Raw genomic sequence first — 1,153,433 nt, 5'->3', positions numbered from 1 at the left:
ACCTTTGCTGCGGCTCCGGTAGTGTGTCACGCAGGCATGCAGCTTAAGTCCGGCGTCGCGGCGGGAAATAGCCATGCTGAGCAGTGAGCTCAGCACATACACAGATGAAAGCCTTGCTTGCTGATTGGTCCGGCGGCCCCGCCCCGCCGGACCAATCAGCAAGCAAGGCTTTCATCTGTGTAGTGCTGAGCTCACTGCTCAGCATGGCTATTTCCCCCGCGACGCTGGACTTGTAAGGTGCCTGAAAAAGAAATCATCCTGGCCGGGGTCGGTTCATGCTCCGGAGATCTACAGCCTTCCTATCTCCCTCTCCCTTCTACCTGCTTCCGGCCACATCCCCTGCTCCGCGGCTCTCTTCGGCAACTAAGCAGCAGCTTCTGACGTCGGGGCCTACCCTCTGCGAGTCCCGCTTGTTTCAACTTCCTTTTTCCACAAAGGCGGGACTCGTAGAGGGAAGGCCTCGATGTCGGCAGCTTGTCTTGATCACTGCTGCTGACGAGTTGCTGAAGAGAGCCGCGGAGCAGGGGGGTGTTGCCAGATGCAGGACTCGTGGGTGAGGGAGGAGAAGAGAGAGAGAAAGAGAGAGGGGAGGGAAACAAAAGGAAATCTTTCATACTGGGCTGGGCCGGAGTGGAGGGAGGGTGGAAAGATTCTAGCTACAGGGTGCAGTAACAAAGGAAAAGGGGGGAAAGCTGAAAATGGAGATAGTGACACAAAGAAGAGAAAGGGTAAGCAGGACCTACTGAATAAGGATAGAGATACAGAGGGGACATGAAGAGGAGGTGAAATAGAGACATAGAAGTAATACTGAAAAAGTGTGTGTGTGGGGGGGAGATAAAGACATTGAAAGGGCAAATGGTGAACATGGGGTAAAGACAAGGACAGAGACAAATGAAGATTCTGAAAAAGTGGTGAGATAGGGATATAGGTGAGATGGACACAAAGAAGGGGGATGCTGGAAAATAGGTGGAATGGTAATTCTGACAGACACAGAAGGGAAATGCTGGATCAAGGAGAGATGGGGCTCAGGCTGGATGGAATGAGGAGAAATGCCTTGTTGGCCCGGAACTTCCTCTCCTACGTCAGAATTGACGTCAGGGAGCGGAATGCTGGTCAGCGCAACACTTCTGCAGGGAAAGCTTGGGACGGCGGTGGCTTGGGGGCTGTTCCCCGATTGCGGTGGCAGCAAACCGAGTGGCTTGGGGGACGGCACGGAGACAGAAAGAAGGGGGAACAGGGAGACAGAAAGAAAAAGTTGGGGGGAGAGAATGAGGTCTGGAGGAGAGGAAACATACAGGAGGCTGAAAGAAAGGAAGAAAGATTGGATGCACAGTCAGAAGAAGAAAGTGCAACCAGAGACTCATGAAATCACCAAATAGCAAAGGTAGGAAAAATGATTTTATTTTCAATTTAGTGATCCTGTATATAGCATTAAGATAAGAAACAATATATGCAGTGTTAGATTTGTTTTATAATGGTTTTGCGGCTCCAAGTTTTTTTTTCTTTTCGAAAACGGGTCCAAGTGGCTCTTTATGTCTTAAAGGTTGCAGACCCCTGATCTATACCCTTCTATCCCCTTTTCCAGCAGGAAATTGTCCAGTCCTTTCTTAAATCTCAGTACTGTACTCTGCCCTATTACATCCTCTGGAAGTGCAATCCACACGTTGGGTAAAGAAGAACTTCCTAGCATTTTTTTGAATCTGTCCCCTTTCAACTTTTCCGAATGCCCTCTTGTTCTTTTATTTTTTGAAAGTTTGAAGAATCTGTCCCTCTCTACTCTCTCTATGCCCTTCATGATCTTGTAAGTCTCTATCATATCCCCTCTTAGTCTCCTCTTCTCCAGTTTCTCCAATCTCTCAGCGTATGAAAGGTTTTCCATCCCTTTTATCAGATGTTTCGCTCTCCTCTGGACCCTCTCGAGTAATGCCATATCCTTCTTAAGGTACGGTGACCAATATTGGACGCAGTACTCCAGATGCGGACGCACCATCGCCCGATACAACGGCAGGATAACTTCTTTCGTTCTGGTTGTAATACCCTTCTTGATTATACCTAGCATTCTATTCGCACTCTTTGCGGCCGCTGCGCACTGTGCCGTTGGCTTCATTGTCATGTCCACCATTACCCCCAAGTCCCTTTCTTGGGTACTCTCATTCAATAACATCCCTCCCATCGTATAGTTGTACCTTGAGTTTCTGCTTCCCACATACAATACTTTACATTTCTCAATGTTGAACTTCATCTGCCATCTCGTCGCCCATTCCTCTAGTTTGTTCAAATCCCTTTGCAATTCTTCGCAGTCCTCTTTAGTCCGAGCTCCACTAAATAGTTTGGTGTCATCCGCAAATTTTATTATCTCACACTTCGTCCCTGTTTCTAGATCATTTATGAATATATTAAATAGCAGCGGCCCGAGCACCGAGCCCTGCTGAACACCACTCGTGACCCTCCTCCAGTCTGAGTAGTGACCCTTCACCCCTATCCTCTGTTTCCTACCTGCCAATCAGTTTCTGATCCATCTAGGTACGTCTCCGTCCACCCCATAGTTCTTCAGTTTCCGGAGTAGACGTTCATGATTTATGAGATTCTTGAACTAATAAAAATTGCTCAAGTTGTAAAGGATCCCAGAAGATATAATCTTTATGCTGATGTTTAATCAAACATTTGCAAGGAAACTTTAAGTAAAAGGATGCTTCAATTGCCAGGACTCGAAGTTTTAATACCAAAAAGGCCTTCCTTTTAAACTGAGTTGCCTTGGCAACATCCGGAAACACTAGAACATTGTCTCCACAGAACTTCTTATTTTTATTCTGAAAATAGGTTTTTAAGATCAGTGTTTTGTCAGACTCATTTGAACATTTTACCAATAATGTTGCTTTAGTCAAAATAGTATTTTGAGGGTCTTCCAAAAAACCGGTAAGATCAAATTCTGTGGGGACAAGTTCTTCTAATCCTGTTTCAGTAGTAATTTTCTTTTTTTGTGGAATGTAGTAACATGTTGATATAGGTAATAAATCTGCGTTAACTAAACCAAGGATTTCCCTAAAGAATTTCCTTAATAAAATTTCAGGTGTTAATAAGTGAATCCTTGGAAAATTAACTAGATGCAGATTTTTAACTCTTAAAAAGTTTTCAAACATTTCAAACTTTGAATGTATTACATGGGAATGAATCCTTTACAGCTGAGACAGTAAATGTTTGCAAAGATGTTATCTGAGATTCAGTTGTTGCAAGACGTTTGTCTAAAATCTTTACACTGGAATCATTGTTTTCTAACTTCTGAATAACTTCCTGAGAAAAATTTAAATTCTGAATAGCTACTGACTTCAACAATCCTTCAACTCGTACACTAATCAACCAAAGATCTTTTAGGGAAAATTCTTGAGGAGCCTCATGAGTCTTCTGCAGGGTAAGGGCCTCCTCTTGAAAAGAGATGGCCTTAGGCATCGCTCCATAATTCAGAGCCGATGCTATTCCCTGCTGGAGCTCTTCTAGAGACTCAATAGGTCTACCCAATGGGTAGACCTCAGAAGAAGTTACCGGAGGGAGTTGAGGAGTTCTGTCCAAGGGACTGAGAGATGCCCCTGATGTTGATGCAGTGCTAGACATTATAGGATTAACATTAGCCGGTAACAAGTGGCGGTGAATCGGACCCATTAAGACTGGAGTTGAACTTTTAAGTTTCACTTTCCTTTTTCCCATGTTAAACAAGAAGAAAGAAGTAATAGATTGCAACGTAATTATATAGGAAAGAATATTTACCAAGATATTCCAATCTCTTCAATTTTAACTCCACTTGACTCCGCGTGGCTCCAAAGGGGCTTCATAAGGGAAAAGACAAGGACCCCGATGACGCGGTCCTGACGTCCCCGCAGGTGCCTGCTCGAGGAGTGGCTCCACAGTTCACCAGCAGGAAATTCAATTTCTGGAAATGCTGGGTCCCCGAGGGGTAGGAAACAGTACCTCAATAGCTTACCAGCAGGTAACAAGTAGCCTTCCAAATTTGTTCAATCATATTGGATTGGAATACTATTTGTTCAATTTTTGACAGTTGAATTAACATACAGGCGTGGAGGGGCATAATCGAAAGTGGTGTCTAAGTCCGTTTATGTCCATCTCGCAAGTCGTCCAAAGTTAAAAAGAGCCTAAGACACATTTTCGAAAGATATGTCCAACTTTTTTTTACTTTCGAAAATCATCTAATTATATGTCCTGGCGATCTGATCGTCCAAGCCACTAAATCGTCCATCTTTATACCACATTTCCGTCCAACTTTCTGTCCAAGTCCAAAACGCCTAGAACAAGCCCTATTGGACGTGGGAGGGGTCTGCAAAGTGATGGACTGCACACCCAGACATGGCACCTAAATAGTGGGGTACTTTACAGGGCACTGCTGTGAATTTCACAAAAAGGGTGCCATGGCTTCTCCTCACTACAGCTCCCTTATAGGTGATGGTGAGCCCCCCCAAACCACCTCCAGAATCCCCTAGACCCACTTATCTACCACCCCAATAGCCCTTATAGCTGCAGGAGCCACTTATATGCCAGTAAAAAAGGGTTTTGGGGGTGTATAAGGGAGTGCACATGTTTAAGTATCAATGCAGTGATTACAGGGGCTTATGGGCATGGGTCCCTAAACCACCCCCCAAGACGACTTAAGCTGCCTCTGGGCTGGACGACTAGGCTTTCCTATGCCAGGCGATGATGGTCCAGAGGCCGAAATTTAAAGTTGTGAATAAAATTTTTATGGGGGGGGTTGGTGATCACTGGGGTAGTGTGTGGGGGTCTGTGTTATGTGTTTGCAGTGCTTATCTGGTGAATTTAGATGGGTTTTTGTGACTTAGACCATGTTTTACATGTCTAAGTCACAACATTCAAGTTCCGTCTAGGCTCTGTTGTTAAACTTTCAGTTATACATGCTGTATGACTAAGTCTAAGCCGGTCCACATCCCGCCCAACTCTCACCCTTGACACGCCTCTCGAAACACCCCATTTAGCTTTGGATGTTGAGCGGCACTATGAAGGCCTAGGTCGTTTAGAAATATGTCCCAAACCCGATTTTATTATCGGCGCTTGGACGTTTTTGAGAAATGTTCGTCCAAGTGCCGACTTAAGCCAGTTTTTGGACACTTTTCTCTTTTGATTATGAGCCCCATATTATTTTGCAATATTTATGTTTCAACATATCCTAAGCCAGCAATAGTGCCTACTGTCTTTGCTGTCCACCACTTTAAAAACATCTTAAACTCTTGGAAAGCCCTATCCAAAATTCATTACATGCAATGGAGGAATTTAGTTGGCTTAACGTATCGATATGAAACGTATTAAGCAAAGAAATCCTTATTACATTCCCAAACCACTGACACATGGGGCTCCTTTTATCAAGCTGCGCTTGTGGGGTCAATGCGTGCGACTTTTCATCACGCGCTAACCCCTGCGCTGGCCAAAAACTACCACCTACTCAAGAGGAGGTGGAACCGAGCCCATGGTCTCTTTTATCTACCTTGCTTGACATAGATGACACATCTACCACATTCTTAGGTTTAACTTTGTAGTAAGCGCCTTTGCTTTACATCGATTTCGATGTTTATATTGTGTTTGTAAGGAACTTATTTTCTCACTAAAAATACAAAGACTTAAAAATAACCCCCCCAAACCCAAGGGAGCAAGTGGTAGTCGCGTGCAGCGCAGGAGCCAATCGGCAGGCTTGCGACGCTCTCTACTAGGCATGCGCAAAACCCGCGTCAACCGGCGCCTCAGAACCCGCGCAGGAGCGGGTGCTGGTCTAAGGCTTTCCCTTCCTCCGGGACTCACGGCCGAACCACAGCGGCACCTAGCGAGGTCGAAGCCCAGCCCACCCGCCCCCAGCAACGTGTCAACCCACGGCATCTCATCCCCGACGCAACGTCTTTACCTCAACCCCGCCGGAAACCGGAAGTGGCGTCATGAGGGAGAGACGTTGCGTCGGAGGGGGCGGGGCGTCGGAGAAGGAACTCTGCTGTGCGGAGCTGCTGGCGAGCGAGCTGCGGGATAAGGTGTCAGGTAGGAGGCGGGAAAGCGCGCGAGACGGAGGCGGGGCGGGGCCGCAGGTGTTGGCATTCTCTGTGGCTAAGGGGGCGGGGCTGCAGAACTTACCACAGGGAGACGGCGCCAAAACTGCAGGCGAGAAGCGGCTCATCCTGCACATCCCCCTCACTCCACTCCTGGGCCCAATAATGCTCCAGGATTCGCTTCTGCTTTAAGCACCTTCTCTATTCCAGTGCTAGTATCCACGCACACCTCTGCCAGAGCCTCCCACACCTGCAATACCAGCACTGAAACCCACCCACACCTCTGCCAGAGCCCCCCACACCTGCAATACCAGCACTGAAATACACCCACACCTCTGCCAAAGCCCCCCACACCTGCAATACCAGCACTGAAACACACCCACACCTCTGCCAGAGCCCCCCACACCTGCAATACCAGCACTGAAACACACCCACACCTCTGCCAGAGCCCCCCACACCTGCAATACCAGCACTGAAATACACCCACACCTCTGCCAGAGCCCCCCACACCTGCAATACCAGCACTGAAACCCACCCACACCTCTGCCAAAGCCCCCCACACCTGCAATACCAGCACTGAAATACACCCACACCTCTGCCAAAGCCCCCCACACCTGCAATACCAGCACTGAAACACACCCACACCTCTGCCAGAGCCCCCCACACCTGCAATACCAGCACTGAAACACACCCACACCTCTGCCAGAGCCCCCCACACCTGCAATACCAGCACTGAAATACACCCACACCTCTGCCAAAGCCCCCCACACCTGCAATACCAGCACTGAAACACACCCACACCTCTGCCAAAGCCCCCCACACCTACAATACCAGCACTGAAATACACCCACACCTCTGCCAGAGCCCCCCACACCTGCAATACCAGCACTGAAATACACCCACACCTCTGCCAAAGCCCCCCACACCTGCAATACCAGCACTGAAACACACCCACACCTCTGCCAGAGCCCCCCACACCTGCAATACCAGCACTGAAACACACCCACACCTCTGCCAGAGCCCCCCACACCTGCAATACCAGCACTGAAATACACCCACACCTCTGCCAGAGCCCCCCACACCTGCAATACCAGCACTGAAATACACCCACACCTCTGCCAGAGCCCCCCACACCTGCAATACCAGCACTGAAACACACCCACACCTCTGCCAGAGCCCCCCACACCTGCAATACCAGCACTGAAACACACCCACACCTCTGCCAGAGCCCCCCACACCTGCAATACCAGCACTGAAATACACCCACACCTCTGCCAGAGCCCCCCACACCTGCAATACCAGCACTGAAATACACCCACACCTCTGCCAAAGCCCCCCACACCTGCAATACCAGCACTGAAACACACCCACACCTCTGCCAAAGCCCCCCACACCTACAATACCAGCACTGAAATACACCCACACCTCTGCCAGAGCCCCCCACACCTGCAATACCAGCACTGAAATACACCCACACCTCTGCCAAAGCCCCCCACACCTGCAATACCAGCACTGAAACACACCCACACCTCTGCCAAAGCCCCCCACACCTACAATACCAGCACTGAAATACACCCACACCTCTGCCAGAGCCCCCCACACCTGCAATACCAGCACTGAAATACACCCACACCTCTGCCAGAGCCCCCCACACCTGCAATACCAGCACTGAAATACACCCACACCTCTGCCAAAGCCCCCCACACCTGCAATACCAGCACTGAAATACACCCACACCTCTGCCAAAGCCCCCCACACCTGCAATACCAGCACTGAAACACACCCACACCTCTGCCAAAGCCCCCCACACCTACAATACCAGCACAGAAATACACCCACACCTCTGCCAGAGCCCCCCACACCTGCAATACCAGCACTGAAATACACCCACACCTCTGCCAAAGCCCCCCACACCTGCAATACCAGCACTGAAATACACCCACACCTCTGCCAAAGCCCCCCACACCTGCAATACCAGCACTGAAACACACCCACACCTCTGCCAAAGCCCCCCACACCTACAATACCAGCACAGAAATACACCCACACCTCTGCCAGAGCCCCCCACACCTGCAATACCAGCACTGAAATACACCCACACCTCTGCCAGAGCCCCACACACCTGCAATACCAGCACTGAAACACACCCACACCTCTGCCAAAGCCCCCCACACCTACAATACCAGCACAGAAATACACCCACACCTCTGCCAGAGCCCCCCACACCTGCAATACCAGCACTGAAATACACCCACACCTCTGCCAGAGCCCCACACACCTGCAATACCAGCACTGAAACACACCCACACCTCTGCCAAAGCCCCCCACACCTACAATACCAGCACAGAAATACACCCACACCTCTGCCAGAGCCCCACACACCTGCAATACCAGCACTGAAATACACCCACACCTCTGCCAAAGCCCCCCACACCTGCAATACCAGCACTGAAATACACCCACACCTCTGCCAAAGCCCCCCACACCTGCAATACCAGCACTGAAATACACCCACACCTCTGCCAAAGCCCCCCACACCTGCAATACCAGCACTGAAATACACCCACACCTCTGCCAAAGCCCCCACACCTCTGCCAAAGCCCCCCACACCTGCAATACCAGCACTGAAACACACCCACACCTCTGCCAAAGCCCCCCACACCTGCAATACCAGCACTGAAATACACCCACACCTCTGCCAAAGCCCCCCACACCTGCAATACCAGCACTGAAATACACCCACACCTCTGCCAAAGCCCCCCACACCTGCAATACCAGCACTGAAACACACCCACACCTCTGCCAGAGCCCCCCACACCTGCAATACCAGCACTGAAATACACCCACACCTCTGCCAGAGCCCCACACACCTGCAATACCAGCACTGAAACACACCCACACCTCTGCCAAAGCCCCCCACACCTACAATACCAGCACAGAAATACACCCACACCTCTGCCAGAGCCCCCCACACCTGCAATACCAGCACTGAAATACACCCACACCTCTGCCAGAGCCCCCCACACCTGCAATACCAGCACTGAAACACACCCACACCTCTGCCAAAGCCCCCCACACCTACAATACCAGCACAGAAATACACCCACACCTCTGCCAGAGCCCCACACACCTGCAATACCAGCACTGAAATACACCCACACCTCTGCCAGAGCCCACCACTCCTGCTATACCAGCACTTAAACCCACCCACAACTTCGCCAGAGCCCCTCACACCTGCAATACCAGCACTGAAATACACCCACACCTCTGCCAGAGCCCCCCACTCCTGCTATCCCAGCACTTAAACCCACCCACACCTCTGCCAGAGCCCCCCACTCCTGCTATCCCAGCACTTAAACACACCCACAATTTCGCCAGAGCCCCCCACACCTGCAATACCAGCACTGAAACCCACCCACACCTCTGCCAGAGCCCCCCACTCCTGCTATCCCAGCACTTAAACCCACCCACACCTCTGCCAGAGCCCCCCACTCCTGCTATCCCAGCACTTAAACACACCCACAATTTCGCCAGAGCCCCCCACACCTGCAATACCAGCACTGAAACCCACCCACACCTCTGCCAGAGCCCCCCACTCCTGCTATCCCAGCACTTAAACACACCCACAATTTCGCCAGAGCCCCCCACACCTGCAATACCAGCACTGAAACCCACCCACACCTCTGCCAGAGCCCCCCACTCCTGCTATCCCAGCACTTAAACCCACCCACACCTCTGCCAGAGCCCCCCCACTCCTGCTATCCCAGCACTTAAACACATCCACAATTTCGCCAGAGCCCCCCACACCTGCAATACCAGCACTGAAACCCACCCACACCTCTGCCAGAGCCCCCCACTCCTGCTATACCAGCACTGAAACCCACCCACAACTTCGCCAGAGCCCCCCACACCTGCAATACCAGCACTGAAACCCACCCACACCTCTGCCAGAGCCCCCCACTCCTGCTATACAAGCACTGAAACACACCCACAACTTCGCTAGAGCCCCCCACACCTGCAATACCAGCACTGTAATACACCCACACCTCTGCCAGAGACCCCCACACCTGCAATACCAGCATTGAAACCCACCCACACCTCTGCCAGAGCCCCCCACTCCTGCTATACCAGCATTGAAACCCACCCACTTCGCCAGAGCCCCCCACACCTGCAATACCAGCACTGAAACCCACCCATACCTCTGCCAGAGCCCCCCACACCTGCTATATCAGCACTGAAACCCACCCATAACTTTGCCAGAGCCCCCCACTCCTGCCATACCAGCACTGAAACCCACCCACAGCTTCGCCAGAGCCCCCCACTCCTGCTATACCAGCACTGAAACCCATGCACACCTCTGCCAGAGCCCCCCACTCCTGCTATCCCAGCACTTAAACCCACCCACACCTCTGCCAGAGCCCCCCACTCCTGCTATACCAGCACTGAAACCCCCCCACAGCTTCGCCAGAGCCCCCCACTCCTGCTATACCAGCACTGAAACCCCCCCCACAACTTCGCCAGAGCCCCCACTCCTGCCATACCAGCACTGAAACCCACCCACAGCTTCGCCAGAGCCCCCCATTATCCCAGGACAAGCAGGCAGGTATTCTCACTAGTGGGTGATGTCATCCGACAGAGCCCCGATACGGACATCTTGCAACCATATCTTGCTTGAAGAAACTCAGAAGTTTCGAGATGCCCGCACTGCGCATGCGCCAGTGCCTTCCCGCCCGATGCTCCGGGCGTGTCTCCTCAGTTCTTTTTCTTCCGCGGAGCTGAGAAGTCTATCTTCAATTTGCGCCCATTGAATCTCTTTTTTGCCTTCTTTTTTGCCGCGGGTTGAGTTCTTTTGGCTCTCCTGTGCATTTCTTTCTTTCTTTGATTTCTTTTTTTAAAAAAAAAAAAAAATTTTTCCTTCCGATACCGGGTCGGCCGCGTGGCTGAGGCCCTGCGCCTTCGACCTTGCGGCGGAGCTTTTCCGGCCTATGTCCCGGCCGATTACCGGTTTTAAAAAGTGTAGCAAGTGCCAATGCGCGATTTCACTCACGGACCCTCATTGACGCTGCTTACAGTGTCTGGGACCGGATCACTTACCGAAATCGTTCCGGCCTTGCTCCACTCTGACGGCGAGAGCGTTTAAGCGTCGCTCTCTGCTGTGGGAGTCCATGTTCAAGATGGAAGCTTCATCAGATCCTGCAGCTTCGACATCGACATCGACGGGTGCTTTGACTCCTTCGGCGAAGCCCTCTGCCTCCCCGGCTGCTTCGGGCCTCCTGAAGCCGGCATCGTTCACACCGGTTTCGGCCCCGACTTCGGCGCCGGTGCCTTCATCCGTCTCCTCGGAGCAGGTATCGACCCCGACTGTTCCACCAGTGGTGCTCAAGGTGCCGAAGACTGGCAAGCAGAAGCACGCAGCACCGAAGGAGCGCGGAGACCGTGCGGAAGGGCCCCCTTTTGGTGCGGATCCCTCCATATCGGCTTCGTTGCGATCCATCCTGGAGTCTCAGTTCGTGGAGCTCATGCAGACCATGGGGCCTCGGCTGATTGCCACCATCCAGGGTGACCTTCCAGCTTCAGCTTCGAGGGGCAGACCGCCCCCTCCTCCTCCTCCTCGCCGCACGACCTCGTTGCTCGGCGAGGAAGAGCGGCGAGCGGTGTCCGGGTCCTCGAGGAGGTCCTCCTTTAACGCTGTACTTCCTTTGGAACCGATTCCCTCGAGGAGGGTCTCCCTTAGTGATATGCCTTCCTTGGAGCCCATCCCCTCAAGGAAAGCCTCGTTTAGTGACCTGCCTCCCTTGGAACCGATTACTCCGCCCCATGACTCAGTATGGCGTCCACCTTCGGGGCCACCCAGTCCTGGGCATAGCAGGAAGCAGGACGAGTTCTTCCGAACCCCTTATCAAACCTGGGCGTCGTCGGGGGAGGCGCCGACTCTGCTGCTTCTACGATCGACGGCGTCGAGTCCAATCTGCTCCTTGGAGGCGTCTGACCCAGTTTCTCACAGACGGGCTCGATCCCCTTCCAGGCATCGGGAGGGACATCGATCCAGACATTCTTCGAAGCATTCCTCTCGACACTCGACCGTCTCGCCTCAGAAGAAATTGCCTCGGTTGGGGTATGCGGCTTCGACTGGGTCTCCTCCTCCAGGCCCGGAGTTCGAGGACACCGAGGTTTTCTACTCGTCCTGTTGCTCGCAGGCCTCTCTGGAGCCTGAAACCTCTTCTTCTTCTAGTCCGTCTCGCAGACCGGCGACGGCGGACCAACTGTCCTTTTCATCGTTCCTCAGGCAGATGGCGGTTGACATGGACATTACTCTCGATGCTGGGTCTCGATATTCCAAGGAGTACCTCGATACCATGCACTTGCCTCTTCCTCCAGCAGAGTCCTTGCGGCTTCCCCTGCACAAGCTCCTCGACCAGACCTTCATGCGATGCTTCGAGTCTCCTTACTCTATCCCTGCGGTCCCTGGCAAATTGGATGCGCGATACCGCACGGTGCATCATAAAGGCTTCGAGGGTCCTCAGCTTTCTCACCAGTCCCTCCTGGTCGAATCCTCGCTCAAGCGGTCTCATCCTGGCCAGGTCTATGCTTCAGTGCCTCTGGGCCGCGAGGGCAGAACCATGGATAAGTTTGGTCGACGCATCTATCAGAATTCGATGATGGCGTCTCGAGTCCTGAATTACAATTTCCACTTTGCAGCCTACTTGGAATTTTTTCTGCCTGTGCTTCGGAAGTTCACACCATACATCGAATCCCAGGCTAGGTTTGAGTTTGAAGAAGTGGTTGCTTCGCTGTCCCAACTTCGGCTTCAGTTAATGCAATCTGCCTATGATGCATTCGAGCTCTCGGCCCGAGCGGCGGCCTGCTCAGTGGCGATGTGCCGGTTGGCCTGGTTGCGGACCATTGATATGGACCCGAATCTTCAGGACCGCCTGGCGAACGTCCCGTGTGCTGGGGCGGATCTTTTTGACGAATCCATCGAGACTGTCACGAAGAAGTTGTCTGACCACGAAAAGTCCTTCCAATCTATCCTTCGGCTGAAGCCTAAGCCTCAGCAGTCTCGACTTTCTCGTCCGCCGTTGATTTATCAGAGGCGTTATCAGCCGAGGCAAACTCCTCCTGCGAGGCAACCGGCGAAGCGTCAGCCTCCCCAAAAGGGTCAGCCTAAGTCTCAATCGCCTGCTGTCCCTAAGACCACTCAGCCTTTTTGACTGTCTCGTCGAGGGCATAACCAACTTCGTTCTGCCTCCCCCTGTTTTTCCCATCGGAGGGCGCCTCCATCATTTTTATCATCGCTGGGAGGCCATAACAACCGACCTCTGGGTCCTTACTATCATCAAGGACGGATACTCTCTTCATTTCCATCGGGTCCCTCTGGACCACCCTCCAAGAGAGTATCCTTCCAACTTGACTCAGACCGCCCTTCTTCTCCAGGAAGCTCAGGCTTTGCTCCGGCTTCGTGCTGTGCAGCCGGTCCCGACGGACCAACTGAACCAGGGGTTTTACTCCCGGTACTTCCTTGTTCCGAAGAAGACGGGCGACCTGCGACCCATTTTGGACCTCAGGGCCCTCAACAAATTCATAGTCAAGGAGAGGTTTCGCATGCTGACACTTGCTTCTCTCTACCCTCTCCTCGAGCAGAACGACTGGTTATGCTCTTTGGATCTCAAGGAGGCCTACACTCACATTCCCATTCATCCGGCCTCCCGCAAGTTCCTCAGATTTCGGGTGGGACATCTACATCTGTAGTATCGAGTGCTTCCATTCGGCCTGTCCTCGTCTCCCAGAGTCTTCACGAAGTGTCTGGTGGTGGTGGCCGCTGCACTCCGGACCAGGGGTCTTCAGGTATTTCCATACCTCAACGACTGGCTCATCAAGGCACCGTCAGCTCCAAAGGTCATTTCGGCGACCTTGACCACGATCTGCTTCCTGCAGAGCCTAGGCTTCGAGATCAATTTTCCCAAATCTCATCTGCAGCCTACCCAGTCCCTTCCCTTCATCGGGGCGGTACTGGACACCATTCAGCTTCGAGCATTCCTTCCTCCTCAGCGCATGGATGCTCTTCTTCGTCTCTGCCAGTCTGTATCTTCTCGCCATTCCATCTCAGCGAGACACATGATGGTCCTCCTGGGCCACATGGCCTCTACAGTTCATGTGACACCCTTTGCCAGGCTCCATCTCAGAATTCCTCAGTGGACCCTAGCTTCTCAATGGACTCAAGTGTCACACCCGTTGACTCGACACATCATAGTCACTCCTGCTCTTCGGCAGTCTCTACTTTGGTGGATGACCTCTTCGAATCTATCCAGAGGTTTGCTGTTTCACACTCCTCCTCATCAGAAGGTTCTCACAACCGATTCCTCGGCCTATGCCTGGGGGGCTCATCTGGATGGGCTTCGCACTCAGGGGTTCTGGACCTGTGCGGACCGACTCCATCATATCAATCTTCTGGAGCTCAGAGCCATCTTCAATGCCCTTCAAGCTATTCAACATCTGCTTCACGACATGGTGGTCCTCATTCGCACCGACATTCAGGTCGCCATGTATTATGTCAACAAGCAAGGGGGCACGGGTTCGGCCTCCCTCTGCCAGGAAGCTCTCAGAGTCTGGGATTGGGCGGCTCCCCACAATTTCAAGCTGCCTCAGTTTTGCTCCAGGATCTACGCTCCTCATCGCCTCGAGGCAGATGCTTTTCTGCTGGATTGGGGGAATCGCTTTCTGTATGCGTTTCCGCCATTCCCTCTCATTCAAAAGACTCTAGTCAAAATGAAGTCCGAACATGCCACCATGATTCTGATAGCTCCTCGGTGGCCTAGGCAACCTTGGTTCTCCCTTCTACTTCAACTAAGCAGCAGGGAACCGTACCTACTTCCAGTGTTTCCTTCACTGCTTACTCAGCATCAGGGGTCTCTGCTTCATCCCAACCTGCAGTCTCTCCACCTGACAGCTTGGTTCCTCTCAACGTAACTCCGCACCAGTTTTCCCAGGCGGTGAGGGATGTCTTGGAGGCTTCCAGGAAGCCTGCTACTCTTCAATGCTACTCCCAAAAATGGACTAGATTTTCTTCATGGTGTATTTCCAATTCTAAGGAGCCTCAGCGAGCCTCCCTATCCTCTGTTTTGGACTATCTTTTACATCTCTCTCAGTCTGGTCTCAAGTCGACATCTATACGAGTCCACCTGAGAGCTATTGCGGCTTTCCATCAGCCTCTACAAGGGAAACCTCTCTCTTCTCATCCTGTAGTTTCAAGATTTATGAAAGGACTTTTTCATGTCAATCCTCCTCTCAAACCGCCTCCAGTGGTTTGGGATCTAAATGTTGTCCTTTCTCAGTTTATGAAACCTCCTTTTGAGCCTCTGAGCAAGGCTCCACTAAAGTTTCTCACTTGGAAAGTGGTTTTTCTGGTGGCCCTCACATCTGCTCGCAGGGTCAGTGAGCTTCAGGCCTTGGTGGCGGACCCACCTTTCACAGTATTCCATCATGACAAGGTGGTCCTCCGCACTCACCCGAAATTCCTGCCTAAAGTGGTCTCTGAATTTCACCTCAACCAATCCATTGTGCTTCCAGTGTTCTTTCAAAAGCCTCATTCTCATCCTGGAGAATCAGCTCTTCACACTCTGGACTGTAAACGTGCTTTGGCTTTCTACTTGGATCGCACCAAACCACACAGAACTGCTCCTCAACTTTTCGTCTCCTTTGATCCAAACAAGTTGGGACGACCTGTATCGAAGCACACCATCTCCAACTGGATGGCGGCTTGTATCTCTTTCTGCTATGCCCAGGCTGGATTACCCCTTCCCTGTAAGGTCACAGCACATAGGATCAGAGCAATGGCAGCCTCTGTAGCCTTCCTCAGATCGACACCGATTGAGGAGATTTGTAGGGCTGTCACTTGGTCCTCGGTTCATACGTTCACCTCTCATTATTGTCTGGATACTTTCTCCAGACAGGATGGGCAGTTTGGCCAAACTGTGTTACAAAATTTGTTCTCCTAAGTTGCCAACTCTCCCTCCATCCCATTGAGGTTAGCTTGGAGGTCACCCACTAGTGAGAATACCTGCCTGCTTGTCCTGGGATAAAGCAATATTACTTACCGTAACAGTTGTTATCCAGGGACAGCAGGCAGCTATTCTTACGTCCCACCCACCTCCCCTGGGTTGGCTTCTCGGCTAGCTACCTGAACTGAGGAGACACGCCCGGAGCATCGGGCGGGAAGGCACTGGCGCATGCGCGGTGCGGGCATCTCGAAACTTCTGAGTTTCTTCAAGCAAGACATGCTTGCAAGATGTCCATATCGGGGCTCTGTCGGATGACATCACCCACTAGTGAAGATAGCTGCCTGCTGTCCCTGGATAACAACTGTTACGGTAAGTAACATTGCTCTCCTGCTATACCAGCACTGAAACCCATGCACACCTCTGCCAGAGCCCCCCACTCCTGCTATACCAGCACTGAAACCCACCCACACCTCTGCCAGAGCCCCCTACTCCTGCTATACCAGCACTGAAACTCACCCACACCTCTGCCAGAGCCCCCACTCCTGCTATACCAGCACTGAAACCCACCCACAGCTTCACCAGAGCCCCCCTCTCCTGCTACTGCATTTCTGAGGTCCCTTCACCACCACCTACCATGTGCCTCTTTCCTTCTGTCTGCTGTAAGGTATTTGTGATCTCTCCTGGGCATGTACAGAGTGGGTACTGCTGTAATACCCTGGCACGCTGTCTTGGACTAATGCGACTGATGTTTTTTTGTTTGTAGTGATCTTCAAGTGTTCAGCCTTGGTGCTAATTAGATATTTCTTCTCTTACTCTGCAGTTCTGAGTTCTACCTCAGGATATGATGCCAGGGCAGATCCCTGACCTGTCTCTGACTGCTGGTACGTTGCCAGGGCTTGGGCCCCTGTCCACACTCCCCACTACTGTCCTAACAACCAAGGAACTGAAGCTGACAGGTCTTCATAAGCTAGGATCCATTATCTCCCCCCTGCACTTTCTGGATGTGAAGCTTGGCAAGAGATCACAGTTCGTGAAAAGTGAGGTAATGCCAGGGCTTGTAGGTACTTGATATGCCCAGAGAAAACCAAAAAAACTCTGTGGAGTGACGATGTTCCCAAATGGACTTTATTTGAAAATATCAAAGTTCCAAAGTACACTAAAATCATCCACATAAAATAATTCCATCCACATAAAAGTAAATCATCCACATAAGAGCCTTAAGGGACCTAGTCCGCTAGGGATACAGGACCCAACACACCTGGGGGTCCTATAATTGTTTCCCATGTACTCACCTTTATAGGACCCCCAGGGACCCCTGAAGAAGACTTTTTGTCGAAACGCGGACCTTGTTGGGTCCTGTATCCCTAGCAGACTAGGTCCTTTAAGGCTCTTATGTGGATAATTTACTTTTATGTGGATGGAATTATTTTATGTGGATGATTTTAGTGTACCTTCTAGAGCCTGGGCTAATCAGGCCTTAGACTTAGTGGGGATGGGCCGGGAAGGGGCGGGCCTGTCTCATTTCGACAAGGCGGACCTGTCGGCTGGACGGCTGCAAGACCCGTCCAGGCAACCAACATTTAAAGGTTAGTTGGGGGGGGGAGGTTAGTTGGGGAGGTCTTTACCATGGGGGGTCCGGAGGGGGTCTGGCTTTCCGGCAGGAGGGGTTGGGCACCCTCCTGCCGGCGATTGGGAGTTTGGGGGGGGCGGCATACCGGCAGGAGGGGTTCGGCACCTCCTGCCGGTGATCAGACAGGCAGCCGCGGCCGCTATACTTATTGCGGCAGGGAGATCCCTTGCCGTGATAAGTATAGCAGCCGCGTCTATTTACAATGTAGGCCAGCATTTTGCTGGCCTACAATTTAAGCATCTCTTCCTCTACTAGGGAGATGTGTAGGGCCGCCTAGGTTTGTCTAAGGCCATTAGGCGAGCTTAGGCGTCTTGCGGGCCTCCCTAGGCTCCCGGAGGCGCCTTCAATATAGGCGGCCTGGGAAGCATTTTTTTAAAAAACGTGCATCCCGATTGGTTGATTAGACAGCTGTAGGACGCCTACAGCTGCCTAAAATCGGGACAGCACTTTTCAGAATCAGGGCCCCAGTGCCTAATCTGAGAATATGCAAGCCTTTCACCTTTGGGCATCTCTGTAGCCTTATCTTGTGATCAATAGAAACCCTGTGTTCTGAAAGCCTCATAGTGCTGCCATTTGCACCCATTACCTCAGCACTTCGGCTATGAGCACTGCTTGAGCCACACATGTCTCTTCTGGGTGGTGAATATTATATCCAAGTTTCTTGTCCCGTTGCATTAACCTTGAGCTCTACTTGCACAGTGTTTCCTTGCAGGGCCTTTGAGAATCACAGAGTGCAACAATCCTGGAACTCTCAATCAAAAAAAAAAATATATTGAATATTTAAATATATGAAAATACAGATGAATTTTTGGGATATGTTAAAATAATATTGAGGGATGGAATATATTATATTGAATGAGATGATATGTTCATAATTTTTTAGGAAATTAATTTAATTAGGAATTTTATTACTACTATATATTTATGTAGATATTAATTGATATGAATGACAATAATTGAGGAATTGGGATTTAAATAAGGGATAATTAATAAAGAAGTAAAGAATTTTAGGGTACTAATTAGTTTATATGAATATACCTATTCTATTCAAGTATATATTTATATTGAATTCTATTTGGATGATTTTATGTGAGAATGTTAAAATGAATTTGTTAATACCAATATCAATATATATTAATTGAATGAACGAATATATATAAATTAAATAATTGAGTATTTAAATATATGAAAATATAGATGAATTTTTGGTATATGTTAAATAATATTGAGGGATGGAATATAGGAATTGGGTTTTAAAGGAAGGATAATTAATAAAGAAGGAAATAATTTTAGGGTACTAATTGGTTTATATGAATATAAATATTTTATTTTAAGTACCGTATTTGCCGGCGTATAAGACGACTGGGCGTATAAGACGACCCCCCAACTTTTACAGTTAAAATATAGAGTTTGTTATATACTCGCCGTATAAGACTACCCCTTCTTCCGCACACCTTCTCTACCGCCCCGGGCGCAGCACAGCCGGCCAGGTCCCCTTACTTTTGTGGCACTTCTCCGACCGACCGACAACAGCCCCGGTCCGACAAACCTCCCTGCCCTTAACCGCAAATCTAAATTACCTTCTTACAGCTGCTGTAAGAAGGTAATTTAGATTCGCGGCTACAGGGCAGGGAGGATTGTCGGACCCGGGCTGTTATCGGTCGGTCGGGGAAGTGCCACAAAAGTAAGGGAACCTGGCCGGCTGTGCTGCAACCGGGGCGGGGCGGGCCGCTCCTCTCCTTTGGTAGCCACTCGAACCGCGAGGCTACTCTCCTTCTCCTTATCTGCCCTGCCTGCAGCACAGAGCCGAACGGAAGTCTTCCCGACGTCAGCGCTGACGTCGGAGGGAGGGAGGGCTTTGTTTAAGCTTTGTTTAAGCCCTCCCTCCCCTCCGACGTCAGCGCTGACGTCGGGAAGACTTCCGTTCGGCTCTGTGCTGCAAGCAGAGAAGGTAGGGAGAAGAAGAGCCGCGTACATCCAGAAGACTGAGTACATCCAGCCCCGCGACCCTCGGAGGTGTCCCCATGGGATCCCCGCGACCCTAGGGGCGTCCCCGTGCAGCTCTCTAATGTAAAGTAAGGGCATTTAAACAGTACCCGGCGTATAAGACGACCCCCGACTTTGGGGAGGATTTTAAGGTACTGAAAAGTCGTCTTATACGCCAGCAAATACGGTATATATTTATATTGAATTTATTTGGATGATTTTATGTGAGGATGTTAAAAATGAATATGTTAATACCAATATCAATATATATTAATTGAATGAATGAATATATATAAATTAAGTAATTGATATTCAAATATATGATAATATAGATGAATTTTTGGGATATGTTAAAATAATATGGAGGGATATTAGTTGCCTGGGGGAGGGGGTTTAGGGTCTGCTATACCAATGTGTGTTCCAGGTCAGACAATGTTTGTGGGGGGTTGGGGAGGGAGAGTAGAGGGGGGAGGGGGGATGAGATGATTAATGTATATATAAGAAATGAAATTGGAAGAAGTGTTAAAGTTGAATTGTTTCAATATAATTTTATTTTCTGGGGGAAAAGGGATGGGGGGATTGGGAGAGGGGGTGGGAAAGGAAATATATCTTAAAAATGTGCTGAGGTCTGATCATAATATTATCATAGAACTATATGTCAAATTTTAATTATAAAAATAGATGGATATTAAAATTTTTTCTATAAATGTCAATGGTTTAAATCACCCAATTAAGAGGAAGAAAATGTTAGCTTTTCTACATAAACAGAATGCGGACATATATTTCATTCAAGAGACGCATCTTTCTGAGATTGAATCTAAGAAGCTATCTGGGGCTGGATATCTAAATGTTTATTTGCACCTGCTGTAGGGAAAAAAGCTGGGGTTGCTTTTCATGTAAATAGGAAGTGTAATGCTGATTTTAAATTAATAAATTATGATCCTTTAGGAAGATGGGTGCATATCAAAATGGTTCTGGGAAATACAACCCTGGATTTATTTAATTTGTATGCTCCTAATTCGAATCAAATGGAGTTTTTCAAACAAATTCAACAATTATTATTACCACTGGCTGCTTCTAATTTAGTGGTAGCAGGAGATTTCAATGCTGTAATGGATCCGATTTTGGATAAGAGACCAAGCAGAATTATGAAATTCTTAGGTTTAGATAATTTGGTACAATCTTATGATTTAGTTGATATATGGCGTATTCTTCATTTTAATGATCAGGAATTTTCTTTTTGTTCTCAGGTCCACAAATCTTTTTCACGAATTGATTATATATTTGTGTCTAATAATATAGCGCAGCGTGTGATGAAAGCAGTTATTGATCCCATTGTAATTTCGGATCATGCTGGTGTGTGGATTGACTTTCAGAATGATGATTTAGTATATTCTAATTCAATTTGGAGATTTGATAATGCTTTACTTGCGGATTCGAACTTTCTGGAAGATCTTAAATTAAAGATGAATGAATTTTTTCAAATTAATAATTCGGATAATATAAATGCTGAGATTTTGTGGGACGCTTTTAAAGCAACAATGAGAGGAAATATTATTTCATATTCAGCATTTATTAAAAAGCAACTTAAAAAACAATTTGTTGATTTGGAAAAACAAATTAAAGTATTAGAAAATAAATTAATTGAGAAATGGGAACATAATACATTACAAAAGTTATTAAAAGCAAAAGCTAAATATAATGAGATTTCTTCTCAATTTGTGAGGAAAGATATGTTCTCTCGGCAAGTTCAGTATTATGGTAATTCAAACAAAGCTGGAAGATTATTAGCAAATTTTCTTAAAGCAAAAAAAAGGAAATCTAAGATTATTGCAATTAAAGATACACAAGGCAACACACACACTAACACTAAGGATATTTTAATACAGTTTCTTGATTATTATAAAGATTTATATTCTTCTGAATCTTATGAAAATAAAGAACAAGATGGATTAAATTTTTTAAATTCATTTATTGGACCAAATGTTCCGGATCATATAAAAAGAAGTTTAGAAGATCCTATATCTTTAAAAGAAATAGAATCAGTATTGAAGTCTCTTAGAGTTGGATCCGCTCCAGGTGGCGATGGATATACTGTTGAATTTTATAAATCATTTCAAAATATTATTTTACCATATCTATTAAATTTATATCAATACCAAATGAACAATGGGAATATATCAGGTACTATGGCTGATTCTGTAATTATTGTCTTGCCAAAACCAAACAGGGATCCTACTTTGGTTTCAAATTACAGGCCTATCTCTTTATTAAATGTAGATGGTAAATTGGTTGCTAAAGTATTAGCATCAAGATTGGCAAAAGCTCTTCCTTTTATTATTGATGTCCACCAAACAGGATTTATTGCTAAAAGGCATTCTTCAAATAATACTAGATTAGCATTTCACTCTTTAAATTTAGCAAAAATATTAATGATCCAGCTTTTATAGTGTCTTTAGATGCAGAAAAAGCATTTGAGAGAGTGGAATGGAGTTTTATGTATCAAGCTTTAGAATGGTTTGGTATAGGCCCCGGTTTTATTAAAATGATTCAGACTTTGTATAGCTCTCCTGGTGCAAGATTATATATTAATAATAATTTATCAGATAGATTTAACTTGCGAAGGGGAGTTAGACAAGGATGTCCTTTGTCCCCCTTACTTTTTGATGTTGTTCTTGAACCCTTATTAATTGCAATTAATCAAACTAAGGAGATAAAGGGAATCCCATTCTCTTACTGGGAATTTAAACTTTCTGCATATGCAGATGATATTTTACTATATTTAAGAGAACCGGGGAATACTGTTCCATGTTTACTTAATCTTCTAGAGAAGTTTGGAAAATTATCTGGATATAAAATTAATTGGAGTAAATCGGAAGTTCTTCCAATTAATGTTCATTGTACCAAAGGATTATTTGATTCATATTCATTTATGTGGAAAGATGAAGGTTTAAAATACTTAGGTATTACTATCAAAAATACAATTGAAGACACAGTGAAAGAGAATGAAAAACTTTTATTAAGAAAGATAACAGAAATGTGTGAGCAATGGAATCCTTTACATCTCTCTTGGTGGGGAAGAGTTCAAACAATTAAAATGATGATATTGCCTGTGGTTTGTTATCAAATGAGTATGATACCAATATTTTTTCAGGGGTCATTTTATAAAAAGTTAAACAACGTTCTTACAAAATTTGTTTGGTTTGGGAAAAGATCCAGAATTGCTTTAACATCATTACAAAGACCAATTGTGGAGGGAGGGGTAAATTTTCCAAATTTTTATAGGTACCATCAAGCCTATATTCTAAGACAGGATATGTATTGGATCCTCCCAGATCTCATGGAGAATGTACCGGATTGGTTATATTTAGAATGGCGGCTCCTGTTCCCATTACATTTAGAACATGTAGTTAGTATAAAATTGCCTAGGAAATACAAGGATAATAGAATTTTACTGGATACTTGGAAGACCTTAAGATATATTAGTAATCTATCACCAGATCCAATTGCTAAATCACTAAGTCAATCTATTTGGGTAAACTCCAGGATCAAGATTGGCGGATTTAAAATCGTCTGGAAACAATGGATAATTGCAGGTATACGGACATTGAATGATGTCATTTCAGAAGGATCACTGCTTAGTTTTTCACAATTGCAACATAAATTTGGCTTAAATAAAACACAATATTTTAAATGGATGCAATTGAAGCAGGCTATTCAGGCAGGGTTCCCTGAATGGAAAGATCTTAATACTCAATATAGCTTGCAGGTTCTCTGTTTCCAGGCGGATTTTTTGGGACACCAAGCCGCAAAATGGTATAAATTGTTATATGGATTTTTAAATTAAAAAAAGAAAACTGGACTTAGGGATATTTGGAGTATTGAGATTGGACAGACAATTTCTGCGTCTCAGTGGCCAAGATTTTGGTCCTGGAGATTAAGGTCTACAAGGTCAGCATCTATGAGTCAAACGTGGATGTTTTTGTTACATCGAGTTTTATGGACCCCTACGCGTTTACAAAAGATAGATAGCACTAGATCCAATAGATGCTGGCACTGTAGAATAGAAGTTGGGATGTTAGATCATTTAATTTTTTTTTGTCCCTGCGTAAATGCTTTTTGGAAACTAATTTGGCCTCAAATTAATAAATTATTAGAAAACCATGTAGGACTCTCATATGACACTATATTATTTGGTACAGCAATGAGAACTCAGAGTCCGATTTCTGCAAATAATAACAAGTTATTATTAATATTGACAGGGGTCGCCATGCAACAAATTACTCAAAATTGGAAGGATTATACTAAATTAAATTATACATTTTGGTGGAACTCAGTTTGTCATATATATAAAATGGAAAAGGTGTTAGCGTTACAACAAGGGAATCTTCATAATTTCAAAAAAATTTGGGAACCATTGACTAATTATTCTAATGATCAGATATCTTAGCACATGGGTAGTAGATATATAGGGGTGGGATGGGGAATGTATATCATATGGAAATAGGAATTTTGACAAAAGGGGGGGATTTATTCTATATTATAAGAAGATTTATTTGTAAATACAAATGTCATATGATAATTGATTATAATATGTTTAATTCACTTGTTGTAAGAATTCAAAAATGAATAAATAAAATTTAAAAAAACAAACAAACCCCAAAATCAATGACCAGGGAAGAAAAGGATGTATCAAAGAAGACAAACAGATTGCAGATAGGCTAAATTCATTCTTTGCCTCTGTCTTTACCAATGAGGACACCACAACAATACCGGAAACAGGGAGGGTATTCGAGAGAGACATAGATGAAAGCCTTACCACAGTGAATGTGGATTTGGGCAAAATATACTATCAGATTGACAAACTAAAAAGTGACAAATCCCCTGGACCGGATGGAATTCACCCGAGAGTATTAAAGGAGCTTAAGATTGAAATTGGAGAACTATTACAAACCCTAGCTAACATGTCAATTAGAACCGGGCAAATACCGGACGACTGGAAGATAACAAATGTCATCCCAAATCTTCAAAAAAGGATCGAGAGGAGAACCAGGCAACTATAGACCTGTGAGTCTTACATCGGTTCCAGGGAAGATGGTTGAAGCACTAATCAAGGAAAAACATGACCTGATGAGAGCAAGTCAACACGGCTTCAGGAAGGGGAAATCATGTTTGACGAATTTACTTCAATTTTTTGAGAAGGTGAACAAACAAATTGATAGCGGAGACCCGGTGGATATAATTTACTTGGACTTCCAGAAAGCGTTCGACAAAGTCCCGCACGCAAGGCTTATGAGGAAACTATAAGCCACGGAATAGAAGGGGACGTACTCGGATGGATAGGCAAATGGCTAGAGAATAGATTGCAGAGGGTAAGCATAAATGGAAATTTCTCGGACTGGGAGAAGGTGACAAGCGGCGTACCCCAGGGCTCGGTTCTTGGGCCCATTTTATTCAATATCTTCATAAATGACCTGGAAGAGGGAACAACAAGTAATATAATCAAGTTTGCAGATGACACAAAACTATGTTGGGCAGTTGGGTCACAAAAGGGCAGCGAGGATCTCCAGAAGGAATTGAACCAGCTGGAGACATGGGCAGAAAAGTGGCAGATGAAGTTCAACATAGAAAAATGCAAAGTGATGCACCTGGGTAGGAAAAACAAGGAACAGGAATATAAAATGTTAGGTGTAACATTGGGCAAAAGCGAACAAGAAAGGGACCTGGGAGTAAAACAACTACAGACCGTCCAGAACACAGCCCTCAGACTCATATACTCACTTAGCAAATTTGACCATATCACCAACGCATACTTAGACTCTCACTGGCTACCGATAAAAGCAAGAACTCAATTCAAATTCTACTGTCTTCTATTCAAAGTAACCCATGGAGTCGCACCCAGCTACCTAAACAACCGCTTTTACTGCTACCTCTCACCCAGAAGAAGGAGAACACAGAACCTTTTCACCTACCCACCTCTCAATGGTACTCGACATAAGAAACTATACGACAACCTTCTAGCGACACAGGCAGCTAAAATCGACCCTTCCATCTCCAAAATACTGATCAAAACAACAGACATAAAAGTGTTCCGAAAAGAAATAAAAACACTTCTATTCAAAAAATACTTCCCATCACTCTAACCTCCATCTTATGAGCTCACGATCTTTCCATCAACGCTATGTAATCACCTTCTATAACATGAATATGTTGTTACTCTCCATCCTCTGTAACTTGAATCTAGCAGGATGGACCTATGGTCTGCCTCAGCGGAGGCAACTTCTTATGTTCTTATGTTGTTATGTAACATCTTCTGTAATCTTGATTGTAACATAGAAACATAGAAAGGTGACGGCAGAAAAGGGCTACAGCCCATCAAGTCTGCCCACTCTACTGACCCACCCCATTAAGTCTGAGTGCTGCTCGACCCACGTAGGGATCCCACGTGGATGTCCCATTTATTCTTAAAGTCGAGCACGCTTGTGGCCTTGATTACCTGCGTCGGAAGTTTGTTCCAGTGATCTACCACTCTTTCTGTGAAGAAATACTTAGCAAAGTTACTTACCTGTAACGGGAGTTCTCCGTGGACAGCAGGATAAGTCAGCCACACTTTTGGTGACGTCATCTACGTCCCCAATTCGGATTTGCTCTCCTAGAGCTCAGGTGAGGCTTTGGGAGCCTCATCTGAGCATGTGCGGGTAGCCCTATATATACCTGTGCTGTCCCTCATTTAATCCAGTGATTTCCATAGCTTGAGTCTTATTGCAGTGTCACCCCTTAGGGGAGGAGGGAGGGTCAGTGTGGCTGACTTATCCTGCTGTCCACGGAGAACTCCCGTTACAGGTAAGTAACTTTGCTTTCTCCATGGACAAGCAGTATAAGTCAGCCCCACTTTTGGTGACTCTCCAGCTGCGGGGGGCAGAGGGTGTAAGAGGACGGGGTCCCCATCAGGGGCTGGTCCCCCCTGCATCTCCGCTACCTTGCTGCGGTAGGGTGAGGCTGCATAAAAGTCAGGTGAGGGACAGAGATAAAACCCCAATTACTGAGACCAGTCAGAGGTTATGTGTTGTAAACAATAGGAACTTTATTTTGGTCCTCAGAACTGGACCAACACTTTCTTTCTTACCAACATGGTAGAGTGTGTATCTCAATAACAGATGCGATTATAACAAGTAACTGTGCAAATTTGTGCTAACATGTGCAAACAGTGCGACTTGTGCTAACATGTGCCAATAGTGCAATTTGTGCTAACATGTGCAAACAGTGCAAATTGTGCCAACATGGCAGAAAGTAATCTGCTGACAGTTTGTTCTATCTGATTTGGCTAATAGTCCTGATCGGCTAGTTCAGGTGTTGGTGCCCTTTGCTGTGTCTGTTTTGGTCACCAATCGTAATATGTTCAGGCCAAAGTCATTGGAGGTCTGCATTGGGCGATCCAGACAATAGTGTCTGGTGAAGGTGTGTGGGGTAGACCATGTGGCTGCTCTGCAAATGTCCTGGAGTGGCGTGTTGCTGAGGTTTGCCAATGTGGCGGCCATGGCTCTTAGTTGGTGTGCTGTGGCCTTTTCTTCAAGGGATGCTCCCTCCTGCTCGTAGCAGAAGGCGATGCAGTTTGAGATCCAGTTGGAAATAGTGCGTTTTCCCACTGGTGATCCCGGTTTGTTGGGATCAAAGGAGACGAATAGTTGTGCTGCTTTCCGCCAGGGTAGTGTTTGTTGAATGTATAGGCGGAGTGCACGGGTGCAGTCCAAAGTGTGTAGGAGTTGTTCTGTGCTGTTGTTATGTGGTCCCGGGTAGAAGGAGGGAAGTACTATTGCTTGGTTTATGTGGAAAGGTGAGACTACCTTTGGTAGGAACTTTGGGTGAGTTCTCAGTACTGCATGATCATGAAGGATCTGTGTGTATGGTGGGTATGTCACCAGTGCCTGTAGCTCGCTAATGCGTCTTGCTGATGTGATGGCGATGAGGAAAACTACTTTCCAGGTGAGGAATTTGATTGGCGCCTCCTCCAAAGGCTCGAAGGGGTGCACTGTTAGTCTGTGTAGGATGATGCCCAGGTCCCACGCGGGTGGCGGGCGGCGGACCGGGGGGTGCAGGTTTGTAAGCCCTTTCATGAACTTGGACACTAGCGGGTGTGTGGCTAGGGTCCTGTCCTCAATGCGGCTGTGGAACGCTGATATAGCGCTCAGGTGGACCCGTATGGAGGATGTTCTGAGGCCCTTCTTGGATAGGTTAAGTAGGTATTGGAGTACAGTTGGGACCTGGCAGTTCAGTGGGTCTTCTCCTTTCGAAATACACCATATGTGGAATCTTTTCCACTTGAGCCTGTATGATTTTCTAGTGGACGGGCGTCTGGCTGCTAGTAGTACCTCAGTCACCCCTGTTGACATGTGGAAAGGGTCCAGGATTAGCCTTTCAACATCCATGCTGTAAGTGCTAGAGTTTTCAGACTGGGATGCAGTGTTTGTCCCTGGTCCTGGGTGATCAGGTCCGGTCGCAGTGGTAGGCTGATCGGCGGCTGTGTCGACAGCCGATGTAGGAAGGGGAACCACACTTGTCTCGGCCAGTAGGGCGCGATGAAGATCACTGAGGCTTCCTCTTGTCTGATCTTCTGGAGCGCTCTGTGGATAAGTGGTATGGGGGGAAAAGCGTAGAGTAGGTGTTTTCCCCAATGTATGGCAAAAGCGTCCCTGGTTTGGCTGTATTGTGCTGGTCTTTTGGAGCAGAATTGTGGGCACTTTTTGTTGTCCTCCGTTGCAAAGAGGTCTCTTGTTGGGAGGCCCCACTTGTGGAAGAGTTCCTGGATTACTTCCGGGTGGAGGGACCATTCGTGGGGGTCCAGCTTTCTGCTGAGGCTGTCCGCCAGGGCGTTGTTCTGGCCCGGGAGGTAGGTGGCCTGGATGAGGGTGTTGATTGCTAAAGCGAATGTCCAGATTTTGTGGGCCTCTCTGCAGAGGGTGAGTGAGCCCGTGCCTCCCTGCTTGTTGATATAGAACATTGCCACCTGGTTGTCTGTCTGAATCAGTAAGGTCTTGTTGGAGATCCAGGGGGCAAAGGCTTGTAGGGCATTCCCAATTGCCCTGAGTTCTAGCAGGTTGATGTGTTGTTTTTTCTCGGATGGGGACCAGGGGCCCTTGGTTCTCAGGTGGAGGAGATGGGCTCCCCACCCCTGCTTTGAGGCATCTGTGGTGAGTGTCAATTGGTGTTGTGGCTGCTGGAAGAGTCTGCCCTTGAACAAATTCTGCTGCTGTGTCCACCACTCGAGGCCGTTGCAGATTTTCTGGTCCATTATGACTCTGTGTGACAGAGGTTGTGTGTGTTGGTTCCAATTTTTTCTGAGGAACCATTGCAGTGGTCGCATGTGGAGCTTGGCAAGAGGGACGACGTGTATGGTGGCAGCTTGATGGCCCAGGAGACGTAGTATCGTTCTGGCTGTGACTGTACGTGTCTCCGACATATTCTGAGTTAGTTTTCGTATTGCTGTTCCCCTTGAGTGGGGTAGGAAGGCTGCGTTCTGGGGTGTGCAAATTCTTGCCCCTATAAACTCTATTGATTGTGTTGGTTTTATTATGGATTTTTTGATGTTTACGAGGAAACCCAGGGATTGCAGGAGTGACATCGTTGTCTTTACCGCTGTTGCTGTTGCCTGGGCCGATGGACCCGCCAGTAGCCAGTCGTCCAGGTAGGGGAACACGCATATGGCGCTCTTGCGGAGGTGGGCCGCTGCTACGGCGACACATTTTGTAAAGACTCTCGGTGCAGATGAGAGTCCGAAGGGCAGGACCCGATATTGGAAGTGTTGGTTTAGGGTTCTGAATCGTAGAAATTTTCTTTGGGAGTGATGCATGGGGATGTGGGAATATGCATCTTGAAGGTCCAGGGAGGCCAGCCAGTCGTCTTTTTGAATTAGTGGTAGGATTGTCCCTAGGGAGTGCATCCGAAATTTTTCTCTGACTACGTGCTCGTTCAGGCCTCGTAGGTCTAGGATGGGTCTGAACCCTCCCGTCTTCTTGGGGATGAGAAAATAACGGGAATAGAATCCCTGGTTGTGCTGTGACCTGGGTACTGGCTCTATTGCTCTCGCTTGGAGGAGAGCTTTTATTTCTCTGGAGATGAGTTCTGGCTGCGGTTCTCTGTAGTTTCTTTTTGGTGGGTTGGGTGGTGGATGGGTGCGGAATCTGATGCGGTATCCCTTTTTTATGATTCGTAGCACCCATTTGTCTGTGGTTATTCTCTCCCAGGCCTTGTGGAAAAGGGAGAGGCGGCCCCCTACTGGGGTGGGGGGCGATGTTGATGAGTCAAAAACTGGGCCCCGCTTTCGTGCCGGTGGAAGTGGCTGGCTTGTGTTGTTTTCGTTCCCTCTGGCGCTGCCTTTGCTGGTAAGGGCGCTGGGTTGATGTGCTTTCTGTCTGTGTGGTGGCCATCTGGTCTGGCTGTCATACCGCCTTCCATTGGTGTTCTGTCGGCGATACTGGTTGATGTGCCGTCTTATTGTTGCGGCTTTTACCAGGCCATCTGAGGAGAGGGTTTGGAGAGTAGTGCAATGTTCCTTCATTTTGTCCACTGCTTCCGTCACTTTGTCTCCGAATAAGTTCTCCCCTGAGCATGGCGCGTCTGCAATACGCTCATGGGTGTCCTCTCGGAGTCCCGAGGCTCGTAGCCATGCCAGGCGTCTGGCTGCTATGGCTACCCCAGTTGTGCGGGTCGAGGTTTCGAATGCGTCGAAGGTCGCTCTTATCATATGTTTACCGCATTCTTCCATGTCCTGCAGTATGGGAGCTATGCAGGCTTTTTCCTCCGGGTGTAGAGTGTCCAGGGTTTCCTCTACTTTCCTCTGGAGGGCATCGTTATACAGGGTCAGGTGGAATAAGTGGGTATCAATTTTTGCATTGAGCATGGAGCCATGGTAGACCTTTTTCGCAGTGGAATCCAGGGTCCTGTGTTCCTTGCCCGGGGGATCGTTGGCATGAGGGCGGTTGCTTTTCGCTTTTTTGAGTGCAGATTCTACTATGATCGAATGATGAGGGAGCTGTGGTTTGTCAAAGCCTGGTGCCTCACTGATCTGGTATTTTTGGTCCAGTTTCTTGGACACAGCGGTGCCTGACATTGGGGTCTTCCAGATCTCGTCCCGGCGATCTAGTAGCAACTTGTGGGCTGGTAGTATCGCTGTGGTCTTTTGCACTTGCAGGTATTTTAGCAGTCCCGGCACTTCGTTTGTCGCCTATCGCTCCGGTGTTGGAGCAAGTGCTAGGCGCGTGGCCACCTTCTGGAGGAACTTGGGGTAGGTGAGGTCTTCTGCGGGAGTGTCTGATTGTGCTGTCCCATTTGCAGGCTCAGTGTCTGGAGTCTCCCCCAATGCTGATGCATGTGGGCTGCTTTTTGTTGAGGCGTAGCTTGGCTGGTAGCGCTCACTCTGGTCAGAGGCGTAGCCGCCTGTGGTCGGTGAGTGAGATGCCGCTGTCTGTGCTCCATGCCTCCCTGCCGGTGATGGTTGCCGCACCTGGTCTGCATTTTGTGAGATGAATCTGCTGAGTAGATTAAGTAGTTGTTGGTGGTCCATGGTGGCGGCTGGTTGGTCGGGGGCACTGGCGCTGTATTGGCGGGACCTGCCCCTGCTCCTGGCTCCGTGGTGGTGTCTGTGCCGCCTCGGCGGGACTGAAGAGGCAGAGGAGGGGGAGGTGGAGGAAGAAGATGAAGTTGTCCTGTATCGCTTCCTTCTTTTTCCCTGTTTGCAGCTTTGTGATTGTTGTTTTCTTGCATCTTGGCTGGTTTGCTGGGCAGAATCAGTGTTCATGCTAGAAAAAGCACTGTCTTTAGGCTGTGCAGCTTTTAGGTGTAGCTGTGCCTTTAAGGGGGCGGATCCCGACGTGCTGACGTCATCGGGATCTGGAATCGGAGCCGAGAGTGATTCTGAGCTGGAGGCAACATGGCGCCGTGCTGTATCGAAGCATGGCACTGTCGGCGCACTGGGGCAAGCAGGCGGAGGGGATAGGAGACCCTCGGCCGTTTTTGCCATTGTTTGTGCCTCTGCATTCGACCCGGGCCCTGGAGCAGCCGACGGGGAATGTCTCATGAGGCCAGAGAGTTTCAAAAGCAGCCTGCTCTGCTGTCCCTGTGTTTCTTTAGTTAGCAGGTAAGCAGGGTTTTCTGTAGCTGCCGATTGGGCTCCCCGGGGGGCTTTTTCAGCGTCGGGTGTGCCGATGGTGTCTTCCCTGCTGCTGGTGGGGATTTTTTTCCCTTTCTGCTTGTCTTCCCCCGGGTTCTGAAGCGTGTGCAGGCGATTTTTGCGGGCTCTCGGGGACATCTTGAGGCACTGAGGGCAGGCGGCCATGAGGTGAGCCTCTCCTAGGCATCGGACACACACCTCGTGGGGGTCTGTGGAGCTCATTTTCCTCTTGCAGGTCGGGCACTTCTTGAATCCCGGTTTTGCAGTGTTTTTTCCTGTTTCCATTCCGTTTCTTCTGGTTTCTTTGTTCTGTTTTTCGTGTTTTTTTTTTTTTTTTTTTTTGGAGAGCTGTGATCCGGCCGTTGGGAGGGCGGATGAACTAAACTGGATTAAATGAGGGACAGCACAGGTATATATAGGGCTACCCGCACATGCTCAGATGAGGCTCCCAAAGCCTCACCTGAGCTCTAGGAGAGCAAATCCGAATTGGGGACGTAGATGACGTCACCAAAAGTGGGGCTGACTTATACTGCTTGTCCATGGAGAACCTGATGTCACCTCTAAATTTCCCTCCCCTGAGTTTGAGCGGGTGCCCCCTTGTGACCGAGGGTCCCTTGGGAAGGAATATATCGTTTTCTACCTCGACACGACCTGTGACGTACTTAAAAGTCTCAATCATGTCATCCCTTTCCCTGCGCTCCTCTAGAGAGTACAGCTGCAATTTGCCCAGTCTTTCCTCGTATGAGAGACCCTTGAGTCCAGAGACCTTCCTAGTGGCCATTCGCTGGACCGACTCAGCTCGAAGCACATCTTTACGGTAATGTGGCCTCCAGAATTGCACACAGTACTCTAGATGAGGTCTCACCATGGTTCTATACAGTGGCATTATGACTTCAGGTTTGCGGCTGACGAAGCTTCTATTGATACATCCCATCATTTGCCTCGCCTTGGATGAGGCCTTCTCCACTTGTTTGGCAGCCTTCATGTCTGCACTGATGATCACTCCCAAGTCCCGTTCCTCTGAAGTCCTAGCTAGTGTTTCTCCATTCAAGGTGTATGTTCTGCATGGATTTCTGCTGCCGAGATGCATGACCTTACACTTCTTAGCATTGAAGCCCAGCTGCCATGTCGTGGACCATTTTTCCAACTTGATCAGATCCTGCGTCATACCATCCGTGGGATTGCTTCCACCCACTATATTACACAGTTTGGCGTCGTCGGCGAACAGCGCTACTTTACCCTGAAGCCCTCGGGTCAAGTCCCTTATGAATATGTTAAAAAGGGATGGTCCCAGGACTGAGCCCTGCGGCACACCGCTAGTCACCTCCGATGTCTCAGAGAGGGTGCCATTGACCACCACTTTCTGAAGTCTTCCACTCAGCCAATCGTTGACCCACGCCGTTAGTTTCTCACCTAACCCCATCGATTTCATCTTGTTTAATAGTCTACGGTGTGGGACACTGTCAAAAGCTTTACTGAAATCCAAGTATACTATGTCCAGAGACTCTCCCGAGTCCAGCTTTCCTGTCACCCAATCAAAGAAGCTGATGAGATTGGACTGGCATGACCTGCCCCTAGTGAATCCATGTTGACAGGGATCCCTCAGATTCCCCTCATCCAATATCATGTCTAATTTCTCTTTAAGTAGAGTTTCCATGAGTTTACACACTATTGATGTGAGACTTACTGGTCTGTAATTTGCGGCCTCCGCTCTGCAACCCTTTTTGTGCAGAGGAACCATGTTGGCAGTTTTCCAGTCCAGGGGGACTCTCCCCGTACTTAGGGAGAGATTGAAGAGTATTGCTAATGGTTCCGCCAAAACATCGCATAGCTCTCTGAGCACTCTTGGGTGCAGATTGTCCGGTCCCATGGCTTTGTTCACCTTGAGTCTTGACAGTTCTTTGTAAACATCAGCTGGTGTGAACTCAAACTTCTGAAATGGGTCTTCCATGCTTTGCTTTGCTGCTAGCCGAGGCCCGTGCCCTGGTGCTTCGCAGGTAAAGACTGAACAGAAGTAATCATTCAGTAGTTTGGCTTTATCGGAGTCTGTTTCTACATAATTCCCGTCTGGTGTTCTAAGGCGTACTATCCCGTTTGCGTTCTTTTTCCTGTTGCTAATGTATCTGAAGAAGGATTTGTCCCCTTTCTTGATGTTCTTTGCTAGAGTTTCTTCCATACGAATTTTGGCCTCCCTGACTGCTGTTTTGACCGCTGCAGACTTTTTCCTGTATTCAATGTTTGCTTCTTTTTCCCCCGTGCGTTTGTATGAGAGAAATGCTCTTTTCTTCTCCTTGACGAGGCACGATACCTCATCTGTGAACCATTGGGGTTTCTTTTTTCTTTGTTGTTTGGTTACCGATTTTATGTAGCAGATAGTTGCCTCATGAAGGATCGATTTCAAGGTTGACCACATAGCCTCCACATTAGTAGTTACTTCTTGAACCTGCAGCGTCTGATAGACGAAATCTCCCATGCGTGCGAAGTCAGTGCCCCGGAAATTGAGTACCCTTGTTTTTGTTTGTGATCTAGGGAAGCCTTTCTTAAGGTTAAACCATACCGTGTTATGGTCACTGGTGGCTAGCGTCTCTCCCACCGAGACCTCTGAGACACTTTCCCCGTTCGTAAGTACCAGGTCCAGGATGGCCTGGGCCCTAGTGGGCTCTAGTACCATTTGTTTGAGCCGTACTCCCTTCATGGACGTTAATATCCTCCTGCTATCACAAGTTGTCGCTGATAGTGTGTTCCAGTCTACATCAGGCATGTTGAAGTCTCCTAATAGTACAGCCTCCCCCCGTAAGGTGATATTCTCAATGTCTTCAATTAGTTCTGCGTCCTTGTCCTCCAATTGTCTTGGAGGTCTGTATATCACACCAAGGTACAGGCATTTTTCTCTGCCTCTGGCCAGGTTTACCCAGATAGATTCCCCAGTATACTTGACATCCGTGATCTTTTTTTTTTTTTTTTTTTTTTTTTAGAAAATGACGGCAGAAAAGGGCTATAGCCCACCAAGTCTGCCCATTGCAATTAGCCTCCCCCCAGAGTTCATTCCCTTAGAGATCCCACATGAGTATCCCATTTCTTCTTAAAATCAGTCACGCTGCTGGCCTCAATCACCTGCAGTGGGAGTCCATTCCAACGTTCCACCACTCTCTCGGTGAAAAAGTACTTCCTGGAGTCGCTATGAAATTTCCCTCCTCTGATTTTCAGCGGATGCCCTCTGGTTGTTGAGGGTCCCATGAGACAGAAGATTTTATCTTCTGACTCGATACGTCCCGTGATGTATTTGTACGTTTCAATCATGTCTCCCCGTTCTCTTCTTTCTTCAAGTGAGTACAGCCACAATTTTTTTAGTCTTTCTTCATACGTGAGATCCTTGAGCCCCAGGACCATCCTGGTCGCCATTCGCTGGACTGACTCGATCCTCAGTATGTCCTTACGGTAGTGTGGTCTCCAGAACTGAACACAGTACTCCAAGTGAGGCCTCACCATGGATCTGTACAACGGCATCATGACTTCAGGTCTCCTGCTGACAAATCCTCTACGGATACAACCTATCATCTGTCTTGCCCTGGAGGAAGCCTTCTCCACTTGATTGGCAGCCTTCATGTCCTCACTAATAATCACCCCTAGATCGCGTTCTGCCTTGGTCTCAACTAAGGTCTCACCATTCAGTACATAATTTTTGTGCGGATTTTTCTTTCCCAGGTGCATCACCTTGCATTTTTTAGCATTGAAGCTTAGCTGCCAAGTAGTTGACCATCTTTCCAGCAGTCGTAGATCGTGTGTCATATTATCAGGTAATAAGCTTTTGCCTATTATGTTGCAAAGTTTGGCGTCGTCAGCGAATAGTGCTACCTTTCCTTTAAGTCCTTGTGTCATATCTCTTATGAATAAATTGAATAGAATTGGGCCCAGAACCGAGCCCTGCGGCACCCCACTGGTCACTCTTGACGCCTTGGATGGGGTACCGTTCACCACCACCCTCTGAAGTCTATCGTTTAGCCAATCTCCAACCCATGCAGTTAGAGTGCTTCCTAATCCTATCGATTTCAATTTGTTCAATAGCCTTCTGTGTGGGACGCTATCAAATGCTTTACTGAAGTCCAAATATACCACGTCCAGTGACTCTCCTGCATCCAGTTGTCTAGTAACCCAGTCGAAAAAGCTAATCAGATTAGATTGGCAGGATCTACCCTGGGTGAACCCGTGCTGGTGGGGGTCTCGTAAGTTTTCTTCGTCCAGGATTATGTCAAGGTTCCGTTTGATGAGTGTTTCCATGAGTTTACACACTATAGACGTGAGACTCACCGGTCTGTAGTTTGCCGTCTCTGTCCTGCAGCCCTTTTTGTGAAGTGGGATTACGTTGGCAGTTTTCCAGTCCAAGGGGACTCTTCCTGAGCGTAGGGAGAGATTGAAAAGCTCAGATAATGGTTCGGCCAGGACTCCACATAGCTCCCTGAGCACCCTGGGGTGCAGGTTGTCCGGTCCCATGGCTTTGTTTACTTTGAGTTTCGATAGTTCGTTGTAGACGTTACTGGGCGTAAACTCGAAATCTTGAAACGAGTCTTTCTGGGTATCTCCCGTCTGAAGCTGCGGACCAGCTCCCGGTGATTCGCAGGTGAAGACTGAACAGAAGTATTCGTTCAGTAGTTCTGCTTTGGCAGAGTCTGATTCTGCAAAATTACCATCCGATTTCTTCAGCCGTTCTATACCATCTTTGTTTCTTTTCCTGTCACTAATATAGCTAAAGAAAGATTTATCCCCTTTCTTGATATTCCGTGCCAGTTTTTCCTCCATTCGGAGTTTGGCCTCTCTGACTTTCTTTTTAACGGCTTTAGCTCCGTCTAGATAGTCTTCTTTCGCCCCCTGGTTTCCTAAATGTTTGTAGGTGATGAATGCCTCTTTTTTCTTTTTAACTAGGTCTGAAATTTCTTTAGTGAACCATTGGGGTCTTTTGGTTCTCCTGCATTTACTTACTGTTCTTATGTATCGGTTTGTTGCTTCATGTAGGATGGACTTTAGAGACATCCACATATCCTCTAAATTTTCAGATTTTGTTTGTTTATATAGCTCCTGATGGACAAAATCTCTCATGCGGTTGAAGTCTGTGCCTTTAAAGTTGAGAACCCTTGTTGCTGTGCTTGACTTAGAGAAGCCTTTCTTAAGGTTGTCTTAATGTTTTCTTTGATGTATAGTGCTACCCCACCTCCTAACTTACCCTCTCTGTCTTGTTGAATCAGGTTGTACCCTGGTATAGTTATATCCCACCCATGAGAGTCTGTGAACCATGTTTCGGATATTGCTACTATGTCTAGATCTGCATTAACTATTTCTGTTTCTAGTTGTAGAAATTTATTCCCTAGGCTGTGTGCGTTAACATACATAGCTCTCCACTCTTTCTGTTTACTAACCTCCTGTAGTGAGCCCCCCATTTGAGTCAAGGTGTCTCCTAGCGATTCTTTTGCAATAAGGGTACTTACCTCAGACTTAGAAGCGTAGTGTTGGTTCTCCACATCAGGATAGTTACTTACTGCTCCGGTGTAAAAGTGGGTACCCACCCCCGACTTACCTAGTTTAAAGCCCTTCGAAGTAGGCGGGCTAGTCTGTGTCCGAAGACATTCTTACCTCTGTTGGTCAGGTGGAGTCCGTCTAGTCCCTGTAGTCCCTGCAGTGTCTCTCCGTGATTCAGGAATCCGAAGTTCATCACCTGGCACCATCGTTGTAGCCACTCATTCGTCTTCAGGATGCGTTCGTCCCTGTCCCTTCCTCTGCCCCTAACAGGAAGAATGGAAGAGAATACTACCTGTTCTGTCTGCTTCAGCCTCTTTCCCAGAGCTCCGAAGTCTCTAGCTATGTCCTCCAGGGTGTTCTTGGCAGTGTCATTCGTTCCGACGTGGATGAGCAGCATGGGGAAGTGGTCCTGGGGCCTGAGAAGTCTATCGAGACAGGTGGTCACATCTTTTATTCTGGCTCCGGGTAGACAGCAGACCTCCCTCGACTGCATATCCGGTCTGCATATTGGTCCCTCAGTGCCTCTCAACATGGAGTCCCCAATGGTTATTACTCTACGCTTCTTTTGGGGGTGTCGATCCATCGTCCCTGGAGATGGAGATATGCGTTGATCCTGGTCCATCTCCCCGTCGGTAGTCTCTTCCTGCAAGACCTGGAATCTGTTCTTTAGGCTCAGCTGTGGAGTTGATGTGGAGCTGCCCTGTTGAGAGAAAGAGAGAGAAGGTGAGTATATTGTAAATTGGGGTGGGGGTCTCCTACGTTTACCTGTGGAGGAGGTCACTAACTGCCAGGAGTCAGTGTCTCCATCCATCTCCTGAACTGCAACAGTTGGTTTCTTTGTCGGCGGCCCTGGAGTCATCATGGGAGATCCGTCACGGGTCCGTTCTGTGACTTGAGATAGTTCCTGCACTATCCCATCGATGTAGGCCTCATCCTCTCTAATGCCTCTCAGACGTTTCACCTCCTCCCTGAGGTTTCTTAGTTCCTGCATGATGTCTTCATCCCTCTGATCGACCTCCTCCGTCTGTGTAGAGGCCGTAATGTACTGCTGTGGGATGGCCTCGGTCTGCACGGAGACGTCCATTCCCGGGGCTGTGTTCTCCTCTGTCTGCGCATAGGCTGAGTTCAACTCCCGGATCACCTCAGGGCAGGGGTTGCCACTCTTGCTTGTAGGCTTTACACTCCTTGTCCGCCCTGCCATAACAAAATGAGAGAGAATAAATGTAAGAGAGAGTAAATGAGAGAGAGTAAATGTAAGAGTATGAGAGATAGTATGAGAGTGTAAGAGAATATAAGAGAAGAATGAGAAGAGGAGAAAGTACTTTTTTTTTTGTTTGTTTTTAGTTAGGTTTTTTTTAAAAGAAAGAAAAAAAAAAAAAATTTGAAAATTTAAAAAGAATTTGAAACTTAGGTTTGCTGCTGGGCTGCCTGGTCTCCTTCTCAAGGCTCCTTCGCAAAGGCGCTTTCGCTAAGGCGAGCGCCTTTGCCACTCGCCTTCGTCGCGCGCCGAACGGCTGAGCGCCGTTGGCTCCCTTCCTCTTAAGGGGGAGCCCGGGCGATGACGCTACGCTGACGCGGTGGGGTGGGCGGAGCCTCCTTGCAGCTACCCGCCGCTGGAATCGCCGGTTCTCCTCCCTCCTGCACCGGTTCTCCTGCCCTCCTGCTCCTCTCGCCGGCTCCCCTGCCTCTTCGCCGCTGCTACACGGCTCAGTGTAGCCCTCGCGCCGCGGCTCCCTTCCTCTTAAGGGGGAGCCCGGGCGATGACGCTACGCTGACGCGGTGGGGTGGGCGGAGCCTCCTCGCCGCTACCCGCCGCTGGAATCGCCGGTTCTCCTCCCTCCTGCACCGGTTCTCCTGCCCTCCTGCTCCTCTCGCCGGCTCCCCTGCCTCTTCACCGCTGCTACACGGCTCAGTGTAGCCCTCGCGCCGCGGCTCCCTTCCTCTTAAGGGGGAGCCCGGGTGATGATGCTACGCTGACGCGGTGGGGTGGGCGGAGCCTCCTCGCCGCTACCCGCCGCTGGAATCGCCAGTTCTCCTCCCTCCTGCACCGGTTCTCCTGCCCTCCTGCTCCTCTCGCCGGCTCCCCTGCCTCTTCGCCGCTGCTACACGGCTCAGTGTAGCCCTCGCGCCGCGGCTCCCTTCCTCTTAAGGGGGAGCCCGGGCGATGACGCTACGCTGACGCGGTGGGGTGGGCGGAGCCTCCTCGCCGCTACCCGCCGCTGGAATCGCCGGTTCTCCTCCCTCCTGCACCGGTTCTCCTGTCCTCCTGCTCCTCTCGCCGGCTCCCCTGCCTCTTCACCGCTGCTACACGGCTCAGTGTAGCCCTCGCGCCGCAGCTCCCTTCCTCTTAAGGGGGAGCCCGGGCGATGACGCTACGCTGACGCGGTGGGGTGGGCGGAGCCTCCTCGCCGCTACCCGCCGCTGGAATCGCCGGTTCTCCTCCCTCCTGCACCAGTTCTCCTGCCCTCCTGCTCCTCTCGCCGGCTCCCCTGCCTCTTCGCCGCTGCTACACGGCTCAGTGTGTATTGTTATTCTCTACTGTAACCTGTAATTTACTCTTCTCCTGTAATGCAATTCTACTGGAAATGCCCAGAAATCTTCTATATTGTAATCCGCCTAGAACCGCAAGGCACAGGCGGAATAGAAATCTGTAATGTAATGTAATAGACAGGACCCTTAAGCCATCGGCTCAATGTGCGGCGGCGGCAAAGAAGGCAAACAGGATGTTGGGCATGATAAAGAAGGGAATCATGAGTAGATCGGCAGATGTCATTTTGCCGCTTTACAGAGCAATGGTCAGACCACACTTGGAATACTGTATCCAACACTGGTCTCCATACCTGAAGAAGGATATAACCCTGCTGGAGAGGGTACAGAGGCGAGCCACGAAACTAGTAAAAGGAATGGATAATTTGAGCTATAAAGAGCGCCTCAAAAAACTGGGACTGTTCACCCTCGAAAGGAGGAGACTGCGAGGGGATATGATGGAGACTTTTAAAATACTAAAAGGATTTGACAAAAAGAGCAAGAGGCACCGTTACTCACATTGTCAAATGTGACACAAACAATAATAATAATAATAACTTTATTCTTCTATACCGCCACAATCTTGCGACTTCTAGGCGGTTTACAATCAAGAGTGCTGGACATTCAGTGAAATACAATAAGTAGATATTCAGTGGAAATACAGAGATCAGAGACCTCAGGAGGCAATAGTATAGAAATACAATTTGCTGAGCGAAAATGTAATATGTACATTTTAGTAGGTAATGTCCGACAGGACCTGTTGGGGTAAATAGCAACGTAAAGTTACGATAAGATGAAGATAACAGATTATATTTATAAGAGTGCTGTAAATTCAGGTGGAATAGGGAGGGTGGAGGGAGAGAGAGAGCGGGTCAATTGTTTAGGTATTTCTGGAACAGGTATGTTTTTAGGCGTTTCCTGAATTCCCCGTATATAGTGGGCGAAAGCAGTTGGTCTAGGTCTTTGCCCCATAGGATTGCTTGGTGAGAGAGAAGGTGTTCGTGGTGTTTTTTCATTTTGCAGCCTCTAACTGGAGGGGAAATGAGTTTTGGGTGTGTTATTAGAAAATGCGAAAAGGTCCGTTATGTTCTTGGGGGTAAGGCCGTATAGTACTTTGAAGCAGAAGCAGGCAAATTTAAACCTTACTCGGGCTTCCGTTGGTAGCCAGTGCAGCTGCCGATAGTAGGGTGTCACGTGGTCGAATTTCTTCAGCCCGAAGATAAGTCTGACCGCAGCATTTTGCATTATTTGGAGACGTCTCATGTTGTTTTGTGAGATTGCTAGATAGGCGATGTTGCAGTAGTCAAGCTGACTCAGTATGAGGGATTGCACTAGGATTCTGAATGTTGACGTATCGAAGTATGATTTAATGGTTCTGAGTTTCCAGAGAGTAAGGAAACCTTTTCTGAATAGGGAATCCACTTGTTCCTTCATTGTTAGGCATTGGTCTAGAATAACACCTAGTATTTTCATGGTGGGCTGAATAGGGTAGTTGAGTTTATTGATGCATAGTGGGGTTTTATTGTGAAGCGGGTGAGGGGAGGCAACGAAGAACAAGAGGTCATGGACTCAAACTGAGGGGCGGCAGGTCAAGGACGAATGTCAGGAAGTTCTGTTTCGCACAGCGAGTGGTGGACGCTTGGAATGCTCTCCCGGAGGAGGTTGTGACGGAGACTACCATTTTGGGATTCAAGCGCAAGTTGGATGCCTACCTTCTTGCAAATCACATTGAGGGATACGGGTAATCAAGGTCTCCATCAGGGAGCACCTAGCTTGGCCTCCGCGTGTGCAGATCGCCGGACTAGATGGACCTAAGGTCTGATCTGGTGAAGGCGTTTCTTATGTTCTTATGTTAAATATAGAAGCAGTTAAGGAAGAAATTTAGATCTGGAAGTAATATACAAAGATAAAATATTATTTGCTTACTTATCCCCCCCCCCCCATCCTTTTACAACTCGATTTCTGTGTATAATAAATCTAAGAGAAATTTGATTAAACAAATATCTTATGCTTCCGTATCTACAAAATTAGGACAAATAGACCACAAAATATATTTATTGAAGTGCAAACAAAGAACCTGAATAAATAAATATATATGTTAAATAATAAATGTCCTATATGATCTGCTGGTTTTATCTTGATTCTGTGTAGAGGGTCGATCAAATCTAATGTGTCTTTACTAAACTTCTCCCAGTGAGTATAAAAATCTTGATCTAAGAAATTACTAGAATTATAAAATTTCCAAAATTCAGAGGGGTCAATTCGACTTCTTACCGCAATAACTTTAGTTGTGTTTTTATAATTGGAACAAGAAGATTTTTGCCAATTCAATGTGAAATTGTACATAAAATGATCTGACTAGGTTGTTGGGGTCCAGATCCCGGGTGAGAAGATGAGAGGGAAATAAAGGGGTTTTTGATAGAAAATGAAACTGAATCTGATGACCTTTGTCATGAGTTTTTGTAGGATCTGGAAAAAAATAAGCTAATGATGATAAAAATAACTTCTTAAATCTGATACTGAATGATCTTTCTCATCTTCTAAGTGAAGGTTAATATCACCTAGAAGTAAACTTTGTGGTAAGGGACATCAATACCTCCTTTTTCCTACTGGCCATACTTCTCCCTATGCACCCCCAGCATCTTTCTAACTTTCATCATCGCGTTCTTAACTGTTTGGCCACCTTAAGATCATCACCTACTATCACATCCAAGTCCCATTCCATTTTCATGCACAAAAGTTCTTCACCCCCTAAACTGTACTGTTTCCTCAGGTTTTTGCAGCCTAAATGCGTGACCTTGCATTTCTTAGTATTAAATCTTAGCTGCCAAAATTCAGACCATTCTTTAAGCTTCGCTAAGTCCTTCCTCATATTCTCACAATCAGAGGTGTCTACTCTATTACAGATTTTGGTATAATCTGCAAAGATGCAAATCTTAGCCGACAGCCCTTCAGCAATATCACTTACAAAAATGTTAAAAAGAACAGTCCCAAGAACAGAACCTTGAGGCACACCACAGGTAACATCCCTCTCCTCAGAGAGATCTTCATTGACCACTACCCTCTGTCACCTTCCACTCAACCAGTTCCTGACCCAGCCCTTCACTTTGAGACCCATCCCGAGGGCTCTTAGTTTATTTATTAGACATCTATGTGGAACACTGTCAAAGGCTTTGCTAAAATCTAAATACACCACATTTAGCGCACTCCCTCTGTCCAATTCTCTGGTCACCCAGGAAAAGAAATTGGTAAGATTTGTCTGACAAGACCTACTTCTAGTGAATCCATGTTGCCTTGGGTTCTGTAATCCAGTGTTTCTCAACCTTTTCAAGCAAAGTACCCCCTAAGCCTAACAAATACCAACCGAGTACCCCTGCATTTTGATCACTAAATTGAAAATAAATTATTTTTCCTATCTTTGTTATCTGGTGATTTAATGAGTCTCTGGTTGCACGATCTTCTGACTGTGCAGCCAATATTCTTTCTTTCTTTCTGCCTCCTGCACGCTTCCTCTCCAGACCTCATTCCATTCCCCAACCAACACCTCTCTCTGTCCCTCCATGAGTCCAACTTTTTCTTCCTCTCTGTCTCCCTGCTTGCCCCCCACCCCACCCCCCAGAAGCCACCACCGCCAATTTCTCCCTGCCTCCCCGTCCCATCCCTGAAGCGGACTCTGCTACCTGACACGCTCCATTCCCACCCACCTCTGCCACCGCCGCAGTAACAGGGATGGGCCAGGCACATACAGCGACTGCACGAGGCCAGCCCACAAGCCTTCCCCCCGACATCAATTCTGACATCAGAGTGAAGGTTCTGGGCCAGCCAATCGCTGCCTGGCTGGCCCGGAATCTTCTCTCTGATGTTAAAATTGACGTCGGGGGTGGGAAAAGGCTTGTGAACTGGCCTCGTGCAGTCGCTGCATGCACCTGGCCTGTCCCTGTTGCTGCTGCGGTGGCTGGGATGTGGGAATGGAGTGTGTCAGGTGGAAGGGTTGGCTTCGGGGGTGGGGCAGAGAGGAATCGGCGGCAGTGGCTTCAGTGGGAGAGGGGCAGGCAGGGAGATATCCCAGGCGGCGGCCAGCCCGCATACTCCCAACAGGCGGCCCGCATACCCCCTGGGGTACGCATACTGCAGGTTGAGAAACACTGCTGTAATCCATTGGATTTCAGAAATTTCACTATTTTATGTTTTAAAAGTATTTCCATTAATTTACTTATCACAGAAATCAGACTTACCAGCCTGTAGTTCCCTACTTCTTCCTTACTTCCACTTTTGTGAAGAGGGACCACATCCGCCTTTCTACAGTCCTCCAGTACCACTTCTGCGTAAGAGATGGTTTGGATAGGCTGGAGTGAGCTTCAATGGCAAATCCAGTAGTTGGAGCCTAAGGACAGTACCGGGTGGACTTCTAAGGTCTATGGCCCAGAAATAACAAAGAAAGAAAGACAATAGGGCAGACTGGATGAACCATTTGGATCTTTATTTGCTGTCATTTACTATGTTATTATGTTACATCATTTGTTGCAGCTGCTCCAGGGTGGCTGTTCCTTTGCTGATGTCTACTCTAGATATCAAGGAGTCCACACCTGGATTCCCAGTAATTTATTTATTTTTAAAACTTATATCCTACCTGTGTGTTTAACAGACAAACATAGACAGGTATGTTTAATACTGAAATGTGTGTGCAGAGTCGTCAGTGCTGGCAAGATACCTGGGCTTTGTTGCACTCCCATGTTTTAATTGAATTTACAAAGAATGCAATCTGCCTAGTTTTCTTTTCAAAATTTGCTTACACAGATACAAAAATGCACAGTTATCTCTTTAGTCAGCCACTTACTGGGAATGTCTGATCTGCCTCAAGACATATAACAGGTTCTGAGCGTGAAGGCTGGAAGATAAATCCCCCTCAAAAAAGGATCCCAAACAAATTCCTTTAATCAAGGCTGAAGCAGAAGAGCCTCACTTCACATGCAGCTACTCACGCAACTCCCTTCTTCATACTTAGTATTTGTTTCTCTTAAGGGATGCATTGCATGTAACTATGAAATTCATCTCTCATCCAGGAGAGATCACACCCAGCTGTTCTCTTCGTAGGGAATTTCTAAGCTTGCTGCTGCAGCTTGAGATGTGAATGCTAAGGCCTAATGTGTGTCTCTCCGTATCTTGCAGTTGGATGAGGAAGAAGAGAGGAGAAAAAGGCGTCGGGAAAAGAACAAAGTGGCAGCCGCTCGATGTCGCAACAAAAAGAAGGAGAGGACAGAGTTCTTGCAGAGGGTAAGCACTGTCCCTGTTCCCTACACATTAAAACCGTACATTTACACCATGGCATATCCCTAAACCTAGTCCCTGCCACCTACACTCAATTAGGTATATACACATATCATTAATTACCTATATCCCTGCCCCCTACAAGAGAACTAGGTATGTGTAAACACACTACTATGCATCCCTATCCCTGCCCCCTGCACACATAGCTTCTCCATAACAACCAAGTATGTATACATAGACCACTACATATAGATTTCTAGTGCAATGTGTCTAGTAGTCCCAAATGCTAGAGTTATGCATCTGAACCCACAGGTTGCTTGCAGAATGCTGTCACTCATTTTTAAACTCCGCCTCCTTCCCAGGAAGCTGCTGCTGACGCCTAAGTTTTTTTTATGCAAGCAAGATGCTCAGAAGTGTTTCTGCTTTACTGTGCGGTTTTATTATTTTCAGATACTTTTTCTTAGTGTTCGGTTGTAGGCTCAGTGTCCAGAGGTTCCCACTTGTTGGGAGAAGGCGTGGACTCGTGCTGCATTAGTCTGCTACTAGCAGGATCAGTCCTCGGGGACATCTAGCTAGCCAGCCTCCTTTTGTATTTTTTTGGAGCATCCCTACTTTATCAGGAGCTTGAGTGCAGGCTGTTTGACTCCGTCCTGGCTTAATAGTGAACCAGATTTGTGGTCCTCTTCCCCTTTGCGGCATGAGGTTTTCCGGGGGTTGAGGCTCAATCTGACATTAGTCCGACTGGCAGCCTGAAAACCAAATTCATACCGCGAACCTGTGAGGCAGAGTTCTTCTCCATTTTTCCCAGCTGTACTCCTAAGCTGAAGCAGGCAGGCACATAACACAGTGAGTAAGACTATTATAACCTATGGGGAAAATCAGTGTGTCTCCAAAAGTGAAATTTGAAGGTTTCTGTAGCCAGAACCAAGTTTCCCCGCCTCTATAAACCATTTCCCTGTATTTTTTGTATTTCAGGAGAGCCCCGACAGGCCATTTTTGGCACGATTGTGCTGGCAGCGGTCATCTTGGATTTTAAATTATCTTTTTTTCTAAAGCCTCTATTTGCCTCAAAACCCCTCAATTTTACTTCAAATCAATAGGAATGGACCCCTCAGGCCTTCCTACCCCTATATCATGCCAGGTTTTCACTGGATGGCCAGCTGAGGAGCGTCCATGTCCTGCATGCGGCAGAGCATGTAGGGGATGGGCAGGGGCTTTGGGCTTAGCCTCCTCTGAGTTCTCTAAAACTGGGGATCCACAGGAGACACAATCCCAAGGGAAGAACCCTCCAAAGGTACATTAGCTAAGCGCAGATGTATGGTTGTCATGAAGCTCAAGAGTACCTTCAGGGAAAGCTACTGACGATTGTGCTTGAAGGCACACTCTACCAGAGGATTGGCTGCCTCTTGGGCAGAGGCTCCGGAAGTCTCCCCCATAGAGATTTGTAGAGCAGTGACATGGTCTACTCTTCATACCTTTACTAGGTTCTATAGAGTAGACGTGACAGTTAGTGAGGACATTGCCTTTGGGTCCTCAGTATTAAAGGCAGACTCAGTAGCTCTTCCCTAGACTCAGGGGACTGCTATGGTATTTCCCTAGTGTTCAGGACTACTAGACACATTGCACTAAAAAGAAAGATTAGGTTCATTCCTCAAAGTCGTCTTTCTTGTAGATGTGTCTAATAGTCCTGAAGCCCCGTCTGCCTTTTTGTCTTAGGATCAGTCTGGATTTTCAGATATGCTGGAAAAAAAACACACAAGAAGGTAAAGTCTGGTCTAAGTCTCTGCTTGATAGCAGAAAGTGAGAGGAGCTATGAGCTCTATATAGTAATAGTAGTGCTGGTTGCATTTCAAGTTTATTAAAATTTTGATTAATCGCCTATCATAATTTCTAGGCGATGTACAATAAAAACGGGGAGTACTGTATATAATCTTTTAAGACAAATGTAGAATCGACTAACAAGAACAATAAATAGACGTATGGGAGAAGGTAAAACTACAATAAATTAAGAAAAGTATACATAAAAAGGGTAAAAACAAGAGGAGAAGGGGGAGAAATTTAGAATTCATGGTGTTTGGAGCTTGAATTGTGAGCAAACCAAAATTAGGATGCATGAGTCTGATTTGGCTTATAGCTTAAAAGCAACTTTAAAAAGAAAACTTTTCAATGCCCCTTTGAATTAGTCTCAGTTTTACTCCTCCCTTAGGTGGACTGGTAAAGAATTCCAGATTAGCGGAGCTGTTACCGAAAATATGGATGCCTGACAAGTGTTAATAACTTTTAAAGAGGGCATGAACAATAGATTTTGAGTAGTAGATCTAAGTGATCTAGTTGGCGTGTGGAGTATTAAAATTTTATCAGTGAAGCTAGGGACTTTCGTGCTTTGAATTTTGAATGCTAATAATGCTATTTTGTAGGTTATTCTGTGCATTATTGGTAGCCAGTGGGCTTTTTTCAAGAGTGGGGTAACATGGTCATATTTCTTGGATTTGGTAATGATTTTAATTCCGGTGTTTTGGATAATTTGGGGACACCTGACTTCTTCTTTTAGCAAGATGCCTTTGTATAGAGAATTACAATAGTCGAGTTTCGATATTACAATGGAGTGAATCATTATATTCAAAGATGGCGAATCAAGGAAATTTGCCATTGAACATATCATTCGCAGTCTGTAGAAGCTATGTTTCATGGTTTTGGTATCTGTGTTACAGAGCAGAATAGAATTGTAGTGTTGGGGATTTTTCCCTCCTTCCAGTGCTGCTTGATTGCTTTTCTACAAACTGAGGGGGAAGGAGCAGCTGCCTGAGAAGGAAGTGGAGTTCAAAGATGATTGACCGCATTCTGCAAGCAACTTACGGGTTGAGATGCAAAACCCTAGCATTCAGGAATACTAGACACATGTACAAGAAAGAAGATTATCGGAGGTAAGGACCTAATCTTTCTATATGTACAAATATCTCCTGCCTTTGTGGAATTCATATATATTGCCACACAACCCCTCTATGCCTGTTCCTGCCCCATGTACAATAATCAGTCACATATACCACTGTCACCCTTACCTCTGTCCCCTATCTCGGGGCTGAACCACTGTCCGTCCTGTGCCAAAGTAACATAACACCAATTCTTATAGACTGCAAATATTTTGTTCCATGCAGTTAATAGTTAAGAACATTGGAAAAACCTAGGAATTAAAACAAAAGACCTATAGAAAAAAAATTAACGTAATAAGAATACAATGGAGATAAAAATTTGGATAACAAATACTCTTGAAATAGAGTGGTTTTCATTGCCTTTCTGAATTACTACTACTTATTCAACATTCTAACTGATAGAGAGAGTTCCAGGTTATCACAGCTTGGTAAAGAAAAGATGTCAAAGGCTACTGGAAAGTTCTACTTCATCTTGTTATGAATATGGTACAAGGGATGTGAAATAATTGATCTACTTGAGTAGGAAAGAAAACAGTTTTCAAAAAATGTTTGTTTTGGTTTTCAATGTAGTCAAACCTCGGTTTACAAGTACACCGGTTTGTGAGTGTTTTGCAAGACCAGCAAAACATTTGCAAAATCAGCACCTTGGAAACCGAGTTTGACTCGATTTATGAGCGCCATCCCCGCGATCCGGCATCCCCCTCCCCCGCGATCCTACATCCCCCCCGAGCACCGAAACGAAATCCCTTACCCCGATTGGGCACCGGAATCAGCACCAACGCATAGGACATGCCGATGCTGGTGGCCAAAGATCCTCCCTCTTCTGGGCTGGGCGGTGCATCAGAGATCCTCCCTGTTGCCTGTGCTGGACTGGGCTTTGAGCATTTGCGCATGCTCAATGCCTTCTGGTCTCGCTCTCTCCGAGATTCTCAGATTCAGAATTTCGGAGAGAGCGAGACCAGAAGGCCTTGAGCATGCGCAAATGCTCAAGGCCCAGTCCAGCCCAGCACAGGCAACAGGGAGGATCTCTGATGCACCGCCCAGCCCAGAAGAGGGACGATCTTCGGGCACTGGCATGTCCTATGTGTTGGTGCTGGTGCTGGTGCCGGTGCCCAATCGTGGTAAGGGATTTCGTTTCGATGCTCGGGGGGGATGTAGAATCGTGGGGGAGGGGGGGCCATGTGAGCAGGGGGAGGATGCCGGTTCGCAGAGGGGGATGCCGGATCGCAGGAGGGGGGATATGGAGAAGCATTGGTGGCCTCAAGGAGCAGCGCCTGTAGCCTCGGTGGGGGGGGGGGGGGAGGAAGTGGAACGGATCAAAGCGAGTTTCCCTTACTTCCTATGGGGAAACTCGCTTTGATATACGAGCAATTTGGTTTACGAGCATACTTCTGGAATGAATTAGGTTCCACTGTAGTTTTCTAATAGCTCCATACACTTCATCCACTTTTCCTGAAATGACCTTACCCTCTTTGTAAAGAATTCTTCTGCTTGAATTTGGTGGTCCTCAAGGCTCTGTCTTGGGCCCTCTCTTCTTCTCCATCCATACCCGCTCTCTCAGTACACTGATCTCCATGGTTTTCAATATCACCTCTATACTGATGACTCCCAGATCTACCTCTCCACGCCAGATATCGCTACAGGAATTCAGGCCCAAATCTCAACTGACATTGCCGCTTGGATGTCTCACTACCATCTAAAACTGAATATGACTAAAACCGAACTCTTTCCGCCTAAACTCACATCCCCCTCCCGCCGTTCTCTAGTTCTGTGGATAACATTCTCTTCCTCCCTGTCTCATCAGCTCACAACCTCGGGGTGATCTTCGACCCTTTTCACTCCTCCTCTGCTCAAATCTGCTAAAACCTGTCACTTCCTCCTGTATAATATTACCAAAATCCGACCTCTCCTCTCTGAGCACACTACCAAAACCCTTATCCACGCTCTCATCACCTCAAGCTTAGACTACTGCAATGTACTTCTCTCAGGTCTCCTTATCAGCCGTCCTGGTGGACAGAGATGGGCTATTTCTGGGCAAGTTGTGTCTCCTAGTCAGGTTTCTGAGAAGAAGGCAAGGCCTAAGTCATTTGTAGATATCAGATCATTCAGTAAAAACAGTTTGTTGGCCACAGATCTTTCATTTATGTAAATGCAGGGTGCAGGGGTGGCTGCTCTGTCTTTTGCATGTTGGTGATGAATGTGGATATATTGTAGATTAGAGTGAGTTCTGATAGGAGGCAGTCTGGGATTCTTTTTGTTTATGGGACGGTTTCTGATGATTGTATGAATGGAGTTGTGATCGGAAGTGGGATAGAACTTAAGAGTATAGGCCTGTTTGTGAGCAGGGACCCCATGTTTTGAAGTTATAATATATTGGGTGCTGTGTTGGAAAAGATTTCTTAATGGCTTGATAGTCTTCTGATGTGTTTAAGAGCCCTAGAAATATTATCAGTAATGCGAGGTAGCAATTTATGGTGAAAGATTTGGTAGCAGGTCTATTGCAGTTGTGGTCGAAAAGTTTGTATAATTTTCTTCTTATTGTGGTTTATTTTATTGCATATTTCTCAATGTTGCAATTATTGTAATTGTGATTAATTACCCTGGCCAACACCTATTTTGGTGCCTCATATGTTAGACCTGTTTCTGGGTATATTTGACCTGCTGATTCCAAAAATTGCCCCATTTTTTTCTTATCAGCTCTAGTTTTTGAGGTACAGAACATGTGCCATATACCACTCTTCACTCTACTCACCTATTAAATAATCAGGATATTTTAATGTAGTGTTTAAAGTAATATCTTTTAAGCAAACCCCACACTGCTTTGAGATGTAAATTTAAAACCAGGACTGGCAAAAATGTCTCCCTTCTGGAATTGTATAACTAGGCAACCCTTATGGCAGTATTTCAGAGCTGACAAGTTATCCATTGCAGGAGGGAGACCTTTTGGATAGTCCTGGTTTTAAACTTATATCTCAGATTATTGGGAGGGGGGGGATCCAAGATAATAGCAGCATGGTGTTGGTGTCTCTTAACGTCAATCTCCAGAGGCGCTGATCTTCTGAGTTGGGATGCCACATTCAAAGTGCAAGGGGAGTGTCTGACCTGACCCTTCTGCAGTGAGGACGCCTTCCCCTCCACAGTTGATACTGGAGTTCACCGCTGCCACAAGGAGTTCCCAGAAAAAGTGGCCGAAGACTTAGACTTTGAGGTTTCCCGCTCCCCTCTTGAGGCTGTTCCCCCACCGCATTCTGCTCCATTTGCAGTTCAGTTGGGGGAACCCCGTGCAACTTCTCTCGCGCCAAGGAGACCCTGATTCAAGGGGCTGAAACCGCGAGAAATCAACAGGAGCAGGAAGATCTGGGAACTAGCCTGGAGACTGGTTCTCAGTTAACGAGACCAGTGGTGGTGACATTCGAGAGCATTTGGGAAGCTCTCGTGAGACTAAACATATCGGTGACCAAGTCTTCCCAGGAAGTCATCGCTCTTGTGAGCACTGTGGATGGACTGGGGGAATCTTTAAACAGTACAAAAGAAGAATTTACCTCAGAGCTGAAAAAGGTTAAAGAAAATGTGGAAGGTCTTCAAGCTTTAACAACAACTGAAATGGTTAAGGATAAAAATGTCCTTGAACAATTAGAAAACTATAACCATAGATTGAATATCACACTTTGAATTTTCCAAAAGCTCTGGGAGTAGTAACGCCTATAGAAATGTTGCAAAGATATCTGGTTGAGATGTTAAGGTTTTCCCCTGAAAATATTCCGCCTGTGAATCGAATATATTATTTATCTTTGAAGAAAAATTTGGACGTATTTTTTGAAAGTGTGCTACCAAAAATTCATTGATTACATTTTGTCCTCCAACCACATATATACCCTTGGAGGACAGTCTTAGTTTTTTTGCCCAATATGGTTTTTATTGCTTTCCAGAAAGGTAGCAGGCTATCTATGGCTCAAATGTCCTGGGGGAGCTGGTTCCACAATTTTGTTAAACTGTGCGAGAAAAATAATTTCTGGGTAGTTTTGAGTTGGAGCTGGTGAGCTAATGGGATGCTTAATCTGCTTTCCTACTGCAATCTGAGAGGTCTGGTCGGGTGATAGATGGGGACTTTTCAGCTATATAGTGGGGAGCCTTGTTGTGGAAGTGTTTAAAGGCAATAATGGTCAGTTGTTTGAAGATGGCCTGTTTTCCTGTGGGTAGCCAGTGCACTTCATTCAGAGCAGGGGTAAGTGGATCGAAAGGACCGAGGCTTTTCAATAGTCTGACTGCGGCGTTCTGGACTTTTTGTAGTTGGTGGTGTTACAGTAGTCCAGGCAAGAGAGCACAAATGCTTAAATCAGTTGAGTGAAGGCTGTGTTGGAGAAGGATTGCTGAAGGTGCTTTAGTTGGCGTAAGTGGTAGTAGGATGAGGATGTCACCCTGGAGATCTGTGCCGAAACATGAGGTTGGCATCTAAGATTATGCCCAGTCTACATACTTGGTCCTTGTGTACAAGGATGGTGTTGTCCCAGGTGAGTTTGGGTCGAGCGGCTGCACAGGTCTCTCTATGGATCCATAACTAGAGCCGATGTGGTCTATCCCAATGAAATTTTCTGAATCAGCACCCCAAATAACACCAGGAACAGGTAAAAAACAAACAAACCAGGCACTAAGAAAAAAAATTTGTTGGTTTGTGTTATTGAAAATTGAAAAAATAAAATTTTTTAAAAAGTCTTAGGGGGTCTTTTATAAAACCATGGTGGCGATGCTGCCACAGTAAATGAGCAGCAGCATTACCACTGAAGCTCTGAAAAGGGGCCCTTAATCAGTATTTCTTAAATCAGGATTTTACTTATCTTGTGCCATTTCAGAAATCACTGATGTTGATCTTTTAGTTGAATATCAATTGTCCAGAAACCAAGTGCAAAAATATCAACACCACTAGTTGCGCAATGAATTATTATAAAACTGTTCAGTTAGTATCCATCTCCCCTCGATGTGGGTCCGTGTTTTGCCAAAACTTCCTCGGGAAAGAGCCAAATCATCAAATACTATCTTGTCCTTGAGATTGCCTACAGTGGCACCATCTCACACTTCTGTTCGCATTCCCTCTTCCCGCTAAGCTCTGCTGTCATAAGCAAAATATAAACTGATTTTCCAAAATCATATTCAGAAAGAGCTTAAATGTAATGCCCCTATGCCATCAAGTAATGCAGATCCTTTTATTCCGAATAACTACTGGCCAGTATCAAACCTTCCATTTCTTTCAAAGCTACCGTACTTGAGAGAGTGATATTCAACCAACTTCAAACTCATGTTGAATCAGTTAATGCTTTGCATCCCCGGCAATATGGTTTTTGTTTAAGACATAGCACAGAGACAGTAGTTCCTGCAAGCTGCGATAGCAATTCTGCCACAGCAAATGCACTGAAGCCCATAGGAATTGAATGGACTTTGGTGAATTTGCCATGGGAGAATTGCTACTGTGGCCTTGTAAAAGGGGCCCTTACTGCGTGAACTCCATTGTCACCTAGACCAGTGTTTCTCAACTTTTTCAAGTCAAGTACCCCCTAAGTCTAACAAATACCAACCAAGTACCCCAGCCCAAGCTCTACCCCTTACCCCACCCCCATTTATAATAGTACTAATTGTAATGCAATTTCTTCCATTCATACACAATATAATCTTAATAATTCACAATGGTAACCACAAATTAAAAAAAAAAACCACAAAAAAAAACATAAAGCACACTGTATGCAGAGAAAATGATAATTATCATTTATATTTGTTTTATTTTTCAAAGCGGTCAAGGCAGATGACTAAAATATGCAATGTCACCTCAATAACGACTATAGTGCAAAATATAGATAGCAGATTATAAATTCTCAAAACTGACACATTTCGATCACTAAATTGGAAATAAAATCATTTTTCCTATCTTTGTTGTCTGGTGATTTCATGAGTCTCTGGTTGCACTTCCTTTTGACTGTGCATCCAATATTTCTTTCTTTCTGCTTTCTGCATACTTCCCCTCCTCGGACCTCATTCCTTACCCAACCAACATCTCTCTCTGTCCCTCCATGAGTCTAACTTTCCTTCCTCTCTCCTCTATCCCTATTGTCAACATGTCTCCCTTTCTCTCCCTCCTCTGTTATGATCTTGCATCTCTCTGTTCTTCCTCAGGGTCTCTCCCCCCACCACGTCTCTTCTCTGTCTGCACCTCCCATAGTCCAGCATCTGCCTCATGTCATAGAAAGATGATGGCAGATAAAGACCAAATGGCCCATCCAGTCTGCCCCTTTGGTCCAGGCCTCTGTCTCTCTGTTGCTTACAAATACCCTCCATCCCCAGCATTTGTTCTCCTTTCTTCCAGGTCTTTCTCTGACTGACTCTCTCTACTTCCTTCCTTCCTCCTTGATCCAGAATCTTTCCACCTCTCTGCAATCTCTTTCTCTTTTCCCTCTATACACCCCCAAGTTCAACATCTGCCCCCCTCTCTTCTGCCTCCCCTTTGTTTCAGGTTTCTCCCTCTATCTTCCTTCTGCTAACTTTTCGAGTCCTCCCACCTTTGTTTCAGGTCTTTCTGTATCTCTCACTCTCACTGTCTTCCACCTCCCCAGGACCTGATATATGCATAACTCTCTCCTTGGTTCAGGGTGTTTCCCCTCTCTGCATTCTCTTTCTCTCCCTCTATACCCCTCTAGTCCAGCATCTGCCCTGTCTTCCCCCTCTTTTTTGGTTTGTCTACTTTCCCACCCCTCCTCAAGGTCCTTTTCTATCTCTCTGTCTCCTCCTCTTCCTCTCCCCACTCCCCTAATGTTCAGATCCAGCGTCTCTGAAAAGTTTTTTTAAAAGTTACTGACAAATTCATACGCCCTTTCCCCTGTAATATCAACCATAAATCCCCAAACCCCCTCACATTCTTCTTTCTGAAACTCCCCGAGCATGGAAACATAACCAATTGTACCACAAAATCACCCTATACTGAGCAACAGACGCTCCTCTGAGCTCTTAACTCCTGCGCTGTAGTGTCCAACTTCTTTTTGATTTGAGTCATGGTTGCCAAATACAAACTTTTTATACACTGCACATATCACAAAGAGGCTATTCTTTTGTTTTTATGCAATTCAAAAAGACATGGATTATACACACAGCATCCCTCATTTGGGAAAAGAATAAAGTATAATATACTTCCAATCCAAGCAAAACATAACTACCCCCCCACACACACACACACACACATACACACCAAAAAAAAGAGGAGCTCATGGGGTGGGGGAAGAGAGGTTATCTGCACAGTGAGAGGATAACTTACATGGATTGGCAGGTTCAACTCTAGAGAGCTTTACAAAACCCACTGAACCGCTGAGGCTGTCCCGCAGAATTAAATAAAGGGGGTGGCTGACAGTTTCACTGCCATAGCTCCTCCTCCTCCTCCTCCTCCTCCTCCTCCTCCTCCTCCTCAATTATCTTCCATTCGACCCCCTCTACATACAAAATAATAAAAAGGAGAGGGGGGGTTGAACAGAATTAAAATAAATGCAGGATCAGACTTAGAAGTCAGCTGCCCATCAGTCTGCCTTAGGAGGCCTGCATTCCGTCTTCAGCTCATCTCCCTCTCCCTTTCCCTTACAACTTTCTTTTTGGCTTCCCTATGGTACGAATTTTGACTTTTTTTTTTTTTTTAACCAAAACTGGTGGGAGATGGGAAAAAAAGACTGTACAAGAAAAATCTCTCCTGGCGAGGCAGTTAGTAACAACAGGATCTGAATCGCCAGCGCATTCTCTCATTACACGAAGGCTGTCACCGCTCAGGGGAGGAAACACAGACGGTACAGTCGGTGGCAGCACGTGCACACACACAGACACCTACACACGTCTCTCACAGTGATGAAAGCTACTGGTAAAAAATAAATAAATAACCCACCGGTTCATCTCCAAACCTCCTCCCTCATTCTTCAGGCTCCTACCCCAGCTGTTGGCCATCCGCCCCAGGACCTCTTTACTCCACGGGTTGTAAATTAAGTGCTGCCAGTCGACGCGGGTCTGTCCAAAGGTTTATTGCTCTCCTCTTTGGCCATGGCGGGCTTGCTAGTGTTGGCGCTCTTCCCGTACCGACAGCGGCACAGCTCTTTCTCAAAGTTGAAGCTCCTGCCGCGGCACTGGAATTTACATTGGCTCAGCTAGGGCACAACAGACCAATCACAAATGACCTCAGAGTTCTAAGGTCGTTTGTGATTGGTCTGTTGTGCTGCAGCTGAACCAATGAAAAAAACCCCTCAGCAATAGGCGGTCTGGACCCAGCCAAAAAGTAGCCCAATAAAGCGGAGAGATTTGTGAGCCCTTGTAATGAGAACCGCTGTAGCTAGTATTGTCCCGTCAACTAGATTTTGAAGGGTAGTTGTGGTTTCAGTATTTAACAAGTGCCGTTCCAGACTGTCTGTCTAAAATTCACAGCCGGGCGCTCACTTAAATTAGCTGGGCGGAGCGCCCGGCTGAAAGTTGCTAGGGAGAACACTGCAAGTAGATATGCATACCTAGCACTTCTGGTACTTTGATTCTATAACTTAACATGTGTCTTCATTCTAAAACGTATACACACCTCGTTCTGATACTTCCATTTATTTGACTGCACACTTTCATGAGATGAAACTGGGCCTTTTCTCCCTCGAACAGAGGAGATTGAAAGGGGACATGATCGAAACATTCAAGGTACTGAAGGGAATAGACTTAGTAGATAAAGACAGACTGTTCACCCTCTACAAAGTAGGGAGAACGAGAGGGCACTCTCTAAAGTTGAAAGGGGATAGATTCCGTACGAACGTAAGGAAGTTCTTCTTCACCCAGAGAGTGGTAGAAAACTGGAACGCTCTTCCGGAGTCTGTCATAAGGGAAAACACCCTCCAGGGATTCAAGATAAAGTTGGACAAGTTTCTGCTAAACTGTAATGTACGCAGGTGAGGCTTGACTCATTTAGAGCACTGGTCTTTGACCTGGGGGCCGACGCGTGAGCGGACTGCTGGGCACGATGAACCACGGGTCTGACCTAGCAGAAGCAATTCTTATGTTCTTATGTTGGTCCTTTGTTTTGCTATTTTATTATGTTATTATATTTTATACTTTTACTGATTGTGTTTTATTTATTGTCTTTCAATTGTTTTGTTCATTTAGATGCATATGTTTTTTTATCTTATGTTTTTAGTGTCCTCTCATGAAGGCATCATAGATGCCGAAACTTGGATGCTTGTTGGGACTTTTTCATAATAAAGTTTGAATATTGGTTAATTAGGTCATCTCTCTTGCCTTTTGCAAGTAGATGCTGTGGTGCAAAAGGGTTATTATACACTTTGGAAGCTGCGTTTTGAGTTTCCGCCTTTTAAACTTTTAGTTCAGTCGCTACTTTTAAGTCTTCTCGACTACCGTAACATTGTCTATTTGATATGTACCGAGAAAGAGATGCCTAGGCTCAGACAGATTCAGAATACAGGGGTCAAATTAATCTATGGTCTAAAGAAATATGATCATGTGACTCATTGGCTTCTAGTGGAGGAGCGTGTTTTGTTTAAACTGGGCTGTCTTGGTTACAGAGTTGCATATGGCATTGCTCTAATCTATATGTCTGATAGATTCCTCATAGCATTCCATAAACATAGGAGAGAATCACATGCATTGTTTAATTTTCCATCTGCTCAAGGATGTAAGAGCAAGAAATCCTTGGAACATACATTAGCATTTCAGGCTGCTTTTAATGACAGGGAATTCAGGCCACTATTGCATAGTGCTTGTTCTTACAAGCACTTTAAAACTTAGCTGAAAACTTATCTATTCTCAAAATAGTTGGTGAACTAATCCAAATCATCTTTTAAGTTATGTTATTTTAAGTTATGTTATGTTAAATCTAATAGATGTTGGCATTGTCATCTTGAAGCAGGGACTTTAGATCATTTATTATTCTATTGTTCATTTATATTGGCTTTTTTGAAATCAATATGGGGCCAAATAAAGTGTTTGTTAGAAAATCCGGTGGCATTATCGTATGATACTATATTTTATCCCAGGACAAGCAGGCAGCTATTCTCACTAGTGAGTGGGTGATGTCATCCGACAGAGCCCCGACACGGACATCTTGAAAGCATGTCTTGCTTGAAGAAACTTAGAAGTTTCGAGATGCCCGCACCGCGCATGCGCCAGTGCCTTCCCGCCCGATGTACCGGGCGTGTCTCCTCAGTTCTTTTCTTTCCGCGGAGCTGAGAAGTTTGTCTTCATTCTGCGCTGACTGAATTTCAGTTTTTTGCCTTCTTTAACCCGCGTTTCTGTTTATTTCTTTGACTTTATTTCAAATTTACTTTATTTTTCTTAAAAAAAAAAAAAAAAAACTTAAAATTATTTCTTCCGGCGGTTCGGCTGGGCCGGCCTCGTGGCTGCGGCCTAGCGGCTTCGACCTTGCAGCGTCGATTTTCCGGCCTATGTCCCGACCAATCACCGGTTTTAAAAAGTGCAGCAAGTGCCAGCGTGCGATTTCGCTGACGGACCCACACCGACGCTGCCTTCAGTGTCTTGGTCCGGAACACGTTCCGAAATCGTGCCGGCCTTGTTCCACGCTCACTGCGCGCTCGTTTAAGCGGCGCTGCTTGCTCTGGGAGTCGATGTTCAAGATGGAGACTGCCAAGGACATCTCTGCTACTGCGGCTGTTGAGGTTTCGCCGGTCCATTCGAAACCTACGTCTGCGACTCCTGCATCGAGCATCGTGAAGCCCGCATCGTTTGTCCCGGCTTCAGCTTCGAGTTCAGCATCGGCACCTGCCTCCGTCTCCTCGGTTCAGGTACCGCCTTCCACTGTCCCTCCCGTGGTCATCAAAGTGCCTAAAGCTAGCAAGCAGAAGCACTTGGCCACGAAGGAACGCGAAGACCGTGCAGGAGGACCCCCTTTCGGTGCGGATCCCTCCATATCGGCTTCGCTTCGATCCCTGCTAGAAGCTCAGTTTGTCGAGCTTATGCGCACTATGGGACCCCGGCTTATCGCCAACATTCAAGGTGAGATTCCGACCTCGGTTTCAGAGGGCGGTCCGCCCCCTCCCCCTCCTCCTCGTCGTTCGATCTCTCTGCTCGACGAGGGGGATCGGCGGAGGGCGGCGGAATCCTCCAGGAGGGCTTCCCTTCCTGAGATGTCACCTTTGGAGCCCATCACACCTCCACGCCAACAGGGTGCTAGGGCGGCTCCTGATAATCGTAGTCCTGGGCATACTGCATCGCAGGAGGAGTTCTTCCGCACTCCATACCAGACATGGGTGGCGATGCGTGAATCCGCATCTCTGCCACCTCTGCGATCCACTGCATCGAGCCCTATCCATTCCTTTGAGGCTTCGAAGGATCAATCGATGCATAGAAGATCTCGTTCTCCGTCCCGTCACCGGGAGGGGCATCGATCTCGGCACTCTTCTCGGCACTCCTCACGTCATTCGGAGGTGTCTCCGCAGAAGAAGATGCAGCGTTTGGGATATTCCTCGTCGGATGTGTCCCAGCCGGAGGGGCCGGAGTATGAGGAACCATCTGCCTCCTATTCTCCATGCCGATCTCAGCTCTCCCTGGACCCGGAGGCTTCCACGTCTTCTAGTCCGTCTCGTCGGCCGGCCTTGGCAGACCAACTGTCTTTCTCATCCTTTCTCCGACAGATGGCGGATGACTTGGATGTGACTTTGGACACTGGGTCCAAATATTCTAAAGAGTATTTGGACACCATGCATTTACCTCACCCTCCGGCGGAGACACTTCGGCTTCCTCTACACAAGCTACTGGACCAGACTTTCATGCGCTGTTTTGAGACACCGTATTCCTTGCCTGCAGTTCCCAGTAAACTGGATGCTCGATACCGCATCGTTCACCACAAGGGGTTTGAGGGAGCTCAACTTTCTCATCAGTCCCTTCTAGTCGAGTCCTCTCTCAAACGTTCTCATCCCTCCCAAGTCTATGCTTCCGTGCCTCCGGGCAGAGAGGGGAGAACGATGGATAAGTTTGGTAGACGTATCTATCAGAACTCGATGATGGCGACTCGAGTGCTCAACTACAACTTTTTCTTCTCTTCATACTTGGATTTTTTCTTGCCGGTGCTCCGCAAGTTCATTCCTTTCATCGATGCTCAGGCTCGTTTCCAGTTTGAAGAGGTGGTGGCGACCCTGTCCCAATTACGCCTTCAACTGATGCAATCCTCCTACGATGCCTTTGAGCTCTCGGCTCGAGCTGCGGCATGTTCGGTTGCCATGCGTCGCCTGGCGTGGCTTCGAACCATCGATATGGATCCGAACCTCCAAGACAGACTTGCAAATGTACCTTGTGCAGGAGCTGATCTATTTGATGAGTCTATAGAAACTGTTACTAAAAAGCTGTCGGACCATGAAAAGTCTTTTCAGTCTATTCTGCGTCCTAAACCGAAGCCTCAGCAGTCTCGTCCCTCTAGACCGCCTCAAATTTACCAGCGGCGTTATCAACCGAGGCAGACTCCTCCTGCGAGACAGCCTGCGAAGAGACAGCCTCCGCAAAAGACTCAGCAGAAGCCTCAGATGCCGGCTGCACCCAAGGCTACTCAGCCTTTTTGACTCTCTTCCAGGGAGCATAACCAACGTTCTGTCTTCCCCTGTTTTTCCCATAGGGGGTCGTCTCCATCATTTTTGTCATCGATGGGAGTCAATCACCACAGACCTTTGGGTCCTTACCATCGTAAGAGAGGGATACTCTCTTCATTTCCAACGGTTCCCCCCGGACCACCCTCCAAGAGAGTATCCTTCCAACTTAACGCAGACCGCCCTTCTTCTCCAGGAGGCTCAGGCCTTGCTTCGGCTTCGGGCCGTCGAGCCAGTCCCGTTAGATCTGCAGAACCAAGGGTTTTACTCCCGATATTTCCTGGTTCCGAAGAAGACGGGCGATCTGCGGCCCATTTTGGACCTTCGAGTCCTCAACAAGTTTTTGGTCAAGGAGCGGTTCCGTATGCTGACCCTTGCCTCTCTCTATCCCCTCCTCGAGCAGAACGATTGGTTATGCTCTCTGGACCTCAAGGAGGCCTACACTCACATCCCGATTCATCCGGCCTCCCGCAAGTTCCTCAGATTTCGGGTGGGACATCTACATCTGCAGTATCGAGTGCTTCCATTTGGCCTTTCCTCTTCGCCCAGAGTCTTCACGAAGTGTCTGGTGGTGGTGGCCGCTGCACTCCGGAACATGGGTCTCCAGGTGTTTCCATACCTCGACGACTGGCTCATCAAGGCCCCGTCGGCCCCAGAGGTCATTTCGGCGACCTTGACTACGATTTGTTTTCTGCAGAACTTGGGCTTCGAGATCAACTTTCCCAAGTCACATCTTCAGCCCACCCAGACTCTCCCCTTCATTGGGGCGGTCCTGGATACCATCCAACTTCGAGCGTTCCTTCCTCCTCAGCGCATGGATGCTCTTCTTCTACTCTGCCAGTCGGTGTCTTCTTGCCCGTCCGTCTCAGCGAGACACATGATGGTCCTCTTGGGTCACATGGCATCCACAGTTCATGTGACGCCTTTTGCCAGACTACATCTCAGAATTCCTCAATGGACCTTGGCATCTCAGTGGACTCAGGTGTCCGACCCATTGTCCCGCCACATTGTAGTCACTCCTGCTCTACGGCAGTCTCTTCTCTGGTGGATGACCTCTTCGAATCTATCCAGAGGTTTGCTGTTTCACTCTCCTCCCCACCAGAAAGTTCTCACGATCGATTCATCGAACTATGCATGGGGAGCTCATCTGGATGGTCTTCGCACTCAGGGGTTCTGGACCAGTGCGGAACGACTCCATCAAATCAATCTTCTGGAGCTCAGAGCCATCTTCAATGCTCTTCAGGCTTTTCAACATCTGCTTCACGACATGGTGGTCCTAATTCGCACCGACAATCAGGTCGCCATGTATTATGTAAACAAGCAAGGGGGCACGAGCTCGGCCTCCCTCTGCCAGGAAGCTCTTCGAGTCTGGGATTGGGCGGTCCGCCACAACACCTTCCTCAGGGCTGTCTACATTCAGGGGAAGGACAATGTCTTGGCAGACAAATTGAGTCGTCTTCTCCAGCCTCACGAATGGACGCTCCATTCCAAACCCCTTCATCGGATATTTGCACAGTGGGGGACCCCTCAGATAGACCTCTTTGCAGCCCCCCACAACTTCAAGCTGCCTCAGTTTTGCTCCAGGATCTACACTCCTCTCCGCCTCGAGGCAGACGCTTTTCTGCTGGGTTGGGGGAATCGCTTCCTATATGCGTTTCCTCCTTTTCCTCTCATTCAGAAGACTCTGGTCAAGTTGAGATCAGACCATGCCACCATGATTCTAATTGCTCCTCGGTGGCCCAGACAACCTTGGTTCTCCCTTCTACTTCAACTCAGCAGCAGGGAGCCCATACTTCTTCCAGTGTTTCCTTCACTACTCACTCAACATCAAGGTTCACTACTTCATCCCAATCTGCAGTCCCTCCACCTGACAGCTTGGTTCCTTTCAACATAACTCCTCACCAGTTTTCTCAAGCAGTGAGGGAGGTCTTGGAGGCTTCCAGGAAGCCTGCTACTCGACAATGCTACTCCCAAAAATGGACTAGATTCTCCTCCTGGTGTATTTCCAATGCCACGGAACCTCAGCGAGCTTCCCTTTCTTCTGTATTGGACTACCTTCTACACCTATCTCAGTCTGGTCTCAAGTCTACCTCCATACGAGTCCACCTGAGTGCTATTGCGGCTTTCCATCAGCCTCTACAGGGGAAACCTTTGTCTGCTCATCCTGTGGTTTCCAGATTTATGAAAGGTCTTTTTCATGTCAACCCTCCTATCAAACCTCCTCCTGTGGTTTGGGATCTCAATGTTGTCCTGTCTCATCTCATGAAGCCTCCGTTTGAACCTCTCAACAAGGCTCCACTTAAGTATCTCACCTGGAAGGTGGTTTTTCTGGTGGCCCTCACATCTGCTCGCCGGGTCAGTGAGCTTCAGGCCCTAGTGGCGGATCCACCGTTCACTGTATTCCATCATGACAAGGTGGTTCTTCGTACTCATCTGAAATTCCTGCCTAAAGTGGTCTCTGAATTTCACATCAACCAATCCATTGTGCTTCCAGTGTTCTTTCCAAAGCCTCATTCTCACCCTGGAGAATCTGCTCTACACACTCTGGACTGTAAACGTGCTTTAGCTTTCTACTTGGATCGCACAAAGCCTCACAGAACTGCTCCTCAACTTTTCGTCTCCTTTGATCCAAACAAGTTGGGACGACCTGTATCGAAGCGCACCATCTCTAACTGGATGGCGGCTTGTATCTCTTCCTGCTATGCCCAGGCTGGATTATCCCTTCCCTGTAAGGTCACAGCCCATAAGGTCAGAGCAATGGCAGCCTCTGTAGCCTTCCTCAGATCGACACCGATTGAGGAGATTTGTAAGGCTGCCACTTGGTCCTCGGTTCATACATTCACCTCTCATTATTGTCTGGACACTTTTTCCAGACGGGATGGACAGTTTGGCCAAACAGTGTTACAAAATTTGTTCTCTTGAAATTGCCAACTCTCCCACCATCCCATTGGGGTTAGCTTGGAGGTCACCCACTAGTGAGAATACCTGCCTGCTTGTCCTGGGATAAAGCAATGTTACTTACCGTAACAGTTGTTATCCAGGGACAGCAGGCAGCTATTCTCACGTCCCACCCACCTCCCCTGGGTTGGCTTCTCAGGCTAGCTACCTGAACTGAGGAGACACGCCCGGTACATCGGGCGGGAAGGCACTGGCGCATGCGCGGTGCGGGCATCTCGAAACTTCTAAGTTTCTTCAAGCAAGACATGCTTTCAAGATGTCCGTGTCGGGGCTCTGTCGGATGACATCACCCACTCACTAGTGAGAATAGCTGCCTGCTGTCCCTGGATAACAACTGTTACGGTAAGTAACATTGCTATTTGGCACGTCAATGAGGGCTAAAAACCAAATATCTTCAAAAAATAATAAGCTTTTACCGTATTTTCGCGGATATAACGCGCGCGTTATACGTGATTTTACGTACCGCGCATACCCCTCGCGCGTTATATGCCTGAGCGCGGTATACAAAAGTTTTTAAACATAGTTCCCACCCCGCCCGACGCCCGATTCACCCCCCCAGCAGGACCGCTCGCACCCCCACCCCGAACGACCGCTCGCACGCGCTCCCACCCGCACCCGCATCCACGATCGGAGCAAGAGGGAGCCCAAGCCCTCTTGCCCGGCCGACTCCCCGACGTCCGATACATCCCCCCCCCCGGCAGGACCACTCGCACCCTCACCCCGAAGGACCGCCGACTCCCCAACAATATCGGGCCAGGAGGGAGCCCAAACCCTCCTGGCCACGGCGACCCCCTAACCCCACCCCGCACTACATTACGGGCAGGAGGGATCCCAGGCCCTCCTGCCCTCGACGCAAACCCCCTCCCCCCAACGACCGCCCCCCCCCAAGAACCTCCGCCCGTCCCCCAGCCGACCCGCGACCCCCCTGGCCGACCCCCACGACACCCCCACCCGCCTTCCCCGTACTTTGTGTAGTTGGGCCAGAAGGGAGCCCAAACCCTCCTGGCCACGGCGACCCCCTAACCCCACCCCGCACTACATTACGGGCAGGAGGGATCCCAGGCCCTCCTGCCCTCGACGCAAACCCCCCTCCCTCCAACGACCGCCCCCCCCCCCAAGAACCTCCGACCGACCCGCGACCCCTCTGGCCGACCCCCCCACCCCCCTTCCCCGTACCTTTGGAAGTTGGCCGGACAGACGGGAGCCAAACCCGCCTGTCCGGCAGGCAGCCAACGAAGGAATGAGGCCGGATTGGCCCATCCGTCCTAAAGCTCCGCCTACTGGTGGGGCCTAAGGCGCGTGGGCCAATCAGAATAGGCCCTGGAGCCTTAGGTCCCACCTGGGGGCGCGGCCTGAGGCACATGGGCCAAACCCGACCATGTGTCTCAGGCCGCGCCCCCAGGTGGGACCTAAGGCTCCAGGGCCTATTCTGATTGGCCCACGCGCCTTAGGCCCCACCAGTAGGCGGAGCTTTAGGACGGATGGGCCAATCCGGCCTCATTCCTTCGTTGGCTGCCTGCCGGACAGGCGGGTTTGGCTCCTGTCTGTCCGGCCAACTTCCAAAGGTACGGGGAAGGGGGGTGGGGGGGTCGGCCAGGGGGGGCGCGGGTCGGTCGGAGGTTCTTGGGGGGGGGCGGTCGTTGGAGGGAGGGGGGTTTGCGTCGAGGGCAGGAGGGCCTGGGATCCCTCCTGCCCGTAATGTAGTGCGGGGTGGGGTTAGGGGGTCGCCGTGGCCAGGAGGGTTTGGGCTCCCTTCTGGCCCAACTACACAAAGTACGGGGAAGGCGGGTGGGGGTGTCGTGGGGGTCGGCCAGGGGGGTCGCGGGTCGGCTGGGGGACGGGCGGAGGTTCTTGGGGGGGGGGGCGGTCGTTGGGGGGAGGGGGGTTGCGTCGAGGGCAGGAGGGCCTGGGATCCCTCCTGCCCGTAATGTAGTGCGGGGTGGGGTTAGGGGGTCGCCGTGGCCAGGAGGATTTGGGCTACCTCCTGGCCCAATATTGTCGGGGAGTCGGCGGTCCTTCGGGGTGGGGGTGCGAGTGGTCCTGCCGAGGGGGGAGAAGAATCGGACGTCGAGGGGGGGCATCAGGCTTTCAGGATGGGGACAGGACTTCAAGGGGGGACAGGCAGATCTTCAAGGGGGACAGGCAGACCTTCAAGGGGGACAGGACTTCAAGGGGGGACAGGCAGACCTTCAAGGGGGGACAGGACTTCAAGGGGGACAGGCACGGAGAGGCGGGGCAGTGCACCGAAAGTCAGGGCGGGTGAACGGTGAGTCGGGGCAACCAGAGGAGAGTCGGGGCAGTGCACCGAAAGTCAGGGTGAGTCGGGGCAACCAGATGAGAGTCGGGGAGGGCGAAAGGAGAGTCGGGGTGGCCAGAGGAGAGTCGGGCAGCATGCGCGTTATATGCCTGAGCGCGGTATAGAAAAGTTTTTGTACATATCATCGTGATTTCTGCGCGCTATACCCCTGTGCGCGTTTTACAATGGTGCGCGTTATATCCGCGAAAATACGGTACTTATTGTGACAGGGGTTGCCATACAACAAATTACAAGTAATTGGAATAGATTGAACTATAGTTTCTGGTGGAATTCTTTATGTCATATATATAAAATGGAAAGGGTAATAGCTATACAGCAGGGGTATTTAAGAAAATTTCAAGATGATTGGGAGCCTTTAACAAATTATTGTAATGATTAGATACCATTTTTCCCTTAATAGTACATGTCCAAGATAGGGGGGAGGGGGGAAGGTAGAGTTTGGTCTTTCTATACGTGAAAGAAATGTTAAGAAATATTTTAGTATATGGTATTTTGGTTATATTTTTGATATGGAGGGGAGGGAGGGTGATAAACTTTTTCAAAAAGGATTATTGAAGAATATTAAGTGTTGTATCTAAGTTAAAATGTTTTTATTTGCTGAAACACTTATTGTAAGTTTTAAAATGAATAAAGATTTTTTTTTTTAAAGTTATTTTTAATCTTTTGTTTACCGCATTGAACTTATGGTTTTGTGATTTATAAGTACAGTATTATGTTTAAACTTGTGAAGGGCAATGTTATAGCTACCCCCATGCGACTAATGCGTACCATGAGCTTGTGCCAAGATAATTGTCACTTGTATATGCACTGTGCTCTATTTTGTGAAGTAATATATAAATGGCTATCCCCTTACTGGAATTTTATACATATAATTCAACTTCAAAACTTCCAGTTTATCAGGCTCTTAACATTCATTACAGATCTAACCAGATCATCATTTGAAATAATTATGATCCTCAGAGGGCTAACTTATTTTTCTTTCTTTTTTTCATAAGGTTTTTTGTTTAATTTTATCTACTTATGTTAAACTAATTAATACTTAGCGTTAGTAATGAAACCAGTATTAAGGGAGCGCCTTCACCAACATGCTCATGTTTCAAATCACTTTCCTCAGGGTTGAGGCTCCCAACGTATAATCTAAAAAATACAAATAAACAGTCTTATCCCAGGACAAGCAGGCATGATATTCTCACATGTGGGGGTGACGTCATCTACGGAGCCCCAGCACGGACAGCTTTTCAAGCAAACTTGATTGAAGTTTCAAGTTTGCTATGCTGCACCACGCATGTGCATGCCTTCTTGCCCACTAGAGGGCGCATCCCCACCTCGTGGTCCTCAGTTCAGTTTTTTCCGCGGAGCCAGAAGCCCTGTGGAAATTGTGCTCTCTCTTTTTTTGCCTTCTGACACCGCGTCTGAGTCGTTTTTCTCGGTCGCTGTGCTTGCTTTATTTTTTTATTCGTTCGTGTGTTTGTTAATCGTCGAAAAAAAAAAAAAAGATTTTTCGTTCGGCTCCGGGGGCTCCCGGTAGCCGCGGCCGCGGGACCTCGTTCCGTTCCCGGCCGTTTTCGATTTCATGTCCCGTCCTTTGACGGGCTTTAAAAAGTGCACCCAGTGCAATCGGCTACTTTTTCTCACCGATCCCCACCGGTGGTGCTTACTTTGCTTGGGTCCCGAGCACCCCACCGATTCCTGTCCCAGGTGCTCGACTTTTCAGCCAAGAGCTCTCCGCCGCCGTCGTGCCAGAATGGCGGAGCTCTTTGCTGTCAACCCCACGGAGCAGGCCTCGACGTCGGCCTCGGTTTCGGCCCTGGCCTTGACCTCGGCCTCGGCCTCGACTCCCTCGGCCTCGCCGAGACATCCTGCTTCCTCGAAGCCGACGGCCTCAACTTCGAAGTCGACGGGGGGTAAGTCCTCTCTTCCTTCCTCAGCTCCAACTTCGAAGAAGCCATCCTCGGGATCCTCGACGGGGGCGGGTGGGTCGTCCTCGGCCCTGCCCCGAGCGTCGAAGTCGGGTGCCCCGCGGGAATACTCGAGACCGAGGTCGCCCTCGAGGGAGCACCCGCCGGCCCCGGATCTACCAGCCATGATGGCAGTGCTGGCTTTTCAGGACTTGCTCCGTGCCCTCATTACCTCGGAGCCGTCCGGCGCCTTAGCGCACCTGCAGCCAGCTTCGGCCCCGAGTGCCCCGGCTTCAGCGGCCTCGGTCTCAGTGCCCTCAACTTCGGCCCCCGGGGTGGTTCCGGCCTCGACTCCGACCTTGCCCTCGACTTCGGTCGACCAGCCGGAACGGAGTGTGCGGCCTTGGGACAAGGTGCGGAGAGTTCGGAGGATCTCTTCCACTTCTTCCTCGTCGAGGTCCTCCCGGGGCTCCTCGCCCTCGGGTCGGCCTCGGGCGAAGCGCCAGCCGAGGAAGCCCAAGCATTCTCGCGGGTCTCCTCGGAGGCGCGGTCGCTCCTCGCCGACCGGGGCTGAGACGCTACGTGTCTCGGAGCTCCGCCTCGATAATCCGAGGTTGTTCCGTTCCTCCGAGGGAGGGTTGTCGAGAGACTCCTCGCCGAAACGGAAGGGGCAGACCTCGGTGCCTCGTATCCCGGGGACTTCACACAGGGGTTCCTCGGGGCATAGGCGGTCCCTGACCCCGTTGAGATCGCTCGGGGCGGCCTCTTGGGGCTCGGGGTCTGGTAGGGAACCTCGTTATTCCCGTGAGGCTTCCCCTTCCTTTTTGGAGACGCGGGCCTCTCGATCGCCCTCCCCTCCGTCCAAACCCTCCTCTTTTTCCAGATTTGTGCTTGATATGGGAAGGGCCTTGGACCTGGATCTGGTGTCTGGTTCACAATACACCAAGGAGTTTTTGGAGGAGCAGGATTTACCTTCTCCCCCGAGGGAGACCCCTCGTCTGCCTCTTAATAAAGTCCTCCATCAGACCTTCCTGAGGAACTTGGACTCCCCTCTTACAGTCACAGCGGTTCCATCTAAAATGAAGTCGAAGTACCGTACCATCCCATGTAAGGGCTTCGAGAAGGCGCAACTGTCTCACCAGTCGTTGCTGGTGGAGTCGGCGTTAAAGAAGTCCCAGCCTTCTAGGGTCTCCGCTGCGGTCCCTCTCGGGCGGGAAGGGCGGACTTTGGACAAGTTTGGTCGCTGCCTCTATTCCAATTCCATGATGGCGGCCAGGGTCCTTAATTATGCTTTCACTTTTTCATCTTATCTGAGGCAGATGGTGAAGGCATTACCCCGTTATCATGGGGTCATGCCGGATTCCCATAAGGGGGACTTTGGTAAATTTATGGCCAACTTGTCACAGCTGCGCCTATACCTTTTTCATGCGGTTTACGACGCATTTGAGTTGGCCTCCAGAGTCTCCGCCTTTGCAGTAGCGATGCGCCGTCTTGCATGGCTCCGAACGGTTGATATGGACCCGAACTTGCAGGAGCGCCTAGCCAATCTGCCATGTGTCGGATCAGAATTGTTCGATGAGTCCTTGGAGGCGGCGACCAAACGCCTGTCCGAACACGAGTGCTCCATCGCCTCCTTGGTCCGTCCTAAACCACGGGTAACGCCGCAGAAGCCATTTAGACCTCCGCCGCGGCGATACCCTCAAAAGTCTACACCAGCATTCTCGAGGCCTCCGCCCAGGCGCCCACCGCAGCAGGGCAGAGGGGCCCAGCCGAAACCTCAGATGCAAGGGGCGTCTAAGCCGGCGCCGTCTTTTTGATGTGATGAGCGGATGGGGGCAGGCCCCCTCCGCACTCTCTCCGGACCCCCTGCCCATCGGGGGCCGGCTGCGGGCCTTTCATTCGGCCTGGACTATGATCACGTCAGACGCTTGGGTGCTCCGTCTTGTCTCCGAGGGTTACTCGCTAAACTTCTCGGCCACGTCGCCGGAACAACCGCCGGGGGCATCTCTTTGCAACCGAACCCAGCTTCCTCTTCTACTCTCGGAAGCCAGGGCCTTGTTGAGCCTTCGGGCGGTGGAGCCGGTCCCCCCAAACCAACGGGGGCGGGGGTTCTACTTCCGTTACTTTTTGGTCCCAAAGAAGACTGGGGACTTACGCCCCATTTTGGACCTCCGGAAGCTCAACAAGTTCCTGGTCCTCAAGAAGTTCCGTATGTTGTCGCTTCCGGTTCTCTACCCTCTGTTGGAGGAGGGGGACTGGATGTGCTACCTAGACTTGAAGGAAGCGTATACTCATGTTCCGGTGCATCCCGCCTTCTGCAAGTTCTTACGGTTCCAGGTGGGGGAGTTGCACCTTCAGTATCGTGTCCTCCCCTTCGGGCTGGCCTCGTCTCCTCGAGTCTTCATGAAGTGTATGGTGGTAGTCGTGGCTGCCCTGAGATCTCAGGGGCTGCAGGTCTTCCCCTACCTGGACGATTGGCTGATCAAGGCATCATCCCGGGAGGGGGTTATCTCAGCGACCCGACAGACTATCATCTTCCTTCAACGTCTGGGGTTCGAGGTGAATTTTCTCAAATCGCAGCTGTGCCCTGCTCAATCCCTTCAGTTTATCGGGGCCGTGCTGGACACGGTTTGACTTCGTGCGTTCCTTCCCTCTTCGAGGCTGGAGGCTCTGCTTCGACTGTGCCGTCAGATTTCGCTGCAGCGCTCCGTCTCAGCACACCGGCTGATGATTCTACTCGGCCACATGGCATCGACGGTTCATGTCACACCGTTTGCCCGATTGCATCTGAGACTCCCTCAGTGGACCTTGGCCTCCCAGTGGTGTCAGGATCGAGACCCGCTCTCCCTTCCTGTAACAGTGACTCCTTCCTTGAGACGCTCGCTCCGTTGGTGGACCAACTCTTCCAATCTTTCCGGGGGTTTGCTCTTTCTCGTCCCTCCACATCGCAAAGTCCTGACCACGGACTCTTCGGAGTACGCATGGGGAGCTCACCTCGACAGTCTGTGGACTCAAGGTCTATGGTCTGCGGAGGACCGTCTTTGTCACATCAATGTGTTGGAGCTTCGCGCCATTTTTCTGGCAGCTCGAGCGTTCTGCCATCTGCTGCGCAATCAGATAGTCCTGGTACGGACGGACAACCAAGTGGCAATGTATTATGTAAACAAGCAAGGGGGGACGGGCTCTTGGTCCCTGTGTCGGGAAGCCTTGCGCCTTTGGGAATGGGCGGTCTCCCAGAACATCTTCCTGCGGGCGGTTTACATTCAGGGAGAGAAGAATTGTCTGGCCGACAAACTCAGTCATCTTCTCCAGCCGCACGAGTGGTCGCTCAACTCCTGAGTTCTGCGAGAGGTCTTCGACCGCTGGGGGACTCCTCAGGTGGATCTGTTTGCCTCCCCGGAGACTCACAAACTGCCCCTCTATTGTTCTCGGATTTACTCCCAGGACCGTCTCGAGGCCGATGCCTTCCTTCTCGACTGGGGAGGGAGGTTCTTTTATGCGTTTCCTCCTTTTCCTCTGATCTTTAGGACGTTGGTTCATCTCAAGTCATCCAGAGCCACTATGATTCTCATTGCGCCTCGTTGGCCTCGTCAGCACTGGTTCTCCCTGCTCCTTCAACTCAGTGCCAGGGAGCCTCTACTTTTGCCTGTTTTTCCCTCTCTGCTGTCTCAGAGTCGGGGTACACTGTTGCATCCCAATCTTCAGTCATTACATCTGACGGCTTGGTTCCTTTCCCCCTGACTTCGGTTTCTGTTTCTCAGTCGGTCAGGGAGGTGTTGGAAGCCTCGCACAAGGTCTCGACTCGGCTTTGTTATTCCCAGAAGTGGACCAGATTTTCATCCTGGTGTTCCTCGCACCATCTCGATCCGTGTTCGGTTCCGGTGTCCTCGGTTCTGGAATATTTGTTGCATTTGTCCAAGTCTGGGCTAAAGACGACTTCCATTCGGGTGCATCTCAGTGCTATTGCTGCTTTCCATCGGCATCTCGAGGGACGTTCTCTCTCTCTTCATCCTCTGGTGGTTCGTTTCATGAGGAGTTTAGTGAATGTTAATCCTCCTCTGAAACCTCCTCCTGTGGTTTGGGATCTTAATGTGGTCTTGGCTCAGCTGATGAAACCTCCTTTTGAGCCGATTGACAAGTCTCTTCTTAAGTTTCTCACTTGGAAGGTGATCTTTTTACTTGCGCTCACGTCTGCTCGTCGGATTAGTGAGCTGCAGGCTTTGGTTGTGGACCCGCCCTTTACTGTGTTCCATCATGACAAGGTGGTTCTTCGCACCCATCCTAAATTTTTACCTAAGGTTGTGTTTGATTTCCACCTCAATCAGTCAATTGTTCTTCCGGTGTTTTTTCCGAAGCCCCACGCTCATCCTGGGGAGGTGGCGCTTCACACTCTTGACTGTAAGAGGGCGTTGGCTTTTTATCTGCAACGCACCAAGTCTCATCGGAAGGTTCCTCAATTATTTTTGTCCTTTGATCCTAATCGGTTGGGACGTCCTGTTTCCAAGCGCACCTTGTCCAACTGGTTGGCTGCTTGTATTTCTTTTTGCTACGCTCAGGCTGGTCTCGAGCTGCATGGTCGGGTTACGGGACATAAGGTCCGAGCGATGGCAGCTTCTGTTGCTTTCCTCCGGTCTACTCCGATGGAGGACATCTGCAAGGCTGCCACTTGGTCTTCAGTTCATACTTTCACCTCCCACTACTGTCTGGATACGTTATCCAGGAGTGACGGCCGGTTTGGCCAGTCAGTTTTGCGAAATCTGTTTTCCTAAATTGCCATCCTCCCACCTGCCCTTTTTTGGTTGGCTTGGAGGTCACCCACATGTGAGAATATCATGCCTGCTTGTCCTGGGATAAAGCACAGTTACTTACCGTAACAGGTGTTATCCAGGGTCAGCAGGCATATATTCTCACAACCCGCCCTCCTCCCCTGGGATGGCTTCTTTGCTGGATATGGAACTGAGGACCATGAGGTGGGGATGCGCCCTCTAGTGGGCAAGAAGGCATGCACATGCGTGGTGCAGTGTAGCAAACTTGAAACTTCAATCAAGTTTGCTTGAAAAGCTGTCCGCGCTGGGGTTCCGTAGATGACGTCACCCCCACATGTGAGAATATATGCCTGCTGTCCCTGGATAACACCTGTTACGGTAAATAACTGTGCTTTAGCCTATGAGAATATCTTCCTATAATAACATATTATGACTAAATAACCCAATCAGGACGATATACTAACACTTTTACTTTATTGTGTTTTATATAATCAACTTACTATCATGTGCCGAGATACTGCTCCACTCTATAAGGATTTCCATTTAGATGGCGTCTATCATCAGTTCCGGTTTTATCCAAAAATGGCAAACCGGAACTAGAATTCTGATAGGAGAGGAATCCCGTATTTGTTCAAATGGAAGTGACCCATAACTATACTACCTTCATTCAATCTAATTTATCCTATCTATTTTATTTATAGTTACTTTATTTTTTTTTTTTTTTTAATTTTTATTTATAAAATTTTCATTCTTACAATAAATGAATAGCATAATATTTAATTTATAATAATTATAGTTGTATGTACAATATCATATCATATATATTGAATCCCTTTCCCCTTTTATTTGTTTTTTCATTTTTTCTCATATTAATTTCTATATTTCCTTCCCTAACCCTATATTATTATTATCAATGTGTTAAGATATCTGATCTTTAGAATATTTTGTCAATGGATCCCATATTTTCTTAAAATTTTTTATATTTCCTTGTTGTAATGCCAATATTTTCTCCATTTTGTAAATGTGACACACCGAGTTCCACCAGAATGTATAATTTAGCTTGGTATAATCCTTCCAATTTTGTGTGATTTGCTGCATGGCAACTCCTGTCAATATTAAAAGCAATTTGTTATTGTTTGCTGATATTGGACTTTGTGTTCTCATTGCAGTACCAAATAATATGGTATCATATTATAGTTACTTTATAATTGACCATTTTAACAGCATTAGCTAGAGTTTGTCAAGCCGGAATTAAGAAAGTAGTGCAAGAATAAATGAATTCTCTAGTCCTACCAACCTATATATAAATAGTTACTTATATAAATAGTTCATAAAAATTACATCTAGCAATATGAAATCATTTGATATTTAAACTTATTAACTTCTCTCATCTGTAGATCTACTCTAATTTATTCAACCTGTTAATAAACTTATATTTGAACTGGTGTCCATATTCATTTAGAAACTTATTAATAACCTATTTATGAAATAGATAGACCCTGTCATATTTATCATTCTGTCCAACTAATGAATCGGAGATCAGATAGAATAAATATATTATTAATACACCAATATTAAAAGGCCTGTTCGTAGAACCAATTTTGTTTAAAAATAATTTACTACTTTTATTTAAAAATTTATTTTATCAAAAGCCATTCAGATCATGTTATTTTAAACTAAGGACATCCAGTCAATTTCTTCATTCAATCCATTAGGTGACAGAGTATTTAAATAATAAATCCATTTTTGTTCCTTGATGTTAAGAGCTTTTTTATATTGTTTGTGAAGTAGCATGTAAAGTTCATTAGTGTATAACTACACAGGCATGATCATGAGTGAAACATGGTAACACTAAGTTTTGTGCATGACATGTAACACTTAGGCACTCCCAATTATCCCTGCCATTGACTGGGCCTAACTGTGTGTGCACAAATGTGGTTTAATGCTTGTGTTCTATATACACTGCACACAGCTGCCTGAATAGAATTTGTGCTCACCACCTAACATGTGGCCCCTAAGTTTTTGAATGTGGATAACTTTGGTACACTTATGCAGTCTGAGATGCATGTGTCTTTCAAGTGTTCAGGAAAACTCAGGGTGGATCTTGACGATTGGATTTCTCTGGAGAGTTTAAATGATGTCTTATCTCATTTCCCCAGGAGTCTGAACGACTGGAAGCCATGAACTCGGAGCTCAAGGCTCAGATCCAAGAACTAAAGCAAGAGCGACAGCAACTTATCCTACTGCTAAACCGACACCGACCAACCTGCATTGTGCGGATAGATAGCGTGAAAACTCCTGAGCATGAGTCCAATCCTTTGCTGGAACAGCTGGAGAAGAAGTGAGCAAAGATGTGCCAGGGAGGAGACAGTAGCACGCGCTGTCTTGCTTATGGATGTTGCCTATGAAAATGTCATTACAGACTGAAGGTACAAAACTTAGTATCTGACCCTAAACACCGGGTGCTGGAGTCCAAAGGAAAAGGGTACAGAAGTGGCTTCAAACTATCACATGCAACATTTTGTGGTGTTGGAGGAAGTGAGAAAAGTCTGACTTTGAACCACCTGTCCCCAACTACAGAACCTTCAAGGGCTCCTGCCTCTCCAAAACACCCTCTAGAAAAGCAGGGGAGGGGGTGAGGCACAAGGGTAAGGGAAGCACAGATTAAAGAGCTCTTCTTCTTTCCCCTTTCTCTCCTCCCTCCCTGCTGCTGCTTGCCTTGTACCTCCCTTGTGTTCCTGATGTTTCCTCCTTTCCCCTTTCTCTCCTCCCTCCCGCTTCTTGCCTTGGACCTCCCTTGTGTTCCCGATGTCTCCTCCTTTCCCCTTTCTCTTCTCCTTCCCGCTTCTTGCCTTGGACCTTCCTTGTGTTCCCGATGTCTCCTCCTTTCCCCTTTCTCTCCTCCCTTCACTCTCCCTCCCTTCTGCTGCTTGCCTTGTACCTCCCTTGTGTTCCTGATATCTCCTCCCTCCCTCCCGCTTCTTGCCTTGGACCTCCCTTGTGTTCCCGATGTCTCCTTCTTTCCCCTTCCCTCTTCCTGCTGCCAGAAGGAATCATTCGGATCAGAAATAGTGCTGGCACTGTTTCCACAGCACAGCGTCTGATTCTTCTTCACTGCCTAGTGTCCATGCAGCCAGCATGTTCATGCATACCTGTTACACTCTTTATATATATTATATATATATCTATATTTTTGTATGAATTTTTTTATACATCAGTATATGAAATGATTATATAATCACTAGATGTGATATGCTATGTTTGAGTATTGATTAGTTTATGCACATTCTGTTCTCCCAGGGCTCTGCATGCAGTCCCCAAAAGAGTCTCTGGTCCCTCCTGTGTTAAATTTGTAATACTCAGTAAATGTTACTCTTAGTTACACACATGCCTCCTGTCATTTTTCCAGAGGGGATGATGGGGGGGACATGCCTTACTGTCTCTCAAACAGTTTTCACTTTTCCCTATCTGCATCCTTCTTATAGCCAGACTCACTCAGTTCTTCTTCTCCTCTCACTGATCTCGCCGACACAGGTTAATTTCTTTATCTTATTTTGTCATCTATTGCTTTGTATACCACTATGTCGGGATGTGAGTTTATAAATCTAAGAACGTAAGAATTGCCATACTGGGACAGATCGAAGGTCTATCGAACCCACTATCCTGTTTCCAACAGTGGCTAACCCAGGTCCCAAGTAGTTTATACTTTATTGCTTATATTCCGCCTTTATTCAAAGCAGATTACAACTTCACATACATATTTAAAAACAAAATAACAATCGTATATCACATACACCAATAACTGGTTCCAAATCAAATAAACCATCAGTAACAGTTTATTCTTAACATGAAATTCCATTGTTAACTAATACATGTCAATGTCATGTGAAGTAACATGCTCAAATCTGTTAATCCCACAAAGTCACTATAATCACTAGAAACACTATAATGTGAATAGAACGGTCCCTCAGTGACTAGAGCTGCTACTATTCATCAGTCCATTCCTTTAAGGCTAGAGTAGCAGACTTGGAGGAGCTCAGGGAGACAGAGGATTGATTGATTTGTTTATTCAATTTTTTAGCCCGTCCTCCCAAAGGAGCTCAGAACGGGTTACAAATCAAGATGGGACAGAGATGACATAATTTACAATATAGACATGACAATAAAACATATGCACTAAGTAGCATCTGGTGAGATTAGGTGGCGTAGGTGCGTTGACTGAGTGGCATTCTGGTTGAATGACTTCAAGGCGCTGGGTTTGTAAAGAGGAAGGTTTTCATGGCCTTCCTGAAGTTCCAGAGTCCATCTAGTAATCTAACAGATGGGGGAATGGTGTGCCAAAGTCTGGATATGAAATGTGAGTAGGAGCATTTGCGGGCTGTTTCAGTTTTGAGGGAGCAGCCGGGAGGTATAGTCAGTCGTTTGTCTCCTTGGGACCTCAGTGCTCGCTTTGGGAAGTAGATTTGTAGTTTAGTTTTCATGTAGTACAGAATCATTTCATAGAAGGTTTTGAAAGTGAGGACCAGGGTCTTGAAGATCAGCGTTTTTGAATGGCACTGTACATAGAGCAGACCTACAGGGATATTGTAGAGAAGTCACACCTCCAGTCTGGTAGCCCTTGGGCTGCCTTGGAGGAGAGAGGTCTCCTAGAAGGAGAGCATCACCCTGGTAAAGTAGGAAATAATCCTCTAGCTAGGACCTGCCCACCAGGGGATGCAATATCCTCTCATACCGAGGGGCATATGCTCAGGAGAGAAGGGTTAGAACAGCTGTTGTAGTTGGTGATTCGATCATTAGACATGTAGATAGCTGGGTGGCTGGTGGGCGTGAAGATTGCCTGGTCACTTGCCTGCTTGGTGCTAAGGTGACAGACCTCATGCGTCACACAGATAGGACCATTGGATGATCAAGGAGCAAAAAGGGCACTCAGGGAGGATAAGGCCATAGCGGAGAGACTGAATGAATTTTTTGCTTCGGTCTTTATGGAAGAAGATGTAAGAGATCTACCTGAACCGGAATTGGTTTTCAAGAGTGATGATGTGGAGGAACTGAAATAAATCTCAGTGAATCTGGAAGATGTACTAAGCCAAATTGACAAGTTAAAAAGTGATAAATCACCTGGACCGGATGGTATACAAGGCAGGGTACTAAAAGAACTCAGACATGCAGTTGCCGACCTGCTGTAAGTGATCTGTAACCTGTCGCTAAAATCGTCTGTAGTACCTGAAGATTGGAGGGTGACAATAAGAATAACCTTACTAGGTCAGACCAATGGTCCATCAAGCCCAGTAGCCCATTCTCACAGTGGCCAAGTCAGGTCACTAGTACCTGGCCAAAACCCAAGGAGAAGCAATATTCCAAGGCAAGCAGTGGCTTACCCCATGTATTTCTCAATAACAGAGGACCATCTATAACATATATAGTGCTGCATAAGCCTTTCAGCACTTTAGAAATGATAAATAGTAGTAGAGTTCAATTCAAGCTCTGCGCAGTGATTCATAAAATTGTGTGGTTATTCATCATCTTACATGTTGGCACATTTACAGTTATCAAATGGTATGAGAATTTGTCCCCTATGAAAATTGTTTATGCTTCATTTTCTGAATATCTAGAAAGTGAAACCTTTTTTTATTATTGATAATTCAAATAGTGTAATACAATCACAAAACAAAAATTACAAGAAATAAGGAAATCAGTTTTTACGTTCACGTTCACTTTAAGGGAAATCTTAGTAGCTAACTGAGAAGCAATACTTACACCAACAATAACCAAAAGACATGAACAGGTCTAAGAGAATCATATTTTAACCCTAATTTTCTGCATTGAAAAGAGAAAAAAAAACTTCAAATAGAAAACGAATTATCATTAATATTATTCTTACCAACTTTCTCTATGTTAACCAAGTTCTGCTAATATAGAATGCTTTGCCCTCTGATATAAGGATGATTAGTAATTATATGGTATTGCAGAGATAATTGAAAACTTATTTAAGAAGTTTTAGATACATTTTAATTGATCGATTATTTGGAAATTCCTAGGGATGGCCCTGCAGTGAACTGAATAGATAATTGCAGAATTCAAGTATTTTAATGCAATGAAATGTAAACATTCAGAGAAATTCAAGATAGAAAGGGGAAATTCGGGCAAGAGAGGGGACCCATTTCCTTGGCCTTGGAGAACCTGAGTGCTGCCATTGCATGGACTGGGTTTTGTCTCAGGATCATAGTGGTGTAACCATGTTTCATCAGGAGTAATTAGTCATTCCAAAACATTTGCACTAGCTCACTGAAAATGCTGCAAAATCAACTTGGAAGTATCCACTCAATGTTGTTTCTCATCAGCATTGAAAAATTTGGGCATCCACTTGGCTGACAGCTTCTCATACCCAGCTGCTTGTGGATTATACACCCAACACGTTCCCTGGATTTCTGTAGTGTCTCAGCAATTGTTTTAGCCGATATTCACTGATCTGCCAAAATCGGGTCAACAATTTCAGGCGCTGACACTGTTTGAGGCCTCCCAGATCTTGCTGCATCTTCGAAATCTCCACGCTGAAAGTTTGCACACCACTTCTTCACTGTTGAGTATGATGGATATTTGTCCATCATGTATTCATGGATTTTCTTTGCAGTTTTTGCAGGAATAGGAACCTCAGGACAGCTCAGAGTTAGTTCCACACTTGAAAATTGCACACTTTTCATTGACATGGTTCAATGTCAAAACATAGCATTACGATTCTGCAAATTGGCACTTTGCAAAACAAAATAAGGCTCTTTTCAGCTACAGTGGCAAAATAACACTCAGAATTTAGAAAATTGGTTGGGCTGAGAACTTTTCAGCACCTATTTGTAAACTTCAGATGAGGTTGGTTGTGCAACAGGCAGTGACTGCTCTGAGGACATTAGTGCTTTAATGGATTCACAAGCCATCCGGAGCTTAGAAAGTGAGCTGGTGGTGGTTCTCCTGCAGTGACGTCTAGCTCTAAATTGATGCCTAATATTTTATTTTGATTTGATGATTGTATGTCTACCTTTGCTATTGTAATGTCAAGTTGCTTATTTATGTTGATTTGTCATCCAGTAATTGGCAGAATATATAACAAATGTTGGACAACTCTGATAGTGAATTACAGTAAAGCAACGGAGCTGCCACTTCCTCGCTACCCTCAGCACTCGTCCTGGGTTTCAGGATCCTTCATGCACCTGAGCTGGAGGACTCGGTTACCATTTTGTGGCTAAGCTTCCACTTAGGCCAGTGCCATAAAACACACTTTAAGAGAAAAATTGCTTAAGTGCTGTCAAAAATAGAAATAATGTCTTAGACACAATTGTAAAGGCAGGAAATCCCCTCCTGCCTCTAATGCTTCCTGCACCCTGGAAAGCCCCAAACCACCATGCTGACTCCCGGTGGTGAATCAGCCAGTGCTCCCAGTGACTAACTGGGACTGGTGTTGGTGCTGAGGGGGAAGTGGGAAGTGTAAATAACTGCAGCTGCTCTGCACTTCCTATTTTGCAGGTGGGTCACTGGGGCCATGGGCTGACCATGAATTTGCCCAACCCAGTCTCAGAAATTAGGGGCAGGTGCTGTTCATTTGCTTTCTCTGCTGCTCTTGCATGTTTGAGGGGGGGGGAGTTTACAATGTGTGTGTGTATAGCTTATATTGCTGTGATTGTGACTATGGGTGTGTATATACATCTGCCGTTGCCTGTGTGTTTGTACATGGGCATGGAGATATATATCTAGTGGACAAATGGAAAGTGATGCGCGTCAGGAAGAATAAGCCAAGTCCTAGTTCCCTGATGCTAGGGTCCACCTTGGGAATCAGCATCCAAGGAAAAGCTCAGGGTGTCATTGTAGACACTACGCTGAAATCTTCTGCCGAGTGTGCAGCAAGAAAAGCAAAGAGGATGCTAGGAATTATTAGGAAAGAGACAGTAAATAAGACCGAGAATATTATAATGCATCTTTGAGTATTGTGCAGCGTTCTGGTCACCATATCTCAAGAAGAGCAACCAAAATGATAAAGGGGATGGAACTGAAAAGTTGGGGCTCTTCAGCTTGGAAAAGAGGCGGCTGAGGGGAGATATGACTGAGTGACGTAGAACGGGTTAAAGTGAATTGATCTTTCACACTTTCAAAAAGTTCAAAGACCAGGGAACACTTGATGAAATTACATGGACATATTTATTTACTCAGAGAATAGTTAAGCTCTGGACCCTGTTCCCAGAAGATATGGTAACAGTGGTTAACGTAGCTGTAAAAAAGGTTTGTACAAGTTCCTGGAGGAAAGGTCCTTAGTCTGCAATTGAAACAGACATGGGGGAAGCCACTGTCATGGAATGTGGCTACTCTTTGGGTTTCTGCCAGGTACTTGTGACCTGGATTGGCCACCGTGAAGATAGGATACTGGGCTAAATGGACCATTGGTCTGATCCAGTATGGCTATTCTTATGTTCTTTGATTAGATGCTGCTATCGAATGCCCTGTAATGGAGCCCATTTGTTGAGAACTGAGAATACTGATTTACCCCCTCCTGTACAAAGCTACACTAGCGCCAGCCGCTGCAATAATAACTTGGAAACTCTTAGGAATTCTATGAACATCGGAGCTGTTACCGCGGTTGCCGGTGATAAAAATGCTAGCGCGGCTTTGTAAAGGAGGTGTTAGAGAGAAAGAGAAGATAAATTACGCGCTTCAAAACCTCTTATCCCAGGACAAGCAGGCAGCATATTCTCAACATGTGGGTGACATCGCCAACGGAGCCCCGCAGCGGACAGCCTCGCAAGCAGACTTGCTTGAAGATTTTTTAAGAGCTTACAAGTGCTGCACCGTGCATGCGTAAGTGCCTTCCCGCCCGAGTTAGGGCGCGCGTCTCCTGTGAGGTACCTCAGTTCAACGTTTTCCGTGGAGCCGAGAAGTCCCATTTGTCTTAGCTCTGCCGTTCTTCATTGCCTTCTTGCACCGTGGCTTTCTTATTTTTTTTAAGTTGCTATGCTGGCGCGTCTTGTAAAATTCTATCTTTAAAAAAAATAAATAAATAAAACTTTTTTCTTGTCTTTTTTTTGGCCGGCGGCCTTTGGGCTTAGGCCAGGCCACCGAACCTCGTTCCTTCATGGGTTACTCTTTTTTCTATGTCCCAGCCTCTTACCAGTTTAAAAAAGTGTAGCCAATGCGGCCGGGTTATTTCAATCACCGACCCTCATTGTTGGTGTATTGTTTGCCTGGATCCCAAACGTCCCGACACTTGTTCGCGCTGTGCTACCCTTCAACCTCGAGCCCTTCGCAGACACTGTGCTAAAATTCTTCAACTATTTGGCACTATGGAGCAGTCTGCTGAGAGGGCCTCGACCTCGGCTTCGGGGATGGCCTCAACCTCCAAGACCTCGACCTTGGCCTCGACCTCAGCCTCGACAACTTCGGCCTCGAAGGCCTCGGCTGCTTTCCCTTCTAAGCCTTCATCTGCGGGTAAGTCTCCTGTTTCTCCTTCAGTTACCCTTCCTAAGAAGCCTCCAGAGTCTCAGGCATCCCAGGCCATGCCCACGGTCCTGCCAGCCTCTAAGAGACCTCCAGCTAAGCGTGCCTCCAAACATAGGGAATACTCATCCTCGAGATCGCCCTCTTTGGAGCGCACGGCTGCACCTTCAAGACCTGATCCTTTCGTGTCGGTGCCTTTGTTCAAGGATATGTTGAAAGCCATTTTGACCACTCGGTCCTGGCTCAACTCGGTCCTGGCTCAACTTGTCCCGGCCTCAACCCTGCTTCCTGTGAGCCAGCCTGAGCCTCCCGTCGAAGCACCTTGAGGCAAGCCTCGAAAGTCTCATCACTTATGATCCAGTGACTCTTTGCCTCCTCCTCCTAGGGCACAGTCTCCTGAACCTCGATCGAGGCATCACTTGAAGCATTCGAGGCATCTTGCTTCCAAGCGGAGTCAGGAGTCTTCTCTCAAGCAAAAGGACTCTCCTCCTCTCAGTACTGAGTCTTCTATGCCTTGTTCATCAAGGGCCGTCGAGGCTCCTTCAAAACCTAAACACAAGCCTCAATCTCGCAAACCTACACCTGCTGCTTCACCTCGAAGCCCGTCCAGGTTGAAGACTCCTCCATCGAGACCACCTCTGAGGGACCTTCTCCTCTCGCCTCGACACACTCTGTCCTTTGGACCCCGAGGACTTCCCCATCGAGGCTTTTGAAGCGCAAACACTCTCTGACTCCTCCTATAACAGGTAGTGGAGCTTCTTCGGTAACCATGGTGCTGGACTCTGAACCTCCTTCTCAATATTCAAGAGAGGCTTCTTTGTCCTATTCTGCTGTTCCCAGGTCTCGCTTTCCTTCTCCTGAGGAGCCATCTACCTTGACGTCTGCCTCATTTGCGAGATTTGTCTTTGACATGGGAAAAGCTCTTCAGCTAGATCTCCACTCTGACTCTAAGTACACTCCTGAATACTTGGCCGACATGGAGTTACCTCTTCCACCCAAAGAGACCTTGAGGATTCCTATGACTACTGTCTTAAAACAAACTTTCCTCAGGAATATGGAAACTCCTTACTCTATTACAGCCATATCTTCTAAACTGGAATCCAGGTATCGCACTGTACCTTGTAAAGGGTTTGAGAAATCCCAATTATCTCACCAATCCTTAGTAGTGGAATCTTCATTAAAGAAAGCTCAACCATCTAAGATCTATGCTGCAGTGCCTCCGGGCAGGAAAGGCCGTACCATGGACAAGTTTGGCCACAGGCTCTATTAGAATTCCATGATGGCAAATAGAATTCTCAACTAAAATTACATTTTTACTGTTTATTTTAATCACTACCTCAAAATAATGCTTAAGTTTTACCCGGCTCTTGAGGAGCAGTGTCTTCCAGAATTCAAACAGATTATTTGTACTCTGTCACAACTTCGATTCTTCATGCTGCAAGCCACGTATGATGCCTTTGAACTCTCTTCCAGAGTTTCTGCTTTTGCAGTAGCCATGCGTCGTCTCGCTTGGCTCTGCATTGTAGACATGGACCCCAATTTGAAGGACCATCTAGCGAACTTGCCTTGCCAGGGAAATGAACTTTTTGATGATTCCATTGAGGCGGCTACTAAGCGTCACTCTGAACATGAGTGCTCCTTTGCCTAAAACTCCACCTGCCCGGCCTTATAAGCCTCCACCACATCGTTATCCTCAAAAAACAACTCCAGCATTCTCTAGGCCTCCACCTAGACAGCCGCCATAGCAGCAGAGACACCAGCTCAGTCTTTTTGACATTCTCAGTCTGAGCATACCAACCTCCGCCCATCAGACTTCTCTTCTGCCCATTGGAGGTTGGCTTCACCATTTTTATCACCAGTGGAAGCTGATCACCTCAGATCTCTGGGTTCTCAACATCCTTCGGGAGGGATACTCACTTCACTTTCTTCAAATACCTCCAGATTGCCCTCCAAGAGAGATTCCTTCCAGTTCGTTGCAACTTCCCCTTCTCCTTCAGGAAGCTCAGGCTCTTCTTCGCCTTCGAGCTGTTGAAGAGGTTCCCTTGAACCAATGGGACACTGGGTTTTATTCCCGTTATTTTCTAGTCCCAAAGAAAATGGGGGATTTGCGACCCATTCTAGATCTCAGAGCCCTCAACAAATTTCTAGTCAAAGATAAGTTTCGGATGCTTTCTTTACCAGCTTTGTATCCCCTGATGGATCATGGGGATTGGTTATGCTCTCTGGACCTCAAAGAGGCTTACACTCATATCCCAATTCATCCAGCCTCTCGCAGATACTTAAGATTTTGGGTGGGGAATCTTCATCTACAATACAGAGTTTTTCCTTTCAGCTCACCTCATCCCCCAGAGTCTTCACGAAGTGTCTGGTGGTGGTGGCTGCAGCCTTAGTATCCAAGGTCTTCAAGGTTTTCCATACCTGGACGACTGGCTCATCAAAGCCCCCTTTCAACAAGGGGTTATTGCAGCAACCCGACAGACTATTCTGTTCCTCCAATGTCTGGGGTTCAAAGTCAATTTTCCAAAAACCCAGTTGCACCCCTCTCAAACTCTCCAGTTCATCGGAGCCATTCTGGACACTGTCCGGCTCAGAGCGTTCCTGCCTCAACAACGCCAAGACGCTCTCATTCACCTTTGCCATCAAGTGTCTCCTCTCACATCAATTTCAGCGAGACAAATGATGATTCTACTCGGTCACATAACATAAGAACATAAGCATCGCGTCTGCCGGGTCAGACCATGGGTCCATCATGCCCAGCAGTCCGCTCCCGCGGCGGCCCCCCAGGTCCATGACCTGTAAGTGATCTTTTACTTAAAACATGTTATTCCCTAATCATTTAATATCCTGTATAGTAACCCACTAACTATACCCTTCAATCCCCTTTTCCTTCAGGAAATCATCTAATCCCATTTTGAAACCCAAAATCGTACTCTACAGTTCACGTGACTCCTTTTTCCAGACTTCACCTTCACATACCTCAGTGGACCCTGGCATCTCAGTGGCAGCAAGCTACTGACCCACTCTCTCAACACATTACTGTAACTCCTTTATTGAGACAGCCTCTCCACTGGTGGATGCTCTCTTCCAATCTTTCCAGAGGTTTGCTTTTCCACACTCTTCCTCATCAGAAGGTTCTCACAACAGACTCGTCAACCTACGCATGGGGAGCCCATCTCGATGGTCTCCATACACAAGGTCATTGGTCCCCCACAGACCGTCTCTGTCGCATCAATCTGTTGGAACTCAGAGCGATTTTCAATGCTCTCAAAGCTTTTCAACATCTTCACGACAAAGTAGTCCTTGTCCAGATGGACATCCAAGTCAACAAACAGGGAGGCACGGGATGTCACTCCCTTTGTCAAGAAGCTCTGAAGCTGTGGGATTGGGCAGTTCATCACAACATCTTTCTGAGAGCTGTATACATTCAAGGTCAGCATAACTGTCTGGCGGACAAATTGAATTGTCTTTTGCAACCTCACGAATGGACACTCAATTCCTCTTCTCTATGTCAGGTGTTTTCTCAATGGGGGACTCCTCAAATAGACCTCTTTGCGTCTCCCCTCAACCACAAGCTGCCTCAGTTCTGCTCCAGGATATATTCTCCTCATTGCCTTGAGGCAGATGCGTTCCTTCTGAAATGGACAGATCAGTTTCTCTATGCCTTCCCTCTATTCCTTCTGATTCTCAAGACTCTTGTCAAACTCAAGACAGAACATGCCACCATGATTCTGATAGCTCCTCAGTGGCCCAGACAACCGTGGTACTCCCTTCTACTTCAACTCAGCACCAGGGAGCCTCTGCTTCTACCAGTTTTTCCCTCTCTGCTTACACAGAGTCAGGGGTCTTTGCTTCATCCCAACCTGCAGTCTCTACACTTAACAGCTTGGTACGTTTCAACCTATCTGCCTCTCTACAGTTTTCTCAGTTTGTACAGGACATTTTAGAGGCTTCTAGAAAGCCGTCCACTCGGCAGTGTTATGACCAGAAATGGACTAGATTTTCTGCTTGGTGTACTACTCGACATATGGAGCCCATGTCTACCTCCTTGTCTTCAGTTTTGGATTATTTACTTCACTTATTGCACTCTGGCCTCAAGTCCACATCTATCCGAGTTCATCTCAGTGCGATTGCTGCTTTCCATCAGCCTCTTGATGGGAAACCCCTGTCTGCACATCCAGTGGTTTCCCGCTTCATGAAAGGACTTTTCAATGTTAACCCACCGCTCAAACCGCCTCCAGTGGTCTGGGATTTCAATGTCGTCCTGGCTCAATTGATGAAGCCTCCATTTGAACCAATTGATAAGGCTCATCTAAAGTATCTCTCTTGGAAAGTGGTGTTCCTCATTGCCCTCACGTCTGCTCGAAGAGTCAGTGAGTTACAGGCTTTAGTTGCGGATCCACCCTTCACAGTTTTCCACCATGACAAGGTGGTCCTCCGTACTCATCCTAAATTCTTACCTAAAGTTATTTCAGAATTTCATATTAATCAATCAGTTGTTCTTCCAGTATTTCTTCCAAAGCCTCATTCTCACCCCGGAGAAATAGCGCTTCATACTTTGGACTGTAAACGTGCTTTGGCTTTCTACTTGCAACGCACTCAACCTCACAGAATGTCTCCTCAACTTTTCATTTCCTTTGATCCAAATAAGTTGGGCCGTCCTGTCTCGAAGCGAACCATCTCCAACTGGATGGCTGCTTGCATCTCTTTCTGCTACGCTCAGGCTGGTCTCCCTCTGCAGGGTCGAGTCACAGGTCCACGGTTCGAGTTAGAGCAAAGGCAGCATCTGTAGCTTTCCTCAGATCAACTCCTATTGAGGAAATCTGCAAGGCTGCCACTTGGTCCTCGGTTCATACATTCACCTCTCATTATTGTCTGGATACTTTCTCCAGGAGGGATGACCATTTTGGCCAGTCCGTTTTACAACATTTGTTTTCCTAACCTGCCAACTCTCTCTCCATCCCATTCTGCTTAGCTTGGAGGTCACCCACATGTTGAGAATATGCTGCCTGCTTGTCCTGGGATAAAGCACAGTTACTTACCATAACAGTTGTTATCCAGGGACAGCAGGCAGATATTCTCACAACCCACCCACCTCCCCTGGTTGGCTTCTTAGCTAGCTATCTGAACTGAGATACCTCACAGGAGACGCGTGCCCTAACTTGGGTGGGAAGGCACTCGCGCATGCGCAGTGCAGCACTCATGAGCTCTTAAAAGATCTTCAAGCAAGTCTGCTTGCGAGGCTGTCTGCTGCAGGGCTCCGTTGGTGACGTCACCCACATGTTGAGAATATCTGCCTGCTGTCCCTGGATAACAACTGTTACGGTAAGTAACTATGGTTTCTTGTACCTTCCAAGAAAATCTGTTTTGAGTAAGTGCTGTGTTCTGAAATTTTTTGGGAGATGACAAAGTACTTAGTCTGTGACACTTATAATCAGCCATCCTTGTACCAGGTCAACAAAGGATTCAATCTAAATAAGAGAAGATGAAAGGATAACTGAAGCATACTTAAAATCCTCCCTACCTCCCCCCCAAAAACCACTGAAACACTGTGACTTTAAAAGGGTAAATAAAGCCAGCTTGGAAAAATTAGAGAATTGTTTTCATACCTTCAGAAATTGCTGAAAAATGTTTATTTGCAATAATTTTTCTAAGTACAGATTGTGCATATAGAGACCTGATAAAACATGGCAGCATCAGCCCACATGGAGTCAAAGGTAAAAGCAATGACTTGTTCAGTTATCTAATAGGTAATGCAGGAACATGAGAATTGGGTTCAATTCCCACCGCAGTTTTTTGTGACTGTGGGCCAGTCACTTATCCCTCCATTACTCCAACTACAAAAACTTGGCTTGTGAGGCCACCAGGAAAAGAGAAAGTAACCTGCATAAAGGAAAAATGGAAACTACTTTGTATTACAGACCTGAAGATTATTTGCATTAAAGTATTCCCTGGTTTGGTTTTGTTATACTAAACTAAACTAAACCTTAGGTTTGTATACCGCATCATCTCCGCAAGCGCAGAGCTCGGCACGGTTTACAGAGGTTGAGAGGAAAGGAACTACAAAGATGGATATAGGAGAGGGACTGAGAAGATAGGGAGGGAACAGGATACTAGAGAACGGGGGTGATTAGATTTTTGAAAAGAGCCAAGTTTTCAGGTGTTTACGGAAGGATTGGAAGGAGCTAACATTTCTGAGCGGGGATGAGAGGTTGTTCCAGAGTTCTGTGGCTCTAAAGGGGAGGGATGTTCCAAGTTTTCCTGCGTGGCATATACCTTTTGTAGATGGGAAAGATAGTTTCAGTTTTTGAGAGGATCTAGAGGAGAGTGGGTTAGAGGAATTCCAAAGGAGTGGGATAACGGGGGGAAGGATGCCATGTAGAATCTTGAAGGCTAAGCAGGCACATTTATAAAGGACTCTGGAGTATACTGGGAGCCAGTGAAGCTTGGAGAGGAGAGGGGAGACGTGATCAAACTTGCCTTTTGCGAAAATAAGCTTGGCCACGGCGTTCTGAATTAGTTGAAGTCTGTGGAGGTTTTTCTTAGTTAGGCATATATAGATGGAGTTGCAGTAGTCCAGTCTGGAGAGGAGGTGGATTGAACGAGGATGGCGAAATGAGAATGGTGAAAGCAGGATCTTACTTTCCTCAACATATGGAGGCTAAAGAAGCATTTTTTTACCAGGGAGTTGAGGGGATCACTGAAGGAGAGGGAGGAGTCTAAGATGAAGCCTAGGACTTTGCTTGAAAACTCAAGCTGGAGAGTGGGGCCGGAAGGTAGTGGGATGGAGGAGGGTAAATGGTCTGAAATAGGGCCAAGCCAAAGTAGTTTTGTTTTGGACTCATTTAGTTTCATTTGTACAGATTGGGCCCAGGATTGGAGGTTCGTAATACATGAGGATATGTTTTCAGTGAGGTTCGAGAGGTTCGAGTCGGTCTCGAGGAGGATGAGGATGTCGTCAGCGTAGGAGTAGAGAGTTTCTAGGGGGGATAGATGAAGGAGTTTCAGAGAGGACATGTAGATGTTGAAAAGGATAGGGGAGAGGGGTGAGCCTTGCGGGACTCCACATTTCGGCTTCCAGGGGGGGGATGAGGTACCGTTTGTGTTAACGGTGTAGGAGCGGAAGCGTAGGAATTTCGAGAACCAATCTAGGATAGTGGAGCTTATGCCTATTTCGGAGAGTTAGAAGATTAGGATGTCGTGGTGAACGACATCGAAGGCTGCGGAGAGGTCGAATTGAAGAAGAACAGCAGATTTGTTGCGTGAATGGAGTTGTTGCACCTTAGAGATTAGTGAGGCCAAGAGGGATTCGGTGCTGAAGTTGGGTCTGAAGCCGAATTGATGGGGTAGGAGGATAGAGAATCTTTCTAGGTAGGAAGAGAGTTGGGTGGATATGATGGATTCTAATAGCTTGGTTAGGAGAGGGATATTTGCTATAGGACGGTAATTTGATGGAATGGAGGGATCAAGGTCGGCCTTTTTCAGTAGAGGGGACAATGAAATGTGTCCCATGTCGGGGGAGAAAAGGCCCGATGTTAGGGCAGAGTTAATAAGTTCAGTGAGGGAAGCGATGGCCTGTGTAGGGATATTCTCGAATAAGTAGGAGGGGAAAGGGTCCAAAGAGCAGTTACAAGTTTTTAGTTTGAGGCAGAGTTTGGAGACTTGCGGTTCGGAGACAAGCTCGAAGGAGGTCTAGGATCTGTCGGCAGGAATGGGAGTGGATACAAGTGAGGTAGGGTTGAGATCAATAGAGGTCAAGGAATTATAGGAGACTGTGGGGGGGAAGGAGCATCTTAGGGTGGTAACCTTTTCATTAAAGAAATTTGCAAGGGCATCGGCTGATAGAGATGATGGGAGCAAAGATAGGTCATTTTTTTTTGTAGTTAGTGAGCACCAGATGTTGAACAGCGCACTGGTCTGGTTGTTGGATCTAGAAATCTTATCTCCGAAGAAGTTTTTCCTGGCTTTTTTTAATGTTGAATTGTAAAATTTAATATTAGCTCTCCAGGTCTGTCTATCAGAGGGGGATTTAGATTTTTTCCATTTGCGCTCCAGAGCGCGACATTTCTGTTTCAATTCTCTGTGGAGAGGTAGGTACCAGGGGGCCTTTCGGGGGTAGGAGATGGTTTTGGTGGTTAATGGGGCAAGGGAGTGGTAGGTGGACTCGGAGAGGGCGGTCCAGTTGTGCCAGTGTGATTCGGGGTCTGTAGGTCTAGGGTTTGAGGAGAGTTTGTTGAGGAATTTGGACCAGAATAGATTGCTCGAGGTTTTTTTGCGGAAGGTTATGGAATGAGAGGAGTGGGGTGGGGAGTGAAGATGTGACATGAAGATGAGGAGGCAGGTAGTCCCTAAGAAGTGGTCAGACCAAGGGACTTGTTCCCAGCGAGTGTCGTCGGTTGAGGTTTTGAAAGCGGTAAGATCAACGAAAGTGGTAAAGTCTAGAGTATGCCCTTTTTCGTGGGTTGGGGATGGGGTGGGTGAGGGAAAGCCTAGAGAGGTAAGGAAGTTGTTGAATTCGGATGTATCATTGTTATTGGTGTCGTCGAGGTGGAGATTGATATCACCAACGATTAGAAGTCTTTGGAATTTAAGGAAGGCAGTTGTTATAGTCTCATAGACGAGATTGGAAGATTTGGTCCAAGGGATGGGTGGTCGGTATAATAACAGGATGCCCAATGGGTGGGCGCGGAGTTCATCATTAACTGAGGCAAGCAGATATTCTAGGGAGGCATGGGTGCCCGTCTCAAGGAGCTGGACGTCGAAGAAAGATTTGGAGAGGAGTGCAAGACCACCACCTTTTCGATTGGGTCTGGGGGAGAAGAGGCCTTGGTAACCATGGGGGAGGAGTTCATTTTGTGTGAATTGATCGTCTTTGGCGATCCATGATTCTGTGATGCACAGGAAACCAGGGTTGAGCTCATCTAGAAGGTCTTTCAGGATTTGGGTCTTATTGCACGCGGATCTGGCATTGCAGTAAAGTGTTGGGACATTTCAATTTAACAAGGTCTTTTATCGAAACAAGTACAGCATGATTATGAGGGGCTGCTGAAAAGTTCTCAGACTAACCAGGAACCATTGAAACAAAGTGTGTCAAGGAAAGTGTGGAATAACTTGTAAGTTTCCTGGCTCCACATCATTATCCTCTTGGTTGGGCTGAGAACTTTTCAGCGGCCCCTCAAACAATACTAGGAACCAGCAAACAAATATCTCTTAGGGCCACTCAGATCCAAGAAATACAGCACAGTTTAGAATTACAAAAACAAAGCTCAGTTTTATGTAAAATCCCCTTCCCCCTACCATGCACTAGCTCAGACAGACTCCAGGTTGTACAAACTGCTCCCTCCATGCCCCAGAACAACAAGATAAGGTGAAAGTATTCTCTTACAAACATCACAGAGCTAGGAGACCCCATAACTTTTCCCATTTGCCAAAAGCCTTCAGACACCTAGTCCTAAGCTTACCCATGGTACACATATATTGCAAAACTATAAATGTAAAGGAGTATAGATTTCTAAATTGCCGGTAGTGCTTAAGAATTAATTCAAATTGGTTACCAGCTGCTTACAAAATTGTAAATTTGATTTACTTAGATATCCTGAAATTATATATATGTGAATAAATGTTTAAACATATAAAAAGTGCTCAGCCGCAATGAGATCATTTAGGGACCATCATCACACTTTTAGGTCCCTTATTGAACATTATTTCTGATCTTGTGCTCATACTGTCTCTTATGCACTATTAAATTATTGCACTTATCTTATGTATCTTGAATGGTCAACTTTTGTGGCTCTGCAGGCTGCTGTTCCAATGAGAGTTAGTGAATAAAAGTGTCCAAATTGTGCAAAATATTGGGTTTTCTCAATTCCCCTTATATTGCAACTCACATATATTGCAAACAGCACTTCCAAGCCTGAATGGAGGGAGGAGGGGGTTCATGGATTTTCCAAGTCTGAGCTAATACGTTGCAATCATACACTATTGGATTTATAAAATGTTTTGCTTTAGTGAGCCCAGAGTAGATTTATTAAGAAAAAGAGAGAAATTCCAGGGTTCCACAAAATTTTCACTCAATGTGTAATTAAACGCTGGAATTCATTGCCAGAGAATGTGGTAAAAGCAGTTAGCTTGGCAGGGTTTAAAATAGGTTTGGATACATACCAGGGTTGGGAATTCTCTGTTTTCAATAGTAGGGGTGAAATTTTAGAACTCATTGACAGGTCAGTTACGATTATGTAAAGCTAGGGATACTTTTAAGAAACTTTTGAACCTCAGAAGTGGTTTTTAGTGCAGGCCATTGCTGCTCCCGACATTCCTAGGAACTCTATGAGCCTCGGGAGCAGCGCATAGCATTCAGTATGTTGGCCTGCGCTAAAATCCGCTTCCGTGGTTTTGTAAAAGGGGAGAGGAGAGTTATTTTTCAGTGTATTTAATACAGTAAATATTTCTGCAATACTTTTAAGAACTCATGAAGATTTAGTTATAGGACAATGCATTTATGTGAATGAAATGAGTCTGTTTGTAGTGGGAGATATAGAGGAGAGGCTATGGCTAGATGTTGTTTTGTAAACTGCCTAGTCTTTAGACCAGGCCTGCACAACTAATCCGGGCCCGAAACGAAGTTGGAAAATGTAGCGAGGGCCCCATGTAGTGGCCACCGGAAGTGCGTGGATGTTGCTGTGATGACATATTGCATATGCATATCATCATGTTGACATCCGCGCATGCACAGAGGCCTTCCAGATGGGCCCTGAGACGCCAGCAGGGAAGAGGGCAGGAGAGGAGAGGCACTGGCGGCGGCTGATAGCTTGAAGTAGTTGAGAAACATTGCTGTAGGCAAAGTACCCCCAACCACAGACCTCCCAAGCTCCGCCCCAGATCCTGCCCCCTTTACTAATTGTAATGCAATTTTTTCAATTCATTTTTCATATAGACACAATACACACAGCAGATATAAATTTTCTAAACTGACACATTTTGATCACTAAATTGAAAATAAAATCATTTTAATTCTATCATATCTCAGTCAGTGTCCTGTTTAATGGAGTTAGACAAATTATTAGACGTTTCTATCCGCAACTCTACTGCTACCTCTTTATGGTTTAATCCACTCTTTTTGATTGGAAATATGCCAATATACTGGCCTATGTGGGCACAAGCAGGGATTTGGTCTTTAGCTGATATTTGTACGCCTTCTCTACAACTTTTGACCTTTGCAGAACTACAACATAAATTTGCTTTTCCGGCCTCATCATTCTTTCAATGGCTGCAATTGACCAGTGTAATCAAAAATTCTGCATTCCACTATCTTGGGAGTTCCCTCCCTGGTTTCCCTATGTCCTAAACTGCTTTCTACTGGACATCAGGCATCATATATTTATAAATTGTTTCTCACATCCCATGTTACTACTGATGTTTCACTGTGTAGATCTTGGGAACTTGATCTTGGGTCCCCCATAAGTGATAGACAATGGACAACCCTTTGGTCTAAAATTATTCGAACCATTCCATCTGCCAACTCGGTTCAGTCTTTATATTTCCTGCATCATAGGACTACTTGGACTCCTTAAAAACTACATGTGGCTGGTCTTACTTCTTCAAATAAATGTTGGAATTGTAGGTCGTCACCAGGCACATTATTGCATATGATATTTGAATGTTCCTCCTTAAAACAATTTTGGGCAGATGTTTGGTCCATTTTCCAATCAATATTCCAATTGCAGTCTAAGTTATCTCCAGATATTTTAGTACTAAAATTGGAGGCTCTCTCCATCGTCATTCCCAGGCCTCAACATTCTCTGTTTGATACACTTTTATCATTGTGTTAAGACTCATACTTTCTAATTGGAAATCTTTCGACTCGCTTAACGTTCATTTTTGGTTCCAATTGGTTTTACATCAGCATAAACGTGAGCTATTGATCTCCTCCACTATGCCTCTATCTACCAATGTTGATACTAAATGAGCCGCTTTTACAGACTATTTGGACTCTCATTGAAAGTCAACACCTCTGGGCATAATACTGCTCTTTTCAGCTCTTTTTCTCTTTTCTCTCCTTTCTTCTCTTCTCTCTAGCCTCTGGGGGATCTCTTCTTCTTCCCTCTTCCTTCTCCCCTTTGATTTAAGATCCTTCCTTCCTCCCTTCCTGGTCCAGAATCTTTCCACCTCTCTGAAATCTCTCTCTCTTCCCTCTGTACACCCCCAAGTCCAACATCTGCCTCCCTCTCTTATGCCTCCCCTTTGTTTCAGGTTTTTCCCTCTCTCTATCTTACTTCTGCTAACATTTTGAGTCCTCCCACCTTTGATCCAGGTCTTTCTGTCTCTCTCACTCTGTTTGTCTTCCCCCTCCCCAGGGCCTGGCATCTCACTCTCCTTGGTTCAGGGTGTTTCCACTCTCTACCTCCTCTAGTCCAGCATCTGCCCTGTCTTCAAGTCTTTTCATGCCCCTCCTCAAGGTCCTTTTCTGTCTCTCTCTCTCCTTACCCGCCCTTCCTCAAGGTCCTTTTCTGTCTCTCTCTCCAGATCCAGTGTCCCACCGGGGCCCTCGTGATGGGCAGGGACTTACCTCTGCTGCTTCCTGCACCCAGTGAGAGAGGTCGTCTTCCGTAGTCCGCCGCTAAGCTAATTACAGCAGCCTGCAGAGTGGACCTAGTAGGCTGCTGTTGGCCTCCGAAGCATGTTCCCTCTGCCTCGGTCTCCCTCCTCCTCTGACATCAGAGGCGGGACCGCAGCAGAGGGAATGTGTGTGGAGACTGACAGCAGCCTGCTAGGTTTGCTCTGCAGGCTGCCATAATTAGTTTGTTGGCCTCAAAAGCGGGGGCGGTGGCGCTTTTAAAGGTGAGACAAGGAGGGAAGAGCAGGAGAGCACAGTGAGTGCTGTTTTGGGCTGTATGTTGTGCAGAGCTGCTTTAGACAGTATATACATTTTTAAAATAAATAAATAATAAACTTCTTAAAAGAAAAGTCTCTAAGCTATTATTAAGATGAACTTGGGAAAATCCACAGTTTATTTCTAGGATAAATAGCAAAAAAAAAATGTGTTTTTCTCTTTTGGGATCTCTTCAGGTAATTGTGACCTGCATTGGTCGCTGTTGGAAACGGGATTCTGGGCTTGATAGACCTGCAGTCTGTGCCCCTAATCTAATCAAATCAACAACTTATTAATCGCAGTATAGCAATTTAGAATTTTGGTACAATCCCTTAAACCGAGTCAACTTGATTACTGTAACCCCCTCCTTCTCAGACTGAGGTAAAAGGTATCCCTCTTGAAATAAGATTTATTTTGTAGTCGTGAACACCGAGGGTTAAATTGATACCTTTCCCCAGGAGAAGGAGTGAATTACATAAAAAAATAACAACGAATGTAATAATAAAATGTAATGTAACCTGGAAATAAAAAATGTTAATTTATAAAGAAATACTAAGGATTCAGAATTTAAATTAGAAATAATATTTAACAAAGAAATTCTACTTCCCCTCTGTATAGTTCTTCTTGGAGTTTTTTTCAGGTTAGGGTATTTGAGGCTTTATGTCCTCACGTTGGCACGCCGTTGCTAGCAGACTCTCTCTTCCTGGAACCGACCTACTACTCTGACTAAAATAAATCAATAAGGGAAAACCCTATCCCAATCTAATAACCCCAAATTTGCCTAAAATACTTCCTAAGCTAAAAAAAACCCAACAGATATTTGATGTTCCCTATACTTTTTCCCTCCCCAGAATGTCCTATTTCTCAAATCACACCAAAAAAACCCAATTCTCAATAAACTTTACAACAGATATTCTTGGGAAAAAGTTCCCAAAACAGTTTACCAACTTTATTTCACCAATATTCTCTTACATTTCACAGGAATCTGTCACAAGATCTCTTATAAAATCTCCTCCAAAAATCAGCACCACAGAAGTCACTCAAAGTCTCACAGAATCGCAGACTGAAACTTTATTCAGAAATCAGCACCACAGATTTGTTACACAGAGACTGAGATTTTCTACAAAAATCAGGTTTCAATAGCAGTTTCACAACTTTGCTTCACCAATATTTCTCCTACAACATTTCACAGTAATCTCACAGACAAATTTCCAGCATCAAACAGTTTCACAGATAAAACAATTCTTCACATCAGCCAGAAAGAAATATTTTCACCCTTGGATAAATACCAGAATCTATATATCAACCAAAACCTCCAATTCCTATTCAAAATTCAATAAAACCAGCTATAATTATCTTCTCACAAGGCAGAGAAACCAAACTACCTCTATATACAGATCCAAGTCACCCTCCCAACTCTCAAATCTGACTGTTTGAATGTTCAAAGCAGCTGATGCTGATCTCTGCATGAAGACAGCAAACCTGTGCAGGAAATCAGCAACATAATACCAAAAGACACACAAACCAAACCTCTCAAAATAGGAAAAAACCCCATAATTCTTACATTCCAGATCCTCTGCCTCTTTAAACCCTGTTTTTCACACTCAAGTAACTTTTAAACTTTTAACCCTGGTTACATTTAGCAATTTCCCAGAAGAATATGCGGTGATTACAACTGGTGCAAAATGCGGCAGTCAGGCTAATTTTTGGGTTGAAGAAGTTCGATCATGTAACACCTTCCTACCAACTTCTGCACTGCTGGCCGATGGAGACGTGTGTGAAGTTTAAGTTTGGATGTTTTTGCTGTAAGGTACTATTCGGTTTAGCCCCTAAATATATAACTGACCTTTTCTCTTTCTCAACCAAAAAAGTTGCTCATCTGACTTCAGCTCTCAGCTCCCTTTTCTCTTTCTCAACCAACAGACATAAGAGAAGCTCACACTTGAATTTTGTTTCTCCATCGGTTAAAGGATGTAAATTTAAAAGACATCATCACCATCTTCTCTCACATCAGGCAGCATTATGGGGTAAAGATCTGGAACAATTGCTTATGTCTACTACTTATGGGGAATTTAGGAGACACCTAGAACCATATCTGTTCCTGGAGTATTTAGGTAACTGACCTGTACAATCTTATTCCACAATAACTGATCTCTAGAGCTGTTAATTCTACTCACTTTGTAGCATCTTTTAATCATTGTAAACCGCATAGAACTTCATGGTCCTGCAGTATATAAACTGTTATTATTATTATTTACATTCAAAGAGGCCGTAAAATCTATGGGAAAATACAAAAGCAATCAATAATTAAAATGAATATTACAAGTCATATAAAAAAGTTTCAAATTTTTACAAAACCTTAAGTAATTGATATCAGGTAGATTATTCCAAATTGTAGTTTGGAATAAGCAGCGTAAGCAAAAGAGGAGTCAAGCTGTCGTTTATACTGTACTCCTCTAATCTGTGGAAAATATAGTAATAAAGTACCACATAATCTGGTGGCAGAATAATGCAAATGAGAAAAAAGCAAAATCGGATTATCTGAAGAGTCCGTCTGTAATATATGAGTGATGGAACTATTCAAGCTGATTTAAACTTAATTTGCCTCTTAACCGATAACCAATGAAGATTCTTATACACTAATGTAACACTTTCATATCTTGACCAAAAATTAATCTAACTGCAGTATTCTGGAGCAACTGCAATATTTTTTTTATCAGTTTTGATGTTAAGGTTAGGGATAGGACTGATAACAATATTCCTCATTTCAATTGGTAACGACCCCTCTGATAGCCGGTTGTTAAAGAAAAGTAACAACCGTGAAATTATAGCATCTGGAATCTTAGAGAAAAGATACGAGGGACATTTATCTACAACACAAGAACGTGTAGAAAAGCTCTTTACCAGAGGATTTAAATCCTCAGCAGTTATGGCATAAAATTTATCCTATACCTGATCTGCGCAAATTCCTGAGTGGGAGTGTCTAAGATATCATTTTGTATCGTAGGTTGGGAAGGATTCTCTAGGTCTTGACAAATTGTAAGAAATCGGCAACGTCCTGCACTGATGGTTGAGATTGCTCTACAGCAGCTCCTAAAATTGGAGGTGCCGCCAGATTATGAATCAATTGAAATAACTTTTTAGGATTATTTGTACCTGATCCTATTATAGAAGCGTAATGAATTTGTCTGTCCTTGTGTTATCCACAATCACCACTGCAAACTGGTCCAAAGAGAGAACATAAAGCAAGGCTGAAAGGGGATAACCCTGAAGACTGCCTCTCCCAGGCTGACACACATTCACCCTTAGACAGGCGTTTGACTCAGAGTATAGTGCTATTACCCAGGCTCTAAAATTCATGGATATACCAAATTTATCCAGCACTCTATACAAAACTCCTCAATGAAGCCATTCAAATGCTTTTTTCGCATCGGTCTTTAAGCTTAAGACTCATCCTGCACTCTCTTACCAAAGATACAAATACACCTCTAAATTCACTGGTATCACTAAAAGCTTTGCCTTTATTTTAACATTGAAAAAGCTGTTATCCAAGCCTCCATCATTGTTTTAGGCAAAGAGGCGCCCTGCAGGACTCCATTAAGAAAGTCATGCAGCAGAGGAGTCATTCTGGAGCAACTAGGGGCTTTATTTATAGGCAGAGAAATAGGTGCTCCAAAGCAGAACTGGGCAAGTACTAGCTTGCTACACACACTGTAACTTAGATCAGTTCCTTAGATCTTGTTTAACTGTGTAAAGCAGTGTTCTTCAACCGCCAGTCCACGGACTGGTGTCGGTCTGCAGAAATTTTCTGCCAGTCTGTGCAGGGCCGGCAAGATCAGGGGGGCCCAATGAGCTCCAATGTTTTGCTTCTCAGCCTCCGACAGTGCCTTCCTTCCCTCTGCTCCCCTCCCAGCAGCTCTCAGTACTTGCCTACAGCAGTGCCAGTAGCGTCAGCACAGTGATTCACTTAGGCAGCCTTGGGGCTTTTGCTGAGTCACGGCCCGCCTCTGATGATGCAACTTCCTCTTTCCTCAGAGGTGGGCGTGACCCATCAAAGGACCCAAGGCTGCCTAAGTGCTGACGCTACTGGCATTGCAACTTCCTTAGAGGCGGGTGCAATCCATCAAAGGACCCAAGGCTGCCTAAGTGCTGACACTACTGGAACTGCTGCAGGCAAGTACTGAGAGCTGCTGGGAGGGGAGGAAGCCACTTTTGGAGGCTGGGAAACTGCTGGACAAAGGAAAATAAAGGGAGAGCTGCTACTGGACCTGGAGGAAGGGAGGGAGAAGGAGAGATGCTGCTGGGAGGGAAAGGGAAGGGAAGCGAGTTACTGTTGGATAGGGTGAGGAAGGAAGGGAGAAGGGGTACTGCTGGACAGGGGATGAGGAAAAAAGAAAGGAAACAGCTGGCAGGGAGATTAGAGGAGGGGAAGGGGGTCGGTGGAATGGAGAGATCAGATGAGGGAAAGAGGAGAGACAGAGGAATGAGAAAGTAGAGCAAGATTGATGCTGGGAAGGAGGTCAGCAGAGAAATAAGGAGAGAGGGACAAAGATGCTAGATCTGGTGTATTTTGATTCTGCAGAAGCAGCTCCTTGGATATTTTGCAAACAGCACTCCAATGTCACACATCTTATTTGTAAGGGGTGGCCCCAAGCCTGATGCGCTCTCTCCAAGTCTACCGAGTCCTGAATATCATTCCCTATAACATCTTCTGCACACCTCGAAACTAGAGGGTTTTTCCTTCTCCCTCTATTTTTCAAGTCATCAGTGTTGAATTTCAGTTCCTCCATTTGCAGAAGTGCAGCATCGAAGGCTTCCATGTGTTCACCTACCATAGAAACATAGAAATAGACGGCAGATAAGGGCCAAGGCCCATCTAGTCTGCCCACCTTAATGTCCCTCCCCTACCTTCGCCCTGTGAATAGATCCCTCCCCTACCTTCGCCCTGTGAATAGATCCCATGTGACGATCCCATTTGGCCTTAAAATCAGGCATGCTGCTGGCCTCGATCACATGCAGTGGAAGACTCTGTTCCCAGCCCACAACTGAACATTAACCTTCCTCTCGACTTCTATAAGTGTGCCTTGCTCTCTCATATCTCTATGAATCACATCAATTTTATCCAATATTTTGGTGTGTGGGCTTTTTAATAGCTGCCATCTGAACCCCCATCATTGTCTTCCTCTCCTATAGAGAATTCAGCTTCAGAATCATATGCCTGGACTCACACAGGAGAGTCAATGCAGTGTAAGACTCGCCCAGTCTCTCCTACTTGATTTTGCAGCTATCAAAACACTCACTGCGTTGGATTATAGAAGGAAGATATGTACCAGAAAAGCTCTGGATGTCTGTTGATTAAGAGGAGTTGGGAGACCTCCACCTAAGCTACCTTCTAGACCGACAATGTCAATTCCTTTCCTCCCCCCTCCATTTTTTTTTATACAGAGGGCCATCTTTTAAAATAATTTATAAAATTTGGTGCCATAGATTTTAATAAATGATAATTTAAATGGAAAAGAAAGTAGATCTATATATGTCCTTATGTACATAGAAGCATGGAAAATGATGGCTTATGGTATGATGTGTACCTTTATGTGACGTTCTTTGCAGTGCCTGTGTGGCCCCTCCTGCATTTTCCCTTTGGACTTTTTTTTAATGGCTCAAAAAGATAGATGCATTAAGAGCAAACACATCTAGAAATAGCCATCTAAAATAACAAAAAAAGAAAAGACGTTTTGCTGTTTCAAAATGGCCATTTTCTCTACCCGATTTTTGAGTGCTCTTCCTAAAACATCTAATCTTGGATTTAGATGTCATATTGAACATGGCCCTCCACATCGTTTTTGAAATACGGTGACCAGAATTGCACACAATACTAAAAGGGGTCAAACCATGGAGCAATACAGAGGCATTCGAATATTCTCTGCCCCTTTCCTAGCATTCAGAGGCAGAAGATTTCAAGGAATTGTCTGCAGTGACTCCTAAAGTGAAACCTAGCATTAAGTGACTATGATTTGGGTTACTCTTTGCAGTGTGATCAATTTGCATTTGTTTACATTTTCATCTGCCCTTTGGACACTCAGTCTTCCAATTTCCTAACTTCAGTCTGCATGTGTTTTAACCATTTTGTGTCATCTGCAAATGTTATCACCTCACTCATTATTTCCATTTCCAGATTATTTATAAATATGTTATATTTTTGAAAGCTACTAATTGAAATCAAGTGACTTGTTTTACCAACCCAGATGTATAATTGGTTGAGGTGGGAGTGAATTCTTTTATTGGCATTGGAGAATTTTCTGCTTTGAGTGATAATGTTGAATCTTTTTACACGAAACAGTTTATTTGCTTTGCATTTCCACATGGTTGTATCAATTTATTGCTATTCGGTTAAAACAATTCAACATAGTTATGTTAAATAGGTTTGGTGTCAGTCCAGATCCCTGAGGCAGTCCACTGGGAAAATTGGCCCTTGAACCCTACCCTCTGTGTTCCCAGCCCACAACTGAACATTAACCTCCTACCCGATGGCTTTTTAATTTTCTTGCAAGCCTCTCACGAGGGACTTTGTCAAAAATGTTCTGAAAATCTAGATACACTACATCAACCGACTCACCTTGATCCAAGTTTATTCAAACCCTCGAAGAAATGAACGCTTTTAAAAAATTGGTATGACACTGGCCACGCTCCAATCTTCAGGAACTATGGACAATTTTTAGATTGAAAACAATTTTTATTGAACAAATAGATGAAAGAACAGTGAAAACAACTTGAGATACAGAAACTGTTCAAGAATTATACACCAACATCCCAAATTAAGGTTGAAGGGTGGTAAATTCAAGAGCAATGTTAGGAAATTGTACTATACGGAGAGGGTGGTGGATGCCTGGAATGTGCTCCCGAGAGAGGTGGTGGAGACGAAAACGGTGACGGAGTTAAAAGAAGCCTGAGATGAACACAGAGGATCTAGAATCAGAAAATAAGAGTAATAATAACTTTGTTCTTCTATACTGCCATCACCAGTAGTTCTAGGCGGTTTACACCAAGAGAAGCTGTACAATCAGTGAGAATACAATCACATAGAATATACTAGTTACAGTCTTAAAAACTCCTAAGTTAGGTAATGAATTTGTCAAACAAAGTAGTCTTAATTGATTTTCGAAAAGAACAATAAGACATAGCATGATGAATACATTCACCTATCCAAGATTGCAATTTGCCTGCTGGAGGCCTCAGTTTCTATTTCCATGTCCCACTGAACTTCTGTCTCTCTCTCTTCCCAGTGCAGGTTCATGGCTGCAGGGCACACCCCTCTAGCCAGGCTGGCTGTACCACTAAAAGTGGACTAGGAATCTGCCTTGGGGAGGGGTTGGCTCAGTCATTAACGTTGTGTTATGTTCAGCATAACCAAAACCAAATACAGAACTGTGGGATTGAAGTACTTGATGTCAGAATTAATTGTAATGACTAGTGATTAAGCCCGTTACATTAACGGGTGCTAGAATAGATTAGTCTGATCCAGTATGGCTATTATTCTTATGTCTAACCCCCATTTCCCCTTTTACCTTCCCTATTTCCACCTTTTTTCACCAAATTAAAAATCTGTCCCTTTTCTCTGCCTTCACCTCCATAAAACTCCCTCTCCATTCCCCCTTTCCCCATCAACCTTTTTTCTGCATCTTCACTTATTCTTCCAGCTCCTATCTTCAGCCCCTTTCTCTCACATGCCCCCTTTTTAGCCCCCCGCTTCAGTCCCAGTCCTTTTCTCTCACATATCCCCTTTTGTAGTCCCCTTCTTAGTAAAGGCCAGTACTGGGCAGACTTGCACAGTCTGTGTTTGTATATGGCCTTTTGTTTGAGGATGGGCTGGGGAGAGCTTCAATGGCTAGGAGGATGTAGATGGGCTAGAGTGTGTTTTGACGGAGACTTCGGCAGTTGGAACCCAAGCACAATACCGGGTAGAGCTTTGGATTCTTGCCCAGAAATAACTAAGAAGAAAAAAATTTAAATTGAATCAGGTTCAACAAACTGGATGAACCATTCGGGTCTTTATCTGCCGTCATCTATGTTACTATGTAGGACAAAGACAATGTAAGACCCATGAAATACATATCAAGGAACATTAAAATGCTCTGGTTCCATGAGTGATCAAAGGAAACCTGCTAAAATACCAAAACAATACTCTGTCCCCAGTAACAGTAGAAAACAATGGTATAGATATGGGTGAAAAGCAGCCAATAAGAGATCAAGTGGAAGCAAGGTCAATATGCTACTAGAACGAAGAAAGAAGAGCCTCCCAAGCCTACCTGACGGGAGAGGTCCCAATAGGAGCAATAGGAAAAGCAAGGAAGTCAGGCCCTGAGAGATATGATAGAGGAGGACCTCCCCCCCAAAGAGCTACTACACATCAAACATAAACTCAAAGAGAATCAGAAGCAAGAAAAATGAAAAAAAAGAAGGAGATCCTGATCAGCAGATAAATACCAGATGGCCTAACCATCTTAGAGTTCTTTTACTTCCCTGGAGACATACCATCTGCTCCAGGTGTTTTACTACTCTTTCATTTGATTTGGCTCACTATCCCCCTCTTTTACAAAGCTGCGATAGCAACTGCTGTGTGGGAAACTCTCCAAAGCCCATTCATCCCTCTGAGCATCAAAGCAGCCACTACCCGGGCTTTGCAAAAGGAGCCCTAAGGTTCACTGAAATTTGTTTCAGTTTCTCCAAATGATCACAAGTAGATCTCTTACATCCTCCTCAGTAAAGATCAAAGCAAAGAATTCATTCAGTCTCTCTGCTATGGCCTTGTCTCTCCCTGAGTGCCCTTTTATTCCTTGGTGGTCCCCATGCATTCCCTCATGGACTTTCTGCTTCTGATACATGAAAATGTTATTACTGCAACATTTTGCCTCTGTAGCAAGTTTCTCTTCAGATTCTCTTTCAGCCCTGTTTATTAATGCCTCTAACTTTGCAATGTTAATGCTACTTCTTGTTTTCTTTATTCAGATCCTTCTTCCACTTTTTAAAAATTTGTTCTTTTGACTCTAATAACCTCTTTCACTTCCCCTTTTAACCATGTTGGCCGTCACTTGCTCTTCTTTATATCTTTTAAATAAATGGAATCAGTGGCATAGTAAGTGAAGTCAGCTCTTCCTTAGTGTCTCATTGCTGCACCCCCTGCGTTCATCCCCCCAGTACTTCTTGACATCTTCACCGGCAGTGAGCAGGCTGTCCTATCAGCTGCTGGTGCCAGCTGAGCCTTCCTTAAATGTCACTTCCTTGTCTCGTGAATAGGAAGTGATGTCAGAGTGAGGGGTAGCAGTGCATAAGATAGTCTACTTGCTGACGGTGAAGAATTGAAGTCATATAGCAGCAACAGCAGGGGAGACCCTTCAGAGATACATACCATCACTGGGGGGGGGGGGGAGGGCAAGAAGAGAGGTGCTCCCCCTTCCCCCTCTCAAATATTCTGTTTTACAGCATGAACATAAGAACATATGAATTGCCGCTGCCGGGTCAGACCAGAGGTCCATCGTGCCCAGTAGTCCACTCCCGTGGCGGCCCTTAGGTCAAAGACGAGTGCCCTGAGTCTAGCCTTACCTGCGTACGTTCTGGTTCAGCAGGAACTTGTCTAACTTTGTCTTCAATTCCTGGAGGTCATCAGTTAGACCTGGTGATTTTCTCCTCCAAATAACCAACCAACCCCAAATTCTACTGGAAATAAGATAACTGGTCAGACTCCCTATGGTCTGACCACAGACTATGTAACTTCAATATTGGCTGCCAACAAAAAACTAACAAAAACAATAAAACAAGAAATAATAAAACTCACACTTCCAGAGGTAAGATCGACCCAACAGAATTCTGGTCCCACTATGAGAATATCACAAAACAGAATGCAGAAACGGATCAATTCATGACCTCCTGGACTAAAGAAAGCACTAACTTTCTAAACATAATCGCCCCTTTAAAAAACCGCAGATTTAGAACTACAAATCTAGAAATATAGAAACATAGAAATAGACGGCAGATAAGGGCCAAGGCCCATCCAATCTGCCCACCCTAATGACCCTCCCCTACCTTTCTCTGTGAAGAGATCCCACTGACGATCCCATTTTGTCTTAAAATCAGGCACGCTGCTGGCCTCGATCACCAGAAGTGGAAGACTATTCTAGCGATCAACCACTCTCTCGGTGAAAAAGTACTTCCTGGGTCACCGTGCAGCTTCCCGCCCCTGATTTTCCACGGATGCCCTCTTGTAGCCGTGGGACCTTTGAAAAAGAAGATATCTTCTTCCACCTCAATACGGCCCGTTAGATATTTGAACGTCTCGATCATGTCTCCCCTCTCTCTGCGTTCCTCGAGTGAATATAGCCGTAATTTATCCAGCCGTTCCTTGAGTCCCGAGACCATCCGGGTGGCCATTCGTTGGACCAACTCCAGTCTCAGCACATCTTTGCGGTAATGAGGCCTCCAGGATTGGTTTGATTCTGAACTATTACTGTTAAAGAGGGAACTAAGAAAGGCAGAAAGACTATGGACTAAATCCAGTACTCAGGAGCACAGGTCTGCTTGGAGACCAAAAGTAAAAAACTACAAAAACCTCACCAAGGAAAAACGAAAAAACTTCTACGCCCAATAAATTGGAAATGTTACACTTAACAGCAGAAACCTTTTCAACCTGGTAAACGACCTCTACAACCTTGAGACTCTCACTGACATCCGGGAGGAATCCACATTAACAGCAGATTTCTTCAATTCCAAGATACAAAAACTAAGATCATCAATAACTGCCCCTGCCAATCCCCACGGATACTTCACAATCCTCCAAGACACAACATATCCAATTCTGACCTAGGGTCTAGAACTGACCTAAGTTGGAACCACTTCACAACCATTGACTGGCAATCCTTCAATAAATACTATAACAAATATAATAACTCCTACTGCAGACTGGACACCTGCCCCCCAAATGTCATGAAAACAGCTCCAATCCACTTCAAAGCCAATATGTTGGCATGGGTCAACTCTTTACTATCCGCAGGAAATTTTCCAGTAGAGCAAGGCCACATCTTGATAACTCCAATTATAAAAAACATAAAAGAACCACCCAACATCCCGTCTAATCACAGACCTATCGCCAGCATCCCGCTAGTCACCAAAATAACAGAAGGAGCAGTAAATGTTGAACTCACCACATATCTGGACAAATTTGACATCTTACACGACAACCAATCAGGCTTTCGTTCTGGCCATAGCACTGAAACCATCATAGCCTCTCTACTCGATCACCTGCACTCACTCTTCAGCCAGGGTTTTAGCGCCCTAATCTTGCAACTTGACCTAAGCAGTGCTTTCGACCTAGTCGACCACACTATTCTCCTAGACTGCCTTGCACACATCGGTATCTCCGGCCAGGTTCTCAACTGGTTCCACGGGTTCCTAAGAAATAGATCTTACAGGGTGATCAAGAATGACTCTTTCTCCCACAGCTGGGACAATTCCTGTGGGGTTCCCCAGGGCTCACCCCTATCCCCCACCCTGTTCAACGTCTATCTCGTCTCCCTGGGAAACCTCCTGCAAAACTTCAAGCTCAAATTCTTCATTTATGCAGATGACATCACAATAGTCATCCCGCTATCCAGTTTCACTCTAGAGCTGCTTAACTCTATATCACACATACTCAGGCAGATAGAACTCTGGATGCTATCCTATAAATTAAAACTAAACTCTGACAAAACTAAATTCTTCCTGGCCACCCCCAACGACAAAATCAAAGAAACATCAATTCAAGTGAATGGATCGGTCTTCCCCCTAGAACAAACCCTAAAAATACTGGGAGCCACCTTGGACAAACACCTATCCCTTGAGAAACACACTGATCTTACCGTCAGGAAAGCTTCCCGTACCATAAAAAAATACTTCGACGACAACTCATTCCGCCTGTTAGTACTATCCTCCATTCTCAGCATCCTGGATTACCGCAACATCATTTATCTAGGCTCCATGAAGAAAACCACCAGGAGACTAAAACTGATTCAGAACACCGCCATCCGCCTTATATTTGGCTTAAACAAAAGGGAACACATCACTCCTTTCTACCATAAACTGCACTGGCTGCCATTTGAATCCAGAGTCATATTCAAGTTGGCATGCCTCTGTTACAAAATTGTATTTGGCCTATGCCCAAGCTACCTCAACCCTCACTTCAAGCTAAATCACAACAATAAGAACTCTCGCAGAATTCATCTGTTCGCCTTCCCCTCCCTAAAATTATGCCGTCTCAAAAAGTTCCTTGACAAAACCTTCTCCTTCCAGGCAGCTAAACTAAACTCATGGCTAGCCCAAATTGTACTCGATGCCCCCACCTACCTTGACTTCAGAAAAAAACTCAAAACTCACTTATTTCAAGGACAGAACCCTTAACTCACCCTCACACCTCTTCAACTCCCATCAATACACGTGAACCCCCTCCTCCCCTCTTATCGTATCCTCCATACCTTTTAACTTCAATGACCGGTATATTCCTGAAAATAAAATATTACCTTCCTATTGTACATTCTTGTATATTCCTGTACATTCTTGTATATTCCTTGTACATTCTTGTATATTCCTATCAACTTCAATGACCACGACATTCCTAAAATGTTAATTCCAATGATCTCATCGTTGTAATCTTAATTAATTACTGTGAACCACCTAGAACTCTCTGGATATGGCGGTATACAAAATAAAGTTATTATTATTATTTTTCCCTATAACAGACTCCAGAAGAGCGTTCCAGTTTTCCACCACTCTCTGGGTGAAGAAAAACTTCCTTACGTTTGTCCGGAATCTATCCACTTTCTACTTCAGAGAGTGCCCTCTCGTTCTCTCTACCTTGGAGAGGGTGAACAACCTGTCCTTATCTACTAAGTCTATTCCCTTCATTATCTTGAATGTTTCGATCATGTCCCCTCTCAGTCTCATAAGAACACAAGACCCTAATGATACCGTTAGTTAATGTCTTCTTGTGTTTGTCTTGTTGAAACATGTTTAATATTTCTTAAATATGTATGCATGTAATTTTGTAAACCACATAATTATTATTTAGTATATAAATTTTTAAATAAATAATTTGACATGTAGAGATATATAAATGTGAAGTTAATTCTCTGCCATAGCACACTGTGCAGCTGGGGTTAATGGAACTATAACTTAGGTCTTTTTTTTCCATATTCTTCTGAGGGACAGCAAGACTGGTACAAGTTAATTTTTGAGCTGTGGGAGTGTGTGGTGCAGTGGTTAGAGCTACAGACTCGGCACCCTAAGGTTGTGGGTTCAAATCCCACACTGCTCCCTGTGACCCTGGGCAAATCACTTAATCCCCAACTGCCCCAGGTACATTAGATAGAGTCTGAGCCCACCAGGACAGACAGGGAAAAATGCTTGACTACCTGCTATAAAAATATAAATAAATAAAATGTTAGTTTTGTATAATTGCAATAATCTCGTATTATAGTGTTGTCAATCAAGATTGACAACACTATAATACGTCCCTCATTTCTGTCAGCATTCTTCATCTATCTAGTCATTCTGAGCCGGTGAATAGCAATATAGTCCTACCAGAATTCTCTTTATCTTCATACAAGGAATTGCTGAATTTTTATTTTATTTTCCCTCTTTAGCATATAGCACCACCCTTTCCTCTTCCAATTTCATCTATCCTCTCATTGCACAGTGTCCTATTGGGTATCTTCCTTGCAGCATCTCTGAGATGCCTATTATATCTACCTCTTCATTTAGTGCTATCAACTCTCCCATTTTTTTTTTTAGGCTTCCTGCATTTGTATTTGTGTTTTTCTTTGTATTTACAAGCTGTAGACATTGACAGGGATACTTTGCAGTCTTTATTCAGCGAGTCTCCCCTTAAGGGCTCCTGGCCTTCTTTCATCTTTGATGCAACTTCTCTATCGGGATTCCCTAACTTCCCTGTTTTGGTAGTATCCTCGCTATGAAGAACCATGCACTTCTTTTCCCCTCCCTTCATTTTAGTTTAAAAGCTGATCTGTCTTCTTTTTAAACGTTAGCACCAGCAGCCAGGTTCAGTCTCAGTTAAAGCGGAGCCTGTCTTTTTTGAATAGGCTCCCCCTTTCCCAGTTCCTAAATCCCTCTCCCTTGAGACTTAGGAGCTCTGCCTGCCTCTCGGATGCTGCACGTGGAATGGGGAACAGTTCTACAAATGCTACCCTGGAGGATATGGATTTCAACTCTCTACTTAAGAGCCTAAACTTGACTTCCAGAACCTCCCTCCCATATTTTACCCACATGTACCAAGACTGCCAGCTCCTACACAACACTATCTAAAATCTTATCTAGGTCATGCATGAGATCCACCAACTTCACACCAGGCAGGCAAGTGACCAAGAGATCACTATGTCCACCAATCACTCAACTCTCTGCCCGCCTAATGATAAAATAGATTTATTTCGTCGATTTTCTAGTCCGTCCTCCCAGAAGAGCTCAGAACGGGTTACGATTTTACATACATAGTGAAAGGATAGCAACAAAGTTACAAATTTACACATAACAGATATAAAGAACATCTTATTGAAAGGATGAACGGTAACAGTGAGATAATTCCTATGACTGAATCAGTGGCGTACCTAGCATATGTGACACCCGAGGCCCATCATTTTTTAACACCCCCCCATCTGTACAAAAAACATGATTTTTAGTAACAAGCCACACGTCACACATGAGTACCTAGGAAAAGGCAGCATCTTACATATTGCAGTGAGCAGTACAACATCAATACACCCATTGTAAAACTAAACAAGCCAGACTAGTACAGATCAATCCTACACCGTCAATCCTAACAGAAAAACATGTCTTTCGAACACACAGAACACAGAAAACAACTTTGCCTAGTATGGAATATGTCATCACAAACTAACCCCTCCCCCTTTTACAAAACTGTAGTGTGGATTTTAGCCACGGTGGTAACAGCTCTGACGCTCATAGAATTCTGGGCATCAGAGCTACTACCACCAAGGCTGGCGCTAAAAAACGCTTCACAGTTTTGTAAAAGGGGGGATAAAATAGAAATACATAGACAAAGGTTAAATTGAACCAGTAAGAAGCTGGACTCTGCACTCAATGCAACACCACAGAAACAGTGACACATGTCTCCTAAAGCAATAAATAAATAGAAAATTTTTTTCTACCTTTGTCTTCTGTGGTTTCTGCTTTCCTCATCTTCTTGTAACTCTCTTCCTTCCATCCACTGTCTGCCGTCTCTCTTCCCCTATATGGCATCTTCTCTCCTTCTATGCCCCTTCCAGAAACTGTATGCCTCCCCCTTCCATCTCTCCTTTCACCCCCATTGGTCTGGCATCTCTCCTCTCCTTCCCTCTCCCACACCTCTCCTCTGCAATCCCTTTCCCTTTTTTCCCTTATTTTCCTTTTCAATTTATTTTCTGCATCTGTCTAGATTACGTTCTTACTACCCTCTCATCAATATCCTTTTTTGCTGTCTACCTAAAGCTTGCCACCTCTTTCCCTCACCCCTCCAGTGTTTCCCTAACTCAATCCTTTTCTCCCCATCATGTGCCCTCCTTTTATCCCCTCCTTCCATCATTCTCCAACCCTTCCATCTAATATCTTCTCCTCTCTCTGTCCACTTCCATCCAGCGTCTGCTCCCCTCTTTCTCTCCTCCCATTTCCTTCCTGCATTTGCTCCCTTATCTCTCCCATCTGCACTTCTATCCAGCATAGGCTCCCCACTACCATCCAATGTCTGCCCTTTCTCTCACCATCCACCCCTCTTCAATCAGCATCTGTCCCCTTTCTTTCCCTCCAATATCCTTCCCCCTTATGCCTCTCCCCTTTCTCTGTACATTAATTCCATCAGCACCATCCTTCCATACCACCCTGCCCACTTTCTTTCCCTCCACCACTCTTCCACTCCAGCAATCCTGCTCCTTTCTCTCCCTTCATGCAGCAAGGTCCCACGATGATTGTAGCTGCCAGCTGCCAGTCCACCCCACTTCGACGTACTTGCTCTGGAGCGGACTCAGCAGCTGCATGCTGGAAGGTCCTGCGATGACTCGTCTGCTGGCTCTGCTCTGGAAGAAGTAAGTTACGTCGGAGGGGGTGGACCCGGCAGACGCAGGGAGTTGTGGCAAAGTCTCGCAATGACTGCGTCTGCTGGATCCACCCCCTCCGACATAACTTACTTCTTTCAGAGCAGAGCCGGCAGATGAGTCATTGCGGGACCTTCCTGCACCTCAGCGCGGCTGCCGACTCTGCTGCAGAGAAAGTAAGTCAGAGGTAACGTGACCATTTTTTTCATCAAAAGGGGACATCTATTAATTGACTGTGTATCTTTTCTTTCATTTCTTTCTTTCTGCACTCAGGCCCAATTGTCCCTTTCTATTCCCTCCCTCCTTCCCATGTCCTTAGTGCCCCAGTGCCTCCGTCCTGTGTCCATAGTGCCCCCAGTGCCTCCTTCCTGTGTCCATAGTGCCCCCAGTACCTCCTTCCCATGTCCATGGTGCTCCCAGTGTCTCTTCTTCCTGTGTCCATAATGCCCCCAGTGCCTCCTTCCCATGTCCTTAGTGCCCCCAGTGCCTCCTTCTTATGTGCTCCCACTACCTTCCAGATTTTGCCACCCCCAAAGCCAGTCTGCCTGCCTGCCTACCTATCTCCCTCTCTCCCTGCCGCGCTAAAGCCAGCCAGCTTGCCTGCCTACATCCTTCCCTCCCTGCCATGAAAAAAAAAAACCGCCTCTCTCCTTCCTTTCCCCCGGTCTGCACCGCTGCAATCTTATCTCCCCGCTGCTGCTGCTGCTAATCGCCGACAAGAAGTCTTCTTTCCGGCGTCAATTCTGACATCGGAGAGGACGTTCCAGGCCAGCCAATCACTGCCGCAACAGATGGGGACTCGGGAGGCTGTCCAGCAGGGGAGGCTGCCAATGCAGCGCTGGACCACCAGGATTACATCAAGGTACTGGGGGGGGGCATGGTATTCGCTGCATAAGATGCACCCTTATTTCTACCCATTTTGGGGGAAAAAAGTGCGTCTTATGGGAATTAGCATAGGATAAAAAGCCCGGATCTCTTTTGCCCACACTTTAAAGCTGTAGTTTTTGAAGAACAGACACTTCAAGCCAACAGGGTCCCCCTTCCTTCATGTTTTTTTCCTGAATTGTTCTCCTCCGTTCCCAAGTATGGTGTCTAAAGTTAGTCCATCGTACGTCTCAATAGATGTAATTGTACATCTTAATAAGTATAATTTATGTACATCACTTTGAATTCATTATAAAAGTGTTTTTATCAAATTTTAATAAAACCTGAAACCTGATGATGAAGAAGAAGCAGAGAAACGACAAACTAATGGAGGTTATAACATATAAATTCCAGCAGAGGGAATTTGCCTAACACTATGAGCATATAGAAGTAAGAAACATTGCTGAATCAGAAGAAGGGGGGGGGGGGAATTCCTGGGATAAGTATTTGTTACTGTATGAACAAAATGCCTATAGTCAAGGCATCAGCATAATTAACCATAAGGGCTTTTGTTCAAAAAGCTGATCTGAGCAAGTGTCCAAATATGGTCAGGGGTTTAAAGAATAATGGGAATGGGAGAAGTAATTAGGGGCGGAGAGACAGACGTAATGAATCTGATAGGTTGTGAACTGTCTTTGCTCTATCCAATGAGCGGACAGGCAGGAAAATCGAATAAAAAAATGGACTAACTATATATTGTGTGATCATGTAAACGTCTGTGTGCCTACCTTGTCAATTTTTGTGCAGATTGGACACCCAAAGTCTCTGCAGAGTCTTTCTCTACCATGGGCAGCACTTTTCCCACAATAAGAACCTAGGAAAAGCCAGGCTGAGTCAGAAGAAGGTCCACTGAGCCCAGGATCCTTTATCCAACAATCAGGGGTACTTGGCAAACCTCAAAACACAGATCTGTTTTCTATAGTTAATTTGTAATGGTGAACATTGCCTTTCCCAAGTCGACCTGGCTAATCATTTTGTTGTATAGACTTTTCCTCCAGGAGCTTATCTAATCTTCTTTTGAATCCAGTTATGTTGGTGGCTTTGTCCACATGCTCAGGCAACAGATTCCACAGCTTAATTCTGAATGGCGTGAACAAAAACTTTCTATGATTTGTTACCTGCCTGCTGTCATTAATTTCATGGTGTGTTCTACTGATTTTGTGTGTTGTGGCAGCTTAAACAACTGTTCCCTATTTAAGTGTTCCACCTCACAAATAATTTTGGCAGCAAAACCGTGTGTATTTGGGGAAGAAAGTCAGGGAAATGTCATCCCAGGCCTTCCATGAAATAACCTTGATTGAGAGGGTCTACAAGCATTTGGTGCTGAGATTGAAAGTAAAGGGTGAAGTCCGCAGGGCTGGTGTTACGGGGATGCAGTCATGGCAATTGGTCTAATCCCCTATGCTAAAGCAGGCTCCAACAAAATCTTCCCCAAACTAGAAAAGGTGCAATCTGCCATGGGCTTTGGAGCCTCCTCCTAGATTTCTACCCTGAAGCTCAGGATTTCTAACATTAGCCAAAATAAAAAAGAAGATACAGCTCAGTAGTTCCCTCTAAAAGGTGATGAATCATCAACAAAAAGGAAAGAAATATTAAGGAGCCACAGCAGTTAGGCAAGCCTGAGTGGTGTGAAGGTTGACTTTGAAGGGAGCTTCTTCAGGGAAATGTAGCTGAGCAGTCTCTGAAGTAAATGCATGTGTGGCCCTCTAGTGGCAAGTCATAGAATGGCTGGCAGTGCTTATACGCTCTATGCTCTCACTTCCCAGGGAGCAGATTGAAGAAATATTGGCCTCTCCCTATGATGGCCTACAAGAATTTGGGTGAGTCTTTGCAGCATAAACCCCCTGGGCTACCGTCTACTAATTTAGGACATTGGAGGTGTGGGCATTGTAATCGGTGGACATTTGCATTTCCTCATCTAATGTTTACAAAGTTGTGGCACATTTTTTTGACCACCTGTGAATTAATCTTTCTTGTACATATACAGCATATGTCTTCACACGCCCTTGTCCTTTGGTATACGTAGGGAGGGACTCAGTGGAAGTGAGGATCTATCTGCCTCTGACAGCTATTGTAACTCCTTACAGAAGCTCATGTAAACCGCTCTGAATTGACTCCCCAGTAATTAGTAGTGGTATAGAAGCTTTCAATAAACAATCAAATGGCATATCATTGATTTGGTTCCTCCTTTACTAATGGGTGGCAACCATGCTCAACTTCTTACTTACCAGGAGCAGCACTGGATACATAAATTAAAGATTATATTGAATGTGCTTCCGCATTGTAATTGGTTACTTTCTGTCATGTGACTGTTTGCTGATTGGTTCATTTGTGTGAATGTTACCTTAGTCTGAGCGCCATTTTCTAGCAACTTCATGGAGTCATTTGATCTATATTTTGGAGAATGCTGATACATTTATGTTCTGATTTTTCTGTTTTGGAAACATATTTCTTGTCAGTTTGGTGACATTCATTATCAATTTTGTATTTTTTCAGTAATGTTTTGAGAAGACACAGCCTGAAGCAGAGCCAGTGCTCTGAGTGTGATCACGTTGGTGTTTTCCTTGCTCCATTTCAAGAGGTTTGGTTTATATAGGAGGAGAGTGTGGCGTAGTGGCTACAGCCTCAGTGGGTTCAAATCCTGCGCTGCTCCTTGTGACCCTGGGCAAGTCACTTAATCCTCCACTGCCCCAGGTATATTAGATAGACTGTGAGCCCACCGGGATAGATAGGGAAAATGCTTGAGTACCTGATTTGTAACCTGGGCTAAAAAAATCAAATAAATATTTGAATTCAAGAAAGTGTGGAACAAACACGTGGGATCTCATGGGGAGAGGAGGAGATAGTGGATGCTGCGGATGGGCCATTTGGCCTTTATCTGCCATCATGTTTCTATTGGGGATCTACATTGATATTTAAGCAGAAGCACTGAAATATGGATCAGTGATGTTTGGATGGCAAAATCATTATATAACTCACACTCGTGGAAATGAGGCTGCTTATGTTCCTTGCTGATAGTCCACACATACATCTACAATCCGTTCTCATTATTCGTGGTAGTACGGTTCCGTAAAATGTTCACGAACTGCAAAATCATGAATAACAAAATGTTGAGTCTATAGGAAAACATAGGTTAGGTTCCAGTGGTACATGTTGTGTCTCAAAATCACAGAAAATAGGATAGCACTGTAGATGCTTGTAATTCACTCTCTGGACACTTGGGGGCCGTATCTGGAAATGAACACCAGACCTGAAGTGAAAATGAAAGCAAAGAAAGCTGGGGGGAGGGGGGTTAGGTTTTTTTAAGCAGGTCCACAAATATCTGAACACTTTGGCACAAATGGGGAATACTGGCCACAATAGATGCAACCGTGGATACATGAAATCACATATTGGGAACGCACGAATAGCGAGAATGGACTGTGTGCAGATATTTTTATTTATATATTTAAGGACCTCCTTTTTATCTTCAGAAATATGGTAACCCTAGGCATGGGTGGGAGGAAAGGGAAAGAGACAGAGATGCCAGACCATGGGATGGAGTGAGGTAGAGTAGAAGGAAGGAAAGGAGAAGAGAGAGAAGCCAGAACATAGGAGGAGAGGGTGGAGATAGAGGTGAGAAAAATGGAGAAGGGGTGAAGCTGAAATGAATCGTATAAAGGAGAGAAGGGGGAGAGGCTAGACAGTTTATGGAAGGGGTATAGAAAGAGGGAAAATGCCATATGGAAGAAGGAGAGGGCAGACACTGGATGGAAGGGTCACAGAAAAAGGGCAGATGCTGGATGGAAGGGAGAGAGTGAAGAGAAGATGATGAAAGCAGAAACCAAAAATGACAAAAGGTAGAAAAAGATTGTTTTGTTGCTTTCAGATAAAGTAGTATTGTAGCTGTATTGATAAATGTTTATAAATAGAAAATGGAAATAAGGTAATCTTTTTATTGGACTAATTTTAATACATTTTTTACTAACCTTTGGAGAATAAAACCCACTTCCTCAAGTCAGGACAGGATACCATAACAGCAGTATACTTTACTGACCTGAGTAAGGAGGTTTTAGTCTCTGAAAGCTATTTGAAAAATGTATTAGTCCAGTAAAATGGTATTTTCTTATTTTCCTTTTTTTTGTTTTATTTATTTCTGTTTGTTAATTTGTAAAGTGGTGATTGTTATTTGCAATTTTTTCAAATTTATATCTGCTTTCTTTATATTTTGCAAACACAAAAAAAAAATTGTGGAAACGATGATCTTGATTCCAAGTTTTTCATAAAATTGATTTGTACATTAGGTCATCTCAAATAATACACAGAAACACGGTCCATATTTCGGTTGGAAAGACCTTCCTCTGGCTTGTTTCATTTTACAATGGGTGTATTGATGTTTAAGATGCTGCCTTTTTCTAGATGCACTCTTGTTGTGTGACTCAGGGATTATTACTACAAATAATTTTTATACAGTCCTGGGTGTACAGGGGGCTCCTTTTACAAAGGGGCCTTAACATGTGGAATAGCATGCGCTAGATTGCCGCAAGCGCTAGCCGCTACCGCCTCCTTTTGAACAGGCAGTAGATTTATGGCTAGCGTGCTATAGCACACGCTAATCCGGTGCGTGGGATAAAACCGCTAGCGCGGCTTTGTAAAAGGACCCCTAGGTATGCCACTGGATCCTATCAGATTCAAATAAGCTTCCTCAAAAATCAGTCCAGTAAGTTTCAGGTTCTGTAGCCTAAAAATGTACATATAGTGAAAGAAAGCAGTTTGATAAGTGCTCCTTTGAAACTGGTTTTCCCTGTTATCTACTCTCCCAACTAGTGCTGCCCGATTCAGGAAAAAAAAATTTGATTCGATTCGATTCAGCCTATTGAATTGGTTTTTCGATTCGATGCGATTTTCCTGCCCAATTGGATGTTGTTGGTTTTTTTTCAAACATCCTGGTGGGTTTATTTTATAGCCTCTTCATCCCCTTTGCCTTCTCCTAACCACACTGGTGCTGTGGTGTAAACAAAAAAGACTTTTCCTCTCTCTGTTAAATCCTAGCTCATGTTCGCGGTCTAATACCAGCTCTGGCAGGATACATATTTCAAATCTGACATGTAATCACAAAACAGAAAATAAAATTATTTTTTCTACCTTTTGTTGTCTGGTCATTATTCAAATCATGTTGGTCCCAGGCTTTGGTTGTCTTCTGATCAGTGTCTACTTCTTTCTCCATGCTAACCATCCATCTAATTATGTTTTTTGTATAGAACTCTCCTAGAGAGATAAAGATTGTGGAGCTCAATTTTCCAAATCTTGGAGGAAGGAGCAGATGAGCTAGGCTAGGGATCTGACAACTAATTGAGAATCAGTGTGGGAAACCAGCATAAAGTTGAGGGATAGCCTAGCCCTAGAACACACAGTAGTAGGCCCTGGCTTTGCATTGAGCTTCTTCCTGCCGCACACATAAATGAACTTTCTACTAAACTGTGACAAAATTAACATGCCCTGTCTTCTGCAACCACTTATAGGAGATCAGATGTTAGAAAATGATAGACATATACCTTTTGGAGAAGTCAGATAACGGCCAAGCCCAAATCATCCCACAAGAGGGAAGTGGTGGGCACAAGACAGATTTCTCTACTTTTTTTGGGTTTTGTTTTAACATCTCCCCCTCTTCACCCTCGTGTAGAAACCGCGGGGGGGGGGAGGAGGGGGGCTACACGGGCCTCTGAGAAGTCTGACAGGTTGGAGCGCAGATGGGCAGGATGGCCGCTCGACTTTTGTTGACAGCAGGCGGGAGTTTCTCCATTCGAGGGGGGGGGAGACGGGACAGGAGACGCATTCTTTTAAAGGGTGAAGGGGCGGGACAGCATGAGCAAAGTTTGTGTCTCGCGCTCCTAGAAATCCTGTTTTTACCTTGTTCCTTCTACTGTACTGTTTGTGCATGAGATGTGCAATGGTAGCGAGAGAAAGAGAGAGACCGAAATTGGCGGTAGCTACAAAAACATGGGCACACTATCGCTTTCAGCTTATTAACCAACAATCACGCAGTCCATTTTGAGTCTGTCTGGGTCTTGGGAACTCTTCCCGTTTCTGAGCTCATCCCCACTTTCTCACCTTGAGGTCCCCCCTTCACCACCATCATGGAGTACCTGACGACGTTCACTGGCAAGAGCGGACGCGTGCTATGCAGTACGGGCAACAGACTATAGGGTGGGTTCCGCGAGGTCCACTTCCAGGATCTGTTACAGGAGAGCGCCCTGCATGGTGCAGATGCGGCCGAAAAAGCATTCGCACTTCTACAGCTCTTTCTGTCCCAGGGGGTTATAGATGGTGGTGGTCATATAGGTACTGCTGGCAGGGCCTACGCTTCCTCTAGGGCTGCTGCAATAGCCAGTTTCCATGCTGTCTGCGCTGTAGAGCGGGAGGCCAGGGGAGAAGACACTGCACCTCCCCCTCACCCCCTAAAGCAGGAGCGGCAGTGGCTGGCCAGTAAGAGGCAGCGCTGCCACTCCTGCTTTAGAGGGGGAGGGTCAGTCACCGAATCGGGAAGCCGATTTTTTTTTTTTAACGAATCGATTCACCCAAAGTGAATCGGTGAATCGATTCAAATCGGAAATCAGGCAGCACTACTCCCAACCCTCCAAACTGCCCAAATGGTAACTTTTAGCTGGGGGAAGGGGATGAAGCGAGAAGAGGTTTGGAGGAAGGATCCAAATGCTTGTGGGGGCTGAGAAATTGGCTTTATTTGTAACAGATGCAATTGTTATGCTTTTTGAAATGGAAGTCCTAGCAGTGGCTCTGGATACTTTTGGAGTGGCCTGAGAAGAGGAAGGGTGATAGCAGCAACAGGGAGAAGAGAGGGGAGGGGAAGGGTTAAAGGTTGCTGACTACAGAACTAAGATAGGGAAGGGGAAGTGAGAAAATGTTTTCATGGTGCACTGCTACTCTCTATTAAGTACATAAGAACATAAGAATAGCCTTCCTGGGTCAGACCAATGGTCCATCAAGCCCAGTAGCCCAATCTCACGGTGGCCAAAACCCAAGGAGTAGCAATATTCCATGCTACTGATCCAGGGCAAGTAATGGCTTCCCCCATGTCTTTCTCAATAATAGACTATGGACTTTTCCTCCAGGAAAATGTCCAAACCATTCTTAAAACCAGCTACGTTAGCTGCCAAATTTCAGACTGTTTACTGCTTATTATGCATTTCCCAACTATTTTCATTGTAAAGGGCTGGTTTTCATTGTAAGACGTATTTGGAACGCATAATACATACTAACATCATCATTATTGCAGAAGCTCATAGACGTTTTTGGAAAAAAGATTAATTTTTGTGTTTTTAAGTTCATAAGAACAAAAGAATTGCCTCCGCCGGGTCAGACCAGAGGTCCATCTCGCCCGGCAGTCCGCTCCCACGGCGGCCCATCAGGTCCATGACCTGTAAGTGATCCCTTATATCCCTCAATCCTTTTTATCCTTCCTTATCTATATCCTTCTAACTGTACCCTTCTTCATCCTATATCTTCCCTATCTATATCCTTCAATAACTTCTTTCAAGAATTTATCCAATTTCTCTTTGAAACCCTGTAAAGTACTCTGTCCTATCACACCCTCCGGAAGCGCATTCCAGGTATCCACCACCCTCTGAGTGAAGAAGTACTTCCTGGCATTGGCTCTAAACCTGTCCCCTTTTAGTTTCTCGGAGTGCCCTCTTGTTCTTGTAGTTCCCCGTAGGCTGAAGAATCTGTCCCTCTCCACATTCTCAATGCCCTTCATGATCTTATATGTCTCTATCATGTCTCTTCTGAGTCTCCACTTTTCCAGGGAGAAGAGCCCCAGTTTCTCTAGCCTGTCTGCGTATGACAGGTTTTCCATACCCTTTATCATACGTGTAGCTCTTTCTGGACCCTCTCAAGTATCGCCATATCCTTCTTCAGATACGGCAACCATTACTGAACACAGTACTCCAGATGCGGTTGCACCACCGCTCGATACAGCGGCAGGATAACTTCCTTTGTTCTGGTTGTAATACCCTTCTTGATGATACCCAACATTCTGTTGCTTTCCTTGAGGCCGCTGCGCATTGTGCTGATGGCTTCATTGTGGTGTCCACCAGCACTCCCAAGTCCTTTTCAAGGTTACTTTCCCCCAGTACCAACCCCCCCCATTTTGTAGCTGAACCTCGGGTTCTTTTTCCCTACATGCATGACCTTGCATTTCTCCACATTGAAGCTCATCTGCCATTTATTTGCCCACTCCTCCAGCTTGTTCAGATCCCTTTGTAATTTTTCGCATTCTTTCCCTGCTATAGAGTTTGGTGTCATCCGCAAATTTTATAACTTCACACTTCGTCCCTGTTTCTAGGTCATTAATAAATATATTGAACAGCAGCGGTCCGAGTACTGACCCCTGCAGAACACCGTTTGTGACCTCTCTCCAGTCTGAGTAGTGGCCCTTCACTCCCACCCTCTGCTTCCTGTCTGCCAACCAGTGCTTAACCCATCTGTGTATGTCGCCTTCCACCGCGTGGTTCCACAGCTTCCTAAGCTGCCGCTCATGGGGTACCTTGTCAAAGGCTTTTTGGAAGTCCAGATAAATGATGTCTATGGAATCTCCTCTGTCCATCTGTCTGTTTATCTCTTCAAAGAAGTGTAGTAAGTTTGTTTGACACGATCTTCCTTTGCAGAAGTTGTGTTGGGTCGTTTTCAGTAGCCTATTTCTGTCTATGTGCTCACTGATGCTGTTTTTCATCAGTGCTTCCACCATCTTGCCCAGGACCGAAATCAGACTTACCGGTCTGTAGTTTCCCGATTGATATTTTTTCCCCCTTTTTTTAGGACTATTGGTGTTTATCGCTAGTGGTTTTGAGTGAGCCCTTTCTGCCCCCCGTTGTATTAGTATACATTAGTTGTTTTAGGTTCAAACAATTTTTATTGATGCAAGCAATAGTGCAAACAATGGAACACAAAGGTTCAGAATACAAACAGTGATGCATCATATCCAACACAATTCAAGGAAATATTGGGGATGGGTACAGAAAGAAACCCCCCTCAAAACGACTCATGGTCATCGAGGCCAGAGTCGGCAGAAAGGCCCTCCAGGACTCTGGACTCTTATGAGCCTCGAAGGTGCCACTCCATCTCCCACTTCCCACTCATCCCCAATACAGACACCTGTGACCAGTGCCTGAACCATAGGAACCCCCCTCCCCCATCCCAACCCCCCTAATCCCCCCATCAGTAAGCATTAGTTGTTTTAAATAATTGTTTTGTTTGATGAATCCGTCTTTTTTTTTTTTGGGGGGGGGTGGAAGTCTTGTTGAGTGACCCTTGACACCAGAAGCCACTTGTATTGAATTAGAGCAAGTAGTAGTGCTGACAGAAGTCTTGCATGGAGTTGCTGTGCTATGCTGCCATCTTGTGGTGAGTGTTTGCTCTCCTTTAGAATTACATTTTTTATAAGGCACTTTTAATAATATTTATCTCTATTATCTTAAGCTTTGAGCCAAGCTTTTAGCTACTGTTTTGTTCATGCTGGTGGGTGCTGATTGTCTGTAAAAACAAAAAAAGAACTCCTGTGTACAAGTCGGCTAATAAATTATGGACACTTTTATTTACACTATGGGGCTCATAATCGAAACTTAAATATACCTAAAAACCCGCCCAAGTGATCTAGAAGATAGGTCATCCAAGTGCTGATAATCAAAATGGCTTTTTGGCTGTATCCAGGGACATTTTAGGCCTTTGAATGCCGCTGTGCACCCAGAGCTGAAAGGGGCATTTTTGGCGGAATGGTTAGGGCGGGATGTGAGTGGGATGTTTGATGAGACTGCCTAGGAGAAACTTATACATTGTGACTTAGATGATGTAAAGACAGTTATAAGTGCCCAAAAGGTATCGAAAGTGACCAGATAACCACTGCAGAGACAAAGTAAAGACCCCCACACACTCCCCCAGTGTTTACTGACCCCCTTACAATCCCACAAAGATCGGAATAAAAATGTACATACCTGTCTCTAGAACATCAGCACCTGGTATAGAAAAGCCTAGCAGAGCTGCACACAGGTGTCTTAAGTAGCCTGGGGGGGTGGGCTAGTGAACCATAGAGAGGAGGACCCAGGCTCATAAGGCACTCTGACCACTACATTCATGGTGGAACATGTGAGCCCCCCCCAAACCTTACTCTACTGCCTTATAGAGAGGAGAGTGTGGCGCAGTGGTTAAAGAACAAGACCATCTGGACATGGGAGGGGCCAGCATTGTGATGGACCGGACACCCAGACATGGCAACAGAGCAGTGGGGCACCTTACTGGGAACTTCACCAAAGGGTGCCACATAAACATCTCACCAGAACTCCCTTATAGTTTATAGTGAGACCCCCAGAACACCTCCAAAACCCACTATATCCACCTGTCTACAACCCCAATAGCCCTTATGGCTGCAGGTGACACCTATATTAATTTATGTATTAATTCATTCAATTTTCTATACTGTTCTCCCAGGGAAGCTTGGAACGGTTTACATGAGTTTATTCAGGTACTCAAGCATTTTTCCCTGTCTGTCCCGGTGGGCTCATAATCTATCTAATGTGGGGATTAAACAACTTGCCCAGGATCACAAGGAGCAGCGTGGGTGTTGAGGCTGTAGCTTTAACCACTGCGCCACACTCTCCTCTCTATAAGGCAGTAGAGTAAGGTTTGGGGGGGCTCACATGTTCCACCATGAATGTAGTGGTCAGAGTGCCTTATGAGCCTGGGTCCTCCTCTCTATGGTTCACTAGCCCACCCCCCCAGGCTACTTAAGACACCTGTGTGCAGCTCTGCTAGGCTTTCCTAAAGCAGGTGCTGATGTTCTAGAGACAGGTATTTCGATCTTTGTGGGGGTGTAAGGGGGTCAGTGAACACTGGGGGAGTGTGTGGGGGTCTTTACTTTGTCTCTGCAGTGGTTATCTGGTCACTTTCGATACCTGTTTTCACATTGTCTAACTCACAATGTTTAAGTTTCGTCCGGGATGTCTAGTAAAACATTCAATTATCCGCAGGTTGACCCCATCCCACTCCTCCAGATACGCCCCTTTGAGTTCTTGGTGTACAGCAGCATTCAGAGGCATAAAAAGTCCCTGGATATGTCCAGAAATGTGGTTTTGGGTCATCCAAATGCCACTTGGGCGGCTTTTTAGACATGTTTAAGTTTTGATTACGAGTCCCATAATAAACAGTTAACAGACTACAGTTTTCCACAATTACAGTACAGGTTTTTTCCAATACAAATGTTTATCTGAAGTTGACACATACAAGGGGTCTAATACCAATATCCAAGTTTTTATCCTAACGTGACACATACTGGGATCTGGTACCAATATACATTTCTGTCTAGTATGACTTTCTTTTTCTCTTTGTGCCCTGGAGTGAGGAAGAGGATTTAGCTCCTGAAAGTGAGTGAAAAATGTATGATGTTAACATAGTAACATAGTAGATGATGGCAAATAAAGACCCGAAGTGTCCATTCAGTCTGCCCAACCTGATTCAATTTAAAATTTTTATTTTTAGCTATTTCTGGGCAAGAATCCAAAGCTTTGCCCGGTACTGTGCTTAGGTTCCAACTACTGAAGTCTCCATCAAAGCTCACTCCAGTCCATCTACACCTTCCCAGCCATTGAAGCCCTCCCCAGCCCATCCTCCCCCAAAAGGCCATATACAGACATAGACCATGCAAGTCTGCCCAGTACTGGCCTTAGTTCAATATTTACTATTATTTTCTGATTCTAGATCCTCTGTGTTCATCCCAGGCTTCTTTGAACTCAGTCACAGTTTTACTCTCCACCACCTCTCTCGGGAGCATATTCCAGGCATCCACCACCCTCTCCGTAAAGTAGAATTTCCTAACATTGCCCCTGAATCTACCACCCCTCAACCTCAAATTATGTCCTCTGGTTTTACCATTTTCCTTTCTCTGGAAAATATTTTGTTCTACGTTAATACCCTTCAAGTATTTGAACGTCTGAATCATATCTCCCCTGTCCCTCCTTTCCTCTAGGGTATACATATTCAGGGCTTCCAGTCTCTCCTCATACATCTTCTGGCGCAAGCCTCCTATCATTTTTGTCGCCCTCCTCTGAACCGCTTCAAGTCTTCTTATGTCCTTCGCCAGATACGGTCTCCAAAACTGAACACAATACTCCAAGTGGGGGCCTTACCAATGACCTGTACAGGGGCACATAAGCATTGCCTCTGCCAGGTCAGACCAGTGGTCCATCGTGTCCAGCAGTCCGCACCCGCGGCGGCCCCCCAGGTCCGTGACCTGTAATTGGACCTTACCTAAGTCTTTCATCCCCTATTCATTTAATACCTGTACCTATACCCTTCAATCCCCTTATCCTTCAGGAAGTCATCCAATCCCTTTTTGAAGCCCAATATTGTACTCTGCCCTATCACCTCCTCTGGGAGCGTATTCCAGGTGTCCACTACCCTCTGAATGAAGAAGAATTTCCTAGCATTCATTTTGAATCTGTCTCCTTTCAATTTTTCTGAATGCCCTCTTGTTTTTGTGGACCCGGCTAGCCTGAAGAATCTGTTCTTCTCCACCTTCTCTATGCCTTTTATGATCTTATAAGTCTCCATCATATCCCCTCTAAGTCTCCGCTTCTCCAGGGTAAAGAGCCCCAGCTTCTCCAACCTTTCAGCATACGAAAGTTTCTCCATGCCCTTTATCATCTGTGTCGCTCTTCTCTGGACCCTCTCGAGTATCGCCATATCCTTCTTAAGGTACAGCGACCAGTACTGAACACAGTACTCCAGATGTGGGCGAACCATTGCTCGATACAATGGTAGAATAACCTCCTTCGTTCTGGTAGTGATACCCTTTTTGATTATGCCCAACCTTCTTCCTTCTACTAGCTACGCCTCTCTTTATACAGCCCAGCATCCTTCTGGCAGCAGCCACTGCCTTGTCACACTGTTTTTTCGCCTTTAGATCTTCGGACACTATCACCCCAAGGTCCCTCTCCCCGTCCGTGCATATCAGCTTCTCTCCTCCCAGCATATACGGTTCCTTCCTATTATTAATCCCCAAATGCATTACTCTGCATTTCTTTGCATTGAATTTTAGTTGCCAGGCATTAGACCATTCCTCTAACTTTTGCAGATCCTTTTTCATATTTTCCACTCCCTCTTCAGTGTCTACTCTGTTACAAATCTTGGTATCATCTGCAAAAAGGCACACTTTTCCTTCTAACCCTTCAGCAATGTCACTCACATACATATTGAACAGGAACAGGATTGGCCCCAGCACCGAACCCTGAGGGACTCCACTACTCACCTTTCCTTCCTCCGAGCGACTTCCATTAACCACCATCCTCTGGCGTCTGTCCGACAGCCAGTTTCTAACCCAGTTCACCATTTTGGGTCCTAACTTCAGCCCTTCAAGTTTGTTCAACAGCCTCCTATGAGGAACTGTATCAAAGGCTTTGCTGAAATCCAAGTAAATTACATCTAGCATATGTCCTTGATCCAGCTCTCTGGTCACCCAATCAAAAAATTCAATCAGGTTCGTTTGGCACGATTTACCTTTTGTAAAGCCATGTTGCCTCGGATCCTGTAACCCATTAGATTCAAGGAAATACACTATCCTTTCTTTCAGCAACACTTCCATTATTTTTCCAACAACTGAAGTGAGGCTCACCGGCCTGTAGTTTCCTGCTTCATCCCTGTGACCACTTTTATGAATAGGGACCACATCCGCTCTCCTCCAATCCCCAGGAATCACTCCCGTCTCCAGAGATTTGTTGAAGAAGTCTTTAATAGGACTCGCCAGAACCTCTCTGAGCTCCCTTAGTATCCTGGGATGGATCCCGTCTGGTCCCATCGCTTTGTCCACCTTCAGTTTTTCAAGTTGCTCATAAACACCCTCCTCCGTGAACGGCGCAGAATCTACTCCATTTTCTCGTGTAACTTTGCCAGACAATCTCGGTCCTTCTCCAGGATTTTCTTCTGTGAACACAGAACAGAAGTATTTGTTTAGCACATTCGCTTTCTCCTCATCACTTTCCACAGTTAGTTCAATAGAAAGGTAGCACTTTTTATTTGTAGGTTTTACTAATTTACATAGTTTAGCATTTAGTGACTTAGCTTGTTCTAGCTCTGTCTGCCTTCACTGTTTTTGATCTGTTTCCTTCCTCTAGATTTGTTCAGTTAAGGCTGTGCACTCTCAAACGTCCCTTGCTCCCCTTTTCACAGCCTGGACATAAGAAGAGCCTTACTGGGTCAGACCAATGGTCCATCTAGCCCAGTAGCCCATCTTCACAGAGGCCAACACCCGGCATTTATCCTGCTGTGTACATAACAGATGTGGATTATTTTTGATTTCTGGTTGTTAACTAGCATGATTCTTGCTTTTGCCAGAAGCAGGTGCACCTGAATTTGGGTCAGTTCTTTAAGGGCTCTTACAGGCTGAAGTCAGGTTTTTTTCCGGGCCCAAAACTCCTCCCCTCTTGTAGGTGTGTGAGAATGAAGCTCTCCTCCTCATTGTCTGTACATTTCTTCTCATCTCTGAAAATGTTGGGGTTTTTCTGGGTATTTCACACATCTCTCTTCCCAGATATGTTTTCTTAATATCTTTCTGTGAAGTTTCCGCCCACGTGACTTCCAGCTTCATGTCCTCCCCCCCCCAGTATCTCTCCAAAACCACAGAGAGTGGCACTGAAAGCCTGTGATGTCTTTGATGGGAGGTAAAGACACACTAACAGCATGCACAAGAGAGAGACAGACATGTCCCAGGACTCAGACAGCAACGATCAGAGCTACTGCAGTTCACCTCCACTCAGCAACAAGCAGGTAATGCTCGGCTCGAGTCCTGCCCTGTGCATATAGCATTGGGGGTGTACTGCCCCACATAGCAAAAGAGCACAATTGAGAGAAACGGGCCACTGGTGCAAGGTTTATACCTGCTGGAATATCTCAGAAGTAGAGATTGAGGGCTGAAAATGCTAACTGTGGCTCTTGATACTTAGAGGCAGGTAGAGTTTTTCCAATGCCCGAATAGCTGCACCCTTGATTTTTAACATTTCTATATGCGACGTGTGCAGCACTGCAGACACATATATGCATGTTCTTCCATGCTACCCAGTATGGTATCCTTCATATTCTGCTGATACTTATATTTCTGTTAAATGATTGTTCTGCAGTTCTATTAAATGTGTATATTTCTGATACTGTTATGTTAGTCTTATTATTAGGATTATGAACATAAGAATATGATTTTGGCTAAAGAGTATATGGTGGACATCTTATTGCTGGACCCTTCCTCCCTCCCTCAGATTTCTGAAGCTTTTTATATTTCCTAGCTAGGTGCTTGGGACCTGGATTGGCCACTGTTGGAAACAGGATAGTGGGCTTGATGGACCTTTGGTCTGTCCCAGTATGACAGCTCTTATGTTCTTATGTGAGCCAAGTATAGGATAATCAGGCCATTGTGATATCACTGATGAGGTTGGCTCTTATTGGTGGAGTGAAGCATTATGACATCACAATTCCAGCTCTGGAATGTTGCAACTCTTTGGGTTTCTGTCTGGTACTTGGGTCCTAGGTTGGCCACTGTTGCAAACAAGAGTCTGAGCTTGATGGACCTTCGATCTGTCCCAGTATGGCAATTCTGATGTTCCTCAACTGTTCAAATGTTAGTGGTGGAAGGAAGTGTTAGTGTTAGACCTTACTACTGGAAACATCCATACAAGAGACTACATTGAGAGGTGCCTTCGTGGCTACCTTTTTCTGTAGCAAGGACAGAGATAAAATACTGATACATTTCTTCAGCAAAAGATTGCCTCGTTTCCATGGTTCTCCAATCTACATTTATCCTGATGTTTTTCAAAGAACTCAATTCATTCAGCGAGTTTCTTACACTGAGACCCAGGGCTTTGTCCTGACATTTCCCAGACGGTGTCAGGTGAAATTCCAGAGAAAGGACTAAATTTTTCTGGATCCTTCTCAGCTAGAGAATTTGATATACACTCAAGGGTCAGCTAGGGCTACCTCCTCTGGCCACGAAGGAGAGAGGAAAGTGTGATCATGTAGCATGGGGTCTTCTTTTCTTAGGAATGTAAACCATGTAAACCGTGTCGAGCTCCATCTGCGGAGATGATGCGGTATATAAACCCAAGATTTAGATTAGATTAGAATGAGATTGTTATGCAGGGATTAGTTAGGATGTGTGAGAGTTTGGTTATTATTCTTATCCTTTATTTTTCTGTCTTGTGGTTTTGTTTATAATCACCTAATTATTAGATCCTTGCCTCCCAACTTCTTCATTTCTGTAATAATCTTTGGTGTTAGAGGTATCCTGGTTATAATTCTCTCTGTATAGAGTGGTTTTGTTTTCTTTGTAGAAGATTATGTTTATAATTGTGCTTTATAAATGTTTATACAATTCTGAATAAAAATGTAAAAAAGAACATAAGAGTTCCCATCCTGGGACACAGCGAAGGTCCATCAAGCCCAGTATTCCAAGTTTCCCTATATTTGGTCATTTTACCATCTTTAGGCTATTAACAAAATTGTCAATTTGATGTCAGCCTATAGCTGCTATACCACACCTTGAGTCCCTCCTTTTTGAATATTGCAACTTAAGGAAGACAGAGAGGACACCCAAGCTAAATAGGCAAAAGAATTCACATGGGCAGAGATCACTGAGGGAGAGGAAGGGATTGATGGAGTAGGTGGTTAGGTCATAAGGTCTTTGATCTGCCTCAGTCTCGATGTTTTGATGCACAAAGGATTTCTAAGGAATAGGATGGGATAGTAGAGATTGTTAGTTGGTGTGGATGGAAAGACTGGATGTGCAGAGGATCTCTGAGGACAAGAAAGGGCTAGTAGATATTAGTAGTGTGTATATTAATTAGACAGATTGTGAGCCCGCCGGGACAGACAGGGAAAAATGCTTGAGTACCTGAATCAATCCATGCAGACTGTTCTGAGCTCCCCTGGGAGAACGGTATAAAAAATGGAATAAGTAATTGGCCTAGAGGCAAATTGATAGAGCAGAATATAAATGGAATGAATAAATAAATAGTACTTGGTGTAGATATGGACCTTATTGCTTTCATTTTCTCTGTGTCTGTGGCTGGGAAATTGTAGTAGATTTTCGTTGACTATCATGATATCTGATATTGGATTTCAGATGATTTTTGGTTATGAATACTATTTTGATCTGCTTGATCTCTAGTAGAAAATGAAGAATGTAAATTAAAGAGCTAAGGTCGGTACTGGACAGTATGTTTCATATGTGATGATTTGGTGTAGGATTGGGCTGGGGAGGGCTTCGATGGGAACTCCACTAACTTGTTACTGGCCAGACTTTATGGATGGTTGGATAGGCTGGAGAGAGCTTGGACGGCAACTTCAGCATTTGGAACCTAGGGCAATACCAGGTGGACTTTACAGTCTATGACCCAGAAATATCAAAGAAAAGACAAGTTAATTTAATCATGTATTTTTTTGTTTTAGTTCATAAAACTTTGGTATAACTAATGGACAGACTAGATAGACTGTTCAGGTCTTTATCTGCCGTCATTTACCTTGTTACTATGGTGATCTTGTTGTTGTTGTTTGGTTTGAACAGGGCAGAGAATTTCTGCCTGAGGTAGCATTTAAGCCCACAGATCAATTTGCAGCCAAAGCATAAAGTTAATCAGACATCTCTCCTGTTCACCTATGTAGAGGTTTTCATCAGCAAAGTGATGCACATGGGGAAGAATGAACCAAATCATAGTTCCCTTATGCTAGGGTCCACCTTAGGAGTCAGCACCCAAGAAAAAGCTCTGGGTGTCATTGTAGACAATAGGTTGAAAATTTCTGCCTAGTTTGCAGCAGCAGCCAAAAAAGAAAGTGGATGGTAGAGATTATTAGGAAAGGAATGGTCAATAAGAGCAAGAATATTAGGATTCCTCTGTATTGCTCCGTGGTTCATCCTCGCCTTGAGTATTGCATTCAATTCTGATCATTATATCTCAAAAAAGATATGGTGGAATAAAAAAAAAAAAAAAGGTTCAAAGAGGAGTAACCACATTGATAAATGGTATGGGATGGGATGCCTCTCATATGAGGAAAAAGAAGTTGGGGCTCTTCAGCTTGGAAAAGAGATGGCTGAGGGGAGACAATTGAGACCTACAAAATCCTGAGTGGTGTAGAATGGGTGAAAATGAAGTGATCTTTTGACTCTTTCAAAAAGTACAAAAACTTACATGGAACTACCTTTAAAACAAATAAGAAACAACTCAGTGAGAGATCCTGGCTCATCGATGAGAGGGTGGGAAAAGACCCATAAAAGCGGGAGATTTGGCAGGCCTGGACAGACATGGAAGAAGCCAATTCTTGCCCTGGGATCGGTAGTATGGAATGCTGTTACTATTGGGTATTTGGGACATGGATTGGACACTGTGGAAACGGGATTCTGGGCTAGATGGACCATTGGTCTGACCCAGTATGGCTGTTCTTATCTCCAAGTGGCATCACTGAAAAGCCACACACAGAAAATAAATCTTTAGTCATTTCAGTGGACAAAGGTATTTGTATGTGTGGCCCAGACGTCTAAAAACCACCATGGGCTATCCGTTGATATTAATCATAGACCACTAAAGTGAACACAGCTATTTTATGGAATCAGCGCTTAACCGCCTAAGTCAAGCGGACAAATTGGACCACATAAAACCTAGTCCCAGCATTAGGCAATGTTGCTGAATACCACATTTAACTGCTTAAGTGATAGCCGTCTGCTGTAGCATAGTAAGGGGAGGGGAGGCAGACTGTCCCGGGTGCCGTTTTGGTAGGGGGCACCGGCACCTCTTTTCCCCCCCACGACATACTCGCGCCCTCCCTTCCTCTAGGACGAGCAACCTCTCTGGCCTGCTGCTTGCATCGGCCTGGTGCCCCTCAAATCACTTCCTGGTCTCGTTTCTTCTACCTGAGTGACTAACCAGACTTTCTTTTTTGGGTTTTATTCCTGTTCAGATATTCTTATTAAATTTTTCAAGATAAATAAACAAAATGTACAAATAATCACTAAAAATATACAAAAGTGAACTAGTTGTACATATCACAGATGATATACCATAAAAGAATATTGATTAATAGGCAATACAACTAGTGTCTCATATACAGCAAGGCCAGTACATATAATTTCAGTTGAAAATATGCATGAAGAGTTCCCAATGAGCATCACTAAACTCATGAGTGTCAAAGCAGCTCCTGATTGGTGAAGCCCAACTTTAGTACAGGAAGAGGCGGTCGGAGCATACAGCGAGTGATTTCCTTCACTTGCCGGTGCTCCGGCTGCCCTCTCCTGCCTCCCTTGCCTAAAAACCATATTCATGGTTTTTCAACATTTGCGGGGGTTCCTGGAACGGAATCCTCGCGAATATCCGGGGAGTACTGTACTACATGTCAACGATCCAAAACACAATAAGATTGGACAGGGCTCCATACTCTGTGGAATTAACTCATGGAATGATGTTTTTCTGCAATGACGCTTTTGAATTTAGTAGTTATGCATACAATAAATTCTACCTTAGATAAGTCCTTCCAACAATGCAAAATATTTTTTATAGCCAAAAACAGACTGTTTCTAATTATTTTATGTATGTGATTGGGCAGTCTGAGTTTCAATCCCAGATTTAATCCACCAGTTGTGCTGGTATCACACCTGGGTTATAAACTTTCTATAGATCTTGCCTGCCCCTTTCCGTAAATTCTGGAGCTTCATTCTATAGATCTCAGTTGTATTTTAACAACTGTTCAGTTAGGCTATAACAAACCTTCTCAAATCAGTCCTTAGAATGCCCAGTGAGCTTTCCTCCCCCTGTCTTTCTCAAAAATGTCAGGATATTTTCTCAGCAATATGTAAGCACTTGTTGATATCACTTCAGTTCATCAAGCTAATTAAATTGGATGAATCTGGGCTCTTTAGCACGCATGAAGAGCTGGAGCCTTGGATGTGAGCCATTTCCACCTCTATCTTTACTTCATCAGCTGAAATTGCTTAGAACATAAGAACATAAGAATAGCCTTCCTGGGTCAGACCAATGGTCCATTAAGCCCAGTAACCCGTTCTCACGGTGGCCAAGCCAGGTCACTAGTACCTGGACAAAACACACTCCTCTTTGTAAACAGCCAGATTTCAGTGTATGGGGATCATTTTTAAAAAAGATAGACATCCAACAGATGGCATAAACCAGCACTTGGATGTCTTACTAGTCAAAACATCCAAGTTGTCATTTTCAAAACTGACTTTCTAGACGTCTTTCTGGTCATTTTGTCGTAAGGGGGAGTTAGGGCCATGTTTTGGATGGGCTTAGGGCTTGGACATTCTACAGGGAAAATCAAACTTTTAACAAAACGTCTAGACATTTAAAACTAATAAGGGTCAAAATGGTGTCCAAATTGACCAGATGACCACTGGAGGGATTAAAACATGACCCCCTTACTCCCCCTAGAGGTCACCGACCCCCCTCCCATCACCCAAAGATGTCAACACCCTCTCTCAGTACATTCCAGCCTGTATTCTAGATCAGAGGGGCACTGAAGGGATTACTGCAGTAAACATCACATTAAAAAATCCCAGGTACACATGTCACTATAACCTGCTTATAGCGCATGGTGATCCCTCCAAAACCTACTGTACCTATATAAAGATGAAACCTGCAAGCTTAAGGGCTATTGCGGTGCTGAACAGGTGAGTACAGTAAGTTTTGGGTGAGTTTTGGAAGGTCCACCATACACTATAAGAAGGTTATAACACTTATCTGGGAGTTTTTAATCTGACGTTCACTACAGTACCCCTTATAATGCCCCTTTGATTTGCTCGGCTCTACTCAGCTGTCTGTGTGGCCAGTTTGCTAAGAATGCTGGCTGCTTGGACGTCCCAATGGCTTCTTGTTGTGTGTTTTTCATTTGGACGTTTTCGTATTCAAAAATGGCCCAAAAAGATAGATGCATTGAAGTCTAGATAGGCCATTTTAAAAAAAAACAAAAAACCATCTTGTAGTTTTGAAAATGGACATTTTCTCTACTGGATTTTTGCCCATTTTCTCAAAATGTCCAAACTCAGACTTAGATGTCCTATTGAAAATGTCCCTTCACGTGATTTCAAGTCCTACCAATTCTACCAGTCCTACCAAGTCCTACCAATAGAGAATCTGGTCTCTTCATTCCACTCCATCACCAGAAAAGAAGGTCTGTCATATAATGCTCCAGTACTATCTCTAAAACCCTCTCAGGAACACTTGTAGGGTCCTGCCAAGAGCAGCTCGGACTCACCTGAACTTGTGAATCTGTCCATTCACTGGAAATCAGCCACTCATCAGCTGGGTTCCCACTTACCTCTGAGCAAGCTATTCAATGGTGATTTCTAAGGACACTCAAACACCAGAAAACCAAAGGTCACACACTTGCTAGAAATACTTCTATCAAACAAACAAACAAAAAAAAAGAATGATGGGATCACCTGGAGAAGAGATGGCTTATGGGAGATATGATGGAGGTCTGTAAAATACTGAATGGAGTGAATCACTTGTTTACTCTTTCCAAAAATACTAGGACTAGGGAGCATGCCATGAAGCTACTAACCCCCTCCTTTACAAAGTTGCACTAGTGTTTTTATCGTCGGCCACAACGGTAACAGCACTGACGCTCATAGGCTTAGTCATCCTGCAGGGATAATTGAAGGTTTTACGAGACTTCCTGGACAGAACTTATACGTTGTGACTTAGATGAGGTAAAGACAGGTATAAGTGCCCAAAAGGTATCGAAAGTGACTAGATAACCAGAGACAAAGTAAAGACCCACACACACTCCCCCAGTGTTCACTGACCCCCTTACACCCCCCACAAAGATCGGAATAAAGACGTACATATCTGTCTCTAGAATATCATCACCTAGTATAGAAAAGCCTAGTAGAGCTACACACATGTGTCTTAAATAGCCTGGGGGGGTGGGCTAGTGAACCTTAGAGAGGAGGTCCTAGGCCCATAAGCCAATCTAACCACTACATTCATGGAGGAACATATGCACCCACCAAAACCCTCCCAAATCCTACTCTACTGCCATATAGGTGCCACCTGCAGCCATAAGGGCTATTAGGATTGTAGACAGGTGGGTATAGTAGGTTTTGGGGGTCTCACCATAACCTATAAGGGAGTCTGGAGAGATGTTTATGTGGCACCCTTTTGTGAAGTACACAACAGTGCCCTATAAGGTGCCCCAGTGCTCTGTTGCCATGTCTGGGTGGTCAGTCCATTACAAATGCCCAAATGATCTTGTTCTGGGCATTTGGGATTTGGATGAATTTTTGGTCGAGAATGTGGTATAAAGATAGACATGGTGGCAGTCTGTACGATCAAACGCTTGAATGTCCAGATAGACGATTTATGGGGAAAAAAAAAAAAAAAATTTAGACGTACGTTTTGAGAATGGACATTTTCCCACTGTCAACTTTGGGCGACTAGCTCCCTACATCCAAATCAGACTTAGATGTATGTTTTGATTATGCCCCTCCACATATGTTAACCTGTAATCCATTCTGAGCTCGGGGAAAATGGGATAGAAAACGAATTAAATAAAAATCTTAATGTAGCCTCCAAGCGCAAATTGCGTAGAGGGTGGTTCCAGAGTTTTGTTGCTATAAAGTAGAAAGCTTTATTTCTGGTTGATTCCCAGTTAGTGCATCTGAGGGCTGAACTAGCCTGGTGTTCTGAAAAGATCTTGGGATAAGCAGTGGCTTTCCTTCAAATCTACGTATTTGGTTGGGGCTGAGGGTTACATAACAACATAAGAATTGCTGCTGCTGGGTCAGACTGGTGGTCCATCGTGCCCAGCAGTCTGCTCATACGGCGGCCCTCTGGTCAAAGACCAGCGCCCCAACTGAGACTAGCCCTACCTGCATACATTCTGATTCAGCATAAACTTGCCTAACTTTGTCTTGAATCCCAGAGGTGGTTACATAATCATGACATGACCAAATTGTTACTGTCGCCTTCCTGTATTTCTGATTCACAGCATATAGACTGTAAAAGATCTCCTCCTAAATCGCGTTACTCTTAAGATATGCTAGGTGCAAACTGTTTCTCTTGCCAGTACTGCTGAGGGAGGGGGCAGGGGGGTTGGACCATGTGCTGGTGAGCTGCATTGTGGCAGGTTGCTTTGAAGCGGGGAAGTCCTGGAACCATGGCTCTCTGGCAAAGGCTGGATAATGTGCATTGTTTGATTAAGCTGGCAGATTTCCAGCTCTGGAGAAATTTGAGAGAGTCTGAGTGTCATACAAGAGACAAACCAAGAAAAATGGACCCAGCATTTGTATCCAAGGTTCTTACATAGTTACATAGTAACATAGTAGATGACGGCAGATAAAGACCCGAATGGTCCATCCAGTCTGCCCAACCTGATTCAATTTAAATTTTTTTTTTTTTAAATTTTTCTTCTTAGCTATTTCTGGGCAGGAATCCAAAGCTTTACCCGGTACTGTGCTTGGGTTCCAACTGCCAAAGTCTCTGTTAAGACTTACTCCAGCCCATCTACACCCTCCCAGCCATTGAAGCCCTCCCCTGCCCATCCTCCACCAAACGGCCATACACAGACACAGACCGTGCAAGTCTGCCCAGTAACTGGCCTAGTTCAATATTTAACATTATTTTCTGATTCTAAATCTTCTGTGTTCATCCCACGCTTCTTTGAACTCAGTCACAGTTTTACTCTCCACCACCTCTCTCGGGAGCGCATTCCAGACATCCACTACCCTCTCCGTAAAGTAGAATTTCCTAACATTGCCCCTGAATCTACCACCCCTCAACCTCAAATTATGTCCTCTGGTTTTACCATTTTCCTTTCTCTGGAAAAGATTTTGTTCTACGTTAATACCCTTCAAGTATTTGAACGTCTGAATCATATCTCCCCTTTCCTCTAGGGTATACATATTCAGGGCTTCCAGTCTCTCCTCATACGTCTTCTGGTGCAAACCTCCTATCATTTTCGTCGCCCTCCTCTGGACTGCCTCAAGTCTTCTTATGTCTTTCGCCAGATACGGTCTCCAAAACTGAACACAATACTCCAAGTGGGGCCTCACCAATGACCTGTACAGGGGCATCAACACCTTCTTCCTTCTTCTGACTAGGCCTCTCTTTATACAGCCCAGCATCCTTCTGGCAGCAGCCACTGCCTTGTCACACTGTTTTTTCGCCTTTAGATCTTCTATCACCCCAAGGTCCCTCTCCCCGTCCGTGCATATCAGCTTCTCTCCTCCCAGCATATTCGGTTCCTTCCTATTATTAATCCCCAAATGCATTAATCTGCATTTCTTTGCATTGAATTTTAGTTGCCAAGCATTAGACCATTCCTCTAACTTTTGCAGATCCTTTTTCATATTTTCCACTTCCTCTTCGGTGTCTACTCTGTTACAAATCTTGATATCATCTGCAAAAAGGCACACTTTTCCTTCTAACCCTTCAGCAATGTCACTCACATACATATTGAACAAGATTGGCCCCAGCACCGAACCCTGAGGGACTCCACTAGTCACCTTTCCTTCCTTCGAGCGACTTCCATTACCACCACCCTCTGGCGTCTGTCCGACAGCCAGTTTCTGACCCAGTTCACCACTTTGGGTCCTAACTTCAGCACTTCATGTTTGTTCAACAGCCTCCTATGAGGAACTGTATCAAAGGCTTTGCTGAAATCCAAGAAAATTACATCTAGCATATGTCCTTGATCCAGCTCTCTGGTCACCCAATCAAAAAATTCAATCAGGTTCGTTTGGCACGATTTACCTTTTGTAAAGCCATGTTGCCTCGGATCCTGTAACCCATTAGATTCAAGGAAGTACACTATCCATTCTTTTAGCAACACTTCCATTATTTTTCCAACAACTGAAGTGAAGCTCACCGGCCTGTAGTTTCCTGCTTCATCCCTGTGACCACTTTTATGAATAGGGACCACATCCGCTCTCCTCCAATCCCCAGGAATCACTCCCGTCTCCAGAGATTTGTTGAACAAGTCTTTAATAGGACTCACCAGAACCTCTCTGAGCTCCCTTAGTATCCTGGGATGGATCCCGTCTGGTCCCATCGCTTTGTCCACTTTCAGTTTTTCAAGTTGCTCATAAACACCCTCCTCCGTGAACGGCGCAGAATCTACTCCATTTTCTCGTGTAACTTTGCCAGACAATCTCGGTCCTTCTCCAGGATTTTCTTCTGTGAACACAGAACAGAAGTATTTGTTTAGCACATTTGCTTTCTCCTCATCACTCTCCACATATTTGTTCCCAGCATCTTTTAGCCTAGCAATTCCATTTTTTATCTTCCTCCTTTCACTAATATATCTGAAAAAATTTTTATCTCCCTTTTTTACATTTTTAGCCATTTGTTCTTCCGCCTGTGCCTTCGCCAAACGTATCTCTCTCTTGGCTTCTTTCAGTTTCACCCTGTAGTCCTTTCTGCTCTCCTCTTCTTGGGTTTTTTTATATTTCATGAACGCCAACTCTTTCGCCTTTATTTTCTCAGCCACTAGGTTGGAGAACCATATCGGCTTCCTTTTTCTCTTGTTTATATTGATTTTCTTCACATAAAGGTCCGTAGCCATTTTTATCGCTCCTTTCAGCTTAGACCACTGTCTTTCCACTTCTCTTATGTCCTCCCATCCTAACAGCTCTTTCTTCAGGTACTTTCCCATTGCATTAAAGTCCGTACGTTTGAAATCTAGGACTTTAAGTATCGTGCGGCCGCTCTCCACTTTAGCTGTTATATCAAACCAAACCGTTTGATGATCGTTACTACCCAGGTGAGCACCCACTCAAACATTAGAGATACTCTCTCCATTTGTGAGGACCATATCCAATATCGCTTTTTCCCTTGTGGGTTCCGTCACCATTTGTCTGAGCAGAGCCTCTTGAAAGGCATCCACAATCTCCCTACTTCTTTCCGATTCCGCAGATGGAACATTCCAGTCCGCATCCGACAGGTTGAAATCTCCCAACAGCAGAACCTCCTCTTTCCTTCCAAACTTTTGGATATCCACAATCAGATCCTTATCAATTTGCTGCGATTGAATCGGAGGTCTGTAGACTACACCCACGTAGATAGAAGTTCCATCTTCTATTTTCAGAGCAATCCATATCGCTTCTTCCTCTCCCCAGGTCCCTTGCATTTTGGTCGCTTGGATATTGATCTTTACATAGAGAGCTACTCCTCCACCTTTATGACCATCTCTGTCCTTCCTAAAAAAGATTATATCCCGGTATGTTTGCATCCCATCCATGTGATTCACTGAACCATGTCTCTGTGATAGCAACAATATCTAGATCTGCCTCTAATATTAGGGCTTGCAGATCATGAACTTTGTTGCTTAGACTGCGAGCATTAGTGGTCATCGCTTTCCAGCTATTTTTCAGCGATAATCTCCTTTTTCGTATGGATTTTTGTGTCGTTTCACTTTCCGTTGCAATACTAAGAAATGAGTTGCTGATATTGCTTATGTTGCAGCCTTTACTACTATCACATCTTTTCTTTTGCCGGGGGTGGTCTCTATAATTGTCCTTCGTACATACACCACCCCCACCTTCTAGTTTAAATGCCTAGAAAAATATTGTCTAAATTTCTCTGCAAGGTTTCTTTTTCCTGCTGTAGTAATATGTAGCCCATCAGTGCAATATAGCTTCTTGTCCTTCCATGTATTTCTCCATCCTTCTATGTACCTGAAGCCTTCTTGATGACACCAGGCTCTGAGCCATCTATTAAAGTCCTCTGTGTTTTTCACTCTTTGCTCTCCCTTTCCATATGCAGGCAGTATTTCAGAAAAAGCTAAAGTCTTTACAAAAGGTTTCACACCCTCACCAAGCTCCCAAAAAGCTTTCTGTGCTGCAAGTGTGGAGTTGTTGGCCAGGTCATTTGTTCCCAGATGGATAACAACATCAGTGTTAAAATCCTTAGTTTCTTCCTTAATTATAGTCAGTATTTGCCTGGAACTCCTGGTAGCTGAGGATCCTGGAAGACATTTCACTATTTTGGTCTCCTCGCCCTGTGTTCCAAGGTTAATGCCTCTGATGATGGAATCCCCCAACAGTAATAGTTTTCTGTTTTTGGCTTTTTTATATGTACTTAGGGTGCGCTTGTTCTCTTGAGTTACCTTCATTGGTTCCAGTCCCACCTCCCTTCTGTTTTCCTGAGTATCGCAGTGCACTAGTGGAGCGAAGGAATTCTGTAGTGGTAATATTAGTGAAGGTGGATGTTTCTGTGTTATATGTCGCAGTCTTCCTGAGCCTACTGTGACCCATTTATTCCTGGGCTGTTTTATTCTTTGAGGTAGAGGTGGTAAGTTGGTATGATTTTGTGGAGTGATGGAAGCTGCTTTAATTGTATTCAATTCCTGTTTAAGTTTGCCGAGCTCCTCCTTAATACTGGCAAGTTGAAGACAGATGGGGCAAGCCTTAAGCCTCCAAATAGTATGTCTTGGAATTAAAGCACCACAGTGATTGCATAGAATAAAGGTCATCTTGATTGGTTGTGAAGTCCTGATTATATGGGTCTCTATATATGAATAGTGGTCCCTGGGGTTGGTGGGACTATAAGTCTTACCCTTATTCCTATGAAGGGAAAGGGAAAGAGGAAATAAGATTTAACAGAGGAAAGAGAAGGGTTTATTTTTTGTGTTTTTTTATATTTTTTTAGTAAGAAACAGGGAGGAGAAGAGAAATTAAGCAGATATAATGCTGAAAACCAGTGAAACGAGCAGAATATGAAATGCTGAGTAACTTGGCTTTTAGAAGTTCACAGGGCAGCCTTGTTCACAGCAAACAAATGCAGGTGGAGTGGCCTAGTGGTTAAGGTTCTGAGCTTGATTCCCATTGAGCAAGTCACTATAATAATACTATTTTTTATGTACCGCCAAAGCCAAAATAGTTTGAGGCGGTTTACAATAAGAATTGCTGGACCGTCAGCGAAGACATAACAATGAAGTCCTTGAATACAATGAATTTTTAGAATAACAGTGATGTCTTTGAAGAGAAACAGAGTGAAAGTCACATTGTAGGGACGTCAAGTACAAGTAAGAGTTTTTGGTTACAAATTGGTTAAACAGGTTGGTTTTGACTAGTTTTCTGAAGTTAAGGTAGGATGAAGAGTGCTTGATAAGATTACCTAGCCAGCCGTTCTGTTGATTTGCTTGGAACGCAAGAGTTCTGTCAAGGAATCTTTTGTATTAGCAGTTTTTTATTATTGTGTGGCTGAATATTTGTATTCTGCGTTTTGGCATGGTAGAATAGTCCAATTTAAAGTGGGCAACCAGGTATAGGGGGGGGCCAAACCCAGAATGGATTTGAAACAAAGGCAGGCAAATTTGAACAGCACTCTTGCTTCTAGGGGTAGCCAGTGGAGTTTTTGGTAGTAGAGGGTTATGTGGTCCCATTTTTTTATATTGAAGATCAGTCGCACTGCTGAATTTTGTATGATTCGGAGTCTTTGAATGGTTTTCTTGAGAGACCCCAGATAAATGATATTACAATAGTCGAGCAGGCTTAAGATTGAGGCTTGCACCAGTAGTCGGAATGAAGCTGTAACATAGTAACATAGTAACATAGTAGATGACGGCAAATAAAGACCCGAATGGTCCATCCAGTCTGCCCAACCTGATTCAATTTAAATTTTTTTTTTTTTTTCTTCTTAGCTATTTCTGGACGAGAATCCAAAGCTTTACCCGGTACTGTGCTTGGGTTCCAACTGCCGAAATCTCTGTTAAGACTTACTCCAGCCCATCTACACCCTCCCAGCCATTGAAGCCCTCCCCAGCCCATCCTCCTCCAAACGGCCATACATAGACGCAGACCATACAAGTCTGCCCAGTAACTGGCCTAGTTCAATCTTTAATATTATTTTCTGATTCTAAATCTTCTGTGTTCATCCCACGATTCTTTGAACTCAGTCACAGTTTTACTCTCCACCACCTCTCTCGGGAGCGCATTCCAGGCATCCACCACCCTCTCCGTAAAGTAGAATTTCCTAACATTGCCCCTGAATCTACCACCCCTCAACCTCAAAGTATGTCCTCTGGTTTTACCATTTTCCTTTCTCTGGAAAAGATTTTGTTCTACGTTAATACCCTTTAAGTATTTGAACGTCTGAATCATATCTCCCCTGTCTCTCCTTTCCTCTAGTGTATACATATTCAGGGCTTCCAGTCTCTCCTCATACGTCTTCTGGCGCAAGCCTCCTATCATTTTCGTCGCCCTCCTCTGGACCGCCTCAAGTCTTCTTACGTCTTTCGCCGGATACGGTCTCCAAAACTGAACACAATACTCCAAGTGGGGCCTCACCAATGACCTGTACAGGGGCATCAACACCTTCTTCCTTCTACTGACTACGCCTCTCTTTATACAGCCCAGAATCCTTCTGGCAGCAGCCACTGCCTTGTCACACTGTTTTTTCGCCTTTAGATCTTCGGACACTATCACCCCAAGGTCCCTCTCCCCGTCCGTGCATATCAGCTTCTCTCCTCCCAGCATATACGGTTCCTTCCTATTATTAATCTCCAAATGCATTACTCTGCATTTTTTTACATTGAATTTTAGTTGCCAGGCATTAGACCATTCCTCTAACTTTTGCAGATCCTTTTTCATATTTTCTACTCCCTCTTCGGTGTCTACTCTGTTACAAATCTTGGTATCATCTGCAAAAAGGCATACTTTTCCTTCTAACCCTTCAGCAATGTCACTTACATACATATTGAACAGGAGTGGCCCCAGCACCGAACCCTGAGGGACTCCACTAGTCACCTTTCCTTCCTTCGAGCGACTTCCATTAACCACCACCCTCTGGCGTCTGTCCGACAGCCAGTTTCTGACCCAGTTCACCACTTTGGGTCCTAACTTCAGCCCTTCAAGTTTGTTCAACAGCCTCCTATGAGGAACTGTATCAAAGGCTTTGCTGAAATCCAAGTAAATTACATCTAGCATATGTCCTCGATCCAGCTCTCTGGTCACCCAATCAAAAAATTAAATCAGGTTCGTTTGGCACGATTTACCTTTTGTAAAGCCATGTTGCCTCGGATCCTGTAACCCATTAGATTCAAGGAAATACACTATCCTTTCTTTCAGCAACACTTCCATTATTTTTCCAACAACTGAAGTGAGGCTCACCGGCCTGTAGTTTCCTGCTTCATTCCTGTGACCACTTTTATGAATAGGGACCACATCTGCTCTCCTCCAATCCCCAGGAATCACTCCTGTCTCTAGAGATTTGTTGAACAAGTCTTTAATAGGACTTGCCAGAACCTCTCTGAGCTCCCTTAGTATCCTGGGATGGATCCCGTCTGGTCCCATCGCTTTGTCCACCTTCAGTTTTTCAAGTTGCTCATAAACACCCTCCTCCGTGAACGGCGCAGAATCTACTCCATTTTCTCGTGTAACTTTGCCAGACAATCTCGGTCCTTCTCCAGGATTTTCTTCTGTGAACACAGAACAGAAGTATTTGTTTAGCACATTTGCTTTCTCCTCATCACTCTCCACATATTTGTTCCCAGCATCTTTTAGCCTAGCAATTCCATTTTTTATCTTCCTCCTTTCACTAATATATCTGAAAAAATTTTTATCTCCCTTTTTTACATTTTTAGCCATTTGTTCTTCCGCCTGTTCCTTCGCCAAACGTATCTCTCTCTTGGCTTCTTTCAGTTTCACCCTGTAGTCCTTTCTGCTCTCCTCTTCTTGGGTTTTTTTATATTTCATGAACGCCAACTCTTTCGCCTTTATTTTCTCAGCCACTAGGTTGGAGAACCATATCGGTTGTGTCAAATAACTTTCTGGTGGTTCTTAATTTCCATAGTGTTGAGAAGCCTTTTTTGATCAGTAGCTCTGTGTGAGAATCAAGAGTGAGGTGACGGTCCAGCGTCACTCCCAGGATTTTTATGGTGTCGACAAAAGGGAAATTCTGTCCGTTCAGGGAAATTGAAGTGTCTTTGATTTTGTCGTTCGGGCTTGCCAGGAAGAATTTGTTTTTTTCGGAGTTGAGTTTCAGTTTGAACTCAGTCATCCATGATTCGATTTGCTTTAAAGTTAGTTCTAGATGTTTCTTCGTCTCAGGAGTCAGACTTGTTAGGGGAAGGATTATGGTGATATCATCGGCGTAGATGTAGAACTTGATTTTTAGTTTTTGTAGTAAATTCGCCAGTGGGGAAAGATAAATGTTGAATAGAGTGGGAGATAGGGGGGGGGAACCCTGTGGAACTCCGCATGGGTTTGCCCAGTTGGAGGATTGATTATCATCGCTATAGACTCAGTACGATCGTTTAGTCAAGAATCCTTGGAACCATTTTAATACATTTCCTGCGAGTCCAATTGTCTCTAAGCAGTCAAGTAGGATGGCATGATCGACTAAATCGAAAGCACTACTCAGGTCCAGCTGGAGGATTAGTGCACTGGAACCTTGGCTGAATAGATTCAGGAGGGAATCCAGTAAAGAAGCAATAACTATTTCCGTGCTGAACCCGGAGTGAAAACCTGATTGGTTGTCATGAAGTATGCTGAATTTATCTAGGTGCGTTACTAAGTCCTGGTTTACCAAGCCTTCCATCAGCTTTACAAAAAAGGGGATGTTTGCAATGGGGTTGTAATTCGATGTCAACTGGATAGATTCCTTGGGGGTTTTTAAAATCGGTATGATTAGAATCTGACCTAACTCCCCGGGGAATGTACCAGATGATAGTAGAGAGGAGAGCCAATCATGTAGCTTGGCTTTGAAGATGACTGGAGCAGCTTTCATGACGTTTGGTGGGCAACTGTCCAATCTGCAGAACAAATCGGCATATTTCGAGTACAGTTTGCAGAATTGATTCCAGGTGGGGGTGAAAAAATTGTTCCAATACATATCTACCCTGGGTTCGTCAATGTGTTGGGTGACTGGGTAGTTCAAATGGTTGGATGTGGAGATCGGTAGGTTGGATCTTAGGTTATTGATTTTGTGGTTAAAAAATTCAGCTAGCGCATCGGCTGATGGTGGGGGGTCTGTAGTGGGGCGGGAAAAGGCCTGTATATCGTAAAGATCGTTGACAAGTTTGAATAGGATGTTGGTGTTGGTGTTGGGAAAGCCTATTTTTTGCACGTAAAAATTTGTGCGTTTTGTAGTTATGAGTTTTTTGTATTCTTTTAGCTTTAGTCTCCAATTTGTTCTACTTGCATTATCTCCTGATTTCAGCCATTGTCTTTCCAGTTTTCTTAGTTCACGTTTTGCTGTTCCTAACTCGGCATTGAACCAGCCGTCCAGATTTTTGTTTCTAATTTTTCATAGTTTTGATGGGGGCCAACTTGTTTAGAATTTGTGTGCTCGTTTCGGTCCAAGAGTCTACAGAGAGGGAGTCTGAGTCTGAAGAGATGTCGTAGTGTGTCCAGAATTCCACTGGGTTTACTAAGCCTCTGGTGGCTGTCATTTTTCTAATCCTTTTAGCTACCTTGAGTTTGGATGGGGAGCGTTTGGATTGCCAGTTGAGTTGGAAATTGCATAGACGGTGGTCCAACCATAGAGTATCGGTCCAGGTGGTTTGGTGCCAGGATATTTTTGGGTGGATAAGGTTTTTGGATGAAAAGGTGACTATATCTAATTGATGTCCTTTTTTTTTTTTTTTTTTTTTTTTTTTTTTTTATAGTTTAAAATTTTATTAAACAAAATGAAAACAGTACACAGGCAGTATGCCAACAGCAAAAGTACATTGCCCATACGAAACAACAGAACCCCCCCACCCCCCCCACCGAGTGATACAATATAAGCCTAAAACAAAGGAAGATGCAAAAGAAAAATAAGAAAAGTTTCAAAGTAGACCTCGCCAGGAGCTATAACGAGACCACTGTCGATGAAACGTTCCACAGGAATCATTATTTAAAGCAGTCAATTTGGACATCAAGTAAATTTGATCAACCTTATGTAACAGTTCAGTCCGAGAAGGCAAAGAGTCCCGCTTCCAATATGTAGCCACTAAAAGTCTGGCTGCCGTAGCAACCAGGGCCACAAAATGATTCTGATCCACATCCAAACTTCCCAAAGGATAGTTAAGTAAAAATGTGTCCATACGCAATATGATGGGTAAGCGTAACACATCAATCAGCAGTCGTTGAACCATCTTCCAAAAAGGTACAATCTTAATACAATCCCACCACACATGCCCAAAGGAGCCCAGACACCCACAATTGCGCCAACAGTGCCCGTTCCCACAGTGATAGAAACGATGCACCTTTTCTGGCGTGAGGTACCACTGAAATAGCATCTTATACCCCTGCTCCACTAAGGGAGATGCCAAGGAGACTCTCAGCAGTGTACCATAAAGACAGTCCCATTGCCGATAATCCAAAACCCTTCCCAGCAAGAGTTCCCAACGATGTTCATATGTGTGGGCCTGTGGTCGAGTGTATAAAAGAGCCCTATAAAGACGGGAAATAAGGCCCACCCCAGATCCCATCCTAAAAACTTGTAAGAAAGCAGAGTCTGCCCCTTCCCACTCCGGGACCACCCTCTTCACCATAAAATCTCGAAGTTGGACATAGGCGAAAAAATCAGTCGAGGGGAGATCATATATAGATTGTAAGGCAGCAAAGGGTACCAGTTGTCCACCCACTACCAGCTGACCTAGGACCCTAAGACCCTCCATTTCCCAACGCCGAAAAATCCCAGTATCTTTAGCAGGCAGAAAATCAGGGGCAAATCTAATGGGAGTAGCATAAAAATAGCGCTGACGTGGAAACCAAGCTCGTCGAACCCGGCTCCACGCATGCAGAGTACATTCCATCCCATAAGATGTCTCAGTTTGCAGATCCCGAAGGATATCAAAAGACAGCCAGGGCACTGCTGCCAAAGGGTAAGTAGGTTGTAAGGCCTGTTCAAGTGAGACCCAGCGCTGGGAGGGATATGCCCAATGAAACAGTCCCTGCAGTTGGGATGCATAATAATATGTAGAAAAATCAGGAACACCCATTCCCCCATGTAATCTGTCCCAGTACATACGTTCCCTCCGCACCCTAGGGGGTTTACGTGTCCAGATATAAGCAAAGGCCCGCCTTTGTAGCCTAAGCAAGAACCGTTTAGGAATTGAGAGAGGTAGGCAGGAGAACAGATACAAAAAACGAGGCAATACATTCATACGCAACGCACTAATCCTACCCATCCAAGACAATCTCAATCCCTCCCATCGGTCCAGATCAGCAAATACAGTTCTTAGCAACGGGGGGTAATTCAATTCAAAAAGGTCAGAAAGTCTTCGAGATATACGCACACCAAGGTATTTAATGGATTTAGCCGCCCATCGAAACGAGAACCTAGCACGTAGGTCCGTCACCAACAAGTCCGGAAGGGAAACGTTAAGCAATTCAGATTTTTCGATGTTGATTTTAAAGCCAGCCACCGCCCCAAATGTAGCCATAACACGAAGCGCCTCTGTCAGAGAGCGAAGTGGGTGGGTCAAGGTAAACAAAATATCATCGGCATACAATAAAATCTTATGCTCTTCACCACCCACCACAATTCCCTGAATGGCAGCATTCGCACGTATAGAGGCTGCTAAAGGTTCCATGACCAGCGCGAAAATCAGTGGTGACAAAGGGCACCCTTGCCTAGTCCCTCTACGGATCATAAAATTAGCAGTATATCTTCCATTAACTCTTAAACAAGCCTCCGGGGCAGCATATAATAAAGTCACCCAGTGTAGAAAAGCACCCGAAATGCCCATTTTCTTCAAGGCCGCTAACATAAACGGCCAATAAACCCTATCAAAGGCTTTTTCAGCGTCAACTGATAACAGGACTGCCGGAACAGAATTTTGATGGGCCACTCCAATAAGATCTAACACTCTTCGGATGTTGTCACCAGGTTGCCTCCCTGAAATAAAGCCACATTGATCTCCATGCACTAGGTAAGGCAGAAAACGTTGCAACCGGACTGCCAAAATACGGGTAAACAGCTTATAATCCACTCCTAACAATGAAATAGGGCGGTAAGACCCACAAAGGAGGGGATCTTTCCCAGGTTTAGGAAGAAGGGAAACCGCTGCTTGACGAAACGAATACGGCAGACAATCCCCCTCCAAAAAAGAATTAAACAATCTAGTCAGAGGATTGACTATATGGGCCTCCATTTTCTTATAAAACAGGGGGGAAAAGCCATCAACACCCGGTGCCTTGGAAGCAGCCAGATGACGTATAGCCGCTACCACCTCAGCGGGTTGAATAGGGGAAGAAAGCCACTCCGCATCCACTTCCGCCAAACAAGGCAAGGTGACGTTAGATAGAAAAGCATCAATCTCCCCCTCCGTGGATTCAGTTTCCGGAGTGTACAGAGTCTGATAGAAGGATAAAAAAGCCTGATGGATGTCCCCATCATCTACACAAAGCTGACCCGAAGCATTACGAATCCGAGTTATGGAGTGTTGTGCTTGGATTTGCTTAATCTGTGCCGCTAACAAGCGGCCTGCCCTACCACCCCATTCAAAAAAACCGCTGTTTCCGCCTCTGCAGGGCCCAAGCCATGCCCTCTAAATCAAGTTCTTGTAAATCTCTCCGGCACTCCGTCAACGCAACCCTCCCAGCCACCGACGGGGCTCTCTTGTGAGCATTCTCTAGGCGTCGAAGGCGAGACACCAGTTCTAATCTGCGTGCCACTCGACATTGATTTCTGTACGACCCTCTCGAAATACAACAACCCCTAAGGGTAGCTTTAAAACTTTCCCAAAGAATTGCAACATTAATGTCAGCTATGTCGTTGAATACAAAAAACTCCTCGACATCAGTCTCTAAAAGAGTCAAGGTATTGGGATCTTTTAACAAAGAGTCATTCATACGCCACAAGCGACGGCCGCCTCTAACCTGTCCAACCTGTAGCTCCAGAGTCAAAGGAGCATGATCCGACCACACCCGGGGCTCAATACTGGAGGCTAGGGCTCGAGGCAAAGCAATACGAGGTAGCATCCACATATCAATTCTAGTATATGAATTATGTTTTGATGAATAAAATGTGTAATCTCGCGTGTCTGGATGTAAATAACGCCACACATCTATCAAATCATGCCTACGCAGGAAGCGCAGCAATGCTCTTCTGTCGCTTCTAGCGTAGCGGATGGAAGAATTTGAATTATCCTCCTGAGGATAGCAAGTAAGGTTAAAATCCCCACCCACAAGGAGTGTACCTTCTACATGATCTAACAGCATACGCTCTAACAACGTAAAGAAGGCCCCCTGACCAGCGTTTGGGGCATAGACATTCAGCAAGCTATACAAATTCCCATCCAGCTCAGCCTTGACCAATATGTAGCGGCCCTCAACATCCCGCACCACCTCTCTCAATACCACCTGGACACGTTTATGTATTAAGATGCCCACCCCCTGGGTCTTTTTCCGGACCTTATTAGAAGAAAGGAAAACGTGTGGATAGTTGTGGTGTGTAAGCAATTTCTCATAGTGAGATTGAAAATGGGTCTCCTGAATAAATCCAACCGCACTATTCAGGCGGCTCAGTTCCTTAAATAACAAGCGTCGTTTTTGTGGAGAATTCAGACCATGTACATTATAAGATAGCAAAGTGAGTTTATCCATTTGTACCAGAAAAGAAAAAGCACATCATTACCAAATCAACCAATAGTTCCAAAGCAGCCAAATCATCCAACCCCTGCAATCGCAACCTGAAAAAAAACATTATACAAACACACTTCCATACAATCATACAAGAAAGCACTCGGTTACTACTTTTCCCAGCACCAACACCCCCCCCTCCCCCCAACCCCCCAACAATACCCCACATGGTCCAGCCACCAAAGCACCTGGTAACCACGGTACAGGAAGTGTAGAGAGACAGTTCACAAAGGGACCCCCAGAACAAGCCCTATAAACAGTCTTCGCGACAGATGCCGCTCAGCAAAGAGAAGAGAAAACAGCCACAGCACAAAATTTCTTAATCACATTGCACAAATACAAATGTTCAAGTGGGTGAGGGTGCGGCCGCCTCCAAAGGGCGACGAGCTGTAGCCGATCTAGCCACTCTCTGCCATCCCAGCCCTCTTCCTGATTTGGGCACAGGTGACCTCTGCGGAAGCGGAGCCATTTCTGAAGCTGCCATCAAACCTGCTTCCACCAGTCGAGCCTGAACATCCACCACAGTTATTGCAGTGTAGGTCTTGCCCGCATGTGTAAAAGCCAGTCCAATGGGATAAATCCATCTATATCGAACACTGTGCTCCTGCAGTATACGGGTGCAATCTCTATACGTGCGACGGCGGGCCAGGGTTGCTGGAGCTATATCAGGATAGATATCAATGTCCGCTTCTTCCCATTTAACGGTTCCTCCCGAGCGCCTCACCGCCCTAAGCACATGCTCCTTATCCATATAGCGATGGAAACAGGCCACAACATCACGAGGGCGGTTCACATCTCGAGGGCCAGGGATGCGATGAGCCCTATCAAGCAATGGCTTTCCCACTTCCACAGGTAAGCCAGCAGTCTCTAGTGCCTGAATACAGATATGATCAATCACCTCCATACAGCGAGAATCGGAGACAGTGTCCGGCACACCCCGAAAGCGAAGGTTGCATCTCCTGGAGCGATTCTCCAAGTCCTCCATTTTTAGGGTGCTCACTTCAGCTCTCTCCTCCAGCGTTGCAATCTTGCCCTTCAGCTGGGCCAATTCAGAGCTGTGAGCCTCCACAGTAACCTCAGTTTCTCCCACTCTACTTCCGATCTCACCCACCTCACGTTTCAGTTCAGCCACAACTGTGTGTATATCAGCCCGAACCGCTGCAATTTCCGTTTTTAGGTCTTGAAACCAGCCGCGCATCTCCTGATGAAATGTCGGCAACTCTGCCTCCGACAGCGAGACCTCCACAGCTGCAGTCGGGTCGGGCGCCATTTTGGAGCTAGCTTTAGTCGGCCCATGCGGGAGCGGCGAGGAAAATGTCTTGATGTCCGTTTGTTTCTTTCGAGTTGCCATCAGAGTGCAGCAGACAGCTTTACAAGTGTGCTGAAGGAAAGAAGAGGTGCAGGCACGCAAAATCGCGCGAAGGCAGCGAAAAACAGCACCGGGGTCCGCGGAGCTATCGCTCTAGGCTGCCATGAGCCACGATGACGTCACTTCCTCTAATTGATGTCCTTTTTGATGGGTTCTTTCTGGGAGAGGCACAAGGAAGTCTAGCGAATCGATAAAGGATAATAATTCTTTGGCGTCGCCCTGCTCTACCTGCTCTAGGTGGATGTTCAGGTCACCAGTTAGTAAGTTGTAGGGACCAGTGGTAGAGTTTGTATGGAGGAATTCAAAGAAGGTATCCTTGGCAATGGACCATTTCTTGGGGGGAATGTAGAATAGTGTGATAATTAGGTTCTCTTCTAGTTGGTCTGACCAGAGTTTACAAGAGAGGATTTCGATGTCTACTGAGGATTTTGAGGCTAGGATGGTGGATTCAAATGAGTCTTTTACAATGATGGCTAGTCCTCCTCCTCTTCCCTTGTTTCTGGGCAATGAAATGATTTTGAACCCAGGTGGGAGGCACTCGTGTATGATGATGGCATTATCAGAGGTTAGCCATGTTTCGGTTAAGAGGACAAAGTCAGGGGTGGTCTCCTCAAGCCAGTCTTTGACCAGCTGTGCCTTGTTCCTAATGGATCTAATATTTAGGTAAAAACCTTGGACCTTTTGAAGGTAGGGGGAGTCAGTTGTTACTGAGAAGGAGATTTCCCCCAGTCTCCGCTGGTGTTTATGGAGAGGCCTGAATGGTTTGTGTGTGGGGGGTAAGACCGGGATTTGAAAAGGTCCCCATTCGGAACAGTCGTGGATGAATCGGTGGGTAGGTTTCTGGGGTTCCGAGTTGGTGTAACAGGGTCTTGTGAGAATCGGGATAGGAATGGAGTATAGGGCATCGGCTGACCAGTTTTTCTAGCAGGACCAGAAGAACATGAGAAACAATATTAAATGCTGATTTACAGAATTCATTTTGATGCGAGAGAATAGTTGGCTAAGCATGCAAAATTAGCTAATCATGCAAGTACTTATCAGATTTTCAGTCAACTGGATAGACATGCAGAATAGAGAAACATGCAAATACTTATCAGTTTTAGTCAATGGGTCCATGGGGAGATCATCTAAGATTAGGAGGCAAATCTTCCAAGTTAGGAGACAGTTCTGCAGAGAGGTGCAAACTACTGTGGTGGATGTCAGGTCTGCATCAGGTCCGGTCGGCTTCCCGGCAGTCGCTTCACAAAGGCGCTCACTAAGGCGCATGCGCCTTTGCCATGTGCCTTCGCCGGCATGCCGAACGGCCGCACGCCATTGGCACTTCCTCCTTTTATCGCAAAAGTTTTCCCCTGCTGGATCAGGAGAAGGGCGGAGCTGTGCTCTGGAGCCCCGCCGCTGGTTTCGGTGCGGCCTCGGCGCTTCTTCCTTTAAAAAGTTTTCCCACCCCCCTTTTAAAAGTCCCGCCCCCCTTTATGTTAGCTTAGAAAGGGGGAGGGGCAATTCATTGGCATTCAGATGGGATGGGGATATTTGAAGCTGGAGGCTTTACAATGGTAAAATGTTAGCCTCTGGGTTGCATGTATAGATTTGTTCGACGTTAAAGGAAGAGGGCCCATGGGCTGGGATACAAAGTGTGGTGATGATGACTCCCTAATTCTTTGCTTATTCCCACAAGGAATCCTCAGATGATATGAAGAAAGTTCAGAGGAGGGAGAAGAATCGTATTGCAGCTCAGAAGAGCCGGCAGCGCCAAACCCAGAAAGCTGACACTCTACACCTGGTAAGTGCTGATAACTGACATCATCAACATCTTTTCTCTTATCAAGTAGCATTATGGGGCAAAATCTGGAAAAATTACTTATGCATGCAAATAACTATGGGGAATTTAGGAAACACCGAAATAACATATCTGTTCTTTAAGTACTTAGGTAGCTGTTCTGCACAATCTCTCCCACAACAACTGATCCCTAAAACTGTTAGTCACTAATCTCTAACTGTGTTAATTCTCAATTTGTAGCATTTTTTTTTTTATTTTTTAAATCATTGTAAACCACATAGAACTTCACGGTCCTGTGGTATATAAACTGTTATTATTATTATAACTTGGTGGAAGGCAAAGAATCTAATCTAGGAGACTTCCCATAGACTGTGCCCATTACCACTGGAAATGAAATTGGTTCCAGCTGGGTAGAACAGTGTATCGCAAATTGTGTACCACGGCAAACTGGGGAGGAGTAGAGGCACTGACTGACTGCCTACAGGACATGCGACAAGAGGAACGTTTCAGGGTTCGTCTGGAGGGCCTTTGCGCATACGTGGATGTGATGATGTCACGCATAAACATGAAATCATCAGGGTAATGTCCCAGATGCCTCGAGCCACTACCTTTAGCTCCGTACCATGTGGTGGGGGTAGGAGACCAGGGCTACATAAGGTTTGCCAGAACAAAAAATGTATGCGTTTGATGTTTTTAAGCAATGCAAAGCATTTCCCTGTAACTTCATCGAGTGTCCCCTAGTCTTTGTAATTTTTGACAGAGTGAAGAATCGATCCACTTGCACCCATTCTATTCCACTCAGGATTTTGTAGACTTCAATCCTATCTCTTTACCAAGCTGAAGAGCCCTAACCATTTTAGTCTTTCCTCATAGGAGAGGAGTTCCATCCCCTTTACCATCTTGGTTGCTCTTCTTTGAACCTTTCCTTTTATATTATTTAAAAAAATTTATACACCTCCTAAACCTAGGCGGTTTACAAATGATCATACATAATAATGTCTCTCCAGTGCCATAAGCAATTAAACATAATTCCATCTCCAGATTACATAGGTTACAAAAAGCTGAGTCTTCAAAAGCTTTTTAAAATTCAGTCTGTCAGCACACAACCACAAGTAGTTAGGAAGACCATTCAACAAAACTGCAGTCAATGTAGAGCAACAAAGAACCCAAAAAAGGTCCTGCAGAGGCAATGCATATGATGCCAAGTCTTTCTCTCCAACATAACATTGTAATGGTGGAAAGAAAAGCATCATATACATTGTCTCTGCAGTAGCTTTTTTGGGTTCTAGGTAGACCATCCACAGCTTCACTCCCACAACAGCCACAGTAGAAGCCCTAGTGTCAGCCTAACGAGTTTTCACATCTTTTTTGAAATACAGTGACCAAAATTGAACGCAATACTGAAGGTGAGGTCGCACCAGGGAGCAATACAGACACATTATAATATTCTTGACCTTCTTTACCATCCTTTTTGCTTTTTTTGGCAGCTGTTGCACTTTGGATAAAAGATCTTTTTCTTGGGTGCTGACTCCTAAGGTGGATCCTAGCATAAAGTAATTATGATTTGGATTATTATTTTCAATGTACATCACTTTGCATTTGTCCATGTTCAATTTCATTTAAGAACATAAGAATAGTCATTCTGGGTCAGACCAATGGTCCATCAAGTGGCCAATCCAGGTCCCCAGTACCTGGCAAAACCCATGGAGTAGCAAAATTCCAGAATCCCAAAGAGTATCAAGATTCCATGCTATTCTTATGTTCCTATCCTCCCCCTTCCGTATATGCTTTCTCATCCCTCACAGTAGACGTAGTTATCCCCCCCCATCCCAGTGGAAGCAGTGATCCTCTCTCTAGCTGACAGTTTCCTAACACAGGTGCTTGTGGTTAACCACACACAGCACATCTCATCCTGGGCTGACAGGGGAAGTGGGTTATGAAGTGCGAGAAGGCCTGGGGGTGGGGAATATACCCTGGTTAGTTTTCATAGCAGACAAAACTGAACACCCCACAGTTCAGCTGCTACTTACAGTAAAGCAGCCACTGTGGAAATTCTCCCAGTGACGTCCCTTGCATCATAGCCTAGTTAGAGCAATCCCCCTCGCCCCAACTGCTGTATCTCGCTCTTCCTCTTGTGCAAGACTCTGGGGTTCATTCCAGTCTCAAACCTCTGCCTACCTATTGCCTGAAGACCACAATTCAAATTAGTTTCTTTAGTTCATAGGGTTCTAGCAAGCCAGTCTTTGATTCCATGTCCACCCTGCCATTTCTGCTTTCTGATTAGATAGGAGGGTGTTGATTCCCTCCCTTGCACGTGCACATTGGGAGGGTACATAGACCCTGACACTCAAAAGCTTTCTGTGCTGGTAAAACTTGTTAAAGCTATTTTACTGGCAAGGAAGCTCTCCTCCTGATGCTCAAAAGGGTTCTCGGGTTAGCAGGTCAACTTGTTCTGGAATCTGCTTGGAAACAACTAGATCTTCCGGTGACCAAAGTCCAATTTATACAAATGTCAAAGTTGACTGCTCTTCAGAGAAATCAGCTACATAGTTATAATACCATTTGGGGTGCATATGAAATTTGGATTAGCTCCCAAGGAAGTATTCCCATTGATCTTTGAATGATAGTTTTTTATATTTCTATACCTTATGAATCTCCTGGGTGGGAGGGGGAGGTGGGGAGGAAGGGAGGGTTGGATTATAGAAGACATATAGATGATATGTTATTTTTAGTGTAAATTAAGAAATAAGACATACAATAAATCAATGTATTGTTCTATGTTTGATTATACAAGACAGATGTTTTTAAATGTATTTAAATTATTAATAAAGAAATTGAAAATGTTACCAATCAATCCTTGATCCTTGTAGTAGCCACTGAGAATGGTATGGAAATGGGAAGAGTGCGGTGCAGTGGTTAAAGCTACAGCCTCAGCCCCCTGCGGTTGTGGGATCAAACCCATGCTGCTCCTTGTGACCCTGGGCAAGTCATTTAATCCCCCCTTTGCCCCAGGTACATTAGATAGATTGTCAGCCTGCTGGGACAGACAAGGAAGAATGCTTGAGTAACTGAATACATTCATGTAAACCGTTCGGAGCTCCCCTGGGAGAACGGTAGAGAAAACTGAATAAATAGATAGTGTGAAAAGGGTCAGCCTCTGATAACCAGATATGGTATTGTGATGTCATAATGCCTCCTTCCACCAATAGGAGCCAACCTCATCAGTGATGTCACAATGACTTCATTATCCTTTACTTGGCTCACTTTTATTACATTTAGATTTCTAGAGTGGTGCAGTGTAGAGAATGACACAGGAACTCAATTTCCCCATCCCATCCCTGTGAGTTATGTCTCTGTCCCTATCCCATTTCGCTAAGCTCTGCCTTAACCGCACAAGCCTCAAACACGTATGATTTTAAAGTGTTTGAGGCTTGTGCAGATGAGGACGCAGCTTGCAGGAATGGGGCAGGGGCAGGGACAGGAAAAGAACTTGCCGGGATGGAGAAAAAGTTGTCCCTGTGTCATTCCCTACTGTGTATTACATGCGATGCTACGGTTTAGTCTGTTCTCTTATATGAAGGTTTACTGCATCTCACTTAAGTCCAGATAAAGTGTTTGGTGATTGTGCTCTGTGTCTGTACTGGTGGGGGTGGGATCATTGCTGGAGCTGGGCACTGAAAGCGGAGAGTCCATTTCCCGGAAGTAGTTTCCAGACTGAAAATATATTGTTGCAAAGACCGAGGCTAAAAACTACAAATGCAATTTGTATCCACTTTACAGTAAGTTCAAAATTAAATTCCTTCCTGTACTTTCCTTTCACCCCCGGCCAAAATGACTGTACTATCATCCACTGAAGGGAGAGCACTTTTCACCCAGCTAAGGCCTTTCATACTGAACAAATCTGTTTAAATACTGCCTTCCTCACACAAAGAGGCAAAAAATAAAACCGATATTAAAGCAATATTAAATTCAAAAGTACACCAGTGTGCAATGACTCCAAACTTCTGATGCTGGTCGGTCTGATAAGGAATTTATAATATTATCCATCTTTAGGAAGAGATTCATTCAAAGCTTGTCATAAAAATTACAATTTAGTTAACAGTAAAACAATAGTCAAATGACCAGATAGAAGCGTAATTTGATCAATGAGGAATACTTGAAGACTACAAATTATTACATGGTTGAATTGGAGGAATCAAAGTAGGTGATGAGTCTAGCAGTAACATAGAAACATAGAAACAGATGGTAGATAAGGGCCACAGCCCATCAAGTCTGCCCACCCCAACAACCCTCCCCTACTTTTCTCTGTGAAGAGATTCCACTTGATGATCCCATTTTGTCTTAAAATCAGGCATGCTGCTGGCCTCAATTACCTGTAGTGGAAGATTATTCCAGCGATCAATCACCCTTTCGGTGAAGAAGTATTTCCTGGTGTCACCGTGTAGTTTCCCGCCCCTGATTTTCCATGGATGCCATCTTGTTGCCGTGGGGCCTTTGAAAAAGAAGATATCCTCTTCCACCTCGATACGGCCTGTGAGATATTTGAACATCTCGATCATGTCTCCCCTCTCTCTGCGTTCCTCGAGTGAGTATAGCTGAAATTTTTTCAGCCGTTCCTCATACAGGAGATTCTTGAGTCCAGAGACCATCCAGATGGCCATTCGCTGGACTGACTCAAGTCTCAGCACATCTTTGCGGTAATGCGGCCTCCAGAATTATACACAGTATTCCAGATGGGGTCTCACCATGGATCTATACAATGGCATAATGACTTCGGGCTTACGGCTGATGAAACTCCTACGTATAGCAAGATTCCCAAGTTGTGATTTTAGGAGATCATAATGTACTTCCCAAATGGAACCTGTCCAGTTGCGTTAGAAACCCATAAAATCTGTTTTACTTGGGGTTAAGGAGTGTTTTGTCCATTCTTGAGTTACTGTTAGACAGCTGTGGGTAGATCTGGTTCAATGGGAATGAGGAGCTACATGTCAGTGGCATATAGAATTTTGTGTCCATCAACTAAAGGCTTGAGGTTGATTATGTCTCTCCTTTTTCTCCCAGTATTTGCACACTTCAGCCAGCATTGACATCAAATGCTGACCTTAGCATCTTGTAAATTTATACCTGGATATCTTATTTCTAAAATTTCTAGACCACCTATAACCAAGTGGTTAACAATGAAAACATTCACAATAGCTCCTCCTGGTTACCCATCCTTTTCATTTTTCCCCTTAATTGTTCTTTACTATCCAAATATGCCCCTTTTCCCTCTCATTCAAATTAGTCGTGTTTTTCATCTGTTTATGTCTTTTATCTTTATGTTTGTTGAGTCTGTTTTTGTCTCTTTTTAAATTGTAAAACCGCTTTGAAATTGGATATGATGGGATATCAAATTTTTAGTTTTTGAATCTTTATTCATTTTCTTATGTTACAACAAGTGTTTTAAATAGATTCATTAGAAATTTGAATATACACACTTGATTAATTCACATATTAATTTTAAATTTAACATTTCTTTAAAAACTCAATATTATATAAATTTATAATATTATGTCAAAAATCTAAATTTATATAATTCTTATTGAATATAATAATCCCCCATCCCTCCCTCCCTTCCAATCAATAATACATACAATCATCTTTATTGTAAATTCATTCAAATATTGATATAGTATGTAGTAATCAGGAATAAAATCCCACCCCAACCCCTTCTATTCAATTATCTTATCTTGGGAAAAGTTAATCATTCATTACAGTATTCTGTTAACGGTCCCCAGATTTTTTGAAATTTACTCACATTGCCTTTTTGTGTTGCAATAGCTAGTTCCATTTTGTATATATGGCATACAGAATTCCACCAAAAAATGTAATTTAACATATCATGTTTTTTCCAGTTACATGTTATTTGTTGTATTGCTATTCCAGTTAAAATAAAAAGGAGTTTATTATTACTTGATGAAATTTGGCTTCTTGCTCTCATGGTTGTTCCAAATAATATAGTATCATATGACAAGGCTACCGGATTTTCTAACATCCTATTAATTTGAGGCCAAATTGATTTCCAGAATGATAAAATAAATGGACAAAAGAATAAAAGGTGGTCTAATGTCCCGACTTCAACGTGACAGTGCCAGCATCTATTAGACTTAGAGCTATCTATCTTTTGTAAACGAACAGGGGTCCATAAAGCTCTATGTAGAAGAAAAAACCAAGTTTGTCTCATAGATGCTGACATCGTACATTTTAACCTCCAAGACCAAAGTCGTGGCCATTGAGATGCATTAATTTGATGCTTTATCTCAATGCTCCAAATGTCTCTAAGACCATTTTTTTTTTTAAATTTACATATCCAGATATTAATTTATACCACTGTGCGGCTTCATGACCTATTGAATTTATCTGGAAACATAAGAATTCCAAACTATGATAATTAATAAGATTTTTCCATTCAGGGAACCCTACCTGAATGGATTGCTTCAATTGCAACCATCTAAAATATTGTGATTTATTAAGATCAAATTTACGTTGCAATTGTGAAAACTCCAGCAACTTATCATTTTGTATTACATCATCTAAAATACGAATACCTGCTGTTATCCAATGTTTCCAGATGATTTTAAAACCGCCAATCTTGATCTTGGGGTTTAACCAAATCGTTTGAGTTGTTGATTTATTTATTGGAATAGGAGTTAGATTACTTAAATATCTTAGAGTTTTCCAGGTATCCATAAATATTTTATGCTCTTTATATAACCTTGGCATTTTGATACTAATTACATGACTAAGACGTAAGGGAAACATCAATCTCCATTCTAACCAGAACCAGTCTGGAATATTATCAGTGGGCTCTGGGAGGATCCAATACATACCTTGACGTAGAATATAGGCTTGATGGTACCTATAAAAATTTGGAAAATTTACCCCGCCCTCCTCAATTGGCTTTTGCAATGACACTAAAGCAATTCTGGGATTTTTACCAAGCCAAATAAATTTTGTCAAAATCCTATTTAATTTTTTATAAAAAGATTCTTGAAAGAAAATTGGCATCATCCCCATTTGGTAGCACACTACAGGCAAAATCATCATTTTAACAGTTTGTACTCTTCCCCACCAAGATAAATGCAAAGGATTCCATTGCTCACACATTTCTGTCACCTTATGTAATATGCATTTTTCATTATTTTTCATCCACTGTTTTTGTAATCCAAATTCCCAGATATTTTATAGCATCCTCCTTCCAAACAAAAGATAATTTATCAAATAATCCTTTTGTACAATGTACATTTAATGGAAGAACTTCTGATTTATTCCAATTTATTTTATATCCTGAGAACTTTCCAAATTTCTCAATCAACTCGAGTAAATGTGGAATGGTAGATTCTGGATTCCTCAAATATAATAGTAAATCATCTGCATATGCAGATATTTTGTATTCTCTATCTGAATGTGGTATTCCCTGTATCTCCTTCATTTGTTGAATAGCTAGTATTAAGGGTTCTAAAACAATATCAAATAATAAAGGAGACAAGGGACAACCTTGCCTAACTGCCCTTTGTAAATTAAATTTTTCTGAAAAAGTATTATTAATATATAATCTAGCAGAAGGATATCAAATTTTAATAAACCTTGAAACCTTCATGGACAATACAATTACAAAATACATTCAATAAATCACATATAGTAATTTAGTCCACTTAAGTTACGTCAAAAGCTCAACGAATTTACCTTAGTATAAGGCAACAGCTGGAAGTTGTCCAAATACAGCTGATAACTATCTGGATAAGACATTACACAAAAATAGCTATTTTGCTGCCCGAACTTATCCCGATCGTTAACCGGATGGCATCAGAATTTTGGAGTCATCTTTGGCAATGAGCATCTCTCATGCTGCGCTTCTGTTTGTATTTTTCCAGTACTGTGTTGCATACTGGCTTCTTAGGGTTCTAGTTCGGTTTTGGTCTCCTTCTATTCTATAGTCACCTTTTCTATATTTGGTGAGAATCTATCTGTGCTCAGGGTCAGATTTGTAGCAGTCCATCTTATTGTGATTCTCCCATGAGAAGGGACACTGGAGTTTTAGGGCTCAGCTTCTTTTGAGAGATAGGGGTGTTGCTGTTATAGTATGTATGGTAGTTTGATGCATAGGGCCTGAGTGTGGGTTTTTTGGTTTTTTACAGGGCTTTATATCATGTATTGGAATGAATTTGTGTTCCTGCTACTGAATTTATTTATCTAATTTTCTATATTGTTCTCCCAGGGGAGCTCGGTTTACATGAATTTATTCACAACCTTTCTACACTTCCCCCTCCATATTTGCGGTTTCACCAATTGTGGTTTCGGTTATTTGCGGTTTTTTGTTTGCAGGCTCTGCCCCCAAAGTTACATCAGAGAAAATCACTGGGAGCAGCGTTGTACAGAGGAAATCTCTGCACTTTCTTCACAGGAACAGGTCAGATTATTTGCGGTTTTAGCATATTCTCTAGGGTTTTTGACAGAAAACCGCAAATAACATGTGAAAAGTTATTTGCAGTTTTTCTGTATTTGCTGAGTTGGTTTTCCCCTATCACTGCGAATATGGAGAGGGAAGTGTGGTGTACCTGGGGCAAAGGGGTATTAAGCAACTTGCCCAGGGTCACAAGGAGCAGCGTGGGGCTGAGGCTGTAGCTTTAACCACTGCGCCACTCTGAATATTCTCTTTTATATGGGAAGAATTGTGAATTATACCCATTGTTGGGGAGGGATTGAATCATTTCTGTCGACACAATGTCTGCAGGACTTTTTCTTGTTCTCAACCTCTCTTGACTAACCTCTTTGGGGCTTTCTCTTGTCTGGGCCTATGTGCTGGTTGCATTATATAGTTTCTCCTAATAGTTTTTATGCTTTTCTTCTTGCAGGAGAGTGAGAATCTGGAGCGAGAGAATGCCTCTTTGCGTAAGGAGATCAAGCAGCTGACAGAGCAGCTCAAATATTTTTCATCTTTGCTCAGCAGCCATGAACCTCTCTGCTCGGGATCAGTACTGCCCCAGCCAGCGGAAGGGGTCTACACCACATTCCCCATTCCACCTCACATCTGTTCCTCCCGTTTCCAGCACTGACATTCAACCCTTCTTGGGAAATAGGTCACCTTAAAGAAGTAGAAAGATGGCGAGATATCCTCTCCCCAATTGTGACAGACCTGTTATCCTGCACAGCTGGAGCCCCACCCTGCTGATACAGACCTGTTTTCCTATCTTTGACTAAGGATTATCATAGCCTGGTCACAGAGACATCAGGTCCGTATTCTACTGCGCCTTGAAACAAGGCAGGAAGCATGCCCTAGTGCTAGAGAGACACTGACCTGCCCAAGGATGGAGGTTTGTACATCCCAAGCACTTCCCACTGGCAGAGGCATGTGTCCTGCCCAGAAATGAGGAGATAGCTGCATCCTCAGCCATGCTGTGATGGTGGACACTAGCTTCCATAGCTTGAACTTGAGAAATACCACTTTCTGAATCACTTCCTAATGGTATGTCTATATGGCCAGTCTACTACAAATGTTGGCCCCTCCTACGTGCCAATGGCTTCAATTTTTGAAAATGGTAAAAAAAAAGATAGATACGCTAAGGTCATTTATAAAAAAAAAGATGTTTTGCAGTTTTAAAAATGACCATTTTCTCTACTCAGTTTTTGGACACACTTCACAAAGCGTCCAAATTGGAACTTAGTTGTCAACTTAGATGTCAAATGCCCCTCCACGTGTCTCCTGAATCCTGCTTGCTTAGGGTGTAAAGCAGTTGTTTTATCCAAAAAGTAGGTCTCTAGCAGGTTCTCTTGTAGATCACCTGGCCTGGGGGTCTGAATAGGCAGATCAAGCACTTGAGGTTGGAGTCATGTAGTTTTAGTGCTCGGACTGAGCATTGCTCCAGCATGTGGGCAGATTACTGACATCCACAGTGAAGTGGACATGGCTTACTTCTGCCTTAAGCTACGACGTCAGCACCAGAGAGTGGATTTGGAATCCAATACTGTACTCACTTTTCATACCTGAGATCAAAATGATTTACATTTAGTGAACTGTGCCAGAATTAACTTTTCTAAAATTTTTGAGAAGAATGACAAGTTTGAGATTGGGCAGTAGTTTAACGAAATGGGGTCTACTACAGAAGGTTTTTGTTAGAATAGGGGTTAGAATCGCTAATTTTCAGCTGTCAGGAAAGATACCAGTTGCTAGACTTTGGAAAATGAATGTCATTAGCAAAGGAATAAAATTTAAATGGAATCACTTAACTGAATGAGCCGGCCAGTTACTGGGATAGTACTGAAAATATTACACCAATTCACAGATGCCCCATATAAGAGACTAAACCTCCCCAGTCCCAAGCACGTAGTCCTCCACCCTGTACAAGTCTGCAGTGGCAAGATCAAATAGGAAGGACAATCTTCTCTTTCCTGACATTGTCTCTCCGACTCTGGATCATGCATGGGTCAGGAGCCTTGTTGATACTGCTGCTGGCGGAATCCCAGAACACAAGATTTGAAACACTATCAAGATCACCTTACAATGAATCCGAAAATGCACTAACAACCAGTGAGTTTGTATCACGAGGGGGAGAACGGTGGCTACAGGCAGGAGGAGGAGCTGCCTAGTGATTGCTTTTCTGAGCAGGCCGCAGGCACAGTTCCTCCCTACTTTTACACCACACAAATAGCATGCATTTGATTTGCATGCTCTTTGTGTGAGCATAGCCCGGATTGATGGAGTTCTGTGCATCTGGGTCTAATGACAATAAACTCTTCCAGAGATGCAGTTCCTCACGTCAGACAATATCCCCTCAGTTCTGGTACTTGGTAAAACCACTACAGGGCTCTAGACCTTCCTTAATGTCAAAGATACAGATTCAGGGATGGAGATAATGAGCTAATTGGGAATCTGCTGAAATAAACAGAGCCGACCCACTGTAGAAGCCGGGCAGTAAAAAGTGACAGTAAATATCAGCACGTAAGAATGTCTTTACTTGGGAATTGGTTGTTTCCAGTTATACTTGGGAAAGCGAGTAGATTCAACTCAGGTAAGAATGAGGGGCTTTCGGGACAGTCGGGAGGACTACTCTATCTCTCCATTTTATTCGACACAGCAACATCCTGGGAACATTAAACTAATCAGCACAGTTGTCAGGCTAGCTGCATTGCTTTTCTGATGCAGAGGTTCCCAGGTAGAGTGTGAGCATCTGCAATCGCTATATCTCATCTCTCTTCCTGCTCTCCGTATTAGGCCAGAGGAATGCGGTGTGGGGAAAGCTAGGGCTAAGCACAAGGTGGAACCGGGGGCTGTGCTGGGGCAATGGTAGGGTTACCATAAGGCTCCAGAAAGAGGACACACGTCAGAAAACATACATCAAATGTAGCAGCAGTGGGAGTAGGGTTGCGAACTGCCCCAGGCGTCATCTTAGCGGGGAGGGGAGTTTGGTGCATCGCCTCCTCTATGCCCCTACATACATGTTCACTTTTCTCTACCTGCTGCTCGCACCAGCCTCAGCTCCTTCCTGACATCATTTCCTGGTCATGGGCAGGGCACGATTAACCAATAGGCCGAGTAGGCACGTGCCTAGGGCCCAAAATGGTCAGGGGGGCCTGATGGAGGGCATCAACATTGTTTTTTCCAAATGGCGATGGGCCCCTCCAGCATCGATTGGCAACGCGGCACCCCCCCCCCCCATCGACGGAAAGTAAGACAAGCAAGCAACGCAGGTAAGAAAGGCAACAGGAACTGTAATTGTGCAAGCGGTGCTGCTTGCTTAAAGCTTCCCTCTGACGCAGCTTCCTGTTTCCGCCTGGGCGCATGGTGGGGTGGGGCAGGGGGCCCAGTGTACTTGTGTGCCTAGGGGCCCTCGACGAATTAATCCTGCCCTGGTCATGGGACCAGGATATGACGTCAGAAAGGAGTTGAGGCCGGCATAACCAGTGAACATTTCAAGAGGTACAGGGGAGGGAAGGGGGGGGGGCTAAGCCATTGTGTACCTGGAATGAACTAGGGGCATTTTTCATGCCAGAATTCATACAGACCAAATGAATAAATACAGATTGTTTGTGAGCAACAATCAATAGGGGAGAAAAATCATTAGTAGATGAGTAACTCTGCAGTTAAAGTAGTGAGCAGAGAACCCAGAAAGCCAGGGTTCAAATCCCACTTATGTTCCTTGTGATCTTGGGCAAACTTAGATTGTGAGCCCTCCAGGGTCAGGGAAGCTATCTGAGCAACTACTGAAAAAGCAGTGAGCTGAATCTAAATAAATACATAGGGTCTGATATGCATGCCAGGCCATGTTCGGGCTTCAGAATTGAATTTCTGGGTTTGCAGAGCCAGCTGAAGCATTTAACCAGTTATGGGTTATCACAGAAAGACAGGACTGGCTTTTATGTGGTGCTGACTCTGTCCCTGGAATGCCTCCAAAATAGCTGGTTCTGGCACAGGCGTTAACCAGACATTTTCAACAGCACTAACTGATCAATTAAATCACTTTGCATATCGACCTGACAGGGGGTTGGGTGCTGTTAAATGCCTTAGCAACTCAGCCATCCCAAGCATCAAAAGCCGTGCGTGTGTTGAGTTTTCCAAAATCGATGTGGGAACTAGGGATGTACGGGAGTAACCCCTGCATTCAGGCAGCAGTTCCTGTAAGAGCCCAGGACATCCCCTTCAACCACAAACGCTCTCGACCGATGTTCCAGCCAGCTAGGTCAGCTTTGAAATATGAAATGCTAAAGGAATATGAATTATTTTATGTGTCTGATGTAAGCCAAGCAGCTTATCTCTTTGTACTATGCTACTGGTTGAGAACTTTGATCAATGATAAGCTTACGCTCAGGTGTTGATCTTTATCAAGTGGAACTTAACCTTCGGCCTCACTTTGTGTAACTTGTTAGTCCTTTAGTCTCAGTGTTATAGATGACAGCATTGCTCACATTTAGAGTGTAAAAGCCTTTGAAGAGACTTTCAGGTGAATCCTTCTCAAAGTCGGATTAGCTTTGAAATTCAAAAAGTGACAAGAATGTTCCAGTGTTGCACACAGATGGGACGAAACGACATTCACGCTTGCACACAGAGATTGCAGATGTTATCTGCCCAGGCTGAACAGAATAGATCATTTAATTAAGTTTAGTCACTCATTAAACTTTATTCCTGAGCTCTTATCTTGTGAAACTGAACACGGCTGATGTTATGCTACTTTTATGCATCTTTGAGTTAGTAAAGGTTTACGTTTCATATATGTACCTTTGATTGGAGTCTTATTGTCTCTGAGTACCAAATGCATTGCATGTTTGAAATAAATTCCAGATTAAGAGACCCATATAATTAATGCACTTGTGTTATCTTCCAACATTTTCAGCCACATCAAAACCACACTCCAGATGCCTCTGACTTGAACCTCCTGCCTGCTTGGAAAACAAACAAACAAACGAAGCTGGGTTTAGCAGGATATTATACCATGAAAACATTTCCATTAATTTTCAAACCATTTTCCATTTTAAGCTTATTTTGGACATTTCTTTGGTTTATTAGGAAACTGATATGCAAAATTTTGATAACATTTAAGAACATCCATCCATCAGTGGCCAATTCAGGTCACGAGTTCCTGGTAGAAACCCAAACAGTAGCAACATTCATTGCTACCAATCCAGAGCAAGCAGTGGCTTCCCCCATGTCTGTCTTAATAGCTACCTATGGACTTTTCCTCCAGGAACTTATCCAAACCTTTTTTAAACCCATCTACATTAACCACTGTTAGCACATCCTCTGGCAACAAGTTATAGAGCTTAACTATTTGTTGAATGAAAAAATATTTCCTCCTTGTCAGACAAATCTGATCAATTTCTTTGACTGGGTAACCAGAGAACTGGGTAGAGGAAGAGCGCTAGATGTGGTATATTTAGATTTTAGCAAAGCCTTTGACAGTGTTCCACACAAAAGTCTAATATATAAACTGAGTGTACCTCAGGATGGGTCCCAAAGTGACAGGCTGGGTCAAGAATTGGTTAAGTGGAAGGTGACAGAGGGTAGTGGTCAATGGAGATCACTCTGAAAGGGCTAATAACAGTGGTGTGCCTCTGCCTCAAGGTTTGGTTCTTGGGCCTTTTTTTTTTTTTACATTTGTAAGCGATATTGATGAAGGACTATCAGGTAAGATTTGCCTCTTTGCGGATGATACTCAAATTTGCAATAGAGTAAACACCCTGGATGTTGAGAATAACATGAAGAAAAACCTGGCAAAGCTTGAAGAATGGTCTGAAATTTGGCAGCTAACATTTAATGCTAAGAAATGCAAGGTCATGCATTTGGGCTGCAGAATCTTGAGGGAACCGTCAGTGGCATAGTGAGGGTAGGTGGCACCCCCCCTGCTCCACACACACCCCCTTCCTTCCCACCTCTGTACCTCTTAAAATCTTCGCTGGGGTGAGCAAGCAGGATAACAACATCCACACACGTGGGTGACGTCACAGCTGACGTTGCCCAGTGGCCCTTGTCAAAGAGCTCAGAATGAACTTTAAAGTTCTGAGCTCATGCACTAGATCCCAACCTCACTATAACTTCAGTTATTTTCTAACCGCCACAGTGGTCAGATAGCCAAACGTGCCCTTGTCACATTTTTTTATTTAGCTAGTAACTTAATTTATCTCACCTTTTTAGCCGTGATTACTAGTTACAGTTAGCTAACCCCGCGTTTCAAACCACGATTCAACAATGGATAAACCAGGATTTAAATCCTGCACGACTGATGCGGTGAAAATGTCCATTACAGACCCGTACCAACTGCGCTTAAAGTGCCTTGGATCACAGCATGATTCAGACTCCTGTCTGCAATGTGCTGCGTTAACTAAAAGAGCACGCAGGGCAAGAGATAACAAATGGAAACTCCTCCTCCAAGACCCTGCTTCTACTCTACTGTGCTCATCAACGTCTCTACCTGCAGATTCGGCAAATCGTTCTGACCGTCCCTGCAGCACATAAACAAGACATCCAGCAACACTCATCTCCAGCGCTTTGCCCGCAATACAGGGAAGTAAGTAAAGACGCCAATCAGCACCGGCCACACTGTGCTTCATGGCTCATGCTGCTAGAATCAGACTCCTCTGAATACCGACGCTGGCACCACCCTGCAGAAGCAGGTTTTTGGCGTCATTCAAAGGAGAAGCCTTGCCAGCGTCAAGAAGTGGGTCATCAGCGTTATGGACACCATTACTGCCCTTATTCGGCAGAGGTCCATCATAGATGTCAATCATCTGAGGGGCGTCAACACCACCAACATCATGGTAATTCTCGTTCATCAGAGGAAGAACAGAGACATCAATCAACAGAAGATCACCGATGTCATCAGGAGGAGGATCCTTACAGGCACAGATGTCAGCAACACAAATCATGCAGACCTCAGCACAGATTTTCTAGCACAGACTGGCACAGTTTTGCAACTGGACACTCTGATTCTGCTTCAAGCAGAAAGAGTTCCCCTTTGCAAAACTCTTCTCCATCTAAAAGGAAGTGTACGCGCAAAAGGAAACACCTATCAGTGTCTCCTCAGCATTTAACAATGTCTCCACCATGTCTTTCACATTATGACCATTTGCAGCCAGACCCTTTAGTGTCAACTCCTTTACAATGTAATTCTAATGTTGTAACAAAAATATTAACACCACCTCAGCCTCACCCAGTTTTTACTGAGTTATGGAGGCAATTTTTAGAAACACATTATGGTATGCAATCTTCTGATGTAACTCCGCAACCTACTACTTCTAAAGTGATTCAAGAAAGTGGTGTGCTTCCACCTCCACCTGAAATAGTGACTCCACAACCGATCACAACTTCATCGTCTGATTCACCTCCTCAGTCTTCGTCAGATCAAATTGTAACTCCAAACACACTATCTGATCCTTCTCCACCTATCCCACAAAACCAAGATCCACCAGAGAATACTTCATATCCTACATTTCTGCAGAAGGTGGCTAAAAAATTAACCGTACCAGTTTCAGACAAACCTGATCCTAGGAATAAGTACCTTAAAGCCTTAAAATATCTAGAAGTACCCAAGGTACTTATTGATTACCGGTGCATGAACATCTTCTTGAACATCAGACATCTATTGACAGGAACCTCTCTCCTCTCAAGCCATGAGGAAAGATATAGACACTAAATATAAGGTACAATCAGCGTTGGAACAACAATAAACTACAGCTGTTTCACCAGCACTCTGTGATCGTAGAATCAGCACTTAAGTGTGCTAAAATTACTCGTAGCATTACCAATACTCCTCCTGGCAAAGACCACAAACTTCTAGACCTTGTTTCTAGAAAAGTTTACCAAAACGCCATGTTAGTATGTCGCATTGCCAATCATCAATTTCACATTACACAATACCTATTTGAGCTACCTAAACAATTAGAACAATCAACTCTGCTCCCAGATCTTCAAGAATGCATTCAATACCTGCTTCGTACCTCTTCTGACACGTATGACACTGCTTCAAGAGCAGCGGCCAGTGCCATTGCAGGGTGAAGTATGGTCTGGCTCCGGGAATCGGGAATAAGAGAAGATGCTCATAATAAACTTGCAAACGCACATGCGTTAGCGATGAGCTCTTTGGTGATCTAGTTGAAACCATTTTTTTTTTTTAAATTAAAGGAAAACAATACCACTTTGCAAGTTCTGGCACAGGGGAATATAGATCAGCATTTTTTTCAACAAAAAAGTCCTATAATCGTTAAAGTACAAAGATACCTTTTAGAAGATATAACCAGCAGCGTTATAGTTATAGCAAATATTACAAGCAACCATTTCAACAAAATAATAAGCAAAGACCTAGAGAAAGAAAAACATTGAAATAAACTGTGACAGCTCAACAGAAGCCTGCACCAAACTTTTAATGCTTGCCCAAATTCGTTCAAATTAGGTCCAGTGGGGAGGTCGCCTGACCTCTTTTCATCCACAGTGGTCTCAAATAACAACGGACCAATGGGTTTTGTCAATCATCCAAAGGGGTTACAGACTTCGCTTGACATCAGTTCCAAAATTCCGCAAGCTGAAGATTAAAAAAAAATAAAAAAAAATTTTATTTTGAAAGTCAAGATAAACAATACAACACTCTGAAAACATATAACCATAAACCAAAACTCAGGATAAAAGAGTCCACTGTGTGGTTTCTTCGTGGGGACTAAAGAAACCCTACAGGCAAAACAGAGCAATGTCCATCTCCCCCATCCTCCCACCCACGCACTTCAGCAACAAAAATTCAAAAGAGTCACAAGCTGAAGATTTATCAGATGCCTCAAGAACAACTTCTGGTACTAAATCAAGAAATTTCCACCCTTCTCCAACAAAACTGCAAAGAACCTGTACCCTTGCAGAATCAAAATCAAGGATTTTATTCCCAATATTTTTTAATTCCAAAGAAAAAGGAAGGTCTCAGACCAATTGTGGATCTTCAAGGACTCAAAAATGACATGGTGACAAAATTCATCACCGTCCCCGTCCCCGCAGATAACCATCTTCATGTCATTCTTTAAGGAGAGAGGGAAGAATCAGAGTATGAATGGCCACAACCACTGACCCACAAGCTTTGCTTTGAAGAATGCTGGTGTAGAAGGACTGAGGTTGAAATGGAATTGTTAGGCTAAAAGATGCTGGGAACAAATATGTGGAGAGTGATGAGGAGAAAGAAAATGTGCTACACAAATACTTCTGTTCTGTGTTCACAGAAGAAAATCCTGGAGAAGGACCGAGACTGTCTGGCAAAGTTACACGAGAAAATGGAGTAGATTCTGCGCCGTTCACGGAGGAGGGTTTTTATGAGCAACTTGAAAAACTGAAGGTGGACAAAGCGATGGGACCAGACGGGATCCATCCCAGGATACTAAGGGAGCTCAGAGAGGTTCTGGCGAATCCTATTAAAGACTTGTTCAACAAATCTCTGAAGACGGGAGTGATTCCTGGGGATTGGAGAAGAGCGGATGTGGTCCCTATTCATAAAAGTGGTCACAGGGATGAAGCAGGAAACTACAGGCCGGTGAGCCTCACTTCAGTTGTTGGAAAAATAATGGAAGTGTTGCTGAAAGAAAGGATAGTGTACTTCCTTGAATCATTCTAATGGGTTACAGGATCCGAGGCAACATAGCTTTACAAAAGGTAAATCGTGCCAAACGAACCTGATTGAATTTTTTGATTGGGTGACCAGAGAGCTGGATCGAGGACATATGCTAGATGTAATTTACTTGGATTTCAGCAAAGCCTTTGATACAGTTCCTCATAGGAGGCTGTTGAACAAACTTGAAGGGCTGAAGTTAGGACCCAAAGTGGTGAACTGGGTCAGAAACTGGCTGTCGGACAGACGCCAGAGGGTGGTGGTTAATGGAAGTCGCTCGAAGGAAGGAAAGGTGACTAGTGGAGTCCCTCAGGGTTCGGTGCTGGGGCCAATCATAGTAACATAGTAACATAGTAGATGACGGCAGATAAAGACCCGAATGGTCCATCCAGTCTGCCCAACCTGATTCAATTTAAATTTTTTTTTTTTTTTTCTTCTTAGCTATTTCTGGGCGAGAATCCAAAGCTTTACCCGGTACTGTGCTTGAGTTCCAACTGCCAAAATCTCTGTTAAGACTTACTACAGCCCATCTACACCCTCCCAGCCATTGAAGCCCTCCCCAGCCCATCCTCCACCAAACGGCCATATACAGACACAGACCGTGCAAGTCTGCCCAGTAACTGGCCTAGTTCAATATTTAATATTATTTTCTGATTCTAAATCTTCTGTGTTCATCCCACGCTTCTTTGAACTCAGTCACAGTTTTACTCTCCACCACCTCTCTCGGGAGCGCATTCCAGGCATCCACCACCCTCTCCGTAAAGTAGAATTTCCTAACATTGCCCCTGAATCTACCACCCCTCCTGTTCAATATGTTTGTGAGTGACATTGCTGAAGGGTTAGAAGGAAAAGTGTGCCTTTTTGCAGATGATACCAAGATTTGTAACAGAGTAGACACCGAAGAGGGAGTGGAAAATATGAAAAAGGATCTGCAAAAGTTAGAGGAATGGTCTAATGCCTGGCAACTAAAATTCAATGCAAAGAAATGCAGAATAATGCACTTGGGGATTAATAATAGGAAGGAACCGTATATGCTGGGAGAGAAGCTGATATGCACGTACGGGGAGAGGGACCTTGGGGTTATAGTGTCCGAAGATCTAAAGGCGAAAAAAAAGTGTGACAAGGCAGTGGCTGCTGCCAGAAGGATGCTGGGCTGTATAAAGAGAGGCATAGTCAGTAGAAGGAAGAAGGTGTTGATGCCCCTGTACAGGTTATTGGTGAGGCCCCACTTGGAGTAGTGTTCAGTTTTGGAGACCGTATCTGGTGAAAGACGTAAGAAGACTTGAGGCGGTCCAGAGGAGGGCAACGAAAATGATAGGAGGCTTGCGCCAGAAGATTTATGAGGAGAGACTCAATATGTATACCCTAGAGGAAAGGAGAGACAGGGGAGATATGATTCAGACGTTCAAATACTTGAAGGGTATTAATGTAGAACAAAATCTTTTCCAGAGAAAGGAAAATGGTAAAACCAGAGGACATAATTTGAGGTTGAGGGGTGGTAGATTCAGGGGCAATGTTAGGAAATTCTACTTTACGGAGAGGGTAGTGGATGCCTGGAATGCGCTCCCGAGAGAGGTGGTGGAGAGTAAAACTGTGACTGAGTTCAAAGAAGCGTGGGATGAACACAGAAGATTTAGAATCAGAAAATAATATTAAATATTGAACTAGGCCAGTTACTGGGCAGACTTGCACGGTCTGTGTCTGTGTATGGCCGTTTGGTGGAGGATGGGCAGGAGAGGGCTTCAATGGCTGGGAGGGTGTAGATGGGCTGGAGTAAGTCTTAACAGAGATTTTGGCAGTTGGAACCCAAGCACAGTACCGGGTAAAGCTTTGGATTCTTGCCCAGAAATAACAAGAAGAAAAAATTAAAATTGAATCAGGTTGGGCAGACTGGATGGACCATTCGGGTCTTTATCTGCCGTCATCTACTATGTTACTATATGTTACTATGAAATAGACACTATAAAATGACATGGGATTATTTCCCGCGGTTATCCGCGGGGACGGTGATGAATTTTGTCACCGTGTCATTCTCTAGGGACAGTCTTCACATCCTCAAATAAAAGTTCTGAATGAATACGCTCGCCACTATTCTTCCGCAGTTACGCAAAAATGATGGGATGGTCCCAATTTGTTCAACCTTTCGACAATTTTTTTGTTTCAAGTGCAACAATCAGCACTTCCAATACAAAGAGCTACCCTTTGGTCTCTCCTCGCGTATTCACAAAATGCATGGTGGTAGTCGCAGCACATCTAAGGCAAAAAGAGGTCAATATATTTCCCTATCTGGGGCGAAGGAGGGCCGCGAGGCCGGTTCAGGCCGTAAAGCGCACGCGCACCACATAGTGCCGGGCGCCTACAACGGTTGCCGTGTTAGTACGCATGCGCTTTCACTACCGCGCGGGAAAAGGGTGACTGAAGACACGAACGCGGCGCGCGGCTGAGGCACCTCCAGCGGGGAGGGACGAAGAGGCGACGAGAGAGCAGGACACATCTACAAGGAAGACCCGGGTAAGGGAACGCCATTGACTGAGCCGCCTCTCGAATAAGCCATTTCCCGCTCTCATAAAAAGAAAAACGGACAAAACGCCTCTTCAGTGGGCTGTGCTCGAATTGTCCAATCGGCTCTCTAGTTGTCTAGGTAGAGTGAGCAAAGTGATCCCGCCTCTGGGCTGAATGTCCAATCGGTTCTCTCAGTCTCGCTTCTAAGCTGTCATTGTGTCGGGATGGAATTAGGGAATGTGACTCCGCCTCTGGGCTCAGCTAGATTGTCTGATAGGCCACAGGATGCTCTCGTTCTCTAGCAGGGGTGTGCGTCGGGGGTGGAGTTAGGAAAGGTGGCTCCGCCTCCGGCAGAGCTGGAATGCCTATACAGTACTGTACAGTACAGTACAGTAGTCCAGTCGGGGTGGACTTAGGGAATGCGACTCCGCCTTTAGGCTCAGTTCAATGTCTGATAGGCCAATGGGGGGGGTGTCGGGGTGGAGTCAGGAAGTTGGCCCCGCCCCCGGCTGAGCTGTAGTCCAGTCGGGGTGGAGTTAGGGAATGCGACTTCGCCTTTGGGCTCAGCTCGAATGTCCAATGGGGGTGTGTCGGGGTGGAGTCAGGAAGGTGGCCCCTCCCCCGGCTGAGCTGTAGTCCAGTCGGGGTGGATTTAGGGAATGCGACTCCGCCTTTAGGCTCAGCTGGAATGTCCAATGGGGGTGTGTCGGGGTGGAGTCAGGAAGGTGGCCCCGCCCCCGGCTGAGCTGTAGTCCAGTCGGGGTGGATTTAGGGAATGCGACTCCGCCTTTAGGCTCAGCTGGAATGTCCAATGGGGGTGTGTCGGGGTGGAGTCAGGAAGGTGGCCCCGCCCCCGGCTGAGCTGTAGTCCAGTCGGGGTGGAGTTAGGGAATGCGACTCCGCCTTTGGTCTCAGCTCGAATGTCCAATGGGGGTGGGTCGGGGTGGAGTCAGGAAGGTGGCCCCGCCCCCGGTGTAGTCCAGTCGGGGTGGAGTTAGGGAATGCGACTCCGCATTTGGGCTGAGCTCGAATGTCCGATAATCCAATGGGCGCTCTCGTTCTCTAGCAGGGCGTGTGTGTCGAGGGGTGGAGTTAGGGGATGCGACTCCGCCTTTAGGCTCAGTTCAATGTCTGATAGGCCAATGGGGGGGGTGTCGGGGTGGAGTCAAGAAGGTGGCCCCGCCCCCGGCTGAGCTGTAGTCCAGTCGGGGTGGAGTTAGGGAATGCGACTCCGCCTTTAGGCTCAGTTCAATGTCTGATAGGCCAATGGGGGGGGGGGTCGGGGTGGAGTCAGGAAGGTGGCCCCGCCCCCGGCTGAGCTGTAGTCCAGTCGGGGTGGAGTTAGGGAATGCGACTCCGCCTTTGGGCTCAGCTGGAATGTCCAATGGGAGTGTGTCGTGGTGGAGTCAGGAAGGTGGCCCCGCCCCCGGCTGAGCTGTAGTCCAGTCGGGGTGGAGTTAGGGAATGCGACTCCGCCTTTGGGCTCAGCTCGAATGTCCAATGGAGGTGTGTCGGGGTGGAGTCAGGAAGGTGGCCCCGCCCCCGGCTGAGCTGTAGTCCAGTCGGGGTGGAGTTAGGGAATGCGACTCCGCCTTTGGGCTCAGCTCGAATGTCCAATGGAGGTGTGTCGGGGTGGAGTCAGGAAGGTGGCCCCGCCCCCGGCTGAGCTGTAGTCCAGTCGGGGTGGAGTTAGGGAATGCGACTCCGCCTTTGGGCTCAGCTGGAATGTCCAATGGGAGTGTGTCGTGGTGGAGTCAGGAAGGTGGCCCCGCCCCCGGCTGAGCTGTAGTCCAGTCGGGGTGGAGTTAGGGAATGCGACTCCGCCTTTGGGCTCAGCTCGAATGTCCAATGGAGGTGTGTCGGGGTGGAGTCAGGAAGGTGGCCCCGCCCCCGGCTGAGCTGTAGTCCAGTCGGGGTGGAGTTAGGGAATGCGACTCCGCCTTTGGGCTCAGCTGGAATGTCCAATGGGAGTGTGTCGTGGTGGAGTCAGGAAGGTGGCCCCGCCCCCGGCTGAGCTGTAGTCCAGTCGGGGTGGAGTTAGGGAATGCGACTCTGCCTTTGGGCTCAGCTCGGATGTCCAATGGGGGTGTGTCGGGGTGGAGTCAGGAAGGTGGCCCCGCCCCCCGGCTGAGCTGTAGTCCAGTCGGGGTGGAGTTAGGGAATGCGACTCCGCCTTTGGGCTCAGTTCAATGTCTGATAGGCCAATGGGGGTGTGTCGGGGTGGAGTCAGGAAGGTGGCCCCGCCCCCGGCTGAGCTGTAATCCAGTCGGGGTGGAGTTAGGGAATGCGACTCCGCCTTTGGGCTCAGTTCAATGTCTGATAGGCCAATGGGGGGGGTGTCGGGGTGGAGTCAGGAAGGTGGCCCCGCCCCCGGCTGAGCTGTAGTCCAGTCGGGGTGGAGTTAGGGAATGCGACTCCGCCTTTAGGCTCAGTTCAATGTCTGATAGGCCAATGGGGGTGTGTCGGGGTGGAGTGAGGAAGGTGGCCCCGCCTCCGGCTGAGCTGGACTGTGTGGCGCTGGGCTTTGAGCGTCGTTGCAGCCCGGCTCCCGGATCTCGAGGGGAGCCTCTTGGCAATGGCGGAAGAGGAGGCGGCCCCCGAGGCTGGTGCCCAGAAGAGCCAAGTGAACGGCGATGCAAGCTTGCTGGGCAGCGCGGATGCCTCCTCCACCTCCCCCCTGCGCCTGTCCCGGCGGCGCTGGGCCATCCTGCTGCTCTTCAGCTCCTACTCCCTGTGCAACGCCTTCCAGTGGATCGAGTACAGCATCATCAGCAACATCTTCATGAAGTTCTACGGCGTGGGCGCCTTCTCCATCGACTGGCTGTCCATGAGCTACATGTTCGCCTACGTGCCCCTGCTCTTCCCTGTGGCCTGGCTGCTGGACAAGAAGGGGCTGCGGGTGATCGCGCTGAGCGGCTCGGCGCTGAACTGCCTGGGGGCCTGGCTGAAGACGGCCAGCGTGGGGCCCGACCTTTTTGGGGTGACGGTGCTGGGCCAGGTGGTGTGCTCGGTGGCTCAGGTCTTTATTCTGGGCATGCCCTCTCAGATTGCATCGGTCTGGTTTGGCTCTCACGAGGTGTCCACAGCCTGCTCCCTCGGTGTGTTTGGAAACCAGGTATGGCGAGAGTGGCCAGCAGAAGTCATCTAAGCTGCCTAGGGGTGGGGGGGGGGGGGGGGAGGTAGAAAGTATAGAAAAAAATTCAGTCTCCCACACTGGCAGGAGAGGAGGTGTGCCAATGCTTTCAGTACAAGCTGCCATGCATCAGGGACTGGCATTTCTGAAGCTCTTTCATATGAAATGATGTGCATGGATCTTAAACTCAGAGGTCAGACAGGTGGAGAAGAAAACCCCACATGGTCCATCCAGTCTGCTCATTGGGGTGGCCAGAGCCATGCTTGCCATGCTGACAGGGTGGGTGAGCTGCAGTTTCAGCCCCTCTCTCCTTTTTCCAGTAGAAAAAGAAGTAGAGATTTTGTGTCAGCAGCGTCCAGAGCTTCCTCTTATTTTTCGCTGTTGTCAGCATCCTTCGCTGCAGGTTTCTTTGGTAAGATTGCTCAGGTTCAGTTGGGAGGTGAAGTTCGTGTTTCAGTTATGTTCTGATTTTGTCTTAGTTTGCTTATTCCTGAGCTGAGAGAAGCTAGTCAAAAGGCGGTAAAATGAGATCCATAAAATGGTATCATTTTGTTAACTTAAAAAAAAAAACCCAAAACTTTTGATGTCTATTATTTTTCAAGTGAAGCCCAAAGAAGATGGAAATGGCAAAAAGTTCCCAAGCTGTCTGGAGTCTCTTTACTCTTTCTGTTGCTTTTCAGGGCTTCCTTTGAGTTTTCCCTGCATTAGTCAGCTACAGTTTCACAGACCTTGAGATTATCCCATTTCTTGTTCTTTCTTTGAGGTACTGTGGCTGAGAACGTGGCATCTCGGGCTGAATGCAGGGATTTCTGGGATGCAGTCTTGTAATTACAGAGATTTTTTTTCCACAATTTTACATTACATTACATTACATAACATATAATAAAGCAAGCCAGATGTACAGAAAGCTGTAATGATATATCAAAAGCAATGAAAAAATGAGCAGAAACTCAAATATACAATTACAGCTGAAGTCCCTCAAAGCAGGCACATCAAGACGTCATTTCTGGTTTATTTTAGATTGATGCAAGTTAACCTCCATATCTGCAGCAATGCGCCCTCATTCTATAAACTCACGCACCCAGCCTGACACTTAGTGCGCAAAGTTGCATGCAAAAGGTCAGCTACACATATAACTTAAATGAATTTACAGGCTAACTGTTTTTAACAACCAATCCTTGGCAATAATTGGGGATGAATTGGTGCTTGCTTATTTATTTATTTATTTCAATTTATATCTCATCCTCCCAGAAAGCTCAGGATGGGTTACGAGTTAACATTCATAGTTGCAAACAGACTGAGGAGGGCAAAAGGGCATAAGAATAAGGAGGCCGGCAATGGAGCGATCAAGCTGGGGTCACAACCGGGTAAGTGGCTGCTCAGGCAGGCAGCTCTGTAGGCCACATATAGAAGCAGGTCTGGGGGAGGGGGGGGGCATTAAAAACTTCTCATTTCATAGATGCATTTGAGCAATGAATAACACCATGTTTTCTTTTTTGATCCAGTAAACATGGCCCTGCTTTGATCTGATTCTACAATCCTTTCCTACCTTTCCCTATGTTTACTTTTCTGAATTTATTGTAGTTCTACCCTATACCTTGTGTATTTATGAGTGTCATTGTCCATGTCTTCTGTTTTTAATGTTTTTAATTATATTCCCATTTTTTATGTACATTGCTTAGAATCTATGATAGGTGTTCAATCAGTTTTAATAAATTTGAAACAGGTTGGGGGCATCCCTGGCACTTACACTCCTAGCGTGTAGAACACTTGCAGTTACACACCTAACTGCCCTTATTTAGTCATGAGCATTTTCACCAGCCGTGTAAGTGCTCATGCCTAAAACATGTAAACTGCAGACATGCATGTAGCTGCCAGAATAGAAGACTAGCGTATTAAATATCAAATTTGTGCTATGCATGCAGCAACCCAGCACCAACTTTGGCTGAGCTACAGTCAGGGGCGGACTGACTGGCATCTGAACCCCTGGGCCCCCTATACCTGTTTCTGTAACAGATTGCAGCAACGGTTCCCTTCAGTTGTCTGCTGCTGAGCTTGCTGTCCGCTCTCTGTTGCATCAGAAGGGGGCAGGACAAGTTGAGAGCAGGCAGCGAGCTTGGAGGCAGACAGCTGGCAGGAAGCACTGGGCCCTCAGACACTGCTCAGTTGCCTGCATGGTCAGTCCACCCTTGGCTACAGAGAAGTATCTCTTAAGTGGCCAGAAGGGCTGTTAGATCAGCAGCAACAAACAAACCCTTAACAGATTGCAATAGTAGAACACCATCAGAGCAGAGGAGCAAAAAACACTTCCTCTTTTTATGGGTTTCTCATGATACATCCATGAACATCTAGATTTTGCAATTTAAGAACAATTTATCTCTGTTCCTAAAATGTTATAGAAAAAAGCATTCTGTATCTGATGGCTAAAGCAAAAATCACAACAGAATCCAAAGATTTAAGAAACGCAAACACATTTAAGGCATCCACTTTCCTGCACCCCTTCGTAACAGTGCTCCTTGTATAGAATTCTAGCCTTGTCTGCAATTCAGTGTCAGGGGTAAATGGGAATTCCTAAATGATAGTAGTCAGTAAAGCATATGCTTAAATAGTCAGAATAGCCATGTCTCTCCCGTATGAGCGCTACCTTTGCAATTACATGGTAGAACATTTAGATGCAAAGTTATAGAATATAAATACAAAGCAGGGCAAAATTTAAAACTCTGTATCTGATCTTCAAGGCCCTCAAAGGAAATGGTCCAGAGTACTTGAAGAACAGGATCACCTCTGAGTCACTAAGGTCCTCCCAAGGAGTATTCCTAACCATACAATGTGATACCACCAGCGAGCCTTCTCCGGAGTACCCCCCCCCCCATCGGGAATGCATTCCCTGAAAGATTTCAGCTCTACTTAGGAAGCAGGTGAAAGCTTGGCTCTTCAACCAGGTCTACAATGGAAGAAGAAACCAACTTGCTAATCATATTCATGAAGTGACACCGGCTGCGGGACCTGTTTATCCACTCCTACCATTCTGACCTCACGTGCAACTCCTTTAAATTCCTTCCTCCTGCTACTTTGCTGTCTATTAAAATGTTTTGCACAACAGAGGAGTCGTGAGGATAAGATGTCAATAATTCAGCCATGGGTGTAAAATTCAAGATACACTTTATTGATTGCAGCACTGCGAAGACTCGACTCTGACAGTGTTTCGGCATCTATGCCTTTGTCAAGAGTCCCAAAAACTCATTACTCTATATCAGGTGTGTCCACATGTTTTTTGGCTTGTGAGCTACTTTTAAAATGCCCAGGTCAAAATGATCTACTAACAATAAAAATTTAGTAAAGGGGGCCATAGTGCAAAATATAAACAGCAGATATAAATTCTCAAAAAGGACACATTTTGATCACTAAATTGAAAATAAAATCATTTTTTCCTACCTTTGTTGTCTGGTGATTTCATAAGTCTCTGGTTGCACTTCCTTTTGACTGTGCATCCAATATTTCTTTCTTTCTGCCTCCAGACCTCATTTCATTCCCCAACCAACATCTCTCTCTGTCCCTCCATGAGTCCAACTTTTTCTTCCTCCCTGCCAGGCCTCTGCCACCCGACACACTTCATTCCCTCCCCCAACTTTTTCTTTCTTTCTTTCTCTCTCCCTGCTTTCCCAACGCCGTCGCAGCAACAGGGAGCGGCCAGGCACGTGCAGCGAATGCACAACGGCCGGCCCAACATTAATTCTGATGTCAGAGAGGAAGTTCTGGGCCAGCCAATCGCTGCCTGGCTGGCCCAGAACTTCTTTGGGGAAAGGCTTGTGGGCCGGCAGAGTGCAATCGCTGCACGCACCTGGCCCTTCCTTGCAGCGGCTTCAGCGAGGAGCATGCAGAGATCCCAGGCTCTGTAATCAACTCGCGTAGCCTTTGCGATCTACGATGTTTTGGTCAACCCTGCTCTATCACATGAATAAAGCATTCAATGTTGGTCAACGTAAGGAGCGAACAGAGCAGTAACTGGTGTCCAAAGCAAAGCCGAGGGTCACGAATAAGAATGTTTAATCACATATTATGTCAACATTGCAATGTCACATACTATGCCCTACTTGTAATTTGAATATTTTACTGTTGTAATTCGCCATTGCTTTTGTTGACTTATTCTTGCTGTACATGCAGAGAATTCCTTCAAAAAGGTTGTAAAGAAATAGTGTCTTAACTGCTAATTGGTGGCTGACGTTTGACACACCATATTAAATTAGAGGGTTTTTGAAACAAGACAAAACAAGCTTCAAGTTTATTAAAAAAAAATTTCAACCGCTTAATCGGGTTGCTAAGTGGTGTACAATATAAAATTAACATAAAAACAGATTAAAATTAGGGATACTAAACAATACCAAAGTAATTTAGTAAAACACATTATAAGACATATGGATTAACTTCAAACAATAGGAAAGAATCGTGAAAGAAATGGCACAATAGGTTAGGATAAAAAGAGATGAAACTTGTTTGTTTTTGTCCAGTTAGTGTTCAAAGGCATCCTGGAACAAAAATGTTTTGAATTTTGATTTGAATTGTTTTGTTACGGATTCACTGCGCAAATGATTGGGCGGTGACCGCAAAATTATTGGAACGCAACGTGTTGATTAATTTTAATGATGGTTGACAAGAATGTTTTGTGACATTGAACGAAGCGATTTTGAAGGATTATAAGTCTGTCAATGAATTCTGGTTGATTATTTAAGCGTGTTGTAAAGGTTAAAAGTAAGATTTTATAACTAATTCTGTGTTCAACGGGTAACCAATGTGCGCTGAACAGGAGAGGTGAAATGTGATCGTATTTCTTAGCTCCACAAATAATCTTGACTCAAATTGCATTTGGGGTTTTTCTTCAATATAATTCCTGGGGCAGATACACTGGACACACTCTGAGACTACCACAAATTTACTCCCCAAATCCTCCCAAATCTGCTCTCACAGGCTCAGGGAAGAAAATTGTTCTTGGTTCAAACTCAGCAGTCTGATTTGACAACATACTGTAATTCTTTACATCTCATCAGGTTCACAGGGTCCTCAAACATTCTTTTGGTCTAAACCCAGGCTGCAACGGTCTATTCAGTAGGTACAATTTGCTCACCTTAACCACGCTGATATTTACCGTCTCTCTCTCTTTGAGGCTGCACTACTTCCCAGGGCTTCTTCTATGCCAAGAGCTAGGGAAACTTCTTTTGTGGAAGATTCTCCCTGGGGACCTCTTTCGTGATCCAGGCTGGGGCAGAAGTACTCCTTCCTGCCTGTATCCCTTCCCTAATGGATTTCAGCACTGAGCTGCAAAGCTCGGCATTCTGGGACAGGTAGTTTTCCCTGATTTGTCTGACGGCTCCTGCTGCAATCTTATTGAGGAAAAACCCCTTAATCTCTCACATTGCAGCATCCTTAGCTATAAAAAGCCAGTGTTTTAAATATTACAGCAGTTCCAAGAGCACCAATACACTTCTTCCTGCATAGAAACTACAGGCCCCTTTTACAAAGCTACATAGGAACTGAATGGGCTTTGGTACACTTATCGCAGAAGCATCACTACCACGGCTTTGTAAAAGACCCCCTCCCTATGTCTGCTCAGAGATTCTTACATTTTGGTCAGACATACAGAATAATACTAGAAGAAAGAACTGATGATGCATTTCCTCCTGTACAAAAGTAGAAGAGATGACACATTTCTCCCAAGCTGATACTGTTCAAGCTCCAGAAGTTTCTAATTGGTTTTTCTTTTCTACTTGCACATTTTATTTTTCCAGCCAGATTGATTCTAGTTCTTTAAACTCTTCCTCTGTCTGTCTTCTCCTTTCCGTTGCTTCTCTATCTGTCTGACATTGATGTCTCCTTTCATCTTTTTTTCTCACATTTTACAGTCAGGTTTTATCCCTCATACTATTTTGACCTTTTATCTACCTACCAACGTTTAATCTCATTCTCATCTCCTCAGTCCCCTTTCTCAATCTCCTTTTCTCCTGGCTTTCACTCATTCACTACGTATGAGTCGCCCATTTCTGTTTTCTATGCTCACCTCCTTCTACTTGCTCGCTATTGAGCTTCCCATTCCCCTTCTTTCAACTTTCCCCACATTTCCTTTTCCAGATTTTCTCTCTCCTTCTAGAGTCCTTTCTCTTAATCCCTTCCTAGGTCCTCTAGAACAATGTTTCCTATGTTGGTCCTAGAGTACCCCCTTGCCGGTCAGGTTTTTAGAATAGCCACTATAAATATACATGAGTTTGATTTGCATACACTGCCTCCAGAAGGATGCTGGGCTGTATAGAGAGAGGTATAACCAGTTGATGCCCCACTTTATTGTGTTCAGTTTTGGAGTCCATATATGGCCAAAGATATAAGAAGAATTAAAGCAGTCCAGAGAAAAGTGACGAAAATGGTAGGGAGTTTGCGCCAAAAGAAGTATGAGAAGACCTCAACATGTATACTCTGGAGGAGAGGAAGGTCAGGGGTGATAGGATACAGACATTTAAATATTTTAAAGGTATTAATATGGAAACTAGTAAAACTAGAGGACATAAATTGAGGTTGAGGGGTGGTAGACTTAGGAGTAATGTTAGAAAGAGGACGGTGGATGCCTGGAGAAGGTGGTGGAGAAGATGAACACAGACGATCACTAATTAGAATATGAATGGGCAAACTTTCATGGTCTGAATCCTGCAAATGAGATGGTTTGGATAGGCTGGAGCAAGCTTCAATGGCAGCTTTAGTAGATGGAACCTAAGGACGGTGCCAAGTAGATTTCTAAGGTAACAAAGAAAAAAGACATTTTAATCATGAAATTGTAATTACAAGGCAGACTGGATGGACCATTCAGGTCTTTATCTGTCGTCATTTACTATGTTAACAAACTGCACTAATAAATGGGCTTAGCGCGCACATATGCGGTTCTTTCCCAAACTCTGTCTAAGCCCATTTATAGAGCAGCTGTTATATCTTTTACTGAACCACTATGAACCCTGAAAAAATAATAGTCTGCACTTGGACGCATCTGATGATGTCATCACGTTAGCCTTGAGACACCGCCCCCACCGGGTTTCTCCAGCGTCTTAAAATCCCTGAGACGCCATTACAAATTCTTGTTCCTCTAGGCGATAGCTTTATTTTCACACGCCTTGGGTGGACGGTGCTGACAACCTGCAATAGTGGCCAGTCGCCTAACGGCTCCAATTGTGGTTCGCCGTTCCTTTACAGCTATCTGTACCAATCCCACTCCTGAGGAAGGTATCGAAACGGAGCTCTGTCGAGTGGAGACTTCTACAGATTATACAGACTACAAAGCTCCTAATGAAGCTAAGTATTTAAATCTAAGGATTTTGGATGTGCATATATCCTTCGGATTCATCCTGAGGATATTTACTTGAATTGCCAAAGAAGATACATATAACAAACTGCACATATTGATTTTGGATGTTTTATATATGACTGCTTTTTACAGGAATTTTATACCTACTGGTTTCATGAAGAAAAGATACAATGAATGAATTGGGCTTTATTGGATAAATTGTTAAGCGTTTGCATCTGCACTTTATATATCCATCACAAATTAGTTCTTTAGCTTTTTAAGTATTTTTAAGGACTCTATGCACTTTTCTAGCACTTCAGCACTTTTTCAAATATTTTTTGGAGTCTTGGGAGATTATTAAGGACTAGTTCTACTGGAAAAAATGTTGTAGCAGATACATAGATGGACTATGTGATGTATGAGGCAGTCCTTATTTAGACCCATGGTCTAGTGCTAGTCACTTTGGAGTTGCTGCCTGAGCCAATTCGTCTCTCGCAGGGCATACCAAGGCTCATACTGATGTCCATTATTTAAAGCTAATTATTTGGTTGCTCCAGTTTTTTGTACATGTTATTCAACATTCTTTCCATAAGAACTAGAGTTCTGTCCAGTTTGTTATTGGTAATATCTTTTACTGGCCATGCACTAATGAAAATGAGCATGCATTTCATTATCTAGTAAGTGAAGTGGAGAAAATGAGGCTTGAAAAGAGAATGGAAAAACAATGATTGATAGGACAGGAAAGCTGTGTGGCTGTGCAGAGGACCAGGCATGGTGAGGGAAGGAGACTCGCTCAAAGGCAGTGATTTGAAGCGCTTCCAGTCTTAAGTCGCTAGGGAGTGCGTTCCATGGGGTAGAGCCTCTTACCAAGCATTTGCCAATTCCTAAGGACTCCCCTGTTATGGATGTGCCAACCAGTTAACCCAGCAGTAAAGTAAGCATGCAAGCTGGTTAGCACACGCACACCCATTCTCCACCTCAATACGACCTTTCAAAAAAGTACAAATAAACTAATGCAGCATGCTTTAGTGTGTCTTGTGTTGGGCCATATTAGCGCTTAATGCACATTAGTAAAATGATCCCGAAATAAGAACATAAGAATTGCCGCTGTTAGGTCAGACCAGTGGTCCATTGTGCCCTGTAGTCTGCTCACGTGGCGGCCCTTAGGTCAAAGACCAGAGCCCTAACTGAGACTAGCCTTACCTGCAGTGTTCCCTCTAAGCGGGCGGGTGTTGTGAGCAAACTTTTTTCACCGTGAGCCAAAAATATCGGGCGCCAGCAAGTTATGAGCCAACTCGCCCGATTCTCCTCTCGCCGCCCTGCCATCTGCCGTACGCCTCTTCCGATTGTGCGCTGTGACGAGAAACGTGTGCGCTGCGATGTAATATTTTGTGCGCCAGCGCAGCTTAGCGGGAACACTGCTTACCTGCATACATTCTGGTTCAGCAGGAACTTGTCTAACTTTGTCTTGAATTCTTGGAGGGTGTTTTCCCCTATAACAGCCTCTGGAAGAGCGTTCCAGCTTTCTACCACTCTCTGGGTGAAGAAGAACTTGTTTGTACGGAATCTATCCCCTTTCAACTTTAGAGAGTGCCCTCTTGTTCTCCCTACCTTGGAGAAGGTGAACAACCTGTCCTTATCTACTAAGTCTATCCCCTTCAGTACCTTGAATGTTTCGATCATGTCCCCTCTCAATCTCCTCTGTTCGAGGGAGGAGAGGCCCAGTTTCTCTAATCTTTCGCTGTACAGCAGCTCCTACAACCCCTTAACCATCTTCTCTGGACCTTTTCGAGTAGTACTGTCTCCTTCATGTACAGCGACCAGTGCTGGACACAGTACTCCAGGTGAGGGCATCCCATGGCCCGGTACAGCGGCATGATAACCTCTGATCTGTTCATGATCCCCTTCTTTATCATTCCTAGCATTCTGTTTGCCCTTTTTGCCACCTTCGCACATTGTGTGGACGGCTTCATTGACTTGTCGATCAGAACTCCCAAGTCCCTTTCCTGGGAGGTCTCTCCAAGTACTGCCCCGGACATCCTGTATTCGTGCATGAGATTTTTGTTACCGACATGCATCACTTTACATTTATAATAATAATAATAATTTTATTTCTTGTATACCGCTATACCGTGAGGTTCAAAGTGGTTTACAGTAGATACAGAAGAGATGCAATTAAGTAAGATTAACTTATCCACGTTGAACCTCATCTGCCATGTCAATGCCCATTCCTCGAGCCTGATTATGTCACGTTGCAGATCTTCGCAATCCCCCTGCATCTTTACTATTCAAGTTTCAAGTTTATTAGGTTTTTTTATATACCGCCTATCAAGGTTATCTAAGCGGTTTAACAATCAGGTACTCAAGCATTTTCCCTATCTGTCCCGGTGGGCTCACAATCTATCTAATGTACCTGGGGCTATACTACTCTGAATAACTTCATATCGTCTGCAAATTTAATCACCTCGCTCGTCGTACCTATGTCCAGATCATTTATAAAGATGTTAAAGAGCACGGGTCCAAGCACCGAGCCCTGCAGAACCCCACTGGTGACGCTCTTCCAGTCCGAGTATTGTCCATTTACCCCACTTTCTGTTTCCTATGCTCCAGCCAGTTTTTAATCCACGTGAGTATTTCACCCTCGATTCCATGGCTTGCAATTTTCCAAAGTAGTCGTTCATGCGGAACCTTGTTGAACGCCTTCTGAAAATCCAGGTATACAATGTCGACCGGATCGCCCTTGTCTATCTGTCTGTTTACTCCCTCAAAGAAGTGCAGCAAGTTTGTCAAACGTGATCTGCCTTTGCTAAAACCGTGCTGACTGGTCCTCATCAGTCCGTGTCCGTCAAGGTGATCAATGATGCTGTCCTTTATCAATGACTCTACCATCTCTCCCGGTACCGAGGTCAGACTCACCGGTCTGTAGTTCCCCGGATCTCCCCTTGAGCCTTTCTTGAAGATCGGTGTAACATTCGCCACCTTCCAGTCTTCCGGATTCTTTCCCGATTTGATCGACAGATTGGCTATTATTTGAAGCAGTTCAGCTATGGTCCCTTTCAGTTCCTTGATGACCCTCGGATGGATGCCATCCGGTCCCGGGGATTTATCGCTCTTAAGCCTATCTATTTGCCTACACACCTCTAGACTGACCGTCAATCTTGTCAGCTTTCCGTCTTCGTTTCCAGCATATAGACTGATGGGTTCCGATATGCTGTGTACATCTTCGGTAAATACAGATGCAAAAAATGTGTTCAGTTTGTCAGCGATTGCTTTGTCCTCTTTTAGCGTTCCCTTTATTCCATGGTCATCCGGTCCCACCGCTTCCTTTGCGGGTCGTTTCCCCTTAATATATCGAAAGAACGGCTTGAAGTTCTTCGTCTCCTTGGCTATTTTTTCCTCGTAGTCTCTTTTGGCCCCTTTTACCGCCTTATGGCACCTGCATTGATGTTTGTACTTGTTCCAGTTTTCATCCGTTTTTGACCTTTTCCATTCCTTAAATGAAGTTTTCTTGTCTCTGATCGCTTCCTTCACCTCTACAGTGAGCCACGCCGGTTCTTTGTTCTTTTTCCTCTTGGATCCCCTGTTCTGGGAGACTGTTCCACACATCTACCACCCTTTCTGTAAAAAAGTAAAGTATTTTCTCAGATTACTCCGTAGCCTATCACCTCTTAACTTCATCCTATGCCCTCTCATTGCCGAGTTTCCTTTCAAATGAAAGAGACTCGATTCATGCACATTTATATTACGTAAGTATTTAAACGTCTCTGTCATATCTCCCCTCTCCCGCCTTTCTTCCAAAGTATACAGATTGAGATCTTTAAGTCTGTCATCATACGCCTTATCACAAAGACCACGCACCATTTTAGTAGCCTTCCTCTGGAGCCTTTCCCCGTTTGTAAGCACTGAGTCCAGTATGACACCATCCCACCTGGGTTCTATTGCCAACTGCTGGAACAGTTCTCCTTGTAGAGCATCCAGAATCTCCCTACTTCTATAAGACCCCACAATATACCCAAATCAACATCCGGCATGTTAAAATCACCTATTAGTAAAACTTCCCCTTTTTTAGATATACTGTATTCTGAATGTCTGCTATTAAATCTCTATCTACTTCTTCCATTGGTGAAGGCCTGTATATCACACCAATGTAAATATATTCATCATTCCCTCTTTCCAAATTGATCCACAGTGCCTCTTCCTTGCCCTGCAGATCCTGCAATTGTGTGGCTTTAATATGATCTATAACAGTGGTCTCAAACTCGCAGCACAGGGGCCACATGCGGCCCGCCAGGTACTATTTTGAGGCCTTTGGTATGTTTATCATAATCACAAAAGTAAAATAAAACAGTTTCTTGATCATATCTCTTTAGCTATAAATTACAATATTATTATTAAAACTTAGCCAAAAGGAAAGATTTATGAACTATAAAGAGTTTTACCACATGCAAAATTGTCATTTCTTTAATAAGATATTAACTATTTTTTTCTGCGGCCCTCCAAGTACCGCCAAATCCAAAATGTGGCCCTGCAAAGGGTTTGAGTTTGAGACCACTGATCTATAACATATAACGCTACTCCCCCTCCTTTCTTCCTGAACAGATTATAGCCCGGTATAACTACATCCCAGTCATGGTTCTCCGTGATCACCACTATAGCCAGCTCCTCTTCTTCCATCACAGCTTCTAGATCCAGAATCTTGTTTCCCATACTTTGAGCACAAGTAGATACTGCTTTTCAGACATTGCCCCCTTCTCCCTTCCATGATCACCTTGCCCCATCACTTTGATCATACATTGTCTGAAAATCCAGAATTACTGGCTAAAAGTTCAAGAACCAGCTGCCACTCCAGTATCGTATATTTGTTCTGGGAAAAGAAAATGATAGTTTAGGTAAACTTCACGACATTATCTTATTTCATTATCACTGAATAGCAGCAAAGTATATTCTGAATTTCAAATCACATGATTCTTAAAACTAAAATGTGCCTTTAAAGTTCTTGCTAAACCAGTTCCAGCCAGTTAAGCATGTATGTATTTTAGCATTGGATTATTAAAATGTCTTACTGTAGACATTTCCAAGTTTTTGAGCAGTCTTCATGCAAATGTAGTACAACAAGATCATTAATATTAAAATGAGCATTCCGAGCGATTATTTATAATTGCCGAATGATTCCGTAACCTCTTGGTGCCACACTTGCAGCCAAAATTTGCCGACAGGTCTCTGAATTGTCATAGCCTTACTTTCTGATCAGTGTCTGAGTGCTGATTGGCTCAGGCCTTGACAGGAAAGTAAGGTTTAACAGCTCAGACCCCCCCCCCCCAAATTAAAATAAATAAAAAAACAAGCCGCAAATTGAAGATCGGCAGGAGAGATGCCAACACTTTCCTGCCGCACTTGCACAACCTCTGAACATCCACCCCTTGCAGCGGGGGAGATAGGGGTTGGGCAATGGCGGGAGAAAGTGGGCATCTCTCCTTCCATGATCGCTACCACCAGCAACTCATCTCAAATTTAGCCAGCTTGAACATCTGCGGACCTCATTTTACTGTGAAGTTTTGAGAATCTTCCCCATGGACCCCGTTGATGATACTTGACCAACTGAGAACCCCCTCCTCCACGCCTTGTGTTTGAACCTGTGCCACTGGGGAAGAGTTTGCACTAGTAAAACTTCCTAACCTTGCTGCCAGGGTCTTCTTATCTGTGAATAATCATCTCGGAGAAGTGAGTGTGATAAAGCAACTGGGAAAGATTAACGGAATGCTTGTTTGCATAATTGGAGGTATTAGCAAGCAGAGAAATAATATTACCTTTGTATTAGTCCCCAGGTGGTTCTACATAGTGTAGGAGTAAGTATCTCACGTAGCCCCAGGTTAATTTGTGTAAAATCCCTCAGTCCCAAAACAATATCATTATTTCATATCTGCTCTCAAAAAAGTTTTATTCTTCCTTTAATTATCCACAAAAACAACTGTTAAAATTGATTTAATATAGTGCTGAGAAAATGGCTACCATGTAGCGCTATGGTGCTTGTTTTATAATAAAGTAAAATGGCACCATTTTCAATCATCGCACTTATCCAGGATTAGTCCGTTGTTAATACTTGGAATAATAAAGTGCACTTATCTGCATCAATTTTAATAGTCTTGCTTCTCTTCAAAACACTGCCTATCTTGCAGGCCTAAGTTTACCATGCTTATTCTCCGCACCTAAGCAGAGCTACTTTTCAGGTAGGTATCAGAGGAGGGTACCTTGACTTAGGCGCTGTGCGTAAGTTCAATCAATTAAAATAATTGTTTAAAGTGGCTTTTAATGGCATGGTCAATTACCACACCATTTAGCCAATGAAAAAAATTAACTTTCACGCAGATTTAAGTTCGACGTCACTAGGGGTCCATAGGCGCAGTGTATAGAACATGGCCCTAGATGTTAACTTAATCTTTGCTTGAATTTTGAAGTGTTGGAGGCTGCTGGAGAGGGACAGCATGGTAGGAAAAACACTGAGAAATATATGCGTGGTGTTACTGGACAGGAGGAGAGTCTCCTTCAGTTGAAATAAAACTCCAGGATGAGAGCGCAAAGGATGAAGTTAAAAGGTTTCGTGTTCAGGAGTAATGTAAGGAAATTCGTTTTTAAAAAAACGGTGATGGATATGTAGAATGGCCTTCCAGTGGAGGTGGTAGAGATGAAAAGTATATCTGAATGTGAAAGTGGGGGACCAGCATGTGGAATTCCTTAGGGAGAGGAGGAGATAGTCAATGGTGTGGGTAGATAGGCTGGATAGGCCACGTGGTGTTTTGTCTGCCATCAGGCAAAATGTAAGTGGGCATGAATTTCGCAGAGCAATTTTGGTCTCTGTCTGCACTCATTCAGTCCCTTCCACCTGGACTGTGAACATACTGTCCGAGTAAGCTGGGCCCCAGGGATTTAGTTACACTTACCATGACCAACATCTCAAAGCGGGTATGAACTGAATACCTGACATATGCAATTCTGAGTGCCGCATTACTCCTTTGATTTGCTGCCTCTTCCTTATTTTAATCTGGCATTCTTTTCTGGTGTTTCTTTAATATGCAATGCCTTCAGGAAAAGTGGTGTATCAAAATAATAAACCAGACATCATATATTCCCTACTGTAAATATTGAACATTTTGAAGACTTCTGCCTCATGTCAATCCATGTCTTCAGAAATGGCCGCCTCACTTCTTCCTATCTGTTGCTTCCCTTAGATATGTAAAGAGGGATGTACCTTTCTTCTGTAGATGGGGATGACAGCTTCCCTTGTAGTGGATTTGAGGATGGCTTCATGTGAATAGACATGGTAAAGTGCACGCACCCTGATATGTGCACACTTGAGTACATAAATATGATAGCTGTGTATTTGGAATAGGAAAAGAGCACTCAAAGGAGTCCTTTGCTTTTTTTCTTTTTGTAGTGTTTATTAGTTATTTTCATTCCGCCTATCAATGGAGGTTGTCTAAGTGGTTTACATTCAGATACTCAAGCATTTCCCCCTATCTTTCCCGTTGGTGTAACATACCTGGGGCAATGGAGGATTAAGTGACTTGGCCAGGGTCACAAGGAGCAACGCGGGGCTTGAACCCACTGTCTTAGGGTGCTGAGTTTGTACTCCTTCCTTGTGTCCCTTGGGCTCCTGATCTAGGAGGTTACAAGAGATGGTTTTCTTTTGGCTTCAGACAGAACATAAGAACATAAGAAATGCCATCTCCGGATCAGACCTTCGGTCCATCAAGTCCGGCGATCCGCACACGCGGAGGCCCTGCCAGGTGTACACCTGTCGTAATTTATAGTCCACCATATCCTTACATGCCTCTCTTAAGGAGATATGCATCTAGTTTGCTCTTGAAGCCTAGGACGGTCGATTCCGCAATAATCTCATCTGGGAGGGCATTCCAGGTGTCAACCACTCTCTGAGTGAAGCAGAACTTCCTGATATTAGTCCTGAACCTGTCCCCCCTTAGCTTCATTTCATGTCCTCTAGTCCGTGTCAAATTGGACAATGTAAATAATCTTCTCTGCTCTATTTTGTCAATTCCTTTCAGTATTTTGAAGGTCTCGATCATATCCCCACGCAGTCTCCTTTTCTCAAGGGAGAATAATCCTAGTGTTATAAGTCTGTCCTCGTATTCCAGTTTTTCCATACCCTTCACCAGTTTTGTTGCTCGTCTCTGCACCCTCTCCAGCAGTTTTATATCCTTCTTTAGGTAGGGAGACCAATGTTGGACACAGTATTCCAAGTGTGGTCTGACCATTGCCCTATAAAGCGGCATTATAACTTTCTCCGATCTACTCGAGATTCCTTTCTTTATCATGCCCAACATTCTATTTGCCTTCTTTGCCGCTGCCGCGCATTGTGCCGACGGCTTCAGGGTCTTATCTATCAGTACACCCAGGTCCTTTTCTTGTTCACTCTTCCCCAGAGTTGCACCTGACATTGTATACTCGTATTCCTTATTATTGCCTAAATGCATTACCTTGCATTTCTCCACATTGAACTTCATCTGCCATTTCTCCGCCCATGTTTCTAACCGACACAACAAGTCGCTCTGGAGTTTCTCTCTATCCTCATGCGATCTGATCGCCCGGCATAGTTTTGTATCGTCTGCAAACTTGATGATCTCACTGGATATTCCTTCCTCCAGATCATTGATATAAATATTAAAAAGGATCGGCCCAAGTACCGAGCCCTGGGGTACACCACTAGTCACTTTCTCCCAGTCGGAGAACTTCCCATTTATGCCCACTCTCTGCTTTCGGTTTTCCAGCCATTTGCCTATCCATCTTTGTATATCCCCCTCTATGCCATGGCTTTGTAGTTTCCTGAGAAGTCTTTCGTGTGGAACTTTGTCGAACGCTTTCTGGAAGTCCAAGTATATTATGTCCACCGGCTTCCCACTATCAATTTGCTCGTTCACAGTCTCAAAAAATTGGAGTAAATTCGTCAAACATGATTTCCCTTTCCTGAATCCGTGTTGACTGGGTTTCATCAAGTCGTGTGCGTCCAAGTGCCGGACCATGCTATCCTTGATCAGTGCTTCAACCATCTTGCCGGGGACAGACGTAAGACTCACAGGTCTATAGTTGCCCGGTTCCCCTCTCGATCCTTTTTTGAAAATTGGGGGTGACGTTCGCTATCCTCCAGTCGTCCGGTATCTGTCCAGTTCTGATTGTCAGGTTTGCAAGTTTTTGCAATAACTCTCCGATTTCAACCTTCAATTCCTTTAAGACTCTCGGGTGAATTCCATCCGGTCCAGGGGATTTGTCACTTTTAAGTTTGTCGATCTGATAGTATATCTGGTCTAAGTCCACTTCAACTGTGGTGAGGCTGTCTTCTATTTCTCCTGCAAACACTTTCTCCGCTTCAGGTATTGTTGAGGTGTCCTCCTTCGTAAAGACGGACGCAAAGAAGGAATTTAGTTTGTCTGCAATTTGTTTATCTTCCTTGATGTACCCTTTTCTTCCCTGGTCGTCCAAGGGTCCGACTGCCTCTTTTGCAGGTTTTTTCCCTTTCACGTATCTAAAGAAGGGCTTGAAGTTTTTGGCCTCCTGGGCTATTTTTTCCTCATATTCCTGTTTTGCATCCCTCACCGCCTTGTTAATAAGCAGAGTGAAGAGGTGACTGTCAATTTGTAGTCAGTGGCATGTGTTTGCCTTTCAGGAGTGGATAAGCGAATGATGGCAGAGAAGAAGCAGCTTCACTTTCAGTTTCTTCCACATTCCAAGGGATTTTGGAATAGCAGGATGCTGTGTTTCCCTTTTACCCAGCACTGACTGGGATATACTCTTGTAGTGGGGGAACAGGAAGTCGCCTTGAGCCCAACACAAACAGTGCTGCAATTTGAAATTATAGTTGATGCTGCGTTATGATTCTTGACATCCATATCGGGGAAGGGGGTGCAGGAAATGAAGCTGCTGGTATGTAGTCTCAGCAGATAGGCATACAAAGGATTAAGAATAGCCATACTGGATCAGACCAATGGTCCATCTAGCCCCAATCCAGGTCACAAGTACCTGGCAGAAACCTAAAGAGTAGCAACATTCCTTGCTACCAAACCCAGGTCAAGCAGTGGCTTCCCCCATGGCTGCCAGGTACTTGTGGCCAGGATTGGCCACTGTTAGAAATAGGATGCTGGACTCATCCATGGACCATTGGTCTGACCCAATCTGGCTATTCTTATGTTTTTATACTTGTGTATTCATGGAACAAGAGTTGTGACAAGAGAGGGGAAGTACCCAACCCTGGTCAAGAGGTCATGTTCTCTGGCAGAACTACTTGTAGAGCCTTGAAGAAAGTTGTACCTGAGGAAAGGAAGCTAATTTGACTTCACCAACCAATAATTTTTAAATGTCTGATCATGTTATAAATGTACTGTACCTATTTGTTTAATGCAAATTGTAGTTATGGAAACAGAGTGTCATTTATGCATTGCTTTTCTTTGAGTTGTGCTATATTTTGTAACTGTATTTCCATCTGTTGTAATCCACTCTGGGTTTTTCCTGACAGGGTGAGGCATAAATAAATATCTTTGAATAGCTTATGTATGATAATCTTAACATAAGAACATAAGAATTGCTGTTGCTGGGTCAGACCCATTTCTCGACCATGTTTATGTCCCGTTGCAGGTTTTCGCAATCCTCCTGTGTCGTTACTACTCTGAATAACTTCGTATCGTCTGCAAATTTAATCACCTCACTCGTCGTACCAATTTCCAGGTCGTTTATAAATATGTTGAAGAGCACGGGTCCAAGCACCCTGCGGCAGTCCACCCGTGACGCTTTTCCAGTCAGAGTATTGTCCATTTACCCCCACTCTCTGTTTCCTATCCGCCAACCAGTTTTTAATCCATGTGAGTATTTCACCCTCGATTCCATGGCTCGCAATTTTTCAAAGTAGTTGTTCATTCGGACCCTTGTCAAACGCCTTCTGAAAATCCAGATATACAATGTCGACCGGGTCACCCTTGACTATCTGCTGAGGTGGAGTCCATCCTCCTGTATAGCTTGCTTTTCCCCCAGAACGTTGTCCAGTTGCGCACAAAGTGGAATCCTTCTTCCTCACACCAGCGCCTCATCCATGCGTTGTCTGCTTGCAGCTCCGTCTGCCTTTTCTCGTCGGCCCTGGGTACCGGCAGGATCTCCGAGTACGCTAGCCTTGGCATTCTGGTCTTCAGCTTCCCTCCTAGCATCCGGAACTGGTCCTTCAGTCCTTTCCTGCTGTAGTTCCTGTTGCTCACGTTGTTTGTCCCCACGTGGATCACTACCGCCGTATCTTCCTCTTCCACGCTGTCGATGATCCTGTCGATGCGGTTCACTATATGTTCTATCTTGGTTCCCGGTAGGCAGGTCACCAGCCAATCCTGTCTTCCTCCCGCTATGTGACTGTCAACATGTGTGATGATGGAGTCCCCCACGACGATTGCTGTCCTATCTATCTTCTCTTGTCTCTCTAGCCACAGGTCTGTGTCCCTGGTGTATGACCATCTCTCTAGCCGTAAGTCCATGTCCTCTGTGCATTTCCATCTTCCCTCATCCTGGCATTGGCTTGTACCGGACATGTTTTCCTTGTAGTTGTCCTCCACGTGGTCATCACTCACTGTAGGTGTATCTTGGCAGTTCCACTGTTGCTGGTGATTTTCCATGGCCTCCCTATATGCCTGTTCAATGAACTTCTCTAACTCCCTGACTTCTTCCTCAACGGTTTCCTCTGTCATGAAGTTTTCTGCCTCTCTATCCTCCTCCTCCTCCACTGCTCGAAGTGCTTCTAGTTCCAGTATTCTGCCCTCCAGGAGTCTGACTTGCTTTTTCAGGCCCTTCAGTTCCTCGCATCGAGTGCATACGTAAGACCGCCTCCCAGAGGGGAGCTAGTCATACATATGGCAAACGGTGCAGAAAACTGGGTAGCTCAACATCCTGCTTCTGTCTGCTGCATCCGTTGCTGTCTGCTTGCCGGTCTGTCATCTGAAGTGGCTTCTCCTTGTGTGGGAATCTGTGTAGCGTCCTCGGTTTTACTGTGAAGTCTCTTTCTTGATTTTAAACCTGCTACCTCTGTTGCTTGTGTGTGTCCTCTGTGTCTGCTGTGATTGCTCTCTGCTACTACTGTGTTTGTTTATCTACTGCTTGTCTGTCCTTTTGCCCTTGTGGTAATTGCCTGTGTAGGTGTCTTTCCTTAGTGTTTCTTCTTTGCTTGTCCCTTCTTAAGGCGCTTTCGTTAAGGCGAGCGCTGAATGGCTGAGCTCCGTTGGCCCCTCCCCTTTTATGGAGGAGCTCTGGTGGATGACTTCGGAGGGTGGGGGTGGGTGGAACTATCTCTTGCCGATGCCCCTTGCTTTCTCCTGCCTTCTCTTGCTCCTTCTTCCCCTCTCCTGTTCTCTTCTCTGCTTTTAAGAACATAAGAAGTTGCCCCCGCTGAGTCAGACCAGAGGTCCATCCTACTCAGCGGTCCGCTCCCGCGGCGGCCCATCAGGCCTAGTGCCTGAACAGTGATCCCTGATTAATTTTATAACTTACCTCTAATCCCATCCCTATAATCTATCTCTACTCTTATCTGTACCCCTCAATCCCTTTGTCTTCCAAGTACCTATCCAAAGCTTCTTTGAACCCCTGTAGCGTGCTCCTGTTTATCACATCCTCCGGTAGCGCATTCCATGTATCTACCACCCTCTGTGTGAAAAAGAACTTCCTAGCGTTTGTTCTAAACTTCTCCCCTTTCAATTTCTCTGAGTGCCCCCTTGTACTTGTTGATCCCCTTAATTTGAAAAATCTGTCCCTGTCTATTTTTTTTATGCCCTTCATGATCTTGAAGGTTTCTATCACGTCTCCTCTAAGTCTCCGCTTTTCCAGGGAGAAAAGCCCTAGCCTTTTCAGTCTGTCAGTATATGAGAGGTCCTCCATACCATTTATTAGCTTAGTTGCTCTTCTTTGAACTCTTTCAAGTACCTCCATGTCCTTCTTGAGGTACGGCGACCAGAATTGAACACAGTACTCCAGTGGCACGATACAGTGGCAGGATGACTTCCTTCTTTCTGGTCGTGATACCCTTCTTAATGATGCCCAACATTTTGTTTGCTTTCCTTGAGGCTGTTGCACACTGCGCCGACGCCTTCAATGTTGTGTCTACCATCACTCCCAGGTCTCTTTCAAGGTCGCTCACCCCTAGCGCTGATCCCCCCATTTTGTAAGTGAACATCGGGTTTTTTTTCCCTATATGTACGACTTTGCACTTCCCTATGTTGAAACTCATTTGCCATTTTTTGGGCCATTCTTCCAGTGTTGTCAGATCTTTTTGGAGATCTTCGCAGTCCCCCATGTTATTTACCTTGCGATATAGTTTGGTGTCATCTGCAAATTTAATAACCTCACATTTTGTTCCTGCCTCCAGGTCGTTAATGAATATGTTGAAAAGTAGCGGTCCCAGCACCGACCCCTGTGGAACTCTGCTCGTGACCCATTGCCAGTCTGAGTAATGGCCCTTTACTCCAACCCTCTGTTTCCTGTCCGCCAACCAGTTTTTGATCCATCGGTGGACCTCCCCTTGCACCCCGTGGTTCCATAGCTTCCTTAGTAGTCTTTCATGTGGCACCTTGTCGAAGGCTTTTTGGAAGTCAAGGTAAATGATATCTATGGATTCCCCTTTATCCACCTGGCTGGTTACCCCCTCAAAGAAGTATAATAAGTTCGTGAGGCATGACCTGCCCTTGCAGAAGCCATGCTGGCTCGGTCTTTAGCTGCCCATAGTTGTCGATGTGTTCCCAGATGCTGTCTTTAATCAGTGCTTCCATCATCTTTCCCGGGACCGAGGTCAAGCTCACCGGCCTATAGTTTTCTCTCCTCCTTTCCTGCCTCCTGCTTGCCTGCCCAAGCCTGTTTAACTGAGCTCTGTTGGCCCCCTCCCCTTTTAAGGAGGAGCTCCAGTGGATGACGTTGGGGGTGGGTGGGCAGAACTACCTCTCGCCGATGCCCCTTACTCTCTCCTGCCTTCTTCCCCTCTGCTTTTCTCTCCTTCTCCTTTCCTGCCTCCTGCTTGCCTGCCCAAGCCTGTTTAACTGAGCTCTGTTGGCCACTCCCCTTTTAAGGAGGCGTTCCAGTGGATGACGTTGGGGGTGGGTGGGCGGAGCTACCTCTCGCCGATGCCCCTTACTCTCTCCTGCCTTGTTCCCCTCTCCTGTTCTCTTCTCTGCTTTTCTCTCTTTCTCCTTTCCTGCCTCCTGCTTGCCTGCCCAAGCCTGTTTAACTGAGCTCTGTTGGCCCCTCCCCTTTTAAGGAGGAGCTCCAGTGGATGACGGGGGTGGGTGGGCGGAGCTACCTCTCGCCGATGCCCCTTACTCTCTCCTGCCTTCTCTTGCTCCTTCTTCCCCTCTCTTGTTCTCTTCTCTGCTTTTCTCTCCTTCTCCTTTCCTGCCTCCTGATTGCCTACCCAAGCCTGTTTAACTGAGCTCCGTTGGCCCCTCCCCTTTTAAGGAGGCGCTCCAGTGGATGACGTTGGGGGTGGGTGGACGGAGCTACCTCTCACTGATTCCCCTTACTCTCTCCTGCCTTCTAAACTAAACTAAACTAAACCTTAGGTTTGTATACCGCACCATCTCCATGGTTGTGGAGCTCGGCACAGTTTACAGGGATTGTAATGAGAAAGGAACTCCAAGGAAAGGGCTAGATGAGGATCGGAGGAAAGAAGAGTGTTAGAGGGCTAGGATGTTCTCTTGCTCCTTCTTCCCTTCTCCTGTTCTCTTCTCTCTCCTTCTCCTTTCCTGCCTCCTTCTTGCCTGCCCAAGCCTGTAGCATTCACGCACGGATGGTGAGTGTAAAGATTCAGGGGCCTATTTCTTTTCAGTCACACTTAGGCAACTATTACAGAATCACTCCTAACTTAAAACTTAGGTGCCTGTAATGTCGCTCAGGGTTTTAAAGGCCTCCAATATAGGCACCTAAATCCTTTAGAAAATTGGGCCTAACGGTGCCTAAGTCCTTCTCCGCCCCTAAACATGTTTACTTTGGAATTGGGCACTGCTAGAGACCATACGATTGATCGTGCCTAAGAAGATAGGCACCTATCACCCAATTAATTATTTTTTTCAATTATGAACTTGTTAAAGCTCATAATTAAAGCCAGTTTATTAATAACCCCCCCTTGTACAAAACAGTGTAAGAGGTTTTTAGTGCCGGCCGACGTGCTGAATGCTCTGCGCTGAAAGAACTGTTAAAAGAGCTCAGAGTTGGGAGGTAATAATAATAAGGAGAACATATAAGAACCAAAGGCAGTCTTAAAACCAAACTGCTGCCACAATGATATGAAGATAAATTGTACAAATACAGTAGTGAAAGGAAAAAGGAAGCTTTGATGTTAGGACGGGTGGCTCATCTGGACAACCTCCACACTCAAGAAGTATGGTCTCACCATGAACAAACTCTCCATCTCAGTCTTCTAGAACTCCAAGTGATAGGCAGTGCTCGGAACATTCCAGAACTGTCTCCTCCACCAAATAGTCCTTGTCCATACAATCAAGTTGGTATGTTCTATCTAAGCAAACAAGGAGGCACGAGATCTTGCCCCCCCCCCTTTGCATGGAAGCAATCGAGATTTGGAAGGCATACTTCTCAAAGCAGTTTACTTAGCAGAGAAGCAGAACATTTTGGCAGACAAACAGCAGAATTCTTCAGCTTCATGAATGGTCTCTCAGCACAATCATCTTACATCAGATTTTCTCAAAATAGATATCTTCACTTCCCCCACAACAACAAAACTTCCACAATTTTGCTCCAGACTCTATACCCCCAATCACATTGCATCGGATGCCTTTCTTATTCATTGGGGGGGGACAGATTCCTCTACGCATTCCCTCTGATACCTCTCATCAGGAAAACTATTCAAGCTTTACCAGGACTTGAGGCACTGTGATACTCGTAGCACTGCATTGACCACACCAGGTTTGGTTTCCACTCCTAGATCTCTCGACCAAGAAACTGTGCAAGTTGCAACTATTCCTCCTCCTCCATCCCAACCCCCATTCGTTAACCAAATAAATACTTTCTCCCTCTCAGCTGCAGTAACTGCTGTCATCGAAGCATCTAGAAAACCTTCCATTCAGCATTGTTATTGCTTCAATGGATGAGATTTTCTTCCTGGTGTGTAGTTTATTTTCTGGAACCCATCATATGTCCACTTCCATTCATATTAGACTACATTCAATACCTCTCTAACTCTAAAAACCAATTTGGTTTGATTACATTTCGATGCTCTCAGTGTGTTTCACTCTCCCTTGGACAAGAAACCTGTATCTATGTCCCTTGGTAGCCCATTTCATATAAGGCCTATTCCATTCAAAATCACCTATCAAGCCTCCACCTGTTGTTTGGAATCTTAATGTGGTACTATCTGCTCTTATGAAATCTCCACTTACATCTTGCTCTCTCAGACTACTCACTTAGAAAGTCGTTTTCCTCATTCTCATCTCTGCACACTGTGTGAGTGAACTTCAAACTTATATTGTATCTTCCCTAAACAAGATTCTGCCATGACAGAGTAGAGCTTTGAACTCATCCAAATTCCTACCCACAGTCACTTCCTGAAGAAGAAGCTCTTCACACCTTGGACTGCAAACATGTTCTGGCATAGTCCCTGGATCAAACTAAACCTCATAGAGGATCCTCTCAACTCTTTGTAGCTTTTGACCCTAACAGACTTGGCATTCCTGTTACCAAGAGAACTAGCTCCATTTAGCTAGCAGACTGTATTTCCTTCACTATGCACTACAGGACCACTATAGCCCACAATGTCAGAGCTATGGCTGCCTCAGTAACTCATTGAGGAAATCTGCAGAGTAGCTACTTGGTCCTCAATCCATACCTTTACTTCTCACTATGTTGAACAAATCTCCAGCAGAGACAACTGATTTGGACAAGCAGTTCTGCAGAATCTTTTTACTTCCTGAGCATCTACTGTCCCTCAACCCTTTTGAGTTTCACCAGGCTCATGTTTATATATCCATTTTCTTCATCCAGAGACATGATCCTGGTAGCTTGGGAGTCCCACCTGTGGGAATATGCCTGCTTGTCCTCGGAGAAAACAAAGATATCTATCTATCTGTGGCAGGTGTTCTCCGAGGACAGCATATATTCTCACAACCCACCCACCTTCCCTTATTGGCCTCTTAACTTTGTTGCTGAACTGATGATCCCACGAGCTGATGTCTGGCGGGAAGGCTCCGGCACTGCCTAAAGATTTAGAGGGACAATATACTTGGTAGTGTCCGTGCCAGGTTCTGTGGAACCTGCTACAGGTAAGTATGTAAATGAACAAAATATTGTGCAGTGAGGCAAATGTGGTCCTTGTCAAGATTTATAAACAGAGAACTGCTGTTGAATCTACATCTAGGCATGCTGCCTCTTAAATTGTTGATAAGAGCTACCTTAGTAATTGATATTAATGTACACAAATTGTTAAAATGAAGGCATTTGTTGTCTTTCCTTACTGTCAGTTCCTTCATTATACTTCTAAACTTAAACCACACTGTATGCTTCTGTAGATAATTTGCAGAAGATAACAGATTTCTTCCAATAAAGCAATCAAACCTGAATCGCACTAGACATGTTCAACAAAGTGACATGAAATAACAACATATGCTGTAATTGAAATGGTGTTTTCAAAAATATGAAGCAATAATACATGTCCTAAAATGACACTGTATTATTCAAATTGAAAAAGTATGGACTGAGTACTATACGAGGGGTGTTCAATAATTTATCAACCTGAGTATGAAAGAAAGTAGCAAGTGTGTTGAAACATGTCTGTGCATGTTGTGACATGTCTCAAGGTTACTCACGCATAGTTGTGGCTCAGTGTGAGTCTAACATTCCAAGACACAGGATGTTAGGAGAGTCCTCATGTGAATAAAATAAGAAACTGCTAGATTTGGAGCACTGTTCAGTGATATAATTTTCTCTTAAAAGAAAGGAAAAATCCCCCAAAAGAGATCAATGATTGCAGTTTATGATGAGTCTGTCCCATAGGGTAGAGAGTCCATTGAAGATGACCCTCACACTGGATGGCCTGTGGAAGCAACTTCCTCAGAAATGTGCAAGAAAGTGAAGGAATTAATTTTGTCAGAGAGATGAATTAAGGTTTCCCGAATAGCTGAAGAAATGGGCATCTCAGCAGCTACAGTTTGGAAAATAATTCATGAAAAGTTGGGCATGTCTAAGGTTAGTGCAAGATGGGTTCCAAGAATGCTGATGCCATTTCAGAAGGCCATGAGGCTCCTGTGCTGTCAGGAAAACTTAGAGATGCTCTAGAGTGAATTTTTTTCATCATTTGGCGACTGGAGATGAGACTTGAGTCTATCACAGAGATCCTGAGTCTACAATGAAGTCAATGCAGTGAAAGCACAAGTCATCCCTCACCCCAAAAAAGTTCAAGACAGAAAAATCTGCAAGCAAAGTCATGGCAACTTTCTTCTGGGTTGATGAAGGACTTTTGCTTCTGGAGTTCATGTCATACAAGACAACCATAACTGGAGAGAGTTACGCCAACACAATGATCACTTTGTGGGAATCAATCAAGAAGAAAAGATGAGGCAAACTTACAGTTGGCGTGCTGCTTCCTTATGACAATGCGCTGGTGCACATGTCACGACAATCACAGGCTGTCATCCGAGAATTTGGGTTTCAGAAACTGAATCATCTACCCTACAGTCCTGACTTGGCTCCCTTAGATTATTTCCTGTTCTGAGTTTTGAAGACATCTCTCCGTGGACAGTGGTTTTCAGTTGATGAAGATGCCAAGGAAGCTGTGATGTTCTGGTTTGAAAATCAAACAGAAGAATTCTTTTCAAAAGGGGTTAAAGTCATTGCAGGAAAAGTGGATGAAGTGGATAGAGCTATCAGGGGACTATGTTGAAAGACAAACATTTTTTGAAAACTCTTCTTTCCTACCGAGCTAGATATATTATTGAACACCCCTAAGAAAATGAGACCTGTGGCTCACTGCAGGCAAGGTCAAAACAATGTTAACTCCATTAAGTTAAAAACTGCAAAGTTCAGCCTCATTCTAAATAGGTGTTACACCATCAGTAAATCAGTTTGCATGCTTTATTACCATCGCTGTTTTTATTATCCTGACAATCTTGAACTATAGGCATGTCTACTCTCTTCCCTCTAGCTTGGCATCGCAGTGGGTTTCCTCCTGCCACCTGTCCTGGTTCCAAATGTGGACGATTTGCAGTTGCTTGCTCAACACATCAGCATCATGTTCTATGGCACAGCTTGCGTTGCAACGGTGCTTTTTATCCTTGTCGCTATTGGTAAGGAAAATCTAAATCATCAGTGATGAGACTCTAGTCCTTGTAGTGTTTTTTTTGTTTTTTTTTTTTGGGGGGGAGAGAAGTTGGGGCATCCTTTCAGTGCTCTGCACCTCCACCTCCTGAAATTGGGTGCAGAACTTAATCACAGTGTGATGTTCCCCCCCTTCCCATCATTCCTCCTGCCAATAAGAAGCCTACAAGATCTCTTACCTGCTGTTGCCTCTTCTGCCACCTTTATGACATATGAAGAGCATCAGTGAGGGCATAATTGCTACAAGAACTTTAACTTGTGATTCCCAAATGGTGGCTTGACTGTTTTCCTTGTCTCGTAACCTTCTGTGTTGGCAATCAGCATGGAGCCTATGAATCTGGGAATATTTGCAGGCCCTGATCCTTGTCAGGCTGAAAACCCAGGCAAAGCACTGGGGTTAGTTTGGGGGCCCTGTGGGACTGCTGTTACTGCTGGACTTGGTGCTGCTGCTGTTGCTTTCAATAAGTGGGGAAAAAGTACGGTAGTTTTCATCATCTCGAAGTTACAGGGAAATACTTTTAAAACCAATCGGAGGAAATTTTTTTTCACTCAGAGAATAGTTAAGCTCTGGATGGGATAAGAGCGGATATTAAGGAAGGTTTGGACGAGTTCCTGGAGGAAAAGTCCATAGTCTGTTATTGAGGAAGACATGGGGGAAGCCACTGGAATGTTGGGCATGATAAAGAAAGGAATCTCGAGTAGATCGGAGAAAGTTATAATGCCGCTTTATAGGGCAATGGTCAGACCACACTTGGAATACTGCGTCCAACATTGGTCTCCCTACCTAAAGAAGGATATAAAACTGCTGGAGAGGGTGCAGAGACGAGCAACAAAACTGGTGAAGGGTATGGAGAAACTGGAATACGAGGACAGACTTATAACACTAGGATTGTTCTCCCTTGAGAAAAGGAGACTGCGTGGGGATATGATCGAGACCTTCAAAATACTGAAAGGAATCGACAAAATAGAGCAGAGAAGATTATTTACATTGTCCAATTTGACACGGACTAGAGGACATGTAATGAAGCTAAGGGGGGGATAAGTCCAGGACTAATGTCAGGAAGTTCTGCTTCACTCAGAGAGTGATTGACACCTGGAATGCCCTCCCAGAGGAGATTATGACAGAATTGACCGTCCTAGGCTTCAAGAGCAAACTAGATGCATATCTCCTTAAGAGAGGCATATAAGGATATGGTGGACTATAAATTAAGCCAGGTGTACACCTGGCAGGGCCTCCGCGTGTGCGGATCACTGGACTTGATGGACCGAAGGTCTGATCCGGAGAAGGCAGTTCTAAAGAAATAGATTGGTAGCATGGAATGTTGTTACTCCTTGGGTTTTGGTCAGGTACTAGTGTCCTGGTTTGACCACTGTGAGAATGGGCTACTGGACTTGATGGACCATTGGTCTGACCCAGTAAGGCTATTCTTATCTGTGGACCTATGAAATGTAAGTGTTAAAATGGGCTCATTGTGGATAAAACATTGGGAACAGTGGCATAACCTTACTACGTTCTAAGGTTTATTGAATTTGATTAACCTCCCTCCCTCTACTGGGGAGGAGTTGCAGATATACCATAACTGGGTGTTTGCAGTTAGATGCTTTGAGGCTGTGTGGTAAGAGCCTGTTCTATAAGGGCACATGGGATTTGGTACTGTTTAGCTCCTAAATATGGCAGGGATGCTTGTAAATGTCAGCAGATCCATCCAGGCTGCTTGACACTCTGCACAGGCTCCACTTCACGATTACACACTGGTCTCCTTAATCTCTGGGGCACAGACAGTAGAAATCTGCCTGGCACCGGTGCTGGAGTGCTTCCTTGTGTAAATGGGAGCCCCAGCCCTGTGCCACGTGGCCCCTGTGTACTTCGCCTTGTGTATTGTGTGGAATTGCACTGGTAGAATATTGACATTTGATGCATATGTCATTTTTGTAAACATTGCTTAAAAATGTGAGCACTTGGTTTATAAACTCACCCTTTAAATGCAGCACTGTATAGCCTGGGACCATCCAATTGTAATTCATAAACCACCAAGAGACACCAGGCGAGGATGTGAGCAGTCTGAGGACAGGACTTGCCCCTTCTGTGGGTATCTTAGAAACGAAGAGAATGTTTTCAGAGCAGCCTTACAATTAATGTAGCAGCTCTCGGAGAGAAAGAGGTAAAAGATGACATGAGTGATCTTGCCCCAAATGTCATTTGGGGAAGGAAGCAGGAGATGAAAGACTTGTCCCCACAGTGTCCATATGTAGAACCTCACTCTTTAGTTTTCCTTGGAGCTGAGAAGCTGTTTTTTCCGCCTCTCTGTCTCAGCATATCAAACTTTTGATATTTTGTACCTTCCCAGCTATTTTAAAAGGTTTTTTTTTCATAATTCTTCATTTTTTATTATTTAATTTATTTTTCTTGAGTTTGATCAACTTTGACTTTTTTGGCCTTTGGGTCATTTTGAGCCCTTTTCGTGTCCAAAGAGCATCAACGATTTCTGGGATACCTTTTACTCAATCTCTCCAGGCCATCGAGCCTTTTGGCTTCACATTGGCCATTTTTCTCTCCTTGCAAAGAAGATGAAGAATGGCTTTAAAAAATGTGTTTGATGCAATAGAATCATTTTAGGCTCTGACCTTTATAATTGGTGTGTTCAGTGCCTGGGTCCTGAGCATTGGGACATCTGTTCACATTTACAGAAGAGATAGTAAAAGCCTGCAGACAAAAATTTTTGATCTTCATTGGCATCAACATTGAGCATGGCAGGAGATTCCAGTCCCGATGCACTCCCTACATTGGTACTGATACTGAGTGCATTGATAACCATATTTGATTTTTGTGGCCTTTGTCGATTAAGGGAGCATGAACCATTTTTGGTATACCTTTCACTCGAGCTCCTCTAGCCATTGAGCCTTTTGATTTCATGTCGTTCGTTTTTCTCTCCATGTTAGCGGGTGCCAAGCAGCTTGAAGAAATGTACTCAATGTAATCAGATCATTTCAGGCTGACCCTCATAATTGGTATGCTCATTGTCTAGATCCTGACCATTGGGACATTCGCTGTGACTTCTGTCTGTGTATGCAAAAGAGCCCAACAACTTCAGTGCGCAAACCTTTTTAGTTTGGCACTGACATCAAGCGCGACGGGTTATTTGGGACCCAAAGTACAGCCTGCATCAACACCGGCATCGTTATAAATACTGTGTGCACCAGCACTGCATAAAGACTGTCGAGCATTGGGTTCTCTTCAAAGACAAAACTTGATGTTGTCATCCTCACTCATTGGAGGAGGCAGCATGTAAGAAAACTAAGAAGGATAAACATTCTTCCCCTTCTAGGCATGGGATGGTGTTGTCCCAGGTGTTCACTTCCTCAACACTTAATAAACGTACATTGGTCTCCATCATTAGAGATCATGTCTTCTCCCAGGTGTGCCTTGACTATGAGGTCTCCCACACCCAGACAAGATGCACCGCAGACTGCTTCCACACTGATGTCTCTTCTGGTGTAGATGCCGACTCTCCAGTAGGTGATCCGGGCTATGATCAAACAAAAGCTTTTGGGGCTACTGCAGATGCAGTCTGCTGAATGCTCCACATAACTGCACAGGCTTTAAAGGCATCCATGCCTGCCTCAGCCCAGCCTGATGATACACTGAGCTGTCAATTGAGGACAAAGTCACACACCTCTGCTTGACGTCGAGCATCAGGATTGGCATAAACCCTTTCAATGCATGTGTTGTCATCGGCAGAGAAGTTATCTCCTGAATCAGAGCATCAACCCCTGCCTTGATGCTCCTTGACACACAGTCAATGCAGATTCACCTAGGAAAGAGTATTCTGAGATGTCTGACTTGGATATCTCACACCACTCTGCTGAAGATCTGCAAAAGTTGTCAACAGAAAATCCTATGGCATACCTTCTGATCCTTCTCCTCCACCTTAAAAGCATAAGTCTTCACAAGAGAGCATATCCTTTACTGGCTTTATAAAACAAATGGGTCAAGTTTTTCCCATTAAAATGGAAGCAGAGGCTTTTGAGCTTCTTGACTATGGCTCACCACCAAATGCATCAAGATACCCTTACATAGGGTCATGAAAAATACTCTGTTTAAGAACTAGGAGACCACTCTATTATCTAGGTAGTTCCTACAAATATTAACACAATGTACAGAAAACAAAAGTGTCCAGGGTTTGAAAGAACTTCAGCATCACACTCTGGTTGTAGAATCTGCTCTAAAAATGTTCACACAGTTGAAGGCTTCTGCTCCCCCAGGAAGGGAAGCCAGAATTCTAGACTCTTTTGGTAAACACATTTTTCAATCATCCATCTCATCAACAGAATTATGGATTACCAGTTCTATTCTTCCATTTATTTAAAATACTTGCTTAAACAACTTTCATAGGTGATATCAACCTCCACCTAGATGATAACACCAACAAGGATGCAACCGATTTCAAAGACTTCCTCACCTCCCTCGGTTTCACTGCCCCTCCGCCCATGCCTACCCATGATAAGGGGCATACTCTAGACATCATCAGCTTCCTCGACCTGACTGAACACAAAACTTCTGCTGAAGATGCCCATTGGGAACATGTCCCCTGGTCTGATCACCTTCTTGGCTCCGCCTGCCTTCCCATTTTCATGTCCCACCTGGGCACTCATCCCCGAGCCACAAACTATATCATCTACCGCAAAAAAATCACGAGTGAACTGTTCTGGTTCCAATTTCTCAACCATCTCCCTCCTTCTCCTGACCATACCGACCCTGATTCCAATTGGCACAACTGGGTAACCCTTTCTGAATCCACTTACTGTGCTCTCGCTCCTCTCTCTACTAAACCTATCTCCCACTCCCGCAAAACTCCCTAATATCTTCCATATCATAGGGAATTGAAGCAGAAATGTTGAGCACTGGAGCGTAAATGAAAAAAATCGAAATCCCCTTCTGACAGACAATCCTGGAGAGACAACATCAAGTTCTACAACACGGTATTGACAAAAGCAAGGAAAAATTTCTAAGGTGACAAAATCACCAGATCAAAAAACCAAACCGGTACACTGTTCAACATCTGGCGTAATTTAACCTCAAAAAATGACTCCAACTTCCCCTTCTCTCCCCCATCCGCAAACGACCTAGCCAAATTTTTTAATGAAAAGATCATTACCATAAGAAGTTCTTTCCCCCCAACCATCTCTTACAATTCTCTACCTCCCAACGACTCCAACCCTATCCCTGCTGATAGATCCTGGACTGCCTTCGAAATAGCCTCCGAATCCCAGATCTCTAAACTTTGTCTCAAATTGAAATCCTGCAAATGTATCCTAGATCCTTTCCCATCCTACCTTTACGATAACATTCTTGCGCAGGCCATCTCCTCCCTTACCAATCTTGTAAACACTGCCCTACTATCTGGCCTGTTCTCCACAGAAATGGGACACATTATCTTATCCCCTCTTCTGAAAAAAGCTGATCTCGACCCTTCCTCACCATCGAACTACCGCCCCATAGCAAATATCTCCCTCCTAACCAAACTGCTTGAGTCCATAGTTGCTACCCAGCTATCTTCTTACCTAGAGAGATTCTCCATTCTCCCCCCTATCAACATGGCTTTAGACCCAGTTTCAGCACCGAGTCCCTCCTTGTCTCCCTAATATCAAAGGTGCAACAACTACATTCTCAAAACAAATTCGCTATTCTGTTACAATTCGACCTCTCTGCTGCTTTCGATGTCGTTCACCACGACATACTACTTTATCAACTTTCCGAGATAGGAATTGATTCCACCGTTCTTAATTGGTTCTCAAAGTTCCTTCGCTCTCGCTCCTACACTGTCAACTCTAATGGCATCATGTCCGCTCCTTGGTCTCCTTCTTGCGGTGTCCCTCAGGGATCACCCCTATCCCCTATCCTTTTTAATATCTATATGTCCTCACTGAAGCTCTTCCAGCTTCCCCCCTTGAAACAATTTACACATACGCCGATGATATCCTTGTCCTTCTTGAAACAGACCAGAACCTTACCAACCTCCACGATAACATAACATCCTGCATAATGAGACTCCACTCCTGGTCCCTCTCGGTACAGATGAAACTAAATGAATCAAAAACAAAATTACTCTGGCTCGGCCCAAAGTTAGAACACCTGCCCTCCTTCTTCGCACTACCCTCAGGCGCTGCCTTACACCTTGAGTTCTCAAACAAGGTCCTTGGCGTCATTATTGATTCCTCTCTCTCCCTCAACGACCACCTCAACTCCCTGACAAAATCATGCTTTTTTAGCCTCCACATGCTAAGGAAAGCAAGACCCTGTTTCTGCCAAAAACATTTCGCTGTCCTTGTCCAATCCATCATCCTCTCCAAACTTGACTACTGTAATGCCATTTACCTATGCTTAACAAAAAAAAGTCTCCAAAGACTCCAGCTTATTCAGATTACAGCAGCCAAGCTGATTTTTGCAAAATGTAAATCTGACCACGTCTCTCCACTCCTGGCCAATCTTCACTGGCTTCCAGTGATTTCCAGAATCCAATTCAAATGCTCGTGCCTGGCTTTTAAGATTATTCACGGCATCTTTCCTTCCCTAATCCCACTTTCCTTCAACTCCTCGTGCCCTGACTTCATCAGGACCACCCATAAATTAAAACTATCCTTCCCCTCCCTACATGGTATTCTCCACACAAGTAAACTGGGAAAATCACTTCTATTCAAAATCACAGGTCTCTGGAATGACCTTACCATCCCGCTGCGGAATCTGAGCTCCCTCTATTTATTCCGCAAGCAACTAAAAACCTGGCTCTTCTCTAACATGTAATTTCTTTTTTCCCTTACTTTTTCCACTCAACTTATAAACTTATGTAAACCTTTTCCTACCCTTTCTCATTTTTAAGTTCTTGTAAACCGTGCCGAGCTCTACTTCCGTGGAGATGATGCGGTATATAAACTTAAGGTTTAGTTTAGTTTAGTTTAGTTTATGAGGAATTCCTCCCTTAGGATTTCAAGAGTTATCCAAGAACTTGTTCACTAAGAGAAAGTTCCTAACTAGAGGCATATTTAATATGTTCGATGTTTCTTCTAGAACATCAGCCATGGCAATTGCTATGCATCATTTATCTTGACTCAGGGTCTCTGATCTGGAAACTTCAGTCCAGGAACACCTTTCAGATGTTCCTTGAAAGGGTGATGATCTGTTTAGGGACAAGATCAAAGAAGTGGTTGATGAAATTAAAAAACACACAGGCACCATGTCAACTTTGTCTAAGCCTTAAACCTTCTTCTACAAGATATTCTGCTCCATCTAGATCAGGGGTGTCCAACCTGCGGCCCCGTGAAGTATTTTGTGTGGCCCCGGTCAAGGGCGATGTAGTGTTTTCCTCTGCTACCCCTGGGTGTTTACTGTCTTGCTGGTTCCCTCCTCTGTCTTGCTGCAGCGTTTGCGCGGCCCCAGAAACATTTTTTTCAGCCAATGTGGCCCAGGGAAGCCAAAAGGTTGGACACCCCTGATCTAGATGTTCATACTACTACAATTTGAAACACTATAGTCAGCCACCTTCATCATCCTCTAGGCCTGCTGGACAACAATTTTGTGCAAAACAGCAAAAGACACAAAAGTCTCAACTTCACACTCAGTCCAAACAGCAGTCGTCCTTTTTACTCTTTTCCAGAGATCATTGCCAATGTTCCCCTCATTCTACCTCCACTCTCCCTATCAGAGGCAGATTGCTCTGTTTTCACCAATGTTTCACTCTTGAAGTGGTTTCAATCCTAATGTTTTTGCCACTCCCTATTTACCGTCCTTTTTTTTATTAATTTTACTTCGATGTATTTTAAACAACCTCTCCCTCCCCTACTTTCCTTTTGTTTCATGTATGTTAACCTAAATTTGTCTAGGATTTTTAATATTTGATCAAATATTGCTTTTATTTATTTATTTTAACTATTCTCTTTATAATCTATTTATATTGTACACCGTTTAGACACTTGTTTTGATAGACAGTATATCAAAAATAAAGAAACTTGAAACACAACACAACAGATCATTGGATGCTTCAAGTTGTCTGATCAAAAAACCTCCAACCACCCACCAAAAGAGTCTCTTTTTCAACTTCCTCCAGAAGACCCTCCTTCAGCAGGAACACTTGGCCCTTCTCCAGCTAAACATTAGAATCTGTTCCTCTGCAGCAGAGGGATCAAGGGTTCTATTCCAAGTGTTTCCTTGATACCAAAAAAGACCGGATGCTTTCGACCTATTCTAGACCTCCGAGGCCTAAACAAATTTTTGCTGAAGGAGAAATTTTACGTGGTCTTTCTTGAAACCCTTGTACCCCTGCTAGAAAAAGGAGATTGGTTTTGCTCTTTAGATCTCAAAGAAGCCTACATTCACATATCCATCCTACCTGCTCACAAGAAATATCTCCACTTCCGCATAGGTCTCCAACACTTCTAGTACAAGTTCTTGCCCTTCGGACTAGACACTGTTGTGCCAGCTCTTTGCTCATGGGGGTTTCACTTATTTCTCTACTTAGACGACTTGTTGATCAAAGCTTCATCTTTGCAAGCAGCTCAGCATGCCAAAACCTAAACAGTTTGTCTGCTTGAGCTTCTAGGGTTTGCCGTCAAGTACCAAAACTGACATGAATAGCCATTTCAAACCTTGCAGTTCATAGGATCATTTGTGAAACACTCAGTTAAAGAGTAGCCATGTATAGTGAGGGACTATGAAAGGGGAGGGATTAAGATAAGGGATGGTGAAGGTGGGGATTCTTTTCTAGAGGATTGGTTAAGGTGGTGGGATTGAGGTCAGGATTACAGCAGGAAGAAGAGGCAGGATTGATTTAGAAAGTTCTTTGTAAGATTTCATAAAACTTAATGGGCACGAGGCAGTTATCTACCCCCAACCCCTTTTTGGCAAACAACCTAGGACTTCAAAGGCTTGAAAACATTTTGCTGTAGACTTTTTTTTTTCTTTTTTTAAATTGCAATGAAAGTGCCTAATTTATGCTTTTCTGTCCCAGTGTTTAGGAAGGAGCCCCCAATGCCCCCCAGCCATGCGCAAGCTGTTATACGAGCCATCCCACCAGCACAATACTCCTACAAAGAGAGCATCATTCACCTTCTGCAGAACCGGAACTTCATGCTACTCGTCACTGCCTATGGTGAGAACACAATTCCAGGGCTGGGCAACACTGGCGCACACTAATGAACCATGTACTAAGAGTGCAGGGTCAATGGTGCAGACTAACGGCACACTCTCGAGTGAGTGAGTGATACAGACTAATGTCACATTGGCTGTTGAAAATGCAGTGCTGGTGCAGATTAATGATGTCCTGTGTGTTGAGACAGCGAGGGGGGTCTCTGATTCAGACTAATGAGGCGCTCTGTAGTGAGAGTGCTGCGTTGGAGTTGGGAGTGTCTCTGGTGCAGGCTAATGAGGCGCTCTGTGGCGAGAGTGCTGCGTTGGAGTTGGGAGTGTCTCTGATGCAGACTAATGAGGTGCTCTGGTGAGAGTGCTGCGTTGGAGGTGAGAGTGTCTCTGGTGCAGACTAATGAGGCGCTCTGGCGAGAGTGCTTCGTGGAGGTGGGAGTGTCTCTGGTGCAGACTAATGAGGCGCTCTGGTGAGAGTGCTGAGTTGGAGGTGGGAGTGTCTCTGGTGCAGACTAATGAGGTGCTCTGGTGAAAGTGCTGCGTTGGAGGTGAGAGTGTCTCTGGTGCAGACTAATGAGGCGCTCTGGCGAGAGTGCTTCGTGGAGGTGGGAGTGTCTCTGGTGCAGACTAATGAGGCGCTCTGGTGAGAGTGCTGAGTTGGAGGTGGGAGTGTCTCTGGTGCAGACTAATGAGGTGCTCTGTGGCGAGAGTGCTGCGTTGGGGGGGGGAGTGTCTCTGGTGCAGACTAATGAGGCGCTCTGTGGCGAGAGTGCAGGGCTTCTCCTGCTACCTATATACGACCCATCCCTGTATGTGTCCTCTGCTTTATACACACATCCTCTGTTATCTGGTATGTCCCCACCTCATCCTGACTATTTTCTTCATTCAGCACAGGAAGAGTCTATGCTGTGAATCGCAGGTAGGTAGTTTGGGAGGAGGGGGATGCTGTGAGACTAATCTTGGTGCAAGAAAGGGGGATCGGATAGATCCACATAGGACTGGCTGAACCATTAACCACTGGGGAGGGCCGTTATGAACATCTACAGTCAAGGCCAAACAAGAGGTCCTGACAGCCACCCAAGTGCAAAAAACTCTGCTATGCAAATGTTGTGTAATGAGATCATTAATACTAAAACGAGCACAAAATAAAGCGCCAGTTGTTGATGCTCTGACATCATTGACAGGTCTAGAGGTGCTGGTAGTGCTGCTCAGATGTTCAGGGCAGGAAGACTAGCTTTTTTATTTTTTAATGGGCAGACACAACATCTGTTCCTATTAAAAAAAAAAGTTGTACCGGGAACTTAAAAAATAATTGACAGGAGGGTTGTCCTTCTCTCCTGCCGAAGGTCCAGCCTCCCCAATGCCCCCCAGAAAATAGGCAGGCGGGATGGCCACTCTCTCCTTCCTCGATTACTGGGACCCCCCACACCCCTGATCCACCCCGAGTACCGTATTTAGACAACCAGCAGGAGGGATGCCCACTCCCTCCTGCCATCAGGCCTTCTGCTTCAAAATGGTGGGCCTTCCTCTTCCAGGTATATTCTGGGATGCACTGGGAGAGGCCTAAGGCTATGCCCATTAATCTCTTGCCAAGTTGCATTTCATCCTCAAGCCAAAATAAGCACTAGAAGCTTTGGGAAGCTGCTTGTGGTCAGTCACAGGGTCGCCAAGAGACAAAGCCTGGACAAACAGTCATAAGAGCCCCTTTTTCCCATTGCATCTGCAGCCCTAACCACTAAGCCCCTCACTCTTCTACTCCTAAAAGACTGCTTTTGGCAGCCTACAATCAGTATCTTTGTTCCCTGTGGATTTGAACCTATCACCCAGGGAAGATGTAGTAAGCAGTCACGTCAGCCACTCCAGAACATTTTATTTTAGATATAAGAGGGTCATATAGGGGACAGGCTAGAGGCAGTAATTTGTGAGGGGTAAAATATGCTTAATTGTGCAGAAGGGTATCGGCAGTGGAGAAATCACAGGAGGCCAAAGGGTCAATTAAGCATAAATGACTTTTTTGAAGACATGGGACAGTTTATTCAACAAATGTCTCCATGAGGACAAAGTCTTATTTTAAATTCCTTATAATTAACCTGTGAGCAAGATGTTCAGTGGTAAGCATGGGTGTGGATCTCGGTCATTAACAAGTCAATTCTTCAGGAATCTTGCAAATAAACTAGATGTTAAGAATTTTATCCAATGCATGATGATAATCTGCCAAACTCTGAGCTTTCTTTCAGTTAGCAGCAATGGCTATAAGAAACCAGGTGACTGGAGGCTGCTGACCTGTTATTCTATTGGGGTTGGGGGAGGGAAGGGAAATCTTGGACTTTGGAATAGAAATGTGCTGATTCTCTGGTTTTATCAGGGAAATTAATAAAAAGTTGCTTGAAATGATAAGGTTAAATAATTATTTACTTATTCTTTTTTTACTGTGTTGTCAGCCTGGCTGCCCTTGGAGGACAGGCCCAGGAAATGTCACCCCTTCCACCCCTACCCCCCCTTGTCAGGCCTGGTCAGTCCCTGTGCCCAGCTATGGCTGGGTATAACTTAGGGGACTGAGCAAAGCATAGTTCTCTGGATCAGTGTTCTTCAACCTTTTTACACCTATGGACTGGCGGAAATAAAAAAATTATTTTGTGGATCGGCAAACTACTAAGACTGAAATAAAAAAAACCTGTTTCCGCCCCGTCTCTGCGAGCTTGATCCCCCGCAAACCACCTGATCCCATCTGCACAAGCCTCAGTTATGATTTTATATTGAACGTATTTTATTAAAGTATAAAAAGAAACAATATTCTGTGTAACTGTCATTTTATAAATACAAATAATACAGAGCAAGGATCAACAAAACCCCTGTCTCCCCTCCCCTTCACATATATCCCCTCTACTATCAAGAAAACTGAATAAGCCAATTTTTTACAGAATGCTACACAGATATATCATGCTAACAGAATACCGCAGTAACACATGACAGGAATAGTGTTAGAGAAGTGTAACTAGGGCAACTGTCCCCTGGTCAGAGAGCCCTAAGCCAGCTGGAAGCTAAAGAAGCACTGCCTGGGCTTTGCAGTCCCCAGTTATGTCTAACACCAGCTCTAGCAGGATACATATTTCAAATCTGATATATTCTTTTATTAATAAATGTTTATTGAAAAAGTTTTGAAATATACAAACCAAAGTATGAATATCAGGGGCGGCTCAAGATAAAACAATCAAGCAGACTTACACAGAATCCCAACAATACATCCTCAGAGCACAAAGAAAACCCAGCATAACAACCAAGCCCCCAATACCCATCCATAACCAGAACTCCACAGACCACCCCCACAAATCTGATATATTCTAATCACAAGATAGAAATAAAATTATTTTTTTCTACTTTTTGTTGTCTCTGGTTTATGCTTTCATCTTCTTTTCACTCTCTTCCTTCCAGCATCTGCCCCTTTTATCCACTGTCTGCCCTCTCCCCCTTCCATATGGTATCTGCCTTCTTTCTATGCCCCTCTCCATCCAGCCTGCGCCTCCTCTCTCCTTTCCAGCTTCACTGCTCTCTTCATTTTTATCTCTCCTACACCAGATCTAGCATCTTTGTTCCTCTCTCCTTATCTCTCGGCTGACCCCCTTCCCAGCATCAATCTCTCTCTACTTTCTCATTTCTCTGTCTCTCCCTTTTCCCTCATCTGATCTCTCCATTCCACCCTGACCCCTTCCCCTCCTCTAATCTCCCTGCCAGCTGTTTCCTTCATTTTTTCCTCCTCTCCTGTCAGGCAGTACCCCTTCTCCCTTCCCTCCTCCCCCTATCCAACAGTAACTCTCTTCCCTTTCCCTTCTCCCCTGTCCAGCAGTACCCCTTCTCCCTTCCGTCTCCAGCAAATCTTTCCTCTCTCTAGCCTAGCGGCAGCTGTGTGCTATTACCTTTGCCACACAGCTGCCACTAGCATTAGGTATATAAGAATAAAATTATTATTATTAGTTTAGCTGCGGTTTCATCAGCAAGCCTTGTGGGCCTTTGCTAGGCCGACCCGCCTCGCATCATTGAAATGGGCCGGCCTAGCAAAGGCCCCAAGGCTGCCTTATGAAACCACATCTAAACTACTGCTAGCGGTAGCTGTGTGGCAAAGTTAAAAGCACACAGAGCTGCTGCTGCTGGTCCAGGGGTGCGGAGACAAGATGAAGGCAGGAGTCCTGGCATATGCAACGGCAGCATGAAGTTACAAGTCAGCTGATGCCGACACCGGAGCCTCTCTTCCTGCACAGTGTGCAGCTTGCGATACACTGAAGGTAACTGCCTGGAGGGGACCCGAATCCTTCACGGACTGGCAGGAAATTTTTGCAGACTGGCAGTTGAACACTGTTCTAAAAGACAGGGTAGTGTGGGAAATGAAGAAAGCTGTTTCCTGCGTCCAGCTGGTGTGTCTTCCTTTTCAGCTATCAAAAAGGAACAATAAAGAGCCTAAGATGGGCACCGGATAATTGAGGCTAGTTTAAGCCCTATTAGGTCTTTCTAACTTATTGTTTGAAAGGGAAAGAGGGACTCCGAGTGAGGAGGCAGCATATGTATAACCGCCTCCATCTAGGCACCTTGAGGCATTGCATAGCAAGCTATTGTATAAAGGAGCCAGTGCGCTATGGTGTTGGGGTAAAGGGCATCGGTGCTAGTTCCTGGCTGAAAAGCAACTGGCTTCTCTGTATGTCCCACATGCTGTTTATCTCTGCCACTGATTCACTGCTGCTTTATGTAACGAGGGCAGAGTTCAGGGACAGGGGTCCAGTGTTGCTCTCAGTCCCGCCTATCTTATCTCCCACTGGCAGCCTGATAACCACCCTACTCCCTTGGATCATCAGCTGATTCATATTCAAGGAACTTTCTTCACTGAAAATTTGCACACGTATTGACAAAGTAATTTATGAAGTGCTACAAGGATAGGATTATAATGTACTGAAGAGAAATCACAAAGACAATTTCTCGATTCTGGTTCTGGTCTGGATTGTCTCAGGAAACTACAAATTAGAGAATGACATGGGGACAAATTTTTCCCCGTCCCCGCGAGCTCTTTTTCTGTCCCTGCTCCACTCCCGCAAGCTGTGTCCTCATCTGCACAAGCCATAAACATTTTAAAATCATAAGTGTTCAAGGCTTGTTAGGTTAAGGCAGAGCTTACCGGAATGGGGCAAGGACAGGGACGAGGCAGGGAAATTGTCCCCATGTTCTCTACTACAGATTTTGCTGCTTTAGCTTCAGTTTTCTCTTTCTCCCAGGATTAGGTAGACTTTTCCCGGAACTTTTTTTTTACTTTGAGGAATGTGCATCTCTTACATGTATATTGAAATGCATTTCAGTTTAGAAAAGGTAACCAAAATGATCAAGGGGATGGAATGACTCCCGATGAAGGACTTCTACATTGATTAGGGCTTTTAAGCAGGAACCTATTCAACTGCTCCTTTTAGGTTTCCTTTGTCACTGATTTCCCTATTCCCCTGGCATATCTGAGAGATCACGAGCTACAAGCCCAGATTTCCTGTCACTGAAATGTTAGACCAGGTTTCATTCTGATTTCAGGGAAATCTGTTTGCAGCTGCCCTGGATTCCTAAGGCAATGAGTTGGAAGCACAGAAGAGCTAGGACCGTACCCACTTGCTGAAGAAAAGGCCATACTGAGTTAGGTATAGCTCTATTGACAGGGAGAATTCTTCTAGAGCAGGGTTACCATCCTATATGGCTTCCAAACTTCTGCCCTACACCCCAAATCAACTGTTTCGCTCGCAAGAAGAAAAGCAATTGCACATGCCCTCAGGACATACCCTCCGCCTTGAAAATGCCTGTAAAAGATCTTAACACTACCTACCATGCCTCTGGAGCAAACTACCTACCCACGTAAGATCATTAGAAGGTCTGAACTTGAGGAAGGCAATAAAAACTCTTCCCCGGACCTTCTGACAAAGGGCCTGACTCTCCATTGACTCGAGTCTCAAATGCTAACGTCTAATCATGTCATGTTTTGTCATACAATGTTTTATGTACAATCAAAAAACAGATTTCTGAGGCACAACTAGAGTCAAGGTTCGAGAGGAAAAGATCTGATTCCTGCACCAATCCAGACTAGAAATTCAAAATGGCTTAAGCAGGATCAGGTTATCTTTCATTGGTCTAAACACCTCTCATTGACTGATTTCGGGGGCTTTTACCAGCACCAAGATAAGTGCATTTTGTTTATCAATTGCTGATCATTTGAGCAGTATTATTTTTTGATCACTCCCCCAGCCGTTATCGCATCAGTTCTTACCATTCTATGAGCTCTGGAGATAGAAACATAGAAAGATGACGGCAGATAAGGGCTATAGCCCATCAAGTCTGCCCACACTATTTACCCATCCTCTTAAGTCTACTGACCCCCTAAAGTATAATTGTAATTATACTGTCACTCTACTGACCCGTTCATTCAAGTCCTAGTGATCCTATCCCTTGGCATGACCCTCGTAGGGATCCCACATAGGTATCCCATTTGTTCTTGAAGTCTGGGATGCTGCGTGCTTCGACCACCTGCACTGGAAGCTTGTTCCAATGCTCAATCACTCTCTCCGTGAAGAAGTACTTCCTGGCGTCTCCACGAAACTTCCCTCCCCTGAGTTTGAGCGGATGTCCTCTTGTGGTCGAGGGTCCCTTGAGAAGAAAGATATCATCTTCCACCTCGACCCGTCCTGTGATGTACTTAAATGTCTCAATCATGTCTCCCCTCTCCCTACGCTTTTCGAGAGTGTAGAGCTGCAATTTGCTCAGTCTTTCTTCGTACGGGAGACCCTTTAGCCCCGAGACCATCCTGGTGGCCATCTGCTGAACCGATTCAATTCTGAGCACATCCTTACGGTAATGTGGCCTCCAGAATTGCATACAGTATTCCAGATGAGGTCTCACCATGGCTCTGTACAATGGCATCATGACTTCAGGTTTCCCGTTGACGAAGCTTCTCTTGATACAACCTATCATCTGCCGTGCTTTAGATGAAGCCTTCTCCACTCGAGTGGCTGCTTTCATGTCAGCACTGATGATTACTCCTAAGTCTCGTTCTGCCGTAGTCCTGGTTAAAGTTTCTCCATTCAGGGTGTAAGTTCTGCAAGGATTTCCGTTACCGAGATGCATGACCTTACATTTCTTGGCGTTGAAGCCCAGCTGCCAGATCAAGGACCAACTTTCTAAAGTATGCAGGTCTTGCTCCATAGCATCCTGTAGATTATAGCCGTTTACTATATTGCATAGTTTGCGTCATCAGCGAATAAGGTTACCTTGCCTTGAAGCCTTTGAGTCAGATCCCCAATGAATATGTTGAAGAGGAGTGGGCCCAGGACTGAACCCTGTGGCACTCCGCTAGTCACCTCTGACATTTTAGAGAGGGTACCGTTAACCACCACCCTCTGAAGTCTGCCACTAAGCCAATCTTTAACCCATGCAGTTAGAGTCTCTCCTAATCCCATCGATTTCATCTTGTTCAGCAGCCTGCGGTGTGGGACGCTGTCAAACGCTTTGCTGAAGTCCAGGTACACGACGTCCAAGGACCTACCCTTGGTGAATCCATGTTGGCTGGGATCCCGAAGATTTCCCTCGTTCAGGATCGTATCTAATTTATACTTAATTAGTGTTTCCATGAGTTTACACACTATTGAGGTGAGGCTTACCAGTCTATAGTTCGCAGCCTCAGCCTTACAACCCTTTTTATGTAGAGGAACGACGTTGGCTGTTTTTCAGTCCAACGGAACTTTCCCCGTACTTAGTGAGAGATTGAAGAGCACTGCCAACGGTTCCGCCATAACATCTCTCAATTCTCTGAGCACTCTTGGGTGTAAATTGTCCGGTTCCATGGCCTTGTTTACCTTTAGCCTTGCCAGTTCGTTGTAGACGTCCCCAGGTGTGAACTCAAAATTCTGAAATGGGTCATCCACGTCTTGTTTTATCTTCAACTGTGGTCCGTGTCCCGGTGCTTCGCAGGTGAAGACTGAGCAGAAATATTAATTTAGTAGTTCTGCTTTTTCTGAATCTGCCACCGCGTAGTTTCCGTCCGGTTGTCTAAGGCGTACTATACCATCTGTGTTCCTTTTCCTATCACTGATATACCTAAAGAAGGATTTGTCCCCTTTTTTAATGTTTTTTGCCAGAGTTTCTTCCACTCGAAGTTTGGCCTCCCTAACTGCTGTTTTGACCGCTGTAGATCTGGTCTTATATTCTATTTTAGTTTCTCTTCTCTGCGTACGTTTGTAGGAAAGAAATGCTTTTTTCTTCTCCTTAATGAGGTGTGAGATCTCTTCAGTGAACCATTGGGGTTTGTTGTTTCTTTGCCGTTTATCTACTGATTTTATGTAGCGATTAGTTGCTTCGTGTATGGATGATTTCAGGTAAGACCACATAGTTTCCACATTGCCGGTCTCTGCTTGGGTCCTGCAGCGTCTGATGAACGAAATCTCCCATGCGTGCGAAGTCGGTGCCCCGGAATTTGAGCACCTTTGTTTTTGTAATTGATTTAGGGGATCCTTTCCCAAGGTTGAACCATACCATGTTATGGTCGCTGGAGGCTAGCGTATCTCCTACCGAGACCTCTGAGACGCTTTCCCCGTTGGTGAGTACCAGGTCTAGGATCGCCTGGACCCTAATGGGCTCCGTTACCATCTGTTTGAGATGTACTCCTTTTATGGAGGTCAAAAGCCTCCTGCTGCTGCTAGTTGTTGCTGAAAATGTGTTCCAGTCTGCATCAGGCATGTTGAAGTCCCCTAGCAGTACAGTGTCGCCCCGTAGAGTTATAGTCTCTATGTCTTCAATTAATTCTGTGTCCATGTCTTCCGGTTGTCTTGGAGGTCTGTATACCACACCAAGATACAGGCATTTTTTGCCACCTCTTGCCAGGTTTACCCAGAGGGACTCCCCGGTATACTTGACATCAGTGATCCTGGTGGTTTTGATGTCCTCTTTAATGTATAGTGCTACCCCTCCACCTAACCTGCCCTCTCTGTCCTGACGAAGTAGATTGTACCCCGGTATAGCCATATCCCACCCATGTGCGTCCGTGAACCAAGTCTCGGATATTGCCACCATGTCCAAGTTGGCATCCCTTATTTCAGTTTCCAGTTCTAGAATTTTATTGCCTAAACTGTGTGCATTACATACATGGCCCTCCACACTTTGTGTTTGCTGAGTCCTTGTAAGGCTATTCCTGACTGAGTCTGTGTGGCTCCTAGAGAACTGTTTGCAAATTGGGTCCTTACCTCGGAAACAGAGTGTCAACTCGTCCCATCAGGATAGTTCCTTTCCACACCAGTATATGAGTAGGTCCCCTCCCCCAACTTACCTAGTTTAAAGACCTGCGAAGCAGGCGGGCTAGTCGGTGTCCGAAGATGTTCTTACCTCTGCTGGTCAAATGGAGTCTGTCTGTAGTCCCTGCAGTGCCTCTCTATGATCCAGGAATCCGAAGTTCATATCTCGAATGGTGCTTTGTGATCACTGTTAATTTGTATAGATTTTGTTTAGTTCATCCAATCTGATACTCTAATGGTCAACATTTGGCTATTCTCCTACCCATATACATGTTTTCTCCTCCTTTTCTTTGACGTCCTTCCAATCATGACACCAGACTATAGCATGTCCTTTCTTGAATTCTTTCTTCATTTCTCTCCACTTCTCTCATATCTGTGTATAATTCATTTATTTTCACTCCTTCATTATTTATTATTTCATTCAATTTATATCTTTTTATTTTATATGACATCACTTTCCATATCTGACCATCAGATTTTCCGCATTTTATCCACAGGCTCCATTTTCTTTCTTCACTCCCCATTGACGGCACATTTTCCCTTTTCCATAGCATTATTCACATATTTTGGTATTGTATATTGTAATTTATATTTGTTTACAATACCATTCTCTGTAGAACCCCTGATGAAGAAGTGTTTCTTTGAAACATGGACCAGGTCTGGTTTGGTCCACAGGAATATTAGGACCAGCTCTTTGGATGCATTTTATGTTGCTTATGTATTTGTTTTAATTTTTTGTTAACTTAATAAATTCCTGCAGTTTTGTTTTCTTGTTTTCGCATAGTGTAGATGGTCATTTTCCGAAGGTTAGAGATTTGTGGTTCCATTGAGAGGGTGATGCCTGATGGAAGAGTGAGATTAGAGATGCCGTTCTATTGTGCGGTGCGGAAACCGATGGCTTTGGTCTTGGTGGTGTTTAGTTTCAATTTGTTGATAGTTGCCCAGGTTTGGATTTTATCTATATTGTTTGAGATTTTTTTGGCCATATTTGGTTGGTTATGGGAATGAGGAGGAGGATGTCGTCGGCATAGGACAGTATGGTTTCGTGTTCCATTTTGATGTGTCCCAGCGAGCTCATAAATAAATTGAATAGGATTGGGGATAATGGGGAGCCTTGTGGGACGCCACAGAATGCCTTCCACCAATGCCTAAGAGCCAACCTCCTCAGTGATGTCACAATGGCTGGATTGTTAACTACATTATGGTTTCTAGAGTGGTGCAATGGTTAAAGCTACAGCCTCGGTACCCTAAGGGTGTGGGTTCAAACTCATGCTGCTCCTTGTGACCCTGAGCAACTCACTTAATCTCCCCATCGTCCCAGATACATTAGATAGATCTTGAACCCCCCCAGGACAGACAGGGAAAAATGCTTGAGTACCTGAATAAACTCATGTAACCGTTCTGAGCTCTCCTGGGAGAACGGTATAGAAAACTGAATAAATAAATGTATTTTGCACTAATTCCAGTGTGGTAAACATAGAAGATGACGGCAGATAAGGGCCATAGCCCATCAGGTCTGCCCACCCCCAAGTCTACTGTCCTCCTTTTTTGATATATAACAATTATTTATTGAGTTTTTATTTTAAAGAAATTGTACTCTTTGTTTGATTGTTTATTAAACTATTTCTAAGTAGTGGCCCGATTCTGCTCCTCGCAGCCCTAGGCTTTGATTTCCAGCACAAATTCACCAGCAGTTCTCCAGTGACTCTGGCATCACAAAGGGCTTATTGTTTCCTTAACGCCACCTCTGCAAGTTTTACTTCACCCCTTTCTTGTTGTTAACACTGGCCTCTATTAGGATTACTGCTTCAGATCACTGCTCATTCTTTTTATAATACAAACATATATTCCCATCTCTATTATTTGTTCTATTACCTGCTGAAGTTATGGACTGTAGGCAGAACTTGTTGTTGCAACCTATTCAAGCGTCACATAAGCTAAGTCCAGTAATTCTTAAATCTCACTTTCAAAGCTTTAACTTTGATATTTAAAATAATTTACCATGGGATTCCTTGGTATCTATCACAAGCTATGGAAATTTACCAACCGCTCAGAACTTTGTGATCTGAGGGTGCAATGCAATTGGCTTTGACAGATTTCTCAAAAATACACTATGGGGCTCATAATTGAAAGAGAAATACATCCAAAAGCCGGCCTAAGTTGGCACTTGGACGAACATTTCTCAAATACGTCCAAGTGCCGATACTAAAAACGGGTTTTGGATGTATTTCTGAACAACCTAGGCCTTCATAGTGCCGCTGAACGACCAAAGCTAAACGGGGCGTTTTGGGAGGAGTATCGAGGGCGGGATGTTATACAGCCCACGATCGATGGAACTTGGACATTGTTTCTTAGATCATGTCAAACATGGTCTAAGTCACAAAAACCCACCTAAACTCACCAGATAAGCACTGAAAACACATAATACAGAACCCCACACACACTACCCCAGTGATCACTGACCCCCCCATAAAAATATTAATCATATCGTCAAAATTCAGCCTCCAGCCCATCATCACCTGGCCGCCTAGCATAGGAAAGCCTAGTCCAGTACAGAGGCAGCTTAAGTTGTCTTGGGGGTGGTTTAGGGACCCATGCCCATAAGCCCCTGTAATCACTGTATTGATACTTAAACATGTGCACTGCCCTATACACCCCCAAAACCCTTTTTTACTGACATATAAGTGGCTCCTGCAGCCATAAGGGCTATTGGGGTGGTAGATAAGTGGGTCTAGGGGATTCTGGAAGTGGTTTGGGGGGCTCACCGTAACCTATAAGGGAGCTGTAGGGAGGAGAGGCCATGGCACCCTTTTTGTGAAGTTCACAGCAGTGCCCTGTAAGGTACCCCCTATTTAGGTGGCATGTCTGGGTGTGCAGTCCATCACTTTGCAGACCCCTCCCACATCCAACAGGACTTGTTCTAGGCGTTTTGGACTTGGACAGAAAGTTGGACGAAAATGTGGTATAAAGATGGACGATTTAGCAGCTTGGACGATCAGATCGGCAGGACGTATAATTAGACGATTTTTGAACCGAAAAAAAAGTTGGATGTATTTTTCGAAAATGTGTCTTAAGCTGTTTTTTTTACTTTGGGCGAGTTGGACGTAAACTGACTTAGACGTCCCTTTCGATTATGCCCCTCCAGAACATCTGCCATTTCTATCATGGGCGTAACGCTGTGGAGCAAATTAACTGGACCGCTAAGAGCGTTATCGGATATCCTTAAAACCATACTATTTTTAGAAACATATCAATAAAGTTGAAATGTTGAATGCTGGTTTTAAGTTGAATTGTACTGTAAAGATTTATTTAAAATGCAATTATTCACCTGTAACCCAACATGTTTGTAAAAGTCCTGTTTGTCATATTTTGTGCCTAGATATATGCAGTTGATAAAATTTTTAAAATAAATATATTCCACGTATTACTAAAGGTTGAAAGAAGAGGAAACGAGAGCAGGCATGCCTAAAAGGTGAAGTATAAGAGGCTATTAGAGCCAAAAAAATCCTTTAAAGAATGGAAAAAGGATCCAAATAAAGAAAATAAGAAGAGACATAAGCACTGGCAAGTTAAAATATGAAGAGAAACTTGCCAAAGAGGGAAAAACTCAAAGTAACAATTTTTTTTAGGAACATCGGAAGCAGAAAACCTGTGAGGGAATCGGTGGGACTATTGGATGATCAAGGAGCAAAAGGGGCATTCGGAGGAGGATAAGGCCATAGCGGAGAGACTGAATGAATTCTTTGCTTTGGTCTTTATAGAAGAAGATGTAAGAAATCTATCTGAACTGGAAATGGTTTTCAAGGGTGATGAGTCAGAGGAATGTAAAGAAATCTCGGTGAACCTAGAAGATGTACTAAGCCAAATTGACAAGTTAGAGTGATAAATCACCTGGACTGGATGGTACTGAAAGAACTCAAACATGAAACTGCTAATCTGTTAGTTATCTGTAACCTGCCATTAAAATCGTCTGTAGTACCTGAAGTTTGGAGGGTGGCCAATGTTACGCTGATTTTTAAAAAAGATTCCAGGGGAAATCTGGGAAATTACAGACTGGTAAGCCTGACTTCAGTGCTGGACAAAATAGTGGAAATAATTATAAAAAATAAAATTGTGGAACATGTAGACAAATATGATTTAATGGGACAAAGTCGGCATGGGTTCAGCTTAGGGAGGTCTTGCATTACCAATTTGCTTGACTTCTTTGAAGATTTAAATTTAAATTGAATCAGGTTGGGCAGACTGGATGGACCATTCGGGTCTTTATTTGCCATCATCTACTATGTGACTATGTTACTATGATTAAACATGGATAAAGGTAAGCTGGTTAATGTAGTATATCTAGATTTTCAGAAAGCTTTTGACAAAATTCTTCATGAGAAACTCTTGAGAATAAGAGTCATGGAATAGGAGGCAATGTTCAGTTGTGGATTAGGAATTGGTTATCAGACAAAAATTAGAGGATAGGGTTAAATGGCCATTTTTCTCAATAGAAGAGGGTAAATAGTGGAGTGCCGCAGGGATCTTGTCTGGGACAGGTGCTGTTTAACTTATTTATAAATGGAAATTGGAACAAGTGAGGTGATTATATTCATAGATGACACTAAACTGTTCAAAGTTGAAAAAAAACATATGCGGACTTTGAAAAATTGAAGGCAGACATTAGGAAACTGGAAGACTGGACATCCAAATTGTAGATGAAATTTAATGTGGTCAAATGCAAAGTGGGGTTTGCAATGGTCCCTGAGGAAGGCGTTCACTACATGCTGAAACAGGGATACTTTTTGGGACTATTTGTTTTGAATAAAGACTCGATCATTGGTTGAAAAGACAGTTCCCTTTGCCCCTTTGTTTGTCTGCCTGTAACCCAAGGCGAGGTGTTTTTCTGTTTGCTTGTCTGAAGAATAACCCAAGTCATAGTTACCAGATGCTAGGGTCCACCTTGGGGAGTCAGCGCCCAAGAAAAGGATCTGGATGTCATTGTAAACGATATGCTGAAACCTTCCACCCAATATGAGGCAGTGGCCAAAAAAGCAAACAAGATGCTAGAAATTATTAGAAAAGGGATGGTAAACAAGACAAAGAATGCTATAATGCCTCTATTGCTCGATGGTACAACCTCAACTTGAGTATTGCGTTCAATTCTTGTCTCTGTAACTAAAAAAAGATATAGCGGAGCTAGAAAAGGTTCAAAGAAGAGCGACAAAGATGATAAAGGGGATGAAACTCCTCTCGTATGAGGAAAGGCTAGAGAGGTTAGGCTCTTCAGCTTGGAAAACAGATGGCTGAGGTGGAGATATGATTGCAGCCTTCAAAATCCTGAGTGGTATAGAATGGGTACAAGTGGATCGATATTTTACTCCGTCAAAAATTACAAAGACTAGGGAACACTTGATGAAGTTACAGGGAAATACTTTTAAAACCAATAGGTGGAAATATTTTTTTCAGTCAGAGATTTGAACACGTTGCTAGAGGTTGTGTTAGAGCAGTTAATGTAGCTGGTTTGGACATGGGGGACCCAGTCACTGCTTGCCCTGAATCAGTAGCATGGAATGTTGCTACTGTTTGGGTTTTTGCCAAGTACTTGGGGCCAGGATTGGAACATTGGTCTGTCTCAGTAAGGCTATTATTATGTTCAACTGGAAGCTAGTGCAGACATAATAAAAAGGGAGGAATATGACCAAGAGAAAATGCGAGTCTCTATTTTTTTAGGGTCTAAAGTTTCTTAAGATTGGATTTTGGAGGGTGTGTATAGATAGCATTGGAATAGTCATATCAAGAATTTATGAATGTAGGGGATCAGATTTCTGAGAGGGAGGTTTGAGTTGCATCCTTAGCTGCGCCCAATCATGCCCCCAATATCCTTGAAGTCTACCTCTTGGCTCCACTTCCTCCTCGAATTGCAAGAGATGGCTTAATAAAAACATAATTTCCTGCTGCCAAGGGGCCAGTCTTGCAATGCGAGCTGTGAGATTTTGCAGCTGTTATTGCAAGATTAGTCCTGCACAGCAGGAGATGATGTCGTAACATTTCTGTTGCTGATGTTGGAAGAACAGGCTGCTCAGCAGGAGATCTCTGCACCCTAGCAGACAACCCATGAAAGCAGGAGACTTGGCAGGTTTGTGAATGTGTGAAAGAGTATGCAGTGCCTTATTCTGTAATTAGTTATGTCCCCATATAAGATGATGATGGTCTAGGACAGGGGGTCCCTGGGCCACATTGGCCGAAAAAAATGTTTCTGGGGCTGCACAAATGCGCAAACGCAGCAAGACAGAGGAGGGAGCAAGATGGTAAACACCCAGGGGCAGCAGAGGAAAACACTGCATTGCCCTGGACCGGGGCCACACAAAATCCTTCACAGGGCCGCAGGTTGGACACCCCTGGTCTAGGATCTGATTTTAAGATTGAAGCTATCTGTTTGTACAACAAGGTAATTATAATAAGTTTAAAAAGATTTGGGGGCCATTGATTATTTATTCTAATGATCAGACATCTTAAACACCTCAGTATTGGAAAAGATAGAGGGAGGGTGGGAGTATGAATGATAAGAATTGATAATTGTTAATTCTTAGTATATGGGAGGGAGGGGTGTATTTATGTATTTGGAAGATTACAAATAAGATTGTCAAGTGATTAATATATTTCTGATGGATTATTGTACACTTGTTGTAATTTTTGAAAACGAATAAGGATTTATAAAAAAAAAAAGCTATCTGTTTGGAAAACTAATGCCGAGAGTCACAAAAGACACCCAGGTATCTGAATGAGTCAACAGTGGGGATGGCCGATCCAAATAGAACCGGTGTGAAAGATGGGGGTGGATAAAGTCCAGTAATACATGATGATGAAGTCAGATGACAACATCACAGAAACATTAAGAACAGCCTTACTGGGCCAGACCAATGGTCCATCAAGCCCAGTAGCCCGTTCTCACGGTGCCAATCCAGGTCACAAACATTAAGAGTTCCGAAGTTTCAGATGTCTTGTAATGAATAAGAAGGATATCTTTCAATTCCTTCAGTCTGCTCTGAAATAGAGAGAACTGTGCCGTGAGGGAAGCCATCTTGAACTCAGTGTCTCTAGTTGACCATCTGTCATTTGTACTGCAGCTGTTTTCTGGGTTGGGTGTTTGGATCTGTTGGCACTTTATAATGGTGAAAAGCCTCTTCTGTTTTAAACATAGAAACAGAAACAGACGGCAGATAAGGGCCACGGCCCATCAAGTCTGCCCACCGCAATAACGCTCCCCTACCTTTCCCAGTGAAGAGATCCCACGTGTCGATCCCATTTTGTCTTAAAATCAGGCACGCTGCTGGCCTCAATTACCTGTAGCGGTAGATTATTCCAGCGATAAACCACCCTTTCGGTGAAGAAGTATTTCCTGGTGTCACCGTGTAGTTTCCTGCCCCCAGTTTATCACTAGGGACTGCTGTCTAGGCCAGTGGGAAATTCTTAGAGACTGCAGTTTACTTGCAGGGTTTATTGGCACAGAGCACAAGTCACAAACATGTCTATCCAATAACATCTCCTATGCCAACCTTTCATGTTCCTGAAGTATTTTATGCTAAATTGTGAGAGAGATTTACATATCTTCCCTGCGGTCTTCTTCCTGTACCACGCTTTACACCCTCCTTGTCATTGGGCAGGTCGCTCTCTTTCAGTAAAACACGATAGCTGCTTTATGCCAATTTATCACTGGTTTCTCTTTTTTTTTTCAGGGTTGAATACTGGAGCCTTTTACTCACTCTCTACACTGTTGAATCGCATGGTCATTCTTCACTTTCCGGTACATCAGGCTGGTGCTGTCATTGTCTTTGCATTGTATGACTTTCAAGGGATCTAGCACTCCTACACCATCCTCCACAGTCACAACCCACTCCTTAAGGTCACAGCCCCACTGTACCTGGCATTTCCCATACTCGTAACCTCGCTGCAGCCGGCACTCCCGCACTCTCCCCACAGTCACAACTTCACTGCAGCCAACACTCACGCACTCTCCCTCACAGTCACAACTTCACTGCAGCCAACACTCACGCACTCTCCCTCACAGTCACAACCTCACTGCAGCCAACACTCCCGCACTCTCCCCACAGTCACAACCTCACTGCAGCCGACACTCCCGCACTCTCCCCACAGTCACAACTTCACTGCAGCCGACACTCACGCACTCTCCCCCACAGCCACAACCTCACTGCAGCCAACACTCCCGCACTCTCCCCACAGTCACAACCTCACTGCAGCCAACACTCACGCACTCTCCCTCACAGTCACAACCTCACTGCAGCCGACACTCCCGCACTCTCCCCACAGTCACAACCTCACTGCAGCCGACACTCACGCACTCTCCCCCACAGCCACAACCTCACTGCAGCCAACACTCCCGCACTCTCCCCACAGTCACAACTTCACTGCAGCCAACACTCACGCACTCTCCCTCACAGTCACAACCTCACTGCAGCCGACACTCCCGCACTCTCCCCACAGTCACAACTTCACTGCAGCCAACACTCCCGCACTCTCCCCACAGTCACAACTTCACTGCAGCCAACACTCACGCACTCTCCCTCACAGTCACAACCTCACTGCAGCCGACACTCCCGCACTCTCCCCACAGTCACAACTTCACTGCAGCCGACACTCCCGCACTCTCCCCACAGCCACAACCTCACTGCAGCCGACACTCCCGCACTCTCCCCACAGTCACAACTTCACTGCAGCCAACACTCACGCACTCTCCCTCACAGTCACAACCTCACTGCAGCCGACACTCCCGCACTCTCCCCACAGTCACAACTTCACTGCAGCCGACACTCCCGCACTCTCCCCACAGCCACAACCTCACTGCAGCCGACACTCCCGCACTCTCCTTCACTGTCACAACTCCCTCTACAGTCAACACTCCTACTCTATCCCCCAAAGTCACAGCCCCACTGCGGCCGACATTCTTGCACTCTCCCCCACAGTCACAACCTCCTCTACAGTCAACACTCCTACTCTATCCCCCACAGTCACAACCTCACTGCAGCCAAGACTTTTACACTGTCCCCCAAAGTCACAGCCTCACTGCAGCCGACATTCCCGCACACTCCCTCACTGTCACAAACCCTCTACAGTCAACACTCCTACTCTATCCCCCAAAGACACTCCTGCACTGTCCCCCAGTCACAACTTCACTGCAGGCGACACTCCCACACTCTCCCCTAGAGTCACAACCTCACTGCAGCCGACATTCCCGCACTCTCCCCCAGAGTCACAACCTCACTGCAGCCGACACTCCCGCACTCTCCCCCACAGTCACAACCTCACTGCAGCCGACACTCCCGCACTCTCCCCCAGAGTCACAACCTCACTGCAGCCGACATTCCCGCACTCTCCCCCACAGTCACAACCCCCTCTACAGTCAACACTCCTACTCTATCCCCCAAAGTCACTGCCTTACTGCAGGCGACACTCCTACACTGTCCCCCACAGTCACAACCTCCTTGCAGCCTAGACTCCTACACTGTTCCCCAAAGTCACTGCCTCAATGCAGCCGACATTCCTGCACTCTCCCTCACAGTCACATCCCCCTCTACAGTCAACACTCCCACGCCGTCCCCCACAGTCTCAACATCACTGCAGCCAAGACTCTTACACCGTCCCCCAAAGTCACAGCCTTACTGCAGCTGACATTCCCGCACTGTCCCCCACAGTCACAACTTCACTGCAGCCAACACTCCCGCACTCTCCCCCACAGTCACAACCTCACTACAGCCAACACTCCTGCACTGTCCCCCACAGTCACAGCCTTACTACAGCCGACACACCCGCACTCTCCCTTACAGTCACAACCTCACTGCAGCCGATACTCCCGCACTCTCCCCCACAGTCACAACCTCACTGCAGCCGACACTCCCGCACTCTCTCCCACAATTACAACCCCCTCTACAGTCAACACTCCCACACCGTGCCCCACAGTCACAACCTCACTGCAGCTGACACTCCTGTATTGCTTCCTGTAACGGCTCCCCTACAGCTAGTGCTTTTGCAGCGCCTGTACCCACACCGTTCCCCCCAGTCACAAGCCCACTGCAGCTGACATTCTTGCACTGCTCCCTGTGATGGCTTCCCCACAGTCAGTGCTACTGCAGTGCCTGTTCCATGCCTTTGTATGCTGGAGCAGAGCTCTGGGTCTGTTTCTCATGTGTCATATTATCATTAGGGTGAGGAAGTCAATGCTGGTAGGATCGGTCTGACAATCACCGTGTCTGGAATGGTTGGAGCCCTCATCTGTGGACTCTGGTTGGATAGAAGCAAGACGTATAAGTAAGTCCCAGCCTTGTACAAGTTCATCCTTTGTCTTGCCTGCGTGCACTCATAATCTCTCTATCTTGATCTGTGGAGTAGAGAGTTGCGCGGGGACAGAAATCCCACCCGTCCCCACCCGTCCCCGCCAAAATCCCACCCATCCCCACCCGTCCCCGTGAGGAATCCCTCCGTCCCCACCCGTCCCCGTGAGGAATCCCTCCGTCCCCACCCGTCCCCGCGAGGAATCCCCTCCGTCCCCACCCGTCCCCGCGAGGAATCCCCTCCGTCCCCACCCGTCCCCGCGAGGAATCCCCTCCGTCACCATCCTTCCCTATAAACTTCAGAAATAGTTATTTTATTTAATTATGCTACTGAATTAAAGGCTCTGGTAGAGACCCATTTACAAATAAGCAAAGAGACTATTAATTTGGAAATATTAATTGGGAAGAATACATACTTTGTAAATGGGTTTCTACCAGAACCTCTAATGTAAATATAAAATATAAATACTCAGCTGATGAGAACCCACAAACTGTCAGCTGAGGACTTCCTTTGCAGTTGGCCTGGGGTCCCTTTTGCCAAGCTTGGCAGGCAGCAGTAGCGTCCCTGAGTCACAGATGCTGGCACCTCAGTGGCTCATGGATGCTGCCAGCGACTGCTGCGCTTGGTGGAGGGGAGTTCTGACCATCTCTAGAGGAGGTCCTCTGCTGGCGGTGCTTGGGGATCCCCACCAGTCACAGCAAGGGCCAACAAGTACTTCAACACTGTAGAAATAAAACCAGAAATGCATTTCCTTTTCTTTTGAACACAAAACAAAGATATCTGCCATATACATTTCCCAAGGCAGATGACTCTATGCAATGTCACCTCGGTAACAAAATACAAAAATAGACAAATACACCCCCTCCCTTTTTACTAAACCACAATAGTAGGTTTTAGCACAGGGAGTTATGCTGAATGCCTCGCGCTGCTCTCAATGCTCATAGGCTCCCTGCGCTAAAAAACAATATTGCGGTTTAGTAAAAGGGAGCCATAGTGCAAAATATAGACAGCAGATATAAATTCTCAAAACAGACACATTTTGATCACTAAATTGAAAATAAAATCATTTTTCCTATCTTTGCTGTTTGGTGATTTCATGAGTCTCTGGTTGCACTTTCTTCTTCTGACTGTGCATCCAATCTTTCTTCCTTTCTTTCAGCCTCCTGTATGTTTCCTCTCCTCCAGACCTCATTCTCTCCCCCAACTTTTTCTTTCTGTCTCCCTGTTCCCCCTTCTTTCTGTCTCTCTGTCTGCCCCCTTTCTTTCTTTCTCCGTGCCCTCCCCCAAGCCACTCGGTTTGCTGCCACCACCATCGGGGAATAGTCCCCAAGCCACCGCTGTCCCAAGCTTTCCCTGCAGAAGTGTCGCGCTGACCAGCATTCCGCTCCCTGACGTCAATTCTGACGTAGGAGAGGAAGTTCCGGGCCAACAAGGCATTTCTCCTCATTCCATCCAGCCTGAGCCCCATCTCTCCTTGATCCAGCATTTCCCTTCTGTGTCTGTCAGAATTACCATTCCACCTATTTTCCAGCATCACCCTTCTTTGTGTCCATCTCACCTATATCCCTATCTCACCACTTTTTCAGAATCTTCATTTGTCTCTGTCCTTGTCTTTACCCCATATTCACCATTTGCCCTTTCAATGTCTTTATCTCCCCCCCCACACACACACACTTTTTCAGCATTACTTCTATGTCTCTATTTCACCTCCTCTTCATGTCCCCTCTGTATCTCTATCCTTATTCAGAAGGTCCTGCTTACCCTTTCTCTTCTTTGTGTCACAATCTCCATTTTCAGCTTTCCCCCCTTTTCCTTTGTTACTGCACCCTGTAGCCAGAATCTTTCCACCCTCTCTCCACTCCGGCCCAGCCCAGTATGAAATATTTCCTTTTGTTTCTCTCCCCTCTCTCTTCTCCTCCCTCACCCACGAGTCCTGCATCTGGCCCTCTCCCTTCTACCTGCACCTGGCAACACCCCCCTGCTCCGCGGCTCTCTTAAGCAACTCGTCAGCAGCGGTGATCAAGACAAGCTGCCGACATCGAGGCCTTCCCTCTACGAGTCCCACCTTTGTGGAAAAAGGAAGTTGAAACAAGCGGGACTCGCAGAGGGTAGGCCCCGACGTCAGAAGCTGCTGCTGAGTTGCCGAAGAGAGCCGCAGGTAGAAGGGAGAGGGAGATAGGAAGGCTGTAGAAGCTCCGGAGCATGACACCGAACCCGGCCAGGATGATTTCTTTTTCAGGCTGCTGCTGCCGCTGCCATCCCCGACCCGAAATGACAAAAAACAGCCTAATGCCCGCGTCGGGAAATAGCCATGCTGAGCAGTGAGCTCAGCACGTACACAGATGAAAGCCTTGCTTGCTGATTGGTCCGGCGGCACGGTGGGGCGGGGCCGCCGGACCAATCAGCAAGCAAGGCTTTCATCTGTGTACGTGCTGAGCTCACTGCTCAACATGGCTATTTCCCGACGCGACGCCAGACTTGTAAGCTGCATCGCCAGAATTTAGGTAGGTTGTTTTCATCCCCGTGGGAGTCCCGTGGGCAAGGGGGCGTCCCCGTGGGAGTCCCGTGGGTCAGGGGGGCATCCCCGTGGGAGTCCCGTGGGCCAGGGGGCGTCCCCGTGGGAGTCCCGTGGGCCAGGGGGGGAACCCGCGGGATCCCCGCGGGACCCGCGGGATCCCCGCGATCCCCGTTCCCGTGCAGACCTCTACTGTGGAGTCTGACAGGTCTTTTAACTTTCACTCCTTACTCTCTCTGGCATTTGGAAGCTTTTTGTATGGACAGAGTGAAGGAATTTAATATTTCTAACTTGCTTCTCTAGTGATGGCCTCCAGTCAAAGCAACTTATAAATAGCATCATACTCCCGGTAAAACCCCCTCAACAATTGGAGCAAAACATCCTCAACTCATCTTAATATGAGAGAACAAAGCAAAAATCTCTACCATTGTATTAAATTTTAAAATCTAAATGGTTTCCCATCTCCTCATCCTCATAGTGCTAGAAGTAAAGAATGTACTTCTGTTTCACTTTCCTATGCTTCCGTTTTAGTTTTTGTCCACATTTTTCATACTTCGAATCTATTGACACTTATTCTATTTGTTGAGATTCTGTTCTGTGTGTGGAATTTGGCTGGCTTCTTCTACAGTATTTGCCCATAGGGCTCAGTGTAATATTTGCACTGCTGCCTTTTCCTAGCTAGGGATTTTCTGTACTTTTGCTGGGGGATTTGTTGTATTGCAGATTTGCAGGAACAGGAAAAATGTCCAAATGCAGGATTGACTAAGAAAGGAAGCGCAGGGCGATTTCACCCGCGGAAAAACCTGGTGAAGAAAGAGGTTTTGTGGAAGGTTGTGAATTTCTGGAATGAGATTTCTGAGCTGATATCTGGAGGGAGGTTATTTCAAAGAGAAGGAGCAAGGACTCTGAAACAGAAATGTCTGCTGCAGTTCAAGAAGACTTAATCAATGGAGATTGTTAGGATGAGCAAAGATTCCTCTGAGAACAGTAAGCTAGACAGAAAAAGAGGCCTCATGGTTGGTTGGTGATATAAATCTTGAAGGAGATTTTGTAGGCCATAACCATAAGAACATAAGAGTGGTCAGAGAGAGCCCTAAGCCAGCTGGAAGCTAAAGAAGCACTGCCTGGGCTTTGCACTCCCCAGTTATGTCTAGCAAGATACATATTTCAAATCTGATATATTTGAATCACAAGATAGAAATAAAATTATTTTTTTCTACCTTTTGTCGTCTCTGGTTTCTGCTTTCATTGCCTTTTCACTCTCTTCCATCCAGCGTCTGCCCTAAGAACATAAGAATTGCCGCTGCTGGGTCAGACCAGTAGTCCATCGTGCCCAGCAATCCGCTCAAGCGGCGACCCTTTTGGTCAAAGACCAGCGCCCTAACTGAGACCAGCCCTACCACCATACGTCCTTGTTCAGTAGGAACTTGTCTAACTTAGTCTTGAATCCCTGGAGGGTGTTTTCCCCTACGACAGCCTCCGGGAGAGCGTTCCAGTTTTCCACCACTCTCTGGGTGAAGAAGAACTTCCTTACGTTTGTACGGAATCTATCCCCTTTCAACTTTAAAGAGTGCCCTCTCGTTCTCCCTACCTTGGAGAGGGTGAACAACCTGTCCTTATCTACTAAGTCCTTGAACGTTTCGATCATGTCCCCTTTCAATCTCCTCTGTTTGAGGGAGAAGAGGCCCAGTTTCTCTAATCTTTCGCTGTTTGGCACCTCCTCCAACCCCATAACCATCTTAGTTGCCCTTCTCCGGATCCTCTTGAGTAGTACCGTGTCTTTCTTTATGTACGGCGACCAGTGCTGGATGCAGTACTCCAGGTGAGGACACACCATGGCCCGGTACAGCTGGCAAGAAGGGAGAGGAACTACAGAAAAGATCCATTTGACTAAAACAGCATTTTGAGATGGTATCAGAAATCTGGGCCTTGAAAACAATGCCAAGTACTGTATCTTGAAAGAGTCTCTGAAGGAGAGTTGATTTCTCTTGATACTTAATGTAGGCAGGGTGTCTGGAAAGGATTATAACATCAGATTTGGATGTGGTTTTCAATTAATTCTTATCTACCCAGTCAGTGATTTTATTAGGTTTGGAGGATATGGTGGCCATCATGTGAGGCAGCAAGGATTGACAGAAAGAAAAAAAAAGTGTGAACCTGACACTGGATGAGCAGAACTCCCAGCCCCTGCTCATCCTTTCTTCAGGGCAAACCTCATCCCCATTCCTGTTCTCCCTTTCAGCTTCTGTCTTCTGCAGCAGCTCTTGCAAATAGCCTCTTCCTGGTATCCTACTTGTCTCTTCAGTCAGGTTGCTTGGGGTTTTGCAGTTGCTGCAGCTTTTCTACATAGGAGCTTAGGGTGTTTTTCTTTTGTAGGGTTTTATGTGCCTTGTCTTGGAGGAAGTACAGCAGAACTGTCTTGCTCACTCCCTGGGGCTGCAAGTTATCATCTTTTTGGACTTGTCTTTCCAGGAGCTAAGTGGGATTGGAAGACTTCCAAAAATTTCAGGCTGACAAAGTGGGGCTCATTTTGAAAAAAGATAGATGTCCCAAAAACAGCATAGACTGGCTCTTGGATGTCTTATTAGTTAAAACGTCCAAGCGTCATTTTCAAAGCCAACTTTCTAGATATCTTTCTGGTCGTTTTGTTTCCAGTGCATTTTTCATTTGGATATCTTTGTATTTGAAAATGGCCAAAAAATATAGATGTACTGAGGGCTAAAACGTCTAGATAGGTCATTTTCTTTTATAATTTCTTTATTCATTTTTAAACTTACATCAAGTGTACAGTAAATATCAACCAAATATAATACATCACTTGAAAAATTTTCAATATCATACACCAAGAAGATTTAACCCCACCCCCCTCCCAAATTCATATACAACTAATATATACCATATGAAAATAATATCTTACGACAATCATCTATATATTCTTAATGGAAAAACAAGAAATCCCCCCCAAATCCACATGTGTATTTTTTTTTTTTTATAATTCTTTATTCATTTTCATATTTTACATGAAGTGTACAAAATATTGAGTTACAACTAATGAATACACAATATCACTTTTATATCTATTACATAATATTCTGAACAAATTTTTTTTATCCCCTCTCCCACCCCCACCCTTCAAGTACTTTCCAATCACCTTATACATATTGTATACCATATTATAACATGTTATGTAAAATTATTTTCACTACCCCCCCTCCATGTGTGCCATAAAGAAGAAAAGAAGAAGATAAATCCTATTATTCATTCAGTACAATACTTTGTCAATGGCCCCCATATTTTTATAAATTTAGGATATGTCCCTCTTTGTATTGCTATTACTCTTTCCATTTTGAATATATGACAAATTGTATTCCACCAAAATGTATAATTAAGGTTACTATGATTCTTCCAGTTATTGGTTATATGTTGAATGGCAACCCCTGTCATGACTAGTAAAAGCTTGTTATTTTCTGGTGAAATTTGACTTTTTTTTCTCATCATCATTCCAAATAACACTGTATCATATGATATTGCTACATGATTTTCCATCAATTTATTAATTTGTGGCCAAATTGCATTCCAAAAACTTTTAATGTAGGGACAATGATACAGTAAATGATCCAACGTCCCAGGTTCCAGATTACAGTGCCAGCATTAATTGGACTTAGAACTATCTAATTTTTCAAAATCCGATACCAAGTAGCCAACTTATTTGAAGCAGGAGAGACCTGAAAAAATTGGACATCCAAGGGCCCACAGAGCCATGCCTCCCCCCAGCGCCTGTCTAGAGACAAGTAATAATGCCGAGCCTGGAGGTAAGCCCAAAAATGAGTCTGAGGGAGGTGCCAATGAGTCCGGAGCTGGGCAAAAGAAGGGAAAGAACCCCCCCCCCCACCGCTAAGATATCCTGGAGAGTTCTACCCCCCCTCCGCTCCCACTGCCGAAACCAAGCATGACCCACCCCCGGAGGAAAGTCAACATTGCCGTACAACTGCAACAGCAGGGAGGCCTCCGGAGATTTCCCCTGCCGCCGCCTCCACCACCGCCACGCACGCCTCAAGGGCAAAATGGATGTCCAATTTTTTCAGGTCTCTCCTGCTTCAAATAAGTTGGCTACTTGGTATCGGATTTTGAAAAATGCGTCGGCCATGGGATCTATTGACCGCTTGGCTTCCCAGTGGCGGACTGAGCTTGGTACCCCTCTGGATCGTAAGGCCTTCCTTGATCTCTTTGCCGCTGTGTATGCCTTGGGGGGGTCCACGGATTATAGGGAAATGCAGTTTAAAATCCTTCACCGGGCGTATATTTCCCGAGCCCAGGGTGCTCGGATGGGACTGTGGGAGGATGCAGTCTGTATCAAGTGCCACCGGTCTGAGGGCTCCCTTACTCATCATTTCTTGGAGTGCCCTTCCGCTGCTGTATGGCTGCGCGCTCTCCCTTTTCTAGAGAGCGTTCTCCATCGAGCTGTTCCCTGGTCCTATGGCTTTTTGCTTTTGGGAAACCAAAGTGCATTGATTGAGGGGGGGCTTTCCCTCCCTCAACACAGGGTTCTGTACATGGCTGTCTTGGTGGTGAAAAAGCTCCTGTTAACACACTGGGTGGGCGATTCTGTGGTCTCCTTCCCGATGTGGAGGGCTCGATTGGCTGATGTGGGGTGTTATGAACTTCAGCGAGTTCCTCCGTCTGGTACTCTGAATCAACGATGTTACCGCGATTTGTGGCAGCGGGTGTTGAGGGGCTGTTCCAGCATGGATGCAGAGGACGTGCCTGTCTCCCCCTGACTTCTTGATTTCTTGATTTCTTCTTCCTTCTTTCGTTCCCCCTCCCCTCCCTTTGTTGGGGGGGCTGCTGCTGCTGTTTGTGCTTCTGTCTTTTTATTTCTCTTTCGTTTCTCTTCTGTCTTTTCGCCCTGGTCCCTGGAGTTGCTGCATCTGCGGTGGTGTGGGTGTGTGTGCCTGGGTGGGTGCTGTTGGGATGCTGGATGGACTGTGAGGGGTGTGCTTGGTGAGGTTTGTGGTGTGGGCGTGGGATTGGCAGATGTGTGGTTGCTTGGGGAGGGGTCTTAACACAAAATGTCAATTGTGATGGGCGTGCACTAATGGGGTTTTTCTTTTTGTACCGTGTATTTCTCTGATTGGCCTTCTCTTTTCTGTTGTTCCCGACTGTTGTCGATGGCTATGTTCCGGCTGTTTTGCCCATGGATGTATGTTCCTTTGCAATTGTTAATAAAGATATTGCAAAAAAAAAAAAAAAGAACTATCTAATTTTTGCAAACGTGTAGGGGTCCAAAAAGCTCTATGTAATAAAAAGAACCAAGTTTGTCTCATAGATGCTGACACTGTACATCTCATTCTCCAAGACCAAATTAGTGGCCATTGAGATGCAGTAATTTGATGCTTAATCTCAATGCTCCAAATGTCTCTTAGACCATTTTTTGGTTTTTTATTCAAATATCCAGATATTAATTTATACCACAATGCGGCTTGATTTCCTAGGAAGTCTGCTTGAAAACATAAGAACTTTAAACTATATTGATTATTCAATGTTTTCCATTCAGGGAACCCAACCTGAATGGCCTGCTTCAATTGCAACCATTTAAAACTTTGTTTTTTACTAAGACCAAATCTATGTTGCAATTGTGAAAATTCCAGCAGTTTACCTTCCGAAATAACATCATTCAGAGATCTAATGCCTGCAATAATCCAGTCCTTCCAAAGGATTTGAGCTCCGCCAATTTTAATCTTGGAGTTTATCCATAAAGACTGATTAGATGACTTGTTTATTGGGACAGGTGTTAATTTACTAATAAACCTCAACGTTTTCCAAGTATCCATTAATATCTTATTTTCTCTGTATCTTCTAGGCATGTTGATACTTGGAAGATGAACTAAATTTAGGGGAAACATAAGGCGCCATTCCAAATATAACCAATCCGGTGCATTATCTATCAGTTCTGGGAGGATCCAATACATACCCTGACGTAAAATATAGGCTTGATGGTACCTATAAAAATTTGGAAAATTTACCCCTCCCTCCTTAATTGATTTTTGCAAAGATACCAAAGCTATTCTATGTGTTTTACCAAGCCAAAGAAATTTCGTTAAAATGCTGTTAAGCTTTTTATAAAAGGACCCCTGAAAATAAATAGGTATCATACTCATTTGGTAGCAAACTACAGGCAAGATCATCATTTTAATAGTTTGAACTCTCCCCCACCAAGAAAGATGTAACGGATTCCATTGCTCACATAACTCTGTAACTCTTTTCAATACAAATTTTTCATTTTCTTTTACTGTATCTTCAATTGTATTTTTAACTTGAATGCCAAGATATTTAAATCCTTCTTCTTTCCATATGAATGGAAAAGCGTCAAATAATCCTTTTACACAATGAACATTTAAAGGTATAAGTTCAGACTTACTCCAATTAATTTTATAACCTGAAAATTTGCCAAACATATCAATTAATTCCAATAGACAAGATAAGGTAGACTCTGGATTCTTCAAATAAAGTAAAATATCATCCGCATAAGCCGAAATTTTATATTCCATATCAGAATATGGAATACCCTGTATCCCCCTTGCTTGCTGTATTGCTAACAATAAGGGTTCTAATACAACATCAAATAACAAAGGAGATAAAGGACAACCTTGTCTAACTCCCCTCTGCAATTGAAAACCATCAGATATCATATTATTAATATTTAATCTTGCAATCGGGAAGCTATACAATGTTTTTACCATTTGTATAAATCCAGAACCTATACCAAACCATTCTAAAGCCTGATACATAAAATTCCATTCTACCCTATCAAACGCTTTTTCTGCATCCAAGGAAACTGTAAAAGCCGGTTCATCCATTTTTTTTTGATAAATTTAACATATGAAACAATAATCTAGAGTTATTAGAGGAATGTCTTTTAGCAACGAAACCCGTCTGATGCGTGTCTATAATATGTGGGAGAGCTTTGGCTAATCTCAAAGCCAAAATTTTCGCCAAAAGTTTATTATCCACATTTATTAAAGATATAGGCCTGTAGTTTGAAACCAAAGTAGGATCTTTATTTGGCTTAGGCAAAACAATTACTATTGATTCAGCCATAGTACCTTTAATATCACCTTTTATAAGTTGTGTCTGATATAAATTTAGTAAATATGGGGAAAGGACATTTTGAAATGTTTTATAAAATTCTACTGTATAACCATCACCACCTGGAGCGGATCCAACTCTAAGAGATCTCAACACTGTTTCTAATTCTTTTAATGATATAGGTTCATCTAAGCTCCGTTTTATATGATCAGGAACCTTAGGTCCAATAATTAAATCTAAAAAATTTTTACCATCTTTTTGCCTCTCCAAATAAGGCTCGGAAGAATACAGGTCCTTATAAAATTTTAGAAATTGCTTTAAAATTATATCCGTTTGATTGGTTATTATACCATTATCATCTTTTAACCCATTAATGTTAGTTCTTCTTTTTTTTGCTTTAAGATAATTTGCCAATAATCTTCCCGCCTTATTAGAATTTCCATAATACATTGTCTGTTTGGAAAACAAGTGTCTTCTTATCATTTTTGAAGCTAATTCGTTATATTTACCTTTTGCTTTCAAAAAAGCTTGTAATACATCATGTTCCCATTTGCTTACCAATTTAGTTTCTAGTATTTTAATTTCTTTTTCTAACTCTATATACTGTTTTTTAATCTGTTTCCTAACAAAAGCCGAATATGATATAATATGACCTCTCATAGTCGCTTTAAAAGCGTCCCATACATTTTCAATAGATGTATCTTCCACTAAATTAATTTGAAAGAAATCACTAATTTGTGTTTTAAAATTTTCCAAAAGTTTTTCATCCACAAGCAATGCATTATCAAATCTCCAAAGAGGTCTTCTATTTTCTAATTGATCTAATTGTAAATCTATCCATACTCCCGCATGATCTGAAATGATAATGGGATCAATGGAAGCCTTAATCACTTGCTGCACCTTATGTGATGAAATAAAAATATAATCTATTCTTGAAAATGATTTATGAACCTGTGAACAAAATGAAAATTCCTGATCATTAAAATGAAGAATACGCCATATATCCTTCAAATCACATGATTGAACCAAATTATCTAAACCTAAAGATTTTATACTTTTACCTGGTTTTTTATCCATTAATGGATCCATTACAGCATTAAAATCTCCAGCCACCACTAAAGTAGAAGCAGCCAGTGGTAACAACATACTCTGCAATTTTTTAAAGAATTCTGATTGATTCGAATTAGGGGCATATATATTGAACAACGTCAGGGCATTATTTCCCATACTTATATCAACATGTAGCCATCTTCCATGTGGGTCCGAATTTACTATCTTAAAATTGGCCATACACTTTTTATTTATAAGAACTGCTACTCCTGCTTTTTTACCCTCTGCTGGAGCAAAAAAACATTCTTTCACCCACCCACCCGTTAGTTTCTGTGATTCCTTTATATTAAGATGAGTCTCCTGCAGACAATAAACATCCGCGTTTTGCTTCTTTAAAAATGATAATACCTTTTTCCTTTTGATTACATGATTCAGGCCATTGACATTAATAGAAAATATCTTAAAAGACATAATATATTTTATACTCCTTATCATAATCTTCCTCTTCCCTTCTTCCATAACTAAGATCTAAAAAACTTCTCCCCATGGCACACATTCTTACCTCCAAATTACCCAATCCCTTATTAATCTTTTCCTTAATCATCCTAGTAATATCTTTAATACCCACCTTCTTCCCACCCCTCCCCCCCAATATAATTACTGCTTAAGGACACACATTGGACAGTAATCCCAACTTCCCCCCTCCCCCCCAGGCAACCAATATTTATTAATAATCTAATTATATCTCTCTTCTTTTTCCATTTTAAAGTAATTAATTTCTCTATCTATTATTTAACCTTTAGTCACATAACCATATTTATTTCCTAACATTCCATTAATGCATTTTTATCATTTCACCAATCTCTAATTCATTCCCCCAACATTTTATTTCATTCAAGAAAATTCTATCATAGTCATATATTTAATAAAAAGTATCATTTTCCTATATCTTATATTATCTAATCCATCTTCTCCTATCCTCCTTTAAATATCCAACAACAAATATCCATCTCTTCATATATTTCTGTTAAAAAAAAAAATTCAATTTTATAAGTTTTTATCCTCTATTTGTATTTAAACATTTGTATTTCATTTTCAAAATAATTTTTTTCCCCCTTTTTATATTTCCTCTTCTCCAAATTAAATCCAATCTTTTTAAAACTATATTATCACAACATCAATCTTTACATTCCTTCAGCTAACAATAAATTCTTATGTATCTTTCTTTTATATTATTCATTTTCCTTTCCTTTACTTGCATTTAAATATCATATAACTTGTCCTTTCTATCATTAGTCCATTCTGCAATCTTTTCCTTATTGTCCTTTCATTCTTTACTTTCTCCTTTTCTTACTTATTAAATAAACTGAACTTTCATATTTATTTCTTATCTCCATCCATCCACCCTTAAAGACTTTTGACTGCCAATTGTCATTCATTTTTTTTTTTTTTTTATAATATCCTTTTAGTCTATCAGTCCTGCTTTCTTCTTCTTCACATCTATTTATTTTCCTATTCAGTCTTCACTTTTCCTTTTGTGTTAATTTGTCCAGTCCTTTAATCCTTCTTGTTCATTCTTTACTCCAACCATCCATCTTTCAGTCTAATAACTTCACTTTAATGTCTTTCCACTCTATCCTTCTTTCTACTTTTTTTTACATTCTTTTATTTTCTTTTTCACTTGTTCATTTTTATTTCCTGTTCTTTGTTGCATATTCTTCTTTTTCCAACAAACAAAAGTCCCATAGTTCTTTATACTTAATTTTTTGTTCAATATCCACCAATCCAGTCTTAGTATTTATCCCTTCATTTCAACACCCATTGTGCTAAAATGACATAGGTTCTGATTTTGAAAGAAAGGTCTTTAGTTTTTCCGGATCCACAAAATACAAAGATTTATCCCCACAAGATACCCTCATTTTTGCTGGGTAATATAACCCATACTTATATCCTTTTTCCTTTAATTGAGATCTCAGATCAAGGAATTTCTTCCTAATATTTGCTGTATTTTTAGCAAAGTCTGGTAAAAACCATATTTTGGATCCTTTATAGTTTAAGTTTTTATCTTTTCTATTGCTTGCTGGTATCTTAACATCTTGAATATTAATGTTCTTGGTCTCCCTTGATTTTCCAGACTCTTTATTGGAATCCTGTGCGCCCGTTCTATTTCCAAAGGCTGTTTGAAATCCAAGTGCAATAATCTAGGAATTAAATTTTCTAAAAACTGTATTGCATTTTTCCCTTCCAAATTTTCCTGTATTCCAAAAAGTTTTATATTCTTTCTTCTTCCACGGTTTTCGTAATCTTCCAGCTGACTTTTCAATTGAATTATTTCCAAACTGTCATTTTTGCATCTTTTTCCTTCACATTCTAAGCTCTCCATTTTAACTTCTAACTCTGTTGTTCTTTTATTAGCTACTTCCATTTGTCTGTGTATATTCAGGATTTCTTCCTTCAGTTCTGCCATATTACTCATAGTCTCTGTCAGCATTTGTTTGATTTGCCTCAGTTCCCCCATAACTTCAGCTTTGCTTAACTCCTCTGATAAATCAGCAGGAAGCGGAACCTTATTCGGGGTAATTTGATCCTGCTTCTGCCTTTTCACAGCCCCTCCGGTTTCACTCTTACTCTGTCGGGTGCTCGCCATGCTCCCGCTGTCCTCTCCGATGTTTTCAGCCGAAAACAGTTTAAAAGGAAATCTTTATTTATTCAACGGTTGCCCAGGTAAGAGGAGCGCTGCAATCACACGACCATTTTGTGTGCGCGCTAAGCCACGCCCCCCACATGTGTATTAAGATTGGGAAAAGTGTAACTTATTTATTACTATAATTTAATAAAGGTCCCCACACATCCTTAAATTTATTATAATAACCTTTTTGAACAGCCAACACTCTTTCCATTTTATACACATGACAATAAAAAAGAAAAAGATAGACGTTTTGCTGTTTGAGAATGGCCATTTTCTCTACTGGATTTCTGAACATTTTTCACAAAATGTCCAAACTCAGATTTAAGAGGTCCAGTCGAAAAAGTCCCTCAGTGTTTCGTGTGTGTTCATGTGCTCTAGTTTTAAAGAGTGGGAAATTCTTTGACAGGTGTCATGAAGAGGATTAATTACAGAGAAGGACTGCATGTCCGATACCAGCTTTAGCTAGTTAATAAGAATTGCCATACTGGGACAGACTGAAGGTCCATCAAGTCCAGCATCCTGTTCCAATAGTGGCCAACTCAGGTCCCAAGTACCTAGCTAGATCCTAAGTGGTAAAACAGATTTTATACTGCTTATCCTAGGAATAAACAGTGGATTTCAAAATGAAAGGGTTTGGGCCTAGATTCTCAAAAAGTCGCGTTAAAAACTGATAGGCCGCTGTCGGAGCCATTATAGTAGCAATTTTAAAAAAGCGAGTCATTCTCCAAAAAACAACTCATGCAAATGAGATTGGCAGAGAGAGTGAAGATTTGCTAAATTTGCATGTTCCCATCACTGGTGATAGCAATGGGCACATTCACAGAACACACAGATGCAAAAAAAACCCCCAAAAAACCATCCAACAAGAAATCGAGTCGCCGAAGTCAAGCAACAACAGGAGATGCGCCCCCCTTTCTCCCCCTGCTAAGCAATACTCCCCCCCCCAGCAGCAGGAAAGATGCCCAGAAAGGTGGCCAGGGTTGTATCTGTTACACTGTGCGGGTTATCCCTACCCTTTTTGCCTTTGGGATTGGGACTGATCCCCATGCAGTCTATCTCCCTCTTTGCTGCTTTAATTCTGTGAAAGTTATTTAACTTTTCCTGTAAAAAGATGCGCTCTATTCTTTTATTCCATCTTAATATGGAACCTCTGTGTTTATCCCACCCCTTTTTGAATTCTGGCACTGTTTCAACCCTACCACTTCTTATAGAAGAGCATTCATGGCATCTACCACCCAGCAGTTAACGTAGCTGGGTTTAAAAAAGGTTTGGACAAGTTTCTGGAGGAAAAGTTCATAGTCTTTTATTGAGTCAGACATGGGGGAAGCCACTGCATGGAATCTTGCTACTATTTGGGGTTTTGCCAGGTGACCTGGATTGGCCTCTATGGAAACAGGATACTGAACCAGTCTGACCCAGTATGGCTATTCTTGTTTTCTTAATCTACACTCCTAATGGACAGAAACGATAAATATTACACTACCAAAACTAAATCATTGACCGACAGAAAGGGTTTCTCTTTTCTGCTTCCTGCTGCCTTGTGTGATTTGACTGTTTTCCTTCCACAGCCCCCATTGAGAAGCTTTTCTATACAGAAAAAGGGGTAGATTATGTTCATATCTAGATCCCCTGTGGGAACGAAAGCAACTGTATACAAATATTTTCATTAGGCCTGAGTCTATATCCTTTAACAATTGTTTAGCTGCACTCGACCTGTTACCAGCACTTCAAATCTGCCTCTTCCTCATTATTGAATTGGATTGGATCGATTACATTTGACAGACTGCTTTGTAGATAAACACAAATTCCACAACAATGCCAAAAAGGATCACACATTCACAAATCATCTACTGCATTAAGCCACCACAATCATGCCCACATAACCTGCCTAGAAAGTTAATTACAATACTGATAAAATAACACTGCGTAGAAAAAGCTCTTTTCCATGGGGACAGAGTTAAAGATCTAATACATATACCCTGGAGGAAAGACAAGAAAAGAGAGATATAAAAGAGACAGGCCTCTGTCAGTGGATGGGGAGCTCTGAGATGAGGCGAGAGGGGATAAACTCAGGCGTAATCTAAGGAAATCTTCCTTGCATTTTTGCTTAGTACACTGAGATCTTTTGCTGAGCTTGGGCAGCTCTCTTGTTCTGCACTGTACTGTACCCTGCATGAGGCAGTGCTTCTGCTACCCACTGTGCCAGTCACGTCTACCCGATAAATATGCAGAAAATGCTTTCTTTTCTTTCCTGGCAGGCAGACTACATTGCTTGTATACATCATGTCTCTGGCTGGTTTGTTGACGTACACCTTCACTCTAAGCCTTGGGCACCTGTGGATTGTTTTTGTCACTGCTGGCACCCTGGGGTGAGTAATGTTTCCATGTATGATCTGGAAGGTTCTGGAAAGCCATTCTGTGAGTGCTGCTCTGGAGAGATACTGGACTACAGGGAGGAAGGGGGTCTGGAATACTGCTGGACTATGGGTAGGGGCAGGAGTGATACCAGGCTAAAGGAAGGAATAATAGGAAAGATGCTGGACTAGGAGGAAGGGACAGGAGAGATGCTGGACCATGTTGGGAAGGGAAGTCAGGGCGGGCAGAAGGTAGACACTACATGGGATAGGGATGCAGAAGGGAAGTTGCTGAGCATGTGAGAGAGGATAGGGACAGGGACACAGGGAGGGGGGTGGGGCATAGAGGAGCAATGCTGGATATGGGGGAGGATATGAATAGCAGGGACAGTGTATCTGGGGGAGCTATGGACACAGAAAGGAAATGCTGGACAGATGGAAGATATGTACATGGAGAGAGAAGAATAGTAAACAGACAGGAGACTGGGGCGAGAGAAAACAGAAACCAGAGACTTAGAAAAAGACAAGTTAAACAACCAGTTTGGGTTTTTTTAAATTATTTATTTATTCAACATTTACTGTGTTGCCTCAACTAACTGACAGATCCCGGTGGTTCACAAAAGTTTAAAAGAGAGAACAGAAATACGTAAAAAAGAAAAGGATAGTTGTACAGTTGGTTTGCAAGGGGCTATATAGGAAGCTGAGTGAGAGAGAAATGAGGGGAAGGAATTGTGGAAAACCGGACCCCATCTCCGTGAACTCTGGCTGATTCCATCTGTACAAGCCTTGAATACTTATGATTTTCTATTGAAATCATTTTATTAAAGTATAAAAAGAAACAATATTCTGTACAACTGACATTTAGGATCAACAAACCCGTTTCCCCTCACAATATCCCCTCCACTATCAGGAAAACTGAATGCTACATAGAAAATTCATCCAAACAGAATACCTCAGCCAAATCCATAATAGCTGACCAAAAATGATAAACATAAATTAAACCAAAATCTCAAGAAGCCACACCTTCCATGAAGTACACCAAAGAAATAGAACAATCCATTTCCTCATATAATATGCCACGGATGGTGGTAGGCCAAGGAGTGCAGTTAGGGCAACTGCCCCCTGGCTACCGAAAGCCCGAAGCCTGCTGGAAGCTGAAGATGGCTTTCGGATCCCTTCCCAAATTTCTGCCCTGGGCCCTACCCATGTCTAACACCAGCACTGGCAGCATAAATATTTCAGTTCTCATATTTTCTAATCACAAACTAGAAAATAAAATTATTTTTCTACCTTTTGTCTGGACATTTTATTTTTCAAGTCATTTTGGTCCCAGGCTCTAGTTTCTGTTTTCCTCTGTCTTCTCTTAACTCACTCGCCAGGGTCTCCTGCTCATTTGACATTTCTTCTTCTCTGTGTTCACCATTCACATTCCATCTTTCCCTTCTCTGTGTCCCCTATACTTCCCTGTCCAGCATCTCCCCTGTGTCCATCTCCCTGTATTTATTGTCACTACTCTGCGTCCTGCATTACTTATCTCTCTTCTGTATTCCTATTCTCTCTCATATCTAGCACTTTCCCTCTGTGTCCATATACCCCCTCCCATGTCTGGCTGGCATTTATCCTCTCTGTTCATGTACTATCCTATGCAGCATCTCTTTGTGTCCCTGTCCCTATTCTCCTCTCCGTGCCCATTATTTTCCCCTCTATTTCTGATTCCTCCCTCTTCCTTCATCTGCTTAGTATGGTATCTCTTTTTCCCTTCTCTTCCCTTCAGCCCCTCCCCCAACAGGTCCAGCACCTCTTTACCTTCCCTCCAGCAACCCCCCTTCCACAGGTGCTGCAACTCTTTCCCTTTGCTTCAGCTCCCCCTCCAGCAGGTCTTATTATTCTCTCCTTTCAGTTCAAACCCCTTCCTATGCCCTTTCCTCCAGTCCCAGCCCCCACTCCTGTGCCCTTTCCTCCAACCCCAGCTTCCTCTCCTGTGCCCTTTCCTCCAGTCCCAGTTTCCACTCCTATGCCCTTTTCTCCAGCCCCAGCTCCCCCTCCTGTACCCTTTTCTTCTGCTTCAGCCCTTCACCTATGCTCTTTCCTCCTGCTCTAGCATCTGCTTTGCTAACAGGTCTGGCAGGTCCAGCCGGCTTCCCTCCCTGCCTGCTGCTGGTATATACCTTGAAGAAGAGCAAGCTGATCAATGGTGCTTGCAGTCGCGGCCTTCCCTTTGCCAGGTACCTTCTTATGACACATCTTCCTCTTTTCACAAAGACAGGAAGTTGCTCATAAGGAGGAGCCCGGCAGAGGGAAGACTGCAACCACGAGCTCCCATCGATTTGGCTCACTTTTTCAAGGTGTATGCCACAGCAGGGAGGAGAAGGAAGGAAGCCGGCTGGACCCGCCAGACCCATAAGCAATGGGTGGGCTAGAGCCACCGGATCCATGAGCGGGAGGGGTGGGCTGGAGCTTCCAGACCTGTGAGAGGGGAGGGATGGAGCCACAAGCTGGTGAGCTTTTGCGGGGGGGGGGGGGGGGGTGTTGTGTTACCTGTGGGATCAAAACTTTTTGCCGCTCCTGGTAAAAGGTTTTGTTCCTGCACCAGTGGTAAGTATATCAAATTTTTGCCTGTTCCTGTGGTTGCCACGAGTTAACCACGGGAAACAGGCACCATCATTCTCTAATCAGCATCAGCATCAGCAAAGCTATATAATTAAATTAAAAGCTCATTTATAAAGCCAAGTCTTCGCCTAAGTTTTAAATTATTTAAAAGATAGCTTCACACAGATGTGAAGAGGAAGGGAATTCCAGTAGAAAGGGGCCTGATGTCTGATAAACTCGAGCTGGGCATTTTGGGATTAGGAAGGACTAATTGGGATGGTGAGTGGCAGGCCAATTCTATAACATGCTTTTAACATTTGAAACTTTTATACTTTCTGGAGATGGGAAATAGGGAAATAATGAAGGACCAGCTCCGATCACTCGGGAGGCAATTGAAGGTCAGAGATGTGAAGGTGGCTTTCTCGGAAATCCTCCCAGTGCCGAGAGCGGACGCAACGCGACAGGAGGAACTGAGAGAAGTAAACGCCTGGATGAGGCGATGGTGTGATGAAGAGGGTTTTGACTTTGTGCGAAACTGGACAACATTCTGGGGAAAAAGCAGGTACTTTAGAAAAGACGGTCTATACCTCACCAAGCAGGGAGCGAGAGTCCTAGCTGAGAACATGAAGAAGTTCATTGAGAAGGCTTTAAACTAAAGGTCAGGGGAGAGCCGACAGTCGACAACCAGTCGATGGCCCGGACACCAGGATATCCGGAAGAAGAAACTTCAAAAAACCACACAACTATAGGGGAAGAACAAGATGAAACTACGGGAGGCGATGAAAACGAAAAAGATCAAATGGATACAAAAAGTGGTGGGAGAACCACTAAATCCAGGAAATTAGCACGAACAGATCTTAAAATGTATGTATACAAATACTAGAAGCTTAAGAAACAAAATGGGCGAACTGGAAGAACTAGCAAGAAATAAACAACTGGATATCATAGGAATAACAGAAACGTGGTGGAATGAAGAAAATGTATGGGACACGGCATTGCAAGGATATAAACTATACAGAAGAGATAGGATTGGGCAAAAAGGGGGAGGCATTGCCCTGTACGTCCAGGAGGAAATAGAGTCTGTTAGAAAGGGGGAGATGGAAGCAAATGGTAAACTAGATTCCCTCTGGATAAAGATTCCTGGACAAAAAGAAGCAGATATACAAATTGGCCTCTATTATCGACCACCAGGACAGACTGAAGAAACAGACAAAGAAATGATGGAGGAAATTCACAGTGGATGTAAATCAGGAAATGTAACGATCATGGGGGACTTCAACTTTCCGGGGATAGAGTGGAAACTGGGAACGTCAATCTGCGGCAGAGAGATAAAATTCCTGGAGATGATAGGAGATTGTTTCCTTGAACAAATGGTGGGAGAACCGACAAGAGGAAACGCAATCCTGGACTTGGTTATAAATGGCATTACTGGAAGGACAGCAGATGTAGAAGTTACAGCCCCGCTGGGGACAAGTGATCACAATATGATCAATTTTACCATTGGCATCGGAAAGGGGAAACCAATCAAGACTAAAACCACAACCTTTAACTTCAAAAAAGGAAATTACGACAGCATGAGAACCATGGTTAAAAAACGGCTCAAGAAGGGCAAAGCAGAAATCCATTCAGTTGAACAAGCATGGTCTCTACTGAAAAACATCATCATTGAAGCTCAGAATCTTTACATACCGAAGATATCCAAAGGAGGGCGAAAAAAGAACAAAGGAGAACTAGCTTGGTTATCCAAAGAGGTGAAGGTTGCAGTAAGGGAGAAGAGGAACTCATTTAAAAAATGGAAACGGGAAAAAACGATGGAGGCCTGGAACTGTCACAAAATCGACCAGAAAAAGTGTCATAAAGCGGTAATACAAGCCAAAAAGGACTATGAAGAAAATATAGCGCAAGAAAATAAAAACTTTTAAGCCCTTTTTTAGATATATAAAAGGGAAGAAACCAGCAAGAGAAACTGTGGGCCCTCTCAACGACCAAGGAATGATAGGGTCAATCAAAGAAGACAAACAGGTTGCTGATAGGTTAAATTCATTCTTTGCCTCTGTCTTCACAAATGAGGACACTACAACAGAAACTGGGAGGGTATTCACCGGAGGCATAGAGGGGAGCCTAACATCAATAAATGTGGAGTTGGACCAGATTTACTTTCAGATTGATAAACTAAAAAGTGATAAATCCCCTGGACCGGACGGGATTCACCCGAGAGTTTTAAAGGAACTTAAGATAGAAATTGGGGAACTACTACAATCCTTAGCTAACATGTCAATTAGAACCGGGCAAGTACCAGACGACTGGAGGATAGCAAATGTCATCCCAATTTTCAAAAAAGGATCAAGAGGTGAACCAGGAAACTACAGACCGGTGAGTCTCACATCGGTTCCTGGGAAGATAATCGAAACACTAATTAAAGACCGCATTGTACAACACTTGGATAAGCACAACCTAATGAGAGATAGTCAACACGGCTTCAGGAAAGGGAGGTCCTGTTTGACAAATTTACTTCAATTTTTTTGAGAAGGTTAACAAGCAAATAGATAGTGGAGATCCAGTGGACATAATTTACTTGGACTTCCAAAAAGCGTTTGACAAGGTTCCGCACGCAAGGCTTATGAGTAAACTATTAAGTCATGGAATAGGAGGAGAAGTGCACGGATGGATCGGAAATTGGTTAGAGAACAGAACGCAGAGGGTAACCATAAATGGGAAATTCTCAGAATGGGAAAAGGTGACCAGCGGTGTGCCCCAGGGCTCGGTTCTTGGTCCCATTTTGTTCAATATTTTTATAAATGACCTGGAAGAGGAAACAACTTGTAATATAATCAAGTTTGCGGATGATACAAAACTATGTCGGGCGGTTGGCTCTCAAAGGGACTGTGAGGATCTTCAGAAAGATCTAAATCAGCTGGAAACGTGGGCGATAAAGTGGCAGATGAGTTTTAACATAGAAAAATGCAAGGTGTTGCATCTGGGAAAGAAAAACAAAGAACATGAATACAAGATGTCGGGGGTGACATTAGCCAAATGCGAACAAGAAAGGGATTTGGGGGTGCTGATAGACAGAACCCTAAAGCCATAGGCTCAATGTGTGGCGGCGACGAAGAAAGCAAATAGGATGTTAGGCATGATTAAGAAGGGGATCACGAGTAGGTCGGAAGATGTTATAATGCCACTTTGCAGAACAATGGTCAGACCACACTTAGAATACTGTGTCCAACACTGGTCTCCGTACCTTAAGAAGGATAAAATTCTGTTGGAGAGGGTGCAGAGGTGAGCCACGAAACTAGTCAAAGGCATGGAGAATTTAAGCTACATGGAACGCCTTGGAAAACTGGGACTGTTCACCCTCGAAAAGAGAAGACTGCGTGGGGATCTAATAGAGACTTTTAAAATATTAAAGGGATTTGATCAAATTGACCAGGAAGCAGCATTACTGACATTTTCAGATGTGACGCGGACAAGAGGTCATAGCCTAAAACTGAATGGCAGCAGGTTCAGGACAAATGTCAGGAAGTTCTGTTTCACACAAAGAGTGGTGGGCGCTTGGAATGCTCTCCCGGAGGAGGTGGTGGCAGAAAATACTGTGCTGGGTTTCAAACGCATGTTGGATGCACACCTTCTTGCAGATCATATTGAGGGATACAGGAAAACTGGGTCTCCAAAAAGGAGCACCTAAATGGGCCTCCGCGTGTGCGGATCGCCGGACTAGATGGACCTTGGTCTGATCCGGTGAAGGCATTTCTTATGTTCTTATGTTATGGATTAATTACCCCTTACCTTCTGTTTTTCCTTTGTTTTTCTACCAAAAATTTAAGATTGTAACTTTTAACTTTCTCCCTCCCGACTCATGTTAGTATCATATGTAACCATATTGTTAAATGTTAGCCTCTTTTTATTATTCTATATTGGAATTTGTACATCGCTTAGTAATTTTAATAGGCGATTAATCAAACGTACTAATAAAACTTGAAACTTGAATAAAACTATAAGCCTTGAAAGTGAGAGACAGTAAGTTTCAAGTTTCAAGTTTATTGACTTTTAATATACCAACCATCAACAAGTATCTGGCCGGTTTACAATAAAAATTTTAAAAAAAGAAGATAAATATATATATAAAAAAATAATAAAAAGTGCACACCAAAGACATTAACTAGACAGACTTGAATGTGAGGGAGAGTAGGAAGGATGGGGGGAAAGTTACATGTTGAAAGAAGAAAGGAGAAAGAGGGAAGAGGGTAAAACGGATAGGGTGGGATCGCTTTATAAATATCGTCCGCTGCTCTATAGGAAGCCAGTGATGCATTTTGAGGGTAGACATGGTTAGATTTTTGGCATCAATTAGAAAGGAATTTTAGCCAGTTTTTTTACTTTTAAGGTATATAATAAATAGACAAAAAAGTCACTACTCTATACACAACAACTTAAACTTGTGTGCAGTGACTTTTTTGTCTATTTATTAGATTTTTGGCATAACATAGTAGCCCGATGGCTGTGTTCTGTTATGAGAGAGGAAGAGATGATGGTTACTGCAGATGAGCAGACTAGATGGGCCATTTGGCCTTTATCTGCCATCAGGTTTCTATTGTAGTTTCTTTAGATTAGAGCATGTTACAATAATCTAACCTACCACATGTTTACCTGTTGTTGAATGCTGGACAGAGTTTCTACTAAACAGCTTCAAACAATAGTTCAGGTTTTAAATAAGTCATCATGTTCACTTGACCCTTGTTCAATTCGTATACATTTATCATTGGGGGAGGTATTTTTACCATCATTGTTGATTATTATGACCGATTCTCTAAAGGAGGGTGCTGTGAGGATCTGCTAAGGGGAAGAAAAACTCCATTTTGGAATATCTTACTTTCTGGCATTCAGACTTGGGAAAAAGTAAACTTGGGTTTCAGGAGGTTATTTCATTGTCCTTCTGCTGTCATAAGAATTGCCATTTCCTCCGAAATTACTTTGTCAAATGCCTTTTGAAAATCCAAATATACAATGTCAACCGGCTTACTTTTATCCACGTGTTCATTCACCCCCTTCAAAGAAATGCAGTAAATGAGGCATTACACCTTAAACTCTATTTGTGCTTGTATTGGCAACCAAGGCAGATCCCGAAGGATAGGTGTAATATGTTCCAGTTTAGACACTCAGCAATATGGCTTGCAGCAACATTCTGAGTCAACTGGAATGCTCATATCATATATTTTGGCAAACCAAGAAACAGGGAATTGCAGTAATCAAAAATTGGTGGTAATATCATGGCCACAATAGAGCAAAACTAGAATTACAGATAAATAGTTTTTTAGCCTCTTCAGAATTCTTCCTCATTTTTCTCTGTATTCCCACTAGGCTAAACAGAGCTGCTGTTCGTCCCTTGTTAGTCAACAAAATGCCAATGTGATTTCAAATTATCACCTTATTCCTTCATTAGGCTTTCTTGTGAAAATCCTGGAAAAGTTGTTTTATTTCAGCTTCAGGATTTTTTGGATGAATATAGGGTCTTGGACAATTATCAGTATGGATTTTGCCCTAAGCATTTAACTGAGTTGTTGCTTTTGTCTACTCTTGAGTTAATATGGACAGGATTTGATCATGGGAAATCATTTTTTTTTTTTTAAATTATTTATTTATCAAGTTTTCACATTTTACAAATCAAGTATCCACTTGTACAGAAAGTTGAAGAAAAGCAGGAAAATAATACTCAAAATTTAAAATACATAATAATCAAATAAAATAAATGTTTAGCTTAAATTCAGCTCAAGTCCTCCAATTAGATCCAAGAAGGATTAGGCGAACATATTAACAAAATATTAATTCAAATATATAGGAAAACAAGATCCCTTTAGCTGAGAAAGGATATCATTTATTCAATTGCACTTCACTTTAGTTTCCCTTCATCCAGTCGAGTTCCTGCCAGAAAGGCTGACAACTGGAATGGCTCAAAGAATATATATTTTTTCATATGGTATTGTATTACACATTTACAAGGGTGCCGTAGAAAGAAAGTCCCTCCAAGATATGTAACCCCTGGCTTCATCAAAAGAAATTCTCGCCTTCTTCTTTGAGTGTCTCGTGCCAAATCTGGAAACATTAAAATTTTATATCCAAGAAATTCTTTCATTTTATTTCTAAACCAATTTTTATCTGGTGCAAGAGCCACAGTGAGTAGCAGTGTTGCCGGAGATGCAGTTTCTCTGTCCGAGAGTTCCAGCATTGCTGAAACATTAAGTGGTTGATTATCCTCCTGTGGTTTAGATGGTGATTTAATAACTTTCACTGGCAAATAATATACTTGAGTAAGTGGTGGTAATGTATCCTCTGGAATACCTAGAATCTCCAACATGTAGCGTTTCAACATATCCCTAGGTGTCACTGAGGCTATCCTAGGAAAATTAATCAGTTGGAGATTATTATTACGAGAAAAGTTCTCCAAAGTTTCCACTTTTCTGCGTAAATTTGTGTTATCTTTTACTAATGCATCACTAAGCTGTTTTGATGCTTTTAATTTCTGTTGTATATTCACATGTTATAGAAAAACCCAGAGAAGTAACACTGGATTCAATTTGGGACCTAGTTGCTGACCTAGCCAAGTCTGTTAAGCCCCAGCTTTTGCAGCTGGAAAATAAAATCATACTTCAAGAAACTGAGATAAAAAATATAAGGGTTGAAATTGACGAATCCAAGAATTCTATTGTGAATAATTCTAAATTTTTAATTTCTTTTTTCAAACTTACAAATTGCTTTCTTAGCTGTTTCTTATTATATGCAGAATATGATATAATTTGTCCTCTCATAGTTGCTTTGAAAGCATCCCATAAAATTTCAACCGATATTTCCTCTAAATCATTAAGTATAAAATATTCATTAATTTTGATCTGAAATTCTGTACAAAATTTAGAATCAGCAAGCAATGCATTATCAAACCTCCATACAGGTTTGGAATTATCTTGATCTAATAAGTTAACTTCTATCCACACACCACCATGATCTGATATTACTATTGGTTCTATGTCAGCTTTTACAACTTGCTGTACCATCTGATCTGAAACAAAAATATAATCAATTCTTGAAAATGATTGATGAACATGTGAACAAAATGTAAATTCCCGATCATTAAAATGAAGAATACGCCATATATCTTTTAAATTACATGATTGTATTAAATTATCTAATCCCATTGATTTCATAATTCTTCTAGGTTTTTTATCCATTATTGGATCTATAACAGCATTAAAATCCCCTGCCACCATTAAATTAGTAGCAGCCAGTGGTAAAACTAATTGTTGTAGAGATTTAAAGAATTCACTTTGATTCGAATTAGAGGCATATATATTTAATAACGCCATTGTAGTATTGCCCATGCTCATGTCAACAAGTAACCACCTTCCTAGAGGATCTGCCTTAACCATATTAAATGTTGCTGGACATTTTTTATTAATCAAGATTGCTACTCCTGCCTTTTTTTTTTTTTTTTTTAATCGTTGGTGCATATAGACATTGTTTTATCCAATTACCTGACAGCTTCATACATTCTGTCCCAGACAAATGTGTCTCCTGTAGAAAACAAATATCTATATTCTGTTGCTTAAGATATGACAATACCTTTTTCCTTTTTATTGGATGATTGAGGCCGTTTACGTTCAAGGAGAAAATTTTTAAACCCATTATATAAATGAAATTTATTATACAAATATATCCATCTCAAACATAAAATATAAACTTTTTCCTCATACCAAAAATTTAAACCCACCCTTAAACCCTCATTCCTAACCCTCCCCCATTTCTCCTCCCTCATTCCCACCCCTCCCCTCCCCAAAATAAATGCAAACTTCGAAATGCACATAGTAGGCCAAGCAAAAGAAAAACTCCCCACAGGCAAATTAAATCCATTCAATCATTAACTTAAAAAACCTTAATCATAAAAAGAGAATCATCTTAAGCAAAGGAATAAAATTTCATAATATTCCAAATCCCATTTTCCGCAATATTTATTCCCCTCTATATAATTGCTTTATTATTTATTTATTTATTGGAAAAAAATTTTTTTTTTCCCAAACCAAACTCAAGTCCATTCTTTATATTAATTAAATTCAACGCCCACCTTATTGATACCAAGATAATTTTTAGACTTATAATACATTCCATCCTGTAGTAAAATCATATCTTGTCAAAAATAAAAATGTTTATATTTACTTAATTTCTAAGTTTCTTTAAAACTTAAAATTCTTAAAACACATAAGAATTATTTCAATTTAACCATATATGTTAAACTTATATAAGTATCTAATTTTATTCTATATATGCCTTATGCAATATATAATATCTCTCTATTCATCCCTTACATCTTTGAACATTCTCTAATATGCCCTAAAAGAATATATTAAAACATTTAAATTTATTTGATTTACATCACAAAATCATACTATATTTTTCAGGCATTCACACCATTCACATTAACACTCACTCTTATTATTACACCCTTTATTCATCCATATACTTTTTGCAATAACCTAATAATTAATTTTTATTTTATAATGGCAATATGTCATCTAAACTTCTTTATAGACCAAAATATTCATGTGATAAATACTCAGAGAGAAAATCCTATTTTATAATCTCTTATTCACCATAACATCCCTGTATCTCCTATTCTCAATATCTATTCTTATATCCAGAAACTCCAACACTCTATGGCTCATAACAATCTATTATATATTGATGTCCGAGCAGAAACTATCTGTCAATTTTCTTCCAAAAGCCGTCTTCCATGTTCCTCCTCTTCTTTTCTTCTAACTTTTGTTCTTCATTGCTGATTCCCTTTAGACATATGACAACTTTCAAAGAGCCGGTCATATCATACAGACTCTCACTCTTTCTATACTTCAGTTTGCCATAATCACCATTCATATTCAATATCCTTTAGATTTCTTATTATCAGAAGACATAGAAATATATAGTATCTATCCAAATTGACAGAACATTCCCACTCTTTTCATTTCTTCCAACCTTTAATTTTCTTTTCCTTTCTTCATTAAGAGCTGCATATATCATTTTCTTTTTATAGCACAGCACCTCTCCTTATAATACACAGCACCCTCTTCTATTCAGGCAGAACCAGGTTATTGCAAGCCACAGAATGCTGAACCTTTTTTTTTTTTTTTAAAGTCATTTGAAACTGTTAACTGAATTACAGAATAATATAGCAATATTTTTTCTTCTTTTCTTCAGCATCATAAAAAAAAATATGATCCACAGATAACATATACCATCTTCCTTACATTTCCTTTTATGTGTTCATTGGCACTTCACATTTTTCTATAAATTCTTTTAATTTACTGGCCTCTTCAAAACTATAAGTTTTATTTTCATACGTGACCCGCATGACTGCTGGGTATATTAACCCATATCTCGCACCCAAAGCTCTTAACTGGGGACGCATTTCCAGCAACAACTTTCTTTTTTGAGCTGTCACTCTTGCAAAATCAGGCACTATTGAGATTTTTGAATCCTGACACTTTGTCTTTATTTTTCTTAGCCAACGACAATATCTCAGCTACTTGCTGATATCTGAGCAACTTTATAATCATTGGCCTCGGTCCTTTTTGTGCAGTTAGTCTTCTTGTTGGGATCCTATGTGCATGTTCTACCTCTAATGGAAATTTACTTTTGATCGGTAGAATCTTCGTTAAGAAATTAATCATGAATGTAACTGAATCATTTTTTTCTACCCCCTCAGGTAGTCCAAGAACCCTCAAATTGCACCTCCTCTTGCGGTTCGACAAATCCTCCAATTCCCTCTTTAATAGTTCAATTTCTTTATGATCTTTTTTAAACTGCCCCGTTTCCAACTCCGTTTTTTCCACCTTTTTCTCCAGAGTGTTCACTTTCAAATCTACTATGTCCAATCTATTTTTTAACCCTGCTATCTCATCCTTAACTTCTTTTATATATTTTGAGTTCTCCAATACAATTTCTTGTACTTTTTGAATTTCCCGCAAAAGATCTCTGTTATCTACCTCCTCCACTGGCAACGGAACTAATTGAGGGGAAGTCATTTCCAATTTTGACCTTTTTCCTCTACTTGATCCGTTTGCCATCGCACTTTTGTTTCCTTTACCTGAACCCGATGCCATTATAACAAATCCTAATACTCCCTTTTTTAAGATTCTCTTATATTTTTATCTCTTAAAAGATCGTTAAACTGCCTGCTTTCACGGAGCCGATCTTTTACGCGGCCATCTCTCAGCGCGTCGAAGCCACGCCCCCGGTAAAGAAAATTGAATAAACAAATAAAGGCCAAATGGCCCATCCACAGCATCCATTATCCCCTCCTCCCTAAGAGATCCCACAGGCCTGTCTTTGTCTTCATTGCCTCTACTGGGAAACTATTCTGTACATTTACCAGCAGTTTCTCTGCGTAGGGTTTGTCTTTTGAAGGGTTTGCTGATACTTTCTCTCAATACTGTTGCTTTCATGTGATTTCTAAATATAGCAGAAGTGGAAGTGGTCACCTCCCTTAATGCTATGGCTTGTTATGCTCCTAGGCTGACTACCACGTTAACAATGAAGTCCTCCATATGGTGAAGTACTGGTAGATTTTATTTTATTTAATATTAGATGCAGATTTCTCGACTTTCCTCTTCTTTTTTTCTCTTTCTCTCTGTCTTTTTCACCTCATTTTTGTTGTTAGTCATTGTTTTTATTAGTCCATTATTCGTTACTCTTTGGGGGGTGTAACATTACATTCATCCATGGACACTTCGTAAGATATGGTTTTTCTATGTTGGCTGTAATAAAACGTTAGATACACTATATATGGCTGGGTGGCTACTTCTAGTGCCCGTCTTTTCCAAATGGTTTATAGCAGTGGTTTCAAACTCGCAGCCCAGGAACCACATACGGCCTGTCGGGTACTATTTTGAGGCCCTCGGTATGTTTATCATAATCACAAAAGTAAAATAAAACAGTTTCTTCAGCTATAAACGACAATATTATTATTGACTTAGCCAAAAGGAAAGATTTATCAACTATAAAGTTTTACTTCATGCAAAATTGTAATTTCTTTAATAAGACATTAACTATTTTTTCCAAGTACTTCCAAATCCAAAATGTGGCCCTGCAAAGGGTTTGAGTTTGAGACCACTGGTTTATAGGCAGGGCCGGATTAATCAATAGGCCCAGTAGGCACGTGCCTAGGGCCCGAAACTGAAGGAGGATGACTCACCTTGCCATTTTTTTTAAACAGCAACGGCCCCCTCCCAGCATCAACGGTAACGGGCCCCCCCCCCATTGACGGCAATGCAGCTGGCTCTGTTACAGGAAGGTCCCGCGATGACTGCGTCTTCCGGTCCATCCCCCTCCGACATCACTTACTTGCTCTGGAAGAAGTGACGTCGGAGGGGGATGGACCGGCAGAAGCAGTCATCGCGGGACCTTCCTGTAACAGATCCGGCCGCCTTGCTGTTGTTGTGGGGGGGGGAGGCCCTTTGCCATTGAGGTGGGGGGGGCACGTTGCCTTTGATGCAGGTGGGGCCTGTTGCAATTGATGCGGTGGGGGTTAACCCGTTACGATCAGCTGTTCTAATTCTGCTTTCGGGCTGCCTTTTGCAAAGGAGCTCAGAGGGCAGAGCCGGCAGCTGCAATGTTTGGAGGGGGAGAGAGAAAGGAGCATGGAAGGGTTGTGGAGAGAGAGAAAGGGGGCAGGGTAGTATGAAAGGGTTGTGAGAAGGATGGTAAGGAAGGGTGGTGGAGGGAGAGAAAGGAGGCAGGATGGTATGGAAGGGTAGTGAAGGAAGAGAAAGGGGGCAGGGTGGTATGGAAGGGTTGTGAGAAGGATGGTATGGAAGGTGGTAGAGGGAGAGAATGGTGCAGATGCTGATGGAATTGGTGTGCAAGGAAAGGGAAGAGAAACATAAAGGGGAAGGATACTGGATGGAATTGGGTTGGAGGGAAAGAAAGGGGGCAGATGCTGATGGAAGTGGGGGGAAGGGAGAAGAGAGAGTGAAATTCCAGACCACGGGGGTGTGGGAGAGGGAAGGGAAGGAGAGGAGAGAGATGCCAGACCATTGGAGGAGGGAAGGAAAGAAGATGGATGCCACACCAATGGGGTGGGGAAGGAGAAAGAGATGGAAGGGAGAGGCAGACAATTTCTGGGAGAGGCATAGAAAGAAGGCAGATGCCATATGGAAGAGGCAGAGAGAGGGCAGACAGTGGATGGAAGGAAGAGGATGATGTGATGAGAAGATGAGGAAAGCAGAAACCAGACAACAAAGGTAGAAAAAAATTTCTATTTGTTTTATTATTTATTTTTGCTTTAGGATAAGGTATTATTGTAGCTGTATTGATAATCGTTTATTAATAGAAAAAGGAAATAAGATGATACTGTTTATTGAACTAATTTTAATACATTTTTTACTAATTCAGAGACCAAACTCCTTTCCTCAGGTCAGGACAGGGATACTGTAACAGCAATATAGTTTACTGACCTGAAGAAAGAGGTTTTAACCTCTGAAAACTAAGTGAGAAATGTATTAGTCCAATAAAATGATGGCCACTAAATTTTCTTCCCGCCATGCCCCATGCCTTCTACCCATATGCAAAATATAAATTGGTGGGATTCCCAAAGCCCTGCCGTCTGAAGATCTCTTCAACTAGGAAAGAAGGGGGGATTTGTTCAGAGATGTTTGGAGATTGCATAGAAGAAGAACTGTCCACTGGCACCGATATAGTCATCTTTGTTGTTTGTTTTGAATTTTAAAAGAAAAGAAATAAAGAAGTAAATATGAAAATGAGTAAATACATGAGGGTGGGGTGGGGGCAGGGGCCCTCGACAAATTAATCCTGCCCTGTTTATAGGGATGGGCGGGGGTTAGGAAGGTGCATCTAACCCAATTGTGTAGGCTGCTACCCAGTTTGCCAGGATCATGCTGTGGGTTTTTGGTTGTCCCACTTTGTTTGTAAGTTAAGGGAAAGTTTCTTCTGGGGGAGGGTGGAATGTAGGCCCATTTTTGTTTTGTTTTATAGGGGCAGGGGGGGACATTTTGTGTGCCATTGGGGGGGGGGGTCTTGGACAAAATGGATGACGAAAATTGTATTGTATTATTTATTGTTTTATATTGTTCTGTTTTCTATGGAGTCATGAGTAAAAAATTGTTAAAACAGTATTTAATTTAATATTTATAAATTACAATTTAGAGTCTCGTTCAGTTTCCAAGATGGCTAATAATGCGTACTGTTACATGTATTAAAACTCCAGGGCCTTGTTCTGATCTTGCTGCCCCTTTATTAGGGCTATATTTTTTTTGTTCCCCAAATTCTGATGATGTTGGTTCTTGATGCTCTTTGGCAGATTTTTCATGACAGGATATCTCCCTCTGGGCTTTGAGTTTGCAGTGGAATTAACGTACCCAGAGTCTGAAGGGACCTCGTCAGGACTCCTGAACGTATCTGCGCAGGTAAGATTTCGCCCTCATTTCTCTTTCTGAAATGAAGAGGGGAGAAAGTGACCTAATTTGCAGGTGCTTTCTTTCTTTGTGGGTGGCTGAAGCCTGTCATTCGCACAAATTTTACTTGGGTATGTTGCCTGGTTTCTACCCCTTAAGCAACTGTCTTTTCCCCCCAGGATTGGTTGAAGGAATAATAGTGTTCAGGACCAACTTGTTTTGGCGGTGCCGCCCCCCTCCCCCAACATTGCTTCTGGTCCCTTTTAACCTCCCCTGGGCTAGTCTCTCAATATCTTCACTCCTCACCAGTCCAGTCTCTCCTCCACCTCTGTCCCTCTCACCGCAGGCCCAGCATTACTCCCTCCTCCCCTGTGGTCCTGTAAGTTTAGCTCAGTCTCCAGTAGTAGCATGAGGGGCTGCCTTTGGCCAGGTTCTGGATCGTCCCTATGCCATCATCCGGCCACAGGAAATTGCAGCAGAGGGAAGACCAGGGCATAGCTGAAGATGGCCTGTCATGTGCTACTGGGACTGCGAGGTGAGAGAGGTAATGTAGCAATGCCAGACGAGGGAGGAAGAGAGAAGGTGGGGGGGGAGGGAGTGAGAAAAGGCTTTTCTGTAGACCAGGTAAGGTCAGAGGCTGGGTACTTTGGCACCTTTAATCACCAGCGCCCTGGTCCAGTGGTTAAGCTGGCCCTGTTTCTCCCTCTCCATGATATGTTCTGCTACTCTGTAGGACTCTGTCAAATACTTGTACCTTGGACTAAGGTGTCTGGGCTAGATGGACCCTTATCTTTTTTTGCTCTTCTCAATATTCCTCAGCCTTCACTTTCTTCAACCTTCTCCTTTCACCACCATCCTGAGCAATAGATGGACAAACGCCACACCACGGCTTCTTTTGATGAGGGGCAGCTAGAGAGAGGATATGACTTTCAGTGATCACCTTACTTTTATGGTTCAGTGTAAAACAGTGGATCAGGTTCAATGTATTTATCAATGACCTTGAAACGGGGACGAAGTGTGAAGTTATCAAATTTGCGGATGACACTAAACTCTGTAGAAGGGTTAGAAATGCGGAAGAGTGTGAGGACCTACAAAGGGACCTAAGCAAACTGGAGGAGTGGGCGAATAAATGGCAGATGGACTTCAATGTAGGGAAATGCAAGGTCATGCATTTAGAGAGAAAGAACCCGATGTTCAGCTACCAGATGGGGGGATTAGTGTTAGAGAGAAGTAGCCTTGAAAGAGATTTGGGTGTACTGGTGGACACAACAACGAAGTCAACAGCACAATGCGCAGCTGCCGCGAAGAAGGCAAACAGAATGTTGGGTATTATTAAGAAGGGTATTACGACCAGAACGAGAGAAGTCATCCTGCCGTTGTATCGGGCAATGATGCGCCCGCACCTGGAGTACTGTGTTCAGTATTGGTCACCGTACCTTAAGAAGGATGTGGCAGGTCATCTCACTGAATGGCAGTGTGAAGCAGAAGCTCCGTCGGGCTTTTGTTGCAGTTTGAGATTGGCGCTTCCAAGGTGTCTTTTTTCTGCCACTATTTTGGGCTGCCAGAGTCCCCCTACTAATGGTGACTCTTAAACGCCTGGACAAATTTAAATTTTTCGGCGATCCGCCGGAGAAATCGGGCCCGGAGGCGGTGAGTGGCATGGGGGAGAAAAAAAAAGATGGCGGCCAGACCGGCGAATCAGTCGGAGTCGGAAGACGAAGGCATATCAGATCAGCGGGGGGAGGCTGGAGAGGTACCGCGGAAGTCTATGGCTGACTGGTTTAAGGAGCTGAAAGTGAAATCACTGGTGTGCGGGGAGATGTGAGAGCAGCGATTGCAGAGCTTCAGACGGAGGTCAGTGAGCTGGGAGATCGTGTTTCAGCTTCAGAAGACCACATGGCTACTCTTACTACAGCGGTATCCACTACCACTGATGTTACAGGCCGCCTATCGACTGAGCTCCGGGACCTTCAGACACAAGTTGAAGACTTGGAGAACCGCTCTCGGAGATGCAATCTGCGGTTTAAAGGCATCCCTGAAACGGAAGCTTTTCGGGACAGTAAAGAGGTAGTAAGAGCCTTTTGTGAACATCTGCTGAGAGCTGATGGAGCTGATGTTCCTGATTCTATCATTCTGGTGCGGGCCCATCGCAGTCTGGGAGCTGTCAGGGCCCAGGGCATACGAGATATAATTGCCTGCTTTGGGGAGTTTACGTTGAAGGAACGGATTTTGTTGGCTGGCCGCCGACAAGCAGCTCTCCGATGGAAAGATCTGGCTGTGGGAGTTTTCCAGGATTTGGCGTGGTCTACTTTGCAGAAGCGCAGAGCGTTTAAAGATGTCACGCAAGTGTTGCGCTCTGGGGGCCATAGATATCGTTGGCTATTTCCCTTCGGCATGTGGATGACCATTAATGGCACATCTCGGCGAGTGAGCACAGTGTCGGAAGCTTGGGCGGAGATGAGAGCCCTGGGCTGCGGGACTCTGATGGAAGGGGAACGGCCTCCGGCTGTGGCATCAACCTCCGCGCAAGGCGAGACTTGGAGTATCGCGTTGCGCTCTGGCAAGAAATCTGCGAAGCCCCAGACCTGAAGGTGTTTGGACACTGGTAAAACTTTTTTGGTCTGCCTTGCTACCGGGCTTTGACTGGGCCTGTTATGAGCAGGCCCCATGGAACTGCCTGGTGGAGTTGGAGACATTGGTTCGATAATTGCTCCCTTGGACTGGTGCTTTTTTGTTTATTTCGTACTAATACCAATGTGTGAGTTTAGGGTTGTATGGTTACCTGGTTGTTTGGGTTTGGGCTCTGGTGGGATTCATTGTTTGTAAGTATGGGGTGTGGTGGATGGGGGGAGTGCTTGGAAGTTGAGTGCAGGGAGGAGGTGGGTGGTGTGGCACATTGTGACTGTTGGTGGATGCATTCTTTGGGAGTTTCATTGACTTTGTGGATGGGTGAAGATTGCATTTTCTACACGCTGGCGAATCCTGAGGCTAAGGGTTCGATGCAGCGCAGGGGAGGGGGGTGGGCTCTGGGGGGGTTAGGGTGGGGGGTGGGACGGGGAGGGTGGGTGATAAGCTCTTCACTATAGGTTCGTGGAATGTTAATGGACTTAATAATCCGGGTAAGCGCAGTATTGTATATAAAGAGTTGGTACGCTTGAAATGGGATGTTTGTTTACTTCAGGAAACACACTTGAGGCCTCGTGATGTGGCAGATTTTGATCAAATCTGTACCCACCAGGGGTCGGTACCGGGGAAGAAGGTGGGGGGAGTGGCCATATTGGTTAGAAAGGGACTGGGTCTAGTGGTACAACAAGTCTTTTGTGATGGGGCAGGGAGATGTTTGGCTCTAGTGGCTACCTTACAGGGCCGCCCTATCACTATTATAAACCTGTATGGTCCCAACACAGGTCAGGCAAACTATTTAGGGTCCCTTAGAGCTGAATTGGTAGGTTTTGTGAAAGGCTCTTTTTATCTTGGTGGGGATTTTAATGTTACACCGGATGTTCATCTGGATCACTCTGTGGGTGGGACTCGTTCTCCGTCTAGGGCCTCTAGAAAGGCTCTTCTGTCTCTGTTTTCTTCTCTGGGCTTGGTAGACAGTTGGAGGTTGTCTCATCCAACACAGCGCACCTACACTCATTACTCCCATGCACATAGATCATATGCGCGAATTGATGGGGTATGGGTTCATCGTAATTCGTGGGGCGGGATTTGACAGGCCGAAATTGGCACTATCCAAATTTCTGATCACGCGCCAGTGTGGGTAGCCTGTGCAGGTTACTGGGATGGGGAGGGACGTCGTTTTTGGAGACTTAATGAGTCTTTATTGAAAGATCTGGCTGTAATTCGAGAGGTGGGTGCGACCGTGGACCAGTACCTTCAAAATAATGATAACAATACAGTCACTGATGCGACTTTGTGGGATGTACTGAAGGTGGTAGCACCAAACAATAACTACGCATCTGCAGGTACGCAAACATAGACCCTGCGGTCCAATCCCAGCGGTCCCGATATGCCAGAAAAGAGGGAACCGATCCCGACCCCACTTCAGCAACCTGCCCCACAAAACGACACCCAGACGTCCGAACAGAGGCAAAAAATGCATGTAACGAACCAGCAGGAAACTTAGGGTTACCCACCAATTCCGTAAAAGGCGAAGGACCCACCGCGTCCCCCAGGGAAGACCGCCACCAGCACCAGGCCATTCGTAAGGGTCGAAGCATAGGAGGGCAGGGTCCCGCCCCATGCCACAGGAGGTTAAAAACTGACACCGGAGCTGACAAAATGTACCAGAATCCAACTGGGGCAAACCTGGCAACTCCCGTATATAATTCATGCACCCATCGCAACAAAGCAGCAACATTATAAAGACGCAAATCAGGCAAGTTCACGCCTCCGTGCTCGCGCCCCCTAATCAGTTTGTTGTAGCCAATTTTCACCCGGCGGGAGCGCCATATAAAGGACGAAACGATCCCCCTATAGGCCTGAACATCTTTCTGTTTGATCCAAATGGGCACCATTTGTAGTGGATACAGGAGCTTCGGCAAGAGGACCATTTTAATAAGGGCAACACGTCCCAGGAACGAAAGGGGAAACTCCATCCATTTCTTACACAGAGCTCGGACTGCATCAAATTTATCAAGTACGTTCTTCCGATAGACCACCCCCGGATCTGCATGCAGATATATTCCCAGATATTTGAGCGTACCCTTAGACCATTGCAATGGAAAGGAAGGATCATGCCATAGAGTACACGGTGGGCGGACCGCCAGAGCCTCTGACTTATCAAAGTTAATTCGCAACCCAGAAAAGGCTCCGAATCTCTGTATAAGGTCTATTAATCGAGGAACCCCCTCTGCAGCATCTCCCAGAAAGATGAGCATGTCATCCGCAAATAAATTAATTTTAAATTCCTGGGAACCCAACCAAATACCACACAAGTCGGTGCTCTGACGGAGCTTAGCCGCAAGAGGCTCTAGAGTCAGGACAAAAAGCATCGGGGAGAGGGGACAGCCCTGGCGCGTCCCCCTCTCGAGTTCAAAAGAAGAGGTAAGCTCCCCATTAATCAGGATTTGGGCCTTAGGATGAGCATATAATGATCGAATCCCATTCAGAAAGCTCCCCATAATGCCGAACTGAGGAAGAACCCAAAAAAGATAATCCCACAACACTTTATCGAACGCTTTTTCCGCGTCTAAACTAACTATAAGAGCGTTCTGCTGTCCCGGGTGTTGCCCAACAAGTCCAGGATTCTGAAGCACCGAAAGCGCCCTCAGCACATTAGCAGACGAATAGCGGCCCGGCACAAAACCTGCCTGGTCCGAATGAATTAAATTGGGCAAAACCCGATCCAGGCGAGCCGCCATAATAGCAGCAAACAACTTGATATCTTGATTGAGCAGAGAAATAGGTCTATAGGATCCCAGCTGATCTTCCGCTCGACCCGGTTTTGGTAGAACCACAATATTGGCGTGGGTTAGTCTATGCGGAGGCAATTCACCTCTGCTAAGAGCCCCACATAGGGCTTGAAATGGGCCCACCACTCGTACCCCCAACAACTTGTAATATTCAGAACCCAGTCCGTCAGGTCCAGGGGCTTTAGCCAATTTTAAGGCCCGAATAGCTTGCTGAATTTCCAACCCTCGCACTGGGGCATTTAACGCCTCTCGCTGCTCATGTCCCAGGGACAGGAGCTGTAGGTCTTGAAAGAAAGTCGTCCTCTGTCCTGTGTCACAGGTCCCCCTGTCATATAGTGCCCTATAGTAGTTAACAAAGCTCTGCTGTATTCCAGCTTGGGCAGTTACCTCACTACCATCAGGCGCCTGAATCCTTGAAATAATGCGCTTCGGAGCCCTTGAGGTAACCAAAGATGCAAGCAGTTTCCCCGCTTTGTTACCCCAGCGATGGAGGCGATATTTATACAATCTGATATCTCTAAGGGCTCTTTCTGCCAACAAATCATTAATTTGCCTACGTAGGTCAAAATATTGAGATCGAGCTGTCGTAGCACCCGGAGCATGTAAACTCCCACACAGCGCGGCCAGACGCTGTGTTAAGTCCAACAGAGTCTTATCTTGGGCTCTGCGCTTGCGGGTAGTATACTCAATAATTTTACCACGCAAGACCGCCTTGCTCGCCTCCCAAAACACCACCTCTGATACATCAGAAGCAGGGTTTTCGTTCACAAAGAAATCCCATTATTGTTCCAGGAAATCCTTAAACTCATCATCTTCATATAACGTGGGATTCATACGCCAACTAGTAGTCGACCCCTGGGACCCCGGCCTATCAATAAGCTCCAGCCAGACCAAGTGGTGATCTGACAAAACACCATCTTCAATCACCACCCGTGGAATACCCGCCAGCAGAGAAGGAGCCACCAGCAGGTAGTCCAAGCGACTATGAACATAAGAACATAAGAACTGCCATCTCCGGATCAGACCTTCGGTCCATCAAGTCCGGCGATCCGCACACGCGGAGGCCCTGCCAGGTGTACACCTGGCGTAATTTATAGTCCACCATATCTTTATATGCCTCTCTTAAGGAGATATGCATCTAGTTTACTCTTGAAGCCTAGGACGGTCGATTCCGCAATAATCTCCTCTGGGAGGGCATTCCAGGCGTCAACCACTCTCTGAGTGAAGCAGAACCTCCTGACATTAGTCCTGAACCTGTCCCCCCTTAGCTTCATTACATATCCTCTAGTCCGTGTCAACTTGGACAATGTAAATAATCTTCTCTGCTCTATTTTGTCGATTCCTTTCAGTATTTTGAAGGTCTCGATCATATCCCCACGCATTCTCCTTTTCTCAAGGGAGAACAATCCTAGTGTTATAAGTCTATCCTCATATTCCAGTTTCTCCATACCCTTCACCAGTTTTGTTGCTCGTCTCTGCACCCTCTCCAGCAGTTTTATATCCTTCTTTAGGTAGGGAGACCAATGTTGGACGCAGTATTCCAAGTGCGGTCTGACCATTGCCCTATAAAGCGGCATTATAACTTTCTCCGATCTACTCGAGATTCCTTTCTTTATCATGCCCAACATTCTATTTGCCTTCTTTGCCGCTGCTGCGCATTGTGCCGACGGCTTCAGGGTCCTATCTATCAGTACACCCAGGTCCTTTTCTTGTTCACTCTTCCCCAGAGTTGCACCTGACATTGTATACTCGTATTCCTTATTCTTATTGCCTAAATGCATTACCTTGCATTTCTCCACATTGAACTTCATCTGCCATTTCTCCGCCCATGTTTCTAACCGACACAAGTCGCTCTGGAGTTCCTCTCTATCCTCCTGCGATCTGATTGCCCGGCATAGTTTTGTATCGTCTGCAAACTTGATGATCTCACTGGATGTTCCTTCCTCCAGGTCATTGATATAAATATTAAAAAGGATCGGCCCAAGTACCGAGCCCTGGGGTACACCACTAGTCACTTTCTCCCAGTCGGAGAACTTCCCATTTATGCCCACTCTCTGCTTTCGGTTTTCCAGCCATTTGCCTATCCATCTTTGTATATCTCCCTCTATGCCATGGCTTTGTAGTTTCCTGAGAAGTCTTTCATGTGGAACTTTGTCGAACGCTTTCTGGAAGTCCAAGTATATTATGTCCACCGGCTTCCCACTATCAATTTGCTCGTTCATGGTCTCAAAAAATTGGAGTAAATTCGTCAAACATGATTTCCCTTTCCTGAATCCATGTTGACTGGGTTTCATCAAGTCGTGTGCGTCCAAGTGCCGGACTATGCTATCCTTGATCACTATCCATCATGCACTTGAGAGTGAAAAGTGAAGTCAGATTCAGTAGGATGCAGTGTGCGCCAGACATCAATCAGACCCAGTTGGTGTAGCACTAAGTTTACCCCCTTGTGATCACTCCTTTCAATCGAGGCTTAGGCGGCTTGCAATCAACAAGTGGGTCTGCAGTGATGTTAAAGTCCCCACCTAGTACCAATTGGTATTCAGAAAAAGGCGTCAAAGCCGCTACTAATACAGAAAAAAATCTATGAGAGTATACATTAGGTGCATAAAGAGAGCAAAACACATATTTCTTCCCCAAGAAAACTCCTGCCCAGATCACATATCGCCCCTCAGGGTCCTGTATTACCTTGTGCATACCGGTAGTACAAGGATGCTTTTTATGAAAGAGGAGAGCAACACCTCGCTGTCTGGAGTTATATGAAGCAAAAACTACTTCCCCTACCCAATCCCTCTTCAGTTTAACATGTTCTGTCACGCTGAGGTGAGTCTCCTGAAGCATTAAAACATCTACTTTTAATTTCTTACAGTATTGAAGTAATTTGCTGCGCTTCACTGGGGAGTGCAAGCCATCTATATTGAAGCTGGCAATCTTAACAGAACCCACAATAGCAGTTGGTAAGAAGTAATTCCCCCCAGAGACAACAAGTCTGTGGAGCAGCAGCGCCGGCCTCCCAGCCAAACCGTCACGCCACCCACTGAATTATCATTACAGTACCGATCAGAGACCCCAGGTGCATCCCTCCCCACCCCTGCCCCACCAAAACCCCCCTCCCACCCTAATCCCAACGTCTCTTATCCCCTCAACCCTACCCCAAGTCCCCCCATTCATCGCAACCATTCGTACACCAAACAATCCCCACACACACATCCAAAACCCCAGCACTACCTCCATTCCCCACTCCCTTCTCACACGAACACTCTCGTCCCCCCATCCACCACCCAGCTCCCCGACACAAAACTAAAGTGAGAACCCCCACACAAACTCTAGAGGGCTAAAACACCCAGGTATGTGAAAACATATCAAAACAGTGCAAAGAGAGCTGCATAAACAACAATAAACTGGCAATCTCTCAAACCGACACTCAACATAATCTCAAACCAAGTGTCCAGAGGCCAGAAGTCCCTGTAGCGCAGGTCCCCCTCCTCCGATGGATGACAAGGCGATGTGGCTTCCAATAGCTCAAGGAGACTGGGTAGACTGGAGTTGTGCCACGCAAGCAGGTCTCACAGGCGGCAGCAAAACATAGGCCCCCCATCAGCAGTGATCAAGGCAGAGTCAGCACCACACTGTCGGATGACCAAAACGGCTCGACAGAAGAAACACCACCAGAAATCACACGACAGACGCCCATCAGCACTCCTGAGGCGCTGGCAGCTTCTCGAGGAACTTTTTCAGCTCATCCGCCGTGCTCATGGTGAAAGTCCGATTTTCATGAGTTAGTCTCACCTTAGCGGGGTAAAGAAATGCAAATCTTATTCCCCTCGTGACCAACTGCGAACAATACGGCGTAAGAGCCCTATGCTGCTCCGCAACTTTGGTGGAGAAATCTTGAAATAGCATAATCTTAGCCCCTTCATAGGATAGAGATCTATTTTTCTTGAACAGGTCCAACAGGCGTGCTTTGATGACATAATTATGTAATCTGGCCAGCACAGGCCTCGGACGGCCCGGTCCGTCTCCATCGCGACGCTGACCAACACGATGGACCCGCTCTACCACCACCGGGCCAGCCTGCTCCGCCAGGCCCAGCTCCTTCGGCAGCCATCCTTCCACCACGTGGAGAAGCTCAGAATCTTTAACTGACTCTGGGAGCCCTATCAGACGGAGGTTCTTTCTGCGGGCCCTATTCTCCTGGTCCTCCACTCTCTCGAGCAGTTGGCACACTCGGGTCTCCAAGGAGTCAAGCCTGCCCTCGGCGACCACCGCTCTGTCCTCCTGGGCCGAGACCCGTTCCTCCACCTGATGGATCTGCGCCGCATGGCCAGCCAGCACATCTTTAATTTCATCCATGGCAGCGTGCAGCTTGGCCAGTTTGTCATCTAAAAGCTGAGAGAGGTTCCGCATGGATACTTGTAGCACCTCATCCGAGGTGCGGTCCACTGGAGCCTCCATTTGCGTCCCCGCCATTTTGAGAGCCGGTGCCACGCTGTTTCTTGGGGCCTTTGGGGCTCGTGTCGGCATCCCCCGCGCCGCCACCGTGATGCACGCACCAGACACTCCCCAGCCCAGCGGGAGCGAACCCGGAAGTGCGGGAGCCGAAACGATCAAAAAAAATATCGGCGGCGGCAGGCGTTAGGGGAGCCGAATGGTGCAGAGGACGGAGCTCCGCGTTCAGGCGTCCGATCAGGTGCCAGCCATCACGTGACCCCCCCCACATGTGGTTCACTCTAAAAGCCTCCCTAAGCCTATCTCTGTTCTTTACCAATATATTCGGGGCTCCTATTCCTTTCCGTCTCTTTATCAGCGAGCCTGGGAGGTGGATTTGAACTGTACATTTTCTTTTCAGGAGTGGGCTCTGATTACTACTGAAGTGGGCAAGGCCACATCTTGTGCACTCATTAAGGAAAATGCATATAAAGTGGTTCTCAGGTGGTATTATACGCCGGAACGTCTCCACCGTATGTTTCCTGGTGTTTCAGCTTTATGTTGGAGATGTGGGTTGGCCTTGGGGACATTTTTACATATTTGGTGGGACTGTCCTGTTCTCCAGCCTTTCTGGAGAAAGGTGGTGGGATGTTTATCACAATTGTTACAAATATTATTGCCTTTTTCTCCACAGGGTTGCTTGCTAGGCCTTTATAATGTATGTTTATATTCATGGCAATCTAAGCTTTGATGTTGGGGTCTGGCGGCAGCTAAATGCTTGATTGCTGCTCATTGGAAGCAGGGACTGGCACCCACTCAACTGGATTGGACTTTAAAACTTCAGTTTATTTGTAATATGGAACTGTCTATAGCAAAGCGTCATGGCTATTATTATACTTATACCCGGACTTGGACACGAATACTTGATAAAATTGAATCTTTATTTTGAGCTTATTTCTGTGGGGGGGGGGTTGAGGACAGGGGGGCTCTCCTGAAGAAACCACTGGGGGCCCCTCTTTGCTGGAGGTGGAGCTTGGGGGTGGGGGGGTGGTTTAAGGAGTTCTGGTTGTTGATGGATATCGGGGGCTTGTTTGTATAGCTGGGGGTGATTTATGTGATTTATAGATCTTTTGCTGTGCTCTTTGAATGCTGGCTGTTTGTTCTGCTGTCCCTGATATTCATATTATGGTTTGTATATTTTCAAAAATTTTCAATAAACATTTATTGATTGAAAAAAAAAAGAAGGATGTGGCAATACTTGAGAGGGTCCAGAGGAGAGCGACACGAATGATTAAGGGCATGGAAAACCTTTCATACACTGAAAGATTGGAGAGACTGGGGCTCTTCTCCCTGGAAAAGCGGAGACTCAGAGGAGACATGATAGAGACCTACAAGATCATGAAGGATAGAGAGGGACAAATTCTTCAAACTTTCAAAACATAAAAGAACAAGAGGGCATTTGGAAAAGTTGGAAGGAGACAGATTCAGAACGAATGCTAGGAAGTTTTTCTTTACCCAGCGTGTGGTGGACACCTGGAATGCGCTTCCAGAGGACGTAATAGGACAGAGTACGGTACTGGAGTTCAAGAAAGGATTGGACAATTTCCTACTGGAAAAAGGGATAGAGGGGTATAGATAGAGGGCTACTGCACAGGTCCTGGACCTGTTGGGCCGCCGCGTGAGCGGACTGCTGGGCACGATGGACCTCGGGTCTGACTCAGTGGAGGCATTGCTTATGTTCTTATGTTCTTAAACTAATAGAAACATGGGAACAATCACTAATCAAAAAAGGAATTAGTAGTAAAATCAAAAAATACAGGGTGCCCACAAAAACACTCCTTGATTTTAAATGGTTACAAAACCAAAATTTATTGGAATATTTTTTCACCTTTGAGGCTACACTTTCATCAACTCATAAAGTTTCATATGGTATCTACACTCGATGTGCGCCCCACCTGTTACTCAGCAAATATCAATGCGATAATCGAGCTTGGACAAGACTCTCCAAAGCATATTACATTACATTATATTAGTGATTTTTATTCCGCCATTTAATTCTTAGGAGACTAATTCTTAATCATCCATGTCTTATTGCCAAATTTTATCATTTCCATTCAATTAATAAAGCTGTTTATAAAAACACGCACCTCTGCATTTTCTGGAGGACAACCCTTAGTTAGGACTTCCAGCTTGTGTGGCCAGTTCGTCCTGTTGATTTAAAAAATAAAATTGCTTACATGTAATGGAGGTTTTCAGAATAATCAGCCACACTCTTCCCCCACATTGCTTTTTTGGAGCTGGTTTCTTAGATTGCTATATAGGGGGCAATAGGTTGGGGAGTCCCACGTAGATAATATAAGGCCTTCTGGGCTTTTTCATAATTGCTCTAGGAAGAGCATTAGTTTTATCTAAGCAGCTTGGCTTTCTAACTCTTTTTTTTTCTATTTCTTCTGCTTCCTTTCAGATTTTTGGGATAATTTTCACCATAAGTCATGGGCAGATTATAGAGAAATTTGGCACTTTATCTGGAAACCTCTTTCTCTGCACATTCCTCTTCTTGGGGACCATCATTACAGGTGAGGAACTGTGAACATTTTCCCAATCTGGGCTTTTTGCTTCTTTGTGGCTGTTGTAGAGCCAGTTCACAGAATAAAGTTTTCTTGCGCCCTGTGAGCTTCGCCTCAGTAGTGTCAATGTCGGCTGGTAAGTGGAAGTGAATCACTGAACTCTCCTGACTGCCCGTCTCTTCTCTCTGTCTGATTTTAGCTTTCATTAAAGCTGATCTTCGGAGGCAGAAGGCGAACCTGGAAGCGTTACAGAGTGTAAGTAGCATCTGTTTCAGAGACTCGTCTTCTTCTTATCCCCTTTTCAGTGATTTTGTATTGAGGAATGAGTGTGTCTCCTGCACTTGAAAGCCAAAGAGAGGGCCTCAGGAGGACGTACTGCTTTGAGACCTCTGTATGTGAACTTTTTGACTCTTGCTGAAAAAAATAGGCAGGGATAGAGAAGAAGGAGAATAACATATGGGACCTGGAAATTATGCTGCCACCTGGGGGCTGAGGATCAGGGGAGATGATTGCTTCTCTATATGTGCTTGCATGGCAGTTCTTTTAATCTTGATTTGCTGGTCTTGCATGGCACACAAAGAACCCTTTCATAGAAAGGGCAGTTTTAATGGAGAGGGGCCTGGGCTTTTACACTGGGTGTTCTGTGCTCCTTTTCATGCCTTTAGTCTCTTGCGTGAAATTCACCTATATTGTCAATCAGTTTACAGAATAATTTACAGAGCTTTCATGGAAGTAGATGTGATATCCAAGAAGAAGGGGAAGTGGTCAGACTAGACAAGCCTGGTGCATTTTGTTGTATCTGCAGTCCTCATGGTTGGATGATGTCATTCGATGGAGTCCAGGATTGGAGCATTGTTCACAGAGATTCCTAAACAGAGCACTAGACTTGTACTACACCTCAGCTTTGGATTTTTCACAGAGTCCAGGAGTTGTATTTTATATAATTGGTTCATGGGTCAGGTAAAAAATGCAGTTTTTTTTGTCTGGGTTCTCAGATGGCTCATCTTCTTCCCGGCCCCTACTCCTGATGGGTTCCGGTATACTGTGTAGATCTTCTTCGGTAAATACAGACGCAAAAAATGTGTTCAGTTTGTCGGCGATTGCTTTGTCGTCTTTTAGCGCTCCCTTTATTCAATGTCATCCAACGGTCCCACCGCTTCCTTCGCGGGTGGTTTCCCCTTGATATATCGAAAGTTCCCAGCATCATCATTTGAGGCCCTGTGCCTTAGTTACACAAATGAAATAAATAGCCTGCAATAAATCCTGGATTATACTGGGCAAAAATGAAGATCAATCGGTCAACTAATAATTTTTAAACATCAAGATTTACTGGCAATATCTAGCTTTTTTTTTCTGAATTCTATAGATTTGTAAATTAACTGTCTCAAAGCTAAAATCAGTGTAATGCCCCTTCAGTGTTGCTCTGGGGCAGCTTCCATCAGTCTCTCACTCTTAGTGCTCAGTGCCTCCACCTGGGGAAAAGAAGTGTTAGCGGGTGGGTTCACCCTCTTCTCTCCACAGGAAAAATAAAAAAAGCTTCTGTGAACAAGGTTGGCTAATAAATTAAACTGAAACAAACTGTCAAGAGTAGCTTCCACACTTAACCCAAATTAAATACTATTCAGATATTCAAAGCCAACATTTCCAAAACCTTTTAGCCCCTTTCAGTTCTAACTGCCAACATTTCAGTTGTAGGCTCCTCAACTTGGTTATTAGGTGGGCTTGGCTTTGCACTTAGATCCCTCTTTCCTTTTCCAATCCACCCTCACCCAGTCCCCAAGTTCTCACCCAATCCATGGAAGCTTTTAGGGTTAGGTGGGTGCTGTCCTTCCTGTGGCAGCCTCCTGCTGGTTATTCTTTTAGTTCTGAGGGCCCTTTCCTTCCCAAGAGCACTCCACCTCTGCCACTAGTCTCCAGGGAGCCTTCTCCCTTGTTGGGTCGCTGATGCCAATTGCACCCTTCCTTCAAGAGGAGCCTCTGGGGTAGCTTCCTGCTGAGGTCCCTGTTACCAGTCCTCAACAAGGTCTGGTGATCCTAATGCTCTTCTTGGCTCTCAGGCACTGGTAGTGCCTCCGCAGGCCCTTTTCTTCTGCCCTGAGCTACTCCCAAAGGCCGCTTGCCTTGAACCCCGCTCCCAAGGGCTTCTGATCTGCCCTGAGCTCTCTGCTCCCAGAGCTGCCAATCTTTTTTTTCAAGAGTGCCCCTAGTGGGGGCGTGGCTTGGAGCACGCAAAAATGGTGGCATAACCGCGGCGCTCCTCGAATCCGGGCAACTAACTGAAAGAAAACAGTTGTTTTGCTTCGCTCACCCGAGTTAAAAATAACAGAAAACAGCGTAGGAAATGGCTGCTACAAGGCAGGGGAAGTCGGAGAAGCCGTGCACATTGGGTGTATCGGCGAAGAGATCAAAGGTCACTCCGGTGTCGCCATCGAGTGTGCCAATCCCGCTGGAAACTGAAGAATTTTCTGACAAAGCGGATATAATGGCAGAACTGTTCAAAATGCTAATGCTAACTGACAACGCAAGCAAAATATCGGAGGTCAAAGAGGAAGTACTACGTCTAAAGCAGGAGATCCAGACTGACAGGCAAAGGATGTCAGTGATTGAAGAGAGAGTCGAGCAGCTGGAAGCTATCACACAAAAGTGTGAAGATGAAAGACAAGCTGTAGTGAGCTTAAAAAATCAACTGGTGGACTTGGAAAATCGGGGAAAGAGAAAGAACATAAGAGTGCTTGGCTTGGCTGAAAATCTTGAAGGGGGAGACGCTATACAGTTTCTGGAGAACTTATTACCTAAACTGTTACAGTTAAACTCGAAGTGGCCGTTGGAAATAGAACGGGCACATAGAATCCCTTCAAAAAGAACAGTAAACCAGGTTGGACCCAGACCCTTGATTTTTAAAGTTTTGAGATTTCAGCAAGCTTTGGAAATCTTAAAAGTGGCAAAAGCTAATAAAAATTTAAATTATAAGGGGTCTAAATTGATGTTGGTCCCAGATTTTGCAAAACACACTGCAAACATAAGGAAGCAGTTTCTCATGTTCAGGCAGCAGTTGAAAGAAAAAGGGTACATGTATGGCTTGTACTATCCATCAACAATGAGAGTGTCTAATGGGAATAAGTCCGTGTATTTTCAAGATCCTGCAAAACTTAAAGAGTTTCTATCACAAGAGGAACCAATGTCTACATGAAGGAATATTGGTTCAAGAAAAAAAGAGAAAATAGAGAAGACTCAGTTGAAGAAAGAAAAATAAAAAAGGGAGATAAAATGAAAAAGAAGAAGATGGATAAGAAGAAAAAAGAGGATAATGATTAATGTTTGAACAGAATATTTTTAATGCATTTGAAGGTTTTTTGATTTAAGTATTATATTATATTGAATGAAATGATATAATCTTAATTTACTAAGAAATTAAATTATTTATGAAAGTTATTACAGTCATATATATATATATGCTAATATTAATTAATATGAATGACAATAATTGGTTAAATAAGGAGATAAACATAGGGAATTGGGTATTTAAAAAAGGGATAATTAATAAAGAAGGAATTAATTTTAGAGTTTTTATTAATTGATATGAAGATACCTATTTTATTCAAATATCTATTATATTGAATTTATTATGGATGATTTTGTATGGGAATATTCAAAATGAATGTATTAATGCTATTATCAATATAGGTTAACTGTATGAATGAATATATCTAAATTAAATAATGAATATTTAATATACATGGAATTATAGCTAAATTTGAAATATGTTAAAATAATATTGAGGTGGGAAATATATTACTTTGAAGATAGATATGTTTATAATTTTTTATGACTTAATTTAATTATAAGTCTTGTTATACTCATATATTCACGTAGATACTAATTGATATGAATTACAAAAATTTATTAAATAAAGGGTTAAGTCTAGGGAATTGGGATTTTTAAAGAAGGGATAATAAATAAGGAGGTAAAGATTTTTAGGATACTAATTAATTTATATGAATATTTTTACTATATTTAAGTAGATATTTATATTGAATTCTATATAGATACTTTTATGTAAAAATGTTGAAATGAATTTATCAATATTAATGTCAATAATTATTAAATGATTGAATGAGTAAATATAGATAAAGTAATTCAATATTTAAATATATTGGGGGAAAAGAATAGTTGAACTTTTGGGATATATTAAATCAATATGGAGGGATATTAGTTGCCTGGGGGAGGGGATTTAGGGTCTGCTATACCAATGTGTGTTCCAGGTCAGACAATGATTATAGGGGGGAAGGGAGGAAAAATAGAGGGAGGGAGGGGGGATCAGAGGACTAATGTATTTATGAGAAATGAAATTGGAAGAAATGTAAAATTTGAATTGTCTTTATATAATTTTATTTTTTTGGGGGGGAAGGGATGGGGGGATTGGGAAAAGGAAATATATCTAATAAATGTGTTGAGGTCTGGTCATGTATATTATCAAAGAAGTATTTGCCAAAATTTAATTATAAAATAGATGGATATAAAAATTTATTCTATTAATGTCAATGGTTTAAATCATCCTATTAAGAGAAAGAAAGTATTAACGTTCCTTAAGAAGCAAAATGCGGACATATATTTCATTCAAAAGACGCATCTTTCTGAGATTGAATCTAAAAAGTTATCTGGGGGTTGGATTTCTAAATGTTTATTTGCACCTGCTATGGGGAAAAAAGCTGGGGTGGCTGTTCTGATAAATAGGAAGTGTAATGCTGATTTTAAATTAATAAATTATGATCCTTTAGGAAGATGGGTGCATATCAAAATGGTTCTGGGAAATACAACCCTGGATTTATTTAATTTGTATGCTCCTAATTCGAATCAAATGGAGTTTTTCAAACAAGTTCAACAATTACTGTTACCACTGGCTGCTTCTAATTTAGTCGTAGTAGGGGATTTCAATGCTGTAATGGATCCGATTTTGGATAAGAGACCAAGTAGAATTATGAAATCGTTAGGTTTAGATAATTTGGTACAATCTTGTGATTTAGTTGATATATGGCGTATTCTTCATTTTAATGATCAGGAATTTTCTTTTTGTTCTCAGGTCCACAAATCTTTTTCACGAATTGATTATATATTTGTGTCTAATAATATAGCGCAGCGTGTGATGAACGCAGTTATTGATCCCATTGTAATTTCGGACCATGCTGGTGTGTGGATTGACTTTCAGAATGATGATTTAGTACATTTTAATCCAATTTGGAGATTTGATAATGCTTTACTTGCGGATTCGAACTTCCTGGAAGATCTTAAATTAAAGATGAATGAATTTTTTCAAATTAATAATTCAGATAATATAAATGCTGAGATATTGTGGGACGCTTTTAAAGTAACAATGAGAGGAAATATTATTTCATATTCAGCATTTATTAAAAAACAACTAAAAAACAATATGTTGATTTGGAAAAACAAATTAAAGTATTAGAAAATAAATTAATTGAGAAATGGGAACATAATACATTACAAAATTTATTAAAAGTAAAAGCGAAATATAATGAGATTTCTTCTCAATTTGTGCGGAAAGATATGTTCTCTCGGCAAGTTCAGTATTATGGCAATTCAAACAAAGCTGGAAGATTATTAGCAAATTTTCTTAAAGCAAAAAAAAAGGAAATCTAAGATTATTGCAATTAAAGATACACAAGGCAATACACACACTAACACTAAGGATATTTTAATACAGTTTCTTGATTTTTTTAAAGATTTATATTCTTCTGAATCTTATGAAAATAAAGAACAAGATGGGTTAAATTTCTTAAATTCATTTATTGGACCAAATGTTCCGGATAATATAAAAAGAAGTTTAGAAGATCCTATATCTTTAAAAGAAATAGAATCAGCATTGAAGTCTCTTAGAGTTGGATCCGCTCCAGGTGGCGATGGATATACTGTTCAATTTTATAAATCATTTCAAAATATTATCTTACCATATTTATTAAATTTATATAAATACCAAATGAATAATGGGAATATATCAGGTACTATGGCTGATTCGGTAATTATTGTCTTGCCAAAACCAAACAGGGATCCTACCTTGGTATCAAATTACAGGCCTATCTCTTTATTAAATGTAGATGGTAAGTTGATTGCTAAAGTATTAGCAATAAGATTGGCAAAAGCTCTTCCTTTTATTATTGATGTACACCAAACAGGATTTATTGCTAAAAGACACTCATCAAATAATACTAGATTAGCATTTCACTCTTTAAATTTAGCGAAAAATATGAATGATCCAGCTTTTATGGTATCTTTAGATGCAGAAAAAGCATTTGATAGAGTGGAATGGAGTTTTATGTATCAAGCTCTGGAATGGTTTGGAATAGGCCCCGGTTTTATTAAAATGATTCAGACTTTGTATAGCTCTCCTGGTGCAAGATTATATATTAATAACAATTTATCAAATAGATTTAACTTGCGTAGGGGAGTTAGACAAGGATGTCCTTTGTCCCCCTTACTTTTTGATGTTGTTTTAGAACCCTTATTAATTGCAATTAATCAAACTAAGGAGATAAAGGGAATCCCATTCTCTTACTGGGAATTTAAACTTTCTGCATATGCAGATGATATATTATTATATTTAAGAGAATCGGGGAATACTGTTCCAAGTTTACTTAATCTTCTAGAGAAATTTGGAAAATTTTCTGGATATAAAATTAATTGGAGTAAATTGGAAATTTTTCCAATTAATGTTCATTGTACCAAAGGATTATTTGATTCATATTCATTTATTTGGAAAGAGGAAGGTTTAAAATATTTAGGAATTATTATCAAAAATACAATTGAAGACACAGTCAAAGAAAATGAAAAACTTTTATTAAAAAAAATAACAGAAATGTGTGAGCAATGGAATCCTTTACATCTTTCTTGGTGGGGAAGAGTTCAAACAATTAAAATGATGATATTGCCTGTGGTTTGTTATCAAATGAGTATGATATCAATATTTTTTCAGGGGTCATTCTATAAAAAGTTAAACAATGTTCTTACAAAATTTGTTTGGTTTGGGAAAAGACCCAGAATTGCTTTAGTATCTTTACAAAGACCAATTGTGGAGGGAGGGGTAAATTTTCCAAATTTTTATAGGTACCATCAAGCCTATATTCTAAGACAGGGTATGTATTGGATCCTCCCAGATCTCATGGAGAATGTACTGGATTGGCTATATCTAGAATGGCGGCTCCTGTTCCCATTACATTTAGAACATCTAATTAGTATAAAAATGCCTAGACGATATAAAGATAACAGAATTCTATTGGATACTTGGAAGACATTAAGATATATTAGTAATCTATCACCAGAGCCAATTGCTAAATCATTAAATCAATCTATTTGGATAAACTCCAGGATCAAGATTGGCGGATACAAAATCGTCTGGAAACAATGGATAATTGCAGGTATACGAACATTGAATGATGTTATTTCAGAAGGATCAATGCTTAGTTTTTCACAATTGCAACATAAGAACATAAGAAATGCCTCTGCTGGGTCAGACCCTAGGTCCATCGTGCCCAGCAGTCCGCTCACGCGGTGGCCCAGCAGGTCCAGGACCTGTGCAGTAATCTATCTATACCCCTCTATCCTCTTTTCCAGTAGGAATTTGTCTAATCCTTTCTTGAACCCCAGTACCGTACTCTGCCCAATCACGTCCTCTGGAAGCACATTCCAGGTGTCCACCACACGTTGGGTAAAAAAGAACTTCCTAGTATTTGTTTTGGATCTGTCTCCTATCAACTTTTCCGAGTGCCCTCTTGTTCTTTTATTATTCGAAAGTTTGAAGAATCTGTCCCTCTCTACTCTCTCTATGCCCTTCATGATCTTATAAGTCTCTATCATATCCCCTCTAAGTCTCCTCTTCTCCAGGGAAAAGAGACCCAGCTTCTCCAATCTCTCAGCATATGACAGGTTTTCCATCCCTTTTATCAGACGCGTCGCTCTCCTCTGAACCCTCTCGACTAACGCCATATCCTTCTTAAGGTACGGCGACCAATATTGGACGCAGTACTCCAAATGCGGGTGCACCATTGCCCGATACAACGGCAGGATAACCTCTTTCGTTCTGGCTGTAATACCCTTTTTGATTATACCAAGCATTCTATTCGCTCTCTTAGCGGCTGCTGCACACTGTGCCGTCGGCTTCATTGTCATGTCCACCAATACCCCCAAGTCCCTTTCCTGGGTACTCTTATTCAATAATATCCCTCCCATTGTATAGTTGTACCTCGAGTTTCTGCTTCCCACATGTAATACCTTACATTTCTCAACGTTGAACTTCATCTGCCATCTCGTCGCCCAATCTTCTAGTTTGTTCAAGTCCCTTTGCAATTCTTCACATTCCTCTGTAGTCCGAGCTCCATTAAATAGTTTAGTGTCGTCCGCAAATTTTATTATCTCGCACTTCGTCCCTGTTTCTAGATCATTTATGAAGATATTAAATAGTAGCAGCCCGAGCACCGAGCCCTGCGGGACACCACTCGTGACCCTCCTCCAGTCGGAGTAGTGGCCCTTCACTCCTACCCTTTGTTTTCTACCCTCCAACCAGTTTCTGATCCATCTATGTACGTCTCCTTCCACCCCATGGTTCTTTAGTTTCCGGAGTAGGCGTTCATGGGGCACCTTGTCAAAGGCTTTTTGGAAATCTAGAAATATGATGTCAATGGGGTCTCCTTTGTCCATCTGTTTGTTAATCCCTTCAAAGAAGTGCAATAAGTTTGTTTGGCACGATCGTCCCTTGCAGAAACCATGCTGGCTGGCTATCAGAAGTTCGTGCTTTTCAAAATGTTGATCAATGCTTTCTTTTATCAGTGCTTCTGCCATTTTCCCAGGAACTGAAGTCAGGCTCACTGGCCTGTAGTTTCCCGGATCACCTCTTGATCTCTTTTTAAAGATGGGCGTAACGTTGGCTATCTTCCAATCCTCTGGGATCTCGCCTGTTTTCAGGGATAAGTTGCAAATTTGCTGCAGTAGTTCCGCTATCTCCTCCTTTAATTCCTTCAGAACCCTTGGATGTATGCCATCCGGACCCGGGGATTTGTCAGTTTTTAGTTTTTCTATCTGCCTGCGAACGTCCTCAATGCTCACTTCTATGAATGTTAATTTTTCTGCTTGACTTCCGTTGAAGAATTGCTCAGGTTCCGGCATGTTGGACGTGTTTTCGTTAGTAAATACAGACGAGAAGAACATGTTAAGCCTTTCTGCCACTACCTTCTCCTCCTTCACCACTCCCTTCCTGTCTCCGTCGTCTAGCGGTCCCACTTCCTCTCTAGCTGGCTGCTTCCCTTTAACATATCTGAAGAACGGTTTGAAATTTTTTGCTTCCCTGGCTAGCCTTTCTTCATACTCTCTTTTAGCTTTCCGAACCTCACGGTGACATTCTTTTTGATACTTCTTGTGCTCTTTCCAGTTCCCCTCAGATTTGTCCTTTTTCCATTTCTTGAATGAATTTTTCTTATTGCCTATCGCTTCCTTCACTGTTTTGGTTATCCACGCCAGGTCTTTTGTTCGATTCTTTTTGCACCCCTTCCTGAATCTGGGGATATACAGATTTTGCACCTCGTTCACCATGTCCCTGAAGAAGGACCAGGCATGATTTACCGTTAGCCATGTTTTGGAAGTGTTCCTAAGTTTCTTCCTTACCAATTCCCTCATTGCTTCGTAGTTTCCTTTCTTGAAGTTAAAGGTTGTCGTTATGGATCTCTTGCCTTTTGATACTCCTACCTCAACCTTGAACTTGATCATATTATGATCGCTGTTTCCCAACGTCCCCACTACTTCAACATCCTTTGCAGGTCCTCTTAACCCATTTAGGATTAGATCCAGAGTGGCATTTCCTCTCGTCGGTTCTCTAACAAGCTGCTTCATGAAGCAATCTTGTGTGGCTTCTAGGAATTTTGTCTCCCTAGCGCATTTCGAGCTTCCAAGCCTCCAGTCTATCCCGGGGTAGTTTAAGTCTCCCATAATAACCGTGTTGCCACTTTTGCATTCTCGCTTCATCTCGGCTTCCATTTCCTCATCGATATCTCCGGTTTGCCCGGGTGGGCGATAATATAGGCCCATCTTTATTTCAGGCCCTTTCCTTCCCGGTATTTTAACCCATAGAGATTCCAGCTTGTTGGTCATCTCTGCTGTGTCCATTCTTGTGGATTGTATGCTTTCTTTTATGTACAGGGCTATTCCACCTCCTTTTTGTCCTGCCCTGTCCTGGCGATAGAGCTTGTATCCCGGCAGTGCTGTATCCCATTTGCTTTCCTCATTCCACCATGTTTCAGAGATTCCAATGATGTCGATGTCTTCTGCATCGACCACGGCTTCTAGTTACCCCATTTTGTTTCTTAGGCTCCTTGCATTAGCATATATGCAATTTAGATCTTGATATTTTGTTGTCCTCCTTTCCTTTCCCTGTGCTTCGGTCCTTAATTTCTTTTCTTTTGCTGTAAACATTGTAACCTCTTCTGGGTTAGTCGATTCCCAGCCATTTTTCCCCTCAGTATCTTCTTAGTTTAAAGCCAGGTCTATTCCTCTTTTGACGTTGTTTGCTAGGAGTTTAGTTCCCGCTGCGCTCAGGTGGAGTCCATCTTTCCTGTAGAGCTTGCTCTTGCCCCAAAACGCCGTCCAGTTCCTCACGAAGTGGAATCCTTCTTCCTCGCACCATCTTCTCATCCACGCATTTATTGATTGTAGTTCCTCCTGTCTTTTCACATCTGCCCTCGGTACTGGTAGGATCTCTGAGAACATTATCTTCTGGGCCCTCATCCTCAGCTTCCTTCCCAGAATCTTGAACTGTTCTAGTAGCGTGCTTCTTTTGTAGTCTCTCCTGCTGACATCATTCGTCCCGATGTGGATCACTACAGCGGTCTCTTCTGTCTCCGCCCCTTCCAGTATCATTTCAATTTTGTCTGCGATGTCCTTGGTTCTTGCTCCTGGAAGGCAGGTCACCAGTCGGTCCTCTCTCCCTCCTGCTATGTGGCTGTCCACATGCCTAAGGATTGAGTCTCCCACTAGGATCGCTGACTTTCCCTTCTTCAGGTTTCGCTTCGGTCTCAGGTCAATGTCTTCAATGTGCTTCGCTCTTTCCACTTCTGGGCCTCGACTAGCCAAAATCTCCCCCTCTTGCAGTAGTCCTCTGTGGGTGTCATCTTTGAGGTAATTTTCTTCTTGCTCTCCCTTGCATGTTGGTATCCGTGTAGCTTCTTCTTTCATCTGAAGTTCGTCCTCTTCCACCTTCGTCCTGTATGCCTCTTCAATGAATCTCTCGAGTTCCCTGACTTCCTCCTCAATGTGTCTCTCCATGATGTGAAAACCTTCTAGCTCCTGTATCCTGTCCTCTAGTCGCTTGACTTCCTTCTTCAAGCTTTTCAGCTCCTGATACCGACTGCATACATATGACTGTCTCCCCGAGGGGAGATAGTCATACATATGACAGTCTGTGCAGAACACTGGAAAACTCATCTTCTGGCTTCTCTCTGCTTCCATTGTTGTTCCTAATTTAAGATACCAGTTGAGATTACTTGTGACTTGTGATTACTAGTGACTTGTGTCTGCCCTGTGTCCTTTCTCTCTCCCTATCTGCTGCTGGTGTCTTCCCTGACTCTCTCTCTGTGCTGGTGTCCTCTCTCTCTGTGTTGGTGTTCTGTGCTGGTATCTCTCTTTACCTGCTGCTGGTGTCCTCTCGTTCTCTACCAGCCACTGGTGTCCTCTCTCCCTCTGCCTGCTTGCTGCCTCCTTGGTATACTTGTGTGAATGGCTTGGCCCTTTGTGTCTGTCTCTTTCTTGCTTTCCTTTTGTGCTTGTCGCTTCTTTACCCCTCTGACTTACTCAGTTTGTTCTTGATAGTAGTGCCTTGTCTCTCCGCAAATGCTCTTCGCAAAGGCACTCTCGCTAAGGCGAGCACCTTTGCCGTTCGCCTTCGCCGCGCGCCGAACGGCTGCGCGCCGTTGGCTCCGCCCCCTTTTCAAGGGGGAGTCCAACGCTGCCTCTGATGCTGTGGGGGTGGGCGGAGCTTACTCTCGCCGCTTCCCCGAGCCCTGTGCTTCTTCCTGCCTTCTTCTCCTGCTTCAAACTCTGTCTCTCAGGCTCTCCCCTGCTCGATCTGGCTACCAAGCACTGCTCATAAATTTGGATTAAATAAAACACAATATTTTAAATGGATGCAATTGAAGCAAGCTATTCAGGCAGGGTTCCCTGAATGGAAAGATCTTAATACCCAATACAGTTTACAGGTTCTTTGTTTCCAGGCGGACTTTTTGGGACACCAAACCGCAAAATGGTATAAATTGATATATGGATTTTTAAATTTTTTTAAAAAAATGGACTTAGGGATATTTGGAGTATTGAGATTGGACAGACAATTTCTGCGTCTCAATGGCCACGATTTTGGTCCTGGAGATTAAGATCTACAAAGTCAGCATCTATGAGTCAAACTTGGATGTTTTTGTTACATAGAGTTTTATGGACCCCTACGCGCTTACAAAAGATAGATAGTACTAGATCTAATAGATGCTGGCATTGTAGAGTAGAAGTTGGGACGTTAGACCACTTAATTTTTTTTGTCCCTGTGTAAATGCATTTTGGAAATTAATTTGGCCCCAAATTAATGAATTACTAGAAAATCATGTAGGACTCTCATATGATACTATATTATTTGGTACAGCAATGAGAACTCAGAGTCCGATTTCAGCAAATAATAACAAACTATTATTAATATTGACAGGGGTCGCCATGCAACAAATAACTCAAAATTGGAAGGATTATACCAAATTAAACTATACATTTTGGTGGAATTCAGTCTGTCATATATACAAAATGGAAAAAACAATAGCATTACAACAGGGAAATATTCATAATTTTAAGAAAATTTGGGACCATTGACTCGATATTCCAATGATCAGATTTCATAGCACATTAATAATGGTTATATTAGAATGGGGAGGGGAGGGATATGTATATTATATGGAAATAAGAAATGAAAAAAGGGGAGGGTTATATTTTATATGATAAGATGAATTATTTGTAATCACAATTTTCATGTATTAATTGAATATAATATGTACAATTCAAATATTGTAAGAATGCAAAAATCTATAAAAAAAAAGAGTGCCCCTAGTGGTACACCTCTGCTGGTATACCAGCTCTAAAAAGAGCTCCATCAGCCAGTGACAGAGTTTCCCATCTAAGGAGCTACCTCCCAAATGAGCATGATGCACAGATATGATCTTACAGTGCAAACTCATAGATTCTAGACTCTAATTCAGCATGCTGGTTCTCTATCCCCCTTCCCCCCCCCCCATTTATTTTCTCTTTTGAACTTGTGGGGAGTAGATATCTACTTCTGTTATTCTGACTCAGCTCTGCTCAGCTCACATCCCCACAAGCTTTATTCTCATTCATAAAATAATCTCTTAAAATGCATAACATTTCAGCCAAGTGTTTGAATGTTCAACCCTCAGTGCATATTTTGCATACGGAGTTACCCACCCTTCTGCACACTCAGTCGTGTAACATTCATAAATTTGCAGCCAGATAAATGGCAGTCAGAAACACTGTTCACAAACACTTCTTTTAAGAACATAAGATTTGCCGCTGCTGGGTCAGACCAGTGGTCCATCGTGCTCAGCAATCTGCTCACGCGGCGGCCCTTAGGTCAAAGACCAATGCCCTATTTGAGTCTAGCCTTACCTGCGTATGTTCTCATCCAACCTTTTCTTGAATCCCCTATAACAGCCTCTGGAAGAGCGTTCCAGATTTCTACCACTCTGGGTGAAGAAGAATTCCTTACGTTTGTACGGAATCTTTTCCCTTCTAACTTTAGCGAGTGCCCTCTCATTCTCTTCATCTTGGAGAGGGTGAACAATCTCTCTTTCTCTGCTAAGTCAATTCCCTTCAATATCTTGAATGTTTCGATCATGTCCCCTCAGTCTCTTCTTTTCAAAAGAAAAGAGGCCCAGTTTTTGTAGCCTCTCATTGTACGGCAACTCCCCCAGTCCCTTAACCATTTTTGTTGCTCTTCTCTGGACCCTTTCGAGTAGTACTATGTCCTTTTTCATGTACGGCGACCAGTATTGGACGCAGTATTCCAGGTGGGGGCTTACCATGGCTGGGTATAATGGCATGATAACCTTCTTAATCATTCCTAGCATTCTGTTTGCTCTTTTTGCTGCCGCCACACATTGTGCCGATGGTTTCATTGACTTGTCTACAAGTACTCCCAAGTCTCTTTCCTGGGGGCTCTCTCCGAGTATTGCACCGGACATCCTGGGCTATTGTGGTGTACAGTTGCCTTGGCTTCATTACAGATGTTATTCAAGCTGAAGTTTGAATCCTTTCAAGCTAAGTGACTTATTAATTTTTATTCCATGAACAGAGTGAATTCCTTTGACTGTCTCGATATCTGTTTTTAGCATATTGTTTGTCTAGTTTGTGTATGTGTATGTCCCTTTGATGAATTTTTGATGATACTAATAAAATGATAGTAATAAAACTCTTAATGTATTTATAAACTAGATTATTTATTTATAGTATTACACTAACATTATGTTAGATCAAATTGAGAATGTATTTTTCAGAGGGGATTCTTTGAGTGTACAGTAGAGAATGACATGGGGATAAATTTTAACCCATCCCCCACGGGAACTCATTTTCCTGTCCTGGCGAGTTCTTTTCCTGTTTCTGCCCCATTCTTGCAAATTCTGTCCTCATCCGCACAAGCCTCAAACCCTTTAAAATCCTAAGTGGCAACATTCTAGAGCTCAGATTGTGATGTCATAATGCCTCATTCCACCAATGCCTAAGCTCCGTCCTCATCCGCACAAGCCTCAAACCCTTTAAAATCCTAAGTGGCAACATTCTAGAGCTCAGATTGTGATGTCATAATGCCTCATTCCACCAATGCCTAAGCTCCGTCCTCATCCGCACAAGCCTCAAACCCTTTAAAATCCTAAGTGGCAACATTCTAGAGCTCAGATTGTGATGTCATAATGCCTCATTCCACCAATGCCTAAGCTCCGTCCTCATCCGCACAAGCCTCAAACCCTTTAAAATCCTAAGTGGCAACATTCTAGAGCTCAAATTGTGATGTCATAATGCCTCATTCCACCAATGCCTAAGCTCCGTCCTCATCCGCACAAGCCTCAAACCCTTTAAAATCCTAAGTGGCAACATTCTAGAGCTCAGATTGTGATGTCATAATGCCTCATTCCACCAATGCCTAAGCTCCGTCCTCATCCGCACAAGCCTCAAACCCTTTAAAATCCTAAGTGGCAACATTCTAGAGCTCAGATTGTGATGTCATAATGCCTCATTCCACCAATGCCTAAGCTCCGTCCTCATCCGCACAAGCCTCAAACCCTTTAAAATCCTAAGTGGCAACATTCTAGAGCTCAGATTGTGATGTCATAATGCCTCATTCCACCAATGCCTAAGCTCCGTCCTCATCCGCACAAGCCTCAAACCCTTTAAAATCCTAAGTGGCAACATTCTAGAGCTCAGATTGTGATGTCATAATGCCTCAATCCACCAATGCCTAAGCTCCATCCTCATCCGCACAAGCCTCAAACACTTTAAAATCATAAGCAGCAACATTCTAGAGCTCAGATTGTGATGTCATAATGCCTCATTCCACCAATGCCTAAGCTCCGTCCTCATCCGCACAAGCCTCAAACCCTTTAAAATCCTAAGTGGCAACATTCTAGAGCTCAGATTGTGATGTCATAATGCCTCAATCCACCAATGCCTAAGCTCCGTCCTCATCTGCACGAGCCTCAAATGCTTTAAAATCATAAGTGTTCAAGGCCTTTGTGATTAAGGCAGAGCTTACAGGAATGGGACAGGGAGAGTGACAAAACTTGCAGGGACAGGATGGGTAAATTGAGTTCCTGCGGGGATGGGGACACATTTGTCTCATTGTCATTCTCTAGTGTACAGGTGAGTACAGTGTGTTTGGAATTGGCGTCCCAGCAAGGAAGCTATTGTCGGCAATCTCTTTGGTATCCATGGGGCTTCCCATCGATTCCTCTGATTCACTTCCTGGTTGAGGTGGAATCTCGCAGTCCCCGGAGCTCATTCACACTGCAAGTGAATTCCCCTGTTTGATGCTCACCGCTGCTCTGAGGATTCTCCAGTCGGGGAGAGAGCCGAATTGTCTGGGAACATTCGAAGCTTCCCTTTCCTCTTAACCATTTTGATCTTCTTTGGCTAGCCTCAGCATCCTCTCACACAACCGCCACGGCCGCAATCTTGCCTAATCTGAGTGTGATGTGGACGTCTTTATATTTGAGAATGGCCAAAAAAGATAGACACACTAAGGGCCAAAACATCAACAAAAAAGATAGATGTCTTTCAGTTTTGAAAATGAACATTTTCTCTCCTGGATTTCTGGATATCTTTCCCAAAATGTCTAAACTCAGACTTAGATGTCCTATTGAAAAGTTGTGTCTGAGTTCAAGAAAGCATGGGACAGGCATGCGAGATCTCTTAGGGAGAGGAGGAGATAGTAGATAAAGGTGAAAAGGGATGGAAATAACCTTTATGGAAAGGATGTGTAGAATAGTTTCCAGTGGAGGTGAAGATGTGGGACAAGCACAGAGAATCTCTGAAGGAGAGAAAGCGATTGTGGAGCTTAGTAGTTACTAGTTGGGATAAGCTGTATGATCTTTCTCTGTTGTCATTTTTGATCTTTTCCCATCATGTCAAGTCAGCTTGTAACTAGGGATTCCCGTCTGTGAGCTCTGCTTTACCTCAATCAATTCACCCATTGCCCTCTAATTGTTAAACAGTGCTCCGACCTGGGCTCCCTGGGTTGATGTTACCAGCCTGTGATGACAGGTAAGAAACTTTGCTTAATTCCCGATTTATGTGATTCTATGACTATCATTTCAGAGCCCAGCTGACAACTCCCTGCAGACAGATTATGACACTGCATATCAGACTTTTAAGCCACCACCTCCCATCCATGTTCAGTAGCTCACATATAAAGGTAGGAGAGCACACTTTCAAATCAGTCATTTTGCAGGAGTACAAAGAATGGGAGGAGGGGAGGGGTTGAGAAGTGCTTAGCAGAGTCAGGAGCTGGGACAGGGAGAAATGGGGCTTCCTAGGAGTAATAAAGAGAAATAAAAGAGGATAAGCAAAAGATACACTGTGTAACACAATATGGGCAATAAGTGCTCATGCCTCAAAAGGATAGAACATTTCTGCTATTTCCATAAAACTTTACTTTTGTGACCAGGATAGTCAAATTTTGTGAAAATGCCAAATTGTATTTATTTATTTATTTTTAACTCATTGATAACCTAAGTGGTATACATTTAGGTACTCAAGCATTTTTCCCTGTCTGTCCTGGGGGGCTCACAATCTATCTAATGTACCTGGGGGCAATGGGGGATTAAGTGTCTTGCTCAGGGTCACAAGGAGCTGTGTGGGATTTGAACCCACAACCTCAGGGTGCTGAGACTGCACCACACTGACAAATTTTCATCTTTCAACTCTTATAAAGTCATAAAAAGCAACATGAATCACAGTTAACATGTATTTATATTGAAGTTATACAAAGATGACACAGAAGATTTAGAAGTGAGTAGTTTTTTTTAGATTTGCGATTATATTGTACATCACTTTCACAAATCGGCACCCAGATGTAGCCTGTTCTCATATGGTCCTTGGTAGTTGCATTCAAAGTTCAGTATGGTGGAAGCGCTCACCTTGCTCCTCTGAGCATGCTCCCATGTCCTTAAATGTCTCAAGATGAGCATCAAGAACATGAACTTTGGGAGACATCCTACAGCTCATTTTACTGTAATTCTTCACTATATTCTCAACCAACTCTTTTTGATTGCCCAGGAAGCCCCAAGCCACTGCGACAAAGCTGTTCCAAGCCGCTTTCTCCTTCCTAGTTAGCTTCATGGGAAATTCCCTGCACTCGAGGATCATCTTTATCACTGGTCCAACGAAGATACCAGCTTTGACCTTTGCCTCAGACAGATTAGGGAAGATATCTTAAAGGTACTTGAAGGCTGCCGACTCCTTATCTAGAGCTCTGACAAATTGTTTCATTAGGCCCAATTTGATGTCAGGTTGTGGCATTAGCACCTTCCAGGGGTCCACCAGTGGTTCCCATTTGCGTTGTTTCTCCCTACAGAAAACTTGATCCGCTGTGGCCAGTCCCGCATTTGGTAGTGTGCCTGTCTGTCCCAAAGGCAGAGATAGCAGAGAAACTTGGTAAAATTGCTTTAGAGATCCATTAGGAATGCCACCATTTTGGTCTCCGATGACCTCTCAGCTGTACTCATCATGCTTCAAGGCACCTAATAAGGTCTTGATGCTGTTGTAATTCTCTTTGAGGTGCACTGAGTGAGCCAGTGGAAGAGACGGGTACTTATTCCTGTTTTGGTCAGAACAGCTTTGAAGCTCCTGGATGAGCTGTCAATGAAAAGACTCTACTCTTTTGGGTTACAGGCACTTCAATTGCCTCAAACAGGTTGGTCACATTGTGGCAGAAGCAGAGCCTATCTAGATTGGTGAAGAAGGTGGAAAAAGCTTATTGATGCTTCCTGTGATCTGTGATTTGCACACTTTCATCCAACAAGCGAACAGAATGTTGGGTATCATTAAAAAGAGTATCACGACCAGGACGAAGGAAGTCATCATGCCGCTATATCGTGCAATGGTGCACCCACATCTGGAGTACTGTGTCCAGTACTGGTCGCCGTACCTCAAGAAGGACATGGCAGTACTTGAGGGGGTCCATTTTAAATAGTATGTTAATTTTATGACTTACTTTTATATTTTGGTTGTAACTCGCTTAGTAAATTATGGATAAGCGATTTATCAAATATAAATAAACTTGAACTTGAACTTAGCATTTTATTATTATAGATGGTTTCCACTATTTTGCCCGGCACTGAAGTCAGGCTTACCGGTCTATAATTTCCTGGATCTCCCCTGGAACCCTTTTAAAAATTGGTGTAACATTGGCTACCCTCCAGTCCTCAGATACTACAGATGATTTTATCGACATGTTACAGATCACTAACAGCAGATCAGCAATTTCATGTTTGAGTTCTTTCAGTACCCTGGGATGTATACCATCCAGTCTAGGTGATCTATCACTCTTTAACTTGTTAATTTGTCTTAGTACATCTTCCAGGCTCACTGAGATTTCTTTTAGTTCCTCCATATCATCACCGTTGAAAACCATTTCTGGTTCAGGTAGCTCTCTTACATTTTCTTCCGTAAAGACTGAAGCAAAGAATTTATTCAGTCTCTGCACTTTGGCCTTATCCTTCCAGAGTGCCCCTTTTGCTCCTTGATCATCCAGTGGTCCCATGGATTCTCTCACAGGTTTTCTGCTTCTGAGGTACCTAAAAAAAAGTTTTTACTATGTGTTTTTGCTTCTCTGGCAAGTTTCTTTTCTTATTCTTTTTTTAGTGTCATCCTTTCAATGCTTTGCATCCAACTTGCCGGTGCTTATGTCTCTTCTTATTTTTTTAAAATTTGGATTGGAAGATAGCTAATGTTACGCCCATCTTTAAAAAAGGATCGAGAGGTGACCCGGGGAACTACAGACCGGTGAGTCTGACTTCGGTTCCGGGGAAAGTGGTGGAAGCGCTGATAAAAGACAACATTGATGAGCATCTAGAAAGGAATAAACTGATGAAAACAAGCCAACATGGCTTCTGCAAGGGAAGATCGTGCCTAACGAACTTATTGCACTTATTCAAAGGAATTAACAAACAAATGGACAAAGGGGACCCCATAGATATCGTATACTTGGATTTCCAAAAAGCCCATGAACACCTACTACGGAAACTGAAGAACCATGGGGTGGAAGGAGACGTACATAGATGGATCAAAAATTGGTTGGCAGGTAGGAAGCAAAGGGTAGGAGTGAAGGACCACTACTCTGACTGGAGGAAGGTCACGAGTGGTGTCCCGCAGGGGTCGGTACTCGGACCGCTGCTGTTCAATGTATTTATAAATTATCTAGAAACAGGGACGAAGTGCGAAGTAATAAAATTTGCATATGACGCCAAACTATTTAGTGGAGTTGGGACTAAAGAGGACTGTGAGGATTTACAAAGGGACCTGAACAAACTAGAAGAGTGGGCGATGAGATGGCAGATGAAGTTTAATGTAGAGAAATGTAAAGTCTTGCATGTAGGAAACAGAAACCCGAAGTATAGCTATACGATGGGAGGGCTGGTAATGGGTGAAAGTACCCTAGAAAAGGACTTGGGGGTAATAGTGGACAAGACAATGAAGCCGTCAGCACAGTGCATAAAGGCCTCTAAGAAGGTGAATAGAATGCTAGGTATTATCAAGAAAGGTATTACAACCAGAACGAAAGAAGTTATCCTGCCGTTGTATCGGGCGATGGTGCGCCCGCATCTGGAGTACTGCGTCCAGTATTGGTCACCATACCTTAAGAAGGATATGGCGATAGAAACATAGAAAAATGACGGCAGATAAGGGCCATAGCCCATCAAGTCTGCCCACTCTACTGACCCACCCCCATAGTCTATTCTCCTAGAGATCCCGCTCCTAATGACCCATCCTTAACTCCACCCTCTTAGGGACCCCACATGGGCATCCCATTTACTCTTAAAATCTGGCACCTGGTGGCCTCGATTACCTGTACCGGAAGCTCGTTCCAGTGATCAACCATTCTTTCGGTGAAGAAATACTTCCTGGTGTCGCCATGAAATTTCCTGCCCCTGAGTTTGAGCGGATGCCCTCTTGTGGCTGATGGTCTCTTGAGAAGGAAAATATCTTCTTCCACCTCGATACGTCCGGTGATATATTTAAACGTCTCGATCATGTCTCCCCTCTCCCTACATTCTTTGAGAGAGTAGAGCCGCAAATTGTTCAGCCTCTCTTCGTATGAGAGATCCTTTAGCTCCGAGACCATCCTGGTGGCCAAACGTTGAACTGACTCTGCTCTCAGAACATCTTTATGGTAATGTGGACTCCAAAATTGCACACAGTATTCCAGATGTGGTCTCACCATGGTTCTGTATAATGGCATTATGACTTCAGGCTTCCGGCTAACGAAACTTCTGCGGATATAACCTAACATCTGTCTTGCCTTAGATGAAGCCTTCTCCACTTGATTGGAAGCTTTCATATCTGCACTGATGGTCGCTCCTAAATCTCATTCTGTTGTAGTCCTAGCTAAGGTCTCACCATTTAAGGTGTAAGTTCTGCACGGATTTCTGCTGCCGAGGTGCATGACCTTGCATTTCTTGGCGTTGAAGGCCAGCTGCCAGGTTGATGCCCAAAGTTCCAACAAAAGCAGGTCCTGTGTCATACTATCGTGTGAATTGGAGCCGCTCACTATGTTACATAGTTTGGCGTCATCGGCGAATAGTGTTATTTTACCTTGAAGCCCCTGAGTCAGGTCCCCTATGAATAAGTTGAAAAGGAGCGGGCCCAAGACTGAGCCCTGCGGTACTCTACTTGTCACTTGTGACGTTCTAGAGAGAGTACCGTTAACCACCACCCTCTGCAGTCTACCATTTAGCCAATCACTGACCCATGCAGTTAGTGTTTCTTCCAACCCCATCGATTTCATCTTGCTCAACAGCCTATGGTGAGGGACGCTGTCAAAAGCTTTACTGAAGCCTAGGTACACTATGTCTAGGGATTCTCCCAAGTCCAGCTTTCTTGTTACCCAGTCAAAGAAGCTGATGAGATTGGATTGACAGGACCTATCCTTGGTGAATCCATGTTGACTGGGATCCCGTAGATTCTCCTCATTCAGGATCGTGTCTAATTTACATTTGATTAGTGCTTCCATGAGTTTACACACTATTGATGTTAGATTCACCGGGCTGTAATTTGCAGCCTCTGCTCTGCAACCTTTTTTGTGCAGTGGAACAACATTAGCCGTTTTCCAGTCCAGGGGGACTCTCCCCGTACTGAGGGAGAGATTGAAGAGTACGAATAACGGTTCTGTCAGGACATAACACAACTCCCTGAGCACTCTGGGGTGTAGATTGTCCGGTCCCATGGCTTTATTCACATTGAGTTTTGTCAGTTTGCAGTAGACGTCTCTGGGTGTGAACTCGAAATTCCGAAATGGGTCTTCTGCTCCTTGCTTTGCCTGCAAGTGTGGACCGTGCCCCGGTGCCTCGCGGGTGAAGACCGAGCAGAATTATTCATTCAGAAGTTCAGCTTTACCGGAATCTGATTCTACATAAGTCCCATCTGTTTTTTTTTAGGTGTACTATCCCGTCTGTGTTTCTTTTTCTGTCGCTGATATACCTGAAGAAGGATTTGGCCCCTTCTTAATGTTCTTAGCTAAAGTTTCTTCTACTCAAAGTTTGGCCTCCCTAACTGCCGTTTTGACCGCTGCAGCCCTGGCCATATATTCTAGTTTGGCTTCCATTTCCTCCATTCGTTTGTAGGAAATAAATGCTTTTTTCTTTTCTTTAATGAGGCACAAGATCTCAGCAGTGAACCATTGGGGTTTATTGCTTCTCTGCCGTTTATTTACTATCTAATGTGGAGGCTTGTTGCTTCGTGTAAGGTAGATTTCAGAGCGTCCAGAAAAGAGCAACACGATTGATAAAAGGTATGGAAAACCTTTAATACGCTGAAAGATTAGAGAAACTGGGGCTCTTTTCCCTAGAAAAGCGGAGGCTTAGAGGGGACATGATAGAGACTTATAAGATCATGAAGGGCACAGAGAAAGTGGAGAGGGACAGATTTTTCAAACTTTCAAAAATTATAAGAATGAGAGGGCATTTGGAAAAATTAAGAGGGGACAGATTCAGAGCCAATGCTAGGAAGTTCTTCACCCAAAGGGTGGTGGACACCTGGAATGCGCTTCCAGGACAGAGTACGGTATTGGGGTTCAAGAAGGGATTAGATGATTTCCTGAAGAAAAAGGGGATAGAAGGGTATAGATAGAGGATTACTATACAGGTTCTGGACCTGATGGGCTGCCGCATGAGCGGACTGCTGGGTATGATGGACCTCTGTTCTGACCCAGCAGAAGCACTGCTTATGTTCTTATGTATTCTTTAAAGGATGTTTTTGGGCTATAGTAGCCTCTTTCACGTCACCTTTTAACCACATCAGCTCTCATTTTCTCTTTCCACCTTTGTTAATATGTGGAATACATCTGGTCTGGGCTTCCATGATGGAATTTTTAAATAAAGTCCATGCCTAATTTACAGTCCCTTCCTTTACCACCAATCCTTTTAGCTTATTTTAACCATTTTCCTCATTTTATTGTAGTCACCCTTTTGAAAATTACATGCCACAACTTTACATTTTTTTTAGTGAAGTTACTCTAGATATCATCTCAAATTTGATCACGCTATAATCACTGCTTCCCAGAGACCCAACACAACAGTTACCACTTGTACTATGCCCTCCATTCCACTAAGAACCAAATCTAAAATAGATCCTCCTCGTTGGTTCCTGTAGAAAACCAAAATGAAATTGTGGCAATGAAAACAATACATGTATTTCACCAATGCCTAATGTGTATGAGATTCTCGTAATATATTTCATATATGATATATTTTCAAATAACTTTGAAAATTTATTTGTAAAAGTTAAACACTCTGCCATCCTAGTGAGAAACAAAATTGTCGTACCTTCCAGAGATTTTTGTCAGTGCTTGCATGTGAAGTTAGGTGTTCAAGGTTTGTCTTGATCCCCAACAGGCATGCCAAAATATGACTTGTAAGCATTGCATATCTTAGCAGATGCTTCTATGGAGTACTTTATCCCTCTTGATAAATTGGGCGTGGGAGCGCACTCCGCCCCTCCTCCCCACCCGACGGGACTACGCTGAACCAATAAAAGATTCAGCGCCTAACAGCACGCTGTCTAAGACATTCATAGCACCTTTGTGAAGCGACCAAGAAGCGATCCACCCCTACAACACTACCAAACGTAAAACCAACCGAAAAACAGCAGCCAAACCACCAAAGACCCTTCTACCACCTTTCACCAACCACCAAACAAAAAAAAAAAAATAAATAAAAAAACAAAACCCAAAATGAAGCTAACCTCACGAGCCCAGCACTTCATACTGTTAATCTTTCTTTTAACCAGCGGGAAGACAGCAGCAAATAACCTCCTCCCTACACCCGCTACAGATATAAATAAATCTCTCTTCCAAAATAGGAGAACATCAAGTGACAGAAACTCAAACCTACAATCTAACACTCTACACTCCATTACCACAGCATGGGGAAGAAGACCAACACACACTAAGACTAAACCACACCGGCACACCAAATCACTTATATATCCAAACACAACCCACAACTATCACACAGAGATATCCACACTCAAATGCGCCTACTTAAATATCAGAGCACTAGGTCCAAAAACAGAGCTTATAAAAACCTGGATAACACAAGAAAACCTGGACTGTCTTTTCCTCACAGAAACCTGGCTAACCTCCGACTCAGACCCCAGAATAACTGAAGTCTGCCCACAAGGATTCAAAATTACAGTGGTCTGCAGAGAAAAAAAAGAGGCGGAGGCCTAGCAATCTTAATCAAACAAGATCTAACCCTTAATATAATTGAGAAAACATCTAACCCGTACATGGACCTTTTAGCTTGCCAACTCTCAAGCACCACACTAAAAGACACACTAAACTGCATGCTCTGCTACATAGCGTCGGGAAACTGGTCTTTAGCAAGAACCGAAGTGGAAGACTTCATATACCAAAACTCACTAATAGCAACCTACAACCTACTCCTAGGAGACCTAAATCTACACCTAGATGATCAATCATCCAAACAAGTAGACAACTTTCTCTCATTTCTCAAAGCCTTATCCTTCCAAATGCTAAATCCACAAACAACTCATGAAAAAGGCCACCAACTTGATATTGCAGCCTTCATGACCCACCAACCATCCTTAACAGAAATTCATACATCTAACGGAACATGGTCCAGATCCATCTGGTCAGACCACTACATCTACACTTTCAACATCAACTGGACCAAAAACAACAAAAAAACTATAACAAAACTCAATAAAGTGAGAACATGAAGACTGCCAATCAAGTGGAGCAAGCTTCATCCAAGGCAAGGCAAATCATAGGTTGCATACGCAGGAGTTTCGTCAGCCGTAAGCCTGAAGTCATTATGCCATTGTATAGATCCATGGTGAGGCCCCACCTGGAATACTGTGTGCAATTCTGGAGGCCGCATTACCGTAAGGATGTGCTGAGACTGGAGTCGGTCCAGAGAATGGCCACCCGGATGGTCTTGGGACTCAAGGATCTCCCGTATGAGGAACGGCTGGATAAGTTGCAGCTGTACTCACTCGAGGAACGCAGAGAGAGGGGTGACATGATCGAGACATTCAAGTATCTCACGGGCCGCATCGAGGTGGAAGAAGATATCTTCTTTTTCAAGGGTCCCGCGGCAACAAGGGGGCTTCCGTGGAAAATCAGGGGCAGGAAACTGCACGGGGACACCAGGAAATTCTTTTTCACTGAAAGGGTGGTTGATTGCTGGAATAGTCTTCCACTTCAGGTTATTGAGGCCAGCACTGTGCCTGATTTTAAGGCCAAATGGGATAGACACATGGGATCTATTCACAGAGAAAGGTAGGGGAGGCCCTTATCTGCCGACTATTTCTATGTTCTATGTTTCTACACCTCACGCAAACACATCGAACCCTCCATATTCTGGTCTAAAATAGATGAAACTATTCTAGAAAACAACCCCGAGGACTTCATCTTACATTGGGAAAGACTTTGCTCCAACACCCTTGATGATTTAGCCCCACTGCAAACCAAATCCAGACCCAGCAGGAGATCAGATAAATGGTTTGACTCCGAACTGCTACAACTCAAAAGACAATGTAAACGACTAGAGAGAAAATGGAGAAAATCAAACTCGGATCATACAAAATCCGCCTGGAAAAAAATCAACAAACAATACAAATCACAATTAAAGGACAAGAGAAAAGCACACTACACCAACCTAATAGGCACTGAAACCCAAGACACCAAAAAACTATTCCAAATTCTAAAAACCCTAACCGACACCAAACCCTACCTGACCACTAACAATACTACCCCCCCTCAACCACTCTATTAGCAGAACACTTCCAAAATAAAATTACCAATGCAAGAGCTACCCTCAATGACACCTCTATCCATTCTAACGAATTCACAATTCTCCCCATAGATAGAGATTCTACTGCAGCAGATAGAATATGGTCTCAATTCCCCAACATACAATGGCCTGAATTCAACAAATACTACAAAAAATACAACCATGCATCCTGTGACCTCAACAACTGTCTACCATATCTCCTAAAAACATCCAGCACAAAATTCCGCACTCTTTTTCTAAACTGGATACAAATCTCGCTAATAAACAGCCACTACCCTACCAATCTCAGCGAAATCATAATCACCCCGATCCTCAAAGACCCCAAAGGACCGATAGGCCAAATAGCCAACTACAGACCCATTGCCTCTATTCCACTCTACGTCAAAATAATAGAAGGACTAGTTGCCAAATTCCTCTCCAATTACCTAGAAAACCATAACATACTCCATCCCACACAATCCGGCTTCAGAAACAACTTCAGCATGGAAACACTACTAGGATCTCTCTTGGACACAGCCAGCCAACATCTCAGCACAGGAAAAAAAATGATCCTCATACAACTAGACTTTACCGTTGCATTCGACTTGGTGGACCATAACATTCTACTACAAATCCTGGATACAATAGGTATCACAGATAAAGTATACACATGGTTTGAAGGATTCCTTAAATCAAGAACCTATAGAGTAAAATCAGACAAATAAAAATCTGAACCTTGGTCAAACCCCTGCGGAGTTCCCCAAGGATCCCCTCTATCCCCGACTCTCTTCAATTTCTATACAGCCTCCCTCAGCTCTCACCTGGACAAACAAGGCATAACCTCCTACAGCTATGCCGATGACATTACCATTCTCATACCCTTCATAGAAACATAGAAATATATGGCAGATAAGGGCCACGGCCCATCCAGTCCGCCCACCCTAATGACCCTCCCCTACCTTTACCTTGTGAATAGATCCCACGTGTCGATCCCATTTGGCCTTGAAATCAGGCACGCTGCTGGCCTCAATCACCTGAAATGGAAGACTATTCCAGCGATCAACCACCCTTTCAGTAAAAAAGAACTTCCTGGTGTCACCTCGCAGTTTCCCGTCCCTGATTTTCCACGGATGCCCTCTTGTTGCCGTGGGACCCTTGAATAAGAAGACATCTTCCTCTGCCTCGATGCGGCCCATGAGATATTTGAACGTCTCGATCATGTCTCCCCTCTCTCTGCGCTCCTCGAGCGAGTATAGCTGTAATTTTTCTAACCGTTCATCATACGGGAGATCCTTGAGTCCCGAGACCATCCGGGTGGCCATTCTCTGAACCGACTCCATCCTCAGCACATCCTTGCGATAATGCGGCCTCCAGAATTGCACACAGTATTCTAGGTGGGGGCCTCACCATGGATCTATACAATGGCATAATGACCTCCGGCTTACGGCTGACGAAACTCCTGCGTATGCAACCCATGATTTGTCTTGCCTTGGATGAAGCTTTCTCCACTTGATTGGCAGCCTTCATGTCCTCATTGACGATCACCCCTAAGTCTCGCTCTGCTACCGTTCTTGTTAGGATCTCACCATTAAGGATATAAGTCCTGCATGGATTTTGGCTACCCAGGTGCATAACTTTGCATTTTTTGGCATTGAAACTGAGTTGCCAGGTCCTAGACCAGCGCTCCAGTAGGAGTAGATCGTGCATCATGTTGTCGGGCATCAAGTTTTTGTCCGTTGTGCTTTTGCCCACTACATTACTTAGCTTGGCGTCATCGGCGAATAATGTTATTTTACCTCGGAGCCCTTCTGCCAAGTCACTTATGAAGATATTGAATAGGATCGGGCCCAAGACCGAGCCTTGGGGCACTCCACTGATCACCTCTGTCATTTCAGAGGGGGTGCCGTTCACCATTACCCTTTGAAGCCTACCTCCAAGCCAGTTCCCAACCCATTTTGTCAATGTCTCGCCCAATCCTATAGAACTCATCTTGCTTAGCAACCTGCGGTGTGGTACGCTATCGAATGCTTTGCTAAAGTCCAGGTATATTATGTCCAGGGACTCCCCAACATCTAGCTTCCTCATCACCCAGTCAAAGAAGCTAATCAGGTTGGATTGGCAGGATCTCCTCTTAGTAAATCCATGTTGACGGGGATCCCTTAGATTCTCCTCATTAAGGATCGTGTCTAATTGATGTTTGATTAGGGTTTCCATCAGTTTGCTCACTATTGAAGTTAGACTCACTGGTCTGTAGTTTGCTGCCTCTATTTTTGAGCCTTTCTTGTGGAGTGGAATGACGTTAGCTGTCCTCCTGTCCAACGGGACGCTGCCTGTACTAAGGGAGAGGTTGAAGAGCGCGGCCAACGGTTCCGCCAAGACATCACTCAACTCCCTGAGCACCCTGGGGTGTAGGTTGTCAGGCCCCATAGCCTTGTTAACCTTGAGCCTTGACAGTTCACCGTAGACACTGCTGGGTGTAAACTTCGATCAACCTGAACTCTCCATGACGAACACAATATACCAAACACTAAAATCAATAGCAACCTGGATGAAAGATCACAAACTGAAATTGAACCCAGATAAAACGAAATTCATCCTCCTAGAAAACAACAAAATACCAACCATAACCAACATTGAAATCAACGCAATCAACTACCCCATACAAACCACCCTAAAACTGCTAGGAATAACTATCGACAGATGCTGCACCATGCAACCGCAAATCAATAAAACAATACAAAAGTCATTCTTAGTCATGAGAAACTTAAGACAAGTTCAGAAATTCTTTGAGAAAACTCAATTCCAGCTCATAGTTCAGTCCTTAATACTAGGCCTACTTGACTACTGTAATATACCTCCCATGCCCTACAACCATAACAAAACAACCACAAACTATCCAAAACACAGCACTAAGACTCATCTACTCATTAAAGAAACATGATCACATTTCAGAAGCATATCTCCAATCGTATTGGCTTCCGATCCCAGCAAGAATACAATTTAAATTCTACTGCCTACTATTTAAGACTTTATACGGAGACAGTCCAAACTACCTGAATAACCGCCTCATCCACAACACCGCAACCAGACATAGGAAAGCTCACACCCCATTCTCATACCCCCCAATTAAGGAGGTCAAATGGAAAAAACTATATGATGGCCTCCTGGCCACTCAAGCAGCCAAACTAGACAACCAAATCGCCAATCTACTGACAGCATCCCTCGACTATAAGACTTTTAGAAAAGAAATAAAGACCATACTCTTCAAGAAAACTCTGAAAAAAGAAATAATACCGCAAGTCTCAAACTCCACCTCTCACTAAAGCCAGCTACCCCAAACAAATAACCTTACCCATTTCTTACTCTTTTTGAAAATGATCAATTTTTTTTATAAGTTCTTGTTGTAATGCATCTTGGATAATTCTTTTGTAATCCGCCTTGAACTGCAAGGTAATGGCGGAATAGAAATCCCTAATGTAATGTAATACATAGCAAAATGTATCTTCTGGATGTTTGCACCTTAGCAAAAGGGCCCCTAAGTTTACTCAGTTTAGAATCAATCTGGAATGATCGGCAAAAAAGGTAAATTTCAAAATATCAATGTCCTGGTCACAAAAGCAAAGTTGGAGGGGAATGAGAGCCATTTTGTATACTTTTGTGGCAGAGGCAATTAAGAAAGAACAAATTGTTACATAGTAATATCAATATCAGAATATGAAACTGAAACTTAAAAACGTTCCAAGGACAGTCTCATGGGGAAAAGTTTTTTAGGGTGGCGGGGAGATTGGGAAACAGAGAACTGGATGGATAATCAGAAGGTGACTAAGCAGTATAATTTTATGTTTTATAATGTAATAGAAAACAAAAAAAAGGAAAGCCAACAGACCCCTACCTCCAAGAGGCTTAATCAAATTGTTGCTTGGACTTCATCAGACCTCTTCCTTCCCCCCCTTTTTTTGAAGACCATTTATCTAGCCCTTATAATGTAATAGGAAATCCAGACCTCTTTTAAGACCTGTTTTGGTGGCGTCAAAATATTTCATCATTTTAACTTCCTGGATGGTTTGAAATTTCTTCATAGTAATCTGCCCATAAAGTCACTGATGCAGTGCTTTGAACAGACGTCATCTCAGTTTGTCTTGGGAGCAATATCTCCAAATGGGTTAGTTTTCAATATGTCCATCGGGGGGGGGGGGTTGTTCATTAGAGAAAGTGTGTCATCCAACCACTAATAGGGATTAAAAAAGCCTCAACTATTCCAACAGCACCTTAGGCGAAAGTAAATTAAGTTGTCTTATCACATCTGGAACAGCATTGAGTTTAAAGTGGATGATTTGAATTAAGCTCTAACGGTGTACATGATTAAAGCAGGAGCAAAGATTTCTTGTGTGAAGTCCAGTGTTACCAGATAAATTGTGCTTGGGCACATGGTGAGGTTTATTTGCTTTTTTGAGAAGAGTATGTCAACATGACAGTGGAGTTTTTTTATGCCAATGATGTGATAAGACAGCTTCTTTCAATGAAGGTGTTGTCAGAACACCCCCCCACCCCCCATCGAGGGGATGGACATATTGAAAACAATTTTTGATAGTGATACAATTAGTTTTGCATCTACCATGACAAGAATAAACCTTGCTCGTAGGCCACGGCATGTGGCGTACGATCCCATTTTCTCATATTTACTACCAACACTTTCGTAGTACTTGCAGCATACTAGGGAAAGCTTCCTTCTGGAGTTCCTAAGGTGTAACATGCATAGGCAACTTCTACCAGTGTATTTTGAAATTCTTTTTCATCAAGTCTCTGATTTTGACAGTAGGTAAAAATGCTCAGGGACAACACAAGAGTTTTTCCTGACACACCCAGATGAGAATTATTATATGTGGGCACGAGTGCAGAGGGCAATTTTCAAATGAATTTAAAGGTTTTTTTTGTTGTTTTTGAAAGAAAGATGAGCCAACCTTGTGGAAGTGGAAGAGGTCATCTGCCAGGACCGGGGCAAAGTAGATTTCTTAGAGCTCAGAAGGTAGTAGAAACGCTTCTGAGCTTGTTGACGCCATCCTTCACCTTGCCTCTGTGGAGGTCGCTCAAACCAAACAAAAACAAACTTCTTTTCCCTTTTGGGTCCGTTTTTCTGTTGTAGTCATTGATTTTACCTTATCTACCGCACTCTTTGATATACCTACGGATCCCTTTCACAAAAACAATACTAGCTAAAGCCTGTGAACAATCTTCAGCTTCACTAACTTCTCATTATGCCTCAGACCAGCATGATTAATGTTTTAAAAGGGTTGATATTCAAAGCAATTTAACTGACTAGAAATAGTTTCTGTCCACTTAAATCACCTGTTGGGGGCTAATTTTCCGAGGTATTTAACCAGTTAGTGCCACTGAAAATAACCAGTTACTTTGAACTGAAAACCGGCTATTTTGTCAGAATTCCAGAGCTTAACTATATTGTATTGTTTAGAAATTGTACAAATAGTTGAAAACTTTAATAAGCTTTAATTTAAAAAATAGTCTCTGCAGAAAGAAGGGCTGCTGGGAGAGTCCACGCTGGTTTGTGGGCTGCCTCTGAGTGACCTCTCTGAAGTTTCCTCAGGATACGGTTCCTGCTGTGCTTTGCTCAGGCAATACAAGGAACCTGCACAGCAGGTCACTTGTCTGGTGCTAACTGTGCACGTATTGACAGAGTTCAGGAGTACAAAGGAAAAAACCCAGCACCCCTCCACCTGCCAAACGGTGGCTCATTAATGAATGTATTCAGTAGTGGTTTCTTCAGGCTCAATCTGAGTATCCCAAACTCTGTGTAACTGGCAGTGAGGGAGACAGCACGGCAGTCAGTGATGCTAGGAAAAAAACAAGTTGGCCTTTTCACTTACAATACTGTCTTTTTGGGTAGATGAGTAAATATTAAATGTATTACCCATACTCATATATTACACAATGACTAAATATCTCAGTAAATGACAGCACCCAACAAGGTGGCCAGAGCTGTGCCGACCGCTCTATGTGGGCCCCAGTCCCCCATGCATATATGTATCCTAACATAATGGGGATGGTTCAAGTATTGCTGGCAGTATATCGGAAGGAAGGGACTCAGTGGCAAGAAGGTTCCATTTGTAGCAGCTCTGCATGCAGGAAGCTTCTAACAGGCTAGTAGGCCCACCCTGGGAGGCACAAAGGGGCTGACCCAAGAACATAAGAATTGCTGCTGCTGGGTCAGACTCACGCGGTGGCCCTTAGGTCAAAGACCAGTGCCCTAACTGAGTCTAGCCTGCGTATGCTCTGGTTCAGCAGGAACTTGTCTAACTTTGTCTTGAATCCCTGAAGGGTGTTTTTCCCTATAACAGTCTCCGGAAGAGCATTCCAGATTTTTACCACTCTCTGGGTGAAGAACTTCCTTACGTTTGTATGGAATCTATTCCCTTTTTATTTTTTTAAATTTGAGTTTAATACATTTACAATATCATAAAGATATCAAGGAAAAAAGGTTTCCATACAAATATTTCAATAGCAAATCATACAACAAACAATCCTTTACAAGCCCACTAAAAAGGGGAAACTTGTTGCTCTTTATCAACTAAATTTAAGGAAAAAACAAAGAAATGAATTGAATTCCAAGGAACCCAAATCATTCCCTATTGCCAGAAATATTGTTAAGAAAGTATTTCAAGGAAATACTGGGATAACCCAATGCGGATAGCTTTCCAATAAATAACTGTTATTATATTCCCCAGAAGAAAAAGGAAACTGTACAGGAAGTGGACCTTCTGGTAACAGATGATGTTAACTTAACAGAGTTTCTAGAAGATTCTCAAGATGTTATTCAGACTCGATCCACAATGATTTTAACATGTATGAGTGAGACAGATAAAATGTTGTTAATGAAACTTTACTTTAAAAATAGACTGACCAAGTTCTGTGGGGATTTGGTTAGTATGTTTCCAGATGTCTCAAGAGCTACTCAGTTTAGAAGGAAATAATTTTTGAAATTGAAAAATAGAGTATTAGCACTTGAAGCATCATTTTACTTAAAGCTTCCTTGTAAATGTTTGGTTAAGATACAAGATACTGAATTTGTTTTTTGGGATCCCATTCAATTGCAACAATTTTTGTTAGCTCGTGAACAGAAGTGAGATTTCTTTTTCTTTTTCATTCTTTCTTTATTGAGAAAATAGGGTAGGCAAGTCCATGAATCTATCCCCTTTTAACTTTAGAGAGTGCCCTCTTATTCTCTCTACCTTGGAGAGGATGAACAACCTGTCTTTATCAATTTCCCAAAAGAATATGTGACGATTACAACTTATATAAAATGCAGCGGTCAAACTGATTTTCGGGCTGAAGAAGTTTGATCATGTGACACCTTACTACCGACAGCTGCATTGGCTTCCGATGGAGGCACGTGTAAAGTTTAAGTTCGCCTGTTTCTGCTTTAAAGCACTATATGGTCTAGCCCCCAAATACATAACTAACCTTTTTTCCTTCTCAGCCAACAGACATAAGAGAAGCACACACTTGAACTTCGTTTCCCCCCCAGTTAGAGGATGTAAACTCAAAAGACACCACTAATACCTTCTCTCACACCAACCAGCATTATGGGGTAAAGATCTAGAACAATTGCTTACGTCTTCCACTTAATGGGGAATTTAGGAAACGCCTAAAAACATATCTGTTCCTGAAGTATCTAGACAGCTGACCCGTTCAATTCTTTCTCTTCAATAACGGTTCCCTTGAACTGTTAACCACTATCTTTCTCCTCTGTTAAGTTCATTCAATTTGTACCATCTTTTAATCTTTGTAAATCTCATAGAACTTCACGGTCCTGCGGTATATAAAAAAACTGTTATTATTATTATTAAGTCTACTCCCTTCATATCTTGAATGTTTCGATCATGTCCCTTCTGTCTCCTCTTTTCAAGGTAGAAGAGGCCCATTTTCTCTAATCTCTCACTATATGGCACCTCCTCCAGCCCCTTAACCATTTTAGTCACTCTTCTCTGGACCCTTTCAAGTAGTACTGTGTCCGTGTACGGCGACCAGTGCATAGAACTTCACGGTCTTGCGGTATATAAACTGTTATTATTATTATTATTCTTGTTAGGCGCCAAGAACAGTAATGGATTAGGTGGGATAAAAGCAAATAGGAAAGAATCTCACCTGAAGGTAGTTATGAATTAGGCTTTTTACAAATTATTTTTATTACATTACTGTTAGGGGACTTCAACATGCCAGATGCAGATTGGAACACACTCTCCGCGACTACATGTGGTAGCAGAAGAATATTAACATCCATTAAGGGTGCACGACTCAAACAAATGGTATCAGAGCCCACTAGGGAACAGGCAATACTGGACCTGGTACTCACCAACGGAGACAGTGTCTCGGAGGAGACACACTGGCCTCCAGTGACCATAACATGGTATGGCTCAACCTCAGGAAAGGTTTCTCTAAATCAAACACAGCGACGAGGGTCCTTAACTTTAGAGGCGCAGACTTCGACCACATGAGAGATTTTGTCCATTGGGAGCTGCATAACCAAGCAAAAACTGACAATCTGGAAACTATGTGGTCAACTCTGAAATCCACCCTGAACGAAGCAACAAACCGCTACATGAAAACAGTAAGCAAGCGCCAGAGAAACAAAAAGCCACAATGGTTCAGTACCGAAATTTCGGACCTCATTAAAAAGAAAAAAGAAGCATTTATCACCTACAAACATCTTGGGAAGAGGGAGGCAAAAGAAGACTATCTGGTCAGATCTAAAGCTGTCAAAAAGGCAGTCAGAGAGGCCAAGCTCAGAACAGAAGAAGATCTAGCACGGAACATTAAAAAAGGGGATAAATCCTTCTTCAGGTATATTAGCGACAGGAAGAGAAACAAAGATGGAATAGAACGCCTTAGGCAATCAGACGGAAAATACGCAGAATCTGATTCTACCAAGGCAGAACAACTAAACAAATACTTCTGCTCAATATTCACCTGTGAGGTGCCTGGAGCTGGTCCACAACTACAGATAAGAGACAGCCAAAATGACCTGTTTCAAGATTTCGAGTTTACGCCTAGTAGCGTCTACTATGAACTTTCAAGACTCAAAGTAAACAAAGCCATGGGACCAGACAACCTACACCCCAGGGTGCTCAGAGAGCTGTGTGAAGTTCTGGCAGAACCACTATCCGTGCTCTTCAATCTTTCCCTATGCACGGGAAGAGTTCTCCTGGATTGGAAAACAGCTAACGTAATTCCACTCCACAAAAAGGGCTGCAGGACAGAGACAGCAAATTACAGACCAGTGAGTCTCACATCCATAGTGAGCAAACTCATGGAAACACTGATCAAACAGAAACTCAACAAAATCCTAGACGAGGAAAATCTGCGTAATCCCCACCAACACGGATTTACCAGGGGCAGGTCCTGCCAATCTAATCTAATTGGCTTCTTTGACTGGGTCATTAGACAACTGGATACTGGGGAGTCCCTGGACGTGATATATTTGGACTTCAGCAAAGCTTTTGATAGCGTCCCACACCGCAGGCTGTTGAACAAACTAAAATCGCTGGGATTGGGGGGATACACTTACTGCATGGGTTAGGGATTGGCTAAGCAGTAGACTTCAGAGGGTGATGGTAAACGGTACCCCATCCAAAACATCAGCCGTGACGAGTGGAGTACCACAAGGCTCCGTCTTGGGCCCGATTCTATTCAATTTATTCATAGGAGATATGACCCAAGGGTTTAGAGGAAAAGTATCACTGTTTGCCGACGATGCCAAACTATGCAACATAGTAGGTAAAAGCAGTGAACCTGACAGTATGATGCAGGACCTACTACTACTGGAACAGTGGTCATCGACTTGGCAGCTAAGCTTCAATGCTAAAAAATGTAAAGTGATGCACCTAGGTAAAAAAAATCCATGCAGAACTTACACACTAAATGGTGAGACCTTGGCCAGGATCACAGCGGAATGTGATTTAGGAGTGATAATTAGTGATGATATGAAGGCTGCCAATCATGTGGAGAAGGCTTCCTCCAAGGCAAGACAAATGATTGGCTGCATAATGCAGCTGTACAGATCCATGGTAAGATCTCATCTGGAATATTGTGTTCAATACTGGAGACCACACTACCGGAAGGATGTGTTGCGAATTGAGTCGGTTTAGTGAATGGTCACCAGGATGGTCTTGGGGCTCAGGGATCTCACGTATGAAGAAAGGCTAAATAAATTACAGCTGTACTCACTGGAGGAACGAAGAGAGAGGGGAGACATGATTGAGACGTTTAAGTATATCGCGGGACGTATAGAGGTGGAAGATGATATCTTCTGTCTTACAGGGCCCTCAACCACCAGAGGTCACTCGCTGAAAGTCAGGGGAGGGAAGTTTCATGGTGATGCCAGGAAGTACTTCTTCACCGAAAGGGTGGTCGATCATTGGAACGAGCTACCTCAGCAGGTGATTGAGGCCAACAGCATGCTAGATTTTAAGAGAAAATGGGATATTCACATGGGATCTCTAGGGGGGTAAAGTCAGGGGGTGGGTCATTGGTATGGGCAGACTTGATGGGCTATGGCCCTTTTCTGCCGTCATTTTCTATGTTTCTAATGGGATAATTATCATGAAGTCGTCAGCATAGCTAAATAGTTTTATCCCCAGCTGGGATAGTTGTGCATCCAATGAGGACATGTAAACATTGAAGAGCAGAGGGGATAGCGGTGATCCTTGTAGTACGCCAGATGGATTGCTCCATGTATCTGAGAGATCGTGATTAAAACGGACTTGGTATATGCGTGATATAAGGAAACCTCAAAACCAGTTCAGTACTTCTCTGATTCCGATTGTGTCTAGGCATTGTAACAGTTTTCCATGGTCCACCAAATCAAAGGCAGAACTCATGTCAAATTGCATGATTAGGGCGTTGAGGCCCTTACTGAACAAGTAGCGCAGATTGTCCAGAATGGCCGCAATTACTGTTTCAGTGTTAAATAGAGGCCTAAAACCAGATTGAGTTTCGTGCAGGAGAGAGAATTGGTCAAGGTATTCCATTAGTTGGGTGTGTACCAATCCTTCCATGATTTTTACCATAAATGGAATAGATGCTACAGGTCTATAGTTGGTTATTGATGTAGCTGATTCTTTACAATTTTTTGGGATTGGGGTTATTATGATATGACCATTGTTGGTGAGGAATTTTCCATTGTATAGGTTATTGGTTAGATAATTCAATAGGGATAATTTGAAGCTTAATGGAGCTGCTTTCATAATCTCTGGGGGACATGAGTCCAAGAAGAGACCAAATATGCTAAACAAGTACTTCTGTTCTGTATTTATGGAAGAGAACTTTGGAGAAGGACCGCAAGTGGCTGGCAAAGTTACACATGAGAAGGGAATGGATACCACACTGTTCACAGAGGAAAGTGTTTGAGCAACTAGAAAAATTAAAGATGGGCAAAGCAATGTGACTGGACGGGATCTATTAGCTCAGAGATTCTGGCGGGCCCTCTTAAAGATTTGTTCAATAAATCCTTGGAGATGGGAGAGGTTCCATGGAATTGGAGGACACAAAAGTGGTCGCAGAGATGAAGTAGAATACTACAGGCTGGTAAGCCTCACTTCTGTTACCGTAAAAATAATGGAAGCATTGCTGAAGGAAAGGATAGTGAATTTCCTAGAATCTTATGAGTTACAAGATCCGAGGTAACATGGATTTAACATGGTAAATTGTGTCAAACAAATCTGATTGAATTCTTTGACTTGACGACCAGAGAATTAGATAGAGGACATGCGCTAGACATGGTTCCTCATAGGAGGCTCCTGAATAAACTTGACAGGCTGAATTTAGGATCTGAAAGTGGTGAACTGGATTAGAAACTGGTTGACGGACAGATGTCAGAGGATAGTGGTTAATGAAATTTGCTTGGAGGAAGGCAGGATGAGTAGTGGAGTGCCTCAGGGATCGATGCTAGGGCCAATTCTGTTCAATATGTTAGAAGGTAAGGTTAACCTTTTTGTGGACACCCCGGAGGGAGTGTAAAACATGAAAAAGGATCTGCAAAGGTTAGAACTGTCTAAGGTCTGGCAACTAAAATTGATGCAAAGAAGTGCAGAGTGATGCATTTGGGGAGTAGAAATCCAAGGAAGCCATATGTGCTGGGAAGTAAGAGGCTAATATGCACTGAGGGGGAGAGGGACCTTGGAGTGAAAGTGTCTGAAGATCTGAAGGTGCAGAAACAATGTGACTGTACTTCCAAAAATTACAAAAACATTGAACATGGAATAAACCACAGCAAAAACTAGAGACTCAAAAGATGTTTCAATGATATCAAACAAGTGCTAAATTGAAGAAAAAGGATCTCAGAAATCTTGTGATCTCTCAAGGCTTAATTGTGGATGGGGGTTTCGTTCATCGATCCAGAAAAACCTTCAACAATAACTAGATTTTTGGGGGGAGAGAGATTAAGGGGTCGGGGCCTGGAGAGCGATTCCATCAGACTGCCTCGGGTCCTTTGCTAGGCCTGCCGCCTCTTGAAGAAAGAGGAAATGGTGTCATCAGAGGTGGGCCAGCTTAGAAAAGGCCCCAAGGCTGCCTGACGGAATCACTAAAGTAATGCTAGCGGCAGCTGTGTGTGGGAGAGAAAATGATGGTGGCAAAAGAGAACTGCTGAGAACCTCTGCTATAGAGAATGATGTGGTATGTGCTGGTGTCCCCTATTCCTCTTTCCCTGTTACATCTCTAGTTTAGCAGCGGGAGCTGTCCTCCCTTGATTCTGCTGACTCTACTGTGTTGAGAGATGAAAACGCACAGTTTGAGCCGTGGGAGTACCAGAGTTACTGAGAGGTGAGGCATAAGAACCCATTGTTTTTTTGTATGATTAACTATTAGTACATTCCTGAATATTACAGTCAGCAGGGTTCTGGCAAACGCTCAGAAATGTGTCCTTGTACCTGGAAAACAAAAATGTTATACAAAATATTTTTTAAATGTTGAGAGACTCTTCTGTGAAGGCAGAGAGTGCCTTATTTCTCATCCCAATTGTGCAAGAGCACCACACCACCTACCCTGCAGTGCCTGATATGCCCTCAGCACCTGCCCTAAAGCACCCCCTGCTGTTCTAGTACTGAGGTCCCTCCCTCAGCTCTACCAGTTCACCTCAGTGCCTGCCCTACACTGCCCCCTGCTATTCCAGCACTGAGTCTCCCCCACAGAGCTCTGCCACTGCACCTCAGCACCTAGGACTCTACAATTAGAGGTCTTTTTTAAAATAATTTCTTTATTCATTTTTAGACTTACATCAAGTGTAGAGTAAATATCAACCAAATATAATACAACATCACTTGAAAAATTTTCAATATCATACACCAAGAAGATTTAACCCCCACCCCCTCCCAAATTCATATACAACTAATATATACCATATAAAAATAATATCTTACGACAATCATCTATATATTCTTAATGGAAAAACAAGAAATCCCCCCCAAAAAATCCACATGTGTATTAAGATTGGGAAAAGTGTAACTTATTCATTACTATAATTTAATAAAGGTCCCCACACATCCTTAAATTTATTGTAATAACCTTTATGAACAGCCAACGCTCTTTCCATTTTATACACACATGACAAACTGAAGACCACCAAAAACAATAATTAGAGGTCTTAGCGTTGGCATACCTGGCTTGCAGGCTACCCGGGGTGCATGGAACAGTTGCAGGGCCATGGTCCGCATGTTCGTGGCCATTGGCTCTGCCAGTCCCCCAGAGCAGGAAGTTGATATCAGAGGGGAAGGGGGCCAGTGGGGCATGTAGATCAAGGCCCTGCAACTGTTCCACACACCTAACTTTCTGCACCCAGGGCTGACCACCCCACTTTTTGTAGGCTAGAGGGCAAAAGTGAGTAGGGATTACTCCTGCCCCTATTGTTCTTCTAGACTAGGGGTCAGCAACCTTTATAAAGCAAAGAACCATTTTATTCTAAAGGTTTGACCCAAGATTTACAAAGAGCCACAATAGGTAGAGAATGGGGTTTGAGATAACGATTTTTAATGCAATATGGGTTTATATGCATTTAACACAAAAACAAAACTTCAAGTACTTACAGAAAATAAAGAAAATCAATTTAATCAGACTTTTGACACTGTATTTCTGTCCATTTCTCCCCATGCACCATCTCTCCCTCCCCTCCCCCCTATGTCCATTTCTCCCTCTCTCAACACTCTCATCACTCCAACAACATATTGCCTTCCACCCTACCCCACTCACAAATATTATGCTGTTTCTCGTTTCAATAGGTCAGCAGCGATTCTTGAAGCTGCCTGCCACAAACCTGGAAGCCTCTCCTTTCTTGCATCCAACCCGGGTGGAAACAAGAAGTTCTGACAGAGGGCAGGATGCAGCCAAGGAGAATCTTTTGGGTTAGCGGCAGGCAACTGTAGGAATCTCTGCTGAAGCAAGAAAGAGCATAATATTTGTGAGTCTGAGTCTCTGCTTTCATCAAAACATCTACTTGATGCTCTGGATCAGTCGTTTTCAACCCAGTCCCTGGGAAACACCCAGCCATCCATAATGAATATACATGAGATAGATTTGCATGCACAGCTTCTTTTATATGCAAATCTATCTCACGCATATTCATTATGGGTAGCTTGAAAACCTGACTGGCTAGATGTGCACTGAGGATTAGATTGAAAACCACTGCTCTAGACAGGTAAAAGCTGAGCTATTGAAACAAAATTAGTTGGAACAAGGCCATATGACGCTTTGAAAGCTAAAACAAAACTTTAAATTTTACCTTACACTTAACGTGACCATTTATTTTTTTCCTCAAAATGGGACATCTATTAATTGTCAGTCCTAGCCCCGCCCCTCAATCCCACCCCCAATTTCTTCCATTCATTTTTCATGTACACATAATATCTTAATTCATAATGTTAGCCATAAAATTAACCCCCCCCTCCACAAAGCACACTATACGCAGAGAAAATGTTAATTATCATTTATATTTGGCGGGTTTTCAAAGATGTTAAGGCAGATGACTTTAAAATATGCAATGTCACCTCAGTAACTATAGAAAAATAGACAAATATAGTGCAAAATATAAATTCTCAAAACTGACACATTTTGATCACTAAATTTAAAATAAAATCATTTTTACTACCTTTGTTGTCTGGTGATTTCATGAGTCTCTGGTTGCACTTCCTTCTAACTACGTGCATCCTTTCTTTCATTTCTTTCTTTCTCTCTCCGCCTCCCCTTTCTTTCTTTCTCTCTCCTTTCTCCCCCCCTTTCTGTCTTTCTCTCTCCATGCCCCTCCTTTCTTTCTTTCACTCTCCCTGCCCCCCTTTCTTTCTCTCTCTCTCCCTGCCCCCCTTTCTTTCTCTCTCTCTCCCTACCCCTCCCTTTTCAGTCTTTCTTTCTCTCGGGGCCCCCCATGCCGCTGCCTATTTCTCCAAGCTACTGCCGCACTAACAGTCTAAAACAGCAAAGGCATTTAGAAGATGTCAGATTTATTGTAGCCTGTCTTCTTCTCACAAGCAACCGTCTGGATTCCAGGGCTGTGACCTTCAGTGCTCCCTATGGGATTTCTCAGAGGAAACTTTGGCTTTGTCCTTGTTTCATGGGGGATGTAGGGTGCCATTTGTGAAGGCTACAGGTCTACTGTTTCATGCCTTGACAAACACAACCACTTCTGGGCAGAAAGGGAGCTGGTGGTCGCTGGGCAAGAAACAGGTCCTGTCCTGGCTTTGAAAATATAAGTTCCTTCTGCTTCCTCCACAGGACAGTCCTCATCATGTCAGGACCTGTGGCAAGTATTTCATATCCATTCTCTTCCCTACATTATCTCTTTTAGCATTATCAGTCACTGGGCTAAACTGAGGCCCTCCTCCCCCCAAAGCCGCCACCACCGCAACACTCCCCTAACTTTTTCTTTCTTTCTTCCTGCCTCCCCCCCACACCAACGCCACCAACAATTTTTCCCTGCTTCCCCGCTGATGCCTCCGACACAGCAACAGGACCGGCTGAGGCGTGTGCAGCGACTGCACAACGGCCGGCCTAGAAGACTTCCCCCAATGTCAATTCTGACGTTGAAGAGGAAGTTCCAGGCCAGTCAGGCAGCGATTGGCTGGCCCAGAACTTCCTCTCCGATGTCAGAATTGACGTTGGGGGAAGGCTTCTAGGCCGGCTGTTGTGCAGTCGCTGCACTTGCCTCAGCTGGTCCTGTTGCTGCGGCGGCAGGGAAGCAGGGAGAGGCCAGGTTCCACGATCGCCTGCCCTGTTGTACCCACGTACAGCTTCAGGACGCTCTCTATGAAAATGGGACATTTTAGCGTCCCGAAGCTGTGCGTGGGGACAATGGGACGGTCCCGTTCAAAACGGGACGTATGGTCACATTACTTATACTCCTCAAGTAGCTAATGCAATATAATACCTTTAAATATTCTTTGGAAAGACCTAAATAGATGTTTTTATGTAGATAAAAATAATATCTTCAAAACTAAGGAGAGGTCTTTCTGTGATAAATGTGGCATTGAATATTGGGGCCAAAATCAGCTTGTGGCGGTCAGCATTGAACCCCCCCCCCCCCACCATTGGCTGAATAATAAATACTTTTAAGCACATCAACTTGTCACAGTTCACGTCTTCCATTCCTGTGAGTAGAGTTGCCTTCCTGTGCTCTGCCCCCACTGACTTCCCATTGGCTAGATCCTACCTAGGTCTCTGTGACTAGAGCTGCGTTCCCATTGTCTGGATCCTACCCACGGTCTCTATGACTAGACTAATTTGACTTCTTGGGTTCCCAGTTCAATTTTTTTCCTTTATATTTCTGTTTCTAATTTATGATTCTTTTTTTTCTATATGTGTTTTCTGTATGATCTGTTTGCATGTAGTTTCTGTTTACAACTCTGTAGCAGTTACACTTGTTCTGTTTTACTAGTGGTTGGTGTTTTACTAGTATTAATGTTTAAGGATCTCATGTAATGTTTAGTGGTGCCTATTCATAGGAAGGGTTCATGTTTGAAGTACAGGAATTAATTCTATTGTTAGATGGTAGGTTTGCTACTTGTTTGTTAGGATTTATTCAGGTTTTGAATTATTTCACAAAGTGCCTGGTAGTGGACAGATTTATGTTGCCATTACTCAGTGGCATGAGATTCAGAAGATTAGATAACGATATAGAGATGTTCTTGTACAATCCCACTTTATTGTGGGACCAGTGGGTTATTTACATCTACCCACTAGGACAGGGGTGCCCAAAAGGTTGCCTTTGCATTCTACTTGCTTCCCAACTCAGAAGTGCTGAGCCGACCAACTTCCCCCACCTGATATCAATTCTGATGTCAGAGAGGAAGTTTCGGGCCAGCCAATCGCTGCCTGGATGACCCGGAACTTCCTCTCTGACTTCAGAAATGACGTTGAGGAGAGGAAATCTGGTCGGCCCGACGCTTCTGTGTGGGGAAGCAGGGAGAGCTTGAGACGGTGGTGGTTTGGAGGCCTGTTCCTCGATGGCGGTGGTGATGGTTTGGAGGCCTGTTCCCTGATGGCAGCGGCAGTGGCTTGGGAGCAGTTAGGGAGACAGAAATAAGGGGGAGCAGGGAGACAGAAAGAAAGAAGGGGAAAAGAAAGAAAGGGGGGACAGGAAGTCAGAAAGGGGCATGGAGAGAGAAAAACAGAAAGAAAGGGGGGCTAGAAGATAGAAAGAAAGAAAGAGACAGAAAGAAAGAGGAGGGGGCAGGGAGAGAGGAAGAAAAAGTTGGTGGAGGGAATGAGATCTGGAAGCATACAGCAGGCTGAAAGAAGGGAAGAAATATTAGATGCACAGTCAGAAGAATAAAGTGCAACCAGAGACTCATGAAATCACCAGACAACAAAGGTAGGAAAAATGATTTTATTTTCATTTTAGTGATCAAAATGTGTCCGTTTTGATCATTTATATCTGCTGTCTATATTTTGCACTATGGCCCCCTTTTATTAAACCACAATAGTGGTTTTTAGCGCCGGGAGCCTATGAGCATTGAGAGCAGCATGGGGCATTCAGTGCAGCTCCCTGCGCTAAAAACTGTTATCAAGGTTTAGTAAAAAGGGAGGGGGTATATTTGTCTATTTTTGTATGGTTGTTACTGAGGTGACATTGCATAGAGTCATCTGCCTTCACCTCTTTGAAAAAACCCCGGAATATGAATGATGATTAACATTTTCTCTGCCTTTCAGTGTGCTTTGTGTTTTTAAAATTTTTTTTATTGTTGATAGATCATTTTGACTTGGTCATTTTAAAAGTAGCTCGCAAGCCCAAAAAGTGTGGGCACCCCTGCAGTAGGACTTTGTAGGAAGCCTCAAATTTCAGAGACTTAAACCCCACCCCCTCTTACCTCAACACTGGCCCTCTAGGAATCAGTTTTCCTGCAAGAGCTTTTCTTTTCTGCTCGTTTTATTTAATATAATTTCAGTCTTTGCATTCACAGTTTTCACCCTCGTGCTGCAGAGGTTCCCTGTAGGGACAGCTCTGACTGCGAGAGATCACAGACTTCCCTTTTAAAGATGCTTTTAATCTTTAATAGTTATACTTTTTACTGTAGTTAAGTCATCCCTACCTTATGTTTCTCCCTTGAATGTTCCCTTTTTTCTTCTCGAAATATCTATTATGTAACTTTTCCCTTTTTATCATTATGTGTCTTTGTGTTTTGTCTGTTCACGAGTCTGTTTTTCATTTAGCATTTGAGATTACTAATATGTCTTTTAAAATACTTATATTTGTCTTAAAATGTTTATGTGTCAGTCAGTTCACGAGTTTGTTTTTATCTTGTACTTGATATTATTAATATGTTTTTTAAAATGCTCATGCATCTTACTGTAAATCGCTTAGTAAATTTTGGATAAGCGATTCATCAAATGAATAAATAAACATAAACATAAACAGACGGTTGGAAAAGTCTGCTTCTGCCTGTCAGTAAACCCTCTGGACCACCTGCACAACAGATCAGATTCAGGGACTGTTCCCTTGAGAGCTTTCTCACCCCAGGTTCATCCGCTAGTGGGTCGAGTGCAGGCTATGTGGTTCCATGGAGGCATGCCCGGGATCAGAGCCAGACTGTGTCCTTCCGCTAGGCGTCTACGTGGCGTGTCCTAGCGTGGCAAAGGTTCCTGGCTGTGGATGTCAGGATGGTGGGGCAATCAGAAAATTCAAAGTCCAGTTTTTCGACTTTCTAAGGCAGAGGATCTCACCGTAAGCTGTTTCAGCTCTGTATGCAGTGTTTTCCTATTCAAGTAAACACCAAAAAGTCCAACAGGACAGAGAACCCACGGGTATAAAACAGTTAACGGACAATGAGCACGCCACTGAAGAACACTGATGTGAATCCAACTTATTTATTTCATAAAAGGACACAAACAGAAGCTGTAAACCCGACACAGCACTGTGTTTCGACGTCTGAGGAATGCCTGCATCAGGGGTTACTGTGGCGTATATGTTCACAGATGACAGGTCTGGGATAAAACAAAGCTCGGTCCAACTAACATGCCAGAGTAACCAAAAACACTGAAAAGCTATGTAACAGTGAGTACAGGTTTACAGTCTGAATAAGCAATTTTAGGGGGTCTCAAAAAGGTTTTTTGGAGTGGTTTACCTGCATGCCCTACCCCCACCCCTAAAATCCAGGTCAGGATATGAATTCATGCCTTATTTGTGGTTGATGACTGTCGGAGGTGCATCCATGTTCCACGTGTGCTGTGGCCCATGGGGGTGCAAGGCTTGTCCGGATCCACTGCCTTCAACCTCTGAAGAGGGTCTTCCTTTGCCTTCTGCCCCAACACCTGTGATAATGGCGTTGGGGGACTTTGAGGTGTGTGCAGGTGATACTAAGGCAAAATGCAAGCGCGTTTCAGGAGACAAACCTTGTAAATCCTCCAAACATTCCAAAACTGGACTGCAAGAGTTGGCTTCTGTTGCAGAGAATGGGTTTTCCCCAGATTTCCTTAACATGATGTATCAGGCATACTTGGCTAAGAAGTTTCTACCTGTTTCCTTTCTGCCAGCCTCCGTGCTGGCCGCAGGGACCAGGGTCTTTTCTATAGCCTCTCCTCGGGGGTGCCGGCAGGTAAGCCAAAAGTGCCCACGGAATCGCCAAATACGCTCTCCATGCTTCTGCTTACATTGGGGGGTAGGGGACACAATGGCTGTCGCAGATCTGACAGTTCTTCAGGATCCAGATCAGTGTGGCGCTCCGGATCTGGGGGAGGATCCCACTGTATGCAGAGTTTTTCAAGCATGTGCTTCTGGTGGATTTGATTTCGAATCTCTCCAGGAATTAAAGCTGCAGTCTGAGCAGCCTGTCACTGCAGAATGTTCCCTCATGAGTGACCAGATGCCGCAATCTGCCTCTTTTCCTGATCATCCTGACATAGTTTGGATTCTTACAGATATTTGGGAGGCACCTGAGGGACCCTCAAAATGTGCTTGCGGCATGTCTTGGCTTTATCCCATAGCAGATGCCTTTAACAAGCACTTTGCTTCCCTGCAGGTGGATTCCTCGGTGGTGCAGGTCACCAAGCACACTTCTCTCCCCAGAGACAGGGGAGTGGTCCTGAAGGATGTTCAGGACCGACATGTGAATTTCATCCTTAAGTGGCTGATTCGACAGCCATTGGCCTCTTCTTTCAGGGCACAGGCATGCCATTCCAAGCACTGACATGACCCTGACACTGTGGTGCATCATGACTTGGATTGCCTAATCTTGGGAGTGGACTATTTGGCTGATGCTCTGTATGACATTTTGAAAGTCTTTGCTAAGCTTTTTGCCTAATCCATTTCAGCTTGCAGGATGCTCTGGATTCAGCAGTGGTCTGGTGATTCGTCTTCTAAAGTGACCTTGAACTGGTTGCCCTTTAAGTGACAGCTGCTGTTTGGCCAGGGTCTGGATGACCTCATGGTAGTGTGCAGAATCACAGGCCTAAGTTGTTGCCTGTGAATAGATCCCACTCTTCCAGAGGTTCATAGCACTCTAATTTTCATTCCTTCAGATGCTTTCATCTCTTCTCGGGCCCTCCCACTGGCCAGCGGTCCTCCTCATCTGCCAGACAGCACTCCAGCAGCGAAGGCCTGAATGCTCTGGTTCAGCCCTGGCCACAGGAAGGACATCTGTTGCAATGGATAGCGGCCCACAGAGGTGATGCTTGTCAAGCCCGATTGGCCAAGGCGGCCATGGTATGCCATGATATGCTGACTTGGATCGGCTCCACCGAGATCAGGGGCTCTGGCTACCTTGTCACTATCACTTTCTCATGCAGAGTCCGATTGTGATGCAGGATCCGAACCACTTTGGTCTTACGGCATGGCTATTGAGCACATGGCCTTGACTAGCTGGGGCTATTCTTCAGCTGTGGTTTCCACGTTGCTTCGCAACCAAAAGAAATCCATAGTGGCTGCATATGCGAAGGCTTGGAGATGTTATCAGGCATGGTGTGTCCTGAGGCAGTTAGACCCGTCTGTTCCGTTGATTCCTTATGTTCTGGAGTTTCTTCTGCAAGATGGCCTGAAGAAGGGACAAGTGGTAGCTTCTCTCTGGATGCAGATTGTTGGGCTCTCGTATGGGGCTTCTTGGCAGCTCATCCAGATGTAACCCATTTTCTGTGAGGTGCTCTGAGGTTTTGGCCTCTGTTGCACCTTCCGTGTCTGACTTGGAATCTTAACCTGGCTTGTCTACCGTATGAATTCTGGAGCAAATGTCCCTTATTGATCTTATGATCAAGACGGTGTTTCTGGCTATTACCTCAGCTTCATGCTCTTTCCTACCATGATCCTCTTCTGCATATTATGCATTCCGGTGTGATGCTGAGCACTGTTCCTTCTCTTCTTCTGAAAATGGTTTCCACTTTCCATGTGAATCAGGAAGTCCAGCTTCCTGCTTTTTGCTTCCTCAAGCTCGAGGGAGCAGAACCAGGTGTTGTGGTCCTTGGACGTGCGCAAGCTGTTGTTGCGATACCTGGAGGTTATGAATGAGTTTTGGCTCTCTGACCATCTGTTTGTTCTTGCAGATCCTGCCCACAAGGGTAGGCCAGATTTTAAGGTTACCATTTCCAGATAGATCCGTATGGCTATTTCTGCGGCTTACATGATGGCTGGAAAGAAGCCCCCCCTCACGGTGCAGGCTCATTCTACAAGAGGTGTTTCATCCTCATGGGCAGAGTCATTGGTACTCTCATTGAATGAGATTTTCAGGGCTGCTACCTGGTCCTTCTTGCATATGCTCACCAAATTTGACAGGATCAATGTGGCAGTAGGCTCATCAGTCCCCCCTGGATTTTCGGGACTGATCTGTTACATCCCACTGGTCCTAGAATAAAGTGGGATTGTACAAGAACAAAAAATTAGGTGTTTACATCTGCTAATCTTCTTTCTTGTAAATCCACACTTTATTCCGGGAACCTTCCCTGTACCTTGCTGATTTGCCAGTTGTCTGTCTTTACGAGTACTGGTAAGCTGGATTTCAGTTTTCTGACCAGCCTTTGTAAGAGTGCCATCAGAATGGGTTTAGCACTTGGTTTGGGGGGGTCCCTAGTTCAGGCGCCCCTTCTGTCAGTGCAGGCTGTGTCTCCTAGCAATGTTCCTGGCTGCTTTTCGACTGATTTCTGGAGGGCCAGTGCTGAGGTAAGAAAGGGGTAGGGTTTAAGTCTCTGAAATTTGAGGCTTCCTACAAAGCCTAGCGGGTAGATGGAAATAATGCACTGGTCCCATTAGCAAAGGTAAAAACCTAATCTTTTAAACATAGAATATGACGGCAGAAAAGGGCTGTAGCCCATCAAGTCTGCCCACGCTAATGACCCACCCCCAGACTTCACCCGGCTAGAGATCCCACATACCTATCCCATTTCTTTTTGAAATCGAGCACGCTGCTGGCATTAATCACCTGCAATGGAAGTTCATTCCAATGATCGACTACCCTTTCAGTGAAGAAATACTTCCTGGTGTCGCCATGAAATTGCCCACCTTTGATTTTCAGCGGATGACCTCTTGTGGTTGAAGGTCCTTTAAGAAAGAAGATATCATCTTCCACCTCGATGCAGCCCGTGATATATTTAAAAGTCTCAATCATGTCCCCCCTCTCTCTACGTTCCTCGAGCGAGTATAGTTGCAGTTTATTCAGTCTTTCCTCATATGGGAGGTTCTTGAGTCCCGAGACCATCCTGGTGGTAATTCGCTGAACCGACTTGATTCTTCGCACATCTTTTTGATAATGTGGTCTCCAGAATTGAACACAATATTCAAGATGAGGTCTCACCATGGATCTGTACAGGGGCATTATGACTTCGGGCCTCCGGCTGACGAAACCTCTACGGATGCATCCCACCATTTGTCTAGCCTTGGATGCAGCTTTCTCCACCTGCTTGGCAGTTTTCATGTCTGCACTAATGATTACTCCCAAATCACGTTCTTCCCTAGTCCTAGCTAAGGTCTCACCGTTCAGAGTGTAAGTTCTGCATGGGTTTTTGCTGCCAAGGTGCATGACCTTACATTTTTTGGCATTAAAGCCCAGCTGCCAAGTCGAGGACCAATGTTCCAATAAGAGCAGGTCCTGCTCCATACTGTCGGGTAAGGTGCTGTTATCTACTATGTTGCATAGTTTGGCGTCGTCGGCGAATAGTGTTATTTTACCTTGAAGCCCTTGAGTCAGGTCTCTTATGTATATTTGAGACCTGACTCAAGGGCTTCAAGGTAAAATAACACTATTCACCGCCGCCGCCAAACTATGCAACATAGTAGATAACAGCACCTTACCCGACAGTATGGATAGATGTATACATGTAACTTTTTGCATGGAAACCTCCACGGAGAATATGTGCAAATTATGACCTGCACCTGTTGTTTGTGGGGGAGGGGGGAATAGAAGGTCTTGTATGGAGTGTGTCACTTATGTGAGCACTGCCCATCAAGTGTGTCCTGATTGAAGTAAGATGAGAACCACTGCGATAGAGGGAAAGCTAAAAATGTGGATCAGAGGAAGAGCAAGAATCATGACTGCAGTGGGGTTAATTTCTCCATCTAAACATTGCACAGTCTGTCCTAGTGCCCATACTTTTATGTAGATGAAAAAGAGGCATTTCTGAGCATGTGTCGGTATGCACAGAATTTCCCCCCTCCCAGCTGTACATGAAGACCTTTAACACTTTTTTCTTTGATAGCTAATTGACCTGGGTATGTTCGGTTTGAGAATGACCACCAGGGTTGGTGTGCTGAAAATCCCACATATTCAGAAACTATATAGACTACAGACAGTCCCCTGGTTAAGAACGAGTTCCGTTTGTAAAACCGTTCTTAAGTTGATTTTCTACGTAACTCGAATTCTGTAGAGTACATAGTCTATAAAAACATTAAAGAAACATTCCTCAAAACAAAGTACTGTAAAACCTTGGATTGCAAGTAACTTGGTGTGCGAGTGTTTTGCAAGATGAGCAAAATGTTTTATACAATTTTAACTTGATCAATGAGCGTTGTCTTGCAATATGAGCACGTCGACACGCGCTACGTACAAGTACATACATCGCTGAGCGCAGCTGAACGTAGAATAAGCATCGTAACTGAGAACAATATGAGCGTGACATAGGCACACACAAAATACACGCAGTGCAAACCACAAAATTTGTCCGTGATACAAGCATGCACGATGTGCACGCGGTTTCCCCGTGCAACTTACCCACAGTACAGGTGCGCACAATTTACGTGTAATACAAGTGAGCATAATATATGTTCGCCACATCAAAACTGAGCGCAATACAAGTGCGTACAGTGTAAGCACATCACATCATAACTGCAGGGGTGCCTATTCTGTACAGTAACTGTACTACAACAATGGCCCCTATGAAGAAGCATGAAAAGGAAGGCAGTATGAAGAAGGAGATGATTACGGTGGAAGTTAAGAAGGAAATCATCCAGAAGCACAATATTAAAAAAGAAAGAAAGAGAAAAAAAATTGAGGCTAGATGTGCAAAAGGAGTCACGGGAGTATCAAAGCAACGGCCACAAGTTCTGGAAGATGTAGAAAAGTTGTTTCTCATATGGATAAACGAGAAGCAACTCGCAGGTGATACTGTGACTGAGAACATTATCTGTGAGACGGCAAAGGCCTTGTATACCGACCTCGTAAGTAAACTGCCAGGTATGTCGACAGAAAATGAAGAAGGCTTCAATGCAAGCAGGGGATAATTAGATAACTTTAAGAGGAGAAGTGGTATCCATAGTGTTGTGAGGCATGGAGAGGCTATGAGATCGGATGCTGAGGCAGCTGAGATGTTCGCTGCTATGTTCCAGGAGCTCATAGTTTCCGAGTGTTACCTGCCGCAGCAAGTTTTTAACTGTGATGAGAAGGGGCTTTTTTGGAAAAAGATGCCTAAGAGGATCTACATTACAGCAGAAGAGAATGCAATGCCTAGTCACAAGCCCATGAAAGACCGTCTCACCCTCTTGTTTTGTGCTAATGCAAGTAGGGATTTTAAAGTCAAGCCCCTGCTTGTGTATCATTCCGAGAATCCATGAGCCTTCAAGAAATGCAAGGTGCAGAAAAGCCAGTTAAATGTTATGTGGAGGTCCAACAGCAAGGCTTGGGTCTCTCGTATCTTGTTTGTCGAGTGGATCAACGAAGTCTTCAATCCTGCAGTGAAGAAATACCTTTTCGAAAAGAATCTGCAACGCAAAGTTTTGCTGATTATGGATAATGCTCCTGCTCATCCTCTAGGCCTTGAGGATGACTTACTGGAGGAATTCGAGTTCATTAAGGTCAAGTTCCTTCCTCCCAACATGACTCCACTACTCCAGCCCATGGACCAGCAGGTCATTTTGAACTTTAAAAAGTTTACACCAAAGCACTATTTCAGCGATGCTTCGAGGTAACTGATGGAACAAACCTTACCCTCTGAGAGTTTTGTAAAAATAATTTCTACATCGTTAACTGCCTCAAGATCATCGATAAAGCTTGGGATGGGGTCACCAAGAAAACCCTCAATTTTACTTGGAGAAAACTCTAGTCTGATTGCGTACTGGACTATGACTTGGAGGGATTTGCACAAGAACAGGAGCCACCAGTTGTCAATGAACTTGTGTCCTTGGGGGATGACCATGTGACTGGAGATGAATGAGGATGACATCCAAGAGCTGGTGGAGGAACATGGCCAGTAGCTGACCACCGATGAACTGATGGATCTGTGTTGTGCACAAAAGCAAGAGGTTATGGAGGAGATCTCATCTGAGGAGGAGAAAAAGACGGAGGAATCTCTCACTTCAAACAAAATTAGGGAGATGTTTAAAATGTGTGAAAGAGTGCAAAATTTTGTAGAAAAGCACCACCCGAATAAGGCTGTAGCAGTGCGAGCAATTAATCTGTTTAATGACAATGCAATGTCACATTTCCATGAAATCCTCAAAAGGAGGCAGAAGCAACTGTTATTGGATAGGTTTCTTTTTAAAGTCACACAGAAAGAAACAGATTCCAGTGAGCCAAAAGATAGCAATGATTCTGTTAGTTATAGTGAAAGTCATCACCCTCATCCTCTCCTCTCTCTCGTCTCCCTCACACCAGCCATGAGATTCTAGTCAAAAGTAAAGTGCAGGTTATTTGTTTTACTCTATATAGTACAGTACAATATTTTGTATTAAAATTTTTGGGTTGTGGAACAAATTGTCTTGAGTTTCCATTATTTCCTATGGGGAAATTCGCTTTGATAAACGAGTGCTTTGGATTACAAGCATGCTTTCGAAATGAATTATGCTCGCAAAACAAGGTTCAATCCTGTTCAATATGTATGTAAGTGACATTGCTGAAGGGTTAGAAGGAAAAGTGTGCCTTTTTGCAGATGATACCAAGATTTGTAACAGAGTAGACACCGAAGAGGGAGTGGAAAATATGAAAAAGGATCTGCAAAAGTTAGAGGAATGGTCTAATGCCTGGCAACTAAAATTCAATGCAAAGAAATGCAGAGTAATGCATTTGGGGATTAATAATAGGAAGGAACCGTATATGCTGGGAGGAGAGAAGCTGATATGCACGGACGGGGAGAGGGAACTTGGGGTGATAGTGTCCGAAGATCTAAAGGCGAAAAAACAGTGTGACAAGGCAGTGGCTGCTGCCAGAAGGATTCTGGGCTGTATAAAGAGAGGCGTAGTCAGTAGAAGGAAGAAGGTGTTGATGCCCCTGTACAGGTCATTGGTGAGGCCCCACTTGGAGTATTGTGTTCAGTTTTGGAGACCGTATCTGGCGAAAGACGTAAGAAGACTTGAAGCGGTCCAGAGGAGGGCGACGAAAATGATAGGAGGCTTGCGCCAGAAGACATATGAGGAGAGACTGGAAGCCCTGAATATGTATACCCTAGAGGAAAGGAGAGACAGGGGAGATATGATTCAGACGTTCAAATACTTAAAGGGTATTAACGTAGAACAAAATCTTTTCCAGAGAAAGGAAAATGGTAAAACCAGAGGACATAATTTGAGGTTGAGGGGTGGTAGATTCAGGGGCAATGTTAGGAAATTCTACTTTATGGAGAGGGTGGTGGATGCCTGGAATGCGCTCCCGAGAGAGGTGGTGGAGAGTAAAACTGTGACTGAGTTCAAAGAAGCGTGGGATGAACACAGAAGATTTAGAATCAGAAAATAATATTAAAGATTGAACTAGGCCAGTTACTGGGCAGACTTGTACGGTCTGTGTCTGTGCATGGCTGTTTGGAGGAGGATGGGCAGGGGAGGGCTTCAATGGCTGGGAGGGTGTAGATGGGCTGGAGTAAGTCTTAACAGAGATTTCGGCAGTTGGAACCCAAGCACAGTACCGGGTAAAGCTTTGGATTCTCGCCCAGAAATAGCTAAGAAGAAAAAGAAAAAAAAAATAAAAAATAAAAATAATTTAAATTGAATCAGATTGGGCAGACTGGATAGACCATTCGGGTCTTTATCTGCCGTCATCTACTATGTTACTATGTTACTATGTAAGGTTTTACTGTACTGTAGTTTAAATAGAAAGAAAATATAGGTTTACACTTACTTTTGTTATTCATCTATTCCACTGTTCCTTCTCCACCACCACCACCACCACATCCAACATTTCTCCCTCTCATCTCTCTCTTCCCCATGCATCTGTACCTCACACCTCTCCCATCACCTCTGTATCTCACACCTCTCCCATCTGTACCTCACACCTCTCCCATCACCACTGAGCTCTGAAATAACCTTACCTCCCCTCTTCGGAACTTGAGCTCCCTCCAAGTTTTCCGCAAACATTTGAAAACCTGGCTTTTCATAAAAATGTAAATCTCCCTCCAATTTAGGAATCAAGGAAACTCTTATAACTTGGCATCCCAAGTCCTCTAAATTTTCTTCACACTTCTACCTCTAACCCTCTGTTGTAGTTCCTTCCTATTTCTTCCACTGTAAACCGCGCCGAGCTCTACGAATGTGGAGAGGATGTGGTATACAAACCTAAGGATTAGATTAGATTAGATGTCCAATATTTCTTTCTGATGTGAGGGAAGGCTTCTGGATCAGCTGCGAGCCTTGTGCTGGAACCAGCAGCTGCGGCTTCATGAAGGGAAATTCCGCTGGAGGTAATCACCCACAGGAGGCACGAAGGGACTGCCGTGGCTTTGTAAAGAGAACTGCGATGGGAGGGAGCCGACCAGAGGAGGTAAACATCTGTGGGAGGTGTGAATCTGGGATGCAGAATGGAGGGAAAAACGATGAGGGGTATGTTGGGACAGGGAAGAGAGGAGAAGGGTCACGTTTGGACAGGAAGGGAGGAAGAAGGGGCGTATTGACACAGGAAGGGAGAGGCAGGACCCCAGTTTGTAAGTACGAGTTTGGCGTAAGTTGGGTGTTCTTAAACCGGGGACTGCCTATTCTTAAAACTGTGCCTCAGCTTTAACCTTATGGAACACATTTAAGTTAGTGGTCAATAGTCCTTTTCATTTGCAGTGACCTCTGATCAGTGTAGTTTATTTTTCACATGCTCACAACCCTTTCTTTCTGATGTCTGAGCTACTGTAAAGTTAGGGCAGCAGAGAAAAAGGCTGAGAAGCAGCAAAGAGAGAATACAAGCAGTGAATTTGTGGTAAATTTATACGATGATTTCACATTATATTACATTGTACTGCATCATAATGTATTTCATTGTATTGTATTTCACTGAATTCTACTCTATTTTGTGTCTTCGCTGATATGTCTCAGTTCTCTTGCTGTAAACCACCCAGAACTTCCGGTTGGGCGGTAAATAAGAAAATAAATTATTATTATTAAATTATTACTAGATAAGATTGATATGCAGAGCTGTAGACATGCTGTGTCATCTGTGATGGGAGAGAAGCTCATCTCTCTTCCCTCCTCATGTAACTCTGACTTTTCTATGTGTTTATTCTTGTCTTTTAGAAATCCTGTAAAAGTTCTGTGATCCTTCATGAGTCAAAACTCTAATATTCTCAAAAAAAGAATGAAGGCTGCCAACAGTCAGTGCTACATGATCCCTAAAGACCACAGCCTGTCAGCACCATGTAGACTTGGAGACTGCTAGCTCTCAGCCACATGTACCCCAGGAGACTGCTTACTCTCAGCACTGTGTATTACTGGAGGCTGCTATCAGCTGTGTCTAACCCAGGTGACTGCTGACTGTCAGCACTCCATACCTCTGGAAACTGTCAACTGCACTGCATAATCTCTTGGAGGGCACTAGCTGTACTCACTGTATATGAACAGACACAAAGTGTGAGTGTTGCACAGTCACTAGAGACCATTGCCTCTACGGTTTACAAAAACAGAAGCTGTTCTGCCCAGCAAGTTCCTGCTACTCCTCTCTGCAGTCACAAGAGATGCTTGCTCTTAAGCTCTGTAAAAGCACTGACAATCAGCACCTGAGTAATAAGAAAGAACTGGGCCAGATAAAAGGTACCAGTATTACTCTGCACTCTCTGCCTCAGAGTCTCCACACACAGGCACCTACACACATTGCATCCCTGACAAAGTTGGATGTAGGATGTGGGAATGCAGCCCATTCTTTCTTCCTTGCTCTTCAGGAATACTAATCATTCCTCCCTCACCTTCCCTAGGGAAATCTGACTCCTCTCTTCTCTGGATAATGCTGTTTCCCCCCTCTCCTCTGGGGAGTACTGACTCTTCTCACTTCCCTCTCTCATCCTTTCCTGGGCAGTGCTGACTGATCCTCCCTCAGTAATGCTGGTTTCTTCTCTCCCCCTCTCTTGGATCTGATGACTGTTCATCTTAGAGTCTCTGATCATGATGCTCCTTACCACAGTGAACTTTGCTCATAGTTTTTGGGTTTCTATGGAAAACAGATTGCAAATCAAGTACTTTACGAACCATGAATGATGTGAAGTGATATGAAAGCCAGAGGGGGTGGAACGTGGCTTCTCACCATACAGTGCAGATAAGCTAAGCCTCTCTTGAAACTTGAAAAATCATGAACATAACTTTATTTTCATTGTTTGAAAGACTTGTAACTGGGAATATTTTTATGGAACTATTTTACTTGTACCTCTGGGTTTATCAGGCTGGCTTGCTTTCTGTTGCAGGAGCAATGATGGACCACACAGGTGAGAAGTCAACTGCCCTATGTTGGGCATCAGCAACATAGTGGAGCCACATGCTGCACAGCTGAAGGCAATGGCAAACCATTCCTGTACTCTGCCATGAAACATCACAGGGTGGTTTCCTCACTGTGTGTTGTCAGGGGTCAGTAGCTGACTCCATCTTAATGGAGTACATCCAAGTTCAGCTGGCCTCTTCTCAGGGAATCTAAGGCTTAAGCAATAAGAATTCTGTTATGACCCTTCAAGATTCCATACTCTAGGTCAGTGTATCTCAAACTGTGTGCCTTCTGAGATTCCAAGTGTGCCGCAGCACACTGAGGAGGAAGAGAGGCACCTGCCAGCTGACTTCCCTACGCGGTACAGGCCAAAGGCTGCATGTTTCCCCCTTCTCTCTAGCATCTTCTAGCTTCTCCCATGGCCTCCCGGTCTCACCTTTAAAGCTAATTACAGCAGCCTGAAGAGGATCGCCGGTAGGTAAAATGATTTTATTTTCGATATAGTGATTGAAATGTGTCAGTTTTGAGAATTTTTATCTGCTGTGTATATTGTGTGTATATGAAGAATGAATGGAAAAAGTTGCATTACAATTAGTAAAGGGGATGGGATCTGGGGCAGAGCTTGGGTAGGCCTAGGGAGGTCTGTGGTTGGGGTACTCAGTTGATATTTGTTAGACTTAGGGGGTACTCAGCTTGAAGTAGTTGAGAAAAACTACTGGTGCCAGTGCCTCTCCTCTCCGACCCTCTTCCATGTTGGCACCCCCTACTGGCATCTCAGGGCCTCTGCACATGTGCGGACGTCGATGTGATGATGTTATGCATATGCGTGATGTCATCACGACAACGTGTGCACACTTCTGGGTGCCTCAAGCTATGGCCACTACCTTTAGTGTGCCCTGGCTCGAGAAAGTTTGAGAGACATTGTGCTAGGTGATCAATTCCAACCCGAAATCCAAGAGTTGCAGAAATCCAACACTTTTGTGAGCACTTGCTCCACCCTCTTAGACTGAGAGCTAGTAAACATATCAAGTTTCAATTTCTGCAAGCAATCTGGGCAGAAATCTTTCAGTTGCTCTACTTTGTTTCTAATTTTTTTCGCTTAAAAGTTAATTTTCTTTGGTGGCTTCAGTACCTTGAGACTCCTTCAGGTGGTCCCCTGTCGGAAAAAAGGACACAGTCCCATGGAGCTAGACTGTTGCTTCACAGAGAAACTCTATTGGAGTCAGCCTGCTGTGTGCCACCCTTCTAGAACTTGGGGTCCCTCTGACCTCGACTTACCTCCAGACTCTCTGACTCCTCCAATCTTGTTAGCCACTAAATGGTTTAACAAAATGGATCACTCAATCCAACTAATTATCCCATCTTCGTTACTCCCAATACTAAATGCCTCTGCTCTGCCTTATCGAACACCGCAGTATGTATCACCGCCGTATGTAACACTGCTGTATGTAACTCCGCTGTATGTAACTTACAGCAAATGTAACTTCACTGCAAATGTAACCTAGCTGTAAAAATAACTTCACTGTAAATGTAGCATCGCTGAAAATGTAACTTCGCTGTAAATGTACAGTCTCTTCATCTGTTAACCGCATAGAACTTCCATGGTAATGCGGTATACAAGAATAAAGTTATTATTATTTGCTTGCCTGCTACCATGTCATTCGTTTTAAACACAGGCTGTATTTGTCTGGAGTGTACTCCTCCTCCTGCCCCGGGTTTCAAGGCGTGGCTGCTTTTTCTGCCCCCAATTGTGTGGCAAGGATCCATGGGGGCGGAGGTCACAGTCGGAGTCCATCCAACTGGCAATCTGAAGATCTTCATGCTGGTCCATTTGGAGCTGTTTCTGAGGCAGAAATTCCTTTTATCCATTCAGCTGCTGAATGAAAATGCTGATAGCAAGGCACTTCAGTGACTGAAAGTAACCCTCCATTATTTCCTATGGGACCTTTGTGGATGGCTTTTTAAATGGTTTTAAAATAATTTTTCACAGTTTCTTTGGGTAGGATTCATGTCCTCTTCAGACCCCAAATAGCTATTTTTTATTTTCAGTTTTTTGTTTATTTTTGCTGTTTTTGGTGCAGATTCGTGGTGGCGGCCATCTTGGATTTTAAAACCAATCTTTTTTTCTAACCTTTAATTTCTGCCTCAAAACACCTTGATTTGATACAAAATCATTTGGGATGGACTCCTCAGCCCCTAATCTGTCAAATTTGAACATTGTTTGTGCCGGATTGGTGCTGGCTCAGTGACTATGTACTGTGTGCCATAGCACGCTGGGGGAGGGGGTGGGAGCTTCAGTCTTTGCCTCCTCCAAGTACTCTAGGGCTGGGGAGCTGGCCTGGGCTGTGACTTCGGGAAAAAAAATCTCATCCAATGGCCATTCTGGAGTCTGGTGCAAAATGCCTGCGTTCCAAGTCTGGGGACTTTTTTGGCGTGGCACATGTGCCTAAACAGAGCCCCGCCATGGTTATGGGGTGTGATCTTTCACCAGATTTTGTTCAGCTTCTCTGGAAGGCGTATTGTTCAGACCCTGCTCGTTTGAAGTAGCTGGTGGGTGCGCCTGTGGCGCCGATGACGGAGCTTCCTGTTCTGGAGCCTGCTAGTCTGACTGTGGCAGACCTCGATTGCAGTAGTTGCCCTTCAGATCTTATGCCTCTTCTGTTTCCTGACTCTGATTCTATTTTGGATCTGGCTAATACCTTTGCCGGGTCTAGTGCCCTCGGCCACCCAGTCTGGATTTGGGTGACCCTGCTGTCCACAGGTTTTTAACCTGTTTACTGCTACTGTTTGGTAAGAGCTGCAATTGGATTTTCCACTTCTCAGGCTTTGGTCATGGACCGTTCTACTGTGATGTCTTCCTTTTTTCCATCCCATCCTCTTTGGTCTGGTTACAGTATAATGGGAAACCCCAGAATGCTCTTTATGACCTTCTAAGGCTATGTCTGCACTTTATTCACTGGCACCTGATTTTCAGCAGGTTTTTGAACAGCCAAAGGTAGATTCTGCCATAGCGCAGGTTATCTGGCACACTGCTCTCCCTAGTGATGGGGGAGCGTTGCCTAAGGATTCTCAGGATTGCAGGGTGGACTTTATGTTGATAAAGCCTTTTGAAGTAGCATCTTTCGGTATCACAGTGGTGGCGGCCATTTCCTTCACAACATGAGCCCGTCTACCAGTTTGTGCAGTGCCTCCTCTATGGAGGTAGATGCCTGTCCTCTGCTAGTGATAGATGATGTGGATCATTTGGCAGGATCTCTTTTGAGTTCTTAGTAAGGTCTCTGCTTCTGCAGTGTCTGCACTGGACTTTTTTGGATCTGTCATTGGGATGGGGACGCTGCCTCAAAGGCTATTTTAAGCTGCATTCCTTTCAAAGGCCAGCTTCCTTTTAATAAAAGTTTGGATGACCTTATGACCTGTGTTGCTGAGCATTGCACAAAGTCTGTCCCGTGGACAATTGTCGCTGGTAATTTTCGTTCCTCTTGCTGATTTCGTCAGGGGTCTGTGAGATCTTCCAGGATATTCCTTGGGCTTCTGCCCTTGTTACAACAGTTCTAATTCCAGGTGTCCTCAGGCCTTAGGTTCCCGAGCAGTGGCTGTGCCTAAAAAGCCCCAATGGCACCAGGGGTCAGGCGAGGCGTCCTCATATCAGAGGCCGGATTCTCAGTTTCTTCAAGAGTGGACTCGCGTTTCTTCGGATCTATGGATGATGGACATCATTCGAGAGGGGCACAAGATAGTCTTTTGCCTGCAGCTGGATTTGTTTCTGGACTCTCCAGCAGGTCGGTCAGACAGGGAGACCAGGGTCTGTGCTACTCTGCAACGTCTCTTACACATCAGTGTCATAGCGCCTGTTCCAGAATGCAAATTGGGCTTATATGATGCTCCTTATATTTCATTGTGCTACAATCAGGCCCAGAGGACTGGAGATCCATTCTGGCTCTAAAGTCGGTCATTTGCTTCTTAAGGATTCCTCATTTCTGCATTGAAACAGGACACAGTCCTAGCTGCGGTCTCTCCATAGAAATATGATGGCAGATAAAGGCCAAATGGCCCATCTGGTCTGCCCCTCCGCTGTAACCATTATCTCTTTCTCTCTTTGAGATATCCCATGTGTCTATCCTAGGCTCTCTTGAATTCAGACACAGTCTCTGTCTCCACAACCTCTTCCAGGAGACTGTTCCATGCATCTACCACCCTTTCTGTAAAAAAGTATTTCCTTAGATTACTCCTGAGCCTATCACCTCTTAACTTCATCCTATGGCCTCTCATTGCAAATTCAAATGAAAAAGACTCGACTCATGCGCATTTACATTACGTAGGTGTTTAAACGCCTCTATTATATCTCTCCTCTCCCGCCTTTCCTCCAAAGTATACAGATTGAGATCTTTAAGTCTGTCCAGGAGAGTTCCTGGCGTCCTTGGATTTCACAGAGACTTACCTCCATATTCCACTGTACCTGGAGCATCACAGGTTTCTGCGCTTCCATGTTTTACAACTGCATTTCCAGTTAGTAGCTCTGTCCTTTGGTCTCACGATGGCGCTCTGCACTTTCACCAAGGTGATGGTAGTTGTGGTGGCTTTTCTTCGCTGGCAGGGGGGTCCAGGTCAATCCTTGTACAACTGGTTGATCCAGGCCCATCTCATCAGAAGTGTGAAAGTGCAGGAAGACAGTGGTGTCTCGGCTGCAGGTGCTGGGTTGGAATGTCAACTTCAGGAAGAGCCACTTGATGCCCTCCCTGGAGTATTGGGGCCTTCTCTTCAACACCAGACAGGGTTGTGTGTTTCTTCCCGAGGCACACAGACCTAACCTTCAGCAACAGATCAGAGATCTCCTGGACCGTCAGGCTCCCACGACCTGGCATTATCTTCAGGTTCTTGGGTCGATGGTAGCCTCCTTGAAGGTGGTCCACTAAATTACAGCGCACCTGTGCCCTTTACAGGTGTCCCTCCTCTCTCTTTGGTCTCTGCAGTGTCATCCCCTTCAGATGCTACTCCCCTGGATGGAATCAGCAGGCAGCAACTTGAGCTGGTGGCTTCAGGGAGAGGCTGTCTGCCAGGACAAGCTTCTTCAGATTCCAGAGTGGGTAACTCTTATGATGGATTCCAGCCTGATGGGTTGGGGTGCGCACTGCAGGGACCACTTCATTCAAGGGCAGTGGTCTCATCAGAAACATTGGTCGATCAGTTGCCTGGAGCTCCGAGTAATTATGCTGGTGCTACTCACTCTCTAGCCCCTTCTGGAGGGAAAAGCAGTGCGAGTATTTTCTGACACCACCATGGTGGTGGCGTATATAAATTGTGAAGGGGGCACAAGAAGTGCTTTCTTGGGCCTGGAGGCCCACTTGCTGTTTTGTTGGGCAGAAACACTTCTGTCTTGGCAGCCCATGTGGCAGGAGTGGAGAATGTTCAGGCAGACTTCCTCAGTCATCAGATCCTGGACCTGGGAGAATGGTCCCTCTCGCAGAAGGCATTCAGTCTGATTGTACAGTGCTGGGGTCAGCCTCAGTTGGACTTTATGGCTTCAGTAGAAAACTTGAAGATCATGCGCTTTTACAGTTGATAGACCCAGTGCGGAAGCCTAGGGCTGAATGCCTTGGTTCAACCCTGGTCAGCTACCAAGCTCTCCTGTATCTGTGGAGTCCCGCAGGGTTCACCTTTATCCCCGATTCTTTTCAATGTCTATATGTCCTCCCTGAAACTCCTCCAACTTTCCACCTCGGAGACACTTTACACCTACGCCGACGACATCCTCGTCCTTATTGAAACCGACTCTAACCTCACCAACCTCTCGGCTAACATCTCATCCTGTATAACAAGTCTACAATCCTGGGCCCTCACTGTTCAAATGAAACTAAATGAGGCCAAAACAAAACTACTTTGGCTCGGCCCAAAACTGGATCAGCTACCCTCCCACATCCCACTTTCCTCTGGCACCAATCTGCAGCTTGAGCACTCTAGTAAAGTTCTGGGAATCATCATTGACTCTACACTGTCCTTTAACGACCACATCAACTCCCTAGTAAAAAAATGCTTTTTCAATCTCCATATGCTAAGAAAAGTTAGATCCTGCTTCCACCAACAACATTTCGCCGTCCTTGTCCAATCCATCATTCTATCCCGACTCGATTACTGCAACTCCATCTTTCTAAGCCTAACAAAGAAAAATCTTCTCAGACTTCAGCGGATTCAGAACACCGCAGCTAAATTAATCTTCGCAAAAGGCAAATTTGACCACGTCTCCCCGCTTCTGTCTAAGCTTCACTGGCTCCCAGTCTTCCTCAGGGTTCGCTACAAATGCGCTTGTCTTACCTTCAAATCTCTTCACGGCATCCTCCCTCCCCTCTTCCCACTATCTTGGCTCTCAAGCACTCACTCCTCCAGATCCACTCAGAAATTCAAACTATCCTTCCCTTCTCTAATTGGCATCTCCCATACAGGAAAACACGGTACTTCCCTCCTCTTCAGGATCACTGAGTTGTGGAACAGCTTTACGGCCCATCTTCGGAGTTCGACCTCCCTCCAACATTTCAGAAAACATCTGAAAACCTGGCTTTTCACCAAAATGTAACCACTTCCTCCCTCTCCACTATTCTATGTACCTCCTCCGTCCTCCTCCGTCCTTGTTCACTTCACCTCTCCCTCCTTCCATTGTAGTTCCTCTTCTTTATTTTTAATCCCTGTAAACCGTGTCGAGCTCCACTTCCGTGGAGATGACGCGGTATATAAACTTAAGGTTTAGTTTAGTTTAGTTTAGTTTAGTATGTGTTCCTTCAATGGCCTCTGGTTGGTCAGGTCATCCGCTGAATAGTAACACATCCTGGCCTTGTGATTCTAGTAGCTCTGGATTGGGCTCAATTGCCCGTGGTATGCAAATCTTGTTCATCTTCAGCAGGACGAGAAACTCCAGCTCCCTCTTCATCGATACCTTCTCAGTTAGGGGCCGGTGTCCATGGAGACCCAAGGTGCTTTGGTCTTACAGCATGGCTCTTGAGCACTGAGCTTTGATGCAGCACGGTTATTCCGAAGTTGCTATCTTTTTTGCTCTCAAAGAAACCTTTTCCTATGGCTTTTTCTGACAAAACCTGGACGGCTTTCCAACAGTGGTGTGCTATGGAATGTGTGAAGCCTGAGAGGGCTATTTCAGTGGCCCTGGCCTTTCTTCAAATGGGCCTAGACATGGGTTTAGCAGTGGCCTCCCTTAAGGTTCAGGTAGCAGGCTTTTCATGCTTTAGAGCCTGCAGAGGTGCTAAATTGCTTCCTATTCAACCAAGTTTATAAGAAGGGGCTCTTCATTGCAACCTCCCTTGCATCTTCCTTTCCCTTTGTGGAATCTTACCATCGTTCTACAGGGGCTTGGGGAAGCCCCATTCAAACCACTGAAGGATGCTTCTCTTCTGGATCTCACGATCAAGACTGTCTTTCTAGTCGCCATTGTCTCAAAATGGTGTATTTCGGAGCTTCAGGCTCTTTCGTGCAGAAAACCCTTTCTCCGTATTACAGACATAGGACATGTCCTCCATACTGTACATTCCTTTCTACTGAAAGTGGTTTCAGCCTTCCAGGTCAACAAGGAGTTTAGTTTGCATGTGTTTCAGTCAACAGGCTTGGAGCGCAAAGATCAGATCTTGCATAAGTTGGATGTCAGAGTCTTGCTCCACTATTTTTGGAGAGAACTCATGATTTCAGGCTTTCTGATCATCTTTTTGTTCTGTTGCGCCTACTGTGGTTGGCCGGCGTCCAAGTCCTTGATCACTCGATGGATTCGAATGGCCATTCCTGCAACTTGCATCACCCTTGGCAAGCAGCTGCTGATTTCAATTAAAGCCCACTTGACTAGAAGTAGGGCTGCATCATGAAGTCTTGTGCGATTCATTTACAGGGTGGCTATTTGGTCCTCTTTTCATACTTCTACCTTGTTTTACCACTTGGATGTGGTGGCTCGTTTGGATGCTGTTTTTGGGACCTCAGTGTTAAGGGCAGGCTCTTCTGACCCTCCCTAGCTGTTACCATTGCTTTAGTATGTCACCTAGTGTATGGAATCCAGAAGACGTAACAGAATGGAAGATTAGGATTTTACTTTCGATAATCTTCTTTCTGTTAGTGCCTGTAGGATTCCATATGACCTGCCCTCTCTGTGTACACTGCTTCTTTCTGCCTCGGTTATTCTCCTTACAGGCTTTCTAGCTTTCTCCTTACAGGGTTTCTAGCTTTACAGATTTTCTAGCCAGTTGCCAGATCCTGTGGGGAGTTTTCTGTGCATATACACATTTTAAAAGGTTCTTTCTTGGGGTGCTCTTTGCACATAGCAGGTTAGTTCTACATTGTTCTTAAGTTTTTTTCCTAGTTGCCTTTGTGCCTATTACTTGTTCATATTTTGCAGAGCAGACCAGTTGAAGAATTGTTTATGATGCTGGGGTTCTTCCCCTGTACCTCCTTGTCATGGATTTGTTCAGTTGTTACTTGGCTTTGGAACTCAACTGGATGTTCGCTACCTCTCAGTCTAAGGGGGTGGAGCATGTGCTCACAAAAATGTTGGATTTCTGCAACTCCCGGTTTGCGGGTTGGGACTCAAAAACCTAGCATATGGAATCCTACAGGGACTAACAGAAAGATTATCATGGAAGGTAAAAACCTAATCTTCTTGTCCAAGGCTGTCTTTATCCTGCTCTCAAAGTAATGCTGATTTTGCAACTAGACCAAAACAATACCATTTGCAACAAGGCAGGCTTTAGTGTGTAGCATATTTGGAAGGATTAACAGTAGTTGGGTGCTGTTCTTTTGAAGAAGCAAAAGCTTGATAACATAACAACAGTGGAAGAGGATTTCTTTTTCCTTAAAGGACCCACGGCAACAAAAGGGCATCCGTTGAAAATCAGGGGTGGGAAATTTCATGGCGACACCAGAAAATATTTCTTCACTGAAAGGGTGGTTGATTGCTGGAATAATCTTCCACAACAGGTAATTGAGGCCAGCAGCGTGCCAGATTTTAAGAAAAGATGGGATTGGCATGTGGGATCTCTTCATGGAGGTAGTTAGGGGGTGGGCCATTAGTGTGGGCAGACTAGATGGGCCATGGCCCTTTTCTGCCATCATGTTCTATGTTTCTATGATTTGCTGGAAGAAGCTCCAGCTTTGTCCCCACCACTGATATAGTCTACTCAGAAGCTGATTTATCAGGATAGTTCATTGTAAGATTAAGCTATGATCACTGGTGAGCTCACCATCTTCTGTTTAGCTTGACAGAAACATAGGCACTAACTGAGCTGAGTCTATCTAACAGGGCTATTAGATATTGCATAATATGATTAACAAAATAGGAATTTCAGAAGCCTAGTGGAAAAAGGATAATCAGTGGGGCTCTGTATTAAAATGGCAGAGTTGATGGGAGGAGCATGAAATGTTGCTACTATTTGGGTTTTTGCCAGGTACTGGTGACCTGGATTGCCACCGGGCTAGTTAGACCATTGGTCAGAGCAAGTAAGGCTATTTTTATGTTCTTATGAGTGGTGGTGGCTTGTCACTCTGGTAGGATTCTAGTAGGACACAAATTCAGCATGAAACAACTACACTCAGGAGTTTGGAAAGCCCCTGTGTGATGGGGAGGGATGTGGACAGGATTATAAAACAGACTGTGAAGTGCCAACAGAGATTAGACAGGCTACAAAATATGGAACACAATAATGAGAAATTTTAATGATCTCAGTATCGATAAGGCAAATGTCTCATCAGGGAGGTTAAGTAACTGCTTCGTGGAACAACTGGTTGTGGAATTGATGAGAGAAGGGGACTACTTCCACTTAGAATTGCTTTTAGCTGTTTTATGACATATAATGAATAAAAAATAATTATTTATGTAATGCCCCCTTTAGGGCAGTTCTGGGTCCAGGGCTCAACCTGGTTGGAGTCCCCCGAAGGCAGTCTCCATCATTTCTTCAATCATTTAGCACTCAGGCCCTGATTCTGTATAGGACGCCCAGGAGAGGTGTCCTAGACAGAATCGGTCCTACACTAAACCCCGATTCTGTAACCGGCGTCCATGGTACAGACGCCGGTTAGAGAATCGGGTTAAATTAGACACAGTCGCTACACTTATCGCTGCAAGGGAATCTCCCTGCTGCAATAAGTATAGCGGTGCCTAGCCTGGGCCAATCAGGCCTTAGGATTAGTGGGGATGGGCGGACCCGCTATGCCTAAGGCCTGATTGGTCCAGGCTTCTAGAGCCTGGGTCAATCAGGCCTTAGATTTAGCGGGGATGGGCCGGGAAGGGGCGGGCCCATCTCATTTCCAAGAGGCGGGCCTGTCTGCTGGACGGCAGCAAGACCCATCCAGCCAACCAACATTTAAAGGTTAGTTGGGGGAGGGAGATTAGTTGGGGGGGGGTCATCAGGCTTTCCGGCAGGAGGAGTTGGGCATCCTCCTGTCGGCGATTACAAGTTTGGGGGGGAGTGGGGGTTCGGGGTTCCGACAGGAGGAGTTGGGCATCCTCCTGCCGGTAATGGGACAGGCGGCCACGGCCGCTATACTTTATTGCTGCAGGGAGATCCCTTGCCGCGATCAGTATAGCGGCCGCGTCTACTTACAATGTAGACCAGCATTTTGCTGGCCTACATTTTAAGCGTCTCTTCCTCTACTAGGGAGACGCGTAGGGCCGCCTAGGTTCGCCTAAGGCCTTTAGGCGAGCTTAGGCGTCTTGCAGGCCTCCCTAGGCTCCCGGAGGCGCCTTCAATATAGGCGGCCTGCCTGGGGAGCATTTTTTAAAAAAACGTGCATCCCGATTGGCTGATTAGACAGCTGTAGGATGCCTACAGCTGCCTAAAATCGGGACGCACTTTATAGAATCAGGGCCTCAGTGCCTCCACCTGGGGAAAAAAAGTGTTAGTGGGCAGGATCACCATCTTCTCACTCAGGAAAAATCCTTATGTGAACAAGGTTGGTTAATAAATTGAACTGCTTTTATTAATCTATTTTTATAGGCTTACTTTAGTGCTATATAATCTTAACTTTTCCATCTGAATTCTGCTAACATTTGTGTATAGACATTTCAAATTGTGTGTTTTCCATGAATCTATAGGCTGCTTAGAAGTAGACAAGGATAATTTGCATCCTTTTACTCTGATTTCATCTTAAACACTCCTGGCTTTCTTTCACCATTATTAAAAACTCTCTCCTGAATGGACGGAGATGGAGATATTGAACTGGAGGTGGGAGAACCTGCAGTAGCTTTCAACCTGATTATTTTTCATATAATTCACCTTTGAATAATCACTTGTATGTTGTCAGATTATGGTAGTAATTTCAGATGTCTCATCGAGTGTTATTTCGTTTAATTATTTGTCTTGCTAGCCAAGAACCTGTCATACTCTGGACTTACCGAAAAGTTATGCACAGAAATGCTATTTTGAAGTATATTTATTCATTTTATTACTTAACTTTTTCAATGAAGTTTTTTAGATACAGTTTTTGGATCAGTGAATTTTTCTATATTCTCTTTCTTACAGATTTTTGTATAAAATCAGGATAGTTTGACTAAATTGTAAGCACTTAATTTGTCAGATGTATGGTCCATTTTTTCATCGATGAACTGTTCTGTTAATGAGAATCTTTAATTTTTAGCATTATTTATTCTGTTGCTTTAGTGTTTTCTTATGTACCAGAACTCCCAGGTGAGTTCTACTAGGACTGGCCATAGAGCTGAAGCTGTCATAAAGGCAAGTATGTACGTATAGGTTATTTCACAACTTAGGGGGTGGGAGGGGGGTCATGTTTACATCCCTCCAGTGAGACTGGGCAAATTTTGGGGGTTCACAGTCATAAGCATGCGGGACAAAAGTGTGCCGACATTACAGACCAGACAATTGAGTGCAAGACTCCAGCGTGCCGCTGTAAAAGTTTATTTTAAAGAGCTCCGAGGGGGTATGTGAGGGGGGAATCCCCCAGTTTACTTAATAGTGTTTGCGCTGCCATTGGGGGGGGGGGATTGGGAGGTTGGAACCACCCATTATATCGGAAACTTAACTTTTTCTCTCTTTTTTAGGGGAAAAGTTAAGTTTTCTATATAATGTGCACCCCCTCAGAGCTCTTTAAAATAAACTTTTAGGGCAGTGCGCTGGAGTCTTCGCTCAGTTGTCTGCTCTGTAATATCAGCGCACCTTTGTCCAGCGTGCTTTTTGTCCCATTACCCTTTTTGGCACTTATTCATTGTTAAATCAGGTCTAGCCCCAGAAGTCCAAATTGTGCCCTGGACTCTTGTGTTCTTAAATTATTATTGTTTTACACAATGGAAATCATGGTATGAGAGAAATTCAGCAGAAAACTAAAATTCTGGTTTAGAAATAAAGATTGAAGTTGATACAATGTCTAGGGGTTATTTTAGATTCTTCTCTAACTACAGAGCCACAAGTGGAAAAAATTGGGACTATATTTAAGAAATAAAATTTGAGGTATCTACACTTTATTAGATCTTATTTTTTTGATGATGTTTTAGATTGCAATTATTTATTTTTACCTTATTTCGACCACTGTAATGCTTTGTATTAGGGAATCTCTGTAAAGGTGGTAAATTGACTTCAGCTTTTACAAAATACAACTGCCAACTGATTTTCTGAGTGAGGAACTATGATAAAATTACTCCACTATTGAGATTACATTGGTTGTCAATTCAAAGCTTGGGGGCTTGTATAATTTTAATATGCTCTGTTTTCAATTCAAAGTACTTTTCATACTCCTTACTTGTATCTAAACCTTCATGAAACTGGCATTGTTACTTGAATTTCTGCCCCATCTTCAGTCCTTAAAGGGCCACAAAGAGAAGCCTTACCCGACTGCCAGAAGGGTAAGGAGGAAGACTGCTCGCTTGTGTCTCTTCTTATCTCACCGGAAACCACTGCTGAGCCCAGGAACGAACTCCTGCCCAGCACCCATCTTCAGCCGTTAAAGGGCCAGATGACACTCCTGCTGGCAGACCCCGCCAAAGGACCTTTTGGGCAGTCCTTGAGCGAGTCAAGACCAGGACACCAATAAGCCATGCAAAGAACCTGAATGAACTGTAAGATCTGGGATCTCTCATCTGATCACTTTCATTGGGGTGTATATATAAGAAGTCTTTATCAACTTCATTTAAGGTCTGTAAGGTCTGGGATCTCTCATTGATTTACTTTCAATCTTTCATTGGGGTAAAATATAAGAAGTCTTTATCAGCTTCATTTCCACATCAAAACTAAGAGAAAAAATGTGTTCCATTATTTCTCCAGAGACAAGCAGGGGAAATGCAGCCACAGTTGCTTTTGAAATCCTCTGACTGAGCCTGAGTGCCGGTGCTCTCTCCTAGGTATAGTAAGTGGGGTGTTTTTATTTTTTATTTTGGGGGGGGGGGGGGGTTATTTTTAACTTACTGAGCATATGCAGACACCTTGCCTTCTGAGCTCCTCCCCCTGCCCAGCCAGTTTTTTCTTTGATCAGGTTCCTGATAAGTCGCAGCTCTCCCCTCTAGCTTTTTCAAGATAAAAACAACCGGGAATGAACAATTTAAAAAAACAAAACAACCAAAAACCCAAACCTTTCTTTATTTCTCTATATATATATTAAAAAAAAAAATCCATCAAAGCCCGCCTCAACAAGTTTCTTCTTCACCTTGACTTAAAAAAACAAGAGAAAAGAAAGATACAGAAAGAGAACCATGTCCAATCTTTTTTACCGGCGACCTTCTGACAGTTTAACACGGAGGCACTAGGACCGGGAAGACGCTTTTGTCATGGACAGTGGCTCCATCACAGGGGCGCTTCATGCCAATAATTCAGGCAAGTCTCCAAAATCGCAATCATCGCTGCTTGCTCCTCTCCCTCAGGGTCCAGATCAGGTATCCCGGGAGAAGGAAACTCACCATTACCGCCGCCGTTAGAAAAAAATAAAAATGGCACCTGCATCTAGTGGAAAGAAGCAGCCAGTTGGAAAGGCATGTAAAATACCACCTCCACCAGATTCCACAAAAGCAGCACGAGGCCTCCTGCTGGCACTGAGTCTGCCTCGCACTCCTCTCCTGCTTCCAAACAGGATTCTTTGAAATTCTTCTAAGCAGCAAATTAGGGCTAAAAGGCCAGTTTCTCCAGTCCTAATTTCTGAGGACCTCATACCTCCTAAAAAGTTCTCTATGCCTCAATTACTACCAGCAGTTTCTCCGAAGGCACAAAGTTCATTGCATACGGTAGTAAATTTTTTCTCACTTTTACAAAATTTTATGAGAGATAGTGCTGCACTACTGCACCAACCTCCTCCTTCTCCTTCCACCTCAGTGGAAATTCAACAGTGTCTTGACTGCATTGGGCAGCGTCCTTCTCAGGAATATTTGAGCCCAGAACCTTTTTCAAATCCACCTGATATTGCTTGGTCTCCTTGAACATCTCTCTGCCCTTCTCCTCAACAGCAAACATCTCCTACTCAAGAATGGTGTGATTCACCTGAATCCACTCCTTTAGATACAGATCCTCCTTCCCAAGTGTAGCCATCATGGCAGCCAGACCAACCAGAGGAATATGCTTATCCTAAATTCCTGCAAAAGGTTTCTTCTCTTAAGTCTTAACCTGAGTGCTATGTTGGTGGATAAAAAGAATTTTCAGGCAATCCTTAAATTCTGCCAGACTCCTTCAAAAGGATTTATTTCACTCTCAGTGGTATATAAATACTAAATTAAATAAAATAGATACTGCAAGATCTTCAGCTCGCTAACTGCAGAAGCCCCAATTGGTTTCTACTGCTTCTCGGCACCTAGAGCTAAAAATACAGGGTTGAAAAAGCATCTGGACATGATTTACAACAACTAACGCATTACTCCATGGTATCAGAGTCAGCTATTCATAAGTCCAAGAAAGATGAATATCATTGCAGACTCCCTCAGTCGCAAACTCGATCCTCAAGAGTGGACTTTTCAACAATGGGGTATTCCTGCAATAGACCTTTTTGCTTCCAACGCTCAGTGCACCAAGTATTGCTCTCTACGTCCTGCCCCTTATGCAATCGCAAGAGATGTTTTTTTCCATCCCATGGAATTTCACTCTAATGTATGCCTTCCTGATTCTAATTTCCAAAGTTCTTTAGAAAATCATCAGAAACAGTGCTCAAATGATTCTCATTTCTCCTCATTGGCCCAGGCAAATCTGGAATTCGATGCTCCTGGATCTTCTTGACTCTTCTCCACTTCCTTAGTGGATCATCCATCTCTTCTCTCCCAACAGAACAGTCACCTGTTAATATCAGATATGCCTGATTCCCGATTCAAATTGATTCACTTTGGGTGAATCGAATTGATTCCTGAAAAAACTGGACTCACTGATTCATGAGCCCCCTTGCCACCAATCTATTTTGTAGAGACCCATTTGGGTATTCCCTCTGTCAGAGTCCTTCCATCTAATGTAACTTCCTGTTTCGTGACAGCCCTGTAGCAATATCGTTTATAAGTAAAGAAAGCGGTGTTCACCGGCTTTGGGAGCAGCCCAAAAACTTCTCTGCAGGAAAGCAGAAGTTAGTTGAACGATACAACAAATGCCTTGTCTTGCAAGGGGCTATGTGCAAAAGTGATATGTTCAATTGTTCAGAGTTAATTCTATTTTACCTTTACTTTTTGATTTACCCTCATATTACATCCTGGTCTCGTCAGAAGGAACTTTTTAATCAGAATAAACATTCTGGTTTCTATGGGCAGTTACTGAATGCGTTTTTAGCTGTGCAGGTTTAATAAGTTTTAAAATTTAGTGGATTGAAAATGTTGAGCAATAAAGTCGTTGGGTTAAAAATGTTAACAGTCACTGTAGCTGCAGTATTTTTATTCATCAAGCATTATATGAGGCAATAAATTATTTTTGCTTTCACTTATGTCGGGGATTCCTAAGCCTTGCCAGTTGGATTTTCAGGCATGAATTGATTGCATACCAAGCAGGTATTATATGCAAATCAATCTCATGAATAGTCATTGCCATTATTCTGAAAAGCTGACTGGCTGGGGCTTCCCCAGGGATAGGTTTGGGAAACCCTGATTTAAGTAAATATCTTTGTGTTCCTCACTGGTACTTTAAAAATTAAAACATGCATTTATTTTTACTTAAGTACTTTGACCATCACTAGAAAAGAGCCTATTGAAAAGCAAATGTCCTGACGCAGACACCAATTTAGAGTATTATAAAATAATGGTTTAGGGCAGTGTTCTTCAACCTTTTTACACCCGTGGACCGGCAGAAATAAAAGAATTATTTTGTGGACCGGCAAACTACTAGGACTAAAATTTAAAAACCCCGTTTACGCCCCATCTCTGCGAGCTCGGTGCCCGCAAACCATCTGATCCCATCTGCACAAGCCACAATTATGATTTTATATTGAACGTATTTTATTAAAGTATAAAAAGAAACAATATTCTGAACAATTGTGATTTTATAAATACAAATATACAGAGCACGGACCAGCAAAACCCCTGTCTCCCCTCCCTTTCACATATATCCCCTCTACTATCAAGAAAACTGAACAAGCCAAGTTATTATAGAATGCTACATAGAAATATCATGCTAACAGAATACTGCAGTCCCTAGTTATGTCTCTAGCAGGATATATATTTCAAATCTGATATATTCTAATGACAAAATAGAAATAAAATTATTTTTTTCTACCTTTTGTTGTCTCTGGTTTCTGCTTTCATCTTCTTTTCACTCTTTTCCTTCCAGCATCTGCCCGTTCCATCCAATGTCTGCCCTCTCCCCCTTCCATATGTATCTGACTTCTTTCTATGCCCCTCTTCCCTGTCCATCCAGCCTGTTCCTCCTCTCTCCTTTTTACATCATTCATTCCAGCTTCACTGCCTTCTTCATTTTTATCTCTCCTACACCAGATATAGAATCTTTATCCCTCTCTCATTTCTCTTCTGACCCCCTTTCCAGCATCAATGTCTCTCTACTTTCTCATTCCTCTCTCTCCCCTTTCCCTCATCTGATCTCTCCATTACACCCTGATTCCCTTCCCCTCCTGTAATCTCCCTGCCAGCTGTTTCCTTCCTTTTTTCTTTCTCCCTTCCCTCCTTCCTTTTTTTCCCTTCTCCCTTCCCTCCTTCCTCTATCCAACATTAACTCTCTTCCCATCCCTTTCCCTCTCCCCTCCCAGCATCTCTCCTTCTCCCTTCCCTCCTCCCTCTATCCAACATTAACTCTCTTCCCATCCCTTTCCCTCCTCCCCTCCAAGAATCTTTCCTTCTAATTCTCTCCAAGTCCAGTAACAGCTCTTCCTTTATCCAGCAGCTTCCCAGCCTCCTACAGTGGCTTCCTCCCCTTCCAGCAGCTCTCAGTACTTGCCTGCAGGAAGTTGCTGGTAAATCACTTCCCTGGCAAGTAGGAGAGCTGGTGGGAGGGGAGACAGCCACTGTGAAGGCTCCCCAGGATCTTGCTCGCACACGCTGACCATCTCCCTCCACCTGCATCTGCATCTCTCTCCATTCTACTTGCGACTTCCCCGTGGCCCTCTTCAGCAACTCGGCAGGGGCGGCGATCAAGACAGGCTGCCGACATCGGGACCTTCACTCTCTGAGTCCCGCCTATTTTGTTTCAACTTCCTGTTTCCTAACAGGCGAGACTCAGAGAGGGGAAAGCCCCGACGTTGGCAGCCTGTCTTGATCGCCTGAGGCTGGGAGGAACATTAGTCGGGAGGAACCGCAGTCCAGTGGCATACCGAGGGTATGTGGCACCCGGGGCCCCTCATTTTTTGACACCCCCCCATGTAAAAAAATATTTTTTGTAATGACCATGAAACGGAATAAATGGTCAGAATAGAAACAGGCAGTGAAAATTTTCTTATATTCCAAACATAACATAACATAAATTATGTCTGAATTGTCATAACATCAGAAGTTCATATGGAGTAGTTGCAGGTGATGCTTGGGACAGTTCTGATTGTGTTAGCTCGGTTTTATGTGTTTTTGAAAAGAAGGGTTTTTATTTCTTTTTGAAGGTTTTGTAGTCTGTGGTCGAGGTCAATAGGTTGTAGAGTTGGGGGGTCGAGTGTTGCAGCTCAAATGGCTAGGAGGTTGTCGAACAGTTTTTTTCATTTGACATTTTTGGTTGGAGGGTGTGTGAATGGTGCATGAGTTCTCCTATGTCTGTTTGAGGTGGATTGAATTATTTAGCTGAAGAAATTAGTTACCCCCTCATTCCACACACATTAATTCTCTTCCATTTTTGTTCCCATTATAAAAAACACTGATAAGTTCCCAGAAAAAAAATACATTAAAATAAGAAGTGAAAACAAAGGCCTCTACAGATGAGAACATAACATAAAAATAGCCTAACTGGGTCAGACCAGTGGTCCATCATGCCCAGTAGCCCATTCTCATGGTAGCCAATCCAGGACACTAATACCTGGTCAAAACCCAAAGAGTAGCAACATTCCATGCTACTGATCCAGGGCAAGCAGACACTTCCCCCATGTCTTAATAACAGATTATGGACTTTTCCTCCAGGAATTTGTCCAAATCTTTCTTAAAACCAGCTACACTATCTGCTTTTATCATAACTTCTGGCCACTTCATTTTTAAGTTTAGATCTTTCCTTTCAAACAGAGACCTTGCTAGATGTCAAATACAGCACAAGGTAACTTCACATGGACTTAGCTGTGCAGGAAATGTGAATCTCCTCATACACCCACCATATAGTGCAAAAATGTGCAAAGGTCTTTTTTTCTTTCGATCACTACATAGCCTAATGCCACACAAGCAGCGCTGTTACAAACATATTCTGTAGGTCAATGCTAAGGATAACAAAGTTTCCTTCCTTGGACCAGAAGGAGATACTGATAAACTACTGGAAGAGATCCCAAAACAACACCCAGTTGAGTGGAGTGGACTAACTGGGGGGTGGAAATGGGCCCGGAGTTTGCTCAGCAGAATTTCCCAGATCACCTCTTCCTCTCAACACATTGACATGCTGCCGCCACCACCACTAGGAACACCTCACCGGGTAGACCATCAATGCTATAAATTTTATAAAACACATTATTATATTTTCTTATAAAGCACATATTTTAACTGAACTCTCTGACATCCTCAGCCTTTCCATTCACAAAAATAGAAGGAAGAAAAGTTCCCATTTCCTGCTGTCTCATGTTCCCGACCTATACAATATTTTTTTTCTGCAGACCCTTCAAAAGTCTGACCAAATCCTCGTTTCACTTGCATTATAAAGTACTGAGGATGCCATCTCTCCCCAATCCCAGGTCCTAAAGTCTAAGACAGTAGCACAAACTAATGCTGCCAGATTCAGGAAAAAAAATTTTGATTCGATTCAGCCTATTGAATTGGGTTTTCAATTCGAGTTTCCTGCCCAGTTGGGTGATTTTTTTCAAAAATCCTGGTGGGTTTTATAGCTTTTTCACCCCCTTTGGCTTCTTCTAACCACACTGGCGCTGTGGTGTAAATAAAATAAAGAAACAAAAAGGACTTTTCCTCTCTCTGTTAAATCCTAGCTCACGTTTGCAGTCCAACACCAACTCTGTCAGGATACACATTTCAAATCTGACATATTGTAATCACAAAACAGAAAATAAAATTAATTTTTCTACCTTTTATTGTCTGGTTATATTTCAAATCTTGTTGGTCCAAGGCTCTGGTTTTCTTCTGATAACTTGCTTGCCAGGGTCTCCTTCTTTCTGCATGCTAACCATCCATCTGCCAACTCTGTCCTCTCTTTCCATTTCCCTTCCCTCCCCAGGAAGTCTGGTATCTTTCCTTTTTTTCATCTCCCTCCACAGATCCACCTTTTCTTAACTACCCTTTCATCCGGCATCTCTCCCTCCTTCCCCACCACCCCAGAGTCCACCATCTCACCCTTTCTTTTCCCAATTACCCTCCTATCCAGTATCTCTAACCCTCCTCCACACCATCCCTTGTGTCCAATTTCTCTCCCTTTCTGTTCCTTCCCTCCCTAAATCCCATGGTCCATCATTTCTCTCCCTCTCCTCTATTTTCAGACCCATTATTTCTTCCCCCCCCAAAGTTTGGCATATGCATGTCTCTTTGAACACCCCCTTCCCTCCGTGTACTTCTAAACCAGGGTCCCCCCCAAAGGCCTGTCCCCCCCTTAAAGGTCTGCCTGCCCCCTCTTGAAGGCCTGCACCCCCTTGAAGGCCTGTCCCCCCCCTTGAAGGTCTGCACCCCCCCTGAAGGCCTGTCCCCCCCTGAAGGCCTGCCTGTCCCCTCCCCCTTGTAAGCCTGTCCCTCCCCCTTGAAGGTCTGCACACCCCCGAAGGCCTGTCCCCCCCTTGAAGGCCTGCCTGTCACCCCCCTCCCCCTTGAAAGCCTGCCTGCCAGCCCCACCCTGAAGGCCTGATGCCCCGACCCACCCCGAAGGACCGCTCGCCCCCCTGGCCTCCCCGCACCACCTATGAAGCAGCCCGCAGCAGAATTACGATGTCAGCGATCCCTGCGCTGCGGTCCCGCCCCTCCTCTGACATCAGAGGGGCGGGACCGCAGCGCAGGAAGCAGTGCTCAAGCAGCTCAGGGATCGCTGACATCGCGATCCTGCTGCAGGCTGCTTCATAGGTGGTGCAGGAAGGTCAGTGGGGTGAGCGGTCCTTCGGGGGTGGGGGGGAGTGAACGGCAAGGCCGGGAGCACCCCCTCAGGTCTGGCACCCGGGGCGGACCGCCTCCCCCCCCCCCCCGTTAGTATGCTGGAAATTTATCTGCCGACTGGATCACACCGGTCCTGTGCGGACCGACAGAAATTTTCTGCGGACCGACACCGGTCCGCGGACCGGCAGTTGAAGAACTGTGGTTTAGGGCACAGCCACATCCTTTTTAGAACAGTACTGGCCCCAGTATCTGGAATCTGCTGGTGCTGCCATGTCCTTCAAAGTGGAATGGAAAAGCTTCCCTGTGTTATTATCCTTCAAAGGTTCAAAATGTTCATTGTGGTGAAAAAAACCTGGGATAAATTAATCCTAAACCAGAATTCCCATAGCAGGAGCACAAGGATGGGGAAAGCACAGCAAAATTGTCAGTAATCTTGAAGGGAGAGAAGCTGGCTAACGGGAAAGACGTGCACTAATGCTGCAGGTGACAGGACAAGTATTGCTAAAATTCTTACAGTTACTGCATGTGATACTTACAAAGGCTGTTCCTAAATCTAAACAGTGCAAAGGCCAAACATGAGACATTAGGATGGCAAAATGTGGGCTTGGGGGGAGGGGCACGTGTTCCCTACCTCCGTGTTCGAAAATGGAATTCAGCACAGAGGGACACCATACTGTCAGGGAACACGCTGTCCTAAGTGCGCATGTGCGCTTAGGGTTTTATTATAGAAGATAAATATAGAAGAATGTCTTAGTTTCCAAAATGTTTAGTAAACAAGAAAGTTTTCAGAGCTTTCTGAAATAAAACCAAGGGGCCTAGACTTCTAAGTGAAAGCAGCTGAATCTCTTGAGAGTTCTGTTTTTACCCCTAAGGAAAGGAAATGTAAGTTTTAATTTATTTGAACTCCTAGTGAGATGAGATCTGTGTATATTCCAATCTAAAGGAACCAAAGTAATAAAGATGACAAAGAGAATTTTAAATGCAATACAAACACACTTAAATTGAACTCTAAGATACGACCCATGTAGTCTGGTCTTAGCAGCATTCAATTTCATCTGAACCATCATCGCCCAGGACCGAAGCTTAGCAATTCAATGGATAATATTGGGTGTTGGATTAACATCTGGATCAACCTCAAGTAATATGAAAATGTCATCAGCGTACGTTAAGTTTCCCGAATAGTCAAGCCATAGTATTTCAAAGTACTCATGTAGATGTTAAATAAGATTGGAGACAATGGGGAGCCCTGGGGAACACCACAAAGGGCTCTCCAAGATTTTGAATTAGATCCTTTCATATTAACTGAGTAAGAACGGGAGGACAGAAATTTATCAAGACAGTCTGATCAAGGCCAATGTCTGAGAGCAGTAATGCTGAATATTCTGATTGACTATGTCAAAAGCTGCAGACATATTGAACTGAAGTAAGAGCATGTTTCTTACAAGATTGTAACTGCTGGATCTTAGAAAGGAGAGAAACCAAAAGGGTTTCTGTGCTGAAATTCAGGTGGAACCTATGCTGGAAAGGTAAAAGGATGGAAAATTTCTCCAGGTAACTTGAGAGCTGACTGGCAATAATTGATTCCATAAGTTTAGTTAGAAGAGGTATATTTGCAATTGGTCTATAGTGGGAAATGACAGTTGGGTTAAGGTCTAGTTTATTCAAGAGAGGGGTAAAGCTAATTATACCAATGTCATGCGAGAATGACCCTATTTCTAATGCAGTTTAGTAATGTAGTCAGCTAATTGATTGCTTGAGATGGAATATTAACTAAAAGATAAGAGGGAAAAGGATCAAGGGTACATTTACATCTCCTCAATTTTGCGCATAATTTTGCAACTTAGGACTCAGATACCAAGTCAAATGAGTGCCAGAAATGATCTGCTGGTATCAGTATTAAACTACCCTGTCAATTTTATTGTCAAGTTCTAACATGGTTTTAGCATTGTAAGCTTTATTTTTATTGTACACTACTCAGCCCGATTGAGCAGTATAAGAAATTTTAAATAAACTTGTAGTTTGACAAAAGACCAAAGTCCACTGTAGAGAGAATTCCTAATGATAATGATTTTATCTTCAAAAAAAGAAGCAAGAGAATCTGCAGGTGAAACCTGAAGAGATTTATGGGTATGACTTGTTAATGTACGCCAGAGTCTAAATAGAGTATCACTTTGGTGATTAGAATTGATGATTTTACTGCCATAATAGTTTGTTCTTGCCTTTCTCAGCTCAAAATTATATATTTTTATAGCGAGCCTCAAATTAAGTTTAAGTCTAAATTAGATTTACACTCAAGTTTCCTACTTGTTTGCTTGAGTTCTCTATGAGATGGTGTAAACCAGGGAAAATTTCTAACATGAGTAATGGATTTGGTAATAAGAGGAGCGAGTGCTAAATATGTTCTCTCAAAAATTGTTCTCCAGTTAACCCAGCTACCATCTACAGGGCCTTCTCTCAGAGAACAGAGTAATGATGGAGAGGAGTTTGAGCCCACCCTGGATGTGGAAGTCCAGAAATAATGTGTTTTGAGAAATAAGAACAGCCGCTGCTGGGTCAGACCAGTGGTCCATTGCGCCCAGGAGTCCGCTCACGCGGCGGCCCCCAGATCAAAGACCAGTGCCCTAACCGAGACCAGTCCTACCTGCATTCATTTTGATTCAGCAGGAACTTGTCCAACCTTGAGGGTTACATAGGTGTGTGGCACAGTGGTTAAAGTTACAGCTTCAGCACCCTGAGGTTGTAGGTTCAAACCCACACTGCTCCTTGTGACCCTGGGCAAGTCATTTAATCCCTCTATTGCCCCAGGAACATTAGATAGATTATGAGCCCGCCGGGACAGACAGGAAACATGCTTTGAGTACTTGAAAAAATTAATCTAAACTGTTCTGAGCTCCCTGGGAAGAACGGTATAGAAAACCTAATAAATAAATAAAATGTTAAAATCTTGCACAGTAATATAAAAGAGAAGCTTCAATCACTGAAAAGCAAATATACTAGCAATATCCTAACTGTGCATTCCAGTGCATCCACAGGACATGGGGACAAGTTTGTCCCTTTCTCCATGAGATCTGTCTCCATCCCTATCCCAAGTTCTGTCCTCGTCTGTACAAGCCTCACACACTTTAAAATCATAAGTGTTGGAGGCTTGGACAGAGAATGCAGCCATGGGACAGGTCTAGATGGGGATGACGTTAGATTCCGCAGGGACAGGGACAAATTTGTCCCTGTGTCATTCTCTATAACATCCTAACCTGTAAGAAGGAAAAAATAAATTTAATGCCAATGTGGACTGATGCCTGACACAACAGGAAAGTACATCATTGCAGTAAGTGGAAATAAGGAAATATGAATGATGACCCCCCCATGATATAAACAAACATATTTATAAGACTGAATTTCTATTCATTAACTTGTTAATTCTGAAATTTCCTATTATATAAGTCAAGAAATTGAAACCCAAAATCTGAGCATGAAACCAAGTTCAACTTAGACATGCATACTGTGAATTTCTACTCCATACTGAGGATCACCTCTTTTTTTTTTCACCCTGCCCTATATCTCCTTTTTCCTTCTGTACTCTCCTTCTGTGTGTCCAGTATTGCCCCTTCCCTAGGAAGGTCAGCGCAGCAGGTACTGTACTTGCTGGTACTTCCAACTGTGTCACCGTTAATCTCTTCCTCGTGCTGCTTGTCTTTTTTTCCTGCCAGGTGCAGTCAATTCTTGGGTTACCTCTGGCCTCAAGCAGAAGGGAGGACAGTAGATAGCAAGGCAACATTGCTCAAGTACCAGTAAGAGAGTTTGCTGCAATGACCTTGGGGCTGGAGTGAGGAGCATAAGGAGAGATGGTACCTGGGGAGGGGACATATTAGGGACACAAGATGGGGAACAGGCAGGGAAGGAAAGATGCTAGACAGTTGGGGGGCAGGTAGGTAAGTGGAGATAAATCTTTACATTTTAATCTTATGTACAAGTGAATGCATTTCTATGCTTTTTTGACTCAAAATCCACTCATTGACCCTATACAGGAGTATCTAGAACAGCTTGCTCAATCCAGCAGTAATATGCACAGTTGAGTCACATTATTATGACCTTCTAATATCCAGAATAACTGACTCTGGCAGCACGGACAGCAGCCAGACACCGAGAGAGTGACTCGATAAGATGCTGGATGGTTGTTAGAGGTATCTGAAGCCAAGCAGACTGCAGTGCATCCAACAGCTGCTCACAGGTGTATGGTGGATCCAGTCCTCACACTGGAGAAAATTTTGCCTGAGACTTCGATGACGAATGCAGCAGAACAAACACAGGACTCATGAGCTCAAGTGTGGGTCAAACAGGAAAAACTTTCATGATAGTTACAATATTTGACACTGACAGTGTTTCAGCAGGAATTGCCTTTATCAAGCATCTAACCAAATCATAAATAGAATCATACACAAGTTAAACTATGAATAAAGTTTCTCCTGTTTGACCCACTCTTCAGCTGGCGACATCTCTCCCTTACCGATCAAGTCCTCGAACATGTCTTTTAAGATGGTCCCAAATGTGCTCAATTGGGTTAAGAAGGCCTGGGGAATTCAGAACTCAGGTAAGTAGCTGAAGTCAAAGTCGTGGTTGTGCTCTGTGAACCACTCGCAAACAATTCTGGCAATATGATATATAGCATTGTTCTGTTGAAAGAACCCATTGGCCATAAGGAAGCCTGTCAACATGTATGGTGGGTTTACTTGATTAGCAAGGATAGAGATATACCCTCATCAGTTGAGAGTGCCGCCACCACCATGCGTATGTCCAGTGGTTGCTGGGTGTTTGTTCTGGGTGATTTTATGTCTAACACGCTAATGTCCATTTGTTAGATGGAGCTCAAAATGTGACTCATGGAAGGCAACCCTTTGCAAGTCAATGCAAGTCTAACATCGGTACTCCTGTGAAAATTGTGGCCACTTTTTGCGATAAACCCACATGAGCATGGTTATAGTCATCAGCCATCTGTTCCAAAGCCCCATTCGCAACTGGTGTCGTGGCAGTTGTTTTGGACACACATCTGGAAGTCCCCTGGCTCATTTGAACGGTGAGTTGCTCCATGGTAGCATGCCATCGGCCCACTCCAACCTGCACAGCTGACATTCATGTCTTGCACTGATGGCTTATGGTGCCCCAGTTACCACGATGGGGTATCAAAAAGGTTCCATTTATCCACTCAGGAAACACTTTGACTACAGTTGCCTGTGAACAGTTCACAAACTCTGCCGTTTCTGAAATGCTGTCACCCTTGGCCGGGTAGCCAATGATCAGGCCTTTTTCAATGTTTGATAAATCAGGCTTTCCCCCCATGGTTGCTAGCTTGTATTTTATGGTAAAGAGCACTCCTGGTGTCTAACAAAAATATAGCACTTTAAAATTTTCAGTAAAGAATATTATACTCTGGCTGTTATTCTCATTGTTTGATACTCACACAATGCTGGCTTAATCTTGTAATAACAAAGGCATGGGAAACAAGCATGTACAACTCTTGCAGGACAATGCAACTATATACTTATACAAGTGAGGATGTCACTAGAAAATAGACTTAGCCCAAGACCTGGCAATGCCCTATGTGGTCAAGGATACCCCACCTCCAGGTCTGAAAATCAGAGTGCAGGCACATGACCCTAAGCTTGTCCTTGAATGTTTGTTGTAATGAGAAGAGTGGAGGCTGGAGGAAGATCCGTCCTAATGGCTATAGCTATAAAACTTGTCCAAAGGATGGAGGGGCAGGAGAAGGGAGTCCGGTTTCAGTTCCTCTTCTTGCTCCGTGGCACCTCCTGTTCCTGCAGCACTTCCAGGTACTGGAAGCCAATCAGCATTCCCAGGATAGAGAAACCTAAAGAGGACAGAGAAGATGAGGATAGTCATGATCAATTAAATGCAGATCTCTCTCATAGTGGAGTTGCTGGTGTCCATAACAAGAGAGAGAAAGGACAACTGCAGCCTCTAAACTACTCAAAAAGCACAGCAAAGTCCATACAAAATCAAGAAAAATACTGGCCAGCCAAAATGTAATTACTAACAGCTGTGGTGCCTACACAAAGTTAAATATGTACAGTGTAGGGCAGGCCATGCCACCATGACCAACAGGTAGAAGATAAATATACTGCAGTTGGGGAGAAAACAGGCAGTATTCTCCCTAGGGCCTTTTAGCCGGGCGGTTCGCCCGGGTAATTTAGATGACCGCCCAGCTAAATTCTGCTGCTGCTGCTCAACATTAAAAAAAAAAACCAAAAACGGCTTGGAGATTTCACACCTTAGCCAGTAGCGAACTTATGCTCTGGGGCTCTAACATGTGCTTGCCGGCTTCCCTTCGAAACCGGAAGTTATGTCCGGGGGGGGGGGGGGGAGAGAGAAGGGAAGCCGGCACGCACATGTTAGAGCCCCAAAGCATGCGTTTGCTACGGGCTAAGGCGGGAGACAGGTCAGTGAAGCTTACAATTTGCTCTTCTTGCTGCTGGGTCCTGCCTACTTTCTGTTTCCGCGAAGGCAGGACCCGGCCGCATTTCTCCCAATAGGTCATTGCGATCTTGGGCCGATCAGCCTTCCTCTCCGATGGCAGAATTGACGTCGGGGAGAGGAATGCTGGTTGGCCCGAAGCAGGGAAGTAGAGAGAGCTTGGGGTGGCGGCGGCAGCTTTGGGGCCTGTTATCCAATGGCGGCGGCTTGGGGGCCTTTTCCCCGATGGCAGCGGCATTGGCAGTGGCTTGGGGGAGGGCAAGGAGAAAGAAAGAAAGAGGGCAGGCAGGGAGACAGAAGGAAAGAAGAGAAACAGAAAAAAAGAGGGGGCATGAAGAGAGAAAGAAAGAAAGGGCAGGGAGAGGAAGAAAAAGTCGGAGAAGGGAATAAGGTCTGGAGGAGAGGAAGCATACAGGCTGAAAGAAGCGAAGAAAGATTGGATGCACAGTCAGAAGAAGAAAGTGCAACCAGAGACTCATGAAATCACCAGACAAGGTAGGAAAAATAATTTTATTTTCAATTTAGTGATCAAAATGTGTCTGAATTTATATCTGCTGTCTATATTTTACACTATGGTCCCCTTTTACTAAATTGCAATAGTGGTTTTTAGCACAGGGAGCCTATGAGCTTTGAGAGCAGCGCTGGGCATTCAGCGCAGCTCCCTACGCTACAAACTGCTATCGTGGTTTAGTAAAAAGGGAGGGGGATATATTTGTTATTGAGGTGACAGTACATAGAGTCATCTGCCTTGACCTCTTTGAAAAAAACCCGGAATAGGAATGATAATTAACATTTTTTATGCGCACAGTGTGCTTTGTGTTTTTAAAAATTTTTATTGTTGGTAGATCATTTTGACTTGGTCATTTTAAAAGTAGCTCGCAAGCCCAAAAAGTGTGGGCACCCCTGCTCTAGAACATCGCTCCTTAGTTTTATCAAGTGGTGCAGTGAGGGGCCAGCACTTTACATCTTATCTCCTCATGTACAGCACGGTTCTTTATTCTAAGCAGCTCTGGCACTAATAGTACTACGGGTGCCTTATGCTACTTTCACTACCACTTGCAGTCAGGTTCGGCATTTTATCATGGTTTTGGGTTTTTATTCAGTTTTTCACCAGTATTTTCATTTATTTATTAAAGCAGCCTTTTTTAACAGCCCGATGCCCCTCCCCTATCAGTGTGCATCCAATCCACTGCCGACACTTTTTTGGCGCCTCTTTCAACGGATCAAATATCATAGCCCCAGTCGCGTGTTCACATTTATTCTGCGTACGAGTTTATCTAATCAGTGCAGAGACCTTTTCGGTAAGTCCATTTTACTCTCCCTTTTTTACTTTCCAGAGTGCTGTGGTTTTATTCTTTGGTTTTAATAGAAGCTCATTTGAACAATAATTTAGATCTTTCCCAGGTTTCACTTTTCATCTACTCGGTCGGCTTGTCTTTGAGCTACTATTGGCTTATGTTTTCAAGATACACTGTATTATCAGCTGTTCATTTCCCATACGTTTACTTTTGCCCTGTTTAAGTCTATATAGTCTAGGCATACTGTTTATAACCAGCCATCATTTTAAGTATGTATATGCCCTATTTTAGGGGGGGGGTTAAATTCTTTTAGCCATGTTATTTCATTAATTCTAAGTTCGATATTACAATATGTTATTCTTGGTTTTTAGTTTACACATTATTTATTCTTTTCTATGACATGTTCGCATCGCAATTTTACTGAAAAGTATAAATAGGTATCCATATTCAAGTTTCATCACGGTGCTCTGGTTTTGTCTCCAGTATTTGTCACTTCTGTCCACAAGGTCTGGCTATCCGTTACGTCTCATAATTTAAAGACTCACTCGTTATAATTAGCGGTGATCCACACTTCTCTTCATAATGGACATGTCTGATTTTAGCATTTGGATCTTAGTACTATGGGTTTGGTCTTTTCTTGTTTCCTTTCTATAGTCTGCTTTTCGTCTGGAGTCTTTTGAGTTTAGAATTACATTTTATGACATTTTTGTGGTTATAATTGTATGACATGTCTAAATCGGTCAAGTTATCCATTCTTTTTATTATTTTTTGTCCCCTTATACAGTGGCAGACCACCCCGGGTGCCAGCCCTAGGGGGGTACACAGCCGGCTGGATCCAGAACCTTCTGAGCTGCTCTAAATGGCACCTGCACCTCAGTGCAGCTGATGTACTTATTCTGAAGCAGAGTCAGCAGCCGCATTGAAGTGCAGAAGGTCCCGCAAAGCACAGTTACTTACCGTAATAGGTGTTATCCAGGGACAGCAGGCATATATTCTCACATGTGGGTGACGTCATCTACGGAGCCCCAGCGCGGACAGCTTTTCAAGCAAACTTGACTGAAGTTTCAAGTTTGCTACACTGCACCACGCATGTGCATGCCTTCTTGCCCACTAGAGGGCGCATCCCACCTCGTGGTCCTCAGTTCCATAACAAAGCAAAGAAGCCATCCCCGGGGAGGAGGGCGGGTTGTGAGAATATATGCCTGCTGTCCCTGGATAACACCTGTTACGGTAAGTAACTGTGCTTTATCCCAGGACAAGCAGGCATGATATTCTCACATGTGGGTGACCTCCAAGCCAACCAAAAAAGGGCAGGTGGGAGGATGGCAATTTAGGAAAACAGATTACGTAACACCGACTGGCCAAACCGGCTGTCGCTTCTGAACAAAGTGTCCAGACAGTAGTGTGAGGTGAACGTATGAACCGAAGACCAAGTGGCAGCTTTACATATGTCCTCCACAGGAGTAGACCGGAGGAAAGCAACAGAAGCTGCCATCGCCCGGACTTTATGCCCCGTGACTCGACCATGGAGCGTGAGATCAGCCTGAGCGTAGCAAAAAGAAATACAAGCCGCTAGCCAGTTGGACAAGGTGCGCTTGGAAATAGGATGTCCCAGACGATTAGGATCAAAGGACAAAAACAATTGAGGAACCTTCCGATGAGACTTGGTACGTTGGAGATAAAAAGCCAACGTCCTCTTACAGTCCAGCGTGTGAAGCGCCGCCTCCCCAGGATGAGAGTGGGGCTTCGGGAAGAACACCGGAAGAACAATAGACTGATTGAGGTGGAAATCAGACACAACCTTAGGTAGAAATTTAGGATGGGTGCGAAGAACCACCTTGTCATGATGGAACACAGTAAAGCGCTGGTCTGCAACCAAAACCTGGAGCTCACTAATCCGACGAGCAGACGTGAGCGCAAGTAAAAAGACCACCTTCCAAGTGAGAAACTTAAGAAGAGACTTGTCAATCGGCTCAAAAGGAGGCTTCATCAGCTGAGCCAAGACCACATTAAGATCCCAAACTACCGGAGGAGGTTTCAGAGGAGGATTAACATTAACCAAACCCCTCATGAAACGAACCACCAGAGGATGAAGAGAGAGAGAACGTCCCTCCAGATGCCGATGGAAAGCAGCAATAGCACTGAGATGCACCCGGATGGAAGTCGTCTTCAGCCCAGACTTGGACAAATGCAACAAATATTCCAGAACCGAGGCCACCGGAACCAAACTCGGATCCAGATGGTGAGAGGTACACCAGGATGAAAATCTGGTCCACTTCTGGGAATAACAAAGACGAGTCGAGGCCTTGCGCGAGGCTTCCAACACCTCCCTGACCGCCGAAGTCAGGGGGAAAGGAACCAAGCCGTCAGATGCAATGACTGAAGATTGGGATGCAACAGCGAACCCCGACTCTGAGACAGCAGAGAGGGAAAAAACGGCAGAAGAAGAGGCTCCCTGGCACTGAGTTGAAGGAGCAGGGAAAACCAGTGCTGACGAGGCCAACGAGGCGCAATGAGAATCATAGTGGCTCTGGATGACTTGAGGTGAACCAACGTCCTCAAGATCAGAGGAAAAGGAGGAAACGCATAAAGGAATCTCCCTCCCCAGTCGAGAAGGAAGGCATCTGCCTTGAGACGGTCTTGGGAGTATATCCGGGAACAATAGAGGGGCAGTTTGCGAGTCTCCGGGGAGGCAAACAGATCCACCTGAGGAGTCCCCCAGCGGTCGAAGACCTCGCGCAGAACTCGGGAGTTTAGCGACCACTCGTGCGGCTGAAGAAGGCGACTGAGTTTGTCGGCAAGACAATTCTTTTCTCCCTGAATGTAAACCGCTCGCAGGAAGATGTTCTGGGAGGTCGCCCATTCCCAAAGGCGCAAGGCTTCCCTGGCACAGGGACCAAGAGCCTGTCCCCCCTTGCTTGTTCACATAATACATTGCCACTTGGTTGTCCGTCCATACCAGGACCACCTGATCGCGCAGCAGATGACAGAATGCTCGAGCTGCCAGAAAAATGGCCCGAAGCTCAAACACATTGATGTGACAAAGACGGTCCTCCGCCGACCATAGCACTTGAGTCCGCAGACCGTCGAGGTGAGCCCCCCACGCGTACTCCGAAGAGTCCGTGGTCAGGACCTTGTGATGTGGAGGGACTAGAAAGAGCCAACCCCCGGAAAGATTGGAAGAGTTGGTCCACCAACGGAGCGATCGTCTCAAGGAAGGAGTGACCGTTACAGGAAGGGAGAGCGGGTCTCGATCCTGACGCCACTGGGAAGCCAAGGTCCACTGAGGGAGTCTCAGATGCAATCGGGCAAACGGCGTAACATGAACTGTCGAAGCCATGTGGCCGAGAAGAATCATCAGCCGGTGAGCAGAGACGGAGCGCTGCCGTAGAATCTGACGGGCCAGGCGAAGCAGAGCCTCCAGTCTCGACGAGGGCAGGAAAGCACGAAGGCGAACCGTGTCCAGCACGGCCCCGATAAACTGAAGGGATTGAGCCGGGCACAACTGCGATTTGGGAAAATTTACCTCGAACCCCAGACGTTGGAGAAAAATGATAGTCTGTCGGGTCGCTGAGATAACCCCCTCCCAGGATGAAGCCTTGATCAGCCAATCGTCCAGGTAGGGGAAGACCTGCAGCCCCTGGGATCTTAGGGCAGCCGCGACCACCACCATACACTTCGTAAAGACCCGAGGAGACGAGGCCAGCCCGAAGGGAAGGACTCGATATTGGAGGTGCAACTCCCCCACCTGGAACCGTAAGTACTGGCGGAAGGCGGGATGCACCGGAACATGAGTATATGCTTCCTTTAGGTCCAGGGAGCACATCCAGTCCCCCGATTCTAACAGAGGGTACAGGACTGGGAGGGATAACATACGGAACTTCTCCCGGACAAGAAACTTGTTGAGCTTCCGGAGGTCCAGAATCGGGCGTAAGTCCCCTGTCTTCTTCAGGACCAAAAAGTACCGGGAGTAGAACCCCCGTCCCCTTTGGTTCGGGGGAACAGGCTCCACCGCCCGAAGGCTCAACAAGGATTGGGCTTCCGATAAAAGAAGAGGAAGCAGGTCTTGACAGCCAAGAGAAGCCCCCGGCGGATGTTCTGGCGGCCTGGCTAAAAAGTTTAGTGAGTAACCCTCGGAGATGATCCGGAGCACCCATGTGTCCTATGTGATCTCGGCCCAGGCTGGAAGGAAGGCCTGCAATCGGCCCCCGATAGGAAGTGGGGTCCTTCGACAGTGCGGAGGGGGCCCGCCCCCAACCGCGCATCACGTCAAAAAGACGGAGCGGGTTTAGACGCTCCTTGCGCCTGAGGCTTTGGTTGGGACGCTCTGCCCTGCTGCTGGGAACGCCGGGGCGGAGGCCTCGAGAAGGCCGGCGTCGACTTCTGCGGGTACCGCCGCGGAGGAGGTCTAAATGGCTTCTGCGGCGGAGCCCGGGGTTTAGGACGGACCAATGAGGCAATAGAGCGCTCATGTTCGGCAAGCGTTTGGTCGCCGCCTCCAAGGACTCGTCGAACAACTCGGAGCCAACACAGGGGAGGTTGGCCAGACGTTCCTGCAAGTTCGGGTCCATATCCAAAGTACGGAGCCATGCGAGACGGCGCATTGCCACCGCAAAGGCGGATACGCGAGAGGCCAACTCAAAGGCATCGTAGACTGTGTGATCCATAATACCTGGGCAATGCCTTCACCATCTGCCTTAAATAGGAGGAGAAGGTGAATGCGTAATTAAGGACCCTGGCGGCCATCAAGGAATTGGAATAGAGGCGACGACTAAACTTGTCCAGGGTCCGCCCCTCCCGCCCGGGGGGGGACTGGCGCAGAGACCCGAGAAGGCTGGGACTTCTTCAACGCCGACTCCACCAGCAACGACTGGTGAGACAACTGGGCTTTATCGAATCCCTTGCAGGGGACTGTGCGATATTTAGACTCCATCTTAGACAGAACAGCTGTGACTGTAAGAGGGGAGTCCAAGTTCCTCAGAAAGGTCTGGTGTAGAACCTTGTTAAGAGGCAGCCGGGGGGTCTCTCTGGGAGGAGAGTGCAAATCCTGCTCCTCCAATAATTCCTTCGTGTATTGAGACCCAGCCGCCAGATCAAGGTCTAAAGCCCTCCCCATATCAAGCACAAATCTTGAAAAGGAGGAGGGCTTCGAAGGAGGCGAGGGAGAACGAGAAGCCCTCGTCGCCAAGAAGGAAGGGGAAGCTTCACGGGAATAACGAGGTTCCTTCCCCGTGCCCGAGCCCGAACCCCAAGAGGCCGCACCAAGCAACCTCGACGGGGTCGGGGACCGGCCATGCCCCGAGGAACCCCTGCGGGAAGTCCCCGGGGTATGAGGGACCGAGGCACGCCCCCTCCGTCTCGGCGAAGAGTCCCTCGAGTACTCAACCTCGGAGGAGCGGAGAAGCCTCGGATTATCGAGGCGAAGCTCGGAGACCCGAAGGGTCTCGGCCCCGGTCGCCGAGGAGCGACCGCGTCGTCGAGGAGAGACCCGTTGACGTTTGGGCTTCCTCGACCGACGCTTCGCCCGAGGCCGACCCGAGGGCGAGGAGCCCCTGGAGGACCTCGATGAGGACGAAGAGGAAGAGATCCTCCGAACCCTCCGCCCCTTGTCCCGAGGCCGCACGCTCCGGTCAGGCTGGTCAGCCGAGGTCAAGGGCAAGGCCGGGGCCGAGGCCGAAGCCGTCCCGGGGGCCGAAGTCAAGGGTACCGAGACCGAGGCCGCCGACGCGGGGGCCTCCGAAGGCGGCTGGAGGTGCGCGAGGGCGCCGGAAAGCTCCGAGGTAATGAGCGCACGGAGTAAGTCCTGAAAGGCCGGTACCGCCATCATGGCAGGTAGATCCGGGGCCGGCGGGTGCTCCCTCGAGGGCGACCTCGGTCTCGAGTATTCCCGCGGGGCACCCGACTTAGACGCTCGGGGTGGGGCCGAGGACGACCCACCCGCCCCCGTCGATGATCCTGAGGATGGCTTCTTCGCTGGAAGAGAAGACGGAAGTGAGGACTTACCCTTCGTCAGCTTCGGGGTCGAGGAGACCGGCTTCGACGAAGCGGGCTGTCGGGGCGAGGTCGAGGGCGACGAGGCCGAGGTCAAGGCTGGGGCCGAAGCCAAGGCCGAAGTCGAGGCCTTCCCCGCCCCGGTGTCCACCGCAAAGAGCTCCGCCATCCGAGCACGACGGCGGCGGAGGGCCCTGGTTTGAAAAGTAGAGCACCGAGTACAGGAATCGGTCGGGTGCTCAGGGCCCAGACAAAGTAAGCACCACCGGTGGGGATCGGTGATCGAAAGGAGCCGATCGCACCGGGTGCACTTTTTAAAGCCCGTCAAGGGACGGGACATGGACACAAAAAACGGCCGGGAACGAACGAGGTCCAGCGGCCGCGGCTACCGGGAGCCCCCGGAGCCGAACAGAAAATCTTTTTTTTTTTTCCGACGAAAACTGATACACAAACAAATAAAAAAACAAATTAAGCACAGCGACCGAGAAAGAAACACTCAGCCGCGGTGTCAGAAGGCAAAATCGAAGAGAGCACAATTTCCACAGGGTTTCTGGCTCCGCGGAAAAGACTGAACTGAGGACCACGAGGTGGGATGCGCCCTCTAGTGGGCAAGAAGGCATGCACATGCGTGGTGCAGTGTAGCAAACTTGAAACTTCAATCAAGTTTGCTTGAAAAGCTGTCCGCGCTGGGGCTCCGTAGATGATGTCACCCACATGTGAGAATATCATGCCTGCTTGTCCTGGGATAATGACTGCATTTGCTGCCTCTGCCTCCGGAAGACGTAAGTGACATTGGAAGGGGTGGACCGGCAGCTGCAGTCATTGCGGAACCTTGCCGCAACTCCCTGCGTCTGCCGGCCCACCCCTCCAACGTCACTTACATCTTCTAGAAGCAGAGGCAACAGAAGCATCATGGGACCTTGCTGGTTTGGAGGGAGAAAAGAGCATAGAAGGGTGGTGGAGGGAGAGAAAGGGGGTCATGGTAGTATGGAAGGGTGGTGGAGGGAGAGAAAGGGGGCAGATGCTGATGGAATTGGTGTGCAGGGAAAGGAGAGAGAGACACAAGGGGGAAGGATACTGGATGGAGTTGGGTTGGAGGAAAAAAAAGGGGGCAGATGCTGATGGAAGTGGGGGGAAGGGATAGGAGAGAGTGAAATGCTAAATCATGGGGGTATGGGAGAGGGAAGGGAAGAAGAGGAGAGAGATGCCAGACCATTGGAGGAGGGAAGGGAAGAAAATGGATGCCAGAATAATAGGGGTGAAAGGAGAGATGGAAGGGGAATACAAGGAGAGAAGATGCCATATAGAAGGGGCAGAGAGAGGGTAGACAGTGGATGAAAGGAAGAGAGTGACAAGATTATGAGGAAAGCAGAAACCAGAGAAGACAATGTAAAAAAAAATTATATTTATTTATTTTTTTACTTTAGGGGAGATGCATCGCTGTTTCTGTGGTGTTGCACTGTATGCAGAGTCCAGCTTCTTGGTGATTCAATTTAACCTTTGTCTACATTTTTCTATTTTATCCCCCCTTTCACAAAACTGTAGAGCGTTTTTTTAGCACCAGCCATGGTGGTAACTGCTCAGAATTGTATGAGAGTCTGAACTGTTACTTCCATGGCTAAAAACCACATTACAGTTTTGTATATTCCAAACTAGGCGAAGGTGTTTTCTGTGTTCGAAAGACATGGTTTTCAGTTAGGATTGACTGTGTAGGATTATCTGTACTAGTCTGGCTTGTTTAGTTTTACAATGGATGTAGTGATGTTCTGCTCTTGTGTGATGTATGGATTGTCACTAAAAATCATGTTTTTCATACAGATGGGGTATATGTCACAAAACGATGGGCCTCGGGTGTCACATTTGCTAGGTACACCACTGCCTTCTTGGTTTATATTTAATCCACAAGCCTGCTTTTAGAACTTACTTATGTATCCCTCTGATTCATGACAATTTCACTTCTCATGTTATCTTATCCATTCTTTTTATTATACAACTGCCCAGATAAGCATTATTCTTTGACGTGATTGGACCTTGAAAACTAACGGCAACAGTGTTCTCCCCAGAAATTTTTTCCAGCCATGAAAACTATTTGCTGCATTTAGTGTGCCACAAAAAACATTTGCTCCATTTAGTGTACCGGAGTTAAAAAAGTTTGAGAGACACTGCTCTATACCATTTGAAAAAGGGCAAATATCTAATTATTCTTAAATTTAATAGAAAAATTATGGAATAAGAAAGGCAGTCATATTGAGCATTAGAAAATAACTAATAATAATTAACTAATACAAAGAGTACACATTTAGGGCTCCTTTTACTAAGCTGCGATAGCGGTTTTACCGTGCGCTTAGCTCGCGCAGAATTGCTGCACATGCTAGACGCTAATGCCAGCATTGAGCTGGCGTTAGTTCTAGCCATGTAGCGCGGCAATTCTACACGTGCTAAAAACGCTATTGCAGCTTAGTAAAAGGAGCCCTTAATTTTCCCTACCACCAAATTTCCCTGTCCCGCCCGGCTACTTTTTCATGCCACCCGGCTGGAAAAAATTTCTGGGGAGAACACTGACAGGGAAATGTTTAAAAACAGTTATGAGCCAAAAGTAATTTTATTTCCTGGCTGGGGCCCAAATTTTAGAAATATCTCTTTTGCCAAAATATATTTATTTTAAAAATGTATACTCCATTCAACCCTAGGTGGATTAAAACATATAAAGTTGCAAAAAAAATTATTAACCACACAGTTTACCAACCCCCCCTCTAAATTCATAAGCTGTTGTGCTAAAATTTAAAAATTGGAAAAATCCTAAGTGTGTTTTGAGCACCTTTTAAAATTGTTGTAATGATAAGGTGACCATACGTCCTGTTTTCGGTTCCCCTGTCTCGTTGTCCCCACACACAGCTTTGGGACGCCAAAATGTCCTGTTTTCAAGGATAGCGTCCCGAAGCTGTGCGTGGGAACAACGGGACAGGCGATCGCTTCCTGTCCCTTCCTGCCACACCCCAAAAAAAAAAGCATCCCTTCCAGCCCGATTTAAACTCCCCCCCTTCCCCGGTCTACCACCGCTGCTCCTCTGCTTACCTTCCTGCAGCTAATCGTGCCCAGAAGCCTTCTTCCCGACGTCAATTCTGACGTTGGAGAGGACGTTCCAGTCAGTCAATCGCTGGCTGACTTTGGGGGAGGTAGGCAGGGATGCAGGCTGGCTTTGATGGAGGCAGGCAGGCTGGCTTTGGGGGAGGTAGGTCGGCAGGCTTTTTGGGAGGGAGTGGGACAAAGGCTTGCAGGCAGTGAGGGGGGACATAGGAAGGAGGGATGAAGGAAGGAGAGAAAGAGGCAGAGAAGGTAGGGGGATTGTAAGTAGAAGAAAGACTAGAGAGATAAAGGCCTGGACCAAAGGGGAAAGACAGGAGGCAGAAGCAGGACTTTGGTAGGTGCAGAAAGAGGGGGAGAGCCCCTGAGGAAGAGCAGAGAAAGGCAAGATCATAACAGAGGAGGGAGAGAGAGGGAGACCTGGAACAAAGGAGAACTGGGGGCACTAAGGAAGGAGGCACTGGGGCACTAAGGACATAGGAAGGAGGCGCTGGGGACACTAAGGACATAGGAAGAAGGCGCTGGGGACACTAAGGACATAGAAAGGGGCACTAAGGACATAGGAAGGAGGCACTGGGGGTACTAAAGACATAGGAAGGAGGCACTGGGTGCACTAAGGACATAGGAAGAAAGGAGGGAGGGAATAGAAAGGGACAATTGTTGGGCCTGAGTGCAGAAAGAAATGAAAGAAAGGATGCACAGTCAGAAGGAAACGCAACCAAACTCATGAAATCACCAGACAGCAAAGGTAGGAAAAATGATTTTATTTTCAATTTAGTAATCAAAATGTGTCAGTTTTGAGAATTTATATCTGCTGTCTATATTTTGCACTATATTTGTCTATTTTTCTATAGTTACTGAGGTGACATCTTTGAAAACCCCCCAAAATATAAATGTTTTGTGTTTTTTTTTTTTAATTTTATGGTTACCATTATGAAATAATAAGATATTGTGTGTACATGAAAAATGAATGGAAGAAATCGGGGGCAGGGCTAGGGTGGGATTGGGGGTGGGGGTGGGGCTAGGGCGTGACTGAATATTAATAGATGTCCCGTTTTAATGAAAAAAATAAATGGTCACGTTAACATAGAAACATAGAAATAGACGGCAGATAAGGGCCACGGCCCATCTAGTCTGCCCACCTCAATGACCCTCCCCTACTTTTCTCTGTGAATAGATCCCACGTGTCTATCCCATTTGGCCTTAAAATCAGGCACGCTGCTGGCCTCAATAACCTGAAGTGGAAGACTATTCCAGCGATCACTTTCAGTGAAAAAGAATTTCCTGGTGTGCCCGTGCAGTTTCCCACCCCTGATTTTCCACGGATGCCCCCTTGAAAAAGAAGATATCTTCTTCCACCTCGATGCGGCCTGTGAGATACTTGAATGTCTCGATCAAAGCGGATTACAAAAAGAGTTATGGAAGAAGGGTTACAACGTTAGATCAGAGAAGGTTTCCAAGAGAGGGAAAAGTAGGATCCGGGGTTAGGGAGGGGATGGTAAGAGGGGGGTTAAGCTTTATCAAGGTATTAAGCTTTATTAAGGGATTTCTTGAAGATTATAGTTTTTATTTCCTTTCTGAACATCTTGTAGTCTGGGGTTGTTGTCAACCCCAGGTTGGAGACTTGGTTTTCCTACTGGCCACATCTCTCCCTATGCACTGTAGCATCCTTCTAGCTATCAATGTCGCCGTTTGGCCACCTTAAGATTATCACATAATCCCATCCAAGTCCCGCTTCTCCTTCATGAACAAAAGTTCTTCACCCTCTAGTCTAAACTGTTACTGTTCCTCACCTTTTCTCAGAGATGGCCATAGAGTATGGTACTGGGGTTCAAGAAAGGATTGGACAATTTCCTGCTGGAAAAAGGGATAAAGAGGTATAGATAGAGGATTACTGCACAGGTCCTGGACCTGTTGGGCCGCCACGTGAGCGGACTGCTGGGCACGATGGACCTCAGGTCTGACCCAGTGGAGGCATTGCTTATGTTCTTATGTCACCCCTCTCTATGCGTTCCTCGAGTAAGTACAGCTGCAACTTATCCAGCCGTTCCTCGTACGGGAGATCCTTGAGTCCCAAGACCATCTGGGTGGCCATTCTCTGGACCGACTCCAGTCTCAGCACATCCTTACGGTAATGCGGCCTCCAGAACTGCACACAGTATTCCAGGTGGGGCCTCACCATGGATCTATACAATGGCATAATGAGGAACAAAAATGGAGTGGCTGAGTGGTTACAGCAATTGAGTTTGATTTCCACTGCAGCTCCTTGTGCTTCTGGGCAAGTCACTTAACACTTCATTGCCCCAGGTACAGAAAAAGCAGTATATCCATTCCAATTTTTAAAAGGGCTCCAGGGGAGATCGGAAAGCCTCACTTCAGTGCAAGGCAAAATGGTAGCAAAATTACTTACTAAAGCAAGTGTTCTCCGAGGACAACAGGCCGAATATTCTCACAGATCCTTCCACCTCCCCTTGAAGTTGTATTCTAAAAGCGATAGTATAGGGCAGTGTTTCTCAACCTTTTCAAGCCATGCACCCCCTAAGCCAGGGGTGTCAAAGTCCCTCCTTGAGGGCCGCAATCCTGTCAGGTTTTCAGGATTTCCTCAATGAATATGCATGAGATCTATTAGCATACAATGAAAGCAGTGCATACAAATAGATCTCATATATTCATTGGGGAACTCCTGAAAACCCGACTGGATTGTGGCCCTCGAGGAGGGACTCTGACACCCCTGCCCTAAGCCTAACAAATACCAACCGAGTAACCCCGCCCAAGCTCTACCCTAAACTGCCCAAGCTCAGCCCGTGACTCCATTCCCATAATAATAATACTAATTGTAATGCAATTTCTTCCAACCATTTTACATAAACACACAATATAATCTTATTAATACATAATGGTAACCACAAAATTAAAAACACACAAAGCACACTGTTAGTGATCTGTAACCTGTCACTAAAATCGTCTGTAGCACCTGAAGTTTGGAGGGTGGCCAATGTTACGTTGATTTTTAAAAAGGGCTCCAGGGGAGATACGGGAAATTACAGACTGGTAAGCCTCACTTCAGTGCAGGGCAAAATGGTAGAAACTTTCTCTAGTTATATTAATGGGCATGGCACAGTTGTGGTGCAGTTCCAATTTGAGAGTTATAGGCACCATTTGGGATCTAAATTCTTGCAGTACTTCCAGGACTGAATTCTCAGGGTCTATCAAAAACACCACAGTATCATCTGCAATGTAAGCAAACATTTTATGATTCAAGTCCCAAATGTATTATTTTAACTGAGGGATCTCTCTGTAGGCTGTTGAGGAAAGGGGCACTTAATAAAAGAAACAATAATGGGGATATTGGGCAGCCTTCATGGATGCCCCACTGGATCTTAAAAGTTTGGGAGATTGCCTCCACTGATAAGTAAAGCAGCCTGAAAGAGCCAAGTGACTAAGATGAATTCTTTTCTAGCATTGTAACCGATTTCAAGAGTATTCTCAGGTCCCCAAGATTTCTCATACATTCTACACAATGTGTCTGCCTGTCACAAAGCCAACCTGATCATCATGTACCAAGTGTGCCAATATTTCACCTAATCAAAATGCCAAGACTTTGGCCTCTTTTGTTTATCCTTTGTTGTGTAAATCAGTGAAATAAAACGCCTGCTTTAATGCATTCTTAAGTGTGTTTTTTAGATAAGAGAATGTAAAGTCTTAATAGGCATTGAAGATCTGATTACCAACAACTCTGTGTGTGAAGTTCTAAAAGGCCACATAGAGCAGGTACTCAGAACAAGACCCTATAGCCCAAAGGTGTAGTTTGTGCACATAGTTACCTATTTTATAAAATATAGACAAGTACATTGCATCTCCAACCATATACAGCACACGGGGTGCCATGCATACTTGTAAAATTGCATAGTGGTATATGTGCATATAAAACATTATAAAATCACACTCCCAAAAATGCATAGCCCAAAACATAAGCTATATCCCTTGAACTTACTAGCCACCATCAGGGGCGCCATGACACCTATGGTGAAGGAGGCTGTCCTGTACACAAACACCTCGGAGAGAAAATGAGCCAAAGCTAAGAAGAAGCTGCAGAGGGTGATGTGATATAATCTGCAGGGACAGGAGGGAGGGAGAGGGAAGAGATATACAGAGTAAGAACAAGACAGATACTTTAATGTGTTATCAATGAGGGTGATCCCCTACTGTGGGAGATGAATTCTGCTGCTCCCAGCACCCTTCTCCCCCACACAAGATGTTAGGAATGGTCCAATGGTTAGTGCTAGACACTATTATCATTATCTATAGCTAACACAGCCTTCCAACATGAGTGGAGACGTCTGAAGGAAATGGCAGTCATGTGGGGAGGGACTCTTACGTCTTGTTTTGTATGTCAATGGCACAGGCGCAGCGTACTACGGAGGCCAAGAGGGTCCAGATCCCAAAGGTTCGAGCCTGCAGCCCATTCACTGTAAGGAAAAAAAGCCAGAAAGCCAACAGTTAATCTCTGCTCTAAGCAGCCTGACCTCCTATCTACTAACTGCCAGGACCTGTTCTTTTGGATCTTCACTGCTCGAACCTGGCACCATTTTAACCTCTCAACAAAACCAAAAAAAGGAACTGTAGTACCTATTTCAACTTTTGTAACCAAAGCGGTGCTCAGAACCGTACAACAGTAAGAAAATCACAAATCGGGGAATGCTCCCTGTAGGTGATTTCAATCATCTATCATTTGGTAGAAAGGTGATAAAATAAACTTCAAAAAACCCATTAAGTGTTCATTGTGGTGAAAAAAACCTTCCAAAGTTCAAACTCATAAATTATTCCTTGGAGTAAGGAAGTTGGCCAGTGGCTTCCTCAGAGCAAAACTTCTCCTCTGCTCCCCAAATTACATCACTTCCTGTTCTACCCTTTGGGAAGCCATTTTCACCTCTTGCAGAGGTTTTCCATTTCTCTCGTAGCGGGCCTTACCCAGCTCTGGCCTCCCGGTGTACAGCTTTTCCGACAGGAAGCCGTGGTCCCGGAAGCTTTGCACCGTGTTGCCTAGAGCAATGACGGAGACCATGAAGAGCCAACTGCGCAGAATATTCAGGAAGCGGCTCATCTTCACTGGAAAACAAAGCGAAGGCGAGACGGACGGAGGCTCGCGCTCAGCACGGCCCAATGGCAGGGAGGCGACGACGGCCGCGCCCCCTCGCGCTCACCACAAGGGAGAAGGCGGCCCCACCCTCTCTCCTCACACGCGCTCAGCAGGACCAATCGCAGGAAGGCAACGACGGCTCCGCCCCCTCACCACAAGGAAAGGGAGAAGGCAGCTGCACCCTCTCTCCTCACACGCGCGCTCAGCACGGCCCAATGGCAGGGAGGCGACTGCCCGCACACGCGCTTAGCACCTACAGTAGACCGGAGAAAGCGGCCCCACCTCCTCGCGCTCGCCACAAGGGAGAAGGCAGCCCCACCCTCTCTCCTCACACGCGCGCTCAGCAGCACCAATCGCAGGAAGGCAACGACGGCCCCGCCCCCTGCCCGCACTTAGCATCGACAGTAGACGGGAGAAAGCGGCCCCGCCCCCTCGCGCTCACCACAAGGAAAAAGGAGGCGGCGGCCCCACCTTCCTCATACGCGCACTAGCACGGCCCAATCAGTCTTTTCCTATACCGCCCTTTCTTCCCAACGTGCGCCCCCGCCTGCCGTTCCGGGATCCCCTTCTAGCGAACGACTCTCCCAGCTCAGCCTTTCCGGGCGGGAAAAGCCGGTGCAGGGAAGCGGAAGTGACGCAGAGGAAGTGCCGCTTGGCGGGCTGCGCCTGCGCCCTTCAACGGTTGGTTGTTGTAGTAACGGAGGAAGCCGGCAGTGAAGGGAAGGAGGGCGCGGTGAGCTGCAGGTAAATCCCAGGCTCGTTGCCACCTGACTGCTCCCCTTTCTCCTCGTGCTTTTTCTTCCGAGGAAGGGGCATGGCTGTTCCCTCTCCTAAACTCACTTCTTGGCTTCTCAATACTGTACAATTCAAGCTCCTCTTCCTGACCTCCCTCAGCTGCCCCTCACGGTTCCTCTTCACTTATCTCCCCCTATGATCCCCCCCACCCCTCCTATCTCTGCCCTTCTCTTCAACTGCCAACTTCAGACTCTGTCCTTTCTGCCTTGCTGCGTCCTATGCTTGGAACAAGCTGCCTGAATCCCTACAGTGGGCTCCGTCTCAGGCAGTGTTCAAGGCCCACCTCTTGGAGAGTGCTTTCGACTCCTAACTCTCTCACCTTGGGTTCTGCATCCCCAACCCTCTATGTCATGTCTGTCTAAGTTAGATTGTAAGCTCTTCCGAGCAGGGACTGTCTTGACTCCTAACTCTCTCATCTTAGGTTCTGCATCCCCAAACCTCTATGTCATGTCTGTCTCTCCAAGTTAGATGGTAAGCTCTTCAGAACAGGGACAGTCTATAAATGTCATCCCACCTCTTGGAGAGTGCTTTCGACTCCTAACTCCTCTCACCTTGGATTCTGCATCCCTAACCCTCTATGTCATGTCTGTCTAAGTTAGATTGTAAGCTCTTCGAGTAGGGACTGTCTTGACTCCTAACTCTTCTCACCTTAGGTTCTGCATCCCCAGCCCTCTATGTCATGTCTGTCTGTCCAAGTTAGATTGTAAGTTCTTTTGAACAGGGATAGTCTATAAATATATGCCCACCTCTTGGAGAGTGCTTTTGATTCCTAACTCCTTTCACCTTGGGTTCTGCATCCTCAATCCTCTATGTAGTCTGTCTCTCCAAGTTAGATGGTAAGCTCTTCTGAACAGGGACAGTCTATGTCAGCCCACCTCTTGGAGAGTGCTTTTGATTCCTAACTCCTTTCACCTTGGGTTCTGCATCCTCAATCCTCTATGTAGTCTGTCTCTCCAAGTTAGATGGTAAGCTCTTCTGAACAGGGACAGTCTATGTCAGCCCACCTCTTGGAGAGTGCTTTTGATTCCTAACTCCTTTCACCTTGGGTTCTGCATCCTCAATCCTCTATGTAGTCTGTCTCTCCAAGTTAGATGGTAAGCTCTTCTGAACAGGGACATTCTCTGTCAGCCCACCTCTTGGAGAGTGCTTTTGATTCCTAACTCCTCTCACCTTAGGTTCTGCATCCCCAACCCTCTATGTCATGTCTGTCTCTCCAAGTTAGATGGTAAGCTCTTCTGAACAGGGACAGTCTATAAATGTCATCCCACCTCTTGGAGAGTGCTTTCGACTCCTAACTCCTCTCACCTTGGGTTCTGCATCCCTAACCCTCTATGTCATGTCTGTCTAAGTTAGATTGTAAGCTCTTCGAGTAGGGACTGTCTTGACTCCTAACTCTTCTCACCTTAGGTTCTGCATCCCCAGCCCTCTATGTCATGTCTGTCTGTCCAAGTTAGATTGTAAGTTCTTTTGAACAGGGATAGTCTATAAATATATGCCCACCTCTTGGAGAGTGCTTTTGATTCCTAACTCCTTTCACCTTGGGTTCTGCATCCTCAATCCTCTATGTAGTCTGTCTCTCCAAGTTAGATGGTAAGCTCTTCTGAACAGGGACATTCTCTGTCAGCCCACCTCTTGGAGAGTGCTTTTGATTCCTAACTCCTCTCACCTTAGGTTCTGCATCCCCAACCCTCTATGTCATGTCTGTCTCTCCAAGTTAGATGGTAAGCTCTTCTGAACAGGGACAGTCTATAAATGTCATCCCACCTCTTGGAGAGTGCTTTCGACTCCTAACTCCTCTCACCTTGGGTTCTGCATCCCTAACCCTCTATGTCATGTCTGTCTAAGTTAGATTGTAAGCTCTTCGAGTAGGGACTGTCTTGACTCCTAACTCTTCTCACCTTAGGTTCTGCATCCCCAGCCCTCTATGTCATGTCTGTCTGTCCAAGTTAGATTGTAAGTTCTTTTGAACAGGGATAGTCTATAAATATATGCCCACCTCTTGGAGAGTGCTTTTGATTCCTAACTCCTTTCACCTTGGGTTCTGCATCCTCAATCCTCTATGTAGTCTGTCTCTCCAAGTTAGATGGTAAGCTCTTCTGAACAGGGACAGTCTATGTCAGCCCACTTCTTGGAGAGTGCTTTTGATTCCTAACTCCTCTCACCTTAGGTTCTGCATCCCCAACCCTCTATGTCATGTCTGTCTCTCCAAGTTAGATGGTAAGCTCTTCTGAACAGGGACAGTCTATAAATGTCATCCCACCTCTTGGAGAGTGCTTTCGACTCCTAACTCCTCTCACCTTGGGTTCTGCATCCCCAGCCCTCTATGTCATGTCTGTCTGTCCAAGTTAGATTGTAAGTTCTTTTGAACAGGGATAGTCTATAAATATATGCCCACCTCTTGGAGAGTGCTTTTGATTCCTAACTCCTTTCACCTTGGGTTCTGCATCCCCAACCCTATATGTCATGTCTATCTGTCCAAGTTAGATTGTAAGCTCTTCCAAGCTGGGATCATCTGTTTAATGTAAAAATGTACAGTGCTGCTTATGCCTTTCAGTGCTATAGAAGTGATAAATAGTAGTGGTAAGATGAAACTTGGTCTAAGAGAAAATGAGCTTGAAAACAGGTTAAATCGGATTTGTTCCAGGAAAAGACCCCCCTCCCAAATGATGGCAGTGGGAAAAAGAGTTCTAGTTCTTGTAGTATAGGAACTTAGACTAAAACATAGCAAGTCAAGAACAGGATAAAATAGTTTTTAAACTACTGTATGCTCCACTAGCCCTCAAATTAGTCCTACTGCTTCTCCCAATAGCTTTCTCACAGATACAACCTATGCCCCCATAGTGCCAAATTACATCTGGGTCACAATAAATCATTGACAACCACTGTGGGGAGGGAGTGGCTGTTTGAGATGGGCTCAGGACTGCGGAGGATGTTTGGGGGATCGATGCTCAAAGCTAACATCAGCATTAAAAGGGGGTTAGAGCCAGCTTTCTGTGCATGTTATTGTGCATTGAATGCCCAAATGGTTTTTCAGTGCAGGCTGCATTAAAATGCATTTAAATACACGTTAATGCTGTTATTATATATTTTGCAGCTATGCTTTAAAAGTACATGTGTCTCAAGGGCATCACCATGTTTTCGGTGAAAATCAGCCTCATTTAAAGAGAAAAGTGATCATATGACTGTCACCCCAACCTTCATCTTGGAATATTTTGGGTTTAAATTTTAGCCAAGGAGCGGTCACACCTAATGAACGTGCACAAGAAGGTCCTGCACATTGGGGTGAGCTGTAATTTGTGGAAAGATAAAACTGGAACTGTATGGAGGATAGAGGTAAGATGTTTTATGTTCTCTTGCCTTCTCTCTCATTTAATGGTTGTCTTTTCTTTTGATGGCTTTACCAGGGTGTGCTATTCCTATGATGATGTGAATGGACCTGGTCATTTGACTGTTAAAGACATAAATGTGAGACATTTAGTTCCAGTTGTGCTTTTGCTTGAGAAACATTTTTGGAACAAAACTATTTAGATATTCTTTTGTTGAATTGTAGATTGGTACCAATACAATCACAACATTGGCTCGTTATATTGGGTATAGCTATAGAAACATGAAACATGATGGTAGATAAAGGCCAAATGGCCCATCTAGTCTGCCCATCCGCAGTAACCATTATCTCTTTCTCAGAGATCCCACATGCTTATCCCAGGCCCTCTTGAATTCAGACACAGTCTCTGTTTCCACCATGTCTTCTGGGAGACTGTTCCATGCATCTACCACCCTTTCTTTAAAATAGTATTTCCTTAGATTACTCCGGAGTCTATCACCTCTTAACTTCATCCTATGCCCTCTCATTCCAGAATTTACTTTCAAATTAAAGAGATTTGACTTATGCGCATTTACATTTCATACGTATTTAAATATCTCTAACATATCTCCCCTCTCCTGCCTTTAAGTCTGTCCCCATACAATGATGAAGACCACACCATTTTAGTAGCCTTCCTCTGGACCGACTCCATCCTTTTTATATCTTTTTGAAGGTGGGTCCTCCAGAATTGTACACAATATTCTAAATGAAGTCTCACCAAAGTCTTATACATGGGCATAATTACCTCCTTTTTTTCTACTGGCCATACCTCTCCCTATGCACCCTAGCATCCTTCTAGCTTTCAAGCTTTCATGCTATAGTAGATATGAACATCCAAGTTACACTAATTAACTATACATGCTTTGGTGACAAACTTAGAGTTATGGCCTAGTTGATGAGTTTATCTGAGATCATTTAGGTTTGGACTTTTCATGGAGCTGAATTTGTGAAGAGGAAGGTTTTCATGGCCTAGCCCGTCAGAATAGGGCATTTCTGCAGCTTCAGTGCAGTATTTGCTGTATGAGGAGCTGAAAGGAGGGGGAGGTTGTGCAAAATGAGTCTGTTGACCCTATATTGCATAGGAGGGAGTTGACTGGCTTTATTACCAATACACTAGAGGACCTTATCATAGCAATTCTGGAGCCCCAGGGCATGGCTATGGCTGTTCCTAAGATGACCAGTACAAGGAAGTCTCCTAAGAATTTTTTAGTATAGGAGGCACTGCAAAAACTACTAACTGCGCAAAAGGCTACACTTGCCTGCAGTCTTAGAGTGGCATGTTCCATGGCATGCTAAGCCTGTGTCCTATGATGGGCTGGAGCAGTTTAAATTGCCAAGATGGATACCTTGTTGGTGGTAGTAACCAAGAAAGCTACTCAGTCTGTGGAAGAGAGAGAGCTCTCAAGGTCATTCAAGTTAGGAAACTGGAGTCCTCCCTGAGGTGGTCTTTTGAAGTTTTGGCTCTTTTACTTCAAGCGGGAATTTGTAGTTCTTATGCAACTCAAGCTGGGTATAGTAGGTAGTTGATGCTGTTTCTTCTCTTTTGGATACTCAGGCTGCAGGCAGTTTTCAGGCCATGGAGTCGGGATTGGTTTATCTGGCAGATTTTTTTGCGTTACCTCATCAGGGCCTCTGCAAAGCAGATGATATTAGAACATAAGAATAACTTTACTGGGTCAGACCAAAGGTCCATCAAGCCCAGTAGCCCATTCTTACAGTGGCCAATCCAGGTCCTTAGTACCTGGCCAAAATCCAAGGTGTAGCAATATTCCATGCTACCGATCTAGGCAAGCAGGGACTTCCCCCACGTCTTTCTCAATAACAGACTATAGACTTTTCCTCCAGGAACTTGTCCAAACCTTTCTTAAAACCAGCTGTGCTATCCACTCTTATCACAACCTCTGGCATAAGAACATAAGAATTGCCACTGTTGGGTAAGACCAATTGTCCATCGTGCCCAGCAGTCCACTTACTTGGCGGCCCTTGGTCAAAGACCAGCGCCTAACTGAGACTAGCCCTACCTACTGCGTACGTTTTGGTTCAGCAGGAACTTGTCTAACTTTGTCTTGAATCCCTGGAGGGTGTTTTCCCCTAAGACAGACTCCAGAAAAGCATTCCAGTTTTCTACCACTCTCTGAGTGAAGAAGAACTTCCTTATGTTCGTACGGAATCTATCCCTTTCAATTTTAGAGAATGCCCTCTTGTTCTTCCTACCTTGGAGAGGGTGAACAACCTGTCCTTATCTACTAAGTCTATTCCCTTCAGTACCTTGAATGTTTCGATCATGTCCCCTCTCAATCTCCTCTGTTCGAGGGAGAAAAGGCCCAGTTTCTCTAATCTTTCAGTGTATGGCAACTCCTCCAGCCCCTTAACTATCTTAGTCGCTCTTCTCTGGACCCTTTCGAGTAGTACTGTGTCCGTCTTCATGTACGGCGACTAATGCTGGATGCAGTACTCCTGGTGAGGGCGCACCATGGCCTGGTACAGCGGCATGATAACCTTCCCCTATCTGTTCGTGATTCCCTTCTTTATCATTCCTAGCATTCTGTTTGCCCTTTTCACCGCCACAGCACATTACATGGACGGCTTCATCGACTTGTCGATCATAACTCCCAAGTCTCTTTCCTGGGAGGTCTCTCCAAGTACTGCCCCGGACATCCTGTATTCATGCATAAGATTTTTGTTACCTACATGCATCACTTTACACTTATCCACGTTGAACCTCATCTGCCATGTTGATGCTCATTCCTCGAGCCTGATTATGTCACATTGCAGATCTTCGCAATCCCCCTGTGTCTTCAGTACTCTGAATACCTTTGTATCGTCCGCAAATTTAATCACCTCACTCGTCGTACCAATGTCTAGATCATTTATAAAGATGTTGAAGAGCACGGGTCCAAGCACCGAGCCCTGTGGCACCCCACTGGTGACGCTCTTCCAGTCCGAGTATTGTCCATTTACCCCCTCTCTCTGTTTCCTATGATCCAGCCAGTTTTTATTCCATGTGAGTATTTCACCCTCAATTCCATGGCTTGCAATTTTCCGAGTAGTTGTTCATGCGGAACCTTGTCAAACGCCTTCTGAAAATCCAGATATACAGTGTCGACTGGGTTGCCCTTGTCTATCTGTCTGTTTACTCCCTCAAAGAAGTGCAGCAAGTTCGTCAAACACGATCTGCCTTTGCTAAAACCGTGCTGACTGGTCCTCAGCCCGTGTCCTTTATCAGCGACTCTACCATCTTTCCCGGTACCAAGGTCAGACTCAACGGTCTGTAGTTTCCCGATCTCCCATCAAACCTTTCTTGAAGATCGGCGTAACATTCGCCACCTTCCAGTGTTCCGGAATCTTTCCCGATTTGATTGACAGATTGGCTTTTAGTTGAAGCAGTTCAGCTATGGTCCCTTTCAGTTCCTTGATGACCCTCAGATGGATACCATCCGGTCCCGGGGATTTATCGCTCTTAAACCTATCAATCTGCCTACACACCTCCTCTAGATTGACCATCAATCCTATCAGTTTTTCGTCTTCATTTCCAGCATATAGCCTGATGGGTTCCGGTATCCTGTGTACATCTTCTTCGGTAAATACAGACACAAAAAATGTGTTCAGTTTGTCGGCGATTGCTTTATCCTCATTTAACGCTCCCTTTATCCCAGGACAAGCAGGCATGATATTCTCACATGTGGTTGACGTCATCTACGGAGCCCCAGCGCGGACAGCTTTTCAAGCAAACTTGATTGAAGTTTCAAGTTTGCTACACTGCACCACGCATGTGCATGCCTTCTTGCCCACTAGAGGGCGCATCCCCACCTCGTGGTCCTCAGTTCATTCTCTTCCGCGGAGCCAGAAGCCCTGTGGAAATTGTGCTCTTAGTTTTTGCCTTCTGTCACCGCGGCTGTGTCTCTTTTTTGACTCGGTCGCTGTGTTTCTCTTTTTTGTTCTTTTTATTTCTTTCAGTTTTCGTCGAAAAAAAAAAAAAAAAATCTTTTTCGTTCGGCTCCGGGGGCTCCCGGTAGCCGCGGCCGCGGGACCTCGCTTGTTCCCGGCCGGTTTTTGGGCCCATGTCCCATCCTGTGACGGGCTTCAAAAAGTGCACCCGGTGCGATCGGCTTCTTTCTATTACCGATCCTCACCGGTGGTGCTTGCGTTGTCTGGGCCCTGAGCACCCCACCGACACTTGTTCCCGGTGCTCCACTTTTCAGAGGAGAGCTCTCCGCCGCCGTCAGGCTCGCATGGCGGAGCTCTTTGCAGTGGACCCCGTGGCGGGGAAGGCCTCGACGTCGGCCTTGGCTTCGGCACCGGCCTTGACCTCGGCCTCGACTCCTTCGTCCTCGCCCCGGGAGCCCTCGACGTCAAAGCCGGTGTCTTCGACTCCGAAGTCGGCGAAGGGTAAGTCCTCACTTCCTTCTTCACTTTCAGCCTCGAAGAAGCCATCCTCGAGTTCCTCGGCGGGGGCGGGTGGGTCGTCCTCGGCCCCGCCCCGAGAGCCGAAGTCGGGTGCCCCGCGGGAATACTCGTTACCGAGGTCCCCTCGAGGGAGCACCTGACGGCCCCGGATCTGCCCACTATGATGGGGGTTCCCGTCTTCCAGGACTTGCTCCGGGCTCTTATCGCCTCGGAGCTGTCCGGGGCCATCACGCACCTTCAGCAGGCTTCGGCCTCGGCTGCCCCGGCGTCGGTGACTTCGGTCTCGGTGCCCTCGACTTCGGGCCCGGGGGGGGGTTTCGGCCTTGGCCCCGACCTTGCCCTCGGCCTCGGTTGACCAGCCTGAGCGGAGTGTGCGGCCTCGGGACAAGGTGCGGCGAGTTCGGAGGATCTCTTCCTCTTCGTCCTCGTCGAGGTCCTCCCGGGGTTCCTCGCCCTCGGGTCGGCCTCGGGCGGGTCTCTCCTCGCCGACCGGGGCCGAGACCCTGCGGGTCTCCGAAGTACGCCTCGATAATCCGAGGCTGTTCCGTTCGTCTGAGGTTGAGTGCTCGAGGAACTCTTCGCCAATACGAAAGGGGCGTGCCTCGGTGCCCCATACCCCGGGGACTTCCCGAAGGGGTTCCTCGGGGCATGGGCGGTCCCCGACCCTGCCTCGATCGCTCGGGGCGGCTTCTTGGGGTTCGGGGTCTGGCACGGGAAGGGAACCTCGTTACTCACGCGAGGCTTCTCCTTCCTTCTTGGCGAGGCGCTCGTCTCGATCTCCCTCTCCACCTTCAAAGCCCTCCTCTTTCTCTAGATTCGTTCTGGATATGGGAAGGGCTTTGGACCTTGATCTGGGAGCAGGATCACAGTACACCAAGGAGTTTTTGGAGGAGCAGGATTTACCCTCTCCCCCCAGAGAGACACCTCGGCTCCCTCTTAATAAGGTTCTTAGCCAGACCTTCTTGAGGAACCTTGACTCCCCTCTTACAGTCACAGCGGTGCCTTCTAAGATGGAGTCCAAATATCGCACTGTTCCGTGCAAGGGCTTTGATAAGGCACAGCTGTCCCACCAGTCCCTACTGGTGGAGTCGGCTTTGAAGAAGTCGCAGCCTTCCAGGGTCTCTGCGGCAGTTCCCCCCGGACGGGAGGGACGGACCTTGGACAAGTTTGGTCGTCGCCTCTATTCCAACTCTTTGATGGCGACCAGGGTCCTAAATTACGCATTCACCTTCTCGTCTTATTTGAGACAGATGGTGAAGTCGTTGCCGAGGTTTTATGGAGTCATGCCGGATTCCCATAAAGAGGATTTTGGGGCTTTTATGTCCAATTTGTCCCAACTGCGTCTCTACCTCTTCCATGCTGTATATGACGCATTTGAGCTCGCCTCTCGAGTGTCCGCCTTCTCGGTGGCCATGCGCCGCCTGGCATGGCTCCGTACCCTGGATATGGACCCAAATTTGCAAGAACGTCTGGCCAATCTTCCATGCGTTGGCTCAGAGTTGTTTGATGAATCCTTGGAGGCGGTGACCAAGCGTTTGTCTGAACATGAGCGCTCTATTGCCTCGTTGGTCCGTCCCAAACCCCGGGCTCCGCCGCAGAAGCCGTTTAGACCCCCTCCGCGGCGGTACCCGCAGAAGTCGACGCCGGCCTTCTCCAGGCCACCGCCCTGACGCCCCCAGCAGCAGGGCAGGGCGTCCCAACCAAAGCCTCAGGCGCAAGGAGCGTCTAAACCCGCTCCGTCTTTTTGACGTGATGCGTGGTTGGGGCGGGCCCCCTCCGCACTGTCGAAGGACCCCCTTCCTATCGGGGGGCCGATTGCAGGCCTTTCTTCCAGCCTGGGCTGAGATCACGTCGGGCGCTTGGGTGCTCCGGATCATCTCCGAAGGTTACTCGCTAAACTTCTTAGCCAGTCCGCCGGAACATCCGCCGGGGGCTTCTCTTGGCTGTCGAGACCAGCTTCCTCTTCTCTTGTCGGAAGCCAAGTCCTTGTTGAGCCTTCGGGCGGTGGAGCCTGTTCCCCCGAACCAAAGGGGACGGGGTTTTTACTCCCGGTACTTTTTGGTCCCGAAGAAGACAGGGGACTTACGCCCAATTCTGAACCTCCGAGGGCTCAACAAGTTTCTTGTCCGGGAGAAGTTCCGTATGTTGTCCCTCCCAGTCCTGTACCCTCTGTTAGACTCGGGGGACTGGATGTGCTCCCTGGACCTAAAGGAAGCATATACTCATTTTCCGGTGCATCCTGCCTTCCGCAAGTTCTTACGGTTCCAGGTGGGGGGAGTTGCACCTCCAGTATCGCGTCCTTCCCTTCGGGCTGGCCTTGTCTCCTCGGGTCTTCACGAAGTGTATGGTGGTGGTCGCGGCTGCCCTGAGATCTCAGGGGCTGCAGGTCTTCCCCTACCTGGACGATTGGCTGATCAAGGCTTCATCCCGGGAGGGGGTTATCTCAGCGACCCGACAGACTATCATTTTTCTTCAATGTCTGGGGTTCGAGGTAAATTTTCCCAAATCGCAGCTGTGCCCGGCTCAATCCCTTCAGTTTATCGGGGCCGTGCTGGACACGGTTCGCCTTCGGGCGTTCCTTCCCTCATCGAGACTGGAGGCTCTGCTTCGCCTGGCCCGTCAGATTTTGCTGTAGCGCTCCGTATCTGCACACAGGCTGATGATTCTACTCGGCCACATGGCTTCGACAGTTCATGTCACGCCGTTTGCCCGATTGCATCTGAGACTCCCTCAGTGGACCTTGGCCTCCCAGTGGCGTCAGGATCGAGACCCGCTCTCCCTTCCTGTAATGGTCACTCCTTCCTTGAGACGATCGCTCCGTTGGTGGACCAACTCTTCCAATCTTTCCGGGGGTTTGCTCTTTATCCCAGGACAAGCAGGCAGCATATTCTCACATGTGGGTGACGTCATCTACGGAGCCCCAGTGCGGACAGCTTTTCAAGCAAACTTGATTGAAGTTTCAAGTTTGCACACTGCACCACGCATGTGCATGCCTTCTCGCCCACTAGAGGGCGCATCCCACCTCGTGGTCCTCAGTTCAATTTTTTCCGCGGAGCCAGAAAGCCCTGTGGATTTTGAGCTCCCTTTGCCTGCCTTTCTGTCACCGCGTCTGGATTCTATTCGGTCGCTGTGCGTTATATTTTTGTTTTCCGTGTCGTTATCGATCCGTTTTTCATAAAAAAAAAAAAATTTTACTTTTCGTTGGGCTCCGGGGGCTCCCGGCAGCCGTGGCCGCGGGACGTCAGTCGTTCCCGGCCTGTTTCTTTGTTCATATCCCGTCCTGTGACGGGCTTTAAGAAATGCAGCCAGTGTGAGCGGTTGCTGTCCATCACTGACCCTCACCTGTGGTGCATAATTTGCCTGGGCCCCGATCATCCTACGGCCTCCTGTGACCGCTGTTCAACGTTCCAGCCCAGAGCTCTCCGCCGCCGACGGGCGAGAATGGCGGAGTTGTTTGCTGTTGACCCCGCGCCTGTGAAGGCCTCAACGTCGACCTCGGCTTCGGCCCCGGCCTTGACCTCGGCCTCGGCGACCTCGGGTGCCTCGGCTTCGCCTCAGCCCTCGACCTCGAAGTCGACGTCGGGGACAAAACCTGCCTCGGGTAAGTCCTCCTTTCCATCCCCTACAGGGCATGCTAAGAAGCCATCCTCTGCTCCTGCCGCGGCGGGTGGGTCGTCCTCGGCCCCGCCTAAAACTCTGGCCACGCACGCCCCGAGGGAATACTCGAGACCGAGGTCGCCCTCCAGGGAGCGTGCCTCGACCTCGGACCTCCCGACCTTCGTCGGGATTCCGGCCTTTCAGGACCTCCTTCGAGCTCTAATTTCGTCGGAGCTGTCGGGGGCCCTTGAACAGCTGCAGCGGGCTTCGGCCCCGGCTGCTTCGACCTCGGAGGCCCCGACCTCGGCGACCTCGGCCTCTGGTATCGGGGCTCCACCGACCTCGGCCTCGGTATTACCCTCGACCTCGGCCTCGGGGGCACTGCCTGAGCGCAGCGTGCGGCCCCGGGACAAGATGCGGTGGGTGGGACGCATTTCCTCCTCCTCGAGGTCCTCCCGGGGCTCCTCGCCCTCGACTCGACCTCGGACGAGGCGCCGGCCGAGGAAGCCGAAGCGTTCGCGGGGCTCTCCTCGGCGGCGTGATCGTTCCTCGCCGATCGGGGGCGAGGCGTTGCAGGTGTCGGAGTTGCGCCTCGATAACCCGAGGCTTCTCCGGTCCCCTGCTAGAAGGGCTTCCCGTGACTCCTCGCCGAGGAAAAGGGAGAGTGCCCCCGTTCCCCGGACTCCGGGTACCTCGCCTAGAGGCTCTTCGAGGCGGAGACGTTCTCCTACCCCCTCGAGGCCTTTGGAGCTGTCTTCGTGGGGCTCGGGGTCCGGCAGAGAACCCCATTATTCTCACGAGGCTTCTCCCCTTTCTTCGGCGGTGAGGTCGAGAACCCCTTCACCGCCCGCCAGGCCGTCCTCTTTTTCCACCTTTGTGCAGGACATGGCTCGAGCCCTGGGGTTGGACCTCATGGCAGGTTCCCAGTATATGAAGGAATTCCTGGAGGAGCAGGACCTTCCCACTCCACCTAGGGAGGCCCCTCGGCTCCCCTTAAATAAGGTCCTCCTACAGACCTGGCTGAAAAATCTGGCTAACCCTCTTACAGTCCCGTCTGTCCCGTCCAAGATGGAGTCAAAATACAGGACGGTGCCTACCAAGGGGTTTGAGAAGGCGCAACTCTCCCACCAGTCCTTGCTGGTAGAGTCTGCCCTCAAAAAGACACAACCCTCCCGGGTTTCTGCGGCGGTTCCACCCGGCAGGGAGGGTCGGACCCTGGACAAGTTTGGCCGTCGCCTCTACTCTAATTCCCTGATGGCCACCAGGGTACTAAATTATGCCTTCACCTTCTCCTCATATCTGCGTGGCATGGTGAAGGACCTCCCTCAATATCGTGACTCCTTACCGGACTCCCAAAGGGCGGGATTTGACAAAATTGTGTCCAACCTGTCTCAATTGCGTTTGTACCTTTTCCATGCTGTGTACGATACATTTGAGCTGGTTTCGAGGGTGTCGGCCTTCGCAGTGGCCATGCGCCGTCTGGCCTGGCTTCGCACCCTTGATATGGACCCAAACCTGCAGGAATGTCTTGCAGACTTACCTTGTGTGGGGTCCGAGTTGTTTGATGAGTCGTTAGAGGCGGCGACCAAACGGTTGTCGGAACAGGAGCGCTCGTTGGCCTCCTTGGTCCGTCCCAAGCCTAGGCCCCCGCCGCAGAAACCCTTCCGTCCTCCTCCGAGGCGGTATCCCCAAAAGTCAACCCCGGCTTTTTCTAGGCCGCCGCCTAGACGCCCATCTCAGCGAGGCAGAGGGGGACAGACGCAAGCCCCGGCGCAGGGTCCTTCCAAACCCGCGCCCTCCTTTTGACGGGCTGAGCGGATGGGGCAGGTTCCCCTCCGCGATCTCACAGGAACCCCTTCCCATAGGGGGGCGTCTCCGGTCCTTCTATGCGGCTTGGACCGAGATAACATCCGACGCTTGGGTGCTCCGGACCATCTCCGAGGGCTACTCTCTCAATTTTTTGTCAGCGCCGCCGGATCAGCCTCCGGGGGCTTCCCCTTACAATCGGGCCCAACTTCCCATCCTTCTGGTCGAAGCCAAGGCCCTGTTGAAGCTTCGGGCGGTGGAACCGGTACCCAAAGACCAGCTGGGGATGGGCTTTTACTCCCGTTACTTTTTGGTCCCAAAAAAGACCGGGGACTTACGCCCCATACTGGACCTCAGGAAGCTCAACAAATTCCTGGTCCGGGAGAAGTTCCGAATGCTGTCTCTCCCGGTTTTATATCCTCTCTTAGAGGAAGGGGACTGGATGTGCTCCCTCGACCTGAAGGAAGCTTACACCCATGTTCCGGTGCATCCCGCCTTCCGAAAATTTTTACGGTTCCAGGTGGGAGATCTGCACGTTCAGTACAGGGTCCTTCCCTTCGGCCTGGCCTCGTCCCCTCGAGTCTTCATGAAGTGTATGGTAGTGGTCGCGGCAGCCCTGAGATCTCGTGGGCTTCATGTTTTCCCGTACCTGGACGATTGGCTGATCAAAGCCCCGACCAGGGAGGGGGTTATCTCAGCGACCCGACAGTCTATCATCTTCCTTCAACGACTGGGGTTCGAAGTAAATTTTCCCAAGTCGCAGTTATCCCCGGCCCAGTCACTTCAGTTTATAGGAGCAGTGCTGGACACTGTGCGCCTACGTTCGTACCTCCCGCCTCCTCGGTTGGAAGCCTTGGTTCGGCTGGGCCGTCTGGTCTCTCAACTGCCTGTGGTGTCGGCCCAGCGCATGATGATGCTTCTGGGCCACATGGCATCGACGGTCCACGTCACTCCGTTCGCCAGGCTACACCTGAGAATTCCTCAGTGGACCCTGGCCTCCCAGTGGCGCCAGGATTGCGATCCGGTGTCTCGTCTCATTACGGTGACTCCTTCTTTGCGACGATCGCTCCGTTGGTGGACCAACTCTTCCAATCTTTCCGGGGGTTTGCTATTTCTCGTCCCTCCATTTCGCAAGGTTCTGACCACGGACTCCTCGGAGTACGCGTGGGGGGCCCACCTCGACGGACTACGGACACAGGGTCTGTGGTCGACGGAAGACCGTCGCTGTCACATCAACGTGCTGGAACTTCGTGCCATCTTTCTGGCGGTTCGAGCGTTCGGCCACCTACTCCAAGATCAGGTAGTCCTCGTACGCACGGACAACCAAGTGGCGATGTACTATGTGAACAAGCAAGGTGGGACGGGTTCTTGGCCCCTCTGCAAGGAGGCACTTCGCCTTTGGGAGTGGGCGATCTCCCGGAACATCTTCCTACAGGCGATCTATATTCAGGGAGAACAGAACTGCTTAGCAGACAAGCTCAGTCGGCTTCTTCAGCCGCACGAGTGGTCGCTCAACGCCAGAGTCCTGCGCGAAGTCTTCGACTGCTGGGGGACCCCGCAGGTGGATCTGTTTGCCTCTCCGGAAACGCGCAAACTGCCCCTGTATTGTTCTCGGATGTACTCCCTGGACCGTCTCGAAGCAGATGCCTTCCTTCTCGACTGGGGAGGGAGGTTCCTGTATGCGTTCCCTCCTTTTCCTCTGATCATGAGAACGTTGGTGCGTCTCAAATCATCCGCAGCCACTATGATTCTCATTGCGCCTCGGTGGCCGCGTCAGCACTGGTTCTCCCTGCTGCTTCAGCTCAGTACCAGGGAGCCTCTACTTCTACCTGTGTTTCCTTCTCTGCTATCTCAGAGTCAGGGTTCGATGTTGCACCCCAATCTTCAGTTGTTACACCTGACCGCTTGGTTCCTTGCCCCTTGACTTCGCCCCGGGTTTCTCAACCCGTGAGGGAAGTGTTGGAAGCCTCCCGCAAGATTTCGACCAGGCTTTGTTATTCTCAGAAATGGACCAGGTTTTCCTCCTGGTGTTCCTCTTCTCACCTGGATCCTGCTTCGGTTCCGGTGTCCTCGGTTCTGGATTACTTGTTGCACCTGTCTAATTCTGGTCTGAAGACGACATCTGTGCGGGTTCATCTCAGTGCCATTTCGGCCTTCCATCGACACCTGGATGGACGCTCTCTTTCGCTCCATCCTTTGGTGACACGCTTCATGAAAGGACTACTCAGGGTTTGTCCCCCTCTGAAACCTCCTCCCGTCGTGTGGGATCTAAATGTGGTTTTGGCTCAACTGATGAAACCTCCTTTTGAGCCAATCGGCAAATCTTTTTTAAAATTTCTGACTTGGAAGGTAATTTTTTTGATTGCCCTCACATCTGCAAGACGGATTGGTGAGTTGCAAGCTTTGGTTGCGGACCCCCCTTTTACTGTGTTTCATCATGATAAGGTGGTTCTCCGCACCCATCCGAAATTCTTGCCAAAGGTTGTGTCTGATTTTCACCTCAATCAGTCCATTGTCCTTCCTGTGTTCTTCCTGAAGCCCCACTCCCATCCTGGCGAGACGGCGCTTCACACGCTTGACTGTAAGAGGGCATTTTATCTCCAACGCACCAGGTCTCATAGGAAGGTTCCTCAATTGTTTTTGTCCTTTGATCCTAATCGTTTAGGACATCCTGTTTCCAAGCGCACCTTGTCCAACTGGTTGGCTGCTTGTATCTCGTTTTGCTATGCTCAGGCTGGTCTTCCGCCCCCGGGTCGAGTCACGGGGCATAAAGTCAGAGCGATGGCAGCCTCTGTGGCTTTCCTCCGTTCTACACCTCTGGAGGACATATGCAAGGCTGCCACTTGGTCTTCGGTTCATACGTTCACCTCCCACTACTGTCTGGACTCTCTGTCCAGGAGTGACGGCCGGTTTGGCCAGTCGGTTTTACGTAACCTGTTTTCCTAAATTGCCATCCTCCCACCTGCCCTTTTTTGGTTGGCTTGGAGGTCACCCACATGTGAGAATATGCTGCCTGCTTGTCCTGGGATAAAGCACAGTTACTTACCGTAACAGGTGTTATCCAGGGACAGCAGGCAGATATTCTCACAACCCGCCCGCCTCCCCGGGGATGGCTTCTTTGCTAGTTATGGAACTGAGGACCACGAGGTGGGATGCGCCCTCTAGTGGGCGAGAAGGCATGCACATGCGTGGTGCAGTGTGCAAACTTGAAACTTCAATCAAGTTTGCTTGAAAAGCTGTCCACGCTGGGGCTCCGTAGATGACGTCACCCACATGTGAGAATATCTGCCTGCTGTCCCTGGATAACACCTGTTACGGTAAGTAACTGTGCTTTCTCGTACCTCCACATCGCAAGGTCCTGACCACGGACTCTTCGGAGTACGCGTGGGGGGCTCACCTCGACGGTCTGCGGACTCAAGCGCTATGGTCGGCGGAGGACCGTCTTTGTCACATCAATGTGTTGGAGCTTCGTGCCATTTTTCTGGCAGCTCGAGCGTTCGGTCATCTGCTGCGCAATCAGGTGGTCCTGGTACAGATGGACAACCAAGTGGCAATGTATTATGTAAACAAGCAAGGGGGGACGGGCTCTTGGTCCCTGTGCCGGGAAGCTTTGCGCCTTTGGGAATGGGCGACCTCCCAGAACATCTTCCTGCGGGCGGTTTACATTCAGGGAGAGAAGAATTGTCTGGCCGACAAACTCAGTCGTCTTCTCCAGCCGCACGAGTGGTCGCTAAACTCCCGAGTTCTGCGCGAGGTCTTCGACCGCTGGGGAACGCCTCAGGTGGATCTGTTTGCCTCCCCGGAGACTCGCAAACTGCCCCTCTACTGTTCACGGATTTACTCCCAGGACCGTCTCGAGGCAGACGCCTTCCTTCTCGACTGGGAAGGGAGATTCCTTTATGCGTTTCCTCCTTTTCCTCTGATCTTGAGGACGTTGGTTCACCTCAAGTCATCCGGCGCCACTATGATTCTCATTGCGCCTCGGTGGCCTCGTCAGCACTGGTTCTCCCTGCTTCTTCAACTCAGTACCAGGGAGCCTCTACTTCTGCCGGTGTTTCCCTCTCTGCTGTCTCAGAGTCGGGGTTCGCTGTTGCATCCCAATCTTCAGTCATTACATCTGACGGCTTGGTTCCTTTCCCCCTGACTTCGGCGGTCAGGGAGGTGTTGGAAGCCTCGCGCAAGTCCTCGACTTGGCTTTGTTATTCTCAAAAGTGGACCAGATTTTCATCCTGGTGTACCTCGCACCATCTGGATCCAAGTTTGGTTCCGGTGTCCTCGGTTCTGGAATATTTGTTGCATTTGTCCGAGTCTGGGCTGTAGATAACTTCCATCCGGGTACATCTTAGTGCTATTGCTGCTTTCCATCGGCATCTAGAGGGACGTTCTCTCTCTCTACATCCTCTAGTGGTTCATTTCATGAGGGGTTTAGTTAATATTAATCCTCCTATGAAACCTCCTCCTGTAGTTTGGGATCTTAATGTGGTCTTGGCTCAACTGATGAAACCTCCTTTTGAGCCTATTGACAAGTCTCTTCTTAAGTTTCTCACTTGGAAGGTGGTCTTTTTACTTGCGCTCACGTCTGCTCGTCGGATTAGTGAGCTACAGGCTTTGGTTGCGGACCCGCCCTTTACTGTATTCCATCATGACAAGGTGGTTCTTCGCACCCATCCTAAATTCTTACCTAAGGTTGTGTCTGATTTCCACCTCAATCAGTCTATTTTTCTTCCGGTGTTCTTCCCGAAGCCCCACTCTCATCCTGATGAGGCAGCGCTTCACATGCTGGACTGTAAGAGGGCATTGGCTTTTTATCTCCAACGTACCAAGTCTCATCGGAAGGTTCCTCAATTATTTTTGTCCTTTGATCCTAATCGGCTGGGACATCCTATTTCCAAGCGCACCTTGTCCAACTGGCTAGCTGCTTGTATTTCTTTTTGCTACGCTCAGGCTGGTCTCACGCTCCATGGTAGAGTCACGGGGCATAAGGTCAGGGCGATGGCAGCTTCTGTTGCTTTCCTCCGATCTACTCCTGTGGAGGACATATGTAAAGCTGCCACTTGGTCTTCGGTTCATATGTTCACCTCCCACTACTGTCTGGATACTTTGTCCAGAAGCGACGGCCGGTTTGGCCAGTCGGTGTTACGTATTCTGTTTTCCTAAATTGCCATCCTCCCATCTGCCCTTTTTTGGTTGGCTTGGAGGTCACCCACATGTGAGAATATCATGCCTGCTTGTCCTGGGATAAAGCACAGTTACTTACCGTAACAGGTGTTATCCAGGGACAGCAGGCATATATTCTCACAACCCGCCCTCCCCGGGGATGGCTTCTTTGCTGGTTATGGAACTGAGGACCACGAGGTGGGGATGCGCCCTCTAGTGGGCAAGAAGGCATGCACATGCGTGGTGCAGTGTAGCAAACTTGAAACTTCAATCAAGTTTGCTTGAAAAGCTGTCCGTGCTGGGGCTCCGTAGATGACGTCACCCACATGTGAGAATATATGCCTGCTGTCCCTGGATAACACCTGTTACGGTAAGTAACTGTGCTTTATTCCATGGCCATCCAACAGTCCCACCGCTTCCTTCACGGGTTGTTTCCCCTTAATATATCAAAAGATCGGCTTGAAGTTCTTCGCCTCCTTGGCTATTTTTTCCTCGTAGTCTCTTTTGGCCCCTTTTACCGCCTTATGGCACCTGTGTTGATGTTGTTTGTGCTTGTTCCAGTTTTTGTCCGTTTTTGACCTTTTCCATTCCTTAAATGAAGTTTTCTTTTCTCTTATTGCTTTCTTCACCTCTGTAGTTCTTTGTTCTTTTTCCTCTTTGATCCCTTGTTGATACGCAGTATATATAGATGTTGTGCCTCGGTGACTGTGCTTTAAAATGGGACCAAGTTTGCTCTAGCTTTTTTACAGTGCTTATCCTCTTCTTATTCTTTCCTACCATGCGTCTCATCCCTTCGTAATTCCCTTTTCGGAAGTTCAGTGCTGTGGCTGTCATTTTGGACTGATGTTTCTCCCCTACGTCCAGATCGAAGCAGATCATATTGTGATCGCTGTTTCCCAGCGTCCCTTCTACTTTTACATCTTGTGCCGGTCCTCATAGGCCATTTAGAATTAAGTCCAGAATTGCATTTCCTCTAGTATTTTCCTTGACAAGTTGTTCCAGGAAGCAATCGCCTACTGCATCCAAGAACTTGGTCTCTCTAACGCAGCCGGAGATGCCTAGGTTCCAGTCTATTCCCAGATAATTGAAGTCGCCCATGATAACTGCGTTGCCTCCCTTGCAGTTGTGTTTAATCTCATCCATCATTTCTCCGTCAATTTCTTCTGACTGCCCTGGGGGTCGGTAGTAGATGCCGATCTTCGTTTCCAGGCCATTTGTTCCCAGAATTTTGACCCATAGAGACTCTAACTTATCCGTCAGTTGTGGCAATGTGTTCCAGAGCTTAACTATTCTCTGAGTGAAAAAATATTTTCTCCTATTGGTTTTAAAAGTATTTCCCTGTAGTTTCATTGACACCTGGAATGCGCTTCCAGAGGAGGTGGTTGAGCAGAGTACGATTTTGGGTTTCAAAAAGGGATTGGACGAGTTCCTGAAGGGAAAGGGGATCCAGGGGTATAATTAGAGGGTTACTATACAATACAAAACCCAAATCCCTTGAGTAATAAATCACTACAGGTCTTTGATCTGGGGGGCTGCTGCGGGAGCGGACTGCTGGGCATGATGGACCTATGGTCTGACTCGGCAGAGGCAATGCTTATGTTCTTATGTCCTCTAGTCTTTGTAATTTTTGACGGAGTGAAAAATTGATCCATTGTACCCGTATTGGCGGTGCCTACTGTGACAGGGAAGCTCCTGTCACTGGTTTAAACCCGGTTTTAAACCCTGCCATGCAAAGGGCTGTCCCTATTCCTAAGCCCAGGAAGCTGCCCATTAACTCTGTTCCTATTGTAAAGAGCCAACAGGCAGGGCAAGGCAGAGAGAGAAGGACAGAAAGCACAATACCTGAGTTAGGGCACTATAATCCCTTTTACAATTCCTTGGGCAGTTTTCCAGTGAAGCCTTTGGTAAAGAAAACTGGCCCAGGAAGGGTTAAGGAAAGGGGTGGAGCTGACAGGCAAGATGAACCCAGAGGGGGAGTGAGAACAGCCTGTAGCATAAAATCAACACAGCTGGGAACACTCCGGGGAACTCAGGAACTGGGGGAGAGAGACAAGCCGTGCAGAGCAGGAAGGAAACGGCTAGGAGCTTTTTCTCACAGCCCAGGGCTAGAGAGCACGCTGACACACAGCTCTCCCGAATTAACAAATCCCTGGTTCCCAGGCAGAGGCTCAGGGGAAGAAAAAGGCTTCCAGAGCAGGGCTGGCCGGTAGCTGCCTTTGAGGGGAATTCCTATCCAGCCTCAGAGAGTGGGGAGTCCCTAATGGAAATAGAGGGAGAGGTCTCTGAGGGAAGTGAAATGGATTGCAGTTTGGCAGCCTGGGACCTCCTATCTAACTACAGTCAGTGAGGTAATGAATGGGGGGAGGGGAATGAAAGTTAACGTCTTTCAGTGCAGCGTTCTTCTTCCCTTAGGCAGGACTGTAAGGAAGTGTGAATGTGAAAGGGGGAGGTGGAGGTGCCCCGTGTGAATTAAAGGCCGAGAGATAAGCCGAGCTGAAGGATGTGAGAACACTAATTAACCTCCAGAGAAAAGCCTGAACTGGAATTCAGGAACCTGACTTTACATAGCCCTGAATAGGGGAACTCTTGGGTGGGGACTTTAAACCAGTAAGCCAAAGGGTGGACAGTTCCCCAGTCCCTACCCCATGAGCACAGGAGTAGTGGGGGCATTATACTTCAGGTGGGTCAGGTGGGAAAAGCTTCCTGAAGTATCCTCAGGCACAACTGCTGAAGCCTGAAAGAAAGCGTTTTTGTATATTTTTGGTTTATTTGCCTGAAGGGCAGTTTGGACTCTCTCTAAAGGAGAAGCATTGCTGAAGTATTATTTGTTTCAAGTATCCTCAGCCGAGGGGAGCTGTTTAAGGACCCAGTGCCTTGAACTGGGCAATAAAAGGACAAACTGTAAACTCTCCAAAGTTAGCAGTGTGTGTTTTCTACTGGGATTATCCAGCCGGGGCCCTCCGGGGAGCGCTCCATCCTGCGCCTGGGGCGGGAGCCGGGTTGCCAGCGCTAGGCTTATTCCTGGCCCCGCCACACTACTTACTGGTTACTTTGGCTATACTGTTGAGCAGCAGATGTCTTCGAAGCAGTGTCCTTTTGGGAGAAGTTTGCAGTTTGGAGAGGACCTGAGAGTCATGTCTATGAGCTCCTTTCGGCTGCATCAATTGTGCTTCTGTCTTCAGGATTCTAAATGGTATAGATCTGGACGCTTTATGGCTTTCAAATGGTGCAATTCCAGTCCAGATAATTTTTCAGTATATCACACAGTAGTTTCATAAACAAATTAAACAACATAGCTGATAAGGCCAAGCTTTAGGGAACCCCCTTATCTAGCTGATAAGCCACTGATGTTTCATTCCATCTAAGAAACAAACCAAAACCAAAGCTGATTCAGATTCTTGACAAAGTGCCACTCTTCCCCCATCCCCAACTATAATCACTGAAGCAGGTTATAGCCTGATATGGCCATATTCCACTCTCAGATACCTGCTTGGTAAATCATCAAAGATTTCTACAACCAAATTCGCAGGTATAGGTATCAATCATTGAGTACAGAATGAAACTCAAAAAGTGCTCTAAAGTGCTTCGAATAAATTATTACAAATAAATACTTTAAATAAATTGTGTGACATTCAAACAACACACTTATCTTAGTGATGTTGTAGCGATATCTGAAACCGATATCTAAACCCTACAGGGACCCGTTTCACCATACTTGGCTTCTTCAGGGGTCAGAATTTTAAGTCCTGACTCGATTTACCAAGCAGGTATCTGAGAGTACAGTTTGGTCATACCTTCTTAAAGTTTACAAGTCTACATTGTTTTGATCTTTGGATATTTTAGACTTGTTTCATTGTGATTCTAATGGCCATATTCCAGTCATGTGGCTTGTTGAACCAAGTGTCTGTAATAACAACTTTACATCTAAGTCTTTCTCCAGTATTAGAACTTGCAGCTTTGAATTGTATGTGACAAATTGATTTTTTTCCATCAACAAACAAGATGTAAAGGCTGTGCTCTAGTGTTTGTTTATTGTTTAATGTGTAAGATTAGGTAATATAGGTAGTCAACATAAGTGAATGAAAACTGTAACAGAAGTTGTCCATAGACAGTAGGATTAATCAGACAAAACTATTCCATCCATCTCTTGAGAGTTGACCTTTAAGCTTTAAACTGAGGAGACTTGTGGGCACTGCTGTGCATGGAATGTGCCAGGCATGCTTGGATTTTTACAATAGTTTGGAGTTCTGGGGGATTATTCATCCTTGTTCCATAACATTTTGTTGCCCCTTATTACGGCTGCATTTCAGTTAAAATTTTTTAACTGTGATTAATTTTGCAATTAAAGGACCAGGATCAGAAATCAGCATCTCTGTATTGCACATGATTCCACCATTGCCACCCTCTCTCCCTCCACCTTATAGCCTGCCCATGGTTCAGCATCTTTCCCTTTCTTTTACCTTGAGTCTAACATTGCTTCCTTTCCATCATTCCATTCCCCACTGTGTGGTTCAGCATATCTCCATTCACTCGCCTCTCTTTGCCCGCAGTTCAGCATCTCTCTTTCTCTGTCTCTCCTCCCCACTTTCCCTGGGTCTACCTTAAAACTTGTCTTCTAGAGCACTGTTCTTCAACCGCCGGTTTGTGGATTGGTGCTTGTCCGCAGGAAATTTCTGCCGGGCTGTGCAGGGCTGGCGAGATTGATTAACTTCAATTTCCTGCTGGTCCGCGCAGGGCCGGCAAGATCGACGAGATATTTTCAGCTGGTCCGCGCTGGGCAGGAGAGATCATGGGGAGCCTCCGACAGTGGCTTTCTCCACTCTCTGCAGCTCTCCTTACTTACCAGCACAGCGATTCACGAAGGCAGCTGGGAAGTAAGGAGAGCTGCTTGGAGGGGAGAAAGCCACTATTGGAGTCTGGGAAGCTGCTGGGCAAGGGAAATAAAGGGACAGCTGCTACTGGACCTGGAGAGGGAGAAGGAGAGATGCTGCTAGGAGGGGAGGAGGGAAAGGAGCCTGGGAAGCTTCTGGACAAGGGAAAAAAGGGACAGCTGCTACTGGACCTGGAGGGAAGGAGAAGGAGAGATGCTGCTGGGAGGGGAGGAGGGAAAGGAGTCTGGGAAGCTGCTGGGCAAGGGAAAAAAAGGGACAGCTGCTACTGGACCTGGAGGAAAGGAGAAGGAGAGATACTGAGCAGGGTAAACACAAGTGCACTTTTAAGCAGCAGTAAGCTGCTAGCTTCGCTCTAGGCGTGTAAAAAGTACATGGAAAATGACACATGATGCAAGTTGTATTAAAATAGTTATTTCTGTTTATTAATTACCTTAATGAGCCTCAAAAGATTGTTGCGTCATCTGGGAGGTCTTTACAGTTGCCAAACGCTGGCTTTCTGACAAAGATCTCAACTCGATAATTCGTTGCTCCCCAATATGTACCTTTTGTCCTGCATGACATATATCAAAGAGGACATCAAAACCACCAGGATTACAGATGTCAAATACACAGGGGAATCCCTCTGGGTAAACCTGGCAAGAGGCAGAGAAAAGTGCCTGTATCTTGGTGTGGTTTACAGACCCTCTAGACAACTGGATGACATGGACACAGACTTAATTGAAGACATTGAGAATATCACTCTAAGGGGAGACACTGTACTACTTGGGGACTTCAATATGCCTGATGCAGACTGGAGCACACTTTCAGCGACAACCAGCGCTAGTAGGAGGCTATTAAACTCCATAAAGGGAGCCCGTCTCAAACAAATGGTAATGGAGCCCACTAGGACCCAGGCGATCCTCGATCTGGTACTCACCAACGGGGAAAGTGTCTCAGAGGTCTCAGTAGGAGATACGCTAGCCTCCAGCGACCACAACATAGTGTGGTTCAACCTTAGGAAAGGCTTCCCTAGATCAAACACAAAAACAAAGGTACTCAATTTCCGGGGCACAGACTTCGCACGCATAGGAGATTTTGTTCATCGGACGCTGCAGGACCAAGTGGAGACCGATGATGTAGAAGCTAAGTGGTTAACACTGAAATCAACCATACATGAAGCAACTAGCCTCTTCATAAAATCAGTAAATAAACGACAAAGAAACAATAAACCCCAATGGTTCACCGCAGAGATCTCGCACCTTGTTAAGGAGAAGAAAAAAGCATTTCTTTCCTTTCCTACAAGCGTACGGAAACAAGAGAAGCCATCATGGAATATAGGACCAGATCTACAGCGGTCAAAACAGCAATTAGGGAGGCCAAACTTCGTGTGGAAGAAACTCTAGCAAAGAACATTAAGAAGGGGGACAAATCCTTCTTCAGGTATATTAGTGATAGGAAAAAGAACACAGACGGGATAGTTCGCCTTAGCAAACCGGATGGGAATTACGTGGAAGCAGATTCCGATAAAGCTGAACTACTGAACGAATACTTCTGCTTGGTCTTCACTTGCGAGGCACCAGGACACGGTCCTCAGTTAGAGGCTAAGTCAAGTGTGGACGACTCGTTTCAGAATTTTGAGTTCACACCAGGTGAAGTTTACAGCGAATTGTCAAGACTAAAGGTAAATAAAGCCATGGGACCAGACAATCTGCACCCAAGAGTGCTCAAAGAATTGTGCGATGTCCTGGCGATACCGCTAGCCGCACTCTTCAATCTCTCCCTAAGCACGGGGAGAGTACCCTTGGACTGGAAAACAGCCAACGTCATTCCTCTGCACAAAAAGGGTTGCAAGGCAGAGGCTGCGAATTACAGACCAGTGAGTCTCACATCAATAGTGTGTAAACTCATGGAAACTTTAATTAAACGCAAATTAGACACGATCCTATATGAGGGGAATCTACGGGATCCCAATCAACATGGATTCACCAAGGGTAGGTCCTGCCAGTCCAATCTCATCAGCTTCTTTGACTGGGTGACAAGGAAGCTAGACTTGGGAGAGTCTATGGACATCGTGTACCTGGATTTCAGTAAAGCATTTGATAGCGTCCCACACTGTAGGCTGTTGAGCAAAATGAAATCGATGGGGTTAGGAGAAACACTAACTACTTGGGTCAATGATTGGCTAAGTGGAAGACTTCAAAGGGTAATGGTTAACGGTACCCTCTCTAAAACATCGGAGGTGACCAGCGGAGTACCACAGGGTTCAGTCCTGGGCCCACTCCTTTTCAACATATTCATAGGGGATCTGACTCAGGGGCTTCAGGGTAAAATAACATTATTCGCCGATGACGCTAAACTATGCAATATCGTAAGTGAATGTAATTTACAGGATAGTATGGCACAGGACCTGCTTACATTGGAAAGATGGTCCTCGACCTGGCAGCTGGGCTTTAACCCTGGGAAATGAAAGGTTATGCACCTCGGTAGCGGTAATCCATGCAGAAATTACACCTTGAATGGAGAAACTTTAACTAGAACTTCGGCGGAACGAGACCTAGGAGTAATCATCAGTGCAGACATGAAAACTGCAATCAAGTGGAGAAGGCTTCATCTAAAGCAAGGCAGATGATGGGATGTATCAGTAGAAGCTTTGTCAGCAAGAAGCCTGAAGTCATAATGCCATTGTACAGAACCATGGTGAGACCTCATCTGGAATACTGTGTACAATTCTGGAGGCCACATTACCGTAAAGATGTACTTAGAATCGAGTCGGTTCAACGGATGGCCACCAGGAGGATCTCGGGGCTCAAAGGTCTCTCGTACGAGGAGAGACTAAACAAACTACAGCTCTACACTCTAGAAGAACGTAGGGAGAGGGGAGACATGATTGAGACATTTGAATACATCACAGGACGTATCAAGGTGGAAGATGATATCTTCTTTCTCAGGGGACCCTCTGCCACTAGAGGGCATCCGCTCAAACTCAGAGGCGGGAAATTTCATGGCGACATCAGGAAGTATTTCTTCACAGAAAGAGTGGTTGACCGTTGGAATGAGCTTCCAGCGCAGGTGATCAAGGCCAGCAGCGTGCTGGACTTTAAGAATAAATGGAATACCTATGTGGGATCCTTACGAGGGTCGAACTGGAATATCGGTCGCTAGGTATAGACTTAAGAGGATGGGTCAGTAGGGTGGGCAGACTTGATGGGCTACAGCCCTTTTCTGCCGTCATCTTCTATGTTTCTATGTTTCTATCGTTGCTTGTCAACCAATCCATTAACAGAGGCTGTCCTTAAATTTGGACAAAAATCTTCCTTTTAACATGAAATAAAAGTTTCAGAAATCATATTTTCGTTTACATTCATTTCTAAATATACATAACCATTTTATAACATAGCCAAAAACTTTAAATCTAAACCTGCTTATCTGTTTCAAAAGAGCCTGCATTCAAGTGTTGAAAAGTTCTTGTCTCTCCCTGTCAGAACAGAAAAGGAGGAGGAGGGGCTATCCCCCCTGCTCTAAAAAAAAAAAAAAAATATATATATATATATATATATATATACACACACACACACACACAAATCATTTTCTCACATCTCATTCAAAGCATCTATCATTCATTCGGGGCCCCTTTCATCCACAGATCCATACAATATATTTCATTCATATTTAATACATGTTATATCTCAGTTTGGAATATGGAGTCTAATATGCTCATCCTAACCGGACTAAGCACATCTGTTATCAATTTAGAACCACGAGGCTAAAGGCGGGAAGCTGAACAAAGACAGACAGAGAGAGAATAGGCCGAGCACAAAATGGAGTAAAGCCAAGCAGAAGATAGAGAAAGATAGAGAACAAAATGGAGTCATTAATATTTCTATGTATGTTATGCATTACCTGATTTCCTCTATGGTCTGGCTTAATAGCGAAGTACATAAAAATAATATTATTATGCTTTTCCTTAATATTAATCTGTAGTGAGTTTTTCTGGCCTTGGCTACATCCATATTCAGATTTTTATTCACCAACTTTTCGTACGCTTCTATTGGGCGTGGCCTTAACTAACACATGTGCTTGTATCTAACTAGAGTTATCCAGAACCATACGAAAAGCAGATGTTTTTGTAGAAAAACTCCACAAAATACTCTACAAACACATCTTATTCATTATCCATTCCATAGTGCCCCCTAGAGTGCCACTTCAATACTGCTGGGAGGGGAGGAAGGGAAGAGAGTTACTGCTGGACAGGAGGAGGAGGGAAGGGAGAAGGAAAAAAGGAAGGAAACAGCTGGTAAGGAGATTAGAGGAGGGGAAGGGGAGAGAGGCATGAGAAAGAGATTGATGATGGGAAGGGGTCAGCAGAAAAATAAGCAGAGAGGGACAACGATGGTAGATCTGATGTAGGAGAGATAAAAATGAAGAGAGCAGTGAAGCTGGAAAGGAGAGAGGGGCACAGGCTGGATGGAAAGGGGAGAGGGGCATAGAAAGAAGACAGATACCATATGGAAGGGGGAGAGGACAGACAGTGGATGGAAGGGGCAGATGCTGGATTGAAGAGACAGAGAGGGCAGACGCTGGAAGGAAGAGAGTGAAAAGAAGATGAAAGCAGAAACCAGAGACAACAAAAGGTAGAAAAAAATAATGTTATTTCTATTTTGTGATTAGAATATATCAGATTTGAAATATATATCCTGCTAGAGCTGGTGTTAGACATAACTGGGGACTGCAAAGCCCAGGCAGTACTTCTTTAGCTTCCAGCTGGCTTAGGGTGCTCTCTGACCAGGGGGCAGTTGCCCTAGTTGCACTCCCCTAACACTATTCCTGTCATGTGTGACTGCAGTATTCTGTTAGCATGATATTTCTGTGTAGCATTCTGTAATAATTTGGCTTGTTCAGTTTTCTTGATAGTAGAGGGGATATATGTGAAGGGGAGGGGAGACAGGGGTTTTGTTGGTCCTTGCTCTGTATATTTATATTTATAAAATGACAGTTGTACAGAATATTGTTTCTTTTTATACTTTAACTAGTCTTTAAGCCCGTTACATTAACGGGTGCTAGAAAAGATGTGTCAGTCTGTCTGTGTTTCTTTATCTCCCTCTCCTTGGCCACTGTCTGTGTCTTTCTGTCTCGCAGCCTTCTTTCCCTCTCCCTAACTGTCTCTCCATGGCCCTCTTCTGTCTTCCCCCCCAGAGCAAAGCTGTTTGCCCTAAGCACACCCCAAAGCAGCCCTCTTTCCCTCTCCCTGTCTCCATAGCCCCTTCTGTCTCCCCCAGCAAACCCCTCCCCCAAAGCATCCCCCTTTCCCTCTCTCTGTCTCTCCATGGCCCCTTCTGTCTTCCCCCCAGAGCAAAACTGTCTGTCCCATCACACCATCCCCCCAAAGCAGCCCCCTTTCCCTCTCCCTGTCTCTCCATGGCCCCTTCTGTCTTCCCCCCATAGCAAAACTGTCTGTCCCCAGCATACCTCCCCCCAAGCAGCCCCCTTTCCCTCTCCCTATCTCTCCATGGCCCCTTCTGTCTCCCCCAGCACACCCCTCCCCCAAAGCAGCCCCCTTTCCCTCTCACTATTTCTCCATGGCCCCTTCTGTCTCCCCCCAGCACACCCCTCCCCCAAAGCAGCCCCCTTTCCCTCTCCTTGTCTCTCCTTGGCCCCTTCTGTCTTCCCCCAGAGCAAAACTGTCTGTCCGCAACACACCTCCCCCCCCCCAAAGCAGCCCCCTTTCCCTCTCCCTATCTCTCCCTGGCCCCTTCTGTCTCCCTTAGCAAAACAATAACTTCACCTCACTGAGTATGAAGAGAAAATCTTGTAAATAATGTGGTTAAAATTCTAATTAGAGATATACCACAAAGTTCAGTGCATGATATGCCTTGAATACTTGCTGTGCATCGTCTTCTTCTTTATAATATGAAGTAAGACAGGCAAATGACCTTTAATGTTTTAATCGTTTATTCATTCTTTAACCATGCAGAGTTACTAGCATGCCCCGACGGGACTCGTTTCGCTCATAAAGAGCTTTCTCAAGGGTTCACAGTAGGCGCTCTGCAAAATATAGAAAACATTTTACATTTTAATTTTATAAAGACATACCATAATACAAATAATCATTCTAATTAGAGAATGACACGGTGGCGGTTTACCCGCGGCCACCGCATTTTAGCCGCGGGTCACCCGCCGAAAACGGGGAAGAAAACTAGCAGTCGCTGCGGCGACGGGGACAAGGCCATTCACTGCCCGCGGGGCGGTGAATGGTCTTGTCCCCCGCAGTGAGGCATGAAGGATCGCGCGGTCCCCGCAGCTCACACCCGCCCGCCCAATCGATTCCAGTGTCCAGCCAGCTCTCTCCCCTCTCCTCACCCCAGTCCGCAGATCCTCCTCCTCGGCGACCCGCACGCTACCAGAGAGCCGCGCACACCCGCCGCTGCTCAGCCTCGATCTTCTGCTCTGACGCAACCGGAAACAGGAAGTTGCAGCAGAGCAGAAGATCGAACACTGAGCAGCCGCGCGTGTGCGGCTCCCTGGGAAAGCGCGCAGGTTGCCGAAAAAGAAAACCCACAAACCAAGGTGAGGAGAAGGGAGAGAGCCGGCCAAACACCAGGATCGACCGGGCAGGCAGGTAGTGGCCGCGGGGACCGTGCGATCGCTAGTGTTCCCGGCTCAAATTGGAAGGAGGGAGTGAAAGGGAAAAGGATTCTGGGCCAAGGGGATGAAGACAGAAAGAAAAACCTACAGCAGGAAAGAAAGGGAAGGACTGGCAGGTGAGCCAGATGCTAGAAGCAGGGGGGGGGAAGAAAGAGGGAAAAAAGCTAGATGGGGTGAAAAGAAGAGACACACTGGTATGGAAGAGGAAGATAGGGGAAATCTGGACACAGGAAGGTAACAGAAAGAGGGGAAATTATGTGCATGGGGCATAGGGACAGAGACATAAAGGGGACATGCCATGGGGATGGTATATGGACACAGGGGGGGGGCAATGACAGATACATAGGGGAGATATTAGAAATGGGGAAAATAGGAGCACAGAAGCGAGATGGTTTGTGGGGATGAGACAGGGACCGAGCTCGCAGGCTCCAGTGGCTTGCACAAATTACATTCGTTTGAGGCTTTTATGTATGCTGCGGTGACGGTGACGGGGCGGTGAATGGGGTAGCAGTGGCGGTGACGGAGCGGTGAAAGGGATGGCAGTGGCGGTGACGGGGCGGTGAAGGGAATGGCGGTGACGGGGCGGTGCAGAGGATGGTGGGATGGGGACGGGGCGGTGACGGGGACAAATTTTTTCCCCGTGTCATTCTCTAATTCTAATCTCTATTCACATATAATAAGACTGTACTGGCTATAGTTAACCTATTTTAAATCATCTTCTTTAAATTATTAACTATGTTCTTAAATTATTATATCTAATATGTTTAATTTTAAATGGAGAATTCTAATCCTAAATAAAAAAATTAAATATTACACAATTTATTAATAATGTTCTCAGATCTGAATAATAAAAAACCTAATCAAACAACTATCTTTATCTAATAATAAATATAGTTCATTGTAAATTAATATGAATTAATATAACTTATTAATTTTATAAATGATGATTTTGTGAATTATCTTATTTAATACCACTTCTATATATAACTCAATAATTTATAAATAATTCTTGGTCTATTTAAATTATTTAACTAATCTCATGTGCAAAAATCATCTTTACTTATTGTTGATAATTATTCCATATACTACTCATTAGATCCACTAATCATTCAAGTATTCAAGGCATATCATGCATTGAACTTTGTGGTATATCTCTAATTAGAGTTTTAACTACATTATTTACAAGATTTTCTCTTCATACTCAGTTATTGTTTTGCTAAGGCTTGCACAACCTCACTTTCATCTTTATACTACATTGAGGTCCCTTCTGTCTCCCACCAGCACACCCCTTCCCCATAGCAGCCCCCTTTCCCTCTCCTTCTGGCCCCCTGTATTGATCCCCCTGCTTACCCTCCCTCCATCCCGGCGTCTTCTGGCCTGCTCCTCTTCAAAGCAGGCCGCAATCGTGGTGGCCAGCCCCAGCGAACCTCGCAGGCCGCACCCCAACCCGGAAGCACGCTCCCCCCCCCCCCGACGCGATCCCGTGCGTCAGAGGGAACGTGCCACCGAGGCCGGAAAGCGACCCGAGAGGCCTGCGGCAAGGATCAAGCACATGCGCCGCTAACGTTTTATTATATAGGATAAAATACATTCAATATAAAATCATAACTGATGCTTGCGCGGATAGGATCAAATGATTTGCGGGGACCGAGCTCGCGGAGATGGGGCAGAAACGGAGTTTTTAAATTTTAGTCCTAGTAGTTTGCTGGTCCACAAAATAATTCTTTTATTTCTGCCGGTCCACTGGGGTAAAAAGGTTGAAAAACACTGTTCTAGAGGTTTCTAGCTGTGGTAGCAATACAGATAGGCTGCTCTGGAACTTTCCCTTTGACCCATTCTGCCCCCTCCAATGCAATTTCCTGTTTCTGTGTGGGCAAGATGGGTCAGAGGGACAGCTCCATAGCATAGTGTTTCTGTCAGGTACTATGACCTAGATTGGCCTTTATTGGAAACTGGAATCTGAGCTGGATGGTCTATTGGTCTGATCCAGTGTAGTCTGTAGGCATTGCTGTCGGGACTTCTAGAAGAGTTTTAAGGTAGACTGGGGGGTGGTGGGGGATATGCTGTATTGTACCCTTAGATAGCAGGGGTAGGGGGGGAATGAGAAAGGGTCAGATGGTGAGAGAAGAAAGCCGGGAAGATCATAAGGGAGACACTGCAACGTGATTAATTTTTCCAGCCACAATTATGTTTTTAATCATGACTAATAAATTACATGCCAATCATAGTGTTTATTGCAATTAACGTGCAGCCATATCACTTATTAATCCTGCTGTCTATGGAGAACATCTGTCCTAGGTATGGAAGTTTTACTTTCTGTGGGTCTTTAAAGATCTGAAGAAAACTCTGATATCTTCAGGCTGGCAGAAGGAATGCTATGATGTCCCTAGACTAGAGTGGGGATTGTTCTATGTTCTTAAGCTGCAGTAGCAATATCTGAACATGGTCTGGCATTTCTTCTCTTTGGAGATGTTGCAGATTTGCTGTGGGAGTTGACTTGGATTGAGGCCTACAATAAGTGTATAAGGACCCACACAGGACATGCCTCTAATGATGACACGAGAGCTCCATGAAATTGTCTTGTCTTCAGATGAAGAGGAGGAGGAGGAGGAAGAAGAGGAAGATATCGAGGAAGAAAATTTAGAGTAAGGAAAACAGAATCTAATTTCCATGATTGGTTCTTTTGTGTCACATTGCATTAATCCCAAGGAGCGTGTTAGCAGATTAGTAAAGAAATGTTTAGAAGCTTTACGCATGCCCTCTCTTGAACTCTTCAGCAGAGAATGACACTGGGCCAAATTTTTCCTCGCCCCTGTGGGAACTCATTTTCCCTTCCTGGCGAGTTCTTTTCCTGTTTCTGTCCCATTCCTGCAAGCTTTGTCCTTGTTTGCATAAGCCTCAAACACTTTAAAATCCTAAGTGTTTGCGGCTTGCACAATTAAGGCAGAGCTTACAGGAATGAGGCAGGGACAGCAACAAAACTCGTGGGAAAGGGACAGGGAAATTGAGTTCCTGCGGGGATGAGAACAAACTTGTCCCCTGTGTTATTCTCTACTCTTCAGCTAAGGTAATGGTTTTATTGAATTGGTTAGTTCCATGTTTTCCAAAGCCTGAATCAGTTATTAAACATGCTGGTGGTGGGGATAGAAATAAAGACCATCCTCTTCATAGACTACTTTAGCCAATAAAACAACATGAGGAGACAGTTGGCTATCCCCCCCCCCCCCCCCGTCAGGAACTTAATAGGAAGGACATAATAGGATATAAATAGACCAAGGGCTGAAGCCCAGAAAACTAGACTGAGGAAGATAATACTTCAAAGACAGATTAAGGGCCTGTTTTATAAAGCCGTGTGGCAACAGCCCCAAAGCCCTTTAAATCTATGGGCTTCGGGGTCATTACCGTGGCTTTGTAAAACTGGCCCTAAATAGGCCAAACTCCTTAGGAGGTGTGTAAATATTGTGTACTTAGCTGCAATAGTAAATCTAGTATTCGATGTGAAGATAAGTAAGACGATTGAATTGGTATGAACATATAAGTGCCGGTAACATAAGTAGGATGATTGATTGATTATGCCATATTTATGCTGGTATTAATAACTCTGTATTATAACACCTCCACAGAAGCTCATGCCAACCGCTCTGAATTGGCATACCAGTCATTAGTAGCGATATAGAAACTCACAGTAAATAGTAGGTCTGAACAAATGGGTTGTTTCCCCTTCCTACCAGCAGATGGAGGTACAGAACCGAGCTGTCCAGTAATATCACCAGTAGATAGGCTGGTACCCCCTGGAACTCATCAATATTTTTATCCATTCAACAGGTGGTAACGTTATTCATACTGGTGTCGCATGTCCCATGCATAGCTCCACACTGTGCTTGAGCTTAAAGGCCTTGCTGTTGGACTTGGTCTAAGGAATTAGTTTCAGTAGAGTACAGAGTTTGTTTCTGCAGCAGAGAATGACACAGTAACAGAATTCATCACCGTTCCCATCCTCGCGGGAAACCATTCTTTAGTGTCTATCTCAACCTCGGTCCTTCTACACCATTTCCTTTCTAACTTCCTACATAATCATTTAAGACTTAATAGTTCAGCCACACCCGCTTGACACCAAAACACCACTATGCATCAATAACCTTAGTTATCCTATTCAGTCTACTATGAAGGTATTGAGTGTAACACTAGACCAATACTTAACCATGAAGGACCAGGTAGACTCCTTAATCAGAAAGGGTTTTTTCACTCTCTGGAAACTTCGATCCATTAGAACATATATGCCAACATTTAGACTCCTGGTACAATCCCTCATACTGAGCCAACTTGATTACTGTAACATCGCCTATTTAGCAATTTTCCAAAAGAATATGCGACGATTACAATTAGTGCAAAATGCAGCGGTCAAACTGATTTTCAGGCTGAAGAAGTTTGATCATGTGACACCTTACTACCGACAGCTGCATTGGCTACCGATGGAGGCACGCGTAAAGTTTAAGTTTGCCTGTTTCTGCTTTAAAGTACTATACGGTCTAGCCCCTAAATACATAACTGACCTTTTCTCCTCAGCCAAGAGACATAAGAGAAGCTCACATTTGAACTTCGTTTCCTCTTCAGTTAGAGGATGTAAACTCAAGACACCATCAACATCTTTTCTCACATCAGGCAGCATTATGGGGTAAAGATCTAGAAAAATTGCTTACGCCTTCCACTTATGGGGAATTTAGGAAACGCCTAAAAACATCTGTTCCTGAAATATCTAGGCAGCTGACCCGTACATCTCTTTCGCCTCAATAACTGATCCCTTGAGCTGTTAATCACTAGCTTCCACCCTGTTAAGTTCAATCTATTTGTACCTTCTTTTAATCTTTGTAAACCGCATAGAACTTCACGGTCCTGCAGTACATAAACTGTTGTTATTATTATTATTTCTTCCTACCCTTTTTTTCCTCCTCATTAATGGGGGCCTGCTTATCCAAGATAGATTTTACTGTCATATTCCAAGTTTCAAAAAAGACTATTACATTTTCTACATCATCAAGTCTAAACTGACTCCATTACAGAGGGGGATTTTTTTTTTGTTCCTGTATTCTTCATATTGCACCAAATTTAATTATGATCCATTACCACTTTTACACCAAGCTTCCCTTTCAGGGGCAGGTACTATTTGGAAAAGGTCTGGATGACCGGATAGCCAGTGTTAAGGATTGTTGCCCTAAGACCTTGCCGGACAGCAGACCTCGGACGGCTTGGAGTCAGAGATGCGGGGATTTTCTAGGCTCTCGAAGATTCCATCCTTATGCAGGAGGCAAGTGACGCAGAGAGGTCACGGCTTGGGTTCAGCGGGGGCAGGCGACAGCAAATCTCTGGCTCTCATCCCTCTCCAGCCTCCATGAAAGCACAGTGACTCCAGGACAAGGGTCCAAGCCCCCCCCCCCCAGATAGGGGGCAAACTGTTGACCTATTGGTCAGTCTGGACTCAGATTGGCGCAGACTGTTGGGTCCTAGAAGTTGTTTGAGAAGGTTACAAAATCAAGTTCTGTGCCACCCTTTTGTACCTTTTTGTAGAGAGTCTGGGCAATGGTGCAAAGGCTACTGGATGTGCATGTCATAGAGCCAGTCCCAGACAAAGAATCAGACTCCATATATTTCATCATGTAAAGAAAGACTTAGGTGACTGAAGGCCAATTCAGGACTTCAAGTCAGTCAATGCTGCACTTCCACATGGAGACCAGCTGGTCATAGCAGTGGTCCTGGGGGAATTTCTTGGCCTATCCAATCAATAACCCTTGCTGTATTCCACTATTCATTAAACAACATCATTATCCCAGGACAAGCAGGCATGATATTCTCACATGTGGGTGACGTCATCTACGAAGCCCCGATGCGGACAGCATTTCAAGCAAACTTGATTGAAGATTCAAGCTTGCTGTGCTGCACCACGCATGCGTGCCTCCTGCTCCACTAGAGGGCGCATCCCCTCCTCGTGGTCTCCAGTTCGTTTTTTTCCGCGGAGCTAAGAAGACTTGTTTTTTCTAGCTCTGCCCCAAGTGCCTTCTTTGCACTGCATTTCTTATTTTAATTCGTTTAAAAAGTCGCTGTGCGAATAGTTAATTGTTTTCTTTTTTTTTTTAGTTCTTTTTCCTGCTTCATCGCGTACCGCGATTTCGTTTCGCGACCCGGGTGCCCCCGGGTCGTCGCGGCCACATGGCCTGGTAGGCCGCGGCCGCCTGTTTTTTCTATGTCCCGGCATGTTACCGGCTTTAAAAAGTGCACCAGGTGCGAGCGTCTATTATCTATCACAGACCCGCATCGCTGGTGCATCCTTTGCCTGGGGGCCGATCATCCGACCGAAACTTGCCCCCGGTGCGCAACTTTCCGACATCGGGCGCTCCGCCGCCGACGGGCCCGCATGGCGGACCTCTTTGCTGCTGACCAACCCTCGACCTTGGCCTCGGCCCTGGCCTTGACCTCGGCATCGGGTCCCTCGGCCCCCGCCTCGGGACTCGACTTCGAAGACCCCGAGTTCTCAAAAATCTTTGGCTCCGGGTAAGTCCCCTCTTCCTTCCTCAGGTTCTGTACCCTCGAAGAAGCCAACCTCGGGGACGATGTCCGGGCAAGGGGGGAGTTCCTTACCCACGGCCCCGGCGAAGACCTCGAAATCCTCTGGACGTGCCTCGGTGGAGTGCACCGTGGCCTCGGACATGCCATCGATGCTGTCTGTGCCGGTGTTCCAGGATATGGTCCGGGCAATGATCACGACGGAGCTATCTGTTGCCTTGGCTCACCTCCACCCGGCCCCGACCTCGACCTCGCGTGCGCCGGACCAGCCTGAGCCCCGTGTCGAGGCACATCGGGGAAAAGTGCGCCGTTTTCGCCGCATCTCTTCTTCCTCCGATTCCTCGCCGAGACACTCGAGGCGTTCGTCCCCTGCGGGGCGAAACGTAGGTCGAAACCCCTCGAGTCCTCGGGCCGCCGACTGTCCAAAAAGGCCCGGAGTTCGCCTCCGACCCGAGGCTGCTCGCCCTCGACTCGCTCAGGAGGACCGCTACGGGTAACCGAGCTGTCCCTCGCTAACCCTAAGCTTTTGCTGACTCCCCCTCGGTCCGGGGCTCCGGTCCGAGGCTCCAGGCTTTCTCCGAGGGAGTTCGGGGAGAGGTCTCCGACCAGACATCGGTTGGTGCCCCTAACCCCGACGTCGTCCCCGAGGGGCTCCTCGAGGCGACGCAGGTCCTCGACCCCAGAGCGCTCCCCAAGCGTGTCCCCGGTGTCGGATCGAGGGTCCGAGCGAGAACCTCGTTACTCGAGGGAGGCTTCCCTTTCCTTTTCAGCGAAGCGGAGGTCTTGTTCACTGTCCCCGCAAGGGGCTACGGGAACACCCCGCCCTTCCTTTACGAGGTTCGTCCAGGACATGGGATGTGCCCTTGACTTGGACTTACAATCTGACTCGAGATATTCCAAGGAATACCTGGCGGAGCTGGATATGCCTTCTCCACCCTGAGAGTCCCTCAGGCTTTCGCTGAACCCGGTGCTCTGGCAGACTCTCATCAGGAACCTCGAGACTCCTTACATGGTGACGGCTGTCCCATCTAAAATGGAGTCTAAGTACCAGACGGTGCCCTGCCCGGGGTTCGAGCAACCACAGTTGTCCCATCAGTCTCTGCTGGTGGAGTCTTCCTTGAAGAAAGCTCACCCCTCTCGGGTATCCGCTGCGGTCCCTCCGGGTCGCGAGGGCAGGACCCTGGACAAGTTTGGCCGCCGTCTGTATCAGAACTCTATGATAGCCTCTAGAGTACTGAGCTATACATTCACCTTCTCTTCTTATCTGAAACACCTCATTGGGCTGCTGGGCGCCTTCTCGGCGGATTTACCTGCCTCTCGCCGAGCAGCGTTTGGCCTCGTCCTCGAAGATTTTTCAAACCTCCGCCTGCACTGGTTCCACGCCGCTTATGACGGCTTCGAACTTTCATCCAGAGTCGCTGCCTTTGCTGTGGCCATGGTTGCTGTGGCCATGTTGCTTTTGCTGTGGCCATGGTTGCTGTGGCCATGTTGCTGGCGTGGTTGCGACTGGTCGATATGGACCCTAACCTCCAGGATCGGTTAGCTAACCTTCCTTGTGTCGGTAAAGAACTGTTTGACGACACTATCGAGGCGGCTACAAAATGGTTATCGGAACACGAACGATCCTTTGCTTCCCTCGTCCGTCCAAAGCCTAAACCACCGGCCTCTCGACCTTTTCGGGGATTGCCTCGACGTTACCCCCAGAAGTCCACCCCGGCCTTTTCTAGGCCTCCGCCTCGGCGCCCTCAGGCTCACTCTAGGGCTTTACCGAAATCACAGCCTACTGCACCTGCGAAGCCGTCTCCGTCCTTTTGACGGGATGCGCGGACGGGGGCTGGCCCCCTCCGCGCCACCGTCTGGCCTTCTTCCTATCGGGGGCGGCCTGCGAGCCTATTACCCTCGCTGGGAAGCTATAACGTCGGACTCATGGGTCCTTGGCGTGATCTCATCAGGATACTCACTCAACTTTCGAGAGGTTCCTCCCGACAGCCCTCCAAGTGCGTGTCTTCCCAATCGAGCGCAGTTGTCCCTCCTTCTATCCGAGGCCCGGGTCCTCCTTCGCCTGCGGGCGGTGGAACTGGTCCCCCACAATCAACGGGGCCAAGGGTTTTACTCCCGTTACTTCCTGGTACCAAAGAAGACTGGAGACTTGTGCCCGATTCTGGACTTGAGACGTCTAAATAAGTTTCTAGGGCGGGAAAAGTTTCGGATGCTTTCCCTTCCGATTCTTTACCCCTTGATCAACGAGGGCGATTGGCTCTGCTCCCTTGATCTGAAGGAGGCCTACACCCATGTTCCGGTGCATCCTGCTTGTCGCAGGTACCTGCGTTTTCAGGTGGGAGACCTTCATCTGCAATATCGGGTCCTCCCCTGTGGCCTGACCTCGTCTCCCCGGGTCTTCACGAAGTGTCTCGTAGTGGTCGCAGCTGCCTTGCGCTCCCAGGGTCTGCAGGTATTCCCCTACCTGGACGACTGGTTGATCAAAGCCCCGACCAGGGAGGGGGTTATCTCAGCGACCCAACAGACTATTATCTCTCTTCAGAGTCTGGGGTTTGAGGTAAACTTTCCAAAATCCCAGCTGTGCCCCTCTCAGTCCTTACAATTCATCAGGGCCGTGCTGGACACGGTCCACCTCCGTTCCTTCCTTCCCCCTCCGCTTCTGGAGGCGTTGGTAAATCTGAGTCGCCGGATCTCGCGGCTGACCTCCGTCTCGGCGTAACAAATGATGATGCTTCTAGGCCATATGGCCTCCACCGTCCATGTCACTCCATTCGCCCGTCAACATCTGCGGTTACCGCAGTGGACATTGGCCTCTCAATGGCGTCAGGACCGGGACCCGATCACCCGCCCCTTGACAGTGACTCCTTCCTTGCAACGATCGCTCCGTTGATGGGCCGACTCTTCGAATCTTTCCAAGGGTTTGCGCTTTCTCGCCCCTCCACACCACAAGGTCCTAACCACGGACTCGTCGGAGTATGCTTGGGGGGCTCATCTGGATGGTCTCCGCACTCAGGGAATGTGGTCAGCAGAGGATCGTCGCTGTCGCATCAACGTGCTGGAGCTTCGGGCCATTTACCTCGCCGCGGTGGCCTTTCAACATCTGCTTCACGACCAGGTGGTTCTCGTCTGCACAGACAACCAGGTGGCGATGTATTACGTAAACAAGCAGGGAGGGACGGGGTCCTGGTCCCTCTGCCAGGAGGCTCTGCGTCTCTGGGAATGGGCGATCTCCCACAACATTTTCCTTCGAGCGGTTTACATACAAGGGGAGCGGAACTGTCTGGCGGACAGGCTCAGCCGCCTCCTCCAGCCGCACGAGTGGTCCCTGCACTCTCATGTCGTGCGACATGTGTTCGACAGGTGGGGGACTCCTCAGATAGATCTGTTCGCCTCCCCCCGACAATCAAAAACTGCCTCTCTTCTGTTCAAGGATATACTCCCCGGAACGTCTCGAGGCCGATGCCTTCCTCCTCGATTGGGAGGGGAAGTTCCTCGACGCGTTCCCGCCTTTCCCTCTGATTCTGCGGACGCTGGTTCATTTGAAATCGGTGAAGGCCACTCTGATCTTGATTGCTCCTCGGTGGCCTCGTCAGCCTTGGTTCTCCCTGCTTCTCCAACTCAGCGTCAGGGATCCTCTACTTCTGCCTGTGTTTCCCTCTCTGCTATCTCAGAGTCGAGGTTCACTGTTGCATCCCAATCTTCAGTCTCTTCATCTGACTGCTTGGTTTCTTTCCCCCTGACTTCTATCCCTGTGTCTCAGTCAGTCAGGGAGGTGTTGGAGGCCTCTCGGAAAGTCTCGACTAGACTCTGCTATTCACAGAAGTGGACTCGATTTTCGTCCTGGTGTTCCTCTCACAGTCAGGATCCGGTGTCAGTCCCTGTCTCTTCGGTTCTAGAGTATTTACTTCATTTATCTCACTCTGGCCTAAAGACCACTTCCATTCGAGTGTATCTTAGTGCGATTGCCGCCTTCCATCAACACCTGGATGGAAAGTCTCTTTCTCTTCATCCCTTGGTTTCTCGTTTCATGAGGGGTCTCCTGAATGTTCATCCTCCTATCAAACCTCCTCCTGTGGTTTGGGATCTTAACGTGGTTCTGGCTCAACTTACGAAACCTCCATTTGAGCCTCTGGATAGGTGTCATCTTAAGTTTCTCACTTGGAAAGTGATTTTCCTGCTCGCCCTCACTTCTGCTCGGAGGGTTAGTGAGCTGCAGGCTTTGGTGGCGGACCCACCTTTCACTGTATTCCATCATGACAAGGTGGTTCTCCGCACTCACCCTAAGTTTTTACCTAAGGTGGTGTCTGATTTTCATCTCAACCAGTCCATTGTTCTGCCTGTTTTCTTTCCCAAGCCCCACTCTCATCCTGGAGAGGTGGCGCTTCACACTCTTGACTGTAAGAGAGCGTTGGCTTTTTATCTCAAATGCACTCAGTCTCATAGGATGGTGCCTCAATTGTTTTTATTCTTTGACCCTTATCGGTTGGGACGCCCAGTTTCCAAGCGCACCTTGTCCAACTAGTTAGCGGCTTGTATTTCTTTTTGCTACGCTCAGGCTGGTCTCACGCTGCATGGTCGGGTAACGGGACATAAGGTCCGAGCGATGGCAGCTTGGGTAGCGTTCCTCAGATCCATGCCTATTGAGGACATATGCAAGGCTTTCTGCTTTTGATATATCTAAAAAATTGTTACTATAAGTTTTTGCCTCTTTGGCAAGTTGTTCCTCGTATTTTTACTTGGCTTTCTTTATCAATACTTTGCATCTAACTTGCCAGTGCTTATGTCTCTTCTCATTTTCTTCATTAGGATCCTTCTTCCATTTTTTAAAGGTTGTTTCTTGGCTGTAAGAACCTCTTTCACTTTACCTTTAAACCGTGCCGGCTCTCATTTTCTCTTCATTCCACCTTTTTTAATACGTGGAATACATCTGGTCTGCGCTTCCACAATGGTATTTCTGAACAACATCCATGCCTGGTTTACATTTCTGACCTTTGCCACAGATCCTTTTAGCTTCTTTTTAACCATTTTCCTAATTTTATCCTAGTCACCCTTGCGAAAATTAAATGCCGCTACAGTAGATTTCTTTAGCGACATCACTCCCATTATCAGCTCAAACATGATCATATTATGATCACTGTTTCCCATTGGGCCCAACACAGTTGGCTGACTATCCATTCGAGGTCCTGGAGGTGTTGGACCACTCTTGAAACTGTCCGTTCTCCTTCCTCTCTAGACAGGGCTCTGATTAGCCAATTGCCCAAATATGGACTTGGATACCTGCCTTGCGAAGGTGCACTGCTACCACCACCATGACCTTGGTAAAGGTGCAAGATACTGTTGTTAGTCGGAAGGGAAGCATAGAGAACTGGAAATGCTGCTCTCCTGTGTGCTAGAAAAATGGGAATGTGGATATAGGCTTCTGTCAAATCAAGAGAAGCTAAGAAATTCCACACTTGGTTTACACTTCTGACCTTTGCCACAGTCCCTTTTAGATTCTTTTTAAGCATTTTCCTAATTTTATCCTAGTTGCCCTTGCGAAAATTAAATGCCGCTACAGTAGATTTCTTTAGCAACGTCACTCCAATTATCAGCTCAAATTTGATCACGTTATGATCACTGTTTCCCAGCGGGCCCAACACAGTAATATTGTATACTTGTTGTAAGATGAAAAAATGAATAAAGAATTTAGAAATAAAAAGAAACCATTTCTTTAGTGACATTTCTCCAGTTATCAGCTCAAATTTGATCAATAATGGAATAATGGGTTCAATATTCATGGATAGATTCCTATGCTCTTTGGTCAAAGAAAATTTTTTTTATGTCAAAGATTCAACAGATTTCATCAGGAAACTTTCAGGAGTTACAACAGTGTCTGAGGTAACATACATGGTGACTCTTGATGTGAAATTGCTGTAATTCCCCAAGAGAAAGCCCTTGTTGCCTTGAGACAAGAATTAGAAATTGGGGCAGCGGATCGCAGAGTTCCCGCAGATGCAAGGCTGCCACGTGGTCTTCGGTTCATACTTTCACCTCCCACTACTGTCTGGATACGCTGTCCAGAAGCGATGGCCGTTTTGGCCAATCGGTTTTGCGTAATCTGTTTTCTTAAATTGCCAACTTCCCTCCTTCCCCTTTTGGCTTGCTTGGAGGTCACCCACATGTGAGAATATCATGCCTGCTTGTCCTGGGATAAAGCACAGTTACTTACCGTAACAGGTGTTATCCAGGGACAGCAGGCATATATTCTCACAACCCGCCCACCTCCCCGGGGTTGGCTTCTTTGGTGGATATGTGAACTGGAGACCACGAGGAGGGGATGCACCCTCTAGTGGAGAAGGAGGCACGCATGCGTGGTGCAGCACAGCAAACTTGAATCTTCAATCAAGTTTGCTTGAAATGCTGTCCGCATCGGGGCTCCGTAGATGACGTCACCCACATGTGAGAATATATGCCTGCTGTCCCTGGATAACACCTGTTACGGTAAGTAACTGTGCTTTTTGAGCTGTGTTTTAAAGTCTCGTTATAAAGTTCTATGATCGGCCTCCCGCCGTCGGGTATTGAACTGCGATTCCAATGTTATTTGCTTACAGGAACAGTCACTCTCATTTGGTCTCTATATGTTGAAATACTGCCATAGAGAAACATAGAAACATAGAGTATGATGGCAGAAAAGGGCCGGCGGCCCAACAAGTCTGCCCACTCAAGAACCCTCCCTCCCTTGAGAATCCATCTTTTAAGCATAACTCTGTAGCAACCCCATCTTTTGTCCCATCGTCTCTTGAAGTCGAGCACGCTACTGGCCTCGACCCCCCTGGCGTGGAAGACCATTCCATCGATCAATCACTCTTTCAGTGAAGAAGTATTTCCTGGTGTCTACCATGAAATCTTCCCCCCTTAAGATTTAGCGGATGCCCTCTTGTCGTCGTGGGACCCTTAAGAAAAAAGATTTCTTCCTTAAGGAGTAGTGGCTCGTGGCCAGAAGGGGGTGATGTTTATGGGACGGTAATGGAATGGACATGATAGTGCAGTATTTTTGTGGAGTTTTTCTACAAAAGTGCCCGTTTTTCGTATGATTCTGGGTAATTCTAGTTAGATACAAACATATATGTTAGTTAAGGACACGCCCAATGGAAGTGTACGAAAAAAGGTGAATAAAAATGTAAATATAAATGTAGTTAAAGCCAGAAAAACACACTACAGATTAATATAAGGGAAAAATGGTGTTCTTTTTATGTACTTTGCTGTTGGGCCAGATCATGAAGGAAACCAGAGGAATCCATTGTGGTTAAACAAGAATTAGATACGATCCTGACCGAGGAGAATCTACAGGATCCCCAGCAGCATGGATTCACAAAGGGAAGGTCCTGTCAATCCAATCTGATCAGCTTCTTTGACTGGGTTACAAGGAAACTGGATATGGGGAAGTCTCTAGACGTCGTGTACTTGGACTTCAGCAAAGCTTTTGATAGCGTCCCGCACCGCAGATTGTTGAGCAAGATGACTTCGATGGGATTGGGAGTGATATTGACGACATGGGTCAATGACTGGTTAAGCGGTAGAATCCAGAGGGTGGTGGTTAACGGTACCCCCTCCAATACATCGGAGGTGACCAGTGGAGTGCCACAGGGATCGGTCTTGGGACCGATCCATTTCAAAATATACATAAGAGGGTTGGTGTTAGAATTAATAATTAACACACTGGTATTGGACTAAAGCTTTAAAATATGTAATGTCACCTCAGTAACAACTATAGAAAAATTGACAAATATGGTGCAAAATACAGACAGATATAAATTCTCAAAATTGACACATTTTGATCAGTAAATTGGAAATAAAATCATTTTTCCTACCTTTGTTGTCTAGTGATTTCATGAGTCTCTGGTTGCACTTCCTTCTGACTGTGCATCCAATATTTCTTTCTTTCTGCCTCCTGCATGCTTCCTCTCCTCCAGACCTCATTCCATTTCCCAACCAACATTTCTCTCTCTCCCTCCATGAGTCCAACTTGTCTTCCTCTCTCATCCCCCAGATCATGTGCAGCATTTTTCACCACTGCCCACCATCCCCATGCCCTTTTCTCCTTCTATCACCCCTCTCCAACACCATGCACATCTCTCCCTCCTTCACTATGCCCAACATTTTTCCTCCTTGCATCCCCTTCAATCTGTCCTTCTGGTCCCTCTCCACCACTATATCCAACATTTCTCCCTCTCAAACTCATGCATTATCTACCTCACTCTTTTCTCTCTCCATGCCCAATTTTCCTTTCTTCCATTCCCCATGTGCACATCTCACTCACACACTCATGCTCAACAATTCTCCCTTTCTATTCACTCCCCACCTATGTCCCAAGTTAGTGCCCTCTTTCTCTCTCCATTCTGTGTGCAATGTTCATGCCCATGTGTGCAATGTTCATGTTATGCCATGTTTGTCTAGGTAGAAGCCTCCCTCAGCTTCTACCTAGACAAACATGGCATAACCTCATACAGCTATGCAGATGATATCACTATTCTCCTCCCCTTTGACCACCCAAAACCCACCATGACAAGCACAATACACAGAAAACTCAAAAACAGTAGCAACATGGATGACAGAGCACAAATTAAAACTTAACCCTGACAAAACAAACTTCATCCTCCTAGAAAACAATAAAACTCCTACCTTAACAAATCTAGTAATAAACTGGATCTCGTACCCTATTCAACCCACACTAAAACTTCTGGGAGTACTTATTGACAGAGGCTGTACCATGCAACCACAAATCAACAAAGTAATAAAAGCATCATTCGTGACCCTGAGAAATCTAAGACAAATCCGAAAATTCTTAGACAGGAAACAATTCCTACTTTTGGTACAATCCCTTATCCTTGGACTAATAGACTACTGCAACATACTTTACTTCCCATGTACAGCGACCATGATAAAACAATTACAAACTATACAAAATACAGCCCTAAGACTCATCTACTTATTGAAAAAATATGATCACATAACAGAAGCATACCATGACTCTCACTGGCTCCCAATACAAGCAAGAGTACACTTCAAATTCTACTGTCTACTTTTCAAAGCTATTAACGGAGAAAGCCCAACCTACTGGAATAACCGACTAACCCAATCCACCTCAACCAGGCACAGGAGAACCCACTCATTATTCACCCACCCACCCACCAACCAAAAATGTTAAACGAGGAAAATTATATGACAACTTAATAGCCACCAAAGCAGCTAAACTGGACAGACAAATCACCATTCTGTTGTCATCAACCACAGACTACAAAACCTTCAAGAAAGATACTAAAACTCTACTCTTCAAAAAATACATAAAACCTATCTAACACGACCAGTTCCTACCCAAACCCCACCTACCCACTCTATACCCTTTATATACTCTAATATGCCCCCAACTACCCAACTAATGCTAAATGCCTCTATTTACCCGACACTTACCACCTTAAGATCTCGACAACTCTCTGGTAATTCTTATTACCCAATCATTTATCACCTTAAGATCTCGACAACTCTTTGGTAATTTATATGTAACTCTTACGACATCTCTTATGCTATTCCTGTAAACTTTTATGTAATTTCCGAAAACTTTTATGTAATCTGCTTTGAACTGCAAGGTATTAGCGGAATAGAAATCACTAATGTAATGTAATGTCCCACTTTCTTTCTCTGTTGAGTTCGTACCCCCTCTCCCTCTCTGCCTGCTGCCCCCCACTGAAACCACCGCAGCTTCCTCCCTTCCCTGCCATGCCACCGTCCCCCCCGCCGCCGCAACCCAACACACTTCATCCAATCATTCCCCGCTGCTGCAACTCCGGGCAAGGAAGGGCCAGGCGCATGCAGCGATTGCACGCCGCCGGCCCACAAGCCTTCCCCCTGACGTCAATTCTGATGTCGGAGAGAAGATTCCGGGCCAGCCAGCCACTGCTTGACATCGGCAGAATTGATGGGGAAAAGGCTTGTGGGCCAGCGGTGTGCAATCGCTGCATGCGCCTGGCCCTTCCTTGTCTGGAGTTGCGGCGGTGGTGGGGGATGATTGGATGGAGCATGTCGGGGTGGGGTGGATGTAGCATGTCGGGTGGCAGGGAGGAATCAGCGAGGGGGGAGACAGAGATCTGGGCGGCAGTCAGCCCATGTACCCCCAACAGGCGACCTGCGTATCCCCTAGGGTACATGTACCGCTTGTTGAGAAATACTGGTATAGGGCATTGGGTGGCATGGCACTACTAGTTGAGAGACCTTAGTATAGAAGCTTGAGATAAGAGCAAGGAAGAATCAAAACCAAGCATTAGACTAAGTAAGTGCTACTGTTGTACCCACATTTGTAACCATGCTGTGAACTTAGGAGCATGTTTCCCTTGGATAGTGTCAGTGTGTTTAAGACTCCAATACTGATTGTTCCCTTTGATGTTTATGCAGTGACCATCCGTGTGTCCTGTGGACTGGAGGTGTCAAGAAAGTCCCTGTTCTGGTGTTCCATGCAGAAGCCATTCTGACTAGAGAGAGCAGCCTGCGTATAATTGGAGGTGGGAAGAGGCTCAATGCAGTGGGGCATGGTGGGTGGGCAGACACACCTCCATGGGATAAGAATTCAGAGAATGAAGAGGGGACTTTGTGATGTGAAGGGGAATGGCTATGTATGTGATAGTAATGGAGAGAGGCTGAGAAAAGGAAGACACTTGTGTGTGACGAAGGAACTGCCTCTATGTGACGTGAAAGGAGATGACCAGGAGGGAATGGAGAGAGGCTAGACAGAGGCTGGGAAGATGACTTTCTTTTACAAGTATCATGCCTGCTTTGTCTGTATTGTTCCAACTTGTGACTTCTGTTGCATTTTCTTTCCTACAGAGCGCTATCATTTTTCCTATAAAATTATTCGTACAGATAGCCGTCTTGTACGCAGTATCTTGTCAGCCCATGGATTTCATGAGGTATGTGTTCCAGCAGGTTATGATTGATCTTTGCAGGAGATAGTTTTAGTGCATGAAGCAGTTTAGGAATGGAGTGGAAAGTTAGTGGACAGTTACAAGAGGCAGGTTTTTGGGGATAATGGAGTTTGTAGGATGGTGGGACAGTTGCAGGTAGTAGTTTTGGGGCTATAGGGGCAATTTGAGAGAGGTGAAACAGTTAGGAATGGTTTTATTGGATAGGAGAAGTTTGGAAGAGCAGGAAATTTCTACCTTTTTAACCTTGTTCTCCAAGTGCTACATTTCATTTTCAAATTTCTGTTCTACAGAAGCTGAAACTCCTTTTCTAATAGAAATGTGTTGAACCTTATACTGGGGGGGCCTTAATTCTCTGGGACCTTAGGTCCACTTTGGCCAGTTTTCTAACTTGTCTTTTTACTGGGGTTTCCCTATGCCAGGGGTAGGCAATTCCGGTGCTCGAGAGCCGGAGCTAGGTCAGGTTTTCAGGATATCTACAATAAATATGCATGAGATAGATTTGCATCTCAAGAAGGCAGTGCATGCAAATCCCATACATATTCATTGTGGATATCCTGAAAACCTGACCTGGCTTCGGCTCTCGAGGACCGGAATTACCTACCCCTGCCCTATGCCAAGTTTCATCCCATTCCATTAAATTTTCAGAGTGTTTTTTTGCTCAGAGACATTCTACTTCTAACAAACTAGTTGGTATGTCACTGGGAGTCTACAGGAACTCAAAAACTACAGCAACTAAATTAGTCTATAAGGAGAGCCAGGGAGCTCATAAACTTTCCCATTAACTAATTCAAGTCTGCAATACTCTTGTTTATGTCACATTAACATTTTTATTCTTTCCAACTTCCAGTGACCCATCGACGAGTCTGTTAGAAGTAAGGGGGAGGGGAAGGGATAAATCTAGTGCTTTGGATAATTAGGGTATTGTATTGTTAGGAAGGAGATATGTGACTGAGTACATCTGATCTAATTTTATGCTGTGCAGTGAATATTTGTCATCTGTATTTATGTACATTGCTTTTGAGAAAGGGGTTAATATTTGGATTATCCTAAAAGAAATTGTGGAAATACTCTTCTTTTTTTTTTGAAAATCAGTTTTAACTATATATTAATCACTACCCACCTATGTGAAAAGAAGAAAATAACTTGTTCAACAATGCAACCACTAGCAACAATGCACCAATACCGTAATGATGAAAGTCTACATTGCTTATCACCTTATTCAAAAAGGGAAATATGGGCAATGAAGAGGTGACAAGCAATGCAGACGCATCAAAAAGATTTCCAGTGCAATAGGTGTGTCTTTCTGGACAAGCGGTTTATCTCCCCATGCTGCGAGCCTTATGCAGAAAGAATCCACTCTGGATTTTTTCTGTGATCCTCCTACTTCACCAGCAGCTCTTCTGCCACCTGCAGTTTTTCACTTATGCACGTGAGCCAGAAGAAGTGTTTCTGTTTTGCTCTCTCCTTTTTTTATTTAATTCGGTGTTTTTAAGTGTTCAGAGCTTATCACTTTTAGTGTCAGCTTTGAGTAGAGAAGAAGCAGATGGAGGTCTGCACTGACAGGCTGATCTCTAATGGCACCTGTTAGCCAGCCTGCACAAATATTTTGGAGCTTGGGGCTGTCCCCACTTACTTTCCCCTCACCTATTGCTTTAAGCGCAGGCTGTTAGGCATCTTTAGGAGGCTCAGTGATGTCCAGCTGCATTTTTTTGCATCTCCCTTCTGGTAGTACATTGGTCAGTTCGCAGGGGTGGGGGTGCGATCAGATGCTGTGTCTGGCTGGCAGCCCGAAGATCAGCAATGGATAGGAGTCTTCTGCATGAGGCAGTGATTCTTCTCATTTCCAGCTACTGTATAGAGCTGAGGCAGGCTGTGGCACATTCCCAGTATAGGTCACAGTGAGTAAGGTTGTTACAGCCATGAGGTGAATTTGGGGGGGGTCTGAAAACCTGGATTTTAAGGGTTTCTGCATGTTCCCCCTCTTCAAAAAATTCAAAATTCACTGATTTTTGACTTTAGTAAATCAATTATTTTAGTGATATTAGGCGCAAAATTCTTGACGGTGGCCATCTTGAACTTTTAGCAATCTCTCTTTCTAAGGTTTGCTTTAAAACTGGTTGGGATGGAGTCTTTGGGCTGTTATATCCCAGATACATGCCAGGATTGCACAAATTCTGCGCCTTAGGAGCTGCATGGACCGGAGAAGTGAGCATGGCCAGCTTAACCTCTCCTCAGCTGACAAAAAGAGCGGCTAGCCTGTTGAGGCAACATTTTCTGTTTTGGGGGCCTGGAAATTGTGACTGTTCTGCACTATTATTATTATTATTATTAAGTTCTTATATACCGCCATACCCAAAGAGTTCTAGGCAGTTCACATCAATTAAATTAGGATCCGGTCTGAGCACGGATTTACAAAATTTTGTCGGAATTACAAGCAACGAGGAAGGAAGTATTGGGGTTTTAGCAGAAGTTTATCATAGTTGGATTGGAAGAGATGAGGAGGGGAGGGGGAGAGAAAGGAGGGGGTGGGGCGGGAGTTGGATTGTTGCGGGGAATAAGGGTTAAGGGTCCTGTTCGCGGAAAAGGTATGTTTTGAGAAGTTTTCTGAAGTCGAGGTAGGTCGGGGCCTCAAGCATCATTTGGGCTAGCCAAGGGTTCAGCTTAGCCGCCTGGAAGGCGAAGGTTTTGTCGAGGAATCTTTTGAGCTGGCATAATTTTATGGAGGGGAAGGCAAACATCTGAATTCTGCGGGATTTCTTATTGGTGCAATACATAGTGAAATGGGGGGAGAGGTATTTTGGTGAAAGACCAAATACTGTTTTGTAGCAAATGCAGGCGAACTTGAAAAGGACTCGGGATTCGAAAGGTAGCCAATGCAGTTGGTGGTAGAAGGGAGTGATGTGTTCCCATTTGTTCAGGCCGTGGATGCCCCATAGCCCAAGAAATGCAAGGTAGTGTCATCACAGGTTGATTCCTCACTTCCTGATACGGCTTTTTTCTCAGAATTTGTGAATTTTATGCGGAAAGCCTTTCAGGAGAGCCATGCTCCTCTTGCGCAAGTTCCACTGCGCATCAGCCAAGCCTCAGCAAAGCAAAGCCTCTTAGGGCACATCTGCTTTTCAGTCTGCCGCTGTTCTGGACTCGAGAGACCTATTTGCAGGAGATACTGATGATGAGGATAATTTTACTTTGTGGATGCTCCTTCCATGGCAGGGGACCAAGGAACATAAGCTGGCACTTTGGACCCTATTTTGCCTCTTGAACCTGGTGACAATCCCATGGTTCTGCATTTATTTCAGTCCACTGCTTTGCTGGATCTATATGAGCAGAATTTAGACACAGCCAACCCCTTCTACCTTCTCCTCAAAAAAAACCCCATAATTAAATGTGATTAAAAATGAGAAAAGATGTTATGAAAAATAAAATATAAAACCAAAAATGAATGAAAAATAAAAATTAAAAAATAAAATAGAGGATAAAAGTGACAAGTAACCCAAAAAGATAAAGAGATAAAAGTTGACATACCGTGGTAAATAAGTTATTGTAACAAACAACAGTAAATGGAATAAACTGATATATAAAAAAACATAAAGCGGATGAATATGTGGAAATCAATGAATCAATCTTGTACTATTACTATTGCCACATGGCTATAGTACATAATCAATGCTTATAATAAGTGAATGCATCAGACATTATGGTATGTTGCAAAGCATACAAACATCATTTTACAAAACATATATATATAAAAAAATCCTATTAAAATGTATTTAAAACTAAAATATAAATAAATAATATATCAAAAAGCATAAAAGAACATGTTAAAAAACTTGTTAAAAACCATATTAAAACCACATACATTAGCACTTTTGATTACAAACTAAACATATTATGAAGATAATAAAACTTGGTATAATAAATAGGAGGTAAATGAACCCATGACTTTGAATTTATGAGCAATTGACTACCCAGGAGGCCGCCCGATGTTAATGGGTGCATAGACTATGGTCTGACCCTACGGCCTAGTCAAGTCAGAAGGAACACCACACTTGAGCTGAAACATCGGGAGAAACTAATAGATGTTATAAAAACACACCTTGCTCATAAAATATGAAGACGAAAGTTACCAAATGAACTTTAAGAATCTTGTCGGATCCCAGGTTAAACGGGCAGTGTGGCGTGAAAAATGATGTGTAATAGCCCCATGGGAAAATGATTCTTGTTACGAATAAAGATACAAAAATATATAAGATGATCGCATACACTGTATTTAAGTTAATGAGAACTATAACTTCCAGAGACAAATGACCATTACGCCTTGAACTTATAAAACTGATGGCCCAATGATGATAGAGCTATATAAAGTTAACATATAAATTAACTAAACGATTCAAATAGTTGCCCAAATAAATAAATATGCAGAAATAATAGGGCCAAAAATGCTGCAGTGAATAAAATTACTTAAAATGTACTGGTCTTAAGGTCTTACCAGGTCTCGCTCAACCTCCGATGTCGAGTGTAGAAGTGTGTCGCAATGACAAAAAAGACGCCGCAAAGAGAATAGGCCATAAGTAAAATACAGTTAAGGACGTGCAGTGCTCCTATTGGCTTGTAGTCATAAGCTGAAAGTCATGTGAGCGGGAGTGCGCAGAGGCCAAAAGGTTTTAGAAGTCAATCAAACTATTGTAAGCTAAAAATAATTAGCAGCCCTGCTTTAAAGCCGTGAAAACGAAGGCTAACAATGAACGATAGACTGTGGAGTGATGAATGCCTGAGTAAATGGTCATATACTAATGCTGCCTAATAGATCTTTTGATCAAAGCCATGCTGGATCTTATATAAAAAATTCTTACAGGCCCACAGGCAAAAATCTTGACAGATAATGAATTATAAGTTTATTCCATTTACTGTTGTTTGTTACAATAACTTATTTACCAAGGTATGTCAACTTTTATCTCTTTATCTTTTTGGGTTACTTGTCACTTTTATCCTCTATTTTATTTTTTAATTTTAATTTTTCTTTCATTTTTGGTTTTATATTTTATTTTTCATAACATCTTTTCTCATTTTTAATCACATTTAATTATGGTCTTCTAAATTTATTTCTTTACTTTTTTCCTTCTTCTGATTTTATAAGTTTACAGTAATTATGAGATTGGTTCTCTACATTAATCTCTTCACATTCTTTCACCTTTCCGTTCACACTTTTGGTTCTTTTGTATTTGGGATATTTATATTCTTATTTTAACACTTCACTGATTTTATCACACCTTCGCCACAATTATTATTCATCTATGATATTATATAACACTAGTATCATTATCTATGTTTATTAGGACCCCTGAGGAAGGCAAGTTGTCCAAAACACGGACTGTGTTGGATCCCTTGGTTGGTAATAAGTAGTAATACCACTAATATTGCAATAAACAGTGCCTGCATCTTGTACATGATCTGCAGTTTTTGTTTTGTTTTTGCTTGGTTCTTGGATTACTGCAGTTTCTGTTGGATTCCTTTTTTGTGTTCAAATGGAAAGTAATGCACACTGGGAAAAATAATCCAAAACATAGTTACTGGATGGTAGGGTCCACCTTGGGGGTTAGGGCTCAAGAAAAATATCTGGTTATCATCATGGACAATACGCTGAAACCTTCTGCCTAATGAGTGGCGGTGGCCAGAAAAGCAAACAAGATGCTAGGAATTATTAGAAAAGGGATGGTTAACAAGACTAAGAATGTTATAATGCTCCTATATCCCTCCATGGGTTCAACCTCACCTTGAGTATTGCATTCAGTTCTGGTCTCCTTATCTCAAAAAATATATAGGGGCAATAGAAAAGGTTCAAAGAAAAGTGACCAAGCTGATAAAGGGGATGGAACTCCTCTTATATGAGAAAAGACTGAAGAGGTAATGGCTGAGAGGAGATATGATTGAAGTCTACAAAATCCGGATTGGAGTACAACGGGTACAAGTGGATTGATTTTTCGCTGCGTTCAAAATTACAAAGACTAGGGGACACTCGATGAAGTTACAGGGAAATACTTTTAAAACCAGTAGGAGGAAATATTTTTTCATTCAGCGAATAGTTAATTTCTGGAACACATCAGAGGATGTGGTAAGAGCAGTTAATGTAACTGGTTTAATGTAACTGGTTTAAAAAAAGGTTTGGAGAAGTTCCTGGAGGAAAAGTCCATAGTCTGCTGTTGAGACAGACATGGGGAAGCCACTTCTTGCCCTGGATAAGTGGCATGGAATGCTGCTACTATTTGGGTTTTTGCCATGCACTTGTGACTTGGATTGGCCTCCGTGAAGACGCGATACTGCGCTAGATGAACCATTGATCTGACCCAGTAAGGCTATTCTTATGTTCTTATGATATGCAGGACCGCTGAGTGGTTGTTGTTCTCAGGAGACTTTTCAAGGCAGTGACTTTGGGAGTCACAGCTACCTTTGCAGTGTTCTTTGTTACACATGCTTGTCTGTCCAGACAGTGCACGTTGAAGAGTGAGAGAGATGAATTCCTCTTCCTCCTGCTTTTATCTGGTGTAGATTATGTGGATGATTCTCTATACGATATTACGCGTGTTTTGGGTGAACATAAGAAATGGCTTCGCCAGATCAGACCCTAGGTCCATCCAGTCCAGCGACCCGCACCCGCGGAAGCCAAGCCAGGTGTTCCCTGTTGAGAAACCTTGTTTACTCGTATCCCTCAATGTGATTTGTGAGAAGGTGTGCATCCAACTTGCCCTTGAATCCCGGAATGGTGGTTTCCATCACGATCTCCTCCGGGAGTGCGTTCCAAGCGTCCACCACTCGTTGTGCGAAGCAGAATTTCCTGATATTTGTCCTAGGCCTGGTGCCCCTCAGCTTCAATCCATGACCTCTTGTCCGAGTCACATTGGACAATGTGAATAACAATGTTTCTTGCTCTATTTTGTCGAATCCTTTTAATATTTTAAAAGTCTCTATCATGTCCCCTCGCAGTCTTCTCTTCTCGAGGGTGAACAATCCCAGTTTTCCGAGACGTTCTTTGTAGCTCAAGTTCTTGATACCTGTAACTAGCTTCGTGGCTCGTCTTTGCACCCTCTCCAGCAGGGTTATATCCTTCTTTAGGTAGGGAGACCAGTGTTGGACACAGTATTCCAAGTGTGGTCTGACCATTGCTCTGTAAAGCGGCATTATGATGTCCTCCGATCTACTCATGATCCCCTTCTTTATCATGCCCAACATCCTGTTTGCTTTCTTTGCTGCCGCTGCACATTGTGCTGATGGCTTCAGGGTCCTGTCTGTCAGTACCCCCAGTTCCCTTTCTTGTTCGCTCTTGCCCAATGTTACACCTAACATTTTATATTCATGTTCCTTGTTTTTCTTACCCAGGTGCATCACTTTGCATTTGTCTATGTTGAACTTCATCTGCCATTTTTCTGCCCATTTCTCTAGCTGGTTCAAATCCCTCTGGAGTTCTTCTCTGTCCAATTTCTGAATCAGACAATGGGCTGGTGATTCCATCTGTAAAGCTACCCTTGCCTGACTCCCTTTTAAGAGGCAGTTATTATTTTTCAAAGGCCTGGATGATCTCATGACTGGTGTGGTAGACCGCCGCCCCAAGACCTTGTCTGATAGTAGTCCCAGAGCCTCTAGAGGGTGTTCTATTTTTCATGGCTCCACCAATTTTCCATTTCCATGTTTCAGGGATTCTCCCAGGTTTTCTGGATCCAGGCGTAGCCAGGTTTCTGCATCTTGTTCTGCTCCATCTACCAAGAAATCGCAATGACACCAGGACTAGGGAGGTCCCTTTTCATATTGGGGGCAGGCTCTCAGCATTTCTGCAGGCCTGGTTTCAGATTTCAACTGATCATTGGGTTCTGGACATTATTTTGTCTGGCTGCAAACTGGAAATTGCCCGGCCTCTAATAGATAGGTTTGTGGACTCTCCTGCAGGTCACCAGGAAAAGGCGAATAAGATTCGAGCCACTATTGTATTGTATTGTTTGCCTTATACAAAGTGAATCATAGATTAACATACATAATGAATTTCAAAGTACATACAGCAAAATAGATCAGACTATAAAATACTGAGCATAAAATAATGTCCCATACAGCAAACCCAGAGAATCAGGCACTCTGCACTAATCCAGCATTGCACCTTCAACCATACTTCATCACACAGAAAAGATGATGCTTTAGCAATTTTAAAAATTTCATTAGATCCCCTTGTTGACGTATATACTGCGGAAGCTAGTTCCATGCCTCAGGACCAACACAGGAAAACATTCCCACCCTCATTGTTTGCATTTTGATCTCTTTTCTTGAGGGAACAGAGAAGTCCCAGTGTCTTGAGGAACGTAACTGAGGAAGCACAGCATAATGCAAAAGACAATCTGTTAGGTATTTGGGACATGCAGGCCTAAATATACCAACAGAGACATATTCCATATACTTTATTGTACCAAAGAAAGGCTCCAATGATTGGAGACATATTCTGGACCTTATGTAAATACAGCGCTCAGAGTTCCCCACTTTTGCATGGAGACGGTTCAATCTGTCATAGTGGCGGTATCTCCAGGAGGGTTCCTAACCTCGCTAGATCTGAAAGAAGCCTACTTACATATTACAATTTTCCCAGACTACAGAAAGTTTCTCAGGTTTCAAATCCTGGAAAGTCATTATCAATTTTTGGCTCTACCCTTTGGCCTGGCGACAGAGCTCACCTGCACAAGATAGAAACATGATGGCAGATAAAGGCCAAATGGCCCATCTAGTCTGCCCATCTTCAGTAACCATTATCTCTTCCTCTCTCTAAGAAATCCCACCTGCCTATCCCATGTCTTCTTGAATTCAGACACAGTCTCTAACTCCATCCGGGAGACTGTTCCACACATCTACCACCAACAATGGTGTTATCAATAACGTTAACAACTGTCCGAAAGTTGCAGCCTCCTCAGTAGCTGCAACTTGAAAAACACCCTGGAAATCACACTCTTGATGTGAGCTTTAGGTGAAACAATTTTTTATTGAACAAACCAGAAAGAGGAACAATGACTACAACTAGAGATACAGTGGTTCAAGAAATTATACAACAAGGGTCCCCCTAGCCCAAGATCCCACTCCCACCCAACCCCTCACCCCCTATCCTTTGCCCTCACAACAAGAAATCAAAATATTCAAATATAGAAGTAGCAGCCAAAAGAAGACATAAGAACATAAGAAGTGCCTCTGCTGGGTCAGACCAGAGGTCCATCGTGCCCAGCAGTCCGCTTGCGTGGCGGCCCAACAGGTCCAGGACCTGTGTGGTAGTCCTCTATCTAACCCCTCTATCCCCTTTTCCTTCAGAAAACTGTCCAATTCCTTCTTGAACCCTAATACCGTACTCTGTCCTATCACGCCCTCTGGAAGCGCATTCCAGGTGTCCACCACCCGTTGGGTGAAAAAAAACTTCCTAGCATTGGTTTTGAATCTGTTCCCTTCCAACTTTTCCGAATGCCCTCTCGTTCTTGTGATTTTTGAAAGTTTGAAGAATCTGTCCCTTTCTACTTTCTCTATGCCCTTTATGATTTTGTAAGTCTCGTATTTATCTAAAAAAAACAACAACCGGAAAGGGATAGAACGGCCTAACAAAAGTTCCAAATAGCGGACCACTCGTCTCCAGAAAGTCCGGACTACAGGACAACTCCAGAAAGCATGGAAAAAGGACTTAGGAGCACCCATACATTTCTCGCACTGTGCTTATTATGCGAGATCAAAATGAAATAGTTGAACCCTCATAAAATAGCTGCGATGAAGCACCCGAAACTGACATTCTCTGAGTTTAGCCGAAACAGAAAGGGTCAGGATGCATTTAATAAGACAGCTGATATCCAAATCCTTGGGACACAGGCCCAGCTCCAGAGCCCAGCGAGCGCATAAGGACTCCCACGCCCTAGGCAGAGCAAGAGAGCACAACGCCCGATGCAATGCAGAAACAGACAGGCTGTCCTCTTCAAATTGACTGAAAAAAGCACGAAGCTTATTCCCCAAACCCATCTGTAGACCCAACACTGCCAAAGAGCGCACATAATGACCCAATTGTAAATGAGCAAAAAAGTCAGCCACCTGAATCCCGTCTTAGCTCTGGCAGGGATGGTTATTCAAATGCTGGAATTCTTTCTTGCTGTCTTTGCTGGTCCGCTCCCGCCAACGTGAAGCTAGCTGGCGTTTTACTATGTAGCTGCATCAGGACGGTGGACTCTCGGCGATTCTAATCATGCTCAATATAGCTCCTGGGAAACTAAGAAACTCATATGTGAGAATATCTTCCTGCTGCCCCTGGATAACACCTGTTACGGTAAGTAACTGTGCTTTAGCATCTGTTGATGATGAGCAGACACTCAAGGCGTTGGAATATTATCTAGATAGAGCTCACTCGGCATCTCCAGGTCCCCTGATCATGTGTAGTGTTTGATAGAACCTTCATAATCGCTTCATCGGTACAAACTGGTCCCACTCCCTCGCCCATCACTCGGAGCACTCGCCAAGGGCCATCCGAAGCACGCACCAAGTTATCTAAAAGCTGCCCACCCTTATTACCATGTAGATAAAATTGATGCTTAAAATATTGAAGCCATCGGGCCGTCCAGGCCTGCACCAACTCATTCAAGAAGGCCTGAGACGCCAACAAACCCTTGATGTGAGCTTTAAAAGACAAGGGCGAATCTAACATAACTCCCAGATATCTACATTGCGGATGTACAACAACGGCCTCCCCTGCTAAACAGATTTGAGCAAGCCAAGTTCTTCCCAAGGGCTTAAAATAATCAGTTTTTGAAACATTCAATTTTAGATGGTTTTGTGCCATCCACTCCTGAATGACATCAAAATAATCATTCAGATATGAAACTGCTTCATCCTGAGATTTTTCAATGGGGATCAAAAATTGAATATCGTCCGCATACAGATAAAACATAACCCCTAAAGCACGCAATATCTTGCATAACGGAAGCAGGTAAAGATTTAAACCACAGCAAAACTTTCCCGGCGATCCTAAAGATTGCAATCTTGCCAATAAAATTTGATGATTAATTGTGTCATGCCGCAGAGACTTCTAGATCACTGAGTTGACGTGGTTCTCAAAAGACTGAGGCATTATCTTTGAGAGTCAAGGTGGCCTCTGCAGCATCCTTTGTGACCCATGCCTGTCTTATCAGACTGCGAACACTAGATCACAAGAGTGATGAACCCATATCCCAGCTCCTTTTATCAGGAGTTGATTTTGTGGCAGATGCTCTCTATGACATAATTAGTGTGATGAGTAAAGTGTTGGCTTACTCAATTTCTGCCCAAAGGATAATATGGATCCGGCAATGGGCTGGTGATTCCACCTCCAAAACAACGCTTAGTAGACTCCCTTTCAAAGGGCAGTTGTTGTTTAGGAAAGGACTCTATGATCTCATGATCTGTGTAGTGGATCATCGTCCCAAATCCTTGCCTGACAGCAGACCCAGAGCATCTAAAGGCGCTGGTTGTTTTAATTTTCATGACTCCATCTAGACCAGTGGTCTCAAACTCCAACCCTTTGCAGGGCCACATTTGGGATTTGTAGGGATTTGGAGGGCCTCAGAAAAAAATAGTTAATTTCTTTTTAAAGAAATGACAATTTTGCATGAGGTAAAACTCTTTATAGTTTATAAATCTTTCCTTTTGGCTAAGTAATATAGAAACATAGTAACATGATGGCAGATAAAGGCCAAATGACTCATCTGCAGCATCCACTATCTCCTCCTCTCCCTATTGGCTAAGACTCTTAACATTTGCATCTCCTCTTCCTGTGGGCTAAGGCTCTTTACACCTGCATTGTGAGGTCATAGAGCTTTATGGTTATAGAAACATATCATTGAAAATAAGAGGTTGACTCTGGAAAAGGAGACCGACTTCTTTAAGCGAGATAGTTCACTATCCCGCTATTTTTTTGCAAACTGCATTCTGCGGTGATTTCACAGTACCAGAAGAAATTATTAAGATAAGTGCTTCTTCTCTTCTACATAAGATAATATACGACAATATTTTGAAAATCAAAAGAGTGATAATAAGTATATAAGTAAAAGTGAAGAGTGATAAGGTAGTGGAAATAGTTGAGACCAGGGATGTATTTCTCTATGACAATATATATATTGCCATAGACAGTTTCACAGGATATTCCTGAGAAACACTGAGGTCTCTTCCGCTGTCCTGTATTGAAGAGTATTAGCTCTTACTTTCTGGTATTTGAAACTTTGAATATCAATTTGTGTGACTTATGATCTATAGAAAACATTGTAACATGATGGCAGATAAAGGCCAAATTGCCCATCCAGAGCATCCACTATCTCTTGCTCTCCCTATTGGCTAAGGCTCTTAATTGCATCTCTTCTTCCTATATGCAAGTGGTCCCCAACTCCAACCCTTTGCAGGACCACATTTGGGATTTGTAGGTACTGTACTTGGAGGGCGTCAGAAAAAATAGCTAATGTCTTATTAAAGAAATGACAATTTTGCAGGAGGGAAAACTCTTTATAGTTTATAAATTTTTCCTTTTGGCTAAGTATTAATCATAATATTGTCATTTATAGCTAAAGAGACAATGATCAAGAAACTGTTTTATTTTACTTTTCTGATTATGATAAACATACCGAGGGCCTCAAAATAGGACCTGGCGGGCCGCATTAGGCCCCCAGGCCACAAGTTTGAGACCACTGATCTAGACAGTATTATGGAGGCGTGTCACAGAGATTCTTCCAGAGTGACAGGCAGAGATTTTATGGGTTAATAAGCTCCCCAAGCTGCTTCTTCTTCCAAGAAGATGCAATGATGCCAGGTCAGGGGCATCCTCTCTCAAGATTGGGGGCCATCTCTCAGATTTTGTGCAGGCATGGGCTCAGAATTTGTCTGACTGCTAGTTTCTGGCTATTTATCCAGAGTGGCGACAAGCTGGAATTTGCTCAGCCTCTAACAGATTGGTTTGTGGACTCTCCCTTGGGGCGCCCAGAATAAGTGACCCAAGGTTGTTGGACATTCAGGCTATAGAGCCTTTGCCGCCTGAAGACTCATGCTTGAGCAAATACTCCATATACTTCATTGTACCAAAGAAAGGCTACGACGACTGGAGACCCATTCTGGACCTTATTCACATGAATGCAGCACTCAGGGTCCTGCGTTTTCACATGGAGACGGTTCAATCTGTCATAGTGGTGGACGTCATCCAGGTCCGTCTCCTCCAGTTTAAAGAGCACTGCTGCTGCTGCACATGGCCGCAGGGTGCGGCCAAGGGGTATGCTCTAAGGGGCACGTTTGGTCCCTTGGGAGCCCCCTGGAGTCACGTGGATTGCGGGAAAATCTTTGAGCTTGGGTAAGAATTACTTTATAACTATTTCATGGGTAAAAGGAAGATGAAACCTAAAAGTTCTACCCCAGCTATGGCTGGCCCCACGGACCGCCACCTGATTGTATTATTAGCAGCCTCTATAACTCAGGACTCATTATCTACATCAGGGGCATCGCTGAGTCTCGATAGAACTCTTCCCCCTCTACCAATGTCAGGAGCTATGGGACCTAACTCGGAACCTATAGCAGCCTCAGAGGGATCTCCAAAACCGCCAAGTACCTCAAAATTGCAAGTTACTTTATTGCCTAAAGCTATTTCCTTGTTAGAAGGTAATAGGAGTGAGCAGAACCCACCTGAGGAACCTAAGGACATTAGTTTGAAGGACTTATGGCAAGTTAATATGAGGGTGGAGGGATTATTAAGATCAGCAATGACTCATGTCATAGTGGAGAGTTCATGGCCTTTCTAATTCAGTATTCCCATTTTCCCAGACCAAAGAAAGTTCCAGTTCTCGGCCCAAGTGATGGTGGTGGTGGCAGCCCACCTTTGGAAAGTTGGGGCTGTAAGTGCATCCCTACCTGGATGACTAGCTGATCTGGGCACACTCATTGACCAAGGGTATGCACACGATGGATCAGCTGATATGAATCCTGGAAGACCGGAATTGGATTGTGAATTACAGAAAGCCATTTGTCTGACTCAATCCCTGGAGTACCTGGGGGTCTTGTTGAACACGGCTGCTGATTGTGTCTGTCTTTCATACTCACGCAGACAGAAGCTTTGCACACAGATAACATGCCTCCTGACCAAGGCAGCTCTGTCAGTATGGGACTATTTTCAAGTTCTAGGTTCTATGGTAGCCACGATAGATGAGGTTCCTTGGGCGAGGGCCCACATACGTCCTCTTCAGCATGCATTACTTATGTGTTGGTCTCTGCAGACTCTACAGAAGTTTCTGTCTTGGATGCTGGAGGCCTGGACTAGCATGGACTGGTGGCTCCGCTCTTAGACCTTAACAAAGGGCATGCCCCTCCACATAGCATCCTGGGTAGTCGTTATGATGGACTCCAGTCTCCTTGGTTGGGAGCTCATTACAACCATCGGCTGATTCAAGGGCGTTGATCACCTACCCAGAGGAAGTAGTCGATCAACCGGCTGGAACTTCGAGCCATTCGGCTGGCTCTGCTGAAACTCCAGAAGACTCTGAAAGGCTAGGTGTCCCAGGTCTTCTCGGACAATGCTACAGCAGTGGCCTATGTCAACTTCTAAGGGGGCACCAAGATTACCCATCTGTATCTGGAAACCTGCTTGCTTTTCACAGAGTGCCCATCTGTGTCTGGAAACCCACTTGCTTTTCAGTTCATCTGCAGGCACTCTTGGCAGCACACGTAGCGGGAGTGGACAGTCTCCAAGCCGACTTTCTCAGCAGACCTTGAATCCAGAAGAGCTATGCTGTCGGTGATATTATTCCAAGCTATTGTTCATCACTGGGTTTGGCCACAATTCAATCTTATGGCTATGGCAAAGAACAAAAAGGCAGATAGGTTCTTTATTCGAAGATACGAGCCTGGGAGCACAGGTCTGGATTCTCTGGTCCATCCGTGGCCACAGAGTGTCTTTCCTCCTTGGTCCATGATAGGCCAAATCCTTCAAAGGATCACAAGTCATAAGGGGGAGGTCATTCTGGTAGCTCCAGACTGGCCACACAGACCGTGGTATGCAGGTCTGGAGTGTCTTCGGATGGGTCTTGATTCCGGCTACAAGTGCATCCAGACCTTCTTTCCCAGGGTGCCATACTCATAGAGGATTCAGATAGTTTTGCTCTTATGGTTTGGCTCTTGAACGTGAAGCGTTAGCGCATAAGGGGTACTTGGAAGTGGTTATTACCACTCTCTTCAAGTCTAAGAAAACAACAACAGTCTCGGCCTATGCTAAGGCGTGACAGACTTTCTAGCAGCGGTGTGCCCATGAACAGGTGGAGCCATTTTCAGCTCCGGTTTCTGTGGTGTTGGCTTTCATCCAAGCCAGCCTTTTTTTAAAAAAAATTCTTTATTCATTTTATATTTTACTTCAAGTGCACAACCTTGACAAGGGACTTACAGTGACTTCTCTTTGGGTCCAAGTTGCCAGGCTCTCTTTTTTTTTTTTTTTTTCCCCAGAGCTTGAGACTGAAGAACTACACTGATGTCTCATCCAGACATAGCCAGATTTTTGAAGGTTGTACTATGCATCAGATCTCCTTCATGGGATCTTAATGTGGTTCTGCAGGGCCTGAGTCAAGCTCCATTCGATCCGCTGAAGGAAGTGTTGCTGATGGATTTGATGCTCAAGACAGTTTTTCTGGTGGCTGTGACCTCAGCAAGACAGGTCTCAGAACTCTCTTTTGTGTAGGGAGCCTTTCCTTAAGATCTCTGATACTGGAGTCTCTTTATGTACCATTCCTTCCTTCCTTCCTGCCGAAAGTGGTTTTGGCGTTTCATGTCAGTCAGGAGGTTTGATTGCCAGCGTTCCAGTCCAAAGGTTCCAAGAAACAGGACTGGATTTTAAAGAAGTTGGATATAAGAATACTACTTTAATATCTGGAGGTCACTAACAAATTTAGGCTCTCTGACTATCTTTTTGAGCTGTCTAATCCAGCTAAGTGAGGTGCGCCACTTCCAAGGCCACAATTTCCAGGTGGATCTGAAGGGCCGTTTCATCAGCATACATTGTTTGTGGGAAACAGTCTCTTGTTTCTGTGAAGGTACATGCAACCAGAAGTGTAGCTTCGTCAAGGGCAGAAGCTAGGGCAGTCTTTCCAGCGGAGATTTGTAGGGCAGTGACTTGGTCCACTCTACGTACTTTTGCTAAGTTTTACAGAGTGGATGTGGCGGCAAGGGAGGACTCTACCTTTGGTGGTACATGCTGGCGCAGTCATCCCACCCTAGATTTCTGGGACTGCTTTTGTATGTCCTGCTTGTCCAGAATGACACACCTATTGCACTGGAAGAAGAGATTAAGTTCTTACCTTGCTAATAATATCTTTTCCAGTAGATAGGTATATCATTCTGGTCCCCTGCCCTATCATTTATTTCCTGTGCCTGCTTACTGTCTCTTTAAGAATGCTCTTCTCCAAGTCTGTCCTTTGGAGGCCAGTCAGCCCTTTGGGCTTACTATTTGGGGTTACTTTGGGGTTACTATTTGAGCTCCTTTGATGCTTCTGCTGACATGTTTGTTGCTCTGTTTGAATGCTCATAGTTCTTATTTATTAGTTTGGGAAGTTTTCCTCTAGCCCTGCTTCACCTAATTTCAGTTGAGCTCTTGCTTGCTTAGAGACTAACTGTAGGTGGCAGTAGAGCTCTCAGTAAAGTAAGAACATAAGAATAGCCTTACTGGGTCAGATCAATGGTCCATCAAGCCCAGTAGCCCGTTCTCACGGTGGCCAATCCAGGTCACTAGTACCTGGCCAAAATCCAAGGTGTACCAATATTCCATGCTACCAATACAGGGCAAGCAGTGGCTTCCTCCATGTCTAACTCAATAAAGGACTATGGACTTTTCCTCCAGGAACTTGTCCAAACCTTTCTTAAAACCAGCTATACTATCTACTCTTATGATATCCTCTGGCAATGCGTTCCACAGCTTAACTATTGTCTGAGTGAAAACAAATTTCCTCCTATTGGTTTTAAAACTTTTTCCATGTAACTTCGAGTGTCTCCTAGTTTTTGTAATTTTTGATGGAATGAAAAATCGATCCACTTGTACTCATTCTATTCCACTCAGGATTTTGTAGAATTCAATCATATCTCCCCTCAGCCGTCTCTTTTCCAAGTAAGTGGAATACAGACAAAATCCGGAGTGAATTCGTTCTGCAAAGGCTTGTGGCCATAGGGCGACTACCCACTTGTTCACACACATATCTACTGGAAAAGATATTAGCAAGGTAAGAACCTAATCTCTTTTTCTCCTTTCACACTCTCACTCTCTTGACAGGTTCATCCCAACAGCACAGACTTCCACCTGATGTGGACAGGAACACACCTAAAACCTTATCTTATGCGTAATTTATTGGAATTTCAGAAGGTGAACCACTTCCCCAGGTAATTGCAAACAACATGACCCATATCATATTGTTCTTTACATCAGTGGTTCCCAAACCTTGTCCTGGAGGCAATAAAAACTTACCTCTTCACCTAATTCCCTTGCCTTTCACCGTATGGTTAAAAAGAAATGAATACTGAAACTAGCTACTCTGTATATGTCGAGTTAGGATGAACACATTGTATTATAAGTACAGTATGGCAAATTGTAACCCGTTTGACTGTATATTATGTTATCCCAGGACAAGCAGGCAGCATAAGAACATCAGAAATGCCGCTGCTGGGTCAGACCAGTGGTCCATCACGCCCAACAGTCCACTCACGTGGCTGCCCCCAGGTCAAAGACCAGTGCCCTAACTTAAACCAGCCCTACCTGCATACGCTCCGGTTTAGCAGGAGCTTGTTTAACTTTGTCTTGAATCCCTGGAGGGTGTTTTCCCATATAACAGCCTCCGGAAGAGTGTTCCAGTTTTCTACCCCTCTCTGGGTGAAGAAGAACTTCCTTACGTTTGTACGGAATCTATCCCCTTTCAACTTTAGAGAGTGCCCTCTCGTTCTCCCTACCTTGGACAGGGTAAACAACCTGTCTTTATCTGCTAAGTCTATTCATTTCAGTATCCTAAATGTTTCTATCATGTCCCCTCAGTCTCCTCTTTTCAAGGGAGAAGAGGCCCAGTTTCTCTAATCTCTCGCTGTACGGCAACTCCTCCAGCCCCTTTATCATTTTAGTCGCTCTTCTCTGGACCCTTTCGAGTAGTACCGTGTCCTCCTTCACATACGGCGACCAGTGTTGGATGCAGTATTCCAGGTGAGGGCATACCATGGCCCGGTACAGTGGCATGATAACCTTTTCCGATCTATTCGTGATCCCATTCTTAATCATTTCTAGCATTCTGTTCGCCCTTTTCACCGCCGCCGTGCATTACGCAGACAGCTTCATCGACTTGTCGACCAGTACTCCTATGTCTCTCTCCTGGGTATCTCTCCAAGTACAGCCCCGGACATCCTGTATTCATGTATAAGATTTTTGTTACTGGCATGCATCACCTTACACTTATCCACGTTGAATCTCATTTGCCATGTCGTGGCCCATTTCTCAAGTGTGTTTAAGTCACGTTGCAAATCTTTGCAGCCCTCCTGCATCTTCACTACTCTGGATAACTTTGTATCGTCTGCACATGGATGATGTCGCCGATGGAGCCCTGGTACGGACACTTGAAAAGTGAATCCGAACTTTAAGTTTTAGAAAGTTTGCGATCATCCCGCACCGTGCAAGTGTCTTCCCACCTAACGTAGGCGCGCGGTCCCTCAGTTTCTTAGTTTCCGCGGAGCTAAGAATACGCGTCTCAATAGCTGTTGAAAATTTTTTTGCCTTCCCGCTCTTGCGTCAGTGACTTTTCAGTCATTTTCGTGTTATTCTTTATTTTTCTTTAGTTAGTTTACCTTCAGTTAAAAAAAAAAAAGAAAAATCTTTTTGTTTCTCTCTTGTGGGTTCGGCCTGGTGGGGCCTCTTGTACCACCTTGGCCTCTGGCTTCGATTTCGCCGAGGCGGTATTCCCGTCGATGTCACGCCCGCAGACGGGATTTATAAAGTGCAGTCACTGTGCTCGGCCCATCTCTGACTGACCCACATCGCTGGTGTCTTCAGTGTCTAGGGCCTGAGCACCTTCTGGAAACCTGTTCCCGGTGTTCTCTTCAGAAGAGGACTTCAAAAAACCGCCTTCTTCAACAGCAATGACTGTTCGGTGTCGCTATGGAGGGGGAGCCGACATTGCTACTGACACCGTTAGTGCCGACCAAGATGACATTGCGTATATCGACACCGGCAGAGACATCTCCAGTGTCGCAACCTCCAGTGGGTAAGCTGGGTAAGAAGCCTTTCCATACCCCATCTGGGAGTCCCATAAGCGCCCATCTGGGAGTCAGGTCATGCTGACCTCGAAAAAGTCCTATAAGCACTTGGTCCCAATCTCAGTGAGTGCCTCGACATTAGCTTCCTCATCACTGTGCTGGAATGCTGCACCAGTGGTACTGGCGAAAAAGCCAGCAGTACTGGCTTCTCTTCCTTAAGCAGAAAATTGACATTTTGCTTAGGGAGGAATTAGGTGAGCATTTTCAAATGCTGGTGTTGACTCAATTTATGGCCGTGTTGGCACAGACTCTCCAGGCCAGGTCGACACCGGCTCTCCAGGTGATGGTACAGTCTGAGCAAATTTTGACACTGACTGCACCTCAATTTGATGCTCCACTGGTGCGGAGACCATCGACATAGGAGTCGATCGATCCCACTCCATGGCTCCAGTCGTCTTCGATGCAAACATCCAGGGAGGCGACTCCGGTACGTCCCCGGAAGGCCACTAGTAAGACTAAGCATCTTGAGGCTACGACACCAGGTCTTCGACACCGTCCCCTTTTTATCCATGATTCGGACTTATTGGGGGACTTGGAGCAGGAACCACTCTCTTTTGATGATGAGGATTCTTTGGATTCAGCTTCACCTCAACATTCTCTGCAAGGTCCTACTTTGGAGCAGTCCTCTTTTTCAGGTTTCTTCGCCATATGACTGAAACATAGAAACATAGAAGATGACGGCAGATAAGGGCCATAGCCCATCAGGTCTGCCCACTCTACTGACCCACCCCCAAGTCTACTATCCTAGGGATCCCACTCCTGGTGACAGGTTCCCTTGGCTTAACCCTCTAAGGGATCCCACATGGGCATCCCATTTGCTCTTAAATTCTTGCACGCTGGTTGCCTTGATCACCTGCACCGGGAGCTCGTTCCAAGGATCAACCACTCTCTCGGTGAAGAAATATTTCCTGGTGTCGCCATGAAATTTCCCGCCCCTGAGTTTGAGCAGATGCCCTCTTGTGGCTGAGGGTCCTTTGAGAAAGAGAATCTCTTCTTCCATCTCGATATGGCCGGTAATATACTTAAACGTCTCGATCATGTCTCCTCTCTCCCTACGTTCCTTGAATGAGTACAGCCGCAAATTTTTCAGCCTTTCCTCGTACGATAGATCCTTGAGCCCCGAGACCATCCTGGTGGCCATCCGTTGCACCGACTCTACTCTCAGCACATCTTTTCGGTAGTGTGGCCTCCAGAATTGCACACAGTATTCCAAATGAGGCCTCACCATGGTTCTGTATAATGGCATTATGACTTAAGGCTTCTGGCTGACGAAACTCCTGCGGATGCAACCTAACAACTGTCTTGCCTTAAATGAAGCCTTCTCCACATGATCAGCAGTTTTCATGTCTGCGCTGATGATCACTCCCAAATCTCGTTTTGTTCAAGTTCTAGCTAAGGTCTCACCATTCACGGTGTAAGTTCTGCATGGATTTCTGCTGCCGAGGTGCATGATCTTGCATTTCTTAGCATTGAAGCCCAGCTGCCAGGTCGAGGACCAAAGCTCCAACAAATGTAGGTCTTGTGTCATACTATCGGGTGAATTGCCATCTCTCACTATATTGCATAGTTTGGCGTCGTCAGCGAATAACGTTACCTTACCTTGAAGCCCCTGAGTTAGGTCACCTATGAATATGTTGAAAAGGAGCGGGCCCAAAACTGAGCCCTGCGGTACTCCACTGGTCACCTCCGATGTTTTAGAGAGGGTACTGTTAACTACCACCCTCTGAAGTCTGCCACTCAGCCAGTCATTGACCCATGTAGTTAATGTTTCTTCCAGCCCCATAGATTTCATCTTGCTCAACAGCCTGCGATGTGGGACACTATCGAAAGCTTTGCTGAAGTCTAGGTATACGACGTCCACGGATTCTCCCAAGTCTTAACTGTTTTGTTACCCAGTCAAAGAAGCTGATGAGATTGGATTGGCAGGACCTACCCTTGGTGAATCCGTGTTGACTGGGATCCCGTAGATTCTCCTTATCCATGATTGCGTCTAATTTACGTTTGATTAGTGTTTTCCATGAGTTTGCATACTATTGATGTGAGATTCACCGGTCTGTAGTTTGCAGCCTCTGCCCTGCAACCCTTTTTGTGCAGTGGAACGACGTTAGCTGTTTTCCAGTCTATGGGGACTCTCCCCGAACTTAGGAAGAGATTGAAGAGTCCTGATAGCGGTTCTGCCAGGACATCACGCAGCTCACTGAACACCCTGGGGTGTAGATTGTCCGGTCCCATGGCTTTGTTCACCTTGAGTCTTGCCAATTCGTAGTAGACGTTGCCAGGTGTGAACTCGAAATTCTGAAACGGGTCTTCCACGCTGGGCCTTGCCTGCAACTGTGGACCGTGCACCGGTGCTTCGCAGGTGAAGACCGACCAGAAGTATTCATTCAGTAGTTCTGCTTTATCGGAATCTGATTCTGCGCAGTTCCCATCTGGTTTTCTAAGGCGTACTATCCCGTCTGTGTTCTTTTTCCTATCACTAATATACCTGAAGAAGGATTTGTCCCCTTTCTTCAAGTTCTTTGCCAGAGTCTCTTCCACTCGAAGTTTGGCCTCACTGACTGCCGTTTTGACTGTTGCAGACCTCGCCCTATGTTCTAGTTTAGCTTCCCTAGTCTCCGTTCGTTTGTAGGAAATAAATGCTTTTTTCTTCTCCTTGACGAGGTGCGAGATTTCTGCGGAGTACCATTGGGGTTTGTTGTTTCTCCGCCGTTTGTGTACTGATTTAATGTAGAGGCTTGTCGCTTCATGTATGGTAGATTTCAGGGATGACCACATAGCTTCCACATCATTGGTCGTAGCTTGGTTCTGCAGTGTATGGTGGACGAAATTTCCCATACGTTCGAAGTCAGTGCCTCGGAAGTTGAGTACTTTTGTTTTCGTGTTTGATCTAGGGAAACCTTTCCTGAGGTAGAACCACACCATGTTGTGGTCGCTGGAGGCTAGCGTATCTCCTACCGAGACCTTCGAGACGCTATCCCCGTTCGTGAGTACCAGGTCCAGGATCGCCTGGGCCCTAGTGGGTTCCAATACCATTTGTTTGAGTCGTGCTCCCTTTATGGATGTTAACAGTCTCCTGCTGCCTCTGGTTGTTGCTGAGTATGAGTTCCTATCTGCATCAGGCATGTTGAAGTCCCCTAGCAGAACAGCGTATCCCCGTAGAGTGATATTTGTCTTCAATTAATTCGGAGTCTTTGTCTTCCAGTTGTCTTGGAGTTCTATATACTAAACCAAGATACAGGCTTTTTTCCCTGCCTCTGGCCAGGTTCACTCAGACGGATTCCCTGGTGTACTTGACATCTGTGATTCTGGTAGTTTTGATATCTTCTTTAATGTATAGTGCCACCCCTCCCCCTGACTTTCCCTCTCTGTCCTGACGAAATAAGTTGTATCCCGGTATAGCCATATCCCACCCATGAGAGTCTGTGAACCAAGTTTCGGATATTGCCACCACGTCAAGGTCGGCATTCATTATTTCGGTCTCTAATTCTAGAATTTTATTGCCTAAACTGTGTGCATTAACATACATAACCCTCCATTCTCCGTGATTGCTAAGTCATAGAAACATAGAAAAAGACGGCAGATTAGGGCCGCAGCCCATCTAGTCTGCCCACCCTAATGACCCTCCCCTATTTAGCTCTGTGCAGAGATCCCACATGACGATCCCATTTCTTCTTAAAATCAGGCACACTGCTTGCCTCCATCACCTGAAGTGGAAGTCTATTCCAGCGATCAACCACTCTTTCGGTGAAAAAGTATTTCCTGGTGTCGTCGTGCAATTTCCCGCCCCTGATTTTCCATGGATGTCCTCTTGTTGCCGTCGGACCTTTGAAAAAGAAGATATCTTCTTCTACCTTAATACGGCCCGTGAGGTATTTGAACGTCTCGATCATGTCTCCCCTCTCTCTGCGTTCCTCGAGTGAATATAGCCATAATTTATCCAGCCGTTCTTCGTTCGGGAGATCCTTGAGTGCCGAGACCATCCGGGTAACCATTCGCTGGACTGACTCAAGCCTCAGTACATCCTTGCGGTAATGAAGCCTCCAGAATTGTACGCAGAATTCCAGATGGGGCCTCACCATGGATCTATACAACGGCATAATGACTTCAGGCTTGCGGCTGACGAAACTTCTACGTATACATCCTATGATTTGCCTAGCCTTAGATGAAGCCCGCTCCATTGATTGGCAGTCTTCATGTCTTCACTGATGATTACCCCTAAGTCCCATTCTGCAACAGTCCTTGCTAGGATCTTGCCATTTAGGGTGTAAGTCTCGCATGGATTTTGACTGCCAAGGTGCATGACTTTGCATTTCTTGGCATTGAAACTCAGTTGCCAGGTCCTAGACCATTGCTCCAATAGGAGTAGGTCGTGTTTCATATTGTCCGTTGTGCTCTTGCTTGTTATATTACACAGTTTGGCGTCATCGGCGAATAATGTTATTTTACCGCGAAGCCCCTCAGCCAAGTCCCTTATAAAGATATTAAAAAGGATCGGGCCCAAGACCGAGCCCTGCGGCACTCCGCTGATCACTGCCGTCGTTACGGAGGGGGTGCCGTTCACCACCACCTTCTGAAGCCTACCACCAAGCCAGTCCCCAACCCATTTTGTCAAAGTGTCACCTAATCCTATAGAACTCATTTTGCACAACAACCTGCGGTGTAGGATACTATCAAATGCTTTGCTGAAGTCCAAGTATACAATGTCCAAGGACTCTCCAACATCAAGCTTCCCCGTCACCCAGTCAAAGAAGCTGATCAAGTTGGATTGGCAGGATTTCCCCTTGGTAAATCCATGTTGACGGGGATCCCGTAGATTCTCCACATCCAGGATCTTATCTAATTGGTGTTTGATTAGAGTTTCCATTAGTTTGCTCACTATTGATGTGGGGAGTTTCCCACCTGGGGTAGTGTGACTCCTAGAGTATTGTTTGCAATGGGGGCACTTACTTTGAACTTAGAATCGGAGTTTCGACTCACCTCATCAGGATCGTTCCTTACTGCACTTGTATCTGAGTGGGTACCCTCCCCCGAATTACCTAGTTTAAAGTCCTACGAAGCAGGCGGGCTAGTCGGTGTCCAAAGACGTGCTTACCCCTGCTGGTCAGATGGAGTCTGTCTGGTCCCTGAAGTCCTTGCAACGCCTCTCCATGGTTCAGGAATCCGAAGTTCATTTCCTGGCACCATCCTTGAAGCCACTCATTAGTCCTCAGTATACGCTCATCCCTGGCACTTCCTTTGCCTCTAACTGGGAGGATCGAGGAGAAGACCATCTGTGCTCCTGTCTGCTTCAGCCTCTCACCCAGGGCTCCAAAGTCTCTAGTTATGTTCTCCGGGGTGTTCTTAGCAGTGTCATTTGTGCCAATGTGGATGAGGACCATGGGGAAGTGATCTTGGGGCTTGAGAAGTCTATCAAGACAGGCGGTGACATCTCGGACCCTGGCTCCAGGCAGACAGCAAACCTTCCTAGACTGCATATCCGGTCTGCAGATTGGTCCTTCGGTGCCCCTCAGCATAGAGTCCCCAATGACTGTTACTCTGCGCTTCTTTGGGAGGAGACGATCAGTTGTCCCCGGAGTTGGAGCCGTGCGTTGGACTACCTCCTGCTCCTCCTCCATGTCGACATCTTCTACCTGTAGGATCTGGAATCTGTTCCTCAGGGTGAGTTGTGGTGTGGATGTAAAGCTGCCCTGTTGGTGAGAAAAAGAAGAAGAGGGTGAAGAGATTGAAAGAGGGGGGTGGGATCTCCGGTGTTTGCCCGTGGAGGAGGTCACCAGCTGCCAGGAATCAGCGTCTCCAGCCATCTCCTGTACCCCAATTGTTGGTTTCAAAGCTGGTGATTTGGGTGTCTCGAGGGAGGACATGTCTTGGGCCAGCTCGGTGATTTGGGACAGCTCCTGGATGACTCCGTCAATGTAGGCCTCATCCTCTTGGATGCTTCTCAGGCGTTTCACCTCCTCCCTGAGACTCCTAAGTTCCTGCATGATGTCTCCGTCTAGCTGGTCGACCTCCTCTGTCTGTGTAGAGACTGTGGAGAACAGGGAGGGGGGAGGGGGATGATCTCGGTCTGCACGGAGACCTCTGCCCACAGTCCTGGGTCCTCCTCCTTCTGCACGCATAACGTGGTCACCCCCTGGTTCCCCCCAGTTACCGAACAGTTGATCTTTATTGCAGACATGGTTATGGCAGGGAGAACAAGAAGCGCCAAGTTGTAGCTGAGGTCTGCCTGATAGTGAGTAAGTTAGAGAGTTAGAAGAAATATCTGTCTGTGAGTCAGAATGAGAGATTGAAAGATCAGAGAGAGAGTTTGAAAGATTAGGGTATTTGAGAGGGTGTCTGCCTGAGGGTTAGGGTGAAAGTTTAGCATAAAGTTTAAAGAATAGGGTAAAGATTAGTCTCTTCGCAAAGGCTCTTCGCAAAGGCGCTCTCGCTAAGGCGAGCACCTTTGCCGCTCGCCGAATGGCTGCGCGCCGTTGGCTCGTCCCCTTTTATGGGGGGAGTTTGGCTGGTGATGTCGGAGGTGGGCGGTGTTAGCTCTCGCCTCTTCCCCTGCTAGCACCGCCTTCTCTGCTCCTCTCTCCGCTCCTTCCTGCTAGCACACTCTCTGCTCCGCTCACTGTTCTACCATGTGCTCAGGACTAGGTACAGCTCCTACAGTCTCCCTTCGGCTAGTCTTGCACTGTGGACTCTCTGCCGTTGGCTCGTCCCCTTTTATGGGGGAAGTTTGGCTGGTGGGCGGAGTTAGCTCTTGCCTCTTCCCCTGCTAGCACTGCCTTCTCTGTTCCTCTCTCCGCTCTTTCCATTCCACTGAAGATCATTCCATTCTTCCTAAAGATCTGCTAAAGCTTCCACTACATGACATCTTGAGAGAGACTTTCTATAAGAATTTGGAAACTCCTCTCTCTATTCCAGTGGCTCCTAAAAAGTTGGACTCCTTGTACAGAGTGGTTCCTCTTCCAGGTTTTGCAAAACCTCAATTCCTTCATGAATCTTTGGTAGTAGAATCCACATTAAAGAAGTCTTCAGGAGCTATTGTTTATATTTCTGTCCCTCCTGGCAGAGAGGGTAGGGCGATGGACAAATTTGGCAAATGCCTTTATCAGAAGTCTTATGTTGGCCAACCGAGCTGGAAATTACAATTTTCATTTTTTGTTTTATTTGAAACTCCTAATAAAACAATTTTCAGCTTTTCAAAAGTACATTCCCTCACGCAAGTCACCAGCTTTCCAACAGCTCATTGCTTCTACTTTCCAACTGCGGAAGTATATGGTCCGCACTACCTATGACACCTTTGAGCTCACCTCATGTGCAGCAGCCATGTTGGTGGCTAAGTGACGCTTGACGTGGCTTCGTGTTGCTGAGCTTGATGTTAATCACTAAGATCGGTTGGCCAACGCTCCCTGCCTGGGAGAGGAGCTTTTTGACCCATCTATGGACACGGCCACTCAGAAGCTCTCTGCCCATGAGACCCGTTGGGACACATTGATCAAGCCGAAAAAGAAGCCTCCACCTCCTCGAGCTTTCCGACCTGTTTCATACTTATCAGCGCAGGTATACTGCTAAATTGTACTGCTATACTGCTGTAACTTCACTGTAAATGTACAGTCTCTTAACCTGTAAACCGCTCTGAACTGTTTTGTGGTATTGCGGTATACAAAAATAAAGTTATTATTATTATTAAATCTGCTCCTCCTCAGCCTAGGAAGCAGAAGCAACAATCATGTTAACAACCTAAACAGCAACAGGCTATGCAGCAAAAGCCTACACAGCCTTCTTGACGTGTTTCTCAGGAGCATAGCCACCGTTCCTATTCTTCAGCTTCTCCCACAGCCGATCGGAGGACGGCTTCAACATTACATCAATCATTGGGAGCTCATCACCACAGATCTTTGGGTTCTAGACATCATACGACAGGGGTATGCTCTCCATTTTCATACTTTGCCTCCGGATCATCCTCAAGAGAGTCTATTTTGGATCATGCACAGTCTTCTCTTCTTCTTCAGGAGATTCAATCCCTCTTCCTCCTAAATGCCATCGAGGAAGTTCCTCTCGACAACATCAGGATTTCTACTCTTGTTATTTCTTGATTCCCAAAAAGACGGGAGGACTGCGACCCATTCTGGATCTCGGAGATCTCAACATATTTCTCATCAAGGAGAAATTCCGGATGCTCTCCCTCACCCTGCTTTATCCTCTGCTGGATCAGAATGACTGGCTATGTTCTTTGGATCTCAAGGAAGCCTATACTCGTATTCCAATTCATCGAGCTTCCCGAAAATATCTCCGCTTCCAAGTGAATCAATGTCACTATCGGTACAAAGTCCTTCCGTTTGGCCTGGCTTCTTCTCTACGAGTCTTCATGAAGTGTCTGATTGTAGTGGCTGCATCTCTCTGATCCCACATTCTTCAAATCTTTCCTTACCTGGATGACTGGTTGATCAAAGCTTTTACGACTCAGGACGTAGTTCTGGAAACATCTCAGACCATCACCTTTCTTCAAGCTATGGGATTCGAAGTCAGTTTCCCCAAATCCAACCTCATTCCGTCTCAACGCCTTCAGTTCATTGGGGCTATTCTGGATACTGTTCTCATGAGAGCATTTCTCCCTCCAGATCAGCTGTCTGCTCTCTTCAGCCTCTGTCAGCAGATGTTCACTGTTCTGACCCTCTCTGCAAGACGTATGATGGTTCTTCTTGGCCATATGGCTTCCACAGTGCATGTCATACCACTGGCAAGGCTACATCTTCGCACTCCGCAGTGGACTCTTGCTTCCCAGTGGTCTCAAGCGACAGATCGTCTTTCACAGCATATCTCAGTCACATCATCTCTTCTGCAGTTACTTCAAAGGTGGATGACCTCCTCCAATCTATCCAGAAGTCTCCTTTTCCACTTGCCTCCTCATCTCAAAGTGATCACGACAGACGCATCTCCTTATGCTTGGAGAGCACATATGGACAGCCTTCAAACCCAGGATCATTGGTCCACCAGGGAATGGAAATTTCACATCAATTTCCTAAAATTCAGAGCGATGTATTATGCCTTCAAGTCCTCCTCCTTCACACAGACAACCAAGTAACAATGTACTGCATAAACAAGCAAAGAGGTACAGGCTCTCTCCTATTCCAGGAAGCACAGAAAATCTGGCTTTGGACAACAGCTCGCAATCTTTTCTTAAAGGCCATCTAAATTCAAGGGGAGAAGAATTCCCTAGCAGACAACCTCAGCAGAATTCTACAACCTCACAAATGGACTCTCAACTCTGCAGCTTTTCATCCAATCTTTGCTCAATGGGGCACTCCACAAGTGGACTTATTTGCAGCTCCCCACAATCACAAGGTGCCCCAGTTCTGCTCCAAACTATACTCTCCTTACCATCTGGAAGCAGGTGCCTTTCTTCTGAACTGGACGAACATGTTTCTCTACGCATTTCCGCCCACTCCTCTCATACTCAAAAACTCTGTTCAAACTCAAACGAGAGTCAGTCACAATGATTCTCGTTGCTCCTCGGTGGCAGAGGCAGCATTGCTCCTCGGTGGCACAGGCACCCCTTCTACTTCAACTCAGCTCCAGAGAGCCAGTACCTTTGCAAATTTTCCTGCTCTGCTTACGCAGCATCAGGGATCTTCAATGGAGATCAAGCAGAAAAATTAACATCCATGGAAGTGAGCCTTGAAGACGTATGCAGGCAGATAGGAAAATTAAAAACTGACAAATCCCCGGGTCCGAATGGAATCCATCCAAGGGTTCTGAAGGAACTAAAGGAGGAAATTGTGGAACTACTGCAGCAAATTTGCAATGAGTTTGACCTCGGTTCCAGGGAAAATGGCTGAAACACTGATAAAAGAAAACATCGATGAACATTTTGAAAGAAACGAACTTCTGATAACCAGCCAACGTGGTTTCTGCAAGGGGAGATCATGCCTAACGAACTTATTGCACTTCTTCGAAGGAATTAACAAACGGATGGACAGGGCTTAGAGCACGCAAGATGATAGCTTAATCGCGGAGCTCCTCAAGCCCCGGCAACAAATTGAAAGAAAAGAGTTTCACGGACCTTGCCCCTCTAATAAAAAGCGCTGTAAATTCGTTTGGAGATGGCAACAACGTGGCAGGGAAAAGCTAAGAAGCCGAGTACGTCGGGTGTGACTGCTAAAAGATCAAAAATTACTCAGCTGACTCCAACAAAGGTGCTGATCCCGAGTGATGAAGAGGATGTGCTAGGAAAGGCAGATATTATGGCGGAGTTGTTTAAAATACAGCTGATGATACAGGATAATACCAATAAAATCATGGAGGTAAAGGAGGAAGTTGTCAGCCTAAAACAACAGATGTAGATAGTGGATCAGAGAATGCTGCTGATTGAAGATAGAGTTGAGCAGGTGGAAACTATAACAAAAAAATGTGAAACTGAGAGACAGGCTGTGGAGTTACTGAAAAATCAACTTATTGATATGGAGAATAGAGAAAAGAGGAAAAATATAAGACTTCAGGGTTTAGCTGAGAATTTGGAAGGTGGAGATGCAGTACAATTTCTAGAGACATTACTGCCTAAGCTGCTTCAGTTAAATTCTAAATGGCAGTTAGAAATAGAATGGGCATACAGCCTTTTCAAAAGGCTTTCGACAAGGTGCCACATGAAAGGCTGCTTAGGAAGCTGTGGAACCACGAGGTGGGAGGGGATGTGCACAGATGGATCAAGCACTGGTTGTCGGGTAGACTGCAGAGGGCCAATATTCTGACTGGCGGGGAATCACGAGCGGTGTGCCACAGGGATCGGTGCTGGGGCCGTTACTCTTCAACATATTTATCAATGACCTGGAAAAGGAGGCAAAGTACGAGGTTATAAAATTTGCAGATGATACCAAACTGTGCGGCAGAGTTAGGTCCAGGGAGGAGTGTGAGGACCTGCAAAGGGACCTGGACAAGCTGGAAGACTGGGCAAACAAATGGCAAATGCGCTTTAACGTGGAAAAATGCAAGGTCATGCATATAGGGAAAAAGAACCCGTTGTTCAACTACAAATTGTGGGGGGGGGCATTGTTGGGAGACAGCAGACTTGAAAGAGACTTGGGTGTGCTGGTGGATGCATCACTGAAACCATCTGCACAGTGCGCAGCAGCCTCGAAAAAAGCCAACAGGATGCTGGGCATCATAAAGAGGGGCATAACAACCAGGACGCGGGAAGTCATCATGCCATTGTATCGAGCGATGGTGCGTCCACATCTGGAATACTGCGTTCAGTATTGGTCGCCGCACCTCAAGAAAGACATGGCGGTACTTGAGAGAGTCCAAAGGAGAGCAACAAAACTGGTAAGAGGGCTGGAACACTGCCCATACGCCGAGAGGTTGGATAGGCTGGGGCTCTTCTCTCTGGAAAAAAGGAGGCTCAGGGGAGATATGATAGAGACCTTCAAGATCATGAGGGGCATAGAGAGGGTGGATAGGGACAGATTCTTCAGACTGAGGGGGACAACAGGTACGAGGGGGCATTCGGAGAAACTGAAGGGAGATAGGTTCAAAACAAATGCAAGGAAGTTTTTCTTCACCCAAAGGGTCGTGGACACTTGGAATGCGCTACCGGAGGAAGTGATCAGGCAGAGTACGGTGCAGGGATTCAAACAGGGATTGGACGGATTCCTGAGGGATAAAGGGATCGTGGGATACTGAGAGAGGTGCTGGGATGTAACACAAGTATAGAAAGCTAACCAGGTAATAAGTATAGAAACCCAACCAGGTCGTGCATGTGCAAGACCGGAGGGTTAGGACTTTGATGGGAAGATAGGACTTTAATGAGAAACCAAGGTGGCAAGGGGCCCCTTCTGGTGATTCAGACAGGTCGTGACCTGTTTGGGCCGCCGCGGGAGCGGACTGCTGGGCAGGATGGACCTATTGTCTGACCCGGTGGAGGCACTGCTTATGTTGTTATGTTCTTATGTGGACAGGGAAAAGGATGGATTAGAATTTTTAAATTTAATTATTGGACCTAGGGTTCCGGTTTATATAAAAAGAAGTTTAGAAATGCCGATATCTCTAAAAGAATTAGAAACAGCTTTGAAATCTCTTAGAGTTGGATCCGCTTCAGGTGGTGATGGTTTTACAGTAGAATTTTATAAAACATTCCAAATTCTTCTTTTACCTCATTTGTTAAATTTATATCAGTCACAACTTACTAAGGATTGTATTACAGGTACTATGGCTGAATCATTAACTATTGTTTTGCCTAAGCCAAATAGAGATCCTACTTTGGTTTCAAACTACAGGCCTATCTCTTTAATAAATGTAGATGGTAAACTTTTGGCTAAGATATTGGCTTTGCGCTTAGCCAAGGCTCTCCCTTATATTATTGATATGCACCAAACAGGATTTGTTGCTAAAAGACATTCATCTAATAACTCTAGATTAGCACAGTTTGAGTTGGGTGCTTCTTATGTTTTTGATGCCAGGTATGTTCCCTTGTGGACTTCGGCCCATGTTTCTGATGCCAGGTATGCTCTCTTGTGGACTTCGGCCCAGTCTGTGGCTGCTTGCCATACCCTGTGGCTTCGGGCATGGTTGGCGGATAGGGCATCCAAGGCTGAGCTGATGAAATTCCCCTTTCGGGGGGTCGGTCTTGTTTGGAAAGGATTTGGACAAGTTGGTCCAGATCTTCACTGATTCTAAAGTGCCTCATTTGCCTGAAGATTGAGCTAGGCCACTGGTGTGGGGTGGTGCTACTTGAGGGCATTTGTGTGATTTCCACAGGCTCCACCCTGGTCGAGGTGCCACTTCCTTTCCGGCCTCCGTGGTCTGATCTGGACAATTTCTTTGATGTGAGTGTGGAATTGGTATGTTTGCATGTCTTCAGCCTAGGTAATTTCTGCTTGGCTATTCATCAGACTGATTGTAGATGGGACTGTCTACAAAGACAGACAAGAGCCCTGACCTCACTAATGGCATTCCGGAGAGCGGTGAAGACCTTCCTCTTCAGCTGAATAGACACTAGCATTCAGACTCCCTTTATATCGTTCCCTCTTATATACACCATGTTTTGTAACCAGTCCTGTCATTAAGATAGGCACGGGGGATCTCTTAGAGAGAGGAAGAGATAATGGCTACTGTGGATGGGCCATTTGACCTTTATCTGCCATCATGTTTCTATGTGTATGTTCTTTGTTGTAATCCGTTCTGAGCTCCCGGGAGAACGGGATAGAAATCAAAATAAATAAATAAACTGCACAGCCCATTTGTACTGCACCCAAAAGTCTCCACCTGCTGACAGAGAAGCGTAAACCCATCTGTTCTGTGCCGGTCTAGAGGGAATAAAAGAGAGAAAATTTCTCCTTTCACTTCCATCTTAGCTCTAATGGTAGTTTGTTTCACGGCTATGGACCCAGCTCCCACAATATCTAATTGCACTGCCTGAGAATTGCTATTTTCAACAACAAATCATTTTGTGAGTGCAATAAATAATAATAAATAATAATTTATTTTTATATACCACCTAACCAGCAGTTCATAGCGGTTTACACAATTAGGTACTCAGCATACAATATAATAAGAAGAGCATACATAATAAAATCAGAGTAACTAATACAAGCAGAGGCCCCCCTTAATGAAAATTTCATTTGGGCAAAAAACATCTATGCTGTCAACCATTGCATTTCAGTCATAAGAATAACCTTACTGGGTCAGACCAATGGTCCATCTAGCCCAGTATCCCGTCTTCACGGAGGCCAATCCAAGACATAAGTACCTGACAAAAACTCAGAGTAGCAGCATTCCATGCTACTGTCCCATGTCAGTCTCAACAGCAGACTATAGACTTTTATTGCATTCAAAATAATTTTAACTTCAATGTTTTATATCATTTGAAGCCCGGTCAGACTTTCTCTTGTACTTTTTTGTCCCTGGGATCCAGATCCTATGAACTGACCCGAAAGGACCGACTGTATAAGAACATCAATCGCATGCAGCAGGCACATGGCTTCAAAAACTTCCATCTCCTTCCCCAAACCTTCATCTTGCCAATAGAATACCAGGAACTCAATAGTAAGTGGTTTGGAGACTGTATACTATCACTACTAATTATTTCTAGAGCACTACCAGATGTATGTAGTTCTGTACAGAGTCACGAAGGAAACAGACCCTGCTCGAAAGAGCTTAGAATCTAAACAGACAAGACAGACAAACAAGATGCCAGGGAGGGGGGGATATAGTTAGTGGAGATGGTTAATCTGCCGGTTAGGGTGTCGTAGAGGCTGTTTATTAGTTTGACATAGAAAGTGTTGTCATATGTCCAAAATCTGTGTCCAGGAGGGAGGCTGGTGTGTGTCTGTGGTGGCCCACAGGGACTTTTAATGTTTCCTTCTTTTCTGGCCCATTATGGATTACATGTGTGGTGCTGCCCTTCAGTGTCATCAGTGGAGGTCCAAAATGTCCACTTTCAATGATACTTTGAGATGAGCTTGTCATCAAAGATGGGCACTTGGGTTTTCTTTTTTTTTTTTTTTTTAATATTTTATTTATAAATTTTTCATTCTTACAATAATTTTAATTGTACATAAAAACTTCAAATAATACATGAAAAATTGTGATTACAAATAATTCATTTATCACATAAAATATATCCCTCCCATTTTTTCCAATACTTAAATCCATATATAATATAATATACATTCCCCTCCCTTCCCCATTCTAATATAATCATTATTGTGTTAATTTATTTATTAATTTTCTATTCTTACATCAATTAATTCGCATATAATATAATTAATTATTTCATAACACTTGTAATTACAATCAATATATCATATCATATATAATAAATCCAAAAATTATATAAGTCCCTCCCCAATCCTATATATCTATTACAAATGTGCTAAGAAATCTGATCAGTAGAATAATTAGTCAATGGTTGCCATATTTTCTTAAAATTATGAAGATTCCCTTGTTGTAATGCTATTATTTTTTCCATTTTGTATATATGACAGACATAGTTCCACCAGAATGTATAATTTAATTTGGTATAGTCCTTCCAGTTTTGAGTTATTTGTTGCATGGCGACTCCTGTCAATATTAATAGCAGCTTATTATTATTTGCTGAGATCGGACTCTGAGTTCTCATTGCAGTGCCAAATAGTATGGTGTCATATGAGAGTCCTACATGATTTTCTAATAACTTATTAATTTGGGGCCAAATTAAATTCCAAAAGGCATTTACACAGGGACAGAAAAAAATTAAATGATCTAGCGTCCCTATTTCTATTCTACAATGCCAGCATCTATTGGATCTAGTACTATCTATCTTTTGCAGGCGCGTAGGGGTCCATAACACTCTATGTAACAAGAACATCCATGTTTGATTCATAGATGCTGACCTTGTAGACCTTAATCTCCAGGACCAAAATCGTGGCCATTGAGAAGCAGAAATTGTCTGTCCAATCTCAATACTCCAAATATCCCTAAGTCCAGTTTTCTTTTTTTTATTTAAAAATCCATATAACAATTTATACCATTTTGCGGATTGGTGACCCAAAAAATCCGCCTGGAAACATAAAACCTGCAGACTATATTGAGTATTAAGATCTTTCCAGTCAGGGAACCCTGCCTGAATGGCCTGCTTCAATTGCATCCATTTAAAATAATGTGTTTTATTTAATCCAAATTTATTTTGCAATTGTGAAAAACTAAGCATTGATCCTTCTGAAATGACATCATTCAATGTTCGTATACCTTGGCACTTGGGTTTTCAATGAAGCAGGCTATTCAGGAGGGATTCCCTGAATGGAAAAATCTTAGCAATCAGTAGAGTCTGGAATTCTTATGCTTTCATGCGGATTTCTTGGGACACCAGGCCGCACAGTGGTATAAATTGATATCTGGTTTTATGAATAAAAAAACAAAGATTGCTCTTAGAGACATTTGGAGCATCAAATTTCTTTATCTCAATGGCCACGAATTTGGTCTTGGAGAATGAGATGTACAGTGTCTGCATCTAATAGACAAACTTGTTTCTTTTTGTTACATAGAGCATTTTGGACCCCAGTTAGATTACAAAAGTTGGATAGCTCTAAGTCTAATAGATGCTGGCATTGTAATCTGGAAGCAGGGACTCTAGATCATTTGTTATACTTTTGTCCCTGTATCATGGCCTTTTGGAAATTAATTTGGTCTCAAATTAATTGTTTATTAGAAAATTATGTAGCTCTATCGTATGATACAATTCTATTTGGGACGTCTGTGAGAACAAAAAGTCAAATTTCATCAAGTAACAATAAACTTTTATTAATAATGACAGGAATCGCCATTCAACATATCACCAGAAACTGGAAAAATTACACCAGGCTTAATTACACCTTCTGGTGGAATTCGTTGTGCCATATATACAAAATGGAAAGAATAATTTCTATACAAAAAGGGAATTATAATAATTTTAAAAAGATTTGGGGGCCATTGATAACTTATTGTAACTTACACTGAAACTTACATTGATAACTTACACTGAAAGTATAATTATAATTATGGGAAAGGGGGTGGTATGTAGTTATAATATAGGTTTAATTAATTCTATGAATATAACACATGTATGATATTTTTTGATTGCAATATTTGTGAAAAGGGTGGGTGGGGAGGGAGATAATTTATATATTTAAGATGACAATTGAAAGAATTTCAAGTGATGTGTATGATTCAATTGATGTTATATTGAAGTAAGATGAAAAATGAATAAAGAATTGGGGAAAAAAAGATGATGTCACCAGGGCAGCCAGCATTAGAAGCCCCTTTTACATGGCTGAGTTGGGAGTCTCATGTTGGAGAAGCCAGGGAAACCTGCTGCTGCCTTGCAGGGAAAGCCAACTACTGTTTATGAGGCAGAAGAGGATGGAGGGATGCTTGGGCTGTCTAGATTGCAGGGTAAGATGCTGGGATCTGGAGACCAGCTAGGGCTAGACAAGTGGGAGGGGACTGATTTTTTCCCTCTCCCCCAGTCATCAGTTTTCTGCTAGCAAGGGTGTGATGATAATCTTTGGGCTCCCTTCCCAAGTCATGGTCGCCAATATATCCCTCAGACCAGAAGCTTTGAGTGTGGTATAGTCCATATCCATGGCGTGGTAGGAATAGTATGCTCATTTTGTGTCATGCAGAAGAGATGTCGCATGTCCATTTATTTAATTAAAATATTTGTTAATTGCCTGAAACCTAGGAGGTTTACATACATACATTCATGGTTATGATCTGTCTCAATACTACAGTGTGTCTGGGTCACCAGGCCGCACAGTGGTATAAAATTATTAGTGAATAGGTTAATAAAAAACCTAAAAATGGTCTTAGGGATATTTGGAGCATTGAGATTAATCATCAAATTTTGGCATCTCAATGGCCACAAATTTGGTCTTGGAGAATAAGATGTACACTGTCAGCATCTATGAGACAAACTTGGTTTTTTCTTTTGCATAGAGCATTTTGGACCCCTGTTAGATTACAAAAATTAAATAGTTCAATGTCTAATAGATGCTGGCATTGTAAGCTTGAAGTAGGGACTTTGGATCATCTTTTATTTTTCTGTCCCTATATATTAGCCTTTTGGAATTCGATCTGGGATCAAATAAATTCTTTATTAGATAATCCTGTAGCATTAACTTATGATACTGTGATATTTGGCATATCTATGAGGAAAAAGAGTCAGATATCGGCAAGTAATAACAAACTTTTATTGATTATGACAGGAGTTGCCATGCAACATATTACTACAAATTGGAAAGATCACACAAGACTTAATTTTAATTTCTGGTGGAATTCACTATGTCACATATATAGAATGGAACGTTCAATAGCAATACAAAATGGAAATTATAAAAGGTTTAATGAAATATGGGGGCCATTGACATTGTTTTGTAATGAATAAACACCATTTTCTTAACATTATTTATGATTGGAAGGGAAAGGGGAGGGTTTATATAAATGAAAAAAAATAAAAATAAAAATGTAAAAAAGAAATATGACAAAGATTGATTCAATTAAATAATTGTATGGAAAGAGAGGAGGGAAGAAGGGTTTAGATATATATACCTTTGTTATGATCTTGATAGATTTATCAAGTGATGTTAGTAAATCTATGTATTACTTATATTATGCACTTGCTGAAAGTTTAAAAATGAATAAAGAATTATATAAAAAAAAAAATACTACAGTGTGTTCCAATTTGCTTCTGTGTTTTGTTGTGTAGGACACAGAACATTTTCTATTCTAATCTAATCTAGTCTTCAGTTTATATACCGGGTCATCTCCCAACGGAGCTTGACTCGATTCACATATAATTAAGACTGGAGTAGATAAGAGAGCATAAAAGAAAAAAAGCTGTATTATCGTCAATTCTTTGATACTATAGTTAAGTCATTTAAATGTTGTGTAAACAACAGAGTTTTCAGGGCTTTACAAAATTGTTGTAGCTGGCCTATCAGTCTAATAGAGTCAGGAAGTCCATTCCACATCTCTACCAGCTTGAAGGCAAAAGATTGATTAAGCTATCCTACAGATTTAATACCCTTAAAAGAAGGGAAAGATAGTTTATATCTATATATATTGATTTTCTCATTATTGATAAGACTTGTTCTCATTTCTTTGTTTTTGAATAGATGCTCATTTGAAGGACCGGGGTCCCTGGATAGTGAAACCTGTAGCCTCTTCTAGAGGCCGTGGAGTTTATGTGGTTAACTCTGTAAGTATAATGTATACTCTGGTTCCAGAATCAAATTTTCCCTAAAATCTTTGTATTTTTTTGATGGAGTGAAAAATTGATCCACTTGTACCCATTCTACTCAGGATTTTGTAGACTTAAATCATATCTCCCCCTCAGCTGTCTCTTTTCCAAGTTGAAGAGCCCTAACCTCTGCAGTCTTTCCTAATACAAAAGGAGTTCCTTCCCCTTTATCATCTTGGTTGCTCTTCTTTGAACCTTTTCTATTACCGCTATATCATTCTTGAGATAAGGAGACCAGAATTGAATGCAATACTCCAGGTGAGATCGCACTATTGAGCGATACAGAGGCATTATAACATTCTTAGTCTTGTTAACCATCCCTTTTTAAAGAACTCCTAGCATCTTGTTTGCTTTTCTGGCCGCTGCCACACATTGGGCGGAAGGTTTCATCGTATTGTCTACAATGACAACCAGATCTTTTTCTTGGGCGCTCCTCCCCAGCATTATCTAAAATCCTTTATTCAAGTTAAATGCTTTTGCATTGGATTTCCTATGTGAACTTATTCCAGGGATTATATCTAATCTGATCATGTTATGATCACTGTTTTCAAGTGGCCCCAGCACCATTACCTCCCGCACCAATTCATATGCTCCACTAAGTCTAGAATTGCTTTGCCTCTGTCAATGCCTGAACCAACTGCTCCATAATACAGTCCTTGATTTCATAAAAGCATTTTATTTCCCTAGCATGCCCTGATGTTACATTTTTCCAGTCAGTATTGGTATAGTTGAAACCATATAATCAAACAATAAATTTCATACTCAGTACCTATATTGAAAAATGTTGAACTTTGAGCTTCTACCCCACCCATGTCAAACACAAGGCCTGGGGGCTGAATGTGGCCCGCCTGGCCATTTTATGTGGCCCACACCTCTAAGTGCCTGACTGTGCAGTCCCAGTCCCAATGGCACTCCAAGGGCTTGAATGCATTGCCCCATTCCCTACGGTGCTCCAAGCTCCTCACCACGCTGCCTCAGTATCTATTCGCAGGCAGAAGGGCCCAGTCCCAGTATAAAAGCTAGGTTAGGGCAGGACGCTCCACATAAGTGCCTGACCAAGCCACTGGTGTCGGAGGGTGAGGAAGGACCTAGACTTCTACTAAGACTAAGTATCTTAATAAAAAATTTGGCCCACGACAGCCTGTGTTTTAGATTTCGGCCCCTTATGTGAATGAGTTTGACACCCCTGCTCTACCCAATAGTTCAGCACCATTCAAAAAAATACTCCCACTGTTTCATACACTCCTGCAAATTCCAATGAAACAGAACAGGAAAAGAAAAAAAGTAAGAAAAAGAAGTGGAGAAAAAGACCTTAGTTAGACTTCATGATTCTAAAAATACTCTACTCATAATAAACACAAAAATGTATATGGCTGTCATTGGGGAGAAAGCTCAAAAAGTCCAATTAACATTCTATAGATTGAAAGCATTGACACTGAAAAAGGTACTCAACTTTCCATTCAAAGAAACCACATTCACTGCTTGAAGTCAATGCTGCCAGTACCCCAAAACCCAACAGGGAATCCCCGTTTCACCAGAGGCTGCTTTATTCAAATCCATCATGTTTTCTTACTATCCATTTTTATTATTCTTCACAGCACAACAAAGACTGTGGTTTAAAAGCTTCCCAAAGCTTGGCGTTCTTAAGCTCCACTTCTACAGTTGTTAAATCCACTAATTGGTGCCCATTTCAAGGCAACCCCTCATTCATTGTGTTATCAGAAAACAACCTACACTTTTCCAGGTTCTACATCAATAGCTATCTGATTAATAGTTTTGCAGCATTTTTCAAAAAAACTCATTCAGCATGTCTGAGGACTTGCTTACCAACTCTGCAAGTTTATTTCACCCTATAATTATATGCCTTCTGTTTTGGTGACTTTGCACCAGTCACAGGCCTCATACCTCCTTCAGCGATTTTCCACCAATCACAAGCCAAATAGCTCCTTCTTAGACGATTTTGCACCAATCACAGATCAACTAAGAACATAAGCAGTGCCTCTGCTGGGTCAGACCAGAGGTCCATCACGCCTAGCAGTCCACTCACGTGGTGGCCCATCAGGTCCAGGACTTGTATAGTAATCCTTTTCGTTCAGGAAATTATCTAATCCCTTCTTGAACCCCAAAACCATACTCTGTCCTATCAAACCCTCTGGAAGCGCATTCCAGGTGTCCACCCCTTTGGGTGAAGAAGAACTTCCTAGCATTGGTTCTGAATCTGTCCCCTCTTAATTTTTCTGAATGCCCTCTCGTTCTTGTAGTTTTTGAAAGTTTGAAGAATCTGTCCCTCTCCGCTTTCTCCATGCCCTTCATGATCTTGTAAGTCTCTATCATGTCCCTTCTAAGTCTCCGCTTCTCCAGGGAAAAGAGCCCCAGTTTCTCTAATCTTTCAGCATTTGAAAGGTTTTCCATACCTTTTATCAATTACATCGCTCTTTTCTGAACCCTCTCGAGTATCGCCATATCCTTCTTAAGGTATGGCGACCAATACTGGACGCAGTACTCCAGATGTGGGCGCACCATCGCCCTATACAATGGCAGGATAACTTCTTTCGTTCTGGTTGTAATACCTTTCTTGATAATACCTAGCATTCTATTCGCCTTCTTAGAGGCCACTGCGTACTGTGCCGGCGGCTTCATTGTCTTGTCCACTATTACCCCCAAGTCCTTTTCTTGGGTACTCTCACACATTAACAGCCCTCCCATCGTATAGCTGTACTTTGGGTTTCTGTTTCCTACATGCAAGACTTTACATTTCTCTACATTAAACTTCATCTGCCATCTCATCGCCCACTCTCCTAGTTTGTTCAGGTCCCTTTGTAAATCTTTGCAGCCCTCTTTAGTCCTAAGTCCACTAAATAGTTTGGTGTCGTCTGTGAATTTTATTACTTTGCACTTTGTACCTGTTTCTAGATCATTTATAAATACATTGAACAGCAGCGGTCCGAGTACCGACCCCTGCGGAACACCACTCGTGACCCTCCTCCAGTCCGAGTAGTGGCCCTTCACTCCTACCCTTTAGATTAACTAATTATGTGCGTTCTGTCTTAGATATAATTGCGATGTCCTACTTTTTTCCTTGGATATGTCAGCGGCGTTTGACATCAACATCACTGGTACTGCATTCTCATGGTTTAGTTCTTAATTGACAGATCGGACTTAATTCAGTTTCTTATTCTGGTACTGTTTCCAGTTCCCACCCACTCTCATCTGGTGTACCCCGCAGGGTTCTGTTCTTGGGCCTATTCTCTTTAACATCTTTCTTGCTCCACTAACACTACTACTACAGGCACTTGGCTTTACCTTTTTCATCTATGCTGACGATATACAGTTACTGCATCCTTTCAATTCTATTGATCTCAATGATTATTCTTCCATATCCACAAAACTAGACAAGGTTTTTAACTGGCTTACCTTGAATAGGCTGAAGATCAACTCTCAAAAAACTTCTACCATGATCTTTTCTCCAATTAAGCGCACACAGAACCTTTCAGGTCATACCTTTAATTTGAAGGGCAATCCTTTGCCTTACTCAACTTCAATTAAAATCCTTGGAGTCACATTGGACTTCTTTTTGTCGTTCCACTCTCATATTTCAAATGTAGTTTCATCTTCTTTTCTACGGCTTCGTCAGCTCCGCTTGGTTCGATCACTGTTAAATTGGAATTCTTTGCAAATCCTCCTACACTCACTGGTCATTTCTCGCTTGGATTATTGCAATTCATTACTAGTTGGACTTTCGCAGTACCAACTGTGTCGACTCCAGCTAGTACAAAACATTGCACTTCGGCTTCTCTACAGTCGCTCAAATTTTGACCATATTACTCCGCTTCTCAAAACTGAGCACGTGCTTTCCATCTCCTTCAGGATATAACCTCCTTACTTTTCAGATTCTGGATTCTTGTTCTCCTCTATTTTTATTTTCTCATCAGATTCCATACTCTCCTAGAAGGGAGCTGCGTTCCTCCAATCAATCCTTACTGACCATCCTATCAATTAGGCAGCTTTTTCTAGACACGTACAGAGATTCTAGTTTCTCTGTAATGGCCCAAAGCTCTGGAACTCCCTTCCGCTATATCTGCGCACAGAAAAATCTCTTAAATCATTTAAATCACATTTGAAAGCCTAATTTCAAACTGTCATTTGACCTTAGTTCTTAACACTTCAGTTTAGTTCTTCCTTTGCTTTCTTCTTCTCGCATTTTTTTTGCCCCATCCTCCTGTTTTTACCTTATTTGTTCTTACCTCTTAATATTGTAAACCTTTCCTGCCCTTGATTTGCATGTTGTGTCTAATATTGTTAATTGTACAGTATACATTTCCCTGTTGTATTTTTTTAAAATCTTTATTCATTTTTTTTTATACTTCTTTATTCATTTTTTGAATTATCCAAACAAGTGTACAATAAGTCAAAACATAAAATACAATTTCACTTGAATTTCTACAATCAACTCACAATAAGAATTACCCACCATCCCCCCCTCTTCAAATATATTTGTATTTATCTAACACAATTTTATATAATCATATCCCTCTTGTTATTTATCATAAAAATTATTAATCCCACCCTCCCACCCACCAAATATATATACTCATTGGGAATAAATACAATTATTTACTATAGTAATTTATTAATGGTCCCCACACTTCTTTAAATTTATTAAAATATCCTTTTCTAACCGCCAATGTTCTCTCCATTTCATACACATGACACACCGAATTCCACCAAAAACAATAGCTTAACCCCCTATAGTCTTTCCAATTGTATGTTATTTGTTGGATGGCAACTCCTGTTAAAATCATTAAAAGTTTATTATTATTTGAGGATATTTGACACTTGGCCCTCATGGACATACCAAACAAAATTGTATCGTATGACAGGGCCACATGATTCTCCAACAGACAATTTATTTGACCCCAGATCAATTTCCAAAAATTATTAATAAAAGGACAATAAAATAATAGATGATCTAGAGTTCTAGCCTCAAGATGACAATGCCAACATCTATCAGACTTAGAGCAATCCAATTTTTGTAAACGAACAGGGGTCCAGAGTGCTCTATGCAACAGGAAAAACCATGTTTGCCTCATAGACGCAGACAATGTACATCTTATCCTCCAAGACCAAATACGTGGCCATTGAGATGCATTAACTTGATGCTTAATCTCAATGCTCCAAATATCTCTAAGTACAGTCCTTGGTTTTTTATTTAAATAGCCAGATAATATTTTGTACCACTGTGCGGCCTGGTGACCCAGAAAGTCTGCCTGAAAGCATAAGAATTCTAAACTAAATTGAGTATTTAAAGACTTCCATTCAGGGAACCCTGCCTGAATAGCCTGCTTCAGTTGCAACCATTTATAACTTTGTTTTTTATCAAGCCCAATTTTTTATTCATTTTTATATCTTATAACAAATGTAGCAATAATTGACAATTGAAATTAAATACATCACTTGAATTTCTATCATATTTAACATTAATACATAAAATTTAATCCCTTCCTTCCCACCCCTACCATAACATATGCAAACAAATATAACCTATAAAATATTCTTTCTACGGATCCAAACATTTAATAAAATTCAGAATTCCCCCCCACCCACCTTCACTTGTATTGTACTTATAATGGAAGAATGGTATCTATTCATTACAATAATTTGTCAATGGCCCCCATATGTCTTTAAATTTTTTATAATTCCCTTTTCGTACAGCTATTGTTCTCTCCATCTTATAGATGTGACATGAGTTCCACCAAAAACTGTAATTAAGTCTGCTCCAATTTTTCCAGTTATTTGTGATATGTTGTAGGGCGACTCCTGTCATAATCACTAAAAGTTTATTATTGTTTGATGAAATTTGGCTCTTTGTTCTCATTGACATACCAAATAGGATCGTATCATACGATAAAGCCATGAGATTCTCCAATAAACAATTTATTTGGGTCCAGATTGATTTCCAAAAGGTCAAAATAAAGGGACAATAGTATAACAAATGATCTAGTGTCCCAATCTCAAGATTACAATGCCAGCATCTATTAGACTTAGAGCTATTTAAATTCTGTATTCTAACTGGGGTCCAAAATGCTCTTTGTAAAAGGAAAAACCAAGTTTGTCTCATAGATGCGGCCACTGTACATCTCATCCTCCAAGACCAAATTTGTGGCCATTGAGATGCAGAAATTTGCTGTTTAATCTCAATGCTCCAAATATCCTAAGTCCAGTTTTAGGTTTTTTATTTACAAATCCATTGTATTGTTTTTAAATTATTTCCCTTTGATTTTTATCTATTGTTAATCGCTTTGATTTGACTTTTTTTGTTAATATTGGCAGTATATCAAATAAAATAACTGTAACTGTATATCTCCTTCAGCGATTTTGCACCAATCACCTACTAGATCATTTTCTACCACTTATCCTGTCACTGCCTTCTAACATAACTATGTGCCCCAAACAAAACCACTTAACCTCTACATTCAAAACTATCACTTTCCATGTTTTTTTAATTTTTATTTATAAATTTATTCATTTGTTACAACAAATAAAAATAGGAAAACACACTAATGTAAACAAGATAATTATTACATCAAAGAAAATAAATTCAATTCCAAGTCCACATTATTGGGACTATGACATCATCCGATAAATCACATAATTACAAGGTAATTTAAATTATAATCTGACAATCAGACACAATTATATTCCTTTCTTTACTTTATCACTTCTTATCAACCTCTGTAATGATCTCAGGTAATCACTTTCCATGTTTTTTAACACACTGTTTTAAAAAAATGCTGACCTTTCTACCCTAAGGTTAAGATCTTTGGTTGAACAGAATCCAGTTCTTAAATCCACCTCAGTCCACGCTGTATCAGATACCGCTAACAATTCCCGCTTCACTCTCATTTATAACATTGCTCAAGCACTATACATTTAAGAGAAGCAAAATCATGTTTATACTGCAGACAATGAGCTACGAAAGGTTCATTCATCCTGTGAGTTGTCAAACAGGAGTGATGCTCTAACAAACGGACCTGTAAAGATCTCGAAGTTTGGCCCACATATATCAATGGGCAGATACACCAGATCAAATAAATCAGCCCAGTAGAGAAAGTACCTCTTCTTAGTGACAGGATGTACAATTTCTTTTGTTTCATCCATAATTAAACACATGGTACATCTCCCACAATCATGTGCTCTGCTGGCACATCTCTCTCCCTGATGCCTGTCACATGCACCTCAGATGGGCTCAACATAGCATTTAAATTAATATCCTCAAGAGGTGAGAGATCAAGATGGCGTCGAGAATGAACGCCTGAGCGGACAGCGTTGATCTTTGCTGAGTTTCAGGATGTGGTGTGACTCTTTCCTGTGTAATTTGGAAAAGAGGAAAGGGACTGCTCGTCCTAACCCTCCTGCGACTGGAACCCCCCAGCGGATGACACAGCAGACAGTTATGAGCGCTTTTGCCCATTTGGGTGAAGATCCTAGACCTACCTCGGGGGTTAACCCAGATTCGTCAGGAGACCTCAACGTGGGAGTGAGCTAGGCGTCGTTCAGCACGGAGCAGCGACTGGTTCCTCCCCAACCCAGAAGTGATTTAGTGCAGGGAGCCGCTGGTGTCCTGTTACCCCAAGAGGGAAGATTGGACTTCAGCTTGAGAAGGGACACCTTTCCTGGGCTCTTTGGAGGAAGGTGCAGGTAATTTTTGTCAGCGTTCTCCCAGCACAATGAAGGAAGAATTGAGACCTGCTTCAGGTGAGAATGTTATTAACTTTGGGGAGTTGAAAAAGCCAGAGAAAATTGATTTAGAAGCGCTCTGGCAAGCCTTATCTGTCGTGGATTCCAACCTAAAATTGACTCTTTCTACTAGCAAAACTGATTATCCCAGGACAAGCAGGCAGCATATTCTCACATGTGGGTGACGTCATCTACGGAGCCCCGACGCGGACAGCTTTTCAAGCAAACTTGATTGAAGTTTCAAGCTTGCTATGCTGCACCATGCATGCCTTCTCCCTCCACTAGAGGGCGCATCCCCACCTTGTGGTCCTCAGTTCTGTTTCTTCCGCGGAGCCAGAAGCCCTGTTGTGTTTTTTGCTCCATGCTAGTTGCCTTCTGCCACCGCGGCTGAGTTCTTTTACTTTGTCGCTGTGTGTTTTATTATTTTTCCCTTCGTCGTGTAGTTGATTTCCGTCGAAAAAAAAAAAAAAAAAAAAATTTCCTTCCAGGCGTCGGGGGCTCCCAGTTGCCGCGGCCGCGGGACCTCGCTCATTTGCGGCCTTGTTTGCTGTTCATGTCCCGACCTTTAAGAAGTGCACCCGGTGCGATTGGTTGCTTTCCATCACCAATCCCCACCGGTGGTGCCTTGTCTGCCTGGGTGCGGATCACACGACGGACTCTTGCACTAAGTGTTCCACCTTCCAGCCTAGAGCGCTCCGCCGCCGGCATGCCCGCATGGCGGAGCTCTTCATCGTGGAACCCGCGGCGGGGAAGGCCTCGACGTCGGCCTCGGCCCCGGCCTTGACCTTGGCCTCGGTACCCTCGACCTCGCCGCGGATGTCTTCCTCCTCGAAGCCTTCGTCCTCGGCACCAAAGTCGGCCCCGGGTAAGTCCCCGCTTCTTTCCTCTGCACCAGGGTCCTCGAAGAAGCCGTCCTCGTGTTCCTCGACGGGGGCGGGTGGGTCGTCCTCGGCCCCGCCCCGGACGTCGAAGTCGGGTGCTCCTCGGGAATACTCACTGCCGAGGTCGCCCTCTAAGGAGCACCCGCCGGCACCGGACATGCCGTCCATGATGGCCGTTCCTGTGTTCCAGGACATGCTCCGAGTGCTTATCTCCTCGGAGCTGTCCTGCGCCCTGGCCCACTTACAACCGGCCCCGGCCTCAGCCCCGGTGGTTACTCCTGCCTCGGCCCCGGCCTTAGCCTCGGTCTCGGCTACTGACCAACCTGAGCGGAGCGTTCGACCTCGGGACAAGGTGTGCCGGGTTCGTAGGATTTCTTCCTCCGATTCCTCGGGGACCTCCTGCGGGTCCTCGCTGCGCCCTCGTGGGTCGCCTCGGAGGCGGGGTCGCTCCTCGCCAGCCCGGGAGGTCGAGGCTCTGAGGGTGTCGGAGCTCAGCCTGACGAATCCGAGGCTGTTCCGTTCCCCTGCGGGGAAGGGGTCGAGGGATTCCTCCCCACGGTGGCGGAAGGTCTCGGTGCCCCATACCCCGGGGACTTCCCCGAGGGGCTCCTCGGGGCTTCGGAGGTCTCCGACCCCGGTGCGGTCCCTCGGGGCGGCTTCCTGGGGGTCGGAGCCTGGCACGGGTCGTGAGCCCAGATACGCGAGGCTTCCCCGTCATTCTCGGCGGTGCGGGGCTCTCGCTCTCCTTCCCCTCCCTCGCGGCCATCCTCGTTTTCGAGGTTTGTGGTGGATATGGGGAAGGCTTTGGACCTGGACCTTTTGGCGGGGTCCCAGTACTCCAAAGAATTTTTGGAGGAGCAGGATTTGCCCTCCCCTCCGCGGGAGTCTCCACGCCTGCCCTTGAACAAGGTTCTGCAGCAGACCTTCTTGCGGAATTTGGATTCCCCCTACGCGGTGACGGCTGTCCCTTCAAAGATGGAATCCAAATACCGCACGGTCCCTTGTAAGGGTTTTGAGAAGGCTCAGTTGTCCTACCAGTCTTTGCTTGTGGAGTCTTCTCTTAAGAAATCCCAGCCTTCTCGGGTGTCCGCGGCGGTTCCGCCGGGGCGTGAGGGGCGCACCCTGGATAAGTTCGGGCGCCGCCTCTACCAGAATTCCATGATGGCGAATAGGGTACTTAACTATGCGTTTACATTCACCTCGTACCTTCGGCATTTGGTCAAGTCCATGCCCCGTTATCATGGGGTCATGCCCGAATCCCATAAGGGGGACTTTGGCAAGCTTGTGGATTCTTTGTCCCAGCTGCGCCTTTTCCTTTTCCATGCCACCTACGACGCCTTTGAATTGACCTCTAGGGTCTCCGCGTTTGTGGTGGCGATGCGCCGCCTGGCATGGTTGCGTATTGTAGATATGGACCCCAATCTACAGGAGCGCCTGGCAAATTTGCCCTGTGTGGGCTCGGAGCTCTTCGATGAGTCCCTGGAGGCGGCTACTAAATGCCTCTCCGAGCATGAGCGCTCCTTCATCTCCCTTGTGCGCCCCAAGGCGAAGTCGTCTGCTCCGAAACCTTACCGTCCTCCACCTCGGCGCTATCCTCAGAAGACCACGCCGGCTTTCTCCAGGCCCCCGCCCAGGCGACCCCCTCAGCAGGCCAGGGCTCAGCAGCAGAAGCCTCAGGCGCAAGAGGCGTCTAAGCCTGCACCGTCTTTTTGACGCCCTGAGCGGATGGGGGTGGGCCCCCTCCGCGCTGTCGTCGACCCCGTTACCCATCGGGGGTCGGTTGAGGGCATTTCACCCCGCCTGGACTCTCATCACCTCCGATGCTTGGGTTCTCCGAGTCGTCTCATTGGGTTACTCCCTCAACTTCAGAGAAATCCCGCCGGACAGTCCGCCCGGCGCGTGTCCTTCCAACCGGGCACAACTCCCCCTTCTCCTTTCGGAGGCCAGGGCCTTGTTGGGTCTTCGGGCTGTGGAGCGGGTGCCCCCCGACCAGCGGGGGAGGGGTTTTTACTCCCGTTATTTTCTGGTCCCGAAAAAGACCGGGGACTTGCGCCCCATTTTGGACCTCAAGAGGCTCAACAAGTTCCTTGTCCGGGAGAAGTTCCGTATGCTATCTCTACCGGTCCTGTACCCGCTGCTAGACGAAGGGGACTGGATGTGCTTCCTGGACCTGAAGGAAGTTTATACCCATGTTCCGGTGCATCACGCCTTCCGCAAGTTTCTACGGTTCCAGGTGGGGGAGTTGCACCTTCAATACCGGGTCCTCCCCTTTGGCTTGGCTTCGTCCCCTTGAGTCTTCACGAAGTGTATGGTGGTAGTCGCGGCGGCCCTGCGATCCCAGGGTCTGCAGGTCTTTCCCTACCTGGACGATTGGCTGATCAAAGCTCCGTCCAGGGAGGAGGTTATCTTAGCGACCCGATAGACTATCATCTTCCTTCAGCGTCTGAGGTTCGAAGTGAACTTTCCCAAGTCTCAATTGTGCCCTGCGCAATCCCTTCAGTTCACCGGGGCCGTGCTGGACACGGTTTGCCTCCGTTCGTTCCTCCCTCCCTCGCGGTTGGAGGCCCTTCTTCGCCTCAGTCGCTAGGTCTCGCTGCTGCCCTCAGTATCGGCGCAGCGACTGATGATTCTGCTGGGCCACATGGCATCTACAGTTCATGTCACGCCGTTTGCCCGCTTGCACTTGAGGCTTCCTCAGTGGACGTTGGCCTCACAATGGCGTCAGGACCGGGACCCGGTCTCCTCCCCGGTGACAGTGACTCCCTCTTTGAGACGCTCGCTCCATTGGTGGACCAACTCTTCCAATCTTTCCAGGGGTTTGCTCTTTCTCGCCCCTCCGCATCACAAGGTCCTGACCACGGACTCTTCGGAGTACGCTTGGGGGGCTCATCTCGAAGGTCTGCGGACTCAAGGACTGTGGTCGGCGGAGGACCGTCTTTGTCACATCAATGTCTTGGAGCTTCGTGCCATTTTTCTGGCTGCTCGGGCTTTCTGCCACCAGCTGCACGATCAGGTAGTCCTAGTGCGGACGGACAACCAGGTGGCAATGTACTATGTGAACAAGCAAGGAGGGATGGGCTCTTGGTCTCTGTGCCAGGAGTCCCTTCGCCTCTGGGAGTGGGCGGTCTCTCAGAACATCTTCCTTCGGGTGGTTTATATTCAGGGAGAGCGGAACTGTCTGGTGGACAAACTCAGTCGCCTCCTACAGCCGCACGAATGGTCGCTCAACTCCTGAGTCCTGCACGAGATCTTCGATCGTTGGGGGACTCCTCAGGTGGATCTGTTTGCCTCTCCGGAGACTCACAAGCTCCCTCTCTATTGTTCTCGGATGTACTCCCCGGATCGTCTCGAGGCCGATGCCTTTCTTCTGGACTGGGGAGGGAGGTTCCTTTATGCGTTTCCTCCTTTCCCTCTGATCTTGAGAACGTTGGTGCATCTCAAATCCACCAGAGCCACTATGATTCTCATTGCGCCTCGTTGGCCTCGTCAACCCTGTTTCTCCCTGCTTCTTCAACTCAGTGTCAGGGAGCCTCTGCTACTGCCTGTTTTTCCCTCTCTGCTGTCTCAGAGTCGGGGTTCGCTGTTGCATCCCAATCTTCAGTCCTTACATCTGATGGCTTGGTTCCTTTCCCCCTGACTTCGGTTCCTATTTCTCAGCCTGTCAGGGAGGTTTTGGAAGCTTCGCGCAAGGTCTCGACTCGGCTTTGCTATTCCCAGAAGTGGACCAGATTTTCATCCTGGTGTTCCTCGCATCATCTGGATCCGAGCTTGGTTCCGGTGGCCTCGGTCCTGGAATATTTGCTTCATTTATCCCAGTCTGGTATGAAGACGACTTCCATTCGGGTGCATCTCAGTGCTATTGCTGCTTTCCATCGGCATCTCGAGGGTAGGTCTCTCTCCCTTCATCCTCTGGTTACTCGTTTCATGAGGGGTCTTTTGAACGTTCATCCTCCTCTAAAGCCTCCTCCTGTGGTTTGGGATCTTAACGTGGTTCTGGCTCAACTGATGAAGCCTCCGTTTGAGCCTATGGACAAATCTCATCTCAAGTTCCTCACTTGGAAGGTGATCTTTCTACTAGCGCTCACTTCCGCTCGGCGGATTAGTGAGCTGCAAGCTTTAGTTGCGGACCCACCTTTTACTGTGTTCCATCATGACAAGGTGGTTCTCCGCACCCATCCTAAATTTTTGCCTAAGGTTGTGTCTGATTTCCACCTCAATCAGTCCATTGTTCTTCCGGTGTTTTTTCCGAAGCACCACTCTCATCCTGGCGAGGTGGCGCTTCACACGCTTGACTGTAAGAGGGCGTTGGCTTTTTATCTTCAGCGCACTCAGTCTCATTGGAGGGTTCCTCAATTGTTTTTGTCCTTCGACCCTAATCGGTTGGGACGTCCTGTTTCCAAGTGCACCTTGTCCAACTGGTTGGCTGTTTGTATTTCTTTTTGCTACGCTCTGGCTGGTCTCACGCTCCATCGTCGAGTCACGGGGCATAAGGTCCGGGCTATGGCAGCTTCTGTTGCTTTCCTCCGGTCTACACCTGTTGAGGACATCTGTAAGGCTGCCACTTGGTCTTCGGTTCATACTTTCACCTCCCACTACTGTCTGGATACTTTGTCCAGGAGCGACGGCCGGTTTGGCCAGTCGGTTTTGCGTAACCTGTTTTCCTAAATTGCCATCCTCCCACCTGCCCTTTTTTGGTTGGCTTGGAGGTCACCCACATGTGAGAATATGCTGCCTGCTTGTCCTGGGATAAAGCACAGTTACTTACCGTAACAGGTGTTATCCAGGGACAGCAGGCAGATATTCTCACAACCCGCCCTCCTCCCCGGGGATGGCTTCTTTGCTGGCTATGGAACTGAGGACCACGAGGTGGGGATGCGCCCTCTAGTGGAGGGAGAAGGCATGCACATGCGTGGTGCAGCATAGCAAGCTTGAAACTTCAGTCAAGTTTGCTTGAAAAGCTGTCCGCGTCGGGGCTCCGTAGATGACGTCACCCACATGTGAGAATATCTGCCTGCTGTCCCTGGATAACACCTGTTACGGTAAGTAACTGTGCTTTATGGGACTGTCTTTTCTAACGTGGAGCAACAGGGGGTACTACTATCTGCATTAAATGAAAACGTGAAGAAGCAAGAAGTTAAATTAAAGGAAATGAAAGCTGTAGAAGTAGAAATGGTTAAAGAAAGATCATTTATTTCATGTAAAATGGAAAACTTTAAAAACCAGCTGAGAGAGAATAATTTAAGATTTTTGAATTTCCCCAAATGTGCTATCATCTCACCTGTGGAGATGGTTAGGAAATATTTCCATGAGACTTTAGTCATACCGTCGGAAAATTTACCTCCAATTGTGAGAGCTTACTGCCTCAATATTAGGAGTCCTCAGTGGGAATCTACTCCAGCGGAACTACCTCTAGATAAATAGACGGACATGAACTTATCTTCATTTTTGGAAAACTCTTTAGAAGTAGTTACTAATAGAACTACCACGCTTGTAACTCTAGCTTTGGAAAGTGACAGGGAGTTTGTTCTTCGTCTATAGTGATAGTCCATGTCGGGACAAATGATGTCGCCAGGAGAGACTACAGCAGGAAGGCACTCACCGAACAGTACATGATCTTGGGAAGGAAGCTGAGGATGAGGACACAGAGGATAGCGTTCTCGGAGATCCTACCAGTACCAAGGGCTGATGTGAAGAGGCAGACGGAACTACAATCAATCAATGCATGGCTGAGGAGATGGTGTAAAGAAGAGGGTTTTCTTTTCGTGAGGAACTGGACAACGTTCTGGGGCAAGAACAAGCTCTACAGGAGAGATGGACTGCATCTGAGCACGGCGGGAACTAGAATGCTAGCCAACAATGTCAAGAGAGGAATAGAGCAAGCTTTAAACTGAGAAGAAGGGGAAAGCCGACAGTCAACCAGGTGTTGATTCGGAAGACAGTATCTCGAAAGGATACTGAGTGGGGAAAGTGCAGGGAAGACACCAACAACGTCCAACAGGCAACAAAATACCGGCGGAGCCAGACAAATCAGGAAAGGGATAGGAGTAATCTACTACATGGGGAAGTCAATAAGGGGCAAGAGGAAGAAAATGAACGTAAAGAAGAAACATACCACACCACCCAGGAGGAAGATAAGGGAGACAATAAGCAAAAGCATGCAGAACAAGAAGGGGACGGAAAGAATAATGAATCGAAAGGGAAACCAGCAAGAAAACAAAACTATCGAGACTTAAATTGTATGTACGCTAATGCAAGAAGCCTGACAAACAAAATGGGGGAACTAGAAATCGGGGCCAAAGATGAGAATCTAGACATCATAGCAATCACAGAAACATGGTGGAATGAGGACAACAAATGGGACACAGCACTACAGAGTACAAGCTCTACCGAGGAGACAGGACACATCAGAAAGGAGGAGGAATAGCACTTTACGTAACTGATACAATTCGATCGATCGGAGTGGACGCACCAACAACTAATGGCCAACTGGAATCAATATGGGTTAAAATACCAGGAAGAAAGGGAACCGAGATAAAGATGGGGCTGTACTACCGCCCGCCCGGGCAAACAGAAACAATAGATGAAGAACTGAGAGCCGAGTTGAGGCGAGAATGTAAAAACGCAAACACCATAGTGATGGGAGATTTCAACTATCCAGGGATAGACTGGAGCCATGGAGTTGCCAATTGTTCAAAGGAACTAGAGTTCCTAGAGGCTGTAGGGGACTGCTACTTGGAACAGCTCGTCAAGGAACCAACGAGAGGGACAGCTATTCTGAATTTAATCCTCAACGGGCTGAGAGGACCTGCCCAAAAAGTGGAAGTAGCGGGACCTTTAGGGAACAGTGGCCACAACACTATCCAATTCAATGTGGAACTAAGTATGCCAAAGGGGAGGAGAACCACTGTAACAACGTTCATCTTCAAGAAAGGGAACTATAATGCCATGAGACACATGGTAAAGAGAAAACTCAAGAACAGCTCCAGAAGGGCACAGACGGTGGACCAAGCCTGGACCTTATTCAAGGACATGGTGAACGAGGCGCAAAACCGGTATATACCCAGATTTAGAAAAGGGGGCAGAAAGAATCAAGCAAAAGACCCAGCATGGTTAACAAAAGAAGTTAAGAAGGTGGTAGGAGATAAGAAAAAATCCTTCAAGACGTGGAAAAAGGATAAAACTGAGGAAAATTGGAAAAAGCACAGGAAGCACCAAAAAGAATGTCACCGAATGGTCAGAACAGCAAAGAAAGAGTATGAAGAGAGACTTGCAAAGGAGGCACGGAACTTTAAAACTTTCTTTCGATATGTGAAAGGGAAACAGCCGGCGAGGGAGGAGGTGGGACCCCTAGATGAGGGAGATAGGAAAGGAGTGGTAAAGGAGGAAAAGGAAGTGGCAGACAGACTAAACGCATTCTTCTCGTCAGTCTTCACGAAAGAGGACACATCCAAGGTTCCGGAACCAGAAATATTCTTCAAGGGGGATCAAGAGGAAAAATTATCGTGCATGGAGGTAAGCCTCGAAGACGTACTCAAACAGATAGGTAGGCTGAAAACTGACAAATCTCCGGGCCCGGACGGAATTCACCCAAGAATACTAAAAGAACTTAGAGACGAAATAGCGGAGTTATTGCAGCAGATTTGCAACCTATCCCTGAAAACAGGGGTAATACCAGAAGACTGGAGGATAGCGAATGTTACACCTATCTTCAAGAAGGGATCCAGAGGCGACCCGGGGAATTATAGACCAGTCAGCTTAACCTCAGTTCCGGGAAAGATGGCCGAATCATTAATCAAGGACAGTATCAGTGAGCACATAGAAAAAAATAAGCTGATGAGAACAAGCCAGCATGGTTTCTGTACTGGAAGATCTTGCCAAACAAACCTGCTGCACTTCTTCGAGGGGATAAGCGAACATTTGGACAAAGGTGACCCCATAGACATAGTACACCTGGACTTCCAGAAATCCTTCAACAAGGTACCTCATGAGCGCCTTCTAAAGAAACTGTGGAACCACGGGGTGGAAGGGGAAATACACAGATGGATCAGAAACTGGCTGGCAAACAGGAAACAGAGGGTAGGAATAAAGGGACACTATTCTGACTGGAAAGGGGTCACAAGTGGCGTCCCACAGGGGTCAGTGCTGGGACCACTGCTATTCAACATATTTATTAATGACTTGGAAACAGGGACAAAGTGTGAAGTTGTAAAGTTTGCGGATGACACAAAACTCTCCAGTGCGGTTAGATCTGTTGAGGAGTGTAAAGAACTCCAAAGGGACCTGAACAAACTGACGGAGTGGACAAATAAATGGCAGATGAACTTCAATGTGGAGAAATGTAAAGTTATGCACATAGGGAAAGGGAACCCGATGTATAATTACACAATGGGAGGGATGACATTGGGAAAAGGCAACCTAGAAAAGGACTTGGGGATTTTGGTGGATAAAACAATGAAACCGGCAGCGCAATGCGCAGCGGCCTCAAAAAAGGCGAACAGAATGTTGGGCATTATCAAAAAAGGTATCACTACCAAAACCAAGGAAGTTATCCTCCCGCTGTACAGGGCAATGGTGCGACCGCATCTGGAATACTGCGTCCAGTACTGGTCGCCGTACCTAAAGAAAGACATGGCGATACTCGAGAGGGTCCAGAGAAGAGCAACAAAAATGATAAAGGGCATGGAAAACCTCTCATATGCTGAGAGGCTGGGGCTCTTTTCCCTGGAAAAGCGGAGACTTAGAGGGGATATGATAGAAACTTATAAGATCATGAAGGGTATGGTGAAGGTAGAGAGAGACAGATTCTTCAGACTGGCGGGGGCAACAAAAACTAGAGGGCACTCAAAAAAATTGAGGGGAGATAGATTTAGAACAAATGCTAGGAAGTTCTTCTTCACCCAGAGGGTGGTGGACACTTGGAATGCGCTTCCAGAGGAGGAGGTTGAGCAGAGTACGATTTTGGGTTTCAAAAAGGGATTGGACGAGTTCTTGAAGGGAAAGGGGATCCAGGGGTATGAGTGATAGATCACTACAGGTCATTGACCTGGAGGGCCGCCGCGGGAGTGGACTGCTGGGCGTGATGGACCTATGGTCTGACTCGGCAGAGGCAATGCTTATGTTCTTATGTTCTTATATTTTCATCATATGAATGACCAGTTTTTAGGCTCAAATGTTAGAATTTTTCCAGATCTTTTTCATGTTTTAAATTTTTATTGATTTTTTCTTCATATAACAACAAGTGTGTCATAAAGATTCATACAATTATCTTAAGTATACACTTGATATATCTATAACATATTGTACCTACAATATATCTTATATAATCTTTACTATAATTAGACATCATATAAAAATTTTTAATAATGTTATTAACTATTATTCAATTATGAATCCCTTTCCTTCCCCTTATTTTGTTAATTGTACACAAAATAACTACTATTATAATAATTTATTTATGTATTTATGATAAAGAGAATAAACCAACCCCCCCCCCCTCCTTTATCCATTATCTTATTATGGGAAAAATTTTATCAATCATTACAAAAATCTATTAATGATCCCCAAATCTTTTTAAACTTATCGACATAACCTTTTTGTTTTGCAAATTGTGACCAGGCAGACACGATGGTCCCTGTTAGTTCAGGAAAAAAAGTAAAAATGAAATTCCGAGGTGGAATCAGAAAGGTGCATGTAAATCCTGAGACTGATAATTTATCCTGTGACCACTAGAGGGAGCCTGATTTATTTGGTGAAGAATTGGGTGATTCATCCCCGAGCCACCACCGGGGGAGTCCAAGAGGTCCCAGCAACTATGCTGACTCAAGGTATTTAAACCTGCAGTTGAGAACAGACAGGGAAGTCAGCTAGGAAGAAGGTTTAAACCTTTTCTCCCTAGGGAGTCCCCGGGGCCAAGCAGGAGCAACCAGCCTACTCCCATGGAACTACTAGAGGCTGGGCAAGCTGAGGAGCTGCTATTTCCAGAAGAACAGCCCATGGAGTGTGAGGAAAGTCTGGCAGAGTACGCTCCTGATTTTTCTGAAGCCATGCAGGTAGACTGGGTCTCTACCAGCAAATAATTAGTTGTGATTTTTGCTCTGGACTGTTTGGGACTAATTTTGTTTTGATAAGCTGGGAGTGTGTATTGTTTGGGAGAGGTTTTGCTATCATCCTGGGAGGGAATTTTTGAAAGCCTGTATTGAGGCCTTTCTTTTGCAAAACCTGACACTCTCCTATCCTGGCAGTGAGCTGAACTGGCCAGAGGCTTTAATGAACTTTGGACACTAGTGCTACTGAACAAATGCCATGAACTGTGTTTGTGTTTTCTTTGAAACTGCCTGCTTGGGAGCAGTCAGTATTAGCTCTAGGGAGAGCTAAATCCTCACCTGCAGCAAGGATTGAGTTAAGGCTGGGAACAAGCCAAGAACTTTATTTTGTAGTTTTCACTTATTCCTTTTGATATTTTGGTTTTGCTGCTGTGGGAGAATTCTGACAAGTTTACAAGTTGAATGATGAACTACTTACTTTCATGAAAGGAATGAGTAAAGTTGAATCATTTTTCCATGAACTTTAATGGTGGTGCTTTGTGATTTTTGTTCCTGTCTAAAGTTCAGTCCTGCAGGGTGACTCCGTTTCGGGTCACATGCTGGTGTGCTATTTTGTGGTAACCACTGGGAGTACTGTTGAGCCCTGGTCTGGGCTACAGTGGACCACAAAATGTACGCTCCATCTTATAGATATGGCAAACTGAATTCCACCAAAAGTTGTAATTTAATCTGTCATAATTCTTCCAATTGTATGTTATTTGTTGAACTGCTATTCCAGTTAATATAAATAAAAGTTTGTTATTATTTGATGAGATTTGACTCCGAGTTCTCATTGCAGTACCAAATAAAATCATATCATATGTCAAGGCTACCGGATATTCCAACATCCTATTTATTTGAGGCCAAATTGATTTCCAAAATAATAATATGAATGGACAATAAAATAAAAGATGATCTAATGTCCCCGCTTCTAGATGACAGTGCCAGCATCTATTAGACTTAGAGCTATCAATTCTATGTAAACGAACAGGGGTCCAAAAGACTCTATATAAAAGAAAAAACCATGTTTGTCTCATAGATGCTGATACTGTGCACCTTAACCTCCAAGACCAAAGTCGTGGCCATTGAGATGCACTAATCTGATGCTTAATCTCAATGCTCCAAATGTCTCTGAGACCATTTTTTTTTTTTTTATTTACAAATCCAGATATCAATTTATACCACATTGCGGCCTGGTGACCCATGGAATCTATCTGAAAACATAAAAATTCCATACTATGATAATTATTAAGATTTTTCCATTCAGGGAACCCCACCTGAATGGCCTGCTTCAATTGCAACCATCTGAAATATTGTGATTTATTTAAACCAAATTTATTTTGCAATTGTGAAAACTCAAGCAGTTTACCTTTGTTCATTACATCTTCTAAAGTACGAATTCCAGCCATCATCCAATGTTTCCAGATAATTTTAAAACCGCCAACCTTGATCTTGGGGTTTAGCCAAATTGTTTGAGTTGTTGATTTATTTATTGGAATAGGAGTTAGATTACTTATATACCTTAAAGTTTTCCAGGTATCAACAAATATTTTGTGTTCCTTATATAACCTTGGCATTTGAATATTGATAACATGACTCAGACATAAAGGAAACATGAGTCTCCATTCTAACCAGAACCAATCTGGTATATTTTCAATGGGCTCTGGGAGGATCCAATACATACCTTGACGCAGAATATAGGCCTGATGGTACCTATAAAAATTTGGAAAATTTACCCCTCCCTCTGCAATTGGTCTTTGTAAAGATACTAAAGCAATTCTGGGGATTTTACCAAGCCAAATAAATTTTGTTAAAATCTTATCCAATTTTTTATAAAAAGACCCCTGAAAAAAAATTGGTATCATGCCCAGATCTTTTTCAAAGAACTGAGAGACGTAGGAAAGAATTCTTGGCCTTGAAGCCAAGGGTTCTGGCTCAGAGGGCTACATTTCTTGTTAAGAAATATAACATTTTGCAGGAAACTTATCAGAACAAAAATTATTATTATTATTTTTTAAGTCTAAACAGATTTTAGAATTAATTGAGTCAAAAGAAGGGCTGGTAACTGTGCCTAATATATGACTTGCCATTCGGCTGTAGGAAGGTGTATCTATTGCCGTTACTCTAGTATTAGTTATTTGATAATTTCCACGGTGACAGGTCAAATGCGCGCAAGACAATAGCTCGCTGACAAAAACGCAAAGACAATTGCACGCAAAGACAATAGCACGAGAGACAATTGAGCGCAATTTGTCCGCGCACTATTATCTTGCGCGCAATTGACTGAACCAATTTCCACTGAAGTTAATTTCTTTTCCTGATCTCTCATGTAGTGGACTAAATAAGAGTTTATTTTTCTTATTTTTTGTTTGGTTAATTGTATTTACTCGATCTGTATCAAGTGTTATTTCATGCTTGTAAAATTGAAATCTTATAAATAAAAATTTTTTACTTTTTTCTTTTTCCTGTTCTGTTTTGTGGGATTGTGCAGGAGTGTATGAAACAGTGGGAGTATTTTCTGAATGGTGCTGACTATTGGGTAGAGGCTCGAAGTTGAACATTTTTCAATATAAGTACTGAATGTGAAATTTGTTGGGTCTCTTGAGGAATAGATAGTAGTATTATGTTACTCAGTTTTAGCCTCCCTAATTAACAGATTTTTGTTAACAGATGATTAACTTTTCCCAAGATAAGATATTTGATTAGAAGGGAAATGGGTGGGTTTTATTTTTGTTATTTCAAAATATATGATTATATCAATAGTTTCAATGTAATGATACTTGTATGTAATATTGTGATGGGAGGGATGGGAGGGGAGGATTTTCTATTTAATAAGAATAATTTAAATATTAGGTTTATTACATAATATTTAAAATATTATAGAATATTAATTTGTAATGAATTGTTATACTTAATGTATTATATGAGAGTAAATCAAGTGTATATTTTTAAGTTCATATGAGTTTATCTGCTACACTTGTAACATGCAAAAATGAATAAAGAATTTAAAACAAAAAATAGCCTCCCTAATTTCTGATAACATTTCAGCATCTGTTTGTTTACCCTGGTCAGGCGGAACGTAGTACACTCCTATCACTATCCTTATCCCCTTTATACATGGAATTTCCAACCATAGGGATTCCAAGGTGTTTCTGCTCCTGTTGAATTTTCAGTCCATTCGATTCAAAGCCCAACTTAACATATAATGTTACACCTCCACCAATTTTATCCACCCTATTGCTGCGATATAATTTGCTCCCCGGTATGACAGTGTCACATAGGTTATCTTCTTTCCACCTGGTCTCTCAGATGCTTATTATACTGAAGAACATCCCCATTGGTTTAAAGATGTGAACTGGTCAGTTCATCAGCGTCCTTGCCTAGCAGCCATAGTTCAGCACTGCTTGTAGTCTGACATTTTTACTTCTTTGTTTTTATCCTAAAATATGATATTTTCAAGGTTTTCAACTGCCTATTTATCACTAAACCAACTTTCTCCGGGGACAAGCAGGGGATATGTAGGCACACTTATTGGTTAAGTTGGTGAAGTCTTCTGACTGAGCCTGTGTGCTGGTGTTCTCCCCTAGATATGTAAGCTTTTGAGCTTACTGGAAATGTGCAGGAGTCCCTACACCTACAGCCCCTCCCATCAGTTTGTCAGTTTTTTCTTCGACCGTGCCTGACAGGTCACAGCTCTCCCATCTCTTCTTTAGAGAAAAATAATAACTCAGAATTCTACAATTTTAAAACGATTAACTTAAATTTCCCTTAGTATATAAAAAAAAAAAGAACAGAGGGCAAGAAACTTAAAACAAATAGCTTTTCAATTAAAAACAAAAGTTCTTTAAAAAAAAAACCCCATAACAGAACGAATAAGAGGAGACAGCCAAGTCCAAGGAAACAGAAGGGACTTCAAAGGCACAAATTCGTCGTTAGCGTCAAACGCCAGAAACACTTTTTTCTACGGCATACCACTTCTTGCAGGTAGGTGCTAGGACTGGGAGGGCACTTTTCGATGGCCGACAGAAATGCTGTGATGGACAGCGGTTCCCGCTCAGGAGCTCTTCAGGCTGGACCATTGAAGTTAGCTAAGCCACACTCTGCTGCTTGCTCCTTCCCCCCAGGGCCCTGGGAAGGGAAGCCAACTGCCGCCGATGCTGCGAGAAAAAAAAAGACAGCAGATTTGGCATGCCAACGTAAAAAAGCCCCAGCACTAGAACGATGCACCAATCCTTTGCCTCTGGCAGCGACTAACTTAACAGTAAGGGGCTCAATGGAAAAAGAAGTGGATTCTGAAACCACAGTGGCTACAGTGAAGGCTCCCGCAGACTCAGTCGCAGACTTCTGTGCCTGTTTGCAGATGATACCAAGATTTGTAACAGAGTAGACACCGAGGAGGGAGTGGAAAATATGAAAAAGGATCTACAAAAGTTAGAGGAATGGTCTAATATCTGGCAACTAAAATTAAATGCAAAGAAATGCAGAGTAATGCATTTGAGGATTAATAATCGGAAGGAGCTGTATATGCCGGTCTGCAGAAAATTTCTGTCGGTCCATTCAGGGTCGGCGAGATCGTTGTGCAAAATTCCTGCCGGTCTGTGCAGGGTCAGCGAGAGCCTCCGACAGTAGCTTCCTCCTTTCCGCTCCCCTCTCTGGAGCTCTCCGTACTTGCGTGCAGCAGCAATTCACTTAGGCAGCCTTGGGGCTTTTGCCTGAGTCTGATAATGCAACTTCCTCTTTCCTCAGAGGCAGTGTGACTCATCCAAGGACCCAAGGCTGCCTAAGTGAATTTCTGCTGCAGGCAAGTACTGAGAGCTGTTAGGAGGGGAGCAGAGGGAAGAGGAGGAAGCCACTGTTGGAGACTGGGAAGCTACTGGATAAAGAGAGAGCTGCTACTGGATCTGGAGGGAGGGAGAAGGAGAGAGGAGGGAAAGGGAAGGGAAAAGAGTTACTGTTGGATAGGGGGAGGAGGGAAAGGAGAAGGAAAAAAGGAAGGAAACAGCTGCCAGGGAGATTAGAGGAGGGGAAGGGGTCAGGGTGTAATGGAGAGATCAGATGAGGGAAAGGGGAGAGACAGAGGAATGAAAAAGTGGAGAGGAAATGATGCTGGGAAGGGGGTCAGCAGATAAATAAGAGAGAGACAAAGATGCTAGATCTGGTGTAGAAGAGATAAAAATGAAGAGAGCAGTGAAGCTGGAATGAATCATGTAAAAAGGAGAGAGGGGGCATAGGCTGGATGGAAAGGGGAGAAGGGCATAGAAAGAAGACGGATACCACATGGAAGGGGGAGAGGGCAGACGCTGGAAGGAAGAGAGTGAAAAGAAGATGAAAGCAGAAACCAGAGACAACAAAAGGTAGAAAAAAAATTTTTTATTTCTATCTTGTGATTAGAATATATCAGATTTGAAATTTGTATCCTGCTAGAGCTGGTGTTAGACATAACTGGGGACTGCAAAGCCCAGGCAGTGCTTCTTTAGCTTCCTGCTGGCTTAGGGGGCTCTCTGACCAGAGGGGCAGTTGCACTCTCCTAACACTATTCCTGTCATGTGTGACTGCAGTATTCTGTTAGCATGATATTTCTGTGTAGCATTCTGTAAAAATTTGGCTTATTAAGTTTTCTTGATAGTAGAGGGGATATATGTGAAGGGGTTTTGTTGATCCTTGCTCTGTATTATTTGTGTTTATAAAATGACAATTGTACAGAATATTGTTTCTTTTTATACTTTAATAAAATACATTCAATATAAAATCATAACTGAGGCTTGTGTGGATGGGATCAGATGGCTTGTGAGGACCGAGTTTGCGGAGACGGGGCGGAAATGTTTTTTTTTTAAATTTCAGTCTTAGTAGTTTGCTAGTCCACAAAATAATTATTTTATTTACGCCAGTCCATAGGTGTAAAAAGGTTGAAGAATACTGCCTTAAAGGAAAGGAGGGACAGGGGCGATATGATTCAGACATTCAAATAAGTTTATTTAGAAACTTGAAAGGTATTAACATAGAATAAAATATTTTCCAGAGAAAAGAAAATGGTAAAACCAGAGGACATAATTTGAGGTTGAGGAGTGGTAAACTCAAGAGCAATGTAAGGAAATTCTTCTTTATGGAGAGGGTGGTGGATGCCTGGAATGTGCTCCCGAGAAAGGTGGTGGAGAGGAAAACAGTGACAGAGTTCAAAAAAGCATAGGATGATCTAGAATCGGAAAATAATAGTAAATATTGAAGAACTAAGGTCAGTACTGGGCAGACTTGCACAGTCTGTGTTTGTATATGGCCGTTTGGTTGAGGATGGGCTGTGGTGGGTTTCAATGGCTGGGATGGTGTAGTAGATGGACTTTGACGGAGACTTCAGTAGTTGGAACCTAAGAACAGTCTCGGGCAGACCTTTGGATTCTTGCCCAGAAATAGGTAAGAAAAAAAAACCCAGCAACAACAAATTTTTAGATTGAATCAGATTGGGCAGACTGGATGGACCATTTGTGTCTTTATCTGCCGTCATCTACTATGTTACTATGTGCCTACAGGTAATCCTTCTAAAATGATAAAACTCATTCTAAGTCCAAACAGGAAGCTTCTCTACCTCCACTTCAGGACCATATTCCTGCTAAACCCCTTTCTCTGCGTAGTCTTCAGCTAGATCCTCCTTCTCAGGGATCAGTGTCTAATCAGGCAGTCCCCAATTTTTTGCTGCCTTTCTTTATTTATTTAAAGATGGTTGAAGCACTGATTAAAGATAGCATAGTCCGGCACACGACCTGATGGGAGCCAGTCAACACAGCTTCAGGGAAGGGAAATCATGTTTGACGAATTTACTTCATTTTTTGAAACCGTGACCAAACAAATTGATAATGGAGAACCGGTGGACATAGTTCGACAAAGTTCCACATGATAGACTTCTCAGGAAACTACAAAGCAATGGAATAGAGGGAGATATACTAAGATGGATAGGCAAACGGCTGGAGAACAGAAAGCAGAGAGTGGGCATAAATGGGAAGTTCTCAGACTGGGAGAAAGTGACTAGTGGTGTGCCCCAGGGCTTGGTACTTGGGCCCATCTTATTTAATATTTTCATCAATGACCTAGAAGAAGGAACATCCAGTGAGATCATCAAGTTTGCTGACGACACAAAGCTATGCAGGACAATCAGATCGCAGAAGGATAGCGAGGTACTCCAGAGTGACTTGTGTCAGTTAGAGAAATGGGCGTAGAAATGGCAGATGAAGTTTAATGTGGAAAAGTGCAAAGTAATGCATTTAGGCAGTAAGAACAAGGAATATGAGTATATAATGTCAGGTGCAACTCTGGGTAAGAGCGAACAAGAAAAGGACCTGGGTGTACTGATAGATAGGACCCTGAAACCGTCAGCACAATGTGTGGCGGCGGCGGCGGCAAAGAAAGCAAATAGAATGTTAGGCATGATAAAGAAAGGAATCACGAATAGATTGGAGAAAGTTATAATGCCGCTTTATAGGGCAATGGTCAGACCACACTTGGAATACTGTATCAAACATTGGTCTCCCAACCTAAAGAAGGATATAAAACTGCTGGAGAGGGTGCAGAGACGAGCAACGAAGCTAATAAATGGTATGGAGAACTTGGAATATGAGGAACGACTTAAGAAACTGGGACTGTTCTCCCTTGAAAAGAGGAGACGGCGAGGGGAAATGATTGAGACTTTCAAAATACTGAAAGGAATCGACAAAATAGAGCAGGAAAAAAAATTATTTACATTGTCCAACGTGACACGGACAAGAGGACATGGACTGAAGCTAAGGGGGGGACAAGTCCAGGACAAATGTCAGGAAGTTCTGCTTCACGCAGTGAGTGGTGGACACCTGGAATGCTCTCCCGGAGGAGGTTATTACGGAATCCACCGTTCTAAGATTCAAAAGCAAATTAGATGCACATCTCCTTACGAGAGGCATAGAGGAATATGGGTGACTAAAACTACATCAGGTGTACACCTGACTGGGCCTCCGCGAGTGCGGATGACCGGACTCGATGGACCTTAGGTCTGATCCGGAGATGGCAGTTCTTATGTTCTTATAATGTTTGACCGTCCTTTTCAGGGTGGCTTGTGACTAGCTATTTTAATAACTTTTAATAGAACTAAGGGGTTTTGTTGTTGTTGTTGCATAGATGTTTTAGGACCCCAGTTCGTTTGCAAAAATTAGATAGTTCTAAGTCAAATAGATGCTGGCACTGTCATCTCGATATAGGGTACACTAGATCAACTATTATTCTATTGTCCTTTGATACTCAGGTTTTGGAGATCTATATCGGGACATATTACTCTGATTCTGGAAACTGTGGTTCCGCTGTCATATGAAGCGGTATTATGTAGGACGCTTTTATCTCCTACATCTCCAGTAGACAGGCATAAAAACAGGTTATTGGGTATAATGACTGGGGTAGCCATCCAAATGATTACGAAAAACTGGAAGAATTGTGACCGCTTAAATTTCACTTATGCTTGCTTGTGTTATCTGACGTGGGGTCCATTGACCAAGTTTATTGATTCTAATTGAATGGTTTTTCCCTTTACTTTTGGTTATACATTTTACATCCAGGGAAGAGGGGTGAGTGAAAGATGATGTATAGGGACTGGTTTATTTATGAGTTGTATTGTATGGGTATCTTGAATATATTGAAATAAGGGGGCGTGAAAATTATTCTTATGTATTTCACTGTTGGATATAAGTGCTGTTTTTTCAGGCAACGTGTTATGCAATTTTTGTATGCACTGTTTTTAGAATGAAAAAAAAAAAAAGAACGAAGAATTTTAATGCTTCCCTTCCTTCTGGTTTTTTCTGTTTGTTACTTTCCTATTTTTACATTGCCCTTCTTCCCCTTTTTATCCTACTGTATCTGTAAGTCTTTAGTCCTAATTGTGAATCTTAGGGCTCCTTTTACAAAACTGTGCTAGGGCCTTAATGTGCGGAATAGCATGCGCTAAATTGCCTTTGGAGCAGGTAGTAGATTTCCGGCTAGCGTGCGCTAATCCAGTGAATGTGTTAAAACCACTAGCGCGGCTTTGTAAAAGGAGCCCTTAATGTGTAAGTCTTTGTAAAAAAACTTAAAAAAAAAAATAAATTGTACATCGCCTTGAAACTTTGTCTAGGCGGTTTATCAAATTTTTAATAAAATCTGAGAACTTGAAACTTCAACGGTTTATACAGGAAAGTTCAGCTTTCTCCTCGAAATCCTCCAGTTCTAGTGCTCCAGCAGTGCTCTATCTTTGTGGACCATTTTCCCTCAGAGGATCCTCTGCTGTTGGGATGGCAAGCCATCATAAACAGGAACCGGCACAGTGGGAAACAAAGCAGTGAGTGAATTTTGTGCTCCTCTTACTCCCTTCTCCCAAGGTCCTGTTTTGGCCTGCTAGGGGAGGTGAATTACCCTCACTGCCACCATCTCATCTGAGAAGAATAACAGATCATCTTTGACCTCCTGTGAAACCCTATGCACAGGCAGGGAATGCTCCCACGGGCCAAGTCTCGGCCTCACGGTCCTCTCCCATGTAAGAACATAAGAAGTTGCCTCCGCTGAGGCAGACCAGAGGTCCATCTTGCCCAGCGGTCCGCTCCCGCGGCGGCCCATCAGGCCCATTGCCTGAGCAGTGGTCCCTGACTATCCCTGTGACCTACCTCTACTCCTATCTGTACCCCTCAATTCCTTTATCCTCTAGGAACCTATCCAAACCACTAGAACTAACTACAGGCTGAGAGGACTCCTATGGGCCAGGGTTCAACCTTGCAGTTTTTCTCTTGCATTCAACACAGCAGCATTCTCCAGGGAAAGGTAAACACATCGAGCCATACAGCAGATATAAAACCAAAACCAAAATTAAGCAACTTGGAGAGACTGAGGCAATAGCTCCTTTTTCAGTCCTTGCTAGATTTTTGTTATCAGGCACAAGCATGTCTTACTTTTCTTCACTCATCTTTTATCTTCAGAATACTGTAGCCTTGTGGCAGTTGTCACAACCATTTGTTTTTCGCTTGCAAAATATACTGTATAGATCTATATATATGTATATCTTTTTTTTATCTGGTCTAGGTCCTCCAAATATATTCTCAGAGTCTCATTCAGTACAGGAATTACCAGTAGTGCTTCAAATTTCTGCACATAACCACGCTATTTTTCCTACTAATCTTTGTTTTTAGCAAACAGATCCTGCTTTCATTATTCTAATTTAGTGCAAATGCTAAATTCTGCAAATCACTCCAAGTCACTGTTGCATGCAAAGAATGAGAAAATCTTCTAGTTTTTCTGAAATCAGGTGCTATCTTTTTTCTATGAGCAATTCTGATAGAGCCTGATCAACAATTTGTAATACATTCTTGGATTCATCTGCCTTGAAAGTTTTAAAAGATAACATGCTCCAGGCTGTCACCAATATGATATATAAGATCAATAGGGTTCTTCCAGGTTCAGACCTAGTCTACTCGACCCCCTTAGCACAAGCATCTACTGCAGATCAAGATTGGCATTTTCAATACTAATAAATTGCTAGCAAGAGCTTCTCTAAAGCTATTCCATTCTCCTTTTCAATAAGTAGTAGCATAGTAGTTTAACCCATAGTATTCTCTGGTAGTATGTTAAAATCCCATGGTGCTCCTTGTGACCCTGAACAAGTCACTTGATCCACCACTTCCCAGTTACATTAGATAGGTTGTGTAAACTGCTTTGAGTGAGGTTGTATAATGGCAAGAAAAAAAAAAAAAAAAAGGAAATAGTGGTATTCAAGTCCTAATGTTTTTCCTTGACCATCACTCACCGAGTCAGATGACTTACCTTCTACCATTGGTGCTGGACTATTTTTTGTACCTTTTTTCGGTTTATTATAAATTCTTTATTCATTTTTGCATGTTACAACAAGTGTAGCAGTTAAACTCATATGAACTTAAAGATACACACTTGATTAACTCTCATATATGCTTTAAGTATAACATTTCATAACAAATTAATATTCTTTTTTCAAACTCTAGTTTTTCTTCTACTTCAGTCAAATTCCCCCAGTGCTATCAAAACTTTCCATACATCATTAGACAGATAACCATTGTCTGTCCACCTTCTTCTAGTTCCTATATGCATGGTAGCCCTTATTCATTCCAAGAAGCCTCTCAGTTTTTACCCAATGGTTGTGACCTTGTCTTAGTACTTTCCAATTGGAGGGCGTATCCTCTTGAATCACTTTCTTTCTCATTATCAAACTCTCACTTAGAAAGTATCATCCTCATATTTGTTACATCTGTATTAGGAGTCAATATCCACACACGTGCTTGTGACGTCACAAAAATATCCAAAAAATCAAGAAAAGGATGCCCAAAATAAATCACAAAAAATTGCACCCACCCTGCTTTCTTTACTCCAGGACCACACCTGAATATCAAAGTATTCAGATAAGTGACTTCTATTTTTGACAATTGCTGTTTGAAGAAAAGTAAAAAAATATATAAAACTTTAAGAAAATACATAAAACTATAAGAAAATTAGAATAGAAGTTCACGCACTAATTGGGAGTTTTTCTGACCAAGGATGTGTCTGCTAGGATTAAATTTTGTTTAAAACTAGCCTGCCTATATGGGAAGCTTAAAGAGCCCCTATTAGACACTGAGGTCTTTTCTCCCTTTTTGTAAGGAAAGGTGATTCTCTTGTCCTGTATTTTGGAGGGTGCAATTTTTTGTGACTTGTGACGTCACACACATATGTGAGAATATTTGCTTGCTGTCTCCAGATAACACCTGTTACGGTAAGTATCTGTGCTATATGGAAAAATTGGGGGAAAAAAAGTGAAACTAAGAGCTCAATATGTCTTTAGAGGGGAATACACATCGTACTGTGTGAGCAGGAATTCTGTGCCTGAAGTTATAAATTCTTGCTAGACTGTGGTGGGCATTTGCACTCAAGAGTTCAGTGTATATGTAACATGTGAGAGTTGGGGGAATTATACATATGATGTCTGGTTACCTTTATTTGCCCCTAGTACTCCACAGCTTCTCCTTCAATGTTCTCTCTCCCTTTCTTTCCTACAGCCAAGCCAGATCAGTCTTGAAGAGAACATTCTTGTGTCTCGTTACATCAATAACCCCTTACTCATAGATGGTAAGTTACTCTCACTTAAGTGTCACACCTTCCCTCCCCATTACTCTTACATACAGTAGTAAGTTATTGCCCTCTTGTTATAGATGGTAAATTACTCTGTGATGCATCATTCCCTCTTTCCAGTTTATTCCTAGATGAAACGTTGCTTCTCTTTTCCTTTCCTCAAAAACAAAGTCTCTAAGCTGAGATTCCCTGTGATTGTTAGCTATGCTTTGATAACATAATAGTCCCTTTAAATGATAGTCTTCTGCGGAACTGTAATAGAGACTTTGTCGAACACCTTTTGAAAATACATATACACAAAATATTAGCTCCCTTTTTTTTCCACATGTTTGTTTACTCCTTCAAAGAAATGTAATAGATTGGTGAGGCGAGACTTCCCTTGACTAAATCCATGCTGGCTTTATTTCATTAATCCATGCCTATGTGTGCTCAGTAATTTTGTTCTTCATAATAGTCCCTACCATTTTGCCAGATTCACCAGTCTAATTTCCTGGATCATCTCTGGAACCCTGTTTAAAATTTGGCGTTACATTGGCCACCCTCCAATCTTCCAGTACCATGCTTGATTTTAAAGATAAATTACATATTACTAACAATGGCTGTGCAAGTTCTGGCTATTTGCTACTCTTCAGTTTGTCAAATTGCACCATGACATCTTCCAGTTTTACAGAGATTTGTTTCAGTACCTTGGACTCATCATTGTTGAATAACAGTCCATTGTCTATTCCGTCATACAAGTGCCTCTGATCTACCCTGCTTCACTCTACCATACACAGGGTGATTACCTGTGTCCATATTGTCCAGGATGGGTTTGAACTTTTTAAGAAACTCATTACCAGTTAATGCATACTTGGTCACTATTAACTGGGTATTTTATTGACATCTTAACCAGCCTGAGAGTGAGCCATACTTGACCCAGAGTTTCAATGGTTTGATTACCATATGCCAAAAGAAACATCACAAGATGTCAGATGCAGAGCGCCTGCATCCCTCCAGCCTCATTACATTACATTAGTGATTTCTATTCAGCCAATACCTTGTGGTTCAAGGCGGATTACATAAAAGTTCTCAGAAATTACATAAAAGTTTACAGGAATAGCATAAGAGATGTCGTAAGAGTTATATATGAATTACCAAAGAGTTGTTGAGATCTTAAAGTGGTAAGTGTTGGGTAAATAGAGGCATTTAGCATTAGTGGGTAGCATATTAGAGTATATAAAGGGTATAGAGTGGGTAGGTGGGGTTTGGGTAGGAACTGGTCGTGTTAGATAGGTTTTATGTATTTTTTGAAGAGTAGGGTTTTAGTATCTTTCTTGAAGGTTTTGTAGTCTGTGGTCGATGACCTCATGAAAAGATCACAAGACTGTAATTTCTTTTTCTTTTTTTAAATATTTTTTTAAATTAAATTTATAATAACATAGAGAAAATCAAATATACAAATGTTGATTAGGACATGATGCATTCCAGCTGTACAAGCCAAGCAGAGTATATGAAGAAATTAACGTAAACAAGGCAATACAATACAACCAGATATCTCATGTCAAACAGATATAACAATTCAGTACACATGTTTTGTTGACGTTGCACATGCAAAGAATAGAAGAGATTCTCAGCGAACATCACCGCATGACATAAATTAAGCTATCCAAAAATACTGTGTGTCAACGGTCTAAAGTACAGTATGTTTGAACAGAGCTCCATATTTTGAGAAATGAATTAGTAGCTTTATGTTTTCCTGCTGTGGCACATTCAAATTTGATGGTTATGCAAACTGTGTTCCACAATACCATATATTCCACCTTTGATAGGTCCTTCCAACAGTGCAAGATGTTTTTAATGGCCAAGAATAGTAAGATGTTGAGTAAGCGTTTGTTATGTTCAGATAGGGAGTGTTTCAGTCCTTTTAGTCCTAGAATAATGATTTTGAGGTAAGGGTTCATGGATGATCAGTATAGAAGAGATGGTATTCCAGACTCTGTCCCAATACAATTTAAGGTGAGGACAATGGAATATCATATGGGGCAATGTGCCCACTGATTTCTTATAGGACCAGCATAGATTGGAGTCAGTACAAGAGAGTTTAGCGATTTTCTGTGGGGTCCATTGGGATCGATGCAACACAAAGTACATCGATTGAAAGATTGAAGCCAATCAAATGGACTTAAATTCTCTGATCCACACTTCCTGCCATAACTCATCCTCATCATAACTCATCAGTGTAATTTCTAATGCTGTGTCTGTTGATCCCTTACACCAGGGGTGTCCAATGTCAGTCCTCAAGGGCCGCAATCCAATCGGGTTTTCAGGATTTCCCCAATGAATATGCATACAATGAAAGCAGTGCATGCAAATAGACCTCATGTATATTCATTGGGGAAATCCTGAAAATCCGACTGGACTGCGGCCCTCGAGGACCGACATTGGACACCCCTGCCTTACACCAAATTGCTTTTCGAATTTGAATCTTGAATGAAATGGTGTGAATCGAAAGAGTGCATATTTTGCCTTTTAGAACTGTCTGCTAATGTAATGTCTAAGTATTATTATTTTTTTTTTTCCTTTTAAAAATGCACATCTGGGAGGGGGGGAGGTGGGGGGTTTGATATGATAATGAATTTTGGTATATAGATATAATAATAATAATAATAATTTTATTTTTGTATACCGCCATACCCAGGGAGTTCTAGGCGGTTCACAACAGTCAGATGAAAATACATACAGTGCGGTTGGAATTGGAGAACATAGCAACGCAATCAAAGAGGCAAATTAGACTTACGTTTACAATTAGGTGAGGGAAGGGCTATATACAGTGCATGCAGTAAGAGAATACATTGAATAAGAGAAGGGAATAAATGCATAAAAGTTGAATGGAGGGAGCAACCATCTTAGAGGAGTGGGAAGGGAAGAGGGGAAAACGTTACGGAAGAGGTGGGAACCGTTAAGGAAGGTGGGGTGTGTTAAGGATTTGGTCTGTTGAAAAGTAGGGTTCAAACTCTACAGGAGAGATAGGTCACACAAAAAAGGTGGAGGATTAGCGCTATATATAAAGGATTCCATACCTTCTGCCAGGATGGAAACAACAGCAAGAGCGGAGCACTTGGAATCACTATGGGTTAAGCTACCCGGAGGAAATGGAGCAGACATAAAATTGGGTCTGTACTATCGCCCACCGGGACAAACGGAAGAAATCGACCAGGATCTGGAGGCTGAACTGGGGCAGATATGCAAAAGCGGAAGTGTGGTGGTGATGGGGGACTTCAACTACCCGGGAATAGACTGGAGTATAGGGCACTCAAACTGCATGAGGGAGACCAAATTCATGGAAGTCACGAGGGACTGTTTCATGGAGCAGCTGGTCATGGAACCAACACAGGGAGATGCCACTCTTGACCTAATCTTCACCGGATTAGGGGGACCCGCTAAGGTACTAGCCCCATTAGGAAACAGCGATCACAACACGATCCTGTACAGGCTAGAAGTTGGATCATCCAAGGTGAAAAGAACTACAACGACAGCACTGAACTTCAAAAAAGGAAATTATGATGCCATGAGGAAAATGGTGGGAAAGAAACTCAAGGACAGCACAAGGAAGATGGAGTCCGTAGAAAAAGCCTGGACCTTACTCAAGGGCACGGTGCACGAAGCACAAAACCTGTGCGTCCCCAAGTTCAGGAAAGGGTGCAAAAAAAAAAAAAATAGAACAAAAATCCCAGTGTGGATAACGAATGCAGTGAAAAAGGCGATAAATGACAAGAAGGCATCATTCAAAAAATGGAAAAAGGACAAATCAGAGGACAACCGAAAGGAGCACAAAAAACATCAAAAGGAGTGTCACCGAGTGGTTAGGGAAGCAAAAAGGAAATATGAAGAGAGACTGGCGGGGGAAGCAACAAACTTCAAATCATTCTTCAGGTACGTCAAGGGGAAGCAACCAGCAAGGGAGGAAGTGGGACCCTTGGATGATGGAGACAGAAAAAGAGTCTTAAAAGAGGAAAAGGAGATAGCTGACAGGTTAAACGAATTCTTCACTTCAGTTTTCACGAGGGAGGACACAACCAACATTCCGGAACCCGAGGAGATCGCAAAAGGAGACCAGGATGAAAATCTGGTCCAACTAGAGGTGAGCAAGGTGGATGTCCTCAGGCAGATAGACAGGCTAAAGAGCGACAAATCACCAGGTCCGGACGGCATTCACCCAAGGGTGCTCAAGGAACTAAGGAACGAAATAGCTGAGCCACTTCGACAAATATGCAACCTATCTTTAAAAACCGGTGAAATACCGGAAGACTGGAAAATAGCAAATGTCACACCCATCTTCAAGAAAGGCTCAAGGGGAGACCCAGGAAACTACAGGCCGGTGAGCTTGACCTTGGTCCCGGGTAAGATGTTGGAAGCGCTGATTAAAGACAGCATCTGGGAACACATCGAAAACACTGGGCAGCTAAAGCCGAGCCAGCATGGCTTCTGCAAGGGCAGGTCATGCCTCACAAACTTATTATACTTCTTTGAGGGGGTAAACAGCCAGGTGGATAAAGGGGAATCTATAGATATCATTTACCTTGACTTCCAAAAAGCCTTCGACAAGGTACCACACGAAAGACTGCTGAGGAAGCTATGGAAGCACGGGGTGCAAGGGGAGGTACACCGATGGATCAAAAACTGGCTGGCGGACAGGAAACAGAGGGTTGGAATAAAGGGCCATTACTCAGACTGGCAATGGGACACGAGCGGAGTTCCGCAGGGGTCGGTGTTGGGACCGCTCCTATTCAATGTATTTATTAATGACCTGGAGGCAGGTACAAAATGTGAGGTTATTAAATTTGTGGATGACACCAAACTATACAGCAGGGTTGAAAACACGGAGGACTGCAAAGATCTCCAAAAAGATCTGACAGCGCTGGAAGAGTGGGCAAAAAAGTGGCAAATGAGCTTCAACATAGGGAAATGCAAGGTCATGCACGTAGGGGAAAAGAACCTGATGTACACTTACACAATGGGGGGATCACCGCTAGGGGTGAGTGACATTGAAAGAGACCTGGGAGTGATGGTAGACACATCATTGAAGGCATTGGCGCAGTGCGCCGCGGCCTCAAGGAAGGCAAACAAAATGTTGGGCATCATTAAGAAGGGTATCACGACCAGGACGAAGGAAGTCATCCTGCCACTGTATCGTGCAATGGTACGCCCGCACCTGGAGTACTGTGTCCAGTACTGGTCGCCGTACCTCAAGAAGGACATGGCGGTACTTGAGAGAGTCCAGAGAAGAGCAACTAAGCTAATAAAGGGTATGGAGGACCTCTCATATACTGACAGACTGAAAAAGCTGGGGCTTTTCTCCCTGGAAAAGCGGAGACTTAGAGGAGACATGATAGAAACCTTCAAGATCATGAAGGGCATAGAAAGAGTAGATAGGGACAGATTTTTCAAATTATGGGGAACCACAAGTACAAGGGGGCACTCAGAGAAATTGAAAGGGGGAAGGTTAGAACAAATGGCAGGAAGTTCTTTTTCACCCAGAGGGTGGTGGACACATGGAACGCGCTACCGGAGGATGTGATAAGCAGGAGAACGCTACAGGGCTTCAAAGAAGGTTTAGATAGGTACCTGGAAGACCAAGGGATCGAGGGGTATAGATAGGAGTAGAGGTAGGTTATAGGGATAGGATTAGAGACAGTACAGAATTAGTCAGGGACACTGTTCAGGCAACTAGGCCTGATGGGCCGCCGCGGGAGCGGACCGTTGAGCGAGATGGACCTCTGGTCTGACTCGGCGGAGGCAACCTCTTATGTTCTCTTATGTTCTTATGGCCTGCTGGACTATATTGCTGGGCCTCATACATTTTCTCAGCACAATCTAGCAAGGTGTGGAATGGCTCATTTTCCCTATCTGCTAAAGTGGCCTTTATATCCTGTGGAACAATTTTCCTTTGAATCTCTATCAGGAGGGCATTTTTGCTGTATTTTTGAAAGTTATTTTGATGGATATGTAGTGGAGTGTTTTTTCTGAGATCAATGACTGCAATAGGCTCACATATGTGACACTGTATGTGTTAATAGTTGAGCGATTTTTCTGAGGTCTCTTTTTGATCCATTTTATCCACTGATTTTTAAGATTTTAATGTGTATAGATAACTCTATACACTATATTCCACTATATTGACTTGCATGTGACTTTATTCCACAGAAAGCCCATTTTAATGTTTGGATCTTCTGCCTCATCAGGGTTGGTTTCTAAATAAAAATGTATTTAACTTGCAAGCATAACTTTTAGGTGACTGCCTTTCCCTTCATGTCATAATTGTAAGTGGCCTGTTGGGCACAAGGGCTGTTTTGTATAGCCTGTAATGTTTAATCAACCTGCTCAAATGCAGGTAGGTTAGTTTACTACTACACATTTTCTCCCATGAAGGTATAGATAGAGAGGAATTGTCAGCAAGAATCAGAGCAAGTCCAGGGTATCAGAGTAATGTCTCTTATCAGACTGGTCCAGACCAATGGGTTATGTACCTCTACTAGTGGATGGAGACAGAGGAAGAAAATAGTTCTTGTGACTCACCCCTTAAGGGTATAATATAGCACAGAATGTTCAATATTTCCTCGTCTCCCAAGCGGACAGATGACGAGCTAACAGCCTGCTCCTGACCTGGGTTGTAACTAGTTTCAGTTGAGCTCTAACTGCCCTCATGAGGTTTTGTGCTCTTGAGACTGATTCTCAGTAGATTTTTGGGGGTGCCTATTTAGCTTTACCCCTCTCCTCAGGATCTCACTTGGAAGTTGGTGTTCCTGATTGCCCTCACATCTACTCGCAGAGTCAGTGAGCTGCAGGCTCTGGTTGCGGACCCGCCTTTTACTGTTTTTCATCATGACAAAGTGGTCCTTCGTACTCATCCTAAATTCTTGCCTAAGGTGGTTTCGGATTTCCACCTCAACCAATCCATTGTTCTTCCTGTGTTTTTTCCTAAGTCTCATTCTCATCCTGGAGAAGTAGCGCTACACACTCTTGACTGTAAGAGGGCGTTGGCTTTCTACCTGCAATGCACTCAAGCTCATCGGACGGCGCCTCAACTCTTCATATCGTTTGATCTGAATCGGTTGGGGCGTCCTGTCTCCAAGAGCACCTTGTCCAACTGGTTAGCTGCTTGTATTTCCTTCTGCTATGTTCAGGCTGGTCTCCCGCTGCAGGGTCGAGTCATGGGACATAAAGTCAGAGCGATGGCGGCGCCTCTCGCTTTCCTCAGGTCCACGCCTATTGAGGAGATCTGCAAGGCCGCCACTTGGTCCTGGGTTCATACCTTCACCTCGCACTACTGTCTGGATATTTTCTCCCGACGCGACGGCCAGTTCGGCCAGTCAGTTTTGCGTAATCTGTATTCCTAATTTGCCAACACTCCCGCCGTCCCATTCTGGTTAGCTTGGAGGTCAAAAAAGAAATATAAATGTGGGAGAAATTATTAATTATAAAATAAATTCACTAAAGACAAAAAATATAAATATAAGAATTCAATAATTTATCAACCTAATTATGAATTGTAAATCAAAATATTAAAAAACTAAATTATAAGTGAGTGCTCAGTTTATAATATCATTCAAACACAGCAGTGTTACAAAATAATGATATTGTATCTCTCCATCATTGCACCCACCTGCCTACCTACCATAATAATGATTGATGAAATGACCTGATGTTAATATATTTGGTCAACAACTAAAAAATGTTGTAAAAAGAAAAGATGGTACTTAGCTTCATATAAAGTTAGACAGTGTCTGGGTTCGGGTGTAAGAGGTCAAAAAAATCTCCTTTATATTTACTATTCCTGGGTTGAAATAAAGTTCAAAAAAGTTCAGGTGTTGTTGTGACAATAAATCCCCAAGAAAAAAATCCCAACGTGCAATATCAAGTCCACAATGTGAAGTGTAGTATAATGATCCACAAGACTCGGTCTTCACTGCTACTTCCTCAACACCGATTGTGTTTCACAGAAAATTGTATTTTTAATCTCCATCACTTCGGCACATCGCGTGAGTGAGCTTTAAGCATTAATGGCGGACCCACCTTTTACAGTGTTCCACCAGGACAAAGTAGTTTTTCACACCCATCTGAAATTCTTGCCAAAAGTGGTTATGGAATTTCATTTGAATCAATCGATTGTACTTCCAGTTTTCTTTCTGAAGCCTCATTGTCACCCTAGAGAAACAGCTCATCATATCTTGGACTGCATACGAGCATTAGCTTATTACTTACAAAGGACTCGGTCTCAACTGTTCATCTCCTTTGATCCCAACAGATTGGGCCGCTCAGTAACCAAGAGAACTATTTCCACATGGCTTGCGGCCTGTATTTCCTTCTGCTATGCTCAGGCTGGGCTGCAGCTCAGGGGGGGGGGGGGGGGGTGTATAACAGCACATAAAGTCCGAGCTATGGCAGCTTCAGTTGCGTTCCACTCCCATTGATAAAATCTGCAAAGCAGCTATTTGGTCCTCAGTTCATGTCTCACTGCTATTTGGAATCATATTCCAGACGAGATGGGCACTTTGGCCAAGCAGTCTTACAAAATTTATTTTCTTAAAGGCCAACTCTCCCTCTATCCCTCTGTAGTAAGCTAGGGTGTCCCATATGTGAGAATATGCTGCCTGCTTGTCCTAGGATAAAGCACAGGTCTAGAGACAGCAGGCAGATATTCTCACATCCCTCTTACCTCCCCTGGTTGGCTTCTTAACTTGTGGGCCTCAGCAGACGGGAAGTCAGTCACAAAGTTTCTTAACTTAGTGACAGTTCACTTTTTATACTGTCCGTATTGGGCTCCGTGGATGATGTCATCCATATGTGAGAATATCTGCCAGCTGTCTCCAGATAACATCCGTTACGGTAAGTAACTGTGCTTTCCATTCTGAGTGCTGTTAGCTTTGATATAGACTGTGGAAGCTTTACAGATGGTTGTATGGTGCAGTATGTATTGCATGTGGGTAATACTGTTGAGATGTTCTAGCCCATTCTTCTTTTTTTTTTTTTTTTTTTATAATTCTTTATTCATTTTCAAATTAAACAACAAAAGAATATATTATACAAATTATTCCACAATAGCACATTAATATCTACCACATAAAAATCTAGTGATACAATAACTCCCCCCCTACCACCCATCCTTCATCACATTTTCAATAGAAATATACACATATTATACATCATATTATAACATATGTAAAATTATTCCCAACTCCCTCCCCCCTTTAGTGTGCTGAAAAAGAAAAGGAAAAGAGAAGAATTGATGACTATTTATCACAATATTTTGCCAATGGCCCACATATTTTTATAAAGTTAGTATATGTCCCTCTTTGTACTGCTATTGCTCGTTCCATTTTAAATATATGGCATAAAGAATTCCACCAAAATGTATAACTAAGGTTACTGTGATTTTTCCAATTATTGGTTATATGTTGGATGGCAACCCCTGTCATGATTAATAAAAGCTTGTTGTTCTATGATGATATTTGACTCTTTTTCTCATCATCATGCCAAATAACACTGTATCATAAGAAAGTACAACATGATTTTCCAATAATGTATTTACTTGAGACCAGATTGAATTCCAAAATATCTTAATATAGGGACAATAATAAAGTAGATGATCTAATGTCCCAGGTTCCAGATTACAGTGCCAGCATTTATTGGACTTAGAACTATCTAGTTTTTGTAAACGAACAGGGGTCCAAAACACTCTATGTAACAAAAATAACCAAGTTTGTCTCATAGATGCTGACACTGTACATCTCATTCTCCAAGACCAAATTTGTGGCCATTGAGATGCAGAAATTTGGTGCTTGATCTCAATGCTCCAAATGTCTCTCAGACCATTCTTTGGTTTTTTATTCAAGTATCCAGATAATAATTTATACCACAATGCAGCTTGATGACCTAGGAAGTCTGCTTGGAAGCATAGGAACTCCAAACTATACTGACTGTTCAAAGTCTTCCTTTCAGGGAACCCTACCTGAATGGCCTGCTTCAACTGCAACCATTTAAAACTTTGTGTTTTACCAAGACCAAATCTATGTTGCAGATGTGAAAATTCAAGCAGTTTACCATCCGAAATAACATCATTTAGAGATCGAATGCCTGCAATAATCCAGTTCTTCCAAAGGACTTGAGCGCCGCCTATTTTAATCTTGGAGTTTATCCATAAGGATTGATTAGTTGACTTATTAATTGGGATAGGTGTTAAATTACTGGTATATCTCAACGTTTTCCAAGTATCCATTAACATTTTATTTTCCCTATATCTCCTAGGCATGTTAATACTTGGAACATGAACTAAATTCAAAGGAAACAAGAGGCGCCATTCTAAATACAACCAATCTGGTGCATTATCTATGAGTTCTGGGAGGATCCAATACAAACCCTGACGTAAAATGTAGGCTTGATGGTACCTATAAAAATTTGGAAAATTTACCCCGCCCTCCTCAATTGATCTTTGCAAGGACACTAAAGCAATTCTAGGCATTTTGCCAAGCCAAAGAAATTTCGTAAGAATACCATTAAGCTTTTTATAAAAGGACCCCTGAAAATAAATCGGTATCATACTCATTTGGTAACAAACCACAGGCAAAATAATCATTTTAATCGTTTGAACTCTCCCCCACCAAGAAAGATGTAAGGGATTCCATTGCTCACATAACTCCGTAACTCTTTTTAATACAAATTTTTCATTTTCCTTTACTGTATCATCAATTGTACTTTTAATTTGAATACCAAGATACTTAAATCCATCCTCTTTCCATATAAATGGAAAAGAATCAAATAATCATTTTAGACAATAAACATTTAAAGGTAAAATTTCTGATTTACCCCAATTAATTTTATATCCTGAAAATTTACCAAATAAATCAATCAATTCCAACAAACAAGGTAAGGTAGACTGGATTTCTCAAATAAAGCAGAATATCATCTGCATATGCCGAAATCTTATATTCCATATCAGAATAAGGAATACCCTGTATCCCCTTTGCTTGTTGCATAGCTAACAATAAGGGTTCTAATACTATATCAAATAACAAAGGAGATAAAGGACAACCTTGTCTAACTCTCTTCTGCAATCGAAAACTCTCAGACAACGTATTATTAATATTTAATCTTGCAACAGGGAATCTATACAATGTTTTTATTATTTGTATAAATCCAGAGCCTATATCAAACCAATCTAAAGCTTGATACATGAAATCCCATTCTACCCTATCAAAAGCTTTCTCTGCATCTAATGAAACAGCAAAAGCCGGCTCTACCAAATTTTTTGATAAATTTAACATATGGAACGCTAATCTAGAGTTATTAGAGGAATGTCTTTTAGCAACAAACCCAGTCTGGTGCATATCTATAATATAAGGGAGAGCTTTAGATAATCTCAAAGCCACAATTTTCTCCAGAAGCTTATTATCCACATTTATTAAAGATATAGGCCTGTAGTTTGAAACCAAAGTGGGATCTTTGTTTGGCTTAGGCAAAACGATTACTAATGATTCAGCCATAGTACCCTTAATATGACCTTTTATAAGTTGTGTTTGATATAAATTTAATAAATAAAGTGAAAGGACATTTTGAAATGTTTTATAAAATTCTACTGTATATCCATCATCACCTGGAGCGGATCCAACTCTAAGAAACTTCAACGCTGATTCTAATTCTTTTATAGATATAGATTCATCTAAACTTCTTTTTATATGATCTGGAACTTTAGGTCCAATAATTAAATCTAAAAAATTTAAACCATCCTTTTGCCTCTCCATATAAGGCTCAGAAGAATACAGGTTTTTATAAAATTTCAGAAACTGCTTTAATATTTGATCAGTTTGATTATTAATAATACCTTTATCATCTTTTATTGCATTAATGTTGGTTCTTCTTTTCTTTGCCAATAATTTTCCCGCCTTATTAGAATTTCCGTAATACATTGTCTGGAAAACAAATCTCTTCTTTTCATTTTTGAAGCTAATTCATTATATTTACTTTTTGCTTTTAAAAGAGCTTGCAATACATTATGTTCCCATTTGCTTATCAATTTGGATTCTAATTCTTTAATTTCTTTTTCTAAATTCAAAAACTGCATTTTAATCTGTTTCCTAATATAAGCAGAATAGGAAATAATATAACCTCTCATAGTCACCTTAAAGGCATCCCATAGATTTTCAATAGATGTATCTTCTACTAAATTAAATTGAAAGAATTTCCTAATTTGTACTTTAAAATCTGCCAAAAATTTGTCATCCACAAGCAATGCATTATCAAATCTCCATAGAGGTCTTCTATTATCTAATTGATCTATTTGTAATTCCACCCATATTCCAGCATGATCCGAAATAATAATTGGATCAATGGAAGCTTTAAGCACATGTTGAACTTTATGAGATGAAACAAATATATAATCAATTCTCGAAAAAGACTTATGGACCTGTGAACAGAACGAAAATTCCATTTCATTAAAATGAAGAATACGCCATAAATCTTTTAAATCACATGATTGAACCAAATTATTCAAACCTAAAGATTTTATATTTTTACTTGGTTTTTTTATCCATTAATGGATCCATTACAGCGTTGAAATCTCCACCTACCACTAAATTAGAAGTAGCCAGTGGTAATAACAAGCTCTGCAAATTTTTAAAAAAGTCTTGTTGGTTCGAATTAGGGGCATATATATTAAACAACGTCAGGGTATTATTTCCCAAACTCATATCTACGTGTAACCACCTCCCATGTAGATCTGAGTTTACTAATTTAAAAGTGGCCGTACATTTTTTATTTATGAGAATTGCTCTCCCATGCAGGGCCGGCAAGATCGACGAGTTATTTTTAGCTGGGCCGGAGAGATTATGGGGAGCCTCTGACAGTGGCTTTCTCCCCTCTCTGCAGCTCTCCTTTACTTCCCAGTGCAGCGATTCACAAAGGCAGCCTTGGGGCTTTTGCTGAGTTGCGGCTGCCTCTGATGATGCAACTTCCTCTTTCCTCAGAGGTACGCACCCCAATAAAGGGCACGAGGCTGCCTTCCTGAATCGCTGCACTGGGAAGTAAGGAGAGCTGCTGGGAGGGAAGAAAGCCACTATTGTAGTCTGGGTAGCTGATGGGCAAGGGAAAAAAAGGGACAGCTGCTACTGGAGAGGGAGAAGGAGAGATGCTGCTGGGAGGGGAGGAGGGAAAGAAATCTGGGAAGCTGCTGGGCAAGGGAAAAAAAGGGACCTGGAGGGAAGGAGAAGGAGAGATACTGCTGGGAGGCGAGGAAGGGAAGAGAGTTACTGCTGGACAGGAGGAGGAGTGAAGGGAGAAGGAAAAAAGGAAGGAAACAGCTGGCAGGGAGATTAGAGGAGGGGAAGGGGAGAGACAGGCATGAGAAAGTAGAGAGATTGATGATGGGAAGGGGTCAACAGAAAAAAAAGCAGAGAGGGACAACGATGGTAGATCTGGTGTAGGAGAGATAAAAATGAAGAGAGCAGTGAAGCTGGAATGAATCACGTAAAAAGGAGAGAGGGGGGCACAGGCTGGATGGAAAGGGGAGAGGGGCATAGAAAGAAGACAGATATCATATGGAAGGGGGAGAGGACAGACAGTGGATGGAAGGGCCAGATGCTGAATTGAAGAGACAGAGAGGGCAGACACTGGAAGGGAGTGAAAAGAAGATGAAAGCAGAAACCAGAGACGACAAAAGGTAGAAAAAAATAATTATATTTCTATCTTGTGATTAGAATATATCAGATTTGAAATATATATCCTGCTAGAGCTGGTGTTGGACATAACTGGGGACTGCAGAGCCCAGGCAGTGCTTCTTTAGCTTCCAGCTGGCTTAGGGTTCTCTCTCTGACCAGGGGGCAGTCGCCCTAGTTGCTCTCCCCTAACACTATTCCTGTCATGTGTGACTGCTGTATTCTGTTAGCATGATATTTCTGTGTACCATTCTATAATAATTTGGCTTGTTCAGTTTTCTTGATAGTAGAGGGGATATATGTGAAGGGGGGAGGGGAGACAGGGGTTTTGTTGGTCCTTGCTCTGTATATTTATATTTATAAAATGACAGTTGTACAGAATATTGTTTCTTTTTATACTTTAATAAAATACATTCAATATAAAATCATAACTGAGGCTTGTGTGGATGGGATCGGATGATTTGCGGAGACCGAGCTCGCGGAGATGGGACGGAAATAGGGTTTTTAAATTATAGTCCTAGTAGTTTGCCGGTCCACAAAATAATTATTTTATTTCTGCCGGTCCATGGGTGTAAAAAGGTTGAAGAACACTTTTCTAGCCAATGAGCTGACACTTTCTATGTATGATGCTGTACAGTGGATATGTTAATCTTGCTATAAATGGTTCAGGTACAGATAAGCTTTGCTTTATTTGTCTTTGTGTTCCTGCTAGACAGCTTAACTATTCCCTTCTAGACCTTGAGATAGAATATTAAACCCAGCTGAGAGACAGAATTAGAATAATCAACTGTATACTATATTTGCAGCAGATATTGTTCATAGAAAGCAAAGAAAGAAGTACATAGCTCTTTTTGGTGGTCTCTGCTTCATAGAATAATTTTGCTGTAGCCTTCAATCCATAGCCCTATTCTCCACTGCCCTCCAACCCAACCAGCAGATTAACCGTTCCCCTTAACTGTGTCCATGACATCCTGTTTGTCTGTTTAGATTGTAAGCTCTTTGGAGCAGAGACTGTCTTCTTTGTGACTCTGTACAGTGCTGCGTGCGTCTGGTAGCGCTATAGAAATAATTTGTAGTAGTAGTAGAATGTCATGAAAGGTCTGTCTGTCTGTCTGTTTCGTAGCTTAGCCTAATTTCTGCCATAAGTTCAGTCTCCTGTTGTTGTATGTGACAGCAGATAGTGTCGCACATCTTGCCATCTTTTCTCCTTACACATGAGCGATGTGTACTTAGCAAAGTTTCTCAACCGTTCATTTTTAAAAATTTATTTTTCATGTTTTAACAGGTTTAATAATCAGGTTCAAGGAGTACAGTATTCACAAAGAAAAATACGTACCTTTGCTCTTCAGCATGTGGCTAAGTTTACAATGAAAATACCCTTGACCCCTTTCTTGCCCCTTCATAATTCAACTCCCTCCCACTCCCCATTAAAACATACAACACTATTGCCGGGAGTGGACAAAATTGCATAAGATTGCCTTCCAAGGTCTATACCATGAAATTCCTCAACTGTTCTTTTGATAACTATATCTATGATAACTGTCTTCTTCAACTGATCTCATCTTTTCTATAGGATTCAAGTTTGATGTCCGGCTCTATGTGTTGGTAACTTCCTATGATCCTCTTGTTATCTATCTTTATGAAGAAGGTTTGGCCAGGTATGCATCCCTTACTGTCTGCTACTGTTTGAAGGGTGCTGCTTGTCTGGGTGGGTCACAGAGGTTGTAAGGATAAGCTGCTGTACTGTTTCCAGTTAGAATTGTATTTCACTTTGAGCAAATACCAGCCAAGCAGTGTACTTTGCTCAAATTGTGTTGCTGCACTACCTCCCAATCTTGAATTACCCCATTGAGCCCAGCAGCAGACAATATATTTAAACCTATCATACCTTGTTGCTGTGGAGTCCAATTTTAAATTTAGAGCTCTTAATTCCATGGCAGCAGATGATAACAGATACTTCTGCTACTGAACTCGATAAGGTAATTGAAGAACATGGTTTGGTGGTGGTACGGCAACACATCTGGAGGTAAATTTTGTGATTTCTGTGTTCAATTTCTGCCGGTTTTATTAGAAGCTTTATGTAGCATGGGGAAAAAGGGAAAGTGAGATAATAGGTGGAAAGTAGAAGGGGAGGAGTGAGGGTGAGATCCCTGTCCCTGTTGCTTTAGGCGGGGGCTAACATTTTGAATATACTCTTTGATAGGAATGTCAGTCTTATAATTGTGATTAAGCTCAAATCTTTTTCATGGAATTTCAAGGCAAGTTGCATTCAGGTACAGTTGGCATTTCCTTGTCTCCAGGCTGCTTCCAGTCACTAATGCTTGTTAACACTGTTAATGTTTAACTTGACCTCAGTGCAATGAGACCTGGTTACAAGCACTAATGAACTAATGCACCTTACTCCCTCCAAGTTTTTACTTTTGCATGGCTATGGCTGCATATACAGGAATCACCAAATTTAGGGGGTGTTGATAATAGGAGCTGCATTTGAAAGAACCTTACTAAGATGTGGGGGCAGAATCTATCCATTTGATCAATTGGGACACAAAGATCTCTATTTCTGCATTCATATTACAATGATTTGATATATCTAAAGCTAAGTAAGATTCCTCACTTCCTTTTCTTTTCTCCACAAATGAAATAAATCTAATATAAAAAAGGCTTGGCTCAAGACATAGGAATAATAGAAGATGATGGACAAAACATCCACCCCCTACATGAACCTACTAGCCTGCCAATTATCGAGTGCCATGACCTGCCTCTGCTACATAACACCAGGGAAATGGAACACAGCAAAATTGGAATTTGAAGAATTTATATTCCAAAATTCCATCACAGAAGCATACACTTTGATCCTAGGAGATCTAAACCTTCACCTTGAAGACAAATCTTCCAAACAAGTAGAAAGCCTTCTGTCTTTACTTAAAGCTCTATCCTACAAGATTCTAGACCCCCAAGCCACACATGAGAAAGGCCATCAGCTTGACATAGCAGCCTTCATGTTCCAACAACCCACCCCACCAGAGATTCACACCATGAATGGAGCCTGGTCTCGTTCCCTCTGGTTAGACCACTACATATACACCTTCAAAATCAACAGGGCACGGGAAAACAAACAAACAAAATAACCAAAGTTTAATCTACGAAGCACATCAAAAGATCGATCTGCCCAAATTCTAGAACAAAGCAAATGCTATGATCCAAGATGGTAACCCCAAAGATTTCATTTCCCACTGGTGCAAATTAAGTATAAAAATAGTAACAGCAAGCAAGTAGAATATTCCTTATAATAGATTAAACAATAGTGTATTCAGGAACACACTAATACTTGAAGAAATAAATTGCAATTTTCAATCACTGGTGGAGAAAAGATCTCAGTGTTACGTTGGATCAAAATTCAAAATCCTCCAGACATAACATCTTCAAATAATAATCTGAAGGTGTGAACACATCCTTGGTCTGAAAAACTCCACATTCATTCATTCATTCATTCAATGTTTGAGTAAAAATATTACATTAATCAACAAAACTCAAAACAAAGAAATAAATTGAAAGACTTATATGCTGCAAAAATCTTCTTAGTATAGTAGGTAGGCAGAAGCTAAAGGTAATAGAAGGTCTGGAATTTATTCCATCTACAATTATGTTTATCCAACGGACCCCTTCCAATATTTCAAATATAGTCTTCCAGGCTCTAGTGTCAGCTCGCTGGCTGCCCGTAGCCAAATGTGTCTTCAAGAGTCTGATGCTAGTATTCATATCCTTGTACGACATGGTGCCAGGCTACGTGATGGCAAATCTTCCTTCGTATGTACTGAACAGGCTTTTCTGCTCCCAGGACGAAATACACCTCAAAACGCCCCTTGGTCTTGCCCTTCAACTGCAAACTGCCAAACTATGTTCCTACTCCCACTTCATACTGAGCCACTGGAATCAACTGTCCCTGCAGAACAGATCCCTTGAAGGTCTCCTCAACTTTAGGAAAGCAATAAAAGCATACCTCTTCTTTAGCAACTCTCTAGACCAGTATAGGTATCTTACAAGTGGGTATATATCTCATCATGACCAGCAGGTGGAGATTGAAACAAAACTGTGGAATAGTACATAAAAGGTACCTTTCACTATTCCTCTCAGTCTTCTTTCAGTCTCAGCAGGTGTGAGGAGCTGTATCTATCTCCCTTGGTAAGGCTTTTGGAATTTGTTTAAGGATCCTGGTCCCCTTTTTTGTGCCAGATAAAGCTTTGGTGGGCCCTGTTTTGGGGATCCGTCCCACCTCGGGGGTGTCGAACCCTGCGGGTATCATGCTGGGTCCCTCCCCCCTTTCCTCTACCTTCCTAACATTTTTTTGAAGGTGTCTCAGCAGTAAGCCTTGCCCCCTAATTCAAGCAAGGCATACTGCTTTGAGAGCCAGTGGAGTCTGTTCTGTGAAAAAAAAAAAAATCCTGAGGTAGTGCCGGTCTGAAGGGTTGCTTTCCTTTTAAATATGCTGTAAAATACTGTATTTTTTAACTAACCGGCACTTTTCTTTTAGCTAGGTCGCGTATGGAGCAATTGAGCACTTCTTAGGGGATGAGGTGCTCAATTTGGTCCAGACGCAAGGCACTCGCGGCTGGCCTGAAAACAGCTGTTTGGGCCGGTACGGTAGTGGAGCCTTGTTGGCCGTGGCAGCAGGCGTCCAGGGCTCCCCGTCGCTAGTCGGCAGGGAGCATTGGGGAAGCCCGGTCTTCCCCCACCGACCACGGAGGGATTCCCTCTCGGCTGTTTCTTTAACAGCCGGCTTGCTTGCTTTAGCGGCTGGGACAGTTCAGGCTTCCCAGCCGCTACAGGCCCTAGAGGGTTTTTTTTGGTAGGAACTTCGCCAATTTTACGGACAGGACCCTCCATTTTGCCTGCAACCTCGGGTGACCTTCCCCCTGTATTGGAAACACAGGGGCAGGTTTCTGCTGGGTCCCCTGCTGTGGCAGGGAGTTCCATGGAATCCCTGGGTTTTTTTCCCCTCTGATTTAATTTTTGCTTTGTGTAGAGTCTATTTTCATGCGGCTGGGGGTCCCGCATGCGCCCAGGGGGTTTCAAGGGGGGGTCCCTCCGCACCCCCTGTGGCTTTGCCTCGCTCTACACCTTTGGCGTCCCCTCTTCCTCCTCCCTCGTCCAAGTGCCTGAGGGTGTCTTGGGATGAGGATTTGTTGTCAGAGGAGCGTGTAAGCCTGGATGAGAACCCAGACCCTCGTTTGTATCCCATCCAGGATGGGGATGGGGCTACCTTGAAGTTGCCAGTTGTGGATGCGGTGGTCTCGGCAACTGCTAAGTGGCATACCATGCCTGGTGAGGGCGGTTCTGCCTTCCGGGACTCTGAGGAGCGTAAGTTGGAGACCATTCTTAAACAGAATTTTGATGTCACGACTATTTGTGGGGGGGCTGGTGGCTCACGCCGTTTTTCTGTGGGCCGAGCGTGTCCTGGATCGTGAGTCTGATGACTGGTCCTTGGTGGATCAAGAGGTGGCAAACATTGAGATGGCTACCTTGTTCCTCTCGGATGCCCTTTATGACTCTATGTTTCTATGATGTCTGCCAAGTCTATGGCTTTTGGAGTGGCCATGCGTTGTACCTTGTGGCTTCACGCTTGGTCGGCAGATGCCGCGTCCAAAACTAAGCTCACAAAATTTCGCTTTCGGGGGTCCTTTTTATCTGGAGAAGATTTGGATAAGTTGGTTCAGACTTTGATGGACTCTAAAGTGCCCCGCCTGCCTGAGGACCTTGCCTTCCCGGAGGCTCTGGGTAATACTGCCCTGGGGTGTTTGCGGGAGTTCCGCTGCTACTGCCCTGAGAGTGGGGCTGCTATTTCTCCGGCTTCGAGATTTTCCCAGGGTCGTTTTTATCAGTGCATGCAGTCCTTTCGGGGAGCCTGTCAGGGGGCTGGGAATCTCTCCACCGTTTCCCCTGCTGACCAATGACTCCTGGTTTGTTTGTTTTTTTTCAAATTCTTTATTCATTTTTTCATCTTATAACAAGTACACAATATTATATCATTTAAAACTTTTACACATCACTTGAACTTCTTTCTATTGTCCTCGTAAGTGCATAAAATTTATTCCCTCCCCACCCACCCTTCCCTCAAATATTTCAATCAAAAATATCATAAATATTGTATTCTTAATTATTGATGAAACCTATAAAATAGAACATTATACCATCCCCCTCCCCCCTATATATAAAATAACTGTCAGTGGAAAATGATGTCTAATTGACCAATGACTCCTTGCTGATGCCCCCTTTGGTTCTGTTGAGTGCCTGGCTGTGCAAGTTTTTTTCCCAAATGGGCTGAGATCATGTCCGATCAGTGGGTCCTGGAAGTGGTGCGAGATGGATATGCTCTGGAGTTTGCCCGCTCTCTGCCAGATCATTTCTAGCTTCTCCATGTCAGATGGCATGGTAGACGCAGGCCTTTCGCCAGACCCTTCAATGCTTGCTAGATCTCCAAGCAGTTGGTCCAGTATCCCCTCAGGAGTGTGACACTCAATTTACTTTGTGGAGCCCAAGAAGGAGGAGACCTTTTGGCCCATCTTAGATTTAAAGGGGGTCAACAGGGCTCTCAATATTCCCTATTTTTGCATGGAGACGCTGTAGTCTGTCATTCTGGTGGTTCAGCCAGTGGAGTATATGACTTTTCTCGATTTGATGGAGGCCTACTTGCATGTTCCAATTCAGGCCTCCCATCAGCGCTTCCTTCGCTTTGTGATCTTGGGTCAGCACTATCAGTTCTGTGTGCTTCCTTTTGGTCTAGGCATGGCTCCCCGGACGTTCACCAAGGTTATGGTGGTCATCGCAGCGGCCTTGCGGACACAGGGCATTCTGGTGCACCCCTACCTGAACGACTAGTTGATTTGTGCAAAGTTGTTTCAGGAGAGTACCGGGTCACGGCTTGGGTGGTGGAGTTCCTTCAGTCGCTGGGGTAGGTGGTCAACCTTTCCAAAAGTTGGTTGGCCCCATCTCAGCATCTGGAGTACCTTGGGGTTCTATTAGACACCTCCTTGGGGAAGGACTTCCTCCCAGAGGTCCGGGTAAGCAAATTGCAATCTAATTCGCCTGCTTATGGTGTCCTGGTGTCCTCGGGTACAGGATTTCCTCCAAGTCTTGGAGTCGATGGCGGCTTCCCTAGATGTGGTGAGGTGGGCGCAGGCCCACATGCGTCCCCTTCAGTATGCTCTGCTTCGGAGGTGGTCGCCCTAAAGGCAGTCTGGATCTCCCTGTTCCTCTGCAGGGCTTGGCACGCTGCAGTCTTCGTTGGTGGCTCCAGACCGCCTCTCTTGTTCAGAGGACGAGTATAGATGAACTACAGTGGACAGTGCTTCTAACAGATGTCAGTCTTCTCAGTTGGGGAGCTCAGTGTCTAGCTCGCTTAGCTCAGGGCACCTGGTCCACGGAGGAGGTGTCTTGGTCGATCAATGTTCTGGAGACCAAAGCCGTCCATTTGGCGCTGTTAGTCTTTTGCTCCTTTTTGACGGGCAAGTCAGTCAGGATTCTGTACGACAATGCCATGACAGTGGCCTATGTCAATAGTCAGGGGGGCACCAAGAGCACTCAGGTGGTGCAGGAGGTGGCTCTGCTCATGGTCTGGGCAGAGTCTCACCTTCAGGACATCTCCGCCTACCACATAGCCGGAGTGGAAAATGTTCAAGCGGACTTCCTCAGTTGTCACGTGCTAGATCCTGGAGAGTGGTGTCTAAGTCACATGGCCTTTCAGTTGATAGTGCAGTCTTGGGGTCAGCTCCTCATGGACCTGTTGGCCATGAGTGTCAACGCCAAACCACCCCGTTTCTTCAGTCGTCGCAGAGATGGTCAGGCCGAGGGCCTGGATGCTCTGGTTCAACCATGGCCAACGGAGGGGCTGTTGTATGTGTTTCCTCCGTGGCCATTAGTGGGCAGTGTTCTACTCTGCATTGTTCATCACCCAGGCCTGATGGTTCTAGTGGCTCCGGATGTGCCCCGACGTCTGTGTTAAGTGGATCTGGTGTGGCATCTGGTGTCAGATTCTCTTCCTTTGCCTCTTTCATCCGATCTTCTGACTCAGCCCCATTTCCATGTTCGATCTGGGTCCCTTTTGTCTTACAGCTTGGCTCTTGAAAGGGAACGCCTAGGTAAGAAGGGATATTCCGATAATGTGATCTCCACCCTCTTGGGGTCCCGGAGACTTTCTACATCTCAGATCTATGTGCGGGTTTGGCGTACCTTTGAGGGCTAGTGTGGGGCGTGTAGAGTGGTCTCTTTTCGCGCTTCCCTGCCTAACATCTTGGAGTTCTTGTAGGATAGCCTGGACAGGGGCCTGCCTTGGTCTTCTCTCCAGGTTCAGTTGGCGGCTTTGCCAGCCTTTCGTGGGTTGTTATGAGGTCAGCGGCTGACTACTGTTCCTGATCTCGTTTACTTCTTATGGGCAGCCAAAAGCCTCCCTTGCAGCCATCAGTTCCATATTGGGATTTGAATCGTCCTGTCCGGGGTGGTGCGCCCCCCCACCCCCCCATTTTGAGCCTGCTCGTTGAAGGACCTTACTCTTAAGGAACATAAGAAAATAAGGATTGTCACTGCTGGGTCAAACTAGTGGTCCATTGTGCCCAGCAGCCCGCTCACGCGGCAGCCCTTAGGTCAAAGACTAGTGCCCTAACTGAGATTAGCCTTGCCTGCGTACGTTCCTATTCAGCAGGAATTTGTCTAACTTTGTCTTGAATCCCTGAAGGGTGTTTTCCCCTATAACAGCCTCCGGAAGAGCATTCCAGTTTTCTACCACTCTCTACCTTGGAGAGGGTGAACAACCTGTCTTTATCTACTAAGTCTATTCCCTTCATTATCTTGAATGTTTCGATCATGTACCCTCTGTCTCCTGTTTCAATGGAAAAGAGGCCCAGTTTCTCTAATCTCTTGCTGTACGGCAAGTCTTCCAGCCCCTTAACCATTTTAGTCGCTCTTCTCTGGATCCTTTCGAGTAGTACTGTGTCCTTCATGTATGGTGACCAGTGCTGGATGCAGTATTCCAGGTGAGGGCGTACCATGGCTCAGTACAGCGGCATGATAACCTTTTCCGATCTGTTCATGATCCCCCTTCTTAATCATTCCTAGCATTCTGTTCACCCTTTTCGCCGCACATTGCGCGGACAGCTTTATCGACTTGTCGACCAGAACTCCCATGTCTCTTTCCTGGGGGGGTCTCCAAGTACTGCACTGGACATCCTGTATTCGTGTATAAGATTTTTGTGACCGACATGCATCACCTTACACTTATCCACGTTGAACCTCATTTGCCATGTCACAGCCCATTTTTTGAATGTGTTTGTCAAGTTGCTGGTCTTTACAATCCTCCTGGTGGCTATTACTTCTGCTAGATGTGTTTCGGAGCTGCAGGCTCTCTCTTGTAGGTCTCCCTTCCTGGAGTTTTTAGGGAGCGGGTAGTGTTGAGGCTTGTCCCTTCCTTTCTGCCAAAGGTAGTTTCTCCTTTTCATGTCAATCAAGCAGTGGTCTTCCCAGTGTTGGATAGTCGAGAGGGTTCTTCTGAGCAGAAACTGTTGTTGGGGTCTTCGCTTTTATGTGCAGAGGACCCAGGAGTTCAGGAAATCAGATCATTTCTTTATCCATTTTGTGGGTCCTCATAAGGGGGATGGCGCTTCTAAGGCTACCATTGCATGTTGGATCAAAGAGACTATTGCGTCCGCATATCTTCTTCAGAAAAAGCCTGTTCCGGAATTTCTCAAGGCTCATTCCACTCGGGGTCAGGTGGTGTGTTGGGCTGAGTCATTGCTAGTACCTCCGATGGACATTTATAAGGCTTCTGTTTGGTCTTCCTTGCATTCCTTTGTTAGACACTACTGTATGGACGTTCAGGCGCGTCAATGAGGGAGAATAAGGAGGACGACCTTCATGAGAGACATTGGGTTAACTGAATTAAACTTACCCAAGCCTTATGAACAATGCAAAAAGTGCTTAGTTTTCTGTCAGGCACAAATAATACTTTTGCAGGAGGACTTCATCTCTGCCCTAGAAACTAGCAAATGCCTGCTGACTGACCGCATTAGATGTTCTGGGACTTTTCCAAGAAAGTGCTTGGGTCACAGGAAAACCAAACCACATGAATCTAGGTCAAAATGACTTGCAAAAAGAAAACCAAACCACATGAATCTAGGTCAAAATTACTTACCAGAAGTCATACTAACAGCAAGTGAAAAGAGCTGACGGCAGGGAGCACAGAGAGGAGCAGGGAGAAGGAGGAGACTAGTAAGGAGAAAAGAAGTGTAGAAAAAAGCAAAAACCACCAACGGGGAGCAGAGAGAGCAGGCAGGAAGGAGCAGGAAGCTAGGGGCAGCGGCGAGAGTAAGCTCTACCCACTCCCATCGCATCAACAGTCACCGCCCAAACTCCCCCATAAAAGGGGAGGAGCCAATGGCGCGCAGCAAAGGCACTCGCCTTAGCGAGAGCGCCATTGCGAAGAGCCTTAAGAAGGGCAGACTCACCACACCAACGGACACCAAGGAAGGACAATCGAGGTAAGGAAGCCAACAAATAACACAGCTAAATAGCCGAACAAGTACATAAAAACAAAGCAGACACAGAGGACACATAGATAAGTAACAACAGCAGGGCACCAACAAACACAGAACACCACAACACTAGTCAACACTAGACAAACACGGCACATTAGGAGTGGATACAGGGAAAACCATATAACTAGGAAATAGAGAAGTAGCAAGCAGCAGGCACAGAAGAGAAGACACACTCACACAAGCAAAAAGGAACCAGTGAAATAAGAGAGTACTCCAGAAAGGCGGACAGCAATGGAAGCAGAGGGAATCCAGAAGACGAGCTTTCCAGTGTTATGCACAGACTGTCATATGTATGACTACCTCCCCTCCGGGAGGCAGTCATGAATCGGTTCAGCGGACGGCCACCAGGATGATCTCGGGGCTCAAGGGTCTCTCGTATGAAGAGAGACTGAACAAATTGCAGCTCTACACTCTTGAGGAACGTAGGGAGAGGGGAGACATGATCGAAACATTTAAGTACCTCACGGGACGTGTCGAAGTGGAAGATGATATTTTCTTTCTCAAGGGACCCTCGGCCACAAGAGGGCACCCGCTCAAACTCAGGGGCAGAAAATTTCATGGCAACACCAGAAAGTATTTCTTCACAGAGAGAGTGGTTGATCATTGGAACAAGCTTCCAGTGCAGGTGATCGAGGCAGACAGCGTGCCAGACTTTAAGAATAAATGGGATACCCATGTGGGATCCCTACGAGGGTCAAGATAAGGAAATTGGGTCATTAGGGCATAGACAGGGGGTGGGTAAGCAGAGTGGGCAGACTTGATGGGCTGTAGCCCTTTTCTGCCGTCATCTTCTATGTTTCTATGGTGTCAGGAGCTGAAAAACTTGAAGAGAGAAGTCAGGCAACTGAAGGACAGGATTCATGAGCTGGAAGGACTCTACCTCACAGAAGACCCACTCAGATCAGTGGAGGACTTCATGAGAGGGAGGCACATTGAGGAAGAAGTCAGAGAACTCGAGGAATTCATTGAGGAGGCCTACAGGAGGAGGGTGGAAGAACACGAACATCAGAGGAAAGATGAAGACACACCAACATGGAAGGGAGAATAAGTGGAAGATGACTCCAAGGAAGATACCCACAGAGGAATCCCGTAGGAAGGAGAGGAATGGTCTAGTCCAGGGGTGCCCACACTTTATGGGCTTGCGAGCTACTTTTATAATGACTAAGTCAAAATGATCTACCAACAATAAAATTAAAAAAAAACACAAAGCACACTGAAAGGCAGAGAAAATGTTAATTATTCATATTCCGGGTTTTTTCAAAGAGGTCACGGCAGATGACTATATGCAATGTCACCTCAGTAACAAAATACAAAAATAGACAAATACACCCCCTCCCTTTTTACTAAACCACAATAGTAGGTTTTAGCACGGAGTTACGCTGAATGCCTCGTGCTGCTCTCAATGCTTATAGGCTCCCTGCACTAAAAAACGCTATTGCGGTTTAGTAAAAGGGAGCCATAGTGCAAAATATAGCAGATATAAATTCTCAAAACCGACACATTTTGATCACTAAATTGAAAATAAAATCATTTTTCCTACCTTTGCTGTTTGGTGATTTCATGAGTCTCTGGTTGCACTTTCTTCTTCTGACTGTGCATTCAATCTTTCTTCCTTTCTTTCAGCCTCCTGTATGTTTCCTCTCCTCCAGACCTCATTCTCTCCCCCAACTTTTTCTTTCTGTCTCCCTGTTCCCCCTTCTTTCTGTCTCCCTGTCTGCCCCCTTTCTTTCTTTCTCCGTGCCCTTCCCCAAGCCACTCAGTTTGCTGCCACCGCTATCGGGGAACAGCCCCCAAGCCACCGCCATCCCAAGCTTTCCCTGCAGAAGCGTCGCGCTGACCAGCATTCCGCTCCCTGACGTCAATTCTGACGTAGGAGAGGAAGTTCCTGACTAACAAGACATTTCTCCTCATTCCATCCAGCCTGAGCCCCATCTCTCCTTGATCCAGCATTTCCCTTCTGTGTCTGTCAGAATTACCATTCCACCTATTTTCCAGCATCACCTTTCTTTGTGTCCATCTCACCTATATCCCTATCTCACCACTTTTTCAGAATCTTCATTTGTCTCTGTCCTTGTCTTTACCCCATGTTCACCATTTGCCCTTTCAATGTCTTTATCTCCCCCCCCCACACTTTTTCAGCATTACTTCTATGTCTCTATTTCACCTCCTCTTCATGTCCCCTCTGTATCTCTATCCTTATTCAGTAGGTCCTACTTACTCTTTCTCTTCTTTGTGTCACTATCTCCATTTTCAGCTTTCCCCCCTTTTCCTTTGTTAATGTACCCTGTAGCCAGAATCTTTCCACCCTCCCTCCACTCCGGCCCAGCCCAGTATGAAATATTTCCTTTTGTTTCCCTCCCCTCTCTCTTCTGCTCCCTCACCCCCGAGTCCTGCATCTGGCCCTCTCCCTTCTACCTGCACCTGGCAAAACCCCCCTGCTCCGCAGCTCTCTTAAGCAACTTGTCAGCAGCGGTGATCAAGACAAGCTGCCGACATCGAGGCCTTCCCTCTACGAGTCCCGCCTTTGTGGAAAAAGGAAGTTAAAACAAGCGGGACTCGCAGAGGGTAGGCCCCGACGTCAGAAGCTTGTGTCGATCGCTGCTGCTGAGTTGCCGAAGAGAGCCGCGGAGCAGGGGGTATGGCCGGAAGTAGGTAGAAGGGAGAGGGCTGCTGGAAGAGGTAGAAGTTCCGGAGTATGACACCGACCCGGGCCAGGATGATTTCTTTTTCAGGCTGTTGCTGCTGCCGCCGCCACGCCACCACGCCCCCCTCCCCCCCGAAATGACAAAAACAGCCTAATGCCCGACGTCGGGGAGAAGAAGGCTGATAGGCCCGGTAGATCGGGATGGCAACACGAGTCTATCACAGAGCCCGGGATGGGCTCTGCGATCGATTCGTGTTGCCTTCCTGAGCTACCGGTTGATCGCGATCGACGCGTTGGGCACCCCTGGTCTAGTCAATGCCCAGAAGCAGCAGCTAAGCACACCGAGGACATAGAAGAAGAAGCAGCGAAGCACTCCGAGGACATAGACCTATGACCGGAGCGAAAACTGAAGAAGGAAAAGTCTGCAATCCTAGTGGGAGACTCAATCATTAGGCAAGTAGACAGACACATAGCAGGCGGGAGAGAGGATCGACTGGTGACCTGCCTCCCAGGAGCGAGAACAAAGGACATCGTGGACAAAATTGGAAAGATCCTAGAAGGAGCAGAGATAGAAGAGACTACAGTGATGATCCACATCGGGACAAATGATGTCAGCAGGAGGGACTACAGTAGAAGTGCACTGATAGAACAGTTCAAGATTCTGGGAAGGAAGTTGAAGATGAGGACTCAGAAGATAGCGTTTTCAGAGATCCTACCAGTACCAAGGGCAGATGTGAAGAAGCAGACGGAACTACAATCAATAAATGCATGGATGAGGAGATGGTGTGAGGAAGAAGTGTTCCACTTCGTGAGGAACTGGACAACGTTTTGGGGCAAGAGTAAGCTCTTCAGGAGAGATGGACTGCACCTGAGCGCAGCAGGAACTAGACTTCTAGCAAACAATGTCAGGAGAGGAATAGAACAGGCTTTAAACTAAGAAGAAGGGGAAAGCAGACAGTTGACCAAGAGTCGACGTTTCGGAAGAAGGTATCCGTGAAGATACTAAGTGGGGAAAATGCTGGGAAGAAATAACGGGCAAAACACAGGAGATAAGTGATCCAGAAGAGGAGGATAAGAGGATAGTAGCACAGGAGAAGAAAATAAAGATCAAACCACAGGGAAAGGAAACGAAGACAAAAAAATACCAGGACTTAAATTGCATATATACTAATGCAAGGAGCCTAAGGAACAAAATGGGGGAATTAGAAGTCGTGGCCAAAATTGAGAACCTAGACATCATTAGGGTCTCCGAAACATGATGGAATGAAGAAAACAAATGGGATATAGCACTGCCAGGGTACAAACTCTATCGCAAGGACAGGACAGATCAGAAAGGAGGAGGAATAACTGTATACATAAAAGAAAGCATACACTCGACCAGAGTGGACACAGCTGCGACGACCAACAAATTGGAATCGCTATGGGTTAAAATACCGGGAAGGAAAGGGCCCGAGCTAAAGATGGGCCTGTACTATCATCCACCTGGGCAAACCGAAGCTACTGATGAGGAAATGGAAGCCGAGATGAAACGAGAATGCAAAAGCGGTAACACGATCATTATGGGAGACTTCAACTATCTTGGGATAGACTGGAGTCTTGGAAACTCAAAATGCGCTAGGGAGACTGGATTCCTGGAGGCTATACAGGACTGCTTCATGGATCAGCTTGTCAGAGAACCGACGAGAGGGAATGCCACTTTGGATCTAATCCTTAATGGGCTAAGACACAGTTCTTCAACCGCCGGTCCGCGGACCGGTACCGGTCTGCAGGAAATTTTTGCCGGTCCGCACAGGACCGGCAAGATTGACTCATTTGAACTTCCTGCCGGTCTGCGCAGGACCGGCAAGATCAGCATCGGAAGCGTGCGCTGGGCCGGAGAGATCTTGGGGAGCCTCCGACAGTGGCTTTCTCCCCTCTCTGCAGCTCTCCTTTACTTCCCAGCGCAGCGATTCACGAAGGCAGCCTCGGGGCTTTTGCTGAGTCGCGGCTGCCTCTGATGATGCAACTTCCTCTTTCCTCAGAGGCGGCGCGACACAACAAAGGACCCGAGGCTGCCTTCGTGAATCGCTGCGCTGGGAAGTAAGAAGAGCTGCTGGGAGGGGAGAAAACCACTATCAGTCTGGGAAGCTGCTGGGCAGGGGAAAAAAAGGGACAGCTGCTACTGGAAAGGGAGAAGGAGAGATGCTTCTGGGAGGGGAGGAGGGAAAGGAATCTGGGAAGCTGCTGGGCCAGGAAAAAAAAGGGACAGCTGCTACTGGAGAGGGAGAAGGAGAAGGAGAGATGCATCTGGGAGGGGAGGAGGGAAAGGAATCTGGGAAACTGCTGGGCCAGGAAAAAAAAGGACAGCTGCTACTGGAGAGGGAGAAGAAGGAGAGATGCTTCTGGGAGGGGAGGAGGGAAAGGAATCTGGAAGCTGCTGGGCTAGGAAAAAAAGGGACAGCTGCTACTGGAGAGGGAGAAGGAGACGGAGAGATGCTTCTGGGAGGGGAGGAGGGAAAGGAATCTGGGAAGCTGCTGGGCCAGGAAAAAAAAGGACAGCTGCTACTGGAGAGGGAGAAGAAGGAGAGATGCTTCTGGGAGGGGAGGAGGGAAAGGAATCTGGGAAGCTGCTGGGCTAGGAAAAAAAGGGACAGCTGCTACTGGAGAGGGAGAAGGAGACGGAGAGATGCTTCTGGGAGGGGAGGAGGGAAAGGAATCTGGGAAGCTGCTGGGCCAGGAAAAAAAAGGACAGCTGCTACTGGAGAGGGAGAAAAAGGAGAGATGCTTCTGGGAGGGGAGGAGGGAAAGGAATCTGGGAAGCTGCTGGGCTAGGAAAAAAAGGGACAGCTGCTACTGGAGAGGGAGAAGGAGACGGAGAGATGCTTCTGGGAGGGGAGGAGGGAAAGGAATCTGGGAAGCTGCTGGGCAAGGAAAAAAAGGTACAGCTGCTACTGGAGAGGGAGAAGGAGAGATGCTTCTGGGAGGGGAGGAGGGAAAGGAATCTGGGAAGCTGCTGGGCAAGGAAAAAAAAAGGGACAGCTGCTACTGGAGAGGGAGACGGAGAGATGCTGCTGGGAGGGGAGGAAGGGAAGAGAGTTACTGCTGGACAGGAGGAGGAGGGAAGGGAGAATGAAAAAAGGAAGGAAACAGCTGGCAGAGAGATTAGAGGAGGGGAAGGGGAGACACAGGCATGAGAAAGTAGAGAGATTGATGATAGGAAGGGGTCAGCAGAAAAATAAGCAGAGGGACAACGATGATAGATCTGGTGTAGGAGAGATAAAAATGAAGAGAGCAGTGAAGCTGGAATGAATCATGTAAATAGGAGAGAGGGGCACAAGCTGGATGGAAAGGGGAGAGGGACATAGAAAGAAGACAGATACCATATGGAAGGGGGAGAGGACAGATAGTGGATGGAAGGGGCAGATGCTGGATTGAAGAGACAGAGAGGGCATACGCTGGAAGGAAGAGAGTGAAAAAAAGATTGAAAGCAGAAACCAGAGACGACAAAAGGTAGAAAAAAATAATTTTATTTCTATTTTGTGATTAGAATATATCAGATTTGAAATATATATCCTGCTAGAGCTGGTGTTAGACATAACTGGGGACTGCAAAACCCAGGCAGTGCTTCTTTAGCTTACAGCTGGCTTAGGGCGCTCTCTGACGAGGGGGGCAGTTGCCCTAGTTGCACTCCCCTAAAACTATTCCTGTCATGTGTTACTTCAGTATTCTGTTAGCATGATATTTCTGTGTAGCATTCTGTAATAATTTGGCTTGTTCAGTTTTCTTGATAGTAGAGGGGATATATGTGAAGGGGAGGGGAGACAGGGGTTTTGTTGATCCTTGCACTGAATTATTTGTATTTATAAAATGACAATTCTACAGAATATTGTTTCTTTTTATACTTTAATAAAATACATTCAATATAAAATCATAACTGAGGCTTGTGTGGATGGGATCAGATGATTTGTGGGGACCGAGCTCGCGGAGATGGGGCGGAAACGGGATTTTTAAATTTTAGTCCTAGTAGTTTGCCGGTCCACAAAATAATTATTTTTTTTCTGCCGGTCCACGGGTGTAAAAAGGTTGAAGAACACTGGGCTAAGAGGACCTGCAAAGGAAGTGGAAGTAGTGGAACCGTTGGGAAACAGCGATCACAATATGATCAAGTTCAGAGTTGAAGTAGGAATACCGAAAGGAAAGAGAACCACAGCGACAACTTTTAACTTCAAGAAAGGAAACTATGAAGTGATGAGGGTAATGGTAAGGAAGAAACTTAGGAACAGCATAAAGAAATGACAGACTGTAGAGCAAGCCTGGTCTTTATTCAAGGACACGGTGAGCGAGGCGCAAAATCTGTATATCCCCAGATTTAGAAAAGGGTGCAAAAAGAGCTGAACAAAAGACCCGGCGTGGATAACTAAAGAAGTGAAGAAAGCGATAGGTGATAAGAATTCATTCAAGAAATGGAAAAAGGAGAGAACTGGAAAGAACACAGGAAGTATCAAAAAGAATGTCACCTTGTGGTTAGAAAAGCAAAAAGAGAATATGAAGAGAGGCTAGCTAGGGAATCACAAAATTTCAAACCATTCTTCAGATATGTTAAAGGGAAACAGCTGGCTAGGGAGGAGGTGGGACCGCTGGATGATGGAAATAGAAAGGGAGTGGTGAAGGAGGAGAAAGAAGTGGCGGAAAGACTAAACATGTTCTTTTCGTCAGTATTTACAAAAGAGGACACATCCAACATACCGGAATCTGAATAAATCTTCAAAGAAGACCAAGCAGAAAAATTAACATCCATGGAAGTAAGCATTGAAGACGTACACAGGCAGATAGAAAAATTAAAAACTGACAAATCACCGGGCCCGGACGGAATCCACCCTAGGGTACTGAAAGAATTAAAGGAGGAAATAGCAGAACTACTACAGCAGGTTTGTTATAGTCAAATATATTTTATTGAGCTCAACAAGAATACAACAGTAGTAAACAAATGCAAGAAAAACAAGCTCATTATATCCAATAATCCATGACAACAACCCAGATACCCAATCCCCCAAACCATCCCTCCCCTCATCCCCCACCCTGGTCCTCCTAAGTACAACCCCATAATAATCCAGAACAGGATACAAAGTACAAAAATAGACAAATAGAGCAAATAATGAAAAAACAATGAAAATACAAGATATCAGCAATTAAGTAAATGGCTACGAGCCACGGGAGTCATAGTAGTCCAAAAAGGTTCCCAGGTACGTTGAAAAACATGCCCTGAGAGGGAAGAAAAATCTCGGACATCCCGAAGTTTCCACATCAAGAGAGTAATCATCCGGCATCTCCAGAGTGAGTAATCCGGCGCATCTCCATCAAACCATTTGAGTAAGATACATTTTAAGGCAATAAGAAATGTCCACTTGAGGAAGGCAGCCACCCCCGGTTTCTGGGGGGGGAAATGGGTTTCTTTGCCAAATAATAACACAGGAGAACGTATAATGGTAATGGACCAAATGCACTCCACAAAAAGAAAAAACAGCATCCCAAAATGAGCAAATAGTGGGGCAGGTCCAGAACATATGTCCCAGGCCCGCCTCAAGGGCTTGACAGCAAAGACAATCAGCGGACTCACGAAATCCGGAGAGATAAGCCCTCCTAGGAGAAATATATAAACAAAGGACTAACTTGTAATGTTGCTTCCAAAAGATGGTATATTTACGATAAGCAGGTAATCTACGTACAGCATGTAAAATCACATCATCAGATAAGTCCACAGCAAGGTCACGAGCCCAAGCATCTCGTAATTTAATATGATCAAGCAAGAGGGACTCATCCTTCTGATGACAATGATGAAATTTAAGGGGAACAGAAAGCTGAGAACCAATTGTGAAGGCCATGGATAACAACTCCTGACAAGAAGTTATTAAGGAGTCAAAGGGTAGAGAATTAAGGTAATGGTGAATTTACATATAAGCAAAATAATGAGCGAAGGACCGGATCTACAGCAGCTTTGTAATCTATCCCTGAAAACAGGCTTGATCCCGGAGGATTGGAAGATAGCCAATGTAATGCCCATCTTTAAAAAGGGTTTGAGAGGTGACCCGGAGAACTACAGACCGATAAGTCTGACCTCGGTTCCGTGGAAAATGGCGGAAGCGTTGATATGTATGTAATCCATTGGCTCAATTTGCTGTCATTTTACTATATGTAAGCTGACTTTTGTTTATTATTAATCTAATCTAATCTAAACCTTAAGTTTATATATCGCATCATCTCCATGAGTATGGAGCTCGACACGGTTTACAAGAACTTAAATAATAGGTAGAGAAGAAGAAAAATGTTTACATGAACTTATGTGTAGAAGGGAGGAGAAAAAGGGGGGGAGGATAGAGTTACAATTTGATGAAAAGCCAAGTTTTCAGTTAATGAATCTATATTTTATACAGCAATTGGGTCGTCGGTGTGAGGTCATTCAAATTACATTGGAGGTTTAGCAGCGCCTTAATCGGGACGCGGTGTTCAGTGAGCGTGTTCTGGTGTCAGCCCTTAGGGGGGTCACACCCATGATGGGGCATGCTTTGGTACATCCCGCTTGTAAGAAATCTATACTGGTCTGGAGAGTTGCTAAAGAAAGAGAAATTAGGTTATTACCTGCTAATTTACTTTTTTAGCCTCTCCAGACCCCACCGTCTCTTGTTGTTTTCTAGTGGCTGTTGCGTGGGCAGATTTTGGTTTTTCTGAAGGTTCTAGTATTTTTCTAGGACTGGGGAGAATTGAAGAACAGTGGCTGTGGCTCGGCTGACATAACTGGCGAGCTGTGGGGGACATTTTCTTGCTGGGATCTCTCCTTTGTATTTTGCAACAGCATTTGGTTATATTAGTTGTTACTCCTGTTTGGAGTCTTGTTTCTTTCTGTTTCTAGTTCTTAGTTCTGCTTGGCTATTCGGCAGACTGATAGGAATAGGGAAGGTACCTTTTATGTACTATTCCACAGTTTTGTTTGTCTGCACCTGCTGGTAATGGTGCGATATATACCCGCTTGTAAGATACCTATACTGGTCTGGAGAGGCTAAAAGAAAGTAAATTAGCAGGTAAGAACCTACTCTCTCCTTCACCTAACTCCCCCACTCATGACCGATGGAGTTCAAAGAAAGTATATTAGTACTAGATCCCAGTATGTGTCACGTTAGGACAAAAATTTGAAAAATCTTCCTCTGTAACTTTGCCAAATTTAACCTGTAAACTGTACATTATGTATGGTATTAGATCTCTAGTGTATGTCAAGTTAGGATAAAAACTGGTGTCAAAAAAACAACCACCCCAACAACTTACACTGTAAGGATAACTATGGCAAATTGTAACCTGTAAACTCTATATTAGACCCTTTGTATCCCAACTATGCTAAGTTGTGATCTGTTAACTATATATTATGTCGGTTTACCTGTAACTCGTTCTGAGCTCTTTGGAGGAAAATAAATAAATAGATGCCCTTCAAAGCGCTCTGCTCTGCTCGAACAAATAGTGTTGGAACCAATGAGAGAAGGGCCAACATTAGATCCAGTGCTCACAAATTGAGAAAGTGTATCTAATGTGTGGGTGGGTGCCCACTTTGGTAACAGTGATCTTCATATGGTAAGGTTGCAGGCACCCTGGAATAGGACAGCCAACTCTGTTAGGTAGTCAGGACCTTAAAGGCAGTTATGCCTATTTAAACTTGATCCGATGTAATTTCATGTAGTAAGACTTTAGGTGTTCCGATTTCCATAGTCTGTATGAGTCTTATTGCTGCATTTTGAACTAGTTGTAGATGCGATAGCAATGTTTTAGAGCAAAGAACTAGTGCTACATTACAGTAGTCTAGTCTAGATAGGCTTAGGGAATGCACTAAAATTTGGAAAGCTGGATCTTAGCTTTCTTATCACCTGCTTGGCTCTTCGGATCTTGTCTTTTTCTGTCCACTTGTCTGGTCTGCTTTCTTCTACTCTGGCCCGTTAGGGAAGGTCCTGCTTTCGGCTGCCTCTAGTTACAGCCATCAACTCCTTTTTTTCTCAGGTAATTCTGGACTGGTTTAATGACAGGCCACTCCAGAGACCAGCTTACTGCTCTTCAGGACTGTTTTCTGTTGGGTTTGTTTTTGTTTTATCTTCATTTTTTCTATTTTAGCTTGATTGTAATTATATATTCTTTATTTTATTTTTTTAATGTAACCTTTATTATCCCAGGACAAGCAGGCAGGTATTCTCACTAGTGGGTGATGTCATCCGACAGAGCCCCGATACGGACATCTTGCAAGCATGTCTTGCTTGAAGAAACTCAGAAGTTTCGAGATGCCCGCACCGCGCATGCGCCAGTGCCTTCCCGCCCGATGCTCCGGGCGTGTCTCCTCAGTTCAGTTCTTTTTCTTCCGCGGAGCTGAGAAGTCTATCTTCAATTTGCGCCCATTGAATATCTTTTTTGCCTTCTTTTTGCCGCGGGTTGAGTTCTTTTGGGCTCTCCTGTGCGTTTATTTCTTTCATTTCTTTTTTCAAAAATTTTTTTTCTTCCGCGCCTTCGACCTTGCGGCGGAGCTTTTTCGGCCTATGTCCCGGCCGATTACCGGTTTCAAAAAGTGTAGCAAGTGCCAGCGCGCGATTTCGCTCACGGACCCTCATCGACGCTGCTTACAGTGTCTGGGACCGGATCACTTTCCGAAATCGTGCCGGCCTTGCTCCACTCTGACGGCGAGAGCGTTTAAGCGCCGCTGTCTGCTCTGGGAGTCCATGTTCAAGATGGATGCTTCGTCTGCGCCTGCAGCTTCGACATCGACGGGGGCTTCGACTTCTTCAGCGAAGCCCGCTACCTCCCCAGCTGCTTCGGGCCTTCTGAAACCGGCGTCATTCACCCCGGTTTCGGCCCCGACTTCGGCGCCGGTGCCTTCCTCCGTTCCCTCGGAGCAGGTCTCGACCCCTACAGTTCCACCAGTGGTGCTCAAGGTGCCGAAAGCTGGCAAGCAGAAGCACTCTGCACCTAAAGAGCGCGGAGACCGTGCGGAAGGGCCCCCTTTTGGTGCGGATCCCTCCATATCGGCTTCGCTGCGGTCCATTCTGGAGGCTCAGTTCGTTGAGCTCATGCAAACCATGGGGCCTCGTCTGATTGCCAACATCCAGGGTGACCTCCCAGCTTCGGCTTCGAGGGGCGGACCACCCCCTCCTCCTCCTCCACGCTGCACGACCTCGTTGCTCGGTGAAGAGGAGCGGCGAGTGGTGTCTGGGTCCTCGAGGAGGTCCTCCGAGAATGCTATGCATCCTTTAGAACCGATCCCATCAAGGAGGGCTTCTCTTAGCGAGATGCCTCCTCTGGAGCCCATTCCCTCGAGGAAACCCTCGTTTAGTGACCTGCCTCCCTTGGAACCGATTACTCCGCCCCATGATTCAGTGTGGCGTCCACCTTCGGGGCCATCCAGTCCGGGGCATAGCAGGAAGCAGGACGAGTTCTTTCGAACTCCCTATCAAACCTGGGCGACGTCCAGAGAAGCACCGACTCTTCCACCTTTGAGATCGACGGCGTCGAGTCCGATCTGCTCCTTGGAAGCGTCTGACCCAGTCTCGCACAGAAGGACTCGCCCCTCCCGATGCCTGGAAGGAGATCATCGGTCCAGGCATTCTTCGAAGCATTCCTCTCGACACTCGACCGTCTCGCCTCAGAAGAAATTGCCTCGGCTGGGGTATGCTGCTTCGACTGGGTCTCCTCCTCCGGGCCCGGAGTTCGAGGACCCCGAAGTTTTCTACTCGTCCTGTTGTTCACAGGCCTCTTTGGAGCATGAGGCTTCGTCTTCCTCTAGTCTGTCTCGCGGACCGGCGACGGCGGACCAATTGTCCTTTTCATCGTTCCTCAGGCAGATGGCGGATGACTTGGACATTACTCTAGATGCGGGGTCTCGATATTCCAAAGAGTATCTCGATACCATGCACTTGCCTCGGCCTCCGGCGGAGTCCTTGCGGCTTCCCTTGCACAAGCTCCTCGACCAGACCTTCATGCGCTGCTTCGAGTCTCCTTACTCTATCCCTGCGGTCCCTGGCAAGTTAGATTCGCGGTACCGCACGGTACATCATAAAGGCTTCGAGGGTCCTCAGCTTTCGCACCAGTCCCTCCTGGTCGAAACCTCGCTCAAGCGGTCTCATCCTGGCCAGGTCTACGCTTTCGTACCTCCGGGCCGCGAGGGCAGAACCATGGATAAGTTTGGGCGACGCATCTATCAGAATTCGATGATGGCGTCTAGAGTCTTGAATTACAACTTCCACTTTGCAACCTACTTGGAATTTTTTCTACCTGTGCTTCGAAAGTTCACTCCATACATCGAATCCCAGGCTAGGTTTGAGTTTGAGGAAGTGGTTGCTTCGTTGTCCCAACTCCGACTTCAGTTGATGCAATCTGCCTATGATGCGTTCGAGCTCTCTGCCCGAGCGGCGGCTTGCTCGGTGGCGATGCGCCGGTTGGCCTGGTTGCGGACCATTGATATGGACCCGAATCTTCAGGACCGCCTGGCGAACATCCCGTGTGCTGGGGCGGATCTGTTTGACGAATCCATCGAGACTGTCACGAAGAAGTTGTCTGATCACGAAAAGTCCTTCCAATCAATCCTTCGGCCGAAGCCCAAGCCTCAACAGTCTCGACCTTCTCCTCCACCGTTGATTTATCAGAGGCGTTATCAGCCGAGGCAAACTCCTCCTGCGAGACAACCGGCGAAGCGTCAGCCTCCCCAGAAGGGTCAGCCCAAGTCTCAGTCGCCGGCTGTTCCTAAGACCACACAGCCTTTTTGACTGTATTGTCGAGGGCATAACCAACCTCGTTCTGCCTCCCCCTGTTTTTCCCATCGGAGGGCGCCTCCATCATTTTTATCATCGATGGGAGGCCATAACAACCGACCTCTGGGTCCTTACTATCATCAAAGAAGGATACTCTCTTCATTTCCATCGGGTCCCTCCGGACCACCCTCCAAGAGAGTATCCTTCCAACTTGACTCAGACCGCCCTTCTTCTCCAGGAAGCTCAGGCTTTGCTCCGGCTTCGGGCCGTGGAGCCGGGTCCCGACGGACCAACTGAACCAGGGGTTTTACTCCCGCTACTTCCTGGTTCCGAAGAAGACGGGCGATCTGCGACCCATTTTGGACCTCAGGGCCCTCAACAAATTCCTAGTCAAAGAGAGGTTTCGCATGCTAACGCTTGCTTCTCTCTACCCTCTCCTCGAGCAGAACGACTGGTTATGCTCTCTGGATCTCAAGGAGGCCTACACTCACATTCCCATTCATCCGGCCTCCCGCAAGTTCCTCAGATTTCGGGTGGGACATCTACATCTGCAGTATCGAGTGCTTCCATTCGGCCTGTCCTCGTCCCCCAGAGTCTTCACGAAGTGTCTGGTGGTGGTGGCCGCTGCTCTCCGGAACAGGGGTCTTCAGGTATTTCCCTACCTCGACGACTGGCTCATCAAGGCCCCGTCAGTTCCAAAGGTCATTTCGGCGACCTTGACCACGATCTGCTTCCTACAAAGCCTAGGCTTCGAGATCAATTTTCCCAAATCTCATCTGCAGCCTACCCAGTCCCTTCCCTTCATCGGGGCGGTCCTGGACACCATTCAGCTTCGAGCATTCCTTCCTCCTCAGCGCCTGGATGCTCTTCTTCGTCTCTGCCAGTCTGTGTCTTCTCGCCAGACTATCTCAGCGAGACACATGATGGTCCTCCTGGGCTACATGGCCTCTACAGTTCATGTGACCCCCTTTGCCAGGCTCCACCTCAGAACTCCTCAGTGGACCCTAGCTTCTCAATGGACTCAAGTGTCAGACCCGTTGACTCGACACATCATAGTCACTCCTGCTCTTCGGCAGTCTCTACTTTGGTGGATGACCTCTTCGAATCTATCCAGAGGTTTGCTGTTTCACACTCCTCCTCATCAGAAGGTTCTCACAACCGATTCCTCGAACTATGCCTGGGGGGCTCATCTGGATGGGCTTCGCACTCAGGGATTCTGGACCAGTGCGGACCGCCTCCATCAGATCAATCTTCTGGAGCTCAGAGCCATCTTCTATGCTCTTCAGGCTTTTCAACATCTGCTTCACGACATGGTAGTCCTCATCCGTACAAACAACCAGGTCGCCATGTATTATGTGAACAAGCAGGGGGGCACGGGATCGGCCTCCCTCTGCCAGGAAGCTCTCAGAGTCTGGGATTGGGCAATTTGCCACAATGCCTTCCTCAAGGCTGTCTACATTCAGGGGAAGGACAATGTCTTGGCAGACAAATTGAGTCGTCTCCTCCAGCCTCACGAATGGACTCTCCATTCCAACCCCCTTCATCAGATATTTGCACATTGGGGGACGCCTCAAATAGACCTCTTTGCGGCTCCCCACAACTTCAAACTGCCTCAGTTTTGCTCCAGGATCTACACTCCTCATCGCCTCGAGGCAGATGCTTTTCTGCTGGATTGGGGGAATCGCTTTCTGTATGCGTTTCCTCCATTTCCTCTCATTCAGAAGACTCTGGTCAAGTTGAAATCAGACCAAGCCACCATGATTCTAATAGCTCCTCGGTGGCCCAGGCAACCCTGGTTCTCCCTTCTACTTCAGCTCAGCAGCAGGGAGCCATTCCTTCTTCCAGTGTTTCCTTCACTGCTTACTCAGCATCAAGGATCTCTGCTCCATCCCAACCTGCAGTCTCTCCACCTGACAGCTTGGTTCCTCTCAACGTAGCTCCTCACCAGTTTTCGCAGGCGGTGAGGGATGTCTTGGAGGCTTCCAGGAAGCCTGCTACTCGTCAATGCTACTCCCAAAAATGGACTAGATTTTCTTCATGGTGTATTTCCAATTCTAAGGAGCCTCAGCGAGCCTCCCTATCCTCTGTTTTGGACTATCTTTTACATCTGTCTCAGTCTGGTCTCAAGTCGACATCTATACGAGTCCACCTGAGTGCTATTGCGGCTTTCCATCAGCCTCTACAAGGGAAACCTCTCTCCTCTCATCCTGTGGTTTCCAGATTTATGAAAGGACTTTTTCATGTCAATCCTCCTCTCAAACCGCCTCCAGTGGTTTGGGATCTAAATGTTGTCCTTTCTCAACTTATGAAACCTCCTTTTGAGCCTCTGAGCAAGGCTCCACTAAAGTTTCTCACTTGGAAAGTGGTTTTTCTGGTGGCCCTCACATCTGCTCGCAGGGTCAGTGAGCTTCAGGCCTTGGTGGCGGACCCACCTTTCACAGTATTTCATCATGACAAGGTGGTCCTCTGCACTCACCCGAAATTCCTGCCTAAAGTGGTCTCTGAATTTCACCTCAACCAATCCATTGTGCTTCCAGTGTTCTTTCCAAAGCCTCATTCTCATCCTGGAGAATCGGCTCTGCACACTCTGGACTGTAAACGTGCTTTGGCTTTCTTCTTGGATCGCACCAAACCACACAGAACTGCTCCTCAACTTTTCGTCTCCTTTGATCCAAACAAGTTGGGACGACCTGTATCGAAGCGCACCATCTCCAATTGGATGGTGGCTTATATCTCTTTCTGCTATGCCCAGGCTGGATTACCCCTTCCCTGTAAGGTCACAGCCCATTGGGTCAGAGCAATGGCAGCCTCTGTAGCCTTCCTCAGGTCGACACCGATTGAGGAGATTTGTAAGGCTGCCACTTGGTCCTCGGTTCATACATTCACCTCTCATTATTGTCTGGATACTTTCTCCAGACGGGATGGGCAGTTTGGCCAAACTGTGTTACAAAATTTGTTCTCCTAAGTTGCCAACTCTCCCTCCATCCCATTGAGGTTAGCTTGGAGGTCACCCACTAGTGAGAATACCTGCCTGCTTGTCCTGGGATAAAGCAATGTTACTTACCGTAACAGTTGTTATCCAGGGACAGCAGGCAGCTATTCTCACATCCCACCCACCTCCCCTGGGTTGGCTTCTCTGCTAGCTACCTGAACTGAGGAGACACGCCTGGAGCATCGGGCGGGAAGGCACTGGCGCATGCGTGGTGCGGGCATCTCGAAACTTCTGAGTTTCTTCAAGCAAGACATGCTTGCAAGATGTCCGTATCGGGGCTCTGTCGGATGACATCACCCACTAGTGAGAATAGCTGCCTGCTGTCCCTGGATAACAACTGTTACGGTAAGTAACATTGCTTTTTTATCTTCCCTGGATACTTTGGAGTTCCTGTAGCTTTATTGTATATTTTCTCTGGGTATTCTTCTCTCTTTCCAATTTATCTTTTATACAAGCATTGGTTTTCTCTCAAGCACTTTAGTTTAGATTGTGAGCCCATCTGGGAAGAAGACTAGAAATAGAATTGAGACTAAAAGATGCTGAGAACTATGTGGAAAGTGATGAGGAAAAAGCAAATTTGCTAAATAAATACTACTACTATGTTCATGGAAGAAAATTCTCGTAGTAAAAGAACCTTGGAATGGAGTATCACTCTGTTCATGGAAGAAAGTGTTTATTAACAACTAGGAAAATTAAACTGTAATTTAATTTAATGCAGTGTTTATATACTGCTTTGAAGTGGTTTACAAGGAAACAAATAAAAACTAGACTTACACAATAGCCAAAAATCTAATCAGATACTTTGTAATTTTCCTCTCTGTCCCAATGGGCCCACAATCTAACTGTAGTACCTTTGAAAAGGAATGAACAAACAATGATCACCAGACATAACAGACAGGAAGGAAGAGGGATTTGGTGGACACCTGGACTGTTCTTTCCTGGAAATTGGCTGTTTAATGGGAAGGAGGAGGGACCTAGACTCTATGGCTTGTGTTTTGCTTCTTTGGTGGGAGGGGGGGGGTGATGTTATATTGTTGAATGGGGGAGATGTAGAGCTTTCAGGGTGGAGGGTGCTATTAATGTACATGGCGGATAGGAGGAGTCATCTGAGCAAGTAGGCTCCCGGTATTCGGGGGCACGGCTGGATGGGTCTTTCTACCTGCTGATCAAGGGGCTCACCGGTTTCTTGCATTCTTGCCCATGCCTGGGTATTATTCCTGGGTTGTGTTGTACCCCATTTTGAATTGTTCTTTGATGTGTTCCGAGCTGTTTATCTGTTTAAAAACTCAATAAAAAATTTTAAATATTAAAAAAAAAACCAAAACATAACAGGAGAGAAAAACTCCATGAAGCAAAGTTACTGAACAGATAGGTATTTACAAATAGGCAAGTTTTAAGTAGCTCTCTAAACAATGAAGGTAATTGTGTTCTGTTCTTAAGGGTTCATTTCAGGTTCTGGTTGTTACAAACATGAAGAGGGATAATCTGTAGGGTGGTGTTAATCCTTAATGAGGTGAAGTGGGAGGTAGACGAAACCATGGGACCTGATGAGATCCATACTAGGCTATTGAGTGAACTCAGGGAAGTTCTTGCAGGACCTCTTGTGAATTTGTTTAAAAAAACCTTGCATCCCTCCTGCCGTGTTTGTTCAGGGTGGGTGGGGACTGGCAGCCCTGCTATACTTATCGCAGCAGGGAGATCCCTTGTCGCGATAAGCTTAGCGGCCGCATCTACTTACAATGTAGGCCAACATTTTGCTGGCCTACATTGTAAGCGTCTCCCGCTGGATTGACGCGTACAGCTGCCTAGGTTCGCCTAAAGTGACTTCCGGGGCAAACCACGCTCATGGCTAGCCTTAGGTGGGTATGTGGGCCTCTCTAGCCTCCCGGAGGCACCTACAATGTAGGTGGCCTGCATCAGGAGCTTTTTTTCTAAAAACGTGTGTCCCAATTGGCTGGTTAGACAGCAGTAGGACGACTACTGCTGCCTACATTGGGACGCCATTTATAGAATCCGGGCCTTTAGAGCCTTGTTGGGTTATAACCATTTTTTAAAATAAATGGAATTACTGAAGTTCTTTTAGTTGTGTGTTCTTTTGTAAGGTCTTTGGAGTAGGGACAGAAATAAGTAGTAGTGGGACCATTACAAGATGTGCCGAAGTTCCTTACTGGGTACAGGGACAGAGAAATACTACTAATAACTTTTCAGTTTTTATGGCAAAAACTGGTAGAGATGCCAATAAAGGTATTAAACACAGGCAGCCAGTGTCTCAGTCCTTGTATGTCTGCTGCTGTTCCATGTTCTGAAACCTTTCTCTATTTTTAGGTTTGCAACAGTGAAATATGATAAAGCAGCAAGAAACATTAAAAACCAGTTTATGCATCTGACGAATTACAGTGTAAATAAGAAAAGCAGTGACTATGTCAGGTACAAGGTGTGCCCAGCTGGAAGGGATTCATTATAAATTCTTAATGTGACATAGTGAAATAAAGGGTTACCCAGGCAGAAAGGAATTGGAAAAAAGAATCAACCAAAGGAAGGTTGATGCAGAGAGAGAAGCAGGGGATCCAGAAAGGAGTCTTATAAAAAGGTTGATGTAGAGAGAAAAAAAGAGAAATTTAGAAAGGAATGTCCTGAAGAGGTGCTGAGTGAGACTATACTAAAGGGAAGAGAAACTCCATTGGAATATCTTACCTGCTAGCATTCAAACTTGGAAAAAGATAAAACTTGGGCTTCAGTAGGTTATTTCACTGTCCTTTTTTACTTTTAGTCAGTACTCTGCTTTTACAGCAAAGACAGTTTAGGCAATAGTGTGGCCCTTAGAGTCTGTTAAAATGTTTTAATCTAGATTAGTATTTTAGGTTGCGTTTCAGAGCATAAGATCAGATCAGATTAGAGCACAGATAACAGTTAAGGAAAGCCTTCTAACTCCCGCCTATCCTTTCCCAGAATCCACTCATCCACTCCTGGCCTGCCAATTAAAGGTTTAAATACAGATTAGGCCGATTTTAATGACTGCAAATTCTCCATATCAACTGCTGAGCAAATTGTAAATAGGTATGACAAACATCTGTATTCAAATTCCAGAAACCTAAGAAACAAGATGGGAAAGTTGGAATATATTGCACTAAATGAAAGGATAGTAACATAGTAAATGATGGCAGATAAAGACCCTTATCCCAGGACAAGCAGGCAGGTATTCTCACTAATGTTTGACGTGATCCAACGGAGACCCGATGCGGATGCCGCACAAGCAGTCTTGCTTGATGAAACTCAAAGTTTCGAGTCGGCCGCACCACGTATGCGCGAGTGCCTTCCCGCCCAGCACAGGGCGCGTCTCCTCAGTTCATACTTTTCTGCGGAGCCGAGAAGTCCGTCTTTGACTCTCTGCGCAAAGTTTTCTTCACTTGTGCCTTCTAAGTCCGCAGTTTTGGGTTTATTTTCTCATAATCGCTTATTTTCATCGTGTTTTATTGTTTTTCAAAAAAAAAATTTCTTCCATCCGTTCGGCCGGGCAGGCCACATGGCCGCAGTCCCGCGGCTTGGATCTCGCGGCGGAGTTTTTCCGGCCTATGTCCCGGCCTGCTACTGGTTTTAAATAGTGTTCCAAGTGCCAGCGCGCAATTTCACTGACAGACCCTCATCGACGCTGTTTTCGGTGTCTCGGGCCTCAACACCTCCCGAAAACGTGCCGGACTTGCTCAACACTTACAGCCCGTGCTTTCAAACGTTGTTGCATCTTGTGGGAGTTGCTGTTCAGCATGGAGTCTTCGAGAGAGATTTCGTCATCGAAGGGCCCTTCACCATCGGCCTCTCCCGAGGCTTCCACGTCTTCTGCTCTGAGCCTCATCAAACCTGCTTCGTTTGTCCCGGCTCAGTCTTCGACGCAGGCTGCGGTGCCTTCCTCTATCTCCTCAGGTCAGATTGCGCAGCAGCCCATTTCCCCGGTAGTGCTCAAAGTGCCCAAGGCTTCTAAGTCCAAGCACTCTCACACTGCCTCGAGGGAGCAGGAAGCCCGTGCAGGTGGTCCCGTTGGAGACGCGGATCCATCCTTGCCGGCTTCGTTCCAGACCTTACTTGAGAAGCAATTCATACAGCTCTTTACCACGATGGGACTGAAGCTTCTCTCTCAAATCCAGCCTGGGCACGCGGAGGTCTCCTGCGAGGTCGAGCCGCTTCTGGTGCCTCAGCAGTACGCACACTCTCTACAGGGAGCAGAGTCTCTGCGAGTGTCTGGTCTGGCATTGATGCATGCATCGCAAGGAGCAGAGTCTTTGCCCATGCCTCCATTGGAACCGATTCACTCGATGCAAGGAGTAGAGTCTTTGCGAGTGCCTCCATTGGAACCTATCCACTCGATGCAAGGGCTCGAGCCTTTGCGAGTGCCTCGAAGTGCTTCCAGCCCCATCCACTCTCTGGGGGCCTCAGCGAAGACACACTCGCCTCGTCTATCGAGGCCTGCTTCCAGGCATAGCTCGCACCATCGATCGAGGCATTCATCCAGGCACGCCTCGCCTCATCGGAAGTAGCCTTTTCTTCAGTATTCACCACCGGCTACTTCATCTCCTCCTATGCTGGAGCTTGAGGACACGATGGGATCTTTTTCACCACCTAGATCCCCGTCCTCATTGGATCAGGAGGCCTCGACGTCCTCGAGCCCATCTCGAGGCCCTGCTTTGGCTGACCAGCTGTCGTTCTCCTCTTTTCTCTGTCAGATGGCAGCTGATCTGGATATCCAACTGGACACAGGGTCCAAATTCTCGAAGGAGTATTTCGAGACGATGCATCTCCCTCAATCTCCTGCTGAATCCCTCAAGCTTCCACTTCATAAGCTGCTGGATCAGACATTTGTCCGCTGTCTGGAGACTCCCTATTCCATCCCCGCTGTTCTGGGCAAATTGGATGCCAGGTACCGTACGGTTCATCATAAGGGGTTTGACCGTGCCCAGCTCTCTCATCAATCCCTGTTGGTGAAGTCTTTATTGAAGCGGTCCCACCCCTCCCAGGTATATGCTACTGTTCCACCTGGCAGGGAGGGCAAGACAATGGACAGGTTTGGCAGACGAATTTACCAGAACTCTATGATGACATTCAGAGTTCTCAACTACAATTTCCATTTTATTACTTATTTTGAGTTTTTCCTGTCCGTCCTTCCTAAGCTCATGGCCTATTTGGATCCTCGGGCCCACTTTGAGTTCCAAGAAGTCCTGGCCTCGTTGTCCCAACTCCGTTTGCAGCTGATGCAGTCCTCATACGATGCCTTTGAGTTATCTGCTCGGTTTACTGCTTGCTCGGTAGCCATGCGATGGCTTGCCAGGCTCAGGACCATCGATATGGACCCCAATTTGCAGGTCAGGCTGGCTAAGGTACTGTGTGCTGGTACCGACTTCTTCGACGAGTCCATCGAAGCAGCGACCAAGAAGCTGTCGGACCACGAGAAGTCTTTTCAATCGATTCAGCTCCTTCTCGTCCCTCATGCCCGCCTTTGATCTACCAGCAGCGTTTCCCACCTAAACAGGCTCCTACCATCCATCATCCTGTTAAGAGACAGCATCTGCAGAAACAGCAGCAAAAGCCTCAGCCATCTGCTGTCCCCAAGACTGCTCAGCCTTTTTGATTGTCTCATGGAGTCGTTCTGCCTTTCCCCGTTTTTCCCCCTATCGGAGGTCGTCTCCATCACTTTTACCATCGATGGACGACCTATTACCACCTTCCTCTGGGTCCTTTCCATCGTAAGGGAGGGATACTCTCTTCAATTTCATCAAGTTCCTCCGGAACATCCTCCAAGAGAGTATCCTTCCTCCTCTGCCCAGACCGCCCTTCTTCAGGAAGCTCAGGCTTTGCTTCAGCTCCGGGCTGTCGAGCCAGTTCCTTTGGCTCAACAGAATAAGGGTTTTTACTCCCGGTACTTCCTTGTTCCGAAGAAGACGGGCAATCTGCGTCCTATTCTGGATCTCAGAGTGCTCAACAAATATCTGATCAAAGAAAAGTTTCGCATGCTGACCCTGGCATCTCTGTATCCCCTCCTCGAGCAGAACGACTGGTTATGCTCTCTGGATCTCATGGAGGGCTACACTCACATTCCCATCCATCCAGCCAGCCTCCCGTCAATATCTCAGATTTCGGGTGGGACATCTTCATCTTCAATATCGAGTGCTCCCTTTCGGCTTGGCATCATCACCCAGAGTCTTCACCAAGTGTCTGGTTGTGGTAGCCGCAGCGTTCAGGAACCATGGTCTTCAGGTGTTTCCCTACGTGGAATGACTGGCTCATAAAGGATTCCACGTCTCGGGGAGTCGTCCTGGTGACTCAGCGCACTATCTGGGTCCTGCAGAGTCTGGGGTTCGAGATCAACTTTCCAAAATCTCATCTGCAACCTTCCCAGACTCTTCCCTTTATCCGAGCTGTTCTGGATACTATCCAGCTCAGAGCGTTCCTCCCTCCACAACGTCTGGAAGCTCTTCTCAGTCTTTGTCATTCAGTCTTTGTCATCCATCTCGGCGAGACTCATGATGGTTCTTTTGGGCCACATGGCCTCTACAGTACACGTGACTCCTTTTGCCAGACTTCACCTCAGAATTCCTCAGTGGACCCTGGCATCTCAATGGTCGCAGGTTTCTGACCCTCTGACTCGACACATCCAGGTCTCTCCTGCTCTGACACAGTCTCTTCGCTGGTGGATGCTCTCTTCCAATCTATCCAGAGGCTTACTGTTTCACACGCACCCCCATCAGAAGGTTCTCACGACTGACTCTTCGACTTACACTTGGGGGGCTCATCTGGATGGTCTCCGCACTCAGGGCTATTGGACCAGTACAGACCGCCAGTGCCACATCAATCTCCTGGAACTCAGGGCGATTTTCAATGCTCTCAATGCTTTTCAACATCTGCTTCACGACAGTGTAGTCCTCATTCGCACGGACAACCAAGTCGCCATGTATTATGTCAACGGGATCGGCCTCCCTCTGTCAGGAAGCTCTGAAAGTCTGGGATTGGGCGATTCGCCACAACACCTTCCTCAAAGCTGTCTACATTCAGGGGGCGGACAATGCCTTAGCGGACAACTTGAGTCGTCTTCTGCAACCTCACGAAGGGACTCTCCATTCCACGCCCCTTCATCACATTTTTTCTCTGTGGGGAACGCCTCAGAGAGACCTCTTCGCAGCCCCCCACAACTTTAAGCTGCCTCAGTTCTGCTCCAGGATCTACACTCCTCATCGCCTCGAAGCAGATGCTTTTCTTCTGGACTGGACGAATCTCTTTCTATATGCGTTTCCTCCATTTCCTATAATTCAAAAGACTCTGGTCAAGCTGAAGTCCGACCATGCCACCATGATTCTGATTGCTCCACGGTGGCCCAGGCAACCTTCGTACTCCCTTCTACTTCAACTCAGCAGCAGGGAGTCCTTCCTTCTGCCGGTGTTTCCATCACTGCTTACACAGCATCAGGGTTCTCTGCTTCATTCCAACCTGCAGTCTCTCCACCTGACAGCTTGGTTCCTCTCAACGTAACTCCTCTCCAGTTTTCGCAAGCTGTGAGGAATGTTTTGGAAGCTTCACGGAAGCCTGCTACTAGACAATGCTATCACCAAAAATGGACTAGATTTTCTACTTGGTGTTTTTATCATCATCAAGAGCCTCAACATTCCTTCTTATCTTTTGTTTTGGACTATTTTTTTGCACCTTTCTCATTCTGGCCTCAAGTCTACATCGATACGAGTCCATCTGAGTGCAATTGCTGCTTTCCATCAGCCGCTTCAAGGAAAACCTCTCTCTGCTCATCCTGTGGTTTCCAGATTCATGAAAGGACTTTTCCATGTCAACCCTCCTCTCAAACTGCCTCCAGTGGTTTGGGACCTCAATATTGTTCTTTCTCAGCTTATGAAACCTCCATTTGAACCTATTGACAAGGCTCACCTGAAGTATCTCACTTGGAAAGTGGTGTTTCTCGTAGGTCTCACTTCTGCTCGTCGAGTTAGTGAGCTTCAAGCGTTGGTTGCGGATCCGCCTTTTACAGTGTTCCATCATGACAAGGTGGTTCTTCGCACTCATCCAAAATTCCTTCCTAAAATTGTCTCGGAATTTCATCTCAATCAATCCATTGTTCTCCCAGTGTTTTTTTCCAAAGCCTCATTCTCATCCTGGAGAATCAGCTCTTCATACTCTGGATTGTAAACATGCTTTGGCTTTCTATATGGAACGCATCAAACCGCACAGAACTGCTCCTCAACTTTTCATCTCCTTTGATCCGAACAAGTTGGGACGTCCTATCTCTAAGCGTACCATCTCCAACTGGATGGCGGCTTGTATCTCTTTCTACTATGCCCAGGCTGGATTGCCCCTTCACAGTAAAGTCACAGCCCATAAGGTCAGAGCAATGGCAGCTTCTATAGCTTTCCTCAGATCGATGCCGATTGAGGAGATTTGTAAAGCTGCCACTTGGTCCTCGGTTCATACCTTCACCTCTCATTATTGTCTGGATGCTTTCTCCAGACGGGATGGACAGTTTGGACAAACAGTATTGCAAAATTTATTCTCCTAAGTTGCCAACGTTTCCACCATCCCATTCTGGTTAGCTTGGAGGTCACCCATTAGTGAGAATACCTGCCTGCTTGTCCTGGGATAAAGCACAGTTACTTACCGTAAAAGTTGTTATCCAGGGACAGCAGGCAGCTATTCTCACGTCCCACCCACCTCCCCTGGGTTGGCTTCTCTGCTAGCTATCTGAACTGAGGAGACATGCCCTGTGCTGGGCGGGAAGGCACTCGCGCATGCGCGGTGCGGGCGACTCGAAACTTCGAGTTTCATCAAGCAAGACTGCTTGTGAGGCATCCACATCGGGGCTCCATTAGATCACGTCACCCATTAGTGAGAATAGCTGCCTGCCGTCCCTGGATAACAACTGTTACGGTAAGTAACTGTGCTGAATGGTCCATCCAGTCTTCCCAAACATACATTCTCTATAATTGAATGAATTAATTTAAATTGTTCCTTTTCTTCGATATTTCTGGGCCTTGTACTGTGCATAGGTTCCATCTACTAGAATCTCCATCAAAGCTCACTCCAGCCCATATAAACCATCCCAGCCAATCCTCAACTGAATGACCATATACAGGACACAGGCATCTCTGAGTCCTGGTGTAAGGAAGATAACTAATGGGACACTGTTATACTGGGGTACAAATTATATCGCAGTGATAGGGTGGATCGAATTTATAGAGGGCCTTGACTTGACTGGACTGACAATTCTACAGGAGCAGAAACACTCCTTGGAATCCCTATGTATAAGGCTGAAAAGGATAGTGATAGGAATTCTGTCTACTTGACCGGGATGAACAGACAGATGCTGAAATGTTATCAGAAATTAGGCCAACATACTGGGTAACAATAATTTTGGGCGATTTCAACTACAGGATAAACAAAAAAACGAATGTGCTCAGGCCTGCTTGGAAAGAACTAGTGCCCTTAATCCACAAACAAGAGACACACCAATAACAGAAGACAAAAAATAAGTGGAGAAAAAGACCTTGGTTTTGCTGCATGGGTCTGAAAAATCTCCACTTTTGCACAAAATGTTCATATTGCAATCTTCTCTTCCAAAATGCAAATCAATATCTTCCAAATATTAATCATATAATGCTCGCAATGATTTGCCTCCTTTGCTCAATAAATATTCTGTCATTCACATTAAGGACACAGTTCATCCACTCAGTATGAAATAACAAAATCGTCAGTGACTGTGAAAGCAAAAAATGAACAACTTAGCTGTGGTGCCGGTTCATCAGGGTTCCGTTGCCATCTTAATGGTGCGACCTCACCTGGAGTATTGCGTTCAATTCTGGTCTCCTTATCTCAAGAAAGATATAGTGGTGCTAGAAAAGGTTCAAGGAAGAGTGACCAAGATGATGGAACTCCTCTCGTATGAGGAAAGACTAAAACAGTTAGGGCTCTTAAGCTTGGAAAAGAGACGGCTGAGGGGAGATAGGATTGACGTCTACAAAATACTGAGTGGAGTAGAACGGGTACAAGTGGATTGATTTTTCACTCCATCAAAAAAGACTAGGGGGACACTCGATGAAGTTATAGGGAAATACTTTTAAAACCAATAGCAGGAAATTTTTTTTCACTCAGAGAATAGTTAAGCTCTGGAACGCGTTGCCAGAGGTTGTGGTAAGAGCAGATAGCGTAGCTGGTTTTAAGAAAGGTTTGGACGAGTTCCTGGAGGAAAAGTCCATAGTCCTTTATTGAGTTAGACATGGAGGAAGCCACTGATTGCCCTGAATCGGTCGCATGAAATGTTGCTATTATTTGGGTTTTGGCCAGGTACTAGTGACATGGATTGGCCACCTTGAAGATGGACTACTGGGCTTGATGGACCGATGGTCTGACCCAATAAGGTTATTCTTATGTTCTTTTGTTCTTATCATGGAGAATGAAAAGATTAAGATCATTTGGGGGCCACTCTCATTTTGATGGATTAAAGTGTTGAGTGCCAGTAAACCAGACTTAGTGATGAAAGAGGAGAGCACTAGAAGAGCATTGATTATAGAGGTGTCAGTCCCAAGTGACTACTTAGTGAATTGTGTAGAGAGAGAAAAGATCCTTAAGTATTAAGAAATGCATTCTGAGTCTAAGAAAATGTGGCAGAAGGTTATGGAAATATTCCCTCAGAATGAATTTCTCATGTGTACCTGGATAAATTACCTAACATCTTATGAATTGCTGCAGGAAGTTCACTTTGGTACAATTCAAGCATGGCGAGCATTAGCAGTAAATTTGAGAGTTTGAGATCATACTCCACAATCTCTGGCTTAGGAGTGAGGTTTGTTACTGTTATGGTATACACAATAATATCTCAAATATGATAGAATGTGATCACTTAAATTCTATAGTGTTATGTGAGAACCAAACAAGTGAAGAAAAAAGTCTGAAACTTAAGTGCTTTGTCAAGCTGTCATAGATCTCATCACAGGCCAAAAGACTTCACTCCAAAATTTCAGTCAGTCCACCAAATTGACCCACAAAATCCTTAAATGATGTACACTAGGAAAAATAAAGAAAATCACACTGGTTCACTGCACTCTTACACATTCATAAGAACATAAGAACATAAGCAATGCCTCCGCTGGGTCAGACCTGAGGTCCATCGTGCCCAGTAGCCCGCTCACGCGGTGGCCCAACAGGTCCAGGACCTGTGTAGTAATCCTCTATCTATACCCTTCTATCCCCTTTTTCAGCAGGAAATTGTCTAATCCTTTCTTAAACCCCGGTACCGTACTCTGTCCTATTACATCTTCTGGAAGCGCATTCCAGGTGTCCACCACACGTTGGGTAAAGAAGAACTTCCTAGCATTTGTTTTGAATCTGTCCCCTTTCAATTTTTCTGAATGCCCTCTTGTACTTTTATTATTTGAAAGTTTGAAGAATCTGTCCCTCTCTACTCTCTCTATGCCCTTGATGATCTTGTAAGTCTCTATCATATCCCCTCTAAGTCTCCTCTTCTCCAGGGAAAAGAGACCCAGTTTCTCCAATCTCTCAGGGTATGAAAGGTTTTCCATCCCTTTAATCAGACATGTCGCTCTCCTCTGAACTCTCTTGAGTAACGCCATGTCCTTCTTAAGGTACGGCGACCAATATTGGACGCAGTACTCCAAATGTGGACGCACCATCGCCCTATACAACGGCAGGATGACTTCTTTCGTCCTGGTTGTAATACCCTTCATGATTATACCTAGCATTCTATTTGCCCTCTTAGCACCCGCTGCGCACTGTGCCGTCGCCTTCATTGTCATGTCCACCATTACTCCCAAGTCACTTTCTTGGGTACTCTCATTCAATATTCAGAATTTGAAATGCAGTACAGGATGGGCCAAAAGTAGGTATACAGTATTTATTCATTATTTCTATTTATTTTATGTGTCACAAATACCATTTGTTGGAAGTTTTTGAATCAGTTACATCATTTTGCTTATATCATTCAGTACTGCATTATATCTATAAAAGAAAAAGAAATAATGAATAAATACGGTATACCTACTTTTCGCCCACCCTGTATAACGCTAGAGCGATATCATAACCGTTTTGGTCTCAGCAGTTCCCGGTTCTCACATACCACTAAAGGATTTATAGTGACCACATTCTGTCATATTTGAGTTCTTGCTATTACACTGATGAGGGGACATGATAGAGACTTATAAAATCATGAAAGGCATAGAGAAGGTGGAGAGGGACAGATTCTTCAGACTAGCGGGAACAACAAAAACAAGAGGGCGTTCAGAAAAACTGAAAGGAGACAGATTCAAAACGAATGCTAGGACGTTCTTCACTCAGAGGGTAGTGGACACCTGGAATGCGCTCTCAGAAGAGATGATAGGACAGAGGACAATATTGGGTTTCAAAAAGGGATTGGATGACTTCCTGAAGGTGAAGAGGATTGAAGGATACAGATAGAGGGTAACTATACAGGATACTAAATGAATAGGGAATACACGATTTAGGTAAAGGATCACTTACAGGTCATGGACCTGGGGGGGGGGGCCGCCACAGGAGCGGACTGCTTGTCACGATGGACCCCTTGTCTGAACCGGCAGAGGCAATGCTTATGTTCTTATGTTCCCTTTTATGTATTGTGTATACACAGAAATATCCCACTTAGAGATATTGCCCTGGAAGAAAGTTTGCTGGGATAATCCTTAAAATATATTGATCCCAGTCATCTTAAAATATATACTTCTTTATGTTCCAACTACATGAAAAGTTCTGTTCCAAGAAGATTCATTTTCTTGAAAACTTCTATTCAAAATGAGGCTATTCTCTTCATTTTCTGATCTGAAACTAGTTGATTATGGAGCTTGTGAATACTGTGTTGGCACTAACCTTTCTGCTGCATTTTCAAGATGGAGTAGAAATTCTGAAGTGTCTTGCTCTCTCTTCCTGTGAGGGCTGGACTGGACTCTGGTGAGCAATTGGTCCCTGATTGCTTTCCACAGAAATGCAGAAAGGATTGAAGGTCTTGCATTGTAATAGACCAGATTCAGGGAGATGGCAGCATACAATGAACGGGATAAAATCTTGGCTCAGGGAGGACTTGCACTGTAGCACACTGTAAAGTGCCCAGTTTTAGGAGGATGAAAGAACCGCATAATTTTATTATCAATGTTGCTGCTTCTCAGCCTGTCTGAAGGACTTAATAACTGAGAGGCTAGAATAGGATGGGTAGAGGATATGAGCGCCACTTGGGATGGGGCAGCACTACAACAGTAGACAAGGGCATAAAGGGACTGGAGGTGTGGAGGGAAGGGCAGCACTGGAATTAGGAGGGAGTGTGAAGAGAGAATGATATCTAAATGTGATACTTCTGTATGTTTGCATTTTTAGTTGTGAGGACCCAGAAGTGGAGGATTATGGGAACAAATGGAGTATGAGTGCCATGCTGAGATACCTGAAACAAGAAGGGAAAGACACAGTCAGTAAGTGAATGTGTTATAAGGTGATTTTGCCGAAGTGATAAGTCTAAGGAGGAATAGCTCACATGACTTTATTACTTATCTTAAAATTCATTCTTTGTCTTCCAGCTCTGATGGCTCATATTGAGGATCTGACCATAAAAGCTGTCATTTCAGGGGAGCTGGCTATTGCCACTGCCTGCAAAGCCTTCGTACCCCACCGGAGTAGTTGTTTTGGTAAGGATCTTGCTGCTGCTTTACCTCCATTTATCTACTTATTCCTTGGCATCACCAGCAGATTAGTTCAGAAATTGTAGCTTATGGTTGTCTAACAGCAGGTGGAGATAGAGAGGGGCATATGGAGCTTTGCCATTTAGGACAGGGTAGAGCAGATTTAATCAGTATTTTTCTATTTCCAGTAGGTGGAACTATGCTTTGTGCAGCTTCTGGTCTGTTATATGGACTCCTGCGCCTACACTAACTTTTGCAATCCAGTTAAGCTGGGAGCAAAAGCTTGAATTGTCTTTCTAAGAGAATACCTCTCCTCTGCCCAGCCCTGCCCTCATTAATCTATCCTTTCCCTTAATCAAAAAAGAACTGGTAAGCTCTCTCTTGCTCTGCTCTCTTTCATTGTCCATGCATCTACCACCCTTTCTGTAAAAACAAGTATTTCCTTAGATTATTCCTGGGCCTATCACCTCTTAACTTCATCCCATGTCCTCTCACTTGAAAGAGACTCACCTCATGTGTGTTTGCCACATATGTATTTAATCATCTTTTTCATATATCTCCTCTCCTGCCTTTCCTCCAAAGTATACATATTTAGATCTTTGAGTCTGTCCCCTTATGCCTTATGAAGTAAACCACCAACCATTTTTATAGCCTTCCTCTAAACCAACTCCATCCTGTTTATATATTTTTGAAGGTGTGGTTTCCAAAATTGTACACAATATTGTCAAGTTCTCACCAGAGTCTTATACAGAGCATCAATACCTCCTTTTTTCCTACTGGCCATACCTCCCCCTATGCACCCTAGCATCCTTTTAACTTTTACCATCACCTTTTCAACCTGTTTGGTCACATTAAAATCATCACATACTATCACACTCAAGTCCTGCTCCTCTTTCATGTACAAAAGTTCTTCAACCCTAAACTGCTGGTGATCCTCGAGGTGGGGGTGTTAGAGTGTAGAATAGCAGCACCAGTGGTCTTCAGAGGGGGACTCGATATAATTCACATATAACTTGAAAATCACTGAATACCTCTACATGGATGGGAAAAGGGAGCAATGTCTGAAAAGCAGTATGTACTAATGCTTGAAGTATGGGAAACAAGATTCTGGATCTAGAAGCTGTCATGGAAGAAGATGAGTTGGAAACAGTGGTGATCACGGAGATGCGGTTCATGAAGAACTATGACTGAGATATAGTTACCGGGCTATAATCTGTTCAGGAAAGACAGGGTATGAAGAAAAGGAGGGGGAGTAGTGTTATATGTTAAATATCATATTAAAACCACACAATTGCAGGATCTGCAGGGCAAGGAAGAGGCACTGTGGATCAATTTGGAAAGAGAGAATGGTAAAAATACATTTACGTTGGTGTGGTGTACAGGGCTCCTTCACAGACGGAAGAAGTGGACAGAGATTTAATAGTAGACATTCAGAATATATCTAAAAAAGGGGAAGTTTTACTAATTGGTGATTTTAACATGCCGGATGTTCATTGGGTTTAACCCTATTGCAGGGTCTTGTAGAATTTATTTTATTTATTTATTTAGTCAAATTTCTAGCCCGTCCTCCCAAAAGAGCCCAGAACGGGTTACAAGTTTCCATACACAGTAGATGTTTAGCAACAAGGTTACAACTTCACATACAGCATATATACAGAACAACAAATTTAAGGAGATCCTGGATTCTCTGCAAGGAGAACAGTTCCAGCAGTTAGTAATAGAAGCCACGCGGGATGGGGGTCATACTGGACTTAGTGCTTATAAATGGGGAAAGTGTTTCTGATGTTACAGTGGGTGATCATCTGGCATCCAATGATCACTGGCATGCTAACGGTTTAATATTAAGAGGGGTATAAAGAGGCTCATTCAAAAGGCAAAGGTTCTAGACCTTAAAAAAAAAAATTTATCTTTGGTTCAGATGGGGGATTAATGTCAAGGAATTGTTGTCTGGAGGGGTACATCTAGAAGGAGTGGAAATGCAGTGGGCAAAACTGAAAGGAATTTTGTTACAGCCCTTCTGGATTCCATGCGCTAGGTGTTCAATCCCAACTTGCAGTCCAGGAGTTGCAGAAATCCACAACTTTTCTGAGCACTTGCTCCTCCCCCTTAGCCTGAGTGCTAGGAACATCCTGTTACAATGTCTGCAAGAAGTCCAATGCAGAAGTATTTTGCAGTTGCTCCTTTCTTTTCTTATTTACGATTAAAGTTCATTTCTCGACAGTGCCTTGAGACCATTTCCCGGTGGTCCCCTGTTGGAAGAAAGAATGCAGTCTCGTGGTGCCAGATTGTCTGCTTCACAGAGAAACTCTGGTGGATCTGTGGAGCCAGCCTTCTGTGAGGCCACAAATTTCTACACTCTGGATCCCTTCCCTGGGAGTCTGCTTGCCGGTGACCTTGTCATGGGTTTCAAGTGCAGGCTGTATGTGTCTGGAGTGAAATCCACCCAGGTTTCAAGGAGCAGGCTGCCTTTCCCACCCCCGACCGCATGGACAAAAATCTGTGTGGGTGGAGGTTGTAGTCGGTCTCTTGCTAGCTGGCAGTTTGAAGATTTCATGTCTGAATCCATTTGGAGCTGTTTCTGAGGCAGAAAATCCTTTATCCCAGGACAAGCAGGCAACATATTCTCACATGTGGGTGACGTCATCCATGGAGTCCCGGTATGGACACTTTAAAAGTACATTGCCACTTTAAGATTTCAGAAAGTTTGCGATGGCCCACACCGTGCATGCGCGAGTGCCTTCCCACCCGATGTAGACACACAGCTCCTTAGTTCCGTTTTTTCCGCAAAGCATTGAAGTCGCGTTCTTCAATGGTCTTCGTTAAAAATCACTTACCTTCCCACTCACGCTCCTTTTTGTATTTTTCCTTGTATTTCTTTTCTAGTTTATCTAAAAGTTTAAAAAAAAAAAAAAAAATATATATATATATATATATTACATAGGACTATATTTAATGTGGGGATGGGGAGGTATGTTATATGATTTAATGGGTTTATTCCTGAGGAATGGGATGGGTGGGGGAGGGGTCTTTTTTATATGCATTTGACAATAATTGTTAGAATGTCAAGTGATTTGTACGAATTATCTGATTGAATTTTGTACACTTGTTGCAAAAAAAAAAAAATATATATATATATATATATTTATTTTTCTTTTTTTGCCGTACGCGGGATTTCTTATTCACGCCTCAGCTATCAAGTTTAATTTGGCTGAGGCGGTGTTTCCATTGATATCACGCCCGTTGACAAATTGAGTCGTCTTCTGCAACCTCACGAATGGACACTCAATTCTCCATCTCTCCATCACATTTTTTCTCAGTGGGGGACTCCTCAAATAGACCTGTTTGCATCAACCCCACAACAACAAGCTGCCCCACCAACTCTCCTCACCAACTGGAGATGGATGCTTTTCTCCTGGAGTGGATGAACAAGTTCCTCTATGCGTTCCCTCCATTTCCTCTCATTGTCAAGACACTGGTCAGGCTCAAACAAGAACACACCACCATTATTCTGATAGCTCCTCGGTGGCCCAGACAACCTTGGTTCTCCCTTCTACTTCAACTCAGCAGCAGGGAGCCACTACTTCTACCAGTATTTCCATCTCTGCTTACACAGAGTCACGGTTCTCTTCTTTATCCTAACCTGCAGTCTCTGCATCTGTCAACTTGGTTCCTATCGACATGACTTCAAAACTTCAGTTCTTTTAATCTGTCAGACATTTTAGATGTTTCCAGAAAACCTTCCACCAGGCAATGTTACAACCAGAAGTGGACTAGGTTTTCTGCTTGGTGTGATCTTCATCACAAGGAGCCTCAGTCTACCTCCTTGTCTTCAGTTCTGGATTACCTATTTCATTTATCTCAATCTGGCCTCAAATCAACCTCCATTAGAGTCCATCTCAGTGCAATTTCTGCTTTTCATCAGCCTCTAGAGGGGAAACCTCTCTTTGCTCATCCTGTGGTTTCCAGTTTTATGAAAGGACTTTTTAATGTCAAATCACCTCCCGTGGTATGGTATCTCAATATCGTTCTTGCTCACTTGATGAAGCCTCTATTTGAACCAATGTCCACGGCTCATCTGAAATATCTCACTTGGAAGGTGGTCTTCCTCATTGCTCTCACGTCTGCTTGCAGAGTCAGTGAGCTACAAACTTTAGTAACGGATCCACTTTTCAGAGTATTCCATCATGACAAGGTGGTACTCTGCACTCATCCAAAATTCTTACCCAAAGTTGTTACAGAATTCCATCTTAATCAATCAATTGTATTTCCAGTGGTTTTTCCCAGGCCTCATTCTCATCCTGGAGAAACAGCTCTTCATACTCTGGACTGCAAGTGTGCTTTGGCCTTCTTTCTGGAAAGGACTAAACCAAATAGATCTTCTCAACTTTTTGTCTCCTTTGATCCAAACAAGTTGGGACATCCAGTTTTCAAGAGATCAATCTCCAATTAGTTGGCTGCTTGCATCTCGTTCTGGTATGCTCAGGCTGGGCTGCATCTGGAGAATCGAGTAAAGCCCACAAAGTTAGAGCCATGGCAGCTTCTGTAGCTTTTCTTAGATCTACTCCTATGAGGAGATATGCAAAGCTGCCACTTGGTCCTTAGTTTTTACATTCCCCTCACATTACTGTCTGGATTCTTTCTCCAGATGGGATGGCCGCTTTGGCCAAGCAGTATTACAAAATTTATTCTCCTAAATCGCCAACACATCCAAATCCCATTCTGGTTAGCTTGGAGGTCACCCATGTGTGAGAATATGCTGTCTGCTTGTCCTGGGATAAAGCACAGTTACTTACCGTAACAGATGTTATCCAGGGACAGCAGGTTGATATTCTCACAATTCACCCACCTCCCCTGGTTGGCTTTTTGACTAGCTATCTGAACTGAGGAGATGTGCCCTACGTCAGGCGGGAAGGCACTTGCAAACTTTCTAGAGTTCTTCAAGCAAGATTGCTTGTCAGGCTGTCCGTATTGGGGCTCCATGGATGGCGTCACCCACATGTGCTGTCCCTGGATAACACCAGTTATGGTAAGTAACTGTGCTTTTCTGCAACTCCCAGAATGTGGGTTGGGATTGAACACCTAGTGTATGGAATCCTCCAGGGATTAACATAAAGAAGAATATTGAAGATATTATTTATTTATATATTCATTCATTCAATTTTCTATACCATTCTCCCAGGAGAGCTCAGAATGGTTTACATGAATTTATTCAGGTACTTAAGCATTTTTCCCTATCTGTCCCGGTGGTCTCACAATCTAGCTAATGTACCTGTGTAAAGGGGGGATTAAGTGACTTCCCAGGGTCACAAGGAGCAGCATGGGTTTGAACCCACAACCCCAGGGTGCTGAGGCTGTAGCTTTAACCCCTGCGCCATACTTCCCATATGAACCTAATTTTCCAAAACCCACCCCTGCCATGCCTCCTGGCAAAATAAACATGGTGAGCATCTTTACATATAAATAGTCTCTATTCTAAAATGACATTTACATATATATGCCAATCTATACACTGCTAATTTACATATATGTACATCTCTAAAATAAGGGCCTTAGTTGCATATTTTATCCCAGGACAAGCAGGCAGCATATTCTTTACGCATGGGTGACGTCACCGACGGAGCCCTCGGTACGGACCTTTTTAACTAGAAAGTTCTAGTTGGCCGCATCGCGCGTGCGCCTTCCCGCCCGACGGAGGAGTGCGTGGTCCCCAGTTTCTTCGTTTCCGCGGAGCGAAGAAGACGTGTGTGTTTTTTCAACGGCCGTTGAACTCACTTTTTGCCTTCCCGCTCGCGAATTTTTGTACTTTTTCTTTCTTTTTACCTTCTGGTTTCTTTTTTCTTTGATTTAAAAAAAAAAAAAAACTTCAATTTTTTTACCCTTTTTTTGACTTTGCCCCGGCGGGGCCTGTTGCCATTATACAGGCCTCGGGGTTTGATTTTGCGGAGGCTGTTTTCCCCTTCATGCCCCCGCAAGCCGGTTTTAAGAAGTGCCAGCGGTGTGCACGCCCGATCTCCCTCACTGACCCACACAATTGGTGTTTGCAGTGTTTGGGTCCGGAGCATCGGGCGGACTCCTGCACCCGCTGTGCCACTCTTAAAAAGCGGACGCTTAAAAATCGGCAAATCCAACAAAACCTTTTGTTCGGCACCGAGTCGACGATGGACTCCTCGGCATCGACAGCGGTACCATCAAAATCGGCACCGTCTACTTCGACGCCACCCGACCCCGCATCGGCGCCACTGGCGCCAGGTAAGCCGGCTAAGAAGCCTCCCTCTCACCCTCGAGTGTCCACCAGCCACAGTGGCGACACCGACCTTGCCGGCCTCGCGCCGACCCCGAAAGCGCTCCGCCCCGATTTCGGTGAGTGCCTCGTCATCGGCCTCCTCATCGCCGGGGCGTGGAGCGGCACCTAAGGAACCGAAGCAAAAGAAAGCGGTTCCGGTGCCACCCCTGGATGACCGTATTGCGGCCATCCTCCAAGTTCAACTACAGGAACAGCTGCAGCATCAACTCCAGCACCTGTTACCTACTATCCTGGCACCGCTCCTTTCGGTACCAGACCGGCCCGAGCCCCATACCGAGCCACCGGTATCCACCCCATCGGTACCAATTAACACCTCCATGCCGATTCTTTCAGCTGAGCAACTTCATGCCCATCCTGTGGTTCACTCCCATACCACTACGGATCCACCTCGGGACCGGGCAGGGCACCGTTCTTCCCGGGACCGAGATCGACGTCGGTCCTCTTCTCCCGGTACCGTTTCGGTGCGCTCTGGGAAGTCTTTATCCAAGACTCACCATACCGCACCTTTCACCCCGGTGTCTCGGCATGCACACCCAGAGGTCCGGGACCCAGACTTATGGGAAGAGTCCCCCCCCGGTACTGAGGAGGATCTCTCCTCATCTGATGAGGATCCCTCAGCACCCGATGCCACCTCCAAACCTGAGCAATCCTCCTTCTCAAAGTTCCTCAGGGAGATGTCTGCAGCTTTATCCCTCCCTCTGGAATCAGACTCCAAAAAATCTCAAGCCTTCCTGGAGGCTTTGGATTTTGAACAACCTCCTAAGGAGTTTCTTAAGCTACCCGTACACGACATCCTACGGGAGACCTTTTACAAGAATTGGGAGAACCCCTTACAGTACCTGGGGCCCCCCGCAAGCTGGATAACCTCTATCGAGTCATTCCAATTCCTGGGTTCGATAAGTCCCAATTGCCTCATGAGTCCCTTCTTGTTGAATCCACCTTAAAGAAGACTCAGGGCTCCAGTGTCTATGCCTCCACCCCTCCTGGCAGAGAGGGTAAAACCATGGACAAGTTTGGCAAGAGGCTCTATCAGAATGCCATGCTGGCCAACAGGGCGAACAATTATTCTTTCCATTTTTCATTTTACATGAAACACTTGGTTCAACAGCTGTCCGCCCTCCAAAAATATCTCCCGGAGAGAAAGGTTCCACTTTTTCAGCAACACACCTCTGGTCTCCTTCAGTTACGAAAATTTATGGTCCGCTCTATCTATGATTCATTCGAGCTCACCTCCCGTGCCTCTGCCATGGCCGTAGCCATGCGCCGCCTAGCCTGGCTGAGAGTCTCAGATTTGGACATTAACCACCAGGATCATCTGGCCAACGCCCCCTGTCTTGGGGACGAACTTTTCGGAGAGTCCCTGGATTCCACCACCCAGAAACTCTCTGCACATGAAACCAGATGGGACACCCTGATTAAACCCAAGAAAAAGGCTCCGCCTGCCCGTCCTTTCAGGCCTCAATCCTCCTACCAGCGTAGGTTCTCAGCCAGGCCACTCAATCCGCCTTCCCAACAATCTCGGCGGCCCCGGCAACACCAACACCAGGCACAGGCTCGTTCTCAGTCCAATCAACCCAACAAGCCTCCTGCTAAACCTTCTCAGCCCTTTTGACTCTTCTCTCCAGGGCATAGCCAGTCTTCCACCTTCGCTACCTCTTCCACAACCAATCGGGGGTCGTCTCCTCATATTCTTCAGCCGTTGGGAGGTCATCACATCGGACCAGTGGGTCCTCAACATCATCCACCACGGCTACTCTCTCAACTTCCAGACTCTTCCACCAGACAACCCTCCCGTAGAGTCTGCTTCTCACTCCTCCCAAACCCCCCTCCTCCTGAGGGAGGTTCAATCCCTCCTTCTTCTCAATGCCATCGAAGAAGTACCTCCGGAACAAAGGGGTCAGGGATTCTACTCCCGCTACTTCCTGGTACCCAAAAAGACGGGAGACCTCCGTCCCATTCTCGATCTCAGGGACCTCAACAAGTTTCTCGTCAAGGAGAAATTCAGAATGCTCTCCCTTGCCACGCTTTATCCTCTTCTTTCTCAACACGACTGGCTATGTTCCCTGGACCTCAAGGAGGCCTACACTCACATCCCAATCAATCCGAATTCACGCCGCTACCTGCGGTTCCAGGTACAACACCGCCACTATCAGTACAAAGTGCTACCCTTTGGCCTCGCTTCATCACCCAGGGTATTCACCAAGTGCCTTATTGTAGTAGCGGCCTTCCTCAGGTCTCACAATCTCCAGGTGTTCCCCTACTTGGACGATTGGTTGGTGAAAGCACCTACGTCTCAACTTGTGCTACAAGCTACTCATCACACCATCTCTCTCCTCCACCTCCTGGGGTTCGAGATCAACTACCCCAAGTCGCATCTGCTTCCCACCCAGCGACTTCAATTCATCGGAGCAGTTCTGGACACCACACTAATGAGGGCTTTTCTCCCCTCCGATCGTCAGCGGACCCTGCTCCATCTCTGTCGTCAGGTACTCATGCATCCCTCCATTCCTGCCCGACAGATGATGGTCCTCCTGGGTCACATGGCCTCGACAGTACATGTCCTTCCTCTAGCACGTCTCCACCTCAGAACACCTCAATGGACTCTCGCCAACCAATGGTCACAGACTACGGATCTTCTTTCTCATCCCATCTCAGTGACATCATCTCTTCAGCAATCTCTCCAATGGTGGTTGAACTCCTCAAATCTTTCCAGGGGTCTGCTCTTTCATCTACCCCCTCACTCCATGATCATCACCACGGATGCCTCCCCCTATGCATGGGGAGCTCACCTAGGAGATCTACGCACCCAGGGACTTTGGACCCCACAGGAGCGTCAACATCACATCAATTTCCTGGAACTCAGAGCCATGTTCTACGCCCTCAAGGCTTTCCAGCATCTTCTCTGCCCTCAGGTTCTTCTCCTGTGCACAGACAATCAAGTCGCCATGTACTACATAAACAAGCAAGGCGGCACCGGATCTCGCCTCCTTTGTTTGGAGGCTCTACGCATCTGGACCTGGGCCACGGCCCGCAATCTCTTCCTCAAGGCTGTCTATATCCAAGGCGAACAGAACTCCCTGGCCGACAATCTCAGCCGCATCCTTCAACCTCACGAGTGGATGCTGGACCCTCCAACACTCCACTCCATCTTTGCTCGCTGGGGCACTCCGAAGGTGGACCTCTTTGCAGCACCTCACAACCATCAGCTGCCCCAATTCTGTTCCAGACTCTTCTCTCCTCATCGTCTGGCCCCAGATGCATTCCTGCTCGACTGGAGAGATCGGTTCCTTTATGCCTTCCCTCCACTTCCTCTGATGTTGCGGACCTTGTCCAAACTCCGCAGGGAGAGGGCCACCATGATTCTCATCGCTCCTCGGTGGCCTCGACAACACTGGTTCTCCCTCCTGCTCCAACTCAGCTCCAGGGAGCCCATTCCTCTTCCTGTGTTTCCTACTCTGCTTACACAGCAGCATCAATCTCTACTACATCCCAATCTGTCTTCGCTCCACCTGTCAGCTTGGTTTCTCTCGGGCTGACCTCTCCTGAGAATCTATCTCAGCCTGTCCGTCTCATTTTGGACGCCTCCAGGAAACCGGCCACCCTCCAATGTTACCATCAGAAGTGGACCAGGTTCTCCTCTTGGTGTCTACGGCATCATCACGATCCCACCTCTTTAGCGGTGGAAACTGTACTGGAATATTTACTCTCGCTGTCCAATGCTGGCCTCAAATCTACCTCCATCAGAGTCCACCTCAGTGCCATCACTGCGTTTCACGAGCCTATCCTCGGAAAACCTCTCACGGCTCATCCACTGGTTTCCCGGTTCATGAGAGGTCTCTTCAATGTCAAACCACCTCTGAAACCTCCTCCTGTCGTCTGGGACCTGAATGTGGTTTTATCAGCACTCATGAAACCTCCGTTTGAGCCTCTTGCCACAACTTCGCTCAAATTTCTTACCTGGAAGGTGCTTTTCCTAATTGCCATCACCTCTGCCAGGAGGGTTAGTGAGCTGCATGCACTGGTCGCCGATCCACCATTCACTGTTTTTCACCATGACAAGGTGGTCCTGCGTACCCATCCCAAATTCCTTCCAAAGGTGGTCTCAGCTTTTCACCTCAACCAGTCCATTGTGTTGCCCGTCTTTTTCCCTAAACCCCATTCTCATCCTGGGGAACAGGCGCTGCACACGCTGGATTGTAAGCGTGCCCTTGCCTACTACCTTGACCGTACCAGGGCTCACCGCTCATCTCCTCAGCTCTTTTTGTCCTTCGACCCTAACCGTCTAGGTCGTCCTGTCTCCAAACGGACGCTTTCCAATTGGCTTGCTGCCTGTATTGCGTTCTGTTATGCTCGGGCCGGTCTCTCACTGGAAGGTGCTGTCACGGCCCACAGAGTCCGAGCTATGGCTGCTTCTGTGGCTTTCCTCCGTTCCACGCCCATCGAGGAAATCTGCAAGGCGGCCACTTGGTCCTCAGTTCACACGTTCACTACTCACTACTGTCTGGATGCCTTCTCCAGACGGGATGGGCACTTCGGCCAATCTGTGTTACAAAATTTATTTTCCTAATGGCCAACCATCCCTCCTCCCTCTCTGTTAGCTTGGAGGTCACCCATGCGTAAAGAATATGCTGCCTGCTTGTCCTGGGATAAAGCACAGTTACTTACCGTAACAGGTGTTATCCAGGGACAGCAGGCAGATATTCTTACGTCCCACCCTCCTCCCCGGGTTGGCTTCTTAGCTGGCTTATCCTAACTGGGGACCACGCACTCCTCCGTCGGGCGGGAAGGCACTCGCGCACGCGCGGTGCGGCCAACTAGAACTTTCTAGTTAAAAAGGTCCGTACCGAGGGCTACGTCGGTGACGTCACCCATGCGTAAAGAATATCTGCCTGCTGTCCCTGGATAACACCTGTTACGGTAAGTAACTGTGCTATACTGCTTCTTTATAACAACCAAATTAAATCTGGCTATTGATGAATAATTTTAAAACAGCAGCTGTTGTTTAAAACAAACGCCTAATGTGGAGTTTAAATATTGACCGGCAAGGGTTTACTTGTTTTGAAAAGATAGATAATATTTTAGTAATCAAGTTTTCTTCAAGTGAGCATTCGATACTAATCTGCAATTACTATAGAAGGGCTTCTACACCTATCTTGTGGTCCCACAGCCAATCAGAAAGATTTTGTGCAAAGATCTATTTAATGCATATTCAATATTTCCTTAAAACCCGACTGGCTGTGGGATCTCCAGGACAGATTTGAGATTCCCTGGGCTAGAGATGAGTTAGAATAATACAAAGCACAGATCTGTTTTATCTCTATCCTTCTGTAGGGGTTTGTTCCTAATTGTCTCCTCTCCTTATCTTTTGTTTCGCTTACACTGTTTTTATAGTGATGTGGTTGTTTTCCAGAGCTCTACGGTTTTGATGTGCTGATTGATGCTAACCTTAAGCCCTGGCTTTTGGAAGTCAATCTTTCTCCTTCTTTGGCATGGTAAGAAGTTCTTTTATAGACTTTGTCTCTATAATGGAGAAACAGAAAACTGTTATAATCCTCTGTACCATTTCTCCCTGTTATACGTGTGTACAAAAAAAATATGCAGTTAATAGGCCATATAAATTGCTAATTGGCCAGATATTATTTGTATAGTGGGCAATGTTAGCGAAGGAGCAAGGATAGGCCCAAAATTTATCTAGATAGCAATGTAAGTTACAACTCCACTTGGACTCTGCCCATATTGCACCCTAAAATGTGCCTAAATATGTACCCTCTTGTTACTGCACTTATTGTACTTGTACTCGCATAACTCCTGAGCTAAGTTTATAAAAACCCTTTTATCCCAGGACAAACAGCATATTTTCACATAAGGGTGATGTCATCCATGGAGTCCGGTACAGACAATGTTATACTGTCACTTTAAAATTTTTTGAAGTCTCGAGGCTGCCTGTACCATGCATGCGCCAGTCGGCGGTTCCTTCCTTCCCAACATCAACTTGAGAGACCATTAGTTCTCAGTTTTCTTTTTTCTTTTTTATAAAATCTTTATTCATTTTGCAACTTACAACAAGTGTATCATGAAATAACATTTGAACTTAAAAACATCACTTGATTTTCTATTAGTCATCTTAAATTAATAAAATTTATCCCTCTTCCTCCCTTCCCTATCATTTCATATACATTCACTTATATTATACAATATACTCTTTCCTATTAATCCACATTAATAAAGAATCAGAAATCCCCCCATCCCTACCCCTTCATTATCAATTATTTTATTATGGGAGAAATGTTATTTACTCATTACAATAATCTGCCAATGACCCCCAAACATCCTGAAATTTATTAAAATGTCCATTCTGTGTGGCTAATGTTCTTTCCATCTTATATGTATGGCACAAAGAATTCCACCAAAAACTGTAGTTTAATCTACTCCAATTCTTCCAATTAAATGTAATTTGATGAATGGCGACGCCAGTCATAATTAGCAAGAGCTTATTATTTTTTGATGATATTTGACTCTTTGCCCTCATTGACATGCCAAATAATATAGTATCATAGGTCAATGTCACCGGATTCTCTAATAAACAATTTATTTGGCCCCATATTGATTTCCAAAAAGCCAAAATTAATGGACAGTAGAATAATAAATGATCTAGAGTCCCTGCTTCAAGATGACAATACCAACATCTATTAGACTTAGAGCTATCTAATTTTTGTAAACGAACAGGGGTCCAAAATGCTCTATGTAACAGACCAAATTCGTGGCCATTGAGATGCAGAAATTTGATTCTTAATCTCAATGCTCCAAATATCCCTAAGTCCATTTTTAGGCTTTTTATTTACAAATCCATTTATCAGTTTATACCACTGTGCATCCTGGTGTCCCAGGAAGTCCACCTGAAAGCATAAGAATTCTAAACTATATTGTTTATTAAGAGTTTTCCATTCAGGGAACCCCGCCTGAATGGCCTGCTTCAGTTGCAACCATCTAAAACACTGTGATTTATTAAGACCAAATTTATGTTGTAACTGTGAAAAATCAAGCAGCTTACCATTAGATATAACATCTTCTAAAATACGTATACCCGCTATCATCCAATGCTTCCAGATAATCTTAAATCCGCCAATTTGAATCTTGGAGTTAAGCCATATAGTTTGATTTGTTGATTTATGTATTGGAATAGGTGTTAAATTATTCACGTATCTTAAAGTTTTCCATGTATCTATTAATATTTTGTTGTCTTTATATATTCTAGGCATCTTAATACTAAGAACATGGTTTAGTCGCAGAGGAAACATGAGTTGCCATTCCAATCATATCCAATCTGGAATATTTTCAATTGGCTCTAGGAGGACCCAATACATACCTAGGCGCAAAATATAGGATTGATGATACCTATAAAAATTAGGAAAATTTACCCCTCCCTCCACAATTGGCTTTTGTAAAGACACTAAAGCAATTCTAGCAATTTTACCCAGCCAAATAAATTTTGTTAAAATACTATTTAACTTTTTGTAAAAAGACCTCTGAAAGAAAACTGGTATCATACCCATTTGGTAACAAACCACAGGCAAGATCATCATTTTAACAGTTTGTATTCTTCCCCACCAAGATAAATGTAAAGAATTCCATTGCTCACACATTTCTGTTAACTTCTTTAATAAAAAATTTTCATTCACTTTCAATGTGTCTTCCAGCGTATTTTTTATCCAAATACCTAAATATTTTATTCCATATTTTAGAAAGGGGAATGAATCAAACAAACCTTTTGTACAATGCACATTAAGATCCCTCAAGTTCCCAGGATATATTCGAAATTAACCGTAAGTTGGCCAAAGTACACGAATGGTTGAATGTTAATCAACTTTCTTTAAGTATCAATAAATCCACATCTATGCTTTTCTCAGGGAAAGAAGGTGTACAACTCATTAACCCAATTATAATTGATAACAAACCCCTTAATCTCACTACCAATACTAAAATATTGGGTGTCATTATAGACAATAATCTTACTTTTCGATTACACATCAGTGCATTGGTTAAAAATTGTTTCTATAGAATAAGAATGATTCGTTCGTTAGTTCCAATTCTCAATTCATTTTCTCTCAATACTTTAATTCACTCACTAGTGATTTCAAAATTAGACTACTGCAATTCCTTATTAAAGGGGGCTTATCTTAAGGATATAAGGCGCCTCCAAATCATACAAAACACTGCTATAAAGGTAATTTCAGGTTCAAATAAATTCGATCATGTCACGCCTCTGCTTCAAAACGCTCATTGGTTGCCAATTTCATACAGGATGACATATAAAATAGCTCTTTTAGTCTTTAAGACAATTAAAAATAATACTCCTGCATTTATAGATAGGCTCCTGATTCCTTATAGTTCGTCAAGAGTTCTTAGATCTTCCTCACAAGCTACCCTATATGTTCCCTCATTAAAAATCATTGGTACTCGCCGTGACCTGATCTTTTCAGTTACTGCCCCATCTATTTGGAACTCACTCCCTCTATATTTACGGCTTGAACAAGACTTGAAAAAATTTAAGAATAGTTTAAAATGTCTTCTTTTTAAAGAAGCCTTCAACTAAAAGTTTAATTTTCCGATTAATTCCGAATTTCTTCTTCCTTCATTAAATTCAGATTATATTCCCCTTCTCTTTAGATTTTCTAGTTCTCAAATTTTTTTTTTTTTTTCTTCTCTTCATACCTTCCCTATGTACTAACCCAACCTGCTTATTTATTTATTTTTTTTATAAATTGTATTTTTTTTCTTTCTTCCCCCTTTCCTATTGTTTCATGTGGATTGTTTACCCCAGTTTGTTTTTATTTTTAATTTAAAGTAGTTAATTTCAATTACAATGTATTTGTGATTTTAGAAATTTAATTTTATTTCTTTGTAAAACGCTTTGTATTCTGAAAAGCGTTTAATCAAATAATATAATAAACTTGAAACTTGAATATATTTTTAAAACTCTAAACCATATTTTTCTTTATCCTAGGACAAGCAGGCAGCATATTCTTGACATGTGGGTGACGTCATCCACGGAGCCCCATCGCGGACAGCTTTTCAAGCAAACTTGATTGAAGATCTCAAAGTTTGCTAGTGCTGCCCACGCATGCGTGTGCCTTCCCGCTCCACTAGAGGGCGCATCCCCTCCTCGTGGTCTTCAGTTCTTAGTTTTCCGCGGAGCCAGAAAGCCCTGTCTCTCTTCTCTGCGTGTTTCTAAGTGCCTTTCTAGCACCACGGCTTCTTTGTTTTTATCGGGAGTCGCTGTGCACTTTGTTAACTTTTTTTTTTCTACTTGCTCGTGTATTTTTTATTTGTTATTCTTGTCTCGGTGACCAGGGGCTCCCGGTTTGCTGTGGCTGCGGTCATTGGACTAACTTATGTCCCGGCCCCTTACTGGGTTTAAAAAGTGCTCCCAGTGCGGTCGAGTTATTTCGAATAACCGCACTGCTGGTGTATTTTGTGTCTGGGTGCTGATCACCCGACGGACTCCTGTCCCCGTTGTGCCACGCTTCAACCTAGGGCTCTTCGGCGGCGCAGGGCCAGGATTGCAGAGCTTTTCACCATGGAGGCTGCTTTTGCTTCGACCCCAGACTCGACCTCGGTCTCGACGTCAGTCTCGAAGACCTCGGCCCCGGGAAGGTCTCCCTCGACCTTGAAGGCCTCGGGGGCCTCAACCTCGAAGACCTCTGCTCCGGGTAAGTCTCCTCTTCCTTCTTCAGGTTCAGGTCAGCTACCGAAGAAGCCTTCCTTGGAGTCTCTGGCCATCCAGGTGGTGAGTGTAGTCCCGCCGGCCTCGACGAGACCACCCTCCAAGCCTTCCAAGTGTGCTTCCACCATACGGGAATACTCTGACTCGAGGTCGCCCTCGGTGGAATGCACTGCTGAACCAGCCTGGCCTTCCATGGTCACGGTGCCGATGTTCGAGGAGGTGCTGAAGGCGATCATCTTCTTGGAGCTCTCCTCCGCTTTGGCTCAGCTCGCTCCGACCTCGACCTCGTGCGTTGTGGACCAGCCTGAGCGTCGCGTCGAGGCTTCCAGGGGAAAAGTACGTCGGTCTCGGCGTCTGTCCTCATCTGACTCCTTGCCTCTTCCATCGAGGCATACCTTGCCCTCGGGCTGGCCTCGGTCAAAGCATTGGTCAAGGCGTATGGCAAAGCGGCCCTGGGACTCTCCCCCGAGGCAGGGTAGGTCCCCGGGTCCTCACACTACCGGATCTATCAAAACCTCGGACCTCACCTTGTCTAATCAGAGTCTGCTGAGGTCGCCTGTCTGGATGGGTACCCCACTTCATGAGGGGCCGGCCTCGGGGGTTCCTACCTCTTTTTCTCGAAGTTTGTCCTCGGGCCGGGGTTCTCCGGGGCAACGTCATCGGGGCTCGGCTGCCCGGACCCCAGGATCCTCCCCTCTAGGAACGTCTAAGCACAGGCTCTCGTCGACTCCCCCCGTTCTTTTAGCGGGGCGTCCTCGGTGTCCATGCTTGTGGATACGGATGTGCAGGTGCAGTATTCCAGGGAGGCTTCCCCCTCCTTTTTGGCTGCCTTGCGGTCTCGTTCCACCACTCCCCTCGAGGGACATTCTGAGAGCAGACCCTCTTCCTTTACTAGGTTTGTTCAGAATATGGGCAAGGCCTTAAACTTAGACCTCCAGTCGGATTCCAAGTATACCAAAGAGTTTTGGGAGGAGATGGAGCTCCCCTACCCTCCTAGGGAGTCCTTGCGGCTACCCCTGAATCCGGTGTTGCAGCAGACTTTCTGTCGTAATCTGGAGACTCCCTACGCTATCCCAGCCATTCCGTCCAAAATGGAGTCTCGGTACCGGATGGTGCCCTGTAAAGGATTTGAGAAGGCGCAGTGGCCTTAGCGAAATTTGGCACTATATGAATTTTAGAATCTTGACATTTCAAATTTTATTTTCTTTTGCAAGCCGAATAATTTCCATGACTTGCTGATACCTTAAGAGTTTAAAAATAAGTGGACATGGCCCCAGTTGTTTACCTGTTCTCTTTGTAGGGATCCTGTGAGCCCTCTCAATCTGTAACGGAAACTTTGTCGTGAGAGGCAGGATCTTCGGGAGAAAGTTTTCTAAAAAGGAGATCGTATCATTTTTTTTCAACTCCCTCCGGGAGCCCAATTATTCTTAAATTGTTCCTTTTTCCCCTGTTAATACACTCTTCAAGCTCTCTTGAAAGACTGTCTACTTTCTCCTATATGATTTGCATAACCGTATTTCAGATTCATTTGCTGCCGTTCTCTTTTCCATCTGATCTAATTTAATGTCAATCTTTTCCATACGTATGGTGAGGCTTGAAACTTCATCCTTAACTCCAGCAATTTTTGAGCGAAAATGTCACCACTATCCTCTTTGGGCAATGGCACTTTCGAAGGAGTCGCCGGTTCTGTCTTTTTGCACTTCCCGATCCTGTACCGGCCACTTCATTCTTCGCCTGTTTACTCAATGCCAAACTCGCGGAGATGGTGCAGAAACGGGGTTTTTAAATTTTAGTCCTAGTAGTTTGCCGGTCCAGAAAATAATTATTTTGTTTCTGCTGGTCCACGGGTGTAAAAAGGTTGAAAAACACTGTTCTAGGCCATATGGCTTCAACTGTTTATGTAACTCCTTTTGCCCCTCTGCATCTTAGAAATCCTCAGTTGCTATTTTTGACCCAATGGTCTCAAGCCACCAAAGCCTTTTCTTGCCATCTTCAAGTGACATTGCAACATCGCTGCTCTCTCCAGAGGTGGCTTTCACCCACAAATTTGTCCAGAGGTCTCCTTTTTCACATTCCATTGCATCAAAAATGATTAACAATGGATGATTTTATGCTCGGATGGGGTGCTCACCTCAATGGCCTACATTCTCAGGTCAACTGGAAAACTCATGAAAAATCTCTTCATATCAATCTCCTTGAGTTCTGAGCAATTCGCAGAGCTGTCCACACATTCCTAGATTGCCTCCTCAATCAAGTTGTATTAATTCAAACAGACAATCATGTAACTATGTATTACATCAACAAACAAGAAGAGGATCTCTCCCTCTGTGCCAGGGAGCAATAAAAATCTGGTCCTGGGCAATTCCTCACCCACTCCCTCCTGCCTCAGCCACCCACACCCATACCTTATGTAAAGAAGACAGCAAGAGGGTTGCCCAGTTCCTCCTGCCCGCAGGTCCGCCTCTCCAAAATGGTGGGCCTTCCCCTTCCTGGAACATCCTAGAAATGTAGAAACATGATGGCAGATTTATTTTATTTATTTATTTAAAAATTTATATACCACATAAATACTATGGAGTTTACAAAATTCCGGCTTTTATTTATAAATCATTAATCCCTTACACAACGAACAGAACACTAAGATCTACCGAACAACATTTACTAACAATCCCATCCCTTAAAATCATAAACACAAGACGCCAATATATTTTTTCTGTTACTGCACCCCAAACCTGGAATTCTTTACCCTACCACTTGAGACAAGAAATCAATTTAGAGAAATTCAAAAGTAACCTGAAAACCTTTCTATTTAATGATGCCTTCATAAATCAACAATAATTTCGTTATAAAATAATTTCAAGACTCTGCTTCACCCCTTCCTCATGTACATTCCCTAAATGTAATCCCCATCTTTATTTTTATATTGTAACTTCTTGCCCATCTCTTTCCTATATGTTTCTAGTATTGTCAAATTTGTCATAAGTTCAGTCAACAATCTTCAATGTATTGCTTTTTAAATTGTAATTTTTATTATGTACATCGCTTTGAATTAAGATAAAGCGATTAATCAAAACTGAATAAACTTGAAACTTGAAATTTAAAAATACTAAAACATGTTTTGACAGAAAAAAAACAATAAAACATTAACAGTTGCATTATTAAGATGGAAAGACAAATCCCATAAAAACATTTACAGGACGGTGAGGCTTCAGCAGCAAATAGCATTAGCACATGAAGGCATTAACAAATAATTGTGTTTTTAAACATTTTCTTAAAATTCAGTCTCCCATCACAAAATCGCAGAATACCAGGTAGCGTATTCCAAAGCTTGGCACCAACTAGTCTGCCCATCCACAGTAACCATTATCTCTTTCTCGCTGAGAGATTCCACGTGCCTATCCCATGCCTTCTTGAATTCAGACACAGTCTCTGTCTCCACCACTTCTTCCGGGAGACTGTTCCATGCATCTACCACCCTTTCTGTAAAAATGTATTTCCTTGATTACTCCTGAGCCTATCACCTCTTAACTTCATCCTATTTGTTCTCATTCCAGTGCTTTCCTTCAATTGAAAGAGACTTGACTCATGCGCATTTATGCCACATAGGTATTTAAACGTCTATCATATATCCCCTCTCCCGCCTTTCCTCTAAAGTAGGGGCGCCCAATACGTCGATCTTGATCGACCGGTAGATCAGGAAGGCAACACGAGTTGATCGCGGAGCCCATCTTGGGCTCCATGATAGACTTGTGTTGCTGTCCTGATCTACCGGGCCGATCATCCTTCCTCTCCCCGACGTCCCCCACCGCCGCCCCAAGCTCTCCCTGCAGAAGTGTCGGACCGACCAGCAATCCTCTCCCCGACGTCAATTCTGACATCGGAGAGGAAGTTCTGGGCCAGCCAATCGCTGCCTGTCTGGCCTGAACTTCCTCTCCGATGTCAGAACTGACGTCGGGGAGCGGAATGCTGGTCAGCGCGATGCTTCTGCAGGGAGAGTTTGAGGCAGCGGTAGCTTTGAGGCCTGTTCCCCGATGGCGGTGGTGGCAAACCTAGTGGCTTGGGGGAGGGCAGGGAGAAAGAAAGAAAGAAAAAGTTGGAGGGAATGAGGTCTGGAGGAGAGGAAACATACAGGAGGCTGAAAGAAGGGAAGAAATAGTGCAACCAGAGACTCATGAAATCACCAGACACCAAAGGTAGGAAAAATGATTTTATTTTCAATTTAGTGATCAAAATGTGTCCGTTGTGAGAATTTATATCTGCTGTCTATATTTTGCACTAGGGCTCCCTTTTACTAAACCACAATAGCGGTTTTTAGTACAGGGAGCCTATGAGCGTCGAGAGCAGCGCAGGGCATTCAGCGCAGCTCCCTGCGCTAAAAACTGCTATCGCGGTTTAGTAAAATGGGAGGGGGTATATTTGTATGGTTGTTACTGAGGTGACATTGCATAGAATCAACTGCCTTGACCTCTCTGAAACCCCCCCCCCCGGCATATGAATGATAATTAACATTTTCTCTGCCTTTCAGTGTGCTTTATGTGTTTTGTTTTGTTTTTTAATTTTATTGTTGGTAGATCTTTTTGACTTGGTCATTTTAAAAGTAGCTCGCAAGCCCAAGAAGTGTGTGCACCCCTGCTCTAAAGTATACATATTGAGATCTTTAAGTCTATCCCCATACATCTTAAGACAAAGACCACACACCATTTTAGTAGGCTTCCTCTGAACAGACTCCATCCTTTTTATATCTTTTCAAAGATGCAATCTCCATAATTATACACAATATTCTAAATGAGGTCTCACCAGAATCTTGTACAGGGAATCAATACCTCCTTTTTCTACTGGCCATACCTCTTCCTATGCATCATAGCATTCTCTAGCTTTCATGCCATCACCTTTTCAACCTGTTTAGCCACCTTAAAATCATCACATACAATCACACCCAAGTCCCACTCTTCCATCGTGCACATAAGTTTTTCACCCCCTAAACTGTACCTTTCCTTTGGGTTTTTTTCAGCCCAAATGCATGCCCTTGCATTTCTTAGCATTAAATTTTAGCTGTAAAATTTCAGACCACTTTTCAAGCTTCACTAAGTCTTTCTTCATGTTATTAACACCATCCGGGGTGTTTACTCTATTGAAGATTTTGGTATCATCCGCAAAGAGTCAAATCTTACCTGACAGCCCTTCAGCAATATCCCTTATAAAAATGTTAAAAAGAACAGGCCCAAGACAGAACATAGAAACATAGAAATAGACGGCAGATAAGGGCCACGGCCCATCCAGTCTGCCCACCGCAATGACCCTTCCCCACCTAACTCAGTGAATAGATCCCACGTATCTATCCCATTTGGCCTTAAAATCAGGCACACTGCTGGCCTCAGTGACCTGAAGTGGAAGATTATTCCAGCGGTCAACCACTCTCTCAGTGAAAAAGAATTTCCTGGTGTCACTGTGCAGTTTCCCTCCCCTGATTTTCCATGGGTGCCCCCTGGTTGCCGTGGGACCCTTGAGAAGGAAGATATCTTCTTCCACTTCGATGCGACCTGTGAGATACTATCTTCTCTTGCCTCTCTAAATACAGGTCCGTGTCCCTGGTGTGTGGCCATCTCTCCAGCCGTGATAGGTCCGTGTCCTCTGTGCACTCCATCTTCCCTCATCCTGGCGTTGGCTTGCACCGCATTCATCTTCTTGTGGGATCGCTTCGCTGATTCCAGATCTCGCTGCTGTCACACATTTCTTCCTTGTGGCTGTTCTCCGGGTGATCCTCACTCCCTGTAGGTGTATCTCGGCAGTTCCACTGTTGATGGTGATTTTCCATGGCCTCCCTGTATGCCTCCTCGAAGAATTTCTCCAGCTTCCAGATTTCATCCTCAATGGTTTCCTCTGTTTTGACATTCTCTGCATCTCTGTCCTCCTCCTCCACTTCTCGAAGTGCTTCTAGTTCCAGTATTCTGCCCTCTAGGAGTCTAACTCGTTTCTTCAGGCTCTCCAGTTCTTCGCATCAAATGCATACATAAGACCACCTCCCAGAGGAGAGGTAGTCATACATATGGCAGACAGTGCAGAAAACTGGGTAGCTCATCTTCCTCCTTCTGTCTGCTGCTTCCTTAGCTGCTGGTGCCCTCTCTGCCTGCTGCTCGTGCAGCGACTCGCCCCTTCTGAAGGCCCTTCGCAAAGGCACTCTCGATTCACGCTGAATGGCTGAGCGCTGTTGGCTCCTCCCCTTTTAAGGGGGAGTTCCGGAGATATAGGGTTTGATCCTTCTCAGTTGACGAAAGTAGTAGAAGGAAGTGGAGACCACCTTCGAGATGTGGGTGGATAGGGATAGGTGGCTGTCCAATGTCACTCCAAGGCTGCGTACCTGGTCTGCTGCTGTTAGGGTGGTGGATTCCCATGATAGTGTTTGGTGGGTGTATTTGGTATTTTTCTTTCGGATCCATAAGAGTTCAGCTGCTGCTTGTTATTTGTCATTCAGTTTTTCATGTCTGAAAGGGAAAGTTGGAGGTTGGGAATTTGGATGATCGCCAGTATATCCAACTCATCTTCTTTCATCACTGCTTCTAGATCCAGAATCTTGCTTCTCATATTTCGAGCATTAGTATATATTGCTTTCCAGACATTGCCCCCTTTTCTAATCCGTTTAGAGGTATTCAGTGATTTACTTAACTGAGGACTTATACTCTCCTGGTGGCTTTGATCACCCTGTCCCATCACTTCTAGTTTAAAGCCCTCTTCAATAGATTAGGCAGCCTGCCACTGAAGATACTTCTTCCCTTCGTTGATAGATGCATACCATCCCTGCTCAGCAGGCCTTGGAAAATCATCCTGACATGCATGGGGAGGAGCCTAAGGCCCTGTTTGGTTGAAACTCCTAATGCTGTTCCCATGGGAGTGGCCTTAAGCATCTGAGACAATCAGGGTCCTAGGCTCTTCCCAGTGTACCCCAGGATATACCAGGCAGGGGTCTAAGGCATTGATTGGCTCAGAGCCTGGGAGGGGCTTTCAGCATCTGAGCCAATCAGAGTCTTAGACTCCCTGCTCAGTGCATCCTGGGATATACTGGGAGGAGCCTAAGGCCCTGATTGACTCAGTTCAAGGTTACTCCCATGGGAGAGGCCTCAGGTGTTTAAACCAATCAGGGCCTTAGAGCCCTGACCATTTATCTCAGGATGCACTAGGAAGGGGAAGGCCCACCATTTTGGAGAGGTGGACTTGCGGGCAGGAAGGACTGGGCATCCCTCCTGCTGTCGTCTTCAGATAAGGTATGGGAGCAAGTTGGGGTGTGTAGGGGAGCTGTGGGTGGGGGATGGGGAGGATGGCTGAAGCAGGAGTGAGTGGGCATCTCCTACCATTTTTTTTTTTTTTTTTTAAAGTATGGAGGGTTGTGGCATGGTGGGCTCAGTTCCTTCGGGGGCAGGAGAGGAGGAAGTGGGCTTCCCTTCTGCTGATATTTTTTTTTTTAAGTACAAGGGGTGGAAAATGGGAGGGGAGTCATGGCATGGAGGTTCACAGCATCGGGGGTCATTTCTTTGAGGGGCCACCCAGTGGCAGGAGGAGGGAGTGGGCATCCCTCATGCCAATTATTTTTCAAAGTTTGAGGAAGGGGAGGGGGGTTTATGGCATTGGGGTTCAGTTTCACAGGAGGGGTGGACATTCCTCTTGCCACTCTGTAATTTAAAGGTGGAGGATTTGAATGGCCGAGGTAGGAGGGCGTGGACATTCCTCTTGTCTTTTTTTGATGGTGGGGGGAAGTGGCATCATGGCAATATGGCAATATGGCTCTTCTCAAAAATCTAATCACCTCCCGTTCTCTAGTACTCTGTCCCTCTCTATCTTCTCAGTCCCTCTCCTATATCCCTTCTTTGTAGTTCCTTCCTCTCCACCTCTGTAAACCGTGCCGAGCTCTGCGCATGCGGAGATGGTGCGGTATACAAACCTAAGGTTTAGTTTAGTTTAGTTTAGTTTAGTAATTTCGGGTCATTTGTAGAGTTGCTAAATTTAGTGCCTACTTAAGCGATATTAGGTCATCGATCAGGGTGCTCATTTTAATATTAATGACCTCATAATACTAATGAGGTCGTTTGCTTGGCAGGATTGAAGGTTGCAGCGGATGCTCGGAAAAGCTTGCAGTGAGCTATTTAGTACATCAGTTAGATTGGCAAAATAACATTGTAGCTAAACCAGTTCAACTGGTTTAGCGGTGATCATGAGACACACGGTGACCTTAGTTCATCCCTATATGTGTTCCCTCCAATACCTCTCCTTGGGAAAACTCTATTCAAACTTCTACAAGAACAGGCCACTATGATACTCATAGCACCTCAGTAGCTCTAGCAACTGTGGTTTTCTCTCTTTTTTTCAACTCAATGTCCAAGAACCCATCACACTTCAAATCTTTCCAGCCTTGCTGACACAGAACGAAGGATCTCTTCTCCATCTCAATCTGTGTTTGCTAGCTCCCAATGAGTAGAGGCTTTTACTTTTTCTGCTACTGTGTCAGCCATTCTTGAAGCTTCCAGAAAACCTTCCACCCAGTGTTGTTATTGCTTTAAGTGGACTTGTTTGAATCTCTAGTGTACTCAACAATCACTATAACTGGACACATGTCCTATACCTTCAGTGCTGTATTATTTCCTCCATGTGTCAAATTCTGGCCTTAAAACAAGTTCAGTCAGAGTTCATCTCAGTGCTATTAGCACTTTTCACATACCTCTTGATAAACACCCATTATCGGCACACCCATTTTTTCCCGATTCATGAAAGGTCTTCTGCTTACTAAACTATCAATTAAGCCGTCTCCAGTTGCTTGGGATCTTAATGTCATACTTTCAACTTTGATGAAGCCTTCCTTTGAACCATTATTTTCATCTATGAAATACCTCACTTGGAAAGTAGCATTTTTATTCTTTTTTTTTTTTTTTCCAAACCTTTATTTATTTTAATACATACATCAAGTGTACATTAAATACAAACTATCATAATACATTATCACTTGAAAATTCCATCACAATGTGTATCTAAAAGCTTTATATCCCACCCCCTCCCATAACCATACACAAATAATAAAATTCATATGTATATTAAACATTTAAAAATATGCAATATATATATGCAATTCTCCCTAATTCCCCCACCCCTCCCTTCCTTCAATTATCACATAAGGAAAAAGAATAATAAATTAACATTAATCATTATAATATTTTATTATTGGCCCCCACACATCCTGAAATCTATTAAAATAACCATTTTGTACTGCAATTAACCTTTCCATTTTGTACACATGACACACTGAGTTCCACCAGAAGCTGTAATTTAGTCTAGAACAATTCTTCCAATTAAGTGTTATTTGTTGTATCCCCACACCTGTAAGGATCATCAGAAGCTTATTATTTGCTGCAGATATTTGGCTTTTAGATCTCATACACATTCCAAATAGAACTGTATCATATGACAATGCCACATGATTTTCCATTAAAAGATTAACTTGATCCCAGATTGGTAACCAAAATGCCTGAATACATGGACAATAAAATAAAAGATGATCTAACGTTCCAATTTCAATTTTACAATGCCAGCACCTATTAGACTTAGAGCAATCTAATTTTTGTAATCTAATAGGGATCCAGAATGCTCTATGCAACAAGAAAAACCATGTTTGCCTAATAGATGCCAACATCGTACCTTTAATTCTCCAAGACCAAATACGTGGCCATTGAGATGCATTAATCTGGTGCTTAATCTCAATGCTCCAAATATCTCTTAATCCATTTTTAGGTTTCTTATTCAAATAATTAGATAAAATTTTATACCACTTTGCGGCCTGGTGTCCCAGAAAATCTGCCTGGAAACAGGAATTCTAAGCTATAATGATTATTTAAAGATTTCCAATCAGGGAATCCTACCTGAATAGCTGCTTCAACTGCAACCATTTATATAACTTTGTTTTTTATTTAGACCATATTTATGTTGCAATTGTGAAAAATCAAACTTCATTTAAGGATCTTATATCTGCTTTAATCCAATCTTTCCAGACAACGTTAAACCCGCCTATTTGTATCTTGGAGTTTACCCAAATAGATTGATGTGTAGATTTTCCAATAGACTCAGGAGTTAATTTGTCTACAAATCTTAATGTTTTCCAAGTATCCATTAATACTCTATTGTCCTTACGTACTCTAGGCATCTTTATACTGAGCAGAAGATCAAGTCTAAGTGGGAATATAAGCGACCTCTCAACCCATAACCAGTCTGGCAGTTGTTCCAAAAGCTCTGGGAGGACCCAATACATACCTTGGCGCATGATATAGGATTGGTGATACCTATAAAAATTGGGGAAATTTACCCCACCCTCCTTAATTGGCCTTTGTAGAGACACTAGAGCAACTCTTGCAATTTTACCCAGCCAAATAAATTTAACCAGAATACTATTTAACTTTTTATAGAAAGACCCCTGAAAAAACACTGGTATCATGCCCAATTGGTAACAAACCACAGGCAGAATCATCATTTTAACAGTTTGAACTCTTCCCCACCATGACAAATGCAAAGGATTCCATTGCTCACACAACTCTGTTACTTTTTGTAATAAAAATTTTTCATTTACTCTCATTGTCTCTTCGAGTGTATTTTTCAACCAAATGCCTAAGTATTTTATTCCATCTTCTTTCCAAATAAAAGGAAAAGAATCAAATATACCTTTTGTACAATACACATTTAAAGGTAAAATTTCCGATTTAGTCCAATTTATTTTGTATCCTGAGAATTTTCCAAATGTATCAATTACTTCAAGTAGACATGGAATTGTTGTTTCCGGATTTCTCAAATGAAACAAAATATCATCCGCATAAGCGGATACTTTATAATCCACTCCCACAAATGGAATACCCTGTATGTCCCTTGCCTGTCGAATAGCTAATAACAAGGGTTCAAGTACTATATCAAAAAGCAAAGGAGATAACGGACAACCCTGTCTAACCCCCCTCTGCAATTTAAAAGCATCCGAAAAATTATTATTTATATATAAACGAGCAGTAGGGGAGCTATACAGTGCTTGAATCATTTGTACAAATCCGGAACCAATACCAAACCATTCCATAGTTTGATACATGAATTTCCATTCTACACGATCAAAAGCTTTCTCAGCATCTAATGATACTGAAAAAGCCGGATCATTAATTTGTTTTGTTAAATAATACATCTGAAATTCCAATCTAGTATTATTGGAAGAGTGTCTTTGAGCAACAAATCCAGTTTGATGCATACCTATTATATGCGGAAGAGCTTTAGCCAATCTTAATGCTAAAATCTTAGCTAATAATTTACCATCTACATTTATTAAAGAAATAGGCCTGTAATTTGAAACCAATGTTGGATCTTTATTTGGCTTTGGCAAAACAATAGTTAAAGATTCTGCCATAGTGCCTGATATACAACCTTTATTCAGTTGATCCTGATATAATTTTAACAAATATGGTAAAAGGGAAATTTGAAATTCTTTATAAAACTCTACCGTAAATCCATCCCCACCTGGAGCGATCCCAACTCTAAGGGACTTCTAATGCTGTTTGTAACTCTTTTAGTGATATAGGTTCATCTAAACTTCTTTTTATATGATCAGGAACCTTAGGACCTTCAACTAAACTCAAAAAATCCAACCCATCTTTCTCTTTATTTGCATAATACTCAGAAGAATAAAGGGACTTGTAATAATTCAAAAATTGTTTTAATATATTTTCCAATCTGAAGAATGAGAATTCCCTAAATCATCTTTAATTATGCCTATTTTCTCTTTTCCTTTTCTTTGCTTTTAAATAATTTGCCAATAATCTTCCAGCCTTATTGAACTACCATAATACTAATGCTTGCTGAGCAAAAATGTCCTTCCTTACTAACCTATAGGAAACCTCATTATATTCACTTTTTTTCTAAACAATATTTGAAAATGTAGCCTGTTCCACTTGTTAACCAATTGTTAATTCTAAATTTTTAATCTCATTTTCCAAGCTTACAAACTGCTTTCTTAGATGTTTCTTATTATATGCAGAATATGAAATAATTTGTCCTCTCATAGTTGCTTTGAAAGCATCCCACAAAATTTCAGTCGATATTTCCTCTAAATCATTAAGTATAAAATATTCATTAATTTTGACCTGAAATTCTGTACAGAATTTAGAATCAGCAAGCAATGCATTATCAAACCTCCGAACAGGTTTGGAATTATCTTGATCTACTAAATTTAATTCTATCCATATACCACCATGATCTGATATTACTATTGGTTCTATGGCAGCTTTTTCAACTTGCTGTAACATCTGATCTGAAACAAAAATATAATATAGTAACATAGTAGATGACGGGCAGATAAAGACCCGAATAGGTCCATCAGTCTGCCCAACCTGATTCAATTTAAATGTTTTATTTTATTTTATTTTTTTTTAATTTTTCTTCTTAGCTATTTCTGGCAAGAATCCAAAGCTTTACCCGGTACTGTGTTTGGGTTTCCAACTGCCAAAATCTCTGTTAAGACTTACTCCAGCCCATCTACACCCTCCCAGCCATTGAAGCCCTCCTCGGCCCATCCTCCACCAAACGGCCATACACAGACAAACTGGCCTAGTTCAATATTTAATATTATTTTCTGATTCTAAATTTTCTGTGTTCATCCCAAGCTTCTTTGAACTCAGTCACAGTTTTACTCTCCACCACCTCTCTCGGGAGCGCATTCCAGGCATCCACTACCCTCTCCGTAAAGTAGAATTTCCTAACATTGCCCCTGAATCTACCACCTCTCAACCTCAAATTATGTCCTCTGGTTTTACCATTTTCCTTTCTCTGGAAAAGATTTTGTTCTACGTTAATACCCTTCAAGTATTTGAACGTCTGAATCATATCTCCCCTGTCTCTCCTTTCCTCTAGGGCAGGGGTGCCCACACTTTTTGGGCTTGCGAGCTACTTTTAAAATGACCAAGTCAAAATGATCTACCAACAATAAAATTAAAAAAAAAACACAAAGCACACTGTACGCATAGAAAATGTTAATCATCATTCCTATTCCAGGGTTTTCCAAAGAGGTCAAAGCAGATGACTCTATGCACTGTCAACTCACTAACAACCATACAAAAACAGACAAATACCCCCCTCCCTTTTTACTAAACCACGATAGCAGTTTTTAGCGCAGGGAGCTGCGCTGAATGCCTAGCGCTGCTCTCGACGCTCATAGGCTCCCTGCGCTAAAAACCTCTATTGCGGTTTAGTAAAAGGGGACCATAGTGTAAAACATAGACAGCAGATATAAATTCAGATACATTTTGGTCACTAAATTTAAAATAAAATAATTTTTCCTACTTTGTCTGGTGATTTCATGAGTCTCTGGTTGCATTTTCTTCTTCTGACTGTGTATCCAATCTTTCTTCCCTTCTTTTAGTCTGTATGCCTCCTCTCCTCCTGACCTCATTCCCCCCCCCCCCCCAATGTTTTCTTCCTCTCTCCCTGCCCTCTCTTTCTTTCTCTCTTCATGCCCCCTTTCTTTTTTTCTGTTTCTCTTCTTTCTTTCTGTTTCCCTGCCTGCCCTCTTTCTCCCTCCCTGCTCTCCCCCAAGTCACTGCCACTGCCATCGGATAACAGGCCGCCGGCCAAGCTCTCCCTGCTTCGGGCCCACCAGCATTCCTCTCCCCGATGTCAATTCTGCCGTTGGAGAGGAAGTTCCACTGGCCAGAACTTCCTCTCCGACGGCAGAATTGACGTCGGGGAGAGGAAAGCTGATCGGCCCAAGATCGACCTATTGGGAGAAAAGCTGCCGAGTCCTGCATTTGAGGAAACAGAAAGTAGGCAGGACCTGGCAGCAAGAATGAGAAAATTGCAAGCTTTACTGACCTGTCCTCCCACTTTAGCCCGCGAACGGGGCTCTAACATGTGCATGCCGGCTTCCCTTCTCTCCCCCCCCCGACATAACTTCCGTTTTCAGAGGGAAGAGAAGGGAAGCCGGTACAAGCACACGTTAGCCCCGGAGCATAAGTTCTTCATAGCCGGTTTTTTTTTTTTTTTTTAAATGTTGAGCATTGGCGGCAGCAGCAGAATTCAGGAGCGGGCTGGTCAGGAGGGGAAAAAAAAGAGAAGGGAAGGGAACCCGCTCTGCGATCGACTGGGGTCGCCCTGAGCGATGCGACCTGTTCGATCGCGATCGGCGTATTGGGCACCCCTGCTCTAGGGTATACCATATTCAGGGCTTCCAGTCTCTCCTCATACGTCTTCTGGCGCAAGCCTCCTATCATTTTCGTTGCCATCCTCTGGACCGCCTCAAGTCTTCTTACGTCTTTCGCCAGATACGGTCTCCAAAACTGAACACAATACTCCAATGTGTGGCCTCACCAATGACCTGTACAGGGGCATTCAACACCTTCTTCCTTCTACTGACCCGCCTCTCTTTATACAGCCCAGCATCCTTCTGGCAGCAGCCACTGCCTTGTCACACTGTTTTTTCGCCTTTAGATCTCCCGGACACATATCATCCCAAGGTCCCTCTCCCCGTCCGTGCATTTCAGCTTCTCTCCTCCCAGCATATATGGTTCCTTCCTATTATTAATCCCCAAATGCATTACTCTGCATTTCTTTGCATTGAATTTTAGTTGCCAGGCATTAGACCATTCCTCTAACTTTTGCAGATCCATTTTCATATTTTCCATTCCCTCTTCGGTGTCTACTCTGTTACAAATCTTGGTATCATCTGCAAAAAGGCACACTTTTCCTTCTAACCCTTCAGCAATGTCACTCACATACATATTGAACAGGATTGGCCCCAGCACCGAACCCTGAGGGACTCTACTAGTCACCTTTCCTTCCTTCGAGCGACTGCCATTAACCACCACCCTCTGGCGTCTGTCCGACAGCCAGTTTCTGACCCAGTTCACCACTTTGGGTCCTAACTTCAGCCTATCATGTTTGTTCAACAGCCTCCTATGAGGAACTGTATCAAAGGCTTTGCTGAAATCCAAGTAATTATATCTAGCATATGTCCTCGATCCAGCTCTCTGGTCACCCAATTAAAAAATTCAATCAGGTTCATTTGGCACGATTTACCTTTTGTAAAGCCATGTTGCCTCGGTATCCTGTAACCCATTAGATTCAAGGAAGTACACTATCCTTTCTTTCAGCAACACTTCCATTATTTTTCCAATAACTGAAGTGAGGCTCACCGGCCTGTAGTTTCCTGCTTCATCCCTGTGACCACTTTTATGAATAGGGACCACATCTGCTCTCCTCCAATCCCAGGAATCACTCCCGTCTACCAGAGATTTGTTGAACAAGTCTTTAATAGGACTCGCCAGAACCTCTCTGAGCTCCCTTAGTATCCTGGGATGGATCCCGTCTGGTCCCATCGCTTTGTCCACCTTCAGTTTTTCAAGTTGCTCATAAACACCCTCCTCCGTGAACGGCGCAGAATCTACTCCATTTTCTCGTGTAACTTTGCCAGACAATCTCGGTCCTTCTCCAGGATTTTCTTCTGTGAACACAGAACAGAAGTATTTGTTTAGCACATTTGCTTTCTCCTCATCACTCTCCACATATTTGTTCCCAGCATCTTTTAGCCTAGCAATTCCATTTTTTATCTTCCTCCTTTCACTCCCTTTTTTACGTTTTTAGCCATTTGTTCTTCCGCCTGTGCCTTCGCCAAACGTATCTCTCTTGGCTTCTTTATTATTGAAAATGATTGATGAACATGTAAACAAAATGTAAATTCCCGATCATTAAAATGAAGAATACGCCATATATCTTTTAAATTACATGATTGTATTAAATTATCTAAACCCATTGATTTCATAATTCTACTAGGTTTTTTATCCATTATTGTATCTATAACGGCATTAAAATCCCCCGCCACCACTAAATTAGTAGCAGCCAGTGGTAATACTAATTATTGTAGAGATTTAAAGAATTCACTTTGATTCGAATTAGGGGCATATATATTTAATAACGCCATTGTAGTATTACCCGTGCTCATGTCAACAAGTACCCACCTTCCTAGAGGATTTGACTTAACCATATTAAATGTTGCCGAACATTTTTTGTTAATCAAGATTGCTACTCCTGCCTTTTTTTTTATCGCTGGTGCAAATAAACACTGTTTTATCCAATTATCTGACAGCTTCATGGATTCTGACCCAGACAAATGTGTCTCCTGTAGAAAACAAATATCTATATTCTGTTGCTTAATATATGACAATACCTTTTTCCTTTTTATTGGGTGATTGAGGCCATTTACGTTCAAGGAGAAAATTTTAAAACCCATTATATAAATGAAATTTTATTATACAAATATATCCATCTCAAAAATAAAAATATAAACTTTTTCCTCATACCAAAAACTTACACCCCCCCTTAAATCCTCATTCTTAACCCCCCCATATCCCCTCCCTCATTCCCACCCCTTCCCTCCCAAAAATAAATGCAAACTTCGAAACGCCCATGGTGGCCAAGCAAAAGATAAACTCCCCACAGGCAAATTAAACCCATTCAATCATTAACTTAAAAAACCTTTATAATAAAAAGAGAATCATCATAAGCAAAGGGATAAAATTTCATAACATTCCAAATCTCTTTTCCGTAATATTTATTTTCCCCTATATACTTTTTTTTTTTCCCCAATCCAAAATCAGACCCATTCTTTATATTAACTATATTCAATATCCATCTTATTGAAACCAAGACATTTTTAGTCTTATGACTCTTCCGTTCTATAATATAATTGTACCTTACCATAAAATAAAAATGTTAGTACTTACTTCTTTTCTAAGTTTCTTTAAAACTTCTTAAACTATATAAGAAATACTTCAATTTAATCATATATGTTAACCTTATACAAGCATTTTGTTATATTTTATATATATATACCTTATGCAATATATAATATTTCTCTATTTACCCCATGTATCTCTGAACATTCTCTAATACATCCTAAAAGAATATATTAAACATTAATTTTATTTATTATATATCTCAAAATCCTAGTACCTTGTTCAAGCATTCACACCATTCACATTATCTACTCACACTTATTACATTCTTTATTAATTCATATCCCTTATGTAATAACTTACTAATTAATTTTCATTTTATGTCAATATGTCATCTATACTCCCTTATATATTAAAATATTCATATGTTAAATGCTCAGAGAGTAAATCTTATTTTATAATCATTTAATAACCATAAAATCTCTGTCTCCTATATTATAAATATCTATTTTTGTATCCAAAAACTCCATTAGTGTATTGCTTTTAATATTCTATCACTTATCATTGTCCCATCAAAAGTAATCTATCCAATTTTCTTCCAAAAGCCGTCTTCCATGTTGATTCTCTTCTTTTCTTCTAAATTCTGCTCTTCGTTGTTGATTTCCTTCAAACGTATGGCAAATTTCAAAGAGCAGGTCGTATCATACAGACTCACACTCTTTCTATATTTCAGTTTGCCATATTCACCAATCTTACTCAACAACATTTAGATTTCTTTAATTTCCATTGCCTTTCTTCATTAATAATAATAATAACTTTATTTTTGTATACCGCATTACCATGGAAGTTCTATGCGGTTAACAGATGAAGAGACTGTACATTACAGTGAAGTTACACCTTTTTTTTTTTTTTTGGCATAGCTACATTTACATTTTCGGCGACGCTACATTTGCGGTGAAGTTATTTTTCAGGTCGGTTACTATTGCAGAGAAGTTACATTTGTTGTAAGTTGCATATATATAGCGGAGTTCATACAGTAGTGTTACATACAGCGGTGATATATACTGTGGAGTTCGATAAAGCCGAGCAGAGGCATTAAGTAAGGGGGGTAAAGAAGAAGGGGGGATTAGTTGGATAGGGTGATCCATTTTGTTAAGCCGTTTGGTGGCAGACAGAATTAGAAGAGTCGAGAGACTGGGGTAAGTCAAGGTCCGAGGAGGAGGCAAGGAAGGGGGGGGGGAGAAGTTAGAGGAATTTATCAAAAAGGTAGGTTTTGATTGTCTTCCTGAACATTTGGTAGGGGGGGAATTGGAGATGAGTGCAGTGAGGCATTTGTTCCATTTGCCCGCTTGGAATGCGAGGGATCTGTCGAGAAATTTCTTGTAGTGGCAGCCTTTCAGGGAAGGAAAGGAGAACAGGTAGGTGTTTCGTGTACGAGAGGGGCCAGCGATTTCAAGGTGCTCGGATAGGTAGATTGGGGAAGAGCCTGCTAGGGTTTTGAAGCAGAGGCAGGCGAATTTGAAGATGATCCTTGCCTCCACCGGTAGCCAGTGGAGTTTAGCGTAATAGGGGCTAACGCTCCAGGTCCTATTTTTTTGAGGCCGAAGATGAGGGTGGACAGCAGCATTTTGAACTATTCTTAAGCGTTTGATGGTGTTTTTATAGGATCCCAGGTATATGAGCTGCATGTACCATTTTCATTTTATATCTCAGTTTCACTCCTTGTAGCACACAGTGCCCCCCTTCTCTTTCAGGCAAAACCATGTTATTGCAATCCTTAAAATGCCAAGTTTTGGGTTTTTTTTTTTAAAAGTCATTTGAAACTGTTAACTGAAATTCTGAATATTCTATCAAATCTTTTCCTTCTCTCTTCAGCATCATTAAAAAAAAATAAAATACCAGTATTCTTCAAATAAAATATGTTCAACAGATAACATATATCATTTACTTTCATTTCCTTTTATGTGTTCATTGGCACTTCACATTTTTCTATAAATTCTTTTAATTTACTTTCCTCTTCAAAACTATAAGTTTTATTTTCATACGTAACTTTCATGACTGCTGGGTATATTAACCCATATCTCGCACCCAAAGCTTTTAACTGCGGGCGCATTTCCAGCAACATCTTCCTTTTTTGAGCTGTCACTCTTGCAAAATCAGGCACTATTGAGATTTTTGAGTCCTGACACTTTATATCTTTATTCTCCTTAGCCAACGCTAATATCTCAGCTACTTGCTGGTATCTAAGCAACTTTATAATCATTGGCCTGGTCCTTTTTGTGCAGCTAGTCTTTTTGTTGGATCCTATGTGCACGTTCCACTTCCAACTGAAATTTGCTTTTAATCGGTAGAATCTTCATTAAAAAGTTAGTCATGAACGTGACTGAATTATTTTTTTCTACCCCTTCAGGTAGACCAAGAACCCTCAAATTGCATCTCCTCTCGCGGTTGGACAAATCTTCCAAATCTCTCTTTAATATTTCAATTTCTTTCTGAGCCTTTTTAAACTGCCCTGATTCCAATTCAGTTATTTCCACCTTTTTCTCCAGAGTATTCATTTTTAAATCTACAATTTCCATTCTGCTTTTTAACCCTGCTATCTCATCTCTAACTTCTTTTATATATTTTGAGTTCTCTAACACAATTTCTTGTACTTTTTGAATTTCCCGCAAAAGATCTCTGTTATCTACCTCCTCCACAGGCAAAGGAACTGATTGAGGGGAAATCACTTCCAGTTTTGACCTTTTTCCTCCGCTTGATCCGCTTACCATCACACTTTTATTTCCTTTACCCGACCCCGATGCCATTTTAACAATCTTAATGCTTCCTTTTTTTAAAATTCTCTTTATTATTTTCCTCTTAAAAGTTCAGTAAACTGCCTGCTTTCACAGAGCTGATCTCCTACACAGCCATCTCTCAGCACGTCGAAGCCACGCCAGCATTTTTATTCTGCATCATGTCTGCATATCATGTTGGTGAACTTTAAACTCTAGTCTCAGATCCTCCATTCACAACGTTCTACCATGACAGAGTAGTTCTTCAAACTCATCCCAAGTTCCTTGCAAAGGTCCATCACAGCATTTCATCTAAACCAGACCATAGTTCTCCCTGTCTTCTTTCCAAAACCACATTTTCACCCTGGGGAAGCAGCACTTCCCACGTTAGACTGTAGGCATGCACTGTTACATAGAACAAAACCTCACAGAAGTTCCACTCAACTGTTCCTATCATTTGATCCTAACAGACTGGGAGCTCCTGTCACTAAAAGAACCATCTCTATACATAGCTAGCAGACCATATCTCTATGCTTTGCGTTTCCCTTCTATTGAAGACATCTGTAAAGCAGGCCACATGGTCCTCAGTTCATACTTTTACATGCCACTAGTGTCTGGAGAATCATTCCAGGCAGCATAGTAGATTTGGCCAAGCAGTTCTACAAAAATTATTCTCCACTTGACAGCCAGCTTCCCTCCATTCCACTTGATGTAGCTAGGGAGTCTCACATGGGAGCATATGCTTCCCTGCTTGTCCTGGGATAAAGCACATTGTCACCCACATGTGGGAATATTTGCCTACTGTCCTCGAATAACACCTGTTACAGGTAAGTAACTGTGCTTTATCCATGAAAAATCCTTTCTAGATCTTATATGGATAGTGGCAATGAATATATGCTAGTGCTGGCACTTCACCTTGCTGACTAAGTATTGACCCCACTGAGTCTGAAGAAGGTTAGGGGTTTTTTTCCCTAAGGTTTATTGTGCATAAATTTGAGCTAAATTACATTAAAGTGGAGACCACACTGAATCGTTCAATGAACTCCAGTCCCTACTCCACCTGTCTTACATCTATAACTATAATGATATTTAGCTATTGGAACTTTGTTTCATTACTACGAAAACTTTATTCTTTTTGCTGGCTGGTGCTGTAGCAGTGTCCCATTCTGGTCCTCTGGTGTTTCACAATAATAATAATATAATTTATTCTTCTATACCGCCAGACGAATGGTTCAAGGCAGTTCACAACAAATAATGCTCAACATTCAGCAGATAAACAATTCATAAGAAATACATCAATTTCATAGAAAATGTAAACAGTACATAGGAATAATAAAAGCATAAGCTTAAGTTACAAATTTATCGAATAGTTGTGTAATAGGATGAGACTCTTGGCATGATTTTACCAAACCAGGCATTCATTTTGGCTGCCCGTATTGTGTATCAGTCTCTTCAGAGCTATTCTTTGAAGCATCTTTGCAATGCTCAGCAACAGTTATATTCTGCCATTTATCAAATGAAGAAACCAACTGTTGCATCTGCTAATTTTGTGTTTATTATTTGTTTCAATATTTGTTGATAGTGATGCTCCTTTGGATTTGAAGGTTAAGGCCAGTATGATCTCGGATATGTTCACCATTATAGGTGAGTAATTTTGTGTTAGCAGCTGTGGGCCAGACTATTTTATCAGCCATTGTGCTCTTATCTACTACTGGCATGCAAATACCATTCTGAGACTCTGTATAGCGTGTATGCTCTTAGATTCCCTAAAGCAAGTGGGTTCTTGGTTTCCCTATCATGTGTGTTATCATATCCCATCTCAATTTTCTATAACACGTATGTTCTGATCCTGTAGCTTATTGTTCCTCTAACAAGCTACAGGATCAGAAAATTGAGACGGGATCATGAAAACTTCTGTGTACGCATCCCTTTACCGTTCTGAGTTTCCTGGGGAGGACGGGCTATAAAACTAACCAACTAAATAAATGTAAGACTGTCAGGATCAAACCTACTTTTTCTAGTTAACTGATGAGAGTGAAGGAAGGGAAACTGACCACTCACACTACAATGCAAACTGTTGTGGGCACCTGGATTGTATGAACAGGCGACCTTATTTTCTCACTACACTTGGAAGACTGAACCAGTAATGAAAACAGTTGAGGTGGTAAAGATTCATTTCCACTCTTGGCATTTTGCTAAGGATGTCTTCTGAATGCTCACCAGAACTGCTCCTGAATTTGAGTATTGTATATATTGGGCCAACACTTTGAAAAGGGGTTCCAGGGAGATCGGGAATTACAGACTGGTAAGCCTGACCGGCAAAATAGTGGAAATAATTCTAAAAAATAAAATTGTGGGGAGAAAGTGACATCATGCCAGGGAATTGCTGCTTATTAGGGCTTTGGACTTCCCACAGCTGCAAACGACTTCCTACAGCTGCGAACGCTAGTGTAAATTGAGCGATTGGGTATTCTAGACCAGTATTCATAAGAACATAAGAAGTTGCCCCCGCTGAGTCAGACCAGAGGTCCATCTTGCTCAGCGGTCCGCTCCCGCGATGGCCCATCAGGCCTAGTGCCTGAACAGTGGTCCCTGATTAATTTTGTAACTTACCTCTAATCCCATCCCTATAATCTACCTTTACTCTTATCTGTACCCCTCAATCCCTTTGTCTTCCAAGTACCTATCCAAAGCTTCATTGAACCCCTGTAGCGTGCTCCTGTTTATCACATCCTCTGGTAGCGCGTTCCATGTATCCACCACCCTCTGTGTGAAAAAGAACTTCCTGGCGTTTGTTCTAAACCTCTCCCCTTTCAATTTCTCTAAGTGCCCCCTTGTACTTATTGATCCCCTTAATTTGAAAAATCTGTCCCTGTCTATTTACACCTATGGACTGGCAGAAATAAAATAATTATTTTGTGGACTGGCATCGAGCCGCAGACCGGCGGTTGAAGAACACTGGGCTAAGTCATGGCCAGACCCTGCCCATCTCTACCCAATCTCCACCCCAAACCCTGCCCCCATAGTCCTAATTGTTACACTAGTTTTTTCCATTCATATATACACAAAATATAATCTTATTAACAATGCATCGATTGCACCGCGGACCGGCAGTTGAAGAACACAAGTTTTGGGCCTTATGCACATGCCGGCCCTATGGACCGGAAGGAAATTTCTGTGGACCGGCACAGGTGGTTGAAGAACACTGTTCTAGACCATGGTGAGCAGGAAGAAATTTCAAAAGTTTAAATTTACCGATGAAGTGAGCAATAAACAGTGACTGGAGAAGGCGGGCCGCCTCAGGATAAGAGTAAGATGGCGCAAACTTCCTTTGCCACTCTTCTTAATTATGACGGGTACAGCTATGCAGTTGATCATGCGTAACTGGAAAAATTGGGACCGTCTTAATTTCACATTCTGGTGGGCAAATCTATGTTTAGTGTATAAATATGAAAAAATGAATGCTGATTTGTCAGGGAACACAAAAATATTCAAATTATTGTGGGGTCCATTGATGTCTTTTGTAGAATTGTTGTAGTTTTATTTTGCTGATATAGTATTTGCACATCCAGGGAGGGGAGGAGGGGGTATAGCTTTATAGGATTCCTTGTTCTTTTCTTTGATGGTTGGGAGGGGAGGGGGGTATTTCTGGGTACTGATGTAAGGTATCTGAATTGTTTAGGGTCAGACATGTCTGTTATGTTGCACTTTTTGTAAGATCTGAAAATTTAATAAAGATTTATAAAAAACCACAAGCTGCTGAAGACAACGGTACTCAGCAAGTCATGCATACATGGTTTTGAGAATTGAAAGCTGAAATGGTGGGTGTTCGGGACGATGTAAAAGTGGCACTGGCTGAGCTTAAAACTGAAGTTGGGTACCTCAGAGGTAAAGTTGCTGCATCGGAGGAGCACATGGAGACATTGACCACGGCTGTGAGCAAGATCTGGAGCATAGCGGATTACATGGTTTCCAGCCTTCAAGAATTACAATCTCAGGTGGAAGATCTAGAGAATTGCTCTAGACCAGTGGTCTCAAACTCGCGGCCTGGGGGCCACATGTGGCCTGCCAGGTCCTATTTTGAGGCCCTCAGTATATTTATCATAATCACAAAAGTAAAATAAAACCGTTTTGATCATATGTCTCTTTACCTATAAATTACAATACTATTATTAAGACTTAGCCAAAAGGAAAGATTTATAAACTATAAAGAGTTTTACCTCATGCAAAATTGTCATTTCTTTAATAAGAAGAAATTAACTATTCTTTCTGCGGCCCTCCAAGTACCTACAAATCCAAAATGTGGCCCTGCAAAGTTTGAGACCACTGCTCTAGACGATTTAACCTCCGCTTTAATGGAGTGCCAGCCACTGAGAAGTTTAAGGGACTGTAAGCTGGTCATGTAAGATTTATGCCCACAACTACTAAAGACTGATGGGGGAGAGGTCCCCAAATCTATTGTGGTGTTACGAGCTTACCGCAGTCTCGGGCTGTCCAGAGGTTCTAGTCCCTGAGATAGTATTGCCTGTTTTGGAGATTATTTAGTGAAAGAGTGGATCCTACAGGCAGCTCAGAGCCATGCTAAGTTTACATGGAGCAATCTTACTATTGGGATTTTTCAAGATTTAGCTTGGGTGACCTTCCAGAAGTGTCAAGCATTTCGAGAGTTTCGTCAGCCGTAAGCCTGAAGTCATTATGCCATTGTATAGATCCATAGTGAGGCCCCACCTGGAATACAGTGTGCAATTCTGGAGGCCGCATTACCGTAAGGATGTGCTGAGACTGGAGTTGGTCCAGAGAATGGCCACCCGGATGGTCTCGGGACTCAAGGATCTCCCGTACGAGGAACGGCTGGATAAGTTGCAACTGTACTCACTAGAGGAACGCAGAGAGAGGGATGACATGATCGAGACATTCAAGTATGTCACGGGCCGCATTGAGGTAGAAGAAGATATCTTCTTTTTCAAGGGTCCCGCGGCAACAAGGGGGCATCCGTGGAAAATCAGGGGCGGGAAACTGCATGGGCACACCAGGAAATTCACTGGAATAGTGTTCCACTTCAGGTTATTGAGGCCAGCAGCGTGCCTGATTTTAAGGCCAAATGGGATAGACATGTGGGATCTATTCACAGAGAAAGGTAGGGGAGGGTCATTGGGGTGGGCAGACTAGATGGGCCGTGGCTCTTATCTGTCGTCTATTTCTATGTTTCTATGTTATTCTGGGCCAGCCAGGCAGCGATTGGCTGGCCAGACTTCCTGTCGGCTTTAGCAGCAGCAGCAGCAGGGCGGTAAGTGAAGGGGACCCGGGGAAAGGAAGGAGGGAGGGACAGGAAATGATCGCCTGTCCCGTTGTCCCCGAGCACAGCTTCGGGACGCTGTCCCGAAGCTGTGTGTGGGGACAACGGGACAGGAAGTCTGAAAAAGGACCTATGGTCACCTTAATCTTGCCGGCCCTGCGCAGACTGGCAGAAATTTCCTGTGGACCAGCACCGGTCCGCGGACCGGCAGTTGAAAAACAGTGTCTTAGGTAAAAGGTAGCCCCCAACGAGGTGACCCCCAGTTTCAAAAGAAGAAAATCACATCTACGTTTTTGAGTTTCCCTTGAAACATCAGGGAACGTTTGAATTTTACAACCAAGAAATTCCTTCTGCTTATTCTTAAAAAATAGTCTCAATAACCAAGATTTATCTATAGAAAGAGCTAGAGTAGCTACTAATGTTACAGGTGTTACCACTTCTTTGTCTGACTTCTCCAATATCTCAGTAATATTCAATATTTATCCTTCAGTAGGAACAGGCTGCTGTTGATGCGACTTTTTACTGGGAAGATCAAACATCTTTTTTTTTCGTTCTGTTCAGAGTGATCTATTGGACTTTGTGGGGGGAGATGTTAATGTGCCATCTGATGCAAGGCTTGATCATTCTAAGGGTGGGAGTAAACCTACTAAACTGCACCACAAAGCTTTGCTAACTTTGATGCACATGTTGGGGTTAGAGACTTTTACATGGGGTACAAAAAAATTACACACACTATTCATATGTTCAACAAACCTACACGAGAATCGATGGTATTTGGGCTCATAAGAATGTGTGAGGCTCCATACAGCAAGCAGAAATAGAAAACATCCAGATTTCAGATCACACCCCTGTGTGGATAGCATGTGAAGGGGGTCCGGGGTGCCCAATTTTGGAGGTTGAATGAATCCTTATTGAGGGGGACCCTGGGATTGAGGAGATAGTACTACTATAGTATCCTTTTTTATAAATAATGATAATGGTACAGTGTCAGATGTGGAAACCATCCGTCCGATGTGTGGTGGCAGCCAAGAAAGCATACAAGATACTAGGAATTATTAGAAAAGGGATTTTAAACAAGACTAAGAATGTTATAATGCCTCTTTATTGCTCAATAGCGAATCCTCACCTTTAGTATTGCATTCAGTTCTGTCTCCTTATCTCAAAAAGCGGCACTAGAAAAGTTAAAAGAGTGACCAAGATTTACAAAGACTAGGGGACACTGGTTGAAATTATAGAGAGATACTTTTAAAACCAATAGGAGGATATGTTTTTTCACTCCGCGAATAGTTAAGCTCTTGAACATGTTGCCAGAGGATGTGGTAAGAGCGGTTAATGTAGCAGATTTTAAAAAAGGTTTGGACAAGTTCCTGGAGGAAAAGTCCATAGTCTGCTGTTGAGACAGACATGGAAGAAACCGCTGCTTGCCCTGGATTGCTGCTACTATTTCGTTTTTTGCTAGGTATTTGTGACTTGTATTGCTTCCGTGAAGATGACATACTAGGCTGGGTGGACCATTGGTCTGACCCAGTAAGGCTATTCTTATGTTCTTACCATGTTATGGAAGACTTTTCCGGGCCTTTACCAGGACCTTCAATGGTCAGACCACACTTGGAATACTGTGCCCAACATTGGTCTCCCAACCTAAAGAAGAATATAAAACTGCTGGAGAGGGTACAGAGACGAGCAACAAAGCTGGTTAAAGGTATGGAGAACTTGGAATATGAGGAAAGACTTAGGAGACTAGGATTGTTCTCCTTTGGGAAGAGGAGACTACGAGGGGATATGATCGAGACTTTCAAAATACTGAAAGGAATCGACAAAATAGAGCAGGAAAATATGTTATTTACAATGTTCAATGTGACACAGACAAAAGGACATGGACTGAAGCTGGGGAGGGACAAGTTCAGGACAAATATCAGGAAGTTCTGCTTCACGCAGCGAGTGGTGGTCACCTGGAATGCTCTCCCAGAGGAGGTTATTGCAGAATCCACCGTTCTAGGATTTAAAAGCAAACTAGATGTACATCTCCTTATGAGAGTCATAGAGGGATATGGGTGACTAAAATTACACCAGGTGTACACTTGGCTGGGCCTCCGCGTGTACGGATCACTGGACTTGATGGACCGAAGGTCTGATCCAGAGATGGCGGTTCTTATTTGTTGATAGGTAGCCAGTGGGGGAGCTGTTTTGCCTTTCTCTGAGGACGCCGAGGATCGTGTCGCTGCCCCGACCAGCCCTCTGCAGCAGCGGCGCTTTGAGTTTGTTCGGACAGGCAACCTTGAAGACGGACCCCTGACGTCACCGGGTCCGTCTTCTGTGCCTCTGTTCTTCACTATAAATTACTGCCTGCTGCCGCGGAGAGACCGGGAGCTGTTTTGCCTTTCTCCGAGGACGCCGAGGATCGTGTCGCTGCCCCGACCAGCCCTCTGCAGCAGCGGCGCTTTGAGTTTGTTCGGACAGGTAACTTTGAAGACGGACCCCTGACGTCACCGGGTCTGTCTTCTGTGCCTCTGTTCTTCACTATAAATTACTGCCTGCTGCCGCGGAGGTGGCCGAAGGGGCGTGCCCTAAGGGGCAGGTCCCGCCCCTTGGGAGCCCCTTGGAGTACCATGGAGCTGTGGAGCAGGATACCAGGTTTTATAAGTTAAGTGATCATGGGGAAAAGGAAAGTTAAAGCTAAAAGTTCGACACCTGTTGTTTTAGGTCCTATGGATAGACATTTGACTTTTTCCCTAGAGACTTCAGTACAAAATTTACCTGATTTGAATTCTCCCATATCCGGAGCATCGATGAGTCCTTTACAAAGGACACCCCCCCCCCCTTCATCCAATATCTGGTGTAAGTGGGAATATAACTCCCACTATTTCCACGGGCCTTGTGGCATCATCCACTTCAACAAGTAAATTGATTTTCACTGATATACCCAAACCACTTGAGTTTACTAGTGTAGTGGATGAACAACCACTAGCAGTGGAAAAACAAGATATTACTTTAAAAGATTTATGGTTAGGTATTTCTAGAGTTGAGGGGTTTCTCAGAGAATCAATGAAACAAACATCTGATTACTCACAGTCTGTGGTTCAAAAGTTTGTGAATGTGGATGCCAATTTAAATTGTCTGGAAAATAGATTAGGTGTGAGTGCAACTCAAAGTAACACATTGCAAGCTGTTTCAATATCTGCAGTAAAAGATTCTACGTCATTGCATTTAAAAATGGAAATATTAGAAAATATGCAACGGGGAAAGAATCTCCGCTTGGTTAATTTCCCTGTAACTCATTTGTTACTACCAGAAATATTGTTAAGAAAATATTTTAAAGAAATACTGGGATTACCCAATGCGGATAGCTTTCCAATAAATAATTGTTATCATATTCCCCAGAAGAAAAAGGAAACTGTACAGGAAGTAGACCTTCTGGTAACAGATGATGTTAACTTAACAGAGTTCTTAGAAGATTCTCAAGATGTTATTCAGACTCGATCCACAATGATTTTAACATGTATGAGTGAGACAGATAAAATGTTGTTAATGAAACTTTACTTTAAAAATAGACTGACCAAGTTCTGTGGGGATTTGGTTAGTATGTTTCCAGATGTCTCAAGAGCTACTCAGTTTAGAAGGAAATAATTTATGAAATTGAGAACTAGAGTATTGGCACTTGAGGCATCATTTTATTTAAAGTTTCCTTGTAAATGTTTGGTTAAGATACAAGATACTGAATTTGTTTTTTGGGATCCCATTCAATTGCAACAATTTTTATTAGCTCGTGAACAGACGTGAGATTTATTTTTTATTTTTTTTCTCTTTTATTTTTCTTTCATTCTTTGATGAGAAATTAGGTTAGGAATGTCCATGTCCTAGTTTAGTAGGGAATGATTTGGGTTCAATGGAATTCAACCCATTTCTTTGTTTTCCTTTAAAACTAAGTTAGTAAATAAGCAATATGTTTCCCCATTTTGTGGGCTTGTAAAGGATTGTTTTTTTTTGTATTGTATTGAAAATTTGTATGGAAACCTTTTTTTCTTGATATCTTTATGATATTGTAAATGTATTAAATTTAATTAAAAAAAAAAGAAAAAAAAAGGTAGCAGTGAGCTATGCGCAGTGATGGAGTGATTGGGTCTCATATGTGAAGATTGCCCATGACATTATGAATGGATTAATGGAATTCATGTACCTAAAAATTTAAATATTGCATGGAAATACAGCATCATGCTACAATGAAAAATGGAAAACCTACCACTCCAAACTAGTTGGTACCAAATTCCCAGACACTAAAATGCTCTTCAAACTAGTAAAAAATCTCACTGACACCGAGCCTCTCTTAGCCACTCAAAGAAACCACCCACTAACAGCCTCCCAGCTAGCTGACCACTACAAAAGTAAGATCACCACAACCAGATCCACCTTCAATAACTCATCAGCCTACATCTAAGAGATTATAACAAAAGAACCCATAGCAGCCGACAGGACCTGGACCTCCTTCCCTCTAGTTCAATGGTCGGATATGGACCGTCTATACAAAAAATACAGCAAAGCATCATGTGACCTGGACCTGAACAACTGTCCCTCATACCTCCTAACAAACGCTACCCCTAAATTCAGAGCCAGCCTCATGCAATGGATTCAATTCACACTCACGGAAGGTCAATTCCCACTTGAACTAGGTGAGATTATAATCACCCCTCTACTGAAAGATCTCAAAGGCCCAATAGATACCCCCTCTAACTACAGACCCATCGCTTCAATCCCACTATACGCTAAATTAACAGAAGGACTAGTAGCACAATACCTCACCAATTACCTAGAAGACCATAACATACTTCACCCCTCTTAATCAGGATTCAGATCTAGCTATAGTACAGAGACATTATTAGCAACGCTACTAGACACAGCCAGACAGCAACTCGATTTCTCAGCGGCATTCGACCTGGTTTCTCAGCGGCACACCATACTACTCCAGATACTAGACGCCATAGGGATCTCAGGAGCAGTATACAACTGGTTCCAAGGATTCTTAAAATCAAGAACCTACAGAGTCAAGTCAAACGACCACAAATCGGAACCCTGGTCTAACCCCTGTGGAGTCCCATAATGATCACCACTATCGCCTATGCTCTTCAACCTCTTCATATCCTCCCTTGGCTTCGCTCTACCCTAAATTCAACATTTTTCAGCTACGCAGACAATATAACCATACTCCTCCCCTTCGACACCCAAGACCCCACTTCTTTAGGCAAGCTAAAAACAACACTGGAAGTAGTGGAAGAATGGATGCTAAAACACAAACTGAAACTGAACTCAGACAAAACAAAATTCCTACTACTCGAAAAAGACAAAACCCCATCCATAACAGAATTAGCAATAAACATCACCAAATACCCCATACAGCCCTCTCTCAAAATCCTTGGAGTGTCGATAGATAGATGCTGCACAATGCAGATAGAAATCAACAAAACCACTCAAAAAGCATTTTTCATCATGCGCAACCTTCGAAAAATAAGAAAATTCTTCGAAAAAACCCACTACAGGATCATAGTCCAATCCCTTGTCCTAGGACTAGTGGACTATTTCAATATCCTCTACCTTCCATGCCCCACAAACTTGATAAACCAACTGCAGACCATTCAAAACACAGCCCTAAGGCTGATCTATTCACTCGGAAAATTTGACCATATCACTAATGCCTATCTTGACTCACACTGGCTACTAATACAAGCTCGAATCCAATTCAAATTTTATTGTCTATTATACAAAGCAATAAACGGATCTGCACCCACTACCTCAACAACAGTCTAAATTTCAACTGCACATCCAGAATAAGAAGAACCCAGATCCTATTCTCCTACCCACCGCTCAAGGGAACTCAGCGAAAGAAGATGTACGAAGGCCTCCTAGCGACGCAGGCAGCGAAGCTGGACTCCTATATCTCCAACTTGCTGTCAACTACAAGTGACTTTAAATCATTCTGAAAAGAAATCAAAACCCTACTATTCAAAAAAAACTATACAACCTCCCCACCGACCCTAACAAGTAACCAACCCTAAACTCTTTTCCCTACTAGTATTCCTGATTTCCCCTCCCTTCCCCAACCTCTCCCCTTTGCCTCCTCTATTTAACCTCCTCAATTCTCCTCCCTTCCCCAACCTCTCCCCTCTGCCTCCTCTATTAAACCTCCCCTAAACTGTAATCCCCCTGCATCTACTATGTAAGCGTCCCCTAAATTGTAATTCCCTGCATCTACTGTGTAAGCGTCCCCCAAATTGTAACTTCCTGGAAAAGCCCAGCTATCTTATACTGTAATCCGCTTAGAACTGCAAGGTACAGGCGGAATATAAGTCACTAATGTAATGTAATGTAATAATTAAAAACTAATGCTTATTTCATTACTACTATTCCTATTTATCATTTCTATAGCACTGAAAGGCACATGCAGCGCTGTACATTTAGCATATAGACTGTCCCTGCTCAGAAGAGGTTACAATCTAATATGGATAGACAGGGCGTATACAGTAGGGTTGGGGAGTTTCTTGAAGAGAGAATGAAAGACTAATGGTTAGTTACAGTTTTAGAGGCCCATTTACCATGCTGTGATAAAATAGCACATCTGCACGTTATTTTGGAAAAATGACCTTGGCTTAGTGAGACCCATGATAATATTCTTTCCAATATTGGGGTGGGAAAAACCTTGCATTCTTGACCATAGTAATACAGAAAAGTAGAGTCAATTCTATATTGCAAAGCAAACCTTTTCCAAAACCAGGGACACTGTAGAATGAGAAGAGCTTTGGAGGGAGTTATCAACATGGGCTACCACAAGATCAGGCTATTCCACCCTAGCACAGGGTTCCATTTTATTCAATGAGACCCTGTGCTAAAATAACTTGATTTGTGACAAAAAAATCCATCTTGACTATAGCCCACATTGAAGACATCCCCCATAAATGAAATTGCATGGAGGGAAGCTTGAAAACAACATCAGGAAATACTGGAACTGGTGCTGGAATGCTTTTATGCAAGAGATAGTATTCAAAAAGGGGTAAACACAGAGGATCCCTATGGAGCATGCAAGATGTTTCTTATAGACTAAATATTGCACCTAGGGCAGTAACCTGTCCTTACCCCCTGCCAATCTACCCAACGCTGCCTCGGACTCTCTCACCCCAGTCCCGACACTCTATTGCAATGCCAGATCCGCATGCAACAAGATCCAAATCTTGAAGGACCTTCTAGACGAGCTCGACCCTGGATTCCTTTGCATCACGGAATCATGGATCGCCAAAGACGATCTATTTACACAAAACGAACTCCTCCCCCACGGTTATCAAAGCCTCTTCTCCCCCAGATCCAATTGAAAAGGAGGCGGACTGGCACTCCTCTATAAATCCTTCTTTGACGTCCAGCTCCTCGAGAAGGGCACTCACGCTTCTCTAGAATATATGCTTGCCTCAGTCAATGATGAACTCCGCACCCACCCATTGGGCATCCTGTTACTATACCGCCCATCTACCCCTTGGACCAACTCCTCCAATCTCATCTTTGAGGCCATAACAAATGCCCAACTTAAATTTCAAAGACTTCTGATCGTTGGTGATATCAATTTCTACCTTGACGACACCAACAGCAAGGACACGATTGAATTCAACAACTTCCTTACCTCTCTAGGTTTCCCCTCACCCACCCCATTTCCAACCCACGAAAAAGGGCACACACTAGACTTCACCACTTTCCTCGATCTTACCGCCTTCAAAACTTCAACCGACGACACCCGCTGGGAACAAGTCCCTTGGTCTGATTACTTCCTAGGGGCTACCTGCCTCCCCATTTTCATGTCACACCTTGAATCCCCACCCCACTCCTCTCATTCCATAACCTTCCGCAAAAAAAACCTTGAGCAATCTATTCTGGTCCAAATTCCTCAACCAACTCTCCTCCAACCCTAGGTCTACAGACTCCGAATCCTATTGGCGCAACTGGATCTCCCTCTCCGAATCCACCTACCACTCCCTTGCTCCAATATCCACTAAAACCATCTCCTACCCCCGAAAGGCCCCCTGGTATCTACCGGTTCACAGAGAACTGAAACAGAAATGTCGCGCTTTGGAGCGCAAATGGAAAAAATCTAAATCCCCCTCAGATAGACAGACCTGGAGGGTCAATATTAAACTTTACAATTCAACACTAAAAAAGCCAGGAAGAACTTCTTCTGAGATAAGATCTCCAGATCCAACAATCAGATCAGTGCGCTGTTTAACATCTGGCGCTCCTTAACTACAAAAAAGACCCATCCTTGCTCCCCTCGTCTCTATCAGCCAATGCCCTAGCAAACTTCTTCAATGAAAAGGTTACCACCCTAAGATGCTCCTTCCCACCCACAGTCTTCTACAACTCCCTGGCCTCTACTGACTTAACCCTACCCTACCTGTCTCCATCCCCATTCCAGCCGACAGATCCTGGACTGTCTTTGAGCTTGTTTTCAAATCGCAAGTCTCTAAACTCTGCCTCAAACTAAAAACTTATAAATGCACCTTGGATCCTTTCCCCTCCTATCTATTCGAGAATATCTCTACCCAGGCCATCGCTTCCCTCACCAAACTTATAAATTCTGCCCTAACATCGGGCCTTTTCTCCTCCAATATGGGACATATTGCATTGATCCCTCTACTGAAAAAGACCGACCTTGACCCCTCCATACCATCAAATTACTGTCCAATAGCAAATATTCCTCTCCTAACCAAGTTGTTAGAATCCATCATATCCACTCAACTCTCATCCTACCTAGAAAGATTCTCTATTCTCCTACCCCACCAATTCGACTTCAGACCCAACTTCAGCACCGAATCCCTTTTGGCCTCACTAATCTCTAAGGTGTAACAACTCCATTCTCGCAACAAATTCGCTGTTCTTCTACAATTCGACCTCTCCGCAGCTTTCGACATCGTCCATCACGATATCCTAATCTTCCAACTCTCTGAAATAGGCATAAGCTCCACAGTCCTAGATTGGTTCTCGAAATTACTATGCTTCCGCTCCTACACCGTTAACATAAACGGTACCTCATCCCCCCCCAGAAGCCGATATGTGGAGTCCCGCAAGGCTCACCCCTCTCTCCTATCCTGTTCAACATCTACATGTCCTCTCTGAAACTCCTTCATCTATCCCCCCTAGAAACTCTCTACACCTACGCTCACGACATCCTCATCCTCCTCGAGACCGACTCAAACCTCACTAACCTCGCTGAGAACATATCCGCATGTATAATGAACCTCCATTCCTGGGCCCAATCTGTACAAATGAAACTGAATGAGTCCAAAACAAAATTACTTTGGCTCGGCCCATCATTAGATCATTTACCCACCTCCATCCCACTATCTTCCGGCCCCACTCTTTAGCTTGAGTTTTCAAGCAAAGTCCTAGGCATCGTCATAGACTCCTCCCTCTCCTTCAATGATCACCTCAACTCCTTGGTAAAAAAATGCTTCTTTAGCCTTCATATGCTGAGGAAAGTGAGATCCTGCTTTCATCATTCTTACTTCGCCGTCCTTGTTCAATCCACCATCCTCTCTAGACTGGATTACTACAACTCCATCTATATAAGCCTAACTAAGAAAAACCTACATAGACTTCAGCTAATTCAGAATGCCGCGGCTAAGCTTATTTTCGCAAAAGGCAAGTTCGATCACGTCTCCCCACTCCTCTCCAAGCTTCACTGGCTTCCAATACACTCCAGAGTCCTCTTTAAATGTGCCTGCTTAGCCTTCAAGATTCTACATGGCATCCTTCCTCCGGTTATCCCACTCTTTTGGAATTCCTCAAACCCCCACTCCATCAGACCCTCCCAAAAACTGAAATTATCATTCCCCTCTATAAAAGGTATATCCCATGCAGGAAAACTTGGAACATCCCTCCCCTTTAGAACCACAGAACTCTGGAACAACCTCTCATTCCCGCTCAGAAATTCAAGCTCCTTCCAATCCTTCCGCAAACACTTGAAAACTTGGCTCTTTTTAAAAATCTAATCACCTCCCACTTTCTGGTACCCTTGTCCCTCTCTATCTTCTTAGTTCCTCTCCTATAACCCTTCATTGTAGTTCCTTTCCTCCTAACTCTGTAAACCGTGCCGAGCTCTACGCTTGCGGAGATGGCGCGGTATACAAACCTAAGGTTTAGTTTAGTTTACACCCCACCCTGGTTTTCTCCTTTTTGTCCCTTTTACCTCTATTTTTATCTTCAGCCATTTTAATCAATTTAAAATAGCTGATTCTGCTGGGATTTTAAAAATGAGATCTTTCATATTTTAATGTAATCTAGGGCACTTTCTGTTCCTCCTGTTTCTGTTTCCTTCTCATGTTTTGAATCAGTTTGGCCGATAATCAGTCAACTACGGTCAGCAGTAAGTAAACGCCTACCGCAGCCAGCTAATTTCATGTTTTGGTGTATAATGTATCTTTTTTTAAAAAAATCTTTATTCATTTTCAAATCTTACAACAAGTGTATAATAATCAATCAGAAAAATTTTTAACAAATCACTTGACAATCTTACTTATAATCCTTAAAATATATAAATATAAAAGAATCCCCTCCCACCCACCCATTTATTTTTTTTATTTTATTGTTTGTTTATTTTTTTAATATTTAAGTATTTTTATTTATTTCAATATTTTATCAAGTAAACTTGTACAGAAAGCAAATTTGACCACAACATATTATAATCATATACATCCATACTTAACAATGTTAAGCAGACTAAAAAAGAAACTATTATAGTAAAATTAGCTCAAGTCCTCATTTTTGGATCCAAGAATTAATTGTGAGAAAACATAAAGAAAACAATCAAAGAAGTAATGCTGTTTCTATAGATCGGGAAGGAAAATTAGGAACTTCCCTCTTCTTCAGGATCACCGAACTCTGGAACAGTTTTACCACCCCGCTTCGGAGCCTGACCTCCCTCCAACTCTTCCGAAAACATTTGAAAACTTGGCTTTTCTCCAAAATGCAATGACCTCCCCCTCATCGATATACTAAGTCCCTCTAAACTTCTCTTCTTAGTCCTTCTACTTTCATTGTAGTTCCTTTCTATACCAATTCCTGTAAACCGTGCCGAGCTCTACTTCTGTGGAGATGATGCAGTATACAAACTTAGTTTAGTTTTAGTTTAAGTTACTGTTTGCTTTAGAGCTCAACCTTGAATTTTTTCCTTGTCCAGGCAGGACATCGCCAGAAAATTGGTCAGATGTTGGGGTTCAAAGAATACATATTTAGTTGAATGGTAATGGACAATGCACTTACAGGGGTGTCTCAAATAAAATGTAGCCCCTAATGAGATGACTCCCGGTTTCAAAAGAAGGAAATCACGTCTATGTTTTTGCGTTTCCCTTGTAACATCAGCGAACATTTGGATTTTACAACCAAGAAATTCCTTTTATTTATTCTTTAGAAATAGTCTCAATAACCAAGATTTGTCAATAGATAAAGCCAAAGTAGCTACTAATGTTGCAGGTGTTACCACTTCCTTGTCTGACTTCTCCAAAATTTCAGTAATATTTAGTAGTTGTCATTCAGTAGGCTCAGGTTGCTGTTGATGCAGAGTTTTACTGGGGAGATAATAAACTTGAGCAAATGGTGGAAGATTACCTTCCGGTACTTCCAAAATTTCTAATAAATATCTCTTAAGCATGTCTCTAGGAGTTACCATAGTTATCCTTGGAAAATTTATCAATCTCAAATTATTATTTTTTTTTTCCAATTCTTTATTCATTTTTTCATCTTACATCAAGTACACAATATTACATCAATTGAATCATACACATCACTTGAAATTCTTTCTATTATCATCTTAAATACATAAATTATCTCCCTCCCCCACCCACCCTTCTCACAAATATTGTAATAAAAAAAAAATCATACATGTGTTATATTCATAAATATTGATTAAACATTTGATATAACTATATACCACCCCTTCCCATAATTATAATTATACTTTCAGTGTAAAAAGGCGTCTAATCATTACAATAATAACTTCTGGAATCCAAAAATTACAAATATCATCTCTTCCAGAAGTTATTATTTATTAGCACATGCACAAGCACTAAATGACACCAGCTGCTTATTAAATGACCATCGGAGAAGCAGTAACCACCACAAAGATAAGTTTATTTTATAGTAAATGGATGTTGGATTGTTATATGGTAGTACAGACATTAATAGTGCCATGATGGTCTGATGGCAACTGGTGTTGTGTGTCTTTACACTAGAACACTAAGGTTGTGGGTCTGAGCACTATTTAAATTATTAATTAATTCTTTTAAATTGTGATATGAATATTGTTATTTAAGTTATTATCACAATTGAAAAAAAGATATATCCCTATATTTATTTAGTTGTTTTATTGAAACCATATCCTGCTGAGTCTTTTGAAGTAAATTGTTAGAAGAAGTCATATCCAATTTGAATTTTCCTAGTTCTTCTGAATAGTGGATAAGTTTATTTTCAATCTGTTGGAAATTGGGACTAATTACCTTTGCAAAATTTGCTACCAGGTCCCATAGGGCTTCTAAGGTCACCTCAGCAGGTCTATCCCAAAAAGTATCTTGTATTGTAGTACAGAGTCTCTCACCTTCCTTTGGATGTTCTGGTTTCTGTTCCTTCTGGTTCAGTCCTCCTCTAGCTGTTATGGACCCCAAAGCGTCTTCCTTGGAGGTTACCCAAACCGGGTACCATTTCCAAGCTTCCCGAAGTTAGATTGTCTGCCTCTGGGGAAAGTAATACCCCTTCCTCTGGGGTTTCCTAATCTAATCTAATCTAAACCTTAAGTTTATATACTGCATCATCTCCATGAGTATGGAGCTCGACACGGTTTACAAGAGCTTAAAATAGTGGGTAGAGAAGAAGAAAAAGGATTACAAGAACTTATGTGTAGAAGGGGGGAGAGAAAGGGGGAAAGGATAGAGTTACAATGTTTCCTGACCCCTGGGTGAGCTGGTCAACTGTGGTGGAGGAAGCGGTGCTCTAACATCCTGGCTAAATGTGTGGTATCTGGCCCAAGAGGAGTCCCGTCGGTCTCACTAACACCCGGGATCCTCAGCAGGCTTATGGCAACCGGATCCACTGGAGCAGCTCCCTGCATCCTCCATAGAAGTTCTTCAATGTTGCCGAGGGACGGCACCTCGGAGCGCCGTGAGGCGCCAGCAGCGCTCCTGCCTCTCCTCTTTGGCATCGCGCCGCAAGTACAGGTACGTCCAGGCCGGAAACATCAGTCTCCAGCTGAAAATTGTTTAGCAAGAAGTGCTTCAATCGGGGGCTTGTACCCGATCTCCTAGGCAGCGGCCCTCTCGGATCCCCCTCCACCAAATCATTTTATTGTTGAATAATAAACAAATACATCAGAACAAATGGAAGCCAAACAGAGGTTCAACAAATTATAATTTTGTACATATATCCCCCTTCAAATCCCTTCCCCACCCCCCCCAGTATATCAGCTATAGACTCGGTACGAACGTTTAGACAAGAAACCTTGAAACCATTTTAACACATTACCGGAGAGTCCATTGTCTCCTAACAGTCAATTAGGATAATATGATCGACTAAATCGAAGGCACTACTCAAATCTAACTTCAGGATTAGTGCACTTGTACCCTGGCTAAATAAATTCAGGAGGGAATCTAGCAATGAAGCAATAACTGTTTCCGTGCTAAACCTGGAACAAAAACCTGATTGGTTATCATGTATTATGTTGTGTTTATCCAGGTACGTTACTAAGTCCTGGTTTACCAAACCTTCCATCAGCTTTACAAATAAGGGAATGCTCGCAATGGGTCTGTAATTCGATGTCAACTTAATAGATTCTTTGGGATTTTTTTTACAATCGGTGTGATCAAGATCTGACCTAATTCCTCAGGAAAAGTACCTGACAGTAATAGAGAAGAGAGCCAATTGTGTAACTTAGCTTTGAAGGTGACTGGGGCAGCTTTCATGATGTTTGGTGGGCAACAGTCTAATCTGCAGTAAGAATCAACATATTTTAAGTAGAATTTGCAGAATTGTTGCCAGGTGGGAATAGAAAAATTATTCCAGGACATGTCTACCCTAGGTTCGACTATGTGTTGAGCAACTGGGTAGTTCAAATGGTTGGATGTAGCGACCGATAGGTTGGATCTTAGGAAGTTGATTTTGTTGTTAAAAAATCAGCCAGAGCATCGACCGATGGTAGGGAGTCTGTGGTGGGGCGGGAAAGGCCTGTAAAGATTGTTGACTAATTTTAAAATTTTTCTAATGTTAGCGTTGGCAGAGTCAATTTTTTGTGCATAAAAATTAGTGCGTTTTATAGTTATTAGTTTTTTATATTCTTTTAATTTTAGTCTCCAGTTTGCTCTTCCTTTGCTATTTCCTGATTTCAGCCATTGTCTTTCAAATTTTCGTAACTCCCATTTCACTGTTCCTAGCTCAGCATCAAACCAGCTATCCAGGTTTTTGTTTCTTATTTTTCTTAATTTGATGGGGGCCATTTTATTTAATATCTATGTGCTCGTATTGGTCCAGGAGTCTACCGAGAGGGAATCTGAGTCTGAGATAGAAGTAATGTCATAATGTGACCAGAATTCCACTAAATTTACCAAACCTCTGATGGCTGTCATTTTTCTATTCCTTTTTGCCTCCTTGGGCTTGGTTGGGGAATGTCTGGCTTGCCAGCTAAATTGAAAGTTACATAATCGGTGGTCTGGCCATAACGAATCAGTCCAAGTGGTTTGGTGCCAGAGCATTTTAGGATAGACTAGTTCTTTGGAGGAAAAAGTTACTAGATCTAGTTGATGTCCTTTTTGATGGGTCCTTTCTGGGGGTGGCACAAGGAAGTCTAGAGAAGCGATAAAGGATAGTAATTCTTTGGCGTAACTCTGCTCTACCTGTTCTAGGTGAATGTTCAGATCGCCAGTCAGTAGGTTGTAGGGACCTGCTATTGAGTTAGTAAGGAGGAATTCAAAGAAGGTATCCTTAGCAGTGGACCATTTCTTGGGGGGAATGTAAAATAGCGTGATAATTAAGCCCTCTTCTAATTGATCTGACCAGAGTTTACAGGAGAGGATTTCAAGATCCATTGAGGATTTTGAACTAAGATAGTGGATTCAAATGAGTCTCTTAAAATGATGGCTAATCCTCCTCCTCTTCCCTGCTTCTGAGCTGAGAAATGATTTTGAACCCAGGTGGAAATCACTCATAAGAACATAAGAAATGCCTTCACTGAATCAGACCCTAGGTCCATCTAGTCCGGTGACCCGCACATGCGGAGGCCAAGCCAGGTGCTCTCTGATGAAGACCCTGTTTTACCTGTATCCCTCAACGTGGTTTGCAAGAAAGTGTGCATCCAACTTGCCCTTGAATCCCAGAATGGTGGTTTCCGTCACAACCTCCTCCGGGAGAGCATTCCAAGCGTCTACCACTCGTTGTGTGAAACAGAACCTCCTGATATTTGTCCTGGGCCTGTTACCCCTCAGTTTCAGTCCATGACCTCATGCCCGAGTCACATTTCACAACGTGAATAATGGTGTTTCTTGCTCTATTTTGTCGAATCCTTCTATTATTTTAAAAGTCTCTATCATATCCCCTCACAGTCTTCTCTTCCCCAGGTTGAACAAGCCCAGTTTTGAGGCGTTCTTCGTAGCTCAAATTCTCCACACCCTTTACTAGCTTCGTGGCGTATAATGATGTCATTATCGGGGATCAGCCATGTTTCAGTTAAAAGAACAAAGTCTGGGTTGGTCTCCTCAAGCCAGTCTTTAACCAACTGCGACTTATTCCTAACAGATCTAATATTTAGGTAGAAACCTTGAACCTTTTGATGGTGGGGAGAGTCAGTTGTTACTGCGTAGGTGACTTTCCTCAGCCTCCACTGGTTTTTACAGGAAGGTCTGTTAGGCTTACATGAGGGGGGTAGGACCAGGATTTGAAAAGGACCCCCTTTGGAACAGTCATGTATAAATCGGTGGGCAGACCTGTGGGGTTCTAAGTTGGTGAAATGGGGTCTTGTGAGGATTGGGATAGGTGTAGAATATAGAGCATCGGCTAACCAGTTTTTGTAACAGGACCAGTAAAACATGAGGAACAATATTAAATAATGATTTACAGAAGCCATCTTGTTAAGAGATTTTCAACAGAGAGTAAGGTAGTTTTAACCGGAATAAAGGTAATTGGCTAAACATGCAAATACTTATAAGCGAAGAACAAAAAGTTAAACAATTTGGTTGAACTTCTTTAAATTTTGCAATGCAAATGAGCCCTACTTAAACAATGTACAAGTTGGATCCATCAAAAATATTGGTGTTTGGATAAATTGTACTTTTCCATTAAATTATGAAAAGGAATCCATTCCTGTTGTGACCGCAAATGTTTAATCTGCCATATTCCATCTCTTCTTCAAATACTCCAATCTATAGTTAATCCCTGTATTTTATAAAATGGATTATTCCATAAAGGAGCCCAAATGGTATCCTGCCATTTTACATTACAACCCTTTTCCAACTCTCCAAATGCAGTCCGAGTAGCTGAAAATATTTCATTTCCAGATTGATCATTCTTAAATTTTGTAAAGGGTAATGTCCACAAAGGTATGCCAGCTGATTGATACAGATTCTTCAAACTTCTGATAACAGACAAGTATCCAAATATATGTACAAATTAGACTTGTCTCTTTTCCTGGGGGTGGGAGATATAATTGATTTTGAAAAAACTTGATGTTAAAAATAAGACTATTTATAGCAATTCAGTACAATTGTTATCCTCTTGTCCCCATCCCAATCGGCAGCTCCAGTAAACGCTGCACTTTGGTTCTTCTCCAGATGAGTATTCAAAAATAAAAAAGTAAAAATCTAAGTAGCACCCAGGGATTCTGCCAGGCCTCTTGCCTGCTGGATCCAATTCGGAGACCTGGACCTCTCTGTCCATCTTCCCAACTGGAGTGTGCGGTCTGTACGCCTACTTCTCTTCTCACTGCAGGCACCCTTGCCCTGTTCATCTCCTGTTTTGACTCGAGCTTACACTTGCTTAAGGATACCATATTTTTGACCCGCGGGCTTTGTTTTCGGTTGCTGGATGTTCAAAGCTCCTCTTGATCTTCCATCTCTTGCAGCATGGCCGACTACCTGATCAGCGGAGGCACTGGCTATGCACCAGAGGATGGTCTCACCGCCCAACATCTGTTTGCCATCACAAATGGACTCACCTACAAGTGATTGTGCCTGATTGTACTGCAACACTTTAAAAATAAAAGTTTGCGGTCCACTACCATTATTAATCAGTCTCCCAGGCATCCTATGTGCCCATTCCACTTCAAAGGGAGCTTGAAAATGAAGAGCTAGCAGTTTGGGAATAAAAGATGCTATAAATTTAACCGGATATGACCCCTCAGCTCCCTCTTTTAAGCCTAAAAAACAAACATTATTCCGTCTAGATCTGTTGCACAAATCTTCAAGGTCTCTGTTCAGTCTTTGTATCATCTTGTGATCAGCATTAAAAGTACTCAGCTTTTCTTCCACACCTGTTACACGTTCCTCTACATTATCCATGTGGCTCATACACACCGAGAGTTGCTGTGAAATACTAGCCACCTCATCTCGCAAATCTGTAACTTTAGCGTTGGTATCAGTAATTAAATTTTTCATACTATTTAATTCAGTCATAACTGCTTCCAGGATTTCCAATGATGATTCTGAAGGTAGAGGAACCTTTGAGGGTGTGGGCGGATCTGTCTTTGATCTTTTCCTCCCACTGAAAGCATCATCTATCTTTGTTTGACATGTAGAGGCCATTGGAGGATCAAACTTTTCAAAAGAATTACTGAATTTTACAGCAATAGGACCAAGGAGAGGAGCTCTGTGACTATGTGTCCGCTCGCATTCCCACGATCTCCCATTAAATGACTTTTAATAAACATTTTTGATTGGAAATATATAATTCATATTTGAGCAATTATTAAATTTTGAGCATCTGTTTAAATGGGATAATAGAAATCCTATTTAACTCCTATATATCCACAACAGAATATTTATTCTGTATGATTTAATTCCCTGTTTAACATATAGTGCAACCTCTCCTCCAATTTGGTCCGCTCTGTCACTGCGACTTTGAGCCTTGACATCATCCCCACCCAAGGGTCAGCCCTGCCTGGGTAGAAGTAAAAGAGATGCAATCTGCTGGCCAGTTGATAAATGTATATTTTCCAATGGCTACTTCCTACCAATTTGGGTCAAAAGATGCAAATAGCTGGGTCCACTCTAAATAAAAGGCTATGGCTTGCATACAGTCTACAGCAGTGTTCTTCAACCTTTTGACACCTATGGACCGGCAGAAATAAAATAATGATTCTGTGGACCAGTACCAGTCCGGCAGTTGAAGAACACTGGGCTAAGTCGTGGGCCAGACCCCGCCAATCTCCACCCAATCTCTGCCCCAGGCCCCGCCCCATTATAGTACTAATTGTAACACCATTTTTTCTAACATTTTTCATATATACATACACACAATATAATCATATTAACAACACATAATGGTTAACCACAAAATTAAACGACACAAAGCACACTGTATGCTTCTCAATATTCATTCCTACCAGAACACAGATAACCCCATGCAAATACGGGACCAAAAACTAAAAGTACTAATATATACAAACAAACCCTAAGATGGCAAGACTCTGCATGCAGTACAACCCCAGAGGAAAAGAAACAAATGCATTTCTTCCTGAACAGACAGCAGATGTAAATCAATCACTAAATTCAAAAATAAAATCATTCCCCCTACTGTTGTCTCCCTTCCTCCATGCTGTGCCTTGCCTTCTGGCCTGCTCCCGCCTGGCCATTTTATGCTGCCCCCCTGGCATTATCTTCAGGCCGGCTCCCTCTTCCTCAGTGCTGTAGTGCACAAAGCCGTGGGCAGCAGCTCCTCATGCGTCCCTTGCCTCATCTGGAAGCCTTCCCTCTAACTCTGCAACATCAGAGAGAAGGCTTCCAGTTCAGGCGCAGGATACACATAGGAGCCTCTACCCACGGCTTTATACACTGCAGCATTGAGGAAGAGGGAGCCTGCCTGAAGACAATGCTGCATCGACTGCACCGTGGACCAGTGGCTGAAGAACACTGTCTCAGGCCTGATGCATGTGCTGGCCCTGTGGACCATCAGGAAATTTCTGCTGACCGGCGGTTGAAGAACACTGGTCTACAGTATGCAGTACACTTTCGCCAAAATTAGTATGTGGTTTTGGGAAAAATGTTGACAGAAAAACTGACTGGTTAAGATGAAACTCCATCACGACTTTATGAAGGAATTTCAAGTGAATATGGAGAAATACTCTGTTGTGATGAAATTTAGTGTAAGGTGCGCTAGCGTTTTTATCACACGCAGGAAATTACTGCACGCTACACTGCACGCTACATTTCTAGAACTAACAGCAGCTCAATGCTGGTGTTAAGGTCTAGCGCACGCAGCAATGTAGCGCGCGCTATTCCGTGCGTTAAAGCCCTAGCGCACCTTAGTAAAAGGAGCCCTAGATCCTGAAGCTCACTGACTCTACGAGCTGAAGCGACAGCCAACAGAAATGTTATTTTGCAGGTCAAAAATTTTCAGATGACAGGAATCAATAGTCCTAAAGGAGCTTTTATCAACTGTGTGAGAACCAGGGTGGATACAAATCAATGGGTTTTTAAATCGGATTTGTTTTTAAATAAAATGCTTTTCAGGCGTAAACGATTTTTACTTATTTGTAGGACCTATCTAGCTTCTTTGTCACCAAAAGGTCATAGTCTGATTCTGAATACCATCTCTGTAGACAGTGGATTGTTGCTACCGACCAGACACTGCTATACTCATTTAGTTCGAGGGAGAAGAGTTTGTGGCTATGGTCCGGGGGCAACAAGAGTCAGGGCCCTTGGATGGATTATGCCTTTTCAGCTGTTGCATGTTCATTTTTCTCTCTCCCCTTGGTTTTATATTGCTAGAGAGGGATAGCTGGGGAGCGTTACCATTAGTTTCAGCATTGTGAAATGCAGTGAATTTGTATATATGCGCAGGGTTCCCTCCTATCCCCCACTCTGTTTAACATTTACCTAGCCCCATTGGGGAATCTACTGCAAAGTTTAAAAATCAAATTTTATATCTATGCTGACGACATCACCATAGTTCTTCCCCTAACAAGCCTGACTTTTGAGACGAAGAATCATCTGGCATCAACTTTAAAGCAAATTGAATCATGGATGGCCGAATTCAAATTCAACTCAGAAAAAAACAAATTCTTCCTAGCGAGTCCGAATAACAAAATCAAAGATATTTCAATTTCCTTGAACGGTCAGAACTTTCCTATTGTCAATTCCATAAAAATTCTGGGAGTGACGTTGGACTGCTATCTCACTCTAGATGTTCACACAGAGTTTCTGGTTAGAAAAGGCTTCTTGACATTATGAAAACTAAGAACCATCAGAAAGTACTTTGATGCAGCATAATTCCGCTTACTGGTGCAATCTTCCATTTTAAGCCTGCTAGACTACAGTAACATCATTTATCTGGGGTCTTTCAAGAAAACCATTCAAAGACTCCGAATCATACAACATTCGGCAGTTCGACTGATTTTTGATATAAAAAATGGGAACATATAACCCCCCTACTATCAAAAACTTAATTGTCTGCCCCTAGAAGCAAGAGTGTTGTTCAAATTTGCCTGTCTCTGTTTCAAATCTATTCAAGGTTTGGCCCCCATATACCTGGTTTCCCATTTTAACCTGGATTGTTCCACCAGGCCTACACGCAGAGTACATATGTTTAGCCACCAAACAATAAAGGCCTGCCGATTCAAGAGATACCTGGACAGAACTCTTGCTTTTCAGGCAGGTCAACAGAATGGTTGGCTGGGTAACATCATTAAGCACTCCTCATCCTAACTTAGCTTTAGAAAACTAGTTAAAACAAACCTGTTCAACCGATTTGTAACCAAGAACTCTTAATGCCTTATCCCTGTTTTCTACTTACATGTACTCAATGTCCCTACACTGTGTCTATTACTCTGACTTTCTCCCTCAGGATGGTCTTGGGGCTCAAGGATCTCACGTATGAAGAAAGATTTAAAAAATTGCGGCTGTACTCACTTGAGGAAAGAAGAGAACGGGGAGATATGATTGAAACGTATAAGTACATCACGGGACGCATCGAGTCAGAAGATGATATCTTCTGGCTCATGGGACCCTCGACCACCAGAGGGCATTCGCTGAAGATCAGGGGAGGGAAGTTTCATGGCAACTCCAGGAAGTACTTCTTCACCGAAAGAGTAGTGGATCATTGGAACAGACTCCCACTCCAGGTGATAAAGGCCAGCAGCGTGACGGATTTTAAGAGAAAATGGGATACTCTCGTGGGATCTTTAAGGGAGTAAATTCAGGAGAGGGGATACTTGGAATGGGCAGACTTGGTGGGCTACAGCCCTTTTCTGCTGCTTTTTTCTATGTTTCTATTCGACGACTTCATTGTAATTTATTTTTGCTGATTGTCCAGCTCTTCTTGTTGTAAACCACCTCGAACTACTATGGCTTTGGCGGTATATAAGAATAAAATTATTATTAAGAGCAGAAAAGGAAAGGAAGGATTTAAGGTGGCTGGAAAGGAAAGTGTCACTAGTTCCTGATTTTGCAAAGAATACAGCTAACTTACGGAAGAAAATGCTAACGCTTAGACCACAGTTAAAGCAGCTAAGTGTTAGATACGGGTTATTTTATCCCTCAATAATGAAGGTTACTTTAAACAACAAAACCTCTCATTTCGATACATATGAATCTCTAAAAAATTTCATTGATCAGCAGCAAAACGCCATGGACTAACGACCAATTTATTCAAGATTCTAAACGGTTTCTTTTAAGTCTGAAGATCCAGATTTATTTATTTACTATTGATACCTAAATTTATCAACTTTTAGTAGTTGCTTTGACTAAAATTCTATATAAAATGGAAAAAGTCTTCAATTATAAATTCTGCTAACCTTTAGGATTTGTTTAGTTTCCTGGCTCAAAGATCTGGGCTAAGGAGAGATTCCCTTCCCTGTGATATGAGAAGAATGAAACATTTTTCAAGAAGGTTTACTTGCCAGTGTGACTCCTTAAATGTGGATACCGCTATCTGCTGGATTCTTTGGAAATTTGGATCTGGTGAAGGGAAAAGAAAAGGGAACTACGAAAGATCAACGGTTGGTGCTGTAACTGAAACTGATTAGAGGGAAAAATGTATCTTTATTTTAGCTACGCAGTTTTAAATGTAGTCAAATACAGAAAAGGAATTGAAAGAATTGTGGGGATCTACAGTTGAAAAGGACTATATGAAAGGATGTCCCTGCTTCGATTTGAACAGGAAGTACAATCTTAGGGCTCCTTTTACTAAGCTGCGCTAGCGGTTTTAGCGTGTGTTAGATGCTAACGCCAGCATTGAGCTGGCATTAGTTCATGGTGCATAGCGCATGCTAAAAACGCTAGCGCACCTTAGTAAAAGTAGCCCTTAGTCTTTGATTCTGCAGATAAATAGATAAAGTTGACTCTTGTTTAAGGTGGATAAGCTTCTGCACTCCTTCCCCAAATTGCCATTGCAGAAGTTGTGCATATATCTGGTGGTACCAGCGGAGTTCAGTATATGGAAGACTGCATGAGAAATATAAGATTGCTGCATTAATTAATAGTATTTTTTTATTGATAGTCTATATTAAGTTCTGCGAGTGCATTATATATCCCTGATTAGAAGCTAAGTAACAGGAGACAAGAGTCAAGGTTTAGTACATATTTAAGTCTGTAATATCAATATCTTTATTTATTGGGGGACGGTATGGTACTTTTTAGTTAACATGTATTGTTATATTGGGATATACATGGGATATCTTTTTTTCTTTCGGGGAGATGTAATATATATTTTAGTCATCGTTTGGTTTATATAAGCTTAAAAAAACAAAAAACCTCTTTAAAGTAAATTAATATATTAAAATCTTACACACTGACGGCTTCTTTTACAAAGCCGTGCAACAACAACCCTTTAAATCTCTATGGGCTTCGGGACAACTAGCGCGGCTTTCTAAAAGAGGCCGTGAGTTTAGAGATTAATTAGCTAATTATTTTACCTGAATATGGATTAATTACATATATCTACTCTTTTAATCGATTTCTATTTAAATATTTATTTTTCAATATGTTCATTCATTCATTCATTATATAATATCTATTAATTGCATAGGGATTTTAAATAAGGAATGATCAGCCAATAAATATTTAATTCTGCAGCTAGTTTATTGGGATTAATTTTAGGGAGGAGTTTACTGGAACAATCTCTTAATACAGGCCTGGAAGGATAAGGGGAAGAGTCACTCGTGGACAACTGGTGAGACCAGTGAGGCTTGTCCTGAGGGGCCTCAATAGGATGCTCAGGCTGGCTCACAGGGAGCAGGGTTGAGGCAGGGGCAAGCTGGGCAAAGATGGACAAAATTTGCGTAGTCAGGATGGACTTCAACATGTCCTCGAACATGAGCACTGAGACCAATGGATCTAGTCAGACAGGTGCAGCAGTGCGCTACAATGAGGGCGACCTTGAGGAAGAGTATTCCCTATATTTGGAGGCACACTTGAAGGGAGGTCTCGTAGAGGCTGGCACGACTGCACTCATGGCCTGGACTGCCTGAGTCTCCGTGGAAGGCTTCTTTGGTAGCGTACCTGAAAGAGGGATAGGAGACTTGCCCAAAGACGGGGTCTTAACAGACACGGCTGATGGGGCCCTCGAGGCCAGAGGCGACTTAGTAACATAGTAGATGATGGCAGATAAAGACCCGAATGGTCCATCCAGTCTGCCCAACCTGATTCAATTTAAATTTTTAATTTTTTCTTCTTAGCTATTTCTGGGCAAGAATCCAAAGCTTTACCCGGTACTGTGCTTTGGTTCAAACTGCCAAAATCTCTGTTAAGACTTACTCAACCCATCTACACCCTCCCAGCCATTGAAGCCCTCCCCAACCCATCCTTCACCAAACGGCCATATACAGACACAGACCGAGCAAGTCTGCCCAGTACTGGCCTTAGTTCAATATTTAATCTTATTTTCTGATTCTACATCCTTTGTGTTCATCCCACGCTTCTTTGAACTCAGTCACAGTTTTACTCTCCACCACCTCTCTCGGGAGCGCATTCCAGGTATCCACCACCTCTCCGTAAAGTAGAATTTCCTAACATTGCCTTTGAATCTACCACCCCTCAACTTCAAATTATGTCCTCTGGTTTTACCATTTTCCTTTCTCTGAAAAAGATTTTGTTCTACGTTAATACCCTTCAAGTATTTGAACGTCTGAATCATATCTCCCCTGTCTCTCCTTTCCTCTAGGGTATACATATTCAGGACTTCCAGTCTCTCCTCATACGTCTTTTGGCGCAAGCCTCCTATCATTTTCGTCGCCCTCCTCTGGACCGCCTCAAGACTTCTTACGTCCTTCGCCAGATACGATCTCAAAAATTGAACACAATACTCCAAGTGGGGCCTTACCAATGACCTGTACAGGGGCATCAACACCTTCTTCCTTCTACTGACTACGCCTCTCTTTATACAGCCCAGCATCCTTCTGGCAGCAGCCACTGCCTTGTCACACTGTTTTTTCACCTTTAGATCTTCGGACACTATCACCCAAGGTCCCTCTCCCCGTCCGTGCATATCAGCTTCTCTCCTCCCAGCATATACGGTTCCTTCCTATTATTAATCCCCAATGCATTATTCTGCATTTATTTGCATTGAATTTTAGTTGCCAGGCATTAGACCATTCCTCTAACTTATGCAGATCCTTTTTCATATTTTCCACTCCCTCTTTGGTGTCTACTCTTTTACAAATCTTGGTATCATCTGCAAAAAGGCACACTTTTCCTTCTATCCCTTCAGCAATGTCACTCACAAACATATTGAACAGGATTGGCCCCAACTCTGATCCCTGAGGGACTCCATTACTCACCTTTCCTTCCTTCGAGCGACTTCCATTAACCACCACCCTCTGGCATCTGTCCGACAGCCAGTTTCTGACCCAGTTCACCACTTTGGGTCCTAACTTCAGCCCTTCAAATTTGTTCAACAGCCTCCTATGAGGAACTGTATCAAAGGCTTTGCTGAAATCCAAGTAAATTACATCTAGCACTGATGGGCTGCATATTACTACAGCAGGAAAAAGAAACCTTGCAGAGAAATTTAGACAATATTTTTCTAGGCATTTAAACTAGAAGGTGGGGGTGGTGTATGTACGAAGGACAATTATAGAGACCACCCCCGGCAAAAGAAAAGATGTGATAGTAGTAAAGGCTGCAACATAAGCAATATCAGCAACTCATTTCTTAGTATTGCAACGGAAAATGAAACGACACAAAAATCCATACGAAAAAGGAGATTATCGCTGAAAAATAGCTGGAAAGCGATGACCACAAATGCTCGCAGTCTAAGCAACAAAGTTCATGATCTGCAAGCCCTGATGTTAGAGGCAGATCTAGATATTGTTGCTATCACAGAGACATGGTTCAGTGAATCACATGGATGGGATGCTAACATACCGGGATATAATCTTTTTAGGAAGGACAGAGATGGTCATAAAGGTGGAGGAGTAGCTCTATATGTAAAGATCAATATCCAAGTGACCGAAATGCAAGGGACCTGGGGAGAGGAAGAAACGATATGGATTGCTCTGAAAAGAGAAGATGGAACTTCTATCAACGTGGGTGTAGTCTACAGACCTCCGACTCAATTGCAGCAAATTGATAAGGATCTGATTGTGGATATCCAAAAGTTTGGAAGGATAGAGGAGGTTCTGCTGTTGGGAGATTTCAACCTGCCAGATGCGGACTGGAATGTTCCATCTGCGGAATCGGAAAAAAGTAGGGAGATTGTGGATGCCTTTCAAGAGGCTCTGCTCAGACAAATGGTGACGGAACCCACAAGGGAAATAGCGATTTTGGATCTGGTCCTCACAAATGGAGAGAGTATCTCTAATGTTCGAGTGGGTGCTCACCTGGGAAGTAGCGATCATCAAACGGTTTGGTTTGATATAACGGCTAAAGTGGAGAGCGGCCGCACGATACTTAAAGTCCTAGATTTCAAACGTACGGACTTTAATGCAACGGGAAAGTACCTGAAGAAAGAGCTGTTAGGATGGGAGGACATAAGAGAAGTGGAAAGACAGTGGTCTAAGCTGAAAGGAGCAATAAAAATGGCTACGGACCTTTATGTGAAGAAAATCAATAAAAACAAGAGAAAAAGGAAGCCGATATGGTTCTCCAATCTAGTGGCTGAGAAAATAAAGGCGAAAGAGTTGGCGTTCATGAAATATAAAAAAAAACCAAGAAGAGGAGAGCAGAAAGGACTACAGGGTGAAAATGAAAGAAGCCAAGAGAGAGATACGTTTGGCGAAGGCACAGGCGGAAGAACAAATGGCTAAAAATGTTAAAAAGGGAGCTAAAAATTTTTTCAGATATATTAGTGAAAGGAGGAAGATAAAAAATGGAATTGCTAGGCTAAAAGATGCTGGGAACCAATATGTGGAGAGTGATGAGGAGAAAGCAAATGTGCTAAACAAATACTTCTGTTCTGTGTTCACAGAAGAAAATCCTGGAGAAGGACCGAGATTGTCTGGCAAAGTTACACGAGAAAATGGAGTAGATTCTGCGCCGTTCACGGAGGAGGGTGTTTATGAGCAACTTGAAAAACTGAAGGTGGACAAAGCGATGGGATCAGACGGGATCCATCCCAGGATACTAAGGGAGCTCAGAGAGGTTCTGGCGAGTCCTATTAAAGACTTGTTCAACAAATCTCTGGAAACGGGAGTGATTCCTGGGGATTGGAGGAGAGCGGATGTGGTCCCTATTCATAAAAGTGGTCAGAGGGATGAAGCAGGAAACTACAGGCCGGTGAGCCTCACTTCAGTTGTTGGAAAAATAATGGAAGTGTTACTGAAAGAAAGGATAGTGTACTTCCTTGAATCTAATGGGTTACAGAATCCGAGGCAACATGGCTTTACAAAAGGTAAATCGTGCCAAACGAACCTGATTGAATTTTTTGATTGGGTGACCAGAGAGCTGGATCGAGGACATAAGCTAGATGTAATTTACTTTGATACAGTTCCTCATAGGAGGCTGTTGAACAAACTTGAAGGGCTGAAGTTAGGACCCAAAGTGGTGAACTGGGTGAGAAACTGGCTGTCGGACAGACGCCAAAGGGTGGTGGTAAATGGCAGTCGCTTAAAGGAAGGAAAGGTGACTAGTAGAGTCCCTCAGGGTTCGGTGCTGGGGCCAATCCTGTTCAATATGTATGTGAGTGACATTGCTGAAGGGTTAGAAGGAAAAGTGTGCCTTTTTGCAGATGATACCAAGATTTGTAACAGAGTAGACACCGAAGAGGGAGTGGAAAACATGAAAAAGAATCTGCAAAAGTTAGAGGAATGGTCTAATGCCTGGCAACTAAAATTCAATGCAAAGAAATGCAGAGTAATGCATTTGGGGATTAATAATAGGAAGGAACCGTATATGCTGGGAGGAGAGAAGCTGATATGCACGGACAGGGAGAGGGACCTTGGGGTGATAGTGTCCGAAGATCTAAAGGCGAAAAAACATTGTGACAAGGCAGTGGCTGCTGCCAGAAGGATGCTGGGCTGTATAAAGAGAGGCGTAGTCAGTAGAAGGAAGAAGGTGTTGATGCCCCTGTACAGGTCATTGGTGAGGCCCCACTTGGAGTATTGTGTTCAGTTTTGGAGACCGTATCTGGCGAAAGACGTAAGAAGACTTGAGGCGGTCCAGAGGAGGGCGACGAAAATGATAGGAGGCTTGCGCCAGAAGACGTATGAGGAGAGACTGAAAGTCCTGAATATGTATACCCTAGAGGAAAGGAGAGACAGGGGAGATATGATTCAGACGTTCAAATACTTGAAGGGTATTAACGTAGAACAAAATCTTTTCCAGAGAAAGGAAAATGGTAAAACAAGAGGACATAATTTGAGGTTGAGGGGTGGTAGATTCAGGGGCAATGTTAGGAAATTCTACTTTACGGAGAGAGTAGTGGATGCCTGGAATGCGCTCCCGAAAGAGGTGGTGGAGAGTAAAACTGTGACTGAATTCAAAGAAGCGTGGGATGAACACAAAAGATTTAGAATCAGAAAATAATATTAAATATTGAATTAGGCCAGTTACTGGGCAGGCTTGCACGGTCTGTGTCTGTGTATGGCCGTTGGTGGAGGATGGGCAGGGGAGGGCTTCAATGGCTGGGAGGGTGTAGATGGGCTGGAGTAAGTCTTAACAGAGATTTCGGCAGTTGGAACCCAAGCACATTACCGGGTAAAGCTTTGGATTCTTGCCCAGAAATAGCTAAGAAGAAAAAATTAAAAAAAAAAAAAAAAAATTTAAATTAAATCAAGTTGGGCAGACTGGATGGACCAATCAGGTCTTTATCTGCCATCATCTACTATGTTACTATGTCCTCGATCCAGCTCTCTGGTCACCCAATCAAAAAATTCAATCAGGTTCGTTTGGCACGATTTACCTTTTGTAAAGCCATGTTGCCTCAGATCCTGTAACCCACTAGATTCAAGGAAGTACACTATCCTTTCTTTCAGCAACACTTCCATTATTTTTCCAACAATTGAAGTGAGGCTCACCGGTCTGTAGTTTCCTGCTTCATCCCTGTGACCACTTTTATGAATAGGGACCACATCTGCTCTCCTCCAATCCCCAGGAATCACTCCCGTCTCCAGAGATTTGTTGAACAAGTCTTTAATAGGACTCGCCAGAACCTCTCTGAGCTCCCTTAATATCCTGGGATGGATCCCTTCTGTTCCCATCGCTTTGTCCACCTTCAGTTTTTCAAGTTGCTCATAAACACCCTCCTCCGTGAACGGCGCAGAATCTACTCCATTTTCTCGTGTAACTTTGCTAGACAATCTCGGTCCTTCTCCAGGGTTTTCTTCTGTGAACACAGAACAGAAGTATTTGTTTAGCACATTCGCTTTCTCCTCATCACTTTCCACATATTGATTCCCAGCATCTTTTAGCCTAGCAATTCCATTTTTCATCTTCCTCCTTTCACTAATGTATCAGAAAAAATTTTTATCTCCCTTTTTTACATTTTTAGCCATTTGTTCTTCCGCCTGTGCTTTCGCCAAACGTATCTCTCTCTTGGCTTCTTTCAGTTTCACCCTGTAGTCCTTTCTGCTCTCCTCTTCTTGGGTTTTTTTATATTTCACGAACGCCAACTCTTTTGCCTTTATTTTCTCAGCCACTAGGTTGGAGAACCATATCGGCTTCCTATTTCTCTTGTTTTTATTGATTTTCTTCACATAAAAGTCCGTAGCCATTTTAATCGCTCCTTTCAGCTTAGACCACTGTCTTTCCACTTCTCTTATATCCTCCCATCCTAACAGCTCTTTCTTCAGGTACTCTCCCATAGCATTAAAGTCCGTACGTTTGAAATCTAGGACTTTAAGTATCGTGCGTCCGCTCTCCACTTTGGCCGTTATATCAAACCAAACCCTTTGATGATCGCTACTTCCCAGGTGAGCACCCATTCGAACATTAGAGATACTCTCTCCATTTGTGAGGACCAGATCCAATATCGCTTTTTCCCTTGTGGGTTCCGTCACCATTTGTCTGAGCAGAGCCTCTTGAAAGGCATCCACAATCTCCCTATTTCTTTCTGATTCTGCAGACGGAACATTCCAGTCCGCATCTGGCAGATTGAAATCTCCCAACAGCAGAACCTCCTCTTTCCTTCCAAACTTTTGGATATCCACAATCAGATCCTTATCAATTTGCTGCAATTGAGTCGGAGGTCTGTAGACTACACCCACATAGATAGAAGTTCCATCTTCTCTTTTCAGAGCAATCCATATCGCTTCTTCCTCTCCCCAGGTCCCTTGCATTTCGGTCGCTTGGATATTAATCTTTACATAGAGAGCTACTCCTCCACCTTTATGACCATCTCTGTCCTTCCTAAAAAGATTATATCCTGGTATGTTTGCATCCCATCCATGTGATTCACTGAACCATGTCTCTGTGATAGCGACAATATCTAGATCTGCCTCTAACATCAGGGCTTGCAGATCATGAACTTTGTTGCTTAGACTGCGAGCATTTGTGGTCATTGCTTTCCAGCTATTTTTCAGTGATAATCTCCTTTTCGTATGGATTTTTGTTTCGTTTAACTTTCCGTTGCAATACTAAGAAATGAGTTGCTGATATTGCTTATGTTGCAGTCTTTACTACTATCACATCTTTTCTTTTGCCGGGGGTGGTCTCTATAATTGTCCTTCGTACATACACCACCCCCACCTTCTAGTTTAAATGCCTAGAAAAATATTGTCTAAATTTCTCTGCAAGGTTTCTTTTTCCTGCTGTAGTAATATGTAGCCCATTAGGCCGCACAAGCCATCTCATCCCTCACCAAACTCATAAATTCCACCCTATTATCGGGCCTCTTCTCCCCAGAAATGGGACACATTGCATTGACCCCCCTCCTGAAAAAAGCCGACCTAGATCCCTGCATTCCATCCAATTATCGCCCAATAGCAAACATTCCTCTCCTAACCAAACTGCTTGAGTCCATCGTCTCCTCCCAACTCTCATCCTACCTAGAAAGATTCTCTATTCTCCTACCCTATCAATACGGCTTCAGATCCAACTTCAGTACTGAATCCCTCCTGGCCTCCCTAATCTCGAAGATTCAACAATTTCACTCTCACAAAAAATTCGCCGTTCTCCTTCAATTCGACCTCTCTGCAGCCTTTGACGTTGTCCATCATGACATTCTAATCTTCCAACTCTCCGAGATAGGCACTAGCTCCACAGTCCTTGACTGGTTCTCGAACTTCTTACGTTCTCGATCTTACACCGTTACCAAGAATGGCACCTCATCCTCCCCATGGAAACCGACATGTGGAGTCCCACAAGGTTCCCCCCTATCCCCTATCCTCTTCAACATTTATATGTCCTCCCTGAATTTCCTCCACCTATCCCCCCTAGAAATACTTTACACTTACGCCGACGATATCCTGGTCCTCCTCGAGACTGACGCGAACCTCACCAATCTCGCAGCAAACATCTCCTCATGCATAACCAACCTCCAATCCTGGGCTCTCATTGTACAAATGAAACTGAATGAGTCCAAAACCAAACTACTTTGGCTCGGCCCTAAACTTGACCAACTACCCACCTCCATCCCATTGTCCACAGGCTCCTCTCTACAGCTGGAGTTCTCTAGCAAAGTTCTGGGCATCACCATAGACTCCTCACTATCCTTCAACGACCACCTCAACTCCCTGATAAAAAAATGCTTTTGCAGCCTTCACATGCTGAGGAAAGTGAGGTCCTGCTTCCACCAAAAACACTTTGCCGTCCTCGTACAATCCATCATCCTCTCTAGATTAGATTATTGCAATTCCATTTACCTAAGCTTAACAAAGAAAAGCCTCCATAGACTCCAACTAATCCAGAACACCGCGGCTAAGCTTATCTTCTCAAAAAGTAAATTTGACCATGTCTCACCGCTCCTGCTCAAGCTCCACTGGCTTCCTGTTATTTCCAGGGTCCACTTTAAATGTGCCTGCCTAACCTTCAAGATCCTCCACGGCATCCTTCCTCCTCTTATTCCTCTATCCTGGAACTCTTCAAATCCAATTTCCACTAGATCCACGCAAAAACTAAAATTATCCTACCCCTCCCTAAAAGGCATCTCCCTCGTTGGTAAACTTGGGTCCTCCCTCCCCTTCAGAATCGCTCAGCTTTGGAACAGCCTCTCTTCCCCTCTCCGCAACCTGAGCTCCCTTCTACCATTCCATAAACATCTGAAGACCTGGCTCTTCTCCAAAATGTAACCCCGTCCTCTCCCCGGTACTCTTACACCTAACGTCTCTTCTGACTACTTATATAATTCCATTGGAGTTCCGTTCATACCCAAACCATGTAAACCGTGTCGAGCTCCTCTTGTGGAGATGATGCGGTATATAAACCCAAGATTTAGTTTAGTTTAGTTTAGCTTCTTGTGCTTCCATGTATTTCCCCATCCTCCTATGTACCTGAAGCCTTCTTGATGAGACCAGGCTTTGAGCCATCTATTAAATTCTTCTGTATTTTTCACTCTTTGCTCTCCCTTTCCATATGCAGGCAGTATTTCAGAAAAAGCTAAAGTGTTTACAAAAGGTTTGACGCCCTCACCAAGCTCCCGAAAAGCTCTCTGTGCTGCAAGTGTTGGCCAGGTCATTTGTTCCCAGATGGATGACAACATCGGTGTTAAAATCCTTAGTTTCTTCCTTAATTATAGTCTGTATTTGCCTGGAACTCCTGGTAGCTGAGGATCCTGGAAGACATTTCACTATTTTAGTCTCCTCGCCTTGTGTTCCAAGGTTAATGCCTCTGATGATGGAATCCCCCAACAGTAATAGTTTTCTGTTTTTGGCCTTTTTATTTGTGCTTAGGGTGTGCTTGCTCTCTTGAGTTACCTTCATTGGTTCCAGTCCCACCTCCCTTCTGTTTTCTTGAGTATCGCAGTGCACTAGTGGAGCGAAGGACTTCTGTAGAGGTAATATTTGTTAAGGTGGATGTTTCTGTGTTACATGTCGCAGTCTTCCTGAGCTTACTGTGACCCATTTATTCCTGGGCTGTTTTATTCTTTGAGGTAGAGGTGGTAAGTTGGTATGATTTTGTGGAGTGATGAAAGCTGCTTTAATTGTATTCAATTCCTGTTTAAGTTTGCAGAGCTCCTCCTTAATACTAGCAAGTTGAAGACAGATGGGGCAAGTCTTAAGCCTCCAAATAGTATGTCTTGGAATTAAAGCGCCACAGTGATTGCATAGAATAAAGGTCATCTTGATTGGTTGTGAAGTGACTTGATTTGAGTAGTCCTGATTATTTGGGTCTCTATATATGGTGGGACTATAAGTCTTACCCTTATTCCTATGAAGAGGAAGAGGAAATAAGATTTAACAGAGGAAAGAGAAGGGTTTATTTTTTTGTGCTTTTTTGTTGTTTTTTTTAAAGTAAGAAACAGGGAGGAGAAGAGAAATTAATCAGATATAATGCTGATAACCAGTGAAAAGAGCAGAATATGAAATGTTGAGCAACTTATCTTATTGAAGTTCACAGGGCAGCCTTGTTCACAGCAGTGTCCCAAAGATAATGCAGTTAACCTTAGAAGTAAATCAGAGCCCCTCCCTTCTCCACCTAATCAGACACAGTGACTAAAAACTAGTAAGTCAGAAATATAGGCTCTATACCACCTAAAACACAGTATTTTAAACAGAAATGCAGGTTCTATAACAAATCAGTGGCTACCCTAAAACACAGGATTTATAACAGGATTTTCCCTACTTTAGTCACCCTGAGCCACAGGCACCAGGATTTAATTAGAGTTAATAAAGTCTTACCCTTACTCCTATGAAGAGGAATAGAAAATAAGATTTAACAAAGGAAAGAGAACGGATAATTTTTTTGTGCTTTTTTGTTTTTTTAAGTAAGAAACAGGGAGGAGAAGAGAAATTAAGCAGATATAATGCTGAAAACCAGTGAAAAGAGCAGAATATGAAATGTTGAGCAACTTATCTTATTGAAGTTCACAGGGAAGCCTTGTTCACAGCAATGTCTCAAAGATCGAGGTTGAGGCCTTCGAGGTCGAGGCCTTCGGGGCTGAGGTCGCTACCAGGTGAATCTATTTCTGAGTGGCTTAAAATGGTGTGGTGAGCTTCTATTGTTCTTGCAGACTAGAGTAGTCCAGAGATGAATTTGGTGTGAAGAGATGCTGGCATACATCCTGTTCCACTGATACACCTTCTGTTATGGGGTAGTAGAGTTCTTTTTAGCTCTAGTATCCACCTTGGCCATGTTTTTGTCTTATTTGAATAGGTGTGCTTAAAACTTTCTGAAGGTAAATGGATCAGTCCTTTCTTTTGTACTCCATCCAATAGGTGCATTTAACACAACACCTGGATAAAATGGCTGGAGGCAGGGCTGGACTCAAAACTTTTCAGAATCCCAGTTAGAAATAATTTTCAAAATTATTCATTTAACTTAACTTCAAATAGAAATTCACTTTACTATAAATCCATATTTTAAAATCACATCTGTCTTGGGCCAAGCAATAATTCCAGCAAACTTAAATAATTTACCTCCAACAAAACTAAATACATCCTGCTACATATTTAGACTCCAAACATAATTATATTTTCATATCATACTACATATTTTAAGATCATATCAGAATTATAAAATCATTTCATTCTACACCTAGAGATCATATCGAGGATCTAGACAGAACTATAAAAGCACTAGGCTACCTGAATCCTCTGGTTTTCACGCCACAGCAGCTGCCAAGAAGTTCTAATAATGCCAGGTCACTAATTGTTCAGAAAAGTGAAAGCAATGTTATATTAAAAAAAAAAATACTATCAAAAAAATGAACAAAAATGTAATGGTAATAGATATTAACTATGGAGGGGAAAAGACCTCAAATGTCTCCGTGCCCAAAGCTTATGGCTTGGTTCAAGGGCACCTATGGGGGCAAGGGTATTATCATGATAGGCTGGAGGTGGTCAGCTTATTGGTAGATTTGGGAGCAGATTTGCTCAGACCGCTGGGTGCTCGAATTCTGTCACTCGCTCCTGGATCTGTTTGTGGACTCGACGGCCACCAGAAAAAGTGTCAAAATCTGAGCAATGGTGACAAGGCTGTTAGACATTCAATAAATATATGAAAAAATATGTTTTGTAAAATCTAGTTATTAGTAGAGAAACATCCAGGTCATGTATGCCAAAAACAAAGCTGACAACACACAAACAAAAAATTGAAGCGGAGAAAAAATAAACCTCAATTGAGGGAGGTTGGGACTACACAAGTACCCAACCATCCACACATCATCACGGGTTTATAAAAAAACTCCGTAAACATATATATGAGCAAGTGCCTCACAAAGAATTGGGCTTAAGCAGATACTTCATAGTGGCCAAGAATGACTGAGACGACTGGAGGCCAATCCTGGAACGGAAGTTTGTTAATGCAGCACTAAATGTGCCATTGTTCCACATGGAGACTGTTCATTTAGTTATTGCAGTGGTGGCCCCAAGGGAATTTTTGGCCTCCCTGGATTTAACAGAGGCCTACCTGCATATTACCATGTGAGGTTTCATGTTTCAGGGAGACCTTACCAGTTCTTCACGCTCCTCTTTGGTCTGGCAACAGTACTGTGCACATTCACCAAGATGATGGTTGTGGTAGTGGTGCATCTATGCAAGGCGAGAATGCAAGTGCACCCGTACTTAAATGATTGGTTGATCAGTGCCCTGTCCAAGTCGGAGGGAGAAAAAGCAGTGGCAGAAGCAGTCCAACTGGGTTAAATTGTGAACTTCTGGGAGGGCCACTTAGTACCGTCCCAGTCCCTAGAGCAGGGGTAGGGAACTCTGGTCCTCGAGAGCCATATTCCAGTCGAGTTTTCCGGATTTCCCCAATGAATATGCATTGAAAGCAGTGCATGCAAATAGATCTCATGCATATTCATTGGGGAAATCATGAAAACCCGATTGGAATACGGCTCTTGAGGACCGGAGTTCCTACCTCTGCCCTAGAGTATTTGGGAATTTGTTTTAATATGGCAGAAGTCCACGTTTTTCTTCTTAAGCTACTCAAACAGAAGATCTGGAGAGAAGTTTCAGACCTTTTGACAATGCCTACGATGTGGCACTATCTCCAGGTATTAGTGTTCATGGCAGCAAGCATAGAAGTGGTGAAAATGAAAACACTATCTGAATTCAAGGTAGCATGGGACAGTTGTGGGATTTCTTAGGGAGAGGAGAAGATAATTGATGGGCCATTTGGCCTTTTATCTACTGTCATGCTTCTATGTAACCCTCTTCCTAGAGGCATGACCCTGGCAGCTTGGCAGTCCCAGATGTGAGAATATGATGCCTGCTTGTCCTTGGAGAACGCAAAGTTACTCACCTGTAGCAGATGTTTTCCCTGGATATCAGGCACATATTTTCACAATCTTCTCACCTCCCCTATTTGGCTTCTTAGCTATCTTACTGAACTGCAGGTCCCACGAGCCAATGTCAGGTGGGAAGCTGCCAGCATATGTGTGGTATGGGTGATCCTAAAAGACACATTCATATAGTCTGAGTACAGGCCTTACCTATCTCAGGAGAGAAGGGAAAACATCTTATAGTGGAACATAGAAAGTAAAATGAATAATTACTGGATTGTTGGTTTAATATTGCCTCAAAAATGAATGTGACTGTTGGGCAGACTGGATGGTCCATCTGCCATCATCTACTATGTTACTTAAATTGACAGTATACTTTTTGACTGTCCTGGCTGGGTTCCGTGGATGATGTAACCCAGATGTGAGAATATATGTCTGCTGTCCTTGGAAAACATCTACTACAGGTGAGTAACTTTGTTTCACCAGATCCTCTGGCAATAAGTTCCAGAGCTTAATTATTCGTTGAGTGAAAAAATATGTCCTCCTATTTGTTTTAAAGGTATTTCCATGTAACTTCATTGAGTGTCCCCTATTCATTGTAATTTTTTGAAAGCATAAAAAAATCAATTCACTTTTACATCACTCAGGGTTTTGTAGACCTCGGTCATATCCCCCCTCAGCCATCTCTTTTCCATCCTGAGCAGCCCTAACTTCTTTAGCCTTTCTTCGTATGAGAGGAGATCATCCCCTTTATCGTTTTGGTTATTCTTCTTTGAACCTTTTCTAATTCTGTTATATTTTTTTTGAGATGCGGTGACCATAATTGAATACAATATTCAAGGTGTGGTCACACCATGGAGCAATAATGGAGGCATTATAATATTATTTACCATTCCTTTCCTAATAATTCCTAAGAACTTGCTTGCTTTTTTGGCTGCTATTGCATACTGGGCCAAAGACTTCAAGTTATTGTCTACAATGACATCTAGATCTTTTTCTCGGATGCTGATTCTAGCATTTAGTAACTATGATTGGATTATTCCTCCACATTAAATTTTATCTGCCATTTGGATGTCCAGTCTTCCAATTTCCTAAGGTCTTCTTGCAATTTTTCACAGTCGGCATATGTTTTAACCTCTTTGAAAGGTTTTGTATTAATCTGCAAATTTAATCAACTCACTCATCATTTCGATTTCTAGATTATTTATAAATGTTACGTTGCACTGGTCCCTGTACAGGTTCCTGTAGCACTCCACTATTCACCATCCTCCATAGAGAAAAATGGTCATTCAATCCACCTCTATATATTCTGTCCATTAACCTATTCCTAATCCACATCAGAACATTGCCTCCTATCCCATGACTTTTTAATTTTGTTAGGAGTCTTTCATGAGGAACTTTGTTGAAAGCTTTTTAGAGGGGTACAGGAACCAAAAAGGTTAAGAATCCTTGGGCAACTGGAACCTGGGAATTTAAGTATATAATTAGCAGCTGCACTAGTGTTGGTGGCTGTTTAGATGATTAAAATGGGATATTAAGGTTGAATTTATCAGCAGATGATAATGTTACCTTGTTTATCTTCTTGTGACTTCTCCACTGTATTAATTTAGTTTTGCTCTTAAAGGCTTTGTGTGCCAGGACAATATGCCACGCCACAATCGAAATGGCCAACCATCCTTGAAATCGACTCAGCGACAGCAGGCAAGTCAACCACATCTTGAGTTTGTGTAAAGAAGGCATACTGTTTCATTTTATGTCTCTAAGAATTAAGAAAAGACTGAAAAATTGTATGAGTATGGTGGAGGAGATTTAATCCATATGTCAAAATTTGTATATCTGAAATTGTAGGTCACCAGTGCCTGTGTGACGTGTACATTGGTGGAGGTTGGGAAAGGAGAGTTTATGTGAGTTCTTGTGATAATGGGTGGAAAAAGTACCTCTCATTCATTAGTCATTTTACTGCTCACTTTACAAATGCTCTTAGAAAGAATTACTAAGTAATACTGAAATTATTAAACTTTTTTGATACATAGGATGGGGGATAATATGGGAAAGAATGAAAGACTGCACTTTAATGAGGAGCTACATTTTCTGTGACAGGAAAAAGGCTTGTTAGTGAGAACACAGATAATATGATTCTAGGCATTTAAACAAAAAGCTAGAGGTGACAAAAGGAAGCAAAGAAATTCAGAAAAAATATGATGGTAGTGGGGAAGATGAAGTTAATATAGAAAACCATCTAAACCAGTGATTCCCAACCCTGTTCTGGAGGACCACCAGGCCAGTCGGGTTTTCAGGATAGCCCTAATGGATATGCATGGGAGAGATCTGCATATAATGGAGGTGCCAGGCATGCAAACCTGCTCCATGCATATTCATTAGGACTATCCTGAAAACCCGACTAGCCTGGTGGTCCTCCAGGACAGGGTTGGGAACCACCGATCTAAACAACTCTTAATAACAAATGAAAAGCAATGAGCATAAATGCTCACAGTTTAAGTAGCAAGCCCTGATGCTTGAGAGAGACTTGGATCTTCCAGTGAATAAGATGTAACCATACCAGGCTATAATCTTTTTTAGGAAAGATAAGAAAAGCCAAAGGGGTGATAGAATGGTGCTGTATGTGATAAAACATATTAATGTAACTGAAATACAGGGAACCTAGGGAAAAGAAGAAGCAATACGGATCCTCTTAGAATGAAAAGAGGAACCTGTATCTAAGAGATTCCTTGACAGAACATTATCATTCTAAACAGGCAAATGGAACAAATGTTTAACCAATTTTATCTGAAACACACTTTCTTATCAAACTTTCAGGAAGTCAGTCAAAACTTATCTCTTTGATAAATTTCTGACCACACTCCTGCCTTGATATACTTTTAGACCACTTCCAGATAAATTTGACCAATCTTAACATACTAATGTATCCTAACACACTAATGTATCCTCAAAAAGCTTTCTGTTATATCGCTGTTTGTATACAGTTTCTTCCTCTGTAAACCACTTTGAACTCTTTGTGGTATAGCGGTATATAAAAATAGTTATTATTATTATTAATGCTGATGAGTCAGATAAACTGAAACAAACCTTTGTAAAACTGGTAGTTTTAATGGTGTAATTTGACATATTTTAAAGTAGCAAATCACCTAGACCGGATAGTATACATCCTAGAGTACTAATAGAATTGAAAAATGAATGCAGATCTATTGTTAGGAATTTTTTATTTATCACTGAAAGACTGGAAGGTGGCCAACATAAGGTCAATTTTTAAAAAGGGTTCCAGAGGTGATCCAAGAAATTATAGACTGATGAGCCTGACGTCAATGCCAATCAAAATGGATTAATGAGACAAAGTCAACATGAATTTAGTCAAGGGAAATCTTTCCTCACCGATCTACTGCATTTCTTCAAAGTTGTGAATAAACATGTAAAGGTGAGCCAGTTGATATTGTATATATGGATTTTCAAAAAGGCATTTGACAAAGTATCTCATGAAAGACTCTTGAGGAAATTAGAAAGCCAAGAGATAATAGGTTATATCCTATTACAGATTATTTCCTGGAAAACTCATCCAAGCTGGACCAAGCCCAATCAGGATTCCGAAGACACCTGAGCACGGAGACAATATAGATATGGATCGATCTAAAAAGAGAAGATGGAACTTCTATCTACGTGGGTGTAGTCTACAGACCTCTGACTCAATCGCAGCAAATTGATAAAGATCTGATTGTGGATATCCAAAAGTTTGGAAGGAAAGAGGATGTGCTGCTGTTGGGAGATTTCAGCCTGCCGGATACGGACTAGAATGTTCCGACTGCAGAATCGGAAAGAAGTAGGGAGATTATGGATGCCTTTCAAGAGGCTCTGCTCAGACAAATGGAGACAGAACCCATGAGGGAAAAAGCAATATTGGATCTGGTCCTCACAAATGGAGAGAGTATCTCTAATGTTCGAATGGGTGCTCACCTGGGAAGTAGCGATCATCAAATGGTTTGGTTTGATAAAACGGCTAAAGTGGAGAGCGGCCGCACAATACTTAAAGTCCTAGATTTCAAACGTACAGACTTTAATGAAATGGGAGAGTACCTGAAGAAAGAGCTGTGAGGAGCTGTGAGGATGAGAGGAGATGAGAAGTGGAAAGACAGTGGTCTAAGCTGAAAGGAGCAAAAAAAATGGCTACGGACTTTTATGTGAAGAAAATAAATAAAAACAAGAGAAAAAGGAAGCCACCTTCTCGTTCTAACTGCTTCCCGACACTGTAAAAAGGATGCAGGAGGGAGCTGCTTGTTTTATTCACTCGCTGCCCTGTGTCTACTGTAGCAGTGGCAGGGCTCGGCGCTGGACGTCATTGGGTCCGTCTCCCTTTTGATCTAATTTGCTTTAAATTCAACACCACTGCCGTGGTTTAACTGGGAGCTGCTTGTTTTCTTCATGGAACGCTCGAGGTGATCTTCACTCGCTGCTCTTTGTCTCCCATAGCAGCGGCAGGGCTCGGCGCTGGAACCGGACAGGCATTGCAGGAGACGAACCCCTGACATCATTGGGTCCGTCTCCCTTTTGATCTAATTTGCTTTAAATTCAACACCGCTGCTGCGGTTGCGGCCGCAGGGGCGTGCCCTAAGGGGCAGGTCCCGCCTTTTGGGAGCCCCTTGGAGCAACGAGGAGCCGGGGAACGGGAAGTCAGGTCGTATAACTTTAATCTGTCATATCATGGGGAAAAGGAAAATTAAGCCTAAGAGCTCAACACCTGCTGTTTCTGGGCCCATGGACAGGCATTTGACTTTTTCCACAGATAATAAACCTTTACTTGATATGAACTCTCCCATGTCGGGTGCATCGATGAGTCCCCTCGAAAGGACCCCCCCTTCATCCAGTATCTAGTGATAGCGGGAAGATTAATCCCGCTATTTCCACTGAATATGTGGTACCCTCTACGCAAATAAGTAAATTATCTTTTACTGATATACCTAAACCACTTGAATTTTCAAGTATAATAGGGGGTCAACCACTAGCAGTGGAAATACAAGATATTACCCTTAAAGATTTGTGGTTAGGAATTTCTAGAGTTGAAGGGTTTCTCAGAGAATCAATGAAACAAACATTGGATTATTCACAGTCTGTGTCTCAAAAGCTTGAGAATGTGGATTCCAATTTAAGTTGTTGGACAAAAGATATCTGTGGTAGAAACTCAAAGTAATACATTGCAAGCTGTCTCAGTATCTGCTGTTAAGGATTCTACAGTGTTGCATTCTAAAATGGAAATGATGGAAAATATGAATAGAGGGAGGAATCTCCCCTTGGTTAATTTCCCAGTGACTCACTTATTATCTCCTGAAATTTTGTTAAGGAAATTTTTTAAAGAAATACTGGGATTACCCAACGCAGAAAATTTCCCAATTAATAATTATTATTATATTCCGCAAAATAAATTACAATCCGACCAGGAGGTGGACCATCTGGCCACAAATGAAATAAATTTGACAGAGTTTTTGGAAGATAGTCAAGATGTGATCCAGAGTAGGTCCACTATGGTGATAACATGCATGAGTGAGATAGATAAAATGCTAATAATGAAACTTTACTTTAAAAACAGGTTGACAAAATTTTGTGGAGATTTGGTTAGAATTGTTCCTGATGTTTCAAGAGCTACACAACTAAGAAGGAAATAATTTTTGAAGTTAAGAACAAGAGTTTTAGCTCTTGAGGCATCATTTTACCTAAAATTTCCATGCAAATGTCTTGTTAAATTACAGGACATTGAATATGTATTTTGGGATCCTATTCAATTACAACAATTTTTAATAGCTCGAGAACAGAAATGAGGTTTGTTGCCTTAATGTTTCACTACTGAGAAAGTTGGAGAATGTATGAGTTCCAATAATAGTGAATGGTCTAGGTTCATTTGAATCAAGAACCAATTCTTAGTTTTCTTTGTACCTTTGTTAGTTGAAATGTAGCATGTCTTCCCAGATTTGTGGACTTGAAAAGGAATTTTGTTTTATATGTATAATTATTGTAAAATTTTGTGTAAGAATCCTTTTTTTCTTGGTATCATCTGATATTAAAATTGTTAAATCTGTATATAAATTTAAAAAAAAAAAAGGACGCAGGAGCGCTGGGCCAAGCAGCCTTCTCCACCTGACGTAAATTCTGACGTCGGAGAGGAAGCTCCAGGCCAGCCAATCGCTGCCTGGCTGGCCCAGAACTTCCTCTCCGACGTTAGAATTGACGTCGGGTGGGGAAGGCTGCTCGGCCCGGTGCTCCTGCGTCCTCTTTACGGTTTCGGGAAGCAGGGAGAGCAGAACTCGGTGGCGGTCTGTTCCTCGATGGCGGCGGTGGCTTAAGTGAGGGCAGGGAGAAAGAAAGACAAAGAAAGGGAGCAGGCAGGGAGACACAAAGAAAAGGGGGAGCAGGGAAGAAGAAAGAAAGGTGGGACAGAAAGAAAGAAGGGGGTCATGGAGAGAGAAAAGAAGGGGGCAGGGAGAAAGGAAGAAAAAGTTGGGGGAGGGGATGAGGTCTGGAGGAGAGGAAGCATACAGGAGACTGAAAGAAGGGAAGAAATATTGGATGCACAGTCAGAAGAAGAAAGTGCAGCTAGAGACTCATGAAATCACCAGACAACAAAGGTAGGGAAAATTTTATTTTCAATTTAGTGATCAAAATGTATCCGTTTTGAGAATTTATATCTGCTGTCTATATTTTGCACTATGACCCCCTTTTACTAAACAGCAATAGCGGTTTTCAATGCAGGGAGCCTATGAGCATCGAGAGCAGCACAGGGCATTCAGCGCAGCTCCCTGGGCTAAAACTGCTATCGCGGTTTAATAAAAAGGGAGGGGGTATATTTGTCTATTTTTGTATAGTTGTTACTGAGGTGACATTGCCTAAAGTCATCTGCCTTGACCTCTTTGAAAAAAACCCAGAATATAAATAATTAACATTTTCTCTGCGTATAGTATGCTTTGTGTTTTTTTTTAATTTTATTGTTGGTAGATCATTTTGACTTGGTCATTTTAAAAGTAGCTCGGAAGCCCAAAAAGTGTGGGCACCCCTGCCATAGAACCATCCAAGAATGGGGTGAGAAACCTAGGTGTATGGCTGGACCCAAGCCTAATATATATGGGAATTCAATCGTATAAGTCAGACTAAATGTAAGAACGCATTGAGAATACTGTTATAATAGCATAGGACCATTCATACCACATTAACACAGAACACTCATTAACATCACACCATCAATATAAAAAATTATAAAACAACGGAGAAAAATAAACCTCAAGTGTGAGAGGCCGGGACTACACAAGTACCCGAGTCTACTCACATCATCACTGGTTTATGAAAAAACTCCGTGTACATTTAAATCAATACTTTTTCATTCACACTCAATAACTTCTTAAGAGTTTTCAAAGAATTTTTTCAAAAGTGTTTCAGGGTAATATATAAAGACATATTCATGGCATGAACCAGATCCCAAACTAATCATAAACAGCACGAGGGCTACAGCTCAACTAAACAGGTGTATGCAATTGTTGAGGCATGGAAATTTGGAGCACAAGAATGAGAACAAACAACAACTCATCTGAAAAAACGGAGTGTCCCAAACAATTCTCAGTCCTTTATCCCGACAGAAAAGTCCTTCTGTTTCGCCTAAAAGGCTACTTCAGGGGAAAAATCCAATGTCCAAAAAATCTCCTGCTTCTTTCAACGCCACAAACGTGCAGCTGGCTCCTCTCAAGATAGTGTTGGGCCCAACACTATCTTGAGAGGAGCCAGCTGCACGTTTGTGGCGTTGAAAGAAGCAGAAACTCTTTATACTTCATTGTGTCCTAGAAAGGCACAGAAGATTGGAGGCCCATTCTGGATTTGAAGTCTGTAAATGAGACCCTAAAAGAGGTGCTGAGTGAGGATCTGCTAAGGGAAAGAAGACTAAGAATGTTATAATGCCCCTGATGTGACCTCCATCTGGAGTATTATGTGGAACCAGGCTGCTGACATCAGCATTTAAAAAGGAGATAGAGCAACTTTTAAACTAAAAACTAGGGGAAGGCTGACAGTTGATTAAAGGGTCCACCTTGGGGGTTAGCGCTTAAGAAAAAGATCTGGGTGTCATCATAGAAAGCAAACAAGATGCTAGGAATTATTAAAAAAGGGATAGTAACATAGTAGATGACGGCAGATAAAGACCCGAATGGGCCATCCAGTCTGCCCAACCTGATTCAATTTAAAAATTTTTTTAATTTTATTTTATTTTTCTTCTTAGCTATTTCTGAGCAAGAATCCAAAGCTTTACCCGGTACTGTGCTTGGGTTCCAACTGCCAAAATCTCTGTTAAGACTTACTCCAGCCCATCTACACCCTCCCAGCCATTGAAGCCCTCCCCTGCCCATCCTTCACCAAACGGCCATACACCGACACAGACCGTGCAAGTCTGCCCAGTAACTGGCCTAGTTCAATATTTAATATTATTTTCTGATTCTAAATCTTCTGTGTTCATCCCACGCTTCTTTGAACTAAGTCACAGTTTTACTCTCCACCACCTCTCTCGGAAGCGCATTCCAGGCATCCACTACCCTCTCCGTAAAGTAGAATTTCCTAACATTGCCCCTGAATCTACCACCCCTCAACCTCAAATTATGTCCTCTGGTTTTACCGTTTTCCTTTCTCTGGAAAAGATTTTGTTCTACGTTAATACCCTTCAAGTATTTGAACGTCTGAATCATATCTCCCCTGTCTCTCCTTTCCTCTAGGGTATACATATTCAGGGCTTCCAGTCTCTCCTCATACATCTTCTGGCGCAAGCCTCCTATCATTTTCGTCGCCCTCCTCTGGACCGCCTCAAGTCTTCTTACGTCTTTCACCAGATACGGTCTCCAAAACTGAACACAATACTCCAAGTGGGGCCTCACCAATGACCTGTACAGGGGTATCAACACCTTCTTCCTTCTACTGACTACGCCTCTCTTTATACAGCCCAGCATCCTTCTGGCAGCAGCCACTGCCTTGTCACACTGTTTTTTCGCCTTTAGATCTTCGGACACTATCACCCCAAGGTCCCTCTCCCCGTCCGTGCATATCAGCTTCTCTCCTCCCAGCATATACGGTTCCTTCCTATTATTAATCCCCAAATGCATTACTCTGCATTTCTTTGCATTGAATTTTAGATGCCAGACATTAGACCATTCCTCTAACTTTTGCAGATCCTTTTTCATATTTTCCACTCCCTCTTCAGTGTCTACTCTGTTCCAAATCTTGGTATCATTTGCAAAAAGGCACACTTTTCCTTCTAACCCTTCAGCAATGTCACTCACAAACATATTGAACAGCACCAAACCCTGAGGGACTCCGCTAGTCACCTTTCCTTCCTTCGAGCGACTTCCATTAACCACCACCCTCTGGCGTCTGTCCGACAGCCAGCTTCTGACCCAGTTCACCACTTTGGGTTCTAACTTCAGCCCTTCAAGTTTGTTCAACAGCCTCTTATGAGGAACTGTATCAAAGGCTTTGCTGAAATCCAAGTAATTACATCTAGCATATGTCCTCAATCCAGCTTTCTGGTCACCCAATCTAAAAATTCAATCAGGTTCGTTTGGCACGATTTACCTTTTGTAAAGACATGTTGCCTCGGATCCTGTAACCCATTAGATTCAAGGAAGTACACTATCCTTTCTTTCAGTAACACTTCCATTATTTTTCCAACAACTGAAGTGAGGCTCACCGGCCTGTAGTTTTCTGTTTCATCCCTATGACCACTTTTATGAATAGGGACCACATCCGCTCTCCTCCAATTCCCAGGAATCACTCCCGTCTCCAGAGATTTGTTGAACAAGTCTTTAATAGGACTCGCCAGAACCTCTCTGAGCTCCCTTAGTATCCTGGGATGGATCCCGTCTGGTCCCATCGCTTTGTCCACCTTCAGTTTTTCAAGTTGCTTATAAACACTCTCCTCCGTGAACGGCGCAGAATCTACTCCATTTTCTTGTGTAACTTTGCCAGACAATCTCGGTCCTTCTCCAGGATTTTCTTCTGTGAACACAGAACAGAAGTATTTGTTTAGCACATTTGCTTTCTCCTCATCACTCTCCACATATTGGTTCCCAGCATCTTTTAGCCTAGCAATTCCATTTTTTATCTTCCTCCTTTCACTAATATATCAGAAAAAATGTTTATCTCCCTTTTTTACATTTTTAGCCATTTGTTCTTCCGCCTGTGCCAGAGATATTTCCTGAACTTAAACTGGGGAGGTCCTGGAGGCCTGCTGGATTTTTGACATCCATGGCTGAAGCTTGGAGCTCTGAGCTGGGAGAGGAGGTTACAGTTGAGGACTTGACTTTGTGTTTTGTTGAGGGTGCTGGGGCTACCCCCAACGTGGCTTTGCAAGAGATCCATCTTAAAGTATTACATAGAGCTTACATAACCCGATGTAAAGGGAGTGCCATGGGCCTGTGGCCGGATGTTTTTTGCCCCTGCTGACCGGCTCTCCGAGGTACGATGGTGCATCATTTCTTGGAATGCTCTTTTGTGGGACCAGTGGCGTACCAAGGGGGGGGGGGGGGGGGGGGGGGGGGGCGGGAGGGGCGGTCCACCCCGGGTGCCAGCCTGATGGGGTGCTCCCGGCCTTGCCGTTCAGTCCCCCCCACCCCCGAAGGACCACTCGCCCCACCGACCTTCTTGCACCACCTGTGAAGCAGCCCGCAGCAGGTTCGTGACATCAGCGATCCCTGAGCTGCTTGGGCGCTGCTTCCTGCGCCGCGGTCCCACCCCTCCTCTGACGTCAGAGGAGGGGCGGGACCGCGGCGCAGGAAGCAGCGCCTAAGCAGCGCAGGGATAGCTGACGTCGCGATCCTGCTGCGACTGCTTCATAGGTGGTGCAGGAAGGTCAGTGGGGCGAGCGGTCCTTCAGGGGTGGTGGTGGGGGGACTGAACGGCAAGGCCGGGAGCATAGGTAGTGCTGCTTCATAGGTGGTGCGGGGAGGCCAGGGGGGCGAGCGGTCCTTTGGGGTGGGGTGGGCGGGCGGGCAGGCAGGCTTTCAAGGGGGAGGGGAGTGACAGGCAGGCAGGCAGGCCTTCAAGGGGGGACAGGCCTTCAAGGGGGGGGACAGGCCTTCGGGGGTGTGTGCAGACCTTCAAGGGGGAGGGACAGGCCTTCAAGGGGGAGGGACAGGCCTTCAAGGGGGGGGCAGGCAGGCCTTCAAGGGGGGGCAGGCAGGCCTTCAAGGGGGGGACAGGTCTACAAGGGGGTGGGACAGGCCTTCAAGGGGGGGACAGGCCTTCGGGGGGCTACAGGCCTTCAGGGGGGTGCAGGCCTTCGGGGGGTGTGCAGGACTTCGGGGGGGTGCAGACCTTCAAGGGGGTGCAGGCCTTCAAGGGGGGGACAGGCCTTCAAGGGGGGGACAGGCCTTCGGGGGGGTGCAGGCCTTCAGGGGGGGTGCAGGCCTTCGGGAGGTGCAGACCTTCAAGGGGGTGCAGGCCTTCAAGGGGGAGGACAGGCCTTCAAGGGGGGACAAGCCTTCAAGGGGGGGTCAGGCAGGCAGACCTTCAAGGGGGGACAGGCCTTCAAGGGGGGGACAGGCAGGCAGGCCTTCAAGGGGGGGACAGGCCTACAAGGGGGGGGGGACAGGCCTACAAGGGGGTGGGACAGGCCTTCGGTGGGGTGCAGGCGTTTGGGGGGTGCAGGCCTTCGGGGGGGGGTGCAGACCTTCATGGGGGGACACAGGCCTTCAAGGGGGGACAGGCAGGCAGGCCTTCAAGGGTGGGACAGGCCTTCAAGGGGGGACAGGCAGACTTTTAAGGGGGGACAGGCCTTTGGGGGGGACCCTGGTTTAGAAATACACGGAGGGAAGGGGGTGTTCAAAGAGACATGCATATGCCAAACTTTGGGGGGGGAGGAAGAAATAATGCGTTTGTAAATAGAGGAGAGGGAGAGAGATGATGGACCATGGGATTTAGGGAGGGAAGGAACAGAAAGGGAGAGAAATTGGACACAAGGGATGGTGTGGAGGAGGGATAGAGATACTGGATAGGAGGGTAATTGGGAAAAGAAAGGGAGAGATGGTGGACTCTGGGGTGGTGGGGAAGGAGGGAGAGATGCCGGATGAAAGGGTAGTTAAGAAAAGGTGGATCTGTGGAGGGAGATGAAAAAAAGGAAAGATACCAGACTTCCTGGGAAGGGAAGGGAAATGGAAAGGGAGGACAGATTTGGCAGATGGATGGTTAGCACGCAGAAAGAAGAAAGAAGGAGACCCTGGCAAGCAAGTTATCAGAAGAAAACCAGAGCCTTGGACCAACAAGATTTGAAATATAACCAGACAACAAAAGTTAGAAAAATTAATTTTATTTTCTGTTTTGTGATTATAATATGTCAGATTTGAAATGTGTATCCTGCCAGAGCTAGTGTTGGACTGCAAACGTGAGCTAGGATTTAACAGAGAGAGGAAAAGTCCTTTTTGTTTCTTTATTTTATTTACACCACAGCGCCAGTGTAGTTAGGAGAAGCCAAAGGGGGTGAAAAAGCTATAAAACCCACCAGGAGTTTTGAAAAAAATTACCCAACTGGGCAGGAAAATCGAATTGAAAAACCAATTCAATAGGCTGAATTGAATCGAAATTTTTTTTCCTGAATCTGGCAGCATTAGTTTGCGCTACTGTCTTAGACTTTAGGACCTGGGATTGGGGAGAGATGGCATCCTCAGTACTTTATAATGCAAGTGAAACGAGGATTTGGTCAGACTTTTGAAGGGTCTGCAGAAAAAAAATATTGTATAGGCCGGGGACATGAGACAGCAGGAAATGGGAACTTTTCTTCCTTCTATTTTTGTGAATGGAAAGGCTGAGGATGTCAGAGAGTTCAGTTAAAATATGTGCTTTATAAGAAAATATAATAATGTGTTTTATAAAGTTTATAGCATAGCTGGCCTACCCAGTGAGGTGTTCCTAGTGGTGGTGGTGGCAGCAGCGTGTCAATGTGTTGAGAGGAAGAGGTGGTCTGGGAAATTCTGCTGAGCAAACTCCGGGCCCATTTCCACCCCCCAGTTAGTCCACTCCACTCAACTGGTTCACACACTGAGTGGGTCTTTGGGTGTTGTTTTGGGATCTCTTCCAGTGGTTTATCAGTATCTCCTTCTGGTCCAAGGAAGGAAACTTTGTTATCCTTAGCATTGACCTACAGAATATGTTTGTAACAGCGCTGCTTGTGTGGCATTAGGCTATGTAGTGATCGAAAGAAAAAAAAAACAGACCTTTGCACATTTTTGCACTATATGGTGGGTGTATGAGGAGATTCACATTTCCTGCACAGCTAAGTCCATGTGAAGTTACCTTGTGCTGTATTTGACATCTAGCAAGGTCTTTGTTTGAAAGGAAAGATCTAAACTTAAAAATGAAGTGGCCAGAAGTTATGGTAAAAGCAGATAGTGTAGCTGGTTTTAAGAAAGATTTGGACAAATTCCTGGAGGAAAAGTCCATAATCTGTTATTAAGACATGGGGGAAGTGTCTGCTTGCCCTGGATCGGTAGCATGGAATGTTGCTACTCTTTGGGTTTTGACCAGGTATTAGTGTCCTGGATTGGCTACCATGAGAATGGGCTACTGGGCATGATGGACCATTGGTCTGACCCAGTTAGGCTATTCTTATGTTATGTTCTCATCTGTAGGGGCCTTTGTTTTCACTTCTTATTTTAATGTATTTTTTTTCTGGGAACTTATCAGTGTTTTTTATAATGGGAACAAAAATGGAAGAGAATTAATGTGTGTGGGATGAGGGGGTAACTAATTTCTTCAGCTAAATAATTCAATCCACTTCAAACAGACATAGGAGAACTCACGCACCATTCACACACCCTCCAACCAAAAACGTAAAAAAAAAAAAACTGTTTGACAACCTCCTAGCCATTCGAGCTGCAACATTGGACCCCCAACTCTACAACCAATTGACATCGACCACAGACTGCAAAACCTTCAAAAAGAAATAAAAACCCTTCTATTCAAAAAACACATAAAACCGAACTAACACAATCAGAACTGTCCCAAGCATCACCTGCAACTACTCCATATGTACTTCTGATGTCATGACAATTCAGACATAATTTGTTATGTTATGTTTGGAATATAAGAAAATTTTCACTGCCTGTTTCTATTCTGACCATTTATTCCGTTTCATGGTCATTACAAAAAATATTTTTTTACATGGGGGGGGGGGTCAAAAAATGATTGTCCCCGGGTGCCACATACCCTAGGTACGCCCTTGTGTGGGACCTTTGTGGGTGCAGGTGCTTCGGGCGGTGGAGGTTGTTTTGGAGCGGTCTCTGGAGTGGTCTTATAAGACTGCTGCTTGGTGTCACGGGACCTCTATTTGAGGCTGGTATTACAGAGCCTTCGCAATGCTTTGTGATGATAGTTCTGGGGCTCACTAAAAAGCTTATTCTGCAACACTGGGTGGGAGAGGTGCGTCCTACAATCCAGCAGTGGCAGGCTAGTATGTCCCAGATGACGATTTGAGAGCGACAGCGCAAGAGGGGTGCCAATGGCTTATTTGGACTGTTGGAGTTCTTTCTAAATCAGGTCAGATTCCTAGGATGCAAGGGAGGGCTGAATTGAGGAGGAGGGGTGTGGATGGTGGATTTCTGTATTTATGTATAAAATTGGGACTTTGCACGGGAGTTCTCTTTATTTGTTTGCTTGTTTGATTGTTCGCCTGGTAGCAATGTTCACTTGTATTGATTTTTTTTTGATTTTTTTATTTTTATTGTGGTGCTTCCAGCTTGACCACTGTATATTTCTCCTGTGCTTTGTTCCTCTAATAAACATATATAAAAAAAAAAAAAAGAGATATTTCCAGTACTACCGATAATTAATGCTATACTGTTCTCCCTGGCGTGTTTTCACCGGGCTAATTTAGGTGAGCTCCCAGCTGTCATCTTGCAGCTGCAAATCTACAATAAGCAGCCCCGCTCATCCCACCACCAGCTTCAAGGCCACGCACCAGTCCTCTTTCCCACACCTACTCCTTCACCATGAGCAGGGAGAGGTAATTTGCATAGTTTTTGAGGCGGTGATTAGCTAATAACACAATAAATAACTATCGTTGCAAATAGATTTTTGAAAAAGTCTGCTAATAGAAGATGTATATAAATGGATGGGACGCGCGTCTAAGCGCGCATCATTCTCTAAAGGGGCAATAACCACCCTTATCACATATCCATGCAAGTTGCTAGAAAGTACAATAGGTCAGCAGAGTCTCTGATATACTGCATGACTTTGACTTCTGGAACCAAGAAACATATCAATGATAATTTCTGTTATCTCTGTGCTGTTAATCCATAAGATTAGAACACAGCAGAACGTAGTGTCTGAGGTCAAAAGCCTAGTAGTTATGCAGCAGCTTGAGTTCGATTCCCACTGCAGCTCCTTGTGACGCAACTCTGGATACGTCACTTAGGCTCAAATTCACTAAGCAAACTGAACGTGTACCGATTGGTTTGCGAGCCCTTTGCGATCAAATTTCCCTCCAACCCCATTCACTAAATCCTGTAGCGATCCGATCCCGACCCTCCCATGCAAAATAGCCAAGCGATTGATTCACTAACAATTGCTTAGCTATTTTGAGTCGGGTTCTACTACTGACAAACCCGACTGCTGAGACCTGTCGATAACTGAGTTACCGTCAGGTCTCCAGGTTTTTTGATGGACCTGCCTGTCTTTTTTATTCATTTTTTTCCATGGCCCAGATATTTTGCGTATGTTACACACGCAAAATATCTGCCCCCCCAAAAAAAAATGAATAAAAAAGGTAGGCAGGCCTGTCAAAACCACCCCCACACACAAAAGCCTCCCCCAAGCACAATTGCTCCCCACCCACAACTGACATGACCCTTTCCCTCCTACCCCACGACCCACACGGCATGGCCCTTGCCCCCTCCCGTCATGGCCCACCCACCCCAGCACCAAAAAGTTGGGAGCAGGAGGGGTGCTCAGTCCCTTATGCTCCTAGGCCTCCCACCCCCGGCCCACCTCTGGTTGGCCCAGGCGGTCAGGCCTGGCCCACCCACCCCGGTACCTTTAAAATAGTTGGGAGCAGGAGGGGTGCAAATGGAAATAGATCGTGCACGGGTTGGAGGTTTAGTGAATTTGGGCCTTAATCCTTTGTTGCCCCAGGTACAAACTGAGTACTTATATATCCTATATAATAAAAAGCTAGCCGTGCATGCACACTCCTATCAGCATGCTTCCGTGATCAGTAGGTCTGTGGCCGCAGGAGTGCGCATGCGCGAATCCCCAGCACTTACCTACACTCGCCGGAAGGACTGGACCTCAGCGCTGGACATCTTGCTCTCCTGTCGGCTCCTCTCACGAGCCGCACCAGTGTCAGAGAAGGCTTCCGACGCTGGCGGGGATCGAGAGGAGTTGCGGCGTCACCTCAAGGGGTGGGAAGGGAAGCGCAGAAAAAAAAATCCAGCTGCTACTTTCTTCGCGGGCTGTCGCTTCCCCCTCCTCTCTCCGGCGCACCCAAACCCCTGTTGACCCTCCCACCGCTGAGTCCGGCAATGAGAGGTTTCCTCAACAGGAAGCGGGTTCAATTAAAATGCTCCCGGCAGGTTGGGAGGGGGTGGAGCAGGCTCGCAAACCCGGCAGAGACAGGGCAGGAACGAGACTCCCTGCAGGAGCCGACCTGATGGCTGGAGTTCGCCGCTGAGTCCGGTGAGGGGTGCTTCCCTCAACAGGAACCGTTGGGTCGAATTCAAATACTCTCGGCAGGTCGGGAGGGGGCAGAGCAGGCTCGCACGCCCGGCAGGGACAGGGTAAGAACTAGACTCCCTGCAGGAGCCAGCCCGATGGCTGGAGATTGCTGGACTAGACAGGGGGAGCAGTTAAGGGGGTGCTGCAGTACAGGAGGAGCAGGAAAGAGGTGTTTCTGGACAGGGGGGGAGGTAACGGAAGGGAGGCCTACTGCTGGACAGGGGGAACATGGAAGAGGTGCTGTTAGACGGGGGAGGAGATAACAGGAAGGGAGGCCTACTGCTGGATAGGGGAAGCAGGGAAGAGTTGCTGCTAAATGAGGGGGGGGAGGGAGGTAAAAGGAAGGGAGAAGACTTACTGCTGGACAGGGGGAGAATGAATGGGTGCTGCTGGACAGAGGGAGACTTAAAAAGAAGGAAGAAGGGCTCCTGCTGGTCAGGGGGGAGGTAAAAGGAAGGGAGAAGGGCTACTGCTGGACAGGGGGAGCAGGCAAGGGGTGGTTGTGGACAGCCAAGGAAAGAGAGAGACAGAAAGTGGCCAAGGAGAGAAAAAGAAAGACAGACAGATACACATATATTCTAGTACCCGTTAATGTAACGGGCTTAAAGACTAGTAAATATATAAACTCCTTTGAATGTAACTGAGTCAGTATGGGTTCAGCTGAGGGACATCTTGCCTCACAAATTTGCTTGACTACTTTGAAGGTGTGAATAAACATGTGGATAAAGGTGAGCCAGTTGATATAATGTATCTAGATTTTCAGAAAGCTTTTGATAAAGTTCCTCACGAGAGGCTCCTGAGAAAATGAAAGTGTCATGGGATAGGTGGCAAAGTTCAGTTGTTGATTAGGAATTGGTTATCGGATACAAAATGGAGGGTAGGGTTAAATGGTCATTTTTCTCAATGGAGTAGAGTAAACAGTGGAGTGCCGCAGGGGTCTGTTCTGGGACCGGTGAAATTTAACTTTTTTATAAATGATCTGGAAAACGGAATGATGAGTGAGATGATTAAATTTGCAGATGACAGTAAACTGTTCAAAGTTGTTAAAACGCATGCTGATTATGAAAAATTGCAGGCAGATCTTAGGAAATTGGAAGATTGGGCATCCAAATGGTAGATTAAATTTAATGTGGACAAATGCAAAGTGATGCACATTGGGAAGAATAATCCGAATCACAGTTACCGAATACTAGAATCCACCTTGGGGATTAGCACCCAAGAAAAGGATCTGGGTATCATCGTGGACAATACGATGAAACCTTCCGCCCAATGTGCGGCGGTGGCCAAAAAAGGAAACTGGATGCTAGGAATTATTAAAAAAGGGATGGTTAACAAGACTAAGAATATTATAATGCCCCTGTATTGCTCCATGGTGAGACCTCATCTGGAGTATTGCTTTCAATTCTGGTCTCCTTATCTCAAGAAAGATATAGTGGTGCTAGAAAAGGTTCAAAGAAGAATGACCAGGATGGTAAAGGGGACGGAACTCCTCTCATATGAGGAAAGACTGAAATGGTTAGAGCTCTTCAGCTTGGAAAAGAGATGGCTGAGGGGAGATATGATTGAAGTCTATAAAATGCTGAGTGGAGTGGAACAGGTACAAGTGGATCGATTTTTCACAACGTTAAAAATTACAAAGACTAGGGGACACTCGATGAAGTTACAGGGAAAAAGTTTTTAAAACCAATAGGAAGACATTTTTTTCACCCAGAGAATAGTTAAGCTCTGGAACGCGTTGCTAGAGGATGTGGTAAGAGTGAATAGCGTAGCTGGTTTTAAGAAAGATTTGGACAAGTTCCTGGAGGAAAAGTCTATAGTCTGTTATTGAGAAAGACATGGGGGAAGCCACTTCTTGCCCTAGATCAGTTGCATGAAATATTGCTACTCCTTGGGTTTTGGCCAGGTACTAGTGACCCGGATTGGCCACCATGAGAACAGGCTACTGGGCTTGATGGACCATTGGTCTGACCTGTTATATCTACCTCATCATTCAGTGCTATATCCTTTAACTCTCCTATTTTATTTGTTAGGCTTGTAGCATTTGCATACAGACACTTCAAATTGTGTTTTTTCCTTGCAACTACAGGCTGCTGAGAAGACAGGGAAAATATTTGTCTTTTACTCTGCCTTCCTCCCCCTTGGCTTTCTTTCACCATTATTGGAACCTCTCTACTGGGACTCCCTAAATATCCTGTTTCAATAGTATCCTACAAGGATACCTCACACCAAACCATCTGCTCCTGGGCTACTGTCAGCTTTCCCCCACATCTCAGTTTAAAAGCTATTTTATCTCCTTTTTGCCTGCAGCCTGGTTCCATCACAGTTAAAGTGAAGTCCATCCTTTCGGAACAAACTCCTAGAAGGTTGCCCAGTTCCTAACAAATCTAAATCTCTCATCCCTGCACCATTGTCTCAACCACTGTATTCCTCAGTCATGTGGGAGGAGTATGTGGATTTCTGCAAGACCCGTTTCGTGGGTTGAGGTGAAACACCTACAGTATTGATTCCTCTGGGGAATAACAGAAAGAAGATTATCAAAGGTAAGAACCTAATCTTCACTTTGTTGCCAGAGAATATGGTGAAAGCAGTTAGCTTTGCAGGGTTTGAAAAAGGTTTGGATAATTTTCTAAAAGAGAAGTCTGTAAGCCATTGTTAAGATGGAGTTAGATAAGCAAGACCAAAATTCTCTACATGTGATTAGGAAAACCTGAGACTGGATAAATCTTTTTGGCAAATTTGAAGTTAATTGGCAACACTAATGAGGATGCAGAATAGACAGGACTATTTTCCAAGTACACGGAATAAAAAGTCCTGAATCATTCATGAAATTACAGTATCTTATGGACCATAGAAAGACATTATATAGGGATATAAAAAATGCCCAGTTTTCTGATTAAACCTCAGTACTAACAAGGGCTATAATTTCAAAAGGTGCCTCAAACACCCAGTAGTCAAATCTTCTAATAAAGCCACACATACCTTTGAACTGAAATCTCGTGGGAAACAGGTTAGTAGATTAGCCATGAACTTTTATTCTCCCAGGACAAGCAGGCCAAGATAATCTCACAAGTGAGATGATGTCATCCACGGACGCTTAAAAAGTGTGTGTACCACTTAAAATCTTGACTTCACCGCCATAATTGGGCAAAGTATACATTCTCAGTGTTTCCATCCGTTTAACATAAGGTACGAGTATGTAAAAAATGAATTAATCATGTATGGAAGAGCTCATAGGGGTGCCTAGTTTTAAACAGCAAGAATGCCTCTATTTTAGTCATTTACATGCATATAAATTCACAGTCATGTATTTGAGCAGTTTCTGGCTAAGGGGCATTCAAAAAGCACATACTTTGTGGGTATGCATTCACATGGATGGGTTTATTATAAACTCTGCGTAGTCTTCTGTGATCTAGCTGCAAGCCTTGCGTACAGGTGTGTTTTTGGCCTACTTTCTGTACAGAATAGGCTTCAAGTGCCTCAATCTAGGCCTAGCCCACCACTGCAATAATTTCTCACAACTTGAGTAGAAAAGAATGAAAATGGGCCGCCGTGAGAGTGGACCGCTGGGCGAGATGGACCTCTGGTCTGCCTCAGCGGAGGCAACTTCTTATGTTCTTATGGAACAGTAGCAAACGACAAGGCACTCATAAACTACAGCTGTTATTTTGGAAGTCAGGTCGGTCTGGGGAGTGTGACTGCAACTTTTTGCCCCTCTACCTTGAGCGTATTGTTGTTGCACATAGGGGAATTGTAGCCCGTCTTTATTTCTAGCGCTAGCCTTTTCTGTTAAATCTTTCACTGTTTCATTTCTTTTATATTTAAGTGAATGCATGTTTTTAATCCATCCTGTAAGGTCCACTGTGTGAAAGGGAAGAATTAAAGTAATTTAAATTGATTTTGCTTCTCTTACAGCGCCCTGGCTCTGCTCAGTCACGAACAAATAGCTGTAAATCGGTAAGATCTGTAGTATATTTATTTATTTTGTGATTTTTGTCTTCAGAAGAGTGGTTATTGGGGGGGGGGGGGTCTGTGGGATGGAAGGTGAGGTGGTATGTGTGGGTTCTAGAGCAGCTACTTAACCAATAAATATGTCACCTAAGTGCCAGACTTGTCTCTCACTGAATGTCGTCCCTCCGGAATTACTGCCCCGCCATCGTAAATGGGTCACCTAAGTAGTGACAGCTAGCTGCCTTGTAGTGGCAGCAGCCTGGAAAAAGCAAGAATTTCTCCTTCTGGATGGTGTCCTTAAGAGAATAAACCAGATAGCTTTGATGTGCAAATTAACAGCTCTTCGAAGAAATAGGCTCTCTCATTTCCCGAAAGTTTGGGCTCCCTTTCTTGCTTGGAGTGAGAAATTTCAACCCGTGATGCTTAGAGATGGCACTCACTACACACACACACTATTTTGAGCTTGTTCTATCATATAGGGTGATGGGGGGTCTCAGTAGTGTTAGAGGGATACTTTCAGAATTGACTTGTTAGGTTCATAGACTCTATTTAGGCAACATTGTTTAGCCATGTGCTGAAGAGCTACAGTACATCATAAGTGGAACCCAGGGTGTCATGTTGGTTGTACTTTCATGTCCCTTTGCTATTGTCTGGTGTAATATTGTCTTTTTTTGTATTTTGCTTTATAAGGTTCAATAAATTTTATAAATAAAATAAGGAAAAGTATTTCCTGACATTACCCCTAAGACTAGCAGCCTGAATTCTCAATTCACATCTTCTAGTCTACTGCATCCACATCTCTGGAGGAGACAAAACATAAACATTATTTATCTTTCTTTCCTCTGAGCCAATTCAATGTACCACCACCCTCTTTTGTTTCGCAGTCAACCAGTTTTCAATCATTTCACATCTTTCCAGTACTTAAATGTCTGTATCGTATCTCTTCTATTTTTCCTTTCCTCCAGCATAAACATATTCAGGTCTTCCAGTATCTTCTCATATGTCTTAAGACATGAACCCTGTATCATTTTTGTCATCTTCCTCTGGACTGCCTCAAGTCATAAGAACATAAGCAGTGCCTCTGCTCGGTCAGACCAGAGGTCCATCATGCCCAGCAGTCCATTCACATGGCGGCCCATCAGATAGATGGCCTTAGAATTGTTCTCCAAATGGGACCTCACCAACGACTTGTACGGGAGTATCAACAACTCCTTTTTTTTCTACTGTTATGCCTCTGACAGTGGCGCCTAGCATTTTTCTGACTACAGCCTCCTTATCACATTGCTTTGTCACCTTGAGATCATCTGACACTATCACCCCAAGATTTCTCTCTTGATCTATGCATTCAATCTCTTGCTTCCCCTCAGTACATACTGCTGTTTTGTATATTTACACCCCAAGTCCCTCCTGCAAGAACACCGGCAGGAGGGATGCCCAATTTCTCCTGCCCAGAACCCCCCCCCCCTCCACCTCCCCACAAACATCGCCGGCAGGAAGGATGCCTAGTGCCTCCTGCCAGACACCTCCCCACATCATAAATTAGCCCCCCTGGACTCTCCCAGCCCACCCACCCCTGGACCCCACAGCCCACCCGGAAACCCCACCTTATGCTGATGGCTGGCCAGAGGCATCCTTTCTGCCTCTAGCTAGCTGGCCCGCCTTCACTCGAATGGTGGGCCTGCCCCTTCCTGGTACATTGTGGGATGCATCGGGGAGGGGCCTTAGGCCCTGATTGGCTCAGGTGCTTAAGGCCCCTCCCATAGGAAGGGCCTTAGGCACCTGGGCCAACCGGAATCTGGGAGTGGCCTAAGATTCTGATTGGCCAGATCCCTTAGACCACGATACACTAGGAAGGGGCAGGCCTGCCATTCAAGTGAAGGTGGGCCAGCCATCTAGAGGCAGGAAGGATGCCTCCGGCTGGCCATCAGCATAAGGGTAGGGTGGGTCCGGGGGTGGATTGGCGAGGGGGAGTCTGGGGAGGGGGTGGGCCGGGATGGGGGTCCAGCAGGGGGTGGAAGAGGGGGCTACTTTATGGGGTAGGGAGGTGTCCGGCAGGAGGGACTTGGCATCCCTCCTGCCAGCGATGTTGGAGGGGGGGGTCCGGCAGGAGGGATTGGGCATCCCTCCTGCAGGTAGTCTTCACTGGAGGAGGGGGGTTTGCCACAGCTGCTAAACTTATCGCAGCAGAGAGATCCCTTGCCGCAATAAGCTCAGCAGCCATGTCTGCTGGCCTATATTTCAGGCGTCTACCACAGGCTTAGGGAGGTGTGTAGGGCCGCATAAGGTCACCTAAGGCCACTTCCGGGAAAAGCCACACCTAGCCTTAGGTGAGCTTAGGCAGTCCTGTGCTTCTCCCTAGGCTGCCGGAGGCACCTACAATGTAGGCGGCCTGCCTTGGAATGTTGGTTTTTTTTTTTTTTTTTTATAGTGCGTCCCGATTGGCTGCTTAGGCAGCAGTAGGCCGCCTACAATCGGGATGTCGTTTATAGAATTTGCCTCATGGTGTCAATAATGGTTTTAGCCTAAATAATGTATGTAATTGTGCATAACCCATCTGAATGACATTCATGATCTGTTTTCTCATAGTCAAAGCTGAATCTAAACATAGCCCCAAGATGGTCATCTCCTTTTTCACCTCAATCTGTGCCCCCAATACATCCATACATGTCACCTTATTAGCCTCAGTGTATTCTCCCACTATCATTAGTTCGGTCTTTTTAAAATTTAATTTTAAACCATGCCTTGACATCCATCCACTCACCTCCCTCAATCACTGACTGGTTCAGTCTTACCTCAAGACATTCCGCAAATTGATAAAGACCCTCCTCTTCAACTAAAGATCACCCTCTGTCTTCTCCCCCCCTTAAACCCCCTCTCTCCTCTCTCCCCTGCCTATCTTCTCCCTAAATTTCAATATAGTCCTCTCCTAGTCCTTACACTGACATACTTTATCTAAACTCATAGAACTGTTCTTAAACTAAACTACTTATATGTAAAGTCTACTCTTAATTTGCTTATTCTCCCTTTATTTAAATTACATCACATTCTTATAGTCCAAACATTTAAACCTGTTGTACTTCTTATATGTCAAATTACTCTCCATTGTGTATGTTCACTTGTAGACCGTTCTGAGCTACTGGGAGGACGGGATAGAAATCTAAATAAATAAATAAATAAATAAATAAATAAAATAAATAAGACCCCAAATAGTAGATATGTTGCAGTCTATCAATAATTGAAAATAATAATAAAATTTTCCAATGCAATAGGGGATGGTATGCTGAACAAAGGGTCTTGCATCCACTCCTGCGAGCCCATTACACTTCCACCTTCTCCTTGCTGTCCCCAGTCGGTCATTTCTTCTGCAAGCCTGTAGGAGTAACTGTGATCTGCTCAGTCTTTTTTTTGTTTTTCAAGTTGTTTTTTTGGGGGGGTTTGTGCTTCTCTTCAGCTCTCGGAGAGAATCCCCAGGAAAGAGACTTGGGAGTACTTGAAGACAAGTCAATGAAATCATCCATACAATGTGCTGTGGCGGCGAAAAGGGTGAAGAGAATGCTAGGAATGATTAAGAAGGGGATAACGAACAGATCTGAAAAGATTATCATGCCGTTATACCGGGCCATGGTATGCCCTCACCTGAAATACTGCGTCCAACACTGGTCGCCGTACATGAAAAAGAACATAGTACTACTCAAAAGGGTCCAGAGAAGAGCGACAAAAATGGTTTAAGGGACTGAGGGAGTTGCCGTACAACAAGAGGCTAGAGAAACTGGGCCTCTTCTCCCTTGAAAAGAAAAGACTGAGAGGGGACATGATTGAAACATTCAAGATATTGAAGGGAATTGACTTAGAAGAGACAGAGAGATTGTTTACCATCTCCAAGGTGAAGAGAATGAGAGGGCACTCACTAAAGTTAGAAGGGAAAAGATTCCGTACAAACGTAAGGAAGTTCTTTACCCAGAGAGTGGTAACGGTCTGAAACGCTCTCCCGGAGGCTGTTATAGGGGAAAGCACCCTTCAGGGATTCAAAACAAGGTTGGACAAGTTCCTACTTGAACAGAACATATGCAAGTAAGACTAGACTCAAATAGGACACTGGTGTTTGACCTACGGGCTGCTGCGTGAGTGGACTGCTGGGCACGATGGACCACTGGTCTGACCCAGCAGTGGCAAATCTTATGTTCTTTTGCTCCAGTGACTGCCTAGCCTGCATGAGAGGAGCAGACTTTGGACTGCAGCTTACAGGTGGATCCTACGAGGATCTGCTCAGTCAGCCTGCTTGAACCGTGGAGCTTGGGAATTTCCCCTTCTGTTTGCTCACTCCGTGACTTGATCAGGAATGCTAACGCCAATTGTATTTCTTCGGAGCACACACGGTGTTGGCTGCATTTTCCTCCTCCCTCCTTGCAGTGTTTGGATTCTGGTCCTGGGGTTTGAGGCTCAGTCCAGCTATGGCCCAGATGGGAGCTGAAGTCAGATAAGGCAACTTTCTTGGTTGCAGAGGTCCTCTCACAGAGGAGCTGTGGCAGGCTGCAGCACATCTTCCCAGCATCTGGACTGTGAGTACGACTGTCACAGCCCACAGGGCAGTTCTTGGGGGGGGGGGGGTCTGAATTTGCTGTTTTTCTGATTATAACTTGAAGTAGCCTTGTTCCTCCACCCCCACAATCCAAAAATCACTGGTTTTGGCTGTTCTATGGTAGAGTTACAGCTGTTTTTTCAGCGGGAAATCCTGGTAAGGGCCATCTTGGAATTTTCCTGATTTTTTTCTTTTTTAATTCTTTATTCATTTTTAAGCTTTCATCAAGTGTACAAAATTCATATTAACAATATTAAATAGACCACTTGAACATCTTATCAGTATACTTTATAAACATAAAAGCAACCCTCCCCCACCCTCCCTCTAAGCCCATTATTAATTGTAAGATCATAAACCCTTCAATAGAAACCCTCCCCCCCTCCCAACACTAAGTGGTGTATAATTAATAGAAAAATGGCATTTAATCATGGCAAAAAGATGTTAATGGCTCCCATATTTTTATAATTTCCATTCTGTACCGCCAGTGATCTTTCCATTCTATATAGGTGACACAACGAATTCCATCAGAAATTAAAATTAAGTCTACTGTGGTCTTTCCAGTTATTAGTAATATGTTGGATGGCAACTCCTCTCATGATCAATAAAAGTTTATTGTTACACGATGATATCTGACTCTTTTTTCTCATAGACATTCCAAATATCACAGTATCATAAGATAACGCTACATGATTTTCCAATAAACAATTTATTTGATCCCAAATTGAATTCCAAAAGGCTAAGATATGGGGACAGTAATACAAAAGATGATCCAAAGTCCCTACATCAAGATTACAATGCCAGCATCTATTAGACAAGGAACTACTTAATTTTTGTAATCTAACTGGGGTCCAAAAAGCTCTATGTAAAAGAAAAAACAAGTTTGCCTCATAGATACATCTTATTCTCCAAGACCAAATTTGTGGCCATTGAGATGCTGAAATCTGATGCTTAATCAATGCTCCAAATATCCCTAAGCCCATTTTTAGGCTTTTTTTTAGTCAGATCACTAATAGTTTTATACCACTGCGCGGCCTGGTGACCGAAAAAGTCCGCCTGAAAACATAAAAATTCCATACTGTATTGGGTAGTAAGAGTTTTCCATTCAGGGAACCCTGCCTGAATGGCCTGCTTCAATTGCAACCAACGAAAACATTGTGATTTATGAAGCCCAAATTTATGTTGCAATTGTGTAAAATCAAGCAATTTACCATTAGAAATAACATCATTCAAAGTTTGTATTCCTGCAATTATCTAATGCTTCCAGATGACCTTGAATTCGCCAATTTGAATCTTGGAGTTTAGCCATATGGTTTGATTTGTTGATTTGTTAATAGGAATAGCTGTTAAATTACTGACAAATCGTAAGGTTTTCCAAGTATCCATTAAAATTCTATTTTCTTTATATAATCTGGGCATCTTGATACTGAGAACATGAGAAAGATGTAAAGGAAACATGAGTCGCCATTCCAAATATAACCAATTAGGAGTGTACTCAATGAGCTCCGGGAGGACCCAATACATGCCTTGACATAAAATATAGGCCTGATGGTACCTATAAAAGTTTGGAAAATTTACCCTACCCTCCTTAATTGGCTTTTATAAAGATACTAAAGCAATTCTAGGAGTTTTACCAAGCCAAATAAATTTGATAATAATCAAATTCAATTTTTTATAGAAAGACCCCTGAAAAAACACTGGTATCATACCCATTTGATAGCAAACCACAGGCAATATCATCATTTTAACGGTTTGAACCCCCACCAAGATAAATGTAATGGATTCCAATGTTGACATAATTCTGTAACCTTTTTTAATAAAAGTTTTTCATTCTCTTTTACCGTATCATCCACTGTATTTTTAATCCATCTTCAAGTTTCAAGTTTATTATTACATTTGATTAATCGCTTAATCCGAATTCTAAGCGATGTACAGATTAATAAAAATTACAGAGTAAAGGAAGACAGACTTAAAATGGCAAGTAACAAAACAACTAAAACATAAGAATAAATTAAATTACACATACAAGTAGAAACATTAGGAACAGTGGCGTACCAAGGGGGGGGGGGGGGGGGGGGGCGGTGCGCCCCAGGTGCCAGCCCTAAGGGGGTGTTCCCGGCCTTGCCGTTCAGTCCCCCGCCACCCCCGAAGGACCGCTCGCCCCACTGACCTTCCTGCACCACCTGTGAAGCAGCCCGCAGCAGGATCGCGAAGTCAGCGTCAGCAATCCCTGCGCTGCTTCCTGCGCCGCGATCCCGCCCCTTCTCTGACGTCAGAGGAGGGGCGGGACCGTGGCGCAGGAAGCAGCGCAGGGATCGCTGACGCTGACTTCGCGATCCTGCTGCGGCTGCTTCATAGGTGGTGCGGGGAGGCCAGGGGGGCGAGCGGTCCTTCGGGGTGGGTCGGGGCATCAGGCCTTCAGGGTGGGGCGGGCGGGCAGGCAAGCAGGCTTTCAAGGGGGAGGGGGTGACAGGCAGGCAGGCTTTCAAGGGGGGACAGGCCTTCGGGGGGGTGCAGACCTTCAAGGGGTGCAGGCCTTCAATGGGGGCAGGCAAGCCTTCAGGGGGGGTGCAGGCCTTCGGGGGGGGTGTAGGCCTTTGGGGGGGTGCAGACCTTCAAGGGGGGGGAACAGGCCTTCAAGGGGGGAAAGGCAGGCAGGCCTTCAAGGGGGGGACAGGCCTACAAGGGGGGGACAGGCCTACAAGGGGGTGGGACAGGCCTTCAAGGGGGGGTGCAGGCCTTCAAGGGGGAGACAGGCCTTCAAGGGGGGTAAAGGGAGGCAGGCCTTAAAGGGGGGACAGGCCTACAAGGGGGGGACAGGCCTACAAGGGGGGGACAGGCCTACAAGGGGGTGGGACAGGCCTTCGGGGGGGGGTGCAGACCTTCAAGGGAGTGCAGGCCTTAGGGGGGGGTGCAGGCATTCAAGGGGGTGCAGGCCTTCAAGGGGGGCAGGCAGGCCTTCAGGGGGGGTGCAGGCCTTCGAGGGGGAGTGTAGGCCTTTGGGGGGGGTGCAGACCTTCAAGGGGGTGCAGGCCTTCAAGGGGGGGAACAGGCCTTCAAGGGGGGAAAGGCAGGCAGGCCTTCAAGGGGGGGGACAGGCCTACAAGGGGGGGACAGGCCTACAAGGGGGTGGGACAGGCCTTCAAGGGGGGGACAGGCCTTCGGGGGGGGTGCAGACCTTCAAGGGAGTGCAGGCCTTCGGGGGGGGTGCAGGCCTTCAAGGGAGGCAGGCAGGCCTTCAGGGGGGGTGCAGGCCTTCGGGGGGGGGGGGTGTAGGCCTTTGGGGGGGGTGCAGACCTTCAAGGGGGTGCAGGCCTTCAAGGGGGGGAACAGGCCTTCAAGGGGAGAAAGGCAGGCAGGCCTTCAAGGGGGGGACAGGCCTACAAGGGAGGGACAGGCCTACAAGGGGGTGGGACAGGCCTTCAAGGGGGAGACAGGCCTTCAAGGGGGGGAAAGGCAGGCAGGCAGGTCTTAAAGGGGGGACAGGCCTACAAGGGGGGGGACAGGCCTACAAGGGGGTGGGACAGGCCTTCAAGGGGGGGGACAGGCCTTCGGGGGGGGTGCAGGCCTTCAAGGGAGTGCAGGCCTTCGGGGGGGTGCAGGCCTTCAAGGGGGTGCAGGCCTTCAAGGGGGGAAAGGCAGGCAGGCAGGCCTTCAAGGGGGGGACAGGCCTACAAGGGGGGGAGAAGCTACAAGGGGGTGGGACAGGCCTTCAAGTGGGGGACAGGCCTTCGGGGGGGAGGGTGCAGACCTTCAAGGGAGTGCAGGCCTTCGAAGGGGGGGTGCAGGCCTTCAAGGGGGTGCAGACCTTCAAGGGGGGACAGGCCTGCAAGGGGGGGAAAGGCAGGCAGGCAGGCCTTCAAGGGGGGACAGGCCTACAAGGGGGGGAGAAGCTACAAGGGGGTGGGACAGGCCTTTAAGTGGGGGACAGGCCTTCGGGGGGGGTGCAGGCCTTCGGGGGGTGCAGGCCTTCGGGGGGTGCAGACCTTCAAGGGGGGGACAGGCAGGCAGGACTTCAAGGGGGGGACAGGCCTACAAGGGGATGGGACAGGCCTTCAAGGGGGGTGCAGGCCTTCAAGGGGGGACAGGCAGACCTTTAAGGGGGGACAGGCCTTTGGGGGGACCATGATTTAGAAGTACACGGAGGGAAGGGGGTGTTCAAAGAGACGTGCATATGCCAAACTTTGGGGGGGGGGGAAGAAATAATGGGTCTAAAAATAGAGGAGAGGGAGAGAGATGATGGACTATGGGATTTAGGGAGGGAAGGAACAGAAAGGGAGAGAAATTGGACACAAGGGATGGTGTGGAGGAGGGATAGAGATACTGGATAGGAGGGTAATTAGGAAAAGAAAGGGAGAGATGGTGGACTCTGGGATGGTGGGGAAGGAGGGAGAGATGCCGGATGAAAGGGTATTTAAGAAAAGGTGGATCTGTGGAGGGAGATGAAAAAAAGGAAAGATACCAGACTTCCTGGGAAGGGAAGGGAAATGGAAAGGGAGGACAGAGTTGGCAGATGGATGGTTAGCATGCAGAAAGAAGGAGACCCTGGCAAGCAAGTTATCAGAAGAAAACCAGAGCCTTGGACCAACAAGATTTGAAATATAACCAGACAACAAAAGGTAGAAAAATTAATTTTATTTTCTGTTTTGTGATTATAATATGTCAGATTTGAAATGTGTATCCTGCCAGAGCTGGTGTTGGACTGCAAACGTGAGCTAGGATTTAACAAAAGGAGAAAAAGTCCTTTTTGTTTCTTTATTTTATTTACACCACAGCGCCAGTGTGGTTAGGAGAAGGCAAAGGGGGTGAAAAAGCTATAAAACCCACCAGGAGTTTTGAAAAAAAATCACCCAACTGGGCAGGAAAATCGAATTGAAAAACCAATTCAATAGGGCTGAATCGAATCAAAATTTTTTTTCCTGTATCTGGCAGCATTAGTTTGCGCTACTGTCTTAGACTTTAGGACCTGGGATTGGGGAGAGATGGCATCCTCAGTACTTTATAATGCAAGTGAAACGAGGATTTGGTCAGACTTTTAAAGGGTCTGCAGAAAAAAAATATTGTATAAGCCGGGGACATGAGACAGCAGGAAATGGGAACTTTTCTTCCTTCTATTTTTGTGAATGGAAAGGCTGAGGATGTCAGAGAGTTCAGTTAAAATATGTGCTTTATAAGAAAATATAATAATGTGTTTTATAAAGTTTATAGCATAGCTGGCCTACCCAGTGAGGTGTTCCTAGTGGTGATGGTGGCAGCGTGTCAATGTGTTGAGAGGAAGAGGTGGTCTGGGAAATTCTGCTGAGCAAACTCCGGGCCCATTTCCACCCCCCAGTTAGTCCACTCCACTCAACTGGTTCACACACTGAGTGGGTGTTTGGGTGTTGTTTTGGGATCTCTTTCAGTAGTTTATCTCCTTCTGGTCCAAGGAAGGAAACTTTGTTATCCTTGGCATTGACCTACAGAATATGTTTGTAACAGCGCTGCTTGTGTGGCATTAGGCTATGTAGTGATCGAAAGAAAAAAACAGACCTTTGCACATTTTTGCACTATATGGTGGGTGTATGAGGAGATTCACATTTCCTGCACAGCTAAGTCCATGTAAAGTTACCTTGTGCTGTATTTGACATCTAGCAAGATCTCTGTTTGAAAGGAAAGATCTAAACTTAAAAATGAAGTGGCCAGAAGTTATGGTAAAAGCAGATAGTGTAGCTGGTTTTAAGAAAGATTTGGACAAATTCCTGGAGGAAAAGTCCATAATCTGTTATTAAGACATGGGGGAAGTGTCTGCTTGCCCTGGATCGGTAGCATGGAATGTTGCTACTCTTTGGGTTTTGACCAGGTATTAGTGTCCTGGATTGGCTACCATGAGAATGGGCTACTGGGCATGATGGACCATTGGTCTGACCCAGTTAGGCTATTCTTATGTTATGTTCTCATCTGTAGGGGCCTTTGTTTTCACTTCTTATTTTAATGTATTTTTTTTCTGGGAACTTATCAGTGTTTTTATAATGGGAACAAAAATGGAAGAGAATTAATGTGTGTGGGATGAGGGGGTAACTAATTTCTTCAGCTAAATAATTCAATCCACTTCAAACAGACATAGGAGAACTCACGCACCATTCACACACCCTCCAACCAAAAAGTCAAAAGAAAAAAACTGTTCGACCCCCTCCTAACACTCGACCCCCAACTCTACAACCAATTGACATCGACCACAGACTGCAAAACCTTCAAAAAGAAATAAAAACCCTTCTATTCAAAAACACATAAAACCGAACTAACACAATCAGAACTGTCCCAAGCATCACCTGCAACTACTCCATATGTACTTCTGATGTTATGACAATTCAGACATAATTTATGTTATGTTATGTTTGGAATATAAGAAAATTTTCACTGCCTGTTTCTATTCTGACCATTTATTCTGTTTCATGGTCATTACAAAAAATATTTTTTTACATAGGGGGGGGGGTGTCAAAAAATGATGGGCCCCGGGTGCCACATACCCTAGGTACGCCACTGATTAGGAAACTTGGGAATGAATTACAATTTAATTATAAAGTAGTACAATTAGGGTTAAAAACAAAAGTGAAGGGAATAACAAATATCAAAATGGTCTAGGTTAAAATCAGAGCCGTAAGCAATTCAATTAATCGTTGAATGCATCTTTAAAAAGAAGACTTTAAATTGCTCTTAAATTTTTAAAGATTCTTTTCCTCTTTAAATATAATGGGAGGGCATTCCAGGATTGGGGAGCCGTTACAGAAAAAATAGACTGCCATCTCGTATTGATAATTTTAAGAGAGTGTATGACCAACAAATGTTGGTCGTTTGAACGCAAAAGTCTAGGTGAGGTATATGGAATTAAAACTCTATAGATAAAAGCTGGGGTTTTAAATATCAAAGATTTAAAAGTGAGCAGGCACAGTTTGTACATAATACGGTGAGCGACTGGAAGCCAGTGAGCTTTTTTTAGTAAGGGAGAAACATGATCAAATTTTTTGGCTTTCGTAATAAGTTTGATTGAAGCGTTCTGAATGATTTGTAAACGTCTAATTTATTTTTGCGCTAGACTTTTGAATAGGGCATTACAAAAGAAAATGAATCAAACATACTTTTTAAACAATGTACCTTGAGTGGAAGAATTTCAGATTTATTCCAATTTATTTTGTATCCTGAAAATTTTCCAAACCTTTCAATCAACTCTAACAGGCAAGGAATGGAGGAACCTGGATTTCTCAAATAAAGTAAAATATCATTGGCATAAGCAGAGAGTTTATATTCACATTCATTACAAGGAATACCCTGTATCCCCTTTGCCTGTTTAATAGCTAACAACAAGGGTTCCAAAACAATATCAAAAAGCAAAGGAGATAGTGGACAACCCTGTCTAACTCCCCTATGCAAATGAAAACGATCCGATAAATTATTATTAATATATAATCTTGCCATAGGGGAGCTATACAAAGTTTGAATCATTTGAATAAATCCCGAACCTATACCAAACCATTCCAATGCCTGATACATGAATGTCCATTCCACTCTATCAAATGCTTTTTCCGCATCTAAAGATATGGCAAAAGCCGGTTCATTCATGCTTTTAGTTAAATTTAATGTGTGAAAAGCCAATCTAGTATTACTAGAAGAATGTCTGTTCGCAATGAATCCAGTTTGGTGTACATCAATTATGAAAGGGAGAGCCTTAGCCAACCTCAAGGCCAATGTTTAACTAATAATTTTCCATCCACATTAATTAAAGATATCGACCTGTAATTTGAGACCAAAGTGGGATCTTTATTTGGCTTTGCAAAACAATAGTCAAAGATTCTGCCATAGTACCTGTAATACAACCCTTATTTAGTTGAAACTGATATAAATTTAGTAAATGGGGTAATAAAGAATTTTGAAATGTTTTATAAAATTACACTGTAAAACCATCCCCACCTAGAGCGGATCCAACTCTAAGAGACTTCAACGCTGTTTCTAATTCTTTTAATGATATAGGCTCATCTAAACTTCTTTTTATATGATCAGGAAGTTTTCAACCCTCTAAAAAATTTAAAAATTCCAAACCATTTTTAACTTATCATCATAAGACTCGGAAGAATACAAATCTTTATAAAAATTAAGAAATTGACTTAAAATATTACTAATCTGAGTATATGTATTTCCTTTTTCATCTTTTATTGCTATTTTTTTACTCTTCTTTTTTTTTTTGCTTTAAGATAATTTGCAAGTAGTCTTCCCGCCTTATTAGAACTTCCATAATACAAGGTTTGCTGGGAAAACAAATTTTTCCTCGCCAATCTTGAAGAAATCTCATTATATTTCCCCTTTACCTTTAAAAGAGCTTGTAAGGTATCTTGCTGCCATTTATCAACTAATTTAGATTCCAAATATTTAATTTCTTTTTCCAAATCAGTAAATTGCTTAGCAAGTTGTTTTTTAATATGTGCAGAATAGGAAATAGTATGACCTCTCATAGTAGCTTTAAAAGCATCCCATAATATTTCGGTATTAATATCTTCTGAAGTATTTATTTGGAAAAACTCAGATACCTTTAACTTAAATTCTTCAAGAAAAGCTCAATCCGCAACCAATGTATTATCTAATCTCCATATTGATCTATTTTTATCCTGTTCATCCAACCTAAATTTGATCCAAACCCCTCCATGATCCGACAAAATAATTGGATCAATGGAAGCATGTGTCACTTGCTGCACCAATGAATTAGAAACCAAAATATAATCAATACTTGAAAAAGACTTATGAACTTGTGAGTAAAAAGAAAATTCCTGATCATTAAAATGAAGAATACCCCATATATCTTTTAAATCACAAGAATGTACCAAATTATCTAACCCTAATGATTTTATATTTTTACTTGGTTTTTTATCCATAAAAGGATTTTTCCTGATTTGAATACTCAGACTTCTTTAAAAAGCCTTGTTTTGGAGTTTAACCACTAGGGATGGAGTCCTCACGCTTCAATAACATGAATTCATGCAAGGTTTGTGCCGGTTGGGCATCTACCATGCATGCTGGGGAGGTGGGGACCATGGGTTCAGCCGCTGACCGACTTATTAATGCTGCCAAATGACTGTTGCAACAATTAGGGAATGATTTTGCCTTCTCAGAGTCCCATAATGCAGCACCAGTACCTAATAAAGGTTCTGATAGCCCCAAAGTGAAAAGAAAGTGCTCTAACCTTCCTCTTGAAAGGGGCTCTCAGTCCTCTATGCCCTTTACACCTGACTTTGTGAACTTGCTCTGACAAGCCTATGTTGGCGATGCTGGTGCGTCTTCCAGGTCAGCTAGAGAGCGACCATCTGTGCAGCCTCCTAGTGTTTCAGCATCATGGAGGCCCATGTCTCCCCTGACACCAACAGCTGGTCAAATGGGGGTCCCTGAAGATGAAGATCTGGATGCTTATCTTCTTTCACATAGTGAAGCGTTGATCAGAGACGATCCAAGTGGAACTTTGCCAAAAGCTTTCTGAAAATCTACATACACTACATCAACCAGCTCACCTTTATCCACATGTTTATTCACACCTTCAAAGAAGTCAAGCAAATTGGTGAGGCAAGATCTCCCTCAGCTTGAACTCATGCTGACTCTGTCCCATTAAATCATGTTCGTCTATGTGTTCCACTATTTTGCCTAGCACTTAAGTCAGGCTTACCGGTCTGTAATTTCCCAGATCTGCCTTGGAACCCTTTTTAAAAATTAGCATAACATTGGCCACCTTCCAATCTACAGGTACTACAGATGATTTTAGCAACAGGTTATAGATCACTAACAGCAAGTCAGCAATTTCATGTTTGAGTTTTTAGTATGTAGACAGATAGTGGAGATGACCAAGAAAACAAAGGTGCTGTTTATTCTGTTTATTTCGTAACTCTGCTTTTATTAGTATACTTGCCTGACACGTGTTTCGGCCTATGCAGCCTGCCTCAGGAGCCTACAACGTAAAGACACACATACATCATTAAAACCATGTCAGATATTAAGAACTAATATACAAATAAAGAACACTATTAATAAATAAAAATTACATGCATATTATAATAAAACATTAACAATATTAATGAAAAGAAACCCCAACAAAATTAAAAGAAAAAAAATGAAGAAAAAAAAGAGAACAATTGTGTGTATGTTAAATGTATATAGGCAGCTCAGTTGGTGACATTGTTAAATTTAAAGTTTATATATAAAAGCTAATAAACTGCTCATTACAAACATCACCTGAGCAGTCACTCTGCTCTATATAAGCATATAAATTATTCATTGCTAACATCATCTAAACAGATATAACACACAGGCAGCAAAACTAGACCCCCAACTCGCTAATCTACTAATCACGACCCCAGACTCCAAAGCTTTCAGAAAAGAAATAAAAACCCTGCTATTCAAGAAATCCATGAAGACTAACTAACACCGTATGAAACATTTCAATCTCCTCTGTAACACCTCTGGACGAGTCCAGAAATCCTCTTCTGTAATCCGCAAGGTAATGGCAGAATAAAAATCACTAATGTAATATATGATCATATAAGCTCCTCAATGTAAAAGTCATCTGAGCAGATCCATTTCTATATATAAGAAATTATAATATAGCAGGTGATTAAATATATATATATATATATATATATATATAGCAAGTTAAATTATATAGCAATTAAAAAAAAAATATGTATATAGCATTATATATATACTAGTGTTTAAGCCTGTTATATTAACGGGTGTTAGAGTAGATGTCTGTCTGTCTGTTTTTTTTTCCTTTGTCTCTCTCTCCTTGGATGCTGTCTGTCTGTCATTCTTTCTGTCTGTGTCTCTCCCTGACCCCCTGTGATCACGTCAGAGGGAACGTGCTACCGAGGTGGAGAGCGGCCTGCGAGGTTCGCTACAGCCAGCTGGCGAACCTCAGCAGGCTGCTTTGAAGAGGAGCAGCAGTGGCGGCAGCGGTTGGTGAGTGAGGGTGGGAGGGGGGAGTCGCCGGCATGTTCCCTGCCTCCGTGTTTGAAAATGGAATTCGGCACGGACCCAGACACCACGGTGGCAGGGCACCGTCCTAAGTGTGCATGCGCGCTTAGGGTTTTATTATAGAGGATACAGCAGGTGAGTTGATTAAATTTGCAGATGACACTGAACTTTTCAAAGTTGTTAAAACATATGCGAATTGTGATGAGACATGGGTGCATCACTGCGACCCAGAGAGCAAAAGACCAAGCATGATAAAGTAAAGGAAGCGGTGCTCACCTGTCTTTGGGAGCAACCAAAAAACTTCTTCTCGGCATGAATGCAGAAGCTAGTTGAACGATACAACAAATGCATCGTCTTGCTTAGGAACTATGTGGAAAAGTGATATTTTCAGTTGCTCACGGTTCCTTCTATTAAAGCTGTTAAAGGACTGGTCAACTTGGAATTAGTGAATTATCTAGACAAATTTAACATTCGTAGTGAACACCATTCAGGATTTAGAAAAGGTTTTAGCACTGAGAAGTTTTAGTCTCGATTCTCAATCACCTCTACGGTCTTTTTAGTAAAGGCACAAGCACACTGATTTTACAACTAGACTTCAGTAGTGCTTTTGATCTAGTTGATCATGAAATATTGTTACACTGCCTAGATGCAATGGGACTTAGGGGAAGAGTTTGGAACTGGTTTCAGGGTTTCCTAACAAAAAGAACATATCGAGTGGTTAGTGATGGGACTTACTCTAACCACTGGAAAAAACCCTCGGTAGTACCCCAGGGCTCCCCACTATCACCTACATTATTCAACATCTATATATCATCCATAGGACACCTATTGCAAAAGTTAAATTTAAACTACTATATATATGCTGATGATATTTCTATTCTAATCTCCTTGAATAGCATAACAAATGAAACTCTAGAATACATTTCACATATTATGACCAAAATCGAACATTGGACAACCAACTTTAAACTGAAACTAAACACAGAAAAGACAAAAGTTTTCTTAGCAAGCCCAAAAGATAAAATTACTAGAACATCACTACATCTAAAAGATCATGACACCCTATTTCAAAAACCATAAAAATATTCTGAGTCACACTAGACACACACCTGACCATGGCTGACCACACAAATATAGTGGTGAAGTACTTTTTTGCACTGTGGAAATTAAGGACCATTAAAAATTACTTTGATCCTTTATCATTTAGATTATTGGTGCAGTCTTTGGTATTATCTACCTTGGACTATTGCAATATCGTTTATCTGGGCATACCTAAAAAAAAACAGTGAGAAAATTAAGAATAGTTCAGAACACGTCTGTCCGCTTGATATTTGGATTGAAGAAAAGTGATCATGTTAGTCCCTACTACAAGCTGCTGCACTGGCTGACTATAGAGGCACAAATAATGTTCAAGTTTTCCTGTATTTGTTTCAAACTGGTATGGGGACTAGCTCCCACTTATCTTCTATCTCATTTTGTGCTATATAGTCCAACAAGGACAACCAGAAATTGTAACCTTTTTGCATACCCGAGCATCACTGGCTTTAAATACAAATCTTTCTTAGATAGAACTCTCATGTATCAAGCAAGTAAACAGCAGTCTTGTTTAGGCAACTACATTAATGGAACTAGGTTGACTTACGGTGCCTTCAGGAAAGAAATTAAAACTGCATTGTTAGATAGATTTATCTTCTAAACAGAAGCTACACAAAAAAAAAATACCAGCAATTGTATTACGGTATATCTATTCTTGGACCTTTATGTGAAGAAAATCAAGAAAAACAAGAAAAAAAGGAAGCCGATAAGGTTCTCCAAACTAGTGGCGGAGAAAATAAAGGCGAAAGAGTTGGCGTTCGTGAAATATAAAAAAACCCAAGAAGAGGAGAGCAGAAAGGACTACAGGGTGAAACTGAAAGAAGCCAAGAGAGAGATATGTCTGGCGAAAGCACAGGCGGAAGAACAAATGGCTAAAAATGTAAAAAAGGGAGACAAAATTTTTTTCAGATATATTAGTGAAAGGAGGAAGATGAAAAATGGAATTGCTAGGCTAAAAGATGCTGGGAACCAATATGTGGAGAGTGATGAGGAAAAAGCAAATATGCTAAACAAATACTTCTGTTCTGTGTTCACAGAAGAAAATCCTGGAGAAGAACCGAGATTGTCTGGCAAAGTTACACGAGAAAATGGAGTAGATTCTGCTCCGTTCATGGAGGAGAGTGTTTATGAGCAACTTGAAAAATAGAGGTGGACAAAGTGATGGGACCAGACGGGATCCGTCCCAGGATACTAAGGGAGCTCAGAGAGGTTCTGGCAAGTCCTATTAAAGACTTGTTCAACAAATCTCTGGAGATGGGAGTGATTCCTGGGGATTGGAGGAGAGTGGATGTGGTCCCTATTCATAAAAGTGGTCACAGCCTCACTTCAGTTGTTGGAAAAATAATGGAAGTGCTGCTGAAAGAAAGAATGGGTTACAGGATCCGAGGCAACATGGCTTTACAAAAGGTAAATCGTGCCAAACGAACCTGATTGAATTTTTTGATTGGGTGACCAGAGAGCTGGATCAAGGACATATGCTAGATGTAATTTACTTAGATTTTAGCAAAGCCTTTGATATGGTTCCTTATAGGAGGCTGTTGAACAAACTTGAAGGGCTGAAGTTAGGACTCAAAGTGGTGAACTGGGTTAGAAACTGGCTGTCGGACAGACGCCAGAGAGTGGTGGTTAATGGAAGTTGCACGGAGGAAGAAAAAGTGAGTGGTGGAGTCCCTCAGTGTTCGATGCTGGGGCCAATCCTGTTCAATATGTTTGTGAGTGACATTGCTGAAGGGTTAGAAGGAAAATTGTGCCTTTTTGCAGATGATACCAAGATTTGTAACAGAGTAGAAACATAGAAAATGATGGCAGAAAAGGACCATGGCCCATCTAGTCTGCCCACACTAGTGACCCACCCTCCTAACTTCCTCCACGAAGAGATCCCACATGCCAATCCCATCTTTTCTTAAAATCTGGCACACTGCTGGCCTCGATTACCTATAGTGGAAGATTATTCCAGCGGTCAACCACCCTCTCGGTGAAGAAAAATTTTCTGGTGTCGCCATTTAAGATGGGATTGGCACCGAAGAGGGAGTGGAAAATATGAAAAAGGATCTGCAAAAGTTAGAGGAATGGTCTAATGCCTGGCAACTAAAATTCAATGCAAAGAAATGCTGAGTAATGCATTTGGAGATTAATAATTGGAAGGAACTGTATATGCTGGGAGGAGAGAAGCTGATATGCACGGACGGGGAGAGGGGTGATAGTGTCCGAAGATCTAAAGGCGAAAAAACAGTGTGACAAGGCAGTGGCTGCTGCCAGAAGGATGCTGGGCTGTATAAAGAGAGGTGTAGCCAGTAGAAGGAAGAAGGTGTTGATGCCCCAATACAGGTCATTGGTAAGGCCCCACTTGGAGTATTGTGTTCAGTTTTGGAGACCGTATCTGGCAAAGGACGTAAGAAGACTTGAGGCGGTCCAGAGGAGGGTGACAAAAATGATAGGAGGCTTGCGCCAGAAGACATATGAGGAGGCTGGAAGCCCTGAATATGTGCACCCTAGAAGAAAGGAGAGACAGGGGAGATATGATTCAGACATTGAAATACTTGAAGGGTATTAACATAGAACAAAATCTTTTCCAGAGAAAGGAAAATGGTAAAACCAGAGGACATTACTTGAGGTTGAGGGGTGGTAAATTCAGGTGCAATGTTAGGAAATTCTACGTTACGGAGAGGGTGGTGGATGCCTGGAATGCGCTCCCGAGAGAGGTGGTGGAGAGGAAAATGGTGACTGAGTTCAAAGAAGCGTGGGATGAACATAGAGGATCTAGAATCAGAAAATAATATTAAATATTGAACTAAGGCCAGTACTGGGCAGACTTGCACGGTCTGTGTCTGTATATGGGCGTTTGGTGGAGGATGGGCTGGGGAGGGCTTCAATGGCTGGGAGGGTATAGATGGGCTGGAGTAGGTTTTAACGGAGATTTCGGCAGTTGGAACCCAACCACAGTACTAGGTAAAGCTTTGAATCAGGTTGGGCATACTGGATGGACCATTCGGGTCTTTATCTGCCGTCATCTACTATGTTTCTATGTATAACATGTCGTACTCTTATAATCTTACAATCTTATAATGTGTACATTGTAATTCGCTGACTGTCCAGCTCTCTTCGGTGTGAACCGCCTAGAAGTCATCTGACTATGGCAGTATAGAAGAATAAAGTTATTATTATTATTAATAAATGTACTTTGCCTTTAGTTTTACTTTTGATTTAGCCTCATAGCAGAAACTAACTAAACTAAACCTTAAGGGGCTCATAATCGAAAGAGAAAAATGTCTAAAAACTGGCCTAAGCCTGCACTTGGACAAACATTTCTCAAAAATGTCCAAGTGCCAATAATAAAACCGGGTTTTGGACGTATTTCTAAACGACCTAGGCCTTCATAGTGCCGCTGAACGACCAAAGCTAAACGGGGCGTTTCGGGAGGAGTGTCGAGGGCGGGAGTTGGGCGGGACGTGGGCCGGCTTAGACTTAGTCGTACAGCATGTATAACCGAAAGTTTTACAACAGAGCCTAGACGGAACTTGGACGTTCTGACTTAGACCATGTAAAACATGGTCTAAGTCATAAAAAACCACCTAAAGTCACCAGATAAGCACTGAAAACACATAAAACAGACCCCCATACACTACCCCAACTTTAAAATTCAGCCTCCAGACCATCATCGCCTGGCATAGGAAATCCTAGTCGTCCAGCACAGAGGCAGCTTAAGTCATCTTGGGGGTGGGTTAAGGACCCATAGGGAGGGGGACCCATGCCCATAAGCCCCTGTAATCACTGCATTGATACTTAAACATGTGCACTGCCCTATACACACCCAAAACCCTTTTGTACTGGCATATAAGTGGCTCCTGCAGCCATAAGGGCTATTGGGGTGGTAGATAAGTGGGTCTAGGGGATTCTGGAGGTAGTTTAGGGGCTCACCATAACGTATAAGGGAGCTGTAGGGAAGAGAAGAAATGGCACCCTTTTTGTGAAGTTCACAGCAGTGCCTTGTAAGGTACCCCACTATTTAGGTGGCATGTCTGGGTGTGTAATCCATCACTTTGCAGACCCCCCCCCCCCCCACGTCCAACAGGGCTTGTTCTAGGCGTTTTGGACTTGGTCGGAAAGTTGGACGAAAATGTGGTATAAAGATGGGCTTGGACGATCAAATCAGCAGGCAAAGAACATGAAGAAAGGGGACAAATCCTTCTTCAGGTATATTAGTGATAGGAAAAAGAACACAGACGGGATAGTACGCCTTAGAAAACCAGATGGGAACTGCGCAGAATCAGATTCCGATAAAGCAGAACTACTGAATGAATACTTCTGCTCGGTCTTCACCTGCGAGGCACCGGGGCACGGTCCGCAGTTGCAGGCAAGGCCCAGCGTGGAAGACCCGTTTCAGAATTTCAAGTTCACACCTGGCGACGTCTACTACGAACTGGCAAGACTCAAGGTGAACAAAGCCATGGGACCTGACAATCTACACCCCAGGGTGCTCAGTGAGCTACGTGATGTCCTGGCAGAACCGCTATCAGGACTCTTCAATCTCTCCCTAAGTTCGAGGAGAGTCCCCATAGACTGGAAAACAGTTAACGTCGTTCCACTGCACAAAAAGGGTTGCAGGGCAGAGGCTGCAAACTACAGACCAGTGAGTCTCGCATCAATAGTATGCAAACTCATGGAAACACTAATCAAACGTAAATTAGACGCAATCTTGGATGAGGAGAATCTACAGGATTCCAGTCAACACGGATTCACCAAGGGTAGGTTCTGCCAATCCAATCTCATCAGTTTCTTTGACTAGGTAACAAAACAGTTAGACTTGGGAGAATCCGTGGATGTCATATATCTAGACTTCAGCAAAGCTTTCGATAGTGTCCCGCATCGCAGGCTGTTGAGCAAGATGAAATCAATGGGGCTGGGAGAAACACTAACTACATGGGTCAATGACTGGCTGAGTGGCAGACTTCATAGGGTGGTAGTTAACGGTACCCTCTCTAAAACATCGGAGGTGACCAGTGGAGTACTGCAGGGATCAGTCTTGGGCCCGCTCCTTTTCAACATATTCATAGGTGACCTAACTCAGGGGCTTCAAGGTAAGGTAACGTTATTCGCTGACGACGCCAAACTATGCAATATAGTGAGAGATGGCAATTCACCCAATAGTATGACACAGGACCTACATTTGTTGGAGCTTTGGTCCTCGACCTGGCAGCTGGGCTTCAGCGCTAAGAAATGCAAGACCATGCACCTCGGCAGCAGAAATCCGTGCAGAACTTATACCTTGAATGGTGAGACCTTAGCTAGAACTTCAACAGAACGAGACTTGGGAGTGATCATCAGCGCAGACATGAAAACTGCTGATCATGTGGAGAAGGCTTCATCTAAGTAAAGACAGTTGTTAGGTTGCATCCGCAGGAGTTTCGTCAGCCGGAAGCCTGAAGTCATAATGCCATTATACAGAACCACGGTGAGGCCTCATTTGGAATACTGTGTGCAATTCTGAGGGCCACACTATGAAAAGATGTGCTGAGAGTAGAGTCAGTACAACGGATGGCCACCAGGATGCTCTCGGGGCTCAAGGATCTATCGTACGAGGAAAGGCTGAAAAATTTGCGGCTGTACTCACTCGAGGAACGTAGGGAGAGAGGAGACATGATCGAGACATTTAAGTATATTACCGGCCGTATCGAGATGGAAGAAGAGATTCTCTTTCTCAAAGGACCCTCAGCCACAAGAGGGCATCCGCTCAAACTCAGGGGCGGGAAATTTCATGGCAACACCAGGAAATATTTCTTCACCGAGAGAGTGGTTGATCCTTGGAACGAGCTCCCGGTGCAGGTGATCGAGGCAAACAGCGTGCAAGAATTTAAGAGCAAATGGGATGCCCATGTGGGATCCCTTAGAAGGTTAAGCCAAGGGAACCTGTCACCAGGAGTGGGATCCCTAGAATAGTAGACTTGGGGGTGGGTCAGTAGAGTGGGCAGACCTGATGGGCTATGGTCCTTATCTGCCGTCATCTTCTATGTTTTTATGATGTATAATCAGACTTTTCACACTGAGATCACTGATCCTAGATATTTAAATTCATTCTCCTGGTCTAGTGATATTCTTTGCATCGATCTATAACTCCAGTTTTCTTGCTCTTTCTACGATTCTATCTAGCAGATCGGGAACCTTAGATTCTGATTCTTCTACAAAAACAATATCATTGGTCTACCCTGTTGGGCCATCTGTACCACATTCTACACCTACACAGCCAGCCAAGTTGTGCTTCAAGAACCTATCAATGGCCACAATGAATATCAGTGGCGGTAGCACACATTCTTGAACCTGTTGGATTTTTTTTAACATGTCCCTTTAAAGGTTATAGAAAATACAAAAGAAAAATGGCAAAGTGGAGTTGATGAGCCAAAACCACCAACTTTATTACAACACATGAGTTGATAAAAACAATGGAAGCTGTCAGCCTGTCCAACAAAGTCAATAGCGGTATAATGAACAGCAGCAGTAGATAGTCCCAAAGTATTAGCAATAAGTATTTAGTTGACAATCTGTGCATCAATAGTATAAGCTTGTATATGGTAGCAGAGAGTAAAAACAGCAAATCCAAAAGACCAAACCAGCTGACAGGCGGTGCAGTAGTAGAGTGGTCTGTAATGATGAATCAAAAACAGTAGACCCTATACGGTCTTTGTTTTAGCACATGTAATAGCCTTCATCTGGAGTTCGATCAGCGTTTCTTTGGAGAGTATTTTATGCGCTTTTCCATTTTTTTTTTAAATCAACTGGATGGTTTCAGTGTCAGACCCCTGATGAAGGCTATTACAATGTGCCAAAACACGGACTATGTAGAGTCTTCTGTTTTTGATTCATCATTACAGTCCACTCTACTGCTTCACCACTCGTCAGCTGGTTCAGTCTTTTGGATTTGCTGTTTTTGCTCTCTGCTATCAATGATTGTACAAGAATATACTATTGATACACAGATTATCAACTAAATACTTATTGCTATTACTTTGGGACTATCTACTGTTGATGTCCATTATACCGCTATTGACTTTGTTGGACAGGCTGACAGCGGCCATTCTTTTTATCAGCTCATGATGTTGTAATAAACTTGGTTATTCCAGCTCATCATCCAGTTTGCCGATGGCAAAAATAGACTGGACTAATTTCTGTGGGATTCCAGTTACCTGAAGTGTTTTTTATATAGATCCCTTATGGACGCTGTAGAAGGTTCTTATTCTCTCTTCAAATAGTTTTTTAAAAGAAAAGATTTGATGTATACAATCCTGGTGTGGTCTGCAGCCACATTGCTACTGGAGTGATGACTTCCACATTGACTGTAGGTGGGCTCAAATTATTTCAACAAGCCCTATTCCAAGATCTTACATTTGATCTTACCTAAGGAAATGGGTAACGTCAGCATTAGTGTTATGACAGGTCCAGAGTTGCAAGCAAAGGATCTAGGATATTATATTAAAACAGTCTGACCCTTGTTGACCTTTGGAATGTTAGTGAAGATAGACGAATATTGAGCACCATTGTATAGTGCTGCATCTCATAGCACTCTAAAAAATATGTCACTGCTATTATTAGTTACTACTCATTTGCTGAGACAGACATGGGGGAAGCCACTGCTTGACCTGGATTGGTAGCATGGAATGTTGTTACTCTTTTGGGGTTTTTCCAGGTACTAGTGACTTGGATTAACCTCCGTGAAGACAGGATACTGGGCTAGATGGACCACTTGTCTGACCCAGTAAGGCTATGCTTATGTTTTTATGGTGGAAATGGAGGTTGAATCCTGGTACTAGTGCATTGAGGGATGTGGAGCATTGATGTGCTAGAACATGTAATAGAAGATTATATCGCAAATGTCTTTTGTTTGTAGCGTCAGCATCCTCAGTCAGCCAGTGATGCAGAAATCAATGTTATGGTACCATCAAGCAAAGAGAAAATGGGAAAGAGGAGTAGCACTGTCATGGGGCTGTCAGTGGAGGAGGTAAGAGTGAAGAGTAGTTTTATCAGGAGGTGCCTGCTTTTTCTTTAGAAAATACTAGTTGATGTAGATGAAGAACTGGTGAATTTCTAAATAATGCTTAAGATATATAACTGTGCTTGCCAGCCAAACTCCACCCATGTAAAGAATGTATATATTTATTAAATTGCACCCCAGGGAAAATGTGACAAAAATAGTACTAATTATGTGTGCTCTTAGTGCCTGTTTATAAAATGACCTCTAGTGGGATAATTTTCTGACGCCTGTTAGATGACTATTCTATAAAGCAGTCCTGGATTGCGCCCTCGCCAGAAGACAAAGAAAGGTACTGCAGACCAAGTTTATTTAGAACAAATAAACCACTTTATATATAACATATGGGACCCAACATGGTCCATGTTCCGAACTACACGTCTTCTTCAGGGGTCCCAAAAGGGACACGCAACAAATGCTCCTGTAGTCTCCTTTAGCTTCCTGGAGAATCTCCACCTCGATCTGGCCCTGTTTGCACAGAAAGAACACACAAAGAACCACAAATCCGTGGCTGCAGTGGGCAGCGACACTGTTTTCAGACTGGCTGCCCTGATTCTCCAGGAAGCTAAAGGAGACTGTTGCGTGTCCCTTGTTGCTACCACTTTTTTGGGACCACTAAAGAAGATGTGTTGTTCGAAACATGAACCGTGTTAGGTCCCATATGTTATATATAAAGTGGTTTGTTCATCGTATTTGGATTTTTGTCTTATGTTCATCGTATTGGATTTTTGTTTTGTCCTTACTCCCTCGTCAGTCATGTTTACACAATATCCACAATGAATATGCGTGTAAAAGATATGTGAAACCCTGACTGGCAAGGCGGAATCCCAGGACTAACTTGGAAAATACTGCTATAATTTAGGTGTCAGCATAGAGCTGGTGTAAACGTGTGAGTCTTAGGGGCTGGAGATACACCTTATATTTTTAAGCATGTGTGAGTCCCTGCCTAGACTCTCCACATATGTACATTTGCTCGTGAAACGCACGTGTATTAATACAATTTCAGGAAAATGCTAAAAACATCTCTCTTCTCCTTGTAATCCACACAAAGCACAACCTTTTACCATCCAAGTAATCTTACTGTATCTTCAACTGTCTTTGAAATTATATTATAAACCACAATGATTCCTAGAAGAATTTCTGCCATATAAGAAAATGTAAGGCATGGTATGGTATTATTCTAATAAAATATATGTATAATTGCATACTTTATAGGATTAATCTCAATATGTACAAGGTGAGAGGTAAAAGGCCGCCCTGTCTTGAGCCTCTGTTTAGAGTCCAGACAGGGTGATAGAGCCTTGGCATGCTTTTTGGCTTGAATAGCTTCTGTGTATGTAGCAGAGAGAGATTATTTTCTTATTAACTTCAGATAAAAATTTTACGTCGGGTAAGAGAAGAATCTGAGCGGACTGGTGGATTTATCCGAATTTTCCCACGGGAGGACACATGGGATCTGTATGGGTGAGTTTGCTTCAAATGAATATGTTTCATGCAAAGCCATTTGGGATGGTAGATTGAATTCCCCCCATCTCTGCCAAGCAGGAAATGTGAGCAAAAAGCCTGAGATGGCTTCTGGGAAACTCCAAAGTCTAGAAGAAACAAATTGAGTGGGTAGAGATTGAAATAGAGAATCATACTATAGTAAAAGTCCACTCTAGCATTCATATTAGGTACCTCTGATTCAAAGAACTGGGAAGTACATTACTGAATGTACATTAGACAGTGAGGCCCCGATTCTATAAATGGTGCTGAGCTCCTATGTGCTGTCAATCTTAGACATCAGTAGGCACTGAATTGGGCCAGGGTTTTCTTTGCCTAAATGAGTGTGCCTAAGTCCAACCAGGTTCAAAGTCCACCCCTAACCATGCCTACTTGCTGATAGACACCTACTAGTTAATTATACCCCCCTTTTATCAAGCTGTGTTGGGGCTTTTTAATCATCTGTGAGCATCAGCTCTCTTATTGCAATGGTCTGCAATAAAAAAAACCTTGCACAGCTTGATAAAAGAGGTCCTAATTCTTTTTAATGGTGCTTTAAATTATATGCATTGATTAAGCCAATTCAGAAAACTAAGATGCCTAGATCATCCAGGTGTACCTATCTAGGTGGCTAACTTTAGGCATCAGTTATAGAATCTAGGCCTGAGGCTGGACTTCCCCTGACTTTGAATGCATTCTTTAGTTTCATTCAGACTTCTCTAACATAGAAAATGACAAAAGATAAGGGCCATTAGGATTCTACTTGTAGATCTCCTCACTACTGATCTCTTGAATTTATCTCACGCTTTCCTGATCTCCATTAATACTTTTTCTTCACTTAGAAGTCTCTTGATACATTTACTACCCGTTTTGTGAAGAAATGTTTTGTGATTTTGCTCCGAGTCTACCTCCATTGAAGTCTTTTCTCTGAAAATGTTTTGTTCCTTATGTACCAGTTATATTTTTCAGATATTAGGATGGTTCTATTAGATCTCCATTTTTCCTTTCCACTCTGGTAGACAAATTTAGGGCCTTCCTTATTTCTCCAGTGGGTATAGATTGAGAGCTACTGAGTAACGTCACCCTATAAGGTCCTGTGCAACCCACAACCAGTTAGTATTTCTCAGTTTCCAGCAGATGGTAGGTGAGTACCTGTGCAGCCTGCTTTGGTTAGTCCTTGATTGAATGCACTGATTTGAGTTCCATATGTTTAAAAAAAAAAAAAAAAGGAGAGAGAAAATATATAGTATGTTGTTAGTCACCATCGACTCCTGCTCGAGTCCTAGTGACTTGAATTGCAGATCTAAAAAGAAATCGGTTTTGTGCTAGTCCAGAAAAGTCTTTCAGCATCATCCCCATGGTTGTTTTCAACCATCTCATTGCAGGCCGCCCTCTTTGCCTAGTTCCTTCGATCTTCCCAAACAGTGATCTCTTGTGGGCTTGACCCGGTTTGTTGTCGTGCCTCAGAGTGTACACTCTGAATTTCAGTCCCTGCCATCCATAAAGAGTTATGCCTGAGCCTCAGTCCTTTCCCTTCTGCATGCCGGGATGGGTTCCATGAGAGCTCCTGGGGGATAAACTATAAACTTCATTTATTTTTTGTTCTCTCAAGCTTCCATGGCCAGCATCATGATTGTTATAGTTGTCCAGGTCTTGCTGCATCTGAATAAGTAGAACCGAGCCATTGTGCTGTACCTGAGACATTAGTTCCACTTATTCATAGGTTGCAAGACCCAGACAACTGCAATACATTTTTTGTTGTTTGTAAACTGGATTTCTATGTGCAGTGAGGCAATGTGGTATCTCAAGTCTAATAAGCCACAAATAACAAAAGAAACCCTCTAGACTTTTCAAGGGACTGGATGGAGGACTTTGCTCAAGAAGCTACAGGAGACCATTCTCTGACTTAATGCTGCTCACTCAGAAAAAGCGCAATGAATTGTGTCCCCCATCAGTAGCTTTTGCCTCATTTGTGAAAAGCCTGTCTTAGGAAAGCAGCAGTTCAGGGGACTGCCACTGATAGCTCTAAGACAGAGGCTGGGTGGTTCCAGATGTGTAACATATTGCAGGAACTCAAAGCAGTCAGTGCTGGCAGGAAACTCTGCTGTACTGGAAATGCTCTTATTAGTGCAGCATCTGTTGAATGAACCCTCTGTACTCACTAGGCAAGATTTGGTGGACTGGGGCTCTCTTTTTCCCCTAAGCTTGTGGTGCAGTGGTTGGAGCTACAGCCTCAACACCCTGGGATTGTGGGTTCAAATTCAGCGCTGCTCCTTGTGACCCTGGCAAGTCACTCAGTCCTCCATAGCCCCAGGTACATTAGATAGATTGTGAGGCCATCGGGACAGATAGGAAAAATGCTTGAGTACCTGATTGTAAAACCGCTTAGATAACCGTGATAGGTGGTATATAAATACCTAAAAAAATACCTAATACCTACTTTGCTGGAGTCCTTGGAGGCCCTCAAGGTTTAAGAAGCTACTGGAGTCCTTGGAGGCCCTCAAGGTTTAAGAAGCTACATTGCTTTGCAGGCAGGAGCAGTAGAAATTTGATTATGTAGGATCTGTGACTCCCATAGATAAAGTTAGATGAAGTCACAGAGAAGGAGAATTCTTTGGAAGAAGACCTTTAGATGGTTGATTCAGAGGTTCCTCTAGGGGAGGGGCCTATCTGTGGTTCATATCTTCCAGTCTAGAGAAACATATCTGCCTTCATTTTCTATCTAGTCTGCCTAACCATGCCCTCTACTATCCCCTCTTCTTCCTTAGAGATCCAAAATACTTGTCCCAAGATTTCTTGAATACAAATTCACATTTTGTCTCTACCACATCCAGTGTGAGGCCATTTCAAGCATTTACCACCCTTTTCATGAAAAAGTATTTTCTGTGGTTACTTCTAAATCTAACCCCTTTCACCTTCATTCTATGCCCCCTCATTCTAGAGTCAGCATGAGTTCAGCCGAGGGAGATCTTGCCTCACCAATTTTTTTGACTTCTTTGAAGGTTTGAATAAACATGTGGATAAAGGTGAGCCGGTTGATGTAGTGTATCTAGATTTTCAGAAAGCTTTTGATAAAGTTCCTCATGAGAGGCTCCTGAGAAAATGAAAGAGTCATGGGATAGGTGGCAAAGTTTAGTTGTGGATTAGGAATTGGTTATCGGATAAAAAACAGAGGGTAGGGTTAAATTGTCGTTTTTCTCAATGGAGGAGAGTAAACAATGAACTGCCACAGGGATCTTTACTGGGACCGATGCTATTTAACTTATTTATATATGATCTGGAAATTGGAACTACGAGTGTGGTGATTAAATTTGCTGATGACATGAAACTGATCAAAATTGTTAAAACTCATGTGGATTGTGAAAAATTGCAGGCAGACCTTAGGAAATTGGAAGACTGGATATCCAAATGGCAGATGAAATTTAATGTGGACAAATGCAAAGTGATGCACATTGGGAAGAATAACACGAATCACAGTTACCGTATTTTCACGTAGATAAAGCGCACCCGTGTAAAACGCGCACACGGGTATAGAGCGCGGGAAACCGAAATATATGTAAAAAATTTTTTGTATACCGCGCACACCCGTATACCACGCATGCTGCCTGATTCCCGTCGCCGCCCGACTCTCCTTTCTCCCGCCCTGACTCTCCTCTGGCCACCCCAACTCTCCTTTCGCCCACCCCGACTCTCCTCTCCCCCTTGAAGTCCTGTCCCCACCCTGAAAGCCTGATGCCCCCCCCGATGTCCGATTCACCCCCCCCCCCCCCGCAGGACCGCTCGCACCCCCATCCCGAAGGACCGCTAGCACGCACCCACACCCCCACCCTGAAGGACCGCTCGCACCCCCACAGCCTCCCGACTCCCCCCCCATCATGTAGAAGCTCCTACCGGTGTCCTGCTGCTTCCTCTTGGCGGTCCCGCCCTTTCTCTGATGTCAAGCCCTCTTGCCCCGCTGACTCCCCGACACGATCGGGGCAAGAGGGAGCTCAAGCCCTCTTGCCCCAGCCAACCGCGGCACCCCCGACACGATCGGGGCAAAAGGGAGCCCAAGCCCTCTTGCCCCGCCGACTCCCCAACTCCCCAACAATATCGGGCCAGGAGGGAGCCCAAGCCCTCCTGGCTCTGGCGATCCCCCCCTCGCTAGTTGTTCGGGCCAGGAGGGAACCCAAGTCCTCCTGGCCCTGGCGACCCCCCCCCCCCCCCGCTAGTTGTTCGGGCCAGGAGGGAGCCCAAACCCTCCTGGCCACGGCGACCCCCTACCCCCACCCCGCACTACATTACGGGCAAGAGGGATCCAAGGCCCTCCTGCCCTCGACGCAAACCTCCCAACGACCGTCCCCCCCAAGAACCTCCGACCGCCTCCCCAGCCGACCTGCAACCCCCCTGGCCGACCCCCACGACACCCCCACCCCCCCTTCCCTGTACCTTTGTGTAGTTGGCCAGACAGACGGGAGCCAAACCCGCCTGTCCGGCAGGCAGCCAACAACGGAATGAGGCCGGATTGGCCCATCCGTCCCAAAGCTCCGCCTACTGGTGGGGCCTAAGGCGCCTGGGCCAATCAGAATAGGCCCGGGAGCCTTAGGTCCCTCCTGGGGGCGGGGCCTGAGGCACATGGGCCCAACCCGACCAGTTCCCTTCTCTTTAGCCTCAAGCATGTCAACTGCTTCCCTAACGGTATATATTCTGGATCTGCACTATTTCCTATTTGTACAGCATCTTGTAGCTCTTGAAATATACAGCTTCATTATTCTTGTAACTTCTCCTGGAAATGACCAGAATTCTCTCTGTAATTATCCTGGAAATGTCCAGTTGTCTCTTTTGTAATCTGCCCAGAACTGCAAGGTTGAGGCGGAATAGAAATCAGTAATGTAATGTAATGTAATGGATTGGTTGCATGTAATGTTGCTACTCCTTGGTTTTGGCCAGGTACTAGGGACCTGGATTGGCCACTGTGAGAAAGGGCTACTGGGCTTGATGGACCTTTGGTCTGACCCAGTAAGGCTGTTCTTATGATTTGTCTCATGCACATTTATTCCACGTGGGTATTTAAACGTTTCTATCATATCTCTCCTCTCCCGCTTTTTCTCCAAAGTATACATATTGAGATCTTTAAGTCTGGGCATGATGGACCTCAGGTCTGACCCAACAGAGGCACGGCTTATGTTCTTATGTTATGCTGAAGACAATTGACCATTTTAGTAGCCTTTCTCCGTACCAACTCCATCCTGCTCATATCTTTTTGAAGGTGCGGTCTTTAGAATAGTACACAATATTTGAAATAAGGTCACACCAGAGTCTTATACAGAGGCATGAATATCTCCTTTTTCCTACTGCCATTCCTGTCCCTATACACTCTAGCATCCTTCTAGCTTTGTCATCACCTTTTCAACCTGTTTGGCAACCTTAACATTATTGCATGCTATCACACTCAAGTTCCTTTGCTCTTTCATGCACAAAAGTTATTCACCCTCTAAACTGTAGCGTTCCCTCGGTTTTTGTAGCCCAAATGCTTGACCTTGCATTTCTTAGCATAAAATCTTACTTGCCAAATTTTGGACCATTCTTCAAACTTTGCCAGGGCCTTCCTCATGTTCTCCACACCATCAGGGGTGTCTATTCTATTGTAGATTTTGATATCATCCGCAAAGAAGCAAATCTTACCAGACAGTCCTTCAGCAATATTGCTTACAAAAATGTTAAAAGAATAGGCCCAAGAACTGAACCTTGCAGTGCATTATTGGTAGCATCCATTTCCTCAGAGCAATCTCCATTGACTACTACCGTCTGTTATTAAACTAAACTAAACTAAAGCTTAAGTTTATATACCACATCCTCTCCATAGAAATGGAGCTCGGTACGTTTTACAGGCACTTTAATATAAGGAAGGAAAAACATAATAAGAGTTAGTGATTATAAAGAGGGTAACGAGATTTATATTTTTGAGAATAGCCAAATTTTCAGATGCTTTCAGAATAATTGGAAGGAGCTCACTCAACCAGTTGTTGGGGCCCATACTAAGGGCACTTATAAGATGTCTGTGTGGAACACCATCAAAGGATTTACAAAAATTTAAATACACCACATCTAGCCTTTCCCAATTCTCTGATCATCCAGCCTGTAATTCCCTATTTCTTCCTTACTTCCACTTTTGTGGAGCAGGACCACATCTGCCCTTCTCCAGTCCTCCGGTACCACTCCTGACTCTAGAGACTCATTGAAAAGGTCAGTTAGCAGAGCCACCAGAACTTCCCTAAGTTCCTTCAGCACCCTTGGATGTACACCATATGGCCCCCATCGCTTTGTCGACCTTTATTTTAGCTAGCTCCTCACGAACATAACCCTCTGAAAATCATTCAGGGTCTACCATTCCTGCATCCCTATTCACATTTGTCTTCTGTAGTCCTGCTCCTGGCGCTTCAGCTGTGAACACACAACAGAAATATTTGTTAAGCAATTCAGCCTTTTCTTTATCAGCTTCTACATATTCCCCGCTTCACCTTTGAGTCTCACAATGCCACTTTTGCACTTCTTCCTATCACTATTATATCTTAAAAAAAAGTCTTGTCTCTCCATTTTACCGTGTCAGCTATTTTTTTCTTTCATTTGCATTTCTGCTTTCCTGACTATACGACCAGCCTCTCTTAACTTTTCCAGATATTTTTTGCCTGTCTTCCTCTTTCTGTGATCTTATGTAGTTTGTGAAAGCTAACCTCTTATTTCTTACCTTCTCAGCTACTACTTTTGAGAATCAAAGCGTCCTTGTTTTCCGCTTAGGGAAATCCACTACTTATTCCAGTGCAATATGTGAGATATTCTTTTTTTTTTTTTTTTCTCTTGAAAATATTCTAAACAAGTGAGTTGTGTCCCAATGGCTGCGTACCATATGTAGAAGGAATCCAATCTGGATTTTTTTTCTGTGACTCTGCTCTACTTCACTGTGCTCTCTTGCTACACCTCTAGTTTTTCCTTTCTGCACGTGTGGCAGTAGGAGTGTGTTTGTTCTGCTCTCTCCTTTTTATTATTTTATTCGGTGTTTTTTTTATCCCTTTTTTCAGCATTTCTTATGTTTGGAGCGATTTTTCCATTCTATCTGTGTGGAGAATACACAGATTTCGGTCTGCAGCTGTCAGGTCAATCCCTGGTGGTATCTGTCAGCCAACCTGCATCTGCTTCTAAGGAGTTTGGGCTGTCCCCACTTCTTCTACTGCTGGACGAAGTTTGGCGCAGGTTGAAGGGCATACCTAGGAGAATCAGCAGTGTCTTGCAGGGTGCCGGCTGTATTCCGCACCTCTGCCCATTCCTGAGTGTGTCCGTCGGTCCGCAAGGGTGGAGGTGCAGTCAGATACAGAGTCTGACTGGCAGCCTGAAGATTGGTATGAAGGAGGTTTTGCCAGCATGAGGCAGTGGTTCTCAGATTCCAGCTACTGTAAGAGAGCTCAGGCAGGCTGCAGCACATTTCCAGCACAGGTCACAGTGAGTGAAGGCTGTCACAGCCTGTGAGGTGAATTGGGTGAGTTTGAATTTCAATGTTTTGAAGATTTCTGCATTCCCCCCTGTGTTTCCCCTCCTTAAAAATCCTAAAATCACAGATTTTGGAGTTTGTTTGATGTGAAAAATATATCAAATTTTTTAGTGGTGGCCTTCACAGACTTTATGGCATATTTGTGGAATGAGTTTCGCAGCAGGCATTCTTCCCCTGTGCAGTCCTACTCTGCCTCTGATCTGTCTCTAAGTGGCATTGCTTCTATGGGAGTACTGGTCGACAAGTCAATGAAGCCGTCCGCGCAATGAGTAGTCGCTGCAAAAAGGGCGAATGCTAGGAATGATTAAGAAGGGGATCACGAACAGATCAGAGAAGGTTATCATGCTGCTATACTGGGCCATGGTGCGCCCCACCTGGAATACTGTGTCCAGCACTGGTCGCCGTACATGAAGAAGGACACGGTAGTACTCGAAAGGGTCCAGAGAAGAGCGACTAAAATAGTTACGGGGCTGGAGGAGTTGCAGTACTGTGAGAGATTAGAGAAACTTGACCTCTTCTCCCTCGAACAGAGGAGACTGAGAGGGGACATGATCGAAACATTCAAGATAATGAAGGGAATAGACTTAGTAGTTAAAGACACCCTCTTCAAGGTAGAGAGAACGAGAGGGCACTCTCTAAAGTTAAAAGGGGATAGATTCCATACAAACGTAAGGAAGTTCTTCTTTACCCAGAGAGTGGTGGAAAACTGGAATACTCTTCCAGAGGCTGTTATAGAGGAAAACACCCTCCAGGGATTCAAGACAAAGTTAGATAAGTTCCTGCTAAACCAAGAACGTATGCAGGTAAGGCTAGACTTAGTTAGGGCACTGGTCTTTGACCTAAGGGCCGTCACTACGTGAGCGGACTGCTTGGCACAATGGACCACTGGTCTGATCCAGCAGTGGCAATTCTTATGTTCTTATGGGCACATTTTCTTCTCAGTCTGCCACTGTTCAGTGCTGCTTGATCCTAATCTGGGTGATCTTTTGGATGATGACCAATTCGCTGGCCCTTTATTCTCCAGCGCAGCTCTTCCAGGTACAGGAGATCAGGGACTGTCCCTTTAAACCACTTTTTGGACGCTTTTCTTTTTTGAAAATGAGTCCCTTGGTCAACTGTATTGTGATGGTCAGTAGCCAGGGCAGTGGAGACAGTATAGTTGGAAGTCTGGTCTTCATTTTCTGTGAGCTGATTTTTTTCTTGGAATTTCCTTATAAATTCAAGGTCCATCCTTAACTTTGGAAAGCAGTCTGACACCCACGCAGTCTCTGGAATATCTGGGTGTGGGCCGCATCTATCTTTCAGAGGCAAGCAGCCAGGAGCTGTGCTCTCAAAGTTTTTTCCTTTCTGAAGTAGCCAGCTTCTATGGTGTGGGATTGTCTTCAGGTCCTAGGGTCCATGGGGGCCACATTGGATGTGGTCCCTTGGGTGAGAGTGCTCATGCGTCCTCTCCAGCATGTCCCTATCTCACTGGGCTCCGCTCAGGGATATGTTATAGACCTGTCTTCCTTGGACTCTGGAGGCTTGGGCCAGCGTGTACCACTGAGGATTGCCTTCTGAGTCGTTCTGATGATGGATGATTTTGGGACTAGGATGCCTACTACAATAGTCGTCCCATTCAGTGGTGTTGGAAATGGTCAATTGACCAGCTGGAGCTGAGAGCCATTCGGCTGGCTCTAGTGTGATTCCAGAAGCATCTGGAGGGCCAAGCGGTCAGAGTCTTCTCCGACAGCACAACGACAGTAGCCTATGTCCTTTGCTGCGGCAGACAAAGAGGAACCTCTCTAGCTCAGGAGGCCCGCCTTCTAGTTTTTGTGGGCACCACGTCATCTGCAAGCGCTTTTAGCAGTGCATGTGGCGGGATTCAACAAGATTCGAGTCGACTTCCTCAGCAGACACACTATGGATATGGGCGAGTGGCACTGCCCTCAGTGGCATTCTGAGCCATTGTGCAGCACTGTGGTCTTCCCCGCTTCATCTTCATGGCATAGGAAAAAACCTTGATTCTTTAGTCGAAGATCTGAACCCGGCAGCAGAGATCTCGTTGCTCTCGTGCAGCTGTGTCCTCAAGGGCCCATGATAAGCCGAATCATTTGGTGGCTAGCGAACCATCCGTGCCATGTCGTTCTGGTGGCTCCATACTGGCCTTACAGGCCGTGGTACGATGATCTGCTGCATCTTTGCAGGGGTCAGGGCTTTCAGTTCCATGCCCCTTCCAGACTTGCTTACTTGGGGTCCAGTCTCCATGCAGGACCCAGGTCATTTGGCTCTTGAGTGCACAGCTTTAATTCACAAATGCTATTTGGAGGTAATTATTTCCACCCTTCTTGAGTCTCTGAAGTCTGACTACTGTGTCTGACTACTTTTCCAGCACTGATATGACTAGGAATAGATGGAGGTATATTCCACTCTGATTTCCGTGGCTCTCACCTTTCTTCCAGCTGGTCTGGATACAGGCCTCACTGTAGCATCCCTTCGAGTCTAAGTGACTGGGCTCTCTTGTTTCAGAGCCCGGGACCGTCATTAGTCTTGGCGTCTCACTCAGCCATTTCCAGGTTTCTGGAAGGAGCTTTTTGCATCGAACCGACAATTTCAACACCAGTCCCTTTGCGTGATCTTATCCTGGTACTGTCTGGCCTTACCACAGCTCCCTTTGAGCCTATTCGGGATGCTTCCCTCTTAGCCTTGTCTCTCAAAACTGTCTTTCTGGTCGCTGTTACATAAGTGAAACATGTCTCAGAATGTCAAGCTCTTTCATGTAGAGAGCTGTTCTTCCGCTTCTCAGTGTCTAGTCTTTCTTTGCGCATTGTTCCTTATTTCCTGCTGAAGGTGATTTCGATTTTCCATGTACATCAGGAAGTGTTTGCCTGTTTTTCAGTCTACGTGTTCGCCTGTTTTTCAGTCTACGTGTTCTAAGAAACAGGATTGTATTTTGAGGAAGCTGGATGTATGCAAAGTGCTCCTTCGCTATCAGTTTCATCTCTTGAGACATCTACTTTTGCTGACTCGTTCTGTCAAGCAGGGTGCTCCCACTTCCAAGGCCATGATATCCAGATGGATCTGTAGGGCCATTTCGTCAGCCTTTATTCTGTCCGGGACCCATTTCCGTTTCCATTTCCGTTAAGGTGCATTCTACTAGGACTATGGCTTCTTTGTGGGCCAAAGCTAGTGTGATCTCCCCTGAGGAGATCTTCAGGGCAGCAATGCAGTCCTCCTTGCACACGTTTGCCAAGTTTTAATGCATGGATGTGACAGCGAGACAGGACTTACCTTTGAGTCCTCGGTTTTGCGGGCTGGCACAGTTAGCCCGCCCTAGCATTAGTGACTACTTTGGTATGTCCCACTTGTTTAGAATGTCTCACCTATTGCACTGGAAAAGGAGATTATGTACTTACCCTAGTAAGCTCTTTTCCAGTAGATAGGTGAGACTTTCTAGACTCCCACTCTGTCCTTCCTGCTTTCTGATTCTGCTTCTCCAAGTCAATTCTTGGATGTCAGTTAGTCTTTGGGCTAGGAAGAATCTCTATATATGTTACTGTTTTATTCAGGGGCCGTTTCTGAGCTCCTTTGATGCATTTGTTACCTGTTTACAGTTAATGTACTTCTATTAATTCTTAAATAGAACACTTGTTTATGGACTTCATTACCATGGGAGTCTCTACTTCACATTTGTAAGATGGCTCTTGGTGCTTGGGTACTAACTAGAAGAGCCATAGAACACACTGAAGTAGAGCAGAGTTGCAGATAAAATTCGGATTGGGTTCCTTCTGCGTATGGCAAACGACCACTGGGACACAACCCACTTGTCTAGAATGTCTCCTCTATGTAATGGAAAAGAGCTTACCAGGGTAAGTACATAATCTCCTTTTCCTAGGATAAGCAGCATAAAATCTGTTTACTACTTGGGATCTAGCTAGGTACTTGGGGCCTGGGTTGGCCACTGTTGGAAACAGGATACTGGACTTGATGGACCTTCTGTCTGTCCCAATCATTGACTTTAAAAGGTGCTAAAGAAAATTGATAAACTAAATCAGTGTTCTTCAATCTTTTTACACCTATGGACCGGCGGAAATAAAAGAACTACGAAGGCTGAAATTAAAAAAACCCCATTTCCACCCCGTCCCCATCAGCTCGGTCCCCGCAAACCATCTGATCCCATCCGCACAAGCCTCAGTTATGATTTTATATTGAATACATTTTATTAATAATACAAATAATACAGAGCAAGGATCAACATAACCCCTGTCTCCCCTCCCCTTCACATATATCCCCTCTTCTATCAAGAAAACTGAATAAGCCAAATTATTATAGAATGCTACACAGAAATATCATTCTAACAGAATACCGCAGTCACACATGACAGGAATAGTGTTACGAGAGTGCAACTAGGGCAATTGCCCCCTGGCCAGAGAGAGCCCTAAGCCAGCTGGAAACTAAAGAAGCACTGCCTGGGCTTTGCAGTCCCCAGTTATGTCTAACACCAGCTCTAGCAGGATACATATTTCAAATCTGATATATTCTAATCACAAAATAGAAATAAATTTTTTTTTCTACCTTTTGTTGTCTCTGGTTTCTGCTTTCATCTTCTTTTCACTCTCTTCCTTCCTGCGTCTGCCCGTTCCATCCACTGTCTGCCCTCTCCCCCTTCCATATATCTGCCTTTCTATGCCCCTCTCCCCTTTCCATCCAGCTTGCGCCCCACCTCTCTCCTTTTTACATGATTCATTCCAGCTTCACTGCTCTCTTCATTTTTATCTCTCCTACACCAGACCTAGCATCTTTGTTCCTCTCTCCTTATTTCTCTGCTGACCCCCCCTTCCCAGCATCAGTCTCTCTACTTTCTCATTCCTCTGTCTCTCCCCTTTCCCTCATCTGATCTCTCCATTCCTCCCTGACCCCTTTCCTTCCTCTAATCTCCCTGCCAGCTGTTTCCTTCCTTTTTTTCCTTCTCCTTTCCCTCCTCTCCAATCAAATAGTAACTCTCTTCCCTTTCCCTCCCTCCTCCAGCAGCATCTCTCCTTTTTCATCCCCCCAGGTCCAATAGCAGCTCTCCCTTTATCCAGCAGCTTTCCAGCCTCTAACAGTGGCTTCCTTCCCTTCCCTTCCCTCCACTCCCCTCCTAGCAGCGATTCACTTAGGCAGCCTTGGGTCATTTGATGGCTCGCACCACCTCTATGGAAAGAGGAAGTTGCATCATCGGAGGCGGGACACAACTCAGCAAAAGCCCCAAGGCTACCGAAGTGAATCGCTGCTGCAAGCAAGTACTGAGAGCTGCTGGGAGTGGAGGAAGCTACTGTTGGAGGCTGTTCTCAGCCTTGTGCAGACCGGCAGGAATTTTGCGCACCAATCTTGCTGGCCCTGCGTGGATTAGCAGGAATTTTCTGCAGACCAGTGGTTGAAGAACACTGAACTAAATAATAGCAAAATACTGGGACTTGGTAGTATTCACCCAGGATTCTAAAGGAACTCAAATAGAAAATTGTAGACTTAATATTAAAAATCTATAATTTCTGTCTTCTGCCTTGTCACTGTGTTCCTCATTCATACTCTCTCACCCCTGTGCTCCCTTTTCTTACCCTTTGCTGATCTTTTGTTCTAATTCTTATTTTATATTTTTTTTAGGCCCTTTCTGGAACATAGAACAACAATGAATTACATGCTGGCTACACGGCTCTTCACTGACAGGTGGGTTTCTACTTGGAGAACATTATCTTCAGGACACCTCTAGAATGAGTGGGATGCTTGGGGTGGAGAAATGTATAGGTTTGGAACAGAGAAAGTTGGCTGTATATAATATGTAATTAGAAAACTTATGGACTGTAACAGAACCCAGTTATTCACTGATTCCTTGTGATTAACATTTTCTGTCACTCAAGGTTACACTGAGTGTTTTAGGAGAATATATACAGACCATGCATTACACATACTTTCACAGACTACTTATACTCACTTGAAGTGTGATAGCCATTGATGTAGAACTGCCTCCATTGGGAATATCTTGTTCATCTCTTTCTGTTATACTCAGAGGTATGTTTGTTACCTTTAAGAACAGGTGTCCCTGGACCTCTCTTGCTACAGTCTTCTGAGGTGTTTCTGCTAAAAGATGGGCTGAGAGTAAAAAGGGATAGGATCAGGAGAAATATAAGGAAATATTTCTTTACAGAAGATAGTCTTCCAGTGGAGGTGCTAGAGACCAGTACAATATCAGGAAGGTGGTGTATAAGTATAAATTTTTTTAAAAAATTAGAAATTAGAATTTCTAGTGCAACAGGCACATCATTCTTGAACACTCAGGTAGTCATAAGAACATAAGAATTGTCGCTTCTGGGTCAAAACAGCAGCCCGCACCCGTGCCCAGCAGTCCACACTTGCGGCGGCCCTTAGATCAAAGACCAGTGCCCTAATTGAGACTAGCCTTACCTGCATAAGTTATGGCTGAGCAGGAACTTTTCTAACTTTGTCTTGAATCCCTGGAGGGTATTTTCCCCTATAACAGCCTCCGGAAGAGCGTTCCAGTTTTCTACCACTCTCTGGGTGAAGAAGAACTTCCTTACGTTTGTACGGAATCTATCCCCTTTTAACTTTAGAGAGTGCCCTCTCGTTCTCTCTACCTTGGAGAGGGTAAACAACCTGTCTTTATCTACTAAGTCTATTCCCTTCATTATCTTGAATGTTTCGATCATGTCCCCTCTGTCTCCTCTTTTCAAGGGAGAAGAGGCCCAATTTCTCTAATCTCTCACTGTACGGCAACTCCTCCAGCCCCTTAACCATTATAGTTGCTCTTCTCTGGACCCTTCTCTGGATCCTTTCGTCTGAAGCCAATATCTTTCTCCTGGACTGGACGGGACTGTTTCTATATGCATTCCCTCCAATCCCTCTCATGTTGAGGACTCTGTTCAAACTCAAATGAGAGACGGCCACCATGATTCTCATTGCTTCTCGGTGGCCCAGACAGCATTGGTTTTCCCTTCTATTTCAGCTCAGCTCCAGGGAACCAATACCTCCTCCAGTTTTTCCTACTCTGCTTACTCAACGACAGGAGTCACTTCTACATCCCAACCTGCAATCATTACACTTGACAGCTTGGTTTCTCTTGGGCTGAGTTCTTCTGAATTACATCTCTCTCAGCCTGTTTGATATATTATTGATACTTCCAGGAAACCAGCCACTTGGCAATGTTATCAACAAAAGTGGACTAGGTTCTTTTCCTAGTGTCTTCTTGATCATCATGATCCCGCTTCACTAGCAGTGGAATTGGTGTTGGATTATCTACTTCATTTATCTGATTCTGGTCTCAAGTCCACATCTAAGAGTTCATCTAAGTGCTATTACAGCTTTTCACATGCCAGTCGAGGGAAAACCTCTTACTGCTCATCCTTTGGTCTCCAGATTCATGAAAGGACTTTTCAATGTTAAACCACCTCGCAAGCCTCCACCTGTCATCTGGGACAGTGTTTTTCAACCTTTTTACACCTATGGACTGGCAGAAATAAAAGAATTATTCTGTGGACCGGCATCGGTCCGTGGACCGGTGGTTGAAGAACACTGGGCTAAATCGTAGGCCAGACCTCGCCCATCTCTACTCAATCTCTACCCCAGACCCCGCCCCCATAATAGTATTAATTGCGCTTTGCACGTCCCGTGCCTCATCTGGAAGCCTTCCCTCTGACGTTGCAACATCAGAGAGAAGGCTTCCGGTTCAGGTGCAGGATCCAAGTTTCCAAGTTTATTCAATATTTGATTAATCGCTTATTCAACATTCTAAGCGATGTACATAATATAATAATAACATACGTTAATAGAGGGAGACTGACAATTTCATATAAAAAAACCGAAAACAAAACACTTAAGACAAACATGGGATACAAAGGGGAAGGAGAAGGGAAAGAAATACAATTTTGAAAAGGCTAAAGAAAACATTTATGGTAAACAACATTAGGAAAGGAAGAACAAAGGGAGGTCAAAGTAGAACGTAAGAGATCTATAAAAAACTTTGGTCGGGTCGTGCGTACTGGTTATCTCAGCTGTCAAATGCATCTTTAAAAGAAAACATTTGAGCTTACTTTTAAATCTAACCAAATCTAATTCCTCACGAATATTGATTGGAAGTAAATTCCAGGTTTGAGGTGCTGTGACAGAAAAGATTGAATTTCACCTAGTATTTATAATTTTTAAAGAAGGGACTGTCAGAAGATGTTGACCAATCGATCTAAGAGATCTAAGTGGAGTATAGGGGATCAAAACTCTGTAAATAAAAGAGGGAAATTTACAAAGAAGACTTTTAAAAACTAATAAGTTTAATTTGTAGGTTATTCGATGGGCTACAGGGAGCCAATGTGCTTCCCTGAGTAACGGAGTAACATGATCAAATTTTTTTGCTTTTTTTATAAGTTTTATAGAAGCATTTTGTATGATCTGTAAACGACGGATTTCTTTTAAAGCAATACCTTTAAACAGTGCGTTACAGTAATCGATTTTCGAAATTACTAAAGAATGAACTAAAATATTTATGGATTTAGGGGATAGAAATTTTGAAACTGAACGAATTTGCCGTAGTCGAAAAAATGTAGATCTAACGATACTATTAATGTGTTCGTGGTAAGTGAGTTTATTATCAAAGATTACTCCTAGGATCTTGATGCTTCTTGTTAGTTGTAAGGTCGAACCTTTAATGGTAATTGGAGAAAGCAGCTTTTGGTCATCCTTCCATGGGAAGAACATAACATTCGTTTTTTCAATGTTTAAGGCTAGCCGGTTAGTCTCGAGCCATTGATGAACGAGCTCAAGTTTCCTATTGACAGATGCTATTTCGTCAGGGTTATTATATTCTAGCTGGTGTATAAGCTGAATGTCATCTGCATATGCAAAGACTTGGAAGCCAATGGATTGGCAAAGGGTCAGAAGCGGGGCTAAAAAAATATTAAATAATAAAGGAGAGAGAATGGAACCTTGAGGAATACCGTATGAAGCTGAAAATATGTTTGATGTACTATTATTAAAGGATATAATTGAAGAACGATTAGTAAAGTAAGATTTAAACCATGAGAAGACCTGATCAGTGATTCCAATGGACTGTAGTCTTTCCAAAAGAAGGCTATGGTCGATGGTATCGAAAGCTGATGACAAGTCAAGAGAGATAAGAAGAACCGACATATGCCTGTAGGAGCCACTGCCCGTGGCTTTGTGCACTGAATCAGTTAAGAAGAGCGAGCTGGCTTGAAGATAGCGCCACATCGATTGCACCGTGGACCGGCGGTTGAAGAACACTGTTTTGGGCCTGATGTACGTGCTGGCCCTATGGACCGGCAGAAATTTCCGTGGACCGGCACTGGTCCATGGACCGGTGGTTGAAGAACACTGATCTGGGACCTTTAATGTGGTACTTTCAAGTTTAATGAAGCCACCTTTTGAACCAATGGCCACAGCTCATCTCAAGTTTCTCACCTGGAATGTTGTCTTCCTTATTGCTCTCATCTCTGCCAGGAGGGTCAGTGAGTTACAAGCCTTGGTAGCAGATCCACCCTTCACAGTTTTTCATCAAGACAAAGTGGTTCTGCGCAAGTATCCAAAGTTTCATGTGGACTTATCGTATGATACAGTTTTATTTGGCATGTCTATGAGGGCGAAGAGTCAAATTTCTTCCAATAATAAGCTTTTACTTATCCTGACAGGAGTTGCCATACAACAAATTACATGTAACTGGAAAAATTGGAATAGATTGAATTACAGCTTTTGGTGGAATTCAGTGTGTCATATTTATAAAATGGAAAGAACAATATCGATTCAGAAAGGAAATTTTAATAAATTTCAAGATGTGTGGGGGCCATTGACAACTTATTGTAATGAATAGGAATCATTTTTCCCTAAATAGTATAAATGAAAATATGGGGAGGGGGGATAGTTTTTGTTTTTTCACTATTTGATTATGAAAAGAATGGATGATTTTGTTATTTGATATATGTGATTATGTGATATTTGAAAGAGGGAGAGTGTGGGGGTGGGGGGAATTCAGATTTTTTTTAGTAATGGTTAGATTAATTGAAAAGAATATTTTATGTGATATATTATGATTGGATATGATAAGGTGGGGGAGGGTGGGGGTTGAATTTAATTACTTTATGTGCATCATGATAGAAAATCAAGTGATGTTAAGTTCAAATGTTACTTTGTGTTACACTTGTTGTAAGTTGTAAAATGAATAAAGATTTTTACAAAGTTTCTTCTGAAAGTTGTCACTCAATTTCATCTCAATCAGTCAATTGTTTTACCAGTGTTTTTTCCTGCCTGCATCTTGTTCTGTTATGCTCAGACTGGACTGGCACTGGAGAGTCGTGTCACAGCCCACAAAATTAGAGCTATGGCAGCTTCTGTAGCTTACCTCAGATATACTCCCATTGAGGAAATCTGTAACGATGCCACCTAGTCCTCAGTTCATACATTCACTTCTCACTATTGTCTGGAGTCCTTCTCTAGAAGGGATGGGCACTTCAGCCAATCGGTATTACAAAATTTATTTTCCTAAGGCCAACACTCCCACCATCCCATTCTTATTAGCTTGGAGGTCACCCATACTGAGAATATGCTGCCTGCTTGTCCTAGGATAAAGCACAGTTACTTACCGTAAAAGGTGTTATCCAGGGACAGCAGGCAGATATTCTCACAACCCACCCACCTCCTCGGGTAGGCTTATTAGCTGGCTTATCTTAACTGAGGGGCCGCGCGCCTACATCGGGTGGGAAGGCACTCGCACATGTGCGGTGTGGGCTATCACAAACTTTCTAAAGACTTAAAAAGTGGCGATGCACTTTTAAAGTGGTCCATACCGGGGCTCCGTCGGTGACGTCACCTATTCCTTGTTTTGTTTCTTTTCTTAAGCTGTGATGATGTAACTTTACCCTTCTATCCTTCTCGTTTCGTGTATGTCTTAATAGTTAGTTTTAAGTTATTTTGATTACTTATATAAACCTGTTTTATGAAGTTGTAAATCGCTTAGTAACTGGAATAAGCGATTCATCAAATATAAATAAAAACTTGAAACTATCTGCCTGCTGTCCCTGGATAACACCTGTTATGGTAAGTAACTGTGCTTTCTACTTTGTTTTGACAGTATACTTTTGTTTGGGAATTGATGCCGACTGAATCTGTGGACTGAGCAATACATTGACTGTGTGATATACTTACAGAATAAGTTTTTGTGGAGGTTTGTTTTTTGTTTTGTTTTTTTTTGAGCCCATGAAGCACTAACTGAGGCTTTTTTTTCTCCACAACATTTATGCTCATTTGAGCTGAGTGGAATATACTGCAAATTTTTCCTATCTTGTATTGTACTATATGTTGGTCAGTGGAGCAATCAAAATTGTGTCTAGCATAATTTTTGTTTTTTTCTTTGGTAATTGAAATCACCCATTATTATAGTGTTGCCCAATTTTCCAGCTTTCTTAAACTCTGAAAACATTTCTTCATCTGTCTGCTCATTTTGTCCCGGGGGATGGTAGTATAACCCAACCTTTATATTCCTTCCCTTCACACATGGAATTTCTATCCATAAGGATTCCACACTGCTATCTGTGTCATACAGAATGTTATTTTGATTTGATTCAATTCTCTCTTTAACATATAGCGCAACCCCACCCCCCTCCAATTTGATCTACTCTATCCTTGCAATATAATTTGTACCCAGGTAACACAGTGTCCCATTGATTGTCCTCCTTCTACCAGATCTCTGAGATGTCTATTATATCTATCTCATCATTCAGTGCTATATACTCTAACTCTCCTATTTTATTTTTTTAAGCTTCTAGCATTTGTATACAGATACTTCACATTGTGTTTATTCCTTTCAACTACAGGCTGCTCATCTGTCCCTCCCTAGGTTCCAGGGACTGCTTTGAAACATTCCAAGTGTTAAAGAATGATGTGCATATTGCACTAGAAAGGAAGATCAGGCACTCACCTCACAGTGCTATGCTAGTTACTGTAAAAAAGTAACTAGTTACCATTACTGATTACTGATTTCAGTTACTTTCCACTAAATGTAAATAGTTACTTTATAGGCAGTCCCCGGATTAAGAACAGGTTCTGTTTTTTAAACCGTTCTTAAGTTGAATTTATATGTAACTCGGATCATAATATTCTTCCCACCTTCTTCATCTCCTTGAGGCCCCTCTTGCATCCCTTTCCATCCATGCCACTCTTCTCTCTCCATCACCACCACCACATCCAACATTACTCCCTCTCATCTCTGTCTTCCCCATGCATCTCTATCTCACTCCTCTCTCACCACCATGTCCAATAATTTGCTCTCCCAACAATTCTCCTATTGAAGAAAGAGGTAGAACATGACCCCCGTGCATAAGTATGAGTCCAATGTAAGTCGGATGTTCATAAAACGGATACTGCCTATACAGTACTAGTTACTAAAAAAATTAACTAGATAGTTAATAGTTACTTTGTTTATTAATTATAACTATATGAACATTATAAAAATGAGTACTTTATTTTAAAATTAATTTCTTATTGGCTTTGAGCATTAAAAGCATTTCAAATGCTTGTCAGTTAAACTGTTCTTGTGTGGTGTAAGAATCTGTCCACCGATGCTAAAGAGTCTCTTCACTGGTGCACTTGATGGAAGGCTCGTATTCTTCAGAATAAACACTTCTTTCACAATTAGATAGCACTGGAGACTGGATATATCAAGTTTCAAGTTTATTAATTTTTAATATACCGACCATCAACTGGTATCTGGCCAGTTTACAGTAAAATGATAAAATAAGAATAAGAGTAATGCTTATAAGAAAGAGGGGATGTGTACATAAAAGACATTTGACAATAACAAACATGATACTGGGGTTAGAAAAGAGGGGATGGGAGTAAGATTACATTATTAGTGGTGAAGAGAAAAAAAAAAAAAGAGTTGAAGGAAAAAGGAAAGAAAGGGGGGGGGGTAAAACATTAGGGATGGGATCGCTTCTTAAAAGCAGTTGACTAACTTGATGATGAGGGGTTCAAGAGCAGTGAAATGCATCTTGAAATAGGAATGTTTTAGTTTTGTCTTGAATTTATCGATTAGTTTTTCATGACGAAGTTGGGATGGCAGAGCATTCCATAAAGTTGGAGCGACTACAGAGAAGTTAGATTTCCTGGTATAAAAGAATTCCTTAATTGAAGGGACGTACAGTAGATTCTGATCAGCTGATCTGAAAGTCCGAGAAGGGCAGAAAGGGATAAGAAGTTTGTTGAGGAAAGGTGGTTGATGGGAAGATTTGATTTTAAAAACCAACATGAGTATTTTGTAAGTAATGCGGTGTGTAATAGGTAGCCAACGGGCTTCTTTCATGAGAGGGGTGACATGATCATATTTCCATAACTTATAAATAAGTTTTATTGCTGTGTTTTGAATAAGTTGTAGACATCGTAATTCTTTTTGGGGGATTCCGTTGTAAAGAGAATTGCAAGATTTAAGAAGAGGTCTAGTTCCGACTGCACAGTGTTGTCCCCTTTATTTGATTCATAGAAGCAGAATAAGCTGGTGTCTTCACTGGAAGTTGGTGCTGCATTAAGAGTTGCTTCAGCAAGTCTTTTGGCATGAGCTCTGGCAGCATCTGACTGGTTCCAGCACAGCTTGAACTGTTGATGTGAAACACTTGCTACTATCGAATCATCCATAGCTTCAAGTAGACCAAAGCGCTTAATGATTCCATTCATTAGAGCATCAGCAAGTAGGCTGGCAAATTTGAGCGAAGGCCTGATGGAGGTAAGATGTACACTCAAGGAAGAAATCATTGGCAGAAGAACTCTCACGAAATGCTGGTCTTCAGCCTGCAGTGTGTCCAGTGCCATAGCAATTGGTTTCATCACCTTAATATACTCTGCTATGAAAGCAATTTCATTTGAGCGGAAAGCTGTTAGGGAAAGCTTCTCAGAGATGTCATTTGTAAGGATTGTTAGTGGCCCCCACAATGTATGGTTGGTGGGGTTACGTGAGAGGCGCCCTTACACACGCCAGGTCCCAGGTTCAGTTCCCTCACTGAAGATTCACCAGGAAGAGAATCCAATAAGATTGTTAGAGGTGATTGCATAAAGAATATATTATAGAAATAGGCTTACAGAAAAACAATATTTATAAGCATTACAATTAAGCATTACAATTAAGTAGAGAGCAAAGCAGTTTCCCTGCCTTACAGAGTTCAGAGACAGAGAGTCTGAAGTTCTAAGGAGAGCCAGAGAGAGAGAGAGATAGCTCAAGAGAAACAAGAGAGGACCAGAGTGCCAAGAGCCAAAAAAGGGGGTTGATGCTGCGAGGGGGCTTTTATAGCTTGGAATCTTATTCTGAATATAGAAACTATTGTATGTCCCAGTATCTTTCTGTTTAGAATTTGTAAACTGTTTGAAACAATGGTTAATTTAATTGATAAGGAAGGTGTGATACTTGCAGGCATGGTAGATGGGATTAGTCTCTGGCTTCTTTGTCCCATTCAAGCAGCCTATCTTCTTGATAAACAATCCAGTCTGGCTGGATGATTAATGTATGTGAATTCTGTGCAGGAGCACAGAATTCTGCATCAACATTCCAGAGTCAGATAATTTCCCATAGGCCTTTGCTGACATTAGTTCTGCCAACTGAAAATGCTGAATGCTAGCAATAGCTATGCTGACATCATTGAGCACAGTTTCAGACTTCTTCAAAATAGAATACACTTTGCCAACAGCAAAATAGAATGAATTCCATCTAGTAACATTTGGTACAGCAAGTGTGGTTTCCAAAGTTGTGTATACTATTTCAGCTGGCTATGGACTTTTACTGTACTTGTTTCAGAGGATACTGCATTTTGCCAAAGTTCTACAGCTTAACGTCTTGTAATTTGCAACTTCATTGGCCCCTTTTGAATCAGGACACAGCAATCAAGTTCATTGTGTGGGTAATATAACAATGGTGATGGAAGTGCTCCTGTATCTGTTTGGTTGTCTAGGATGTCTGCAATGTTTGTGAAGGTCATCTCTCCATTGTCGATTTGTGAGGGCACAACTTGTGTTGGTTCTACAACCACTGTTTCTGTCTCTTGAGAATGCCTTAACAAAGTTTGAGGAAAGACTAAAATGGTTGAGGTTCTTCAACTTTGAAAAGAGATGGCTAAGGGGAGATATGATTGAAGTCTACAAAATCCTGAGTGAAGTAGAACAGGTACAAGTGGATCGATTTTTCACTGTCAAAAATTACAAAGACTAGGGGCACTCGATGAAGTTACAGGGAAATACTTTTTTTAAACCAATAGGAGGAAATTTTTTTCACTCAGAGAATAGTTAAGCTCTAGACCGCGTTGCCAGAGGATGTGGTAAGAGCAGATAGTGTAGCTGGTTTTAAGAAAGGTTTAGACAAGTTCCTGGAGGAAAAGTCCAAAGTCTATTAATGTCAAAGACAGGGGAAAGCCACTGCTTGCTCTGTATTGGTAGCATTGCTGTATTGGTAGCATTGCTACACCTTGGGTTTTGGCCAGGTACTAGTAACCTGGATTGGCCACTATGAGGATGGGCTACTGGGCTTGATGGACCATTGGTCTGACCCAGTAAGGCTATTCTTTTGTTCTTATGTTCTTGATCTGTTGTCAGTAACTTTGTCAGTGATACAAAATTCTGTGTGGATGCAATCAGGTCAAAAGTAGTTGTCTTTATAAACATGACTATACCAGTGCTGCAGACTTGTTCCAATGTGCTGATTTCGATCCAGTGTATGGTAACTCCAAAAAAGCTTCCATTGTGGGAGGTCCATAAATCAGCTGTTGTGCAGACTTCAGTCACAAGTGACAGCTTATTCTGAAGGTCATCTGTCATCTTACGATACTGGTCCTCAATGTGTCCAGTAAGAGCCTTGTGAGCCAATATGGTTTTGCCTGGTTGAAGACCAGTGACCAACTGAATGAATTCTGGTGATTCGACTACTGAGAAGGCTTGTATGTCCCCAACAAAATTTGTGATGAGATCATTGACCCTTTTCTGTGACCGAATGATGCCCCCCCCCCCCCATTACTGCTCCATGAAGCAGCCAAAGTTTGCTGTTTCTTTGCTGGCATTCTGATGCATCTGACAAAGAATAGCTTGCTGATCTCTTCAACGAAGGCAGTTTATCATGTGCAGCTGGGTTGACATTTTTCAGGTGCTTCTTAAGATATACTGTAGTATGATTTCACAGCCTTAGGTCTGCTTAGAAGCCAATGAACAGAGTTTGCAACATACATGGATATTTCTGCTGTCTGACCCTACTAGCGTAAAAAATTAATTGAAGACTGAACGCTCAAATGAGCTTGTATTGTGATTATAATTTTTCTCCATTGTGGGCTTACTGAGGATTAGGTCTCAGCTAGCATTCATCCTTTCAAGGGTTGCCCAGAGAATCCCAGTTTCCCAGAACTCTGACAAGGTGCTTTCCCAGTCCACAAGTCTATGTCACTGCCTCCTTTTTATCTCAGGGTGAGAAGAGAATATCTTATGCCTACAGTAGTCCTTCTTGGAGGCTTTCTTTTGGAAGGGGGGGACTCGGGGGACTCTCCCTCCCTTTCTGGGGTTGTCTCACCAGTATTTAGGGCCTCTTAGCCACTTCAGAAACTCTTTTCATTACTAATAACTTTGCTTGGAAATGAGTTTGGAAATGAGTTCCTTTAAGTATGCAAAAACAGTCCAACCCTTTATGAAGCAATTCTAAGGCCACCAGAAGTAATAGATTACCTGGGTGTCTGACACATCAAAGGGTTGTGTCCTTCTGCCAGAGATAAGGGCACAAAAATTGCAGAGTCAGATTTGGTGATACCTTGCTGTGCGAAATCCATAGGCCTAGGATTACTTGCAAGTTTTGGAGTTCATGATACCAAGATTTGTAACAGAGTGGACACCCTGGAGGGAATGTAAAATATGAAAAAGGATCTGCAAAAGTTAGAAGAATGGTCTGTCTGGCAACTAAAATTCAATGCAAAAAAAAATGCATTTGGGGAGAAGAAATCTGACGGAATTATATGTATTGGGGTGTGAGAGGCTTATATGCATGGATGGAGAGAGGGACCTTGGGGTGATAATGTCCGAGTATCTGAAGTCAAAGAAACAGTGCAACGAGGCAGTGGCTGTATATAAGAACATAAGAGCTGCCATCTCTGGATCAGACCTTCGATCCATCAAGTCCAGCGATCCACACACTCGGAGGCTCAGCCAGGTGTACACCTGGCGTAATTTTAGTCACCCATATCCCTCTATGCCTCTCTTAAGGAGATGTGCATCTAGTTTGCTTTTAAATCCTAGAATGGTGGATTCCACAATAACCTCCTCTGGAAGAGCATTCCAGGTGTCCACCACTCACTGCGTGAAGCAGAACTTCCTGATATTTGTCCTGGACTTGTCCTCCCTCAGCTTCAGTCCATGTCCTCTTGTCTGTGTCACATTGGACATCGTAAATAACTTTTTTTTCTGCTCTATTTTGTCGATTCCTTTCAGTATTTTGAAGGTCTCGATCATATCCCCTCGCAGTCTCCTTTTCTCAAGGGAGAACAGTCCCAGTTTCCTAAGTCGTTCTTCGTAATCCAAGTTCTCCATACCTTTTACTAGCTTCGTTGCTCGCCTCTGCACCCTCTCCAGCAGTTTTATATCCTTCTATAGGTAGGGAGACCAATGTTGGACACAGTATTCAAAGTGTGGTCTGACCATTGCTCTATAAAGCGGCATTATAACTTTCTCCGATCTACTCGTGATTCCTTTCTTTATCATGCCTAACATTCTATTTGCTTTCTTTGCTGCTGCCAAGCATTGTGCCGACGGTTTCAGGGTCCTATCTATTAGTACACCCAGGTCCTTTTCTTGTTTGCTCTTACCCAGAGTTGTACCTGACATTCTATACTCGTGCTCCTTGTTCTTTCTGCCCAGATGCATTCCTTTGCACTTTTCCACATTAAACTTCATCTGCCATTTCTCTGCCCATTTCTCTAACTGACACAAGTCGCTTTGGAGTTCCTCACTATCCTTCTGTGTCATCTGCAAACTTGATGATCTCAATGGACGTTCTTTTTCCAGGTCATTGATGAAAATATTAAATAAGATGGGCCCAAGTACCGAGCCCTGGGGCACACCTCTAGTCACTTTCTCCCAGTCTGAGAACTTCCCATTTATGCCCACCCTCTGCATTCTGTTCTACTTCTTTTGTCGGTCCCGTAATGCCATTTAAGACCAAGTCCAAGGTGGCGTTTCCTCTCATCGGCTCTCCCACCATTTGTTCCAGGAAGCAATCCCCTAGCGCTTCCAGGAACTTGGCCTCCTTGCCGCAGTTCGAGGTTCCTAGGTTCCAGCCTATCACCAGGAAATTGAAGTCTCCCATGATTACATTACCTGTCTTACATTCTTGTTTAATTTCCTCTATCATTTCTGAGTCTGTTTCCTCTGTCTTTCCTGGGGGTCGATAGTAAAGGCCAATTTTTGTGTCTGCACCATTGTGTCTAGGAATCTTGATCCAGAGGGACTCCAGCTTCTCTTTCCTTTCTGTCGTAGCCTCTTTAACATATTCTACTCCTTCCTGAACATATAGGGCAATACCTCCACCTTTCTTCCCTACTCTATCTCTTCTGTATAATTTGTATCCCTGTAGTACTGTGTCCCATTTGTTTTCATCATTCCACCATGTTTCTGTTATGCCAATGATTTCCAGTTCATCGTGTCTTGCTTGGACTTTCTAAGCTTAGCAGTCTCTACTGTTTCTTTCACAGTATCCTTTTCTGCTCCTGCGTTGTCTCCCTTATTTGCTTTGTGGTCGTCCCCTCCTGTGTCTGAGTTCCTTCTTCGGGGCATTCTGTCACCCGGGCCATCGACTGGTGGTCGACTGTCAGCTTTCCCCTGTCCTTTACTTTAAAGCCTTCTCGATGGCCCTCTTCATGTTGCCTGCCAATACTCTTGCTCCTTCCTTGTTGAGGTGTAGTCCATCCTTTCTGTAGTACTTGCTTTTTCCCCCAGAACACCGTCCAGTTGCGCACGAAGTCAAAGCCTTCCTTTTCGCACCATTGTCTCATCCAGGCGTTGATCGCTTGCAATTCCCCTTGTCTTTTTCTATTCGCTCTTGGTACTGGGAGGATCTCAGAGAAAGCCACCTTCACCTCCCTGATCTTCAGTTTTCTTCCGAGTGAGCAGAGCTGGCCCTTCATCTCTTCCCTGTCATACTTCCGTCCGCTCACATTGTTGGTTCCCATGTGGATAAGAACAGCAGTGTCCTCTCCCCCTGCGCTGTCTATGATCCTGGAGATCTTGTTGGCCAAAAGGATGTTGGGCTTTATACAGAGGCATAACCATTAGAAGAAAGGAGGTGTTTATGCTCCTGTACAAGTACAAGCATCACTTGGAGTATTGTGTTCTAAAGATATAAGAAGACTGGAAATGTTTTAGAGAAAGGCGTCAAAAATGTTAGGGGGTTTCAGCCAAAAGACATACAAGAAGAGACTGGAAAATCTGAATATGTATACTTTAGAGTACAGGAGGGATGAGGAGATGAAATACAGGCGTTTAAATACTTAAAGGTATTAATACATAATCAAATATTTTCTAGAGAAAGGAAAATGGTAAAACTAGAGGGCATAACTTGAAGCTGCCAGGTGGTAGACCTAAGAGTAATGATAATAAATTATTTTTCTCAGAGAGGGTAGTGGATGCTTGGAATACGTTCCTGAGAGAGTTGGTGGAGAGCAAAATGTGATGAACATAGAGGATCTCTAATCAGAAAATGAAGGGTATAAAGTGAAGAGCTAAAGCTGGAACTGGGCAGACTTGCATGGTCTGTGTCCTGTGTAGGGCTCTTTGGTTTGGGATGTGCTGAGGAGGGCTTTGACAGGAACTCCAGTAATTTGAGATGGTTTAGATAGGCTGGAGTGAAGTTCAACAGCAACTGTGGTAGTTGGAATCTAAGGACAGTACCAAGCAGACTTCTACGGTCTATAGCCCAGAAATATCAAAGAAGAAAGCCAATTTAATGTAATCATAAATTTATAATACATATACCCATTGGGCAGATGATGCACCATTCAGGTAACTTTATCTGCCATCATTTACTATGTTACACCTACCTTTCATCCAGTTTCTAATCACTTAGGGCTCATATAAGGCCATTTATTTTGTTAATTGCCTTTGCAACATTGTATTAAAAGTCTTATTGAAATTCTACACTACATCTGGTGTTCTCCCAACCTGGGCTCTGTCTGATGACATTGCTGATGTTCCACGAATGAGATCCTACTATCCTGAAAAATACCTATGTTTTATTTGCCATTATAATCACTGTCTCTGTCCTAATAAATGTCCATGTATAAATCTGTTATAATGTAAGCTGCATCTTTTTATTGGCTGGTCCACTAACAAATGTTTCTCTTGTTTTCTTGAAGGGCTGGTAGAGGGTACCGAAGTCGGTAAGTAGGATTTAAATGGAGGAAATCTTGTGCAACTTTCAGCTTCATTTTGTGGGCTAGGCTGCCTTTCACAAATGGCAACAAAAGTGGTTTACAATTCCATAAGAACTAATAATAAGGTAACTGGGGAAATACATGAACAATCACATGGCCTCAGTATTTAAAGGGCAGAGGCAGAGAGGGAAAGAAAATAATGCAGGCTAATCTTCGTCCAATACTTGCCACGCTTTGGTAAAGTCTTAAGACCTTTCTTAAACTTGGAGTAAGAGAACATAAGAACATATGAATAGTCTTACTTGGTTAGACCAATGGTCCATCATGCCCAGTAGACCATCCTCACAGTGACCAATCCAGGTCACCAGTACCTTACAAAATTCCAAAGAGTAGCAACATTCCATGCTAATGATCCAGATTATGGACTTTTCCTCCAGGAAATTGTCCAAACGTTTCTTAAAACCAGCTACACTATCCCCTTTTACCACAACCTCTGGCAATGCGTTCCAGAGCTTAACTATTCTCTTGAGTGAAAAAATATTTCCTCCTATTGGTTTTAAAAGTATTTCCCTGTAACTTCATCGAGTGTCCTTCTAGTCTTTGTAATTTTTGATGGAATAAAAAAAAATCAATCCACTTGTACCCGTTCTACACCACTCAGGATTTTGTTCAAATACTTATATAACATGGCGCCCAGCTACATATCAGCCAAACTCCTGCCCTAAGTCCCAAACAGACCCCTCCGCTCCCAGGAGGAAACGTGTCTTCAGATATTCCCTGGTTGGAGCTTCAACTAGAAAGTGCCAGACGAAGGTCATACCTCTCACTTCTTACCAAAGTATTGGAATCAGCTGCCTCCTTACATCAGATCCCTTGATGGTCTTTTGAGCTTTAGAAAAGCAATAAAAATCTACCTCTTCTTTAATGTTCCTCCAGACCGGCACAGAAGCTGATGGGTAATAGCTCACCATCCAATGTGGGAAACCAAGATGTCCAGAAGATTAATCTCTGCCCAAGCCATGAGCAGAGGAACCTCCTACGCCATCTGACGATTCTTGGTTCCCCCCTGACGATTGATGTAAGCCACCGCCGTGGCATTGTCCAAGAAAACCCAAACCGACTTGCCCATCAGCAACGTCTGGAATGCTAGTAACTACAACCAAATGACTTTGGTCTCCAGAACATTGATCGACCAGGATGCCTCCTCTGGAGACCAGTTGCCCTGAGTCGTCCCGTCCCATGAGTTTTGTCCCTGTCCCAACCCCTTTCCTGTAAGCTCTGTCTTAACTGCCTTAACTGCACAAACCTCGAACACTTATGATTTTAAAGTGTTTGAGGTTTGTGCTGATGAGGACAGAGTTTGCAGGAATGGGGATGAGATGGGAAAATGAGTTTCTGCGGGGATGGGGAAAAATTTGTTCCCATGTCATTCTCTAGTGGAGAAGTTGATAACTGAGCAGTCAGACAAAATGACAAGATAAAGGCAGTGGCCATTCTGGGGGGAGTGTATGGGGGGTTTACTGGAGCACAGTTGAAGATTGAACGAGGACATTAGAGTAAGAAACTTTGAGGTGTAGGAGTCTGAGGTGACTTCAGCATGAATGTTAAAATCATCAAGGATAAGAAATCATCTTACAATTAATTAAGGATAACACTACAAGCGCTAGGAGATAGCGCTGGGAAACTGAAGACACCACCAGAGAGAGCCACATCGCGGAACAAGTTAGGGAACTCGAGGAGTTCATTGAGGAGGCCTGCAGGATGGTGGAGGCACGAGAACACCAACACACCAGGAGAGAACCGACAGTTGGACGACAGGAACCACCAGACACCATGGGAATAGGAACTTGCGGAGGACCTGGGCAGACAGAGGAGGAGGAGACCCATCAGAGCCAGTAGAGTGGACTAGTGGACTGCGCAGATGACACAGACCTGAGACCAGGGGCGGAGACACAGCTGAACCCAGAGGACGGACAAATGGAATGCACATATGACACAGATCTGACACCAGAGAGACAATTGAAGAAGGGGAGATCAGCTATCGTGGTTGGAGACTCAATCCTGAGAGGCGTAGACAGTCACATAGCCGGAGGGAGAGAGGACAGACTGGTAACATGTCTCCCAGGGGCAAGAACAAAGGACATCATCAACAATATCGAGAGGATCCTGGAGGGAGCCGAGACGGAGGACACAGCAGTAGTGATCCACATCGGAACTAACGACAGGAGAAGCTTCAACAGGACTACACTAACTGACCAGTTCAGGATCCTGGGGAGGAAACTGAGACTCAGGGCAAGGAGGATAGCCTTCTCAGAGATCCTGCCAGTACCGAGAGCGGACACAAGGAGACAGAGCGAACTACAAGCAATTAACGCTTGGCTGAGGAGATGGTGCGATGAGGAGGGTTTCCACTTTGTTAGGAACTGGACTACTTTCTTGGGGAAGAACAAGCTCTACAGAAGAGATGGACTGCACCTTAGCACAGCTGGGACGAGGATGCTGGCACGCAACGTCCAGAACGTCATAGACTTGGCTTTAAACTGAAGAGAAGGGGAAAGCCGATAGTCGATCTGACCTCGACACATCGGACATCAGTACCTGACAAGGATACTGACCTGGGACATAGTAAAGGAGGACTTGGGACTGAGTGTGTATGTTTTGAAAAAGGACCTAAGGACGCATTGCAGGGACCGAGGGCACAAATGGAACTCGTAAGCGGCACCAACATAGAACAACAGGAGCCAGAGGGGCAAAGACTTTGTGAAATAGAGCCCAGAACTGAGTGGGAATTAAGAGAACAAGAGGTGCAGGGGATACAGGCTGAGGACGTCACAGACACACAGCAGCAGGAGGAGGATGAAGCTCGGGGGCTAGCAAACCATGAGGAGGACTGCAGGAGTACCAAAACACGAGGAAAACAAAAAGAGAGGGCAAAAAACTGGGTTTTAAACTGCCTGTACACAAATGCTAGGAGCCTGAGGGCCAAAATGGGAGAACTAGAAATCACTGCCAGCAAAAAGGACCTAGACATAATTGGAGTTACAGAAACGTGGTGGACTGAGGAAAATCAATGGGATGTGGCCATACCAGGGTACAAACTATACAGGAGAGACAGGGCACATAAAAAGGGTGGAGGAATAGCGCTGTACATAAAAGACTCCATACCCTCAACCAGGATGGAAACAACAGTACGGGCGGATGGCTTGGAATCACTATGGGTTAAGCTACAGGGAGGAACTGGGGCAGACATTAAATTGGGTCTGTACTACCGCCCACCTGGACAACCTGAAGAAATCGACCAGGACCTGGAGGCGGAACTAAGGCAGGTATGCAGAAGCGGAAATGTGGTGGTGATGGGGGACTTCAACTATCCTGGGATAGACTGGAGTATTGTGCACTCAAACTGCGCAAGAGAGACCAATTTCATAGAGGTCACGAGGGACTGTTTCATGGAGCAACTGGTTATGGAACCAACACGGGGTGACGCCACTCTTGACCTAATCTTCAACGGACTATGGGGGCCAGCAAAGGAGGTGACAGTATTAGCCCCGCTAGGTAACAGTGATCACAACACGATCCAGTGCAGGCTAGAAATTGGATCATCAAAAGGGAAAAGAACCACAACGACGGCACTCAACTTCAAAAAAGGAAATTATGAAGCCATGAGGGAAATGGTGGGAAAGAAACTCAAAGGCAACATAGAGAAGATGGAATCCGTAGAAAAAGCCTGGACCTTACTCAAGGGGACTGTGCACGAAGCGCAAAACCTGTGCATCCCCAAGATCAGGAAAGGGTGCAAAAAAAATAGAACAAAAAACCCAGTGTGGATAACAAATGCAGTGAAGAAGGCGATAAGCGACAAGAAAGCATCGTTCAGAAAATGGAAAAAAGACCAAACAGAGGAGAACCAAAAAGTGCACAAAGAACACCAGAAGGAGTGTCACCGAGTGGTTAGAAAAGCAAAAAGAGAATACGAAGAGAGACTGGCAGAGGAAGCAACAAACTTCAAGTCGTTATTCAGATACATCAAGGGGAAGCAACCGGCAAGAGAAGAAGTGGGACCATTGGATGATGGAGATAGAAAGGGAGTAGTAAAAGAAGAGAAAGAGATAGCTGACAGGTTAAATGAGTTCTTCACGTCAGTCTTCACGGTGGAGAATACAACCAACATTCCGGAACCCGAGGAGATCGCAATAGGAAACCAAGATGATAAACTGGTCAATTTAGAGGTAAGCCAAGAAGATGTACTCAGGCAGATAGACAGACTAAAGAGCGACAAATCGCCAGGTCCGGACGGCATTCACCCAAGGGTACTCAAGGAACTAAAAAACGAAATAGCGGAGCCACTTCGACAGATATACAGACTATCCTTAAAAACTGGAGAGATCCCGGAGGATTGGAAAATAGCAAATGTAACGCCCATCTTCAAGAAGGGCTCAAGGGGCGACCCAGGAAACTACAGGCCGGTGAGCCTGACCTCAGTCCCGGGAAAGATGATGGAGGCACTAATTAAAGACAGCATCTGTGAACACACCGAAAAAAATGGGCAACTAAAACCGAGTCAACATGGCTTCTGCAAGGGCAGGTCATGCCTCACCAACTTATTGTACTTCTTTGAGGGGGTGAACAACCAGGTGGATAAAGGGGAATCTATAGACATCATTTACCTTGACTTCCAAAAAGCCTTCGACAAGGTACCACACGAGAGACTGCTTAAGAAAATATGGAACCACGGGGTGCAAGGGGAGGTCCACCGATGGATCAGAAACTGGCTGGCAAACAGGAAGCAGAGGGTTGGAGTAAAGGGCCATTACTCAGGCTGGAAAGGGGTCACGAGCGGAGTTCCGCAGGGGTCGGTGCTAGGACCGCTCCTGTTCAATATTTACATAAACGACCTAGAGGCGGGAACCAAGTGTGAGGTCATTAAATTTGCAGATGACACCAAACTATACAGCAGGGCTCAAAACAGGGAAGACTGCGAAGATCTCCAAAAGGATCTAACGCAGCTGGAAAAGTGGGCCGAAAAGTGGCAAATGAGCTTTAACATAGGGAAATGCAAGGTCATGCACGTGGGGAAAAAGAACCCGATGTTCACGTACAGAATGGGGGGAACACCGCTAGGGGTCAGTAACCTGGAGAGAGACCTGGGAGTGATGGTAGACGCAACACTGAAGGCATCGGCGCAGTGCGCCACAGCCTCAAAGAAAGCAAACAGAATGTTGGGTATCATTAAGAAGGGTATTACGACCAGGACGAAGGAAGTTATCATGCCGCTGTATCGTGCAATGGTGCGGCCTCATCTGGAGTACTGTGTCCAGTACTGGTCGCCGTACCTCAAGAAGGACATGGCAATACTTGAGGGAGTACAGAGAAGAGCAACTAAACTGATAAAGGGAATGGAAAATCTCCCAAATACCGACAGATTGAAGCAGTTGGGACTTTTCTCACTAGAAAAGCGGAGACTTAGAGGAGACATGATAGAAACCTTCAAGATCCTGAAGGGCATAGAAAAAGTAGACAGGGACAGATTTTTCAAATTAAGGGGCACCACAAGTACAAGGGGGCACTCGGAGAAATTGAAAGGGGACAGGTTTAGAACAAACGCTAGGAAGTTCTTTTTCACTCAGAGGGTGGTGGATACATGGAACGCGCTTCCAGAGGCTGTTGTAGGCAACAAAACATTAAATGGTTTCAAAGAAGGTTTGGATAGATTCCTTGAAGAAAAAGGGATTGAAGGGTATAGATAGGTATAGACCACTTCTCAGGCGATGGGCCTGATGGGCCGCCGCGGGAGCGGACCGCTGGGCAGGATGGACCTATGGTCTGACTCAGCGGAGGCAACTTCTTATGTTCTTATGTTCTTATATACTTCCCAAATTTGTGAAAACTGTTGTTTTGGGGTTTTTTTCATTTAAGAGTTAGTTTAGCATATTTGTGTTCCAAAACCATGAGAGCATGAAAGTGGTTACGCCATGATAAAAAAGGGAGCATTGCTACCCATCCATATAGACAATATAATCTTCTTTCCAAATACTCCAGATTTACAAAGAAGAAACCGATGCTCCCTCCTCAGATAGCCCAAAAACTTCATATTTATCCAATAAGAAACCTGCCACAGATAGTGGAATGGGACACTGAAAAAACTTTTCCATAAATCTTAATGCAGCCCGCTAAAATTGTTTAATATTTGGGCATGCAAAAAAGAATTAGGTGCTTGGGAGCATTTAGTACAAATTGGATTTGCAAGTTAACCATCTTTGTAGACCTGATCTTGAGTGAAGTTGGCTCTATGAAGAACCCTAAATTGGCATTCTCTCAGCTCAACACTAACAGAAATCTCTGGAATTTGTTTAATCAATTGTACAAGATTAAAAGATGGAAGTAAGGAAGAAGTAGGGAATTACAGGCTGGTAAGTCTGACTTCTGTGGTAAGCAAATTAATGGAAACACTTTTAAAACAGAGAATGGTCAAGTTTCTGGAATCCTGTGGATTACAGGACCGGAGGCAACATGGATACACTAGAGGTAGGTCTTGTCAGACAAATCTGATCAATTTCTTTGACTGGGTGACCAGAGAATTGGATAGAGGATGTGCGCTAGATGTGGTGTGTTTAGATTTTAGCAAAGCCTTTGACAGTGTTCCACACAGACATCTAATAAATAAACTGAGTGCCCTTGGGATGGGTCCCAAAGTGACAGGCTGGGTCAATAACTGGTTGAGTGGAAGGCGACAAGGGTAGTGATCAATGGAAATTGCTCTGAGGAAAGGGATGTTATCAGTGGTGTGCCTCAAGGTTCTGTTCTTGGGCCTGTTCTTGTTAACATTTTTATAAACAATGTTGCTGAAGAGTTGCTGGGTAAGATTTGCCTCTTTGCAGATGACACCAAAATCTGCAATAGAATAGACACACCAGATGGTGTGAATAACATGAAGAAAGACCTGGCGAAGCTTGAAGAATGGTCTGAAATTTGACAGCTAAAATTTAATGCTAAGAAATGCAAGGTCATGCATTTGGGCTGCAAAAACCCGAGGGAACGGTACAGATTAGGGAGTGAAGAGCTTATGTGCATGACAGAATAGCAGGACTTGGGTGTGATTGCATGTGATGATCTTAACCTTTTCCTATCGTAATACATTTTATGTTACGCTGGTTCCAATCGTAATTATTTTAGCAAAGTTTTGTAGTATTCACCATTATCATTTACGGCTATTGTAAACATAATGTAAATAAGTCATAAGTCTGTAAATTCAAATATTTTGTGTTCCTGGTTCTTTATTAGTATGGAACATACGATAGCAATGACATTTTTGGAATGTCCCATCAGCCGGGACACACGATAGGAAAAGGTTAAGGTGGCTAAACAGGTTGAAAAGGTGATGGCGAAAGCTAGAAGGATGCTAGGTGGCATAGGGAGAGGAATGGCTAGTAGGAAAAAGGAGGTATTGATGCCCCTGTATAAGACTTTGGTGAGACCTCATTTAGAATATTGTGTACAATTCTGGAGGCCGTACCTTCAAAAAGATATAAAAAGGATGGAGTCGGTCCAGAGGAAGGCTACTAAAATGGTATGGGGAAAGACTTAAAGATCTCAATCTCTATACTTTGGAGGAAATGCGAGAGAGGGGGGAGATATGATAGAGACGTTTAAATACCTACGTAATGTAAATGCTCATGAGTCGAGTTTTTTTCATTTGAAAGGAAACTCTGCAATGAGAGGGCATAGGATGAAGTTAAGAGGTGATAGGCTCTAGAGTAATCTAAGGAAATACCTTTTTACAGAAAGGGTGGTAGATGGATGGAACAGTTTCCCAGAATAGGTGGTGGAGACAGAGACTGTGTCTGAATTCAAAAGAGCCTGGGATAGGCACGTAGGATCTCTCCTAGAGAGAAAGAGATAATGGTTACTGAGGATGGGCAGACTAGATGGGTCATTTGGCCTTTATCTGCCATCATGTTTCTATGTTTTCTATGACAGGAAGACCTAGATCCATGCATAAACAGTCATGCAATGCATCATAATCAACTGAAGGAAAGAGCAGTTGGAGATCCCTATGTAGAACAGACAGAAAATCCACTCTCAAGGGTAATGTTCTGTATCTAAGGATAGCATCTGTGAGATGTAAGGCCCTCCAGGTTATTCAAAATGCAGCAGCATGGTTAATTTGTGGAGGAACACTATTGCTGAAACAGCTTCACTGGTTACCAGTAAAATATCGTATTGTTTACAAAATTCTCTTGCTGATCTTCAAAATGATTCATCATGAGATTCCTTGGTATCTGACTCAGATTCTGAAAGTGTTTCAGCTGCCTAGATCTTTAAGGTCAGAGAGGATGTTACAGTTAGTCAGTGAAGGGTTGGTAAGTGTGCACTCTGTGAAAATAAGGGCTTCAGTAATCTCAGTGGCAGGAGTGCTGGTATGGAATAATGTGACTGGACCACTTAGGTTGCTTTCTGATATTCAGAAATTCAAGAAGCTGTTGAAGACAACTTTATTTGTAGAGGCTTTTTTTGTGAAAGATTGGTTATTTTTATTGAAGAAATGAATGTATATTATCAGATGTTGTATTGTCTGTTTGAATATTGTGTATGTATTCTGTGAATCGCTTAGGTTTAAGCAGGTTATAAGTTTTTTAAAAATAAAATGTTTTTGAATAATGCTGATTTTAAAAAGTGTTCCAGAGTGACTTGGATCTCAAGAAATGCGCAATTGTTTAACATTTAACTTTATTTGCTTTCTCCTATATGCTGTAGTCAAACATCCTAAGCAATTTACCACCTAAATGAATAAATAAGGAAAGAGGAAAGGTGAGAGTAGAGATTTCAGGTGGGCCTTTCATAGGATTGTAAAATGATAAGGTAGACAGGTTGGAAAGTAATCTATTGGAGACAGAAGAGGCATGTAGACTGTATAAAAGATCTTAAGGACATATGTGGTGAAGTCACATTGGAATAACTGTGAGTGTAGCTATTGTGTGTTACCATTAATTTGAGGTACTAGTAGACGGAAAGGTCTGACTAAAATAGGGAGTCTTAAGCAATGCTTTTAATTTTTTTCAATGAAAGTTCTAGGTGAAAATCCAGTGGCAAAGATTTCCAGAATGTAGTGCGATGATTTTCAACCTTTATTGATGTGCAAAAATTGTCAAGGTACATCATCAGTTTTTTTAAGAATACTTATTTTTAATATTTAACAAATGAGTCTTAATATTGTGGTTAAAGGCATTTCACTACACATTGAATTTTCTTCTAGAGTTCTGGGTTTCATCCTGGACTCACCACTTTCATTTTACGAACAGATAAACTCCTTGGTGAAAAAGTGCTTTTTTAGCCTGCGTATGTTGAAAAAGGTTAGATCATTGTTCCATCCGGAGCATTTTTCAGTGTTGGCACAGTCATAAGAACATAAGAAATGCCTGCACCGGATCAGACCCGGGGTCCATCTAGTCCGGCATTCCGCGCACGCGGAGGCCCAGCCAGGCACACCCTGGCGAATACAATGTCACTCATATCCCTCAATGTCTTCTGCAAGAAGATGTGCGTCCAATTTTCCCTTAAATCCTAGAACGGTGGTTTCCTCCACCAGCTCTTTCGGGAGAGAGTTCCAGGCGTTCACCACTCGCTGTGTGAAGCAGAACTTTCTGACGTTTGTCTTGGCCGTGTCCCCTCTCAGCTTCAGGCCATGACCTCTGGTCCGAGACTGGGTTACATTTGCCAATGTGAATAACGCTGTTTCTTGCTCACCATCCTTTCCCCCTGTTGGTGAGTGAGCTTGCTCCATTATGTCAATTCCTTTTAGCAATTTAAAAGTCTCTATCAGATACCCTCTCAGTCTTCTCTTCTTAAGGGTGAATAGTCCCAGTTTTCTGAGGCGATCTTTGTAGCTCAAGTTCTCCATACCTTTTATTAGCTTCGTCGCTCTCCTCTGCACCCTCTCCAGTAGTGTTATATCCTTCTTCAGGTATGGAGACCAGTGTTGGACACAGTATTCCAAGTGTGGTCTGACCATTGCTCTATAAAGCGGCATTATGACCTCCCTTGATCTACTCGTGATTCCTTTCTTTATCATGCCTAACATCCTGTTAGCTTTCTTTGCCGCCGCTGCACATTGAGCCGATGGCTTCAGGGTTCTATCTATCAGTACTCCCAGGTCTTTTTCTTGATCGCTCTTCCCCAATGTTATACCTAACAGTTTGTACCCATGCTCCTTGTTTTTACTGCCCAGGTGCATCACTTTGCATTTTTCTACATTAAAACTCATCTGCCAATTTTCTGCCCATCTCTCAAGTTGTTTCAAATCTCTCTGGAGTTCCTCGCTGTCTTTTTGTGACCCGATTGCCTGGCATAGCTTTGTGTCATCTGCAAACTTGATGATAACACTGGTCGTTTCTTCTTCCAGGTCATTTACGAAGATATTGAATAAGATAGGCCCAAGAATCGAGCCCTGAGGCACACCGCTAATTACTTTCTTCCAGTCTGAGTACTTCCCATTTATGCCCACTCTCTGTCTTCTGTTTTCCAGCCATTTTCCTATCCATCTTAGTATATCCCCTTCTATTCCATGACTTTGTAGTTTTTTGAGAAGTCTCTTATGAGGTACTTTGTCGAACGCTTTCTGGAAGTCCAAGTATATTATGTCCACCAGTTCTCCGCTATCGACTTGTTTGTTCACTCCCTCGAAAAACTGAAGTAAGTTTGTCAAGCACGACTTCCCTTTCCTGAAGCCATGCTGACTACCTCTCAGCAGGTCATGGTTATCCAGATGCTGTACTATGCTGTCTTTAATCAAAGCCTCAACCATTTTCCCAGGGACCGATGTGAGACTCACAGGTCTATAGTTTCCCGGTTCTCCCCTTGATCCTTTTTTGAAGATTGGGATGACGTTCGCTATCTTCCAGTCTTCTGGTATCCGTCCGGTTATAACTGACAAGTTAGCGAGGGTTTGCAGTAGTTCTCCGATTTCCACCTTTAGTTCTTTTAATACTCTCGGGTGAATTTCGTCTGGGCCAGGGGATTTGTCACTTTTTAGTTTGTCAATCTGATAGTATACCTGGTCCAGATCCACCTTCACTGTGGTGAGGCTCTCCTCTATTTCCCCCTTGAATACTTTCACTGTTTCGGGTATCGATGTGGTGTCTTCCTTGGTAAAGACAGAAGCAAAGAAGGAATTTAATCTGTCTGCAATCTGTTTGTCCTCTTTGATGTATCCTTTTCTTCCTTGGTCGTCGAGAGGGCCCACTGTCTCCTTTGCAGGTTTTTTCCCTTTAACATATCTAAAAAATGGTTTGAAGTTTTTGGCCTCTTGGGCTATCCACTGTGCTTGCTCAATTGGACTACTGTAACTGTTTATCTGGGTGTCAAACAGGGCAGTTAACAATACCTCCAATTGATACAAAATACGGCAGTGAATCTCGTTTTCGGAAAAGAAAGTACAATCATGTTTCTCCCTTTCTAAGAAAGCTACCCTGGCTCCCAATTCATTTCTGGATTCAGTTCAAATGCTCCTGTGTTGTTTTTAAACTTTTTTTTTTTTTTTTTAATAATTTTTATTGATAATGCAGTCAAAATCACACCAAAAACAAGTCGTAATACAAGGTTATACGAACACAGTGCAAACAGTCCAGGAATGGTAACAGTAAACAATCAGGATGAATCAGCAAGACCATGCCCTTCAACAGAATACCCACAGGAAGCAAGGGTATAAGAGCAAATCTTGCAGCGGATTCTATGTAACAGCTAACGATAGGGCATATACCCTCTGGAGAACTAAGGCTGCAATAACAATTTTATAGTAGAAAGAAAAAACCACACACACACACTCACATCCATTCCAACAGGCAGCAGTCAGCCAGGCGTACCATATTAGCCGCACCATATAATCCCCACATATACCCCCACGTACCCCATTCATACACACACCAAACACTCCAGCTTGAGAGTAGGTAGACAGTATGGCTTTCCCGAGATCCAGCCAATCAAGATTGTGGCTGATCCACAGGGACAGCCCCTTCAGCTGTCCTTTGGAACGCCTTCCACAAAGAAACATAAAGGTGTTTATCAAGAGAGAATGCGGACCGGTAGGTATCTATTTCCAAAATAGCAACCTCCATCATCAACTGCAGCCAGTGTGGAAAGGAGGCTGGTGTCAGCTCCACCCAATACCTGAGCAAGAGCTTTTTCACCAATTGGAGTGCCTTGTACAAAAACCTCCTGAGTAGGAAAGTAAATCCCCCATTTAGCAATTCCCTCTGATCTCCCAACAGCAACAGACCGTAATTACATGGTACCCGTTGCCCCACCAAGTCATCTAGAAAGGGAAGGACCTGAAGCCAAATAGCCACATGACGGCATTCAAAAAACATGTGGACCAGGGTACCCTCAGCCTTCTGGCAATGTGAGCAAGTGGCATCATCCCAGAGACCTAGAGCCTTACCCCGAGCTCTAGATATGTAAGCACGCTGCAGGATTTTAAATTGCATTTCTCTGAGGTCTGTGGAACCCACTAAGAGAGAGAGATTAGCAAAGAGCTCCAGAAATTGAGCTCTGGTGAAGTCAACTACCAGGTTCCCGACCACTGACCAACTACTCGTTCTAGATATAGGGCTTTTGGGGCAAGCTTAAGAATTCTGTACCACATGGCCAACTTATTTATCTGGGAGGGAAGCAGCACCAATTGTGCATCTAAGCTGCCAAGGGACCACTGTTCTCCCCCCCCCCCCCCATTGGCATACCAGGGATAAGTAGTAATGTCTAAGTTGTAAATATGCCCAAAAGTGCATAGCAGGGAGCTCCCATCTGGCCTGTAATTGAGAGAAGGTAGGGAAAACCTCCGTGCTCCCCTCAGCAAGGTGCCGCAGACTGACACAACCCCGGGAATCCCACAACTGGAAGTTCGAAAGACACATTACATTACATTAGAGCAGCAGTATCCAACCTGCAGTCCCGTGAAGTATTTTGTGCGGCCCCGGTCGAGGGCGATGCAGTGTTTTCCTCTGCTGCCCCGGGTGTTTGCCGTCTTGCCTGCTCCTTCCTCTGTCTTGCTGCAGCGTTTATGTGGCCCCAGAAACATTTTTTTTGGCCAATGCAGCACAGGGAAGCCAAAAGCTGGACACCCCTGCATTAGAGATTTCTATTCCTCCATTGCCTTGCGGTTCAAGGCGGATTACAAAAGAATTACTTAAACGTATTACAAGAAGATATCGGGTAATTTCTAGAGGAGATAAAGAGTAGATGAGGTTGCTTTGGGATATTGGGAAGGTATTGGGAAGTGGGAAGGAGCTAGCAGTATTAAATTGTTTGCAGGAATTTCTTGAAAAGTAGAGTCTATTTCTTTTCTGGGGGTCATAATTAGTAGATTGGAGATTTGGTTGTCGAATTTTGCTGCTTGTGTGGCTAGGAGGCCATAAGAACAGGCCATAAGGAGGCTGGTGGGTCAGACCAGTGGTCCATCCTGCCCAGTAGTCCGCTCACACGGTGGCCCTCGGGTCAAAGACCAGTGCTCTAAATGAGTCCAGCCTCACCTGCGTACATTCCAGTTTAGCAGGAATTTGTCCAACTTTGTTTTGAAACCCTGAAGTGTGTTTTCCCCTATAACAGATTCTGGAAGAGCCTTCCAGTTTTCCACCACTCTCTGGGTGAAGAAGAATTTCCTTATGTTTGTACGGAATCTATCCCCTTTCAGCTTTAGAGAGTGCCCTCTCATTCTCTCTACCTTGGAAAGGGTGAACAGTCTGTCTTTATCTGTTAAGTCTATTCCCTTCAGTATTTTGAACGTTTCGATCAAGTTCCCTCTCAGTCTCCTCTTTTCAAGGGAAAAGAGGCCCAGTTTCTTCAATCTCTTCACTGTACGGCAGCTCCTCCAGCCCCTTAACCATTTTAGTCGCTCTTCTCTGGAGCTTTTCGAGTAGTACCGTGTCCTTCCTCATGTACGGTGACCAGTGCTGGATGCAGTATTCCAGGTGAGGGCGTACCATGGCCCGGTACAGCGGCATGATAACCCTCTCCGATCTGTTCGTGATCCCCTTTTTAATCATTCCTAGCATTCTGTTCGTCCTTTTCACTGCCGCTGCACATTTCATAGACGGCTTCATCGACTTGTCAATCAGCACTCCCATGTCTCTTTCCTGGGAGGTCTCTCCAAGTACAGCATGAGATTTTTGTTACCGACATGCATCACCTTACACTTATCCATGTTGAACCTCATTTGCCATGTCGCAGCCCATTTCTCAAGCATGTTTATGTCATGTTGCAGATCTTTGCAATCCTCCTGCATCTTCACTACTCTGAATTGCTTAGTATTGACAACAAATTTAATCACCTCGCTCGTCGTACCAATTTCCAGATTGTTTGTAAAGATGTTGAAGAGCACGGGTCCAAGCACCGAGCCCTGCGACACCCCACTGTTGACGCTTTTCCAGTCCGAGTATTGTCCATTTATCCCCACTCTCTGTTTCCTATGCTCCAGCCAGTTTTTGATCCACGTGAGTATTTTACCCTCGATTCCATGACTCGCAATCTTCTGAAATAGTCGTTTATGTGGAACCTTGTCGAACGCCTTCTGAAAATCCAGCTGGCTGGTCCTCATCAGACCGTGTCCGTCAAGGTGATCAATGATGCGGTCCTTTATCAGCGCCTCTACCATCTTTCCCGGTACCGAGGTCAGACTCACCGGTCTGTAGTTTCCCGGATCTCACCTCAAACCCTTTTTGAAGATCGGCGTAACATTTGCCACCTTCCAGTCTTCTGGAATCTTCCCTGATTTGATTAACAGATTGGCTATTAGTTGAAACAATTCAGCTATAGTCCCTTTCAGTTCTTTGATGACCCTCGAATGGATGCCATCTGATCCCGGGGATTTATCGCTAGCCTATCAATCTGTCTGTATACCTCTTCTAGACTAACCGTCAGCCCTGTCAGTTTCCCGTCTTCGTTTCCAGCATAGAGCCTGATGGGTTCCGGTATGTTGCGTATATCCTCTTCGGTAAATACAGACGCAAAAAATGTGTTCAGTTTTTCAGCGATTTCTTTATCTTCTTTTAGTACTCCCTTTATTCTATGGTCATCCAACGCTCCCACCACTTCCTTTGCGGGTCGTTTCCCCTTAATGTATCGAAAGAACGGCTTGAAGTTTTTCGCCTCCATGGCTATTTTTTCCTCATAGTCTCTTTTGGCTCCTTTTACCGCCTTATGGCACCTGCATTGATGTTATTTATGCTTATTCCAGTTTTCATCCGTTTTTGACCTTTTCCATTCCTTAAACTAAGTTTTCTTGTCTCTGATCGCTTCCTTCACCTCTACAGTGATCCACACCAGTTCTTTGTTCTTTTCCTCTTGGATCCTTTGTTGATACGTGGTATATGAAGATCTTGCGCCTCGGTGACTGTGTCCTTAAAAAGGGACCAAGCTTGCTCTAGCGTTTTTACAGCACTTATCCTCTTCTTAATCTTCTTCCCTACAATGAGTCTCATTCCTTCGTAATTCCCATTTTGGAAGTTCAATGCCATGGCCGTTGTTCTGGTCCGATATTTTGCTCCTGTATCCAGGTCGAAGCGGATCATGTTGTGATCGCTGTTTCCCAGCGTTCCTTCTACTTCTACACCTTGTGCCGGTCCTCGTAATCCATTTAGAATTAAATTCAGTATTGCATTTCCTTTAGTATTTTTCTTGACAAGTTGTTCCGTCATATAGTTTTTTCCATTTGACTTCTTTGATTGGAGGGTGCGTGAAAGGAGTGTGGGTTTTCCTATGTCTAGATGATGTGGTTTGAATGAGGTGGTTCAGGAGGAAAGGCCACATTCCCCACCAAAGGGAGGAAAGGGGATGCCTGAGGTGAACGCTGTTGCCATTTCTGCCACCACCACCAGGGTAGATGGAAAGATTTCAAAAATTGGAACCGAGAGCCGGCCCTGGACATGGCCTGCGGTGACACATGCAAGAGGGATAAAAAAAGAATGTGGAGTGCACCACAGTCATCCACCCACTATGTGAAAATTTATAACTACCTGTAATCCCCTCATGTACAAACTGTAGCAGCGAGGCGACATTGTACAAGCGAATGTCCGGGAGATTCAATCCACCCAACTGCTTGTCCAACTTTAAAGTGGCATAACTGATACGGGCTGCTTTCTTATGCCATATCAAGGAAAGGAGAATAGTTAAATGCCCGCTCATGGTGAGCCAGAGGGAGAATAGTCTGCAGAGGATATAAGAGTTTAGGCAACAGGACCATCTTAAAAAGGGACCAAGCTTGCTCTAGCGTTTTTACAGCACTTATCCTCCTCTTAATCTTCTTCCCTACAATGAAAAAAAGAATGTGGAGTGCACCACAGTCATCCACCCACTATGTGAAAATTTATAACTACCTGTAATCCCCTCATGTACAAACTGTAGCAGCGAGGCGACATTGTACAAGCGAATGTCCGGGAGATTCAATCCACCCAACCGCTTGTCCAACTTTAAAGTGGCTGAACTTCTGAATGAGTACTTCTGCTCAGTCTTCACCAACGAGGCACCGGGTCATGGTCCACAGTTACAGACAAAGCAAAGAGCGGAACTAATTGATGACATTGAAAATATCACTTTACGTGGAGACTCTGTTCTGCTAGGGGACTTCAATATGCCTGATGCGGATTGGAACGCACTTTCAGCGACGACTAGCAGCAGCAGGAGGCTAATAACGTCCATGAAGGGAGCACGACTTAAACAAATGGTGTTGCAGCCCACTAGGGCCCAAGTTATCCTGGACCCACTAGGGCCCAGGTTATCCTGGACCTGGTACTCACCAACGGGGAAAGTGTCTCGGAGGTCTTGGTAGGAGGTACGCTAGCCTCCAGCGACCACAACATGGTACAGTTCAACCTCAGGAAAGGTCTCCCTAGATCAAACACAAAAACAAAGGTACTTCAATTCCGAAGCACTGACTTCGAACACATGGGAGATTTTGTCCATAGGGCACTGCAGAACCAAGCTGCGACGGATGATGTTGAAGTTATGTGGTCAACCCTGAAATCGACCATACATGAAGCGACAAGCCTCTACATTAGATCAGTAAATAAAAGGCAGAGAAACAATAAACCCCCAATGGTTTATCGCTGAGATCTCGTGTCTTGTTAAAGAAAAGAAAAAAGCATTTATTTCCTACAAACGGACGGAAGAAATGAAAGCCAAACTTGAATATACAGCCAGGGCTGCAGCGGTCAAAAAGGCAGTCAGGGAGGCCAAGCTTCGAGTGGAAGAAAATCTAGCGAAGAACCTCAAAAAGGGTTTCATTTCCTGTCGTTAATGTACCTGAAGAAGGCTTCAGGTACATTAACAACAGGAAAAGAAACACAAATGGAATAGTATGCCTAAAAAAACCAGATGGGAAGTACATGGAATCAAACTCCAAAAAGGCTGAACTTCTGAATGAGTACTTATGCTCAGTCTTCACCAACGAGGCACCGGGTCACGGTCCACACTTACAGACAAAGCAAAGAGCGGAAGACCCGTTTTGGAATTTCAAGTTTACACCCGAAGACGTCTACTGTGAACTGACAACACTCCAGGTGAATAAAGCCATGGGACCGGACAATCTACACCCCAGAGTACTCAGGGAGTTGTGTGATGTTCTGGCGGAACCGCTATCCGCACTCTTCAATCTCTCCCTCACTACTGGGAGAGTACCCATGGACTGGAAAATGGCTAACGTTGTTCCACTACACAAAAAAGGTTGCAGAGAGGAGGCTGCGAATTACAGACCGGTGAGTCTAACATCAATAGTGTGTAAACTCATGGAAACACTAATCAAACGAAAAATAGACATGATCCTGGATGAGGAGAATCTACGGGATCCCAGTCAACATGGATTCACCAAGGGTAGGTCCTGCCAATCCAATCTCATCAGCTTCTTTGACTGGGTAACAAGGAAGCTGGACTCGGGAGAATCCCTGGACGTAGTATACCTAGACTTCAGCAAAGCATTTGATAGAGTCCCTCACCGTAGGCTGTTGAGCAAGATGAAATTGTTGGGATTGGGAGAAACGCTAATTGCATTGGTCAAGGACTGGCTAAGTGGTAGACTTCAGAGAGTGGTGGTTAACGGTACCCTCTCTAAAACATCAGAAGTGACAAGCGGAGTACCGCAGGGCTCTGTCTTGGGCTCTCTACTATTCAACTTATTCATAGGGGACCTGATTCAGGGGCTTCAAGGTAAAATAACACTATTTGCCGATGACGCCAAATTATGTAACGTAGTGAGCAGCTCCAATTTACACGATAGTATGACACAGGACCTGTTTTTGTTGGAACATTGGTCTTCGACCTGGCAGCTAGGCTTCAACGCCAAGAAAGGTAAGGTCATGCACCTCGGCAGTAGAAACCCGTGCAGAACTTACACCTTAAATGGTGAGACCTTAGCTAGGACTGTGACAGAACGAGATTTGGGAGTGACTATCAGTGCAGACATGAAAGCTGCCAATCAAGTGGAGAAGGCTTCATCTAAGGCAAGACAAATGTTGGGTTGCATCCGCAGAAGTTTCGTCAGCCGAAAGCCTGAGGTCATCATGCCGTTGTACAGAACCATGGTGAGACCACATCTGGAATACTGTGTGCAATTCTGGAGGCCACATTACCGTAAAGATGTGCTAAGAGCAGAGTCGGTTCAGCGGTTGGCCACCAGGATGGTCTCGGGGCTCAAGGATCTCTCTTAAGAAGAGAGGCTGAACAAATTGCGGCTCTACTCTCTCGAGGAACGCAGAGAGAGGGGAGACATGATTGAGATGTTCAAATATATCACCGGGCGTATCGAAGTGGAAGAAGATATTTTCCTTCTCCAGGGACCCTCAGCCACAAGAGGGCATCCACTTAAACTCAGGGAATGGAAATTTCATGGTGACACAAGAAAGTATTTCTTCACTGAAAGAGTAGTTGAACATTGGAACAAGCTTCCGATACAAGTGATCAAGGCCAACAGCATGCCAGATTTTAAGGGTAAACGGGATGCCCATGTGGGATCCCTGAGAGGGTGAATGTAAGGATGGGTCATTTGGAGCGGGGGCTCTAGAGCAGACTTAGGGGGTGGATCTGTGGAGTGGGCAGACTTGATGGGCTATAGCCCTTATCTGCCGTCATTATTCTATGTTTCTATCTTAAAGCCACCTGGCCCCAAAGAGAAAGTGGTGGGTCCTTCCCATTGGATGCAGAGATGCTGGATAGCCTCAATATGGTGAAAGCCATTATATTGATACATAAGTTGAGGTTGAACACTCAAATAGACCTCCAGGTAACGCATCGGTTTTTGCACAGGGGGGATAAGTAAGTCATCATGCCAGCGCTCGTGCCGCTCAGAGGCCAAAAGGAGCAGTTCAGATTTGCACAGTTAACGCGGAGGCCTGACATTGTCCCAAAGGCCTGCACAATATCGAGAGCCCGTGGTAGATGTAAATGGGCGTTTTCTAAATATAAAAGGATGTCAACGGCGAATAGATTGAGGCAGCTCTCCCGAGTACCGATCTTGATGCACAGAATAATAGGATCCAATCTAATCTTGACCGCCAGCGATTCGATAGCAAGGAGAAAGAGAAGCGGTGACAATGGGCAGCCCTGACATGTGCCCCTTTCCAGTAGGAAAGAAGAGGTAAGGTGGCTATTAACAAGAAGCCTAGCCTGGGGAGAAAAATAAAGACCATGCATCCACTCCAAGAAAGTACCCTCCAGCCCGTATTGCCCCATGACCCAGAAAAGGTATGATCATGATATACTATCAAAAGCCTTTTCCATGTCCAGGCCCACGATAGCTGCCTTACTAGCACCCCCTCTCCTTGACTATATAGCCATCATCAAGGCTCTCGTTAGATTCATAGAGGCATATCTGCCAGAGACAAAGCCCACCTGGTCCTCAAGGATGAGGAAGTGCAGAAAGGCATTCAAGCGCTTTGCGAGCAGTGCCACCAACAATTTTGCGCCCTGATTAAGGAGTGATATGGGCTGTAGTACCCCACCTGAGAGGCGTCTTTGCTTGGTTTGGGAAGCAGTACGACATGGGCCATAATGTAGTGGTCCAGGTCCCTCTGAGAGTGTAGTGTATTGTAAGCCGCACTAAGGGAAGGCGAGATGAGGTCCAAAAGAATCTTGTAATATTCAGGCCCATAGCCATTGGGTCCCGGGGATCTGGTAAGCTTAAGCCCTTTAATACCAGTCTCCACCTCCTGGCGTATGATGGGGGCGTTCAAGCTCTGAATCTGATCTTGCGTAAGCTTAGGGAGTATGATGTCCCGGAAAAATGTATCCCTAAGGTCTGTAGATCCAACTAACTGGAAGAGATTAGCAAAAAGGTCCAAAAATTGGGTGCTAGTATAGTCAACGGCCAGATCTCGAGACCATTGAGCAACCACCCGAGCTAAGTAGGGGGAAGGGAGGACTGTCTTAAGGACCCTATGCCAAGTGACTAAAGTGTTCATCCGAGGAGGTAGCAGAGCCAGGTGGGCATCCAGCCGACCAAGGGACTACTGTTTCCCCCCATCTGCGTGATAAGGAAAAATAATAGTGCCCCACCTGTAAGTAGGTCCAGAACTGTGTAGTAGGGAGCTCCCATCAGGACTGTAGCTGTGCAAAAGTGGGGAAAACCCCAGTACCCCCCTCAGAAAGGTGCCTCAGGCTGACACAGCCTCAGGATTCCTATATGCGAAACCCCCGAAGTACCCATTCCTGGGAGAAAGTCCACATTCCCTCCAGGGACAAGAAAGGAGAGACCTGCGGAGATCGATGCTGTGTCCTCCGCCACCACTGCCACGCCTGGCGTATGGGTCTCAAAAATTGAAACCGTGAATCAGCTCCTGGCAGGGCCCGCGGTTGCATATGCAATAAGGATAAGAAGGAATGAGGAGCACGCCACTCGGTGATCCAGCCGGGAAGTATTTATAGTGTCCCGATATACCTTCATGCACGAACTGCAGCAGCGAAGCTACATTGTACAACTAAATATTCGGTAAGTTCAGGCCACCTAGCCGTTTGTCCAGGGTCAAGGTGGTGAAACTAATCCGAGCCGCTTTATTAAGCCAAATAAAAGAAACAAGGATGGATTTAAAGGCCCGCTCATCCTTAGTAGTGATTCACAGAGGAATGGTTTGTAGCGGGTAGAGAAGCTTTGGCAATAAAACCATCTTGAACAAAGCCACTCTGCCCCAAAGGGAGAGCGGCAAGTCCTTCCATTTCACACTGAGTTTGCATATAGCCTCGATGTGATGAAGAACATTATACTGATACATGAGGTTAGATTGGACACTCAAATAGACCCCCAGGTATCGCATCGGTTTCCGGACAAGGGGTACCGGGAGAGCATCTTGCCATCGTTCATGCTTAGTAGAAGCCAGGGGCAGTAATTCCGATTTGGTACAATTAACTCGAAGGCCTGAAATGGACCTAAAGTCCTGGATGATATTGAGAGCCATCGTTAAATGCAAGTGCGAATGTTCTAAATATAACAAAATGTCATCTGCGAACAGGTTAATCCGGCTCTCCCTTGCCCCAACTTTAATACCCAGAATAGTGGGATCTGACCGGATCTTAACCACCAGTGGTTCAATGACCAGTAAAAAAAGGAGAGGGGACAATGGGCAACCCTGGCAGGTGCCCCATTCTAGTGGGAAAGGCAGAGTGAGGTGGCCGTTAACTAGGAGCCTAGCCTGGGGTAAAAAATATAAACTGCGTACCCACTCCAAAAAAAGTGCCCTCCAACCCATTACGACCCATGACCCAAAAAAAAATAAGACTAGGAAATGCTATCAAACGCCTTTTCCATGTTTAGACCCACGATAGCTGCCCTATTGTCACCCCCCCCCTCCTAGAGTAAATAGCCATCAGTGCTCTGGTGAGATTCATGGAGGCATATCTCCCCAGTACGAAACCGACCTGGTCTTCATGGATAAGAAAATGCAAAAAGACATTTAGGCGTTTAGCGAGCAGTGCTGCGAGTAACTTGGCGTCTTCATTAAGAAGCGATATGGGCCTATAGGAACCCACCTGAGAAGGGTCTTTGCCCGGCTTGGGTAATAAAACAACATGGGCCATATTATATCTATTCACGCACTTGTGAGAGTGCAAAGAATTATAGGCTGCTCCCAAGGAAGGGGAGATAACATCGGCTAGAATCTTATACTATTTGGATCCATAGCCATCGGGTCCAGGGGATTTAGTTAGTTTGAGTCCTTTGATACCAATATCTACCTCTAGGTGAGTAATGGGGGCATTCAAAGTCTGAATCTGGTCTGGAGTGAGTTTAGGAAGTAAAACGGTCTGAAAGAAAGCATCCCGGTTTGTATCCGCGAAGGGTCTTTGGGTATAAAGATTTCGATAGTAATTCACAAATTGCTGATGGATCTGGGTTTCTTTGTGTAGGTGCACCCTTGTGTGTCGATGATAGACGTATTGACCTGACGCTTACGATAAGGACGGACTAATTGTGCTAGCAATTTACCGGCCTTCCCCCCTCTCCCCCAGCAATGGAGTTTATAGCGACGGAAATATAGTTCCCGCTCAGCTTGCTTTGTGAGAATCTCGTCGACCTGTTGTCTAAGAGTGCGCACTCAGTCAATCTGCGACCTACATGCTCCCCTGGTGGCACCATCACAGCTGTTGTAGCTCTCCAGACAGTGCCAACAGCTCCGCTTCCTGAGTTCTCTTCTTTCCAGAGACGTAGGCTATAATAAAGCCCCACAAGACCATCTTGGAGGCTTCCTAGAAGAGGCCCGGATCGAGATCAGGTGAGTAATTAGTACCATAATAGTCCAACCACTTATCTCACACATACTTATGGAAAGTAAGATCCTTATAGATATAACCTGGGAAGCACCAGGGGGATCTGCTGCAGTCTGAAGAGAAAACACCATGGGGGAGTGATCAGACAGGGGGACCTCCAAAATCTCCGTCTTAAGAACATAAGAATTGCCATCTCTGGATCAGACCTTAGGTCCATCAAGTCCGGCGATCCGCACACGCGGAGAACCTGCCAGGTGTACCCTGGCATAGTTTTATTCCCCATATCACTCTATGCTTCTCATAAGGAGATATGCATCTAGTTTACCCTTACCCATATCACTCTATGCCACTCATAAGGAGATGTACATCTAGCTTACCCTTAAATCCTAGAACGGTGGATTCCACAGTTACCTCTTCTGGGAGAGCATTCCAGGTGTCCATCACTTGCTGCGTGAAACAGAACCTCCTGATATTTGTCCTGGACCTGTCCCCTCTAGTCCGTGTCACATTGGACATTGTGAATAATTTTTTCCTACTCTATTTTGTCGATTCCTTTCAGTATTTTGAAAGTCTCGATCAGATCGCCTTGCAGTCTCCTCTTCTCAAGGGAGAACAACCCCAGTCTCTTAAGTCATTCCTCATAATCCAGGTTCTCCATACCTTTCACGAGCTTTCTTGCTCGTCTCTGCACCCTCTCCAGCAGTTTTATATCCTTCTTTAGGTATGGAGACTAATGTTGGATGCAGTATTCCAAGTGTGGTCTGACCATCGCTCTATAAAGCGGCATTATTACTTTCTCCGATCTACTCGTAATTCCCTTCTTCATCATGCCTAGCATTCTATTTGCTTTCTTCGCCGCCACCATACATTGCACCGATGGTTTCAGGGTCCTATCAATTAGTACACCCAGGTCCTTTTCCTGTTTGGTTTTTCCCAGAGTTGCACCTGACATACTATACTTGTGTTCCTTATTCTTTCTGCCTAAGTGCATCACTTTTCATTTTTCTACATTAAACTTCATCTGTTTCAAATTCAAGTTTCAAGTTTATTAAAATTTTGATATAAACACAATATCAAATATATTCAATGCATATGACAATAATAAATTGAGGGGACAAATAAAACCATTTAAAACAATGAACATATAATCATATCTAATCTAATCCTTAGGTTTGTATACCGCATCATCTCCACGTTCATAGAGCTCGACGCGGTTTACAGTAGGAGAAATAGGAAGGAACTACAACAGAGGGTTAGAGGTAGAAGTGTGAAGAAAATTTAGATTAATTAATTAATGATACATAAGGAAGGGAGGGATTAACTACAATTGTTAAGAAAAAAAAAAGGATTTAGAAAAACATTTAGGGAGGACAACATCTGATGGGTTATTAGAAATTTTAAGATAAGACTTGGTCTAAAAAGAAAATTATCTAATCTAAGACTCATATTCATCCTTGAATAGTTAACTTTTTAGTTTGCTTTTTAATTTATCTAAAGAGCTTTTGGCGCGTAAATAGATTGGTAGCTTGTTCCAAAGCTAGGGTTCCATTTTATCTGCCCATTTCTCCAATCGACTCAAGTCGCTCTGGAGTTCCTCATTGTCTTTCTGCTATTTGATCGCCCGGCATAGCTTTGTGTCATCTGCAAACTTGATGATCTCACTGGATATTCCATCCTCTAGGTCATTGATGAAAATATTAAATAAGATGGGCCCAAGTACCGAACCCTGGGGTACGCCGCTAGTCACCTTCTCCCAGTCTGAGAACTTCCCATTTATGCCCAATCTCTGCCTTCTGTTCTCCAGCCATTTGCCTATCCATCTTAGTATATCTCCTTCTATTCCATGGCTTTGCAGTTTCCTGAGAAGTCTTACATGTGGAACCTTGTTGAACGCTTTCTGAAAATCCAAGTATATAATATAATCCAAGTATATAATATCCACCAGTTCTCCATTATCAATTTGTCTGTTCACTGTCTCAAAAAATTGAAGTAGGTTCATCAAACACGACTTCCCTTTCCTGAATCCATGTTGGCTGACTCTCATCAGGTCGTGTGTGTCTAAGTGCCGGATTATGCTATCCTTGATCAGCGCCTCAACCATCTTCCCAGGGACTGACGTGAGACTCACAGGTCTATAGTTGCCTGGCACTCCTCTCGATCCTTTTCTAAATATCAGCGTGACATTTGCTATCTTCCAGTCGTCCGGTATCTGTCCTGTTTTGATTGACAGGTTGGCAAGTTTTTGCAATAGTTCTCTGATTTCCACTTTCAGCTCTTTCAAGACTCTCGGATGAATTCCGTCTGGTCCAGGAGATTTGTCACTTTTGAGTTTGTCGATCTGGCGGTAAATCTGGTCCAAGTCCACTTCTACTGTGGTGAGTCTGTCCTCTGTTAATCCTTTGAACACTTTCACTGCTTCTGGAATTGTTGCGGTGTCCTCCTTTGTAAAGACAGACGCAAAGAAGGAATTTAGTCTGTCTGCAATTTGTTTGTCTTCTTTGATGTACCCTTTCCTTCCCTGGCCGTCCAGTGGTCCCACCGCCTCTTTTACGGGTTTCCTCCCTTTTACGTACCTAAAGAAGGGCTTGAAGTTTTTGGCCTCATGCGCTATTTTCTCCTCATAGTCCTTTTTGGCATCCCTCTCCGCCCTGTGACATTTCTTCTGATCATCTTTGTGTTTGTTCCAAGCATTGGTTGTTTTCGTGCGTTTCCATGTTTTAAAGGAGTCCTTCTTTTCTTTTATGGCTTCCTTCACCTCTTCAGTGAGCCACACCTGCTCTCTTTTACCTTTAGTTTTCTTTGCTTTGGACATCCACAGAATGTAGAGGCTTTGTGCTTCTGTGATAGATTTTTCAGTAGGGACCATGCCTGTTCTACCGTTTTGACTTTGCTCATCTTTTTCTTGATCCGTTATTTCACCATGGCTCTCATGCTATTAAAGCTTAAAGTCGTGGTTGAGGTTTTGGTACCTTTCCCTTTCCCGACATCGAGTTTGAAGATGATCATGTTGTGATCGCTCGTCCCCAGCAGGATTTCGATTTCCTTTGCTGGTCCCGTAATGCCATTTAGGACCAAGTCCAAGGTGACGTTTCCTCTTGTCGACTCTCCCACCAATTGTTCCAGGAAGCAGTTCCCTAGCACTTCCAGGAACTTTTTGCCTCCTTGCCACAGTTAGAGGTTCCCAGGTCCCAGTCTATCCCCGGGAAATTGAAATCCCCCAAGATTACGACATTACCTGTCTTACATTCGTGTTTAATTTCCTCTATCATTTCCGAGTCTGTCTCCTCCCTCTGTCCTGGCGGTCGGTAGTAAAACCAATCTTTGTGTCAGCACCGTTGTGTCTGGGAATCTTTATCCAGAGGGATTCCAGCTTCTCTTTCTCTTCCATCATAGTCTCTCTTACAGATTCTATTCCTTCCCGAACATATAGGGCAATACCTCCACCTTTCTGCCCCGTTCTATCTCTTCTGTACAGTTTGTATCCCTGTAGTACTGTATCCCATTTGTTTTCGTCATTCCACTAGGTTTCTGTTATGCCAATGATTTCCAGTTCGTCGTTTTTTGCTATTGCTTCTAATTCTCCCATTTTGTTTCTTAAACTTTTAGAGTTCGTATACATTTGAGTTCCCTTTGTGTTACCTTCTTGGGCTCTTTAAGCTTGGCAGTCTTCCCTGGTTCTTTCATGGTATCCTTTTCTGCTACTGCGTTGTCTCCCTTAATTGCTTGGTGGTCATCCCCTCCTGTGTCTGAGTAGTTGTCCGTAATTCCCTCTTCGGGACATCCAGTCAAAACCTTCCTCTTCGCACCATCTTCAGGCATTGATCGCTTGCAGTTCCCCTTGTAGCCTTCCATCCATTCTTGGTATCGGGTTGATCTCGGAGAAGGCCACCTTCACCTCCCTTATCTTCAGTTTTCTTCCAAGTGAGCGGAGTTGGCTCTTCATCTCTTCCCTGTCATACTTCCGTCTGCTCACATCGTTGGTTCCCACATGGATAAGTACAGCAGTGTCTTCTCCCCCTGCGCTGTCTATGATCCTGGAGATTTTGTTGGCTACATCCTTCACTCGTGCTCCCGGCAGGCAGGTGACGATTCTATCCTCTCTTCCTCATGTGGTGTATCTGTCAACATGCCGTATGAAGCAGTCTTCCACGATGAACCCTATCTTCTTTATTCGGTGGTTCCTTGGGGGTCATAAGTCCACATCCCTGGTATAGAACCAATCTTCTTCCTCCTACGATACTCCTGAAGTTGTTTTCTGCTCTTCGGGTGGGGGGGGACGTCCCCATGCAGTCTTCCTTCTACTCCTGGTGTGTGATCGCCCCTTGTCTCAGCTTCCTTTTCTCCAGAATTTGCAGGGGTGTCTTCTCTTCTCTCGTCCAGGCCTTCTTCCTGGGTTGTTCGGGTACAGTTCTCCACCTGCTGCTGGTGGGCTTCCTCGATGTATCTTTCTAGTTCCTTGACCTCCTAGATTGGACTGAACTCCCACTAGAAGCTTCTCCTGTTCGTGGATTTCTTCTTCAAAGGTGAGGAGTTCTTTTAGTTCCAGCACTGTCTCCTCTAGTAGCCGGACCTGCCGTTTCAAGCTATCCAGCTCCATGCCCTAATCCCCGAAGGGAGGAAGTCATACATATTGCAGCCGGTGCAGAAGACTGGAAAGCTCATCTTCTGGCTTCCTTGGGCATCCATCTCTTGTCCACCTTCTGAGTTATTCGAGCAAATCTGTTGTGGACCTTCTGTCTCTGTCGTCTGGATGTTTTCTGGCTTCCTGATTTCTACCTTCCTGTTTGCTGTGAGTCTGCTAGTGTTACTGTTTGTTCTGAGTCCGCTAGTGTTACTGTGTTAGTGTCTGTGGGTGCTCGTTTCCCCTCTAGGTGTGTGGTATGAGAGGGAGTGTGTGCCCTGCTGTGTAGCTAGCTAAAAACTAGGACTTGTAGCTGCCTTCCTGCTTGTTCTGAGTCTGCTTGTGTTACAGTGTTGGAGTCAGTGAGTACTCATTTCCCCTCTGGGTGTGTGGTATGTGAGGGAGCGTGCCCTGTTGTATAGCTAGCTAAAGTCTAGGATTTGTATCTACCTTCCTGCTTGGTGTTATTCTGCTGGTGTCCGAGTTTCCCAGCTCCTTCTATGGCTCCTTCGCAAAGGTGAGCGCCTTAGTCGCTCGCCTTCGTTGCGCACCAAACAGCGGTGCGCCGTTGGCTCCTCCCCTACAGACAGCAGAGAGGTGGAACAGCAGGAAGTAATCAAGGCGGGTAGAAAGACTGTGTGGTGTAGAGAAGAAGGTGTAAGTGCGCTCCATGGGATGTAGTAAACGCCAAATGGCCAAATGTCCAAGCTGCATGCTCAGAAAATTCACCCCCTTGTCGGTATGATCTCTAGGGAAGTGTTTTGGGGGAGCCCAGTCCTGAGTGGGATCCGCCATGATGTTAATGTCCTCCCCCTCCAGAATTGTTAGGTAGCTCGGGTACTGCGCCAGCCTGGACATCACTCCCGAAAAGAAGCGATGACTGTAAACATTAGGGGCATACCCATTACACAGCAGTAGTTTTTGCCCCCAGAGCGTCCCCAGTACAACAACATATAATAATAATAATAATAATAATTTATTTTTGTATACTGCTATACCAAAAGTTTGAAGCAGTTCACAACAAAGGGAAAAATACATGCAGTCAGTGTAGATAAAATACATATTAAAACAATCAAATAAAATTGGAATACATCAGTTAAAAAGCAAGGATAAGTTAAACAATGCCACAACTAAGATGTAAACATGTCAAACAGGCGTATCTTTAATGATTTTCTAAAATCAGAATAAGTAGCCACCTCTAATATTGGTTTTCCAAGCCATGTATTCAATTTAGCGGCCTGGAATGAGAAAATTCTGTCAAAAAACTTCTATTGACATGATTTTAGAGAAGGATAATAAAATAGATTTATTTTATGTTTACTCTTATTAGAATAATTCAAAGAAAAATGAGAAGATAATCTGGTAGCATCTCAAAAACTGCTTTGTAACAAATACAGGAAAACTTGAACAGAACTCTGGACTCTACTGGCAACCAGTGAAGTTTTTGATAAAAGGTGGTAATATGCTCACATTTTTTAGTCCAAAAATGAGGCGATCCGCAGTGTTCTGGATCAGTATCAGTTTTTTGAGTATTTTTTGTAAGCCCCTAAATATATAATATTACAATAATCTAAAATACTCAAAATGGATGACTGCACCAGCAAACAAAAAGAATGTTCATCAAAAAAACTTCTTGATGGTGCGAAGCTTCCATAAAACCGAAATACATTTCTTAAAAAGTAGGTCTGTATGTTTTTCCAGAGTCAGATGTTTATTGAGAGTTACGCCCAGTATTTTTATAGATTGTTTAATATTATATTCCAGCCCGCTCATATGAATTGTGTTTTTTTTAATCTTTTCGTTGGGCATTGCTAAAAAGAGTTTAGTTTTTTAGTATTTCATTTCAGTTTAAAAGTGGTCATCGGCCCTTTTTATCCTGAAGGACTTTATGTAGCTGAAAGGGAAGTTGCTTGTGGACCAAAATGGCTACCCCTCTTTGACGACTGCTGTAAGAGGAATAATATACCTCCCCTACCCAGTCCCTTCTAAGTTTCTCATGTTCTACTGTCTCCTGTAGAAAGGCAATGTCGACATGTTCTTTGCGAAACCATGTTGGCACCTTCTTTCGTTTAATAGGGGAATGTATCTCATCCACATTAAGGGTGGAAAGTTTCAGTTTAACCATACTCTATCTGCCCATCAACAACATACATGTCAGATGTCAGCCATATAGCTTAGAGGGAAAGAGCCCCCCAGCCATCCCCCCCAGGGGTACAGAAAAGGATCCACCTACCAAGCCCTATAGGACACTCAGACATTTGCCGCCCATAGTACAACCCAACAGGCATTCCAGACGCCTGTGCTCTCAAGCTATCATACATACTGCCCCATGCACACCCCACCCGAGTCACTCCCCCCTTCCCAACCCCTGTCTCCAGCCCCCCAACCATCCCTCTACACAGCTTTCAATTCTCCCCAAAGACCAGAAACCATCAGGTACCCCAAACCCCACCCCCTCCCCCATTGAGAAACAATGTCCAGCAAGATATCAATGCCATCAGCACAAAAGTGTTCCCACCCCGGGAATCAGGATTTTGGAGATAGCATGAAACTAATGCACCCCGCCAAGGTCAGGTTCGCTCCCCCAGAGAGGTCTCACCCCAGCAGGCAAGTGGAGGATCAGACAGCAGCAACTTGTGCCAGGATTCTTGCAAAGTGAAAGTCAGTCCTCTGAACCACCCAACTGGAGCCAGTCCTGTGGGAAAAACAAAACCCAGTTCTGAAAGCCAATGAGCCACTCTAAACGCTGCTCAACCATGGGCTTCCAGTACATCAAAGCCACACAAATCAAATCCAAGGAGCAGCTAGGAAGTTGGTCAGGAAGAAAAATCCACATCGAGCCCCAGGATCAGAATGCAGCCTGGCGCTTGACTTGGTAATTGTTGTGGGAGCCTATCACTGATTTGGCAACCCCTTCAGAAAGGACCAAAGCTCCGCTGGTGTGTCCAAAGTAACAGTGCCATTGTTGTGGCTGATGCAAACTCTGGCTTAGTACTGGAGGGTGAACTTTATCCCCCTGGAGTGCAGCTGGGTACAATATGGAGCCATGGCCCTCCGCTGTTCCGAAAGCTTGACCGAGAAATCCTGGAAGAACAGCAGCTTACCTCCTTGATAGTCCAGAGTCCTGGTTTGCCTATAGGCCTCTAAGATACGGGCCATAGCCGCATAGTTTAAAAAGCGAGCTATGACCGGTCTCGGCTGAGCCCCCGCCACACGCGGGGTCCTGAAGCGATGGGCCCGCTCCACATGTACTGGACTCAGTGAAGATGTCAGGCCCAAAGTTTGGGGCAACCAAGTTGCCACAAGATCCCCCAACTCCGACTCACGCACAGTCTCTGTGAGGCCAATGATCTGGAGGCTATTTCGGCGGCCCCTATTTTCCGCATCGTCCTCTCACTCCTCCAGCTGTTTGATGTGGGTCTCCAGCATGGAGATGCATTGATCCACCACTACCGCCTGATCCTCGTGCTCCGAAATGCGTTCCTCTGCCTGTTGAATCCTCGCAGCCTGCCCAGCAATGCTGTCCTTCACCTCCTCCAGGACCGTGTGCAGCTTGGAGAGCTTTTCGTCGTGCAGCTTGGAGAGGTGGCAGATGGAGACCTGCATGTCATCGTCGTGCTGGGGACGATCAGGCTTGAAGCCGCCATGGTGGGAGTTTTTACGGGCTTATCTTTTGCAGGCTGCGTTGTCTTTATCAGCATGCCTACCGAAATGCACCGCACTGGACTCCGACAGAGCTCCCAATCGAAGGCAGGAGGAAACCCGGGAAGGTAAGAGTCATTCAGACACGTTAGATGAGCTGACAGGCACGATTTAGGGGTATTATTTAAGGAGTAGAGCAGAGCTCGAGCAAGAGATGTCCAGTCAGCACGCTGCCATCACGTGACCCCCTTCGCGTGCCCAGCAATGCTGTCTTTCACTTCTTCCAATACTGTGTGCAATTTAGACAGCTTTTCGTCAAGCAGTTGGGAGAGATGGTGGACGGAGACCTGCAAGCTCTCCTCATGTGGGCATGGTGCAGGACACTGGGCTTGGAGTCGCCATGCTGGTGAATTTGGTAGGCTTGTCTTTATTGGCATTACTGCTGCGATGTGCCATTGCCGACTTTGATAAACCCCGCGGTCGGGATCAGGAACAAACCTGGGGTAGAATGCAGCTATTAGGGCAGCTTTTAGTGCTGACAGGCGCGAGTTAGAGGTACTTTTAGGAGGAAATAGAGTGAAGCTCGAGCAGGAGACGTCTGGTTACAGTGCTGCCATCACGTGACTCCCCGTTTTTAAACTTCTTTATGGAATATTTGACCCTTTGGTCCCCTTACATTGGAATATGCTTAGATCTTGTTACACGAGGAATACACAGAGATATAAATTGTCGTTCCCTTTTTTCAAGGGAATTAAATCTTTTGGGAAACTTAGTCAGTCCTTTGCTTTTAAGTTGGTAGAGACTTGGAATGGACTGCCTGACTTTGTTAGATTGATAGGTCAGTTACAACAATTTTGCAAAGCCTTAAAAACTCTTCTGTTTTCACAATACTTAAATGGTTTAGCTACGGAATTAATCAACTGATTCTTTTAATGACAGATTACTTAATCTCTTCTTTCTTATTAATGTGTATTCTTTAACCCTTGTAAATCAAGTCGAGCTCCATCGAGAGATGATCCGGTATATAAATTGAAGACTAGATTAGATTAGACTAGAATAATTACATTTTTAGTCATGTTATTTTGTATAATTGAATATTTTTATTGAAGACACAAGTTGACAAAAGGGCAACAATACAATTGAAAGATAATGAAATTAGCCACAATAACTTGCATTCAAAAACAAATTTGAAGTGAATGTGCCCCTCCCCCTACACCATAGTGTTGATGGTGATCAGATCCATTCACTGCATTTGATCTGTAGGCCTAAATTCCTTTTATAATAGATTTCCAGCAGGAATACATTTATAGAACTAACCCTGTGATAACAATACCAAATGTCACAAAATTTGCACTCTAATAATCTGGTTTATGGTTTATTACTTTTTGTATACTGCCTTTAACAAGCAGTAGTAAAGCAATTTATGATAAACAATATTGCAGTGAAATGAAAGGAACTACAACTGAGACAGGAAAGCAAGAAGACCAGCAGCGTAGAGGCAGGAAAGAGCAAGGGGACAGGTGAGAATGAGAGGTGGGGCAGGACCAAAGATCAGACGCTGAACCAGGGAGAGACTTTGTGATGAGACGTATTAACCTGCCACATGAACACACACATCAAGCCCAAGAACTCACTGCAGGTCCAAGTTAAAGTAGATTTAGTATGAAGGTTCCTTCAATTTCCTCAAATAGGGGAATTTAGGCTGTCTGGTTTTCCCTCGCATTAGTTGATTCAGCATTCAGCTATGGTGGTTCGTGGCGGTGGCAGAAGCAGTGGGCAGGGATTCAGACATCTTGTTCGCACCAACCCAAGCACTCTCTCATTGTGGATAGCCTAAAACTTGACTAGCTAGGTGTGTCTCAAGGACTGGATTGAGAACCCCTGCTATAAAAGAAAGTTGGTCCCCCCTGTCCATTATAGAAACGGACAACAAGAAAAGGCAAGGGGGATGTCTTTATTTAAAACAAAAAGGTTCCAACAAGGATCCCAGTTTCGGCATTTAGAAGACGCCTTCTTCAGGGGACACTCTGCCAGCTAAGCACAAAATAATCTTATAATACCAGTTCTGTCAAGCAGTCCTTTCCAGTCTTCTCAACTTCCCAGGATTCTTCTTAACCCAAAGCTTCTGAGCCTTTTTTGCTGAGGGAAGTCTCTTCATGGAGGCTCTCACCCTCTTCTAAACGCCGAAACTGGGATCCTTGTGGGGACCTTTTTGTTTTACATAAAGACTTCATTATTGGTTGAAAAGACATCCCCCTTGCCTTTTCTTATTCTGTTTGTATCTTGAGGCGAGGGGCTCTTCTGCCTATCTGCCAATGATTGATATAATTTTTCCCATAATAAGATACTTGATAAAGGGGGGGGGAGGTTTATTCTCTTTATCACAAAATATAAATAAATTATCATAATATTTGTTATATTGTATGCAACTATCAAAATAAGAGGAGGGAAAGGGATTATAATTGAATAATAGTTGATATAATTATTAAATATTATATGATGTCTAAAATTATAGTAAGGACTATATAATGATATGTTGTATTTACAGTAAGTTATGGAAATATCAAGTGTATACTTAATGCAATTGTATGAATTTTTATGATACACTTGTTATATGAAAAATGAAAAAAAAAAAACCAGGCCCACATAGAATTATCCCAATAGAAAGCAATTACCGTCTAAATTTATGTGACTGTTCTGCAAAAGAAAGCAGATGCCGTCTTTCCTTTATAGATTAATAGCGTAACAAGTAAAATAAGGATGCAAATGCTTTGCCTAATTTGCTGAATTCATGCATAAATTATAAACTGTGCCCTATCCAAATTCATTTCCCTAGAGAATGCTATAAGTTAAAATAGCGCTTAAGCAGAAATTTGTTGCTTACATACAAGCGTATATGATGATATTCTTTTTGCAACTTGAGTGGGTATGTCAGGTCATCAAGTTTGCTATCATTAATTGCATTACATTAGTGACTTACAGTCTGCCTTTGCCTTGCAGTTCTAGGCGGATTACAAAAGAGGGCTGCTGGACATTAGCAGGGGAGATATTAGAGGCTTGACAAATGTTTTAAATAGCAATGTTTTTAGTAACTCAAATGGTTTAGGGTTGAGGCACGGTGATAAGACTTTTTCCAATTGCTACAGGAACTTTCCAAACTAAAGGTCATACTTTATATCAGTATTAATGTTTGCAATGTCAGGCTGTGGCATCCAGTATAATGGTCCTTGTGCTGTTTCCTTAGGTCATTGTTGAATGGCACAGAAATGCCCTTATCCACTCTGTCCAAATTTCATGCAATGCTTTATGAACGGAAACTCCTGTCTTTGGAGATGCGAAAGCGCAGACGACGACTAGGCAGACTGAAGTTAGCATTGGCAAGACGAACAGGTAAATGTACAAGTGTATGTGTGGAGGTGATACGAGAACAAAAAAAGAAAAGGTATTGAGATAGACTTAGTTTTGTGCAAGTTTATTCCTGTGGCACCATTCCTCCTGTCTTTTAGGTGTTTCCAGTGGTGCTATGAAATGGAATGAGGGGGGTTGGCCTTGTTTCCAATGGGGCAGGGGCTTGTAGGCATTGACACTTGTATGGATCACAGTAGTAGCAGATGGAGACATGTTATGGCTTTTTGGCAGTCGATTTGGGATCAAATAAATAGTTTGTTAGAAAATCATGTGGCATTGTCGTATGACACAGTTTTATTTGGCATGTCTATGAGAGCTAAATGCCAAATATCTTCCAATAATAACAAACTTTTAATGATTTTAACAGGAGTTGCCATTCAACAAATCACGTATATATGGAAGGATTGGAAAAGATTGAATTATAGTTTTTGGTGGAATTCGGTGTGTCACTTGTATAAAATGGAAAGAGCGTTAGCTATTCAAAAAGGATCTCTTAATAAATTTAAGGATGTGTGGGGGTCATTAATAAAGTATTGTAATGAATAATTATCATTTTTCCCTGTATAGCATAAATGATTTTTAGGGGTGGGGGGTGGGTTGTGATTTTCATCATTTGATATAAAGACATAGATAGATTATACTGTATAATAACATAATAATAACCCCTATCCTAAAAAATAGTTTCCAACTACAGACCAATTGCTTCCATACCACTCTTTGTAAAGATCATGGAGGGGCTGGTACACTCCCAATTAATGGAATATCTAGACCAGTTCTCACTCCTTCATGAGACTCAATCCGGCTTTAGACCGCTTTTCAGCACAGAAACGGTAATTGCGGCCATCCTAGATTACTTGCACCTACTTTTAAGCAAAGGCCTCAGTGCCCTGATCATGCAATTCGACATGAGCTCTGCCTTTGACCTTGTAGACCATGCAAATTTGCTACAGTGTCTAGACGCTATTGGCATTAGAGGCGAAGTGCTAAACTGGTTTCATGGTTTCCTTTCATCCCGAACCTATCAGGTTCGCTTCAACAATGATCTCTCCAACACCTGGAGCAACCCATCCGGCGTTCTGCAAGGGTCCCCACTATCCCCTCTGCTTTTCAATATCTACATGACCTCACTGAGCGTTCAATTAACCCAGCTGGGGATAAAATTATTCAGTTACGCTGATGACTTCACAATTATTATCTCATTTGCCAACTCCATCTCGGAAACAATTCCAAAAGCATCAGAAGCCATAAACTTGATGGAACATTGGATGACAGACTTCAAACTCAAGCTCAATACTGAGAAGACAAAATTCTTTATCGCTTCACCGCGCCCTCTTGACACCAAAACCCCACTAGACATCAACAAACATAACTACCCCATACAGCCCACCATTAAAATACTGGGTGTAACTCTGGATCAATGCCTCACCATGAAAGATCAGGTGGACTCCCTAATCAAAAAGAGTTTTTTTCACCCTCTGGAAACTTAAATCCATTAAAGCATACTTTGATAACTCTGTCTTCAGAATCTTGGTACAATCCCTCGTATTAAGTCAACTCGACTACTGTAACATCATCTACTTAGCAATCCCCCAAAATAATATGCGACGATTACAACTAATGCAAAACACTGCGGTCAGACTAATCTTCGGTCTAAAGAAATTCGATCACGTGACGCCATACTTCAAACAACTACACTGGTTGCCGATGGAAGCTCGTGTAAAGTTTAAATTCACTTGCCTCTGTTTTAAAGTTTTCTACGGTCTAACCCCTAAATACATCACTGACCTATTCTCTTTCTCAGCCAACAAACACAAGAGAAGTTTCCACTCGCACTTCGTTTCTCCCCCGGTTAGAGGATGCAAACTAAAAAAACACCATGAGCATCTTCTCTCACATCAGGCTGCTCTATGGGGTAAAGACCTAGAACAACTCCTATTGCCCACCACTTATGAGGTATTCAGGAAACGCCTCAAAACCCACCTATTCCTGAAATACCTAGACAGTTGACCCACTTCCCTCTTTCCCCTCCTTTGCCCTTTCTCCCCACTGTTCCCCACATCCCTTAAGTTAATTCAACTTGTACGTCAACTCAACTTGTACTCCACTAATCTTTTGTAAACCGCATAGAACTTAACGGTATTGCGGTATATAAACTGTTATTATTATTATTATTATTTTATTATATAGTTTATTTGGTATTAGCATGGGGGGTGGGAGGGGGATAACTCTTATTATTGAAAATGTGGAATTTCAAGTGATGTTTTGGTGTTTTATGATGTTATTTTCTTAACACTTGATGTAAAATATAAAATGAATAAAGAATTATAAAAAAAAAAAGAGATGCAGAAAATTGCTGCCTTATCTCAATACTCCAAATATCTCTAAGACCATTTTTTGGTTTTTTATTCACATATCCAGATAATAATTTATACCACAAAGCGGCTTGATGTCCCAGGAAATCCGCTTGAAAACAAAGGAACTCCAGACTATATTGATTATACAGATTTTTCCATTCAGGGAACCCTACCTGAATAGCCTGCTTCAGCTGCAACCATTTAAAATTTTATGATTTATTAAGACCAAATCTATGTTGCAGCTGTGAAAATTCAAGCAGTTTACCATCTGAAATAACGTCATTTAGAGTTCGAATTAGAGAGCTGCACGGGAACGGGGATGACGGGAATCCCGCGGGACCCACGGGGATCCCGCGGGTTCCCCCTTTGGGTCACGGGGATCCCGTGGGGACGCCCCCTAGGGTCGCGGGGATCCCGTGGGGACGCCTCCAAGGGTCGCGGGGTTCCTGCGGGGTTGGATCGCAGCGGGGTTGGTCGAGCCGCGAGGGTAGTCTCCTTCTCCTTACCTGCCCTGTCGCAGCACACATCCGAACGGAAATCTTCCCGATGTCAGCGCTGACGTCGGAGGGAGGGCTTAAGCAAAGCCCTCCCTTCCTCCGACGTCAGCGCTGACATCAGGAAGACTTCCGGTCGGCTGTGTGCGGCAGGGCAGGTAGGAAGAAGGCAATGGCGTACGAAAGAGGGGGGAGGGGGCGGTCCGCCCCGGAGAATGTGCACAGCCGGTCAGGTCCCCCGATCGACCGACAACAGGCCCGGCCGACAAATCTCCCTGCCCTGTAGCCGCGAATCTAAATTACCTCTTACAGCAGCTTCACTACTCCAGCTGCTGTAAGAAGGTAATTTAGATTCGCGGCTACAGGACAGGGAGATTTGTCCGACCGGGCCTGTTCTGTTGTCGGTCGGGTGCAAAAGCGCCACAAAGGTGGAGGCAGGGAGGGAGGAAAGGTGGAGTGGAGAAGAAAAGACGCTTAAGGGGGGAGAAGGCCGCTGAAAGTACTGGGGAAGACAAAGGGGTGGAAAAGAACGCTGAAAGGACATGGGGAAGACAGAGGGGGGAGAAGGCCGCTGAAAGGACATGGGGAAGACAGAGGGGGGAGAAGGCCGCTGAAAGGACATGGGGAAGGCAGAGAGGGGAGAAGGATGCTGCCTGACAGGACATGGGAAAGATGGTGGGGGAGAAGGACACTGAAAGGAAATGGGGTAGAGGGAATGGGAAGAAGACGCTGGCAGGGAAGAAGACAGAGGTGCCAGACTATGGGGGGAGCGGAGGGAAAAAGATGGGTGCCAGACCAATTTGGGAGGGGGGAGAAAGGGAGAGGCACAGTAACAGAGCAAATGAAAGACACAGAGAGAAGAGAGGCAGTGGATGGAAGGAATTGAATGAGAACATGAAGAAAGCAGAAACCAGGCAATAAAGGTAGGAAAAAAATTATTATTATTTTTTTTTTTTGCTTAAGGATAAAGTAGTATATTAGTTGTGTTGATAAAAATTTATAAACATTAGAGGCTCTGGTAGAAACCCGTTTACAAAGTATGTATTCTTCCCAATTAATATTTCCAAATTAATAAAGTCTTTTTGCTTATTTTTAAATGGGTTTCTACCAGAGCCTTTAATTCAGTAGCATAATTAAATGAAATAACTATTTCTGTAGTTTATAGGGACAGGCGGGGACGTAGGGGATTCCTCGCGGGGACGGGTGGGGACGGAGGGGATTCCTCGCGGGGACGGGTGGGGACGGAGGGATTCCTCGCGGGGACGGGTGGGAGTCCTCACGGGGACGGGTGGGGACGGGTGGGACTTTGGCGGGGACGGGTGGGATTTCTGTCCCCGCGCAACTCTCTAGTTCGAATGCCTGCAATGATCCAGGATTTCCATAAGATTTTAGATCCGCCAATTTGAATCTTGGAATTAATCCATAAAGATTGATTTGTAGATTTACTTATTGGAATAGGTGTTAAATTACTAATATATCTCAATGTTTTCCATGTATCTGATAAAATTCTATTCTCCTTATATTTTCTAGGTATTCTAATACTGGGCACATAAACCAAATTTAAGGGAAACAAGAGACGCTATTCTAAATAGAGCCAATCCGGTGCATTCTCAAAGAGTTCTGAGAGGATCCAATACATACCTTGACGTAAAATATAGGCTTGATGATACCTATAAAAATTTTGAAAATTTACCCCACTCTCCTCAATTGGTTTTTGAAGAGATACTAAAGCAATTCTATGCATTTTACCTTGCCAAAGAAATTTCATAAGGATACCGTTAAGTTTTTTTATAAAAGGACCCATGAAAAAAGATTGGTATCATACTCATTTGATAACAAACCACAAGTAATATCATCATTTTAATGGTTTGAACTCTCCCCCACCAAGAAATATATAATGGATTCCATTGCTCACACAACTCTGTAACTCTTTTTAATAAAAGTTTTTCATTCTCTTTAACTGTATCATCTAAATTATTTTTAATCATAATACCTAAGTACTTTAAGCCATCTTCTTTCCATACAAATTGAAAAGAATCAAATAATCCTTTAGAACAATACACATTTAAAGGAAGAATTTCAGACTTACTCCAATTTATTTTGTAACCTGAAAATTTTCCAAATGTATCAATCAATTCTAGCAAACATGGAATAGTAGATTCTGGATTTCTCAAATAGAGCAGAATTTCATCTCCATATGCTGAAACTTTATATTCCCGATCAGAATGAGGAATACCTGTATCCCCTTGGCTTGATGAATGGCTAATAACAAGGGTTCTAATACAACATCAAACAACAAAGGAGATAAAGGACAGCCTTGTCTAACTCCCATAAGAACATAAGAATTGCCAATGCTGAATCAGACCAGTGGTCCATCATGCCCAGCAGTCCGCTCACGCGGCGGCCCTCTAGTCTAAGACCAGCACCCTAACTGAGACTAGCCCTACCAGCGCACGTTCTTGTTCAACAGAAACTTGTCTAACTTTGTCTTGAATCCTTGGAGGGTGTTTTCCCCTATAACAGCCTCTGGAAGGGCGTTCCAGCTTTTTACCACTCTCTGGGTGAAGAAGAACTTCCTTACGTTTGTACGGAATCTATCCCCTTTCAACTTGGAGAGGATGAACAACCTGTCCTTATCTACTAAGTCTATCCCCTTCAATACCTTGAATGTTTCGATCATGTCCCCTCTCAATCTCCTCTGTTCGAGAGAGAAGAGCCCCAGTTTCTCTAATCTGTCGCTGTACGGCAGCTCCTCCAGCCCCTTAACCATCTTAGTCGCTCTTCTCTGGATCCTTTCGAGTAGTACCGTGTCCTTCTTCAGGTACGGCGACCAGTGCTGGACGCAGTACTCCAGGTGAGGGCATACCATGGCCCGGTACAGCGGCATGATAACCTTCTCAGATCTGTTCGTGATCCCCTTCTTTATCATTCCTAGCATTCTGTTTGCCCTTTTTGCTGCCGCCGCACATTGTGTGGATGGCTTCATCGACTTGTCGATCAGAACTCCCAAGTCCCTTTCCTGGGAGGTCTCTCCAAGTACCGCCCCGGACATCCTGTATTCATGCATGAGATTTTTGTTATCGACATGCATCACTTTACACTTATCTACGTTGAACCTCATCTGCCATGTCGATGCCCATTCCTCGAGCTTGATTACGTCACGTTGCAGATCTTCGCAGTCCCCCTGCATCTTTACTACTCTGAATAACTTCGTATCATCCGCAAATTTAATCACCTCGCTCGTCATACCTATGTCCAGATCATTTATAAAGATGTTAAAGAGCACGGGTCCAAGCACCGAGCCCTGCAGCACCCCACTGGTGACGCTCTTCCAGTCCGAGTATTGTCCATTTACCCCCACTCTCTGTTTTCTATGCTCCAGCCAGTTTTTAATCCATGTGAGTATTTCACCCTCAATTCCATGGCTTGCAATTTTCCGAAGTAGTCGTTCATGCGGAACCTTGTCGAACGCCTTCTGAAAATCCAGATATACAATGTCGACTAGATCGCCCTTGTCTATCTGTCTGTTTACTCCTTCAAAGAAGTGCAGCTAGTTCGTCAAACACGATCTGCCTTTGCTAAAACAGTGCTGACTGGTCCTCATCAGCCCGTTTCCATCAAGGTGATCAATGATGCTGTCCTTTATCAGTGACTCTACCATCTTTCCCGGTACAGAGGTCAGACTCACCGGTCTATAGTTCCCCGGATCTCCCCTCGAACTTTTCTTGAAGATCGGTGTAACATTCGCTACCTTCCAGTCTTCCGGAATCTTTCCCGATTTGATCGACAGATTGGCTATTAGTTGAAGCAGTTCAGCTATGGTCCCTTTCAGTTCCTTGATGACCCTCGGATGGATGCCATCCGGTCCCGGGGATTTATCGCTCTTAAGCCTATCAATCTGCCTACATACCTCCTCTAGACTGACCGTCAATCCTGTCAGCTTTCCGCCTTAGTTTCCAGCATATAGCCTGATGGGTTCCGGTATGCTGTGTACATCTTCTTCGGTAAATACAGATGCAAAAAATGTGTTCAGTTTGTCAGCGATTGCTTTGTCCTCCTTTAGTGCTCCCTTTATTCCATGGTCATCCAAAGGTCCCACCACTTCCTTTGCGGGTCGTTTCCCCATAATATATCGAAAGAACGGCTTGAAGTTCTTCGCCTCCTTGGTTATTTTTTCCTCGTAGTCTCTTTTGGCCCCTTTTACCGCCTTATGGCACCTGCGTTGATGTTATTTGTGCTTGTTCCAGTTTTCATCCGTTTTTGACCTTTTCCATTCCTTAAATGAAGTTTTCTTGTCTCTGATCGCTTCCTTCACCTCTACAGTGAGCCACGCAAGTTCTTTGTTCTTTTTCCTCTTGGATCCCTTGTTGATACGCGGTATATATATATTTTGCACCTCGGTGACTGTGTCCTTAAAAAGGGACCAAACTTGCTCTAGCGTTTTTACAGTGCTTATCCTCTTCTTAATCTTCTTCCCTACTATGAGTCTCATCCCTTCGTAATTTCCTTTTTGGAAGTTAAGTGCCGTGGCTGTCGTTTTGGACCGATGTTTCTCCCCTGCATCCAGATAAAAGCGGATCATATTGTGATCACTGCTTCCCAGCGTCCCTTCTACTTCTACATCTTGTGCTGATCCTCGCAGGCCATTTAGAATTAAGTCCAGAATTGCATTTCCTCTAGTATTTTCCTTGACAAGTTGTTCCAGGAAGCAATTGCCTACAGCATCCAAGAACTTGGTCTCTCTAATGCAGCTGGAGATACCTAGGTTCCAGTCTATTCCCGGATAGTTGAAGTCACTCATGATAACTGTGTTTTGCTCCCTTGCAGTTACGTTTAATCTCGTCTGTCATTTCTCCATCAATTTCTTTGGACTGCCCTCGGGGTCGGTAGTAGATGCCGATCTTCGTTTCCAGGCCATTTGTTCCTGGAATTTTGACCCATAGAGACTCTAACTTATCCGTCAGTTGTGGCGTGTTCTCTCCAGCAGATTCAATTTCCTCTTTGACATATATGGCAACGCCCCCACCTTTTTGAGCCACTCTGTCTCTGCGGTATAGTTTGTATCCCAGTAGCACAGTGTCCCAGACGTTTTCCTCAGTCCATCATGTTTCCGTGATGCCTATGATGTCAACGTTATCTTTTTGTGCTATGGCTTCTAATTTACCCATCTTATTTGTAAGGCTCCTTGCGTTTGTGTACATACACTTGAGTTTGCAGCATTTTCCTTTCTTGCATTTCCTTCCCTCTTGTGTCTTTTTCGATCTCTCGTGCCTGTAATCCGGTGAGTCTTTCCCTCTATCTTCTTGCACGGTATCCTCTGGGTATACCGGTTCCCGAACCATCGACTCTCTCTCTCTGTCGATTGTCGGCTTTCCCCTTCTTCCTAGTTTAAAAACTTGTCCACTTCTTTCTTGATGTTGCTTGCAAGTAGCCTCGTTCCGTCTCTGCTGAGGTGGAGTCCATCCTTCCTGTAGAGCTTGCTCTTCCCCCAGAACGTTGTCCAATTGCGCACGAAGTGGAATCCGTCTTCCTCACACCAGCGCCGCATCCACGCGTTGACTGCTTGCAGCTCCATCTGCCTCTTCTCATCTGCCCTGGGTACCGGCAGGATCTCTGAGAATGCTATCCTCTGCGTTCTGGTCTTCAGCTTCCTTCCTAGCATCCGGAACTGGTCCTTCAGTACTTCTCTGTTGTAGTTCCTATTGCTCACGTTGTTCATCCCCACATGGATCACCACCGCCGTATCTTCTTCTTCCACACTGTTGAGGATCCTGTCGATGCAGCTCACTATGTCTTCTACCTTGGCTTCCGGTAGGCAGGTCACCAGCCGATCAAGTCTTCCTCCCGCTATGTGGCTGTCAACTTGTCTGATGATGGAGTCGCCCACGACGATTGCTGTCCTCTCTATCTTCTCCTGATTCTCCAGCCTCAGGTCCGTGTCCCTAGTGTATGTCCATCTCTCCTGCCGCAGGTCCGTATCCTTCATTCTCGCTACTGTATCACCCATTTCTTCCTGGTGGTTGTCTGTCAGGTGGTCCACACTCTCTGTAGGTGTCTTTTGGCAGTTCCACTGTTGCTGGTGATTTTCCACGGCCTCCCTGTATGCCTCCTCTATGAACTTCTCCAGCTCTCGGACTTCTTCTTTGATGGTGTCTTCTGTCTTGTTCTCTGCATCTCTGTCTCTTTCCTCTCCTGCTTGAAGTGCATCCAATTCCAATATTCTGCCCTCCAGGAGTCTGACTTGTGTCTTCAGGCTCTCCAGTTCTCCGCATCGGGCGCATACGTAAGACAGCCTCCCAGAGGGGAGGTAGTCATACATATGGCACACGATGCAGAAAACTGGGTAGCTCAACATCCTGCTTCCGTCTGCTGCTTCCATTGCTGTCTGCTTGCCGGTCTGCTGCGGATGACTTCTGGGTCTGCTGTGGTTGCGCCTGTTCTTATCTGCTTTTTTTCCCCTTTTGTTCTCTCTGCCTCTGCCTCTCTCTGTAGCTGCTTTTCTCCTGCTCAGATCAACTCTGCTCTGTTGGCCCCTCCCCTTTTAAGGCGGAGCTTCGGTGGTGGACGTCGGGGGGAGTGGAGCTAACTCTCACCGATTCCCCTCTTGGTCTCCTGCCTCTGCTTCTCTCTCCTGCTGTTTTATCTGCTTTTTCCCCTTTGGCTTCTCTCTCCCTCTGCCTCTCTCTGTAGCTGCTTTTCTCCTGCTCTCTCCTGCTCAGATCAGCTCTGCTCCGTTGGCCCCTCCCCTTTTAAGGCGGAGCTTCGGTGGTGGACGTTGGGGGGGTGGAGCTAACTCTCACCGATTCCCCTCTTGGTCTCTTGCCTCTGCTTCTCTCTCCTGCTGTTTTATCTGCTTTTTCCCCTTTGGCTTCTCTCTCCCTCTGCCTCTCTCTGTAGCTGCTTTTCTCCTGCTCTCCTGCTCAGATCCCCTCTGCAAATTAAATTTCTCAGACAAATTATTATTAATATTCAATCTTGCAGAAGAGGAGCTATACAATGATTTAACCATTTGTATAAATCCAGGACCTATACCAAACCAATCTAATGCTTGATACATAAAATTCCATTAAATTCTATCAACAGCTTTCTCTGCATCCAAAGATACAGAAAAAGCCGGATCATTCATATTTTTGGTTAAATTTAGCATATGGAACGCTAATCTAGAGTTATTAGATTATTAGTTCATGACTGTTAAATGTCATATTAATATATATGACAAAATTTTCAATAAATCAAAATACTACAAAAAACAAATTTCTGAAATTCATTAAAGACTACTGACCCACTTTAAATTAACCCCATTAGACCATCTATTTTTAATATAAACTAAAGAAGCTTCATCTTAAACCTCTATGACTGAGTAATAAATTCCATATACTTAAACTGTTTCACAAAAAATAAAAACCATTTCCCACAATGTAAGGGATATGATAAAAATTCATACTTCCAATAACAATTATATAACATCTCTCAATAAAATATCATAAATATCACACAACACACTCCATTAAAGAAAATATCTTGTAAATCCATCCAGTTTTTCCCTTTTCCAGCTAAAACTTCTTTGATTCATATCAATATTAAAGATTCCACTTCACATTCTTCTTACTATTGTTAAAACCTCATCCATTAAGTAGACATTGGCTCTGTTTGTGTTAAAAAATCCTTTAGTTTTGCAGGATCTTGAAAGTAGAAAGATTTATTCCCATTAGACATTCTCATTGTCGATGAATAGTATAAGCCATATGTCAGTCCCTTATCCTTCAACTGCTGCCTCAACAGAAGGAACTGCTTCCTTGTATCTGCAGTTACTTTTGCAAAGTCAGGAACCAGCAACAATTTAGAGCCGTTATAGTATACGTTTTTATTGGCTTTTGCCACTTTTAGGATTTCCATAGCTTGCTGAAAGCGTAAAACCTTGAAAATCAAGGGCCTTGGACCAACCTGGTTTGCTGAACGTTTTGAGGGGATTCTGTGTGCCCGTTCTATTTCTAACGACCACTTTGAATTTAACTTAGCAGCTTGGGCAGTAAATTCTCCAGAAATTGTACAGCATCTCCCCCTTCCAAATTTTCAGCCATACCAAGAATTCTTATATTTTTTCCTTTTTCCTCGGTTCTCCATATCAATCAGTTGATTTTTAAGCATTTCCACAGACTGTCTTTCTGCTTCATATTTTTTCGTCGTAACTTCCACCTGCTCGACTCTATCTTCAATCCGCAACATTCTCTGATCCACAATCTGCATCTGTTGCTTTAGGCTTACTACTTCCTCCTTTACATCCATGATAATGGCTTATGTTCTTATGACATTTTGAAGACTTTCTCTTTTGAAAATGAGCACCATTGCTTCCAGTGGCACCAATGTGTGTGGGGAAAATGGCACTGTAGTTGCTTCCATTGAAACCATGGCATGGGCAGATGAATCCTGGCATTGTTTCTAGTGGTACTGGATTTTAGGAATTGATAGGCACTGATTCTGCTTGTCCTGCTAAAGAGCTGATTTAAAATCACTATGATAGCTAACAATTATATTTCATAAAAATGAAACATGTAATTCTGTGATTGGTATAGTCGTGGCTCAGTGACAGTTGTCTAGATTCAGTTCCTGATCATGATGTTTATTACTTTGTGGTTTACCAGAGTTGGAAATGTTCTAGAGGGAGGGAATCCAGCATCTAGCAACCAGATTCATGTATGAGTACCAGGTTATAGAAGCATTTACTTCAATATATGTCTAGAACAGGGGTGTCAAAGTCCCTCCTCGAGGGCCACAAGCCAGTCAGGGTTTCAGGATTTCCCCAATAAATATGCATGAGATATATTTGCATGCACTGCTTACATTGTATGCTAATAGATAACATGCACATTTATTGGGGAAATCCTGTAAACCTGACTGGATTTCGGCCCTCGAGGAGGGACTGTGAAATGCCTGGTCTAGAAGAAATAGGGGAAAAGGATTAGAAACTGGGGATCCCCTGAGCAGTTCATTGAAGCTTCATAGTATGGTAAGACCAGCTTAGACAGGTTCTATTACAGCTGAAAAATACTGCAGGGCTAAATACTTTGCAAGTGAAGAACACTCCACTTTGTTTTTTTGTAATGATATTTTCACTTCATCTTACAGACTCCTCCAAAGGGGCAGCTGGTCATCTGGGAAGTGGGTCTGAGCGGGAAGAGGAGGAAGCAGAAGACGTACTAGAGAATGAAGAGGAAGAAATCCATGAATCTCACTGCACTTCTGCCCTGGACCTCGTACAAGTGAAATCTGCAAAAGATATGTCTCTGGCTGCAAGGTGCCACCAGGATGACACATCAATAAACCAAAGAATGGGCTCAGAATTGAATGATAAATACAACACAAAGGCTTCCAAGCTGCAAAAATCTCAGATGAATATACTGAAAATTCTGCAGGAAGATGGAAATTTAAGGTTAGAATCAGCCTCTGACATTAGGCAAGTTACAAGTCTCAGTCCTAGCTGTCTTTGACATTAAGTAGGTTCTAAGTTTTGGTAGTTTAAAAGCATTTGATATACCACCCTTCATTAATTGTCAGAGTGGTTTACAATAATAATCACATAAAACAAACCTGGGTCTAACCTTGGATTATAAGACTTGCTATCAGCTATCTTCAGTTTAAATATGTTATAAAGATCAGTACCAGCTGTCTTGCCATTAAGCCATTTATAAGCTTTGTGTACCAATAATTTCGATATTAGGCAATAAGCTCAATATCAGCATTCTTGAAATTAGGTGAGTGATAAGCCTAAGTAGTAGCTTTCCTAACACAGAGTAATAAAACTTGGTAGAAATTGTCTTGTTAAGTGAGTTACAAAGCTTAATGCCAGCTATCTTGACATTAGGAGTTTAAGAAGGCTCTTAAGAATATAAAATTTGTCTTGTCAGACCACAGATTTTCTCTCATAATGGCATCCTCTTGAGTATTGCTGGTTCCCAACCTTATCACCCTTCATCTTTGTCGTCTGTGGTACCAGTTGCATCACTTACCTCTTTCAACCTTCAAACATGTACCTCATTGAAGAAATTAATTACACATTTGAAACATATTACACTACATTAGTTTCTTTTCTTCCGTCAATACCTTGCGGTTCTAGGCGGATTACAAAAGGATGAGATTCTGGTCATATCCAGAAGATTACAAAGAAGTTACTGGTTGGAACATTTATAATCTAGTGATGGAGTGAGATAATTGGTTGTGTTGGGAGTTTGTCTTGACATGCAAGTACATCGCCTCCAACTGATCCTGTTCCTGCTTCACCGATCAGGATAATTGCACACAAGCGTACTTATAGCTATTCTAGGGTTGTAAAATGAAATGACAAAAATAATGATGCAAAATATTTTAATAAAATCCAAAATCTTATTTTTTATTGGTTATCAATATTAGATCATAAGAATAATCAATTAATTATCAATTGATTATCATTTGCATCATGAGAATTATTACAGAAGCCAAAAGCTGGCCTTGCTCATAATAAATTCCAACGTTTTACTAGTTACACATCCATATATATCCTAAATGACGACATTCCTTCGTTACAATCCATCTGCAATCTAATTGGTCCACATTATTTGTTTCCATATAAGGCTAGCTTCATATAGGCGTGTCACAAATAACATTCTTATACCTAAAAAGTTACATTCTCACATTAAGCTTACATATTTTATAAAAAGAAGAAATACATAAGCAGATATTGTAATATACTTACAAAACTCCTCAGCTTTTAAATCCTTTCCTGTAAATATCAGTGTCCTTTCTATACTGAGATCTCTGTCTCACTAAGACTGAACAAAGAAAAAGAAGATGGACGGAGCAGTTACCCCTTCCATCAAGATTCTACGAGTAGAAAAATGTTGCTTAAGGTCAGAGGTCAAATACCAGCTGTAACCTTATCAGGATCTCTTCAGGATTTCAGATATATGAAAATCAAAATAAAATATATTCCTAATCTATACTTGTTAACTTATATTTGTTAACTTACTACCTATAGCTACCTAAGTAAATTTCTATTGTGTAATTTTACTGACTTACTAAACTTAATTTTGAATCAACACATACCATGATACACATATGGTTTCGATCTATCTTTCCCACAGCAAAACTCAAGTCATGGCAAACTTAGGGCCCCCTGGTATGTGGATATCAGGTCAAAAGCCAACTCCTGTCTGCCTACATTTCCCTGAGGATTGGCCTAGTTCAGGCTGGTCACTCTTTAGGACAAAGAAGCCCTATAAAACTTAAGCTTTTCCATCTGGGATAAATTTGGTATGGTAGTTATCAATCACCGAATGTCTTAGCCTGCCTTGTTGTACCCTCAAGCACATGAGACATGTATCAAATCAATATGTTAACTTAAAATTCCTGTCTTTTACTTTTGTATTTTTGATTATTACATTTCAGCTTATCCAATTTTCATTTATTCATTTATAGCTACTAATCCACATTCTCACTTGATCTTGGATTAGGCCCTATCTATCAACAGGTTTTTCTAACTAGTAAATCCTGGTGCAATGTGAGAAAGTGTAATAGCTGAATTTTTTTTATATCATGTTTGCTCACCCGTACCTGTCCAGGTAAACCAAGCTGGCCCTCCTCAGAACTACTTAAGGCATAGGACAAGGTCCTTAGCCCCCCCTTGGGTCGTGGAGTGGGGTATCACACCAGGACCCACACCTGGGGCTTTAGTGGCCTTACCTTGCTCTGCTCTGAGGTTGCTTTGGGCATGACTTGTTCTCTGGATCAGCGTAAGATTGGGAGTCACTTTTTGCAAACATGTTTTTCCAATGCCAATTATACAGGACAAACTACAACACACAACCAGAAACACAAAAGGCCTATTAAAACACCCAATAGGCCTTTTACCCATGATATATTAGACATCCATGCAGTTAGCCAATCAAACCAACCCTTATCCTCTACCTTAAATTGTTCCCAATTCTGCAATGCCTTGTCTAGAGATGTGATATGTGCTTGCTGGTCAGAGAAGGAATCAGGAATATAAGTGCAACATTCTTGCCCAATGATGGCACATGTACCCCCCTGGGCTGCTAGGAGATAGTCGAGTGCCATCCTATTTTGAAGAGCTACAATGCGTGTTTGTCTGAGCTCTAGTGACAGAGATTGAGTAACTGCTGTTGTTTCATTACCCATAGTTTCAATAAGGGTGAATAATTTTTTTATAATATGGATTAATTTACCTACTCCATAACTAGGTAAAAGGATCATACCAAATCTTTCCCCTTCAGAAATGAGAGGAGTATTTCTTTTTGGTCGGGTAGGAGGCAATTCAGAAAGGATTCTCACAGGGGGTAATAGGAACCTGATATAGCAGGTTCCATACCAACCCTCGTGAAGCCATCTGTATGCATATGGGCCACAAATCCACCAGCAGTCAGCATAAGAAGGTAACAAATAATTACTAACACCTGTAAGCCAGGCAAATTGTTGCCTGTCAGTAAAATAGGTAGAAACAGTAATATTTCCCAGTGAAAGAGAAATATTTGGACCATCAGAAGAAACATAATATTGACATGAACTCTTTCCAGCATACCAGGTGGTTTTATCTGTCCTTTTAGAATGGTAACAAAGACATCCTCGCATGGGTCTAACTAAAACTGGGGCTGGTGATTTATTTGGGTCAAAACTAAAAGCATAACGAGTAAATGTTTGAAGAAGAGAATATTGAACCATAGAGAAACAATTTCCTTCATGACTAAACTGTGGTGCAACTAAGCCATTACGTGGCATAAGGTAAAGAGAATAATAACAAAGATCAGAAACATTCCATGCAATAGGTCGAAAAGGTAACCCACTAGAGTGTTGTGGAAGCTGGGCACAAACCCAGCAATTGCTTACATTAGCATACCTAGCTACACGAAATTTCATTTGTTCATAGGAATTTCCCTGAATAGGTAAGAAAAGATTCCATTCTGCAAAAGTGTGGGGGGAAAAAGCAAAGAATAGTAATGGAGAACACCAAATAAGTAACATGGCTAAAATTAATACCTAATTAGTATAACAAAAAAATAAACAGTATTGAAAATATGCAAATATAATAATAGCGATGAGATGAACTACTAATAGTGTCTCTAGTCCTTGATTTCCTTGCAGGAACAATAAATACGCTCAGGTAATCAGGTATTAGCAATGGGTGCTGGTTTAATGTCTTTCACGTGTACTAACGGTGTATACCCTTTTAATTTCACTGCATAAGGGAACACCACTTCCACTTGAAAAGGTCCATAAAAGTATGGCTGAGTCCATATATTTCTTGTATGTAACCTCTTATACACCCACTGATCCTGGTGGAACCTGTAAACTGGAAGTGCTTGATCCACACTACTTGGAGTTCGTCGCGATTGAATCTCTGCTATAGCTGTCTGTAATGCTACAACATAATCAGAAAATAAAGTATCATCAGTACAATTTCCAGGTTTCACAAAAGCAAGGGGCATCCTTCTTCCAGTGGCAATTTGGAAAGGAGTCAAAGCAAATTTAGGCATATGCCTATTGCGCACTACATAGAGTGCTGCTGGCAAATATTTTAGCTAGTCTTTAGACTCCAATGGCATAATTTTACGCAACGCAGTTCTTATTAAATCATTCGATTTTTCAACAAAACTATTCGATTGAGGATGGTAAACTGTTATGAATTTGTGCTTAATCAATAGTGAATTTGCCAATTCTTGTAATAATGCATTTTTAAAGTGGCTGGCATTATCTGTGGCTATCTCATAAGGAATTCCATGTCTTGGAATAATTTCATTTAAGAATACCTTTGCCACTTCTCCTGCTGTTTCTTTTTTACAGGGGTAGGCTTCAATCCAGCCCGAAAAAGGACAAACACAAAGTAAAAGATACCTCTTACCGGTACATGGTGTAATCATGTCTGTAAAATCCACATGCCACTTCTGAAAAGGTCCCTGTGGGATAGGTAGAGTGCCTGGTGCGACACAAGTACCCCTAGGATTAGTTTTTACACATACAGCACAACGTAATACAGTCTGCCTTACTATTTTTTCTAAATTAGGATGCCAGATTTGCTGTGACAATTGACTAATCGAAGTAGCTGCACTTTCATGTAAGGCATTGTGCATTTGTTGGATCATTATCACCAGAGGTACCTGTGCCATACATGGCACACCTGACGAATTATACCAGATACCTTCTATACACTGACACTGTAAATTTGTCCATTGTTGAATCTCTTCTTCTGTTACGCCATCTAGGAGCAGTCGTCTATGCTCTTCTTGTTCTTTTGTAATCTTGCTCCTAGCTCTAGTCTGCACCAGCATTATACCCAGTTGCTCTACAGCCCATTTTGCTGCTAGATCTGTCTGATTATGCATATACCGTATTTTCACGTAGATAGCGTGCACCCGTGTAAAACGCGCACACGGGTATAGCGCGTGGGAAACCGAAACATATGTAAAAAAAATTTTGTATACCGTGCACACCCGTATACCGCGCATGCTGCCCGACTCTCCTTTCGCCCGCCCCGACTCTCCTCTGGCCACCCCGACTCTCCTCTCCCCCTTGAAGTCCTGTCCCCACCCTGAAAGCCTGATGCCCCCCCCAACGTCCGATTCACCCCCCCCCCCCGCAGGACCACTCGCACCCCCACCCCGAAGGACCGCTCGCACACACCCGCACCCCCACCCTGAAGGACCGCTCGCACCCCCACAGCCTCCCGACCCCCCCATCATGTAGAAGCTCTTACCGGTGTCCTGCTGCTTCCTCTTGGCGGTCCCGCCCTTTCTCTGACGTCAAGCCCTCTTGCCCCGCCGACTCCCCAACTCCCCGACAATATCGGGCCAGGAGGGAGCCCAAGCCCTCCTGGCTCTGGCGAACCCCCCCCCCCCCCGCTAGTTGTTCGGGCCAGGAGGGTGCCCAAGTCCTCCTGGCCCTGGCGACCCCCCCCCCCCGCTAGTTGTTCGGGCCAGGAGGGAGCCCAAACCCTCCTGGCCACGGCAACCCCCTACCCCCACCCCGTACTACATTACGGGCAGGAGGGATCCCAGGCCCTCCTGCCCTCAACGCAAACCCCCCTCCCCCAACGACCGCCCCCCCAAGAATCTCCGACCGCCCCCCCAGCCGACCCGCGACCCCCCTGGCCGACCCCACGACACCCCCACCCCCCCTCCCCGTACCTTTGTATAGTTTGCCGGACAGACGGGAGCCAAACCCACCTGTCCGGCAGGCAGCCAACGACGGAATGAGGCCGGATTGGCCCATCCGTCCCAAAGCTCCGCCTACTGGTGGGGCCTAAGGTGCCTGGGCTAATCAGAATAGGCCCGGGAGCCTTAGGTCCCTCCTGGGGGCGGGGCCTGAGGCACATGGGCCCAACGACCATGTGCCCAAGGGTTTGGCTCCCGTCTGTCCGGCCAACTACACAAAGGTACGGGGAAGAGGGGTGTGGGGGTCGGCCAAGAGGGTCGCGGGTCGGCTGGGGGGCGGTCGGAGGTTCTTGGGGGGGGCGGTCATTTGGGGGGAGGGGGGTTTGCGTCGAGGGCAGGAGGGCCTGGGATCCCTCCTGCCTGTAATGTAGTGCGGGGTGGGGGAAGGGGGTCGCTGTGGCCAGGAGGGTTTAGGCTCCCTCCTAGCCCGAACAACTAGTGGGGGGGGTCGCCAGGGCCAGGAGGACTTGGGCTCCCTCCTGGCCCGAACAACTAGCGGGGGGGCTTGAGCTCCCTCTTGCCCCAATCGTGTCGGGGAGTCGGCGGGGCAAGAGGGCTTGACGTCAGAGAAAGGGTGGGACCGCCGGAAGAGGAAGCAGCGCAGGCGCAGGGCTCACAGAAGGGCCGTGACCGCCAAGAGGAAGCAGCAGGACACCGGTAGGAGCTTCTACATGATGGGGGGGGTCGGGAGGCTGTGGGGGTGCGAGCGGTCCTTCAGGGTGTGGGTGTGGGTGCGGGTGGGAGTGCGTGCGAGCGGTCCTTCAGGGTGGGGGTGCGGGTGCGTACGAGCGGTCCTTCGGGGGGGGGTGAATCGGACGTCGGGGGGGGACTATGTAAAAAAAATTTTGTACAACACGCTCACGCGTATAATGCGCAAGGTTATGCACGGTTTGTAAAAATCGTATATAACGCGTGCGTTATATGCGTGAAAATACGGTATTGCTCCCATGATTCATCTTTCTTATCATGGGCCTTAATTTTACATAATGCCAATGTTTTGTCTGGGTATTGCTGCAATAATCTATCCAATCTCTCTATCAAATGTAAATGTTGAACTGGATGACCTCCAGAGTCTATGAATCCTCTCTTTTTCCATGTCATTAAATGCAATTTTGCTACTCCTAAAGCATATGCAGAATCTGAATAGACAGTAACTTTCCTTCCTATATTGTCCTGTAAAACCTGGACTAATGCTGCTAATTCTGCAGTCTGAGCTGAATATTGATCTGATGGTAAACAATAAGTTTTCCACTCAGTGCTGTCAGCATCCCTATCATACGTCGTGATAGCAAATGCTGCTCTGTTTGTAGCACTGGAACCATCTATAAAACAAATATATCCCTCACCTAGGGGTTTATCATACTGCAATAACACTTGTTGCTGTGGAATCAGAACTGAACACTCGTGCTCAGTACTGTCTTGTATTCCTAAAAAAGCATAAAACACTTGTGCTGGATCTTTATCCTTCATTTTTGGTTGCACATCCACTAAACCAGTGGTAAGCAGAGCCAAATACTTCCCTATACGCTGACTAGTAAACACTACTTCTGGCAATTTTAAAATATTCAAAATATCATGGGAAGTATGTACTGTGATATGACTGTATGGCAACAAATCCATAATTTTTCCTACCAATGTTGCAGCTGCCACTACTCCTTTTTCACACTGAGAAAAACCCATTTCCACAGGTGTAAAACTTCCAGATAAATATCCATAAACATTGTCATTTTGTTGTAAAACTGCACCCCATCCAGGGTTTCCAATATGTAAATGTACTTGCACTTCCGTCCCAATCAAGGGTAAAACAAACTGTGGAGCATCTCTAATTGCTTGTTTTAACTCCTGTATAAGCACCACCAGTGCTGAATCTAATTGAATTCTATCTCTGCTCTGAACATTTCCTTTCAATTTAGCCCTCAAAGGAAGTGTCCTAGTACTTAAACACGGTATCCATTGTCTACAATAATTAAGGAGTCCTAAGAATCCTTGTAATTCCTTCACTGTCTGTGGTAAGGGTGTTTTTTTCTATTTCCTGCACTAAATCTTTAGTTAAGGCTTGTACTGACTTGCCTACACGATACCCTAAAAAGGTAACCTCTTCTGCTATTTGTAACTTCTCCTTATTAACCACATAACCATATTCACACAGAAAATTCAACAGTTCAATAGTATATTTCACATTATCTTCCAAAGTAGGCGCAGACAATAACAAATCATCTACATAAGAAATCAAATGTATTTCTGGTGGAAGCCGTTCTTTAAAAATTTACAAATCATGCATTAATATCCTTGTAAACACAGAAGGGCTCTCTGAAAGCCCCTGAGGGAGACGTGACCAACAATAGCGCTTACCATCAAAGGTAAAGGCAGTATAAGGACGTGACTTTGGATGTAGTGGAATAGTATAGAATGCATTTTTCAAATCAATGACAGTCAAATAAGATCCTAAAGGGACCTCATTCAGTATTGTTACAGGATTTGCAACTACAGGATACTCAGACTGAATTAATTTATTCAAGCCCCTCAAATCATGCACTATTCTGCATGAGTCATCTGATTTCTGTATGGGAAACAAAGGGGTATTCCAGGAAGATGAACATTCTTCTAGAATCCCTTCTTTTACTAATTCTTCAATTATAGGAATACTTCCTGCTACAGCTGCTGGCTTCAATGGATATTGTGCTATTTTCGGTCCTATACCTTCTTTTAATATTTCAATTTGTACAGAATCTACGGTTTTCACTTTCCCATATTTCTTCCATAATTCTTCTGGCACATGTTCTAATACATACTTCACTATTTCCTCTTTCTTAGAGGGTAAATTCTCCTTAAGAGGTGGTAATCCTATCCAGAATGTAGTATCTAGTGTTTGACCCAGAACACCCATATCATCTTGTATACTCAATAATATTGAGTGCACAAATGATGGAGGCTTACTTGTCTGTTCTCCTGTTCGTAACGATGTCCATAGACACGTTTCCAGGACCCCCTGCCTTTCATCCCACTGGCATGGTAATTCTGGTTCAAACACAATTGTGGCTTCCAATTTATGCAGTGCATCTCTTCCTAATAAATTCACTGGACATTCCGGCAGCAGCAGGAGGCTATTAAACTCTATGAAAGGAGCAAGCCTCAGGCAACTGGTGTTGGAACCGACAAGGGATCAGGCAATACTGGACCTGATACTTACCAATGGAGAAAGTGTCACAGAGGTCTCGGTGGGCGACACATTGGCCTCCAGTGACCACAACATGGTATGGTTCTATATCAGGAAAGGTTTCACTAAATCTACTACACTAACCAAAGTCCTCAAATTCAAGGACACAAATTTCAAAGAAATGGGAGACTTCGTTCACCAGGCGCTACAAAGCCAAGAAGAAACCGATAACGTGGAAGACATGTGGTCGACTTTGAAAGCAGCCATACACGAAGCAACAAACCGCTATGTAAAATCAGTAAGTAAACGGCGAAGGAACAATAAGCCACAGTGGTTTACTGTGGAGATCTCAGACCTGATCAAGGAGAAGAAAAAAGCATTCATCTCTTACAAACAATCAGGGAAGCAGGACTCTAGAGCAGACTACCTGGCCAAATCAAAAGCCATCAAAACAGCAGTCAGGGAGGCTAAATTCCTCATGGAGGAGTCTCTAGCAAAGAACATCCAGAAGGGAGATAAATCCTTCTTCAGGTATATCAGTGATAGAAGAAAAAAACTCAGGCGGGATTGTACGTCTTAGGGAACCAGACGGAGACTATGTGGAAAAGGATTCGGAAAAAGCCCAACTATTAAATGAATACTTCTGCTCAGTCTTCACCCGAGAAGCGCCAGGGCTCGGCCCTCAGCTACAGACAAGGGTTGGCTCAGTTGACCCGTTTAGTAACTTTGAGTTTACGCCCAGCAGTGTCTACGGTGAGCTGTCAAAGCTCAAGGTTAACAAAGCAATGGGGCCGGACAACCTGCACCCCAGGGTGCTTAGGGAGCTGAGTGATGTCTTGGCGGAGCCACTGTCCGCGCTCTTCAACCTCTCCCTTAGTACAGGCAGCGTCCCGTTGGACTGGAGGACGGCTAACGTCATTCCACTCCACAAGAAAGGCTCAAAGATGGAGACAGCAAACTACAGACCAGTGAGTCTAACATTGATAGTGAGCAAACTAATGGAAACTCTAATCAAACACCAATTAGATAAGATCCTGGATGAGGAGAATCTACGGGATCCCCGACAACATGGATTTACTAAGGGGAGATCCTGCCAATCCAACCTGATCAGCTTCTTTGACTGGGTAACGGGGAAGCTGGATATAGGGGAGTCCCTGGATATCATGTACCTGGACTTTAGCAAAGCATTCGATAGCGTACCACACCGCAGGTTACTGAGCAAGATGAGTTCTATAGGATTAGGTAACACATTGACGAAATGGGTTGGGAGCTGGCTTGGAGGTAGGCTTCAGAGGGTGGTGGTGAACGGCACCCCCTCCGAAATGACGGAGGTGATTAGTGGAGTACCACAGGGCTCAGTCTTGGGCCCAATCCTATTCAACATCTTTATAAGAGACTTGGCAAAAGGGCTTCGAGGTAAAATAACATTATTCGCCGATGACGCCAAACTGAGTAATGTAGTGGGCAAATGCACAACAGACGAAGATTCAGTGCCCGACAACATGATGCACGACCTACTCCTACTGGAGCGATGGTCTAGGACATGGCAACTCAACTTCAATGCCAAAAAATGCAAAGTTATGCACCTGGGCAGCCAGAATCCATGCAAGTCTTATACCCTTAATGGCGAGATCCTAGCAAAAACGGTAGCAGAACGAGACTTGGGGGTAATCGTCAGTGAGAACATGAAGTCTGCCAATCAAGTGGAGCAGGCTTCGTCCAAGGCAAGACAAATCATGGGCTGCATACGAAGGGGTTTCGTCAGTCGTAAGGCGGAAGTCATTATGCCATTGTATAGATCCATGGTGAGGCCCCACCTGGAATACTGTGTGCAATTCTGGAGGCCGCATTATCGCAAGGATGTGCTGAGACTGGAGTCGGTGCAAAGAATGGCCACCCGGATGGTCTTGGGACTCAAGGATCTACCATACGAAAAACGGCTTGACAAATTACAGCTATACTCGCTCGAGGAGCGCAGAGAGAGGGGGGACATGATCGAGACGTTCAAGTATCTTACGGGCCTCATCGAGGCGGAGGAAGATATCTTCTTTTTCAAGGGTCCCACGACAACAAGAGGGCATCCGTTGAAAATCAGGGGCGGGAAACTACGAGGTGACACCAGGAAATTCTTTTTCACTGATCGCTGGAATAGTCTTCCACTACAGGTGATTGAGGCCAGCAGCGTGCCTGATTTTAAGGCCAAATGGGATCGGCACATGGGATCTATTCACAGGGCAAAGGTAGGGGAGGGACATTAAGGTGAGCAGACTAGATGGGCCGTGGGCCCTTATCTGCCGTCTATTTCTATGTTTCTATGTTTCTATGACATTCAGGCACATATACCACTGGCATATGCAACAATTTTCCCTCAATTTGCAGAGATACATTTTCAAGCAAACATTTTTCATTTTCCTGCCCTTCTATCCCCATGGTAGTAATACTCTCTTTTGAAAGTACTGCTCCTATAGGGATAAAATTTAAAGTAGTCATAGTAGCTCCAGCATCCACAATAAAACCATAATTATGTCCATTTATTTTAATTTGAAGGCATGGATCCCCCCGTTTACCTTTTGGAATTTTGAAAGAAATATACTGAGATAGTCAATCCTGTCTTCCAAATCCCTCTCCTGACACAGGTTCAGGTTCCCAGAATTGTGGCTGCTGTGCTGTCCAGGGTTGCCATCCTCCGGGTCTACCTTGTCCTCGTATACCTCTAAAACTTCCTCTTGTCCCCGCATTATACCACTTACTCTAAATCTTCCTCGACTTACTACTTCATTTCTACACTCATTCCTATAATGTCCCATCAGTCCACACTGCCAGCATCTCACTTGCAACCTTTCTGGATTCCTAGCCCTATTTATTTGAGCTAGTTCCACCACTATGTCTTTCTTTTCTCGATTTTTTCCTTTCGCTTGTTCCTCTTTAATTTGCATTGTCAAAATCTTTTTCTGCATTTGCACTAATTCCTTATCCTGTTTACTTTGCTCATCTTCAGCTAATCTGCAATAGTGAGTGATATGGGACACTATCTCTGCCCAAGCCTTGTTTTCCAAACCAACTACAGTATCTAATCTGGTTTGTATATTTTTAGGTAAAGTAGTTTTCAACATCTGAAAAGCTACAGCTATCATTCCTGGTGCGAACACAGGCTCTCCTGTTTCTTTCTCCCAATTATCCTCAAACCGTTTTATAAACTCATAAATATCCATTCCTACTTTAAATTTGTGTGCAATTACCCTGTTCATATCTTTATGATCAGGATATAACATACGCATCGCATGCCAAATCTGGGGTCTGACTGCATTAAATGATGAACCATCGTGTGCAGAGTTAGTCATGTTTAAGGTTGGAAATCCTGCCTGTGTAAAAATTTGGCTAGCTTGACCCCCTAGACAAAGGTATAGCATCTGCTTAATATCCCCTATCGCTAGTGTATATCCTGCCGTTATTTGTTCAAATTTTGCTATCCAATTGCTAGCTCCTCCTAACATGGAGGGTAGCTGTTTCTTAATATTTTCCTGGTCCGTAAAAGACCATGGTATATATGTAGTGGCTAAACCTCCTCCTGTTAGGGGTTTATAAATCAGGGGTGCTTGTAAAATGGGTGATCCCTCATTTCTAAGCTCCTGAGATTTATTATCTACATTGCTTTGTTCATATTTCTCCCAGATTCTTAAACCTGTTTGCATAAGTTTCAAATTTCAAGTTTATTTAACTCTTGATGGATCGCCTATTACAAATATTCTAAGCGATGTACATAATATAATAAAACAACTTTAAACTTATTAATCCAAAAATAACTAACATGAAAAGAAGGAAAGGGGGTGTAGTTACAATAAGGGAATGGGAAAAAGGAAAAAACAAAAGGTAGGGTAAAAATTACAGAGCACTTTTGTGAATATTAATTAAAACAAAGTAAATAATTTAGAATTATTAAAGGTCATAGGCATCCTTAAACAAATAAGATTTTAATAGTTTTTTAAAGGTTAAAATATCTTGTTCTATTCTAATGTATTGGGGAAGAGAGTTCCACCATTTTGGATCTGCGACGGTAAAGATGTCCGCTCTTCTCGTTCCGATAACTTTTAAAGAAGGGACTGATAGTAAGTTTAACTCAGATGAGCGTAAAGATCTTTGGGGATTGTATGGGATCAATGATTTAGATATGAATAGTGGTTCACTAGATTTGAGGGTCTTAAAAATTAAGAACATCAATTTATACAGGATTCTATGGGTAATCCCATTGTGGATCTCCTTTCCCATCCCATATGCAAAATCGGGCTATATCTAATTTACTTGGATCTAAAGAGCCATTTCTGGGCCATATCTCCATCTGTGAGCTGGACACTTCAGTCCAGCCAGCCAAATTATCACACCATGGGACCACGTAGAGCCAGGAATTTTCCTGCTGTGCTATATAATCCCTAGGTATCATAGCCTGGCTTACATAAGCAGCTGCACCTCTATCCTGGACTTCCGTTGTTGATAAGTCTTCTACCCACTTATGTAATACATCTGTCTGTTCTTCTAAATTCTGCAGGGCTTTCATAGTTAAATCTGATTGACGTGTCTGAAGTCCTTTTAGCTTCCCCGTTACAGGGTTTTTAGGCTTTCGAACAATCACCTCCTCTTCAGCATCTGTATTTGTGGAGGTCTCAGAATCTGTCCCTATAGGTTTCATTTGTAAAACTCCAGATATATAGACCCAGTCTTTATTCTGGCTATCTGATGTTGGTGCCGTGGGTATGGAGGTGTGACCAACAGTGGATAGGGGGGTCTCTTCTTTACCCACTTATAAAGGTGTATAACCAATTGCTACCTCGGGGGTACTAGTAAGAATCGGATATAAACTGCTTTTAACCTTCCCAGGCTCTAGATATGGTGGGGGCTCCAAATTCCCCCCTTGACCCATAGAGAGACCTGTATGCTTATCTTTAACAACTGGTGTTGGGGACCCTGGGGAATTCTCACATAATTCATCCCACAAGTGCCAGTATTCTAAATGTTTCTGCTGGGATTTTCCTTTCTTTGAATCTAAAATCCACATTCGCAAACAACATAAGTCTGACCATAATACAGACCCTTCTTTTGGCCATGTCCATGATTCAGTGTTAATTACTGCTTTTCTACACCATTTATCATGAAAATGCTGTATCTCATTAGATAACAATGGATTAGCTTTTTTTATTGCTTCTATCGGCAACATGACTATTCACAACTACTCTCAAACAAGTCCTAAATCACCTAAATACTGTCTCCTCTTAGCAAACAAACAACTTCAAAACAAACACTTTAAGAAACAAAACCCCAGGAGGTATTTACAAAGCACACTTCCCTGGGCACTCACAGCCAAACTTAACAGGACAGCTGTGAAACCAGAGAGGGAAAAAAAGAGAGAGAGAGAGAGAGGCCTGGCCAATTGATAGACAGCAGAAATAAAGTCATAAAGCAACACGAAGATACAATTTTACCTCTATACCCCCAAATCTTAACAAACTAAACATATAATACAATATCCCCAAACACTATGCCTATATACAAAGCATTAATTCCTCCTACGTCTGAATTTTAATTTTTTTCTTTTTTTCGATTAGTATTATTATACAAATAAAATATACATATAACTCACGGTATTCCATTGCTCCAATGGGGCCCCCCAGTCTGTTAATCGAAGAACAGACAAACCTTATACTGCACGTCCAAGCGAAACGCTGTCCGCCAACGGTTCAAAATATGAAACCTAGAAACGCAGAGTACGCTATGGGCCCACCCAGGGACGCCAATTGATCAGGATAATTGCACACAAGCGTACTTATAGCTATTCTAGGGTTGTAAAATGAAATGACAAAAATAATGATGCAAAATATTTTAATAAAATCCAAAATCTTATTTTTTATTGGTTATTAATATTAGATCATAAGAATTATCAATTGATTATCATTTGCATCATGAGAATTATTACAGAAGCCAAAAGCTGGCCTTGCTCATAATAAATTCCAACGTTTTACTAGTTACACATCCATATATATCCTAAATGACGACATTCCTTCGTTACAATCCATCTGCAATCTAATTGGTCCACATTATTTGTTTCCATATAAGGCTAGCTTCATATAGGCGTGTCACAAATAACATTCTTATACCTAAAAAGTTACATTCTCACATTAAGCTTACATATTTTATAAAAAGAAGAAATACATAAACAGATATTGTAATATACTTACAAAACTCCTCAGCTTTTAAATCCTTTCCTGTAAATATCAGTGTCCTTTCTATACTGAGATCTCTGTCTCACTAAGACTGAACAAAGAAAAAGAAGATGGACGGAGCAGTTACCCCTCCCATCAAGATTCTACGAGTAGAAAAATGTTGCTTAAGGTCAGAGGTCAAATACCAGCTGTAACCTTATCAGGATCTCTTCAGGATTTCAGATATATGAAAATCAAAATAAAATATATTCTTAATCTATACTTGTTAACTTATATTTGTTAACTTACTACCTATAGCTACCTAAGTAAATTTCTATTGTGTAATTTTACTGACTTACTGACTTACTAAACTTAATTTTGAATCAACACATACCATGATACACATATGGTTTCGATCTGTCTTTCCCACAGCAAAACTTAAGTCATGGCAAATTTAGGGCCCCCTGGTATGTGGATACCAGGTCAAAAGCCAACTCCTGTCTGCCTACATTTCCCTGAGGATTGGCCTAGTTCAGGCTGGTCACTCTTTAGGACAAAGAAGCCCTATAAAACTTAAGCTTTTCCATCTGGGATAAATTTGGTATGGTAGTTATCAATCACCGAATGTCTTAGCCTGCCTTGTTGTACCCTCAAGCACATGAGACATGTGTCAAATCAATATGTTAACTTAAAATTCCTGTCTTTTACTTTTGTATTTTTGATTATTACATTTCAGCTTATCCAATTTTAATTTATTCATTTATAGCTACTAATCCACATTCTCACTTGATCTTGGATTAGGCCCTATCTATCAACAGGTTTTTCTAACTAGTAAATCCTGGTGCAATGTGAGAAAGTATAATAGCTGAATTTTTTTTATTTCATGTTTGCTCACCCGTACCTGTCCAGGTAAACCAAGCTGGCCCTCCTCAGAACTACTTAAGGCATAGGACAAGGTCCTTAGCTCTTATTACAATTCATTGATCCACTTCTAGAACCATTATTATCAATGGTCAATAATAGCCTCTCCACTGGTGATTTTCCCTCAAATTGGAAAAAAAGCAGTTGTTACTCCTCTCTTAAAGACCCGTGGTTCTGGTCCGAATATCATGACCAATTATAGGCCTATCTCTAACCTGCCAAGATTGTTGAAAAAGCAGTTGCTTCTCAACTATCGAGCTTTTTTATAAAAACAAATGTATTACACCCTCGTTAGACTGACTTTTGTTCAAATCATTCTAGAGAACATACTCTTTTGGGATTATTAAACCATATTAGACAGATACTGGACAGCAATCACAACATCGTTCTGTTCTCTTTAGATATGTCAGTGGCCTTCGACATGGTGGATCATGACATACTGCTTCAACGCTTGGATGAAATACAGGTTAGCGGTAATGCTCTCCGATGGTTTAAATTATATCTGACTGACCGTCAATTAGTCTAATACTTTCTATAGTTCCTATCCAATGCAATCAGATATACTACAGGGTTCTATTTTAGGCCCAATACTTTTCAATATTCTTCTCGCACCTCTCGCCCTCATTCTACAATCTTTATTTATGCAGACGATATTTAGCTTATCTTTCCACTAGAGAGTCATTCACTCGCATCTTACTCATCTATCTCTGCAAAATTGGATATTATCGAAGATTGGCTCACATTAAATAAGTTCAAAGTTAATTCTCAAAAAACCGCAGTGTTGCTCTTTTCTTCAAGAAATTCCAAGAAAACACTATCTATTTCACTATGAAAGGAGTTCCCTTAAAATTTTCATCAAAGACCAAAATCTTAGGTATTGTAATAGGTAAAACCATAAGCTTCCATTCACACATCTCTAAGATCTCTAAGATGTATTTTTTTCTTTCTATGCTCTCTGTCAAATTCAATCCATTTGTTCATTTCTTCAACAAAGCTCACTCTGCACTCTTATAAGTTCTCTCATGCTGTCCAAACTCAATTACTGCAATTCCATCCTTACTGGTCTCCCAAAATATCAGCTACACTGATTACAATTAGTTCAGAAACTACTTCATCATCGTTCTAAGTTTGACCATGTCACAGCACTCTTAAAAACAGAACATAGCCTTCCGGTGTCTTATCACATTTCTTTTAAATACAATATTCTCTCTCATCAAATACTATCAAGTGGTCTTCCTTCTGTTTTATTTAGTTTCCTGGTTCCATATTCTCCACAAAGAACCCTACGTTTATCCCAACAACAGTTACTGGTTGTTCCCTCATTTCAACAATTATGTCTTAACTTTCATAGGAACTCTGAAAAATCATTTGTGGCATTCAAGATGCAATTAAAGGCATACTACCGTATTTTCACGCATATAACGCGCGCGTTATACGCGTTTTTACCTACCGCGCATACCCCTCGCGCGTTATATGCGTGAGCGCGGTATACCAAAGTTTTAAAACATAGTTCCCACCCCGCCCGACGCCCGATTCACCCCCCCAGCAGGACCGCTCGCACCCCCACCCCGAACGACCGCTCGCACGCGCTCCCATCCGCACCCGCATCCACGATCGGAGCAAGAGGGAGCCCAAGCCCTCTTGCCCGGCCGACTCCCCGACGTCCGATACATCCCCCCCCCCGGCAGGACCACTCGCACCCCCACCCCGAACGACCGCTCGCACGCGCTCCCACCCACACCCGCATCCACGATCGGAGCAAGAGGGAGCCCAAGCCCTCTTGCCCGGCCGACTCCCCGACGTCCGATACATCCCCCCCCCCCCGGCAGGACCACTCGCACCCCCACCCCGAACGACCGCTCGCACGCGCTCCCACCCACACCCGCATCCACGATCGGAGCAAGAGGGAGCCCAAGCCCTCTTGCCCGGCCGACTCCCCGACGTCCGATACATCCCCCCCCCCGGCAGGACCACTCGCACCCCCACCCCGAACGACCGCCGACTTCCCGACAATATCGGGCCAGAAGGGAGCCCAAACCCTCCTGGCCACGGCGACCCCCTAACCCCACCCCGCACTACATTACGGGCAGGAGGGATCCCAGGCCCTCCTGCCCTCGACGCAAACCCCCCTCCCCCCCAAGAACCTCCGACCGCCCCCCAGCCGACCCGCGATCCCCCTGGCGACCCCCACGACCCCCCCACCCCCCTTCCCCGTACCTTTGGTAGTTGGGCCAGAAGGGAGCCCAAACCCTCCTGGCCACGGCGACCCCCTAACCCCACCCCGCACTACATTACGGGCAGGAGGGATCCCAGGCCCTCCTGCCCTCGACGCAAACCCCCCTCCCCCCCAAGAACCTCCGACCGCCCCCCAGCCGACCCGCGATCCCCCTGGCGACCCCCACGACCCCCCCACCCCCCTTCCCCGTACCTTTAGTAGTTGGCCGGACAGACGGGAGCCAAACCCGCCTGTCCGGCAGGCAGCCAACGAAGGAATGAGGCCGGATTGGCCCATCCATCCTAAAGCTCCGCCTACTGGTGGGGCCTAAGGCGCGTGGGCCAATCAGAATAGGCCCTGGAGCCTTAGGTCCCACCTGGGGGCGCGGCCTGAGGCACATGGGCCCAACCCGACCATGTGCCTCAGGCCGCGCCCCCAGGTGGGACCTAAGGCTCCAGGGCCTATTCTGATTGGCCCACGCGCCTTAGGCCCCACCAGTAGGCGGAGCTTTAGGATGGATGGGCCAATCCGGCCTCATTCCTTCGTTGGCTGCCTGCCGGACAGGCGGGTTTGGCTCCCGTCTGTCCGGCCAACTACTAAAGGTACGGGGAAGGGGGGTGGGGGGGTCGTGGGGGTCGCCAGGGGGATCGCGGGTCGGCTGGGGGGCGGTCGGAGGTTCTTGGGGGGAGGGGGGTTTGCGTCGAGGGCAGGAGGGCCTGGGATCCCTCCTGCCCGTAATGTAGTGCGGGGTGGGGTTAGGGGGTCGCCGTGGCCAGGAGGGTTTGGGCTCCCTTCTGGCCCAACTACCAAAGGTACGGGGAAGGGGGGTGGGGGGGTCGTGGGGGTCGCCAGGGGGATCGCGGGTCGGCTGGGGGGCGGTCGGAGGTTCTTGGGGGGGAGGGGGGTTTGCGTCGAGGGCAGGAGGGCCTGGGATCCCTCCTGCCCGTAATGTAGTGCGGGGTGGGGTTAGGGGGTCGCCGTGGCCAGGAGGATTTGGGCTCCCTCCTGGCCCGATATTGTTGGGGAGTCGGCGGTCCTTCGGGAGGGGGGGGAGGGATGTATCGGACGTCGGGGGGGGGGCATCAGGCTTTCAGGATGGGGACAGACCTTCAAGGGGGGACAGTGCACGGAAGTCAGGGGGGGTGAACGGAGAGTCGGGACAGCGCACGGAAAGTCAGGGCGGGCGAAAGGAGCGTCGGGCAGCATGCGCGGTATACCCGTGAGCGCGGTATATCAAAGTTTTTGTGCAAATCATCGTGATTTCTGCGCGCTATATCCGTGTGCGCGTTTTATACGGGTGCGTGTTATTTGCGTGAAAATACGGTATTTTTCTTTGACTTTTTGCTGTTAACTCTCATCTTCTGTTTACTCAGTCATAATCACAGGCAATTTTTTTCTACTCTGGTCTTCTGATTACATCTCAATATGTGTGGGCAGAAATCAAATACCAATGGCCTCAAATTTGCACTTGGAGGTTGAGATGTACAGTGTCTGCATCTATGAGACAAAGTTGTTTTTTTCTGTTACATAGAGCATTATGGACTCCAGGTCGTTTACAAAAGTTAGATAGCTCTAAGTCTAATAGATGCTGGCATTGTCATCTTGAAGCAGGGACGTTAGATCATTTATTATTCTATTGTCCATTTATTTTGGCTTTTTGGAAATCAATATGGGGCCAAATAAATTATTTGTTAGAAAACCCGGTGGCATTATCGTATGATACTGTATTATTTGGCATGTCAATGAGGGCTAAAAACCAAATATCATCTAAAAATAACAGGCTTTTACTTATTATGACAGGAGTTGCCATACAACAAATTAGAGTTCTGTTTAAGTTCTCATGCATCTGCTACAAAACTACATTTGATATGTCACCGGATTTACCCTCACTTCAACCTGAACTACAGTAATAAGAGCTCCCGCAGAATAAACCTGTTCACTTTTCCCTCATTGAAATCGTGTCAACTCAAAAGATTCTTCGAAAAGACCTTCTCTTTCAAGCGGCCAAACTAAACTCATGGCTCGCCCAAATTATACTCAATGCCCCATCATATCTCAACTTTAGAAAACAGATCAAAACCCTACTTTTCAACAGACCAAACCCTTAACGCCCCCCACCTCTTTAACGGTTCCCAACTCTTCCGTAACGTATTCCCCTCTTCCCTTCCCACTCCTCTATGATGGTTGCTCCCCCCATTTAACTTTTTATGCATCTATCCCCTTCTCTTATTCAATGTATTCTCTTACTGCATACACTGTATATAACCCTTCCCTCACCTAAATTGTAAACGTAAGACTAATTTGCCTCTTTGATTACGTTGCTATGTTCTCCAATTCCAACTGCACTGTATATATTTTCATCTGACTGTTGTGAACCGCCTAGAACTCCCTGGGAATGGCGATATACAAAATAAAATTATTATTATTATTATTATTATTACAAGTAATTGGAAAAATTGGAAGAGACTTAACTACAGTTTTTGGTGGAATTCGTTATGCCACATATATAAAATGGAAAGAACATTAGCCACACAAAAAGGGAATTTTAATAAATTTCAAGATGTTTGGGGGCCATTAACAAATTATTGTAATGAATAGATACCATCCTTCCCTTAATAGTACAAGTGCAAGAAGGGGGGAGGGGGGTAGTTTTTGGTCTTTCATTAATTGTATGGAATGGTAGGAAAGAATTTATTATATGGTATAAGTGTTTTATATTTGTTATGAAAGGGATGGAAGGGAGGGGGATAAACTTTATAAATTGGATTATTGCAGAAAATCAAGGTAAAATGTTGTTACTTTTTGATGCAATTGTTGTAAGTTCTAAAAATTAATAAAGAATATTAAAAAAAAAAAAGAAATCAACTATTGTATGCTCTTTTACCCCTACCTTACTTGTTCTACTCCTTCCCTTTCGTTTTTATTGTAACCTACCTATTATTTCCTTTCCTCTCCTCATGTTTCCAAATTTGTTTGTATGTTTGCCAGCATTTTTGTGTTTTGTCTTTTTTTTGTTCCTTCCTCCTTCTTATTTTATTTTTGCTTATATTTTATTTATTTAAAAATTTATATACCACATACAACTATGCTGTTTACATATTACATAAGTATTATCCTGCGCTTTCTACGATCACTACAAATATCACTACAAATGTAACACAAACAAAACTGGACAAACACAATTTTTCCCATCCCCCCATGGTATATGGCAACATACCAAGACAGCATATACAGGCATTATCAGGTCAAGTTTCAACCTTGGTTTTATATTTGTGGTATATCAAATAAATTGAACTTGAACAGATATTGAACAGATTGAAAAGTTGTTGCTGAAACAACTTGAATAGTTTGTGCAGAATATAGAATGCCTGGACCCTTTTCAGTTTGGCTTTCGTAAGTCACATAGTGTTGAACTTTTATTGATATCGGTCCTAGATATTTTGAGGGAGGGTATGGATGGTCATTCATACTGTTTGGTTTCACTTGATGTGTCAGGGACTTTTGATACTGTCAGTCTTTCAGTGTTGCTTTCCAAGTTGAAGACTTTGGGAGTTAAGAGTACACTATTGAGTGGTTTACTTCGTATTTGATAGGAAGATCATTTTGTGTGAAACAAGGACAAACAGTTTCGGAAAAGATGATGATTCAAAGGGGAGTACTGCAAGGTTCTGCTCTGTCAGCACTCCTATTTAATATCTATATGTCATCGTTAGGTCAGGTTTTCCAGAAACTAGAAGTACAGTACAGAATTTATACTGATGATATTCTCTTTTTTTCCCAAATTGTTGGAGTGAAGAAAGAGCTGGAGGTCAGATTGAACCATTGCATGTAGGAAGTGATTGGATGGATGTCAATGCATGGTTTAAAATTGAATGTTAACAAGACCAAACTATTGATAGTGGGAGATTATGCAGAGGTGAATATGATTGAATGCATGGATGTGTTGGGGACACAAATTGAGGTGAAAAAGGAGATTACCATCTTGGAGATCTGGGTAGACTCTGCATTAACTATGAGAAAACATATCGCTAATGTGATTCAGGAAGATTATGCTCAATTATATATGTTATGCATGCTAAAACCCCTTTAGAAACTATGACTTTAGAACAGTGGTTCAAAGCTTGATTTTATCAAGATTAGATTACTGTAACTCTCTCTTTTCGGGTTTAACTAAGGTCAAATTGAAAGCCTTGCAGGTTCTTATGAAGTCTGCAGCTAGACTGATTAGTGGCATTTCTAGAACAGCACACATTACCTCAATTTTGAAAAGACTCCACTGGCTACCTTTTGAACAACAGGTCCATTATAAAGTGTTGTCTTTGGCCCCTTTCTGGTTTCAATCCCTCTGGAAGGTCTATAGACCAAACAAAGCACTGCGTTCAGAAGGTGCCATGAGACTATTGGCAACTACTGAAGAAAGTGTGAGATATATATCTACAAAATCTAAGATATTTTCAGTAGCTGGAATGTCATTTTGGAATAAGCTGTTAGGACATCTAAGATTAAGCGTTGACTGTTTTAGTTTCAAAAAGCTGTTGAAAACCAAGCTATTTGTGGACGCTTATATTTTGAACTGTTCAGCCTTCATAATAATATATTTCCTGGTAGATATAATTTCTGTCTTGACTTTGTTCGAGTCAATAAGTGGATTCTTGAGTGCCTTTGTTATTAATTGCCTGGGCATTGCATGCTGAGTGCAAATGGTATTTTTTTTTTTTTTAGAAAATATATTTTATGGTACTGTAATTTAGCTCTAATTTTAGAATTGTAATTTTGTCTTGTATTTGCAATTATGTATGTTCTGTTTTATAAGAATTGCTGCTGCTGGGTCAGACCAGTTTTCCATCATGCCCAGCAGTCCGCTCCTGCGGCGGCCCTTAGGTCAAAGACCGGTGCCTTAACTGAGACTAGCCTTATCTGTGTACGTTCTGGTTCAGCAGGAACTTGTCTAACTTTGTCTTGAATCCCTGGAGGGTGTTTCCCCCTATGACAGCCTCCGGAAGAGCGTTCCAGATTTCTACCACTCTCTGGGTGAAGAAGAGCTTCCTTACGTTTGTACAGAATCTATCCCCTTTTAACTTGAGAGAGTGCCCTCTCATTCTCTCTGTCTTGGAGAGAGTTGACAACCTGTCTTTATCTACTAAGTCTATTCCCTTCATTATCTTGAATGTTTCAATCATGTCCCCTTTCAGTCTCCTCTTTTCAAGGGAGAAGAGGCCCAATTTCTCTAATCTCTTATTGTACGGCAACTCTTCTGGACCTTTTTGAGTAGTACAATGTTCTTCTTCATGTACGGCGACCAGTGTTGGACACAGTATTCCAGGGGGGGTGTACCATGGCCCAGTACAGTGGCATGATAACCTTCTCTGATCTGTTCGTGATCCCCCCTTTTAATCATTCCTAGCATTCTGTTCCTCTTTTTTGCCGCTGTCACGCATTGCACGGACGGCTTCATTGACTTGTCGACCAGTACTCTCAAGTCTCTTTCCAGGGGGGTCTCTCCGAGTACTGCACCGGACATTCTGTATTAGTGTATAAGATTTTTGTTGCCGAAATTCATCACCTTACACTTATCCACATTAAACCTCATTTGCCATGTCGCAGCCAATTCCTCGAGCATGTTTATGTCACGTTGCAGGTCTTCGTAATCCTCCTGTGTCTTCACTACTCTGAATAACTTTGTATCATCTGCAAATTTAATCAACTCGCTTGTACCAATTTCCAGGTCGTTTATAAATATGTTGAAGAGCACGGGCCCAAGCACCAAACCCTGCAGGAACTCCACTCGTGACGCTTTTCTAGTCTGAGTATTGTCCATTTAACCCCACTCTCTGTTTCCTATCCGCCAACTAGTTTTTAATCCATGAGTATATCACCCTCGATTCTATGCTTCGCAATTTTTTGAAGTAGTCATTCATGTGTGACCTTGTCAAACGCCTTCTGAAAATCCAGATATACAATATTGACCGGGTCACCCTTGTCTATCAGCCTGTTTACTCATAAGAACATAAGAAATGCCTGCACCGGATCAGACCTGGGGTCCATCTAGTCCGGTGATCCGCACACGCGGAGGCTCAGCCAGGCATACCCTGGCGAATATCTTAGTCACTCGTATCTCTAAATGTGTCTTGCAAGAAGATGTGCGTCCAATTTTCCCTTAAATCCTAGAATGGTGGTTTCCTCCACCATCTCTTCCGGGAGAGAGTTCCAGGCGTTCACCACTCGCTGTGTGAAGCAGAACTTTCTGACATTTGTCCTGGCAGTGTCCCCTCTCAGCTTCAGGCCATGATCTCTGATCCGAGTCTGAGTCACATTTGCCAATGTGAATAACGCTGTTTCTTGCTCACCATCCTTTCCCTCTGCTGGTGAGTGAGCTTGCTCCATTTTGTTGATTCCTTTTAGTAATTTAAAAGTCTCTATCAGATCCCCTCTCAGTCTTCTCTTCTCAAGGGTGAATAATCCCAGTTTTCTGAGGCAATCTTTGTAGCTCAAGTTCTCCATACCTCTTACTAGCTTTGTCGCTCACCTCTGCACCCTCTCCAGCAGTGTTATATCCTTCTTCAGGTATGGAGACCAGTGTTGGACACAGTATTCCAAGTGTGGTCTGACCATTGCTCTATAAAGTGGCATTATGACCTCCCTTGATCTACTCGTGATTCCCTTCTTTATCATGCCTAACATCCTGTTAGCTTTGTTTGCCGCCGCTGTGCATTGAGCCGACGGCTTCAAGGTCCTGTCTATCAGTACCTCCAGGTCTTTTTCTTGTTCGCTCTTCCCCAATGTTATACCTAACAGTTTATACTCATGCTCCTTGTTGTTGCTGCCCAGGTGCATCACTTTGCATTTTTCTACATTAAAACTCATCTGCCAATTTTCTGCCCATCTCTCAAGTTGTTTCAAATCTCTCTGGAGTTCCTCGCTGTCTTTTTGTGACCCGATTGCCTGGCATAGCTTTGTGTCATCTGCAAACTTGATGATAGCACTGGTCGTTTCTTCTTCCAGGTCATTTACGAAGATATTGAATAAGATAGGCCCAAGAATCGAGCCCTGAGGCACACCGCTAATTACTTTCTTCCAGTCTGAGTACTTCCCATTTATGCCCACTCTCTGTCTTCTGTTTTCCAGCCATTTTCCTATCCATCTTAGTATATCCCCTTCTATTCCATGACTTTGTAGTTTTTTGAGAAGTCTCTTATGAGGTACTTTGTCGAACGCTTTCTGGAAGTCCAAGTATATTATGTCCACCAGTTCTCCGCTATCGACTTGTTTGTTCACTCCCTCGAAAAACTGAAGTAAGTTTGTCAAGCACGACTTCCCTTTCCTGAAGCCATGCTGACTACCTCTCAGCAGGTCATGGTTATCCAGATGCTGTACTATGCTGTCTTTAATCAAAGCCTCAACCATTTTCCCAGGGACCGATGTGAGACTCACAGGTCTATAGTTTCCCGGTTCTCCCCTTGATCCTTTTTTGAAGATTGGGATGACGTTCGCTATCTTCCAGTCTTCTGGTATCCGTCCGGTTCTAATTGACATGTTAGCGAGGGATTGCAGTAGTTCTCCGATTTCCACCTTTAGTTCCTTTAATACTCTTGGGTGAATTCCATTTGGGCCAGGGGATTACTGCACCTCCGTCGAAGAGGTGCAGTAAGTTCTTCAAACAAGATCTTCCTTTGCTGAAGCTATGCTGGCTGGTCCTCATCAGATTGTGTCCGTCAAGGTGATCAATGATGCGGTCCTTTATCAGTGTCTCTACCATCTTTTCTGGTACCAAGGTCAGACTCACCGGTTTGTAGTTTCCCGGATCTCCCCTCGAACCTTTCTTGAAGATCGGCGTAACATTCGCCACTTTCCAGTCTTCCGGAATCCTTCCTGATCTGATCGACAGATTGGCTATTAGCTATTAGTTGAAGCAGTTCAGCTATAACCCCTTTCAGTTCCTTGATTATCCTCGGATGGATGCCATCCGGTCCCAGGGATTTATCATTTTTAAGCCTATCAATCTGCCTGCATACCTCTTCTAGACTGACCGTCAACCCTACGAAGATGGGAAACATCATTACAGGAAGAGCCGACGGTGGCATGACAGTTGCTTGGGGGTTGCTGCTCGTGCCAGAAATGTTACACAAATCCATGGGAAATGATGTACATGGCAGAAGGAGGGGGAAAGAGCGTGTGGAGGTGGGGGTGTAGAAGAGGGAGGGGAAGGGGGGCACCACTTCTCCAGGTGCCGCTCACGCTCACTATGCCACTTGGTCCTTGTACTAAGCTGTGGTAAAAAATATCAAATTTTTCCATTTTCCCTATCAATGCTGTCTCCTGCTAATGTTGCTATATGGTACACAACCGTTAAAAATAAATAAATAAAATTGCATGTAAACAGTTACTTACAATTTTTTTTTCTAGGCGGTAAGGGATCCCGCTGTAAGCCTTTTTAAGCTAGTAAGGTTTCCCGTCTTCGTTTCCTGCGTATAGCCTGTCTGCTTCTTGTATATTGTATATATCCTCTTCGGTAAATACAGCTGCAAAAAAATGTGTTCAGTTTGTTGGCGATGGCTTTGTCCTTCTTTAGTACTCCCTTTATTCCACGGTCATCCAATGGCCCCACTGCTTCTTTCAAGTTTCAAGTTTTATTACCATTTGATGAATCGCTTATATAAAATTTCTAAGCGATGAACAACTTAAAAAGCCACTAGTTAGTGGTCAAACAAATAATAGGGTACAAAAGACAACGTACATAATAAATATAATAACTAACAATTTTTTTTGCAGTCAGATTAAAGACGGACATGATCAAAGAAGGAAAGGGGGGAAAAGTTACAATTCATTCTATATTGAAAAATACATCAATGGGAACAAAACAAGAGGGAGGGAGAAGAGTTGATTTCTGAAACAAAGTATGGAGTGTCCGAAATAAAAATATTAAATATTAAAAGCATCTTGTTTAACATTTTTTTATTAATTTTTTCATATAACAACAAGTGTATCATAAAGATTCATACAATTACCTTAAGTATACACTTGATATCTCCATAACATACTGTACATACAACATATCTTATATAATCCTTACTACAATTTTAGATATCATGTAAAATTTAATAATTTTATCAACTATTATTCAATTATGAATCCCTTTTCCTCCCCTTATTTTGTTAGTTGCACACAATATTAACAACTATTATGATTTATTTATATTTTATGATAAAGAGAATAAACCTACCCCCCCTCCTTTATCAAGTATCTCATTATGGGAAAAAATTATATCAATCATTACAAAAATCTGTTAATGGTCCCCAAATCTTCTTAAACTTATCGATATATATATTAAAAGCATCTTGAAACAAAAAAGTTTTCAAAAGTTTTTTTAAAAGAGGTATGATCTTTTTCATTTCTGATATAATGTGGCAATGAATTCCACAGTTTAGGAGCCATAACAGAAAACATGTCACTTCTTCTTGTGCTCACGATTTTCAGAGAGGGGACAGTTAATAAGTTTAAAGAAGACGACCGACGAGAGCGAGGGGCATTATAAGGAATAATCATTCTTGTCATAAATACTAGAAATAATATCTTAAAGTTAATACGGTGGTTAATAAGAAGCCAATGTGATTTAATCATTAATGGTGTAACATGATCATATTTTTTCGCTTTATGGATAAGTTTTATTGCCGTATTTTGGATTATCTGAAGCCGTCTTTTTTTCTTTTTGTGTTATGTTGATTAGAAGGGAGTTGCAGTAATCTATTTTAGCTATGATCATAGAATGGATTAATATATTAACAGATTTAGGGTCTAGAAATGTAGAGATTGAACGTATCAGACGTAGTTTATGGAAACAAGATTTAAACTATTTGGCTGATGTGATTATGAAATGATAGGTCAACATCAACCACTACTCCTAGAATTTTTAGCGTAGGTACTGACTCTAAGGCAGTGGTTCCCAACCCTGTCCTGGAGGAACACCAGGCCAATTGGGTTTTCAGGCTAGCCCTAATGAATATGCATGAAGCAAATTTGCATGCCTATCATTTCCATCATATGCAAATCTCTCTCATGCATATTCATTAGGGCTAGCCTGAAAACCCGATTGGCCTGGTGTTCCTCCAGGACAGGGTTGGAAATCACTGCTCTAAGGGAATATTATCGAGGATAAACGAAGACCTTGGCATTAAGTCTTTTTTCCAGGTGAAGAACATAGTTTTAGATTTTTGAATGTTTAATGCTAATTTATTAGAACTTAGCCAATTTTTTATCAAGTCACAGGTCATTTCCCCTTAATATATTGAAAGAACAGATTGAAGTTTTTTGCTTCCTTGGCTATATTTTCCTCATAGTCTCTTTTGGCCCCTCTTACCACCTTATGACACCTGCTTTGATGTTTGTGCTTTTTCCAGTTTTCGTCCGTTTTTGACCTTTCCCATTCCTTATTGTTACTTTTGTTAGGTAGATTGAAGGATGTTAGCTTGATACCATGGAAAATATTCATGGAAGAGAGTGCTTAATGCAAATCTATACATTCCAATCCACAGTTAATTCCAATATTGCTCAATTCTGAAGAATTACCATCATATTCTATTCAGAGTCATAACATAACTTTATTTTTCTATACCGCCACAAATCTTACAACTTCTAGGCGGTTTACACTGAAGAGAATTGGACAATCAGCAAATTACAGAGTACAAATAGTAAAAGTACAACATGTTTCTTAAAAATAATCAGTATAGAATTATTAATTTTAAAATGATTTCTGATTAGGAGATGAATCTGTCAAACAATGCAGTCTTAATTTCTTTCCAAAATGTGCCATATGTCAACCTGGCTCCATTGATGTAATTGCCTAACCAAGACTGCCGTTTGCTTGCTTGAAACGTTAAAGTTCTATCCAGAAAGGACCTGTAGAATGATCTACAGTCTTAAAAAATATGATCATGTGACTCCATTTTATTGTGAATTGCATTGGCTGCCAATGGAGGCTTGTGTTTTGTTTAAGTTGGGTTGCTTTTGCTATAAAGCTATGTATGGTACCGCTCCATTTTATATGGTTAATAGATTCTCTCTAGCATCATATAAAAATAGTAGAAAGTCTCATGCCCTATTCACCTTTCCATCAGTACAGGGCTGTAAAAGTAAGAAATTTCTAGACCATACTTTAGCATTCCAAGCAGCTTCACACGATAGAGAATTTTGATTGTTATTGCTTGGAGCATGCTCTTATAAATATTTCAGAACTCAACTGAAAACATATCTCTTTCCAAAATACTTGGTCAAATAATTTATTTCTGTCATTCTTAAATTGATTTTAGTTTATAATCTTTTGTAAACAGCGTAGAACTCATGGTTACGGGGTTAAGAAGTATTATGTTATGTTAAACGAAGTCTTCTTGTCTCTGATCGCTTTCTTCACCTCTACAGTGAGCCATGCCGGTTCCTTGTTCTTTTTCCTCTTGGATCCCTTATTGATACGCGGTATATATAGATTTTGCGCCTCGGTGACTGTGCCCTTAAAAAGGGACCATGCTTGCTCTAGCATTTTTACAGTGCTTATCCTCTTCTTAATCTTCTTCCCCACCATGATTCTCATCCCTTTGTAATTCTCTTTTTGAAAGTTCAGTGCCATGGCCGTTGTTCTGGATCAATGTTTTACCCCTGTGTCCAGGTTGAAGTGGATCATATTGTGATCACTGCTTCCCAGCGTCCCTTCTACTTCTACACCTTGCACCGGTCCTCGTAATCCATTCTGAATTAAGTCCAGAATTGCATTTCCTCTTGTAGTTTCCTTGACAAGTTGTTCCAGGAAGCAATCACCTACATCATCCAGGAACTTGGACTCCCTACTGCAGCCGGAGGTGCCTAGGTTCCAATCCCCAGATAACTGAAGTCGCCTATGATAACTGCGTTGCCTCCCTTGCAGTTGTGTTTAATCTCGTCCGTCATTTCTCCATAAGTTTCTTAAGACTGCCCTGGGGGTCGGCAGTAGATGCCGATCTTCGTTTCTGTTCCATTAGTTCCTGGTATTTTGGCCCATAGAGACTCTACCTTATTTTTCGTTTCTGGCATGTTCTTTCCGGTAGACTTGATTCCCTCTTTGATGTATAGGACAATACCCTCACCTTTTTGGCCTACTCTGTCACTGTGGTGTAGCTTGTATCCCGGTAGCACAGTGTCCCAGACATTTTCCTTGTTCCACCATGTTTCCGTGATGCTGATGATGTTAAGGTTATCTTTTTGTGCTCTAGCTTCCAATTCCCCCATCTTATTCCTTAGATTCCTTGCGTTCGTGTACATACTCTAGAGCACAGTTCTTCAACCGCCGGTCCGCGGACCGGTGTCGGTCCGCAGGAAATTTTTGCCAGTCCGCGCAGGGCCGGCAAGATTGACTCACTTCAACTTCCTGCCGGTCCGCACAGGGCCGGCAAGATCAACATCAACATCTGAAGCATGCGCTGGGCCGGAGAGATCTTGGGGAGCTTCCGACAGTGGCTTTCTCCCCTCTCTACAGCTCTCCTTTACTTCCCAGCGCAGCGATTCACGAAGGCAGCCTCGGGGCTTTTGCTGAGTTGCGGCTGCCTCTGATGATGCAACTTCCTCTTTCCTTAGAGACGGCGCGACCCAACAAAAGACCCGAGGCTGCCTTCGTGAATCGCTGCGCTGGGAAGTAAGAAGAGCTGCTGGCAGGGGAGAAAGCCACTATCAGAAGCTGCTGGGCAAGGGAAAAAAAGGGACAGCTGCTACTGGAGAGGGAGAAGGAGAGATGCTTCTGGGAGGGGAGGAGGGAAAGGAATCTGGGAAGCTGCTGGGCAAGGAAAAAGGGACAGCTGCTACTGGAGAGAGAGAAGGAGAGATGCTGCTGGGAGGGGAGGAAGGGAAGAGAGTTACTGCTGGACAGGAGGAGGAGGGAAGGGAGAATGAAAAAAGGAAGGAAACAGCTGGCAGAGAGATTAGAGGAGGGGAAGGGGAGACACAGGCATGAGAAAGTAGAGAGATTGATGATAGGAAGGGGTTAGCAGAAAAATAAGCAGAGAGGGACAATGATGATAGATCTGGTGTAGGAGAGATAAAAATGAAGAGAGCAGTGAAGCTGGAATGAATCATGTAAAAAGGAGAGAGGGGGCACAAGCTGGATGGAAAGGGGAGAGGGGCATAGAAAGAAGACAGATACAATATGGAAGGGGGAGAGGACAGACAGTGGATGGAAGGGGCAGATGCTGGATTGAAGAGACAGAGAGGGCAGACGCTGGAAGGAAGAGAGTGAAAAGAAGATTGAAAGCAGAAACCAGAGACGACAAAAGGTAGAAAAAAAATTTTTATTTCTATTTTGTGTTTAGAATATATCAGATTTGAAATATATATCCTGCTAGAGCTGGTGTTAGACATAACTGGGGACTGCAAAACCCAGGCAGTGCTTCTTTAGCTTCCAGCTGGCTTAGGGCGCTCTCTGACCAGGGGGCAGTTGCCCTAGTTGCACTCCCCTAAAACTATTCCTGTCATGTGTGACTTCAGTATTCTGTTAGCATGATATTTCTGTGTAGCATTCTGTAATAATTTGGCTTGTTCAGTTTTCTTGATAGTAGAGGGGATATATGTGAAGGGGAGGGGAGACAGGGGTTTTGTTGATCCTTGCTCTGAATTATTTGTATTTATAAAATGACAATTCTACAGAATATTGTTTCTTTTTATACTTTAATAAAATACATTCAATATAAAATCATAACTGAGGCTTGTGTGGATGGGATCAGATGATTTGTGGGGACCGAGCTCGCGGAGATGGGACGGAAACGGGGCTTTAAAATTTTAGTCCTAGTAGTTTGCCGGTCCACAAAATAATTCTTTTTTTTCTGCCAGTCCACAGGTGTAAAAAGGTTGAAGAACACTGCTCTAGAGTTTGCGGCCTATTACTTTCTTGCATTTCCTTCTCTCTTGTGTCCCTTTCGATCTGTCAGGATTTCTATCTTGTCTATGATCCGGTGAGTCTTCCCTGCAATCTTCATGCATGGTATCCTCTGGGTATACCATTTCCCAAACCATCGACTCTTGGTCAACTGTCAGCTTTCCCCTTCTTCCTAGTTTAAAATCTTCTCAATTTCTTGCTTGATGTTGCTTGCAAGTAGCCTCATTCCGTCTCCGCTGAGGTGCAGTCCCTCCTTCCTGTATAGATTGCTCTTCCCCCAGAACAAAGTAGAATCCTTCTTCCTCACACCAGCACCTCATCCAAGCGTTGATTGATTGCAGCTCCGTCTGCCTCTTCCCGTCGGCCCTGAGTACCGGCTAGATCTCTGAGAACGCTACCCTCGGCAACCTTCCTAGCATCCAGGTCCTTCAGTGCTTCCCTGCTATAATTCCTGTTGCTCGTGGTGCTTGTCCCCACGTGGATCTCCACTGCCGTATCTCCCCTTCCGCGCTGTTGATGATCCTGTCGATGCGGCTCACTATATCTTCTATCTTGTCTTCTGGTAGGCAGGTCATCATCCGATCTTTTCTTCCTCCCGCTATGTGGCTGTCAACTTGTCTGATGATGGAGTCCCCCACGACAATTGCTGTCCTCTCTATCTTCTCTTGTCTCTCTAGCCGCAGGTCCATGTCCCTGGTGTATGTCCATCTCTCCAGCCATAAGTCTGTGTCCTCTGTGCACTTCCATCTTCCCTCATCCTGGCGTTGGCTTGCACAGGACTCATCTTCCTATGGGTTCCCTCCGCTGTTTCCAGATCTCGCTGCTGTGTCACCTATTCCTTCCTTGTGGTTGTCCTCCAGGTGATCCTCACTCACTGCTTTGTTTAAAGGCGGTACATAAATTTTTTTACTAAATAAATAAACTTCTGTCTCCAAGAGTGGCCAGTACAGGTCACTAGGAAATACGTAGCAGATCCCAAATAAAAGATCCCCTAGCATCCCTCCAGACTGGTCTAAATGGATGGGCTATGCAGGAGACTGAGAACTACAGACTTCTGGTGGAGTCTATAAGTTAGCTGTGCAGTCTCTCCCAGAGTTGGTATTTCTCAGTCTCTCAGCAGGTGGTAGAGTTGTAAGCCTGTGTATTCTCTACTGGTCTGATATTCCTGGACGTTCCTTGTCCTAGGAAAAAATGGGAACTTTAGTTCATGTCATAAAATTACATTTATCTTGGGGTCATCAGGTCATGGTACTATAATTTGATTTCTAGTGCAGTAGGTGAGACATTGTAGACAGATGGGTAGTGTCCCCATGGCCGCGTGCCCTCTGCAGAAGGAATCTACTTCAAATTTTTCCTTTTACCTCTGCTATACTTCACTGGTCTCCTTAGCTCCACCTTCAGTTAGTACCCAAGCACTGAGAGCCACCAAATAAATGTGACGTAGAGGCACCTGTAGCAAACATGCTCAGAAACAAATGGTTCTTCTCAAGAAGTAAAATCAAACAATAATGTTAACCACCAACAAAGGCTTCGAAGGAGCTCAGAAACTACTCCCATGTAAAACGGAAACATATATACAGTATTCTTCCCAGTCCCCAAGGGCTGACAGGAATCCAAGAATTAGCTTGGAGAAGCATAAAAAGACTGAAACAATAGGCAGGCGCAGGAAAGACATGGCGGAGTCTTGAATGTCTTACTTAACTACTGGAAAAGAGCTTACCAGGGTAAGTACATAATCTCTTTTTCTAGTTCAATAGGCGAGACATTCTAGACAGATGGGATGTACAAAGCCTGTCTTCAAAAAGCTAGGGCGGGCTTTGCTGCTCTGGCCCATAATACCGAGGACCCAAAGGCAAAGTCCTGTCTCACTTCACATCCACTCTGTCAAATGTGTAGGGAAGACCATGTTGCCGCCTGCAAATCTCAGGGGAGACGGCTCTAGGTTTGACCCATGATGAGCCACACTCCTAGTAGAATGCACCTTGACGGAAACGGGGAGTGTTTCCCAGAAAGAATGTAGGCTGACAAAATAGCCCTATGAATTCATCTAGAAATCCTGGCCTTGGAAGTGGGAGCATTCCGCTTAACCGAATGAGTCAGCACAAACAGATGGTCAGAGAGACGAAACTCGTTAGTAACCTCCAGATAATCTAATCTAATCTAATCCTTAGGTTTGTATACCGCATCATCTCCACGTTCGTAGAGCTCGACGCGGTTTACAGTAGGATGAAGCAGCACTCTGCGCACATCCAGTTTCTTAATTAGACCTACGAGTAGGTCGTAAATTTATCTTCTTTTTTCTATGATCATTTCTGTCTTTATATTCCTTTTTTTTTCTCTTTTGTGTTACCACCATATGTGTTTTTCCCTAAATGTTTCTTCTCTTTCTTTAAAGATTGTAACATAGAAACATAGAATATGACGGCAGAAAAGGGCTATAGCCCATCAAGTCTGCCCACACTAATGACCCACCCTCAGATTTCACCCCGCTAGAGATCCCACATGCATATCCCATTTCTTTTTAAAATCTAGCACGCTGCTGGCGTTAATCACCTGCAGTGGAAGTTCATTCCAATGATCAACCACCCTTTCGGTGAAGAAATACTTCCTGGCGTCGCCATGAAATTGCCCGCCTCTGATTTTCAGCGGATGACCTCTTGTGGTCGAAGGTCCTTTAAGAAAGAAGATATCGTCTTCTACCTCGATGCGGCCCGTGATATATTTAAACGTCTCAATCATGTCCCCCCTCTCTCTAAGTTCCTCGAGCGAGTATAGCTGCAATTTATTCAGTCTTTCCTCATATGGGAGGTTCTTGAGTCCCGAGACCATCCTGGTAGAAACATAGAAACATAGAAAGATGACGGCAGAAAAGGGCTATAGCCCATCAAGTCTGCCCACTCTACTGTCCCACCCCATTAAGTCAGAGTGCTGCTCGACCCACGTAGAGATCCCACTGGATGTCCCATTTATTCTTAAAGTCGAGCACGCTAGTGGCCTTGATCACCTGCACCGGTAGTTTGTTCCAGTGATCCACCACCCTTTCTGTAAAGAAATACTTCCTGGTGTCACCACCAAATCTCCCTCCTCTTAGTTTGAGCGGGTGCCCTCTTGTGACTGAAGGTCCCTTAGGAAAGAATATGTCGTTTTCCACCTCGACACGACCTGTGACGTACTTAAATGTCTCAATCATGTCACCCCTCTCCCTGCGCTCCTCTAGAGAGTAGAGCTGCAACTTGCCCAGTCTTTCCTCGTATGAGAGACCCTTGAGTCCGGAGACCATCCTGGTGGCCATTCGCTGGACTGACTCTGCTCGAAGTACATTTTTACGGTAATGTGGCCTCCAGAATTGCACACAGTACTCCAGATGAGGTCTCACCATGGTTCTGTACAGTGGCATTATGACTTCAGGTTTACGGCTGACGAAGCTTCTATTGATACATCCCATCATCCGCCTTGCCTTGGATGAGGCCTTCTCTACTTGTTTGGCAGCCTTCATGTCTACACTGATGATTACTCCCAAGTCCCATTCTTCTGAGGTCGTAGCTAGTGTTTCTCCATTCAAGGTGTATGTTCTGCATGGATTTCTGCTGCCGAGATGCATCACCTTACACTTCTTTGCGTTGAAGCCCAGCTGCCATGTTGAGGACCAGTTTTCCAACTTGATCAGATCCTGCGCCATACCATCCGTGAAATCGCTTTCACCTACTATATTACACAGTTTGGCATCGTCGGCAAACAGCGCTACTTTTCCCTGAAGCCCTCGGGTCAAGTCCCTTATGAATATGTTAAAAAGGGATGGTCCCAGGACTGAGCCCTGCGGCACTCCGCTAGTCACCTCCGATGTCTTAGAGAGGGTGCCATTGACCACCACCCTCTGAAGTCTTCCACTCAGCCAATCATTGACCCATGCCGTTAGTTTCTCACCTAACCCCATCGATTTCATCTTGTTTAATAGTCTACGGTGTGGGACACTGTCAAACGCTTTACTGAAATCCAAGTACACTATGTCCAGAGACTCTCCCGAGTCTAGCTTTCCTGTCACCCATTCATTGAACCGACTCAATTCTCCGCACATCTTTTTGATAATGTGGTCTCCAGAATTGAACACAATATTCCAGAAGAGGTCTCACCATGGATCTGTAAAAGGGCATTATGACTTCAGGCCTCCGGCTGACGAAACCTCTACGGATGCATCCCACCATTTGTCTAGCCTTGGATGCAGCTTTCTCCACCTGATTGGTAGTTTTCATGTCTTCACTAATGATCACTCCCAAATCACATTCTGCCCTAGTCCTAGCTAAGGTCTCACCATTTAGAGTGTAAGTTCTGCACGAGTTTCTGCTGCCAAGGTGCATAACCTTACATTTTTTAGCATTGAAGCCTAGCTGCCAAGTCGAGGACCAATGTTCCAATAAGAGCAGGTCTTGCTCCATACTGTCGGGCAAAGCGCTGTTACCTACTATGTTGCATAGTTTGGCGGCGTCGGCGAATAATGTTATTTTACCTTGAAGCCCCTGAGTCAGGTCTCTTATGTATATGTTGAAAAGGATCGGTCCCAAGACTGAGCCCTGTGGCACTCCACTGGTCACCTCCGATGTATTGGAGGGGGTACCGTTAACCACTACCCTCTGGAGTCTACCACTTAACCAGTCATTGACCCATGTCGTCAATGTTGCTCCTAATCCTATCGACGTCATCTTGCTCTACAATCTGCGGTGCGGGACGCTATCAAAAGATTTGCTGAAGTCCACGACGTCCAGAGACTCCCCCATATCCTTGTAACCCAGTCAAAGAAGCTGATTAGATTGGATTGGCAGTACCTTCCCTTTGGGATCCTGTAGATTCTCCTCGATCAGGATCGTATCTAATTTGTGTTTAATAAGTCTTTCCATGAGTTTACTCACTATTGAGGTGAGACTCACCGGTCTGTAATTCGCAGCCTCCGTCCTGCTGTAGGGGTCAACAGGCACGAGGGGGCATTCGGAGAAACTGAAGGGAGATAGGTTCAGAACAAATGCAAGGAAGTTTTTCTTCACCCAAAGGGTCGTGGACACTTGGAATGCGCTACCGGAGGAAGTGATCAGGCAGAGTACGGTACAGGGATTCAAACAGGGATTGGACGGATTCCTGGGGGATAGGGGGATCGTGGGATACTGAGAGAGGTGCTGGGATGTAACACAGGTATAGAAAGCAAACCAAGTAATAAGTATAGAAAGCCAACCAGGTCGTGCATGTGCAAGACCGGAGGGTTAGGACTTCGATGGAAAGATAAAACTCAATGGGAAACCAAGGTGGCAAGGGGGCCCCTTCTGGTGTCTCAGACAGGCCGTGACCTGTTCGGGCCGCCGCGGGAGCGGACTGCTGGGCAAGATGGACCTGTGGTCTGACCCAGCGGAGGCACTGCTTATGTTCTTATGTTCTTATGTAACCCTTTTTGTGCAGTGGAATGACGTTAGCCGTTTTCCAGTCCAAGGGGACTTTTCCAGTCCAAGGGGACTAGCTCACCCCCCTCGCCCTCTGTATCAGTTATGTATTAGAACGTATATAATTTGTATTCAATTGTATAAAAAATGTTTTTGTTTTGTCCCCTATTTTTATAAATGTTATACGCATTGAAGTATATGATATTGCTTATACAACAAACCTTAATAGAACCTGAAATTTCAACAGGCGCTCTTGTGTCCTGGAACCAGTAGGCGGAAAGGCAGGCAAATGCACTTCCTGATTAACAAGGAAAGCTGAAACCACCTTCAGCAGGAAGGAAGGAACTGTCTGAAAGGAAACCCGAGTTTCTGAAAAATGGAGAAATGGTTCTTTGCAAGACAGAGCCTGTAGTTCCGACTCATGTCGCACTCAAGAAATGACAATCAGAAAAACAGTCTTCAGTGACAAGTCCAAGAACATCTCGAAGGGGCTCAAATGGAGCCTTGGGTAAGGCTAGACAGCACCAGGCTAAGATCCCAGGTAGGGAAAGGTTGCTTAACCAGCAGTCTGACACGATGATATCAGGATGAGATACCAATGTGGGATCTAAAACAAGAGAGCCCAACCACCTGAACTTGAAGAGATGCCACCTTGAGGCCTTTATCCAGGCCAACCTGAAGAAAGGTGAGAATTGGTAAGATCGGAGCTGAATAACAGTTCACCTGGTCCTGGGCGTACCGATTTTGGAAAGCCTTCCACACCTTAGCTTATGCAGAAACTGTGGACCACTTCTTAAGATTTGAGAATAATATCAATAACTATAGCAGAATATCCTTTCTGCTCTAAGGCTGCGTACTCAAGAGACATGTCACAAGATCAAAATGCTTTAGGAGGTCCAGATGGGTACTCAGCCAAAGACTGCAACCCCTGTGCAGATGCATCAGATCTGCGTACCATGGTCTGTGAGGCCAATCTGGAGCCAACAGAATGACGTGGCCTGAATGAACCACAATCTGCCGAATGACCTGGCCGATTATCGGCCAAGGAGGAAAGACTTACAGGAGAATCTCCTGAGGCCACAGCTGCACCAGAGCGTCAAGCCCCTTGCTTCCGGGCTCGGATCTTCGTGTGAAGAAGCGATCCGCTTTCTTTTTTTCTTTCTATGGCTATGAGGTTAAAGTGGGGCCAACCTCTATGGCTTGGAACACCACTGCAGACAGGGCCCAATCTCACTGATCCAGAGTCTGTCTGCTGAGGAAGTCTGCTTGAACGTTGTCGACCCCCACCACATATGCTGCTGTCAGTGCCATGAGGTTCCACCCAAAGGAAAAGAAGGCAGGCTTCTTGGTCCCTCCCTGGTGATTGATGTAGGCTACTACTGTCGCATTGTTAAAGACTCTTGACTGCTTGGCCTTCCAGAGTGTTCTGCAGTCTCATTAGAGCAAGCCGAATGGCTCTGAGCTACAACCGATTGATTGACAATGATTGCAGTGGGCACCCCAGCCCCGAAGGCTGGCATCTGTCATAACCATGATCCAGGAGGCAATTCACAGCAGTATGCCCTTGCAGAACGACTGAGGAAGAAGCCACCAGTCCATGCTGGCCCAAGATTCCAGAGTCCAAGGAAGATAGGCCTTTAAGGCATCTCTGTGTGGAGCCCAGCGAGAGAGTAATGCATGTGCGCCTTCGCCCAAGGAACCACATCCAACGTGGCAATCATGGACCTCAGGACTTGAAGATAGTCAATGCTGAAGGAGCCGACTGCTCTAGGGAAGGGAAGAAATCTAAGGCACACAGTTTCTGTCTGCGGGCTTCTGGTAGATAGATGCAGCCCGCAGCTGTGTCAAAGAGGATTCCCAAATATTCCAGTAACTGCATGTGCATCAGATTGCTCTTTCTGTAGCCCCCCAGCCCAGGTTTTCCAGCATCTAGAGCACCTGCTCCACCGTGCGCCATCCCTCAGACAATGAGGGAGCTCTGATCAGCCAGTCGTCTAAGTAAGGGTGAACCTGGAGACCCATTTCCCGCCACGACCACAATCACCTTGGTGAAGGTCTGGGGGACTTTGCCAGTCCAAAAAGCAGAGCTGAGAATGGTAATGTTGTTCCACAACATGAAACCACAAGAATTTGTGGTGGGCTGGTGAAATTGGAATGTGTAAGTATGCCTCCATGAGATCCAGAGAGGCCTCTGCTGCAATGACTGAGTGCACGGTCTCCATGCTGAAGATCCAGAATAGGCGTCCAATCTTTGGAGCCTTTGGCACGATAAAGTATATAGAGTATCTGCCTGAGCCTGAGTGTTCAGTTGGTACCTGCTCTATATAACTTGAATATTCAGCAAGCGCAGAATGGTGGTTTGAACCTTAAGCACTTTGTCCGGGCGAACTGTGGGAGAGTTTACAAACCAATCCGCCACAGGCTGGGCAAATTCCAGTTTATAGCCCAACCGAATAATGTCCAAGACCCACTGGTCGAAGGAAATGTGAATCCAGGCGGGAAGAAATGCTGAGAGCCTGCCTCCTATTGTGGGATCTCTTAAAGAGAGGAAGAGATAATTGTTACTGTGGATGGCCAGACTTGATGGGTCATTTGGCCTTTATCTGCCATCATGTTTCTATGCATGTGGGATCTCTTAGAGCAGGGGTAGGGAACTCCGGTCCTCGAAAGCCGTAATCCAGTCGGGTTTTCAGGATTTCCCCCATGAATATGCATTGAAAGCAGTGCATGCAAATAGATCTCATGCATATTCATGGGGGAAATCCTGAAAACCTGACTGGATTATGGCTTTCGAGGACCGGAGTTCCCTACCCCTGTCTTAGAGAGAGGACGAGATAAGGTTACAGTGGATGGGCAGACTGGATAGACCATTTGGCCTTTATCTGCCATCATGTTTCTATGTTTCTATCTGTACAGCCAGAGGAGGAATAATAAAAACTCCCCACCCAAGAGCACTTAAGTTTTTGGTGTTCCTCAACAGAGAATCTAGTTTCTTGCAAGCAGGCTATAGTTACCTGATGTCTCTGCAAGGCCTGTAAGATCTTACTATGTTTTATTTACTACGATCCCACCTACACTCCAGGACACTATGGGGTTAGTACTGGCAGACATAAAAGGGGACAAAGAAATGATGACCTGTAGGGAGTTCGTCCAGCTTCCACTCCCCTATTCTCAGTACGTAAAACCACGGTAAGAATAAATTGAAGCAATAAGGAAAAGCAGACAAATAAGATAGTAACAAGCTAGTCACACAAAAGCGACACACATATCTCATCAAGTCTAAACACACTTTCAACAATCTGTATATTTTTAAGATTGCAGGATATATAAGAAAACAAATAGAATCTGATGATCAGCAAGAGAAGCACAAATTGGGTGGTATTTCCGCCATTTTTCCAACAAAGCATATGAATAGTCCTGAAAGATCCGTATCTGATGGCCATCATATTTCAGCATATCCTGTTTCGAGCAATAACTGTGCAGTATTTCTATCTTATGCAAATAGTTGTGCACTTTAAATAGTTGTGCCCAATCTGTGCACCCATGGAAGACACACTGGACTCATCCCCGCTGGCAACGGAAGCTCTTTCTGTAGCCACTGCTCCAAGAGGAGATCCAAGTTGTTCCAAGAGGCTGTCGGGGAAGCCTACAAAATGGAGATTCCCTCTCCTGGAGTGATTCCCTAAGTCCTCCAGCTTGGCCATGTGCTCTGTCAACCAGGTCTCTAGGGTGGTGAATGCGGGGGGCCCCACAGTGGATGAATATACCAGTGCTGATACTCGGCCTTCCAATTCCCCCGTGCATCATGTAGTGTCTGCTAACAAGGTCTCCAAATGCCCAAGCTGACCCAAAAGCTTAGTCAATTGTGGTTCCAGGGTGCAGGACAGCGCCACAGTCAGTTGCGCCAGCTAGTTATCTGTAAACTCCGAGACTGGTGCTGGGGAAGGATCTACCATCTTGTCGGGGCCTGCCTCCTTCAATTTTTTAGCTATTTTTCCAGACATCCGCTCACCCGATTTAAATAAGAATTTGTCCATACGAAAAGTGCTGTGAGTGAGGGACAATCCAAGTCCAAAGAGAAAATTAGAGCCAGGTAAAAGAGGATTTTGTGACGGGCCCAGGAGCAACACGAGGACACGTCCGTACTCCTCACAGCTTTACGTGATCCTTCAAGAACGTATTAAAGTATCTCAAGGAATCTAAGCATCACTAAGTTATTTACAGGTTCATCAAATTTCAGCAGCAAAATTGATCTTTAATTCTCACCATGCTGAAAGAGTGACTCGTTATCTTACCAAATGTCATTGGGCATTCTTATTGTTTTTCATATCTACCATAGTTTTGAGAGCTTTCCATGGACCTGCATCCTACTTCTATATGTAGACTTCCTCAAGTGGTTCTTTTTTATTTCAATCAGTGAAGCACTGGAACTTGTTACTAATTCACATTTGGACAGAATCTTCCTGCTCTCAGTTTAGGAGATAGTGGAAGATGTTTTTTTATGTCAAAGGACCCGATTTGGATCTCAGCAGAAGTAAAGAGGGCAATAAATGACAAAAAAGTATCCTTCCGGAGATGGAAAAAGGACCCAACGGAGGAAAACCACCAGGCGCACAGGAAATGCCAAAAAGAATGCCACCGAGAGGTTAGAAAAGCAAAAGGGAAATACGAAGAGGGGCTGGCCAGGGAGGCAAAAAACTTCAAGGCATTCTTCAGTTACATAAAGGGGAAACGACCAGCGAGAGAGGAGGTGGGGCCGTTGGACGATGGGGATAGGAAGGGAGTGATTAAGGAGGATAAAGAGGTAGCTGAGAGGTTGAACACGTTCTTCTCGTCGGTTTTCACGAGAGAGGACACATCTAATATACCGGACTCAGAGGAACTCATGAGTGGGGAACAGGCTGAAAAATTGGAACACATAGAGGTAAGTAAGGAGGATGTCCTCAAACAGATAGACAGGTTAAAATGCGGCAAATCACCGGGTCCGGACGGGATCCACCCAAGGGTTCTGAAGGAACTAAGACAGGAAATAGCGGGCACAATCCAGCATGTTTGTAACCTATCCTTGAAAACTGGAGAGGTACCAAAGGACTGGAAATTGGCAAATGTCACACCTATCTTCAAGAAGGGATCGAGGGGTGACCCTGGGAACTACAGGCCGGTGAGCCTGACTTCAATTGTAGGGAAGATGGTGGAAGCTATGATCAAGGACGGCATTTGCGAGCACATTGAAAGAAATGGTCTACTGAGAACAAGCCAGCACGGATTCTGTAAGGGAAGGTCGTGCTTAACGAACCTTCTGTACTTCTTTGAGGGAATAAGCAGTCGGGTGGACAATGGGGAACCCATCGACATCATTTACCTCGATTTTCAAAAGGCTTTCGACAAGGTGCCACAAGAAAGACTGCTTAGGAAGCTGTGGAACCACGGGGTGGGAGGAGATGTGCACAGATGGATCGAGCACTGGTTGTCGGGTAGACTGCAGAGGGTTGGAGTAAAGGGCCAATATTCTGACTGGCGGGGAGTCACAAGCGGTGTGCCACAGGGATCGGTGCTGGGGCCGTTACTCTTCAACATATTTATCAATGACCTGGAAAAAGAGGCAAAGTGCGAGGTCATAAAATTTGCAGATGATACCAAACTGTGCGGCAGAGTTAGGTCCAGGGAGGAGTGTGAGGACCTGCAAAGGGACCTGGAGAAGCTGGAGGACTGGGCAGACAAATGGCAAATGCGCTTCAATGTGGAAAAATGCAAGGTCATGCATATAGGGAAAAAGAACCCGTTGTTCAACTACAAAATGGGGGGGGGGCATTGTTGGGAGACAGCAGACTTGAGAGAGACTTGGGTGTGCTGGTGGATGCATCACTGAAGCCATCTGCACAGTGCGCAGCAGCCTCGAAAAAAGCCAACAGGATGCTGGGCATCATAAAGAGGGGCATCACAACCAGGACGCGGGAAGTCATCATGCCATTGTATCGAGCGATGGTGCGTCCGCATCTGGAATACTGCGTGCAGTATTGGTCGCCATACCTCAAGAAGGACATGGCGGCAGTGTTCCCTCTAAGCGGGCGGGTGTTGTGAGCAAACTTTTTTCACCGTGAGCCAAAAATATCGGGCGCCAGCAAGTTATGAGCCAACTCGCCCGATTCTCCTCTCGCCGCCCTGCCATCTGCCGTACGCCTCTTCCGATTGTGCGCTGTGACGAGAAACGTGTGCGCTGCGATGTAATATTTTGTGCGCCAGCGCAGCTTAGCGGGAACACTGGTTCAAATGGTTTTATTTATTTCCCCAAATTTATTTTTGTTATACGCATTGAAAATATTTGATATTGCGTTTAAATCAAAATCTCAATAAACTTGAAACGAGTGCCCGTGAGATTGTGGGAGGGTTAAATACTCAAAACTTAGAAGTTTTTGCTACGCCAGCTTTCTGGTATCTTTACATACAGTGGCGTACCTAGCATATGTAACATCCGGGGCCCATCATTTTTTGGCACCCCCCCATCTGTAAGAAAAACATGATTTTTAGTAACAAACCACACGTCACACATGAGTACCTAGGAAAAGGCAGCATCTTACATATTGCAGTGAGCAGTACATCAATACACCCATTGTAAAACTAAACAAGCCAGACCAGCACAGATCAATCCTACACCGTCAATCCTAACAGAAAACACACAGAACACAGAAAACACCTTCGCCTAGTAAGGAATATGTAATCACAAACTAACCCCTCCCTCTTTTACAAAACTGTAGTGTGGATTTTAGCTACGGAGGTAACAGCTCTGATGCTCATAAAATTCTGAGCATCAGAGCTGCTACCACCAAGGCTGGTGCTAAAAACGCTTCACAGTTTTGTAAAAGGGGGGATAAAATAAAAATACATAGACAAAGGTTAAATTGAACCAGCAAGAAGCTGGACTCTGCATACAATGCTTCACAGAAACAGTGACACATGTCTCCTAAAGCAATAAATAAATAGAAATTTTTTTCTACCTTTGTCTTCTGTGGTTTCTCCTTTCCTCATCTTCTTGTAACTCTCTTCCTTCCATCCACTGTCTGCCGTCTCTCTTCCCCTATATGGCATCTTCTCTCCTTCTATGCCCCTTCCAGAAACTGTATGCCTCCCCCTTCCATCTCTCCTTTCACCCCATTGGTCTGGCATCTCTCTCCTCGCCTTCCCTCTCCCACACCTCTCCTCATAGTCTGGTATCTCCCCTTCCCTGATTCTCTGGCATCTCTCTCCTTTCCTTTTCTTCCATCTTTCGCTCCCCCTCCATGCTCTCACATCTCCCCCTTCCTTTTCCCTTAGACTGGCATACCTTCCTCCTACGCTCCAAGCCCTGGCATCTCCTTTAATTCCCTCCCTCATCTTCCTTCTCCCTCCAGCTGGGTACCGCAACACTCTTCCCTGCAGCTCTGCACTTCCCCACAATTGCCATGCTTCGGTTCCTCTTCTTCCTTCCTTCCTCCCCCCCCCCCCCCGCGGGACCCTGCGGCACCATCAACTCTTACTCCCTCTAATGTCGGCCCTGCAGCTCCAGACTTCCTCGCACCTTCTCCCCTCCCCCTTTGGATCGCTATTATTTTAAATGTTATAGCCGCAGAGCTGTATCCATCAGTGGAGATGTCTAACCTCGGCCTGCCCCGGAACTCTTACTGCAGCAGCCGCCCGTCTAGGCAGGAACAGGAAGTCACTGTTGCAGTAAGAGTTCCGGGGCAGGCCGAGGTTAGACATCTCCACTGATGGATACAGCTCTGCGGCTATAACATTTAAAATAATAGCGATCCAAAGGGGGAGGGGAGAAGGTGCGAGGAAGGCTGGAGCTGCAGGGCCGACATTAGAGGGAGTAAGAGTTGATGGTGCCGCAGGGTCCCGCGGGGGGGGGGGGGGGGGGAGGAAGGAAGGAAGAAGAGGAACCGAAGCATGGCAATTGTGGGGAAGTGCAGAGCTGCAGGAGCTGTTATAGCCTCCCCTTACCTTTGCGACGCGTGTGTGCGCTGTGAAGAGAAACTTGTGCGCTGCGATATAATATTTTGTGCGTGAGCGCAGGCCAACGCAGCTTAGCGGGAACACTGCATGGCGGTGCTTGAGAGAGTCCAGAGGAGAGCGACGAAACTGGTAAGAGGGCTGGAACACTGCCCATACGCCGAGAGGTTGGATAAGCTGGGGCTCTTCTCCCTGGAAAAAAGGAGGCTCAGGGGAGATATGATAGAGACCTTCAAGATCATGAGGGGCATAGAGAGGGTGGATAGGGACAGATTCTTCAGACTGAGGGGGACAACAGGTACGAGGGGGCATTCGGAGAAACTGAAGGGAGATAGGTTCAAAACAAATGCAAGGAAGTTTTTCTTCACCCAAAGGGTCGTGGACACTTGGAATGCGCTACCGGAGGAAGTGATCAGGCAGAGTACGGTACAGGGATTCAAACAGGGATTGGACGGATTCCTGAGGGATAAAGGGATCGTGGGATACTGAGAGAAGTATCCAGGAAATAAGTATAGAAACCCGACCAGGTCGTGCATGTGCAAAACCGGAGGGTTAGGACTTCGATGGGAAGATAGGACTTCAATGGGAAACCAGGGTGGCAAGGGGGCCCCTTCTGATGATTCAGACAGGTGACCTGTTTGGGCCGCCGCGGGAGCGGACTGCTGGGCATGATGGACCTATGGTCTGACCCGGCGGAGGCACTGCTTATGTTCTTATGTTATGTTCTTATGTATAAAATGTTTATCTTGATTTGGTTTTTTTTTAGGAGTTAATTATTATTGTAATTTTTCAGGAACTTTCTTTTTTAAGGTGTTAATTTTACTATTGTAATTTCCCTGATTTATTTTTTTGTTATCTGTACTGAACCTATTAGCAACTTCTTATGTTCTTATATTGTATAGAAATGTTTATACAGTAATTCATTCTGGTTCTGTTGCTCTGCTTTTCTCCCAGGGCTTTTTCTTGGCTGCTGGTTGGGGTTATGGCCTAAAGGGAGTCACATTATCCCCCAGGGGTGACAAACCTGGGTGGCCAGGTCCCTCTCCGTTCCTCCTTATACCTCTTGGTACATTTTCCCTGAGGGATTTCTTTTTGTTTCTGAAGGTCCTTTTTGTGTCCTGGTTTCTAGTGCTGTCTAGGAGTATTCAGTAACTAGAATGTGAGCCTTGTCTTTGCACAATGTAACAAAGACAAAAAAAGAGACCAAAATCTGTGGTTTCATTCTGCTCCATGGTACGTGAGGTGTTTTTTTTGTGTGTGTGCGTAGTTTGGTAACACCCAGGCTTTGCCTTGCTTGTGGGCAGTTTTTGGCAGTGTGTTGTCAAACCCCCTCACCTTCTTTCTCATGGATGCATAGGATTACCAGATGGCTGGGGAAACTCAGACATTTCTTTTTACAGGACTGTCTGGGAGCCCAGACAGAGTTTCCAAAACCCACTAGTTTGTCCGGGTTTTGGAAAGCCTCAACCACCCAGCTTCATCGGGAGGACCTCTGAGAAATCGTGGATTACGTCACATGTATTCGCTCATGCTTGGAGACACTCCAGACGCGGCCCAGAGGTTGGAAAACATAAGTTTGCAAGGACGGGGCTGGAGGTGGAACAGGGCAGGGCTGTGGGTGGAACGGGGCAGGGTTATGTGCCCAGGTTTCTCCGGACAAAATTCTGATAACCTTACCTTTTATTATCTATTTATTTCTTTTGAAATGTAAATGTTCCTAAAGCATTCCACACATCCTGATTGTCAGTGTTCAGAGAAAAGCCTAAAGGTCTGACTGAGTTACTCCACGTAACAGACAGTGTTCTGGAAGACTAGGGTTACCATATTTTTCTCCGGGGAACCCCGGACACATGACCCCGCTCTATTCCGCCTCAAGCCTTACCCCAATGCACCCCCAATCCCCACCCCCGCCCCACAAGGCCTTCTCTCTTCTTCCGGACTACTCCAGCCGCACTTGGAGGGCTCGGAGCATTCGCGTGTGTACGATGTCATCCACTCATGCTCAGAGGCCCTCCAGATGTGGCCAGAGCTCATTCGGGCTTTCCAAAACCCTGACAAATGCTGGCTTTTGGAAAGTCCGTCTGAGAGCCCGGACAGTTCTCTAAAAAGAGGACATATCTGGGTTTTCCTGGATGTCTGGTAACCCTAATAAAAGGTAAAGTAGCTCCTTTTAGAATGAGTACTTTATAATCTGACAGTCTCAGAATTAGCACTGGTTTGCTTGTGTATGATTGTGATTAACATCTAAGGGTTTAGTCTTAGAGCCACTGCATGCCTTCTCAAGTGAAATTCAGTGTGTCTTTACGCCTTTGATTTTCAGAGGTGCCTTTGTTTCCAGTTCGCAGACACTTTGTCACAGAACATTTGTTTTGTTTCTCTCATAGTGTGCAAGTAACTTATTTATCTATTTATTGGTGTATTGTTATTAGCTGAGGGGGCTTGATCTGAATTTATATTTTACACTTTACTTCTTATATTTATACATTTGTTTAGGTTGTGGTATTTTAAAATTGACTGCATTCATTCATTCATTCATTTATCTAGCACTGGCACTAGCACTTTATTTTATACACAAGGCAATATCTTGGGAGTTTTTATTAAGACTTACATTAAGTTCATTTCTTAGAAGGACTGCTATATGTGACTTGTTTAACACTTTCTTTTCAGGTGATTTACACAAATCTTGGACCTAATGATGTATGAGGTAGTACTTATTTAGAATTTGTCTGATGCTGGTTCATCCATAAGTTACTACCTGAGCTCAATACCCCTCGATTATTCCTTAAGAGCTCATACTGAGGTCCTCCAAGCTCAAGTTCTAACCACCCTTCCATTTATATTGTCTTCTATAAGTTCACACAGTCCTTCTAAGAATTTACTTAGGTCAGCCAATCTTTGATACTTCTTTATAGTTAGGACTTTTTGGCTACTGTATAGTCCTCCAGGTTAGTTTTGTGTAACAAGATATACATACATAATCTAATAATTCCTAGCATCTTGTCCTCAAAGGGTTAGTTCTATAAATGTATTCCTGCTGGAAATCTATTATAAAAGGAATTTAGGCCTACAGATCAAATGCAGTGAAGGGATCTGATCACCATCAACAATATGGTGTAGGGGGAGGGGCATATTCACTTTAAATTTGTTTTTGAATGCAAGTTATTGTGGCTAATTTCATTATCTTTCAATTGTATTGTTGCCCTTTTGTCAACTTGTGTCTTCACTTCTTCAAGGGAGTAAACAGGCAAATAGACAAGGGCGACCCGGTCGACATTCTATATCTGGATTTTCAGAAGGCGTTTGACAAGGTTCCACATGAACGACTACTTCGGAAAATTGTGAGCCATGGAATCGAGGGTGAAATATGTGGATTAAAAACTGGCTGGAGCATTGGAAACAGAGAGTGGGGGTAAATGGAAATTCTTGGACTGAAAGAGCGTCACCAGTGGGGTGCTGCAGGGCTCGGTGCTTGGACCCGTGCTCTTCAACATCTTTATAAACGATCTGGACATTGGTACGACGAGTGAGGTGATTAAATTTGCGGACGATACGAAGTTATTCAGAGTAGTGAAGACACAGGGGGATTGCGAAGATCTGCAACGTGATATAATCAAGCTTAAGAAATGGGCTTCGACATGGCAAATGAGGTTCAACGTGGATAAGTGTAAAGTGATGCATGTCGATAACAAAAATCTCATGCATGAATACAGGATGTCCGGGGCGGTACTTGGAGAGACCTCCCAGGAAAGGGACTTGGGAGTTCTGATCGACAAGTCGATGAAGCCGTCCACCCAATGTGCGGCGGCAGCAAAAAGGGCAAACAGAATGCTAGGAATGATAAAGAAGGGGATCACGAACAGATCTGAGAAGGTTATCATGCCATGGTGCGCCCTCACCTGGAGTACTGCATCCAGCACTGGTCGCCATACATGAAAAAGGACACAGTACTACTCGAAAGGGTCCAGAGAAGAGCGACTAAAATGGTTAAGAGCTGGAGGAGTTGCCGTATAGTGAGAGATTGGAGAAACTGGGCCTCCTCTCCCTTGAAAAGAGGAGACTGAGAAGGGACATGATCGAAACATTCAAAATACTGAATAGACTTAGCAGATAAAGACAGATTATTCACCCTCTCCAAGGTAGGGAGAACGAGAGGGCACTCCCTAAAGTTGAAAGGGGATAGATTCCGTACAAACGTAAGGAAGTTCTTCTTCACCCAGAGAGTGGTAGAAAACTGGAACGCTCTTCTGGAGTCTGTTATAGGGGAAAACACCCTCCAGGGATTCAAGACAAAGTTGGACAAGTTCCTGCTAAACTGGAACATACGCAGGTGAGGCTGGACTCATTTAGAGCACTGGTCTTTGACCTGGGGGCCGCCGCGTGAGCGGACTGCTGGGCACGATGGATCACTGGTCTGACCCAGCAGCGACAGTTCTTACGTTCTTTATGGCCACCCCAACAAAAAAATTAATTGACTCGTCAATCAACCTTAATGGGAAAAATTTCCCAATTCACCCCACCATAAAAACCCTAGGTTTCATCCTTGACAAACAACTAACACTCGAAGCCCACACCAACATCTTAATCAAAAAATGTTTCAACCTTCTATGGAAACTATGCATACTAAAACCCTACTTTGACTCCACATCATTCAGAATACTAGTACAATCATTAATCCTCAGCTCACTGAATTGCTGCAACATAATCTACCTTGGGTCCCACCAAAAAAAAACCTTAAAAAGACTGAGAATGATCCAAAACGGTGGTACGGTTGATCTTCGGACTTAAAAAATCAGACCACATCACCCCATATTTCATAAAACTCCATTGGTTACCAATTGAGGCTAGAATTATCTTCAAATTCAGGTGCATTTGTTACAAGACACTCTTCGGCACCTCACCCACCTACCTTCTGAGACACTTTGTCCTACAGGACAAACCCCGCTTCTTGTGCAGACCATTACTATTCGCTTTCCCAAATCCCAAGGGATTCCACTTCAAAAGATTCCTCGATAGGACACTATCCTTCCAAGCAGGCATCTGGAACACTACCCTAAATAACCTCCTCACGAATTCCTTGACATACTAATCTTTCAGAAAAGCAAATTCGTTTGAACTTCCTTCCTTCAAAAACCTGACTATCTCTCCTCCATTTTCTCCTCACTTACCTCCCCTCTCGTTTCCCACCCAAACCCATGCTATCAAATCCTGATACTCATGTAGTAGCTACAAACCTGTACTTATAGCTCTACCTGCACCTTGTAATCACTTTGTTCACTGCTATACTGTATACTGTCTTGAACTGAAAAAGTATGATGGGATATAAATAAAGGAAATCTACAAATGCAAAATTAGACCAAAGGAAAACACAAAAAGAAATATCTCAGAGAATAGTACATAGGAGATGGCAAGCATGAGATAGTTATACCACACTAAATCTCAGGGATAGGAGATATCACAACTCTGGGGGCTTTCCTAGCAAAGAACATATCTATGAGCTGTTTTGGGTCAAACAAAAGAAAATATCTACACGAAAACTTTCCCAACTATCACTTTTTAAAATGTTATCAACAAAGTTTCAACCCTGAGTAAGCTGAACCCTCTTTCCCAAAATGTTCCCCAGTTTCTAACAAATTACAGCTCTTATTTTTGTACAATTCTCATTGAGCTCAGCCTGTTTCTAAGATCCTACATATGAAATGGGGAGCATTTCAGTTTCCTACTCAAAAGCCTCTCTCCTGCACTTTCCTATGTTAGCACATTCTAAAACCTTTTCTAGGTGTCTTGTCAGGCTGATCCTGATGCCCACCAGCCACATAAATGTCTGAGTCTTATGCCCTGGAGATATATCCTGCATAAAGCATCACCTGGAGGGCAGCTCCTAGCTACAGAATCATTTTCTGCCATGCCCAATTGATGCTCCTTCAAAGAGCACAAGAGCTTCTAAAGTGGATGTGGGACTGCTCTGCGATGTCCCAGGTCTGCAACCCTACTATATAGATATGTATGATATTTGATGCTAAAGACTGGGTAGCTCCCATCTCTCTGCTTTCTTCATTTTATTTTTGCCTTTTCATTAATTAGAAACACATTTTTAAAGTACTGTATGTTTTTGACTGCATTTGTCAATGATCTACAATTGACCTTTCATTTCTTTAAATTTTGTCAGGCCATTAATAAACTCTTACTGTGCACAATTTTTTCCCCAAATTCTTGAGTGGACAATAGTCGTTAAATCAACATTTGAGTCTAGAGTTAGTATGAATTGGGGTAAAGGGATTGGAACCTCCCTACCCATTTCCTACTAACAAACAAGCTTGTCTTTTAAAACTGTCATATTAGAAATTTTGCTACCAACTTTCAGGTGTTAAATGATCATTAACCACAGTGCCAGATGTTTTGACATTTTTCTTGGGATGCTTAAGATTCTAGAGCTATCTGAGAAGGTCCTTTAAAACTGTGTATATGTAACTAATGCTTTATTTGGTTTTCAGCAAAATTCAGGCCCGTCTGGCTTTTTCTGCCTACCTCCAACGTGTTCAGGTGCGCTTGAAGGTCGAATGCAATGCTCAGAAGGACAGCAACTCTATGTGGGCTGCAAATGAGGATGAACAGATGGTGAGGACTTTGTTGGCGATCACAGGAGTAAAGGAGCTAATGTGGGGGGGGGGCGGGAGGATGTAGAGCACACAAAGCACTCACTAATGCCATGGAATTAATCACAAACAAAGTTTCAATTCTAGCCAAAACATAAAAAACCAAGATATGTGATCCCAAACACATCAGAAAAATCTGTTAGAAAACTATCTAACGCTGTTAAAAACTAGAGTGAACAACGCATTGAGGATTTAAATTTAAAACAAATTACAACTTGCTGAAAACCAATTGGAGTTATATCAAATAAAGAATTGGTATAATACAACGCTCAGTTCTGAAGAAGCTCTCAGCATTGAACGAGAGCGAAGCGAAGATCTTCCGTCAAGCCAGCCAGGCGACACACAACACCCGAGCTAAGTATTATAAAGTACTTTTGAACACAAGCAACAATAGCAACAAAATAGTGGTTTAAACAGCAATAAAATAAAAATGAAAAAAGTTTGAATAAAAGGGACAGACTCAGATCAATGATAGTCCACATGAAAGGTCAATAAACCAAGATTAGTTCTGGTAATTGACAGTGGACACTTGAGATCAGTAGTCTTTATTCTTGATGTGATTGAGTAAAGATCTTCTTGATCTAAAGTTAGCCTTTGAATAGGAGATATTAGTAGAAAAACAAACCAACATAAAAATACATGTGTGTGGCGTGGTGGTTAGAGCTACAGCTTCAGCACCCTGGGGTTGTGGGTTCAAACCCAACGCTACTCCTTGTGACCCTGGGCAAGTCAGTCCTCCATAGCCCCAAGTATGTTAGATAGATTGTGAGCCCACCAGGACAGATAGAGAAAATGCTTGAGTATCTGATTGTAAAACCGCTTAGATAACTTTGATAGGCAGTATATAAACACCTAATAAACTTGAAACTTGGGAGAGCACAGGCAGAGTTCACAATTAGTCATGTAAATTGTAAAACATGCCAATTTATATGTATTCCTAAATTTCTAGGCATGAACATTTACAACTGTGTATTTTATAAAAATGTATAGGCACTTCTGTGTCTTTATAAAATACTGCCTAAATAGACACTTATTTGTCCTCTGAAACTAGTCACCCTCTTATAAAATTACCCTCTAAATGGATTTCAAAGAAAAAAATGACTGAAAAAAAAGAGAAGAGTTTGAGGCCCAGATGCACAGCCAGTGATCATCGCTAAACATATTTTAACAGCTTTAGCGACGATTGCATTTGCGATCCAATGCAGAAAATGGCTCACCGCCTGGTTTTCTGCGTGATCGCTCATTCTCCAATCCAACCATGCAAATAAGCTAATTAATGTTAAAATGGCATATAAACTAGTAGAGCAATTGATGCTGTAATATGGCTTCCTGATGCACTAAAAAAAAAAGTGATCACTTTTAGCGATCCAAAAATGCAACTGGTCAAGACCAGTTGTTTACCTGTCTAACTTTTTTTTTTTTTTTAATAGGCACAGATACTGAAAAAAAAGCACCCCCCAGCCAATGATGGCCCTCTCTCCCTGACGAACGCACTGCAAACCCCCCTCTCTGCCTGACTGAGCCAATCAGTCCTTTGACTCCTCCCCCTTATATTCTGGAATACAGAGGGAGGAACCTAAGGCTGTGATTGGCTCAGATGTCTAAGGCCCCTCCCAAAGCGTGGGACCTTAGGCATCTGAGCCAATCAGGGCCATATGCCCCATCCCTGTGAATGGTGCCTTCAGTTCTCGCAAGTCTCTCTTCTCGCAAGAACTGAAGACACCATTTGGAGGGCGGCACTGGCCCAAGCAGGCGGGTGGAAAGCTTGCACCTTCCGGCCGACGCTGAAAACACCATTCAGAGGGCAGCACTGACACCACTGGACCACCAGGCAATGGGAGAGGCTTAAGGAGGTGCGGAACAGGACAGGAAGAGGCGGCGCGGGCCCAGGCAGGTGGGCGGAGGGCTCTCGCCTGCCGGCCAATGCACCGCTGGACCACCAGGAAATGGGGGAGAATTGAAGAGGGACGGGACAGGGCGGGTGGTGTTTTAAAAAGAGACAAGGATTAAAAAAGGTACTGGGGTGTTTTTTAAAGGCCCGACCGGGGGAGGGGATTTAAAATTTATATCTTCGCTGCATAAGACACATTGACATTTCCACCCACTTTTGGGTGGAAAAAAAGTGCCTCTTAAAGAGCAAAAAATACGGTAACTCAGGTTTTGATCCAAATTTCATGTTAGGATGGAAAAACTTCAGCGATCAGGTCTTAAACGATATTGCACCTCTGAGAGAATGTAGAATTTATCAGACAGCTGGTATGATACTGATTTAATGGTTTTAAAGCAAGAATTACGTAAATTGGAAAGAATATGGTGTAAATCAGGGAAAGATGAGGACAGACTTATTTGGCGACTAAAGGTTAAAGAATATTTAAAAAATGATCAAGAAAAGCATAGCAAACATTACATTAATTCTACTTTAAATAGTAAAAAAACTTTTCAGAATAGTCAACTCTGATATTGATTTACATAAACATTCTAACACAGATTTTCCACCTTCTGCTGCGAATTTAGCCGACTATTCTGCTACAAAATTCATAATTTGAGATCGTCTCGTGCAGGTTCAAACTCAGATTTTCCAATCGCTCTAATTCCTTTAGGAAAAGAAAGTTCAGCTGTTGATATGATATGGAATCATTTTGAAAATCCAGACTGGAACCAATTCCTCAAACTGTATTCAAAATATGTAAAATCCAATTGCCTATTGGATAACTGCCCACCGACTATTATGAAATCAGCCCCTATCTCCTTCAAGGCTGAACTCTTTAATTGGGTTTCTTTATGCATGTGTACTGGCAAATATCCGGTGGAACTTGGTCATATCCTTGTGACTCCTATTATTAAAAATTCTAAGGAGTCTGTTTCCTTGACTGCCAACTACAGATCCATTGCCAACATACCATTTTTTCTTAAACTAATGGAAGGACTGGTTAACATTGATCTCATGATATATTTAGAGAAGTTCAACATCCTACACGACTCAGTCTGGTTTTCATACAAATCGTAGTACCGAAACAATTTTAGCTTCCACGACTGATCGTCTTTTCCATTTGTTTTCCCTGGGAAAAAACGCATTGATACTGCAGTTCGACCTGAGCAGTGCCTTTGACCTTGTTGATCATGACATTTTGCTCATCTGTCCTTACTAAGGTAGAACAATGGACTAAGCAATTTAAAACTGAATTTGGATAAAACTAAGTTCTTTTTGGCAAGTCCTAATAACAAGATCACAAATACCTCTTTGAGATTAAATGGGTCAGACCACCCAATTAATTCTACCATCAGAATCCTGGGTGTCATCTTGGACTGAAGCTTGTCTTTCAAAGATCACACTAACTCTCAGGTTAAAAAATGTTTTTTTTCTCTATGGAAACATCGTAACATTAAAAACTATTTTGACTTCTCTTTTCGACTGCTGGTTCAATCTTTGATCTTAAGTATCTTAGAGACTATTGCAATAATATGTACTTGGGATCTTTTAAGAAAACCATCAAATGACAGAGAATTGTTCAGAAGTCATTATGCCATTGTATAGATCCATGGTGAGGCCCCACCTGGAATACTGTGTGCAATTCTGGAGGCCGCATTACCGTAAGGATGTGCTGAGACTGGAGTCGGTCCAGAGAATGGCCACCCGGATGGTCTCGGGACTCAAGGATCTCCCGTACAAGGAACGGCTGGATAAGTTGCAGCTGTACTCACTCGAGGAACGCAGAGAGAGGGGTGACATGATCGAGACATTCAAGTATCTCACGGGCCGCATCGAGATGGAAGAAGATATCTTCTTTTTCAAGGGTCCCGCAGCAACAAGAGGGCATCCGTGGAAAATCAGGGGCGGGAAACTGCACGGGGACACCAGGAAATTCTTTTTCACTGAAAGGATGGTTGATCGCTGGAATAGTCTTCCACTTCAGGTTATTGAGGGTAGCAGCGTGCCTGATTTTAAGGCCAAATGGGATAGACACGTGGGATCTATTCACAGAGAAAGGTAGGGGAGGGTCATTGGGGTGGGCAGACTAGATGGGCCGTGGCCCTTATCTGCCGTCTATTTCTATGTTTCTAGAATGCTGCAGTCCGTCTCATCTATGGTCTCAAGAAATCAGATCATGTAAGCCCGTATTACAAAAAACTACACTGGCTGCCCGTGGAAGCAAGGGTTATTTTTAAGTTTGCTTGCCTTTGCTTCAAAACCTTAATAGGGTCATCCTCAATCTATCTCATCATTTAGAATTTCCAGGCACAACTTGTACACGTAAGTCTGAATTTTGTATAGAACGCCCGGGATAGGCGTCCTGTACAGAATCAAGCCTACACTAACATCGATTCTGTAACTGACGTCCATGTTACAGACGCCGGTTACAGAATCGGGTTAGAGTAGACACGACCGCTACACTTATCGCAACAAGGGATCTCCCTGCTGCTATAGGTATAGCGGCCGCATGTCCCCCCCCCCCTCCCGACAATCGCCAGCAGGAGGGTGCCCAACCCCTCATGTCGGAGGATGGCCCATGATGGCCCCGATTGCCGGCAGGAGGGTGCCCAAACCCTCCTGCCGGAGGAGGCCACCCCCTATGGATCCCCCTGCACTAACACCCCTCTTACGGAATGCCCCAGTGGACCCCCCTAACCTCCCCCCCACCACTAACCTTTAATCATTGGCCGGCCAGCCAGGTCTTGCTACTGTCTGGCCAGTAGGCCTGCTTTGTTGAAATGAGGCGGGCCCGCCCCTTTCCGTCCCATCCCCAATAAGCCTAAGGCCTGGGATCTCAATCTGGTCTTGTCCATGCTTGTGCGCTCTCCCTTTGAGCCCCTGGGTTCATATTGTTTGAAGGATCTTACTCACAAGTTAGTGTTTCTGGTATCCATTACGTCTTTGTAATGAGTTTCTGAGCTGCAGGCTTTCTTTTGTAGGCCTCCCTGGAGTTTTCAAGGGAATGGGTTGTTCTGCGGCCTGTTCCTTCCTTTCTGCTGAAGGTGGCCTTTTCATGTCAAACAGTTTGTTGTCCTCCCAGTCTTGAGTAGCCAGGAGGGATCTTTGGAACAGAGGCAGTTGTGCAAGTTGGGTATTTGTCGGGTCCTTCAATCTTATGTTCAGCGGGCCCAGGAGTTCTGGAAGTCGGATCATCTTTTTGTCCTCTTAGTGGGTCCTCGTAAGAGGGATGGTGCTTCCAAGGCTACTATTGCGTGCTGGATCAAAGAGACTATCGTTTACGCATACCTTCTTCAGAAGAAGCCTTTTCTGGAATTTCTCAAGGCTCATTCCTCTTGGGGTCAAGCAGCTTCTTGGGCTGAGTCTTCTCTGGTGCTTTCAGTGGATATCTGTAAGGCCACGGTTTGGTCTTCTTAACATTCCTTTGTGTATCACTATCGTGTTGGCGTTCAAGTGCGTCGGGATGCAGTGTTCGGTGAGCATGTTCTGGTGGCGGCCCTGCGGGGGTCCCGCCCATGATGAGTACTGCTTTGGTACATCCCATCAGTGAAGCTGTACTGGTCTAGAGAGATGCTAAAGAATGAGAAATTAGGTTCTTACCTGCTAATTTTCTTTCTTATAGACTCTCTAGACCTGTACAGCACCCCACCCTATCTGTCTGTTGTTCTTACAGGATTCACATGAAGATATTTGCTTTTTCTGCGGGTTATAGTGTTTTTCTAGGGCCGGGGAGATCAAAGAACAGCAGCTTTGGCTCAGCTGACGAGCTGTGGAGACAATTTGCTGGGGGGCCTGGTTTTTTTTTGGGTTTTTTTTGTATCTGGAATCCCCTTTTAATGTGGAGCATGTCCTAATTTTGATAATTTGATTTCAAAAATTTGCATTATTTATATCAAATTGTTGGAATTATAGGAAAGTCTATTCCAACATCTCTTCAACTTCAGGTTAAATCTGTGTATTATTCTGATACAAGGACAATGATGAATCTGTGATTAAAGCAGCATCACTTAAAAATTAGGACTGGTCTTCTGGAGCTATCACACCTTTCTTAAGGATAAGATTTCCATATAATGCAGTCTCTCCTGTTGCCACCACAGCAAAAGCCTTTTTTGCCCGTTCATAAAAAGCAAATCTTTCCACTTTTTCTAGAGTGACCAGTGAGCCAGCACTGGAGAACAACAGCTCATATTCTGACCACACTGGAGTCTGAAGCCCTTTCTTCTTATCATCATCTACGAGATCCATGACAGCAGCCTTTGTTGTCTGGTTTCTGCTTTTCTCATCTTCTCCAAGTTTATCCAAGTTTTCCAAGTTTATTATACAATTTGATTAATCGCCTAATCTATATTCGGGCTCTCGACATATGAATCCAGTGGAAAGAGCTTTAAGATGGCTTTCAACAACTCAGGAATACCTAATCCATCTGCTCTCACATGCACTGGTCCACAACGGCACACAGAAAAAGCTGGAAAATTGGCATCTGCAAGGTCCGTATTTGCCGGCGTATAAGACGACTGGGCATATAAGACGACCCCCCAACTTTTACAGTTAAAATATAGAGTTTGTTATATACTCGCCGTATAAGACTACCCCTTCTTCCGCACACCTTCTCTACCGCACCGGGTGCAGCACAGCCGGCCAGGTCCCCTTACTTTTGTGGCACTTCCCCGACCGACCGACAACAGCCCCGGTCCGACAAACCTCCCTGCCCTTAACCGCGAATCTAAATTACCTTCTTACAGCTGCTGTAAGAAGGTAATTTAGATTCGCGGCCACTTTTAGTTCATCTTCTCAGGTTTGGGGAAAAAAATCAGTTCACTTGAATACCATACCTCTTCATAATAGCTTCCAATTTGCCTGTCAGTTAAAAGCAGCTGGGGGGCCTGTTCTATGCACTTTCCAACAGCATTCCTATATTTTGGTTGTTACTCCTGTTGGGAGTGTTATTACTGTTAATACTTGGCATTTATTAGTTCTCCTTGGCTATTCGGCAAACTGGTTAGATAGAGAGAGGTACAGCTATTTAGTACTATAGCCAAAAGTTTGGTCTCAGTCTCCACCTGCTGGTCATAGTGAGCTATTACCCATCAGTGAAGCTGTATCGGGCCGGTCAGTCTAAAAGAAAGAAAATTAGCAGGTAAGAACCTAATTTCTCCTTGTGAGCCTGCTAGGGACAGAAAAGATACCTCTATATAATGTGTACAGTGCTGCGTACATCTAGTAGCGATATAAAAATGATTAGTAATAGTAATGGTGGTGATTGTGGATGCAGAGCTATATTTTCAATTATAAAACAAACTAAAAGCAACACCTGACACAATTTATACTTCTTTTGAGTAATTTTCCTGCCAAAATAAGCTAAGATGAGCTTGCAAAGGGTCATGTTTGTAATTTCAGAATCTAAGTATTGTTAGAAATTGTGGGCAATTTTCAAACGTTGGCTTTCTATTCATCTTTTCTGCCTGTTTCATGCTTTTCTGTTCCCCTGCAGGAACTGGTGATGCGCTTCCTGAAGCGAGCAGCTGGGAATTTGCAGCAGTCTTTGAGGATGGTGTTACCATCCCGTCGTCTTCCACTGATGGATCGCAGACGAATCTTGGCCTACCAGCTTAGTGAATTTCTCCATTCCTATAACTGGGTAAGTAGCTTTTAATTGCTGACCACCTAGCTTTAATAAGGGAATGCCTGAGAAAAGAAAATTGATGTCTGAGATAGAGAATGACACGAGGACAAATTTTTCCCTGTCCCTGAGGAAACACATTTTCCCATCCTATCCTAGTGAGTTCTTTTCCTGTCCTTGTCCCATACCTTCAAACTCTGTCCTCATCTGCACAAGCCTCAAACACTTTAAAATCATAGGTGTTCGAGGCTTGTGTGATTAAGGTTAAGCTTACAGGAATGGGGCAGGGACAGCAACAAAACTCACAGGAACAGGACGGGGAAATTGAGTTCCTGTGGGGACAGGGACAAATTTGTCCTTGTGTCATTCTCTAGTCTGAGGTAGGTTGGAGACGGGCATCTCTTTAGAGAAGAGATACAAGTCTTTGAAAAACAGGGTTGAATTATTTGCTGTCTTGGGTAAGACTTGATATTTTATTTGATAATAGAGAAGTATAGTGGATTAATAACAAATACTATTTATAGCCCAAGCACCATGACAATCTGGCAAGCACCAGATAATATACATTATCCCAGGACAAGCAGGCAGCATATTCTCACATATGAGTGACATCATCCACGGAGCCCCAATGCGAACAAATGCAAAAGCATTTTGCTTGAAGAACTTTAGAAAGTTTGCAACTGACAACACCGCGCATGTGTGAGTGCCTTCCCGCCCAACATACGATCTCCAAAATTGAACACAATACTCCAAGTGGGGCCTTACCAATGACCTGTACAGGGGCATCAACACCTTCTTCCTTCTACTGACTACGCCTCTCTTTATACAGCCCAGCATCCTTCTGGCAGCAGCCACTGCCTTGTCACACTGTTTTTTCGCCTTTAGATCTTCGGACACTATCACCCCAAGGTCCCTCTCCCCGTCCGTGCATATCAGCTTCTCTCCTCCCAGCATATACGGTTCCTTCCTATTATTAATCCCCAAATGCATTACTCTGCATTTCTTTGCATTGAATTTTAGTTGCCAGGCATTAGACCATTCCTCTAACTTTTGCAGATCCTTTTTCATATTTTCCACTCCCTCTTCGGTGTCTACTCTGTTACAAATCTTGGTATCATCTGCAAAAAGGCACACTTTTCCTTCTAACCCTTCAGCAATGTCACTCACAAACATAATGAACAGGATTGGCCACAGCACCGAACCCTGAGGGACTCCACTAGTCACCTTTCCTTCCTTCGAGCGACTTCCATTAACCACCACCCTCTGGCGTCTGTCCGACAGCCAGTTTCTGACCTAGTTCACCACTTTGGGTCCTAACTTCAGCCCTTCAAGTTTGTTCAACAGCCTCCTATGAGGAACCGTATCAAAGGCTTTGCTGAAATCTAAATAAATTACATCTAGCATATGTCCTCGATCCAGCTCTCCGGTCACCCAATCAAAAAATTCAATCAGGTTCGTTTGGCACGATTTACCTTTTGTAAAGCCATGTTGCCTCGGATCCTGTAATCCATTAGATTCAAGGAAGTACACTATCCTTTCTTTCAGCAACACTTCCATTATTTTTCCAACAACCGAAGTGAGGCTCACCAACCTGTAGTTTCCCGCTTCATCCCTGTGACCACTTTTGTGAATAGGGACCACATCCGCTCTCCTCCAATCCCCAGGAACCACGCCCTTCTCCAAAGATTTGTTGAACAAGTCTTTAATAGGACTCGCCAGAACCTTTCTGAGCTCCCTTAGTATCCTGGGATGGATCCCGTCTGGTCCCATCGCTTTGTCCACCTTCAGTTTTTCAAGTTGCTTTCCTCTGCTTCTGGCAGCAGCAGGAGGCTATTAAACTCTATGAAGGGAGCAAGACTCAGGCAACTGGTGTTGGAACCAACAAGGGATCAGGCAATATTGGACCTGATACTTACCAATGGAGAAAGTGTCACAGAGGTCTCGGTGGGCGACACATTGGCCTCCAGTGACCACAACATGGTATGGTTCAATCTCAGGAAAGGTTTCACTAAATCTACCACACTGACCAAGGTCCTCAAATTCAAGGACACAAACTTCAAAGAAATGGGAGACTTCGTTCACCAGACGCTACAAAGCCAAGCAGAAACCGATAACGTGGAAGAAATGTAGTCGACTTTGAAAGCCACCATACAAGAAGCAACAAACCGCTATGTTAAATCAGTAAGTAAACGGCGAAGGAACAATAAGCCACAGTGGTTCTCTGCGGAGATTTCGGACCTAATCAAGGTGAAGAAAAAAGCATTCATCTCTTACAAACAATCAGGGAAACAGGACTCTAGGAAAGTCTATCTGGCCAAGTCAAAAGCCATCAAAACAGCAGTTAGGGAGGCCAAATTCCGCATGGAGGAGTCTCTAGCGAAGGACATCCAGAAAGGAGATAAATCCTTCTTCAGGTATATCAGTGACAGAAATAAGAACTCAGGCGGGATAGTACGTCTTAGGAAACCAGACGGAGACTATGTAGAAGCGGACTCGGAAAAAGCCCAACTGTTAAATTAATACTTTTGCTCAGTCTTCACCCGCGAGGCACCAGGACTCGGCCCTCAGCTACAGACAAGGGTTGACACAGATGACCCGTTTAGTAATTTCGAGTTTACACCCAGCGGTGTCTACTGCGAGCTGTCAAAGCTTAAGGTTAACAAGGCAATGGGGCCTGACAACCTACACCCCAGGGTGCTCAGGGAGTTGTGTGATGTCTTGGCGGAACCGCTATCTGCGCTCTTCAATCTTTCCCTTAGTACGGGTAATGTCCTGTTGGACTGGAAGACTGCTAACGTCATTCCACTCCACAAGAAAGGCTCCAAGATGGAGACAGCAAACTACAGACAGGTGAGTCTCACATCAATAGTGTGCAAACTAATGGAAACTCTAATCAAACGCCAATTGGATACTATCCTGAACGAGGAGAATCTACGGGATCCCTGTCAACATGGATTTACTAAGGGGAGATTCTGCCAATCCAACCTGATCAGCTTCTTTGACTGGGTGACGAAGAAGCTGGATGTTGGGGAGTCCCTGGACATCGTATACCTGGACTTCAGTAAAGCATTCGATAGCGTACCACACCACAGGTTGCTGAGCAAGATGAGTTCTATAGGATTGGGCGACACATTGACGAAATGGGTTGGGAACTGGCTTGGAGGTAGGCTTCAGAGGGTAGTGGTGAATGGCACCCCCTCCGAAATGACGGAGGTAATCAGTGGAGTGCCGCAGGGCTCGGTCCTGGGCCCGATCCTATTCAACATCTTTATAAGAGACTTGGCAGAAGGACTGCGAGGTAAAATAACATTATTCGCCGATGATGCCAAACTAAGCAATGTAGTGGGCAAAAGCACAACAGACATAAATTCAATGATGCACGACCTACTCCTACTGGAGCGCTGGTCTAGGTCCTGGCAACTCAGCTTCAATGCCAAAAAATGCAAAGTCATGCACCTGGGCAGCCAAAATCCATGCAAGACTTGCACCCTTAATGGCGAGATCCTAACAAGAACTGAAGCAGAACGAGACTTAGGGGTGAGAAAATGAAGACTGCCAATCAAGTGGAGCAAGTTTCATCCAAGGCAAGGCAAATCATTGGTTGCATACGCAGGAGTTTCGTCAGCCGTAAGCCTGAAGTCATTATGCCATTGTATAGATCCATGGTGAGGCCCCACCTGGAATACTGTGTGCAATTTTGGAGGCCGCATTACCATAAGGATGTGATAAGACTGGAGTCGGTCCAGAGAATGGCCACCCGGATGGTCTCGGGACTCAAGGATCTCCCGTACAAGGAACGGCTGAATAATTTGCAGCTGTACTCACTCGAGGAACGCAGAGAGAGGGGTGACATGATCGAGACATTCAAGTATCTGACAGGCCGCATCGAGGTGGAAGAAGATATCTTCTTTTTCAAGGGTCCCGCGGCAACAAGGGGGCATCCGTGTTAAATCAGGGGCGGGAAACTGCACGGGGACACCAGGAAATTCTTTTTCACTGAAAGGATGGTTGATCGCTGGAATAGTCTTCCACTTCAGGTTATTGAGGGCAGCAGCGTGCCTGATTTTAAGGCCAAATGGGATAGACACGTGGGATCTATTCACAGAGAAAGGTAGGGGAGGGTCATTGGGGTGGGCAGACTAGATGGGCCGTGACCCTTATCTGCCATCTATTTCTATGTTTCTATGTTTCCATGAATGATGCAGAATCTCCTCCATTTTCTTGTGTAACTTTGCCAGACAATCTCGGTCCTTCTTCAGGATTTTCTTCTGTGAACATAGAACAGAAGTATTTGGTTAGCACATTTGCTTTTCCTCATCACTCTCCACATATTGGCTCCCAGCTTCTTTTAGTTTAGCAATTCCATTTTTCATCTAACTCCTTTCACTAATATATCAGAAAAAAAATTTTGTCTCCCTTTTTTTACTTTTTTAGCCATTTGTTCTTCTGCCTGTGCTTTCATCAGACGTACCTCTCTCTTGGCTTCTTTCAGTTTCACCCTGTAGTCCTTTCTGCACTCCTCTTCATGTTTTTTATTTTATATTTCACGAATGCCAACTCTTTCGCCTTTATTTTCTCTGCCACTAGTTTGGAGAACCATATCAGCTTCCTTTTTCTCTTGTTTTTATTTATTTTCTTCACATAAAGGTCCGTAGCCATTTTTATCTCTCCTTTCAGCTTAGACCACTGTCTTTCCTCTTCTCTTATGTCCTCCCATCCTAACAGCTCTTTCTTCAGGTACTCTCCTATTGAATTAAAGTCCGTACGTTTGAAATCTAAGGCTTTAAGTATCGTGCGGCCGTTCTCCACTTTAGCCATTATATCAAACCAAACCGTTTGATGATCGCTACTTCCCAGGTGAGCATCCACTCAAACATTAGAGATACTCCCTCCATTTGTGAGGACCAGATCCAATATCGCTTTTTCTCTCGTGGGATCCGTCACCATTTGTCTGAGCAGAGCCTCTTGAAAGGCATCCACAATCTCCCTACTTCTTTCCTTTTCTACAGACGGAAAATTCCAGTCCACATCTGGCAGGTTGAAATCTCCCAACAGCAGCACCTCTTCTTTCTTTCCAAACTTTTGGATATCCACAATCAGATCCTTATCAATTTGCTGCGATTGAGTCGGAGGTCTGTAGACTACACCCACGTAGATAGAAGTTCCATCTTCTCTTTTCAGAGCGATCCATATCGCTTCTTCCTCTCCCCAGGTCCCTTGCATTTCGGTCGCTTCGAAATTGATCTTTACATAGTAACATAGTAAATGACGGCAGATAAAGACCCGAATGGTCCATCTAGTCTGCCCAACCTGATTCAATTTAAATTTTTAAATTTTTTTCTTTTTAGCTATTTCTGGGCAAGAATCCAAAGCTTTATCCTGTACTGTGCTTGGGTTCCAACTGCCGAAATCTCTGTTAAGACTTACTCCAGCCCATCTACACCCTTCCAGCCATTGAAGCCCTCCCCAGCCCATCCTCCTCCATAAGAACATAAGAATTGCCACTGCTGAGTCAGACCAGTGGTCCATCATGCCCAGCAGTCCGCTCACGCGACGGCCCTCTGGTCTAAGACCAGCACCCTAACTGAGACTAGCCCTACCAGCGCACGTTCTTGTTCAACAGAAACATGTCTAACTTTGTCTTGAATCCTTGGAGGGTGTTTTCCCCTATAACATCCTCTGGAAGGGCGTTCCAGCTTTCTACCACTCTCTGGGTGAAGAAAAACTTCCTTACGTTTGTACGGAATCTATCCACTTTCAACTTTAGAGAGTGCCCTCTTGTTCTCCCTACCTTGGAGAGGGTGAACAACCTGTCCTTATCTACTAAGTCTATCCCCTTCAGTACCTTGAATGTTTCGATCATGTCCCCACTCAATCTCCTCTGTTTGAGAGAGAAGAGGCTCAGTTTCTCTAATCTTTTGCTGTACGGCAGCTCCACCAGCCCCTTAACCATCTTAGTCGCTCTTCTCTGGACCCTTTCGAGTAGTACCGTGTCCTCCTTCAGGTACGGCGACCAGTGCTGGACGCAGAACTCCAAGTGAGGGCGTACCATGGCCCGGTACAGCGGCATGATAATCTTCTCAGATCTGTTCTTGATCCCCTTCTTTATCATTCCTGGCATTCTGTTTGCCCTTTTTGCTGCCGCCGCACATTGTGTGGGCGGCTTCATCGACTTGTCGATCAGAACTCCCAAGTCCCTTTCCTGGGAGGTCTCTCCAAGTACCGCCCCGGACATCCTGTATTCGTGCATGAGATTTTTGTTACCGACATGCATCACTTTACACTTATCCACGTTGAACCTCATTTGCCATGTCGAAGCCCATTTCTTAAGCTTGATTATATCACGTTGCAGATCTTCGCGATCCCCCTGTGTCTTCACTACTCTGAATAACTTCGTATCGTCCACAAATTTAATCACCTCACTCGTCGTACCAATGTCCAGATCGTTTATAAAGATGTTAAAGAGCACGGGTCCAAGCACCGAGCCCTGCGGCACCCCACTGGTGACGCTCTTCCAGTCCGAGTATTGTCCATTTACCCCCACTCTCTGTTTCCTGTGCTCCAGCCAGTTTTTAATCCACGTGAGTATTTCACCCTCAATTCCATGGCTTGCAATTTTCCGAAGTAGTCGTTCATGCGGAACCTTGTCGAACGCGTTCTGAAAATCCAGATATACAATGTCGACTGGATCGCCCTTGTCTATCTGCCTGTTTACTCCCTCAAAGAAGTGCAGTAAGTTCGTCAAACACAATCTGCCTTTGCTAAAACCGTGCTGCCCGTGTCTGTCAAGGTGATCAATGATGCTGTCCTTTATCAGTGACTCTACCATCTTTCCCGGTACAGAGGTCAGACTCACCGGTCTGTAGTTCCTTGGATCTCCCCTTGAACCTTTCTTGAAGATCGGTGTAACATTCGCTACCTTCCAGTCTTCCGGAATCTTTCCCGATTTGATCAACATATTGGCTATTAGTTGAAGCAGTTCAGCTATGGTCCCTTTCAGTTTCTTGATGACCCTCGGATGGATGCCATCCGGTCCCAGGGATTTATCGCTCTTAAGCCTATCAATCTGCCTACATACCTCCTCTAGACTGACCGTTAATCCTGTCAGCTTTCCGTCTTCGTTTCCAGCATATAGCCTGATGGGTTCCGGTATGCTGTGTACATCTTATTCGGTAAATACAGATGCAAAAAATGTGTTCAGTTTGTCAGTGATTGCTTTGTCCTCCTTTAGTGCTCCCTTTATTCCATGGTCATCCAAAGGTCCCACCACTTCCTTTGCGGGTCGTTTCCCCTTAATATATCGAAAGAACGGCTTGAAGTTCTTCGCCTCCTTGGCTATTTTTTCCTCGTAGTCTCTTTTGGCCCCTTTTACCGCCTTATGGCACCTGCGTTGATGTTGCTTGTGCTTGTTCCAGTATTCATCCTTTTTTGACCTTTTCCATTCTTTAAATGAAGTTTTCTTGTCTCTTATCGCTTCCTTCACCTCTATAGTTCTTTGTTCTTTTTCCTCTTGGATCCCTTGTTGATACGCGGTATATATATATTTTGCGTCTCGGTGACTGTGTCCTTAAAAAGGACCAAGCTTGCTCTAGCGTTTTTACAGTGCTTATCCTCTTCTTAATCTTCTTCCCTACCATGAGTCTCATCCCTTCGTAATTCCCTTTTCGGAAGTTCAGTGCCGTGGCTGTCGTTTTGGACCAATGTTTCTCCCCTGCGTCCAGATCAAAGCGGATCATATTGTGATCACTGCTTCCCAGCGTCCCTTCTACTTTTACATCTTGTGCTGGTCCTCGCAGGCCATTTAGAATTAAGTCCAGAATTGCATTTCCTCTAGTATTTTCCTTGACAAGTTGTTCCAGGAAGCAATCGCCTACAGCATCCAAGAACTTGGTCTCTCTAATGCAGCCGGAGATGCCTAGGTTCCAGTCTATTCCCGGATAGATTAAGTCACCCATGATAACTGTGTTGCCTCCCTTGCAGTTGCGTTTAATCTCGTCTGTCATTTCTCCATCAATTTCTTTGGTCTGCCCTGGGGGTCGATAGTAGATGCCGATCTTCGTTTCCAGGCCATTTGTTCCTGGAATTTTGACCCATAGAGACTCTAACTTATCCGTCAGTTGTGGCGTGTTCTCTCCAGCAGATTCAATTTCCTCTTTGACGTATATGGCAACGCCCCCACCTTTTTGAGCCACTCTGTCTCTGCAGTATAGTTTGTATCCCAGTAGCACCAAACGGCCATATATAGACACAGACCGTGCTATCCCAGTAGCACCAAACGGCCATATACAGACACAGACCGTGCAAGTCTGCCCAGTACTGGCCTTAGTTCAATATTTAATATTATTTTCTGGTTCTACATCCTCTGTGTTCATCCCACGCTTCTTTGAACTCAGTCACTGGAATCCACCTCCCAGGTATTGGTGCAGACTTTTAAAGAGAAGCTCGATGCTCTCTTTCAGGTAGAGTTTGGGAGCTCCATGCCAAGTGAAGGTACCAAGGTTGCCCCATCAGTACCGCTCAATGACATCAATCATCTTTATTGAGCCATGCGTTTCGACACCGGTCTTTGAGGCATGGATCTGCTTCACCAAAGCATCGCTCCTCAAAGTGTTGCTCCCCACTGAGGCGTTATTCCTCACCTTCACCAAAGCATCGGTCTTCATCTTCTTCAAAGCATCAACCATCGAAACATCTGTCATCTTCTTCAAAGCGTCAACCATCATGTTCTCTAAAGCGTCGACCTTCGAAGCATCGGTGATCTTCAAAGCATCAACCATTGGTCATGTTCTCTAAAGTGTCGACTTTCGAAGCATCGGTGATCTTCTTTAAAGCATCAACCATTGGTCATGTTCTCTAAAGTGTCGACTTTCGAAGCATTGGTGATCTTCTTTAAAGCATCAATCATTGGTCATGTTCTCCAAAGTATCGACCATCGAAGCATCGGTCTCCTCCAAAGCGTCGACCATCGAAGCATCGGTCATCTTCTCCAAAGCGTCGACCATTGAAGCATCGGTCTTCTTCTCCAAAGTGTCGACCATCGAAGCATCAGTCTCCTTCTCCAAAGCGTCGACCATCGAAGCATCAGTCTCCTTCTCCAAAGCGTCGCCCATCGAAGCATCGGTCATCTTCTCCAAAGCGTCGACAAAAGCACCGTTGTGCTTCAGAACACAGGTCTAGTCTTTCCAGGCATTCATCTCCTTGACCTCCATTCTCGAAATCTGGGAAACATGCTTCCAAATCCAGGCATTTCTCCTGCATGTTCAGTCAAGCATAATCGATCTGCATCACCTGCTCCTTCAACTCGGTACTGTTCCAGGAGGAAGTACTTTTCTTCCATGCCTGAAGATTCGGATCTTTATTTCCAATCTACACATAGAGCTTCACCTTCCTCCATGGAGGCTTATGGTTCCCAAGCAGAGCGTTCTCCTCGTTCCACTTCTCATTGGCAACCTTCACCATCGGAACCTGTCTCATTTACTTGTTTCATTAGACAGATGGTTAAGGACCTTAACATAAATATGGAAGCAGACTCCAAATATTCCAAAGAGTACATGGAGGAGTTAGAAATTAAGCATCCTCCCAAAGAATTGCTTAAGCTTCCTATGAATGGCATCCTGAAGTATACCTTTTGTAAAAATTTGGAAACCCCATACTCAGTACCAGCAATCCCTGGGAAACTGGACTCTCGCTATAAGGTTATTCCTTGTTCGGGTTTCGAGAAACCTCAGTTGTCTCACCAGTCTCTGGTAGTAGAGTCTACCCTGAAGAAGTCAGACCCTTCTAAAGTGTACACTACAGTACCTCCAGGGCGTGAAGGTAGGTCAATGGACAAGTTTGGGAGGAGGTTATACCAAAAACTCTATGTTGGCCAACAGAGTTTTAAATTATAACTTTTACTTCACCTCATATTTTAAATTTTGGATTAAGACCATGCCAACCTATTTCAAATACTTGCCTTCTCATCGACTACCGGATTTCAAACATATGTACCGTTCTCTCTCGCAGCTCTGGCAGCATCTGGTACAATCCTCATATGATGCATTTGAGCTGTCATCCAGAGTTTCAGCACTTTCAATAGCCATGAGATGACTGGCGTGGTTGCAAATTGCAGATATGGACTCTAACCTCCAAGACCGATTAGCAAATATCCCTTGCCTGGGAGATGAACTTTTTGGGGACTCAATTTAAAATGCTACTAAAAAGCTTTCTGAGCATGAAAACTCTTGCCTCGTTGCTCAGGCCTAAATCTAAATCTTTTGCCTCCAGAGTATACAAACCATCTTCCTCATACCAGAGGCGTTATCCCCCAAAGTCAGCACCTTACTCTAGACTGCCACAGAAAAAGCAATGCCAGCAACTTCCTCAGAAGGTTCAGACACCTGCTGCTTCCAAGCCAACTCAGCCTTTTTGACCATCTTATGCAGAGCATAACTTCAGTCAACTTATATCTGTCTCCCTCTCTTCCCATCAGTGGTTGTCTCATCCATTTTTATCATCCCTGGAAATTAATCATCTCTGACCTCTGGTTGCTCATCATCATTTCCTTCATGTTCCCCCCAGATCACCCACCAAGAGAGTTTCCTTCCAATCCTCTGCAGGCCTCCAGGAAGTCAAAGCTCTGTTAGTTCTCAATGCCATCAAGAAAGGTCCTCTGGAACAGCAGAACACAGGGTTTTACTCTCGGTATTTCCTTGTTTGAAGAAGACGGGAGGTCTCCGACTGATTATGGATCTCAGAGCTCTCAACAAAATTTTGGATGCTGTGTCTGGCATCTATGTATCCCCTTCTGGATCACAGCAATTGGTTATGCTCTCTGGATCTCAAGGAGGCTTACACTCACATTCCCATTCATCCAGCCTCTCTCAAGTTCCTCAGATTTCGGGTGGGAAATCAATATTGCCAATACAAGTTGCTACCTTTCAGCTTGGCATCATCTCCCAGAGTTTTCACCAAGTGCCTGGTAGTAGTAGCTGCAGCTTTACGAAGTCACGGACTCCAGGTTTTTCCATATCTGGATGATTGGCTCATCAAAGACCCTACATCTCAAGGGGTTACTGTAGTGACACAACAGACTGTTTTGTTCCTGCGAGATTTGGGAAAGTTGATTTCAAATCCCAAATTTTGCAGGAACAAAACAGTCTTTTCTGCAGTCAACTTTCCCAATCTCAACTGCAGCCCTCTCAGACTCTGCAATTTATTGGAGCTCATCTAGATACTGTGCAACTCAGAGCATTTCTTCCCCAGCAGCATCAGGATGCTCTCATACAACTTTGCCAAAAAGTGTCCACCCTCACTTCACTCTCAGCGAGACACATGATGGTTCTCCTAGGTCACATGGCTTCTACAGTTCACGTGACTCCTTTGCCAGACTTCACCTCAGGATTCCTCAGTAGACCCTGGCTTCTCAATGGTCACAGGCTTTTGACCTGCTCTCCCAGCACATTACAGTGACCTCTTCTCTTCAGCAATCTCTTCAATGGTGGATGCTCTCCTCCAATCTTTCCAGAGGTTTACGGTTTCAAATGCCCCCCTCATCAGAAGGTTCTCATGAGATTCATCAACCTACACTTGGGGGGTTCATCTAGATGGTCTCCATACTCAAGGGCATTGGTCCACCACAGATCGTCAAAATCACATCAATCTGTTAGAACTCAGAACGATCTCAAGGCTTTTCAGCATCTTCTTCAAGATCAAGTCATGCTCATTTGTACAGACAACTAAGTAGCCATGTACTATGTGAACAAGCAGAGAGGAACAGGCTCCCTTCTCCTTTGCAAGGAAGCTCAGAAGATTTGGAATTGGGCAATCCCTCACAACATTTTTCTGAGAACTGTCTATATTCAAGGAGAGAAAATTCACTGGCGGACAAATTGAGTCGCATCCTGCAACCTCACAAATGGACGCTCAATTCACCGACTCTCCATCAAATTTTTTCTCAATAGGGAACTCTTCAAATAGATCTTCTTGTGTCTCCCCACAACAACAAACTGCCCAAGATCTGTTCCAGACTTTACTCTCCTCATCGCCTGGAAAGAGATGCTTTTCTCCTGGAATGGATGAACAAATTCCTCTATGCGTTCCCTCCACTTCCACTTATTCTCAAGACACTTGTCAAACGCAAGAGAGACTGCAATCATGATTCTGATAGCTCATCGGTGGCCCAGACAACCTTGTTTCTCCCTTGTACTTCAACTCAGCAGCAGGGAATCACTTCTTCTCCCTTGTACTTCAACTCAGCAGCAGGGAATCACTTCTTCTACCAGTATTTCCATCTCTCTTACACAGAATCATGTTTCTCTTCTTCATCCCAACCTGCAGTCTCTACATCTGGCAACTTGGTTCCTCTCGGCATAACTTCACATCTTCAGTTTTCTCAGTCTGTCAGACATTTTAGATGCTTCCAGAAAACCTGCCACCAGACAATGTTACAACCAGAAGTGGACTCGGTTTTCTGCTTGGTACAATCTTCATCACCAGGAGCCTCAGTCTACCTCGTTGTCTTCAGTTCTGGATTACCTATTTCATTTATGAAAGGACTTTTCAATGTCAAATTACCTCCAGTGGTTTGGGTTCTCAATGTTGTTCTTGCTAAATTAATGAAGCCTCCATTTGAAACAATGTCTATGGCTCATCTTAAATATCTTACTTGGAAAGTTGTCTTCCTCATCTCTCTCACATCTGCTCGCAATCAGTGAGCTACAAGCTTTAGTAGCGGATCCACCTTTTACATCATGATATGGTGGTACTCTACACTCATCCAAAATTCTTACCCATCTCAATCAATCAATTGTACTTCTAGTGTTTTTTCCTAAGCCTCATTCTCATCCTGAAGAAACAGCTCTTCATACTCTGGACTTCAAGTGGGCTTTGGCCTACTATTTGCAAAGGACTAAATCACATAGCTCTCCTCAACTTTTGTCTCCTTTTCTTGCATGGGTTATGATTTTAACGGAGGTGTTTTAACTACAGCCATAGCAGGAACTGCAGCTCTGATTGGCTATCTCCGTAATAGCTTGATTGCACTCAGGGAAACCTTGCTGGCAGTTTTCTCACCCTACCCCCTCCCTGCCTCCTGCTAGGGACAGTGGGTGAGAAACCTGTCTCTGACCTCTGCCTAGCAAAATGCTTATTACCAGGCAAATAAGGCTTAGGCTCAGAAATGCCTTGCATCTTGCAGCCTCCTGCTTTATTTTGCAGGGGCTGCTACTGTGCTTCTCCTCAGTGACAGGGCTTAAAACTACTAGAATCCTGAATGTTATAGGGGTTTCTGCCTTCTCCCTGTCATAGCAATGCACACTTCCGGATATCTCGAGCCACAGCCACTTCATTTAGTGTGCCGTGACTCAACAAAGTTTGTAGGACACTTCTCTAGATTAACAATGTTTGGCAAAATTCACGGCTAGGATCCATACAGTTTGTGCTGTCACTTATCTGCCATCATTTTGCTGTTACTCTGAGAGAAATTTTTTTTTTTTTGGCTGCTGTGAAGGCTTGATTGTATATCTGCTCTCTGTGTGACTTTGGGCAAGCGTTTTCTCTAACTTAGCCTCCACAACTTTTCTATTTAGTTCCAATGTTGTAGAGTTAAAGAAGGAAGAATCATTTCAAAATTTTAAGAGACATCTAAAAGCACATTTTTTCCCAAATTGAATAATGGAATGGGGACCACAGTCTGCCTTAATTTGTACTGATTCGTGTTGATTTGGGTTCATTTATTTCATAGAGCAGTTTTAGTGGCTATGTTTTAGAAATGTTAATTTCTTTGATGCTCTCAAGCTCTGCCAGTGATGGATCCATGAAATGTGCTATGCTGGGAGTTGTGTGTCTCTTGCTATCAGGCCACTTCAGAGACTTTTCTATCTCTTCAATTTGTTTTAGTTTATTTTTTAATTTTTTATCTTCTTTCATTATTTCTGTTTCTTTGATTTTTGATCTTGGAAATGTATTATATGTTGTTATCCAAAAAACACAAAAAAGCCACTGATTAGAGCATCGTCACTACAGCGTTTTAAAATAGGAAAGAAAAAGCCTCAGCTAACATCATAGGCTTAAAAAACTTTCCTGTGTTTAATGCGAGGGAAAACGCTCTGGTAAGTATTGCAAAAAACTGCAGGTATATAAGGCCAATCACTTCATCAACCTGCAATCAACAATTGCTTATGTAAAAATTGTCCAAAAGAAGAAGAGCTTAAATAGGCAAAACTATTAAACAAGCGTTACTCACTCTTACAGAGGAATCCCTTCCCTCGCTGACGCTAGGTAAATTGCGTAACATAGTGACGTGCTTTATATGCTCCCTAGAAACCAGTCAGACCACCAGATTGACTGATTGGTCTAAGAACTGTAGGCAGGCCAATGTTAAGAAATATAGAAGGCAGTGTCATTCAATATTAATAATTCTTTCATACCATACGTTTCACATTCGTGTCACATTCGGTCCTTATTGAGTGATACTGCCATAGGATACCATCGTGGGCCGTGTTGATTTACAGCATAGTAAACCACATAACAATTCCACAAGGACAGAACAAGTACTATTATGGTTAGTATAATTAAAGGGTGAATTCAAATTCCTTATGGACTGATTTATCATACGGGATCCTAGTATTATAGCTTTTAACTTTCCCAACTTTAAATCCCAATTTGGAACGGAAAAGTTGTTCTCCCAGAATACATTTGTTCTAAATCCTATATCAGGTGTTCAAACATAAGTTTGATTCTGCCAAAGAAGTGTTGACATATTGTGTAAGCATCCTGCAAAGGGTACTATCATTTTTTGGTATTATTGGCTCATTAGTCACCACACATATTACGCGTGGTGCTATTTCAATAATATAGTCCATTCACACACATCATATATTATTGATTGTAATTTACAAATTCGCCCTTGCAATGTGGAGTCACAAAATGTTAAAATTAAATTTAGGTGCCCAGAAAAATTGCTTCTGAGGTTCCCCTAGTATGAGGGGTAACACTACATATTTACACATAAACATTCCTATGCAGTGAGTATCATTACATTGTACTTCTGGTGCTTGAAATTGTTTATTAAACACGGTCCTCCATATCTGCTCATTTCTAGTGTGTTCATTGCTTTTAATTTCTGTAATCCATGTATGGTCTCTTGTTGTCACATTTGCAATGATACATCTGGAGTTAGCGCTGCAAGTGAAGTTATCTTGCTTTCGATTCATTGAAGAATGCTTCCATCTCCATGACGTAACGACCCCTTCTTTAATTGTAATACGTCGCCCGGGGGCAGCGCCTCTTACCCCATACCATATTCCAAGGATTCCAAGGCACACGTATATCTGCAAGTTTCAGAAAACATTATTACTCTCTCAAATAACATTTCTCCTGAGGGACATATTCCCATTTTTCCACTCCCGGTTTCATTACAAGGAGGGCCTTATCTTTCCCGATTGCAATCACCTCCGCTGGTTCCGGAGGTCCTTTAGGATTGCTAATCTAGATTTTGGCTCCTACGTTTACGGTATTTGTAGCTCCAAACTCCCCTTCCCCTCTTACAGTCAACTGAGAAGGAGGGGTTATTTCCCTAATTGGCACGATATAGATTGGTATCAATAACAATTGAGCTACTCGTTCTCCCTTCGCAATTATTACATCATTTTCTCCTAAATTTATCAATATGACTTTAACCTCCCCTTGATAATCAGCATCAATTACTCCCCCTAAAGTGATAATTCCTTAAGGGCATACCATAATACTGAATACCGTATTTTCACGCAAATAACACGCACCCGTATAAAACGCGCACACGTGTATAGCGCGCAGAAATCACGATGATAAGCACAAAAACTTTGGTATAACGCGCTCACGATTATACCGCGCATGCTGCCCGACTCTCCGTTCACCCCCCTGACTTCCGTGCACTGCCCCGCCTCTCCGTGCGCTGTCCCGACTCTCCGTTCACCCCCCCTGACTTCCGTGCACTGCCCCGCCTCTCCGTGCGCTGTCCCGACTCTCCGTTCACCCCCCCTGACTTCCATGCACTGCCCTGACTTTCCGTGCGCTGTCCCGACTCTCCGTTCACCCCCCCTGACTTCCGTGCACTGCCCTGACTTTCCGTGCGCTGTCCCGACTCTCTGTTCACCCCCCTGACTTCCGTGCACTGCCCCGCCTCTCCGTGCGCTGTCCCGCCTCTCCGTTCACCCCCCCCCCGACGTCCGATTCATCCCCCCCCCCGGCAGGACCATTCGCACCCCCACCCCGAAGGACCGCCGACTCCCCGACAATATCGGGCCAGGAGGGAGCCCAAACCCTCCTGGCCACGGCGACCCCCTACCCCCACCCCGCACTACATTACGGGCAGGAGGGATCCCAGGCCCTCCTGCCCTCGACGCAAACCCCCCTCCCCCCCAACGACCGCCCCCCCCAAGAACCTCCGACCGCTCCCCCAGCCGACCCGCGACCCCCCCTGGCGACCCCCACGACCCCCCCACCCCCCTTCCCCGTACCTTTGGTAGTTGGGCCAGAAGGGAGCCCAAACCCTCCTGGCCACGGCGACCCCCTAACCCCACCCCGCACTACATTACGGGCAGGAGGGATCCCAGGCCCTCCTGCCCTCGACGCAAACCCCCCTCCCCCCCAACGACCGCCCCCCCCAAGAACCTCCGACCGCTCCCCCAGCTGACCCGCGACCCCCCTGGCGACCCCCACGACCCCCCCACCCCCCTTCCCCGTACCTTTGGTAGTTGGCCGGACAGACGGGAGCCAAACCCGCCTGTCCGGCAGGCAGCCAACGAAGGAATGAGGCCGGATTGGCCCATCCGTCCTAAAGCTCCGCCTACTGGTGGGGCCTAAGGCGCGTGGGCCAATCAGAATAGGCCCTGGAGCCTTAGGTCCCACCTGGGGGCGCGGCCTGAGGCACATGGGCCCAACCCGACCATGTGCCTCAGGCCGCGCCCCCAGGTGGGACCTAAGGCTCCAGGGCCTATTCTGATTGGCCCACGCGCCTTAGGCCCCACCAGTAGGCGGAGCTTTAGGACGGATGGGCCAATCCGGCCTCATTCCTTCGTTGGCTGCCTGCCGGACAGGCGGGTTTGGCTCCCGTCTGTCCGGCCAACTTCCAAAGGTACGGGGAAGGGGGGTGGGGGGGTCGTGGGGGTCGGCCAGGGGGGTCGCGGGTCGGCTGGGGGGGCGGTCGGAGGTTCTTGGGGGGGGACGGTCGTTGGGGGGGAGGGGGGTTTGCGTCGAGGGCAGGAGGGCCTGGGATCCCTCCTGCCCGTAATGTAGTGCGGGGTGGGGTTAGGGGGTCGCCGTGGCCAGGAGGGTTTGGGCTCCCTTCTGGCCCGATATTGTCGGGAAGTCGGCGGTCCTTCGGGGTGGGGGTGCGAGTGGTCCTGCCGGGGGGGGGGATGTATCGGACGTCGGGGAGTCGGCCGGGCAAGAGGGCTTGGGCTCCCTCTTGCTCCGATCGTGGATGCGGGTGCGGGTGGGAGCGCGTGCGAGTGGTCGTTCGGGGTGGGGGTGCGAGTGGTCCTGCTGGGGGGGTGAATCGGGCGTCGGGCGGGGTGGGAACTATGTTTGAAAACTTTCGTATACCGCGCTCACGCATATAACGCGCGAGGGGTATGCGCGGTAGGTAAAAACGCGTATAACGCGCGCGTTATATGCGTGAAAATACGGTAATCATGTCTAAAGTCCTTAGAGTGCTCCATTGTGACGCAGAGGCACAAGGGAATGCTAGTAATAATCTACAGCAGTACACATATATTTACATTTACGACTTTCGGGTAACGGTCCTATGAAACCCATTTGCCAAATCTGGGCTGGCAAATCGCCCCGTGCCCCATTACCTTATGTGGTACTTCCCGTTCTTGATATGTTGACACACCGGACATTTTCCGATCACATGTTAGATCAAAGGAATCCCTCGTTCCTGAGCCCACCTGTAAGTAGCTTTTTCTCCAAGATGTCCACTTTTCTGATGTGTCCAAATGGCTGTACCTTCCAACCATTCTTCCACCTTAGGAATTTCATTAGTAGTTGTTACAGAAATGGTAGCTGCAGCATCTGCTTGGGAATTAAACAATCGTTCCATTGAATCAACAGGCATATGTGCATCTACATGAAATACTGACACTATTGTCTCCTGTACAATTTTTTTTTCTATGTCTTGCCACAATTCTTTACCCCACATAAACTCATATTTTTTACGCGTTACCTTGTATATTCTTTGGAGTGGGAAAATCTAATATTTTTCGTTTTGCTTTCTCTGTGATTTTCCTAATATCCTCTATTCCACTGAATTCCTAAAAATTTTACCGACGTTGCCGGTCCTTGTATTTTTGTTGGATTTATTTCCCATCCCTTCTTTTTTCATATAGTCAATTAATAAATCCAACTGCCCTTGCACCTCTTCCTTCGTTGTTCCCTGTATCAATATGTCGTCAACATAATGAGAAATTTGTATAGAGGTGAATTTCTGAAATTCATCTAAATGTTCCGCTACTATTTGAGGACAAATGGTAGGACTATGTAACCATCCCTGTGGTAGCCTAGTAAAAGTAAATTGCCTCCCTTGCCATGGGAATGCAAATTGAGATTGGGCACGTTCAAACAAACCCGAAACCTACTTACAGGAATATACATTATAACATTTCCAATATTCTATTATCGTTCTTAAAAAACTTATTTCAGACAATTTATCTATGTATCAATGAGCTGCTGAAAAGTCCGCGGCTAGCCTACAAGCAGTGCTGACAATTAGTCCCTGCTTGTCACTACAACAAAAGGCACATCCTTCCTTAACACGTCTCACAAAGCTTTCCTCCACATTCTTGTACGTTCGTTCTACAGATTATCTCCCTGCTTTGAACCATAAATATCACTTTCCAATCCCTTCTGATAAAGAAACAAGGGAAGAAAAAAAATTCAGGCTACATCAGGCAAACAGCTCCTAAATTTTTATCCATAAACCCTTTGGTTCCTTGTTTACATTATTAATTTCATTACAAGTTCCTACATTTAAATCCATAATTTGTTAATATTTAAGCATATTTTAAATATCGATCACTGTTTTTGCAACATTCGTAGAATTGCAGACAGACCCCATGCTGTCTCTCTTCTTTTTTTTTCTCCCCCTTCCCCCTCCCCTCTGCCTGATAGTGAACAAAGGAGAAACTCAAAAAGCCCGCCGTCAAGCTCACATGATAGCATCGAAGGAGGAAAAAGGTGGGGGTGAAAATCCCTCCCTTTGCAGTTCGCTCTTTCAAACAAAGGAACTTTTACTCCAACATCCTATTTACTCGACTGCGCCTTTTCTTATATTTTGTGGCAGCAATATGAACTGCTAATACCCAGCTCCTTCGAGCCAAAGCAACTACATCACCCGATTTATCGGGGCATTTTTCTAAACTACATCACCCGATTTATCGGGGCATTTTTCTAAACTACATCACCCGATTTATCGGGGCATATTTTTTTTTTCTAAACTACATCACCCGATTTATCGGGGCATTTTTTCTAAACTTGTACAAGATCAAGTGGTTCTGCCCTTCCCAGAACCCAGAGCAACTACATCACCCGATTTATCGGGGCATTTTTCTAAACTACATCACCCGATTTATCGGGGCATTTTTATTTCTCTAAACTACATCACCTGATTTATCGGGGTATTTTTTCTAAACTTGTACAAGATCAATTGGTTCTGCACTTCCCAGAACCCAGAGCAACTACATCACCCGATTTATCGGGGCATTTTTCTAAACTACATCACCCGATTTATCGGGGCATATTTCTAAACTTGTACAAGATCAATTGTTTCTGCACTTCCCAGAACCTTTTCCCATGACTCTGCTAATCCATGATTATTGGCTAGTTCTTGTGCTATTAAATTATACGGTGCCTCGATCCAGCTGGGCACCTCTGTAGGTTCTTTTGAGGATTTCTCTCTCTTCCTGAACATTCCTGTATCACAAGAGCGCTCAGGTTTTCTTTAGAGAAATCCTGCCGACTACGCCAATTAATGTATTACTATTTAAAAAGGCTTCACTTTAGACCTTCAGTCACTTTCCGCACTGGACAGAATGCCAGGAAATCAAAATAGTATACAAATTAAGTTTTATTACATATATACAATATTTCTAGCCATAATCATTGATTAAATACAGAGTTTGAATCAATACGTTACCGGTTATTACATCATCACGGTTATTACGTCATCACTCTGTCGGGGGACCACGAACGAGAGGCTTAATCAAAATGTCATCACACAGCCTATCAGCAGTGGAAATGTCCCTCCCTTACAGGTAACTTTCCTCCCTTAAATTGTACTTTTTCCCCATCCCCTTTTTCCAGATTGGATATACAAACGCGTGCTTACCTCATGTTGAGAGGGTAATCCCCAATCAGCATGTCTTGAAAACAACTAGCTTAGCTCGTGGGTTGTATACCCAGCCCCTCTTTATGGATTGGATACTTTTCCCCCATCCCCTCTAGCCAGATTGGATATACAAACGCGTGCTTATCTCGTGCGGGGAGGGTGTGATTCTGTCAAGCACCTATCATCAGGTGCTGAAAAATTTCTGGCCTTGCTCGTTCTCATAATACTTGTGTTTCCCTGTAACAGCTATCATGGATCCTAGGCAGTGTCATTCAATATTAATAATTCTTTCATACCATACGTTTCACATTCGTGTCACACAAGGATTCTTTCCATCTTGTATATATGACATACAGAATTCCACCAGAAGGTATAATTGAGTCTTGTATAATCCTTCCAGTTTCTAGTAATATGCTGAATGGCAATTCCTGTCAATATTAATAATAATTTATTATTAGACGTTGACATTTGGCTTTTTAACCTCATTGAAGTTCCAAATAAAATTATATCATAGGATAAGGCAACAGAATTCTCTAATAAAGAATTAATTTGGGGCCAAATTGACTTTCAAAAGGAATTAATACAAAGACAGAAAAAACTAAATGATCTAAAGTCCCTGCATCCAGATTACAATGCCAACATCTATTAGACTTAGAGCTATCTAATTTTTGTAAACGAACTAGGTCCAAAAAGCTCTATGCAACAAAAAAAATCATGTTTGACTCATAGATGCCGACATTGTACATCTTATTCTCCAAGACCAAATTCGTGGCCATTGAGATGCAGAAATTTGATGCTTGATCTCAATGCTCCAAATGTCTCTAAGATCAGTTTTCTGTTTTTTATTCAAATAACCATATAACAATTTATACCACTGTGCGGCTTGGTGTTCCAAGAAATCCGCCTGAAAGCATAGGAATTCCAAACTAAACTGATTATTAAGATCTTTCCATTCAGGGAACCGCTCCTGAATAGCTTGCTTCAGCTGCAACCACTTAAAACTTTGTGTCTTATTTAAACCATATTTATGTTGCAATTGTGAAAAACTAAGCAGGGTACCATTTGAAATAACATCATTCAACGATCGAATACCTGCAGTAATCCAATGCTTCCAGACGATTTGAAATCCGCCAATTTTAATCTTGGAGTTTAGCCAAATGGATTGATGTACTGATTTAGAAATTGGAATAGGTGATAAATTACTAATATAACGTAAAGTTTTCCAAGTATCAGTCAAAATTCTATTATCTTTATATTTCATAGGTATTTTTTTACTAAGAAAATGAACCAGATGTAAAGGAAACAGGAATCGCCATTCTAAATATAACCAATCTGGGACATTCTTCATGAGCTCTGGGAGGACCCAATATATACCCTGACATAGAATATAGGCTTGATGATACCTATAAAAATTTGGAAAATTTACCTCTCCCTCCACAATTGTCTTTTGTAAAGATACTAAAGCAATTCTAGGCTTTTTACCCAACCAAACAAATTTTGTAAGAATACCATTTAACTTTTTATAAAAGGACCCCTGAAAAAAAACTGGTATCATACTCATTTGATAACAAACCACAGGCAGTATCATCATTTTAACAGTTTGAACTCTCCCCCACCAAGATAAATGTAACGGATTCCATTTCTCACACATTTTTGTTACTTTTTTTAATAAAAGTTTTTCATTCTCCTTCACTGTATCCTCAATATTGTTTTTAATAGTGATGCCTAAGTATTTTAGATCATCTTCTTTCCAGACAAATGTAAATAAATCGAATAAAACTTTGGCACAATGAACATTAAGCGGAAGAACTTCAGACTTACTCCAATTAATCTTGTATCCTGAAAACTTTCCAAATTAGAAACATAGAAACATAGAAAGATGACGGCAGAAAAGGGCCAAGGCCCATCAAGTCTGCCCACTATAGACCCTCCCCTTAAGATTAGCTAGTGTTTTGCCCTGACCCTCTTAGGGATCCCACATGGGCGTCCCATTTATTCTTAAAATCTGGCACGCTGCTTGCCTCGATCACCTGCACTGGAAGCCCGTTCCACCGATCAATCACTCGCTCCGTGAAGTAATACTTCCTGGTGTCGCCGTGAAATTTTCCGCCCCTGAGTTTGAGCGGGTGCCCTCTTGTGGTTGAGGGGCCTCTAAGAAGGAAGATGTCATCTTCCACTTCTATACGTCCGGTGATGTATTTAAACGTCTCAATCATGTCTCCCCTATCCCTGCGCTCCTCTAGAGTGTAGAGCTGCAAATTGTCTAGTCTTGCTTCGTACGGGAGACCTTTAAGCCCTGAGACCATTCTGGTGGCCATTCTTTGGACCGACTCGACCCTCTGCACGTCTTTGCGGTAGTGTGGCTTCCAGAATTGCACGCAGTATTCCAGATGAGGTCTCACCATGGCCCTGTACAATGGCATAATGACAGCAGGCTTTCTGCTGACAAAACTTCTACGGATGCAACCCAGCATCTGCCTTGCCTTTGAGGAAGCCTTCTCCACCTGTTTGGCAGATTTCATGTCTGCACTAATGATTACTCCCAAATCTCGTTCCGCTGAAGTCCTGGTCAAGGTCTCCCCGTTCAAGGTATAAGTTCTGCACGGGTTTCTGTTACCTAGGTGCATGACCTTACATTTTCCAGCATTGAAGCCCAGCTGCCAGGTTGAGGACCAGCATTCCAATGTGCGCAGGTCCTGCGCCATACTATCTTGTAAATTGTCCTCGCTTACCATATTACATAGTTTGGCGTCGTCGGCGAATAATGTTACTTTACCTTGAAGCCCTTGAGTCAGATCTCCTATGAATATGTTGAAGAGGAGCGGACCCAAGACCGAGCCCTGAGGCACCCCGCTGGTCACCTCCGATGTCCCAGAGAAAGTACCGTTAACCATCACCCTCTGACGTCTGCCACTCAGCCAGTCTCTGACCCATGCCGTCAGAGTCTCTCCCAACCCCATTGATTTCATCTTGTTTAACAGTCTGCGGTGTGGGACGCTGTCAAAAGCTTTACTGAAGTCCAGGTACACTATGTCCAGTGAATCTCCTTCATCCAGTCTTTTTGTTACCCAGTCAAAGAAGCTGATGAGGTTTGATTGGCAGGACCTACCCTTGGTGAATCCATGTTGATTGGGGTCCCGTAGATTCCCTTCGTTCAAGACCGTGTCCAACTGGCGTTTGATCAGTGTTTCCATGATTTTGCATACTATTGATGTCAGACTCACCGGTCTGTAATTTGCAGCCTCTGTCTTGCAACCCTTTTTGTGTAGAGGAACGACGTTAGCTGTTTTCCAGTCCAAGGGGACTGTCCCTGTACTCAGTGAGAGATTGAATAGTACGGCTAACGGTTCTGCCAGGACATCACCTAGCTCCCTAAGCACTCTGGGGTGCAGATTGTCCGGTCCCATGGCTTTGTCCACTTTGAGTTTTGTTAGCTCAAAGTAAACCTCGCTGGGTGTGAATTTAAAACTCCGAAACGGGTCTTTTGTGTTTGACTGTGGTTTCAATTGAGGGCCGGACCCTGGCGCCTCGCAGGTGAAGACCGAGCTGAAGTATTTATTCAGTATTTCTGCTTTTACGGGATCTGATTCTGCGTAATTCCCGTCTGTTTTTTTCAGGCGTACTATCCCGTCTGTGTTCTTTTTCCTGTCACTGATATACCGGAAGAAGGATTTGTCCCCTTTCTTAATGTTGTTTGCTAGAGTTTCTTCCACTCGAAGTTTGGCCTCCCTGACTGCCGTTTTGACCTCTGTGGACTTGATCCTGTGTAGCAGTTGATCTTCGCTTTTCCCGGTGCGTTTGAAGGAAGCAAATGCGTTTTTCTTCTCCTTAACGAGACGTGAGATCTCTGCGGTGAACCACTGGGGTTTGTCCTTTCTTCGCTGTTTATGTGATGATTTTATGTAACGGCAGGTTGCCTCGTGTATGACCGATTTCAGGGATGACCACATATCCTCCACATTCTCTGTCTCCGTTTGGTCCTGGAGTGCCTGATGGACGAAAACTCCCATACGTGCAAAGTCTGTTCCTCGGAAGTTGAGTACCTTTGTTTTAGTGTTTGATCTATGGAAACCTTTCCTCAGATTGAACCATATCATGTTGTGATCGCTGGAGGCTAGCTTATCTCCTACGAAGATTTCTGAGACGCTTTCTCCATTGGTGAGTACTAGGTCAAGGATCGTTTGGGCCCTAGTGGGTTCCATTACCATTTGATTGAGGCGTGCTCCTTTTATGGAGGCTAATAGCCTCTTGCTTCCGCTGGTTGTTGCTGAAGGTGTGCTCCAGTCTACATCTGGCATATTGAAGTCACCCATTAGTACAACGTCCCCCCTTAGCGCGATATTTTCTATGTCTTCGATTAGTTCCGTGTCCTTGTCTTCCGGTTGTCTTGGAGGTCTGTATACCACACCAAGATACAGGCATTTTTCTCTCCCTCTGGCCAGGTTCACCCAGAGGGATTCCCCGCTGTACTTGACTTCCGAGATTCTGGTGGTTTTGATTCCTTCTTTAATGTATAGCGCTACCCCTCCGCCTAATCTGCCTTCTCTGTCTCGACGAAGTAAACTGTAACCCGGTATAGCCATATCCCACCCATGAGAGTCCGTGAACCAGGTCTCGGATATTGCCACCACATCTAGGTTGGCATTCACTATCTCGGTTTCCAATTGCAGAATTTTGTTGCCTAAACTGTGTGCATTGACATACATGGCCCTCCATCCCTTGTGTTTGTTAGAGCTGTCATGCGTGCTATGGGTGCTTACCTTGGGCTCAAAAGGGCGGTTGTGTCTCGCCTCCACTGGATGGTTCCTTACTGCTGTGGAATGTGAGTGGATACCCTCCCCCAACTTACCTAGTTTAAAGCCCTGCGAAGTAGGCGGGCTAGACGGTGTCCCAGTACGTTTTTACCTCTTTTGGTCAAGTGAAGTCCGTCTGGTCCCTGCAGTCCCTGGAGTGCCTTTCCATGGTCCAGGAATCCAAAGTTCATCTCAATGCACCAGTTGCGAAGCCACTCGTTGGTACGTTGGATGCGTTCTTCCCTGGCTCTTCCTCTGTCTCTAACTAGGAGGATGGATGAGAAGACCACCTGTGCACCCGTCTGCTTCAGCTTCCTACCCAGGGCTCTGAAGTCATCGGGTATGTTCTCTACGGTGTTCCTTGCAGTGTCGTTTGTACCTATATGGATAAGAAGCATAGGGAAGTGGTCAGTAGGTTTTAGTATTTTATCGATAGAGGTGGTGACGTCACGAATCCTGGCTCCAGGGAGACAGCAGACCTCCCTCGACTGCAAATCTGGTCTACAAATTGGACCCTCGGTTCCTCGCAGCATGGAGTCCCCGATGACTACCACTCTGCGCTCCTTCCGGGGGGGATGATCAGCGTGGTTTGGAGTCAAAGTTGTGCGCTGGGTGTCTTCTCGAGCTTCTTCCGCTATCTCTTCGGTAGTAATATCCTGCAAGACGTGGTACCTGTTGTTCAGATTGAGTTGTGGTGAGGAAGTAGAGCTGCCCTGTTTGGGACAAAAAGAAGAAAAATGAAGTGAGAAAAGGGGGGGGGGTTTACGTTTTCCCGTGGAGGAGGTTACCAGCTGCCAGGGACCGGTATCTCCTATCATTTCTTGCACCCCGATCGTGGAATTTGTAACTGGAGACCTGGGTGTCTCGAGGATGGATCTGTCATGGGTCAGCTCTGCCAAATGGGAAACCTCTTTGATGGCTTCGTCGATGAAGACCTCATCCTCCCTGATGCTCCTCAAGCGCTGCACCTCCTCCCTGAGACTCCATAGTTCCAGTAGGATGTCCTTGTTCAGCTGCTCCATCTCCTCTGTCTGCGTAGAAACTGTGGCGTGGTTTAGGGGGGCGGTCTCGGTCTGCACAGCAACCTCTGCCCTCCGTCCAGTGCCATCCTCCTCCTTCTGCACCATCCCCTGGTTCTCGCCGGACATTGGCGTGATGAACTGGATGGTAGTCTTGGTACTTCTTGTCCTCCCTGCCATATCCAAAGGAAGAGAGATTAGGTGTGAAATAGAAAATCAATGAGAATAGGGAGTTGCAGAGAGAATAGAGGGTGTCAGGAGAAGGCTATCTGCCTGGATGAGAGTGTGTAAGAAAAGTGTATGTGGAGAGAGTGAGTGTGTATACGAGTCTAGAATGTGAATGCAAAAAATTTTTTATTTTTTTTTATTTATTTTTTTTTTTTAGGTTTTAGAGTGTGGATACGGCTTACTGGAGGCCCTTCTCAAGGCCCTTCGCAAAGGCGCTCTCGCTAAGGCGAGCGCCTTTGCCGCTCGCCTTCGCCGCGCGCCGAACGGCTGCGCGCCGTTGGCCCGCCTCCTTTTAAGGAGGGGAGCCCGGGCGCCTACTGCTGACGCGGTGGGGGTGGGCGGAGCTACTCTCGCCTACCCCGACTGAATGGATGATTTGCCGCTCGCCTTCGCTGGTTACCTGCGTCTCAGCACGCTGCTGCTGAGACTCCCAGCGCCTCCTCTCTCACCCGCTCTGCCCTCGAATCCGGAGCAGTGGCTGGACCGTCGGCCCGCCTCCTTTTAAGGAGGGGAGCCCGGGCGCCTACTGCTGACGCGGTGGGGGTGGGCGGAGCTACTCTCGCCTACCCCGACTGAATGGATGATTTGCCGCTCGCCTTCGCTGGTTACCTGCGTCTCAGCACGCTGCTGCTGAGACTCCCAGCGCCTCCTCTCTCACCCGCTCTGCCCTCTATCAATTCAAGTAAGCATGGAATGGTGGTTTCTGGATTCTTCAAATAAAGCAGTATATCATCTGCATAAGCAGAGATTTTATATTCCCAATTCAAATAAGGAATACCTTGTATCCCCTTTGCTTGATTAATAGCAATCAACAAGGGTTCTAAAACAACATCAAAAAGTCTAACCCCCCTCCGCAAGTTAAACCTATCTGATAAATTATTATTAATATATAATCTTGCACCAGGAGAGCTATACAGCGTCTGAATCATTTGAATAAAACCAGAACCCACACCAAACCACTCCAACGCCTGATACATAAAATTCCACTCAACTCTATCAAATGCTTTTTCTGCATCCAGAGAAACCAAGAAAGCCGGATCATTCATTTTTTTTGTTAAATTTAAAGTATGAAAAGCCAATCTAGTATTGTGAAAAGAATGTTTCCTTGCAACAAATCCTGTTTGGTGAGTATCAATAATAAAAGGGAGAGCTTTTGCCAATCGTAAAGCCAATAGTTTAGCAATAAGTTTTCTATCCACATTTATTAATGAAATATGCCTGTAGTTTGAAACCAAAGTGGGATCTCTGTTTGGCTTTGGTAAAACAATAATTAAGGAATCTGCCACAGTACCTGAAATGCAACCTTAAGTCAGTTGATATTGATATAAATTTAACAAATAAGGTAAAAGGGTAATTTGAAATGACTTAACTCTACAGTATAACCATCACCACCTGGAGCAGATCCAGCTCTAAGAGACTTCAATGCTATTTCTAATTCTTTTAGAGATATAGGTTCTTCTAAACTTCCTTTTATATGCTCAGGAATTTTTGGTCCATTAATTAAATTTAAAAATTCTAAACCATCTTGTTCTTTGTTCCTATAAGTCTCAGAAGAATATAGGTCCTTATAGAAAGTAAGAAACTGTTGTAAAATATGCTCAATTTTAGTATGAATTTCTCCTTTATTATCTTTTATTGCAATAATTTTTGTTTTCCTCTTTTATGCTTTAAGATAATTTGCTAATAATTTTCCTGCCTTGTTTGAATTTCCATAATACTGAGTTTGCTGATAAAACAAATCATTCCTTACAAATTTAGAAGATAATTCATTATATTTGGCTTTTGCTTTTAATAAAATTTGTAAGGTACTTGTTCCCATCTATTAACTAATTTATTTTCCAATATCTTAATTTCTTTTTCCAAATCATAAAATTGTTTTTTAAGTTGTTTTCTAATATATACCGAATATGAAATAATATGTCCTCTCATGGTTGCTTTAAATGCATCCCATAACACTTCAATATTAATATCATCAGAGGCATTAATTTGAAAAAATTCAATTATTTTTAATTTAAAATCTTCAAGGATTTTTGAATCTGCAATCAAAGTATTATCCCAGGACAAGCAGGCATGATATTCTCACATGTAGGTGACGTCATCTACGGAGCCCCAGCGCGGACAGCTTTTCAAGCAAACTTGATTGAAGTTTCAAGTTTGCTACACTGCACCACGCATGTGCATGCCTTCTTGCCCACTAGAGGGCGCATCCCCACCTCATGGTCCTCAGTTCAGTTTTTTCCGCGGAGCCAGAAGCCCTGTGGAAATTGTGCTCGTATTTTTTTGGCCTTCTGACACCGCGTCTGGGTCTTTTTGCTCGGTCGCTGTGCTTTTCTTTTGTTTTCTTATTTAGTCGATCGTTTGTCGGCCAAAAAAAAAAAAAAAACTTTGATTTTTCTTCCGTTCGGTTCCGGGGGCTCCCGGGTGCCGCGGCCGCAGGACTTCGTCCGTTCCCGGCCTTTTCGGCTTTCATGTCCCGTCCCTTGACGGGCTTTAAAAAGTGCACCCGGTGTGATCGGTTGCTTTCAATTACCGATCCTCACCAGTGGTGCTTGATTTGTTTGGGTCCGGAGCATCCTACTGAGTCCTGTGATAGGTGCTCAACTTTTTAAACTAGAGCGCTCCGCCGACGCCGTGCCCGGATGGCGGAGCTCTTCTCTGCGGACCCCGCGACGGGGAAGGCCTCGACGTCGGCCTCGGCTTCGGCCTCGACCTCGGCCTCCGGCCCCTCAACCTCGCCGCGACCCTCGACTTCCTCCAAGCCTGCTACCTCGACCAAGCCTGCTTCGGGTAAGTCCTCCCTTCCATCCTCGACTCCAGGGTCGGTGAAGAAGCCATCCTCGGGCTCCTCGACTGCGGGTGGGTCGTCCTCGGCCCCGCCCCGAGTAGCAAAGCCTAGTGCCCCGAGGGAATACTCGAGACCGAGGTCGCCCTCCAGGGAGCACCCCTCGGCCCCGGACCTGCCAGCCATGATGGGGGTTCCGGCCTTCCAGGACTTGCTCCGAGCGCTGATTGCCTCGGAGCTGTCCGGGGCCCTCACGCACCTGCAGCAGGCTTCGGCCTCGACTGCTCCGGCTTCGACTGCCCCGGCGTCAGCGGCCTCGGTCTCAGTGCCCTCGGCTTCGGCCCCAGGGGGTCTGACGACCTCGACCTCGGTTGACCAGCCTGAGAGAAGTGTCAGGCCTCGGGATAAGGTGCATCGGGTTAGGAGGATCTCTTCCACGTCCTCTTCCTCGAGGTCCTCCCGGGGCTCCTCGCCCTCGGGTCGGCCTCGGGCGAGGCGTCGGCCTCGGAAGCCCAAGCATTCTCGGGCTTCTCCTCGGAGACGCGGTCGCTCCTCGCCGATCGGTGGTGAGACCTTGCATGTCTCGGAGCTCCGCCTCGACAATCCGAGGCTTTTCTGGTCCCCCGTGGGGAGGGGTTCGAGAGACTCCTCGCCGAGACGGAGGGGACGGGCCTCCGTTCCTCATACCCCGGGGACTTCCCCCAAGGGCTCCTCGGGGCTCCTTCGAGGTCGCTCGGTACGGCCTCCTGGGGATCAGGGTCTGGTAGGGAGCCTCGATATTCCCGCGAGGCCTCCCCCTCTTTCTTGGCGGCTCGGACTTCGCGAACTCCTTCCCCGCCTGCCAGGCCCTCTTCCTTCTCAAAATTCGTGCAGGATATGGCACGTGCTTTGGACCTGGACTTACTTGCTGGGTCCCAGTACACTAAGGAGTTTTTGGAGGAACAAGATTTGCCCACTCCCCCGAGAGAAACTCCTCGTCTGCCTCTCAATAAGGTCCTCCACCAGACCTTCCTGAAAAATTTGGACTCCCCTCTTACAGTCACAGCGGTGCCTTCTAAAATGGAGACCAAGTACCGGACCATCCCATGTAAGGGCTTCGAGAAAGCTCAACTGTCTCACCAATCGTTGCTCATTGAGTCGGCACTGAAGAAGTCGCAGCCCGCTAAGGTTTCGGCAGCGGTCCCGCCCGGACAGGAGGGACGGACCCTGGACAAGTTTGGTCGTCGCCTCTATTCTAATTCATTGATGGCTACTAGGGTCCTTAATTATGCCTTTACGTTTTCCTCTTATAAGAAATAAATTACATTACATCTTCGAAGCATGGTCAAAGACTTGCCTCGTTATCAAGGAGCCGGATTCCCACAAGGAGGGTTTTGCCACGTTCATGTCCAACTTATCTCAGCTGCGTCTGTACCTCTTTCACGCTGTCTACGACGCATTTGAACTGGCCTCCAGGGTATCCGCCTTTGCAGTGGCAATGCGCCGGCTGGCATGGCTACGTACCCTGGACATGGACCCGAACTTGCAGGAACGTTTGGCCAATCTACCCTGTGTTGGCTCTGAATTATTTGATAAGTCCCTGGAGGTGGCGACCAAACGTCTGTCGGAACAGGAGCGCTCCCTTGCCTCCTTGGTCCGTCCTAAACCTCGGGCCCCGCCGCAAAAGCCATCCGGCCTCCCCCGAGGAGATACCCCCAGAAGTCCACGCCGGCCTTCTCTAGACCTCCGCCCCGGCGCCAAAACCTCAGGCGCAGGGGGCGTCCAAGCCGGCGCCGTCTTTTTGACATGATGTGCGGATGGGGGTGGGCCCCCACCGCACTCTCGCTGAACCCCCTTCCTATCGGGGGTCGGCTCCGAGCCTTTTATGCGGCCTGGACCGGGATCACATCAGATGCTTGGGTGCTCCGGATTATCTCCGAGGGCTACTCGCGCAATTTCTCAGCCTCGCCGCCGGAACATCCGCCGGGGGCTTACCCACTCAGTCAAGCCCAACTTCCTCTTCTTCTCGCGGAAGCGAGGGCCTTGTTGAGCCTTCGGGCGGTGGAACCTGTACCCCCCGACCAAAGGGGGCGGGGGTTTTACTCCCGTTACTTTCTGGTCCCAAAGAAGACCGGGGACTTACGCCCTATTTTGGACCTCCGGAAGCTCAACAAGTTCCTGGTCCGGGAGAAGTTCCGTATGTTGTCGCTTCCGGTGTTGTATCCTCTTTTGGAGGAAGGGGATTGGATGTGCTCCCTAGACTTAAAGGAAGCATATACTCATGTTCCGGTACATCCCGCCTTCCACAAATTCTTACGGTTTCAGGTGGGGGAGTTGCACCTTCAATATCGGGTCCTCCCCTTCGGACTGGCTTCGTCCCCTCGAGTCTTCACAAAGTGTATGGTGGTGGTCGCTGCAGCCCTGAGATCTCGGGGGCTACAGGTCTTTCCCTACCTGGACGATTGGCTGATCAAGGCGCCGACCAGGGAGGGGGTTATCTCAGCGACCCGACAGACTATCATCTTCCTTCAACGTCTGGGGTTCGAAGTGAACTTTCCCAAGTCTCAATTGTTCCCGACTCAATCCCTTCAGTTTATCGGAGCCGTGCTGGACACGGTTCGCCTTCGTTCGTTCCTCCCCCCCCCCCCCTCGGTTGGAGGCCCTGCTTCGATTGAGTCGCCAGGTTTCGCTGATGCCCGTAGTATCGGCTCAGCGCATGATGGTTCTTCTGGGCCACATGGCATCGACGGTCCACGTTACTCCCTTCGCCCGCTTGTATCTGAGGCTTCCTCAGTGGACCTTGGCCTCGCAGTGGCGTCAGGATCGCGACCCAGTCTCTTGTCCGATAACGGTGACTCCTTCTTTGAGATGCTCGCTCCATTGGTGGACCGACTCTTCCAATCTTTCCGGAGGTTTGCTCTTTCTCGTTCCTCCGCATCGCAAGGTTCTGACCACGGACTCCTCGGAGTACGCGTGGGGGGCTCATCTCGAAGGTCTGCGGACTCAGGGTCTATGGTCGGCAGAGGACCGTCTTTGTCACATCAATGTGTTGGAGCTTCGTGCCATTTTTCTGGCTGCTCGAGCGTTCTGCCACCTGCTGCACGATCAGGTAGACCTCGTGAGGACGGACAACCAGGTGGCGATGTATTATGTGAACAAGCAGGGGGGAACGGGCTCTTGGTCCCTGTGCCGGGAAGCCCTGCGCCTTTGGGAATGGGCGGTCTCCCAGAACATCTTCCTACGTGCGGTTTACATTCAGGGAGAGAGGAACTGTCTGGCAGACAAACTCAGTCGTCTTCTCCAGCCGCACGAGTGGTCGCTGAACTCCCGGGTTCTGCGCGAGGTCTTCGACCGCTGGGGAACTCCTCAGGTGAATCTGTTTGCCTCCCCGGAGACTCGCAAACTGCCCCTCTATTGTTCTCGGATGTACTCCCGGGACCGTCTCGAGGCCGACGCCTTTCTTCTTGACTTGGGGGGGAGGTTCCTTTATGCGTTCCCTCCTTTTCCTCTAATCTTGAGAACGTTGGTACATCTCAAATCGACCAGAGCCACTATGATTCTCATTGCGCCTCATTGGCCCAGACAGCACTGGTTCTCCCTGCTCCTTCAACTCAGTGTCGGGGAACCTCTGCTTCTACCTGTTTTTCCCTCTCTGCTGTCTCAGAGTCGGGGTTCGCTGTTACATCCCAATCTTCAGTCTTTACATCTGACCGCTTGGTTCCTTTCCCCTTGACTTCGATTCCTGTTTCTCAGTCGGTGAGGGAGATTTTGGAAGCCTCGCGCAAGGTCTCGACTAGGCTTTGTTATTCCCAGAAGTGGACCAGATTTTCATCCTGGTGTTCCTCGAACCATCTGGACCCGAGTTCAGTTCCAGTGTCTTCGGTGCTGGAATATTTGTTGCATCTGTCTAAGTCTGGACTGAAGACGACTTCCATTCGAGTGCATCTCAGTGCCATTGCGGCGTTCCATCGGCATCTCGAGGGTCGGTCTCTTTCTCTTCATCCTCTGGTAACTCGTTTCATGAGGGGTCTCGTGAATGTTCATCCTCCTCTGAAACCTCCTCCTATAGTTTGGGATCTTAATGTGGTCTTAGCTCAACTGATGAGGCCGCCTTTTGAGCCTATCGACAAATCTTTTCTTAAGTTTCTCACTTGGAAGGTGGTCTTCTTGCTTGCACTCACGTCCGCTCGTCGGATTAGTGAGCTGCAGGCTTTGGTTGCGGATCCACCTTTTACTGTGTTTCATCATGACAAGGTGGTTCTTCGCACCCATCCGAAATTTTTGCCTAAGGTTGTGTCTGATTTCCACCTCAATCAGTCCATTGTACTTCCGGTGTTCTTCCCGAAGCCCCACTCTCATCCTGGTGAGGCGGCGCTTCACACGCTTGACTGTAAGAGGGCGTTGGCCTTTTATCTCCAACGTACCAAGTCTCATCGGAAGGTTCCTCAATTGTTTTTGTCCTTTGATCCTAATCGGTTGGGACATCCTGTTTCCAAGCGCACCTTGTCCAACTGGTTGGCTGCTTGTATTTCTTTTTGCTACGCTCAGGCTGGTCTCACGCTCCATGGTCGAGTCACGGGGCATAAGGTCAGGGCTATGGCAACTTCTGTTGCTTTCCTCCGGTCTACCCCTGTGGAGGACAAATGTAAAGCTGCCACTTGGTCTTCGGTTCATACGTTCACCTCCCACTACTGTCTGGATACTTTGTCCAGAAGCGACGGCCGGTTTGGCCAGTCGGTGTTACGTATTCTGTTTTCCTAAATTGCCATCCTCCCACCTGCCCTTTTTTGGGTTAGCTTGGAGGTCACCCACATGTGAGAATATCATGCCTGCTTGTCCTGGGATAAAGCACAGTTACTTACCGTAACAGGTGTTATCCAGGGACAGCAGGCATATATTCTCACAACCCGCCCTCCTCCCCGGGGATGGCTTCTTTGCTGGTTATGGAACTGAGGACCACGAGGTGGGGATGCGCCCTCTAGTGGGCAAGAAGGCATGCACATGCATGGTGCAGTGTAGCAAACTTGAAACTTCAATCAAGTTTGCTTGAAAAGCTGTCCGCGCTGGGGTTCCGTAGATGACGTCACCCACATGTGAGAATATATGCCTGCTGTCCCTGGATAACACCTGTTACGGTAAGTAACTATGCTTTATCAAACCTCCATATCGGTTTAGAACCAACTTGTTCATCAGATTGTAATTCAATCCAAACACCACCATGATCAGACAAAATGATAGGATCTATGATGGCTTTTATCATTTTCTGAGCAATTTTATTGGAAACAAAAATATAATCAATCCTTGGAAAGGAATTATGAACCTGTGAACAAAAAGAAAATTCCCGGTCACCAAAATGAAGAATACGCCATATATCTATCAAATCACAAGATTGAACCAAATTATCTAAGCCTAATGATTTCATAATCTTACTTGGACTCTTATGAACAACTAGTGTTTAAGCCCGTTACATTAACGGGTGCTAGAATATATGGCTGTCTGTCTTTATTTATGTCTCTCTCCCTGCTCCTGTCTCTTTCTTCCTGTCTCTCTCCCTCCTGCAATTTTTCTCTCTCTCTCCCTGGCACCCTTTGTCTGTCTGTCTTCCACCCCCCATTCCCTTCTCTCCCCTCCCCCCCACTTTCCTTTGCAGAAGCAGCAGTGATATTTCCCTTCCCCTCCAGGTCCCTGCTGAAGCAATAGAAGCATTTTCCCCCACCCCCCATTCCCTTCTCTTACCGTGAGCTGCCCTGCTCCGTTCGGCCCCTCCCCTTCCCTTCTTGTGTGCTGAAGGTTCTCTGCTGCGGCTGAAGGTTTTTTTTCGGCGGCTCTTCTCACGATCCCCGTGGTGGCTGATCCTCCTGTTCAAAGCGGCCTGCTGAGGTTCGCGGCCGGCTGTAACGAACCTCGCAGGCCGCTCTCCAACTCGGTAGCATGTTCCCTCTGACGCGATCGCGTCAGAGGGAACGTGCTACCATGTGGAGAGCGGCCTGCGAGGTTCGTTACAGCCGGCCGCGAACCTCAGCAGGCCGCTTTGAACAGGAGCGGTAGCGGTTGTTGTGGGAAGGGGGGGAGTCGACGACGTGCAGGCCGCTGTGAACAGGAGCGGCAGCGGCGGCAGGACCATGAGCCCTCCTCCCGCCATCCGCCGCCAGCGCCGCTCCTGTCGCCCGATGCACCTAACTGGCACATACGCCTCAAGCCGCGGCCACGGACGGACACAGCACACATGAGGTCCCCACAGGAGATGAGGCGCCGCTGCTAACAGCCAAGGTAGGTGCTGGGAAGAAGGCTGGGGACTCACGCATGCGCACTCCTTCGGCCACAGACCTACAGCGCACGGAACACGCAAATAGGACTGCGCATGCGCGAGTTAGCCTTTTATTATATAGGATTGGATCCTTTACAGCATTGAAATCTCCAGCCACTACTAAATTAGAAGCAGCCAGTGGGAGTAACAATTGTTGTAAAGTCTTAAAAAACTCCATTTGATTTGTATTTGGAGCATATACATTGAACAAGTCAAGGGTAGTATTTCCCATGCTCATTTTAACATGTACCCATCTTCCTAAGGGGTCCGAAGTGATCATTTGAAAATCAGCTGTACATTTCCTACTAACTAAAATGGCAACCCCTGCTTTTTTCCCAATTGCTGGGGCAAAATATTTTTTAGAAATCCAACAAGCTTTTGATGATATTGACAGGAGTTGCCATTCAACAAATAACGTATAACTGGAAAGATTGTACAAGGTTGAATTATTGTTTCTGGTGGAATTCAGTATGTCATGTGTTTAAAATGGAAAGAGTGTTGGCAGTTCAAAAAGGTTACTATAATAAATTTTTTTTTTTGCTTAAATCTTTTATTGATTTTTCAATTTAAATTTCAAGTATTACACTTGTACAGAAAGCAATAATAGAATGGATATCAAATACAATGCACATATAACTCATAAGTTAACAAATTTACTATTTATGCTCAAGTCCTCAACTTAGGATCCAAGAATCAAAGAAAAATTGGCAAAATAATAAAGAAAAATAATGATAATACATAAGAAACTGAGAGCTATAGCAATGGAATGAGGTCATCAATAATCAAGTTATAGGGCTCAAAGATTATTTGCATTCAGACGAGACATTGCCACAAAGTTTGTCAATTGGGATGGGTCAAAAAACACATATTTAAGAGTACGGTAACACACAATGCATTTACACGGATGTCTCAAATAAAAAGTCGCACCCAAAGATAAAACCCCAGGTTTCAGAAGAAGAAATTCACGGCGGCGCCTTTGCGTCTCCCGTGCCAAGTCTGGAAACATTTGTATTTTGTGACCAAGAAAACTTTTTTGTCTATTTTTAAAGTAAAGTTTTAACAACCATGTTTTATCAATTGGCAAGGCTAAGGTAATAATCATAGTGGCTGATAATGCTAAGTCCTTCTCAGATGTCTCTAAAATTTGTGAGATATTTAAGGGTTCTCAGTCTGAAGATTTTACTTTTTGTTGTTGGTTTTGTTCTTTATCAGGCAAATAATAAACCCGTGAGAATGATGGTAATGATTCTTCAGGTATCTCCAGAATTTCCACTAGATATCTCTTAAGTATGTCTCTAGGTGTTACCAAATCAAGTCTTGGGAAAATTAATTAACCTCAAATTGTTACTACGTGAATTGTTCTCAAGCATTTCAATCTTCTTCCTTAGGTTAATATTGTCTTTAACTAAAGTCTCTTGCAATTGTTTTGATGTTATAATTTCCTTTTCTATTTTCTGAATGGATGAATTAGAAGTATTCATTTCTTTTCTTAAGTCCTTCAATTCTTTATTATGCTCCTTAATTTTTCCTTCAATTTGTTGAAAAGTAGGAGTAATATTTTTAACAAAACCAGCCATTAAGTCCCAAATAGAATCTAGAGTCACTTCTGCAAGTTTAATCAATACAATTGGGGTTTGTGAAAGTAAAGTGCTCACCGTTCTGAAGTTCTTTGGGACTTGTCTTCTGTCCTTCCTCCTCATACTGAGATGGTACTGCCCCAGATATCTCCATGGGGGCCCTTGTAGTGTGAGCCCCAGCCTCCAAGCTCTCCTGTAAATCCTTCCTTGCCTCTGAAGAGGAGAAAACCTCAGAATCCGGGGTTTCCCCACCCCTGGGAGATCTGGTAATCTGAGGCTGCGGGGGCGGTGCCCTAACATCGGGGCTTAGAGTAGTATTGGGCCCAGGAGTATCCACCGCGGGTTCGCCTCCCTGTGTCCTCAACAGGCCGCCATCTGATGTTGCAGTGACCTCCTGCATGTGCCGCAGAAGATCTTGAATATTTCCGAGACCCGGGGCTCCAGGGCGCCGCGAGAAGCAGCACTCTGGCCCCGTCTCTTAGGCATCGCGGTAAGTAAATACCGCTAGAAATTATTCCAAACAATCGCTATTCTGGGACAAGCAGCTCAGCGCGTCCTGCTCTCAGTCGCCATCTTGGATCCGCCTCTCTTCAATTTACTACTATAATAAATTTAAGGATGTGTGGGGGCCATTTTTAAATTATTCTAATGAATAATTTACACTTTTCCCAACTTTAATTCTTACATGTGGATCGGGGGGGTTTGGATTGTAGAAGGATTTATGGTTCACTTAGCAGTATTATAAACACGTTACGTCTCTGTTAAGTTGTCTAGGGAAAACCATAACCTCTTATTCAAGTCCAAATATGGTCTAATTATACGACACAAAACCCAGGCTAATGAGAAATATCTTTATTATGAAAATAGAAAAATATAATTCACAAGCCAGCTGCAGAATCTAAGTATTGTTCACAAAATATCTGATTACACAAATAAAACTCAGTACATAATTATCACAATCTAATGGTTAGACAATTGAGTGATTCTACTTGTTAAATTCACACTAAATAATTCCTTATAATAATAATCCCTGATTAGCCAATGATTATATTATCACCAATGGAGCTTTTCAATCCTTATCCTTTATCACCAGTGATCCTTATCTAACCCCGCTATTAAGAGTGTAAATTCCGTATTCTCACCTTAAGGTCAGTTGCTCAGACGAAATTAGGTGGAAGGGAAAACTTCTTGGTAGCTTTAGAAGACGTCAGGAATCTGGTTGTTAAAGGCACACGTGTTGACAATCCTTGATGAGGCTATAAATCATCCGCAAACAAGTCCTGTTCCGTGCTGAGTTCAGATCCGTTTTAAATGTCTGAATTTCTCTCTCTTAGGCAGAGAGTCACACGAGGTATCTTACAGGTCTAATTATTGAAAGAAAAAGTTTACATATAGAACATCTGTGAGCAGATCTGAGCTTCCCCGGACCTTATCACAGACTAACTAATTAATTAATTAGCCGTCTTTCTTGTATCTCATCAGATGACCTCCTCGGACCAATCCAGAAACAGACTTGGATGAATAGCCTTTCTGTAGAAAGTATCATATAGGCTGGTAGACCCAGGGCCGTTAGACAGATAAGAACAGGATAATTTCTTCAAGATTCACACTGTCCCATTATGAAAGCACAGATGAATGTCCTTGAATAATATAACATTCTGGTACATACCCATAATGCATCAGGCAGAAACAGCAAAGCTGTGTACTTCTTTCTTCTTGCAAAATTCATGCTGGAAAGTTGCTTGCAGAGATATTTCTTGAGACAATGGTTCAGGCTTGGTGACATCATAGAGGCCTAACCCACAGGTGTGAATACGGAACTATCCCTACAGGATTTCTATTAATAATATATATGAACGATAAGATATTATATTCATGTGGTATATTTTTTGTTGTATATGGAAGTGGGAGGGGGTGGGGGTTATATCTTTTTGTTGTATGATATGGTAGATTTTCAAGTGGTATTGTATTCTAATTGTTTGATATTTACTGTACACTTGTGAATTATAAAATGAATAAAGAATTAAAAAAAAAAAAAAAAAGAAATCCAACCCCTTTCCAGCTTTCTAGATTCTATAATTCACAGATGTGTCTCTTGGATAAAATAAACATCAGCATTTTGTTTTTTAAGGAAAGCTAACATTTTCTTCTTCTTTATCATATGATTAAGGCCATTGACATTTAAGGAAAAAAACTTAATCTCCATCTAAATATTCATATATACACCAATAATAATATGTAAACTTAATGAAATTGAAATGACTAGACACCAGCACCAGCATGAAATCCAATAATAAATAAATTAGATACAAAACCCCCCTATCCTCTAAACCCTTTTTTACCCAAATTATGGAAAAAAAAAACCATCCCCAACCCACCCAAACCCACCCTATAAATGGATAAACTTGTTACACGCATAGGATATATAACCCGCACACTCCCCCCAGGCAATCAAATCCATCTTCTAATAGAAATGTTAATATGAAAATAATTCATTAATGCCTTAAATATCCATAAAAACAATGTATATATTAAATATAAAATGACCATAAAATAAACCAAATTCATATTAAATATATAGAATTAATCAGTCCTGGGAAAGATGATGGAGGCACTGATTAAAGACAGCATCTGTGAACACATCGAAAAAAATGGGCAGCTAAAACCGAGTCAACATGGCTTCTGTAAGGGTAGGTCATGCCTCACAAACTTATTGTACTTCTTTGAGGGAGTGAACAGCCAGGTGGATAAAGGGGAATCTATAGACATCATTTACCTTGACTTCCAAAAAGCCTTCGACAAGGTGCCACACGAGAGACTGCTTAAAAAGATATGGAACCACGGGGTACAAGGGGAGGTCCACCGATGGATCAAAAACTGGCTGGCAAACAGGAAGCAGAGGGTTGGCGTAAAGGGACACTACTCAGACTGGAAAGGGGTCACGAGCAGAGTTCCGCAAGGGTCGGTGCTGGGACCGCTCTTGTTCAATATCTACATAAATGATCTAGAGGCGGGAACTAAGTCTGAAGTCATTAAATTTGCAGATGACACCAAACTATACAGCAGGGCTCAAACCAAGGAAGACTGCGAGGATCTCCAAAAGGATCTAACGCAGCTGGAAAAGTGGGCCGAAAAGTGGCAGATGAGCTTCAACGTGGGGAAATGCAAGGTCATGCACGTGGGGAAAAAGAACCCGATGTTCACATACAAAATGGGGGGAATACCACTAGGGTTAGTAACCTGGAGAGAGACCTGGGAGTGATGGTAGACGCAACACTGAAGGCATCGGCGCAATGCGCCACAGCCTCTAGGAAAGCAAACAGAATGCTGGGTATCATTAAGAAGGGTATTACGACCAGGACGAAGGAAGTCATCATGCCGCTGTATCGTGCAATGGTACGGCCGCATCTGGAGTACTGTGTCCAGTACTGGTCGCCGTACCTCAAGAAAGACATGGCGGTACTTGAGGGAGTACAAAGAAGAGCAACCAAACTGATAAAGGGAATGGAAAATCTCCCATATACCGACAGATTGAAGCAGTTGGGACTTTTCTCCCTGGAGAAGCGAAGACTTAGAGGAGACATGATAGAAACCTTCAAGATCCTGAAGGGCATAGAAAAAATAGACAGGGGCAGATTTTTCAAATTAAGGGGCGCCACAAGTACAAGGGGGCACTCGGAGAAATTGAAAGGGGACAGGTTTAGAACAAACGCTAGGAAGTTCTTTTTCACTCAGAGGGTGGTGGATACATGGAACGCGCTTCCAGAGGCTGTTGTAGACAAGAAAACATTAAATGGTTTCAAAGAAGGTTTGGATAGATTCCTAGAAGAAAAAGGGATTGGGGGGTATAGATAGGTATAGACCATTGCTCAGGCAATGGGCCTGATGGGCCGCCGCGAGTGCGGACCGCTGAGCAGGATGGACCTATGGTCTGCCTCAGCGGAGGCAACTTCTTATGTTCTTATAAATCCATAGAATTAATATAAAAACTCATTTGACCAAATTCAAATTATATTCATCTGCTAAAAGACAAAATTTAAATAACTTTATATTATAAATTCCATATATTTTATATAAAAGTTCCTTTAAATCTAATACATACCCATAATGCATCAGGCAGAAACAGCAAAGCTGTGTACGTCTTTCTTCTTGCAAAATTCATGCTGGAAAGTTGCTTGCAGAGATATTTCTTGAGACAATGGTTCAGGCTTGGTGACATCATAGAGGCCTAACCCACAGGTGTGAATACGGAACTATCCCTACAGTCCCCCCTTTTGGAGGAGAAATAACTTCAATGGTGTCTATTTCACCTTCAACCTAACTAAGTAGGAAAGGATCGCCAAGACCCAAGGTGATATAAAAATGCATAAACATAAGCAATACCATATAAATCAGCAATAAATCAAAGATATCAATAATCAATGTATAATAATCATAAAGGCAAGGGCAAAATATGTGAACCCAGCCAAATAAATGATAATAAAATCACTGAATAATGGCAATATATGATAAAATCAAAAATCATAACTACTTAGTAAGGCACAAAAGGTATGCCAAAGCAAAAGTTAAGACAGATAGATCATAATCAAAAATACGGCTGGCAAAATCACTCCTTCATAGCCGCAATGTAATCATGCATTCTTAAGTCCGTATGTGATGGTTTCTGATGAATAAGACGTCGAATCCGGATGGTCTCATAGAGTGCAAAAACATCAAGGGTAAAGTTGATGGGATGTCCACGGAAAACATCCAGGATTTCCAATTCCGTCTCAGTAGAAGTAGAGTCCAAATAGAAAGATAGAAACATCGAAAGAAGATGTTCTGGAGCAAGATCTGGAATGGGAAGAACAAGAAACCAGGAGAATCTTGAAGGACAACACGGGACTGCGGACCAGGATCGATCACTTTGGTAACAACTCCAATCGGCAGGACAACCAGGAACAGCATCGGCAGAACTCGTTTCGCCATCTGAAAAACAGAAAAGAGAGAGAACAGCCTAGGCTGTTGCTAGGTTAATGTCATTCATCACAACAATGGTTTCATCCTGGGCAAATTTACTGGGATGACATGGTCTCAGTTGATTAATGTGGACCCATTTAAGGACATCTGCACCTGGAGAATTTGATTTGATACGAATTTGATAGGCCACAGGTGAAGCTTTTTCCACTATAGGGAATGGACCATGCCAGCTTGGCAAAAATTTACTTTCTTTGGTCTTGGTTTTGCCATAATTGTAATAGAATACCTTGTCACCAATTTGGTATTCCTTTGTGGTAGTCCTATGATCATAATAGGCTTTTCTACCTTTAGCAGCAATTTCCAGATTTTTCTGGGCAAAGGAAAATGCACCCTGTAAATGTTTACGTAAATGGGTGACATATTCATGAGCACTAGAAAGATTTACATCATTAGTTCTATACAACAAATGAATTGGTAATGTCATTTCTCTACCTGTCATCATTTCAAAAGGCGTCACCCCCGTAGACCGGTGAGGCGTGGCACGAATAGCCATCAGTACCAAAGGTAACTTCATGTCCCAATCCTTACCAGAGGTATACACGTACTTCTTCAGGATCGTGATGATGGTACGATTCGCTCTCTCCACTTGTCCCGATGATTGAGGGTGGTAAGCTATGTGCAATTTACTTTTCACTCCGAGCATCTTCCACATGTGTCGCATCACATCCGCAGTGAAATGTGATCCTTGGTCTGAGTCCACTCTCATGGGCAAACTCCACCTACTGAGCACATGATTCAGTAACAAGGTAGCGGTAGTCTCTGCCGTACAATTGGGTGCAGGCAAGCACTCAATCCACTTGGTAAACAAACAAGTGACAGTCAACATATACTTATTACCTCGGGAGGAACGGATCACTTGGCCGATCCAATCAATCTGGATGTCGGACCAGGGCATGACCAAACCCTTCTTTCTCAAGGGTGCTCGGTGAAGTGGTGTAGAGGGTTGAAATTGGCAACAAGTCAAGCAACCTCTCGTATATAACTGCACATCTTGCCGCATATGAGGCCAGTAGGCCACTTGTTTCAGTGTCTCATATGTAACTTCTTCACCTCTATGTCCAGCACAAGGTTCATCATGGGCATGTTGCAACATGATTCCTCGATATGCACGGGGTACAACCCACTGCACAATACCATCCTTACTCGTCCGAGTGAGCAGGTCCTGATGAATAGAAAATTTTTCTCTGGAGGTGTAGAGTATCCTCAGTTCTTCATCCTTCTGATCGTCTTCAGACAATGGATGATCCTGTGGATTCTGTATGAAGTTATAGAACTTTCCTAGGATAAGATCTGTCTTCTGAGCGGTTACAAGTTCAAAGGAAGGGACATCATTTCCCCACTGCACTACAGGTGTTTCAGCTACCCGTTTCGCTTGGCGTCGAGTAATAGTATGTACCATCGAGAACAACTCTTCAGGGCATTGCCATAGTTCACCTGACAAAGCACCTTCTTTGGCCAGTTGATCCGCAAGGTCATTTCCAATCTTGTCATGACTATTAACATTGGCGTGACCTTTCACTTTCTTCCAGTAGATGGTCATGTCATTGTCTCGTACCAATTGATCTAAGGCTAGAATCAAGTTACCATGATGGACAGGCTTTCCTTTGGAATTTAACATGTCCTTCTTTTTCCACACGGGTAAGTGAGACACAAAGTTCTGATGCACATAGTCAGAATCTGTACAGATAATCAGTTCTGGGATCCCCTTCTGTACCGCAGACTGTACAGTGACCAGAGCTGCTACAATCTCTGCATATTGGTTGGTTTTAGCACCCAATCTATACTTCAAGGTTTCCATAGGTGTTTTGTTATTCCACACTACACCTACTCCTGCAACCAAATTATGGGTCGAGGTCTGGTGGAAGGCACAGCCATTTACGTAGACTTGAGGTATATTGGCACATAGCTGTTCATCATAAAAATGATGACGATGGGGTTCCTCCTCTTCTGGTGGAACATCAGGTTCCGGTATACCTGTAAGAGAATCTTGTTCTGTACAATCATGCAATTCTGCTATCCCTTGGGCTACGGTGTTACGATGTTTCAGGGCATACTTTACCTGTAAAGGCCATCCTTGGAGAGCCAAAGTCCATGAGACTATTCGGCTATTGGAGACACGACCAGTCTTGATCTTGTCACTGCCCAAGAAACTAATGGGTTGATGACAAGTCTCTACATTGAGTTTTTCTCCTTGTAACTCCAAAAATGTTGAAGAGCCCAAACAGTTGACAGTAGAGCTTTCTCACATTCAGAATACTTCTTCTCTACATCGGTGAAGCCTTTGCTTGCATAGGCCACCACACGCTTGTCAGAGTCGTATTTCTGGTACAGGACAGCACTCATAGAGTGTTTGGAGAATCCTAGGTCGATGAAGAATTCACAACCACTCTCGGGGTAGGCCAAGCAAGGAAAGCGACTAAGCTGCTCTTTCATCTCTTGCATAGCATCTTCCTGTTCAGGACCCCACGTCCAAGGTACATCCTTCTTCAGTAAGACAACCAAGGGTCTAGAGATCTCTGCATACTGATCTATGAACTATCGAGAATAGTTGCATATCCCCAAAAATGAACGAAGTTCCGTCAAATTGGTAGGTCTCCTCAACTGTTGTAGGGCCTGTATCCTTTTCTTCTGTGGTCGAAGACCTTCAGAGGAAATGTCATACCCTAAGTAATTCAGAGATGTTCGGCACCATTGACCTTTGGCAAGGGTCAATTTAGCTCCTGCATTTTGCAATTGTTGGAACACATGTTCTACCTCTTCCAGGTGTTTCTGAAAGGTGGGACTCTTGATCAGGATGTCATCCACATAGACTAGAGTTCCTCGAGCTTCCGCATCTGGAAGGGCTTTAAGGAGAAATATGTTGAACTCAGCTGGAGAGTTCAGAAAACCAAAAGGTGTTCTATTCCACGTATACTGTTTCTTCCCAAAGGTAAATGCTAGTTTGTATTGATCCGGTGGATGTACAGGAACTGTCCAAAATCCAGACGCTAAATCCAAGCTGGTAAAATACTTAGCTCCTTTGATGGTAGTCAAGCTCTGGTCAAGATGGGCCATAGGCCACCTAGACAAGGGTACCCGCTTGTTTAGCTGTCGGTAATCCAAGGCAATTCTCCAACTGTTATTCTTCTTCAGGATTGGCCACAAGGGTGAGTTATATGTACTGTTACAAGGCCTAATGATACCCCTAGTTTCCAGGGTATCAAGTATCTCTTGCACGGACTCATATGAGGCCAAAGGAATCTTATACTAACGTACAAAGACGGGCTTACTGTGGAGATCCGTAGGAATCTTGGTCACATGTAGATCAGTCAGTCCAGTGTCATAAGAATCCACTGCAAAAAGGTCTCGATACTTGTACAACAATTGTGCTAACTGAACCTTTTCTTCATCAGAAGAGCACGCATCAGCTAGGTCCACTTGTTCCTTTACCATGGCATCAAACTTAGAAAAAGGTTGGTTGGAAGAAATTTCCACTTGGTCTTCAATCTGTTCTTGCAAAGATGAAGATTCAATGGCATTCACCGCTCTAGATTGGTCAGACAGAGCTAACTTCCTGGATAAAAGCAAAAAATCATTCTCCACTGTTATATGGGAAGTCAATGCATCATATGGCCAGAGGAAGTCCAGTGAAATGAGTCCTTTAGGTGAGGTAAAAATACGGTCTGGTATGTCCCCCCCCTGGCAGGGGTCGACAATGGAAGACAAGGTGCCAATGATAGGCAATGTTACCTCAACATCAGGAAAAAATTCCCCCACCAGAAAACCCAAAGGTTCTCCAGCAGAGAGAAAGACTTCCGTAGGTTGAGCATTGACAATCAATACATGGAAAGAAGAGTAAGGTACTTCAAGATAGGGTAAAGCACCTAGAGAAAGACCATGCTCGAGAAAAGAGGAATTCGGGTTGAAAAAGCCAATATCATCGAGCATGCGTTGACCATGGGCCAAACGAAGAGGCAGAGCAAAATCCTGCACAAGGCCAGGAATCTTGACGTCTTCAGCACAGACCACTTCACAAACTTGAGGAAGAGGTTGTCCAGCCTTCAGACCATCCATCAGATCCATGTCTTCTACCGGGGTGCCTTGCAATCTGCTCCAAAGCACACCGTTCACCAAATCAACGTAGACTCCTAGACGAACAAGACATTCTGATCCCAAACACAAGGATGTGTGTAGGCCTTTCACCACAGAAAAGTGATGAGTGAAAGTCTTAGAACCCAGGGTCAGCGGAAGGCTACAAACCCCAACAAGAGGCTTGACCCCCTGACCTAGTATAGGTAGGTGAGTAGAGTGGCGCCGAACAAACGGAACTGATGTGGTTCGCTGAAGTTGACAGTAAAAAGATTCACTGATCATGGAGATGTCACTCTGGAGTAGCAGTTGAGCTTGAACTGGGACAGAACCGTGCAGGTGAACATCAACAGACAAGTCAGTATCAACCTGGTGAAGTACAGCCAGTAGACGAGGATGAGAAGTCAGAGAGCTGGAAACAGATGAGGTGGTGTCTTGAACAGTCTCTTGAGGTGGATCCGGCACGGGGAACGTAGACTTCAGAACAATTTCCAAATGGTCAGCCTGGAGAACAATGTCAGATATTTGTTCCTTTGGAACGCTGACAATCTCGCGGTCTGTGGGACCCCCCTCTGGAACATTGGCGTACCATAGCTCCAAAATGTGTGGATCCGCTGAACGCAGAAAATTGATTCGAATTGAAGTATCGTTTTGCTCCACAGTACTGGCAACCTGGGGCAGGCGTGTAGTTGGTACCTTTCCAAAAGGAAGGGGACGAGTCACCTGAGCCCAGACCACTTCTTGGACGTAATCCAAAATAGGCCGCTATCTCTTCAAAAGATCGTTCCCAATCAAAAACTCCTCTCCTGAACTAGTGGTAATAATCACTGGGTGTTTGACATTCATTTTGCCTAACTGCAAGGTAAGCCAAGTTTGACCAACTGTCTCAATGTTCTGATGTCCATATGCAACCAAAGACAAATCACAGGGAATAATCGACAGTGGTTTCTGGGTACCCAGAGTAGTCTGCAAACGTTGGAATAGTCCCATAGTGATCAAAGTCACTTCGGAAGCCGTATCAAGTAAACCGGGACAAGACAAAACCTGTTGGAGAAACAAAGGTATAGTGTACCGTTGACCCATAGGCGTTAACCTACCCAAGAAATACTTGTGTGACTTAATGGAATCCCACGAAGGAAGCCACTCTGTGTCCTCAGATAATTCAGTGGATTGTACAGGATCAGTGTCTTGTGTAGCATCAGGAGATGTTTGGACAGAAGATACAATAGTGGGTGGAGAAATTGTTTCTCGGACTAGTCATGCGTTATCGTCCTCCAACAATTCGGGTGTGTCATCCAGGTCGTCTACTGAGGAAGCCTGGGTGTCAGTTGCTACAGACTTGACCACTCGAGTTCCGGAAGGCCTGTAACCGACATTGTTATCCTTTCTCCTTGGGGTCTGTTCCCTTCTCGCGGGGACAGATACTGCCAATTGTTTGGAAGTCAATTCCAGGGCAGAAATACGATCTATCACCTGAGCCAATTTTTCCATTACCATGCTGAGGTCACTCTGCTTCTGTTGCTTATTGGGCCGTCTCTTCTTCTGTGTCTTGGGTCCATCCCTATTGGGTGGTGCATCAGAAGAGGAAGGCAGGTCCGCTGGACGGAATGAAACAGGTCCTGGAGTGGAAACTACAGGGCTACTAGATTCTAAAGCAAGTGAAGTCTGAACTGCACATACACTCAGCTTCTGTTCCTTAGATCGTGCTTTGGGCACCGGTTTCTCAGGGCCTGCAGGAACCCTGACTTTATGATCATAGAAATCCTCGGCTACGGCCAGGATTGATGAGTAAGAGGCCTTTTTCATACCAGCCACAACCACACTCATATATTCAGGCAAGGCTTTTGCAAAGAGAGATCGGAATTCTCCATAATCCAGTTCGTCCTCAGGAGTCCTGTCTGGAAAGAAATGTCGTTTCAGACGGAAAGCAAATTCACGGGGATTTTCCTGGAGTCCACAACGCAAATGGAATGCAGCTTTGCAAGATTCGATGGAATCAGCGTATGTACCATAACGTCTTTTGAGTTGTTGTTCCACCTCTAACACATCCGAAGTACCAGTGATGATAGATCGTAACATCTCAGAACACTCGGAAGCAAAGGACCAACGGAGTAAACGGAGCTTATCACTGTCCTCTGTCACTGCATAAGTTTCAAAGAACTCATGTATTGAGGCCAGATGTGCTTCAATAGTTAGCTTAGTTTCCTCTCTAAAAGGTTCTATCATTTGTTTAAACATCTTCATTAACTGGACATGATAGGGTGGTATGGTATAACCACCTCCACGCTTTTGAGTTTCTTTCACTGTTTCAGTATTATGCTGTGACCTTTGTGGAACATGTTGTGAAATGTCTGGTGCTTTGGCGCCATCTGGTGGTTGTTTAGACTCGCTGTAAACTGACCTTACCGGATAGGGTTTAGCATCAGCAGATTCAATGACGTCACAGGAATTTGAGATAGACCTTACAGGGCGTGATTGTTGCACTGGGCGGTCGGCTAGTGACACTAATTTCTCAGGGCAGGGTTTGTTACTAGGTAACAAGTCCTCTGCAGTAGAATCAGAACACTCCTGTGAATTCCTGTACCCACCCCCCCTAGGACTGTGAAAAGAATGAAAGACAGTTCTAGGAGCTGGCGTAGGAGAAAGTGGCGGCGACACAGGGGGAGAGGGAGCTTGAATATCCCTCTCACTACAAAAAGTAGCAACCTTGTCTTGCAAAACTTTCACATCAGTAGCTAATGCAGTTCTTTGGGAGGATATAGCTTGCACATTTTGGCGCAGAGCCAGATTATCGGCATCTGCTTGATATAGAGAATCAGTTAGCTGAGTAACATGTGACTTACTCTCGGAAAGCCTAGTCTGAGATTCAATAAAGTCCGCTTGTAAGGCACATAATTGCCTATCAGCACGGGCTGCCTTATCATTAGACAGACGTTCGGTAGCGTCTAACTTTTCACCCAGACAAACATAAGCAGTAGTTACGTCCGCTAGTTCCATCTGCAACCTAGATAAAACCTCAGCATGATTTTTCTCACTCTTATCATGATCTTTCTGACAAGTAGATAAAGAGATCTGTAACTCAGACTTCTGAGCCCGGACTGTATTGAGTTGATTCACTAAAGATGTACACTTCACACAAGAGATATCCACTGGTCTTTTTTTATAACTTTCAAGTTCAGCATTCAACTCAGAACATTGATGTCGTAACTCAGACATCACCTGATCAAAGTCGGAATGTTGATCTTCACAATTAGAAGCTAACAGTTCAAGGGAATCATTACAAGTCCGTTCTGCCTGCAAATAATTTTTACAATCCTCTAATTGCTCATATAAATCACTCTGAAGCTGACGCTGTTGAGATAAACTAGCAGAGGCAGAAGTTTTAAAAGCAAACAACGCACAAATGAGCTCTGAATAATTTTCTCCTGTAGGTTTAGTACGAGCATGTAATAGACGCTGCAATACTGAACAGTACGCTTGATTAGAGTCCTCTATATCTGCATGTAATAAACGAACAAGGTCAGAAAAATACACATCAGAATCTGGCTGTTTTAACACTTGCCACAGCTAATTTCTGAAAAACATCCTTTTCATGAGCATGCCACAAAATTTGAGTCTCGGTGTCAACAGACATGGCTACGGTCGTACATTAGAAACCTAGATATCCCGGCCAACGAGCCCCCAAAATCTGTAGAAGGATTTATGGTTCACTTAGCAGTATTATAAACACGTTACGTCTCTGTTAAGTTGTCTAGGGCAGTGATTCCCAACCCTGTCCTGGAGGAACACCAGGCCAATCGGGTTTTCAGGTTAGCCCTAATGAATATGCATGAGAGAGATTTGCATATGATGGAAGTGATAGGCATGCAAATTTGCTTCATGCATATTCATTAGGGCTAGCCTGAAAACCCAATTGGCCTGGTGTTCCTCCAGGACAGGGTTGGAAACCACTGGTCTAGGGAAAACCATAACCTCTTATTCAAGTCCAAATATCATGGTCTAATTATACGACACAAAACCCAGGCTAATGAGAAATATCTTTATTATGAAAATAGAAAAATATAATTCACAAGCCAGCTGCAGAATCTAAGTATTGTTCACAAAATATCTGATTACACAAATGAAACTCAGTACATAATTATCACAATCTAATGGTTAGACAATTGAGTGATTCTACTTGTTAAATTCACACTAAATAATTCCTTATAATAATAATCCCTAATTAGCCAATGATTATATTATCACCAATGGAGCTTTTCAACCCTTATCCTTTATCACCAGTGATCCTTATCTAACCCCGCTATTAAGAGTGTAAATTCCGTATTCTCACCTTAAGGTCAGTTGCTCAGACGAAATTAGGTGGAAGGGAAAACTTCTTGGTAGCTTTAGAAGACATCAGGAATCTGGTTGTTAAAGGCACATGTGTTGACAATCCTTGATGAGGCTATAAATCATCCGCAAACAAGTCCTGTTCCGTGCTGAGTTCAGATCCGTTTTAAATGTCTGAATTTCTCTCTCTTAGGCAGAGAGTCACACGAGGTATCTTACAGGTCTAATTATTGAAAGAAAAAGTTTACATATAGAACATCTGTGAGCAGATCTGAGCTTCCCCGGACCTTATCACAGACTAACTAATTAATTAATTAGCCATCTTTCTTGTATCTCATCAGATGACCTCCTCGGACCAATCCAGAAACAGACTTGGATGAATAGCCTTTCTGTAGAAAGTATCATATAGGCTGGTAGACCCAGGGCCGTTAGACAGATAAGAACAGGATAATTTCTTCAAGATTCACACTGTCCCATTATGAAAGCACAGATGAATGTCCTTGAATAGTATAACATTCTGGTACATACCCATACTGCATCAGGCAGAAACAGCAAAGCTGTGTACTTCTTTCTTCTTGCAAAATTCATGCTGGAAAGTTGCTTGCAGAGATATTTCTTGAGACAATGGTTCAGGCTTGGTGACATCATAGAGGCCTAACCCACAGGTGTGAATACGGAACTATCCCTACAGGATTTCTATTAATAATATATATGAACGATAAGATATTATATTCATGTGGTATATTTTTTGTTGTATATGGAAGTGGGAGAGGGTGGGGGTTATATCTTTTTGTTGTATGATATGGTAGATTTTCAAGTGGTATTGTATTCTAATTGTTTGATATTTACTGTACACTTGTGAATTATAAAATGAATAAAGAATTAAAAAAAAAAAAAAGAAATCCAACCCCTTTCCAGCTTTCTAGATTCTATAATTCACAGATGTGTCTCTTGGATAAAATAAACATCAGCATTTTGTTTTTTAAGGAAAGCTAACATTTTCTTCTTCTTTATCATATGATTAAGGCCATTGACATTTAAGGAAAAAACTTTAATCTCCATCTAATATTCATATATACACCAATAATAATATGTAAACTTAATGAAATTGAAATGACTAGACACCAGCACCAGCATGAAATCCAATAATAAATAAATTAGATACAAAACCGCCCTATCCTCTAAACCCTTTTTTACCCAAATTATGGAAAAAACCCCATCCCCAACCCACCCAAACCCACCCTATAAATGGATAAACTTGTTACACGCATAGGATATATAACCCGCACACTCCCCCCAGGCAATCAAATCCATCTTCTAATAGAAATGTTAATATGAAATAATTCATTAATGCCTTAAATATCCATAAAAACATATGTATATATTAAATATAAAATGACCATAAAATAAACCAAATTCATATTAAATATATAGAATTAATCAGATTATAAATCCATACAATTAATATAAAAACTCATTTGACCAAATTCAAATTATATTCATCTGCTAAAAGACAAAATTTAAATAACTTTATATTATAAATTCCATATATTTTACATAAAAGTTCCTTTAAATCTAATACATACCACCCCCTCCATAATTTAGTCTAAAATATATCATTAAAATCCCCTTAATAAATTTAATAAAATGAAGAGATTATACATATATTTTATATCTACATTCATAGCTAAAATAATCATCAAAATTCCAACCATTAAACATACAAAACATTAACAGCAGGACCAAATAATATTTCATAACTTTCCATACTCCAAAATCAACAATTAACTTCACCAATAAATGATTATAGAATTATAGTTATTAAGGAAATGACCAAATGATATATCCAAATTCCAAACACAAAATGAAATATCATACATATAATGTAACCAACATCAATAAAAATAAATATCACTTATCTAGATTATAATAAAGAAAAATAAACTAAAATTTAGAAATATATTTGTCCATATTTCATTCCATTATTGTTTCCTCCAAATCATAAAACCTAAACACAGCTAATAAACAAACACATAACATAAAACATTCATGACACTACCAGCACTGACATTACAAATCAAATGTTCAAAAGAAAGAAAAAAGAAAGAATAGTAATTAAACAGAAACAATTCTATTAATATCTTTGAAGTAACATTTAAAAATTCCATTGCATATAACAAAAACATAAGAATGATGAAGCATAACTCTTATTCATCCTCTTCTAATCTTCTTTTCTTGAAGACCTTTAAATAGTCATTGGCTCTGAAGTGACCAAGAATCCTTCAGTTTCTCAGGATCTTCAAAATAAAGTGATTTATTCCAACTGGATACTCTCATTTTTTGCAGGATAGTATAATCCATACTTAAAACCTTTTTCTTTCAACTGAGGACGAAGCTGAAGGAACTGCTGCCTTAAAGCTACAGTGCTCTTTGCAAAATCCGGCAAGAATAATAATTTGGAGCTTTATAATTTAAGTTTTTATCAGCCTTTGCCAAACTTAATATTTTCAAAGGCTTGCTGGAATCTCAAAGCTTAAAAATAAGAGGTCTGGGCTTTGAGTTGTTAGCAGACTGTTGAAATGGAATTCTATGTGCTCGTTCAATTTCTAGGGGGTACTTAGAATTCAGTTGTAATAACTTTGGCAGTAAATTCTCCAAGAACTGAATAGGATTTCCCCCCTCCAAATTTTCCGCTAGCCCAATGATTTTTCACATTCTTTCTCTGTCCACGATTTTCATAGTCCACCAGCTGCTTTTGCAAATCATTAATGATTTTAGAATCAACCTTAGACTGAGCTGCCGTTATCTCTAACTGCTCCACTCTGTGTTCTAAAACGGCCACTTGCTGATTAGCAATCTCCAGCTGTCTATTTATATTTAAGACTTCTTCCTTGACCTCTTGTATGCTATCCGCATTCTTCTGAATCATCTGTGATATTTTCCTGAGCTCAGCCATTATTTCTTTTTTATCAATTTCCTCATCATCCGGAAGTGAGGCTTTAGAGGCCATCACATGATCATGTTTGACGCGCTTCACCACAAAGGCTGCATCAATTTTTGATTGCTGCGTACTGGCCATCTCCTTACGGCACATCAACCCACCAAATCCGAAATTTAAGGCAAAAAGGTATTTCTAATCTTCAAACCGCTGCCTGGAAAAGCGGAGCAATGCGATCACACATCCATGTTTTGCGCGCACCAAGCCGAGGTTTTGTAAATTGAAAAGTGGGTGGGAGAAAATAAGTCTTGTCTTTATTCTATTGAGTATATTGTGCTGTAATGATATTAATTTATGTAAATGCATCATCTTTTGTGCGCAATTGAAGTTTTAAAAATGAATAAAGAATACTGTATTTAAAAAAAGAAAAGAAAAAGAGAGGAAAGACAACAAATCCCATGGGTTAAATGCCACTATAGACTGGTTTTACTTCTACTGATTTTTTGAGTCTTTCCTCACTTTTTCAAATACATTGAAGTATCTGTCAAAATCTTTTGATTATGCCCCTCCACATGTTCACATTTATTTTGCAAAACCTTGGGCTTACTTTTAAAATTCCAGGCTGGATGTCTTTCCATTGAGCCCATGTGATTTAGCTAGAAATGCCTTCGATCTCAAGGTGTTTGCTAAGGGATATGAGCTGTTTGTTGCAGCAGTAAGCCCCTTGGGTCTGGTAAGGAGCTGTTTTGTCATCTTGACTGGGTGATACTTCTGTCTGTCTTTTATCATAGGAAACAGAACAGATGATTCAAAAGAAACCAAAAGAGGATGAAGAGGAACAGCAAGTGAATGCTGAAGACTTTCAGGTGTTCATCCTCAATGCCAAGTGAGTTCACCAATTGCAAAAGGAAAAGAGGCTTTTCCATTATTTTCACTCATTTGACAACTGTCCTGAATCATCAGCTTCTAATGTGAGTTCAGGGGAATAGGGTCAGTGGGCCTGGGATGTGGGATCAGAGAAGAATGGGATTAGGGGTCAGGATGTTTCAGGGGAAGAGAGCCATATCAAGGTCTGTGATCAGGTTCTGCTCCTTGGGCAAGCTCCTTGTGGTGGTCTCGAGTCTTCAGTTTCTTTCTTGCTAGCTTGCTTTTTTTTTAGTTAGATCATCATTCTCTCCCATTTTTGCGGCTACATTTTTGCAGTCTTCTGTGTCTGTAATTCTAGTACACTGATCAACCTCTGTGTCTTATCCCACCTCATGGTCGATCGGTAAATAATCTTATTACCTGTACCTTATCCAATTCCTCCTCTGCTTGGATGCTTTGAATTATTAGGAAAGGGATGGTAAATAAAACCGAGAATATTATAATGCTTTTGTATTACTCCATGGTGCATTCTCACCTTGAATACTGCACAGTTTTGGTTGCCATATCTCAAAAAAGATATAGTGGAATTAGAAAAGTTCAAAGAAGAGCAACCAAACTGATAAGGGGGATGGATCTCCTATTGTATTAGGAAAGACTAAAGAGGTTGGGGCTCTTCAGCTTCAGCTGAATGGTGTAGACTGGGTATGAATGAATTGATTTTTTACTCTTTTCAAAAATACAGAAACTGGAGAACACTCAATGAAATTACATGGGAATATCTTTAAAACAAATAGGAGGAAATATTTTTTCACTTAAAGAAGAGTTAAACTGGAACTCTTTAGCAGAGGAAGTAGTTACAGATGAAGTAGTCCAGAATACCGCTGCTAAGCTTATCTTCTCAAAAAGTAAATTTGACCATGTCTCACCACTCCAGTCCAAGCTCCACTGGCTTTCTGTAATCTCCAGGGTCCACTTTAAATGTGCCTGCTTAACCTTCAAGATCCTACATGGCATCCTCCCTCCTTTTATTCCATTATCCTGGAATTCCTCAAATCCAAATTCCACTAGATCCGCCCAAAAACTAAAATTATCCTTCCCCTCTAAGGCATATCCCATGTTGATAAACTAGGGTCTTCCCTCCCCTTCAGAATCACGGAGCTCTGGAATAATCTTAGCTCCCCACTTTGTAACTTGAGCTCCCTTCAACTATTCCGTAAGCATCTGAAACTTGGCTGTTCTCTAAATGTAACTTTTCTTTCCCTCTCTGATATACTAAGCTCTCTAACCTCTCTTCATACTTTTTCTATTAATTTCCATTGGAGTTCCGTTCTTTCCCAATTCCTGTAAACCGTGCCGAGCTCCACGTTGTAGAGATTGATGCGGTATATAACCCAAGGTTTAGTTTAGTTTTAGTTTAGGTTTAAAAAGGTTGGGACAAGTCCAGACATGGGGGAACCCACTGCTTGCCCTGGATTGGTAGCATGGAATGTTGCTACCATTTCAGTTTCTACCCAGTACTGTGACCTGGATTGGCCACTGTGAAAAACAGGAGACTGGGCTAGATGGCTGTTCTTATGGTTCAACCCCCCCCAACCCACTAGGATATCCATTGTATTTGGGTGTAAGATAGCAATGAAGATACATCAGAAGTATTGAAGATTCATAATTGTGATAAGTAAAATCATTTTTTTGATTTTAAGTAGGTTTCTGTTGTTAAGAGTGGCTTTTCTCCATTCCTGGATTTTGCAGCTGTTTAAGTAGAGTTTCTTTTTTTTTTAGACTAATGATGGCCTTCTGGGTGTCTGCTTTGTACCTGTGTTCTGAGGTTGTTTTTCTCCAGACTCGGAGTGGTGGTATTTTTTGGAATTGTGGTGATCTTTGTTCTTATGGTTGTCAGGGTAAGAATATCTGCAATTTGAACAAATAAGATTTAAACATTTCTGGTTCTCCATTTCTCAGTACTAGGTTGGCTTTTTCTATGAAGACTGATCAGTACAGATTGATTGTGTGCACTTCTTGTTGTTCCCACTCTTAGGCTAGTTGTCCCTATATATATTGCCACAGGGAATAAAGCAACAAAGGAATAGATGGGTTACAGTAGGCTCAGGTAGATTACAACCTGTATCACAGAGGTGTTCACTTTCCCAACCTTTATCCTTATATAATTCCTTTGCTGCCCTGGAACTAGAGAATGACGGAGACAAATTTTTTCCCCGTCCCTGTGGGAAATCATTTCCCCATCCTGTCCTGGTGAGTTCTTTACCTGTGCCTGCCCCATTCCTGCAAGCTTAGTCCTCATCTGCACAAGCCTCAAACACTTTAAAATCATAAGTGTTTGAGGCTTGTGCAGTTAAGGCAGAGCTTACGAGAATGGGGAAGGGACGGGGAAATTGAATTCCTGCGGGGTGTCGCCTACCCAGCCTCCGCTGGGTAGCTCAAGTGCCGGGAAGGGTGACTAGGCCAATTTATGTGCACTCTAGAGGGAGAATGGCCCTTCAGGGTGAGAAGGTTAAAACTGTCTAAGTTAGTTTCAACCCAAAATTCAAACAGTAAAAGAAAACAATTCTCAAATAGAAGATCTTTGAAAGGTAAGTTCACATTTATTCACTCCTATTTTAGAAAGGGTGCCAATCTCAGGCCTTTAGGTAAGCTTATCAAGTAGCCTTATTATTCTGCCAAAAGAGCAAACACCAAAAGAAAAAAATAACTCAAAAACTCTGGCTTCAAGTATTTAGCAAGTCCCAAACAGTTCAGTTCATTCTGGGCTACTTTCACAGTCAAGGCAAGCCCAGGATCAGTTCTTCAGTAAAGCAAAATAATGTACAACAAAAAAACTAAAAGAAAGTCCAAACACTAGAACAGGGTTGTGGGCTGGCAAAAAGGCCACAGCCCAACAAGGTACCTGGACCTCAATCCTCTTCACCAGGCACAATTAAGCAGTCTCAAACACAAAAGGAAAAAAAACTTTCAACAATGCAAGTCAGTCAGTATTCTCAATGCCTGCCTTTCACCAGCCTTGGCAGAGTAAATTGTGGGGCCTAAAGTTGCCGTGCAGCTTTCAAAAAAACCAACTTTTCCCTTCAGGTAACATAAGGGAAAAGAAACCCTCATAAGAAATATCCCACTCGGATGACACAGCATACATGCCCCAACTTTATGCACTCCCCAGCATTACCAAAATACTGCAAGGCTTTGGATAACCAAAGAAACAGTTCATTGCTAACAGCAAGAGGAAATATTGCTAGCAGCACAAGTCTTTCAAACAGTTCAAAAGGATTTAGCAAGAACCAAAAAACAAAATCACACAGAACTCAGTCTTTCTCTCTAAGGCAACACAGAAATAAAAACTCCAAAATAGCCCACTGTGCATAGGTTTATCTCCATTGCTTTGGGAGAGCAGGAGCTGGCTCTGGTTCCCCAATGTCCATTCTTTCAACTCCTGCACATGGCTCTGGTGTCTGAGAATTTTCAGGACCCTGCCATTCCATGGGGTCTTCTTTCTGGATCCACTGCTTTGGCTGGAGAGGTTTTCTTAGCCATTGCTCCTGAACTGCCTTAGCTAGTTTCTGTAAGCTAGGTTTAAATCTGTTGGAACCACACCCAGGCCTAGCTGAGGTGGCAGCTGACCCTGGTGGTCATTGAGGAGATTTTCCTCCTCCCTGCTAAAAGGGTGCTGCCTCGGCTGAAATGGTGGATAGGCAGCTCTGCGTGGCTTATACTGATTCCTACTATAAGCTTGCTTCTTCTTATGGCCTGGATGCACTCTTGTGTGTCAGGACTGACTATCAGGTCTGAACTGTCACAGGGGACAGGGAAAAATTTGTCCCTATGTATTCTCTATCTGGAACATTATGATGCTCAGAAAAGAAGTGCTGAGGTAGAGCCAGAGACAAAGAATGTAACTTAGAGATGGGAGAAGTTCTGCAGGATTGAAGATGTGGACCTGCTTCACAAAAGTGGTGACAGGGAAGAAGTGAAAAACTACAGGCTGATAAACCTTATGTTAGTGAAAGGAAAAATAATGGAATAACTGCTGAAGGAAAAGATAGCTAATTTTCCAGAATCCAATGGTTTGCATGATCAAAGACAATATGGTTTTACCAGAGGAAAATCCTGCCAAATGAATCATTGATTTCTTTGACTGGATGACTAAAGAACTGGATAAAGGACATGCACTAGCTGTAATCTACAGTTCCTCATAGAAGACTCATTTTGCATTTTGACTTGATTAGAAGGGGTGGATTTTATACTGGTTGGTTAATAGTTAAATCATCTTAATTAAGGTGAAACAGAAGAGGAACATGCAGCATATTACAGATCCGAAATTAATAGAACCAAAAAAGAATACTATACCAAATAAATCAAGAAGGCTAAAAATTCCTCCACTTTATACGCAATAGTTAAAACTTTAACAACAAAGAAAAAAGAAATGAACAAATCCAATCTTACACCTTCAGCACAAGCCCTCGCCACTTTCTTTATTGACAAAGTCCAGAAAATTAGAGATACATTTCCACTTAACGCTACTTCCTATCACTCTGTAGATTACGTAGACTCTAATAATTCAACTAATCTGTCCTATTCAAAATGCTCTCATTTCACCCTTCCTAGCTTGGAGGAAATACAAAGATGTATTAACTCCCTTAATTTAAAAGGGACTAGTACAGAGGTCATTCCCCCCCTTCCTTTTAAAACGATTTTTCTCCATTTTCGGTCCGTACATCAAAGATCTGGTCAATTCAAGTTTATCATCTGGATCTCTGCCTAAGATTTGGAAACAATCAATTATTATCCAATTATTAAGGATCAAAACATTAGAAACATAGAAAGATGACGGCAGATAAGGGCTACAGCCCATCAAGTCTGCCCACACCATCGACCCTCCCTTTTAAGTCTAATGTCCCCTTTAAGTAGAATTGTAATACTGCCATTCTACTGACCCGCTCTTTCAAGTCTATACCCTAGTGATCCTATCCTTTGGCTGACCCTCGTAGGGATCCCACATAGGTATCCCATTTATTCTTGAAGTCTGGGACGCTGCGTGCCTCGATCACCTGCATTGGAAGCTTGTTCCAATGCTCAATCACTCTCTCCGTGAAGAAGTACTTCCTGGCGTCTCCACGAAACTTCCCTCCCCTGAGTTTGAGCGGATGACCTCTTGTGGTCGAGGGTCCCTTCAGGAGAAAGATATCATCTTCCACCTCGACCCGTCCCGTGATGTACTTAAATGTCTCAATCATGTCTCCCCTCTCCCTACGCTCCTCGAGAGAGTAGAGCTGCAATTTGCTCAGTCTTTCCTCGTACGGGAGACCCTTTAGCCCCGAGACCATCCAGGTGGCCATCCGCTGAACCAATTCATTTCTGAGCACATCTTTACGGTAATGTGGCCTCCAAAATTGCACACAGTATTCCAGATGAGGTCTCACCATGGCTCTGTACAATGGCATCATGACTTCAGGCTTCCTGTTGACGAAGCTTCTCTTGATACAACCTATCATCTGCCGTGCTTTAGATGAAGCCTTCTCCACTTGAGTGGAACCTTGGTTTACGAGCATAATTCGTTCCAGAAGCATGCTCGTAAACCAAATTGCTCGTATATCAAAGCGAGTTTCCCCATAGAAAGTAAGGGAAACTTGCTTGATTCGTTCCCACCCCCTCGGCCAGCAGCACTGCTCTATCCCCCCCGAGAACCGGCATTACTCCCCCCCGCTCAAGAAGGCCCCCCCCCCCGCGTGATCCGGAATCTCCCCCGCCACGATCCGGCATCACCCATGCGATTCGGCACCCCCGCCAAGATCCGGCATCCCCCCACCTCAATCCTGCATCCCCCACGCGATCCGGCACCCCCCCCCCATACTGCGATCCGGCACCCCCCACCCACCCGAACACTTCGCTTACCCTCCATCTGGCACCCGGCACCGGCGCCAACATACAGGACATGCTGGTGCCGGTGCCCGAAGATCTGCAGTCCTTTTTGCTGGGCCTTGAGCATCTGCGCATGCTCAAGGCCTTCAAGTTCCCAGGTCATGGACTGGTTTGTTTCCTACTTCACTGATAGATCATCAAAGGTCATTTTTAATGGCACATCGTCTGAATCTTTTTCCACTAAACATGGAATACCACAGGGATCCATTCTGTCACCATTGGTTTTCAATATCTTCCTGTCGCCCCTTCTGACGGTGGGCCAATCCATAGGCTTTACCACGTTTGCTTATGTGGATGATGTGCAACTAATCCATCCATTGATCTCAACAATACAGAAGAGGTAGCTTCCATTAACCATAAATTAGGAAAAATCAAATCATGGTTAGACTCAAATAAACTGTCTCTTAATATCAATAAATCAAAACTCATGATTTTTCCTTTTAAAGAAGGAACAACACTTCAGGCTCCCCTGAAGCTCGAATCGCTCCCCATCAAAATTGTTCCTACTTTAAAACTACTAGGAGTTACTTTTGACAATAAATTTTCTTATCATTTTCACATTAGCACAGTCGTTCAGAAATGCTTCTATCGACTCAGAATGATACGTTCCCTTGCTAAGTTACTTGAACCGGCCTCCTTGAACATATTGATCCACTCTCTAGTAATCTCTTGTATAGACTACTGCAATGCCCTGTATAAGGGCATTACAAAAAAGGAAATTAGACGGCTTCAAATTGTACAAAACACAGCTATTAAGATTATTTGTGGCGCAAAGAAATACGATCACGTTTCACCCCTTTTGATTAGTGCACATTGGTTACCAGTTGAACACAGAATCAGTTATAAAATCCTACTTTTAACATTCACAACAAAATCAAACAACCAACCAGATTTTATCAACAGACTTTTAATTCCCTATAATATATTAAAATCTCTTTGTTCAATGTCTCAGAATCTTCTCGTTATACCTTCTTTAAAATTGATTAATACGTTATTCTCCAATAATTTTGCCGTCACTGCCCCTAATCTCTGGAATTCGCTGCCTAACCACTTGCGTGGTTAATCCGATTTAAAACAATTTAAAGTAAAACTAAAAACATTCTTGTTCCAGGATGCCTTTGGATAACAACTGTCCTTTTAAGGACAAAATTAAAGTAAACTGTTACTTTTTACCCTAACCTATTGTACTTTCTTTTATGTTGCACTTTTCTATAACGATTGTAGTTCTTACCCACTTTCCTATTGTTTGAAGTAGGTCCAAACGTTTTATCTGTGCTTTATGACACTTGGATTTTATCCAGTATCCCTTGTTTTTAATATGTTTTTACGTTTTAATATGTTTTTATGTAATTTTATATTATACACTGCTTAGAAACCTGATTAAGCGGTTTAAAAAATATTTTAATAAACTTGAAACTTGAAGAGTGGAGGAACTAGTCCAAAGAAGACAATCCAGTGGTAGAGACAAAAGATCTTTAATTTTGGTAAAGGTTCATGACAATAAGCTGAGATGGCTGAACTTAGAACCCAAAATGGTGAACTGGTTTGGAAACTGGTTGACTGACAGATGATGGTGGTAAATGGAATTTGCTCAGAGGAAAGGAAGATGAGTAGTAGAGTGCCTCAGGGATCAGTACTGGGGCCTATTCTGTTCAATAGATTTGAGAGACTGCTGAAGGGTTAGAAGAAAAGGTTTTGCCATTTTTACAGATGACACAAAGATTGCCAAAAGAGTGGACACTCTCGTGTGAGTAGAAACCATAAGAACAGATCTCCAAAAATTAGAAGATTAGTCTAAGGTCCTGGCAGTTTAAAATTTAATGTGAAGATGTGTAGGTTAAAGAACTTGGGGTGCAGAAATTCAAAGGAGATGTACAAGATAAGAGGTGAGAGATTAATGAGGGACCTTGGAGTGATAGCATCTGAGGATCTCATAGTAGTGGTAGCCCTAGCCAGAAAGATGCTAGGCTGCATAGAGATGGGTATAACAGCAGAAGAAAGGACGTGTTGATGCCCCTGTACAAGTTGTTGGTAAGGTCACAATTGGAGTTTTGTGTTCAGTTTTGGAGGCTGTATCTTACAAAGATGTAAAAAGTGTTGAAGCAGTTCAGAAAAAACAACAAAAATAGTATGGGATTAGTACCACAAGATATATGAGAAGAGACTCGAAGACCTGAAGATATATTCCCTGAAGGAAAGGAGAGATGGGGTGATATGAAACAGACATTCAAATAAAACATTTCCAGACATGGGGAGGCAGTAAAACTAGAGGACATAAATTGAGGTTGCAAGGGGGCTAACTCAGGAATAATGACAGGAAGTACTTTTTCTCATAGCGGATGGTAGATAACTGGAATGTCCTCCCGCAACAGTGGTGGAGATGAAAACAGTAACTGAATTTAAAAAATAGTGAGATAAACAAAGTCTTGTATGGAAAGAGAATGAAACCAATAAAAATTAGCAACGTTTAGATAGCAATTTCAGTAATTTGGAAATAAAGCTAGTGCTGGGTAATGGCAAGGACTGTGCATATTTAGCATTGCGTCAAACCTTATGCTATGAGTTTATCTTATTGGGCAGATTGGACGGACCATATAGGTATGCATTTATTTATTGTAGATTGTAGGAATGATACTGCACACACAAGGCTCAGAGTGGGATGAGGCGACCTAAATGGATGGTCTCTCCCCCTTTTATTGAGAATCATAGTTTCATTAATTACTTAGCTAATGCTCTATAAGGTTATAATGTAATAATGCATTTACAGTGAGGATTAGACCAAGGCAATACATTGTTTACATATTTCATGTGATTCACAAAGTTATTATCTCACGTGACATATGAATACATAATAACAGTTACAATAAAGTGATTCTCAATGTGTACATTTCTGATATGTTTCAAATCTTACTATAGCATGTGACAGTCCAAAGGTTATAATGCATATTCTTTAAGCTCTTAAGTCAATGCCTGCTCAGGCAAAGTATGATTGTTGCCCATATAAGGGATGCTTAAACAAGATATGGAATAAGATAAGGGTATACCTGTGGCAGGTTAATAAATGGCAGGAAGGGAGGAGAAATGCCTCAGTATTCTGTCTCAAGGTGCAAACTTTGTCCTTGCTTAGAATGTATACATGACAGGAGGGAGAGGGAATGAGAAACAGGGCCTCAGATTCAAACACAGGCCTAGATCCGCACACAGGGCCTAGGTCAGTATGGGAGGGAGATGGGAGATGGACTTGAGGAGAGATGGGGAGAAGATGGATGGGAGAAATGAACTTGGTGGAGAGGGAAAGATGTATGGTGGAGAGGGAGATGGACTTGAGGGGAGATGGACAGGGAGAGGGAGAGATGGACTTGGGGGGAGTTGGTGGACTGGAGAGGGAAAGATGGGGAGAGGGAAAGATGGGGAGAAGATGGATGGGCGAAATGAACTTGGTGGAGGGGGAAAGATGGATGGTGAAGGAGGAAGAGGAGATGGACTTGGGGGAGATTATGGAGAGGGGAGAGGGGGGGAGGGATAGAAGAAATAATGGATCTAAAAACAGGAGAGGGAGAGAGATGGACAATGGGATTTAGGGAGGGAAGGAACAGAAAGGGAGAGAAGTTGGACACAAGGGATGGTGTGTGTGTGGGATAGAGATACTGGATAGGAGGATAGTTAGAAAGAGAAAGGGAGAGCTGGTGGGGAAGTAGGGAGAGATGCTGGATGAAAGGGTAGTTGAGAAAAGGAGAGATGGTGGATCTGGGTATGGTGGGGTCCATCGCTGTAGCTACGGGAATAGAGGTGGAAAAAGGAAAGATGCCAGACCTCCAGGGGAGGGAAGGGAAATGGAAGGGGAGGACAGAAATGGAAGATGGATAGTTACCATGGAGAAAGAAGAAATGACAAATGGGCAAGAGACCCTGGCAAGCAAGGTATCAGAAAACGTTTGTTGCAGAGCCTGGGACCAACATGATTTGAAAATGACTAGACAATAAAAGGTAAAAAATAATTTTATTTTCTGTTTGTGATTACAGTGTGTCAGATTTGAAATTTGTATCTTGCCAGAGCTGGTGAACGTGAGCTAGGATTTTAACAGAGAGGAAAAGTCTTTTTTTGTTTGTTTATTTTGTTTACACCACAGGACCAGTGTGAGTAGGAGAGGGCAAAGGGGGTGAAGAGGCTATAAATAAACCCACCAGGATGTTTGAAAAAAAGCACCCAATTGTGCAAGAAAATCGAATCGAAAAATCGATTCAATAGGCTGAATCGAATCGAAATATTTTTTTCCTGAATCGGGCAGCACTAGTCAGAGCTGATATTTAGTGACATTGCCCAGTTAAACTATTGAATATCAGTGGCCAGGGCCTGAGTGCCATTTAAGCAGACAGGAGCTGTCCTGCAGGGTTAAATGAATTTGAATATCAAGCACATAGTGTTTGCAAAGAAACTTTGAGGACATTGCACATGTGGGAGAAGTTTTTGTTCTCAACTCTAAGCAAACATGATCTCTAGAGTGCTCTATGGTGCTGTGAATATACTTTGCAGCAATAGAGAAAAGGAGACGTATGAAGATTGAGAGAAAGAGGGAGTTGCAAAATATGGGTAGATCCTAGAGGAAAACCTATTCCAGTCAGGATTGGAGAGAAGGTTCACCTTTCATCCGGACAATGATTGTAGGCAGAAAACAGGGCATTCCTAGGCACTCTGGGGTGACCATGGTTGGAGGTTATCTGTTCATGCTTACTTTTAAGTGTCACTGCTGTAGAAGTGTTTTTACTGCAGCATGATTGGAGAAAAGAGCAATTCATGTGGAGTTGCTGTAGATGATATTGACAGATGATGTGATATTTCACTGGTGAGGCTTGCAGATAAGAATTGTGAAAGATAAGCCAGTATTTTTTATTTAATGTCTCCTCTTCTCTGCTTTGATTCTTAGTGAGAGTGACCTGGAAGAGGTTCTGACAGCCTATACCCACAAAAATAAATCAGCCAGTGTGTTTCTTGGGACAAACCCCAAGAATGCCAAATGTAGCAGAAACAGTGAAACAAGTGGCACTGCCGTAGAAGGTGAGTATAAACAATTGGAAATGTTTTGAGCCAGAATTATGCCCTCTGTGACCCCCCCCCAGCACTCTCACCCTACCCACTGTGTAACAACAGCCATTTTTCACCCCCGTCTCCTTTGCACCCTCTATGGCCACTCTGCCCTCAGCATGACCCTGTAAACTGGACGCAGAGAGAATTAGAACCCATTGCATTGTATCACAGCTCTGTGTAATACTTTCTGCTGATAATCAACTGGATAATAAAACATATAGCTAGCAAGCACAGGAACACATAGAAACACAGACAAATGTATATTAATTTGCAGGGGGGGTCACGTGATGCGGTAAACTGGGAAAGACATGAGTTGTCTGAGCTCCTGAGCCCTGGGTCAATTTTGTTATTTTACTCTCGCCCAACAATGTTCTTGAGTGCATTCGGCACTGTACTTAAGACACTAACATAAGAACTGCCGCTGCTGGGTCAGACCAGTGGTCCATCATGCCCAGCAGTCCGCTCATGCAGCGGACCTTTGGTCAAAGACCAGTGCTCTAAATGAGTCCAGCCTCACCTGTATGTTCCAGTTTAGCAGGAACTTGTCCAACTTTGTCTTGAATCCCTGGAGGCTGTTTTCCCCTATGACAGACTCCGGAAGAGCGTTCCAGTTTTCTATCATTCTCTGGGTGAAGAAGAACTTCCTTATGTTCGTACGGAATCTATCCCCTTTCAATTTTAGAGAGTGCCTTCTCATTCTCCCTACCTCGGAGAGGGTGAACAACCTGCCCTTATCTACTAAGTCTATTCCCTTCAGTACCTTGAATGTTTCGATCACTATATGTAAAAATGACCACCAAGCCTTCAAAAAAAGATCGTGAATGTACCCGCATTGTGGAGGACAAGATGGCGCAGGGAGCGGCCTTGGAGATAAGTCAATTCTCAGCGGAGGCTCTACAGGAATTGACACGTGTGGTAATGTGGCGATGCAGCCAGGAATGGACCGGCTCTCTGAGCAACTATTACATTTAGAATCGTTGCTGATGGACGCAATGCACAACAGAACTGGAAGCGAGAGTTTCTACCCTTGATGATGGCTAGATAACACACACGGAGGAAATAAAAGCTTTGCAGGAGTTAACCCGAATCCAAATGGACCGCTTAAAAAAACCTAGAGAATCGCTCACGTTGCTCAAACCTTCGGATTTTGGGCATTCCGGAGACCGTGGCAGATTTGGTGTTGCTAGAAAGATTGGAATCCTGGCTGGCTGATCATTTCCCCTTGCGGGGAAGGCTTGGGGCCTATTAGGCTTGAGCGTGCTCACTGCCTAGGGCGCCTGCAATCTAGGGACAAACGACCGAGATTGGTAATCATCAAGCTCCTGAATTATAACCATAAAGTGGAAATCCTGTGCAAGTATAAAATGATTAAAGATACTTTGACATACCCATCAGGATTCCTCGGTTTGTATATTCCAAGATTATTCCCTTGCACTCACTGAGAAGCGCAAACCATTTTACACGCTCTGCGGGAAGTTAGCAGAGAGAAAGGTCTTTGGTATGTTCTCTCCGTTAGTCCCTTTATCTTGGAATCTTTATAGATTCTCTTTTGCAAGGGGCAATCAACAATTTAAGCTATCTTGTCCATCTAGTAAAGGTATCAAAAGAACCAAAGCTTTTGGTCAATCTCTGTCCTTCAACTTTGGAATGATCTTCCACTTTTTTTGCAAAGTTTTAGTTCTCTTTCATCCTTTCGCAAGTCTCTGAAAACCACCCTGTTCACCAAACACTTTGGTAATGAATTCCTCTCCCACTTCTGCTATGTTACTATGTGCTTAATTTAATTACTATTTTATATTTTCATTACCTTATCTAACTACTGTAAACTGAGTCGAGCATTCTTGGATTGAGGACTCGGTATACAAAACTAAGCATTAGATTAAATTAGATCTATCTTGCGGATCTTTTCTTATGGATCTTGGCAAACCTTCAATACTTTTTCTGTGGCGGAGACCTACATCAGTACTCATCTGGATCAAATGGAACATCCGACTTGACTTCCACTGACACCGTTCTGAGCAGCTTCATCCCACATTAGGGAGTGAACACATTTGTTAGCTGATAATACACGAGAGACTTTGGCCTTTGTGCTTGTGGGCCTCCTATTCTTTCGGTTTATGGATGGGTTGTGTAGAGTGTTTTATTGTATGTTTGTGGTGGGATCAGTGTTTTTTTGTTTTCCTATGTGATATTTGAGCTTGATCCTTTGACTTTTTATACTATTTTCTGTGATTGATGATTTCAGGTTTTTGAATTTGACCTTGGTTGGGGCGGGAGGCATAGTGGGGGGGGGGATTGGGGGGATGTACAGACGGGATGGTAGGGAGATATCACTAGGGTTTTCTGCAAGGTTTTATGGTCAATCCTGCTTTTCTTCTTTATCGGGTGTACTGTGTGACTATTTCTATGAGGTATGCTTGGTTAGGAAGGTTCTGGGGGAGGCGGGCTCCTGGGACCTCCAGATTTTTGAGACATTTTTTTCTATCCAACATTCTGTTCTATTATTGCACTGGGTAACCCTAGTACCAGTTGACTGAATGCCAAAAATTATGTAAAACCTGGGTGGGCTCGGTTTATGCAGCATCTTCATCCCATAAACAGGCAAGAGTGGCAAATCTTTGCCACATACGGTACAATTATTATTTGGATCCAGCTAATGCCTTTGCTGAGACTGGTTTCTTTGGCCTCCCTAAGCATCCGGATTTGGAGGTTCTGCTCCTTCACATTTTCAGGGGGCTTCTGTCCGCCTTTACACTTCCCCCTCCGTATTCGTGGTGGTTAGGGGCAGAGCTGACCCGCGAATATTAAAAAACCACGAATAATATTTGGGCCAGTTCTGCCCCTAACCCCTGCTTCCCCCCAGCTATTTTAAGCCCTGTAAGCCCACCTTAAGCCTTACCTGGTGGTCTAGCAGGTTGCTCCTGCCCCATGCAGATCGCTCACAGGAAATGGCTGCCTTGAGCTCCTGTCATAGTCTCGAGAGACGACAAGAGCTCAAGGTAGCTGTTTCCTGTGAGCAATCGTGGGAAGATCACTCCTGGTCCGATAATCCGTTAGACCACCAGGTAAGGCTTAAGGGGAGGCTTACAGAGCTTAAAATAGCCTGAAAAATGAAAATGCATTTTTTTGGTTTAAAACCTTGAATAAGCGAATCCGTAGATACAGAATTCACAAATACGGAGGGGGAAGTGTATATAGCTGATGTTCTGGAAGAGCTCCATTTGTATTTTTTACTTTCCAGGCTTCGGTCCTGGACCGTTCTCCTATACCTTTTCCATTCCGTCCACAGATCCTGGGACAGGTTTCAAAACAATATTATCCTCGGACAGCATTTTCCAATCTGCTAGAGCTATGTCTCTGCTTTATCACCTAAATCCTGCTCTTTGGCAGGTCTGAACAGCCTGAGGTAGATTTTGCCGTGGTACTGGTTTCCAACACAGAGCCCTCCCTAGTGCTGGGGAGTGAAGTTTGAGGTCTCTAAGGATCGCAGGAGGCTGTTATGTAACAAAATATTCTTTTCTAGCATCCTCAGGTAGCCAAATGGCAGTGGCCACTTCATTTCTGATGCGTGCCTGTCATTCCAGCCTGTGCAATACGTCTTCTGTGGTGGTGTATGCCTGTTCTCCGCAGGTGCGGGTTGGTTTGGGGGCGGTGCCTGGCATCCTTTATGATCTCATTTGAGTCTTAGTACATGTTCTGCTGGTGCAGAGTCTGACCACCAGTCTCTTTGGATCTGTCTTTGGATGTGGACGCTATCTCGAGGATCTCCTTTAGCAGCTGTCCTTTCAAGGGCTGGATTCTTGTCGGTATAGGTTGGGATGACCTCTTCTCAGGTGTGGTATACACCGCTCTACATTGCTCCCTGTAATCCAGTTTCGCTGTCTGTCAGAAGAAGATCATAGTACTCTTCGTTCCTCCTGTATGTGTTGTCAGGGAAATTCAGATTTTTCCTCCTAGAGACATTCTCAGGGCTACGCCTCTGTTACCACAGTTCCGATTTCAGGCGTCTTCAGGTTCCTGTGTGGTGGCTACGCCACACACACACAAACACACAACATAACATAACATTATACTTATAGACCGCGTTACCAAAAAGTTCTACGCGGTTTACAAACGATTATAAATATTAAACATAATCATATATTTGAATGAGTCAGCTAGTCAGGGATTTGGAGAAAAGATAAGTTTTTAGCTGTTTTCTAAAATAATAATTTTATCATTCCTACTTGGCAACAATTCTGCAAATTTTATAAGAAATACGCCGATTCTTACTGCAGATTAGACTGTTGCCCACCAAATATTATGAACGTTGCTTCTGTCACCTTCAAAGCCAACACTGTGGACTCCGCCCCACTTCTAACCCGGTACATGGCATATAAATTCTGCTGTCTTGCGGCGCACGCCAAAGGAGCGCACTTAAGGAGCAGGTCCTGCTCCTTATTGCGCTCCTTTGTGCGCGACCAAACCATTTTATACTAAACTTCTCATTTCCATCAGGTAAATCTTTTCTTAAACTCCATCTACTTTTATTATTTATACTTAATATTTCCTTAAGCCTCCTCATAATTTCACCAGGCTACTATTTCTCAGGAGCCTTATCTGTTCATCATAAAATGGAAATTCCAGTGACTATTGGCCACAGACCTTGTAAAACTCCTTCTTTAACGTTAACTAATAATTCTAATTACTCCCTTCATAATTCAAACTTAGTACACGTTGAAACCATTAATCATTCAATTTCACGTCAAATAAAAATAGGCCTAATAAATATTTGTTCAATAAAAAGTAAGTATCATCTGGTGAAAGATATGATCACACAATCTTCTTACAACATAATATGCTTGGTAGAAACCTGGCTCACAGAAGGGGAGGAAGCTTATCTTTCCTATGCATGTCCCCCAGGGTATTCTTTTATCTTTAATCATCGCCTTCAAAAACGAGGTGGAGGATTAGCAGTTATTTTTCAGAATTCATTTGTGATAAAGTTAGATTCTTCCCCTCCTAACAGCCCAATTGAATTTCTTCAATTTTCTTTGACTAAGAAACCTAGGTTAGATTTTCTTTTACTTTATCTTCCACCACCTGTTAATAGCAATACTCTTTTCTACTTACAATCATTACTTTTTGATTTTTGTTCATCTACCTCTAATCCACTAGTTCTAGGAGATTTTAATATCCATTTCGAAGACGCAAACAATAATTATACTAAAGAATTTCTTTCTCATCTCAAACTAATAGATCTATCCCCATCATTTTTAGCTCCAACACACATAGCAGGTCATACTATTAATATGATCTTAACCCCTATATCATTACCAAATAAATCCCATTTTCATTTTCTTTCAGTACAACCTTTACCCTGGTCAGATCATCATTTAATATCAATATCGATCTCAGCAGAAACATTAAAATTAAATAAAACTCCCCAAAGTAGACAATTTAAAGATCTTAGAAAACTTTCAATTGAATCTATTTCATTAAATCTCGACATAGACTTTGATGACTTAAAATCGACCACCATAGAAGATCTCTTATACATATGGCAGAATGCTACCCAATCTCTTATTAACACTCTGGCCCCAACGCAAACAAAATTTTTTACATTACGTCAGAAAAACAATCCTTGGTTTAACTCAGAACTAAACCTAATTAAAAAACAACTTCGTTCATTAGAACAAAAATGGAGAAAAGATAAAAACCAATCAAATCTCTCAAAATTTAAAGAACATGCTGCATTCTATAGGGAAAAAATATTACAAGCTAAATCAAAATATTATTCTAAACAAATCATTCAAGCTAAAAATACTACCATACTATATAACATTCTAAAATCTATTAATCAACATTCCAATAATTCAAATCTTGACATTAAACCTCTTCCAACCGCGCAAGAATTAGCAGATACTTTCATTGACAAAATAGAAAATATAAGAAATAATTTTACAATACAACAAGCATTATCATCTAAAACAGAGCAGGAACCTAAATCATCACTTATCGCAAAATGTTCACAATTTAAAATGCCCAGTCTTACCGAATTAGAAACAATTATTAAAACTATTAATCATAAAGGAGCATATAATGAATCAATACCTCCTTTTATTCTCAAGAAATATTTCTCTATATTTGGCCCATATATACATACATTAATTAAAACCAGTTTACAACAAAGCAAAGTACATTGGAAAAAATCTTATATACGCCCGGTAATTAAAGATCAAAAAATTGGCACTGATATTAAAAATAATTATAGGCCCATTGCCAATATTCCATTTTTAGCTAAATTAACAGAAAAAATTGTCTTCAACCAAATATCAGAATTCATAGAAAAAACTAATGTGCTACACCCGAACCAAACAGGATTTCGATTAAACCATTCTACTGAACATTCTTTAATCGGTTTAACAACATCAATACTATACTATTTAGATCACCATACTTCCGTCATATTGATTTCTCTTGATTTATCGTCTGCTTTTGACACTATTGACCATGACCTTTTAATAAATAGAATTCAATCAATTGGGATAGTAGACCAATCTTACTTTGGTTCCAGTCATATTTCGATCACCGCACATCGAGCGTCTCTTTCAATGATGCTACTTCCAATAGTTTTTCCCTTCCGTATGGAATCCCACAAGGTTCAATACTCTCACCGATTTTATTTAACATTTTCCTAGCTCCTCTGTTGACACTGTGCCAATCCATTGGATTTACAGTATATGCGTATGCAGACGATATCCAATTACTACATCCAATTAACACCAAAAATCCACAAGAAATAATAACAATAAATGAGAAACTGCATCAAATTTATCACTGGCTTGAAACCAATAGACTCGCTTTAAATATTCAAAAATCAAATCTTATGTTCTTTCCCTGGAAAGATTGTGAAATACTTTCTTCTCCTATAACTATCAAAGGCATTTCTTTAAAGATGGCTAATAATATCAAAATACTAGGAGTTACCTTCGACAATAAATTGTCTTTTCACGATCATATAAGTCAAGTCGTAAGATCTACTTTTTATAGACTTCGTCAGATTCGATCGATATCAAAATTTTTATGTTCAAAATCATTGAATATCTTAATTCATTCTCTTGTAGTCTCTAAACTAGATTACTGTAATGCACTACTTATAGGTTTGCCACAGAAAGAACTTAAGCGATTACAAATAATCCAGAACGCCGCTGTTAAATTAATTTATAAGGCCAAAAAATTTGATCATGTCTCACCCCTACTTAAGAAAGCCCACTGGCTTCCAGTAGCACATCGAATAATATTTAAACAATGTTTACTCATTTTTAAAGCTTTAGAACATAAAACTCCAGCCTTTATATTTAGACTTTTAATACCTTATACTACCTCTAGATCTCTTAGATCTCAAGACCAGCAACTATTAGTAATTCCTTCACTAAAAGTTATCAACACAAGGCGTAACACAATCTTTTCCATAACAGCCCCTCAATCTTGGAACAATCTTCCACTGTACCTAAGACAGGAAAAAAACCTAACAAAATTTAAGTCCGAACTTAAAAGTTTTCTATATATAGATGCCTTTAATGACTAATTTTTCTTTTCGCAGTCATAATTCAAAAGGTCAATTGTCTTTGTCCCCCTTCCTATTGTTTTTCCCCTGAATTAAATATTTTATAATTGAATTAATGATTTTAAATACTGAATGTAACCATTAAATAATTTTCCTTTTGTCTCATTATAATTTGATGAAATACCCTTTAAATGTAATGTTATATTTGTATTTTAGATAATCGTTTGTTTAATTTAATAATTGTAAGTGTGTTACCAAATATTTTATATGTACATCGCCTTGAATTTTGAATAGGCGATAAATCAAAAATACCTAATAAACTTGGATAAACTTGGATATTACTGACCGGTACATTTCCCAAGGATTTAGGTCAGATCCTGATCACACCAATTCTAAAAAATCCCAAGGAATCCAACAAACTACAGACCTATTGCGAGCATTCCCTTATTTATAAAGCTGATGGAGGGCCTGGTTAACCAGAACTTAGTAATGTATTTGGACAATTTCAGCATACTGCAAGAGAATCAGTCAGGTTTCCGTTCAGGTTTTAGTACTGAAACAATTATTGCTTCACTGCTAGATGTACTAGTGCACTAATCCTACAACTAGATCAAAGTAGTGCCTTTGACTTAGTCAATCATGACATTATAATTGTCTGTTTGGAGTCAATTGGACTTTCTGGTAAAGTGTTAAATTGGTCTACAGTGATCATAAACAATCCTACAGCTGGACAAACTCTTGCGGAGTCCCGAAGGATTCCCCTCTATCCCCTACTCTGTTTAACATCTGTCTTGCCCCATTGGGGAATCTATTGCAAAGCTTAAAAGTCGAATTCTATATCTATGCGGACGACATCACTATAGTTCTTCCCCTCACAAACCTGACTTCTGAGACATAAGAAGAACATAAGAACATAAGAAGTTGCCCCCGCTGAGTCAGACCAGAGGTCCATCTTGCTCAGCGGTACGCTTCCGCGGCGGCCCATCAGGCCTAGTGCCGGAACAGTGGTCCCTGATTAATTTTGTAACCTACCTCTAATCCCATCCCTATAATCTACCTTTACTCTTATCTGTACCCCTCAATCCCTTTGTCTTCCAAGTACCTATCCAAAGCTTCTTTGAACCCCTGTAGCGTGCTCCTGTTTATCACATCCTCTGGTAGCACGTTCCATGTATCCACCACCCTCTGTGTGAAAAAGAACTTCCTGGCGTTTGTTCTAAACCTCTCCCCTTTCAATTTCTCTGAGTGCCCCCTTGTACTTATTGATCCCCTTAATTTGAAAAATCTGTCCCTGTCTATTTTTTCTATGCCCTTCATGATCTTGAAGGTTTCTATCATGTCTCCTCTAAGTCTCCGCTTTTCCAGGGAGAAAAGCCCTAGCTTTTTCAGTCTGTCAGTATATGAGAGGTCCTCCATGCCCTTTATTAGCTTAGTTGCTCTCCTCTGGACCCTCTCAAGTACCTCCAAGTCCTTCTTGAGGTACAGCGACCAGAAATGAACATAGTACTCCAGGTGCGGGCGCACCATAGCACGATACAGTGGCAGGATGACTTCCTTTGTCCTGGTCGTGATACCCTTCTTAATGATACCCAACATTCTGTTTGCTTTCCTTGAGGCCGTGGCACACTGCGCCGACGCCTTCAATGTTGTGTCTACCATCACTCCCAGGTCTCTTTCAAGGTCGCTCACCCCTAGCGCTGATCCCCCCATTTTGTAAGTGAACATCGGGTTTTTTTCCCTATATGCATGACCTTGCATTACCCTATGTTGAAACTCATTTGCCACTTTTTGGCCCATTTTTCCAGTGTTGTCAGATCTTTTTGGAGATCTTCGCAGTCCTCCATGTTATTGACCTTGCGATATAGTTTGGTGTCATCCGCAAATTTAATAACCTCGCATTTTGTTCCTGCTTCCAGGTCGTTAATGAATATATTGAATAGGAGCGATCCCAGCACCAACCCCTGTGGAACTCCGCTCGTGACCCATTGCCAGTCTGAGTAATGTCCCTTTACTCCAACCCTCTGTTTCATGTCCGCCAGCCAGTTTTTGATCCATCGGTGGACCTCCCCTTGCACCCCATGGTTCCATAACTTCCTTAGTAGTCTTTCGTGTGGCACCTTGTCGAAGGCTTTTTGGAAGTCAAGGTAAATGATTCAACAATTTCCTTGAATGGACAGGACTTCCCTATTGACGAATCCATAAAAATTCTGGGAGTGACTCTCGTCCGATACCTTACTTTAAACACACACGTTGGCTAGAAAATGCTTCTCGACATTATGGAAACTAAGAACCATCAGAAAATACTTTGATGCAGCATCATTCCGTCTATTGGTGCAATCTTCTATTCTAAGCATGTTTGACTATTGCAACATCATTTATTTGGGAATGTTCAAGAAAACCCTTCAAAGACTACGAGTTATTCAAAATTTTGCAGTATGACTGATTTTCAGTTTTAAAAAGTGGGAAAATATAAGTCCCTATTATCAAAAACTTCATTGGCTGCCCCTGGAAGCAAGAGTTTTTTGTTTAAATTTTCTTGTCTCTGTCTCAAATCAATCTTTGGTTTGGCCCCTATGTACCCGGTTTCCCAGTTTAATTTGGGTTGTGCTATTAGGCCCACACATAGAATCCACATGTTTACCCATCTAACAATAAAGGCCTGCCGTTATAAAAGATTCCTGGACCAAGCAGAGAAATTAACATCCATGGAAGTAAGCCTTGAGGACGTACACAGGCAGATAGAAAAATTAAAATCTGACAAATTGCCGGGCCCGGACGGAATCCACCCTAGAGTATTGAAAGAACTAAAGGAGGAAATAGCGGAACTACTACAGCAGGTTTATAATCTATCCCTGAAAACAGGCGTGATCCTAGAGGATTGGAAGATAGCCAATGTTATGCCCATCTTTAAAGAGGGATCGAGAGGTGACCCGGGGAACTACAGACCAGTAAGTCTGACCTCGGTTCCGGGGAAAATGGCGGAAGCGCTGATAAAAGATAGCATCGAGGAGCATCTAGAGAGGCATAAACTTATGAAAACAAGCCCAACATGGCTTCTGCATGGGAAGATCGTGCCTGACGAACTTATTGCACTTCTTCGAAGGAATTAACAAACGGATGGACAAAGGGGACCCCATAGACATTGTATACTTAGACTTCCAAAAAGCCTTTGACAAGGTACCCCATGAATGCCTACTTCGGAAACTAAAGAACCATGGGATGGAAGGAGACGTACACCTTTGGATCAGGAATTGGTTGGCGGGCAGAAAGCAGAGGGTAGGAGTGAAGGGCCACTACTCGGACTGGAGGAAGGTCACGAGTGGTGTTCCGCAGGGGTTGGTGCTTGGACCGCTGCTATTCAATGTATTTATAAATGATCTAGAAATGGGGACGAAGAGCGAAGTAATAAAATTCGCAGATGACACCAAGCTATTCAATGGGGCTAGGACTAAAGAGGACTGCAAAGATTTACAAAGGACCTAAACAAACTAGGGGAGTGGGCGACGAGATGGCAGATGAAGTTCAATGTAGAGAAATGCAAAGTCTTACATGTAGGAAACAGAAACCCGAGGTACAGTTACACAATGGGAGGGCTGTTATTGAGTGAGAGTTCCCAAAAAAGGGACTTGGGGGTAATAGTGGACATGACAATGAAGTCATCGGCACAATGCGCAGTGGCTGCTAAGAAAGCAAATAGAATGCTAGGAATAATCAAGAAAGGTATTACAAGCAGAACGAAAGAAGTTATCCTGCTGTTGTATTGGGCGATGGTGCGCCCGCATCTGGAGTACTGCGTCCAATATTGGTCGCCTTACCTAAAGAAGGATATAGTGATACTCAAGAGGGTTCAGAAGAGAGCGACACATTTGATAAAAGGTATGGAAAACCTTTCATACGCTGAAAGACTAGAGAGACTGGGGCTTTTTTCCGCTGGAGAAGCGGAGACTTAGAGGGGATATGATAGAGACTTATAAGATCACGAAGGGCATAGAGAAAGTGGAGAGGGACAGATTCTTCAAACTTTCGACAACTACAAGAACGAGAGGACATTCCGAAAAATTAAAAGGAGACAGATTCAGAACCAATGCTAGGAAGTTCTTCTTCACCCAAATGGTGGTGGACACCTGGAACGTGCTTCCAGAGGGAGTGATAAGGCAGGGTATGGTATTGGAGTTCAAGAAGGGATTGGACAATTTTCTGAAGGAAAAGGGGATTGAATGGTATAGATAGAGGGCTAGTATACAGGTCCTGGACCTGATGGCCCTTCGCGTAAGCGGACAATATTGGATTTCAAGAAGGGATTGGACAATTTTCTGAAGGAAAAGGGGATAGAAGGGCTAGTATACATAAGGTGACCGTTTTGAACGGGACTGTCCCTTTTTCAGCTCCCCTGTCCCGTTGTCCCCATGCATAGCTTCGGGACGCTGATATGTCCCGTTTTCAGAGACGGCGTCCCGAAGCTGTGTGTGGGGCCAACAGGACAGGGGATCGCAGGAGAATGGGCTGTCTCCCTACCCCAGGACCAGCGTTAGGGGGGGAGCAAAAAGGGCAGGGCAGGGCTGGCCTGGCCTCCCCCCCTCCCCGACTGTCTGGTGAGGTCTTCTTCCCTCCCTTCTATTCCCTTACTACCCTCTTGCCTGCAAGTGAACTAAATTCAGGCCGCGGGGCTCTAACACGGCATGCACTGGCTTCCCTTCGCAGCCGAAACAGGAAATTACGTCATTCCTGTTTTGGAGGAGAAGGGAAGCCAGTGCGTGCCGTGTTAGAACCCCGCAGCCTGAGTTCAATTTACTTACGGGCTTTTACTGTGGAGACAACAGGACGCTTTCCCATCTCCCACCTACTACCTGCCTCAGTGCCTCTCCGTTGGGGTTACCGGGCAACGGAGATGGACCCAGACCAGAGAGAGAGCTCATGAAGGTGGCAGACTGCCCGCCACACTCCGAGGGCCACAGAAACTGACAGGTAACCACCCAGCGTACAAAACTCAAGCAGTCAACTTCTAATCAGTCACACCGGATGCTAATCGTTTTGGATTTTCTTTTTCTCCTTCCTGTAAAGATTATTTATGTACCTTAAGGAAGGAGAAGAAGAAAATTCAAAACAATTAGCATCCAGTGTGACTGACCATTCTACAAAGCCAGGATTTTATGGGCTCTCTTACAAGTGTAGCCAGTATTCAAACGACCACTTCTTAAGTCCTATTTTTCAATTTTTTTACCAGCACTCTAAGGCCAACTCTCTAACTGAACATCTGCATTTACCCATCACTTGCACATGGAGGGGGAAGAAGACAGATGCCAGACCAGGGGCAAGGAAGGAGGGAAAATGCCAGATAATGGAGGGGGAGGAAGAGATAGAAGAGGAGAGCAGAGAGGTGCTAGGGTATAAGGGAAGGGGAAAGTAAGGAGACAGATGCCAGACCAGAGGGAAAGGAAGGAGAGGAGATGCCAGAGCATGGAGGGAGAGTGAGAGGTAGAAGAGAAGGAAATGCATGTGATGCCACGCCATGGGGAAGGAAGGAAAGGAAAGGAGAAGAGACAGATGCCAGAGCACAGGGGAAGGTGGAGACAGAAAAATGAAGAGGGGTGTAGCTGAAATGAATCATGTACAAAGGAGAGAAGGGGCACTGGACAGACAGCTTATTGAAGGGACATAGAAAGAGGGAAATTGCCATATGGAAGAGAGATAGAGAGTGGACACTGAGAGAGAGGGTGGACACTGGATGGAAAGGGCAGAGAGGGCAGTGGATGGGAGGAGTGAGAGAGGGTGAACAGTAGATGGAAGGGGTAGAGAGAGGGGGACTGGTGCTGAATGGAAGTGTGGGGGAGAGGGTGGACAGATGCTGAATAGAAGTGTGGGGAGGGGGGCAGACATTGAATGGAAGGGGGTGAGAGAGGGGAGTAGACGCTGGAAGGAAGTGGAGAGAAGAAAAAAGGGCACATGCTGGATTGAGGGAAGAGGATAGAGTTAGATACTGGAAGGGGTGAGGGAAAAAGGTGGCAATCTATAGGTAGACACAATGAAAGAGGGAAATTGAGGACTGAATAGTAAGAAAGAATTTAAACAGAAGCAGAAAATAAATTGAGAAGGAAGAACAAGAGGAAGGGAGCAGAGAGATAGAGAGATGCCTGAGCAGGGGGGAAGGGGAGGAGACAGATACCAGACCTGGGAGGAGGAAAAGAGGAAGGAGACAGATACCAGATCTGAGGGGAGAAAAGGAGGAGAGAGATATGCTAAAATCTGCTTGGAAGGAAGGAGAAAGGGAGGCGAGAAAGGGGGGGGGGGGGTTGTAAGCAGATTAGAAAGACTAGAGAGAGAAAGGCCTGAACCAAAGGGGAAAGACAGGAGGCAGATGCAGGACTATGGGAGGTTCAGACAGAGGGGTAGAGACCCTGGGGAAGAACAGGGAGATATAAGATCATAACAGAGGAGGGAGAGAGAGGGAGACCTGGAACAAAGGTACAAATGAGAACTGACACTGGATCTGGGGAGGGAAACAGAGGGAAAAGAGAGAGAGACCTGGACCCAAAGGGGATGGGGCTGGATTGTGAAAGAAATGTTGGATGCGAAAGAAAGAAAGATTGGATGCACAGTCCGAAGGAAGTGCAACCAGAGTCTCATGAAATCACCAAACAACAAAGGTAGGAAAAATGATTTTATTTTAAATTTAGTGATCAAAATATGTGCGTTTTGAGAATTTATATCTGCTGTCTATATTTCGCACTATATTTGTCTATTTTTCTATAGTTACTGAGGTGACAAAGTAATCTGCCTTGACATCTTTGAAAAAACCTGAAACTCGTAAATGATAATTAACATTTTCTCTGTGTACAGCGTGCTTTGTGTTTTTTAAAAATTTTATGTTTACCATTTTGAATTAATAAGATATTGTGTGTACATGAAAAATGAATGGATGAAATTGAGGGCGAGGCTAGGGCGGGATGGGGGCAGGGCTGAATATTAATAGATGTCCCGTTTTGATGAAAAAAATAAATGGTCATGTTAAGTATACAGATCCTGGACCTGATGGGCTGCCGCGTGAGAGGACTGCTGGGCATGATGGACCTCAGGTCTGACCAAGCAGAGGCACGGCTTATGTTCTTATGGACAGAACTTTAACTTTCCAGGCAGGTAAACTGAACGACTGGCTCGGTAACATTATCATTCACTCCTCATCCTATTTTAGTTTTAGAAAATTAGTAAAAACGAAACTGTTTAACCAATTTGTTACCTAAGAACTTTTTGTTCATTATCTCTCCTATTCTGTATACATGTATTCATTGTAACATAGTAGATGACGGCAGATAAAGACCCGAATGGTCCATCCAGTCTGCCCAACCTGATTCAATTTAAATTTTTTCTTCTTAGCTATTTCTGGGCAAGAATCCAAAGCTTTACCCGGTACTGTGCTTGGGTTCCAACTACTGAAATCTCTGTTAAGACTTACTCCAGCCCATCTACACCCTCCCAGCCATTGAAGCCCTCCCCTGCCCATCCTCCACCAAACGGCCATACACAGACCGTGCAAGTCTGCCCAGTAACTGGCCTAGTTCAATATTTAATATTATTTTCTGATTCTAAATCTTCTGTGTTCATCCCACACTTCTTTGAACTCAGTCACAGTTTTACTCTCCACCACCTCTCTCGGGAGCGCATTCCAGGCATCCACTACCCTCTCCGTAAAGTAGAATTTCCTAACATTGCCCCTGAATCTACCACCCCTCAACCTCAAATTATGTCCTCTGATTTTACCATTTTCCTTTCTCTGGAAAAGATTTTGTTCTACATTAATACCCTTCAAGTATTTGAACGTCTGAATCATATCTCCCCTCTCTTTCCTTTCCTCTAGGGTATACATATTCAGGGCTTCCAGTCTCTCCTCATACGTCTTATGGCGCAAGCCTCCTATCATTTTCGTCGCCATCCTCTGGACCGCCTCAAGTCTTCTTACGTCCTTCGCCAGATACGGTCTCCAAAACTGAACACAATACTCCAAGTGGGGCCTTACCAATGACCTGTACAGGGGCATCAACACCTTCTTCCTTCTACTGACTACGCCTCTCTTTACACAGCCCAGCATCCTTCTGGCAGCAGCCACTGCCTTGTCACACTGTTTTTTCGCCTTTAGATCTTCGGACACTATTACCACAAGGTTCCTCTCCCCGTCCATGCATATCAGCTTCTCTCCTCCCAGCATATATGGTTCCTTCCTATTATTAATCCCCAAATGCATTACTCCGCATTTCTTTGCATTGAATTTTAGTTACTAGGCATTAGACCATTCCTCTAACTTTTGCAGATCCTTTTTCATATTTTCCACTCCCTCTTCGGTGTCTACTCTGTTACAAATCTTGGTATCATCTGCAAAAAGGCACACTTTTCCTTCTAACCCTTCAGCGATGTCACTCACAAACATATTGAACAGGATTGGCCCCAGCACCGATCCCTGAGGGACTCCACTACTCACCTTTCCTTCCTTCGAGTGACTTCCATTAACCACCACCCTCTGGCGTCTGTCCGACAGCCAGTTTCTGACCCAGCTCACCACTTTGGGTCCTAACTTCAGCCCTTCAAGTTTGTTCAACAGCCTCCTATGAGGAACTGTATCAAAGGCTTTGCTGAAATCCAAGTAAATTACATATAGCATATGTCCTCGATCCAGCTCTCTGGTCACCCAATCAAAAAATTCAATCAGGTTCGTTTGGCACGATTTACCTTTTGTAAAGCCATATTGCCTCGGATCCTGTAACCCATTAGATTCAAGGAAGTACACTATCCTTTCTTTCAGCAACACTTCCATTATTTTTCCAACAACTGAAGTGAGGCTCACCGGCCTGAAGTTTCCTGCTTCATCCCTGTGACCACTTTTATGAATAGGGACCACATCCACTCTCCTCCAGTCCCCGGGAACCTCTTCCGTCTCCAGAGATTTGTTGAACAAGTCTTTAATAGGACTCGCCAGAACCTCTCTGAGCTCCCTTAGTATCCTGGGATGGATCCCGTCTGGTCCCATCGCTTTGTCCACCTTCAGTTTTTCAAGTTGCTCATAAACACCCTCCTCCTTGAACGTCGCAGAATCTACTTCATTTTCTTGTGTAACTTTGCCAGGCAATCTCGGTCCTTCTCCAGGATTTTCTTCTGTGAACACAGAACAGAAGTATTTGTTTAGCACATTTGCTTTCTCCTCATCACTTTCCACATATTGGTTCCCAGCATCTTTTAGCCTAGCAATTCCATTTTTCATCTTCCTCTTTTCACTAATATATCTGAAAAAATTTTTGTCTCCAATTTTTACATTTTTAGCCATTTGTTCTTCTGCCTGTACTTTCGTCAGACGTACCTCTCTCTTAGCTTCTTTCAGTTTCACCCTGTAGTCCTTTCTGCTCTCCTCTTCTTAAGTTTTTTTTATATTTCACGAACATCAACTCTTTCACCTTTATTTTCTCAGCCACTAGGTTGGAGAACTAAATCGGCTTCCTTTTTCTATTGTTTTTCTTCACATAAAGGTCCGTAACCATTTTTATCGCTCCTTTCAGCTTAGACCACTGTCTTTCCACTTCTCTTATGTCCTCCCATCCTAACAGCTCTTTCTTCAGGTACTCTCCCATTGCATTACGTTTGAAATCTAGGACTTTAAGTATCGTGCGGCCGCTCTCCACTTTAGCCGTTATATCAAACCAAACCGTTTGATGATCACTACTTCCCAGGTGAGCACCCTCTCGAACATTAGAGATACTCTCTCCATTTGTGAGGACCAGATCCAAAATCGCTATTTCCCTTGTGGGTTCCGTCACCATTTGTCTGAGCAGAGCCTTTTGAAAGGCATCCACAATCTCCCTACTTCTTTCCGATTCCGCAGATGGAACATTCCAGTCCGCATCTGGCAGGTTGAAATCTCCCAACAGCAGAACCTCCTCTATCCTTCCAAACTTTTGGATATCCACAATCAGATCCTTATCAATTTGCTGCGATTGATTCGGAGGTCTGTAGACTAAACCCACGTAGATAGAAGTTCCATCTTCTCTTTTCAGAGCAATCCATATCGCTTCTTCCTCTCCCCAGGTCCCTTGCATTTCGGTCACTTGGATATTGATCTTTACATAGAGAGCTACTCCTCCACCTTTATGACCATCTCTGTCCTTCCTAAAAAGATTATATCCCGGTATGTTTGCATCCCATCCATGTGATTCACTGAACCATGTCTCTGTGATAGCAACAATATCTAGATCTGCCTCTAACATCAGGGCTTGCAGATCATGAACTTTGTTGCTTAGACTGCGAGCATTTGTGGTCATCACTTTCCAGCTATTTTTCAGCGATAATCTCCTTTTTCGTATGGATTTTTGTGTCGTTTCACTTTCCGTTGCAATACTAAGAAATGAGTTGCTGATATAACTTATGTTGCAGTCTTTACTACTATCACATCTTTTCTTTTGCCGGGGGTGGTCTCTATAATTGTCCTTCATACATACACCACCCCCACCTTCTAGTTTAAATGCCTAGAAAAATATTTTCTAAATTTCTCTGCAAAGTTTCTTTTTCCTGCTGTAGTAATATGTAGCCCATCAGTGCAATATAGCTTCTTGTCCTTCCATGTATTTCCCCATCCTCCTATGTACCTGAAGCCTTCTTGATGACACCAGGATCTGAGCCATCTATTAAAGTCCTCTGTGTTTTTCACTCTTTGCTCTCCTTTTCCATATGCAGGCAGTATTTCAGAAAAAGCTAAAGTCTTTACAAAAGGTTTCACTCCCTCACCAAGCTCCCGAAAAGCTTTCTGTGCTGCAAGTGTGAAGTTGTTGGCTAGTCATTTGTTCCCAGATGGATAACAACATCAGTGTTAAAATCCTTAGTTTCTTCCTTAATTATAGTCTGTATTTGCCTGGATCTCCTAGTAGCTGAGGATCCTGGAAGACATTTCACTATTTTGGTCTCCTCGCCTTGTGTTCCAAGGTTAATGCCTCTGATGATGGAATCCCCCAACAGTAATAGTTTTCTGTTTTTGGCCTTTTTATTTGTGCTTAGGGTGCGCTTGTTCTCTTGAGTTACCTTCATTGGTTCCAGTCCCACCTCCCTTCTGTTTTCTTGAGTATCGCAGTGCACTAGTGGAGCGAAGGAATTCTGTAGAGGTAATATTAGTGAAGGTGGATGTTTCTGTGTTACATGTCGCAGTCTTCCTGAGCCTACTGTGACCCATTTATTCCTGGGCTGTTTTATTCTTTGAGGTAAAGGTGGTAAGTTGGTATGATTTTGTGGAGTGATGAAAGCTGCTTTAATTGCATTCAATTCCTGTTTAAGTTTGCAGAGCTCCTCCTTAATACTAGCAAGTTGAAGACAGATGGGGGCAAGCCTTAAGCCTCTAAATAGTATGTCTTGGAATTAAAGCACCACAGTGATTGCATAGAATAAAGGTCATCTTTATTGGTTGTGAAGTGACTTGATTTGAGTAGTCCTGATTATTTGGCTCTCTATATATGAAAAGTGGTCCCTGGGGTTGGTGGGACTATAAGTCTTACCCTTATTCCTATGAAGAGGAAGAGGAAATAAGATTTAACAGAGGAAAGAGAAGGGTTTATGTTTTTGTGCTTTTTTGTTGTTTTTTTTAAGTAAGAAACAGGAAGGAGAAGAGAAATTAAGCAGATATAATGCTGAAAACCAGTGAAAAGAGCAGAATATGAAATGCAGAGCAACTTAGCTTATTGAAGTTCACAGGGCAGCCTTGTTCACAACACTGTCCCAAAGATAATGCAGTTAACCTTAGAAGTAAGAACATAAGCAATGCCTCCACTGGGTCAGACCCGAGGTCCATCGTGCTCAGAAGTCTGCTCACGCGGCGGCCCAACAGGTCCAGGACCTGTGCAGTAGCCCTCTATCTATACCCCTCTATCCCTTTTTCCAGTAGGAAATTGTCCAATCCTTTCTTGAACTCCAGTACCGTACTCTGTCCTATTATGTCCTCTGGAAGCGCATTCCAGGTGTCCACCACACGCTGGGTAAAGAAAAACTTCCTAGCATTCATTCTGAATCTGTCTCCTTCTAACTTTTCCGAATGCCCTCTTGTTCTTTTATGTTTTGAAAGTTTGAAGAATTTGTCCCTCTCTATCCTCTCTAAGCCCTTCATGATCTTGTAGGTCTCTATCATGTCTCCTCTGAGTCTCTGCTTTTCCAGGGAGAAGAGCCCCAGTCTCTCCAATCTTTCAGTGTATGAAAGGTTTTCCATGCCCTTAATCATTCGTGTCGCTCTCCTCTGGACCCTCTCAAGTATTGCCACATCCTTCTTAAGGTACGGTGACCAATACTGAACACAGTACTCCAGGTGCGGGCGCACCATTGCCCGATACAACGGCAGGATGACTTCTCTCGTTCTGGTCGTAATACCCTTCTTAATAATACCCAACATTCTGTTTGCCTTCTTCGTGGCTGCTGCGCATTGTGCTGTTGACTTCGTTGTTGTGTCCACCAGTACACCCAAATCTCTTTCAAGGCTACTTCTCTCTAACACTAATCCCCCCATCTGGTAGCTGAACATCGGGTTCTTTCTCTCTAAATGCATGACCTTGCATTTCCCTACATTGAAGTCCATCTGCCATGTAGGGAAATGCAAGGTCATGCATTTAGGGAGAAAGAACCCGATGTTCAGCTACCAGATTGGGGGATTAGTGTAAGTAAATCAGAGCCCCTCCCTTCTCCACCTAGTCAGCAGACACAATGGCTAAAAACTAGTAAGTCAGAAATACAGGCTCTATACCACCTAAAACACAGTATTTTAAACAAAAATGCAGGTTCTATAACAAATCAGTGGCTACCCTAAAACACAGGATTTATAACAGACACAATGGCTAAAAACTAGTAAGTCAGAAATACATGTTCTATACCACCTAAAACACAGGATTTTAAACAGAAATACAGGCTCTGTACCAAATCAGTGGCTACCCCAAAACACAGGATTTTAAACAGAAATGCAGGCTCTATACCAAATCACTAGCTACTCTAAAACACAGGATTTATAACAGACACAATGGCTAAAAACTAGTAAGTCAGAAATACATGTTCTATACCACCTAAAACACAGGATTTTAAACAGAAATACAGGCTCTGTACCAAATCAGTGGCTACTCTAAAACACAGGATTTATAACAGGATTTATAACAGGATTTTCCCTACTTTAGTCACATTGATTCTACATTGTAACTATGTCGCTGATTGTCCAGCTCTTCTTACTGTAAACCGCCTCGAACTACGGCTTTGGCGGTATATAAGAATAAAATTATTATTAGTAAAACATCTGTAAGAAACAGCTGTGAGCAACAATGATCGAAATTCTTTTTCATGAGAAGCTGCCTGAGATGCTAAAGAGTGATTTAGGAATTTCTTGCTTTTACAACCTTTTACAGAAGGGAAATTGAGCAGAGCATGAGTTTTTCTACTGCATTTGTGCGTAGCTATGGAAAAACTATTAGCAAGATAAGTAGGGGCTGCACCATATAAAACCTTGTAACAAAAACAGCCCAACTTGAACAATACTTGAGCTTCCACAGGCAACCAATTCAATTCGCAATGAAATAACATAACATGATCGTATTTCTTCAATCCGTAAATCAATCTAACTGTTGTGTTTTGTATCAATGATAATCTCAATAATTCCTTCTTAGTAATTGATAAATAAGCAATATTGCAACAGTCAAGGAGACTCAACAGTAATGACTGGACCAATAATTTAAAGGCTGAAAATTCAAAATAGGGTCTAATTGTTTGTAGTCTCCATAAAGTAAAATAACTTTTACGTACAACAGCATCTATCTGGGTTTTCATAATAACAGTGTTCTCCCCAGGGCCTTTCAGCTGGGCGCTCCGCCCAGCTAATTTAGATGAGCGCCCGGCTGTAATCTCGATCGCAATCCTGCTGCTGCTGCCGCCTTCTGCTCAACATTTTTAAAAAACCCTTCTCACCGGCTTGGAGATTTACCAGGCTGACTCAGCACAGCCTGAATCGCAGGAGTCTGACTATTTTTTTTTTTTTTTAGTTTTTAACGCCAGCAAGTGAGTTGAACCCATGCTCCGGGGCTCTAACATGTGCATGCCGCTTCTCTCCAAAACCGGAAGTCACATCCTGAGGGGGGAAGAGAAGGGAAGTCAGCATGCACACGCCCCGGAGCATGGGTTCGCTATAGGAGACAGGTCAGCTTACAACTTGCTCTTGCTTGCTTCGGGCTTTCTTCACTGCCGGATCCTGCCTACTTTCTGTTTCCGAACGTAGGCAGGACCCGGCAACGAGGAAGGCCCGAAGCAAGCAAGAGCAGCGAGTTGTAAGCTTCCTTCCGTTGCTGACTTATGGAAGATAGGTCAGCGATGGAAGGAAGCTTACAACTTGCCTTAGTCCAGCCCTGCACAACATGCGGCCCAAAACGGATCTCACTGCCGATATGGCTCTCACTCCGCTCTCCTTTGAAGATCAGCTCAGGAGGCAAGATTTAGCCCGAGATCAGACGAATATTAAAGGGCATTTGAAGGCATCTGAGCAGATTGAGGAGAACATGTCCTGTTTTTCCATGCCTAAAAATACCACCTTGTCTAATGTAATCTCTGATCAGATCCTTAAGAGTGATGCAACTATGTATGCTGGACAGTCTCCTCCAGTAAACAGAGATTTAAAGCCTGTAACCATACAGAACCAGATGGTCAAAGGGCTCCGAAGTGTAGTATTGCCAAGGGATCTGTCTCACAAGTTTCTGACACTGGCAGATGTAAGCACAGCACAAGAAATAGAGACTTGTGGCATTCTGTGTAGAAAGCTGATGCATAATGAATTTACTATTACCCATGTAATAGTGCCAAAGCAGTCTGCTGGACCAGACTACAGTACAGTGATATGGAGAATGTGGAAGAATTATTCAGTGTTCAAGATCAACATGATCTCCTCACAGAAGAAAGACGGAGAGAAAGAGAGAGGCCTAGACCAAAGGGGAAAGACAGGAGGCAGATACTGGAGAGGGGGGAGAGAAGGGAAGGAGATAGAGATGTCATGGGGTGGAGTGGGAAGGAAGGAAGGAAAGGAGAATAGAGAGATGCCAGAGCATAGGGGTGGAAACAAAAAATGGAGAGGGGTTGAAGCTGAAATAAATCATGTACAAAGGAGAGAAAGGGCACAGGATATAGAGTTTATTGAAGGGACATAGAAAGAGGGAAGATACCATATGGAACAGAGAGAGGGCAGACACTGGATGGAAAAGGCAGAAAGGGTGGACAGTGGATGCAAGGGGCAGTGATAGGGTGGACAATAGATGGAAGGGGTAGAGAGAGGGTGGAAGGGGCAAAGACAGAGGACAGATGTTGCATGGAAGGGAGCAAGGATAAATGCTGAATAGAAAGAAGAGAGTGAAGAGAAGATAACTAAAGCAGAAACGACAAAAGGTAGAAAAAAAATATTTTTGTTGCTTTACGTAGAATCAAGTAGTATTGTAACTGTATTGATTAAAATTTATCAATAGGAAATGGAAATAAGGCAATTTTGGGAGGGAATAAACCCCTTTCCTCAGGTCAAGACAGGATACCATAACAGCTGTATACTGTACTGTCTTGAAGAAAGATTTGGCCTCTGAAAGCTAATTGAAAAATGGATTAGTCCAATAAAATGGTATTTTCATATTTCTCATTATTTTGTTTCTATTTGTTAAGTGGTGACTGTTATGTAGAAGTTTTTTTCAAATTTACATCTACTGTCTTTATATTTTGCACAGTATTAGGGGACATGTGTCACTGTTTCTGTGGTGTTGCATTGTATGCAGAGTCTGGTTTCTTGGTTCAGTTTAACTTTTGTCTACATATTTCTATTTTTAGTTTGTGATTATTCCATATTGGGCGAGGGTGTATCTGTGTTCTGTGTGTATGAAAAGGACATGGATTTCTGTTAGCATCGACTACAGGATCAATTGACTGTAGGATCTGGTTTGTTTAGTTTTACAATGCGTGTGTTGGTGTTCTAGTGCTCACTGCAGTGTTTAAGATACTGCCTTTTCCTAGATGCACCCTTATTGTGTGACTCATGGATTATTACTAAAAATATCTTTTTTTATATAGAGGAGGGGGTTGTTAAAAAAATGATTAGCACTGGCTGTCATATATACTAGGTTCACCACTGGATTTAATGACTCTATTCTAACTTTACTGTTGACGTAGGTGTTGTCCCCCCCCCCAACACACAGACACACATTATAAAGAATTAAATTAAAGTTGTATTATCATCAAGTAGCTTTCAAATGACATTATAAGCAAATAAAAATAAAATATTTTTAATACATTGCTAATTATTACCTGCATCTTTACCTATACTGTTTTGCCCTAGCTCTTTCTTTGCACTATAGCAAAATAAAAAAGAAGCAATCACACAGGTGCCCTTCAAGGCTCAGTAACACCTCTCCATAAATTATGTGGAAGAGGTCTGGAAGTGGGGATAGCATCTATTTCATATCCTCAGTGAGACCTCAGGAAGGAACCTAGTGATCAAAACATTATTAGAGGTGTTGTACAGCCATTTCTTGTATGACTGGATGAGCTATATTTATCTTTTTTTTTTTTAGTTGTTTAAATTCATGCAGAAATAAATGGTTAGATTGAACCTAATGACTTCATTAACGCATTTCCCTTTTTTAAACCTCTATACTATTTGAAAGAGGGTGAATATCTAATTATTCACTTCTAGAATTGGATACTTCTTAAATTTAGTAAAAATATTCTGGCACAAGTGTCAAACCTTAAAAAGGAAGTCATATAGAGCATTGGAAAATAATAATAATTAACTAATAAAAATAGTATACATTTAATTTTCCCCACTACCAAATTTCCCCGCCCCACCCGGCTACTTTTTCATGCCACCCGGCTGGAAAATATTTCTGGGGAGAACACTATAATAAGATGTTTATCTAATATGATTCCTAAAATTTTAATTTTTGGATGGATTGTATAAGATGTTGAAAGTATATTGATGGAAAGTTCATGAAAAATTTTGATAGGAGATGCTACAAAGAACTTTGTTTTATCAGAATTAAGCTTAAGTTTGAATTGCTGCATCCAAAGATTCATCCTTTCCATTACAGTCTCAATTTGAGTAGTCATCTGAGATAGAGCCGAATTACAAGGTAAAACTATTGTGATGTCATCGGCATAATTGAACAGTCTTATATCCAGATTGCTTAAACACGAACCTAGTGATGAAAGGTAGACATTAAATAATGTAAGTGATAGTGGAGATCCTTGAGGCATGCCACATGGATTTCTCCAACTAGAGGAGAGTTGAGTCTGAAATCTGACTTGGTAGGATCTAGATTCCATAAATCCCTTAAACCAGGGGTGCCCAATACGTCGATCGCGATCGGCAGGTCGCTCGCTCAGGCGACCCCAGTCGATCGCAGAACGGGTTCCCTTCCCTTCCCTTCTCTTTTTTTCCCCTCCTGACCAGCCCGCTCCTGAATTCTGCTGCTGCCGCCGCTGCTCAACATTTTAAAAAAAACTGGCTTGAAGAACTTATGCTCCAGGGGCTAACATGTGCTTGTACCGGCTTCCCTTCTCTTCCCTCTGAAACCAGAAGTTATGTCGGGGGGGGGGAGGGAGAGAAGGGAAGCCGGCACACATATGTTAGAGCCCCGTTCGCGGGCTAAAGCGGGAAACAGGTCAGTGAAGCTTGCGATTTGCTCTTCTTGCTGCCAGGTCCTGCCTACTTTCTGTTTCCTCAAAGGCAGGACCCGGCAGCATTTCTCCCAATAGGTCGATCTTGGGCCGATCAGCCTTCCTCTCCCCGACATCAATTCTGTCATCGGAGAGGAAGTTCTGGCCAGTGGAACTTCCTCTCCAACGGCAGAATTGACATCAGGGAGAGGAATGCTGGTGGGCCCGAAGCAGGGAGAGCTTGGCCGGCGGCCTGTTATCCGATGGCAGTGGCAGTGGCTTGGGGGAGGGCAGGGAGGGAAAAAGAGGGCAGGCAGGGAGACAGAAGGAAAGAAGAGAAACAGAAAAAAAGAAAGGGGGCATGAAGAGAGAAAGAAAGAGAGGGCAGGGAGAGAGGAAGAAAACGTTGGGGGGGGGATGAGGTCAGGAGGAGAGGAAGCATACAGACTAAAAGAAGGGAAGAAAGATTGGATGCACAGTCAGAAAAAGAAAGTGCAACCGGAGACTCATGAAATCACCAGACAAGGTAGGAAAAATGATTTTATTTTAAATTTAGTGATCAAAATGTATCTGAATTTATATCTGCTGTCTATGTTTTACACTGTGGTCCTCTTTTACTAAAGCGCAAGAGGTTTTTAGCGCAGGGAGCCTATGAGCGTCGAGAGCAGCGCTAGGCATTCAGCGCAGCTCCCTGCGCTAAAAACTGCTATCGTGGTTTAGTAAAAAGGGAGGGGGGTATTTGTCTGTTTTTGTATGGTTGTTAGTGAGGTGACAGTGCATAGAGTCATCTGCTTTGACCTCTTTGAAAAAACCTGGAATAGGAATGATGATTAACATTTTCTATGCGTACAGTGTGCTTTGTGGTTTTTTAAAAATTTTATTGTTGGTAGATCATTTTGACTTGGTCATTTTAAAAGTAGCTCGCAAGCCCAAAAAGTGTGGGCACCCCTGCCTTAAACCATGAGTATATTTCCTGATATCACAGGGGTAATACTAGGAAAAACTAGGAAAAGTCAGAAATTACTTTAGTCAAAAATGTGAACTGACTTTGCTGTTACAATAGTAACCTATCTTTGGTGTGATCAAGATTGTTTCCAGGTTACTCAGAGGCATGAAACTCTACAAGGAAGGGATATACCCTCCCAATAATGGAACAGAGTTCACTTTCCAATCATTGTAACTGTTTCAATAAAGATCACACTTCAAGCTAGGATACAGATAAATAAAGAATGTATCACAATTTTTCAATGCTTCAATGCCTGGATTGTGATTCATTCTTTATTTATCTGTATCCTAGCTTGAAGTGTGATCTTTATTGAAACAGTTACAATGATTGGAAAGTGAACTCTGTTCCATTCTTGGGAGGGTATATCCCTTCCTTGTAGAGTTTCATGCCTCTGAATAACCTGGAAAAAATCTTGATCACACCATAGATAGGTTAAACCATGAGTAGACATTGCCATGTACACCTAAAGCATCCAAGCAAGTTAGTAGATTGGTATAGTCTACCAGGTCAAAGGCACTACTCAGATCAATTTGGAGCACCAGTGCACTACTGCCTTTACTTATGAAGTTATTTAAGTGATCCAGCAGTGTAGCTATCACTGTTTCAGTGCTGTATAGAGATCTAAATCCACACACACATAAAAAAAGCACTTATGTTGCCTGGGGCGGGCATGGTTTCCACATTCACAGGATGTCTTCGACTGTTTTGTCAGAGTGGATTCTACTTTCATCGGACACTTGTTAATTCTACGTTGCCTGCCTGTGGCTGGGTTTCTGGACTCCGTCAAGTCGCCAGCAACAGAGTCCAGGATCTGCAATAATCTGTGGCACCTCTTGGTCTTTGGGATGCCTGAACCAGTTCTAGTAACACAAATGAGGAGGTGGATGCTCCTTATACTTCCTCGTGCCAGAAAAGCTTATTGATTTGGGGACATATTCTGGTTCTATGGTCCCACTTCTTGCGAATTCCCCCTTTCCGAGTGGTCAACAGAGCACACTGTGCTAGCTGCTGTCTCCAGGAAGGTTTCTAGTGTCGTTGGATCTCCCAGAGGTTTACCTCCATATTTCAATCTCCCCAGAGCATCGCAGGTTTCTGCGTTTCCATGTTCCATATCAGCATTTCCAGTTCGCAGTTCTGTCCCTTGGCCTTGTATTGGCTCCCATACTTTCATCCCAGTGATTGCAGTTGAGGCAGCTTTCCGCCAACAGGGGGTCCACTTCCACCCTTCCTGGGACAGCAGGTGCTCCAGGCTCTGTCTTGTTGGGTATAGATGTGATGGGGAAGATGAAGATGTGGTGGGGAAGGTAGTGTCTCTGCTGCAGGCATGGGCAAGTTCAGGAAGAGATGCAGGGTATCTCAAAGTCTCTGGATTTTCTATGGCTTCTCTTCGTCTCCAGATGGAGTTGTGCATTTCTTTTCAGGATAAGTAGACAGAACCTTCGTCAACAGATTACAATCAGTTTATCTGCAGGTTCTGGGGCTCGAGCAGCCTCCTTGGGGGCAATCCTCTGGGCCAGAGTGACCATGCGCCCTTGATGGGAGTCCCTCTTCTCTTGATGATCTCCGCTGAGTTTTTACACCTTTAACAGCTGCTATCCTGGACAGAGCCAGATAGCAGCAATTTGAGCTGGTGGCTTCAGGGTGGCTCTCGGCTAAGGCTGGCTTCAGATTTCTGAGTGGTTAAAACTTAGCGTGACTGCCAGCCTATTGGGTTCCAGGCTTATTGTGGGACCCGCTCCATTAAGAGGTAGTGGACTACTGGTCTGCAATGTTGGTGGGCCTTTTGTCTGGAGCTTCGGAAGTTGGGCTGGTGCTACTCGTCCTCCAGCCCCTTCAGAAAGACCGGCAGTTCAAGTTTTTTTAACGCTGCGGTGGTGGCGTATGTACATCATGAAGAAGGCTCTAATGCTCTCCCCCTCTCACACTGTCTCCCTCTCGGGCAAGATGGATGCATTCTGCGCTTCTTCTGCCTTTCTTGGTGGTTCATGGGGCCAGAGTCACCAATGTTCAGCAGTCTTCCTCAGCTGACATTTCTTGGTCTAGGGAGCATGGTTCCTCTCACAGTAGCTGTTCCATCTGCTCTTACAAGTGCTGGGGTTTGCCCCGCAGGGTCTTGTTGGCTTCGGCAGAGATCTCGAAGGCCAGGCGCTTTTTCAGTCGATGAACAGTGTGGAATTTAGGGTCAGATGCATTGGTTTGGCCCTGGCTGGCTCACAAGTTCCTGTATGATTCTGGGGATAAACCACTCGATTGTCTGTTGGCTAGCAGGGAACGGAGGCATCACATAGGAAACAGCCTTAACACTACCCTTTTGTTCATGCGGCATATCGAACCAGGAAAGAAAACGCCAACAAATACACCTGCTACATATGTTTCTTATTTTTAAAATCATGAGTGGGGCGCAGCAATTAAATAAGGAAAAATTGTTTGTCCCATGGGACTTAACAAGTTGTACAATTTAAACTAATTGGTGAAAGTATTTTTTTCATTAAAATAGAGTTAAACTATGAAATTTGTTGCCAGAGGATGTTGTCAAAACAGTTAGCATAGCTGGGTTTAAAAAGGGGTTAGTTAAATTCCTGGAGGAAAAGTTTGTAAACCATTATTATCCATGTAAACTCAAGAAAGCCTCTATAATAAATGGATTTATTTACTGTCTGGTATCTGCTGAGTACTTGTGATCTGAACTAGTCCATGTTGGAGATTGGGTTCTTGGCTTGATGAACCTTTGATCTGACCCAGTATGGTACATCTTATGTTCTTTGATTTGTCAATTTCCTATAGGTCATTCAGATAAAATGACTCTAACCTTGGGAAGAAAAGAGAGAGACTCCCTGGCAGCAGAAAACCCAGTGTCAGAGAAGAAAGGAAATAGGCCTTCCTCCATGCCACAGCACAGTAAGTTCGTACTGTTGAAATACCTTGCAGACATGATGGTGGTGTCTGGGTCTTGTTGCATGTGGGTGTGCACATCAAACATCAAACTCCATGGATAGCCCATTTATATACAGTACATCATTTTCTGTGTCCTGGAGTTCTATGTACATAAACTGTCTAGCCACATAAGCACGAAGTAGATTGAATTTCTCTCACACTCAAGGTGAGTTACAGTATATTTATTTAATTTTCTATACCGAGGGCAGCTCAGAACGGTTGAATTTATTCAGGTGCACAAGCATTTTTCCCTGTCTGTCCCAGTGGACTCACATTCTATTTAATGTACCTGGGGCAATGGGGAATCTGGCGACCTGTCCAGGATCACAGGTTTATAATTCTCAGCTTCCGTCCTGCATCGGAGGCTGAGAATTATAGACCGGTGAGTCTCACATCAATAGTGAGTAAACTTATGGAAACACTAATCAAACGCCAATTGGATACGATCCTGAATGAGGAGAATCTACGAGATCCCCATCAACATGGTTTTACGAAGGGAAGGTCCTGCCAATCAAATCTGATCAGCTTCTTTGACTGGGTAACAAGAAAGCTGGATATAGGGGAGTCCCTGCCAATCAAATCTGATCATGATCCTCTCATCTTCCCTTCCTTCTGCTGATGAGCCAGTTGGCTTGAGGTGGAGAGAAGTGGTGTATTGGGCTGTTCTGTGTTTTCTACATGTACTCCAGCTGCTGCTAGGGTATAATGTGTGTTGGGGGAACACGTGTTCTAGTTATTACTGATGAAGGGGACAGGTAGTATATATGTGTCTGCTCCTAGCTTTTCTATTTGTGTTCTTTTTCATGAGTAGAAGAATATCCTAACGGGAAGCCAGGATTCAAACATTTTCTGTGACCTTGAGCAAGTCAGTAAAGCTTCTGTTGTCTCAGCTACAGACTGTAAACCCTCCAGGAATAAAAAAATACTTGGTGTACCTGATAACATACAACTGTACCTATTGCTAGGTTCACACCGAGATGCTCAATCTCCAAACTACACAACTGACCCCGGTTAGATTGAATAAGTTGGATAATTTTAGGTCTAATAGATGCTGGCACTGTCATCTAGACATAGGAACATTGGATCACTTACTGTCCTATGATACTGAGTTTTTGGAAGTCGATTTGGGGACATATTAATAATATTTTAGAGTCTGCGATCCCTTTGTCTTATGAGGTAGTGATTTGTGGAACTGTGTTGCATGTAAAGGATCTCTTACATAAATATAAAAGGTGACTCTTCTTAATTATGATGAGTACAGCTGTACAGCTGATTACGCGCAACTGGAAAAATTGGGACCGTCTTAACTTTACATTCTGGTGGGCAAATTTATGTTTAATGTATAAATATGAAAAAATAAATGCTGATTTGTCAGGGAACACAAACATTTTTAAATTAATTTGGGGCCCATTGATGTTTTTTGTAGAATTATTATAGTTTTAATTTTTGCTGATGTATGGGCCCGATCCTATTTAATATCTTCGTAAGAGACTTGGCTGAGGGGCTTCGAGGTAAAATTACATTATTCACCGATGACGCCAAACTATGCAACATGGTAGGCAACCGCACAACAGATGAAAGCACAGTGCCTGACAAAAGCTCAATGCCCGACAGTATGACGCAGGATCTAATCCTGCTGAAGCATTGGTCAAAGACTTGGCAACTAAGTTTCAATGCCAAAAAATGCAAGCTCATGCACCTTGGCGGCAAAAATCCATGCAGAACTTACACCCTAAATGGTGAGATCCTAGCAAGGACTGTAGCAGAACGTGACTTGGGGGTGATCATTAGCGAAGACATGAAGACTGCCAATCAAGTGGAGAAAGCTTCATCCAGGGCTAGACAAATCATGGGCTGTATCCGTAGAAGTTTCGTCAGCCGTAAGCCCGAGGTCATAATGCCGTTGTACAGATCCATGGTGAGACCCCATCTGGAATACTGTGTACAATTCTGGAGACCACATTATCAAAAAGATGTGCGGAGAGTTGAGTCGGTTCAGCGAATGGCCACCAGGATGGTCTCAGGTCTCAAGGATCTCCCGTATGAGGAACGACTGGGTAAGTTGCAGCTGTACTCACTCAAGGAACGCAGAGAGAGGGGAGACATGATCGAGACGTTCAAATATGTCACAGGCCGTATCGAGGATGTCTTTTTCCTTAAAGGACCCACGGCAACAAGAGGGCATCTGTTGAAAATCAGGGGTGGGAAATTTCATGGCGACACCAGAAAATATTTCTTCATCGAAAGGGTGGTTGATCGTTGGAATAATCTTCCACAACAGGTAATTGAGGCCAGCAGTGTGCCAGATTTTAAGAAAAGATGGGATTGGCATGTGGGATCTCTTCATGGAGGTGGTTAGGGGGTGGGCCATTACTGTGGGCAGACTAAATGGGCCGTGGCCCTTTTCTGCTGTCATGTTCTATGTTTCTACCGCCTTTCTGTGACATTTTTTCTGTTCCTAGGGGGTTCACAATCTAAATTTTTGTTCCTGGAGCAATGGAGAGCTAAGGGTCTTGCTCAGGATTTGAACCCAGTTCTCCAGCATTAGCAATTGGGCTACTAAGTCTGAAAGCTTGCTGCACTTTAGGATTCTTGTTTCTTACACTGTATTATCTACTCAAAATAAAAATATCAACAAACAATCCGCCTGAACTAGTGTTGTTAACAAAGTCTGGAAGTGTGGACTGCCTTGGGTGTTGTGAATATAAGAGTTGCCCTACTGGAACATACTGAAGGTCCACAAGCAAGAGTTTATGGGCTCAGGTTTGAAAGGTTTCATGAACCTAACCTAAGGCATGAGGTACCCAAAGCTGCATTTGGCTTGATCCCCTCAATTTAGAATTCCAAAAAGCAGACTGCTGTGGGGGTACATTTGGGGTGGTAGAAAAATGTTAGGCATCCAGTGCTGATTTGAACACTAACAGCCTCTTTTACAAAGCCGTTAGCGCAAAGCAGCCGCTAGCATGGCTTTATAAAAGAGGCCGTAAGTTCTTGGACAATGGACTATTGGCCTACATTTATAAAACGTTTTACCTGAAAAGCTAAGTTGTTTAAATTTCACAGAAATAGCCACTTATAATAAATTTCAAGAGGTATGGGGGCCATTGACAAATTATTGTAATGAACAGATTCCATTTTTCCATTAATGATCGGGGGTGGGGGGGGTTTATGTTTTTTTGTTAATAATACGAAAGATAGGAAAATTTGATAATATAGTATATGTCTTTATTGCTTGATATGAAACGATTGGGGGGGAAGGAAATAAGTTTTATAATTTAATTTATTGCTGATTATTAAGTGTTTTATTTAAATCCAAATGGTTGTATTTACTAATGCACATGTATGTTTTTAAAAACAAATAAAGATTTACAAAAAAAAAAAAAAGAACGCGGTTCTTTCTGAAACCCAATTTTTAAAGATATGTATGTGTTTTGATATGAACCAATCCTAGATTATACATCATTTCATGTACTTATTTCACCTGTCTTACATTCTAGGTCAGGGATCTCAAAGTCCCTCCATGAGGGCCGGAATCCAGTCGGGTTTTCAGGATTTCCCCAATGAATATGCATTGAAAGCAGTGCATGCACATAGATCTCATGCATATTCATTGGGGAAATCCTGAAAACCTGACTGGATTGTGGTCCACAAGGAGGAACTTTGAGACCCCTGTTCTAGGTGGATCACAACAAACATAAATTGTTTTGGTCAATATGCAAATAATTGTGAACTTTATATTAAAATAATTACTTTAAAAAAAAAAAAAATTTAACGGAAAATTCTCTTAAGTTTAGGAGTCCATTTTGTAAGCACATATGTGAAATAACATAACATAACATCAATTTTTATTTATCTATCACAAAAGCCTTTCGGTTCTAGGCGGTTTACAAAAGAGAGGGGCTAAAATGGATAGAATATTGGCATCAACGAGTTAACAATAGTTTCACATCAGTATTACAAGAATTTTGAGAACAGATGGGTTTTTAATAGCTTTCTAAAATGCATATATGATGGTGAGCATGTCTAACAAGTTGTCTCCCTGATTCTCTCTTATTGCAGAACCTTTGGCTGCATTTGAAGAAGAGCGGATTTCTCAGCCTTATTTCCTCGGCACTTCTGGTTCTACCTCTGTGATGCCCAAATCTTGTTTCTCTCAGCCATCTTTCCCTGATTCTGCACAAGTTTCTGGCCAATACTCCCCAAGGATAAGTGCTCCTTTGTCATCTTCCACTGTATCAGCATCCTCTTCTCAGATATCGGCTCCTAGTGGCAGCTGGGCCTACCCTACAATGACACGTAACCCTGAGGGACTGCCATGCTCTCGAGCTACTAGTCATACAACTAGTCCTAGTTCTTCTTTCCAAAGTGCCACTCAGATCTACAGCCAAAAACTGTCACGTCCTTCCTCAGCTAAAGCTGGTGAGTGAACAGATGTGTTTTAGGTTCTCATTGAGCTCACTGGTCCTATACAGAAACCTATGAGAAGAACGATGTGTATGATTGTAATATTGCACTCCCTAACAGTCAGAACAAATAAGTACTTTATCTCTGGGAGAACTGGGATGATTTCACTTCTGGTTTTCCAATTCTCCGCTTGCTGGTTCCTAAATTCCTTTCCACAGCCTTTTGTTGTTTTTTTAAATGACGTACCCAATGTTGTACAGTTCAACCTAAAAAAAAGTGTCTTCATTTTTTTCTGGGGAAGAGAAAATCAGAACACTTCATTTGCAGGAACCATGAACAGCACTGACCTGTGCTGAATGACCTCTAAACATGTGTACAAATTTGAGTGTGTTTCTAGTTTAAAGTGAACTGGTTTCCTGTGCTTTTTAGTGGTTTGCAACTGCGCTGTAGCCAAGCAGGATAGCTTGTGAATTCTTTCTCATGGTAATATCAAAGATGAGTTTAGAGCTTCCTAGAAACATGGACTTACAAGTTCTGATTCTATAGCAGGTTGCATATTTTAAGCCCCCTTTTTTTTATAAAGGCAAAATAGACACCTGTGTTCCTTAAGGAAACTGGCTTCCAGATTAACCCCAGGAGTGTGCAAATGTTAATGCTCTGAGGCAGGTGTAAATGTATTTTAAAAATTACATATGCACCCTGCAGCTTTGGTCTTGCTTCATCCTGGTAACACCTAAACATGATATAAACACTTATATATGCCTATACCACAATGCTGTTTTATAAAAGGCTTTTACTAGTTTTTTCCACCTCCTAGGGATATCTTTATTGTGGACTTGGAGTATAATTTTCTTTAATAACAAGAGTAGGACCTAATGTTGATTACCATATTTTTCATTTTTATTTAATTTATTGATTTCCTGTCATGATTTGCTTGAATATAAAATTTTTAAAATGAAAAATGATAAGTTTTCTATGAAAACCTATATTTATGGGAATACCTAACACAACTCAGCTGATAAAGAGCCTCTACGAAAATCAAGAAGCAACAGTGAGAACAGAATATGGCAACACTGATTGGTTTCCAACAAAATGTGGCGTCCGGCAAGGATGCACTTTTCATCTTATCTGTTCAACCTTTACATTGAAGCAATCTTCAGAAACGCAAATTTGGAAGAAACCTGCGCTATGCAGATAAAACGCTCATCACCAGCAGCAAAGACACTCTGTATCTACTGAGAAAAGTCAAAGCTGACAGTCATAACATGGGATTAAAACTGAACATACACAAGACGAAGATTATGAACATAGAAAATGATGACAAATTTGTGTTTGAAAGCGATAGAATAGAAGTTGTAAAGGATTTCAATCTCTGGGGCTCTTTCATAAACCAAGAAACAACTAGCAGGGAGAAAATACTCTGCAGAATAGCACTTGGTCGCTCTTCAATGAAGGCTCTCGACAAAATATTCAAAGGCAAGGAGGTAACGCTCCAAACAAAGATCAGATTTGTACACGGTTAGTTACAGATTTGAAAGCTGGACACTACGGAAACAAGACAGAAAGAAGATCAACTCGTTTGAGCTTTGGTGCTGGAGAAGGATTTTAGGTGTGCCGTGGACCGCCAGAAGAGCTAACAAATTGATTCTGGAAGAGATCAAACCATCTCTGCCACTTGAAGCCCAAATGATGAAGTTACAACTGTCTTATTTTGGTCACACCATCAGAAGAAAGAGATCACTGGAGAAGGACATCGTGTTTAGGAAGATCAAAGGAACCAGGTGAAGAGGGCGACCTGCAATCAAATGGCTGGACACGTTAAAAAGGACCATGGGGATGATGCTGGAGGACTTTTCTGGACTAGCACAAAACCGATATCTTTCTAGATCCGGAATTGACTCGAACATGAGTCAATAGCTCCTAACAACAACTTCCTGTACACAATTAGAGCATGTATAACATTACCTCCAAAAAGCAGCCTTTTTAGGAGCCTCGATTTATATATAGGCACATAGGCGCTTATATTGCTTTGATAAAATGTCCCCAGATTGTGGCACAAAAGTTATATCTAGAGATATTAAAGTGTTGGATTGCATTTTCAGATACAGCTACATATGTGCTTCTGGGGAGTGTTGGCTGACATAAGAACATAAGAATTGCCGCTGTTGGGTCAGACCAGTGGTCCATCGTGCCCAGCAGTCTGCTCACGCGGCGGCCCTTGGTCAAAGACCAGCGCCCTAACTGATACTAGCCCTACCTGTGTACGTTCTGGTTCAGCAGGATCCCTGGAGGGATCTGAAGGTTGAATTTTGTTTGCATATGTGGGCAGTTTGTATAAATCTTGTTAGATTCATATGTCCAACAACTGCGGAAAGCCCAGAGGATCACTCTGTAAGTGTCCTGTTGTTGAGTAAAGTGGGTTGGTGTCTGAAGAACTATTAAATAGTAATGTGTTTCTGCATTCTATGTGTTTTTGCTTTGAACTCCAGAGGTGACTCACTAGTGCAGTTTGCTAAAGGTTATGCTGATCATCTCCTATTTTCCAGGTTGCTGCCAGCAAAGCCCCAACCGGCAGCGTGTAGGGTCAAGTGGAGGACACAAGGATCACGAGGACATTGCTTTGCATAGTGCCACCCACAACCAGTCTGCCATCACCACAGCACTACAGAGGCTGACTGAGAAGCAGGCAAGCAGGCCATACTCCTCTTCAAGCCACATGGGTCTCCTCACACAGCAGGTAATCCTTTTGGTGTTCTGCAGGGTTTCCCCCTTACCCTGTTATTTTTTAACATTTATCTAGCACCCCTGGGATCAAGATTAACAAATTTGGGAATAAAATTCAGTGTTCTCCCTAGCGTCTTTTAGCCGGGTGGAGCGCCGGGCTGTCATCTCACAGGACATTGCGAGACTACAACGGGAACTCACAGCAGCCATTTTTGATGATGGCTCTGCAAGGGGCAGGAGCGTAGGAAGATCGCTCCTGCCCCGCGTCACCGCTAGACCACCAGGTAAGGTTTGGGGTGGTCCGGGATGCAGGAGGGAGGCGGGGGTGGATCAGAGTCGGCCCAAAAAGTTATTCACAAATTTTCCATATTCACGGGTTGGCTCTGCCCCTAACCCTTGTGGATTCAGAAGGAGGAATTGTTTCTGAGCTCCTTTGAAGCCAGTATCGGCAGTTACGGTACTGTTTAGTTACTTTTGAGCAGAACAATTTGTGTAAGCTTGTTGCTACAAATTCCTCTGCTTCATGTGTATTGGGTGGCTGTATAAACTGAAGATGGAGCTAGAGAGCCCAGTGAAGTACAACAGAGGCCGAGTGAATTCCTTCTGCAGCAGCATGTGGCAATAGAGAAATCACCCTACTGTCTAGAATGGCTCGCCTATCTAGTGGAAAAGAGCTTACCAAGGTAAGTGCATAATCCCTTTTTACACAGATTCCTAGTATATCTGCACCTTCTGTATTATATGCAGTTCTGGTTGTACCATCTGAAAAATAAAAGGTGAAAGGAATGGAATACTTCCTTATGAAGAAAAGCCAAGCAAGTCAGGACTTTTCAACTTCGAGAAGAGACAACTGAGAGGAGGGGATGTGATAGAAATTTATAGAATTTGAGTGGGGTGGAATGATTAAATAGAAAACGGTTGTTTAATATGTTAAATAGCATAAAACAAGAGGACATGCTATGAAACTGACCAGCAGATGGAAAACCAAGCATAGAAAGTTTCTTCTCATACTTCATGTAATAAAGCTGTGGAACCTGTTGCTGGAGGGATGTGGTCGAGGCGGCCAATACAGCAGGATTCAAAAGAGGATTGGACAAGTCCATGAAACATTACGAGGTTTGGGAGAGCTATTGTTAATCCCTGGAAATTATCTAAGGGAAATATATCCAGTTTTGGGGATCCAGCAGATACTTGCAACCTGGAGACAGGATGCTGGGTTCAGTTGACTTCAGTCTGAGTTTGCATGGCTTTGCTTATGCCAAATTGAGAGAAAGACCCCTCCAGAGGAAATGGAGAAAACATATCAGTGTGTTAGTCACTATGACTCCAAGACCCTTTAACCAACATGCCAAGCCAAGAAGCTCCATTTTCTTCTCTTTATTAACATGAGGCAGTTTGGTACTACAAGTGGGGCTAAAGGCTAATTTAATTGGAGTACTTAACTCTCATCTCATATAGTACTTCAAAGTGGATCACAAATAAGCCTTTAAAATCATAGAAATAGCGATTGCTATTACAAAGTAAACAAAATAATCAGAATTGAACTTAGTTGCATCAATCAAATGTGTTCAAATAACCATGTTTTTGAAACCATATATCATTTGTCAATCTAATCTCCTCCAATAACATTTAAGAACTTAAGTGTTGCTGTACTCGGACAGACCGAAGATCCATACGTATTCTAGGAAAAGAAGTAGAAAATTTAAAAGAAACCAGAGAAAATATTTCTTTGCTTAATATGTCATTAAACTGTGGAATTCATTGCCTGAGAATGTGGTGAAAGCAGTTAGCTTAGCAGGGTTAGTCTGCTTATTTCTAGGATAAGCAATATAAAATGTGTTTTACTCTTTTGGGATTGGGCTCAATTGTCCTTCAGTCTGTCCCAGTATGACAACTCTTAAGCCCACACTGCCTTAGATTCTTCTTCCGTGCTTGCTGATATGGGACTTGCCTAAGGCTCTCTTTCATTGTTAACAAAGGCCCTTCTCTGGCATTCTTTTTTTGGGGCATGGATTGGCTGTCATGCTTCCCTTCCATTTTTGCACAGATGCTGGCTCTCTATATTTCACTTTTTTCTCTCTCTTTCTCCTTTTAGCTGAAGAACATGAGCCTTATGAACAATGCTTTACACCGAGCTAGCAAGGGCTTTAATGCTGGCCACCGATCAGTAGCAAGCAGCATTGGGTCTGCGCGGACCAGGCAAGAGTGTATGCAGCCCTCAGCAGCAGTCAGGTAGGAAGCCAACCATGATGAGTCATCAGAAAATAAATTGCTACAGTTAAGGAACATTCCAGGTGGCTTGATCAGCAGAAAATGAGCAATGGAGCGGAGATGTCATGGAGAGTTGGAATCGCATTGGTCAGTTTCTTCACATCCAATCTTTTCATTCACAATTTTCCTGCTTTTTATTTTATTTTACCTTGGAGGACTTAATAGGGAATGGTTATTTATCCTTTCAAAAGAAGAAAGTAACTGGTAGCAGATTTAAAATAAATTTAAGAAATTATTTTTCTAGCCACATACAATTAAATTGTGGAATTTGTTGCTGAAGTTTTCAGTGAAAACTGGTTGTACAGCTGGGTTTAAATAAAACGTAAAAATTTCTGAAGGACACGTTCATTAACTATTATTAAACAGGTAGACGTGGGATTGATATCTCTAAATCTTGGCGTGACTAACAGGGAATGGCATCAGCCAGGTACTCCAAAAACAGGATGGTGAACTTGATTAATCGTTGGCCTTGGAAAGAGGAAGAAATTTGATACTGCCTTACTGTGTAGGTACTTTAATTGACCCTAGTGGGCTCACAATCTAAGCTGTACCTGGGGCAACCGAGGGTTAAGTGACTTGGCCAGGATCACAAGGAGCTGCAGTGGGAATCGGTTCTCAACCCACTGCACTAACTGTTAGGGGTCTGACTAGGACTCACAAAATGTCAGCAGTAATTATCACACATCTTCCCCCACCCCCACCCCCATTTATGTTGCTTACAGAGATTGACACCTGATATCTGGAAAAATATAGAAGTTTATCTATCTTGGCTAGCAAATGCTAAGAATAATACAGGTTCTTAAAAATGGTTCAGTTACTACTACTATTAATTATTTCTATAGTGCTACCAGACGCATGCAGTACTGCACAGAGTCACAAAGAATAAGAAGACAGTTCCTGCTCGAAAGAGCTTACAATCTAAACAGACAAGACAGACAAACAGGATGTCATGGATATAGTCAAGGGGAACGGTTAATCTGCTGGCTGGGTTGGAGGGCAGAGGAATAGAATTAAGGATTACTAATTTATTTATTTATTTTAGTATTTATACTCCGTTTATAACCTAAGCTGTCCCGGTGGGCTCACAATCTGACTAATGTACCTGGGGCAAGGGGGGGAATTAAGTGACTTACCCAGGGTCACAAGGTGCAGCACTGGGATTGAACCTGCAACCTCAGGGTTCTGCCACTAGCCCACTCCTCCACTCCATATTCTAGATAAATACAAATAGAAACCCAGAACAGTAACTATCCTCTACCAATTGGCTTGGCTCACACTAATAAGAAAAATAAAACACTTCTTATTTATGCCAGGTAGTTGAAGAATTATTAATCTCGTAAAGTAGGGGCTTGTTCCAGAGGAAATTTTGTCTCACATGCAGCTGTGATCTCTTATCTCCAGCTGACCAGAGGAAGTGAGCTAAAAGAGGGTCCAGAAGATAAGCAATCAAGAATGAAGGAAGGGACTGAGTTTCTCAAATGTTTCTCTAAAGAGAAAGAGGGAGCATATTTTTTTCTTCCATCTCTAAACAGACATGATTGTTTGTCCCATGGCTATTTGTATGGCCTCCACAAACAATCTGTGATTGATTGCATGTAATGCCATCATATTAATTCAGCAAACGCAAGTAAGTCTTTCTCACCTAGTTCACCAATGGACAATGTCTCTGATGTCCTCATGACAAACACCAACCTGGAATGTCATGTTTTGATTTAGTTGGTACTTCTTTTTTTTTTTTTTTTTAATAATTTTTATTCATTTTTACAACTTACATCAAGTGTATCAAGAAATAACATTTGAAATGAAAAACATCACTTGATTTGCTATTAATATCATCTGAAATTCATGATATTTAACTTCCCTTCCCATCCTTATCCCATCAAAAATATTCATTTATTATATTATACAATATACATTTTAGTAAAATATCAAAATATAAAAACACAAACATCCCACCCACCCATCCCCCTCCCCTTTGGTTTCTATTTTTTAATGCAAAAATGAAAATACATATAAATACAAATGAAAATGGGTTAAGAACTAAGGGAGAACAAAGAGCAACAATGAAATATTTCAATCTATCATACACAGGCCAAGTGTATAGTCAGTTGGTGCATTTGCTAGGAATATGCTAGGACAAACAATTTGCTAGGAATATCCCTTTTTAAACCAGACTGCTGCAGTTTCTTCATATCTGTCTCTCTTCCAATACAGTATGCAGAGTAGTTTTGTGATCTCAGTGAAGGGATGTAGTGCTCGTGCTGAATCTTTACTGCCTGCTTAGAAGTACATTTGCAATATACTATATGTCTAATTTGTGTTTTTATTTTCAAGAAATTAATTCTAATTGTACTGAATTTTTATTTGACAGGTTGTGTAGTTGCATATACTCATTTTTGAGAGGATAATAATAATAATAATAATAATAACAGTTTATATACCGCAATACCGTTAAGTTCTATGCGGTTTACAGAAAATTAGTGGAGTACAAGTTGAGTTGACGTACAAGTTGAGTTAACTTAAGGGATGTGGGAACAATGGGGAGAAAGGGCAAGAGAGGGGAAGGAGGGAAGTGGGTCAGCTGTCTTGGTATTTCAGGAATAGGTGAGTTTTGAGGCATTTCCTGAATACCTCATAAGTGGTGGGCAATAGGAGTTGTTCTAGGTCTTTACCCCATAGAGCAGCCTGATGTGAGAGAAGATGCTCATGGTGTTTTTTTAGTTTGCATCCTCTAACCGGGGGAGAAACGAAGTGCGAGTGGGAGCTTCTCTTGTGTTTGTTGGCTGAGAAGGAGAATAGGTCAGTGATGTATTTAGGGGTTAGACCGTAGAAAACTTTAAAACAGAGGCAGGCGAACTTAAACTTTACACGAGCTTCCATCGGCAGCCAGTGTAGCTGTTTGAAGTATGGCGTCAGGTGATCGAATTTCTTTAGATCGAAGATTAGTCTGACCGCAGTGTTTTGCATTAGTTGTAATCGTCGCATATTCTTTTAGGGGATTGCTAAGTAGGCGATGTTACAGTAGTCGAGTTGACTTAATACGAGGGATTGTACCAAGATTCTGAAGGCAGAGTTATCAAAGTATGCTTTAATGGATTTAAGTTTCCAGAGGGTGAAAAAAATTATTTTTGATTAGGGAGTCCACCTGATCTTTCATGGTGAGGCATTGGTCCAGAGTTACACCCAGTATTTTAATGGTGGGCTGTATGGGGTAGTTATGTTTGTTGATGTCTAGTGGGGTTTTGGTGTCAAGAGGGCGTGGTGAAGCGACAAAGAATTTGTCTTCTCAGTATTGAGCTTGAGTTTGAAGTCTGTCATCCAATGTTCCATCAAGTTTATGGCTTCTGATGCTTTTGGAATTGTTTCCGAGATGGAGTTGGCAAATGGGATAATAATTGTGAAGTCATCAGCGTAACTGAATATTTTTATCCCCAGCTGGGTTAATTGAACGCTCAGTGAGGTCATGTAGATATTGAAAAGCAGAGGGGATAGTGGGGACCCTTGCGGAACGCCGGATGGGTTGCTCCAGGTGTTGGAGAGATCATTGTTGAAGCGAACCTGATAGGTTCGGGATGAAAGGAAACCATGAAACCAGTTTAGCACTTCGCCTCTGATGCCAATAGCGTCTAGACACTGTAGCAAATTCGCATGGTCTACAAGGTCAAAGGCAGAGCTCATGTCGAATTGCATGATCAGGGCACTGAGGCCTTTGCTTAAAAATAGGTGCAAGTAATCTAAGATGGCCGCAATTACCGTTTCTGTGCTGAAAAGCGGTCTAAAGCCAGATTGAGTCTCATGAAGGAGTGAGAACTGGTCTAGATATTCCATTAATTGGGAGTGTACCAGCCCCTCCATGATCTTTACAAAGAGTGGTATGGAAGCAATTGGTCTGTAGTTGGAAACTATTTTTTAGGATAGGGGTTATTATTATGTGGCCTTTGTTGGTGAGGAATTTTCCGGTTTTCAGGTTATGGGCTAAGTAGTGCAGTAGAGATAGTTTAAATTCAAGTGGTGCCGCTTTCATGATTTCCGGGGGACATGAGTCCAGGAAGCAGTATGATTTGGAGTATTTGTTGTATAATTTGGTATAGTTATTCCAATCTATGTCTTGAAATGAATCCCAGAACATGTCTGCAGGGGTTTCATTTCCTTGTGTGTTAGCTATATGGTGTTCATTAGGTTCTTCTGTTGGGTAATTGTTTCTTAGTTTTTTAATTTTTGAGTCAAAGTGCAGGGCTAGGTCGTTCGCCGAGGGTAATTTAAAGTTGTGTGTGGGTAGAGTGTAGCGGGTGGTGTCAAATAGGTTAGTAACCAGATTGAACAGCTCTTTTGTATTAACTCCTCGTGAGCTGTTGCAGGATGAATTGATTTTGTTTGAGTAAAATGCTTTGCGTTTATCTTTTATTAGTTGTTTGTAGGTTTTTATATTGGCTCTCCAATTGTTACGGTCTGATAATTCTCCTGTTTTTTTCCATTTTCTTTCTAGACGTCTGGCTAACTGTTTCATTTTTAGGAGATCGATGTCAAACCATTTGTTATATTTATTTGCATTACTTTTACTAGTATGTTTAGGTGCAATGTTGTCTAAAATGCAGGTGCTGGTAGTGGTCCAGTGATCCCAAAAATCAGCTACTTCCTTTACCTCTGCTTGTAGTTTATATTGTGCCCAGTAGTTATCTGGGTTGATGTGGCCTCTCGTGAGATGTTCTTTTTTTATTTTTGGTTGGGTAATTTGTTTTCGTTGGAACCAGATTAGCTTGAAGTAGAAAGTGAAGTGATCGAACCAGATGTCGTGGCACCAGGTGCCTCCTGGTAATGAGATGGTGGGGTTTGGGAGTTCCTTTGTGGACATGGCTACTACGTCTAGATGGTGGCCTTTTTCGTGAGTTTGTGCGGAGGGAGGGATATAATATGGTTTTAAAATATGATTTAATTTAATAAAAAAATTTACTTTGTTAAATGAATTTTAGGGAGAAGACTAATAAAATTCTCATATATAGGGTGCTAGAGTGGGAAAGAAACAGAAAAAAGGAAAAGAGGGGGGAAATAAAAATAAAATAAAAAGAGTTCATCTTCAATATTTTGGAAACATGAATGATTTAAAGATAAGATGACTCTTCTCTTTAATATTTGAGGGTTCTATTTAAAATTAATGTAGATTATACTGAGAAGAATTTTAAGATGGGTAAAAGGTGAATTGATTAAATATGGATGTTATTAATTGAAAGTTATCTTAAAGCGAAATTCAATATTTGATTGAGAATATTATTTGATAAGAGATATAGGGTTTTAATCTTCTCTTGTAAAATATAGTAAAATGATTCTTGGGAATGGTCAGATATAATTTAAATAAATTGATTCAATGGGATAAGAAATAAAATGGGCTTTATGTAAACTTGTTTGATATAAATAAGTAGGATTTCATGATATATATGGTATTTATTGAGGAAATATTTGTTTTGAAATATATTAAAGTATAAGGATAATATGTTGATTTATATCAAGGGATAGGGTGGATGGAAGTTGCCTGGGGAGGGGGGGATTGTGATTACTATTCCTATGTGTGTTCCAAGGAAGTCAAATTATGTAGGGGGAGAGGGAGGGATAAGGGAGGGGGTTCTCATAAAAAAGGGTATGGGAGAATTTGAAAGGGAGATGTTTTATATTGAAAGTTTGAAAAATGGTAGAGTGGTATCTATTCATATTAAGTTAAAAAAATTCAGAATATATTGTCGGAATATGATTATAAAGAAAAAAATGGGAATTAAAATTTTTTCATTAAATGTTAATGGCCTGAACCACCAAATAAAAAAGTAAAAAATGTTGGCCTTCTTAAAGCAACAAAATGCGGACATATGCTATATACAAGAGACACACCTGTCATTAGCGGTTCATAGACAATTGCGCGCGGACAACTAAGCGCGAAGACAATTGAGCTCAAATTATTTTCTGTAATTTCCACTAGTGGGACAACTGAGCGCAAGACAACTGAGCGAGAGTCATGTGAGCGCCGGCAAGTGAATTGAATAGGGAGGGAGGGGTGGGGGATTATTATATTCAATTAGAATGATTTAAATTTTAGATTTCTTACATAATATTTAAAATATTATAGAATATTAATTTGTAATGAAATGTTAAACTTTATGCTTATATGAAAGTTAATCAAGTGTGTATCTTTAAGTTCATATGAGTTTAATTGCTACACTTGTTGTAACATAAAAAAATGAATAAAGAATTAAAAAAAAAAAAAAGTGAGCGCAAGACAACTGAGCGCCGGCAGGTGAGTGCAAGACAACTGGGCGCCGGCAGGTGAGCGCAAGACAATTGAGCGTGAGACAACTGAGCGAGAGTTATGTGAGCGCCGGCAAGTGAGCGCAAGACAACTGGGCGCCGGCAGGTGAGCGCAAGACAGTTGAGCGCAAGACAACTGAGCATTTACTAGAAACTTAACTTTTTCCCTCCACAATGCCTGCACGATCTCTGTTAAGTAAAGTGGGGGGGGGGGGAAACCCTGTTAAGTAAAGTGGGGGGGTTCCATCCCACACCTCCCGTTGGAGCCCTTTAAAATACTGTTTTTCTTTGGCGCGCTTCCGCCTTGCGCTTAGTTGTCTGTGCTGGGTTGTCGGTGTGCGCTTTTGACCTGTCATTGGTTCATAGTCAAAGCGCGCGCCGAGACAACTGAGCGCAAATCCCCCCACACACACACTTTACGGAATATATAGCTGCCGGCGTTTTGGGGGGTTTGGGGGACTGTGAGACCGGTTACCAGAACCAGATGTCATAGTGCCTCATTCCACCAATGCATAAGCTCCTCATCTGCACAAGCCTCAAACACTTTAAAGTCATAAGTGTTTGAGGCTTGTGTAGTTAAAGCAGAGCTGATAGGAATGGGACAGGGACAAGGACAGCAACATAACTCGCAGGGACAGGATGGGGAAATTTAGTTCCTGTATCATTCTCTATTTGGAAAGAGTTTAATAAATCAAAGTAACAGGGTGGCCAGGTTACCCAATTCCAGGCTGGAGATTTTGGGATAGTTCTCAATTTTTGACCCAGGTGTTTTTGTCCCGTTACCAGACATATTCATTGGGGACTGTGAGACCTGTTATAGTGGAAGGTAAATGGGCATAGTGGGTGTTTGCAATGGGGTCATAATAAAATGCCCATAGTCTGATGCCTGCAGTGTCTATTCATCTGATCCATCTGTCAAATGCTAAGTTTAATTATTTCTAAGTAATTATTTATTTGTGTTTGTCTTGCATGATATGTTTGTTGTATGAATTCTCAAAATTTTGTAAAGCTGAATTCGCTGAATGATCTTTACATGACAGAATATGTTTTAAGTGTTTATGAAGGTCATTATCTCTTTTTCTTTGTTTGTTTAAATTATTATTAATTTTCAAACTTACAAGTGTCTTCACGCTCAGTTGCCTTCAGGCCCAACAGATTCCAAAGATTAAAGACAAGCTTCACTGACCCCCCCTCCCAATAAAAACCAAACAAAACTGTCCACAATTTGTTTGCAGCCTTCTAGTTATTAATTTTATGAAGTGTCTTAATATGTTAAAAGAGAATAATAACCAATTTGTTAAATGGCAACCTCAATCATTATAAATCATTATAGGTTCATAATCTCATTGGAGTTTGTGAGGTTAAAATAAAATAAATTCTGAACTCAGTAGTTGCATTATAATGTTTTTATTTCTGGGTAACTGTGTTTTTGAAGAAAGCATAATACAGTGAACATATAGAATGGATAACATAGGTTCCCCAGGGCAAAGTTAACATACCCAATATAAACGGTTCATAGTCAATTGAATAGCGCTCAGTTTTATTATTATTATAATACCCTCGCTTTTCTTGCGATTGTGTAGCACGCATCTTGTATCGCTTGCAAAGGAAGCGACATTAAAATATACGGTCTACGTGCGCGTGAACCGAAAATATAAACATACCGAAAATATAAACATACCTGTAAATGAAGAAATGTGGAAGTACGTTCGCTCTCACCAGAGGCGAGAAAAATCCGCGCAAGACAAATATTCGTTATAGATGAAGTACTAGTAAAACCAGATCTTTACCTATAACGGACAAAGTCAGGCAGCGAAAGGAAGGCGGGCTGTTCGGAGCACATATATAAAGAAGAAACGTAACCATAGTAACGAAAATGCATTCACGTGACTTATATTGAAAACGCAAAAAGTCAAGGGAACCATACTGACAACGTGGTGACGTGATCACGTGTTAACGTGGTGAACGTGCGCGTGGCCTTCGTTCGGCAGGCGCCATCTGGAGGCGCGCTGAATTGTCATTGCGCTGAGTTATCGTTGCACTCAATTTGTCTTGTGCTGAGTTATCGTTACGCTCAATTGTCTTACGCTGAGTTATCCTTGCACTCAATTGTCTCACATGCTATTGTCTTTGCGCTGAGTTGTCTTCGCGTTTTTGTCGGTGCGCGATTGTCTTGCGCGCAATTGACCTGTCACCGTCATTAGCTGAATCAAAAAAATTGGAAGGGGGATGGATAAAACAAAGTTTTTTCACTCCAGCAATGGGGAAAAAAGCTGGAGTGGCAATATTAATAAATAAAAAATGCACAGCTAATTTTAAATTGATTGATTTTGACCCTTTGGGTAGGTGGGTTCATGTGAAAATGAGCATGGGAAATAATACCCTGGATTTGTTCAATGTATATGCTCCAAATATAAATCAGAATGAATTCTTTAAAAAGTTACAACAATTGATATTCCCACTGGCCGCTTCTAATTTAATGGTGGCTGGAGATTTCAATGCTGTTATGGATTCAGTAATGGATAAAAAACCAAGTAAAATAATGAAATCATTAGATAATTTGGTTCAGTCATGTGATTTGAAATATGGCGGATACTTCATTTTGGTGATCGGGAATTTTCTTTTTGTTCACAAGTTCATAAATCCTTTTCAAGAATAGATTATATATTTGTTTCAAACCAATTAGTACAACAAGTGACAAAAGCTTCCATTGATCCTATTATTTTGGCTGATCATGGAGGTGTATGGATTGAATTTAAGTTTGATGAGAAAGAGTATAGTAGGTCTGTATGGAGATTCGATAATACATTGATTGCAGATTCAAATTTCCTTGAAGAATTTAAATTAAAAATGATTTAATTTTTTCAAATTAATACGTCAGAAGAAATTACTATTGAAACATTATGGGATACATTTAAGGCTACCATGAGAGGAAACATTATTTCATATTCGGCATATATTAGGAAAAAAATTAAAAAACAATTTTCTGATTTGGAAAAAGAAATTAAATACTTGGAAGCTAAATTAGTAGATAAATGGGAGCAAAGTACCTTGCGATCTTTATTAAAAGCAAAGGGTAAATATAATGAGATATCATCAAAATTTGTAAGGAATGATTTGTTTTCCCAACAAACTTTGTATTATGGAAGTTCAAATAAGGCGGGAAGATTATTGGCAAATTATCTTAAAGCGAAGAAAAGAAGAACAAAAATTATCGCTATAAAAGATGAGAAAGGAGAGATACATACCAAAATTGAAAACATTTTAAGTCAATTTCTAAATTTTTATAAAGACATATATTCTTCTGAGCCTTATGAAAATAGAGAAAAAGATGGTTTAGACTTCTTGAATTTAATTGAGGGCCCGAAGGTTCCTGGTCATATAAAAAGAAGTTTAGAAGAGCTTATATCATTAAAAGAATTAAAAACAGCGTTGAAGTCTCTTAGAGTTGGATCCGCTCCAGATGGTGATGGTTTTACGGTAGAATTTTATAAATCATTTCAAAGTACTCTACTACCTCATTTATTAAATTCCTGAACGATAGGGGGATTGAGGGATACAGATAGAGGTAGAGATAGGTTTTAGATAGAGTATGGATAGAAGGATAAAAGGGATCAAAGGGCTTAGCGAAGGATCACATGTCATGGGCCTGATGGGCCGCCGCGGGTGTGGACTGCTGGGCACGATGGACCTCTGGTCTGACCCAGCGGAGGCAACTTCTTATGTTCTTATTAAAACTATATTAGTCTCAACTAAATAAAGGTTGTATTACAGGTACTATGGCAGAATCAATGACTATAGTTTTGCCAAAGCCAAATAAAGATCCCACAGTGGTTTCAAATTACAGACCTATATCATTAATCAATGTAGATGGAAAACTTTTGGCTAAGACATTGGCTATACACTTAGCCAAGGCTCTCCCTTTTATTATTGATATGCACCAAACTGGATTCGTTGCTAAGAGACATTCTTCCAATAACACAAGATTGGCTTTTCATATATTGAATTTAACAAAAACCATGAAAGATCCAGCTTTTTCTGTGTCCTTGGATACAGAGAAAGCCTTTGATAGAGTGGAATGGACTTTCATGTATCAAGCTATGGATTGGTTTGGAATAGGTTCAAGATTTATACAAATGATTCAATCATTGTATAGCTCCCCTGTTGTAAAATTGTACATTAATAATAATTTTTCAGAACGCTTGAATTTGCAGAGGGGGGTTAGACAAGGTTGTCCCCTATCTCCTTTGCTTTTTGATATTGTTTTAGAACCCTTCTTATTAGCTATTCAGCAAGTAAAGGATATACAGGGTATTCCTTATTCAGACCGGGAATAAAAAGTCTCTGCATATGCAGATGACATCTTGCTTCATTTGAGAAATCCAGAAACAACCATTCCATGCTTGCTTGATTTGATTGAAAATTTTGGAAAATTTTCAGGATATAAGATAAATTGGAGTAAATCTGAAATTCTTCCACTATTGTATTGTACAACGGGTTTATTTGATCCATTTTCTTTTGTTTGGAAGGAAAGTGGATTGAAATACTTAGGAATTTGGATTAAAAATACACTGGATGATACAATGAAAGAAAATGAAAAATATTTATTGCAGAAGGTAACAGAAATGTGCGAGCAATGGAATCCATTACATCTGTCTTGGTGGGGAAGAGTTCAAACTATCAAAATGATGATATTGCCTGTGGTTTGTTATCAGATGGTTTGTTATCAGATGGGAATGTTACCAGTGTTTTTTAAAAGGGGTCCTTTTATAAAAAAAATTAAACAGTATTCTTATAAAATTTCTTTGGCTAGGCAAAACTCCTAGAATTGCTTTAGTATCTTTACAAAAACCAATTGCGGAGGGTGGGGTAAATTTTCCAAACTTCTATAGGTATCATCAAGCCTATATTTTACGCCAGGGTATTTATTGAGTCCTCCCAGAGCTCATTGATAATACCCCAGATTGGTTATGGTTAGAATGGCGACTCATGTTTCCTCTGCGTTTATGTCATGTTCTTAGTATTAAAATGCCTAATTTATATAAAGATAATAGAATATTTATGGACACATGGAAAACCCTAAGATATGTCAGCAATTTAACACATATTTCAATCTATAAATCAACAAATCAAACTATATGGTTAAACTCCAAGATCCAAATTGGCGGATTTAAAGTCATCTGGAAGCATTGGATGTTAGCAGGTATATGAATTCTAGGTGATGTTATTTCAAATGGTAAACTGCTTGAATTTTCACAGTTGCAACATAAATTTGGTCTTAATAAATCACAAAGCTATAGATGGTTGCAACTGAAGCAACGAGCAACAGAACCAAAAGAAGGAAGGTCCAACCTCGTCTGCAGTAAAAAAAACCAGCCAGGAACAAACAAACCAAAACTGCAGATATGCAACTGAAGCAAGCCATTCAGGCAGGGTTCCCTGAATGGAAAATTCTTAATATGCAATATAGTTTAGAATTTTTATGCTTTCAGATGGACTTATTGGGTCACCAAGCCGCACAGTGGTACAAATTGATAAGCGTATATGTATATAAAAAACCTAAAAATGGACTTAGGGACATTTGGAGCGTTTAGATCAAACATCAAATTGATGTATCTCAATGGCCACGAATTTGGTCTTGGAGGATGAGATGTACAGTGTCCGCATCTATGAGACAAACTTGGTTCTTTTTATTACATAGAGCTTTTTGGACCCCAGTTAGATTACAGAAATTAGATAGCTCTAAGTCTATTAGATGCTGGCATTGTAATCTTGAAGCAGGGATGTTAGATCATTTATTATTTTATTGTCCCTGTATTATGATCTTTTGGAAATCAATTTGGCCCCAAATTAATTGTCTATTAGAAAACCATGTAGCATTATCATACGATACAATTTTATTTGGTACATTAATGAGATCAAAGAGCCAAATATCATCAAACAACAATAAGCTTTTATTGATAATGACAGGAGTCGCCATACAACAGATCACAACTAAGCATATAAGCAGTGCCTCTGCTGGGTCAGACCAGAGGTCCATCATGCCCAGCAGTCCGCACACGCGGAGGCCCATCAGGTCCAGGACCTGTGTAGTAGTCCTCTATCCGTACTCTTCTATCCCCTTTTCTTCAGAAAATTGCCCAATCCCTTCTTGAACCCCAATACTGTACTAGAAACGCCTTCACCGGATCAGACTTTAGGTCCATCTATTCCGGCGACCCGCACACGCGGAGGCCAAGCCAGGTGCTCCCAGATGGAGACCCTGATTACCCATATCCCTCAATGTGATTTGCAAGGAGGTATGCATTCAACTTACGCTTGAAACCCAGAATGGTAGTCTCCGTCACCATCTCCTCTGGGAGAGCATTCCAAGCGTCCACCACTCGCTGTGTGAAACAGAACTTCCTGACATTTGTCCTGAGCCGGCTGCCCCTCAGCCTCAGTCCATGACCTCTTGTCTGTGTCACTTTTGACAATGTGAACAACGATGTTTCTTGCTCAATTTAATCGAATCCATTCAGTATTTTAAAAGTCTCAATCATATCTCCTCGCAGTCTCCTCCTCTCGAGGGTGAACAGTCCCAGTCCTTCGAGGCGTTCTTTGTAGCTCAAATTTTCCATACCTTTTACTAGCTTTGTGGCTCGCCTCTGCACCCTTTCCAGCAGGGTTATATCCTTTTTTAGGTATGGAGACCAGTGTTGGACACAGTATTCCAAGTGTGATCTGACCATTGCTCTGTAAAGCGGCATTATAATGGCTGCCAATCTACTCGTGATCCCCTTCTTTATCATACCTAACATTCTGTTTGCTTTCTTTGCCGCCACCGCACATTGAGTTGTCGACTTCAGGTTCCTGTCTATCAGTACCCCCAGGTCCCTTTCTTGATCGGATTTGGCCAATGTTACACCTAACATTTTATATTCATGTTCCTTATTTTTCTTGCCCAAGTGCATCACCTTGCATTTGTCTATGTTAAACCTCATCTGCCACTTTTCCGCCCATTCCTCCAGCTGGTTTAGATCCTTCTGGAGATCTTCACTTTCTTTTTGTGACCCAACTGCCCGACATAGTTTTGTGTCATCTGCAAACTTGATTATAATACTTGTTGTTTCCTCTTCAAGGTCATTTATGAAGATATTGAATAAGATGGGCCCAAGAATTGAGCCCTGGGGCACGCCGCTAGTCACCTTCTCCCAGTCCGAGAATTTCCCATTTATGCTTACCCTCTGCAATCTATTCTCTAGCCATTTGCCTATCCATCTAAATACGTCCCCTTCAATTCCGTGACTTAGTAGTTTCCTTATAAGCCTTGTGTGCGGGACCTTGTCGAATGCTTTCTGGAAGTCCAAGTAAATTATATCCACCGGGTCTCCGCTGTCAATTAGTTTGTTCACCTTCTCGAAAAATTGAAGTAAATTCATCAAACATGACTTCCCCTTCCTGAAGCCATGCTGGAAAAACTGGAACAGACTAAATTATAATTTCTGGTGAAACTCATTATGTCATATTTATAAAATGGAGAGAACAATAGCTATACAAAAGGGGAGTTATAATAAATTTAAAGAGATATGGGGGCCATTAACTAAATATTGTAATGAATAGATGCCATTCTTACTCTATAAGTACAATTGTGAATGAAGGGATGGGAGGGTTTTTTTAAATTTTATTAAATGTTTAGTTTAAAAAAAAAAGGGAACGAATCTTTATATGATATTTTTGATTGAAATCTAGTTGGAAGGGAGGGAAGGGGAGGGATTAAATTTTATTCAACGCTATAATTGATCGTAATTCAAGTGATGTATTCATTTTCAATTGTTTAATAATTTTTACACTTGTTGAAAGATGAAAAAATGAATTGCACCCATTCCATTGCATCATCAAGCCCAGTGCCTTTGATTGCAGATGTTTTGAATATCTGCCATTTCCTGTCCAGTGAATTGGCTACTTCTGTGGGAGTCATGGCTTGTTCCATATCCTGTTTGTTAGCAAAGACCACTAGAATAGCCTTCTTCATTTCTTCCTCCTCCAACATAGCTACTAATTCTGACTTTGAAATTCCAATTCTGTCACGGTCACAGCTGTCCACAACATAAATGACAGCATCTGTGTTGGAATAATAGCAGCGCCAGTATGGTCTGATACTTGTCTGATCCCCAGGGTCCCACACCTGAAATTTCAAAGATTACTAATCATTGGGGATATTAATCTTCACATAAACGATACCACCAACAAGGATGCAATTGATCTCAACAACTTCCTCACCTCTTTAGGCTCCCCCCCCCCGGCTCTCTCCCCAACCCATGAAAAGGGGCATGCGCTAGACATCATTAGCTTCCTCGATCTCACCGAATACAAAACTTCGATCGACGACACTTGCTGGGATCCTGTCCCTTGGTCCGAACATTTCCTAGGGGCTTTCTGCCTCCCCATTTTCATGTCACACCTCGAACCCCCTCCTCGTTCCCCCAATCCTATTACCTTCCGAAAAAAAATTGCAGCGATTTGTTCTGGACCAAATTCCTCAACCTAATTTCCACCATTCCCAACCCTTCAAACCCTGAATCCAACTGGCACAATTGGATCACCCTCTCTGAGACCACCTACCACTCCCTTGCTCCACTATCCACTAAAACTGTCTCCTACTCCCGCAAGGCCCCCTGGTACCTTCCATATCACAGACAACTAAAGCAGAAATGTCGAATACTGGAACGAAAATGGAAAAAATCTAAATCCCCCACTAACAGACAGTCCTGGAGGGCTAATATTAAATTCTACAACACTGAATTAAAAAAATCAAGGAAGAACTACGGCAACAAAATCTCCAGATCCAACAACCAAAGTAATACATTGTTCAACATTTGGCGTTCCATATCCTCTAAACATGATTCCTCCACACTCCCCTCCTCTCCATCTGCCGATGATTTAGCAAAATTCTTCAATGAGAAAGTCACTACCTTACGATGCTCCTTCCCCCAACACCCACTTACAACTCTCTGGTGCTCACTACCTCCAACCCTAATCTAACCGAGGCCAACCATATCCCAGCCGATAGATCCTGGACCGCCTTCGAGCTCGTTTCCGACTCCCAGGTCTCTAAACTCTGCCTCAAGTTAAAATCCTGCTACTGTACCTTGGATCCTTTCCCCTCCTACCTATACGAGAATATTCCAGCACAAGCCATCTCATCTCTCACCAAACTTATAAATTCCGCCCTGCTCTCAGGCCTATTTTCTACATAAAAGGGACACATTGCCTTATCCCCTCTATTGAAAAAAGCTGATCTAAACCCCTCTACTCCTTCCAGCTATCGCCCAATAGCTAACATTCCTCTCCTGACCAAGATGCTGGAGTCCATCATAGCCACCCAACTCTCATCCTATCTTGAGAGATTCTCCATTCTCCTACCCTACCAACATGGCTTCAGACCCAACTTCAGCACCGAATCCCTTTTGGCCTCTTTAATTTCAAAGGTCCAACAACTTCACTCCTGCAACAAGTTCGCTGTCCTTCTTCAATTTGACCTTTCTGCAGCTTTCCACATTGTCCATCATGACATTCTAATCCTCCAACTTTCTGAAATTGGCATAAACTCCACAGTCTTAGATTTGTTCTCAAAATTCTTACGTTCCCGCTCCTACTTCGTTAACATGAATGGCACCTCATCCTCCCCTTGGAAACCGATCTGCGGAGTTCCTCAGGGTTCACCTCTATCCCCGATTCTTTTCAATGCTTATATGTCCTCCCTGAAACTTCTCCAACTATCCACCTCGGAGGACACTTACACCTACGCCGATGACATCCTTGTCCGTCCTCGAGAAGACCGACACTAACCTCACCAACCTCTCTGAATAACATCTCTTCTTGTATAGACAAATCTCCAATCTTGGGCTCTCACCGTTCAAATGAAACTAAATGAGACCAAAACAAAACTACTTTGGCTCGGCCCAAAATTAGATCAGCCTCATCCCACTATCCTCTGGCACCAATCTACAGCTTGAGCACTCAAGCAAAGTTCTGGGAATCATCATTGACTCTACACTGTCCTTCAACGACCACATCAACTCCCTAGTAAAAAAATGCTTTTTCAATCTTCACATGCTAAGAAAAGTCAGATCCTGCTTCCACCAACAACATTTCGCTGTCCTCGTTCAATCCATTATTCTATCCAGACTAGATTACTGCAACTCCATCTACTTAAGCCTAACAAAGAAAAGTCTTCTCAGACTTCAGCGGATTCAGAACACCGCAGCTAAACTAATCTTCGCAAAAAGCAAATTCGACCATGTCCTTCCCCGCTTCTGTCTAAGCTTCACATGGCTCCCAGTCATCCTCAGGGTCACTACAAATGCGCCTGTCTAGCCTTCAAATCTCTTCACGGCATCCTTCCTCCCCTCTTTCCACTATCTTGGCTCTCCTCGAAGCCTACTCCCACCAGATCCACTACAAAAATTCAAACTATCCTTCCCCTCTTTAAAAGGCATATCCCAAACAGAAAACTTGGAACATCCCTCCTCTTACAGGATCACCGAGCTGTGGAACAGCTTTACTGCCCATCTTCAGAGTTCGACCTCCCTCCAACGCTTAAGAAAACATTTGATAAACTTGGCTTTTCTCCAAAATGTAACTACTCCCTCCCTCTCCATTATACTAAGTCCCCTCTTTCCTTCCTTTTTACCAAGCCCTTCTTCTTTCCATTGGAGTTCCTTTCTTTATTAATTCCTGTAAACCGTGTCAAGCTCCACTTCTGTGGAGATGATGCGGTATATAAACTTAAGGTTTAGTTTAAAGGTTCTTGTATGTTACTGTCTCAACACTGAAACCAATAGAAACCAAATTGAACCAATAAAGAATATTAGTTGATACATGGAAAACCTTAAGATATGTAAATAATCTAATAACTATTCCAATACATAAATCAACAAATCAAACTATTTGGCTAAACTCCAAGATTCAAATTGGCGGTTTTAAGCTCATCAGGAAGCATTGGATGATGGCAGGTATACGTAAGCTGCTTGTGTTTTCACAGTTGCAACATAAATTTGGTCTTAGTAAATCACAAAGTTTTAGATGGTTGCAACTGAAGCAGGCCATTCAGGCGGGGTTTCCTGAATGAAAAAATCTCACTAATCAATATAGCTTGGAATTCTTATGCTTTCAGGTCGACTTCCTGGGAAACCAGGCCGCACAGTGGTATAAATTAATATCTGGATTTATGAATAAAAAAAGAAAAACTGGTCTTCGGGACATTTGGAGCATTGAGATCAAGCATCTAATTACTGCATCTCAATGGTCACGAATTTGGTCTTGGAGGAGGCATACAGGGAGGCCGTGGAAAATCACCAGCAACCGTGGAACTGCCGAAAGACACCTACAGAGAGTGTGGACCACCCGACAGACAACCACCAGGAAGAAATGGGTGATACAGTAGCGAGAACAAAGGATACGGACCTGCGGCAGGAGAGATGGACATACACCAGGGACACGGACCTGAGGCTGGAGAATCAGGAGAAGATAGAGAGGAAAGCAATCGTCGTGGGCGACTCCATCATCAGACAAGTTGACAGCCACATAGCGGGAGGAAAACTTGATGGGCTGGTGACCTGCCTACCGGGAGCCAAGGTAGAAGACATAGTGAGCTGCATCGACAGGATCCTCAACAGTGTGGAAGAAGAAGATACGGCGGTGGTGATCCATGTGGGGACGAACAACGTGAGCAATAGGAATTACAACAGGGAAGTATTGAAGGACCAGTTCCGGATGCTAGGAAGGAAGCTGAAGACCAGAACGCAGAGGATAGCATTCTCGGAGATCCTGCCGGTACCCAGGGCAGATGAGAAGAGGCAGATTGAGCTGCAAGCAGTCAACGCGTGGATGCGGCGCTGGTGTGAGGAAGAAGGATTCCACTTCATGCGCAATTGGACAAGGTTCTGGGGGAAGAGCAAGCTCTACAGGAAGGATGGACTCCACCTCAGCAGAGACGGAACGAGGCTACTTGCAAGCAACATCAAGAGAGAAGTGGACAAGTTTTTAAACTAGGAAGAAGGGGAAAGCCGACAGTCGACAGAGAGAGAGAGTCGATGGTTCGAGAACCGGTATACCCATAGGATACCGTGCAAGAAGATAGAGGGAAAGACTCACCGGATTACAGGCAAGAGAGATCGAAAAGGACACAAGAGGGAAGGAAATACAAGAAAGGAAAAAGCTGCAAACTCAAGTATATGTACACAAACGCAAGGAGCCTTACAAATAAGATGGGTAAATTAGAAGCCATAGCACAAAAAGATAACGTTGACATCATAGGCATCACGGAAACATGGTGGACTGAGGAAAACGTCTGGGACACTGTGCTACTGGGATACAAACTATACCGCAGAGACAGAGTAGCTCAAAAAGGTGGGGACGTTGCCATATACGTCAAAGAGGAAATTGAATCTGCTGGTGAGAACACGGATAAGTTAGAGTCTCTATGGGTCAAAATTCCAGGAACAAATGGCCTGGAAACGAAGATCGGCATCTACTACCGACCCCCAGGGCAGTCCAAAGAAATTGATGGAGAAATGACAGATGAGATTAAACGCAACTGCAAGGGAGGCAACACAGTTATCATGGGTGACTTCAACTATCCAGGAATAGACTGGAACCTAGGCACCTCCGGCTGCATTAGAGAGACCAAGTTCTTGGATGCTGTAGGCGATTGCTTGCTGGAACAACTTGTCAAGGAAAATACTAGAGGAAATGCAATTCTGGACTTAATTTTAAATGGCCTGCGAGGACCAGCACAAGATGTAGAAGTAGAAGGGACGCTGGGAAGCAGCGATCACAATATGATCCGCTTTGATCTGGACGCAGGGGAGAAACATCGGTCCAAAACGACAGCCACGGCACTGAACTTCCGAAAAGAGAATTACGAAGGGATGAGACTCATTATAGGGAAGAAGATTAAGAAGAGGATAAGCATTGTAAAAACGCTAGAGCAAGCTTGGTCCCTTTTTAAGGACACAGTCACCGAGACGCAAAATATATATATACCGCATATCAACAAGGGGTCCAAGAGGAAAAAGAACAAAGAACCGGTGTGGCTCACTGTAGAGGTGAAGGAAGCGATCAGAGACAAGAAAACTTCATTTAAGGAATGGAAAAGGTAAAAAACGGATGAAAACTGGAACAAGCACAAACAACATCAACGCAGGTGCCATAAGGCGGTAAAAGGGGCCAAAAGAGACTATGAGGAAAAAATAGCCAAGGAGGCAAAGAACTTCAAGCCGTTCTTTCGATATATTAAGGGGAAACGACCCGCAAAGGAAGTGCTGGAACCATTGGATGCCCATGGAATAAAGGGAGCACTAAAGGAGGACAAAGCAATCGCTGACAAACTGAACACATTTTTTACATCTGTATTTACCGAATAAGATGTACACAGCATACCGGAACCCATCAGGCTATATGCTGGAAACGAAGACGGAAAGCTGACAGGATTGACGGTCAGTCTAGAGGAGGTATGTAGGCAGATTGATAGGCTTAAGAGCGATAAATCCCCGGGACCGGATGGCATCCATCCGAGGGTCATCAAGGAACTGAAAGGGACCATAGATGAACTGCTTCAACTAATAGCAAATCTGTCGATCAAATCGGGAAAGATTCTGGAAGGTGGCGAATGTTACATCGATCTTCAAGAAAGGTTCGAGGGGAGATCCGAGGAAGTACAGACCGGTGAGTCTGACCTCAGTACCGGGAAAGATGGTAGTGTCACTGATAAAGGACAGCATCATTGACCACCTTGACGGACACGGGCTGATGAGGACCAGTCAGCACTGTTTTAGCAAAGGCAGATCATGTTTGACGAACTTGCTGCACTTCTTTGAGGGAGTAAACAGACAGATAGACAAGGGCGATCCAGTCGACATTGTATATCTGGATTTTCAGAAGGCGTTCGACATGGTTCCGCATGAACGACTACTTCGGAAAATTGCAAGCCATGGAATTGAGGGTGAAATACTCACATGGATTAAAAACTGGCTGGAGCATAGGAAACAGAGAGTGGGGGTAAATGGACAATATTCGGACTGGAAGAGCGTCATCAGTTGGGGTGCCACAGGGCTCGGTGCTTGGACCTGTGCTCTTTAACATCTTTATAAATGATCTGGACATAGGTATGACGAGTGAGGTGATTAAATTTGCGGATGATACGAAGTTATTCAGAGTAGTAAAGACGCCAGGGGGATTGCGAAGATCTGCAACGTAACATAATCAAGCTCGAGGAATGGGCATCGACATGGCAGATGAGGTTCAACGTGGATGAGTGTAAAGTGATGCATGTCGGTAACAAAAATCTCATAGAAACATAGAAATTGACGGCAGAAAAGGGCCATAGCCCATCGAGTCTGCCCATACCAATGACCCACTCCCTGATTCTTACTCCCCTATAGATCCCACATGAATATCCCATTTTCTCTTAAAATCTGACACGCTGTTGGCCTCAATCACCTGCTGAGGCAGTTCGTTCCAATGATCGACCACCCTTTCGGTGAAGCAGTACTTCCTAGCATCACCTTGAAATTTCCCTCCCCTGATTTTCAGCGAGTGTCCTCTGGTTACCGTAGGCCCTGTAAGACTGGAGATATCATCTTTCACCTCTATACGCCCCGTGATATATTTAAAGGTCTCAATCATGTCCCCCCTCTCTCTTCGCTCCTCTAGTGAGTACATCCGCAGTTTTTTTAACCTTTCTTCATACGTGAGATCCCTGAGCCCCAAGACCATCCTGGTAGCCATTTGCTGAACCAACTCAATTCTCAACACATCTTTCCGGTAGTGTGGTCTCCAGAATTGAACACAATATTCGAGATGAGGTCTCACCATGGATCCGTACAGCGGCATTATGACTTCAGGTTTTCTGCTGACAAAACCCCTACGGATGCAGCCCATCATTTGTCTTGCCTTGGACGAAGCCTTCTCCACATGATTGGCAGCCTTCATATCATTGCTAATGATCACTCCTAAATCACGTTCCACCGTGGTCCTGGACAAGGTTTCACCATTTAGTGTGTAAGTTCTCATTACTTTACATTTTTTAGCATTGAAGCCTAACTGCCAAGTTGATGACCACTGTTCCAGCTGCCGTAGGTCCTGTGTCATAAAGTCAGGCACACTCCTTTTGTCTACTATGTTGCATAGTTTGAGTCGTCGGCAAACAGTGATACTTTTCCTCTAAGCCCTTGGGTCAAATCTCCTATGAATAAATTGAATAGAATCGGCCCTAAGACGGAGCCCTGAGGTACTCCACTCGTCACTGCTGACGTTTTGGAGGGGGTACTGTTTACCATCACCTTTTGAAGCCTACCATCTAGCCAATCCCTTACCCATTTAGTGAATGTATCCCCTAATCCCATCGATTTTAGTTTGTTCAACAGCCTGCGGTGTGGGACGCTATCAAAAGCTTTGCTGAAGTCCAAATATATCACGTCCAGGGACTCCCCGACATCCAGATGACTGGTCACCCAGTCAAAGAAGTCAATCAGATTAGATTGGCAGGACCTTCCCCTGGTAAATCCGTGTTGGTGTGGATCACGCACGATCACGTGGATCTCATGCACGAATACAGGATGTCCGGGGAGGTACTTGGAGAGACCTCCCAGGAAAGGGACTCGGGAGTTCTGATCGACAAGTCGATGAAGCCATCCACACAATGTGCGGCGGCAGCAAAAAGGGCAAACAGAATGCTAGGAATGATAAAGAAGGGGATCATGAACAGATCAGAGAAGGTTATCATGCCGCTGTACCGGGCCATGGTACGCCCTCCCCTGGAGTACTGTGTCCAGCACTGGTCGCCGTACATGAAGAAGGACACGGTACTACTCAAAAGGGTCCAGAGAAGAGCGACTGAGATGGTTAAGGGGCTGGAGGAGCTGCCGTACAGCGAAAGATTAGAGAAACTGGGCCTCTTCTCTCTCGAACAGAGGAAATTGAGAGGGGACATGATCGAAACATTCAAGGTACTGAAGGGGATAGACTTAGTAGATAAGGACAGGTTGTTCACCCTCTCCAAGGTAGGGAGAACAAGAGGGCACTCTCTAAAGTTGAAAGGGGATAGATTCCGTACAAACGTAAGGAAGTTCTTCACCCAGAGACTGGTAGAGAGCTGGAACGCTCTTCCAGAGGCTGTTATAGGGGAAAACACCCTGCAAGGATTCAAGACAAAGTTAGACAAGTTCCTGCTGAACAAGAACGTGCGCTGGTAAGGCTAGTCTCAGTTAGGGTGCTGATCTTAGACCAGAGGGCCGCCGCATGAGCGGACTGCTGGGAATGATGGACCACTGGTCTGACTCAGCAGTGGCAATTCTTATGTTCAAATGTACAGTGTCTGCATCTGAGACAAACTTGGTTTGTTCTGTTACATAGAGCTTTCTGGACCCTGTTCGTTTACATTAGATAGCTCTAAGTCGAATAGATGTTGGCACTGTCATCTTGAGGCTAGGACTTTAGATCATCTTTTATTCTATTTAGAGAATGACACGGTGAAAAAATTGGTCCCCGTCACCGCCCCGTCACCGTCATTCCCTTCACCGCCCCGTCACCGCCACTGCCACCCCATTCACCGCCCCGTCACCGCCACTGCAACCCCATTCACCGCCCCGTCACCGTCACCGCTGCATACATAAAAGCCTCAAACGGGTACAATTTTATATACTTTTCTAATATCTCCCCTATGTATCTGCCATTGCCCCCCCCTGTGTCCATATACCATCCCCATGGCATGTCCCCTTTTTGTCTCTGTCCCTATGCCCCATGCACATAATTTCCCCTCTTTCTGTTACCTTCCTGTGTCCAGATTTCCCCTATCTTCCTCTTCCATACCAGTGTGTCTCTTCTTTTCAACCCCATCTAGCTTTTTTCCCTCTTTCTTCCCCCCCCCCCCTGCTTCTAGCATCTGGCTCACCTGCCTGTCCTTCCCTTTCTTTCCTGCTGTGGGTTTTTCTTTCCGTTTTCATCACCTTGGCCCAGAATCCTTTTCCCTTTCACTCCCTCCTTACAGTCTGAGCCGGGAACACGGGTGATCGCACGGTCCTCGCAGCCCCCACCCGCCTGCCCAATCGATCCTAGTGTTTAGCCAGTTCTCTCCCTTCTCCTCACCTTATTTAGCAGGCTTTCTTTTTCAGCGACCTGCACGCTTTCCCAAAGAGCCGCACACGCGCGGCTGCTCAGTGTTCAATCTTCTGCTCTGCTGCAACTTCCTGTTTCCGGTTGCGTCAGAGCAGAAGATCGAAACTGAGCAGCAGCGGCTCTTTGATAGCGTGCGGGTCGCCGAAAAAGAAAATCTACAAACTAAGGTGAGGAGAAGGGAGAGAGCTGGCTAAACACTAGAATCGATTGGGCAGGCGGGTGTGAGCTGCGGGGACCGTGCAATCCTTCATGCCTCACTGCGGGGACAAGACCCATTCACCGCCCCGCGGGCGGTGAATGGCCTTGTCCCCGTCGCCGCAGCGACTGCTAGTTTTCTTCCCCGTTTTCGGCGGTGACCTGCGGCTAAAATGCGGTGGCCGCGGGTAAACCACCACCGTGTCATTCTCTAATTCTATTGTCCATTTATATTGACATTGTGGAAATCGATTTGGGGCCAAATAAATAGGTTGTTAGAAAATCCGATGGCCTTGACATATGATGATATTGGCATGTCAATGAGAGCGAAAAGTCAGATTTCTTCAAAAAACAATAAGCTTTTACTTATTATGACTAGAGTTGCCATTCAACAGATAACATTCAATTGGAAAAATCAGAGCAGATTAAATTGCAGTTTCTGGTGGAGTTCTGTATGTCATCTATATAAAATGGAAAGAACATTAGCCACACAGAGAGGATATCTTGGTAAATTTCAAGAGGTTTTGGGGACCATTAACAGACTTTTGTAATGAATAGTAAACATTTTTCTTTAATAAGATAATTGATTTAGTTGGTAGTTCTGATCAGATAATGGCTGTCTGATAGCACTAAGTCTCGAGCTGGATTTTACTAGTCTATGGTGAGGAATAAATATAGAAACATAGAAGAATGAAGGCAGATAAAGACCGTTTGCCTATCCATGCTCTCTACTATCGCTTCCTCTCCTTTAAAGATCCAATGTAGTTGTCCCAAGCTCTCTTAATTCACTATTCAAAATTTTCCAAAATACAAAACAAAGAACTTAGCTTAGGCAGGGCTTCGATTGTGTGCTGCTGGTATAGTAAATCTCCTGCTGTCTTTGCCGGTCCACTTCTGCCAACGTGAACTAGCAGGCGTTTTGCTGTATAGCTGCATCAGGGCAATGGACGCCTATAAAAAACAACAAAATACAGCAGTCAGGGCAAAAAAAATGGAAAAAAAAAAAAAATACGCAATTGAAGCCCTGCCTATGCTAAGTTCTTTGCTTTGTATTTTGGAAAATTTTGAATAGTGAATTAAGAGAGCATTGAACGAATTTCACTTGGCAGGAGGGGGTGTGGGGCCAGTGAGGTTTCTTCCCTTTCCAGTGCAGTTGTTTAGTTAACATACTCACAACGCATGGGGATCAAGTTTCAAGTTTATTTAAGTCTTGATAAACCGTTTTTATAATCAAAGCGGTTTCCAATTAATACAAAGTGTTAAATTACATGTTTGAGACAAGTTTAAAGAAAAGATCATTCATCGCTGTTTCTGTTGACATAATCATACTAAGAGTTAAATGAGAGGTATTATTTGAGCAATTAGTTTGGTTCTCTCTTAGACTTGTATAAATTTATATTGAAAGCCTCTTAACAACTTTATAAAGATCTGGGGGCCATTAGAGAATTATTGTAATGAATGAACATTGTTTTCCTTTTTGATGGATTCATGTATTTTTGTTTTGGGGGGGGGAATTGGATGATTAATGTTTTAATTAAAATGATTGGATTTCTTCCCTTTCCAGTGCAGTTGCTTAGTTAACATAAAATGATTGGATTTCTGTTGTATTATGAAAATTTCATTGAAGAATTGTTGGGTGGGGAGGAAAGGGTTATAATTTTTACTTTAATGGATTATATGTATAAGATTGTCAAGTGTTGTATATTTTATTAGTAATGTAATGTTTTGATACTGAGCACTTGTTTGTTAGTTTTAAAATGAATAAAGAATTAAAAAAAAAAGAAAGAAAGAAAACGAATAAAGAATTTAAAAAAAAAAAAAAAAAGCCTCTGCTTTCCCAGGATCGGTAGTATGGAATGTTGCTACTCTTTGGGGTTTGGCCAGGTACTAGTGACCTGGATTAGCCACTGTGAGAACAGACCACTGGGCTTGATGGACCATTGATCTGATCCAATAAGGCTATTCTTATGTTCTTAAAACTACAACTGAGAACCTAACTCGCTTCAAAACTGTCTCACACGACGACATTGCCAAAATACTAGACCCTATTTGCCCTTCCGGCTCCAACCTGGACCCCTGTCCACCACGCCTTCTAGTGGTGGTAACAGATGCCTTTGTAGACTCCATCCTTCCTCTCATCAACACCTCTCTACAAACAGACGTAGTGTCCACAGATTGGAAGTCGGCACTCATCAGACCAATCTTGAAAAAACACACACTTGATCCTAACGTGCCTGGCAACTATAGACCCGTCTGCAACCTACCTTTCGTCTCCATGATCCTGGAAATAAAACAGCGTTAAACCAATTGCACTCGTTCATCGATGAACAAGGAGTCTATCCGCTTTCCAGTCGGGATTCAAGAAATTCCACAGTACTGAAATTGTTCTTCTCGACATCATCGACGACTGCTAGAAACTCATGGATAAGGTTAATGATGTTCTTCTAGTGCTGCTGGATCTCAGTGTGGCATTCAGTACTTTTGACCATCCTCTCCTCATTGAATGGCTCATGGAAATTGGAATCTGAGACATTGCGGTATGATGGTTCACCTCCTTTTTGAATAACATTTCGCAAAATACTCAATGATACGCTATTGAAACCGATTAAATACAGTGTCCTGCAGGGGGCTGTGCTTCCCCCCCCCCCTATTATTCAAGCTCTACATTAGACCTGTCATAGGACAGATTCACTCCTCTGTGGATGACATCTAATTGTACCTACCGTTAGGAGAAGCCCAGATTATGAAACCCCTAAACTGCCTCTTGGAAATCAAAAACTGGATGTCTGTCAACAAATTATACCTAAATTAACATAGAACTTGGGCAAGTGAGCAGGAGAGGAGAGAAAAGGAGAGAAGAAGGAGTAGGAGAAGGCAGGAGAGAGCAAGGGGCAGCGGTGAGAGGTAGCTCCGCCCACCCCCGACGTCATCCACTGAAGCTCCCCCCTTAAAAGGGGAGGGGCCAACGGCACTCAGCTAGAGACTTGGGCAGGCGAGCAGGAGGCAGGAGAAGGAGTGAAAAGGAGAAGGCAAACAGGAGAGGAGAGAAGAGGGGAAGGAGTAGGAGAAGGCAGGAGAGAGCAAGAGGCAGCGGTGAAAGGTAGCTCCGCCCACCCCCAACATCATCCACAGGAGCTCACCCTTAAAAGGGGAGGGGCCAACATTGCTCAGCTAGAGACTTGAACAGGCAAGCAGGAGAGGAGAGAAAAGGAGAAGAAAGTGGTGGAAAACTGGAATGCTCTTCTGGAGGTTGTTATAGGGGAAAACATCCTCCAGGGATTCAAGACAAAGTTAGACAAGTTCCTACTAAACCAGAACGTATGCAGGTAAGGCTAGACTCAGGGCACTGGTCGTTGACCTAAGGGCTGCTCCGAGAGCGGACTGCTGGGCACGATGGACCACTGGTCGGACCCAGCAGCGGCAATTCTTATGTTCTTAAGGAGAAGGCAAATAGGAGAGGAGAGAAGAGGGGAAGAAGGAGTAGGAGAAGGCAGGAGAGAGCAAGGGGCAATGGCAAGAGGTAGCTCCACCCACCCTGATGTCATCCACCGGAGCTCCCACTTAAAAGGGGAAGGGTCAATGGTGCTCAGCCATTTGATGCGTGTTAAAGGCGCTCACCTTAGCGATAGCGCCTTTGCGAAGGGTCTGAAGAAGGGACAAGTCACTACACTGAAGAAACACCAGGGAAGGACATCTACACAGACAAGTACCACAAAGGGCAACAGGACAGACATGAAAAGCAGATAAATAAACAAACCCAGCAGACGCAGAGGATATAAACAATAGAAGTAGGGGTAGTAGGTATATAATTAGGAGAGGGACTACACAGTAACAGCACCAAGGACACTACACGCAGTGAGAGAAAGCATATAGGGAAGAACAAGAAGCACACAAGATCCAGGAAACAAGGAGAAGTCACTTCAGACAACAGACCAGCAAGCAGACAGCAATGGAAGCAGCAGATAGAAGCAGGATGATGAGTCTCCTGCACCGTTTGTCAGATGTGCTTCGAGCCGAGTCGGTCCAGCGGAGGGCCACTAGAATGGTCTCCGGACTCAAGGGTCTCTCATACGAAGAAAGACTGGGCAAATTGCAGCTCTATACTCTAGAGGAGCGCAGGGAAAGGGGTGACATGATTGATACATTTAAATACGTCACAGGTCGTGTCGAGGTGGAAAACGACATATTCGTTCCCAAGGGACCCTCGGTCACAAGGGGGCACCCGCTTAAACTCAGAGGAAGGAAATTTAGTGGTGACACCAGGAAGTACTTCTTCACAGAAAGGGTAGTGGATCATTGGAACAAACTTCCGGTGCAGGTGATCAAGGCCACCAGCGTGCTCGACTTTAAGAATAGATGGGACATCCACGTGGGATCCCTACGAGGGTCGAGCTAAGGAACTAAGTCATCAGCACTCAGACTTAATGGGGTGGGTCAGTAGAGTGGGCAGACTTGATGGGCTGTAGCCCTTTTCTGCCGTCATCTTTCTATGTTTCTATGTTTCTACCTCCCCTCTGGGAGGCAGTCTTATGTATGCACTCGATGCAAGGAACTGGAGGGCCTAAGAAGCAAGTCAAGCTACTGGAGGGCAGAGTACTAGAACTAGAAGCACTTTAAGCAGTTGAGGAGGAGGTCAGAAAGGCTGAAAACTTCATGAAAGAGAGGAACACTGAAGAAGTCAGAGAAGCAGAAAACATCATGGAAGAGAAGAATATCGAAGAAGAAGTCAGGGAGCTAGAGAAGGAGGCATACAGAGAGGCCGTGGAACATCACCAACAACAGAGTAACTGCCAAATACACCCACAGAGAGTGAGGACCACCTGGAGAACAATCACAAGAAAGGACTAGATGATACAGCAGCAGGACCTGGAACCAGAAGGGGGAACCCACAGGAAGATGAATCCAGTGCAGGCCAACGCCGGGAGGAGGGAAGATGGAAGTGCACCGAGGACACGGACCTGCGGCTAGAGAGATAAGAGAAGATAGAGAAGACAGCAATCATCGTGGGAGACTCCATCATCCGACAATTCGACAGCCACATAACAGGAGGAAGACAGGATCAACTGGTAACCTGCCTACCAGGAGCCAAGGTGGAGGATATAGTGAGCTGCATCGACAGGATCATCGACAGTGCGGAAGGAGGAGATACGGCGATAGTGATCCACATTGGGCCAAACGACGTGAGCAACAGGAACTACAGGAAAGAAGATTATCAGGGTAAGAACCTAATCTTTCTTTACGTCTCTCCTTCATCCCAACATTTGTTCGTTAGCACTTACAACAAGGTATTTCTCTCTGATAAAGCCTGCGGTGCTTTGCAACTTCTTGCAACAAGGCCTCGCTAGCATCAATCTCAGTGGAGAGTGAGTCAGTCTGTGCAGTAGCCCTGTAGTCAACTTTAAAGTTTTTCCATATCCATACTGTTAGAAATAGTACTGTTACAGACACTGGGCGCAGAGAAAATGCCTCTGTATCTTTGCTGGTGAAAGTAGATTCAGCCTTAAATAGCTGATGTGTCTTATTGCCTTGAGTGTTGTGGTGGTGGGCAAGATTTGAATCATAGTCTTATAAGTGATATAATTAGACTACCTACATTTTCCAACTTAACCCAAAGGAAACACAAAAGCTTTTTTTTTTTTTTTTAAGTTATTCTAAATATCATTAGATTGGAGTCATAGTGGTAGGTGACCATTTATTTTTTTTCCTCAAAAGGGGACATAAGAACATAAGAAGTCGCCTCTGCTGGGTCAGACCGGTGGTCCATCGCGCCCACAGTCCGCATCCGCAGCGGCCCATCAGGTCCATGACCTGTATGTGATCCCTTAAATTTCGCCTTGATACCCTTTCTATATCCTATCTTTGCCCTTATCTGTATCCCTCGATTCCTTTATCTGTCAGGAATTTATCCAATCCTTCTTTAAAACCCCGTAGTGTGCTCTGTCCTATCACAACCTCCGGCAGCGCATTCCAGGTGTCCACCACCCTCTGAGTGAAAAAGAACTTCCTGGCATTGGTTCTAAACCGGTCCCCCTTCAGTTTCTCCGAGTGCCCCCTTGTTCTTGTGGTTCCCGATAGGTTGAAGAATCTGTCTCTCTCCACCTTCTCTATGCCCTTTATGATCTTGTAAGTCTCTATCATGTCTCCTCTGAGTCTCCGCCTCTCCAGGGAGAAGAGCCCCAGCCTCTCCAACCTGTCTGCGTATGAAATGTTTTCCATATCTTTTATCATTTTCGTCGCTCTTCTCTGGACCCTTTCAAGTATCGCAATGTCCTTTTTGAGATACAGTGACCAATACTGGACACAGTACTCCAGGTGCGGGCGCACCATTGCACGATACAGCGGCATGATGACTTCCTTCGTCCTGGTTGTAATGCCCTTGTTAATAATTCCCAGCATTCTATTGGCTTTCTTGGAGGCTGCTGCGCATTGTGCCGTTGGCTTCATTGTTGTGTCCACCAGCACACCCAAGTCCTTTTCAAGATTACTGTCCCCCGGCACTGAACCCTCCCATTTTGTAGCTGAACCTTGGGTTCTTTCTCCCAATATGCATGACCTTGCATTTCTCTATATTAAATAGCATTTGCCATTTATTTGCCCACTCTTCTAGTTTGCTTAGGTCCTTTTGTAGGACATCTACTAATTTCAGCCCCGCCCACAATCCCACCTTAGCCCCACCCCAACCCCGCCCACAATCCCGCTCACAATTTCTTCCATTCATTTTTCATGTACACACAATATCTTATTAATTCATAATGGTAACCATAAAATTTAAAAAAACACAATGCACACTATGTAGAGAAAATGTTAATTATCTTTTTTGCAATTATTTCTATTAAATTTCAATTATTTCTGTTAAATTTCCCTCCCTCCCATCCCTCGTGCAGCAGGACCCTTGAGCAAGCCACCCACACCTGCCCCAAGCACTGCACCTTGGGCCCCACTGGCTCTTCCTTTGCGCACTTGGGCTTCCATCTAACTCTGAGCCTGGTGAGAAGCAGGCACTGCAAGGCCAACTACCATCGCCTGCTCCGTCAGGGAAGCGGAGGTCCCGCCACGCGGCCTGGTCTCCCTCGCCTCAGCAAAGACTGGGACCGCATCTCCCTCTCTACTGGCCACCAAACAACACCCTTTGTCCCTTTCTATTCCCTCCTATGTCCTGAATTTGTGCTCCCTCCCACTCACTACCTTCCAGCATTTCTTGTCCCCTGCCTTGTTGAAGTTCTCATTTGTCCCCAGCAGTACTCCCCGCATCACTATGTCCAATATCCCCCCTCCCTGTGTTCCATCTCCACCACCCTATTGAAAAAAGAATCATCTCGTCCTGCCCCTCTCTGCCTTCCAGCATTTGTCTCCCGGCCTTATTTAATTTTTTTAACTGCTCCTGCTCCTCTTTTAAGTGTTCCTGCTTCAATTGCTCCTCAGTCCCCAGCACTGCAGCACTCCCCGCAATGCCCAAAGGTGGGTGGTTGGACGGCACAGGATGGCACAGCAGAAGACGACAAGAGCGAGACAGCTACCCTACATGTGGCTGACCCACAAGCCTCTCTCTGACATGAACTCTGAAGGAAGGGGAAGGGGGGATATATTGCTATATTATTGGTTTTTAATTATTATTTTGAACACATTACATGTATGATATATTTGATTTACAATATTTGTGGAAAGGGAGGGTGTGGGGGAGATTAAAATATGTTTTGAAATAATAATAGGAAAGAATTTTCAAGTGATGTATATGAATTAATTGATGTAATATAGTACACTTGGTGTAAGATGAAAAAATGAATAAAGAATTGGAAAAAAAAAGTTATAGTTATAATATCAAGAAATTTAAATAACTTGTATGAATTCTTGTATGCACTGTTTTTCAACTGAAAATGAATAAAGATTTTTTAAAAAGAAAGAAATTTGCTCCATTAAGCAGAAATAATAGCAATTTTTAAGAAAAATGGAACTTTAAGTAATCAGTAGCTATGAGGGACCCTATAATGGGCTTTTAACAATTTTTTAAAATTATTTTTTGATTAAGCACAATCAAATTCATGGGGAAAACTTCAATTTACACAGTTTTTCCAATTGGCCAGCCTTTAAAAAAACAAACCACTAAACAGAAAGGGGTCAATATTCCCTGAAAGCTTAACACAAGACTTTCTCTGCTTCAGGAAGGAGGTGAGATCATTTTCAAGCACTATCCGCGCTCTTCAATCTCTCCCTTAGTACGAGTAATGTCCCGTTGGACTGGAAGACGGCTAACGTCATTCCACTCCACAAGAAAGGCTCCAAGATGGAGACAGCAAACTACAGACTGGTGAGTCTCACATCAATAGTGTGCAAACTAATGGAAACTCTAATCAAACGCCAATTGGATACGATCCTGAACAAGGAGAATCTACGGGATCCCCGTCAACATGGATTTACTAAGGGGAGATCCTGCCAATCAAACCTGATCAGCTTCTTTGACTGGGTGACGAGGAAGCTGGATGTTGGGGAGTCCCTGGACACGATGTCCAGGACTTCATTAAAGCATTCGATAGCGTACCACACCGCAGGTTGCTGAGCAAGATGAGTTCTATAGGATTGGGTGACACATTGACGAAATGGGTTGGGAACTGGCTTGGAGGTAGGCTTCAGAGGGTAGTGGTGAACGGCACCCCCTCCGAAATGACGGAGGTAATCAGTGGAGTGCCGCAGGGCCCGATCCTATTCAACATCTTGGCAGAAGGGCTGCGAGGTAAAATAACATTATTCGCCGATGACACCAAACTAAGCAATGTAGTGGGCAAAAGCACAACAGACATAAATTCAATGTCCGACAATATGATGCACGACCTACTCCTACTGGAGCGCTGGTCTAGGTCCTGGCAACTCAGCTTCAATGCCAAAAAATGCAAAGTCATGCACCTGGGCAGCCAAAATCCATGCAAGACTTACACCCTAAATGGCGAGATCCTAACAAGAACTGAAGCAGAACGTGACCTAGGGGTGATCGTCAGTGAGGACATGAAGGCTGCCAATCAAGTGGAGCAAGCTTCCTCCAAAGCAAGGCAAATCATAGGTTGCATACGCAGGAGTTTCGTCAGCTGTAAGCCTGAAGTCATTATGCCATTGTATAGATCAATGGTGAGACCCCATCTGGAATACTGTGTGCAATTCTGGAGGCCGCATTACCGTAAGGATGTGCTGAGACTGGAGTCAGTCCAGAGAATGGCCACCCGGATAGTCTCGGGACTCAAGGATCTCCCGTACGAGGAATGGCTGGATAAGTTGCAGCTGTACTCACTCGAGGAACGCAGAGAGAAGGGTGACATGATCGAGACATTCAAGTATCTCACGGGCCGCATCGAGGTGGAAGAAGATATCTTCTTTTTCAAGGGTCCCGCGGCAAAAGGGGGCATCCGTGTTAAATCAGGGGCGGGAAACTGCACGGGCACACCAGGAAATTCTTTTTCACTGAAAGTGATCACTGGAATAGTCTTCCACTTTAGGTGATTGAGGCCAGCAGCGGGCCTGATTTTAAGGCCAAATGGGATAGACACATGGGATCTATTCACAGAGAAAGGTAGGGGAGGGTCATTGGGGTGGGCAGACTAGATGGGCCGTGGCCCTTATCTGCCATCTATTTCTATGTTTCTATTCTGACCACATATGCACCCACATCTTAGTATTGTGACCTGGTGTAGTGTTTGTATCATACCCCTCTGTTCAATTTTCTCTGCCTTGAGATAGTCACTAAGTGTGAGTGGATATGATTCAAGAAGACAGAACCAGCTGTCAGCACATGGAGATTTCTTTAGAGAAGTATGTTTTAAGTTGTGGATTTTGTCTCAGGTGAAGAGCCCTTGGCCAGCCCCTGTTTCCCAGGCCTAGACAGGGTTTCAAATTGTCTCTATAATGGATATTTTTCTTTCATGAGGGATTTTCTATACATCTATGAAGCATCTCATGCATTATCATATGTGTTATCCCCAGGACTTTGGAGAGTGACAGTCTGTGTTGGGATGCAGAAGTGGAGAATAGCATATATAACATGATGACCGGGGTTCCTCCTGAGCAGAAGCACCAGCCCACCATCAGCAGCTACCAGCTCCAGTATGCCCTGCAGCAGTTGCAACTGCAACGACTTCACAGCCAGCAGCTGCTGGATCAAAGCCGAGTTCGACATCAGGTACACCAGAGAACCTCAGTTGCTTTATACTGCCCACTCTGTGTAAATCAAAGAGCCTTAGCTTGTTCCATACATCCCAGAGAGCTTCAAACTCTTACAGTTTCTCCCCTATACCTCAGAGGGCTGCAAACATCTACACTGCCCCCTGCCCACACATTAGAAAACCTCTTTCTTGCTGGACTGCAATTCATGGGATTTGTAAGTATCCCCCAGCTGCCATTTTACACCTACATTATGTCTGATGAAACCCCCTCCATAGAGCCTCCTCCCACATTTTCAAACATCCCTTCCCTTTAGATCTGTGCCAGTGTGGGAAGAGAAAATGGGAGGTATATCACACCCATGTAAATACATTTCCCATTCCCTCTTTCCAGATTAACCCACTGTGCCTCTTCCTCACCTTGCAGATCCTGCAATTGTAATCTTTAACATATAATGCTACTCCCCCTCCTTCTCTTCCTACGCTGTCTTTCCTGAACAGATTGTAATCCAGTATAAATATATCCCAGTCATTTTTCCCTGTGAACCTTGTCTCTGTGATCACCACTAAATTCAATTCAGCCTCTTCCATCACAGCCTCTAAATCCAGAACATTGTTTTCTATACTTCGAGCAGTGGAGGCTGACGGCAGCCTGCTAGAATCACTACATCACCGGTAATCCTCTAAAGGCCATAATTAGTTTTGAAAGTGAGACCAGGAGGCCAGGGGGAAGCAAGACAACAGTGGAGAGAAGGGGTTAACATGCCAACCTTCGGGGGGCCCCCTGGTGTAGCTATTAGAAGTACACAGGGAAAGGGGGTCAAAAGAGAGGGGCATATGCTAGGTGGAGGGGGGAAGAAATAATGGGTCTTAAAACAGAGGCGAGGGAAAGAGATGGTGGACAATGGAATGGAGGGAGGGAGGAAAAAGAAAGGGAGAAAAGTTGAACCCAAGGGATGGTGTGGCGGGAGGGGGATAGAAATATTGGATGAGGGGAGTGGTCATAAGAGAAATGCTGGACTGCGGGGATGGAGACAAAAAAAAAAAAAAGGAGAGATGACAGACCTCCGGGGAGGAAATGGAAACGGAAGGGAAGGACAGAAATAGAAGATGGATGGTGAGCACGGAGAAAGAAGAAAACGTCAAAAGGGTAAGAGACCCTGGCAAGTGAGTTAACAGAAGACAAGCAGAAACCAGAGCCTGGGACCAACATGATTTGAAAATAAGAATAGCCTTACTGGGTCAGACCAATGGTCCATCAAGCCCAGTAGCCTCACGGTGGCCAATCTAGGTCACTAGTACCTGGCGAAAACCCAAAGTGTAGCAACATTTCATGCTACCGATCCAGGGCAAGAAGAGGCTTCCCCCATGTCTTAATAACAGACTGGACTTTTCCTCCAGGAATTTGTCCAAACCTTTCTTAAAACCAGCTATGCTATCTACTTTGAATAATGGCCAGACAACAAAAGGTAGAAAAAATAATTTTATTTTTTGTTTTGTGATTACAGTATGTCAGATTTGAAATGTGTATCCTGCCAGAGCTGGTGTTAGACAGCGAATGTGAGCTAGGACCTAACAGAGAGAGGAAAAGTCTTTTTTGTTTGTTTATTTTATTTACACCACAGTGCCAGTGTGGGTAGGTGAGGGCAAAGGGGGTGGAGAGGGTGAAGAGGCTACAAAATAAACCCGCCAGGACAGGAAAATCAAATTGAATCGAATCGAAAAAATTTTTCCTGAATTGGGCAGCAGCCCTCTAAGCAGGCTCCCCTTCGACTCCCCTTTGGACTACTTTATGTCCAGTGTGGCAGAGCGTCAACCTAAGACTCTTCTAGACAGTAGTCCTTTGTGCTCCTAGAGGGTCTAGTAGGGATAATTTTTGTGGCTCAAGACGCTTTTGCCTGTACTCAGGAGGAACTGATACTCAAAGAACATATCAGAGTTCTCGGCAGAGGTGTGGAAAGTCAGGGTACTTAGACCTCCAGACTGCGAGCTCATGTAGCCTCCAAAAAGTCTCAATGATACCAGGTCAGCAGTAGTGCCTCCGCAGATAGGAGGGTGGTTAACAGCCTACTGGGAGGTATGGGCATGGAACAGATTGGACTGCTGGGTGCTGGGGGTAATGAGTTGGATATAAACTCAAATTCAACTACCCCCTATTGGATTACTTTGTGGACTTTTCAGCTGAACGACAGGAGAAGGCGGTCAGAGTCTGAGCAACAGTACAAAGGCTCTTAGATATTATATTCCACAGAATCGGGATTGGGAAGATTCTCAATATACTTCATTGTGCCTAAGAAAGACTAGGACAATTGGAGACCGATCCTCAATCTGAAGTCAGTCAATGCAGCACTAAAAGCGACATTATAACATTCTTAGTCTTGTTAATTATCCCTTTTTTCATAATTCCTAGCATCCTGTTTGTTTTTTTGGCCCCCGCCACAGATTGGACTAAAGAGGTTAGGTCTCTTCAGTTTGGAAAAGAGACAGCTGAAGGGAGATATGATTGAAGTCTATAAAATTCTGAGTGGAGTAGAACGGGTACAAGTGGATCGATTTTTCACTCCGTCAAAAATTACAGACTAGGGGACACTCGAATTTAAAGGGAAATACTTTTAAGACAAATAGGACATATTTTTCTACTCAAATAGTTAAGCTCTAGAACACAAGTTCCTGAAGGAAAAAATTCATATTCTGCTCTTGAGCCAAACATGTAGGAAGCCACTGCTTGCCCTGGGATCGGTAGCATGGAACCTGGATACTGATCTAACCCAGTATGGTTATTATGTTAAATAATGTAGATGGATTTTCAGAATAAGAATTCAGTATACTAACAAAATTTGTTTGGTTTGGGAAAAGACCAAGAATCGCTTTAGCATCATTACAAAAAACAATTAAGGAAGGAGGGGTAAATTTTCCAAATTTCTATAGGTACCATCAAGCCTATATTTTAAGACAAGGAATGTATTGGATCCTCCCAGATCTCATGGAAAATGTACCCGACTGGTTATATTTAGAATGGCGCCTCATGTTCCCTTTACATCCAGAACATTTCATTAGTATAACAATACCTAGGAGATATAAAGATCATAGAATTCTAACAGATACATGGAAAACATTAAGATTTATAAGCAATTTATCAAAAGATCCATTGACTAAATCTTTAAATCAATCTATTTGGGTAAACTCCAGGATCAAAATTGGTGGATTTAAAATAGTATGGAAACAATGGATAAAAGCAGGTATACGTACTTTAAAAGCTATAATAATAAATGGATCACTGCTTAGTTTTTCACAATTGCCATAAAAATTTGGATTAGATAAAACACAATATTTTAAATGGATGCAATTGAAGCAGGCCATTCAGGAAGGGTTCCCTGAATGGAAGAATCTAAACACTCAATATAGTTTACCAATCCTTTGTTTTCAAGCGGATTTTCAAGGACACCAAGCCGCAAAATGGTATAAGAAAATAAACGAATTTTTAAACAAAAAAAAGAGATCAGGACTTAGGGATATTTGGAGTATTGAGATAGGACAGATAATTTCTCCATCTCAATGGCAAAAATTTTGGTCCTGGAGAATACATACTACAAGATCAGCATCTATGAGTCAAACATGGTTGTTTTTATTACATAGAGTTTTATGGACCCCTACGAGATTACAAAAATTAGATAGTAATAGATCTAATAGATGCTGGCATTGTAGGATAGAAGTGGGGACATTGGACCATTTACTATTCTTTTGTCCCTGCATTAATTCCTTTTGGAAATTAATTTGGCCCCAAATTAATAATTTATTAGAAAATCATGTTGGACTATCATATGATACAATATTATTTGGAACAGCAATGAGAACACAAAGTCCGATTTCAGCTAATAATAATAAACTTTTATTAATTTTAACAGGGGTCGCCATACAGCAAATTACTCAGAACTGGAAGGATTACACTAAACTGAATTACACTTTTTGGTGGAATTCAATTTGTCATATATATAAAATGGAAAAAGTATTGGCATTACAACAAGGTTATATTAAAAAATGTAATAAAATATGGGGACCATTGACAAATTATTCTACTGATCAGATATAATAACACATGTATAGAACATATAGAAGGGGTAGGGAGGGAAAACTATTGTAATATTAATATGATATAAAATTCTGATAAAGGGTTTATTTAATTCACATTGTAAGAACATTTAATAATAATTTCAAGTGTCTTTTCATAATTGAATGTATTACATGTATTTCACTTGATGTAAGAATTTAAAAAAAAGAATAAAAAATATTAAAAAAAAAAAAAAGAATAAGAATTCAGTTACATCTCCTCCAGAATCACCTCAGCCTGCAGAACGGGTCTTGCAGAAATCCACACACTTTTCCTCTTCTGCTCCTCCCACTTGGCAGAGGAATACAGAGCCCCCTGCAGTTATTTCTGCAAGTGAACCGTGTGCTGCTTTTTTTTCACTAAAGTTTGTTTTTTCTCAATGCCTTGAGACCCCTTTGGAGGGGTTCTGTGCCTGGGAAAGGAAGCAGCTTCCATGGACCTGTGGAGCCAGCTTGCTGTGTGCCACCTTTGGAGCTTGGGCACCTTCCCCTTGGGAATGTTCTTAATCGCAGGCTGGAATGCGCCCTGAGTAAGAGCCCTCGGAGTATCAGGGCACAAGCTGCATTTTTCCACCTCCGATCATGTGAGGGGGTTCCGAGGGGCTTTTGGTCAGGCTACGTTCAACTGGCAGCCCAAAGATCCTGAAGATTGGACTGTTCAGTGAAAAAACGGAGGCACAAATTCCTTTCTTTTCACTTCAGCTGCAGAGTAAAATGCTTGAGTACCTGAACAAATTAATGTAAACCATTCTGAGCTCCCCTGTATGTAGGCACTGCAGAGACTTTAAATACAGCCCCATTGATTCCTATGGGAGAATTGGGGGGGGGGGGGTCTAAATTTTTAGTACTTTCTGTTGGGAAGTTTTTGAAATGGGACTGTACTAGGAGGAACCTCTTTGGGAGGAGGTAGCTATTCTGGGGTGGAGGTTCTTGTGAGGGGGAAGGAGCGGGAGCCTTGGTGGAGTGGGGAAACCAGGATCATTTAAGGTGCCTCCTGGGATCATTGGACTGTGGCTTAGCAGCCTGATACTCCCAAGGTAGAAAAATACGACCAATTGTTTACTGTCAGTATTTTTCTTCTTTTTTTTTTTGTTCAAACATTCTTTATTGACGTTTTTTAAAGAAAATAACATCGTGCCAAACCACACAACAAGCAATAACAAAACAATACAGCAATTTCCAGAGATAATCGGGAGAACTAAACAGCTTCATTAATACTGTCAGTATTTTTCTAGGAATAAGGCAACTTGCAGTATTTATTACAAACTGTATTTTTTAATTTACATAATAATGAGCTGTTTTGCATGCTTTGCATCTCACTATTATATAACCTGAGGTAGCGTAAACTAATGTGCGTTACAGTGATATAATGCATGTTATTGCCGTTAATGCACCTTAATAACTTCCCCTCACTGTTTTCCATTTTTAACCCTCCTACCCGACACATTGTCTGTTTATGCATTTTGTCTACTTCAGTTGCATTTATTCTGGCCACTTTCCAGTATGTCCCATTAAGTGAAGAATTGTCCTCGTACACCTTTCTTGCTGCACTTATTTTAGGGTATGTAGAAATAAATGACTAGACTGTATTGTGTTTCCTGTCAGGCTATTCTTACCAACCATCTGGTTCCAAACTCCACCCAGTGGTCTGTACCCATTGCTGCTAATGCTCAGTTTTCACCAGGCATGTTCTGCATCAGCCAGAAGCCAAACAATCATCAGAAAGCAGCAGTGGCCCAGAGTTCCTCTCAGTATGTCCCCAAACCACCAAGCAGCCACAAGTTGGGCATTAGAAAGAAGTCATCACAGCTCAGCTCCAGGTAAGATGGTTTTAGGTTTTATTCAAACTTGTTATACTGCTTATTCATACGACTGGTCCAAACGGTTCACAAAAATACAATCAATAAAACCCAAAATAAAAGAACTCCATCGTTAAATAGGATAGACCTAATCCATACAACATTCATACCTAAATGAGTACAGGAAGCCGATGGTGCCTCAGAGACACGGGGGGAGATGAGTAGAGAGGAATTCTACACTGCCAGCTTCTCTCTGTTCAGTTTTGTCCACTAAGATCATTAAATATACTCTTTAGAGTCAGACTAAGGGTGCATCCTGTTTCCAGTATGGCCTATCCAAGTTATAAGTACCTGGCAAGGTTCCAAGGATAAGCAGAGACTTTCTCCAGGTCTACCTTTGTAATGGTTTATAGACTTTTCCTCATTTTCAAAACCCCAGCTACATTAACTACTTTTACCACATCCTCTGGCAATGAGTTCCAGATCAGTATACTGAGTGATCAAATAGTTTATCCTTTCTGTATAACTGTATAATTCAAAAGGGACAGTCTCACCATGGAGCAACACAAAGACATGATGTTCTTTGATTTATTCTCTGTTTCTTTCCTAATAATTTCTAACATTGCTTGCTTATTTATTTTGTACATTTATATTCTGCACTATCCAAAGTTCGAGGCAGATTACAGTTAAACTAAGCAAGTAGATCAAGATTAGTTGTTGTTAGCCAAGTGGAAGGCACTGGTCCAAGAGACAGGTTGTCTTTGTCACAGAACTTCTAACTCTTGTAAGAGAGGCAAGTGTTTTGAGTCTGACAAGGATTTCCACTGGAAATCAATCCAGGAGGATTGTTAATCAATGGACAATAAATATAAACCTATGAAGGATGCTCTTTTTATGGAAGCTTTTAGTGTGGGTGGGTAATGAAAGTTTCAGGTAAGATAGACGTAAAATAAATAATTAATAATTCTGTTTTTGTCTTGTGTGTTTGTGTATTTTGACATTTTGTAAATGTGCACGTGGAATCTCCCTAGGTGTAGGGGGTTTACAAATATTTAAATAAATACGTTTTTGTATGGAAATAATCCAAGAAACTTTCTGCTGATGGTAGAGAGGTGACAAATTTCTAAGGCAGGGGTTATTAGACAGAGACTGAAAGCTAGAGTATAACTTCTTACAAGGATTAATAGCCCTGATAATACGAGTTGAATAATATGATTTCTTTGCTTGTTTCAAATGATAGTTTAAATGTTGGTGGTGTTCCCTGCATAATTGCAAAGCACCAAGAACTTTTGTATTGATCCAGTGGCATTCAGTTTGCTGTAGATGGTTCTTTAAAAGATGATAGTACAAGGGTTATTTAGGTGAAAACTTTTAGAAATAATAGATCAGTGAAGTGTAAAAGATTTTAAAGCATTAGAAAGTCTCAAGTTCCATTGAACTTAATCTGAAAAGGTTAGGGGAGCACCTTGAATTTAGGGTGGGCTTATCATCCAGTTGGGGTCCAATCTGACAAAGACACTGGGGTATTAGAAAAAGATGACAAATTAAAGGAAGAAGAATTGTGGGAAAAAACTAAATCCAAACTATGTTCTTCTTGATTTGTTGGCTGAGAATACTTATTGATGAAAGCCTAAGTCAACAAGGAAATAAAGGAACATGGAGTGAGGTATCTACAAGAATATTAAAGTATAAAGTGTCTTAATGTGAGGAGATTGCTAAACTTGACTGCTGCATTTGCTAAAGCTTGGGAGCAAACTCTCCATTGATCTGTTGTTAGGAGATGGGAGGTAGTTCATGAGTACAAGATGCAGCAGATTGGACAAATGTATTTTGATCCTTAAAGCTTCTGAATATGGCAAGGTCTGCCTTACTTCTTGCACAGAGGGAAATCTGAAAAATTACCACTAAATCTTCACCATTTCTCGAAGATCGTGATTAAAATAAAACATTGTACCCCAATGGAAGGCATTGATATAAATAGCTGTCTTAACCCTCCTTCAACGAAATTTCAACTAAGTATAAAATGTAAATATTTGATGAAAGTATAAGATCTTTAGTTAGGGCTGTTTTCAATCTAACTGACCTAAAATTTAGAAGAGCTATGTTAATTGCAGTCAAGATTACTGATGGTGATAATTTGGAACAAGGACTATAATATGTCTGGGGTGGTCATTATTGATGGTGATGTGATGTTTCTGGACATCAGCCCCAGAAAGCTGCAATCGGAAATGTATATGTGCTTGCACTGGGAGCTATTGCATTGCACAATACAGAAAAGATCGTAGTAAGCTATGTGGAACCCTGAACCACTAATTTGAACTGATGAACTAAAATATATTTTATATGTCTAAACTGGCTAGGTTTAAAAAGTACCTTCTACACCAAAAGAATAACATGAAATGCCTAATGTCACCGTCTCCGTCCTCTCCTTGCCCATATACCCTATTTCTTGTACAATCCCACTCTATTCCTGGGCAAGTGGGTACTCAAGCCCATCTTGGGAGATTTCTTGTAGGAAGCTTCATTTACATATTTTGACCCTCCCCTCTTACCTTTGACTTCCAGTCTTTTCTGCTCATGTTTCTTTTTTCTCTAACTTCAGGATTTTCGCAGCTTTGCGTGTTCATCTGCAGAGGTTCCGCATGGGGACAGCTCTAGCAGCGGGAGATTGTAGACTTTACTGACAAATGGGCTAGATGCACTAAAGTCAGTGATCCCGCTAAACCTGTTTTCACAGATTTAGCGATTATCGCTATTACCGACCCGATTCACAAAACGGCATACAGCATGTTTTTCCCTCAATCGCCCATTTTCTGATCCGGCTATGCAAATTAGCCCCATGCAAAATAGCCAAGTGATTGATGCAGTAACATCGCTTGGCTATGCAAAAGAAATAAAATGGATTTTAGCTGTCAGAAAAAAACAACAGTTTAAACCTAGAAAATGATGGCAGATAAAGGCCAAATGGCCCATCCACAGTAACCATGATCTCTTTCTCTCTTCAAGAGATCCCACAGTCCAGTGTCAGGTTTATTCTGTGACTCATGCCATTTGCCTTCTTCTAAGTATGACAGGCCTTGTCTGAATGTTCTTAATTTCCAGCAGGATGGCCTCCACTGAAGGACAACGGAATAAAATGCAGAGCAAAATGAGCAATACTCCTACCAATCAGACACCAGCAGCAGCATCATCAGGTGAGTACCAAAAAGAGAGCCATAGGGCAAGAAGCACTGATTGGGCATTTTAGCTCTTATGGGTCTCTGTCTAGTGAAGAAGGCATTTCTCCCTATATCAAGGTTGCCAGCTGTCCAGATTTTCTCCAGTCACTACAGATTTTAAGTCAAGTGTCCAGAAAGTGGAAGAGGTAAAAATGTTTAAGGGTTGTGGCTCTGCAGCTGATTACACAAATACTGTACACTGCCCCATCCTCCATTTTCATCAGTCCCTCATTCCCTTCTCTGATCTTGGGCCTTCCCTTCTCTACTTTTGTCTACAAAATCCCAACAAGGTTCAAGCCAAGTGGTTCAGACTCAGTTTTCTTCTGTGGCTACACATGGTTACATACTTCTCTGAGGAGCAGGTGAAAAGAAGGAAAGACTCAGGATCAGGCAACTGAAGGGACAAGAAAATATTGCTGTGGCCAGGAAAGTCCCTCTCTCTTCCAGGTCACTTATAGTGTAGCTAGTGCCCAAGGGGTAAAACTCTGACAAGGAAAAAACCCAACTCTGACCCCCATCTCCTGACCTTGCTGCTAGATGTTTTGAAATCCCCAAACTAAAAAGCAGTGTGAGATTTTTTTTTAAAAAGAAAACTACCAAGTTTTAACTTATCTACCTGTAAAATTGAGGGAAGTACTGAGGGCAGGTTAGAAAGTAGTGAAAGGCTGCACAAGGAAGGGAAGTGAGAAGCTACATAAGGGTAAAGAAAAAGGCAATAAGAGAATGGGTAATGAGAAAGGGAGATAGCAACAGAAAAAAAATTATAGAACAAAGGTGCAGGATGAGAAATGGAGGCAAGGAACAGAAAAAAAAGAGAAATGATATTTCAGGGAGATAGAATGAAGGCAAGGGAAAAAGCTGACAGAAAGGAAGACACTGCAGGGAAATTTCAAGAGAAGGTTGTGAACTGCACAAGAAAATTGATTGAGAGAGTTCTGAAGAGAAATAAGATTGTGGAGTTATAGAATGGAAGGGGAAGAGTTTGGAGAAGAAAAAAGAAAACAGTAAGGGGTCAATATTCAAATGGGTTTAACCAGACAGGGAGGCTCTTGCCCAGTTAAACCTCAGGCTGAGTTGACTGGTTGCTGATATTCAGTTGCATCACTGCTAACTGACAATTTTGGCCAGCCTGGCGCCCTCTGGGAGGTCAGGAAGTGATGTCAGAGGGAAAGCCAACGCCAGCGTGAGCATCAAGCTACAGAAGCTGCTTGTGCTATTGAAGATTTAAAAAGGTACAGAGGTGGGAAGGGAGGACGTGAGTGTAGTGTGTGGGGTGCGGAAGGAGCGGGGAGGGTGTGGTGACCCTCACTACTCCACTGGCTACAGCAATAAATTTCAGTTAATAAATTCAAAATAAAATGCTTTTTTATTTTACCTTTGTTGTCTGGACATTTATTTTTCCATCAAGTTGTTTCCAGTTTTTCTTTTTTGCTTTCCTGTCTTCCACAAATTCTCTTTCAAGTGGCTACTGTCCATTTGTCTTTTCTTCTCTCTTTTGTCTTGTTCTGTTCCCTCACTACAACTACCTCTGACATAGTGATATTTCCATTTAGCTCATTCCTCCCTTTTTTTCTTTTTTACCTTAGTCACTCAAATTTTACTCTTTCTCCCTTCTCCTCTTTACTTTTCATCTACCTATCAAATTTCAATCTTCTTCTGCAAAAGACATACGAGTCTTGATAGGTTATGCACCCCTACTCAAGAGTGTATAGAAGGTGTCACTTAAAATTTTTTGGCTCCACCTCCTCTGCACTGCTTTGTGTTGCTCAGTTCATCCTTCTATAGTACATTTGAGTTGATGGTGTCACTCTGACCTGCTGTTTTTTCTCTTCAGGATTTGTGTCCATTTTCAGAGGTTTTTTTGGTGCTAAGAGAAAATGGGCTAATCATTGTGGACTACTTCAGGGTAGAGAATAACATGGGGACTGTTTCCCACGGTTAGCTGCGGCTAACCCGCAGGAACATGGAGAAAAAAAAAATTGGCCGTTCACCGCAGTTATGGGAACAAGGCTTTTCACCACCCCATGGAGCGGTAAATGGCCTTCTCCCCGCAGTGAAGGATTGTGATTGCGAGTCCAGCAGCCCCCCCTCCCTCTCTATCGCTGGTCTAACAGCCCTCCTCCCTCGGTCCCGATCGCGGTTCAAAACCTGTAAAAAAAAACTGCAACTCCCCTGGGCGCTTTGCGCCTCCCGGGGCAGGCCTACCAGCCTCTCAGAAGCTTCGTGGACGAAGAGGCAGGCAACATCACACACAGAGCTGCTTTGGGACCTTCTTCCAGCCAAGTCCCTCCTTCTGATGTAACCTCCAGTGAAACCAGAAATTAAATCGGAAGGAGGGCGGTACAAAGGGGTCAACCCAGGGGAGTCGCAGGTTAGTTTGGGGTTTTTTGATGGTTTTGACCCAGCGATTGGAAACGAGGGAGGGGGGCTGTTGGACCTGAGATATGGAGTGAGGGGGGCTACTGCTGAACCTGCGAAGGGGTAAGAGGGTTAGTTGGGCTACTGGATCGGCTAGCGCTGAAGGGAAGGGAGACAGTTGCTGGATCTTGTCTGGGGTAAGGGAAAGAGGTGCTGGGCCCATGTAGATGGAGTGGAGCTGGAGGGAAGGGAGATGTGCCAGACTCACATCTGGGCGCTGAAGGAAGGGTATAGAGGTGTTGGACCCATGGGAAGGGAGCTAAAGGAAAGGGAGAGAGGTACAAGACCTGCAGGGAGGAAAAGAGAGAAGGGAAGGGAAAGAAAAAAAACTGTTGTACAGCAAGGCCAGAAAGCTTGAAGAGCGTAGTAAACTGCTCGAAGTTCCAAGTGGTTGATATGAAAGGCTTTCTCATCTTGAGACCACTGACCTTGGTGCATAGATGGTCTAGGTGTGCACCCCAACCTTGCTTTGAAGCATCTGTTGTTATGGTAAGCCGAGGAGACGGAGGATGGAACAGACAGCCCTCCTGTAGTGTGCTAGAGTGAATCTACCAGAGGAGAGAAGCACAAACTTTTGGATGCAGAGGAATCATCTGTGTGAGTGAATGAGAGCGCTGATTCCAGTGTAGCTTAAGATGCCATTGAAGGGGTCACATGTGGAATCTCGCATTGGGGACGAGAGCAATCGAGGCTGCTATGTGACCTAACAGTCATAGAATAGTGTGAGCTGGCAGAGCAGAAGACTGCCTTATCTGATCCACTAAACTTCTGATGGTCTAATGTCTGTCTTGAGGAAGATAGGCTCTTACAGACATTGTGTCTAAGCATGCTTCTATGAATGTGAGGAAACGCATTGGCGTTAGCATGGACTTTTGGAAGTTGTTGATGAATCCCAGAGTCTGTAATATTTGAACAGTGACCTGGATGGTTAGAAATAAACGTTCCTTGAAATGTGCTTTCAGAAGCCAATCATCCAGGTAGGAGAACACCATATGATGCTGTCTGCATAGGTGGGCAGCGACCACCTCTAGGCACTTTGTGAAAACTCGTGGGGCCATTGACAGGCCAAAGGGAAGAACCTTGTATTGGAAATGCCTGTTGAGAAATGCCAGTGGGATGGATAGATCGGAATATGTGTATACGCATCTTTGAGGTCTAGTACGGCTAACCAATCGTTGTGAGACAATAATGAGAGAATTGCTGGAAGAGAAATAATTCAGAACATTTTCTTCTTGAGGCAGGTATTGAGAAGTCTGAGGTCGAGAATTGTGTCTTGTGACCTTGTGTCTTCTTCGGAAATAGAAAGAAGTTGGAGTAAAACCTACTGTTTACCTGGTGATGTGGAACTTCCTCGATGGTATTGTTTTGTAAAAGAAGAGATAATTCTAGTGCAAGCTGCAGAATATGTTGATGAGGGACCTTTGAAGGCAGGGGTGGCTAGGATGGAAGGACATGGGTCAAGAAGTTGAGGAAATATCCTTGTAAGCCTATACTGAGGACCCATTGGTCCGTCGTGATTTCCTGCCAAGCTGAAAAGAAATGGGTTAGCCACCCTCCCACTGACAAATGGTCAAAAACTAGGATTAGGTTTAAGCGGAAGTAATTGAGAAGCCAAGGATTGTTTACACTGTTTTTGAGTGTAAGGAGAAGACTACGGCCTTTAAAGATTGGGTCTGCTGTAAGGGAAACATCGACGAGGATAATGTTGTTGAAATAATTGCTGATGATATGCTCTACAATAAGAAAAGGTAGAGGAAGGCCTATGAAACTAATCAGAAGGGTGTGCTGAAAAGTTCTCTACTGATTGAAGCATCTTCTTTAAGCTGAGAAACTGTTGCTAGGCCATATAGTAGTAGGAATTTATGTCTGGTGGATAGGGTTTTCAAGACAGAAAGATGTGTCTCTAGTGAATGGGGGAGTTTAGCATGAAGGGAACTTTGGTTCACACTACTATGATAGCAGGGAATGAAGCTTGAACTTTCAGTATTTTGACCTATTGTAAGGACTGAATCTTTCTGTTTTTGCTTTTATCTGTTTTGATCTGTTTCAGTAGTTTATGTATGTAACTTTATTGTAAACCGTTTTGGAATAAAACAGTATAGAAATTTTAAAAATAACTAAATAATAATAAACTTTTATTAATAATGACAGGAGTCGCCATACAACATATTACCAACAATTGGAAAAATTACAATAGACTTAGTTATACATTTTGGTGGAATTCATTGTGTTATATTTATAAAATGGAAAGATCAATTGCCATACAAAAAGGGAATTATAATAATTTTGAAATGATTTGGGGGCCATTAACAAATTATTGCAGAGTAGACATCATTTTCCTAATGAAAGTTCATTTACATGTAGGGGGAGGGGGGAGGGTAAATAGTTTTTGTTTTTAAGGTTCGATTAATAGATTGAAATATAATATATAAATGATATTTTGAATTCAAATACTTGTGGGAAGGGTGGTTGGGGGGGATTAAATTCATGTATGTAAAATCAGAATTGTATGAATATCAAGTGATTTGTAATAGTTAATATGATGTAGTATTGTGCACTTGTAAGATGAAAAATGAATAAAGAATTTAAAAAAAACAAAAAACAAAACAACTAAACTAAATAAATTTAATGTAAGTGAATTTTCTGTCTTATTTCTAGATGCTTTGGCCACCTCTCAGGTTATATTTGCCAGATCTAAACCTGTTGCCCATGGTTCCAGGGCCACCAGCAAAGTCATAGGGCAAAGAAAAGGAAAAACAGTTCAACCAGGACCAGAATAAGGTAATATAGAAGCCCCATAGTAGACAGCAAAGCATATTCCACCCCTATAAAGTAAGAACAATCCTTTGCTTTCACATTTTAAAATTACCCTTAGTCCCTTGACCAGCTGGAAACAGCAGTGACTGTACAGAGGAAAGTGAAATTGCTAGAGACCAAGCATGCAGGAGGAGAAAAGTTCCTGTAAGGAAAGAGGAAGGGGATATATGTGGTATCAGTACCACATGAATCTAATGGAATCCATGCAGGACAGTGTAGGGGTCTCCTTTGTGACTCTGTATAAGAGCATCATGCTTTGGGTGGTATTTTTAAATTTGTGCCTTTATCAAAATAGTTTTTAGCTTGGAAAATCCTGATTGATTGAATACTTAGAGCATAGATATAGTTTGCCTACCTACCATGTGGGGGGAGAGGCAAAAGGTAAGGAAGCCATATAATCAGGGGAGGGAGAACACCACATTCAGCATTAACACCTGCAGCATTTGGGAATCTCAAACTATGCCTATAATTTTGCAGTACTTGTCAATTTCCTCCTGTTCCTTTTGAGCTTTTTGTTCAGTTGAAACCAAGACTGGGATATGCCACCATGAACTTTCATTTGCAAACAAAGCAAGATTTTTTAGGCATCAAATATCATTCACCCAAGCAATGCATAGCCACCTCCAGCTGCTATACTGTTCAAGCATTCCCCTGGACAAACCTCTCCGTCAAACAAACGTGATGCTGCACAGTCCTGTGAGAAGAGAGCTGAATATGCAGGATCTGCTATGCTCCCAGCAGCACCATACTGCCAGACTTCAAACTGATCTTTCACGTCCCGCTTTTCCTTAGCCCAGCAGCAGATGAATCCAGAGACTAGTAGGTTTTCCTCCGTGCCCCCTCTGGTTCTGCCCCCCTCAGCGCCTTTAGCGTCCCTCCTCCTCATCCCTCGTCCAAGCACCCGTGGGTGGCCTGGGACGATGACTTGGTTTCTGAGGAGCGGTTGCCATGGATGAGGACCTGGACCGTTGGGGAGATCTCCAGGATCCTCTTGGGGGGACGGATGCTGGTAGCAGGGCCTCTGCGGTTCCATCATCTGGCGAGGATGCGTCCATTGTGCTTCTTTTTCAGCGGGACAATTCAGCAGATCTACTCGATGTTGCGCTTTGAGGCGGCAAAGAATAAAACAGGGGAAACAAAACCACAAATGCACAAAAACAGAGTGGAAATGTCCTAATCAGAATGATGTGCACAAATAGTGTCTTTCAACTCATCTGATAGTTCAGATGCCTTTATTCTTCTGAAAACTCATTAATTCATCCAAACATGTACATGTTTTGGCCAAACAGGCCTGCCTCAGGAGTCTTAAAGAGTCTTCAGCAGGTGTGTCAAATAACTTAATGCATGCACACTAATAGCAGCTACTCAAATTCCAAAATGCTAAAAATATGTCACTTCCATAGCCCACTCAATCAATCCAGACTCAAAAAAACTTTGCGTATGGAACAGTATTCGCAATTGGAGTACACTTGGTATGGTTTCTAACTGCGAGTACTGAGGAGGGGCAGGACCGCGGCAGAGAGAAGACAACTCAGACGACGTATGGTAGCTTGCAAAGATCACTAGAGCCAGCGATCTTCTGCAGGGCAGGCTGATGAAATTAGGTAAATTGAATACGCAGGCCTTAAGGGGGGTGCAGATGTTCAGGGGAGGGGACCCTGGTGTAGAAGTACACAGAGGGAGGGAAGGGGGGTTGAAAGAGACGTGCATATGCCGGACTTTGGGGGGAAGAAATAAGGGGTCTAAAAACAGAGGAGAGGGAGAGAGATGGTGGACAATGGTATTTAGGGATGAAAGTTACAGAAAGGGAGAGATGCTGGATGAAAGGGTAGTTGAAAAAAGGTGGATCTGTAGATAGAGATGAAAAAAAGGAAAGATGCCAGACCCCCAGGGGAGGGAAGGGGAGGACAGAGATGGCAGATGGATGGTTAGCATGGAGAAAGAAGGAGACCCTGGCAAGCAAGTTATCAGAAGACAACCAGAGCCTGGGACCAACAAGATTTGAATAATGACCAGACAACAAAAGGTAGAAAAAACTAATTTTATTTTCTGTTTTGTGATTACAGTATGTCAGATTTGAAATTTGTATCCTGCCAGAGCTGGTGTTAGACCACAAACGTGAGCTAGGATTTAACAAAGAGAGGAAAAGTCTTTTTTGTTTGTTTATTTTGTTTACCCCACAGCGCCAGTGTGGTTAGGAGAAGGCAAAGGGGGTGAAGAGGCTATAAAATAAACCCACCAGGATGTTTGAAAAAAGCACCCAATCGGGCAGGAAAATTGAATCCATTTCTGGATGGTGAAAGATTAAGGGATCCCCACCAGCATGGCTTTACAAAGGGAAGGTTTTGTCAATCCAACCTGATAAGCTTCTTTGACTGGGTAACAAAAAGCTGGATGAGGGTGAGTCCCTGGATGTCATGTATTTAGACTTTAGCAAGGCTTTTGATAGTGTCCCACACCGTAGGTTATTAAACAAGATGAACTCATTAGGACTAGAAAAAACACTGACAGCATGGGTACAAGACTGGCTTAGCGGCAGACTTCAAAGAGTAATGGTGAATGGTATTCCCTCAAATACGTCAAAAGTGACTAGCGGAATGCCACAGGGTTCAGTCTTGGGCCCGATGCTATTTAATATCTTTGTTATGGATCTAACTCAGGGACTTCGAGGAAGAATTACATTATTTGCTGATGATGCTAAACTATGCAACATCGTGGGCAGAGCAACAGAACCTGATAGTGCAACCAGGCCCAACACTATGGAGCAGGACCAGCTTTTGTTGGAACAATGATCCAGTACTTGGCAGCTAAACTTTAATGCCAAAAAATGTAAAATGATGTATCTTGGGAGCGGAAACCCATGCAGAACATACACCTTGAATGGCGAAAACTTAGCAAGAACCACTGCAGAAAGGGACTTGGGAGTTCTCATCCAGGAAGATATGAAAGCTGCCAATTAGGTGGAGAAAGCTTCAGCAAAGGCAAGACAAATGCTGGGTTGCATCAGAAGGGGCTTTATCAGCCGAAAGCCTGAAGTCATACTACCGTTGTACAGATCCATGGTGAGACCTCACCTGGAGTACTGTGTCCAGTTTTGGAGGCCACATTATCAAAAAAATGTGAAGAGAATGGAGTCAATCCAGAGAATGGCCACTAGGATGGTCTCAGGACTTAAAGACATCCCATATGAAGAACATCTGGCCAAACTGCGCTTATATTTTCTCGAGAAGCGCAGAGAAAGGGGGGACATGATAGAAACATTCAAATACATCACGGGTCGAATTGAGGTGGAGGAAGAAATCTTTTTTCTTACAGGTCCCACGGCGACAAGAGGGCATCCGCTAAAACTTAAGGGGGGAAGATTTCATAGTGATACCAGGAAATACTTCTTCACCAAATGGGTGATTGATCGATGGAATAAACTTCCACGCCAGGTGGTCGAGGCCAGTAGTGTACCTGACTTCAAAAGTCGATGGGACAAACTGGTGGGAGGGCTACAAAGTTGTGCATGAAAGAGGGGCACCAGGGAGGAGAGAGGGTTCTTAAATGGGCAGACTTGTTGGGCCGCCGGCCCTCTTCTGCCGTCATACTCTATGTTTCTATGTAACGTGTTCCAGAGTTTAACTATTCTCTGAGTGGAAAAAAATTTCCTCCTATTGGTTTTAAAAGTATTTCCCTGTAACTTTATCGAGTGTCCCCAAGTCTTTGTAATTTTTGACAGAGTGAAAAATCAATCTACTTGTACCCATTCTACTCCACTCAGGATTCTGTAGACTTCAATCGTATCTCCCCTTTTTAATCTTTCCTCATACGATAGGAGTTCCATCCCTTTACCATCTTGGTCGCTCTTCTTTGAACCTTTTTTAGTGCCACTATATCTTTCTTGAGATAAGGAGACCAGAATTGAACGCAATACTCCAGATGAGGTCGCACCATGGAGCGATACAGGGGCATTATAACATTCTTAGTCTTTTTAACCATCCCTTTTTTAATAATTCCTAGCATCCTGTTTGCTTTATTGGCTGCCACCACAACTTACCTTCTCTAAAACATATTGAAGATCTTCTCCAAAGAATTAACATCAAGGGTTCACGATCAGAAATTATTCCTCCAATAATTTTGAAATTTTTTTTTTCTTACTTAGGCCCCTTTATTCACTCTTTTATTTTAAAAAGCCTTAGTACAGGTTCCGTGCCAGTATCTTGGAAAAATGCAATAATTTCACCTATATTGAAAGATCGGACAATTAGTTCTGAGGAAGTTTCAAATTACCGTCCTATCACTAACATCCCATTTCTGGCTAAATTAACCGAGAGAGTAGTCTTTGAACAACTGTCTGACTTCGCCGAATCTACCAATGTTTTACACCCGAATCAAACTGGCTTTAGAAAATACCATAGCACAGAATACTCATTGATCGGGCTTACAACAAATATAAACTATCACCTAGATCACCATAGTTCCGTTATACTTTTTTCCTTGGACCTATCGGCTGCATTCGATACGATAGACCATGCTGTACTTTTAGAAAGATTAAAATCTATTGGTGTTTGCAACCAGGTTTTACAATGGTTCGTTTCTTTTCTAGCAAACAGACAATATACAGTCAATTTCAACAAAACAAGTTCAAAACTAGTTATGGAATTCCTCAAGGATCTATTTTATCACCTTTACTGTTCAACATTTTTCTTTCGCCATTACTAAGTTTATGCCAATCTATTGGCTTTACTCCATACACCTATGCAGATGACATTCAATTGTCTCACCCTTTAAATCCCGAACGCTCAGAAGAAATCTCTCAGATTAACAAAAAACTCGACACAATTAAAAATTGGCTGGCGGCAAATAGATTAGCATTAAATATCCTTAAAACAAAAGCAATACTTTTCGCATGGAAACAAGGAATAAAGCTAGCTACTCCTTTTATCATTAATAATATTCATATAGATTTAGTTTCTTCATTAAAAATAATTGGGGTTATGATTGACGAAAATTTTTCCTACCATGAGCATATTAGCAACACTATCAAATCTTGTCTCTACAGATTGCGAATGATCCGTTCAATTACAAAATTTCTTGAACCTAAATCTTTAAATATTTTATTACACTCACTGATTATAACAAAACTTGACTATTGTAATGCGTTACTAATTAATATTACATAAAAAGAAAAAAAACGTTTACAAATAATTCAAAATAATGCAGTCAAACTTTTATATAATGGTAAAAAGTATGACCATGTGACTCCTTATTTGATCGAGTCGCATTGGCTCCCCATCACTCATCGCATGACATATAAAATTTTGTTGCTGGTATTTAAAACTCTGTCCACAAATGAACCATCATTTATAAATCGGATGCTTATCCCATATAATCTATCACGCTCTCTTCGATCTTTAGCACAAGGATTACTGGTAGTCCCTTCTTTAAAAGTAGTAGGTACTAGACATCATGACATGTTTTCAATTGTTGCCCCCCAGACTTGGAACTCCTTGCCACAATACATAAGAGATGAAAAGGAACTCAGTCTCTTTAAAAATAAATTAAAAACCTTCCTTTTTAAAGATGCTTTTAGTCTTTAATACAAATACTTTTAATTACTGTACTTAAGTCATCCCTCCTTATGTTTTTTCCTTGAATGTTCCCTTTCTTCTTTTTAAAACATTTATTATGTAACTTTTCCCCTTTATCATTATGTGTTCTTGTGTTTGTCCGTTCATGAGTCTGGTTTTTATCTTTTACTTAATATTATTAGTATGTTTTTTAAAATGCTTATGTATCATGTTTTTTAAAATGCTTATGTATCTTATTGTAAATCGCTTAGAAAATTATGAATAGGCGATTAATCAAATTAATAAAATAAACATAAACATATTGTCTACGATAATATCCAGATCCTTTTCTTGGGTGCTAATCTTCAAGGTGGACCCTAGCATCCGGTAACTGATTCAGGTTATTCTTCCCAATGTGCATCACTTTGCATTTGTCCACATTAAATTTCATCTGCCATTTCGATGCCCAGTCTTCCAATTTCCTAAGGTCCACCTGCAATTCAAAATCCGAAAGCGTTTTAACAACTTTGAAAAGTTTAGTGTCATCTGCAAATTTAATCACCTCCCTAGGCATTCCAATTTCCAGATCATTTATTAATAAGTTAAATAGCAACAGTCCTGGTACAGACCCCTATGGCACTCCTCTGTTTACTCTCTTCATTGAGAAAAATGACCATTTAACCCTATCCTCTGTTTTCTATCTGATAACCAATTCCTAATTCACAACTGAATTTTGCCACCTATCCCATGAGGAACTTTATCAAAAGCTTTCTGAAAATCTAGATAAACTATATCAACTGGCTCACCACTATCAACATGTTTATTAACACCTTCAAAGAAATCAAGCAAATTTGTGAGGCAAGATCTCCCTTGGCTGAACCTATGCTGACTCTGTCTCATTAAATCATGTTTGTCTACGTGTTCCACAATTTTATTTTTTATAATTGTTTCTACCATTTTGCCTGGCACTGAAGTGAGGCTTACCGGTCTGTAATATCCCAGATCTCCCCTAGAACCCTTTTTAAAAATTGGTGTAACATTGGCCACCCTCCAATCTTCGGGTACTACAGATGATTTTAGCAACAGGTTATAGATCACTTACAACATTTCAATGATTTCATGTTTGAGTTCTTATAGTATCCTGGGATGTATACCATCTGGTCCTGGCGATTTATCACTTTTTAACTTGTCGATTTGACTTAGTACATCTTCCAGATTCACTAAGATTTCTTTCAGTTCCTCTGCATCATCACTCTTGAAAACCATTTCCGTAGTGGCGGCGTTGCGCAAAGAGGGCATTCTAATTCATCCCTACCTGGATGACTGGTTAATTCAAGCAAAGTCATTCCAGGAGAGCACCTGGGTCACGACTCTTGTGGTGGAGTTCCTGCAGTCACTGGGCTGGGTTGTCAACCTTGCCAAGAGTCGGTTGGAACCATCTCAGTGCCTGGAGTACCTTGGGGTTCTCTTCGACACCTCCTTGGGGAAGGTCTTCCTTCCAGAGGCCCAGGTGAGCAAATTACAATCTCAGATTCGCCTGCTTATGGCGTCCTGGTGTCTTCGGAGTCGATGGCTTCCCTAGACGTGGTGAGGTGGGCTCGGGCCCACATGCGTCCACTTCAGTATGCTCTTTTTCAGAGGTGGTGCTCCAGACACACAGCATAGACGTTTCTGTGCCTTTTCGGGGCTTGGCTCGTTGCATTCTTCGCTTGTGGCTCCAGTCCTCCCATCTAGTTCAGGGGGTGAATCTGACTTAGCCACTGTGGACGGTACTTCTCATGGATGCTAGTCTCCTCGGTTGGGGAGCTCAGTGTCTAGGTCACTCGGCTCAGTGCCAATGTCTCCGGAGGAGATGTCTTGGTCAATCAATGTTCTGGAGACCAGAGCCATCCATCTGGCGTTGTTAGCCTTCCAGTCCTTCTTGACGGGCAAGTCGGTCAGGGTTCTCTCAGGCAATGCCACGGCAGTGACCTATGTCAATCGTCAGGGGGGCACCAAAAGTTCTCTGGTGGTGCAGGAAACAGATTTGCTCATGGTCTGGGAAGAGTCTCATCTTCTGGACATCTCGACTTCCCACATAGCAGGAGTGGAGAATGTTCAGGCGGACTTCCTCAATCATCACTGCTTGCCCTGGATCAGTAACATGGAATGTTGATACTCCTCAGGTTTTGGCCAGGTACTAGGGACCTGGATTGGTCATGAGAACGGGCTGCTGGGCTTGATGGACTGTTGGTCTGACCCAGTAAGGCTATTCTTATGTTCTTATGTCACGTGCTAGATCCCGGAGAGTGGTGTCTCAGTTCTGCAGCTTTCCAGTTAATAGTGCAGACTTGGGGTCAGCCCTTCATGGACCTGATGGCCACAAGTGTCAACACCAAAACTCCCTGCTTCTTCAGTCGTCGCAGAAACAGTCAGGCTAAGGGGCTGGATGCTCTGGTTCAACCGTAGCCAACAGAGGGTCTTCTGTATGTGTTCTCTCCAAGGCTGTTAGTGGGTAGAGTGCTTCTTCGCATTGTTCAGCATCCAGGCATCATGATTCTGATGGTCCTGGACTGGCCTAGGGGTCTGTGGTACTCTAACATAGTTCCATCATCTGGTGGCGGATCCTCTCTCGTCCAACCTGCTGTCTCAGGGCCCCATTCCAATGTTCGATCCGGGTCCCTTTTGTCTTACAGCTTGGCTCTTGAAAGAGAACGCCTAGGTAATAAGGGATATTCAGACAAAGTAATATCAAGCCTTCTGGGGTTCCGGAGACTATCCACTTCTTGGGCTTATGTGCGGGTTTGGCATATATTTGAGGAATGATGTGCTGCGCATGGGGTGATCTCGTTTCCTTGCCTTCCAGTTTAGAGTTCTTGCAGGATGGCCTGGACAGGGCTTGGCTTGATCTTCCCTCCGAATTCAGCTTGCGGCCATGTCTGCTTTTCGTGGGTTGTTACAAGGTCAGCGTTTGACTGCCATTCCTGATGTCATTCGTTTCTTTTGGGTGGCCAAGTTGCTAAAGCCTCCTGTTTGACTGTCTGTTCCTTCTTGGGATCTTAATCTGGTCTTGTCCCTGCTGGTGCGCACACCTTTTGAGCCTTTGGGTGCCTGCTCGTTGAAGGACTTTACTCTTAAAGCAGTCTTTTTGGTGGCTATTACGTCTTCTAGACGTGTTTCTGAGATGCAGGCTTTTTCTTGTAGGTCTTCTTTCCTGGTGTTCTCTAGGGAGCGGGTGGTGTTGCGCCTTGTTCCTTCCTTTCTACCGAAGGTAATTTCTCCTTTTCTTGTCAATCAGTCAGTGGTCCTCCCGGTGTTGGGTAGTCGGGAGGGATCTTTAGAGCAGAACAGTTGCACAAGTTGGATGTCTGTTGGGTCATTCGCTCTTATATGCAGAAGACCCAGGAGATCAGGAAATCAGATCATCTCTTTGTCCTTCTAGCAGATCCTTGTAAAGGGGATGGCGTTTCCAAGGCTACCATTGCGCGCTGGATCAAGGAAACTATTGCTTCCGCATACCTTCTTCTGAAGAAGCCTGTTCTGGAGTTTCTCAAGGCTCATTCCACTCGGGGTCTGTTGGCTTCTTGGGCTGAGTCTTCTCTAGTGCCTACAAGGGATATTTGTAAGGCTGCGGTTTGGTCTTCTCTGCATTCCTTTGTCAGACACTACCGTGTGGGCATTCAGGCACATCAGGACACAGTGTTTTATGAGCGTGTTCTGATGTTGGCTCTTCATGGGATCCCACCCATGATGGGTATTGCTTTGGTACATTCCATCAGTGAAGCTGTACCGGTCTGGCAAGGTTGATAAAGAAGGAGAAATTAGTTTCTTACCTGCTAAATTTCTTTCTTTTAAACCTTGCAGACCGGTACAGCACCCCACCCTGTCTGTTGTGTTGTTCTTGCGGGTGTTGCATGTGCAGATTTTGCTTTTTCGGCAGGTTCTAGTATTTTTCTAGGGCCAGGGGCTTCAAAGAACAGCGGCTGTGGCTCAGCTGGCATAGCTGGTGAGCTGTGGGAACATTTTGCTGCAGGGGCCTCTCCTATGCATCTTCCAACAGTATTCCTGTCTATTAGTTGTTACTCCTGTTTGGAGTATTGTTCATGTTTATAGTTCATTTTTCTTAGTTCTGCTTTGCTATTCAGCAGACTGAGGTATATACGAAGAGTCGGATACTATGTATGTACTATTCCAGTGGTCGGCAAACTGCGGCTTGTGGCTCATCTCAAGCTAAGGGGTGCCCAACCTGCTTCCCTTCCCTTCTCCCTGCCCTCCCCTAAGCCACCGCCATTGGGGAACATGCTGCCACCGCCGCCAAGGAATAGGCTGCCACCACCGCCATCGGGTAACAGGCCGGCGCCAAGTTCTCAGCTCTCCCTGCTTCCCTTCCCCGCGGGGCCAACCAACTCTCGCCACCCAACGTCAATTCTGACGTCTGAGAGGACGTTCTGGGCCAGCCAATTGTTGCCACCAGATGTCGGCTTGCAGTTCCTCAGTTCTTAATTTTCCATGGAGCGAAGAAGTTGTGTTTGGACTTCGTCCATACGAGCTGCCTTCCCGTCAACTTTATTTTTGAATCCTTTCCATCTTGTGCTCTATACCCCTTCTCTCTCCACCTCCATGAGTCCCATCTATCTTCTTCTCCGTTCTCCTTCTCTCCCCTCCCCCAGTCCATCCATCTTCTTTTCTTTCTCCCCCTTCCCAAATCCCATCTGTTTTCTGTTCTTTCTCTCCCTTCCCAAATCCCATCCATCTTCTGTTCTGTTCTCCTTTCCCCTCCTCACCAATCCATCTACTGCACTGCTTCCCTTCCTTCCCAATTTTCATCCATCCTCTGCTCTGCTTTACTTGTTTCCCCAACCCTTAAATCCCATCCATCTTCTGTTTTGTTCTCCTTTTCTCCCCCTCGCCAATCCATCTGTTGCACTGTTTCCCTTCTTTCCCTCCCAACTCTCATCCATCTGCTTCCCTTGTTTCCCCCATCTTTGAGTCCCATCCATCTTCTGCTCTGTTCCCCTCCCCTGATTCCTATTTATTTTTCATTCTGTTCCCCTTTTCGGTTCATAGACAACCCCGCGAAAGACAAAGGCGCGCGCCGACAACTGAGCGCAAGATGGAGGCGCGCGCCGAAGAAAATTACAGTTTTTAGGGGCTCCGACGGGGGGTTTTGTTGGGGAGCCCCCCCAGTTTACTTAATAGAGATCGCGCTGGCGTTGTGGAGGGTTTGGGGGGTTATAACCCTCCACATTTTACTGTAAACTTAACTTTTTCCCTAAAAACAGGGAAAAAGTGAAGTTTTCAGTAAAATGTGGGGGGTTACAAACCCCCAAACCCCCCACAACACCCCCATAACGCGGCGCGATCTCTATTAAGTAAAGTGGGGGGGTTCCCCTCCCATGCCCCCACCTTGTCGGAGCCCTAAAAACAGTAATTTTCAGCGGCTCGCACCTCCACGCTGCGCTCAATTGTCTGCGCGCGCCTTTGTCCCGGCGCGCTTTTGACCTGACACCCCCCTTTTCTCTCCACCTGTGTCTCCAAATTTCATCATTGGCCCAGAAACTATAAGCTACTTGGGCTGGGGCTTTCATGCTGGCAGTGGCAGCACTGAACTGCTTGTTGACTCGCTAGGCCATGTGATACCAACCAGCTCACTTTGAACCACTGTTGAGAGATGATGATTGAACCGCATAAGGTTCTGCAGTTCAAACTGAGGAAGTTAATATCACGTGGCCCAGGCCCTGTGAGGAGCAGAAAGGAGCTAACATACCAGAGCCGCAGCGCTAGTCGGACCAGCTTATTTGTCACCCTGTAGTGACAGCTATGACATATGAACCTTGGCATTAATATGCAGAGAGAAGTGGTAAAGTTATTGATTTGTTCACTTCCTTCTTTGCAGGAAGGTCGTCAAAGGTAATCTTTAACGGAACATCTTCTGAGTCTTTCACACACAAGTACAGCATTCCGCAGGGCTCAGGCCTATCTCTGTAGCTTTTCAACATCTTTATGGCTCCTCTCCTAACTTTAGGTCAGTCTGTTGGCTTTACTATGTTTGCTTATGCCGACGATGTTCAGTTAATCCATTCAATCGATCTTAATAACACAGAAAAAATAGCAATCAATCGGAAATTGGAAAAAATTAAATCATGGTCAGACACGAACATGCTGTCCCTTAATATCAATAAATCAAAATTAATGATCATCCCCATTAAAGATGGACTATCGATACAGGCTCCCCTCAAACTTGAGTCTCTACCAATTAAAATTGTATCCACTTTAAAGCTGTTGGGGGTCACCTTTGACAGTAAGTTTACTTATCAAGCCCATATCAGTACAGTTGTTCAGAAATGCTTTCATCAACTAAGAATGATTCGCGCTCTCTTGAAATTACTCAAACCTGCATCTTTGAATACTTTGATTCACTCACTTGTGATCTTTTGCATGGGCTATTGTAACACCCTTTACAAAGGCATAACAATAAAGGTAATAAGGCACCTTCAGATAGTGCAAAATAGTGATCAAAATCATTTTTAATGCAAAAAAATACAACCACGTTTCCTCTCTTCTATTCAAAGCACATTGTCTACCTGTAGAACACAGAATCACTTACAAAATTCTACTTTTAATTTTTAAAATCCTGTGTTTTAGGATAGCTACTGATTGGTATAGAGCCTATATTTCTGACCTACTAGTTTTCAGCCATTGTGTCTTCTGATTAGGTATAGAAGGGAGAGGCTCTGATTTACTACTAAGGTTAACTGTATTATCTTTGGGACAGTGCTATGAACAAGTCTGCCCTTTGAACTTCTAAAAGCTAACTTACTCAGCGTTTCATATTCTGCTCTTTTCACTGTTTTTCAGCATTATATCTACTTAATTCATCCCTTAAAAAAAAACCCACAAAAAATAAACCCTTCTCTTTCCTTTGTTAAATCTTATTTTCTCTTTTCCTTTATAGGAATAAGGGTAAGACTTGTAGTCCCACCCACCCCAGGGACCACTGTTCATATATAGTGACCCAAATAATCAGGATTACTCAAATCAAGTCACTTCACAACCAATCAAGATGGCCTTTATTCAATGTAATCACTATGGTGCTTTAATTCCAAGACACACTATTTGGAGGCTTAAGGCTTGCCCCATCTGTCTTCAACTTGCTAGTATTAAGGAGGAGTTCTGAAAACTTAAACAGGAATTGAATACAATTAAAGCAGCTTCCATCACTCCACAAAATCATACCAACTTACCACCTCTACCTCAAAGAATAAAACAGCCCAGGAATAAATGGGTCACAGTAGGCTCAGGAAGACTGCGACATGTAACACAGAAACATCCACCTTCACTAATATTACCTCTATAGAATTCCTTCGCTCCACTAGTGCACTGCGATACTCAAGAAAACAGAAGGGAGGTGGGACTGGAACCAATGAAGGTAACTCAAGAGAACAAGCGCACCCTAAGTACAAATAAAAAAGCCAAAAACAGAAAACTATTACTGTTGGGGGATTCCATCATCAGAGGCATTAACCTTGGAACACAAGACGAGGAGACCAAAATAGTGAAATGTCTTCCAGGATCCTCAGCTACCAGGAGTTCCAGGCAAATACAGACTATAATTAAGAAAGAAACTAAGGATTTTAACACTGATGTTGTTATCCATCTGGGAACAAATGACCTGGCCAACAACTCCACACTTGCAGCACAGAAAGCTTTTCGAGAGCTTGGTGAGGGCTTGAAACCTTTTGTAAAGACTAGCTTTTTCTGAAATACTGCCTGCATATGGAAAGGGAGAGCAAAGAGTGAAAAACACAGAGGACTTTAATAGATAGCTCAAAGCCTGGTGTCATCAAGAAGGCTTCAGGTACATATGAGGATGGGGAAATACATGGAAGGACAAGAAGATATATTGCACTGATGGGCTACATCTTACTACAGCAGGAAAAAGAAACCTGCAGAGAAATTTAGACAATATGTTTCTAGGCATTTAAACTAGAAGGTGGGGATGGTGTATGTATGAAGGACAATTATAGAGACCACCCCCAGCAAAAGAAAAGATGTGATAGTAGTAAAGATTGCAACATAAACAATATCAGCAACTCATTTCTTAGTATTGCAACGGAAAGTGAAACGAAACAAAAATCCATACGAAAAAGGAGATTATCACTGAATAATAGCTGTAAAGCGATGACCACAAATGCTTACAGTCTAATCAACAAAGTTCATGATCTGCAAGCCCTGATGTTAGAGGCAGATCTAGATATTGTCACTATCACAGAGCCATGGTTCAGTGAATCACATGGATGGGATGCAAACATACCAGGATATAATCTTTTTAGGAAGGATAGAGATGGTCAAAAAGGTGGAGGAGTAGCTCTCTATGTAAAGATCAATATTCAAGCGACCGAAATGCAAGGGACCTGGGGAGACGAAGAAGCGATATGGATCGCTCTGAAAAGTAAAGATGGAACTTCTATCTACGTGGGTGTAGTCTACAGACCTCCGACTCAATCGCAGCAAATTGATAAGGATCTGATTGTGGATATCCAAAAGTTTGGAAAGAAAGAGGAGGTTCTGCTGTTGGGAGATTTCAACCTGCTGGATGCGGACTGGAATGTTCCGTCTGCAGAATCGGAGAGAAGTAGGGAGATTGTGGATGCCTTTCAAGAGGCTCTGCTCAGACAAATGGTGACGGAATCCACAAGGGAAAAAGCAATATTGGACCTGGTCCTCACAAATAGAGAGAGTATCTCTAATGTTCGAGTGGGTGCTCACCTGGGAAGTAGCGATCATCAAACGGTTTGATTTGATATAACTGCTAAAGTGGAGAGTGGCCGCACGATACTTAAAGTCCTAGATTTCAAACATACAGACTTTAATGCAATGGGAGAGTACCTGAAGAAAGAGCTGTTAGGATGGGAGGACATAAGAGAAGTGGAAAGACAGTGGTCTAATCTGAAAGGAGTGATAAAAATGGCTACGGACCTTTATGTGAAGAAAATAAATAAAAACAAGAGAACAAGGAAGCCGATATGGTTCTCCAAACTAGTGGCTGAGAAAATAAAGGCAAAAAAGTAGGCGTTCGTGAAATATAAAAAAAAACCAAGAAGAGGAGTGCAGAAAGGACTATAGGGTGAAACTAAAAGAAGCCAAGAGAGAAATACGTCTGGCGAAAGCACAGGTGCAAGAACAAATGGCTAAAAATGTAAAAAAGGGAGTCAAAAATTTTTTCAGATATATTAGTGAAAGGAGGAACATGAAAAATGGAATTGCTAAATAAAAGATGCTGGGAACCGATATGTAAAGAGTAATGAGGAAAAAGCAAATGTGCTAAACAAATACTTCTGTTCTGTGTTTGCAGAAGAAAATCCTGGAGAAGGACCGAGATTGTCTGGCAAAGTTACACGAGAAAATGGAGTAGATTCTGCGCCGTTCATGGAGGAGAGTGTTTATGAGCAACTTGAAAAACTGAAGGTGGACAAAGCGATGGGACCAGACGGGATCCATCCCAGGATACTAAGGGAGCTCAGAGAGGTTCTGGCGAGTCCTATTAAAGACTTTTTCAACAAATCTCTGGAGACGGGAGTGATTCCTGGGGATTGGAGGAGAGCGGATGTGGTCCCTATTCATAAAAGTGGTCACAGGGATGAAGCAGGAAACTACAGGCCGGTGAGCCTCACTTCAGTTGTTGGAAAAATAATGGAAGTGTTGCTGAAAGAAAGGATAGTGTATTTCCTTGAATCTAATGGGTTACAGGATCCGAGGCAACATGGCTTTACAAAAGGTAAATCGTGCCAAACGAACCTGATTGAATTTTTTGATTGGGTGACCAGAGAGCTGGATCGAGGACATATGCTAGATGTAATTTACTTAGATTTCAGCAAAGCCTTTTATACAGTTCCTCATAAGAGGCTGATGAACAAACTTGAAGTTAGGACCCAAAATGGTGAACTGGGTTAGAAACTGGCTGTCGGACAGACGCCAGAGTGTGGTGGTTAATGGAAGTCGCTCGAAGGAAGGAAAGGTGAGTAGTGGAGTCCCTCAGGGTTCGGTGCTGGGGCCAATCCTGTTCAATATGTTTGAGAGTGACATTGCTGAAGGGTTAGAAGGAAAAGTGTGCCTTTTTGCAGATGATACCAAGATTTGTAACAGAGTAGACACCGAAGAGGGAGTGGAAAATATGAAAAAGGATCTGCAAAAGTTAGAGGAATGGTCTAATGCCTGGCAACTAAATTCAATGCAAAGAAATGCAGAGTAATGCATTTGGGGATTAATAATCAGAAGGAACCGTATATGCTGGGAGGAGAGAAGCTGATATGCACGGACGGGGAGAGGGATCTTGGGGTGATAGTGTCCGAAGATCTAAAGGCGAAAAAACAGTGTGACAAGGCAGTGGTTGCTGCCAGAAGGATGCTGGGCTGTATAAAGAGAGGTATAGCCAGTAGAAGGAAGAAGGTGTTGATGCCCCTGTACAGGTCATTGGTAAGGCCCCACTTGGAGTATTGTGTTCAGTTTTGGAGACCGTATCTGGCGAAGGACGTAAGAAGACTTGAGGCGGTCCAGAGGATGGCAACGAAAATGATAGGAGGCTTGCGCCAGAAGACGTATGAGGAGAGACTGGAAGCCCTGAATATGTTATACCCTAGAGCAGTGGTCTCAAACTCGCGGCCCGGAGGCCACATGCGGCCCGCCAGGTACCATTTTGAGGCCCTCTGTATGTTTCTCATAATCACAAAAGTAAAATAAAACAGTTTCTTGATCATATGTCTCTTTAGCTATAAATTACAATGTTATTATTAACCTTTTCCTATCGTGTGTCCCAGCTGACGGGACATTTCAAAAATGTTGTTGCCATCGTATGTCCCATGGCATGGGACATACAGTACAGAACAGGAACACAAAATATTTGAATTTATAGACTTATGACTTATTTACATTATGTTTACAATAGCCATAAATGATAACGGTGAATACTACAAAACTTTGCTAAAATAATTACGATTGGAACCAGCGTAACGTAAAATTTATTACGATAGGAAAAGGTTAAGACTTAGCCAAAAGGAAATATTTATAAACTATAAAGAGTTTTACCTCATGCAAAATTGTCATTTCTTTCATAAGACATGAACTATTTTTTCTGCGGCCCTCCAAGTACTACAAATTCAAAATGTGGAAAACCAGAGGACATAATTTGAGGTTGAGGGGTGGTAGATTCAGGGGCAATGTTAGGAAATTCTACTTTACGGAGAGGGTAGTGGATGCCTGGAATGCGCTCCCGAGAGAGGTGGTGGAGAGTAAAACTGTGACTGAGTTCAAAGAAGCGTGGGATGAACACAGAGGATTTAGAATCAGAAAATAATATTAAATATTGAACTAGGCCAGTTACTGGGCAGACTTGCACGGTCTGTGTCTGTGTATGGCCGTTTGGTGGAGGATGGGCAGGGGAGGGCTTCAATGGCTGGGAGGGTGTGGATGGGCTGGAGTGGGTCTTAACAGAGATTTTGGCAGTTGGAACCTAAGCACAGTACCGGGTAAAGCTTTGGATTCTTGCCCAGAAATAGCTAAGAAGAAAAAATTTAAAAAGAAACAGGTTGGGCAGACTGGATGGACCATTCGGGTCTTTATCTGCCGTCATCTACTATGTTACTATGTTATCCCTTATAGGTCATCCAAAACTCTTTGCTCCATATCTCAGAATCTCCTTACCATACCATCCTTGAAATTAATTAACACTATGAGATCAAAAATTTTTGCTGTTACTGCTCCCTCCCTCTGGAACTCTATACCTAATTACTTGCATGTAGAGTCCTCATTACATAGAAACATAGAAGATGGCAGCAGATAAGGGCCATAGCCCATCAAGTCTGCCCACTCTACTGACCCACCCCCAAGTCTACTATCCTAGGGATCCCACTCCTGGTGACAGGTTCCTTTGGCTTAACCCTCTAAGGGATCCCACATGGGCATCCCATTTGCTCTTAAATTCTTGCACACTGTTTGCCTCGATCACCTGCACCGGGAGCTTGTTCCAAGGATCAACCATTCTCTCGGTGAAGAAATATTTCCTGGTGTCGCCATGAAATTTCCCGCCCCTGAGTTTGAGCGGATGCCCTCTTGTGGCTGAGGGTCCTTTGAGAAAGAGAATCTCTTCTTCCATCTCGATACGGCCGGTAATATACTTAAACGTCTCGATCATGTCTCCTCTCTCCCTACGTTCCTCGAGCGAGTACAGCCGCAAATTTTTCAGCCTTTCCTCGTACGATAGGTCCTTGAGCCCCGAGACCATCCTGGTGGCCATCCGTTGCACCGACTATACTCTCAGCACATCTTTTCGGTAGTGTGGCCTCCAGAATTGCACACAGTATTCCAAATGAGGCCTCACCATGGTTCTGTATAATGGCATTATGACTTCAGGCTTCCGGCTGACGAAACTCCTGCGGATGCAACCTAACAACTGTCTTGCCTTAGATGAAGCCTTCTCCATATGATCAACAGTTTTCATGTCTGCGCTGATGATCAAGTTTCAAGTTTCAAGTTTATTGGTTTTTTATAACCCGATCATAAAACAAATATCTGACCGGTTAACAATAAAATCTAAATAGAAAAGAAAGAAGTATTTAGATGTGTTGGGAGAGATTAGTGAGAAAGAAAAAATAGAAACATTTAGAACATATGGACTAACCTGACAGTGAGGGTAATTGGGAAGGTTGGGAGAAAGTTACATAATCTTAGAAGAAATGAGATAGAGGGGAGGGATAAAACATGGGGGGCGGGGGTGCCTGGTGTGAGAGATATGCTGAGAGAATGATAATTAGATTGAAGAAGAAATCAACAAGTGGACAAAAAAAAAAAAGATTAAGATTTGGCATAGGCATCTTTAAATAGGTAAGTTTTAAGGAGAGTCTTAAATTTTGGTAATTGGATTTCGTCTCGAAGAAATTGGGGGAGAGAGTTCCACAATGTGGGTGCAGTTATGGCAAAGTTAGTAGTCCTGGTGTAGAAAGATTCTTTTAGAGAAGGAATGAAAAGGAGTTTTTGATCAGATGATCTTAAAGAACGAGAAGAACTTTGGGGGATTAGAAGTTTATCTAGAAACAGGGGCAGGTGAGATTGTTTGATTTTGAAAGTAAGTAGTATGATTTTATAAAGTATCCGATGAGTGACGGGGAGCCAATGAGCCTCTTTAAAAAGAGGAGTGACATGTTCATATTTGCCAACATTGTAAATGAGTTTAATAGCAGTATTTTGAATAAGTTGCAGCCGCCGAAGTTCTTTTTGGGGGAGTCCATTGAGAAGAGAATTACTATAATCTAAGTGAGAGATGACTAGTGAGTGAATTAGTATGGTAATCGAGTCGGAAGTTAAAATAGATCTGAGGGAGCGAATGATACGTAGTTTGAAGAAACAAGTTTTTATAACAGAACTAATGTGATCGTGAAATGTAAGTTCGCTATCTAGGAAAACGCCTAATAATTTTATTTTAGTTTCCATACGTAATGGTGTAGATTTGATGTAAATTGTTCCAGGTATTATTTCAGATTTTTTAAGGGGGAGAAGAAGACCGCAAGATTTGTCGACATTGAGTGAGAGTTTATTAGAGAGAAGCCAATCACTTAAGATAACCAGTTTGGCATTTAGATCGATAATATCTAAAAGATTTGAGGTGTTAATCGGGTATAGCAACTGAATATCGTCAGCGTAGGCGAAAATAGAGAAACCTAGTGATTGTGCGAGAGAAAGAAGAGGGGATAGAAAGATATTGAACAGTAGTGGAGACAAGATGGAGCCCTGAGGGACTCCGAAATTTTGAATTACTGAAGAAGAAATTTGGTTTTTTGCATAAACTTTGAAATTTCGCTGATGAAAATAGGATATGAACCAGTTAAGCGCGTGTCCTGTGATGTTACAATCTGACAGTCTAGATAGTAATAATGAATGGTCGATGGTATCGAATGCCGCGGATAAGTCGAGAGAGATTAGTATGACCGATTTTAGGTGGTCGTGAAAGTAATGTATTGTTGAGATGAGACCTAGTAATGATAGCTCGGTGGAATGTGAAGAGCGAAAGCCTGTCTGATATGGATGAAGGGCATGTGTTTGATCAAAATAATCGGATAGTTGAGTGTGAACAATTTTTTCAGTAACTTTAGAGAGTAGAGACAGATTTGCGATAGGACGATAGTTATTAGGTAAAGAGGGATCAGCGTTATATTGTTTGAGTTTAGGGAAAACTAGTGCAGTTTTCCATGATGTTGGAACTTGACATTCAGAAAAAGATTTGGAAATCATTTCCTTTATGTAAGGTCCGAAAAAAGAGAAAAAATTTTTAAGTAAGTGTGGAGGAAAGGTTTCGATTATATTGTTAGGAGAATTTATTGAGTGCAGAATAGTAGATAATTGGGAAGAAGTGGGTACTTTAAATTGAGAGAGAGAACTGAGGGGCAAGAAGGAGGAATCATTGTTAGTGGTCGGAGAAAAAGGGGGAACAGATGGTCCAAGATGAGTTCTAATATCAATCACTTTTTTGTGGAAAAATTGGGAGAGTTCATCTGCCGTTGGGGATGTAGCAGTTGGTGGAGGAAGTTTCTTTTTTGAATATTTAGAAAGAGATTGAGCTATGTTAAATAGGGTAGATGTCTCGTTCTGTTGAAGTTCTAGCTAAGGTCTCACCATTCAAGGTGTAAGTTCTGCACGGATTTCTGCTGCCGAGGTGCATGATCTTGCATTTCTTAGCATTGAAGCCCAGCTGCCAGGTCGAGGACCAAAGCTCCAACAAATGTAGGTCCTGTGTCATACTATCGGGTGAATTGCCGTCTCTCACTATATTGCATAGTTTGGCGTTATCTTACCTTGAAGCCCCTGAGTTAGGTCCCCTATGAATATGTTGAAAAGGAGTGGGCCCAAGACTGAGTCCTGCGGTACTCCACTGGTCACCTCCGATGTTTTAGAGAGGGTACTGTTAACTACCACCCTCTGAAGTCTGCCACTCAGCCAGTCATTGACCCATGTAGTTTTTGTTCCAGGATGCTTTTGGCTAGTAACTGTCCTTTTAAGGACTAAACAATTCTTTTCCATTTTTCCCCTACCTATTGTTTTTCCCTTTTTTTGTTTTCTTTTCTCCAAAAATTATAGTTCTTGCCCATCTCCCCTATGTTTGGTGTTCGTCTATATGTAAAGTTATTTGTTGTACTAACAATTCCTAGTAATGTCTCACATTGTTAATTTTAGAACCTAGTTTTACTGTATGTGCTGTGTATTGTCCTTTATTATTATTCACCGTGGTATAAGAAATTTTCAATAAACTTGACACTTGTAAAGAATTTCATGAGCTTTGCCCACTTGTTTTCTCACACTGATATCTCTTGTTCTTTTCAGCTTCTGTGTGAGCTGAATGTTCTCAAATCCTGATGAGCTCTGGAAGCTGAGCAACAAGGAGCAGCTGTGGGACAAAGTCCTGTTCGGGCAGTGCAGAAGGCAAATTGCAGTGACCATCTTCCAGCGAGAGGAGATGATCTCTCTCACTGGCTCCTCTTTTCCATTCATTGCTTTCTCCCCAGTGCCTCCACCTCTTCTGAGATGATGGATTATGTCCTCACAGGAGTTCTTTAGATGTATGGACTGAACAGGTGCTCATACTCGGAAATGTGCACTCTCAACATTCTTGTTGATTCTTTCATTTTGTTTGTTCTTTCAATTAAGTCATTAAATTTCAGATGAGTGAGGTACGGTGTACAGCAGGTGTTCACACCTTAAAATAGCACTACCAGAACATTTCCAGAGCTGTAAGAAATAGCACAGACACTGATGCTCATATGTCCTCACGCTGCATAGGGTTCATGGGCAGATCTAAAAAGGAAGATTTTCCAAACATTATGGGTACAGCTTTCCAAATTTGGGTGATGCCTGCACAGAGCTGGGCTTCTAGATACAAGAGAGGTCACATGACTGCTTCCTGCTTATGCCTTGTGATCCTGTTTCTGGAATCTAAGCTTGGGGGACATAGGATTTCTCATAATAGAAAAATGTAGCCTTTATGTGCGCTCTCAGATTCACAATTTAGGATGATATGACTAGCATGACAGCCTCTTCCAGGCATTGATTGGACTGTGCCCAGAATCTTTAGCTACAGTAGCAGTTTCCCCTTCCAACTACCAAAGATTGAATAAAAAGACCCAAACTCATCTCCATCGCTAAATGAGAGGAATGCTGTTTCATGGTGCTTTTCTGTCCCAGCTACATGTCAGGAGACAGCTGACTGGTCTGGCCCTGTATAATTCTTTACAGTGTGTGGATGCATTTAGTAAGTGATTTATGTCTGCTTTATAAATAAGGTGCTGATGTACAGATTTAATTAAAGTATTTTCCAGAAAATATTACCTCTGTGATGTTTTCTTTAATAACGGAATATAAAACTCTCATACAGTAGCCCAGACTTAGTATTTTGTGGAGCTAAACCTTAGCATTCTCAGCAGTGCATCTCAGTAAACCTCACAGTTCCTTCTGAGGGGTCGATGCAGTAAACTTATGACAGAGCCATGTGCTAATGCTTGACGCAAGCCTATCACAAAACTTTGAAATAACCAAATAGTATGCAAAGAGACGCTATATAAAAAGAATTCCACATAGGTCTGCGCAAGTCCCGAGACTCCTCATTGCACTGATTTCTCCCACCCCATTGCACCCTCCACCTTTGGGATAGCCAGAGAGAAGCACTAGAATGAACAAATCGAGAGAAAAACTAGTTTTGCAATGTGAACGATGAGGTACTGCCATTTTTCAAGATGGCACTGCAAAGCATGAGTGAGTGGGCTTCACTTCTGCCTCTCAAAAGAGGGATAGGGTGGGGGGTCATCACGTTTGCTACTAGGGTCATTTATGGAGTCAAGGGTAGAGATCCCTCTTCTCTGCACTGCAAAGCAAGTAAAAAGAAAAACTTTGCTCAAGTTTAACGCAATTTGTTTTGCATGACCGCTGCACCACCCTTTAGTGTGGTTTTATGCTGATTTTCTCACGCTGATCTTTTTTCCTGCTTTGGATGTAAAATTAATTAGATTACTGTAACATTGCATATCTTGGTTCTTCACATTCCAATCTGAAGAAACTCCAGTCCATCCAGAATACTCCCATTCCTGGAAAATTGATTACCATAGGGACTTTACCAGACATGTAGGACTTTACCAGACTAGCACAAAACCAATTTCTTATTAGACCTGTAACTCAAGTCTTTAGGATTCAAACACAAGTTGATGGCACCTAACTAACTCTCCATTACGCCAACGCTATCAATGGCTTCATGTTGAACAACGCACACTACCGTATTTAAGTTACCAGTTCTGACATTTAAGGCACGTAGTATGCACCTTCCTGACTATCAGTCCTTGCTATTCTGCTCTATTAATTATCATTGCTCGTCCTTCCATATCCTAAATCAGCACAGCTTGAATGTACTAAAAACTGTGCTTTCTACTTTGCTGCCCCTTCCTGCTGGAATTCCCTTCTTCTTTATATCCAAGTTGAATTATCATTTAAAAATTTCAAGGTTGCTTTAATAACATGGCTCTTTAATCTGGCATATAATCAGGATAAGAACATAAGAATAACTGTACTGGGTCAGACCAGTGGTCCATCTAGCCCAGTATCCTGTTTCCACAGTGGCCAATCCAGGTCAAAAGTACCTGACATAAATCCAAAGAATAGCAGCATGCCATGCTATCGATCCAGGGCAAGCAGTGGCTTCCCCCTTGTCTTTCTCAATAACAGACTTTGGACTTTTCCTCCAGGAACTTGTCCAAACCTTTTTTAAACCCATCTACACTTACTGCTATTACCACATCCTCTGACAATGAATTCCAGAGCTTAACTATTTCCTGAGTGAAAAAATATTTCCTACTGTTGGTTTTAAAAGTATTTCTCTGTAACTTCATCAAGTGTCCCCTAGTCTTTCTAATTTTTGATGGAGTAAAAAATCAATTCATTGTATCCGTTCTGTACAACTCAGCAGTCTCTTTTCCAAGCTGAAGAGCCCTAACCTCTATTTTTCCTTATAAAAGAGGAATTCCATCCCCTTTATCACCTTGTTCACTCTTCTTTGAACCTTTTCTAATTCCACTATATCTTTTTTGAGTTATGGCGAGACCTAGAAACAGCAGAGGGAACCCACAGGAAGATGAGTCCAGTGCAAGCCAACGCCAGGATGAGGGAAGATGGAAGTACACAGAGGACACGGACCTCCGGCTAGAGAGACAAGAGAAGATAGAGAAGACAGCAATCGTCGTGGGAGACTCCATCATCTGACAAGTCAACAACCACATAGCAGGAGGAAGACAGGATCAACTGGTAACCTGCCTACTAGGAGCCAAGGTTTAGGATATAGTGAGCCGCATCAACAGGATCATCGACAGTACGGAAGGAGGAGATACAGCGGTGGTGATCCACGTTGGGACAAACGACGTGAGCAACAGGAACTACAGCAGGGAAACAATACTAGGAGGCTAGGAGGGAAGCTGAAGACCAGAACACCGAGGGTAGTGTTCTCGGAGAGCCTGCCGGTACCCAGGGCCGAAGAGAAGGGGCAGACAAAGCTGCAAGCAGTTAATGCATGGATGAGGCACTGGTGTGAGGAAGAAGGATTCCACTTTGTGCACAACTGGACGATGTTCTGGGGGAAGAGCAAACTCTACAGGAAGTATGGACTGCACCTCAGCGGAGATGGAACAAGTCTACTTGCAAGCAACATCAATCGGGAAATTGAGAAGTTTTTAAACTAGGAAGAAGGGGATAGCTGACAGTATACCCGGAGGATACCATGCAGGAAGATTGTGGGGAAGACTCACCGGATCATAGGCAAGACAGATCGAAAGGGACACAAGAGGGAAGGAAATGCAAGAAAGTAACAGGCCGCAATCTCAAGTGTATGTACACGAATGCAAGGAGCCTAAGAAATAAGATAGGGGAATTGGAAGCTGTGGCACAAAAAGATAACCTTGACATCATCGGCATAACGGAAACATGGTGGAACAAGGAAAACATCTGGGACACTGTGCTACAGGGATACAAGCTACAAAAAGATTTGGGGTATTGCCCTCTACATCAAAAAGGGCAATACCCCGAGAGAGAACACACCAGAAACGAAAAACAAGGTAGAGTCTCTATGGGCCAAAATTCCGGGAACAAATGGAATGGAAATGAAAATTGGCATCTACTACCGACCCCCAGGGCAGTACGAAGAAACTGATGGAGAAATGACGGATGAGATTAAAGCAACTGTAAGGGAGGCAACGCAGTTATCATGGGTGACTTCAATTATCCGGAGATAGACTGGAATCTAGGCACCTCCGGCTGCGGTAGGGAGACCAAGTTCCTGGATGCTGTAGGCGATTGCTTCCTGGAACAACTTGTCAAGGAAAATACGAGAGGAAATGCAATTCTGGACTTAATTCTAAATGGACTACGAGGTCCAGGTGTAGAAGTAGAAGGAACGCTGGGAAGCAGAGATCACAATATAATCCACTTCAGCCTGGACACAGGGGCAAAACATCGATCCAGAATGACGGCTATGGCACTGAACTTCCGAAAAGGGAATTACGAAGGGATGAGACTCATGGTGGGGAAGAAGATTAAAACGCTTTTTAAGGACACAGTCAACCAATGCGCAAAATCTATATATACTGCGTATCAACAAGGGATCCAAGAGGAAAAAGAACAAGGAACCGGCGTGGCTCACTGTAGCGGTGAAGGAAGCGATCAGAGACAAGAAGACTTTGTTTAAGGAATAGAAAAGGTCAAAAACGGACGAAAACTGGAAAAAGCACAAACATCAAAGTAGGTGCAATAAGGTGATAAGAGTTTGTTCATTGGGAATTACAATTTAAGATTATATTACGTCTTTATATCCCACCATCACGAGCCTATCGAATGGGCATTACTTCTTCTCATGGCTGCCCAAAATGTACTCATGCTTCATTGGGACATATGCTTTGGGCTTGCCCATATATAATACAGTTTTGGAACCGGTTGGGGCAGTATATTTTTGCTGTCTGGAAGCAGCATTGGACTGCGACACCTAGAGCTCTTTTTGGGATTTATACAATAGCTTCTTCTAAGCCAAGAGGATTGTCTGCATTTGTGGTCAGAACGGTATTGATGGGAAAGAAGGCCATTTTTACCAACTGGTTATCTACTGACCTGCCGACTTATAGTCAGAGGAGGTCTATGATGATCGTCCATGCTTCCTTGGAGCACCGGCAGTTTGGGGAAGGCAGTCGTTTCTGTTCAATTTGGGAACATTTTTGGATGGATCTCACTCCACATGCTTGCAGCAGATTGTTGAATATTTGCATTTGACTGTTTTCCTTTTATTTTTGTGCTCAATATTGTTTCAAGGGCAGGGGCGGGTGGGTGGAGAGGAGGGATATATTTTGGTGCATATTTAAAAGAAACTTGTATTTTGTTTGGCACACTGTCTTGCACTTTTCTATTCATTAAATACATTTAAACATAAGACGGTAAGAGGGGCCAAAAGATACTAAGAGGAACAAGTAGCCAAGGAGGCAAAATACTTCAAGCCATTCTTTCGCTATATTAAGGGGAAACGACCCACGAAGAAAGCGGTGGGGCCATTGGATGACTATGGAATAAAGGGAATGCTAAAGGAGGACAAAGCCATCGCCGACAAACTGAACACATTTTTTGCGTCTGTATTTACCAAAGAGGATATACACAAAATACCGGAAGCCAACAGGCTATACCCAGGAAACGAAGACTGGAAACTGACTGGGTTGACAGTCAGTCTAGAAGAGGTATGCAGGCAGATTGATAGACTTAAAAACGATAAATCCCCAGGACCGGATGGCATCAATCTGAGGGTAATGAAGGAACTGAAAGGGGTTATAGCTGAACTGCTCCAACTAATAGCTAATCTGTCGATCAAATTGGGAAGGATTCCGGAAGACTGGAAATTGGCGAATGTTATGCCGATCTTCAAGAAAGGTTCGAGGGGGAGATCCATCAAACTACAGACCGGTGAGTCTGCCCTCGGTACTGGGAAAGATGGTAGAGGCGCTGATAAAGGACCGCATCATTTATCACCTTGATGGACACAATCTGATGAGGACCAGCCAACACGGCTTCAGCAAAGGAAGATCTTGCTTGACGAACTTGCTGCACTTCTTCGAGGGAGTAAACAGGCAGATAGATAAGGTCGACATTGTATATCTGGATTTTCAGAAGGCGTTTGATACGGTCTCGCATGAACGACTACTTCTAAAAATTGCGAGCCATGGAATCGAGGGTGAAATACTCATGTGGATTAAAAACTGGTTGGCGGATAGGAAACAGAGAGTGGGGTAAATGGACAATACTCGGACTGGAAAAGCGTCACGAGTGGAGTGCCGCAGGGTTTGGTGTTTGGATCTGTGCTCTTCAACATATTTATAAATGACCTGGAAATTGGTACGACGTGCGAAGTGATTAAATTTGTGATGATATGAAGTTATTCAGAGTGGTGAAGACGCAGAAGGATTATGAAGACCGCAACGTGACATAAACACTCTTGAGATATGGGCTGCGACATGGCAAATGAGGTTTAACGTGGATAAGTGTAAGGTGATGCATGTCGTTAACAAAAATTTTATACACAAATACAGGATGTCTGGTGCGGTACTCAGAGAGACCCCCCAGGAAAGAGACCTGGGAGTACTGGTTAACAAATCAATGAAGCTGTCCGCGTAATGTGCGGTGGCTGCAAAAAGGGCGAACAGAATGCTAGGAATGATTAAGCAGGGGATCACAAGCAGATTGGAGAAGGTTATCATGCCGCTGTACCGGGCCATGGTATGCCCCCCACCTGGAATACTGCGTCCAGCACTGGTTGCCGTATATGAAGAAGGACACAGTACTACTCGAAAGGGTCCAGAGAAGAGTGACTAAAATGGTTGAGGGGCTGGAGGAGTTGCCGCACAGTGAGAGATTAGAGAAACTGGGACTCTTCTCACTTGAAAAGAGGAGACTGAGAGGGGACATGATCGAAACATTCAAGATAATGAAGGGAATAGACTTAGTAGATAGAGACAGGTTGTTCACCCTCTCTAAAGTTGAAAGGGGATAGATTCCGTACAAACATAAGGAAGTTCTTCTTCACCCAGAGAGTGGTAGAAAATTGGAACGCTCTTCCGGAGGCTGGTATAGGGGAAAACACCCTCCAGGGATTCAAGACAAAGTTAGACAAGTTCCTGCTGAACCAGAACTTACACAGGTAAAGCTAGTCTCAGTTAGGGCACTGGTCTTTGACCTAAGGGCCACCGCGAGAGCGGATTGCTGGGCACTTTGGACCACTGGTCTGACCCAGCAGGGGCAATTCTTATGTTCTTATGGCGACTAGAATGCAATATTTAAGGTGAGTCACACCATGGAGCATTAGAGGCAATATAATATCCTTAGTTTTATTTACTATCCCTTTTCTAACAATTCCTAACATTTTGTTTGCTTTTTTTTGGCTGCCGCCTTGAGCCTGTATAGGTATGTGCAACTCAGAAATGGATTTCATCCTATCGTCTACATTGACACCCATCGATCCGAGCAGATCTGTGTTTAAACCTCCCTCCCTCCTATGTGTGGAGGCCCGGCCACTGACTTGGCATTATTGGGATTTTTTGGAGACTGTGGCAACTTAAGAATTGAGTTCGCCTAGCGCAACCAAATCTCTGTCTGGATCTCCAATGTGATCTCTGAACAGAGGAACTTCCAGAGCACTGACAAAATTGCTGGGAGCCTTGAAAATTACCTCAAATAAGCCCCCACTGGGCACAAGGTCTGGAAAAGCTTTAAGGCGACAATCCACCATGCTGGCTATCAGATCGTCCAAACCCTTCCCAAAGAGCATATGTCCTTTAAAAGGAAGCCTGCTTAATGTGGCTTCAGAAGCCAAATCCACCACCCAATGCCTGATCCAGAGTATTCTGTGGGCGGAAATAGAATTCATTAAGCAGAAACTTTGTTCATGACTGTATCATACAGCACAGCTGCTACATAATCAACTTCCACCAGTACCAACTGAGGGAGGATGTCATTCAAAATAGGAGTCCGATGCAATCTGGTATGACAAACAAGGCCACAGCTATAGCCTTAATCCCCAAAGCCAAAGCTTTAAATTTCCTTTTGAGGACCACATCTACAATACAATAGAGATTCTTATACCCCACAATTTTTTGACAGGGAATCATTGTGGCTTACAGCAAGAAAGATTACATTTGTGATTCCAGATTAAAGTGAGCAGATTTAATGTAAATAGTTCAGAGTTGGAGGTCTGCCTGAAGTGGCTTCTCCATGTTTCCTTATATAGCGTCCTTAGTGATACTGTGAGGTTCCTTGCCAGATTTTAAACCTGCTACCCTTGCTTGCTTGTGTGTCCTCTGTGTCTGCTGTGGTTGCCCTTCTGCTCTTCTTTGCAGTGACTTGTCCCTTCTTAAGGCGCTCTCGCTAAGGCAAGCGCCTTTAACGCTCGCCTTCAATGCACGCCAAATGGCTGAGCGCCATTGGCCCCTCCCCCTTTAAGGATGAGTTCCGGGTCTGAGCTTCGCTGACGTCAGAGCTACCTCTCGCCTACCTTCTCCTGCCCTTTCTCTTCTTCCTCCGTTCTTTCTTTCAGCTGCTCTGCTGATTTTCCTCCTTCTCCTGCCTCCCAACTGCCCTGCTCTCTGGGAGTTGCGCGGGGACAGAAATCCCACCAGCCCCTTCCAAAATTCCACCCGTCCCTGCCTGTCCCCCCATAAAAGTTAGCTGTCCCCATAAAAAGCAGCTATTACATCAGAAAGTTTTGAACAATACAAGCAAATAAGTGACCAGCGTTTCATCATATAACCTAAATTCAGGTCCTATACTTCATTTTACAAAAAAAAGGTAATCATAGGAAATGCCAATGACACTTCTCATGCCTCAAGGAAGTTTTTTTGTGGGGTGAGGGGGACTGGCCTACCCTGCTGTCTAGGAAAGACCACTGTTACAGGTAAGTAACTTCACTTTACCACAGTCTCACTGAAAGCATTCATTGAATATCCACACAGCAAAACCTTCAACATGCATCCTGCTTTACTAAATCCAATAAATCAAAAATAATTAATCTGTGGAAAGTAAACACTCTTCCAATCAGATTTCCAGAGTTCTCCAAATTCAGGGTAGGCTTAGTAGGACAGCTTTTTATTTTAATAGAAAACCATCCAAACTTTTTTTTTTTTTTTTGGGGGGGGGGGAAGGTGGTGGGAGGATTTGAAAGATTAGCATTTTCATGTTAAAAATACATAAGCATGTTTTTACATCTATTGTTAAAAATAAAGTGCTAACAAAAAGCGATTTGAGATGAAAAGGTGAAATCCATCAAACAAAAATTGAGTTCAGAGGTGTTGCTTTTCAATGCCCAGATTTTCAAAAGGAAATCATTTTTTCTGGAAGCACTACAATGGAAAGAAAACCGATTAAAGCAGGGAAAACCCCCAAAGCATGGAATTATCTGCGACTTTCAGCAAATAAAATATACGTTGCACTATTTAGGGGGAACTAGTTTTTCCAAATGCAAGGAAAGTTCAACAGCAAAAAGGACGAGTTCTTTGATTGATCAGTTTCACCTGCCCTGGGGCACCTTAGTGAATAGACCAAAAGGCCGGTGGTTGAGGCTGTCCTCCCGCTCTAGCCTGCACATGATTTCCCGACAAATCAGCAGCAACAGTCTCAATGTGCCTAGGTGCTAGACCTGGACCAGTCTCTTCTGAACCCCGGGTCCATCCCCATGGGAGTCCCATCTGCCCTGGAGGGGTCCCCGTGGGATTCCTGCAATCCCCGTTCCTGTAGCTTGAAGCAGAAAATGGGAGGAGGAATATTTGCAATTGAGGAAGCTGTTGCTCATACTTGATGGTAGGAGACAGATGAGCTTTAGATACTGAGTTGCCAAAGCAGACAGCCACAGCTCTGTCCATATAGAAAAGTAAAGGTCTCCTGTAGTCCAATGGGTGCAGAAGGAGGAAAAAATGACTGAGATGGAAACCTATAACAACCTTTGCAAGAAAGTTTTGGGGGAGTCCGTGGGGGGAAATTGGAGGTATGGATAATAGATAAGTAATGCTTGAAATTCACTAACTCTTCTTGCCATGAAAGGTTAATTCAGGGGTGTCCAATGTCAGTCCTCGAGGGCCACAATCCAGTCGGGTTTTCAGGATTTCCCCAATGAATATGCATGAGATCTATTAGCATACAATGAAAGCAGTGCATGCAAATAGACCTCATGTATATTCATTGGGGAAATCCTGAAAATCCGACTGGACTGTGGCCCTCGAGGACTGACATTAAGACACCCCTGAGTGGTAGACCCCAAGACCAGTGGTTCCCAACCCTGTCCTGGAGGAACACCAGGCCAATTGGGTTTTTAGGCTAGCCCTAATGAATATGCATGAAGCAAATTTGCATGCCTATCACTTCCATCATATGCAAATCTCTCTCATGCATATTCATTAGGGCTAGCCTGAAAACCCGATTGGCCTGGTGTTCCTCCAGGACAGGGCTGGGAATCACTGCCCAAGACAATATGAAGGTCTCAAGATGGAAGTGGAGACCTCGGAGGAAATGAGAAGCTACGGGTGATGATAGGATGAGAGGCTTTGGAAACCACTGGGTGGGTAGGAAGAGGAATTTCTCAACGGAAAAGGGGACTTGAATGTGGAGGTCCAGCGAGTCCACAGCATTAATGAGAAGCTGGTACTGGAGCGGAGAGTTGGAGCCAGAGGGATCGGCTCCCTGGGGAATGCAATGGAAGGCCGATGATGCAAAGCTTAAGGGTGGAGACGATTTCTTGTACCGTCTTTGAGTTCAGGGACCAGCTGCTCTGGTCTAGGTTTGGCAGCTAGGAATTGCTTTTCTGCAAAGCTGGCGACAACTTGTGCCCCCTTCATCATACAGTAAAGAGCGCCCGAAACGGCCAATTCTTCTAGTAGACCGAGGGGAAAAGATTGTTTTGGAACAGACCAAGTGACCTGGATGGGGGAGGCGAAACGGAGTGCAACTCGACCGATTGCTGCCTAGTAAGGAGGAGTCAACCCGACAACCAATGGGCAGGGGCCAAGAAAGAAGGGGGCGCGCCTGGCGCGTGACGTCCCAGCCAGAGCACAGGCCAAACGGCTTGGAGGTGGGGCGCGCCGGTTACCTGGTAACCTGGCTCTGACGCACTTGGAAAATGGAGGACTCGGCAGAGTTCGGGGAAAGTCGTCGCTCGGTGAGTGATTGCGGCTCCTTTGAGCTCTCTCCTCCGTCGGAGCCTGAGGGAAAGAGATTGCTAAGCACCACCAGGCCCGGAGAAAGAGAGCGCTCTCAGGATTAGGCGGTGCTTAGCACTCTCTCTCAGGATTAGGCGGTGCTTAGCGCTCTCTTTCTCCAGGCCAGGTGGTGTTTAGCACTCTCTCTCAGGATTAGGCGGCGCTTAGCGCTCTCTTTCTCTTGGCCAGGTGGTGCTTAGCACTCTCTTTCTCTGGGCCAGGTGGTGCTTAGCACTCTCTCTCAGGATTAGGCGGCGCTGAGCGCTCTCTTTCTCTTGGCCAGGTGGTGCTTAGCACTCTCTCTCAGGATTAGGCGGCGCTGAGCGCTCTCTTTCTCTTGGCCAAGTGGTGCTTAGCACTCTCTCTCAGGATTAGGCGGTGCTTAGCGCTCTCTTTCTCCAGGCCAGGTGGTGCTTAGCACTCTCTCTCAGGATTAGGCGGTGCTTAGCGCTCTCTTTCTCCAGGCCAGGTGGTGCTTAGCACTCTCTCTCAGGATTAGGCGGCGCTTAGCGTTCTCTTTCTCTTGGCCAGGTGGTGCTTAGCACTCTCTTTCTCTGGGCCAGGTGGTGCTTAGCACTCTCTCTCAGGATTAGGCGGTGCTTAGCGCTCTCTTTCTCCAGGCCAGGTGGTGCTTAGCACTCTCTCTCAGGATTAGGCGGCGCTGAGCGCTCTCTTTCTCTTGGCCAGGTGGTGCTTAGCACTCTCTCTCAGGATTAGGCGGCGCTTAGCGCTCTCTTTCTCTTGGCCAGGGAGTGCTTAGCACTCTCTCTCAGGATTAGGCGGTGCTTAGCGCTCTCTTTCTCCAGGCCAGGTGGTGCTTAGCACTGTCTCTCAGGATTAGGCGGCGCTTAGCGTTCTCTTTCTCTTGGCCAGGTGGTGCTTAGCACTCTCTCTCAGGATTAGGCGGCGCTGAGCGCTCTCTTTCTCTTGGCCAGGTGGTGCTTAGCACTCTCTCTCAGGATTAGGCGGCGCTGAGCGCTCTCTTTCTCTTAGCCAAGTGGTGCTTAGCACTCTCTCTCAGGATTAGGCGGTGCTTAGCGCTCTCTTTCTCCAGGCCAGATGGTGCTTAGCACTCTCTCTCAGGATTAGGCGGTGCTTAGCGCTCTCTTTCTCCAGGCCAGGTGGTGCTTAGCACTCTCTCTCAGGATTAGGCGGCGCTTAGCGTTCTCTTTCTCTTGGCCAGGTGGTGCTTAGCACTCTCTTTCTCTGGGCCAGGTGGTGCTTAGCACTCTCTCTCAGGATTAGGCGGTGCTTAGCGCTCTCTTTCTCCAGGCCAGGTGGTGCTTAGCACTCTCTCTCAGGATTAGGCGGCGCTGAGCGCTCTCTTTCTCTTGGCCAGGTGGTGCTTAGCACTCTCTCTCAGGATTAGGCGGCGCTTAGCGCTCTCTTTCTCTTGGCCAGGTGGTGCTTAGCACTCTCTCTCAGGATTAGGCGGTGCTTAGCGCTCTCTTTCTCCAGGCCAGGTGGTGCTTAGCACTCTCAGGATTAGGCGGCGCTTAGCGTTCTCTTTCTCTTGGCCAGGTGGTGCTTAGCACTCAATCCAGGACAGGTGGTGCTTAGCACTCTCTCTCAGGATTAGGCGGCGCTTAGCGCTCTCTTTCTCTTGGCCAGGTGGTGCTTAGCACTCTCTTTCTCTGGGCCAGGTGGTGCTTAGCACTCTCTCTCAGGATTAGGCGGCGCTGAGCGCTCTCTTTCTCTTGGCCAGGTGGTTTTTAGCACTCTCTCTCAGGATTAGGCGGTGCTTAGCGCTCTCTTTCTCCAGGCCAGGTGGTGCTTAGCACTCTCTCTCAGGATTAGGCGGCGCTGAGCGCTCTCTTTCTCTTGGCCAGGTGGTGCTTAGCACTCTCTCTCAGGATTAGGCGGCGCTTAGCGCTCTCTTTCTCTTGGCCAGGTGGTGCTTAGCACTCTCTCTCAGGATTAGGCGGCGCTTAGCGTTCTCTTTCTCTTGGCCAGGTGGTGCTTAGCACTCAATCCAGGACAGGTGGTGCTTAGCACTCTCTCTCAGGATTAGGCGGCGCTTAGCGCTCTCTTTCTCTTGGCCAGGTGGTGCTTAGCACTCTCTTTCTCTGGGCCAGGTGGTGCTTAGCACTCTCTCTCAGGATTAGGCGGCGCTTAGCGCTCTCTTTCTCTTGGCCAGGTGGTTTTTAGCACTCTCTCTCAGGATTAGGCGGTGCTTAGCGCTCTCTTTCTCCAGGCCAGGTGGTGCTTAGCACTCTCTCTCAGGATTAGGCGGCGCTGAGCGCTCTCTTTCTCTTGGCCAGGTGGTGCTTAGCACTCTCTCTCAGGATTAGGCGGCGCTAAGTGCTCTCTTTCTCCAGGCCAGGTGGTGCTTAGCACTCTCTCTCAGGATTAGGCGGCGCTGAGCGCTCTCTTTCTCTTGGCCAGGTGGTGCTTAGCACTCTCTCTCAGGATTAGGCGGCGCTTAGCGCTCTCTTTCTCTTGGCCAGGTGGTGCTTAGCACTCTCTCAGGATTAGGCGGTGCTTAGCGCTCTCTTTCTCCAGGCCAGGTGGTGCTTAGCACTCTCTCTCAGGATTAGGCGGCGCTTAGCGTTCTCTTTCTCTTGGCCAGGTGGTGCTTAGCACTCAATCCAGGACAGGTGGTGCTTAGCACTCTCTCTCAGGATTAGGCGGCGCTTAGCGCTCTCTTTCTCTTGGCCAGGTGGTGCTTAGCACTCTCTTTCTCTGGGCCAGGTGGTGCTTAGCACTCTCTCTCAGGATTAGGCGGCGCTGAGCGCTCTCTTTCTCTTGGCCAGGTGGTTTTTAGCACTCTCTCTCAGGATTAGGCGGTGCTTAGCGCTCTCTTTCTCCAGGCCAGGTGGTGCTTAGCACTCTCTCTCAGGATTAGGCGGCGCTGAGCGCTCTCTTTCTCTTGGCCAGGTGGTGCTTAGCACTCTCTCTCAGGATTAGGCGGCGCTAAGTGCTCTCTTTCTCCAGGCCAGGTGGTGCTTAGCACTCTCTCTCAGGATTAGGCGGTGCTTAGCGCTCTCTTTCTCCAGGCCAGGTGGTGCTTAGCACTCTCTCTCAGGATTAGGCGGTGCTTAGCGCTCTCTTTCTCCAGGCCAGGTGGTGCTTTGCACTCTCTCTCAGGATTAGGCGGCGCTTAGCGCTCTCTTTCTCTAGGCCAGGTGGTGCTTAGCACTCTCTCTCAGGATTAGGCGGTGCTTAGCGCTCTCTTTCTCCAGGCCAGGTGGTGCTTAGCACTCTCTCTCAGGATTAGGCGGCGCTTAGCGCTCTCTTTCTCTTGGCCAGGTGGTGCTTAGCACTCTCTTTCTCCAGGACAGGTGGTGCTTAGCACTCTCTCTCAGGATTAGGCGGCGCTTAGCGCTCTCTTTCTCTTGGCCAGGTGGTTCTTAGCACTCTCTTTCTCTGGGCCAGGTGGTGCTTAGCACTCTCTCAGGATTAGGCGGTGCTTAGCACTCTCTTTCTCTGGGCCAGGTGGTGCTTAGCACTCTCTCTCAGGATTAGGCGGCGCTTAGCGCTTTCTTTCTCTTGGCCAGGTGGTGCTTAGCACTCTCTCTCAGGATTAGGCGGCGCTTAGCGCTCTCTTTCTCTTGGCCAGGTGGTGCTTAGCACTCTCTCTCAGGATTAGGCGGCGCTTAGCGCTCTCTTTCTCTTGGCCAGGTGGTGCTTAGCACTCTCTCTCAGGATTAGGCGGCGCTTAGCGCTCTCTTTCTCATGGCCAGGTGGTGCTTAGCACTCTCTCAGGATTAGGCGGTGCTGAGCGCTCTCTTTCTCCAGGCCAGGTAGTGCTTAGCACTCTCTCTCAGGATTAGGCGGTGCTTAGCGCTCTCTTTCTCCAGGACAGGTGGTGCTTAGCACTCTCTCTCAGGATTAGGCTGTGCTTAGCGCTCTCTTTCTCTTGGCCAGGTGGTGCTTAGCACTCTCTCTCAGGATTAGGCGGTGCTTAGCACTCTCTTTCTCCAGGCCAGGTGGTGCTTAGCACTCTCTCTCAGGATTAGGCGGCGCTTAGCACTCTCTTTCTCTTGGCCAGGTGGTGCTTAGCACTCTCTCTCAGGATTAGGCGGCGCTTAGTGCTCTCTTTCTCCAGGCCAGGTGGTGCTTAGCACTCTCTCTCAGGATTAGGTGGCGCTGAGCGCTCTCTTTCTCTTGGCCAGGTGGTGCTTAGCACTCTCTATCAGGATTAGGCGGTGCTTAGCGCTCTCTTTCTCCAGGCCAGGTGGTGCTTAGCACTCTCTCTCAGGATTAGGCGGTGCTTAGCGCTCTCTTTCTCCAGGCCAGGTGGTGCTTAGCACTCTCTCTCAGGATTAGGCGGCGCTTAGCGCTCTCTTTCTCTTGGCCAGGTGGTGCTTAGCACTCTCTTTCTCCAGGACAGGTGGTGCTTAGCACTCTCTCTCAGGATTAGGCGGCGCTTAGCGCTCTCTTTCTCTTGGCCAGGTGGTGCTAAGCACTCTCTTTCTCTGGGCCAGGTGGTGCTTAGCACTCTCTCAGGATTAGGCGGTGCTTAGCACTCTCTTTCTCTGGGCCAGGTGGTGCTTAGCACTCTCTCAGGATTAGGCGATGCTGAGCGCTCTCTTTCTCCAGGCCAGGTGGTGCTTAGCACTCTCTCTCAGGATTAGGCGGCGCTTAGCGCTCTCTTTCTCTTGGCCAGGTGGTGCTTAGCACTCTCTCTCAGGATTAGGCGGCGCTTAGCGCTCTCTTTCTCTTGGCCAGGTGGTGCTTAGCACTCTCTCAGGATTAGGCGGTGCTGAGCGCTCTCTTTCTCCAGGCCAGGTAGTGCTTAGCACTCTCTCTCAGGATTAGGCGGTGCTTAGCGCTCTCTTTCTCCAGGACAGGTGGTGCTTAGCACTCTCTCTCAGGATTAGGCTGTGCTTAGCGCTCTCTTTCTCTTGGCCAGGTGGTGCTTAGCACTCTCTCTCAGGATTAGGCGGTGCTTAGCGCTCTCTTTCTCCAGGCCAGGTGGTGCTTAGCACTCTCTCTCAGGATTAGGCGGCGCTTAGCGTTCTCTTTCTCTTGGCCAGGTGGTGCTTAGCACTCAATCCAGGACAGGTGGTGCTTAGCACTCTCTCTCAGGATTAGGCGGCGCTTAGCGCTCTCTTTCTCTTGGCCAGGTGGTGCTTAGCACTCTCTTTCTCTGGGCCAGGTGGTGCTTAGCACTCTCTCTCAGGATTAGGCGGCGCTGAGCGCTCTCTTTCTCTTGGCCAGGTGGTTTTTAGCGCTCTCTCTCAGGATTAGGCGGTGCTTAGCGCTCTCTTTCTCCAGGCCAGGTGGTGCTTAGCACTCTCTCTCAGGATTAGGCGGCGCTGAGCGCTCTCTTTCTCTTGGCCAGGTGGTGCTTAGCACTCTCTCTCAGGATTAGGCGGCGCTAAGTGCTCTCTTTCTCCAGGCCAGGTGGTGCTTAGCACTCTCTCTCAGGATTAGGCGGCGCTGAGCGCTCTCTTTCTCTTGGCCAGGTGGTGCTTAGCACTCTCTCTCAGGATTAGGCGGCGCTTAGCGCTCTCTTTCTCTTGGCCAGGTGGTGCTTAGCACTCTCTCTCAGGATTAGGCGGTGCTTAGCGCTCTCTTTCTCCAGGCCAGGTGGTGCTTAGCACTCTCTCTCAGGATTAGGCGGCGCTTAGCGTTCTCTTTCTCTTGGCCAGGTGGTGCTTAGCACTCTCTCTCAGGATTAGGCGGTGCTTAGCGCTCTCTTTCTCCAGGCCAGGTGGTGCTTAGCACTCTCTCTCAGGATTAGGCGGCGCTTAGCGCTCTCTTTCTCTTGGCCAGGTGGTGCTTAGCACTCTCTTTCTCCAGGACAGGTGGTGCTTAGCACTCTCTCTCAGGATTAGGCGGCGCTTAGCGCTCTCTTTCTCTTGGCCAGGTGGTGCTTAGCACTCTCTTTCTCTGGGCCAGGTGGTGCTTAGCACTCTCTCAGGATTAGGCGGTGCTTAGCACTCTCTTTCTCTGGGCCAGGTGGTGCTTAGCACTCTCTCTCAGGATTAGGCGGCGCTTAGCGCTTTCTTTCTCTTGGCCAGGTGGTGCTTAGCACTCTCTCTCAGGATTAGGCGGCGCTTAGCGCTCTCTTTCTCTTGGCCAGGTGGTGCTTAGCACTCTCTCTCAGGATTAGGCGGCGCTTAGCGCTCTCTTTCTCTTGGCCAGGTGGTGCTTAGCACTCTCTCTCAGGATTAGGCGGCGCTTAGCGCTCTCTTTCTCTTGGCCAGGTGGTGCTTAGCACTCTCTCAGGATTAGGCGGTGCTGAGCGCTCTCTTTCTCCAGGCCAGGTAGTGCTTAGCACTCTCTCTCAGGATTAGGCGGTGCTTAGCGCTCTCTTTCTCCAGGACAGGTGGTGCTTAGCACTCTCTCTCAGGATTAGGCTGTGCTTAGCGCTCTCTTTCTCTTGGCCAGGTGGTGCTTAGCACTCTCTCTCAGGATTAGGCGGTGCTTAGCACTCTCTTTCTCCAGGCCAGGTGGTGCTTAGCACTCTCTCTCAGGATTAGGCGGCGCTTAGCACTCTCTTTCTCTTGGCCAGGTGGTGCTTAGCACTCTCTCTCAGGATTAGGCGGCGCTTAGTGCTCTCTTTCTCCAGGCCAGGTGGTGCTTAGCACTCTCTCTCAGGATTAGGCGGCGCTGAGCGCTCTCTTTCTCTTGGCCAGGTGGTGCTTAGCACTCTCTATCAGGATTAGGCGGTGCTTAGCGCTCTCTTTCTCCAGGCCAGGTGGTGCTTAGCAATCTCTCTCAGGATTAGGCGGTGCTTAGCGCTCTCTTTCTCCAGGCCAGGTGGTGCTTAGCACTCTCTCTCAGGATTAGGCGGCGCTTAGCGCTCTCTTTCTCTTGGCCAGGTGGTGCTTAGCACTCTCTTTCTCCAGGACAGGTGGTGCTTAGCACTCTCTCTCAGGATTAGGCGGCGCTTAGCGCTCTCTTTCTCTTGGCCAGGTGGTGCTTAGCGCTCTCTTTCTCTGGGCTAGGTGGTGCTTAGCACTCTCTCAGGATTAGGCGGTGCTTAGCACTCTCTTTCTCTGGGCCAGGTGGTGCTTAGCACTCTCTCAGGATTAGGCGGTGCTGAGCGCTCTCTTTCTCCAGGCCAGGTGGTGCTTAGCACTCTCTCTCAGGATGAGGCGGCTCTTAGCGCTCTCTTTCTCTTGGCCAGGTGGTGCTTAGCACTCTCTCTCAGGATTAGGCGGCGCTTAGCGCTCTCTTTCTCTTGGCCAGGTGGTGCTTAGCACTCTCTCAGGATTAGGCGGTGCTGAGCGCTCTCTTTCTCCAGGCCATGTAGTGCTTAGCACTCTCTCTCAGGATTAGGCGGTGCTTAGCGCTCTCTTTCTCCAGGACAGGTGGTGCTTAGCACTCTCTCTCAGGATTAGGCTGTGCTTAGCGCTCTCTTTCTCTTGGCCAGGTGGTGCTTAGCACTCTCTCTCAGGATTAGGCGGTGCTTAGCGCTCTCTTTCTCCAGGCCAGGTGGTGCTTAGCACTCTCTCTCAGGATTAGGCGGCGCTTAGCACTCTCTTTCTCCAGGACAGGTGGTGCTTAGCACTCTCTCTCAGAATTAGGCGGTGCTTAGCACTCTCTTTCTCTGGGCCAGGTGGTGCTTAGCAATCTCTCTCAGGATTAGGCGGCGCTTAGCGCTCTCTTTCTCTTGGCCAGGTGGTGCTTAGCACTCTCTCTCAGGATTAGGCGGCGCTTAGTGCTCTCTTTCTCTTGGCCAGGTGGTGCATAGCACTCTCTCAGGATTAGGCGGTGCTGAGCGCTCTCTTTCTCCAGGCCAGGTGGTGCTTAGCACTCTCTCTCAGAATTAGGCGGTGCTTAGCACTCTCTTTCTCCAGGACAGGTGGTGCTTAGCACTCTCTCTCAGGATTAGGCGGTGCTTAGCGCTCTCTTTCTCCAGGACAGGTGGTGCTTAGCATTCTCTCTCAGGATTAGGCTGTGCTTAGCGCTCTCTTTCTCTTGGCCAGGTGGTGCTTAGCACTTTCTCTCAGGATTAGGCGGCGCATAGCGCTCTTTCTCTTGGCCAGGTGGTGCTTAGCACTCTCTCTCAGGATTAGGCGGTGCCTAGCGCTCTCTTTCTCCAGGCCAGGTGGTGCTTAGCACTCTCTCTCAGGATTAGGCGGCGCTTAGCGCTCTCTTTCTCCAGGACAGGTGGTGCTTAGCACTCTCTCTCAGAATTAGGCGGTGCTTAGCACTCTCTTTCTCTGGGCCAGGTGGTGCTAAGCAATCTCTCTCAGGATTAGGCGGCGCTTAGCGCTCTCTTTCTCTTGGCCAGGTGGTGCTTAGCACTCTCTCTCAGGATTAGGCGGCGCTTAGTGCTCTCTTTCTCTTGGCCAGGTGGTGCTTAGCACTCTCTCTCAGGATTAGGCAGTGCTTAGCACTTTCTTTCTCTGGGCCAGGTGGTGCTTAGCACTCTCTCTCAGGATTAGGCGGTGCTTAGCACTCTCTTTCTCTGGGCCAGGTGGTGTTTAGCACTCTCTGTCAGGATTAGGCGGCGCTTAGCGCTCTCTTTCTCTTGGCCAGGTGGTGCTTATCACCCTCTCTCAGGATTAGGCGTTGCTTAGCGCGCTCTTTCTCCAGGACAGGTGGTGCTTAGCATTCTCTCTCAGGATTAGGCTGTGCTTAGCGCTCTCTTTCTCTTGGCCAGGTGGTGCTTAGCACTTTCTCTCAGGATTAGGCGGCGCTTAGCGCTCTTTCTCTTGGCCAGGTGGTGCTTAGCACTCTCTCTCAGGATTAGGCGGTGCTTAGCGCTCTCTTTCTCCAGGCCAGGTGGTGCTTAGCACTCTCTCTCAGGATTAGGCGGCGCTTAGCGCTCTCTTTCTCTGGGCCAGGTGGTGCTTAGCACTCTCTTTCTCCAGGACAGGTGGTGCTTAGCACTCTCTCTCAGGATTAGGCGGCGCTTAGCGCTCTCTTTCTCTTGGCCAGGTGGTGCTTAGCGCTCTCTTTCTCTGGGCTAGGTGGTGCTTAGCACTCTCTCAGGATTAGGCGGTGCTTAGCACTCTCTTTCTCTGGGCCAGGTGGTGCTTAGCACTCTCTCAGGATTAGGCGGTGCTGAGCGCTCTCTTTCTCCAGGCCAGGTGGTGCTTAGCACTCTCTCTCAGGATGAGGCGGCTCTTAGCGCTCTCTTTCTCTTGGCCAGGTGGTGCTTAGCACTCTCTCTCAGGATTAGGCGGCGCTTAGCGCTCTCTTTCTCTTGGCCAGGTGGTGCTTAGCACTCTCTCAGGATTAGGCGGTGCTGAGCGCTCTCTTTCTCCAGGCCATGTAGTGCTTAGCACTCTCTCTCAGGATTAGGCGGTGCTTAGCGCTCTCTTTCTCCAGGACAGGTGGTGCTTAGCACTCTCTCTCAGGATTAGGCTGTGCTTAGCGCTCTCTTTCTCTTGGCCAGGTGGTGCTTAGCACTCTCTCTCAGGATTAGGCGGTGCTTAGCGCTCTCTTTCTCCAGGCCAGGTGGTGCTTAGCACTCTCTCTCAGGATTAGGCGGCGCTTAGCGCTCTCTTTCTCCAGGACAGGTGGTGCTTAGCACTCTCTCTCAGAATTAGGCGGTGCTTAGCACTCTCTTTCTCTGGGCCAGGTGGTGCTTAGCAATCTCTCTCAGGATTAGGCGGCGCTTAGCGCTCTCTTTCTCTTGGCCAGGTGGTGCTTAGCACTCTCTCTCAGGATTAGGCGGCGCTTAGTGCTCTCTTTCTCTTGGCCAGGTGGTGCATAGCACTCTCTCAGGATTAGGCGGTGCTGAGCGCTCTCTTTCTCCAGGCCAGGTGGTGCTTAGCACTCTCTCTCAGAATTAGGCGGTGCTTAGCGCTCTCTTTCTCCAGGACAGGTGGTGCTTAGCATTCTCTCTCAGGATTAGGCTGTGCTTAGCGCTCTCTTTCTCTTGGCCAGGTGGTGCTTAGCACTTTCTCTCAGGATTAGGCGGCGCATAGCGCTCTTTCTCTTGGCCAGGTGGTGCTTAGCACTCTCTCTCAGGATTAGGCGGTGCCTAGCGCTCTCTTTCTCCAGGCCAGGTGGTGCTTAGCACTCTCTCTCAGGATTAGGCGGCGCTTAGCGCTCTCTTTCTCCAGGACAGGTGGTGCTTAGCACTCTCTCTCAGAATTAGGCGGTGCTTAGCACTCTCTTTCTCTGGGCCAGGTGGTGCTAAGCAATCTCTCTCAGGATTAGGCGGCGCTTAGCGCTCTCTTTCTCTTGGCCAGGTGGTGCTTAGCACTCTCTCTCAGGATTAGGCGGCGCTTAGTGCTCTCTTTCTCTTGGCCAGGTGGTGCTTAGCACTCTCTCTCAGGATTAGGCAGTGCTTAGCACTTTCTTTCTCTGGGCCAGGTGGTGCTTAGCACTCTCTCTCAGGATTAGGCGGTGCTTAGCACTCTCTTTCTCTGGGCCAGGTGGTGTTTAGCACTCTCTGTCAGGATTAGGCGGCGCTTAGCGCTCTCTTTCTCTTGGCCAGGTGGTGCTTATCACCCTCTCTCAGGATTAGGCGTTGCTTAGCGCGCTCTTTCTCCAGGACAGGTGGTGCTTAGCATTCTCTCTCAGGATTAGGCTGTGCTTAGCGCTCTCTTTCTCTTGGCCAGGTGGTGCTTAGCACTTTCTCTCAGGATTAGGCGGCGCTTAGCGCTCTTTCTCTTGGCCAGGTGGTGCTTAGCACTCTCTCTCAGGATTAGGCGGTGCTTAGCGCTCTCTTTCTCCAGGCCAGGTGGTGCTTAGCACTCTCTCTCAGGATTAGGCGGCGCTTAGCGCTCTCTTTCTCTGGGCCAGGTGGTGCTTAGCACTCTCTCTCAGGATTAGGCGGCGCTTAGCGCTCTCTTTCTCTTGCCCAGGTGGTGCTTAGCACTCTCTCTCAGGATTAGGCGGCGCTTAGCGCTCTCTTTCTCTTGGCCAGGTGGTGCTTAGCACTCTCTCTCAGGATTAGGCGGCGCTTAGCGCTCTCTTTCTCTTGGCCAGGTGGTGCTTAGCACTCTCTCAGCATAAGGCGGTGCTGAGCGCTCTCTTTCTCCAGGCCAGGTGGTGCTTAGCACTCTCTCTCAGGATTAGGCGGCGCTTAGCGCTCTCTTTCTCTTGGCCAGGTGGTGCTTAGCACTCTCTCTCAGGATTAGGCGGCGCTTAGCGCTCTCTTTCTCTTGGCCAGGTGGTGCTTAGCACTCTCTCAGGATTAGGCGGTGCTGAGCGCTCTCTTTCTCCAGGCCAGGTGGTGCTTAGCACTCTCTCTCAGGATTAGGCGGCGCTTAGCGCTCTCTTTCTCTTGGCCAGGTGGTGCTTAGCGCTCCCTCAGGATTAGGCGGTGCTTAGCGCTCCCTCAGGATTAGGCGGTGCTTAGTGCTCTCTTTCTCTGGGCCAGGTGGTGCTTAGCACTCTCTCTCAGGATTAGGCGGTGCTTAGCGCTCTCTTTCTCCAGGCCAGGTGGTGCTTAGCACTCTCTCTCAGGATTAGGCGGTGCTGAGCGCTCTCATTCTCAGGGCCAGGTGGTGCTTAGCACTCTCTCTCAGGATTAGGCGGTGCTTAGCGCTCTCATTCTCAGGGCCAGGTGGTGCTTAGCACTCTCTCTCAGGATTAGGCGGTGCTTAGCGCTCTCTTTCTCCAGGCCAAGTGGTGCTTAGCATTCTCTTTCTCTGAGCCAGGTGGTGCTTAGCACTCTCTCTCAGGATTAGGCGGTGCTTAGCGCTCTCATTTTCAGGGCCATGTGGTGCTTAGCACTCTCTCTCAGGATTAGGCGGTGCTTAGCGCTCTCTTTCTCCAGGCCATATGGTGCTTAGCACTCTCTTTCAGGATTAGGCGGTACTGAGCGCTCTCTTTCTCCAGGCCAGGTGATGCTTAGCACTCTCTCTCAGGATTAGGCGGTACTTAGCGCTCTCTTTCTCCGGACCAGGTGGTGCTTAGCACTCTCTCTCAGGATTAGGCGGTGCTTAGCGCTCTCTTTCTCCGGACCAGGTGGTGCTTAGCACTCTCTCTCAGAATTAGGCGGTGCTTAGCACTCTCTTTCTCTGGGCCAGGTGGTGCTTAGCAATCTCTCTCAGGATTAGGCGGCGCTTAGCGCTCTCTTTCTCTGGGCCAGGTGGTGCTTAGCACTCTCTCTCAGGATTAGGCGGCGCTTAGTGCTCTCTTTCTCTTGGCCAGGTGGTGCATAGCACTCTCTCAGGATTAGGCGGTGCTGAGCGCTCTCTTTCTCCAGGCCAGGTGGTGCTTAGCACTCTCTCTCAGAATTAGGCGGTGCTTAGCGCTCTCTTTCTCCAGGACAGGTGGTGCTTAGCACTCTCTCTCAGGATTAGGCGGTGCTTAGCGCTCTCTTTCTCCAGGACAGGTGGTGCTTAGCATTCTCTCTCAGGATTAGGCTGTGCTTAGCGCTCTCTTTCTCTTGGCCAGGTGGTGCTTAGCACTTTCTCTCAGGATTAGGCGGCGCATAGCGCTCTTTCTCTTGGCCAGGTGGTGCTTAGCACTCTCTCTCAGGATTAGGCGGTGCTTAGCGCTCTCTTTCTCCAGGCCAGGTGGTGCTTAGCACTCTCTCTCAGGATTAGGCGGCGCTTAGCGCTCTCTTTCTCCAGGACAGGTGGTGCTTAGCACTCTCTCACAGAATTAGGCAGTGCTTAGCACTCTCTTTCTCTGGGCCAGGTGGTGCTTAGCAATCTCTCTCAGGATTAGGCGGCGCTTAGCGCTCTCTTTCTCTTGGCCAGGTGGTGCTTAGCACTCTCTCTCAGGATTAGGCAGTGCTTAGCGCTCTCTTTCTCCAGGACAGGTGGTGCTTAGCACTCTCTCTCAGGATTAGGCGGTGCTTAGCGCTCTCTTTCTCCAGGACAGGTGGTGCTTAGCATTCTCTCTCAGGATTAGGCTGTGCTTAGCGCTCTCTTTCTCCAGGACCGGTGGTGCTTAGCACTCTCTCTCAGGATTAGGCGGTGCTTAGCACTCTCTTTCTCTGGGCCAGGTGGTGCTTAGCACTCTCTCTCAGGATTAGGCGGCGCTTAGCGCTCTCTTTCTCTTGGCCAGGTGGTGCTTAGCACTCTCTCAGGATTAGGCGGCGCTTAGCGCTCTCTTTCTCTTGGCCAGGTGGTGCTTAGCACTCTCTCAGGATTAGGCGGTGCTGAGCGCTCTCTTTCTCCAGGCCAGGTGGTGCTTAGCACTCTCTCAGGATTAGGCGGTGCTTAGCGCTCTCTTTCTCCAGGACAGGTGGTGCTTAGCACTCTCTCTCAGGATTAGACGGCGCTTAGCGCTCTCTTTCTCTTGGCCAGGTGGTGCTTAGCACTTTCTTTCTCTGGGCCAGGTGGTGCTTAGCACTCTCTCAGGATTAGGCGGTGCTTAGCACTCTCTTTCTCTGGGCCAGGTGGTGTTTAGCACTCTCTGTCAGGATTAGGCGGCGCTTAGCGCTCTCTTTCTCTTGGCCAGGTGGTGCTTATCACCCTCTCTCAGGATTAGGCGGTGCTTAGCGCGCTCTTTCTCCAGGACAGGTGGTGCTTAGCATTCTCTCTCAGGATTAGGCTGTGCTTAGCGCTCTCTTTCTCTTGGCCAGGTGGTGCTTAGCACTTTCTCTCAGGATTAGGCGGCGCTTAGCGCTCTTTCTCTTGGCCAGGTGGTGCTTAGCACTCTCTCTCAGGATTAGGCGGTGCTTAGCGCTCTCTTTCTCCAGGCCAGGTGGTGCTTAGCGCTCTCTCTCAGGATTAGGCGGCGCTTAGCGCTCTCTTTCTCTGGGCCAGGTGGTGCTTAGCACTCTCTCTCAGGATTAGGCGGCGCTTAGCGCTCTCTTTCTCTTGCCCAGGTGGTGCTTAGCACTCTCTCTCAGGATTAGGCGGCGCTTAGCGCTCTCTTTCTCTTGGCCAGGTGGTGCTTAGCACTCTCTCTCAGGATTAGGCGGCGCTTAGCGCTCTCTTTCTCTGGGCCAGGTGGTGCTTAGCACTCTCTCTCAGGATTAGGCGGCGCTTAGCGCTCTCTTTCTCTTGCCCAGGTGGTGCTTAGCACTCTCTCTCAGGATTAGGCGGCGCTTAGCGCTCTCTTTCTCTTGGCCAGGTGGTGCTTAGCACTCTCTCTCAGGATTAGGCGGCGCTTAGCGCTCTCTTTCTCTTGCCCAGGTGGTGCTTAGCACTCTCTCAGCATAAGGCGGTGCTGAGCGCTCTCTTTCTCCAGGCCAGGTGGTGCTTAGCACTCTCTCTCAGGATTAGGCGGCGCTTAGCGCTCTCTTTCTCTTGGCCAGGTGGTGCTTAGCACTCTCTCTCAGGATTAGGCGGCACTTAGCGCTCTCTTTCTCTTGGCCAGGTGGTGCTTAGCACTCTCTCAGGATTAGGCGGTGCTGAGCGCTCTCTTTCTCCAGGCCAGGTGGTGCTTAGCACTCTCTCTCAGGATTAGGCGGCGCTTAGCGCTCTCTTTCTCTTGGCCAGGTGGTGCTTAGCACTCTCTCAGGATTAGGCGGTGCTTAGCGCTCCCTCAGGATTAGGCGGTGCTTAGTGCTCTCTTTCTCTGGGCCAGGTGGTGCTTAGCACTCTCTCTCAGGATTAGGCGGTGCTTAGCGCTCTCTTTCTCCAGGCCAGGTGGTGCTTAGCACTCTCTCTCAGGATTAGGCGGTGCTGAGCGCTCTCATTCTCAGGGCCAGGTGGTGCTTAGCACTCTCTCTCAGGATTAGGCGGTGCTTAGCGCTCTCATTCTCAGGGCCAGGTGGTGCTTAGCACTCTCTCTCAGGATTAGGCGGTGCTTAGCGCTCTCTTTCTCCAGGCCAAGTGGTGCTTAGCATTCTCTTTCTCTGAGCCAGGTGGTGCTTAGCACTCTCTCTCAGGATTAGGCGGTGCTTAGCGCTCTCATTTTCAGGGCCATGTGGTGCTTAGCACTCTCTCTCAGGATTAGGCGGTGCTTAGCGCTCTCTTTCTCCAGGCCATGTGGTGCTTAGCACTCTCTTTCAGGATTAGGCGGTACTGAGCGCTCTCTTTCTCCAGGCCAGGTGATGCTTAGCACTCTCTCTCAGGATTAGGCGGTGCTTAGCGCTCTCTTTCTCCGGACCAGGTGGTGCTTAGCACTCTCTCTCAGGATTAGGCGGTGCTTAGCGCTCTCATTCTCTGGGCCAGGTGGTGCTTAGCACTCTCTCTCAGGATTAGGCGGTGCTTAGCGCTCTCTTTCTCCAGGCCAGGTGGTGCTTAGCACTCTCTCTCAGGATTAGGCGGTGCTGAGCGCTCTCATTCTCAGGGCCAGGTGGTGCTTAGCACTCTCTCTCAGGATTAGGCGGTGCTTAGCGCTCTCATTCTCAGGGCCAGGTGGTGCTTAGCACTCTCTCTCAGGATTAGGCGGTGCTTAGCGCTCTCTTTCTCCAGGCCAAGTGGTGCTTAGCATTCTCTTTCTCTGAGCCAGGTGGTGCTTAGCACTCTCTCTCAGGATTAGGCGTTGCTTAGCACTCTCTTTCTCTGGGCCAGGTGGTGCTTAGCACTCTCTCTCAGGATTAGGCGGCGCTTAGCGCTCTCTTTCTCTTGGCCAGGTGGTGCTTAGCACTCTCTCTCAGGATTAGGCGGCGCTTAGCGCTCTCTTTCTCTTGTCCAGGTGGTGCTTAGCACTCTCTCTCAGGATTAGGCGGTGCTGAGCGCTCTCTTTCTCCAGGCCAGGTAGTGCTTAGCACTCTCTCACAGGATTAGGTGGTGCTTAGCGCTCTCTTTCTCCAGGACAGGTGGTGCTTAGCACTCTCTCAGGATTAGGCTGTGCTTAGCGCTCTCTTTCTCTTGGCCAGGTGGTGCTTAGCACTCTCAAGATTAGGCGGTGATTAGCGCTCCCTCAGGATTAGGCGGTGCTTAGTGCTCTCTTTCTCTGAGCCAGGTGGTGCTTAGCACTCTCTCTCAGGATTAGGCAGTGCTGAGCGCTCTCATTCTCAGGGCCAGGTGGTGCTTAGCACTCTCTCTCAGGATTAGGCGGTGCTTAGCGCTCTCATTCTCAGGGCCATGTGGTGCTTAGCACTCTCTCTCAGGATTAGGCGGTGCTTAGCGCTCTCTTTCTCCAGGCCATGTGGTGCTTAGCACTCTCTTTCAGGATTAGGCGGTACTGAGCGCTCTCTTTCTCCAGGCCAGGTGATGCTTAGCACTCTCTCTCAGGATTAGGCGGTGCTTAGCGCTCTCTTTCTCCGGACCAGGTGGTGCTTAGCACTCTCTCTCAGGATTAGGCGGTGCTTAGCGCTCTCATTCTCAGGGCCAGGTGGTGCTTAGCACTCTCTCTCAGGATTAGGCGGTGCTTAGCGCTCTCTTTCTCCAGGCCAGGTGGTGCTTAGCACTCTCTCTCAGGATTAGGCGGTGCTTAGCGCTCTCATTCTCAGGGCCAGGTGGTGCTTAGCACTCTCAGGATTAGGCGGTGCTTAGCACTCTCTTTCTCTGGGCCAGGTGGTTCTTAGCACTCCCTCTCAGGGCCAGGTGGTGCTTAGCAGTCTCTCTCAGGACCAGGTGGTGCTTAGTGCTCTCTTTCTCTGGGCCAGGTGGTGCTTAGCACTCTTTCTCAGGATTAGGCGGTGCTTAGCACTCCCTTTCTCTGGGCCAGGTGGTGCTTAGCACTCTCTCTCAATATTAGGCGGCACTTAGCGCTCTCTTTCTCAGAGCCAGGTGGTGCTTAACACTCTCTCTCAGGATTAGGCGGTGCTTAGCGCTCTCTTTCTCCGGACCAGGTTTGTGCTTAGCACTCTCTCTCAGGGCCAGGTGGTGCTTAGCGCTCTCTTTCTCCAGGACAGGTGGTGCTTAGCACTCTCTCTCAGGATTAGGCGGCGCTTAGCGCTCTCTTTCTCCAGGATAGGTGGTGCTTATCACTCTCTCTCAGGATTAGGCGGTGCTTAGCACTCTCTTTCTCTGGGCCAGGTGGTGCTTAGCACTCTCTCTCAGGATTAGGCGGTGCTTAGCACTCTCTTTCTCTGGGCCAGGTGGTGCTTAGCACTCTCTCTCAAGATTAGGCGGCGCTTAGCGCTCTCTTTCTCAGAGCCATGTGGTGCTTAACACTCTCTCTCAAGATTAGGCGGTGCTTAGCGCTCTCTTTCAACGGACCAGGTGGTGCTTAGCACTCTCTCTCAGGGCCAGGTGGTGCTTAGCGCTCTCTTTCTCTTGGCCAGGTGGTGCTTAGCACTCTCTCTCAGGATTAGGCGGTGCTGAGCGCTCTCTTTCTCCAGGCCAGGTGGTGCTTAGCACTCTCTCTCAGGATTAGGCGGTGCTTAGCACTCTCTTTCTCCAGGACAGGTGGTGCTTAGCACTCTCTCTCAGGATTAGGCGGCGCTTAGCGCTCTCTTTCTCTTGGCCAGGTGGTGCTTAGCACTCTCTTAGGATTAGGCGGTGCTTAGCGCTCCCTCAGGATTAGGCGGTGCTTAGTGCTCTCTTTCTCTGGGCCAGGTGGTGCTTAGCACTCTCTCTCAGGATTAGGCGGTGCTGAGCGCTCTCATTCTCAGGGCCAGGTGGTGCTTAGCACTCTCTCTCAGGATTAGGCGGTGCTGAGCGCTCTCATTCTCAGGGCCAGGTGGTGCTTAGCACTCTCTCTCAGGATTAAGCGGTGCTTAGCGCTCTCTTTCTCCAGGCCAGGTGGTGCTTAGCACTCTCTCTCAGGATTAGGCGGTGCTTAGCGCTCTCTTTCTCTGGGCAAGGTGGTGCTTAGCACTCTCTCTCAAGATTAGGCGGTGCTTAGCGCTCTCTTTCTCCGGACCAGGTGGTGCTTAGCACTCTCTCTCAGGATTAGGCGGTGCTTAGTGCTCTCTTTCTCTGGGCCAGGGGGTGCTTAGCACTCTCTCTCAGGATTAGGCGTTGCTTAGCGCTCTCTTTCTCTTGGCCAGGTGGTGCTTAGCACTCTCTCAGGATTAGGCGGTGCTTAGCACTCTCTTTCTCTGGGCCAGGTGGTGCTTAGCACTCTCTCTCAGGATTAGGCGGCGCTTAGCGCTCTCTTTCTCTTGGCCAGGTGGTGCTTAGCACTCTCTCTCAGGATTAGGCGGCGCTTAGTGCTCTCTTTCTCTTGGCCAGGTGGTGCATAGCACTCTCTCAGGATTAGGCGGTGCTGAGCGCTCTCTTTCTCCAGGCCAGGTGGTGCTTAGCACTCTCTCTCAGAATTAGGCGGTGCTTAGCGCTCTCTTTCTCCAGGACAGGTGGTGCTTAGCACTCTCTCTCAGGATTAGGCGGTGCTTAGCGCTCTCTTTCTCCAGGACAGGTGGTGCTTAGCATTCTCTCTCAGGATTAGGCTGTGCTTAGCGCTCTCTTTCTCTTGGCCAGGTGGTGCTTAGCACTTTCTCTCAGGATTAGGCGGCGCATAGCGCTCTTTCTCTTGGCCAGGTGGTGCTTAGCACTCTCTCTCAGGATTAGGCGGTGCTTAGCGCTCTCTTTCTCCAGGCCAGGTGGTGCTTAGCACTCTCTCTCAGGATTAGGCAGCGCTTAGCGCTCTCTTTCTCCAGGACAGGTGGTGCTTAGCACTCTCTCTCAGAATTAGGCGGTGCTTAGCACTCTCTTTCTCTGGGCCAGGTGGTGCTTAGCAATCTCTCTCAGGATTAGGTGGCGCTTAGCGCTCTCTTTCTCTTGGCCAGGTGGTGCTTAGCACTCTCTCTCAGGATTAGGCGGCGCTTAGTGCTCTCTTTCTCTTGGCCAGGTGGTGCTTAGCACTCTCTCTCAGGATTAGGCAGTGCTTAGCGCTCTCTTTCTCCAGGACAGGTGGTGCTTAGCACTCTCTCTCAGGATTAGGCGGTGCTTAGCGCTCTCTTTCTCCAGGACAGGTGGTGCTTAGCATTCTCTCTCAGGATTAGGCTGTGCTTAGCGCTCTCTTTCTCCAGGACCGGTGGTGCTTAGCACTCTCTCAGGATTAGGCGGTGCTTAGCACTCTCTTTCTCTGGGCCAGGTGGTGCTTAGCACTCTCTCTCAGGATTAGGCGGCGCTTAGCGCTCTCTTTCTCTTGGCCAGGTGGTGCTTAGCACTCTCTCAGGATTAGGCGGCGCTTAGCGCTCTCTTTCTCTTGGCCAGGTGGTGCTTAGCACTCTCTCAGGATTAGGCGGTGCTGAGCGCTCTCTTTCTCCAGGCCAGGTGGTGCTTAGCACTCTCTCTCAGGATTAGGCGGTGCTTAGCGCTCTCTTTCTCCAGGACAGGTGGTGCTTAGCACTCTCTCTCAGGATTAGACGGCGCTTAGCGCTCTCTTTCTCTTGGCCAGGTGGTGCTTAGCACTTTCTTTCTCTGGGCCAGGTGGTGCTTAGCACTCTCTCAGGATTAGGCGGCGCTTAGCGCTCTCTTTCTCTTGGCCAGGTGGTGCTTATCACCCTCTCTCAGAATTAGGCGGTGCTTAGCGCGCTCTTTCTCCAGGACAGGTGGTGCTTAGCATTCTCTCTCAGGATTAGGCTGTGCTTAGCGCTCTCTTTCTCTTGGCCAGGTGGTGCTTAGCACTTTCTCTCAGGATTAGGCGGCGCTTAGCGCTCTTTCTCTTGGCCAGGTGGTGCTTAGCACTCTCTCTCAGGATTAGGCGGTGCTTAGCGCTCTCTTTCTCCAGGCCAGGTGGTGCTTAGCACTCTCTCTCAGGATTAGGCGGCGCTTAGCGCTCTCTTTCTCTGGGCCAGGTGGTGCTTAGCACTCTCTCTCAGGATTAGGCGGCGCTTAGCGCTCTCTTTCTCTTGCCCAGGTGGTGCTTAGCACTCTCTCTCAGGATTAGGCGGCGCTTAGCGCTCTCTTTCTCTTGGCCAGGTGGTGCTTAGCACTCTCTCTCAGGATTAGGCGGCGCTTAGCGCTCTCTTTCTCTGGGCCAGGTGGTGCTTAGCACTCTCTCTCAGGATTAGGCGGCGCTTAGCGCTCTCTTTCTCTTGCCCAGGTGGTGCTTAGCACTCTCTCTCAGGATTAGGCGGCGCTTAGCGCTCTCTTTCTCTTGGCCAGGTGGTGCTTAGCACTCTCTCTCAGGATTAGGCGGCGCTTAGCGCTCTCTTTCTCTTGGCCAGGTGGTGCTTAGCACTCTCTCAGCATAAGGCGGTGCTGAGCGCTCTCTTTCTCCAGGCCAGGTGGTGCTTAGCACTCTCTCTCAGGATTAGGCGGCGCTTAGCGCTCTCTTTCTCTTGGCCAGGTGGTGCTTAGCACTCTCTCTCAGGATTAGGCGGCGCTTAGCGCTCTCTTTCTCTTGGCCAGGTGGTGCTTAGCACTCTCTCAGGATTAGGCGGTGCTGAGCGCTCTCTTTCTGCAGGCCAGGTGGTGCTTAGCACTCTCTCTCAGGATTAGGCGGCGCTTAGCGCTCTCTTTCTCTTGGCCAGGTGGTGCTTAGCACTCTCTCAGGATTAGGCGGTGCTTAGCGCTCCCTCAGGATTAGGCGGTGCTTAGTGCTCTCTTTCTCTGGGCCAGGTGGTGCTTAGCACTCTCTCTCAGGATTAGGCGGTGCTTAGCGCTCTCTTTCTCCAGGCCAGGTGGTGCTTAGCACTCTCTCTCAGGATTAGGCGGTGCTGAGCGCTCTCATTTTCAGGGCCAGGTGGTGCTTAGCACTCTCTCTCAGGATTAGGCGGTGCTTAGCGCTCTCATTCTCAGGGCCAGGTGGTGCTTAGCACTCTCTCTCAGGATTAGGCGGTGCTTAGCGCTCTCTTTCTCCAGGCCAAGTGGTGCTTAGCATTCTCTTTCTCTGAGCCAGGTGGTGCTTAGCACTCTCTCTCAGGATTAGGCGGTGCTTAGCGCTCTCATTTTCAGGGCCATGTGGTGCTTAGCACTCTCTCTCAGGATTAGGCGGTGCTTAGCGCTCTCTTTCTCCAGGCCATGTGGTGCTTAGCACTCTCTTTCAGGATTAGGCGGTACTGAGCGCTCTCTTTCTCCAGGCCAGGTGATGCTTAGCACTCTCTCTCAGGATTAGGCGGTGCTTAGCGCTCTCTTTCTCCGGACCAGGTGGTGCTTAGCACTCTCTCTCAGGATTAGGCGGTGCTTAGCGCTCTCATTCTCTGGGCCAGGTGGTGCTTAGCACTCTCTCTCAGGATTAGGCGGTGCTTAGCGCTCTCTTTCTCCAGGCCAGGTGGTGCTTAGCACTCTCTCTCAGGATTAGGCGGTGCTGAGCGCTCTCATTCTCAGGGCCAGGTGGTGCTTAGCACTCTCTCTCAGGATTAGGCGGTGCTTAGCGCTCTCATTCTCAGGGCCAGGTGGTGCTTAGCACTCTCTCTCAGGATTAGGCGGTGCTTAGCGCTCTCTTTCTCCAGGCCAAGTGGTGCTTAGCATTCTCTTTCTCTGAGCCAGGTGGTGCTTAGCACTCTCTCTCAGGATTAGGCGTTGCTTAGCACTCTCTTTCTCTGGGCCAGGTGGTGCTTAGCACTCTCTCTCAGGATTAGGCGGCGCTTAGCGCTCTCTTTCTCTTGGCCAGGTGGTGCTTAGCACTCTCTCTCAGGATTAGGCGGCGCTTAGCGCTCTCTTTCTCTTGGTCAGGTGGTGCTTAGCACTCTCTCTCAGGATTAGGCGGTGCTGAGCGCTCTCTTTCTCCAGGCCAGGTAGTGCTTAGCACTCTCTCACAGGATTAGGTGGTGCTTAGCGCTCTCTTTCTCCAGGACAGGTGGTGCTTAGCACTCTCTCAGGATTAGGCTGTGCTTAGCGCTCTCTTTCTCTTGGCCAGGTGGTGCTTAGCACTCTCAAGATTAGGCGGTGCTTAGCGCTCCCTCAGGATTAGGCGGTGCTTAGTGCTCTCTTTCTCTGGGCCAGGTGGTGCTTAGCACTCTCTCTCAGGATTAGGCGGTGCTGAGCGCTCTCATTCTCAGGGCCAGGTGGTGCTTAGCACTCTCTCTCAGGATTAGGCGGTGCTGAGCGCTCTCATTCTCAGGGCCAGGTGGTGCTTAGCACTCTCTCTCAGGATTAAGCGGTGCTTAGCGCTCTCTTTCTCCAGGCCAGGTGGTGCTTAGCACTCTCTCTCAGGATTAGGCGGTGCTTAGCGCTCTCTTTCTCTGGGCAAGGTGGTGCTTAGCACTCTCTCTCAAGATTAGGCGGTGCTTAGCGCTCTCTTTCTCCGGACCAGGTGGTGCTTAGCACTCTCTCTCAGGATTAGGCGGTGCTTAGTGCTCTCTTTCTCTGGGCCAGGGGGTGCTTAGCACTCTCTCTCAGGATTAGGCGTTGCTTAGCGCTCTCTTTCTCTTGGCCAGGTGGTGCTTAGCACTCTCTCAGGATTAGGCGGTGCTTAGCACTCTCTTTCTCTGGGCCAGGTGGTGCTTAGCACTCTCTCTCAGGATTAGGCGGTGCTTAGCACTCTCTCAGGATTAGGCGATGCTTAGCGCTCTCTCAGGATTAGGCAGTGCTTAGCGCTCTCTTTCTCCAGGCCAGGTGGTGCTTAGCATTCTTTCTCAGGATTAGGCGGTGCTTAGCATTCTTTCTCAGGATTAGGCGGTGCTTAGCACTCTCTTTCTCTGGGCCAGGTGGTGCTTAGCACTCTCTCTCAGGATTAGGCGGTGCTTAGCGCTCCCTCAGGATTAGGGGGTGCTTAGCGCTCTCTTTCTCAAGGCCAGGTGGTGCTTAGCACTCTCTCTCAGGATTAGGCGGTGCTTAGCGCTCTCTCAGGATTAGGCGGTGCTTAGCGCTCTCTTTCTCTGGGCCAGGTGTTGCTTAGCACTCTCTCTCAGGTTTAGGCGGTGTTGGTCACATCAATCAGCTGGAGCGATCTTCCTCGTTCTGAAAGCTTTTTGTCACCTGGATCGCGACCGAGTGGTGCTAGTCCATACGGACAACCAGGTCACCATGTGTTATATCAACATACAGGGGGGAACTGGGTCCCTGTCCCTGTGCCAGGAGGCGATGTGGCTCTGTGATTGGGCCATCTGCTGCAACATATTCCTTCTAGCGGTCTTCATTCTGGGCCTTCACAATTGTCTGGCGGACTGGTTGAGTTGTCTTCTGCAGCCTCACGAATGGTCCCTCCATTCAATGATTCTGCGTCAGGTGTTTGCTCGTTGGGGGACTCCGGACGTCGATCTGTTCGTCTCAAGTTTCAAGTTTATTAACATTTGATGTATCGCTTATAACAATATCTAAGCGATGTACAGTTTAAAAACCAACAGATTGTGGTAATACATATAATTTATATACGTTAGACAATTGACAAAACAATTTGGACAGGCATGAATAAGTAGGAAGGAGGGGGAAAGTTACAATTACATTGTTTGTTAAAATTTACATAAAACGGAAAATACATTAGGTATAAATGGGGTGAGATGAGAAGAAAATATTGTTAATTATTAGAAGGATATAAAAAATCTAGAATAGGTCATATCATAAATCAAATGCGTCTTGAAATAAATAAGTTTTTAGAAATTTTTTAAAAGTGATAAGATCTTTTTCGTTTTTAATAAAATTTGGAAGGGAATTCCACAATGAAGGGGCCACCACTGAGAACATATCGTTTCGTCTAGTGCCGATTATTCTTAACGATGGGACTGAGAGCAGATTTGACGAAGATGATCTTAAAGAGCGAGAAGGGTTGTGTGGGACAATCATTTTTGATATAAATTGGGGTTCGTTAAATCTTAATGTTTTATAGACCAAAAATATAGTTTTGAAAGTGATTCGGTGAGAGATGGGGAGCCAGTGTGATTTGATAAATAAAGGGGTAACATGATCGTATTTTTTTGCTTTATGAATTAATTTTATTGCAGTGTTTTGGATAATTTGAAGCCGTCTCTTTTCTTTCTGGGTTATATTGATTAAAAGGGAATTACAGTAGTCTAATTTTGAGATAATTAGAGAATGAATTAGAATATTGATTGATTTAGAGTCTAAAAAGGTGGAAATTGAACGCAGAAGCCGTAGTCTGAAAAAACAGGATTTAACTGTTTCGCTAATATGGCTATGAAATGAGAGATCCACGTCTATTATTACTCCTAGTATTTTCATTTGGGATACGGATTCAATAGGGGCGTTGTCTAATATAAATGGTGTTTTTGAAGTTATGTTTCCTTTCCAAGTAAAAAGCATTGTTTTTGTTTTTTGAGTATTCAGGGATAGTTTATTATTGTTTAACCAGTTTTTTATTAGTTCTAGTTTGTCATTGATAATTTTTATTTCTTCTGCATTTTCTGGGTTAAGGGGGTGCATAAGTTGAATGTCGTCTGCATAAGAGAAGGCTGTAAAACCCAGTGACTGTGCAATAGTAATAAGAGGGGATAAAAAAATGTTAAATAAAAGGGGCGATAATATAGACCCTTGTGGTACTCCATATGATAAGGTGAAATTTGCAGAATAAGCATCACTGAATTTAACTCTAGCAGTACGGTCTGATAGGAAAGAGGTTAACCAATTAAGGATTTGGCCTTCTATACCTAATGATTGCATACGGTTGAGTAGGAGTTCGTGATCAATTGTGTCGAATGCAGCAGATAGGTCTAGAGAAAAGAGAACTACGGATTTGTGGTGATCGAGATAATAATGGATATTTGTTATGAGACCGATCATAGAATGTTCCGTGCTGTGATGTTTTCGAAAACCGGTTTGGTTAGGATGTAGTGCATTCGAGGATTCGATGAATTCTGAAAGTTGTTCAAAGACTAGTTTTTCGGAGAGTTTCATTAAGAAAGGTAAATTGGAAATAGGGCGGTAATTGGATATGTCGTCTTTGCTAGTTTTAAAATTTTTTATAATTGGAGTGACGATAGAGGTTTTCCACGAGATAGGGACGGTGGCAGAAGAAAAACTGTTTTGTATAAGGGAAAGAATAAAAGGGCCGACGAAATGAAAAAATTTCTTTAAATAGAGCGGTGGAAAAAGTTCTAAAGAAGAGCCTTTTAGATTGATTGTCTTTAGATGTCTTTCAAGATCCTCCAAGGATGGTATTCTAAGATTTGTACATTTGGCTGTTGGAATGAAGGTATTTGTGATTGGATTTTCCAATTCAGGTGAGATTGTTGTATTATTTTTTACGATATTTTGTCTAATCTTCGCGATCTTTTGGCAAAAATAATCAGCTAGTTCTTGCGCTGTTGGAGTTGGTTTTTGATTTGATATATTCTTTTTTTTATCTGGATTAATAGATTTTAGAATATTAAATAGAACCGAAGTGTTTTTTGCTTTTTGAATCTTGTTATTGTAGTAAGATTTTTTAGCCTGGATGATTTTATTTTTATAAAGAGTAGCATTATCTTTGAATCTTTGGAGGTTAATAAGAGTTTTAGAGGAGCGCCATTTCCTTTCTGAGGCACGAAGTTGTGTTTTTAATTGAGATAGTTCTTTAGAATACCAGGGGTTTATAGATTTTCGAGTGAATATTGTTTTGGTGATTAATGGTACTTTGGTATTTACAATGGATTCTAGGGTTGAGTTCCAGAATTGAAGTTGTTCTTCAATAGTATTAAATTTTTGACTGTTTATGGAAGGGCTGAAAAATGGTGTAATATCCGAATTTTCTAATTTGGAAAAGTCTCTGTATGAAAATGTTTTAAGTTCAGAGTGAAGATTTGGGGTAAAAGGTTCTGTAAGATAAAAGTTAACAGAAATAAAATTATGATCGGACCATGGGACTGAGAGAATATTTGGAGCTGAGTTGGAAATCAATTGAGAAGTAGATGTCAAGATCATATCTAGTATATGTTGAGCTTGATGCGTGGGTTCATGGATTAATGTTTTCAGATTTAAGTCTTTGAAAAGGTTTAAAGTGTCTGAGGTATTTGGGTTATTAAAATTATCGAATTGAATATTGAAATCTCCCATTATGATTGGGCAATTGGCAGTTGAACAGAAGTCAAAAAGCATGTTATGGAATAGTGTTAATTTAGCGTATTCAATTGGAGGTGGAATATATAATAGCAGGAGATCAATTTTTTGTTTTAAGTTAATTTTGATATGAAGAAATTCAATTGTAGAGTTATTGATAGATTGGTCTTGAAGTTTAATTAGGTTTTTTAGAAAAATTATGGCTAATCCTCCGCCTTTTCGATTATGACGGTGGTTCCATATAAAATCATAGTTAGAAGGACAACAAAAAGAAAGGTAGGCTTCCTCACCTTCGGAGAGCCAGGTTTCGGTGATACAGAGGATGTGTAGGTTATGTTGGAGAATGGAGTCTTTTAAAAGGTGGTATTTGGTTTTAATGGATCTTGAGTTAATTAAGCCTAGTCTTAGATTCGAAAATTTAGGGGTATTATATGTTTGAAGTGATAATATAGTATTTGATACTGAATTGTTTATTTGAGAATTAAAGGTAGTTATTGGTAATAGTGTACATGGTGTTGATCTAGGGGGTCTATAAGGGGTGGGTCTGTTATTTAATTGAACTGGAATGTTTTGATGGTTCATGTCCATGATTATATTTATATTAATGGATATATTTGAGGAGAATGACAGAAGAATGAAAAATGCTAAACATATGTAAATCGCTTGCATGAATTTAGGTATCAAAGGAGTTGAACAAGTGGTGGAATGGTAGTTACTGGGGGCGTCCTCAGGAGGCGAACGAAGGAGCGAACTAAGGAGCAGGTCCTGCTCCTTTTGCGTGCTCCTTCGGTGCGCGCCGCAAAGGATCCTGTTAAATAGCACATGCGCTAACCTGATTGGGGGAGGAGTCCGGCGGGCTGCCGCTTTGCGGCGGCAGAGGAGAGGGCAACAGATAGACTACAAAGTAAAATAAAAACAATGAATATAACTTAAAACAGATAAAATCAATAAAACATTGAAATAACTTCCTCGTGCAGCCAGGAGGTGAGGTGAGTTAAGGTGCAGTAGTCAAGGCGTGCGCCGCAAAGGATCCTGTTAAATAGCACATGCGCTAACCTGATTGGGGGAGGAGTCCGGCGGCAGAGGAGAGAACAACAGATAGACTACAAAGTAAAATAAAAACAATGAATATAACTTAAAACAGATAAAATCAATAAAACATTGAAATAACTTCCTCATACAGCCAGTTGTTCAGACTCGAGGCGGATACTTTCCTGCTGGATTGGAAGGACCTGTTTCTGTATGCGTTCTCTCCATTCCCTCTGATTCTGAAGACTCTCGTCAGGCTCAAATCCACGAGTGCCACCAAGATTCTGATAGCTCCTTGGTGGCCCCGACAGCCATGGTTCTCCCTCCTGTTACAACTCATTTCAAGGGAGCCTCTTCTTCTGCCTGTTTTTCCTTCACTGCTTACACAGGGTCGGGGTTCTCTATTTCATCCCAACCTACAGTTTCTGCACTTGGTGGCTTGGTTCCTCGAGACTTGATGCCCTCGTTCTAGTTCTCCCAGCCTGTGCAGAATGTCCTGGAGGCGTCTCAGAAGGAGTCCACTCGCCAATGTTACCATCAGAAGTGGAACCGTTTTTCTTCCTGGTGTGCTGCTCGACAGCAGGAGCCATTGTCTGCCTTCTTATCTGCTGTCCTGGACTATCTGTTACACTTATCTGGCGCTGGACTCAAGTCCTCCCCGGTTCGAGTCCACCTTAGTGCCATTACTGCTTTTCATCAGCCGATTGACGGGAAACATATGTCTGTTCATCCTGTGGTCTCCCGCTTCATGAAAGGCCTTTTTCACGTTCATCCGCTCCTTAAACCTCCTCTGGTGGTTTGGGATCTCAACGTGGTCCTTGCTCAATTGATGAAACCCCCGTTTGAGCCGCTAGCGCGGGCTCACTTGAAATATCTTACTTGGAAGGTTGTGTTTCTTATTGCTCTCACTTCTGCCTGTCGGGTCAGTGAGCTTCAAGCCTTGGTAGCGGACCCACCTTTTACTGTCTTCCATCATGATAAGGTGATTATCCCAGGACAAGCAGGCAGGTATTCTCACTAGTGGGTGATGTCATCCGACAGAGCCCCGATACGGACATCTTGCAAGCATGTCTTGCTTGAAGAAACTCAGAAGTTTCGAGATGCCCGCACCGCGCATGCGCCAGTGCCTTCCCGCCCGATGTACCGGGCGTGTCTCCTCAGTTCTTTTCTTTCCGCGGAGCTGAGAAGTTTCACTTCATTCTGCGCTGACTGAATTTCAGTATAATTTGCCTTCTTTGTACCGCGTTCTTGTTTTATTTGATTTATTTCTACTTTAATTTAGTATTTTAAAAAAAAAAAAAAAAAAATTTAAAATTATTTCTTCCGGCGGTTCGGCCGGGCCGGCCTCGTGGCTTAGGCCCAGCGCCTTTGACCTTGCGGCGACGATTTTCCGGCCTATGTCCCGGCCAATCACCGGTTTTAAAAAGTGCAGCAAGTGCCAGCGTGCGATTTCGTTGACGGACCCGCATCGACGCTGTCTTCAGTGTCTTGGTCCAGAACACATACCGAAATCGTGCCGGCCTCGTTCCACGCTTACTGCGCGCTCGTTTAAACGGCGCTGCTTGCTCTGGGAGTCGATGTTTAAGATGGAGACTGCTAAGGAGCCGCCTGCTTCCACTTCTACTGATGTTTCGCCGGTCCGTGCGAAACCTGCATCGACGACTCCTGCATCTGGCCTTGTGAAGCCGGCATCGTTTACACCGACTTCAGCCTCGAGTTCGACGCCGGTGCCTGTCCCCGTCTCCTCGGCTCAGGTACCGCCTTCCACTGTCCCTCCGGTGGTCATCAAAGTGCCTAAAGCTAGCAAGCAGAAGCACTTGGCCACCAAGGAGCGCGAAGACCGTGCTGGAGGACCCCCCTTTCGGTGCGGATCCCTCCATATCGGCTTCGCTGCGATCCCTGCTGGAAGCTCAGTTTATCGAGCTTATGCAGTCTATGGGACCCCGGCTTATCGCCTCCATTCAGGGTGACCTCCCGGTCCCGGGGGGCGGACCGCCCCCTCCTCCTCCTCCTCGTCGTTCGATACTCGACGAGGAGGATCGGCGGAGGGCGGCGGGGGCCTCGAGACAGGCTTCCTTTAGTGATATGCCACCTTTGGAGCCCATCACGCCTCCTCGCCATCCGAGTACTATGCCAGCCCCTGATAATCGAGTCCTGGGCATACTGCATCGCAGGAAGAGTTCTTCCGCACTCCATACCAGGCCTGGGTGGCGTCGCGTGAGTCTGCATCTTTACCACATCTGCGATCCACTGCATCTAGTCCCATCAATTCCGTGGAGGCTTCGGGGGACCGTGCGATGCATAGGAGGTCTCGTTCTCCATCCCGGCACCGGGAGGGACATCGATCTCGACACTCATCTCGGCACTCCTCGCGTCATTCGGAGGTGTCTCCACAAAAGAAGATGCAGCGTATGGGATACTCCTCTTCGGATTTATCCCCACCTGAGGGACCGGAGTATGAGGAACCATCTACCTCCCATTCTCCTTGCCGCTCTCAGTTCTCTCTGGACCCGGAGGCTTCCACTTCTTCTAGTCCGTCTCGCCGGCCGGCGCTGGCGGACCAACTGTCCTTTTCTTCCTTCCTCCGACAAATGGCGGATGACTTGGATGTAACTTTGGACACTGGTTCTCGATATTCCAAGGAGTATCTGGACACCATGCACTTGCCTCATCCTCCGGCGGAGTCGCTCCGGCTTCCTCTGCATAAACTGCTTGATCAGACTTTCATGCGCTGTTTTGAAACTCCTTATTCCATTCCTGCAGTTCCCAGCAAGCTGGAGGCTCGATACCGCATCGTCCACCACAAAGGGTTTGAGGGAGCGCAACTTTCTCATCAGTCCCTTCTGGTCGAGTCCTCCCTCAAACGATCCCATCCCTCTCAGGTTTACGCCTCAGTACCACCGGGCCGAGAGGGGAGGACGATGGATAAGTTTGGTAGACGTATCTACCAGAACTCTATGATGGCATCTCGAGTGCTCAACTACAATTTTTTCTTTTCCTCATATTTGGATTTCTTCTTGCCGGTGCTCCGCAAGTTCATCCCTTTCATCGATGCTCAGGCTCGATTCGAGTTTGAAGAGGTGGTGGCGACCCTTTCCCAGTTGCGCCTCCAACTGATGCAATCCTCCTACGATGCCTTCGAGCTCTCGGCACGTGCTGCTGCCTGTTCGGTAGCCATGCGTCGCCTGGCATGGCTCCGTACGATTGATATGGATCCGAACCTCCAAGACAGGCTTGCAAATGTGCCTTGTGCGGGAGCGGACCTGTTCGATGAGTCTATTGAGACTGTTACTAAGAAACTTTCGGATCATGAGAAGTCCTTCCAGTCTATCCTGCGGCCTAAGCCCAAGCCTCAGCAGTCTCGACCCACTAGGCCGCCGTTGATTTATCAACGGCGTTATCAGCCGAGGCAGGCTCCTCCTGCGAGACAGCCTGCGAAGAGACAGCCTCCCCAGAAGCCTCAACAGAAGCCTCAGATGCCGGCTGCACCCAAGGCTACTCAGCCTTTTTGACTCTCTTCCAGGGAGCATAACCGACCTCGTTCTGTCTCCCCCTGTTTTTCCCATTGGGGGTCGTCTCCATCATTTTTGTCACCAATGGGAGTCCATCACCACGGACCTTTGGGTCCTTACCATCGTAAGAGAAAGATACTCTCTTCATTTCCAACGGGTCCCCCCGGACCACCTTCAAGCTTGACGCAGACCGCTCTTCTCCTTCAGGAGGCTCAGGCTCTGCTTCGTATTCAGGCCGTCGAGCCGGTTCCATTAGATCAGCAAAACCAGGGGTTTTACTCCCGGTACTTCCTCGTTCCGAAGAAGACGGGCGATCTGCGTCCCATTTTGGACCTTCGGGTCCTCAACAAGTTTTTGGTCAAGGAGCGGTTCCGTATGCTGACCCTTGCTTCCCTCTATCCCCTCCTCGAGCAGAACGATTGGTTATGCTCCCTGGATCTCAAGGAGGCCTACACTCACATCCCTATTCATCCGGCCTCCCGCAAGTTCCTCAGATTTCGGGTGGGACATCTACATCTGCAGTATCGAGTGCTTCCATTCGGCCTCTCCTCGTCCCCCAGAGTCTTCACGAAATGTCTGGTGGTGGTGGCCGCTGCTCTCCGGAACATGGGTCTTCAGGTGTTTCCATACCTCGACGACTGGCTCATCAAGGCCCCGTCAGCTCCAGAGGTCATTTCAGCGACCTTGACTACCATTCGTTTCCTGCAAAGCTTGGGCTTCGAGATCAACTTTCCCAAGTCACATCTTCAGCCCACCCAGTCTCTCCCCTTTATCGGGGCGGTCCTGGATACCATTCAGCTTCGAGCATTCCTTCCTCCTCAACGCATGGATGCTCTCCTTCTACTCTGCCAGTCGGTCTCTTCTCGCCAATCCATCTCAGCGAGACACATGATGGTCCTTTTGGGCCACATGGCATCTACAGTTCATGTGACGCCTTTTGCCAGACTACATCTCCGAATCCCTCAATGGACCCTGGCATCTCAGTGGACTCAGGTGTCCGACCCATTATCCCATCACATTGTGGTCACTCCTGTTCTACGGCAGTCGCTTCTTTGGTGGATGACCTCTTCGAATCTATCCAGAGGTTTGCTGTTTCACTCTCCCCCCCACCAGAAAGTTCTCACGATCGATTCTTCGAACTATGCCTGGGGGGCGCATCTGGATGGTCTTCGCACTCAGGGGTTCTGGACCAGTGTGGAACGACTCCATCAAATCAATCTTCTGGAGCTCAGAGCCATCTTCAATGCTCTCCAAGCTTTTCAACATCTGCTTCACGACATGGTGGTCCTTATTCGCACAGACAATCAGGTCGCCATGTATTATGTCAACAAGCAAGGGGGCACGGGCTCGACCCCTCTCTGCCAGGAAGCTCTTCGAGTCTGGGATTGGGCAGTTCGCCACAACGCCTTCCTCAAAGCTGTCTATATTCAGGGGAAGGACAACGTCTTGGCAGACAAATTGAGTCGTCTTCTCCAGCCTCACGAATGGACGCTCCATTCCGACACCCTTCATCAGATCTTTGCAATGTGGGGGACACCTCAGATAGACCTCTTTGCAGCCCCTCACAACTTCAAACTGCCTCAGTTTTGCTCCAGGATTTACACTCCTCATCGCCTCGAGGCAGATGCCTTTCTACTGGATTGGGGGAATCGCTTCCTCTATGCGTTCCCTCCGTTTCCTCTCGTTCAAAAGACTCTGGTCAAGTTGAGATCAGACCATGTCACCTTGATTCTGATTGCTCCTCGGTGGCCCAGACAACCTTGGTACTCCCTTCTGCTTCAACTGAGCAGCAGGGAGCCAGTACTTCTTCCAGTGTTTCCTTCACTACTTACTCAACATCAGGGTTCACTGCTTCATCCCAATCTGCAGTCTCTACACCTGACAGCTTGGTTCCTCTCAACGTAACTCCTCACCAGTTTTCTCCAGCGGTGAGAGAGGTTTTAGAGGCTTCCAGGAAGCCTGCTACTCGACAATGCTATTCTCAAAAATGGACTAGATTCTCTTCCTGGTGTATTTCCAATGCCAAGGAGCCTCAAGGAGCTTCCCTTTCCTCTGTATTGGACTATCTTCTACACCTGTCTCAGTCTGGTCTCAAGTCGACATCTATATGAGTCCACCTGAGTGCTATTGCGGCTTTCCATCAGCCTCTACAAGGGAAACCTTTGTCTGCTCATCCTGTGGTTTCCAGATTTATGAAAGGACTTTTTCATGTCAACCCTCCTATCAAACCTCCTCCTGTGGTTTGGGATCTCAATGTTGTCCTGTCTCATCTCATGAAGCCTCCGTTTGAACCTCTCAACAAGGCTCCACTTAAGTATCTCACCTGGAAGGTGGTTTTTCTGGTGGCCCTCACGTCTGCTCGCAGGGTCAGTGAGCTTCAGGCCCTAGTGGCGGATCCGCCATTCACAGTATTCCATCATGACAAGGTGGTTCTTCGTACTCATCCAAAATTCTTGCCTAAAGTGGTCTCTGAATTTCACCTCAACCAATCCATCGTGCTTCCAGTGTTCTTTCCAAAGCCTCATTCTCACCCTGGAGAATCTGCTTTACACACTCTGGACTGTAAACGTGCTTTAGCTTTCTACTTGGATCGCACAAAGCCACACAGAACTGCTCCTCAACTTTTCGTCTCCTTTGATCCAAACAAGTTGGGACGACCTGTATCGAAGCGCACCATCTCCAACTGGATGGCGGCTTGTATCTCTTCCTGCTATGCCCAGGCTGGATTATCCCTTCCCTGTAAGGTCATAGCCCACAAGGTCAGAGCAATGGCAGCCTCTGTTGCCTTCCTCAGATCGACACCGATTGAGGAGATTTGTAAGGCTGCCACTTGGTCCTCGGTTCATACATTCACCTCTCATTATTGTCTGGATACTTTCTCCAGACGGGATGGACAGTTTGGCCAAACAGTGTTACAAAATTTGTTCTCTTAAGTTGCCAACTCTCCCACCATCCCATTGGGGTTAGCTTGGAGGTCACCCACTAGTGAGAATACCTGCCTGCTTGTCCTGGGATAAAGCAATGTTACTTACCGTAACAGTTGTTATCCAGGGACAGCAGGCAGCTATTCTCACGTCCCACCCACCTCCCCTGGATTGGCTTCTCAGGCTAGCTACCTGAACTGAGGAGACACGCCCGGTACATCGGGCGGGAAGGCACTGGCGCATGCGCGGTGCGGGCATCTCGAAACTTCTGAGTTTCTTCAAGCAAGACATGCTTGCAAGATGTCCATATCGGGGCTCTGTCGGATGACATCACCCACTAGTGAGAATAGCTGCCTGCTGTCCCTGGATAACAACTGTTACGGTAAGTAACATTGCTTTCTCCGTACCCATCCTAAATTCTTGCCTAAGGTTGTTTCTGAGTTTCACATCAACCAATCCATTGTTCTTCCTGTATTTTTTCCAAAGCCCCATTCTCACCCTGGAGAAGGGGCTCTGCATTCTCTTGGTTGTAAGCATGCGCTGGCTTTCTACTTGACCACACCGCTCCTCATCGTTCTGCTCCCTGGCTGTTCCTCTCTTTCTATCTTAATCGCCTGGGTTGCTCTGTTTTTAAGTGGACCATTTCTAACTGTTTGGCCGCTTGTATCTCTTTCTGTTACGCTCAGGCTGGCCTCTCCCTGCCGGGTCGAGTCTCAGGCCACAAGGTCCAAGCAATGGCGGTGTCTGTTGTTTTCCTCCACTCAACTCCCATTGAGGAAAACTGTAAGGCTGCCACTTGATCCTCAGTTCATACTTTCACCTCTCACTACTGTCTGAATGCTTTCTCCAGGTGTGATGGCCACTTTGGCTAGTCAGTTTTGCCAAATCTTTTCTCCTAAATTGCCAACTCTCCCTCCATCCCATTCTGGTTAGCTTGGAGGTCTCCCACATATAGACATAAGGTCAGTAGTTGCGCTCTTTCTCGTATCTGGGCTGGGAGATGGGCTCTCTGTCTTGGTGCTGTTAAATTCTTAGCACTATCTCTGTTTCTCTAGGTGGCGAAGATGGGACGTCGAGTTCGACCCCCCTATGACAGTGCACAGGAGGAGAGTTCTGGCAGTGGCAATGGAAGAGACTCAGCTGCTGCACTTTTGCCTGGGGAGGTGGGTGTTGTTCCGGTGGGCTATGCACATCAGCCCAACCAACTTCCTAAGCGTTATTTTGCCACTGTAGCTCAAGAGAGAGTTATTTGATTTTGCAGAATTGAAATGCTATGTTTTGACATTGTTTCAGATCATTGATTGAATCATATCAACAATTTTCTTTTCTTTTCTTTTTTAATTCTTTATTCATTTTATCTCTTACAACAAGTGAATAATTAATTGACATATTGAAATGTATACATCACTTGAATTTCTTATCATTTTAACCTTAATACATAAGAATTGATCTCCTTCCTCCCACCCCTTCCACATTATATCAAATCAAATATATCAGGAGAAGAACAAAAATTAGGGAAAAGGATGGAATAGAATTTTTGAGATTAATTAATGGACCGAAGATTCCCGATCATATTAAAAGTTTAGATGAGCCTATATCATTAAAAGAATTGAACACGGCGTTAAAGTCTCTTAGAGTTGGATCCGCTCCAGGTGGTGATGGTTTCACGGTAGAATTTTATAAATCATTTCAAATTACTTTGTTACTTCATTTATTAAATTTATATCAGTCTCAACTAACTAAAGGTTGCATTATAGGTACTATGGCAGAGTCGTTAACTATAGTTTTGCCAAAGCCAAATAAAGATCCCACTTTGGTTTCAAACTACAGACCTATCTCATTAATCAATGTAGATGGAAAACTTTTAGCTAAGATATTGGCTTTACGCTTAGCCAAGGCTCTCCCTTTTTCAAGTGTGGATCGCCAAGCCCTCATGATGTTCCTATTTCTTCAGAAGAAAACTCCAAAGGAAATCCATGAATGTATGATACAAACATTGAGTGACAGTGAATCAATTCTTTTATTTTTTACTGCATCAGATTTACAAAAACTTGATGTAGCTGCAGGAAAATACTTTTAAAACCAATAGGAAGAAATATTTTTTCACTCAGAGAATAGTTAAGCTAGTTGCTTATTTTATAATTCACAACAAGTGTACAGTAAATATCAAACAATTAGAATACAATATCACTTGAAAATTTACCATATCGTACAACAAAAAGATATAACCCCCCACCCCCTCCCACTTCCATATACAACAAAAAATATACCACATGAATATAATATCTTATCATTCATATATATTATTATTATTTTTTTATTTTTTTTATTTATAATTTTCAATTTACAATTCAAGTATCACTTGTACAGAAAAATAAAGATAAGCCAATAATATAAACATTTCTGCTCCCAAACTTGTTACAAGAAAAATCATATAGCTTAACTTCAACTCTAGTCCACTATAAGGATCCAAGGCATACATAGCGGATAATTAAGGTAGTATTAACAAACTAAATTGCTATATAAAAGAAAATAGGCCCTTTAGGCAGAGACAGGTTTAACAATAATCAATTATCCTCTTATTCCCCCTTAAACCTGAGGTGCTGTACACAAAAATGTTGTCAACTGGCTTGGATCAAAGAAAACATATTTTTTCATACGATATTATATCACACATTTACAAGGGTGTCGAAGATAAAAGATCGCCCCCAGAGCTATAACCCCTGGTTTTAGAAGAAGAAATTCACGTCTCCTTTTTTGTATATCTCGAGCCAGATCTGGAAAAATCAATATTTTAAGTCCCATAAATTTCTTAAGTCTATTTTTGAAGAAAAGCCTGAGCAACCAGTTCGCTGGGGTAACCATTTCTATGTCAGAACGCTCCAATATTGCAGTAACATCTAGCGGTTGCTGGTCCTTTTCTTGTAAGCGCTGCTGTTCCTCTCTTTTAATAGGTAGATAATAAGCCTGCGTAAGAGGTGGCAACATATCTTCAGAAATTTCCATCATATAACGTTTCACTATGTCTCTCGGTGATATTGTTGCGATCCTCGGAAAGTTAATTAATCTGAGGTTATTGTTTCTAGAGGAATTTTCTAAGGATTCCAGCTTCCTTCTCAAGTTAGTATTATCTTTAATTAGTGTTTTTCTAATCTGTTTAGAAACTTTTAACTCCTGATGGATATTTTCTATGGAGCTTTTAGATTCATCAAATTCAACTTTTAAATTCCCCATTGTAACCTCTTGAACTTTAAGAGTTTCTTCCAACTGGTTCAGTTGGGGTTTCACAGATTTTGCCAAATCTGCCACCAGATCCCAAAGAGAATCCAGGGTTACCTCTCTGGATTTTTCAGTATGAAATGCATTAATAAAATGAGAAGTCTCACCAGTTGATGTTGATGTTCCTTCTTGAACAGCATTTCTCTGGTTCCAGATTACCCCTTCAGTTGTTGTGCTCTCAGTCTCTTCCAAACTCTCCTGAAAAGAAGAGTTAGTCTCCAGTCTCCCCTCTCTGATATCTGTGGCCTCCGGGGGAGAGCACTGCTCATGCTCCAACAGCACTTCCTCTCGTGGGGAGCTGGTAACCTGAGGAGGAGGGGGAGGTACTCTGGCGTCGGGGCTTAATGTTGTTTCCAAGCCCAGGGAGTTAACATCCGTTCCGCTCCGGTGCGACTCCAGTGGGACCCCCGACGCCCGGGGTGTCTCCTGCATACGTCGAAGGATCTCCTCAATGTTGCCGAACACCGCTGCACCGGGCTGCCGCGAGGCTCCAGCGGCACTGCGTCCTCTTCGTTTCGGCATGAAGAAGGGAGCAGAAGTCTCGAGCAGTGGGTTAAAAGTTGTTGGAGGTAAGACTCTTCAGCGTGCTAATCAGCCGGAAGGGTCTGCAGCCATCTTGGATCCTCATATATATTATTAATAGAAATCCACCCCCCCGATCCAAGTGTAAATTATTCATTAGAATAATTTAAAAATGTCCCCCACACATCCTTAAATTTATTATAGTAACCTTTTTGAACTGCCAACGCTCTTTCCATTTTAAACACATGACATACTGAATTCCACCAGAAACAATAATTCAACCTTCTACAATCTTTCCAGTTACACGTTATTTGTTGAATGGCAACTCCTGTCATCATCAAAAGCTTATTATTAGCAGATATTTGAGGCTTAGCTCTCATCAGCATGCCAAATAAAATTGTGTCGTATAATGCTACATAATTTTCCATTAAATGATTTATTTGATCCCAAATAGAGATCCAAAAATTTTTAATGAATATTATTTGGTACTTCAATGAGATTTAAAAGCCAAATTTCAGCGAATAATAATAAACTTTTATTAATATTAACAGGGGTTGCCATTCAGCAGATTACAGGGAATTGGAAAGATTATACTAAACTGAATTATACTTTTTGGTGGAATTCAGTGTGTCATATTTATAAGATGGAAAGGGTATTTGCTCTACAACAAGGCAATTATAATAAGTTTAAAAAGATTTGGGGGCCATTGACGATTTATTCTGGTGATCAGACATCTTAAACACCTAAATATTGGACAAGATAAGGGGGGGTGGGATTATGAAGGATAATAATTGATAATTGTTATTTATTAGTATATGGGTGGGAGGGGTGGGCTTCTTATATAATTATTTATTTGGAATATTACAAATAAGAATGTCAAGTGATTAATTAAGATATTTATGAATGATTGTTGTACACTTGTAATTTTTGAAAATAAAGATTTAAAAAAAAAAAAAAAAAAATTTTAATGAATGGACAATAAAACAACAAGTGATCTAAAGTTCCAGCATCAAGGTTACAATGCCGGCGTGGCTTGGAGCGCGCACGATATGGCAGCCTAACCGCAGCGCTCCCGTATCCAGGCAACAAACGGAACAAAAATAAAACTTCTACTTTCTCAAATCGATATTAAAAATATATAAAACAACGTCGGAAATGGCTAGCATGAAGCAGGGGAAAGCTGAAAAACCTTCAACATCGGGAATATCAGCAAAAAGAACAAAAGTAACTCCCCTGTCACCATCGAGTGTGCCGTTCCCGATGGAGACTGAAGAACTCACTGAAAAGTCTGATATTATGACTGAACTGTTCAAAATAAAACTGATGCTGACTGAAAATGCCAATAAAATATCTGAAGTAAAAGAAGAGCTTCTTAACATGAAACAAGAGATCCAAACGGAGAGACTGAGAATGACAGTGCTGGAAGAAAAAATGGAGAGGTTTGAATCCCTCACACAGGAATATGACAAAGAAAAAAAAGAAGTAGCAGCTTTAAAAAATCAAATGGTGGACATGGAAAACCGAGGAAAAAGAAAGAACATCAGAATTTTGGGGCTGGCTGAAAATATTGAAGGGGGAGATCCTGTACAATTCTTGGAAAATCTTTTACCTAAACTGCTTCAGCTCAATTCAAAATGGCCGTTAGAAATTGAAAGAGCCCACAGAATCCCCACAAGAAAGCCAGTAAATCAGGCTGCTCCAAGACCTTTGATATTCAAGGTTTTAAGGTATCAACAAGCTCAAGAAATATTAAAAATGGCAAAAGCAAATAAAAACTTGAACTATAAAGGATCAAAACTGATTTTAGTTCCGGATTTTGCTAAATATACAGCAAACATAAGAAAACAATTCCTCACATACAGACAGCAGCTGAAAGAAAAAGGATACATATATGGACTATATTATCCATCTACTATGAGAGTATCCAGTGGAAATAAATCCATATATTTTCAAGACCCTGCAAAACTGAAAGAATTTTTGTCACAAAAAGAACCTATGTTTACATAAAAAACAGAATAATTCAGCTGAAGAAAGAAGAAAGAAGAAAGAAGATGGAAAAAAGGGAAAATAAAGAAGATTATTAAAAAAAAAAAAATTTTTTAAGACATAAGAAATGTTATTAATTGGAAAATAATTTATTGATATAGTGGATGCAATAATATAATATTATTTTATTAAATTAATTATTAATGGATTAATAAAATATTAACATCCATAATCATTAATATTAAAAAAAAAAAAAATAAAATATAAAAAAAAAAAAAAAAAAAAATTTTTTTTTAATTATTAAAATATAAATAAATGATTTATTTACTTAAAAATTTATATAAAATACACATTTTAATCAAAATAAAGAATTCATTCAATTATATAGCATATTAATTTATTATGATTAATGAATAATGAAATGATTTACAATGAAAATATCATTAAAAATATTGAAAGGAAATTTTATTATTGCTATATTGAGAATAAGATACAAAAATGAAATATATTAATTTATTATAAATACAATATTTTAATTCTGTGTAAGAAAATTATAATTTTATGAAATATATACAATAATTTGATTATTGACAGGATTAATTAATAAAATAGATGTCTACTATAAGATTTTTATTTAATTCAATTATTCAGTCACATTAACTTATTATAAAAATAAGAAATTAAGTTATTGATTGGTAGATAATTAATAAAATATGAATTTATTATAAAACTTATTTATTGATATAAAATGTATATTTTATTCAAATATTTATTCAAATTAATTTATTATGAAGATGATCTAAGAAATGATTGAAATGCATTATTATTAATAATAATATTTTTATAAAAATGGATATATTTAATTCACATGATGAATAACAGAATATATAGAGAATAAGAGCTATAGTTGTAATATATTTATTTATTCAGAGTATTATATTACATATATGCATGATATTGAATTTAATTTTATGAATCAAATATATATAATTCTCAATAAATTTATAAAATTTTATAGATTAAATGGACATAATTTACAATTATATAAGGGTGGAAGTATAAAGAATATAGTGAATTTAGAAATATGTTTTTGAATAATATAATGAATTATTAGTTGCCTGGGAAAGGAGATTTAGGTTTTGCATGACCAATGCGTGTTCCAAATCAGAATAAGATAATGGGTGGGGAGGGAGGGAAAATAATGGGTGGGATAAGAGATAAATTTTTATTGAATGTGCTGGGAACTAATCGTGTAAATTATCATAGAATATTGGTTACAACATAATTATTAATTAGATGGACATAAAAATGTATTCCCTGAATGTCAATGGTTTAAATCATCCTATTAAGAAGAAGAAATTATTATCGTTCCTTAAAAATCAAAATGCGGACATTTACTTCATTCAAGAGACCCATCTTTCAGAAATTGAATCAAAAAAATTATCTGGAGGTTGGATTTCTAAATGTTTATTTGCACCGGCTTTAAAAAAAAAAGCTGGAGTGGCTGTTCTAATAAACAAAAAATGTAATGCAGATTTTAAATTAATTAATTATGATCCCTTAGGAAGATGGGTACATATCGAAATGGTTCTGGGAAATACAACCCTGAATTTATTCAATTTATATGCTCCTAATACGAATCAAATGGAGTTTTTTAAACAAATTCAACAATTACTTTTACCACTGGCTACATCTAATTTAATAGTAGCAGGAGATTTCAATGCTGTAATGGATCCGATATTGGATAAAAAACCAAGTAAAGTTATAAAATCATTAGGTTTAGATAATTTGATTCTATCTTGTGATTTAGTAGATATATGGCGAATTCTTCATTTTAATGATCAGGAATTTTCTTTTTGTTCTCAGGTCCATAAATCTTTTTCACGAATTGATTATATATTTGTTTCTAATAATATAGCGCAGCGTGTACTAAAAGCAATAATTGATCCCATTATAATTTCAGATCATGCTGGTGTGTGGATTAACCTTCAAAATTATGATGTTGAAAACTTTGATTCAATATGGAGATTTAATAATGATTTATTAGAAGATTCAAAATTTCTTGAAGATTTTAAAATAAAAATGCAAGAATTCTTTCAATTTAATGAATCAGATACTATTAATGCTGAGATCTTATGGGATGCTTTTAAAGCAACTATGAGAGGAAATATTATTTCATACTCAACATTTATTAATAAACAAAAAAAAAAAACAATTTATTGAAATAGGAAAACAAATTAAATTACTAGAAAATAAATTAATTGAGAAATGGGAAAATAAAACATTACAAGAAATATTAAAATTAAAAGTTAAATATAATGAGATTTCTTCTCAAATTGTGAGAAAAGACATTTTCAATAAACAAGTACAATATTATGGAAATTCAAATAAAGCGGGAAAATTATTAGCAAATTTTCTTAAAGTAAAGAAAAGAAAATCTAAGATTATTGCAATCAAAGATACACAAGGTAACACACATACCAACACAAAAGATATTATAACACAATTTCTTGATTTTTATAAAGAATTATATACTTCCAATTCTTATAAAAATAAAGAACAAGATGGATTAAATTTTTTAAATTCATATATTGGACCAAATATTCCAGATCATATAAAAGGAAGTCTAGAAGAACCTATATCTTTAAAAGAGTTAGAAACAGCATTGAAGTCTCTTAGAGTTGGATCCGCTCCAGGTGGAGATGGGTATACTGTTGAATTTTATAAATTTTTCCAAAATATCATATTACCACATCTGTTAAATTTATATCAATATCAAATAAAGAATGAAAATATTTCTGGTACTATGGCAGAATCGATAATTATAGTTTTACCAAAACCAAACAAAGATCATACTCTTGTATCAAATTACAGGCCTATTTCATTATTGAATGTGGATAACAAATTAATGGCTAAAGTATTAGCATTAAGATTGGCAAAAGCCCTTCCTTTCATTATTGATGTACATCAAACAGGATTTATTACTAAAAGACATTCTTCAAATAATACTAGATTAGCATTCCACTCATTAAATTTAGCAAAAAATATAAATGATCCAGCTTTTTTAATATCTTTAGATGCAGAAAAAGCCTTTGATAGAGTGGAATGGAATTTTATATACCAAGCTTTACAATGGTTTGGTATAGGATCCGGTTTTATTAAAATGATTCAGACATTGTATAGCTCTCCTGGAGCAAGATTATATATTAACAATAATTTATCAAATAGATTTAACTTGCATAGGGGAGTTAGACAAGGATGCCCTTTGTCTCCTTTACTTTTTGATATTGTCCTAGAACCTTTATTAATTGCAATAAACAAAACTAAGGAGATAAAGGGAATATCATTTACCAGTTTTGAATTTAAATTATCTGCATATGCAGATGATATATTATTATATTTAAGAGAACCGGAAAATACTATTCCATGTATACTTAATTTAATAGAAAAATATGGTACTTTTTCTGGATATAAAATTAATTGGAACAAATCTGAAATTCTCCCAATAAACGTTCATTGTACCAAAGGATTATTTGACCCATATTCATTTATTTGGAAAGAAGATGGAATAAAATACTTAGGAATTATCATCAAAAACACAATTGAAGATACAGTCAAAGAGAATGAAAAACTTTTATTGAAAAAAATAACAGAAATGTGTGAGCAATGGAATCCACTACATCTTTCTTGGTGGGGAAGAATTCAAACAGTTAAAATGATGATATTGCCTGTGGTTTGTTACCAAATGAGTATGATTCCAATATTTTTTCAGGGGTCATTTTATAAAAAAATTAACAATGTTCTTACAAAATTTGTTTGGTGTGGGAAAAGACCAAGAATCGCTTTAGTATCATTACAAAGACCAATTATGGAAGGGGGGGTAAATTTTCCAAATTTTTATAGGTATCATCAAGCCTATATTTTAAGACAGGGTATGTATTGGATCCTCCCAGACCTTTTAGAAAATGTACCAGATTGGCTGTATTTAGAATGGCGGCTCCTGTTCCCTTTATATCCAGAACAGTTAATAACTATAACAATGCCTAAAAGATACAAAGACCACAGAATTTTATTTGACACTTGGAAAACATTGAGATATATCAGTAATCTATCACCAGAACCTATTGCTAAATCTCTAAATCAATCAATATGGATAAACTCCAGGATCAGAATTGGCGGATTTAAAATCGTCTGGAAACAATGGATAAATGCAGGAATAAGAACATTGAATGATGTTATATCAGAAGGATCACTGCTTAGTTTTTCACAATTGCAAAATAAATTTGGATTAAATAAAACACAATATTTTAAATGGATGCAATTGAAGCAGGCCATTCAGGAAGGGTTCCCTGAATGGAAAAATCTAAATAATCAATATAGTCTACAGGCTCTATGTTTCCAGACGGATTTTTTGGGTCACCAAGCCGCAAAATGGTACAAACTGATATACGGATTTTTAAATAAAAAAAAGAAAACAGGTCTTAGGGATATTTGGAGTATTGAGATTGGTCAGACAATTTCTGAATCTCAATGGCCACGATTTTGGTCCTGGAGATTAAGATCTACAAGGTCAGCATCTATGAATCAAACATGGTTGTTTTTATTACATAGAGTGTTCTGGACCCCAACGCGCCTGCAAAAAATAGATAGTACTAGATCTAATAGATGCTGGCATTGTAAATTGGAAATTGGGACGTTAGATCATTTAATCTTTTTCTGTCCCTGTGTAAACGCATTTTGGAATTCAATTTGGCCCCAAATTAATAAGTTACTAGAAAATCATATAGGACTCTCATATGACACTATATTATTTGGCACTGCAATGAGAACTAAGAGTCCGATTTCAGCAAACAATAATAAGCTATTACTAATATTAACAGGAGTCGCCATGCAACAAATTACTCAAAATTGGAAAGATTATACCAAATTAAATTATACCTTCTGGTGGAATTCTGTCTGTCATATTTATAAAATGGAAAAAATAATAGCGTTACAACAGGGAAATCTTCCTAATTTCAAGAAAATTTGGCAACCATTGACAAATTATTCTAATGATTAGTTTCTTAGCACAATGATAAAAATTATATATGAATGGGGTGGGAATTGATTAATTAATGGAAACATATTATATAAAAAGGGGAAGGGATTTATATTTTATATGTTATTGTATAATCTTTATCATATTATATTTTAAATAATATGAATTATTAATGATAAAATTTTGATATGTAATAATTGATAATATTATATATGAATCAAATATTGTAAGAATGGAAAATTTATAAATAAAAATTTAAAAAAAAAAATTTAATATGTCCCCTCTGAAAATTCCTAACAAACTGTATATTGTAATTTTCACTGTATTTTTTGTAATTTGCGACCTTTTCCTAACAGGTCCTCTCGGAAATTTCTTAACGAAATGTATATTTTATATTTTCGCTTTCTTAAAGTTTCTGTACTCTGTATTTCCTCTGACTATCTGCAAATTGTAACTCGCTGAATGTCCAGCTCTCTTGAATGTAAACCGCCTAGAAGTCGCAAGATTGTGGCGGTATAGAAGAATAAAGTTATTATTATTTAAAAAAAAAAAAAAAAAAAAAAAAAGGTTACAATGCCAACGTCTATTAACCTAGAGCAATCCAATTTTTGTAAATGAACAGGGGTCCAGAGTGCTTTAATGATACAGGAAAAACCATGTTTGCCTCATAGAAGCAGACATCGTACACTTCAACCTCCAGGACCAAATATGTGGCCACTGAGATGCATTAATTTGATGCTTAATCTCAATGCTCCAAATATCTCTAAGACCATTTTTTGGTTTTTTATTCAAATAATTAGATAATACTTTATACCACTGTGCGGCCTGGTGTCCCAGAAAGTCTGCCTGAAAACATAGGAATTCTACTGTAACTCGCTGTGCCGTTTAAAGGAAGCATTGAAAGAAAAAAAAAAGGAGTTCTCTTTTTGCAAGACAGTGTGAGCAGGGTAATTGCACACAAGCGCACTCGTAGCTTTTCTCAAGGTTTGTAAAAATGCATAATGAAATGATGCAAATGTTTATCCAAAAGCATAAGGTTAGTTGCATCATGAGAATTATTAGAGATGCCAAAAGCTGGCCTTGCTAGTAACGAATTCCAACGTTTTACCAGTTACACATCCATATATATCCTAAATGACAACATTCCTTCGCTACAATCTAACTGGTCCACATTATTTGCTTCCATATAAGGCTGGCTTCTATACCTTCATATGGGCGTGTCAAAAGCATTCCTAAAAATTACATTCTTAAACCTAAAAAGTTACATTCTCATATTAAGCTTACATGTTTTATAAAGAAGAAATACATAGACAGGTATTGTAATGTATTCACCAAACTAAGGTTCACATACAGCTTTTAAATCCCTTCCTGGTACTATCTCTGTGCTGAGAAATTCATGTCTCTTTGTCTAACTGAAATTAGAGAGAGAAGGAGGGATTTACCCCCCCCCCCCCCATCAGAGTTTCACAGAGTAGAAAAAGTTGCTTAAGGTCAGAGGTTAAATCCCAGATGTAGTCTTCTCAGAATTTCTTCAGATTTCACATATATGAAATCAAAGTAAAATGTATTCTAATCTACACTTGTTACCTATAGCTACATAAGTAAATTCCTATTGTGTAGTTTTAATGACTTACTGACTTACTAAAACTTAATTCTGGATATATACATACAATGATACACATGTGGATTCGATTTGTCTTTCTCACTGCAAAATCAGGGCCCCTTGGAATGTGAGGCAACCAGGTCAGAGGCCAACTCCTGTCTGCCTATAACTTCCCTGAGGACCAGCCTAGTCCAGGCTAGACACACCTCAGAACAAAGAAACCTTATGAAACCTAAGCTTTGCCATCTGGGGTTAATTTGCTATGGTGCTTATCAATCACACTAATGTCCCAGTCTGCCTTCCTGTTCCTTCAAGCACATCAATATGTTAAGATTCCCATTTTTTGCTTTGCCTCTCTGATTATGATATTCTGGCTTATCTAATATTTTCTAGTTTCATATATTTATGTATAGCCACTAATACCACATTCTCACCTGCTCTTGGATTAAGCCCTATCTATCAACAGGTTTTTTCTAACTAGTGAATCCTGGTGCAATGTGAGAAAGTGTAATGGCTGAATTTTTTTTATTTCATGTTTGCTCATTTCACCACATCTTCCTGTCCAGATAAATAAGCTGGCCCTCCCCAGGCCTACTTAAGGCACAGGACAATCTCAAGTGCACCTGCTCACACGGCTGGCTAAACAATGGATGTTTTGACACAATTGGGGTTTCAGTGCATAGACCAGGGGTGCCCAATAGGTCGATCGCGATCGACCGGTAGCTCGCCAAGGCAAAGTGAGTCGATCATCCAGGACTCACTTTGCCTTGGCGATCTATCGGGCCAATCAATCTTCCTCTCCCCGACGTCAATTCTGCCGTCGGAGAGGAAGTTCGGGCCAGCCAATCGCTGCCTGGCTGGGCGGAACTTCCTCTCCGACGGCAGAATTGACGTCAGGGAGAGGAAGATTGATCGGCCCGAAGCAGAGAGAGCATGGGGTGGCGGCGGCTTTGGGGCCTGTTATCCATTGGTGGCGTTTGGGTCCTGTTCCCTGATGGCAGCGGCAGTGGCTTGGGGAAGGGCAGGGAGAAAGAAAGAAAGGGGGCAGGCAGGGAAACAGAAGGAAAGAAGAGAAACAGGTAAAAAGAAAGGGGGCATGAAGAGAGAAAGAAAGAAAGGTCAGGGAGAGAGGAAGAAAAAGTTGGGGGAGGGAATGAGGTGTGTAGGAGAGGAAGCATACAGGCTGAAAGAAAGATTGGATGCACAGTCAGAAGAAGAAAGTGCAATCAGAGACTCATGAAATCACCAGACAAGGTAGGAAAAATGATTTTATTTTAAATTTAGTGATCAAAATGTGTCTGAATTTATATCTGCTGTCTATATTTTACAATATGATCCCCTTTTACTAAACTGCAATAGTGGTTTTTAGTGCAGGGAGCCTATGAGCGTCGAAAGCAGCGCTGGGCATTCAGCGCAGCTCCCTGCGCTAAAAAATGCTATTGTGGTTTAGTAAAAAGGGAGGGGGGTGGGTATTTGTCTATTTTTGTATGGTTGTTACTGAGGTGACAGTGCATAGAATCATCTGCTTTGACCTCTGAAAAAACCCCAGAATAGGAATGATAATTAACAATTCTATGCATACAGTGTGCGTTGTGTTTTTTTAAAATTCTATTGTTGGTAGATCATTTTGACTTGGTCATTTTAAAAGTAGCTCGTGAGAAAAAAAGGGTGGGCACCCCTGGCATAGACCATCCACCCTACTCACCAGATCTTGCTCCATCTGATAATTTTCTGTTCTAAACTTTAAAAAAAAGTTTGAAAGGGCAACAATTTTCGAGTGATTTGGAGGTGATTGAAGCAGTAATTTAGTGACCAGATATCAGAGTATCATTTGGAAAGGTTACAGAAACTTCAGACATGACGTTCCAAGTGTTTTGAACTTTGGGGTGAATATATGGAATAAGGTGTAAGTTTCATGACTCCACGTTATTTCCTTCTTTTCAGCCTTTGCTCATACCCCGACTCTGAACACACTAAGGGATCCCTCAGAGCAGTGCAATGCCCTTAACATGTGCTAAGGCATCTGTGTTTCTCTTTGAGTAGGAGAGTGGCCTTATGGTTTATTCATTTATTTAAGTATTTTTTTTTTCTAAATCTTTATTCATTTTTTCATGCTGACCTGCTCCCTTATTTATTTATTATTTTGCTTTTTATTTTGTTTTGTTCAGTTTGCGGTTTTTATTCAACAAGGAACTGCTATGCCTGCTTGGAGAGGAGCAGACTTTAGTCTGCAGCTGGCAGGTGAATCCGTGGACCTGTGTGTGGAGCTCAGAGCTCCAGGCCTTCAGCATTTGCTCGCTTCCTTGACTTGGTCAGGAGTTTGAGCACAGGCTGTTAGGTATCAATAGCGTCCTTTGGGGCTTTCACGATGCCAGCTGTGATTTCTCTTCTCCCTCCTCCTTTTGGCATTTGTCCCAACCTGAGGGAAGGAGGCTCAGTCTAACTAAGGGCCAACTGGCAGCCAGAAGATCTCCATTGGTAGACTTGAGGCAGAAATTCTTTCCCTGAAGGCAGGCTGATTCAAGATAGCAGGCACCAGAAGGCACAGTGAGTACGCTAGAATCTCAACTTCCCCCGAAGCACCAACAGCAGTGATCCTGAGACAGAACCCCATCCCTCCCTCAAGCCCTAAAGCAGTGGCAGTCCTGAGCCATGAATACCCCACCTTCCGCCCTGATGCACCAGCTCAGCAACGGTTCTGAGCCACAACCCCCTCACCCCCCCCTGGGTCCCTCAAACCTCAAAGCAGCAGTCCTGAACTGTGAACTGCCTCCTCCCTCACCCTCCAGCCCCGAAGAACAAAAGTGGCAGCAGTCCTGAACCATGCCCCCCCCCACTCCCTCCCTCTAGCCTTGAAACAGCAGAAGCAGGTGGCTGTCCTAAGCCGCAAACTCCCTCACCCAAAGCGGCAGCCTGTCAGCTGGAGGCAGCGCTCAAATCAGGCTGCTTGTGGCACAACTGGACACCACTTTTGGGTCCTCAGTGCTAGCGGCAGGTTCATCTGCTCTGCCCTAGTCTCTGGGAACTGCTTTGGTACGTTCCTCTGGTTCAAGACGCATATGTCTTTTGCACCAGGCTGCCCAGTGGTATAAATTAATATCTGGATTTTTAAATAAGAAACTGAAAACAGGTCTAAGAGATATTTGGAGCATTGAGATTAAGCACCAAATTACTGCGTCTCAATGGCCACGAATTTGGGCTTGGAGGATGAGGTGTTGTCACCAACCAGCTCAGGACAATGGGCCCTTAGCGGCTGGGACAAGGGAGTTGTGCTCTTGTGAGCCGCGGTGAGCTGCACAAGGAAAATAATAGCGGAAGAAAAATACTGCCACACCAGGTAAGGGTAGTTACTTAAATCAAACTCAGGATTTATTCTTTCACTGGTAGTAAACATAAACCTTGTCAGGATATTTCTGCGTTTAGCAAATAGTCCCAAAACAGTAAAAAGAATAAAAGACACAAAACAGCAAACTGTCCCAAAAGTGGAAATGTCCCAGTTCAAAGCTTTCTCTAAGATTCAGGCTATTGGCTTCAGCCCCTACTCATTTCCAAGCAATGAAAAACCAAAATATTCAAAATTCAAACAGTTCTTAAATTGACTACCACAGCACTAGTCAGAGCTACGGCTGTGACTTACCCAGCTGCTAGAATACTGGGCAGGTAGTGCGCTTCAGGTGATAAACTGCCAAACAGGCCCACAATCCCACCACAAAAATACTTGAGGCGAACCCCCACTACCTGGGCTGGATACAGTCCTTTTCTCATGAAAGAGAAACCAAAAAAAAAAACCACCTTCACATGAGTCTTTCAAATCTTCTGGAGCTCTGGGTTTCTAAAGCTCCTACAGGGCATAACATAACCATGGAAGTCCTTCATACAATAAGGTCACAGCTACTCACTTTTATTCCACGAGTGGCTTGCCTTCCATGAAGCAAACTTCCATTGGCAGAATCTCACTCACTGGAGCAGCAGATGAGTCCGGGTCAATTTCCATGGCTTGAGGTTCTTCATTCTCCTTCAAAGCAGATTCTTCTCCAGCTTCCATCAGCTCCATAGATTCCAGTGGAGAACTGCCATCAGTATCTCCCAGCCCTGAGCTCTGCTGCCTGTCCTGTGCCTCTCCTCCTTTTAACTGACTTCCCAGGAGCTTTCCTCTCTGGGCAACTAGTTTGCAGCCCCGCCCCCAACCCTCAGGTGGGAAGTGTTTCCTATCAGCAACCCTGGGCCTGAGAGGGGTATGGGCGCTCTGCACTCGTGCTCTCTGACTCCCTCTAGAGAGCAAGGGAGAAATAGCATCAGGAGAATCAAAAAAAGGTTTATCTGTAACACTGGGGGAAGGGTTGGCCTTTAACCCCCAGAGACCCAAATATAGAAAAAAACGTAAAAAAATGTTTTCGAACGTTCACATGTTGTTATAGGAGGCTTGTGATCCCTAAATCAGTGTTTTTTTTTTTTTTTTTTTGACATTTTAGTAACTTTTGGGGAGGATGTTGTAAAATTGCAACGCTGGGCCTGTAAGGTAGCAGAATTTCAATAGTGTCACTCTCTCTCTGAACACATGTAAGGAATAATTAAAAGTTTATTTGTACTTTACAGCTTATAAAGACCCACCTAAGTTTATGTATATACACAACAACAATAGTATAATAAAGAAAAAAGTAATTTTTATTATCAATTTAATACAAAAAATGAGTATCATATAAAAACGCAAATTTTTCCCTGTGAAGCGCCCATTGACTTCTATCAGCGGTAATCAAGAAATTTCGTGTTTTTGCACAAAAAATTTCATGTTAGCGCAAATACGGGTAAAAACGGCCAGCTATGAAATAGCACTTGTGCTATCTTCATAGCACGGTTTTGTGAATCGAGCCCTATATGTGCATGTTTTATTTGTTCATTTATTCAGTTATGGTAGTTCCAAAAACAGTTATTTTGCTCTGAAAAGCACAGGCGAACATTGCACTTCCTGCAAAGTGTGTTGGTATAGCCTTTTGCACAGTGTCGGCACCGTCCTCTATCGGCTTAGATGGGAAAATGTCCAATCATGTCCTTGCAAACTTCCTTTGGAGGGTGTGCATTTGACTTTTTGGCTGTCATGGCAGCTGAAGAACCTCCATCATCTGTAAACTGCCTCTTTTGGGAAGTCAAGGTGCCCCCTCTTGATGAAACTGGGCTTGCAGATGGTTGCCCTCGCTTTGACACTGACCCAGCCGTTCCGATCAGGATAAGAGAAGATGCCAACTGGGCCTGAAACATTCTCCTGTTTAGCATCTGTTTCTTTGGGATTTCCAAAGCTTTGCAGTCCCTTTTGTACAGGAGCCAAGCATTGATCACAGCTAGGTTAATGGTGTGCCAGAAGATGTAAAGGTACCAGCGGTAGGACTTCAGTGGAAACTTGTATTTTGCTGCAAATGAGTCTAACAAATCCACTCCGCCCATGAATTTGTTATAGGCAGCCACGATATAAGGCCTCTCAACTTCAACAAATCTTTTGGCAGTTTTGTCCCAGCGTTGAATCTTCTCCACTGGTTGTGGGCCAGCAAAGGAAGACACAAGTGTAACCTGTCTGTTGTCAAACCATTTCACAGCACAAATGTTGTGATTTGACTCCACTCTGACATCAAAGCTTCCTCTTCCCTTTTTCTTCAAGCTTTTCTCATCCTCAAGATTACAGTTTGGAAGGCGCACTTGTCTGGCTGTTCCTGTGTAATGAATTCCACAATCCAGCAGCCTAACTATCAATGGGATGCTGGTGAAAAAGTTGTCTGCATAGATCTTGTAGTTGTGACTATGTGGAAGTGTGGAAGCAAGTTTCATCACAACATCCCCTGATAGTCCAAGTTCAGATCTTGCCCGTATTCCATTCACACTGCCTTGGTACACATCAAAATCACAAAGTATACCAGAGATTCCAGTCCTTGCCCACAGCTTGAACCCCCATGGGTTTGGCTTGCTACGCATGTACTGTTTGATGCTGCTGAATTTCCCCCTGAAAGGGATCATCATTTCATCAACAGAGTTATGTTCTTCAGGGACCACTTTTAGGCATTTCTCTCTGAAAGCATCAAGCCATGGTCTGAGTTTCCAGAGTTTGTCACTTTTTTGTTCCATCTCAGACACGGTTAGATTGTTCACAAAATGTAATGATGTCAACAGAGACTGGAATCTGTTTCGTGACATTACATCAGCGACAGGACTGTATCTTGTGTCTGCTTCCCAGTACATACGGACTCCAGGCATTTGGACAAGACCCATCTTCAGATACATGCCAATCATCTGCTCTATTTCCTTTGTGTTTGTGTTTATAGATGATCCTTTCTTCTGAAAACTGTACTGATTTGTGTTATCTGCCAGAGCGTTGATCATATCTTCTGTCACAAACTTCTGAAAGTACTCCAGTGGTGTGCAGAGGGAATGGACATCATTACTCCAAAGCAGGCAACAGGGTTGTATGACTTCATGGCCAGATAAACAGACCTATTTACACATTCAACCATCCAATGGTGTTGCAGAACTGAACAATAGGTTCTATTAGTAATGTACATGAAGTTTTAAAAAGAAAAAAAATGGGGGAGGGTTTATTTTGTAGCCTTAAATGTGATGTTGTAATATTACAACACTGGGTCTCAGGGGAGTGCAGACAAAACCTTGCTATCACTTTGACCCACTGTTGTAAAATTACAACATAGAAATAACCAGCTCTAAATCTCTTAAAATCAGTATATTCAATGATGTCATAAAATCTGCATGATCTACACATATTAATGATCACATAAAAAAATATTTCAAGCTTTTTACTTACTTTAGTCCTGATGTATCCCGTCCAAAACAACAAGATGATATACTCCAAAGCAGGCAACAGGGTTGTATGACTTCATGGCCAGATAAACAGACCTATTTACACATTCAACCATCCAATGGTGTTGCAGAACTGAACAATAGGTTCTATTAGTAATGTACATGAAGTTTTAAAAAGAAAAAAAATGGGGGAGGGTTTATTTTGTAGCCTTAAATGTGATGTTGTAATATTACAACACTGGGTCTCTGTGAGTTAAACTGGGCTCTGCACTAGGGACACACCTAGCAGGCATAGGCTGCGTACCACAGTGTACAGTGTCTGCATCTATGAGACCAACTTGGTTTTTTTCTTTTACATAGAGCATTTTGGACCCCGGTTCGTTTACAGAAGTTAAATAGCTCTAAGTCAAATAGATGTTGGTACTGTCATCTCGAAGCTGGGACATTAGATCATTTGTTATTCTATTGTCCATTGATTCTTGCTTTTTGGAAATCAATAAATTGTTTGTTTTTGGAAATCAAATAAATTGTTGGAAAATCTGGTGGCATTATCGTATGATACTGTGCTGTTTGGCATGTCAATAAGGGCTAAGAGCCAAATATCATCTAATAATAACAGGGGTTGCCATACAACAGATTACGAGTAACTGGAAGAGACTGAATTATAGTTTTTGTGGAACTCTTTATGTCACAATTATAAAATGGAAAGGACAATAGCCACACAGAAGGGGAATTTTGGAAATTTCAGGATATTTGGGAGCCATTAACAAAATATTATAATGATTGAATATTATTTTCCCCTTTAAATATGCATGTCCAAGGAGGGGAGAAGGGTATTTTGGTTTGATTATTAAAGTAAGGTATATAGGAGTGGGGATTATTGTATGTTTTCTTGAATTAAAGATTGTTATTGATTAGGGGGAAGGAGGGGATAAATTCTGATATGGATTTTAACAGAATATTAAGTGCTGTATATGAGTTTAAAATGTTATATATGCTGTTACACTTATTGTAAGTTTTAAAAAATGAATAAAGAATTAAAAAAAAAAAAAGGCATATGAGTCTTGAAGGCCTGCCCTATCTCAGACATGTATGTATTTTCAGGTGTTTGATTTTCTCTTGTCAGACAGGTCTGAGGAGTGATAAGATAACTTTCTTACAAAAGGCAATGAAAGATTATAAGAATTACAATATACTCAGGAAGGTGGTCTGTTTGGTTCCACTTTATTGTTTTATTATGTTCCAATTGGTTCTTTAATTGTATTTGTTTGAGAGCAGAACAGAATTAACTTTGTCAGGGAGTTTCTCATGCCCCTCTTCGTTAAGTCTCCTCCTGTAGGGATTGTCAGCTGCTTTGGTATGAACTGAGGAGCAACAGAACAGCTCTGTGATGGAGGTGGAGCCAAAAAATGTAGATGCCTTCTACTCAATTCACGATTAGAGGTGAATAACCCACTGGTTCAAGCCTCATATGCCTTTCTACTAGAAAGAAGATTATCAAGCCCATCTTTATAGCATTCACATTCACTGGCCATACACTCCATAGTTTGAGTGCTTGTCTTCAGTCCATGCCACTCTCCCCAAATCCTGCTACACTTGTTTCCCACCTGGGCAACTATGTATGAAAAGACTGGAAAATAGCATTGTTATGGGACATATGTTTTCCTTTTTGATTTATTCAGATATATGGTGGTTTAAAATCTTTATTTTTAGGGCCTTCCACCCAAACCAGCTCGACGTCAGGGAGGCTGGGCAGATGACACTCCAGGATTCACAAAGTGAGTACCAGCCACCTGTAATCTCAGGAAACGGAAACCAAGTTGTAAAACTATTTTTTTCTGTAAGCTTAGCCAAAAAAGGGGTATTTGAAATGGGTTGGTAATTTGAAACTTCATGTGCACTAATTTTGTAGTCTTTAATTATTGGGTAAATGATTATTTCTTTCCATGCTTTTAGAAATGTTTCTGTAGTTAAGCTAGAACATATCAGATTTAAAATATCTGAACCAAAGAATGAAACCTTTTATGTTTAGTGTGTTTAGGGTTCTCTGTAGATCCTGAAGGGTGGGTATGTTAAATCTTGAACATTTAGACAGATGAAGACTTGAAATTTCAGCTGGATTAAATGAAGAGTTTGTAAATTCAGATTTATTTAAAAACTTATTAGCAGAGTCATCTGAACAAAGAGAGCTGATGGTACTTGCTTTAGAAATACAACTTCTGATCTTTTTGACTTTTGTAGTGAAATAAGAGGCAATGGCTTGGGCAGAAGATAATTGTATAGTCAATTGTGACTCTTTGAACCATTTTCGACTTCATCTCTCAAACACCTCACTTGGAAAGTTATATTCCTCAGATCTCTAGAGTTAGGGAACTTCAAGCTCTTGTGTCAGATCCACCTTATACCACAGGGTAGTTCTTTGCACTCATCGTCTTGGAATTTCATCTGAACCAATCTGTAGTTCTTCCTGTCTTCTTCCCAAGACCACATTCTCAACCTACTTGAAGCTGCACTTCACACTTTGGACTGTAAACATACTAAGAACATAAGAATTGCTGCTGCTGGGTCAGACCAGAGGTCCATCGTGCCCAGCAGTCTACTCACGCAGCGGCCCTTAGGTCAAAGACCAGTGCCCTAACTGAGTCCAACCCAGATGGGCTAGTCGGATTGACCAAGCAGTTCTGCAAAATTTATTTTCTACTTAGATTCCAACTTCCCTCCAACCCTTGTGGGTTTGCCAGGCTCATGGTAGTATTAGAAATCCTCTTCTTAGATTTTGCATGGCACTCTTTCTCCTTTAATTCCTCTATCTTGGAATTCTGCGAGACCTGATATTACCAGATCTATCCAAAAGCTTAAGTTATCGTTCCCCTCATTAAAATGCATTATCTATACTGGAAAATTAGGGAAATCTCTTTACTTTAAAATTACCTTATTTAAATGTTTATTGATTTTCAAACTTTGATAGTGCAATACAATTGGTAAATCATAAATACTGCATAAAACGCACTAATAACTATACAATTATTACATTAAACAGTCATTTACTAAATTACCGAGCTTTGGAATAATTTTCCTGTCCAGCTGCGTAACTTGGCCCCTTTCCAATTATTTCGAAAACCTCTGAAAACTTGGCTATTTTCAAAAATGTAAATTTTGCTTCTTAACTTTTTTACTGCACTGACAGTCCTGCAAGGCAATGTCAGGTGGGAAGGCACCTGACGGGTGGTGTTCGAAAGATTTAAAGTGACAGTACACTTTTCACTGTCTGTGCCAGGGCTCCATGGGTGACATCACCCCCACATGTGAGAATATCTGCCTCCTATCCTTGGATAACACCTGCTACAGGTAAGTAACTATGTTTATCCCAGGACAAGCAGGCAGCATATTCTTAACTGATGGGTGACGGCACCGACGGAGCCCCGGTACGGACAATTTTAGAGTGATTGCACTCTAAGAACTTAGAAAGTTCTAGTTAGGCCGCACCACACATGCGCGAGTGCCTTCCCGCCCGATGGAGGCGCGCGGTCCCCAGTTTCTTAGTTTCTGCGGAACTAAGAAGACGCGTGTTTTTCAACGGCCATTGAAATTTTTTCGCTTGCCTTCCCGCTCGCGTATTTTTTCTTCGAAAAAGTTCTTCTTTTTTCCTAAGTTCCCGACGTCCCAAAAAAAAAAAACCAATTTTCTTTTCTTTTATTTTTTCTCGGGTTCGCCCCGGCAGGGCCTGTTGTCATCATCGAAACCTCCGCTTTCAATTTGGCGGAGGCCGTGTTCACCTTCATGCCCCCTCAGCCAGGGTTCAAAAAGTGGCAACGGTGTGCGCGCCCCATCTCGTTGACCGACCCGCACAATTGGTGTGTTCCATCTTACCTACGTTGACTTTGAATCCAGCGCCTCGAGAGAACAGTTAGTTCCATCTACCCTTCCTTCCATGAATACAAGAGCAATAGTGCCTGTTTCCCAGAATGGTCATTCTCCATGTGGCACTTACTCCATCTGTAAACACTGCATTGCAACTAAGGAATATATGCATCCAGTCACGAAGAAAAAAATATATCTCAAAAACAAAACAGATTGCAATACTTCCTCCTTGATCTATGGTTCATTGAGAAGACAAAAAGGATGATTAAAACTAGACTGGTAGAGCACAGAAGTTGCATCAACAGACACCATTGGAGAGATAACAATCATACGATTGCTGATTTGAAGTTCTTCATAATTGGAGAGGTGATAATCTTGATCAGAAGTTATTGCGAGAAGAACAAAAACCAATATTTGTTCATGATTGAATGCTGAATTAGAACGAATAGAATGCTAGGTATAATCAAGAAGGGTATTACAATCAGGACAAAAGAAGTTATCCTGCCGCTGTATCGGGCGATGGTGCGCCCACACCTGGAATACTGCGTCCAGTTTTGGTTGCCATACCTTAAGAAGGATATGGCGTTACTCGAGAGAGTTCAGAGAAGAGCGACACGTCTGATAAAAGGGATGGAAAACCTTTCATACGCTGAGAGATTGGAGAAACTGGGTCTCTTTTCCCTGGAGAAGAGGAGACTTAGAGGGGATATGATAGAGACTTATAAGATCATGAGGGACATAGAGAGAGTAGAGAGGGACAGATTCTTCAAACTTTCAAAAACTAAAAGAACAAGAGGGCATTCGGAAAAGTTGAAAGGGGACAGATTCAATACAAATGCCAGGAAGTTCTTCTTTACCCAACGTGTGGTGGACACTTGGAATGCGCTTCCAGAGGACGTTATAGGGCAGAATACAGTACTGGGATTTAAGAGAGGATTGGACATTTTCCTGCTGGAAAAGGGAATAGAAGGGTATAAATAGAGGATTACTGCACAGGTCCTAGACCTGTTGGGCCGCCGCGTGAGCGGACTGCTGGGCAAGATGGACCTCAGGTCTGACCCAGCAGAGGCATTGCTTATGTTCTTATGTTCTTAATACAGTTTTCATATTTTTCAAAGCACACTACCAGAGCATTAATTGATGGTTTTCCTTTCATATATTATTATTTTAAGTCATTTTATCAATTTACATTTCTGCAAAAAGTATCATAATAATAGGTAAGAACATAAGAATTGCCGCTGCTCACCCGGCGGCCCCAGCTCTGAGTCCAGCCTTCCCTGCGTACATTCCGGGTCAGCAGGAACTTTGGCTTGAATCCCTGGAGGGTGAAGAAGAACTTCCTTAGATTTCTTGCAATTAATAAAATTTATGCAATCGTCATAGATTTTAACAGTTTCCATATATTTAATGTACTGAGAATCATCATCCTATACTTTTCTACAGCTTTCTCGATATTAGTTCTCTTTTCAATTGAATAGTCATAATCAACACAGAAGCTCCTGTTCACATATTTGTATATTTCATTAAATTCATTTAATCTTGGTACATTTATTGCATATTTTTAATAAATGGCAATGCTTTATACATTTGGTTCACATCTAAATACTTAGGGTCGGTTTTACAAAGCCGCGTGGCAACTGCGCCGAAGCCCTTTAAATCTCGATGGGCTTCAGGGCGTCTGTGTAAAACAGGCCCTTAATTTTTAATGGTTTTAAACTTATACTTTTGAAATTACCATCATTTTAATTCATTCAAATATGGCCGCAGAAGCACCCTTTTTACCTCCCCTTCCTTTCCTTTTGGTTCTTGGCCGAGCAGTAGCGCTTTGTATTTTTGCGCCTTTTTCTATTTCTCACGATGCATTTCAGTTTCATTTCGATGCGGTGTTTGCTGCAATTGTAAGTTCTTCTGTATGCTATGGTTACCTACAACCAGTTTGTCTTCTTTTCTGCTTAACTTTTCCTACCATACGTTCCCTCGTATATAGAATCCCGACGTACTTTGTTTGCCAGGTTCTCAGGTGTTTTCTACATCGCGCTCCTAGTGTGCCTAATTGTCCAACCGCTTTGGTGTACATTACATTACATTAATGACTTCTATTCCGCCTGTACCTTGCAGTTCTAAGCGGATTACAACAAAAAGATAACTGGACATTTCCAGGAATAGGAATACAATTAACGGCTTTGGGCCTAATACATCTAAACGATAGCTGGACGTTTTCAGGAAGAGGAATACAGTTAAAGGCGTTAGGTCTAAATCACATTTTGAAGGGAGGATCCTAAGAAGGGGAGAGAGGGGAGAAGAGTGGGGTTAGGAAATTAGGATAAATTTCTTGAATAGTATGGTTTTGATTTCTTTTCGAAAAGCTTTGAGGTCAGTTGAAGCTGTCAGTAGGTTGGTGATGGAGGGGTCCAATTTAGCTGCATGTGTTGCTAGTAGGTTGTCGTACATCTTTTTGCGCTTAGTTCCTTTATAAGGGGGGTAGGAGAAAGGGGACTGGGTTCTCCTTTGTCTGGAATAGAGGTTCCTATTTAGGCGGTTGTTTAAGTGAGAGGGTGCCGTTCCGTTTAATGTTTTGAATAATATGCAATATAGCTTAAATTGGATGCGGGCTTGTATTGGAAGCCAGTGTGAATCTAGGAAGGCGTTGGTGATGTGGTCAAATTTTCGAAGGGAATAGATCAGTCTGAGGGCAGTGTTCTGGACAGTCTGTAGTTGTTTTATTAGGTAGGTGGGACAAGGAAGGTAGAGGATATTGCAATAGTCCAGTAGACTTAGGACTAGGGATTGAACTATGAGTCTGTATTGTTCTTTGCCGAAGAATTTTCTAATTTTGCGAAGGTTGCGCATGGTAAAGAATGCTTTTTGTGTGATTTTGTTGATTTGCACCTGAAGAGTGCAGCATCTATCTACTGTTACTCCAAGGAGTTTGAGAGTGGTCTGTATAGGATATTTGGTGGTTTTTATTTCTAGTTCAGTTATCGAAGGGGTTTTGTCTTTTTCAAGCAGTAGAAATTTAGTTTTGTCTGGATTGAGCTTCAGTTTGTGTTCTGTCATCCAGTTTTCCACTATTTCTAGGGTTTTTACCAGGTTATCTGTTGTAGTGGGGTCTTGTGAGTCAAAGGGAAGGAGTATGGTTATATCGTCTGCATAGCTGAATGAGGTTACTTCGAGTTTATCTAATAGGGTACCAAGGGAGGCAATGAAGACATTGAAGAGCATGGGTGAGAGTGGTGAACCTTGAGGTACTCCGCAGGGATTGGTCCAGGTTTCCGATATTAGATCTTTTGTTTTTACTCTGTATGTTCTTGTTTTGAGGAATCCTTGGAACCAGTTGTATACTCCGCCTGATATTCCTTTTGCTTCTAATATCTGAAGAAGTATACTGTGGTCAACCAGGTCAAATGCGGCTGAGAGGTCTAGTTGAATTATCAGCATCCTTCTTCCTTTGCTAAGGTGTTGTCGGGCTGTATCTAGAAGGGAGACTAGCAGTGTACAGACACTGGGATGCGTTTCTAGTATTTCTGCATCACTCTAGCTTTCTTTGGTCCCTTCATTTTTACACTTCAAATGTATTTGAGTATTATCCCAGGACAAGCAGGCATGATATTCTCACATGTGGGTGACGTCATCTACGGAGCCCCGATGCGGACAGCATTTCAAGCAAACTTGATTGAAGATTCAAGCTTGCTGTGCTGCATCACGCATGTGTGCCTCCTGCTCCACTAGAGGGCGCATCCCCTCCTCGTGGTCTCCAGTTCGTTTTTTTCCGCTGTGATAAGAAGACGCGTTTTTTCTTAGCTCTGCCCCAGTGCCTTCTTTGCACCGCGATTTGTTGTTTTTTCTTCGTTAAAAGTCGCTGTGCGTATAAAATTTATTTCTTCTTCCTGCTCGTCGCGCTTTTCGCACTTTTTTCTCGCGATCCGGGGGCTCCCGGGTCATCGCGGCCGCGTGGCCTGATTGGCCGCGGTCACCTGGACTTCCTATGTCCCGGCCCGTTTCGGGCTTTAAAAAGTGCACCGGGTGCGAGCATCTTCTATCACTCACAGACCCGCATCGCTGGTGCATCCTCTGCCTGGGGGCCAATCATCCAACAGAAACTTGCCCCCGGTGCGCAACCTTCCAACACCGGCCGCTCCGTTGACGACGGGCCCGCATGGCGGACCTATTTGCTGCCGATCAACCCTCGACCTCGGCCTCGAGATTGGCCCCGGCCTCGGCCCCGCCTCGGGACTCGACCTAGAAGACCCCGAGCTCTCAGAAGTCTTTGGCTCCAGGTAAGTCCCCTCTTCCTTCCTCAGGTTCCATACCTCCAAAGAACCCAACCTCGGGGAAAATGGCCGGACAAGGGGAGAGTTCCTTGCCCACGGCCCCGGCGAAACCCCCGAAGACCTCGGGACGTGCCTCCACCACTCGGGAATGCTCTGAATCGAGATTGCCCCCTGTGGAGTGCACCACGGCCTCGGACATGCCGTAGATGCTGTCCGTGCCGGTATTCCAGGAGCTGCTCCGAGCAATGATCACAACAGAGCTCTCCGCTGCCATGGCTCACCTTCAACCGGCCTCGACCTCGACCTCTCGTGCGCCAGACCAGCCTGAGCAACGCGTCGAGACCCTTCGAGGCAAAGCATGCCGTTTTCGCCGCCTCTCTTCTTCCTCGGATTCCTCTCCGAGGCACTCGAGGCGCGCGTCCCCGGCGGAGCACCGCGGGGCGAAACGAAAATCGAAGCCCCTCTCTAAAAAGGCCCGGAGTTCGCCTCCGGTTCGAGGCCGCTCCCCCTCGACCCGATCGGGGGGACCGCTAAGGATTACTGAGCTGTCTCTCACTAACCCACAGCTCCTACTGACTCCCCCTTGGACCGGGGCTCCGGTCCGAGGCTCCAGGCTTTCGCCGAGGGAGTCCGGGGAGGGGTCCCCGACCCGACATCGGTCGGTACCCCGTACCCCGGCGGCGTCCCCAAGGGGCTCCTCGAGGCGACACAGGTCCTCGACCCGGGAGTGTTTCCATAGCGCATCCCCGGCGTCGGATCGAGGGTCCGAGCGAGAACCTCGCTATTCGAGGGAGGCTTCCCCTTCCTTCTCGGCGAAACGGAGGTCTCGGTCACCGTCCCCGCAAGGGGCCACGGGATCCCACCGACCTTCCTTCACGAGGTTCGTCCAAGACATGGGACGTGCCCTTGACTTGGACTTACAATCCAACTCGAGGTACTCCAAGGAGTACCTGGCGGAGCTGGATATGCCTTCCCCGCCCCGAGAGTCCCTCCGGCTACCGCTGAACCCGGTACTCCGGCAGATCCTCATAAGGAACCTCGAGACTCCCTACATGGTGACGGCAGTCCCATCTAAAATGGAGTCTAAGTACCGAACGGTGCCATGCCCGGGGTTTGAGCAACCACAGTTGTCCCACCATCCTTACTGGTGGAGTCTTCTCTGAAGAAAGCTCACCCCTCTAGAGTGTCCGCGGCGGTTCTTCCTGGACGCGAAGGCCGGACACTAGACAAATTCGGACGCCGTTTGTATCAGAACTCTATGATGGCCTCTAGGGTCCTGAACTACACTTTCACCTTTTCCTCCTACCTGAAACACCTCATTGGGCTGCTGGCTTCCTTCTTGGGGGACCTACCTGCCCCTCGCTAGGCAGCGTTTGGCCTCCTCCTCAAGGATTTTTCCAACCTCCGACTGCACTTGTTCCATGCCGCTTACGATGGCTTTGAACTGTCTTCCAGGGTCGCAGCCTTCGCGGTGGCCATGCGCCGACTGGCGTGGCTAGGGCTCGTCAATATGGACCCTAACCTGCAAGATCGGTTAGCTAACCTCCCTTGCGTCGGGAAGGAACTGTTTGACGACACCATCGAGGCAGCTACGAAACGGTTGTCGGAACACGAACGTTCCTTCCCATCCCTTGTCCGGCAAAAACCTAAACCACAAGCCTCTCGCCCCTTCCGGGGATTGCCTCGCCGCTACCCCCAGAAGTCTACTCCGGCCTTTTCCAGACAGCCGCTGCGACGCCCCCAGGCTCACTCTAGGGCTCCACCAAAATCACAACCCATTGCACCTGCGAAGCCGTCTCCGTCCTTTTGACGGGATGAGCGGACGGGGCGGGCCCCCTCCGCACCTCCACCTGGTCTCCTTCCCATCGGGGGCTGCCTACAAGCCTACTACCCTCGCTGGGAAGCCATTACGTCGGACTCATGGGTCCTTGGCGTGATCTCATCAGGGTACTCGCTCAACTTTCGGGAGGTTCCTCCCGACAGCCCACCGAGTGCATGTCCTCCCAATCAAGCGCAGTTGTCCCTCCTCCTCTCCGAGGCACAGGACCTCCTTCGCCTGCGGGCGGTGGAACCGGTTCCCCAAAATCAAAGGGGCCAAGGGTTTTACTCCCGATACTTCCTGGTACCGAAGAAGACGGGAGACCTGCGCCCAATCCTGGACTTGAGGCGCCAAATTTCTGATGAGGGAAAAGTTTTGGATGCTTTCCCTTCCGATTCTTTACCCCCTGATCGACGAGGGCAATTGGCTCTGCTCCCTCGATCTGAAGGAGGCCTACACCCATGTTCCGGTGCACCCTGCTTGTCGCAGATTCCTCCGCTTTCAGGTGGGGGACCTCCACCTACAATACCGGGTCCTCCCCTTCGGCCTGTCCTCATCCCCCCGAGTCTTCACGAAGTGCCTCGTAGTGGTCGCAGCTGCCTTACGCTCCCAGGGTCTGCAAGTATTCCCATACCTGGACGATTGGCTGATCAAAGCCCCAACCAGGGAGGGGGTTATCTCGGCGACCCGACAGACTATTACTTCGCTTCAGTGTCTGGGGTTCGAGATAAACTTTCCAAAATCCCAGCTGTGCCCCTCTCAGTCCTTACAATTCATCGGGGCCGTACTGGACACGGTCCGTCTTCGTTCCTTCCTCCCCCCTCAGCGGCGGGAGGCGTTGGTAAATCTGAGCCGACAGGTATCGAGATCGACCTCGGTCTCGGCACGACAGATGATGACGCTCCTCGGCCATATGGCCTCCACAGTCCACGTTACCCCGCTTGCTCGCCTTCATCTGCGGTTACCACAGTGGACTTTGGCATCACAATGGCGTCAGGATCGGGACCCGATCAACCGCCATGTGACAGTGACTCCTTCCTTGCAAAGATCGCTCCGGTGGTGGACCGACTCTTCGAATCTTTCCAAGGGTTTGCTCTTTCTCGCCCCTCCACACCACAAGGTCCTAACCTCGGACTCGTCGGAGTACGCTTGGGGGGCTCATGTAGACGGTCTACACACTCAAGGTCTGTGGACCACAGAGGACCGTTGCTGCCACATCAATGTGCTGGAGCTCCGGGCCATTTACCTTGCTGCGGTGGCCTTTCAGCATCTGCTTCACGACTGGGTGGTTCTCGTCCGCACAGACAACTAGGTGGCAATGTACTACGTAAACAAGCAAGGAGGGACGGGGTCTTGGCCCCTCTGCCAGGAGGCCTTACGGCTCTGGGAGTGGGCGGTCTCCCAAAACATCTCCATTCGAGCGGTTTACATCCAAGGGGAACAAAACTGCCTGGCGGACAGGCTCAGCCGCCTCCTCCAGCCACACGAGTGGTCCCTGCATTCTCAGGTGCTGTGACAGGTGTTCGACACATGGGGGACTCCCCAGATAGATCTGTTCGCCTCCCCTGACAATCAAAAACTGCCTCTCTTCTGTTCAAGGATATACTCCCCGGACCGTCTCGATGCCGATGCCTTCCTCCTAGATTGGGAGGGAAAATTCCTCTATGCGTTCCCGCCGTTTCCTCTGATTCTGAGGACGCTGGTCCATCTAAAATCTCTGAGGGCCACTCTGATCTTGATCGCTCCTCGATGGCCCCGCCAGCCTTGGTTTTCCCTACTACTTCAACTCAGTGTCAGGGAACCTCTGCTTCTGCCTGTCTTTCCCTCTCTGCTATCTCAGAGTCAGGGTTCACTGTTACATCCCAATCTTCAGTCTCTTCATCTGACTGCTGGTTTCTTTCCCCTTCACTTCCTTCCCCATATCTCAGTCGGTCAGGGAAGTGTTGGAGGCTTCTCGGAAAGTCTCGACTAGACTCTGCTATTCTCAGAAGTGGACTAGATTCTCTTCCTGGTGCTCCTCTCACCGCCAGGACCCGGTGTCTGTCCCTGTGTCTGGTTCTGGAGTATTTGCTCCATTTATCTCACTCTGGCCTGAAGACCAATTCCATTCGAGTCCATCTCAGCGCCATTGCTGCCTTTCATCAGCCCCTGGAAGGGAAGGCTCTTTCACTCCATCCCTTGGTTTCCCGTTTCATGAAGGGGCTTTTGAATGTTCATCCTCCCCTCAAACCGCCTCCAGTGGTTTGGGATCTTAATGTGGTTCTAGCTCAACTGATGAAACCTCCATTTGAGCCTATAGATAAATGTCATCTTAAGTTCCTCACTTGGAAAATGATCTTCCTACTCGCTCTCACTTCTGCTCGGAGGGTTAGCGAGCTGCAGGCCTTGGTGGCGGACCCACCTTTCACGGTATTCCACCACGACAAGGTGGTCCTCCGCACTCACCCTAAGTTTTTGCCTAAGGTGATATCAGATTTTCATCTCAACCAGTCCATTGTTCTGCCTGTGTTCTTTCCCAAGCCCCACTCTCACCCTGGAGAGGTGGCGCTCCACACTCTTGACTGCAAGAGGGCGTTGGCTTTCTACCTTCAACGCACTCAGTCTCATCGTACAGTTCCACAATTGTTTTTGTCCTTTGACCCTAATAGGTTGGGACGCCCAGTTTCCAAGCGCACCTTGTCCAACTGGTTGGCTGCTTGCATTTCTTTCTGCTATGCTCAGGCTGGTCTCGCGCTGCATGGTCGAGTTACGGGACATAAAGTTCGAGCGATGGCAGCTTCGGTAGCTTTCCTCAGGTCCACGCCTATTGAGGATATCTGCAAGGCTGCCACGTGGTCTTCGGTTCATACTTTCACCTCTCACTACTGCCTGGATACACTGTCCAGAAGCGATGGCCGGTTCGGCCAATCGGTATTACGTAATCTGTTTTCTTAAATTGCCAACTTCCCTCCACCCCTTTGTTATTAGCATGGAGGTCACCCACATGTGAGAATATCATGCCTGCTTGTCCTGGGATAAAGCACAGTTACTTACCGTAACAGGTGTTATCCAGGGACAGCAGGCAGATATTCTCACAACCCGCCCACCTCCCCGGGGTTGGCTTCTTTGCTGGATATGTGAACTGGAGACCACGAGGAGGGGATGCGCCCTCTAGTGGAGCAGGAGGCACACATGTGTGATGCAGCACAGCAAGCTTGAATCTTCAATCAAGTTTGCTTGAAATGCTGTCCGCATCGGGGCTGCGTAGATGACGTCACCCACATATGCCTGCTGTCCCTGGATAACACCTGTTACGGTAAGTAACTGTGCTTTTCTTACCATCAGTACAGATTCTTTGATTCAGCCACACATTTCTTAGGGTTTTGTTTGCTGCACATGTGGGTGTTGATGAAGTTGCACAAATAGATGTTTTTTTCATACACACTTCAGCTTCAGCATTCGTAGACCACACTAAGAGATGCACGTTTTGGTAAATCTAGCGTTAAGCATTATTTTTTATATGTATTCATTAATTTTTTGACATATATTACGCTCTCCCATAGTTAGCAATTGTTCTTAGATGTTTTAGACCAATTTGTGATTTTGGCACGTGTTCCTTGGTTCATCACATCTCCCTTATTTTAGGGATGGCTCGTTTGGGGATCTTTTGAGACATAATTGCTATGCAATTCCATTTGTTGTTTTGGTTGCATTGGGTGTATTGTTTCATCAACCTTTATCTTATACAGTGGTGCCTCACACAACGAACTTAATTCGTTCCAGGAGCAAGTTTGTTATGCGAAAAGTTCGTTGTGTGAAACGCGTTTTCCCATAAGAATACATGTAAAACAAAATAATTCGTTCTGCAGCCCTACATTTCCCTCCCTCCACCTCACCTTATATGCAGAGTTTGCCAGCTTTCTTTTTCACCCAGCCGCACGCTTTCAAAAAGCTGTGCACGCGCAGCTGCTGAAGTTGATCAATGTTCTCCTCTCCTGCAACTTCCGGTTTCCGGTTGCGTCAGAGGAGAAGATTGAACAACAGAGCATGCGCGCATGTGCTGCTCTTTGAAAGTGTGTGGCTGGCCGAAAAAGAAAGCCGGAAAACTCGGTATCTAAGGTAAGGTGGAGGGAGATGATGGAACACTACATTCAGACAGGAGGGTGCTGCTGTTCCCGGCTCACATTAGGAAGCGGCGAGAGTAGTTCCGCCCCCCCCCCGGGCCCCTCGGGCGACTTCGTTGTGTGAAACGAAGTTCGTTATAGGGAGCAAGACAAAAAGTTCGTTATGCGCAGCGTTCGCTGTGCGAGGCGTCCGTTATGCGAGGCACCACTGTATTTGTTGGCAATTTATGCATCAAGTCCAATCTCATTTTTATTTAAAACAATAATGAATGAATTTATATTACATGACATTTTTTGATTTGAATGCATTGTAAACACAAACATTCCCCCCTCTTTCTTCTTGTGATTCTTTTGTGCTCTTCTTTCTTCCCCCCTTTCTTAGTCTTTTTTTAGTGCACATTACAGGGGTTCAAGGAAGGTTTGGATAGGTTCTTAAAGGATAAGGGGATTGAGGGGTACAGATAGAAGTAGAGATAGGTTATAGAAATGATCAGGAACCACTTCACAGGTCATGGACCTGATGGGCCGCCACGCGAGCGGACCGCTGGGCGCGATGGACCTCTGGTCTGACCCAGTGGAGGCAACTTCTTATGTTCTTATTGCAATACTTGGATATTTGGATTGACATCTTTGGTTTTATCATTCAACACCAAGGTATGCTCCTCTATGTTTTGTTTTTTGTAAAATTTTCTTTATATAATAATAGTATAATTTATGTGTTTTTATTACAATTGTGTTTGTTTTTATTGTATTATTTTTATTAAAGTTTATCCGAAATGTACTTTTTATTCACATGTTTAATTTTTACACTTGTAATATTACAATATATATGGATGTTTTTCCAATATTTATGAATGTATCTATGCTCATTTGTATGTTAATGATTCATTTATGTGCGTGATTGTTTTAGGTGTAGTTCCTGATATAGTGATACATTTTTAATACACGTCTCTTATAGACATTCACAAATGTATTTTGATATTTATGTATTTATGCCCATTTGTATATTATGGATTCTTTTATGTGTGTTTTGTTTTATGTGGAGGTTTCTTGATATAATTATATAATTTTAATGCACATCTCATTTCTTAGACTCCTGAGGCAGGCCTCTTGGGCTGAAACACGATCGTGTCGAGTCTGTTTCATAATAAAAAGGACGGAGCACCATCTGATCTCCTTCAGTGTGAGGGAGTCTACAGAATGCTACCACTCCCCCTCACAGCGTCAGAACTAGTGCTGCCTGATTCACAATTCGAATTGATTCACCAATTCATTTCAGGTGAATCGATTCAAATCGATTGAAAAACAAAAAAAATCGGCCTCCCGATTCATTGTCTGACCCTCCCCCCTCACCCCCTAAAGCAGGATTGGCAGCACTGCCTCTTGCTGGCTGGCTGCTGCCTCTCCTGATTTAGAGGGCGAGGGGGGAGGGTCAGTCAGGAAGTGCTGCAGTGTCCGGCTTTCCTCCTGGCCTCCCGTGCCTCCCTTTACCTGATTGCAGCAGGGAGCAGCCTGCAGAAAGGATCGCGGGTACTTTAGCCTGTCAGCGATCCTCAACTTCCCTCGCTCAGCTTGTCCGCGATCCCCAGCTTCCCTCACTCAGCATCAGCTTCCTTCGCTCAACCTGTCAGCAATTCCCAGCTTCCCTCGCTCAGCGTCAGCTTCCCTCACTCAGCCTGTCAGCAATCCCCAGCTTCCCAGATTCAGGCTGGTTATCTGAGAGTCCCAGCTGTCCTAGATCAGGTTGTCAGAGCGCAGTATGCACTCTTGCTCCAGAACTGCCAAATGACCCAACTCAAAATGCGCTAGGGAGACCAGATTCCTGGAGGCCATACAGGACTGCTTCATGGATCAGCTTGTCAGAGAACCAACGAGAGGGAAGGCCACTCTGGATCTAATCCTTAATGGGCTAAGAGGACCTGCAAAGGAAGTGGAAGTAGTGGGACCGTTGGGAAACAGCGATCACAATATGATCAAGTTCAAAGTTGAAGTAGGAATACCGAAGGGAAAGAGAACCACAGCGACAACTTTTAACTTCAAGAAAGGAAACTACGAAGCGATGAGAGTAATGGTAAGGAAGAAACTTAGGAGCAGCTCAAAGAAATGGCAGACTGTAGAGCAAACCTGGTCTTTATTCAAGGACATGGTGAGCAAGGCGCAAAATCTGTATATCCCCAGATTCAGAAAAGGGTGCAAAAAGAGCCGAACAAAAGACCCGGCATGGATAACTAAAGAAGTGAAGAAAGCGATAGGTGATAAGAAGAATTCTTTCAAGAAATGGAAAAAGGGCAAAACCGAGGAGAACTGGAAAGAACACAGGCAGTATCAAAAAGAATGTCACCTCAAGGTTAGAAAAGCAAAAAGAGAATATGAAGAGAGGCTAGCCAGGGAAGTATGAAATTTCAAACCATTCTTCAGATATGTTAAAGGGAAGCAGCCAGCTAGGGAGGAGGTGGGACCGCTGGATGACGGAGATAGGAAGGGAGTGGTGAAGGAGGAGAAAGAAGTGGCGGAAAGACTAAACATGTTCTTTTCGTCAGTATTTACAAAAGAGGACACATCTAATATACCGGAACCTGAACAAATCTTCAAAGGAGACCAAGCAAAAAAATTAACATCCATGGAAGTAAGCCTCGAAGACGTACACAGGCAGATAGAAAAATGAAAAACTGACAAATCACTGGGCCCGGATGGAATCCCCCCTAGTGTACTGAAAGAACTAAAGGAGGAAATAGCGGAACTACTACATCAAGTCTGTAATCTATCCCTGAAAACAGGTGTGATCCCGGAGGATTGTAAGATAGTCAATGTTACGCCCATCTTTAAAAAGGGATCGAGAGGTGACCCGGGGAACTACAGACCGGTAAGTCTGACATCGGTTCCGGGAAAAATGACGGAAGCACTGATAAAAGATAGCATCGAGGAGCATCTAGAAAGGAATAAACGTATGATATCAAGCCAATATTGCTTCTGCAAGGGAAGATCGTTCCTGGCGAACTTATTGCACTTCTTCGAAGGAATTAACAAACGAATGGACAAAGGGGACCCTATAGACATCGTATACTTAGACTTCCAAAAAGCCTTTGACAAGGTAATAATAATAATAATAACTTTATTTTTGTATACCGCCATACCCCGAAGAGTTCTAGGCGGTTCACATCAATTAAATAGAGTTACAAGTGGTTCACATCGATTAAACAGAATAACAGCGGTTCAAGACCAACTTGATCAGAGTTGCCAGGGGGGAGGGGGAGGAGGTGAGGGGGAGGTTTATTTAGTTAGGAAGGGGCATTAAGGATCCTGGTCTTGGAAGAGGTGGGTTTTGAGCATTTTTCTGAAGCCGAGGTAGTTGGGGGCCTTGAGGGCCATTTGGGTTAGCCATGGGTTTAGCTTGGCAGCTTGGAAGGCGAAGGTTTTGTCAAGGAATTTTTTAGAGTGGCATAGTTTTAGGGAGGGGTAGGCGAAGAGTTGAATTCTGCGGGTGTTCTTGATGATGTGATTCAGGAGGAAGTGAGGGATGATGTAGCTTGAGGATAAACCAAACACTGTTTTATAGCAAAAGCAGGCAAATTTGAATAGGACTCTGGATTCCAGTGGTAGCCAGTGGAGTTTGTGGTAAAAAGGGGAGACGTGTTCCCATTTTTTCAGACCGAATATGAGGCGGACCGCGGTGTTTTGGATCATTTTGAGTCTCCTGATGGTTTTTTTTGTGGAGCTCAAGTAGATAATATTGCAGTAGTCTAGTAAGCTGAGGATGGAGGATTGTACTAACAGGCAGAATGAGGTGTCGTCAAAGTATTTTTTTATGGTGCGGAGTTTCCAGAGCACCGAGATACTTTTTCTGAAACTGAAGAAACTGAAAAACCATGGGGTGGAAGGAGATGTACACAAATGGATCAAGAATTGGTTGGCAGGTAAGAAGCAGAGGGTAGGAGTGAAGGGCCACTACTCGGACTGGAGGAGGGTCACGAGTGGTGTTCCACAGGGGTCAGTGCTTATACCGCTGCTATTCAGTGTATTTATAAATGATCTAGAAACAGGGACAAAGTGCGAAGTAATAAAATTTGCAGACGACACCAAACTATTTAATGGGGCTAGGACTATAGAAGACTGCGAAGATTTACAAAGGGACCTGAACAAACTAGGGGAGTGGGCGACGAGATGGCAGATGAAGTTTAATGTAGAGAAATGTAAAGTCTTACATGTAGGAAACAGAAACCCGAGGTACAGCTACACGATGGGAGGGCTGTCATTGAGTGAGAGTACCCAAGAAAGGGACTTGGGGTAATAGTAGACAAGACAATGAAGCCATCGGCACAGTGCGCAGCGGCTGCTAAGAAAGCGAATAGAATGCTAGGTATAATGAACAAGGGTATTACAACCAGAACGAAAGAAGTTATCCTGCCGTTGTATCGGGTGATGGTGCGTCCCCATCTGGAGTACTGCGTCCAATATTTGTTACCGTACCTAAAGAAGGATATGGCGATACTCGAGAGGGTTCAGAAGAGAGCGACACGCTTGATAAAAGGTATGGAAAACCTTTCATATGCTTTTAAGGATGACTTTAGTTTTTAGAAAAATCTTTTAGTATCATTTCCCCAACCTTATGTTTTTACCTTTAAGTGTTTTCTTTTCTCTCTAACAATTGGAGTTCCTATCCCTTTTTTCCTCTTGTTCCTGTTCGTCTTTGTCCTTGAATTGTTCTTTTCCTTTGTCTGTTTTAGATTAAATTATACTTTTACTGGTATATTATTATGACATGTTTGTACACCGCCTAGAAGTCTCAAGTAGGCAGTATAGTAAATTTTAAATAAACTTGAAACTTGAAAGATTGGAGAAACTGGGGCTCTTTTCCCTGGAGAAGCGGAGACTTAGAGGGGATATGATAGAGACTTACAAGATTATGAAGGGCATAGAGAAAGTGGAGAGGGACAGATTTGTAAAACTTTCGAAAACTACAAGAACGAGAGGGCATTCGGAAAAATTAAAAGGGGACAGATTCAGAACCAATGCTAGGAAGTTCTTCTTCACCCAGAGGGTGGCACTTCCAGAGGGTGTGATAGGTCAGAGTATGGTATTGGGGTTCAAGAAGGGATTAGATGATTTCCTGAGGGAAAAGTGGATAGAGGGGAATAGATAGAGGATTACTATACAGGTCCTGGACCTGATGGGCGCAAAATCTGCACATCCCCAGATTCAGAAAGGGGTGCAAAAAGAGTCGAACAAAAGACCCGATATGGATGACTAAAATAGTGAAGGAAGCGATAGGCAATAAGAAAAATTCATTCAGGAAATGGAAAAAGGACAAAACTGAAGGGAACCAGAAGGAGCACAGGAAGTATCAAAAAGAATGTCACCGTGTGGTTCGAAAGGCCAAAAGAGAATATGAAGAGAGGCTAGCCAGGGAGGCACGAAATTTCAAACCATTCTTCAGATATGTTAAAGGGAAACAGCCAGCTAGGGAGGAGGTAGGACCGCTGGACGAAGGAGACAGGAAGGGAGCGGTGAAGGAGGAGAAAGAAGTTGCAGAAAGACTCAACATGTTCTTCTCGTCTGTATTTACAAACGAAGACACAACCAACATACCGGAACCTGAGCAAAACTTCAATGGAAATCAAGCAGAAAAATTAACATCCATGGAAGTGAGCCTTGATGATGTACACAGGCAGATAGAAAAACTTAAAACTGACAAATCCCCGGGTCCGGACGGAATCCATCCAAGGGTTCTGAAGGAATTAAAGGAAGAGATAGCGGAACTACTGCAGCAAATTTGCAACCTATCCTTGAAAACAGGCGTGATCCCAGAGGATTGGAAGATAGCCAACGTCACGCCCATCTTTAAAAAGGGATCAAGAGGTGACCCGGGAAACTACAGACCAGTGAGTCTGACCTCGGTTCCGGGGAAAATGGCGGAAGCACTGATTAAAGAACACATCGATGAACATTTGGAAAGAAACAAACTTTTGATAACAAGCCAACATGGTTTCTGCAGGGGGAGATCATGCCTAACGAACTTATTGCACTTCTTCGAAGGAATTAACAAACGGATGGACAGAGGAGACCCCATAGACATCATATACCTTGATTTCCAAAAAGCCTTTGACAAGGTGCCTCACGAGCGTCTACTCCGGAAACTGAAGAACAATGGAGTGGACGGAGACGTACATAGATGAATCAGAAACTGGTTGGCGGGTAGGAAATAGAGGGTAGGGGTAAAGGGCCACTACTCGGACTGGATGAGGGTCACGAGTGGTGTTCCGCAGGGCTCGGTGCTCGGGCCGCTGCTATTTAATATATTCATAAATGATCTAGAAACAGGCACGAAGTGTGAGATAATAAAATTTGCGGACGATATAAAACTATTTAGTGGAGCTGGGACTAAAGAGGAATGTGAAGAATTGCAAAGGGACTTGAACAAACTGGGGGAATGGGCGGCGAGATGGCAGATGAAGTTCAAAGTTGAGAAATGTAAAGTATTGCATGTGGGAAGCGGAAACCCGAGGTACAACTATACAATGGGAGGGATATTATTGAATGAGAGTAGCCAAGAAAGGGACTTGGGGGTAATGGTGGACATGACAATGAAGCCGACGGCATAGTGCGCAGCGGCCGCTAAGAAAGCAAATAGAATGCTAGGCATAATCAAGAAGGGTATTACAACAAGGACGGTAGAAGTTATCCTGCCATTGTATCGGGCAATGGTGCGCCCGCATCTGGAATACTGCGTCCAGTATTAGTCGCCGTACCTTAAGAAGGATATGGTGTTACTCGAGAGGGTTCAGAGGAGAGCGACACGTTTGATAAAAGGGATGGAAAACCTCTCATACGCTGAGAGATTGGAGAAACTGGGTCTCTTTTCCCTGGAGAAGAGGAGACTTAGAGGGGATATGATAGAGACTTATAAGATCATGAAGGGCATAGAGAGAGTAGAGAGAGACAGATTCTTCAAACTTTCAGAAAATAAAAAACAAGAGAACATTCGGAAAAGTTGAAAGGGGACAGATTCAAAACTAATGCTAGGAAGTTCTTCTTTACCCAACGTGTGGTGGATACCTGGAATGCACTTCCAGAGGACGTTATAGGGCAGAGTACAGTACTTGGGTTTAAGAAAGGATTGGACAATTTCCTGCTGGAAAAGGGGATAGAAGGGTATAGATAGAGGTTTACTGCATAGGTCCTGGACCTGTTGGGCCGCCGCGTGAGCGGACTGCTGGGCATGATGGACCTCAGGTCTGACCCAGCGGAGGCATTGCTTATGTTCTTATGATGGACCTCTGGTCTGACCCAGCAGAGGCATTACTTATGTTCTTATGTTATGAAATTTTCAGCCAGCCCCAGGATTCTGATGACCCCATTCTGGCGGGTACTGATACCAGCAGCACTGATTGCAAATAGTGTAGGCAGTAGGCATTCTTGCTCCAGCCTCAGGAGCTGTCTTCCCTCTGCTGCTATCCTGCCTCTGACATCAGAGGAGGGGTGGGACCACGGCAGAGAGACGACAGCTCCTGAGGCCTATGGCAGCTTGCAAGGATCACTATAGTACCCACGATCCTTTCTGCAGGCTGCTCCCTGCTGCAATCAGGTAAATGGAGGCGCAGGAGGCCAGGGGGGAACACACAGGCCTTCCGGGGGGGGGGTGCAGGCCTTCAAGGGCAGGGTGCAGGCATTCGGGGGGAACAGACCGTCAGGGGAGGGGGCCCTGGTGTAGAAGTGCACAGAGGGAGGAAAGGGGGGAGTTCAAAGAGATGTGAATATTCCGGACTTTGGAGGAAAAGAAGTAATGGGTCTAAAAAAAGAGGAGAGGGATTGAGATGGTGGCAATGAGATTTAGGAATGAAAGGAACCGAAAGGGAGAGATGGTGGACCCTGGGGTGGTGGGGAAGGAGGGGGAGATGCTGGATGAAAGGGTAGTTGAGAAAAGGTGGATCTGTGGATGGGACGGGAAGCGGAAGGGGTGGACAGAGATAGAAGATGGATGGTTAGCATGAAGAAAGAAGGAGACCCTAACAAGCAAGTTATCAGAAGACAACCAGAGCGGGGGACCAGACAACAAAAGGTAGAAAAACTAATTTTATTTTCCGTTTTGTGATTACAATATGTCAGATTTGAAACATGTATCCTACCAGAGCTTTTGTTAGACCGCAAACATGAGCTAGGATTTAACAAAGAGGAAAAGTGTTTTTTGTTTGTTTATTTTGTTTACACCACAGCGCCAGTGTGGTTAGGAGAAGGCAAAGGGGGTGAAGAGGCTTTAAAATAAACCCACCAGGTTTGAAAAAAACCACCTAATTGGGCAGGAAAACCGAATCAAATCGAAAAATCAATTCAATAGGCTGAATCGAATCGAATCAAATTTTTTTCCCCTGAATCGGGCAGCATTAGTCAGAACTACCTTAATATAGGTAGCTCCTCCTTAGGGTGAGGTGAGGGGCCTAAAACAACCTGGGCCAATCAGAGCCTTAGGCCCCTCCCAGGATGCAGTGGGGAGGGGAAGGTCGCTGCTGCGGAAGGGGGTGTCAGGTGGGGGGGTTGCTTGACTTCAGTGGCACGATTTAGTTTTCAGTTTGGGTGGTTTTTTTTGCATTTATTCTGCACATCTGCCCATCGCTATCACTCATTTAAAAGAAATTGCTACAGTGGCCCATCGGTTTTTAATGAAGATTTTTGAGAATCTAGCCCTGGGAGATTTGGTTGTACCTGAATTACATTTCCTCTTTCACACCCTTAATATTATCAATGAATGGTTAGCAAAGCCAGTGGACAGGTGATCTGTACTGCTGAACAGTTTGTCAACACGTTGAAGGTGGTTGGCACAGTGCAGCGTGAGGCCTTGTCTCAAAGAGTTGAACGGCATCGCAAGAAGACATTGAGGCCCGGATTCATAAACAAGTTACCTTATGTTAAGCACCTTGATCATGCTTACTGGCACCTAATGTAAGTGCTTTAATTGGGCATGCACCATTAAGACCCAATTAGATCCTCATTTAAAAAACTGTCGCTACGCCTAGGTCCCTGGTGACCAGTGGTGCATAGTGACGCTGAAGCCCGGAAGTGGGCGTGTTTAAGGGCACGACGGACTTTGGCGTCACTATGCGCTGCTGGCCGCAGTTTTGACAAGACCCCCTGCACAGGAAATGCAGGCCTCTTAAACCTTGACCTATATTTCCAACATCTAGGGTCCTTGCTCACCACGATTCTGGAAGTGGTGTCTGTCCACGATTGCCATGCGTCAGGCACCCATTTTGTAGACGCCAGAACCAGCTCAAAACAGGCCTCTTCAGAGGGTTAGCTTGGTTCCACCCATTCTTCTCAGACAGTTTACAGATCACTTAACAGCAGGTCAGCAATTTCATGTTTGGAGATGCAAGAATGAAGAAGCAGGAAGGTTTAAAAAAAAAAAAAAAAAAGAGGAAAAGTGCCAAGAAGATTTCCTGTGGGACCTTCAGGACTATCCTCTCAATGTCAAGCATTGCACTCATCCCCATCTCCCTGCCAGCCATTAATTGTGGCCCTAGATCACTTGCATTGTCGATCCATCACTCCTAATTGACACTAATCACCGGTCTATCAGCATATTAATGAACAGCTACAGTAGAATTGTCACAATATATTGTACTTTCTAACAACTGCTGCTGACAGTTTTACCTTGTCCATTTCACCCTGATGACATATATTTGTACCCCTCAAATCTAATTCTGGACTGTGCATGTTCAGCATAAGTCAGAAAACAGGTTCTTCAGAAACAGGAAGATTCAGATGTGGAAGGGACAGACTGAGAATCCACTGACACTTGTATCTTTCTGCTTTTGCTCTTAGCGAGCATATTATACTTTGCTTGGCTCTCTGCTGACTTCAGGCCACTCACTCACCCCTATGTTTGCTGTTCTCCTATAGGTGACTTACCAAATAGCACTTCAACTAATCTTCACGGCTTTCATTCAATTTAGTAATTGTGACTCTCTTGTCTAAAGCCATTAGGCACCCAAGCTCAGTGTCAAAGTCCCTCCTCGAGGGCCGCAATCCAGTCAGATTTCCCCAATGAATATGCATGAGATCTATTAGCATATAATGAATTCAGTGCATGCAAACAGATCTCATGCATATTCATTGGGAAAATCCTGAAAACCCAACTGGATTGCGGCCCTCAAGGAGGGACTTTGACACCCCTGATTTAAACGATGTTTGGAACTGGTTTTCAAGGCACCAAAAAAAAATTGCTAAAATTGCCGAAATTGTGCCTCTGTAGTCAGTCAGTCAAAGAAGTTAATCAGATTTGTCTAACAAGACCTGCCTTTGGTGAAATCATGCTGCTTCGGGTGCGACGATTTGTTAATTCCAGAATTTTTACTATTCTGTATTTTAAATGTTTCCATTAATTTATTCACTACAGAAATCATGAAAATTTAAGAGCTAAATCTAGAATACCTTCCCTTTCCATGGGTAAATGTGCACTTCTCTTGTTCTTTTTCTTTAGATCAGTTGTAGCATGTAAGTCATAAATTGAGGACGGTCTCTTGGCCCTATGACTGAGATGAGAATCTGTCAAATACAGAGGTTGGAGGAGCTAATGCTCTGGCCCTACTGAAGATACAAAACTGAACCCTGGCTAAACTCAAATGATTACATCTTGTACATAAGAACATAAGCAATGCCTCCGTTGGGTCAGACCCATCCATCGTGCCCAGCAGTCTGCACACGCGGCGGTCCAACAGGTCCAGGACCTGTGCAGTAACCCTCTCTCCCCTTTTCCAGCAGGAAATTGTCCAATCCTTTCTTGAACCCCAGTACCGAACGCTTCCCTATTACGCCCTCTGGAAGCGCATTCCAGGTGCCATCACATGTTGGGCAAAGAAGAACTACCTAGCATCCATTTTGAATCTGTCCCCTTTCAACTTTTCCGAATGCCATCTTGTTAGTTTTTTGTTTTTTGATTTTTTTCAAACGTTTGAAGAATCTGTCCCTCTCCACTCTCTCTATACCTTTCATGATCTTGTAAGTCTCTATCTTATCCCCTCTAAGTTTCTTCTTCTCCAAGGAAAAGAGTCCCAGTTTCTCCAATCTCTCAGCATATGAAAGGTTTTCCATACCTTTTATCAGACGTGTCGCTCTCCTCTGAACCCTCTCCAGTAACGCCATATCCTTCTTAAGGTACGGCAACCAATATTGGACGCAGTACTCCAGATATGGACGTACCATTGCCCAATACAACGGCAGGATAACTTCTTTTGTTCTGGTAGTAATACCCTTCTTGATTATACCTAGCATTCTATTCGCTCTCTTAGCGGCCACTGCACACTGTGCCATCTGTTTCATTGTCATGTCCACCATTACCCCCAAGTCCGTTTCTTGGGTACTCTTCTTCAATAACATCCCTCCCATCATAAACCTGTACCTTGGGTTTCTGCTTCCCACATGTAATACTTTACATTTCTGAACGTTGAACTTTATCTGCCATCTCGTCACCCATTCCCCTAGTTTGTTCAAGTCTCTTTGCAATTCTTCGCAGTCCTCTTTAGTCTGAGCTCCACTAAATAGTTTGGTGTCGTTGGTGAATTTTATTATCTCACACTTCGTCCCTGTTTCTAGATCATTTATAAAAATATTAAATAGCAGCGGCCCGAGCACCGAGCCCTGCGGGACACCACTTGTGACCCTCCTCCAGTCCGAGTAGTGGCCCTTCACTCCTTCCCGCCAACCAGTTTCTGATCCATCTATGTATGTCTCCTTCCACCCCATGGTTCTTCAGTTTCCGAAGTAGGCGTTCTAATATCATTTAGAACATACAATATAATAAAATCATTCTCTTCATAACCAATAATAAAAAGTCAACCCCCCCTCCCAAATATCAGGGAAAAATGATAACTATTCTTTTTTCCACGCCGGGTCTTTTGTTCGACTCTTTTTGCACCCCTTTCTGAATCTGGGGATATACAAATTTTGCGCCTTGCTCACCGTGTCCTTGAAAAAAGACCAGGCATGTTCTACTGTTTGCCATTTTCTGGAAGTTTTCCTAAATTTCTTCCTTACCATTTCCCTCATCGCTTTGTAGTTTCCTTTCCTGAAGTTGAAAGTTGTTGCTATGGTTCTCTTTCTTATCGGTATTCCTACTTCAACCTTGACTTGATCATATTATGATCGCTGTTTCCCAACGGTCCCACTACTTCCTCTTCCTTTGCAGGTCCCCTTAACCCATTTAGGATTAGATTCAGAGTGGCATTTCCTCTCGTCGGTTCTCTAACAAGCTGTTCCATGAAGCAATCTTGTGTAGCCTCCAGGAATTCTGTCTCCCTAGTGCATTTTGAGCTTTCAAGACTCCAGTCTATCCCGGGATAGTTGAAGTCTCCCATAATAACCATGTTACCGCTTTTGCATTCGCGCTTCATTTCGGCTTCCATTTCTTCATCGATATCTCCGGTTTGCCCGGGTGGACGATAGTATAGGCCCATCTTTATTAAAGGCCCTTTGCTTCCTGGTATTTTAACCCAAAGCGATTCCAGCTTGTTGGTCGTCTCTGTTGTGTCCATTCTTGTCAATTGTATGCTTTCTTTTATGTATAGGTGCCCCAATTCTTTTCCCAGAGTTCTGTCCTTGATTTGCTGACAATTTATGTCACTGACTAACCTTTGCATCAGTGGTTCTCAACTAGAATGTCTTCAAGAGGTGGGAGGTATGACACAAAAAATTTGGTCTAGATCCTTAATAACCATCAGTGCTTGGAAACCGTCCCGTGTCATTCTTTAGTGTCCATCTCAACCTCAGTCCTTCTACACCAGCGTTCTTCAATGCAAGGCTTGAGGGTCAGCAGCTGGAAAACATCCTGTGTCCATTCTTTAGTGTCCATCTCATCCTCAGTTCTTCTATACCAGCATTCTTCAATGCAAGGCTTGAGAGTCAGCGGCTGGAAAACATCCTGTGTCCATTCTTTAGTGTCCATCTCATCCTCAGTTCTTCTATACCAGCATTCTTCAATGCAAGGCTTGAGAGTCAGCGGCTGGAAACCATCCCATGTCATTCTTTAGTTTCCGTCTCAACCTCAGTCCTTCTATATCAGCATTCTTCAATGCAAGGCTTGAGGGTCAGCAGCTGGAAACCATCCCGTGTCATTCTGCGGTGTCTATCTCAACTTCAGTCCTACACCAGCGTTCTTCAATGCATGGCTTGAAGGTCAGCGGCTGGAAACCATCCCGTGTCATTCTTTAGTGTCTGTCTCAACCTCAGTCCTTCTATACCAGCGTTCTTCAATGCAAGGCTTGAGGGTCAGCAGCTGGAAACCATCCCGTGTCATTCTGTGGTTTCCATCTCAACCTCAGTCCTTCTACACCAGCATTCTTCAATGCAAGGCTTGAGTGTCAGTGGCAGGAAACCATCCCGTATCATTCTGTAGTGTCCATCTCAACCTCAGTCCTTCTACACCAGCGTTCTTCAATGCAAGGCTTGAAGGTCAGCAGCTGGAAACCATCTCGTGTCATTCTTTATTCTCCGTCTCAACCTCAGTCCTTCTATACCAGCATTCTTCAATGCAAGGCTTGAGGGTCAGCAGCTGGAAACCATCCCATGTCATTCTTTAGTTTCCGTCTCAACCTCAGTCCTTCTATATCAGCATTCTTCAATGCAAGGCTTGAGGGTCAGCAGCTGGAAACCATCCCGTGTCATTCTGCGGTGTCTATCTCAACTTCAGTCCTACACCAGCGTTCTTCAATGCAAGGCTTGAGGGTCAGTAGCTGGAAACCATCCCGTGTCATTCTGCGGTGTCTATCTCAACTTCAGTCCTACACCAGCGTTCTTCAATGCATGGCTTGAAGGTCAGCGGCTGGAAACAATCCCGTGTCATTCTTTAGTGTCTGTCTCAACCTCAGTCCTTCTATACCAGCGTTCTTCAATGCAAGGCTTGAGGGTCAGCAGCTGGAAACCATCCCGTGTCATTCTGTGGTTTCCATCTCAACCTCAGTCCTTCTACACCAGCATTCTTCAATGCAAGGCTTGAGTGTCAGTGGCAGGAAACCATCCCGTATCATTCTGTAGTGTCCATCTCAACCTCAGTCCTTCTACACCAGCGTTCTTCAATGCAAGGCTTGAAGGTCAGCAGCTGGAAACCATCTCGTGTCATTCTTTATTGTCCGTCTCAACCTCAGTCCTTCTATACCAGCATTCTTCAATGCAAGGCTTGAAGGTCAGCAGCTGGAAACCATCTCGTGTCATTCTTTATTGTCCGTCTCAACCTCAGTCCTTCTATACCAGCATTCTTCAATGCAAGGCTTGAGGGTCAGCAGCTGGAAACCATCCCATGTCATTCTTTAGTTTCCGTCTCAACCTCAGTCCTTCTATATCAGCATTCTTCAATGCAAGGCTTGAGGGTCAGCAGCTGGAAACCATCCCGTGTCATTCTGCGGTGTCTATCTCAACTTCAGTCCTACACCAGCGTTCTTCAATGCAAGGCTTGAGGGTCAGCAGCTGGAAACCATCCCGTGTCATTCTTTAGTGTCTGTCTCAACCTCAGTCCTTCTATACCAGCGTTCTTCAATGCAAGGCTTGAGGGTCAGCAGCTGGAAACCATCCCGTGTCATTCTGTGGTTTCCATCTCAACCTCAGTCCTTCTACACCAGCATTCTTCAATGCAAGGCTTGAGTGTCAGTGGCAGGAAACCATCCCGTATCATTCTGTAGTGTCCATCTCAACCTCAGTCCTTCTACACCAGCGTTCTTCAATGCAAGGCTTGAAGGTCAGCAGCTGGAAACCATCTCGTGTCATTCTTTATTGTCCGTCTCAACCTCAGTCCTTCTATACCAGCATTCTTCAATGCAAGGCTTGAGGGTCAGCAGCTGGAAACCATCCCATGTCATTCTTTAGTTTCCGTCTCAACCTCAGTCCTTCTATATCAGCATTCTTCAATGCAAGGCTTGAGGGTCAGCAGCTGGAAACCATCCCGTGTCATTCTGCGGTGTCTATCTCAACTTCAGTCCTACACCAGCGTTCTTCAATGCAAGGCTTGAGGGTCAGCAGCTGGAAACCATCCCGTGTCATTCTGCGGTGTCTATCTCAACTTCAGTCCTACACCAGCGTTCTTCAATGCATGGCTTGAAGGTCAGCGGCTGGAAACAATCCCGTGTCATTCTTTAGTGTCTGTCTCAACCTCAGTCCTTCTATACCAGCGTTCTTCAATGCAAGGCTTGAGGGTCAGCAGCTGGAAACCATCCCATGTCATTCTTTAGTTTCCGTCTCAACCTCAGTCCTTCTATATCAGCATTCTTCAATGCAAGGCTTGAGGGTCAGCAGCTGGAAACCATCCCGTGTCATTCTGCGGTGTCTATCTCAACTTCAGTCCTACACCAGCGTTCTTCAATGCAAGGCTTGAGGGTCAGCAGCTGGAAACCATCCCGTGTCATTCTTTAGTGTCTGTCTCAACCTCAGTCCTTCTATACCAGCGTTCTTCAATGCAAGGCTTAAGGGTCAGCAGCTGGAAACCATCCCGTGTCATTCTGTGGTTTCCATCTCAACCTCAGTCCTTCTACACCAGCATTCTTCAATGCAAGGCTTGAGTGTCAGTGGCAGGAAACCATCCCGTATCATTCTGTAGTGTCCATCTCAACCTCAGTCCTTCTACACCAGCGTTCTTCAATGCAAGGCTTGAAGGTCAGCAGCTGGAAACCATCTCGTGTCATTTTTATTGTCCGTCTCAACCTCAGTCCTTCTATACCAGCATTCTTCAATGCAAGGCTTGAGGGTCAGCAGCTGGAAACTATCCTGTGTCATTCTTTATTGTCCATCTCAACCTCAGTCCTTCTACACCAGCATTCTTCAATGCAAGGCTTGAGGGTCAGCAGCTGGAAACTATCCTGTGTCATTCTTTATTGTCCATCTCAACCTCAGTCCTTCTATACCAGCGTTCTTCAATGCAAGGCTTGAAGGTCAGCAGCTGGAAACCATCCCGTGTCATTCTGTAGTGTCCATCTCAACCTCAGTCCTTCTACACCAGCATTCTTCAATGCAAGGCTTGAGGGTCAGCGGCAGGAAACCATCCCGTGTCATTCTTTATTGTCCGTCTCAACCTCAGTCCTTCTATACCAGCATTCTTCAATGCAAGGCTTGAGGGTCAGTGGCTGTCATACTCTGATTCTTCCCGCAGTTATCCATGGGGATGGGAAGGGTGATGAATTCTGTCACTGTGTCATTCTCTAGTTGAGAGCCACTGCTTTAGATGCATGCTCCTCTGTTTCCTATTGCTCAACACTGTAAGTCTAGAATATGGCAGCAGAGGGCAGGATTTCCTCAGGAATAGAACAGTGCGCTCACAATGATCTTCGCTTTGTACCCTGACAAATAGCCATAGGCCCACATGCATCCCATACCGTGCAGTGTTATCCTGCTAGTCTTGTTATGCTTACTCCTTGAATGGGAGATGCGTGTGTACCTTGATTGCAGGGTGATTAAGAAGGTTGACCTGTTTCTGGGCCATTCTATAACTCTTTAAGTTTTGCTTTGATTCATTCCAGCAGCCCGTGCCGAGTCTCTGCATTTGGTCTGCAGAGGGGGAGGGTGGGTGGGTGGAATTTAGGTAGTGACAGAATGGTGCCCCTTAGAGCCTCTGTGTTTTCTGTGATAAGACACCTATTAACAAGGCATCTGCTAAAGTGGTTGCTGCAGTCTCTTGTGTGGCAGCTAGATAACCTGCATTTAGACTTTAAAGTACACTCAGCTTCCACAAGGTCATTATCAGTCAAGTGTGCCCCTGTGCCTGACTGGCAGTGCTCCAGAGCTCAGGTTCAGTCAGAGACCCACTAGGACATGTTAATCACCATTAATCCCACTTATGTTCCCAGTTAAAACTGCTTAACTGTGTCCAATTAGTCACTGAGCAATGCTGGCTGCAGAAAAATAGACCCTTCTCTTGTACGTTTTTTTCCTCCTGTTAATTCTCTGCCATTCCACTAACAGTGAGGGAGAAAGAGAAGTCTGGAATCCATCATTAACATGAGATAGAACAGAGATTTTGAAGCCTAGACTCTCAAATTAGTTTTCAAATGAGATGTACAAACACTAAGATAGCCAAAGCATGCAGCTAGTTTACTTATACTTAGAGTGGTGCTGTGTAAATGCCCCCGGATGCTCTATGTGCCATTAACAAACAATAATCGGCCTCCAACAACTAACTGTTGACATTAATTGGTACCCAAATCCCAAAAGGAAGTCTGGCCATGGAACCGGTTGATAGTGTGCATTTGGATTTTCTGAAAAAATTAAGAAGTGATTGAAATGGTCAATATTCTCAATGGAGAAGGGTAAACAGTGGGGTTCCCCAGGGGTCTAGAGATGGCAATAACTTTTATTGATTCATTTATTTAGGCCGTCCTCCCAAAGGAGCCCAGAACGGGTTACAAAAGTACATTCACAGGACGGACTTGAGAGAAAAGTACATACTTAGTTGATATTGCAGAACATAACAGAAAGGTAATACATATTTTATGTTGCTGGATGATGGTCAGCGTTTGGGTTCTGGCAGGTAGCACAGAGAAGTTTTATTGGGAATAACATTTGGTGCAGTTTGGTTATGCTTGGAGCGTTTGACAGGATTATTATATTTTAGTGTCATTTGGGTTACGGTGGGAGACTATTTGTTGTACAGGAGATGCCTTTGAGTTCCATTTAGCCAGGAGTGGAGGCTTCTAATTAAATTTGCTGATGACATAAAGTTGTTAAGACGAATGAGGATTGTGAAAAATGACAAGAAGACCTTACTGTCAGATGACATTTAATGTGAGCAAGTACAAAGTGATACATGTGGGAAAGAGGGAGTCACCACACAGGAAAAGAATGTAAGTGTCATCGTTGAGGATACAATGAAACCCTCAGCTCTAAGAAAGCAAATAGAACGTTAGGAATTCTCAAGAAAGGCCTAGAAAACAAAGATGGAAGTGTTAGAATGCCATTGTATCGCTCTATGGTACAGCCACACCTCGAATACTGTGTCCAGTTCTGATCGCAGTATCTCAAAAAAGATATAGCGGAATTAGAAAACATACAGAGAAGGACAACGAAAATGATAAAAGGGATGGGACGACTTCCCTACGAGGAAAGGCTTAAAGCGGCTTGGAGAAGAGACAGCTCAGGAGTGATATGATAGAGGTCTAGAAAATACTGAGTGGAATGAATCACTTGTTCCAAAAATTCTAGGACTAGGGGGCATGCAATGAAGCTTCCGGAGAAAATGTAATTAAACTCTGGAATTCATTGCCTGAGAATGTGGTGAAAGATTTGGATAATTTCCCAAAAGAGAAGTCCATAGGCCATTATTGCGATGGCTTGGGGAAATCCACTGCTTATTCCTAGAATAAACAGCATAGAATCTATTTACTACTTGGGACCTGGGTTGGCCACTGTTGGAAACAGAATACTGTCCCAGTATGGCAATTCTTATGTTCTTATGGAGCCATTGTGACCTCACGGCTCTTAGGCATTGGTGGAATGAGGTATTATGATATCACAGTCTCAGCTCTGGAATGTTGCTACTGTTTGGGTACTTGGGACCTTCGATCCCAGGGCTTGATGGACCTTCGATCTGTCCCAGTATGGCAATTCTTATGTACTTTTGAACGTTCTAAAAAGGTGCATGTGTTGTTACAGAATAACAGATCAGCGTGCCCAACCTGGGCACACCAGCATTTGCACCAAATTTCAGCAAGGGTAAGTCTGGTGACAAAAGTTGCAATCGGTGCTAAGGGTGCCAATCTTTTCCATGTGTATAGCTAAGGATATACTCTATATTTTGGGCTATGTGCTTCATGTTATATCTGGCTTTGATACATCCAGCACAAATAAATACGAGAAGGGGTATTTGGAGGTAGGGCCCACTTCTACCTATTTCTGTGTTTCTATTCTTAGTGTGTCCAGATCCCACACCGTTTGTTCTGTGCCTTTCATCCAGAGAAACTTTTCTCTCAGTGGGTGCAGAGGATGCTTCCTCCTACTATTCAACCATACAGAAAACAATATTGGAACTCTGGTGTCATTCCGTAAAAGCAGGACCAACCGCCTCCACTCTTTCATTCTCTGTCGGTATTACATTAACAACAAACATACAGATGTTATGATTCTGAGTGTGGCCAGGAGCCGGCCACAACATAACATAACATCCGCAAATACCATTAAGTTCTCTGCGAAGATTACATTCTGCCTTTAATGACTCAGAAGGTGCGAACTTGGGGGTTGAGCTCTTCCCAACCTGTTTTGCTATTATCAAGTAGCTCAGTTGTGTTCCTTCTTGATTAGGATATTGCAGACCATAACTTGGGAGTGCAGTTGGAACAATATTTGGTGGGACCCCCCTCCCCCCAAGTTAAAATTTGGGTTGTAGTCCTGAGATCACAAATCCTTTTTTACGGCATCTTGAGCAACTCGGGGGTGCCCTAGCTCCACCCTAGACCCCACCCCACCCCCATAATAATAGTACTAATTGTAATGCCATTTCTTCCATCCATTTTTTATATACACACAATTTAATCTTATTAATACATAATGGTAACCACAAAATAAAAAAAACACAAAGTATACTGTATGCAGAGAAAATGTTAATTATCATATACATTAGGTGTTTTTTCAGTTACAACTATAGAAAAATAGACAAATATAGAGCAAAATATAGATATAACTTATTTGTTGTCTGGTGATTTCATGAGGGTCTGGTTGCATTTCCAATATTTCTTCCTCTCCTTCGGACCCCATTCCCTTCCCTAACCAACATCTCTCTCTCTGTCCCTCTGTGAGTCCAACTTTTCTTCCTCTCTCCTATACCCCTATTGGCAATATGTCTCAAGTTTAACCTTTTCCTATTGTAATACAGTTTATATTACGCTGGTTCCAATCATAATTATTTTAGCAAAGTTTTGTATTATTCACCGTTATCATTTACGACTATTGTAAACATAATGTAAATGTCATAAGTCTGTAAATTCAAATATTTGTGTTCCTGGCTAGAGAATGACACGGTGAAAAAATTGGTCCCCGTCACCGCCCCGTCCCCGTCTCACCATCCCCGTCACCGCCCCGTCCCCGTCTCACCATCCCCGTCACCGCCCCGTCCCCGTCTCACCATCCTCTTCACCGCCCCGTCACCGCCACTGCCACCCCATTCACCGCCCCGTCACCGCCACTGCAATCCCATTCACTTTTCTTTATTTACGTATAAAGGAAACATTCTTTAAAACTTTAAAACTTAGTTAAATATTAGTTAATAACTATACAAAAACAAAACACGCAGAGAAAAAATTAATTAATATAAATTCTCAAAACTGACACATTTTGATCACTAAATTTAAAATAGTTATTTTTCATACAGTTTTTCAATCACTAATCTTCCACCACCCCTGGGGCTAGCAATGCAAAAACAAACACGACATGTACTTTAAATGCTGCCGTGATTAGCATAGTGACCGCGGCTACGGCTGCAAGTCTCCCCTCCCCCCAGCGATCACGGCAGGAGGGCACCCAACCCCTCCTGTAGACCCCCCCAACGGCCCTCCCGACAATCGCAGCAGAAGGGTACCCAACCCCTCCTGCCGGTCCTCCCAATGGCCTCCCCTAAGATCGCCGGCAGGAGGGTACCCAACCCCTCCTGCTGGACCCCCCCCCAACGAACCCTCCCACCCCGGAACCCCCTTAGTCTTACTTTCCAAGTTGGACCGGACGGCTCCTCACACGTATGGCCAGCAGGCTTGCCTCCGTCCAAATGAGGCGGGCCCGCCCCTACCCTGCCCAACCCACAGGATCCTAGGGCCTGATTGGTCTAGGCACCTAAAGCCACTCCCGCTATAGGAGGGGCCTTAGGTGCTTGGGCCAATCAGGCCCTAGGATCCTGTGGGTTAGGCAGGGGAGGGGCGGGCCCGCCTCATTTGGACGGAGGCAGGCCTGCTGGCCAGACGAGCGAGGAGCTGTCCGGTCCAACTTGGAAAGTAAGACTAAGGGTGGTGTTTCGGGATGGCGGGGTTTGTTGGGGGAGGGACCGGCAGGAGGGGTTGGGCACCCTCCTATTGGCGATATAGGGGGCCGTTGGGGGTGCCGGCAGGAGGGGTTGGGCACCCTCCTACCAGTGAGGGCGATCGTCGGGGGGGGGCGGGTTCTATTGGCAGGAAGGGTTGATCTGACAAATGAGGAGCACGGTGAAAACACAGGTAAATTGCGGTTCCTAGAGGGGGGGACATTGGCCTGCGGGGACAAATCTATTCACCGTTTTTGCGGTCGGTGAAAGGATTTGTCCCCGCGTCTGCGGCGATTTGCTAATGAGGTCACCATAACCCGCAGCCAAACCGCAGCCACGCAGCGGTTCGCTGCGGGGATCGCTCCCCGTGTCATTCTCTATTCCTGGCTCTTTATTAGTATGGAACATACGATAGCAATGACATTTTTGGAATGTCCCGTCATCCGGGACACACGATAGGAAAAGGTTAATAAAAATTTGATTTGATCGCAAAATCTTAATTCAATGCGATTTACAAGTACTAGTAAAATTGGGGTAAAAAAGAAAAAAACATATTACTCAAACAAGACAATTAAGACAACTGTGGACCGGACAAACACAAGAGGAAAAAAATTAAAAAAAGGATTAAATACAATTTACAAATAAAAACAAAAAGGGCAAGGTATGAAACACTGTCTCTTTGTCTTGAGAGATCCAGACATCTCTCCCATCCCCTCTACTGCCATATTCAACATTTCTCCCTCTCTCATCCCCCAGATCATGTGCAGCATTTTTCACCACTGCTCACCAGCCCCATGCCCATTTCTCCTCTCCAACACCATGCCACATCTCTCCCTTCTTCACTGTGCCCAACATTCCTCCCCCTTGCATCCCCTTCAATCTTTCCCTCTGGTCCCTCTCCACCACCATATCCAACATTTCTCCCTCTCATCCTTCTATTCCTCATGCATTTCTGTCTCACTCCTTTCTCTCTCCATGCCCAATTTTCCTTTCTTCCTTTCCCCATGTGCACCATCTCTCACTCACACACTCATGTTCAACAATTCTCCCTTTATTTTCCCTCCCTCCTATGGCCCAAGTTAGTGCCCCATGTTCATGCCCTCTTCCCTTCCTTTTGTTTCGAGTTCGTGCCTCCTCCCCAAAGCCAACCCGTCCACAGAGGCCACAGGCACTGCCGGGGATCCCTGCCTGCTCCCCGCTGAAGCCGCCACCGGGGATGCCTCCCTGCCTCCATCTGTCTGCCTGCTGCACTACCCACAGAACTGTCACACTCCAGCCCCTCCCAGCAGCAAATCCGCGCAGGGACAGGCTTCTTTGGAAAAAAAAAAAAAAAAAGAATATAAATGATAATCAACATTTTCTGTGAGTACAGTGTGCTGTATGGTTTTTTTTATTTTATTTTGTGGTTACCATTATGTATTAATAAGATTATATTGTGTGTATATGAAAAATGTATGGAAGACATTGTGTTACAATTAGTACAACTATTATGGGGGTGGGGTCTAGGGTGGAGCTTGGGCAGGGGCTCGGTTGATATTTGTTAGAATTAGGGGATTCTTGACTTGAATAAGTTGAGCAACACTGGTATAGATCCAAAAATGACTGGGTTGGGAAATGCTTTAGTGGATGGTGTCTAAAGATAATACTTTGCCCACCACACAAACCCCAGCCTGTACCACCAAACCAGTACCCTGGTCTGATCACCACTCCATGATCACTTTCAACCACAGCTATACAACAGTGATGCAATCAACCTAGAGAATCTCTCCACAGGCCTTTCTAACCTAGCAGGAACATCAAAACCGAATTCTCAATCTGTTGATGAAGCTGTCGTGGACTGGCACACTAAGGTAAAAACCCTAGGAAGGGCTGGCCCTGATCAAAGAGATCAAATCCTAACCCTGCAAATGTGTGTTGTATCAGAGGAGAAGCTTCCACTCACACACACATGATTGCAGGCAGGCTCGGCAGGCTTGAGCAACTTACTTACTAACATGCCACGAAGGTAAGGGGGAAGGAGATTCTTGGGCCGTGTGAGAGGGTGCTGAAAGGCAGTGAGGTGGCGAGAGGGAAGGGTGGTGGTGGAGAGAAGGCGCTGGAAGGGAAATGGGGAAAACGAGAGTGGGCAGAAGACGCTGGAAGGGAAATGGGGAAAACGAGAGTGGGCAGAAGACGCTGAAAAGGAAATGGGGAAGATAGAGTGGGGAGAAGACAGAGATGCCAGACTATGAGGGGAGCGGAGGGAAGAAGATGGGTGCCAGACCAATGGGGGGGGGGTGAAGGGAGAGGCACAGTAACAGAGCAAATGGAAGACGCTGAAAGAAGACAGACAGTGGATGGAAGGCATTGAATGAGAAGATGAGGAAAGCAGAAACCAGACAACAAAGGCAGAAAAAAAATTTTCTATTTATTTCCTTTTTTTTTTTTTGCTTTAGGATAAAGTAGTATACTAGCTGTGTTCATAAAAATTTGTAAACAAAGCTCTGGCAGCTGAACATCTCTTTCTCTAGTTCAACAGCCAGAACTTTGATTTCTAAGGAAGGAATAAACTAAATATTGCAGTGCGGAGGCTTGTAAGGATGCTACGGGGACGGCGCGGTGAAGGGGACAGCGAGGACGACGGGATGGTGGTCTGGGGACAGAATTTTTCCCCATGTCATTCTCTATATAAAATAGCCACCCTAGAGGCTAAAAAATAATACTATTCTGAACAACTATTAAAGACCTCCAAACTAGCAAAAAATATACTCACAACAGTGAACTCGACAGTGAAACGCTCACAGACTACTTCGCTGACAAAGTTTGACAAAATATGGTCTCACCTTGACTTTGCCACACTACAGACATTGTCCTCCTGTTACTCAGACCAAACAACTAAAACCACAACTGGGAACCTAACTGACTTCTAAAAGGTTTCCCGCGATGACATCACTGAGATATTAGACACAATTTGCCCTTCTGGCTCCATCATGGACCCCTGTACACCACGCCTACTAGTGGCCGTGAAAGATGCCTTTGCAGACTCCATCCTTCCTCTCATCAACACCTCTCTAGAAACAGTCAGACCAATTTTGAAAAACCCCACGCTCCACCCTAACATGCCCAGCAACTTTAGACCTGTCTCTAAGATCCTGGAAAAAACAGTATTAACCCAATTACATTTCTTCATTGATGAACAAGGCGCCCTGTCCGACTTCCAATCTGGATTCAGGAAATTCCACAGTACTGAAACCGTCCTTCTCGACATCGTCAACAACTGCTGGAAACTCATGGACAAGGGAAATAATGTCCTTCGACACTATTGAGCGGCTCTCTGAAATCAGAATCCAAGACATTGCGCTACTGTGCTGCTCCTCTTTCCTGAATAACAGATCCCAAAGCATTTTGCTCAACGACATGCTATCAAAACTGAAACTGATCAAATACAGTGTTTGCAGGGGGCTCTGCTATTCCCCCCTATTATTGTCATACTAATTCACCCGATAATATGACACAGGACCTACATTTGTTGGAGCTTTGGTCCTCGACCAGGCAGCTAGGCTTCAACGCTAAGAAATGCAAGATCATGCACCTCGGCAGCAGAAATCCATGCAGAACTTACACCTTGAATGGTGAGACCTTAGCTAGAACTTCAACAGAACGAGACTTGGGAGTGATCATCAGCGCAGACATGAAAACTGCTGTTCATGTGGAGAAGGCATCATCTAAGGCAAGACAGTTGTTAGGTTGCATCCGCAGGAGTTTCGTCAGCCGGAAGCCTGAAGTCATAATGCCATTATACAGAACCATAGTAGATGACGGCAGATAAAGACCCGACTGGTCCATCCAGTCTGCCCAACCTGATTCAATTTTAATTTTTTCTTCTTAGCTTGGTGAGACCTCATTTGGAATACTGTGTGCAATTCTGGAGGCCACACTACCGAAAAGATGTGCTGAGAGTAGAGTCGGTGCAATGGATGGCCACCAGGATGGTCTCGGGGCTCAAGGATCTATCGTACGAGGAAAGGCTGAAAAATTTGCGGCTGTACTCACTCGAGGAACGTAGGGAGAGAGGAGACATGGTCGAGGCGTTTAAGTATATTACCGGCCGTATCGAGATGGAAGAAGAGATTCTCTTTCTCAAAGGACCCTCAGCCACAAGAGGGCATCCGCTCAAACTCGGGGGTGGGAAATTTCATGGCGACAACAGGAAATATTTCTTCACCGAGAGAGTGGTTGATCCTTGGAACGAGTTCCCGGTGCAGGTGATCAAGGCAAACAGCATGCAAGAATTTAAGAGCAAATGGGATGCCCATGTGGGATCCCTTAGAGTGTTAAGCCAAGGGAACCTGTCACCAGGAGTGGGATCCCTAGGATAGTAGACTTGGGGGTGGCTTTGTAGAGTGGGCAGACCTAATGGGCTATGGCCCTTATCTGCCGTCATCTTCTATGTTTCTATGTTTCTCTACATTAGATCTGTTTTAGACATAGCCCATAAATATCAAATACAAATTCACTCCTTCTTGGATGACATCCAGCTATACCTACCACTATGCGAATCCCGTTATGCACAGATTGCGAAACTCCTAACATGCTTCTCAGAAATCAAAAACTGGATGTCCGTCAACAAATTACAACTAAATACCTCCAAGACAGAACTCCTTTGGATCTGCAAAGAACACTGCATCCTCTCCCATCCCTTGCTGCATTGGGACTCAAGTACTCTAACTGCAAAAGACCAAGTGTGCAGCCTAGGAATACTCCTTGATTGCAACCTGCCACTTTCCAACCATATCTCTCAGGTGGTATCTTCCTCATTTTCCTACCTGCAACAACTACTACTTTTCAGAGTCTGACTTCGTCCAACTACTCTATGCCTTACTTAGTACTCTTCCGCATGGATTACTGCAATGCGCTATTCAGCAGTCTCGCAGCGAAGAATGTAAGACGTCTCCAGCATGTTCAAAATGCAGCGATCAGGCTTCTGAAAAACCTCAGTGCCCGCAACCCTGTCTCTCAGGCTCTAGCATTGGCTCACTGGCTGCCCATAGTCAAATGTTGTGTCTACAAGGGCCTGATGCTAGCGTTCAAATCCATACACAACATGGTGTCGAGCTGCGTGATGGCTAAGCTTCCTTCATACGTGCCGAACCGGTCCCTCCGCTCCCAGGATGAAATATGCCTCAAAACACCCCCTGGTCGTGCCCTTCGACTGCAAACCACCAGCCGACAGCCCTGTTCCCACTTCATACCGAGCCACAAGAATCAACTACCCCCACAGATCGGATCCCTTGAAGGACTCCTCAGCTTTAGAAAAGCAATAAAAGCATACCTCTTCACTTAAACACCTGCCCTTGACCCATGGACTACAAAGACATGTATATTGGTACAGAACCAGTATGCGTCATGTAAGAAAAACTTGTAAAATCTTGCACTGTAATTATGCAAATCTAACAAGTAGTTTCAAGTTTATTAAAAATCATAAATTCTAAGCGTTTTACAATAAAAAATTTAAAAAGGGGTCCAGTTAAGAAATTATTAATGACATAACATTACTTACATGAAACAGTAGGATAGTGGGGAGAAATATAATTTGAAAGAGAGAACAATTGATAATAACATAGGGAAAAGGAAAAAATAAATTTTTGTATAGAAAATGAGTTAGAAAAGTCCCTTAGACCAATTAAGAGTCATATGTGTCTTTAAATAAAAAGCTTTTGAGGCCACCCTTGAATTTATCCAAATTCTGTTCAGGTAACGAATTCCATATTGTTGGGGCTATTGTTGCAAAAGAAGAAGCCATACGGGTACTAATAATTTTTAGGGATGGGACATGAAGAAGATGCTGTGATGCAGCTCTTAAGGTTCTTGGAGGATCATGTGGAATCAGATACTTGGTTTTCATGGTTTTGAAAGAGATTAAAGCAATTTTGTAAGTGATACGGTGATGGATAGGTAGCCAGTGAGCACTTTTTAATATAAGAACATAAGAATTGCTAATGCTGAGTCAGACTAGTGGTCCATCATGCCCAGCAGTCCGCTCACGCGGTGGCCCTCTGATATACTACCCATCCTTTACAAATGTATTACTGCAGCATAAGAAACAATGCCACAAAATTAACTTCAGCGCTGAGAGACATTAGGAATAATGGGAGTGTTAGAAAAAAATGAGGACAGTTGCTACCGGAATCACCACAACCGCCCGATCAAACGAAGGTGGCTCTTTCCATATGTATGAACGAAGGATGTTCCTTACGGTTGGAGCAACCACACCGATCCAATCAAAGTTTGAAGTGGAAAGGCATAGCCAGAATTGGGGGGGAATGGCTATTCATAACAATTCCCACCGGCAACAAGGTTCTGTGCTTTTTTTTTTTTTTTGCTTACCAGAAGAAGATGGGCTGTGAAGGTCTGGAGCCATTTCTGCAGCCCTGGCCACATGGATCAATGGCAGTATTTAGTCCAGTCTGCCAATGTTAAGTTCAGTGCTTCAGAAGTTAACTCTCTCTCTGCCACAGTTCTCTTACAGAGGTTTTGGTTAGTCACCTTAATCTGTCTGACACGTTTCAACATCTTCAGATTTCCCAATAAAAAGAGATTCTGCTGCAAAAAAACTGTCTCTTAAATATGTAAGATATACATATATTTAGCTCACGTATTGTAACACCTTTACTGAAGCTCATGAAAAGCACTCTGAATTGACTCCCCAGTCATTAGCAGTATAGAAGCTTCTAATATATGGTCCATCCAGTCTGCCCAGTCACACATATACATTCATGTTTAAATTGTCTTGTCTTTAATATTTCTGGGCAATAGACCATAGAAGTCCACACAGGACTATCTTTAGGTTCCCACTGCTGGAGTTGCCATCAAAGACCTCCCCAGCTCATCCTAAACTAAACCAGTTTGTTTTATACCATTCATTTTCTAATTAGAGATCATCTGTGTTCATCCCACGCTTTTTTGAACTCTGTCACCGTTTTCATCTCCACCACCTTCCTTGGGAGGGCATTCCAGGCATCCACCACCTTCTCTGCAGAAAATAAATTCCTCACAGTCCTCCTACTTCTGCCACCCTGCAACCTCAATTTATGCCCTCAAGTTTTACCATTTTCCTTTCTGTGGAAAAGATTTGTTTCTATATTAATATCTTTCAAGTATTGAAGCATCTGTATCATATCTCCCCTGTCTCTCCTCTTCTCTAGAGCAGTGTTTTTCAACCGCTGTTCCGCGGCACACTAGTGTGCCGCGAGATGTTGCCTGGTGTGCCGTACTGTCAGGGCCGCCATCAGGGCAGTACCACCAGTCTAGGGAGAGGGGCGGTCCGCCCCACGTGGACAGGAGAGAGCTGGACGGGGGACCCGCGGAGTTCAATACATCTCGAGCCGCGAGGCTCGTCTTCTGTTCCTACCTGCCCTGCAGCTAACATATAGCCGATCGCAAGCGTTCCCCGATGTCAGCGCTGACGTCGGAGGGAGGGCTTAAGCAAAGCCTGCCCTCCGACGTCAGCGCTGACGTCGGAGAATACTTCCGTTCGGCTATTTGTGCGCGGCAGGGCAGGCAGGAAGCAGAAGACAAGCCTTGCGGCTTGAGCTTCGTTTTGCTGAGAAAGTTGCAAAGATGGGCTGGGAGGCAAACACGGAACACAAAAGGGGGGAGGGAGTGCGTTTTGGACACAAGGCATGAACTTGGGAGAGAGGAAGGGAGGGAAAGAGATGCTGAGGTGGGGGAGGGAATGGGTTTTTGGACACAGAAGGCATGGACTTGGGAGAGAGGAAGGGAGGGAAAGAGATGCTGAGGTGGGGGAGGGAATGCGTTTTTGGACACAGAAGAAATGGACTTGGGAGAGAGGAAGGGAGGGAAAGAGATGCTGAGGTGGGGGAGGGAATGAGTGTTTGGACACAGAAGGCATGGACTTTGGAGAGAGGAAGGGAGGGAAAGAGATGGTTGTGTACACGGGGAATAGAAGAAAGGAGAATTTTTGGTCATAGGGAGGGAGTGAGGTACAGATAGTGGCATACCAGGGTGGGGGGGGGAAGGTCTGCCCCACCCCGGGTTTACGTCCCAAGGGGGTGCACAGCTGGCCACCCTCCAGTGTTGTCCCTAGGCCGGCAAACTGCGGCTCTGTAGCCATTGAGTGCCACCGCCGCCAACGGTGTTGTTGGCGGTGGCAGCATTATAAAATACTTTCTTTGTGTTTATTTGATTCCTATTCAAGAGAATTACTTTATATATAGTCAATATAGGCACAGAGTTAAATTTTTTAACATTTTCTAATGGTGGTGTGCCTCGTGATTTTTTTCATGAAACAAGTGTGCCTTTGCCCAAAAAAGGTTGAAAAACACTGCTCTAGAGTATCTTTTCTTCTACATCTTTTGGCGCAAACCCCATACCATTTTCATCACTTTTTTTCTGGACCATTTCAAGTCTTTTTACATCCTTATCCAGATATGACCTCTAAAACTGAACACAATGCTTCAGGTGGGGCCTTATCAGTGATCTGTACAGGGACATCATTCAGCTGATTATCCTTCTTTCTATGCAGTCCAGCATCCTTCTGGCCAAAGCCATCGCTTTGAAGCACTGTTCTTTGCCTTCAGACACTATCACCCCAAGGTTCCTCTCCCCATCTTTGCATATCAACCTCTCAGCATTTTCAGTTCTCTCAGATTTCTGTTCCTCAAGTGCATTAATCTGCACTTCTTTGCATTGAATTTTAGTTGCCAAACAGACCACTTTTCTAACTTTTGCAGATCCTTTTGGGGTGTCCACTCTGTTATAATTCTTGGTATCATCCGCAAAAGAGCAAACGTAACCCTTTAGCAATGTCACTCACAAATATATTGAACAGATTCTGACCCAACACCGATCCTTGTGGCACTCCAGTACTCACCTTTCCTTCCTCTGAACAAATTCCATTAACCACCACCCTTTGACTTCTGTCAACCAGTTTCTAATCCAGTTCACTACTTTGGGTCCTAAATTCTGCTCATCAAGTTTATTCAAGAGCTCCTTGTGACCCTGGGCAAGTCGCTTAATCCCCCCATTGCCCCCAGGTACATTAGATAGATTGTGAGCCCACTGGGACAGACAGGGAAAAAAGCTTGAGTACCTGAATAAATTCATGTAAACCGTTCTGAGCTCCTCTGGGAGAACGGTATAGAAAATTGAATAGATAGATAGTGTGAAAAGTGTCAGCCTCTGATAACCAGATCTGGTATTGTGACATCATAATGCCTCATTCCACCAATGCCTAAGAGCCAACATCATCAGTGATGTCACAATGGCTTCATTGTCCTAGACTTGGCTCACTTTTACTACATTATGGTTTTTAGAGTGGTGCAGTGGTTAAAGCTACAGCCTCAGCACCCTGAGGTTGTGGGTTCAAATCCCACACTGCTCCTTGTGACCCTGGGCAAGTCACTTAATCCCCCCATTGCCCCCGATACATTAGATAGATTGTGAGTCCCCCAGGACAGACAGGGAAAAATGCGTGAGCACCTGAATAGATTCATGTAAACTATTCTAAGCTCCCCTGGAAGAACGATGTAGAAAATTGAATTTAAAAAAAAAAAGAAACCATGTCAAAGGCTTTGCTAAAATCTAAGTAAATTAAATCTAATACACTACCTTGATCAATTCTCTGGTCGCCCAGTTAAAATATTCAATCAGGTTTGTTTGGCATGATTTACCTTTATTAAAGCCATGTTGCTTTAGATCTTGTAACTCATTGGATTTTAGGAAATTCACTATCCTTTCCTTTATTGTTCCAACAACTGGCCTGTGGTTTCCCACTTCATCTTTGCAATCCTGTGGAACCTCCCGTCTCTAAGGAGTTATTAAATCAATTTGTAAGAGGATCCAGCAGAACCTCTCTGAGCTCCTGTCCAATGGCAAACCCAGAGCAGAAGGATTTGTTTAGCAAGTTAGTCTCCAGCTTCTTTCTATGTTTTGCCTTCCTCCTTTCACTCCATTTGCTGTTCCGCTTGCGCTTTTGCCAAACATATCTGAGTGTGCCTTTGCCGTGCTTTTTGAATGCTATGCAGAGGAGGCAGTTTTCTTCTTCATGTTGGAATCCAAATAGCAGTAGCCGTTTCTCCTCTCCTGAATGCTGTTTGCTTCTGCTGCTTAAGGTACTGGGACTTCCATCCTTTGATCTCCTAAGCGAATGTTGAGCTAAACGTTTTCTCTGAAGTTACACAATTCTGTCCTTTCTTCCTCATTTCAGGTAGGTCAGATCGTTACTTTGGCTGAATGTTGGTTATTTATTGATTTAATTTGTTTTCTAGCCCGTTGTCCCCAAAGAGCTCAGAACAGCTTACAGGTTAAACATACATATTATATAGTTTCCAGGTTACAATTTGCCATAGATATCCTTAACGGTGCATGTTTTTTTCTTAATGTGACCCATATTGAGATCGAGAATGCCTTGGACATGGGCAGGAAATGGCTGTCATTCTTCCTCCTTTTTGTAGGTACGGGAGCCTGCTAAAACTTGAAAGCCTAAGGGACATATATCTAGTGTAGCTCTCATTGTCAGTAATTTGGACGATGTCCCCGTTTTTATCTGTGAGGTCTTTTATATGCCGCCTAAGTTATTTGCTGACCTGGCATTTAGTTGGTCAATTCAATGCGCTTCTAGTTTCCAAGGTTTGGCAGATTTTATTTTTCTCTTTGCAGGCTTCAGGTAAGGTGAATCGGCTTCTAAAACTACCATTGCCTCTGAGCTGAAGTAATATTTCATTGCTATATACAGTATTTAATTTTAAAAGAAAGATAATAATAATAAATAACAGTTTATATACCGCAGTACCGTTAAGTTTTATGCGGTTTACAAAAGATTAGAGAAGTACAAGTTGAGAGAAATTAAGGGAAGGGAGAACAAGTGGGGGAAATGACCAGAGAACCGTTAAGTAGGGGAAAAGGAGGAACGGGTCAACTATCTAGGTAAAGATCATCCTAAGGTTTGAAAACCTTCTACTAAAGATGTTTGAATCTAGTGGGAGGAGTTGCAAACAATCCTTCCAATTCCTTCTTACAAAGGATACAACATTTGGAACCAAAATTTATTCAGGCAGAGATTTTGAACATAAGAAATGCCTCTACTGGGTCAGACCTGAGGTCCATCGTGCCCAGCAGTCCGCTCACGCGGTGGCCCAACAGGTCTAGGACCTGTGCAGTAATCCTCTATCTTGGGAACTGCTTTGATACATCCCAAGGGCTCTGGACTGATCTGGTGAGAATGTAAAGGGAAAGAGAAATTTAAGTCTTATTTGCTCATTTTCTTTCCTTTAGTTTCACCAGACCAATCCAAAGGCCCTCTAATATATTTCCAGTTAGTGTACTTTAATACAGTATTATTCTTTTCACTCTTTAATCAACAAACTCCCTTCAGGTTTAACCTTCAGTTTTATTTAACTGTTTTAAGTTTTCAGTTTTTGTTATCAGTGATATGTTATCATCAGTATTATTAGTAGAACAATTTTGTCATTTGAAGCACACGACTGTTTCCATTCGTTAGTCATTGGGCATGACCCACAGGTTCTGGTCTGGTGGGACTTAACGGAAAAAATGAGCAGTCAGGATCTAATTACTCCTTTCTGTTAGGAAATGTTTCTTCTCTGGCAATGTACAATTTGTATCGTTCTGGGTGCCAGAGAGCTGTTATGTGTAAATATGTCTGAGCTTAGGGTCTGCCTATTCTTGGACTTCTACAGTAAATTGCTTTTATCAGTAAGACCCAGAGAAATTCAGAGCACAGATTCCTTAGCAATTTCAGCAACAGGTGAATTATTATAGTATAAGAAGAATGCATTTGCACAAAAATACCTCAGCATAGTTGTATGAGGGTTTCAATCAGGAATTGCAGGAGATGGTATATTTAATAATAATAACTTTATTCTTCTATACTGCCATAGTCAGATGACTTCTAGGCGGTTCACACCGAAGAGAGCTGGTCAGTCAGCGAATTACAAAATACAATTAGTGAAAGTATAACATATTAGACAAGAAAGGATAATATCAATTTAGTGTGGCTTCTATTTAGGAGATAAATCTGTCAAACAGTACAGTTTTGATTACTCTCCAAAAGGCACCTTTGATGTAGTTACCCAGCCAAGACTGCTGTTTGCTTGCTTGGAACATGAAAGACCTGTCCAGAAAGGACTTGTATTTACAGCTGGTGATCCTTGGATATGCAAATATGTTACAGTTTCTGGTTGACCGTGTGGGGTTGTGTAGCGCAAAATGTGGTAAAAGATAGGAAGGCGCTAGTACCCAGGCCTGCTTGAAGCAAATGCAAGCAAACTTGAACATTATTCGTGCCTCCATTGGCAACCAGTGTAACAATCTGTGGTAGGGACTAATGTGGTCGCTCTTCTTCAATCCGTATATCAAGCGAACTGCCTTGTTCTGTACTATTCTTAATTTTCATATTGTTTTCTTAGGTATACCCAGATAAATGATATTGCAGTAGTCCAGTATTGATAGAACCAAAGATTGCATCAGTAATCTAAAAGATGTAGGGTCAAAGTATTTTTTAATGGTCCTTAATTTCCACAGTGCGCTAAAGCACTTCTTCACCACTATATTCGTGTGTTCAACCGTATTTAGATGTGTGTCTAGTGCGATTCCTAGTATTTTTATAGTTTTAGAAATTGGGTATTCGTGACCATTTAAATCAGGGGTGTCAAAGTCCCTCCTCTAGGGCCACAATCCAGTCAGATTTTCAGGATTTCCCCAATGAATATGCATGAGATCTATTTGCATGCACTGCTTTCATTGTATGCTAATAGATCTCATGCATATTCATTGGAGAAATCCTGAAAACCAGACTGGATTGCGGCCCTCGAGGAGGGACTTTGACATCCCTGATTTAGATGTATCGATGTTCTGGTAATTTTGACCTTTGGGCTTGCCAAGAAAACTTTTGTCTTTTCTGTATTTAGTTTCAGTTTAAAGTTGGTTCTCCATTGTTCAATTTCAGTCAGACATCTGAATCTGGTTGAAATTGTCAAAATATCCAAATAGTTACATGATAATAAGCTGCCTCTTAACACATCTAAAACAGAGGTTATGCTATTTCCATGTAGGGAGGGACAGAAATTAGGAGTCTGCATAAACATAACTAAGGAAGTCACTAAGGTAAAGATATTCGGGGTCATTTTGGACCAGAAATTGAATTATCATGATCAAATAAGTTCACTTGTTAGAAACTGTTTTTATAGATTAAGGTTGATTAGATCATTATCCGCATTTCTTGATGAATCATCACTGAATATTTTAATACACTTGTTAGTCATATCAAAAATTGACTACTGTAATGCTTTGTACAAGGGAATAACCTTAAAAGAAATACGTAGATTGCAAACCCTTCAAAACACTGCAATAAAAATAATTACCAAAAGAAAAAAATTTGATCATGTGACTCCCCTAGTAAAGGAAAAGCCTTACTGGTTACCTGTAAATCATAGAATTGCATATAAAATAGCATTACTTACACACAAAACATTAACAAACAAAGGCTTCTAATTCCTTATATTCCTACAAAATCTTTAAGATCTGAAGAAAAGTCTCTCCTCTTAGTCCCTTCTTTTTCTAAGCCGCGCTAGCGGGGTTAAATCATGCGACTACTGAGCTGGCCAAAAACTACCGCCTGCTCAAGAGGAGGCGGTAGGGTCTAGCACAGCTGATAAAATGAGCCCCAAGACTCATTTATTCAAGGAGGGACACGATCTTTTCTGTCATGGCCCCTCAAATCTGGAATTCACTCCCAATCAATATAAGGGAAGACAAATTACTTAGTAAGTTTTAAAGTCTTTTTAAGGACACCTTTAACTGAGTTATTTGAATTCTATATAATCAAGATACTGACAGCGGACTAATAGTGTTATTAAGTGAAAACTGAGCGGGCAACCTTTTCCCATCCTATTGTTTCATATGCCCTTTTTATTTGTTTATGAATTGTATTTAATACTTTTTTTTTTCCTCTTGTGTCTGTTCTGTCAAAAGTTGTATTAATTGTCTGGTTTAATCAATGTGTTTTTTTTCTCTTACCCTGATTTTATTATTATTTGTAAATCACATTGGATTATGATTTTGCAATCAAATCAAATTTTTAAATAAACTTGGAAACTTTTTTGGGTTTTTTTTTTTAAAAATAAACCTTGATTACCGTATGTGGTCAGTTACAGATGAGCATTAAGGTAGAATTAATCCTGTGGTCACCAGAGTCATGGGAAGATTGAGCAAATGGCTAACTCGGTTCTAACTCTCTTTTTTCTTTCAGAACAATAAAGAAAGCTGCAGAGGAGCTGGAAGAGTATGTTGGACCATAACTGTATCTCTTTGGCATTTCAGCTTTATTTGATATACCACAAAGCCAATAATAAGAAATCTGAGTGGTTCATATGTCAAATTCAGGAAGGAATAGGTGGCAAAACATAAAAAGAGGCCTATGGTAGACAATGATAAAATAATAATAATAATTAGATAATAGTAATAAGAAGGGGGATGATGTTCTACAGGACAAGACATATTGCTGGAAGCTGCAGAGTGAGTGATAACCAACATTTAACCAAAGGTAAATGAATTGGTTTTATGGAGTGGTCTAAATTTCTTATGATCAAATATAAAGATAGAATCGGTTTAAAATCTAACAAAGTAAATAAATAAAATCACAGAAAAATGTACATATTCACAAAATAATACCACACAATCCAGAAAATGCTTGACAGAAAGAAATTTGTTGTGGATACTCATTAAAGAGCAATTACGGTATATACATCCCATAAGCTTAATCATGATAAAGGGCCACACAAATTTTCATGAAAAAGATTAACTGCAAATAATCACTTATGGTTATACTTAGCTTTTATAAATTTTCCAAAATTGTGTAGAGTACTATATTCAAGTCTACCACCTCTATTCCACAATTATGTATGTTCTCGACCGTGCTCAAACAAGGCGTCACCCCATTTTTGGGCCTTCAAAATGGTGAACCTCCTTTTAAGCAATGTGGAATTTTGTTGGTGAACTTGAATATAATTCTCTACACAATTTTTGGGAATTTATAAAAGATTGCTTACAGTAATACTCCCCCCTCCCCACCTTCTTTTAGCCACAGTAAAGGTTTCTACCATGGCCTGGAGAACTAAATGCTCCAATGGTGCTCTGATGCTCATAGAATTCCTATGAACATCAGAGAGAGTCGGAGCATTTAACAGCCCAGACCATGGTAGAAACCTCTACTGTAGCTTAAGCCTTTATTAAATTTTCATCAATTCCATTTATTAAATTCAGTTCAGACTCCTGGTCCAGTCCCTAGTCTTGGGACCTCTAGACTACTGCAACATCCTACACCTACCATGCCCCGCCATCATGATAAAACAATTACAAACAGTGCAAAATACAGCTCTCAGACTGATATACTTGCTGAAAAAATATGACCACATTACTTCCGCCTACCTAGACACGCACTGGCTCCCAGTACAAGCAAGTATACATTACAAATTCTACTGCACACTATTCAAAGCCTTAAGTGGCGATGGACCAACCTACCTGAACGATTACCTGACACAGAACAACACATCCAGACTTAGGAGAACACAGGCACCTTTTACTCACCCCCCAATCAAAGGCAAACTACGCAAGAAAATGTACGACAGCCTACTTGCCACCCAAGCAGCGAAACTCTCCAACCTGCTGATCACAACACCCAACTACAAAACCTTCAGGAAAGAATTAAAAACCGTGTTATTCAGGAAATTTGTCAAATCTAGCAAATGATCTAACTGACCTTTTCAATCTATACCCAGATCCTAATAATCTATCTTGTAATTTTATTGGGTATGTCCAGATCACCTCTTATGTAATCCACCTAGAACCGAACGGTATTGGCGGAATAAAAGACACTAATGTAATGTAATAAGACAAAAATATTTTAAGTTACAGAAACCAAAAAATTCAATGCAAAACAAACAGGCTATTTCAAAGAGTTTGAACAACTAAAAAAGATCACAATCTTTGTCCACCAAAAATCTTTATAAGAGTTTTATAGAAGGGAAAACATAGAAACATGATGGCAGATAAAGGCCAAATGGCCAATCTGACTGCCCATCTGCAGCTTCCACTATCTCCTCCTCTCCCTAAGAGATCCCACATGCCTATTCCATGCGATCTAAAATTCAGAAACAATTTTCATCTCCATCGGGAGTCTATTCCACACATCTACCACCCTTTCTGTAAAAAAGTGTTTCCTTAGATTACTTCTGAGTCGTTCACCTGTTAACTTCATCTCACACCCTTTCATTCCAGACCTTCCTTTCAAATGAAAGAGACTCGCCTCATAGGATAGATACGTTGAAATACTTATCTCCCTTCTTCCACCTTTCCTCCAAAATATACATATTGAGATCTTTAAGTCTGCCTCATACACCTTATGACGAAGACCACTGACCATTTTAGTAGCCTTCCTCTGGAACAACTCCATCCTTTTTTTTATCTCCCTATGCATCCTAGCATCCTTCTAGCTTTTGTTGTCACCTTTTCAACCTGTTTTGTCACCATAAGAGCATCACATACTGTCACTCCCATAATGGTTTGTTGCCCTTATAATAGCTCCTTTCAGTTCTGCCCACTGCTTTCCTACTTCTTCCAGACACCCTCTGAGTAACCCTTTTTTATGTAAATTTAAAAACTGTTGTGGATGTAGCTCCCTATCATGATTAAGCCTGTGGATTCATAGTTTATTTAAATTTTTGATTAAACGCTTATCCAAAGCGTTGTACATAGTGATTAAAAATAGCTGGGAGACAAACATTTTAAATAATCAGACATAAATGTACTAAACAAACAAACTTACAAATGTACTAAACAAACTTATGACATAGAAACATTAGGGAAAAAGGAGAGAACTACAATTTCTTAGAAAGAGTGCATAAAAGGGAAATACAGTAGAAAAGGGGGATAAGTTAAGTAAATACGTGTGTTAAAAAATCAGTTATAGGCATCTTTAAAAAGTAAGCATTTTAGGCTGCTTTTCCGTTTCTGCAAGTTTTGTTCAGCTCTGAGGTATAGAGGGAGAGAGTTCCAAATTAAAGGGGCGGTGACTAAGATCTTTAGGGATGGGACGTTAAGGGATGCTGTGAGGCTGATCTTAAAATTCTGGGAGGGTCATAAGGGATCAGTAGTCTGTCTATGAACGCCAGGGTATTAGTTTGCATAGTTTTAAAAGTCAAGAGGGCTGTTTTATAGGTCATTGTTCTTCAACCACCGGTCCATGGACTGGTGCCGGTCCACAGAAATTTTCTGGCGGTCCACAGGGCCCAAGACAGCGTTCTTCAACCGCCAGTCCATGGTGCGATCAACGCGGCGTCTTTGGGCCGGCTCCCTGAGTGCTGCAATGCAGAAAGCCGTGGGAAAAGGCTCCTATACGTGGCCTGCGCCTGAACCGGAAGCCTTCTCTCTGATGTTGCAACGTCAGAGGGGAGGCTTCCAGATGAGGCGCGGGACGCTGCCCACAGCTTTGTGCAATGCAGCACTCAGGGAGCCGGCCCAAAGATGCTGCATTGATCGCACAGTGAACCGGCCCAAAGATAACACCGGGGGGCAGGCTAGAAGGCAAGGTACATGGAGGGAGAGAGACAACAACGGTAGGGGGGAATGCTTTTATTTAGTGATTGATTTGTCTGTTCAGGAAGAAATACATTTGTTTCTTTTCCTCTGGGGTTGTACTGCTTGCAGAGTCTTGCATCTTAGGGTTTGTTTGTAAATATTAGTACTTTTAGTTTTTGGTCCTGCATTTGCATGGGGTTATCTGTTTCTGATAGGAATGAATGGTGAAAAGCATACAGTGTGCTTTTTGTATTTTAATTTTGTGGTTAACCGTTATGAGTTGTTAATACAATTATATTGTGTGTATATATGAAAAATGAATGGAAAAAATGGTGTTACAATTAGTACTATTATGGGGGCGGGGTCTGGGGCGGAGATTGAGTGGAGATGGGCACGACTTAGCCCAGTGTTCTTCAACTGCTGGTCCGTTAAATAATTATTTTATTTCCACCGGTCCATAGGTGTCAGAAGGTTGAAGAACACTGTTATAGGTAATCCTATGTAAGACAGGCAACCAGTGAGCTTTTTGTAACAAAGAGGTGACGTGATCAAATTTTTTAGAGCCCAAAATAATTTTAATAGCTGTGTTTTGTATGAGTTGAAGACATTTTATATCTTTTAGACACAGCCCTTTATATAATGCGTTACAGTAATCAATCTTAGAAATTACAAGAGAATGAATTAAAACATTAAGAGAATTTGCGTCAAGAAGGGGGACCAAAGATCTAATCATTCTAAGTTTATAAAAACAGTTTTGAGGACAAAATGAAAGTTTATTATCAATAAGAATACCTAATATTTTGGTTGTTGGAGTTGATTTAAGAGGGATATTGTCGATGTATACGAGGTAAAGATTTTTTGAGGTCTCCTTTAAATGAGTATGTACAACATAAATTTCTTTTTTTTATAATTCTTTATTCATTTTTAAACTTTCAACAAGTGTACAATATAAGTAATACATAGATTTACTAACATCACTTGATAAATCTATCAAGATCATAACAAAGGTATATATATCTAAACCCTTCTTCCCTCCTCCCTTTCCATACAATTATTTAATTGAATCAATCTTTGTCATATTTCTTTTTTTACATTTTTTTTTTTTTTTCATTTATATAAACCCTCCCCTTTCCCTTCCAATCATAAATAATGTTAATAAAATGGTGTTTATTCATTACAAAACAATGTCAATGGCCCCCATATTTCATTAAACCTTTTATAATTTCCATTTTGTATTGTTTATTAACTTGTGTGTTATTATTTTGTGAAGATGTATATTTATTCTGTGATTTTATTTATTTGCAATCTAAAGATACCTGGGAGTGAGATTGTTGTGAGGACAGAGGGGAGCGAGTGGGTGAATATAACAAAAAGGAAAGCAACTCAGAGTAGGAATCCTGATGGGTAATGACTAAGAGTTTGAAAAGAAATTGGGAGCCTTCAGCTTTATGGGAAATAGATACCTTATACTCAAGGGCTAAGAACTCAGGCATTAGTGAGCTAGGTTTAGATTCTGCTGTATTGATCCCGGTACTAGGTTGGACCAGTTAGGAAATGTGAACTACTATTGGAACAGAAGTATGGAACTGGTAGTATAATATAAAGCTCTTAAACAGAAGTGAAATATTAAAAAGTGATTTTGCCTCTCAGTTCTCAATAAAAGTCTAAAACCCAGGAGAATAACCTGAAATGTTCCCGTAATCTTGAGGCCAGTAGTTTGGTAGCTGTGCTCTTTCTTTTATTAATAATTTAAATGCGCATTTTCTAATGTTATTGTTTTTATAAACATCCTCTTACTTTTACTTTAACACATATTTGTCCAAATCGGGAACCTGGAGTGTAGGTATATACTGAAACATGGCCATATCAGGGTTTTTATATTAGTCAATAAGTTTTGTTGCCTTTTTTACACATGTCCTTAAATTTTTGTTTTTGAACTTTGATATTACGGCAGTATATTTTCACATGTGGGTAACGTCATCCACAGAACCCTGGCATGGACAGTCAAAAAGTATATTGTCATTTTAAATTGTTAAGACCGCCTGTACGGCACACATGCTAGTGCCTTCCTGCCTGACATTGGCTCGCGAGACCATCAGTTCTCAGTTTCCACGGAGCTGAGAAGCTGTATCATAGTGTTTCTCTCACTACGTCAAAATTAATAGTTTTTTGTGCATTCCCATTCGTTTTTCCCTTCTGTTTAGTCATATTTTTCCATTTAATTTATTTTGCTTTTATTTTTATTGAATTTCTTTATTGAATTTCTTCAGGCTCTCTCCAGCCTTTCAGACTGGGAGCATCAACCTTTTCTGGGTTGCTATCTACTTGACCTCTTTGGATCTTAGAATCCTTCAACCTAGCATTGACATTTTTTTTCTCACTGGGAACATTTTCAACTTCCCTTATCATTCGAGGTCTTTCATCATGAGTCCTTTGACTTGGTGTCGGCTATTTTCCCATTGATGTCAAAGGTGCCTAGCAGGTTCAAGGGTGTCAGGTCAAAAGCGCGCCGGGACAAAGGCGCGCGCAGACAATTGAGCGCAGCGTGGAGGCGTGCGCCGCAGAAAATGACTGTTTTTAGGGCTCCGATGGGGGGGCCCCCAGTTTACTTAATAGAGATCGCGCCACGTTGTGGAGGGTTTGGGGGGTTGTAACCCCCCACATTTTACTGAAAACTTCACTTTTTCCCTGTTTTTAGGGAAAAAGTTAAGTTTACAGTAAAATGTGGAGGGTTACAACCCCCCAAACCCCCCACAACGCCGGCACGATCTCTATTAAGTAAACTGGGGGGGGGCTCCCCAACAAAAACCCCCGTCGGAGCCCCTAAAAACTGTAATTTTCTTCGGCGCGCGCCTCCATCTTGCGCTCAGTTGTCGGCGCGCGCCTTTGTCTTTCGCGGGGTTGTCTATGAACCGGTTCAAGAAGTGTGTTCTGTGTAACTGGACCATTTTGGCAACTGACTCACACTCTTGGTATGTTAAGTGCCTTGGGCCCAAACACCAGGATATCACCTGCAAACTTTGTGCTCATTTATAGACTCAAACATTAAAAGCAAGGAAACTTCAGTATTGAAAGTTTTTTGGTGCAATATCAAAAGCATTAGATATGCCTGGGACTCTGGATTCCGATTCTCATTGTACTTCAGCATCGATGCCTGAATCAACTTCTGCTTTGGCATTGGCTCCCTCATTACATGTTGCCTGCATTGGTACTACCATCTTCAGATGGTAAGAAGAAGGCTAAAAACCACCAATAAAATAAAAAAAATACAAAGCACACTGTACGCAGAGAATATGTTATCATTTATATTTGGGGGTTTTGTTCAAAGAGGTCAAGGCGATATTACTTTAAAATATGCAGTGTCAGTAGCAACTATACAAAAATAGACAAATATACCCCCCTTCCCTTTTACTAAACTGTGATAGTGGTTTTTAGCGCAGGGAGCTCCCGACGCTCATAGGCTATCGCGGTTTAGTAAAAGGGGGCAAAATTTAGATAGCAGATATAAATTCTCAAAATGGACACATTTTGATCACTAAATTGAAAATAAAATCATTTTTCCTACTTTTGTTGTCTGGTGATTTCATGAGTCTCTGGTTGCACTTCCTTCTGACTGTGCATCCAATATTTCTTCCCTTCTTTCTGCCTCCTGCATGCTTCCTTGCCTCCAGACCTCATTCTATTCCCCATCCAACATCTCTCTCTGTCCCTCCATGAGTCCAACTTTTTCTTCCTCTCTCTCTGCCCCCTCCCCTTTCTTTTTTCTCTCTCTCCCTGCCCCCTTTTTCTTTCTTTCTCCCTGTACCCCATTTCTTTCTTTCTCTCTCTCTTTCTCTCCCTGTCCCCCCTTTCTTTCTCTCTCCCTGCCCCCACCAAGCCACTTCCGCCGATTTCTCCCTGTTTTCCTGACACCAGGCCAGGCATGGCATGTACAAGTGTTGGGCCCACAAGCCTTCCCCCCACCCCCGGAAATTTTTACATCGGAGAGGAAGTTCCGGGCCAGCCATGCAGCGATTGGCTGGCCCAGAACTTCCTCTCCGATGTCAGAATTGACGTTGGGGAGAAGGCTTGTGGGCCTGGTGCTTGTACGCGCCTGGCCTGGCATCGGGGAAGCAGGAAGAACAGAGCACAAAGGCAACATGAGTCTATCGCGGCTCCACGATCGACTCATGTTACCTTTGTGATCTACTGGTTGATTGTGATCGACCTTTTGGGCACCCCTGCTCTAGATCTACTTTCCCATCGGTTCTAGACTATCTCCGCTTCTCCTTTCTAGATTCTTGATGGTGGAGACAGAGATTGTGTCTGAATGCAAGAAGGCGTGGGAAAGACACATGGGATCTCTTAGAGAGAAGAAGAGATAATGGTTACTGAAAATATGCAGACTGGATGGACCATTTGGCTTTTATCTGCATCATGTTTCTATGACTCTACCATCCTGCTCCTTGCAATCTTAATATTATACTGGCAGCTTCATCTCTCAACTTTCTCAATTATGAAGTAGTCTTCCTTATTTGTACTTCTGCTCATTGACTCAGGGTACTTCAAACGCTTATATCAGATCCTCCATATGCAACCTTCTCCTTTTATCACACTCATTCCAAATTCCTCTTGAAGGTCATATCAGAGCTTTATCTAAACCAGTCTATAGCTCTCCCTGTTTTCTTTCCAAGTCCACACTCTCACCTGGGTGCACTTGCATTTTGCACATAGGGCTTAAATCTCACAAACTTCCTGTCGATTGCTACAGTCTTTCTATCCAAACACACTTGGAGATCCTGTCACCATTTCTACATGCCTCAAGAGCTGAATCGGGCCATCTATATTCCACTCCCATTGAGGACATCTCTTAACAGTCCTTGATCCTCAATTCATACCTTCATGTCCCACTACTCTCTCAACATTCTTTCCAGACGGAATGGTCGGTTCGGCCATGCAGTTCTAATAATATATTTTTCTACTTAGATGTAAACTTCCCTCCAAGCTTCTCAGATGCATGATCCTGGCAGCTAGGGAGTCCACATGTGAGAATATGATGTCTGCTTGTCCTTGGATAAAGCACAGTTACTCACTTGTAAAAGCTATTATCTGAGGGCAGCAGGCAGATATTCTCACAACTCTCCCTTCTCCCCTAGTTGGCTTCTTAGCTTTTTTACTGAACTGATGGCTGGGCAAGAAGGTTGGGCAAGAAGACACCTGCAAGCCTTAAAGATTTAAAGTGACAGTACACTTTTGACTGTCTATGCTGGGGTACCATGGATGATGTCACCCACATGTGAGAATATTTGGCTGCTACAGATGAGTAACTTTGCTTTTCTTCTGTTTTAGGGGGAACCTCTCCTTGTGATTATTTTGCTTCTCTGTTTTCCTAGCCATCCCCATTCCAGCTTAACATAATTGGTATTTGATCTTTTTCTCTTCCTACAGGCAACGATTCCGACAGCAAAGTCTGGAAGGATCTGATGAGGAGGGAGGTAAGAGTGGCAGTCCTGACAAAAAATTAGCACAAGACTTTCTTTCACCGCTAGTCACTTTTTCCCATTCTGAGAACTTCCCATTTATGCCCACTCTCTGTTTTCTGTTCTCTAGTCATTTGCCTATCCATCTTAGTATATCTCCCTCTATTCCATGGCCTTGTAATTTCCTGAAAAGTCTTACAAGTGGAACCTTGTCGAACGCTTTCTGAAAGTCCAAGTATACAATATCCACCGGTTCTCCACTATCAATTTGTCTGTTCACTGTCTCAAAAAATTGAAGTAGGTTCGTCAAACATGATTTCCCTTTCCTGAACCCATGTTGACTGGCTCTCATCAGGTCGTGCATGTCTAGGTGCCGGACTATGCTATCTTTGATCAGCGCCTCAACCATCTTTCCAGGGACAGACGTGAGACTCTCAGGTCTCTAGTTACCTGGCACTCCTCTCGATCCTTTTTTAAATATCGGCGTGACGTTCGCTATCTTCCAGTCGTCCGGTATCTGTCCTCTTTTGATTGACAGGTTGGCAAGTTTTTGCAATAGTTCTCCGATTTCAAATTTCAGTTCTTTTAGGACTCTCGGATGAATTCCATCTGGTCCAGGAGATTTATCACTTAAGTTTGTCGATCTGGTGATAAATTTGGTCCAAGTCCACTTCTACTGTGGTGAGGCTGTCCTGTACGACTCCCTTGAACACTTTCATTGTGTCATGTATTGTTGCGATGTCTTCCTTTGATCTTATGGTTTGGAGTTTCAAGAAAAAGTTTAGTTTTTTTCTGCATTTAATTTCAATTTAAAGGCAATCATACAGAGTTCAATCTGACTCAGAATGGTTGCTAAAGAATTTTTAAGCTCAGATGACAAGCTTTCTTGAATTCAGATACCTTCTTGGTCTCCACTTGGAGACCATTCTACAAAATCTTTCCCTCTTCTGTGAAGATGTATTTCCTCAGGTTACTCTTGAGTCTGGCCCCATTCACCTTCATCCTATGCCCTCTTTAGACCAAAATCTGCCTAAGCTCCCTTAGTATCCTCTCATTGGTCCCATAGCAAGTTCTTTATAAATACGTTCTTGTGTGAACGATGGTGGATCGGAGCCAAAAACCCCAAAAGTGGGGATGGAACTGCAAAAAGTCAGGTTTTATTTAGACATTTCTCCAGTTGCTTTTTACTAAGCCATCGCCATCAAATTTCATCAGACCTTCACCAGTTGTCGTTTTTTCTGTGAAGGTTAAACCAATTCTGCTTTTTCCTCAGTGTCATTGCCTTGTAATTCCACCCTGGCCTTCTTTTTGTGCTCTATCTTAAAGTCTTTGTTACCTTGCTTTACATCTTTTTAATTCTGCCCATATTTTGCTATCCTGATCTTTCTTCTTTTCTGTTTTATGCCTTTCTCCTTGTATATTTTTCTAAGACCTAAGAAAAGCAGCAGCATCCCATGTGAGCCCTGGGTTGAGTTTGGCCCATTTGTGTTCACGCTGTCAGTGCTGAAGCCCCTCCTTCCTGGTTCTGACCTTTCTGGAAATACCACTTTGCTGGATGCACAATCATCTGTGAGAGAGCTGTCAGAAATAGCTCTGCTTCAGGAGAAAGATGAAGGCCACTCTAAGATCCCCAAATGTTGACCCTAGTGACAGGGTAGTTGGAAATTACAGACTAGAACAAGAGAGCAATCCTAGCCTCTAGTGATCACTGCCTTGCTTACTGCATCTCATCTCCCTTCCATATAGATATTCCCGTCATCCCAGACTTGGAAGAGGTTCAGGAGGAAGACCTGGCCATGCAAGTGGCTGCACCACCCAGGTAAATAGCGGATTCAGATGAATTGGAGACACTAGAGGGATCAGGTGAGCGGAGATGCTTATTGACAGAAATTCTCTCATCACACATAAGGGCATGGTCATCCTGATATGCCAAAATGGAAATGGTTTCCAGACTTGCAGAGCATGCACATCAGTTTGTTTTCGGGGAAGACCCTGGATGTGTTTTATGGTGTGGCAACTGTTGTTTTCAAGCTGTTTTAGCTCTAAAGGAGCTGTGGTGCAGTGGTTAAATCTACAGCCTCAGCACCCTCAGGTGTGGGTTCAATCCCCGCGCTGCTCCCTGTGACCCTGGGCAAGTCATTTAATGCCCCCATTGCCCTAGGTATGTTAGATAGATTGTGAACCCACTGGGACAGACAGGGAAAATGCTTGAAGTACCTGTATGTAAATGCTTTGAGCGTGAACTGCAAAAAAGACAGTATACTAGACCCAATTCCTTTCCCTAAAGCTAGTTTTATTTGTTACCATGTGTGTTTTCTCATTTTAATGTTCCTTAATGATTTATTTTTTTTTCTTTCTTCCCAGCGTTTGTGTTTTTCATCATCCTACATTTTCTTACCTTTTTTCCCCAAAGATCTTTTCCCCTCTGTGGTCATTGAGGCTGCATTATTCCTTCTGTCATTTCAACTTGAGGATTTTATGCTGTCTGTTTTTCTAGGAATGGGCAGTGGTTTCGCTTTCTCTCCTGAATAGCAGGTAGAGGATGACCATCGCGAGATCTGCTGCAACACCTGTTCTTAGCCCATCTTGAAGAAATAAAGAAAAGGTCAGCTTTTACTGAGTTAGGACCACAGAGTTTCAGTGTCATCTTCTTTGGCACTGAAACCTCAGGAGGAACTCCAGAAACAGAGATCTCAATCTGCGCCAACCATCTGACTCTGTTTAAATATGATGATGATTGACTTAGTTCCATGTAAGCTCAAAGAGAAAGGCATAGTGGAAGATGTCCGCCAACTCCTGAAGAGACTCTGCCTTCCACTTCTCCATGTCAGTTTCAAGAAATGCAATTTTAATTTTTATCCCAACCCTTTATACACTGTAATGAGAATTGGTGGTCTTATCATAAAGCCCCAGGAACTCTTTTACATTTGCTTTATGAATGTTCTAAAGTAAATATATTCTGGGTAGATGTCTGGAACAAAATAGTTGACATTTTACATATTTATTTATTTATTTAGATTTCCTGGGAGCTCAGAATCTATCAGTTAACCATATAATATAGAAATCATTTGTTATTTCATCATATATATCTGATCAAGATAAACAACTTTTTTGATTTGTTAATTTCAGTAGCCATGAAACTAATCACCTATTGGAAAGGCAACTCAAACTTAAAGGCATTTGTTTGATGGAATTAAGATAGTACTATAAAGAGCCAAAGCATTGATAAAGAAGGTTAAAAGAGAATATGAAGAGAAATTGCCACAGAGGCAAAAACACAGTAGCAACTTTTTCAGGTACATTGGAAGCAGAAAGTCTGTGAGGGCATCCGTGGGACTGTTAGATCATCAAGTAGCAAAAGGGGCACAGCGGAGAGACTAAACAAATTCTTTGCTTTGCTTTTTACTGAAGAAGATGTAAGGGATCTACCTTTACCAGAAATGTGGAGGAACTGAAAGAAATCATAGTGAACCTGGAAGATGTACTGAGCCAAATAAGCAAGATAAAAGAGTGATAAATCACCTGGGCCAGATGGTATACACTCCAGTATACTGAAAAAATTCAGATATAAAATTGCTGATCCTGCTGTTAGTGATCTGTATAACCTGTCGTTAAGATCATCTGTAGTACTGGAAGATAGGAGGGTGGCCAATGTAATGCCAATTTTAAAAAAGAGTTCCAGGGGTGATATGAGAAATTATAGACTGGTAAGCCTGACTTCAGTTCCAGGCAAGATAGTGGAAACTATTATAAAGTACAAAATTGCAGAACATGTAGACAAACGAGGTTTAATGGGACCGAGTCAGCATTTGTTCAGCCAAGGGAAGTCTTGCCTCACCAATTTGCTTGATTTCTTTGAAGGTGTGAATAAACATGTGGATAAAGGTGAGACAATTGATATAGTAGTATATCTAGATTTTCAGAAAGCTTTTGACAAAGCTCCTCATGAGAGACTCCCTGAGAAAAGTAAAAAGTCATGAGATAGGAGTCAATGTTCTATTGTGAATTAGGAATTGGTTATTGGACAGAAAAGAAAGGGTAGGGTTAAATGACCATTCTTCTCAGTGGAGGAGAGGGAATAGTGGAATGCCACAGATATCTGTACTGAGACCAGTGCTATGTAACATATTTATAAATGATCTGGAAATTAGAACAAGTGAGGCAATTAAATTTGCAGATGACACTAAACTATTCAGAGTTGCTAAAACACATGAGGACTGTGAAAAATTGCAGGAAGACCTTAGGAAATTGAAAAATTGGATATCCAGATGGCAGATGCACATTGGGAGAAATAATCAAAGCATAATTACCAGATGCTAGGGTCACCTTAGGAGTCAGTAACCAAGAAAAAGATCTAGGTGTCACTGTAGACAATATGCTGAAATCTTTCACCCAGTGGCAGCTAAAAAAGCAAAGAGAATACTAGGAATTATTGTGAAAGATCTGGTAAATAAGTCCAATAATATTATAATGCCTCTGTATTGCTCCACTATGCGACCTCACCTTGAGTATTGCGTTCAGTTCTGGTCACCATATCTAAAAAAAAAAGGTATAGCAGAATTAGAAAAGGTTCAAAGAAGAGCGGCCAAAATGATAAAAGGGATGGAACTCCTCTTCTATGAGGAAAGGCAAAAGAGAGTCGAGCTCTTCAGCTTAGAAAAGAGATGACTGAATGGTGTAGAACAGGTAAAAGGGAATCTGTTTTTTTTATTCTTTTAAAGACTAGGGAACACACCATGAAGTTATATGGACATTTCTTTCACTCTAGAACTCATTGCCAGAGGATGTGGTAACAGCTGTGAATATAGCTAGGTTTAAACAAGTCCTGGAGGAAAAGTCCATAGTTTGCTATTGAAAGAGATATGGGGGAAGTCACTGCCTAGCATGGAATGTTTTGGCCACCAAGAAGATGAGATACTGGTCTGCCCAATATGGTTATTCCCATGAACCAACCCACGAGTTGACTGGCTACATTTTAGCTATTGGTTGAATTTTTTTTTTTGTACAACACTCTTCAAAATGAATATCTGTTCAGTGTGGTTTACACATACCATAGAAAATCCTAATACTCATAAAACGAACCTATTTGATCTCTTAAGTCTCTACTTAGCCTTTTACATCTCTCTGAAAACCAGCCGTGCAGGTGCTAATGATGGGAAGAGAAGATGGAAGAAGGACATTTCAGCATCTGCAAAATTGTAGTGCAAAGATCATCGTTAAAAATGGAGATGAAAAAGAACATGAGAACTTTTTTTTTACTATAACCAACTTTCATCAGAGGTGATCGGAGCACATTGGTGGCTAAATTCAAGCCTACTTTGGAGAGATATAGGTAGATGTTACCAGGAGAGGAGGGAAGGAAGTTAGTAACTGCTTACTATGCTTTTCTCTCAGAGATGGGCAAAATAGTAATGAAGTGAGATTAACCTATCCTGACTCTCTTTCTCACCCTGACCTTCTCTTTCAGTGTTCAGGTGAACCGGGTCATGACATATCGAGACCTGGACAATGACCTCATGAAGTATGCAGCCCTGGAGACACTGGTGAATGAGAGCCTGAGGAGCCAAGAGGTAACACGTTCTATTCCTATGCTAGGAACTCATGGGCATTTTCCTTCCCTTCAGAAGCCAAAAGTTCATAGCTCCCTCTTGCATCCAGCTCCTCCTCTCATTCTGCTTTTGATATCTAGAGCCAGACCTAACTTTCCTCAGTACTTCCACTTCCGGATCCCAAATAGATTGCCCTCCCCATGTCGATAGTGGTTTAGTTAGGTAATATAATGTACTTGAAAGCAAAAACATAGGATTTTGGCAGCAGAATTAACCAGCTCATTGACTCTGCAAGGATCTTGAAAAATTAGGAATAAAGAGCGAATACGATGACTTTAGACAATTATTCACAAGAATTTTGCATCAGCTAAATGATTTTTCACATAGGTATAATAAACAAAACAGTGACAGCCTTAGCAACCCAAGTACCAGGAAAAGTAGTGATTAACAAAATGTTTGCCCTGCAGAATGGAAAGTCTCTAATGGCTGATCTGCCCAAAGCTTGTTCCCAATTAGTCTCCCCACTGCCCCCCATTTCGCTCTCTGTACCCTCACTTGAGCTGCTGCTACTGATCCCATCCTCACAACTCTTGCAATTTAAGGCTCTAGTTCCCATGGTCTGGTTTTTCTACTGCATGTGTCTTGATTTTTGCCTGCACAGCCACTGTTGTCACCACTGGCCCTCCCTCACTGCTCTTCCTGTTGCTGCTTTCAGCTGGGAAGGTACAATCTTTGCATGGGTTGTTTTGGATTTTATTTTATTTTTTAGGGGGGGGTTAGTTCCCTGTGACTTGTGCGACCCCCCTGTGGTAACTTAACAGATGACAGCTTGGAATGTCTTTATTAGAAAATATAATAGAGTGGGATCAAATAAATTGTTTATTGGAAAACCACGTAGCGTTATCTTATAATACTGTGTTATTTGGAATGTCTATGAGAAAAAAGAGTCAGATATCAGCGTGTAACAACAAACTTTTAATGATTTTGACTGGAGTTGCCATCCAACATATTACTAATAACTGGAAAGATCATAGTAAGCTTAATTTTAATTTTTGGTGGAATTCAGTATGTCACATATATAGAATGGAAAGATCAATAGTGGTACAGAATGGAAATTATAAAAATTTTATTAAAATATGGGAGCCATTAACATCTTTCTGTCATGATTAGATGCCATTTTTTCTATTAATTATATACCATTTAGTATTGGGTGGGGGGAGGGTTTCAAATATATGATCTTATAATGAATAGAGGGATTTGAGGGAGGGTGGGGTGAGGGTTACATTTCTACTTATAAGTTATAATGATAAGATGTTCAAGTGCTCAGACTAATTGTGTTTATTATGAATATTTGTACACTTGATGAAAGTTTTAAAATGAATAAAGAATTATAAAAAAAAAAAAAAGAAAATATAACAGACTAGCACTACCATGAGAGGGTTACTTAATAGACATTCTCACATGGCAGGTGATGTCATCCATGGTGTACTGTCACTTTAAATTTTTTAAGCAGTGCCGGTACCTTCCCACCTGAAGTCGTTTTGTGGAACCATCAGTTCAGTAACAAAGCTAAGACACCAACAAGGGGAGTTGGGTGGGTTGTGAGAATATATGCCTCCTGTCCTTGAAGAACACCTGCTACTTGGAAAAGTTAAGAGAGGATGGTCGTGTAGTCAGGAAAGCAAAGATGCAAATGGAAGAAAAAATAGCTGACATGATAAAATGGAGACAAGACATTTTTTAGACATGTTAGTGATAGGAAGAAGTGCAAAAGTGGCATTGTGAGACTCAAAAGTGAAGGGGAGGAATATGTAGAAGCTGATAAAGAAAAGGCCGAAATGCTTAACAAATATTTCTGTTCTGTGTTCATGGCTGAAGCGCCGGAAGTGGGACCACAGAAGACAAACGTGAATAGGGATGGAGGAGTAATAGACCGTAATCGATTTTCAGAGGGTTGTGTTTATGAGGAGCTAGCTAAAATAAAGGTAAATAAAGCAATGTGGCCATCCGAGGGTGCTAAAGGAACTTAGGGAAGTTCTGGTAGCTCCGCTGAATGACCTTTTCAGTGAGTCTCTAAAGTCAGGAGTGGTACCGCAGGACTGGAGAAGGGAAGATGTGGTCCCTCTCCACAAAAGTGGAAGTAAAGGAGAAATAGGGAATTACATGCTGGTAAGTCTGACTTCTGTGGTAAGCAAATTAATGGAAACACTTTTAAAACAGATAATGGCCAAGTTTCTGGAATCCTGTGAATTACAGAACTGGAGGCAACATAGATTCATTAGAAGTAGGGTCTTGTCAGACAAATCTGATCAATTTCTTTGACTGGGTGACCAGAGAATTAGATAGAGGAGTGCGCTAGATATGGTGTATTTAGATTTTAGCAAAGCCTTTGACAGTTTTCCACACAGACGTCTAATAAATAAACTGAGTGCCCTCAGGATGGGTCCCAAAGTGATGGGCTGGGTCAAGAACTGGTCGAGTGGAAGGCGACAGAGGAAAGTGATCAATGGAGATCGCTCAGAGGAAAGGGATGTTAGCAGTGGTGTGCCTCAAGGTTCTGTTCTTGGGCCTGCTCTTGTTAACATTTTTATAAATGATATTGCTGAAGGGTTATCAGGTAAGATTTGCCACTTTGCGAATGATACCAAAACCTGCAATAGAGTGGATACGCTGGATGGGGTGAATAACAAGAAGAAAGACCTGGTGAAGCTTGAAGAATGGTCTGTAATTTAGCAGCTAAAATTTAATGCTAAGAAATGCAAGGTCATGCATTTGGGTTGCAAAAACCAGAGGGAACAGAAGAGTTTAGGGGATGAAGAACTTATGTGCATGACAGAAAAGCGGGACTTGGATGTGATTGTATGTGATGATCTTAAGGTGGCCAAACAGGTTGAAAAGGTGACGGCGAAAGCTAGAAGGATGCTAGGTTGCATAAGGAGAGGTAGGAAAAAGGAGGTATTGATGCCCCTGTATAAGACTCTGGTGAGACCTCATTTAGAATAATGTGTAGAATTCTGGAGGCCGCACCTTTTTTTTTTTTTTTAATCCTTTATTCATTTTATAATTCACAACAAGTGTACAGTAAATATCAGACAATTAGAATACAATATCACTTGAAAATCTACCATATTGTACAACAAAAAGATATAACCCCCACCCCCTCCCACTTTCATATACAACAAAAAATATACCACATGAATATAATATCTTATCATTCATATATATTATTAATAGAAATCCAACCCCCCCCATCCACATGTAAGAATTAAAAATTGGGAAAAGTGTAAATTATTCATTAGAATAATTTAAAAATGGCCCCCACACATCCTTAAATTTATTATAGTATCCTTTTTGAACTGCCAACGCTCTTTCCATTTTAAACACATGACATACTGAATTCCACCAGAAACAATAATTCAACCTTCTACAATCTTTCCAGTTATATGTTATTTGTTGAATGGCAACTCCTGTCAAATATCATCAAAAACTTATTATTATTAGCAGATATTTGAGATATATGATAGAGAAATTTAAATACCAACCTAATATAAATGTGCTTGAGGTGAGTCTCTTTCATTTGAAAAGAAACTGCAATGAGAGGGCATAGGATGAAGTTAAGAGGTGATAGGCTCCGGAGTAGAAACATAGAAACATAGACGATGAAGATGATGGCAGAAAAGGGCTACAGCCCATCAAGTCTGCCCACTCTGCTTACCCACCCCCTGTCTATGCCCTAATGTCCCAATTTTCTTATCTTGACCCTCGTAGGGATCCCACATGGGTATCCCATTTATTCTTAAAGTCTAGCACGCTGTCTGCCTCGATCACCTGCACTGGAAGCTTGTTCCAATGATCAACCACTCTCTCTGTGAAGAAATACTTTCTGGTGTCGCCATGAAATTTTCCGCCCCTGAGTTTGAGCGGGTGCCCTCTTGTGGCCGAGGGTCCCTTGAGAAAGAAAATATCATCTTCCACTTCGACACGTCCCTTGAGCTACTTAAATGTTTCGATCATGTCTCCCCTCTCCCTACGTTCCTCGAGAGTGTAGAGCTGCAATTTGTTCAGTCTCTCTTCATACGAGAGACCCTTGAGCCCCGAGATCATCCTGGTGGCCGTCCGCTGAACCGATTCAATTCTGCGCACATCTTTACTGTAATGTGGCCTCTAGAATTGCACACAGTACTCCAGATGAGGTCTCATCATGGCCCTGTACAAAGGCATTATGACTTCAGGCTTTCGGCTGACGAAACTTCTATTGATACAACCCAATATCTGCCTTGCCTTAGATGAAGCCTTCTCCACTTGATTGGCAGTTTTCATGTCTGCATTGATGATTACTCCTAAATCTCGTTCTGCTGAAGTCTTAGTTAAAGTTTCTCCGTTCAAGAAGTACGTCCTGCATGGATTTCCGCTTCCGAGGTGCATGCCCTTACATTTCTTAGCATTGAAGCCTAGCTGCCAGGTTGAGGACCAACTTTCCAATGTAAGCAGGTCCTGCGCCATATAATTCTGTAAACTGCATTCACTTACTATATTACATAGTTTGGCGTCATCGGCGAATAGTGTTATTTTACCTTAAAGCCCTTGAGTCAGATCCCCTATGAATATGTTGAAAAGGAATGGACCCAGGACCGAGCCCTGCGGCACTCCACTGGTCACCTCCGATGTTTTAGAGAGGGTACCATTAATCACCACCCTCTGAAGTCTGCCACTCAGCCAATCATTGACCCATGCAGTTAGTGTCTCTCCTAACCCCATCGATTCCATCTTGCTTAGCAGCCTGCGGTGTGGGACATTGTCAAAAGCTTTATTGAAGTCCAGGTACACGACGTCCAAAGACTCTCCCAAGTCCAACTTTCTTGTTACCCAGTCAAAGAAGCTGATGAGATTCGATTGGCAGGACCTACCCTTGGTGAATCCATGCTGACAGGGATCCCGAAGATTCCCTTCATTCAAGATCGTATCCAATTTGTTTTTAATTAGTGTTTCCATGAGTTTGCACACTATTGATGTGAGACTCACCGGTCTATAATTCGCAGCCTCTGCCATGCAACCCTTTTTATGCAGAGGAACGACATTAGCTAATTTCCAGTCCAGGGAAACTTTCCCCTTACTTAGGGAGAGATTGAATAGCTCAGCCAACAGTTTCGCCAGGACATCGCTCAATTCTCTGAGCACTCTTGGGTGCAAATTGTCTGGTCCCATGGCTTTGTTCACCTTGAGTCTTGCCAGTTCACTGTAAATTTCACCTGGTGTGAACTCAAAATTCTGAAACGGGTCTTCTGTGCTTTGTGTTGCCTTCAACTGTGGACAGTGTCCCGGTGCCTCACAGGTGAAGACTGAGCAGAAGTATTCATTCAGTAGTTCGGCTTTATTGGAATCTGCTTCCACGTAACTTTACGGAAAGGGTGGTAGATGTGTGAAACAGTCTCCTGGAAGAGGTGGTGGAAACGGAGACTGTGTCTGAATTCAAAAGGGCCTGGGATAGGCATGTGGGATCTGTCAGAGAGAGAAAGAGATAATGGTTATCCCAGGACAAGTAGGCAGATATTCTTAACTGATGGGTGATGGCACCGACGGAGCCCCGGTACGGACAATTTTAGAGTGATTGCACTCTAAGAACTTAGAAAGTTCTAGTTAGGCCGCACCGCGCATGCGTGAGTGCCTTCCCGCCCAACGGAGGCGCGCGGTCCCCAGTTTCTTAGTTTCCGCGGAGCTAAGAAGACGCGTTTTTTTCAACAGCCATTGAAAAACTTTTCCTTGCCTTCCCGCTCGCGTGTTTTCTCAGTCCTCCCTCCTCCTTCAGGAAGTCCAATCCCTTCTTCTGAACGCCATCGAGGAAGTTCCTCTAGATCAGAAGGGGCAGGGATTCTACTCCCGTTATTTTCTGGTTCCCAAAAAAAACCGGGGACCTCAGACCCATATTAGATCTCAGGGATCTCAACAAATGCTTGGTCAAAGAAAAATTCAAAATGCTCTCTCTAGCCACACTTTATCCTCTTCTCACTCAGGACGACTGGCTATGCTCTCTCGATCTCAAGGAGGCCTACACTCACATCCCGGTCAATCTGACCTCCAGACAGTACCTCAGGTTTATGATCAATCACTGTCATTACCAATACAAAGTGTTGCTCTTCGGTCTAGCCTCCTCTCCCTGGGTCTTCACAAAATGTCTCATTGTGGTGGCCGCTTTTCTACGCTTTCACCATCTCCAAGTCTTCCATTACCTGGACGACTGGTTAATCAAGGCTTCGTCATCTCCTGAATCACGGAGAGGCACTAAAGGGACTACAGGGACCAGATGGACTCCACCTGACCAACAGAGGTAAGAATGTCTTCGGACGCAGACTAGCCCACCTACTTCGAAGGGCTTTAAACTAGGTAAGTCGGGGATGGGTACCCACTTTTACACCAGAGCAGTAAGTAACAATCCTGATGGGGCGAACCAAAACTCCACTTCTAAGTCTGAGGTAAGTACCCTTATTGCAAAAGAATCGCTAGGTGACACTTTAATTCAAATGGGTAGCTTACTACAGGAACTTAGTAAACAGAAAGAGTGGAGAGCTATGTATGTTAACGCACACAGCCTAGGGAATAAATTTCTAGAACTAGAAACAGAAATAGTTAATGCAGACCTAGACGTAGTAGCAATATCCGAAACATGGTTCACAGACTCTCATGGGTGGGATATAACTATACCAGGATACAACCTGCTTCGACAAGACAGAGAGGGTAAGTTAGGAGGAGGGGTAGCACTTTATATCAAAGAGAACATCAAGACAACCAGGATCACAGAAGTCAAGTATACTGGGGAATCCATCTAGGTAAACCTGGCCAGAGGCGGAGAAAAATGCCTGTACCTTGGTGTGGTATACAGACCTCCAAGACAATCGGAGGACAAGGATGCAGAATTAATTGAAGACATTGAGAATATCACCTTACGGGGGGACGTTGTTCTGTTAGGAGACTTCAACATGCCTGATGTAGACTGGAACACACTCTCAGCGACAACTTGTGATAGCAGGAGGATATTAACGTCCATGAAGGGAGTACGGCTCAAACAAATGGTACTAGAACCCACTAGGGCCCAGGCCATCCTGGACCTGGTACTTACGAACGGGGAAAGCGTCTCGGGGGTCTCGGTGGGAGAAACGCTAGCCACCAGTGACCATAACATGGTATGGTTTAACCTTAAGAAAGGCTTCCCTAGGTCACAAACAAAAACAAGGGTACTCAATTTCCAGGGCACCAAGTTCGCACGCATGGGAAATTTCGTCCATCAGACGCTCCAGGTTCAAGAAGTAACTGATAATGTGGAAGCTATGTGGTCAACCTTGAAATCGACCCTTCATGAGGCAACTAAACGCTACATTAAATCGGTAACCAAACAACAAAGAAAAAAGAAACCCCAATGGTTCACTGATGAGGTCTCGTACCTCGTCAAAGAGAAGAAAAAAGCATTTCTCTCATACAAACGCAAGGGGGAAAAAGAAGCAAACATTGAATATAGGACAAAGTCTGCAGCGGTCAAAACAGCAGTCAGGGAGGCCAAACTTCAAATGGAAGAAACTCTAGCGAAGAACATTAAGAAAGGGGACAAATCCTTCTTCAGATACATTAGCGACAGGAAAAAGAACGCAAACGGGATAGTACGCCTTAGAACGCCAGAAGGGAACTATGTGGAAACAGATTCCGATAAGGCCAAACTACTAAATGATTACTTCTGTTCAGTCTTTACATGCGAGGCACCAGGGCACGGGCCACGTCTGGAAGCAAAGCAAAGCATGGAAGACCCATTTCAGAATTTTGAGTTCACACCAGCTGATGTTTACAGAGAACTGTCAAGACTCAAGGTGAACAAAGCCATGGGACCGGACAATTTGCACCCAAGAGTGCTCAGAGAGCTATGCGATGTTCTGGCAAAACCGTTAGCCATGCTCTTCAATCTCTCCCTAAGTACGGGGAGAGTCCCCCTGGACTGGAAAACAGCCAACGTTGTTCCTCTGCACAAAAAGGGTTGCAGAGCAGAGGCTGCGAATTACAGACCAGTAAGTCTCACATCAATAGTGTGTAAACTCATGGAAACTTTACTTAAAGGTAAATTGGACACGATATTGGATGAGGGAAATCTGAGGGACCCCTGTCAACATGGATTCACTAGGGGCAGGTCATGCCAATCCAATCTTATCAGCCTCTTTGACTGGGTGACAGGAAAGTTAAACTCGGGAGAGTCTCTGGACGTGGTGTACTTGGATTTCAGTAAAGCTTTTGACAGTGTCCCGCACCGTAGACTATTAAACAAGATGAAATCGATGGGGTTAGGTGAGAAACTAACTGCATGGGTCAATGATTGGCTGAGTGGAAGACTTCAGAGGGTGGTGGTCAACGGCACCCTCTCTGAGACATCGGAGGTGACTAGCGGAGTGCCGCAAGGATCAGTCCTGGGACCATCTCTTTTCAACATATTCATAAGGGACTTGACCCGGGGGCTTCAGGGTAAAGTAGCACTGTTCGCCGACGACGCCAAACTGTGTAATATAGTAAGTGAAAGCAGTCTCAAGGGTAGTATGACGCAGGATCTGATCATGTTGGAAAACTGGTCCTCAACATGGCAGCTGGGCTTCAACACTAAGAAGTGTAAGGTCATGCATCTCGGCAGCAGAAATCCATGCAGAACATACACCTTGAATGGAGAAGCACTAGCTAGGACTTCAGAAGAACGGGACTTGGGAGTAATCATCAATGCAGACATGAAGGCTGCCAAACAAGTAGAGAAGGCCTCATCCAAGGCAAGGCAAATGATGGGATGTATCAAGAGAATCTTCGTCAGCCGCAAGCCTGAAGTCATAATGCCACTTTACAGAACCACGATGAGACCTCATCTGGAGTACTGTGTGCAATTCTGGAGGCCACATTACCGTAAAGATGTGCTTCGAGCCGAGTCGGTCCAGCAGATGGCCACTAGAATGGTCTCCGGACTCAAGGGTCTCTCATACGAAGAAAGACTGGGCAAATTGCAGCTCTATACTCTAGAGGAGCGCAGGGAAAGGGGTGACATGATTGAGACATTTAAATACGTCACAGGACGTGTCGAGGTGGAAGACGACATCTTCTTTCCCAAAGGACCCTCGGTCACAAGGGGGCACCCGCTCAAACTTAGAGGAGGGAAATTTAATGGTGACACCAGGAAGTACTTATTCACAGAAAGGGTGGTGGATCACTGGAACAAACTTCCGGTGCAGGTGATCAAGGCCACCAGCGTGCTCGACTTTAAGAATAAATGGGACATCCACGTGGGATCCCTACGAGGGTCGAGCTAAGGAACTAAGTCATCAGCACTCAGACTTAATGGGGTGGGTCAGTAGAGTGGGCAGACTTGATGGGCTGTAGCCCTTTTCTGCCGTCATCTTTCTATGTTTCTATCTCAGGAAGTGGCTCATGCTACCAACCAGACCATCCTTTTTCTCCAACTTCTGGGTTTCGAGATCAACCTGCCCAAGTCACATCTCATCCCCACTCAGCGGCTTCAGTTCATTGGAGCGATCTTGGACACTTTTCTCATGAGGGCGTTTCTTCCATCCAACCACCTTCAGACCCTTCTTCATCTCTGTCAGCAGATGCTCCCACAGCTTTCCATCTCTGCAAAACAAATGATGATACTCTTGGGTCACATGGCCTCGACAGTTCATGTCACCCCCTTCGCACATCTTCACCTGCGCACTCCTCAATGGACCCTAGCTACCCAATAGTCCCAGGCAACGGATCTTTGTTCGCGACACATATCTGTGACATCGTCTCTTTGACAGTCTCTGCAGTGGTGGTTGAAATCTTCCAATCTCTCCAGAGGCCTTCTGTTCCATCTGCCTCCTCATCACCTAGTCATCACCACAGACGCATCCCCATATGCCTGGGTAGCTCACTTGAACGATTTCCAAACTCAAGGTCTTTGGACTGCCCAGGAAAAGAAACATCATATCAATTTCCTGGAACTCAGAGCGATGTTTTATGCCCTCAAGGCTTTTCAGCATCTCCTCTTTCCTCAAGTACTACTACTCTGCACAGACAATCAAGTTGCAATGTACTACATCAACAAACAGGGTAGGACAGGCTTTCGCCTGTTATGTCAGGAGGCCCAAAAGATTTGGTCTTGGGCGACAGCTCGCCATTTATTCCTGAAAGCTGTCTACATTCAGGGAGAGCAGAATTCCTTAGCAGACAATCTCAACAGAATTCTCCAACCCCACGAATGGACTCTTGATCCCATGACTCTCCAGTCCATTTTCGCTCAATGGGGCACTCCTCAGGTGGACCTTTTTGCGGCTCCTCACAATCATCAACTGCCCCAATTTTGCTCCAGACTCTACTCCCCTCACCGTCTGGCAGCAGATGCGTTTCTCCTGGATTGGACCAATCTATTCCTTTATGCCTTTCCTCCTCTACCTCTCATGTTGCGAACCTTGTTCAAGCTCAAGAGGGAACAAGCCACCATGATTCTCATCGCTCCACGGTGGCCCAGGCAACATTGGTTCTCCCTTCTACTTCAGCTCAGTTCCAGGGAGCCCATTCTTCTTCCACTGTTTCCTTCTCTGCTTACTCAGCATCAGCAGTCCCTCCTACATCCCAACCTGCAGTCTCTGCACCTGACAGCTTGGTTTCTCTCGGGCTGACCTCGGCTCACTCATTTCTTTCTCAGCCTGTCCGTTTTATTCTTGATGCTTCCAGGAAGCCGGCTACTCTTCAATGTTATCAATAGAAGTGGACCCGGTTTTCTTCCAGGTGTCTTCTGCATCATCATAGTAACATAGTAACATAGTAGATGACGGCAGATAAAGACCCGAATGGTCCATCCAGTCTGCCCAACCTGATTCAATTTAAATTATTATTTATTTTTTTTTTCTTCTTAGCTATTTCTGGGCGAGAATCCAAAGCTTTACCCGGTACTGTGCTTGGGTTCCAACTGCCGATATCTCTGTTAAGACTTACTCCAGCCCATCTACACCCTCCCAGCCATTGAAGTCCTCCCCTGCCCATCCTCCTCCAAACGGCCATGCACAGACACAGACTGTACAAGTCTGCCCAGTAACTGGCCTAGTTCAATCTTTAATATTATTTTCTGATTCTAAATCTTCTGTGTTCATCCCACGCTTCTTTGAACTCAGTCACAGTTTTACTCTCCACCACCTCTCTCGGGAGCGCATTCCAGGCATCCACCACCCTCTCTGTAAAGTAGAATTTCCTAACATTGCCCCTGAAACTACCACCCCTCAACCTCAAATTATGTCCTCTGGTTTTACCATTTTCCTTTCTCTGGAAAAGATTTTGTTCTACGTTAATACCCTTTAAGTATTTGAACGTCTGAATCATATCTCCCCTGTCTCTCCTTTCCTCTAGGGTTAACATATTCAGGGCTTCCAGTCTCTCCTCATACGTCTTCTGGCGCAAGCCTCCTATCATTTTCGTCGCCCTCCTCTGGACCGCCTCAAGTCTTCTTACGTCTTTCGCTAGATACGGTCTCCAAAACTGAACACAATACTCCAAGTGGGGCCTCACCAATGACCTGTACAGGGGCATCAACACCTTCTTCCTTCTACTGACTACGCCTCTCTTTATACAGCCCAGAATCCTTCTGGCAGCAGCCACTGCCTTGTCATACTGTTTTTTCGCCTTTAGATCTTCGGACACTATCACCCCAAGGTCCCTCTCCCCGTCCGTGCATATCAGCTTCTCTCCTCCCAGCATATACGGTTCCTTCCTATTATTAATCCCCAAATGCATTACTCTGCATTTCTTTGCATTGAATTTTAGTTGCCAGGCATTAGACCATTCCTCTAACTTTTGCAGATCCTTTTTCATATTTTCCACTCTCTCTTCGGTGTCTACTCTGTTACAAATCTTGGTATCATCTGCAAAAAGGCACACTTTTCCTTCTAACCCTTCAGCAATGTCACTTACATACATATTGAACAGGATTGGCCCCAGCACCGAACCCTGAGGGACTCCACTAGTCACCTTTCCTTCCTTTGAGCGACTTCCATTAACCACCACCCTCTGGCGTCTGTCCGACAGCCAGTTTCTGACCCAGTTCACCACTTTGGGTCCTAACTTCAGCCCTTCAAGTTTGTTCAACAGCCTCTTATGAGGAACTATATCAAAGGCTTTGCTGAAATCCAAGTAAATTACATCTAGCATATGTCCTCGATCCAGCTCTCTGGTCACCCAATCAAAAAATTCAATCAGGTTCGTTTGGCACGATTTACCTTTTGTAAAGCCATGTTGCCTCGGATCCTGTAACCCATTAGATTCAAGGAAATACACTATCCTTTCTTTCAGCAACACTTCCATTATTTTTCCAACAACTGAAGTGAGGCTCACCGGCCTGTAGTTTCCTGCTTCATCCCTGTGACCACTTTTATGAATAGGGACCACATCCGCTCTCCTCCAATCCCCAGGAATCACTCCCGTCTCCAGAGATTTGTTGAACAAGTCATTAATAGGACTCGCCAGAACCTCTCTGAGCTCCCTTAGTATCCTGGGATGGATCCCGTCTGGTCCCATCGCTTTGTCCACCTTCAGTTTTTCAAGTTACTCATAAACACCCTCCTCCGTGAACGGCGCAGAATCTACTCCATTTTCTCGTGTAACTTTGCCAGACAATCTCGGTCCTTCTCCAGGATTTTCTTCTGTGAACACAGAACAGAAGTATTTGTTTAGCACATTTGCTTTCTCCTCATCACTCTCCACATATTTGTTCCCAGCATCTTTCAGCCTAGCAATTCCATTTTTTATCTTCCTCCTTTCACTAATATATCTGAAAAAATTTTTATCTCCCTTTTTTACATTTTTAGCCATTTGTTCTTCCGCCTGTGCCTTCGCCAAACGTATCTCTCTCTTGGCTTCTTTCAGTTTCACCCTGTAGTCCTTTCTGCTCTCTCTTCTTGGGTTTTTTTATATTTCATGAACGCCAACTCTTTCGCCTTTATTTTCTCAGCCACTAGGTTGGAGAACCATATCGGCTTCCTTTTTCTCTTGTTTTTATTGATTTTCTTCACATAAAGGTCCGTAGCTATTTTTATCCCAGGACAAGCAGGCAGGTATTCTCACTAGTGGGTGATGTCATCAGACAGAGCCCCGGTACGGACGTCTCACAAGCACGTGTTGCTTGTAGAAACTTAAAGTTTCTAGATGCCCGCACCGCGCATGCGCCGGTGCCTTCCTACCCGGAGATCCGGGCGTGTCTCCTCAGTTCTTTCTTTTCCGCGGAGCTGAGAAGTTCAACTTCTTCATGCGCTAGCTGAATTCAGTTAAATTTGCCTTCCTTGTCCGCGTTTTCGTTTCTTTTAATTACAGTTAACAGTTCTTTTCTTTTTCAAAAAAAAAAAAAAAAAAAAGAGAGAAGATTATTTCCTCCGGCGGGTCGAACGGGCCGGCCACGTGGCTCAGGCCCACGGGCTTCGACCTCGCGGCGGAGATTTTCCGGCCTATGTCCCGGCCAATCACCGGTTTTAAAAAGTGCAGCAAGTGCCAACGCGCGATTTCACTCACGGACCCTCACTGGCGCTGTTTGCAGTGTTTGGGCCCTGACCACATCCCGAAATCGTGCGGGCCTTGCTCTACCCTTACGGCACGCTCATTCAAGCGGCGTTGCCTATTGTGGGAATCGATGTTCAAGATGGACGCAGCTAAGGATCCCTCAGCCTCCACTTCATCTGATACCTCCCCGGTTCGGGCGAAACCGGCATCGACTCCTCCTACATCGAGTGCGGTGAAACCGGCATCGCTCGCCCCGACACCATCCACGAGCTCGACGTCGGTGCCTGCCCCAGTCTCCTCGGTTCAGGTACCTCTTCCTTCCACAGTGCCACCAATGGTCATTAAAGTGCCGAAAGCTACTAAGCAGAAGCACTCGACCTCGAAGGAGCGCGATGCCCGTGCAGGAGGACCCCCTTTCGGTGCGGATCCCTCCCTATCGGCTTCGCTACGGTCCGTGCTGGAAGCTCAATTCGTTGAGCTCATGCAGACCATCGGACCCGGGCTCATCGCTGCCATACAGGGTGACCTCCCGGTACCGGTCCAAAGGGGCGGTCCGCCCCCTCCCCCTCCCCCGCACCGTTCGACCTCGACAACCGACGAGGACGAACGGGGGAGGGCGGCGATACCCACGCGGCAAGCCTCGCTTACCGACATGCCGCCATTAGAACCCATTACGCCTCCGCGCCAACATGGGACCAGACCTCCGATCGATACTCGAAGCCCTGGGCATAGTCAGGAAGAGTTCCTCCGTACTCCTTACCAGACTTGGGTAGCATCGCAGGAACCCGCATCGCAGACCCAGTGGCGATCCACTGCTTCCAGCCCTATCCACTTGGGGGCCTCGGGAGACCATGCGATGCACAGACGATCCCGATCCCCGTCCCGCCACCGAGACGGGCACCGATCGAGACACTCATCCTGGCACTCCTCACGCCATTCGGAGGTGTCACCGCAGAAAAAACTGCAACGTAGGGGATACTCCTCATCAGAGGCGTCCCCTCCGAGGGGCCCGGAGTACGAGGAGACACCGGTGCCCGATTCTCCTTGTCACTCCCCGATGTCCACGGACCTGGAGGCCTCCTCCTCCGCCAGCCCGTCCCACAGACCGACACTGGCGGAACAATTGTCCTTCTCATCATTCCTCCGACAAATGGCGGATGATCTGGATGTGACCCTTGACACGGGCTCCCGATACTCCAAAGAGTATCTGGACACCATGCACTTACCTAACCCTCCAACGGAGTCGCTTCGGCTCCCCCTGCATAAATTACTGGACCAGACCTTCATGCAGTGCTTCGAAACGCCGTATTCCATACCGGCGATCCCCAGCAAACTCGATGCTCGATACCGCATCGTGCACCATAAAGGGTTCGAGGGTCCTCAACTCTCCCACCAATCCCTGCTGGTCGAGTCCTCCCTAAAACGCTCTCATCCCTCCCAGGTCTACGCCTCGGTACCGCCGGGCCGAGAGGGGAGAACGATGGACAAATTTGGTAGAAAATTCTACCAAAACTCCATGATGGCGTCACGGGTGCTAAACTACAACTTCTTTTTCTCTTCCTATCTGGAGTTCTTCTTGCCGGTGCTCCGCAAGTTCACTCCGTTCATAGACAACCAAGCTCGATTCGAGTTCGAGGAAGTGGTAGCCTCCCTCTCCCAATTACGACTCCAGCTGATGCAATCCTCCTTCGATGCATTCGAACTCTCGGCACGCGCCGCCGCAAGCGCGGTAGCTATGCGTCGCCTGGCATGGCTCCGCACTATCGATATGGATCCCAACCTACAGGACAGACTCGCCAACGTACCATGTGCTGGAGCTGACCTGTTCGATGAGTCTATCGAAACTGTTACCAAGAAGCTGTCGGATCATGAAAAATCCTTTCAATCCATCCTACGGCCCAAACCCAAACCTCAACAGTCTCGACCTTCCAGGCCACCCCTGATTTACCAGCGGCGTTACATGCCCAGACAAACGCCCGCGGCGAGACAGCCTGCGAAGAGACAACCCCCCCAGAAGTCTCAGCAAAAAGTCCAGCCACCCGCTGTACCTAAGGCTCCCCAGCCCTTTTGACGCCCCTCCCGGGAGCATAACCTCGGCCTCTCCCATAGGGGGCCGCCTCCATCTTTTTTACCACAGATGGGAGGCCATAACCACGGACCTATGGGTCCTCTCCATCATAAGAGAAGGATACTCTCTTCAATTCCACCGGGTCCCCCCGGACCATCCTCCAAGAGAGTATCCTTCAAGCTCGACGCAGACCGCCCTTCTCCTTCAGGAAGTCCAAAACTTACTTCAGCTTCGGGCGGTCGAGACGGTCCCGTCAGACCAATTGAACCGAGGGTTTTACTCCCGGTACTTCCTCGTCCCGAAGAAAACGGGCGACCTGCGACCCATTTTAGACCTTCGGGCCCTCAACAAGTTCCTGGTCAAAGAGAAGTTTCGCATGTTGACTTTGGCTTCTCTATACCCCCTCCTCGAGCAGAACGACTGGTTATGCTCCCTGGATCTCAAGGAGGCCTACACTCAGATCCCCATTCACCCGGCCTCCCGAAAGTTCCTCAGATTTCGGGTGGGAAATCTGCACCTACAGTATCGAGTGCTACCATTCGGCCTATCTTCGTCCCCCAGAGTCTTCACAAAGTGCCTGGTGGTAGTGGCCGCGGCACTCAGGGACAGGGGTCTACAGGTCTTTCCATACCTCGACGACTGGCTCATCAAGGCCCCGTCAGCCCCAGAGGTCACTTCGGCGGCCTTGGCTACAACCTACTTCCTCCAGAATTTGGGCTTCGAGATCAACTTCTCCAAGTCCCATCTACAACCCACCCAGTCCCTCCCCTTCATCGGAGCGGTCCTGGACACCACCCGACTCCGAGCATTCCTGCCCCGGCAACGCATGGAGTCTCTTCTTCATCTCTGCCAGTCGGTGGTCACTCACCAATCCATACCGGCGAGACAACTGATGGTGCTCCTGGGCCATATGGCCTCCACAGTACACGTGACACCCTTTGCCAGACTCCACCTCAGGATCCCCCAGTGGACCCTGGCATCACAGTGGAATCAGACATCCGATCCACTATCCAAACGCATCGTAGTCACACCTGCTCTTCGGCAGTCTCTACTTTGGTGGATGAACTCTTTGAATCTATCCAGAGGTTTGCTGATGCACTCTCCCCCCCATCAGAAAGTTCTCACGACCGATTCGTCGAATTACGCATGGGGGGCCCACCTGGAGGGTCTCCGCACCCAAGGATTCTGGACCAGTGCGGAAAGACTACACCAAATCAATCTATTGGAACTCAGAGCCATCTTCAATGCGCTCCAAGCTTTCCAACATCTACTTCACGACATGGTAATCCTCATTCGCACAGACAATCAGGCTGCCATGTATTACATCAACAAGCAAGGGGGCACGGGCTCGTCCCTCCTTTGCCAGGAAGCTCTACGAGTCTGGGACTGGGCGGTGCGCCACAACGCCCTACTCAGAGCAGTATACATCCAGGGGGAGAACAACGTCCTAGCAGACAAACTAAGCCGTCTGCTACAACCGCACGAATGGACTCTCCATTCCAACCCCCTTCACCAAATCTTCACGCAATGGGGGACGCCTCAGATAGACCTCTTTGCGGCTCCCCACAACGCCAAACTGCCTCAGTTTTGCTCCAGGATCTACACTCCTCATCGCCTCGAGGCAGATGCTTTTCTACTGAACTGGGGGAAACGATTTCTATATGCGTTCCCACCATTCCCGCTGATCCAGAAGACTCTGGTCAAGCTGAAACTCGAACGGGCCACCATGATTCTAATAGCCCCTCGGTGGCCCAGACAACCTTGGTTCTCCCTCCTACTTCAACTCAGCAGCAGGGAACCAGTACCACTTCCAGTGTTTCCTTCACTACTTACTCAACATCAAGGATCACTACTTCATCCCAACCTGCAGTCTCTCCACCTGACAGCTTGGTTCCTCTCAACGTAACCCCTCACCAATTCTCACAAGAAGTGAGGGAAGTCTTGGAAGCTTCCAGGAAGCCCGCCACTCGACAATGCTACTCCCAGAAATGGACCAGATTCTCCTCATGGTGCGTTTCTAAGTCAAAGGAACCTCAGCGAGCTTCCTTATCCTCCGTGCTGGACTATCTCCTGCACCTATCTCAATCTGGGCTCAAGTCCACATCCATACGAGTCCACCTGAGCGCTATTGCGGCGTTCCACCAGCCTCTACAAGGGAAACCCCTCTCGGCCCATCCGGTGGTCGCCAGATTTATGAAAGGACTCTTCCATGTTAACCCTCCTCTCAAACCACCCCCAGTGGTTTGGGACCTCAATGTAGTCCTTTCCCACCTCATGAAGCCCCCGTTTGAACCACTCAACAGGGCCCCTCTGAAGTATCTCACCTGGAAAGTGCTTTTCCTTGTAGCCCTTACGTCCGCTCGCAGAGTCAGCGAACCCCAGGCATTGATGGCGGACCCACCATTCACAGTATTCCACCATGACAAGGTGGTCCTCCGCACTCACCCGAAATTCCTGCCTAAGGTGGTCTCCGAATTTCATCTCAACCAATCCATTGTACTTCCAGTATTCTTCCCTAAGCCTCATTCTCACCACGGAGAATCGGCCCTTCACACTCTAGACTGTAAACGTGCCTTGGCTTTCTACCTGGATCGCACCAAGCCACACAGAACCACTCCTCAACTTTTTGTCTCCTTCGATCCTAACAAGTTGGGAAGACCCGTATCAAAGCGCACCATCTCTAACTGGATGGCGGCTTGTATCTCTTTCTGCTATGCCCAGGCTGGATTATCACTCCCTTGTAAGGTCACAGCCCATAAGGTCAGAGCAATGGCAGCCTCAGTAGCATTCCTCAGATCAACACCAATCGAGGAAATTTGCAAGGCTGCCACCTGGTCCTCGGTTCACACATTCACCTCACATTATTGTCTGGATACCCTCTCCAGACGGGATGGACAGTTTGGCCAAACAGTATTGAAAAATTTATTCTCTTAAGTCGCCAACTCCCCCTCCATCCCACTGAGGTTAGCTTGGAGGTCACCCACTAGTGAGAATACCTGCCTGCTTGTCCTGGGATAAAGCAATGTTACTTACCGTAACAGTTGTTATCCAGGGACAGCAGGCAGCTATTCTCACGTCCCACCCACCTCCCCTGGGTTGGCTTCTCAGGCTAGCTACCTGAACTGAGGAGACACGCCCGGATCTCCGGGTAGGAAGGCACCGGCGCATGCGCGGTGCGGGCATCTAGAAACTTTAAGTTTCTACAAGCAACACGTGCTTGTGAGACGTCCGTACCGGGGCTCTGTCTGATGACATCACCCACTAGTGAGAATAGCTGCCTGCTGTCCCTGGATAACAACTGTTACGGTAAGTAACATTGCTTTATCGCTCCTTTCAGCTTAGACCACTGTCTTTCCACTTCTCTTATGTCCTCCCATCCTAACAGGTACTTTCCCATTGCATTAAAGTCCGTACGTTTGAAATCTAGGACTTTAAGTATCGTGCGGCCGCTCTCCACTTTAGCCGTTATATCAAACCAAACCGTTTGATGATCGCTACTACCCAGGTGAGCACCCACTCGAACATTAGAGATACTCTCTCCATTTGTGAGGACCAGATCCAATATCGCTTTTTCCCTTGTGGGTTCCGTCACCATTTGTCTGAGCAGAGCCTCTTGAAAGGCATCCACAATCTCCCTACTTCTTTCCGATTCCGCAGACGGAACATTCCAGTCCGCATCCGGCAGGTTGAAATCTCCCAACAGCAGAACCTCCTCTTTCCTTCCAAACTTTTGGATATCCACAATCAGATCCTTATCAATTTGCTGCGATTGAGTCGGAGGTCTGTAGACTACACCCACGTAGATAGAAGTTCCATCTTCTCTTTTCAGAGCAATCCATATCGCTTCTTCCTCTCCCCAGGTCCCTTGCATTTCGGTCGCTTGGATATTGATCTTTACATAGAGAGCTACTCCTCTACCTTTATGACCATCTCTGTCCTTCCTAAAAAGATTATATCCCGGTATGTTTGCATCCCATCCATGTGATTCACTGAACCATGTCTCTGTGATAGCAACAATATCTAGATCTGCCTCTAATATCAGGGCTTGCAGATCATGAACTTTGTTGCTTAGACTGCGAGCATTTGTGGTCATCGCTTTCCAGCTATTTTTCAGCGATAATCTCCTTTTTCGTATGGATTTTTGTGTCGTTTCACTTTCCGTTGCAATACTAAGAAATGAGTTGCTGATATTGCTTATGTTGCAGCCTTTACTACTATCACATCTTTTCTTTTGCCGGGGGTGGTCTCTATAATTGTCCTTCGTACATACACCACCCCCACCTTCTAGTTTAAATGCCTAGAAAAATATTGTCTAAATTTCTCTGCAAGGTTTCTTTTTCCTGCTGTAGTAATATGTAGCCCATCAGTGCAATATAGCTTCTTGTCCTTCCATGTATTTCCCCATCCTCCAATGTACCTGAAGCCTTCTTGATGACACCAGGCTCTGAGCCATCTATTAAAGTCCTCTGTGTTTTTCACTCTTTGCTCTCCTTTTCCATATGCAGGCAGTATTTCAGAAAAAGCTAAAGTCTTTACAAAAGGTTTCACGCCCTCACCAAGCTCCCGAAAAGCTTTCTGTGCTGCAAGTGTGGAGTTGTTGGCCAGGTCATTTGTTCCCAGATGGATAACAACATCAGTGTTAAAATCCTTAGTTTCTTCCTTAATTATAGTCAGTATTTGCCTGGAACTCCTGGTAGCTGAGGATCCTGGAAGACATTTCACTATTTTGGTCTCCTCGCCCTGTGTTCCAAGGTTAATGCCTCTGATGATGGAATCCCCCAACAGTAATATTTTTCTGTTTTTGGCTTTTTTATTTGTACTTAGGGTGCTCTTGTTCTCTTGAGTTTCCTTCATTGGTTCAAGTCCCACCTCCCTTCTGTTTTCCTGAGTATCGCAGTGCACTAGTGGAGCGAAGGAATTCTGTAGAGGTAATATTAGTGAAGGTGGATGTTTCTGTGTTACATGTCGCAGTCTTCCTGAGCCTACTGTGACCCATTTATTCCTGGGCTGTTTTATTCTTTGAGGTAGAGGTGGTAAGTTGGTATGATTTTGTGGAGTGATGGAAGCTGCTTTAATTGTATTCAATTCCTGTTTAAGTTTGCAGAGCTCCACCTTAATACTGGCAAGTTGAAGACAGATGGGGCAAGCCTTAAGCCTCCAAATAGTATGTCTTGGAATTAAAGCACCACAGTGATTGCATAGAATAAAGGTCATCTTGATTGGTTGTGAAGTGACTTGATTTGAGTAGTCCTGATTATATGGGTCTCTATATATGAATAGTGGCCCCTGGGGTTGGTGGGACTATAAGTAAGACTACAAGTAAGGCAGAAATATAGGCTCTATACCACCTAAAACACAGTATTTTAAACAAAAATGCAGGTTCTATCAGTGCTACCCTAAAACACAGGATTTATAACAGATTTTCCCTACTTTAGTCACCCTGAGCCACAGGCACCAGAAATATAGGCTCTATACCACCTAAAACACAGTATTTTAAACAAAACTGCAGGTTCTATCAGTGCTACCCTAAAATACAGGATTTTCCCTACTTTAGTCCCCCTGAGCCACAGACACCAGAAATATAGGCTCTATACCACCTAAAACACAGTATTTTAAACAAAACTGCAGGTTCTATCAGTGCTACCCTAAAACACAGGATTTATAACAGGATTTTCCCTACTTTAGTCACCCTGAGCCACAGGCACCAGAAATATAGGCTCTATACCACCTAAAACACAGTATTTTAAACAAAAATGCAGGAAGAGGAAATAAGATTTAACAGAGGAAAGAGAAGGATTTATTTTTTGTGCTTTTTTATATTTTTTTTTTAGTAAGAAACAGGGAGGAGAAGAGAAATTAAGCAGATATAATGCTGAAAACCAGTGAAAAGAGCAGAATATGAAATGTTGAGTAACTTAGCTTTTAGAAGTTCACAGGGCAGCCTTGTTTCAGCAATGTCCATCATGATCCAACTTCACTAGCAGTAGAACTAGTATTGGATTATCTTCTTTCTTTTTCTATCTCTGGTCTCAAGTCTACTTCTATCAGAGCACACCTCAGTGCCATTACTGCTTTTCATGAGCCAGTTCAGGGAAAACCTCTCACAGCTCATCCTTTAGTTTCCAGATTTATGCGGGGGCTTTTCAATGTGAATCCACCTCTCAAGCCCCCGCCTGTTGTCTGGGATCTTAATGTGGTTCTTTCCGCCTTAATGAAGCCTCCTTTTGAACCATTGGCCACAACTCCTCTCAAATTTCTCACTTGGAAAGTCATCTTTCTTATTGCTCTCACCTCTGCCAGGAGGGTCAGTGAGTTGCATGCACTAGTTGCGGATCCACCTTTCACTGTCTTTCACCATGACAAGGTGGTTCTACGTACACATCCAAAGTTTCTCCCTAAGGTTGTCTCTGACTTTCACCTTAACCAGTCCATTGTCCTACCTGTATTCTTCCCGAAACCTCATTCTCATCCTGGGGAACAGGGTTTGCATACTTTGGACTGTAAGCGTGCTTTGGCTTACTATTGGAGCGCACTAAACCTCACCGCTCCTCTCCTCAACTTTTTCTATATTTTGATCCCAATAAATTGGATCGTCCTGTTTCTAAACGTACACTATCCAATTGGCTTGCTGCTTGCATCTCGTTCTGTTATGCTCAGACCGGACTGACACTGGAAGGTTCTGTCATGGTCCATAGAGTAAGAGCTATGGCAGCATCTGTGGCTTTCCTCAGATCAACTCCTATTGAGAAAATCTGCAAAGCTGCTACTTGGTCCTCAGTTCATACTTTTACGTCTCATTATTGTCTGGATGCATTCTCCAGACGAGATGGTCACTTCGGCCAATCTGTTTTACAAAATTTATTTTCCTAATGGCCAACCTTCCCTCCATCCCTCTTTTTGTTAGCTTGGAGGTCACCCATTAGTTAAGAATATGCTGCCTGCTTGTCCTGGGATAAAGCACAGTTATTTACCGTAATTTTTTTTTTTTTAAATTTCATTCTAAAACTCGATTACTTTCAAGTTTCAGTACAAAACTAAAGCTTAGACGAAATGCCCCTCTATGCTTTCTCATACCTCAGAATGTATAATCTGTCTTGAAGAGCCCAATTCAAACACTAGAATATTTGGCTTGAGGAATGTTAGGTTAGATAATGCTTCTGAAGAAAAGACAGTGGATTCAAGAAAGCAGTTCTGTCAAGTCTTCTTCAATGGCTTCAATTCATTCTCAACCCAATAGAGTAGAAAAAGACAACGATGATAAAAAGACCAACAAATTAAATGACCCCCCCAAATAGTGGTTATCTGAGATCTCTCTTTTTTCTCCACTCTTTTTGGGGATATTGATACAGTGGTCTTTTAATCATAGTTGCTATTGTAATATTCGAGGTTTTCAATTCCTTCTACCATTCCATTTTCAAGTTGCAACATCTGCTCCTCTCTTCTCAGGACACAGAGATAGATCTGAAGCTCCTCACCAAGGTTTTGGCTCCTGAACAGGAAGTGCGTGAGGTAATATCTAATAGTATGCCTGGTTTTATTAACATTTCACTTTCCAACCATGAATCCTTTTTCCCCCACTACCTTCATACTGCCCTTCCTATAAACTTTTCTTGTCGTATGCATTTCATGCGTACGTCCCTTCACCCTGTTACATATCAGAATTCTCCCTCACTATATCTCCCTCCTCATTGCAGAAGCCGGCATGTGCCCCTCTCTTCCATGTCTCCTGCATATGTCTCTTTTCCCCATTACACTCATTTATTCAGAGCTCTTTCCTCTCATAACATCACAGACTTGAGCATTTTCTTCTCATTCCTTTTCTAGAATACGCTATGTCTTATGACTTATGTCAGCCTCTCGCCTCCATTTATACACCAGCTCTGTAAACTTAATGCTATGGTAGCTCTATTTAAGCAAACAATATATTTCAGTCTTGCTTTCTACATGCCAAGCCTGTAGGAGCTTATTTTTTCTGCTCGTGTTTTCTTAGTGATGTTTTTGGTATTTCCCTTGTGGGTCTGCCCTTGTGCTATGGAGGTTCCCTGCATAGACATCCTTGTAGCAGGCAATCGCAGATGATTGGAGAACGTCTGCTTCTGGGGGGTTCCCTGCGAGGCAGTAACATAGTAAATGATGGCAGATAAAGACCCATATGGTCCATCCAATCTGCCCAACCATACATGCTCCATAAATTAATTTAGTTTAAAGGGTCCCTTTTCTTAGATATTACTGGATCAGAAGCCCAGAGCTGTGCCCAGTAGTGTGCTTAGGTTCCATCTACTGGACTCCCCATCAAAGTTCACTCCAGACCATCTTAACCATCCCAGCCATCGAAACCCTCCCCAGCCCGTCCTCAACTGAATGTCCATATACGGGACACAGACTGTGCAAGCTTGCCCAGTATCGGCCTTAGTTCCTTCAATGTATACCCATTATTTTCTGATTCGAGATCCTCTGTGTTCATCCCACGTTTATTTGAACTCTGTTACCGTTTTCTTCTCCACTATCTCCCCCGGGAGCACATTTCAAGAATTTGAACATCTGAAATATATCTTCCCTGTCCCTCCTTTCCTCTAGGGCAGGGGTGTCAAATGTCAGTCCTCGAGGGCCGCAATCCAGTTGGTTTTTCAGGATTTTCCCAATGAATATGCATGAGAACTATTTGCATGCACTGCTTTCATTGTATGCTAATAGATCTCATGCATATTCATTGGTGAAATCCTGAAAACCCGAATGGATTGCAGCCCTCAAGGACCGATATTTGACACCCCTGCTCTAGGGTATGCATATTCAGGGCTTCCAGTCTCTCCTCATATGTCTTCTTGCACAAACCTCCTACCATTTTCATCGCCTTCCTCTGGACTGCTTCAAGTCTTATGTCCTTTGCCAGTAAGCCCACTGTTCAGCCTGCTGGACAGAGCAAGGCTCCGGGATCGGGAGCTAGCTCATCCCAGATTGTCTGCTAGTGGGTTTAGCACAGGCTTTCCTATTTCACTTCCTCTTATTTCCCAGTCTCTCACTAACTCTATCTCTTTTTTTCTTTTCCAAACATTGCCCCCCACTTCCCAGCTTATACCCTCTTTCTCTCCCCTTCCTTCCAAGTGTGTGCCCTCATTCTCCCCTCTTTCTAGCTTTTGCTCTCTTTCTCTGCTCCCTCTCTCCGTACTTCCATCCCTTTTTTCCTGCTCTCTTTCCATCCAGCATCTGCCCCTCTCTCCCCCCTTTCCATCTAACATCTGCCCCTTCTCTCTCCCCTTTCCATCTAGCGTCTGCCCCCTCTCTCCCCCCTTTCCATCCAGCATCTAACCCTCTCTCCTCCTTCCACTCAGTGTTTTTCCTCATTCTTCTCATTTTCATCCAGAGTCCGTCCTTTTTCTCTTGTCCCCCCACAACATCTGGCCCCTCTCTCTCCCCACTTCCATTCAACATTTGCCTCCCCCCATGTCATCCAGCATCTGCCTCCCGCTTTCCCCTTTCTATGCACTGTTTGTTCGTCCTCCCCCCCCCCTCCATCTGGTGTCTGTACCCTCTCCTCACCCTCATCCAGCATCTGCCTTCTCTCTCCCCCATGTCGTCCAGTGTCTTCTCCCTCTTCCTCCTTTTCTATCTAGCCTCTGTCCCTCATCCAGTTTCTATCCCCCTCCTCCCCTTTCTATCTGGCATCTGTACCCTCTCTCTGCCTCATCCGGCATTTACCACCCTCTTCCCCATTTCTGTCCAGCATGTTTCCTCTCCCCTCTCCATCTGGCATCTGTCCCTCTATTTCTTTCATCTCTCCTTCTCCCCCTCCATCCAGTGTCTAAACCCCCTTCCTTCCAACACCCTTGGCCCCGCAGATGCTGCTGTTTGTGTTCAGCAGCAAAAACAAAGAAAAAGACTTGTGAGGCTGCACTGTTCATGCTTGCATTTGCCCTGCCCCCTCTGACAGCATTTCCTGTTCCGGAGCAGGGCCGAAAGCCATGAGTTTGAACAGTGTGGCCCTGTGAAGTATTTTTATTTCTTTTTGTCACTGTAGACTAGCAACAATGGGGAGATATTGGTGGTCTCCCCCTCCAGAGTTTTGGAGGTGCCAAGGCATCCATGACTCCTCCCATTCCTATGCCTATGCCACAGGCCGAATGTTCTTACATATCCTCCCATCTCCCTTTTGAAGTTGTATTCTAACTGAAGTGCTTGTTTGTCAGGTTGGAAGACACCTGTGCATGGGCAGTGTGGCACTTACTAGTTAGCTCTGTGCTGGGTCATCCAGCTGTGAGATTATTTGGCCTGCTGTCCTCCGAAAACACCTGTTACTTTTTTGGAATCCAGTGGATTACAGGACCCGAGGCAGCATGGAACAGGAAGCATGTGCAAATCTGAAAACTACTCAGGATGCCTGAATGTGCCCTGTGGTGGTGGATTTTAACCTGCAGTAAGCAACTTAATATAAGGACCCCCCCAAGGGTGTCACGTGATGCTATGAGCGGGTGAGGACGTGTTTTTGGCCGGCTCCAGGACCCTGCTCTCTTGATTTGTTATATAATTCTTCTGGCCAGCTTTACGGAAGGGCTTCGTACCTGCACCAGTGGAAGACCATATGGAAAAATACATTACTCGATCTCAGGAATCAGAGGCTTATGAAATCGGTGCGGAAAGATCAAGACTGCGCTAAACCTGCTGAGCCAAAAATGGCGGACACATTGGCCACTGCAGTCTCACAGTTTATCGAGACAGCGCTTAATGAAATTAAAGCAGCAGTTGCACAAGTCTTGGCTCCCCAAATGGAACATCTAGGGACCCAGATGACTCATCTTGAACAACTCCTGTTGGACAATTTTTCTTGGACCACGGAGTTAGAACAGCAGGTCTCCACAATGGAGGATACGGTGAACTCATGAAATGGACATATTGGCCTTGCAGGAACAGCTACGATCACAGGTGGACAAGCTCGACCTCGAAAACAGATCCCGAAGCAGTAATTTGCGCTTCCTCGGTATTCCAGAGATCATTTCAGATCCTCGCCTGTTACCCGAGTTGGAAAGTTGGAAATGGATTACCCTAGTACTTCATCACTAGGCCCCATATCTCTAAAATGTGCTCACCGCATTGGAGCACATACGGATCGGGACTCACAGCCCAGAGTGGTCATTGTGAAATGCCTGAATTATCGCCATAAAATGGAGATACTTAAACAGTAGCAGGCCAAGCGAGACACCTTACATTACATTACATTAGGGATTTCTATTCCGCCCTTACCTTGCGGTTCAAGGCGGCTTACAAAAGATTTATAAACTGGGTTACAATGGAGGAACCGATGATAAATTAGGGTGGTAAATAGATAATTTCGGGCTAGGATAAATACAGTTTACAGGAAGTGTGTAAATGGAGGTTACATTAGTAGCATAGTTGTTATTGCTGGTGTAGTGAGGGTAGATTTTTGTCTATTTTGGCGTTGTTAATAGTAGGTGAAGTTAGGGCTGATTTAGGAATTTCTTAAAAAGTATTGTTTTTATTTCTTTTCTGAATGTCTTATAGTCTGATGTGGTCATCAGCAGGTTAGAGATCCTGGTATCTTACAGTTCCAGGGAGCCAAAATTTGTTTCAGCCAGGATTATTCCGCTGCACTTACTGACTGAAGAAATGGTTTTTACCCGCTGTGCACAAAGCTTGTGGAATATAAAGCTCGTTTCATGTTCTTATATCCTGCACTACTCAAAATTCAGCACAATGGAGCCTGGCACTCATTTGTGGCAGCCCAAGAAGCCGTAGATTACATTAATGTGACCTTTGGACCATCCGCAGATTCCACTTGATCTATCTCAGACTTTATTTTATTTTCTCTTCTATTTGGACTGGTTAGGCATATCAGGCCTTGCAGGGTGGCCTGGTTGTTGCTGCTGGTTAGGAGAATTGACATTGTTAATTGTTAATTGTTAATTGACTATTGTAATTCACTCTTATTAAACATTACACAAAAAGAAAAAAAACGTCTACAAATAATACAAAACACTGCAGTTAAAATCATTCATAATGGCAAAAAATACGACCATGTAACACCCTTTTTAATAGACTCACACTGGCTCCCAATTAATCAACGAATAACCTATAAAATATCACTTCTAACTTTCAAAACTCTACTCAATAATGAACCTTTATTTATAGATCAACTATTAATTCCATATAGCTCATCCCGAGCATTAAGATCAACTGCTTTAGGAACACTTACTGTACCTTCTCTAAAGATCATCGGAACCAGACGTCACGAGATATTCTCAGTCATGGCTCCCCTTACTTGGAATGCCCTTCCTTTATACATTAGAGAAACCAAAGATCTGAACATATTTAAATCTAACCTAAAAACTTTCTTTTTTAAAACTTCTTTTAATATGTAAAACCTTCTCATTTACTATTATTTTTTAATTTTTTTTAATCAGCAATTTTAAATAATTCCCATTTCTTTTTTCTCAACTTCTCTCAATATGACTTTCTAAACCCCCAACCCTAATGTTTTATCCTCTGTCATATTTTCACTTTCTTCTCCTCTGAGAAACGCAATATGTAACTTTAACCTACTTTATCCCTTCCCATTGTTTCTCAAATTTGTCAGTATTGTCTGTCCGAAATTTTTATGTACCTCTTTTAAAACTATGTATAGCATTTCTTTTTAATTGTTGCTCGCTTAGTACAAAATAGGCGATTTATCAAAATCAATAAAACTTGAAACTTGAAACTTGTTACTGTGTATGGGAGGGTGGGGTCCCGTAAGGCGTCCCTTATGGGCCTGGTAAAGGGTTTCCCCCATCGGGGAATGTTCTGTGGGTTTGTTGGGGGTGGGGGTTGGGGTGGGATATCTGATGGAGAACAGCACCTAATGGCCCATGTTCTGTGTTAGGCATTGTGGGGTTTACTGTGGAAGCGGGGGGGATTGGGGTGAGTATTCAGCCTTTTCCATTTAGTGTGTGTGCACTAGGGTGAGGCTGGGTGCCTGGGTGCATAGCTTACGATCTGTTAATTGTGTGAGTGAGTATCCCTGTTGGTGATCATGGGTGACAGACCGTTGTCCTGGAATGTTTCTTTCATAACATCTCCGGTGAAACACACCAAGATTCTGAGACAATTGAAACATCACAAAGCAGATCTAGCGTGCCTACTAGAGACCCGGTTGACTGTGGAGGAGAACAAATAAACTGCAGAAAGGTTGGGTGGGTAAGGTGTTTTATGCCTCCTCCCCAGGGAAAAAGGCTGGTGTGTGTCTTTTGGTCCGTAGGGGATTGAACTGTGTAATATCTGTCTCACAACAAGATCCCATGGGTAGATACCTGCTCCTACATATTTCTCTACAGGGTACTGACTTTCGATTGCTTATAGTGTTTGGCCCTAACATTTATTCCCATGACTATTTCAAAAATTTGGTGAATCTTGGATTGGGGGATTCTTCATTGCCTCTTATAGTGGCAGGAGACCTCAATCAGGCGTTAGATGCTACTTTAGACAGAACTATTGCGGCTCCCACACTGCTTGTAAGATTACTAAAGGTATTCCTTTTCTTTGTAAATCATTGGGATTAATAGACCCTTGGCGATTGCTACATCCTTTTGAGCATGACTACAAGCACCAATCCCGGGCGTATGGGTCTTTTTCTCACAGAGACTACCTGTTAGTTTCTGACACCATTTTTTCCCAGGTTTTGGACGCGGCAGTTGGTCCCCTTGAGATCTCGGACCACTGTCCCATTTGGATTGATGTATCCTTTGGGATTCTCCCCATAGGGGCTTTACGGTAGAGATTTCCATCATATTTGCAGGAGGACCCTGACTTTCTGAACTATTTGCAACAACGGTGGGATGACTATGTGACCAACATCAATTTGAACCCCAATTATTTTGGGAAACAGCTAAAGTAGTTCTTAGGGGGGACATCATTGCTTTTCTTTCAGCGCGTTGCATACGGATAGCGAATGGCATTCTAAGGTTAGAAAAACGCTATGTAACCCTGAAAGCCTGGTATCTTGGGCAACCCTTGCCTGTAATGCAGGAGGAGCTTCAATCAGTTCAGGTTGCGCTTAATGCGTTGTTGCATGAGCATACTAAGATTACTGTAAATTTAAATTTTACCGATATGAGAACTGGACAGGAATAATTACATTACATTAGTGATTTCTATTGGCCGCTTTAACAAAAAATTGGCAGGATGACAGATATATAGCTAAGATTAAGCGGGGGGGGGGGGCCGACTCCTACTCGATGAGGCCACAAGACATTGCGGACGCCTTTTATCAACATTTTTTGACGTTTTACTCTACCCCGGGTCCTTATCAAGGTCCAGATATTGTGAACTATTTAGAGCAGTGGTTCCCAACCCTGTCCTGGAGAAACACCAGGCCAATTGGGTTTTCAGGCTAGCCCTAATGAATATGCATGAAGCAAATTTGCATGCCTATCACTTCCATCATATGCAAATCTCTCTCATGCATATTCATTAGGGCTAGCCTGAAAACCCGATTGGCCTGGTGTTCCTCCAGGACAGGGTTAGGAATCACTGATTTAGAGGATGTGGGCATGCCCCAGTTTACGACCATGCAACATGAAGTCTTAAATAAACCCATCTAGGGTCCGGAGATTCAGGAAATGATAAAACAGTTATGCATATGCACTGCCCTGGGACCAGACAGGTTTTCCCCCCAATTTTATTAAATGTTAGCACCGCAATTATGTGAACCTCTTTTTTGATATTATGCAAGGGCTTTGCGAATGAGGCCACCATTATGTTTGAAAGACCAGGTCCCAATTTGTATTAGCCAAGGGAGGAGATGGAATCATATTGCCCCATTTATTTAATAAATGTGGACTTAAAAATCTTGGCCTGCTTACCGGCTAATCGATTGATCCCTTTGCTGCCAAACCTTATTTCCACAGAGCAGGTGGGCTTTGTACAGGGCAGACATTCGGTTTTGAACGTACGAAAAGCTTTATTGGCAATGGCTAGAGCTCAATCTATGAATATACAGGGTATATTAATGGGATTAGACGCAGCTAAGGCCTTTGACCAAGTGCACTGGTATTACCTGTTTCAAATAGTGGAATATGTTGATATTGGGGGGTAGTTCTTGAACACTTTAAAGGCTTTATACTCTGCTCCCATGTCAGGGATGCCCATTGTCCCCTTTATTATTTCTACTTTATTTGGAACCTCTTCTATGCACTGTTAAGAAGGATGATGAGTTGGTAGGGCTACCCGAAGGCTTCGCCCAGTTATGAGTACTACCTTTGCTGACGATTTACTGTTGACCCTGGCACAACCCAGGTGTTCACTGTTGCGAGCCTTGGAGTTATTAGATGAGTTTAATGTACACTTCTCCCTCCGTATTTGTGGTTTCAGCATTCACGGTTTCGATTATTCATGGTTTTTAGCCCTCTGGCTCCTCTCCCAAAATTACATCAGCTTGCATAGAGAAATCGCTGATTCCAGAGAAAATCGCCAATACCCAGCACTTTCTTCACCATGTTTTCCCTCTCCTTCAGCCACCATGTTATTCACAGTTTCACCAAATTCATGATGTTTTTTTGTGGTTTTTTTATAAATCTTTATTCATTTTTGATTCTTACATCAAGTGAATTATAAATAATAAAACAATTTTCACAGATCACTTGTAATTACAATCTTATATTCTTATAAGATAAAATAAATACCCCCGCTTTATCAATATTCCCATGACCATCATGAACTTAATGTTCTCAGGTTCATGATGGTTTTTAATAGAAAACAGCAAATAACATATGAAAAAGTTATTTGCGATTTTTCTGTATTTGCGGTTCTGTTAATTCCTTATCACAGCGAATACGGAGGGAGAAGTGTGTACTCTGGGTTGACATTGAATCAACAAAAGTCTTTGGTACTTCGGTTGCAAGCAGCTGTCCGGGATGGCTGGACAGGACCCTTTCCTTTGGAGTGGGCGCCTCATCATTTGAGATATTTGGGAATACTTATACCGCAAGAATTGACCCAACTTTATATTATTAATGTGACACCTTTACTGATGCAAACGATGCCTGGAAGGCATACCCGCTTACATTATTGGGTAAAACTGCGTTTTACAAAAAGCTGGTGATTCTCCAATGGGTCTATATCCTTCAAACGCTGCCATTGAGGCAAGGTCATTTGTTATTATTGCAGAGGTCCTTAACCAACTACTTGTGGGGGGGCAAATGTTCTCGCATCCCTATGAACACCTTGTTATTACCCAGGGACCAGGGGGGTTTAGGTTTATTACATTTGGGAAGATTTAATCTGGTTTGCTAACTTAGACATGTGAATGACTGGTTCTGTGGGATTACTCATTTCTCTGTGACAACTGTTGAATGTATGGCCTTCTCTCCCTATCATTTTAGCTATTTACTTCATGTTAAAAAATTGCCGGAGTGTACCCATTCCTTTGGCGATTTATTTTTGTTCCCAGCACGCAAAACTTGGAAATGTATATGTAAACTGTTAAATATACTCCCGTATAAAACTCTGTGCCTGCCAATAGGGGGTAATGGCAATTTTATTCCGGGGATGGGTCACAGGTCCTTCTCTGATTGGACTCGGAAGGGTTTGCTGTATTTGTCTCAGGTGTTACAGTCTGATGGTAAGCTGCAGTCATTTCAACAGTTGCGGGAGTCCTTTCATTTAGGACTCAAGGACTGGTATTCCTACAGATAACTACATCGTTATGTTATTACCCTGCCTAGCAATGCTTTGTTGGAAAAGACTCAGGAAAAATTATCGGAATCTCTATGTTTGACAGCCCAGGTGCCTATCCCGCTCCGTTTTCATCGCTTTTTGCAGGAGTTGGCAGGCAAATTAAAATATGCAGTGGTGGTGGCATGCTGGACTGTGGATTTGCAGTTACCTATTTCAGCGAATGTCATCAAGAAAAGTCTGAAACTGGGACCTCAAGTACTAAAATCAGCAGCAGAAAAAGAGCGATTCTATAAGTTGCTTTCTTTGCACCTACTCCGGCGTATTGGGACATATGTTTTGGTCCTGTCCGGGCTTTAAGGCTTACTGACGAAGATTGGGCAACTAGATAACATTCTGGAGGCTCACTGATACCTTTCTCTTTACTTTGAAGTTGTCCTTGTTCCCGGTGCGGCGGGGATGCGCAACCTTTGTTCAAAAATCAATACTTATGGGCATTACGGCCATTTTACAATGTTGGCTGTCGCCCCATACCCCAACACTGATGCTTTGGCTGACCTTGATGATACAGTTGGCTGGGTTTGAATGTCAAGCTCTTTCCAATCTGGACTCTAAACTGGGCACTTTGTTTCTCCAGTGTTGGTTGCCGTTCTCTGCTACATTGGCCCCACGTGCCAGAAGTAGACTCTTGAGTTGATGCATTCTGCTTTCTTTTTGGACTTAGTTGGGTGGCTGTTCCCAAGATGGGTGGGTGGGAGGGACGGGAGGGGGGATTACTGGGGTTGTTATTGCTTGGTATTTGTGCTGTGATTTGAGTTTGTACTATTGAAAAATGTTAATAAAAATGATTTAAACATAATATAAGGACCCCATTATTTTAAAACATTTTTTTCTTTTACTCAAAAATCATATTTAGAAACTGGGGTAGAAAGTAGGCCCACTGAACTGAACTGGTTAGTTCAGCTACCTCATAGTTAAAGGTCTCCAATAGTTAAAACTTAATGGAGGAGTATAAGGTTTTTGAGTAAAAGAAGAGACATTTAAAAAATAATATAATTAAAGGAGAGTGGGGAGCATACTCCAGCTCAACCAGGCCTTGAGGCATACCTTTTGCATACAGTGCCTCCTTGGTATGTAAATTCATTGTGGGTATCCTGAAAACCTGATGGGACTGGCTTGAGAGGCACTGACATTACAGATAACCAAAGCAGGACTTGTACAAAATTGAAAACAAATAATGAAAAACAATGGATATACTGTATTTGGTGAAATGTATATGATGTTCCATGTCGTCCCCTAGTGTTAGTCCTCCATATGTTAGCTTATGCTTCTCTCTCACACAGGATGATGTCGTTTGGGACTGGGATCTGTTGTACACGGAAGTGTCCTCAGAGCTTCTGACAGAGTGGGATCTTCTCCTTGGTGAGAGTGAGGACCCCAGAAAGCTGGCATCCCTTCAAACTTAAGTTAGAACCTCCCTGTAATGAAAGACACAAAACCAGTCTACTCATTTCTGGTTAAAAATATATTTTCTGTTAAATTTATCGTATGACCTATCTTTGTCTCTTCTTCTGCTACATCCAAGTGGACCTTTGGGCCTATCTACCCTGCCAGAGAGAAAAGGGTGAAGACATCCAGAGATCCAGACTTTGAACTCATACGTTGCTACACTCCCTAAAATATGCAAACACCACAACTCAAATACTGCTGCATATAAGATTTGAATTGTTCAGTTGGTCAGTCTTTCCTAAAATCCCTATGCTGACTTCTAGCTCTGAGCTAAGTTCAAAATCGTGATGCTGGCCTCCAAAGTCTTGCAGCAATTTATCTCTGCTGCCAACATTTCATGAATCAAAGAGAAAACCTTTGACTGGTCAGTTCTGGATTAGCCTCTAGCTGCTGAGATTCAAAAAACTGATCAAACTGGGGATGTTTGAAGCAGCTCTGTAACCCCTAAAACAGTGTTTCTCAACTCAGTCCTGGAATCCCCCCTTGCCAGTCAGGTTTTCAAGATACCCACAATGAATATGCATGAAAGACATTTGCATATAATGGAGGCAATGTGGATATCTTAAAAACCTGACTGGCAATGGGGGGATTCCAGGACTGAGTTGAGAAACACTGCCCTAAAAGACTGTTGGGCCCCGATGCTAAGATACTTTCTGTGGCAGTAAGACTTGTTAAAGCAGTGTTACTGCATGGAAAGCTCTCCTCTCACTGCACAAAAGGTTTCTCGGTGGCTGCTACCAATCCTCTTAGCAGCCACCGAGAACCCTATGCAAATGCATTACAAGGAGCTTATTAGTATTGTAATGAGCTTTCCTTGTGATGCATGAACAGGAACACCCCTCCCCCATTTCTGAGGAATCGAGGCTGACATTTTCCCAACAGCTCTGGAGCTGCCAGTATCTGTTGTACATGTGTGAGGCACATAACAGCTGTGCCTATTAAAAACAAAACAAAAAGTTATTTGCAGCTGAGCCAGCAACCCCTGCTCTCCCTGTTGGCTCAATGGCAGGGGAATCCTTGATCAGCTGAGCTGTGGGACTCTTCCCCTGCTGCTCGGCTCTTCGAGAATTCCTCTGCTGCTGAGCCGGCAGGGAGAACAGGAGTTGCTGGCTCAGCTGCAAAGGATTTTGGGCGCAGATATTGTGCATGCTTTATGAGCTCACACAACAGATGTACCCATTAGAAAAATGTGTGTGGATGAGCCAGCACTTCCTGCTGACTCATCTGATTGTGGCAGGGGAATCCCTGACCAGCTGAGCCTGCAGGACTCCCCAAAGCCACCGATTGTCGGCTTTGGGGCTTCCCTTGCTGGCTCAGTAGCTCCAGAGCTGCTATCAGTTGAGCCAGCAGTGGAAGCCCCAAAGCTGATGATCAGCGGCTTCAGGGAGTCCTGCTGGCTCAGCTGATTGGGGATTCCACTGCTGAGATCAGCTGAGCCGGCAGGGAGAGCAGCAATGGCAGGAAAAAAGGAGCCCAAAAGACAATAAACGGGATTTACTGACTTATACACCCAGTGTACTGCACTATAAACTAGATACCACATCTATACACTTTGGGTATACTTGCACACTTCACTCCACTAGCAGAAGTCACGATTACCGTACGATAAGCTAGAGAGCCCACCACTAAAATGGCTACGTGCTTCCTTTGTGAGTGCTAATCATTTTAACGAGACACACAGTATTGCAGGTCTGGGGTCCTCACATTTCAGCACAATGAAGCTAAGTTCTTTCTTCACGGTGTTTAAGATTGTGTGTCTCATTAAAATGATTAGCACTCACAAAGGAAGCAAGTAGCCATTTTAGTGGTGGGCTCTCTAGCTCATCGTACGGTCTCTAATTGTCAACGGTTCTCTGAGCACATATACGTGACTTTTGCTAGTGGAGTGAAGTGTGCAAGTATACCCAAAGTGTATAGATGTGGTATCTAGGAAAAAAGGAGCACCAGAAATTGTTTTTCTGAGACCTGACAAGAGGGTTTGGGGAGGAAGAACCGTGCCTATACTTTGCTCTTCTGAGCAGGCACCAGGCACAGGTCCTCCCCCTTTTACCAGGGCTGATCCGCACAAATAGCCTGCATATAATTTGCATGCTATTCGCTGACCATTACCCAATAAAGTATTTTTTACCATGTGCTGCACCAAGGCAAAGCTGTAACAAGCTGTGTGTGGTTGGTATGTAAGGGCAGCGGGGATGCCAAAATTGTGCCCTGTCCACTGCCCTCCTGCTTGGCTACAGGGCGTGTTTCTGGCCGACTATGCCACTGACCAGTTGAGTGAAGCTGAGGGTGGCTGAAATGTTTCACTTGTACAATCTCCGGCCTCAGGAACAAATTGCTCTACTTCATGACTTTCCTTGTTTGTGCCTCTCTTTCAGATATGAATCCTGTTGGTTTGCTGAAAGGAAATTGGATTTTAGATTTTATTACCAGTACTTGCTTGTCCAGATTCGTTGTAGTTTCTAACTCTGTAATTGGAGAAATGTGTGTAAAATACACAATTTATTTATAAACTCCCACCTGAAACCTGTAAAAAAACCCAAGCTTTGTCTAGAATTGTTGGCTTTGAGCATTGTGCAGAATATGCATTAGTCACTTCCGTTATATGGAAGAACACGGTTAATATAATAATAATAATAATAACTTTATTCTTCTATACCGCCACGATCATACGACTTCTAGGCGGTTTACACGGAAGAGAACTGGACAATCAGCGAATTACAGAATAGAAATAGTAAAAGTACAAGAATAGTCAGTCTAGAATGATTAATTTTAAAATGATTTCTATTTAGGAGATAAATCTGTCAAACAGTGCAGTGAGTGCAGGAGACCCAGGTTTGCTCGCCCGCTACTATAGCACCAAAAGGCGTACACAGCACTAGACTTAACATGCAGAACTGATATAGCTTATAATCTCTTATAGCTCTCAGTGCACCAAAATGTTTCCCTTTTTCGGTGCCTTCCCTTTATTTTTTTTCTTCAGTTTTCATCATTATTAGTTTTTTCTTTCTTTTCTTCCCATTTAGTCAAGGGGTTTTCAACTTGTTTTAGTTTTGGGCCCCTCAAAGCCTTTACTCATTTCAGGAGCCTCAAACCATTGTCGGATTGAGTTTTATTCGAGCTCCCTGAGCCATTTGGCTTTGTGTCAGTAGTTTTCCCCTTGATGTCCAAAGCATCTAGCGGCTTCAAATGGTGCCCTCAATGCAACAGAACCATTTCAGGCACTGATCCACACAACTGGTGTGTCCAGTGTCTTGGTCCTGACCTTCGAGACATTTTATGCACCCTCTATTCTCATATGCAGAAGAGGTTGCTTCAGTTTGAAAAGCTTTTCAGTACCACTTCAGGGGCATTAAGCATGGCTGGGGATTCTGATCCTGATGTTCAACCTCAATCTACTTCGACATCGACACCTGCACCGTCTGTGTCAACAACGCAGTGCAAGGACTCCAAGTCTTCCTCGTTGGTGCTGCCGGCATTTGGTGAGTCTCGTAAGAGAGCTAAGAAGCACAAATGGTGTGGCATCTAATTGTAATTATTCTCACTTGTCTGTCTTCCCTTTTACTGTATCAACAAGTTCATGTATATTACTCACCTTAACAAATTATTGTAATGTTATTTCTTCTATTTTCTTTGTACATTGCTATAAAGCCTTTCAGGCCATTTGAATGGTGTATCAAATATAATAAAGACTAAAGATTAATGTCTCCCCCTAAATCTTCCCCAGCTTCCATGGCCTAGAAGCAATGTAAGCATTGATGCAAGGACAACCAATCACCATTTCTTCAACCGGTGTTCCTCAGCATCAAGGTCCCCGATGCCTCAACACCAAGTACAACAAGCGCCCACTGTACATTTGCTAATATCGGTACCGTTGCCATCGTTACATGATCATCTCCGAGTGATATGCCAACAGGAGCTTGCTGGGCTACTGCAGTTGCAGCCTGCACAGGCTCCTGCTACTTCTAGAAGGCATCATCTTCCAGGAAGCATAGTACACCTGCTTCTTGATACATTTCTTCAAGGCCTCCTACAAGAGATTACTTTGATGAAACTGACTCTAATCTGTCACCATAATCCAGTGATGACCTTCCTGAATTCTCTGCAGATGAATCTTATGGAATAGAAACATAGAAAATGACGGCAGAAAAGGGCCACGGCCCATCAAGTCTGCCCACTCTAATGACCCACCCCCTAACTTCCTCTATGAAGAGATCCCACATGCCTATCCCATTTTTTCTTAAAATCTGGCATGCTGCTGGCCTCAATTGCCTGTAGTGGAAGATCATTCCAGTGATCAACCACCCTTTTGGTGAAGAAATACTTCCTGGTGTCGCCATGAAATTTCCCACCCCTGATTTTCTTCTTGTTGCCGTGGGTCCTATAAGAGAAAAGATATCTTCTTCCACCTCAATACGGCCCGTGACATATTTGAACATCTCAATCATGTCTCCCCTCTCTCTGCGTTCCTCGAGTGAGTATAGTTGCAACTTACCCAGTTGTTCCTCATACGGAAGATCCTTGAGTCCTGAGACCATCCTGGTGGCCATTCGCTGAACCGACTCAACTCTTAGCACATCTTTTTGGTAATGTGGCCTCCAGAATACTGTCTGATCTTTTACATCCTCCACTCCACAGATTACTACCTTAGACTATGAAGAATGGCCTAATGAGTACATCAAGTTTCCACTCCATAAGCTCATGAAAAATGCTTTCTTTAAGAACTGGGAGACATCTCTCACTGTGCCAGTTGCATCTAACAAGATAGACTCCCTCTATAGAATATATACTTGTCCTGGGTTTGATAAACCTCAACATCAACACCAGTCTCTTATGGTTGAGTCTGCCCTAAAGCATGCTGATAACTTTTTTATTTATTCATTCAATTTTCTATACCATTCTCCCAGGGGAGCTCAGAACAGTTTACATGAATTTATTCAGGTACTCAAGCATTTTTCCCTGTCCGTCCCGGCGGGCTCATAGTCTATCTAATGTACCTGGGGCAATGGGGGGATTAAGTGACTTGCCCAGGGTCAAAAGGAGCAGCGTGGGTTTGAACCCACAACCTCAGGGTGCTGAGGCTGTAGCTTTAACCACCGCACCACTCTCTCTCCACTTTTGCTCATATGGTAACACTCCACTGGCAGAGAAGCACGAACCCTGGACAGATTTGGTAAGCGTATTCCAGGGATCTATGCTTGCCAGTAGAATAATGGAGTACAATTTCTATATGACCTTTTATTTGAAGTCTTTAATAAAAAAGTTGCCAAACTTTGAAGACAGACCAGCACAAATCATTTCACCAACTTGTTAAGAAGTTATTAGTAACAGGAGAATACATGGTCATGTCCATTTTTGATGCATTTGAAATCACTTCCTCTGCAGTGGTTATTACAATGTGCAGGCTTGCTTGGCTCCGGATTTTTTATTTAGAGACTTCAGTCCAAGAATGTCCTGCTTGTATTCCTTTTTATATATATATATATATATATAAAAGGAATACAATATATATATATATCTTTATTCATTTTTAATCTTTCAACAAGTGTACATATTAAAACCATACAAATTCTTGAAAACATCACTTGTAAATCAATCAAGAAAAACAACAATTGTATATATATATAAACATAAAAACCACCCCCTCCCCATTATTATTATTAATAATCACAATAGCTTGAGAACCCTTCCCCCTCTCTACTATTCACGGTGTATATTTCAATAGAGTAACTGGTGTTTAATCATCACAAAAAGATGTCAGTGGTCCCCATATTTTATTAAATGTCTTATAATTTCCATTTTATACAGCTATTGATCTTTCCATTTTGAATATATGACATAATGAGTTCCACCAAAAGGTGAAATTAAGTTTACTGCAATCCTTCCAATTGTTGGTGATATGTTGAATAGCGACTCCAGTCATGATTAATAAAAATTTATTGTTAAATGATGATATCTGACTCTTTTTTCTTATAGCTGTTCCAAATAATACTGTATCATAAGATAATGCTACATGATTTTCCAGTAGACAATTTACTTGGTCCCAGATGGAATTCCAAAAGGCTAAAATATAGGGACAATAAAACAAAAGATGATCCAATGTCCCTATTTCAAGATTACAATGCCAGCATCTATTAGACTTTGAACTATTCAACTTTTGTAATCTAACTGGGGTCCAAAATGCTCTATGCAAAAGAAAAAACCATGTTTGTCTCATAGATGCAGACATTGTACATCTTATCCTCCAAGACCAAATTGATGCTTAATCTCAATGCTCCAAATATCCCTAAGACCATTTTTAGGGTTTTTCTTAACTAATTCATGAATAGTTTTATACCACTGTGCAGCCTGGTGACCCAGAAAATCTACCTGAAAGCATGAGAATTCCAAACTAAATTGAGTATTGAGACTTTTCCATTCAGGGAACCCTACCTGAATGGCCTGCTTCAATTGCAACCATCTAAAACTTTGTGATTTATTGAGCCCAAATTTATGTTGCAATTGTGTAAAATCAAGCAGTTTATCGTTTAAAATAACATCATTTATTCCTGCTTGTATTCCTTGTAAGCACGATGATCTTTTCAGCGATTACATTGAAGAGGCTGCAGACAGAATTTAAAAATATTTTGACTGTATGATATTATCTAAGAATCAGTCATCACAAACAGCTCAGTCATCTTGCAGGTATTCTAATATAGTGGTCCCCAACCCTGTCCTGGAGGACCAGTAGCCAGTCGGGTTTTCGGGACAGCCGTAATGAAAATGCATAGGGCAGATCTGCAGTCCTATCATCTTCATTACATGCAAATCTCTTTCAGGCTTATTCATTAGGGCTATCGTGAAAACCTGATGGGCTGGTGGTCCTCCAGGACAGGGTTGGGAACCACTGCTCTAATACCTCCAGGTGGTGTTGCTACTATTCCAAGCACTGTTAGCATAACATAACATAAAAATGTATTTATATACTACTTGCAAATCAGTGCAGGACAGCAACATACAGACGGGGGTGGTCATTTCAGCCAAGTAGCATTCCAAAATGTATTCTTTTAATGGCCAACACTCCCTCCATCCCATTGTAGTATGCTAGGGAGTCCCACATGAGAGAATATGCTGCCTGCTTGTCCTGGGATAGAGCACAGTTACTTCCCATAACAGGTGTTTTCCAGGGACAGCAGGCAGATATTCTCACAACCCCCCACCTCCCCTGGTTGGCTTCTTAGTTTGCTTATGGAACTGAGGTACTGTGAATCTACGTCGGGAGGGAAGGCACTTGCACATGCACGGGACGAGCAGTCGCAAAGTTTCTTAAAACTTAAAGTGATGGTATGCTTTTAATATTGTCCATACCAAATTTCATCAAGCAATAATAAACTTTTATTGATTATGACATGAGTTGCCATACAGCATATCACCAGTAATTGGAAGAATTACAGTAGACTCAGTTATACATTCTGGTGGAATTCTTTATGCCATATTTATAAAATGGAAAGAACACTTACTATACAAAAAGGGAATTATAATAATTTTAAAAAGATCTGGGGACCATTGACAACTTACTGCAATGAATAGACGCCATTTTCCATTGAAAGTACTTTTATAAATATGGGGGAGGGGGGATGGTATATAAGCTCTATTAAAAGTTTAATCAATAGATAAGAATGTAATATTTATATGATATTTTTGATTAAAGTATTTGTGGGAAAGGTAGGGTGGGGAGGGAGTAAATTTATGTATTTAAGGCAATAATAGAAAGAAATTCAAGTGATGTGTTTAATTTCAAATGTTGTAATATCGTATACTTGATGCAAGATGAAAAAATGAATAAAGAATTTTTTAAAAAAGTCCATACCGGGGCTTTCAATAATTTCCTAAAATGCAAATAAGAATTTGAATTACCTAATAATTGGCAAAAGTCAACATCCTAGCTAGCTGCTTAAAATTAAAATAAACGGTGAAAATATTGTTTAAATAAACAGCCTGTTACAAAAGGAAATGCAAATAAAGTTACAATACGCAATGAACATCTAGATCTTGTAAAAGTAAAATGGTCAGCAAGGTAATTAGGTATCAAACCTTCCACATCTACGTGGCCCTCCTCTGTGAAATTCTAAACCTCTGTGCTCTCAACAAATACTTAGCGAATGAGAAATTTTGCATGGTCTCTCTGGGAACCCTCTTCTATTGGAGAAAAATGACTTGTTTTGCTCTCTAGAACTCAAAGAAGTTTATGCACACATCTCAATCTAACCTGACCACAGGAAATACCTTTGCTTCCAAGTAGATTCTCAACACTTCCAGTCAGAGTTTTGCCCTTTGGACTAGCGTCAGCACTGAGAATGTTCACAAAATGCCTGGTAGTAGTAGTTGCAACCCTATGCTCATGGGGGTTTTATATCTTTCTGGATGACTGGTTGATCAAGACCTCATAATCACAAGTTCAGCATGCTATCAGTTCATCTTTTGGAACTACTGAGATTTGCAGTGAACTACCAGAAATCACATCTCCAATTGACATAGGCCTTGGAATTCATCACAGCTCTCTTAGACACTACTCAAGGTCGAGCTTTTCTACCCCAGTGAAGAGTAGATTATCTCCTTCACTTGTGCCAGAAAATCTCTTCTTTGCCACTTATAATAGCACATCAAATGTTTCCCAGGTTACATCGCCTCAACAGTTCTTGTCAATCCATTTGCACATCTCCACCTCAGAATTCTTCAGTGGCTCTCTCATCCCAGTGGTCACAGGCCACTGGATCTCTCAGCAATAATATATGTGATCTCAGACATTCAACACTCCCTCCAATGATGGATAATTCCATCCAGTCTCACCAGAGGCCTTCCTTTTCAGTCTCCTGCACACCAAAAGCTACTCCTTACAGATACTTCCATGCTTATCTTGACAGCCTTTACACTCAAGGAATGTGAACTCCAGAGAAGGCTCTTGAATTTTCCAGTGTCCTTTTCTAGTTTTAATTCCTTTGGCAGGGTGTTCTGCCGTTACAGAGAACATTCTTGCCCTGGTGCTTTTATATTTTATGTCTTTGAAGGAGGGTATTTGTAGTAGGGACTCTGGATTGAGCGCAGGGTGCGTGGTGGTGTTTGGCTATGTAGTTCAGCTGCTAGATTTTGTGGTTCTAAGAGGTGAATGGTTTTGTGTGTCAGCAGTAAGATCTTGAATTTCACCCTACTTTCAGTTGGGATCCAGGGTAACTCTTGATTTTCCTAGCAGAAACCTTGCTGCAGTGTTTTGTACTGTTTGGATCTGTATGATCATGTATTTCAGTAAGCCCAGAAAGATTGCATTGCAGTAATCAAAGATTGTGAGTATCAGGCATATTGCTACATTGGACATTGCTTGGTGGGAGAGGTAGGGTTTTAGTCCTCTAACCCAGTAAAGTTTTCCGTAAGCGTTTTTGACGATGCATTGGATCTGTGTTGCCATGTCTAGACTTGGGTCCAGCCAAACTCCTAGGTTTCTCACTCAGATGATTCTATTGTTAGTTGAAATCAGATGATTTAGTGTTAGTTGAAATCTGGGACTGTGTCCGCCCCATTTATTTATGAGTAGTTCTGTCTTTTCTTTGTTAGCTGCTAGTCCATTTGCTTGAAACCAACCAAAGATCTTCTCTAGTCTTGTCTTGGCAGTCTGTTTAGTCTTCTTGTCCTGTCTCCTCATTGGGATGATAAGTTGGACACCATCTGCGTAAATGTAGCATTCCCACCCCAGTTCTCTGATGAATTTTCCCAGTGGTTGAAGGAAGTTGTTGAACAGCATAGATGACATGGCGGATCCTTGTGGTACCCCTATGTTTGTTTCCAGTTACTGGTATCCCCTTGCCATTGTACTCTTGTTAGTCTTTTAGATAGAAATTATTCTGTCCATGTCAAATTTCTGCAAATAATAATAAATTATTACTTATTATGACAGGAGTTGCCATTCAGCAGATTACGTTTAATTGGAAAAACTGGAATAGATTAAATTACAGTTTTTGGTGGAATTCACTGTGTCATATATATAAGATGGAAAGAATGTTAGCGTTGCAGAAAGGAAATTTTAATAAATTTCAGGAGGTTTGGAGACCATTAATAGAATACTGTAATAAATGAATAATCATTTTTCCCAAGCTAATATAATTGTATAGGGAAGGGGGGTGGGAGGAAGTTTAATTATAAATTGATGAGTTGGATTAATAAAGAACAATATATATATGTAATCACGTGTAAGAATAGGGTTGGGAGGGAGGGATTTATTTTTATTTTTAATTGTGAAATTACTAAGAATAGATACTCAAGTGATATTGTATAAATTTAACTGTTAATATTTGTTGCACTTGTTGTTAGATGAAAAAATGAATAAAGAATATATATAAAAAAAAAGAAATGATTCTGTCCATGCCATGGCTTTTCCTTTTATGCCTACTTCTCAGCATTGTGTTTCTAGCAATGTGTGTTGGACTAGGTCAAAAGCTGCTGAGAGGTCTAGGAATCCCAGCATCATGTCTTCTATGTTAGCCTGGTGTTTTAAGGATGGAGTTCTGCACTGCTACTAGAAAAGTGTCTGTGCTTAGGTGTCTTCTGAATCCTGATTGGGCTTTGTCCAGATCCGATGAGTTTTCCAGGAAGTCTGATATTTGTTGGCATGCTAGTTTGTCTACTAGTTTGGAAATCCACAGCTGGTTAGCTACCGCTCTATAGTTAGAGAGGTTGAGCCTTGAGCTTGTGGTTTGTGTGACTCACAAATGGAAGATTAGATTAGATTTTCTAGGTCTTCATCTTTATTCGGAACGGGCTTGACTGAGAGTTTCCATTTGAGTGGAACTTGTCCTGTCTGTAACGAGTCGTTGATGAGATCCATAAGGAGGTGAGTCCTGGGCCTTCTGGTTCTCTCGGTTGGATCGGGCAGGAGCGAGAGATGGTGGGCTTGGTTTCACTCTTATTATAGTTTCTTCACCTAGATTTCTGTGACAGGTTCAAACTCTTCCATTTTGTCTCTAGTTTCCCCCTTGTATTTGTCTATAGATATGTTGTCATTTAATCCATTGTCCTTCTCTAGATTTCTTATTTTCTCGGTGAAAAAGTTGCTGAATTCTTTACTGGTTAGGGAGCATTTGGTAGTGGTCTCTTTCTTGACATGAAGATCTGAAGCTTCTGCTGCAGGAGAAGATCAGGGTACAGAGTAATGCAGGATGCCTTTTCCCTTCAATGGAGGAAAGGCTGCAACAAACATGGTGATCAGCCACTTTATTAGATGCCAAACTTTCAAATGTCTTCCTAAGGTTACTTCTCTCGATGCTATTTTGACGTGAGAAAGTCATTTATGTTTTGCTTTGAGTGGAAAGTTTCTATATTTTGATTGAATCCTTTGGTAAATAGGGATTCTCTGTGTGAATTCCATCACTGGTTTTGTTCCTGGGAGGGCATTCCAAGCAACCGCTACTTTTTTTGTGAAAAAAACATTTCCTAGAGGAAATGCCTAGAGTGTGGCTTTTAAAGTTTCCTCTATTCAGCTTTATTTCATGTCTAGTCGTACAGCTTCACTGAATATTTAAGTTTGGCATCGTATCTTCCCTATTCCTCTTCTTCTCTAGGCATACTGTGCATATTAAGGTTTTCGAGCTTCTTCTCATGTTTTTGGGTTTCCTTTGTTACCCTTGATGACAAGAACCTTAATAAAACTTGGAAGAGACCAAGGAGGAGACCATAGGCTCATGTTCATTATTTCTGGTTGAGACAAATTTGGTTCCTGCTCCTTTGGGAGCTAGCCATTAGGAATCCAGTTTTATTAGGGAATTCACTTAATGTTGGTCACATGGAATCAAGGAATGATGTTTTGTCCAGAATTCAGACTCTGCCACTCGCAGCTTCAATGCTTAAAATAGAAGTCAAATTTTTGAATGGGGAATCTCATTCCTAAAGGCTTCTAGAAAGAATCCACAAGGTGGTTGTCTGGGATATCTGAGCTTTGGAAAACATGCCTCTGATACCATAGGCTCAATATTCAACTGGCAGCAGTGCCCTTTATTTTAAACACTGTGCTGCTGGCAATCTAGACCCAGATATTGAATGCTAGGCCATATGCTGGTACTGGTACTGAATATTCAGGTCAGTAGCAGTACCTGGAAGTTATGTGGGTAGGTCTGATTTGCTCTGAACATAAGAATAGCCTTACTGGATCAGACCAAAGGTCCATCTAGCCCACTGGCTTCTCGATATAGCTACGAGGCCATTAATGCTGTTCAAGGGGACTTACTTGCCCAAGTGTGGCACAGTGGTTAAAGCACCCTGGCCAAGTCACTTAATCTCCCCACTGCCCCAGGTACATTAGCTAGATTGTGAGCCTGAGTACCTCAATAAATTCATGTAAACTGTTCAGAGCTCCCCTGGGAGAATGGTATAGAAAACTACTTATGCGGGCACAGACACCGACTATTGGTAGCATTTGCTCTGACTTCACCACCGATCATTGTCCCCTCCTAAGGCACTTTTCAATATGAATGGCATTTCTCTTTCTTCAGAGTCTGGGATCTGGCGCCAGGAAAGCAGTTAGGGTGAGGTGGTTCCTTTAGTCTCTCTTTAGTGAGAGTGTGTCTGAACATTGACCAAAGTGTCATTCTCTTTTGTAGGTGTATTTTTAGGGCTTTTATGTTGCATCACAGAATTCTCTGCTCATGGAAGGAGCTTGTGTTATTGAGAATACTAAACAGAACCTCCCTCAGCTCCTGTTTCTGGACCTTTCAGTGCAGTTATGCAGATCTTGGGGTGCTTTCTCCAATATTCATTCCTGCAATTAAGCTGCTTTGCCTGTCAGCTGTTCTCAAGTTGTTTTGAAGTGAGAATTTTCAGACTTCAATGAGTTAAAGGCTGTCTCTGAAGGGTGGGTGTTTTGGGGTTTTTTTTTAATTGTACCAAACCATTAAAGGCTGGCATCGCAGCAGGTTTTCTCAGCTTTTTTCAGTCCCCTGTTTTTTTATTGTCTTTAATTCAGTCAGGTAGCTGCAGGGCACTGCAGATCAATCCTCCGCTTTGAGAGAAAAGAGTCAGGTTTGAAATACAAAGATAAAGCTCACATATTCTGTATAACTAATTAGAAATCTACCTTTAGTGCCTTGTTGTCAAGCCACCTCTGTCTTGCCCTTGCTCTCCCTCCCTCCATTCCCCCAGTCCCTCGTCAGTATTTTTTTTAATCCAATAATTTTATTATTTTATATTATAAAAAAATAATAAGAAAAGTTATACAACAATTTTAACATAGGTATGACAAGTTACACAAGTATAATATCGATACATGAGCATTTGGTAATATGATTAACACTTTATGCACTATAAGTATGATAGTGTGGCAATATAAACTGGCATCGCCAAGAAGAATTAGGAATGTCACAGTGGCATATTGTAGAGAAAAACTAGCAAGGGCAACATCGATCTATCATTGGGCAGTTTTATGGCATTAATCCAAAGCAAAGGTACAAACTATACCATTATGAGTGAGTCTGATCAGAGGGAAATAATTGAGTTAAGGGAGAAGTCAGATGATTGGGTCCCATATAAGCATAAATTTGTGGAATCTATGCATCCTTTTGGCAGTTATGCCTTCATATTGTAAAATAATGCCGACTAGATTCCATCATGCAACAAATGAAATTTTGTCAGGATGTTTCCAATCATTTAATATGGTTTTGATAGTTATCTTAATTAGAGATTGGAAGAGAGCGATATGATGTTTAGACAGAGTAGAGTTTAGAGCAAACTCACCAAAAAGTATTTTCGCTAAAGATATAGTTTCCTTAATTGGTAAAATTTGGGATCAATATTTGGATATGATGGGACAGTAATATATCGTGTGGTCAAGAGTCCCAAAATCTGTTATTTCCTTCCGAGGACAATTTAGAGAGCTTGTATGGTGTCCAGAATGCCCTATGTAATAAGAAATAGCAGGATCGCATTATAGCAGAGGATCTAAGGCAGGGGTGTCCAACCTTTTGGCTTCCCTGGGCCGCATTGGACGCAAAAAAAATTTCTGGGGCCGCACTAACACTAGCTGATGAGCAAAAAAAAGGTTGAGCAGGTCCCAAATTTGCAATCACTAATAGAGAAGATGTACATATCTAATAATAAACCTTCATAAAAAGCAGTAATACTTAACCTGACTGACTGATCCTCCATGTGCACCGCTGACAATGGGAGCAGCCACAGGCTTCCGCATCCCCACTCTGATGAGCAGGGATGCGCGCTCCTGGTTCTCCCATTCACTTGTATTACAACTACGGTGAGCCTCTTTTGAGAGGGGATGCTAAATCAGCTGTCAGCAGCGCATGTGAAGGATCGTTTAATCAGGGTAAATATTACTGCTTTTTTGGCCTCCCACTTTGAGCTTAGGCTCCCTCAAAATGAACATCGCCCCTGCTGTAGCTACTAGGGATTCCCAAGCCTCACCAACTGACGGCCACCTCCTCCCCCTCCAACTTCCGAAGTTCTGCAGCTGGCAGCAATATTCCAGAGCTGCTGCCTTCCTTCCCCCCCTTGGCTTTCATGCATGCATGAAAGCAGGGGCAGCTTGAGGATATTGCCATTGGCTGCAAAGCTTGGAGATTTTGAGTTACCAGACTGGAGGAAGATGTCTTCAGTTGGCAGGGCTTGGGAATCCCCACTAGCTCAAGTATTTATAAATTGCACTCAGGCGGGGAGAAACTTTGGTGCCCATCCAATAATTTTGGGCTCCAGTCCCTCCCCCAAATCAGCTGTATATGACTATGCCACTGAATACAAAAATAATTGTGATGCACATATCCCAAAGCTAACATATTCCAGTTAATAAATTCAGAATAAAACAATTTTTTCTACCTTGTTTTTCCATCATGGTCCCAGTTTCTCTTTCTGCTTTTTCTCTATCTTCAACTAATTCTCTTTCCAGTGTCTGCTGTCCATTTTTTCTCTCCTTTTCTCTCATTCCATTTCCTTCTTATGCCTGTCCAACATATTGATTTTTCCTTTTCAGCTTTCTTAACTTTTTCTTTTCTTTTTTGCCTCTGTCCACTCAAATCTTGCCTTTTTTCTCACCCTTCTTCTTTTAAAATGTTGAGCTACCTCTCAATTTTCCATCTTCTCTCAGTCCCTAGCTCTCCCATTTTCCATCTCACTCCTTTCACAGCCTCCTATTCCCTTCTTACTCTCCATTACTACATTTCTACCACTGTATTCACTGCTCTCTGACTCATCTTGTCATCTCCTTTTTTACCTCATCCACATGGCTCACCACTTTAAGAATCCCCCTCCCTCTCTCTGGTCAGGCTATAACTCTCTGTCCTTTTCTTTCCATCTCCTAGCATCTTCTTATCCCAGCTCTCTTCCCTCCTACCCTCCAATGGGTTCATCTCTGCTCATCTATCCCCATGATCCAACATTTTGCTCCCTCTCTTTTCTGTTTTTCTTCTTCCCTCCTCCTTTGATGCTGAACAATGAAATGGAGGGGAAAAAAGAGATGCTGCATCTCTCTGTCTTCCATCCACAGGCCTAACATTTCTCCCTCCCTCCCTTCCATCCCCAGATCCAACTTCTCTCCCTTTCTCTTCCCAACTGCTCCATCCCATCTCTCCCCCTGCATGCCTGTCTCCCTTCCCCAGATCCACCATTTCTCCCTTTCTCTTCCCAACAGTTCTCCCTTCAAGTATCTCTTTTCCTCTTCCTCTACACCACCCCAGGTCCAACTTCTCAGACCATTGCCCACAATCTCTCTCTGTGCTCTGTTTCTGGCCCCATAAGCTCTCCCCCCACGCCCAATCTAGCACTTCTTTTAATACAAGTCCAGGAAGCTTCCTTGGCCAAGTATGTTCTCCCCCTTCTCTCTGCACCAAGCATCTCTACTTCACTTCTCTCCAACCACCATGTCCAATAATCCTCTCTCTCTCCCTCCTCTCTCTGACCAACAGTTCTCCTCTTTTTTTCATCTCCCCATGTGCACCATCTCTTTCCCTAGACAGACACCCAATTCTCCCTTTCTATTCTCTCCCTCACCTCAGCATCCCTTTCCCTTACTCCCTCCATTCTTCCATCCTATGGCTCATGCTCCCCTCCCTCCTTCCCTTCTAAGTTAAAAAAATACCACATAACTTGTAGAAGTGGATTTTACACAACAGCAAGTCCTCCTTCATGTTTAAGCATGGAATAAATCAGCATTGAGATTTTGCTTCAGAGCAGTAATATAAAAAGCCCTTGTTTCTGTTGTGTTAATTGTGCACGGCATGGTACTTTGTATTTTTGGAAACTATCATATCTCGTAATCTAATATGTGATAAATATAAAGAAACCAAGCAAATTTGGCTAGTAATATGGGGAGAGGAGGACACCTCTCATCATAAACTCGGGAGAGAAGGAGATGGAAGAAAAATCGTATTGTAACTGTTTCATTCAATATCCTCTCCCCTCCCCCCCCCCCCCCCCCGGTCAGTATAAGACTGCTGCAAGTGGCAA

General features: G+C 44.3%; 6 protein-coding genes and 1 pseudogene across 15 annotated transcripts; 5 read left to right on the top strand and 2 right to left on the bottom strand.

The window, feature by feature from the left end:
- Window positions 1–5,757: 5,757 nt before the first annotated feature.
- On the top strand, window positions 5,758–75,978 carry JDP2 (Jun dimerization protein 2). 2 transcript variants are annotated; one of them, XM_033953189.1, is made up of 4 exons: window positions 5,758–6,042; window positions 16,869–17,090; window positions 45,037–45,141; window positions 74,760–75,978. In XM_033953189.1, exons 2-4 carry the CDS (start codon window positions 16,890–16,892, stop codon window positions 74,943–74,945), a joined length of 492 nt encoding a protein of 163 aa, XP_033809080.1. In that variant the 5' UTR covers window positions 5,758–6,042; window positions 16,869–16,889; the 3' UTR covers window positions 74,946–75,978. The 2 variants fall into 2 exon arrangements, with proteins under 2 accessions (XP_033809080.1, XP_033809082.1); XM_033953191.1 differs by lacking the exon at window positions 5,758–6,042 and adding an exon at window positions 6,072–6,162.
- A 50,699-nt stretch (window positions 75,979–126,677) lies between these two features.
- Window positions 126,678–163,418, top strand: BATF (basic leucine zipper ATF-like transcription factor). The gene is made up of 3 exons (XM_033950831.1): window positions 126,678–126,795; window positions 151,633–151,737; window positions 160,629–163,418. The coding sequence occupies exons 1-3, from the start codon at window positions 126,709–126,711 to the stop codon at window positions 160,827–160,829; spliced, it is 393 nt and encodes a 130-aa protein (XP_033806722.1). The 5' UTR covers window positions 126,678–126,708; the 3' UTR covers window positions 160,830–163,418.
- An 11,445-nt stretch (window positions 163,419–174,863) lies between these two features.
- Window positions 174,864–332,041, top strand: FLVCR2 (FLVCR heme transporter 2). Of its 3 annotated transcripts, XM_033950883.1 has the most exons (11): window positions 174,864–175,458; window positions 201,963–202,104; window positions 211,138–211,278; window positions 228,283–228,350; window positions 230,766–230,869; window positions 246,492–246,602; window positions 262,534–262,639; window positions 274,934–275,045; window positions 275,236–275,291; window positions 291,939–292,035; window positions 330,522–332,041. In XM_033950883.1, the coding sequence occupies exons 1-10, from the start codon at window positions 174,919–174,921 to the stop codon at window positions 292,020–292,022; spliced, it is 1,464 nt and encodes a 487-aa protein (XP_033806774.1). In that variant the 5' UTR covers window positions 174,864–174,918; the 3' UTR covers window positions 292,023–292,035; window positions 330,522–332,041. The 3 variants fall into 3 exon arrangements, with proteins under 3 accessions (XP_033806774.1, XP_033806776.1, XP_033806775.1); XM_033950885.1 differs by lacking the exon at window positions 246,492–246,602; XM_033950884.1 differs by lacking the exon at window positions 291,939–292,035.
- Window positions 332,042–355,617: 23,576 nt separating this feature from the next.
- ERG28 (ergosterol biosynthesis 28 homolog) lies at window positions 355,618–374,394 on the bottom strand. Of its 2 annotated transcripts, XM_033951295.1 has the most exons (4): window positions 374,113–374,284; window positions 373,520–373,610; window positions 373,136–373,254; window positions 355,618–358,145 (listed from the first exon to the last, which is right to left on the bottom strand). In XM_033951295.1, exons 1-4 carry the CDS (start codon window positions 374,243–374,245, stop codon window positions 358,057–358,059), a joined length of 432 nt encoding a protein of 143 aa, XP_033807186.1. In that variant the 5' UTR covers window positions 374,246–374,284; the 3' UTR covers window positions 355,618–358,056. The 2 variants fall into 2 exon arrangements, with proteins under 2 accessions (XP_033807186.1, XP_033807187.1); XM_033951296.1 differs by lacking the exon at window positions 373,136–373,254 and having other exon boundaries at window positions 374,113–374,394.
- A 492-nt stretch (window positions 374,395–374,886) lies between these two features.
- TTLL5 (tubulin tyrosine ligase like 5) lies at window positions 374,887–977,476 on the top strand. 4 transcript variants are annotated; one of them, XM_033951292.1, is made up of 36 exons: window positions 374,887–375,025; window positions 378,306–378,409; window positions 407,390–407,565; window positions 421,907–422,013; window positions 422,336–422,418; window positions 439,739–439,845; window positions 455,651–455,781; window positions 460,368–460,450; window positions 491,231–491,300; window positions 506,562–506,646; window positions 534,281–534,382; window positions 545,333–545,424; window positions 545,530–545,637; window positions 557,346–557,427; window positions 582,743–582,804; window positions 624,048–624,124; window positions 643,067–643,108; window positions 667,636–667,746; window positions 669,149–669,240; window positions 682,406–682,468; window positions 697,177–697,200; window positions 731,433–731,578; window positions 743,571–743,874; window positions 795,917–796,040; window positions 803,500–803,646; window positions 857,806–857,900; window positions 868,731–868,861; window positions 897,895–898,008; window positions 902,104–902,463; window positions 904,995–905,185; window positions 907,268–907,404; window positions 941,056–941,251; window positions 946,944–947,158; window positions 950,243–950,331; window positions 955,432–955,554; window positions 976,491–977,476. In XM_033951292.1, exons 3-35 carry the CDS (start codon window positions 407,462–407,464, stop codon window positions 955,551–955,553), a joined length of 3,996 nt encoding a protein of 1,331 aa, XP_033807183.1. In that variant the 5' UTR covers window positions 374,887–375,025; window positions 378,306–378,409; window positions 407,390–407,461; the 3' UTR covers window position 955,554; window positions 976,491–977,476. The 4 variants fall into 4 exon arrangements, with proteins under 4 accessions (XP_033807183.1, XP_033807181.1, XP_033807184.1 ...); XM_033951290.1 differs by having other exon boundaries at window positions 950,240–950,331; XM_033951293.1 differs by lacking the exon at window positions 897,895–898,008 and having other exon boundaries at window positions 950,240–950,331.
- LOC117363646 lies at window positions 801,830–803,225 on the bottom strand (annotated as a pseudogene).
- Window positions 977,477–987,194: 9,718 nt separating the features above from the next.
- Window positions 987,195–1,137,358, top strand: IFT43 (intraflagellar transport 43). 3 transcript variants are annotated; one of them, XM_033951644.1, is made up of 9 exons: window positions 987,208–987,369; window positions 1,021,411–1,021,518; window positions 1,041,295–1,041,359; window positions 1,088,870–1,088,902; window positions 1,097,623–1,097,669; window positions 1,099,401–1,099,473; window positions 1,103,122–1,103,224; window positions 1,126,248–1,126,310; window positions 1,136,804–1,137,358. In XM_033951644.1, the coding sequence occupies exons 1-9, from the start codon at window positions 987,331–987,333 to the stop codon at window positions 1,136,924–1,136,926; spliced, it is 654 nt and encodes a 217-aa protein (XP_033807535.1). In that variant the 5' UTR covers window positions 987,208–987,330; the 3' UTR covers window positions 1,136,927–1,137,358. The 3 variants fall into 3 exon arrangements, with proteins under 3 accessions (XP_033807536.1, XP_033807537.1, XP_033807535.1); XM_033951645.1 differs by lacking the exon at window positions 1,088,870–1,088,902 and having other exon boundaries at window positions 987,195–987,369; XM_033951646.1 differs by lacking the exon at window positions 1,126,248–1,126,310 and having other exon boundaries at window positions 987,203–987,369.
- Window positions 1,137,359–1,153,433: the final 16,075 nt, after the last annotated feature.

This window comes from Geotrypetes seraphini, chromosome 7 (assembly GCF_902459505.1).
Source record: "Geotrypetes seraphini chromosome 7, aGeoSer1.1, whole genome shotgun sequence".
NCBI classification, from domain to species: Eukaryota; Metazoa; Chordata; class Amphibia; order Gymnophiona; family Dermophiidae; genus Geotrypetes; species Geotrypetes seraphini.
This window is presented reverse-complemented; position numbering and strand designations above follow the sequence as displayed.

Excerpts from the sequence above, each read along its gene's own strand:
- JDP2 (XM_033953189.1), top strand. The coding sequence starts at position 16,890 with ATGATGCCAGGGCAGATCCCTGACCTGTCTCTGACTGCTGGTACGTTG. Across the intron at positions 17,091-45,036 it reads CACAGTTCGTGAAAAGTGAG|TTGGATGAGGAAGAAGAGAG; the intron begins GTAATGCCAGGG and ends CGTATCTTGCAG. Across the intron at positions 45,142-74,759 it reads GGACAGAGTTCTTGCAGAGG|GAGTCTGAACGACTGGAAGC; the intron begins GTAAGCACTGTC and ends TCATTTCCCCAG.
- BATF (XM_033950831.1), top strand. The coding sequence starts at position 126,709 with ATGCACAAGAGAGAGACAGACATGTCCCAGGACTCAGACAGCAACGAT. Across the intron at positions 126,796-151,632 it reads CTCCACTCAGCAACAAGCAG|GAATCCTCAGATGATATGAA; the intron begins GTAATGCTCGGC and ends TATTCCCACAAG. Across the intron at positions 151,738-160,628 it reads AAGCTGACACTCTACACCTG|GAGAGTGAGAATCTGGAGCG; the intron begins GTAAGTGCTGAT and ends TTCTTCTTGCAG.
- FLVCR2 (XM_033950883.1), top strand. The coding sequence starts at position 174,919 with ATGGCGGAAGAGGAGGCGGCCCCCGAGGCTGGTGCCCAGAAGAGCCAA. Across the intron at positions 262,640-274,933 it reads TCCTGAACGTATCTGCGCAG|ATTTTTGGGATAATTTTCAC; the intron begins GTAAGATTTCGC and ends GCTTCCTTTCAG. Across the intron at positions 275,046-275,235 it reads CTTGGGGACCATCATTACAG|CTTTCATTAAAGCTGATCTT; the intron begins GTGAGGAACTGT and ends GTCTGATTTTAG.
- ERG28 (XM_033951295.1), bottom strand. The coding sequence starts at position 374,245 with ATGAGCCGCTTCCTGAATATTCTGCGCAGTTGGCTCTTCATGGTCTCC. Across the intron at positions 373,611-374,112 it reads CACCGGGAGGCCAGAGCTGG|TGAATGGGCTGCAGGCTCGA; the intron begins GTAAGGCCCGCT and ends TTTTCCTTACAG. Across the intron at positions 358,146-373,135 it reads GGCGCCCCTGATGGTGGCTA|GTTTCTCTATCCTGGGAATG; the intron begins GTAAGTTCAAGG and ends TGTCCTCTTTAG.
- TTLL5 (XM_033951290.1), top strand. The coding sequence starts at position 407,462 with ATGCCTCTAATGATGACACGAGAGCTCCATGAAATTGTCTTGTCTTCA. Across the intron at positions 422,419-439,738 it reads CAGCCCATGGATTTCATGAG|GTTCATCCCAACAGCACAGA; the intron begins GTATGTGTTCCA and ends CTCTCTTGACAG. Across the intron at positions 905,186-907,267 it reads TGGGTCTCCTCACACAGCAG|CTGAAGAACATGAGCCTTAT; the intron begins GTAATCCTTTTG and ends TTCTCCTTTTAG.
- IFT43 (XM_033951644.1), top strand. The coding sequence starts at position 987,331 with ATGGAGGACTCGGCAGAGTTCGGGGAAAGTCGTCGCTCG. Across the intron at positions 1,099,474-1,103,121 it reads CAAGTGGCTGCACCACCCAG|TGTTCAGGTGAACCGGGTCA; the intron begins GTAAATAGCGGA and ends CTTCTCTTTCAG. Across the intron at positions 1,126,311-1,136,803 it reads CTGAACAGGAAGTGCGTGAG|GATGATGTCGTTTGGGACTG; the intron begins GTAATATCTAAT and ends TCTCTCACACAG.